Raw genomic sequence first — 1,153,433 nt, 5'->3', positions numbered from 1 at the left:
GAACCCTATGCGCTGGGATTCATCCCCAGAGGACTTGGGTCTCAAACGAAAATACAATAAGCAAGCATTTTTAAATGAAAAAAATTCTCGGTGTTCACCAAAAAATAAATCCGGCAAACATACCTTAGGCTCCAAGAAATGTGCTCCAGGACAGTTACTCACGTGCTGACGGAGCTCGGCCACCTCCAGAGAGAGTCCCTGCAGGCGATGAGCCAAATCCTGAACCGACACCATGATGGAACAGAAAAATCTTTCCTTAGAGAATTTGCAGGCTGGACTTACTGTTATGTTCTGCTACCAGAGCTAAGGAAAGAGAGGAGATCTGTCCCTACGATAGAACTCAGCTTAATCCCTACGATGTAACAGGGAACCTGATCCTGCGATCAGACCTGCTAAAGTCCTAAGCTAGTCTGTACGGAGACCTATAGATGTGGGGAAGGAATCCCTACAAGTACTAAGGACTGGGAGGAAAATGAGACACCTCCTAACAGAAATTGTAGCAGACAGACGAACAAACAAAATATATAGAACATAGAGGTCCGTAGACCAAGCAAACTAACAGAGTTAGATACAAAGCACAGGCTAGCTAGAAAGTAGTTATACAATGAAGTCCAGCAAAGCCAGAAGGGCGGAGCAGGATTAAATAGGCCAACAAGGTCATGTGACCAGCAAAGGAAAAAACCTAAGAGCAAGGTTCTAACAACAGCAACTGAAAACCTCCGCAGGGAAGGCCTGGCAGAGCATCAAAAAGGAGGAAACACAGCGTCTGGTGATGTCCATGAGTTCAAGACTTCAGGCAGTCATTGCCAACAAAGGGTTTTCAACCAAGTACAAGAAATTAACATTTTATTTACAATTATTTAATCTGTCCAATTACTTTTGGTCCCTTTAAAAATAGGGTGGCACATGTTAAGGAGCTGAAACTCCTAAACCCTTCATCCAATTTTAATGTGGATACCCTCAAATGAAAGCTGAAAGTCTGAACTTCAACTGCATCTGAATTGTTTTGTTTAAAATTCATTCTGGTAATGTCTAGAACCAAAATTAGAAAAATGTTGTCTCTGTCCAAATATATATGAACCTAACTGTATGTGGTTAATCTGCAGGTTAATAGCGTTATCAACCTGCCCGGCACCTGCACTTAGCCAAAAGCTGCAGGGAGAAAATTAACATTAACCTTATTACCTCCCCCTCTTCCCCGCAGCATTCCGGTTTTAGCCACGGGGGCGGCACCAGCGCTGGTTCAGTCAACACTCTGAGAATACAGAGCGGTGGCTGTAACTGCGCTCCCGACCCTGACTGATGGCCTATGCAGAGCCAGTGTCAGTCAGTGCCGGAGGCGTGGTTACAGCCACTGCTCTGTATTCTCAGAGCGGTGACTGAACCAGTGCTGGTGCCGCCCCCATGGCTAAAACTGGGACACTGCAAAGGGGAATAAAGTTCATTTTCTCCCGGCAGCGTTAGGCAAAATGCAGGCGCTGGGCAGGTTAGTAATGCTATCAGGGGTGGATTAAGAGTAGCAAGGGCCCCAGGCAGTTTAGAAGGCGCGGGCCCCCCCGCCCACACACACACACCTGATGTATCACATGTCACATGATCCCCTGTGATAGATCATGTGATAGTTCACGTGAAATTAATTTGGCACAATATTAATTATAATAAATTTTTTTAGGCTGTGTGCCCACTATGCATTTTTCAAGCGTTTACGCAGCGGCAATTCCGCTGCAGAAACACTTAAAAAACGCTTGGTAGAAGGTCTGCCATGTTCCCCAATGATAATCCACATGTGCTATGCACATGCTGTGGAAATTTCCGCTGCGGATTATCATTGCGGAAAAATCCGCAGCATTACCAATTATTTTGCGGAAGCGCGGCGTTTTCACCGCCATTGACTTGCATTGGAACGAATGGAATCGGCATCACTGCATCTGTACATGCAGAATCCATGTGTTTCAATGTGCGGATGGTACCCAGGTTTGGAGAAGATGAGACTCTCCTCCGGACCCGGGTACCATAGAACCTGTAAAAAAAGATTAAAATAAAAAATAAATATTATACTTACCTTCTGATGGCCCCCGGTGTCTTTATCCAATGCGTCCTGGCTTGCCGGCAGCTCGCGATGGTCTGAAAAGGACCTGCCGTGACGTCATTTAGTCATGTGACGGGTCACGCGACCCCTGACGTCGGCAGGCCATCAGAAGGTAAGTATATATTTTTTATTTGTTACCATTCTTTTACGGTCACACTATATAAATCCATGCCGGTTGCATGGATTTATATAGTGTGACCAAGTTGTCAAGCACTTTCCAAGTGATGCTAAAATCGCTTGGAAAGCACTTGTCAACCCGCAAGCGGAAATGCATGTGAAGAACGCTTCACATCCGCATGTCCCTGGCAGGAAAAACGCATGTACAATCCGCATGTACAATCCGCATGTGTTTTTTCTGCCAGGGAGATGCAGAAACGCTCAAAAAAAATCCGGAGCATTTCTGCATCGTGGGTACATATACAATTAATGTAAGGCTATCTCAATATGGAGCACACGTAGCCATCTATATACAGCAGGAGGCCGAACGTAGCCATCTATACACAGCGGGAGGCTGCACGTAGCCATCTATACACAGCAGGAGGCCGCACGGTACCATCTATACACAGCGGGAGGCCGCACGGTGCCATCTATACACAGCGGGAGGCCGCACGGTGCCATCTATACACAGCGGGAGGCCACACGGCGCCATCTATACACAGCGGGAGGCCGCACATAGCCATCTGTACATAGCGGGAGGCCGCACGGCACCATCTATACACAGCGGGAGGCCGCACGTAGCCATCTATACACAGCGGGAGGCTGCACAGCGCCATCTATACACAGCGGGAGGCCGCACGGCGCCCCCCCCCAGAGACAGCAGGAGGCCGCACGGCGCCATCTATACTTAGCAGGAGGCTGCACGCAGTCACGCACACACACAAACATATACAGACATACACATACAAACACGCATACACATTTGAAACACAAAAATACATATAAACAGACATCACACAATTATGTCTGCCTGCCCACACACTCACTCACTCAATCACACACACTCACTCTCACTCACTTTCACACACTCTCACACACTCACCGTCCCCTGGCTCGGCTCCAGTCCTCCTGCTCCTCTCCTCTCCGCTCCAGTCCTCCTGCTCCTCTCCGATGCAGGCTGCAGCAGTGCTGGCCGGGCGTGCACTGCGTGACGTCACAGCTAGGAGACACGGCCGCGCACAGTGCCGTGTCTCCTAGCTGTGACGCGGCCGGGCCAGCACAGGGAAGTTAACTGCTACAGTGCTGGCCCGGCCGAAGAAGAAGTAGCGACCATGCGCCGCTGCTGGTGGAGCGGTCCGGGGGCCCCCCCGCCACTGTCTGCCTGTATGCCGCGCCCCTGTGTATGCTGGGCCCTGCCTGACTTCATGTGGCAGGGCGGTCACAGCATCATTCAAACTGCCCGCCCCGGTGGATCTGCAGCTGGCCGGATGGGAGCGGCTGCGTGATGCAGCATGTCTGTGAGTGGCTGTTTTGAACTTTGGGACCGCCCTGCTTGACGTCATGTGGCAGGGCAGTCACAAAGTTCAAAGCAGCCACTCACAGACACCCTGGCTGTATCACGCAGCCCTGTATATGCACGAGCACCGGCGGGAAATTTAAATGATGTTGGGACCGCCATGCCACATGACGTCAGGCAGGGCGGTACCAACAGCATTTAAACTGCACGCCCGTGTTAGTGAATATACAGCCGCCACGGCCGGATGGGAGCGTCATGTGGCACTGGCAGGGCGGGGCGACACAGTATGATTCAAACCGCCTACAGCTGCGGGCCCGCAGCGGTGATCATCTAAACCTTCGGCCAGCGCGGCGGTGACCGAAAAAAATGCGCATTATAATGGGAGCAATTCATGGCCCCCTGGAGCCTCAGGGCCCCAGGCGGTAGCCCATATTGCCCTCATTATAGTCCGCCTATGAACGCTATTAACCTGCAGATTAAGGCCATATCTGCAGGTTAATAGCATTTTTTTCTGGTGACAGGTTCTCTTTAATCACTCAACATTTGCATGGTGTTTAAGTCTTTGTCACATATTAGAACAAAAAAGTTTAGGAACTCCTTAAAAATGTTGTCCAGTGATTGAAAAAAAAGCCTCATGAAAGAAAGTGGTTTAAAAAAATAAATAAAGTAACTAAGTTGATATATTCCTCGATAGATAGAAAAATGAACAGCAGGCAGCACTCAAAATTATGCAGAAAAAAAGTGGCCTTTTATTAGTCCATGTGGTGTGGTGATGTTTCGGTTACAAATAACCTTTCTCAGCCGCCCCACATGGGCTAATAAAAGGCCACTTTTTCTCTGCATAATTTGGAGTGCTGCCTGCTGTTCATTTTTTATTTATCTTACAACTGGGTAATTGTTTGGAAGGCTTTGCACCCACCTCTTCATCTTATTGTGCTCTTCCATTTTGATACATAAATGATAGAGAGATACAAGATACTGATAGTAGATAAAAATAATGGGAGTAGCACTTCAGGCCTTTTTTTCTTCTGTATTTATGATCTATAAGCTAGTAGCAGATCCAGAGGTTTGCACCAGAACCTGGTGGCCTTAGTGCTGCTTTACTTTTTCTATATAGCAAGTAGTTAGTGCAGTAGGACACTGGAGGGAGAGGGGAGTCCAGTATTCGTGGCAGAGAGGTTACAGAGAACTGCAAAGTTCATAACAAAGAAGAGTTTCTACCTGCTCCTGAGGAGGAGACAAGATTCAGCTCCAGGGGCCCTGCCTTCACCTCACCAGAAGACAAGATGATGTCTGCTTCCTTGTATTGCCGGCCCCCACGCTGCCATACAGCCATGTCTACAGAGCAGCAGGGGGAGAAGCCGGCGCTATGTCTCAGGAGACAGGAAGAGGGAGTACCTGACGGAGCAGCCTGTGGTCAGATGTGCTGCACTCCTGATCTCCTCTCCCTCTTCTGATTGGCATGCAGTGGGAGCAGGGAGACGGAGCTACAGAGGTATGCAAATACATATATGCCCCTGAGTGTGTCTGCAGGCAGCTAGCTACACATTTGGGGTAGAATAGTTATGATAGGTGCCTAGTGAGCCCTTGTCAGCTGTTCTGTAGACCGCAGGCTTAGAGCGACCTTCAGTCTACAGAACAGAGAGCAGTGCAGGGAAATTGTGTCTCACTGCACTACCGCAGGGCTTTACTGAAACAGTAGCTCTTGGTGGGCCCCTAAGAGCACAGTGCCCGGGGCAACCGACCCCCTCTGCCCCCCCAGTAGCTATGCTACTGCTGTCAGCGCAAACCTGAGCAGGGAAAGCTCATGGTCCGGCACTGATCAGGATTTCAGCGCAGGGGAAGCAGACAATGAGTCCAATGAACATGAAGAGAGCCTCCATAGTTTTGAGTCAGCTCAAAATCCTGCTTCTGCTCTATCTTATTTCAATGGCAATGCAGCAGGAATCATGTGACGTCCAGCTGTGCTTGGTATCACAGATCCTAGAAGGGTGTATTGATGGATTCCTCCACAAGAGGCCCCCATAACCATTCACACATCTCCACCTTCCACCTCAGACCACCAGAGGGAGCCCGTTAGGGATAGATAAATAGGGAAGGTGGAGCCAGGCAGCCCAGAAAGTGATTCAGCAGTGAGTCTAGACTGGAGTCGACAGAGAGCAAACCTGTTGAGAGAGTTCCTGCAGTAAAGAAGCCTGAGAGAGGTTAGTCTGCAGTGGAGTGCGGTCGAGACTCAGTTGTAGCTCAGAGAGGTGAGGTGAGCTTAGGTGTGCTGGCGCCATAAGATCGGTGAAGCGCGGCAAGCTGCCATTAGTGTGAGTAGCCTAGTGAGGGCCCGAGCAGGCCGAAGGCAAGAGGAGAGTTAGTACATAGGGGGCAGAGGAGCTTAACTGGCTCACCCCGAAGCTGTTGCCGGACACCGGGTCCGAAGCTTACCGGGATCTCCACGACCCAGTAAGATAAACCGGAATCCCTGGAGAACTACAAGTCCCAGGATCGCTAAAGTGCTGATACGTAACAGAGCCAGGAGACACATAGGCCCCGTAAGTCGGGAGCATGCACTCCAAGAGAAGGCCCAACCACAAGGTCAGCCAGCGCAGGACAGAGACAAAGTTAGGCCTAGCTCCAGGCAGGTCAGAAACTTACTACGCAGAGGCAAGAAACAGGAGGCCCAAAACCCGCTCATTGGGAAGGATCCTGACATGCACCCTTCACCCTACAGTGCTCCGGGACGTGCCTGAATTTCCATCAGTAAAAGGTACTGAAGTGACTATTGTGTCTGTCCCTGTTCTTGCTCTGACCCAGCTGGGTCGCGCCTGTCCTGCATTCCCCGTCATACACTGCCCTGAGGCCTAGCTCCACCTGTGGGGAGCTATACCATCGAGCTGCCTTATCAACGGCCTCAGTGGACTGCCACAGGTGGCATCACAAACTCTTTTATTAACTTAACAAAATATCCACCCTTTTTAAGGAGAGACCCCAGGGTACGGGCCCGGGAGCCGACCACCGCGACATCCCTACAAGGCCAGCCTAATGGCTCGGGTACCGAGTCATCCCCATTCCCCTGGGCGAGTCAATCACACTTGACAATATTCAAGCATCAAATGCTCCTGCATCCAAAGAATTTATAAGGGATCTCTGCAATGCTTTCCTAAATTCATTTAATTGTCCACCTCTAATGTCTGCTACCGCAGATGAAGTAATTGATTCAGCATAAAGCCAAAATGAGTTGTCACCTTACTTTCTGAATAACTGTGATGATTAGATGGATAATACATTTACTAAGCCTAACATACCAGTATCAGAAATGTACATCAAGAGTATATTACATAGTATCAGAAGTGCGATTCAACAACTTATTGAGCCTCATTTTAGTAACACTAAGATATCTATAACTTTTATGAACTCAAAAATAAAGGATACTAATAGCTCATTGATAGAATTACAAAAAAAACAAACCAAACTAATGGATTCAGTGGACTCAATGCAAAAATAAATCTCATCACTTAATAGGAAAAATGCCAATCTAGAAAATAACTTGAGAAATAATTTAAAAATAAGAGGCATTCCTGAGAAAGTGGCCCCATCTCTATTATGCGATTACATCTCAAATATGGCTGCTGAAATCATTCCTGATTTGAATGGAGATCATATAATTATTAAAGCACACAGAATCCCTAAACCACATTTTATTCGTGCTGAAATGCCAAGGGATGTCATTGCAACTTTCAGCTCCTTTAATGTAAGAAATAAGTTCTTCGCCTTGACTTGGAACTCAAAAACACTTCCTGCTCCCTATGACGCAATCTACCTATTTAAGGTCTTTTCTAAAGCTACCATACAAGCGAGGAAAACATTTCAAAATACTACAAGAGAACTACTAGAGGCAGACATTAAGTACAAATGAGTATAATCCGCAATTCTTAAGTTAATTCAGGAGGCAGAATCTTTTCTATCTCTTCACCAGAGACGGGACCAAAATTGGTGAGCTATTGTAAACATCAATCCTATTCAAAGATCCAAGACTTTTCTCCTACTTAAATGTCCAGAAAATACTCTTCTACAATAATCTTGTAATGGGCTATTTCAAATATTGGTCCTACGGCACACAATAACGTTTAACCGTATTACGGTTTCTCCTTCAAACCTGGCAATTAAGAAGCTACAACAGCATACTTTGGAAAGACCCCGGCTGTTAAGAGGGCGGTTGCAAACAACTTTAATTTAATGGAACGCAACCGACCCCGGGGTCCGCAATGCAGCCTGGTGGACTGCTGCCGAACACTTTCCGGGTGGAAAGAAAGCGACAACTTAAATATTAAACCCTTTCGTGTTTCTCTACACAGGAACGGGTCTGGCGGTACGCTCTATCTCCGTTAACAGCACCGGAGATGAGCGACTGGAAAACTATCTGTAGCCCTGTTACTGCACAGGGACTACAGTGGCGGCGCTAGAGTGCGTGTGTGACTACGCCAACGGGTACACGTGCCTCCAGCCGGCGTCCTACCAGACTGAAGAGTTCAACTCCACGTGGCTGACAGGCGTTAGCCGTGAACAGGACGTCTGCAGGCTGCTCGGGGTGTTAGGTGACCCCTTTGGCTGAGCCAGGCTGCTAGACGAAGCTACCTGCCTCTATGGAGCTAACCTGCCTCTATGGAGCTAACCTGCCTAGGCGACCTGTGCTAATTAGCCGAGCGAACTCTGGCATCGGCAGGTCACGGAGCGAACAGCTAGAGAGCACGTGGAACACAGTTGTCCACACAACAGCATAGCTTGCTTAAATGATCTGAGCGCGTCGCCATGTTTGTGAGCGGGTCTTTTAAAGACTAAGCCCTGCTCACCGACGCGCCATTGGTGACGTTACCCGTGAACCAATCAGGCGGTGCCAGGTCACCGGGTCAGGTGGGTGCCAACCCACCAATCATGATCCGCCAGGTCACGGACCTGATCAGTACGGCAAACCATGGACTTAGATTCCACAAGCCCTGTCTCCCTCTGCAACCCAGGCTTAACATTGCTAGGCACAGCTACCTGGGGGATAAACAGTGCTCGCAGACCAGCTAAGTGTTGGGGCTGATGGTGATGCTGAGCAGCATAAGCCCTGGCTGGACTGAAATGGGAGACCACAGAAAGTACTGGACCCATTTCAAATCCAGCACCAGCCCAACGCCTAAGCCAGCTTTTACTGGACTTCAGGATTACAAATTGGTTACAACTCTCATGGAATGAATTATAACTCTTGTTTTACTTCAAAGGACAAAACGGCCGGCATGTAGTACGTTTAACTTGGAACTGGCACTAAACCTAATCTCAAGGAATATGAACATCCTGCCCTGAACCTAACATTTGCCCCCAACAAGTCAAGTGCATTAACTTGACCCCAACAAGGATACATTTGAAGCAACTAATAAGACTCTAACTTTATTTTCTTTTTATTGCTAACCTGTTTTTTTCCTTTTAGGTACAAAACACTTTAGCAACAAAGACTACCATATTATTACTATTATTACTGTTTTTCTCAGGTTAGGATAATGTAAGGTGCCCCAGCGAGGTAGTCATGGGCGAGCTGTAGCCCCCTCTCGCTCTGGCACCCTACTGACAATTCATGTCCTCCCTCTGATGTGAGGCTGTGTATGTGGGACTCTCCACTTACTTCAAACCATCCGATCGCGGCTGTCTCCAGGCTTTTCTCTTCTGGGAACAGGGCAGCAATAAATTCAGAGGACATGAGGTTCTTAACCAGAACTTGGACTTTACTTGGGGAAGAGGAATATGTACAATATTTACAGGCAGATATAATGGATAAGGTCCGACAGGTTTTTATCTCTCTCACAGGAGCTGGCAACATCTTCAGCCCTGGTTCCCTTTTTAAGTGAAGCATCTCTGTGACTCTAATCTCTAGCCCAAGAGACTCTTCTGCAATGCCAACAGTGATCTGGATCCGATATCTCCCCCACGTCTTAGCCTGGAGTCCTATTTATCTTCCTCTGCTTCCTGCAGACTAGAAGTGCCCCGGGTCCTCAATACTTCCTTTGAGTTTCTCCGGCTGGCTAACAGGACTCTTGCTCTTGCGTAGGGAGACTTTCACACTGGTGATCCCACTGTCTGAGGGTATGGAGCTCCCGTCTGCCCTAGCAGTCACCATATATTGAGGCTGCCCGTACGGTTCACTGTCCTATCTCTTACTGAATATCTCTTCCTGCTTCTGGAAACTAAGCAGAGATTTTTCCTAAAGTGCCCACCCTTTGTGAGCTGTCATCACTCAGCATTAACCCCATCACTGCCTGTAACACTGCTAGCAGACTCAACCTAACATCTACACCCAGGACAGTGGCATCTTGTGGCTGATTACAGGTACTGCAGCCCACAAGGAATTATGCCAGGAACAAGCTCACAACACTCAAGGCTTGATCAGGGCACTAAGTTCCCCCTTTACTTTACTGACTGGACCACTGAAGCTAACCCCTTAGCTTGGCCTACCAACAGTTCAGAGAGGTCTAACTACAGGAACACTTCTTTTAACTACCTCAGGGCCAAGGGAAGGCTACGTCCTTCCCCACTATTACATTCCCCCACACTTTAATGTTGGTCGTCCCTGACCACACTAAACAATCAATACATATAACATTACTATATTTACTAAAACATTTTAGTACACGACTGGTCCTGAAGTCTTCTTCTTGAGCGGGAGACCGGCCCTTCTCGGTTAAGGGCCCCGGAACTGCAATTCAGGACAGTCCATTATCAGCTTTCAAACTTCTCAAAAGTACCAGTCCTTCTCGGCAAGGACCCTGGAAACACAATGTCCATGTTCATATTTTTAAGACAGGTCACACACCATTAGCCCTCAATCTCCTTTGAAGGCTGCATTCTGAGGCACACAGTCACAGGGAGCACCCCGTGAGTCACTTTCTTCTTGGCCCTAGCGGGGGTCACCGGTTCTTCCCGCTAGGCCACAAGTCTCTTAGATTTAGAGGACAGTCATCCTCACAGTGTGCCTCAGTGTTTTAAATTCCAAGGCGCAACAAGCGCAACAAAAATAAAAATAGAAGTAAAAACAAAAAGAGCAGCTCCCTTGGGCACACAACTTTTAGTGCTGCTTAAGGCCTTCCTGGCCTGGGAGGTAGGGGAACAGTCCTCCATTTTTTCTCTTTAACTCAACTCAACATGGGGCACTCTGCCCCCATTGGGAAACAGTCCCAGAAACAGGACCACCGCTGGTGGGCCCTGATAAAGGAAGAGGTGAAAGCTCAATGGACCTTTTAGCCAGCTAGCTCACTTCTTCCGGGCCTCCACCCCCGTTCCTTCATGAAGGTGGCCCGTGCTGCAGATGAAGGTGGCTTCTTCCACTTCCAAGGCTGATCAGGATATCTGCTAGGCCCGGGGTCCTCGTCCGAGGACGTAGCACTGCCACAGCCGACCTGGGTATGGCCGTAGCTGGTCACTGTAAAGTGGTGGACTTCATGACTGGCACCAGCCTGAGTCTCTCTGGCAGTTCCTTGCTCAACTGCCACAGCCCCTCCTGGGTATTTGGCTGCCGAGTCAAAATCAGGCACCTCACTGGGAGAGTCGGCCCTGATGCCGCTTTGGAGGACCTCCTCCTCTTCATTCTCGATGTCTCCCCACTGCCGCTTCCTGGGTTCCTCCTCTTGTGTGACACTAGCCTTGGGAGGGGGCAGGAATCCTTTAGGGGCTTCCCTAGCCCAGCGCTGCAGAGCCTCTCTCTTGGCCCTTCATTGGAAGACTTCTTTGTCCTTCTCAAGGACATCCTCCCATTTGTACGGTCGGGTGAGCGCAGCCGCGTACCACCCCCTTCAGGCCTAGGGGCCCCTGTCGTCGCGGAAGCTAGCACGGCAGGCGCCACAGGCGAAACCGGCGGCTGGGGTACAGACCGCTCACCTCCATCAAGATCCGCTGCAGTTATTGCTCCAGCCCCACAGGGATGTTCTCCACCCTCGGCCGAGGGGGACGTGTCTTCCGGCATCCGGCTCCAGCACCACATACGGAACTCGTGGATGAGCAGGCCCAACTCCGGATTGGGCCTAGTGGACCACTGGACAGCCACTGGGGACAAAGACTCAGGGGCAGCATCCGCGGGTGAGCGACTTTCGATTGCAGCCCCTGGGGTAATCAGCTCTAGGATTTCTTCCTCGCCGCTCATTCTGGACAGGTCATCCGATCCTCCGGTCGCCATCCTCTTAGAGCGTCCATCGCAACACCTCCTTCCTCTTGTGCGCTGGACAGAAAATGGCGCTGGTCGCATACCAGTGACACGCGTCCTGCACGTCCAACTCCTCTTTCTGGGCCGGCCTTCTGACGCGACCACTGCGTCACACATCGCTCTCGGAAGCTCCTCCTTCAGCCGCGCCCCCTCTCTGTGCGCGCTGATACTCACGGGGCCGGACTTCACTTTACGCCGCACCCTCTTCCTCACTGGACGTCCCATCCTGGGACGCATCTTCACTGCTGGGCCCATCCTTCTTTGGGCCGGAACTCGTAGGGGCTGGACATCCTTTTGCGCGCTCCGGCGCCGTCCACTCCCACGATAGGCGGTACTTCTCCTAGACTTTACCGCCACTGTCACCATCTTGGAATGCATGCTTCGGGCCGCCATCTTGGGCCTTCCAACACTTTCTCCTCAGTGTTCTGCGTCGGCTCTTCCCCACTTTCTTCATGCGAGGAGCTCGTATCCTGCCGACTACGCCAAATGTAAGGTGCCCCAGCGAGGTAGTCGTGGGCGAGCTGTAGCCCCCTCTCGCTCTGGCACCCTACAGACAATTTGTGTCCTCCTTCTGAGGTGTGGCTGTGTATTTGGGGCTCTCCACTTACTTCAAACCATCCGATCGCGGCTGTCTCCAGGCATTTCTCTTCTGGGACCAGCGCAGCAATAAATTCAGAGAACACGAGGTTCTTAACCAGAACTTGGACTTTACTTGGGCAAGAGGAATATGTACAATATTTACAGGCAGATATAATGGATAAGTCCCGACAGGTTATTATCTCTCTCACAGGCGCTGGCAACATCTTCAGCCCTGGTTCCCTCTTTAAGTGAAGCATCTCTGTGACTCTAATCTCTAGCCCAAGAGACTCTTCTGCAATACCAACAGTGATCTGGATCCGATATCTCCCCCACGTCTTAGCCTGGAGTCCTATTTATCTTCCTCTGCTTCCTGCAGACTAGAAGTGCCCAGGGTCCTCAATACTTCCTTTGAGTTTCTCCGGCCGGCTAACAGGACTCTTGCTCCTGCGTAGGGAGACTTTCACACTGGTGATCCCACTGTCTGAGGGTATGGAGCTCCCGTCTACCCTAGCAGCCACCATATATTGAGGCTGCCCGTACGGTTCACTGTCCTATCTTTTACTGAATATCTCTTCCTGCTTCTGGAAACTAAGCAGGGATTTTTCCTAAAGTGCCCACCCTTTGTGAGCTGTCATCACTCAGCATTAACCCTATCACTGCCTGTAACACTGCTAGCAGACTCAACCTAACATCTGCACCCAGGACAGTGGCATCTTGTGGCTGATTACAGGTACTGCAGCCCACAAGGAATTATGCCAGGAACAAGCTCACAACACTCAAGGCTTGATCAGGGCACTAAGTTCCCCCTTTACTCTACTGACTGGACCACTGAAGCTAACCCCTTAGCTTGGCCTACCAACAGTTCAGAGAGGTCTAACTATAGGAACACTTCTTTTAACTACCTCAGGGCCAAGGGAAGGCTACGTCCTTCCCCACTATTACAATAATATAATGTACACTTGTTTCCTTTCTTCCCTATCTTCATAGGGATTTTTTTTATTATTTTGTTGTTATTCTTTGATTTTATTCCTTGTTTTTTTTTCTCTCTTTCCCACTCATTTTCCCATATTCCTTATTAAAGTATTCCTTCATTTCCCCCTTTTTACCCTTAACCCTTTCCATCCTTCTTTTGCCTTTATTTTTTATTCGTTTATATTCCTATATGTTATTTGTTATATTATAAATAATTCAATAAAACCATTGGAAAAAAAGATCAATGGTATTGTTCAAAAGTACAACTCGTTCCGCAAAAAACAAGCCCTTACATGGCCTTATTAATGGGAAAAATAGAAGAGTTATGGCTCTGAGAAGAAGGGGAGCAAAAAACGAAACCGCAAAAATGGTGGTGAAGGGGTTAATGATGGAGAACCAGACTTGAAAAAGTTGCTTCAGTTTTTATTCCACATGCGATAGAGCTCAATAAAACTGTTTATGCTATAAACATAGGGCTATTACTTTGTATCAACAGAGAATAGAAGTCTATCTAAGAATATGTTCACACTGAGTTTTTGAGGAGGTTTTGTAGCAAAAACAGAGCAAAAACTCTCCATATTCTATGCAAAAATTGGAGTGTCCGCTCCAAAAACTTAGCAAAAAGACTTTCAGTGTGCACATACAGTACCCTTAGAATTTAATCCGAACAATTAAAGGGAATGTATCAGCAGGTTTTTGCTATGTAATCTGACAGCAGCATGAGGTAGGGACAGAGATCTTGATTCCAGCGATCCGTCACTTAGTTTACTGGGCGCAGCAGCTATGATAGAATCACAATTTTCTCTGCAACAGATATAGAAAAGCTCAGATGTTGTGTCCTGTGTAACCCCATCAACACCACTGATTAGCAGCTTTTTGTGTACATTGTAGAAAGGAGAAAGAGTGGTCCTTTAGTGATAATCAGAGGCGAAACCGATGGAAGTTGGAGCTGCCAGCTTTCGGACCGTTGAGAGAAGACGTTGGAATGACCTTGGACTCTGCTACTACTGTGGTCGCACTGGGCATCTTCTCAAGGACTGCTTAATACACCTTCAAGCAATCAGATTCGGGAAAACACCTAAGTCTGGGTGATTGTCGAGGTCACCCAGACTTCCAGGTACCTTTTTTATTCTGCCACCGATGTACGTGGGTGAGATGAGTCTGAGCGATGTGAACACGGATCTCTTTATAAGCAATGGCAGATAGTGTTACTCGCTAACCTGTGCTCCTATTCTTTATGAACTGCACGTGATTAGTCTGGAAGGATAATGCAGTGATGAATTCAACAGGTTGTATTCACAGTACCTTGATGAGATGAGATGTCAGGGAAGATGAGGCAGAAGTTAGGACTGCAGGTTAGAGTTGAGATTAGAAGCACGGGGTTAGAGGTAACAAGAGAATCCTTTCTCCAGTCTTGAAGCATGTGTTGTCCAAGATGGCACTGACACAAGAAGAAAGTGAGGAAAAAGGATAGGAGGCGTTGCAGACAGAAAGGTATTGTGGGAAAATAGAGTAATAATACATAAACAGCATAAATAACAATGGCTAGTAGATGGCAGCAAAGTACAATAAATACAATAGCCATACTAAAGATATAACATTAGATAAATGTTCCAAAATGGCTGAAAGTCTTTACTGAAGAATAGTTGAACAGCACACTCCCCATCTGAAATCCTTGGATTTCACTATATTAAAGTCTTGAGGTGGAGGTATTTTCCTGAAGTACCCTGAGGGATACCTCAACCTGAAAGACAAAACAATGCATGCAATGCAACAATAAAAATAACATATAAACGAGGTAGATGAATGTCTATAACAAGTTCCTGAAGTAATCCAATGGATAGCCCATCTTCGGATTGAAGAAGCCGCACTAGGCCAAACTGTCTCTAACCCAATTGTAATCCAAAGGTTAAAGCTCCTGGCTGCATTCAGAAGAGCATCTTAAGTAGTTTGAAAGTTCCTTGAAAGTTCCTCCTGGTTGAATGAATAGTCAATTCTCAACCGGTATGAATAAAATAACCTCTGATGTAGGCCTAATGAAAGATTTGGGGTCACCTTGCTTCGTGACTGACACTTCCACTTTGCATACCTTGCCACTTCACTTGGAAAGGTTTTTGATATAAGCCCCATAGGCCATGCGTTTCATTCTACCTTCTGGTCTTTCATGAGGACAAGATCTCCTACTTGTAACCTAGGTTTAACTTGTTGCCATTTTCTTCGTCCTTGAAGGAGAATAAGGTACTCCCTTTTCCATCTACTCCAGAAACAATTAGCCAGATGTTGTAAATGTTTCCAACGTCTCTGATATTTGTTACTGGACAAAGAGTCTTCAGGTGGGCTAGGAATGGTTCCAAGTTTCTGAGTGAGGAGAGTTGCTGGAGTAAGAATAGCAGGAGATTCTGAATCTGAAGATATGGGAACAATAGGTCTTGCATTTACAATAGCAGATACTTCTGCTAAGAAAGTGGTTAAGGTCTCGTGAGTGAGTCTTAAGAGGTTTGAGTCCATCAACATAGACTCCAGTATCTGACGAGTGATGCCTATCATTCTTTCCCATGATCCGCCCATATGGGAAGCATAAGGAGGGTTGAAGATCCAGGAACAACCATTATTTGCCAAGAAGTCCTGGACTGGTGTGGAATTCAATTGTAGTTCTCGACAGGCACCTACAACGTTTGTTCCACAATCAGATCTTAATTGTTTTACTGGTCCTCTGATGGTGAGGAATCGTCTTAAGGCATTGATGAAACTGGAGGAATCCATGGATTCTATTACTTTTATGTATATCACTCGCACACTCATGCATGTGAACAACACTGTCCACCGTTTACTTTCTGCATATTCGCCTCTGGTCCTACGTGCAGTGACTGCCCACGGGCCAAACCAAACCAATATAGGTAAATGGTGGCTCTGTGCTTGTCCTATCAGTAGGCAAATCAGAAATCTGTTGTTGTTGCAGTTTACCTCTTGTCTTGCTACACTGAACACAATGATGAATTAAATGGGAAACCTGTCTCTTTGCTCCCACAATCCAAAGGTCTGCAACTCTTAAGGCACCTTCAGTGAAGTGTCTGCCTTGATGTTTGACTTTTCTATGGTAATGTCATATTAGTAGAGTGGTGAAATGGTGATGGCCAGGAATAATTAGAGGGTTCTTTTCTGCCTCCTCCAACTTGGCTTTGTTTAAACGACCACCGACTCTCAGTAAACCAACAATCGACAATGGGGCTGTTTTTAGGAACATCTTGTTTTTTACGTATACATTCCAGTTTCTTGCGAAAAACATTCTGCTGCACATTATGTATCACAAACAGTGCACTCAGAGCAATGTCTTCTGCAGAGAGAGGCTTATGACAGATGTGCCAACTGTGACAATCAGCCTTACTGTCCTTATTGTGATAGCATTGTACAATGTGGATTAACCTTGCAATGGCACGAACAAGCCTTGTCCATCTGGAGAAGCGATGAAATCGCCGACAGTCCAAGCCAACTTTCTCTTCGGATTTGGTGATGAGGGTGCTGTCATCACGACGGATTTCTGGGTCAACGTCTGGACCCTAGAGGCTGAAGCTGTCTTCAATGGCAGTCTCTTCAAACTAGCCACGAAGGGACTCCGGTCATGTTAACCAAGAAGAATTTGCGAAAGCACCAACAGACACTAGCCTAGTAGTAAGGTCAGCAGGGTTAAGATGGAATGGAACATACTGCCATTGCTCAGGTTTAGAAGATTTCCTGATCCTTTCAATGTGGTTACTGACATAGACATAGAAGCGTTTTGTCTGGTTGTATATGTAACCCAGAACAACCTTGCTGTCTGTGTAGAATCTTGTGTCATTCACCTGAATAGCTAATTCGCTCTGTATGAAGTCTGCAAACTCTATGGCTAGTACTGCCCCACAGAGCTTAAGTCTGGCTATGGTGTGCTCGGGTTTAGGAGCCAATTAAGCCTTTTCAAATAGAAATCCAACATGGGTTTCATTGTTAAAGTCTATTAACTTTAAATTGGCAACAGTTGCAATAGCTTCAGTAGAAGCATCAGAGAATATATGGATCTCTTTCCTATGACTCGTAGCAAGGGATTCTAGAATGTAACAATGTGGTATGTGGATCTTATCCAAGGCGCAAAGAGATTCCCTCCATGACTTCCACTTTAATTGTTTGTGAGCAGGGAGTGGTACATCCTAGTCCTTAATAGACTCTGAGAGTTGTCTTAACAGAAGTTTGCCTTGTATAGTCAGGGGTGCAACAAATCCGGGTGGATCCTATAGACTGTGCACCACTGGCAGAACCCCATGCTTAGTAAATGTTTTTTCTGAACCACTAACCTGAAAGCTGAAGGAGTCCTTTAACAAGTTCCATCTGAAGTCCAGACTTCTCTGTACTGGTGGATTGTCTGAGCCTAGATTGTCCCTGAAGAAGAATAAAAAAAAGAAAAAAGAGTAAAATAAAGGAAAAGCTGATGAAACTTTCTCAGACTTGATCATTAAGGTGAAAGGCCTTCATGACAACAGCACTATTGGAGGCAATTTTCTGCAATCTTAAATGAGCCTTAGAAAGCATACCTTGTGTCCTTTTGAGCAGATCTATGGCTTCTTCCGCTGTGGGTAGGGATTTGAGACCATCGTCCATGTAGAAGTCCTTTTCAAAGCACTGTTGAGCATCCTTCCCGAACTCTGATTCACCATCAGAAGCAGTCCTACGTTGGCCGTTTGCAGCAACTGCAGGAGAAGGACTGTTTCCGAACACGTGCGCTTTCATACGGTATTCAACTATTTCCTTGTTGTTGTCATTGTCTCGGTGCCATAGAAAACGGAGATAATTTCTGTGATCTTGTCGCACGATGAAACAATGGAACATTTGTTCAATGTCAGCAGTAATGGCGACTGGCTATGTTCTGAATCTCATGAGCACTCCCACCAGGTTATTTATCAAGTTGGGGCGAGTGAGGAGAACATCGTTCAGAGATACAACATCATGTTTGGCGCTTGAATCGAACACCACTTTGATTTGTTTAGGCTTTCTTGGATGATATACTCCAAAGGAAGGTAGATACCAGCATTCTTTATTAGTTTGCAAGGGTGGAACTGGCTCAGCGTGGTCATTGCAAAATATCTTGTCCATAAAGGCTATGAAATGGTCCTTCATTTCAGGCTTGTTTCTCAATGTGCTCTGTAGTGAGATGAACCTGGATAAGGCCTGTTCTCGGTTGTTGAAGCTTGGCCCTTGTAAAATTGAAGGGTAAGGGAGCAACCCAACGGTCAAATTTGTTCTTGAAGAATCCACTGTCCATTATGTTAATGAACTCCTTGTCTTCTATGGATAAGGTGATTTTGTTGTCATGTTGTGTTGTACGAAACACTGTTCTCCCTAAATCATCATCATAGGGAGAGGGAATGATGTCAGGCTCTTGGATGAAGTCGGAGAACCTTTCTTTCACTTCGTAGTGATGATAGCATGGCTTAAAATGAGTTGTGCGACCATTTTGGAGTATTTACGTTTTAAAGGAGTTGACTTCGGATGTCTTGTGACTCTTAGCCAAACATACATTGCCCACGATTACCCAGCCTAGATCGAGTCTTTAGGCGTATGAAGCATCATCTGGGCCATTGCATTGTTGGTGCACCTTGTGGACCTTCAAAATGTCCCTCTCTAGTAGGATTAGAATATCAGCATTTGTGTCCAGAGGAGGAATTTAGCTAGTTAGGTGCCTAAAGTAGGGATGATGAAGCGCAGCTTCTGGAGTGGAAATTTCTTCCCTGTTATCAGGTATTTGGTCACATTCAATTACAGTTGGCAAGGGTATGTGTACATTCCCCTTGATTGAAGAGACAATGTACCCAGAGGCTCTCCTGCCAAAAGTCTCAATACGACCAGAGCAGGTGTTGAGGGTGTGCCGTTTGTCCCTTTATATTGAAGATCTCAAAGAGTTTTGGCTTTGCTAGAGACCTGTTACTTTGCTCATCTATTATGGCATACATTTTGGAGGCCTTGTCGGATTGTCCTTCTGGATAGACCTTAAAAAGACATACCTTGGCACAGCATTTAGGATCAGTCCCTTATCCACATACTTCAATACATGAGGAGGAAACAGCAGTTGCAGTTGGATCAGGAACTTGTGGCTCCCCGCCATGCTTTTGAGCAGGATTGGATGCTGCAGAAGGTTCTGAATTGTGTGGAGCTGGTGTGGGATGCATGGATGTAACGTGTTTGTCACTAGTGCATTCAGTGCACTTAATGACGACCTTACAATCCTTAGCAAGGTGGTCTGAGGAGGCACAATACTTATAACGTATCCCAAGCTCCTTGAGAGTATCTCTATACTCCTGCAAAGTCTTTGCGCTGAGTCCATGGCATTCCTTAAGTGGGTGTGTAGCACCCTGAGGATTCGGCTGCTACAGGGGTATTGCACCTCAATCCAGAGGTGTGATATTCCACTTCCGGGTAAGGATGGAGTGTGGAACTGAGCTCGGTAGGCTGCATGCACTACACACATCCCATTTCCGAGGAACAGACCAACGGTACTCCCACTTAGAAATGTGCAGGTACGACCGAGTCTGTTCCTGGCTGGAGTGGGAGGGGGGTGGAACATCCCATGTAGTGTAGAGGCAGATAGGGGGAGCAGCCTGGGTAAAGATAGGAGCTCATTGGGTGCTGGTCACCTGAGCTCACACATAGAGGGATATATAAGGTGGGCACCAACTAGAATCAGGGTCAGTCTGTCAGAATCAGGAAGAGGAGCAGAGCAGAGCCCTAGAGAGAGAGAGAGTGGAGCAGAGAAAGAGAGACCCAGAGGGGGAAGCAGAAGAGAGGACTCCAAGATCCCAAATTAAAACAACGGGTGAAGAGCCGGCATCAGGGTACCGGAACCCAAGCTGGTGGGGGCAGAAACACACCCCAGCCAGAGACCGGAGGCCGTGGGCAGCGTCTGCCACGGCCACCCACCACATCCACCCCGAAGGCATACCACGCGGAGGGTCAGGGAACCCAAGGCCAAGGGTCACCCAACAGAAGGCCCGAGGGAGCAGGACCTGGGTGGATCACTAGTGGGGACGGCCAGAGAAAGGACAGAAGGAGAGCTCAGGGTCACGCTCCGGACTCGCTTGGGGGTTGGCTGGATCCAGGACCTGGTGGACGCAGCACGGCTCGGGTGGTCACTAGCAGCTGGAGTGACCGGAACATCAGCAGTGAGTAAATACCCTAAACTGCACAACCCGACTCTGTCTTCCTTTAACATCTATGCTGCACCACCACAACCCCCATCCTCTGCACCTGACCCCCTGAGGCTATACCCCACCCGTTGGGGGTTATACCATCAAAAGCTGCACCTACACCATCAGCCTCAGCGGACCCTGCTGCAGCGGCGGCCATAGTGACCGCAATACAACGGGTGGCGTAGTCGACACAAAAGAACTTTAGTAACATCTGTAGAACTGCCACATCACACTGAGCTTGACGCCCTGGGCACGGGACCGGGTCACAGCCGCTCGGAGACTACAACCCCCCCCCATCTGATCCGGTGCCGGGTATTCCCCTCAAAAAGGAATATGTCCCAGGGGGCGCGTCAGGTGAGGTCTTTTGTGGATAGGGCACGTCCGGTTACTGTCCATAACTTTACAAGCAACAGCATTTGTTAGAGTGAAGGAGGGTGCAGTAAGTGAAACATCAGTCTTTACTGTGCCCGTTAACTCTCTACGTTTGGTGGTAATGTTATCATACCTTGTAGATGATGACGATGAAACTGGTGGAGTAGGTTCAGTGAAGTCGAAGCTGGAAATATTCTTCTTCCAAGCTTGATCAATGACAAACCTGGAAAAATGTGAAAAGGGAGGAGAAGACATATTATCTTAACTTTTATACCATGAGCCGTGGTCTGCCCATTTATCTTGCATGCTGTGTGGCAACTTGGACACTACTGGATTCACACCGTAAGCAGTATCAAAGTAACTCAGTCCTGAAGGACGTGGGTCTAATTTTGCCAATTCTATTTCCTTTAGCAGGTCGCTCGGGTCTTGAAGTTTCCAGTTGTCTTTGTTAGTTATCTTTGGGAAGGTTTGCAGACTCTTAAATAAGGCACATTCTCTGGCTTCTGACCTGAATAGGTTTGTTTCTGTCTCTCCCATGCTGCAATAAGACCTGCATCTGAATGGTCCACATGAACTGTCCTTATTGTCTTAATGTGCTCTGCTGATTCAGGGCCTAACCAGTTAACAAGCAAATCCAGTTGTTCCTTGCCAGTGAGGTTAAGGTCTTGAATTACTGCTTGAAATGTCGATTTCCAGGCTCTATAATTCTCGGCACGATCATCAAACTTTGAGAGACTGTTGTTTATTAACTCCCTGCGGATCATGTATCTGGCGAAATCAGACATGTCCGATCTCCCGGTCATAGTTGCAGGATTAACTTGTGGAATCCCTGGGGAATGTAAGTTCTCTGGCTTATATGACTGAGACAAATCAGGATGAAATGATGCGGCATGAGGGTTAAGTTGCGGTTTAGTCTCTATAGGGTCTGCTGGCCTAAATTGTGGGTTAGTGCTGGAAGTTACCTTGTCGACAGTAGGTGGGGATATTTCTTGGCTTGCGGGTGCATCCCTGTGGGAGAACGGAGGTGGTGCTGGTTCAGATGTTAAAGAAGTTGTCCAGTACTTTTTTGAATTGGCCCAATGTATTTAGCCTGTGGTCATAAGTCTTTTTTGTAAATACCTTTAGTTATATGTATTGCTTGTGAGCGGCGCTATGACTGCCCGCTCACAGACATCACGTGACCACCGGCTCTTTCTTCCGCTGATGTCACGTCAAGTGAGGCATGACATCAGTGATGCGATCCTCGCGGTGGATGCTGGTCTTTGGGCGGGGTTACCCCGCTTGTCACACCCAGCATCCACCGCGTGCTTTCCCAATGAATGAGGAGAGGGAAAGCGAGCAGTGGATGCTGGGTGTGACGGCAGGGAAACCCCGTCCACGGCCCAGCATCCACTGTGGAACGCAGCATTGAGTCACGCCCGGCAGCCGCCGGAACTTGACGTGACATCAGCGGATGTCAGAGCCCGCTGCAGCCGGGGGTCATGTGATGCCTGTGAGCGGCCAGTGATAGTGCCGCTCACAGGCAATACATACAACTAGAGGTATTTACAAAAAAACTTATGGCTACATGCTAAATACATCGGGCCAATTCAAAAAAGTACTGGACAACCCCTTTAAATGTTTTAGCATGTAGTCTATAGTGCGATCAGCTGGGTCTTCCACTTCTCCTGGAATGAGGCAGTCCATATCAGCATCTTGACTTAGTGCTTGTTCAAGGACCTTCAGTTTGGCAAGGGCTGTTGCTTCTTCCCTTTCTGCTTGGAGTATTTTCAATTGGGTTTCCATCTCAGCTTCCTGCCTGGCAATGGAGCTTCTAACTTTAGCTTCCTCTGCAGTGGCACGGATTTCTAGTAGCTTGTCAGACCATGTTAACTTCCTGGAGTGAGATGATCTGGGTTTTAGTTTTAAGTCATTAGCAGAACGGAGGGCACAGGTAGGGTGGTAAACTGAGAAGAGGGAGGAGATGTAGAGTGGTGCTGAATCGTGGAGAGCTTTGTGGGTAAGAGTGTTAAGTTTATATTGAACTCTGTATTGGATGAGCTACCAGTGCAATGACTGGCACAGGGAAGAGGCATCGGTGCATCGGTTGGTGAGGAACATGATCCAAGCTGCTGCGTTCAGGATGGATTGGAGAGGCGAAAGTTTAGAAAAAGGGACACCGATTAGTAAAGAGTTGCAATAGTCCAGACGAGAATAAATAAGAGCTACAGTAAGAGTTTTTACCGAGTCAAAGGTAAGAAAAGTTCTGATTCTAGAGATGTTTTTGAGGTGTAGATGACACGAGGGAGCGAGTGATTTAATGTGAGGAGTGAAGGAAAGATCTGAATCAAGTATAACCCCGAGACAGTGGGCTTGTTGCTGGGGGATAATGGTGGAGCCACAAATGGAGATGGCGATATCGGGCACAGGTAGGTTAGTGGAGGGAGAAAGTACGAGTAGTTCAGTTTTTGACAGATTCAATTTTAGATAGAGGGGGGACATAGTGTTAAAGACAGTGGAAAGACAATCACTGGTATTTTGTAATAATGCAGGGGTGATGTCCGGAGAAGAGGTGTATAATTGGGTGTCATCAGCATAGAGATGGTACTGAAAACCAAATCTGCTGATTGTTTGTCCAATAGGAGCAGTGTATAAGGAGAAAAGAAGGGGGCCTAGGACTGATCCTTGAGGAACCCCCAACAATAAGGGGGAGCGATCAGCGAGGTAGGAGGAGAACCAAGAGAGAACAGTGTCCTTGAGGCCAATAGAGCAAAGCATAGTGAGCAGGAGCTGGTGATCCACAGTGTTGAATGCTGCAGAGAGATCTAGGAGAATCAGCAGGGAGTAGTGACCATTAGATTTGGCTGTTAGTAGATCATTAGAGACTTTAGTGAGTGCAGTTTCAGTAGAATGTAAAGAGCGGAAACCATATGATGATGTGACCTAACCTCTTGAAGGTGTACGATGCGGAGTTCTGCCTTATCCTGGGCATCTCACACTAATGCAGTCTTTGTTGGAGAAGAGTCTCCCTTTCAGCTAGCTCTGCTGGGGCATTTTCCATGTCACAGTTACTCAAGAATGTGATGTACTTTGCAGACAGTCTCAGGTAGCGATCATAGGCGCAGATAAACAATTTGCTGCGTCATTGTTAGCGCATGGAAGAGCTGCTAAATAGTGATCAACTCTGCCCCATAAATGATCTAGGTTATCAAGGAACTCTTCTCTGGTTGTCTCAAGGTTCTCTCTGACCTTTTGTGTCCGCTTGATTACACGTTTGGGTCGTACGTTCTGCTCTACAGTAAATGTGGACTCTGCTCCCGGTGCATCTGTTGTGTCAGGTAGAGATGAGCGAATATTCGATTCAAATTACGATCGCCAAATTTGCGATATTCGCCGATTTATTCGTCGAATGTTCGACAAACGTTACCGAACGCCATAGGATTCAATGGGAGGACAAAAAAAACGCATATGTGACGCCTCTACTCGGAAAGCCCGTGTTTTACCCTGGGTATTGGGGGACTCGGTGTCAAACCCTGTGATGGAGAGGTGGGATGCAGCCGTGGCCCGGGCCCGACCCGTGCTCAGGGCCGTCACATTAGAAAGAGATGGTATGGGCTTGTCCGGGTTGAGTGGCTGATTAACGACTACGCCTCCTGTGGTGCCTGGTGAAGGGTCACCAGCGCCGCTGCAGTCCGCTGAGGCCTGGTGGTACTGCAGCCAAAGTTCTTACTACTCCCCACAGGCGGAGCAAGGCCTCAGGGCAGAGGGACAGGAGGATGGGGGGAAGTATTAGTAGAGGAAGAACGGAGGCCGCGTCGTGCGGTGTGGCGCAGGAATAACAGTCCGGAGGCCATAGGGGTGAACTTCCAAGGCTTTACTCACATAGCTGGCAAAGGAAGGCGACTCCCTGCTCCCCGCGGAGTCCTGCGGTCACCAGGGACAGGGGTGTCCGACAACCTCCGAGTAAGTCCAGCATTCAGTCGGGACCCTACACCTGAGTGTTCCCGAACTACAGACCAATTCCCTTCCTGTCCGTGTGTGTGCAAATAGGCCGGGTCTCCCTCTGAACTCCTCTCAGAACAAGAGCACGGGTGGCAGCTCCGCTCCGTCCGATACACGGTGGGATCCTCTGGGCCTAACCGGGCTTTCCCATCCAGGACGTAGAGTAGCAAGGTCGGGTGTCGGGGGCCGGTACCCCTCTTGCAGCCGGAGTCCCTCTGAATATATCAGCATGGCGATGACAGGTGGCGTACTCCGCTCCGTCTGCATCCTGACTGGGATCCATTTGCTACGGAGCCACACTCTTAAGCTCCGGGCCTTCTTGATCCTGGTCCTTGGCCGGGTTGAGACATTCCTTGTCTGCAACCTACCTCTCGTCCCGAGGCCAGGGTACGAGGGCTGTGTCCCTTGCCGGTGCAGGCCCACACAGGATCTGCGCTCCCGGAGGGAGGTCACATTGCACACAGTAGTCTGACAGCACAGTACGACCACATGAACTTGACTAACTAGGACCAGCAAAAGGACGAAGGGCCAAGATCAAAGATGGCTTTGAATTAAATATGAAATCTAAAGTGTAACTAACTTGTAAGTCCTCCACCCTCACCCACTAACTGGTTCCTACCACTTTGTGTTCCCCAGTCTCCCTGTAACCAGGTGAGCAGCACCTAGTGCATAATAGCTCCCTCTGGTGGAGAAGTGTGGTGTTGGATGCAAAAGGTTATGTCCCGACTATCACACTGTCCTTACCTCAGAGGAGGAATACCACACTCCACTAGAGAAGTGCAGCATCCCTGTGGCGGTCAAACCCTCAGGGGCGCCACACATACACAACACCTTAAAAGCTGCCAAAACACATCAAATTAGAGGTAGACACCTGGAAAGTGCCATCAATTGACCCAGAGAACAAGTACTATAATTATTACTATTACAGCGACATTTATTCCATGGCCTGTTACATGTGAAAAGGGGTCACCGACTAGAGGAGAGAGGACCCGGCCCACCAGGGCGCACAAACAATCTACAAGGGATGGGTGAAGATTCAGTAGGTCAGGGTACAGCAAGTCGTGCAACAGTATGCTGGAGCGAGGGTTACCGCAGATAGTATGCTTGCCACATGAAGTGGGTCTTCAGCTTCCCTTTCAAGGTTTCCACGGTAGTAAACATTGCAAGCTTCAACACAATGTTCACAAGGTAGACAGCAGCAGTAGTCTGTCTCCTAGACAACGAGCTAACTCCTTTATGATGATAGAGGACATCTGCAAGTAGTTTGTATGTTCTCCCCGTGTTTGTGGGGGTTTCCTTCAGGTTCTCCGGTTACCTCCTCAGTAAAAAAGCAGCCATACAGGAGTGTTCACTAATCAAAAAATTAGGGCCTGACACCACCATTTCCATGGCCAATAGATTGGAGATGGTGGATTTCCACCTCTTAGCTTTGTCATGTGTGGGAGGAAACTATTTTTTACGTGACCACAAATGAGGGACGGAGGGCTGGCTGCAGTGCTGAGAGAGGGCGGAGTACGGTCAAATGGACAAACTGTGAGTGGGGTGCAGGGGGGGACATGTTACGGTGTATTGAGAAACGTGTGGTGTGCTCGGTAAAACAAACACAGCATGCAAGTCCGCTTCCGTTACAGCTGACAGGCTCTCACTCAGCCTGACTGGAGAAGGTTCTGCAGTGGGAGACCTACGTGCCAATACTTGGCATGGTAACAGAGGAGGAGGAAGAAGCTGCGGATGCACTAGATGGGGCAGCTGATGGTTGTTGAGGTCCGCTGGTCCACATTTTATTGCAATGAGATTGTCAGAGTAACGCATGTTGATTGTGCATGTGAAGTTTCATGCATGTAGTAGTCAAATTATTGCACTTTTTCCCTCTACTGAGTTTATCGCAAAGTTTTCAGATAACGTGAGTTGGCTCATCCTTTGTGGTCTCAAAAAAGGCCCAGGCTAGGCAACCCTTGCCGTCCCTGTGAGCTGCAGACCAGTGTCCACTTCTGGTCACTGCCATGGTTGTGGCTAAGGATGTAGTGCTCCTCATGCTTGCATCACTCCGTGTCTGCGCCATAAGACGCAACGTAACCTCCTCATCTTCCTCCTCAGATGAGCTACTCAGCTGCGTGCCTCTGGGTTCACACCAAGTCGGATGTGTAACCTCATCATCATCTAATATGATATCCCATTCCTCACCCTCAGAGCCACCCTCCTCTTCTTCTTGCCTTGACAGCACAGTACAGTCGAGGGTCAGGAAGCTGCTCGGACCCAACCTTTTTTTTTTCCCCCTGTGTGGAGAAGAATATCTGCTCCAAACCATTTTAAGCTGAGATGCAGTCTGCTTTGTACACCCATGTTGAGTTTATCAGGTCTGTGTACCCCTGTATGGAAATCAATATTTGCACGAAAAAATTATTTTCACTAGAGTATAACTATTTTAAAGGAGACCAAAACCTCATCCACTGCAGCCAACCCAGCACATGGAGACCCAATCAGGAGTGTTCAAATTTCCCTAAATTAAGGCCTAATACCACCGAAGTGGCATCAATTTCAGTAGAGTAGAAATTGTACAATTGGGAACGACACCTCTTCCCCTACAGCCAATACAGTAGATGGAGACCCAATCAGGACTGTTCCCATTTGAAAACAATTGGGCCTAAAACCAACAAAGTGGCATCAATTTCACTAGAGTATAAGTAGTATCAATGGGGACCGACACCTCTTTCACTACAGCCAACCCAATAGATAGAGACCCAATCAGGATTCCCCACATTTCAAAAAATTACTGGCAGTCACCAACAAAGTGGCATCAATTTCAGTACAGTAGAAATTGTACAATTAGGAACAACACCTCTTCCACTACAGCCAACCAAATAGATGGAGACCCAATCAGGATTCCCCACATTTCCAAAAATTACTGGCAGACACCAACAAAGTGGCATCAATTTCAGTACAGTAGAAATTGTACAATTAGGAACGACACTTCTTCCCCTACAGCCAACACAGTAGATGGAGACCCAATCAGGACTGTTCCCATTTGAAAACATTTGGGCCTAAAACCACCAAAGTGGCATCAATTTCACTAGAGTATAAGTCGTATAATGGGGACCAACATCTCTTCCACCACAGCCAGCCCAATAGATGGAGACCCAATCAAGACTGTTCCCATTTGAAAACATTTGGGCCTAAAACCACCAAAGTGGCATCAATTTCACTAGAGTATAAGTAGTATAATGGGGATAGACACCTCTTCCACTACAGCCAGCCCAATAGATGGAGACCCAATCAGGATTCCCCACATTTCCAAAAATTAGGGCCTAAAACCTGCAGCCGCAGCAAGAGGAGGCACACAAGCCATATCACAGACTGCAATTCGGCAATATCAATACAGCACACTAAAAACTACAACATCACCTACTCTGTGCAGTCTGCAATTGGGGTGCAAAAGTCCTTTGAGATCCATGACTTGTTCATCTTGATGAAAGTTAGGTGATCAATACTTTCATGGGACAGCCGAGTGCGCTTATCCATCAGGACACCACCAGCAGCGCTGAACACACGTTCTGAGAGAACGCTGGCTGCCGGGCATGATAAAACCTCCAAGGCGTGACAGGCGAGCTCAGGCCATTCATCCATTTTTGAAGACCAAAATGTAAAAGGGTCAAAATACTCACTGATGGTATTCGTATTGAGCTCTAGATAGTCCTCCACCATCCACTCCAGTCATTCTCCACGTGTCAGTCTTGTGCTCTGTTGTGCTAGTGCACCAGCTGGTCTAAAAAATGTGTGAAAGGACTCACAGAAATTGCTTCTGCCACTTTCTCTGCTGCTGCTAATGTTTTGGCGTTGACAAACTGACATGCCTTAGGTTGAAAGACTGCAGCTGCAATGCACACTGTGTGCCTCGCTCCTATCTTGGAGAAAAGCTCTATTAAGGTTGCTTAAAAGCTTGTTTCGATACTCCAACATTAGTGTGTCCCTTTCCAGGGCAGGAAGCATCTGGCAAAATTGACTCTTATAACGTGGATCTAACAGAGTGGCAACCCAGTAGTCAGCATTATTTCAAATCCTAACTATATGGGGATCATCTTGCAGAAAGTGCAGCAAGAAGGCACTCATATGTCGGGCTCTTCCGGGTAGTCCAAAGCCAGACTTTATTGTTGCCTGCGTAACACTGATGCATGTTTCCTTCGTCCTCTCCTGCCAACCACGTTCAACGGAGAGGGGATGACTATCCTCTTCGTCTTCTAACTGTTGCTCGCCCATCACCTCTTCCTCCTCCATTTGTTCCTCAGCTCTTGCACCTTCACTAACAGTATGTCTGGTATCACCAAACCCCCTCGATAGCAGGAAGCCACCGTCACTTGGCATCCACCTGTGTGACGATAGTCTGGAACTTTGAGACATTCTTATCCCTTCCACATCCTCCTCTTCTTCTGGGACAACCACCTCCTGCCGCACGCTATTCAAAGTCTTCTCCTGCATGTAGATGACCGGAATAGTGATGCTGATGACGGAATTGTCAGCGCTAACTAGTTTAGTAGCCATTTCAAAACTGTGCAGAAAGGTGCAGTGGTCCTTAATCTGTTCCCACTCCGTAAACGTGATATGCCCCACGTCCATACTGCGTTGGCTTAGGCTATGTGACATGACATACTGCGTCAGGGCTCTTTGCTGCTGCCACAGTCACTGCAACATGTGCAGAGTGGAATTCTACCGATTCGGCACATCGCATATCAACCTGTTAACTGGCATGGAAAAAGACCTCTGTATCGATGCAAGTCGATGACATGAGGGATGCTAACGGCAGAAGTGAGCACACAGCTTCCATACTTTCTGAAGAAGCTCATCCAGGCCGGGTTAGTGGCGGAGAAATTGCTGTACCACCAGGTTGAGGACGTGAGCCAGGCAAGGCACTTGTGTGAGTTGGCCTCGGCATAGGGCCGCCAACAGGTTCGCACACTGTTATCGCACACGGCCTTCCCTCGCTCCAAGTTCAGTGGAGACAACCATTGTTAAAACTGAGCCTGGAGAGCTGTCCACAACTCTTCAGCTGTCTGACTGCGATCTCCAAGGCATATTAATTTTAAGACTGCCTGATTGCGGTGAGCCCTGGCTGTGCAGTACAGAGGTGGTGTGGATTTGTTCTGCACTGTTGGAACGCGTGTCTTATTAAGGCAGAGGTTGATTGCGCAGGTGGAGGCCCTAGAGGAGGTGGAGGACGCAGAAGCAGTGGAGGAAGTTTGAAATACAGAGGTTTGTTCTGCAAAGGTTGGGGATTGCAAGATTTGTGGAGCAGCCCCTTCCCCGCCTGTCCACACAGCCACCAGAGTCACCCAGTGCCCAGTCAGCGAGATGTAATGCCCTTGGCCATGCTTACTCGACCAGGTGTCTGTGGTGAAATGCACCCTAGCAGATATAGATTCAGATCATAACAGTAAGTCCAGCCCAAAAAAACTAAAAGGAAAGAAATTCGGGGATCAGTATGTCTTCCATCCAGGATTTGGCTCAACGCTTGCAGGGATTGTCTCTGGAGGTGGCAGAGCTCCAGCAACTCGTGAGTAGCTGTTCTGGAGCGCAAACCCAAGTTAGGACTGCCTGATGCTTTTTATGGTAAACAGCAAGATTTTTTTTCCTTTAAAAATGCTTGTTTGTTATACTTTTGTTTGAGACCAAGGTCCTCTGGGAATGAATCACAGCGCATTGGTTTTATTATGTCACTTTTGCACAATGAACCACAAGGGTGGGCCTTTTCTCTCCAACCTAATGATCCATGCTTAAGGTCGGTAGAAGAATTTTTTTCTGCTATGGGTCTATTATATGACGATCCTGATTGAATCTCATCTGCTGAGGCAGAACTCAGGCGTTTGAATCAGGGGTCAGGTGATCTTGAAAATTATTGCACACACTTTAGAAGATGGGCTTCAGAAGTCAGATGGAATGATCCTGCTCTGAAATGTCTATTTCTTGCTGGTCTGAGTGAAAGGGTTAAGGATTTGCTAATTGCATTCCCTGCACCTGAGACTCTGCAGCATGCCATGCAGTTAGCTGTTCGTGTGGATAGGAGGCTGAGATCTAGGCAGAATGAGGTAAAGACTCCTTTAATGCCAGGTCCTAGTCCCCAGAAAATCTGCTCAGACGGCGGAGAACCGATGGAGGTTGGGGGCGATATCGCTCCGCTCTCAGGAAAGAGACCGGAGGTTCGCCGAGGGATTGTGTCTTTATTGTGGTGAAGCTGACCATTTGATTAAGTATTGTGAGCTTCATTTAATTAAAGAAAAAAAAAGGTCAGGTACGACCGTATAGCTTGTTTACTCTCTGCAGGAGTATTTCTTTCAGGGAGTACTACTTTGCAGGAAAATTTGATTGAATTTCAGGTATTTGTGGATTGTGGTTCAACACTTAATGTGATTGATAAAGGGTTTTTGGAAAAACTTAAATTGAAATCCAAACCTTTGTCATCACCTATTTCTGTGATTGCAATTGATAACACTCCCTTGAAATGTATTACTCACAAGGTTGCTGCATTTCCCCTCACTATCAATGGACTTCACCAAGAAATTTTGGACTTGGTTGTATTAAATAATTTACCCTCTCTGGTCGTTCTAGGATTGCCTTGGTTAAAACTGCACAATCCTTTGCTAGACTGGTCTACTAATGTGATTAAGTCTTGGAGTCTGAAGTGCTATGATAAATGTTGTAACGGTCGCATTGCGGCTGTGGAAAAAGGGGAATTACGTGTACCTATTCAAGATTTTTGGAGGATTTTTTCGGAGTAGGAGTCGCAAGTTTTACCTCCTCATAGGGATTATGATTGCGCCATTGAGTTTGTTCCGGGAGCTACTCTTCCCAAGAGTCGCTTGTTTTCTGACTATCCCTGAAAGAAAGGCCTTGGAGGAGTACATACAGACTAGCCTGGCTGCTGGTCACATTAGACCTTCTAAGTCGTCTGTGGCAGTTGGATTTTTCTTTGTTAAAAAAAAGGATGGGGGTTTACGTCCATGTCTGGATTTTCATGAAATTAATAAGATTATCGTACGCAATTCCTACCCATTGCCGTTAATTCCTGACTTGTTTAACCAGTTAGTTGGGGCCAAGTGGTTCTCTAAGATTGATCACCGGGGGTCATACAATTTGTTACGAGTGAAGGAGGGTGATGAATGGAAAACTGCTTTTAACACTCCGGTAGGTTATTTTGAGAATCTAGTGATGCCTTTTGGTCTTACCAATGCACCTGCATTTTTTCAGAACCTTATTAATGACATCCTGAGACCTTTGATTGGTAAGAATGTGATTGTGTATTTAGATGACATTTTGATTTATTCGCCAGATCTGGGGTCCCATTGGCAGAGTGTACGTGAAGTTTTGCAGTTATTGAGTGATAATTCACTCTTTGCTAAGCTGGAGAAATGTGAGTTCGCTGTGCAGAAAATTAGGTTTTTGGGCTACATTTTCTCCAGCGAGGGCTTTGAGATGGACCCGGTGAAGGTTCAGGCTGTGCAGGAATGGCCTAGGCCTATTGGTTTGAAATCTATACAGAGATTTTTGGGTTTTGCCAATTATTACAGGAAATTCATTAAGAATTTTTCTGTACTTGTTAAGCCTCTAACCGATCTCACCAGGAAAGGTGCGAATACGGTCCAGTGGACTACTGAGGCCATTGAAGCGTTTAAGTATCTCAAAGAGAGGTTCAGTTCTGCCCCTATCCTTATGCAGCCTGATGAGACCAAGCCTTTTTTGGTCGAGGTCGATGCTTCATCGGTGGGGGTCGGAGCAGTTTTCTCTCAGGAGAACAGGGATGGAGTACATCCTTGTGCCTTCTTTTCAAAAGAATTTTGGGAAACCGAACTGAATTATGATGTTGGAAATCAGGAGTTGCTGGCTATTAAACTCTTCGTTTTAACATTGGCGTCATTTTTTGGAAGGCGCTAGATTTCCTATTCAGGTTTTCACAGATCATAAGAATTTGATCTATCTGAATGCTGCCAAGCGCTTGAATGCCCGTCAAGCTAGGTGGGCACTTTTTTTTTCTCGGTTTCATTTTTATGTTACCTATATCCCTGGTACTAACAATATTAAAGCCAATGCTTTATCTCACAGCTTCTCTCCTACGGTCGGTGCCGAGGAGGAGGAGAGCATTTTACAGAAAGGAGTTGTGGTGGCGGCATTGGACTCTGTCTTGGAGAATGGGATTCTGAAAGCTCAAGATGACGCTCCATCTAACACTCCCCATGAGAGGTTGTTCATGCCTAGAACCTTTAGGAGAGATTTGGTTGTGGGGTGTCATGAGTCTCTGTTGGCAGGTCATCCAGGAATTTCTGAGACTAAGAGACTTATCAGTCGCAGTTTTTGGTGGCCTGGATTGCAGAAAGAAGTCATCAAGTGGGTGCATCAATGTACTGTGTGTGCTAGGTCAAAGGCTTCACATACTCCTGCTGCGGGGTTGCTTTGCCCTCTGGAGGTTCCTAATGTGCCTTGGACGCATCTCACAATGGATTTTATTACTGATCTTCCTGTCTCCAAGGGTTTTACTGTCATCTGGGTGGTCGTGGTCCATTCTAGTAAGATGTGTCATTTGGTTCCATTCATTAAGTTGCCCTGCGCCAAGACACTCGCTAAGGCGTTTGTTAAGGAGATTGTCAAGCTTCATGGCGTTCCCACGGATATTGTTTCTGATAGAGGACCTCAGTTTGTGGCTCACTTTTGGCGTGCTTTTTGTGACAGGTTGGGAGTCCATTTGTCATTTTCGTCTGGGTATCATCCTGAGTCTAATGGACAGACTGAAATAAAGAACCAGGATGTAGAACAGTTTTTGCGTTGTTTTGTGGCGGACAATCAAGAGGTGTGGTCTGAGTTTCTGCCTCTCGCAGAATTTGCTCTTAACAATCATACATCCTACTCAGCTGGGTGTTCTCCTTTTTTTTGTTGTACTGGGAGACATCCATCTTTTGGTTCGTTCTCCAAATTGGGGTCGACGGTCCCGGAGGAGGAGAATTTTTCTGGTGATTTGAAGAGAGTTTGGACTAATGTACATTGCAACCTTCAAGAGGCTAACAAGAAGTCCAAGAAGTATTTTGACAAGAAACGTAAGGAGGTTTTGTTTACTGTGGGTGACATGGTTTGGTTGTCCTCAAGGAACTTGCGGTTGAGGATTCCCTCTAAAAAACTGGGTCCTAAGTTTATGGGTCCATTTATAGTGCTTCAGGTTGTTAACCCGTCTGCGGTTAGGTTGGATGTCCCTACTTCCTGGAAGATTAATCACCAAACCCCCTCGATCACAGGAAGCCACCGTCACTTGGCATACGCCTGTGTGATGATAGTCTGGAACTTTGAGACATTCTTATCCCTTCCGCATCCTCCTCTTCTTCTGGGACAACCACCTCCTGCCGCACGCTATTCAAAGTCTTCTCCTGCATGTAGATGACCGGAATAGTGATGCTGATGACGGAATTGTCAGCAGTAACTAGTTTAGTAGCCATTTCAAAACTGTGCAGAAAGGTGCAGAGGTCCTTAATCTGTTCCCACTCCGTAAACGTGATATGCCCCACGTCCATACTGCGTTGGCTTAGGCTATGCGACATGACATACTGCGTCAGGGCTCTTTGCTGCTGCTACAGTCGCTGCAACATGTGCAGAGTGGAATTCCACCGATTCGGCACATCGCATATCAACCTGTTAACTGGCATGGAGAAAGACCTCTGTATCGACGCAAGTTGATGACATGAGGGATGCTAACGGCGGAAGTGAGCACACAGCTTCCATACTTTCTGAAGAAGCTCATCCAGGCCGGGTTAGTGGCGGAGAAATCGCTGTACCACCAGGTTGATAACGTGAGCCATGCAAGGCACTTGTGTGAGTTGGCCTCGGCGTAGGGCCGCCAACAGGTTTGCACACTGTTATCGCACACGGCCTTCCCTGGCTCCAATTCCAGTGGAGACAGCCATTGTTGAAACTGAGCCTTGAGAGCAATCCACAACTCTTCAGCTGTCTAACTGCGATCTCCAAGGCATATTAATTTTAAGACTGCCTGATTGCGGTGAGCCCTGGCTGTGCAGTACAGAGGTGGTGTGGATTTTCTCTGCACTGTTGGAACGCGTGTCTTATTAAGGCAGAGGTTGATTGCGCAGGTGGGGGCCCTAGAGGAGGTGGAGGACGCAGAAGCAGTGGAGGAAGTTTTAAATACAGAGGTTTGTTCTGCAAGCCTTGGGGATTCCAAGATTTGTGGAGCAGCCCCTTCCCCGCCTGTCCACAAAGCCACCAGAGTCACCCAGTGCCCAGTCAGCAAGATGTAACGCCCTTGGCCATGCTTACTCAACCAGGTGTCTGTGGTGAAATACACCCTGGCTGATATAGATTTAGTCAAGGAAAGGGTGATGTTGTCTGCGACATGCTGGTGTAGTGCAGGCACAGCTTTCTTAGAGAAGTAATGGCGACTGGGCAACTGGTACTGGGGGACTGAAACGGTCATCAGCTTTCGGAAACCGTCTGTATCTACCAGGCGGAAAGGCAGCATTTCCGTGGCAAACAGATTTGAGATGGTGGAGTTCAACCTTTTAGCTTTGTCATGTGTAGGATGAAACAATCTTTTACGTGACCACAATTGCGGGACCGATGGCTGGCTGCGGTGCTGAAAGAGGGCAGAGTACTGTCAAACGGACAAACTGCTGGACTGTTAGTGAGGTACAGGCGCAGATGTTACAGTGGTGTGCTCGGTGAAACAAACAGCAGGCATGTCAACTTACGTTACAGCTGATGGGCTCTCAGTCAGCCTGACTGGAGTGGGTTGAGAACCAGAAGTTTTGCGGTGGGAGACCTGCATGCCAACACTGGCACGGTAACAGAGGAGGAGGAAGAAGCAGCAGATGCGGTTGATGGGGCAGCTGATGGTTGTTGATGTTCGCTGGTCTGCATTTTAACGCAGTGAGATTCCCAGCGTAACGCATGTTGTGTGCACATGTGAAGGTTCATGCATGTAGTAGTAAAATTATTGCACTTTTTCCCTCTACTGAATTTTTTCTTGCAAAGCGTGCAGATAACATGAGTTGGCTCATCCTTTGCGATCTTAGAAAATGCCCAGGCTAGGCAACCCTTGCCACCCCTGCGAGCTTCAGACTCGCAACTGCAGCTGGCCACAGCCACAGTTGTGGCTGAGGATGCAGTGCTCCTCGTGCTTGCATCACTCCGTGTCTGTGCCATAGGGCGGAAGGTAACCTCCTCGTCTTCCTCATCCACCTCCTCAGATAACCTACTCGGCTGCGTGACTCCGGGTTCAGACCAAGTAGGATCTTCAACCTTGTCATCATCCAATATGTTATCCCATTCCTCACCCTCAGAGTGACCCTTCTCCTTTTGTTGCCCTGACAGCACAGTAAAGTCCACATGAGCCTCAGGTATCTGAGTCTCATCAGGATCACCTCCCTCCTTGGTGGTTAACGTCTGGTGACGAGGGTCAGGAACCTGCTCGGATCCTACTTCATCCTGCCCCAAATCCAACGTAAAAAAGTTTTGGGAATCAGTGCAGATGCTTTTCTCCTCTTCTTGACTCTGTGAATGTTTGGAGTACACTTCTGATGCCCATGGTATAGAATGGGTGAACAGTTCTACAGACTCGCCCATCTGTGGTTCGCTACAGTCAGCTGGGTGAAAGCATGAGTAATTGGGGTGCCACCTCTGTGGACTGTACTGTGTGTGATGTTGAGGTGGAGGAAGAAGAGGAGAGGCCACTTGAAGGAGCATTTGCCATCCACTGGAGCACCTGCTCTTTCTGGTCCTTATCAACAAGGCGTATCGCTGTGCGGCTGCCAAAGAAAGGGAGTGGAGTAGCCCATCCAGTAACAGAAGTTGTCAGTTGTCTTTGGATAGGACTGTTAGAACCCTCCTGTTTGTTTTTTCCATCTTGTGTTTTGCGGTCACGTGACCATCTGCCTATATATTCTTGCTCCGCCCTTTTGGCTGTGCTGGACTTTAGTGTTGTTTGACTGTTTTGCCAGCCAGGTGCTTCTGTGCCTATCTCTGTCAGTTTGCTTGGTCCTTCTGGGACCTCTAGTACCTTTTTGTCAGTTTATCTTTTTGTGTTCTGCAACAACCTTCTCTGTTCAGGAGGTGTCCTGAATTTCAACCCCACAAAAACAAAAATTGGCCTACAAGGGCTTGCTTGCTTTATCACATTATCAAGTGCAAAAATAGATTGAAGGTCTGCATAGAGCACAGTACAATCGATGCACAGCTCTGTTCTGAGCCATAGACCCTGCTCTTTCTGTGAGAATCTCAGTAATTGCACAAAAACAAAAAAAAAGTCTGCAAAGTCGATTGAACAGGTACACAGCACAGGACAGGACTTATCTACACTATCTGACTTCCACAGAAAGGTCCATCTATCTAGCTAATATCTCTCATTACACAGGACACAGCACAATCAGCAGCGTCTATCTCCTTCAGTGACATGCATAAAATGGCGCTGAGGGAACATGGCCGCTTTTTATATGGAGAGAACATGTGATTACAGCAGCCAATTGCAGAAGCCCTTGTGTCTGGGACACTGCGGATGCTTCCCGCGCTCTGATTGGCTAGCCGCGCTTTGCTGACTTAAAGTTACCGCTTACAGGAAGGCAAAAAAAAAAAAACAGCGCGCTGCTGATCTGACCTGTTCTGAGCTTTCACCAGCCCCCCCACTCATCTGCCACATCTCCCCGCTCATCATACGCAAGCACTATGCTAGCAAAACTGTAAAAAAAGCAGTAGTTGCCCTGCAATCATTTAACCACCGCCGAACATTACTGATTTTCCCGAATTTAACACATTTTGCTAGTCTTTCCAATCACGAATTCGAATGTGCCACATTCGTGTTGAACTTAACATTTGAGATCGGATTTCGAACATATTCGCTCATCACTAGTGTTAGGAACATGATGTGCTTCTCTCACAGAGAGATCCATAGTGCTTTTTGTGGACATGCTTTAGCTAAGATGGCGAATGGTTAAAGACTTGCTAGAAGACAATGCATATGCACACAGACACTGTAGACTTAGGTCTCTTGTTACTATTCTGCCACCGATGTACGTAGGTGAGATGTGTCTGAGGGATGTGATCTCTGTATAAGCAATGGCAGATAGCGTTAATCGCTAACCCGTGCTCCTATTCTTTATGAACGGCACGTGATTAGTCCAGAAGGATTATGCACTGATGAATTCAACAGGTTTTATTCACTCTAGCTTGATGTGAAGAGATGTCAGGGAAGATGAGGTAGAAGTTAGGACTGCAGGTTAGAGTTGAGATTAGAAGCATGGGGTTAGCGGTAACAAGAGAATCCTTTCTCCAGTCCTGAAGCATATGTTGTCCAAGATGGCACTGACACAATAAGGAAGTGAGGAAAAAGGATAGGAGGAGTTGCAGACAGAAAGGTATTGTGAAAAAATAGAGTAATAATAAACAGCATATATAACAACTGTCAGTAGATGGCAGCAAAGTACATAAAATACAATAGCCATACTAAAGATATAACATTAGATAAATGTTCCAAAATGGCTGAAAGTCTTTACAGAAGAATAGTTGAACAGCACATTTTCACTCCTCAGATAAAGTACTGTTCAATGTGGAACTACTTTTCCAGAACCAGTCATTATCAGTAGTGATGAGCGAGCGTGGTCGCCACTGCTCGGGACTCGCCCGAGCATCACTATGTTTGACATGCTCGGTGAGTATTTCCGGGTTGCTCAGGCGGGAGTTTGTATCCCCGCCCTGCATGCTTGGCGCTCTTTAGAGAGCCAATGAACTTGCAGGGATTGCCTGTCACGCACTGTAATGCCGTAGCCATGTTGGTTGTGGCATTACAGTGATTGGCTGGCCGCATAGCATCATCGGGTCTATATAAGACCTGGTGCCCCTATGCTCGTCACAGTCTAACCCGGAAACGGGCAGAGTAAGGAGTAGGGAGAGATGCTGCTGAGCTAGGGACAGAATTGGCGGTGCAATACTTAGATATAGGTATTCTACAGCAAAATATATATATCCATCTGAACTAACAGTCCTTCTGAGGACTAATCCAGCTGCATATATTCAGTGGTGATAGCAGGAGTTAGGCAGGCAGTCAGGGTTTGTGGCAGTAGAGGGTCCATTGCATGTTCTGTCTGCTCTTGCTGTTACAGATATCTGTAGACATAGCCTCAGATATCAGGGGCCTGGGCTAATTTTTTTTTTTATCTTAATCCTGATTATTTGCTTAAAAAACAATCCAGAGTACACCATTTTACTGCTCCATATGCTTGTTAGCACTGCAGAATACAGCCAGATATTTTCCATCATTAGACGTGATCCCATATTACAGCAATAAAAATCCAGAAATTGGTAGTGAACGTGGAAAATATTGTCCTCCATTTAGAGTTTGTAGCATTGTGTCAGTGAAACTATTCACACGAGGTCGCTGCCAAAAATAGTAAACTAGTAAACTACAGGGCCGCTATTTAAAACCGTGGGTGTCCGTCAGACGTATCACATATAATTGCAGTACAAATCCAGCCATTTGTAGTGAACGTGGAAACTATTATCCTTCTTTTACAGTTTGGCAGCAGTGTGTTAGTGAAAGTGAAGCTATTCACACGTTGTCGCTGCCAAGAATAGTAAACTATAGGGCCACTATTTTAAACTGTGGATGTCCGTCAGTGACGCTATTCACACATGATCACTGTGAAGAATAGTAAACTACAAGCCCATCTATTTAAAACCGTGGGTATCAGTCAGATGTATCACATATAACTGCGGTACAAATCAAGCCACTTGTAGTGAATGTGAAAAATAGTATCCTCCTTTTACAGTTTGGCAGCAGTGTGTCAGTGAAGCTATTCACACGTGGTCGCTGCTAAAAATAATGAACTATAGGGCCGCTATTTCAAAGTGTGGGCGTCCGGCAAACGTATCACATATAACTGTAGTACAAAGAATAGTAAACTATAGGGCCGCTATTTCAAAGTGTGGGCGTCCATCAGACGTATCACACATAACTGTGGTACAAATCCAGACATTTGTAGGGAATGTGGAAAATATTGTCCTCCATTTAAAGTTTGTAGCAGTGTGTCAGTGAAGCTATTCACACGTGGTTGCTGTGAAGAATAGTAAACTACAAGTCCACTATTTAAAACCGTGGGTGTCCGTCAGATGTATCACATATAACTGCGGTACAAATCAAGCCACTTGTGGTGAATGTGAAAAATAGTATCCTCCTTTTACAGTTTGGCAGCAGTGTGTCAGTGAAGCTATTCACACATGGTCGCTGCCTAAAATAATAAACTATAGGACCACTATTTTAAACTGTGGATGTCCGTCAGCGAAGCTATTCACACATGATAATTGTGAAGAATAGTAAACTACAAGCCCACTATTTAAAACCGTGGGTGTCCGTCAAACCTATCACATATAACTGCGGTACAAATCAAGCCACTTGTAGTGAATGTGCAAAATAATATCCTCCTTTTACAGTTTGGCAGCAGTGTGTCAGTGAAGCTATTCACACGTGGTCGCTGCTAAAAATAATGAACTATAGGGCCGCTATTTCAAAGTGTGGGCGTCCGTCAAACGTATCACATATAACTGTAGAACAAAGAATAGTAAACTATAGGGCCACTATTTCAAAGCGTGGGCGTCCATCAGACGTATCACACATAACTGTGGTACAAATCCAGCCATTTGTAGTAAATGTGGAAAATATTGTCCTCCATTTACAGTTTGTAGCAGTGTGTCAGTGAAGCTATTCACACATGGTCGCTGTGAAGAGTAGTAAACTACAAGCATGCTATTTTAAACCGTGGGTGTCTGTCAGACGTATCACATATAACTGTGGTACAAATCCAGCCAATTGTAGTGAATGTGGAAAATATTGTCCTCCATTTACAGTTTGTAGCAGTGTGTCAGTGAAGCTACTCACACGTGGTCGAGGTGAAGAATAGTAAACTACAAGCCCGATATTTAAAACCATGGGTGTCCGTCAGATGTATCACATATAACTGCAGTACAAATCCAGCCATTTGTAGTGAATGTGGAAAATATTGTCCTCCATATACAGTTTGTAGCAGTGTGTCAGTGAAGCTATTCACACGTGGTCGCTGTGAATAATAGTGAACTACAAGCCCACTATTTAAAACCGTGGGTGTCTGTCAGACGTATCACATATAACTGCTGTACAAATCAAGCCACTTGTAGTGAATGTGTACACCATTTTACTGCTCCATTTGCTTGTTCACAGAATACAGCCAGATTTTTTAAATTTTATTCACATTACTGTATTGTGGAAGCAGAGAAACTTTTTTCATTGATCAAACGGAATCCTATATGACTGCCGTAACAATACAGAAATTTTGTGGAGCGTGCCAAATAGTCCACTGAATTTAAAGTCAGACAGCTGTGTTTTGTTGAACCAATTGACATTTGGTCGCTGACAAATACCATACTATTAGGCGACTGCCTGAAACCGTGGCCATCAGACGTGATCCCATATGACTGCCGTAATAATGCAGAAATATTTGGGAATGTGTCACATATTACACTGCATTTAAAGTCTGTCAGGTGTATGTTGTTCCAAACTATTGACACTTGTTTGCTTACAAATACCATATTATTATGCGACTGCCTGAAACCGTGCTCATCAGATGTGATCCCATATGACTGCCCTAATAATACAGCAATTTTTGTGAGCATGTCAAATTTTACACTTCATTTAAAGAATTGCAGTTGTGGGTTCAAACCTATTCACAGTTGGTCGCTGTCAAATAGCATATCTGTGAACAATGTTGTCAGAGTATCACGCCACTTTTACGGACTGACAATAAAAAAAACATACTAAAAAATGGAAAAAATGTTAAGAAACATTCTTTCTAGGGTAATGATTTGTATATAAGGCCAAAGAAATACGAAAAGAAAAGTTATGGACTGTGGAAGACATTTATGCGACCAGAATGAACACTCATCTGGAGCTGAGGATACCACCTAGCACCTGTCCCTATTGTAAATGCATTTAACAGCGTTATCGATAGGGAATAGAATAGATTTTATTTTTTTGGAGGCAGCACCAGAAGCACGCAGTATAAGGCAATAATACCTGGCTGGATCCACGTAATACACTATCCATACTGCTATACCTCACCCGTAAATGAATTTCAGATAAGACAGTTAATATTCTAGAATATAGAATCTATTTGAATTGTCCTTCCCATTATTAAGGAGTGGGTGTCCTATACTGTTATTGCATATGCAGCAATTTCAAGGGCTGCCAAAAATTAGGACGCATTCCAATACACATTTGAAGAGACGTAAAAAAAATATAAATAAAAACACAGTAGGATCTTTCTTTAGTATAAAAACCAGACTCGCTAATGTAACCTCAATGTAATCACATTGTTCAGCTGCTGCATCTCCTCCTCCTCCTGTTCGGCCTCCATCTCCGAAATGACCACATCAGTCACAAGCTGGAGGCACTGCAGCACTGCCTTGGCCAAGCGGCAACAGGCTGTGCTGAAGCTAATATGCTTAATGCTTAGGTGACAAACCGCACAACGCTGCAGAGTTGTTGAAAAGTGTAACACAGCAGGCAGATTTGTGACTCTCACTGCTGAATATACAGCCAGGCATGGTGTCACGAACGTGGTTTGTGGAATCACTGTGTCTCGGACCGAGGAGTGCCTGGAGGGGCTTAACTAGGGGCCTCGCCCAATCCGACCCCAGACGCATGGCGGCTTTACGACTCCGCATCCCGAGGAAGGACGAGGAAGGTGGCCCAGGTGCTACTCCAGAAAAGACCAACGGACTCGCAGCAGCTGGACCCAGTAGGACAGGCAGGATGGTGCCCAGGAGTGGCAAACAGGATAGCACTGGAGAGCGTCAGGCTGGGTTGTACCGGAGTGCTGCAAGGTTTCATTGAAGTGCAGCAGGCTTGGCTGCACCGGAATGCAGCAGAATTGTACTGGAGTGCAGCAGGCCTGGTTTGCACCGGAGTGCAGCAGGATTGCACCGGAGTGCAGTAGGCTTGGTTGCACCAGAGTGCAGCAGGATTGGTTGCACCGGAGTTCAGCAGGATTGCACAGGAGTGCAGCAGGCTTGGTTTGCACCGGAGTGCAGCAGGATTGCACAGGAGTGCAGCAGGCCTGGTTTGCATCGAAGTGCAGCAGAATTGCACTGGAGTGCAGCAGGCTTGGCTTGCACCGGAGTGCAGCAGGATTGCACCGGAGTGCAGCAGGCCTGGTTTGCACAGGAGTGCAGCAGGATTGCACCAGAGTGCAGCAGGCTTAGTTTGCACCTGAGTACAGCAGGCTAGATTGCACCGGAGTGCAGCAGACTTGGTAGCATGGACTAGTACGCAACTTTTACAACATAGACTGTAGAACAGGAAAGTTGCTCAGGCACCTCCCCAGCAGGGAGGAAGCAATATATATGTAATGTCCCACAGCCATTGTCTGGGGACGTAATAGCAAGTGTGCACTCTGGCCCTTTAAGAGGGCGAGAGCGAGCATGCGTGCCTTAAGGACACAACCAGTAGCCCTGCTGGAACCAGGCAGAACACAGGGGAGGGAAGAGCCGGCCACAGCACGGGTGAGTGAAGTGACACGCCGGAGTCCCTACCTGTCAGAGCGGGAATCCATCGTGGCGCTAACACATGGTCATGTGTGACAATGGCCGGAAAGAGAAATGACGGGGGGAGAAATGACAGCCATAATAGATACGGTTTCCCTGTATGCCAGTCCTAAACAATATGGCTGTGGTGAAATACAACTCTCTCTGAGAAGCAGCTCTGGCTAAGAAAAGTCTGTGTGAAGATTCCTGGACACTCTATGGCTGCTTTTTTACTATGGATTGGACGTGCTTATGCCATTGCCCAACTCTGTAGTCATGAAATTCAAGGTGCAAAGAAAAATCTTTGTGTGTTGAAGCGCCAGTGAGAAGTGTGAGCTGATGTTGGATGGGCTGCCATTGCTTATGCAACAAGCTGCATTAGAGGACTTCCTGGGAGAAAAGAAAGCTGGAGTAGATACAGTTTCCCTCTATGCCAGTCCTTTCACTGAGCTGTGGTGAAATACAACTCTCACAGAGAAGCAGTGTTGGACTAAAGAACATTAGGCTCACCAGAGGATTTAATTCTGAGGGCCCACCTTTCTCCTCTGCTCAAGAGCCCCAAAGCAGCTGCAAGGTTTGTGCTATGAACTCTCCTGAAGAAGTGGGCCTGTCCAACCCTGCTGAAAAGCAGCCCTGGCTAAGAAATGTCTGTGTGAAGGTTCCTGGACACTCTATGGCTGCTTTATTGCTGAGGAGGAAACACATGCAAACACTGGGAGAACATACAGAATCCTTGCAGATGTTGTCCTTGGTGGGATTTGAACCCAGGACCCCAGTGCTGCAAGGCTTCAGTGCTGCCCACTGAGCCACTGAGCCACTGTGCTGCCCTCTCTGTTCTCCCTGTGATATCTAACATGCTGGATAAACTTGCATCTACTGCCACTCAGTATCTTCAGCTCCTTTGTGAGAAACGGATGTATTTGGGCATCCACTTAGTCTACCAAATAACATTCCTGAGAAGGAAATTGTGGATGGCTTCACTACTGGTACTGGGGGCACTGCTAATACCATGGCGTTGTGCCATAGTTTACTGGAAATATTCCAGGCTGGTAGGAGCCAAGCTAATTCCCACAGAAAAGTACCAGCAGCAAGCTAAGGAGATGGTGGCCTCTATCATCATCACGACCTGCAAGGTTTGCACTATGAACTCTCCTGAAGGAAAAGCCAGGGCCCACCGGAGGAATCTCCGGTTCACTGGTGGGCCCGTCCAACCCTGCCAGAAGCAGCCCTGGATAAGAAAAGTCTGTGGGAAGGTTCCTAAACACTCTATGGCTGCTTTTTTACTGTGGACTGGCTCCAGCAATCTATAAGATTGCAATCTATAAGATCCCTTCACTGGCTCCCGATTGCCTACAGACTCCAGTTCGAAACCCTAACCACGACATGCAAAGCCATCCACAACCTGTCTCCTCCATATATCTGTGACCTAGTCTCCTGGTACATACCTGCGCACAATCTCCGATCCTCACAAGATCTCCTTCTCTACTCCCGTCTTCTCTCCTCTTCCCACAATCGCATACAAGATTTCTCCCGTGCATCTGACCTACTCTTGAACTCTGTACCCCAAGATATCAGACACTTGCCTACTGTTGAAACCTTTAAAAGGAAGCTGAAGACCCATCTCTTCCGACAAGCCTACAACTTGCAGTAACCCTCACTACACCATACTGCAGTCGGTAACCTCTTTTCACATGTAAAGCGCCATGGAATAAATGGCGCTATAATAATAAATAATAATAATTATATCACTTGTACTCTAGGTCAATTGATGTCACTTTCCTGGTATCTGCCCCTAAATTAATGTTTTTTGGCAGCTTTTGGTCCCGTTTGAAGGTGTTGTGTATGCGTTTGGTTTTGGACCTCATTGAATCCAATGGCGTTCAGTAATGGTTGACGAATATTCGACAATTACATTGGCGAATATAACAAAAACAGTGATCATAATCCGAAACGAATGATGAAATATTCGCTCGTCTCTAATCAGAAACACCCTTAAAAAAATTATGTGGGCATGGCATGATGGTCACCCTGGTGATATGCTGGTGGAAGATGCGGAAAAGGAGGAGGACGACATAAAATAGTATAATTCCTGAAGCATATACCCATGTCTGGATCTGAAGGGGTGCATGGGAATAGACCCCTAAAAAAATAACCACTGGATTTGAGTTTATGTTCGATGCTATCATCTGGTGGTGTTGAAAAGTCTGGCCCAATCCAGCCCTTCTTCATTTTGATAAGTCAGCATGTCAGCATTCATAGTTGACAGGTGCCCCCGGCGGCACTAAAAACCATCTCTGACAAAACATTAGAGGCCAAAACCTCCAAGGCGTAGAGAGACAGTTCATGCCACGTGTCCAGCTTGGATACCTAACAGTTGTAAGACACAGAGAGGAATCATGGAGGACGCTGGTACAGTCGCCAAGGTAGTCCTTCATTATCTTTCAAAACTTTTCCCTCCTTGTCAGAGTACCTCGTGTATCAGGGCCTGGGTCTGAAAAAACTGTCCCAGACCTTTGACAGCGTTCCCCTGCCTCTGCCACATCTGGTTTGTGTGTCCCTCGCTTGTACTCGTTGGTTGTCTAATGGTCCAATGAACTGTCTGTGACCTCTGCCGTCAGCATTGTCAGATGGGAATTTTTTTTTTGTTATAATTCTTCAAAAAGAGCCTGAACTTAATATCTCCAAAAATTAACTCCTTCGGTTTCCTCCCTCTACTAACCTACCTATACCTGACTTTTACTAACCTACCTATATCTGACTGTTACTAACCTAACTTTCCTTTACCTGACTTTTCCTAACCTACCTATATCTGACTTTTACTAGCCTACCTATACCTGACTTTGGAATTTCATTTAAGTGATGCCACCATAACTCCCACTCGGCACACCTGCTGTCTTGGAGTCATATTTGACACACAACTTTCCTTTATTCAATGTGGAAAATCACTCACTCGCTCATGTCACCTGCACCTTAAAAACATCTCCAGAATTCGACTTTTTCTCACCTAAAAGGCAACATTTCAAGTGAAAGTAGTCCAGAAATATGGCAGTTTAGTATTGCGCTTGCATTCCAAGTAACAGAAAGCTAAGGAGATGGATAGCCCCATCATGAATAATTTGCTCATTGTCTAGGAGAACGACCACTGCTGCTGTCTACCTTGTGAACATTGTTGTCTTCAAGCTTGATTGACCCAGGGTCTGCAATCCTCTGCATCTGGAGGACATATTCCGTCCCAGGGTCCCACTGGGTCCCTGCTTCCACAATATTAACCCAGTGAAATACATCAGTGAGATGTACTGTCCCTGGCCACATTCACTTGTCCACGTGTTTGTGGTTAGGCGGTCCTTCCCACCAAGTGCACTGGGGAGGGCACAGGTAATGTTCTGGGACCCATGCTTGTGGAAGGCGGGGACAACACCGGGAGAAATAGTGGCGGCTGGGGACCGAGTATGGAGCCCTGGCCGTCGCCATGAGGTTGTGTAAAGCTTCCGCCTCCATGAGCCTAAAGGGCAGCATTTCAAGTTCAGGCAGTCCAGAAATGTGGCAGTTTAGTATTGCGGCCTGTGGGTGGGTGGCTTGGCTGCATACTTGCGCTTGCATTCCAAGGACTGGGGTAGGGACAACTGAACGCTGCAAAGGGACAAGAACGTGGACGGCGATGGTTGCAAGTCTGCAATGACAGGTGCAGGGCGGGAGGCATCCTCGCATGCGCAATGGACAGAAAGCAATGCAAAGGTGCAAAAACGCATCATAAACACTGTGTGAACATAGCCCAAGGTGCGGAGGATCATTTTTGTTTTTGTTTATTTATTTTGCCTTATATACAAGTCATTACCCTGGAAAAGATGTTCCTTGACATTTTTCCCAGAAAAATCCATTTTGGTTTTGTTTTTGTAAGTTTTATTGTGAGTCCGTAAAATTGGCGTAATACTCTGACAACATTGTTAACAGCAGTAACCTGGGAGTCAGAGATGCTTCCAGGGGTCTTCCCCATTCTGTTCCCATCGGTTTCGGCAATTTTTAGGCCCACTGCAGAGCTCTGAATGGGGGGTTGGCCGCCAGAAAAATGCTCAAGTTTCCCATAGAATTACATTGGGCTCGTTGCTCGGATCGAGCACTCGAGCATTCCAATTTGCTTGACTCGAGCAACGAGTACCCGAGCATTTTAGTGCTCGCTCATCACTAATTATCAGCAGTAGCTTTCATTGATTGTGGATCTGCTGCCAACTTCATCAATTCAGAACTGGTCCTGAGCAGGGCCAAGTGCTGGGGCCCTGAGCAGGCGGGGGGGCCCACTCGCCGTCGGGCACCCCGCCGCGCTACGGGACTTGTAAGCGGAGAAGAGCAGTGCCAGCGCCCGCTCCCTCCCTCTTGCTCAGAGCCCTGGCACCCGGCGCAATACTTACCTCTCCCTGTGCCTCCGCAGCAGCTCCAGTCTCTTCCGCGTCCTCTGACTGTGACGTCTCAGGTCAGGGGGCACGGTGACGTCTTTCCACCGCGCTCTCTCCTGAGTCGTCACAGCGCAGGGCGGGAAGACGCCGGCGACACTGGAGTCCGGAGCAGTGGCAGCAGGTGAGAAGTGAGGTATTTGATTTTTTTTTTATTGTATGGGGGCATGGGGCATTATATGGTGGGGTGGGGGTGTGTGACATCCTGCATGGGGCATTATAAGCGAGGGAGTGTGCGACATCCTGCATGGGGCATTATAAGGGAGGGGGGTGTGACATCCTGCATGGGGCATTATAAGGGAGGGGGTGACATCCTGCATGGGGCATTATAAGGGAGGGGGGGTGTGACATCCTGCATGGGGCATTAGGGGCATTATAAGGGAGGGGGGGTGTGACATCCTGCATGGGGCATTATAAAGGAGGGGGTCTGTGTGACATCCTGCATGGGGCATTAAAAGGGAGGGGGGTGTGACATCCTACATGGGGCATTATATGGGGGGAACAGCCTGCATGGGGCATTATATGGGGGGAACACCCTGCATGGGGCATTATTTGGGGGGAACAGCCTGTGTGGGGCATTATGTGGAGGGAACAGCCTACGTGGGGCATTATGTGGGGGGAACAGCCTGTGTGGGGCATTATGTGGGGGGAACAGCCTGCATGAGGCATTATGTGGGGGGCACAGCCTGCATGGAGCATTATGTGGGGGCACAGCCTGCATGGAGCGTTATATGGGGGCCAGTATTCTGTATGGAGCATTATATAGGGGCCAGTATTCTGTATGGAGCACTTTATGGGGGCCAGTATACTGCGTGGAGCGATTCGCCGGATTCTGAACTATTGTAGAATTTACAATAGATATCGCTCATGTAATGTAAGAAGTGAAATCTTTGCATTGTACTGTATATATATTTCTCTGCGGTATCTGTGCATCATGAACCGTGGTATGTGTTAAAGAGGCCCACTGAGACTCTTTCACCCAGGGCCCATAAAAACCTGGAGCCGGCCCTGGTCCTGAGATTAGGATTAGGCCGCGGCCTCACTATCAGTATTTGGCCATGGCCCCAATATCATTATTTAGTCAATATTCGGTCATTATTTTTTCTCAGGAGTGAGAGCCAAAACCAGGCGTGGGTGATAAATGCAGAATTGGTGACTTGTTTCTATTCTACCTTTTCTCTGATTGTTCCTCACCTGGTTTTGGCTCCCCCTCCTGAGAAAAAATACTGACTAATGAGAGTGGGGTCGTGGCCTTAAAGGGGGAACACTTCACTATGAGTTCACCTCCTGTTAGGTTTTGAATAATTTGGTTGCTGGGTTGATATTGGGGTTTCCATGGCTTAATTTGAATTTTATTGCATGAAATAAGTATTTGATCACCTACCAGCCAGCAAGATTTATGTCTCTCACAGACCTGTTAGTTTTTCTTTAAGAAGCCCTCCTCCTCCAGGATACAGTCCACAGTTCAGACCCCTTATTCACACACTGAGGTCAACTTTGACACATGGTAAGGTTTTTAATATTAGACAGAGTAGGACTATCCTGAATGGGTTCACATTGCCGTCGTGGGATAGAATTTATGCTATTTTTGATCAAAAACAGTGTTACTAAGAACTCTACTTTATTTAAATGCACTTTTGCTTTTTATTTATTTATTTATTTACAGCAGGGTTTATGTTCATTTTGCTTCTTGTAAGTTTTTTTCTGATTTATGATTTTTCTGATTTATGGCCATTGTGAACATGGGTTTATGTACTGCATGTATACCAACTTAAACCCAGCTAAACAACTTACACTAAGCTAAAATTCTGGTGTTTTCTGTACATGCTAGAAAAATTATAGAAGTCTGTGGAGTAGAAGAAAACAAATTATATATTATCTCTGAACCTGAATGTACGTATTCCTCATTAAAGGATGGGACATATTTACAAAAAACATTCCTGTCGCCTCCTATTCCTAAGATCAGCAGTAGGTACCAAGCCTAAACGTGTACTATGTTATCACATTACTACACATCATGTTCCGTTAAATGAACACTTTTATCTTCACCTTTCAATAAAGTATAAACTAGAAGGTAAGATGGGGAATATACAGTGGGTGAAATAAGTATTTGATCCCTTGCTGTTTTTGTAAGTTTGCCCACTGACAAAGACATGAACAGTCTATAATTTTAAGGGTAGGTTAATTTTAACATTGAGAGATAGAATATCCCAAAAAAATCAAGAAAATCACGTTGTATAAATTAGATACTTTTTTTTGCATTTTGTAGTTAGAAATAAGTATTTGATCCCCTACAAACCATTATGAATTCTGGATCCTACAGACCAGAACTACGCTCGTGGTGCCGGCAAATGACGTCAGCGCATGCACGGTGAGAACTTTTCCACACTCGAGCTGACGTCAATGAGGTGAACGGAGTTCATATGACATGAACTCAACTCATCTTGATGCCGTCACAGCGAGTCACTGAGAAGCGCAAGCATGTGTCTCTGCAAGATGGCAGGCTGAATGGTCGCGTCAAGCTACTATGTAGCCTGCCATCTAGATGTAGCAGAGCTGGACCCATCGCAGGACACGTGGATTATGTTCTTCACGTCAGAAAGGTAAGGATGAGGTTGGTTTATTATTTTACTTTTATTACAGTTGACAATGAATTCTGAGGGATGGGTGTAATGGTAAGTAGGGATTCATTTAGAATATTAAAGGAGTCTGTGTGTATATTTCAAATAAAAAATGTTGTTCTCGGTGTGGGTGTTTTTTGTTCACATTTCACGCTCACTATGAGGTTAGTAATGGGGGCGTTTTATAGATGCCTCTCCATAACTAACCTGGGCTTGATGTCAGCTAATATTATAAGCTGACATCAACCCCAGCCCTATAACCCCACTTGCCAAAACCACAGGGCAATAAGCCGAGCGAGGCTAAGTGCCAGAATTGGTGCATACTATGGATGCGCCATTTCTGGGGCGACTGAGGGCTGGTGTTTCTTGCCTGGGAGGTGGCCAATATTCATGGCCCCTTCCTAGGCTATTAATATCAGCCCCCAGATGTCTGCCTAGACTTTGCTAGCTGTTAAAATAAGGGGACCCCACGTCAATTTTTTTTGAGGTCCCCCATTTTAGTAGCCAGTAAAGGCTAAGTATACAGCTGGGGGCTGATATTAGTAGCCTGGGACGCTCTGTGGGTATTACCTCCTTTCCAAGCTTCAAACATCTGCCCCAGCTGTCTGCTTAACCTCTGCTAGACAATAAAATTACGGGGGACCCCACGCCATTTTTTAAAATAAATTCTTTAATTTAACAATAAATGAAAAGTACAGTAACCAAATCAGTCACTGTACTAATTATATATGTGACCGACATCTTTCTATCTATTCTATGTGTGTATAGCTATTCTATCTATTCTAAATTGTTGGGTACTGCTATGTTTTAACTGTACGTGGCTAATGAATTTTCGGGTTTCAAGGAGATGGGTGCGTCAAAAATGGACGGCACACGCATGATCCGAGTGCTGTGCGATTTTTTTCATGCACCCATTGACTTGCATTGGCGAGTCTCGTCCACGATATGCAGCAATACGCAGCATGCTGCGATTTTTTTCTCAGTCTGATTTGAGCTGAGAAAAAAATTTGCAGATGAGAAGTCACTCATAGATTAACATTGGTCAGAGTGAAATCCGATTTTTTTGAGTATGAGCCCTTAGATTGGACATGTCTTTGCAAAAAATCAGACATGTGAACAGCCCCATAGACTATCATAGGTACAATCGCTATCCATGAAAACCACGGATATCACTCGTATGCGAAAAACTGATGTGTGAATGAGCCCTTATGCTACTATAAGCAGCTTTCCTTCATTTGCAGACACATTTACTTCTCTTATCTTCAGTTTGAGGCTCATTGATCCATACACCACTGGGCTTTTTATAAATATATAAACTGTATATAATTCACAAGTAGTTTCTGCAATCATGTAAACTTCCCAGTAATTTGACATTTAGGCTAAGAGCACTTCTAGGAGTGAGCTGTTCCCCTTTTCCCCCAGGAATGGTTGACATCAGTTCCCCTTTGTGAATAGTGGAAATCGCTGAGGTGCAGCCGAGGTGCCGCACTCCAGTATCTACTATTCTTGCTATCATACTCTTTAAGCTTCTCTGCTAATGGAGCTTCCTTATAGGATTACTGTTATAAACCTTCTCTTATACACAACTAATGAACTCTTTTATGTGCAAGGTTTTTATGACCAACTAGTTGTTACACTATCCAACTGCTTTACACAACAGCAAAAACACAATAATTCACAAGTTTTTAGCATTAGAAGGATAAAGCTCATTTTTACTTTGCCATCTGATCAGTTGTGTCCAGTTAACCTGGCACAGGCATTAATTGGCTGGCTGGAAACAAATTACATTTGTGAGCCGAAAAAGTTCTTTTAAGAACTGAAAAGTTCTTTTAAGAAATACCGTAAGCCATTTCTTAAAAAATAAATCATCATGTGCAAGAGTAAAATAGGGCAGTATATAAAGAGCGTGAGCACAATCTACGTCCTCATCATAAAATTACTACCTTGATGTTTCAGCCCCAAAAACCCAAATTGGATTTTCCTAAAAACCGTAAAAATGTAAAAATAAATAAATAAAAAACAAGGGGAAAAAACCCTCAAAGCTGCAGCTCTATTCACAGATGGAGGTGCAAAAAGTCCTCTCATAAAAGTAGCCAGGAAAATATCTTTCTGATAAAGTAAAACATATCTTTTGGAAGTTTTCTCTTTTCTTGGTTTTTTTTAAATTTACAATAAATAAATCAATATATAAAATTAAATGAATAAATGTCCTTAAAACAGTGTTAGGGCTCATGCAAATCGGTCTCAGCATGGACTGCTAATGCACATACTGGCCATGGATCACTCGACTCAAGCGTGACGGCTTTATGTATGTCTGTGAAGCTGTCACGCTCGGGTCGGCAGAGCCGCGGCCAGTTCATGCACTGCGGTCCGATCCCAGACTGATTTGCACAGATGAATGAGACATTAGTCTAAATATTTGATATCAACATTAAAAATTATTTATGTGAACACCACTAAGTTTCCTTAAAATACTTGTTCCTCTCTACGGCTGACCATTCACATTAGATGAATATTGGCCACAAGTGCCAATTTCTATTGTGTATGAGGACCTCCTGACTCTTCCCCAATAGCAAATGTCAAGGGCGATAAACATTAGACAGTTGGATTTAAACTGCATGTTCCTTTTGTTAGCATGAAATTAAAGGGGTGGTCCAAAACTAATATTTATTTTAATCCTAAATGTCTTTCTATTTAATGTAATAATGTTATCTCTTTTCTAATTTACTTTAGTTAAAAGTTCCCTACTGTTCCCTCTATAACTGCATCATTTATTTATTTTATCTACTTCCATTTTGATGACACTTTGTTTGAGAATCCCCAAAGCATGCTGGGATACTAAAACGTGACGCCATCATCGGGCAGAGGTTGCAGTCACTGATACAGCCTCTGCCCACTCCCTGAAAAGAGCGTCATTGGTGACATCCATTTCAGTGGCTGGGCTAGTCCTTGCTCTACTGAGCATGTGTCAGTTGTCAATTCCGACGTATGCTCAGTACGAGCTGCTTTGTCAAGTTATCCAGGACTACTTAATTATTTTACTAAGGGCCTAAGAACTAACAGGCATAGCTCCTAACCCTCTCGTATTCGTCGGGACTGTCCCCATTTGAGGGCTCAGTCCCAAATCCCGTCACGGCACAGCTGTTCTCCCAGATTCCAGGGCTAGGCACTGGTCTCAGATGTATCTGGTATTCACTTGTATTCGTGTCTACAAAGACGTGAATACAAATGAATATGCGAGCGCTGGCACTTCCGGGATGAGCTCTCTGCCCAACGTGCAGCATGATGATGTCATCGCATCACGCTAGGGAAGTTTGTCAGAGAGCACCGCAGAAGGCTGGAAGGAGCGTCAGCCAGGAGACGGTAAGTTTAGTTAGGCTTTGGTAGCTCTCAGTGTGGAGATGGGGCAGACTGAGAAGAAGTCTGTCTGTGGAGATGGGGCAGCCTAAGGGGCATGTCTTGCTGGGGAAATGGGGCAGCCTGAAGGGCAAGTCTGGCTGGGAAGATGGGACAGCATGAGTGGCAAGTCTGGCTGGGAAGATGGGGCAGCCTGAGGGGCAAGTCTGGCTGGGGAGATGGGGCAGTCTGAGGGGCAAGTCTGGCTGGGGAGATGGGGCAGCCTAAGGGGCTAGTCTGGCTGGGGAGATGGGGCAGCCTAAGGGGCAAGTCTGGCTGGGGAGATGGGGCAGCCTGAGGGGCAAGTCTGGCTGGGGAGATGGGACAGCCTGAGGGGCAAGTCTTCCTGGGGAGATGGGGCAGCCTGAGGGGCAAGTCTGGCTGGGAAGATGGGGCAGCCTGAGGGGCAAGTCTGGCTGGGGAGATGGGGCAGCCTGAAGGGCAAGTCTGGCTCGAGAGATGGGGCAGCCTGAGGGGCAAGTCTGGCTGGGAAGATGGGGCAGCCTGAGGGGCAAGTCTGGCTGGGCAGATGGGGCAGCCTGAAGGTCAAGTCTGGCTGGGAAGATGGGGCAGCCTGAGGGGCAAGTCTGGCTGGGGAGATGGGACAGCCTGAGGGGCAAGTCTGGCTGGGGAGATGGGGCAGCATGAGGGACAAGTCTGGCTAGAGAGATGGGGCAGAATGAGCAGAAGTCTGGCTGGGAAAATGGGGCAGCATGAGAGGCAAGTCTGGCTATGGAGATGAGGCAGCAGAAAAAGGGGACTCAATATGGAGTGAAATTATAGTGGGGGGTTAGCATGAAGGAAACAATGTGCAGGGCATTATTCATTAAGGATGAAGGTGTGGTGGGTATAACTCATAAGCGAGGGCAGTGGTGGTTGTAGTTTACCAAGGCATACAGTATGGTTGTTCTGTCTACTCTAGAGCAGTTAAGGGAATGTTCATAGAGTTATTCTAGTTGCGACCTGTAGCGGTCACCAGTTGTCTGTTTATGTTGTTTAGAAGCTGCACATCATCTAGTAATACTCTTATAGTCACAAGAGTCTGTCCCCTTTAAGAATAATGTGTGCAGAGGGACCGCCCCCCTCCTTCCTCAAGGAGAAAGAGTTCCTGTAATCAGTTATACTCTACAACTTTCCTCTTGTCAGATGATTCCAGTAAGAGCAAATACAGTTACATGTTTTGGTGTGAAATTACTGTAAAGTGAAGTGTATTGTGCTCTGAGATACACCATTCAGTTAATGCCTCTTGTACTGTACTCAGGTTGATGCATTCTGTATAGAATAGAGCCTGTGGCAGTGATCTACCCCGGTTACTCCAGTTTACTGTAATCTGTATTATCACTATGTTAGTGCTAGTTTCTTTAATGTACCCAGTACTGACTGTCATCATTCTGTATTGTGTTATAGTTTTTACCACACTATCAAGTTCATACCATTAAATCAAGATTACAGAGCGCTACAGTCTATTTAATTGAGTATGAATGAGGGTTAAGCTATACGCTAAATCCTCCACAGCATCATACGTTGAGGAAGGCAGAACAGTAAAAACGGACTCTATGTGGTTGAACAGACTTTACGGAACCACTAACGCCCACGCTGCTCCGCATACTTGCATTACAACAGCCGCCATACAGCCACAGAGAGCAAGAGCCCAGCTCCCCCCCAGAAAGCACGACGCTATTCCCGCCACGCGGAAGACGGCCGCATATAGACTCAGTTTACGGCCAAAGTATTCAGCAGTCTACCGCTAAGCGCGCCATGTCTCGAAGCGCTACATCCTTACTCAAAACAAGGTCACGAGCAGGCTCTAGCAAGTCATTAATAGCAGAGCTCGCTGCAGTCGCTCGCACCGAAGCCGAGGCGGCCAAAGCGAGATCCTCTTTCGTCGCACAAGAGATACAATTAAAGTTGAGACAAGCAGAGCAAGAAGCAGTGAGTGCTCGTCTGCGAGTGTCTCTGGAAAGACTTGCCACTGACAGAGAGGCAGCGGCCGCAATAGCCAAGGCAGAGTACTTGGAAGCAATGGAGTATCCTGATTATGAGAAATGTAGCAACGTTCTGGGACCTGATCTAGATCAGCAGGATCCAGTACAGCGCATCTCAGAGTATGTCAACCGACAACACGGAAGAGATGACAGCCCTCACGCATTACATCGACCAGCCTACGCCGAATACCAACGATCCAACCCCGAACTTCGCTACTACAAACGAGAAGACATCCAACACGGAGATGTCGACCACAGCCACAGTTCCCCCAAACAGAAGGTAAAGCCCCCGTCCCGCCTCAAAGAGACACCTTCCTCTCCAGAGAGGTATCATGCAGACTATCCGAAGACAGAACCGTCCGACAGGTATGGTGATACACCACACTCTAGACGTGACTATAACACACCAGCTCGTATCAGCAAAAACCAAGCCACCATGGACTTTGTAAAGCTCCTTGCTCGCCGGGAGCTGATCACACAGGGACTTGTAAAGTTCACTGATCGAGCTGAGAACTATAGGTCATGGTGAGCCTCATTCCAGAATGCCATCAGAGGTTTGGACCTTTCTTACAGCGAGGAGTTAGACCTCCTAGTAAAGTGGCTTGGAAGCGATTCCGCTGAACACGCCAAAAGGATCAGAGACATTAATATAAAGTATCCACACACAGGTCTACGCAAGGTGTGGGAAAGACTTGATGAGTGTTATGGGTCAATAGAAGCAATAAAAAATGCTTTATATAAGAGAATTGATGATCTTCCCAAAATAGTGTCTAAGGGTTACCAAAAGCTCAGGGAACTAAGCGATTTGTTAGTGGAGCTACATGTGGCTCAGGAGGAAGGAGATTTACCTGGATTGACATTCCTGGACACCACCAGGGGTGTCAGTCCGATTGTTCAAAAACTTCCTGACATCCTACGAGATAAGTGGGTCACATATGGTTCGCGTTATAAACAGACTCATAACGTACCGTTTCCCCCTTTTACAGTGTTTGTAGATTTTGTCGCCCAACAAGCTAAAATCAGAAATGACCCTAGCTTCGACTTCACTTTGTCATGTCCCACTGCGCCCTGGTGTCAAAGCTAGTAGAACACCAGTGGCAGTCCACAAAACTAATATTATTTCCACAGGTCCTCCTCACAAGGCGAATAGGTCCCCTCCAGAAGAGAATAAACCTCAAGACGTCAGTAAGCAGTGTCCTCAACACTGGAAACCACATCCTCTCCCAAAATGCAGAGCCTTCAGGGAGAAGTCTTTAGAGGATCGCAAAGAGTTCCTCAAAGAAAATAACATCTGCTTCAAATGTTGTGCCACAACCTCTCACCTTGCCAGGAACTGTGAAGCTAGCGTGAAATGTGCAGAATGCAGCAGCACGGACCACAATACAGCCTTGCACCCTCGAGTGTTGTCGCAGCCAGAGGAGCATGATGGAAGATTGAAGAACACTGACGAAGGCACCCCCGAGGTCACCTCTAAATGTACAGAGATCTGCGGAGGGATCGTGGGAGGAAGATCCTGTTCAAAAATCTGCCTTGTCCGAATCTACCCAGCAGGCCACAGGGACAAAGCGATCAAGATATACGCGATCCTGGATGACCAAACAGGTCTCTAGCCAAGTCCATCTTCTTTGACAACTTCAGCGTTGTAGGCCCCTTTTCTCCCTACGCCCTGAAGACATGTTCAGGTACCGTTGAAACGGCGGGGAGGAAAGCTACCGGATACAAAGTCTAGTCCAAAGATGGTCAGACCTGCCTATCGCTACCGACCATCCTGGAGTGCAACCAAACTCCCGACAACAGGTCTGAGATACATCACCCTTATCTGAAGCGTATAGCTCACCTGATACCTGAGTTGGTCCCAGAAGCTCCAATAGCTTTACTCCTGGGGAGAGATATACTAAGAGTCCACAAGTCTAGAGAGTCTATCAATGGCTTCCAGAATGCTCCGTACACACAGAGGCTTGACCTTGGTTGGATCATAATAGGAGACGTCTGTCTAGGAGGAGCACACAAGCCGACCTCAGTCAACAGTATGCTCACCAGCGCGCTAGAAAATGGACGTCCATCTTTCTTGAAACCATGTCCAAATAGTCTGCTGGTAAAGGAGTTACCGAGCAGCACTCACCTGCCTTGCCCTTCCTCATCTCCTTCCATTGAAGACCACGCCTGTGAAGGTGAACAAGACCACATAGGATGTGCAGTTTTCCGCAGGACAAAGGAAGACAACAAGACAACAATGTCCATAGAAGACAGGATGTTCTTGGACATCATGGATCGAGAGATAGTCAAAGACAAGTCAAACAGTTGGGTCGCACCTCTACCATTCTGACCCCGGAGAAGACGTCTACCCAACAACAGGGAACTGGTCTACAGTCGATTCATCTCCCTCGGACACAAGCTTTGGAAGTCGCCTAAGACGAAGGAACATTTCTTTACCTTCATGGGGAAGATATTCCAGAACAGCCACACAGAGATTGCACCTGCACTTCAGCATTCAGAGGAGTGTTGGTACTTACCTATCTTCGGAGTGTACCATCCTAAGAAGCCAGGTCAGATAAGAGTGATATTCGACTCAAGCGCCAAATGTGAAGACGTCTCGTTGAACGATGTCCTACCGTCAGGCCCAGACCTCAACAACAAGCTCCTAGAGGTGCTACTCTGTTTCCGCAGAGATATGGTGGCATTTATGGCTGACATACAACAGATGTTCCACTGTTTCCTCGTCAAGGAGGAACACAGAAACTACTTGAGGTTCTTCTGGTACCGCAATAACGACCCCGACAAGACATCACCGAGTACCCGATGAGGGTCCACATCTTCGGGAACAGTCCCTCCCCAGCAGTCGCTATCTACGGACTCTGAAATTCTGCAAAAGCGGGCGAAAAAGGTACAGATCAGATGTCAGATCCTTTGTAGAAAAGGACTTCTACGTTGACGACTGTCTTAAGTCCACACCAACAAACGAGGTTGCAATCAGCCTCCTGAAGAGGGCTCAAGAAATGCTTGCTCTGTCTAACCTGAGGCTACATAAGATCACCTCCAACAGCAGAGAATTGATGGAAGCCTTTCCTTCTCAAGACTATTCCAGTGATCAGAAGGACTTAGACCTAAGCATCGACTCCCCTCCCATACAGCAGAGCCTAGGATTGCTTTGGGATTTGAAGACGGATGCCTTCACCTTTCAGATCAACAAAGATGAGAAACCCTTTACGTGCAGAGGAGTTCTTTCCTTTGTGAATAGCCTGTACGACCCCTTGGGGTTTGTAACTCCAGTAACCATCCAAGGCAAAATGATGCTGAGAGACTTCACCCAAGGGAAATTTGATTGGGAAGATCCACTCCCAGCAGAAAAGGCAGACTTGTGGACAGAGTGGAGGAAGTCTCTTGAAGCCTTGACCGACCTTCATGTGAAACGGCCCTATGCTCTCGTGCCATCCACAGAAGTCAAGACTCAAAGACTTTGTATCTTCTGTGACGTTTCAGACAAAGCGATCGCAGCAGGTCTCAAGACCACAGACGTGAACGAACAAAGCCATATCGGGTTTGTCATGAGTCGGACAAAGTTAGCGCCACTCCGTGAACACACGATACCCAGAATGGAACTCTGTGCTGCCGTCCTTGCAGTTGATTTGACTGAACTTATCTCGTATGGGTTGAATCTGCAGATCAAAAATGCCGAATTCTACGCGGTTTAGGCTGTACGTGCGTCCTCATTTGATGATGTAAGGAAGGGTCATGGTCGTAATTGGTGTTTCATATGGTAATGATCGGTGTGTGCATGTTTAGTGTGGATCCTGGGGCACTCCTACGTGTTCTAGGGTGCATTACGGGCGGACGCTCGTCGAGATGGTCGACAGCTCGAGCAGAATAGATCCAAGGCGTTGGTCAAGTGGATCGGTATTCATGGCATGACATCGGGGAGGGTCCTCCTGGAGGTGTCATGCTATAGCAGAATCGACCGTCCACCGGATATCCTCATGTTGCATGTCGGAGGAAACGACGTTGGCGTACGTTCATCTCTGTAGTTAATCCGGGAGATTAAATTTGACATTTTAAGGTTGTGGTCAGAATATCCCGGAATCATCATAGTATGGTCGGACATAGTGGCTCGGTCCACATGGATGTACACAAGGTCCGTAGATCGAGTCAACAAGACGCGGATGAAAATGAATAAGGTTGTGGCCCGTTTTGTGTCCAGGAACGGTGGCATCATTGTAAGGCATAGGGAGTTGGAAACGCCGTCGGAGGAACATATGAGGCCGGATAGGGTCCACCTCAACACCATTGGTACAGATTTGTGGATGTTAGGTTTAAGGGATGGCATCAAGCAAGCAATGCGGTGGTGGCGGGACCGGGCCGCGTAAGGTGTCATGGTCCCGGTCTATGTCGGGGTGATAGGTCTGGGATAGAGGCGGGGTCAAGTGGTAATGGCCTTTGGTGGAACTATCAAGGCATGGTAGCTTTGGTGATAGGCCAGGGTAATTGCGGGCGTAGGTCCTGCAAAGTTAGGGGCTATTAATTAGGTGTGATTAATGCCTCATTCCCTTTGCTGGTGCTGTGCGGCCAGGGAATTAATCAGGAAGGTGGTGATATGCCTCTGGACCAGACTTATCAGTGGGTTAATGTGATTCTTCTGTTATTCATGCTATTTAATGTTTATAATGTTTACATTGTTTTGATGTTTTGGGGCAGGAGGTTGTTGGGCGCCCCAAGGGGTACAATTTAATAAGAGGCTGCTGTGGCCATTTTTTACATCAAGTCACAAGCAGTCATGTCGTTATTTAAGGTACTAAAGGAAGTGCAAGAATTTAAGGTCAAATTAGGAATGATCTTATGCCTCCTTAACTTGTCAAGGTAAGATACTGCTGAGACAGTTGACCACTGAGAACACGGATTGGAACACTCCACTACTGTCCCAGAAACCACAAAGGGGGGTGACATGGAAAACGTCTCTGAAGATCTTAGAACATCCCATCTCATTCCTATCTTGTTCTGCGTTAAAGTCCATTTCAGCCGCCACTAGAAGAGAAGTCCACATTTTCCCTGACGCACCTACAAAGGCTATTGCTGCAGTAGGCTACTTGAAGACCTCAGAAGCCAACAACAGAGTACATTGCGGATTTGTCCTGGACAAGGCCAAACTAGCCTCAAGGCCTGCTCACACTGCACCAAGACTTGGTCTTTTTTTTTCTGCTGTACTAGTGGTGGAGGTTGCCCCTGAACAGTGGCACCACATCTCCACTGACCTGTATCCAATTTAGCAAGGAACAGGACTCATGGCTGCACCTAGCCTTTGTGACAACACCTGGCTGTTGTCTCCAAGCTTTGCACATGAGAATCCTTGTTCTGTTGATACTGGCAGCACATTTGAACTTGCGGAACCAGTCGCTGATGGAGAAATCAGACAAACCATCTCTACACACTGCATATCTATGACACCAAAGTTAAAGCTGAGGCCTTATCACTCTAGACGTTTCTCGAGCTGGTCATCGGTTGTGCAGGTTGGTATTCGCCTGACTTATACTGCCAAGTGCTTCATGAGAGACAGCATCACATGAAGGACATTACTACTAGACACAGCTTACGGCGGGGAGTATTCCGCCATATGCCTCCAGCTGTATTAGGAACTTTTACCAGTGTATTCTTGGGTTGATGGAAGTGTTTGTATGTTGCAGCTTCCCCAAACAGAAGATGGGTTTCTAATTGACTTGGATTATTCAACTGTTGTGGACTTCAGGCCACCAACCAGAAAACTGAGCTTACAACTGTCATAGTTATTGTTGCATGCCTTGTGTTTCTTGTTATCTTTCAGGTCGACGGTGACATCATCAGAAGACATCACATCAATATAATCATCGTGAAATCTATAGATTTCAGAAGGGGAGTGTCATGTCCCATGATCTGGGAATTTTACAGACTGTATTGCACTTCTTTCAGTTGTTATGTATTGCTGTTTGTTACTATGCAATAAGGTTTGCCTTCCTTATAAGTTTGTCCTCTCTCTCTCCCTGTCCCCCTCTGATGGAGCTGTGATGTAAGTAACCCCTCCCTTCTTCCTCATGTTCCTTCCTCATTCCACATCTTCAGCCATGTTAGAAGCTCATGTGCTTCCAGTCTGTATGTAAATTTTTTTTTTTTATCTGCTGTATGTTTGCACTTCAAGAAGATTTCTGCTTGAAAATAAATCTTCTTCTGAATCTTCAACAACGTGCTTCCTGCAGTCAAGTTAAACTATCTGAGGACATCGCTGCGTGTGAGTAAGGTTAAGAGACAGCCTAGAAACGGTGTCTCACAGCGCTCTATGATTGCAGCTTAGTCATGGAGTCAGAATAGTGAATATCTTTGGAACATACATAATAATGGTGTATAACAACAAAGTAACACAGAACATTAACCAGTAAACAATAAAACCAACAGCTGACTGCCAAACATATCCCAAGTAATGCATATGTCACCTCATGGTGTTTCCTCTACTACCACATCCATCTATACAATATAGCAGAACCAAATCAGGCCCAGAGATCCAGTCTTTATCTGCTGAATCATCTAGAGATAAAACGACCTATTTAAAGGGAACCTGTCACCAGAAAAAATGTTATTAACCTGCAGATATGGGGTTAATCTGCAGGTTAATAGCATTCTGCACCTGCCCAGCACTCGTATTTAGCCGAACACTGTGGGGAGAAAATTAACATTATTCTTCCCGGCAGCATTCGGTTGTAGTCACGGTGGCAGCACCGTTTCAGTCTCCGCGGTGGCTGTAACCATGCCCCTGGCACTGACTGACACACGCTCTGCATTGGGGCTGGCTGTCAGTCAGGTCTGGGACTCCAGCATTTCCTCCCAGTCCTCATCTTGAATGGAAGGTATTAGTATTTTCCATCTGTCCCTTACCGTTATAGGATTAGACTCAATACCTGTTGAAAGCGTATATAAATATAAGGTGGAAATGAGGCCTTACGATTTAAGGATTCCTATCAAAGGGAACGCTGATATTGATATTTCTGTGCCCTGGTGTATTGAGACCACTTTAGCATTTAAGAAGGAGTTATCCACTAGGGTTCACCCCCCTTAACATCTCCGTTTAGTCATGGAAGCACAATCCATCACTTTCAGCCATATGTCAAAAAGAAACAAATGTTTTACACATGCGGAAAATTATTTTGTCTTTATTAGTCTTGATATTGCAGAAGAAAATGTTCCAGTTTCTTTTGATGTGGGGGCACTGCTGTCATGCAATTCTTCCTCTTATAACAATATTACCTTTCATCTTACTACATAAAGAGCTTAATGTTGAGGTGAGAAAAACATCAGCTGATGTTGGAGTGGTGACCCTGTAGTTGCAGATGACGACGATGAAAGGAAACATTTTCCTATTGAATTTTTACATAGCTTAACCCTATCAGGCATGCCAAGTCATTGCCTTAGACTTAAGGTGGGCAGCATTATTATGTTGTTGAGAAATTTGAATACAAAACAAGGACTCTGCAATGGTACACGATTAGTTGTAACATCATTGAATAGAAATGTTCTTGAGGTAGAGATTTTAACAGGATCAGTTAAAGGTGATAAGGCATGCAGAAAGATTGCCACGCAATCTGTCCTGGGCAATTCACTTATTGATTTGGCGAACGTCTCTGTAATCTTCTAAATTTTATTTTTGTTTTCCGTAATGCAATTTACTAATTTATTAATTATGACAACTTTGTTGTTTATCGTGTAAAATGGCTGAAAGTAAATAGACATGGGTACATCAGTTTTCTTTTGCATTTACAAGATTTACATGCTCCTCGGCACATTTTCTGATTATAGTGTATTCCAGTCAACTCATTAGTTCTCCATTTAGTACAGATATCTGTGTCCCATCCACAGCGGTCTTCGGCATCTAACTTTCTGTCTTCAGGGCTTCTCTAGACACAAGGTTGAGTATAATAGGTTTTGCAGTCTTTAGGAATCCTCGAGTGTCAATTTCCAGAGGGATCTGTAAAATTAGATTTATCAGGTTAAGGGTAGGTTCACATGAGAGTATAAAAATCGTTTAGAATTTGATCCAGAAAAGTGGGATGTTTTGTTTCTCACTTCTCATTCGTGTGCAGTCCGTTTTTTATAGCAGCAGATATTAACCCCTTTACAACCCAAGGTGGTTTGCACGTTAATGACCAGGCCAATTTTTACAATTCTGACCACTGTCACTTTATGAGGTAATTACTATGGAACGCTTCAATGGATCCCCCTGATTCTGAGATTGTTTTTTCGTAACATATTGTACTTCATGACTGTGGTAAAATTTCTACGATATGACTTCCGTTTATTTGTGAAAAAAATGGAAATTTGGTGAAAAGTTTGAAAATTTTGCAATTTTCCAAATTTGAATTTTTATGCCCTTAAATCAGAGAGATATGTCACACAAAATAGTTAATAAATAACATTTCCCACATGTCTACTTTACATCAGCACAATTTTGGAACCAAAGTTTTTTTTTTATTGGGGAGCTATAAGGGTTAAAAGTTGACCAGTGATTTCTCATTTTTCCAACAAAATTTACAAAACCATTTTTTTAGGGACCACATCATATTTAAAGTCACTTTGAGGAGTCTTTATGACAGAAAATACCCCAAAGTGACACCATTCTAAAAACTGCACCCCTCAAGAACTTTATTAACCCTTCAGGTGCTTCACAGGAATTTTTGGAATGTGGAAGAAAAAAATTAGCATTTAACTTTTTTCACAAAAATGTCACTTTAGACCCAATTTTTTTTATTTTCGCAGGGTTAACAGGAAAAAATGGACCCCAAAATTTGTTGTGCAATTTCTCCTGAGTAAGCAGATACCCCATATGTGAGGAAAAAACACTGTTTGGGTGCACGGCAGGGTTCGGAAGGGAAGGAGCGCCATTTGACTTTTTGAATGTAAAATTTGCTTGAATAATTAGCGGACGCCATGTTGCATTTGGGGAGCCCCTGATGTGCCTAAACAGTGGAAACCCCCCACAAGTGACACCATTTTGGAAACTAGACCCCTCAGGGAACTTATCTAGATGTGTGGTGAGCACATTGAACCCCCAGGTGCTTCACAGAAGTTTATAACATTGAGCCGTAAAAATACAATTTTCACATTTTTACAACAAAAATGTTTTTCAGCCCCCACGTTTGCATTTTCATAAGGGTAACAGGAAAAATTGCACCATGAAGTTTGTTGTGCAATTTCTCCTGAGTAAGCAGATACCCCATATGTGGAGGAAAACCACTGTTTGGGCGCGCGGCAGGGTTCGGAAGCGAAGGAGCGCCATTTGACTTTTTGAATGTAAAATTTGCTTGAATAATTAGCAGACGCCATGTTGCATTTGGGGAGCCCCTGATGTGCCTAAACAGTGGAAACCCCCCACAAGTGACACCATTTTGGAAACTAGACCCCTCAGGGAACTTATCTAGATGTGTGGTGAGCACCTTGAACCCCCAAGTCCTTTACAGAAGTTTATAACATTGAGCCGTGAAAATAAAAAAATCTAACTTTTTCCCCAAAAATGATGTTTTAGCCCCAATTTTTTTATTTTCACAAGGATAAGAGGAGAAAATGGACCCCAAAAACTTTTGTGCAATTTCTCCTGAGTACACCAATACCCCATATGTGGGGAAAATACAGTGTTTGGGCGCACGGCAGAGTTCAGAAGGGAAGGAGCACTGTGTGACTTTTTGAACACAAAATCGGCTGGAATCGAGAGCGGACGCCATGTCGCGTTTGGAGAGCCCCTAATGTGCCTAAATAGTTGAACCCCGCCACAAGTGACCCGATTTTGGAAACTACACCCCTCAAGGATTTTATCAAGGGGTATAGTGAACATTTTGAACCCAGAGGTACGACACAGAATTTGATGACATTAGGTCATCATATTGAATAAGTTGTCATTAGTCTTGAGCGCAAGTGCTCGCTACTTGAGTTTGCATCGGGTACTCAGGTATGCACCATGTATCACGGGTGCTCAAGTGAAATGCTCGAGTCCCCGCCCGCATGTTTCACGGTTATTAGACACCCCAAAAAAAACATGCGGGGATCGCTCGTGCATGGCAGCCAATCCCCGCGAGTTTTTTTGGGCCGCGAAGCATATGGGGCGGAGACTCGAGCACCCGCGATACTCAATGCATACCCGAGCAACCGATGCAAACTCAAGTAGTGAGCACTTGTGTTCAACACTAGTTGCCATATCGTCATCTTTTTTTTTTTTTTTCCTTTTGAAAAAAAAAAACAAGCCCAACCCTGACCCCAACCCTAACATTAGCACAACCCTAACCCCATCCCCAGCCCTAGCGTTTATTTTTTACGCCGTTCCTAGTGCGGTATAAGTGATTAGACTACCTTATTCTTCGGATCGGTGCGACTACAGAGATACCAGAATGATATCGGGTTTTTATGATTGGCAGCTGTCACACACTAAAAGACATATTTTGTAAACTCTAGTTTTTGCATCGCCATATTTTGAGAGCTATAATTTTTCCATATTTTGGCCGACAGAGTCATGTGACAGCTTGTTTTTTGCGGGATGAGTTGAAGTTTTTATTGGTGCCATTTTCAGGCACGTGACATTTTTTGATCGCTTTCTATTCCAGCTTTTGGGAGGCAGAATAAACAAAAACCAACAATTCAGGAATTGTTTTTTTTTACATTTTTTTATTCTACTCCGCGTGTGGTAAAATTGATAAGGTAGCTTTATTCTTCGGGTCAGTACGTTTACAGCGGTAACACATTTATATCGTTTTTCTATGTTTTGGCGCTTTTACACAATAAAAGCAATTTTATAGAAAAAAAAATTTTTTTGCATCGCTTTATTCTGAGAACTATAACTTTTTGATTTTTCGGATGATGGAGCTGTATTGTGACTTGTTTTTTGCGGGACAAGATGACGTTTTCAGTGTTACCATTTTTTTTTATATGCGTCTTTTTGATCGCGTGTTATTCCATTTTTTGTGTGGCGGTATGATGATAAAGCATTGTTTTTTGCTTCGTTTTTTTTTTTTTTTACCGTGGTCACTGAAGGGGTTAACTAGTGGAACAGTTTTATAGGTCAGGTCGTTCCGGACGCGGAGATACCAAATATGGGTACTTTTATTGTTTTTTTTATTTTTTTTCCATAATAATATTTATTGATGGGTACATTATATTTTTATTTTTGGTGGATTTTTTTTTTTTTTTTTTTTTCTATATTTTTACAATTTTTTTTAAAACATTTTTTTCACTTTCTGAGAGTTTTTTTTACTTTTTTACTTTGTCCCACTCTGGGATCGCCTGCATAGCACAGGGATGGAACACCATCCCTGTGCCATGCAGGCAGTCAGCGCTGCACAGTGAGAAGATTGTTTGGTCATGCACTGCGCATGACCAAAAAATCTTCCTGCTGTCTGGTGACCCGGATGTTGTCATGATGACATCGGGTCGTCATGGCAACACCCGGGAAGCCGCGGCAGACAGCGCTGGAGGCCGGAAGAGGAGGTGAGTATTGCGATCACCTCCCCTTAGCCTCCGCAATGCTGCGATCGACTTCGATCGCAGCATTGCGGGGGTTAATGTGCTGGGAGCAGTGCGGGACCGCTCCCTGCACATAGTACCGGGTGTCAGCTGTGACAATCAGCTGACACCCGGCGGCGATCGCGCCCGCACAGCCTGTGTGCGCGCGCGATCGCGATGACGTACTAATACGGGTCAGGCTCTTAAGTCCCAGGGCACAGACGCGTATTAGTACATCATGGGCTTTAAAGGGGTTAATCGTTTACAAGACCATTTACAGTTTCCTATGTTAAAGAATGGTAATGTATCCACATTGGCTCCCAGGTATACATGCATCCTTTGTAGGGTTTAATGTGGCGCCCCTGCGGGTTCAGTCGCCACAGAGGTACTGCATCCGTGGTGCCTCACTCACTGGTAAGGAAAGAGTACAGCCTGGGACCCCAACACCTGCATCCAACACTACACTGCTCCAGGCCGGCTGGAAGGGCAAGATGCACTGTGTTCTGCTGAGCCCTGTCCCTGGCTGGAGTGGGGGGAACCAAGTAGTGGGTGTGGGTGGAGGAAGGAGTTTAGGGGAGCATTTGTTAGGAGTATAAATAGGGGATCCATCTTAGTTAGAGGCAGTGTGTAAAGTAGTGAGTCTGAGAGAGAGGTGTCTGTGTCCAGTAAGAGGAGCAGGTGCTCTGCAGGAGCTCTGCTCCAGAGTGGGCCTGGTAAATGAGGCCCAGCGGAGGAGAGAAGAGGAGGGGAGCAGAGGAGGAAGGCTCCGGTAACTAAAGGGGTCCCAGGGGTACGGAAGGAGCAGGAAGCCACCCGTACGCTCTAATCTGTCAAGTGTCAGAGGGACCAGGCCGCAAGAAGGGAACCAGTCCCTAGGCTTGTCGTGTCGCTTCAAGCCTCGGCTAGGAAACCGGAGGCTTCTGACTTTTATGGTGCAGTTGCCATACTCGCATCCGGGTAGCCAAGAAAGGTAGCCGTGTAGGATCAGGGAACTCCAAGTGACCCTGAGGGATCCGAGGACTTGGGACTCAGTTTGTGAGGCGCAGGGCAGGAGGGAGAGACGCAGCGCGAAAAGTCGGCTGAGGAAAGGAACATATAGAAAGGGGGTCTCGATAAGTACTCTCGAATTGCCGGAGGGACTTCTGAACCCCTGCTTGGTGAACGCAGCGCGACGCGGGAAGCGGTAACCTGTACAGTGTACCTGAGGAATCTAAAAAGAACTGTGAGTAAAATTGGACGACTGCACTCCACTGTCTCTGTCGGTTATTGCTGCTGTGTAGTGTTGAGCGAGCACTAAAATGCTCGGGTGCTCGAAGCTCGGGCCGAGCTCGCCGTGATACTCGGGTGCTCGACCCGAGCAACGAGCCCAATGTTAGTCTATGGGAGACCTGAGCATTTTTGCGGCGGCACCCCCGGCAGTCTGTTGAAAGCCTAAAAAGTGCCCAAAACGATAGTGACAGTGCTCAAATGACATGGGGACAGCATGGGCATCGCCCCAGGAAGCATTTCTGACCCCCAGGTCACTGCTGTCAACAACGTGGTCAGAGGTTTGAGGCTGCCTGCCCACGTTGCGGATTCCAAGCGTTTTTGATGCGGAATTTCCGCAGCCGAAACGCTTGTAAAACGCTTGGTAATCCGCACCCCATGGTCCCCAATGGGATTCCGCAAGTTCTATGCACATGCTGCGGATTTTTCCGCAGCGTTTATGCTGCGTTCAAAAATCCGCAACATGTCAATTAATTTTGCGTTTCTGCAAGCGGAATTGCCTTTGTCCAATGCAAAAAAATCGCAAGGCAATTCCACATGTGGAAAACGCGCGATAAACGCGAGAAAAACGCGCGATAAACGCGTGTGGAATTCCGCATGCGTTTTTCCGGGAGAGGACTTGCAGAAATGAAGCAGAAATTTTCTGCTTCATTTCTGCAACGTGGGCACATAGCCTGAAGCCACTTTTACGGGCTCACAATAAAACGTTCAAAAACGAAACTGAAACTGTTTTCCTGTGACTTTCCAGGGTAAAGACTTGTGTATAAGGTAAAATAAATAACCAAAAACAAAAATACCTCATACACCCGCGGCTCTGCTCCATAAACGCGCGGCTTCGCTCCGTACACCTCGTACACGCGGCTCTGCTCTGCACACTCGTACACGCGCGGCTCGGCTCCGTACACCTCATACACGCGCGGCTCCGCTCCGTACACCTCATACACGCGCGGATCAGCTCTTCTCCGTACATCTCGTACACGCGCGGCTCCGCTCCGTACACCTCGTACACACGCTGCTCCGCTCCGTACACCTCGTACACGCGAAGCTCCGCTCCGTACACCTCGTACACACGCTGCTCCGCTCCGTACACCACGAACACGCGCGGCTCCTCTCCGCACACCTCGTACACGCGTGGTTCCGCTCCTCGTACCTCGTACACGCGCGTCTCCGCTCCGTACACCTCGTACACGCTCGGCTCCGCTCCATACACCTCGTATATGTGCGTCTCCGTTCCGTACACCTCGTACACGTGCAGCTCCGCTCCTTACACCTCGTATATGCGCGGCTCCGCTCTGCTCCGTACACCTCGTACACACGCTGCTCTGCTCCGTACACCTCGTACACGCGTGGATCCACTCCGTACACCACAAACACGCCTGGCTCCGCTCACCTCGTAAACGCGTGGCTCCACTCCGCACACCTCGTACACGCGTGGCTCCACTCCGTACACCTCGTACACGCTCGGCTCCGCTCCATACACCTCGTACACGCGCGTCTCCGCTCCATACACCTCGTACACGCAGCTCCGCTCCGCACACTCGTACACATGCGGCTCCGCTCCGTACACATCGTACACGCGCGGCTCCGCTCCGTACACCTCGTACACACGCGGCTCCGCACACCTCGTACACGCGCGGATCCGCTCCGTACATCTCGTACACGCGCGGCTCAACTTATTTAGCTCTGTATGGCGGTATTATCTGGGCGGTGTGTTATTTAGCTCTGTATGGCGATATTATCTGGGCAGTGTGTTATTTAGCACTGTATGGCGGTATTATCTGGGCGGTGTGTTATTTAGCACTGTATGGCGGTATTATCCGGGCGGTGTGTTATTTAGCTCTGTATGGCGGTATTATCCGGGCGGTGTGTTATTTAGCACTGTATGGCGGTATTATCCGGGCGGTGTGTTATTTAGCATTGTATGGCGGTATTATCTGGGCGGTGTGTTATTTAGCTCTGTATGGCGGTATTATCCGAACGGTGTGTTATTTAGCTCTGTATGGCGGTATTATCCGGGCGGTGTGTTATTTAGCTCTGTATGGCGGTATTATCCGGGCAGTGTGTTATTTAGCTCTGTATGGCGGTATTATCCGGGGCGTGTGTTATTTAGCTCTGTATGCCGGTATTATCCGGGCGGTGTGTTATTTAGCTCTGTATGGCAGTAATATCTGGGCGGTGTGTTATTTAGCACTGTATGGTGGTATTATCTGGGTGGTGTGTTATTTAGCTCTGTATGGCGGTATTATCTGGACGGTGTGTTATTTAGCTTTGTATGGCAGTATTATCTGGGCGGTATGTTATTTAGCTCTGTATGGCGGTATTATCTAGGTGGTGTGTTATTTAGCACTGTATGGCGGTATTATCTGGGCGGTGTGTTATTTAGCTCTCTATGGTGGTATTATCTAGGCGGTGTGTTATTTAGCACTGTATGGCGGTATTATCTGGGCCGTGTGTTGGGGTACTCTGCCTCCCTCCCCCTATGTGCTGCTGGCCTCACTCTGCGTGTCCTCCTGCCCCGTTGGGTCAGTTACTAGATCATCCACCACATCCTCCTCTTCCACTTGCGCACCACGATCATCCTCCTCACTTCGTGGCAATTGTGTCTCGTCATCGTCCACCTCTTGTGACAAATTGCCAGCGTCACCTTCCTGTGGCCGGGGCTGTTCAAATATTTGGCCATGGGATCTCCTCTTCCACCACTTCAAGCGGAGCAGGCGAGGGGCCCAAATATGGAAATGGACCAGTGAACAGCTCTTCAGATTGTCCAACTGTGGGATCAGTTGCTGTCTGACGACACTCGGCATGGTGGGAGAAAGGAGCATCAGGGTGAGGAGGAATATGCGGTCGAGACTCACAGCTACTAAGATTTGACCGTGTGGAAGACAGACCGGAGGTGGTGGTGCCCAGGTAACTGGAAGTATTATCTGCTATCCAATTAATAACCTGTTCACACTGATCAGTTCGCAATACTGGTGTTGTTCTGTGCTTCCCTAGTAATTCGGTCAAGAAGTGGGAGCGAGAAGATGTGGCTGTTGGTGGTGGCACATTTTCACCTTGGCCACGGCCCCGTCTTCGGCACGCACCATCACCAGAACGTCCAGTTCCACGTCCCTTGCCACGCGCCTTGCCCATTGTAAAGGAAGTAAAATAGCTTACACTCGCACTATCAATGGAAAAAGGGTAATATAAAGTAGATTAGAACCGTGGAAGAGGAAAACCACAGTTCTATTTCTCTGGCCTATACCCGACTATTTTAAACAATCTGAACAATCAGGGAGAAACTATTACTGTTTTTCTTTACGGAAAAAATACCAAAAGCTGAATAATAGAGATTTTTTTTACCGTAGAATGGCAAAACCACAGTTATTGTTTACTGGGGTATACCAGACAATTTTAAATAGATATATTTGCAGCTGAACAGTGAGCGACACACTCAAACTGTTTTTTTTTAGGCAAAAATGGCCCAAAAGTGGATAATACAGAGGTTTGAACCGTGGAACTGCAAAACCACACTTCTATTTCTCTGGCCTACACCAGACTATTTTCAACAATCAGGGACACACTATTATTTTTTTTTTTTACGGCAAAAAATGCCAAAAGCAGGATAATAGAGATTTGTTACCGTGGAACGGCAAAACCACAGTTCTATTTCTCGGGCCTACACCAGACTATTTTCAACAGATATATTTGTGTCTGAACAATCAGGAGACACTATTACTGTTTTTCTTTACGCAAAAAATGCCAAAAGCAGGATAATAGAGATTTTTCACCGTGGAAAGCCACAGTTATAATTTACTGGTGTATACCAGACTCTTTTAAACAGATATATTGGTGTCTGGATAATCAGCAGACACTATGACTGTTTTTCTTTACGGAAAAAATACCAATAGCTGGATAATAGAGATTTTTTACCGTGGAACTGCAAAACCACAGTTCTATTGCTCGGGCCTACACCAGACTATTTTAAACAGATATATTGGTATCTGAACAATCAGGAGACACTATTACTGTTTTTCTTTACGTAAAAAATACCAAAAGCTGGATAATAGAGATTTTTTTACCGTGGGACGGCAAAACCACAGTTATAATTTATTGGTGTATACCAGACTCTTTTGAACAGATATATTTGTGTCTGAACAATCAGGAGACACTATTACTGTTTTTATTTACGGCTAAAAATGCCAAAAGCAGGATAATACAGAGATTTGACCCGTGGAACTGCAAAACCACAGTTCTATTTCTCGGGCCTACATCAGACTATTTTCAACAGATATATTTGTGTCTGAACAATCAGGGGACACTATTACTGTTTTTCTTTACGGAAAAAATACCAAAAGCTGGATAATAGAGATTTTTTACTGTGGAACAGTAAAACCACAGTTATAATTTACTGGTGTACACCAGACTTTTTTAAACAGATATATTTGCGGCTGAACAGTGAGCGACACACTCAAAACTGTTTTTTTTCAGGTAAAATGGCCCAAAAATGGATAATACAGAGGTTTGAACCATGCAACTGCAAAACCACACTTCTATTTCTCTGGCCTACACCAGACTATTTTCAACAAATATATTTGTGTCTGAACAATCAGGGAGACACTATTACAGTTTTTTTTTACGGCAAAAAATGCCAAAAGCAGGATAATAGAGATTTTTTACCGTGGAACGGCAAAACCACAGTTATAATTTACTTGTGTATACCAGACTTTTTTAAATAGATATATTTGCCGCTGAACAGCGAGCGACACACTCAAACTGTTTTTTTTAAGGTAAAAATGGCCCAAAAGTGGATAATACAGAGGTTTGAACCGTAGAACTGCAAAATCACACTTCTGTTTCTCTGGCCTACACCAGACTCTTTTAAAAAAATATATTTGTGTCGAACTGTCACAGACACACTTTTTTTTTTTTTGGGGGGGGACACCAAAAGGTTAATAAGATGGGTATTTGTAGAGTGTGAAGGAGGAAAAAAAAAAGAGGATTTAGATGAAAAAAAAAGGATTTTTCCTGGCCCCCGAGACCTGGAGCTAAGTCCAGCAATTTCAGCAACAGGAGCAGCTCACAGGACTGTAATGCAGCGTTTGCTGGTATAACCACTGCGTCTCCTATATAGCCTGCCTGCCTGATATCTGGGATGGAGATTAGTCCTGAGAAGGACTGTTTGTTTGATATGGCAGCCTTTACAGACCCTACACTAACTATTTTGCAGTATATATCTCTCCCTAAATCAGCAGCGCTGTCCCTACACTGTCTGATCCCAGCCGTCTGTGTCCAAGATGGCGGCGCCCGGTTTTAAATACTCGAGGTGACGCTGTGCGGCCAGTCAATCAATGTAATGCCCACAACCAACATGGCTGCAGCATTACAGTGACTGGCTGGAAATCCCTGCATGTTCATTGGCTCTGTAAAGAGCGCCAAACATGCAGGGCGGAGACCCGAGCTCCCGCCCGAGTAACCCGAAAATGCTCGGTGCTCGCCGAACATCCCGAGTAGCATGATGCTCGGGCAAGTACCGAGCAGTGTCGAGCATGCTCGCTCAACACTACTGCTGCGCCATCATCCCTCCTACGTTACAACGCCCTGCATCCCATCTATCAACTCTGCCCCAGGGGCCCGCTCCACCTGTGGGGAGCAGAAACATCCCAGCTGCCATCCCATCACCCCCGGAGGTCTGAAGCAGCGCTGGTAACTATTACCAGAAACCACAGGTGGCGTCACGAGACAAACTGTTAACAACAACACTAAAACCCCTTTTAAAGAGTGACCCCAGGGTACGGGCCCGGGAGCCGACTGCCGTGACATCCCACCGAAGGTAAAGGCCCGGGTACCGAGTTCCCCCATATCCCCCCTGGGCGAGTCATTTAACACAGCCCTAGCTTACAGTACCTATGCTTGCCTAGCAAATCTTACTGACATTCCCATTATTCTCAAGCTGTTTCTCAGGAGCGCACTGCTCCCTTGCCTCTCATTTGCTAGGGGGAGGTGTGCTGCTGAAGATTAAAGGGAATCAGTCAGCAGGTTTTTGCTACCTCATCTGAGAGCAGCCTGATGTAGGCAAAGAGAAGCTGAATCCAATGATGGATCACCTTATTTATTGGGTGCAGCCATTCTGACACAATCAGAGTTTTTCCATTTAGCAATACAGATCTGAGGAAGCTAACCCCGCCCACACCAGGCTCTGTATGTACAATGTCCATAGACAGTAAGGTGCCTTTCACAGCAGGAGGCATTTCCGGATCAGGAGGCACACACTGCTGTGTCCCAGCAATGATAAGCTCTTGGTGCTAAAACAATCATTGGAAGTAAACAAAAACCACAGAGCTTGATAAGAGAGGCATTGCTGAAATCTGTGTTTTAAGCATTACCACATGCTGTCTCCAGTTTACATAGCAAAAACCTGCTGACAAATCCCTTTAACCAATCAGACTGGCAGCATAAATGTGCCACTGGCCAAAACTACGCACTCTCCTATTCTCCAAGCACAGGCAGCATTACTGCTATAGCATCGGCGGGGTAAGGCACGTACACCAGATTTAGCAATCTCTAAAATAGGTGAAGACGGCTGTAGATTCTCTCATCTGAGATAATCAGGTCGATTATGCAAATGATACTCTGATCAAACTTTTTTCAGACTTTGATCAGAGTGTCAACATAGTGTGATCAGATTCTCTCAGATGAGAGTATCGGAGCACACTGCCAGGAGAACATGGACAACAAAATTTCTCCATGTTCTCCATTGTGTGCATGTGTGGAAATTGGACTGTACTCAGATGTCATCCGAGTGCAGTCCGATGATTTCCATGCACTCATTGGAAAATATGGTGGTGTGAGCAAGCCCTAAAGCAATTTGCTTGTACTGTAGAGGTGGTCATTAACATAGGGAACAATCTATACATTACAGAATTAATAATCCCTAGAGGATTTTTAGGAGTGCATTTACACATTTACATTTTGGCAAACTGCAGTCTAGCTTTTTCCTTCCACACTTCCTACCACACTTTTTCCTTCCACTCAACTTTCCATTAATATGCTTGGATACAGCATTCTGTGAACAGCCCGCTTCTTTAGCAATGACCTATTGTGGCTTACCCTCCTTGTGGAGTGTGTCAATGACTGCCTTCTGGACATCTGTCAAGTCAGCAGTCTTCCCCATGATTGTGGAGCCTACTGAAACCGACTAAGGGACCTTTTTAAACGTGTTGGAAGCCTTTGCAGGTGTTTTTGTTAATTATTCTAATTTACTGAGATAATGACTTTTGTGTTTTCATTGGCTGTAAGCCATAATCATCAATATTAACAGAAATAAACACTTGAAATAGATCACTCTGTTTGTAATGACGCTATATAATATATGAGTTTCACATTTTGCATTGAAGAACTGAAATAAATTAACTTTTTGATGATATTCTAATTTTGTGAGAAGCACCTGTATATATACTTACTGGAGTGTCTTTACACGTTCGGAAAGAGAAGTTCTACAGTATCAGGGAGATGACTGATTTCATATTGATCATGGCAAATCTCATCCCTATGCAGTTCCTTGGTCCAGCTCCAAAGGGTAGAAAGGTGTAAGGGTCTTGTGTTTCCCTGTTCTCTTTACTAAATCTGTGCATGAAAAAGATATAACAAAAAACGAAAATGAATACTGCTTGACCAGCTTAACATTTCAACCAAAGTGTAAAGACCCTCAAACACATCAAAGTAAAGCAATCCGACCCCATTGATTGCTGCAGAATTGGCCGGCTACAGTGGCTTGTGAAAGTATTTTTCGAGGGTTTGCATCAGATCATGTAAAGTATATGCTTACAACTGTGAACATTTGGTTTACTTTTTTATTGTGAAGCAAGCAACAAATAGGACAAAATAACTGAAAACTTCAGTGAGCATAACTATTCACCACCTTTGAGTCCTTTGGAAGTGCATTGAGCTGTAGGGTGCATTGCTGCAAAAGGGAAAAAAAACAAAAAACCTCTTTAAATCTTCTTCCTTAGCGAGTGTGAACGAGCTGAGTGTGACCGGAGCGTAAGTGCAAATGGAAGTAAGTGTGTGACTTGTTTTTCAGTGAAGAGGTATTTGGGAATCCTGCAGAAAATACCTGTGTGAATTGCGGTGAGTTGCTGAATTGTGACCTGCTGAGTGCTTTTCTACCTGTTTAGTTTTATTGGGCTTTTTAAAACCTATTTTCTCACTAAAGTTTTACAGTTTCTTAGTTTACTACCTGTGTATTTAAGGGTTAACTACATTTCATTAAAATCCTGAGGTGTAGCTATACTCACAAGGGATTAATTAAGGGTGAGGGGTCATAATTAAGGGTTTATAAGGGGCAGCTGGTTGGGGCATCCAGTCCTTTGGAAGTGCATTGAGCTGTAGGGTGCATTGCTGCAAAAGGGAAAAAAAAAAAAACCTCTTTAAATTTTCTTCCTTAGCGAATGTGAACGAGTGCAAACGGAAGTAAGCGCGTGACTTGTTTTTCAGTGACTTTGGATTCAGGGAGTTTGGAAGGGAGGAATTTGGACTGAATTGCTGTCTGTATTTTATTAATTCTTTACATTTCTTTTTACTTAACATTTCTGGCTAGTGCAATCCCGATTAGGAAATGAGTTCCATTATTGGTAATGCTATCCAGTGTACATCTTGCCACATGTATGCAATCCTTGAACAGCCGGGCGGGGTTGCATACTGCTGCGCGAGATGTGTGCATGTTGTGCGTTTGGAAGCCCAGGTACTGGATCTAAATGAGCAGCTGGCAACACTGAGATCCATTGACAATATGGAAAGGAGTCTGCTGCTCACTGAGCAGCAGCTCACTGGGGTAGATGTGGGGGAGGGTGGTAGTAGGGAGCTGCAGGACAGTGAGGCCGCTAGCTGGGTGACCGAAGGGGGGGTAGAGGTTAGAGTGCCAGGGAGGCTAGTCCTGATCTGGCACACCCCAATAAGTTTGCAAAGTTGGCAGATGAGGGGGGTGACGGTACAGGAGTAGCACTGCTGCAGCAAGGCATGTTCCCTGAAAGCCGGAGGAGTGTCAGCTCCAGTAAGGAGGGAAATAGGAGAGCAGGGCAGGCCAGGCAGGTGCTGGTAGTGGGGGACTCAATTATTAGGGGAACAGATAGGGCAATCTGTCACAAAGACAGGGATCGTCGAACAGTGTGCTGCCTACCTGGCGCTCGAGTCCGGCACATCGCTGATCGGGTTCACAGATTACTGGGAGGAGCTGGTGACGACCCAGCGGTCATGGTGCACATTGGCACCAATGACAAAGTTAGAGGTAGGTGGAAGGTCCTTAAAGATGATTTCAGGGAATTAGGCAGCAAGCTTAAAGCAAGGACCTCCAAGGTGGTATTCTCTGAAATACTACCTGTACCACGTGCCATGCCTGAGAGGCTCAAGAACAGGAGTAATAAGGAGGGATTTGGGTTCCTGGAGAACTGGGCCAACTTCTCAGTTGGCTACAGACTCTACGCTAGGGACCGGCTGCATCTCAATGGGGAGGGTGCCGCTGTGCTGGGGGAGAAAATGGCTAGAAGGTTGGAGGAGTGTTTAAACTAGGGATTGGGGGGGAGGGTATTCATTTTATAGGGGGGGAAGATAGTGTCGATAGTGACCTGGGCACAAATAAAGAAATTGGGGGTGGGGTTAGAACAGTCAATAAAGTAAGAAGGAATAGAGGTACAGAGAGATAAAATGCATGTACACTAATGCCAGAAGCCTCACCAACAAAATGGAGGAATTAGAATTTATTTTGTTGGAAAATAATTATGATATGGTGGGGATATCTGAGACGTGGCTGGACGAGAGCCATGACTGGGCAGTTAATTTATAGTCTGTTCAGAAATGACCGTACAAACAAGTGAGGGGGGGTGTGTGTGTTTTTATGTAAAATCATCCTTAAAACCCATCTTGCGGGAGGATATATGTGAATCTAATGGAAATGTAGAGTCCCTGTGGGTGGAGATAAGGGGAGGGGGAAAAAATAATAAATTACTGATAGGGGTTTGTTACAAGTCTCCAAAAATAATGGAAGCAGCGGAGAATATCCTCGTAAAGCAAATAGATGAAGCAGCGACTCAAGGAGAAGTCATTATTATGGGGGACTTCAACTACCCTGAAATACATTGGGGGACAGAAACCTGTAGTTCAAGCAAAGGTAATAGGTTTTTGACAACTATGAGAGACAATTACCTTTCACAACTGGTTAAGGACCCAACAAGAAGGGGGGCACTGCTAGACCTAATATTAACCAATAGGCCAGACCGCATATCAAATATATGAGTTGGGGGTCACTTGGGTAATAGTGATCACAAATTAATAAGTTTTCATGTAACCTTTAATAAGATGTGTAGTAGAGGGGTTACAAGGACACTAAACTTCAGGAAGGCAAATTTCCAATGGTTGAGAGATGATCTTAGTGCATTAAACTGGGACAATATCCTGAGACATAAAGCTACACAAAGCAAATGGTAGACATTTATTAGCATCCTGAATAGGACCTGTGCACAATATATACCCTATGGGAATAAACATGCTAGAAATAAGAGGAAACCGCTATACATAAATAGAGCTGTAAGGGGCGCAATAAGTGACAAAAAGAAAGCATTTAGAGAACTAAAGCAAGTAGGTAGTGATGAGGCATTAAATAAATATAGAAAATTAAATAAATTCTGTAAAAACCAAATCAAGGCAGCAAAGATTGAGGCAGAGAGAATCATTGCCAGAGAAAGTAAAAATAATCCCAAAATATTCTTTAACTGCATAAATAGAAAAAAACTAAAAAATGATAGTGTTGGCCCCCTTAAAAATAGTCTGGGTGAAATGGTGGATGAGGATGAGGAAGAGGAAAAAGCCAATATGCTAAATGATTTTTTTTCAACCGTATTTACACAAGAAAACCGCATGACAGAAAACATGATTAGTGATAACAAAAATGCTCCATTAAATGTCACTTGCTTAACCCAGCAAGAAGTACGGTGGCGTCTAAAAATCACTAAAGTTGACAAATCCCCGGCCCCGGATGGGATACACCCGCGAGTACTGCAGGAATTAAGTAACGTCATAGATAGACCATTATTTTTAATCTTTAAAAATTCCATAATAACAGGGTCTGCACCACAGGACTGGCGTATAGCAAATGTGGTGCCAATATTCAAAAAGGGGACAAAAACTAAACTTGGAAATTATAGGCCAGTAAGATTAATCTCTACTGTGGATAAAATCCTGGAGGGTTTCTTAAGAGATGCTATACTAGAGTATCTGAAGAAGAATAACCTCCTGACCCAATATCAACATGGGTTTACGAGGGACCGTTCCTGTCAAACTAATCTGATCAGTTTTTATGAGGAGGCAAGTTCCGGACTGGACCAAGGAAATGCAGTGGATGTTGTGTATATGGACTTTTCAAAAGCTTTTGATACGGTTCCACACAAAAGGTTGATACATAAAATGAGAACAATGGGGATAGGGGAAAATATATGTATGTGGGTTAAGAATTGGCTCAGTGATAGGAAACAAAGGGTGGTTATTAATGGAAACACTCAGACTGGGTCTCAGTTAACAGTGGGGTACCACAGGGGTCAGTATTGGGCCCCATTCTTTTTAACATATTTATTAATGACCTTGTAGGGGGCATACAGAGTAATATTTCAATATTTGCAGATGACACTAAACTCTGCAGGGTAATCAATACAGAGGAGGAGGACAATTTTATATTACAGGAGGATCTATGTAAACTAGAAGCTTGGGCTGATAAATGGCAAATGAGCTTTAATGGGGATAAATGTAAGGTAATGCACTTGGGCAGAGGAAATAAAATGTATAATTATATGCTTAATTGTAAAACACTGGGCAAAACTGTAACTGAAAAAGACCTGGGTGTATTGGTGGACAACAAGCTCACGTTTAGTGGCCAGTGTCAGGCAGTTGCTGCAAAGGCAAATAAAATTTATGGGATGCATTAAAAGAGGCATAGATGCTCATGAGGAGAACATAATTTTACCTCTATAAAAGTCACTAGTGCGACCACACTTAGAATACTGTGTACAGTTCTGGTCTCCGGTGTATAAGAAAGACATAGCTGAACTAGAGAGGGTGCAGAGAAGAGCGACCAAGGTTATTAGAGGACTGGGGGGTCTGCAAATCCAAGACAGGTTATTACACTTGGGGTTATTTACTGTGGAAAAACGAAGGCTTAGGGGTGATCTTATTACTATGTACAAGTATATGAGGGGACAGTACAAAGACCTTTCTACTGATCTTTTTACTCTGAGGCCTGAGACGGGGATAAGGGGGCATCTTCTACGTCTGGAGGAAAGAAGGTTTAATCATAATCACAGACGGGGATTCTTTACTGTAAGAGCAGTGAGACTATAGAACTCTCTGCCTCATGATGTTGTAATGAGTGATTCACTATTAAAATTTAAGAAGGGCATGGATGCCTTTCTTGAAAAGTATAATATTACAGGTTATATATACTAGATTCGATAGGGCGTTGATCCAGGGAACTAGTCTGATTGTCGTATGGAGTCGGGAAGGAATTTTTTTCCCCAATGTGGAGCTTAGTGTTTGCCACATGGGTTTTTTTTGCCTTCCTCTGGATCAACATGTTAGGCTATGGGTTGAACTAAATGGACTTAGTCTACCTTCAACCTTAAAAACTATGTTACTATGTTAAAGTCAGTACTTTGTAGAGCCTCCTTTTGCAGAAATTAAAGCTGCAATACATTTTGACAGACCGAAATAGGTTTTGCTCAAGAATATCCCTCTATTTCGAACCATCCACCTTTCTCTCTACTTGGACCATTTTCCTTGTCCCTGCTGCTAAAAAACATCCCCACAGCATGATGCTGCCACCACCATGTTTCACTTTGAGGATGGTGTTATTGCGGTGATGAGCTGTGCTGGTTGGTGCCAGACATAGCATTTACCGTAGTGGCCAAAAAGTTAAATTTTGGTCTCATCTGATCACAGCACCATCCTCCATACATTTGAGGAGTCTCCCAAATGTATTTTAACAAACTCAAAATGAGCCTTACAATTTGTGTGTAAATAAAGGCTTTTTTCTGCCCACTCTTCCATAAAGGCCACATCCATAGAGTGTGAGGCTTATTGTGGTCGTATGGACAATACTCCAGTCTCTGCAGGCGAACTCTTCAGCTCCTTCAGGGTTATTTTTATTATTATAGCGCCATTTATTCCATGGCGCTTTACATGTGAAAAAGGGGTATAATACAAGAACAATTACAATAATCTTGAACACAATGTGACAGCGACTGGTACAGGAGGAGCGAGGACCCTGCCCGCGAGGGCTCACAATCTACGAGGGATGGGTGAGGATAAAGTAGGTGAGGGTAGAGCTGGTCGTGGGTTAAATTTTGGTCTCTGTGCTGCCTCTCTGATTAATGCCTTCTTTGCCCGGGCTGAGAATTTTGGTGGACGGCCCTCTCTTGGCAGGTTTGTCATGGAACCATGTTCTTTCCATTTGATGATAATAGATTTGATGGTGCTCCGGGGATCATCAGAGATTGGGATTTTTTTTATAACTCAACCTTGACTTGTACTTCTCATCAACTTAATCCCTGACTTGTTTGGAGATCTCCTTGGTCTTCATGGTGTTGTTTGGTTAGTGGTGCCTCTTGCTTAATGGTTTTGAATTCTCTGTGCCCTTTCAGAAAAGGTGTATATATACTGACAGACCATGTGACACTTAGATTCATAGGTGGACTACCTTTCACTGATCATGTGACTTATGAAGGTAATTGCTTGCACCAGAGATTTTTAGGGGCTTCAAAATGGGTGGATACATTTGCACATGCCAATTTTTAGTTATTTGATCCAATAAATTTAATTTGTACCTATATTTTTCTCACTTCACTTCACCAACTTAGACTATTTAGTGCTGATGCATCACACACAAATCAAAAGTACAAAAATATTTAAACACAGGTCGTAATTTAACAAAATAGGTAAAAAGCCAAAGTGGTTGAATACTTTCGCCAACCACTGTATTTAATATGATTGAGTTTTTCTCTTTATACTCATTGGCCCCGATTCATCATTGCCTTTGTTAATTTTTTGTGTAGTTCTGTGTGATTTGTGCCCTTGTTTTATTTGCACTCAATTCTTTATTCTATTTGTGCCCTTTTTTTAAAGTATATTTTATATGTGCTTGCCTGTTTTTTTCTGCTTTGTGGGCAGAGTTTATCAATTCCAGATGTTTTCTCCTGATTTTTAAAATGTCGCAAAACTTGGCGCAACTTCACTTCAGTCCCCCTGATGTACTTTCATATACGCCCAAATTTTAACACAATTTTTGCGCCAAAAGTACCAAAAGCAGTTCAAGACAAGAAAAAAGCCAATTTGTGGCATTATGCCAAATTCATGATTTGCTTGCGTCCTTTTGATGAATTTGGCACAAAAATGACAAGTAATACAAAAAAAGTATTTTTTTCACAATAAATGCCCCCACATATACAGTGTATGATACCTTTCAGGTCGGAAATCCTCTGAATCAGGCCACAACTCAGGGTCACGGTGCAGCACAAAGACTGGGATAACAGTCACCATGTCCTTTGGGATAGTCACTCCATTGATCTCAGTTGTGGTTTTGCAAACACGTTCCAGTCTCCCAGCTGCGGGATAGAGTCTTAAGGTTTCATAAAGCACCATATCAAGGTACTCCATCTGCTTCAGAGCTTCATATGTTGGAGGAGCCTGAAGACAATGAATACATTGAATACTTTGATTTTTGTACTTGAGATCATCTTCTAATGTAATCAGACATTCATAAATTTTCCCCACATTCGCCATTGATAGCAAGTTGTTACAAATTATGTTATTAGTACTGTATTTTTCAGACTATAAAATGCATTTTTTCCCAAAAATTTGGGAGGAAAATGGATGTGTGTTTTATAGTTATGGAGCTTTACCTGGCTCGCTGTGGGGGGGAGATGGGCGGCGGTGGAGAGGGGTCATAAGAGGCAGGAGCAGGGTCGCCACTGCAGGAAGCTGGCGGCAGGAGTGGGGCGATGCTGTGGGCCCTGGGCTGGGAGAAAGGGGTGTCCAGGCTTTGCAAAGCAAGGGAGGGAGGAGCAGAGCCCCCGCTGTGTACAGTGACCTCTCCGTGTTCTCCAGGAAAATGGTGCCAGTGTCAATGCATGTGCAGATTGAGATATTGGCTCAATGACGAGCTGAGACCTCACTCTAGGCTATGGATTTTTACACTGAAGGTACCTATTAAACCAGCATGACAGCGCTTTTATGCCCATACGTTTAGTTTAACATGCCTGGTCCTGATGACAGCTTCAAAATGTTATTTACTATTTTCCGGTGCATTTTAAAGTGCGAAAAATATGATAATTAATTTTCCATGTGAGGCATGTTTGTTATTTTGGCCATTATTATGTCTATTTTGGCTTTAATGTGGAAGCTTGTTTAGAATCTTGGAAAACCTGCTTACTAATGGTTTGTACATACTCACATACTGGAGTGCTGGCCGGGAAAACACTGCTTAAAATATGCACTTTTTTGAGTGGGGGAAAAGGTACTGCACAAACACTGAAAGAATTAGCATGCTGCAGAATTTAAACTGCCAAAAATCTGCAAGGAAACTCAAGCAACATGGGCATGAGATTTCAGGAATCTCATTCACTTTGCTGGGACTATAAGGACTCATGCAGACGTCTGTGTATCTCGGTCCGATCATGGACCGCAATGCACAAACTGGCCTGCTCCAGGTTTCGTGGGCCCCGGGCGAAAGAGTCTCAGTGGGCCCCTTTAACACATACCACAATTCATGATGCAAAGATACAGCAGATAAATATATATATAATACAATGCCAAAGATTTCAATGACTTCTTAAATTACATGAGTGATATCTATAGTAACTTCTACAATAGCTCAGAAATCGGCAAATCCTTGCCGCGCACAGTGCAGACTGGACAGTATAGTCCTCCATACAGTATTATGGGCACCACATAGTCCTCCATACAGTATTATAGGCACCACATAGTCCTCCATACAGAATAATGGACCCAATATAATGCTCCATACAGAATACTGGGTCCCATATCTTGCTCTGTACAGTATTATGGGCTCCATATATTGTTCCTTACAGAATAATGGACCCATATAATGCTCCATACAGAATACTGGCCCCCATATAATGTTCCATACAAAATATTGACCCCCCATATAATGCTCCATACAGAATATTGGCCCCCATATGATGCTCCATACAGAATAATGGACCCCATGTAATACTGAATGCAGAATACTGGCCCCCATATAATGCTCCATGCAGAATACTGGCCCCCATATAATGCTCCATGCAGAATACTGCCCCCCATATAAAGCTATATGCTGTATAGGCCCCATATAAATGCTCCATGCTGTATGGGCCCCATATAAATGTTCCATGCAGGATGGCCCCATATAAATGTTCCATGCAGGATGGGCCCCATATAAATGTTCCATGCAGGATGGCCCCATATAAATGTTTCATGCAGGATGGCCCCATATAAATGTTCCATGCTGTATAGGCCCCATATAAATGTTCCATGCAGGATGGGCCCCATATAATTGTTTCAAGCAGGATGGCCCCATATAAATGTTCCATGCAGGATGGCCCCATATAAATGTTCCATGCAGAATGGGCCCCATATAAATGTTCCATGCAGGATGGCACCCTATAGATGTTCCATGCAGGCTGGGCCCCATATAAATGTTCCATTGTTCCATGCAGGATGGCCCCATATAAATGTTCCATGCAGAATGGGCCCCATATAAATGCTCCTTACATAATGGGCCTATATAGTGCCCCATGCCTCCATACATAAAAAAATCAAATACTCACCTCTCCTGCTGCCGCTGATCTGCTCTGGACTCCTCAGCGTCGCCATCTTCCCGCTCTCTTCGCTGTGACAGCTCAGCAGAGGGCGTGCTGGAAAGACGTCATCGCACCCTCTGACCTGAGACGTCACAGTCAGGAGATGCGGAAGAGACAGGAGCTGCGGAGGCACGAGGAGAGGTAAGTATTGTGCTGGGGCCCTGAGCAAGCAAGGGGGGGGGGGGTCCTCTGCTCACGGGCCCCATAGCGGGGTGTCCGATGGTGAGTGGGCTCCCCGCCAACTGAGGGCCCCGGAACTTGCCCAGGTGCGCTGGGTGCTGACGCCGTCCCTGAAATACAGTATATGAAGCTGTCATGCTCCAGTCAGGAGACCTGTGACCAAGATCCACGGATGTCTGCATGAGCCCTTAAAAGCTTCGTATGATGGCAAAAACACAACATGTGAACAAGCCCTTAAAGCTGAAGACAGGAGCAGGCCATGTCTAACTGGAAGAATATTTCGCTTTTTTGACAAAAGAGGACAATTATTTTAACTGAAAAAGTGCTGTGTCTAAAGTGCTGAACATAATATTAAATGCTATTTTCTGCATCAAATAATAGTTCTACTATTAGAATGAAATAGTAATTGTCAGTCATCACACTGTTGATGAGAATGTGCTGGAAAAGCATTTATTTCGATATATATTTATATTAAGTAAATGGCATTACTTCTCATTACTTCTCTATGTTGTACCATTATACTAGTTATTTCCTGAAAACAAAAACAAAAATTGGAACCCAAGCAAAGTAGAGAGTCCAAATGCACGACTATATATCAAGAACCAAAGTTGTTGTAAAAGGGTAAAAATATGTCCAAAACAGAACCCCTGACAAAGTATTTGTGAAATGCTTGTTGTGTGTATGGTGTATGGGGGGGGGCCTTACCATTTTTCTGCTACTATTCCTTGTACCTTTTCTAATTCTCTTTTCAGAAAATCATTCTTTTGGCACTCCAATTTAAATTACGGCAGTCTATATATTATACTCTTTTGGGCATTTTGTATGCACTGTCTTATTATTGTGACTAGTTCCATGTTACTATGGGTATTTCCCCATCAATATGTCTTTGTGCCGGTTGTGTTGGATGTATTTATAGTAGTTGTAGTTATTTTCCCGGGTAAATATTTTTGGCCCTGTTTGTATCTATGATTTTTGGTTCTGTACATGTACTCCCAATGTATCTATTTAACTTTTCTATTTCAAACTTTCCAGACCTCAAACACCCAAGACATTGTACTGAATATTAGAGATGAGAGAATGTTTTGATGTTCGAGTTCGGCGAATAAACCTGAACATCAAAAAAATATTCGTGTTTGGCCACCTGATCACGAACCAGAACCCGAACAGGGCCCCAAACATCCCTGGTTTCCTGCACTGTCATATTTTTTGATAGCGCAGGAATCAGGGGCTGTGACCGGTGGTAAGATCGCTATCGCTGGTCACAGCGCTGCGGGATCATGCTGACAGGTGTCAGAGTGACCCCGAAGCTGTAACAATGACGCGCGGTAAAAAGTTTACCGCGGGTCACAGGCACCGGCTGATGGGACTACTTCCCCCATCATCCGGCGCCTGCTGTCACTGTACACAAGCTGCGCAACTGCCACTGATGGGAGTAGTGAAAGTGAAAGTAAAAAAAAAGTTAAAATAAATAAATAATTATTTAAATAAAAATAATAAACACATTATACTTACCTACACTTATTTACACCTTGACCCCGATGTTCTCACCCCCTGTAAAAAACAAACAAAAAAAAAACAACATATACTCACCTAACAGCTAATCTTCAAAGCCATCGTCCCCTGCAATAAAGGTAAAATAATAAACCAACCTCACCCTCTTTCAAGGCCGCACCATGTCAATTTCTCTTGCAGAGTCGCTAATTTCCCAACAGAAATCTGATCAGTACAATATATTGAACACATGCGGATTCACCTGCGTTCAATAGAGCGCAGCGCTTTGGACACAGCATAAAGTGTGCTGCGTCCAAAACGCGGCCTGTCTGGATCGTGCGTACATACCCTAACCCTTGGATTACCGTCGGACCGGGGTGAGTATTTTTGTTGCAACCAAAATGCTCCGTTCTAATGCCGCACTTGTTTTGTCAGTACATGTGGTCTACTGTAATTGGTCAAAATCAGCAGCGGAGACTTGCGTCTCCGCTACAGAAATTGACATGCTGCGGTTGAGTTTATGCAGCATCAAAAACAAGTACAGTGGGCATGGGATTTCTTATAAATGAAATAAAATGAAGAATTAAATAAAAAAAATGGCGTGGGCTCCTGCGTCATTTTCATAACCAGCAGAGGAAAAACTAACCACTGGGGGCTGAAATTACTAACCGGGGAAGGGACCATTAGCCAAAGATGTTCCCCGGCGCTATTAATAACAGCTCACAGCTGTTTGCTTAGCCTTTACTGCCTAAATTACACCGGGACCCCAGAAAAAAATTGATGTAGGGTCCCCACATAAAATCTATCCAGCAAAGGCTAAACAGACAGCTGTGAGCTGATATTAATAGCCAGGGAAGGGGCCATGGATCCTGGCCCCCTCTGAGGCTAATGATTTCAGCCCTCAGCGGCTCCAGAAATGGCGCATCCATAAGATGCGCCAATTCTGGTGGTTAGCCTCCGCTCTTCCCACAGCTGTGGAGCGAGTGGGGTAATAGGGTGGTGTTCATGTCAGCCTTTTATTGGCGGCTGATATGAAACCCAGGTTAGTAATGGAGGCGTCTTTAAGACGCCTCCATTACTAACCCCGTAGTAAGGTTTTTGACGTTTTTTCAATAAAGACACTGCCAGAATAAAGTTTTTTATTTAAATAAAATTCTACTTGGTTTTAATAATTTATTTAAAAATATAAAATACTGTATACTCACCTAACACCCAGTCTCCGAATCCCTCGTCTCCTGTAAGAAACGGAAAATAAAAAACAACCATATCCCTCACCTGTCTACCATCATGACGTAATCCCAGTGTCCCATGGCGATTCGGGTCACTTCTACAGGGGACGAGAACATCAGGGGTCAAGGTGTAGGTAAGTGGTAGGTGAGCATAATGTGTTTATTATTTTTATTTAAATAATTATTTATTTGAACTTTTTTTTTAAAACTTTTTTTTTACTTTCACTTTCACTGCACAATTGCAGCTGATGAGAGATTACTTCTCCCATCAGCGGCGGTTGCGCAGCTTGTGTACAGTGACAGCAGGCGCTGGATGATGGGCTCCTGTCAGCATGATCCCGCAGCGCTGTGACCAGTGGTAACGATCTTACCGCCGATCCCAGCCCCTGATTCCCACGCTGTCACGGAAACCAGGGATATTCGTGTTCGGGGCCGACTTTTGCTGATTTTTGCACAAAAGCTCGATAACCGGAATTCGAATGTGCCATATTCGTGCCGAATTTGAAACTTGCGATCATTTCCTGAACATATTCGCTCATCTCTACTGAATATAAGACACCATATTGATACATATATTATATAATTAGTGAGCACCGTTTAATGCTATAAATTCCATATCGGTGTACCTTATTTGGAAGAAAGGTGTCAATTTCCTCCTGAAGTTTGGTTTGGACATCCGGATAAGTTGCCAGATGGTAAGCCAGAAACATGAGTGTACTACTGGTGGTCTCATAACCAGCTATAATGAAGGTAAGTCCCTGAGCCATAATTTCCGTGTCTGTCAATTCTGTGAAGTACATACAACATAGAGTTGGTTATCTTACGGGCATAAACCTTTCTCCACCAAAAACCTGAAAGTTATATTGGCTAACTTGTGCATTAAATCACAAATATGTTGATAGAGCCCAAAGCAAAATATAGTAGGCCATATTCACACTGGTCAATAAAAAAGACAAAAACATATGTTTGTTGTTTAAGGGGTCCTATATTATTTTAACATGCTGGGCTTCTTCTTCTGCCATCCTAAGTAGTATGCCAGACAGTGGTCTTCTTGAAGAAACCCACCCTCCATCAGTATGCTTCAGATGTAATGAATCTCAGTGTCAAGTAAATTCTCCTCTACTAATGTTTTACATTCAGTTACCTAATAATACTGTACATTGTATCACAAGATTATTGGACAATAGGTTCTAGGAAAATTCTAATCTCTACAAGCTCAACAGCATCTGAAAGCCGCATGGAACACCTTTTAAGAAAGATGTGGAAAGTCAGCCTTCATACCTTTATAGCCATGATCTGACTCTCCTGTACTGTTGCCTCTAGACTGAGCATCTACCATGAGTTGTAGGAAATCTACTCGATCCTGAAAGACATGAGAAAAGATCAGAACAAGCAAAGATCCAGTATTTCTATTCTTTTGCATTCAGCCTTTTTATTAATGGGGTTCTCCAGTATTTGAAAATCAACTTGGGCTCAGAATTACAAAACATCAACATTTTGTCCCTTCCATAACAATAAAGATGGGTGGTAGAGGATGAAGAGGGAATCCGACCACTACTTATTTCCCAGTTGGAGTTACACATTCCCTTACCTTATGAATTCCTTTCTGTCTGTTTTTCTTTATGCTTTTTATAGCATCTCGAAAAAAGTTGAGGACGCTCATTGGAAGGAAGCAGAAATTCAGTTTTTCCAAAAGAGGCGTCAGGAACGGAAACATAACTGTAAGAATTATGCAAAAAAAACATGATTTCATGAGCATTGTGATTATTATTTTCTAGAAGAAGTGATGGCTATACTTGCTTTGATGTCTAAATCTTGGTGGTTAAGAAATAGCTTCGCTTATCAGATGCCAAATGTAACTAAATCTGATTTCAAAGTATGACATTAAGACATCATCATGAAGTGTTTGCACAACATATGACCAAGTCATACATAAGATTTTAAAGAAGACCTGTCACTTGCTATAAATGTGATTTTTTTGGGGGGTGTAAATTCTGCTGTTCTGCTGAATCTGGTGTTGGTTTTCTTTTGTTCATGTGCCCCTGTATTCCTGAGACATGGCCATCTCTTCCCTGTATGTTCATCTAGTCATTTTAGCAAAGTGAGCATGGTTCCCAACTCTTCTCTACGGGAGTCTTCTTTTTAGCCAACTGACCGTGGTCCTTAAGACTAGCATTATGTACAGAGATAAGGGGACCATATCTCAGGAACAAAATAATAACCCACTCCAGATTTAGAAGAACAGCAACATTTACACAAGGTAAAAAGTTGTCTGCCTATCTTTAATAGATGTGAAAAAACAGTGAATTAACTTACATGTTAAGAACAGAGGGTTAAAAAAGGAGAAGGTGAAAAGTTTTCTTCCATTGGTCACGAATGGATCATTGGGATTGTTCAATGAATCCACATTCACACTAAAGAATGTACTCAGGACAATGTCCATGCTGTAGCTTCCAAAAATGCTGAAAAGACAAAATGGTGAAATACCAGGCTGAACTAAATTAGCCCAACACCCTCATGTATCACCTTCATACTCCCCATCTACTGTAGTAGCAAACTCCAGAGAAGGATCAAAAAGTTTACACTGCAATCACTTCCTATGTGGTAGCTAAAAGATAATGCTTGTCCTGTGCATGTATAATAAATAGATTTGTGCTCTGGACAATTCTACTGTAGTATCACAAGTTGTACAGAAGTGTGGTCAGCATGATACAAAGTACTGCAGTTTAATATTACATTGCGTAGGGTGTAAGACTCATCAATTTCTCCATTTTCAGCACCCATTTAATGACTATTCCTTATCTGGGTTCATCTTAAGGAGGCAGAATAAAGAGTGCCACTATGCTGATGAATATATGTGAATACAACTGGGTAACTGCACTCAGCGAAAAAAATACAGGTGGTGCAAGATATAGAAATAAATGATATTTCTTACAATGTCAGTTGCAACAGTGTATTTCTTGCCTGAATAAATATATGTGGCAGGTCCCTCTAGTTAGTCAGTGTCAGGCTGATAGTCTGTCCTTATGTATAGGAATCTGGTAACAACTGTGCGGTAGTGCATGGAAACTGTAATAAATCTGTGTACTTACTCCTTCATGTCTATAAAGTCTTTGTTATCAACTGTCTTCTGAATATTCTTAACTAAAAGGTCTCCATACTGTTTTATTATAGGGAACATCTGTAAGGATGACAACAAAGGGTTTGTTTCATGATGTATCATTTTAACAAAAAAAAAAATTCCTGAAATCTGCAACTGAGACGCCTAATAAAGTCTACAACACAGATGTGACTTTTTTTACACAAAGTTTGTCACATGCAGTATGCAATATTTCACACTCTTATTGGATATATAATAAATACATCTAGGGATGGAGCAGACAATATGGCTCATATATCAATATTGGTTATTTGTATTGAAATTTGCATAAATCTACAACACATGAATAAATTTATTTTGTCAGACGTCAATTTAAAAATCTGCGATTCATATACTGGACAGGTAGAAACTGTTATGAAGCAACAATTTGGGAAATACCGAGTATGAGCTTTCCATCATATCATATGACACTAGATGAATCCTGTGAACTGTATGTGACATATTTCCTAAAACTATAATAAAAAAATAAACTCTTTTAAAGGAGCATTTAGAAAATATACCACATTTTCTCACATACATTGTTTCTATTTTCCTGAAAATGATTTTTTTTCCTGATATGTTAAAGGGAAACTGTCAGTTAAAAATATATATATGGTATTTGCCTGCAGCCGTAGTACTAGTCTGCAGGTAAACACTATTTTAAATACACCACAACCAAAAAGAAGTAATGGAGGAGAAGAGGTAGATCTATCAATGAGAGGGAAACCCCTATATGTCCCAATGTAGAATAATTAATGAACGCAAGTAATACCTTCAAAACAGCACAGCAAGGATTTAATCATGTAAATATACTTTATTGAAAAAATGAACAAAAACAATCAAATACAAAAAATGTAGCAATGGGAATTTGGGAGAGGAACAGCTAAAACAGGCAGGTTATAGATAGCAAATCCTGCAAAGAGACCTAAATCCCCTTAATGACACCCAATAAGTAATGAGTGTCAGCATAATCTGCCAGCCAAATAGTCTGGTAATGGATATGTTAAATGTTATGACTATAATTATGATATCTATAACCTGCCTTTTTTAGCTGTTCCTCTCCCAAATTCTCATTCCTACATTTTCTGAATTTGATTGTTTTTGTTAATTTTTTCAATAAAGTATATTTATATGATTAAATCCCTTGCTGTGTTGTTTTGGAGGTATTACTTGTGTTCAATAATTATTCTACATTGGGACACATAGGGGTTTCCCTCTCATTCATAGATCTACCGCTTCTCCACCATTACTTCTTTTTGGTTGTGGTGTCTTTATAGGGATTACGGACCATATATCGAATGGTCGGTTTATAGGTTTTCACTATTTTAAATACACTCAGCAGTCTAATTGGAAGTGCAGCTGCAGGGCGAAAATGTAATTATATTCTCCCTGCAGCCACTCAACTTCCTGTTATGGGTCTGGTGCTGGGGCTGTGATCAATCAGTGCTCACTACACAGTGTGCGCTTTGTAATCACTTGCACCGCTCCCTGATTGGCATTCTACTCGGTAGTGTGTGTGCTGAGTAGGATGTCATTCAAGAGAAGATTACCACTATGGCTGCATATAAATGCCATTTTTTTGCCCACTGGTTCACTTTTAGCAATGCAAAAAAAGATAAATACAACTGAGTAAGTGTTTATTCCTCAAAATATTTAAGGTTGTGTATCAAAGACTAGTATTCATTACAAGAGGATAAGAGGATTTTTCCCACCATAGTCATTTATGGCATGGTAATAGACTATAAAAAGTCACCTGCTGCCTCCTGATGAGTGTGGCCAACTGAAGCAATGGTGGCTTAATTTTACTGATCATGGAGTCTCAGCGATCAGTCATCACAATCATAAATGAATGGCAGATCGTAGATTTATGTCCAAAGCTATAGTGCTGGGAAAATTCTTTAAATCACCACAGGCAAATCATTTGCTAGCTTATTACTTCATCTAAGATCAAAATAACTAGTCAAATATATATACAGTACAGACCAAAAGTTTGGACACACCTTCTCATTTAAAGATTTTTCTGTATTTTCTTGACTATGAAAATTGTACATTCACACTGAAGGCATCAAAACTATGAATTAACACATGTGGAATTATATACTTAACAAAAAAGTGTGAAACAACTGAAAATATGTCTTATATTCTAGGTTCTTCAAAGTAGCCACCTTTTGCTTTGATGACTGCTTTGCACACTCTTGGCATTTTCTTGATGAGCTTCAAGAGGTAGTCACCGGAAATGGTTTTCACTTCACAGGTGTTCCCTGTCAGGTTTAATAAGTGGGATTTCTTGTCTTATAAATGGGGTTAGTACCATCAGTTGTGCTGTGCAGAAGTCTGGTGGATACACAGCTGATAGTCCTACTGAATAGACTGTTAGAATTTGTATTATGGCAAGAAAAAAGCAGCTAAGTAAAGAAAAACGAGTGGCCATCAATACTTTAAGAAATGAAGGTCAGTCAGTCCGAAAAATTGGGAAAACTTTGAAAGTGTCCCCAAGTGCAGTTGCAAAAACCATCAAGCGCTACAAAGAAACTGGCTCACATGAGGACCGCCCCAGGAAAGGAAGACCAAGAGTCACCTCTGCTTCTGAGGATAAGTTTATCCGAGTCACCAGCCTCAGAAATCGCAGGTTAACAGCAGCTCAGATTAGAGACCAGGTCAATGCCACACAGAGTTCTAGCAGCAGACACATCTCTTCAACAACTGTTAAGAGGAGACTTTGTGCAGCAGGCCTTCATTGTAAAATAGCTGCTAGGAAACCACTGCTAAGGACAGGCAAAAAGCAAAAGAGACTTGTTTGGACTAAAGAACACAAGGAATGGACCAGTGGAAATCTGTGCTTTGGTCTGATGAGTCCAAACTTGAGATCTTTGGTTCCAACCACCGTGTCTTTGTGCGACGTAGAAAAGGTGAACGGATGGACTCTACATGCCTGGTTCCCACCGTGAAGCATGGAGGAGGAGGTGTGATAGTGTGGGGGTGCTTTGCTGGTGACACTGTTGGGGATTTATTCAAAATTGAAGGCATACTGAACCAGCATGGCTACCACAGCATCTTGCAGCGGCATGCTATTCCATCCGGTTTGCGTTTAGTTGGACCATCATTTATTTTCAACAGGACAATGACCCCAAACACACCTCCAGGCTGTGTAAGGTGTATTTGACCAAGAAGGAGAGTGATGGGGTGCTACGCCAGATGACCTGGCCTCCACAGTCACCAGACCTGAACCCAATCGAGATGGTTTGGGGTGAGCTGGACTGCAGAGTGAAGGCAAAAGGGCCAACAAGTGCTAAGCATCTCTGGGAACTCCTTCAAGATTGTTGGAAGACCATTTCCAGTGACTACCTCTTGAAGCTCATCAAGAGAATGCCAAGAGTGTGCAAAGCAGTCATCAAAGCAAAAGGTGGCTACTTTGAAGAACCTAGAATATAAGACATATTTTCAGTTGTTTCACACTTTTTTGTTAAGTATATAATTCCACATGTGTTAATTCATAGTTTTGATGCCTTCAGTGTGAATGTACAATTTTCATAGTCAAGAAAATACAGAAAAATCTTTAAATGAGAAGGTGTGTCCAAACTTTTGGTCTGTACTGTGTATATATATATTATATATATATATATATATATATATATATATATACACATATATATATATATATATATATATATATAAAATATATATACAGGTGCATCTCTCTAAATTAGAATATCATCAAAAAGTAAATTTATTTCAGTTTTTCAATACAAAAAGTGAAACTCATATATCATATAGAGTCATTACAAACAGAGTGATCTATTTCAAGTGTTTATTTCTGTTAATGTTGATGATTATGGCTTACAGCCAATGAAAACACAAAAGTCATTATCTCAGTAAATTAGAATACTTTATAACAACAGCTTGAAAAATGTTTTCAAAATCCGAAATGTTGGCCTACTGAAATATATGTTTAGTAAATGCACTCAATACTTGGTCGGGGCTCCTTTTGCATCAATTACTGCATCAATGCGGCGTAGCATGGAGGTGATCAGCCTGTGGCACTGCTGCGGTGTTATGGAAGCCCAGATTACTTTAATAGCAGCCTTTAGCTCGTCTGCATTGTTGGGTCTGGTGTCTCTCATCTTCCTCTTGACAATACCCCATAGATTCTCTATGGGGTTAAGGTCAGGTGAGTTTGCTGGCCAATCAAGCACAGTGATACTGTTGTTTTTAAAGCAAGTATTGGTACTTTTGGCAGTGTGGACAGGTGCCAAGACCTGCTGGAGAATGAAATTTCCATCTCCAAAAAGCTTGTCGGCAGAGGGAAGCATGAAGTGCTCTAAAATTTCCTGGTAGATGGCTGCACTGACTTTGGTCTTGATAAAACACAGTGAACCCACACCCGCAGATGACATGGCTCCCCAAACCATCACTGATTGTGGAAACTTCACACTAGACCTCAAGCAGCTTGGATTGTGTGCCTCTCCATTCTTCCTCCAGACTCTGGGACCTTGATTTCCAAATGAAAATTGGAATTCTGGGACCTTGGGGAGTATGTCAATGACTGCCTTCTGGACATCTGTCAAGTCAGCAGTCTTCCCCATGATTGTGGAGCCTACTGAAACAGACTAAGGGACCTTTTTAAATGCTTAGGAAGCCTTTGCAGGTGTTTTTTTGTTAAATATTTTAATTTGCTGAGATAATGACTTTTGTGTTTTCATTGACTGCAAGCCATAATCATCAACATTAACAGAAATAAACACTTGAAATAGATCACTCTGTTTGTAATGACTCTATATAATATATGAGTTTCACTTTCTGTATTGGAGAACTGAAATAAATTAACTTTTTGATGATATTCTAACTTAGTGAGTTGCACATGTATATAGATTAATAATATACATACCATACATATTTATATTTATAATCTGTCTACATATTTTACCTGCTTAAGTTTTCCGCTGGTGAATGTTGGTGACAACACTGTCCGTATCCTTTTCCATTGATCATCAGCAGCAACTGCCACTCCGGATTCTAAAGGGCCATTAAGGCCAAAATTCTAAAAAGAAACACTTTTTTAAATTAATATAGATAACAAGAATTATTAGAAATGTACAAAATCATACCAGGATTTGGTTGTAGGACTTACCCTTCTGTTGGTAAATATAGTATAGCATTCCTTAACTAGGATGGCCTTAATGATTGCGGGGTCCATTACTGCCAGCACCGGCTGTCTCCCATCAAAGAACCTGGTTCAGAAAACAGATATGTTCAGGTATATTGTGAGACCAGCACTATAGGCACAAGATGATTGCTTACATTTACCAAGTAAAACTTGAACAGTCTCAGCTGTGTACGTCAGTGATGAGATTACAGTACAGATCCTTTGTAATGTGTAATAAGCTCAGACTTACCTAACCGTTATTTCTGTAGTCAAAGGCATTTTACCCGGGTTGAAAGTTATCGACTATTCATAAGATATGGGATAAAGTACAAGTACTGATAGCTGGAGTCCAACCACTGATTCTGAGACTGGGGCCTTGTAGAACTTTAAATGAGGCCAGATGTCATGATCCTGCCATTCATGAGGCCCTAGGGTCGCAGTGAGTGATAGTTCAGCCACTCTGTAAAATGCAGGGGCGTGCTGGGCTGTCAGTTTTGTGAATGACAGCCCAGCTGCTCAATCAGTAGTAGTGGCGTGCTGGGCTCTCGGTATTGTGAATGACAGTCCAGCTGCCCAATCAGTGGTAGGGGCGAGCTGGGCTCTCGGTATTGTGTATGACAGCCCAGTTGCCCAAACAGTGGTAGGGGCATGCTGAGTTGTTAGTATTGTGAGTGACAACCCAGGCATCCATTTAGCTCTGGCCAGTTGGGTTAATTTCAGATGTCTCCCATTCTGAATGATTGTCAGCTAACTAAAGAGCCAGGCAATCGTTAGATCATTGCCAGTCATAGCGTTAGATCGGGAGTTTGTGTGCCTTGTTCTCTAGTGCTCTGTTATTCTGATCTTTTGCTGCCCGACCTTGAACCTTGCCTTTGACCATCCTTTTGCTTAGCCCCTCTGCGCGACCTGTCCGGAATTCTGACCTCTGACTGTGACCTGTTTATTATTTTGTCTTGCCTCTCTGTTTATGATGAACTCCCTTAGTATTTGACCTCGGACCTTTTTGACTCCCCTGCCTCATGGCTTGTCTGTGAGAAGTGACATTTATAAGCGTCACATTCAGACTGTCTGTATAACTTTTTTCTTTGCCAGTATGGATCCCATTTGTACATTATTTGATCAGCTGGCAAATTTGATTCAGATGTTTCAGGATCTGGACGAGGAGCCCCAGAACCTAGAATCGATGCAGTTACAACTGCACTGTCAGTTGTCTAGCATGATGAATGCTTCCTATAGCTCTCCACTGCTGGCAGTGGCTGTGACATCTGCATGTTCTATCGTACAGTTGGTCTCTCCTGAACCTGTAGTAACCCTCCCTGATAAATTTTCGGGGGCGAAAAATCAGTTTAGGGTGTTCAGGGGCAGCTGTAGGCTATTTTTTACTCTGATGTGATGAGTTCCAGTGGGTGTTGATAATCAAGTCCCTACTGTACTGCAAGAAGCGCCTCAGACCTGGGCAGTTTCTTTGTCCCCGCAAGCCCATAATGGTCTTCTGTTGATGCCTTTTTTTACACCGTAGGTTTGATCTATGATGAACCCAACATGATGCAGATTGCTAAGGCAAAGATCATGAACCTGACACAGGGGGACCTCACCGCTGAGGACTATTGTACCCAGTTCCAGCAATGGTCCATTGAAGTTCTGTGGAATAATGCAGCTCTCAGGTGCCAGTTCCACAAAGATCTTTACGAAAAACTTAAGGAAGCTCTGGCGCTTCATACTCCACCTTGTTCTCTGGGGGAGACCTTTGTATGACTCAGGTCATAAAAATGGATCACAGAATTCGGAAGAAGCGTGTTGAGCGGCAGGATGCTTTGGACATTCCCCATGAGCCTGTCCATGTACCTGAGGTGGAACCTATGGAAGTTGTGGTTGCCAGTCTTGTGCCATTGAGAGGAAACGTCGGCGCAATCTCGGATTCTGCCTCTACTGTGGACTTGCTGGGCATGTTCTTAAGGACTAGTCGACCTGCCCTCAAGGAGGAGGGTGATTGTCGAGGAGGTCAGCAAGACTTGCAGGTAACTTTTTACTCAGACAAAGTTCTGCTTAATGTGGAACTACTTTTCAAGAACCAGTTGTTATTAGCCTTAGATTTCATTGACTTCCGGTCTGCAGCCAACTTTATTAATTCGGGACAGGTTATGAAATTAGGATTAGGGACAGTTAGTTTGGAAAGACCCATTCAAATTTTTGCCATTGACAGAATACCATTACTTCAGAATTTTTTCAGTCTGGTAACAGTGGAGTTCACTCTTTGAGTGAGAAAATTTCACTCTGAATCAATTTCCTGCTTTGTTTTGAATAATTTACCTGCAGGGTTGGTATTGGGGTTTACATAGCTACTTCTTCACAATCTTATTATCAATTGGTGTCAGAAGGATATTGTTAAGTGGAGCCTCAATTGTCATAAAAAAATGTATCTTTACAATTTTTTTCCACCAGTCGTCCTTATGATTGTGCTATTAACCTTATACCTAATGCCAAATTACCTAAAGCTCGCCTGTACAGTTTGTCTGGACCTGAATGTGTCGCCAGGAAGGATTATGAGAACAAAAGTTTACTTATAATCTGATACACATTCGGAGGAGTGACGAGTGGAAAATGGTGTTTTACGTCTGAGAGTGTATTTGAAAATCTTGACATGCCTTCTGGGTTAACCAATGTGCTAGCAATTTTTCAAAATTCTATGAAATATATCTTTTCAGATTGTATTGGAAGATTTATTGTGGTGTACCTTGAGGTTATTCTTACTTTTTTTTGCCCGATTTGGATTCTCACCATGAATACGTCCATTTTGTATTACAAAAGGTGAAAGAGAATTCTTTGTATGCTAAATTAGATAAATGTACATTTTCTATTAAATAAATTTTGTTGTTGAGGTTTGTTAGCTGCATGCTACTGGGGCTTTTAAAAAATTGAAAGAATGTTTCATGTCTGCTCCAGTCCTAATCAAACCCGATCTCCAAGAGCCAATCATTGTGGAAGTGGACGCTTCGGAGGTCAGGGTAGGGGCCATATTATCTTAGTGTCCCAAAACTCTGACCAACTTGTGGCCATGTGCATTTTTTCCTAGGAAATATTTGTCTGCTGAAAGAAATTGTGATGTTGGGAATCACGAGCTATTTGCTGTAAAATTAGCTTTTGAAGAATGGAGGCATTTTTTTGGGAGGGGGCAGGTTACCAAGTCACTGTGGTCATGGAGCATAAGCATTTAGCTTATATTGAATCAGCTAAATGATTAACCATAAGACAGGCCAGATGGTCCTTATTTTTTCTGGATTCAATTTCTCTACCATGTTCAGGATGGTGGCCCAGAATGTGAGGGCTGATGCTTTATCACACAGTCTTGATTCAGTTTCTCCTCCAAAACCTTTGTCGTCCATTCGTCCTCATTCTTCCTTAGGGCATAGTGTTTTCCATGGTAACCTCAGAGTTGGAAACAAAGATACGTAGAGTCCAGTCATTGGCCCCTTCTGCTACTCAAGGGTCCAATTTTTTTGTACCTGGGTACCTTAAATTTCATCTGTTATAAGAGTTTCATGATTCCATCTTGAGTGGTCACCCTAGTGTCCCTGCTACGTGGAAGGCCATTGCTAAACTTATTTGGTGGCCGTCCATACATATTGATATTAGAGATTTTGTGTCCACCTAAATTATTACAATATCTGTTGTGCTGTGCTAGGTCACGCTGCTCCTCTAAGCACTGGTCCCTTTTCAGAATTTTTTTTATACCAGTTTCTCTGCATAATGTGACAAATTCTCTGTTATATCTTTTACTTACCCCCATATTTTTCCATATTTATTGAAACATTCCATGTCAAATTCAAAGAGTCCCTAAAAAAAAAGTATTTTCTTTACTAATAAGTAGTAAAAAAGTGATAATCTGCAAACTAAAGAAAGAACATTGTTCAATGTAGGCAGAGTAACTGGTTTATAAAGTAGGTTATTACAGACATATGTAGCAAGCCCTCACAAAACATAAATATCAGAACAATATAGTTAATTGAAATCAGGACACTGCTCTGTGTCTCTGGTGGGTGATGACATGCTGCTTCTGTTATACAATCTCATATGCTACTTCTCTAACATTCAAAATTGCTGCTACCTGTTCCATCTTACATTCCTTGCACCGAGCTCTAAAGCAGGAGTGCACAACCTTTTTTGGTCCATGTCCACAAAAACAAAAAGTTGACAAAAGAGAGAAACTGGGTTTACAAGAATTGCAAGCACAAAGGGGCTTTCACAGGAGGTGTCAAACATGGCACCTCAGCTCCTGGACCCTGAGCTTCAAAGAGAAACAAGTGGTCTGTAACTAGGCAAAATATTTCTTATTTACTGTATAGAGAGGAGTGGGGGAGACATAGAATATTTGAAATGCAAAGCCCACCGGTCCAGTCACAAACAGCAATTTTTAAATAGTCAAATCCAGGTCATCCTGGAAATATGAGTCCAGGACCAAGCATATAAAACTGTGTTGCACAAAAGAAAGTTGTTCACACGTGAAGGCATGCCTATAATGGTGTGATCTATATTTCATTTCTCCTTCCCTCAAGGAAGCAGAAGATAACTGTAGGCATAAACTTTTAGATATTTCTATTATTTTTCCTTCTCATATTTTAGAACTGTTTTGCATATTTGTGTCATTTTATTTTTACCTTTTTCTATCTTTTATTGTAAGCACTGTATATTTTTATGTTAAAGCTTAAAATCTCTAATAAGTTTGATTCCTGTATTCTCTATGGAATCAATAGCCTTTCAGAGAGTGTGTGGCCTTTTTTGATTGGCTGACAGCAACATATTTTGGGGACTCATCACCTCGTGTGTTTGATGAGTGGTGGCAGCATGTTAAGTAACCGGATTGTGTGGACTGTGTTGGGATGTGATTTATGCTCACTTTGCAGCCTAGAAGAGAGGTTGAGTGCTGGATTGGGTCAGATGAGATAAATTAACCCTTGCAGGCGCACCCCACATTACGTGCTGAACAGCCTGTACGTTACAGTCATACTGAACTAATCCAGGGGCTGCACTAAAAATTAAAGAGGTATTACCTTATGTGGCATTTGTGGTATATCAAAAGTATGTAACATAAATGTCTGATAAGTACAACTTCAACTTACTAGACTCTTACCTCCAAAAATCAGCACTCTAATGGTACATTCACATTGAGTTTTACAAGGATTTAGAAATAAATTCTACTCCTAAATCCACATAAAAAAACATGTGAAATAAGTTTCCAACTGATTCACAGTGTTTTTTCACATTATTTTGAACATTTTGCAGTAAAACCAATAGGAAGCTTATTCTCAGAGTATTTAAAGCATTTTTATGTGGATTTTCAGCAAATTATTTTCTAAATCCTCGTAAAACTGTGTGAATAAGTCCTAAAGACGATAAGAAAATGATAGAGAGAGCTCCTTGTGCAGGTCAACGGGGTTAATGAAATAGCGGTGAATGTCGGTGCTCACCTAAACTAGTTGTGCAGCTTCAGGCACAGCTTCAGGCTCCATCCGCTCTATCCCACAGACCGGAAATCCAGATGGAACATAGAAAACGAAAAGTGGATACTCAGGGCTCCAAAATAGCGCTGCCATTTTCGGATATGCTAGTTGGCCTATCAGAAAAAGGCAGCGCTATATTGCAGCCCTGAGTATTCATTTTTCATTTTCTAAAGAGGACGGTCATGCACACAGCTCTGTATAATATAGATCATGAGTTTTTGCTTACTGCCTAATGATTCAGAACTCCCATAATCTATAGTAGAGCGAGCCATAAACAGGGAAGCCCACATGTCTAATTCACATACGAATTTCTGGAGTGCCAAATAAGTTAAGAGACTCAATTCTCCTGATGTATGAGGCACCCTGAGATGTCTACACAGGGTGCCATTAGTACTTGTCAGTCCCTGCTCCTCAGCTGCTGCCACTACTCTTCTATGTGCCGGTCAGTCAAGCATTTTTCTGTCCATAAGGTTTAGGGCCGCAAAGAATGGCATTGCAGACCGCAAATGTCTCCCAGGCAGCAGACTGTGCACCCCTGCTCTAGAGGATCCCCATTTATAGAGTTATGTGTTTGTTTGCTCCTATAGATTTGTCTATGGAGGTGATGTGAGCATAGATCTAACTTTAAGCTTCAAACTAGTGATGAGCGAGCACTAAAATGCTCGGGTACTCGTTGCTTGGGTCAAGCAAATTGGAAAGTTTGAGTGCTCGGTCCGAGTAACGAACCCAATGTAAGTCTATGGGAAACTCAAGCATTTTTCTGGCGGCTCCACCTGGCGGTCTGCAGAGGTCCTAAAAATTGCCCAAATCGAAGGGAACAGTGCTCAAATGACATGGGAACAGCATGGGGAAGACCCCTGGAAGCATTTCTGACTCCCAGGTCACTGCTGTCAACAACGTTGTCAGAGGTATTACGCCACTTTTACGGACTCACAATAAAACATATAAAAACGAAACCAAAATAGATTTTCCTGGGAAATATGTTAAGGAACATCCTTTCCAGGATAATGAGTTGTATATAAGGCAAAATAAATAACCAAAAACAAAAATGCTCCTCCACACCTTGGGCTATGTTCACACATAGCGTTTTTGATGCGTTTTTGCACTTTTGCATTGCTTCCAACCAAGACAAATGCATTCACCGGGAAATGTCATTTTAACATTTTACAACCTTATCTGGCCATGTGGTGTGTGAAACATCATCAGACACATCCTGTTTCATTTATGAAGGAGGGATTGTGAAAGTCACAAACACTATTTTTATAGCCTTACTATTCTTAAAGGCCCAGCAGTCGTCTATGCTTTGTTGTTCCTATTATTAAAGAGTGTGTCTCCTATACTTTTATTGCGTATGCAGTGACTGCAAGGGCTGCCAAAAATTTTGACGCACCCCAATATACCCCTCTGAAGAGACATAGAGGAGGGTCTCAGTAAAAAAAATGTTCCCATTATAAAGGAGTGGGTCTCCTATAGTGGTAATGCTCATGCAGTGACTGCCAGGGCTGCCAAAATTTAGGAAAAACCCCAATAACGATTTAAAGACACATAGAGGTGGGCTTCAGAAATGACATGTTCCCATTAGAAAGGAGAGGGTCTGCTATCCAGTTATAGGGCATGCAGTGAGTCCAACGGCTGCCAAAATTTAGGAAAAACCCCACTAACAATTTAAATACACATAGAGCTGAGCGACAGTAATGACATGTTCCCATTAGAAAGGAGAGGGTCTGCTATCCAGTTATAGGGTATGCAGTGAGTCCACCGGCTGCCAAAATTTAGGAAAAACCCTACTAACAATTTAAAGACACATGGAGCTGGGCTACAGTAACAAGTACGACATGTTCCCATTAAAAATGAGTGGGTCTCCCATACTGTTTACCTATGCAGTGAATGCAACGGCTGCCAAAAATTTGGAGGCACTCCAATGCCCCTTGCAAGAGACGTAGAGGTCAGAGGGCCTCCTGAAAACAATGTTCCCTTTATTAGGAAGTGCGTCTCCCATACTGTTTCCCTATGCAGTGAATGCAACGGCTGCCAAAAATTTGGAGGAGCTCCAATGCCACTTGCAAGAGACGTAGATATGGTGATATGGTAGATATGCTGGTGATACGGGGGAGGATGTGGAGGATGAGGAGAAGGAGGAGGACAAGAGCAAATAGACAAAAAGAGGAAGCATATACCCATGTCTGGGTGTGAAGACAGAGGTTCATGGGAATAGAGTTAGACCTTCCAAAAACAGCACTGTATTTGAGTTTATGTTACGCTGCTATCATTCGGCGGTGTTGAGAAGTCTGGCCCAATCCAGCCCTTGTACATTTTTATAAGAGTCAGCCTGTCAGCATTTTCAGTTGACAGGCGGATGCGCCTATCGGTTATAATTCCACAAGCGGCACTAAAAACCCGCTCTGACAAAACGCTAGCGGCAGGGCAGGCCAGGACCTCCAAGGCGGAGAGAGCCAGTTCATATCACGTGTCCAGCTTGGTACCCAATAATTATAAGGCACAGAGGAATCATGGAGGACGTTGGTACGGTTGGCAAGGTACTCCCTCACCATCTTCCGAAACTTTTCCCTCCTTGGGAGAGTACCCCACGCCTCAGGGCCTGTGCAATGGGAGGGTATGAGAAAACTGTCCCAGAACTTTGACAACTTTCCCCTGCCTCTGCTGGACTGCATTTGTGTCTCTCTCACCAGTACTCCTTGGTTGTCCAACGAACTGTGACTTCTACTGCCAGCGTTTTCAAGTAGGAATTTTTTTAATAATTCCGCAACAAGGGCCTTCTCGTACTGCACCATTTTATTAATCCTCTCCTGTATGGGAATAAGAGACAGAAAGTTCTCCTTGTAGCGTGGGTCTAGAAGTGTCACCAACCAATAATGACTGTCACCCAAAATTTGGACAAGGCGAGGGTCATGGGAAAGACAGCGTAACATAAATTCAGCCATGTGTGCCAGACTGCTAACAGGCAAGACTTCCGTTTCCTCACCAAGAGGACGACTGACCATGCTCTCCTCCTCATCCTCCTCCTCATCCTCATCCTCCTCCCTGTCCTCAGGCCATCCATGTTGTACAGATGGTATGACAGTTGTGCAGGTAGTACCGTCTATATCGCAGGAAACTAGCTCCTGTTCTTCCTCCTCCTCATCCTCATTGTCACCCAATCCATGTTGGGATGAGATGAGGCTGGGCTGTGTGGAATCACCCTGTATGGTTCCTTGCTCCATCTCATCATGCTCTGCCTGCAATGCATCCTCTTTAATTGTGAGCAGAGAGCATTTCAGAAGACAGAGAAGCGGGATGGTGACACTAATTATGGCGTCATCGCCGCTCACCATCTTGGTGGAGTCCTCAAAGTTTTTGAGGATAGTACATATGTCTGACATCCACGTCCACTCCTGAGGTTTTATGTGTGGAGTTTGAACTGAATACCGATGGCCTTGTTTATGCTGGTTGTCAACAACTGCCCTCTTCTGCTCACAAATCCTTCCCAACATCTGCAATGTAGAGTTCCAACGCGTGAGAACATCGCACACCAGTCGGTGAGCTGGAAGCTGCAAATGCTGCTGAAGCACGGCAAGGGAAGCAGAAGCTGTAGCTGACTTTCTAAATGGGCACACAGGCGGTGTACTTTGACAAGTAGATCCGACAGATCCGGGTAGGTTTTGAGAAACCGCTGAACCACAGGGTTAAGCACATGGACAGGCATGGTTTGTGTGTGAGCTCTAGTGTTGAGCATTCCGATACTGAAATATCGGGTATCGGCCGATATTCGCGGTATCGGAATTCCGATACTTAATTCCGATACTTTTGCAATATCGTATACCGGAATTGGAAGTTCCCATAATGCAATGAGCCAGTTTCATTTTATTCAGCCAATGAGGATCCTAAGAAGTGTGGGCACATCCTGTTAGGCATGTAGGCATGTTAACTAATGGCATGGCTGTGATTGGCTGCTGAAATGATGTCATGATGCACTATAAAAGCCGCCGCGGCCATTTTGAGCTCACTCTGCTGTGAATTCAGTTAGGGATAGGACGCTGTTGTTCTGAGGGACAGTTTTAGCTACCTATTTGGTCTATTCTGCTTTACCCAAGCTACTTTATAAATCGCTGTGCCTTGCAGCGCTAGTGCACAGTTCTCTGTGCTGTTCACCGCTGTCTGCAAGGTCTCTGTGTGTGAGTGCAGCTCACCCTGTAGTGTGTGCTTCAGCCACGTCTGGTTGTAGTGCACTCAGTGTGTGTCACTGCCTCATACATTGTCCTTTTTTGCTAATTCATAATTTTTCCTGATATCTCCTATTAGTGTGGTGGTTCCATCCGTATTCAGCTAAATTGGTTCCAAACACACTATATAGGAGTAGATAGAGAATTTTTTTTTTGTCTTGCAGCGCTAGTGCACAGTGCTCTGCATCTGGTTGTAGTGTGCTCAGCGTGCGTCACTGCCTCATACATTGTCCTTTTTTGCTAATTGAACATTTTTCCTGATTTCTCCTATTAGTGTGGTGGTTCCATCCGTATTCAGCTACATTGGTTCCAAACACACTATATAGGAGTAGCTAGAGGAGCCTTTCTGCAGCATTGTGCCCTGCAGCCCCAGCCAGATTAGTATTAGCCTATTTTTTGTAGCCTCATCTATTGCATTGTAGGTTACCTTCCTACATTGTAATAGCTACATAAAGTTTGTGATACTATCGGTATTACTTCTTTGGGCACATCCAGTGTCTTTTTGTGACAAAAAAAACCTAAATAATGTTCACCAAGCACTCCTCTTTACAGTTGTGTAGGCCACATTAGCTCATATTAAAGTCTAGTCCACACTTTATAAAATTAGTGTTTCTTATACCTGTTAGCAGCTGTTCAGGAATAAGCACACTAAGCCCTTAGTACTTTTCTGCCTATCTTTATCAGTCTACCAAGATGAAGAAGGCAGGGAGTAAGGCATGTGGTCGTGGTCGTGGAGTTTCTGCAGGGAGAGGACGTGAGGATTCTGTGGCTGCAGGGAGAGGACGTGGGGATTCTGTGCCTGCTGCGGGCACCAGTGACTCAGCATCCCCCAGTTTTACCAGGGAACAGTCCTTTATGCGCAGCTTTGTAGGAGCTAGCCGTACCCCACTGCTGCGGGAGGACCAAATTGAAGCCGTTGTCGGATGGATGGCAGCTAACGCATCGACTTCAATTAGTTCCAGATCCTCTCAGGTCCTGAGCACTGAAGAGCACCCATCTGTCTCTTCACCACCTGCCAAATTGCCCAGGCAGTCAGAGAGCCCTGGACAGGAGCCATCTCTACTTCTGTTCTCTGAATCTCTTGGCTTGGAAAGAGGGGGCCAGCCAAGCAGAATTCGAGAATTTGAAGAAGAGGTAGTATGCAGTGATGCGCAACCGTTTTGTCTCTCTGAATCTGAAGAGGCGGATGGGCCAGTGCCTATGGTCAGCAGCACACCTCAGTACGCATCTGATGATGAGACTCAGGTGCCACTTTCTGGTGCGTACTGTGCTGTCGAGACTACCCAGGAGAAGCAGTTGTTTGAAAAGGGTGGTGTAGATGATGTGGTCCTTGACCCATCATGGCGCGAGGGACAGGAAGGTGGTGGGAGCAGCTCTGATGAAGAGATTCCCCGAACGGCCCAAAAAGGAGGGAGAGGGAGGGGGCAGACTCGGTTGCCTGTAGCCTCCACTTCGGCACCCATTAGGAGCATGGCTCTTCCAAAATCCAAAGCGGGCGCTCCCAAAACTTGCAGTGCCTGGTCCTTTTTTGACACAGTTGCAGATGACATTTGCTTTGTCAAATGCAAGCTGTGTAATCAGAAGGTGAAAAGAGGGAAAAGTGTCAGCAACCTCAATACCACAAATATGTGGAAACATGTGCGGACCAAGCACGTGGTGGAGTTACAAAAACACACTGAAGACCTAGGCCAACCTACAGTGCCACCTACCACCTCTTCAGCTCGTGTTGTAGCCTCTTCCTCCAGCTCACACATAGCTGGTTCGGCTTCCTCACAGGATCGCCATGGAAGAATCTCTGGCACTGTTGTACAGAGACACAGTGTAGTTCCACCCACAGCACCACTTTCCCTGTCATCCTCACACTCCCAGGCCAGTCTACAGCCATCGTTAGCACAGACATGGGAGAAAAGGAGCCCATACTCGGCAAACCACCCCCGAGCACAGGCTCTCAATGCTGGCACTGCTAAACTACTGGCCCTTGAAATGCTATCATTCAGGCTGGTGGAGACTGACACCTTCCGTAACTTTATGGCACTGGCAGTCCCACAATACAACGTGCCCAGCCGTTTTTATTTCAGCAGGCAAGCCGTCCCTGCCCTGCAACAGCATGTGGAGGGAAAAATTAAACATGCGCTACAAAACGCCGTCAGTAGCAAGGTCCACCTGACCACCGATGCGTGGACCAGTAAGCATGGACAGGGACGATACCTTTCCCTCACTGCCCATTGGGTAAATGTTGTGGAGCCGGGTACAGATCTTGAGAGTGGCGCTGTACGTGTTCTGCCAACTCCAAGGATTGCAGGAATCAAGTCTGTACACTTTGACTCCTCCTCATACTCCAGTTCCTCTGAATCAGCGCTGCAGGAGCCGTCACGGTCTACCTCCACATCGACCCGTGAACGGTTACCTGTTATGATGACCGATATGAGCACAGCCATGGCCAAACGTCAACAGGCTGTATTAAAATTAATTTCTTTGGGGAATCGAAGCCACACAGCGCAGGAGCTCTGGAATACCATCAAGCAGCAGAGCGACGTGTGGTTTGTGCCAGCGAATCTCCAGCCAGGCATGGTAGTGTGTGACAATGGCCGAAATCTGGTGGCAGCTCTGGGCCTAGGCAACCTCACTCACATCCCATGTCTGGCACATGTGCTCAACTTGGTCGTGCAGAGTTTTTTGAGGGACTATCCGGATCTTGATGCACTGCTTCATAAGGTCCGCATAGAGTGCACTCACTTGCGGCGTTCCAGCAACGCAAGATCGCGCATTGCTGCTCTGCAGCGTCGATTACGTCTTCCGGAACATCGCATCATATGTGACCTACCCACCAGGTGGAATTCAACGTTACATATGTTGGAGAGGTTGTGTGAGCAGCAGGCAGCAGTAATGGAGTACCAGCTGCAGCAGGCGCAAACAAGTCGCAGTGCGCGCCGTTCACACTTCACCACCACTGAGTGGACCTTTATGAAGGACATTTGCCACGTTTTGCGTGCCTTCGATTATTCCACGCGGATGGCGAGTGCAGATGATGCATTAGTCAGCATGACTATCCCCCTTATCTGCCTGCTTGAAAAAACACTGCAAGCACTAAGGGAGGAGGTTTTGGAAGAGGTGGAGGATGAGGAGTCACAAATGCCATTTGCTTCTGTAATGTCTGCGCAACGTGGTTCCTCACAAAGGCCTAGGCAGGGGACACTTTGTGAGGAGGATGAGGAGGAGTCAATGCAGGAGGAAAACATCTGTCCAGAGAAGAGAGGTACACAATGCTCTAGTAGTCAGTATCTAGAGCGAGGGTGGGGTGATGCAGAGCAGGCAGAGATCACGCCTCAAGCAGGGGACAGCGTTTCTTGGCCAGTTGGCAGTCTGCAGCACATGGTTGATTTCATGCTGCAGTGCCTGAGAAACGACCGCCGCATCGCCCACATTCTCAACACGGCTGATTATTGGGTGTCCACCCTCCTAGATCCTTGCTACCAGGACAACTTACAAAGCCTCATAACACCGTTGAACCGGGAGCATAAAATGCGAAAGTACCAAGACACACTGGTGCATTCCATCATGTTCTCCATTACAACCGAGAGCAGTGCTGCTAGTGCTTTACAAAGCAGCTCAGTGCGTCGAGGCAGTGGAGGAAGCTCTGCACAAAGAGGGAGCAGAAGCAGCGCCTCAGCACAAGGCAAGACCAGTATGGCCCAAATGTGGCAAAGTTTTGTGTCCCCGCCGCCACAAATGTCTACACCATCACAGACGGCTCCAGTCAGCAGGAGGCAACGTTTCCGTCAGATGGTGACAGACTACATGTCTTGCCCTCTCAGTGTACTCCCAGACGGCTCTTCTCCCTTCAAGTTTTGGGTCTGTAAGCTGGATACATGGCCAGAGCTTAGCCAGTATGCATTGGAGGTGCTAGCTTGCCCTGCTGCTAGTGTATTAACGGAACGCGTCTTTAGTGCCGCCGGTGGTGTACTAACAGACCGTCGCATGTGACTATCCTCCGATAACGTTGACCGGCTTACTTTTCTCAAAATGAACAAGGCCTGGATCTCGCATGAATTTGCCAGTCCTCTTCCAGAATAAATAATTTGTTGGCAACAGTATCCAGGTCTCCTGTTGTGTTCATGTTTCTACCACCTGAACTGTAATCCATGAGCTCCAACACCGCCAGTTGCAGCTCAGAAGTGCCGTCTGCACAGTCAATGCTTGCTCCAGTGTTATTGGGGTTCAGTAACGTCAGCTGATCCCCAGCTGTGTGTCCGGCAAATTCTCCTGCTCTGTCCACATCCACTGTACTACTGATTTAAAACTTGCTCCAATTACACCTCTGGCTCCTCTGTTTTCAGTATTATCCCTGAGCTCCAACACCGCCAGCTGGCGCTCTTAAGTGCTGTCTGCACAGTCAACACTTGCTGCCATGTTATTGGGGTTCAGTAACGTTAGCTGTTCCCCTGCTGTGCGGACGGCAATTTCTCCTGCTCTGTCCACATTCACACTACTACAGATTTTAAAGTTGCTCCAATTACACCTCTGGCTCCTCTGTTTTCAGTATTATCCCTGAGCTCCAACACCGCTAGTTGGCGCTCAGAAGTGCTGTCTGCACAGTGAACACTTGCTGCCGTGTTATTGGGGTTCAGTAACGTCAGCTGTTCCCCTGCTGTGCGGACGGCAATTTCTCCTGCTCTGTCCACATTCACACTACTACAGATTTTAAAGTTGCTCCAATTACACCTCTGACTCCTCTGTTTCAGTATTATCCCTGAGCTCCAACACCGCCAGTTGGCGCTCAGAAGTGCTGTCTGCACAGTCAACACTTGCTGCCATGTTATTGGGGTTCAGTAACGTCAGCTGTTCCCCTGCTGTGCGGACGGCAATTTCTCCTGCTCTGTCCACATTCACACTACTACAGATTTTAAAGTTGCTCCAATTACGCCTCTGCCTCCTCTGTTTTTAGTATTTACCCTGGGCTCCAATACCGCTAGTTGCTGCTCAGAAGTGCCATCTGCACAGTCAATGCTTGCTCCAGTGTAATTGGGGTTCAGTAACGTCAGCTGATCCCCAGCTGTGTGTTCGGCAAATTCTCCTGCTTTGTCCACATCCACTGTACTACTGATTTAAAACTTGCTCCAATTACAGCTCTGGCTCCTCTGTTTTTAGTATTTACCCTGGGCTCCAATACCACTAGTTGCTGCTCAGAAGTGCCGTCTGCACAGTCAACGCTTGCTCCAGTGTTATTGGGGTTCAGTACCATCAGCTGATCCCCAGCTGTGTGTCCGGCAAATTCTCCTGCTTTGTCCACATCCACTGTACTACTGATTTAAAACTTGCTCCAATTACACCTCTGGCTCCTCTGTTTTTAGTATTTACCCTGGGCTCCAATACCGCTAGTTGCTGCTCAGAAGTGCCGTCTACAGCTGTTCCCCTGCTGTGTGTCCGGAAAATTCTCCTGCTCTGTCCACATTCACACTACTACAGATTTTAAAGTTGCTCCAATTACGCCTCTGGCTCCACTCTGTTTTTAGTATTTACCCTGGGTTCCAGCACCGCCAGCTGTTTCCCAGCAGTGTCTTTGGCACGGGTACTCCCTCCTGCCTCCTGCCCAACGTCTGCTGGTCCTTGGTAGTGCTTTCTGGCACAGGTACCTCCTGCTTAGTAACCGAGTTCCAGTACCGTCAGCTGGTCCTCGGTAGTTCCATTGGCTCTTGTACCTTCTGCTACCCATCCGGGTTCCAGTACCGTCAGCTGGTCCTCGGTAGTTCCATTTGCTCTTGTACCTTCTACTACCCATCCGGGTTCCAGTACCATCAGCTGGTTGTCGGCAGTGTCTTTGGCACGGGTACTCCCTCCTGCCCAGCCTGGTTCTAGCACGCCAGCTGTTTCCGGGTAGTGTCAACGTCACTTTGCCTCCAATGCGTTGTCCTGTCGTGTTGCGGTCAGGTTAGCCGACTCTATGGTGCCTGCAGTTTAGGTGACTCCTATGTGAGCTGCGGGATCTGGCAATGAAGGCTGGTTCCATGGTGCCAATAAGACAAGCACCCCCTGTAGGACTGTGGGTTTCGGTAACTGCGGCTGACTCGCGGCCTTGCAACTTTTTTTTTTCATGGGTACCTTCTGTTACCCATCCGAGTTCCAGTACTGTCAGCTGGTTCTCGGCAGTGCCTTTGGCTTACGTGCCTCCTTCGCGGTATCCAAGTTCCACCAACGTCCTGCTTAGTAACCGAGTTCCAGTACCGTCAGTTGGTCCTCGGTAGTTCCATTGGCTCTTGTACCTTCTGCTACCCATCCGGGTTCCAGTACCATCAGCTGGTTCTCGGCAGTTCCTCAGCCTTCTTGTACCTTCTGCTACATTTCCAAGTTCAAGCTTTTTGAAATGGTTCTTGGTAATCACTCTTGATCTCCCTGACGAGGACCCTGAAGACGAGGACCCTGAAGACCAACCTGAAGAAGACGAGGACCCCAAAGACGACGACCCTGAAGACGAGGACGCTGAAGACCACCCCGAAGAAGACGACGACCCTGAAGACGACAACCCTGAAGACGACGACCCTGAAGACCACCCCGAAGATGACGACCCTGAACACGAGGACCCTGAAGACCACCCCGAAGAAGAGGAGGACCCCGAAGACGACGACCCTGAACACGAGGACCCTGAAGACCACCCCGAAGAAGACGAGGACCTCGAAGACAATGAACCTGAAGACGACAACCCTGAAGACCACCCCGAAGAAGACCAAGAAGATGACCCTGAAGAAGTTGACCAAGAGGACAAAGAACAAGAAGACAACCACCAAGATACAGAAGAACAAGAGACAGAAAACCAAGAAGCAGAAGTACAAGAATCTGCAGAACAAAAAGCGGAAGAACATTAAGCATAAGACTAAAAATCAGAGCAAAAGATATTATCTAAATTATAAGCAGAAGATGACTAAGCAGTGTATGGGGGTGAGTCCATTCCTCCTCGTGGTGCCCCTGGAAAAGACCTGCTGCTGCAGGCAAAACTGAACGCGGACAAATCCTGTTGTAAATCTTTTGTGACCGGCAGAACGAAAGGTGTAATGTTCAAACTTTTATAGATAACAACTACAGGAATACCTGTCACAAATAAGAATATGATGAAGAAGAAGAATATGAAGAAGATGAAGAAGTAGAATATGAAGAAGAATAATAGTTGAATAAGAAGAATATGAAGAATGTAAAAAAAAGAATAATATGAAGAAGGTGAAGAAGAAGAAGATGAAGAAGGTGAAGAAGAAGTTGATGAAAAAGATGCTGATGCTGAGGATGATGAAGGAGAAAGTGTTGGAGAAGTAAAAAAGAAGGTGAAGAGCATGGAAGTAGTGAACATAAATATCTGACAAAATATAAAAAAGCTTAACATAGTCAATATTTCTGTAACTCCGAACGTCTTAAAAAAAATATTAATTCCTGCTATTCCATTTGATTGGGCTAAACCTCTATGCCTTTATTGTCTCCCCCACCTCCCCCAATACATTCTACATTATTCTTAGTTGTTTTCCTTCATGTAGAATTAACCTACAAGGAAAAAAAGGGTTTATTTTTATTCCGATATTTCTGTCCCATTGACTTGCATTGGTTTCCGGTATCGGAATCGGCGATATCCGATACTTCTTGGGTATCGGTCCGATCCAATCCGATCTGATATTTCCCGATATCGGAAGGTATCGCTAAACACTAGTGACCAATCTCATGCTGCAAGCGTTTGCGCCGGCCAGCCGGCAAAACAGCAACTCTGACAGTTTGCACTTCTCTAATGCCATCACTAAGGATAGATCTGGCAGCATCACTAATGATCCTGCTGGCCGACCAAACACTATAGTGAGTCAGCAGATTAATTGGCATGAGCTTTGCGGCCTTGATACTCTATTTAAATCGCTACTAGGTTTCAGTTATTACCAGTTATCATGTCTCTGTACTAGACACGCTGCTGTTTATTGAATTGACAATTATTAGACCCTTCTTTGTCACAGTTTATTCAGCTGATTAACTCCTGGATGCCCTCTCGGATTTGACCATAAGACCTCATTCAAACCTTTGTTTTTTACGTATATATTCTATCTGTGCTTTATATGGATACGACACATACTCATTATACAGTTAGGTCCATATATATTTGGACAGAGACAACATTTTTCTAATTTTGGTTCTAGACATTACCACAATGAATTTTAAACAAAACAATTCAGATGAAGTTGAAGTTCAGACTTTCAGCTTTCATTTGAGGGTATCCCCATTAAAATTGGATGAAGGGTTTAGAAGTTTCAGCTCCTTAACATGTGCCACCCTGTTTTTAATGGGACCAAAAGTAATTGGACAATTGACTCCAAGGCTATTTCATGGACAGGTGTGGGCAATCCCTTCGTTATGTCATTCTCAATTAAGCAGATAAAAAGCCTGGAGTTGATTTGAGGTGTGGTGCTTGCATTTGGAAGCTTTTGCTGTGAAGTAAACATGCGGCCAAAGGAGCTCTCCATGCAGGTGAAACAAGCCATCCTTAAGCTGCAAAAACAGAAAAAAAAACATCCGAGAAATTGCTACAATATTAGGAGTGGCAAAATCTACAGTTTGGTACATCCTGAGAAAGAAAGAAAACACTGGTGAACTCATCAATGCAAAAAGACCTGGAAGACAACAGTGGTGGACGATCGCAGAATAATCTTCATGGTGAAGTCAAACCCCTTCACAACAGCCAACCAAGTGAATAACACTCTCCAGGAGGTAGGCGTATCAATATCCAAATGTACCATAAAGAGAAGACTGCATGAAAGTAAATACAGAGGGTTAACTGCATGGTGCAAGCCACTCATAAGCATCAAGAATAAAAAGGCTAGACTGGACTTTGCTCAAAAACATCTAAAAAAGCCTGCACAGTTCTGGAAGAACATTCTTTGGACAGATGAAACCAAGATCAACCTCTACCAAAATGATGGAAATAGAAAAGTATAGCGAAGGCGTGGTACAGCTCATGATTCAAAGCATACCACATCATCTGTAAAACACAGCGGAGGCAGTGTGATGGCTTGGGCATGCATGGCTGCCAGTGGCACTGGGTCACTAGTGTTTATTGATGATGTGACACAGGACAGAAGCAGCCGAATGAATTCTGATGTATTCAGAGCCATACTGTGTGCTCAGATCCAGCCAAATGCAGCCAAACTGATTGGTCGTCATTTCATACTACAGATGGACAATGACCCACAACATAAAGCCAAAGCAACCCAGGAGTTTATTAAAGCAAAGAAGTGGAATATTCTTGAATGGCCAAGTCAGTCACATGATCTCAACCCAATTGAGCATGCATTTCACTTGTTAAAGACTAAACTTCAGACAGAAAGGCCCACAAACAAACAGCAACTGAAAACTACCACAGTGAAGGCCTGGCAGAGCATCAAAAAGGAGGAAACACAGCGTCTGGTGATGTCCATGAGTTCAAGACTTCAGGCAGTCATTGCCAACATAGGGTTTTCAACCAAGTACTAGAAATGAACATTTTATTTACAATTATTTAATCTGTCCAATTACTTTTGGTCCCTTTAAAAACAGGATGGCACATGTTAAGGAGCTGAAACTCCTAAACCCTTCATCCAATTTTAATGTGGATACCCTTAAATGAAAGCTGAAAGTCTGAACTTCAACTGCATCTGAATTGTTTTGTTTAAAATTCATTGTGGTAATTTCTAGAACCAAAATTAGAAAAATGTTGTCTCTGTCCAAATATATATGGACCTAACGGTATTTTATGGGGCTGCTCACATGTCCATATTTTTTTTTGTAGACTGTGTGTCCTCAAAAAAATCACGGAGACTTCCATTTTCACATGGATCTAATTACCCATAAAAGTCTTTGAGTCTGTAAGAAATCATGGACAGCACACAATGCTATTAACATTGCAATGTCTAGGAGAAGCTTTGTCATTTATTTTTTTCATACAAGAAAATCACTGATGAAACACTGATGGGAAATACTGACAAAACACTGATGAAACTCAGATACAAAACACAAATGGAAATTGATCCATTTTATTCATACATGAATGTGCTACATCCCCATACTGGGGTACTCAGAGGGAGCCCGAGTCACAAAAGAGGGGTAGTAGAGCCACAACTGGGGGGAGTCCAAGGTCCCAAGGGGTTGCTGAGGGCTTGCCAAAGGCCACTGGGAAAGAGATGATCTGCTGGAGATGTCATGGTCCTGGTCACATAGTCGCCCGTTGTCCTATGTCCTCCATGCAGATAGACTGCAGTGCTAGGAGGCGCTGCTCGTACTATGCATGCCCCGCCTGCAGCGTGGACTATCAGCTCGGCAAGGACCCGTAGTCATTCCCGTGACAATAAATGAGGTACTGGTGTCAGGACTTTTGGACTCAGCGAGTCTCCCTCACCAGTTGATCCCTGGGAAACACGTGGGTGTTTGCTGTATCAACGGGGACGCCAAGCACTACCCTGTCGCCCAAGTGACTATAAAAATGAACCATGGTACTGAGTCCCATGAGGTCAGGGTTGTCAAGGACTTGCTACACCCAGTGATAACCGGGCGGTACTTCAGGCTGTTCTTGGACTTGTGCGGAAAGGCAGGGGTACACTCTAACTCTGATAGGAGCTAGTTCGTCCATGAAGAATCCCCTTTGCAGTCAGAGGCGGAAGAGTTTCCCTTGTGTGTCCTTGCTGGCGATGAGGACGAGACAGTGACCCATGAGGAAGAGATTCCAGAATTGGGAGTTTCTGGGGGGAATTTTGAGATTGCTCAAATGGAGGACCTTACGTTAAAAGGGGCATGGGACAATGTGACTGTGATAAATTGGGTTGTTCAAGAGTTGGGGGCTAACACCAGGTTTCCTTGTTTTTCAGTTCATCAGGATTTGCTATATCGGGTCACTAAACAGAGAGGGGAAGTGTTAGAGAAGCTGTTGGTGCCAAGACCTTATAGAGGTAGGGTACTAGACCTAGCCCATTCTCATGTCTTGAGTGGGCATCTGGGCATAGAAAAGACCCATGAGTGGGTCCTTCAAAGATTTTACTGGCCTGGATATCCCTGGGAGGTTGTTAACTTTTGTCGGTCCTGTCTTATTTGTCAGTTAACTGCTCCCATGTCCCACTTCTGTACTGGTCCCATTACCCATTATAGAGGTCCTATTTGACCGAATTGCTATGGACCCTTTAGGGCCATTAGTTATGTCCACCAGGGGTCACCAATACATTCTGGTGGTGCTGGACTACGCACCACAGTACCCAGAGGCGGTACCACTGAGAAACTCCTCTGCCCGTAGTATAGCGCAAGAACTAGTCAATATCTTCTCCCGAACGGGCCTGCCAAAGGAGATCTTGATGGACCAAGAAAGTCCTTTCATGTCGAAAGTGATGAGGGTGTTGAGTAAGGCTCTGCAGATTACCCAACTCCGGACAACTGTCTACCATCTGCAGACGGACGGCCTAGTAGAGAGGTTCAATAAGACCCTGAAGTCTATGCTTAAGAAGGTCGTGAAAAAGGATGGCTAAGACTGCGACTACCTACTGTTCTCCATTAGGAAAGTTCTCCATGCCTCTACGGGGTTCTTACCCTTCGAGTTGCTTTATGGATGGCACTCTCGGGGACTATTGTACATTGCGAAAGAGAACTGGGAAGCTGAGGTAATACCCCACCGGAGCGACATCAAGCATGTGGCCCAGATGCATGACTGGATCGCAAGGGTGATGCCGATTGTAAGGGAATGCCTCCTCTTCAAGCACAAGATGCCCAGGCAAGAGTCTACAATTGGTCGGCAAGACTGAGGCAATTTAGCCCTGCAGACCGGGTGTTGGTCCCCACGGTTGAGAGTAAATTCCTGGCCAAGTGGCAAGGGCCATATGAGGTGGTCAAAAAGTTGGGTGACGTCAACTACAAGGTCCACTAACCAGGAAGAAAAAAGCCGAATCAGGTGTACCACATTAACCTGCTCAAACCTTGGCAAGACAGAGACAGGTGGAAGCTACGTGCCTGGGGGCCCATCCTGAAGCCTGAGTCGAGGATGTCACAGTGGCACAGAGACACTGTCACCGGCCCAGAAGCAATAGAGCCAAGAGCTGCTTCAGTGGAACCGGGACCTGTTTTCGGGGCTGCCAGGTTGTACGCAGGTGGTCAGGCAGGAAATCTTGATGGAGCCGCATGTGAGGGTGAATCAAAGGCTGTAATGGATTCTTGAAGCCCGCCGCAAGGTGATCTCCAAGGAGGTGAGGAGAATGTTGAGCCTGGGCGTCATCGATGAGTCAAAACACGGCTGGTGTAGTCCCATTGTCCTTGTGCCAAAGCCAGATGGAGAATGCGGTTCTGTAATGACTACAGGAAGCTAAATAAGATGTCAAAGTTCGACGCATATCCAATGTCCCGGGTCGATGAGTTCATTGAAAGGCTAGGGTCAGCCAGATATATGACCACCCTGGACTTAACAAAAGAGTACTGGCAAATTCTCCAGTCCCCAAGTGCCAAGGAGAAGACGGTCTTCCCTGATGGGTGCTTTCAGTACACCAGGATGCCATTCGGTCTGCAGGGAGCCACAACTACCTTCCAGAGGGACATGGACCAGATCCTAGCCTCTCACAAAAAGTATGCTGCAGCTTACCTGGATGACATTGTGATACTCAGCCCGGAGTGGGAAAGTAATTTACAGAAGGTCCAGGTGGTACTGGATGCACTAAGGAAGACAGGGTTTACTATAAATCCAAAGAAGTGCGCAATTGGGAAAGAAGAGGCAAAATACTTGGCTGCATCATCGGAAGGGGCGAAATAAAGCCGCAAGTAAATAATGTGGAGGCTATCCAAAACTGTCCGCAACCGAACTCCAAGAAGCAAGTTCGTGCATTCCTGGGAATTGTGGGATATTATCGGCGATTTTCCCAAATTTTGCCTTGACAGCCACCCCACTAACTGATCTTCTTAAAGGCATGAAGACATCGATGGCCAAATGGTCCTCGGAAGCGGAGATGGCATTCCAGGAGTTGAAGCTCACCCTATGTAAACAGCCGGTCTTATTCGTGTCTGATTTCACTAAGGAGTTTGTGGTGAAGACAGACGCATCCGAGGTCGGTTTGGGAGCGGTGTTGTCCTAGGAAATAGATGGGGATGAACATCCAGTCCTATTCCTGAGTAGGAAACTCTCTTCCTGTGAAAAGAACTATGCCGTCGTAGAGAAGGAGTGCTTGGCCATCAAATGGGCAACTGAGACACTAAGGTACTATCTGTTAGGCCGAAAGTTCAGGCTAGTGTCAGATCATGTGCCCCTGAGATGGATGAGGGAAAGGAAGGGGAAGAATGCCCGGGTGACCAGGTGGTTTCTAGTGCTCCAGGACTTTAATTTTCATGTGGAACACAGGCCCAAGAAACTACAAAGTAATGCAGATGCCCTGTCCAGACTTCCCTGTTTAGCGAGTGAAGGTGCCAAAACACCTGGCTTTGGGCAGAGAGGGAGGATATGTGACAAAGTCACTTACAGCGTGTCGGACGTGAGATATGTTTCACTGAGGCTATAAGCTTCAGTGATGTGAAACTGGAAGTCTTCTCCGGCATGGTATGTGCTGAGAGAGTTAATCAGCCATATTTAAATGGGTCAGTTTGTGTGAACGACTATAGAGTGGGTGGGAGGTCGTTCACCATATCTCCACCCCAGGGTGTGGTCTGGGGTTTAAATACTCGGCCTACTGAGGCATTCAGTGTTCAGTAGGTCTGGAGAGAGGAACTCCAGACATGTTTGTGTTGAGCTGACCTGGACCTCTGTCTGCAGCTGAGTGAGCAATCTACCACACTGTATATACATTACTGATCTGGCATGTTATATACACTACTCAAAAAAATAAAGGGAACACTCAAATAACACATCCTAGATCTGAATGAATGAAATATTCTCATTGAATACTTTGTTCTGTACAAAGTTGAATGTGCTAACAACAAAATCACACAAAAATCATCAATGGAAATCAAATTTATTAACCAATGGAAGCCTGGATTTGGAGTCACCTGCAAAATTAAAGTGCAAAAACACACTACAGGCTGATCCAACTTTGATGTAATGTCCTTAAAACAAGTCAAAATGAGGCTAGGTATTGTGTGTGGCCTCCATGTGCCTGTGTGACCTCCCCACAATGCCTGGGCATGCTCCTGATGAGGTTGTGGATGGTCTCCAGTGGGATCTCCTCTCAGACCTGGACTAAAGTATCCGCCAACTCCTGGACAGTCTGTGGTGCAACGTGACGTTGGTGGATGAAGCGAGACATAATGTCCCAGATGTGCTCAATCGGATTCAGGTCTGGGGAACGGGCGGGCTAGTCCATAGCTTCAATGCCTTCATCTTGCAGGAACTGCTGACACACTCCAGCCACATGAGGTCTGGCATTGTCCTGCATTAGGAGGAACTCAGGGCCAACCGCACCAGCATATTGTCTCACAAGGGGTCTGAGGATCTCATCTCGGTACCTAATGGCAGTCAGGCTACCTCTGGCGAGCACATGGAGGGCTGTGCGGCCCTCCAAAGAAATGCCACCCCACACCATTACTGACCCACTGCCAAACCTGTCATGCTGAAGGATGTTGCAGGCAGCAGATCGCTCTCCACGGCGTCTCCAGACTCTGTCACGTCTGTCACATGTGCTCAGTGTGAACCTGCTTTCATCTGTGAAGAGCACAGGGCGCCAGTGGCGACTTTGCCAATCTTGGTATTCTGTGGCAAATGCCAAGCGTCCTGCACGGTGTTGGGCTGTGAGCACAACCCCCATCTGTGGATGTTGGGCCCTCATACCATCCTCATGGAGTCGGTTTCTAACCGTTTGTGCAGACACATGCACATTTGTGGCCTGCTGGAGGTCATTTTGCAGGACTCTGGCAGTGCTCCTCCTGTTCCTCCTTGCACAAAGGGACGGAGGTAGCGGTCATGCTGCTGGGCAGTTGCCCTCCTACAGCCCCCTCCACGTCTCCTGGTGTACTGGCCTGTCTCCTGGTAGCGCCTCCAGCCTCTGGACACTACCCTGACAGACACAGCAAACCTTCTTGCCACTGCTCGCATTGATGTGCCATCCTCGATGAGCTGCACTACCTGAGCAACTTCTGTGGGTTGTAGAGTCCGTCTCATGCTACCACGAGTGTGAAAGCACAACCAACATTCAAAAGTGACCAAAACATCAGCCAGAAAGCATTGGTACTGAGATGTGGTCTGTGGTCCCCACCTGCAGAACCACTCCTTTAATGAATGTGTCTTGATAATTGCCAATAATTTCCATCTATTGTCTATTCCATTTGCACAACAGCATGTGAAATTGATTGTCAATCAGTGTTGCTTCTTAAGTGGACAGTTTGATTTCACAGAAGTTTGATTTACTTGGAGTTATATTCTGTTGTTTTAGGCTGAGTTCACACGATGCGTATTTCATGCGTTTCCGCGGCGTTTTTGCAGTTGCATAAACGCTGCGGAAACGCATGAAAAACGCATGGTAGAAGGGAAGCAATGTTCCCCAATTGAAATCCGCATGTGCTGTGCCCATGATGCGGATTTTTCCGCAGCGTAAACGCTGCGCTCAAAAATCCGCAGCATGTCATTTAATTTTGCGGAAACGCGGCGTTTTCGCCGCCATTGACTTGCATTAGAACGCGCCAATTCCGCAAGACTGCATCTGTACTTGCGTAATTGGTGCGTTCTAATGTGCGGATGGTACCCGAGTGTGGAGGAGAGGAGAGTCTCATCCACACCCAGGTACCATTAAAAAAGCTGTAAAAACAAGAATAAAATAAAAAATATATATATACTTACCATCTGTCGGCCCACGCACCGCTCCTGCTTGCTTCCCGGCACTCGCAGTGAGTTGTAGGACCTGCGGTGACGTCAGAGTCATGTGACGGGTCACGTGACGCTGACGTCGGCAGGTCTTTCAATTCAAAGTTGCCTGGAGAACGGATAGAGCAGGACAGCGCGGGCCATCAGAGGTAAGTATATACACTCTCTCGGGTCACACTGTATAAATCCATGCTGTTTGCATGGATTTATATAGTGTGACCTAGTTGTCAAGCACTTTCCAGGTGATGCTAAAATCGCCTGGAAAGCGCTTGTCAATCTGCATGCGGAAACGCATGTTAATCTGCATGTGGATCCGCATGTATTCTGCAGGAAAAACGCATGCACAATCTGCATGCGTTTTTTCTGCCAGGGAGATGCAGAAATGATGCAGAAATTTTCTGCTTCATTTCTGCATCGTGTGCACATAGCCTAAGTGTTCCCTTTATTTTTTTGAGCAATGTATTTTCTCCTAAACTTGATCTACCAGCCAGAAGCTACTACCCAGAGGTCCACCCAGGTAAAGTGAAATCCTTGCATTGTGGTGAAAGGTTAAATACCATTCTAAGTGGACAGGCTAGTGCAAAGTCTGTCATTAGATGAATATTTTGAGTTGACAAATTTGCTGACTAGTGCAATGTGCTGTCTTAATTTACGTTAATCATTTATAACTTTGTATCTTACAATCTTTCATATTCAAGAACTTCTGACTTCACTGATTAATGTGAAAAGTAGCCTGGGTAAAGGTCCCATCACAATTATTTTTATTATGTTCAATCACATACTGTGCACAGATGGAAATAATTTATTGGAGTGCCACACTGGCCTCACCACCAAGCAATCACATTTGTGCATAGCTCATTATTTTTACTCTATTTATTTTACCTACAATTATACACTGTAACGAAAGTCAGGACAAAAGAGAGATTTGGACCAACCCTGAAACATAAAATACAGTATTGGTGCCTATGGTGCAAGTAGAATCAAATTGTCTAAGGATTTGGAAATTGAGATTAGCAGAGATGCTTAGTCATCCAGCATATTTGTTAGTGAAGCTTTACCTTGGTCAGTAATAAAAAGCTTTTAGACTTTCATATTGATACAGTTCAGACATGCGCCTCGTTTGCCTGTAGTTGCACAACCAGAGAAATGCAGTAAATTGTACTAAGGAATAATGTGGAACTATAATAGTAAGAATGGTTTTACGAAGTTTTGCTGCTCACTGAAATAAATTCTAACCGCAAAACTAATGATAGAGTCTATTATTTTATTTACTTTATTTAGTAGATACATTTATAATAAAATACATTAATATAGTAGGTGGAATCAGATGATTTGTCTTTATACTCACATATTTGTTATCAAGAAAATTTCCAATAAATGGTAGGGGTCTAGGACCGGGTATTCCATATTTTTTGAATATTCTGTATGGCCAGATCCCATAACTGGAAAGAAGATAGCAAATTAAAAAATAGGTTTTATTTATTTATTTCATATTTTATCCAATAATTGAAGAATATTTATCAACATTTCTAATATTAGAACTTGTTCATATGTGATTATATTTATAGAGAACCCAACACCCGATACATACTGTCCTATTCGTGGGCAACGGTAATCATGTTATTTAAATGCTATTGTCTGAGATTGTGCCAAAACTACCAAAAAACTATTTACTTATAACATTAGAGGGCCAAAACAAAATAACTAAAGAAGAATATCCCCCACTAAAAACTATAATTTTATTAAATTATATTAAAACCACACAGATAATTCATCACAATAGTACTGGCTATATAAATGACCAATGCTAAATCAACAATCACACAATAAATATTAGGGAAACAGCAGATAGATTGCATGAATTTCACAATAACGGAAGGCTGGGTAAATATGAGAAAGTATTCAATGCTCAGTCATCAGAGCAGAGTGGAATCTCCGTCTACTCTATGCCGGCAGAGACTGGCGCTGGGCACAACAGTCAGGTAGTTAACAACTGCTTTCTTGCCTGTTAGTTCTTAGGCCCTTAGTAAAAAAATGAAGTAATCCTGGATAACTTGACAAAGCAGCTCGTACTGAGCATACGTCAGAATTGACAACTGACACATGCTCAGTAGAGCAAGGACTAGCCCGGCCACTGAAATGGATGTCACCAATGACGCTCTTTTCAGGGAATGGGCAGAGGCTGTATCAGTGACTGCAGCCTCTGCCCCATGATGACATCATGTTTTAGTATCCCAGCATGCTTTGGGGATTCTCAAATGAAGTGTCATCAAAATGGAAGTAGATAAATTAAATAAATAAATGACGCAGTTATAGAGGGAACAGTAGGGACTTTTTAACTAAAGTATATTAGAAAATATATAACATTATTACATTAAATAGAAAGACATTTAGGATTAAAATAAATGCTAGTTTTTGACCACCCCTAGTTTTGGATCCATGGACACGTGCATTAGCAATCCATGCTCTGACCGATTTGCATGAACGTCTGCATGAGTCCTAACACTGTTTTAAGGACATTTACTCATTGAGTTTTATATATCAATTTATTTATTATAGATTTCAAAAAAAGGAAAGAGAAAACTTCCAAAAGATATGTTTTCCTTTATCCGAAAGATTTTTTTCTGGCTACTTTTCTGGGAGGATTTTTTTTTGTACCTCCATCTGTGAATAGAGCTGCAGCTTTCAGTGTTTTTTCCCCTTGTTTTTTATTTATTTATTTAATTTTACATATAGTCACGTAGTAAGTAGTGTACGGTTTTCAGGAAAATCCAATTTGGGTTTTTGGGGCTGAAACATCAAAGTAGTAATTTTATGATGAGGACGTAGATGGTGCTCACGCTCTTTATATACTGCCCCATTTTAGTCTTGTACATGATAATTTATTTTTAAAGAAATGGCTTATTTCTTAAAAGAATGTTTTAGCTCACAAATTGTTTCCAGCCAGCCGATTAATGCCTGTGTCAGGATAAATTGGACACAACTGATCAGATAGCAAAACCAGGAGTGGATGATAAATGCAGAATTGGTGACTTGTTTCTATTATACCTTTTCTCTGATTGTTCCTCACCTGGTTTTGGCTCCCACTCCTGAGAAAAATTACTGACCAAATGCTGATAGTGGGGCCGTGGCCTTAGGCTAAATGTCAAATTACTGGGAAGTTTACATGATTGCAGAAACTACTTGTGAACTATATACAATTTATATATTTATACAAAGCCCAGTGGTGTATGGATCAATGAGCCTCAAACTGAAGATAAGAGAAGTAAAAATGTCTACAAATGAAGGAAAGCTGCTTATACATACTAACGTAGCATAAGGGCTCATTCACACATCAGTTTTTCGCATACAAGTGATATCTGTGGTTTTCACGGATAGCGGTTGTACCTATGATAGTCTATGGGGCTGTTCACGTCTGTGATTTTTTTGCAAAGACATGTCCAATCTTAATCCGAATGTCGAATCAAACTCGGCAATGCAAGTCTATGGGTCTGTGAAAAAAAATCGGACAGCACTCGGATGCCATCCATGTGCTATCAATTTTTTACATTCTATTTGATAAAAGGTGGAGAAATTTTTTTTTTACACATACAAGAAAAATTGGTGAAAATCGGACCAAACTCTGATGAAACTGATGAAAATCTGATAAAACTCTGATGATAATCACTGATAAAACTCAGTCCGATTTTGTTGTACTTGAAAAAAACTGATGTCTCATTGAGGTCCAAGGCTACATTCTCAAGATGAGTTTTGACGCTGCATATTTTTTACAAAAAATGCAAGTAACCTATTTTACTTAATGGGTACAGAAATGCTGCAAAAAGTCTGCACCATCAAAAACTCACCAAATAGCTCATCTTGGTAACGTAGCCTTAGAGGGCACTTAAAGGGAATCTGTCACCCTTTTGAGCTTTTTGAGTTACAGTATGAGTATGGACATACAAGTTGTATGCAGGTGAAATTAGTCATACCTGTACTGGCGTGGCCGGAAATCCCACGCCTGCGCATTCAGCCTGCTGTCACTCCTCTGCTCTGTTACACCCTTCTGTGGGTGCTGTCTTCAATTTTGATGTGAGTAGACACCAGCGTAGATGTGAGTAGAAGGCCAGCAGGATGCGTGGGATTTCTAGCTGAGCACATGACGTAAAAGTGACATGGGTGTGATAGCATAATTTGCATGAGCCAACATCATCCCTAGCTCATGCAAATTGTGTGCATGCGCACTGCTCTTTTTCAGAAGCATCACTGTGCCTCTGTAGCCGGGTGTACGCTTACTGGCTTCAGAGGCGCATTGCGAATGACCAGAAGTTCAGAAGATAGCTTTCCGTCATGCGCAGTGAGCCTCTGAAGCTTGGAAGCGAACACCCGGCTATAGAGGAACAGTGATGCTGCGGAAATGAGCGGCAAGCATGCGCCACAGGGGCGCTATAACATGGAAAGAGGGCTGACTAGTCTGGAGAAACTAACACCTATCGACTAATCAAAGCCCTACTTAGCACAGGAAATGGACATTATAAATGCTTTTTTAAAACATTTATTTAACTGAATAACATTATACACGACTGATTAGGCAGGGAATTTACTCATACATAGGTGAATGCTGCTGGGTTGGAGGGCATGGGGGACCTGACAAGTTCCCTTTTAACAAGGCCACATCCAGGAGGCATACATGTATGATTAATTTTAGCCATAATTTCATACAACCTATATGCCCATATTCATAAGTCAAAAAGTTCAATAGGGTGACAGATTCCCTTTAAGCTTTTGGTTAGTACACAGTGGTGGTGGTAAAGACTATGAGCCTGATTCATCATTTGTGATTGATTGAAGTAATCAATTTGTGATTGATTGAAGTAACTTCTTTGTTTTGTATTTGCTTAAGTTTTTTGAGCCAATTTTTTTAAAAAGCCACACACGGTTCATAAATTTGTTGCAAAATCAATTTTTTGTTCTTAAACCAGTTTTTGCAACATTTTAGCACCAAAAGTTGCAAATCTATTGAATAGAAAATTGCAAACATGCATTAAATTTAAATCTCCTCCAGAAAACCTTACTCCAAGAAAGAAAAAAAAATGCGACTTGATTTCTGTCTAAAACAGCTAAATAAGCAAAGTTCTTGAGGAAGAATAACTAAAACACTTTAAAAAAGAAAAAGAACTAAAAAAGTGGCGCAAAATGTATAGAGAATAAGGCGCAAATATTAAACTCACTAAAAAGGAGCAAATTACTGCAGAATCGCAGAGAAATTAAATGATGAATAGAGGTTTATATATTTCCCATCTTACCTTTATACTTTATACTTTATTGAAGGGAGAAGATAAAAGTGTTCATTTAACAGAACATGATGTGCAGTAATGTGGTAACATAGTACATGTTTAGGCTTGGTACCTACTGCTGATCTTAGAAATAGGAGGCGACAGGAATGTTTTTTTGTAACTATGTCCCATCCTTTAATGAGGAATACGTACATTCAGGTTCATGCATGTAAAGCCATTATCTTTCTCCTATTCTATTGAAAGAACAGACAAACTACTTCATACAAAGTGAGAGTGAAGGATAGGAATCTTACCAAGTGAGAAGTGCCAGCAGTGTGATGAGCAGAATCCATGTTTCTTTCGAGAAATCTGGGATGAGGTACATGCTCAATCTTTCTTTGATGTTACTCTCTCTTCTGTATGCCCGGTCTTTCCCTTCTTCTTGTTGCTGGTCTTCCTGCACTTCTGGCTATCCTACTCCGGCAGCTTTTAATATCCTGCTCCCTCCCCTGTTATGCTGCTCTGGAGGAGGGTTCACATACATGAGAACAATTTTGGCCACAGACCAGAGACTTGTGTGCACAGAGATAACATAGAATTATTTTTCTTCTACTCCACAGACTTCTATAATTTTTCTAGCATGTACAGAAAACACCAGAATTTTTTGTTATACTGAATTTACACGAGTTGACTGCATTGATCAGCTACATGCAAGTTAGATGGCCAACGACAGCTAATACGATTGTTCTATGCACATAGGGCATCATTGTTCTCAGCATGTCCCATTTAAACAAGGCGATGTGCAACCAAGAACTATAATTTAAACAGGCTAAAACATAATCACACCTGACAAACAAGTGTTTTGCTGGCCTGTTTAGATGGCTTGACAGTTGCAAACCCAATTATCTACCCATCTAAAAGCAGCATTAGGCCTTTGTGGCAAAGTCACTGGAAATGTACTGGAGGTGAGATATGTAGCACTGAGATTGTTAGCTCCAGTAATATAAACATAGGAAAAATGTTCCAGCACACGAAGTGAAGAGGGGTTAATCAGCCATGTTTAGCGCTAGGGTGATTCAACACCTGTAGAGAGGGAGGAGGTCAGAGGATAAACTCCCAGCCTTTTAGAGCATTTGGTGTGGGGTGGGCCTGGAGACACAAGCTCTGGAGCTGTATTTTCATGTGAAGGAAAGTTAAACTTTGGGTTGTTTGTTCCTGAAGCGGGCGGTTACCCGTAGCAACAAGGACTGTGCCATACATCATGTTTTGTTTTGCCTGTTAGGCTGGGAAGGCTGTATTTGTTATGCTAACATTATGCAGTACTCTTAATAAACCATCGGAGGATTTAACCCCATAACGCTCAATGACGGACAATGCATTGCATGAGCGGGTGCTAGTTCCTGCTCACTGCCGTTCAGTGTCCGTCATAGCTTTAAACCGTCACTTCGTGTAAACACGCTGTGACAGTTAAGTGGCAACAGCTGTCTGTGCAGCTGTGTGGCAGGAGAAGAGGTGCAGGGACCCATGCCGGTGGTCCCCGCACCCAGATCGCTGCGATCGGTCAGTCAATCTGACTAACCAATCTCAGCATGATTGTGCAGGAGATGCTGTAATATCAGCACCTGCTGCCCGACCAGAGCCGGAGGTCAGCGCTGCTAGTGGCTGAACTCCGGCCCTAAACATCCAGTAGCGGTGTCATCACTGCCCCTGGCTGTTAACCCCCTGAATGCTGCGATCAAGTGCGATCGCAGCTTTCAGAAGGCAGGCGGAGGGACAGGAGCTCCCTCTGCCTCAGATCGGCGCCCCCGCAATGTAATCATGGGGCCCGATCGTTGCCATGGTGATCAGGGGTCATCATGACGACCCCCGAGTCACCAAGCTACGGAAAGCTGCTGAAACCATGCTCACAGAATGGTCCCAGGAGCTTTCACTATAGGTATAATGCACTGCAATCTAGTGCATTGCAATGCATTATACCTGTGATCAAAGGGAAAAAAGTGAAAGTCCCATAAAGGGACTAAGTTAAAAGATATTGTAATTTTTTTTTTTAACAATATGTAAAAACAAATATTACAAAATAATAATAATAATATTAAAATATTACACTAATAAATACACATTTTTATGTAAAAAAAATGAAATAAAAAAAGTACACATATTTGGTATCGCCGTGTCCGGAACGACCCGACCTATAAAAGTGTCACACTAGTTAACCTCTTCAGTAAATGCTATAGAAAAAAAAAAAAAAAACAAGGCAAACGATGCTTTATCATCATACCACTGGAAAAAAGTGGAATAAAACTCGATAAAAAAGCGAATATAAATAAAATTGGTACCGCTGAAAATGTCATCTTGTCCCGCAAAAAACAAGCTGCCATGCTGCTCCATCAGCGGAAAAATAAAAAAATGATAGCTTTCAGAATACAGCGATGCAAAAATAATTATTTTTTCTATAAAAGTTTTTATTGTGTAAAAGCGCCAAAACATAAAAAAACGCTATAAATGTGGTATCACTGTAATCGCACCGACCTGAAGAATAAAGCTGCCTTATCAATTTTACAAAACGCGGAACTGCATAAAAAAAAAAAAAAAATTCCTGAATTGCCGGATTTTGTTCATTCTGTCTCCCCAAAAATTGGAATAGAAAGCGATCAAAAAATGTCATGTGCCCGAAAATGGTACAAATAAAAACATCAACTCGTCCCGCAAAAAACAAGCCCTTACATGACTGTCCCGGTGGAAGATTCCCTATAATGAGGCAGATGGAGGCACCGTGGACGCCGTGTGACCTTTGATCCGGCGGTGTCCATCTTTTTATGTGTGCATAAAAGCGCGGTAGGCCGCAGTTTTGTGCACCTCTGAAAAGAAGGACAACGCTGAACAGAGGCCAGACGGACCCCAGAGTAACTCTGCTGCCTCATTATAGTGAATGGATCCCCTGGGGGTGTCACCTGAATCACGTCATTCAGAGATTTAGATAGAAACCCTGATGTAAGCGCTCAGCATAGAGCACAGGATAAATGTGATCCAAATGTTATGTAAAATGTTCTCAATAAAAGCTTCTACTCAATCCACAAAAAAAAAATCCACTCAGGTCAGTCATCTGTCAATGCAAATATAGGGGCTTCCACGATACTGGTAGCACAAAGGCTCTGGAAAAGTGAAATGGCTCCTCGCACCCAAAGGAAATTCAGCAAATTCTGCGCCCCGAAATTCTAATCCCCCCCCCCCGCCCTTCTGAGCTCCAGTCTCTGCCTAAACCACATTTTGCTTCCACATGTTTGGCAGTGGTATAATTTCCAAAATGGGTCACTTCTCTTCTAGCATTTAGGCTCTCTGTATATTGAGTCCGCTGGGAAAATCTGTGCTCCAGGAGGCAAATAGCGCTCCGTTGCCGTGTGGCTAAGCAATACTGTACAGCCACATATGAGGTATTACCACATTCAGCAGAAATTGTGGGACAAATTTTGGTGCCAGTTTTATCCATTATCCCCATTTGAAAATATAAAATCTGGGGCTAAAACAAAATTATTTTTTCTTCACTGCCTAATTGTATAAGGTTCTGTGACACACCTGTGGTGTCAATATGATCACTGCACCCATAGATGAATAGATGAGTTCATTGAGAGGTGTAGTTTGTAAAATGGGGTCACTTATGGGGAATTTTGCTGTTATGGCACCTCAGGGGATCTCTTAGTGTGTCATGGCACCCTCAAACCATAACAGTAAAATCTGCACTATAATATAGTGCTCCTTCCCTTCTGACCTTTGCACTATGCCTCAAAAGTAGTTCCCAGTTACATGTAGTATATTGTGTACCCAGAAGAAATTGCACAACAAAATGAGAGGTCAATTTTCTCCTGTTACCCTTGTGAAAATAAAAAATTTGTGGCTAAAAGAAAATTTTTGTGGAAAAAATGTGATTTTTTTATTTTCACAGCTCTATGTGAAGCACCTGGAGGTTCAAAGTGCAACATGGCGTTAACTCTCAATTCCAGGCAATTCTGCATTCAAAAAGTCAAATGGAGCTCCATCCTTTTCGAATCCTGCCGCGCACTCAAACAGTGGTATTCACCCACATACGGGGTATCAGTGAACTCAGGAGAAATTGCACAACAACTATTGATGTACCTTTTCTCCTGTTACCCTTGTGAAAATAAAAAATTGGGTCTAAAAGTTCATTTTTGTGGAAAACATTTGATTTTTTAATTTTCACGGCTCTACATTATAAACTTCTGTGAAGCACCTGGGGGTTCAAAGTGCTCACCACACATCTAGATAAGTTTATTAAGGGGTCTAGTTTCCAAAATGGGGTCACTTGTGGGGGTTTTTCACTGTTTAGGCACATCAGGGGCTCTCCAAACGCGACATGGCGTCCGCTAATTATTCCAGCAAATTTTGAATTCAAAAAGTGAAATGGCGCTCTTTTGTGAAAAAAAGCTAAATGTTATTTTTTTTCTTCCTCATTGCTTCAGTTCCTGTGAAGCACCTGAAGGGTTAATAAACTTGAATGTAGTTTTGAGCACCTTAAGGGGTGCAGTTTTTAGAATGGTGTCACTTTTAGGAATTTTCTGTAATGTAGACCTCTCAAAGTCACTTCAAATGTGATGTGGTCCTAAAAAAATGGTTTTATAAATTTTGTTGGAAAAATGAGAAATCGCTGGTCAACTTTTAACCCTTATAACTTTCTAGCAAAAAAAAAAAATTTGGTTCCAAAATTTTGCTGATGTAAAGTAGACATGTGAGAAATATTATTACTATTTTGTGTGACGTATCTCTCTGATTTATGGGCATAAAAATTCTAAGTTTGAACTTTGAAAAATTTTCAAAATTTTCACCAAACTTATGTTTTTTTCAGAAATAAACACAAGTCATATTGAATAAATTTTACCACTATCATGAAGTACAATATGTCATGAAAAAACAGTCTCAGAATCAGTGGGATCCGTTGAAGCATTCTAGAGTTATTACCTCATAAAGTGACAGTAGTCAGATTTAAAAAATAAGGACTGGTCATTAGTGTTGAGCGAGCATGCTCAACGCTGCTCGTTACTCGCCCGAGCATCACGGTACTCGGGATGTTCGGTGAGCACCGAGCATTTCCGGGTTACTTGGGCGGGAGCTCGGGTCTCCGCCCCCTGCACGTTTGGCGCTCTATACAGAGCCAATGAACATGCAGGGATTGCCTGCCAGTCACTGTAATGCCGCAGCCATGTTGTTTGTGGGCATTACAGTGATTGGCTGGCCGCACAGTGTCACCTGGAGTATTTAAAACCAGGCGCTGCCATCTTGGACACAGTCGCTCCGGATCAGCCAGTGTAGGGTCAATGCTGCTGAGTTAGGGAGAGATATATAGTGCGAAATAGGTAGTGTAGGGTCTCTAAAGCCTGCCAAATCAAACAAACAGTCCTTCTCAGGACTAATATCCATCCAAGATATCAGGCAGGCAGGCTGTATAGGAGACGCAGTGGTTATACCAGCAAACGCTGCATTACAGTCCTGTGTGCTCCTGTTGGTCAAATTGCTAGACTTATCACCCAGGTCTCAGGAGCCAGGAACATTTTTATTTTTTTCCATCTAAATCCTGTATTTTTTTTTCTTCCTCAGTCAGACTGTACAAATATGTGTCTTATTAACCTTTTGGTATTCCCCCCCCCAAAAAAAAATTGAGTGTGTCTGTGACTGTTCAGACAACAATATATCTGTTTAAAAGAGTCTGATGTAGGCCAGAAAAATAGAACTGTGGTTTTGCAGTTCCAAGGGTCAAATATCTGTATTATCCTGTTTTTGGCATTTTTTGCTTAAAAAAAAAACTGTAATAGTGTCTCCCTGACTGGTCAGACACCAATATATCTGTTTAAAAGAGTCTGGTGTAGGCCCGAAAAATAGAACTGTGGTTTTTCAGTTCCATGGGTCAAATCTTTGTATTATCCTGCTTTTGGCATTTTTTGCCGTAAAAAAACAGTAATAGTGTCTCCCTGACTTTACAGACACCAATATATCTGTTTAAAAGAGTCTGGAGTAGGCCAGAGAAATAGAACTGTGGTTTTGCAGTTTCACGAGTCAAATCTCTGTATTATCCTGTTTTTGGCATTTTTTGCCATGAAAAAAGCTGTAATAGTGTCTCCCTGACTGGTCAGACACCAATATATCTGTTTAAAAGAGTCTGGTGTACGCCACATAACTATAACTGTGGTTTTGCAGTTCCACAGGTCAAATCTCTGTATTATCCTGTTTTTGGCATTTTTTGCCGTAAAAACATACAGTAATAGCGTCTACCTGACTTTGCAGACACCAATATATCTGTTTAAAAGAGTCTGGCGTACGCCACATAACTATAACTGTGGTTTCGCAGTTCCACGGGTCAAATCTCTGTATTATCCTGCTTTTGGCATTTTTTGCCGTAAAAAAAAACAGTATTAATGTCTCCCTGACTGTTCAGACACCAATATATCTGTTTAAAAGAATCTGGTGTAGGCCAGAAAAATGCAACTGTGGTTTTGCAGTTCCACGGGTCAAATCTCTGAATTATCCTGTTTTTGGCATTTTATGCCGTAAAAAAACACTGTAATAGTGTCTCCCTGACTGGTCAGACACCAATATCTCTGTTTAAAAGTCTGGTGTAGACTAGAAAAATAAAACTGTGGTTTTGCAGTTCCACGGGTCAAATCTCTGAATTATGCTGTTTTTGGCATTTTTTGCCGTAAAACAAAACTGTAATAGTGTCTCCCTGACTGGTCAGACACCAATATATCTGTTTAAAAGAGTCTGGTGTACGCCACATAACTATAACTGTGGTTTTGCAGTTCCACGTGTCAAATCTCTGTATTATCCTGTTTTTGGCATTTTTTGCCAGAAAACAAAACTGTAATAGTGTCTCCCTGACTGGTCAGACACCATTATATCTGTTTAAGAGAGTCTGGTGTAAGCCAGAAAAATAGAACTGTGGTTTTGCAGTTCCACGGGTCAAACCTCTGTGTTATCCTCCTTTTTTCATTTTTTGCCATAAAAAAAACAGTAATAGTGTCTCCCTGACTGTTCAGACACCAATATATCTGTTTAAAAGAGTCTGGTGAGGCCAGAAAAATTGAACTGTGATTTTGCAGTTCTATGGGTCAAATCTCTGTATTATCCTGTTTTTGTCATTTTTTGAAGTAAAAAAAACTGCAATAGTGTCTCCCTGACAGGTCAGACACCAATATATCTGTTTAAAAGAGTATGGTGTATGCCACATAACTACAACTGTGGTTTTGCAGTTCCACGTGTCAAATCTGTATATTATCCTGTTTTTGGCATTTTTTGCCATAAAAAAACAGAAATAGTGTCTCCCTGACTGGTCAGACACCAATATATCTGTTTAAAAGAATCTGGTGTAGGCCAGAAAAATAGAACTGTGGATTGCACTTCCACGGGTCAAATCTCTGAATTATCCTGTTTTGGGCATTTTTTGCTGTAAAAAAACACTGTAATTGTGTCACCCTGACTGGTCAGACACCAATATATCTGTTTAAAAGAGTCTGGTGTAGGCCAGAAAAATAGAACTGCGGTTTTGCAGTTCCACGGGTCAAATCTCTGTATTATCCTGCTTGTGACATTTTTTGCCGTAAAAAAAAACAGTAATAGTGTCTCCCTGACTGGCCAGACACCAATATATCTGTTTAAAAGAGTCTGGTGTAGGCAAGGAAAATAGAACTGTGGTTTTGCAGTTCCACTGGTCAAATCTCTGAATTATCCTGTTTTTGGCATTTTTTGCCGTAAAAAAAAAGAGTAATAGTGTCTCCCTGACTGGTCAGACACCAATATATCTGTTTAAGAGAGTCTGGTGTAGGCCAGAAAAATAGAACTCTGGTTTTGCAGTTGCACGGGTCAAATCTCTGTCATATCCTGCTTTTGGCATTTTTTGCCGTATAAAAAAGAGTAATAGTGTCTCCCTGACTGTTCAGACACCAATATATCTGTTTAAAAGAGTCTGGTGTAGGCCGCAAAAATAGAACTGTGTTTTTGCAGTTAGACGGGTCAAATCTCTGAATTATGCTGTTTTTGGCATTTTTGCCGTAAAAAAAACTGTAATAGTGTCTCCCTGACTGGTCAGACACCAGTATATCTGTGTAAAAGAGTCTAGTGTACGCCCCATAACTATAACTGTGGTTTTGCAGTTCCACGGGTCAAATCTCTGTATTATACTGCTTTTGGCATTTTTTGCCGTTAAAAAAAACAGTAATAGTGTCTCCCTGACTGGTCAGACACCAATATATCTGTTTAAGAGAGCTTGGTGTAGGCAAGAAAAATGGAACTGTGGTTTTGCAGTTCCACGTGTCAAATCTCTGTATTGTCCTGCTTTTGGCATTTTTTGCCGTAAAAAAAAAACAGTAATTGTGTCTCCCTGACTGTTCAGACACCAATATATCTGTTTAAAAGAGTCTGGTGTACGCCACATAACTATAACTGTGGTTTTGCAGTTCTACGGGTCAAATCTCTGAATTATCCTGTTTTTGGCAATTTTTGCCGTAAATAAAACTGTAATAGTGTCTCCCTGACTGATCAGACACCAAGATATCTGTTTAAAAGAGTCTGGTGTACGCCACTTAACTCTAACTGTGGTTTTGCAATTCCACGGCTCAAATATCTGTATTATCCTGTTTTTGGTATTTTTTGCCTTAAAAAAAAACAGTAATAGTGTCTCTCTGACTGGTCAGACACCAATATATCTGTTTAAAAGAGTCTGGTGTACGCCACATAACTATAACTGTGGTTTTGCAGTTCCACAGGTCAAATCTCTGTATTATCCTGTTTTTGGCATTTTTTGCCATAAAAAAATACAGTATTAGTGTCTACCTGACTTTGCAGACACCAATATATCTGTTTAAAAGAGTCTGGTGTACGCCACATAACTATAACTGTGGTTTTGCAGTTCCACGGGTCAAATCTCTGTATTATCCTGCTTTTGCCATTTTTTGCCGTAAAAAAAAACAGTATTAATGTCTCCCTGACTGTTCAGACACCAATATATCTGTTTAAAAGAATCTGGTGTAGGCCAGAAAAATACAACTGTGGTTTTGCAGTTCCACGGGTCAAATCTCTGAATTATCCTGTTTTTGGCATTTTATGCCATAAAAAAACACTGTAATAGTGTCTCCCTGACTGGTCAGATACCAATATCTCTGTTTAAAAGTCTGGTGTAGGCTAGAAAAATAAAACTGTGGTTTTGCAGTTCCACGGGTCAAATCTCTGAATTATCCTGATTTTGGCTTTTTTTGCCATATAACAAAACTGTAATAGTGTCTCCCTGACTGGTCAGACACCAATATATCTGTTTAAAAGAGTCTGGTGTACGCCACAAAACTATAACTGTGGTTTTGCAGTTCCACGGGTCAAATCTCTGTATTGTTTTGCTTTTGGCATTTTTGCCGTAAAAAAAACAGTAAAAGTGTCTCCCTGATTGTTCAGACACCAATATATCTGTTTAAAAGAGTCTGGTGTAGGCCAGAAAAATAGAACTGTGGTTTTGCAGTTCCACGGGTCAAATCTCTGTATTATCCTGCTTTTGGCATTTTTTGCCATAAAAAAAACAGTAATAGTGTCTCCCTGACTGTTCAGACACCAATATATCTGTTTAAAAGAGCCTGGTGTATGCCAGAAAAATAGAACTGTGGTTTTGCAGTTCCACGGGTCAAATCTCTGTATTATCCTGCTTTTGGCATTTTTTACCGTAAAAAAAACTGTAATAGTGTCTCCCTGACTGATCAGACACCAAGATATCTGTTTAAAAGAGTCTGGTGTACGCCACTTAACTATAACTGTGGTTTTGCAGTTCCACGGGTCAAATTTCTGTATTATCCTGTTTTTGGCATTTTTTGCCGTAAAAAAAAACAGTAATAGTGTCTCCCTGATTGTTCAGAGACCAATATATCTGTTTAAAAGAGTCTAGTGTACGCCACATAACTATAACTTTGGTTTTGCAGTTCCACGGGTCAAATCTCTGAATTATCCTGTTTTTGGCATTTTTTGCCGTAAAAGAAAACTGTAATAGTGTCTCCCTGACTGGTCAGACACCAGTATATCTGTGTAAAAGAGTCTGGTATATGCCACATAACTATAACTGTGGTTTTGCAGTTCCACTGGTCAAATCTCTGTATTATCCTGTTTTTGGCATTTTTTCCATATAAAAACAATAATAGTGTCTCCCTGACTGGTCAGACACCAATATTTCTGTTTAAAAGAGTCTAGTGTACGCCCCATAACTATAACTGTGGTTTTGCAGTTCCACGGGTCAAATCTCTGTATTATACTGCTTTTGGCATTTTTTGCCGTTAAAAAAAACAGTAATAGTGTCTCCCTGACTGGTCAGACACCAATATATCTGTTTAAGAGAGCTTGGTGTAGGCAAGAAAAATGGAACTGTGGTTTTGCAGTTCCACGTGTCAAATCTCTGTATTGTCCTGCTTTTGGCATTTTTTGCCGTAAAAAAAAAACAGTAATTGTGTCTCCCTGACTGTTCAGACACCAATATATCTGTTTAAAAGAGTCTGGTGTACGCCACATAACTATAACTGTGGTTTTGCAGTTCTACGGGTCAAATCTCTGAATTATCCTGTTTTTGGCAATTTTTGCCGTAAATAAAACTGTAATAGTGTCTCCCTGACTGATCAGACACCAAGATATCTGTTTAAAAGAGTCTGGTGTATGCCACTTAACTATAACTGTGGTTTTGCAATTCCACAGGTCAAATCTCTGTATTATCCTGTTTTTGGCATTTTTTGCCGTAAAAAAACCAGTAATACTGTCTCCCTGATTGTTCAGAGACCAATATATCTGTTTAAAAGAGTCTGGAGTCTGCCACATAACTATACCTGTTGTTTTGCAGTTCCACGGGTCAAATCTCTGAATTATCCTGTTTTTGGCATTTTTTTGCCATAAAAAAAACTGTAATAGTGTCTCCCTGACTGATCAGACACCAATATATCTGTTTAAAAGAGTCTGGTGTACGCCACTTAACTATGACTGTGGTTTTGCAGTTCCACGGGTCAAATCTCTGTATTATCCTGTTTTTGGCATTTTTTGCCGTAAAAAAAAACAGTAATAGTGTCTCCCTGATTGTTCAGAGACCAATATATCTGTTTAAAAGAGTCTGGTGTACGCCATATAACTATAACTGTGGTTTTGCAGTTCCACGGGTCAAATCTCTGTATTATCCTGTTTTTGGCATTTTTTGCCATAAATAAAACAGTAATAGTGTCTCCCTGATTGTTCAGACACCAATATTTCTGTTTAAAAGAGTCTGATGTAGGCCAGAAAAATAGAACTGTGGTTTTGCAGTTCCATGGGTCAAATCTCTGAATTATCCTGTTTTTGGCATTTTTTGCCGTAAAAAAAAAAAAAATAGTGTCTACCTGACTGGTCAGACACCAATATATCTGTTTAAAAGAGTCTGGTGTAGGCCAGAAAAATAGAACTGTGGTTTTGCAGTTCGACGGGTCAAATCTCTGAATTATCCTGTTTTTGGCATTTTTTGCCGTAAAAAAAACTGTAATAGTGTCTCCCTGACAGATCAGACACCAATATATCTGTTTAAAAGAGTCTGGTGTACGCCGCTTAACTATGACTGTGGTTTTGCAGTTCCACGGGTCAAATCTCTGTATTATCCTGTTTTTGGCATTTTTTGCCGTAAAAAAAACAGTAATAGTATCTCCCTGATTGTTCAGAGACCAATATATCTGTTTAAAAGAGTCTGGTGTACGCCATATAACTATAACTGTGGTTTTGCAGTTCCACGGGTCAAATCTCTGTATTATCTTGCTTTTGGCATTTTTGCTGTAAAAGAAAATTGTAATAGTGTCTCCCTGACTGGTCAGACACCAATATATCTGTGTAAAAGAGTATGGTATACGGTACATAACTATAACTGTGGTTTTGCAGTTCCATGGGTCAAATCTCTGAATTATCCTGTTTTTGGCATTTTTTGCCGTAAAAGAAAACTGTAATAGTGCCTCCCTGACTGGTCAGACACCAATATATCTCTGTAAAAGAGTATGATGTACGCCACATAACTATAACTGTGGTTTTGCAGTTCCACGGGTCAAATCTCTGTATTATCCTGTTTTTGCCATTTTTTTCCTTAAAAAAAACAGTAATAGTGTCTCCCTGACTGGTCAGACACCAATATATCTGTTTAAAAGAGTCTGGTGTATGCCACATAACTATAACTGTGGTTTTGCAGTTCCACGGGTCAAATCTCTGTATTATCCTGTTTTTGGCATTTTTTGCCGTAAAAAAAAACAGTAATAGTGTCTCCCTGACTGGTCAGACACCATTATATCTGTTTAAGAGAGTCTGGTGTAAGCCAGAAAAATAGAACTGTGGTTTTGCAGTTCCACGGGTCAAACCTCTGTATTATCCTCCTTTTGTCATTTTTTGCCGTAAAAAAAAACAGTAATAGTGTCTCCCTGACTGTTCAGACACCAATATATCTGTTTAAAAGAGTCTGGTGTAGGCCAGAAAAATTGAACTGTGATTTTGCAGTTCTATGGGTCAAATCTCTGTATTATCCTGTTTTTGTCATTTTTTGCAGTAAAAAAACTGCAATAGTGTCTCCCTGACTGGTCAGACACCAATATATCTGTTTAAAAGAGTATGGTGTACGCCACATAACTATAACTGTGGTTTTGCAGTTCCACGTGTCAAATCTGTATATTATCCTGTTTTTGGCATTTTTTGCCGTAAAAAAACAGAAATAGTGTCTCCCTGACTGGTCAGACACCAATATATCTGTTTAAAAGAATCTGGTGTAGGCCAGAAAAATAGAACTCTGGTTTTGCAGTTCCACAGGTCAAATCTCTGTAATATCCTGCTTTTGGCATTTTTTTCCGTATAAAAAAGAGTAATAGTGTCTCCCTGACTGGTCAGACACCAATATATCTGTTTAAAAAAGTGTGGTGCATGCCACATAACTATAACTGTGGTTTTGCAGTTCCACGTGTCAAATCTGTATATTATCCTGTTTTTGCCATTTTTTGCCGTAAAAAAAAAAGAGTAATACTGTCTCCCTGACTGGTCAGACACCAATATATCTGTTTAAGAGAGTCTGGTGTAATCCAGAAAAATAGAACTGTGGTTTTGCAGTTCCACGGGTCAAATCTCTGAATTATCCTGTTTTTTGTATTTTTTGCCATAAAAAAAACTGTAATAGTGTCTCCCTGACAGGTCAGACACCAATATATCTGTTTAAAAGAGTATGGTGTACGCCACATAACTATAACTGTGGTTTTGCAGTTCCATGTGTCAAATCTGTATATTATCCTGTTTTTGGCATTTTTTGCCGTAAAAAAACAGAAATAGTGTCTCCCTGACTGGTCAGACACCAATATATCTGTTTAAAAGAATCTGGTGTAGGCCAGAAAAATAGAACTCTGGTTTTGCAGTTCCAAGGGTCAAATCTCTGTAATATCCTGCTTTTGGCATTTTTTTCCGTATAAAAAAGAGTAATAGTGTCTCCCTGACTGGTCAGACACCAATATATCTGTTTAAAAGAGTATGGTGTACGCCACATAACTATAACTGTGGTTTTGCAGTTCCACGGGTCAAATCTCTGTATTATCCTGTTTTTGGCATTTTTTGCCGTAAAAAAAAACAGTAATAGTGTCTCCCTGACTGGTCAGACACCATTATATCTGTTTAAGAGAGTCTGGTGTAAGCCAGAAAAATAGAACTGTGGTTTTGCAGTTCCACGGGTCAAACCTCTGTATTATCCTCCTTTTGTCATTTTTTGCCGTAAAAAAAAACAGTAATAGTGTCTCCCTGACTGTTCAGACACCAATATATCTGTTTAAAAGAGTCTGGTGTAGGCCAGAAAAATTGAACTGTGATTTTGCAGTTCTATGGGTCAAATCTCTGTATTGTCCTGTTTTTGTCATTTTTTGCAGTAAAAAAACTGCAATAGTATCTCACTGACTGGTCAGACACCAATATATCTGTTTAAAAGAGTATGGTGTACGCCACATAACTATAACTGTGGTTTTGCAGTTCCACGTGTCAAATCTGTATATTATCCTGTTTTTGGCATTTTTTGCCATAAAAAAACAGAAATAGTGTCTCCCTGACTGGTCAGACACCAATATATCTGTTTAAAAGAATCTGGTGTAGGCCAGAAAAATAGAACTCTGGTTTTGCAGTTCCACGGGTCAAATCTCTGTAATATCCTGCTTTTGGCATTTTTTGCCGTATAAAAAAGAGTAATAGTGTCTCCCTGACTGTTCAGACACCAATATATCTGTTTAAAAGAGTGTGGTGTAGGCCACAAAAATAGAACTGTGGTTTTGCAGTTCCACAGGTCAAATCTCTGAATTATCCTTTTTTTTTGTATTTTTTGCCGTAAAAAAAACTGTAATAGTGTCTCCCTGACAGGTCAGACACCAATATATCTGTTTAAAAGAGTCTGGTGTACGCCACATAACTATAACTGTGGTTTTGCAGTTCCATGGCTCAAATCTCTGTATTATCCTGTTTTTGGCATTTTTTGCCTTAAAAAAAAACAGTAATAGTGTCTCCCTGAGTGGTCAGACACCAATATATCTGTTTAAAAGAATCTGGTGTAGGCCAGAAAGATAGAACTGTGGATTGCAGTTCCACGGGTCAAATCTCTGAATTATCCTGTTTTGGGCATTTTTTGCAGTAAAAAAACACTGTAATTGTGTCACCCTGACTCGTCAGACACCAATATATCTGTTTAAAAGAGACTGGTGTAGTCCAGAAAAATAGAACTGCGGTTTTGCAGTTCCATGGGTCAAATCTCTGTATTATCCTGCTTGTGGCATTTTTTGCCGTAAAAAAAAACAGTAATGGTGTCTCCCTGACTGGCCAGACACCAATATATCTGTTTAAAAGAGTCTTGTGTAGGCAAGGAAATTAGAACTGTGGTTTTGCAGTTCCACTGGTCAAATCTCTGAATTATCCTGTTTTTGGCATTTTTTGCCGTAAAAAAAAAGAGTAATAGTGTCTCCCTGACTGGTCAGACACCAATATATCTGTTTAAGAGAGTCTGGTGTAGGCCACAAAAATAGAGCTGTGTTTTTGCAGTTCCACGGGTCAAATCTCTGAATTATCCTGTTTTTGGCATTTTTTGCCTTAAAAAAAACTGTAATAGTGTCTCCCTGACAGGTCAGACACCAATATATCTGTTTAAAAGAGTATGGTGTACGCCACATAACTATAACTGTGGTTTTGCAGTTCCACGGCTCAAATCTCTGTATTATCCTGTTTTTCGCATTTTTTGCCTTAAAAAAAAATAGTAATAGTGTCTCCCTGACTTGTCAGACACCAATATATCTGTTTAAAAGAGTCTGGTGTACACCACATAACTATAACTGTGGTTTTGCAGTTCCACAGGTCAAATCTCTGTATTGTCCTGTTTTTGGCATTTTTTGCCGTAAAAAAATACAGTAATAGTGTGTACCTGACTTTGCAGACACCAATATATCTGTTTAAAAGAGTCTGGTGTACGCCACATAACTATGACTGTGGTTTTGCAGTTCCACGGGTCAAATCTCTGTATTATCCTGCTTTTGCCATTTTTTGCCGTAAAAAAAAAACAGTATTAATGTCTCCCTGACTGTTCAGACACCAATATATCGGTTTAAAAGAGTCTGGTGTAGGCCAGAAAAATACAACTGTGGTTTTGCAGTTCCACGGGTCAAATCTCTGAATTATTCTGTTTTTGGCATTGTTTGCCGTAAAAAAACACTGTAATAGTGTCTCCCTGACTGCTCAGATACCAATATCTCTGTTTAAAAGTCTGGTGTAGGCTAGAAAAATAAAACTGTGGTTTTGCAGTTCCACGGGTAAAATCTCTGAATTATCCTGTTTTTGGCCTTTTTTGCCATAAAACAAAACTGTAATAGTGTCTCCCTGACTGGTCAGACACCAATATATCTGTTTTAAAGAGTCTGGTGTACGCCACATAACTATAACTGTGGTTTTGCAGTTCCATGGGTCAAATCTCTGTATTATCCTGTTTTGGGCATTTTTTGCCTTAAAAAAAACAGTAATAGTGTCTCCCTGACTGGTCAGACACCATTATATCTGTTTAAGAGAGTCTGGTGTACGCCCTATAACTATAACAGTGGTTTTGCAGTTCCACGGGTCAAATCTCTGTATTATCTTGCTTTTGGCATTTTTTGCCGTAAAAAAAAACAGTAATAATGCCTCCCTGACTGGTCAGACACCAATATATCTGTTTAAAAGGGTCTGGTGTAGGCCACATAACTATAACTGTGGTTTTGCAGTTCCACAGGTCAAATCTCTGTATTATCCTCTTTTTGGCATTTTTTGCCGGAAAAAAATACAGTAATAGTGTGTACCTGACTTTGCAGACACCAATATATCTGTTTAAAAGAGTCTGGTGTACGCCACATAACTATAACTGTGGTTTTGCAGTTCCACGGGTCACATCTCTGTATTATCCTGCTTTTGGCATTTTTTGCCGTAAAAAAAACAGTATTAATGTCTCCCTGACTGTTCAGACACCAATATATCTGTTTAAAAGAGTCTGGTGTAGGCCAGAAAAATACAACTGTGGTTTTGCAGTTCCAATGGTCAAATATCTGAATTATCCTGTTTTTGGCATTTTTTGCCGTAAAAAAACACTGTAATAGTGTATCCATGACTGGTCAGACACCAATATCTCTGTTTAAAAGTCTGGTGTAGGCTAGAAAAATAAAACTGTGGTTTTGCAGTTCCACAGGTTAAATCTCTGAATTATCCTGTTTTTGGCATTTTTTGCCATAAAACAAAACTGTAATAGTGTCTCCCTGACTGGTCAGACACCAATATATCTGTTTAAAAGAGTCTGGTGTACGCCACATAACTATAACTGTGGTTTTGCAGTTCCATGGGTCAAATCTCTGTATTATCCTGTTTTTGGCATTTTTTGCCGTAAAAAAAACAGTAATAGTGTCTCCCTGACTGGTCAGACACCATTATATCGGTTTAAGAGAGTCTGGTGTAAGCCAGAAAAATAGAACTGTGGTTTTGCAGTTTCACGGGTCAAACCTCTGTATTATCCTCCTTTTGTCATTTTTTGCCGTAAAAAAAACAGTAATAGTGTCTCCCTGACTGTTCAGACACCAATATATCTGTTTAAAAGAGTCTGGTGTAGGCCAGAAAAATTGAACTGTGATTTTGCAGTTCTATGGGTCAAATCTCTGTATTATCCTCTTTTTGTCATTTTTTGCAGTAAAAAAAACTGCAATAGTGTCTCCCTGACTGGTCAGACACCAATATATCTGTTTAAAAGAGTATGGTGTACGCCACATAACTATAACTGTGGATTTGCAGTTCCACGGGTCAAATCTGTATATTATCCTGTTTTTGGCATTTTTTGCCCTAAAAAAACAGAAATAGTGTCTCCCTGACTGGTCAGACACCAACATATCTGTTTAAAAGAATCTGGTGTAGGCCAGAAAAATAGAACTGTGGATTCCAGTTCCACGGGTCAAATCTCTGTATTATCCAGTTTTTGTCATTTTTTGCCTTAAAAAAAACAGTAATAGTGTCTCCCTGACTGGTCAGACACCAATATATCTGTTTAAAAGAGTCTGGTGTACGCCCCATAACTATAACTGTGGTTTTGCAGTTCCACGGGTCAAATGTCTGTATTATCTTGCTTTTGGCATTTTTTGCCGTAAAAAAAAACTGTAATTGTGTCTCCCTGACTGGTCAGACACCAATATATCTGTTTAAAAGAGTCTGGCGTAGGCCAGAAAAGTAGAACTGTGGTTTTTCAGTTCCACAGGCCAAATCTTTGAATTATCCTGTTTTTGGCATTTTTTGCCGTAAAAAAAATGTAATAGTGTCTCCCTGCCAGGTCAGACACCAATATATCTGTTTAAAAGAGTCTGGTGTACGCCACAAAACTATAACTGTGGTTTTGCAGTTCCATGTCTCAAATCTCTGTATTATCCTGTTTTTGGCATTTTTTGCCTTAAAAAAACAGTAATAGTGTCTCCCTGACTGGTCAGACACCAATATATCTGTTTAAAAGAGTCTGGTGTACGCTACATAACTATAACTGTGGTTTTGCAGTTCCACGGGTCAAATCTCTGAATTATCCTGTTTTTGGCATTTTTTGCCGTAAAAGAAAACTGTAATAGTGTCTCCCTGACTGGTCAGACACCAATATATCTGTTTAAAAGAGTCTGGTGTAGGCCAGAAAAATAGAACTGTGGTTTTGCAGTTCCACGGGTCAAATCTCTGTATTATCCTGTTTTTGGCATTTTTTTCCATATAGAAAAACAGTAATAGTGTCTCCCTGACTGGTCAGACACCAATATATCGGTTTAAAAGATTCTAGTGTATGCCTCATAACTATAACTGTGGTTTTGCAGTTCCACGGGTCAAATCTCTGTATTATCCTGCTTTTGGCATTTTTTTCCGTAAAAAAAAACAGTAATAGTGTCTCCCTGACGGGTCAGACACCAGTATATCTGTGTAAAAGAGTCTGGTATATGCCACATAACTATAACTGTGCTTTTGCAGTTCCACTGGTCAAATCTCTGTATTATCCTGTTTTTGGCATTTTTTTCCATATAGAAAAACAGTAATAGTGTCTCCCTGACTGGTCAGACACCAATATATCGGTTTAAAAGATTCTAGTGTATGCCCCATAACTATAACTGTGGTTTTGCAGTTCCACGGGTCAAATCTCTGTATTATCCTGCTTTTGGCATTTTTTGCCGTAAAAAAAAACAGTAATAGTGTCTCCCTGACGGGTCAGACACCAATATGTCTGTTTAAGAGAGCCTGGTGTAGGCCAGAAAAATAGAACTGTGGTTTTGCAGTTCCACGGGTCAAATCTCTGTATTGTCCTGCTTTTGGCATTTTTTGCCGTAAAAAAACAGTAATAATGTCTCCCTGACTGTTCAGACACCAATATATCTGTTTGAAAGAGTCTGGTGTAGGCCAGAAAAATAGAACTGTGGTTTTGCAGTTCTACGGGTCAAATCTCTGAATTATCCTGTTTTTGGCATTTTTTGCCGTAAAAAAAACTGTAATAGTGTCTCCCTGACTGATCAGACACCAATATATCTGTTTAAAAAAGTCTGGTGTACGCCACTTAACTATAACTGTGGTTTTGCAGTTCCACAGGTCAAATTTCTGTATTATCCTGTTTTTGGCATTTTTTGCCGTAAAAAAAACAGTAATAGTGTCTCCCTGATTGTTCAGAGACCAATATATCTGTTTAAAAGAGTCTGGTGTACGCCACTTAACTATAACTGTGGTTTTGCAGTTCCACGGGTCAAATCTCTGAATTATCCTGTTTTTGGCATTTTTTGCCGTAAAAGAAAACTGTAATAGTGTCTCCCTGACTGGTCAGACACCAGTATATCTGTGTAAAAGAATCTAGTATATGCCACATAACTATAACTGTGGTTTTGCAGTTCCACTGGTCAAATCTCTGTATTATCCTGTTTTTGGCATTTTTTTCCATATAAAAAACAGTAATAGTGTCTCCCTGACTGGTCAGACACCAATATATCTGTTTAAAAGAGTCTAGTGTACGCCCCATAACTATAACTGTGGTTTTGCAGTTCCACGGGTCAAATCTCTGTATTATCCTGCTTTTGGCACTTTTTGCCGTTAAAAAAAACAGTAATGGTGTCTCCCTGACTGGTCAGACACCAATATATCTGTTTAAGAGAGCCTGGTGTAGGTCAGAAAAATAGAACTGTGGTTTTGCAGTTCCACGGGTCAAATCCCTGTATTATCCTGCTTTTGGAATTTTTGCCATAAAAAAATCAGTAATAGTGTCTCCCTGACTGCTCAGACACCAATATATTTGTTTAAAAGAGTCTGGTGTACGCCAGAAAAATAGAACTGCGGTTTTGCAGTTCCACGGGTCAAATCTCTGAATTATCAGGTTTTTGGCAATTTTTGCTGTAAAAAAAACTGTAATAGTGTCTCCCTGACTGATCAGACACCAAGATATCTGTTTAAAAGAGTCTGGTGTACGCCACTTAACTATAACTGTGGTTTTGCAGTTCCACGGGTCAAATCTCTGTATTATCCTGTTTTTGGCATTTTTTGCCCTAAAAAAAACAGTATTTGTGTCTCCCTGATTGTTCAGAAACCAATATATCTGTTTAAAAGAGTCTTGTGTACGCCACATAACTATAACTGTGGTTTTGCAGTTCCACGGGTCAAATCTCTGTATTATCCTGTTTTTTGCATTTTTTTCCTTAAAAAAAAACAGTAATAGTGTCTCCCTGACTGGTCAGACACCAATATATCTGTTCTGACGAAGCCGGAAGGAGAAACGCGCGTCGAGGCGCTTGTGTGGATCCCCTGCCCTCTCTCCATAACGCTGTTATGTCCTCAGGTACAGCATGCATCTAACTTTTTATATTATGTTGCATTACACCCGCTTGGCGTTTTGCGCTAAGCTTACTTTGATCTTTATTTATATCTAAAGTCTTTGCTGTTCGAGAGGCTACTATACATGCTTATAATGTAAGGTGGTGGATTTCTGCCTACGTTGATTAAGGGCAGGGAATTCTGTGGGTCTCTATGAGTCTCTATTTGCACACCATTGCTGTCAATATTTTAGCAACATATTCTTTCTCACCATTTGTGGATTTCTCTGTATGTATTATTATTTTGCCTTAATAAAATTATTTTGACATTTAAACCGTTCCCGCGGTTTTTTCTTTGGACAAAGAGTCCTTTGGTTCTTTCTCTCTCTGAGACTTACTCGAACCCATAGTTAATACTTTGATACTGTTTTAAAAAAATTCTTTTTTTTTTTTTTTTTTCTGGGTTCAATTGCTATTATCATTTATTACAGACCTAAGGTCTTTGTCTTTCCTTTCTTCTTTGGTCTAATATCTGTTTAAGAGAGCCTGGTGTAGGCCAGAAAAAATAGAACTGTGGTTTTGCAGTTCCACGGGTGAAATCTCTGTATTATCTTGCTTTTGGCATTTTTTGCCGTAAAAAAAACAGTAATAGTGTCTGCCTGACTGTTCAGACACCAATATATCTGTTTAAAAGAGTCTGGTGTACGCCACATAACTATAACTGTGGTTTTGCAGTTCCAAGGTCAAATCTCTGTATTATCTTGCTTTTGGCATTTTTTGCCATAAAAAAAACAGTAATAGTGTCTCCCTGATTGTTCAGACACCAATATATCTGTTTAAAAGAGTCTGGTGTAGGCCAGAAAAATAGAACTGTGGTTTTGCAGTTCCACGGGTCAAATCTCTGAATTATCCTATTTTTGGCATTTTTTGCCGTAAAAGAAAACTGTAATAGTGTCTCCCTGACTGGTCAGACACCAATATATCTGTTTAAAAGAGTCTGGTATAGGCCAGAAAAATAGAACTGTGGTTTTGCAGTTCCACGGGTCAAATCTCTGAATTATCCTTTTTTTTAGCATTTTTTGGCGTAAAAAAACAGTAATAGTGTCTCCCTGACTGGTCAGGCACCAATATATCTTTTTAAAAGAGTCTGGTGTACGCCACTTAACTATAACTGCGGTTTTCCAGTTCCACGGGTCAAATCTCTGTATTATCCTGCTTTAGGCATTTTTTGCTGTAAAAAAAACAGTAGTAGTGTCTCCCTGATTGTTCAGAGACCAATATATCTGTTTAAAAGAGTCTGGTGTAGGTCAGAAAAATATAACTGTGGTTTTGCAGTTCCACGGGTCAAATCTCTGAATTATCCCGTTTTTGGCATTTTTTGCCGTAAAAGAAAACTGTAATAGTGTCTCCCTGAATGGTCAGACACCAATATATCTGTGTAAAAGAGTCTGATGTATGCCACATAACTATAACTGTGGTTTTGCAGTTCCACAGGTCAAATCTCTGTATTATCCTGTTTTTTGCATTTTTTTCCTCAAAAAAAACAGTAATAGTGTCTCCCAGACTGGTCAGACACCAATATATCTGTTTAAGAGAGCCTGGTGTATGCCACTTAACTATAACTGTGGTTTCGCAGTTCCACAGTTCAAATCTCTGTATTATCCTGCTTTTGGCATTTTTTGCCGTAAAAAAACAGTAATAGTGTCTCCCTGATTGTTCAGAGACCAATATATCTGTTAAAAAGAGTCTGGTGTACGCCACGTAACTATAACTGTGGTTTTGCAGTTCCACGGGTCAAATCTCTGAATTATCCTGTTTTTGGCATTTTTTGCCGTAAAAGAAAACTGTAATAGTGTCTCCCTGACTGGTCAGACACCAGTATATCTGTGTAAAAGAATCTGGTATATGCCACATAACTATAACTGTGGCTTTGCAGTTCCACTGGTCAAATCTCTGTATTATCCTGTTTTTGGCATTTTTTTCCGTATAAAAAACAGTAATAGTGTCTCCCTGACTGGTCAGACACCAATATATCTGTTTAAAAGAGTCTAGTGTACGCCCCATAACTATAACTGTGGTTTTGCAGTTCCACGGGTCAAATCTCTGTATTATCCTGCTTTTGGCATTTTTTGCCGTTAAAAAAAACAGTAATAGTGTCTCCCTGATTGTTCAGACACCTATATATCTGTTTAAAAGAGTCTGGTGTAGGCCAGAAAAATAGAACTGTGGTTTTGCAGTTCCACGGGTCAAATCTCTGAATTATCCTGTTTTTGGCATTTTTTGCCGTAAAAGAAAACTGTAATAGTGTCTCCCTGACTGGTCAGACACCAATATATCTGTTTAAAAGAGTCTGGTGTAGGCCAGAAAAATAGAGCTGTGGTTTTGCAGTTCCACGGGTCAAATCTCTGAATTATCCTGTTTTTGGCATTTTTTGCCGTAAAAAAAACTGTAATAGTGTCTCCCTGACTGGTCAGACACCAATATATCTGTTTCAAAGAGCCTGGTGTATGCCACGTAACTATAACTGTGGTTTTGCAGTTCCACGGTTCAAATCTCTGTATTATCCTGTTTTTGGCATTTTTTGCCGTAAAAAAAACAGTAATAGTGTCTCCCTGATTGTTCAGAGACCAGTTTATCTGTTTAAAAGAGTCTGGTGTACGCCACATAACTATAACTGTGGTTTTGAAGTTCAACTGGTCAAAGCTCTGTATTATCTTGCTTTTGGCACTTTTTGCCGTAAAAAAAACAGTAATAGTGTCTCCCTGACTGGTCAGACACCAACATATCTGTTTAAGAGAGCCTGGTGTAGGTCAGAAAAATAGAACTGTGGTTTTGCAGTTCCACGGGTCAAATCTCTGTATTATCCTGCTTTTGGCGTTTTTGCCATAAAAAAATCAGTAATAGTGTCTCCCTGACTGTTCAGACACCAATATATTTGTTTAAAAGAGTCTGGTGTACGCCAGAAAAATAGAACTGCGGTTTTGCAGTTCTACGGGTCAAATCTCTGAATTATCAGGTTTTTGGCAATTTTTGCTGTAAAAAAAACTGTAATAGTGTCTCCCTGACTGATCAGACACCAAGATATCTGTTTAAAAGAGTCTGGTGTACGCCACTTAACTATAACTGTGGTTTTGCAGTTCCACGGGTCAAATCTCTGTATTATCCTGTTTTTGGCACTTTTTGCCCTAAAAAAACAGTATTTGTGTCTCCCTGATTGTTCAGAAACCAATATATCTGTTTAAAAGAGTCTGGTGTACGCCACATAACTATAACTGTGGTTTTGCAGTTCCACGGGTCAAATCTCTGTATTATCCTGCTTTTGGCATTTTTTGCCGTAAAAAAAACCAGTAATAGTGTCTCCCTGACTGTTCCGACAACAATATATCTGTTTAAAAGAGTCTGGTGTAGGACAGAAAAATAGAACTGTGGTTTTGCAGTTCCACGGGTCAAATCTCTGAATTATCCTGTTTTTGGCATTTTTTGCCGTGAAAAAAACTGTAATAGTGTCTCCCTGACTGGTCAGACACCAATATATCTGTTTAAAAGAGTCTGGTGTATGCCACGTAACTATAACTGTGGTTTTGCAGTTCCACGGTTCAAATCTCTGTATTATCCTGTTTTTGGGATTTTTTGCCGTAAAAAAAACAGTAATAGTGTCTCGCAGATTGTTCAGACACCAATATATCTGTTTAAAAGAGTCTGGTGTACGCCACATAACTATAACTGTGGTTTTGCAGTTCCACAGGTCAAATCTCTGTATTATCCTGCTTTAGGCATTTTTTGCTGTAAAAAAAACAGTAGTAGTGTCTCCCTGATTGTTCAGAGAAAAATATATCTGTTTAAAAGAGTCTGGTGTAGGCCAGAAAAATAGAACTGTGGTTTTGCAGTACCACGGGTCAAATCTCTGAATTATCCAGTTTTTGGCATTTTTTGCCGTAAAAGAAAACTGTAATAGTGTCTCCCTGACTGGTCAGACACCAATATGTCTGTGTAAAAGAGTCTGATGTATGCCACATAACTATAACTGTGGTTTTGCAGTTCCACAGGTCAAATCTCTGTATTATCCTGTTTTTTGCATTTTTTCCCTCAAAAAAAACAGTAATAGTGTCTCCCAGACTGGTCAGACACCAATATATCTGTTTAAGAGAGCCTGGTGTATGCCACTTAACTATAACTGTGGTTTCGCAGTTCCACAGGTCAAATCTCTGTATTATCTTGCTTTTGGCATTTTTTGCCGTAAAAAAACAGTAATAGGGTCTCCCTGATTGTTCAGAGACCAATATATCTGTTAAAAAGAGTCTGGTGTACGCCACGTAACTATAACTGTGGTTTTGCAGTTCCACGGGTCAAATCTCTGAATTATCCTGTTTTTGGGATTTTTTTGCCGTAAAAGAAAACTGTAATAGTGTCTCCCTGACTGGTCAGACACCAGTATATCTGTGTAAAAGAATCTGGTATATGCCACATAACTATAACTGTGATTTTGCAGTTCCACTGGTCAAATCTCTGTATTATCCTGTTTTTGGCATTTTTTTCCGTATAAAAAGCAGTAATAGTGTCTCCCTGACTGGTCAGACACCAATATATCTGTTTAAAAGAGTCTGGTGTACGCCAGAAAAATAGAACTGCGGTTTTGCAGTTCCACGGGTCAAATCTCTGTATTATCCTGTTTTTGGCATTTTTTGCCATAAAAAAATCAGTAATAGTGTCTCCTGACTGTTCAGACACCAATATATCTGTTTAAAAGAGTCTGGTGTACGCCAGAAAAATAGAACTGTGGTTTTGCAGTTCCATGGGTCAAATCTCTGAATTATCCTGTTTTTGGCATTTTTTGCCGTAAAAGAAAACTGTAATAGTGTCTCCCTGACTGGTCAGACACCAATATATCTGTGTAAAAGAGTATGATGTACGCCACATAACTATAACTGTGGTTTTGCAGTTCCACGGGTCAAATCTCTGTATTATCCTGTTTTTGGCATTTTTTTCCTTAAAAAAACAGCAATAGTGTCTCCCTGACTGTTCAGAGACCAATATATCTGTTTAAAAGAGTCTGGTGTAGGCCAGAAAAATAGAACTGTGGTTTTGCCGTTCCACGGGTCAAATCTCTGAATTATCCTGTTTTTGGCATTTTTTGCCTTGAAAGAAAACTGTAATAGTGTCTCCCTGACTGGTCAGACACAAATATATCTGTGTAAAAGAGTCTGATGTACGCCACATAACTATAACTGTGGTTTTGCAGTTCCACGGGTCAAATCTCTGTATTATCCTGTTTTTTGCATTTTTTCCTTAAAAAAAAACAGTAATAGTGTCTCCCTGACTGGTCAGACACCAATATATCTGTTTAAAAGAGTCTGGTGTATGCCACATAACTAAAAATGTGGTTTTGCAGTTACACGGGTCAAATCTCTGTATTATCCTGCTTTTGGCATTTTTTGCCGTAAAAAAAACAGTAATAGTGTCTCCCTGACTGGTCAGACACCAATATATCTGTTTAAGAGAGCCTGGTGTAGGCCAGAAAAATAGAACTGTGGTTTTGCAGTTCCACGGGTAAAATCTCTGTATTATCTTGCTTTTTGCATTTTTTGCCGTGAAAAAAAACAGTAATAGTGTCTCCCTGACTGTTCAGACACCAATATATCTGTTTAAAACAGTCTGGAGTAGGCTAGAAAAATAGAACTGTGGTTTTGCAGTTCCATGGGTCAAATCTCTGAATTATCCTGTTTTTGGCATTTTTTGCTATAAAAAAAAACTGTAATAGTGTCTCCCTGACTGGTCAGACACCAATATATCTGTTTAAAAGAGTCTGGTATACGCCACATAACTATAACTGTGGTTTGGCAGTTCGACGGATCACATCTCTGTATTATCCTGTTTTTGGCATATTTTGCCGTAAAAAAAAAGAGAAAAAATGTCTCCCTGATTGTTCAGACACCAATATATCTGTTTAAAAGAGTCTGGTGTACGCCCCATAACTATAACTGTGGTTTTGCAGTTCCACGGGTCAAATCTCTGTATTATCTTGCTTTTGGCATTTTTTGCCATAAAAAAAACAGTAATAGTGTCTCCCTGATTGTTCAGACACCAATATATCTGTTTAAAAGAGTCTGGTGTAGGCCAGAAAAATAGAACTGTGGTTTTGCAGTTCCACGGGTCAAATCTCTGAATTATCCTGTTTTTGGCATTTTTTGCCGTAAAAGAAAACTGTAATAGTGTCTCCCTGACTGGTCAGACACCAATATATCTGTTTAAAAGAGTCTGGTGTAGGCCAGAAAAATAGAGCTGTGGTTTTGCAGTTCCACGGGTCAAATCTCTGAATTATCCTGTTTTTGGCATTTTTTGCCGTAAAAAAAACTGTAATGGTGTCTCCCTGACTGGTCAGACACCAATATATCTGTTTCAAAGAGCCTGGTGTATGCCACGTAACTATAACTGTGGTTTTGCAGTTCCACGGTTCAAATCTCTGTATTATCCTGTTTTTGGCATTTTTTGCCGTAAAAAAACAGTAATAGTGTCTCCCTGATTGTTCAGAGACCAGTATATCTGTTTAAAAGAGTCTGGTGTACGCCACATAACTATAACTGTGGTTTTGAAGTTCTACGGGTCAAATCTCTGTATTATCTTGCTTTTGGCATTTTTGCCGTAAAAAAAACAGTAATAGTGTCTCCCTGATTGTTCAGACACCAATATATCTGTTTAAAAGAGTCTGGTGTAGGCCAGAAAAATAGAACTGTGGTTTTGCCGTTCCACGCGTCAAATCTCTGAATTATCCTGTTTTTGGCATTTTTTGCCGTGAAAGAAAACTGTAATAGTGTCTGCCTGACTGGTCAGACACAAATATATCTGTGTAAAAGAGTCTGATGTACGCCACATAACTATAACTGTGGTTTTGCAGTTCCACGGGTCAAATCTCTGTATTATCTTGCTTTTGGCATTTTTTGCCGTAAAAAAAACAGTAATAGTGTCTCCCTGACTGGTCAGACACCAATATATCTGTTTAAGAGAGCCTGGTGTAGGCCAGAAAAATAGAACTGTGGTTTTGCAGTTCCACGGGTAAAATCTCTGTATTATCTTGCTTTTTGCATTTTTTGCCGTGAAAAAAAACAGTAATAGTGTCTCCCTGACTGTTCAGACACCAATATATCTGTTTAAAACAGTCTGGGGTAGGCTAGAAAAATAAAACTGTGGTTTTGCAGTTCCATGGGTCAAATCTCTGAATTATCCTGTTTTTGGCATTTTTTGCTATAAAAAAAAACTGTAATAGTGTCTCCCTGACTGGTCAGACACCAATATATCTGTTTAAAAGAGTCTGGTGTACGCCACATAACTATAACTGTGGTTTGGCAGTTCGACGGATCACATCTCTGTATTATCCTGTTTTTGGCATATTTTGCCATAAAAAAAAACAGAAAAAATGTCTTCCTGATTGTTCAGACACCAATATATCTGTTTAAAAGAGTCTGGTGTACGCCCCATAACTATAACTGTGGTTTTGCAGTTCCACGGGTCAAATCTCTGTATTATCTTGCTTTTGGCATTTTTTGCCATTAAAAAAACAGTAATAGTGTCTCCCTGATTGTTCAGACACCAATATATCTGTTTAAAAGAGTCTTTTGTAGGCCAGAAAAATAGAACTGTGGTTTTGCAGTTCCACGGGTCAAATCTCTGAATTAACCTGTTTTTGGCATTTTTTGCCATAAAAGAAAACTGTAATAGTGTCTCCCTGACTGGTCAGACACCAATATATCTGTTTAAAAGAGTCTGGTGTAGGCCAGAAAAATAGAACTGTGGTTTTGCAGTTCCACGGGTCAAATCTCTGAATTATCCTATTTTTGGCATTTTTTGCCGTAAAAGAAAACTGTAATAGTGTCTCCCTGACTGGTCAGACAACAATATATCTTTTTAAAAGAGTCTGGTGTACGCCACGTAACTATAACTGTGGTTTTGCAGTTCCACGGGTCAAATCTCTGTATTATCCTGCTTTAGGCATTTTTTGCTGTAAAAAAAACAGTAATAGTGTCTCCCTGATTGTTCAGAGACCAATATATCTGTTTAAAAGAGTCTGGTGTACGCCACATAACTATAACTGTGGTTTTGCAGTTCCATGTGTCAAATCTCTGTATTATCTTGCTTTTGGCATTTTTGCCATAAAAAAAACAGTAATAGTGTCTCCCTGATTGTTCAGACACCAATATATCTGTTTAAAAGAGTCTTTTGTAGGCCAGAAAAATAGATCTGTGGTTTTGCAGTTCCACGGGTCAAATCTCTGAATTATCCTGTTTTTGGTATTTTTTGCCGTAAAAAAACAGTAATAGTGTCTCCCTGACTGATCAGACACCAATATATCTGTTTAAAAGAGTCTGGTGTACGCCACTTAACTATGACTGTGGTTTTGCAGTTCCATGGGTCAAATCTCTGTATTATCCTGTTTTTGGCATTTTTTGCCGTAAAAAAAAACAGTAATAGTGTCTCCCTGATTGTTCAGAGACCAATATATCTGTTTAAAAGAGTCTGGTGTACGCCACATAACTATAACTGTGGTTTTGCAGTTCCACGGGTCAAATCTCTGTATTATCTTGCTTTTGGCATTTTTGCCATGAAAGAAAACTGTAATAGTGTCTCGCTGACTGGTCAGACACCAGTATATCTGTGTAAAAGAGTCTGGTATACGGCACATTACTATAACTGTGGTTTTGCAGTTCTACGGGTCAAATCTCTGTATTATCCTGTTTTTGGCATTTTTTGCCGTAAATAAAAGCAGTAATAGTGTCTCCCTGATTTTTCAGAGACCAATATATCTGTTTAAAAGAGTCTGGTGTACGCCACATAACTATAACTGTGGTTTTGCAGTTCCACGGTTCAAATCTCGGTATTATCTTGCCTTTGGCACTTTTGCCGTAAAAAAAACCAATAATAGTGTCTCCCTGATTGTTCAGACACCAATGCATCTGTTTAAAAGAGTCTGGTGTAGGCCAGAAAAATAGAACTGTGGTTTTGCAGTTCCATGGGTCAAATCTCTGAATTATCCTGTTTTTGGCATTTTTTGCCGTAAAAGAAAACTGTAATAGTGTCTCCCTGACTGGTCAGACACCAATATATCTGTGTAAAAGAGTATGATGTACGCCACATAACTATAACTGTGGTTTTGCAGTTCCACGGGTCAAATCTCTGTATTATCCTGTTTTTGGCATTTTTTTCCTTAAAAAAAACAGCAATAGTGTTTCCCTGACTGGTCAGACACCAATATATCTGTTTAAAAGATTCTGGTGTATGCCCCATAACTATAAATGTGGTTTTGCAGTTCCACGGGTCAAATCTCTGTATCATCCTGCTTTTGGCATTTTTTGCCATAAAAAAAACTGTAATAGTGTCTCCCTGACTGGTCAGACACCAATATATCTGTTTAAAAGAGTCTGGTGTATGCCACGTAACTATAACTGTGGTTTTGCAGTTCCACGGTTCAAATCTCTGTATTATCCTGTTTTTGGCATTTTTTGCCGTAAAAAAAACAGTAATAGTGTCTCCCTGATTGTTCAGAGATCAATATATCTGTTTAAAAGAGTCTGGTGTACGCCACATAATTATAACTGTGGTTTTGCAGTTCCACGGGTCAAATCTCTGTATTATCTTGCTTTTGGCATTTTTGCCATAAAAAAAACAGTAATAGTGTCTCCCTGATTGTTCAGACACCAATATATCTGTTTAAAAGAGTCTGGTGTAGGCCAGAAAAATAGAACTGTGGTTTTACAGTTCCACAGTTCAAATCACTGAATTATCCTATTTTTGGCATTTTTTGCCTTAAAAGAAAACTGTAATAGTGTCTCCCTGACTGGTCAGACACCAATATATCTGTTTAAAAGAGTCTGGTGTAGGCCAGAAAAATAGAACTGTGGTTTTGCAGTTCCACGGGTCAAATCTCTGAATTATCCTGTTTTTAGCATTTTTTGGCGTAAAAAAACTGTAATAGTGTCTCCCTGACTGGTCAGGCACCAATATATCATTTTAAAAGAGTCTGGTGTACGCCACGTAACTATAACTGTGGTTTTGCAGTTCCACGGGTCAAATCTCTGTATTATCCTGCTTTAGGCATTTTTTGCTGTAAAAAAAACAGTAGTAGTGTCTCCCTGATTGTTCAGAGACCAATATATCTGTTTAAAAGAGTCTGGTGTAGGCCAGAAAAATAGAACTGTGGTTTTGCAGTTCCACGGGTCAAATCTCTGAATTATCCTGTTTTTTGCATTTTTTTCCTTAAAAAAAACAGTAATAGTGTCTCCCTGATTGTTCAGAGACCAATATATCTGTTAAAAAGAGTCTGGTGTACGCCACGTAACTATAACTGTGGTTTTGCAGTTCCACGGGTCAAATCTCTGAATTATCCTGTTTTTGGCATTTTTAGCCGTAAAAGAAAACTGTAATAGTGTCTCCCTGACTGGTCAGACACCAGTATATCTGTGTAAAAGAATCTGGTATATGCCACATAACTATAACTGTGGTTTTGCAGTTCCACTGGTCAAATCTCTGTATTATCCTGTGTTTGGCATTTTTTTCCATATAAAAAACAGTAATAGTGTCTCCCTGACTGGTCAGACACCAATATATCTGTTTAAAAGAGTCTGGTGTACGCCACATAACTATAACTGTGGTTTGGCAGTTCGACAGATCACATCTCTGTATTATCCTGTTTTTGGCATATTTTGCCATAAAAAAAACAGAAAAAATGTCTCCCTGATTGTTCAGACACCAATATATCTGTTTAAAAGAGTCTGGTGTACGCCCCATAACTATAACTGTGGTTTTGCAGTTCCACGGGTTAAATCTCTGTATTATCTTGCTTTTGGCATTTTTTGCCATAAAAAAAAACAGTAATAGTGTCTCCCTGATTGTTCAGACACCAATATATCTGTTTAAAAGAGTCTGGTGTAGGCCAGAAAAATAGAACTGTGGTTTTGCAGTTCCACGGGTCAAATCTCTGAATTATCCTGTTTTTGGCATTTTTTGCCGTAAAAGAAAACTGTAATAGTGTCTCCCTGACTGGTCAGACACCAATATATCTGTTTAAAAGAGTCTGGTGTAGGCCAGAAAAATAGAACTGTGGTTTTGCAGTTCCACGGGTCAAATCTCTGAATTATCCTATTTTTGGCATTTTTTGCCGTAAAAGAAAACTGTAATAGTGTCTCCCTGACTGGTCAGACAACAATATATCTTTTTAAAAGAGTCTGGTGTACGCCACGTAACTATAACTGTGGTTTTGCAGTTCCACGGGTCAAATCTCTGTATTATCCTGCTTTAGGCATTTTTTGCTGTAAAAAAAACAGTAATAGTGTCTCCCTGATTGTTCAGAGACCAATATATCTGTTTAAAAGAGTCTGGTGTACGCCACATAACTATAACTGTGGTTTTGCAGTTCCACGGGTCAAATCTCTGTATTATCTTGCTTTTGGCATTTTTGCCATAAAAAAAAACAGTAATAGTGTCTCCCTGATTGTTCAGACACCAATATATCTGTTTAAAAGAGTCTGGTGTAGGCCAGAAAAATAGATCTGTGGTTTTGCAGTTCCACGGGTCAAATCTCTGAATTATCCTGTTTTTGGCATTTTTTTCCGTAAAAAAACAGTAATAGTGTCTCCCTGACTGATCAGACACCAATATATCTGTTTAAAAGAGTCTGGTGTACGCCACTTAACTATGACTGTGGTTTTGCAGTTCCATGGGTCAAATCTCTGTATTATCCTGTTTTTGGCATTTTTTGCCGTAAAAAAAAACAGTAATAGTGTCTCCCTGATTGTTCAGAGACCAATATATCTGTTTAAAAGAGTCTGGTGTACGCCACATAACTATAACTGTGGTTTTGCAGTTCCACGGGTCAAATCTCTGTATTATCTTGCTTTTGGCATTTTTGCCATGAAAGAAAACTGTAATAGTGTCTCCCTGACTGGTCAGACACCAGTATATCTGTGTAATAGAGTCTGGTATACGGCACATAACTATAACTGTGGTTTTGCAGTTCTACGGGTCAAATCTCTGTATTATCCTGTTTTTGGCATTTTTTGCCGTAAATAAAAACAGTAATAGTGTCTCCCTGATTTTTCAGAGACCAATATATCTGTTTAAAAGAGTCTGGTGTACGCCACATAACTATAACTGTGGTTTTGCAGTTCCACGGTTCAAATCTCGGTATTATCTTGCCTTTGGCACTTTTGCCGTAAAAAAAACCAATAATAGTGTCTCCCTGATTGTTCAGACACCAATGCATCTGTTTAAAAGAGTCTGGTGTAGGCCTGAAAAATAGAACTGTGGTTTTGCAGTTCCATGGGTCAAATCTCTGAATTATCCTGTTTTTGGCATTTTTTGCCTTAAAAGAAAACTGTAATAGTGTCTCCTTGACTGGTCAGACACCAATATATCTGTGTAAAAGAGTATGATGTACGCCACATAACTATAACTGTGGTTTTGCAGTTCCACGGGTCAAATCTCTGTATTATCCTGTTTTTGGCATTTTTTTCCTTAAAAAAAACAGCAATAGTGTTTCCCTGACTGGTCAGACACCAATATATCTGTTTAAAAGAGTCTGGTGTACGCCACATAACTATAACTGTGGTTTTGCAGTTCCACGGGTCAAATCTCTGTATTATCTTGCTTTTGGCATTTTTGCCGTAAAAAAAACAGTAATAGTGTCTCCCTGATTGTTCAGACACCAATATATCTGTTTAAAAGAGTCTGGTGTAGGCCAGAAAAATAGAACTGTGGTTTTACAGTTCCACAGGTCAAATCTCTGAATTATCCTATTTTTGGCATTTTTTGCCGTAAAAGAAAACTGTAATAGTGTCTCCCTGACTGGTCAGACACCAATATATCTGTTTAAAAGAGTCTGGTGTAGGCCAGAAAAATAGAACTGTGGTTTTGCAGTTCCACGGGTCAAATCTCTGAATTATCCTGTTTTTTGCATTTTTTTCCTTAAAAAAAACAGTAATAGTGTCTCCCTGACTGGTCAGACACCAATATATCTGTTTAAGAGAGCCTGGTGTACGCCACTTAACTATAACTGTGGTTTCACAGTTCCACAGGTCAAATTTCTGTATTATCCTGTTTTTGGCATTTTTTGCCGTAAAAAAACAGTAATAGTGTCTCCCTGATTGTTCAGAGACCAATATATCTGTTAAAAAGAGTCTGGTGTACGCCCCGTAACTATAACTGTGGTTTTGCAGTTCCACGCGTCAAATCTCTGAATGATCCTGTTTTTGGCATTTTTTGCCGTAAAAGAAAACTGTAATAGTGTCTCCCTGACTGGTCAGACACCAGTATATCTGTGTAAAAGAATCTGGTATATGCCACATAACTATAACTGTGGTTTTGCAGTTCCACTGGTCAAATCTCTGTATTATCCTGTTTTTGGCATTTTTTTCCATATAAAAAACAGTAATAGTGTCTCCCTGACTGGTCAGACACCAATATATCTGTTTAAAAGAGTCTAGTGTACGCTCCATAACTATAACTGTGGTTTTGCAGTTCCACGGGTCAAATCTCTGTATTATCCTGCTTTTGGCATTTTTTGCCGTTAAAAAAAACAGTAATAGTGTCTCCCTGACTGGTCAGACACCAATATATCTGTTTAAGAGAGCCTGGTGTAGGCGAGAAAAATAGAACTGTGGTTTTGCAGTTCCACGGGTCAAATCTCTGTTTTATCCTGTTTTAGGCATTTTTTGCCGTAAAAAAATCAGTAATAGTGTCTCCCTGACTGTTCAGACACCAATATATCTGTTTAAAAGAGTCTGGTGTACGCCAGAAAAATAGAACTGCGGTTTTGCAGTTCTACGGGTCAAATCTCTGAATTATCAGGTTTTTGGCAATTTTTGCCGTAAACAAAAACAGTAAAAGTGTCTCCCTGATTGTTCAAACACCAATATATCTGTTTAAAAGAGTCTGGTGTACGCCAGGAAAATAGAACTGTGGTTTTGCAGTTCCACGGGTCAAATCTCTGTGTTATCCTGCTTTTGGCATTTTTTGCCGTAAAAAAAACCGTAATAGTGTCTCCCTGACTGGTCAGGCACCAAATATCTGTTTAAAAGAGTCTGGTGTACGCCAGGAAAATAGAACTGTGGTTTTGCAGTTCCACGGGTCAAATCTCTGAATTATCCTGTTTTTGGCATTTTTTGCCATAAAAAAACAGTAATAGTGTCTCCCTGACTGATCAGACACCAATATATCTGTTTAAAAGAGTCTGGTGTACGCCACATAACTATAACTGTGGTTTTGCAGTTCCACGGTTCAAATCTCGGTATTATCTTGCCTTTGGCACTTTTGCCATAAAAAAAACAGTAATAGTGTCTCCCTGATTGTTCAGACACCAATGTATCTGTTTAAATGAGTCTGGTGTAGGCCGGAAAAATAGAACTGTGGTTTTGCAGTTCCATGGGTCAAATCTCTGAATTATCCTGATTTTGGCATTTTTTGCCGTAAAAGAAAACTGTAATAGTGTCTCCCTGACTGGTCAGACACCAATATATCTGTGTAAAAGAGTATGATGTACGCCACATAACTATAACTGTGGTTTTGCAGTTCCACGGGTCAAATCTCTGTATTATCCTGTTTTTGGCATTTTTTGCCGTAAAAAAAACAGTAATAGTGTCTCCCTGATTGTTCAGAGACCAATATATCTGTTTAAAAGAGTCTGGTGTACGCCACATAACTATAACTGTGGTTTTGCAGTTCCACGGGTCAAACCTCTGTATTATCTTGCTTTTGGCATTTTTGCCGTAAAAAAAACAGTAATAGTGTCTGCCTGATTGTTCAGACACCAATATATCTGTTTAAAAGAGTCTGGTGTAGGCCAGAAAAATAGAACTGTGGTTTTACAGTTCCACAGGTCAAATCTCTGAATTATCCTATTTTTGGCATTTTTTGCCGTAAAAGAAAACTGTAATAGTGTCTCCCTGACTGGTCAGACACCAATATTTCTGTTTAAAAGAGTCTGGTGTAGGCCAGAAAAATAGAACTGTGGTTTTGCAGTTCCACGGGTCAAATCTCTGAATTATCCTGTTTTTGGCATTTTTTGCCGTAAAAAAAACTGTAATAGTGTCTCCCTGACTGGTCAGACACCAATATATCTGTTTAAAAGAGCCTGGTGTATGCCACGTAACTATAACTGTGGTTTTGCAGTTCCACGGTTCAAATCTCTGTATTATCCTGTTTTTGGCATTTTTTTGCCGTAAAAAAACAGTAATAGTGTCTCCCTGATTGTTCAGAGACCAGTATATTTGTTTAAAAGAGTCTGGTGTACGCCACATAACTATAACTGTGGTTTTGCAGTTCCACGGGTCAAATCTCTGTATTATCTTGCTTTTTGCATTTTTTGCCGTGAAAAAAAACAGTAATAGTGTCTCCCTGACTGTTCAGACACCAATATATCTGTTTAAAACAGTCTGGGGTAGGCTAGAAAAATAGAACTGTGGTTTTGCAGTTCCATGGGTCAAATCTCTGAATTATCCTGTTTTTTTCATTTTTTGCTAAAAAAAAAAACTGTAATAGTGTCTCCCTGACTGGTCAGACACCAATATATCTGTTTAAAAGAGTCTGCTGTAGGCCAGAAAAATAGAACTGCGGCTTTGCAGTTCCATGGGTCAAATCTCTGTATTGTCCTGCTTGTGGCATTTTTTGCCATAAAAAAAACAGTAATAGTGTCTCCCTGATTGTTCAGACACCAATATATCTGTTTAAAAGAGTCTGGTGTAGGCCAGAAAAATAGAACTGTGGTTTTGCAGTTCCACGGGTCAAATCTCTGAATTATCCTATTTTTGGCATTTTTTGCCGTAAAAGAAAACTGTAATAGTGTCTCCCTGACTGGTCAGACACCAATATATCTGTTTAAAAGAGTCTGGTGTAGGCCAGAAAAATAGAACTGTGGTTTTGCAGTTCCACGGGTCAAATCTCTGAATTATCCTGTTTTTAGCATTTTTTGGCGTAAAAAAACTGTAATAATGTCTCCCTGACTGGTCAGACACCAATATATCTTTTTAAAAGAGTCTGGTGTACGCCACGTAACAATAACTGTGGTTTTGCAGTTCCACGGGTCAAATCTCTGTATTATCCTGCTTTAGGCATTTTTTGCTGTAAAAAAAACAGTAATAGTGTCTCCCTGATTGTTCAGAGACCAATATATCTGTTTAAAAGAGTCTGGTGTACGCCACACAACTATAACTGTGGTTTTGCAGTTCCACGGGTCAAATCTCTGTATTATCTTGCTTTTGGCATTTTTGCCATAAAAAAAAAAACAGTAATAGTGTCTCCCTGATTGTTCAGACACCAATATATCTGTTTAAAAGAGTCTGGTGTAGGCCAGAAAAATAGAACTGTGGTTTTGCAGTTCCACGGGTCAAATCTCTGAATTATCCTGTTTTTGGCATTTTTTGCCGTAAAAAAAACATTATTTGTGTCTCGCTGATTGTTCCAGAAACCAATATATCTGTTTTAAAGAGTCTGGTGTACGCCACATAACTATATCTGTGGTTTTGCATTTCCACGGGTCAAATCTCTATATTATCTTGCTTTTGGCATTTTTGCCGTAAAAAAAAACAGTAAAAGTGTCTCCCTGATTGTTCAAACACCAATATATCTGTTTAAAAGAGTTTGGTGTAGGCCAGAAAAATATAACTGTGGTTTTGCAGTTCCACGGGTCAAATCTCTGAATTATCCTGTTTTTGGCATTTTTTGCCGTAAAAAAAACAGTTATAGTGTCTCCCTGACTGATCAGACACCAATATATCTGTTTAAAAAAGTCTGGAGTACGCCACTTAACTATGACTGTGGTTTTGCAGTTCAATGGGCCAAATCTCTGTATTATCCTGTTTTTGGCATTTTTTGCCGTAAAAAAAAACAGTAATAGTGTCTCCCTGATTGTTCAGAGACCAATATATCTGTTTAAAAGAGTCTGGTGTACGCCACATAACTATAACTGTGGTTTTGCAGTTCCACGGGTCAAATCTCTGTATTATCTTGCTTTTGGCATTTTTGCCATGAAAGAAAACTGTAATAGTGTCTCCCTGACTGGTCAGACACCAGTATATCTGTGTAAAATAGTCTGGTATACGGCACATAACTAAAACTGTGGTTTTGCAGTTCCACGGGTCAAATCTCTGTATTATCCTGTTTTTGGCATTTTTTGCCGTAAATAAAAACAGTAATAGTGTCTCCCTGATTTTTCAGAGACCAATATATCTGTTTAAAAGAGTCTGGTGTACGCCACATAACTATAACTGTGGTTTTGCAGTTCCATGGTTCAAATCTCGGTATTATCTTGCCTTTGGCACTTTTGCCGTAAAAAAAAACAATAATAGTGTCTCCCTGATTGTTCAGACACCAATGCATCTGTTTAAAAGAGTCTGGTGTAGGACAGAAAAATAGAACTGTGGTTTTGCAGTTCCATGGGTCAAATCTCTGAATTATCCTGTTTTTGGCATTTTTTGCCGTAAAAGAAAACTGTAATAGTGTCTCCCTGACTGGTCAGACACCAATATATCTGTGTAAAAGAGTATGATGTACGCCACATAACTATAACTGTGGTTTTGCAGTTCCACGGGTCAAATCTCTGTATTATCCTGTTTTTGGCATTTTTTTCCTTAAAAAAAACAGCAATAGTGTTTCCCTGACTGGTCAGACACCAATATATCTGTTTAAAAGATTCTCGTGTATGCCCCATAACTATAAATGTGGTTTTGCTGTTCCACGGGTCAAATCTCTGTATTATCCTGCTTTTGGCATTTTTTGCCGTAAAAAAAAACAGTAATAGTGTCTCCCTGACTGTTCAGACACCAATATATCTGTTTAAAAGAGTCTGGTGTAGGACAGAAAAATAGAACTGTGGTTTTGCAGTTCCACGGGTCAAATCTCTGTATTATCCTGTTTTTGTCATTTTTTTCCTTAAAAAAAACAGTAATAGTGTCTCCCTGACTGGTCAGACACCAATATATCTGTTTAAATGAGTCTGGTGTACGCCACATAACTATCACTGTGGTTTTGCAGTTCCACGTGTCAAATCTGTATATTATCCTGTTTTTGGAATTTTTTGCCATAAAAAAACAGAAATAGTGTCTCCCTGACTGGTCAGACACCAATATATCTGTTTAAAAGAATCTGGTGTAGGCCAGAAAAATAGAACTGTGGATTGCAGTTCCACGGGTCAAATCTCTGAATTATCCTGTTTTGGGCATTTTTTGCTGTAAAAAAACACTGTAATTGTGTCACCCTGACTGGTCAGACACCAATATATCTGTTTAAAAGAGTCTGGTGTAGGCAAGTAAAATAGAACTGTGGTTTTGCAGTTCCACTGGTCAAATTTCTGAATTATCCTGTTTTTGTCATTTTTTGACGTAAAAAAAACTGTAATAGTGTCTCCCTGACAGGTCAGACACCAATATATCTGTTTAAAAGAGTATGGTGTACGCCACATAACTATAACTGTGGTTTTGCATTTCCACGGGTCAAATCTCTATATTATCTTGCTTTTGGCATTTTTGCCGTAAAAAAAAACAGTAAAAGTGTCTCCCTGATTGTTCAAACACCAATATATCTGTTTAAAAGAGTTTGGTGTAGGCCAGAAAAATATAACTGTGGTTTTGCAGTTCCACGGGTCAAATCTCTGAATTATCCTGTTTTTGGCATTTTTTGCCGTAAAAAAAACAGTTATAGTGTCTCCCTGACTGATCAGACACCAATATATCTGTTTAAAAAAGTCTGGAGTACGCCACTTAACTATGACTGTGGTTTTGCAGTTCAATGGGCCAAATCTCTGTATTATCCTGTTTTTGGCATTTTTTGCCGTAAAAAAAAACAGTAATAGTGTCTCCCTGATTGTTCAGAGACCAATATATCTGTTTAAAAGAGTCTGGTGTACGCCACATAACTATAACTGTGGTTTTGCAGTTCCACGGGTCAAATCTCTGTATTATCTTGCTTTTGGCATTTTTGCCATGAAAGAAAACTGTAATAGTGTCTCCCTGACTGGTCAGACACCAGTATATCTGTGTAAAATAGTCTGGTATACGGCACATAACTAAAACTGTGGTTTTGCAGTTCCACGGGTCAAATCTCTGTATTATCCTGTTTTTGGCATTTTTTGCCGTAAATAAAAACAGTAATAGTGTCTCCCTGATTTTTCAGAGACCAATATATCTGTTTAAAAGAGTCTGGTGTACGCCACATAACTATAACTGTGGTTTTGCAGTTCCATGGTTCAAATCTCGGTATTATCTTGCCTTTGGCACTTTTGCCGTAAAAAAAAACAATAATAGTGTCTCCCTGATTGTTCAGACACCAATGCATCTGTTTAAAAGAGTCTGGTGTAGGACAGAAAAATAGAACTGTGGTTTTGCAGTTCCATGGGTCAAATCTCTGAATTATCCTGTTTTTGGCATTTTTTGCCGTAAAAGAAAACTGTAATAGTGTCTCCCTGACTGGTCAGACACCAATATATCTGTGTAAAAGAGTATGATGTACGCCACATAACTATAACTGTGGTTTTGCAGTTCCACGGGTCAAATCTCTGTATTATCCTGTTTTTGGCATTTTTTTCCTTAAAAAAAACAGCAATAGTGTTTCCCTGACTGGTCAGACACCAATATATCTGTTTAAAAGATTCTCGTGTATGCCCCATAACTATAAATGTGGTTTTGCTGTTCCACGGGTCAAATCTCTGTATTATCCTGCTTTTGGCATTTTTTGCCGTAAAAAAAAACAGTAATAGTGTCTCCCTGACTGTTCAGACACCAATATATCTGTTTAAAAGAGTCTGGTGTAGGACAGAAAAATAGAACTGTGGTTTTGCAGTTCCACGGGTCAAATCTCTGTATTATCCTGTTTTTGTCATTTTTTTCCTTAAAAAAAACAGTAATAGTGTCTCCCTGACTGGTCAGACACCAATATATCTGTTTAAATGAGTCTGGTGTACGCCACATAACTATCACTGTGGTTTTGCAGTTCCACGTGTCAAATCTGTATATTATCCTGTTTTTGGAATTTTTTGCCATAAAAAAACAGAAATAGTGTCTCCCTGACTGGTCAGACACCAATATATCTGTTTAAAAGAATCTGGTGTAGGCCAGAAAAATAGAACTGTGGATTGCAGTTCCACGGGTCAAATCTCTGAATTATCCTGTTTTGGGCATTTTTTGCTGTAAAAAAACACTGTAATTGTGTCACCCTGACTGGTCAGACACCAATATATCTGTTTAAAAGAGTCTGGTGTAGGCAAGTAAAATAGAACTGTGGTTTTGCAGTTCCACTGGTCAAATTTCTGAATTATCCTGTTTTTGTCATTTTTTGACGTAAAAAAAACTGTAATAGTGTCTCCCTGACAGGTCAGACACCAATATATCTGTTTAAAAGAGTATGGTGTACGCCACATAACTATAACTGTGGTTTTGCAGTTCCACGGGTCAAATCTCTGTATTATCCTGCTTTTGCCATTTTTTGCCATTAAAAAAAAACAGTATTAATGTCTCCCTGACTGTTCAGACACCAATATATCTGTTTAAAAGAGTCTGGTGTAGGCCAGAAAAATACAATTGTAGTTTTGCAGTTCCACGGGTCAAATCTCTGAATTATCCTGTTTTTGGCATTTTTTGCCATAAAAAAACACTGTAATATTGTCTCCCTGACTGGTCAGATACCAATATCTCTGTTTAAAAGTCTGGTGTAGGCTAGAAAAATAAAACTGTGGTTTTGCAGTTCCACGGGTCAAATCTCTGAATTATCCTGTTTTTGGCATTTTTTGCTATGAAACAAAACTGTAATAGTGTCTCCCTGACTGGTCAGACACCAATATATCTGTTTAATAGAGTCTGGTGTACGCCACAAAACTATAACTGTGGTTTTGCAGTTCCACGGCTCAAATCTCTGTATTATCCTGTTTTTGGCATTTTTTGCCTTAAAAAAATCAGTAATTGTGTCTCCCTGACTGGTCAGACAACAATATATCTGTTTAATAGAGTCTGGTGTAAGCCCCATAACTATAACTGTGATTTTGCAGTTCCACGGGTCAAATCTCTGTATTATCTTGCTTTTGGCATTTTTTGCCGTAAAAAAACAGTAATAGTGTCTCCCTGATTGTTCAGACACCAATATATCTGTTTAAAAGAGTCTGGTGTACGCCACATAACTATAACTGTGGTTTTGCAGTTCCACGGCTGAAATCTCTGTATTATCCTGTTTTTGGCATTTTTTTGCCTTAAAAAAAACAGTAATAGTGTCTCCCTGACTGGTCAGACACCAACATATCTGTTTAAGAGAGTCTGATGTAGGCCACATATCTATAACTGTGGTTTTGCAGTTCCAAAGGTCAAATCTCTGTATTATCCTGTTTTTGGCATTTTTTGCCGTAAAAAAAAACAGTAATAGTGTCTACCTGACTTTGCAGACACCAATATATCTGTTTAAAAGAGTCTGGTGTTCGCCACATAACTATAACTGTGGTTTTGCAGTTCCACGGGTCAAATCTCTGTATTATCCTGCTTTTGGCATTTTTGCCGTAACAAAAAACAGTATTAATGTCTCCCTGACTGTTCAGACACCAACATATCTGTTTAAAAGAGTCTGGTGTAGGCCAGAAAAATACAACTGTGGTTTTGCAGTTCCACTGGACAAATCTCTGAATTATCCTGTTTTTGGCATTTTTTGCCGTAAAAAAACACTGTAATAGTGTCTCCCTGACTGTTCAGACACCAATATCTCTGTTTAAAAGTCTGGTGTAGGCTAGAAAAATAAAACTGTGGTTTTGCAGTTCCACGGATCAAATCTCTGAATTATCCTGTTTTTGGCATTTTTTGCCATAAAACAAAACTGTAATAGTGTCTCCCTGACTGGTCAGACACCAATATATCTGTTTAAAAGAGTCTGGTGTACGCCACATAACTATAACTATGGTTTTGCAGTTCCACGGGTCAAATCTCTGTATTATCCTGTTTTTTACATTTTTTGCCGTTAAAAAAAACAGTAATAGTGTCTCCCTGACTGGTCAGACACCAATATATCTGTTTAAGAGAGCCTGGTGTAGGCCAGAAAAATAGAACTGTGGTTTTGCAGTTCCACTGGTCAAATCTCTGTATTATCCTGTTTTTGGCATTTTTTGCCGTAAAAAAATCAGTAATAGTGTCTCCCTGACTGTTCAGACACCAATATATCTGTTTAAAAGAGTCTGGTGTACGCCAGAAAAATAGAACTGCGGTTTTGCAGTTCTACAGGTCAAATCTCTGAATTATCAGGTTTTTGGCAATTTTTGTCGTAAAAAAAACTGTAATAGTGTCTCCCTGACTTGTCAGACACCAAGATATCTGTTTAAAAGAGTCTGGTGTACGCCACTTAACTATTACTGTGGTTTTGCAGTACCACGGGTCAAATCTCTGTATTATCCTGTTTTTGGCATTTTTTGCCGTAAATAAAACAGTATTTGTGTCTCCCTGATTGTTCAGAAACCAATATATCTGTGTAAAAGAGTCTGGTATACGGCACATAACTATAACTGTGGTTTTGCAGTTCCACGGGTCAAATCTCTGTATTATCCTGTTTTTGGCATTTTTTGCCGTAAATAAAAACAGTAATAGTGTCTCCCTGATTTTTCAGAGACCAATATATCTGTTTAAAAGAGTCTGGTGTACGCCACATAACTATAACTGTGGTTTTGCAGTTCCACGGTTCAAATCTCGGTATTATCTTGCCTTTGGCACTTTTGCCGTAAAAAAAAAACAGTAATAGTGTCTCCCTGATTGTTCAGACACCAATGTATCTGTTTAAAAGAGTCTGGTGTAGGCCAGAAAAGTAGAACTGTGGTTTTGCAGTTCCATGGGTCAAATCTCTGAAATATCCTGTTTTTGGCATTTTTTGCCATAAAAGAAAACTGTAATAGTGTCTCCCTGACTGGTCAGACACCAATATATCTGTGTAAGAGAGTATGATGTACGCCACATAACTATAACTGTGGTTTTGCAGTTCCACGGGTCAAATCTCTGTATTATCCTGTTTTTGGCATTTTTTTCCTTAAAAAACAGCAATAGTGTTTCCCTGCCAGGTCAGACACCAATATATCTGTTTAAAAGATTCTGGTGTATGCCCCAAAACTATAAATGTGGTTTTGCAGTTCCACGGATCAAATGTCTGTATTATCCTGCTTTTGCCATTTTTTTGCCGTAAAAAAAAACAGTAATAGTGTCTCCCTGACTGTTCAAACACCAATATATCTGTTTAAAAGAGTCTGGTGTACGCCACATAACTATAACTGTGGTTTTGCAGTTCTACGGGTCAAATCTCTATATTATCTTGCTTTTGGCATTTTTGCCGTAAAAAAAAACAGTAAAAGTGTCTCCCTGATTGTTCAAACACCAATATATCTGTTTAAAAGAGTCTGGTGTACGCCAGGAAAATAGAACTGTGGTTTTGCAGTTCCACGGGTCAAATCTCTGTATTATCCTGCTTTTGGCATTTTTTGCCGTAAAAAAACAGTAATAGTGTCTCCCTGACTGATCAGACACCAATATATCTGTTTAAAAGAGTCTGGTGTACGCCACTTAGCTATGACTGTGGTTTTGCAGTTCCATGGGTCAAATCTCTGTATTATCCTGTTTTTGGCATTTTTTGCCGTAAAAAAAAAACAGTAATAGTGTCTCCCTGATTGTTCAGAGACCAATATATCTGTTTAAAAGAGTCTGGTGTACGCCACATAACTATAACTGTGGTTTTGCAGTTCCACGGGTCAAATCTCTGTATTATCTTGATTTTGGCATTTTTGCCATAAAAGAAAACTGTAATAGTGTCTCCCGGACTGGTCAGACACCAGTATATCTGTGTAAAAGAGCCTGGTATACGGCACATAACTATAACTGTGGTTTTGCATTTCCACGGGTCAAATCTCTGTATTATCCTGTTTTTGGCATTTTTTGCCGTAAATAAAAACAGTAATAGTGTCTCCCTGATTTTTCAGAGACCAATATATCTGTTTAAAAGAGTCTGGTGTACACCACATAACTATAACTGTGGTTTTGCAGTTCCACGGTTCAAATCTCGGTATTATCTTGCCTTTGGCACTTTTGCCGTAAAAAAAAACAGTAATAGTGTCTCCCTGATTGTTCAGACACCAATGTATCTTTTTAAAAGAGTCTGGTGTAGGCCAGAAAAATAGAACTGTGGTTTTGAAGTTCCATGGGTCAAATCTCTGAATTATCCTGTTTTTGGCATTTTTTGCCGTAAAAGAAAACTGTAATAGTGTCTCCCTGACTGGTCAGACACCAATATATCTGTGTAAAAGAGTATGATGTACGCCACATAACTATAACTGTGGTTTTGCAGTTCCACGGGTCAAATCTCTGTATTATCCTGCTTTTGCCATTTTTTGCCGTAAAAAAAAACAGTAATAGTGTCTCCCTGACTGTTCAGACACCAATATATCTGTTTAAAAGAGTCTGGTGTAGGCCAGAAAAATGGAACTGTGGTTTTGCAGTTCCACGGGTCAAATCTCTGAATTATCCTGTTTTTGGCATTTTTGCCGTAAAAAAAACTGTAATAGTGTCTCCCTGACTGGTCAGACACCAATATATCTGTTTAAAAGAGCCTGGTGTATGCCACGTAACTATAACTGTGGTTTTGCAGTTCCACGGTTCAAATCTCTGTATTATCCTGTTTTTGGCATTTTTTGCCGTAAAAAAATCAGTAATAGTGTCTCCCTGATTGTTCAGAGACCAGTATATCTGTTTAAAAGAGTCTGGTGTACGCCACATAACTATAACTGTGGTTTTGCAATTCCACGGGTCAAATCTCTGTATTATCTTGTTTTTGGCACTTTTGCCGTAAAAAAAACAGTAATAGTGTCTCCCTGATTGTTCAGACACCAATATATCTTTTTAAAAGAGTCTGGTGTAGGCCAGAAAAATAGAACTGTGGTTTTGCCGTTCCACGGGTCAAATCTCTGAATTATCCTGTTTTTGGCATTTTTTGCCGTAAAAGAAAACTGTAATAGTGTCTCCCTGACTGGTCAGACACAAATATATCTGTGTAAAAGAATCTGATGTACGCCACAGAACTATAACTGTGGTTTTGCAGTTCCACGTGTCAAATCTCTGTATTATCCTGTTTTTTGCATTTTTTCCTTAAAAATAAACAGTAATAGTGTCTCCCTGACTGGTCAGACACCAATATATCTGTTTAAAAGAGTCTGGTGTACGCCACATAACTAAAAATGTGGTTTTGCAGTTACACGGGGTCAAATCTCTGTATTATCCTGCTTTTGGCATTTTTTGCCGTAAAAAAAACAGTAATAGTGTCTCTCTGACTGGTCAGACACCAATATATCTGTTTAAGAGAGCCTGGTGTAGGCCAGAAAAATAGAACTGTGGTTTTGCAGTTCCACGGGTAAAATCTCTGTATTATCTTGCTTTTTGCATTTTTTGCCGTGAAAAAAAACAGTAATAGTGTGTCCCTGACTGTTCAGACACCAATATATCTGTTTAAAACAGTCTGGGGTAGGCTAGAAAAATAGAACTGTGGTTTTGCAGTTCCATGGGTCAAATCTCTGAATTATCCTGTTTTTGGCATTTTTTGCTATAAAAAAAAACTGTAGTAGTGTCTCCCTGACTGGTCAGACACCAATATATCTGTTTAAAAGAGTCTGGTGTACGCCACATAACTATAACTGTGGTTTGGCAGTTCGACGGATCACATCTCTGTATTATCCTGTTTTTGGCATATTTTGCCGTAAAAAAAAACAGAAAAAATGTCTCCCTGATTGTTCAGACACCAATATATCTGTTTAAAAGAGTCTGGTGTACGCCCCATAACTATAACTGTGGTTTTGCAGTTCCACGGGTCAAATCTCTGTATTATCTTGCTTTTGGCATTTTTTGCCATAAAAAAACAGTAATAGTGTCTCCCTGATGGTTCAGACACCAATATATCTGTTTAAAAGAGTCTGGTGTAGGCCAGAAAAATAGAACTGTGGTTTTGCAGTTCCACGGGTCAAATCTCTGAATTATCCTATTTTTGGCATTGTTTGCCGTAAAAGAAAACTGTAATAGTGTCTCCCTGACTGGTCAGACACCAATATATCTGTTTAAAAGAGTCTGGTGTAGGCCAGAAAAATAGAACTGTGGTTTTGCAGTTCCACGGGTCAAATCTCTGTATTATCCTATTTTTGGCAATTTTTGCCGTAAAAAAAACTGTAATAGTGTCTCCCCGACTGATCAGACACCAAGATATCTGTTTAAAAGAGTCTGGTGTACGCCACTCAACTATAACTGTGGTTTTGCAGTACCACGGGTCAAATCTCTGTATTATCCTGTTTTTGGCATTTTTTGCCGTAAAAAAAACAGTATTTGTGTCTCCCTGATTTTTCAGAAACCAATATATCTTTTTAAAAGATTCTGGAGTACGCCACATAACTATAACTGTGGTTTTGCAGTTCCACGGGTCAAATCTCTATATTATCTTGCTTTTGGCATTTTTGCCGTAAAAAAAAAACAGTAAAAGTGTCTCCCTGATTGTTCAAACACCAATATATCTGTTTAAAAGAGTCTGGTGTACGCCAGGAAAATAGAACTGTTGTTTTGCAGTTCCACGGGTCAAATCTCTGAATTATCCTGTTTTTGGCATTTTTTGCCGTAAAAAAAACAGTAATAGTGTCTCCCTGACTGGTCAGGCACCAATATATCTGTTTAAAAAAGTCTGGTGTAGGCCAGAAAAATAGAACTGTGGTTTTGCAGTTCCACGGGTCAAATCTCTGAATTATCCTGTTTTTGGCATTTTTTGCCGTAAAAAAACAGTAATAGTGTCTCCCTGACTGATCAGACACCAATATATCTGTTTAAAAGAGTCTCGTGTATGCCACTTAACTATGACTGTGGTTTTGCAGTTCCATGGGTCAAATCTCTGTATTATCCTGTTTTTGGCATTTTTTGCCGTAAAAAAAAACAGTAATAGTGTCTCCCTGATTGTTCAGACACCAATATATCTGTTTAAAAGAGTCTGGTGTAGGCCAGAAAAATAGAACTGTGGTTTTGCCGTTACACGGGTCAAATCTCTGAATTATCCTCTTTTTGGCATTTTTTGCCGTAAAAGAAAACTGTAATAGTGTCTCCCTGACTGGTCAGACACCAATATATCTGTTTAAGAGAGTCTGGTGTTTGCCAGAAAAATAGAACTGTGGTTTTGCAGTTCCACGGGTAAAATCTCTGTATTATCTTGCTTTTTGCATTTTTTGCCGTGAAAAAAAAACAATAATAGTGTCTCCCTGACTGGTCAGACACCAATATATCTGTTTAAAAGAGTCTGGTGTACGCCACATAACTATAATTGTGGTTTGGCAGTTCGACGGATCACATCTCTGTATTATCCTGTTTTTGGCATATTTTGCCGTAAAAAAAAACAGAAAAAATGTCTCCCTGATTGTTCAGACACCAATATATCTGTTTAAAAGAGTCTGGTGTACGCCCCATAACTATAACTGTGGTTTTGCAGTTCCACGGGTCAAATCTCTGTATTATCTTGCTTTTGGCATTTTTTGCCATAAAAAAACAGTAATAGTGTCTCCCTGATTGTTCAGACACCAATATATCTGTTTAAAAGAGTCTGGTGTAGGCCAGAAAAATAGAACTGTGGTTTTGCAGTTCCACGGGTCAAATCTCTGAATTATCCTATTTTTGGCATTTTTTGCCGTAAAAGAAAACTGTAATAGTGTCTCCCTGACTTGTCAGACACCAATATATCTGTTTAAAAGAGTCTGGTGTAGGCCAGAAAAATAGAACTGTGGTTTTGCAGTTCCACGGGTCAAATCTCTGAATTATCCTGTTTTTAGCATTTTTTGGCGTAAAAAAACTGTAATAATGTCTCCCTGACTGGTCAGATACCAATATATCTTTTTAAAAGAGTCTGGTGTACGCCACGTAACTATAACTGTGGTTTTGCAGTTCCACGGGTCAAATCTCTGTATTATCCTGCTTTAGGCATTTTTTGCTGTAAAAAAAACAGTAATAGTGTCTCCCTGATTGTTCAGAGACCAATATATCTGTTTAAAAGAGTCTGGTGTACGCCACATAACTATAACTGTGGTTTTGCAGTTCCACGGGTCAAATCTCTGTATTATCTTGCTTTTGGCATTTTTGTCATAAAGAAAAACAGTAATAGTGTCTCCCTGATTGTTCAGACACCAATATATCTGTTTAAAAGAGTCTGGTGTAGGCCAGAAAAATAGTACTGTGGTTTTTCAGTTCCACGGGTCAAATCTCTGAATTATACTGTTTTTGGCATTTTTTGCCGTAAAAGAAAACTGTAATAGTGTCTCCCTGACTGGTCAGACACCAATATATCTGTGTAAAAGAGTCTGGTGTACGCCACTTAACTATAACTGTGGTTTTGCAGTACCACAGGTCAAATCTCTGTATTATCCTGTTTTTGGCATTTTTTGCCGTAAAAAAAACAGTATTTGTGTCTCCCTGATTGTTCAGAAACCAATATATCTGTTTAAAAGAGTCTGGTGTACGCCACATAACTATATCTGTGGTTTTGCAGTTCCACGGGTCAAATCTCTATATTATCTTGCTTTTGGCATTTTTGCCGTAAAAAAAAACAGTAAAAGTGTCTCCCTGATTGTTCAAACACCAATATATCTGTTTAAAAGAGTCTGGTGTAGGCCAGAAAAATAGAACTGTGGTTTGGCAGTTCCACGGGTCAAATATCTGAATTATCCTGTTTTTGGCATTTTTTGCCGTAAAAAAACAGTAATAGTGTCTCCCTGACTGATCAGACACCAATATATCTGTTTAAAAGAGTCTGGTGTACGCCACATAACTATGACTGTGGTTTTGCAGTTCCATGGGTCAAATCTCTGTATTATCCTGTTTTTGGCATTTTTTGCCGTAAAAAAAAACAGTAATAGTGTTTCCCTGATTGTTCAGAGACCAATATATCTGTTTAAAAGAGTTTGGTGTACGCCACATAACTATAACTGTGGTTTTGCAGTTCCACGGGTCAAATCTCTGTATTATCTTGCTTTTGGCATTTTTTCCATGAAAGAAAACTGTAATAGTGTCTCCCTGACTGGTCAGACACCAGTATATCTGTGTAAAAGAGTCTGGTATATGGCACATAACTATAACTGTGGTTTTGCAGTTCCACGGGTCAAATCTCTGTATTATCCTGTTTTTGGCATTTTTTGCCATAAATAAAAACAGTAATAGTGTCTCCCTGATTTTTTAGAGACCAATATATCTGTTTAAAAGAGTCTGATGTACGCCACATAACTATAACTGTGGTTTTGCAGTTCCACGGTTCAAATCTCGGTATTATCTTGCCTTTGGCACTTTTGCCGTAAAAAAAAACAATAATAGTGTCTCCCTGATTGTTCAGACACCAATGCATCTGTTTAAAAGAGTCTGGTGTAGGACAGAAAAATAGAACTGTGGTTTTGCAGTTCCATGGGTCAAATCTCTGAATTATCCTGTTTTTGGCATTTTTTGCCGTAAAAGAAAACTGTAATAGTGTCTCCCTGACTGGTCAGACACCAATATATCTGTGTAAAAGAGTATGATGTACGCCACATAACTATAACTGTGGTTTTGCAGTTCCACGGGTCAAATCTCTGTATTATCCTGTTTTTGGCATTTTTTTCCTTAAAAAAACAGCAATAGTGTTTCCCTGACTGGTCAGACACCAATATATCTGTTTAAAAGATTCTGGTGTATGCCCCATAACTATAAATGTAGTTTTGCAGTTCCACGGGTCAAATCTCTGTAATATTCTGCTTTTGGCATTTTTTGCCGTAAAAAAAACAGTAATAGTGTCTCCCTGACTCTTCAGACACCAATATATCTGTTTAAAAGAGTCTGGTGTAGGCCAGAAAAATAGAACAGTGGTTTTGCAGTTCCACGGGTCAAATCTCTGAATTATCCTGTTTTTGGCAATTTTTGCCGTAAAAGAAAACTGTAATAGTGTCTGCTTGACTGGTCAGACACCAATATATCTGTGTAAAAGAGACTCATGTACGCCACATAGTTATAACTGTGGTTTTGCAGTTCCACGGTTCAAATCTCTGTATTATCCTGTTTTTGTCATTTTTTGCCATAAAAAAAACAGTAATAGTTTCTCCCTGAATGTTCAGAGACCAATGTATCTGTTTAAAAGAGTCTGGTGTACACCACATAACTATAAATGTGGTTTTGCAGTTCCACGGGTCAAATCTCTGTATTATCCTGCTTTTGGCATTTTTTGCCGTAAAAAAAAACAGTAATAGTGTCTCCCTGACTTGTCAGACACCAAAATATCTGTTTAAAAGAGTCTGGTGTAGGCCAGAAAAATAGAACTGTGGTTTTGCAGTTCCACGGGTCAAATCTCTGAATTATCCTGTTTTTGGCATTTTTTGCCGTAAAAGAAAACTGTAATAGTGTCTCCCTGACTGGTCAGACACCAATATATCTGTGTAAAAGTGTCTGATGTACGCCACATAACTATAACTGTGGTTTTGCAGTTCCACGGGTCAAATCTCTGTATTATCGTGTTTTTTGCATTTTTTTCCATAAAAAAAATAGTAATAGTGTCTCCCTGACTGATCAGACACCAATATATCTGTTTAAGAGAGCCTGGTGTAGGTCTGAAAAATAGAACTGTGGTTTTGCAGCTCCACAGCTGAAATCTCTGTATTATCTTGCTTTTGGCATTTTTTGCCGTAAAAAAAAACAGCAATAGTGTCTCCCTGACTGTTCAGACACCATTATATCTGTTTAAAACAGTCTGGGGTAGGCCAGAAAAATAGAACTGTGGTTTTGCAGTTCCATGGGTCAAATCTCTGAATTATCCTGTTTTTGGCATTTTTTGCCATAAAAAAAAACTGTAATAGTGTCTCCCTGACTGGTCAGACACCAATATATCTGTTTAAAAGAGTCTGGTGTACGCCACATAACTATAACTGTGATTTGGCAGTTCGACGGATCACATCTCTGTATTATCCTGTTTTTGGCATATTTTGCCGTAAAAAAAAACAGAAAAAATGTCTCCCTGATTGTTCAGACACCAATATATCTGTTTAAAAGAGTATGGTGTACGCCACATAACTATAACTGTGGTTTGGCAGTTCGACGGATCACATCTCTGAATTATCCTGTTTTTGGCATATTTTGCCTTAAAAAAAACAGAAAAAATGTCTCCCTGATTGTTCAGACACCAATATATCTGTTTAAAAGAGTCTGGTGTACGCCACATAACTATAACTGTGGTTTTGCAGATCCACGGGTCAAATCTCTGTATTATCTTGCTTTTGGCATTTTTTGCCATAAAAAAACAGTAATAGTGTCTCCCTGATTGTTCAGACACCAATATATCAGTTTAAAAGAGTCTGGTGTAGGCCAGAAAAATAGAACTGTGGTTTTGCCGTTCCACGGGTCAAATCTCTGAATTATCCCATTTTTGGCATTTTTTGCAGTAAAAGAAAATGGTAATAGTGTCTCCCTGACTGGTCAGACACCAATATATCTGTTTAAAAGAGTCTGGTGTACGCCACATAACTATAACTGTGGTTTTGCAGTTCGACGGATCACATCTCTGTATTATCCTGTTTTTGGCATATTTTGCCGTAAAAAAAAACAGTAAAAGTGTCTCCCTGATTGTTCAGACACCAATATATCTGCTTAAAAGACTCTGGTGTACGCCCCATAACTATAACTGTGGTTTTGCAGTTCCACGGGTCAAAACTCTGTATTATCTTGCTTTTGGCATTTTTGCCGTAAAAAAAAACAGTAATAGTGTCTCCCTGATTGTTCAGACACCAATATATCTGTTTAAAAGAGTCTAGTGTAGGCCAGAAAAATAGAACTGTGGTTTTGCAGTTCCATGGGTCAAATCTCTGAATTATCCTGTTTTTGGCATTTTTTGCCGTAAAAGAAAACTATAATAGTGTCTCCCTGACTGGTCAGACACCAATATATCTGTGTAAAAGAGTCTGATGTATGCCACATAACTATAGCTGTGGTTTTGCAGTTCCATGGGTCAAATCTCTGTATTATCCTGCTTTTGGCATTTTTTGCAGTAAAAAAAACAGTAATAGTGTCTCCCTGACTGTTCAGACACCAATATATCTGTTTAAAAGAGTCTGGTGTAGGCCAGAAAAATAGAACTGTGGTTTTGCAGATCCACGGGTCAAGTCTCTGAATTATCCTGTTTTTGGCATTTTTTCCATAAAAAAACCTGTAATATTGTCTCCCTGACTGGTCAGACACCAATATATCTGTTTAAAAGAGTCTGGTGTATGCCACGTAACTATAACTGTGGTTTTGCAGTTCCACGGGTCAATTCTCCGTATTATCCTGTTTTTGGCATATTTTGCCGTAAAATAAAACAGTAAAAGTGTCTCCCTGATTGTTCAGACACCAATAAATCTGTTTAAAAGAGTCTAGTGTATGCCAGAAAAATAGAACTGTGGTTTTGCAGTTCCATGGGTCAAATCTCTGAATTATCCTGTTTTTGGCATTTTTTGCCGTAAAAAAACTGTAGTAGTGTCTCCCTGACTTGTCAGACACTTATATATCTGTTTAAAAGAGTCTGGTGTACGCCACATAACTATAACTGTGGTTTTGCAGTTCCACAGATCAAATCTCTGAATTATCCTGTTTTTGGCATTTATTGCCGAAAAAAAACCCAGCAATAGTGTCTCCCTGACTGTTCAGACACCAATATATCTGTTTAAAAGAGTCTGGTGTAAGCCAGAAAAATAGAACTGTGGTGTTGCAGTTCCACGGGTCAAATGTCTGAATTATCTTGCTTTTGGCATTTTTTCCTTTAAAAAAACTGTAATAGTGTCTCCCTGACTGGTCAGACACCAATATATCTGTTTAAAAGAGTCTGGTGTACGCCACGTAACTATAACTGTGGTTTTGCAGTTCCATGGGTCAAATCTCTGTATTATCCTGTTTTTGGCTTTTTTTGCCATAAAAAAAAACTGTAATAGTGTCTCCCTGACTGGTCAGACACCAATATATCTGTTTAAAAGAGTCTGGTGTACGCCACATAACTATAACTGTGGTTTTGCAGTTCGACGGATCACATCTCTGTATTATCCTGTTTTCGGCATATTTTGCCGTAAAAAAAAACAGTAAAAGTGTCTCCCTGATTGTTCAGACACCAATATATCTGCTTAAAAGAGTCTGGTGTACGCCCCATAACTATAACTGTGGTTTTGCAGTTCCACGGGTCAAATCTCTGTATTATCTTGCTTTTGCCATTTTTTTGCCATAAAAAAAACAGTAATAGTGTCTCCCTGATTGTTCAGACACCAATATATCAGTTTAAAAGAGTCTGGTGTAGGCCAGAAAAATAGAACTGTGGTTTTGCCGTTCCACGGGTCAAATCTCTGAATTATCCTATTTTTGGCATTTTTTGCAGTAAAAGAAAATGGTAATAGTGTCTCCCTGACTGGTCAGACACCAATATATCTGTTTAAAAGAGTCTGGTGTATGCCAGAAAAATAGAACTGTGGTTTTGCAGTTCCACGGGTCAAATCTCTGAAGTATCCTGTTTTTAGCATTTTTTGGCGTAAAAAAAACTGTAATAGTGTCTCCCTGACTGGTCAGACACCAATATATATGTTTAAAAGAGTCTGGTGTACGCCACGTAACTATAACTGTGGTTTTGCAGTTCCACGGGTCAAATCTCTGAATTATCCTGTTTTTGGCATTTTTTCCATAAAAAAACCTGTAATATTGTCTCCCTGACTGGTCAGACACCAATATATCTGTTTAAAAGAGTCTGGTGTATGCTACGTAACTATAACTGTGGTTTTGCAGTTCCACGGGTCAAATCTCCGTATTATCCTGTTTTTGGCATATTTTGCCATAAAATAAAACAGTAAAAGTGTCTCCCTGATTGTTCAGACACCAATAAATCTGTTTAAAAGAGTCTGGTGTAGGCCAGAAAAATAGAACTGTGGTTTTGCAGTTCCACGGGTCAAATCTCTGAATTATCCTGTTTTTGGCATTTTTTTCCTTAAAAAAACAGTAATAGTGTCTCCCTGACTGGTCAGACACCGATATATATGTTTAAAAGAGTCTGGTGTACGCCCCATAACTATAAATGTGGTTTTGCAGTTCCACGGGTTAAATCTCTCTATTATCCTGCTTTTGGCATTTTTTGCCGTAAAAAAAACAGTAATAGTGTCTCCCTGACCGGTCAGACACCAATATATCTGTTTAAGAGAGCCTGGTGTAGGACAGAAAAATAGAACTGTGGTTTTGCAGTTCCACGGGTCAAATCTCTGTATTATCCTGCTTTTGGCATTTTTTTCCTTTAAAAAAACTGTAATGGTGTCTCCCTGACTGGTCAGACACCAATATATCTGTTTAAAAGAGTCTGGTGTACGCCACGTAACTATAACTGTGGTTTTGCAGTTCCATGGGTCAAATCTCTGTATTATCCTGTTTTTGGCTTTTTTTGCCATAAAAAAAAACTGTAATAGTGTCTCCCTGACTGGTCAGACACCAATATATCTGTTTAAAAGAGTCTGGTGTACGCCACATAACTATAACTGTGGTTTTGCAGTTCGACGGATCACATCTCTGTATTATCCTGTTTTTGGCATATTTTGCCGTAAAAAAAACCAGTAAAAGTGTCTCCCTGATTGTTCAGACACCAATATATCTGCTTAAAAGAGTCTGGTGTAAACCCCATAACTATAACTGTGGTTTTGCAGTTCCACAGGTCAAATCTCTGTGTTATCTTGCCTTTTGGCATTTTTTGCCGTAAAAAAAACAGTAATAGTGTCTCCCTGACTGTTCAGACACCAATATATCTGTTTAAAAGAGTCTGGTGTAGGCCAGAAAAATAGAACTGTGGTTTTGCAGTTCCACGGGTCAAATCTCTGACTTATCCTGTTTTTGGCATTTTTTGACGTAAAAAAAACTGTAATAGTGTCTCCCTGACTGGTCAGACATCAATATATCTGTTTAAAAGAGTCTGGTGTACGCCACGTAACTACAACTGTGGTTTTGCAGTTCCACGGGTCAAATCTCTGTATTATCCTGTTTTTGGCATTTTTTGCCATAAAAAAACAGTAATAGTGTCTCCCTGATTGTTCAGAGACCAATATATCTGTTTAAAAGAGTCTGGTGTACGCCACATAACTATAACTGTGGTTTTGCATTTCCACGGGTCAAATCTCTGTATTATCCTGTTTTTGGCATTTTTTTCCTTAAATAAAACAGTAATAGTGTCTCCCTGACTGGTCAGACACCAATATATCTGTTTAAGAGAGCCTGGTGTAGGCCAGAAAAATAGAACTGTGGTTTTGCAGTTCCACGGGTCAAATCTCTGTATTATTCTGCTTTTGGCATTTTTTGCCGTAAAAAAAACAGTAATAGTGTCTCCCTGACTGTTCAGACACCAATATATCTGTTTAAAAGAGTCTGGTGTACGCCAGAAAAACAGAACTGTGGTTTTGCAGTTCCATGGGTCAAGTCTCTGAATTATCCTGTTTTTGGCATTTTTGGCCGTAAAAAAAAACTGTAGTAGTGTCTCCCTGACTGGTCAGACACCAATATATCTGTTTAAGAGAGCCTGGTGTAGGCCAGAAAAATAGAACTGTGTTTTTGCAGTTCCACGGGTCAAATCTCTGTATAATCCTGCTTTTGACATTTTTTGCCGTAAAAAAAACAGTAAAAGTGTCTCCCTGATTGTTCAGACACCAATATATCTGCTTAAAAGAGTCTGGTGTACGCCCCATAACTATAAATGTGGTTTTGCAGTTCAATGGGTCAAATCTCTGTATTATCCTGCTTTTGGCTTTTTTTGCCGTAAAAAAAAACAGTAATAGTGTCTCCCTGACTGGTCAGACACCAATATATCTGTTTAAGAGAGCCTGGTGTAGGCCAGAAAAATAGAACTGTGTTTTTGCAGTTCCACGGGTCAAATCTCTGTATTATCCTGCTTTTGACATTTTTTGCCGTAAAAAAAACAGTAATAGTGTCTCCCTGACTGGTCAGACACCAATATATCTGTTTAAAAGAGTCTGGTGTATGCCACGTAACTACAACTGTGGTTTAGCAGTTCCACGGGTCAAATCTCTGTATTATCCTGTTTTTGGCATTTTTTGCCATAAAAAAAACAGTAATAGTGTCTCCCTGATTGTTCAGAGACCAATATATCTGTTTAAAAGAGTCTGGTGTACGCCACATAACTATAACTGTGGTTTTGCATTTCCACGGGTCAAATCTCTGTATTATCCTGTTTTTGGCATTTTTTTCCTTAAATAAAACAGTAATAGTGTCTCCCTGACAGGTCAGACACCAATATATCTGTTTAAGAGAGCCTGGTGTAGGCCAGAAAAAATAGAAATGTGGTTTTGCAGTTCCACGGGTCAAATCTCTGTATTATCCTGCTTTTGGCATTTTTTGCTGTAAAAAAACAGTAATAGTGTCTCCCTGACTGTTCAGACACCAATAAATCTGTTTAAAAGAGTCTGGTGTACGCCAGAAAAATAGAACTGTGGTTTTGCAGTTCCATGGGTCAAATCTCTGAATTATCCTGTTTTTGGCATTTTTGCCGTAAAAAAACTGTAGTAGTGTCTCCCTGACTTGTCAGACACCAATATATCTGTGTAAAAGAGTCTGATGTATGCCACATAACTATAGCTGTGGTTTTGCAGTTCCATGGGTCAAATCTCTGTATTATCCTGCTTTTGGCATTTTTTGCAGTAAAAAAAACAGTAATAGTGTCTCCCTGACTGTTCAGACACCAATATATCTGTTTAAAAGAGTCTGGTGTAGGCCAGAAAAATAGAACTGTGGTTTTGCAGATCCACGGGTCAAGTCTCTGAACTATCCTGTTTTTGGCATTTTTTCCATAAAAAAACCTGTAATATTGTCTCCCTGACTGGTCAGACACCAATAAATCTGTTTAAAAGAGTCTGGTGTAAGCCAGAAAAATAGAACTGTGGTTTTGCAGTTCTACGGGTCAAATGTCTGAATTATCTTGCTTTTGGCATTTTTTCCTTTAAAAAAACTGTAATAGTGTCTCCCTGACTGGTCAGACACCAATATATCTGTTTAAAAGAGTCTGGTGTACGCCACGTAACTATAACAGTGGTTTTGCAGTACCATGGGTCAAATCTCTGTATTATCCTGTTTTTGGCTTTTTTTGCCATAAAAAAAAACTGTAATAGTGTCTCCCTGACTGGTCATACACCATTATATCTGCTTAAAAGAGTCTGGTGTACGCCCCATAACTATAACTGTGGTTTTGCAGTTCCACGGGTCAAATCTCTGTATTATCTTGCTTTTGGCATTTTTTGCCGTAAAAAAAAACAGTAATAGTGTCTCCCTGACTGTTCAGACACCAATATATCTGTTTAAAAGAGTCTGGTGTACGCCCCATAACTATAAATGTGGTTTTGCAGTTCCATGGGTCAAATCTCTGTATTATCCTGCTTTTGGCTTTTTTGCCGTAAAAAAAACAGTAATAGTGTCTCCCTGACTGGTCAGACACCAATAAATCTGTTTAAAAGACTCTGGTGTAGGCCAGAAAAATAGAACTGTGGTTTTGCAGCTCCACGGGTCAAATCTCTAACTTATCCTGTTTTTGGCATTTTTTGCCGTAAAAAAAACTGTAATAGTGTCTCCCTGACTGGTCAGACATCAATATATCTGTTTAAAAGAGTCTGGTGTACGCCACGTAACTACAACTGTGGTTTTGCAGTTCCACGGGTCAAATCTCTGTATTATCCTGTTTTTGGCATTTTTTGCCATAAAAAAAACAGTAATAGTGTCTCCCTGATTGTTCAGAGACCAATATATCTGTTTAAAAGAGTCTGGTGTACGCCACATAACTATAACTGTGGTTTTGCATTTCCACGGGTCAAATCTCTGTATTATCCTGTTTTTGGCATTTTTTTCCTTAAATAAAACAGTAATAGTGTCTCCCTGACTGGTCAGACACCAATATATCTGTTTAAGAGAGCCTGGTGTAGACCAGAAAAATAGAATTGTGGTTTTGCAGTTCCACGGGTCAAATCTCTGTATTATCCTGCTTTTGGCATTTTTTGCCGTAAAAAAAACAGTAATAGTGTCTCCCTGACTGTTCAGACACCAATATATCTGTTTAAAAGAGTCTGGTGTACGCCAGAAAAACAGAACTGTGGTTTTGCAGTTCCATGGGTCAAATCTCTGAATTATCCTGTTTTTGGCATTTTTGGCCGTAAAAAAACTGTAGTAGTGTCTCCCTGACTGGTCAGACACCAATATATCTGTTTAAGAGAGCCTGGTGTAGGCCAGAAAAATAGAACTGTGGTTTTGAAGTTCCACGGGTCAAATCTCTGTATTATCCTGCTTTTGACATTTTTTGCTGTAAAAAAAAAAAGTAAAAGTGTCTCCCTGATTGTTCAGACAACAATATATCTGCTTAAAAGAGTCTGGTGTGCGCCCCATAACTATAAATGTGGTTTTGCAGTTCCATGGGTCAAATCTCTGTATTATCCTGCTTTTGGCTTTTTTTGCCGTAAAAAAAAACAGTAATAGTGTCTCCCTGACTGGTCAGACACCAATATATCTGTTTAAGAGAGCCTGGTGTAGGCCAGAAAAATAGAACTGTGGTTTTGCAGTTCCACGGGTCAAATCTCTGTATTATCCTGCTTTTGGCATTTTTTGCCGTAAAAAAACAGTAATAGTGTCTCCCTGACTGTTCAGACACCAATATATCTGTTTAAAGGAGTCTGGTGTACGCCAGAAAAATAGAACTGTGGTTTTGCAGTTCCATGGGTCAAATCTCTGAATTATCCTGTTTTTGGCATTTTTGGCTGTAAAAAAACTGTAGTAGTGTCTCCCTGATTGTTCAGAGACCAATATATCTGTTTAAAAGAGTCTGGTGTACGCCACATAACTATGACTGTGGTTTTGCAGTTCCATGGGTCAAATCTCTGTATTATCCTGTTTTTGGCATTTTTTGCTGAAAAAAAAACAGTAATAGTGTCTCCCTGACTGGTCAGAAACCAATATATCTGTTTAAAAGAGTCTGGTGTATGCCCCATAACTATAAATGTGGTTTTGCAGTTCCACATGTCAAATCTCTGTATTATCCTGCTTTTGGCAATTTTTGCTGTAAAAAAAAACAGTAATAGTGTCTCCCTGACTGGTCAGACACCAATATATCTGTTTAAGAGAGCCTGGTGTAGGGCAGAAAAATAGAACTGTGGTTTTGCAGTTCCACGGGTCAAATCTCTGTATTATCTTGATTTTGGCATTTTTTGCTGTAAAAAAAAACAGTAATAGTGTCTCCCTGACTGTTCAGACACCAATATATCTGTTTAAAACAGTCTGGTGTATGCCAGAAAAATAGAACTGTGGTTTTGCAGTTCCACAGGTCAAATCTCTGAATTATCCTGTTTTTGGCATTTTTTGCCATAAAAAAAAACTGTAATAGTGTCTCCCTGACTGGTCAGACACCAATATATCTGTTTAAAACAGTCTGGTGTATGCCACATAACTATAACTGTGGTTTTGCAGTACGCCGGATCACATCTCTGTATTATCCTGATTTTGGCATATTTTGCCGTAAAAAAAAACAGTAAAAGTGTTTCCCTGATTGTTCAGACACCAATAAATCTGTTTAAAAGAGTCTGGTGTAGGCCAGAAAAATAGCACTGTGGTTTTGCAGTTCCACGGGTCAAATCTCTGAATTATCCTGTTTATGGCATTTTTTTCCTTAAAAAACAGTAATAGTGTCTCCCTGACTGGTCAGACACCAATATATCTGATTAAAACAGTCTGGTGTACGCCCCATAACTATAAATGTGGTTTTGCAGTACCACGGGTCAAATCTCTGTATTATCCTGCTTTTGGCATTTTTTGCCGTAAAAAAAAACAGTAATAGTGTCTGCCTGACTGGTCAGACACCAATATATCTGTTTAAGAGAGCCTGGTGTAGGCCAGAAAAATAGAACTGTGGTTTTGCAGTTCCACGGGTCAAATCTCTGTATTATCCTGCTTTTGTCATTTTTTGCTGTAAAAAAAAACAGTAATAGTGTCTCCCTGAATGTTCAGACACCAATATATCTGTTTAAAAGAGTCTGGTGTACGCCAGAAAAATGGAACTGTGGTTTTGCAGTTCCATGGGTCAAATCTCTGAATTATCTTGTTTTTGGCATTTTTTGCCGTAAAAAAACTGTAGTAGTGTCTCCCTGACTTGTCAGACACCAATATATCTGTTTAAAAGAGTCTGGTGTACGCCACATAACTATAACTGTGGTTTTGCAGTTCCACAGATCAAATCTCTGAATTATCCTGTTTTTGGCATTTTTTGTCGAAAAAACCCCCAGCAATAGTGTCTCCCTGACTGTTCAGACACCAATATATCTGTTTAAAAGAGTCTGGTGTAAGCCAGAAAAATAGAACTGTGGTTCTGCAGTTCCACGGGTCAAATGTCTGAATTATCTTGCTTTTGGCATTTTTTCCTTTAAAAAAACTGTAATAGTGTCTCCCTGACTGGTCAGACACCAATATATCTGTTTAAAAGAGTCTGGTGTACGCCACGTAACTGTAACTGTGGTTTTGCAGTTCCAAGGGTCAAATCTCTGAATTATCCTGTTTTTGGCTTTTTTTGTCATAAAAAAAAAAACAGTAATAGTGTCTCCCTGACTGGTCAGACACCAATATATCTGTTTAAAAGAGTCTGGTGTACGCCACATAACTATAACTGTGGTTTTGCAGTTCGACGGATCACATCTCTGTATTATCCTGTTTTTGGCATATTTTGCCGTAAAAAAAAACAGTAAAAGTGTCTCCCTGATTGTTCAGACACCAATATATCTGCTTAAAAGACTCTGGTGTACGCCCCATAACTATAACTGTGGTTTTGCAGTTCCACGGGTCAAATCTCTGTATTATCTTGCTTTTGGCATTTTTTGCCATAAAAAAAAACAGTAATAGTGTCTCCCTGACTGTTCAGACACCAATATATCTGTTTAAAGGAGTCTGGTGTACGCCAGAAAAATAGAACTGTGGTTTTGCAGTTCCATGGGTCAAATCTCTGAATTATCCTGTTTTTGGCATTTTTGGCTGTAAAAAAACTGTAGTAGTGTCTCCCTGATTGTTCAGAGACCAATATATCTGTTTAAAAGAGTCTGGTGTACGCCACATAACTATGACTGTGGTTTTGCAGTTCCATGGGTCAAATCTCTGTATTATCCTGTTTTTGGCATTTTTTGCTGAAAAAAAAACAGTAATAGTGTCTCCCTGACTGGTCAGAAACCAATATATCTGTTTAAAAGAGTCTGGTGTATGCCCCATAACTATAAATGTGGTTTTGCAGTTCCACATGTCAAATCTCTGTATTATCCTGCTTTTGGCAATTTTTGCTGTAAAAAAAAACAGTAATAGTGTCTCCCTGACTGGTCAGACACCAATATATCTGTTTAAGAGAGCCTGGTGTAGGGCAGAAAAATAGAACTGTGGTTTTGCAGTTCCACGGGTCAAATCTCTGTATTATCTTGATTTTGGCATTTTTTGCTGTAAAAAAAAACAGTAATAGTGTCTCCCTGACTGTTCAGACACCAATATATCTGTTTAAAACAGTCTGGTGTATGCCAGAAAAATAGAACTGTGGTTTTGCAGTTCCACAGGTCAAATCTCTGAATTATCCTGTTTTTGGCATTTTTTGCCATAAAAAAAAACTGTAATAGTGCCTCCCTGACTGGTCAGACACCAATATATCTGTTTAAAACAGTCTGGTGTATGCCACATAACTATAACTGTGGTTTTGCAGTACGCCGGATCACATCTCTGTATTATCCTGATTTTGGCATATTTTGCCGTAAAAAAAAACAGTAAAAGTGTTTCCCTGATTGTTCAGACACCAATAAATCTGTTTAAAAGAGTCTGGTGTAGGCCAGAAAAATAGCACTGTGGTTTTGCAGTTCCACGGGTCAAATCTCTGAATTATCCTGTTTATGGCATTTTTTTCCTTAAAAAACAGTAATAGTGTCTCCCTGACTGGTCAGACACCAATATATCTGATTAAAACAGTCTGGTGTACGCCCCATAACTATAAATGTGGTTTTGCAGTACCACGGGTCAAATCTCTGTATTATCCTGCTTTTGGCATTTTTTGCCGTAAAAAAAAACAGTAATAGTGTCTGCCTGACTGGTCAGACACCAATATATCTGTTTAAGAGAGCCTGGTGTAGGCCAGAAAAATAGAACTGTGGTTTTGCAGTTCCACGGGTCAAATCTCTGTATTATCCTGCTTTTGTCATTTTTTGCTGTAAAAAAAAAACAGTAATAGTGTCTCCCTGAATGTTCAGACACCAATATATCTGTTTAAAAGAGTCTGGTGTACGCCAGAAAAATGGAACTGTGGTTTTGCAGTTCCATGGGTCAAATCTCTGAATTATCTTGTTTTTGGCATTTTTTGCCGTAAAAAAACTGTAGTAGTGTCTCCCTGACTTGTCAGACACCAATATATCTGTTTAAAAGAGTCTGGTGTACGCCACATAACTATAACTGTGGTTTTGCAGTTCCACAGATCAAATCTCTGAATTATCCTGTTTTTGGCATTTTTTGTCGAAAAAACCCCCAGCAATAGTGTCTCCCTGACTGTTCAGACACCAATATATCTGTTTAAAAGAGTCTGGTGTAAGCCAGAAAAATAGAACTGTGGTTCTGCAGTTCCACGGGTCAAATGTCTGAATTATCTTGCTTTTGGCATTTTTTCCTTTAAAAAAACTGTAATAGTGTCTCCCTGACTGGTCAGACACCAATATATCTGTTTAAAAGAGTCTGGTGTACGCCACGTAACTGTAACTGTGGTTTTGCAGTTCCAAGGGTCAAATCTCTGAATTATCCTGTTTTTGGCTTTTTTTGTCATAAAAAAAAAAAACAGTAATAGTGTCTCCCTGACTGGTCAGACACCAATATATCTGTTTAAAAGAGTCTGGTGTACGCCACATAACTATAACTGTGGTTTTGCAGTTCGACGGATCACATCTCTGTATTATCCTGTTTTTGGCATATTTTGCCGTAAAAAAAAACAGTAAAAGTGTCTCCCTGATTGTTCAGACACCAATATATCTGCTTAAAAGACTCTGGTGTACGCCCCATAACTATAACTGTGGTTTTGCAGTTCCACGGGTCAAATCTCTGTATTATCTTGCTTTTGGCATTTTTTGCCATAAAAAAAAACAGTAATAGTGTCTCCCTGACTGTTCAGACACCAATATATCTGTTTAAAAGAGTCTGGTGTACACCAGAAAAATAGAACTGTGGTTTTGCAGTTCCATGGGTCAAATCTCTGAATTATCCTGTTTTTGGCTGTAAAAAAACTGTAGTAGTGTCTCCCTGACTTGTCAGACACCAATATATCTGTTTAAAAGAGTCTCGTGTACGCCACATAACTATAACTGTGGTTTTGCAGTTCCACAGTTCAAATCTCTGTATTATCCTGTTTTTGGCATTTTTTGCCGAAAAAAACCCCAGCAATAGTGTCTCCCTGATTGTTCAGAGACCAATATATCTGTTTAAAAGAGTCTGGTGTACGCCACATAACTATGACTGTGGTTTTGCAGTTCCATGGGTCAAATCTCTGTATTATCCTGTTTTTGGCATTTTTTTCCTTAAAAAAAACAGTAATAGTCTCCCTGACTGGTCAGAAACCAATATATCTGTTTAAAAGAGTCTGGTATACGCCCCATAACTATAAATGTGGTTTTGCAGTTCCACAGGTCAAATCTCTGTATTATCCTGCTTTTGGCATTTTTTGCCGTAAAAAAAAACAGTAATAGTGCCTCCCTGACTGGTCAGACACCAATTTATCTGTTTAAGAGAGCCTGGTGTAGGCCAGAAAAATAGAACTGTGGTTTTGCAGTTCCACGGGTCAAATCTCTGTATTATCTTGCTTTTGGCATTTTTTGCTGTAAAAAAAAACAGTAATAGTGTCTCCCTGACTGTTCAGACACCAATATATCTGTTTAAAACAGTCTGGTGTAGGCCAAAAAAATAGAACTGTTGTTTTGCAGTTCCACAGGTCAAATCTCTGAATTATCCTGTTTTTGGCATTTTTTGCCATAAAAAAAACAGTAATAGTGTCTCCCTGACTGGTCATACACCAATATATCTGTTTAAAACAGTCTGGTGTACGCCACATAACTATAACTGTGGTTTTGCAGTACGACGGATCACTTCTCTGTATTATTCTGATTTTGGCATATTTTGCCGTAAAAAAAACAGTAAAAGTGTCTCCCTGATTGTTCAGACACCAATAAATCTGTTTAAAAGAGTCTGGTGTAGGCCAGAAAAATAGAACTGTGGTTTTGCAGTTCCACGGGTCAAATCTCTGAATTATCCTGTTTTTGGCATTTTTTTCCTTAAAAAACAGTAATAGTGTCTCCCTGACAGGTCAGACACCAATATATCTGTTTAAAAGAGTCTGGTGTACGCCCCATAACTATAAATGTGGTTTTGCAGTTCCACGGGTCAAATCTCTGTATTATCCTGCTTTTGGCATTTTTTGCCGTAAAAAAAAACAGTAATAGTGTCTCCCTGACCGGTCAGACACAAATATATCTGTTTAAGAGAGCCTGGTGTAGGCCAGAAAAATAGAACTGTGGTTTTGCAGTTCTTAGGGTCAAATCTCTGAATTATCCTGTTTTTGGCATTTTTTTCCTTAAAAAACAGTAATAGTGTCTCCCTGACTGGTCAGACACCAATATATCTGTTTAAAAGAGTCTGGTGTACGTCCCATAACTATAAATGTGGTTTTGCAGTTCCACGGGTCAAATCTCTGTATTATCCTGCTTTTGGCATTTTTTGCCGTAAAAAAAAACAGTAATAGTGTCTCCCTGACCGGTCAGACACCAATATATCTGTTTAAGAGAGCCTGGTGTAGGCCAGAAAAATAGAACTGTGGTTTTGCAGTTCCACGGGTCAAATCTCTGTATTATCCTGCTTTTGGCATTTTTTGCCATAAAAAAAAACTGTAGTAGTGTCTCCCTGACTTGTCAGACACCAATATATCTGTTTAAAAGAGTCTGGTGTACGCCACATAACTATAACTGTGGTTTTGCAGTTCCACAGATCAAATCTCTGAATTATCCTGTTTTTGGCATTTTTTGACGAAAAAAACCCCAGCAATAGTGTCTCCCTGACTGTTCAGACACCAATATATCTGTTTAAAAGAGTCTGGTGTAAGCCAGAAAAATAGAACTGTGGTTTTGCAGTTCCACAGGTCAAATGTCTGAATTATCTTGCTTTTGGCATTTTTTCCTTTAAAAAAACTGTAATAGTGCCTCCCTGACTGGTCAGACACCAATATATCTGTTTAAAAGATTCTGGTGTACGCCACTTAACTGTAATTGTGGTTTTGCAGTTCCACGGGTCAAATCTCTGAATTATCCTGTTTTTGGCTTTTTTTGGCATAAAAAAAAAACAGTAATAGTGTCTCCCTGACTGGTCAGACACCAATATATCTGTTTAAAAGAGTCTGGTGTACGCCACATAACTATAACTGTGGTTTTGCAGTTCAACGGATCACATCTCTGTATTATCCTGTTTTTGGCATATTTTGCCATAAAAAAAAACAGTAAAAGTGTCTCCCTGATTGTTCAGACACCAATATATCTGCTTAAAAGACTCTGGTGTACGCCCCATAACTATAACTGTGGTTTTGCAGTTCCACGGGTCAAATCTCTGTATTATCTTGCTTTTGGCATTTTTTGCCGTAAAAAAAAAAGTAATAGTGTCTCCCTGACTGTTCAGACACCAATATATCTGTTTAAAAGAGTCTGGTGTACGCCAGAAAAATAGAACTGTGGTTTTGCAGTTCCATGGGTCAAATCTCTGAATTATCCTGTTTTTGGCATTTTTGGCCGTAAAAAAACTGTAGTAGTGTCTCCCTGACTTGCAGACACCAATATATCTGTTTAAAAGAGTCTGGTGTACGCCACATAACTATAACTGTGGTTTTGCAGTTCCACAGTTCAAATCTCTGTATTATCCTGTTTTTGGCATTTTTTGCCGAAAAAAACCCCAGCAATAGTGTCTCCCTGATTGTTCAGAGACCAATATATCTGTTTAAAAGAGTCTGGTGTACGCCACATAACTATGACTGTCGTTTTGCAGTTCCATGGGTCAAATCTCTGTATTATCCTGTTTTTGGCATTTTTTTCTTTAAAAAAAACAGTAATAGTGTCTCCCTGACTGGTCAGAAACCAATATATCTGTTCAAAAGAGTCTGGTGTACGCCCCATAACTATAAATGTGGTTTTGCAGTTCCACAGGTCAAATCTCTGTATTATCCTGCTTTTAGTATTTTTTGCCGTAAAAAAAAACCGTAATAGTGCCTCCCTGACTGGTCAGACACCAATATATCTGTTTAAGAGAGCCTGGTGTAGGCCAGAAAAATAGAACTGTGGTTTTGCAGTTCCACGGGTCAAATCTCTGTATTATCTTGCTTTTGGCATTTTTTGCTGTAAAAAAAAAACAGTAATAGTGTCTCCCTGACTGTTCAGACACCAATATATCTGTTTAAAACAGTCTGGTGTAGGCCAGAAAAATAGAACTGTTGTTTTGCAGTTCCACAGGTCAAATCTCTGAATTATCCTGTTTTTGGCATTTTTTGCCATTAAAAAACTGTAATAGTGTCTCCCTGACTGGTCATACACCAATATATCTGTTTAAAACAGTCTGGTGTACGCCACATAACTATAACTGTGGTTTTGCAGTACGATGGATCACTTCTCTGTATTATCCTGATTTTGGCATATTTTGCCGTAAAAAAAAACAGTAAAAGTGTCTCCCTGATTGTTCAGACACCAATAAATCTGTTTAAAAGAGTCTGGTGTAGGCCAGAAAAATAGAACTGTGGTTTTGCAGTTCCACGGGTCAAATCTCTGAATTATCCTGTTTTTGGCATTTTTTTCCTTAAAAAACAGTAATAGTGTCTCCCTGACTGGTCAGACACCAATATATCTGTTTAAAAGAGTCTGGTGTACGCCCCATAACTATAAATGTGGTTTTGCAGTTCCACGGGTCAAATCTCTGTATTATCCTGCTTTTGGCATTTTTTGCCGTAAAAAAAAACAGTAATAGTGTCTCCCTGACCGTTCAGACACCAATATATCTGTTTAAGAGAGCCTGGTGTAGGCCAGAAAAATAGAACTGTGGTTTTGCAGTTCCACGGGTCAAATCTCTGAATTATCCTGTTTTTGGCATTTTTTTCCTTAAAAAACAGTAAAAGTGTCTCCCTGATTGTTCAGACACCAATATATCTGCTTAAAAGAGTCTGGTGTACTCCCCATAACTATAACTGTGGTTTTGCAGTTCCACAGGTCAAATCTCTGTATTATCTTGCTTTTGGCATTTTTTGCCGTAAAAAAAAACAGTAATAGTGTCTCCCTGACTGTTCAGACACCAATATATCTGTTTAAAAGAGTCTGGTGTACGCCCCATAACTATAAATGTGGTTTTGCAGTTCCACGGGTCAAATCTCTGTATTATCCTGCTTTTGGCTTTTTTTGCCGTAAAAAAAAAACAGTAATAGTGTCTCCCTGACTGGTCAGACACCAATATATCTGTTTAAGAGAGCCTGGTGTAGGTCAGAAAAATAGAACTGTGGTTTTGCAGTTCCACGGGTCAAATCTCTGTATTATCCTGCTTTTGGCATTTTTTAACGTAAAAAAAAACAGTAAAAGTGTCTCCCTGATTGTTCAGACACCAATATATCTGCTTAAAAGAGTCTGGTGTACGCCCCATAACTATAACTGTGGTTTTGCAGTTCCACGGGTCAAATCTCTGTGTTATCTTGCTTTTGGCATTTTTTGCCGTAAAAAAAACAGTAATAGTGTCTCCCTGACTGTTCAGACACCAATATATCTGTTTAAAAGAGTCTGGTGTAGGCCAGAAAATAGAACTGTGGTTTTGCAGTTTCACGGGTCAAATCTCTGACTTATCCTGTTTTTGGCATTTTTTGCCATAAAAAAAACTGTAATAGTGTCTCCCTGACTGGTCAGACACCAATATATCTGTTTAAATGAGTCTGGTGTACGCCACGTAACTGCAACTGTGGTTTTGCAGTTCCACGGGTCAAATCTCTGTATTATAATGTTTTGGGCATTTTTTGCCATAAAAAAAAACAGTAATAGTGTCTCCCTGATTGTTCAGAGACCAATATATCTGTTTAAAAGAGTCTGGTGTACGCCACATAGCTATAACTGTGGTTTTGCATTTCCACGGGTTAAATCTCTGTATTATCCTGTTTTTGCCATTTTTTTCCTTAAATAAAACAGAAATAGTGTCTCCATGACTGGTCAGACACCAATATATCTGTTTAAGAGAGCCTGGTGTACGCCAGAAAAATAGAACTGTGGTTTTGCAGTTCCACGGGTCAAATCTCTGTATTATCCTGCTTTTGGCATTTTTTGCCGTAAAAAAAATAGTAATAGTGTCTCCCTGACCGTTCAGACACCAATATATCTGTTTAAAAGAGTCTGGTGTACTCCAGAAAAATAGAACTGTGGTTTTGAAGTTCCATGGGTCAAATCTCTGAATTATCCTGTTTTTGGCATTTTTGGCTGTAAAAAAACTGTAGTAGTGTCTCCCTGACTTGTCAGACACCAATATATCTGTTTAAAAGAGTCTGGTGTACGCCACATAACTATAACTGTGGTTTTGCAGTTCCACAGATCAAATCTCTGTTTTATCCTGTTTTTGGCATTTTTTGCCGAAAAAAACCCCAGCAATAGTGTCTCCATGATTGTACAGAGACCAATATATCTGTTTAAAAGAGTCTGGTGTACGCCACATAACTATAACTGTGGTTTTGCATTTCCACGGGTCAAATCTCTGTATTTTGCTGTTTATAGCATTTTTTTCCTTAAATAAAACAGCAATAGTGTCTCCCTGACTGGTCAGACACCAATATATCTTTTTAAAAGAGTCTGGTGTACGCCAGAAAAATAGAACTGTGCTTTTGCAGTTCCACGGGACAAATCTCTGAATTATCCTGTTTTTGGCATTTTTTGCCATAAAAAAAACTGTAATAGTGTCTCCCTGACTGGTCAGACACCAATATATCTGTTTAAAATAGTCTGGTGTACGCCACATAACTATAACTGTGGTTTTGCGTTTGGACGGGTCAAATCTCTGTATTATCCTGTTTTTGGCATTTTTTTCCTTAAATAAAACAGTAATAGTCTCTCCCTGACTGGTCAGACACCAATATATCTGTTTAAAAGAGTCTGGTGTACGCCCCATAAGTATAACTGTGGTTTTGCAGTTCCGCGGGTCAAATCTCTGTATTTCCTGCTTTTGCCATTTTTTGCCGTAAAAAAAAACAGTAATAGTGTCTCCCTGACTGTTCAGACACCAATATATCTGTTTAAAAGAGTCTGGTGTAGGCCAGAAAAATAGAACTGTGCTTTTGCAGTTCCACGGGTCAAATCTCTGAATTATCCTGTTTTTGGCATTTTTTTCCATAAAAAAAACAGTAATAGTGTCTCCCTGACTTGTCAGACACCAATATATCTGTTTAAAAGAGTCTGGTGTACGCCCCTTAAGTATAACTGTGGTTTTGCAGTTCCATGGGTCAAATCTCTGTATTTCCTGCTATTGGCATTTTTTGCCGTAAAGAAAAACTGTAATAGTGTCTCCCTGATTGTTCAGACACCAATATATCTGTTTAAAAGAGTCTGGTGTAGGCCAGAAAATTAGAACTGTGGTTTTTCAGTTCCACGGGTCAAATCTCTGAATTATCCTGTTTTTGGCATTTTTTGCCGTAAAAAAAACTGTAATAGTGTCTCCCTGACTGGTCAGGCACCAATATATCTGTTTAAAAGAGTCTGGTGTAGGCCACATAACTATAACTGTGGTTTTGCAGTTCCACAGGTCAAATCTCTGTATTATCCTGTTTTTGGCATTTTTTTCCGTAGAAAAAAACAGTAATAGTGTCTCCCTGACTGGTCAGACACCAATATATCTGTTTAAAAGAGTCTGGTGTATGCCCCATAACTGTAACTGTGGTTTTGCAGTTCCATGGGTCAAATCTCTGTATTATCTTGCTTTTGGCATTTTTTGCCGTAATAAAAACAGTAATAGTGTCTCCCTGATTGTTCAGACACCAATATATCTGTTTAAAAGAGTCTGGTGTAGGCCAGAAAAATAGAACTGTGGTTTTGCAGTTCCACGGGTCAAATCTCTGAATTATCCTGTTTTTGGCATTTTTCGCCGTAAAAGAAAACTGTAATAGTGTCTCCCTGACTGGTCAGACACCAATATATCTGTTTAAAGTAGTCTGGTGTACGCCACATAACTATAATTGTGGTTTTGCAGTTCCACGAGTCAAATCTCTGTATTATCCTGTTTTAGGCATTTTTTTCCATAAAAAAAACAGTAATAGTGTCTCCCTGACTGGTCAGACACCAATATATCTGTTTAAAAGAGTCTGGTGTACGCCACATAACTATAATTATGGTTTTTCAGTTCCATGGGTGAAATCTATGTATTTCCTGCTTTTGGCATTTTTTGCCGTAAAAAAAAACTGTAATAGTGTCTCCCTGACTGGTCAGACACCAATATATCTGTTTAAAAGAGTCTGGTGTACGCCCCATGAGTATAACTGTGGTTTTGCAGTTCCACAGGTCAAATCTCTGTATTTCCTGCTTTTGGCATTTATGGCGTAAAGAAACTGTAATAGTGTCTCCCTGACTGGTCAGGCACCAATATATCTGTTTAAAAGAGTCTGGTGTAGGCCACATAACTATAACTGTGGTTTTGCAGTTCCACAGGTCAAATCTCTGTATTATCCTGTTTTTGGCATTTTTTTGCGCACAAAAAAACAGTAATAGTGTCTCCCTGACTGGTCAGACACCAATATATCTGTTTAAAAGAGTCTGGTGTAGGCCAGAAAAATAGAACTGTGGTTTTGCAGTTCCACGGGTCAAATCTCTTATTATCCTGTTTTTGGCATTTTTTGCCGTAAAAGAAAACTGTAATAGTGTCTCCCTGACTGGTCAGACACCAATATATCTGTTTAAAATAGTCTGGTGTACGCCACATAACTATAATTGTGGTTTTGCAATTCCACTGGTCAAATATCTGTATTATCCTGTTTTTGGCATTTTTTTCCATAAAAAAAACAGTAATAGTGTCTCCCTGACTGGTCAGACATCAATATATCTGTTTAAAAGAGTCTGGTATATGCCCCATAACTATAACTGTGGTTTTGCAGTTCCACGGGTCCAATCTCTGTATTGTCTTGCTTTTGGCATTTTTTGCCGTAAAAAAAACTGTAATAGTGTCTCCCTGATTGTTCAGACACCAATATATCTGTTTAAAAGAGTCTGGTGTAAGCCAGAAAAATAGAACTGTGGTTTTGCAGTTCCACGGGTCAAATCTCTGAATTATCTTGTTTTTGGCATTTTTGCCGTAAAAGAAAACTGTAATAGTGTCTCTCTGACTGGTCAGACACCAATATATCTGTTTAAAAGAGTCTCGTGTATGCCACATAACTATAATTGTGGTTTTGCAGTTCCGCGGGTCAAATCTCTGTATTATCCTGTTTTTGCCATTTTTTTCCGTACAAAAAAAACAGTAATAGTGTCTCCCTGACTGGTCAGACACCAATATATCTGTTTAAAAGAGTCTGGTGTACGCCACGTAACTATAACTGTGGTTTTGCAGTTCCACGGGTCAAATCTCTGTATTATCCTGTTTTTGGCATTTTTTGACATTAAAAAAAACAGTAATAGTGTCTCCCTGATTGTTCAGAGACCAATATATCTGTTTAAAAGAGTCTGGTGTACGCCACATAACTATAACTGTGGTTTTGCATTTCCACTGGTCAAATCTCTGTATTATCCTGTTTTTGGCATTTTTTTCCTTAAAAAAACAGTAATAGTGTCTCCCTGACTGGTCAGACACCAATATATCTGTTTAAGAGAGCCTGGTGTAGGCCAGAAAAATAGAACTGTGGTTTTGCAGTTCCACGGGTCAAATCTCTGTATTATCCTGCTTTTGGCATTTTTTGCCGTAAAAAAAAACAGTAATAGTGTCTCCCTGACTGTTCAGACACCAATATATCTTTTTAAAAGAGTCTGGTGTACGCCAGAAAAATAGAACTGTGGTTTTGCAGTTCCATGGGTCAAATCTCTGAATTATCCTGTTTTGGGCATTTTTTGCCGTAAAGAAAGCTGTAGTAGTGTCTCCCTGACTGGTCAGACACCAATATATCTGTTTAAAAGAGTCTGGTGTACGCCACATAACTATAACTGTGGTTTTGCAGTTCCACGGATCAAATCTCTGTATTATCCTGTTTTTGGCATTTTTTACCATAAAAAAACCCAGCAATAGTGTCTCCCTGATTGTTCAGACACCAATATATCTGTTTAAAAGAGTCTGGTGTACGCCCCATAACTATAACTGTGGTTTTGCAGTTCCACGGGTCAAATCTCTGTATTATCTTGCCTTTGGCATTTTTGCCGTAAAAAAAAACAGTAATAGTGTCTCCCTGACTGTTCAGACACCAATATATCTGTTTAAAAGAGTCTGGTGTAAGCCAGAAAAATAGAACTGTGGTTTTGCAGTTCCACGGGTCAAATGTCTGAATTATCCTGTTTTTGGCATTTTTTGCCGTAAAAAAAACAGTAATAGTGTCTCCCTGACTGGTCAGACACCAATATATCTGTTTAAAAGAGTCTGGTGTACGCCACGTAACTATAACTGTGGTTTTGCAGTTCCAAGGGTCAAATCTCTGTATTATCCACTTTTGGGTCTGTTTTACATAAAAAAAACAGTTTGAGTGTGTCGCTGACTGTTCAGCCCCAAATATATCTATTTAAAAAAGTCTGGTATACGCTAGTAAATTAGAACTGTGGTTTTGCAGTTCCATGGTTCAAATCTCCGTATTTTCCAGCTTTTGGCCTGTTTTACGTAAAAAAAAAACAGTAATAGTGTCTCCCTGTCTGTTCACTCACAAATATAACTGTTTAAAAGATTCTGGTGTCGGCCAGACAAATAGAACTGTGGTTTTCCTCTTCCACGGTTCCAATCTCCTTTTTAAAACTCTTTTTCCATTAATAGTGCGAGTGTAAACTATTTTACTTCATTTACAATGGGCAAGGGCAAGGCTAGGCGCGTGGCAAGGGACGTGGAACTGGACGTTCTGGTGATGGTGTGTATAGAGGACGGGGCCCTGGCCAAGGTGAAAATGTGCCACAACCAACAGCCACATCTTCTCTCTCCCACTTCTTGACCGAATTACTAGGGACGCACACTACAACACTAGTATTGCGAACTGATCAGTGTGAACAGGTTATTAATTGGATAGCAGATAATACTTCCAGGTACCTGGGCACCACCACCTCCGGTCTGTCTTCCACACGGACAAGTTTTAGTAGCCGTGAGTCTCGACCGCATACTCCTCCTCACTCCTCACCCTCACTAATTCCTCCCACCATGCCGAGTGTCGTCAGACAGCTACTGAACCCACACTTGGACACTCTGAAGAGTTGTTCACTGGTCCATTTCCATATTTGTGCCCCTTGCCTGCTCCGTTTGAAGTGGTGGAAGAGGAGATCCCATGTAGCGATGCCCAAATATTTGAACAGCCACAGCCACAGGAAGTCGGCACTGGCAATTTGTCACAAGTGGTGGACGATGACGAGACACAATTGCCACGAAGTGAGGAGGAGGATCGTGGTGCGCAAGTGGAAGAAGAGGAGGTGGTGGATGATCTAGTAACTGACCCAACGTGGCAGGAGGACACGCAGAGCGAGGCCAGCAGCACACAGGGGGAGGGAGGCAGAGTACACCAAAAGGCAGGAAGAAGCAGTGTGGTGGCTGCACACAGAAGATGGGCAACAGTTCCCCGTAACACCAACACGAGGGACGTTGCCAGTACAACCAGTAGGACTTCCAGAGTCTGGAATTTTTTTAAAGACTCTGCTGATAACCCCAAAAAGGCCATTTGTACCACCTGCCATGCCAGCATCAGCAGGGGTGACAAAACTACCAGCCTGACCACCACCAGCTTGATCAGGCACATGGCAGCAAAGCACCCGACTTTGTGGGGCGAACCCCAGGGTCCACGACCAGTGTCAGCGAGTGTCACCACTGCTTATTCCGCTCTTGTGCGTGTAATAGAACCCCCTGTTGTGCTTGCAAGGCAATCCCCTGTCCATACTGCATGCAAAGATGCCCCCTCCTCTCAGTCTTCACTTGTTATGGCAGTTTCTCAAGAAACAGCATCAACGTCCACGTCCACGTCCACGTCCCACCGCAGCGTTCAATTGTCCATATCCTAGAGCTTTGAACGAAAGCGCTAATTTGCAGCTAACGCCCCACAGGCCACAGTCGTAAATTTGCACATTTCACGACTGCTTGCATTGGAAATGCTGCCTTTTAGGCTGGTGGAGACGGAATCCTTCCGCAACCTTATGGTGGTGGCCGTCCCTCGGTACTCGATCCCCAGTCGACACTATTTTGCCCGGTGAGCCATCCCCGCACTACACAAGCACGTGTCCCAAAACATCTGCCTTGCCCTCAGCAACGCAGTTACTGGGAGAGTCCACCTGACAACGGACACATGGACAAGTGCTTGTGACCAGGGACGGTACATCTCCCTGACGTCACACTGGGTAAACATAGTGGAAGTCGGGACCCAGTCGGACCTTGGGACGGAACACATCCTCCCCACACCGAGGATTGCGGGCCCTATGTCAGTCAGAGTTGCCCCCACAGTGTACAGCTCCTGCGCATCATCCTCCTCCTCCTCATGTTCAGCCTCCATCTCAGATATCACCACATCAGTTACAAGCTGGAAGCACTGCAGTACTGCCACAGCCAAGTGGCAACAGGCTGTGCTGAAACTCATAAGCTTAGGTGATAATTAGTGTTGAGCATTCCGATACTGAAATATCGGGTATCGGCCGATATTCGCGGTATCGGAATTCCGATACTTAATTCCGATACTATTGCAATATCGTATACCGGAATCGGAAGTTCCCATAATGCAATGAGACATTTTCATTTTATTCAGCCAATGAGGATCCTAAGAAGTGTGGGCACATCCTGTTAGGCATGTAGGCATCTTAACTAATGGCATGGCTGTGATTGGCTGCTGAAATGATGTCATGATGCACTATAAAAGCCACCGCCGCCATTTTGAGCTCACTCTGCTGTGAATTCAGTTAGGGATAGGACGCTGTTGTTCTGAGGGACAGTTTTAGCTACCTATTTGCTCTATACTGCTTTACCCAAGCTACTTTCTAAATCACTGTGCCTTGCAGTGCTAGTGCACAGTTCCCTGTGCTGTTCACCGCTATCTGCAAGGTCTGTGTGTGTGAGTGCAGCTCACCCTGTAGTGTGTGCTTCAGCCAAGTCTGGTTGTAGTGCACTCAGTGTGTGTCACTGCCTCATACATTGTCCTTTTTTGCCAATTCATAATTTTTCCTGATATCTCCTATTAGTGTGGTGGTTCCATCTGTATTCAGCTAAATTGGTTCCAAACACACTATATAGGAGTAGATAGAGAAATTTTTTTCCGTCTTGCAGCACTAGTGCACAGTGCTCTGCATCTGTACTGTTCACCGCTGTCTGCAAGGTCTGGTGTGTGAGTGCAGCTCACCCTGTAGTGTGTGCTTCAACCCCGTCTGGTTGTAGTGCACTCAGTGTGTGTCACTGCCTCATACATTGTCCTTTATTGCCAATTCATAATTTTTCCTGATATCTCCTATTAGTGTGGTGGTTCCATCTGTATTCAGCTAAATTGGTTCCAAACACACTATATAGGAGTAGATAGAGAAATTTTTTTCCGTCTTGCAGCACTAGTGCACAGTGCTCTGCATCTGTACTGTTCACCGCTGTCTGCAAGGTCTGGTGTGTGAGTGCAGCTCACCCTGTAGTGTGTGCTTCAACCCCGTCTGGTTGTAGTGCACTCAGTGTGTGTCACTGCCTCATACATTGTCCTTTATTGCCAATTCATAATTTTTCCTGATATCTCCTATTAGTGTGGTGGTTCCATCTGTATTCAGCTAAATTGGTTCCAAACACACTATATAGGAGTAGATAGAGAATTTTTTTTCCGTCTTGCAGCACTAGTGCACAGTGCTCTGCATCTGTACTGTTCACCGCTGTCTGCAAGGTCTGGTGTGTGAGTGCAGCTCACCCTGTAGTGTGTGCTTCAACCCCGTCTGGTTGTAGTGCACTCAGTGTGTGTCACTGCCTCATACATTGTCCTTTATTGCCAATTCATAATTTTTCCTGATATCTCCTATTAGTGTGGTGGTTCCATCCATATTCAGCTAAATTGATTCCAAACACACTATATAGGAGTAGATAGAGGAGCCTTTCTGCAGCATTGGGCCCTGCAGCCCCAGCCAGATTAGTATTAGCCTATTTTTTGCAGCCTCATCTATTGCATTGTAGGTTACCTTCCTACATTGTAATAGCTACAAAAAGTTTGTGATACTATCGTTATTACATCTTTAGGCACATCCAGTGTCTTTTTGTGACAAAAAAAACCTAAATAAAGTTCACCAAACACTCCACTTTACAGTTGTGTAGGCCACATTAGCTCATATTAAAGTCTAGTCCACACTTTATAAAATTAGTGTTTCTTATACCTGTTAGCAGCTGTTCAGGAATAAGCACACTAAGCCCTTAGTACTTTTCTGCCTATCTTTATCAGTCTACCAAGATGAAGAAGGCAGGGAGTAAGGCATGTGGTCGTGGTCGTGGGCGTGGGCGTGGAGTTTCTGCAGGGAGAGGACGTGAGGATTCTGTGCCTGCAGGGAGAGGACGTGGGGATTCTGTGCCTGCTGCGGGCACCAGTGACTCAGCATCCCCCAGTTTTACCAGGGAACAGTCCTTTATGCGCAGCTTTGTAGGAGCTAGCCGTACCCCACTGCTGCGCGAGGACCAAATTGAAGCCGTTGTCGGATGGATGGCAGCTAACGCATCGACTTCAATTAGTTCCAGATCCTCTCAGGTCCTGAGCACTGAAGAGCACCCATCTGTCTCTTCACCACCTGCCAAATTGCCCAGGCAGTCAGAGAGCCCTGGACAGGAGCCATCTCTACTTCTGTTCTCTGAATCTCTTGGCTTGGAAAGAGGGGGCCAGCCAAGCAGAATTCGAGAATTTGAAGAAGAGGTAGTATGCAGTGATGCGCAACCGTTTTGTCTCTCTGAATCTGAAGAGGCGGGTGGGCCAGTGCCTATGGTCAGCAGCACACCTCAGTACGCATCTGATGATGAGACTCAGGTGCCACTTTCTGGTGCGTACTGTGCTGTCGAGACTACCCAGGAGAAGCAGTTGTTTGAAGAGGGTGGTGTAGATGATGAGGTCCTTGACCCATCATGGCGTGAGGGACAGGAAGGTGGTGGGAGCAGCTCTGAGGAAGAGATTCCCCGAACGGCCCAAAAAGGAGGGAGAGGGAGGGGGCAGACTTGGTTGCCTGTAGCCTCCACTTCGGCACCCATTAGGAGCATGGCTCTTCCAAAATCCAAAGCGGGCGCTCCCAAGACTTGCAGTGCCTGGTCCTTTTTTGACACAGTTGCAGATGACATTTGCTTTGTCAAATGCAAGCTGTGTAATCAGAAGGTGAAAAGAGGGAAAAGTGTCAGCAACCTCAATACCACAAATATGTGGAAACATGTGCGGACCAAGCACGTGGTGGAGTTACACAAACACACTGAAGACCTAGGCCAACCTACAGCGCCACCTACCACCTCTTCAGCTCGTGTTGTAGCCTCTTCCTCCAGCTCACACACAGCTGGTTCGGCTTCCTCACAGGATCGCCATGGAAGAATCTCTGGCACTGTTGTACAGAGACACAGTGTAATTCCACCCACAGCACCACTTTCCCAGTCATCCTCACACTCCCAGGCCAGTCTACAGCCATCGTTAGCACAGGCATGGGAGAAAAGGCGCCCATACTCGGCAAACCACCCCCGAGCACAGGCTCTGAATGCTGGCATTGCTAAACTACTGGCCCTTGAAATGCTATCATTCAGGCTGGTGGAGACTGACACATTCCGTAACTTTATGGCATTGGCAGTCCCACAATACAACGTGCCCAGCCGCTTTTATTTCAGCAGGCAAGCCGTCCCTGCCCTGCAACATCATGTGGAGGGAAAAATTAAACATGCGCTACAAAACGCCGTCAGTAGCAAGGTCCACCTGACCACTGATGCGTGGACCAGTAAGCATGGACAGGGACGATACCTTTCCCTCACTGCCCATTGGGTAAATGTTGTGGAGCCGGGTACAGATCTTGAGAGTGGCGCTGTACGTGTTCTGCCAACTCCAAGGATTGCAGGAATCCAGTCTGTACACATTGACTCCTCCTCATACTCCAGTTCCTCTGAATCAGCGCTGCAGGAGCCGTCACGGTCTACCTCCACATCGACCCGTGAACGGTTACCTGTTATGATGACCGATATGAGCACAGCCGTGGCCAAACGTCAACAGGCCGTATTAAAATTAATTTCTTTGGGGAATCGAAGCCACACAGCGCAGGAGCTCTGGAATGCCATCAAGCAGCAGAGTGACGTGTGGTTTGTGCCAGCGAATCTCCAGCCAGGCATGGTAGTGTGTGACAATGGCCGAAATCTGGTGGCAGCTCTGGGCCTAGGCAACCTCACTCACATCCCATGTCTGGCACATGTGCTCAACTTGGTCGTGCAGAGTTTTTTGAGGGACTATCCGGATCTTGATGCACTGCTTCACAAGGTCCGCATAGAGTGCGCTCACTTGCGGCGTTCCAGCAATGCAAGATCACGCATTGCAGCTCTGCAGCGCCGATTATGTCTTCCGGAACATCGCATCATATGTGACCTACCCACCAGGTGGAATTCAACGTTACATATGTTGGAGAGGTTGTGTGAGCAGCAGGCAGCAGTAATGGAGTACCAGCTGCAGCAGGCGCAAACAAGTCGCAGTGCGCGCCGTTCACACTTCACCACCACTGAGTGGGCCTCTATGAAGGACATTTGCCACGTTTTGCGTGCCTTCGATTATTCCACGCGGATGGCGAGTGCAGATGATGCACTAGTCAGCATGACTATCCCCCTTATCTGCCTGCTTGAAAAAACACTGCAAGCACTAAGGGACGAGGTTTTGGAAGAGGTGGAGGATGAGGAGTCACAAATGCCATCTGCTTCTCTACAGTCTGCGCAACGTGGTTCCTCACAAAGGCCTAGGCAGGGGACACTTTGTGAGGAGGATGAGGAGGAGTCAATGGATGAGGAAGACATCTGTCCAGAGGAGGGAGGTACACAATGCTCTAGTAGTCAGTATCTAGAGCGAGGGTGGGGTGATGCAGAGCAGGCAGAGATCACGCCTCAAGCAGGGGACAGCGTTTCTTGGCCAGTTGGCAGTCTGCAGCACATGGTTGATTTCATGCTGCAGTGCCTCAGAAACGACCGCCGCATCGCCCACATTCTCAACACGGCTGATTATTGGGTGTCCACCCTCCTAGATCCTCGCTACCGGGACAACTTACAAAGCCTCATAACACCATTGAACCGGGAGCGTAAAATGCGGGAGTACCAAGACGCACTGGTGCATTCCATCATGTTCTCCATTCCAACCGAGAGCAGTGCTGCTAGTGCTTTACAAAGCAGCTCAGTGCGTCGAGGCAGTGGAGGAAGCTCTGCACAAAGAGGGAGCAGAAGCAGCGCCTCAGCACAAGGCAAGACCAGTATGGCCGAAATGTGGCAAAGTTTTGTGTCCCCGCCGCCACAAATGTCTACACCATCACAGACAGCTCCAGTCAGCAGGAGGCAACGTTTCCGTCAGATGGTGACAGACTACATGTCTTGCCCTCTTAGTGTACTCCCAGACGGCTCTTCTCCCTTCAAGTTTTGGGTCTGTAAGCTGGATACATGGCCAGAGCTTAGTCAGTATGCACTGGAGGTGCTAGCTTGCCCTGCTGCTAGTGTATTATCGGAACGCGTCTTTAGTGCCGCAGGTGGTGTACTAACAGACCGTCGCATGCGACTATCCTCCGATAACGTTGACCGGCTTACTTTTCTCAAAATGAACAAGGCCTGGATCTCTCATGAATTTGCCAGTCCTCTTCCAGAATAAATAATTGGTTGGCAACAGTATCCAGGTCTCCTGTTCTGTTCATGTTTCTACCACCTGAACTGTAATCCCTGAGCTCCAACACCGCCAGTTGGCGCTCGGAAGTGCCGTCTGCACAGTCAACACTTGCTGCCGTGTTATTGGGGTTCAGTAACGTCAGCTGTTCTCCTGCTGTGCGGACGGCAATTTCTCCTGATTTGTCCACATCCACTGTACTACACATTTTAAAGTTGCTCCAATTACTCCTCTGGCTCCTCTGTTTTCATTCTTATCCCTGGGCTCCAGCACCGCCAGTTGGCGCTCGGAAGTGCTGTCTGCACAGTCAACACTTGCTACCATGTTATTGGGGTTCAGTAACGTCAGCTGTTCCCCTGCTGTGCGGACGGCAATTTCTCCTGCTCTGTCCACATTCTCACTACTACAGATTTTAAAGTTGCTCCAATTACACCTCTGGCTCCTCTGTTTTCATTCTTATCCCTGGGCTCCAGCACCGCCAGTTGGCGCTCGGAAGTGCCGTCTGCACAGTCAACACTTGCTGCGGTGTTATTGGGGTTCGGTAACGTCAGCTGTTCCCCTGCTGTGTTCACGGCAATTTCTCCTGCTCTGTCCATATTCACTGTGCTACTTATTTAAAACTTGCTCCAATTACACCTCTGGCTCCTCCGTTTTTAGTATTTACCCTGGGCTCCAACACCGCCAGTTGGCGCTCGGAAGTGCTGTCTGCACAGTCAACACTTGCTGCCGTGTTATTGGGGTTCAGTAACGTCAGCTGTTCTCCTGCTGTGCGGACGGCAATTTCTCCTGCTTTGTCCACATCCACTGTACTACACATTTTAAAGTTGCTCGAATTACACCTCTGGCTCCTCTGTTTTCATTCTTATCCCTGGGCTCCAGCACCGCCAGTTGGCGCTCGGAAGTGCCGTCTGCACAGTCAACACTTGCTGCCGTGTTATTGGGGTTCAGTAACGTCAGCTGTTCTCCTGCTGTGCGGACGGCAATTTCTCCTGCTTTGTCCACATCCACTGTACTACACATTTTAAAGTTGCTCGAATTACACCTCTGGCTCCTCTGTTTTCATTCTTATCCCTGGGCTCCAGCACCGCCAGTTGGCGCTCGGAAGTGCCGTCTGCACAGTCAACACTTGCTGCCGTGTTATTGGGGTTCAGTAACGTCAGCTGTTCTCCTGCTGTGCGGACGGCAATTTCTCCTGCTTTGTCCACATCCACTGTACTACACATTTTAAAGTTGCTCGAATTACACCTCTGGCTCCTCTGTTTTCATTCTTATCCCTGGGCTCCAGCACCGCCAGTTGGCGCTCGGAAGTGCCGTCTGCACAGTCAACACTTGCTACCATGTTATTGGGGTTCAGTAACGTCAGCTGTTCCCCTGCTGTGTTCACGGCAATTTCTCCTGCTCTGTCCATATTCACTGTGCTACTTATTTAAAACTTGCTCCAATTACACCTCTGGCTCCTCCGTTTTTAGTATTTACCCTGGGCTCCAACACCGCCAGTTGGCGCTCGGAAGTGCTGTCTGCACAGTCAACACTTGCTGCCGTGTTATTGGGGTTCAGTAACGTCAGCTGTTCCCCTGCTGTGCGGACGGCAATTTCTCCTGCTCTGTCCACATTCTCACTACTACAGATTTTAAAGTTGCTCCAATTACACCTCTGGCTCCTCTGTTTTCATTCTTATCCCTGGGCTCCAGCACCGCCAGTTGGCGCTCGGAAGTGCTGTCTGCACAGTCAACACTTGCTACCATGTTATTGGGGTTCAGTAACGTCAGCTGTTCCCCTGCTGTGCGGACGGCAATTTCTCCTGCTCTGTCCACATTCTCACTACTACAGATTTTAAAGTTGCTCCAATTACACCTCTGGCTCCTCTGTTTTCATTCTTATCCCTGGGCTCCAGCACCGCCAGTTGGCGCTCGGAAGTGCCGTCTGCACAGTCAACACTTGCTGCGGTGTTATTGGGGTTCGGTAACGTCAGCTGTTCCCCTGCTGTGTTCACGGCAATTTCTCCTGCTCTGTCCATATTCACTGTGCTACTTATTTAAAACTTGCTCCAATTACACCTCTGGCTCCTCCGTTTTTAGTATTTACCCTGGGCTCCAACACCGCCAGTTGGCGCTCGGAAGTGCTGTCTGCACAGTCAACACTTGCTGCCGTGTTATTGGGGTTCAGTAACGTCAGCTGTTCTCCTGCTGTGCGGACGGCAATTTCTCCTGCTTTGTCCACATCCACTGTACTACACATTTTAAAGTTGCTCGAATTACACCTCTGGCTCCTCTGTTTTCATTCTTATCCCTGGGCTCCAGCACCGCCAGTTGGCGCTCGGAAGTGCCGTCTGCACAGTCAACACTTGCTGCGGTGTTATTGGGGTTCGGTAACGTCAGCTGTTCCCCTGCTGTGTTCACGGCAATTTCTCCTGCTCTGTCCATATTCACTGTGCTACTTATTTAAAACTTGCTCCAATTACACCTCTGGCTCCTCCGTTTTTAGTATTTACCCTGGGCTCCAATACCGCTAGTTGCTGCTCAGAAGTGCCGTCTGCACAGTCAACGCTTGCTCCAGTGTTATTGGGATTCAGTAACGTCAGCTGATCCCCAGCTGTGTGTCCGGCAAATTCTCCTGCTTTGTCCACATCCACTGTAGTACGGATTTAAAACCTCCTCCAAATACACCTCTGGCTCTTCTGTTTTTAGTATTTACCCTGGGCTCCAGCACCGCCAGCTGGTTCTCGGCAGTTCCATTGGCTCTTGTACCTTCTGCTACCCATCCGGGTTCCAGTACCGTCAGCTGGTTCTCGGCAGTGTCTTTGGCACGGGTACTCCCTCCTGCCCAGCCTGGTTCCAGCACGCCAGCTGTTTCCGGGTAGTGTCAACGTCACTTTGCCTCCAATGCGTTGTCCTGTCGTGTTGCGGTCGGGTTAGCCGACTCTATGGTGCCTGCAGTTTAGGTGACTCCTATGTGGGCTGCGGGATCTGGCAATGAAGGCTGGTTCCATAGTGCCAATAGGACAAGCACCCTCTGTAGGACTGTGGGTTTTGGTAACTGCGGCCGGCTCGCGGCCTTGAACTTTTTTTTTACATGGGTACCTTCTGCTACCCATCCGGGTTCCAGTACCGTCAGCTGGTTCTCGGCAGTGCCTTTGGATTAGGTGCCTCCTTCTCGGTATCCAAGTTCCACCAACGTCTGCTGGTCCTTGGTAGTGCTTTCTGGCACAGGTACCTCCTGCTTAGTAACCGAGTTCCAGTAACATCAGCTGGTCCTCGGTAGTTCCATTGGCTCTTGTACCTTCTGCTACCCATCCGGGTTCCAGTACCGTCAGCTGGTCCTCGGTAGTTCCATTTGCTCTTGTATCTTCTGCTACCCATCCGGGTTCCAGTACCGTCAGCTGGTTCTCGGCAGTGCCTTTGGATTAGGTGCCTCCTTCTCGGTATCCAAGTTCCACCAACGTCTGCTGGTCCTTGGTAGTGCTTTCTGGCACAGGTACCTCCTGCTTAGTAACCGAGTTCCAGTAACATCAGCTGGTCCTCGGTAGTTCCATTGGCTCTTGTACCTTCTGCTACCCATCCGGGTTCCAGTACCGTCAGCTGGTCCTCGGTAGTTCCATTTGCTCTTGTATCTTCTGCTACCCATCCGGGTTCCAGTACCGTCAGCTGGTCCTCGGTAGTTCCATTTGCTCTTGTATCTTCTGCTACCCATCCGGGTTCCAGTACCGTCAGCTGGTTCTCGGCAGTGCCTTTGGATTAGGTGCCTCCTTCTCGGTATCCAAGTTCCACCAACGTCTGCTGGTCCTTGGTAGTGCTTTCTGGCACAGGTACCTCCTGCTTAGTAACCGAGTTCCAGTAACATCAGCTGGTCCTCGGTAGTTCCATTGGCTCTTGTACCTTCTGCTACCCATCCGGGTTCCAGTACCGTCAGCTGGTCCTCGGTAGTTCCATTTGCTCTTGTATCTTCTGCTACCCATCCGGGTTCCAGTACCGTCAGCTGGTTCTCAGCAGTGCCTTTGGATTAGGTGCCTCCTTCTCGGTATCCAAGTTCCACCAACGTCTGCTGGTCCTTGGTAGTGCTTTCTGGCACAGGTACCTCCTGCTTAGTAACCGAGTTCCAGTAACATCAGCTGGTCCTCGGTAGTTCCATTGGCTCTTGTACCTTCTGCTACCCATCCGGGTTCCAGTACCGTCAGCTGGTCCTCGGTAGTTCCATTTGCTCTTGTATCTTCTGCTACCCATCCGGGTTCCAGTACCGTCAGCTGGTCCTCGGTAGTTCCATTTGCTCTTGTATCTTCTGCTACCCATCCGGGTTCCAGTACCGTCAGCTGGTTCTCGGCAGTGCCTTTGGATTAGGTGCCTCCTTCTCGGTATCCAAGTTCCACCAACGTCTGCTGGTCCTTGGTAGTGCTTTCTGGCACAGGTACCTCCTGCTTAGTAACCGAGTTCCAGTAACATCAGCTGGTCCTCGGTAGTTCCATTGGCTCTTGTACCTTCTGCTACCCATCCGGGTTCCAGTACCGTCAGCTGGTCCTCGGTAGTTCCATTTGCTCTTGTATCTTCTGCTACCCATCCGGGTTCCAGTACCGTCAGCTGGTTCTCGGCAGTGTCTTTGGCACGGGTACTCCCTCCTGCCCAGCCTGGTTCCAGCACGCCAGCTGTTTCCGGGTAGTGTCAACGTCACTTTGCCTCCAATGCGTTGTCCTGTCGTGTTGCGGTCGGGTTAGCCGACTCTATGGTGCCTGCAGTTTAGGTGACTCCTATGTGGGCTGCGGGATCTGGCAATGAAGGCTGGTTCCATAGTGCCAATAGGACAAGCACCCTCTGTAGGACTGTGGGTTTTGGTAACTGCGGCCGGCTCGCGGCCTTGAACTTTTTTTTTACATGGGTACCTTCTGCTACCCATCCGGGTTCCAGTACCGTCAGCTGGTTCTCGGCAGTGCCTTTGGATTAGGTGCCTCCTTCTCGGTATCCAAGTTCCACCAACGTCTGCTGGTCCTTGGTAGTGCTTTCTGGCACAGGTACCTCCTGCTTAGTAACCGAGTTCCAGTAACATCAGCTGGTCCTCGGTAGTTCCATTGGCTCTTGTACCTTCTGCTACCCATCCGGGTTCCAGTACCGTCAGCTGGTCCTCGGTAGTTCCATTTGCTCTTGTATCTTCTGCTACCCATCCGGGTTCCAGTACCGTCAGCTGGTTCTCGGCAGTGTCTTTGGCACGGGTACTCCCTCCTGCCCAGCCTGGTTCCAGCACGCCAGCTGTTTCCGGGTAGTGTCAACGTCACTTTGCCTCCAATGCGTTGTCCTGTCGTGTTGCGGTCGGGTTAGCCGACTCTATGGTGCCTGCAGTTTAGGTGACTCCTATGTGGGCTGCGGGATCTGGCAATGAAGGCTGGTTCCATAGTGCCAATAGGACAAGCACCCTCTGTAGGACTGTGGGTTTTGGTAACTGCGGCCGGCTCGCGGCCTTGAACTTTTTTTTTACATGGGTACCTTCTGCTACCCATCCGGGTTCCAGTACCGTCAGCTGGTTCTCGGCAGTGCCTTTGGATTAGGTGCCTCCTTCTCGGTATCCAAGTTCCACCAACGTCTGCTGGTCCTTGGTAGTGCTTTCTGGCACAGGTACCTCCTGCTTAGTAACCGAGTTCCAGTAACATCAGCTGGTCCTCGGTAGTTCCATTGGCTCTTGTACCTTCTGCTACCCATCCGGGTTCCAGTACCGTCAGCTGGTCCTCGGTAGTTCCATTTGCTCTTGTATCTTCTGCTACCCATCCGGGTTCCAGTACCGTCAGCTGGTCCTCGGTAGTTCCATTTGCTCTTGTATCTTCTGCTACCCATCCGGGTTCCAGTACCGTCAGCTGGTTCTCGGCAGTGCCTTTGGATTAGGTGCCTCCTTCTCGGTATCCAAGTTCCACCAACGTCTGCTGGTCCTTGGTAGTGCTTTCTGGCACAGGTACCTCCTGCTTAGTAACCGAGTTCCAGTAACATCAGCTGGTCCTCGGTAGTTCCATTGGCTCTTGTACCTTCTGCTACCCATCCGGGTTCCAGTACCGTCAGCTGGTCCTCGGTAGTTCCATTTGCTCTTGTATCTTCTGCTACCCATCCGGGTTCCAGTACCATCAGCTGGTTCTCGGCAGTGCCTTTGGATTAGGTGCCTCCTTCTCGGTATCCAAGTTCCACCAACGTCTGCTGGTCCTTGGTAGTGCTTTCTGGCACAGGTACCTCCTGCTTAGTAACCGAGTTCCAGTAACATCAGCTGGTCCTCGGTAGTTCCATTGGCTCTTGTACCTTCTGCTACCCATCCGGGTTCCAGTACCGTCAGCTGGTCCTCGGTAGTTCCATTTGCTCTTGTATCTTCTGCTACCCATCCGGGTTCCAGTACCGTCAGCTGGTCCTCGGTAGTTCCATTTGCTCTTGTATCTTCTGCTACCCATCCGGGTTCCAGTACCGTCAGCTGGTTCTCGGCAGTGCCTTTGGATTAGGTGCCTCCTTCTCGGTATCCAAGTTCCACCAACGTCTGCTGGTCCTTGGTAGTGCTTTCTGGCACAGGTACCTCCTGCTTAGTAACCGAGTTCCAGTAACATCAGCTGGTCCTCGGTAGTTCCATTGGCTCTTGTACCTTCTGCTACCCATCCGGGTTCCAGTACCGTCAGCTGGTCCTCGGTAGTTCCATTTGCTCTTGTATCTTCTGCTACCCATCCGGGTTCCAGTACCGTCAGCTGGTTCTCGGCAGTGCCTTTGGATTAGGTGCCTCCTTCTCGGTATCCAAGTTCCACCAACGTCTGCTGGTCCTTGGTAGTGCTTTCTGGCACAGGTACCTCCTGCTTAGTAACCGAGTTCCAGTAACATCAGCTGGTCCTCGGTAGTTCCATTGGCTCTTGTACCTTCTGCTACCCATCCGGGTTCCAGTACCGTCAGCTGGTCCTCGGTAGTTCCATTTGCTCTTGTATCTTCTGCTACCCATCCGGGTTCCAGTACCGTCAGCTGGTCCTCGGTAGTTCCATTTGCTCTTGTATCTTCTGCTACCCATCCGGGTTCCAGTACCGTCAGCTGGTTCTCGGCAGTGCCTTTGGATTAGGTGCCTCCTTCTCGGTATCCAAGTTCCACCAACGTCTGCTGGTCCTTGGTAGTGCTTTCTGGCACAGGTACCTCCTGCTTAGTAACCGAGTTCCAGTAACATCAGCTGGTCCTCGGTAGTTCCATTGGCTCTTGTACCTTCTGCTACCCATCCGGGTTCCAGTACCGTCAGCTGGTCCTCGGTAGTTCCATTTGCTCTTGTATCTTCTGCTACCCATCCGGGTTCCAGTACCGTCAGCTGGTTCTCGGCAGTGTCTTTGGCACGGGTACTCCCTCCTGCCCAGCCTGGTTCCAGCACGCCAGCTGTTTCCGGGTAGTGTCAACGTCACTTTGCCTCCAATGCGTTGTCCTGTCGTGTTGCGGTCGGGTTAGCCGACTCTATGGTGCCTGCAGTTTAGGTGACTCCTATGTGGGCTGCGGGATCTGGCAATGAAGGCTGGTTCCATAGTGCCAATAGGACAAGCACCCTCTGTAGGACTGTGGGTTTTGGTAACTGCGGCCGGCTCGCGGCCTTGAACTTTTTTTTTACATGGGTACCTTCTGCTACCCATCCGGGTTCCAGTACCGTCAGCTGGTTCTCGGCAGTGCCTTTGGATTAGGTGCCTCCTTCTCGGTATCCAAGTTCCACCAACGTCTGCTGGTCCTTGGTAGTGCTTTCTGGCACAGGTACCTCCTGCTTAGTAACCGAGTTCCAGTAACATCAGCTGGTCCTCGGTAGTTCCATTGGCTCTTGTACCTTCTGCTACCCATCCGGGTTCCAGTACCGTCAGCTGGTCCTCGGTAGTTCCATTTGCTCTTGTATCTTCTGCTACCCATCCGGGTTCCAGTACCGTCAGCTGGTTCTCGGCAGTGTCTTTGGCACGGGTACTCCCTCCTGCCCAGCCTGGTTCCAGCACGCCAGCTGTTTCCGGGTAGTGTCAACGTCACTTTGCCTCCAATGCGTTGTCCTGTCGTGTTGCGGTCGGGTTAGCCGACTCTATGGTGCCTGCAGTTTAGGTGACTCCTATGTGGGCTGCGGGATCTGGCAATGAAGGCTGGTTCCATAGTGCCAATAGGACAAGCACCCTCTGTAGGACTGTGGGTTTTGGTAACTGCGGCCGGCTCGCGGCCTTGAACTTTTTTTTTACATGGGTACCTTCTGCTACCCATCCGGGTTCCAGTACCGTCAGCTGGTTCTCGGCAGTGCCTTTGGATTAGGTGCCTCCTTCTCGGTATCCAAGTTCCACCAACGTCTGCTGGTCCTTGGTAGTGCTTTCTGGCACAGGTACCTCCTGCTTAGTAACCGAGTTCCAGTAACATCAGCTGGTCCTCGGTAGTTCCATTGGCTCTTGTACCTTCTGCTACCCATCCGGGTTCCAGTACCGTCAGCTGGTCCTCGGTAGTTCCATTTGCTCTTGTATCTTCTGCTACCCATCCGGGTTCCAGTACCGTCAGCTGGTTCTCGGCAGTGTCTTTGGCACGGGTACTCCCTCCTGCCCAGCCTGGTTCCAGCACGCCAGCTGTTTCCGGGTAGTGTCAACGTCACTTTGCCTCCAATGCGTTGTCCTGTCGTGTTGCGGTCGGGTTAGCCGACTCTATGGTGCCTGCAGTTTAGGTGACTCCTATGTGGGCTGCGGGATCTGGCAATGAAGGCTGGTTCCATAGTGCCAATAGGACAAGCACCCTCTGTAGGACTGTGGGTTTTGGTAACTGCGGCCGGCTCGCGGCCTTGAACTTTTTTTTTACATGGGTACCTTCTGCTACCCATCCGGGTTCCAGTACCGTCAGCTGGTTCTCGGCAGTGCCTTTGGATTAGGTGCCTCCTTCTCGGTATCCAAGTTCCACCAACGTCTGCTGGTCCTTGGTAGTGCTTTCTGGCACAGGTACCTCCTGCTTAGTAACCGAGTTCCAGTAACATCAGCTGGTCCTCGGTAGTTCCATTGGCTCTTGTACCTTCTGCTACCCATCCGGGTTCCAGTAACATCAGCTGGTCCTCGGTAGTTCCATTGGCTCTTGTACCTTCTGCTACCCATCCGGGTTCCAGTACCGTCAGCTGGTTCTCGGCAGTGCCTTTGGATTAGGTGCCTCCTTCTCGGTATCCAAGTTCCACCAACGTCTGCTGGTCCTTGGTAGTGCTTTCTGGCACAGGTACCTCCTGCTTAGTAACCGAGTTCCAGTAACATCAGCTGGTCCTCGGTAGTTCCATTGGCTCTTGTACCTTCTGCTATCCATCCGGGTTCCAGTACCGTCAGCTGGTCCTCGGTAGTTCCTCAGCTTTCTTGTACCTTCTGCTACATTTCCAAGTTCAAGCTTTTTGAAATGGTTCTTGGTAATCACTCTGGATCTCCCTGACGAGGACCCTGAAGACGAGGACCCTGAAGACCAACCCTAAGAAGACGAGGACCCCGAAGACAATGACCCTGAAGACGAGGACCCTGAAGACCACCCCGAAGAAGACGAGGACCCTGAAGACCACCCCGAAGAAGACGAGGACCCTGAAGACCACCCCGAAGAAGACGAGGACCCCGAAGACGAGGACCCAGAAGACCAACCCGAAGAAGACGAGGACCCCGAAGACGAGGACCCCCGAAGACGACGACCCTGAAGACCACCCCGAAGAAGACCAAGAAGATGACCCTGAAGAAGTTGACCAAGAAGACAAAGAAGAGAAGACAAGCACCAAGATACAGAAAAACAAGAGACAGAAAACCAAGAAGCAGAAATACAAGAAGCTGCAGAACAAAAAGCGGAAGAACATTAAGCATAAGACTAAAAATCAGAGCAAAAGATAATATCTAAATTATAAGCAGAAGATGACTAAGCAGTGTATGGGGGTGAGTTCGTTCCTCCTCGTGGTGCCCCTGGAAAAGACCTGCTGCTGCAGGCCAAACTGAACGCGGACAAATCCTGTTGTAAATCTTTTGTGACGGGCAGAACGAAAGGTGTAATGTCCAACCTTTTATAGATAACAACTACAGGAATGCCTGTCACAAATAAGAATATGATGAAGAAGAAGAATATGAAGAAGATGAAGAAGTAGAATATGAAGAATGTAAAAAAAAGAATAATACGAAGAAGGTGAAGAAGAAGAAGGTGAAGAAGAAGTGGATGAAAAAGATGCTGAGGATGATGAAGGAGAAAGTGTGGGAGAAGTAAAAAAGAAGGTGAAGAGCATGGAAGTAGTGAAACATAAATATCTGACAAAATATAAAAATACTTAACATAGTTAATATTTCCGTAACTCAGAACATAATAAAAAAATATTAATTCCTGCTATTCCATTTGACTGGGCTAAACCTCTATGCCTTTATTGTCTCCCCCACCTCCCCCAATACATTCTACATTATTCTTAGTTGTTTTCCTTCATGTAGAAATAACCTACAAGGAAAGAAAGGGTTTATTTTAATTCCGATATTTATGTCCCATTGACTTGCATTGGTTTCCGGTATCGGAATCGGCGATATCCGATACTTTTTCGGTATCGGTCCGATCCAATCCGATCCGATATTTCCCGATATCGGAAGGTATCGCTCAACACTAGGATAATCCTCACACTGCTTGTGAGTTGTGGACAGCTGTGAAAGAGCAGACAGATCTGTGGCTGAGACCACTGAACCTACATCCAGGCATGGTCGTGTGTGACAATGGCCGTAACTTGGTGGTGGCTCTGAGGCGAGGCGAGATCACACACGTACCATGCCTGGCTCATGTGCTTAACCTCGTGGTTCAGCGGTTTCTTAAATTGTACCCCGTGTTGCCAGATCTGCTCGTGAAAGTAGGCTGCCTGTCAGCTAATTTTCGTAAGTCGGCTACAGCTTCCGCTGCCCTTCCTGTGTTGCAGCAGTGTTTGCATCTTCCGGCACACCGACTGGTGTGTGATGTCCCCACACGTTGGAACTCTACTTTCCACATGTTGCAAAGGATTTGTGAGCAGAAGAGAGCAGTTGTGGAGTACCAGCTGCATCAAGGCCATCGATATTCAGGTCAGACTCCACACATAAGACCTCAGGAGTGGACCTGGATGTCTGACATATGTACCATCCTGACAAACTTTGAGGAGTTCACCAAGATGGTGAGTGGCGATGATGCCATCATTAGCATCAGCATCCCACTTGTCTGTCTTTTGCAACACTCTCTGCAGAGAATTAAAGAGGAGGCATTGCAGCCAGAGTATGATGAGATGGATCAAGAAGCCGTAGCGGGCGATTACACAGAGCCCAGCCTCATCTCATCCCAACGTGCATTGGGGGACAATGATTGAGAGGAGGAGGAAGAACAGGAGCTGCTATCATGCGCTGTAGACGGTAGTACCTGTACAACTGTCATACCGTCGGTTCAGCGTGGGTGGCCTGAGGACAGGGGGGAGGAGGAGGAGGAGGAGGAGGAGAGCATGGTCAGTCGTCATCTTGGTGAGGACACGGAAGTCTTGCCCGTTACCAGTCTGGCACGCATGGCTGACTTTATGGTACGCTGCCTTAACCGTGACCCTCGCATTGTCAAAATGTTGGATGACAGTCATTACTGGTTGGTGACACTTTTAGACCCCCTCTACATGGAGAACCTTCACTCTCTTATTCCTGAGGTGGAGAGGTCTACAAAAATGGGGCAGTACCAGAAGGCCCTTGCTGCAGAACTGTTAAAAAAATTCCCATCTGAACACGCTAGCGGCAGAGGTCACAGTTCGTTGCCCAACCAAGGCGTACAGGTGAGAGAGACGCAACTCCAATCCAGCAGAGGCAGTGGAACACTGTCAATGTTCTGGGACAGTTTTCTGATACCCGCCCATCTTACAGGCCCTGAGGTGCGGGGTACTCTTACAAGGAGTGGAAAGTTTCAAAAGATGGTGATGGAGTACCTTGCCGACCGTACCAGCATCCTCCGTGATTCCTCTGGGCCTTTTAATTTTTGGGTATCCAAGCTGGACACTTGGAATGAACTCGCTCTGTATGCCTTGGAGGTCCTTGCCTGCCCTGCCGCTAGCGTGTTATCGGAGAGTGTTTTTAGTGCCGCTGGGGGAATTAAAACAGATAAGCGCACTCGCCTGTCAACTGACAATGCTGACAAGCTGACCCTTATCAAAATGAACAAGGGCTGGATTGGGCCAGACTTCTCATCACCACCATATGACAGCAGAGTAACATAAAGTCAAATCCACTGTGTTATTTTGGGAGGTGTATTCCCATGCACCGCTTCACACCCACACATGGGTATACGCTTCCTCATTTCGGCTGTATTTTGCTCTTCTCCTTATCCTCAGCCTTCACCACCACTATACCACCAGGGTGACGCTAACTTCTATCATCATCATCATGCTCCTCACCTTGGCACTCTCAACTCCCCTGATAGAGAAGCCAGGGCCCACCGGAGGAGTCTGGTTCTCTGGTGGGCTCGTCCAATGCTGCCCTAAAGCAGGCCAGGCTAAGAAAAGTATGGTGGAAGCTTGAAGGAGAAATAGGGGCGGCTGGGGACTGTTTATAGACACCCGGCCGCCCCCAGGCAGCTGGGGACCGTGTGAGGACACCCGGCCGCGGGTGGCTGGGGACTGAGTATGGATACCTCGCTGCCGAAGCAGCCATGAGGTAGTGGCCAGCTTCTGCCTCCTCCAAACTAAAAGGCCCCATTTCTAGTGCAAGCTAGCAGTATGGTATTGCAGCCTGGGGGTGGGTGGGTGGCTGGTTGCACACTTACGCTTGCATTCCAAGAAAACAAAGCAGATGCTAACTTCTATCATCATCATCATTCTCCTCACCTTGGCACTCTCAACTCCCCTGATGGAGAAGCCAGGGCCCACCGGAGGAGTCTGGTTCTCTGGTGGGCTCGTCCAATGCTGCCCTAAAGCAGGCCAGGCTAAGAAAAGTGTGGGGGAAGTTTGAAGGAGAAATAGGGGCGGCTGGGGACCGTTTATGGACACCCGGCCGCCCCCAGGCGGCTGGGGACTGTGTGTGGACACCCGGCCGCAGGGCGGCTGGGGACCGAGCGTGGACACCCGGCCGCCGGGCCGCTGGGGACTGAGTATGGATACCTCGCTGCCGAAGCAGCCATGAGGTAGTGGCCAGCTTCGGCCTCCTCCAAACTAAAAGGCCCCATTTCAAGTTCAAGCAAGCTAGCAGTATGGTATTGCAGCCTGGGGGTGGGTGAGTGGCAGGCTGCATACTTGTGCTTGCATTGCAAGGAATGGGGGAGGTACAATTGAACACTGCCCTGGGACAAGGACTTGCTTGGGGATAGTTGCAAGTCTGCACCTTCTGATGCGGAAAGGATCACTTCTGATGGGCACACTTTTAGGCAGTGACTTGGGTGTCAGAGATGCTTCCAGGGGTCTTCCCCATGGTGTTCTTTTTAGCACTGTATGCATGTGTCATACACCACATGGCCAGATAAGATTGTAAAATGTCAAAATGATATTTCCCGATGAATGCATTTGTCGCGGTTGAAAGCAATACAAAAGTGCAAAACACATAAAAAATGCTACTTGTGAACATAGCCCATGGTGTGGAGGAGTATTTTTGTTTTTGGTTATTTATTTTACCTTATACACAAGTCTTTACCCTGGAAAGGAAGTCCCTTAACATATTTCACAGGAAAACCGTTTCAGTTTAGTTTTTGAACGTATTATTGTGAGCCCGTTAAACTGGCTTAATACCTCCGACCACGTTGTTGACAGCAGTGACCTGGGGGTCAGAAATGCTTCTTGGGGCGATGCCCATGCTGTTCCCCATGTCTTTTGAGCACTGTCACTATCGTTTTGGGCACTTTTTAGGCTTTCTACAGACTGCCGGGGGTGCCGCCGCAAAAATGCTCGGGTCTCCCATAGACTAACATTGGGCTCGTTGCTCGGGTCGAGCAAATGAGTATCACGGTGAGCTCGGCCCAAGCTTCGAGCACCCGAGCATTTTAGTGCTCGCTCAACACTACTGGTCATTAACCTATAAAGTGGCTCTGTCCTTAAGGGGTTAAAGAGACAGTCTTCCTGTGTCTACCTCTACGTGCAGCCAAGTGAACCGATCTACCACACCTTGTTCACATCATGTTAGTGAGTTACATGTAGTGTGAATGAAAGAAAAGGTTCACAGTATATACACTAAAGACTCAATTCCTAAAGGTGTTTTTCCTGTTTTCTGGCGTAAACCAGCTAAACAGCTGCAAAATTCGCACAATTGTTTGCGCAACTCAAAGTTGGTATTTTTACTCATGTTCCGGCCAACTCCGCCAAAATGGGCAGGGGATGGGGTGTGGCTAAGCCCACCTTTCTAATTCCTCAAAATTTACATGGCGTAAAGTTTGCCAGAAATATATTCCAGTCCCTGACAGGAGTAACATTTCTGTTAGAAGCACTTGGCAGTTGTAAAATTTGACTAATTCAATAAGTAAAAACGCAAAATTTGAGCTTGATTTAAGTTGATATACAGTACAGACCAAAAGTTTGGACACACCTTCTCATTTAAAGATTTTTCTGTATTTTCATGACTTTGAAAATTGTACATTCACACTGAAGGCATCAAAACTATGAATTAACACATGTAGAATTATATACTTAACAAAAAAAGTGTGAAACAACTGAAAATATGTCTTATATGCTATGTTCTTCAAAGTAGCCACCTTTTGCTTTGATGACTGCTTTTCACACTCTTGGCATTCTCTTGATGAGCTTCAAGAGGTAGTCACCGGAAATGGTTTTCACTTCACAGGTGTGCCCAGTCAGGTTTAATAAGTGGGATTTCTTGCCTTATAAATGGTGTTGGGACTATCAGTTGTGTTGTGCAGAAGTCAGGTGCATACACAGCTGATAGTCCTACTGAATAGACTGTTAGAATTTGTATTATGGCAAGAAAAAAGCAGCTAAATAAAGAAAAACGAGTGGCCATCATTACTTTAAGAAATAAAGGTCAGTCAGTCTGAAAAATTGGGCAAACTTTGAAAGTGTCCCCAAGTGCAGTTGCAAAAACCATCAAGCGCTACAAAGAAACTGGCTCACATGAGGACCGCCCCAGGAAAGGAAGACCAAGAGTCACCTCTGCTTCTTAGGATAAGTTTATCCGAGTCACCAGCCTCAGAAATCGCAGGTTAACAGCAGCTCAGATTAGAGACCAGGTCAGTGCCACACAGAGTTCTAGCAGAAGACACATCTCTACAACACCTGTTTAGAGGAGACTTTGTGCAGCAGGCCTTCATGGTAAAATAGCTGCTAGGAAACCACTGCTAAGGACAGGCAACAAGCAGAAGAGACTTGTTTGGGCTAAAGAACACAAGGAATGGACATTAGACCAGTGGAAATCTGTGCTTTGGTCTGATGAGTCCAAATTTGAAATCTTTGGTTCCAACCACCGTGTCTTTGTGCGACGCAGAAAAGGTGAACGGATGGACTCTACATGCCTGGTTCCCACCGTGAAGCATGGAGGAGGAGGTGTGATGGTGTGGGGGTGCTTTGCTGTTGACACTGTTGGGGATTTATTCAAAATTGAAGGCATACTGAACCAGCATGGCTACCACAGCATCTTGCAGCGGCATGCTATTCCATCCGGTTTGCGTTTAGTTGGACCATCATGTATTTTTCAACAGGACAATGACCCCAAACACACCTCCAGGCTGTTTAGGAGCTATTTGACCAAGAGGGAGAGTGATGGGGTGCTATGCCAGATGACCCGGCCTCCACAGTCACAAGACCTGAACCCATTCGAGATGGTTTGGGGTGAGCTGGACCGCAGAGTGAAGGCAAAAGGACCAACAAGTGCTAAGCATCTCTGGAAACTCCTTCAAGATTGTTGGAAGACCATTTCCGGTGACTACCTCTTGAAGCTCATCAAGAGAATGCCAAGAGTGCGCAAAGCAGTCATCAAAGCAAAAGGTGGCTACTTTGAAGAGCCTAGAATATAAGACATATTTTCAGTTGTTTCACACTTTTTTGTTAAAGTATATAATTCCACATGTGTTAATTCATAGTTTTGATGCCTTCAGTGTGAATGTACAATTTTCATAGAAAATACAGAAAAATCTTTAAATGAGAAGGTGTGTCCAAACTTTTGGTCTGTACTGTACATACAGCACATAAACGCATGTTCACAATAGCCATAAATCAGAAAAAAAACTACAAGAAGCAAAATAAACATAAACCCTGCTGTAAATAAATAAATAAATAAAAAGGAAAATTATATTTAAATAAAGTAGTGTTCTTAGTATCACTGTTTTTGATCAAAAATAGCATGAAAGCTTTAACACCACGGCAAGGTGTACCCATTAAAAACCTTACCATGTGTCAAAGTTGACCTCAGTGTGTGAATAAGGGTAGACAAAGGATCGGGTCCTGAACTGTGGACACAATCCTGGAGGAGGAAGGCTTCTTAAAGAAAAATTAATAGGTCTGTGAGAGCCAGAAATCTTGCAGGCTAGTATGTGATCAAATACTTATTTCATGCAATAAAATGCAAAATAAGCCATGAAAACCCCAAAATCAACCCAGCAACCAAATTATCCAAATCAAACAGGAGGTGAACTGACAGTGAAGTGTTCACCCTTTAAGGCCACAGCCCCACTATCAGGTGAGTATTCAGTCAGTATTTTTTCTCAGGAGTGGGAGCCAAAACCAGGTGAGGAACAATCAGAGAAAAGGTATAATAGAAACAAGTGCACCAATTCTGCATTTATCACCCACTCCTGAGAAAAAATACTGACCGAATACTGACCAAATACTGATAATGGGGCAGTGGCCAAATACTGATAGTGGGGCCGTGGCCTAATCCTAATCTCAGGACCAGTTCTGAATTGATGAAGTTGGCAACAGACTCAAAATCAATGAAAGCTACTGCTGATACTGACTGGTTCTGGAAAAGTAGTTCCACATTCTTTATCTGAGGAGTAAAAAGGTACCTGGAAGTCTGGGTGACCTTCTTGACAATCACCCAGGCTTAGGTGTTTTCCTGACAACCTGAATGCTTGAAGGCATATTGAGCAGTCCTTGAGAAGATGCCCGGTGCAACCACAGTAGTAGCAGAGTCCAAGATCATTCCAATGTCTCCTCTCAACAATCTGAAAGCTGGCACCTCCAACTTCCATCGGTTCCGCCGCTAATTATCACTAGAAGACAACTGACTTGTGTCTCCTGGTCCAACAACGCTCCCAGCACTGATTAACTGCTTTCTGCCACTCTACAATATACACAGAAAGCTGCTAATCAGTGGTGTTGATGGGGTTACACAGGACACAACATCTGAGCTCTTCTATATCTGCTGCAGAGAAAATTGTGATTCTATCATAGCTGCTGCGCCCAGTAAACTCAGTGACACATTGCTGGAATCAAGGTCTCTGTCCCTACCTCGTGCTGCTGTCAGATTACATTTCAAGAAACTGCTGATACATTCCCTTTAATTGTTCAGATTAAATTCTAAGGGTATGTTTTTGGAGCGGACACTCCAATTTGTGCATAGAATACGGAGAGTTTCTGTTTCTGCTCCAAAACCTCATACCCTTAGATACAGGGTGGGACTGGCCCACCAGAGGACTTGAGAATCCTCTGGTGGGCCCTGGCTTCTCCTTCAGGAGAGTTCATAGTGCAAATCTTGCAGCTACTATGGGGCTCTTGAGTGGGAGAGAAAGGTGGGCCCTCAGAATCAAATCCTCTGGTGGGCCCAATGTCCTTCAGTCTGACACTGCCTAGATAGACTTCTATTCTCTATTGATGCAAAGTAATAGCCCTATGTTTACAGCATAAACCGTTTTATTGAGCTCTGGTTCTCCATCATTAACCAAATCAGCAATGTTTTTGCGTTTTCATTTTTTGCTCCCCTTCTCAGAGCCATAACTTTTTTATTTTCCCATCAATATGGCCATGTGAGGGTTTATTTTTTGCGGGACGAGTTGTACTTTTGAACAAACCATTGAATTTACCATATAGTGTACTGGAAAACAGGAAAAAAAATCCAAGTGCGGAGAAATTGCAAAAAAAAGTGCAACTCCACAATTGTTTTTTTTTTTTTTTTTTGCCATGTTCACTAAATGCTAAAACTGACCTGCCATTATGATAGTTCATACCAAACATGTATGGGTTCTTTTTTATTTGTGTGGTGAAACAAAAATCCATAGTTTGTAAATAAACTTCAGCAATGACAACCACAGGGGTCTCATGCAGATCATGTTAAATGCCACTGTCAGAGATTGACAGCGGCATTTAACATATTAACAGCCACGGGTGGATCATGATTCCACCTGCGGCTGTTAGGGGCACATGTCAGCTGATGAAAAAGGGGCAGGCGACCTATGACATACCTATATGTCATAGGTCGTAAAAGGGGTTAAAGGACTCTATAAATACAGAAGGACTGTTCAAACCAAGTATAGAATCTCGATGCTGTATAATGACCCCTGCATTAGTCCCTAAGCTATATAGTGGCTCCCACATTAGTCCCCAAACTGTATAATGGCCCCACATTAGACCCCAACTGTATAATGACCCTTGCATTAGTACCCAAGCTGTATAATGGCCCCCACATTAGTCCCCAAATTGTATAGTGGCCCCACACATTAGTCCCCAAGCTGTATAATGGCCCCTCCATTAGTCCTCAAGCTGTATGATGGCACTTGCATTAGTCTCCAAGCTGTATAATGGCCTCTGCTTTAGTCCCCAAGCTGTATAATGGTCCTTGCATTAGTCCCCAAGCTGTATAATGCCCCATGTATTAGTTCCTAAATTGTATGATGGCCTCTCTGCACGGTGTCAGGATCCCCCATGCCATGTATTAGGGTCCTCCATTATTTATGATGCCCCCACAACACACCAGAAGTTTTAATTAAAAAAATCATATACTCACCTAATCCTGGATCCCGACAACTACATCAGCAAGGCAATGCACTACTCTGTCATAGCGCCGATGCATGCACAGAACATCAGAGTCCCAGCGTGGTGTGATGACGTGCGCTTATGATGAAGCCACACATTTAGTGACGATATGCATGGTGTCTGTACCCCTATCTGCCTCTTTGATTTTTACACAGGTTGCCTCCACATCTTTATCTTTTGATCCAACTAATGATCCCTTGGTTGTGCTGGTAGTATGCTGCATTTATCTATTTATTTTTTCACATTTTTGCAATTTTTGCATATATTCTATTTTCATTTGTGCAAGAGCGACTGTATTTGTTCTAGCATTTTATTATTGTTATTCTGCAAGTTTATTGTGTGTGTTTAATTTGGGTGTAACATTCCTTTAAGCCACCTCTGTGGGCAGGGTGTCTGGTAGTTCTCACTTCAATATGGCGCAGTGCCTCCACCCGAATCTTGCTGGGAGCTGTAATGGGATGTAAGAGGGTCTTCCTCTTCTGCCAGGGGTCGACTCAGGAAACCCCTGTCCACACTACGCATACACACACAAAAGATGAGGTTGGAACAATTAACAGGTTTATTTATAAAGTGGATAAATGGTAAATAGTGTGAGGGGAATAGCAAGTAACAATAAAACAAATAGTATTACACAATCTACAAATACAAATACAATATTGGAATTTGCAGTTAACCTGAATGTTAGGGATAACACTTTCCCTTTAAATCGCAACAAGCACACTCCTAACTAATGCTGCTTAAAATATAAATGGCTGCAGCAATGGAAACAACAAAGTTCAATGTTGGCCCCTGGTTGCTGTGGGTGATGGGCTTGCAGAGTCCGTTGGTGCATGCCATAGGAAAAAGATCCTCTCCACAGCTGGCCCTATTATAACGCCTACTGTGTTGAACCACAAGCCCCAGCAATGCTCTCTTATAAGTAACTATTATATATTTCTCCGCAGTGGAACCACAAGTCCCAGCTAGCTACTCTTTGATGTGGCAGTTCTGCAATCACACAGGTTTCCAGCCTGGGGCTTCAGGATTCAGTTGCTTAAGGATGCAAGGCAGAGTTCTTCTCCTTGATGTAAAGCCAGGAGGAAGTGGGCATTCCCGGGTACCCTGGCTGGTCTGTGGTTGCAGTGCATCTCCAAAGCGCACTGTCCTCTCACATGGAGCAGCAGAACTATCAGTCTGTGCACTGTGCTCGCCTTCTGGTTCACTGCTGTCTCTTCTCAGTAATAACTGACAACCCTCATGTCCTCTAGTATTGTCTCCTCCCCCCTCTTCTCCAGCTTGCTCAGCCAGTCAGTCCTGTCCTCTTCTGTTGCTCCTCCTCTTACAGCTTGCCAAGGCAATGAAGGGATTAATGTCTCTTACTGAGAAACTCTGTCTGCTCCTATCAGACTCAGTTTCTGTGCACCTTTACATAAGGTGTTTAGTGTTTTGTCGCTCTGTATATTTTTTCACAAACAAGCACTGCATTACATTCAGTCAGACATGTTTATTGGCAGGCTTTCTGTTAAATCTGATATATTATCAGGCTGGGAAGGTTATTGGGCCCTTCCAAGTCTAAAAATACCAGCCCGAGTCACGCTGTCCTCTGTGAGACCTGGTAACTCTGATGAGCGGTATAGTTACTGATGTCACTGCTGTTCTGTGGACTAAGTCGGTCTCGGTAGACCTGAGTGGCTTTTTTTTAAAATAACTTGGTGAACCAGGGAAAGTGTCAAGGAGTGTTTTTTCTAATAAAATTAATTCTTCTGTATGTGTATTTTTTTATAGGCACCTCCCCATTACTAAAACCAGGGCTTGATTCCAACTGTGATTTTTGAAAAATCACAGCTGACATAAAATCCAAATACCATTACCCCGATTGCCAATGCATCGGGACAATCGTGAAGAGTCATGCAAAGTGACAGAATTGGCGTATCTAATGTGATGCGCCACTTCTGGGGCTGTGGCGGGCTGTGATTTTTAGGCTGGGAAGAGCCCAATAACCATGGACCGTCCCAGCCTGATAATATCATCTCACAGCTGTATGCTTTACCTTTGCTGGTTATCAAAAATAGGGAGAATCTCCACGTCATTTTTTAAAACCATTTATTAGGTTAAACAAGGCTAAACACCTTTTAGTGCCACATAAAAGAGTGCAAGCATATTATATCTAAGGGGCTTGTGAAATCATATATCTACAGGACATCTATTTGTCCTTTATATCTATTCTGAGGGTTCTGGCTGTGGATTTACCGTACTTGGCTGATGAAATTTTGTATTTCCTTTGAGATATGTGCGCCTCAAAGGAAATCAGATGGCACACGCATGGTCCGTGTGCTTTTTGTTTTTTCTCTCGCATAGATTGACTTGCATTGGCGACTCTCATCCGATATACGTGGCCACTCGCAGCATGCTGTGATTTTTTTCCTCAGCTCAATTACAGCTGAGGAAAAACTTGCAGATCAGCACTGACTCATTGAATAACATTGCTGCGAGTGCAATGCGATTTTTTTTATCAAATTACACATTACTTTTTCACATAAAATAGGACATTACACTCTCTGATTTTACACGCAGATGTGAGAGAGCCCTTAAATGCCCCCCAAAGGTTTTTTATTACGTTGGGAGTGGTGGTGGTGGTGGGGGGGAGGTTGATGCACTGGAAAGCGGGAAAAAAATTCCAAGTGTGTTAAAATAGCACAAAAGTGCCATTCCACAATTATTTTTTGTATTTACCATGTTCACTATATGGTAAAACTGACCTGGCAGTATGATTCCCCAGGTCAGTATGATTATGCAGATACCAAAACATGTTTAGGGTTTTTTTTTATTTAAGTGGTGAAAACAAATTCAGAAATTTGTAGAAAAAAAAACCTTTGCATGTGTCGCTATTTCCAGAGACCCGCAAGGGTTACATTTTTCTGGATATGGCACTGTGTGGGCTTATTTTTTGTGCCCTGAGTGGACATTTTATCTAATATAATTTTAGGGTAGATTTGATGTTTTTAACTTCTCTTATTGCATCTGACTGAAATTACATAACACCGAAACTATGGGTGTGTACAGAGACCATAATCCCTCCAGGGAATGGAGAACTCCCAAATGAATATATTCTACAATATAATAGAGTAATGACCACCAGAAATGGACAACACTAAAGTATCAGCCATTATGGAATTTTAAAGATAAAAAATAAATATATGTATACCAATGGACAGACAGTAACATCCAATAACATAATAAAAATAGTAGATCAATGTTGCACAAAAAAGGTAATTCTAGTGTTTTGATTACTTTTCTTGTTACACAGTTTACCAATAGGATTAATTTCTTTTATATTTTGATAGATCAGTTTTTTACGAACGTAGCAATGCCAAATATGTGTATTTTTTGTGTTTTGATTTTATTTTTAATGGGGCAAAAGAGGGAGATTTCAACATTTGTATTTTTTAATACACTTTTTCCTGTACTTGTTAGTTCCTTTAGGGTACTTGAAGTTCTGATCGCTTGTACCATACATAGCAATACATCAGCACTGCTATGTGTAGTGAAATCATGGTCTCCTATGAACACCAGCTAAACGTTGGCTTTCCCATGAGAACCGTCATGACAAACACAGAGGTTTTCAGCAGACTCCCAGCTGTTATGGCAACCTATTGGTGCCCCGCGATCACATCATATGGAATGACGCACCCCCCTGCCAGTGCTCATTAAATTCCGATGTCAGAGATTGGCGCTCCTTCCCATGCGAGCCTTGACTTGTTTGCCCAAACAGTAGTTTTCTACCACATATGGGGTATTGGTGTACTCAGGAAAAATTGCACAACAAATTGAACAGTTTATTTTGTCATGTTACCCTTGTGAAAATGAAAAATTTGGGGCAAAACCAACATTTTTATGGGAAAAGTGTATTTTTTTCATTTTCACGGCTCAATGTTATAAAATTCTGTGAGGCACTTGTGGGTTCAAGGTGCTCACCACACCTCTAGATAAGTTATTTGAGGTCTGTAGTTTCCAAAATGTGGTCACTTTTGGGAGGTTTCCACTGTTTAGGCACATCAGAGGCTCGGCAAATGCGACATGGTGTCCGTTACCTATTCCAGTCAATTTTGCGCTCCAAAAGTTAAATAATACTCCATCCTTTCCGAGCCCTGCCGTGCGCCCAAACAGTAGTTTTCCAACACATATGGAGTATCATTGTACTCAGGAGAAATTCCACAACAAATTGTGCAGTCTATTTTCTCCTGTTACCCTTGTGAAAATGAAAAATTTTGGGAAAAAGCTAAATTTTTTTGGGAAAAAGCAAAATTTGTATTTTTTTACTTCCACGTTGCTTTAATTCCTGTGAAGCACCTGAAGGGTTAATAAACTTCTTGAATGTGGTTTTGAGCACTTTGACGGGTGCAGTTTTTTAGAATGGGGTCATTTTTGGTTATTTTCTGTCATATAGGCCTCTCAAAGTCACTTCAAATGTGATGTGGCCAAGTACAAAAATTGGTTTTGTAAATTTTGTTGGAAAATTGAGAAATTGCTTCTAACACTTCTAACTTCCTGAAACAAAAAAAATTATGTTTCACAAATAATTCTTATGTAAAATAGACATGTGGCAAAGATTATTTATTAACTATATTGTGTGATATAACTATCTGGTTTAAGTGCATGAAAATTAAAAGTTTTAAAATTGCAAAATTTTCAAAATTTTGGCCAAATTTCCAATTTTTTCACAAATTAATGCAAAAAATATCGGCCTAAATTTACCACTAACATGAAGTAGTAACATGTCGTGAGAAAAAAATCTCAGAATCACTGGGATAAGTTGAAGCGTTCCAGAGTTGTTACCACATAAAGTGACACTGGTCAGAATTGTAAAATTTGGCCTGATCAGGAAGGTGAAAACAGGCTCAGGGTTGAAGAGTTAAAGGGGTTAAATAATTTTACAAAAGATCAATAATATTTATTTCCCTTATAGGAATCAGAGCCAGTTAGTGATATGTAGTTAGGTAAGAAGCAGTTCTACAATTTCATATTGACCAGTAAGTGGCTGCAAGAAGCTTTACACAAGTTCTGCTACTAACTATACATGCTGTAATTAGAAAACATGATCTTCTGGACAGCAGTAATGAAACACATTCTCTTTAGTACCATACATACATAGCCCAGACGTTGCAGACTGGGTCTGATATGTGTCAATGAAGAAGACAAGGCTGTAGGAGAAAGATTTGTTACAGAATGTTACAGGCATCTATTCATCAATTTTCTTTTGTATTTGCAAGATTTACAGGCATGCTCCTCGCCTTTTTGCACATTTTCTGATTATAGTGTATTCCAGTCAACTCATTAGTTCTCCATTTAGTACAGATATCTGTGTCCCATCCACAGCGGTCTTCGGCATCTAACTTTCAGTCTACGAGGCTTCTCTAGACACAAGGTTGAGTATAATAGGTTTAGTTGTATTCAGGAATCCTCCGGTGTCAAGTTCCAGAGGTATCTGTAAAATTAGATTTATCAGATTAAGGGTAGGTTCACATGAGAGTATAAAAATCGTTTACAGTTTCATCCAGAAAAGTGGGACGTTTTATTTCTCACTTGTCATCCGTGTGCCGTCCATATACAACTCGTTTTTTTTATAGCAGCAGCTATTAATCATTCACAAAACCATTTAGTTTCCTATGTTACAAAATAGTAATGTATCCGTAAACATCAGATGCCATACTATGGCTCCATATGGCATATGATTTTTTTTTCACCCATAGACTTGAATGGGCAAGTGTAATCTGAGTTATGCAAGAAACTAGTGAATGCTGCTATTTGTTTCACACGCAGTGAAAAAAATCACCCATCTGCACTGCCTCATTGAATAACATTGGTCCATGTTCTGTCCGTTTTTTCACAGACTGCACTCAGACTGAGAATATGGTCATGTGAACGAGCATTAAGACTTGTAAAACCAGCTTCTGTATAATTGTAATAAATGTTAATAATTTTTTAAAGGGAATCTGAGAATCTGCAGGGTTGAGATGTGTAAAACCTTTCCAGGTATACTTTTTGTCTGCATTTGATGCTCCCTTGCTGTGAAATTCGTATATAAATTCATAGAAATTAGCTTTGCAAGTGCACTGATGGGCATATAAGTGCAGTTGCAGTCCCTGGCTCGTCTTCGCTTCTCCCTCCGGTACTGGCCTCAAGATTTATAAGCATTCTTTGTAAGGTTTATCACAGCTCTAGCCTACAGCACCTATGCTTGCCTAGGGCTAATCTTACTGACATATTCCCATTATTCTCAGGAGGGCACTGCTCCATTGCCTCCCACTTGATAGGGGGAGGTGGGCTCCTGAAGATCAACCGTACAGGCTGGCAGCATGAATGCGTCACTGGCCAGAACTGTGCACTCTCCTATTCTCCAAACAGAGGCAGCATTACTACTATTGCTTCGGGGTAAGGCAGGACACCAGATTCAGCGATCTGACCAGCTTTAGAGCAGCGCTTGAAAGCTCTAAAACAGGTGAGGATGGCCGTAGATTCTCTCATCTGAGAGAATCGGGTCGATTATGCAAATGACACTCTGATCAAACTTTGACCAGAGTGTCAGCATAGTGTAATCCGATGATCTCGTATGAGAGAATCAGAGCACACTGAGGAGAAGATGGAGAACAAAATTTCACCATCTTCTCCATTGTGTCAGTGCACAGAAATAGGACTGCACTCAGATGTCAGCCGAATGCAGTCCGATGATTTCCACACACTCTTTGACTTGCATGTGTAAGCAGGTGACCGGATGCAACACGCAGTGAGGGACAAGGTGGAAGTAAACAATTAAACCGTTTAATACTCTATGGTGGCAGGAAATTGTGGTAACTATAGTAATGGTGAATAATACAAAGCAGAGTAATTACAGCGTGAAATATACAATGAATCCTCAGGTTCACTCTAACTATTGCAACAGTCTCTCTTGTGATATATTCTTATAACTTTCTAACAGGGATAATGATCTCAGTACTATGAGAATCACTGAACTGCTTCTTCCTTATCACAGGCCCCTAACAAGGGTCTCCGGTTCTTCCCACTTGGTTGTAAGTCCTCATGACAGACTCACTTGCATCTCTCATTCACCACCGCAGGAGTCCACCCCTAAACGGAGTTTCCTCACGGATCTTTGCTGCTTGAAAGATGGCAGATATCTCCTGTATCCGGTGGGATGAGGGCTGGGCCTCGGCTCTTGACTGGTGTAGTCTGGGCACCGGATCTCAACAGGCGCAGGTCTGGTCTCAGGGCCTAGACTGGCGTAGCATGGGTTCCGGAGCTTGCCTGGCGCAGGTCTGGTCTTTGGGCCTTGACTGGTGGCATCTGGGTTCCGAAGCTTGACTGGCGCCGCCTGAGTTCTGCTTCCAAATCTGCTGGTTCACACTTCTTGTCACGGTGTGACACTCTGGCCTCAGTGTCTTCATCAACACACGTCCTGACAGTCTCTTCTCTTGGTTCCAAATTCACTCCCGTTTTGGTTTTCAGTGACTTTTTATACCAGGAAACTGCGTTCTCAAGGTCATCTGACCCGGTACTTGTCCTTCCTGAAACTCTCCCTCTTCCAGTCAGTCCCTCACGGTCTCATTTGAACAGTAGATGGCAGTCCTCACACACAAATGTCGCACAGTGCTGGGGATTCTCTGGAATCATGAATGTTTGGCCCACAAGTGATTATCTAGTCCAGTATTTCCAAAACTTTTCAACTTTGGGGCACCCCTGATGAAAAAAAATTACCCCAGAGTACTCCTATAGATAATTTTTGTACAAGTGACCAAAATACATACACTTGGCACCTTTAATATCTTAAGACTTATGATATACCTCCTGTATCGTTTATATAAAAATACACACAGTGCTTAAAGAATATATTAAAAAAATTATGCACAGTGCCCCCTGAATATCCGTGCCCCCTGGTATATAAAAAATACACACCATGTCCCTTCAGTATATATAAATATATATATATATATATATATATATACAGTATATATATATATATATATATATATATATATATATATATATACTCTAAAGGAGTACCCCACTGAACACATATAGAAATAAAATATATACAGTGCCCCCAAATACATGCTGTATATATACACATATCTATACAGTTGAAACCAGAAGTTTACATACACTATCTAAAAAGACACATATGCATGTTTTTCTCAATATCTGACATGAAATCAGAATAAACTTTTCCCATTTTAGGTCAATTAGGATTACCATAATTGTTAATATTTGCCAAATGCCAGAATAATGAGAGAGAATGTTTTAAGTAGTGTTGAGCGAACATGCTCGACACTGCTCGGTACTCGCCCGAGCATCACGCTACTTGGGATGTTCGGCGAGCACCGAGCATTTCCAGGTTACTCGGGCGGGAGCTCAGGTCTCCGCCCTGCATGTTTGGCGCTCTTTACAGAGCCAATGAACATGCAGGGATTGCCAGCCAGTCACTGTAATGCTGTAGCCATGTTGGTTGTGGGCATTACATTGATTGGCTGGCTGCACAGCGTCACCTCGAGTATTTAAAACCGGGCGCCGCCATCTTGGACACAGACGGCTGGGATCAGACAGTGTAGGGACAGCGCTGCTGATTTAGGGAGAGATATATACTGCAAAATAGTTAGTGTAGGGTCTGTAAAGACTGCCAGATCAAACAAACAGTACTTCTCAGGACTAATATCCATCCCAGATATCAGGCGGGCAGGCAGGCAGGCAGGCTGTATGGGAGACGCAGTGGTTATACCAGCAAACGCTGCATTACAGTCCTGTGTGCTCCTGTTGCTGAAATTGCTGGACTTAGCTCCAGGTCTTGGGGGCCAGGAAAAATCCTTTTTTTTCATCTAAATCCTCTTTTTTTTTTCCTCCTTCACACTGTACAAATACCCGTCTTATAAACCTTTTGGTGTCCCCCCCCCCCCAAAAAAAAGTGTGTCTGTGACAGTTCAGACACAAATATATCTGTTGAAAATAGTCTGGTGTAGGCCAGACAAACAGAAGTGTGGTTTTGCAGTTCCACTTTTCAAACCTCTGTATTATCCACTTTTGGCCCATTTGTATCTAAAAAAAAACAGTTTGAGTGTGTCGCTCATTGTTCAGCCGCAAATATATATATTTAAAAAAGTCTGGTATACACCAGTAAATTATAACTGTGGTTTTGCTGTTCCACGGTAAAAAATCTCTATTATCCTGCTTTTGGCATTTTTTGCCGTAAAAAAAAAACTAATAGTGTCTCCCTGATTTTTCAGACACAAATATATCTGTTGAAAATAGTCTGGTGTAGGCCTGAGAAACAGAAGTGTGGTTTTGCAGTTCCACGGTTCAAACCTCTGTATTATCCACTTTTGGGCCATTTGTATCTAAAAAAAAACAGTTTGAGTGTGTCTCTCACTGTTCAGCCGCAAATATACAGTACAGACCAAAAGTTTGGACACACCTTCTCATTTAAAGATTTTTCTGTATTTTTATGACTATGAAAATTGTACATTCACACTGAAGGCATCAAAACTATGAATTAACACATGTGGAATTATATACTTAACAAAAAAGAGTGAAACAACTGAAAATATGTCTTATATTCTAGGTTCTTCAAAGTAGCCACCTTTTGCTTTGATGACTGCTTTGCACACTCTTGGCATTCTCTTGATGAGCTTCAAGAGGTAGTCACCGGAAATGGTCTTCCAACAATCTTGAAGGAGTTCCCAGAGATGCTTAGCACTTGTTGGCCCTTTTGCCTTCACTCTGCGGTCCAGCTCACCCCAAACAATCTTGATTGGGTTCAGGTCTGGTGACTGTGGAGGCCAGGTCATCTGGCGTAGCCCCCCATCACTCTCCTTCTTGGTCAAATAGCCCTTACACAGTTTTGCAGTTCCACGGTTCAAACCTCTGTATTATCCACTTTTGGGCCATTTGTATCTAAAAAAAAACAGTTTGAGCGTGTCGCTCACTGTTCAGCCGCAAATATATATATTTAAAAAAGTCTGGTATACACCAGTAAATTATAACTGTGGTTTTGCCATTCCACGGTAAAAAATCTCTATTATCCAGCTTTTGTCATTTTTTCCGTAAAGAAAAACAGTAATAGTTTCTCCCTGATTGTTCAGATTGTTTAAAAGAGTTGGGTGTAGGCCAGAGAAATAGAACTGTGGTTTTCCTCTTCCATGGTTCTAATCTACTTTTTATTACCCTTTTTCCATTGATAGTGCGAGTGTAAGCTATTTTATTTCCTTTACAATGGGCAAAGCGCGTGGCAAGGGACGTGGAACTGGACGTTCTGTTGATGGTGCGTGCAGAGGATGGGGACGTGGCCAAGGTGAAAATGTTCCACAACCAACAGCTACATCTTCTCACTCCCACTTCTTGACCAAATTACTAGGGAAGCACAGAACAACACCAGTATTGCGAACTGATCAGTGTGAACAGGTTATTAATTAGATAGCAGATAATACTTCCAGTTACCTGGGCACCACCACCTCCGGACTGTCTTCCACACAGTCAAATCTTAGTAGCCGTGAGTCTCGACCGCATACTCCTCCTCACCCTGATGCTCCTTCCTCCCACCATGCCGAGTGTCGTCAGACAGCAGCTGATCCCACACTTGGACACTCTGAAGAGCTGTTCACTGGTCCATTTCCAGATTTGTGCCCCTCGCCTGCTCCGCTTGAAGTGGTGGAAGAGGAGGTCCCATGTAGCGATGCCCAAATATTTGAACAGCCACGGCCACAGGTAGTCGACGCTGGCAATTTTTCACAAGACGTGGACGATGACGAGACACAATTGCCAGGAAGTGATGAGGAGGATCGTGGTGCGCAAGTGGAAGAGGAGGAAGTGGTGGATGATCTAGTAACTGACCCAACGTGGCAGGAGGACATGCAGAGCGAGGCTAGCAGCACACAGGGTGAGGGAGGCAGAGTACCCCAACAGGCAGGAAGAAGCAATGTGGTGTCCGCACACAGAAGGCAGGCAACAGTTCCCCGTAACACCAACACGAGGGACGTTGCCAGTACAACCTGTAGGTCTTCCAGAGTCTGGAATTTTTTTAAAGACTCTGCTGATAACCCCAAAAAGGCCATTTGTACCACCTGCCATGCCAGCATCAGCAGGGGTGACAAAACTACCAGCCTGACCACCACCAGCATGATCAGGCACATGGCAGCAAAGCACCCGACTTTGTGGGGCGAACCCCAGGGTCCACGACCAGTGTCAGCGGGTGTCACCACTGCTTCTTCCGCTGTTGTGCGTGCAATAGAACCCCCTGTTGTGTGTGCAAGGCAATCCCCTGTCCATACTGCATGCAAAAATGCCCCCTCCTCTCAGTCTTCACTTGTTATGGCAGTTTCTCAAGAAACAGCATCAACGTCCACGTCCACGTCCCACCGCAGCGTTCAATTGTCCATATCCTAGAGCTTTGAACAAAAGCGGAAATTCGCAGCTAACACCCCACAGGCCACAGTCTTAAATTCGCACATTTCACGACTGCTTGCATTGGAAATGCTGCCTTTTAGGCTGGTGGAGACGGAATCCTTCCGCAACCTTATGGCGGTGGCCATCCCTCGGAACTCGGTCCCCAGCCGACACTATTTTGCCCGGTGTGCCCAAACCCCTGCCACTCCCTCAACAACGCAGTTACTGGGATAGTCCACCTGACAACGGACACGTGGACAAGTGCTTGTGGCCAGGGACGGTACATCTCCCTGACGGCACACTGGGTAAACGTAGTGGAAGCCGAGACCCAGTCGGACCTTGGGACGGAACACATCCTCCCCACACCGAGGATTGCGGGCCCTATGTCAGTCAGAGTTGCCCCCACAGTGTACAACTCCTGCGCATCTTCCTCCTCCTCCTCATGTTCAGCCTCCATCTCAGATATCACCACATCAGTTACAAGCGGGAAGCACTGCAGTACTGCCTCCGCCAAGCGGCAACAGGCTGTGCTGAAACTCATAAGCTTAGGTGAGAAACCTCACACTGCTTGTGAGTTGTGGACAGCTGTGAAAGAGCAGGCAGATCTGTGGCTGAGACCGCTGAACCTACATCCAAGCATGGTCTTGTGTGACAAGCGAGGCGAGATCACACACGTACCATGCCTGGCTCATGTGCTTAACCTCGTGGTTCAGCGGTTTCTTAAATTGTACCCCGAGTTGCCAGATCTGCTCGTCAAAGTACGCCGCCTGTCAGCTCATTTTCGCAAGTCGGCTACAGCTTCCGCCGCCCTTGCTGTGTTGCAGCAGCATTTGCAGCTTCCGTCACACCGACTGGTGTGTGATGTCCCCACACATTGGAACTCTATCCTCCACATGTTGCATAGGATTTGTGAGCAGAAGAGAGCAGTTGTGGAGTACCAGCTGCAACAAGGCCGTCGATATTCAGGTCAGACTCCACACATAAGACCTCAGGAGTGGACCTGGATGTCTGACATATGTACCATCTTGACAAACTTTGAGGAGTACACCAAGATGGTGAGTAACGATGATGCCATCATTAGCGTCAGCATTCCACTTGTCTGTCTTTTGCAACGCTCTCTGCAGAGAATAAAAGAGGAGGCATTGCAGCCAAAGTATGATGAGATGGATCAAGAAGCCGTAGCAGTCGATTACACAACGCCCAGCCTCATCTCATCCCAACGTGCATTGGGGGACAATGAGGGAGAGGAGGAGGAGGAGGAGGAGGAGGAGGAAGAACAGGAGCTTGTATCATGCGCTGTAGATGGTAGTACCTGTACAACTGTCATACCGTCGGTTCAGCGTGGGTGGCCTGAGGACAGGGGGGAGGAGGAGGAGGAGGAGAGCATGGTCAGTCGTCATCTTGGTGAGGACATGGAAGTCTTGCCCGTTACCAGTCTGGCACACATAGCTGAATTTATGTTACGCTGCCTTAACCGTGACCCTCGCGTTGTCAAAATATTGGGTGACAGTCATTACTGGTTGGTGACACTTTTAGACCCCCGCTACAAGGAGAACTTTCACTCTCTTATTCCTGAGGTGGAGAGTTCTACAAAAATGGGGCAGTACCAGAAGGCCCTTGCTGCAGAACGGTTAAAAAAATTCCCATCTGAACACGCTAGCGGCAGAGGTCACAGTTCGTTGCCCAACCAAGGCGTACATGCGAGAGAGACGCAACTCCAATCCAGCAAAGGCAGGGGAACACTGTCAACGTTCTGGCATAGTTTTCTCAGACCCTCTCTTCGGACAGACCCTGAGGCGCGGGGTACTCTCACAAGTAGTGGAAAGTTTCAAAAGATGGTGAAGGAGTACCAGCGTCCTCCGTGATTCCTCTCTGCCTTTTAATTATTGGGTATCCAAGCTGGACACTTGGAATGAACTCACTCTGTACGCCTTGGAGGTCCTGGCCTGCCCTGCCGCTAGCGTGTTATCGGAGCGTGTTTTTAGTGCCGCTGGGGGAATTATAACTGATAAGCGCACTCGCCTGGCAACTGACAATGCTGACAAGCTGACCATTATCAAAATTAACAAGGGCTGGATTGGGCCAGACTTCTCATCACCACCAAATGACAGCAGAGTATCATAAAGTCAAATCCACTGTGTTATTTCGGGAGGTGTATTCACATGCACCGCTTCACACCCACTCATGGCTATATGCTTCCTCATTTCAGCTGTTTTATGTTCTTCTACTTATCCTCAGACTCCACCACCACTATACCACCAGGGTGACCGTGGTCCATGTTGCCATTATTGAAAGTTCCTCCGTCCTTGTTTGTGTCAGCTTTTGCTTGGAAGGCATAAGCAAAGACTGTGGGAGACCCACTCCCCAATAATGGGAATAATGTTTTTAATATGCTGTACTGCATGGCTCTTGTAAGGGGCATTAAAACCGTCTTGTTAAGCTACTGTGACCTCCACCACTTTTCCAAGGGGAATTAAAACCATCTTGTTAAGCTACTGGGACCTCCACGTCTCTTCCGAGGGGCATTAAAAGCGTCTTGTTAAACCACTCTGAACTCCACAGCTCTTCCAAGGGGCATTGAAATGTTGTTTTTAATTACCTCTAACCTCCACGACACTTCCAACGGGCATTGCATTTCCTCCTAATTGTAGTCAGCTTTTGCTTTTCAATGCAAAGGCGAAAACTAAAGGAGACCCACTCCCCAATAATGGGTAGAAGGTTTTTAGTACGCTGTAATCCACGTCTGTTTCAAGGGGCATTGCAGTTCCTCATAATTTTTGGAAAGCCTTCCATTCACTGCTTAGGCCAACAGTGTACAGGAGACCCAGTTGCTATAAATGGAAAAAACGGTTTAGTTAAGGCCCTCAGACCTCCATGTCATTTCCAAGGGGCATTGGAGTGCCTCGAAATTTTTGGTAGGCATTGCACTCACTGTATGCCCTATAACTGTGTAGCCGAACCGCTCCTTTTGTTACAGAAACATATCCTACAAGACATATGTGGTTGACTGGCCTGATATTGATGAGAATGGTCCCTGTTCCTCCTGCTCTTTCTCCTTTGCCACCACCTCATCCATCATTTATCACCTGAAGCTTTGTTTTAACGGGAGTCATAGAACCGGGATAGTAGCAGGAAAACATCCAGCAATCCTCGGAGGAGGTAGGATATGCGCCAAAATGCTGACCACCTCAGGCCTAGCCACTACTAAATACATGCGCTTGCATTCCAAGAAAACAAAGCAGATGCTAACTTCTATCATCATCATCATGCTCCTCACCTTGGCACTCTCAACTCCCCTGATGGAGAAGCTAGGGCCCACCGGAGGAGTCTGGTTGTCTGGTGGGCTCGTCTAATGCTGCCTTAAAGTAGGCCAGGCTAAGAAAAGTGTGTGGGAAGGTGACAGGAGAAATAGGGGCGGCTGGGGACCGTTTATGGACACCCGGCAGCCCCTGGTGGCTGGGGACCGAGCGTGGACACCCGGCCGCCGGGCGGCTGGGGACTGAGTATGGATACCTCGCTGCCGAAGCAGCCATGAGGTAGTGGCCAGCTTCGGCCTCCTCCAAACTAAAAGGCCCCATTTCAAGTGCAAGCTAGCAGTATGGTATTGCAGCCTGGGGGTGGGTGGGTGGCAGGCTGCACATTTACGCTTGCATTAAAAGAAAACAAAGCAGATGCTAACTTCTATCATCATCATCATGCTCCTCACCTTGGCACTCTCAACTCCCCTGATGGAGAAGCCAGGGCCCACCGGAGGAGTCTGGTTCTCTGGTGGGCTTGTCCAATGCTGCCCTAAAGCAGGCCAGGCTAAGAAAAGTGTGTGGGAAGGTGACAGTAGAAATAGGGGCTGCCGAAGCAGCCATGAGGTAGTGGCCAACTTCGGCCTCCTCCAAACTAAAAGGCCCCATTTCAAGTGCAATCTAGCAATATAGTATTGCAGCCTGCGGGTGGGTGGGTGGTTGGCAGCATATTTGCGCTTGCATTGCAAGGAATGGGGGAGGTACAATTGAACACTGCCCTGGGACCAGGACTTGCACGGGGATAGTTGCAAGTCTGCATCTTCTGATTCGGCAAGGATCACTTCTGATGGGCACACTTTTAGGCAGTGACCTGGGTGTCAGAGATGCTTCAGGGGTCTTCCCCATGCTGTTCCCATGTCTTTTCTTCACTGTAGGCATGTGTCACACAGCACATGGCCAGATAAGGTTGTAAAATGTTAAAATGACATTTCCCAGTGAATGCATTTGTCACGGTTGAAAGCAATACAAAAGTGCAAAAACGCATAAAAAATGCTACTTGTGAACATAGCCCAAGGTGTGGAGGAGTATTTTTTTTTTGGTTATTTATTTTACCTTATACACAAGTCTTTACCCTGGAAAGGAACTTCCTTAACATATTTCACAGGAAAGCAGTTTCAGTTTCGTTTTTGAACGTTTTATTGTGAGCCCTTAAAAGTGGCTTAATACCTCTGACCACGTTGTTGACAGCAGTGACCTGGGGGTCATAAATGCTTCCTGGGGTGATCCCCATGCTGTCCCCATGTCATTTGAGCACTGTCACTATCGTTTTGGGCACTTGTTAGGCTTTTAAAAGACTGCCGGGGGTGCCACCGCAAAAATGCTCGGGTCTCCCATAGACTAACATTGGGCTCGTTGCTCGGGTCGAGCACCCTAGTATCACGGCGAGCTCGGCCCGAGCTTCGAGCACCCGAACATTTTAGTGCTCGCTCAACACTAGTTTTAAGGCATTTTTATTACTTACTGCAAAGTCAAATGTTTACATACATTTCATTAGTATTTTGTACCATTGCCCTTAAACTGAATGACTTAGGTCAAACATTTGGGATATCCTTCTACAAACTTCTCACAATAGTTAGTCGGAATTTGGGCCCATTCCTCCTGATAAAACTGGTGTAACTGATCTAGGTTTGTAGGTCGCCTTGCTTGCACCTGCCTTATCAGTAATGATGAGTGAGCGTGCTCGCCACTGCTCGGTACTCGCCCGAGCAACACACTGCTCGACAAGCTCGGCGTTCCGCGAGTATTTCCGGGTTGCTCGGGCGGGAGCTCGGGTCCCCGCCCTGCATGTTTGGCGCTCTTTAGAGAGCCAATGAACACGCAGGGATTGCTTGCCATGCATTGTAATGCTGTAGCCGGGGTTGGAGTGGGGCACCGGGACCCTGGAGAATTCTCCGGTGGTCCCGGGTCTTCAGCAAGCCCCCGAGCAGAACGCACAGGGGCCCGCTGGTTAACATTGCCGCCAGTGTACCTGCACCAGGGCCAGAGGTGGGCCCTTGCAGTTCGGCTGATGAGGGCAATCTGGCCTGCTTCTCGGACCCCCGGGCTCCAGGAGTCCCTTGGCCAGATTGCCCTCATCATGTGCAGCGGGCAGGGAGCGATCCTTCCAGTTCTGCTGCTAACAGGAGGAAAATGGCAGTGGAGCTGATCGATCTGTCCTCTGTTTCCAGCCCACCGCTTTCTCCCTGACACAGGCTCGCGCGGCTTGATGACGTCATCAAGCAGCGCGTGCCTGTGTCAGGGAGAAAGTTGCACACAATGAGGATGCTGAAGGGGAGCGGTAAGGTTTTTTTCTGTTTTTTAACTAATACACTGGGGATGAGGAAGACCTGGCAATGATGGAGGAGTGGAGGGAGTTGAGCAGGAAATGATGGAGGAGTGTGGGGGGGAGCTGGCAATGATGGAGGAGATGCGGGGGAGAGCTGGCAATGATGGAGGAGGTGGAAGGGAAAGCTGGAAATGATGGAGGAGGTGGGGGGAGAGCTGGCAATGATGGAGGAGGTGGGGGGAGAGCTGGCAATGATGGAGGAGGTGGGGGGAGAGCTGGCAATGATGGAGGAGGTGGGAGGAGAGCTGGCAATGATGGAGGAGGTTGGGGGAGAGCTGGCAATGATGGAGGAGGTGGGGGGGAGAGCTGGCAATGATGGAGGAGGTGGGGGGGAGCTGGCAATGATGAAGCAGGTGGGGGGAGCTGGCAATGATGAGGAAATGGGGGGGAGAGCTGGTAATGATGGAGGAAGTGGGGGGAGAGCTGGCAATGATGGAGGAAGTGGGGGGGCGCTGGCAATGATGGAGGAGGTGGGGGGAGAGCTGGCAATGATGGAGAAGGTGGGGATAGAGCTGGCAATGATGGAGGAGGTGGGGGGAAATCTGGCAATGATGGAGGAGGTGGGGGGGCTGGCAATGATGGAGGAGGTAGAAGGAGAGCTGGAAATGATGGAGGAGGCGGGGAGAGCTAGCAATGATGGAGGTGGGGGAGAGCTGGCAATGATTGAGGAGGTGGGAGGGAGAGCTGGCAGTGATGGAGTAGGTGGGGGATCTGGCAATGATGGATGAGGTGGGGGGAGCTGGCAATGATTGAGAAGGTGGGGGGAGAGCTGGCAATGATGGAGGAGGTGGAGGGGAGAGCTGGCATTGATGATGGAGGTGGGGGAGAGCTGGCAATGATGATGGAGGAGGGGGAGAACAATGATGGAGCAGGGGGGATAGCAATGATGGAGGAGGGGGAGTGCAATGATGGAGGAGGGAAGAGCAATGATGGGGAATTATTTGGACACTGTATGCTGTTAATATCTGGTGTGGCGGTATTTGTCTCTAGTATTTGGTATTATTTGGTCTCTATATGCTGGAAATATGTAGTCCAGTCATGGTGTGGCGGTATTTCTCCCTTGTATGTGGGACTGTTGGTGTTGGTATAGTGGATTGTGTTGTGTTTGGGGTCACTTGTTCTCTCTAATATTAATTAGGAGAAGATTCTTTATTTCCATTAGTGATTAAATACTTGGAACAGAGCGGCAGAGATGCACTTACAGGGGTTCTCTGGGGAAAACAAGTAATCACCTCTCCACAGGATAAGTGATAAATTATTGATTAATGGGGGTCTGAATGCTGGGACCCACACCGATTGGTAGAATGTGGAGGTTTTATCCCCATTAGGCTGGAGCTCATGTGCGACTTGACCACTGATCCATTCATTCCCTCCGTGGCTGTTGTTTTTTTCTGGAAGTCCCAAAGAGAATGAATGAGGCTGCGGTCAGACGTCCTACCTGCCGCTGCATTTTAAAATGGGGAAAAGTGTCCTTACAGGGATAAAACTTCCCCATTCTTCCGATAGGTGTGTTTTCCAATGTTCGGACCCAAACGATCTTATGACACATATGAGTAGGCAGAGCTATAGGGCAGCATCATATGACACATATGAGTAGGCGGAGCTATCGGGCAGCGTCATATGATGCATAGGAATGGGCGGAGCTATAGGGCATGTCAAGGGGACTTACACCACAGCATAAGATGATGCGATTAGGGGTGTGACCTCAGGCCACATGACCAGTGGGGGTGGTGATCCAGTGACGTCACACACTTTCTATTTCCGGGTTCTGAGCATAAAACACACGCTGGTGAGGAAGAGAGACAGCACCATACTAATGTGAAATACATGATTTCTGAAGTGCGATATACAGGCAGTATTTTTCGAGCAATCCGGTAAGCTTGTACTCCACAATGTTCCTTTTCTTTTTTCTTTTGGATACTCATGTCATGTCTTTATATTTTAGTCTACTCTATGGTGGAAGTTTCCTGAGAACCGAAAATGAAAGTTCAAAGGGTCTACTACTATCACAACCCTAATGGAAATCATACCTTTATATTATTGATATCTACTTTCAAACTCACTATTGAAAACACTAGTGGAGATTCACTCTAGTTATAAAAAACTATATAATACTTGATACGTTTTCCTAGACCGCATATGTATGTTTCTAACATTGATATGTTATATGTATATTATGAAAATTAAACTATATGATTATAACTCTAATAGTTAAATTATATTTCTGTATGGAATAATAAATTTGATTTATTTTTTCTGTATGTATACAGTGTTTGATGAAGACCGATATACGGGTCGAAATGTTACACATTTTTGTGGATTGCATATAAAAAGTACAATTAAAGAATCTATTTTTTTGAACTGGCAATTGAGTGCTGAGTATTTGGAATATAGTAATAACGGGTTGGAACCCTTACTCAAGCCATATTTTCCAAACGATCAATAAGTTATCACCTATTTTGTGGAGCCCATGGATCGGTGATAACTTGTTTTAACCAAAGAACTCCTTTAATGCAAACTACCGTAATTGTACATCTCAGTTATAGTGGTGCACAGGAGATGTGCAGGAGTCGTCTGTGATTTACCGCTGACGCTCCACTATAACAGCGATAACTGCTAACAGGTATTTGCATATAGCTGTAGGGTGGGCCCTGAGGATCAATTCCTCCTGTGGGCCCCAGACACTCCAGTCTGACACTGGCTGTAGCCATGTTGGTTGTGGCATTGCAGTGATTGGCTGGCCGCATAGCGTCATCGGGTCTATATAAGAGCTTATGCACCTCTTCCCTCTTTGTGCACATAATGTTGTACTCTGTGTTTTTATCTGAGTATGTATATGTCCTGATGTCTGATGTATTAGTTATAGGGTCAGTATAGGTTAAGTGTAGGCAGACTATTAGATTAGCAGAAGGGTAGTGTTAAGAGTTAAGGGGTTTAGGAGCTGCTCCAGTGTGGGAGGAGAAGGTTCAGTGAAGTACTGAGACACTTCCTGTTTTCAGGGAGTTGATGTTAGGGTGAGAGAAGGAGAGATGTGAGAGAGCAATAGTTGGAGGTCTGTCCAGCAGTCGAGGAACGTCAGTCAGGAACTCTAAAATAGACTTTCCCTTAACGTTCGGGGCCTAAGGTCCACGGGAGCCAGCAGAGAAGTTTGTCTCAAAATCTTCCCAGAAGGGGAAGTCAGACGGGAATTAGTACAGAGAAGACAGTACGGGACTCTTAAAACTGCAAGCGTCTCAGAGGTCAAAAAGGTCGACTATGGATGGGATAGCTCAGGACAATCGGACAGTGAACATTAACAACACGTGATGTGCAATGGACTGTGAACCTGAAAAAGTATGTACCCAATACTGCGTGTTTCCCTATGTTGAATTTGGATGTTTAAGTAAAGTTCTTTTTTATAAAACGGAGTGGAAGTCCCCTAATATGTGTGCGGCAGTTCCTGGAGTGGAAGAACTGAAGACAGCAGAGATCTGCGACCAAAATGTGAGTGTTAAATACCACACGCACAGCACAGGAGAATTGGGACATTTGTCTTTGTCAGGGAGCCAGGGTGTAGGAACGCAGCAGTCCATCGCCACAACTACCACCCTGAGCCCCTCAAACTTAGGTGACAAACCACACACCGCTGAAGAGTTGTTGAAAGCTGTAACACAGCAGGCAGATCTGTGGCTCTCATCTCGGAACATACAGCCAGGCATGGTCGTGTGTGACAATGTCCGGAACATGGTGGGGGAGAAATGACAGCAGGAGTATATACGGTTTCCCTCTATGCCAGTCCTTTCACTGAGCTAAAGAATATGGCTGTGGTTAAATACAACTCTCACCGAGAAGCAGTATCAGACTGAAGAACAATGGGCCCACCAGAGGATTTGATTCTGAGGGCCCACTTTTCTCCCCCGCTCAAGAGCCGCATAGCAGCTGCAAAGTTTGCGGTATGAATACTCCTGAAGGAGAAGCCAAGGCCTACCGATTCTCTGGTGGGCCCATCCAACCCTGCCGAGAAGCAACCCTGGCTAAGAAAAGTCTGTGTTAAGGTTCCCGGACACTCTATGGCTGCTTTTTTACTGAGGGGGAAACCCACGCAAAAACGGGGAGAACATACAAAATCCTTGCAGATGGTATCCTTGGTGGGATTTGAACCCAGGACCACAGTGCTGCAAGGCTTCAATGCTAACCACTTAGCCACTGTGCTGCCCTCTCTCTTCTCCCTCTGATATCTAACATGCTGGAGAAACTTGCACCTACTTCCACTCAGTATCTTGAGCTCCTTTGTGAGAAACTAATGTATTTGGGCAGCCACTCAGTCTTCCAAATAATATTCCTGAAAAGTAAATTGTGGTATGACTTTGCTACAGGTACTGGGGGCACTGCTAATATCATGGAGTCATGCCATAATTCACTGGAAATATTACAGGCTGGTTGGAGCTAAGCTGATTCCCACAGAAAAGTACCAGCAGCAAGCTAAGGAGGTGGTGGCCTGTATCATCATGAATAATTTGCTCGTTGACTAGGAGACCTAATACTGCTGATGTCTACTTTGTGACTATTGTGTTGAAGCTTGATTGTCCCAGGGCCCGCAATCCTATGCGTCGGGAAGACGTGTTCCATCCCAGGGTCCCACTGGGTCCCGGCTTCCACAATATTAACCCTGTGATGCGTCAGTAAGTTGTACCATCCCTGGCCACATTCACTTGTCCACGTGTTTGTGGTTAGGCAGTCCTTCCCACTAATTGCGCTGGTGAAGGTATGGGTAATGTTCTGGGACCCGTGCTTGTATAAGGCGGGGACGACACCGGGAGAAAGAGTGGCGGCTGGGGACTGCCGCCGCCATGAGGTTGTCGAAAGCTTTCAGCTCCATGAGCCTAAAAGGCTACATTTCTAGTGCAAGCAGTCAAGAAATGTGGCAGTTTAGTAATGTGGCCTGTGGGTGGTTGGCTGTGTATTTGTGCTTTCATTCCACCTGGGTTAGGGACAACTGAACGCTGCGCTGGGGCAAGGACGTGGACCTGGTTGCTGATGGTGATGGTTGCAAGAGTGCATCGACAGGTGCAGGCTGGGGGGCATTTTTGCCTGCATCATGGAGGCTTGGTGTGCATGTATAATGGGGAAGAGGCAGTGGCGTCATCCGCAGACACTTTTTCTGGACCCTGGCTTCATCATCCACCCAAGTGTGGGATCAGTTGTCTCAGGGCACTCGGAAGTAGGAATATGCCGACTCCAAGTAAAAAATATCTCCCGGATCCGCACATTCCACAAACAAGAATTTGTAAAAACAGTAGTGCAAGCCCTCATCATCTCCCGCCTCAACGACTGGAAACTCCTGCTCTGTGGCCTCCCTTCCAACACTCTTGCACCTTCCAACACTCTCGCACCCCTCCAATCTATCCTAAACTCTGCTGCCCGACTAATTCACCTGTCCCCCCACTATTCCCTCGCCTCTCCTCTCTGTCAATCCCTTCACTGGCTCCCCATTGTCCAGAGACTCCAGTTCAAAACCTTAGCATGACATGCAAAGCCATCCACAACCTGTCTCCTCCATACAGTACAGATCAAAAGTTTGGACACACCTTCTCATTTAAAGATTTTTCTGTATTTTCATGACTATGAAAATTGTACATTCACATTGAAGGCATCAAAACTATGAATTAACACATGTGGAATTATATACTTAACAAAAAAGTGTGAAACAACTGAAAATATGTCTTATATTCTAGGTTCTTCAAAGTAGCCACCTTTTGCTTTGATGACTGCTTTGCACACTCTTGGAATTCTCTTGATGAGCTTCAAGAGGTAGTCACCGGAAATGGTCTTCCAACAATCTTGAAGGAGTTCCCAAAGATGCTTAGCACTTGTTGGCCCTTTTGCCTTCACTCTGCAGTCCAGCTCACCCCAAACCATCTCGATTGGGTTCAGGTTTGGTGACTGTGGAGGCCAGGTCATCTGGCGTAGCACCCCATCACTCTATTTCTTGGTTAAACAGCCCTTACACAGCCTGGAGGTGTGTTTGGGGTCATTGTCCTGTTGAAAAATAAATGATGGTCCAACTAAATGCAAACCAGATGGAATAGCATGCCGCTGCAAGGTGCTGTGGTAGCCTTGCTGGTTCAGTATGCCTTCAATTTTGAATAAATCCCCAACAGTGTCACCAGCAAAGCACCCCCACACCATCACACCTCCTCCTCCATGCTTCACAGTGCGAACCAGGCATGTAGAGTCCATTCGTTCACCTTTTCTGCGACGCACAAAGACACGGTGGTTGGAACCAAAGATCTCAAATTTGGACTCATCAGACCAAAGCACAGATTTCCACTGGTCTAATATCCATTCCTTGTGTTCTTTAGCCCGAGCAAGTCTCTTCTGCTTGTTGCCTGTCCTTAGCAGTGGTTTCCTAGCAGCTATTTTACCATGAAGGCTTGCTGCACAAAGTCTCCTCTTAACAGTTGTTGTAGAGATGTGTCTGCTGCTAGAACTCTGTGTGGAATTGACCTGGTCTCTAATCTGAGCTGATGTTAACCTGCAATTTCTGAGGCTGGTGACTCGGATAAACTTATCCTCAGAAGCAGAGGTGACTCTTGGTCTTCCTTTCCTGGGGCGGTCCTCATGTGAGCCAGTTTCTTTGTAGCACTTGATGGTTTTTGCAACTGCACTTGGGGACACTTTCAAAGTTTTCCCAATTTTTCACACTGACTGACTGATGGCCACTCGTTTTTCTTTACTTAGCTGCTTTTTCTTGCCATAATACAAATTCTAACAGTCTATTCAGTAGGACTATCAGCTGTGTATCCACCAGACTTCTGCACAACACAACTGATGATCCCAACCCCATTTATAAGGCAAGAAATCCCACTTATTAAACCTGACAGGGCACACCTGTGAAGTGAAAACCATTTCCGGTGACTACCTCTTGAAGCTCATCAAGAGAATGCCAAGAGTGTGCAAAGCAATCGTCAAAGCAAAAGGTGGCTACTTTGAAGAACCTAGAAAATAAGACATATTTTCAGTTGGTCTGTACTGTATATCTGAGACCTAATCTCCCGGTACATACCTGCATGCAAACTCCATTCCTCACAAGATCTCCTTCTCCACTCTCCTCTTATCTCCTCTTCCCACAATCGCATGCAAGATTTCTCCCGTGCATCACTCCTACTCTGGAACTGTCTAATAGTGTTGAGCCACCCCCGTAGTGTTCGGGTTCGGTTCGGTTCGTCGAACACCGGGATGTTCGAGGAACTGTTCGTCGAACTGTTCGTCGAACACCTTAGAACACCGTCGAACACCGTTAAAACCAATGGCAGGCAAACAAAAACACATAGAAACACATAGAAAACACCTGCAAAGGTGTCCAAAAGCTGACAAACTGCTCAGAAGACACTCTCTTTAAAATAGCCGGCCGGCAAATTCAGCAGCGGCATACACCGGTACCCGACAATTTAGACAAGAAGGAATAGAGCATCACACATAGATTAGATAGATAGAAACATGTCAGTCACACATATAAGAAGCACAGTGACAGTGTTGGTTACTGCACTTGTCATTTAGTGTAAAGGATTTATTAAAAAAAATATTAGTGTTTTCATGCACCGTCTCTTTAAAAAAGCTGGCCGGCAATTCAGCATCTGTACCCGACAATTTAGAACAGAAAGAATAGAGCTTCACACATAGATTAGATAGATAGAAACATGTCAGTCACATATATAATAAGTACAGTGATAGTGTTGCTTACTGTACTTGTCATTTAGTGTAAAGGATTTATTTAAAAAAATAATAGTGTTTTCATGCACTGTCTCTTTAAAAAAGCCGGCCGGCAATTCAGCAGCGGTACCCGACAATTTAGAACAGAAAGATAGAGCATCACACATAGATTAGATAGAAACATGTCAGTCACATATATATGAAGTACAGTGATAGTGTTGGTTACTGTACTTGTCATTTAGTATTAAAATAAAGGATTTATTATTAAAAAAATTGGCGTGGGGTTCCCCTTAATTTTAGGCTCTAGCGGAGGTTAAGCAGACGGCTGGGGCAGATGTTTGAAGCCTGGGAAGGGGGTAATACCCACGGAGCTTCCCAGGCTGCTAATATCAGCCCCCAGCTGAATACATAGCCTTTACTAGCTATTAAAATGGGGGACCCCCCAAAAAAAATGACGTGGGGTCCCCCCTAATTTAATAGTTAGCAAAGGCTAGGCAGACAGCTGGGGGCTGATATTAATAGCCCAGGAAGGGAGCCATGAATATTGGCCCCCTCCCAGGCTAGAAACACCAGCCGTCAGCCGCCCCAGAAATGGCGCATTCATAGGATGCGCCAATTCTGGCACTTAGCCTCGCTCTTCCACGCTGCCCTGGTGCGGTGGCAGGGGGTAATAGGGTTGGGGTTGATGTCAGCTTATAATGCCAGCTGACATCAAGCCCAGGTTAGTAATGGAGAGGCGTCTATAAGACACCCCCATTACTAACCCCATAGTCAAAGTTAAAAAAAACACAAACACCCAGAATAAAGTCCTTTAATTGAAATAAAGACACAATCCTTTATTGTTCTAAATTAAACCATACTTACCATCACGCCCATTCCAGCTGAAGCCAACGATCTCCTGCAATAAAAGAAAAATAATAAAGCAACCTCATCCTTACCTTTCCATGGTTCCCACGACAGCTTCAGCTCTGCTACATCGAGATGACAGGCTGGACCGCAGCAGAACGCTGCCATCCAGCCTGTCATCCCGCAGACACTGAGAAGTGCAGGCTTGCTTGCGCTGCTCAGCATCTCTCTGTGACGACATACAGATGAGCCGAGTTCATGTCCAATGAACTCGGCTCACCTCATGCACGTCACTGACAGCGTGGGAAAATTCTCACGCTGAAGCGCTGATTGCAGGAGAATTTTCCCACGCTGTCAGTGACGTGCAGGAGGTGAGCTGAGTTCATTGGACATGAGCTCACCTCATGCACATCACTGACAGCGTGGGAAAATTCTCCTGCACTCAGCACTTCAGCGTGAGAATTTTCCCACGCTGTCAGTGACGTGCATGAGGTGAGCCGAGTTCATTGGACATGACCTCGGCTCATCTGGATGCCGTCACAGCGAGACAGTGAGGAGCGCAAGCATGCCTGCTCTTCTCAGTGTCTGCGTTATGACAGGCTGGATGGCAGCGTTCTGCTGCGGTCCAGCCAGTCATCTCGATGTAGCAGAGCTGAAGCTGTCGTGGGAACCATGGAAAGGTAAGGATGAGGTTGGTTTATTATTTTTCTTTTATTGCAGGAGATCGTTGGCTTCAGCTGGAATGGGTGTGATGGTAAGTATGGTTTAATTTAGAACAATAAAGAATTGTGTCTTTATTTCAATTAAAGGACTTTATTCTGGGTGTTGTGTTTTTTTTAAATACTTTACTAGAAATTCATGGCGGTCATGTCTAATACTGGCGTGACCCCATGAATTTTGGGCTTGGGGCCAGCTGATAATACCAAGCTGGCCCTAACCCCTTTATTACCCAGTGAGCCACCGCACCAGGGCCCTGGATGAGTTGGGTACAGCGCCAGAAGATGGCGCTTCTATGAACGCGCCATTTTCCGGGGTGGCTGCGGACTGCAATTTGTAGCGGGGGGGGGCCCAGAAAGCTTGGGCCTCCCTGCGCTGCAGATTCCAGCCCCCAGCTGCCTAGTTGTACATGGCTGGACACAAAAATAGGGCGAAGCCCCACGTACTTTTTTTTTAATTATTTCATGAAATTCATGAAATAATTAAGAAAAAAAGGCCTTCCCTATATTGTTGTGTCCGGCCAGGTACAAATAGGCAGCTGGTGGTTGGGGGCAGCCCGTTCCTGCCTGCTGTACCTGGCTGGACACAAATATAGTGCGAAGCCCCACTTCAATTTTTTTTAATTATTTCATGAAATTCATGAAATAATTAAGAAAAAAAGGGCTTCCCTATATTGTTGTGTCCGGCCAGGTACAAATAGGCAGCTGGTGGATGGGGGCAGCCCGTTCCTGCCTGCTGTACCTGGCTGGACACAAATATAGTGCGAAGCCCCACTTCAATTTTTTTAAATTATTTCAGGAAATTCATGAAATAATTTAAAAAAAATTGACGTGGGGCTTCGCACTATATTTGTGTCCAGCCAGGTACAGCAGGCAGGAACGGGCTGCCCCCAACCACCAGCTGCCTATTTGTACCTGGCCGGACACAACAATATAGGGAAGCCCTTTTTTTCTTAATTATTTCATGAAATAATTTAAAGAAAATTGACGTGGGGCTTCGCCCTGTTTTTGTGTCCAGCCAGGTACAACTAGGCAGCTGGGGGCTGGAATCCGCAGCGCAGGGAGGCCCAAGCTTTCTGGGCCACCCCCGCTGCAAATTGCAGTCCGCAGCCACCCCGGAAAATGGCGCGTTCATAGAAGCGCCATCTTCTGGCGCTGTACCCAACTCATCCAGGGCCCTGATGCGGTGGCTCACTGGGTAATAAAGGGGTTAGGGCCAGCTTGGCATTATCAGCTGGCCCTAAGCCCGAAATTCATGGGGTCACGCCAATATTAGACAAGACCACCATGAATTTCTAGTAAAGTATTTAAAAAAAACACAACACCCAGAAAAAAGTCCTTTAATTGAAATAAACACACAATTCTTTATTGTTCTAAATTAAACCATACTTACCATCACGCCCATTCCAGCTGAAGCCAACGATCTCCTGAAATAAAAGAAAAATAATAAAGCAACATCATCCTTACCTTTCCATGGTTCCCATGACAGCTTCAGCTCTGCTACATCGAGATGACAGGCTGGACCGCAGCAGAACGCTGCCATCCAGCCTGTCATCCCGCAGACACTGAGAAGCGCAGGCTTGCTTGCGCTCCACAGTGTCTCTCTGTGAGGGCATCCAGATGAGCCGAGTTAATGTCCAATGAACTCGGCTCACCTCATGCACGTCACTGACAGCGTGGGAAAATTCTCCTGCACTCAGCGCTTCAGCGTGGGAGAATTCTCACACTGAAGCGCTGAGTGCAGGAGAATTCTCCCACGCTGTCAGTGACGTGCAGGAGGTGAGCTGAGTTCATTGGACATGAGCTCACCTTATGCACGTCACTGACAGCGTGGGAAAATTCTCCTGCACTCAGCGCTTCAGCGTGGGAGAATTCTCACGCTGAAGCGCTGAGTGCAGGAGAATTCTCCCACGCTGTCAGTGACGTGCAGGAGGTGAGCTGAGTTCATTGGACATGAGCTCACCTTATGCACGTCACTGACAGCGTGGGAGAATTCTCCTGCACTCACCGCTTCAGCGTGAGAATTTTCCCACGCTGTCAGTGACGTGCATGAGGTGAGCCGAGTTCATTGGATATGAACTCGGCTCATCTGGATGTCGTCACAGAGAGACGCTGAGCAGCGCAAGCAAGCCTGCGCTTCTCAGTGTCTGCGGGATGAGAGGCTGGATGGCAGCGTTCTGCTGCGGTCCAGCCTGTCATCTCGATGTAGCAGAGCTGAAGCTGTCGTGGGAACCATGGAAAGGTAAGGATGAGGTTGCTTTATTATTTTTCTTTTATTGCAGGAGATCGTTGGCTTCAGCTGGAATGGGCGTGACGGTAAGTATGGTTTAATTTAGAACAATAAAGGATTGTGTCTTTATTTCAATTAAAGGACTTTATTCTGGGTGTTTGTGTTTTTTTTAACTTTGACTATGGGGTTAGTAATGGGGGTGTCTTATAGACGCCTCTCCATTACTAACCTGGGCTTGATGTCAGCTGGCATTATAAGCTGACATCAACCCCAACCCTATTACCCCCTGCCACCGCACCAGGGCAGCGTGGAAGAGCGAGGCTAAGTGCCAGAATTGGCGCATCCTATGAATGCGCCATTTCTGGGGCGGCTGACGGCTGGTGTTTCTAGCCTGGGAGGGGGCCAATATTCATGGCTCCCTTCCTGGGCTATTAATATCAGCCCCCAGCTGTCTGCCTAGCCTTTGCTAGCTATTAAATTAGGGGGGACCCCACGTCATTTTTTTGGGGGGGTCCCCCATTTTAATAGCTAGTAAAGGCTATGTATTCAGCTGGGGGCTGATATTAGTAGCCTGGGAAGCTCCGTGGGTATTACCCCCTTCCCAGGCTTCAAACATCTGCCCCAGCCGTCTGCTTAACCTCCGCTAGAGCCTAAAATTAAGGGGAACCCCACGCCAATTTTTTTAATAATAAATCCTTTATTTTAATACTAAATGACAAGTACAGTAACCAACACTATCACTGTACTTCATATATATGTGACTGACATGTTTCTATCTATCTAATCTATGTGTGAAGCTCTATTCTGTCTGTTATAAATTGTCGGGTACCGCTGCTGAATTGCCGGCCGGCTTTTTTAAAGAGACGGTGCATGAAAACACTATTATTTTTTTTGATAAATCCTTTACGCTAAATGACAAGTACAGTAAGCAACACTGTCACTGTACTTCGTATATATGTGGCTGACATGTTTCTATCTATCTAATCTATGTGTGAAGCTCTATTCTGTCTGTTATATATTGTCGGGTACCGCTGCTGAATTGCCGGCCGGCTTTTTTAAAGAGACGGTGCATGAAAACACTATTATTTTTTTTGATAAATCCTTTACGCTAAATGACAAGTACAGTAAGCAGCACTTTCACTGTACTTCGTATATATGTGGCTGACATGTTTCTATCTAATCTATGTGTGAAGCTCTATTCTTTCGGTTCTAAATTGTCGGGTACCGGTGTATGCCGCTGCTGAATTGCCGGCTTTTCATGTTTCACTGTTGGCACTGTTCCCATCGATTTGGGCAATCACTGTAATGCCACAACCACCATGGCTGTGGCATTACAGTGAGTGGCAGACAATCCCTGCATGATTGGTGCTCTAAATAGCGCCAGACATGCAGGACACGCTTTTGGTGCACGAACAGTTATCGAACATAACCTCGAACAGCCGAATTTTTTGCAAATCGTTCGGGTTCGTCGAACAACTCGAACACCGCCCAAAACAGCTCGAATATGAGATTGGCGAACAGTTCTAGTCGAACACCGCTCATCTCTACTGTCTAACCCAACATATCAGACTCTCGTCTACTGTTGAAGCCTTCAAAAGCCACCTGAAGACCCACCTCTTCCGACAAGCTTACAACCTGCAGTAACCCTTGCTCCACCATACCGCTGCACGACCAGCTCTATCATCACCTACTGCATCCTCACCCATCCATTGTAGACCTGTGAGCCCTCGCGGGCAGGGTCCTCTCCTCTCCTGTACCAGTCGCTGTCAAGATTATTGTAATTGTTTTTGTGATGTATACCTCTTTTTCACATGTAAAGCGCCATGGAATAAATGGCGCTAAAGTAATAATAATAATCTGGTCCAGACTCACAGCTATTGAGATGTGGAAGACAGAATGGTGGTGGTGGCAAACTGACTGGAAGCATTATCTGCTATCCATCCAACAACCTTTTCACACTGCTCTGGATTCAATAGTGGTGTTCCGCAGCCCCCTAGAAATTGGGACAGAAAGGTAGTTCAACATGATGTGGTTGCTTGTTGTGCTCCCTCAGCAGGCACAGTTTCATCTTGCCCACAGCCTCGGCCTCTGCGCGCACCATCACCATAACATCCACTTCCCTGTCATCCCTTGCAAAACTTCATGCCCATTTTAAATGGAGTTTAATATTTGTCACATTGCCAAAATGTCTGTATTATTACCGTAGTAATATAGGATCACGTCTGATGACTACAGCTTTTGGCAGTGACCTGGGAGTCAGAGATGCTCCCAGGAGTCTTCCTCATGCTGTTTCCATGTCTTTTCAGCACTGTATGCATGTATCTGATCATGTCTCACACATCACATGGGAAGATAAGGTAGTAAAATGTTAAAATGACATTTACTGGTAAATGTATTTTTCACCGTTGAAAGCCATGCAAAAGTGCAAAAACACATTAAAAATGCTACGTGTGAACATAGCCCAAGGTGTGGAGGAGTATTTTTGTTTTTGTTTATTTATTTTACCTAATATACAAGTCATTACCCTGAAAAGGATGTTCTTTAACATTTTTACCCAGAAAATCCATTTTGGTTTCGTTTTTGTATGTTTTATTGTGAGCCCGTAAAAATGGCGTAATATTCTGACAACATTGTTGACAGCAGTGACCTGGCAGTCAGAGATGCTTCCAGAGGTCTTCCTCATGCTGTTCCCATGTCATTGGAACACTGTTCCCATCGATTTGGATCGTTTTTAGGCCCCCTGCAGACCTATGGGGAGTGCCGCTGGAAAAATGCTCGAGTTTCTCATAGACTTACATTGGGCTCGTTGCTCGGGTCGAGCACTCGAGCATTCAAATTTGCCACATAATCTTTTTTACTCATGATGCCATCTATTTTGTGAAATGCACCAGTCCCTTCTGCGGCAAAACAACCCCACAACATGATGCTGCCACTCACATGTTTCACAGTTGGGATGGTGTTCTTAGGCTTCCAAGCTTCTCCCTTTTTCCTTCAAATGTAATGATGGTCATTATGCCCAAAAAGTTAAATTTTAGTTTCATTAGACCACAGGAGAAAAACATGCATAAGTGTCTTTTTATATACTGTATGTAAACTTCTGGTTTCAACTATATATACTTACTGGAGTGTCTTTGCAAGTTCGGAAAGAGAAGTTCTGCAGTAGCAGGGTGATGACTGATTTCATACTGATCATGGCAAATCTCATCCCTATGCAGTTCCGTGGTCCAGCTCCAAATGGTAGGAAGGTGTAAGGGTCTCGTGTCTCCCTGTTCTCTTTACTAAATCTGTGCATGAAAAAGATATAACACAAAACTTAATAAAATGAATAATGCAGTAGTGTAAAGACCCCAAACACATTAGAGTAAAGCTATCAGAACCCATTGATTGCAGCATAATTGGCCGGCTATTTAATATTCAATATTATTGAGTTTTTCTCTTTATACTCATTGGCCCCGATTCATCATTGCCTTTGCGCCTGTTTTTTGTCTAGTTTTGTGTGATTTGCACCTTTTTTGTTTGCACTCAGTTCTTTATTCTATTTGTGCCTTTTTTAAACTATATGTTATAAGTGATTGATTGTTTTTTTCTGCTTTGTGGGCAGAGTTTAGCAATTCCAGATGTTTTCTCCTGATTTTTAAAAATTCGCAAAATTTGGCGCAACTTCACATTAGTCCCCCTGGTGTATTTTCATATACTCCCACAATCTGGCAAAATTTTTGCGTCAAAAGTCCCAAATACAGTTCAACACAGGAAAAAAGCCCATTTTTTACATTGTGCCAAATTCATGAATTGTGTGCATCAGTCTGACGCAAAAATGTAAACTAATGCCACAAGACAAAAAAGGAAAGGGACTTTAAAAAACACAAATGATGAATTGGGGCCTTTATGTTTCTCCAAAAAATGACCCCACCTATATGATACCTTTCAGGTCGGAATTCCTCTGGATCAGGCCAGAACTCGGGGTCACGGTGCAGCACAAAGACTGGGATAACAATCACAGCGTCCTTTGGGATAGTCACTCCATTGATCTCAGTTGTGGTCTTACAAACACGTTCAATTCTCCCAGCTGCGGGATAGAGTCGTAAGGTTTCATGAAGCACCATATCAAGGTACTCCATCTGCATCAGAGCTTCATATATCGGGGGAGCCTGAAGACAACGATGAATACATTGAATACTTTGCTTCTTCACCTTTGGTATATTTGAGATCATGTTCTAATATAATCAGATATTCATAAATTATTACCACATTCGCAAATGATAGCAAGTTGTTACAAATTATGTTATTACTAATTAATTTTCCGTGAGAGGCGTGTTTTGCTATTTTGGCCATTATTATGTCTATTCTGGCTTTAATGTGGAAGTTTGCTTAAAATCTTGCAACGTTGAATCGCAACATGTGAACAAGCCCTTAGAGCTGAAAACAGGAGCAGGTCATATCTAACTGAAAGAATATTTAGCTTCTTGACAGAAGAGCATGGATTTATGTCATTCTTCATCAACTAAGGAATGTGCTCCTCAGACCTGTGGGGGCATTACAAAACTCTACCAGACTTCAATCACAGAATAATTAAACTTTCACACTCCTTATCTATCACTATTGCAATATTTATGGCCACAACTGTTTATCCATCTCCCATAATGATAGTTCTGCTTTACATCACTTGTCTCATCTATTGCATTATTTCTGTGTCTTATTGTATATAAATATGTGATTCTTCAGATTTTGTATTATACAATGCTCGATGGACATAATATTAAATTTTATTTGCTGCATCTACTCATAGTGCTACTATTAGAATGAAAATGTGCTGGAAAAGCATTTACAAATATAATCAATATATATTATATAAAGTAAATGGCATTACTTCCCTATATTGTACCATTATACTAGTTATTTTAATGAAAGCAGAAATTGGAACCCTATGTAAAGTAGGGAGTCCAAATCCAAGACTATGAAACAAGATCCAAAAACCTGCAGGGACAAAAGTTGTTGTAAAAGGGTAAAAATTTGCTTTAATTAAATATAAGTTAAAAAGCATAAATATGCCCAACACAACAGGACCCCTGACAAAGTATTTGTGAAATGCTGTTTTTCTGCTACTATTGCTTGTACCTTTTCTAACCCTCTTTTTAGGAAATCAGTCTTTTGGCACTTCAATTTAAATTAGTCTATATATTATACTCTTTTGGTCATTTTTTATACACTGTCTTAGTATTGTGACTGGTTCCATGTTACTATGGGTTTTTCCCTGTAGGTTCACCCATCAATATGTCTTTGTGCCGGTTGTGTTGGATATATTTATAGTAGTTGTAGTTATTTTCTTGGGTAAATATTTTTAGCCTGGTTTGTATCTACGATTTTTGGCTCTGTACATGTCCCAAGCTTCCAAGCTTTTCTATTTCAAACTTTCGAGACCTCAGACACCCAAACATTGAACTAAATATGAGTCACCATATTGATACATATAGTATATAATTAGCGAGCACCATTTCGTGCCATTATTCCATATCGGTGTACCTTATTGGGAAGAAAGGTGTCAATTTCCTCCTGAAGTTTGGTTTGCACATCCGGGTGAGTTGCCAGATGGTAAGCCAGAAACATGAGTGTAGTGCTGGTGGTCTCATAACCAGCCATAATGAAGATAAGTCCCTGAGCCATAATTTCCGAGTCTGTCAATTCTGTGAAGTACATACAACATAGAGTTGGTTATCTTACATGTGAGCGGGCGTACACCTTTCTGCAACAAAGACCTGGTCAATAAAAAGACAAAAACATATGTTTGTTGTTTAAGGGGTCTTATATTATTTTAAAATCCTGGGTTTCTTCTACAATCCTAAGTAGAATGACAAGCAGGCAATGGTCTTCTTGAAGAAATCCACCCGCCATCAGTATGCTTCGGATGGAATCAAGATTAGTGTCCAGTAAATTCTCTTCTTCTAATGTTTTACACTCAGTACATTGTATCACAAAATTATTGTATAATAGGTTCTAGCAAAATTCTAATCTGTAAAAGCTCAACAGCATCTGAAGGCCACATGGAACACCATTTAAGAAAGATGAGAAATGTCAGCCTTCATACCTTTATAGCCATGATCTGACTCTCCTGTACTGTTGCCTCTAATCTGAGCATCTACCATGAGTTGTAGGAAATCTACTCGATCCTGAAAGACATAAGAAAAGATCAGAACAAGCAAAAATGCAGTATTCCTAACCCTTTGCATTTTACTTTAGTACTATGTCTCAGATAATTTAGTGACTACCTTCACTACTTCTTACATTGTGGCATTATATATTATTCCCAGCCTTTTTATTAATGGGGTTCTCCAATATTTAAAAATCAACTTGGGCTCAGAATTACAAAACATCAACATTTTGTCCCTTCCATAACAATCAAGATGGGTGGTAGAGGACAAAGAGGGAATCCCACCACTACATATTTCCCAGTTGGAATTACACATTCACTTACCTTATGAATTCCTTTCTGTCTGTTTTTCTTAATGCTTTTTATAGCATCTTGAAAAAAGTTGAGGACGCTCATTGGAAGTAAGCAGAAATTCAGTTTTTCCAAAAGAGGAATCAGGAATGGAAACAGAACTGTAAGAAAAATTATACAGGAAAACATGATTTCATGAGCATTGTGATTATTATTTTCTAGGAGCTAGAGGCCTTTTCTGACTTTTATGGAGACAGAAGAAGTGATGGCTATACTTGGTGTAATGTTTAAATCAATCAATCAAGTAGCGCATATCAGATGCCAAATGTAACTAAACCTGATTTCAAAGTATGACATTTAGGCTGCGTGCACATGATGCGTTTTTCATGTGTTTCCGCTGCGGAATTTCCGTAGCGGAAACGCTTCAAAAACGCATGGTAATCCGCACCCCATGGTCCCCAATGGCATTCCGCAATGTCAATGCACATGCTGCGGATTTTTCCGCAGCGTTTCTGCTGCGCTCATAAATCCACAGCATGTTCATTAATTTTGCGGAAGCGCCGCCATTGACTTGCATTGAGACGCATAATATCCGCGTCTGTACATTTGTACAAGCGGATATCATGCGTCTCAATGTGCGGATGGTACCCAGTTCTGGAGGAGAGGAGACTCTCAACCAGACCTGGGTACCATTGTACCTGTAAAAAAAAGAATAAAATAAAAAAGAAAGTTTATATTCACCTGTCCGGCGACTTCTCTCTGCTTGCCAGCAGCGCTTCTCCTTCCAGGACTTGAGATGGCGTCGCGGTCATGTGACCGCAGGCTGTCTCGCGAGATGCCGGCAAGCCAGGAAGGAACCAGGAAGGAGTGCGACAGCACACGCGGCGGCATCGGAGGTAAGTATAGCTTTATTTTTTTTATTTTTACGGTCACACTGTATAAATCCATGCCGTTTGCATGGATTTATACAGTGTGACCTAGTTGTCAAGCACTTTCCAAGTGATGCTATCGCCTGGAAAGTGCTTGTCAGTCCGCATGCGGAAACACATGCGTTAACGCATGTGGATACGCATGTGAATCCGCATGTATTCTACAGGAAAAACGCATGCACAATCTGCATGCGTTTTTTCTGCCAGGGAGATGCAGAAATGCTGCAGAAATTTTCTGCTTCATTTCTGCATCGTGGGCACATAGCCTAAGACATCATCATAAAGTGTTTGCACATGTTACACCGCTATGTTCAGATAGGGCGAGATGGGTTTCATTAATTCGTTGGAATCCTGGGGGAACCGTTACTCAGGGCGACCATAGGCTGCAGCTTCTCTCAGGCACACGATAGATTCAGTTGCTGACCAGACACATCTGACAAGAGTCTTTTTCAACAGTTTAACAGTGTAATTTAATCTGAAGCACTTCCAGTGCAATTCAGGGATAGTACAGCACCAATATTCATTACAGTACAGTTTAATAAGGCAGGCACAGTAATGTCAGTCTCTTCAGTAGCATAATTGAGCACAGATTAGATCTCTTAGCAGCACACTTCTATGCATACACAACCACAGGCTTTTCCTTCACAATGACTCAATAGTACACAGTATTCTGTATCCTCCATGGAGATGGAGGGGGGGAGGGTTTGATGAGGGAGAAGATCCCTATGACACAATTCCCTCCAGTCCTTATTTTTCTGCCTGATAATACTCCACACTGTTAACTCAGGGAGTTTATCTGACCTGTGTTGAGCTTCCCTCCTGACCTGAATTCTGTTCCCTTGCCTTCTGTGATATACAGATCACATACCACCTTTCTCTTTGGCTCCAGCCAGACAGTAAACAACTTCCTCACAATCACCTTGGGGCTCTGCTAAAACACTCCCTGTCTCTTGTGACTGTGTTAACCCCTCTAGTTGCTGGATGCTTTTGAAGCAACAGCACTACTTCTGCATGTCCCCCCAGGGGGATTGTGGGGAACTTGTTATTGTAGTCTGGCTGAAGCCGAAGAGAAAGGTAGTGTGTTATCTGTATCTGACAGAAGGCAACTGAACAGGATTCAGATCAGGAGAGAAACTAAACACAGGTCAGATAAACTCCCTGAACTAACAGTGCAGAGTACTATTGGGCAGGAAGATAAGGACTGGAATGAATTTTGGGACAGGGATCATCTCCCTCATTAAGCCCCCCCCTCCATCTCCATGCAGGATAAAGAATGCTGTCTACTACTGTGTCCTTGTGAACGAAAAGCCTGTGGTTGTGTATGCAGAGAAGTGTGCTGCTAAGAGATCTAATCTATGCTGAATTATGCTACTGAAGAAACTGTAATACTGTGCCTTGTGAAGAAACTACTGCATTGTTACTGGAGCTGGTTGCTCAAGAAACTCAGACTGTATTGTAATGAAGATTGTGCTGTAATATCCCTGAATTGCACTGGCCGTGCTTCAGATTAAATTCCACTGTTAAACTCTTGAAAAAGACTCTTGTCAGATGTGTCTGGTCAGCTCTTGAATCTATCGTGTGCCTGAGAGAAGCTGCAGTCTATGGTTGCCCTGAGTAACGGTTCCCCCAGGATTCCAACGAATTCATGAAATTCGTCTCGCCCTATCTGAACCTAGAGGCCTGAGTGGGAATTATCATGTAGAGGGAGAAGATGAAAAGTGTGTGGAAAAATACAGCAGCACAACACCTCAATTCAACTCTGCTACACCAGTTAAAGGGGACCAGGCCTAAAGAAAACTCACTAGCAGCAATGGATGTGGAAATACAAATAGACAGAATTGGTGAGCTGCTTCTTCAGTTAACCTGTGAAGAATTGAGAACAGTAGCAGAACATATAAAGATGTCAGAAGAACAGATTTCTAAAGCACACAACCACAGGCAACTGTTAGCTGCTATTAATGCAAAAATGGATGAGCTGGGGAAGAAAGAAGCTGAAGATGTCATGGGGACGTTTCTCCAGGAGCTAACACAGTTTCTAACCAGGTTGAAGTTGGAGGATGGAGGGGCGTCACCAATTACCAAAAGCTGGAATCTCCGTCCGCAGACAGAACTACAGGAATTGAAAGAACAATTCAAAGCCCTAACAACAGCCCTGCAGGAATCGACCAAAATCTCTGAACGGGTGACAGACTCAGACAGAACCTTTACCCTGCTCAGGTTAGATAAATCAGGAAGACAGTCCTCTCTAACACCACAAATCACCATAAGGAAAGAATTCAAGATCCTGGAACAGATTGCAGAGTGTGAACAGAAAGAGAAACTGTCTGATATGAACTTGTTGCACCAGATCAATGCAGGCTTACAGAAAGGCTACCAGCCAGATGAGATCGTTGAGGGGGTGGTGAAAGGGATCAGCCCAGGACTGAACCTCCGTAGTATGCTAGAAATGAAGAGTCAATTGACCTTGCAACAGCTGAAGATGATTTTAAAAGGGCACTATAAAGAAGAGAGTACTTCAGAATTGTTTCACTGACTCATTAACCTCTCACAGAAAAATAATGAATCACCCCAAAGTTTCTTGATCAGACCAATTGAACTGAAGGATAGACTGTTGTTTGCATCCAGAGATGTAGAAGTGGAGGAGAAGTTTGATGCTGGACTAGTCCAGAAGAAGTTCTTGAGATCACTGGGAATGGGGTTAATCAGCAAAGACATTAAGTTGCAGCTGAAACAGTACCTAGACGATCCTGGCATTCTGGACAAAGTCCTAATTGAAAAAAATGAATGAGGCAGCTAGTTTGGAGTCAGAGAGCGAACAATAGTTAAAGAAAGGCTCTGCTCCTAAAATCACCAAAATGAGTCAGCAGAAGTTGGAGACCTACGGTGGCCAGTCCAAAGATCATCATGGAGACCCTTCAGTACCACCTCCGAGAGGGAACCTTAAATCACCAACAAAAGAGAGGACCGCCAGCGCTGACTGGGTGGAAATAATAGGAGAACTGCGAGCAGAGTTGATTGAGGTAAAAAAGTTGATTCGTTCTCCCCTGATGAGTCAGTATCCCTGACGAAACACGTTGGGAGTTCATAAGGATACAGGCACCCTTAAGGCATCTGGTATTACAGCCTTCCGCATCCTGATAATCGGGTGAGACCTTTCCTTTTTCTTTAATATGTGGCTGGTGTACCTTTGAGAATGAGCTTAATTAAGCTCATACCGCCACTCTACATATTAGGTGACTGATATTTATTAACAGCATTTGATGCCATGGTCACAGGGTGACTGACATTGATTAACAACATCTGTTGCCATGGTCACAGGTTATATTTGAGCGATTTGCATAATATTGGATATCCATACTCTCCCTTTGTGCTAACGAGGGCAGTATCCTCCGGTACAGCCATAATGAGCTAAACCATGATGGGGGCCTATTAGAGGGCATATGGCTTTTGGCTCTGTATCTGGTAGGGTGAGTGGTATCAAAATAACAAGTTAGATATCTTTTTTAGTCAAATACATGATATGGTACAAACAATGTTCATGTGGACATATTGAAATGTCCACCTAGATTTTATTTGGCACTCTGTGATACTCACAGTCTTTCTTATTATATACATAGGGGCTACTGTGCCCCATATGTGCTCATGTGGTGATTGATGCGTGTTTTTTGTTGCAGATGTTGTTTTGGCTACAGCACCATGTGTTAATAGTTCCACCTTGCCTGGAACCCAGATCTTGTTTGTCTTGAATGTAACAATAGTTTTAACTTCTTTTCTAATAAAGATATTTTTAATAGTCCAATTTTTGCTCATTCATATTGGAATACATTGGCTTTTCTTTACATATACATGCCCAGCTTCTTTTCACTGACTATAGTATGGCAGGATTTCTCACTACAGGGTTAGATACCAACCAATGGTTCTCTGAAACAAAAGAAGTATTCGCTGACAGGGCCTTCACCCAGAAAAAATACACCCCCACCTCTATTGCAGCATTTAAATAACTCTCCAAGGTGTATAAAGAACAAATCTCATCATGGTGGGAAGTACAAAGTATTGATAACTAAATTAAATCAGGGACAGTCCCGAGGCACCTTAGGATTACTCTAACACCTGGCTATCGATATAAAGATCCCAAATTACTAGCTAAATGGGAAAAAGAGGCCACAGACAGTTCCATTAAGCTAATGCAACTTTTGTTGCAGGAGGAAAGGGCCTCCCTAGCCAGACTTAATGATGTCCTGAAGGAGCAAATTGAAACCACCAAAAAATTCTCATCTGAACCAGATTTCTCTAAAACAGAATCACAGTTGCAAAACATTATCAAATGATATCAATACCATCTGAAAGATAAAAAACATAGATTCTTTATTAGAGACCTGGAAGAATTCAGAGAGAACAAGGCTTTCTCAGTAGCAATTACCAGACATAATTACAACCTTGAAGCGGAGGTATCCTCCTCCGAAACAGAAGTGTCGGATAGTGACACAAGACCTAAGTCCCAAAAGGGGAAATCGAAAGGTAGGGGGGATACCGAGGACGAGGGATAGGGGTTAACAGAAGGTCACCCCAAAGAAGTGATTTTTTAGAACTGAATTACCTTCTCAGGAGCCGCTCAAATACACTGAATCTAACTTAGGGCTACAGATAGTTAATCAGATAGTTAATCTATCCACTAGGCCCCAGAGTAGAGATGAAATGGCGGTACTGAGTAAAGGTCTAAACTCTGTCCCCAGAAATTCAAAACCATTAAGGACCTTCATTTGTTCGTCAGACGCCTAAAATGGAAAAAACATTTTGTAAGGGAGGATAAGAAGGAATGTTCCATTTTGGGGATCCCAGATAACCTCCTACAGGACATCAGGTTTTTATATCATCTTGACGATATAGACTCGAATGTACAGGGAAATGGCCCTTTTACCAATTTGAAGAGTAAAAGCTCTAAAATGCCACCTCCAACAGTGGATCTTAGTTCTATTGATGTCTTTTTGAACCTTGTTTCGAACGACATCATGAGACTAAGGAAAATTAAACACAGGACACAATACAACCTCTCACGTATGGAAAATGGAAGCCCTTTGTAGACTGGAAAGAGATCAGGACATAACCATAAAGCCTTCCAACAAGGGTGACAATGTTGTTATAATGGATACAGCGAAATATAGGGCCCTTTGTTTATCACTTCTAAATGAAGAAATGGGATTTAGGTAATTACCTGGCAATCCACTTGAAACCTTCTTGGTGGAGCTGAAGGAATTGGTCAATGAAGGCTTTAACCAAAAGGTGATAGATAAAAATGAAAAGGACTTCTTGATTCCTCAATCTCCAATTATGGCAACTTTTTATTGCCTCCTTAAGGTCCATAAGGGTACAAATCCCTTGAAGGGGTGACCTATTGTTTAGGGCTGTAACAGCCTTACAGAAAACCTTGGTTTATACATTGATAAGGTACTTCGCCCCTTTGTCACATCTTTGAACTCATATGTTTGTGACACCACCGACTTACTGGTTAAACTGGACAGGATTAAGCTGGACAGTGACATGACATTAGGTAGTATTGACGTTGAGGCTTTGTACTCTTCTATTCCCCATGAGAAGGGTCTAATGACTGTGGACCACTACCTAGGCACAAGGGGACGGCAATTTAAGAAACACAATGAGTTTATTCTAAAAGCTTTAGAGTTTTATCTCACAAAAAATGTTTTTCTCTTTGGCAAAAAGTACTTCCACCAGCTCAGGGGTACTGCGATGGGGAGCCCTTGTGCCCCCCTTGTATTCTAATTTGCTCCTGGGCTGGTGGAAGGAAAATGTCATTTTTGGGGATGCCGCCCAACCACTGGAAGACAAGATCGTCAAGTGGCTACGCTACATTGACAATGTCTTCGTAATCTGGAAGGGGAGTACCGACGAGTTCATTGAGTTTGCGGATGGTCTTAATTTAAATCCGATTGGACTTCATTTTACAGACGAGGTCAGTACGTCTAAATTCAATTTTCTGGATGTCTGCATAGAAAAATATAATAATGGAGAAATACTTACTAGCACTTTTCGCAACGAACAGCAACGAATGCCCTTCTGAGGTGGGAGAGCAGTCACCCTGCCCCCTTCAGGAGAGGTATTCCAAAAGGCCAATATTTCCATTTACGCAGGAACTGCTCACATCTAGCCACCTTTAGGGAGCAGCAAATGATCTTCGGGATAGATTTGCTGACAGGGGATACCCTGAAAAAGTCCTGCAGAGTGCATGTAAAGAATCTCTCAAAAAAGACCGTAGGCAATAGCTCACCACTGCCCCTAAAAAACAGGATGATAGAGTATTACGTTTCATCACTAGATTCTCAGGTAGATCTAATGAGATTCGAGTGGCGCTTAACGCGTCACTTCCGGTTTTCTGCATTCCAGCAGTGACAGTGCATTCCACAGACCGGAAATCCGGCCCCGCAGACCAGAAATACGTGACACGCTGTGGCTGAGACACCACAGCGTGGTATTTTTATATTTGACACAGCTAGGTGGGAGCTTACACCGCAGCGTTCATCATGATGCAGATGCATCATGAGATCGGACCTAAACAGGAGGGTCTATGATTATCTTCTCTGATGAGTGAGTATCCCTGACGAAATGCATTGGGAGTTCATAAGGACACAGGCACCCTTAAGGGATCTGGTAATACAGCCTTCCGCATCCTGATAGTTGGGTGAGACAATTCCTTTTTCTATGATATGTGGCTGGTGTATCTTTGAGAATGAGCTTAATTACGCTCATACCGCCACTCTAAATATTAGGTGACTGATATTTATTAACAGCATTTGATGCCATGGTCACAGGATGACTGATATTGATTAACAACATCTGTTGCCATGGTCACAGGTTATATTTGAGCGATTTGCATAATATTGGATATCCATACTCTCCCTTTGTGCTAATGAGGGCAGTATCCTCCGGTACAGCCATAGTATGCTAAACCATGATGGGGGCCTATTAGAGGGCATATGGCTTTTGGCTCTGTATCTGGTAGGGCGAGTGGTATCAAAATAACAAGTTAGATATCTTTTTTTAGTCAAATACATGATATCATAGAATCATAGCATGGTAGAGTTGGAGGGGACCTCCTGGGTCATCTGGTCCAACCCCCCTGCTCAAAGCAGGATTCACTAAATCATCTCAGACAGATATCTGTCCAGCCTCTGTTTGAAGACGTCCATTGAAGGGGAACTCACCACCTCTCGTGGCAGCCTGTTCCACTCATTGATCACCCTCACTGTCAAAACTTTTTTTCTAATATCTAATCTGTGTCTCCTCCCATTCAGTTTCATCCCATTGCTTCTAGTCTTTCCTTGTGCAAATGAGAATAAAGATGATCCTTCTACAATGTGACAGCCCTTGAGATATTTGTAGACAGCTATTAAGTCTCCTCTCAGTCTTCTTTTTTGCAAGCTAAACATTCCCAAATCCTGTAACCGTTCCTCATAGGACATGGTGTGCAGACCGGTCACCATTCTGGTCGCTCTTCTCTGAACTTGCTCCAGTTTGTAGATGTCTTTTTTAAAATGTGGTACCCAAAACTGGACGCAGTTTTCCAGATGAGGTCTGACCAAAGAGGAGTAAAGTCCGATAATGACTTCACGTGATCTAGACTGTATGCTTCTGTTAATACATCCCAGAATTGTATTTGCCTTTTTTGCTGCTGCATCACACTGTTGACTCATGTTCAGTCTATGATCTATTAGTATACCTAAGTCTTTTTCACATGTACTGTTGCTTAGCTCTATTCCTCCCATTTTGTATATGCTTTTTTCATTTTTATTGCCCAGATGTAGTACTTTGCATTTTTCCCTGTTAAAAACCATTCAGTTACTGCCCAGTGCTCCTGTTTATTTAGGTCTTTTTAAATCCTCTCTCTCTCTTCTCTAGTATTAGCTATCCCTCCTAGCTTTGTGTTATCAGCAAATTTAATCAGTTTACCCTCAATTCCTTCATCTAAATCATTGATAAAGATGTTGAACAATACAGGTCCCAGGACAGAGCCCTGTGGTACCCCACTTGAGACATTCATCCAACTGGATGTGAAGCCATTTACGACCACTCTTTGAGTTCGATCACTAAGCCAGTTATGAATCCACCTAACAGTTGCCTTGTCCATTCCATACTTGATAATTTTTTCAATAAGGATGGTGTGAGATACTTTGTCAAATGCTTTGCTCAAGTCAAGATATACTATATCTACAGCATTTCCCTGATCCACCCAGTCAGTGATTCTGTCATAGAAGGAAATTAAGTTAGTCTGACATGACTTGTTAGTTACAAACCCATGCTGACTCTGGTTAATCACTTCATTCTTTTCCAGGTACTTACATACATGTTGTTTAATAATTTGTACATTGTTTGTAATATGGTACAAACAATGTTCATGTGAACATATTGAAATGTTCCCCTAGATTTTATTTGGCACTCTGTGATACTCACAGTCTTTCTTGTTATATACATAGGGGCTTCTGTGCCCCATATGTGCTCATCTGGTGATTGATGCATCTTAGTGTTTTTTTTGTTGCAGACGTTGTTTTGGCTACAGCACCATGTGTTAATAGTTCCACCTCGCCTGGACCCCAGTTCTTGTTTGTCTTGAATGTTACAATAGTTTTAACTTCTTTTCTAATAAAGATATTTTTAATAGTTCAATTTTTGCTCATTCATATTGGAATTCATTGGCTTTTCTTTACATATACATGCCCAGCCTCTTTTCACTGATTTGTTCCAGGCCAGAACCTGTATCCCTCAGACCCAGGAGTGGGTTCCAAAACTGAAGATACCCAGCTTGTGAAGCGTGCCGTTCATCAAATCAGAGAACGGTGTGTGTCCACTGTCTAGGATGTAGTGAGGAAGGACATTATGCCAAGGAATGGCAATGGTCATGGTCTTTTAGGTTAAAAGACAGGAGGTTGCCAGTGCGGGGCGACTGGTAAACCGCGACACAGAGGATGCCCCAGAAGCAAATCCAAATCTCACCAAACCCCAGAACAGCCCATGAGGTAAAACGGCTGCGTCAGTACTATCCCCAAGTGTGTTTCCGTCTACAACAGCTCCAAGAGAGACAGGGGCATCAGTTACTTAATGTCCAGTGCGGAGGTCAATCAATGTACTCCTGGGAGGAGGATTGATCCGTCAGTAAAGATAGCCTCATCAGCCTAATTGGTTAAAGGTGTTTTATACAGTGCCAGCTAGATGGACTCCTGGTAAAAGAACTGTGGGACACAGGAGTCCAAGCGAGCCTTTTAAATGAAAAATGGAGAAGGCGCTACCTGCCACATACCTGCCTTCGGTCGCTAAAAGAACTCATAAGACAAGTGGAACTCCACGGCAAATCTGTCAACCAAACCGAAATCCTTTTCATGGCTGGGTGGAAGTGACTTTCCAACTGAGGGCCACGAAGAACAGCAAAACCATTGAGCTTTTGGTACCTTTTCTCGTGACCAGTGATCAGAACGTGGCAGAGGATCCTATCCTGGGCTATAATGTAATTAGTGAGGTCATCACGAAACACAAGTCAGGGATGCTGGTGGTGGATGCAATTGCCACATCACTTGCCATACCCAACGCCGTGGCAGAAAATGTGATTCATAGAGTAAAGAAAGCACAGAATACAAAGGACCTAAAAGAAGTCAAGGTAGGCTGGCTCCCAACCATCATCCCTGTAAACCAAATGGTAGGGGTGAGGTGTGGAGTCCGGGTAGAACCGGAAAGAAAAGTCCAGAAAAGACTGTTCGTGCCAAAAGACTCCTCAGAACATCCGGAAGGCCTAGTTCAAGGTGAGACTGTGCTGATGATTCCTACTGGTGGGTTTGCTCGAGTGACAGTACTGGTGATGAATATTACGAAACAAAAAATTAGACCGGATCCAAAGACTGTATTAGGACACATTGAAACCATTAAAACGGTATATCCAGCCAGTTAGAGACCTGCCCAGGGGTCTACCGTGAATTCAGTCTCCCCACCAAGGAACAAGAGTTGCCCAGGGGAGGAAATTGCACGACCCACCTCGGGGTCCTGGGATCCCCCAGTATCCCTGGAACACTTGTGTGCTGAAGATATAGAGATAGCAAAACAGATGCTGAGAGAAGAGTGTCATGCATTCTCTGAAGATGACTCTGATATAGGCTGTATCCCGTCGTTGCAATTGAAAATCAATTTGAAGGACATGACCCCAGTAACCGGAAGTTACATGTCTGTGCCGAAGCCATTACACCGGGAAGTGAAAGAGTATTTATAAGATCTAATCAACAGAGGTTGGGTCCAAAAGTCGAAGTCGTCTTATTCCTCTCAAAGTAAATAAAGTCCGATTTATGTGGACGGTATTCACATAGATGGTCACCACCAATTACATAACTATTAGGAAATAGGAAGGGTAATGAAGGAGGAAAAAGAAATGTGAATAAAAATTAACTTTTAATAATTAAACTAAAACTAATAGTAAAATATAAAATAAAACACACATCCAATAGAGGATGTATATTGGGCCACTGCTGTAAATAGATACAGACAGTTGTGACCCACAAGATCCTGACATGTATATGACAGCACTAAATCAAAATAATTCCACAACCAATGTCTCTACAATTGAATGGTTGGGTAATATATATATCCTATCTAAGGATCTCATCCATGCCCATCTTATCCCGTCAAGAAAATTAGCTGTGCCGTGTATTGAAAGAACATCCTCAATACCATGGGGAGCTAAATGCAATAAATGCCACCATCTATCATCCCCATGTATTCATCAAATCAAACCTATAGGATGCTATAGTGTGGAGACACAACAAAACACCTATGTCTAGGAAATGTGAATGAACAACAGGTATTTCATTATCCAGGATCGCTGTGATGACAATGCGATCCTGTAGACTAGTAGTGAGGAGATAGTAATTTCACACATGCAAGAGCCAAGCTGGTGATTACGGATGGCACCCCAATTCTGAAACAGTGGTAAAAGTTGAATAACTTTATATACAAATTGGCATTATCAAATTGGCATAATGTTCATAAACATTGATATCAACCTCTCCTTACGACCTTTTTCTTGTAGGACGTCTGTAAAAGCATTAGTGATGAGCGAACATGCTCGCTAATGTTCGGTGCTCGCCCGAGCATGTCACTGCCGAGTATTTTTGGGGTTGCTCGGCAGGAGCTCGGGTCTCCTCCATGCATGTTTGGCGCTCTTTACAGAGCCAATGAACATGCAGGGATTGCCTGCCACTCACTGTAATGCCGTAGCTATATTGGTTGTGGCATTACAGTGATTGGATGGCCGCACAGCGTCATCAGGTCTATATTCGACCTGGCACCGCCATGCTTGTCACAGTCACTCCGGAATCAGACAGTGTAGGGAGAGGTGCTGCTGAGCTAGGGAGAGATTTGCTTGTTTCTAGTTAGTATAGGTGTACCAAACTATATTAGAGACACATATCCATCTCAACAAACAGTCCTTCTGAGGACTAATCCATCTGCAGAGATATCAGGCAGGCAGGGTATATAGCAGACGGCAGTACACATAGCACAAGAGGCTCCATTCCAGTTTTGCCTGCTGCTGCTGTTAGATATTTCTAGAAATAGGCCCAGGTTTCAGTTGCCAGGAATACATTTTTTTGGATCTTAATCCTCATTATTTGCTTAAAAAGCAATCCAGAGAACACCGTTGTTCTGCGCCATTTGCTTGTCAGCAAAGTTTTTGACGCCGCTTTGCTGCTCAAAATAGTTACCTACAGGCCACGTATTTAAAACTGTGGTTTCTCCGTCACACGGATTACATATAACTTCGCTCCAAATTCAGCTATTTGTAGTGAGCGTGGAAGATATTGTCCTCCATTTAAAATGGGCAAGGCGCGTGGCAAGGGACGGGGAACTGGACGTGATGGTGATGGTGTATGCAGAGGCCGAGACCATGGGCAAGCTTAAATTGTGCCACAACAAATACCCACATCTTCTCACCCGACCTTCCTGTCCCAATTCCAAGGGGACCGCAGCACACCACTATTGAACCCAGAGCAGTGTCAAAAGGTTGTTGGTTGGATAGTAGATAATGCTTCCAGTCACTTTGCCACCACCACCACCCTGTCTTCCACACGGTCAAGTCTCAGTAGCCGTGAGTCTGGACTGCATATTCCTCACATGATCCTCCTTCCTCCCACCATGCCGAGTGACCGGAGACAACTGATCCCACACTTGGACACTCCGAAGAGCTGTTCACTTTTCCATTTATAGATTTGGTCCTCTCGCCCGGTCCACTTGAAGCGGGGCAAGAGGAGATCGCATGTAGCGTTGCCCAAATATTTCAGCAGCCACGGTCACATGAAGGCGATGGTGGGAAAGTGTCACAAGAGGTGGATGATGATGAGACACAATTGCCATAAAGTCAGGAGGAGGACCAGGGTGCGGAAGTGGAAGACGAGGTGGTGGATGATATAGTAACTGACCCAACCTGGCAGAAGGACATGCAGAGCGAGGACAGCAGCACACAGGGGGAGGGAGGCCGAGCACCCCAACAGGCAGGAAGAAGCAGTGTGGTGGCCACAGACAGAAGGCAGGCAACCGTTCCCCGTAACACCAACACGAAGGAAGTTGCCAGTACAACTGTTAGGTCTTCCCGAGTCTGGTTGTTTTTTAAAGACTCTTCCGATAACCCCAAAAAGGCCATTTGCACCACCTGCCAGGCCAGCATCAGCATGGGTGGTAAAACGACCAGCCTGACCACTACCAGCATGATCAGGCACATGGCAGCAAAGCACCCGCTTTGTGGGCTGAACCCCAGGGTCCAGGAACAGTGTCTGCGGGTGGCACCACTGCTTCTTCTGCTGTTGTGCATGCAAGCCAGTCCCCTGTCCATGGTGCATGCGAAGATGCCTCCTGCCCTGCACCTGTCGTTGCACACTCTCAAGTAGCAGCATCAGGAAGCACGTCCATGTCCTTGCCCCAGCGCAGCTTTCAGTTGTCCATACCCCAGTTCTTGGAACGCAAGCGCAAATATGCAGCCAACGCCCAACAGGCCACATTACTAAATACCCACATTTCACAACTGCTTGTGCTCAAAATGTTGCCTTTTAGGCTCGTGGAGATGGAAGCATTCCGCAACCTGATGGCGGCGGCCGTCCCTCGGTACTCGGTCCCCAGCAGCCACTATTTCTCCCGGTGTGTCGTCCCCGCATAACACAAGCATGTGTCCCAAAACAATAGCCGTGCTCTCAACAACGCTGTTCCCGGGAAAGTCCACCTAACCACGGACATGTGGACAAGTGCTTTTGGACAGGGACGGTACATCTCGCTGACGGCACACTGGGTTAACATAGTGGCAGCCGGGACCCAGTCGTACCTTGGGATGGAACACGTCCTCTCGACGCCAAGGATTGCAGGCCCTAGGTCAATCAGGGTTGCCCCCACAGTCTACAGCTCCTTCACCTCAGCCTCCTCCTCCTCTTCAGCCTCCATCTCTGAAATGACCACATGAGTCACAAGCTGGAAGCACTGCAGCACTGCCTCGGCAAAGCGGCAACAGGCTGTGCTGAAGCTAATATGCTTAGATGACAAACCGCACAATGCTGAAGAGTCGTGGACAGCTCTGAAAGAGCAGGCAGATCTGTGGCTCACACTGCTGAACCTACATTCAGGCATGGTCGTGTGTGACAATGGCCAGAACCTGGTGGCGGCTCTGAGGCGAGGCGAGCTCACACACGTACCATGCCTGGCCCATGTGCTTAACCTCGTGGTTCAGTGGTTTCTCAAATCCTACCCGGAGCTGCCGGATCGGCTTGTTAAAGTACGCCGCCTGTGTGCCCATTTTAGAAAGTCACCTACTAGGGCCGGCTCCAGGTTTTTGTGGGCCCTGGGTGAAAGAGTCTCAGTGGGCCCCTTTAACACATACCACGATTCATGATGCACAGATACCGCAGAGAAATATATATATAGTACAATGCCAAAGATTTCACTTCTTACATTACATGACCCATATCTATTGTAAATTCCACAATAGCTCAGAAAACAGCGAATCGCTCCATACAGAATACTGGCCCCCATCAAATGCTCCATACAGGATACTGGCCTCCATACAATGCTCCATACAGGATACTGGCCCCCATATAACGCTCCATACAGGATATTGGCCCCCATATAACGCAACATACAGGATACTGGTCCCCATATAACGCTCCATACAGGATACTGGCCCCCATATAATGCTCCATACAGGATACTGGCCCCCATATAATGCTCCACACAGAATACTGGCCCCCATATAATGCTCCATGCAGGCTGTGCCCCCACATAATGCTCCATGCAAGCTGTTTCCCCCACATAATGCCTCATGCAGGCTGTTCCCCCACATAATGCCCCATGCAGGCTGTTCCCTCCATATAATGCCCCATGCAGGATGTCACCCCCCCTTAAAATGCCCCATGCAGGATGTCACCCCCCTTATAATGCCCCATGCAGGATGTGACCGTCCTTATAATGCCCCATGTATTATGTCACCCCCCTCCTTTATAATGCCGCATGCAGGATGTCACTTCCACCCCCATATAATGCCCCATGCAGAATGTCACTTCTCCCCCTTTTAATGCTCCATGCAGGATGTCACATCCCCCCCTTTTAATGCCCCATGCAGGATGTCACCTCTCCCCCCCTCCCCTATAATGCTCCATGCAGGATGTCACTCTCCCCCTTATAATGCCCTATGCAGGTTGTCACCCCCCACATATAATGCCCCATGCAGGATGTAACCCCCCCTTTTAATGCCCCATGCAGGATGTCACACACACCCGCCCCATATAATGCCCCATGCAGGATCACCCCCCCATATAATGCCCCATGCAGGATGTCACACACACCCCCATTTAATGCCCCATGCAGGATGTCACACACCCCTCCCACCTCCCTTATAATGCCCTATGCCTCCATACATTAAAAAAAAAAAAAAATCAAATACTCACCTCACTTCTCCTCACCTGCTGCCGCTGCTCTGGGCTCCAGCATCTCCGGCGTCTTTCCACTCTGCGCTGTGACGGCTCAGGAGAGAGCGCGGTGTAAAGACGTCACCGCACCCTCTGACCTGAGACATCACAGTGCAGCAGCCGCGGAGGAGACAGGAGCTGCTGTGGGCATGGGGAGGCGTAAGTATTGTGCCACCGGCTGCCAGGGCCCTGAGCAAGCGGGATGAGCGGGCGCTGACACCATTCTCCTCCACTCATGGGTCCCATAGCGCGGCAGTGTACCAAACGGTGAGTGGGCCCCCCCGCCTGCTCAGGGCCCGGCACTTGCCTCAGTGCGCCAGGTGCTGACGCCTGCCCTGTCACCTACAGCTTCCGCCACCCTTTCCATGTTTCAGCAGCGTTTGCAGCTTCCGGCTCACAGACTGGTGTGTGATGTCCCCACGCATTGGAACTCTACGCTGCAGATGTTGGGAAGGATTTGTGAGCAGTAAAGGGCTGTTGTTGAGTACCAGCATCAACAAGGCCGTCGGTATTCAGTTCAGACTCCACACATAAGACCTCAGGAGTGGACATGGATGTCAGACATATGTACCATCCTCCAAAACTTTGAGGACTCCATCAAGTTGGTGAGCGGCGATGACGCCATAATTAGCGTCACCATCCTGCTTCTCTGTCTTCTGAAATGCTCTCTGCTCACAATCAAAGAGGATGCATTGCAGGCGGAGCACGATGAGATGGAGCAAAGAACCATACAGGGTGATTACACACAGCCCAGCTTCATCTCATCCCAACGTGGATTGGGTGACAATGAAGAAGAGGAGGAGGAGGAGGAAGAACAGGAGCTAGTTTCATGCGCTATAGACGGTACTACCTGCACAACTGTCATACTGTCTGTTCAGCGTGAATGGCCAGAGGACAGAGAGGAGGAGGACAGCATGGTCAGTCATCCTCTTGGTCAGGACACGGAAATCTTGCCTGTTAGCAGTCTGGCACGCATGGCTGAGTTTATGTTACGCTACCTTTCCCATGACCCTCGCGTTCTCAAAATTTTGGGTGACAGTTATTACTGGTTGGTGACACTTCTAGACCCACGCTACAAGGATAACTTTATATCTCTTATTGCTGAGGCAGACAGGTCTACAAAAATGGAGCAGTACCAGAAGGTCCTTTTTGCAGAACTATTAAAAAAATTCCCATCTGAAAACGCTGGTGGCAGAGGTCATAGTTCGTTGGACAACCAAGGAATACAGGTGAGAGAGACACAACTTCAATCCAGCAGAGGCAGGGGAACACTGTCAAAGTTCTGGGAGAATTTTCTCAGCCCCTCCCATCACACAGGCCCTGAAGCACTGGGTACTCTCACAAGGAGTGCAAAGTTTGGGAAGATGCTGAGGGAGTACCTTGCCGACCGTACCAAGGTCCTCCGTGATTCCTCTGTGCCTTATAATTATTGGGTATCCAAGCTGGATACGTGGAATGAACTGGTTCTCTGCGCCTTGGAGGTCCTGGTCTGCTCTTCCGCCAGTGTTTTATCAGAGCGGGTTTTTAGTGCCACTGGTGGAATTATAACTGATAAGCGCATCTGCCTGTCAACTGAAGATGCTGAGAGGCTGACTCTTATAAAAATGAACAAGAGCTGGATTGGGCCAGATTTATTAACACCACCGAATGATAGCAGTGTAACATAAACTCAAATTCAGTGTCTTTTTTTGGGAGGTGTATTCCCATGCACCTCTTCACACCCACACATGGGTATACGCTTGATGATTTTGGCTATTTGCTCTTGTCCTCCTCTTTCTCCTCATCCTCATCCTCCACAACCATATCACCAGGGTGACCGTGGTCCGTGATGCAACACCCACATAATTTATTTAAAGGGTGTTTATGATGCCCGTAAAAAATTTTTTTTACACAGTATGTTCATGCATACCCCCCAGGGGTAAATGTTTGTCAGCCCATACACTTAGTGCATGGGCATTACAAGTATAGGAGACCCGCTCCTTTCTCATGGGAACGTTTTTTATGAGGACCTCCTCCATGTCTCTTCCAAGGGGCACTGGAGTGCCTACAAATTTTTGGCAACCCTTGAATTCACTGCAAAGGCAAACACAATGGGAGACCTACTTCCTAATAATGGGAACATTGTATTCAGGAAGCCCTCCTCTAAGCCTCTTCAAAGGGTTATTGGGGTGCGTCCAAATTTGAGCAGCCCTGCCACTCACTGCATATGCAATAGCAGTATTGGAGACCCAGTCTTTAGTAATGGGAACAATAAAACATAGCCGGCTGATGGCTCTCTAAGAATAATGAGGGCTTACTGCTGGCCCTTTAAGAATAGTAAAGGCCGCCTGATGACCCTATAAAGATAGGCTTTGTGACTTTCAGAGTCCCTCCTTCATAAATGAAACACGATGTGTTTGATGATATCTCACACACCACATGGCCAGATAAGGTTGTAAAATGTTAAAATGACATTTCCTGGTGAATGCATTTGTTACAGTTGAAAGCAATGCAAAAGTGCAAAAATGCATCAAAAACGCTAAGTGTGAACATAGCCCAAGATGTGGAGGAGTATTTTTGTTTTTGGTTATTTATTTTGCTTTATATACAAATCATTACCCTGGAAAGGATGATCTTTAACATATTTCCAAGGAAAATCCATTTTGGTTTCGTTTTTTTATATTTTATTGTGAGTCCGTAAAAGTGGCGCAATACCTCTGACAATGTTGTTGACAGAAATTACCTGGCAGTCAGAAATGCTTCCAGGGGTCTTCCCCATGCTGTTCCCATGTCATTTGAGCACTGTTCCCATCGATTTGGGCTATTTTTAGGCCCTCTGAAGACCCCCGGGGGGAGCCGCCTGAAAAATGCTTGAGTTTCCCATAGACTTACATTGGGCTCGTTGCTCAGGTCGATTCCAATGTGCTCGACCAGAGCATCGAGCACCCGAGCATTTTAGTGCTCACCCATCACTAATCAGCATCTCTTCAGCTGGAGCTTTTCAGACATCTTCAACCAGCTCTCTCTCACTAGGCTTTAACAGTTCTTTGCTTCTACAAAGTTTTTTTTAGGAAAATCAAAGAATGAAAACAAGTCTTCTCACCAGGCAACATCTTCCATACTGCCTGTCGGTGGTGAATGCAACTCCAGTGGGCTTATTTGGTTCGTAGGCAGAGACACCTGTTTCCAGTCGACAGTCCTTGGCCCTTGACTCGGTTCACCAAGTGTCTCATACATCAACATCACGGAACTCCTCACTTCTCGAGTCAACATGCTCCTGGTTGGTTGTTCCTCGGATACCACGGGTTCTTCGGTCACAGGAGTTTCTTCCATCACACTCATTTCTTGTGCTTCCTCAGATGCTTTTGGAGCTGCCTCTGTAAGTTCCTGTACTTCTCTTGAATCGCCTGTTTCCACATGGTCTGGTAATTCCGCTCCTCCTGAGTGTCGATCAGTCTCTTCAGCTCTTCAGGGACCGGTGTTCAATCATCAGATCTGAATTGGACTTCATCTGTACTCCTTGGTACAAACTCTGGAGCCTCGGGACTTAGTTCACTCTCCTGAGGATGGTACATCCCTCTCCTTGACGGTTCGAGAAATACTGTACAACAGTGTGTTCTTCATCTGAACTTTCAAGGTCACTATCCACCTTCGGAGCTTCAGTGGTGGTCCCTTAGTCAATCTCGGACGATGTTGGTCTACTTCTGGGAAGTATTGTTGTGGTGGGAGATAATCACAGGGTAGTAGTAAATTTCTATGGACTATTCTGGTTTTCTTGTCTTCTGTTTCTGACGCGCCCCCTGGGCCATGTTGTGTAGCGTTGCGCATGCAGGGAATACCCGGAGCCGGATCTGATAGGGGTAGTAGTCCTCGTGGCGGTGACCCGGTCCGTGCCCAGGGTGTCAAACCAAGTGGCAGAACTTAGAATAAGATGTTATAGAGTTCGACTACGCCACCCGTTGAATGCGGTTATGAAACCGCCGCTGCAGGCCGGTGGTACGGTTGTGCAGCGTGGATGGTATAACCCCCAACGGGAGGGGTATGGCCTCAGGGCAGCGGACGTGGATGATGGGGATAGCAGAATTGCACGCAGGCACCAGGAACCACTCAGAGACGGTGCGGTGTAGTTTAGGGTCTTTACTGGTGGCAAAGGTAGACCCTCCCGGGAGTACTGGCTAGCGATCGGGGCCTGGTCAGTCCGTGAGCAGATAGGATCTCCCCTGGCCAGGCGGAGTTGTAGGCCTCCCCAACTAATTGTACTCTCCCTGGCTACCTTGCTAGAAGCGGGTAAAAGTAGCCCACGTCCCTGAGTGTACCGTGTGGTGCTCACCCGTATGGCCGGTGACTCGGGGCCTTCTGGTAGCCTCCGCTCCACAACGGCGGTGCTGGTCCCTTGCGTGTGACCGTGCCTTCGGGTTTCTTGGCCAGGGGACCTGAAATCCCCTGCCGGTCGGTTTCTGCTGCTGGGTATGGATCAGTCCCCACAGCCTCGGACTCCGTGTCCGGTGAGATCTCTTCAGTCAGGATGAGCTCTACAGCTTCCAGTCCCTGACCCCTTCTATCACTGCTCCCACAGAGCTCCTGATCTTGCTCTCCCTGTATCTGCTCCACTCCAGACCAGACTGTGTCTCTGTCTGGGACTCCTCTTCTTCTCCTAACCCTGCCTCAGCCCCCAGTTTATATAGGGGAAGTTCTTCCCCTCCCAGGACTGGGCAGGAGGTGTGGCATGCTTAGGGTACCTGACCAGGAGACCTCCCACCTGCTCTCAGACGTAATATTGCAGCACCATCAGTACTGGGACACTCGCACCATCACTCCCATCATTTTCCACACTAGCTGCCCTGAGGCAATACTCCTCCCGTGGGGAGTCATCCCATACTCAGCTGCACAAACAACATCAGCCTCAGCGGTCTGCAGTGCAGCGGCGGTCCCCACTGACCGCAATCCACGGGTGGCGTAGTCGGACACTTATTACAATACAAGTTGACGCGCCCCCTGGGCCTGTGCTGCTGCGGCTGTGCAGGGGGAATACCCGGAGCCGGATCGCTGGGGATTGTAGTCTCCGTGTGGCGGTGACCCGGTCCGTGCCCAGGGTGGTCAAACCAGTGGCAGTCTACTTGTATTGTAATAAGTGTCCGACTACGCCACCCGTGGATTGCGGTCAGTGGGGACCGCCGCTGCACTGCAGACCGCTGAGGCTGATGTTGTTTGTGCAGCTGAGTATGGGATGACTCCCCACAGGAGGAGTATTGCCTCAGGGCAGCTAGTGTGGAAAATGATGGGAGTGATGGTGCGAGTGTCCCAGTACTGATGGTGCTGGTGCGGCGATGAAACACAGAGACTTGTGGTGCAGTTTCCAAAGCTTTACTCACTGTTGTTGTTCAGATCACTTCGGCCAGCAGTGACCGCCCGAGCCGTGCTGCGTCCACCAGGTGAGGGACTCGGTCAACTCCCAGGCAATTCCAGAGTGCGGTTCAGAGCTCCCCTCTCTTCCTTTCTACTGGCCGTCCTCACCAGTGACCCACCTTTGTCCAGCTTCCTCGGGCCTTCTGTTGGTGAAACCTCTCTCCGGTCTCCCTGACCCTATGCGGTATGCCTTTCTGGTGGATGTAGTGAGGGGTCGCACCAAGATGTGGTCACGACCTCCGGTTTTGGCTGAGGATTAGTCGCCTCCACCAATTCGGGTTCCGGTACCCTGCTCTGCCAACCCTTCACCTAGTATCTCCTCTGGGAATATGGGGTTCCTTCTGCCTTCGTGTCTCTGGGCCTTTCTCTGTGTTCCTCGCCTCCTTTCTCCTCTGTTTCAGTTCCTTTCTTACTCTCCTTGCTGTTCCTTCTCTTCTCTCCCTCTCTGCTGTTTCTGGCCTCCACTCCAGGCCTGGCTCTGGAGCTGGGCCCAGACTGAGCCACAGCTCCCTGTCAGCCCTCTCTGGCTGAGCTCCTCTCTTAACTGACCACTGATCTAAGATGGTGCCCACCTTATATACCTCCTTCTGACACCCGAGCCCAGGTGACTAGCAACCAATGGGCTCCTACCTATGCCCAGAAACCCACCCCTATCTGCTCCTACACCACTGGGTTTTCCTCCCCCTCCCCACTCCAGCCAGGAACAGAAGCTGTCGTGCCTGCACTCTGTCTAGTGGGAGCACCGTTGGTCTGTTCCTCGGAAATGGGGTGTGTGTGGTGCATGCAGCCTACTGAGCCCCGGTCCACACTCCATCCTTACCCGGGAGTGGAATATCACACCTCTGGTTCGAGGTGCAATACCCCTGTAGCAGCCGAGTCCTCGGGGTGCTACATTTCCAATCGGATTTCATACACTGGACTGTCATTGGCTTTCCTCCTTACGACCACATACACCTTGTCTTCCCAGTACGAACAAAGTTTTCCTGGACCGCCTTTCTCACATACGTTCTTGACTAGCACCCGGCTTCCCGATACCAATTATGCTCCATAACATTTTCGATCATAGTACTCCTTACTCTTGCTCTGTCCTTGCGTAACCACTTTGGACGCTATGTTGTATGCCTCTGCCATCCGTTCCTTCCATTTTCGAACATACTCCGGATACATTCTGTAAGTCTCTGACACCGGAGTATCGAACATGATGTCAATTGGCAGTCTTGGTGATTGTCCATACAATAGGAAGAAGGGTGAGTAACCCGTTGCATCGCTCTTTGTACAGTTGTAGGCATGTACCACTTTTGACAGTGAACTGTTTCAGTCTTTCTTATCGTCAGCTGTTAAAGTGTGCAACATCAACAATAATGTCTGGTTAAAACGTTCCACTTGTCCATTACCCTCTGGGTGATACGGCGTTGTGTGGGATCTCTGAATTCTACAGTACTTTCCTAGCTTGGCAAAGAGCTGGTTTTCAAATTCTCTTCCTTGGTCGTGATGCAACCTCGTAGGGAACCCAAACCTCAAAGCAAAATCATTGAAGATCTTCTCTGCCGCTATTTGACCCGCTTTATTGGTGGTGGCATATGCTTGAGCAAATCGAGTAAAATGATCCATCACCACCAAGATGTATTTGGAACCACCCTTGCACGTCTTGAGATGTAGAAAGTCTATTGAGACCATCTCAAACAGATACGTAGTTTGGGGGTTGATGTGTTGGGACGTTTATCTTTCAGACACCCACACTCCTTGGTCATGTACCTCTCAATATCTCTCTGCATGTACGGCCAGAAGAAACGTTCATGGACCAAGTTTGTTGTCTTTTCCACTCCCAGGTATCCCATGTTTTCATGGAGTTCTTTGAAGACCAACCTACGGAATACTCTGGGTAGTACCAACTGCCGGTTTTGTCCTCCTTTACGATACAGGATACCGTCTTCACTGAGGTAGAGCTCCGTCCATTCTTTAACTAAAACAGATACTGCTGGTAACTCTCTCCCGTTTACTTGGAAACCAATTTTGGTCCACATAAAGTAGTATTCTACCAATTATCTGATCTTCCCGTTGTGCTCTATGGATTTTTCCTTTTGGTAGTTGTTGAATGGACAGGGGGTGATCTTGTTCTCTCACTTTTATGGTGGTTTCCACTGTCAACAGACACCACAGTGGTGTGTCTTCCTCTTGATAAACTTGAACTGCTTGGGTTGTGCTCTCAATTGCTTCCAGACTGACTTCCTCCAAGCATTCTTGCATGAACTCCTCAGGCTCTAGTGGCATTCTTGACAATCCGTCAGCATCCATAACGCATTTTCCTGGCCTGTGCTTGATGCTGAAATTGAAGTCAGCTAGTTCAGTGACCCATCTCTGACCCATTGCATTCAGTTTGGCTGTAGTGAGGACATAGGTAAAAGGGTTGTTGTCAGTGTATACCTCAAACTCTTTGCTGTAGTAGAGATAATCTCTAAATCATTCACAGATAGCCCATTTCAATGCCAGGAACTCCAATTTTCCAGAATGTAGATGGTAATTCTTTTCGGCGTCTGTCAACATTCTAGAACCATAACCGATGACTCTCAATTTTCCATCTTGATGCTGATACAGGGCAGCTCCCAGTCCAAGTTGAGAAGCATCACATTGAAGAACAAACGGTAAGTTGAAATCAAGATATCCTAAAATGGGTGGTTTTACCAGGTAGTCTACTACTTCTTCCAATACCTCCTGGTGGTCTGCTGTCCAGAGAATGGGCTGTTGGGACGAAACGGCGTTGTTTATTTTAAGCCCGTTCCTACCCGCGTTCTTCTTTTTCTCCGTGGGTGTTGTTGACTCTGTCATCCACACCAAGAGGAGGTATAGTGGGGCGGCAATCCTGGAGAAGTTCCGAACGTAAGTACGATAGTAGGAGAGGAATCCTAAGATCTGCCTCAAATCCCCGACAATAGTGGGTCGCTTGTCTTTTAAGTCCAGTACCGGAGCGATTTCTGCTGGGTCCATGGTATATCCTTCTCCGGACACAATTTTCCCTAGAAATCGGACTTGCCTTTTGAACAGTTCACACTTCTTTGGGGTCAACTTAACTCCGTGTTGTTAATACCACTGTAATATGGTCCTCACGTGTTCAACATTCTCCCGGAAGGTTTTGCTGTGTACCAGATTGTCATCCAAGTACTGCTGGCAGATATCGTCCCTCAATCCTTCTAAACATGTCTCCATGCTCCTCTGGAATTCTGCTGGAGCTGAGCTGAGACCAAACGGTATGCGGATCCACTTATATAACCCCCACAGTATAAAGAATGCTGTCAAAGGTCTACTGGATTCTTCAAAAAACCCTTAATGGTATGCTTTACCCTGATCGAGGATGGAGAACCAGGTACTTCCTGATAGGCTATACAGCATATCTTGAATTTTTGGTATCGGATGCCAATCAGGTACTGACTTTCGGTTTAGTTCTCAGTAATCACAGCAGAGTCTCAACGTACTGTCCTTCTTCCTAACACAAACAATAGGAGAGGAATAAGACGACTTCGACTTTTGGACCCAACATCTGTTGATTAGGTCTTGTAAATACTCTTTCACTTCACGGTGTAATGGTTTCGGCACAGACATGTAACTTCTGGTTACTGGGGTCGTGTCTTTCAAATTGATTTTCAACTGCAACGACGGGATACAACCTATATCAGAGTCATCTTTGGAGAATGCTTAACACTCTTCTCTCAGCATCTGTTTTGCTGCCGCTCGATCTTCAGCACACAAGTGTTCCAGGGGTACTGGGGGATCCCAGGACCCCGAGGTGGGTCGTGCAATTTCCTCCCCTGGGCAACTCCTGTTCCTTGGTGGGGAGACTGAATTCATGGTAGACCCCTGGGCGGGTCTCACACTGGCTGGATATACCGTTTTAACGGTTTTGATGTGACCTAACACAGTCTTTGGATCCAGTCTAATTTTGTGTTTCGTAGCATTCATCACCGGTACTATCACTCGAGCAATCCCACCAGTAGGAATTGTAAGCACAGTCTCACCTTGAACTAGACCTTCTGGAAGTTCTGAGGAGTCTTTTGACACGAACAGTTTTTTCTGGACTTTTTTTCCCGGTTCTACCTGGACTCCACACCTCACCCCCACCATTTGGTTTGCAGGGATGATGGTTGGGCGCCAGCCTACCTTGACTTCTTTTAGGTCCATTGTATTCTGTGCTTTCTTTACTCTATGAATCACATTTTCCGCCACGACGTTGGGTATGGCAAGCGATGTGGCAATTGCATCCACCACCAGCATCCCTGACTTGTGTTTCATGATGACTTCACTGATTACATTATAACCCAGGATAGGATCCTCTGCCACGTTCTGATCACTGGTCACAAGAAAAGGTACCAAAAACTCAATGGTGTTGCTGTTCTTCGTGGCCCTCAGTTTCAGTTGCAAAGTCACTTCCACCCAGTCTATAAAAAGGATTTCGGTCTGGTTGACAGATTTGCCATGAAGTTCCACTGGTCCTAAGAGTTATTTTAGTGACCGAAGGCAGGTATGTGGCAGGTAGCGCCTTCTCCATTGTTAATTTAAAAGGCTCGCTTGGGCTCCCACAGTGCTTTTACCAGGAGTCCATCTAGCTGGCACTGTATAAAGCACCTTTCACCGATTAGGCTGATGAGGCTACCATTACTGACCGAGGAATCCTCCTTTCAGGAGTACATCGTTTGACCTGCGCACTGGGCATTAAGGAACTTATGTCTCTGTCTCTCTTGCATCTGTTGTAGACGGGAACACACTTGGGATAGTACAGACGCAGCCATTTTACCTCATGTGCCGTTCTGGGGTTTGGTGAGATTTGGATTTGGATTCACACTGGCAACCTCCTGTCTTTTAACCCAAATGACTGTGACCATTGGCATTCCTTGGCATTATGTCCTTTCTCTCCACATCTTAGACATTGGACACACACCGTACTCTGATTTGATGAACGGCATGCTTCACAAGCCGGGTATCTTCTGTTTTGGAACCCACTCCTGGGTCTGAGGGATAAAGGTTCTGGCCTGGAATGAATCAACTTTTTCACCTCAATCAATTCGGCTCGCAGTTCTCCTATTACTTCCTCCCAGTCAGCGCTGGTGGTCCTCTCTTTTGCTGGTGCTTTAAGGTTTCCTCTCGGATGTGGCACTGGAGGGTTCTCCATGATGATCTTTGGACTGGCCACCAGGGTTCTCCAACTTCAGCTGACTCATTTTGGTGATTTTAGGAGCAGTGCCTTTCTTTAACTATTGTTCGCTCTCTGACTCCAAACTAGCTGCCTCATTCATTTTTTCAATTAGGACTTCGTCCAGAATGCCAGGATCTTCTAGGTACTGTTTCAGTTGCAACTTGATGTCTTTGCTGATTAACCCCATTCCCAATGATCTCAAGAACTTCTTCTGTACTAGTCCAGCATCAATCTTCTCCTCCGCTTCTACATCTCTGGATGCAAACAACAGGCTATCCTTCAGTTCAATTGCTCTGAACAAGAAACTTTGGGGCGATTCATTAATTTTCTGTGAGAGGTTAATGATTCGGTGGAACAATTCTGAAATACTTTCTTCTTTATAGTGCCCTTTTAAAATCATCTTCAGCTGTTGCAAGTTCAATTGACTCTTCATTTCTAGCATACTACAGAGGTTCAGTCCTGGACTGATTGCTTTCACCACCCCCTCAACGATCTCATCTGGCTGGTAGCCTTTCTGTAAGGCTGCATCGATCTGGTGCAACAAGTTCATATAAGACAGTTTCTCTTTCTGTTCACAATCTCCAATCTGTCCCAGGTTCTTGAATTCTTTCCTTATGGTGATTTGTGGTGTTAGAGAGGACTGTCTTCCTGATTTATCTTACCCGAGCAGGTTAAAGGTTTTGTCTGAGTCTGCCACCCGTTCAGAGGTTTTGGTCGATTCCTGCAGGGCTGTTGTTAGGGCTTTGAGTTGTTCTTTCAATTCCTGTAGATCAGTCTGCGGACGGAGATTCCTGCTTTTGGTAATTGGTGCCGCCCCTCCATCTTCCAACTTCAACCTGGTTAGAAACTGTGTTAGCTCCTGGAGCAACGTCCCCATGACATCTTCAGCTTCTTTCTTCCCCAGCTCATCCATTTTTGCATTAATGGCAGCTAACAGTTGCCTGCGGTTATGTGTTTTAGAAATCTGTTCTTCTGACAACTTTATATGTTCTGCTACTGTTCCCAATTCTTCACAGGTTAACTGAAGAAACAGCTCACTAATTCTGTCCACTTGTATTTCCAAATCCATTGCTGCTAGTGAGTTTTATATAGGGTGGTCCCCTTTAACTGATGTAGCAGAATTGAGTTGAGGTGCTGTGCTGCTGTGTTTTTCCAGACACTTTTCCTCTTCTCCCTCTACACGCTAATTCCCACTTAGGACTCCCCAAACGGGCCACCAATGTTACACACATGCCATAAGGTTCAGATAGGGCAAAACGAGTTTCATGAATTCATTGGAACACTGGAGGAACTGTTACTCAGGGCGATCATAGGCTGCAGCTTCTCTCAGGCACACGATAGATTCAAGTGCAGACAAGACACATCTGACAAGTGTCTTTTTCAATAATTTAACAATGAAATGCAATCTGAAGCACGACCAGTGCAATTCAGGGATATTACAGCAACAATCTTCATTACATTACAGTTTAATAAAGCAGGCACAGTAACCTCAGTCTCTTCAGTAGTATAATTCAGCACAGATTAGACCTCTTAGCAGCACACTTCTATGCATACACAACCACAGGCTTTTCTTTTACAAGGACTCAATAGTAAACAGCATTCTTTATCCTGCATGGAGATGGAGGGGGGGAGGGTTTGATGAGGGAGAATATCCCTATGACACGATTCCTTCCAGTCCTTATCTTTCTGCCCGATAATACTCAACACTGTTAACTCAGGGAGTCTATCTGACCTGTGTTTAGCTTCCCTCCTGACCTGAATTCTGGTTCCTTGCCTTCTGTGATATACAGATCACACATCACCTTTCTCTTCGGCTACAACCAGACAGTAAACAACTTCCCCACAATCCCCCTGAGGCTCTGCTAAAACACTCCCTGTCTCTTGTGAGTGTGTTAACCCCACTAGTTGCTGGATGCTTTTGAAGCAACAGCACTACTTCTGCATGTCACACACAACATATGACCAAATCATACATAAGATCTTAAAGAGAACCTGTCACTTGCTATAAATATGTGATTTTTTACAGTGTAAATTCTGGCTGAATCTGGGATTGATGTTCTTTTGTTCATGTGCTCCTGTATTCCTGATATATGGCCATCTCTTCTCTGCATATTAATCTAGTCATTTTAACAAAGTGAGCATGGTTCCCAAATCTTCTCTACAGGAGTCTTCTTTTTAGCCAACTGGGTTTGGTCCTCGAGGCTAGCATTATTTACAAAGATGAAAGAGCCACATCTTGATAGACATTGAAACAAATAATGACCCATTCCAGATTTTAGAAGATCACTGCATTTACTTACGTGTAGATAAGAACAGAGGGTTGAAAAAGGATAAGGTGAAAAGTTTTTTTCCATTGGTCACAAATGGATCATTGGGATTGTTCAATGAATCCACATTCACACTGAATGATGTGCTCAGGATAACGTCCATGCTGTAGCTTCCAAAGATGCTGAAAAGACAAAATGGTAAAATATCAGGCTTAACTTAATAAACCCAAGACCCTCATATATCACCTTCATACTCTCCATCTACAAGAGAAGGATCCAAAAGTTTACACTGCAAATCACTTCCCATGTACTAGCTAAACAGATAATGCTTGTCCTGTGCATATATAATAAATAGATTTGTGCTCTGGACAATTCTACTGTAGTATCACAAGTTGTACAGAAGTGTGGTCAGCATGATACAAAGTACTGCAGTTTAATATTACATTGTGTAGACTGTAAGACACCATAAGGAGGCAGAATAAAGATTACCACTATGCCAATGAATGTAGGTGCATGCCAGGGGCGTACATAGCAATCATGGGGCCACATAGCAGAAGTTCTAATTGGGCCCCCCCCCCTAAAAAAAAAAAAATCCCCCCCATAAGGTATGATGCCAACAAAAGTACCCCCTCCCCCCAAACACAGTGATACGCCCAAGTTGAATTCCTCCACATGCGCAGTATAATGACCCTACTGTACCCCATCTCAACTCCCAGGGCAAAGTATGCTGACCCCAACACAGTATGATCCCCTAACTGTGACCCCCTAGAGCTAGAAAGGATGGTAGGTAATAAGGGAGGGTGTTATACATGATAAAAGATTAAACTAAATAATTAAGGACAAAGCTATACATAATAAGTGAGTACACTATATACTAAAGAACTGTGCTATACATAATAAGTGAGTACACTATAGACTAAGGGACTGAGCTATACATAATAAGTGAGTACAATATATACTAAGGGACTGTGCTATACATAATAAGTGAGTACACTATATACTAAGGGATTGTGCTATACATACTAAGTGAGTCCACTATATGCTAAGGGACTGTGCTATACATAATAAGTCTGTACACTATATACTAAGGGACTGTGCTATACATAATAAGTGAGAACACTAAATTCTAAGGGACTGTGCTATACATAATAAGGCTACATTCTTGTATCTGTGTGCAGTGTTGGTGTGCTGCCCTATTTTACAGACATATTGAGCATGTCCTATTCTAATCCTCAAAATCGGATCAGAACAGGACATTCTCTGACCCTCACAGATCTCATTCTCAGATCCATGATTTTCATGGATGTGTGAATGGATCTATACACTGTGATCAGAATTATTAGGCAAGTTATATTTTAGAGGATTTTTTTATTATTGATCAACAACTATGTTCTCAATCAACCCAAAAGACTCATAAATATCCAACCTTAATATTTTTGGAAGTTGGAGTGGGATTTTTTAAGATTTGGCTATCTTAGGAGGATATCTGTTTGTGCAGGTAACTATTACTGTGCCGAATTATTAGGCAAGTTAGTAAAAACCAAATATAATCCCATCTCACTTGTTTATTTTCACCAGGTAAACCAATATCAGTGCACAACATTTAGAAATAAACATTTCTGACATGCAAAATCAAAAAACAAAAAAATTAGTGATCAATATAGCCAACTTTCTTTATGATGACACTCAACAGCCTTCCATCCATAGATTCTGTCAGTTTCTTGATCTGTTTTCGATCAACATTGCGTGCAGCAGCCACCACAGCCTCCCAGACACTGTTCCGAGAGGTGTACTGTTTTCCCTATAGATGTCACATTTTATGATGGACCACAGGTTCTCTATGGGGTTCAGATCAGGTGAACAAGGGGGCCAGGTCATTATTTTTTCTTCTTTTAGACCTTTACTGGCCAGCCACGCTGTGGAGTAGTTGGATGCATGTGATGGAGCATTGTCCTGCATGAAAATCATGTTTTTCCTGAACGATACCGACTTCTTCCAGTACCACTGCTTGAAGAAGTTGTCTTCCAGAAACTGGCAGTAGGTCTGGGAGTTGAGCTTCACTCCATCCTCAACCCGAAAAGGTCCCACAAGTTCATCTTTGATGATACCATCCCATACCAGTACCCTACCTCCACCTTGCTGGCGTCTGAGTCGGAGTGGAGTTCTCTGCCCTTTACTGATCCAGCCTCTGGCCCATCCCTCTGGCCCATCCAAGAGTCATTTCATCAGTCCATAAAACCTTTGAAAAATCAGTCTTAAGATATTTCCTGGCCCATTCTTGACGTTTTATCTTATTTTTCTTGTTCAAAGGTGGTCGTTTTTCAGCCTTCCTTACCTTTGCCATGTCCCTGAGTATCGCACACCTTGTGCTTTTTGATACTCCAGTAACATTGCAGCTCTGAAATATGGCAAAACTAGTGGCGAATGGCATCTTGGCATCTTCACGCTTGATTTTCCTCAATTCATGGGCAGTTATTTTGGCCAACACGCTTCTTGCGACCCTGTTGGCTATTTGCCATGAAACGCTTGATTGTTCGGTGATCACGCTTCAAAAGTTTGGAAATTTCAAGACTGCTGCATCCCTCTGCAAGACAACTCACAATTTTGGACTTTTCAGAGCCCGTCAAATCTCTCTTCTGACCCATTTTGCCAAAGGAAAGTAAGCTGCCTAATAATTAAGCCCACCTTATATAGGATGTTGATGTCATTAGTCAACACCCCTCCTCATTACAGAGATGCACATCACCAGATTTACTTAATTGGTAGTTGGCTCTCAAGCCTATGCAGCTTGGAGTAGGACAACATGTATAAAAAGTATCATGTGATCAAAATACTCATTTGCCTAATAATTCTGCACACAGTGTAAAACTCTACAAGTCCATGGACCATTCGATAAAAAAAATCTGGACATTTCTCACACAAATGTGAGAATGGAGCCTAAGGGATTTTACAGACAGCATTATCACTCCAAGTCACACAGTGCAGATACAGAATAATATTTCCAACCAGGAACTTACCACTAACGTCTCGTCCGATCAGAGGCGGTTTCTGCTGTTTCTTCTCCGTCTGGTCAGACCTTCATGTCCACATCTCCCAGCCACGACTCGTCTTGTCACGATGATCTCCAGCCTAGAAAATAACAAGGTCACATGCTTTCCAGGTCATCCCCCCGGGTCCCTCACTTATGTTTCCTTCCTTTGAAGTCCACACCATCAGACTCTTTAAACCCTTCTCCCTGCGAGTGGCAGTTGTGTATCGCCCTCCAGGCTCCTCCCACCAGTTCTTGGATCACTTTGCCACCTGGCTTCCTCACTTTCTATTCTGAGACATCCCCACCCTCATCATGGGCGACTTTAACATCCCCATCGATGATCCCCTCTCCCAATCTGCCTCTCATCTACTTTCTCTAACCTCTTCATTCCGTCTCTCACAGTTTACTAATTCTCCTACCCATGCAGACGGGAATACTCTGGACCTGTTTTTTTCCAGTCTCTGCTTGCTGGATGACTTTACCAACTCCCCTTTCTCGCTCTCGGACCACAACCTTCTTTCCTTCTCTATTAAGAATTGTCTCCTCACCCGGGACACCCCCACTTACCACACTTATAGGAATACACATACCATTAATACCCAGCAGCTTATGGACAATCTCCACACATCTTTAGCCCCTATCTCCTCCTTCTCCTGACCAGACTTAGCATTGTCACGCTACAATAATACACTGAAAAGTGCCCTAGATGAAGCCGCTCCTTCTACTCGCAGAAAGATCCGACACAGACAACGGCAGCCCTGGCACACGATGCAAACACGTTTTCTTCAACGTTGCTCAAGGTGTGCTGAGCGTCAGTGGAGAAAATCTCTTTTAGCAGAGGACTTCATCCACTATAAATTCATGCTCAAAACCTATAACTCTGCCCTTCATCTGGCCAAACAATCCTACTTCACCACCCTCATCATTTCAATGTCCAACAATCCAAAATGACTTTTCGAAACCTTAAACTCCCTCCTGAAACCTAAAGCACAGGCCCCCACCACCAACCTCAGCAGGGAGGATCTGGCCACTTATTTCTTTGAAAAAATCAACCACATCCATCAGGACATCTCAGCCCAATCTCCTCAGTGCCTGGATCCCCTTCCCTGCCGCACTTCAAGCTCACTTGCCATCTTTGAGCCTGTTACAGAAGAAGAAGTTACCCAGTTCCTCGCTTCTTCTCGGCCTACTACCTGCAACAGTGACCCCATTCCTTCACATCTCCTGCAGTCCCTCTCACCTGTGGTCACCACTCATCTGACTAAAATATTTAACCTCTCTCTTTCTTCAGGTATCTTTCCCTGCTCATTTAAACATGCCATCATAACCCCTTTACTTAAAAAGCCATCCCTGGACCAGAACTGCGCTGCTAACTACAGACCTGTCTCTAATCTTCCTTTCATCTCTAAACTCCTGGAACGCTTGGTCCACTCCCGTCTAATCCGCTATCTCTCAGATATCTCTCTCCTCGACCCTCTACAATCTGGTTTCCGCTCCTTACACTCCACTGAAACTGCCCTCACTAAAGTCTCTATTGATCTACTAACAGCCAAATCCAAAGGTCACTGCTCCCTGCTGATTCTCCTGGATCTCTCTCCAGCATTTGACACTGTGGCTCACCAGCTCCTCCTCACTATGCTCCGCTCTATAGGCCTCAAGGACACTGTTCTCTCCTGGTTCTCCTCCTACCTCTCTGACCGCTCCTTCACTGTATCTCTTGCCGGCTCCTCTTCCCCTCCTCATCCCCTTACTATCGGGGTTCCGCAGGGCTCAGTCCTAGGCCCCCTCCTCTTCTCTCTATACACTGCCCCTATTGGACAAACAAACAGCAGATTTGGGTTCCAGTATCATCTCTATGCTGACGACACCCAATTATACACTTCTTCCTCTGACATCACCCCTACCCTAATACAAAATACCAAGGATTGTTTGTCTGCTGTGTCTAGCATCATGTCCTGCCTCTATCTTAAACTGAATCTCTCCAAAACTGAACTTCTTGTGTTTCCCCCTCTACTAACCTAACTCTACCTAACATCGAAATTACCTTGGAGGGTTCAACCATAACTCCCAAGCAGCACGCCCGCTGCCTTGGGGTCATATTCGACACTAACCTTTCCTTTACTCCCTATATCCGATCACTCACTCGCTCTTGTTACCTGCATCTTAAAAACATCTCCAGAATCCGATCTTTTCTCACTTTTGAAACTGCTAAAACTCTTACTGTCGCTCTTATTCACTCTCGTCTGGACTACTGCAACTCTCTTCTGATCGGTCTCCCTCTTACCAAAATTTCCCCTCTCCAATCTGTCCTGAATGCGGCAGCCAGGGTCATATTTCTGTCCAGCCGCTTCACCGATGCCTCCACCTTGTGCCAGTCATTACACTGGTTACCCACTCGCTACAGGGTCCAATATAAACTCATTGCTCTCACCCACAAAGCTCTCCACAGTTCTGCACCACCTTATATCTCCTCTCTCATCTCAGTCTATCATCCTACACGTGCCCTCCGTTCCACAAATGACCTAAGACTAACATCCGCCATAATCCGAACCTCGCACCTCTGTCTCCAAGACTTCTCTCGTGCTGCGCCAGTTCTCTGGAATGCTCTACCCCAGATGATCCGATTGATGCCTAGCCCCGATGTCTTCAAGCGCGCTTTAAAAACCCATCTCTTTAAACAAGCCTACCACCTCAAATACCAAGTAAACTAACTTTCCCCTGTTCCCTCCTAAATACTATTCAGAATCTGCCCCCCACTGTTCATCTGTCTCTACACCCTCCATGCACACGATAACTGCACTCGGTAATTGAGTATTGCACTTGAACATACAGGCTGATGACCGGATCATACAGCTTTATATGATAATCCCGGCTTATTATAATTGCCTGACCTGTAATAACAAGCACTTTCCACCTATTGTGTCCCCCCATTTCCTTGTAGAATGTAAGCTTGTGAGCAGGGACCTCACTCCTAATGTAACTGTTAAACAGTCTCACCTTGTATTGAATTTATTGTTTGTACATGTCCCCGCTTAATTGTAAAGTGCTGCGGAATATGTTGGCGCAATATAAATAAATATTATTGTTATAAATATTATTATATTGTATATATACATTTATCTCCCCCACACTGCGCCCCTGAATAGAGATATGTACCCCCCACGATTAATATACTATTAGCCACTTAGCAATCAAAATGTAAAGTGATAAGCAGCACTGTGCCCCCCATTAACTATAATCTCCTCTGGCCAATAATATAAATTATTCAGTCTCTGTGACTCTCCCCAATTAACTGTAAGGCTATGTGCACACGGAAAACATACAAGGCTTTACAGTATAAGCAAAGTGAAACCCCCATAATTGCTCTCTCCCAGCACCCCCATGATTGCTCGCTCCTAGCACCCCCATGATTGCTCTCTCCCAGCACCCCCATCATTGCTCTGTCCCAGCACCCCCATCATTGCTCTGTCCCAGCACCCCCATCATTGCTCTGTCCCAGCACCCCCATCATTGCACTCTCCCAGCACCCCCATCATTGCTCTGTCCCAGCAACCCCATCATTGCTCTGTCAAAGCACCCGCATCATTGCTCTGTCCCAGCACCCCCATCATTGCACTCTCTCAGCAGCCCCATCATTGCTCTGTCCCAGCACCCCCATCATTGCTCTGTCCCACCACCCCCATCATTGCTCTGTCCCCATTGTCACCAGCCCCTTCAGTGCTCTGTCCCACCAGCCCCATCATTGCTCTGTCCCCATTGCCACCAGCCCAGTCATTGCTCTGTCCCCATTGCCACCAGCCCCATCATTGCTCTGTCCCCATGGCCACCAGGCCCATCATTGCTGTCCCCATTGCCACCAGCCCCGTCATTGCTCTGTCCTCATTGCCACCAGCCCCGTCATTGCTCTGTCCCCATTGCCACCAGCCCCATCATTGCTCTGTCCCCATTGCCACCAGCCCCATCATTGCTCTGTCCCCATTGCCACCAGCCCCATCATTGCTGTCCCCATTGCCACCAGCCCCGTCATTGCTCTGTCCTCATTGCCACCAACCCCGTCATTACTCTGTCCCCATTGCCACCAGCCCCATCATTGCTGTCCCCCTCCTCCCCTCATTCTCCTGTTACTCTCCCCAGCATTTCAGTAAAAAAAAAAAATATACAACTTACCTCTCAGCCCGCTCCCCTGCAGCATCCTCCTCGTTCCCGGCAACTTTCTTCCTGACCCAGCCAGGCGCACGCTGCATGACGACGTCATCAAGCTGCGCGCATCGGTGTCAGGGAGGAAGCGCCAGGCAGGAAGAAGAGAACGGATCCCTCCAGCTTCGCAGCGGAGCTGCAGGGATTGCTCCCTGCCCGCCGCTCAATTTTAGCCGCCCGGCAAGAGCCCCCCTGGCCCTCCAGGCCCCGGTGCAGCTGCATCGGCGGTATGTCCACCCCTGGACTGCTATGGGGCCCCCCCCCGGCTCACGGGCCCCATAGCAGTATTGGCAGTACTCCACTGGTGCATGCAACTACTGGGTAACTGCAATCCAACACAAAGGAAAAACAAATACTGGTGGTGCAAGATATACAGATTAAATACATTCAGTTGCATCAGTGTATTTCTTGCCTGAATAAATATATGTGGCAGGTGTCTCTAGTTACTCAGTGTCAGGCTGATAGTCTGCCCTTATGTATAGAAATCTGGTAACAACTGTGCGGTAGTGCATGGAAACTGTAATAAATCTGTGTACTTACTCCTTCATGTCTATAAAGTCTTTGTTATCAACTTTCTTCTGAATATTCTTAACTAAAAGGTCTCCATACTGTTTTATTATCGGAAACATCTGTAAGGATGACAACAAAGGGTTTGTTTCATGACGTATCATTTTCCTGAAAAAATTTCCTGTAATCTGCAACTGAGATGCTTAATAAAGTCTTTAACACAGAGGTGCCAAAAATATGAGGTTTTTTTTTACAGAAAATTTGTTGCATGCAGGATGCAATTACTCACGCTCTTATTGGATATATAACAAATACATGTAGAGATGGTGCAGACAATATGGCTCATATATCAATACTGGTTGATGCGGCCTGAAGGTGCACAGGAATGGTCGCATGTTTCTGAGGCTCTGATGCCTGAGCTCCTGAAATGTAGATTTAAGGACTAAATTGAAGACTGGGAATCTAGCACACTCGACTACATCCTCCCTGGATATTCCTGGATCATGTGGAGACCTCCCTGGACTATGTAGACCTTATAATGGCTGAATTATCCAAGAAATAAGATTTCTGTGAGGAATTTTTGACTCCACAGCTGAAAGCCTGTGAGTATGTGAGAGAAATTTCCCCTCACGCTTCAGTGCTTCCCTCATCACACTGCTCAGACAATCAAGGGACCCTGAAGACTCCCCCTCAAAACCTCATGGGACTACCTATGGTGGTCAGAAGAAAAATTACTCATCCTTAGTGTTGAGCGATACCTTCCGATATCGGGAAATATCGGATCGGATTGGATCGGACCGATACCCCAAAAATATCGGATATCGCCGATTCCGATATCTGAATCCAATGCAAGTCAATGGGACACAAATATCGGAATGAAAATAAACTCTTTCTTTCCTTGTAGGTTAATTCTACATGAAGGAAAACAACTAAGAATAATGTAGAATGTATTACATGAAAAGCCGGCAATTCAGCAGCGGCATACACCGGTACCCGACAATTTAGAACAGAAAGAATAGAGCATCACACATAGATTAGATAGATAGAAACATGTCAGTCACATATATAAGAAGTACAGTGACAGTGTTGCTTACTGTACTTGTCATTTAGTGTTAAAATAAAGGATTTATTAAAAAAAAAATTGGCGTGGGGTTCCCCGTAATTTTAGTCTCTAGCAGAGGTTAAGCAGATGGCTGGGGCAGATGTTTGAAGCCTGGGAAGGGGGTAATACCCACGGAGCGTCCCAGGTTACTAATATCAGCCCCCAGCTGAATACCTAGCCAAAGCTGTGGCAGTGGGGTAATAGGGCTGGGGTTGATGTCAGCTTATAATGCCAGCTGACATCAAGCCCAGGTTAGTAATGGAGAGGCGTCTATAAGACACCCCCATTACTAACCCCATAGTCAAAGTTAAAAAAAAACACAAACACCCAGAATAAAGTCCTTTAATTGAAATAAACACACAATTCTTTATTGTTCTCAATTAAACCATACTTACCATCATGCCCATTCCAGCTGAAGCCAATGTCTTCTGCAATAAAAGTAAAATAATAAAGCAACCTCATCCTTACCTTTCCATGGTTCCCACGACGGCTCCAGCTCTGCTACATTCACATGACAGGCTGGATCGCAGCCGAAAGCTGCCATCCAGCTTGCCATGCCGCAGACACTGAGAAGCGCAGGCATGCTTGCGCTCCTCAGTGTCTGGCTGTGACGGCATCCAGATGAGCCGAGTTCAAGTCAGCTTTCGGCTGCGATCCAGCCTGTCATGTGAATGTAGCAGAGCTGGAGCCGTCATGGGAACCATGGAAAGGTAAGGATGAGGTTGCTTTATTATTTTGCTTTTATTGTAGACATTGGCTTCAGCTGGAATGGGTGTGATGGTAAGTATGGTTTCATTGAGAACAATAAAGAATTGTGTGTTTATTTCAATTAAAGGACTTTATTCTGGGTGTTTGTGGTTTTTTTTTAACTTTGACTATGGGGTTAGTAATGGGGGTGTCTTATAGACGCCTCTCCATTACTAACCTGGGCTTGATGTCAGCTGGCATTATAAGCTGACATCAACCCCAGCCCTATTACCCCACTGCCACCGCTACAGGGCAGTGGGAAGAGCGAGGCTAAGTGCCAAAATTGGCGCATCCTATGGATGCGCCATTTCTGGGGCGGCTGACGGCTGGTGTTTCTAGCCTGGGAGGTGGCCAATATTCATGGCACCCTTCCTGGGCTATTAACATCAGCCCCCAGCTGTCTGCCTAGCCTTTGCTAGCTATTAACATAGGGGGGGCCCACGTCATTTTTTTGGGGGTCCCCCATTTTAATAGCTAGTAAAGGCTAAGTATTCAGCTGGGGGCTGATATTAGTAGCCTGGGAAGCTCCGTGGGTATTACCCCCTTCCCAGGCTTCAAACATCTGCCCCAGGTGTCTGCTTAACCTCCGCTAGAGACTAAAATTACGGGGAACCCACGCCAATTATTTTTTTTAATAAATCCTTTATTTTAACACTAAATGACAAGTACAGTAATAAACACTATCACTGTACTTTTTATATATGTGACTGACATGTTTCTATCTATCTAATCTATGTGTGATGCTCTATTCTTTCTATTCTAAATTGTCGGGTACCGTTGCTGAATTGGCGGCCGGCTTTTCTAAAGAGACGGTGCATGAAAACACTATTATTTTTTTTTAATAAAACCTTTTACACTATCGGTATTCGATATTCTAAAAGTATCGGAACTCAGTATCGGAACTCTGATACCGCGAATATTGGTCGTTACCCGATATTTCAGTATCGGAATGCTCAACACTACTCATCCAGCCAAAGGAGAGACTGCGCAGGCCGAAGACACTGCTGCAGTGAGTGTAACTTCTCTCCCGCAGTGATGCACATCACTTTCCAGCAGCAGTAGTGACACGGAGCACCACGCAAATAACCAAGGAGGTAACTCTGGTGTTAGTATTCACAAGGTCTCTTAAAGAAGCTCAGAGGAGTGCCTGCACTCTGGGTAATCCCCTAAGGGGAAAATTAGCAGCTTGTCGCAAGAACGCACAATTCAAATTACCGCTCAGCCACCTGATTCTAGAGCTTAGGCTCAGAAAGACCCCTCTGTTAGAGACACTAACACAGAGCATAGGAACAATACTAAAAGAGGCTCTAAACATCCAACTAAAGCCATTGACCACAATATGTCATTTTCCTCAGAGGAATCCCTCTCCAGGAATAAATGAAATAAATCGGCTAGCAATAATAAAGATAATAAAAATCTAATAAAAATTCAGCCATCAGAGACTGAGGAGGACTCTGAGGATATCTATTTAAATGTCTCTCCATACAAACAGCGTCCAAGATTAGACACAATGAGTCCTCCTGCCTTTCATCCTACTTTTACATTTGATTCCAAAATTACTGAAGAAACACATGGTCTCTCGATTGGCAACCAGGGAAACAACTCAATGTGAGAGATTTCTATCTGAGCTATTTAAGTCCACAATCCAACAGCTGGACATTAGCATGAATAATAGATTTGACAGTATTCAGAATTCATTGCAAGAAATCAATAAGAAGCTTAAAGTAACTGATGAGACAGTGGAATCTGTTTCTATTAAGCAAAATGTCCTTGAAAATGGTCACACAACATTACTAAAAAATGAAGTAAAAATGCTTAAAGCAAAACGCACGGGTCTTGAAGATCGCAACAAGCAAAATAGCCTCAAATTTAGAGAGATTCCAGAGAGCGACCGACCTGGAGATCTTACCTCCTATATAAAAGACTTATTACACAAAACTCTATCTGTGTCTTCTAACATAGAGCTGACAATTGATAGAGCACATACACTACCGAAGCCAAAGTTCCTACTTAGATAGGTACACATGGAAGTTATTACAAGGCTTCATTTTTTCCAAACAAAGGATCGACTCTTGCTCTTGGAATATTTAAGGAAATATAAAAACTTACCCTCTCTTTTTGAATCTATCAAGGTCTTTCCCGATTCTTCTAAAGAGACATTATGTGGCAGGAAATCATTCCCTGACACTACTTCTATCCTAAGCTTAATAATACCTCCCATAAATGGGGTTTTCCAAAAAAAACCTGACCAATTCTTACCAAATTAATTCTCTAAACTCCCCCTTCTCCAATGATGAAACTGAGGCAGCAATTCATAAGTTAAAAGAGAGCAAATCTCCAGGTCCCGACGGTCTTCCTAATGAGTACTACAAGCATTTGGGCATCACCTTTCTCTCCCATTGACATTTATATTTAATCAAGCTTGCACCAAAGGCTCATTACGGAAAGAATCTTCACATGCAACCATAGTTGTTATACCCAAGCAAAACAGTGACCCTGAGTTTGTCTCAAATTATAGACTTATCTCACTTTTGAATACTGATATAAAAATCTATTCCAAATTGATCTCTGAAAGACTACTTAAAATCATTCCTAAATTAGTACATTCAGACCAAATTGGTTTTCTCAATAGGAGACAAGTCTTGAACGGCACAAGGAGAATTTTTAACCTATTATCGTCAGTGGAAAAGAAGAAATCCCAAGTTATTTTATTATTTTTAGATGCCAAAAAGGCATTTGATCGGATTAAGTGGGAATTTATGTTTTCAACATTAAATAAATTCAGTTTTCAAGGTCATATTCTTAAGACAATTTCAGATTTGTACTCTCACCAATCATCAAAGGTTTATGTCAACAATTAGCTATCTAATAATATCTTTATATCTAATGGCACCTGTCAAGGTTACCCACTTTCCCCTCTCCTCTTTGGTCTTATTATGGAACCTTTCATTGAATCCATCAGAACTAATCAGCATTTAAAGGGCATCCTCTTGAGCCATAGGCAATACAAAATTTGGTTATTTGATGCCCTATTTACCATTACTGGCCCAATTACCATTACTGGCCCAATTAATTCTGTCTCCTCAGTAATTAATGACTTTGCCTTGGTTTCTTACTATAAAATGAATGTTAAAAAGTCAAATATCCTAGGTTTTTGCTTGGACACCCACCTAAGAAACTCAATCCAGAACAAGTTTCTTTACTATTGGGAAAAACCTAATATTCCTTATTTAGGAATAAAAATAACAAAACCACTATATAATACTCTGGATGAGAACCAGTCTAATATTTTAAAGCTGATCCAAACTTCCATTAACAAATTTGATAAAGTAAATACTCGTGGTTAGCAAGGATTGCCTTTTATAAAATAATTATTTTACTGAAGTTACACTATTTTTTAGGACAATTCGTATCCTGATCCAAGATCTTTGGATTAAAAAGCTTCATAAGCAATTATCTAATTATATGACAAGCTAAATCAGCAAGAATTGCAAAAACACTATTATTTAAGTCCAAAGGGAAAAGAGGTATTGGGCTACCTAATATCCAAGCCTATAGTGATACCAACATGTTTTTACAAAGTAGAAATTGGTTTATAAAGGAAGGTAGGCCTTGTTGGGTATGTATAGAGAAATCATTTAACAAGAGTTCTCTTTTGTCATCTTTCATTTGCTAGATCATTATTTACCAATCCCAGATCACCCATTAATAGAATCTACTATACTTTTATGGAAAAAGTTGCAAAAACTTAATCTAAGCTTTTATCCTTTGCATAAACTTCTTTTAACTACCGTATTTTGCGGATTATAAGACACACTTTTTTCACCCCCAAAAAAGGAGGAAAAAGGGGGTGCGTCTTATAATGCGAGCTTATGGTTTTCCTTGGGGGGGGTGGCAGCATCGGATCGGGGTCCCAGATACAGGATGTTGGTGGCGGCTGCGGCGGTAGCAGGGCGATGCTGCGGGCCCCCGGTGGTGGCGGGGAGAAGCTGCGGCCCTGTCCTCAGAAGTCGGAGGTGAGCGAAGGCAAGGTTCCCTATCCCGTACATAGCACTGTGCTTCAGCAAAATGGCCGCCGAAGCATGCGCAGATTGAGATTTCGGGAGACGAGATCTCGATCTGCACATGCTCCGGTGGCCGTTTTACCAAAGCACAGCGCAAGGCTATGTATGGCATAGGGAACTTTGCCTCCTCTCAACGCCAACTTCTGAGGACGGGGCCGCAGCATCACCTCGCCACCACCGGGGCCACCCACTGTCTTGAATAAGCGACATTTCTTCTGAGGACGGGGCCTGTAGTATCACCAATCTCTGGTATGTGTGACACCCGCTCCACCACCGCTGCCCCCCAGGTAAAAAGAATTATAAGGCGCACAATTTTATTTAAAAAAAAACATTTTTCCTATTTTGCACCCCAAAATTTGGGGTGCATTTTATAATCCGGTGCGTCTTGTAATCCGCAAAATACGGTATACATCAATCTGCACTCCCTAATAAATAGGGAAAATTTGGGATATCAAAGTGCTCAGCAGTTATAAGAGGCCCCAATTCGGATGCAATTATAAATTTTAATTCTTTAAAATTGTCCTACAATCTTCTGGATGAGGAAATTTATAACTTTTTGGACTTGAGAAAATACATAAAAAATAAGCTCTATTCCCATTTCCCTTCCTCGAGCCATAATTACTCTATTATTTTTTGGAATACAAAACTTATAGTGCTAGGAAAATTGCTTAAATCACCGCAGACAAATCATTTTTTAACTTATTACTTCATCTATGATCAAAATAAATGTGCAAATGCAGTTGTGCTGAAAAGTTTACATACCCCGGCAGAATTTTTGCTTTCTTGGCCTTGTTTCAGAGAATATGAATGATAACATAAAAAGTTTTTCTCCACTCATGGTTATTGGTTGGGTGAAGCCATTTATTGTCAAATAACTGTGTTTTCTCTTTTTAAATCTTAATGACAACCAAAAACATCCAAATGACCCTGATCAAAAGTTTACATACCCCAGTTCTTAATACAGTGTATTGCCCCCTCTAACATCAATGACAGCTTGAAGTTTTTTGTGGTAGTTGTGGATGAGGTTCTTTATTTTCTCAGATGGTAAAGGTGCCCATTCTTCTTGGCAAAAAGTCTATAGTTCCTGTAAATTCCTGGGCTGTCTAGCATGAACTGCGCGCTTGAGATCTCCCCAGAGTGGCTCAATAATATTGAGGTCAGGAGACTGAGATGGCCACTCCAGAACCTTCACTTTGTTCTGCTGTAGTCAATGACAGGTCGATATGGCCTTATGTTTTGGATCGTTGTCATGTTGGAACGTCTAAGTACGTCCCATGCGCAGCTTCTGGGCTGATGAGTGCAAATTTGCCTCTAGTATTTGCTGATAACATGCTGCATTCATCTTTCCTTCAATTTTTACCAAGTTTCCTGTGCCTTTGTAGCTCACACATCCCCAAAACATCAGCAATCCACCTCCGTGCTTTACATTAGAAATGGTGTTCCTTTCAGCATAGGCCTTGTTGACCTCTCTCCAAATGTAACGTTTATGGTTGAGGCCAAAAAGTTCAATTTTGGTCTCATCACTCCAAATTACTTTGTTCCAGAAGTTTTAAGGCTTGTCTCTATGCTGTTTGGCGTATTTTAGACGAGATACTTTGTGGCATTTGCGCAGTAATGGCTTTCTTCTGGTGACTCCACCATGCAGCCCATTTTTCTTCAAGTGCCTCCTGCAATACACACTATTAAGAACTGGGGTATGTAAACTTTTGATCAGGGTCATTTGGATGTTTTTGGTTGTCATTAATATTTAAAAAGAGAAAACACAGTAGTTTGACAATAAATGGCTTCGCCCAACCAATAACCATGTGTGGAGAAAAAGTTTTTTTGTTATCATTCATATTGTCTGAAACAAGGCCAAGAAAGCAAAAATTCTGCCGGGTATGTAAACTTTTGAGCGCAACTGTACATGCAGTGGCGACCAAAAATTTAGCATTTTTCTTAAAAATGTGATTACTTCTGTCTGGTTGTTTTGATGTGATGCCATTTCCCTGGTGATGAATTGAAAGTGCATGAAGTTGTCACCATGGAAGACCTTAATTTTAACCAAAATGCATTTGAATATACTGTTAGGTCCATATATATTTGGACAGAGACAACATTTTTCTAATTTTGGTTCTAGACATTACCACAATGAATTTTAAACAAAACAATTCAGATGCAGTTGAAGTTCAGACTTTCAGCTTTCATTTGAGGGTATCCACATTAAAATTGGATGAAGGGTTTAGGAGTTTCCTTAACATGTGCCACCCTGTTTTTAAAGGGACCAAAAGTAATTGGACAGATTAAATAACTGTTAGGGTTGAGTGAGTATGCTCTGTCCGAGTATGCTCGGGCCGAGCTCAGAGTATTTACAGCTGCTCGGTGATATGGTTGAATCGCTCCCGTGTGCATGATTTGCAACTGTTTGACAGCTTTATTACATGTGAGGAATGTGTAAGAAATAGACATTCCTCACATGTCATAAAAATGTCAAACAGTCGCAAATCATGCACAAGGGAGCGATTCAAACATATCAATGAGCAGCTGTAAATACACGGAGCTCGGCCCGAGCATACTCGGCGAAAGGGTTAATAGAACATACTCGCTCAACACTAATAACTGTAAATAAAATGTTAATTTCTAGTACTTGGTTGAAAACCCTTTGTTGGCAATGACTGCCTGAAGTCTTGAACTCATGGACATCACCAGACGCTGTGTTTCCTCCTTTTTGATGCTCTGCCAGGCCTTCACTGCGGTGGTTTTCAGTTGCTGTTTGTTTGTGGGCCTTTCTGTCTGAAGTTTAGTCTTTAACAAGTGAAATGCATGCTCAATTGGGTTGAGATCAGGTGACTGATTTGGCCATTCAAGAATATTCCACTTCTTTGCTTTAATAAACTCCTGGGTTGCTTTGGCTTTATGTTTTGGGTCATTGTCCATCTGTAGTATGAAACGACGACCAATCAGTTTGGCTGCATTTGGCTGGATCAGAGCACACAGTATGGCTCTGAATACATCAGAATTCATTCGGCTGCTTCTGTCCTGTGTCACATCATCAATAAACACTAGTGACCCAGTGCCACTGGCAGTCATGCATGCCCAAGCCATCACACTGCCTCTGCCGTGTTTTATAGATGATGTGGTATGCTTTGGATCATGAGCTGTACCACGCCTTTGCCATACTTTTCTCTTTCCATCATTCTGGTTGAGGTTGATCTTGGTTTCATCTGTCCAAAGAATGTTCTTCCAGAACTGTGCTGGCTTTTTTAGATGTTTTTTAGCAAAGTCCAGTCTAGCCTTTTTATTCTTGATGCTTATGAGTGGCTTGCACCATGCAGTGAACCCTCTGTATTTACTTTCATGCAGACATCTCTTTATGGTAGATTTGGATATTGATATGCCTACTTCCTGGAGAGTGTTGTTCACTTGGTTGGCTGTTCTGAAGGGGTTTCTCTTCACCATGGAGATTATTCTGCGATCATCCACCACTGTTGTCTTCTGTGGGCGCCCAGGTCTTTTGCATTGATGAGTTCACCAGTGCTTTCTTTCTATCTCAGGATGTACCAAACTGTAGATTTTGCCACTCCTAATATTGTAGCAATTTCTCAGATGAGTTTTTTCTGTTTTTGCAGCTAAGGATGGCTTGTTTCACCTGCATGGAGAGCTCCTTTGAGGGCATGTTTACTTCACAGCAAAACCTTCCAAATGCAAGCACCACACCTCAAATCAACTCCAGGCCTTTTATTTGCTTAATTGAGAATGACATAGCGAAGGGATTGCCCACACCTGTCCATGAAATAGCCTTGGAGTCAATTGTCCAATTACTTTTGGTCCCTTTTAAAAACAGGGTGGCACTTGTTAACGAGCTGAAACTCCTAAACCCTTCATCCAATTTTAATGGGGATACCCTCAAATGAAAGCTGAAAGTCTGAACTTCAACTGCATCTGAATTGTTTTGTTTAAAATTCATTGTGGTAATGTCTAGAACCAAAATTAGAAAAATGTTGTCTCTGTCCAAATATATATGGACCTAACTGTAGGTATGGTCATTTAATTAAAGAAAAGTGACTGCCAAAAGTTTTGCATATACTATTTACTGATCACAAAAAACATAGGGAGCAATTCATTGTTTACAATGTGTTACGGATCCGGATGGTGGAACCTCTGTGCTGCGGTGCAAGGAGGGACCCAGAGGGGCGCAACTAGGTATCAACTCGCAGCGACCTAGGTCGTACGGCGGCTCAATCGACTCCATGACCAGGGAGGGTCCGAGCAGAGGGACCAGGTGCTACTCTGAGGACGACCTTGTAAGGGAGCAGGTGACTCCCAAGGTACAGATGGCAGGGACTGACCGGTATTGCAGATGGGCACAGCAGGCAGGCTGACGAGTGATCGGGGTGGATGGACTGGCAGACACGGCAGGCGAAAGGCGGGAGCTTCTAGGTAGGCTGTCAGGTGGTCACGGCAGGTGACAGGCAGGAGCCTCTAGGTAGGCTGTCAGGTGGTCACGGCAAGTGACGGGCAGGAGCCTCCAGGTAGGCTGACAGGTGGTCACGGCAAGTGACAGGCAGGAGCCTCTAGGTAGGCTGTCAGGTGGTCACGGCAAGTGACAGGCAGGAGCCTCCAGGTAGGCTGACAGGTGGTCACGGCAAGTGACAGGCAGGAGCCTCTAGGTAGGCTATCAGTTGGTCACGGCAAGTGATGGGCAGGAGCCTCCAGGTAGGCTGACAGGTGGTCACGGCAAGTATCAAGCAGGTGCTTCCAGGTGAGCAGGCGGGCAAAGCCCATAGACAAACTGGCGGACTGAACGGAAGACAGACTGTCGGGCTGGAGAGGAGTCAGGCTGGTGGACTGGATTGGTAGTCAGGCTGGCGGGCAGGACTAGTAGTCAGGCTAGCAGCAGGACCTGAGGACTGAAGCAGAGGTAAGTATACTGTGCAACAACTGTTGCTCGGGCACCTCCATTTTGGAGGAGGTGCCTCATATATGGGAGGACCTCCGGCAATTGGCCGGGGAATCCTTAGGGTGGCGCACGCAGCCCCTTTAAGAGGGAGGGAGCGCGGGCACGCCCTAACCACCGTGCCCGGGAAGCTGCGCGCGCCGGCAGAAGCAGGAAGAGGAGCGCTGGAGAACGCCAGGCGGGGAGCGTGGCGGTGAGAGGGACAGCGTCTCTGCCTGGCAGGGGGCAGAGACGCCAATGCTACAGTATCCCCCCCTTTACGCCCCCTCTTTTTTAGGCCAGAAAGAATTTTTTTAAGGAGAAGCTGGGCATGAATGTTCTCCCTGGGTTCCCAAGTTCTCTTCTCTGGGCCAAACCCCTTCCAATCCACCAGAAAAAAGGTTTTTCCTCTTACCTTCTTGGAGGCCAGAATGTTCTCTACCTCAAAAACGTCCTCAGCGGAAACCGGAACAGGGGGAGTACCTGGATTGTTGGAAAAAGAATTAAACACAACAGGTTTGAGGAGAGATACGTGGAAGGAATTGGGAATCTGCAAGGTGGCCAGGAGTTTTAACTTGTAGGCCACTGAGTTGATTTGTTTGAGGACTTCAAATGGACCGATGAACCAAGGACCCAACTTATAGGAGGGTATTTTGAGCCGAACATGTTTGGAGGAGAGCCAAACCTTGTCTCCCGGATGGAATTGAGGCGGATCCAAACGTCTCTTGTCAGCATGTCTCTTCATCTACTCTTAGAGCAATGAAGGATGAATTGTTTGCAGATTTGCAAATGGAATGGAGCAAGATGTCTTGAATACCCTAGTGGCTTGATTGCGCCTTCGGTGTGGTGCAGTAATTAAAGCAAGAGGTTATGATACAAAATACTAAGTTATGGCATTGTGTAGCATCGGCATCTCTGCCCCCGGCCAGGCAGAGACGCCGCCCCCCTCACCGCCGCACTCCCCGCCCGGCGTTCTCCAGCGCTCCTCTTCCTGCTGCTGCCGGTGCGCGCAGCTTCCCGGGCACGGTGCTTAGTGAGCGCGCACACTCCCTCCCTCTTAAAGGGGCCGCGCGCGCCGCCCTAAGGATTCCCCGGCCAATTGCCGGAGGTCCTCCCATATATGAGGCACCTCCTCCAAAATGGAGGTGCCCGAGCAATAGTTGTTGCACAGTGTACTTACCTCTGCTTCAGCCCTCAGGTCCCGCTGCTAGCCTGACTACTAGTCCTGCCCGCCAGCCTGACTACCAGTCCAGTCCGCCAGCCTGACTCCTCTCCAGCCCGACAGTCTGTCTTCCGTTCAGTCCGCCAGTCTGTCTATGGGCTTTGCCCACCTGCTTATCTGGAAGCACCTCCTTACTACTTGCCGTAACCACCTGTCAGCCTACCTGGAGGCTCCTGCCCGTCACTTGCCGTGACCACCTGACTGCCTACCTAGAGGCTCCTGCCTGTCACTTGCCATGACCACCTGTCAGCCTACCTGGAGGCTCCTGCCTGTCACTTGCCATGACCACCTGTCAGCCTACCTGGAGGCTCCTGCCTGTCACTTGCCATGACCACCTGACAGCCTACCTAGAGGCTCCTGCCTGTCACTTGCCGTGACCACCTGTCAGCCTACCTGGAGGCTCCTGCCCGTCACTTGCCATGACCAACTGACAGCCTACCTAGAGGCTCCTGCCTGTCACCTGCCGTGACCACCTGACAGCCTACCTAGAGGCTCCCGTCTTTCGCCTGCCGTGTCTGCCAGTCCATCCACCCGGATCACTCGTCAGCCTGCCTGCTGTGCCCATCTGCAATACCGGTCAGTCCCTGCCATCTGTACCATGGGAGTCACCTGCTCCCTTACAAGGTCGTCCCCAGAGTAGCACCTGGTCCCTCTGCTCGGACCCTCCCTGGTCATGGAGTCGATTGAGTTGATACCTAGTTACGCCCCTCTGGGTCCCTCCTTGCACCGCAGCACAGAAGTTCCACCATCCGGATCCGTAACAGTATGCTCGGGCCATGGAACTCGGTGGCCCCCAGACCCCCGCAATCTCCGACCTGCAGCAGGAGGTCTTACGTCAGAGAGTTCAATAGGAGTCGGTCCTGTCCTTACTGCGGTCTGTTAACTCTCGCCTAGGCGCATTGTCCGACCCGTCTGTGTCTGTCTCTGGTCAAGCAGCGCCTGCTTCCGCGGCACCGCAACCCAGTCCTATTATGGCGTCCGGCTATGGACCCCGGCTCTCGGCACCTCCTCGTTTTGCTGGCAACCCCGCTTTAGCTCGAGGTTTCATAAACCAGTGCACCCTGCACTTTGAACTCTTGGCACACCAGTTCATCTCCGACCGGGCCAAGGTGTCATTCATCTTGTCCCATCTCACTGGAGAAGCACTGGCATGGCTAAATCCCCTGTGGGAGAGAGGGGATCCCCTGGTGTCCGATTTATCATCTTTCCTCGCTGCTTTCCGGAAAGTCTTCGATGAACCAGGAAGAAAATCCTCTTCTGCCTCCTCTCTGCTACGTCTCCGCCAAGGGAGTCTCACCGTGGGCCAATATGCCATACGGTTCCATACCCTCGCTTCTGAGCTTGCCTGGGACAATGAGGCCCTGGTGGCCATTTTCTGGAAGGGTCTTTCTGGTCGGATTAAGGACGAGTTAGCCGGCTGGGACATTCCTACCACCCTGAATGACCTGGTGTCACTAGCAACCCAGAGTGACATTCGTTTCCTAGAACGTGCTAAGGAGTCTACCCGGGAAAGAGGATTTCCTCGTCTTGCTCCTGTTTTCCAGAGACCGGCTTCCCAATCAGAAATTTCCCGGGCACGCTCGCCCGAACCTATGCAGATCGACCAGACCAAGATGGTCAAATCTCGCCAAGAGACACGCCGAGCCGAGGGGATCTGTTTCTACTGTGGTAGTAAGGAGCACCGGATCCGTTCCTGCCCGGTGAAGCCGGGAAACTCCAGAATCTAGGACCGTTCGGAGAGGTCGTCTTAGGCAAAAGTAAATCCTCTCCATCCTTGACTTTATCCATCTCTATCTCCTGGGGAGAGAACCGCTACTTTGAAATTGCACACCTGGATTCCGGAGCTGCTGGAAACCTCATTTCCCAGTCCCTGGTAGAAAAATATCACATTCCCACCAAACCTCTGGCTGAACCATTGGCAGTCGCCTCCGTGGATGGAAGACTCCTTCCGGTGACCATCCTGCTCGTCCTATAACCCTGCAGGTGGGAATGCTGCACTCTGAGACGATCTCCTTCCATGTGCTTTCCGGTCTCTCTCACTCCCTATTGCTAGGTCTACCCTGGCTTCAGAGACATGAACCCTTGCTGAATTGGCAATCCAGTGAAGTTCTCCGTTGGGGGCAGGATTGCCATAAGACCTGCCTGGTCCCGGTCCGCCCGGTTCGTCCGCCACCCACCCTGGCTAATCTACCCGGTTTACCGGCACCTTACTGGTCCTATGCAGATGTCTTCGACAAAAAGGAAGCAGAGACACTGCCACCTCATAGGCCATATGATTGCCCGATCAACCTGGTACCCGGTGCCACTCCACCCCGTGGGCGTATTTACCAGTTGTCGTCGGCCGAAACCCGGGCCATGTCGGAATACATTAAGGAGAATCTGGCTAGGGGATTCATCTGGAAATCTACCTCCCCGGCTGGAGCCGAATTCTTCTTCGTAAAGAAGAAGGATGGTTCACTACGCCCCTGTATAGACTATAGAGGACTCTACCAAATCACGGTCAAAAACAAATACCCCCTGCCGCTCATCTCCAAATTGTTTGACCGCCTTAAGGGTGCTAGGATCTTTTCCAAGCTGGATCTACGTGGGGCGTATAACCTGGTCCGGATCCTTCAAGAAGACGAGTGGAAGACGGCATTCAATACCAGGGACGGTCACTATGAATACCGTGTGATGCCCTTCGGTCTCTGCAATGCTCCCGCCATCTTCCAAGAATTAGTCAATGACATCTTCCGTGACCTTCTATATTCCTGCGTGATGGTGTATCTGGACGACATCTTGGTCTTCTCTCCGGACCTTCCCACACACCGGAGGGATGTTCGTCAGGTCCTGCTTAGGCTCAGGCAGAATCATCTCTATGCCAAATTTGAGAAGTGCCTCTTCGAGCAGACCTCCCTTCCGTTCCTGGGATATATATTATCTCCCAGACAGGTCTTAGAATGGACCCCAAGAAGCTCTCTGCTGTCTTAAAGTGGCCCCGTCCGGACGGGTTGAAGGCGATTCAACGATTCCTGGGCTTCGCCAACTACTACCGTCTCTTCATCCCGCACATCTCTTCCCGGACTGCTCCCATCTCTGCGCTCACCCGTAAGGGAGCAAATCCCAAGGAATGGCCGCCCGAAGCTGAAGAGGCCTTCCTTTCCTTAAAGCAAGCCTTCTCCTCTGCCCCAGTGCTGCACCGTCTGGACTGCAACAAACAGTTTTTCCTGGAGGTTGATGCTTCCTCCTCCGGGGCCGGAGCAGTGTTCACCCAAAAATCTTCATCCGGGAGAATGGTAACCTGCGGCTTCTTCTCCAAACTCTTCTCCTCGTCTGAGCGCAACTACTCCATAGGAGACCGAGAACTGCTAGCCATTAAATTGGCGCTGGAGGAGTGGCGTTACCTGCTTGAAGGGGCTCTATACCCGGTGATCATCTATACTGATCACAAAAACCTAGCATATCTCCAGAATGCCCAAAGACTCAATCCGCGTCAGGCCCGGTGGTCTCTGTTCTTCGCTCGCTTCGACTTTATCCTACATTTCCGCCCGGCGGACAAGAATGTTAAAGCTGACGCCTTGTCCCGATCCTTCCTGTCCGCCGATCTAGAGGAGGAGCCTATGCATATCATCGATCCCTCCAAAGTGATGTGTATGGCCCCCTTGGATCTCACTCGTCTCCCACCCGGTAAGACGTTTGTAGCGGTTCCAGATCGGGAGAAGATTCTTCACTGGGGTCATTCATCTAAACTAGCTAGCCATGCCGGTCAGAAGAACACCTTCCTGCTCATTACCCGGCACTACTGGTGGCCTACCCTGCGCAAGGATGTGGTAGACTTCGTCTCAGCCTGTTCGTCCTTTGCCCGCCACAAAGTTCCCAGACATCTTCCAGACGGTCACCTCCTGCCCCTTCCCGTACCTGCTGCCCCATGGCAGCACATTGCTATGGACTTTATTACAGATCTCCCTGTTTCTTCCGGTTGTACAGTCATTTGAGTGGTCGCCAACCGCTTTTCTAAAATGGCCCACTTCATCCCTCCGCCTGGTCTCCCGTCTGCATCGGAGCTGGCTAAGGACTTCATCCTTCACATCTTCCGTCTCCATTGCCTACCCCTACACACTGTGTCGGATCAAGGGGTTCAGTTCACCTCACGCTTCTGGAGAGCTACGTGTAAGCTGCTGGATGTCACCCTGGATTTCTCCTCCACTTACCATCCACAGTCCAATGGCCAAGTGGAGCGTATCAACCAGATCCTTACCAGCTACCTCCGGCACTTTGTTAACGCTCACCATACCGATAGGGTGGAGCTCCTACCATGGGCCGAGTTCTCCTACAACAACCATGAGAGCGAATCGACTTCCAAGTCCCCGTTCTTTGTAGTCTACGGTCAACATCCCCGGATTCCATTTCCCGTTTCCGCTTCTGTGGACAACCCTGCCGCGGAGTCTCTGGTCAGCGAATTTTCCACCATTTGGGAAAATACTAGGTCCGCACTTCTTCAGTCCTCCGAGTAGATGAAGAGACATGCTGACAAGAGACGTTTGGATCCGCCTCAATTCCATCCGGGAGACAAGGTTTGGCTCTCCTCCAAACATGTTCGGCTCAAAATACCCTCCTATAAGTTGGGTCCTTGGTTCATCGGTCCATTTGAAGTCCTCAAACAAATCAACTCAGTGGCCTACAAGTTAAAACTCCTGGCCACCTTGCAGATTCCCAATTCCTTCCACGTATCTCTCCTCAAACCTGTTGTGTTTAATTCTTTTTCCAACAATCCAGGTACTCCCCCTGTTCCGGTTTCCGCTGAGGACGTTTTTGAGGTAGAGAACATTCTGGCCTCCAAGAAGGTAAGAGGAAAAACCTTTTTTCTGGTGGATTGGAAGGGGTTTGGCCCAGAGAAGAGAACTTGGGAACCCAGGGAGAACATTCATGCCCAGCTTCTCCTTAAAAAAATTCTTTCTGGCCTAAAAAAGAGGGGGCGTAAATGGGGGGGTACTGTAGCATTGGCGTCTCTGCCCCCTGCCAGGCAGAGACGCTGTCCCCCTCACCGCCGCGCTCCCCGCCTGGCGTTCTCCAGCGCTCCTCTTCCTGCTTCTGCCGGCGCGCGCAGCTTCCCGGGCACGGTGGTTAGGGCGTGCCCGCGCTCCCTCCCTCTTAAAGGGGCTGCGTGCGCCACCCTAAGGATTCCCCGGCCAATTGCCGGAGGTCCTCCCATATATGAGGCACCTCCTCCAAAATGGAGGTGCCCGAGCAACAGTTGTTGCACAGTATACTTACCTCTGCTTCAGTCTTCAGGTCCTGCTGCTAGCCTGACTACTAGTCCTGCCCGCCAGCCTGACTACCAATCCAGTCCGCCAGCCTGACTCCTCTCCAGCCCGACAGTCTGTCTTCCGTTCAGTCCGCCAGTCTGTCTATGGGCTTTGCCCGCCTGCTCACCTGGAAGCACCTGCTTGATACTTGCCGTGACCACCTGTCAGCCTACCTGGAGGCTCCTGCCCATCACTTGCCGTGACCAACTGATAGCCTACCTAGAGGCTCCTGCCTGTCACTTGCCGTGACCACCTGTCAGCCTACCTGGAGGCTCCTGCCTGTCACTTGCCGTGACCACCTGACAGCCTACCTAGAGGCTCCTGCCTGTCACTTGCCGTGACCACCTGTTAGCCTACCTGGAGGCTCCTGCCCGTCACTTGCCGTGACCACCTGACAGCCTACCTAGAGGCTCCTGCCTGTCACCTGCCGTGACCACCTGACAGCCTACCTAGAAGCTCCCGCCTTTCGCCTGCCGTGTCTGCCAGTCCATCCACCCGGATCACTCGTCAGCCTGCCTGCTGTGCCCATCTGCAATACCGGTCAGTCCCTGCCATCTGTACCTTGGGAGTCACCTGCTCCCTTACAAGGTCGTCCTCAGAGTAGCACCTGGTCCCTCTGCTCGGACCCTCCCTGGTCATGGAGTCGATTGAGCCGCCGTACGACCTAGGTCGCTCCGAGTTGATACCTAGTTGCGCCCCTCTGGGTCCCTCCTTGCACCGCAGCACAGAGGTTCCACCATCCGGATCCGTAACACATTGTAAACAATGAATTGCTCCCTATGTTTTTTGTGATCAATAAATAGTATATGCAAAACTTTTGGCAGTCACTTTTCTTTAATTAAATGACCATACCTACAGTTAGGTCCATATATATTTGGACAGAGACAACATTTTTCTAATTTTGGTTCTAGACATTACCACAAGTGACACCATTTTGGAAACTAGACCCCTTAGGGAACTTATCTAGATGTGTGGTGAGCACCTTGCACCCCCAGGTGCTTCACAGAAGTTTATAATATTGAGCCGTAAAAATAACATTTTCACATTTTTCCCACAAAAAATGTTTTTCATCCCCTAATTATGCATTATCATAAGGATAACAGGAGAAATTGCACCATGAAATTTGTTTTGCAATTTCTCCTGAGTACGCTGATACCCCATATGTGGGGGAAAACCACTGCTTTGGTGTACGGCAGGGTTCGGAAAAGAAAGGAGCGCTATGTTGGCTGGGATAGGTTGCAGACACCTTGTCACATTTGAAGAGTCGCTGACATGCCAAAACAGCAGAAACCCCCACAAGTGACCCCATTTTGTAAACTACACCTCTCAAGGAATTCATCTAGGGAAGTAGTGAGTATTTTTTAATTTTTTAATTTATACCATTGGGCAGTGAAGAAAACATAATTGTATTTTTACCACAAAAACGCTCCACTTGGCCATTGGACTGTGGATGGTAAGTGGAGGAGAAATCCAGGGTGACATCCAGCAGCTTACACGTAGCTCTCCAGAAGCGTGAGGTGAACTGAACCCCTTGATCCGACACAGTGTGGAGGGGTAGGCAATGGAGACGGAAGATGTGAAGGATGAAGTCCTTAGCCAGCTCCGATGCAGACGGGAGACCAGGCGGAGGGATGAAGTGGGCCATTTTAGAAAAGCGGTTGGCGACCACTCAAATGACTGTACAACCGGAAGAAACAGGGAGATCTGTAATAAAGTCCATAGCAATGTGCTGCCATGGGGCAGCAGGTACGGGAAGGGGCAGGAGGTGACCGTCTGGAAGATGTCTGGGAACTTTGTGGCGGGCAAAGGACGAACAGGCTGAGACAAAGTCTACCACATCCTTGCGCAGGGTAGGCCACCAGTAGTGCCGGGTAATGAGCAGGAAGGTGTTCTTCTGACCGGCATGGCTAGCTAGTTTAGATGAATGACCCCAGTGAAGAATCTTCTCCCGATCTGGAACCGCTACAAACGTCTTACCGGGTGGGAGACGAGTGAGATCCAAGGGGGCCATACACATCACTTTGGAGGGATCGATGATATGCATAGGCTCCTCCTCTAGATCGGCGGACAGGAAGGATCGGGACAAGGCGTCAGCTTTAACATTCTTGTCCGCCGGGCGGAAATGTAGGATAAAGTCGAAGCGAGCGAAGAACAGAGACCACCGGGCCTGACGCGGATTGAGTCTTTGGGCATTCTGGAGATATGCTAGGTTTTTGTGATCAGTATAGATGATCACCGGGTATAGAGCCCCTTCAAGCAGGTAACGCCACTCCTCCAGCGCCAATTTAATGGCTAGCAGTTCTCGGTCTCCTATGGAGTAGTTGCGCTCAGACGAGGAGAAGAGTTTGGAGAAGAAGCCGCAGGTTACCATTCTCCCGGATGAAGATTTTTGGGTGAACACTGCTCCGGCCCCGGAGGAGGAAGCATCAACCTCCAGGAAAAACTGTTTGTTGCAGTCCAGACGGTGCAGCACTGGGGCAGAGGAGAAGGCTTGCTTTAAGGAAAGGAAGGCCTCTTCAGCTTCGGGCGGCCATTCCTTGGGATTTGCTCCCTTACGGGTGAGCGCAGAGATGGGAGCAGTCCGGGAAGAGATGTGCGGGATGAAGAGACGGTAGTAGTTGGCGAAGCCCAGGAATCGTTGAATCGCCTTCAACCCGTCCGGACGGGGCCACTTTAAGACAGCAGAGAGCTTCTTGGGGTCCATTCTAAGACCTGTCTGGGAGATAATATAGCCGAGGAACGGAAGGGAGGTCTGCTCGAAGAGGCACTTCTCAAATTTGGCATAGAGGTGATTCTGCCTGAGCCTAAGCAGGACCTGACGAACATCCCTCCGGTGTGTGGGAAGGTCCGGAGAGAAGACCAAGATGTCGTCCAGATACACCATCACGCAGGAATATAGAAGGTCACGGAAGATGTCATTGACTAATTCTTGGAAGATGGCGGGAGCATTGCAGAGACCGAAGGGCATCACACGGTATTCATAGTGACCGTCCCTGGTATTGAATGCCGTCTTCCACTCGTCTTCTTGAAGGATCCGGACCAGGTTATACGCCCCACGTAGATCCAGCTTGGAAAAGATCCTAGCACCCTTAAGGCGGTCAAACAATTTGGAGATGAGCGGCAGGGGGTATTTGTTTTTGACCGTGATTTGGTAGAGTCCTCTATAGTCTATACAGGGGCGTAGTGAACCATCCTTCTTCTTTACGAAGAAGAATTCGGCTCCAGCCGGGGAGGTAGATTTCCAGATGAATCCCCTAGCCAGATTCTCCTTAATGTATTCCGACATGGCCCGGGTTTCGGCCGACGACAACTGGTAAATACGCCCACGGGGTGGAGTGGAACCGGGTACCAGGTTGATCGGGCAATCATATGGCCTATGAGGTGGCAGTGTCTCTGCTTCCTTTTTGTCGAAGACATCTGCATAGGACCAGTAAGGTGCCGGTAAACCGGGTAGATTAGCCGGGGTGGGTGGCGGACGAACCGGGCGGACCGGGACCAGGCAGGTCTTATGGCAATCCTGCCCCCAACGGAGAACTTCACTGGATTGCCAATTCAGCAAGGGTTCATGTCTCTGAAGCCAGGGTAGACCTAGCAATAGGGAGTGAGACAGACCGGAAAGCACATGGAAGGAGATCGTCTCAGAGTGCAGCATTCCCACCTGCAGGGTTATAGGACGAGCAGGATGGTCACCGGAAGGAGTCTTCCATCCACGGAGGCGACTGCCAATGGTTCAGCCAGAGGTTTGGTGGGAATGTGATATTTTTCTACCAGGGACTGGGAAATGAGGTTTCCAGCAGCTCCGGAATCCAGGTGTGCAATTTCAAAGTAGCGGTTCTCTCCCCAGGAGATAGAGATGGATAAAGTCAAGGATGGAGAGGATTTACTTTTGCCTAAGACGACCTCTCCGAACGGTCCTAGATTCTGGAGTTTCCCGGCTTCACCGGGCAGGAACGGATCCGGTGCTCCTTACTACCACAGTAGAAACAGATCCCCTCGGCTCGGCGTGTCTCTTGGCGAGATTTGACCATCTTGGTCTGGTCGATCTGCATAGGTTCGGGCGAGCGTGCCCGGGAAATTTCTGATTGGGAAGCCGGTCTCTGGAAAACAGGAGCAAGACGAGGAAATCCTCTTTCCCGGGTAGACTCCTTAGCACGTTCTAGGAAACGAATGTCACTCTGGGTTGCTAGTGACACCAGGTCATTCAGGGTGGTAGGAATGTCCCAGCCGGCTAACTCGTCCTTAATCCGACCAGAAAGACCCTTCCAGAAAATGGCCACCAGGGCCTCATTGTCCCAGGCAAGCTCAGAAGCGAGGGTATGGAACCGTATGGCATATTGGCCCACGGTGAGACTCCCTTGGCGGAGACGTAGCAGAGAGGAGGCAGAAGAGGATTTTCTTCCTGGTTCATCGAAGACTTTCCGGAAAGCAGCGAGGAAAGATGATAAATCGGACACCAGGGGATCCCCTCTCTCCCACAGGGGATTTAGCCATGCCAGTGCTTCTCCAGTGAGATGGGACAAGATGAATGACACCTTGGCCCGGTCGGAGATGAACTGGTGTGCCAAGAGTTCAAAGTGCAGGGTGCACTGGTTTATGAAACCTCGAGCTAAAGCGGGGTTGCCAGCAAAACGAGGAGGTGCCGAGAGCCGGGGTCCATAGCCGGACGCCATAATAGGACTGGGTTGCGGTGCCGCGGAAGCAGGCGCTGCTTGACCAGAGACAGACACAGACGGGTCGGACAATGCGCCTAGGCGAGAGTTAACAGACCGCAGTAAGGACAGGACCGACTCCTGTTGAACTCTCTGACGTAAGACCTCCTGCTGCAGGTCGGAGATTGCGGGGGTCTGGGGGCCACCGAGTTCCATGGCCCGAGCATACTGTTACGGATCCGGATGGTGGAACTTCTGTGCTGCGGTGCAAGGAGGGACCCAGAGGGGCGTAACTAGGTATCAACTCAATCGACTCCATGACCAGGGAGGGTCCGAGCAGAGGGACCAGGTGCTACTCTGGGGACGACCTTGTAAGGGAGCAGGTGACTCCCATGGTACAGATGGCAGGGACTGACCGGTATTGCAGATGGGCACAGCAGGCAGGCTGACGAGTGATCCGGGTGGATGGACTGGCAGACACGGCAGGCGAAAGACGGGAGCCTCTAGGTAGGCTGTCAGGTGGTCACGGCAGGTGACAGGCAGGAGCCTCTAGGTAGGCTGTCAGTTGGTCACGGCAAGTGACGGGCAGGAGCCTCCAGGTAGGCTGACAGGTGGTCACGGCAAGTGACAGGCAGGAGCCTCTAGGTAGGCTGTCAGGTGGTCATGGCAAGTGACAGGCAGGAGCCTCCAGGTAGGCTGACAGGTGGTCATGGCAAGTGACAGGCAGGAGCCTCCAGGTAGGCTGACAGGTGGTCATGGCAAGTGACAGGCAGGAGCCTCTAGGTAGGCAGTCAGGTGGTCACGGCAAGTGACGGGCAGGAGCCTCCAGGTAGGCTGACAGGTGGTTACGGCAAGTAGTAAGGAGGTGCTTCCAGATAAGCAGGTGGGCAAAGCCCATAGACAGACTGGCGGACTGAACGGAAGACAGACTGTCGGGCTGGAGAGGAGTCAGGCTGGCGGACTGGACTGGTAGTCAGGCTGGCGGGCAGGACTAGTAGTCAGGCTAGCAGCGGGACCTGAGGGCTGAAGCAGAGGTAAGTACACTGTGCAACAACTATTGCTCGGGCACCTCCATTTTGGAGGAGGTGCCTCATATATGGGAGGACCTCCGGCAATTGGCCGGGGAATCCTTAGGGCGGTGCGCGCGGCCCCTTTAAGAGGGAGGGAGTGTGCGCGCTCACTAAGCACCGTGCCCGGGAAGCTGCGCGCGCCGGCAGCAGCAGGAAGAGGAGCGCTGGAGAACGCCGGGCGGGGAGTGCGGCGGTGAGGGGGGCGGCGTCTCTGCCTGGCCGGGGGCAGAGATGCCGATGCTACACAATGCCATAACTTAGTATTTTGTATCATAACCTCTTGCTTTAATTACTGCACCACACCGAAGGCGCAATCAAGCCACTAGGGTATTCAAGACATCTTGCTCCATTCCATTTGCAAATCTGCAAACAATTCATCCTTCATTGCTCTAATTCATCCCAAAGGTGCTCTGTAGGGTTGAAATCAGGTGATTGGCATGGCCATTGCAACCGGTGAACATTTTTCTTTGCCAACCAATTTTTGACTAAATTCAAGTTGGACCTTCTAGTCCTTTGCAGAGATGAAAGGGTTTTTGACTGGAACTCGTGCATTCAACCCTACTGCTCGTAGCTGTCACACCACAGTTAGGCGACTCACTTTGACCCCATATTCTTCTTTCATTTCATGGAAAATCTATACAGCACTTTTATGGACATCAGATACTGACTTTTTCTTAATAATCTGATCAACTCTGGAGGAAGTTTTCCGTGGTCGTCCATTACTAGATTTGTCAGCTGTTCCATAACCTTCCTTTTCTTTCTTTAATATACGTGACATTTGACTCTGAGAACAGTTAAATTCCATAGTTGAATTATTTTTAGCTTTTGCCTGACTTCACTCTCAGAATAATAAGCTTCCTGACATCTGGTAATAAATTTGGCTTTGTCTTTACAATGTTTTAACCTAAAAACACAAACATAAAAAAAAAAAAATTAGGCAAAATTCGACTACTCATGACAAAATATGCAAAACATTTGGCCCAGCAAATGTTGAAAACTAACACATAAAGAGTCAAACACAATTTTCGTCCTTATAGCTGACAACCATTTGCTTTCAATCTACTAAAATCACCAGGAAAATGGCATCACAACAACCAGACAGAGGTAATAACACTTAAAAAAAAAATGCTAAACTTTTGGTCGCCACTGTATATACATCTTTATAATCTGTCTACATATTTTACCTGCTTAAGTTTACCGCTGGTGAATGTTGGTGACAACACTGTCCGTATCCTTTTCCATTGATCATCAACAGCATTTGATACTGCAGATTCTAAAGGGCCATTAAGGCCAAAATTCTAAAAGGAAGCAATTTTTTTTAATTAATATAGATAACAAGAATCACTAGAAATATACAATATCATACCAGGATTTGGTTGAAGGACTTACCCTTCTGTTGGTAAATATAGTATAGCATTCCTTAACTAGGATGAACTTAATTATTGCGGGGTCCATTACTCCCAGCACCGGCTGTCTCCCATCATAGAACCTAGTTCAGAAAACAGATGTGTTCAAATAAATTGTGAGACCAGCACTATAGGCACAAGATGATTGCTTACATTTATCAATTAAAAGTTGAACAGTCTCAGCCGTGTACGTCAGTGATGAGATTACAGTACATGATCCTTTGTAATGTGTAATAAGCTCAGACTTACCTTACCGTTATTTCTATAGACAAAGGGATTTTACCAGGGTTTTAAGCTATTGACTATTCATAAAATGGGATAACGTATGAGAGCTGGAGTCCAAAGACTGGACCCCACTGATTCAGAAAATGGGGCCCTGTATAATGTTAAATGCAAAAGAGGTCAAGTGTGTGCACTTCCACTCATTCATAGTGTAAGGCAGAAATAGCCGAGCGCTGTACTCAGCTTTCTCCAGTAGTCCCATAATAGACAATGTATGGAGTGCCAATGTGTATGCTCGATCATGACTCCATTTAGACAGGCCTCTGCTGAGCTCCATTGTCTGAATAAATGGGGTTCCCAGTGATTAGTAAGCTATACTCTAGCTTTTGGATGAGGCATAACTTTCAATCTTGGTAAAAAAAAAACCTTTATCTAAAGAAATTGTGGTCACACATGTTTGAGCTAAGTAGACATTCTAAAGACTAATATATTTTATCTTTTAAAAGGAACCTGACTGCGGAGTCCAGCTTTGTCAATTCAGCCAGGTACGTTTTTCTTTGAAATGCAGCTTTTCAGAGAAAACACATTTAACCGCTTCCCGACCGCCCACTGTACATAAACGTCGGCGCTGCCTGGGCTCTGTGCAGCGCCGACGTTTATGAACGGTCGGTGGTCCCGCAGCCCTCAGGACCCCCAGGGTCCTGCAAGTGATGCGGTTGTGGTTCAGAGTGACAGCTCTGACAGGGGACATCATCGGGACCTGATTGGATCAGGTCCCAATGATGTTAACCCTTTTCTAGCTTCTATATGCCACGATCTATAGTGATCGCGGCATATAGAAGATAGTGAGAGGAGAGGGGGTCGTCCACTTACCTCTCCGACGGGCCCCTGATGTCTTCCAGGACCTGCCGTTGTTATGGCAGCTGGAGGTCACATGACCGCCTCCAGATCTGCCATATATGGTGTCCTGTTGAGCTCAGGCTGCAGCTGAGTCCAGCAGGAGACAGACAGTGTGAAACTGTCAGCAAACTTCTCATGCAATGCAATACATGTCTATTGCATTGCATGAGAACAGTGATTAGAAAAATAAAAATTAATGTCCCATACAGGGACTAAGTAAAAATGTAAAAAAAAGTCAAAAAAATGTTTTCAAACTGTTAAAAAAAAATCACAAAATAAATAAAAATAAATAAATAAAATATTAAACCAATAAATCCGTATATTTATGCAAAAACAAAGAGTACACATATTTGGTATAGCTGCATCCGAAACAACCCGATCTATAAAACTGTCACACTAATTAACTCCTTCTGTGCACACCGTAATAAAAATAAATAAAAAACGGAGCAAAAAACTATGCTTTTTCCTCATATCGCCAAACAAAAAGTGGAAAAAAATGCGATCAGAAAGCAAAATGGAAATAAAAATGGTACCGCTGAAAACGTCATCTTGTTCCGCAAAAAAAAGCCGCCATACAGCTCCATCAGCCGAAAAATAAAAAAGTTATAGCTCTCAGAAAAAAGCGATGCAAAAAAATATTTTTTCTATAAAATTGTTTTATTGTGTAAAAGCGCCAAAACATAAAAAAATATACAGTAAATGTAGTATCGCTGTAAATGTACTGACCCGAAGAATAACGCTGCCTTATCACTTTTACCACACGCAGAACGGCATAAAAAAAACCTCAAAAAACAATTCCTGAATTGTTGGTTTTTGTTAATTTTACCTCCCAAAAAACGGAATAGAAAGCGATCAAAAAATGTCACGTACTCAAAAATGGTACCAATAAAAATGTCAACTCGTCCCGCAAAAAACAAGCCATAATATGACTCAGTCAGCCGAAATATGGAAAAATTATAGCTCTCAAAATATGGCGATGCAAAAACTAGATTTTGCAAAAAAAGTGTCTTTTAGTGTGTGACAGCTGTCAGTCATAAAAACCCGATATAAATCTGGTATCTCTGTAATCACACCGACCCGAAGAATAGAGTAATCTCATCACTTATACCGCACGAGGAAAGGCGTAAAAAATAAATAAAACCAATTCTTCACCTGCTACTGATTTGTTTATTATGTCTCCCAAAGATCGCAGTAAGGCTCTGCTCACATTTATCCTGTGCTCTCTGCTGAGCGCTTACACCGGAGTTTCCGTGTAAATATCTGTAATACGTGATTCAGACGGAACCCATGATGGAAGATTCCCTGTAATGAGGCAGATATAGGCCACTGTGGATGCCATTTGGCCTGTGATCCCACGGTGTCATTTTTTTAAGCGTGCATAAAAATACGGTTGGCCAAAATTTTGTGCACTTCTGAAAAAAAGGACATCGCCAAACAGAGGCCAGACGGAGTCCAGAGTAACTCTGCTGCCTCATTATAGTGAATGGATCCTGCAGGGGTTTCATCTGAATTACATCACTTGGAAATTTAGATGGAAACCCCGATGTAAGTGCTCAGCCTAGAGCGCCGGATAAATGTTACGTAAAATGTTCCCAATAAAAGCTTCAACTTGGTCCTCAAAAAAAGCTAGTCCCCACTCAGGTCCGTCATCTGTTAAAAATATAAGGGACTTCCAAGTTACAGGTAGCAGAAAGTTCTCCAATTGTCAAATAGCGCTCCGTCCCTTCCAGATCTCGCCGTATGGCTAAGCGGTACGATACAGCCACATATGGGGTATTGCCACTTTTAGAAGAAATTGTGTGACACATTTCGGCACATTTTTACCCATTGCCCTGTGTGAAAATGTAAAATCTGAGGGTAAAACATTTTTTTGTGGTAAAAATACAATTATGTTTTCTTCACTGCCCAATGGTATAAATTAAAAAATTAAAAAATACTCACTACTTCCCTAGATGAATTCCTTGAGAGGTGTAGTTTACAAAATGGGGTCACTTGTGGGGGTTTCTGCTGTTTTGGCATGTCAGCGACTCTTCAAATGTGACAAGGTGTCTGCAACCTATCCCAGCCAACATAGCGCTCCTTTCTTTTCTGAACCCTGCCGTACACCAAAGCAGTGGTTTTCCCCCACATATGGGGTATCAGCGTACTCAGGAGAAATTGCAAAACAAATTTCATGGTGCAATTTCTCCTGTTATCCTTATGATAATGCATAATTAGGGGATGAAAAACATTTTTTGTGGGAAAAATGTGAAAATGTTATTTTTACGGCTCAATATTATAAACTTCTGTGAAGCACCTGGGGGTGCAAGGTGCTCACCACACATCTAGATAAGTTCCCTAAGGGGTCTAGTTTCCAAAATGGTGTCACTTGTGGGGGGTTTCCACTGTTTAGGCACATCAGGGGCTCCCCAAATGCAACATGGAGTCCGCTAATTATTCAAGCAAATTTTACATTCAAAAAGTCAAATGGCGCTCCTTCCCTTCCAAACCCTGCCGTGCACCCAAACAGTGGTTTTCCTCCACATATGGGGTATCGGCGTGTTCAGAAGAAATTGCACAATAAATTTCATGGTGCAATTTATCCTATTACCCTTATGATAATGCAAAATTAAGGGATGAAAAATGTTTTTGTGGGAAAAATGTGAAAATTTTATTTTTACGGCTCAATATTATAAACCTCTGTGAAGCACCTGGGGGTGCAAGGTGCTCACCACACATCTAGATAAGTTCCCTAAGGGGTCTAGTTTCCAAAATGGTGTCACTTGTGGGGGTTTCCACTGTTTAGGCACATCAGGAGCTCTCCAAACGCAACATGGCGTATGCTAATTATTCAAACAAATTTTACATTCAAAAAGTCTAATGGCACTCCTTCCCTTCCGAACCCTGCAGTGCGCCAAACAGTGGTTTTCCCTCACATATGGAGTATCAGCGCTCTAATGAGAAATTGCACTACAAATTGTGTATTCCATTTTTTCCTGTTACCCTTGGGAAAATAAAAAAATTGGGTCTAAAATAACATTTTTGTGAAAAAAAGTTAAATGTTCATTGCTTTCTTCCACATTCCAAAAATTCCCGTGAAACACGTGAAGGGTTAATAAACTTCTTGAATGTGGTTTTGAGCACCTTGAGGGGTGCAGTTTTTAGAATGGTGTCACTTTTGGGTATTTTCTGTTATAAAGGCCCCTCAAAGTCACTTCAAATAAGATGTGGCCCCTAAAAAAATGTTTTTGTAAATTTTGTTGGAAAAATGAGAAATCGCTGGTCAACTTTTAACCCTTATAGCTTCCTAACAAAAAAACTATGGGTTCCAAAATTGTGCTGATGTAAAGTAGACATGTGGGAAATGTTATTTATTAACTATTTTGTGTGACATATCTCTCTGATTTAAGGGCATGAAAATTCAAAGTTTGAAAATTGCAAAATTTTCTAAATTTTTGCCAAATTTATGTTTTTTTCACAAATAAACGCAAGTGATATCGAAGAAATGTTACCACTATCATGAAGTACAATATGTCACGAAAAAACAATCTCAGAATCAGGGGAATCCGTTGAAGCGTTCCAGAGTAATTACTTCATAAAGTGACAGTGGTCAGAATTGAAAAAAATGGCCTGGTCACGAATGCAAAAACAGGCTCTGGCGCGAAGTGGTTAAAATATGGCCGGGGACTATACCGCTTGGATGACTGCTACAAGACGCCGGGCCCTGGTGGCTTGTCCCTACCCCACTTCCATCCTACATGTGTGTATAAGGAGAAACCTGTCACTCAAGAGGAGTGCCGGCAGGGACACACGAAGGGGACATACTTCTTGGACAAGACTCCCATATGGTATGGTCCCCAGCCAGCTTTTAAATGCATGATTTCTCTGAAATACTGCAGCGTTTCAGAGTAAAAGAGTAAAACACACCAGACTGAAATGACAGAACCAATGTCTGATTCATGCGGCCTGCGGTTTGGGCAGCACAAATCAGCTGTCAAGTTCCCTTTATGTCTACAATGACTATAATGTACAGATCTGTAGATCATATAAATGTATTCACAGAATATCACAACTGTATGTAAAAAATTAGCAAAATTATAATATATTAAATAAATACAAATAATGCTGGACACCAGAACCATTATATTGTGCTGTAGTACAAAACAATCCGTGAAACTCAATAAAGTCTTTTACATTGGTTGAGACTTTTAAAAGAGGACCATCGCACTCAGCAAGAGAGTAGATGCCATGTCCCATGATTTGGGAATTATTCAACAGTATTGCGCCATTATTGAGTTGTTTTATATTGCTGTATCATTGCTAGTCAATAAGGTTTGCTCTCTATAGAAGTTTGTCCTTTCTTTCTCGCTGTCTCTCTCTGATGTAGCTCTGATGTCAGTAACCCCTCCATTCTTCCACATTCTTCTTGTTAATTCACCATCCTCAGCCATGTTAGAAGCTCATGTGACCAAGTTGTCAAGCATTTTTCCAAGTGATGCTAAAGTCGCTTGGAAAAGCGCTTGATAACCTGCATGCAGAAATGCATGCAAAAACGCTTGACAAATGCTTCTACCCTGCAGCATTTCTGCATCATGGGCACATAGCCTTATAGCAGACTTATGGGAAAATTGCTGAGTCACATCAACAGCCTCTCTCAGCCTGCTTCTCTCTAACTACCACTAAAGGGAGCCCTAGGACAACTGTGTTCAGATTATGAAACCTATGCCAGAAAGAGAAACAAATACATTACAATTCTGTAAAGGCTTAATACATCTGTTTCTCTTGAAGAGCTGCAGGTTTTCCAAAAACTTAACTCTGAGAGAGAATGCATAGTACGTGATATTAAAGCCAAGACAGAAGCAAGAATTGTACAAATAGCCAAGACATCATCTCGCATTGCTGGGTCCGCCAGACAGTCAAACAATCATCAAAGTCACGCTCTTCGAAATCTTCAACCCTCAGTGAACAGCTTATAAGAGCACATGCAGAAGCCAAAGCTACTAAGGTACAAGCTGCTTTCGCGCAAAAGAAAACTAAAATGGAAGTGGAAGCAGCATGCAAGAAGACAGAAATGGCAGCTGAAGAAGCACGCAGGAAGGCAGAAATGGAAGCCAGCGCAGCACGCAATAAGGCAGAAATAAAGGCCCAAGAAGAGGAATGTGAACACGCCACAGCCATGGCAAGGTTAAAGGTCCTGGAACAAGCTATCAGTGGGAGCCAAAGAGACAGCATCAGTTTAAGTGATTTTGATACGGAAGACCAAGTGATGGTCGAGCACTAAAATGTTCGGGTACTCGTTGCTCGGATCAAGCAAATTAAAATGCTTGCGTGCTCGACCCGAGCAACGAGCCCAATGTAAGTCTATGGGAAAACTGCCCAAATCGATGGGAACAGTGCTCAAATGACATGGGAACAGCATGGGGAAACCCATGGAAGCATCTCTGACTCCTTGGTGTCTGCTGTGAACAATGTGGTCAGAGTTTTACGCCACTTTTACAGGCTCACAATAAAACATACAAAAACTAATCCAAAATGGATTTTCCTGGCGCTTTACACTTTGTACAGAATTATTGGGCAATTATTAGGCAAGTTGTATTTTAGAGGATTATTTTTATTATTGCTCAACAACTATGTTCTCAATCAACCCAAAAGACTCATAAATATCCAAGCTTAATATTTTTGGAAGTGGGAGTGGTTTTTTTTTTAGATTTTGCTATCTTAGGAGGATATCTGTTTGTGCAAGTAACTTTTACTGTGCCGAATTATTAGGCAACTTAATAAAAACCAAATATAATCCCATCTCACTTGCTTATTTTCACCAGGTAAACCAATATCAGTGCACAAAATTTAGAAATAAGCATTTCTGACATGTAAAAAAAAAAAAAAATTAGTGATCAATATAGCCACCTTTCTTTATGATGACACTCAACAGCCTTCCATCCATAGATTCTCTCAGTTGCTTGATCTGTTTTCGATCAACATTGCGTGCAACAGCCACCACAGCCTCCCAGACACTGTTTCTAGAGGTGTACTGTTTTCCCTCCCTGTAGAACTCACATTTTATGATGGACCACAGGTTCTCTATGGGGTTCAGATCAAGTGAACAAGGGGGCCATGTCATTATTTTTTCTTCTTTTAGACCTTTACTGGCCAGCCACGCTGTGGAGTAGTTGGATGCATGTGATGGAGCATTGTCCTGCATGAAAATCATGTTATAATTGAACAATACCGACTTCTTCCTGTACCACTGCTTGAAGAAGTTGTCTTCCAGAAACTGGCAGTAGGTCTGGAAGTTGAGCTTCACTCCATCCTCAACCTGAAAAGGTCCCACAAGTTCATCTTTGATGATACCAGCCCATACCAGTACCCCACCTCCACCTTGCTGGCGTCTGAGTCGGAGTGGAGCTCTCTGCCCTTAACAGATCCAGCCTCTGGCCCATAAAGAGTCACTCTCATTTTATCAGTCTATAAAACCTTTGAAAAATCAGTCTTAAGATATTTCTTGGCCCATTCTTGACGTTTTATCTTATGTTTCTTGTTCAAAGGTGGTCGTTTTTCAGCCTTCCTTACCTTTGCCATGTCCCTGAGTATCACACACCTTGTGCTTTTTGATACTCCAGTAACGTTGCAGCTCTGACATATGGCAAAACTGGTGGCGAAAGGCATCTTGGCAGCTTCACGCTTGATTTTCCTCAATTCATGGGCAGTTATTTTGCGCCTTTTTTGGCCAACACGCTTCTTGCGACCCTGTTGGCTATTTGCCATGAAACGCTTGATTGTTCGGTGATCACGCTTCAAAAGTTTGGAAATTTCAAGACTGCTGCATCCCTTCAAGACATCTCACAATTTTGGACTTTTCAGAGCCCGTCAAATCTCTCTTCTGACCCATTTTGCCAAAGGAAAGTAAGTTGCCTAATAATTAAGCACACCTTATATAGGGTGTTGATGTCATTAGTCAACACCCCTCCTCATTACAGAGATGCACATCACCAGATTTACTTAATTGGTAGTTGGCTCTCAAGCCTATGCAGCTTGGAGTAGGACAACATGTATAAAAAGTATCATGTGATCAAAATACTCATTTGCCTAATAATTCGGCGCACAGTGTACATGTGAGAAAGGGGTATACATCGCAAAAATAATTACAAAAATCTTGAACAAAAATGTGACAGCGACTGGTACAGCAGAGGAGAGGACCCTGCCCGCGAAGGCTCACAGTCTACAAGGGATGGGTGAGGATACAGTAGGTGAGGATAGAACTGGTCATGCAGCGGTATGTTGGAGCGAGGGTTACTGCAGGTTGTACGCTTGTCGGAAGAGGTGGGTCTTCAGGTGCCTTTTGAAGGTTTCAACAGTAGGGTCAGAAATGTTGGGATAGAGAGTTCCAGAGTAGGGGGGATGTATGGGAGAAATCTTGTATGCGATTGGGGGAAGAGGAGATAAGAGGAGAGTAGAGAAGAAGATCTTGTGAGGATCTGAGGTTGCATACAGGTAAGTACCGGGAGACTAGGTCACAGATGTATGGAGGAGACAGGTTGTGGATGGCTTTGCATGCCAAGGATAGGGTTTTGAACTGGAGTCTCTGGGCAATGAGGAGCCAGTGAAAGGATTGACAGAGGAGAGGCCAAGGAATAGTGAGGGGACCGGTGGATTAGTCGAGCAACAGAGTTTAGGATAGATTGGAGAGGTGCGAGAGTGTTAGAAGTGAGGCCATAGAGCAGGAGGTTGCAGTAGTCGAGGCGGGAGATGATGAGGGCGTGCACTAGTGCTTTTGTAGATTCGTGGTTGAGAAAAGTGTGGATCCAGGAGATTTTTTTTATTTGGAGTCGGCATGTTCCTCACCCTGATCCTCCTTCCTCTCACCATTCCGAGTGCCCTGAGACAACTGATCCGATACTTGGACACTCCGAGAGCTGTTTTGTTCATCTTTCCATTTATAGATTCTGGCCTCTCGCTCGGTCCGCTAATAAGTGGAAAGAGCTTGGATATGTGGTTTGAAGGAGAGAGTCCAGGGTTACCCGAAGAGCTGTTCACATTTCCATTTATAGATTTGGGCCTCTCGCTTGGTCCGCTTCAAGCAGTTCAACAGAAAATCGCATGGTGATGGTGACGGTGGGAAAGTGCAATTACTGTCGCAAGAGGTGGATGATCATGAGACACAATGGGCAGAAAGTCAGGAGGAGGACCAGGGTGCGGAAGTGGAAAATGAAGCTGTGGACGACGAAGTCACTGACCCATCCTGGCAAAGGGACATGTAGAATGAGGACAGCAGCACACAGGGAGAGGGAGGCATAGCACCACAATAGGCAGGAACAAGCAGTGTGGTGGCCACAAACACAAGGCGGGCAACTGTTCCCCGGAACACCAACACGACGGAAGTTGCCAGTACAACTTCTCAAATCTGGTTCATTTTTAAAGACTGTTTAGATAACCCCAAAAAGGCCATTTAAAACATCTGCCAGGCCAGCATCAGCAAGAGCGCCAAAACTACAAGCCTGACTACCAGCATGCTCAGGCACATGACAGCAAAGCACCTGACTAGCTGGGTTGATCGCTAGGGTCCAGAAACAGTGTCTGCGGGTGACACCACTGCCTGTTCCGCTGTTGTGCGTGCACGCCAATCCCCTGTCCATGGTGCATGCGTAGATGCCTCCCGTCCTGCACCTGTCGTTGCAGACTTTCAACCATCACCATCCATGTCCTTGTCGCAGCACAGCTTTCAGTTGTCCATACCTCAGTCCTTGGAATGCAAGTGCAAGTATGCTGCCAAACACCCACCCATCCACAGGCCGCAATACTAAACTGCCACATTTCTGGACTGCTTGCACTAGAAATTTTGCCTTTTAGGCTTGTGAAGGCAGAAGGTTTCCACAACCTCATGGCGGTGGCCGGGGCTCGGTACTTGGTCCCTAGCCACCAATATTTTACCCGGTGTCGTCCCTGCCTTACACAACCACGGGTCCCAGAACATTACCCGTACCCTTCCCAGCGCAGTTAGCGGGAAGGACCACCTAACCACAAACACGTGGACAAGTGAATGTGGCCAGGGACGGTACATCTCACTGATGCATTTTAACTGGGTTAATATTGTGGAAGCCGGGACCTAGTGGGACCCTGGGATGGAAAATGTCTTCCCGATGCATAGGATTGAGTGCCTTGGGTCAATCAAGGTACAACACAATATTCACAAGGTAGACAGCAGCAGTAGTCAGTCTCCTAATCTACAAGCAAATTATTCATGATGATAGAGGCCACCATCTCCTTAGCTTGCTGCTAGTATTTTTCTGTGGGAATCAGCTTGGCTCCAACCAGCTTGGAATATTGCCAGTGAGCTGTGGCACGACACCATGTTATTAGTAGTGCCCCCATTACCAGTAGCAAAGCCATCCACAATTTCTTTCTCAGGAATTTTATTTGGTAGACTGAGTGGCTGGCCAAATACATTAGTTTCTCACAAACGAGCTGAAGATACTGAGTGGCAGTAGGTGCAAGTTCCTCCAGAATGTTAGACTGGAGATTACATAAGGGAATATATCAGGAGAGATTAGCTCAGAGATGTACGGAGGATTAAGGTTATGGATGGCTTTGTAGGTCAATGTTAGTAGTTTGAACTGGATACGCTGGGCAATTGGGAGCCAGTGAACGGATCTTATAGATTGCAATCTTTTAGATTGCTGGAGCCGGTTCACAGAAAATAACAGCCATAGAGTGTCCGGGAACCTTCCCACAGACTTTTCTTAGCCAGGGCTGCTTCTCGTCAGGGTTGGACGGGCCCACTAGAGAACCGGAGACTCCTCCAGGTCGCCCTATGAATAAGGGTGTTGTATACACCAGAAACACGTCAGGTTTCTGAGGTTTCATTTTAGTATGTTTTAGTTTTTTCTTCAATAAAGAACAATTTTTAATTATTTCCTGTTGGATGTGCCGGTGGATTTCCCTTTTCTTTTTCATTTGCTTGTGATCACCAATGGGTGCGGCACCCTCAGGATGGATTCCGGCTGACATATAGTTTTGAAATAGACAACGTGGCAAGCTTTCTACATTTCCTCTCCCCTCTTCCCTTCTACGCCATTTTCCTTGGTCGTCTCCCATGAAGTCCACTTTGGATCAAACAACGACGGATGGTGCGATCTGACACTGATGTTACTTGAGCTTGAAGTTCACCTTTAATCTCTTTAGAAGTTATCCTGGGCTCTTTTGTTACCATTCATATTATCCGTCTCTTTGATTTGTCATCAATTTTCCTCCTGCGGCCACGTCCAGGGAGGTTGGCTACAGTCCCATGGATCTTAAATTTCTGAATAATATGTTCAACTGTAGTCACAGGAACATCAAGCTGCTTGGAGATGGTCTTATAACTTTTTAACATGCTTATCTATAATTTTCTTTCTAATCTCCTGAGACAACTCTTTCCTTTGCTTCCTCTGGTCCATGTTGAGTGTGGTACACACCATGTCACCAAACAGCACAGTGAGTATCTGTAGCCCTATATACAGGCCCACTGACTGATTACAAGATTGTAGACACCTGTGATGTTAATTAGTGGACACAACTTGATTTAACAAGTCCCTTTTGTCACATTATTTTCAGAGGTACCATCATTTCTGTCCAGGCCTATTTCATGAGTTTAATTTTTTTTTAAATCCCGTGGAAGCAGGGTTGAAAAGCAATGTCTGACTTTCATTTGTTCATTTTCATAGATTTTTAATGTATTATTACTTTTGCCAGATTCAAGTTATTTCTGTGACCATTGTGGGTTTTTCTTTCATTAAACGAGGGGTATCAACAATTTTGACCACGTGTGTATATATCTATCTGAACTAACAGTCTGAGGACTAATCCAGCTGCATATATTCAGTGGTGATAGCAGGAGTTAGGCGGGCAGGCAGTGTATGTGGCAGACTGCAGTGCATATAGTGCGAGAGGGTCCATTGAACGTCCTGTTACTATAGGTATTACACAACATATATATATATATATTTATATATATATCCATCTGAACTAACAGTCCTTCTGAGGACTAATCCAGCTGCATATAATCAGTGTTAGGCAGGAGTTAGGCAGGCAGGCAGTGTATGTGGCAGACTGCAGTGAATATAGGGCAAGAGGGTCCACTGAACGTTCTGTCTGCTGCTGCTGTAATAATTACAGATATTTGTAGACATAGCCCCAGATATCAGGGGCCAGGTCAAATTTTTTTTTTTAAATTAATCCTGGTTATTTGCTTAAAAAGAAATCCAGAGTACACCATTTTTCTGCACCATTTGCTTGTTAGCACTGCAGAATACAGCCAGATCTGTTCCATATTACAGCGTTAAAAATCCAGAAATTTGAACTGAACGTGGAAAATATTGCCCTCCTTCTCCATTCTGTTGCAGTGTGTCGGTCAAGCTATTCACACTAGGTGTCTGTGTAGAATAATATTAGTAAATTACAGGCCTGCTATTTAAAACTGTGGTTCTCTGTCAGACATATCACCTATAAGAATGTTCCAAAATCAGCCACTTCTCCCTTTTCCATTCTGTTGCAGTGTGTCGGTCAAGCTATTCACACTAGGTGTCTGTGAAGAATAGTATTAGTAAATTACAGGCCTGCTATTTAAAACCGTGGTTCTCTGTCAGACATATCACCTATAAGAGTGTTCCAAAATCAGCCATTTCTTCCATTTTCATTTTGTTGCAGTGTCAGTCAAGCTATTCACAATAGGTCTCTGTGTAGAATAAATATATATAATAATATAAATATAAATAATATTTAAAACTGTGGTTCTCTGTCAGACGTATCACATATAATTGCGGTTCAAATCCATTCATTTGTAATGAACTTGGAAAATATTGTCCTCCATTTATAGATTGTAGCAGTGTGTCAGTGTACACCATTTTACAGCTCCATTTGCTTGTTCACAGAATACAGCCAGATTTTTTTAGTTTTATTCATATTACTGTATTGTGTAAGTAGAGGACCTTTTTTCAATGATCAGACTCACGTGATCCATATGACTGACAAAATAATACTGACATTTTGTGGAGCGTGCCAAATATTCCACTCCATTTAAAGTCAGCCACCTGTGTTTTGTTGAACCAATTGACACTTGGTCGCTGACAAATACCATACTATTAGGCGACTGCCTGAAACTGTGGCCATCAGACGTTATCCATATGACTGCCCAATAATCCAGCAATTATTGGGAGCGTGTCAAATATTACATTCCATTTAAAGTATTGCAGTTGAGGGTTCAAACCTACTCACAGTTGGCCGCTGACAAACAGCATATCTGTGAACAACGTTGTCAGAGTATTACGCCACTTTTGCGGACTGACAAAAAAAAACATACAAAAAACAAGCTAAAATGGAAAAAATGTTAAGAAACATTCTTTCCAGGGTAATGACTTGTATATAATACCAAAGAAATAAAAAAAATAAAGTTATGAACTGTGGAAGACATTTATGCAACCAAAATGAACACTCATGTATAGGTGGTGATGATACCACCTAGCAGCAGCACATGTTCCTATTGTAAATGCATCTGACAGCGTTATCGATAGGGAATAGAATCGATTTTATTTTTTTTGGGCAGCACCAGCAGCACGCAGTATAAGGTAATAATACCTGGCTGGATCGGTATAATATGCTATCCATACTGCGATACCTCACCCGTAAAAGAATTTCAGATAAGACAGTTAATATTCTAGAACATAGAATCTATTTGAATTGTCCTTCCCATTATTAAGGAGTGTGTCTCCTATACTGTTATTGCATATGCAACAATTTTAAGGGCTGACAAAAATTAGGACGCACTCCAGTACACATTTGAAGTGACGTAAAAAAAAAAATAAAAACACAGTAGAATCTTTCTTTAGTATAAAAACTAGACTCGCCAATGTAACCTCAATGTAATCACATTGGTCAGCTCCTGCACCTCCTCCAGTTCGGCCTCCATCTCCAAAATGACCACATTAGTCACAAGCTGGAATCACTGCAGCACTGCTTTGGCCAAGCGGCAACAGGCTGTGCTGAAGATAATATGCTTAATGCTTAGGTGACAAACAGCCCACCGCTGCAGAGTTGTTGAAAGCTGTAACACAGCAGCCTGATCTGTGGCTCTCACCGCTGAACATACAGCGAGACATGGTCATGTGTGACAATGGGCAGAACCTGGTGGTGGAGAAATGACAGCCAGAGTAGATACGGTTTCCCTCTATGCCAGTCCTTTCACCGCCTAAAGAATATGGCTGTGGTGAAATACAACTCTCACCCAGAAGCAGTGTCAGAATGAAAAACATTGGGCCACCAGAGGATTTGATTCTGAGGGCCCACCTTTCTTCCCCCACTCAAAAGCCCCATAGCAGCTGCAAACTTTGCGCTATCATGAACTCTCCTGATGGAGACGCCAGGGCCCACCGGAGGAGTCTCTGGTTCTCTGGTGGGCCCGTCCAACTCTGCCGTGAAGCAGCCCTGGCTAAGAAAAGTGTGTGGGAAGGTTCCCGGACACTCTATGGCTAACATGGGGAGAACATACAAAATCCTTGCAGATGTTGTCCTTGGTGGGATTTTAGCCCAAGACCCCAGCGCTGCAAGGCTTCAGTGCTAACCAGTGAGCCACTGTGCTGTCCTCTCTGTTATCCCTCTGATAGCTAACATGCTGGTGAAACGTGCACCTACTGCCACTCAGTATCTTCAGCTCCTTTGTGGGAAACATGTATTTGGGCAGCCACTCAATCTACCAAATAAAATTCCTGAGAAGGAAATTGTGGATGGCTTTGCTTCTGGTACTGGGTGCCAATACCAAGCCCCTGGAAATATTCCAGGCTGTTTGGAGCCAAGCTGATTCCTACAGAAAAGTACCATCAGCAAGCTAAGGAGATGGTGGCCTCTATCATCATTACGACCTCACCTCGGCACTATGAACTCTCCAAAATGGAGAAGCCAAAGCCCACCGGAGGAGTCTCCGGTTCTCTGGTGGGCCTGTCCAACCCTGCCGAGAAGAAGCCCTGGCTAAGAAAAGTTTGTGGGAAGGTTCCCGGACACTCTATGGCTGTTTTTTTTTTTTTACTGTGGACTGGCTCCATACCATCCCTGGCCACATTCACCTGTCCATGTGTTTGTGGTTAGGCTGTCCTTCCCAGTAAGTGCACTTGGGAGGGCACGGGTAATTTTCTGGGACCTGCGCTTGTGGAAGGCGGAGACGATACCGGGAGAAATAGTGGTGACTGGGGACCAAATATGGACACCCGGCCACCACCGGCATGAGGTGGTGAAAAGCTTCTGCCTCCACGAGCCTAAAAGGCAACATTTCAAGTGCAAGCAAGCAGTCCAGAAATGTCGCAGTTTAGTATTGCGGCCTGCGGGTGGCTGCATACTTGGGCTTGCATTCTAAGAACTGTGGTAGGGACAACTGAATGCTGCAAAGGGACAAAGACTTGGACGGTGATGGTTGCAAGTCTGTAATGACAGGTGCAGGGCGGGGGGCATCTTCGCATACACCATGGACATGGGATTGGCGTGCACGCACAACAGTGGAAGATTCTGTTGTGTCACCCGCAGATACTGTTTCTGGACCTTGGTGTTCGGTCCAGCTAGTCAGGTGCTTTGCTGTCATGTGCCTGAGCATGCCGGTGGTGGTCAGGCTGGTAGTTTCGGTGATCTTGCTGATGCTGGCCTGGCAGATGTTGCAAATGGCCTTTTTGGAGTTATCTAAACAGTCTTTAAAAAAGAACCAGACTCGGGAAGACCTAACAGTTGTACTGGCAACTTCCGTCGTGTTGGTGTTCCGGGGAGCAGTTGCCCGCCTTGTGTCTGTGGCCACCACACTGCTTGTTCCTGCCAGTTGTGGTGCTACACCTCTCTCCCCCTGTGTGATGCTGTCATCGCTCTACATGTCCCCTTGCCAGGTTGGGTTAACGACTTCATCGTCCACCACTTCATTTTCCACTTCTGCACCCTGGTCCTCCTCCTGACTTTCTGTTCATTGTGTCTCATCATTATAAACCTCTTGCGACAGTATTTGCACCTTTGGGTGACCATGGCTCCTCAAATCACTACATGTGATTTTCTGTTGCCCTGCTCGAACCTGACCGGTCGAGAGGCCCAAACTTATCGATGGAAAAGTGAACAGCTCTTGGGTTAACCCTGGACTCTAATCTCTCCTTCAAACCACATATCCAAGCTCTTTCCACTTCTAAGCGGACCGAGCAAGAGGCTAGAATCTATTAATGGAAAGATGAACAAAACAGCTCTTCGAAATGTACAAGTGTGGGATCAGTTGTCTCAGGGCACTCGGAATGGTGGGAGGAAGGAGGATCAGGGTGAGAAATATGCCGACTCCAGGTAAAAAAAAATCTCCCGGATCCGCACATTTATCAACCACAAATCTACAAAAACACTAGTGCACGCGCTCATCATCTCCCTTCTCGATGACTGCAACCTCCTGCCCTGTGTCCTCCCTTCTAACACTCTCACATTCCTCCAATCTATCCTAAACTCTGTTGCCAGACTAATCCATCTGTTCCCTTGCTATTCCCTGGCCTCTCCTCTCTGTCAATCCCTTCACTGGCTCCCCATTACCCAGAGACTCCAGTTCAAAACCCTAACCTTGGAATGCAAATGTTAGAACCCTCCTCTTAGTTTTTTCTATCTTGTGTTTTGCGGTCACGTGACCATCTGCCTATATATTCCAGCTCCGCCCTTCTGGCTTTGCTGGACTTCAGTGTTATTTGACTGGTTTGCTAGCCTGGTGCTTCGGTGCCTATCTCTGTCAGTTTGCTTGGTCCTCTTGGACCTCTAGTACTTTTTGTCAGTTTGTCTTTTGTGTTCTACAACAATTTCTGTTTAGGAGGTGTCCCATTTTTGTCCCAGTCCTTAGTTCTTTTAGGGACCCCTCCTTTAATTCTATAGGTCTTCGTTCAGACTAGCCGAGGACGAAGGCGGGTCTGTTCACTAGGAACAGGCAGCCCCCTACATCTTAGGGATTCAGCTTAGTATTACTGTAGGGACAGCTTTCCCCTATCTTTCCTTAGTTCTTGTTGCAAATCATAACAGTAAGTCCAGCCCAAAAAACTTAAAGGAAAGAAATTCGGGGATCAGTATGGTTTCCGTCCAGGATTTGGCTCAACGCCTGCAGGGATTGTCTCTGGAGGTGGCCAAGCTTCAGCAATACGTGAGTAGCTGTCCTGGAGTGCATTTTGTCGAACCGAAGGTAGGACTGCCTGATATTTTTTATGGTAAACAGCAAGATTTTTTTTCCTTTAAAAATGCTTGTTTGTTATATTTTCGTTTGAGACCAAGATCCTCTGGGAATGAATCACAGCGCATTGGTTTTATTATGTCACTTTTGCGCAAAGAACCACAGGGTTGGGCATTTTCTCTCCAGCCTAATGATCCATGTTTAAGTTCTGTGGAAGAATTTTTTTCTGCTATGGGGCTATTATATGACGATCCTGATCAAATCTCATCTGCTGAATCAGAACTTAGACATTTGAATCAGGGGTCAGATGATGTTGAAAATTATTGCACACACTTCAGGAGATGGGCCTCAGAAGTTAAATGAAATGATTCTGCGCTGAGATGTTTATTTCTTGCTGGTCTGAGTGAAAGGGTTAAGGATTTGCTAATTGCATTCCCCGCACCTGAGACTCTGCAGGAAGCTATGCAGTTAGCTGTTCGTGTGGACAGGAGACTGAGGTCCAGGGTGAATGATGTAAAAACTCCTGTAACGTCAGGTCCTAGTTCCCAGAAATTCTGCTCTGACAGTGGAGAACCAATGGAGGTGGGGGCAATGTCACTCCCCTCTCAGGAAAGAGACTGGAGATTCGCCGAGGGTTTATGTCTTTATTGTGGTAAAGCTGATCATTTGATTAAGTATTGTGAGCGTCGTTTAAGTAAAGAAAAAAAAAGGTCAGTTACACCCGTATAGCTTGTTTACGCTCTGCAGGAGTATTTCTTTCTGGGAGTACTACTCTGCAGGGAGATTTGATTGAATTTCAGGTATTTGTGGATTGTGGTTCAACACTTAATGTGATTGATAAAGGGTTTTTGGAAAACCTTAAATTGAAATCCAAACCTTTGTCATCACCTATTTCTGTGGTTGCAATTGATAACACTCCTTTGAAATGTATTACTCACAAGACTGGTGCATTTTCCCTCACTATCAATGGAGTGCACCAAGAAATTTTGGACTTGGTTGTTTTGCATAATTTGCCCTCTCCAGTTGTTCTAGGATTGCCTTGGTTAAAACTGCACAATCCTTTATTGGACTAGTCTACTAATGTGATAAAGTCTTGGAGTCCAAAGTGCTATGATAAATGTTGTAATGGTTGCATTGCGGCTGTGGAAAAAGGGGAATTACCTGTACCTATTCAGGATTTTTGGTTTTTTTTTTCGGAGGAGGAGTCGCAAGTTTTACCTCCTCATAGGGATTATGATTGCGCCATTGAGTTTGTTCCGGGCGCTACTCTTCCCAAAAGTCGCTTGTTTAATCTGACTATCCCTGAAAGAAAGACTTTGGAGGAGTACATAGAGACTAGCCTGGCTGCTGGTCACATTAGACCTTCTAAGTCGCCTGTGGCAGTTGGATTCTTCTTTGCTAATAAAAAGGACGGCGGTTTACGTCCATGTCTGGATTTTCGTGAAATTAATAAGATTACCGTACGCACTTCCTACCCATTGTCGTTAATTCCTGACTTGTTTAACCAGTTAGTGGGAGCCAAGTGGTTCTCCAAAATTGATCTCCAGGGGGCATACAATTTGTTACGAGTGAAGGAGGGTGATGAATGGAAAACTGCTTTTAACACTCTGGTAGGTCATTTTGAGAATCTGGTGATGCCTTTTGGTCTTACCAATGCACCTGCATTTTTTCAGAACCTTATTAATGACATCCTGAGACCTTTGATTGGTAAGAATGTGGTTGTGTATTTGGATGACATTTTGATTTATTCGCCAGATCTGGAGTCCCATTGGCAGAGTGTACATGAAGTTTTGCAGTTATTGAGTGATAATTCACTCTTTGCTAAACTGGAGAAATGTGAGTTCGCTGTGCAGAAAATTAGTTTTCTTCGGCTGCATTGTCTCTAGTGAGGGCTTTGAGATGGACCCTGTGAAGGTTCAGGCTGTGCAGGAATGGCCTAGGCCTATTGGTTTGAAATCTATACAGAGATTTTTGGGATTTGCCAATTATTACAGGAAGTTCATTAAGAATTTTTTTGTAATTGTTAAACCTCTAACCGATCTCACCTAGAAAGGTGCGAATACGGCCCAGTGGACTACTGAGGCCATTGAAGCGTTTGAGTATCTCAAAGAGAGGTTCAGTTCTGCCCCTATCCTTATGCAGCCTGATGAGACCAAGCCTTTTTTGGTCGAGGTCGATGCTTCATCAGTAGGGGTCGGAGCAGTTTTGTCTCAGGAGAACAAGGGTGGAGTGCATCCTTGTGCCTTCTTTTTGAGGAAATTTTCGGAAACCAAACTGAATTATGATATTGGAAATCGGGAGTTGCTAGCTATTAAACTTGCGTTTAAACATTGGCATCATTTTTTGGAAGGCGCTAGATTCCCTATTCAAGTTTTCACAGATCATAAGAATTTGATCTATCTGGATGCTGCCAAGCGCTTGAATGGCCATCAAGCTAGGTGGGCACTTTTTTTTTCTCGGTTTCATTTTTCTGTTACCTATATCCCTGGTGCTATGTTAAAGCCGATGCTTTATCTCGCAGCTTCTCTCCTACAGTCGGTGCCGAGGAGGAGGAGAGCATTTTACAGAAAGGAGTTGTGGTGGCGGCTTTGGACTCCATTTTGGAGAATGTGATTCAGAAAGCTCAAGATGATGCTCCATCTAACACTCCCCATGGGAGGTTGTTCGTGCCTAGAGCATTTAGGAGAGATTTCTTTGTGGAGTGTCATGAGCCTCGGTTGGCTGGTCATCCAGGAATTTCGGAAACTAAGAGACTTATCAGTCGCAGTTTTTGGTGGCCTGGATGGCAGAAGGAAGTCATAAAGTGGGTGCGTCAATGTACTGTGTGTGCTAGGTCAAAGGCTTCACATACTCCTGCTGTGGGGTTGCTTTGCCCTCTGGAAGTTCCTAGTGCGCCTTGGACGCATCTCACAATGGATTTTATTACTGATCTTCCTTTGTCTGAGAGTTTTACTGTCATCTGGGTGGTCGTGGACCGTTTTAGTAAGATGTGTCACTTGGTTCCGTTCATTAAGTTGCCCTGCGCCAAGACACTCGCTAAGGCGTTTGTTAAGGAGATTGTCAAACTCCATGGCGTTCCCACAGATATTGTTTCTGATAGAGGACCTCAGTTTGTGGCTCGCTTTTGGCGTGCTTTTTGTGACAGGTTGGGAGTCCATTTGTCATTTTCGTCTGGTTATCATCCTGAGTCTAATGGACAGACTGAAAGAAAGAACCAGGATGTTGAACAGATTTTGCGTTGTTTTGTGGCAGACAATCAAGAGGTGTGGTCTGAGTTTCTGCCTCTCACAGAATTTGCTCTTAACAATCATACATCCTCCTCTGCTGGGTGTTCTCCTTTTTTTTGTTGTACTGGGTGACATCCGTCTTTTGGTTCGTTCTCCAAATTAGGGTCGGCGGTGCCGGAGGAGGAGAATTTTTCCGGTGATTTGGAGAGAGTTTGGACTAATGTACATTGCAACCTTCAAGAGACTAACAAGAAGTCCAAGAAGTATTTTGACAGGAAACGTAAAGAGGTTTTGTTTACTGTGGGTGACATGGTTTGTTTGTCCTCGAAGAACCTGCGGTGGAGGATTCCCTCTAAAAAACTGGGTCCTAAGTTTGTGGGTCCATTTAAAGTGCTTCAGGTTGTTAACCCGTCCGCTGTTAGGTTGGATGTTCCTACTTCCTGGAAGATTAATCCTGTGTTTCATGTTTCCTTGTTGAAAAAGGCTGACGTATCTGATAGGGACCCCACTGTCACAGTTCCCCCTGTGGTGGAAGACGGCGAATTTGAAATTTCGCGTATCTTGAATTCTAGATGGCATAGAGGGAGATTACAGTATCTTGTCTCCTGGAAGGGTTTTGGTCCCGAAGACAACTCCTGGGTAAGGACGGATGATATCTCTGCTCCTAGACTTGTTAAAGCTTTCCACAGGAGGTTTCCGGATAGGCCTGGGCCTGGAGGATCCGGAGGATCCTCATAAAAGAGGGGGTACCGTTAGAACCCTCCTGTTAGTTTTCTCTATCTTGTGTTTTGCGGTCACGTGACCATCTGCCTATATATTCCAGCTCCGCCCTTCTGGTTTTGCTGGACTTCAGTGTTGTTTGACTGTTTTGCTAGCCTGGTGCTTCGGTGCCTATCTCTGTCAGTTGGCTTGGTCCTCTTGGACCTCTAGCACTTTTTGTCAGTTTGTCTTTTGTGTTCTACAACAATTTCTGTTTAGGAGGTGTCCCATTTTTGTCCCAGTCCTTAGTTCTTTTAGGGACCCCACCCTTAATTCTATAGGTCTTCGTTCAGACTAGCCGAGGACGAAGGCGGGTCTGTTCACTAGGAACAGGCAGCCCGCTACATCGTGGGAATTCAGCTTAGTCTTAGTGTAGGGACAGCTTTCCCCTATCTTTCCTTAGTTCTTGTTGCAGATCATAACAGCAAAGCTATCCACCACCTGTCTCCTCCATACATCTGTGACCTATTCTCCCTGTACTTACCTGCATGCAACCTCCGATCCTCACAAGATCTCCTTCTCTACTCCCCTCTTATCTCCTCTTCCCACAATCGCATACAAGATTTTTCCTGTGCATCCCCCCTTCTCTGGAACTCTCTACCCAACCATTTCTGACTCTCGCCTACTGTTGAAACCTTTAAAAGGAAGCTAAAGACCCACCTCTTGCGGCATGCATACAACCTGCAGTAACCCTTGCTCCACCATACCGCTGCAAGACCAGCTCTGTCCACACCCATGCCTTGTAGACTGAGCCCTCGCGGGCAGGGTCCTCTCCTCTCCTGTACCAGTCGCTGTCACATTTTTGTTCAAGATTATTGTAATTGTTCTTGCGATGTATACCCCTTTTTCACATATAAAGTGCCATAAGATAAATGGCGCTAAAATTATAATAATAATGTGGTCCAGACTCACGGCTACTGAGACTGGACCATGTGGAAGACTGACTGGAAGCATTATCTGCTATCCAACCAACAACCTTTTCACACTGCTCTGGCTTCAATAGTGGTGTTCTGCGGCCCCCTAGAAATTGGAACAGGAAGGTAGTTCAACATGACGTGGGTGTTTGTTGTGCTCTCTCAGCAGGCACAGTTTCATCTTGCCCACGGCCACTGCATGCACTATCACCATCACCATAACGTCACCTTCCCAGTCCCTTAACACACACCTTGCCCATTTTAAATGAAGTTTAAGATTTGTCACGTTGCCAAAAATGTCTGTATTATTACCACAGTAATATAGGATCACTTCTGATGAGATGACCACAGTTTTAGGCAGTGCCCTGGGAGTAAGAGATGCTTCCAGGGGTTGTCCCCATGCTGTTCCCATGACACACACCACATGGCCAGATAAGGTTGTAAAATGGTAAAATGACATTTCCAAGTGAATGCATTTGTCTTGGTTGAAAGCAATGCAAAAGTGAAAAAACGCATCAAAAACGCAACGTGTGAACATAGCCCAAGGTGTGGAGGAGCATTTTTGGGTTTGTATATTTATTTTGCCTCTTATACAAGTCATTACCCTGGAAAGGATGTTCCTTCACATATTTCCCAGGAAAATCCATTTTTGTTTCGCTTTTGTATGTTTTTTTGTGAGTCCGTAAAAGTGGCGTAATACCTCTGACAACATTGTTGACAACAGTGACCTGGGAGTCAGAAATGCTACCAGGGGTCTTCCCCATGCTGTTCCCATGCCATTTGAACACTGTTCCCATCGATTTGGGCAATTTTAGGCCCTCTGCAGACCACCGGGGGGGCCGCCAGAAAATGTTTCCCATTGATTTATATTGGGCTCATTACTCGGTCCGAGCACTCGAGCATTCCAATTTGCTTGACACAAGCAACGAGTACCCGAACATTTTAGTACTCGCTCATCACTAGTTAGCACTGAAGCCTTGCAGCGCTTTCACCTAGGACAACATCTGCAAGGATTTTGTATGTTCTTCCCATGTTTGCGTGGTTTTCCCCCTCAGTAAAAAGCAGCCGCAGAGTGTCTGGGAACCTTCCCACAGACTTTTCTTACCCAGGGCTGCTTCTCGGCAGGGTTGAACTGGGTTTGAGAACCGGAGAATCCTCCGGTGGGCCCTGGCTTCTCCATCAGGAGTGTTCATAGCGCAAACTTTGCAGCTGCTATGGAGCTCTTGAGTGGGGAAGAAAGGCGGGCCCTCAGAATCAAATCCTCTGGTGGGCCCAATGTTCTTCAGTCTGACACTGCTTCTCGGTGACAGTTGTATTTCACCACAGCCATATTCTTTAGCTCAGTGAAAGGACTGGCAGAGAGGGAAACCGTATCTACTCGCGCTGTCATTTCTCCACCACCAGGTTTCGGACATTGTCACACACGACCATGCCTGGCTGTATGTTCAGTGATGAGAGCCACAGATCAGACTGCTGTGTTATAGCTTTCAACAACTCTGCAGAGGTGTGCGGTTTGTCACCTAAGCTAGCATATTATCTTCAGCAAAGCCTGTTGCCGCTTGGCCGAGACAGTGCTGTAGTGCTTCCAGCTTGTGACTGATGTGGTCATTTCGGAGATGGAGGCCAAACAGGAAGAGGAGGAGGTGCAGGAGCTAAACAATGTGATTACATTGAAGTTACATTGGCGAGTCTGGTTTTTATACCAAACATCCTACTGTGTTTTTTTTTTTTTTTTTTTTACGTCTCTTCAAATGTGTATTGGAGGGCGTCCTAATTTTTGGCAGGTCTTGAAATTGTTACATATGCAATAATAGTATAGGAGACCCACTCCTTAGTAATGGGAAGGACAGTTCAAAGAGATTTTATATTCTAGAATATTAACTGTCTTATCTGAAATTCGTTTATGAGTGAGGTATCGCAGTATGGATAGCGTATTACACTGATCCAGCCAGGTATTATTGCCTTATTACTAAAAAATGTAAAATCTATTCTACTCCCTATCGATAACACTGTTAGATGCATTTACAATAGGGACAGGTGCCACGTGGTATCATCAGCTCCAGATGAGTGTTAAATCTGGTCGCATAAATGTCTTCCATAACTTTTTTTTTATTATTTCTTTGGCATTATATACAAGTCATTACCCTGGAAAGAGTGTTTCTTAACATGTTTTCCATTTTAGCTTGTTTTTTGTATGTTTTTTTATTTTCAGTCCATAAAAGTGGTGTGATACTCTGACAACATTGTTCACAGATATGCTATTTGTCAGCGACCAACTGTGAATAGGTTTGAACCCACAACTGCAATACTTTAAATGGAGTGTAATATTTGACACGGTCACAAAAATTGCTGGATTATTAGGGCAGTCATATGGGATTACGTCTGATGACCATGGTTTCAGACAGTCGCCTAACAGTATGGTATTTGTCAGCAACCAAGTGTCAATAGTTTGGAACAGCATACACCTGGCAGACTTTAGATGTAGTGTAACATGTGACACGTTCTCAAAACTTTCTGTATTATTGCGGCAGTAATATGGGATCACATCTGATGGCACAGTTTCAGGCAGTTGCCTAATAGTATGGTATTTGTCAGTGACCAAGTGTCAATTGGTTCAACAAAACACAGCTGGCTAATTTTAAATGGAGTATAATATTTGGCACGCTCCACAAAATGTCTGTATTACTGCAGTCATGCAGTCATATGGTATAACGTGTGATGGACCCGGTTTCAGGCAGCCGCCTAATAGTATGGTATTTGTCAGCGACCAAGTGTCAATTGGTTCAACAAAACACAGCTGGCTGACTTTAAATGGTGTGGAATATTTGGCAGGCTCCACAAAATTTCTTTATTATTATGGCAGTCATATGGGATCACGTCTGATGACCACGATTTCAGGCAGTCGCCTAACAGTATGGTATTTGTCAGCGATCAGGTGTCAATTGGTTCAACAAAACACAACTGGCTGACTTTAAATGGAGTGGAATATTTGGCACGAGCCACAAAATTTCTGTATTATCACAGCAGTCATATGGGATCACGTCAGATCATTGAAAAAACAGTAAATGCGAATAAAATCAAAAAATCTGGCTGTATTCTGCTAACAAGCAAATGGAGCAGTAAAATGGTGTACTCTGGATTGCTTTTTAAGCAAATAATCAGGATTAAGATAAAAAGAAAATTAGCCCTGGCCCCTAATTTCTGGGGCTATGTCTACGGATGTCTGTAACAGCAGGAGCAGACAGAATGTGCAATGGACCATCTTTTGCTGTATACACTGCCACAAACCCTGCCTGCCTAACTCCTGCTATCACCACTGAATATATGCTGCTGGATTAGTCCTCAGAAGGACTGTTAGTTCAGATGGATATATATATATACTCCTGGAGTACCACTACCTATATCTAACTATTACACCACCAATTCTGTCCCTCACACAGCAGCACCTCTCCCTACTCTGCCTTTTTCCGGGATAGACTGTGACGAACCTAGTGTCACCAGGTCTTATATAAACCCGATGATGCTATGCGGCCAGCCAATCACTGTAATGCCACAACCAACATGGCTACGGCATTACAGTGCGTGGCAAGAAATTCCTGCATGTTCATTGGCTCTCTAAAGAGAGCCAAACATGCAGGGTGGGGACCCAAGCTCCCGCACAAGCAAACCGGAAATACTCGCCGGGCGCCAAGCATGTCGAGCAGTGTGATGCTCGGGCGGGTACCCAGCAGTGGCGAGCATGCTCGCTCATTACTAGTAAGACCCTCTTAAGTGTACAAGAGACTATGTACTAAGGCAAAATAGTGCACCCCTGACTCCAGCAATCTTTCATGACAGCCCAGACATTCCACTAAGGCAACAGGATGCTGAACGTTCACCAGCATCCTGCATTCAAGGTCAGTTCAACACGCTGCCAACCCTACATCCTGAACCTCCTTCATGCACAAGAATGTACCAGGCCCCTGGAACTCACCAAACCCTATACATTAAAGCCCAAGTGCAAGCCAATATGCAGGCAAGTCATCACATTCCGGTCAGCCACACAATTCCAGCTCCATGAGTGGCATAATCTTTGCACATTAAACCAGTTACTGAAATGAATGCTTATGCTGCATCATGCTTCCTGGTGTTTTTAGGTAAAAATGCCACAGACGATAGGAATAATACTTCTCAGCCTGTAACTGCAAGGTACAGTGGGTACGGAAAGTATTCAGACCCCTTTAAATTTTTCACTCTTTGTTTCATTGCAGCCATTTGGTAAATTCTAAAAAGTTAATTTTTTCCTCATTAAGTACACTCTGCACCCCATCTTGACTGAAGAAAAAACAGAAATGTAGAAATTTTTGCAAATTTATTAAAAAAGAAAATCTGAAATATCAGATTGTCCTATGGTAGTCCTGAAGCCATAGAAAATGCTCTGTTCAAGCATCTATGGGATTTTCCAAAAATATCTAGTAAGAACAGTTCAAAATTCCAAGAGCTCAGTGACCTCCTGTTAGAGCTGCAGCTGGCCAAAGCAGGCATGGTCCTACCTGGCCTCAGCTACCTGGACACTGCTCGTGGGGTAAACCCAATAGTTTTTCAAGCTACCGTACAATATTCAATAAAAGTGGACCACACTAGCATCAAGATACAAAACAGCTAACCAAGTCTCCTTTCCTCCATTTTCCTACTTCTGTGAGTTTATCAAGGACCTTGCAGAGTGTATGACTGACCCAAACTTTTCCTATGGAGAACCCAGCGGCCCTGGTTCATCCCCTCCTAAGTATGAAAGTCCACGTTTGAGCAACAGAAACCGCAGCAGTCCAGTGTCAGTGAAGAAGACTGATGTTCTTCCCACACATTCAACAGCTCAAGAGAAGAGTGAAGTATGTGAAAGGGTTGAAAATCCTAATTGAATGTGTCCCATGCAAAAGAAGCCACATCCCTTAAAGCAGTGCATCGGCTTCAGAAAGAAATCGCTCCAGGAATGCAAGGAGATTCTAAAGAACTTTGGGGTATGTTACAGATGTTGTGTTTCTGTGGCGCCCCTGAGGGTTCGACCGCCACAGGGATGCTGCACTTCTCTAATGGAGTGTAGTGTTCCTCCTCTGAGGTAAGACCAGTGTGATAGTTGTGACCCAACCTTCGCATCCAACACCACATTTCTCCACCAGAGGGAGCTAGTATGCACTAGGTGCTGCTCCCCTGGTTACAGGGAGACTGGGGAACCAAGAGTTAGGGGAACCAGTTAGTGGGTGAGGGTGGAGGACTTACAAGTTAGTTACACTTTAGACTTGGTCTTGGTCTTTTGCAGGTCCTTGTTAGTCAAGTCTTTTGTCGGTCTTCCGGCCGTGCTCTGTGCTGTCATATACTGTGTGTAAATGTGACCTTCCTCCCGGAGCGCAGACCCTGTGTGGGCCTGCAGGGTCGGGAGACACAGCCCTCGTACCCCGGCCTTGGGAAGAGAGGCAGGTTGTAGATGGGAAATGTCTCAACCCAGCCAATGACCAGGACAAAGAAGGCCCGGAGCTTAAGAGTGTGGCTCTACAGCAAATGGATCCCAGGCAGGATGCAGACGGAGCGGTATACGCCACCTGTCCTCGCCATGCTGATATATTCAGAGGGACTCCGGCTGCAAGAGGGGTACCGGCCCCCGACACCCGACCTTGCTACTCTATGTCCTGGTCGGGAAAGCCCGGTAGGCCCTGAGGATTCCACCGGGCATCGGACGGAGCGGAGCTGCCACCCATGCCCTTGTTCTGAGAGGAGTTCAGAGGGAGTCCTGGCCTATTTGCACACACACGGACAGGAAAGGATTCGGTCTGTAGTTCAGGAACACTCTGCTGTAGGGTCCCGACTGAATGCTGGACTTACTCGGAGGTTGTCGGACCCCCGTCTCTGGTGAGCGCAGGTCTCCGCGGGGAGCAGGGAGTTGCCTTCCTTTGCCAGCTATGTGAGTAAAGCGTTGGAAGTTCACCCCTATGGCCTCCGGACTGTTATTCCTGCCCCACACCGCGTGACTCGGCATCCGTTCTCCTCTACTACTACCCTCTCCATCCTGTCCCTCTGCCCTGAGGCCTTGCTCTGCCTGTGGGGAGTAGTAATAACTTTGACTGCCATAACATCATGCCTCAGCGGACTGCAGCGGCGCTGGTGGCCTTTCACCAGGCACCACAGGTGGCGTAGTCGTTAATTAGCCACTCAACCCGGATAAGCCCACACCATCTCCTTTTAATGTGATGGCCCTGAGCACGGGTCGGGTCCGGGCCATGGCTGCATCCCATCTCTCCATCACAGGACCCGACTCCGAGTCCCCTATCACCCAGGGTTAACTAAAAGGGCTTCCACCGGAGAGGACATCACACTTCTACTGAACACTTTGCTCAAAGCTGTAAAATCCCTATTAAGTGTGTGGCGTGCGACAGTGAGGACCACGAACAAGGACTCCATCCATCCCAATCTAACTCTGCTTACACCTTCTCCCACCACAACGCAAGGCAGGGAGGATGTAGATCAGAGGTCTCAAACATGCAGCCCGTAGGTACCACAGAGTCAGACCCCTTGACGATCCCGACCTGGTCCCGGAGGAGCCGCCGACAGCAGCACTGCATTGCCGCGCGCTGCACGCACAGACAGTCTCCCAGCACAGCATTACCAATGCCAGCCGCTGGCCAATCAGAGGCCAGCAGCTGACATTTGCGCACCGTCACTGCCATGCGCAGATGTCAGCTGCTGGCCTCTGATTGGCCAGTGGCTGGCATTGGTAGTACTGTGCTGGGAGACTGTCTCTGTGCGCAGTGCGCGGCAATGCAGCGCTGCTGTCGGCGGCTCCTCCGGGACCAGTTAGGGATCGTCAAGGGGTCTGACTCTGTGGTGCCTGTGGGCCGCATGTGCAGAAAGGACGCCGAGGGAACGGAGGACAGGTGACAAGAATCTTTTTTTTTCTCTTTTATGTGTGTGAAGAACAGCACAATAGGGGACATAGCCACAACATGGGGACTCGGATGGGGGACGTAGCCACAACATGTGAACATAGCCACAGCAAGGGGACATCGATGGGGACATAGCCACAAATGGGGACCTGGATGGCGGACATAGCCACAACATGGGGACCTGGATGGGGGACATAGCCACAACATGGGGACCTGGATGGAGGACATAGCCACAACATGGGGACATAGCCACAGCATGGGGACATTGATGGGGACATAGCCACAGCATGGTGACATCGATGGGGACACAGCCACAACATGGGGACATTGATGGGAACATAGCCACAGCATGGGGAGATTGATGGGGACACAGCCACAGCATGGGGATATTGATGGGGACACAGCCACAGCATGGGGACATTGATGGGAACATAGCCACAGCATGGGGACATAGCCACAACATGGGGATATTGATGGGGACATAGCCACAACATGGGGACATTGATGGGAACATAGCCACAGCATGGGGACATTGATGGGGACATAGCCGCAACATGGGGACCTGAATGGGGGCATAGCCACAATATGGGGACCTGGATGGGGACATAGCCACAATATGGAGACCTGGATGGGGACCTAGCCACAATATGGGGACCTGGATGGGGACATAGCCACAATATGGGGACCTGGATGGGGACATAGCCACAATATGGAAATCTGGATGGGGGACATAGCCACAATATGGAAACCTGGATGGGGGACATTACTACAAGATGGGGACATTACTCCATGATGGGGACCAGGATGGGGTTTTAGTCCAAGATGGGGACCAGTATGGGCACATTACTACAAGATGGGGATGGGATGGACACATTACAACAAGATGAGGACCAGGATGGGAAACATTACTACAAGATGGGGAACATTACTACAAGATGAGGACCAGGATGGGGAACATTACTACAAGATGGGGACTAGGATGGGGCACATTATTACAAGATGGGGACTAGGATGGGGCACATTACTACAAGATGGGGACCAAGATGGGGCACATTACTACAAAATGAGGACCAGGATGGAGAACATTACTGCAAGATGTTTGCCAGAATTTTTATATGGTGCTAATTGTAAGATAATGTTAATGTATGTGGCCAATTGGGTGAAACAAAATTTTAAAGTTAAAAAAAAAAATTAAAAATAAAGCATGAAATATATTTTGGCACTAAAAATTCTGTTTTATATATAAACTAAAGTACACGCATATTATTACCACATCCATTACGACCCAAGCTCTAAAAAAAATAAAATAAACATGGCAAAAATGCTCAAAAGGTGTATACAAAAAAAAATGGTATCACTAAAAATGGCACTTTCACCTGCAAAGAATGCAGCCCCCCAAATTCAAATTTTTTCCATGTGTGGCCCATATACCCAGTCGAGTTTGAGACCCCTGATGTAGATAAAGCAGTGAGTCCTATCACAATATCTTCTTCATGCACAGAAGTCTGTGGAGAAGGCCTCTGGGACAAATCGTGTTCGAAGATATGCCTGGTCTGCATGTGTCATGGTTGTTAAACATCTGTGACACATGCAGGGATTGCCTAACAAACAGGCAATCCCTGCATGTGTCACGACTGTTTAACAGCTGTGATACATGCAGCCGCGGCGACACTAACATAGATGCCGAGCATGCCACGTATCAGTTTACCAACATTGTCATAGGCTTCACCCTCTGATCTACCTTATCCACTTGATTTCCCTCATTATAGTCCACTAAATGTTGTGGGGGATTTTTTGTTAGAGACAATTAATCGTTCTTACAGAGACTATGAATACCAAATTATCCCTCTTTTATAGAGAAATCCCTGACCATGCCTTTGAGGGTTTAAAAGGAGAGATATTAATATATCCTCCACATATATGGCACTTCCTGGATGCATTCCACGTATCTGGGTCTATATTAAGGAGGTGTCCATGCTCTGCACCCAAAGGGATATGTGCTGTAAGATGCAAGGGGTTAACACTCCTTTCTGGCACCCATCGATCTGTGAAACAAAGGACTATAGAACAGTCGCTGGACGCAGACACCGGGAGGTGTGCTTACAGCATTGCTTCCGGTGTTATGCGTTCCAGCACAGAGACTGTACATTCCACAGACTGGAAGTTCGGGTCCACGGACAGTAAATACGTCACACGTTGCTGGCGGAGACACCACAGTGTTTTGAGATCAGATACAGTGAGGTGAGGGCTCCCTTTGCAGTGCTCACCACACCAATATACAGATGTGAGCATTTTGATGCGACCCTGATGCAAGGTCTAAGAGTATCTCCTCTGATGAGTCGGTACCTCTGACGAAACGCATTGGGAGTTCATTAAAAGGACACAGACACCCATGAGGGATTTGAGAAACAGGCTTGCTTATCCTGAGTACTTGGTGAGACCATTCCTTTTCATATTTACGATGGGCGGTTGGTGGTCACAGAAACGTGCATAATGACGCCAACATTGCTACATCATATATATTGCGTGACGAAACTTTGTTGGTGGTCTGGGTATATCCCGTTGTCACAATATATACTTGAGCTGCATGCACAAGGTTGATGTCCACTTTCTCATGTATAAGACACCATGATATATGGCTTACTGTTGTGTACAATTCAGTACCATTATAAAAATAACCTCAGAAAGGGCAGATGGTGTTATATGTTTTAATATGAGCATAAGAGATATCACTAACAAGCGCTGTATCCTTAGTGATTTGTGGATATAAAATGTGGTTTGTGTGATGGGTGGTTGAACTTGGACCGCTTAACCCACACTTTTATACCACTGGTCACCAAGAGTGAATCCAGGTACACTTGGTGACGTATTGTGAGTCTTGTTTTGCACATAGGTGCAGCCTGCACCATGTGGAGTCGTGGTATAATCTATTTTGGTTTTCCGGCATAATAGGTGTATCATCACTTTATTAAATAGTTCCACCTCATTGGAATTCTGGTTTTTACTTGTTCGTGTGTCATTGTGAATTGTTTTTTTTTTAGCTTTTTCTAATAAAGGTAATTTTAATTAGCCCAATTACTGCTTAAACCTATTGAATTGACTTGACATTCTACTTATACCCTGCTTTATCACAAATCCAAACTAGCCTCGAGGCCTGCTCACTCTGTACCAAGACTTGGTCTTTGTGCTGCTGCACTGCTGGTGGAGGTTGCTGAAGTTGCTCCTCAACAATGGCACGACATTTCCACTGACCTGCATCCAGCTTACCGAGGACATGATTCATGGCCGCATCTAGCCTTTGTGACAACACCTGGCTGTCTTCTCCAAGCTTTCTACATGAGGGCCCTTGTTCTGTTGATGCTAGCAGCACATTTGAGCTTGAGCAACCAGAGGATTACGGAGAGATCAGACCAGACATCTCTAAACGCTGCATATGTTACACTAACGCCGCTAGGATTAGATAGGGCGAGGGGGGTTTCATGAATTTGTTGGAATCCTGGGGGAACCGTTACCCAGGGTGACCAGAGGCTGGAGCTTCTCTCAGGCACACAATAGATTCAATTGCTGACTAGACACATCTGACAAGAGTCTTCATAAACAGTTGAACAATGGAGTTTAATCAAGTACGGCCAGTACCATTTAACTCTTTGAAGCAACAAGCTTCACCACAGTACAGTCTATTAAAGCAGGCTTACTAACGTCAGTCTCTCCAGTAGCATAATACAGCACAGATTATATTTTTTTGCAGCACACTTCTATACATCCACAACCACAGGTTTTTCCTTCACAAGCACTCAATAGTGCACAACATTCTTTATCCAGCATGGAGATGTAGGGGGGGAGGGTTTGATGATGGAGATGATCCCTGGGTGAAGATGATTCCTTCCAGTCCTTATCTTTCTGCCCGATAATACTCTGCACTGTTAGTTCAGGGAGTCTATCTGACCCATGTTTAGCTTCCCTCCTGACCTGAATTCTGTTCACTTGCCTTGTGTGAGATACAGATCACATACCACCTTTCTCTTAGGCTCCAGCCAGACTAATAAACAAGTTCCCCACAATCCCGCTGGGGCTCTGCTAAACACTCCCTGTCTCCTGTGACTGTGTTAACCTCTCTAATTGCTGGATGCTTCTGAAGCACAATACTTCCTGTCTCTTGTGACTGTGTTAACTCTTAAAGTTGCTGGATGCTTTTGAAGCAACAGCACTACTTCTGTATGTCACACATATCTATGACACCAAAGTTGAAGCTGAGGCCTCATCACTCTGGACGCTTCTCGAGCTGGTCATCAGTTGTGCAGGCTGGTATTCACCTGACATATATCGCCAAGTGCTTCATGAGAGAAGGAATCACATGAAGGACATTACTACTGGAGATAGCTTACGGTAGTGAGTATACCACCATATACGCGTAACTCTAGCTGTGTTAGGACATGAAACTTTCACTATTTTGATTGCTGTGTTGGTGGAAGTGTTAGCATTTTGCGGTTTCCCCAATTCGAAGATGGGTTTCTAATTGGACTTGGCTTATCCTACTGTTGTGGACTTCAAGTCACCAGCCAGAAAACCGGACTTACAACTGTTATAGTTATTGTTGTTTGCTTGTGTGTTTATTTTTTATCTTTTAGATTACAGATCGACGGTGGACATCATCAGAAGGCATCAAGTCAAAATGAATCATTGTGAAATCTAAAGATTTCAGATGGGGAGTGTCATGTCCCATGATTTGGGAATCATTCAGATAGTATAGCATCATTATTGAGTTGTTTTCTATTGCTGTTTCGTTGCTATTCAATAAGGTTTGCTCTCTTTAGAAGTTTACTCTTTCTCTCTCCCTGTCTCTCTCTGATGTAGCTATGATGTCAGTAACCCCTCCCTTCTTCCCCATTCTTTTTCCTCATTCACCATCTTCAGCCTAGTAAGAGTATGTGCCCACAATAAGGAGCCGCTGCGGCCCTAACGCAGCTGAACATCCGCGTGGCTTCCACCCTCATTATTCAAATGAGCGGCCGCAATTTTTTTTATTCACATGTGGACTTTCCTCATTGATGTTAGTCTATGGGGAAAGTCCACACGCGAACCCGCAAGAGAAATTGACATGCTGTGGTCCTGAAACACGCGCTGCATGTCAGTTTCCGCGGGTGATCCGCAGGTGCATGGGTTTCTAAAAATCCCATCCACTATGCTGTAACATCTGGATGCTGCGGATTTGATGCTGTATAAACACGCAGCTTGCTTCAAACCTGCAGCGGCTCCTGATCGTTGGCACATACCCTTAGAAGCTCATGTGCTTCCAGCCTGTTTCTAAAAAGTCTTTTTTTACCTGATGTATGTTTGCACATCATCAAGAATTCTGCTGGAAAAATAAATCCTCTTCTGAATCATCATATGTGCTTCCTGTAGTCGAGTTAAACCATCTGAGGACATCACTTTGTGAGAGGACAGTTAAAAGAGACAGCCTAGAAACGGTGTCTCACAGCGCTCTATGCTTGCAGCTAAGCCATGGAGTCAGAAAAGTAGAGGACTACATGGGGCTACATGGCTCATTGGATGGCCAAACAGAACCAACCCATTCAGTCTTGAGTATAGTCAGAAACTCAGTTAAGTTTAGTGGAGAATAAATATTCACCCACACGGATCCCCAGTAGGTACCAGTGAGCACTCACCCAGTTCCTGCTGGTCTATGATTCCTGATCTTGACCTTGACCGACTGGGAATTCCAAACTAGAAAATAACTGGTTGCTGCGGTGACCTAACTTCACTCATGATTGGCTGAATTGGCTTTTCAGGCCATTTTCAGTGTGTTGAGGATACAATTAAGAGGCATCTGGGTGAGCTCCGGAGTGGTACCTGCTGGGCATCGGTGCAGGTGAGTAATGATTGTATTTTTTTAACCAGACTGAATCTTAAGAAATTTTCATTACCTAGAAAACCCCTTTTAGAAAAAAGAAAACACAAATTTACTTCACCTTGATAAGTCCCTTAAAAAGTATAGAATCTAAAACTACCTAGGTTTGCTTTGGTTGTATTGGTTTAAGTTTCTATTCATTATTTTCTAATTAAGGCGTTGTTTTTTTTCATATCATATGTTAACATATTGGGCTATAGGTTGAACTTCAACCTTAAAAATTATGAAACTATATCAAAAATAGCACTGCCTCCAGTTTCAGAATTTTTAAGGTTGAAGTCCAACCCATAACCCAATATGTTAACATATGATATGAAAAAGAACAGCGCCTTAATTGGAAAATAGGTTTTAGCAGCATGAGGTCTGTCGGTTGACATAATTTTAATAGACATGCACAGTAATGTCTATTAAAATGATGGAAACTGACAAACCTTATTATACGTCATTGGAGTCTATCAGGTGCTGTTGTCATATGATGGATCCCTGGCATTGCATCAATGTTTCCATTATAAATAGAAGTCACAATTCAGATGTGAACAACGCATATTAACATAGTGTTTTTTTGTATCCAGATCCATCATATCATCCGAGGATATTGAGCATCTGTCATGATTTCTTTTGCAAATGCTGATGCAAAATATCGTTGCTGTAAAGTGCTGTTATACAATCTTGTATACTGATAATTTCTCGAAGGTCAGCAGATGGAAACTAATAGCTGTGGATAATTTTCAAAGCTAAAGAAAATATAGGAAAACAGGCTGAAATGCTATCAAATTGCAATATATAAATATATACAGTATATTGTGACCAAGTCACTGATAAAGTGATGGAGGGAAGATTTGTTTCACAGAGGCGATTAGCTTCCGTGAATTGAAACCATGAAGTTAGCTCCAGCATGTTATTTGCTGAGAGGGGTTAAACCGTCATTTTAAAAGGGAGTTTTTTTTGGGGAATGACCATTGTGAAGGGTGGATGGTCATTCACCATACCTCCACCTCATGTTGTGGTCTGGGATTTAAATACATGGCCTGCTAAGGCATTCAGTGTTCAGTGTATCTGGAGAGGCTAACTCCAGAGAAAGGAGCTTGTGGTTGTACTAACCTGAACCGTGTGTGTTTTGTGAACCCTGTGCGGACGGATCCCCACAGGCCTCTGGACTGTGCTATCTGTTTTCTTTTGTTTACCCTTTTTTCAAAGAAAGGCCTGTTTGATTTGATGAACTTTACAGTGATTTATGCCTGCACTAATAAATCATTGAGAAATTTAAAGCAACAGCGTTCCTGTGTTACCACTGTGTGCAGCTGAGTGAGTCGATCTACCACAGGTGGTGAATTATTCTGGCAAGATCCCCAGGAGCCACGTGTAGCAGCGGAGGACAAACCACATGTTCTGGGTAAAGACAGCGATAAGCCAGGAAACAAAGACAGACGGTATGGAGGACCTGATCAAGCACCTGGTGCTAGCCCAGCAGGAGACAAGCAAGCTGCTTTTGGAACAGATCCACCAACAGCAGCAGCACCAACAAGACCAGCTCCGACAGCAGCAGTAGCAGAGGGGATTCATGGGAGGCCGATTTCCCCTCTCCCAACTCCAGGTGATGACTCGTATGTCTGGAGAGCGATAAGACGAGCCATGCAAAAAATGACCCAGGGTGGTGATGTTGAGGTATTTTTGACTGTGTTTGAGGGGGTGGCATAGCTGGAAAAGCTACCGCCGGAGCAGTGGTCGGAGGTGCTGGCCCCCTATCTGACTGGTGAGCCCCAGAAGGCCTATTACTAGTGTTGAGCGAGTATGTTCTGTTAACCCTTTCATCGAGTGTGCTCTGGCGATCACCGAGTAGTTACAGCTGCTCGGTGTTATGTTTAAATCACTCCCGTGTGCATGATTTGCGACTGTTTGACAGCTTTATTACATGTGAGGAATGCAAAAGAAACAATCATTCCTCACATGTATTAAAGCTGTCAAACAGTCGCAAATCATGCACGCGGGAATGATTTAAAAATAACACCGAGCAGCTGTAACTACTCGGTGCTCGCCCGAGCATACTCGGTGAAAGGGTTAACAGAACATACTCGCTCAACACTACTTTTTACGACCTGGCCTTGCAAGATGCCCAGGAATATGTTAAATTAAAAACTGAGATACTGGCACTTGCAGGAGTGACTATGTCAGTCAGAGCCCAAAGGGTTCACCACTGAGCGCATTATGGTGATGAACCCCCTCGCTCCCAAATGTTCGACCTTCTGCATCTTGTACAGAAGTGGCTGCAGCTAGAGTCCTCCACTCCAACCCAGAAGGTTGAGCTGGTTGTCATGGACAGATTTGTGCACTCCCTACCTAGGCCGGTGCAAACCTGGCATGCCCAGGGAGATCCCCGGAATGGGGATGACATGGTCGGCCTCGTAGAAAGATATCAGGTGGTTGAGAGGTCCCTAAAAAAGCCGGGTGGTGCTGCATCCCCCATACTGGGGTACTCAGAGGGAGTCAGAGCCACAACTGGGGGGAGTCCAAGGACCCAAGGGGTTGCTGAGGAGTTGCCAAAGACAGCTGGGAAAGACATGATCTGCTGGAGATGTCATGGTCCTGGACACATAGCTGCCCGTTGTCCTATTTCCTCCGAGCAGATGGACTGCAGCTTTGGAAGGCGCTGTTCGTATTATGCATACCCTACCTGCAGTTTGGACTATCAGCCCGGTTAGGGGCCACAGTCCTGTCCTGTGACCATAAATGGGGTACTGGTGTAGGGACTTTTGGACTCTGGGAGTTTGGTAACTCTAGTAAGGGCCACACTCCCCCACTAGTTGATCCCTGGGAAACATGTGAGCGTCCGCTGTATCCACGGGGACGCCAAGGACTACCCTGTCACCCAAGTGACTATAAAAGCAAACCGTGGTACTGATTCCCATGAGGTCAGGGTGATCAGAGACTCGTTACACCCAGTTATAATCAGGCGGGACTTCAGGCTGTTCTGGAACTTGTAGGGAAAGGCGGAACTTGTTGGGAACTATCTCAGACCGCAGCCAGTTCGTCCATGAAGAATCCCCATTACAGTCAGATGTGGATGAGTTCCTCCTGTGTGTCCTTGCTGGCGACGAGGATGAGAAAGAGACCCATGAAGATGAGATTCCTGAACTGGGGGTTTCTGGGGGGAATTTTGGTACCGCGCAAATGCAGGATCGTACATTGAAAGGTGCATTTGACAATGTGACTGTGATAAATGGGGTTGTTCAAGAGCCAGGGGCTGACACCAGGTTCCAATATTTCACCTTAATTGAAGAGCTGCTTTATCGGGTCACTAAATCAAGCGGGGAAACAATAGAGCAGTTGTTGGTGCCGGGTCCCTATAAACGTAGGGTATTAGATTTGGCCCATTCATGTCTTAGGTGGGCATCTGGGAGTAGACAAAACCCAAGAGCATGTCCTACAGAGGTTCTACTGGCCTGGGTGTCACTGAGTCATTGTTCATTTCTGCCCGTCTTGCCTACTTGTCAGCTAACTGCTCCCGCGTCCCACTTCCAGAGTCCCTTGGTTCCATTACCCATTATTGAGGTCCCGTTTAACTGAATTGCCATGGACCTTGTAAGGCCTTTAGTTAAGTCTGCCAGGGGTCATCATACATACGGGTTGTGCTGGACTATGCAACATGTTACTCAGAGGTGATACCATTGAGAAACTCCTCTGCCAGGAGCATAGCCCGAGAGCTGGTACATATCTTCTCCTGAAAGGGCCTGCCAAAAGAGATCCTGACAGACCATGGAACTCCTTTCATGTCAAAAGTAATGAGGGGGTTGTGTAAGGCTCTCCAGATTACCCAACTCAGGACGTCAGTGTACCATCCGCAGATGGAAGGCCTGGTGGAGAGGTTCAACAAGACCCTAAAGTTCATAGTTAAAAAGGTTGTGGAGAAGGATGGAAGGGACTGGGATTGCCTACTCCCCTACCTACTATTCTCTATTAGGGAAGTTCCCCAGGCCTCTACAGGGTTCTCACCCTTCGAGTTGCTTCATGGACGGCACCCTTGGGGACTATTGGACATTACAAAAGAGACCTGGGAAGCCGAGGTAACATCCCCACCAGAGCATCATCGAGCTTGTGGCCCAGATGCAAGACTGGATCATGAGGGTGATGCCGATTGTAAGAGACAGCCTCCTTCAAGCCCAAGGGGCCAAGGCAAGGGTCTACAATCGGTCGGCGAGACTGAGGCAGTTTAGCCCAGGAGATCGGGTGTAGATGTAGATGTTGGTGTAGATCCCCACGATGGAGAGTAAATTCTTGGCCAAGTGAAAAGGCCATACGAGGTGGTCGAGAAGTTGAGTGACGCCAACTACAAGGTCCACCAACCAGGGAGAAGACGGTATCAGGTGTACCACATTAACCTGCTCAAACCTTGGCAAGACAGAGAACCGGTGGAAGCTACGTGCCTGGGGGGCCCATCCCGAGGCCCTAGTTGAGGATATCACAATGGCAAAAACACTGTCACCGGCTCAGAAGCAAAAGTGCCAAGAGCTTCTTCAGCAGAACCAGGACCTGTTTTCGGAGCTGCCAGGTTGTACGCAGGTGGTCGAGCATGAAATCTTGACAGAGCCAGATGTGAGGGTGAATCAGAGGCTGTATCGGATTCCAAAGCACGCCGTGAGGTGATCTCCATAGAGGTGAGGAGAATGTTGAGCCTGGGCGTCATTGAGGAGTCAAAAAGCAGCTGGTCCAGCCCCATTGTCCTTGTGCCGAAACCGGATGGAGAATGGCGATTCTGTAATGACTACAGGAAGCTGAATGAGGTGTCAAAGATCGAAGAATATCCAATGCCCCGTGTTGATGAGCTCATTGAGAGGCTAGGGTTAGCCAGATATATCACCACCCTAGACATAACGAAAGGGTACCAGCAAATTCTCCTTTCCCCAAGTGCCCAGGAGAAGACAGCTTTCTCTACTCCTGACGGGTGCTTTCAGTACACCAGGATGCCATTTGGTCTGCAGGGAGCCCCAGCTACCTTCCAGAGGGCCATGGACTGGATCCTAGTTTCTCACAAAAAGTATGCTGAAGCTCATCTGGATGACAGATGTGATCATCAGTCCGGATTGGGGAAATCACCTACCGAAGGTCCAGGCAGTACTTGATGCGCTGAGAAAGGCTGGGTTTAGAGTAAACCCAAAGAAGTGTGCCATGGGGAAAGAAGAGGCAAAATACTTGTCAGGGCCGGCTCCAGGTTTTTGTGGGCCCTGGGTGAAAGAGTCTCATTGGCCCCTACCACGAGACACATACCACTATTCATGATGCACAGATACTGCAGAGAAATATATAAATAGTACAATGCAGAAGATTTCACTTCTTACATTACATGAGCGATATCTATTGTAAATTCTACAATAGCTCAGAAACCGGCGAATTCTCTCAATGCACAGTGCAGAACGGACAATATACTGTAGTACTCCATACAGTATTATGGGCCCCATATATTGCTCGAATACTGGTCCCCATATAACACTCCATACAGGTTACTGGTCCCAATAAAGCGCTCCATACAGGATACTAGTCCCCATATAACGCTCCATACAGGAAACTGGTCCCCATATAATGCTCCATACAGGATACTGCCCCCCATATAACACTCCATAGAGGATACTGGCCCCCTTATAACGCTCCATACAGAATACTAATGCCCCATGCAGGATGACATCCCCCCTTATAATGTCCCATGCAGGATGTCACCTCTCCCCCCCATATAATGCCCCATGCAGGATGTTACCTCTCCCTCCCATATAATGCCCCATGCAGGATGTCACCTCTCCCCCCCATATAATGCCCCATGCAGGATGTCACCCCCCCATATAATGCCCCATGCAGGATGTCACCTCTCCCCCCCCATATAATGCCCCATGCAGGATATCACTTCTCCCCCCCATTTATTGCCCCATGCAGGATGTCACCTCTCCCCCCCTTATAATGCCCCATTCAGGATGTCACCTCTCCCCCCATATAATGCCCTATGCAGGATGTCACCTCTCCCCCATATAATGCCCTATGCAGGATGTCACCTCTCCCCCCCATATAATGCCCCATGCAGGATGTCACCCCCCCATATAAAGCCCCATGCAGGATGTCACTTGTTCCCTGCCCCCACATAATGCCCCATGCAGGGTGTCACCTGTTCCCCCCCATATAATGCCTCATGCAGGATGTCACTTGTTCCCCCCACCATATAATGCCCCATACCTACATACATGTAAAAAAAAAAAAAAATCAAATACTCACCTCACTTCTCACCTGCTGCCGCTGCTCCAGACCCCTCACCAGTGCCGGCGTCTTCCCGTTCTGCGCTGCCTGTGACGGCTCAGGAGAGAGCGCGGTGTTAAGACGTCACTGCGCCCTCTGACCTGAGATGTCACAGTGCAGCATCTGCGGAAGGGACTGGAGCTGCTGCGGAGGCATGGGGAGAGGTAAGTATTGTGCCGGGCCCTGAGCAAGCGGGGAGGTGCAGGTGCTGACACCAGCACCACACCGCTCACGGGTCCCATAGCGCGCCGGGGTGCCCGACGGTGAGTGGGTTCCCCCGCCTGCTCAGGGCCCCGGCACTTGCCCGGGTGCGCTGGGTGCTGACGCCGGCCCTGATACTTGGGCTACATCGTCGGAAGGGGCAAAATAAATCCGCAAGTAAATAAGGTGCAGGCTATCTGAAATTGTCCACAACCGAACTCCAAGAAGCAAATTTGTGTGTTTCTGGGAATTGTGGGATATTATCAGTGATTTATCCAGAATTTCACCAGGATAGCCACCCCCCTGACTGATTTTCTTAAGGGCACGAAGACATCGATGGCCAAGTGGTCCACTGAAGCGGAGATGGTATTCCAGGAGTTGAAGCTCGCCCTATGTAAACAGCCAGTCTTAGTAGCGCCTTCCCTAAGGAGTTCGTGATTCAGATTTAAGCCTCCGAGGTCAGTTTGAGAGCTGTGTCCCAGAAAATAGACGAACATCCAGTCCTATTCCTGAGTAGGAAATTCTCTTCCTGTGAAAAGAACTATGCCATTGTTGAGAACGAGTGCTTGGCCATCAAATGGACAATTGAGACCCTAAGATATTATCTGGTAGGCCGAAATTTCAAGCTAGTATCAGATCATGTGCCCCTGGGATGGATGAGGGAAAGGAAGGGGAGGAATGCCTGGGTAAGTAGGTGGTTTATAGCACTCCAGGACTTTAATTTTCATGTAGAGCACAGGCCCGGGAGACTACATGGTAACGCAAATTCCCTGTCCAGACTTCCCTGTTTAGCGAGTGAAGGTGCCAAAACCCCAGGCTTTGGGCAGTGGACGGGGATATGTGACAAAGTCACTGGTAAAGTGATGGAGGGAATGTTTCACAGAGGCTATTAGCTTCCGTGAATTGAAACCATGAAGTTTGCTCCAGCATGTTATTTGCTGAGAGTTTAAACCGCCATTTTAAAAGGGAATGTTATTTTATTGTGAAGGGTGGAAGGTCATTCACCATATCTCCACCTCAGGGTGTTGTCTGGGATTTAAATACATGGCCTGCTGAGGCATTCAGTGTTCAGTGTATCTGGAGAGGCTAACTCCAGAGAAAGGAGCTTGTGGTTATACTAACCTAAACCATGTGTGTTTTGTGAACCCTGTGTGGACAGATCCCCACAGGCCTCTGGACTGTGCTATCTGTTTTCTTTTGTTTACCCTTTTTGCCAAGAAAGGCCTGTTTGATTTGATGGACTTTACAGTGGTTTATGCCTGCACTAATAAATCACTGAGAAATTTAAAGCAACACTGTGTTACCTCCGTGTGCAGCTGAGTGAGTCCATCTACCCCTCTTCTGACCTGTTCCGCAGGGTCCCATTTGGACAGTAGATGGCAGTCCTCGCACACAAATGCCGCACAGTGCTGGGGATTCTCTGGAATCCTGAATGTTTGGCCCACAAGTGATTATCTAGTCCAGTATTTCCCAAACTTTTTAACTTTGGGACATCCCTGATGAAAAAAAATTACCCCAGAGTACTTCTATACACTGTGTGCAGAATTATTAGTCAAGTTGTATTTTAGAGGATTATTTTTATTATTGATCCACAACTATGTTCTCAATCAACCCAAAAGACTCAGAAATATCCAAGCTTAATATTTTTGGAAGTTGGAGTGGGTTTTTTTTAGATTTGACTATCTTAGGAGGATATCTGTTTGTGCAGGTAACTATTACTGTGCAGAATTATTAGGCAACTTAATAAAAACCAAATATAATGCCATCTCACTTGTTTATTTTCACAAGGTAAACCAATATCAGTGCACAAAATTTAGAAATAAACATTTCTGACATGCAAAAACAAAAAACAAAAAAATTAGTGATCAATATAGCCACCTTTCTTTATGATGACACTCAACAGCCTTCCATCCATAGATTCTGTCAGTTGCTTGATCTGTTTTCGATCAACATTGCGTGCAGCAGCCACCACAGCCTCCCAGACACTGTTCCGAGAGGTGTACTGTTTTCCCTCCCTGTAGAGCTCACATTTTATGATGGACTGAGTCGGAGTGGAGCTCTCTGCCCTTTAATGATCCAGCCTCTGGCCCATCCATCTGGCCCATCAAGAGTCACTCTCATTTCATCAGTCCATAAAACCTTTGAAAAATCAGTCTTAAGGTATTTCTTGGCCCATTCTTGATGTTTTATCTTATGTTTCTTGTTCAAAGGTGGTCGTTTTTCAGCCTTCCTTACCTTGGCCATGTCCCTGAGTATCGCACACCTTGTGCTTTTTGATACTCCAGTAACGTTCCAGCTCTGAAATATGGCAAAACTGGTGGCGAATGGCATCTTGGCAGCTTCACGCTTGATTTTCCTCAATTCATGGACAGTTATTTTGCGCCTTTTTTGACCAACACGCTTCTTGCCACCCTGTTGGCTATTTGCTATGAAACGCTTGATTGTTCGGTGATCACGCTTCAAAAGTTTGGAAATTTCAAGACTTCTGCATCCCTCTGCAAGACATCTCACAATTTTGGACTTTTCAGAGCCCGTCAAATCTCTCTTCTGACCCATTTTGCCAAAGGAACGGAAGTTGCCTAATAATTAAGCACACCTTATATAGGGTGTTGATGTCATTAGTCAACACCCCTCCTCATTACAGAGATGCACATCACCAGATTTACTTAATTGGTAGTTGGCTCTCAAGCCTATGCAGCTTGGAGAAGGACAACATGTATAAAAAGTATCATGTGATCAAAATACTCATTTGCCTAATAATTCTGCACAGAGTGTAGATAATTTTTGTACAAGTGACCAAAATACATACACTCAGCACCCTTAATATCATAAAACATATGATGTACCTCCTGTATCACATATATAAAAATACACACAGTACTTAAAGAATATATTAAAAAAAATTATGCACAGTAAAAAATACACACCATGCCCCTTCAGTATATACATATGTATATACACTGAAGGGGTATCCCACTGAATACATATAGAAATAAAATATATAACGTACCCCCGAATACATGCTGTATATATACACATATTTATACAGTTGAAACCAGAAGTCTACATACACTATATAAAAAGACACATATGCATGTTTTTCTCAATATCTGAACTCAGAATAAACCTTTCCCGGCTTAGGTCAATTAGGATTACCATAATTTTTAATATTTGGCAAATGCCAGAATAATGAGAGAGAGAGAGAATGTTTTAAGGCATTTTTATTACTTACTGCAAAGTCAAAAGTTTACATATACTAAGATTACTATGCCTATACTAACAATTCTGGACTGCCCTTATGATGATGTCATGTGTTTGGAAGCTTCAGCAGTGTGGTTCACAGCTGAAACACACTGCTTCTTTATGTAGCATCATGGGAAAGTCTAAAGAAATCAGCCAAGATATCAAGAAAAGAATTGTGGACTTGCACAAGTATGGCTTATCCTTGGGTCCAATGTCAAGACACCTGAAGGTGCCTTGTTCATCTGTATAAACAATTATAAGCAAGTACAAACAAGATGGGAATGTTCCGCCATCATACCACTCAGGAAGGAGACGGGTTCTGTGTCCCAGAGATTAACGTGCTTTGGTCCGACATGTGTATATCAACCCAACGACAAAAGCAAAAGACCTTGTGAAGATGATGGCGGATGCTGGTAAGATTGTGTCAATATCCACAGTGAAACGAGTACTGTATCAACATGGGCTGAAAGGCCACTCTGCCAGGAAGAAGCTATTACTCCAAAAGAAACATAAAAAAAAACAGATTAATGTTTGCAAATGCACACAGAAACAAAGACCTTAATTTTTGGAGACATGTCCTGTGGTCTGATGAAACTAAAATTGAACTTTTTGGGCATAATGAAGCCTAAAAACACCATCCCAACTGTGAAACACGGGTGTAGCAGCATCATGTTGTGGGGTTGTTTTGCTGCAGGAGGGAACGGTGCACTTCACAAAATAGATGGCATCATGAGAAAAGAAGATTATGCGGCAATACTGAAGCAACATCTCAAGATATCAGCAAGGAAGTTAAAGCTAGGGCGTAAATGTGTCTTCCAAATGGACAATGACCTGAAGCATACTGCCAAAATGGTAACAAAGTGGCTTAAGGATAACAAAGTCAATATTTTGGAGTGGCCATCACAAAGCCCTGATCTCAATCCTATTGAAAATTTATGGGCAAAGCTGAAAAGGCAGGTGCAAGGAAGGCGACCTACAAACCTGGATCAGTTACACTAGTTTTGAAAGGAGGAATGAGCCCAAATTCCGACCAACTATTGTGAGAAGCTTGTGGAAGGATATCCCAAACCTTTGACCCAAGTCATTCAGTTTAAGGGCAATGGTACCAAATACTAATGAAATGTATGTAAACTTTTGACTTTGCAGTAAATAATAAAAATGCTTTTAAACATTCTCTCTCTCTCATTATTCTGGCATTTGGCAAGTATTAAAAATTATGGTAATCCTAACTGACCTAAAACGGGAGAGGTTTATTCTGATTTCATGTCACATATTGAGAAAAACACGCATATGTGTCTTTTTATATAGTGTATGTAAACTTCTGAAACTTCTGGTTTCAACTGTATATATATACATACACACAGCATGATGAAAGCAGCACTCCAATCGAAATAAGTAAAAAAGGTGGACTTTATTCACCCAGACACATATATGTTTATAATATAGAAAATTCAGCAAGTCTTGGGTTATTACACTAGTCCTGATTGAAAGACTGCTGGAATAACATGACTTTTAATAAATTTAGTGTATCTTTTCACCCTGCCTGCGCATCAGGGTCAGAAATGTACTCCATTCATGAGCCATAGTACATTTTTGCTATAATTCACGCCAGATTCTGGCATAAATTATTACAAAATCTGTTGAGCTGTGCTATGTCACGCTTTTCCTCTAAACCATGCTCACTTTTCAGAAATTTTTTCATACTAGTTTCTCTGGTGACAAATTCACACTACTTAGCATTACAGTGTGCTGCTTTGTTTGTTAGTTGTATATACAGTGCTGGCCAAAAGTATTGGCACCCCTGCAATTCTGTCAGATAATACTCAGTTTCTTCCTGAAAATGATTGCAATCACAAATTCTTTGGCATTATTCTCTTCATTTAATTTGTCTTCAATGAAAAAAACACAAAAAGAATTGTCCTAAAGCCAAATTGGATATAATTCCACACCAAACCTAAAAAAGGGGGAGGACAAAAGTATTGGCACCCTTTGAAAAATCATGTGATGCTTCTCTAATTCGTGTAATTAACAGCACCTGTTACTTACCTGTGGCACCTAACAGGTGTTGGCAATAACTAAATCACACTTGCAGCCAGTTAACATGGATTAAAGTTGACTCAACCTCTGTGCTGTGTCCTTGTGTGTACCACATTGAGCATGGAGAAAAGAAAGAAGACCAAAGAACTGTCTGAGGACTTGAGAAACCAAATTGTGAGGAAGCATGAGCAATCTCAAGGCTACAAGTCCATCTCCAAAGACCTGAATGTTCCTGTGTCTTCCGTGCGCAGTGTCATCAAGAAGTTTAAAGCCCATGGCACTGTGGCTAACCTCCCTAGATGTGGACGGAAAAGAAAAATTGACGAGAGATTTCAACGCTAGATTGTGCGGATGGTGGATAAAGATCCTCGACTAACTTCCAAACAGGTTCAAGCTGCCCTGCAGTCCGAGGATACAACAGTGTCAAACCGTACTATCCGTCGGCGTCTGAATGAAAAGGGACTGTATGGTAGGATACCCAAGAAGACCCCACTTCTTACCCCGAGACATAAAAAAGCCAGGCTGAAGTTTGCCAAAACTTACCTGAGAAAGCCTAAAACGTTTTGGAAGAATGTTCTCTGGTCAGATGAGACAAAAGTAGAGCTTTTTGGGAAAAAGCATCAACATAGAGTGTACAGGAAAAAAAAAGAGGCATTCAAAGAAAAGAACACGGTCCCTACAGTCAAACATGGTGGAGGTTCCCTGATGTTTTGGGGTTGCTTTGCTGCCTCCGGCACTGGACTGCTTGACCGTGTGCATGGCATTATGAAGTCTGAAGACTACCAACAAATTTTGCAGCATAATGTAGGGCCCAGTATGAGAAAGCTGGGTCTCCCTCAGAGGTCATGGGTCTTCCAGCAGGACAATGACCCAAAACACACTTCCAAAAGCACTATAAAATGGTTTTAGAGAAAGCACTGTAGACTTCTAAGGTGGCCAGCAATGAATCCAGACCTGAATCCCATAGAACACCTGTGGAGAGATCTCAAAATGGCAGTTTGGAGAAGGCACCCTTCAAATATGAGGGACCTGGAGCAGTTTGCCAAAGAAGAATGGTCTACAATTCCAGCAGAGCATTGTAAGAAACTGATTGATGGTTACCGGAAGCGGTTGTTCGCAGTTATTTTGGCTGAAGGTTGTGCAACCAAGTATTAGGCTGAGGGTGCCAATACTTTTGTCCGGCCCTTTTTTGGAGTTTTGTGTGAAATGATCAATGATTTGATTTTTGCTTCTTTCTCTTTTGTGTTTTTTCCATGCAAGCAAATTAAATGAAGAGAATAATACCAAAGAATTTGTGATTGCAATCATTTTCAGGAAGAAACTGTGTATTATCTGACAGAATTGCAGGGGTGCCAATACTTTTGGCCAGCACTGTAGAGGTAGCTGCTCCTAGTAAGCACCTGTTCACATCTATTTCTTGTTTTGAAAGTGCCGGCCAGTTTTTTCAAATTCTCCGTTATATATCGTTTACTTACCCCCATATTTTTCCATATTTTTTGAAACATTCCATGTCAAATGTAAAAAGTCCCTAAAAACACAAAAAGTATTTGCTTTATAAATAAGTAGTAAAAAAGTGATAATCTGCAAAATAAGGAAAGAACATTGTTAGCTGTAGATAGAGTAACTAGTTTATGAATTTGGTTATTACAGACAGATGTAGCAAGCCCCCAAAAAACACTAAATCAGAGCGATATAGCTAATATTATTCACCTTGAAATTGGGACATTGCTCTGTCTCTGGTGTGTGACGACATTTCTGCTTCTGTTATACAATCTCATATGCTACTTCTCTAACATTCAAAATTGCTGCTACATGTTCCATTTTCTGCACCGAGCTCTAGAGCATGGGTGCACAACATTTTTTGGCCCACAGCCACATTGTCATACTGAACCAATCCAGGGGCTGCGCTAAAAATTAAAATGGTATTACCTTCTGGGACATTTGTAGCATATCGAAAGTATGTAAAATAAATTCAACTTCCAGAACTCTTACCACCTAAAATCAGCCCTCTAATGCTATGTTCACATTGAGTATTTTTAAAAGAAAATTTAGAAATAGATTCTGCTCCTAAATCCACATCAAAAACCATACTCTTTGAATAAGTTTCCGACTGATTTTAATGGGTAAAGCTCCTTTAGTGTATATTTAACAACTAATATTAATTATAAAACACGTATTATATGGTAACAATTTCTTTATAATGTTTGACAGTAAAATAAGCAGGAAATCACATAACAGAATAAATTATCAGAATACACTAGAATTCAAGGGCTGGTAGTTTAAAATGATCTATTGAAGGGAAGGGGAACTAGATTGTCATTAACTATACCTGCCAAGGGTCTGTCTTTTAAAGCTTTGGCAATACTCGGTTCCTATCACAACTCGCTGCTCGTTTCCCCCGTCAATCTTTATCCACTTTTGCGATGCCGCTCTGGCGTCTGCTGGTCCCCGTCTGACTATTGGCTTTCCCTCTATCTGTGCCCGGTACCATATGTCTCTGGCACACACATCTGAGAACCATGCCCTGCAACCTGCTCCCGACCTGTCAACCAAAGTCACCTGGGTGATGAACCTTGATTGGCATCTTTCGGGTCTTCAGGGCTTGACCATTGACGTCTGGGCGGATATGTGGCACCTTTCTTCCTGACAGGAGCTCCGGTCGCTGCTGTCGCTCCTCTTGTCTCTCTCCTTGGTGCCAGAATCACCTCAGAACTTGCAAACGTGCTGTTTTTCTCCTCAGCTCGTTTCCCTGACAATACTGTACCCGGGCTCCTGATCAGACCCCTCCCCTTTGCCACATCTCCTCGCTGTTCTGGTACAATGTCTTGTCTCTTTACAAGTGCACACAGTGCTGATTCTTTCACGTTATTTTGAACATTTCACAGTAAAACCAATATGAAGCTTATTCAAAGAGTATTTGAAGCAATTTTATGTACATTTGCAGTAAAATCCTTTACTAAATCCTCGTAACAAACTGTGTGAATAAGTCCTAAAGAGGAAGAGGTCATGGACATGCCTTTCTACAATAGATCATGGGTTTTTGCTTACTGCCTAAAGATTCAGAACTCCTATAATCTACAGTGGAGCGAGCCACAGACAGGGAAGGCCACCTGTCTAATTCACATACGATTTTCCGGAGTTTCAAATAAGATAAGAGACCTAATTCTCCTGATGTATGAGGCACCCTGAAATGTCTACATAGGGTGCCATTAGTACTTGCTAGTCCCTGCCTGCTCCTCAGCTGCTGCTACTACTCTTCTATGTGTGGCTGCTCAGATACAGTTAGCCTGTCAGTCAACCATTTTTCTGTCCATATGGTTGGGGGGGGGTCGCACAGAATGACATACCAAGCCGCGAGTGTCTTTTGTGCCACAGGCTGTGCACCCCTGCTGTAGAGGATCCTTCTTTATAGACTTGTGTGTCTGTGTGTTGTGATAAAGTCACTGGTAAAGTACTGGTATGGGGTGGGCCTGGAAGTAACAGCTCCGGAGCTGTTTGTTTCACACGTGCTGGATGTATGGAGATTGCAGGTCTCCTGGAAGAAATGCCTTTGCTAAAGGACTTGGAAACTGGTGGGCTAAGAGGCAGAGCATCCGAAGGGTGACTGGAGACCGAGGTAGGTGAGACATCGATGGTCAAGCACCGAAACTCAGACTTCGCACGTCAAGAACCAAGGCATATGTTACACATACGCCACCTAAGTTCAGATAGGGGCGAGACCGGTTTCAAGAATTCGTTGGCATCCTGGGGGAACCGTTACTCATGGCGACCAAAGGCTGCAGCTTCTCTCAGGCACAGGATATAAATCATTTGATGCAGTGAAAGATGTAAACCTATTTGTTCGTAAGGTTAAATGGAGGAAATACTTTGCTCAGATGAACAAACTCACTTGTTCCGATCTGGGGGTATCAGATGATTTATTGGTTGACATTAGGATTCTTTTTGACTTGGGTTTACCAGACCCTAATTTGGAGGGCAGGGGTCCCTTTACTGATTTACAATTGAAAAATACTAATATGCCGCCACCACAGGTTGATGTTGGCCCCATTGATGTGTTTCTGGACCTGGTCACAGAAGACCTTACCGCCTTGGAAAAGAAAAAAACGAGATATAAATATAATCTGACAAAACTCGAGATTCAGGCTTTATGTAATTTGGAAGGGGATCAGTCAATTACTATTAAGTCCTCCGATAAAGGGGGCAATGTTGTGGTTATGGATTCCAGAAATTATCATCAGATGTGCCTGAATATTTTGTGTGATAAAGACTGTTATAGGGTCTTGAGGGGCAATCCTACTGGTGAATATTTGGATGATTTGAAATTGTTGGCATCTGAGGGCCTGACAAGTGGGATTATCAGTAAGAAAGAATTCGATTTTATCTGCCCTAAATTCCCGATAATGGCCACTTTCTATAGCCTCCCCAAGGTGCATAAGGGGACGAGTCCTTTGAAAGGACGTCCTATAGTGGCAGGGGTGGACAGTCTTACCCAAAATTTGGGTTTTTATCTCGATAAAATCTTGAGACCATTTGTCATTGGCCTTAATTCACACATTAGAGATACTAGTGACCTATTGAGAAAACTGGATGGCATATCTGTGGATCCTGATGTAATGTTGGCTAGTATAGACGTGGAATCCCTGTATTCATCAATTCCCCATGAAAAGGGCCTGGAGGCAGTGGAATACTTTTTGAGTAGCAGAGGATGTCAATTCGCCGACCACAATGAATTTATTAAAAAGTCTATTGAGTTTTGTCTGAACATAAATGTCTTTCTATTTTACAACCAATACTTCCACCAGCTCAGGGGGACTGCGATGGGGAGTCCCTGTGCCCCATCGTACGCCAATATTTACCTGGGCTGGTGGGAGGAAACAATTGTGTTTGGGGAACGTACTGTGGAAGGTAGTGAGAGGATATCCCTATGGATACGGTATATTGATGATATCCTAATTTTTTGGAAGGGGGACTCCATACAATTTCATACCTTTGTGAAGGCACTCAACAAAAATAGTCTTAATTTGCGGTTTACATGTGAAGTAGGTATTAATACCTTGCCTTTTCTGGATATCTTGTTATGTAAGAATGAGGATGGTAGTATCTCTACCTCGACATATCGTAAAAAAACAGCTACAAATTTATTACTGAAATGGGAGAGCAATCACCCCTTGCCCTTGAAGAAAGGGATCCCAAAGGGCCAGTATCTGAGGGTTCGTAGAAACTGTTCAGATAATGTGGTTTTTGATCAGCAGGCCTCTGAATTACGGGATAGATTTATTGAAAGCGGGTATCCCAAAAAAGTCCTAGCCAAGGCCTATGAGGAAACTCTGGCGAAGGATCATATGACTCTTCTTTATCCATCTCCACAGGATCAGGGAATAAATGACACATGTAGAGTGATTACTACCTACTCAAATAAGGCACATGAGGTCAGAAAAATTCTCCAGAAGCACTGGAAGATCCTTCAGATGGATGAAGACATAGGGAGCTATGTTAAGTCCACCCAACAGATTACATACCGTAGGGGTAGATCCCTTCGAGATAAGCTTGTAAAAAACCATTATGTTGGTGAAGCGGGTACTGAATGGCTTAGATCAACTGGCAAGGGGTGCTTTAAATTTAGTGGATGTGTGGCATGTAAGGTGATCATACAGAGTAAAACTTTTGAGAGTAAAGTGACTGGAGAAATACACTATATTAATTCCTTCATAAATTGCAGATCCAAAGGGATTATTTACAAAGCCACATGTCAATGTAATATCGAATATGTGGGTAAAACGAAAAGAGAACTCAGGAAGCATATAGGTGAACATTTGCGTGATATTGCTAATAAAAAGGACACACCCCTAGCTAAACATGTTAACACCATGCATGAGGGCAAAGTTGATTCGGTTAGGTTTATAGGTATTGATAAGGTCAAGTTTCCACAGATAGGTGGGAATTGGGATAAGGCTCTACTTCAAAGAGAGGCCAAATGGATACACTGGCACCTAGTGGACTTAATGAACAAATCTCGTATAAATGTTTCCTATAGGTCGAGGGACTATCTAGGGAAAGGAGTGTAGGGACAGCCGTCGTTGAGTGGGGGCGCCACTGAGCAGGTCTAGGGTGCCAACCTTCGCTGTCAGGTAGGGATTGGGGCGTAGGGCCAGTGTAGAAAAGATTTTGTGTGCCATGCAGTATCCTTTTGGCCTCTTTTATGGGGCTTCCTTTTTCGCAAAGGTTTCCTTCATTCAATTTTAGAAATATACCATTTATTTGCCTACCCTATGGTGTGTGTTGTTCTCTCTACCCCGTACTTCAGATGCTGACCCTTGGTTTAGCCTTTTGGGCAATGTTCTAAATGGTTTGTTGTGGACAAATATGTGTTGGTCTTAGCCTCCTATTCATGCCTGCTTAGCTGTCTGGTGAAGATAGCCCTATGGTGGGAGGCCATGCTTAACCCTTAAGGGGTGGGACGATGGATGCTTCCTTTTTTTTTTTTAAAAGTTGATTTGTTATAAAAATTTTGTCCCATTATCTGATATGTTGCTGCGTGATTAGAGTGGCGAATATATCTGAAAATGAAGGTGAGGAGGTGTATTATACCTCCCAGTTTTTTTGACTGGGGTAGTGGATTACTTTGTTCCTTCCTCCCTCCCCAACCACCGCTCTGTGGAGTCCAGTTTAGGATCGGCGGTTTTGGTCTTATTGAAGCGCTAGTGTAAGTGCCTGAGATACACCTCATTGATGCATACATGCGTTCCAGTAACCGGAAACAGGGAGGACGTCACCGGATGTGACGTCGGCGGGATCCCGTATGCGTTCCACCTGATGGTTTGCGTTCCAGAAACCGGATATACCAGGACACGTGACCGGAAGTGACATAGCGGCGTGTTGTTCAGCGCGGCAGTTTAAAGGAGACACGGTGTAGGAGGTGACAGGTGGAACCCTGGGTCTTTTGAGAGGAGGATAAGGGCTGCTTGTAATGATGGAAACCCTCAGCCCCTTTTTCAGTCTCCCCTGATGAATCTATTTTAGGAGGAGCAGGATATCTCCAATATGTTTTGGTCATGAATAATAGGATGACATTACACCAGGATGAATCAAGCCATGATGCACTTTAGGATTGGGTGAGATTGTTTCATTTTGCTTGGCATAACAACAACCCGAAGGATTCTTTCAGTGAGGCTTTGTTGATTTTCCCTGACATAGTCCACGGTACCTTTTTGAATAGAGGTCATGTGGGATTTTACTGTATAGTCCATGGTATCTTTTTTGTTAAAGGGCATGTGGGATTTAATTGTATGCCTAATTTTTTGAGCGCATACATGGTATCTCTATATGATTGTTATTAAAAATGCTAACCAATACTAGTAAGGGTAATATTTAACTATATGATCCTCAGTGCTCTGGATGAATTGAGGCTAACTTTTTTAACCACTTTGCACCAGAGCCTGTTTTTGCCTTCATGACCGGGCCAATTTTTTCAATTCTGACCACTGTCACTTTATGAAGTAATTACTCTGGAATGCTTCAACGGATTCCCCTGATTCTGAGAATGTTTTTTCGGGACATATTGTACTTCACGATAGTGGTAAAATTTCTTCGATATCACTTGCGTTTATTTGTGAAAAAATCAGAAATTTGATGAAAATTTTGAAAATTTTGCAATTTTCAAATTTTGAATTTTCATGCCCTTAAATCAGAGAGATACGTCACACAAAATAGTTAATAAATAACATTTCCCACATGTCTACTTTACATCAGCACAATTTTGGAACCAAAATTTTTTTTTGTTAAGGAGCTATAAGGGTTAAAAGTTGACCAGCGATTTCTCATTTTTCCAACAAAATTTACAAAAACATTTTTTTAGGGACCCTATCATATTTGAAGTCACTTTGAGGGGTCTTTATGACAGAAAATACCCAAAAGTGACACCATTCTAAAAACTGCACCCCTCAAGGTGCTCAAAACCACATTCAAGAACTTTATTAACCCTTCAGGTGCTTCACAGGAATTTTTGAAATGTGGAAGAAAAAAATTAACATTTAACTTTTTTCACAAAAATGTTACTTTAGACCCAATTTTTTTTATTTTCACAGGGGTAACAGGAAAAAAAGGACCCCCAAATTTTTTGTGCAATTTCTCTTGAGCGCGCTGATACCCCATATGTGAGGGAAAACCACTGTTTGGGCGCACAGCAGGGCTCGGAAGGGAAGGAGCGCCATTAGACTTTTTGAATGTAAAATTTGTCTGAATAATTAGCAGACGCCATGTTGCGTTTGGAGAGCCCCTGATGTTCCTAAACAGTGGAAACCTCCCACAAGTGACACCATTTTGGAAACTAGACCCCTTAGGGAACATATCTAGATGTGTGGTGAGCACCTTGAACCTCAAGGTGCTTCACAGAAGTTTATAATATTGAGCTGTAAAAATAAAATTTTCACATTTTTCCCACAAAAACGTTTTTCATCCCTTAATTTTGCATTATCATAAGGGTAATAGGATAAATTGCACCATGAGATTTGTTGTGCAGTTTCTCCTGAACACGCTGATACCCCATATGTGGAGGCAAACCACTGTTTGAGCGCACGGCAGGGTTTGGAAGGGAAGGAGCGCCATTTGACTTTTTGAATGTAAAATTTGTTTGAATAATTAGCGGACGCCATGTTGCATTTGGGGAGCCCCTGATGTGCCTAAACAGTGGAAACCCCCACAAGTGACACCATTTTGGAAACTAGACCCCTTAGGGAACTTATCTAGATGTGTGGTGAGCACCTTGAACCCCAAGGTGCTTCACAGAAGTTTATAATAATCAGCTGTAAAAATAAAATTTTCACATTTTTCCCACAAAAACGTTTTTCATCCCGTAATTTTGCATTATCATAAGGGTAATAGGATAAATTGCACCATGAAATTTGTTGCACAATTTCTCCTGAGTACGCTGATACCCCATATGTGGGGGAAAACCACTGCTTTGGTGTACGGCAGGGTTCGGAAAAGAAAGGAGCGCTATGTTGGCTGGGATAGGTTGCAGACACCTTGTCACATTTGAAGAGTCGCTGACATGCCAAAACAGCAGAGACCCCCACAAGTGACCCCATTTTGTAAACTACACCTCTCAAGGAATTCATCTAGGGAAGTAGTGAGTATTTTTTAATTTTTAAATTTATACCATTGGGCAGTGTATAAACGTAATTATAATGGTATAAACATAATTGTATTTTTACCACAAAAAAATGTTTTACCCTCAGATTTTACATTTTCACACAGGGCAATGGGTAAAAATGGTGCCGAAATGTGTCACACAATTTCTTCTAAAAGTGGCAATACCCCATATGTGGCTGTATCGTACCACTCAGCCATACGGCGAGATCTGGGGGGGACGGAGCACTATTTGACAATTGGAGAACAAATTATTGTAGAATAGGCATTTGGATTTGGGAGCACAAAATTTTCTGAATTTCTTTTGGGGGGCAAGGGCCATTTTGCTTTTCCAGAGCCTTTCTGCTACCAGTAACTTGGAAGTCCCTTATATTTTTAACAGATGACGGACCTGAGTGGGGACTAGCTTTTTTTGAGGACTGAGTTGAAGCTTTTATTGGGAACATTTTACGTAACATTTATCCGGCGCTCTAGGCTGAGCACTTACATCGGGGTTTCCATCTAAATTTCCAAGTGATGTAATTCAGATGAAACCCCTGCGGGATCCATTCACTGTAATGAGGCAGCAGAGTTTCTCTGGACTCCGTCTGGCCTCTGTTTAGTGGTGTCCTTTTCAACCGCGCTTTTATGCACGCCTAAAACAAATGACACCGTGGGATCACAGGCCAGACGGCATCCACAGTGGCCTATATCTGCCTCATTACAGGGAATCTTCCGTCATGGGTTCCGGCTGAATCACATATTTCAGAGATTTTCACGGAAACTCTGGCGTAAGTGCTCAGCGCAGGATAAATGTATGCCGAGCCATACTGCGATCTTTGGGAGACATAATAAACAAATCAGTAGCAGGTGAAGAATTGGTTTTATTTATTTTTTTACACCATTCCTAGTGTGATATAACTGATTAGATTACTTTATTCTTCGGGTCGGTGCGATTACAGAGATACCAGATTTATATCGGGTTTTTATGACTGACAGCTGTCACACACTAAGAGACGCTTTTTTTTTGCAAAATCTAGTTTTTGCATCGCTATATTTTGAGAGCTATAATTTTTCCATATTTCAGCCGACAGAGTCATGTGATGGCTTGTTTTTTGCGGGACGAGTTGACATTTTTATTGGTACCATTTTTGGGTACGGGACATTTTTGATCGCTTTCTATTCCGTTTTTTGGGAGGTAAAATTAACAAAAACCAACAATTCAGGAATTGTTTTTTGAGGTTTTTTTTTATGCCGTTCTGCGTGTGGTAAAAGTGATCAAGCAGTGTTATTCTTCAGGTCAGTACGTTTACAGCGATACTACACTTACTGTATATTTTTTTTATGTTTTGGCGCTTTTACACAATAAAACAATTTTATAGAAAAAAAATTTTTTTTGCATTGCTTTATTCTGAGAGCTATAACTTTTTTATTTTTCGGCTGATGGAGCTGTATGGCGGCTTTTTTTTGCGGAAAAAGATGACGTTTTCAGCGGTACCATTTTTATTTCCATTTTGCTTTTTGATCGCATTTTTTTCCACTTTTTGTTTGGCGATATGAGGAAAAAGCATAGTTTTTGCTCCGTTTTTTATTTATTTTTATTACAGTGTGCACAGAAGGAGTTAATTAGTGTGACAGTTTTATAGCTCGGGTTGTTTCGGACGCGGCAATACCAAATATGTGTACTTTTTTTATTTTTGCATAAATATACGGATTTATCGGTTTAATATTTTATTTATTTATTTTCATTTATTTTGTATTTTTTTTTAACAGTTTCAAAACATTTTTTTTACTTTTTTTTACATTTTTACTTAGTCCCTGTATGGGACATTAATTTTTATTTTTCTGATCCCTGATCTCATGTAATGTAATAGACATATATTACATTGAATGAGATCTTCACTGACTTTCACAGTCAGAGTCTCTTGCCAGGCTTCAGCTGCAGGCTGCAGGCTGAGCCTGGCAGGACAACATATATGGCAGAGCTGGAGGCGGTCATGTTACCTCCAGCTGCCATAGCAACCCAAGGTCCTGGAAGATATCAGGGGTCGTCAGAGAGGTAAGTGGACGACCCCCTCTCCTCCAGCTGTCTTCTATATGCCGCAATCACTATAGATCGCGGCATATAGAAGACAGCAAAGGGTTAACATCACTGGGACCTGATCCAATCAGGTCCCGATGATGTTCCCTGTCAGAGCTATCGCCCTGCACCGCTCCTGCAGCGCTTGCAGGACCCCCCACCGTTTTTAAACGTCCGCGCTGCACAGAGCCCAGGCAGCGCGGACGTTTACAGTGGGCGGTCGGGAAGCGGTTAAACCCTACATACTTGGTATTTGGCATTTTGAGGTGTGGTTTGCATGTATACACAATTATAAGCTATTGATGGTAATTCAGAAGACCCAGGGTTCATTATATTGGCCCATTAGGGGTTTTTTACCTAAAGAAAAGTTTAATATATATCTAATAAATGTTATATTTTAACTATCTTGCTTAAAATTCAATTACTGACCAGACACATTTGACAAGAGTCCTCAGAAACGGTAGAGCAGTAACATTTAATCAGGCATGGCCAGTACAATTTAAGTGTCTCTTTGAGCAACAGGCTCCAGTAACAACAGTACAATCTTCTTCGCAGCACATTAGTACAGTCTATCCAGTAGCACAGTAAAGCACAGTTTTAATGCATACACAACCACAGGCTTTTCCTTCACAAAGACTCAATAGTACACAGCATTCATACAAAAAATAAACCAAAATGGATTTTCCTGGGGAATATGTTAAGGAACATCCTTTCCAGGGTAATGAATTGTATATAAGGCAAAATAAATAACCAAAAACAAAAATGCTCCACTGTACCTTGGGCTATGTTTACACGTAGAGTTTTTGATGCACTTTTGCATTGCTTTCAACCGTGACAAATGCATTCACCGGGAAATGTCATTTTAACATTTTACAACCTTATTTGGCCATGTCGTGTGTGAGACATGATCAGACACATCCTGTTTCTTTTATGAAGGAGGGACTCTGAAAGTCACAAAGCCTATTTTTATAGGGCCATCAGGCGGCCTTTACTATTCTTAAAGGGCCAGCAGTCGGCCCTCACTATTCTTAGAGAGCCATCAGCTGGCTAGGCTTTGTTGTTCCCATTACTAAAGAATGGGTCTCCTATACTGTTATTGCGTATGCAGTGAGTGGCAGGGCTGCCCAAAATTTGGACGCACCCCAATACGCCTTTGAAAATTTGGACGCACCCCAATACTCCTTTGAAGAGACTTAGAGGAGGGCTTCCTAGAAGCAATGTTCCCCTTATTAGGAAGTGGGTCTCCCATTGTGTTTGCCTATGCAGTGAATGCAAGGGTTGCCAAAAATTTGGAGGCACTCCAATGCCCCTTGGAAGAGACGTGGTGGTCAGAGGGCCTCCTGAAAACAATGTTCCCATTATTAGGAAGTGGGTTTCCCATTGTGTTTGCCTATGCAGTGAATGCAAGGGTTGCCAAAAATTTGGAGGCACTCCAATGCCCCCTGGAAGAGACGTAGAGGGCCTCATGAAAAAATGTTCCCATTATTAGGAAGTGGGTCTTCCATAGTGTTGGCCTATGCAGTGAATGCGAGGTTTGCCAAAAATTTGTAGGCACTCCAATGCCCCTTGGAAGAGACGTGGAGGTCAGAGGGCCTCCTGAAAACAATGTTCCCACTGTTAGGAAGTGGGTTTCCCATTGTGTTTGCCTATGCAGTGAATGCAAGGGTTGCCAAAAATTTGGAGGCACTCCAATGCCCCTTAGAAGAGACGTGGAGGTCAGAGGGCCTCATGAAAAATGTTCCAATTATTATGAAGTGGGTCTCCCATAGTGTTGGACTATGCAGTGTGTAACATTCCTGGCGGCATGCTGGCATGGCTTACCATCTCCCACCATGCAAGACCACCAACTTACCTATCAGTCCAGGCTGTGCACTGTACTCCTCTGCTTGCTGTGTGCATGTCTCTTGTCTGCTGGCTTAGGGCGGCGGCGCTGTTACTTCCTGATTCTTAAAGCTACAGTGTGCGCAGTCCTAATGCGTCCCCAGCCTATTGCTGTGAGACACTGGATACTTAAACCTCCCCCACCCTGTGGGAGGTGCCTGAGCAAAGCTTTCTTTCAGTGTGTTCTGTGCAACTGAGTTGCCAGGTTCTGTCCTGTATCTGTTAGAACCCTCCTGTTTGTTTTTTCCAACTTGGTTTTGCGGTCACGTGACCATCTGCCTTTATATTCCAGCTCCGCCCTTCTGGCTGTGCTGGACTTCAGTGTTTGTCTGTTTCTCTAGCGAGGTGCTTCTGTGCCTTTCTCTGTCAGTTCGCTTGGTCCTTCTGGGACCTCTAGTACTTTTTTGTCAGTTTGTCTTTTTGTGTTCTGCAACTACTTTTCTGTTTAGGAGGCGTCCCATTTTTGTCTCAGTCCTTAGTTCTTTTAGGGACCCCTCCCGTTATGCTATAGGTCTTCGTTCAGACTAGCCGAGGACTAAGGCGGGTCTGTTCACTAGGAACAGGCAGCCCGCTACATCATAGGGATTCAGCTTAGTCTTACTCTAGGGACAGCTTTCCCCTATCTTTCCTTAGTTCATGTTGCAGATCATAACAGTAAGTCCAGCCCAAAAAACTTAAAGGAAAGAAATTCGGGGATCAGTATGGTTTCCATCCACGATTTGGCTCAACGCCTGCAGGGATTGTCTCTGGAGGTGGCCGAGCTTCAGCAACACGTGAGTAGCTGTTCCGGAGCGCATTTTGTCGAACCCATGGTAGGACTGCCTGATGTTTTGTATGGTAAACAGCAAGATTTTTTTTCCTTTAAAAATGCTTGTTTGTTATATTTTTGTTTGAGACCAAGGTCCTCTGGGAATAAATCACAGCACATTGGTTTTATTATGTCACTTTTGCGCAATGAACCACAGGGGTGGGCCTTTTCTCTCCAACCTAATGATCTGATCCGTGTTTAAGGTCTGTTGAAGAATTTTTTTCTGCTATGGGGCTGTTATATGACGATCCTGATCGAATCTCATCTGCTGAGGCAGAACTCAGGCATTTGAATCAGGTGTTAGGTGATGTTGAAAATTATTGCACACATTTCAGGAGATGGGCCTCAGAAGTTAAATGGAATGATCCTGCTCTGAAATGTTTATTTCTTGCTGGTCTGAGTGAAAAGGTTAAGGATCTTCTAATAACATTCCTGTAGCGTCGGCGTCCGTGCCTCCTGCAAGGCAGGGACGCCGTTCCCCTCACCTCTCCGCTCCGTGCCTCTGCTGGCAGCGCACACTCCTTCCCGGCCACTGTGCTTAGGGCGCGCGCGCGCTCCCCCTCTCTTAAAGGGGCCGCGCGCGCCGTCCTAAGGAGTCCCCGGCCAATGGTCGGAGGATCTCTCCATATATAAGGCACCTCCTCCAAAATGGAGGTGCCCGAGCAATGTTGTAGCATAGTTCATCACTCTGCTTCAGCCCTCAGGTCCCGTTACCAGTTACCTGCCAGTTACCTGCCAGTTACCTGCCAATTTCCTGTCTGATACCTGCCTGACTCGTGTCTATCTACTGTTATTCCTGCGGTCCGACAGTCTGTCTACCAGCCCTGCCAGTCTGTCTATGGATCCGTCTGCCTGCTCACCTGCTACCTGCCTGCTAGCCTACCTGGAGGCTCTGCCATCACGTGCTGTGACCACCTGCCTGTCCAGAGACTCTTACCCGCTCACCTGGGAGTGCTCACCTGCTACCTGCCTGCTAGCCTACCTGGAGGCTCTGCCGTCACGTGCTGTGACCACCTGCCTGTCCAGAGACTCTTACCCGCTCACCTGGGAGCGCTTACCTGCTACCTGCCTGCTAGCCTACCTGGAGGCTCAGCCGTCACTTGCCGTGACCACCTGCCTGTCCGGGGACTCTCGCTCGCTCACCTGGGAGCGTCCATCTGCTACCTGCCTGCTAGCCTACCTGGGGGCTCAGCCGTCACTTGCTGTGACCACCTGCCTGTCCAGTGACTCTCGCCCGCTCACCTGGGAGCGTCCACCTGCTACCTGCCTGCTAGCCTACCTGGAGGCTCAGCCGTCACTTGCCGTGACCACCCGCCTGTCAAGAGACTGTCCCCGTCACTTGCCATGACCTCCTGCCCTCTTACCCAGAGACTGTCCCCGTCACTTGCCGTGACCTCCTGCCCTCTTACCCAGAGACTGTCCCTGTCACTTGACGTGACCTCCTGCCCTCTTACCCAGAGACTGTCCCCGTCACTAGCCGTGACTGCCAGCCCGCCTTCCCTGGGAGCCACCCGCTTCCTTACAAGGACTGCCCCTTTGTATAGTTGCTCAGAGGTTCCACCTCCCAGACCCGTTAAAGTTTGCTCGGGCCATGGAACCCGGTGGCACCCAAGCTCCCTCGCTCTCGGACCTATGTCATGAACTGTCCCGTCAGAGGTCCCAACAGGAGACCATCCTGAGTCACCTGCGGAATGTCAACTCTCGCCTGGACACTCTGACTGCTCCGCCAGCAACCACCGCTAGTGTCATGACTCTCAACCCGGCAGTGCCGCTGCCCACCAATACCATGGCATCCTGCCCCGGACCCCGGCTTTCTGCACCTCCTCGCTTCGGAGGCGACCCCGCTCAAGCTCGGGGCTTCATAAACCAGTGCACCCTGCACTTTGAACTCCTGTCCCACCAGTTTATCTCCGACCGGGCCAAAGTAGCCTTCATCATGTCCCATCTCACGGGGGAGGCACTGGCTTGGCTAAATCCTCTATGGGAGAGAGGAGACCCCCTGGTGTCCAACCTGCCAGCCTTTCTCACGGCTTTCCGGAAAGTCTTCGACGAACTCGGACGGAAGACCTAATCCGCATCATCTCTGCTACGCCTCCATCAAGGAGATCTCACCGTGGGCCGTACCCTTGCTTCAGAGCTGGCCTGGGATAACGACGCCCTGGTGTCTGTCTTTTGGGAGGGTCTGTCCGGCCATATTAAAGATGAACTCGCCGGTCGGGACATTCCTACCACTCTCGACGACTTAATAACTCTTGCCACCCGGATTGACATCCGGTTCCAGGAGCGCGCCAAAGAGGTCACCCGTGAGAGGAGGTTTCCATGTCTAGCCCCTACCTTTCAGAAACCCGTCTCTTCTCCCGCTACTCCCCAGGCGCACTCACCCGAACCTATGCAGTTCGACCAGACCAAAATGGTCAAAACCCGTCAAGAGTTACGCCAAGCTGAGGGGAGCTGCTTCTACTGTGGCAGTAAGGAGCACCGGATCCGTTCCTGCCCGGAGAGGTCAGGAAACGCCTGTGTCTAGGATCGCTCAGAGAGGTCGTCCTAGACAAGAATAAACCCTCTCCATCTCTGTTGTTGTCGGTCTCTATCATCTGCGGGGAGAACCGTTATTTTGAACTAGCCCAACTTGACTCTGGAGCTGCCGGAAATCTCATTTCTCAGTCCCTGGTAGAAAAATACCGCATTCCCACCAAACCTCTGACTGTACCCTTATCTGTCGCTGCCGTGGATGGGGGTCTCTTACCACGTCCCATCCAACTCATCACCGAATCCATTACTCTGCAGGTGGGAATGCTGCACTCTGAGTGCATCTTCTTCCATGTTCTGCTTGGACTCTGTCACGCCCTCTTGCTAGGCCTACCTTGGCTTCAGAAACATGCACCCGTGCTTGATTGGCAGACCGGAGAAGTCCTTCGCTGGGGGCAGGACTGCCATAAGATTTGTTTAGTTCCCGTCCATCCTGTCCGTCCTTCTCCTACTCCAGCCAATCTACCTGGTCTTCCGGTTCCCTATTGGTCTTATGCGGACGTCTTTAATAAAAAGGAGGCAGAGACATTACCCCCTCATAGACCATACGACTGCCCAATCGACCTGATACCCGGCGCTACTCCTCCCCGTGGGCGTATTTACCCTTTGTCCACTGCTGAGACCCGGTCCATGTCTGAATATATTGAGGAGAATCTGGCCCGGGGATTTATCCGGAAATCTACCTCCCCGGCGGGAGCAGGCTTCTTCTTCGTTAAAAAGAAGGACGGCTCACTCCGTCCCTGTATAGACTATAGAGGCCTTAACCAGATCATGGTGAAGAATAAATATCCCCTTCCGCTCATTCCGGAATTATTTGACCGTCTGAGGGGGGCTAGAATCTTCACCAAGCTGGACCTCCGTGGCGCCTATAATCTGGTCCGTATCCGTCAGGGGGATGAATGGAAGACGGCATTCAACACCCGGGACGGCCACTATGAATACCTGGAAATGCCCTTTGGTCTCTGTAACGCTTCCGCCGTCTTTCAAGAGTTGGTCAATGACATCTTCCGGGACCTTCTCTACTCCTGCATAGTGGTATACCTGGACGACATCTTGGTCTTCTCTCCGGATCTTCCCACTCACCGGAGGGACGTTCGTCAGGTCCTGCTCAGGCTCAGGCAGAACCACCTCTACGCTAAATATGAGAAGTGCCTCTTTGAGCAGACCTCGCTTCCGTTTTTGGGCTACATTATCTCTCAGACCGGCCTACGAATGGATCCTGAGAAACTGTCTGCCATCCAGAAGTGGCCTCGACCAGAGGGGTTGAAGGCTATTCAGCGGTTCCTGGGCTTTGCCAACTACTACCGCCTCTTCATACCGCACTTCTCTTCCCGGACGGCCCCAATCTCTGCGCTCACCCGTAAGGGTACTAATCCCAGAGAATGGCCGCCCGAAGCAGAGGAAGCCTTTCTTTCCTTAAAACAGGCTTTCTCTTCCGCCCCGGTGCTGCATCGCCCGGACGGCAACAAACAATTCTTCCTGGAAGTTGACGCCTCCTCCTCTGGAGCCGGAGCGCTACTTACCCAAAAGTCGTCTTCCGGAAGAATGGTAACTTGCGGCTTCTTCTCCAAACTCTTCTCCTCTTCTGAGCGCAACTATTCTATAGGAGACCGAGAGTTATTGGCCATTAAGCTGGCACTGGAGGAGTGGCGTTACCTGCTCGAGGGGGCTCTTCACCCGGTATTAATTTACACGGGCCACAAGAACTTGGCTTACCTCCAGAGTGCCCAGAGACTTAACCCGCGCCAAGCCCGGTGGTCCTTGTTTTTTGCTCGCTTTGATTTCGTTCTTCATTTTCGCCCGGCTGACAAAAACATCAAAGCTGACGCCTTGTCCCGATCCTTCCTGGTGTCTGATCTCGAGGAGGAACCTAAACACATCATCGATCCCGCCAGAGTAATGCAGGTGGCCCCCGTGAGTCTAAATCGTCTCCCTCCCGGTAAGACGTTCGTAACTGTACCTGATCGGGAGAAGATCCTACACTGGGGTCACTCGTCTAAGCTAGCTGGCCACGCCGGTCAGAAAAAGACCCTCCAGCTTATTACTCGGCACTACTGGTGGCCTACCCTACACAAGGACGTAATAGACTTTGTTTCTGCCTGTGGGTCCTGCGCCCGCAACAAGGTTCCGAGACACCTGCCAGCCGGCCGCCTCCTCCCTCTTCCAGTACCTGCTGCCCCCTGGCAGCATATAGCTATGGACTTTATAACAGACCTCCCTGTCTCTGCTGGTTGTACGGTCATTTGGGTGGTCGCTGACCGCTTTTCCAAGATGGCTCACTTCATTCCCCTGCCGGGCCTCCCGTCTGCACCCGAGCTGGCTAAAGACTTTATCCGCCACATCTTCCGTCTCCATGGCCTGCCCCTCCACATCGTGTTGGATCGTGGGGTTCAGTTCACCTCACGCTTCTGGAGAGCCACATGTAAGCTGCTAGACGTCACCCTGGACTTCTCCTCCGCTTACCACCCACAGTCCAATGGTCAAGTGGAGCGGATCAATCAGATCCTGGCCAGTTACCTCCGGCACTTCGTTAATGCCCACCATTCAGACAGGGTGGAGCTCCAACCATGGGCCGAATTCTCTTACAATAACCACGAGAGCGAATCTTCCTCCAAATCCCCGTTTTTTGTAGTCTTCGGTCAGCATCCTCGGATCCCATTTCCCGTCTCCACCTCGGTGGACAATCCGGCTGCGGAATCCCTCGTTAGCGAATTTTCCTCCATTTCGGAGAGTACCCGATCCGCACTCCTTCTGTCGTCCGAGCGGATGAAAAAACACGCTGACAAAAAACGCCTGGATCCTCCACAATTCCGTCCTGGAGATAAAGTCTGGCTCTCGTCCAAGTATGTCCGGCTCAAGGTTCCTTCCTACAAGTTAGGTCCTCGGTTCATCGGCCCACTGGAGGTTATCAAACAGATCAACCCGGTGGCCTATAAATTGAAACTCCCGGCCAACTTGCGGATCCCTAACTCCTTCCATGTATCTCTCCTCAAACCCGTGGTACTTAACTCTTTTTCCAAGTCTACAGGTACGCCTCCTGCTCCGGTTTCTGCTGAAGACGAGTTTGAGGTAGAGAACATTCTGGCCACCAAAAGGGTAAGAGGAAAGACCTTTTTTCTAGTAGATTGGAAGGGGTTTGGTCCTGAGGAGAGAACGTGGGAGGCCCGGGAGAACATCCATGCCCCTCTCATCCTTGATAAATTTCTGTCTGGCCTAAAAAAGGGGGGGCCTAAAGGGGGGGGTACTGTAGCGTCGGCGTCCCTGCCTCCTGCAAGGCAGGGACGCCGTTCCCCTCACCTCTCCGCTCCGTTCCCGGCGTCTTCCTCCCGCTCTGCTGGCAGCGCGCGCTCCTTCCCGGCCACTGTGCTTAGGGCGTGAGCGCGCGCGCGCTCCCCCTCTCTTAAAGGGGCCGCGCGCGCCGTCCTAAGGAGTCCCCGGCCAATGGCCGGAGGATCTCTCCATATATAAGGCACCTCCTCCAAAATGGAGGTGCCCGAGCAATGTTGTAGCATAGTTCATCACTCTGCTTCAGCCCTCAGGTCCCATTACCAGTTACCTGCCAGTTTCCTGTCTGATACCTGCCTGACTCGTGTCTATCTGCTGTTATTCCTGCGGTCCGACAGTCTGCCTACCAGCCCTGCCAGTCTGTCTATGGATCCGTCTGCCCGCTCACCTGGGAGCGCTCACCTGCTACCTGCCTGCTAGCCTACCTGGAGGCTCTGCCGTCACGTGCTGTGACCACCTGCCTGTCCAGAGACTCTTACCCGCTCACCTGGGAGCGCTCACCTGCTACCTGCCTGCTAGCCTACCTGGAGGCTCAGCCATCACGTGCTGTGACCACCTGCCTGCCAGAGACTCTTACCCGCTCACCTGGGAGCGCTTACCTGCTACCTGCCTGCTAGCCTACCTGGAGGCTCAGCCGTCACTTGCCGTGACCACCTGCCTGTCCAGGGACTCTCGCTCGCTCACCTGGGAGCGTCCACCTGCTACCTGCCTGCTAGCCTACCTGGAGGCTCAGCCGTCACGTGCTGTGACCACCTGCCTGTCCAGTGACTCTCGCCCACTCACGTGGGAGCGTCCACCTGCTACCTGCCTGCTAGCCTACCTGGAGGCTCAGCCGTCACTTGCCGTGACCACCCGCCTGTCAAGAGACTGTCCCCGTCACTTGCCGTGACCTCCTGCCCTCTTACCCAGAGACTGTCCCCGTCACTTGCCGTGACCTCCTGCCCTCTTACCCAGAGACTGTCCCCGTCACTTGCCATGACCACCTGCCCTCTTACCCAGAGACTGTCCCCGTCACTAGCCGTGACTGCCAGCCCGCCTTCCCTGGGAGCCACCCGCTTCCTTACAAGGACTGCCCCTTTGTATAGTTGCTCAGAGGTTCCACCTCCCAGACCCGTTACAATTCCCTGCACCTGAGACTCTGCAGGATGCCATGTAATTAGCTGTTCGTGTGGACAGGAGGCTGAGATCTAGGCAGAATGAGGTAAAGACTAGTGTTGAGCCACCCCTGTAGTGTTCGGGTTCGGTTCGGTTCGTCGAACACCGGGATGTTCGAGGAACTGTTCGTCGAACTGTTCGTCGAACACCTTAGAACACCGTCGAACACCGTTAAAACCAATGGCAGGCAAACAAAAACACATAGAAACACATAGAAAACACCTTCAAAGGTGTCCAAAAGCTGACAAACTGCTCAGAAGACGCTCTCTTTAAAAAAGCCGGCCGGCAATTCAGCAGCGGCATACACCGGTACCCGACAATTTAGACAAGAAGGAATAGAGCTTCACACATAGATTAGATAGATAGAAACATGTCAGTCACATATAAGAAGCACAGTGACAGTGTTGCTTACTGTACTTGTCATTTAGTGTAAAGGATTTATTTAAAAAAATAATAGTGTTTTCATGCACCATCTCTTTAAAAAAGCCGGCCGGCAATTCAGCATCTGTACCCGACAATTTATAACAGAAAGAATAGAGCATCACACATAGATAGATATTTACATGCCAATCACATATATAATAAGTACAGTGATAGTGTTGGTTACTGTACTTGTCATTTAGTGTAAAGGATTTATTTAAAAAAATAATAGTGTTTTCATGCACTGTCTCTTTAAAAAAGCCGGCCGGCAATTCAGCATCTGTACCCGACAATTTAGAACAGAAAGAAAGAGCATCACACATAGATTAGATAGATAGAAACATGTCAGTCACATATATATGAAGTACAGTGACAGTGTTGATTACTGTACTTGTCATTTAGTGTTAAAATAAAGGATTTATTAAAAAAAAAATTGGCGTGGGGGTCCCCGTAATTTTAGTCTCTAGCGGAGGTTAAGCAGACGGCTGGGGCAGATGTTTGAAGCCTGGGAAGGGGGTAATACCAACGGAGCTTCCCAGGCTACTAATATCAGCCCCCAGCTGAATACCTAGCCTTTACTAGCTATTAAAATGGGGGACCCCCCCAAAAAAATGACGTGGGGTCCCCCCTATTTTAATAGCTAGCAAAGGCTAGGCAGACAGCTGGGGGCTGATATTAATAGCCCAGGAAGGGTGCCATGAATATTGGCCCCCTCCCAGGCTAGAAACACCAGCCGTCAGCCGCCCCAGAAATGGCGCATCCATAGGATGCGCCAATTCTGGCACTTAGCCTCGCTCTTCCCACTGCCCTGTAGCAGTGGCAGTGGGGTAATAGGGCTGGGGTTGATGTCAGCTTATAATGCCAGCTGACATCAAGCCCAGGTTAGTAATGGAGAGGCGTCTATAAGACACCCCCATTACTAACCCCATAGTCAAAGTTACAAAAAAAAACACAAACACCCAGAATAAAGTCCTTTAATTGAAATAAACACACAATTCTTTATTGTTCTAAATTAAACTATACTTACCATCACGCCCATTCCAGCTGAAGCCAACGATCTCCTGCAATAAAAGAAAAATAATAAAGCAACATCATCCTTACCTTTCCATGGTTCCCAGGACAGCTCCAGCTCTGCTACATCGAGATGACAGGCTGGACCGCAGCAGAACGCTGCCATCCAGCCTGTCATCCCGCAGACACTGAGAAGCGCAGGCATGCTTGCGCTCCTCAGTGTCTCTCTGTGACGGCATAAAGATGAGCCGACAATGAACTCGGCTCACCTCATGGACGTCACTGACAGCGTGGGAAAATTCTCCTGCACTCAGCGCTTCAGCTGAATTTTCCCACGCTGTCAGTGACGTGCATGAGGTGAGCTCATGTCCAATGAACTCAGCTCACCTCATGTACGTCACTGACAGCATGGGAGAATTCTCACGCTGAAGCGCTGAGTGCAGGAGAATTTTCCCACGCTGTCAGTGACGTGCATGAGGCTGATATTTAAATTTGGCGCACAAATCGGTGATTGGTCGCGGGCAGCGTCCGCGACCAATCAGCACGGTAGTGTTTAACTTTGGCGGCAAGATTAGTGATTGGTCGCGCGCCAAGACCGCGACCAATCACCGATTTGGGCGCCACATTTAAATATCGGCCGCGACCAATCAGCACAGCGTTGTTTAAATGTGGATCCAAGATCGGTGATTGGTCGCGGCCGATATTTAAATTTGGCGCACAAATCTGTGATTGGTCGCGGGCAGCGTCCGCGACCAATCAGCACAGTAGTGTTTAACTTTGGCGGCAAGATCAGTGATTGGTCGCGGTCAAGACGGCGACCAATCACCGATTTGTGCCGCACATTTAAATAGCGGCCGCGACCAATTGGATGTCAGCGCCGCTCCCCGGTCCTCCCTTCACACCCTAGCCGCATGGATGTCAGCGGCGCTGCCTGTGCGGATACTCCCGCTGCGAGAACCCGGGACATGAGCGGGTGCTCGCAGCAGAAGTATCCCGACCCGCAGCGCCGCTCCCCGGTCCTCCCTTCACACCCTAGCCGCTGATGTCCCCACAGTATCCGCATGGTGTTACAAAGGTCCGGACATTTGTGTTAAAAATCGCTGATTGGTCGCTGGCGCTGCCTGCGACCAATCACCGATTTGGGCACCAAATTTAAATATCAGCCGCGACCAATCACCGATTTGGGCGCCAAATTTAAATATCCTCCGCGACCAATCACCCATCTTGGCTCGACATTTAAACACCGCTGTACTGATTGGTCGCGGACGCTATTTAAATGTGGCGCCAAAATCGGTGATTGGTCGCGCCCAGCGTCGGCGACCAATCAGCACAGCGGTGTTTAAATGTGGAGCCAAGATTGGTGATTGGTTGCGGCCGATATTTAAATTTGGCGCCCAAATCGGTGATTGGTCGCGGGCAGCGCCAGCGACCAATCAGCGATTTTTAACACAAATGTCCGGATCTTTGTAACACCATGCGGATACTGCGGGGACATCAGCGGCTAGGGTGTCAAGGGAGGACCGGGGAGCGGAGCTGCGGGTCGGGATACATCTGCTGCGAGCAGTCGCTCATCTCCCGGCTTCTCGCAACGGAAGTATCCGACCAGGCAGCGGCGTTCCCCGGTCCTCACCAATACGATTAGCTGATTGGTCGCGCTCTCCGCACGCGACCAATCAGTGATCTTGGCGCTAAAGTTAAACACCGCTCTGCTGATTGGTCGCGGACGCTGCCCGCGACCAATCACCGATTTGGGCGCCACATTTAAATAGCGGCCGCGACCAATCAGCGAGCTTGGCGCCAAATTTAAACAACGCTCTGCTGATTGGTCGCGGACGCCAGACGCGTCCAATCAGTGAGATTGGCGCCAAATTTAAACAACGCTCTGCTGATTGGTTGCGGACTCCAGCCGCGACCAATCAGCGAGATTGGCGCCAAATTTAAACCCCGCTCTGCTAATTGGTCGCGGATGCCGGCCGCGACTAATCAGCATTATTGGCGCCAAATTTAAACACCGCTCTGCTGATTGATCGCGGTCGCCGTCCGCGACCAATCAGTAGTATTGGCGCCAAATTTAAACCCTGCTCTGCTGATTGGTCACAGTTGCCTTCCGCGACCAATCAGCGATTTTGACGCCAAATTTAAACACCGCTCTGCTGATTGGTCGCGGCCGGCGATTGCGACCAATCAGCATTATTGGCGCCAAATTTAAACCCCGCTCTGCTGATTGGTCGTGACCGCCGGCCGCGACTAATCAACATTGTTGCCGCCAAATTTAAACACCGCTCTGCTGAATGGTCGAGGTCGTGACCAATCACCATTATTGGCGCCAAATTTAAACACCGCTTTGCTGATTGGTCGCGACCACAACCTATCAGCATTATTGGCGCAAAATTTAAACCCCGCTCTGCTGATTAGTCGCGACCGCCGGCCGCGACTAATCAACATTGTTGCCGCCAAATTTAAACACCGCTCTGCTGAATGGTCGAGGTCGTGACCAATCACCATTATTGGCGCCAAATTTAAACACCGCTTTGCTGATTGGTCGCGACCACAACCTATCAGCATTATTGGCGCAAAATTTAAACCCCGCTCTGCTGATTAGTCGCGACCGCCGGCCGCGACTAATCAACATTGTTGCCGCCAAATTTAAACACCGCTCTGCTGAATGGTCGAGGTCGTGACCAATCACCATTATTGGCGCCAAATTTAAACACCGCTTTGCTGATTGGTCGCGACCACAACCTATCAGCATTATTGGCGCAAAATATAAACCCCGCTCTGCTGATTAGTCGCGACCGCCGGCCGTGACCAATCAGTGATATAGTCGCCAAATTTCAACACCGCTTTGCTGATTGGTCGCGGTTGCTGGCCACGACCAGTCAGCGATTTTGGCGAAAATTTAAACACCGCTCTGCTGATTGCGCCGGGTCTGCCGCATACATATTCTAGAATACCCGATGCGTTAGAATCGGGCCACCATCTAGTTTCATGAAATAATTTAAAAAAAAATTGACGTGGGGCTTCGCACTATATTTGTGTCCAGCCAGGTACAGCAGGCAGGAACGGGCTGCCCCCAACCACCAGCTGCCTATTTGTACCTGGCCGGACACAACAATATAGGGAAGCCCTTTTTTTCTTAATTATTTCATGAATTTCATGAAATAATTAAAAAAAAAAATACGTGGGGCTTCGCCCTATTTTTGTGTCCAGCCAGGTACAACTAGGCAGTTGGGGGCTGGAATCTGCAGCGCAGGGAGACCCAAGCTTTCTGGGTCACCCCAGCTGCAAATTGCAGTCCGCAGCCACCCCGGAAAATGGCGCGTTCATAGAAGCGCCATCTTCTGGCGCTGTACCCAACTCATCCAGGGCCCTGGTGCGGTGGCTCACTGGGTAATAAAGGGGTTAGGGCCAGCTTGGCATTATCAGCTGGCCCTAAGCCCGAAATTCATGGGGTCACGCCAATATTAGACATGACCACTATGAATTTCTAGTAAAGTATTTAAAAAAAACACAACACCCAGAAAAAAGTCCTTTAATTGAAATAAACACACAATTCTTTATTGTTCTAAATTAAACCATACTTACCGTCACGCCCATTCCAGCTGAAGCCAACAATCTCCTGCAATAAAAGAAAAATAATAAACCAACCTCATCCTTACCTTTCCATGGTTCCCAGACAGCTTCAGCTCTGCTACATCGAGATGACAGGCTGGACAGCAGCAGAACGCTGCCATCCAGCCTGTCATCCCGCAGACACTGAGAAGCACAGGCATGCTTGCGCTCCTCAGTGTCTCGCTGTGACGGCATAAAGATGAGCCGAGGTCATGTCCAATGAACTCAGCTCACCTCATGTACGTCACTGACAGCGTGGAAGAATTCTCCTGCACTCAGCGCTTCAGCGTGAGAATTCTCCCACGCTGTCGGTGACGTACATGAGGTCAGCTGAGTTCAATGGACATGAATGAGCTCACCTCATGCACGTCACTGACAGCGTGGGAAAATTCTCCTGCACTCAGCGCTTCAGCGTGAGAATTTTCCCACGCTGTCAGTGACGTGCATGAGGTGAGCTCATTCATGTCCAATGAACTCGGCTCACCTCATGCACGTCACTGACAGCGTGGGAAAATTCTCACGCTGAAGCGCTGAGTGCAGGAGAATTCTCCCACGCTGTCAGTGACGTGCATGAGGTGAGCCGAGTTCATTGTCGGCTCATCTTTATGCCGTCACAGCGAGACACTGAGGAGCGCAAGCATGCCTGCGCTTCTCAGTGTCTGCGGGATGACAGGCTGGATGGCAGCGTTCTGCTGCGGTCCAGCCTGTCATCTCAATGTAGCAGAGCTGAAGCTGTCCTGGGAACCATGGAAAGGTAAGGATGAGGTTGCTTTATTATTTTACTTTTATTGCAGGAGATCGTTGGCTTCAGCTGGAATGGGCGTGGTGGTAAGTATGGTTTAATTTAGAACAATAAAGGATTGTGTCTTTGTTTCAATTAAAGGACTTTATTCTGGGTGTTTGTGTTTTCTTTTAACTTTGACTATGGGGTTAGTAATGGGGGTGTCTTATAGACGCCTCTCCATTACTAACCTGGGCTTGATGTCAGCTGGCATTATAAGCTGACATCAACCCCAGCCCTATTACCCCACTGCCACCGCTACAGGGCAGTGGGAAGAGCGAGGCTAAGTGCCAGAATTGGCGCATCCTATGGATGCGCCATTTCTGGGGCGGCTGACGGCTGGTGTTTCTAGCCTGGGAGGGGGCCAATATTCATGGCACCCTTCCTGGGCTATTAATATCAGCCCCCAGCTGTCTGCCTAGCCTTTGCTAGCTATTAAAATAGGGGGGACCCCACGTCATTTTTTTTGGGGGGTCCCCCATTTTAATAGCTAGTAAAGGCTAGGTATTCCACTGGGGGCTGACATTAGTAGCCTGGGAAGCTCCGTGGGTATTACCCCCTTCCCAGGCTTCAAACATCTGCCCCAGCCGTCTGCTTAACCTCCGCTAGAGACTAAAATTACGGGGAACACCACGCCAATTTTTTTTTAAATAAATCCTTTATTTTAACACTAAATGACAAGTACAGTAACCAACACTGTCACTGTACTTCATATATATGTGACTGACATGTTTCTTTCTATCTAATCTATGTGTGATGCTCTATTCCTTCTATTCTAAATTGTCGGGTACAGATGCTGAAATGTTGGCCGGCTTTTTTAAAGAGACAGTGCATGAAAACACTAATATTTTTTTTAATAAATCCTTTACACTAAATGACAAGTACAGTAAGCAACACTGTCACTGTACTTCATATATATGTGACTGACATGTTTCTATCTATCTAATCTATGTGTGATTCTCTATTCTTTCTATTCCAAATTGTCGGGTACCGCTGCTGAATTGCCGGCCGGCTTTTTCAAAGAGACAGTGCATGAAAACACTATTATTTTTTTTAATAAATCCTTTACACTAAATGACAAGTACAGTAAGCAACACTGTCACTGTACTTCATATATATCTGACTGACATGTTTCTATCTATCTAATCTATGTATGATTCTCTATTCTTTCTGTTATAAATTGTCGGGTACAGATGCTGAATTGCCGGCCGGCTTTTTTAAAGAGACGGTGCATGAAAACACTATTATTTTTTTTGATAAATCCTTTACACTAAATGACAAGTACAGTAAGCAACACTGTCACTGTACTTCATATTTATGTGGCTGACATGTTTCTATCTATCTAATCTATGTGTGAAGCTCTATTCTTTCGGTTCTAAATTGTCGGGTACCGGTGTATGCCGCTGCTGAATTGCCGGCTTTTCATGTTTCACTGTTGGCACTGTTCCCATCGATTTGGGCAATCACTGTAATGCCACAACCACCATGGCTGTGGCATTACAGTGAGTGGCAGACAATCCCTGCATGATTGGTGCTCTAAATAGCGCCAGACATGCAGGACACGCTTTTGGTGCACGAACAGTTATCGAACATAACCTCGAACAGCCGAATTTTTTGCAAATCGTTCGGGTTCGTCGAACAACTCGAACACCGCCCAAAACAGCTCGAATTTGAGATTGGCGAACAGTTCTAGTCGAACACCGCTCATCTCTAGTAAAGACTCCTGTAATGTCAGTTCCTAGTCCCCAGAAAATCTGCTCAGACGGCGGAGAATCGATGGAGGTTGGGGCGATGTCACTCCGGTCTCAGGAAAGAGACCGGAGGTTCAACGAGGGATTGTGTCTTTATTGTGGTAAAGCTGACCATTTGATTAAGTATTGCGAGCGTCGTTTAAGTAAAGAAAAAAAAAAGGTCAGTTACGCCCGTATAGCTTGTTTACGCTCTGCAGGAGTAATTCTTTCTGGGAGTACTACTCTGCAGGGAGATTTGATTGAATTTTAGGTATTTGTGGATTGTGGTTCAACACTTAATGTGATTGATAAAGGGTTTTTGGAAAACCTTAAATTGAAATCCAAACCTTTGTCATCACCTATTTCTGTGATTGCAATTGATAACACTCCCTTGAAATGTATTACTCACAAGGTTGCTGCATTTCCCCTTACTATCAATGGAGTTCACCAAGAAATTTTGGACTTGGTTGTTTTAGATAATTTACCCTCTCTGGTTGTTCTAGGATTGCCTTGGTTAAAACTGCACAATCCTTTACTGGACTGGTCTACTAATGTGATTAAGTCTTGGAGTCCGAAGTGCTATGATAAATGTTGTAATGGTCGCATTGCGGTGGTGGAAAAAGGGGAATTACCTGTACCTATTCAAGATTTTTGGAGGGTTTTTTCGGAGGAGGAGTCGCAAGTTTTACCTCCTCATAGGGATTATGATTGAGCCATTGAGTTTGTACCGGGAGCTACTCTTCCCAAAAGTCGCTTGTTTAATCTGACTATCCCTGAAAGAAAGGCCTTGGAGGAATACATACAGACTAGCCTGGCCGCTGGTCACATTAGACCTTCTAAGTTGCCTGTGGCAGTTGGATTTTTCTTTGTTAAAAAAAAGGACGGGGGTTTACGTCCATGTCTGGATTTTCGGGACATTAATAAGATTACCGTACGCAATTCCTACCCATTGCCGTTAATTCCTGACTTGTTTAACGAGTTAGTGGGTGCCAAGTGGTTCTCTAAAATTGATCTCCGGGAGGCATACAATTTGTTACGAGTGAAGGAGGGTGATGGATGGAAAACTGCTTTTAACACTCCGGTAGGTCATTTTGAGAATCTGGTGATGCCTTTCGGTCTTACCAATGCACCTGCATTTTTTCAGAACCTTATTAATGACATCCTGAGACCTTTGATTGGTAAGAATGTGGTTGTGTATTTGGATAACATTTTGATTTACTCACCAGATCTAGAGTCCCAGTGGCAGAGTGTACGTGAAGTTTTGCAGTTATTGAGTGATAATTCACTTTTTGCTAAGCTGGAGAAATGTGAGTTCGCTGTGCAGAAAATTAGTTTTTTGGGCTACATTGTCTCCAGTGAGGGCTTTGAGATGGACCCTGTGAAGGTTCAGGCTGTGCAGGAATGGCCTAAGCCTATTGGTTTGAAATCTATACAGAGATTTTTGGGTTTTGCCAATTATTACAGGAAATTCATTAAGAATTTTTCTGTAATTGTTAAACCTCTAACCGATCTCACCAGGAAAGGTGCGAATACGGCCCAGTGGACTACTAAGGCCATTGAAGCGTTTGAGTATCTCAAAGAGAGGTTCAGTTCTGCCCCTATCCTTATGCAGCCTGATGAGACCAAGCCTTTTTTGGTCGAGGTCGATGCTTCATCGGTGGGGGTCGGAGCAGTTTTATCCCAGGAGAACAAGGGTGGAGTACATCCTTGTGCCTTCTTTTCGAAAAAAATTTCGGAAACCGAACTGAATTATGATGTTGGAAATCGGGAGTTGCTGGCTATTAAACTTGCGTTTGAACATTGGCATCATTTTTTGGTAGGCGCTAGATTTCCTATTTAGGTTTTCACAGATCATAAGAATTTGATCTATCTGCATGCTGCCAAGCGCTTGAATGCCCGTCAAGCTAGGTGGGCACTTTTTTTTTCTCAGTTTCATTTTTCTGTTACCTATATCCTTGGTACTAAGAATGTTAAAGCCGATGCTTTATCTCGCAGCTTCTCTCCTACGGTCGGTGCCGAAGAGGAGGAGAGCATTTTACAGAAAGGAGTTGTGGTGGCGGCATTGGACTCCGTTTTGGAGAATGGGATTCTGAAAGCCCAAGATGATGCTCCATCTAACACTCCCCATGGGAGGTTGTTCGTGCCTAGAGCATTTAGGAGAGATTTGTTTGTGGAGTGTCATGAGTCTCAGTTAGCAGGTCATCCAGGAATTTCGGAGACTAAGAGACTTATCAGTCGAAGTTTTTGGTGGCCTGGATGGCAGAAGGAAGTCATCAAGTGGGTGCATCAGTGTACTGTGTGTGCTAGGTCAAAGGCTTCACATACTCCTGCTGAGGGGTTGTTTTGCCCTCTGGAGGTTCCTAGTGTGCCTTGGATGCATCTCACAATGGATTTTATTACTGATCTTCCTGTGTCAGAGGGTTTTACTGTCATCTGGGTGGTCGTGGACCGTTTTAGTAAGATGTGTCATTTGGTTCCATTCATTAAGTTGCCCTGCGCCAAGACACTCGTTAAGGCGTTTGTTAAGGAGATTGTCAAGCTTCACGGCATTCCCACGGATATTGTTTCTGATAGAGGACCTCAAATTGTGGCTCGCTTTTGGCGTGCTTTTTGTGACAGGTTGGGAGTCCATTTGTCATTTTCGTCTGGTTATCATCCTGAGTCTAATGGACAGACTGAAAGAAAGAACCAGGATGTTGAACAGTTTTTGCGTTGTTTTGTGGCAGACAATCAAGAGGTGTGGTCTGAGTTTCTGCCTCTCGCAGAATTTGCTCTTAACAATCATACATCCTCCTCTGCTGGGTGTTCTCCTTTTTTTTGTTGTACTGGGAGACATCCGTCTTTTGGTTCCTTCTCCAAATTGGGGTCGGCGGTGCCGGAGAAGGAGAATTTTATCTGTGATTTGGAGAGAGTTTGGACTAATGTACGATGCAACCTTCAAGAGGCTAACAAGAAGTCCAAGTAGAATTTTGACAGGAAACCTAAGGAGGTTTTGTTTACTGTGGGTGACATGGTTTGGTTGTCCTCGAAGAACCTGCGGTTGAGGATTCCCTCTAAAAAACTGGGTCCTAAGTTTGTGGGTCCATTTAAAGTGCTTCAGGTTGTTAACCCATCTGCTGTTAGATTGGATGTCCCTACTTCCTGGAAGATTAATCCTGTGTTTCATGTTTCCTTGTTGAAAAAGGCTGATGTATCTGATAGGGACGCCACTGTCACAGTTCCTCCTGTGGTGGAAGACGGCGAATATGAAATTTCTCGTATCTTGAATTCTAGATTGCATAGAGGGAGATTACAGTATCTTGTCTCCTGGAAGGGTTTCGGTCCCGAAGACAACTCCTGGGTAAGGACGGATGATGTCTCTGCTCCTAGGCTTGTTAAAGCTTTCCATAGGAGTTTTCCGGATAGGCCCGGGCCTGGAGGATCTGGAGGATCCTCATAAAAGAGGGGGTACTGTTAGAACCCTCCTGTTTATTTTATCCATCTTGTGTTTTGCGGTCACGTGACCATCTGCCTTTATATTCCAGCTCCGCCCTTCTGGCTGTGCTGGACTTCAGTGTTTGTCTGTTTCTCTAGCCAGGTGCTTCTGTGCCTTTCTCTGTCAGTTCGCTTGGTCCTTCTGGGACCTCTAGTACTTTTTTGTCAGTTTGTGTTTTTGTGTTCTGCAACTACTTTTCTGTTTAGGAGGTGTCCCATTTTTGTCCCAGTCCTTAGTTCTTTTAGGGATCCCTCCCATTATGCTATAGGTCTTCGTTCAGACTAGCCGAGGACTCAGGCAGCTAGGAACAGGCAGCCCACTACATCGTATGGATTCAGCTTAGTCTTACTGTAGGGACAGCTTTCCCCTATCTTTCCTTAGTTCATGTTGCAGATCATAACAGTATCTTGTCTGTTTCTGCCACCCTGGGGGCTGAGTATCCAGGCCCGTTACATGTATCTATGACTTCTAGTCTGTTTCCACCACCCTGGGGGCTGAGTACCCAGGTCCGTTACATGTATCTATGAATTCTAGTCTGTTTCTGCCACCCTGGGGGCTGAGTACGCAGGCTCATTCCTGTATCTTGTTCCTGGTTCAGTTCCTGTCTGAACTGTGTCCTTGCCCGTTACCTTTTTGTCTCTATGTCAGATTCTTTCCTTTTCCTGCAGTGTCTGAACCTGCACCTAACTCCAACTCGTTGTCTCTGTACTTCTGTTTGTGAGTTTTGTGTCCACTCGCTACTTCATTGCAAGTACCTTGTGTGTATCTGGTTCTGCTTGTCGCATTTCCCTGCCTCCGTATCTACCTCCTGTGTTCTAGCTATCTTCCTGTGTTTCCCAGTCTGTTCCATGTGAACACAGCCCTGTCCTGTCTGCCTGTGCCTGCGGTTCCGCTCTACTCTGCTCCGCTTGTCCTCTGCGCCTGCGGTTCCGCTCTGCTCCGCTTGTCCTCTGCGCCTGCGGTACTGCTCTGCTCTACTCCGCTTGCCCTCCGCGACTGTGGTTCTGCTCTGCTCTCCACTGCTTGTCCTCCGCGTCTGCGGTTCTGCTCTGCCCTCCTCCGCTTGTCCTCCCCATCTGCAGTTCTGCTCTGCTCCGCTTGTCCTCCGCACCTGCAGTTCTGCTCTGCTCCACTTGTCCTCTGCACCTGCGGTTCTGCTCTGCTCTGCTCTGCTTGTCCTCCGCGCCTGCGGTTCTGCTCTGTTTTACTTGTCCTCCGCGCCTGCAGTTCTGGTCTGCTCTGCTCCGCTTGTCCTCCGTGCCTGTGGTTCTGCTCTGCTTGTCCACCGCACCTGTGGTTCTACTCTGCTCTGCTCCGCTTGTCCTCCGCACCTGCGGTTCTGCTCTGCTCTGCTCTGCTTGTCCTTCGCGCCTGCGGGTCTGCTCTGCTTTACTTGTCCTCCGCGCCTGCGGTTCTGGTCCGCTCTGCTCCGCTTGTCCTCCGCACTTGCGGCTCTGTTCCTGTATCCCAGTCTGTACTGGTCCCTATCCAGCCTGCTTTCCTACCTGCCAGTATCAGCCTGTCTGCATACCAGCCGTGCCTGCCAGTACCCGCCTGTCTGCATACCAGCCGTGCCTGCCAGTAGTACCCGCCTGTCTGCATACCAGCCGTGCCTGCCAGTACCCACCTGTCTGCATACCAGCCCGGTCTGCCAGTACTCACCTGTCTGCATATCAGCTGTACCTGCCAGTACCCACCTGTCTGCATACAAGCCTAACCTGCCTGATCCTGCATTCCCGGTGTGGGTCAACAGCTGTGACCGGGGTCTGTCCTGGGCCACCTCCCACATCCCTCCTCGGACCACGGAGTCAATTAAGCCACCGTGTGTTCGTGGTCGGATCTGGCGGGGCCCCTAGTCATGCCCCTCCAGGCACTCCTCGGTTCGTGGCCCAGTGGGACCACTTACCACGCTCACGCCAGTCAGTCTGGGCGTGAGCGCAACAGTTTGCTCAGGCCATGGTCCCCGTTGAGCCCCACGGCCCTTCGCTCTCTGAGACATTTGAATCCTTGTCTGGCGAATACGTGCACCAAGGAAAAGTTTTTTCTCAAGCTGAGGTCCAGGCTGTTTATGCACCAGCCCAAATAGAGCTATCAGCACTCGTTCCTGCGGATCCACCACGGTACTATGGGGATCCAAAACAAAGCCGTGCATTTGTGGAGCAATGCATGCTGCATTTCAAATTCTATGCTCACTATTTTCCCACCGATCGGGTTAACGTAGTATTTCTGATGTCCTACCTAGCGGGTGATGCCTTGAATTGGATCCCCCCCCTATGGTTAGCATGGGATCCTATCGTCTCCGACCTGTAGGCCTTCCTGGTGGCCTTTCTAATGGTCTTCGATGACCCTATCCCTGAAGCTTCTGCTAAAGCTTCCCTTCCCAATATCCTGGAGCAGTCCCGATGGGTGATGCGTGTAGGTAGCCCACGAGTTCACCAGCCTGAAGAGGCTGCTGTCCACGCAGAATCCGCACAGGATGACAATACTCCGCAGAATACTTCTCTTCCCAACCTCAAGAGGCAGTCCAGACGTGCATGGCGTAGAGGTAAACCGTCACGTCAGGTTCTGTCCTCCCAAAGACCTCCTGTTCCCCAGCCTGTAGAGGCAGCTACCCGCACAGAATCCATGAAGGATGACCATGTTCGTCAGGCAAAGCAGAGGTCGGAACTTAGTCACAAAATTGGAATGTTTGGGACACCCTGACGGTCTTTGTCCAGCGAAGGTTGGAGAATCCCAAGACATTAGGCCTGCAGGAGAGGCTGCACTTGGCGTTAGTGTTTCCTCTCCACAGATGACCGTGACTGTCTCCGTGGCAAGTGAAGGCCTCGGATTAACCCGAAGTTTTGGGCGTAAAGCCTTGAAGAGTCGGTGTCTGATTCCCGTCCCACAACTCCAGAAACCGGTTTGGGCATTGTCAGCGGAAGGACGAGCCCTACTCAGAAACAGTCAAAATATGTCTGTACAAATTAAGCTCCAGATTGGAGCATTGCACATGATGAAGTTCACATTCCAGGTGCTGACTGATTTACCCACAGGTCGTCTAGAGCCGAGAGATCTAGTGCCCGCTCAGGTCTGGAGATCCTGCATGGTGTTTCCTGGGGGACTGCTGAGGTACAGTAGGATGTGCCTGAGCAACACTTTCTTTCAGTGTGTCCTGTGCAACTGAGTTGCCAGGTCCTGTTCTGTATCTTGTCTGTTATCGCCACCCTGGGGGCTGAGTACCCAGGCCCGTTGCCTGTATCTGTGACTTCTAGTCTGTTTCCGCCACCCTGGGGGCTGAGTTCCCACGCTCGTTCCTGTATCTTCTTCCTGGTTCAGTTCCTGTCTGAACTGTGTCCTAGCCCGTTACTTGTTTGTCTCTATGTTCGTATCTTTCCTTTTCCTGCAGTGTCTGAACCTGCACCTAACTCCAACTCGTTGTCCATCTCCCACTGTGCAAGTGCGCGCACTTGATTTCCAGTCCAGACTATCACTTTGGCTTCTTTCCATATGGTCTGCTTTGCTCTCCTCTGTCTGCTTAGGGCGACGCCCGCTGAACTTCCTGTTTCTTGTAGCTGCTGCAGACACACCCCTAATGTGTCCTGAGCCTATTGCTGTCTTTCACCTGGTATTTAACCCAGCTCCTCCCTGGAATCCATGCCTGAGCATCTTGTTCTGTCAGTTGGCGTCTTGTCACTGATGTGCCAGGTCCTGTCTATGTTTCCTGCCTTGCGGTATCAGTTCCCGTGTCTGAACTGAGTCCTGTCTGTGTACTCTAGCCAGCTGCCTTTCCTGGAGGCTGCATTTCCAGGCCCGTGTGAACACGCTCTTAGCCTGTTCCTTCTGCCCTCTAGGGGCCGTATACCTAGATCTGTTGTCTGTGTCTTTTCCCAGTGTCTGTTCCTGCCCAATCTATCTTCCAGCCTGTTTCCCGTTTCTCTCTACGCCCATATCTTCCCTTTTTCTGCAGAGTCTGAACTCGTACCTAACTCCTGCTCGTTGTCACTGTACTTCCGTTTGTGAGTTTGTGGTCCACTCGCTACTTCACTGCAAGTACCCTGTGGGTATCTGGTTCTGCCTTTCCCTTCCTGTGTGTTCCGTGTGAACAGAGCCCTGTCCCCTCTGCTCTGCCTTGCTCGCCGCTCCGGCGGTTCTTGCCTGCTCTGCCTTGCTCACCGCTCTGGCGGCTCTTGCCTGCTCTGCCTTTGCTCACCGCTCCAGACGGTCTCGCTCTGCTCTGCCTTTGCTCACAGCCCCAGGCGGTCTCGCTCTGCTCTAACCTTTTGCTCACTGCTCCGGCAGTCTCGCTCTGCTCTGACCCTTTGCTCACTGCTCTGGCAGTCTCGCTCTGCTCTCACCCTTTGCTCACTGCTCTGGCAGTCTCACTCTGCTCTGACCCTTTGCTCGCTGCTCCGGCAGTCTCGCTCTGGTCTGACCCTTTGCTCGCTGCTCCGGCAGTCTCGCTCTGCTCTCACCCTTTGCTCCCTGCTCCAGCAGTCTCGCTCTGCTCTGACCCTTTGCTCGCTGCTCCAGGCGGCCTCGTCCTGCTCTACTCTCGCTCACCGCTCCAGGCGGTCTCGTCTTGCTCTGCTCTTGCTTGCCGCTCCGGGTGGCCTCACTCTGCTGTGTTTGTCCACCGCATCTGCGGTTCTGTTCCTGAGTCCCAGTCTGTACTGGGTCCTAGCCACTCTGTGCTCCAACCTGTCGTACCTGCCAGTACCTCCCTGCCTGCATACCAGTCGTGCTTGCCAGCATCCACCCGTCTGCATACCTGCCGTGTCTGCCTGTACCCACCAGTCTGTGTGCCAGCCTAACCTGCCTGTTCCTGTATTTCCCGGTGAGGGTCAACAGCCGTGTCCGGGGTCTGACCTGGAGTAGCACCTGGTCCCTCTGCTCGGTCCTTCCTTGGTGCACTGGCGGATCGGTGGATACTTAGTTACGCCCCTCCAGGCATTCACTCTCCGGTACGGTCCAGTGGAATCACTACATATACACGCACACGCTAGTCAGTCCGGGCGTGTGCATTACAGTACCTTTTGTGTATCGGCTCTGCTTGTCTACTGCACCTGCGGTTTTGCTCTGCTCTGCTTGTCTAGTGCACCTGCGGGTTTTGCTCTGCTTTGCTTGTCTACCGCACTTGCGAGTTTTGCTCTGCTCTGCTTGTCTACCGAACCTGTGGGTTTTGCTCTGCTCTGCTTGTCTACCGCACCTGTGGGTTTTTCTCTGCTCTGCTTGTCTACCGCACCTGCGGGTTTTTCTCTGCTCTGCTTGTCTACCGCACCTGCGGGTTTTGCTCTGCTCTGCTTGTCTACAGCACCTGTGGGTTTTGCTCTGCTCTGCTTGTCTACCGCACCTGCGGGTTTTGCTCTGCTCTGCTTGTCTACCGCACCTGCAGGTTTTGCTCTGCTCTGCTTGTCTACCACACCTGCAGATTTTGCTCTTCTTTGCTTGTCTACCGCACTTGCGGATTTTGCTCTGCTCTGCTTGTCTACCGCACTTGCGGGTTTTGCTCTTCTCCGCTTGTCTACTGCACCTGCGGGTTTTGCGCTGCTCTGCTTGCCTACTGCACCTGCGGGTTTTGCGCTGCTCTGCTTGCCTACCGCACCTGCGGGTTTTGCTCTTCTCTGCTTATCTACCGCACTTGCGGGTTTTGCTCTGCTCTGCTTGTGTACCGCACCTGCAGGTTTTGCTCTGCTCTGCTTGTCTACCGCACCTGCGGGTTTTGCTCTGCTCTGCTTGTCTACCGCACCTGCGGGTTTTGCTCTTGTCTGCTTGTCTACCGCACCTGCGGGTTTTGCTCTGCTCCGCTTGTCTACCGCACCTGTGGGTTTTTCTCTGCTCTGCTTGTCTACCGCACCTGCGGGTTTTGCTCTGCTCCGCTTGTCTACCGCACCTGTGGGTTTTGCTCTTCTCTGCTTGTCTACAGCACCTGCGTGTTTTGCTCTGCTCTGCTTGTCTACCGCACCTGCGGGTTTTGCTCTGCTCTGGTTGTCTACCGAACTTGCGGGTTTTGCTCTGCTCTGCTCGTCTACTGCACCTGCGGGTTTTGCTCTGCTCTGCTTGTCTGCCGCACTTACGGCTCTGTTCCTGTATCCCAGTCTGTTCTGGTCCCTATCCTGCCTATGTTCCTACCTGCCAGTACCCAACTGTCTGTATACCAGCCGTGCCTGCCAGTATCCACCTGTCTGCATACCAGCCGTGCCTGCCAGTACCCACCTGTCTGCATACCAGCCGTGCCTGCCAGTACCCACCTGTCAGTATGCCAGCCTAACCTGCCTGTTCCTGCATTCCCCGGTGTGGGTCAACAGCTGTGACCAGGGTCTGACCTGGAGTATCACCTGGTCCTTCTGCTCGGTTCCTCCCTGGTTCATGGAGTCGACTGAGCCGCCGTGCCATTTGGTCGGACCGAGTTGATACTTAGTCACACCCCTCTAGGCAATCCTCGGTTCATGGTCTAGTGGGATCGCTAACCACGCTCACGCCAGTCAGTCCAGGCTTGAGCGTAACACTAACGTTATACAGTAGGGGACATCTCAGTTTGAAATAGTTTGGAGCATATCTGCTATGCTATACTGGCATCATCCACAGTAAAAAAAAAATACTTTCTTTTTTTACTAACGTGATACAGCAGGGGACATCTCAGTTTGAAATAGTTTGGAGAATATCTCCTATATTATACAGGTGTCATCCACAGTAAAAAAAAAATGATTCTGTTATTAACGTGATACAGCAGGGGACATCTCAGTTTGAAATAGTTTGATTATATCTCCTATGTTATACAGGCCTCATCCACAGTAAAAAAAAACTTTCTTCTATTACTAACGTTATACAGCAGGGGACATCTCAGTTTGAAATAGTTTCGAACATATCTGCTATGCTATACAGGCGTCATCCACAGGAAAAAAAATTCTTCTGTTACTAACGTGATACAGCAGGGGACATCTCAGTTTGAAATAGTTTGAGTATATCTCCTATGTTATACAGGCCTCATCCACAGTAGAAAAAAACTTTCTTCTATTACTAACGTTATTCAGCAGGGGACATCTCAGTTTGAAATAGTTTGGAGCATATCTCCTATATTATACAGGTGTCATCCACAGTAAAAAAAAATTCTTCTGTTACTAACGTTATACAGCAGGGGACATCTCAGTTTGAAATAGTTTGAGTATATCTCCTATGTTATACAGGCCTTATCCACAGTAAAAAAAAGAACTTTCTTCTGTTACTAACATTATACAGCAGGGGATATCTCAGTTTGAAATGGTTTGGAACATATCTGCTATGCTATAAAGGCGTCATCCACAGTAAAAAAAAATACTTTCTTCTGTTACTAACATTATACAGCAGGGGACATCTCAGTTTGAAATAGTTTGAGTATATCTCCTATATTACACAGGCCTCATCCACAGTAAAAAAAACTTTCTGCTGTTACTAACGTTATACAGCAGGGGATATTTCATTTTGAAATAGTTTGGAACATATCTGCTATGCTATACAGGCGTCATCCACAGTAAAAAAAAAATACTATCTTCTGTTACTAACGTGATACAGCAGGGGTCATCTCAGTTTGAAATAGTTTGGAGCATATCTCCTATGTTATACAAGCGTCATCCACAGTAAAATAAAACTTTCTTCTGTTACTAACGTGATACAGCAGGGACATCTCAGTTTGAAATAGTTTGGAGCATATCTCCTATGTTATACAGGCGTCACCCACAGTAAAAATAATACTTTCTTCTGTTACTAACGTGATACAGCAGGGAAAATCTCAGTTTGAAATAGTTTGAGTATATCTCCTATGTCATACAGGCCTCATCCACAGTAGAAAAAAACTTTCTTCTATTACTAACGTTATACAGCAGGGTACATCTCAGTTTGAAATGGTTTGGAGCATATCTCCTATATTACACAGGCGTCATCCACAGTAAAAAAAATTCTTCTGTTCCTAACGTTATACAGCAGGGGACATCTCAGTTTGAGTATATCTCCTATGTTATACAGGCCTTATCCACAGTAAAAAAAAACTTTCTTCTGTTACTAACATTATACAGCAGGGGACATCTCAGTTTGAAATGGTTTGGAACATATCTGCTATGCTATAAAGGCGTCATCCACAGTAAAAAAAAATACTTTCCTCTGTTACTAACATTATACAGCAGGGGACATCTCAGTTTGAAATAGTTTGAGTATATCTCCTATATTATACAGGCCTCATCCACAGTAAAAAAAACTTTCTTCTGTTACTAACATTATACAGCAGGGGATATCTTATTTTGAAATAGTTTGGAACATATCTGCTTTGCTATACAGGCGTCATCCACAGTAAAAAAAAAATACTATCTTCTGTTACTAACGTGATACAGCAGGGGACATCTCAGTTTGAAATAGTTTGGAGCATATCTCCTATATTATACCGGCGTCACCCACAGTAAAAAAAAAACTTTCTTCTGTTACTAACGTGATACAGCAGGGGTCATCTCAGTTTGTAGGATGTATGCTATGTTATACAAGCGTCATCCACAGTAAAAAAAAAACTTTCTTCTGTTACTAATGTTATACAGCAACCCCTTGTCATTTAGTGCCTCTGAAATTCAGCTGTGTGCAGAACTGGTGCAGAGTAAAAAAAAATCACATTTTTTTTTGCTAATAGCGTGCTCCTACCACAATATCTGAGCAACATGAGTGGGAAAAAGAGAGGACGTAGTGGAAGGGGGAATAGGCTTGGTGTTTAAGGTATATGTGGGGTAGGTGGTAATGTTAGTGAAAGCACTAGGGAACCAACACCATTACGTCCTATCTAAAGACAACTGACAACTTCTGTTACTGGATGGACTACTCCACTTCCTTTCTTTGGAAGCCGCACAGAGATACGCCTTGTTGATAAGGCCCAGAAAGAGCAGGTGCTCCAGTGGATGGCAAGCGCTGCTTCAAGTGGCCTCTCCTTTTCTTCCTCCACCTCAACATCACACATAGTACAGTCCACAGAGGTGGCACCCCAATTACCCTCACTTCCTCCCACGTCACAACTGTCCAACTGCCCAGCTGACTGTAGGGAACCACAGATGGGTGAGTCTGCAGAACTGTTCACATATTCTATACCATGGGCATCAGAAGTGCCCTCTAAACATTCACAGAGTCAAGAGGAGGAAAGCATCTGTACCAATGCTCAAATTTTTTTTCGGTTGGATTCGGGGCAGGATGAAGTAGGGTCCAAGCAGGCTCCTGACCCTCGTCACCAGAGGTTAACCACCGGGGGGAGGTGATCCTGATGAGACTCAGATACCTGAGGCTAATGCGGACTGTACTGTGCTGTCAGAGCAACAAAAGGAGAAGGGTCATAACACACAGGAATGGGATAACACATTGGATAATGACGAGGTTGAAGATCCTACTTGGTGTGAACCCAGAGTCACGCAGCCGAGTAGCTCATCTGAGGAGGTGGAAGAGGAAGATGAGGAGGTTACGTTTCGCCCTACGATGCAGACACGGAGAGGTGCATGCACAATAAGCACTGCATCCTTATCCACAACTGTGGCTGTGGCCATCAGCAGTCGTGGGTCTACAGCTCACAGGGGCGGCAAAGGTTGCCTAGCCTGGGCCTTTTTTGTCACCACAAAGGAGGAGCCAACTCCCATTATCTGCAAACTTTGCAACAAAAAACTCAGTAGAGGGATTAAGTGCAATAATTTGACTACTACATGCATGAACCTTCATATGCGTAATTAACATGCGTTACACTGGCAATCTCACTGCGATAAAATGCGGACCAGAGGACCTCAACAACCATCATCTGCCCCATCAACCGCATCTGCAGCTTCTTCCTCCTCTCTGTTACCGTGCCAAGTATTGTCACGCAGGTCTCTGATCGCAGAACCTCCGGTCCTTTACTGGCTCCAGTCAGGCTGAGTGAGAGCCCATCACCTGTAACGGAAGCGGACATGCCTGTTGTGTTTGTTTCACTGAGCACACCGCCTGTACCTCACTCACCGTCCAGCAGTTTGTCTGGTTCACTGTACTCCTCCCCCTCTCAGCACAGCAGCCAGCCTTCGGTCACAAAGTTGGGGTCTCTTAAAAGACTGTTTCCTCCTACACATGACAAAGCTAAGAGATTGAATTCCACCATCTCCAATCTGATGGCCATGGAAAAGGTAGTGTCAGGCCCTAATTTTTTGAAATGTGAACACTCCTGGTTGGGTCTCCATCTGCTGGGTTGGCTGTAGTGGACGAGTTGTCGGTCCCCATTATACTAGTTCCATAGTTCTACTCTAGTGAAATTAATTCTTCGGTGCAGATATTGTTGTCACAGGGGTACACATGATATAATCTGTAAAGATCTGAGGTTGTGGGTTGTAAGTAATCGCCTAGGCAGGTTAACGATGCAACAATATTTTATTAATCACAGCCATGGTAGTAAAGCAAATCCAGGTAAATGGCCAAAATACAGTTCTCTCAGTCCTTAAGTTCCCAATCTGGGTTCAGTAGTTCCACTGGCTTTGTATAAGGTCATACTCACGGTCTCCCAACTTTTGGTTGGCCCACAGATTTCGTATCTCCAGCCAGTATAGTCTGTAGCCACAGTCCACTATCCTCTAGATGGCAGATAAAACGACGAAAGCACATGTATCCAGTAGCAACAGTCCTTTTAAGAAAGTTTAAATTCAAACAACATAATCCATAATGGTAACATGTTTATCCATCCATCCTTCCGAGTCCACAGTCTCCATTCTCTTCTGTCAATGTTCTTCCACACAACTCCTTGACTAAAATCATGTCTCTCTCCTCCTTCACTGGGCTCAGCCCCCTGAATGGGCAGAAGAGCTCACCCCTCCCTCCCCCTGCTAATTGTGTCTTAGTGGAGATATTTTCTCAGGTGGAAGCCATCAACTGGGTTTGCATGTGAGACTTCCTGTGGTAACGGCTTCTCTGCATTCACTCTTTCCATCTACATAAGGGGTCTGTTGGCTGAAATAACAATGGCCCAAGGCCCCTGAGATAAGGTCACTGAATGGAATTGATACCTGAGTTTGAATTGATGAGCAAACAAATCACTAACAAAACACAGCAAGCTAATTTCTAACAAAACACAAAAATAAGATTGATGAAAATGGGTGCTCAGTGCTGGAAAAGTATTTAGTCCTCACACACTTCCTCCACTTTTTCAGCACGGACATGAATGTAAGAGCTCTCACCTTTATGTGAATGAAACTTTGTATCATCCAGTTTCCTCAAAGCATATTCCATTTCGCCCTTGCGAATATACTCCACAGTCCCCTTTCCACCCTGGTATACATCAGTATAATAGACATCTCCAGCTTTTCTCATATGATCTTTTAGATCCTGCCAACTCCCCGATGGGGGAAGCCCTGAGACCAGGACTCTGTATTTAGTTCGCTGAGACAAGGGTCTGTCCCTCCCACGGGGTCCTTAATATCCTCCCCCTGATTCCCAGTTTGTACTGGGAAACTCCACACATACCCGTCGAGAACCAAGCGTGTATTCAACGCAACCAACCCCAGACTGCTATCCCCCAGCTGGGGGGATGGTCACTTGGCGGCCTGGTAGAGGGAGCTCTGGGGGGACAGTATCTGGGCTGACCAGGGTGATGGTAGATCCAGTGCCCCAAAATGCCTGGGCCTCCTCCTTGATGTAATTTACCTCACCCAGATGACATTCCTTCATTGTGACAGTCATTGCATTTTGTGTATCACTCACCGCTGACATGTTGAAATTGCTCCTTTCCCTATCGGCTGATGCAGTGTGAACCGATCCTTGGCTTCCAGTTACGACATTGGCCCAGTGGCACACCAATCTTGCTCCCAGATTGTTTCCCAGCAACACATATACTGGTAGGTGCCACACTACTCCTATATCCACCATTCCATGACTGTGACCCCAGTCTAAATGTAGTCGGGCCTTCCAAATGTTCAAAGATTCTCCTGCGGCTATGTTGACTAACATACGGCTGCCGGGGACAATACATTGGTCCGGTACTAAATGGTCTTTTATCAATGTGACTGAGACTCCGGAGTCACGGAGCCCCACAGCCTTCACGGCCTCTACCCAGACTGGCTGCAGATGCTGGTTAATAGACTCTGAGGTGTCCCATCTAGTCCGGGACACTTCTCCTTGTACCACATATGCCTCTTCTTCCTGTCGGGTAGTGGGATCCTCTCTCCCTCAGCACTCCAGCCCCATTGCAGCACAGTGTTCACAGGTTGGGGACGCGGATGATATGGGCTAGAACGTTCCTGGCATTCCCTGGCAAAGTGTCCAATGCATCCACAGTTATGGCAGTTAAACCCTCCTCACCCCAACATGGGCCGTACTTGGGGGCTTGGGCAACCTCCCCCTCTTTGTGAAGTTCGAACTCCCTGCCGTTCCTCCTCTTGCCAGTCCATGGGTTTCAATGGCCTCTCTGTAAGCTCCTTTTCCCGACTCACTGGAGCTGTACTTCCACATTGCCCTGGTCGATTAGCAGACCAATCATCAGCCAATCTTGCAGCCTCATCCAGGCTGAGTGGTTTTCCATCTGCCACCCATTCTTTTAAATTACCTTTATAATTAAATTGTTCCAGCATAATTATATCCATTACATGTTCTGCTTCCTGAGCCCTCAGTCCTTCTATCCATCGAGTTCATGCCGTATGTAGTTTGTTGGCAAACTCCCAATGTGTGTGTGCAGCGGGCTTGTCAGTCTCCTGAAACTTCCTCCAGTAGGTTTCCAGCGTGACGGCATACCTCTCTAGTAATGAGCTGCGAATGGTATAGTAACATCTCTCTTACCCAGAAGACAAGGTACTAAAAGCTACTCTTGCTTTTCCGGTCAGGCCAACGCTCAAAAATCTGGGCCAGTCACTGACTGACACCTCATGCAGCAGACAGAGGTTCTCAAATAACCGGAGATGTTCATCAATATCCGAGGTGTCCTCATTGAACTCGGGTATATCCTGGTGCCGTAAAGATGCGGGCCCCTCTCTCCTGTTATCCACTATCCTCTGTGATGGGGTGGGTTGGGGTACTGCACACCCAGATATTTGCTTAACACTGCTGCCTGCTCTATCTCCGCAGCCCGCTCTCCTAGCGCATCCAGCATTCGCCTCCACTCAGTCAGTCAATCCGCCACCATCTGGATGGCAGCCCTGAGCTGTCTCATCCACGTCTGAACTGACCTCCTCATGTGGTTGTTCCTGGTCTCAATCATCCAAGCGTTGCATTAGGGTTGCCCGATTGTCCTCCGGCAACCATTCTAGTTCTCTCTCAGAGCAAAGGGCTCGCAGCTCCTCCTTCTTAAGCCTCTTGTAGATGGAGTCAGCCATCTCTTCTACCAAGTCATCTCTCAGTAACTTTCCCTGGTATGCTGTCCAGAGATAGGTGATCTCACCTGCTTGCCACCACTTGTAAAGATCTGAGGTTGTGGGTTGTAAGTAATCACCTAGGCAGGTTAATGATGCAACAATATTTTATCAATCACAGCCATGGTAATAAAGTAATTCCAGGTAAATGGCCAAAATACAGTTCTCTCAGTCCTTAAGCTCCCAATCTGGGTTCAGTAGTTCCACTGGCTTTGTATAAGGCCATACTCACTGTCTCCCAACTTTTGGTTGACCCACAGATTTTGTATCTCCAGCCAGTATAGTCTATAGCCACAGTCCACGATCCTCTAGATGGCAGATAAAACAATGAAAGCACATGTATCCAGTAGCAACAGTCCCTTTAAGACAGTTTAAATCCAAACAACATAATCCATAATGGTAACATGTTTATCCATCCATCCTTCCAAGTCCACAGTCTCCATCCTCTTCCTTCAATGTGCTTCCACACAACTCCTTGACTAAAATCATGTCTCTCTCCTCCTTCTCTGTGCTCAGCCCCCTGAATGGGCAGAAGAGCTCACCCCTCCCTCCCCCAGCTAATTGTGTCTTAGTGGAGATATTTTCTCAGGTGGAAGCCATCACCTGGGTTTGCATGTGAGACTCCCTGTGGTGACGGCTCCTCTGCGTCCACTCTTTCCATCTACATAAGGGGTCCATTGGCTGAAAGAACAATGGCCAAAGGCCCCTGAGATAAGGTCACTGAATGGAATTGATACCTGAGGTTGAACTAATGAGCAAACAAATCACTAACTAAACACAGCAAGCTAATTTCTAACAAAACACAAAAATAAGATTGATGAAAATGGGTGCTCAGTAGTGATGAGCAAGTATGTTTTGTTAACCCTTTCGCCGAGTCACATGTATTAAAGCTGTCAAACAGTTGCAAATCATCCACACAGGAGTGATTCAAACATATCACCGAGCAGCTGTAACTACTCGGTGCTCGCCCAAGCATACTCGGCAAAAGGGTTAACAAAACATACTCGCTCATCACTAGTGTTCAGTGCTGGAAAAGTATTTAGTAAGTGGAAAGGTCCTCACATAATCTAAATTGGTTTTCTTACTACCATGGTATATAAAGCAGGCTGCATTTCATCTTTTAATTTTAATTAATTTAATTTGAGGAGTGAATACCCCCGCAGCTCACCTCGTCATCTGAGGGTGCATGGCAGTGATGTCATGCGTTGCTCAGATGCTGAGATCAGCTGCATACCAGAATTGGGGATGAAGGGGCCATGCATACCAGGATTGGGGATGAGAGGGCTATGCATACCAGGATTGGGGATGAGGGAGCCATGCATGCCAGGAATGGGGATGAGGGTCGTCTGCTGAATGCCCCTCATTACCAGCGCCCCTCTGACAACTCCTCTTGCCAGGGGAGAAAGAAATGGTGCATGGGCGTGGACTGGGGTGTGGCCAGGGGATCACTCCCTCTTTCTCTTCTTCAAAAGTTGGGAGGTATGTTTAAGCATGTGCTGGAGGGATAACTGAGAGAAGTGGAGAAGCTCAAGGCCCTTGGGGCCTGAAGGTCAGCAGACACGCAGCGAGAAGAGAGGACACAGGAGACGCAGACTAGGCCTGGAGCCTGAGAAAGTACGAGGAGCACGCTGAAGGGTAGGACATACAATATACGAACATCCGCCACTTTGTTCAGTGGGATACTGAAACTGCAGAATAGTGGGTTAGGGAGCATGAAAACTGTTTTGGAAGAGGAAGGCATTACAGAACATGAGGTAACAGGGAATGCAGGAAGAGCTCAGGATGAGTAACAGAACATGTGCTGTACTGTATCTGCTATGGAAATTGTGACTGCTGTATCACAATGTGCTGTGACCAAAATTGACCTGGAGGAGTTCAGTAAAGTTGTTCTGTTGAAAAAGGAACAAGAGTCTGTGCTTGGTTGTCTGCCTGCAGCTGAAGTTGGAACTCTAGAGCAGATGAGACTCTCAAGGAAAATTGTGTTATTCAGTACACACAAACTATAAGACAGACTGAACACTATTTTCACTTTGTAGGGAGTCAGGGTGTGGGAGCACAGCAGCAGCTCCTAACCACAACTACCACCCTGCACCCTTCACATTTGTTCTACACAAATCCTGTTTGTCAGTGAAGCTTTACCTTGGCCAGTAATAAAAAGCTTTTAGTCTTTCATATTGATACAGTTCAGACATGCACCTTGTTTACCTGTAGTTGCACAACCAGGGAAGCAAAGTAAATTGTACTAAAGAACAATGTGGAACTGTAATAGTAAGAATAGTTCTCCGAGGTTTTGCTGCTCACTGAAATAAGTTCTACCCGCAAAACTAATGATAGAGTCTATTATTTTATTTGCTTTATATAGTAAACACATTTATAATAGAATGCATTAATATAATGTATGCAATCAGATGATTTGTCTTTATACTCACATCTTTGTTATCAAGAAAAGTTCCAATAAATGGTAGGGGTCTTGGACCGGGTATTCCATATTTTTTGAATATTCTGTATGGCCAGATCCCATAACTAAAAAGAAGATAGTAAATTAAAAAATAGGTTTTATTTATTTTATATTGAATCCATTAATTGCCGAATATGTATCAACATTTATAGTATTAGAACTTGTTCATATGTGATTATAATTAAAGAGAACCTGACACCCGATACATACTGCCCTATTCATGGGCAAGGGTGATCATGTTATGTAAATGCTATTGTCTGAGATTGTACCAAAACTGCCAAAAAACTATTTGCTTATGATATTAGGGGGCCAAAACAAAATAACTAAAGAAGAATATCCCCCACTAAAAACTATAAATTTATTAAATTATATTAAAACCACACAGATAATTCAACACAATATTACTAGCTATATAATTGACCAATAATAAACCAGCAATCATACAATAGATATTACTTAGGGACTCAGCAGATAGATTGCATAAATTTCACAATAACGGAAGGCAGGTTAAATGTAAGAAAGTATTCTATGGTCAATCATCGGAGCAGAGCGCAAGAGAAGTCGCTGCTCTGTCGACATGACGTCAGCGGGAGCCGCTGAATCTCCGTCTGCTCTGTGCCAGCAGAGATCGGCGCCGGGCACAACAGGCAGATAGTTAACAACTACTTATTTGCCTGTTAGTTCTTAGGCCCTTGGTAAAAAGTGAAGTAATCCTGGATAACCTGACAACGGAGCTCGTACTGAGCATATGTCAGAATTGATAATTGACACATGCTTAGTAGAGCAGGGACTAGCCCGGCCCCTGAAATGGATGTCACCGATGACGCTTCCTTCAGAGAGTGTGCAGAGGCTGTGGCAGTGATCGCAGCCTCTGTCCCATGATGGTGTCCCATTTGAGTATCCCAGCATTAGTGATGCTAAAGTGTACGGGTGCTCATTGCTCGGGTCGAGCAAATCGCAATGCTCGGGTGCTCGACCCGAGCAACGATCCCAATGTAAGTCAATGGGAAACTCGAGCATTTTTCCGGCGGAGGTCTTTAGGGGGCCCTAAAAATTGGTCAAATCAATGTAAACAGTGCTCATATGACATGGGAACAGCCTGGTGGAAGACCCCTGGAAGAATCACTGCTGTGAACAATGTTGTCAGAGTATTACGCCACTTTTACGGACTCACAATAAAACATACAAAAATTAAGCCAAAATGGATTTTCCTGGAAAAAAACGTTAAGGAGCATTCTTTCCAGGGTAATAACTTGTATATAAGGCAAAAATACACACACACACACAAAAATGCTCCTTCACACCTTGGGCTATGTTGACACGTAGTGTTTTTGATGCGTTTTTGCACTTTTGCATAGCTTTCAACGGTGAAAAATACATTCACCATTTTACTTTCATTTTAACATTTTAATACCTTATCTGCCCATGTGGTGTGTGAGATATGATCAGACACATCCTGTTTCATTTATGAAGGAGGGACTCTGAAAGTCACAAGGCCTATTTTTAAAGGGCCATCAGGCGACCCTTACTATTGTTAAAGGGCCAGCAGTCGGTCCTCACTATTGTTACAGGGCCATCAGCATATGCTTTGTTGTTTCCATTATTAACCCCTTAACGACCATAAGTCTTTCTGTTTTTGTGTTTTCATTTTTTGCTCCCCTTCTTCCCAGAGCCAGAACTTTTTAAATTTTCGTTCAATATGGCCGTGTGAGGGGTTATTTTTTGCAGGACGAGTTGTACTTTGAAACTCCATCACTGGTTTTACCATATCATGTGCTGGAAAACGGGAAAAAAATTCCAAGTGTGGTGAAATTGCAAAAATAATGCAATTCCACAGTTGTATTTTGGGTCCTTTTTTTACCACGTTCACTGATTGCTAAAACTGACCTGCCATCATTATTCTCCAGGTCATTACGAGTTCGTAGACACCAAACATGTATAGGTTCTTTTTTATTTAAGTGGTGAAAAATCCAAGTTTGCTAAAAAAAAAAAAATGATGCCATTTTCCAAGACCCATAGTGTCTCCATTTTTCAGGATCTGGGGCCAGGTGAAGGCTTATTTTTTGCGCGCCAGGCTGATGTTTTTATTGATACTATTTTGGGGTAGATCTGATGTTTTGATCGCCCGTTATTGCATTTTATTGCAATGTTGCAGCAATCAAACGTAAATCTGGTGTTTAGATTTTTTTTCTCGTTTCGCCGCTTACTGATCGGATTAATTCTTCTTTTATATTGATAGATCGGGCGATTCTGAACGCGGCGATACCAAATATGTGTATGTGTTGTTTTTTTTTAATTATTTTATTTTGAATGGGGCGAAAGGGGGATGATTTAAACTTTTATATTTTTTTAATATTTTTAAAAACATTTTTTTTACACTTACCGCATGCTTCAATAGTCTCCATAGGAGACTAGAAGCAGTAGTTGTCTGATTGCTTCTACTGCATACAGGCGATGAGCAGATAGCTTGTATGCAGCAGAAATGCTCCTGTGCTATGAGCGCCGACCACTAGGTGGCGCTCATAGCAATTGAGACATGACAACCACACGCGTCTGCTGCAGACCCTGGGTTGTCATGCCCACCCATCGATGACCCGCGATCACGTGACGGGGTCACCGATGGGCGGGGCTTAGGAAGCGCGAGTTAAATGCCGCTGTCAGAGATTGACAGCGGTATTTAACATGTTAACAGCCGCAGGTGGATCGTGATTCCACCCGCGGCTGTTGCGGGCACATGTCAGCTGTAAGAATCAGCTGACATGTGCTCGGTTCAGTGCGGGCTGACCACCGGAGGCCCCGCTGAACCGGCCTTTCTGACCAGGTGTGTACTATTACTGACCTGGTCGGAAAGGGGTTAAGGAGCGGGTCTTCTATACTGTCCTATAAGTGCTGGCCAAAATTTGGAAAAACCCCAATAACCCTTTGAAGAGACATAGAGGAGGGCCTCAGTTTAAAAAATGCTGCGTACTTTGACAAACAGCGCAAGCAGATCAGTGTAGGTTTTGAGAAACCGCTGAACCACTAGGTTGAGCACATGGGTCAGGCATGGTACGTGTGTGACGCCTCCTGACGAAGCCGCTTCCGACGAAACGCGCGTCGAGGTAATGGTTAATTTTTATATCACTAGCACACTTGATTGAACTGACAGTGCAGTGCGCATGCTTGTATATTGTATCCACAGCCCAGAGTTAAAAGCAATTAACCTGTCCATTTGGACAACAGACAGCTGTGGTACATCTATATCCTGTATCCATACTATCTGCTTATGCAATTGTGGGAAGTATCTCTCTATGATTTTATTAGCTGAGACTCCCATATTTCCTCTATGTTCCCCCCACAAATGTTCATCCCTAAATCTTTAATATTTAAGTGTTTTTTGTGAATAAATTATATATTTTTTCTGTCAATAAAGAATATTGATATGGCTAAATCCCTCTTTTATTGTCTTGGAGGTATTTTAGTATATGGTGATTAATTATTAGAATTTACTATTTTCCTTCATTACTTTCTTTTTGGTTGTGTCGACTTTATAGGGATTACGGACCATATATTACATGGTCGGGTTATAGGTTTTTATGGTACGTGTGTGAGCTCGCCTCACCTCGGCGCCGCCATCAGGTTCCGACCATTGTCACACACGACCATGCCTGGCTGTAGGGCCAGCGGTGTCAGCCACAGATCTGCCTGCTCTTTCAGAGCTGTCCATAGCTCTTTAGCGTTGTGCGGTTTGTCACTTAAGCATATTAGCTTCAGCATAGCCTGTTGCCGTTTGGCCGAGGAAGTGCTGCAGTGCTTTCAGCTTGCGACTGATGTGGTCATTTTGGAGATGGAGGCTGAAGAGGAGGAGGAGGAAGAGTTGCAGTAGCTGTTGAATGTGGGGGCAACCCTGATTGACCCAGGGCCCGCAATCCCCGGCATCAGGAGGACGTGTTCCATCCCAAGGTCCGACTGGGTCCCGGCTTCCACTATATTAACCCAGCAAGATGTACCGTTCTTGCTCACAAGCACTTGTCCACGTGTCTGTGGTTAGTCCTCAGAAGGACTGTTAGTTCAGATGGATATATAAATACAGTACAGACCAAAACGTTGGACACACCTTCTCATTTAAAGATTTTTCTGTATTTTCATGACTATGAAAATTGTACATTCACACTGAAGGCATCAAAACTATGAATTAACACATGTGGAATTATATACTTAACAAAAAAGTGTGAAACAACTGAAAATATGTCTTATATTCTAGGTACTTCAAAGTAGCCACCTTTTGCTTTGATGACTGCTTTGCACACTCTTGGCATTCTCTTGATGAGCTGTAACTATAAACAAGCAAATCTCTCCCTGACTCAGCAGCAGCTCTCCCTACTCTGCCTGGTTCCGGTGTAGACTGTGATGGGCATAGCGGCGCCAGGTATTATATAGATCTGATGACGCTGTGCGGCCAGCCAATCACTTTAATGCTCACAACCAACATGGCTACAGTATTACAGTGCATGGCAGGCAATCCCTGCATGTTCATTGGCTCTCTAAAGAGCGCCAAACAAGCAGGGAGGGGACCCGAGTCACCGCCCAAGCAACCCGGAAATACTCGCCGAGCTTGTCGAGCACAGTGATGCTTGGGCGAGTATCGAGCAGTGGCAAGCACGTTCAGTCATCACTAGTATTAACCCAACTTTTCGGCCTCAGCATTTATCAAGGTTATCTATACAAATGTAAAATAGAAACTATGAAATTCATCCAAACAAAACATGATGATGTTACATAAAAATAATTATAGTTGTCTAGGAAAGAGAAAAACAACAAATAAGTCGACATAATATCTAGGTACACAAAGTATTTCATATCAATTGATCTGGCATAGCAGTACTCCATTGTCAAGTTTATTCACTAAACAAAAAGAGAATGAATAGCATGAATAACAAATGGTTAAATATGTATGACATCTTTTAAAGAACATTTAGCAAAATACGCAATTGATATGGGTCAAACGGGCCACAGGTATCAAAAGATAATATATGAAAGATAATGTATGAAAATAAAGTGGATAAAGGAGTAAGTATATTAAAGAAACTTATATCACTCCAAATATATGAGAAGTAAGCCTATGTTTATGGAGACATAGTGAAAGGTCTTATGACGGTGTGTGACCCCCAATGCCGCGGGCCGCATTTAAATAGAGGAAGTGAAATTGTAAAAAGAGATCAGCTGTGTGATGATGTGTTACTATGGTACTGCACGTGTGCGAACCGCTATGATCGGAAAGACCCAAGTGAGTCTAATGGGCAATGCAGCAGTGCGCATGTGCAAGCATATGGCTCTGGATAGAGATGTGAGACTGCGCGTCCGCAAACAGCGCACGGTCGTAAAGAGATAAGTCATGGAAAAATTTAATAAATTTGCAAAAATTTCTACATTTCTGTTTTTTTTCAGTCAAGATGGGGTGCAGAGTGTACTTTAATGAGAAAAAAATGAACTTTTTAGAATTTACCAAATGGCTGCAATGAAACTAAGAGTAAAAAATTTAAAGGGGTCTGATTACTTTCCGTGTCCACTGTAAATTGTAAATTACGTGTTGTGGGGTTTCTACTCAGTTGGGTGGGTTGGGAGGCAAACAGGAAGCGTTTTCATTTAAATATCCATGTCGGTTTATTACTTCATAGACCCGGTGTAACAGGCCAGATTAACCCCCCGCCCAGAATATACCCGGGATTAAAGTGGCCTAGGCGAGATTATACATCTTCTAACATGCAAGCCGCTAGGTTCAGATAGGGCAAGACGGGTTTCATGAATTGAATGAAGGACCAGACACATCTGACAAGAGTCTTTTTCAAGAGTTTAACAGTGGGATTTAATCTGAAGCACGGCCAGTGCAATTCAGGGATATTACAGCAACAATCTTCATTACAGTACAGTCTCATAAAGCAGGCACAGTAACGTCAATCTCTTCAGTAGCATATTTCAGCACAGATTAGATCTCTTGACACCACATTTCTATGCATAAACAGTAGGCTTTTCCTTCACAAGGACTCACTAGTACACAGCATTCTTTATCCTGCATGGAGATGGAGTGGGGGAGGGTTTGATGAGGGAGATGATCCCTGTGACACGATTCCTTCCAGTTCGTATCTTTCTGCCCATTAATACTTTACATTGTTAGCTCAGGGAGTTTATCTGACCCGTGCTTAGTTTCTCTCCTGATCTGAATCCTGTTCAGTTGCCTTCTGTCAGATCCAGATAACATACCACCTTTCTCTTTGGCTTCAGCCAGACTACAATAACAAGTTCCACACAGTCCCCCTAGGGCTCTGCTAAAACATTCCCTGTCTCCTGTGACTGTGTTAACCCCTCTAGTTGCTGTATGCTTCTGAAGCACAACACTTCCTGTCTCCTGTGCTTGTGTTATTTGTAACAGTTGCTAGATGCTTTGGAAGCAACAGCACTACTTCTGCATGTCACACTCTTCCCTCCTTTTTGAATGTTGTCCTCGACATTCGTCTTAATTGGTCAATCTGACCAATTCTGAGACTGTGGTAAAAGTTGAATAACTTTATATACAAATTGGCATTGTCAAATTGGCATAACATTTACAAAAATCAATAACAACCTATTCTTATGACCTTTTGCTTGTAGAACTCCTGTAGGAAATACACAATTAAAACAATCAGCATCTCTTCCGCTGTAGCTTTTCGTATGTCTTCAACCAGCTCTCTCTCTCACTAGGCCAAAATAAGTCTTTCCACCAGGTAACATTGTCCATACTCATACTGTCTCTCGTTGGTGAATACCACTCAAATGAGCTTACCTGGTCCGTAGGCAGAGATACCTTTTTCCAATAGACAGTCCTTGGCACTTGGCTCGGTTCACCAAGTGTCTCATACGTCAGCATCACAGGCCTCCTCACTTCTCGAGTCGACATCCTCCTGGTAGGTTGTTCCACAGATACCACGGGTTCCTCAGTTGCAGGAGTTTTTCTGCCGCACTCATTTCTCGTACTTCCTCAAATGATCTTGGAACTGCCTCTGTAAGTTCCTGTACTTCTCTTGAATCGTCCGTTTCCACCTGGTCTGGTAATTCTGCTACTCCTAAGTGTCGATCGGTCTCTTCAGTGACCGGTATTCAATCATCAGATCTGAATTGAACTTCATCTGTACTCCTTGGTACAAACTCTGGAGCCTCAGGACTTAGTTCACTCTCCTGAGGATGGTACATCCCTCTCCTTGCCAGACCGAGTGTAGCATCGGCGTCTCTGGCCCCTGCCAGGCAGAGACGCCGTCCTTCTCACCTCCCCGCTCCCCGCGCGGCGTCCTCCTGCGCTCCTCTTCCTGCTGCGGCCAGCGCGCGCAGCTTCCCGGGCACTGTGCTTAGGGCGCGCGCTTCCTCTCTCTTAAAGGGGCCGTGCGCGCCGTCCTAAGGAGTCCCCGGCCAATAGCCGGGGGTCCTCCCATATATAAGGCACCTCCTCCAAAATGGAGGTGCCCGAGCAATAGTTGTTGCACAGTATACTCACCTCTGCTTCAGCCCTCAGGTCCAGTTGCCAGCCTGACTAGTGTTTCAGTCCGCCAGCCTGACTACTCTTCAGCCCGACAGTCTGTCTTCCGTTCAACCTGCCAGTCTGTCTATGGGCAAGTCCGCCTGCTTACCAGGAAGCACCTGCCAGTTACCTGCCTGCTACCTGCCGTGCCTGCTAGCCCCCTCACCTGGGAGCATCCGCCTGTTTCCTGGCTGTTACCTGCCGTGCCCGCTAGCCCGCTCACTTGGGAGCACTCGCCTGTTACCTGCTTGTTACCTGCTAGCCTACCTGGAGGCTCGGCCGTCACTTGCCGTGACCACCTGTCTGCTATCCTAGAGACTTCAGCCTGCTCTGCTGCCACTTGCCGTGACCACCTATCTGCTAACCTAGAGACTTCAGCCTGCTCTGCCGTCACGTGCCGTGACCACCTGTCAGCTAACCCGGAGACTTCTGCCTGGCTGTTGTGCCCATCCGCTATACCGGTCAGTCCCAGTCTGCTGACCCGTGGGAGCCACCTGCTCTCTTACAAGGTCGTCCCCAGAGTAGCACCAGGTCCCTCTGCTCGGTCCCTCCCTGGTCACGGAGTCGTTAGCCGCAGTACGACCAGGGTCGGTCTGAGTTGATACTTAGTTAAGCCCCTCTGGGTCCCTCCTTGCACCTTGGCACAGAGGTTCCACCCCCCGGACCTGTAACAGTTTGCTCGGGCCATGGAACCCGGTGGCCCCCAGGTTTCTTCGCTTGCTGACCTATACCAGGAGGTGTCTCGTCAGAGATCCCAACAGGAAACCATCCTGACCTACCTGTGGTCTGTCAACACTCGCCTGGACACGCTGTCCGTACCACTTGTGTCTGCCCCTAGTCGAGCAACACCCGCTCCGGCAGCACCGCTGCCCACCAGTACCACGGCATCCAACCCAGGACCCCGGCTTTCTGCACCTCCTCGTTTTGGAGGCGACCCCGCTCTAGCTCGGGGTTTCATAAACCAGTGCACACTGCACTTGGAACTTTTGGCACATCAGTTCATCTCCGACCGGGCCAAAGTGGCATTCATCATGTCCCATCTCACTGGGGAGGCACTGGCATGGCTAAATCCCCTGTGGGAGAGAGGGGATCCCCTGGTGTCCGACCTGTCGTCTTTCCTCGTTGCTTTCCGGAAAGTCTTCGATGAACCAGGGCGAAAAGCCTCTTCAGCTTCCTCTCTGCTACGTCTCCGCCAAGGGAGTCTCAATGTGGGCCAATATGCCATACGGTTCCGAACCCTCGCTTCTGAGCTTGCTTGGGATAACGAGGCTCTGGTGTCCATCTTCTGGGAGGGTCTTTCCGGTCGGATTAAGGATGAGCTAGCCGGTCGGGACATTCCTACCACCCTGGATGACCTGGTGTCACTCGCTACCTGGATTGACATCCGGTTCCAAGAATGCACCAAAGAGACCACCCGGGAGAGAAAGTTCCTCCGCCTTGCTCCTACTTTCCAACCAGTCACTCCCCGGGCGCACTCGCCCGAACCCATGCAGATCGACCAGACCAAGATGGTCAAATCTCGCCAGGAGTCACGTCGAGCCGAGGGGAGCTGTTTCTATTGTGGCAGTAAAGAGCACCTGATCCGTTCCTGCCCGGAGAGGCCGGAAAACTTCAGTGTCTAGGACTGTTCGGAGAGGTCGTCCTAGGCAAAAGTAAGCCCTCTCCATCCTTGACTTTGTCTGTCTCTATCTCCTGGGGAGAGAACCGTCTCTTTGAAATTGCTCATCTGGATTCTGAAGCTGCTGGAAACCTCATTTCTCAGTCCCTGATAGAGAGATACCGTATTCCCACCAAACCTCTGGCTGAACCATTGTCAGTCGCCTCGTTGGATGGAAGACTCCTTCCGGTGACTATCCTGCTCGTCACTGAGCCCCTAACCCTGCAGGTGGGAATGCTGCACTCGGAGAAAATCTCCTTCCATGTGCTGTCTGGACTCTCCCACTGTTATGTTCTGCTACCAAAGCTAAGGAAAGAGAGGAGATCTGTCCCTACTATAAGACTCAGCTGAATCCCTACGATGTAACAGGGAACCTGATCCTGCGATCAGACCTGCTAAAGTCCTAATCTAGTCTGTACGAAGACCTATAGATGTGGGGAGGGAATCCCTACAAGTACTAAGGACTGGGAGGAATAAGGGACACCTCCTAACAGAAATAGTAGCAGACAGACGAACAAACAAAATAGATAGAACATAGAGGTCCGTAGACCAAGCAAACTAACAGAGTTAGATACAGAGCACAGGCTAGCTAGAAAGTAGATATACAATAAAGTCCAGCAAAGCCAGAAGGGCGGAGCAGGATTAAATAGGCCAACAAGGTCATGTGACCAGCAAAGGAAAAAAAACCTAACAGCAAGGTTCTAACAGTACCCCCCCTTCTAAGAGGATCCTCCGGATCCCCTAGGACCAGGCTTATTAGGAAATCTCCTGTGAAACGCTCTGATAAGTCTGGACGCGGAAACATCATCTGACCTCACCCAAGAGTTATCCTCGGGTCCGAAACCTTTCCAGGCCACAAGATACTGCAAACTACCTCTATACCGTCTAGAGTCAAGGATGCGAGAAATTTCATATTCCCCGTCCTCCACCACCGGAGGAACAGAGGCAGAGGCGTCACAATCCGACACAACAGCTTTTTTTTAACAGAGAGACATGAAAGACCGGATTAATTCTCCAGGAGGTAGGAACCTCCAATCTAACAGCAGATTGGTTGACAACCTGAAGCACCTTAAAGGGACCTACAAACTTGGGACCCAATTTCTTAGAAGGAATCCTCAACCGCAGATTCCTAGAGGACAACCAAACCATGTCACCAACAGCGAACAAAACCTCCTGTCGTTTCCTATCAAAGTAGTCTTTAGATTTTCTGTTGGCCTCCTGAAGATTACCACGCACATCCGTCCAAACTCTTTCCAAATCACCGGAAAAATTCTCCTCCTCAGGCACGGCAGATCCCAACTTGGAGAACGACCCAAACGACGGATGTCTCCCAGAACAACAAAAAAAAGGCGAACAACCAGCAGAAGAAGATGTATGATTGTTCAGAGCAAATTCGGCAAGTGGCAGAAACTCAGACCACCCCTCTTGATTGTCTGCCACAAAACAACGCAAGAACTGCTCAACATCCTGGTTTTTCCTTTCTGTCTGGCCATTAGATTCAGGATGATATCCGGACGAAAACGACAAATGAATTCCCAACCTGTCACAAAAGGCACGCCAAAAACGAGCCACGAACTGAGGACCCCTATCAGAAACAATGTCAGTAGGAACGCCATGAAGTCTGACAATTTCCTTGACAAAGGCCTTAGCGAGAGTTTTAGCGCAGGGCAGTTTGACGAAGGGAACCAAGTGACACATCTTGCTAAAACGGTCCACGACCACCCAGATGACAGTAAAACCCTCAGAGGAGGGAAGGTCAGTTATAAAGTCCATAGCCAAATGTGTTCAAGGAGCACTGGGGACCTCCAAAGGACAAAGCAACCCCGCAGCAGGAGTATGTGAGGACTTAGATCTAGCACATATAGTACATTGGCGCACCCACTTAATGACTTCCTTCTGCCATCCAGGCCACCAAAAACTGCGACCCACCAGTCTCTTGGTCTCAGAGATTCCGGGATGACCTGCCAACCGAGATTCGTGACACTCAACAAACAAATCTCTCCTAAAGGTCTCAGGCACAAACAACCTCCCATGAGGAGTGTTAGATGGGGCATTCTCCTGAGCTTTAAGAATCTCATCTTCCAAAACGGAGTCTAAAGCAGCTATCACAACACCTTCTTGTAAAATGTTTTCCTCTTTCTCAGCACCGACTATGGGAGAAAAACTGCGAGACAAGGCATCCGCCTTAACATTCTTAGTACCAGGGATGTAAGTAACGGAGAAATTAAACCGCGAGAAAAACAGTGCCCACCTAGCCTGACGGGCATTCAGGCGCTTGGCAGCATCAAGATATATCAGATTTTTATGATCCGTAAGAACCTGAACGGGAAATTCCGCACCTTCCAAGAAGTGGCGCCAGTGTTCAAATGCGAGTTTAATAGCCAATAATTCCCGATTACCAATATCGTAATTCAATTCAGTCTCCGAAAATTTTTTTGAAAAAAAGGCACAGGGATGTAATCCATCCCCGTTATCCTGAGACAATACTGCGCCAACCCCCACAGAGGAAGCATCAACCTCAACCAAAAACGGCCTAGTAACATCAGGCTGCATAAGGATGGGAGCAGAGGTGAACCTCTCCTTGAGATACACAAAAGCTTCAATGGCCTCAGAAGACCACTGAACCGCATCAGCACCTTTCCTGGTGAGATCAGTCAGAGGTTTGACAATACTAGAAAAATTTTTTATGAACTTTCTATAGTAATTGGCGAAACCCAAAAACCTCTGTATCGATTTCAAACCAATAGGCCTAGGCCATTCCTGCACAGCCTGAACCTTAACCGGATCCATCTCAAAACCTTTGCTGGAGATAATGTAACCCAAAAAACTAATTCTCTGTACAGCGAGCTCACATTTCTCCAGCTTAGCCAAAAGCGAATTGTCCATTAATAACTGTAATACCTCACGCACGCTCCGCCAATGAGACTCCAGATCTGGCGAATAAATCAAAATGTCATCCAAATACACAACCACATTTTTACCGATCAAAGGTCTAAGGATGTCATTAATCAGATTCTGAAAAAATGCAGGAGCATTAGTGAGACCAAAAGGCATAACCAGATTCTCAAAATGACCCACAGGAGTGTTAAAAGCAGTCTTCCATTCATCACCCTCCTTCATGCGCAACAGATTGTATGCCCCCTTAAGGTCAATTTTAGAGAACCACTTGGCCCCCAATAACTGGTTAAACAGATCAGGAATCAATGGCAGTGGGTAAGGATTGCGTACCGTAATTTTGTTAATCTCACGAAAATCCAGACAAGGACGTAAACCGCCGTCCTTTTTTTTTACAAAAAAAAATCCAACCGCCACAGGAGACTTAGAGGGCCTAATGTGACCGGCGGCCAAGCTTGTCTGTATGTATTCCTCCAAAGCCTTCCTCTCAGGAATAGTAAGGTTAAATAAACGACTCTTAGGAAGAGTCGCTCCAGGGACAAATTCAATAGAACAATCATAGTCTCTATGGGGAGGCAAAACCTGCGATTCCTTCTCAGAAAAAACTCTCCAAAAATCCTGAATAGGAACAGGCAATTCTCCCCTATCCAAAGCTGCAATACGCCCGTTACAACACTTGTCATAACATTTATGGCTCCAGGATTTAATTTCACTGGTAGACCAATCCAGTACAGGATTGTGAAATTTTAACCAGGGCAAACCCAATATTACTGGAGAAGGCAAGTTATTCAACACTACCAAATCCAATTTCTCATGGTGAACACCATTAATAGTGAGAGGAAATTCACTGACCTTGAGAGTAATATTCTTCAAAGGGGAGCCATCCACAGAAACCACAGCAATGGGGGATGACAAAGGTTCAGGTTTTAAATTGAGTTTTTCCACGAATCCCCCATCAATTACATTCAGTGTAGACCCGCAATCAACAAACACCCGAAATTCCATTAATTTTTCCTGAGCAATCGTGGAAGCAGCTAAAAATATACCCTTGGAATTTAAACAGGCAATACGGGCGTGACTGACCATTTTTTTTTCTTTCTTCATACGAAGCTCACAGCCTTTAATCAAATGACCAGATTTTCCGCAGTAGAAACACAAGCCTTGCGAAAAACGACGGTCTTTTTCTTGAGAGCGAGGTGCCACCGATCCAATCTCCATCGGTTCACCACTGTTAGTACACACATTATCATAACCAGAAACTGACATAGCAGAGGATTTTCTCTCATTAACCCTAGCACGCAGTCTTCTATCCACCCGTATAGCTAATTGCATAGCCTGTTGCAAATCTTCAGGTGTAGGATAAGCAATTAGCAGGTCTTTAACCCTTTCACTGAGCCCAGCAAGAAATAGACTTTTCAGAGCAGAATCGTTCCACCCTGTTTGAGTGGACCAACGACGAAAATGTGTACAATATTTTTCCACATTACCCGATCCTTGTTTTAGACGTCTCAACTCAGTCTCAGCTGATGCGACACGGTCAGGATCATCATATAATAGTCCCAAAGCAGAAAAAAAACTATCCACTGATCTGAAGCATGAATCACTAGGTTGCAAAGAAAAGGCCCACTCCTGAGGCTCTTTGCGCAAAAGTGACATTATGAACCCTACGCGCTGGGATTCATCCCCAGAGGACTTAGGTCTCAAACGAAAATACAACAAGCAAGCATTTCTAAATGAAAAAAATTCTCGGTGTTCACCAAAAAACAAATCCGGCAAACATACCTTAGGCTCCAAGAAATGTGCTCCAGGACAGTTACCCACGTGCTGACGGAGCTCGGCCACCTCCAGAGAGAGTCCCTGCAGGCGATGAGCCAAATCCTGAACCGACACCATGATGGAACAGAAAAATCTTTCCTTAGAGAATTTGCAGGCTGGACTTACTGTTATGTTCTGCTACCAAAGCTAAGGAAAGAGAGGAGATCTGTCCCTACTATAAGACTCAGCTGAATCCCTACGATGTAACAGGGAACCTGATCCTGCGATCAGACCTGCTAAAGTCCTAATCTAGTCTGTACGAAGACCTATAGATGTGGGGAGGGAATCCCTACAAGTACTAAGGACTGGGAGGAATATGGGACACCTCCTAACAGAAATAGTAGCAGACAGTCGAACAAACAAAATAGATAGAACATAGAGGTCCGTAGACCAAGCAAACTAACAGAGTTAGATACAGAGCACAGGCTAGCTAGAAAGTAGATATACAATGAAGTCCAGCAAAGCCAGAAGGGCGGAGCAGGATTAAATAGGCCAACAAGGTCATGTGACCAGCAAAGGAAAAAAAACCTAACAGCAAGGTTCTAACACTCAGGCTCTAGTGGCATTCTCAACAATCCGTCAGCCTCTGCATTGCATTTTCCTGGCCTGTACTTGATGCTGAAATTGAAGTCAGCTAGTTCAGCGACTCATCTCTGACCCGTTGCATTCAGTTTGGCTGTAGTGAGGACGTAGGTCAAAGGGTTGTTGTCATTGTATACCTCAAACTCTTTGCTGTAGTATAGATCATTTCTAAATTGTTCACAGATAACCCATTTCAATGCCAGAAACTACAATTTTCAAGAATGTAGACGGTAACTCTTCTCGGTGTCTGTCAACGTTCTAGAACCGTAACAGATGACTCTCAATTTTCCATCTTGATGCTGATACAGCTCCCCGTCCAACTTGAGAAGCGTCACAATGAAGAACAAATGGTAAGTTGAAATCAGGATATGCCAAGATGGGTGGCTTTACCAGGTAGTCTACTAGTTGTTCCAATATCTCCTGGTGGTCTGCTGTCCAGAGAATGGGCTGTTGGGACAAAACGGTGTTGTCTTTTAAGACCGGTCCTACCCGCGTTCTTCTTTTTCTCCATGGGTGTTGTTGACTCTGTTGTCCCCACCAAGAGGAGGTATAGTGGGGCGAACATAAGTACGATAGTAGGAGAGGAATTCTAAGATCTGCCTCAACTCCCCGACAGTAGAGGGCCGCTTGTCTTTTAAGGCCAGAACCGGAGCGATTTCTGCTAGGTCCATGGTATATTCATCTCCGGACACAATTTTCGCTAGAAATCGGACTTGTCTTTTGAACAGTTCACACTACTTTGGGGTCAACTTAACTCCGTGTTGTTGATACCACTGTAATACGATCCTCAATGGTTCAACATGCTCCTGAAAGGCTTTGCTGTGTGCCACATTGTCATCCAAGTACAGCTGGCAGATATTGTCCCTCAATCCTTCCAAACAGGTCTCCATACTCCTCTGAAATTCTGGTGGAGCTGAACTGAGCCCAAATGGTATGCGGATCCACTCATATAACCCCCACGGTGTGATGAATGCTGTCAAGGGTATACTGGACTCTTCAACAAACCCTTGATGGTATGCTTTACCCTGATCGAGGACAGAGAACCGGGTACTTCCTGATAGGCTATCCAGCATATCTTGAATTTTTAGTATCGGGTGCCGATCAGGTACTGACTTTCGGTTTTGTTCCCGGTAATCACAGCAGTCTCAACGTACCGTCCTTCTTCCTAACACAAACAATAGGAGAGGAATAAGACGACTTGTAAATACTCTTTCGCTTCACATTGTAATGGTTTTGTCACAGATATGTAAGTTACTGAGGTCGTGTCTTTCAAGTTGATTTTCAATTGCAACAACGGGATACAACCTATATCAGAGTCATCTTTAGAGAATGCATGACACTTTTCTCTCAACATCTGTTTTGCTATCGCTATATCTTCAGCACAAGTGTTTTAGGGATACTGGGGGATCCCAGGACCCCGAGGTGGGTCGTGCAATTTCCTCCCCTGGGTAACTCCTGTTCCTTGATGGGGAGACAGAATTCACAGTAGACCCCTGGACGGGTCTCACACTGGCTGGATATACAGTTTTAACAGTTTCAATGTGACCTAACATAGTCTTTGGATCCAGTCTAATTTCGTGCTTCGTAGTTTTCATCACCGGTACTGTCACTCGAGCAGATCCAACTGTAGGAATCATAAGCACAGTCTCACCTTGAACTAGGCCTTCCGGAAGTTCTGAGGAGTCTTTTGGCACGAACAGTCTTTTCTGGACTTTTCTTTCCGGTTCTACCAGGACTCGACACCTCACCCCCACCATTTGGTTTGCAAGGATGATGGTTGGGCACCAGCCTACCTTGACTTCTTTAAGGTCCAATGTATTCTTTACTTTCTTTAATCTATGAATCACATTTTCCGCCACGGCGTTGGGTATGGCAAGCGATGTGGCAATTGCATCCACCACCAGCGTCTCTGACTTGTGTTTCGTGATGACCTCACTGATTACAATATAACCCAGGATGGGATCCTCTGCTACACACTGATCACTGGTCATGAGAAAAGGTACCAAAAGCTCAATGGTGTTGCTGTTCTTCGTGACCCTCAGTTGGAAAGTCACTTCCACCCAGCCTATGAAAGAGATTTCGGTCTGGTTGACGACTTTGGTTCCACTGGTCCTAAGAGTTCTTTTAACGACCGAAGGCAGGTATGTGGCAGGTACCGCCTTCTCCATTCTTCATTTAAAAGGCTTGCTTGGGCTCTGGTGTCCCACAGTGCTTTTACCAGGAGTCCATCTAGCTGGTACTGTATAAAGCATCTTTCACCAATTAAGCTGATGAGGCTATCTTTACTGACCGAGGAATCCTCCTCCCAGGAGTACATAATTTGATCTCCGCACTGGGTATTAAGTAACTGATGCCCCCTGTCTCTCTTGCAGCTGTCTCGTCAGGTGGGAATAGTACTGACGCAGCCTTTTTACCCCATGCGCCGTTCTGGGGTTTGGTGATATTTGGATTTACTTCTGGGGCTTCCTCTGTGTCACGGTTACCACTCGCCCTGCACTGACAACCTCCTGTCTTTTAACCCCAAATGACCTTGACCATTGGCATTCCTTGGCGCAATGTCCTTCCTCACCACATCTTAGACAGTGGACACAGGTAAGGATGAGGTTGGTTTATTATGGGGTTAGTAATGAGGGTGTCTTATAGACGCCTCTCCATTACTAACCTGGGCTTGATGTCAGCTGGCATTATAAGCTGACATCAACCCCAACCCTATTACCCCACTGCCACCACTACAGGGCAGTGGGAAGAGCGAGGCTAAGTGCCAGAATTGGCACATCCTATGGATGCGCCATTTCTGGGGCAGCTGACGGCTGGTGTTTCTAGCCTGGGAGGGGGCCAATATTCATGGCACCCTTCCTGGGCTATTAATATCAGACCCCAGCTGTCTGCCTAGCCTTTGCTAGCTATGAAAATAGGGGGGCCCCCACGTCATTTTTTTGGGGGGTCCTCCATTTTAATAGCTAGTAAAGGCTAGGTATTCAGCTGGGAGGACAGAGGAGCCTCTTAAAGAAGAAGTTATAGGTCTGTGAGAGCCAGAAATCTTGCTTGTTTGTAATTGACCAAATACTTATTTTCCACCAAAATTTGAAAAAAAATTCTTTCCAAATCAGGCAATGTGATTTTCTGGATTTGTTTTCTCATTTTGTCTCTCATAGTTGAGGTCTACCTATGATGTCACTTACAGGCCTCTCTCATCTTTTTAAGTGGAAAACTTGCACAATTGGTGGCTGACTAAATACTTTTTTTGCCCCACTGTACTTACCTGCATAAATTCCACTATTTGCATCAAAATTCATTGTGCCAAAGGTTTTCTTTTATATGATATTGACTTTCCTTGTGGCACCACCTAGAGTGTTGTGGACCTATTGCCCTCTTTATATTACGTCTATTTTGGGACCACATCCCTACGACATTTATACAATGTCTTTCAATACATTATCGTATAACCACGCTGAAACAGAAGCCATCATTGCTCAAGTGACTATTCCAGGACAATCTAAAGATTACGAGAGAATATTAAAGGGAATCTGTCATCCTCTGGGAGATTTGGGACCTCTAATATGGGCATACAGGTTATAGAAAAGTAAATCTATACATACCCGTATGGCCCATAGTAGAGGTCTGCTTGCAGTAAAATGGAGTTTTATAAAATTTGTTTTCACATGCTTGGCGTCCCCCGGATGGCAAGAAATCCCCGCCTATCTCTTTGGTTACCCCAGAAATCCCCGCCTATCTCCTTATTTAGCATGTTAACCCCCTCCCCTGCACGTCACAGGGCCCTGTGACGTGCACTGGTCTAACTCATTTCCCTCGCATGCGCAATTGATGCTCACATCAGGAGCGCTTTGTTTCCTCACGGCCCCATTTGTTTCTGCACTTGGGAGGCGGTGAACCAGAACACTGCGGAACAGTGCAGAGACAAACGAACCGGGATGAAACAAAGCGCTCCTGATGTGAGCGTCGCATTGCGCATGCACAGGAAATGAGTTAGACCAGTGCACGTCACAGGACCCTGTAACATGCAGGGGATGGGGGAACATGCTAAATAAGCAGATAGGCGGGGATTTCTGGGCTAACTAAAGAGATATTATATTTTATAAAACTCCATTTCACTGCAAGCAGACCTCTACTATGGGCCATACAGGTATGTATAGATTTACTTTTCTATAACCTGTATGCCCATATTAGATGTCTCAAATCTTCCAGGGGGTGACAGATTCCCTTTAAGAAAGAAAACAGCCTTAGAATTACATTATGTTACACTGGCTGAATATGATAGGGTGCAAAGGATTCCCAGGGGACTTAGAGAATCTTTAAGACCAACTTTGTTCTCTGATAAACCTGGTTTTTATACGAAATTTGAAGGGATTCTGAGTAAGTGTTCCATGGATATCATTTTACTGACAATCGAGTTCCTGCAAAAGGAGATTATGGAAATTGATACACAGATTAACTGTATTCAACAACAGATGAATAATACCTTGTCTACTGAGGAATTCAATAATATCAAAACTAAAACAGATAAAATAATAGGAGTATTTTGGTTTACCTTTCAGGAACGAAAACGCTCTAAATTTCTCAAAGACACTGGAGATTACCAGCGCAATTAAATTTATCGATGGCGGGACACTGGCTCATTCAGAGAACAGAGGAACTACAGACAAGGGGATTTTTCCGCTTGAATTGTCTGACAGCGACAATTCAAAATGCTCCTTACATTTTTTACATCAAATACGTGGAAGAGGATCAAGGAACCGATACGGAGGGACAACAGAGAGCAAAATGATGACATCATCATCCCGCATGCAGACCAAGTCACAGGTATGACCAAACAGATTGTCTATAACATCTCTTCATATAATTTATCACCACCTGAACTTTCATTATTACAAAATGGACTTTTCTTTTGCCCTACTCCCATCTTCGACGAATTTACATTAGATCAAGAATTCCACCGATTCTTCAGGACATTATGGATCAAGGTTAATTTCTCAGATGATGCACATAAACAATTGATTAATCCACCAAGTGGAGCTGGGGAGAATACAAAAATGTTTAAGCTGAAACAACTGAAATTGCAAGTTCCAAGTAACTTTAATCCACCCAAATGTACCATCCAGTGGAAACATATATTTCCTTAGTTAAAAGGGACATAGCGACCAAATTATAACAGATCCATGGAGGGAACTTATGTATTCATTACAATTTCTCTAGAATAGAACAAAGGGCCGTCAAGGATCTAAGTACTAACAAACGGATTATTATTAAACTGATAAGAGCGGATCAATAGTGATTATGGATAAAGAATATTATGTCTCAGAGATTTATACTATAGATTTATAGATTTTGGTGGATCGCTTCAAAGCTATAGGGATTATAGATACCAAGTTGAGTGAATTCCTCATCAATTCACATCCCATAATTCCTGTATTCTGTACCCTGCCCAAGATACATAAAAACCTTTCCCATCCGTGGGGACGACCAATAGTAGCATCCACCAACTCTTTGTTATCTCCACTGGCCATGACCTTAGAGAAAATTCTTACTCCATTATTACCATTGGTACCCACATACTTGAGGGATACCTCCCATTTTCTGACTTGTATCAGAGCAATTGGGAAAATCCCATCAAACAGTATACTAATAACTTTAGACGTAAACAGTTTGTATACAAGCATAGCACATCAGAATGTGATTTGAGCGGTAACTACGTTTCTTGATGACAATACGACATTTTCTTTTGAACAAAAGGAATTTTATATTTCCATGTTAACATTGATTCTTACAAGAAATTATTTCACGTTCAAAGATCAATTTTTTATACAAAACAAGGAGACCGCAATGGGATCTATTTGCTATATGCAAATATCTACATGGTGGATTTTGAATCTTCCTTTCTTCTCTTCCAGAAACACTTGTTGATCAGGAAGAGATATAGTACAGACCAAAAGTTTGGACACACCTTCTCATTTAAAGATTTTTCTGTATTTTCATGACTTTGAAAATTGTACATTCACACTGAAGGCATCAAAACTATGAATTAACACATGTGGAATTATATACTTAACAAGAAAGTGTGAAACAACTGAAAATATGTCTTATATTCTCTTATATTCTAGGTTCTTCAAAGTAGCCACCTTTTGCTTTGATGACTGCTTTGCACACTCTTGCCATTCTCTTGATGAGCTTCAAGAGGTAGTCACTGGAAATGGTCTTCCAATAATCTTGAAGGAGTTCCCAGAGATGCTTAGCACTTGTTGGCCCTTTTGCCTTCACTCTGCGGTCCAGCTCACCCCAAACCATCTCGATTGGATTCAGGTCTTGTGACTGTGGAGGCCAAGTCATCTGGTGTAGCACCCCATCACTCTCCCTCTTGTTCAAATAGCCCTTACACAGCTTGGAGGTGAGTTTGGGGTCATTGTCCTGTTATAAAATAAATGATGGTCCAACTAAACGCAAACCGGATGGAATAGCATGCCGCTGCGAGATGGTGTGGTAGCCATGCTGGTTCAGTATGCCTTCAATTCTGAATAAATCCCCAACAATGTCACCAGCAAAGCACCCCCACACCATCACACCTCCATGCTTCACGGTGGGAACCAGGCATATAGAGTCCATCCGTTCACCTTTTCTGCGTCACACAAAGACACGGTGGTTGGAACCAAAGATCTCAAATTTGGACTCATCAGACCAAAGCAACAGATTTCCACTGGTCTAATGTCCATTCCTTGTGTTCTTTAGCCCAAACAAGTCTCTTCTGCTTGTTGCCTGTCCTTAGCAGTGGTTTCCTAGCAGCTATTTTACTATGAAGGCCTGCTGCACAAAGTCTCCTCTTAACAGTTGTTGTAGAGATGTGTCTGCTGCTAGAACTCTGTGTGGCATTGACCTGGTCTCTAATCTGAGCTGCTGTTAACCTGCGATTTCTGAGGCTGTTGACTCGGATAAACTTATCCTCAGAAGCAGAGGTGACTCTTGGTCTTCCTTTCCAGGGGCGGTCCTCATGTGAGCCAGTTTCTTTGTAGCGCTTGATGGTTTTAGCAACTGCACTTGGGGACACATTCAAAGTTTGCCCAATTTATCGGACTGACTTACCTTAATTTCTTAAAGTAATGATGGCCACTCGTTTTTCTTTACTTAGTGTAACGGGTCTGGGAGGTGGAACCTCTGAGCAACTATACAAGGGGGCAGTCCTTGTAAGGAAGCGGGTGGCTCCCAGGGAAGGCGGGCAGGTAGTCACGGCTAGTGACGGGACAGTCTCTGGGTAGAAGGGCAGGAGGACACGGCAGGTGACGGGGACAGTCTCTGGGTAGAGGGGCTGGAGGTCACGGCAAATGACGGGGACAGTCTCTGGGTAGAAGGGCAGGAGGTCACGACAAGTGACGGGGACAGTCTCTTGACAGGCGGGTGGTCACGGCAAGTGACGGCAGAGCCTCCAGGTAGTCTAGCAGGTAGGTAGCAGGTGGACGCTCCCAGGTGAGCGGGCAAGAGTCTCTGGACAAGCAGGTGGTTACGGCACGTGACGGCAGAGCCTCCAGGTAGGCTAGCAGGCAGGTAGCAGGTGAGTGCTCCCAGGTGAGCGGGCAAGAGTCTCTGGACAGGCAGGTGGTCACAGCACATGACAGCGGAGCCTCCAGGTAGGCGAACAGGCAGGTAGCAGGTGAGCGCTCCCAGGTGAGCAGGCAAGAGTCTCTGGACAGGCAGGTGGTCACAGCACGTGACGGCGGAGCCTCCCGGTAGGCTAACAGGCAGGTAGCAGGTGAGCGCTCCCAGGTGAGCGGGCAAGAGTCTCTGGACAGGCAGGTGGTCACAGCACGTGACGGCGGAGCCTCCAGGTAGGCTAGCAGACAGGTAGTAGCTGAGCGCTCCCAGATGAGCGGGCAGACTGATCCATAGACAGACTGGCAGGGCTGGTAGGCAGACTGTCGGACCGCAGATAGATAAGTAACAGGCTGGAATCTGGCAGGTGACTGGCAGGTGACTGGCAGGTAACTGGCAGGTAACTGGTAACGGGACCTGAGGGCTGAAGCAGAATTGAAAGGCTTTGCAACAACATTGCTCGGGCACCTCCATTTTGGAGGAGGTGCCTTATATATGGTGAGGTCCTCCGGCCATTGGCCGGGGACTCCTTAGGACAGCGCGCGCGGCCCCTTTAAGAGAGGGGGAGCGTGCGCGCGCGCACCCTAAGCACAGAGGCCGGGAAGCAGCGCGCGCTGCCAGCAGAGCGGGAGGAAGCCGCCGGGCACGGAGCGGAGAGGTGAGGGGAACGGCGTCCCTGCCTAGCAGGAGGCAGGGACGCCGATGCTACAGTACCCCCCCCCTTTAGGCCCCCCTTTTTTAGGCCAGAGAGAAATTTAGCAAGGATGAGAGGGGCATGGATGTTCTCCCGGGGCTCCCATGTTCTCTCCTCAGGACCAAACCCCTTCCAATCTACCAAAATAAAAGTCTTTCCTCTTACCCTCTTAGTGGCCAGAATACTCTCTACCTCAAAGACGTCTTCAGTGGAAACCGGAGCAGGAGGAGTACCTGGATTGTTGGAAAAAGAGTTAAAGACAACGGGTTTGAGGAGAGATACGTGGAAGGAGTTGGGAATCCATAAGGTGGCCGGGAGTTTTAATTTGTAGGCCACTGGATTAATTTGCCTGAGGATTTCGAAAGGACCGATGAAGCGAGGACCTAACTTGTAGGAGGGTATCTTGAGCCGTACATGTTTGGAAGAGAGCCAAACCTTGTCTCCCGGACGGAATTGAGGCGGATCCAGACGTCTCTTATCAGCATATCGCTTCATCCGCTCGGAGGACTGAAGAAGTGCAGACCTAGTACTCTCCCAAATGGTAGAAAACTCGCAGACAAGAGACTGCGCGGCAGGGTTGTCCACAGAGGCGGAGACGGGAAACGGAATCCGGGGGTGCTGGCCATAGACAATAAAGAACGGGGACTTGGAAGAGGATTCGCTCTCATGGTTATTATAAGATAACTCGGCCCAAGGAAGGAGGTCCACCCAATCAGAATGGTGGGCATTAACAAAGTGCCGGAGATAGCTGGTAAGGATCTGATTGATCCGCTCCACTTGACCATTGGACTGAGGGTGGTAAGCGGAGAAGTCCAGGGTGACGTCCAGCAGTTTACATGTGGCTCTCCAGAAGCGTGAGGTAAACTGAACCCCTCGATCTGACACGATGTGGAGGGGTAGGCCATGGAGACGGAAGATATGGCGGATAAAGTCCTTAGCCAGCTCAGGTGCAGACGGAAGACCAGGCAGGGGAATGAAGTGGGCCATTTTAGAGAAGCGGTTCGCGACCACCCAAATGACAGTACACCCGGCAGAGACAGGAAGATCGGTAATGAAGTCCATAGCGATGTGTTGCCACGGGGCAACAGGTATGGGAAGCGGCAGGAGATGACCAGCTGGTAAGTGTCTGGGAACTTTGTTGCGGCCACAAGATGAACAGACAGAAATGAAGTCTACCACATTCTTACGCAGGGTAGACCACCAGTAATGCCGGGAAATGAGTAGGAAGGTCTTTTTTTGGCCGGCATGGCCAGCTAGTTTAGAAGAATGACCCCAGCGAAGAACCCTCTCACGGTCTGGAGGCGCCACGAACATCTTGCCGGGTGGAAGACGAGTCAAATCCAAGGGGGCCACATTCATCACCTTGGAGGGGTCGATAATGTGCATAGGCTCCTCCTCTTGGTCGGAGGACAGGAAGGATTGGGACAAGGCATCAGCTTTGACATTTTTGTCCGCCGGGCGGAAATGAAGGATGAAATCGAAGCGGGCAAAAAACAAAGACCACCGGGCCTGATGTGGATTAAGTCTCTGGGCATTTTGGAGATATGCCAGGTTCTTGTGATCCGTGTAGATGATCGCCGGGTATAGAGCCCCTTCAAGCAGGTAACGCCACTCCTCCAGCGCCAATTTAACGGCTAGCAGTTCTCGGTCTCCTATGGAGTAATTGCGCTCAGCGGAGGAGAAGATTTTAGAGAAAAAGCCACAGGTTACCATTCTCCCGGAGGAAGACTTTTGGGTGAGCACCGCTCCGGCTCCAGAGGAGGAGGCATCAACCTCCAGGTAGAACTGTTTGTTGCAGTCCGGACGGTGCAGCACAGGGGCAGAGGAGAAGGCTTGTTTTAGGGAAAGGAAGGCCTCCTCAGCTTCGGATGACCATACCTTGGGATTTGCTCCCTTACGGGTGAGCACAGATATGGGCGCAGTCCGTGACGAGAAGTGAGGAATGAAGAGACGATAGTAATTAGCGAAGCCCAGGAATCGCTGTATCGCCTTCAAGCCCTCCGGGCGGGGCCACTTTAGGACAGCAGAGAGCTTTTCGGGATCCATTCGCAAGCCTGTCTGGGAGATAACATAGCCCAGGAAAGGAAGAGAGGTCTGCTCAAAAAGGCACTTCTCGCATTTAGCATAGAGGTGGTTCTGCCTGAGCCTAAGCAGGACCTGACGAACATCCCTCCGGTGTGTGGAAAGATCCAGAGAGAAGACCAAGATGTCGTCCAGGTATACCACCACGCAGGAGTAAAGAAGGTCACGGAAGATGTCGTTGACCAGTTCTTGGAAGACGGCGGGAGCATTGCAGAGACCGAAGGGCATCACACGGTACTCATAGTGTCCGTCCCGGGTATTAAATGCTGTTTTCCACTCGTCTCCCTGACGGATACGGACCAGGTTATATGCTCCACGTAGATCCAGCTTGGAAAAGATCCTGGCGCCTTTAAGGCGATCAAATAACTCAGAGATGAGCGGAAGGGGGTATTTATTTTTAACCGTGATCTGATTGAGTCCTCTATAGTCAATACAGGGGCGAAGCGGGCCATCTTTTTTTTTGACAAAGAAGAATCCGGCTCCAGCCGGGGAAGTAGACTTCCGGATGAATCCCCTGGCCAGATTCTCCTCTATGTACTCAGACATGGCCCGGGTTTCTGCCGCAGACTACGGATAAATACGCCCACGGGGTGGAGTGGCGCCGGGTACCAGGTCGATCGGGCAATCATATGGCCTATGAGGTGGCAATGTCTCTGCTTCCTTCTTACCAAAGACGTCAGCATAGGGCCAGTAAGGAGCCGGAAGACCGGGTAAATTAGCTGGGATAGGTGGAGGACGAACCGGACGAACCGGAACCAGGCAGGTCTTATGGCAGGCCGGCCCCCACCGGAGTACTTCACCTGAATGCCAGTTCAACACGGGTTCATGTGTCTGGAGCCAAGGTAGACCTAGCAATAGGGAGTGGGAGAGTCCGGACAACACATGGAAGGAGATTACCTCAGAGTGCAGCATTCCCACCTGCAGGGTTATGGGTTCCGTGACGAGCAGGATGGTCACCGGAAGGAGTCTTCCATCCATGGAGGCGACTGACAAAGGTTCAGCCAGAGACTTGGTGGGAATACGGTATTTCTCAACCAGGGACTGAGAGATAAGTTTTCCAGCTTATCCAGAGTCCAGGTGGGCAAGTTCAAAGTGACGGTTCTCTCCCCAGGAGATAGATACAGACAAAGTCAGGGTTGGAGAGGACTTATTTTTGTCTAGGACGACCTCTCCGAGCGGTCCTAGACACTGGAGTTTCCCGGCCTCTCCGGGCAGGAACGAATCAGGTGCTCCTTACTGCCACAATAGAAGCAGCTCCCCTCGGCTCGGCGTGACTCTTGGCGAGATTTGACCAACTTGGTCTGGTCAATCTGCATGGACTCGGGTGAGTGCGCCCGGGGAGTGACAGAAGAGGAGACAGGTTTCTGGAAAGTAGGAGCTAGGTGGGGAAACCTTCTCTCACGGGTGTTCTCTTTGGTACGTTCTAGAAACCGGATGTCAATCCGGGTAGCCAGAGACACCAGGTCATCCAGGGTGGTAGGAATGTCCCGACCGGCGAGCTCATCTTTAATCCGACCGGAAAGGCCCTCCCAGAAGACGGACACCAGGGCCTCATTATCCCAGGCAAGCTCAGAAGCGAGGGTGCGGAATCGTATGGCATATTGGCTCACGGTGAGACTCCCTTGGCGGAGACGTAGCAAAGAGGAGGCAGATGAGGTCTTTCGTCCCGGTTCATCGAAGACCCTTCGGAAAGCAGCGAGGAAAGACGACAGGTCGGACACCTGGGGATCCCCTCTCTCCCACAGAGGGTTAAGCCATGCCAGTGCCTCCCCAGTGAGATGGGACATGATGAATGCCACTTTGGCTCGGTCGGAGATAAACTGGTGGGCCAGGAGTTCAAAGTGCAGGGTGCACTGGTTTATGAAGCCCCGAGCCTGAGCGGGGTCGCCTCCGAAGCGAGGAGGTGCAGAAAGCTGGGGAACGGGGCAGGATGCCATGGTATTGGTGGGCAGCGGTGCTGCCGGGTTGTGAGTCAAGACACTAGCGGTGGTTGCTGGTGGAGCAGTCAGAGTGTCCAGGCGAGAGTTGACGTTCCGCAGGTGGCTCAGGATGTACCCCTGTTGGGACCTCTGACGGGACAGTTCATGGCATAGGTCCGAGAGCGAGGGAGTTTGGGTGCCACCGGGTTCCATGGCCCGAGCAAACTGTAACGGGTCTGGGAGGTGGAACCTCTGAGCAACTATACAAGGGGGCAGTCCTTGTAAGGAAGCGGGTGGCTCCCAGGGAAGGCGGGCAGGTAGTCACGGCTAGTGATGGGGACAGTCTCTGGGTAGAAGGGCAGGAGGACACGGCAGGTGACGGGGACAGTCTCTGGGTAGAGGGGCTGGAGGTCACGGCAAGTGACGGGGACAGTCTCTGGGTAGAAGGGCAGGAGGTCACGGCAAGTGACGGGGACAGTCTCTTGACAGGCGGGTGGTCACGGCAAGTGACGGCAGAGCCTCCAGGTAGGCTAGCAGGTAGGTAGCAGGTGGACGCTCCCAGGTGAGCGGGCAAGAGTCTCTGGACAGGCAGGTGGTCACGGCACGTGACGGCAGAGCCTCCAGGTAGGCTAGCAGGCAGGTAGCAGGTGAGCGCTCCCAGGTGAGCGGGCAAGAGTCTCTGGACAGGCAGGTGGTCACAGCACGTGACGGCGGAGCCTCCAGGTAGGCGAACAGACAGGTAGCAGGTGAGCGCTCCCAGGTGAGCGGGCAAGAGTCTCTGGACAGGCAGGTGGTCACAGCACGTGACGGCGGAGCCTCCAGGTAGGCTAACAGGCAGGTAGCAGGTGAGCGCTCCCAGGTGAGCGGGCAAGAGTCTCTGGACAGGCAGGTGGTCACAGCACGTGACGGCGGAGCCTCCAGGTAGGCGAACAGGCAGGTAGCAGGTGAGCGCTCCCAGGTGAGCGGGCAAGAGTCTCTGGACAGGCAGGTGGTCACAGCACGTGACGGCGGAGCCTCCAGGTAGGCTAGCAGACAGGTAGTAGGTGAGCGCTCCCAGGTGAGCGGGCAGACTGATCCATAGACAGACTGGCAGGGCTGGTAGGCAGACTGTCGGACCGCAGATAGATAAGTAACAGGCAGGAATCTGGCAGCGCGCACTGCTACCCGGCCTCTGTGCTTAGGGCGCGCGCGCTGCCAGCAGAGCGGGAGGAAGCCGCCGGGCACGGAGTGGAGAGGTGAGGGGAACGGCGTCCCTGCCTAGCAGAAGGCAGGGACGCCGACGCTACACTTAGAATTTGTATTATGGCAAGAAAAAAGCAGCTAACAGTCTATTCAGTAGGACTATCAGCTGTGTATCCACCTGACTTCTGCACAACACAACTGATGGTCCCAACCCCATTTATAAGGCAAGAAATCCCACTTATTAAACGTGACAGGGCACACCTGTGAAGTGAAAACCATTTCCGATGACTACCTTTTGAAGCTCATCAAGAGAATGCCAAGAGTGTGCAAAGCAGTCATCAAAGCAAAAGGTGGCTACTTTGAAGAACCTAGAATATAAGACATATTTTCAGTTGTTTCACACTTTTTTGTTAAGTATATAATTCCACATGTGTTAATTCATAGTTTTGATGCCTTCAGTGTGAATGTACAATTTTCAATGTCATGAAAATACAGAAAAATCTTTAAATGAGGTGTGTCCAAACTTTTGGTCTGTACTGTACATTGATGACATATTCATGATATAGCAAGTTGATTCTTCCACCTTAAAATTTTTTTTTTCCTTTATCAATCAACAGATTCCCTACTTTACGTTAACTCTTCATCAACATCCATATAAAATAAATTTTCTTGATACATACGTCATCTTGGATAATATGGGATATTTATCTACTGATCTTTACACCAAGCTGACGGACAGGATTAGTCTTCTCAATTTTTCAAACTGCTATTCATCACATGTTAAAAGATCCCTGCCTCATTCCCAAATTCATAGGGTCAAACGGATAGTCTCTGACAATCGGACTCGTGATATTCGAATAGACAAAATTAGACAGAAGTTCAGGGAAAGAGGATATCCAGAAACCTTTCTCTCGCTCACCCCCCCATCACAAAAATTTACCCTAAGTACTGATACCCTTAGGGTGGCATTCGTTAACACTTACATGCATAACACTCGTGCATTTTTTCCGTCAAGCGATACGTAAACATTGGGCATTGTTGGGCAATTCATATCCTCATATTCTGGAATTCAAGACACCACCGCTAATTTGTTTTAAAAAAAAAAACAGAATCTCAGGAATCTTCTGGTTAGAGCCAATGTCAGCTCAAAGAAAACGGTTGATACGCAAACATTTTTGGCGACCCAACGTAAAGGCACATTTCCGTGCCTCCATTGTCTTCAGTGGTCCAACATCACGAGAGGTGACTCTTTTACTCATCCAAGATCTGGTAAAAAATTTCTCATTAAGGGATTTTTTACTTGAGACTCTTCTTTTGTAGTCTACTTGATTAAACGCCCATGAGGTTTTGGGTATGTTGGAGAAATCACCCAAGATTTCCAAGATCGCATCACACAACACAAGTCCACCATTAGCTGCAAGAAGACAATCTTACCTATTCCTTTCCATTTTCTCTCAGCCGGACACATTGTATGGCAATTACGTTACCAAGTTTTAGAAAAAGAGAGGGAAGCGTTTTGGATTTACAAACTACAAACACTGAACCATATGGTCTTAATAGGGAATACGAACTATCCTCTTAATATGTTCCTCATGGCCCCATGGCTCCTTTGTTCTCGGTATAATATGTAATCTGTTTGAAAAATTACAATTTGTTATTTGACATATGCATTTAACAGGTTTTTCTTTTTTTTTTTTTTTTTAGGTCAACTAGCGCTCCACCACGTATTAAAAAAATCCCTCTTACCTTTCCTCGTTTTCTGCTTCTTTTTCCTTCTCTTTCTTTCTTTTTTCTTTTTTCCTCTTCCCTCTTTCCCCTCTTCTTACTTTATCTTTTCCCTCTCTCGTCTAAACATCTTATATTTCAGGTATTTTTACTTTTGATATATCTCACTTACTTCTTAGGCAGGCAATTTACAATATACACTGACATATGTACTGTATATCATATGCACTCCTTTTCCATGACCCACCTCTTTAAGACCGTGCGCTGTATACGCACGCGCTGTCTCGCATCTCTTTCCAGAGCTATATGCTGTGCTAATTACGTTCATGCTTTTCCAGCCGCATATTGCTTGCGCATGTGCATTGCTGCATCGCTCTTTAGACTCACTCGGGTCTTTCCGATCTTTGCGGTTCGTGCACTCGCAGTACCATAGTGACACATCATCACACAGCTGATCGCTTTTTACAATTTCACTTCCTCTATTTAAATGCGGCCCGTGGCACTGGGGTCACGCACCATCGTAAGACCTTCCACATGGCTGCATGAACATGCAATCCTGATACAGGTAATCTCGTTTTTCTTCTTCTGATTTTATGGCCATTGATTTTCCATGTAATGCTCATGCTGACACCTTGTACATTTGCCCTATTTATTTTAAATGAAGTGTAATGTTTAAAATGTCTGTATTATTACCGCAGTAATATGCGATCACGTCTGATGACAACAGTTTTAGGAAGTGGCCTTATAGATGTGGTACTGGTCAGCGACCAAGTGTGAATAGCTTCAACAACACACAGCTGGCGGCTTTAAATGTAGTATATTTGGCACGCTCCACAAAATGTCTGTATTATTACTGCAGTTATATGGGATCACGTGTGACGACCACGGTTTTAGCCAGTGGCCTTGTAGTATAGTATTGGTCAGTGACCAAGTGTGAATAGATTCAACAACACACAGTTGGCTGACTTTAAATGGAGTGTAATATTTGTCAGGCTGTACAAAATGTCTGAATTATTACCGCAGTAATGTGGGATAATGTCTGATGATGGAAAAGTTTCTCTGCTTCTCCAAGCATATGGAGCAGTAAAATGGTATACTGTATTGCTTTTTTAGCAAATAATCAGGATTAAAAGCAAAAAAAAATTGCCCCGATATTTAGGGTTATGGATATCTGTAACAGCAGCAGCAAACAGAAAGTGTAATGGACACTATTCTGCTGTATACAATGTCCACAAACCCTGCCTGCCTAATTCCTGCTATCACTAGTAATATATGCAGCTGGATTAGTCCTCAGAAGGACTGTTAGTTCAGATGAATATATATCTTGCTGTGGAATACCTATACCTAAATATTAAACCGCCAATTCTGTCCCTCACTCAACAGCACCGCTCCCTACTCTGTCTGTATCTGGGGGAGACTGTGAAGATAATAGGGTCACCAGGTCTTATATAGACCTGATGATGCTATGCGGCTAGCCAATCACTGTAATGCCACAACCAACATGGCTATGGCAGTACAGTAAGTGGCAGGCAATCCCTGTATATTAATTGGCTGTCTAAAGAGCGCCAAACATGCGAGACGGGGACCCGAGATCCCACCCGAGCATCCCAGAAATACTCGTCAAGCATCTCGAGCAGTGAAATGCTCGGGCGAGGACCAAGCAGTGGCGATCAAGCTCACTCATCACTACCCAGCATGCATTGGGGATTTTCAAATGAAGTGTCATCAAAATAGAAGTAGATAAAATAAATAAATGAAGCAGTTATAGAGGGAATGGTAGGGACTTTTTAACTAAAATATATTAGAAAAGAGATAACATTATCACATTAAATAGAGAGACATTTAGGATTAAAATAAATGTTAGTTGTTAGTTTTGGACCACTCTTTTAATTTCATGCGAACCGAACTGTCTATTCCTTATCGCCCTTGACGCCTGCTATTGGGGAAGAGTGGAGAGGCCCTCATACACAATAGAAATTGGCAAGTGTGACCAATACTCATCTAATGTGAATGGCCGGCTGTAGAGAGGAAATATGTAGAGAGTATTTTAGGGAAAGTTAGTTTTCGTTCACATAAATAATTATTAATGTTGATATCAAATATTTAAACTAAAAGCTCATTCAGACGTCTGTGCAAATCAGTCCGCGATTGGACTGCAATGCATGAACTGGCCGCTGCTCTCCCGACCCGAGCGTGACGGCTTCACAGACATACATAAAGCCGTCATGCTTGAGTCGAGCCAGAACGTGCATTAGCAGTCCATGCTGAGACCGATTTGCATGGACGTCTGCATGAGTCCTAACACTGTTTTAAGGACATTTATACAATGAATTTTATATATGGATTTGTTTATTATAGATTAAAAAAAAAACAAGAAAAGAGACAACATTCCAAAAGGTATGTTATCCTATATATGAAAGATTTTTTTCTGGCTACTTTTCTGAGAGGATTTTTTAGCACCACCATCTGTGAATAGAGCTGCAGCTTCTATTTCCCTTGTTTTTTTTTTGTTTTTTTTTAACATATAGTCACATAGTAAGTAGTGTACAGTTTCCAGGAAAATACAAATTGGGTTTCCACCAATTCCATGAAATGGGGCTGAAACATCAAGATAGTAAATTTATGATGAGGACGTAGATGGTGCTCACGCTCTTTATATACTGCCCTATTTTAGACTTGTACATGTTGATTTATTTTTAAAGAAATGGATTATTTCTTAAATGAACTTTTCACTTGGGTTCAGTTCACAGATGTATGTTGTTTCCAGCCTGCCGGTTAATGCCTGTGTCAGATTACAAAGTAAAAATAGTAGATAGTGGAATGTGGCACGCCGGCTGCACCTCAGCCATTTCTACTATTCACAAATGGGAACTGATGTCAACCATTCCTGGTGGGGGAGGGGAACAGCTCACTCCTTGAAAAGCTATTAGGCTAAATATCAAATTACCTAGGAAGTTTGCATGATTACAGAAACTACTTGTGAATTATATATAATTTAAATATTTATAAAAAGCCCAGTGGTGTATGGATTAATGAGACTCAAACTGAAGATAAGAGAAGTAAAAATGTCTACAAATAAAGGAAAGCTGCTTATACATACTAACGTAGCATAAGGGCTCATTCACACATCAGTTTTTCGCATACGAGTGATAACTGTAGTTTTCACGTTTAGCACTCATAGCTATGATAGTCTATGGGGCTGTTCACATGTCTGTGATTTGTTGCAAAGACTTAATCCAAGTGTCAGATCAAACTCAGCAATGCATGTCTATGGGTCTGTGAAAAAAATCGGACAGCACTCAGAAGCCATCCGTGTAGTATTAGTTTTTTCCCTTTTATTTGATAAAAGGTGGAGAAACTTTTTTTCCCACAAATGAGAAAAAATGGTGAAAATCGGACCAAACTCAGATGAAACGGATGAAAATCTGATAAAACTCTGATGAAAATCGCTTATGAAACTTTGTCTAATTTTCTCGTACTTGAATAAAACTGATGTCTGAATGAGACCTAAGAGTAGGTTACCGCAATGATTTTTGATGCTGCTGATTTTTTTTAAAAAAATGCAAGTAACCTATTTTGCTTAATGTGTACAGAATTGCTGCAGAAAATCTGCAACATCAAAAACTCACTCACCAAAAGCTCATTGAGAGAACGGAGCCTTAGAGGGCACTTAAGCTATTGGTTAATACACTGTGCTGGTTATAAAAACTATATGCCCAATTCATCATTTGGGATAAATGGTGCGCAAGGTTCATGAATTTAGTGCACAATTAAATTTTTTTTTTCTTAAACCAGTTTTTGCAACTTTTTAGCGCCAACAGTTGCAAATCTATTTAAAATAAAATAGCAAAAATGCATTGAATCTTAATCTCCTTCAGAAACCTTACTCCAAGAAAGAAAAAAAAATGCATCAAGTCACATTCCATGAATCTGTCTAAAACATCTAAAGAAGCGAAGTTCTTAAGGAAGATTAAAAATAAACGTTAAAAAGAAAAACAACTAAAAAATGGCAAAAAAAAGTATAGAGATAAGGTGCAAATACTAAACTCACTAAAAAGGAGCAAATTACTGCAGAATGAAAAAGATGAATAGAGGTCTATATATTCCCCATCTTACCTTCTAGTTTACTGTATAGTTTATTAAAGGGAGAAGATAAAAGTGTTCATTTAACAGAACATGATGTGCAGTAATGTGTTAACATAGTACATGTTTAGGCTTGGTACCTACTGCTGATCTTAGGAATAGGAGGCAACAGGAATGTTTATCGTAAATATATCCCATCCATTAATGAAGAATACGTACATTCAGGTTCATGCATGTAAAGCCATTATCTTTCTCCTATTATACTAAAAGAACAGACAAACCACTTCATATAAAGAGAGAGTGAAGGATGGGAATCTTACCAAGTGAGAAGTGCCAGCAGTGTGATGAGCAGAATCCATGTTTCTTTGGAGAAATCTGCGATGAGGTACATTCTTAATCTTTATTCGATGTTACGCTCTCTTCTGTATGCCCGGTCTTTCCCTTCTTGTTGTTGATGGTCTTTCTGCACTTTTGGCTATCTTATTTCTCCCCTCCCCTGTGATGCTGCCCTGGAGGATGGATCATATACATGAGAACACATTTGGCCACAGTCCAGGGACTTGTGTGCACAGATATAACATATAATTCTTTTTCATCTTATATAATTACTTATATAATTTTTCTAGCATGTCACGAAAAGACCAGAATTTTTTGTTATGCTGAGTTTACATAATTTGACTGCGGTGATCAGTTATTATTATTTATTATTATAGCACCATTCATTCCATGGTGCTATAATAATAAATAGACTGGTACAGGAGGAGCGGGGACCCTGCCTGCAAGGGCTCACAATCTACAAGGAATTGGTGAGGATACAGTAGGTGGGGGTAGAGCTGGTCGTGCAGTAAATGGTGGAGCGAGGGTTACTGCAGGTTGTAGGCTTGTCGGAAGAGGTGGGTCTTCAGGTTCCTTTTGAAGATTTCCACGGTAGGCGAGAGTCTGATGTGTTGGGGTAGAGAGTTCCAGAGTAGGGGGGATGCACGGGAGAAATGTTGTATACGATTGTAGGAAGAGGACATAAGAGAAGGAGATCTTGTGAGGATCGGAGGTTGCGTGTAGGTAAGTGTTGGGAGACTAGGTCACAGATATATGGGGGGAGACCGGTTGTGGATGGCTTTGTATGCCGTGGTTAGGGTTTTGAACTGGAGCCTCTGGACAATGGGGAGCCAGTGAAGGGATTGACAGAAAGGAGAGGCCAGGGAATAGTGGGGGGACAGGTGGTTTAGTCGGGCAGTAGAGTTTAGGATAGATTGAAGGGGTGCGAGAGTGTTGGAAGGGAGGCCACAGAGCGAGAGGTTGCAGTAGTCGGGGCAGGAGATGATGAGGGCGTGGACTAGTGTTTTTACAGATTCGTGGTTGAGGAATGTGCAGATCCGGGAGATATTTTTGAGTTGGAGTCGGCAGGAAGTGGGAAGGGCTTGGATATGTGGTTTAAAGGAGAGGTTAGAGTCCAGGATTGCCCCGAGGTAGCGGGCTTGCGACACTGGGGAGAGTGGGCAGCCATTGACTTTGATGGATAGGTCAATTGGGGGGGGGGTTAAGTGAGACGGTGAAAAGATGATGAATTCAGTTTTGTCCATGTTAAGTTTTAGAAATCTGTCAGAGAAGAAGGATGAAATAGCGGACAGACATTGTGGGATTTTGGTTAGTAGGGAGGAGATATCGGGTTCAGAGAGGTAGATCTGTGTGTCATCAGCATAGAGGTGATACTGAAAGTCATGGGACTCTGGGACTCTATGAGCTGCCCCAGGCCGAAGGTGTAGATGGAGAAGAGCAGGGGTCCTAGGACTGAACCCTGGGGGACACAGACAGATAGGGGGCGAGATGAGGAGGTTTTGTGTGAGTGGGAGACACTGAATGTCCTGTCAGTTAGGTATGAAGCGATCCAAGATAAGGCCAAGTCTTTCATGCTAAGAGATGAGAGAGTCTGTAGTAAGAGGGAATGGTCAACTGTGTAAAAGGCAGATGACAGGTCCAGGAGGAGGAGGACAGAGAGAGTAGTGTCACTTGATTTGGCAGTAAGTAGGTCATTGGTGACTTTAGTCAGAGCAGTTTCAGTGGAGTGGTGTCGTTGGAAGCCAGATTGGGGGCGGTCAAAGAGTGAGCAGGAGGAGAGGTGGGAGAACAGTTCAAAGTGCACATGTTGTTTCAGTAGTTTTGAGGCATAGGGGAGAAGTGATATGGGGCGATAGTTAGACAGAGAGGATGGGTCAAGGGATGGCTTTTTGAGAATGGGTGTGATCAAAGCATGTTGGAAGCATGAGGGGAAGACATCAGTTGTTAGTGACAGGTTGAAAAGGTGGATTAGGGTTGGGATGAGGATAGTGGTAAGGTTAGGGATGAGGTGGGACGGGATTGGGTCAAGTTCGCAGGTGGTGAGGTGTGATTTGGAGAGTAAAGAGGAGAGTTGATCTTCCGTAATGGTGGAGAAGCTGGTTTTGGAGGAGGAGGATTTAGTAGGTGTGAGGAGGGGCTGTGGGGACTTTAGGCAAAAGCTTTGTCTGATGTTATCAATCTTCTGCTTGAAAAATGTGGCAAAGTTTCAGCTGAGATGAGAGGAGAGGGAGGAGGCACTGGGGGACGGAGGAGAGAATTTAAAGTTTTGAATAGCTGTTTAGGGTTGTGAGTTACATGCTAGTTGGTTGGCCAATGACAGCTAATACGATTGTTCTGTGCACAAAGGATATCATTGTTCTCGGTAGCCCACGTCCCATTTACACAAGACAATGTGAAGCCAAGAACTATAATTTTTAAACAGGCTAAAACATAATCACACCTGACAAACAAGTGTCTTGCTGGCCTGTTTAGATGGCTTGACAGTTGAAAACCCAATTATTTACCCATCTAAAAGCAGCATTAGGCCTTGTCCACATCATGTTAAGAGCTACAGGTAGTGTGAATGGCAGAAAAGGCTCACCACAAATGACAGTCTTAATGAATCGGGCCCTCAGTGTATCTGTATGGTTCATTAAGCTGGCAAAAGCCCAAAAATGTCCTTTTGTCATTCATCAAGTTAATATATGTTAGCACAGGAGCAGAAAAAAGCATGGCATATAAAAATTAAATTTGGCATACTCACTGTCCTGGCTTCTAGTGATGAGCTAATGTGCTCGCCACTGCTCAATAGTCGATTGAGCATCGGGTGCTCGGGGACGCTTATTACTCGATCGAGTATCGCGGGTGCTCAAGTGCCATGTTCGAATTCCCGCCCCACATGTTTTGCTGCTGTTAGATAACGAGTGAATATGCAGGGATTACCTGCCATGCACGATAATGCCATAGCCATGTTGGCTACTGGCATTACTGTGAATGGTCAGCTGCATCGCATCATTGGGTCTTATATAAGACCCAGTGAGGCAATCCTCGGCACACTCTCCTCTGGAAGCAGTTCAGAGAGAGTTGATCTAGGAGGGAGAGTTTAGATTAGAGCAGGCATATAGGTAGTGTTTAATTGCTATTGTATACCGCTGCTGCACCATTAAAACAAAAGTCCTTTTCTGTCCCACATACTGTCCTTTCTCTAGTAAAACTGCTGTTACCTGCATTCAATGTAGGGATAGTTGGTGCAGGAGGGATAGTTTTGGATTAGAGGCATATATGCAGGGTTTATTGCCTTACAGTATTTCTATAGGTACATATACTGCTGCTGCTGCAGCCTAAAAACAAAAGTCCTTTTCAGGGCTACATATTTTCTTTTCCCTATTAATACCAGAAAGTTTGCAGGCACATATTATATACCTGTGCGGTAAGGGACAGGGAAGTGGACGTGTTGCATAGGGTGCACGCAGAGGCCAAGACCATGGGCCAGGTGAAACTGTCTGCTGCAGGAGCACAACAAACATGCTCATCCATGAGACCTAGCTTCTAGTGATGAGCGAACGTGCTTGGATAAGGGGTTATCCGAGCACGCTCGAGTGCTAACAAAGTATCTTCGGCGTGCTCAGAAAATAGGTTTGAGCTGCTGCAGTTGCATGTCTCATGGCTGTTCGACAGCCGCAATACATGCATGAATTGCCTGTTTGTTGGTCGAACATCCGCAAAACATGAAGCTGCGGCGACTCAAACCTATTTTTCGAGCATGCCAAAGATACTCGGTTAGCAAACGAGCATGCTCGGTTAACCACTTATCCGAAACGTTCTCTCATCACTACAAGCTACCTGTCCCACTTTGCAGGGGGCATGGGACACCAAGTGATCTTAAACTTGGTTATTCCGAGGAGCTCTTTACATTTCTATTTATTGATTCTGGCCTCTCACCCTACACGTTTCAAGAGGGACATGAGGAGACCATTGTGTGACATGCAGAATTAGTGCTGTTGCTTCAAAAGCATCCAGCAACTGTTACAAATAACACAAGCACAGGAGACAGGAAGTGTTGTGCTTCAGAAGCATCCAGCAACTAGAGAGGTTAACACAGTCACAGGAGTGTTTTAGCAGAGCCCCAGGGGGATTGTGGGGAACTTGTTATTGTAGTCTGGCTGAAGCCCAAGAGAAAGGTGGTGTGTTATCTGGATCTGACAGAAGGCAACTGAACAGGGTTCTTATCAGGAGAGAAACTAAACACAGGTCAGATAAACTCCCTGAACTAACAGTGCAGAGTATTATTGGGCAGGAAGATAAGGACTGGAAGGAATTGTGTCACTCATCAAACCCTCCCCCCTCCATCTCCATGCAGGATAAAGAATGCTGTGTACTATTGTATCCTTGTGAAGGAAAAGCCTGTGGTTGTGTATGCATAGAAGTGTGCTGCTAAGAGATATAATCTATGCTGAATTATGCTACTGAAGAGACTGTAATACTGAGCCTTGTGAAGAAACTACTGTATTGTTACTGGAGCCAGTTGCTCAAGAAACTCAGACTGTACTGTAATGAAGATTGTTGCTGTAATATCCCTGAATTGCACCGGCCGTGCTTCAGATTAAATTCCACTGTTAAACTGTTGAAAAAGACTCTTGTCAGATGTGTCTGGTCAGCAATTAAATCTATCATGTGCCTGAGAGAAGCTGCAGCCTATGGTTGCCCTGAGTAATGGTTCCCCCAGGATTCCAAAAGATTCATGAAACCCGTCTCTCCCTATCTGAACCTAGCTGCGTGTGTGTAACAATTGTATTATGTATTGATGCCCAAATATTTGAGCAGCCACAATCAGAAGAATATGACGGTGAGGAATGGCAATTAGTGTCTTAAAAGGTAGATAATGAGACACAGTGTATGAGGCCCTCATTTATGTCTAATACAGGGTGTATCGGAGTCCCTCTTCCTTCTAATTTTAGGCAGTTCTTTTATTGTTCGCATAGGCTTTGTGAGTTTCAGAGTCCCTCCATCATAAATTAAACAAGATGTGTCTGACCATACCACACACACCACATGCCCAGATAAGAAAGTAAAATGTTAAAATTACATTTACCGGTGGGTGTAGTTTTATTTCCCCCTCTACTATGTTATCTACTGAAGAGGGGGGAAATGCGGTGAGAGATGTCCCGGCTATTAAGGAGTGGAGGAGGTGCTTTTTTACCTTTTTTTAATTTTGCCTTACAAGTCATTATACAGGAAAGAATGTTTTTTAACATTTTTTACTGTAAAATCCATTTTATCTTCGGTTCTGTATGTTTTACTGTCAGTCTGTAAAAGTGGAGTAATACTCTGACAACACTGTTCCCAGCAGCGACCTGTGAGCCAGTGATGCATCCAGGAGTCTTCCCCATGCTGTTTCCATCCATTTCAGCGATTTTCCTGCTTCCCCTGCTCTCCTGTAAGGGTCTTAATAATAATAATAATAATAATAATCTTTGTATTTATATAGCGCCAACATATTCCACAGGGCATTACAATTCAGACAATTTACAGACATTATGGGCACTGTCCCCATTGGGGCTCACAGGGTCTTCTGGAAAAACACTTGAGTTTCGCATTGGCTTCCATTATACTCGTTACTTGAGTCGAGCACCTCAGAACTTCCGACCTGCTCGATTTGAGTACCCAGCACTAGAAATGAGCGAATGTTTCAATATTCAGTTCGGATTACAATCGCCAAATTTGCAATATTCGCCGATTTATTCGTCGAATGTTCGTCGAACGTTACCAAACGCCATAGGATTCAATGGGGGGCAAAAAAACGCATACACAACACCTTCAAAAGCTGCTAAAACACATCAAATTAGGGGTAGACATCTGGAAAATGCCATCAACTGACCCAGAGTACAAGTACTATAATTATTATTACTATTACAGCGACATTTATTCCGTGGCGCTTTACATGTCAAAAGGGGTCACCGACTGGTACAAGAGGAGAGAGGACCCTGCCCGCGAGGGCGCACAAACAATCTACAAGGGATGGGTGAGGGTACATTAGGTCAGGGTACAGCTAGTTATGCAGCGGTATGCTGGAGCGAGGCTTACCACATATTGTATGCTTGTCACAAGAAGTGTGTCTTCAGCTTCCTTTTCAAGGTTTCCACGGTAGGCGACAGTCTGATGTGTTGGGGTACAGCTTTATCACAGTAGGGGAGATGCACGGGACAGATCTGCTGAGAGCCTAAATCACGGTAAGCTTCCAGGAGCTCACAACTGAGCAGATTAACTCCTGCATCGATTAATATGAAGGCGAAAGGCTTCTTTATAATGACTGCAGGAGTCGGAGGAATCAGACGCTGCGGTCTTCTGGCTCCTCTCTGTCATGGTAAACCCGTGACACCTTGTAAGCTTCAACACAATGTTCACAAGGTAGACAGCTGCGGTGGTCGGTCTCCTAGACAACGAGCTAACTCCTTTATGGTGATAGAGGACAACATCTGCAAGTAGTTTGTATGTTCTCCCCGTGTTTGCGGGGGTTTCTTCCAGGTTCTTCGGTTACCTCCTCAGTAAAAAAGCAGCCATACAGGAGTGTTCACAGTTCAAAAAATTAGGGCCTGACACCACCATTTCCGTGGCCAATTGATTGTAGATGGTGGATTTCCACCTCTTAGCTTTGTCATGTGTGGGAGGAAACAATCTTTTATGTGACAACAACTGTGGGACTGAGAGCTGGCTGCAGTGCTGAGAGAAGGCGGAGTACAGTGAAACTGACAAACTGCTGGACCGTGAGTGAGGTGCAGGGGGACATGTTACGGTGGATTGAGAAAGATGTAGTGTGCACGGTGAAACATACACTGCAGGCATGTCCGCTTTCGGTACAGCTGACGGGCTCTCACTCAGCCTGACTGCAGCGGGTAGAGAAGCAGAGGTTCTGCGGTGGGAGACCTGCGTGCCAGTACTTGGCAGAGTAACAGATGAGGATGAAGAAACAGCGGATGTGGTTGATGGGGCAGTTGATGGTTGTTAAGGTCCGCTGGTCTGCATTTTATCGCAGTGAGATTGCCAGAGTAACGCATGTTGATTGCTTATAATAATAATAATAATATAATAATAGTTTATTTTTATAGCGCCAACATATTCCGCAGCACTTTACAAATTTTAGGGGGGACTTATACAGACAATACAGAATAAGCATATCTCATATCGAACGGAGTGAGGGCCCTGCTCGCGAGCTTACAGTCTATGAGGAAGTGGGGGAGACACAAAAGGTAAAAGGTACATATATTGTATAATGCAGCCTTGATATACTGAATAGGATAAATAATAATACATGGACTGGTCGCTAGCCAGTATGTGTGCAGTCCTGACAGAGGCTTTTATGTGCATGGTTGGTTTGAACCCGAAGTTGAAGAAGATTTTAATATGGGGGAAAGCTGGGATGGACAGAGTGTGTTTAGGTGATACGCCAGTCTAAAGAAATGTGTTTTTAGGGTTCGCTTGAAACTGTGGGTATTGGGAATTAATCGAACTGTCCTGGGTAGTGCATTCCAGAGAATTGGCGCAGCACGCGAGAAATCTTGGAGACGGGAGTGGGAAGTTCGGATTATGGAGGATTTTAGTTTCAAGTCATTTGCAGAACGGAGGGCACGTGTAGGGTGGTAGACTGAGACAAGGGAGGAGATGTAGGGGGGTACTGAAGCATGGAGCGCTTTGTGGGTAAGCGTGATAAGTTTAAAACGAACTCTATATTGGATGGGCAACCAATGCAATGACTGGCACAGGGAAGAGGCATCCGAGTAGCAGTTGGCGAGGAATATGATCCTGGCTGCTGCGTTCAGGACGGATTGGAGAGGGGAGAGTTTAGTAAGAGGGAGACCGATTAGTAGAGCGTTGCAATAGTCAAGACGAGAATGAATAAGAGCGACAGTAAGAGTTTTTGCCGAGTCAAAGGTGAGAAAAGTCCTGATTCTTGAGATGTTTTTGAGGTGTAGATGACATGAACGAGCGAGTGATTTGATGTGAGGAGTGAAAGAAAGATCTGAATCAAAAATGACCCCAAGACAGCGGGCTTGTAGCTGGGGAGTAATGGTTGAGCCACAAACGGAGATGGCAATATTGGCCACAGGTAGATTAATGGAGGGAGGAAAGACGAGTAGTTCAGTTTTTGACAGATTCAGTTTTAGGTAGAGGGAGGACATAATGTTAGACACAGCAGAAAGACAATCACTGGTCTTTTGTAGTAATGCAGGGGTGATGTCCGGAGCAGAGGTGTATAATTGGGTGTCATCAGCATAGAGATGGTACTGAAAACCGAATCTACTGATTGTTTGTCCAATAGGAGCGGTGTATAAGGAGAAAAGAAGGGGGCCTAGGACTGATCCTTGAGGAACCCCGACAGTAAGAGGAAGTAGGGAGGAGGAGGAGCCGGCAAAGGACACAGAGAAGGAGCGGTCAGAGAGATAAGAGGAGAACCAGGAGAGAACCGTGTCCTTGAGGCCAATAGTGCGGAGCATAGTGAGGAGGAGCTGGTGATCCACAGTGTCAAATGCTGCAGAGAGATCCAGGAGAATCAGCAGGGAGTAGTGACCATTAGATTTAGCTGTTAGTAGATCATTAGAGACTTTAGTGAGGGCAGTTTCAGTAGAATGTAAAGAGCGGAAACCAGATTGTAAAGGGTCAAGAAGAGAGTTGTCTGAGAGATAGCGGATTAGACGGGAGTGGACCAGGCGTTCCAGGAGTTTAGAGATAAAGGGAAGATTGGAAACAGGTCTGTAGTTGGCCGTGCAGTTCTGGTCGAGGGATGGTTTTTTAAGTAATGGTTGTATGCTGGCGTGTTTAAAAGAAGAGGGAAAGATACCAGATGAGAGGGAAAGGTTGAAAATTTTAGTTAGGTGAGAGGTGACAGCTGGAGCAAGGGACTGAAGGAGATGTGAGGGAATAGGGTCGCTGGTGCAGGTGGTAGGGCGAGAAGATGCAAGGAGCCTGATCACTTCATCTTCCGTGACTGGTTCGAAGTCAGAAAATGAGCAAGATACAATGTGGCGGGGGGGAGCATGCATAACATTTGGGGATTGGGAGAAAATTTCCTGTCGGATATGGTCAATTTTTTCTTTGAAATAGTTAGCCAGATCGTCAGCGCTGAGGTCGGTGGTCGGGGCCTGTGCTGTTTGATTGAGGAGAGAATGAAACGTGTCAAAGAGTCGTTTAGGATTATTGGAAAGTGAGATGATGAGGTTGTTAAAGTAGGTTTGTTTGGAGAGGTGAAGGGCAGAGTTATATGTTTTCAGCATAAATTTATAGTGGAGGAAATCTTCGGGCAGATTTGATTTTCTCCACAGCCGTTCAGCGCACCTGGAGTACCTCTGGAGAAGACGTGTTTGAGGTGTGTGCCAGGGTTGTCGCCGTCTATGCCGAATTGTTCTTTGTGTAGGAGGTGCGGCTTCATCCAGGGCGCATAGCATTATTTTGTTATAATGCTTCAATGCAGATTCAGGACATGAGAGGGAGGAGATTGGGGCCAATGATGATTGCAACCTTTTTATAAATTTCTGGGTGTTAATGGCGCGTAAATTTCTATAAGTGTGGACGGTGGGAGTGTCTTGAGTAGAGTCACAGTTCTTGACAGAGAATGAAAGAAGATTATGGTCAGAGAGTGGAAGGGGAGAGTTAGTAAAGTCATGTACTGAGCAAAGCCGGGAGAAGATCAGGTCCAATGTGTTCCCATCCTCATGTGTAGGAGAATTAGCAAGCTGTGAGAGGCCGAAGGAGGAGGTTAATGATAAAAGATGCGTGGCAGATGGGGAAAGAGGATCGCCAATTGGGATGTTAAAGTCTCCCATGATTATCGTGGGGATGTCGCAGGATAGAAAATTTGTAAGCCAGGCAGCAAAGTGATCCAGGAATTGACGGGGGGGACCTGGGGGGCGATAGACAACCGCCACTCGCAGGGAGAAGGGCCGGTAGAGTCTGACTGTGTGGGCCTCAAAGGATGGGAAGATAAGGGAGGGTACAGGGGGGATAACCTGAAAAGTACATTTTGTTGAAAGAAGCAGACCAACACCTCCACCTGATCTGTTGTCAGGTCGCGGGGTATGAGAGAAATGTAGGCCACCATAGGAGAGAGCTGCAGCGGCGGTGGTGTCCGACTGCTGGATCCAGGTTTCAGTGAGAGCCAGAAGGTTGAGGGAATTAGAGAGGAAAAAGTCATGGATGTAAGAGAGTTTATTACAAGCTGAGCGTGCATTCCAAAGGGCACAGTTGAATGAGACAGAAGATATGCAGGGAATATTAATGAGATTAGCAGGGTTTCTGAATGTAACAGGGAAAGAGTTAGTGTTATTATTACTGGAGGGTCCTGGGTTGGGAGAAATATCACCTGCGACTAATAGAAGGAAGGTGAAGGTTCATGCATTTCCCACAGTGCTTTTACCAGGAGTCCATCTAGCTGGCACTGTATAAGGCATCTTTCACCGATTAGGCTGATGAGGCTATCTTTACTGACCAAGGAATCCTCCTCCCAGGAGTACATCATTTTATCTCCACACTGGGCATTAAGTAACTGATGCCCCTGTCTCTCTTGCAGCTGTTGTAGACGGGAACACATTTGAGGATAGTACTGACGCAGCCGTTTTATCTCATGTGCCATTCTGGGGTTTGGTGAGATTTGGATTTGCTTCTGGGGCCTCCTCTGTGTCGCGGTTACCAGTCGCCCCGCACTGGCAACCTCCTGTCTTTTAACCCCAAACGACCGTGACCATTGGCATTCTTTGTCATAATGTCTTTCCTCACCACATCTTAGACAGTGGACACACACCGTACTATGATTTGATGAATGGCACGCTTCACAAGCCGGGTATCTTCTGTTTTGGAACCCACTCCTGGGTCTGAGGGATACAGGTTCTGGCCTGGAACGAATCAACTTTTTCACCTCAATTAACTCGGCTCGCAGTTCTCCTATTACTTCCTCCCCGTCAGCGCTGGCGGTCCTCTATTTTGTTGGTGCTTTAAGGTTCCCTCTCGGAGGTGGCACTGGAGGGTCTCCATGATGATCTTCGGACTGGCCACCAGGGTTCTCCAACTTCAGCTGACTCATTTTGGTGATTTTAGGAGCAGAGCCTTTCTTTAACTTTTGTTCACTCTCTGACTCCAAACTAGCTGCCTCATTCATTTTTTCAATTAGGACTTCATCCAGAATGCCAGGATCTTCTAGATACTGTTTCAGCTGCAACTTGATGTCTTTGCTGATTAACCCCATTCCCAATGATCTCAAGAACTTCTTCTGGACTAGTCCAGCATCAAACCTCTCCTCCGCTTCTACATCTCTGGATGCAAACAACAGTCTGCCCTTCAGTTCAATTGCTCTGAACAAGAAACTTTGGGGTGATTGATTCGTTATTTTTCTGTGAGAGGTTAATGAGTCGGTGGAACAATTCTGAAGTACTCTTTTCTTTATAGTGCCCTTTTAAAATCATCTTCAGCTGTTGCAAGGTCAATTGACTCTTCATTTCTAGCATACTACAGAGGTTCAATCCTGGGCTGATCACTTTCATCACCCCCTCAACGATCTCATCTGGCTGGTAGCTTTTCTGTAAGCCTGCATCGATCTGGTGCAACAAGTTCATATAAGACAGTTTCTCTTTCTGTTCACACTCTCCAATCTGTCCCAGGATCTTGAATTCTTTCCTTATGGTGATTTGTGGTGACACGCCCCCAGGGCCGTGTGGTACTCGGCAGCCGGGCCTCTGGTTGCTGGGGGATATCACGGTAGCTGGCCCGGTCCGTGACCCAGGGCGGTCAGTAAAAAGGGGGATTATTTATAGGGGATTTGTAAAGTTCGTGACGCCACCTGTGGATTGCGGCTAAAGGGTGCCGCCGCTGCGGAGCAGTCCTCTGGAGCTGGTGTTACGGCAGCAGGGGTGGTGTGGCTCCCCACAGGTAGAGCTTGCTCCAGGGCAGTGTAAAGCGGTTTAGGTTGCGCTGGGCGTTGTAGTGCCGGGAGGGAGAGATGGCGCAGATGAAAGAAGGGACGGAGGCAGTGCGGTGCAGTCATCCGAGTTTTTACTCACAGTTCTTATGACAGTTCCACTGGTGCACTGTACAGTTGTCGGCCTCCCACGTCGTGCTGCGTTCACCAGGCGGAGGTTCAGCACTTCCTCAGGCAGATCAGGAGTACCTGGCAGAACCCCACTTTCTTGTGTTCCTAGCTAGACCATCTTCACGCTGGGTCTTTCTCCCTCCTGCCCTGCGCTTCCCACTCTCAATCCCGCTCGGGTGCTCTGAAGTCCCTCCTGTCTCGTCGGAGTTCCCGGACTTGCTTGACCCTCACGGGGATTAGAATGAGGCTTCGGCAACTGACTATATAAGCCAGAAGCCTCCGGTTTTCCCAACCGAGACGTAGAGTAGCACGGCTGGACCAGGGGCCGGTCCCCTTCCTGCGGCCTACGATCCCTCTGTCTTCTGACAGATGCGGGGTGTACGGGTGCGTCCTGCACTCGCCGTAGCCCCTAGGATCCCTTCTTAGAATGGATCCTACTCCTCTGCTCCCGTCCTGGGCCTCTAGGACAGGGCCCTACTTGTGGAGCAGAGAACCTAAAGAGACTCAGCTCCCTGACTGTCTTCACACTCTCCTCTTACTGAGCTGCCACCCTAAGATAGCTTCACTTTTTATATCTCACTCTATAGTGCTCCCTCAAACTGCTTCCTCCACCCACACCCACTACTGGTTCCCCCTACCTCTGGGTTCCCCCCACTCCAGCCAGGGTCAGGGCTCAGCAGCTGCGCTCATGCATGTTGCCCCTCCAGCCGGCCTGGAGCAGTGTAGTGTTGGATGCAGGTGTTGGGGTTCCGGGCAGCACTCCCTCTTTACCTGAGAGAAGGAGACTCCACACCTCTGGGTGAGGTGCAGCACGTCTGTGGTGACTGAACCCTCAGGGGCGCCACAGTGGTGTTATAGAGGACTATCTCCCTGATTTATCTAACCCGAGCAGGTTAAAGGTTTTGTCTGAGTCTATCACCCGTTCAGAAGTTTTGGTCGATTCCTGCAGGGCTGTTGTTAGGTCTTTGAGTTGTTCTTTCAATTCCTGTAGTTCAGTCTGCGGACGGAGATTCCCGCTTTTGGTAATTGGTGCCACCCCTCCATCCACCAACTTCAACCTGGTTAGATACTGTGTTAGCTCCTGGAGGAACGTCCCCATGACGTCTTCAGCTTCTTTCTCCCCCAGCTCATCCATTTTTGCATTAATGGCAGCTAACAGTTGTTTGCGGTTGTGTGCTTTAGAAATCTGTTCTTCTGACATCTTTATATGTTCTGCTACTGTTCTCAATTCTTCACAGGTTAACTGAAGAAACAGCTCACTAATTCTGTCCATTTGTATTACCACATCCATTGCTGCTAGTGAGTTTTCTTTAGGGCTGGTCCCCTTTAACTGGTGTAGCAGAGTTGAGTTGAGGTGCTGTGCTGCTGTGTTTTCCAGACACTTTTCCTCTTCTCCCTCTACACGCTATTTTCCGCTCAGGATTGCCTGCCATGCACTGTAATGCCGTAGCCATGTTGGTTGTGGGCATTACAGTGATTGGCTGGCCGCACAGCGTCATCAGGTCTATATCAGACTTGGCGCTGCCATGCTCATCACAGTCACTCCGGATCAGACAGTGTAGGGAGAGCTGCTGCTGTGTCAGGGAGAGAATTGATCGTGTATTAGGTAGTGTAGGGAGAAAAACCGTACATTACACATATCCATCTTAACAAACAGTCCTTCTGAGGACTAATCCATCTGCAGAGATATCAGGCAGGCAGGGTGTATAGGCAGACGGTGTATATAGCAGACTCCAGTGCATATAGCACAATAGGCTCCATTCCAGTTCTGTCTGCTGCTGCTGTTAGATATTTCTGGAAATAGACCCAGGTCTCAGGGGCCAGGAATAATTTTTTTTGCATCTTAATCCTCATTATTTGCTTAAAAAGCAATCCAGAGAACACGATTTTTCTGCGCCATTTGCTTGTTGGCACTGCAGAATACAGCCAGGTCCTTTCCATATTACAGCGCTAAAAATCCATCTATTTAAAACTGTGTTTTCTCCGTCACACGGATCACATATACGTTTTCAGAAAATAATGCCATTTCTGGCCTCCATTAAAACATTTTTTCAGTGTGTCAGCAAAGTTTTTGACACTGGTTTGCTGTTCAAAACAGTTACCTACAGGCCAGGTATTTAAAACTTTGTTTTCTCCGTCACACGGATTACATATATGTTTTCCGAAAATACTGCCATTTCTAGCCTCCATTAAAAAAAAATTTCAGTGTGTCAGCAAAGTTTTTGACACTAGTTTGCTGTTCAAAACAGTTACCTACAGGCCAGGTATTTAAAACTGTGTTTTCTCCGTCACAAGGATTACATATACGTTTTCAGAAAATACTGCCATTTCTGGCCTCCATTAAAAAATGTTTTCAGTGTGTCAGTGAAGCAATTGACACCAGATTGCTGTTCAAAATAGTTACCTACAGGCCAGGTATTTAAAACTCTGTTTTCTCCGTCGCACAGCTCCCATATACGTTGTCAGAAAATACTGCCATTTCTGGCCTCCATTAAAAAATGTTTTCAGTGTGTCAGTGAAGCAATTCACAGCAGTTTGCTGGTCAATCTACTTACCTACAGGCCAGGTATTTAAAACTCTGTTTTCTCCGTCACACGGATCACATATAAATTCGCTCCAAACTCATTCATTTGTAGTGAGCGCGGAAGATACTGTCCTCCATTTAAAATGGGCAAGGCACGTGGCAAGGGACGGGGAACTGGACGTGATGGTGATGGTGCATGCAGAGGCCAAGGACAAGGCCGTGGGCAAGCCGAAATTGTGCCACAACAAACACCCACATCTTCTCGCCTGACCTTCCTGTCCCAATTTCTAGGGGAGCACACCACTATTGAACTCAGAACAGTGTCAAAAGGTTGTTGGTTGGATAGCGGATAGTGCTTCCAGTCACTTAGCCACCACCACCACCACCCTGTCTTCCACACGGTCAAGTCTCAGTAGCCGTGAGTCTGGACCGCATATTCCTCAACCTGATCCTCCTTCCTCCCACCATGCCGAGTACCCAGAGACAACTAATCCCACACTTGGACACTCTGAAGAGCTCTTCACTTTTCCATTTATAGATTCGGGCCTTTCGCCCGGTCCACTTGAAGCGGGGCAAGAGGAGATCGCGTGTAGCGATGCCCAAATATTTGAGCAGCCACGGTCACATGAAGGCAACGGTGGGAAAGTGTCACAAGAGGTGGACGATGATGAGACACAATTGCCAGAAAGTCAGGGTGCAGAAGTGGAAAACAAGGTGGTGGATAATATAGTAACTGACCCAACCTGGCAGGAGGACATGCAGAGCGAGGATAGCAGCACACAGGGGGAGGGAGGCAGAGCACCCCAACAGGCAAGCAGAAGCAGTGTGGTGGTCGCAGACAAAAGGCAGGCAACCGTTTCCCGTAACACCAACACGAATGAAGTTGCCAGTACAACTGTTAGGTCTTCCCGAGTCTGGTTGTTTTTTAAAGACTCTGCCGATAACCCCAAAAAGGCCATTTGCACCACCTGCCAGACCAGCATCAGCAGGTGTGGCAAAACGACCAGCCTGACCACCACCGGCATGATCAGGCACATGGCAGCAAAGCACCTGACTTTGTGGGCCGAACCCCAGGGTCCAGGAACAGTGTCTGCGGGTGGCAACATTGCTTCTTCCGCTGTTGTGCATGCAAGCCAATCCCCTGTCCATGGTGCATGCCTCCTGCCCTGCACCTGTCGTTGCACACTCTCAAGTAGAAGCATCAGGAAGCACGTCAATGAATGTCCTTGTCCCAGCGCAGCGTTCAGTTGTCCATACCCCAGTCCTTGGAAAGCAAGCTCAAATAAGCAGCCAACGCCCCACAGGCCACACTACTAAATTCTCACATTTCACGACTGCTTGCACTCGAAATGTTGCCTTTTAGGCTCGTGGAGACGGAAGCATTCCGCAACCTGATGGCGGCGGCCATCCCTCGGGACTTGGTCCCCAGCCGCCACTATTTCTCCCGGTGTGCCGTCCCCACATTACACAAGCACGTGTCCCAAAACATTAGCCGTGCTCTCAACAACGCAGTTACCGGTAAAGTCCACCTAACCATGGACACGTGGACAAGTGCTTGTGGGCAGGGACGGTACATCTCGCTGACGGCACACTGGGTTAACATAGTGGAAGCCGGGACCCAGTCGGACCTTGGGACGGAACACGTCCTCCCGACGCCAAGGATTGCAGGCCCTAGGTCAATCAGGGTTGCCCCCATGGTCTACAGCTCCTGCACCTCATCCTCCTCAGCCTCCTCCTCCTCTTCAGCCTCCATCTCCGAAATGACCACATCAGTCACAAGCTGGAAGCACAGCAGCACTGCCTCGGCCAAGCGGCAACAAGCTGTGCTGAAGCTAATATGCTTAGGTGAAAAAACGCACAATGCTGAAGAGTTGAGGACAGCTGTGAAAGAGCAGGCAGATCTGTGGCTCACACAGCTGAACCTACAGCCAGGCATGGTCGTGTGTGACAATGGCCGGAACCTGGGGTGGCTCTGAGGCGAGGCGAGCTCACACACGTACCATGCCTGGCCCATGTGCTTAACCTCGTGGTTCAGCGGTTTCTCAAATCCTACCCGGAGCTGCTGGTTCTGCTTGTTAAAGTACGCCGCCTGTGTGCCCATTTTAGAAAGTCAGCTACAGCTTCCGCCGCCCTTGCAGTGTTTCAGCAGCGTTTGCAGCTTCCGGCTCACAGACTTGTGTGTGATGTCCCCACACATTGGAACTCTACACTGCAGATGTTGGGAAGGATTTGTGAGCAGAAGAGGGCAGTTGTTGAGTACCAGCATCAACAAGGCCGTTGGTATTCAGTTCAGACTCCAAACATAAAACCTCAGGAGTGGACATGTATGTCAGACATATGTACCATCCTCCAAAACTTTGAGGACTCCACCAAGATGGTGAGCGGCGATGATGCCATAATTAGCACCACCATCCCGCTTCTCTGTCTTCTGAAACGCTCTCTGCTCACAATCAAATAGGATGCATTGCAGGTGGAGCACGATGAGATGGAGCAAGGAACCATACAGGGTGATTACACACAGCCAAGCCTCATCTCATCCCAACGTGGATTGGGTGACAATGAGGAAGAGGAGGAGGAGGAGGAAGGACAGGAGCTAGTTTCATGCACTATAGACGGTACTACCTGCACAGCTGTCATACCATCTGTTCAGCGTGGATGGCCAGAGGACAGAGAGGAGGAGGAGGAGAGCATGGTCAGTCATCCTCTTGGTGAGGACACGGAAGTCTTGTCTGTTAGTAGTCTGGCACGCATGGCCGAGTTTATGTTACGCTGCCTTTCCTATGACCCTCGCGTTCTCAAAATTTTGGGTGACAGTCATTACTGGTTGGTGACACTTTTAGACCCACGCTACAAGGAGAACTTTATATCTCTTATTCCTGAGGCGGACAGATCTACAAAAATGGGGCAGTACCCGAAAGCCCTTGTTGCGGAACTATTAAAAAAATTCCCATCTGAAAACGCTGGCGGCAGAGTGCACACTTCGCTGGACAACCAAGGAGTACAGGCGAGAGAGACACAACTTCAATCCAGCAGAGGTAGGGGAACACTGTCAAATTTCTGGGAGAGTTTTCTCAGACCCTCCCATCGGACAGACCCTGAGGCATGGGGTACTCTCACAAGGAGTGCAACGTTTGGGAATATGCTGAGGGAGTACCTTGCCGACCGTACCAACGTCCTCCGTGATTCCGCTGTGCCTTATAATTATTGGGTATCCAAGCTGGATACGTGGAATGAACTGGCTCTCTATGCCTTGGAGGTCCTGGACTGCCCTGCCGCCAGCGTTTTATCAGAGCGGGTTTTTAGTGCCGCTGGTGGAATTATAACTGATAAGCGCATCCGCCTGTCAACTGAAAATGCTGACAGGCTGACTCTTATAAAAATGAACAAGGGCTGGATTGGGCCAGACTTCTCAACACCACCGAATGATAGCAGCGTAACATAAACTCCAATCCAGTGTCTTTTCTTGGGAGGTGTATTCCCATGCACCTTTTCACACCCACACATGGGTATACGCTTCCTGATTTTGTCTATTTGCTCTTGTCCTCCTCCTTCTCCTCATCCTCCACCACCATATCACCAGGGTGACCGTGGTACGTGATGCAAAACCACCTAATTTTTTTAAAGGGTGTTTATGATGCCCGTAAAAAAAATTTTTATACAGTATGTTCATGTATACCCGCCAGGGGTAAATGTTTGTCAGCCCATACACTTAGTGCATGGGCATTACAAGTATAGGAGGCCCACTCCTTTCTAATGGGAACATTTTTTTTTTAGGCCCTCCTCCACGTCTCTTCCAAGGGACATTGAAGTGCCTCCAAATTTATGGCAGCCCTTGCATTCACTGCATAGGCCAACACTATGGGAGACTCTCTCTTTTCTAATGGGAATTTGTCGTTACTGTGGCCCTGCTCTGTGTGTTTTTAAATTCTTAGTGGGGTTTTTCCTAAAATTGGTCAACCGTTGGACTCACTGCATACCCTATAACTGTATGGCAGACTCTCTCCTTTCTAATGGGAACATGCCGTACCTTGTTACTGCGGCCCTGCTCTGTGTGTCTTTAAATTCTTAGTGGGGTTTTTCCTAAAATTGGCAGCCGTTGGACTCACTGCATACCCTATAACTGTATAGCAGATCCTCTCCTTTCTAATGGGAACATGTCGTACCTTGTTACTGTGGCCCTGCTCAATGTGTCTTTAAATTCTTAGTGGGGTTTTTCCCAAATTTTGGCAGCCCTTGCAGTCACAGCATGGGCATTACTACTATAGGAGACCCGCTCCTTTATAATGGGAACATTTTTTTTACTGAGAGGCTCCTCTATGTCTCTTCAATGAGGTATTGGGTTGCGTCCAAATTTTTGGCAGCACTTGCAGTCACTGGATACGCAATAACATTATAGGAGACCCACTTGTTAATAATGGGAACAACAAAGCATAGCCGGCTGATGGCTCTCTAACAATAGCTAGGGCCGACTGCTGGCCTTTTAAGAATAGTAAGGGCCGTCTGATGTCCCTATAAAAATAGGCTTTATGACTTTCAGAGTCCCTCCATCATAAATAAAACAGGATGTGTCTGATGATGTGTCACACACCACATTGCCAGATAAGCTTGTAAAATGTTAAAATGACATTTCCCGGTGAATGCATTTGTCTGAAAAAAAAACGTAAAAAAAACAAAACAATAGGATCTTTCTTTAGTATAAAAAACAGCGTCGCCAATTTAACAACAATGTAATCACATTGTTCAGCTCATGCACCTCCTCCTTCATCTCCGAAATGACCATATCAGTCACAAGCTGACAGCACTGCAGCACTGCCTTGGCCAAGCGGTAACAGGCTGTGCTGAAGATAACATGCTTAATGCTTAATCGACAAACCGCCCAGCGCTGCAGAGTTGTTGAAAGCTGTAACACAGCAGCCTGATCTGTGGCTCTCACCACTGAACATACAGCCAGGCATGGTCGTGTGTGACAATGGGCGGAACCTGGTGACGGAGAAATGACAGCCGGGGTAGATACGGTTTCCCTCTATGCCAGTCCTTTCACCGAGCTAAAGAATATTGCTGTGGTGAAATACAACTCCCACTGAGAAGCTGTTTCAGATTGAAAAACATTGTGCCCACCAGAGGATTTGATTCTGAGGGCTAACCTTTCTCCCCCGCTCAAGAGCCCCATAGCAGCTGCAAAAGTTAGCGCTATCATGAACTCTCCTGAGCTAGAAGCCAAGGCACACCAGAGGATGCTCTGATGGGACCGTCCAACCCTGCCAAGAAGCAGTCCTGGCTAAGAAAAGTGGGTGGAAAGGTTCCCAGACACTCTGTGGCTGCTTTTTTACTGAGGAGGAAACACACGCAAACATGGGGATAACATACAAAGTCCTTGCAGATGTTGTCCTTGCTGGGATTTGAACCCAGGATCCCAGCGCTGCAAGGCTTCAGTGCTAACCACTGATCCAATGTGCTGCCGTTCACCCTCTAATATCTAACAGGCTGGAGAAACTTGCAACTACTGCCACTCTATCTTCAGCTCCTTTGTGAGAAAATGTAATTGGGCAGCCACTCAGTCTACCAAATAAAATTCCTGAGAAGGAAATTGGGGATGGCTTCGCTACTGGTATTGGGGGCAGTGCTAATACCATGGCGTCATACCATAGTTTGCTGGAAATATTCCAGGCTGGTAGGAGGCAAGCAAATTCTCACAGAAAAGTACCAGCAGTAATGTTCAGGGACCCGCGCTTGTAGAAGACGGAGACAACATCGGGAGAAGTATGGACACCCGGCCTCCGCCAGCATGAGGTTGTGAAAAGCTTCAGCCTCCATGAGCTTAGAAGGCCATATTTCAAGTGCAAAAAGCTGCTCAGAAATCTGGCAGTTTAGTGTTGCAGCCTGTGGGTGGGTGGCTGGCTGCATACTTGCACTTGCATTCCAAGTAACAGAAAACTAAGCAGATGGTGGCCTCTATCATCATCATGGCCTCACCTCGGCACTATGAACTCTCCTGAAGGAGAAGCCAGGGCCCGCCGGAGGAGTCTCCGGTTCTCTGGTGGGCCCGTCCAACCCTGCAGAAAAGCAGCCCTGGCTAAGTGTGGGGGAAGGTTCCTGGACACTCTATGGCTGCTTCTTTAATGTGGATCGGTCATGCTTATGCATGTTATTTCTCAAACTGCATTACAGATCAGGCCATTGTCCAACTCTGTATTCAAGAAATTAAATGAGCAAAGAAAGATGTGTGTGTGTCAAAGCACCACCGACAAGGGCGAGTTGATGTTGGACGGGCTGCCATTGCTTCTGCAACAAGCTGCATTAGAGGACTTCCTGTGAGAAATGACATGCAGGCTAGATAGGGTTTCCCTGTATGCCAGTCCTTTCACCGAGCTAAATACAACTGTCAGGAAAAAAAGTTGTGGACTGGCTCCATACCGTCCCTGGCCACATTCACCTGTCCATGTGTTTGTGGTTAGGCAGTCCTTCCCAGTAAGTGCACTGGGGAGGGCACGGGTAATGTTGTGGGACCCGTGCTGGTAAAAGGCGGAGGCGATACTGGGAAATATAGTGGCGGCTGAGGATCGCCGGCATGAGGTTATGAAAAGCTTCCGCCTCCACGAGCCTAAGAGGCCACATTTCAAGTGCAAGCAGCGGTCAAAAATTTGGCAGTATAGTATTGCAGCCTGTGGGGGGTGGGTGGGTGGCTGGCTGCCTGCTTACTTGCGCTTGCATTCCAAGGAATGGGGTAGGGACAACTGAACGCTGCAGTGGGACAAGGACGTGAACGGTGATTGTTGCAAGTCTGCAACGACAGGTTCATGGCGGGATGCATCTTCACATGCGCCAAGGATCACTTATGATGGGCACACTTTTAGGCAGTGACCTGGGAGTCAGAGATGCTTCCAGAGGTCTTCCCCATGCTGTTCCCATGACTTTTCAGCACTGTACGCATGTGTCTGATGATGTGTCACATACCACATGGCCAGATAAGGTTGTAAAATGTTAAAATGAAATTTCCTGGTGAATGCATTTGTCTTGGTTGAAAGCAATGCAAAATTGCAAAAACGCATCAAAAACGTGTGAACATAGCCCAAGGTGTGGAGGAGTATTTTTGTTTTTGGTTATTTATTTTGCTTTATATACATTGTACATGTCATGGAAAGGATGTTCCTTAACATATTTCTCAGGAAAATCCATTTTGGTTTCATTTTGGTATGTTTTATTGTGAGTCTGTAAAAGTTGCGTAATACCTCTGACAACGTTGTTGACAGAAGTGACCTGAGAGTCAGAAATGCTTCCAGGGGTCTTCCCCATGCTGTCCCCATGTAATTTGAGCACTGTTCCCATCGATATGGGCAATTTTTGAGCCCTCTGCAGACCGCCGGGGGGAGCCGCCTGAAAAATGCTCGAATTTCCCATAGACTTACATTGGGCTCGTTACACCCAAGTATTCCAATTTTCTCGACCCGAGCAACGAGTACCCAAGCATTGTAGTGCTCGCTCATCACTAGTGCACAGCATTCTTTATCCTGCATGGAGATGGTGGGGAGGGGGGTTTGATGAGGGAGATGATCCCTGTGACACATTTCATTCAAGTACTTATCTTCCTGCCCGATAATACTCTACACTGTTAGTTCAGGGATTTTATCTGACCTGAGTTTAGTTTCTCTCCTGATCTGAATCCTGTTCAGTTGCCTTCTGTCAGATACAAATAACAAACCACCTTTCTCTAAGGCTCCAGCCAGAACAGTAAACAACTTCCCCACAATTCCCCTGGGGCTCTGCTAAAACACTCCATCTCCTATGACTGTGTTAACCCCTCTAGTTGCTGGATGCTTCTAAAGCACAACACTTCCTGTCTCTTGTGACTGTGTTAACTCTTATAGTTGCTGGATGCTTTTGAAGCAACTGCACTACTTCTGCATGTCACACTGTCCTTTGCGGTCTTAAAAAAGGCCCAGGCTAGGCAACCCTGCTGCTGGTCACTGCCAAGTATGCAGTGCTCCTCGTGCTTGCATCACTCCGTGTTTGCACCATAGGACGCAACATAACTTCCTCGTCTTCCTCCTCCACCTCCTCAGATGAGCTACTCAGCTGTGTGCCTCTGCTTTCACACCAAGTTGGATGTACATCCTCAATCATTATCCAATGTGTTATCCCATTCCTCTCCCTCAGAGTCACCCTCCTCCTCTTCTTGCCATGACAGCACAGTACAGTCGAGGGTCTCCCCCTGTACGGAGAACAATATCTGCCCCAAACTATTTTAAGTTGAGATGCAGTCTACTTTATATACCCATTTTGAGTTTATCAGGTCTGTGTACCCCTGTGTGGAGAAGAATATCTGTCCCAAACAATTTTAAGCTGAGATGTAGTCTGCTTTATATACCCATTTTGAGTTTATCAGGTCTGTGTACCCCTGTGTTTAGAAGAATATCTGCCCCAAACAATTTTAAGCTGAGATGTAGTCTGCTTTATATAGCCATTTTGAGTTTATCAGGTCTGTGTACCCCTGTGTGGAGAAGAATATCTGCCCAAACAATTTTAAGCTGAGATGTCGTCTGCTTTATATACCCATTTTGAGTTTATCAGGTCTGTGTACCCCTGTGTGGAGAAGAATATCTGTTCCAAACAATTTTAAGCTGAGATGTAGCCTGATTTATATAACACGGTAGAAAGAAAACCAATTTCTATGTTATCATGTGTTCTCCTGTGAGAACAATATTTGCACCAAACAATTAATTTACATTGAGTATAAGTATTATAATGGGGACAGACACCTCTTCCACTGCAGCCAAACCAGCAGATGGAAACACAATCAGAAGTGTTCACATTTAAAAAAATTTGGGCCCAACACGACCATTTCCGTGGCCAACAGATTGAAGCTGGTGGAGTTCAACCTCTTAGCTTTGTCATGTGTAGGATGAAACAATCTTTTACGTGACCACAAATATGGGACCGCGGGCTGGCTGCAGTGCTGAGAGAGGGGTGAGTATGGTGAACCGGACAAACTGCTGGTCCGTGAGTGAGGTTCAGGGGAACATGTTACGGTGGATTGAGAAAGATGTGGTGTGCTCGGTGAAACAAACACCGCATGCATGTTCGCTTCCATTACAGCTGACAGGCTCTCACTTAACCTGACTGGAGGGGGTAGAGGAGCAGAGGTTCCACGGGCGAGACCTGCGTGCCAATACTTGCCATGGTAACAGAGGAAGAGTAAGACGCAACGGATGAGGTTGATGGGGCAGCTGTCGGTTGTTGAGATCCGCTGGTCTGCATTTTATCGCAGTGAGATTGCCAGAGTAAAGCATATTGACTGCGCATGTGAAGGTTCATGCATATAGTAGTCAAATTATGGCACTCTTTTATCGCAAAGTTTGCAGATAATGTGAGCTGGTTCATCCTTTGCGGGTCACAAAAAAGGCCCAGGCTAGGCAACCATTGCCATCCCTTGCCAGCTGCAAACCCGAAGCTGATGCTGGTCACTGCCATGGTTGTCACTAAGGATGCAGTGCTCCTCGTGCTTGCATCACTCCGTGTCTGTGCCATAGGATGCAACGCAACCTCCTCGTATCCCTCCTCCTCCACCTCCTCAGATGAGCTACTCAGCTGAGTGCCTCTGGGTTCACACCAAGTTGGATGTACAACCTCATCATCATCCAATGTGTTATTCCATTCCTCGCCCTCCTCCTCTTCTTGCCCTGACACCACAGTACAGTCGAAGGTCAGAAAGCTGCCCGTACCCATTTTTTTTCCCCCCTGTATGGAAAACAATATCTGCCCCAAGAAAATTTAAGTTGAGATGTAGCCTGCTTTATATACCAATTTTGAGTTTATCAGGTCTGTGTACGCCTGTGTGGAGAACAATATCTGCACCAAAAAATTATATAACTATTGTAACGGAGACCAAAACCTCTTCCACTACAGCCAACTCAGCACATGGAAACCCAATCAGGAGTGTTCACATTTCCTTAAATTAGGGCCTAATGCCACCGACGTGGTATCAATTTAAGTACAGTAGAAATAGAATAATTAGGACCAACAGGAGTGTTCCCATTTGAAAACATTTGGGCCTAAAATCACCAAAGTGGCATTAATTTTACTAGAGTATAAGTAGTATAATGGGGACCGACACCTCTTCCACTAGCCAACCCAATAGACGGAGACCCAATCAGGATTCCCCACATTTCCAAAAATTACTGGCAGACACCAGCAAAGTGGCATCAATTTCAGTACAGTAGAAATTGTACAATTAGGAACGACACCTCTTCCACTACAGCCAACCCAATGGATTGAGAGACCAAATCTGTATTCTCCACATTTCAAAAAATTAGGGCCTAAAACCTGCAGCAGCAAGAACAGGCACACAAGCCATATCACAGACTGCAATTCCGCAAGATCAATGCAGCACACTAAAAACTACAACATCGCCTACCTTGTACAGTCTGCAATTGGGGTGCAAAAGTCCTTTGAGATCCATGACTTGTTCATCTTGGTGAAAGTTAGGCGGTGAAAACACATTCATGGGACAGCTGGGTGCGCTTATCCGTCAGGATACCACCAGCAACGCTGAACACACGTTGAGAGAACACTGGCTGCCGGGTATGATAAAACCTCCAAGGCGTTACAGGCGAGCTCAGGCTATTCATTCATTTTTGAAGACCAAAATGTAAAAGGGTCAAAATCCTCCCTGATGGTATTCATATTGAGCTCTAGATAGTCCTCCACCATCCTCTGCACTCGTTCTCCACATGTCAGACTTGTACTCTGTTGTGCTGGTGCACGAGCTGGTCTAATAAATGTGTGAAAGGACTCACAGAAATTGCTTCTGCCACTTACTCTGCTGTTGCTAATGTTTTGTCATTGATGAACTGACGTGCCGGAGCTGCAATGCACACTGTGTTCCTCACTCCTATCTTGGGGAAAAGCAATAATTAAGGTTGCTTAAAAGCTTGTTTCGATACTCCAACATTAGCGGGTCCCTTTCCAGGGCTGGAAGCATCCGGCTAAATTTACTCGTATAACGTAGATCTAACAGAGTGGAAACCCAGTACTCTGCATTATTTTGAATCCTAACTATACGGGTATCATGTTGCAGAAAGTGCAGCAAGAAGCCACTCATATGTCGGGCTCTTCCAGGTGGTCCAAAGCCAGACTCTATTGTTGGCTGCGTAACACTGATGTATGTTTCCTCCATCCCCTCCTGCGAACCACATTCAACAGAGAGGGGATGATTATCATCTTCATCTTGTGACTGTTGCTTGCCCATCACCTCATCCTCCTACATTTGTTCCTCAGCTCTTGCACCTTCACTAACAGTATGTCAGGTATCACCAAACCCCCTCGATCGCAGGAAGCGATCATCACTTGCCATCCACCTGTGTGACGACAGTCTGGAACTTTGAGACATTCTTATCGCTTCCGCATCCTCCTCTTCTGGGACAACCACCTCCTGCCACATGCTATTTAATGTCTGCTTTAGCATGTCGATGACCGGAATAGTGGTGCTGATGACGGCATCGTCAGCGCTAACTAGTTTAGTATCCATTTCAAAACTGTGCAGAAGGATACAGAGGTCCTTAATCTGTTCCCACTCCGTAAACGTGATATGCCCCACATCCATACTGCGTTGGCCCAGGCTATACGACATGACATACTGCGTCAGGGCTCATTGCTGCTGCCATAGTCGCTGCAACATGTGCAGAGTGGAATTCCACCGTGTCAGCATATCGCATATCAACCTGTTAACTGGCATGGAGAAAGACCTCTGTATCGATGCAAGTCGATGACATGAGGGATGCGAACGGCGGAAGCGAAAACACATCTTCCGTACTTTCTGAAGCAGCTCATCCAGGCCGGGATAGTGGCGGAGAAATCGCTGTACCACCAGGTTGAGGATGTGAGCCATGCAAAGCATGTGTGTGAGTTTGCCTTGGCGTAGGGCTGCCAACAGGTTCACACCGTTATCGCACACGGCCTTCCCTGGCTCCAGGTTCAGCGGAGACAGCCATTGCTGAAACTGAGACTGGATAGGCAACTCTTCAGCTGTATGACTGTGATCTCCAAGGCATATTAATTTGAAAACTGCATGATTGTGGTGAGCCCTGGCTGCGCAGTATGGAGGTGGTGTGGATTTGCTGTACACTGTTGGAACGCGGGTCTCGTTGATTGCCCAGAGGTTGATTGCCCAGGTGGAGAAGCAGAAGCAGTGGAGGAAGTGTGAAATACAGAGGTTTGTTCTGTATGCCTTGGGGATTCCAAGACTTGTGGAGCAGCCCCTTCCCCGCCTGCCCCCACAGCCACCAGAGTCACCCAGTGCCCAGTCAGCGAGATGTAACGCCCTTGGCCATGCTTACTCATCCAGGTGTCTGTGGTGAAATGCACCCTGGCAGACATAGATTTAGGCAAGGAATGGGTAATGTTGTATGCAACATGCTGGTGTAGCGCAGGCAAAGCTTTCTTAGAGAAGTAATGGCGACTGGGCAATTTGTACTGGGGGACTGTGACAGCCATCAGCTTTCAGAAACCGTCTGTATCTATCACGCGGAATGGCAGCATTTCCATGGCCAACAGATTTGGGACGGTGGAGTTCAACCTCTTAGCTTTGTCATGTGTAGGATGAAACAATCTTTTACATGACCACAACTGCGGGACCAAGGGCTGGCTGCGGTGCTGAGAGAGGGCGGAGTACAGTGAAACGGACAAACTGCTGGACTGTGAGTGAGGTGCAGTCATCCTACTCCGTCCTGCCCCGAATCCAACCTAAAAAAAATTTGGGCATCAGTGCAGATGGTATCCTCTTCTTCTTGACTCTGTGAATGTTTGGAGTACACTTCTAATGCCCATGGTATAAAATAGGTAAACAGTTCTACAGACTCGCCCATCTGTGGTTTGCTACAGTCAGTTGGGCACTTGGACAGTTGTGACATGGGGGGAAGCAAGGTTAATTAGGATACCACCTCTCTGGACTGTACTGTGTGTGATGTTGAGGTGGAGGAAAAAGAGGAGAGGCCACTTGAAGCAGCACATTCCATCCACTTGAGCAAATGCTCTTTCTGACCCTTATCAACAAGGCATATCACTGTGCGGCTGCCAAAGAAAGGGAGTGGAGTAGTCCATCCAGTAACAGAAGTTGTCAGTTGTCTTTGGATAGAACATGACTGTGTTGGTTCACTAGTGCTTTTACTAACATTACCACCTACCCCATGTATACCTTGAACACCAAGTCTATTCCCCCTTCCACTACGACCTCGCTTTTTCCCACTCATGTTGCTCAGATACTGTGGTAGGAGCACGCTATTAGCAAAACAATATTCGATTTTTTCCTCTGCAACAGCTCTGCACACACCTGAATTTCAGCGGCACTAAATGACAAGGTAATATATGGCTTGCTGTATAACATTACTAACCAAACAAAGTTGGTTTTTTTTTACTGTGGATGACGCCTGTATAACATACAAGATATTCTCAAAACTATTTCAAACTGAGATGTCCCTGCTGTATAACGTTAGGAGCCGAGCAAAGTATTTTTTTTACCGTGGATGAGGCCTGTATAATATAGAAGATATCCTCTAAACTATTTCAAACTGAGATGTCCCTCCTGTATAACATTAGGAACCAAACAATGTATTTTTTTTACTGTGGATGACGCCTGTATAACATAAGTCATATTCTCCAAACTATTTCAAACTCAGATCTAGCCTGCTGTATCACGGTAGGAACAGCAAAAAATAAATTTTTTGACTCTGCACAAGCTCTGAATACAGCTGAATTTCACCGCCACTAAAAGGACTAGGTGTCTTATAGCAGAGTGTAATACGTTTGCGACAGAAAGAAATATTTTTTGGACTCTGCCTAGTAACAGAAAAAATATATTTTTTTACTCTGAAAACATCTGAAGTTCACCGCCACTAACGTAGTAGCTGACATATAGCAGAGTGTATGACATTTGCCACAGAAAAAAATCTTTTGTGGACTCTGCCTAGCAAGACAAACAATCAATTTTTTAAATTTGAAAACAACTGAGGTTCACCGCCACTAAGATAGTAGGTGGCTTTTAGCAGACTGTATCTTGCCATACAAAAAATCTTAGGTGGACTGTGGCTAGCAACAGAAAAAATCTTTTTTTTTTTACTCTGAAAACAGCTGAAGTTCACCGCCACTAAGGTAGTAGCTGACATATAGCAGAGTGTATAACGTTTGCCACACAAAAAAATCTTTGGTGGACTCTGCCTGCCAACAGAAAAAAATATTATTATTTATTTATATAGCACCATTGATTCCATGGTGCTGTACATAGGAAGGGGTTACATACCAAATACAGATGTCACTTACAGTAAACAAATTAGCAATGATAGACTGGTACAGAGGGAAGGGGACCCTGCCCTTGCGGGCTTACATTCTACAGGATCGGGGAAGAAGACAGTAGGTTGGGGGGGTGGCAGTAGCTCCGGTGTTGTTGAGGTAGCAACAAGCTATGACCTTCATGGCAGGCTGTAAGCTTGTTTGAAGAGATGGGTTTTCAGGTTCAGTCTGAAGGATCCAAAAGTGGAGGCTAATAGAACGTGTTGCCCACGATGCAGAAATGCTCCGGATTTTTCCTGAGCGTTTCTGCATCTACCTGGCAGAAAAAATGCATGCGGATTTTACAGCCATGGACAAGCGTTTGTCACGCGTTTTGCACATGTGATTTCTGCATGCGGGTTGTCAAGCGCTTTTCCAAGCGATTTTAGCATCACTTGGAAAAGTGCTTGTCAACTTGGTCACACTATATAAATCCATGCAACCAGCATGGATTTATATAGTGTGACAAAGTTAATAGTTAAAAAAAAGAATAAAATGGTAAAAAAAAACAAAAAACATTATACTCACCAGTCACATGACTAAATGACGTCATGGAAGGTCCTTTTACACCACCGCGAGCCAATGGGGAGCCTGGACGCACCGTACAGGACACGGGGGCCATTGGAAGGTGAGTAGTGCTGAGCCACCCCCGTAGTGTTCGAGTTCGGTTCGGTTCGTCGAACACCCGTGTGTTCGCCGAACTGTTCGTCGAACTGTTCATCGAACACCTTCGAACACCGTTAAAGCCAATGGCAGGCAAACAAAAACACATAGAAACACATAGAAAACACCTTCAAAGGTGTCCAAAAGCTGACAAACTGCTCAGAAGACATAACTAACACATGGAAAAGTGACAAGTACATATAGTCATGCGAAAATAAAAGAGGTGGAGGAGTAAAAGGAGGGGGAGACACAGATATAGGCATGTCATGCCCTTCTAAAATCCAAAAAGTGAGAAGCCGACACGGCCAGTCCGCTCCTGCCCGTGCCACCTCCGTGTCGCCGGGTTTGTGCCAGAGCCGCGGTGAACCCTGACGGCCAGCCCCCCTCTCCCAATACTGGTGCCTGTCCGCTGGTGGGTCGAGCGAGCCCCCCTGTGGTGGAGGCAGCTCTAAGCTTTTTAATTTAAATTGTCTCTCTAATTTGAATGAATACACTTTAAATCCATTTACAAGGATCTATTGGAGGGCAAGTCTCATGCCAGCAGCCGCGGTAATTCCAGCTCCAGTAGCGTCCACTAAAGCTGCTGCAGTTAAAAAGCTTTTATAAGGATCGAGCTCAGCTGTCCACCGCAAGGCATCCTACTGCCAGTCCCAGCCCCTATGCCTTGGGGTGCCTCCTGATGCTCTTCACTAAGTATCCCATGGTCCCGAAGCATTTCCTTTGAAAAAATTAAGTGTCTAAACTACAGGTGGTGTAGCTTGCTTAACAGCCGGGATAATCCGCTGACTAGCAGACACTGCTACTAGGCACAAAGTATTTCCTGGGCTAGATGCAGTTAAAAATTTGTAATTAGATACTCTCGTTGGATGCTGAGAAAGCATTCCATAGAGTCTCCTGGCACGCCATATATGATTCTCTTAAAAAGCTTGGGGTAGGGGTCTAGGGGACCCTTTTATAGCCAAAATCACGGCCCTGTATCGCAATACGTCACCTAGGCTGAAGATAAATGGAACTGTAGCACCCTGAGGGCTCGGTTGCTACAGACGTATTGCACCTCACCCAGAGGTGTGATATCTCACTCTCAGGTAAGGATGGAGTGTGGATCAGGACCCGACACCTGCATACATTACACCACATTGCCATGGGGCAGGGCGACCAATATGCCCCTGAGATGGGCACGACAGTCCCTGTCCCTGGCTGGAGTGGGGGGAGGGAACACTGAGGAAGGGGAACCCTGTAGTGCAGGAGCAGGGAGGAAGCAGTTCCTGGGTGCATTGAGAAGGGAGTATAAAAGGTGGGCACCATCTTAGTTCAGTGCAGAGAAGTCTGAGCAGAAGTGGCAGGGAGCAGGGGCTCTGCATGAGCTCTGCTCCGGAGGCGGGCCTAGTAACAGAGGCCCAGGCCTGGAAGAGGGAGAAGGAAGGAAGAGGAGCGGAGAAGGCTCCAGGAACGAGGAATGAAGGGATCCCAGGGGTGCGGACGGGCGAGTCGCCACCGCACGCCCGAATCCACCTGCGTGGAGGGGTCAGGCCAAAGGGGGAGACCGGTCCCCGAACTAGTGGAGGCAGGAAACGACCCTCAGCTAGAAACCAGAGGCTCTGACATTTTATGTGGCGCAGCCCCTCGCTACACCCGCTAGGAAGGCACCACATAGGGTCAGGGAAACTGGCGCCAAGTTTACCAAGAGGAGGCCCGAGGCAGCCGGACAGAAGTGTTGGTAAGAAAGGCCAGACAAAGGACACACAAAGGGGGTCCTGTAAAGTGCTCCAAAGTTATCTGGGAGTTGTCTGAGCCCCTCACCTGGTGAGCACAGTACGACGTGGGCAGCCGTTACCTGCAGACGTGGTCTGGATAATAAGAACTGTGAGTAAAGGCCCTGGACTGCATCACTGACTCCGTGTCGTTACTGCTGCTGCCCTGCACCATCACCCCCATCCTCCGCATACACTGCCCTGAGGCTATACTCCTCCCGTGGGGAGTTATGCTACGCTCTGCTGCACCCACAACACCAGCCTCAGCGGTCTGCCCTGTAGCGGCGGTTCACGCTGACCGCAATCCACGGGTGGCGTAGTCGGACATTTAAACATCAAAACCACATAAATAGTTCCGCCACTGGTTTGACCGCCCTGAGCCACGGAACCGGGTCGCCGCCACGAAGACTACAACCACCAGCATCCACCAAAAAGGGTCCGGCTCCGGGTGTCCCAAGGCCCAGGGGGTGCGTCAGAACATTTTCATCACCTTTCACAATCACCAATGGGACAAGGCAGGGATGTCCTCTGTCCCCTCTCTTATACATCCTAGTGACGGAGCACCTGCTCTCATCAATTCGCCATAACTCCAATATTAGGTGGATTGAGGTGGGAGGCACCGAGTACAAGTGCTCTCTATTTGCTGATGATGTCCTAGTATATATCACTCAATCACATATATCCATCCCTGCTGTTATGGCTGAAATAGATCACTTTGTTACATGGTAAAATTTTAAAATCAATGCAGCGAAGTCTGAGGCCCTCGATGTCTCCCTCCCCAAATCCATATAGGATTCCATCCAGTACAACTTTCCCTTTGCCTGGCCCTCACAGGGTATCAAATACTTAGGAATTCCTATTCATAGAGACCTCTCCCATCTATGTTATCTTAATTTTGGGCCCTTTATTGAACAATTCCATACAGACCACGGTTGGCAAGTTAGAACTGTAAGATTCACTACGTGAACCACTGGTGTTTTGTGGAAAAGCACATGTACACTGCGTTCCAAATTATTATGCAAAAAGTGTTTAGGAGTGATAAGGGAAGAATTTGTTTGTTTGTCAGTTAAACTCATTGATGGTGATGTGTGTCAGGGCTCTTTATATCACTGTAAGCAATTGCAGACACCTGTGCTAATTAGTTTGGCAGGTGTGTCCAATGAAAGGCAAGACTACTTAAGAAGGCTCTCTCACATTATTAAGCAGCCTACATTTTCTGCCAAAATGGGAAAGAAAAAGGATGTGTCGGCTGCTGAGAAGCAACAAATTGTGGAGTGTTTAGGTCAAGGCATGACTACAATCAACATTGTGCGATGATCAGGATGAAGTGTCTTGGCAATCAAGAAGTATGTAGCTGATTCACAGTACACACGTGTGCGTGCTGATAAGGGCAAATTGAGGACTCTTTCCTATAGGCAATTACGTCAGGTTGAAAGAGCAGCAGCAAAAAAGCCTTGTCATAGCAGCAGAGAAGTTTTTGAAGCTGCTTGTGCCTCCAACGTCCCCCGAACAACAAGATGCAGGGTCCTTCAGAGGTTTGCAGCTGTGCATACGCCATCCTGTCGACCTCCTCTATCCACTTCACACAAGCAGAAACGGCTCCAGTGGGCCAAACATTACATGAAGACTGATTTCAAAACTGTTTTGTTCACGGATGAGTGCCGTGCAGCGCTCGATGGTCCAGATGGATGGAGTGGAGGATGGCTGGTTGATGGACACCCCACGCAAACACGGCTACAGCGCCAACAAGGAGGAGGTGGAGTAATGTTTTGGGCTGGAATCATGGGGAGAGAGATTGTCGGCCCCTTTAGGATCCCTGAAGGTGCTAAAGATGAACTCCATAATGTATGTGGATTTTCTCAAACAGCACTTCCTGCCATGGTTCAAGAAGAAGAACCGTGTATTTCACAGCAAGATCATTTTTCTGCATGATAATGCACCATCTCATGCTGCACATAAAACATCTGCATCTCTGGCTGATATGGGCATAAAAGGGGACAAACTTATGGTGTGACCCCCATACTCCCCTGACCTCTACCCCATTCAGAACCTTTGGAGCATCATTAAAAGGAGTGTCTATGATGGCGGGAGGCCGTTCACATCTAAGCAACAGCTCTGGGAGGGTATTCTGTCCTCATGCAAAACAATTGAAGCAGAAACCATCCAAAACCTGACAAATTCAATGGACGAGAGAGTTCAGAAGCTCCTTTCGAACAAGGGGTCCTATGTGAAAATGTAACATCACCTAGAATAAAGTTTTGAGTTGAAAACTGTTTGATTTCAGTTTCTAACAACCTGCTAATGCTTATAATTTCAAAAATGACCATTTTTTTGGTCTTTATTAAAATGAAAAGGTTGATCGAAAAGTTTGGGGGATCTAAGAGTGTGGCAACCCAGTAGTCATGATTACTTCGAATTCTGACAATATGAGGGTCATGCTGCAGGTAGTGCAGCAAGAAGGCACTTATGTGTCTTGCGCATCTCGGAGCCCCAAAATTATTTTCCGGGCTAGATGCAGCTAAAAATTATTTTTAATTTTAAATCTGGTGGAGCTTATTATAGATGGCCTAATAGGATCAGTGCTGCACACTGCTACAAAGCCCAAATTATTTTCCAGTCAAGATACAGATAAACATGATTAGTAATTTGAAAGCTTAAAACGGTTGGTAGGGTGATTTTAACCAATCATCAAGCTTTTACTCTCCCCAGGATGACACAGGGGTAGAAAAGTCGTTTCGGATCCATGATTTGTTCATCTTTATGAACGTGAGTCTGTCTACATTATCAGTGGAGAGCCGCGTGCGCTTATCTGTCAGCACACCACTAGCAGCGCTGAACACACGTTCAGACAGAACGCTGGCTGCGGGGCATGACAAGATCTCCAAGGCGTAAGTGGCTAGCTCCGGCCATTTATCCAGATTGGAAGCCCAAAAAGAGCAAGGGTCCAGTGACACAGTCGTGGCTTCAATGTTTACTTGGAGATACTCCTGTACCATCGTCTCTAGGCATTGACTATGTGTCAGACTTCTTGTCTCCTGTGGCCTTGCAAAGGATGGGCTAAAAAAGTGGTGAAATGATTCCGCAAAATTGATGTTACCAGCAGATACTGTGGTTCTGTTACGGTTTGAGTGCTGAACACTTGACGGTCCCACGGTTGGCAAGTTGGAACTGTGAGATTCACTACGTGCACCACTGGTGTTTTGTGGAAAAGCACATGTAAGATTCTGCAACAGTCTCTGCTGATACTCCTGCATGCGTGCATCCCTTTCTATGGCAGGAATAATTTCGGCAAATTTACTTTTGTACCGGGGATCTAACAGTGTGGCAACCCAGTAGTCAGGATTATTTCTAATTCTCACAATTCGAGGGTCATGTTGCAGGTAGTGCAGCAAGAAGGCACTCATGTGTGTTGCGCATCCAGGAGCACCAAGTCCCTGTTGTGTTGGTGGCGAGGTAACAATCATGCTTCCTTCCTCTGTCCTCTCCCCCCAACCTCGCACAACAGAAATGTGATCAAGGTCTCCCTCATCTGATGAGTCTTCCATCAGTTCGTCCTCCACTTCTTCCTGGGCTCCTGCACCTTCCTCACTAGTTTGGCTTCTACCATGAGCCCTGGTAAAACCATCTCCCCCACCCTCACATGCCTGCCGCCTTGGTGCTGCCGACCGTCTGGACCTTGCAGATGTTAGCCCTTCCGCATACAACTCCTCCTCCTCTACTTCCTCCACCTCCTCTTGTGCCACCACTTGACTCCGAATTCTGTTTAACATGTGCTCCAGCATGTAAATCACCGGAATAGTCATGCTGATAATGGCATCATCAGCACTAAACATCTTCGTCGCCATTTCAAAACTGTGCAGAAGGGTGCATAGGTCCCTGATCTGAGACCACTCCTCCAGCGTGATTTGCCCCACCTCTGGATCTCGTTGGCCCAGGCTATACGTCAGAACGTATTGCACCAGGGCTTGTCGGTGCTGCCACAGTCGCTGCAACATGTGCAGAGTTGAATTCCACCGGGTAGGCACATCGCATTTTAGCCGGTGAAGTGGCAGGCCCAATGACTTCTGTAGAGATGTAAGTCGCTGAGCTGCGGGATGCGAACGGCGGAAGTGAGCACACAGCGACCGTGCCCTCTGCAGAAGGCCATCTAGTCTGGGATAGTGGGCTAAAAATTGCTGGACAACCAGGTTCAACACGTGAGCCATACAAGGCACATGTGTGACATTGCCCCGGCGAAAGGCTGCACCCAGGTTTGCAGCATTGTCGCACACGGCCTTCCCTGGTTTCAGGTCCAGTGGAGACAGCCATTCATGAAATTGGTTCTCCAGAGCTGACCACAACTCCTCAGCTGTGTGACTCACATTTCCCAGACATTTCAAAGTAAAAACCGCCTGATGACGTTGAGCCCTACTGCCAGCATAGTAAGGAGGTGTGCAGGATCCCTTCTGCGCAGTTAGAAAGCTTGTGGCATGACCAGACAGGCTTTGGGTGCAGGTGGAAGACCGAGAGGAGGTTGAGGAGGCAGAAGCAGTGGAGGAACTTTGACATAAAGAGGATTGACGCACAACTCGTGGGGACGGCAAGACTTGGACAGCAGCCCCTTGTCCTGCTGTCACCATAGTTACCCAGTGCCCAGTCAGCGACATGTAACGCCCCTGTCCATGCCTACTCGTCCAAGTGTCTGTGGTGAAATGCACCCTGTCACACACAGAGTTTCTCAAAGAAGCGGTGATGTTGTGTGCGACATGCTGGTGGAGCGCAGGCACACCTTTCTTTGAGAAGTAGTGCCGACTGGGCATCTGGTACTGGGGCACTGCGACGGACATAAGGTCTCGAAAATCCTCTGTGTCCACCAGGCGGAAAGGCAGCATTTCTGTAGCCAAGAGCTTGCAGATGGTGAAATTCAACCTCTTAGCTTTCTCATGGCTAGGAGGAAATGGTCTTTTACTTGTCCACATCTGAGGGACCGAGGGCTGGCTATTGTGCTTAGACGGGGTTGATAAGGGTGTCCCCGGCAAACTGCCGGTCTGTGAGGAAGATGCAGGCGGACATGTTAGGTTGCCTTGATCCAAAGGTGGTGCTATCGATGTCGGACAGCGCTCAACACCAGCTGGTGTTACCACCTCCAAAGAAAATGATGACCTGCCAATCACGCTGGCTGTTGCGGGTAAAGAGGTGGCAGGTCTGCGCCCCAAAACAGGTGTGACTGCTGTCCCCCCAGTCACAGAGGATGAAGAGGCCGCGGATGCACAAGATATGGCAGACGGTGGTTGGCCCGGCCGGCTAGGCCGCATTGTAGCACACTGAGCTTCCCACTGCAACTTATGCTTCATGTCCATGTGCCGGTTCATGCATGAAGTACTCAAACTATGTATTTTTTGGCCTCTACTTAGCTTTTGCTGACAAATGTTACAGATAACACGAGTTGGGTCATCTTTATCGATCTGAAAAAATGCCCAGGCTATGCAAGGCTTAGCACCCATGCGACCTGAAGAGCCACCACGACTTGTGGTGAGAGGCAGAGTTGTGTTTGAGGATGCAGTTGTTGACGTGCTTCCAGTATTACGTCTCTGTCCAGGAAGGCGCAACCTGACCTCGTCGTCACTAGCATCTTCCTCCACCTCCTCTGCTGACCTCATCTCTTGGCTGACTGTGGGTTGACAGTAAGTGGGATCTCCAACCTCATCATCATCACCCTATGTGTTATCACACCCGTCGTCCTCAGAGCCAACCTGTTCCTGCCCTGACAAAAAACTAAAGTTGTCGCTCCAATCAGGTATTTGAGTCTTATCATCGTCTTCCTCATTGTCTCCACCAACAGGAGTTACAGTTTGGGAATGAGGGTCTACATTATGGTCAGAACCTTCTGCGTCTGGTCCTGGATCCGACTCATAAAGATTCTGGGCATCAGTGCAGATCATTTCCTCGTCTGGATTCACAGAAGCGCTGGAGTCGACCTCTGATTCCCAGGCTACAGTATGAGTAAACAGCTCTGCAGACTCAACCATCTGTTCTACCTCATACTCAGACGGGCAGCTGGAGATTTGGGAGCTGTGAGGAAGCAAGTGCGATTTGGGTGACACCTTTGAGGACTGGAGTATTTGTGATGTTGAAGTTGATGTGGAGGAGAGCCCACTTAAAGGAGCACTTGATATCCGTTGAAGCACCTGCTGTTTTTGTGCCTCATCTGGAATTTGTAGCGATTGGCGTGGCCGTAAGAAAGGGATCTTATCACATTGTCCGCTAAAAGAAGTAGACATTTTAGTTTGGCTGGAAGATGGTCTTTCTTCTGCAGATGTTACTGTTGCTTTAACACCTACCCCACGGACACAACCTTTTTTCCCCTTCCCAACACGCCTATTCCCCTTCCCACCAGCAGCAGGCCTTTTTCCACTCATTTTGGTGGTTAACTAATTCACAACTCTGGAGTTGTTTGCACAAAAAAACAATGGATGGTAACCGAGCAGAGCTGAGTGGCCAAACTGTGGTATTAGGCCAAAACTATTGGCTGGGTTAGATGCAGAAAAAAATTATATTCAATTTGCAACCTGATGGAGGTCAGTATAGATGGACTAATACAACAAGTCCCACACACAGCTAGAAGCCCAATATTTTTTCAGAGGTAGATGCAGAAAAAAATATATTCAGTTTGCAACCTGATGGAGGTCTGTATAGATGGATTAATAGAACAAGACCCACACACAGCTAGAAGCCCAATATTTTTTCAGAGGTAGATGCAGAAAAAAATATATTCAGTTTGCAACCTGATGGAGGTCAGTATAGATGGACTAATACAACAAGTCCCACACACAGCTAGAAGCCCAAATATTTTTTCAGAGGTACTGTAGATGCAGATAAAAATTATTTTTAATTTGCAACCTGATGGAGGTCAGTATAGATGGACTAACAGAGAAAGTCCCACACACTGCTAGAAGGCCAAATATTTTTTCAGAGCTAGATGCATACAAAAAATTATTTTGAATTTGCAACCTGATGGAGGTCAGTATAGGTGGACTAATAGAACAAGTCCCACACACTGCTAGAAGGCCAAATATTTTTTCAGAGCTAGATGCAGAAAAAAATTATATTCAGTTTGCAACCTGATGGAGGTCTGTATAGATGGATTAATAGAACAAGACCCACACACAGCTAGAAGCCCAATATTTTTTCAGAGGTAGATGCAGAAAAAAATTTATTCAGTTTGCAACCTGATGGAGGTCAGTATAGATGGACTAATACAACAAGTCCCACACACAGCTAGAAGCCCAATATTTTTTCAGAGGTAGATGCAGAAAAAAATATATTCAGTTTGCAACCTGATGGAGGTCAGTATAGATGGACTAATACAACAAGTCCCACACACAGCTAGAAGCCCAAATATTTTTTCAGAGGTACTGTAGATGCAGATAAAAATTATTTTTAATTTGCAACCTGATGGAGGTCAGTATAGATGGACTAATAGAGAAAGTCTGACACACTACTAGAAGGCCAAATATTTTTTCAGAGCTAGATGCAGAAAAAAATTATATTCAGTTTGCAACCTGATGGAGGTCAGTATAGATGGATTAATAGAACAAGACCCACACACAGCTAGAAGCCCAATATTTTTTCAGAGGTAGATGCAGAAAAAAAAATATTCAGTTTGCAACCTGATGGAGGTCAGTATAGATGGACTAACAGAGAAAGTCCCACACACTACTAGAAGGCCAAATATTTTTTCAGAGCTAGATGCAGAAAAAAATTATATTCAGTTTGCAACCTGATGGAGGTCTGTATAGATGGATTAATAGAACAAGACCCACACACAGCTAGAAGCCCAATATTTTTTCAGAGGTAGATGCAGAAAAAAATATATTCAGTTTGCAACCTGATGGAGGTCAGTATAGATGGACTAATACAACAAGTCCCACACACAGCTAGAAGCCCAATATTTTTTCAGAGGTAGATGCAGAAAAAAATATATTCAGTTTGCAACCTGATGGAGGTCAGTATAGGTGGACTAATAGAACAAGTCCCACACACTGCTAGAAGGCCAAATATTTTTTCAGAGCTAGATGCAGAAAAAAATTAGATTCAGTTTGCAACCTGATGGAGGTCAGTATAGATGGACTAATAGAATGATGCTATGCCCAAAAGATTTTACTTCACTAGGTGCAGTAAAAAAATTGGTATTCTATACACAGGTGGTATATCTTGCAACACAGATAGGCTACTCCACTGACTAACACACTCTGCAATAGGCCAAAAAGGATTAGCTTTGCTAGATTCAGCCAAATGCTGTGAAAAAAACTTGCACAGCACTGGCACAGACCTGCCTGGCAAAAACTGATAGGAACTGATGTAACCTAGTCCTGAAAAGGACTCCAATTACAATTAGTCTTTACTCCCACAACCTATCTATTTAAGAGCACAGACCTGCCTGATAAAAGTCGTAGGAAATGCTGTAACCTAGTCCTTAAAAGGACTGCAATCACAACTATTCCCTACTCCCAAGCTATCTGTATATTTGTGCGAAAATTGGCTTGAAATTAACAAGGTATAGCGCACACAGCAACAGCGGTGCCGTCTAACACGCAGCTGCAGCAGTGAGAAAATGGTGGCGACGGGGAAAATGGCTTGGTCTTATAGGGCAAAGACATGTGACATACACTGCCAATGACACATGCCCTTGCTTGTGTGAAAAAAAGCACTTCGCTCCGTGTGTGCGCTGCTGATAGGCTGACAGATTGCACCTCCCCACTGTAAATGCGGGAAAGAGAAAAAAAAATGGAGATCTTCATTGTTCCTGCAGAGATCCATCCCCTGCCCCTCCCCCCACCCCGCTGTACACTCAAACTGCGTATTAACATTAATTTTCATCATTACTGAGAAAAAATCCAGTTATGATTTTGGTGCACGAACAGTTATCGAACATAACCTCGAACAGCCGAATTTTTCTCAAATTGTTCGTGTTCGCCAAACGGCTCGAACACCGCCCAAAACAGCTCGAATTTGAGATTGGCGAACAGTTCGAGTAGAACAACGCTCATCTCTAAAGGTGAGTATAATGTTTTTTTTTATTTTAAAATCTTTTTTTTACAGGTACTATGGTACCTCTTCTCCAGACCCTGGTACCATCCGCACAGTGAATTGCTTAATATCCGCATGTGCACATGTACAGTCATGGCCAAAAGTATTGAGAATGAGACAAATAGTAATTTTTCCAAAGTTTACTGCTTCATTTTTTGTAATGGTCCTGCCTTAAAAGGAGCAGCTAACATCGTTTTAGTGATTGATCCATTAACACAGGTGTGGGTGTTGATGAGGACAGGGCTGGCGATCAATCAGTCATGATTAAGTAAGAATGACATCACTGGACACTTTAAAAGGAGGCTGGTTCTTGGTATCATTGTTTCTCTTCAGTTAACCATGGTTATCTCTAAAGAAACACGTGCAGCCATCATTGCACTGCACAAAAATGGCCTAACAGGGAAGAGTATCGCAGCTACAAAGATTGCACCTCAGTCAACAATCTATCGCATCATCAAGAACTTCAAGGAGAGAAATTCCATTGTTGTCAAAAAGGCTCCAGGTCGCCCAAGAAAGACCAGCAAGCGCCAGGACCGTATCTTAAAACTGTTTCAGCTGCGGGATCGGACTACCAGCAGTGCCGAGCTTGCTCAGGAATGGCAGCAGGCTGGTGTGAGTGCTTCTGCACGCACTGTGAGGCGGAGACTCTTTGAGCAAGGGCTGGTTTCAAGGAGGGCAGCAAAGAAGCCACTTCTCTCCAGAAAAAACATAAGGGACCGACTGATATTCTGCAAAAGGTACAGGGAGTTGACTGCTGAGGACTGGGGCAAAGTCATTTTCTCTGATGAATCCCCTTTTCGATTGTTTGGGACATCTGGAAAACAGCTTATTCGGAGAAGAAGAGGTGAGCGCTACCACCAGTCTTGTCTCAAGCCAACTGTAAAGCATCCTGAAACCATTCATGTGTGGGGTTGCTTCTCAGCCAAGGGAATCGGCTCACTCACAGTCTTGCCTAAAAACACAGCCATGAATAAAGAATGGTACCAGAATGTCCTCCAAGAGCAACTTCTCCCAACCGTCCAAGAGCAGTTTGGTGCCCAACAATGCCTTTTCCAGCATGATGGAGCACCTTGCCATAAAGCACAGGTGATAACTAAATGGTTCATGGAACAAAACATAGAGATTTTGGGTCCATGGCCTGGAAACCCCCCAAATCTTAACCCCATTGAGAACTTGTGGTCAATCATCAAGAGACGGGTGGACAAACAAAAACCAACAAATTCTGGCAAAATGCAAGCATTGATTATGCAAGAATGGACTGCTATCAGTCAGGATTTGGTACAAAAGTTGATTGAGAGCACGCCAGGGAGAATTACAGAGGTCTTGAAGAAGAAGGGGCAACACTGCAAATATTGACTTGCTGCATTAACTCATTCTAACTGTCAATATAACCTATTGGTACTCATAATATGATTGCAATTATATTTCTGTATGTGATATAAACATCAGACAAACACTAATAAAAACCAGAGGCCAGCTGATCATGTGAAAATATAATTTTGGTGTCATTCTCAAAACTTTTGGCCATGACTGTAGTCATGCGGATATTAAGTGATTCAATGCAAGTCAATGGTGGCAATTACGCTGCGTGTCCGCAAAATTAATGGACATGCTGCAGATTTTTCCGCAATGATAATCCGCAGCGGAAATTTCCGCAGCATTTGCACACCACATGCGGTTTATCATTGGGCAACATTGCAGACCTTCTACCTAGCATTTTTTAAGAATTTTCGCGGTGGCATTGCCGCTGCGGAAACGCTTAAAAAACGCATAGTGGGCACGCAGCCTTACTCCGAGGCAGCGGATTGCCGGTACAGGGGAAAGTGTGATGTGATTTAATGTAATAGAAAGATCAGATGGGGAAGATATGCGATATGGAGGAAAGATAATGAGTTCAGTTTTGTCAACATTGAGCTTGAGGAAGCGAGAGGAGAAGAAGGAGGATATGGCTGATAGACATGCTGGGATTCTGGACAGCAGAGAGGTGACATCTGGGCCAGAGAGGTAGATCTGGGTGTCATCAGTGTACAGATGGTACTGGAAGCCATGGGATTTTAGGAGCTGTCCCAGGCCAAGGGTATATATTGAGAAGAGTAGGGGTCCTAGGACAGAGCCTTGAGGGACTCCAACAGAGAGGTGGTGGGATTAGGAGGTAGTGTGGGAGTGGGAGACGCTAAATGTGCGGTTAGAAAGGTATGAGGAGATCCAAGATAGGGCAAGGTTTTTGACGCTAAAGGAAGAGAGAATCTGTAGTAGGAGGCAGTGGTGAACTGTGTTGAAGGCAGAGGACAGGTCAAGAAGAAGGAGTGCAGAGAATTGTCTGTTAGCTTTGGCTGTAAGTAAGTCATTAGTCATTTTGGTAAGGGCAGTTTTGGTGGGATGGTGGGGGCGGAAACCAGATTGTTGGTTATTGAAGAGAGAGTTAGATGAGAAGTGAGAGGAAAGTTCAGCGTGAACATGTTGCTCAAGGAGTTTGGAAGCAAATGGGAGCAGCGATATGGGGCGGTAGCTGGAATAGGCGGTTGGGTCGAGGGATGGGTTTTTGAGGATGGGTGTGATTGTGGCATGTTTGAAGGCAGAGGGGAAGGTACCAGAAGTTAGTGATAGGTTGAAGAGATGGGTTAGGGATGGGATGAGTGTGGGAGTGAGATTGGGGAGGAGGTGGGATGGGGTCGAGTGCACAAGTGGTGAGGTGTGATTTGGAGAGGAGACGAGTGAGGTCTCCTTTCGTGATGTTGGAAAGGGAGGTTATGAGGAAGGGCAATGGTCTGGGAAACAAAGGGGTTGTGGTGGTCGGATAGTAAAGACTTGCCGTGTTTGGTCAATCTTGTTTTTAAAGTGTGTGGCAAACTCCTCAGCAGAGATGATGGAGGTCGGAGGGGGCAGTGGAGGGTGGAGGAGAGAGTTAAAAGTGTTGCATAACTGTTTGGGGTTGTAGGATAAGGAAGATATGAGGGTTATGAAGTAGGCCTGTTTAACAGAGGTGAGGGCTGATTTGAATGTGAGTGTTGCTTGTTTGAATGCAGTGAAGTCATCTTGTGAATGTGTTTTACATCTTGCGAATATATTTGTTTTAGTGTGCATACAGCTGAAGTTCACCCACCAAAAAAATGACAAACTGGACTAACACAGCTCGCACTATCACATTAGTAAATGAAAAAAAAGGTTTTTGTGCTCTGCACTCAGTAGCTCTGCACTGACAAGCTCTGCAGACAGCTGAATTTCAACCCCACAAAATCAAAAAGTGGCCTACAAGGGTTTGCTTTATCACATTAGCAAGTGCAAAAATAGATTGAAGGTATATTCCTGCATGGAGCACAGACAGTACAACCAGTGCACAACACTGTTCTATGCCATAGGCCCTGTTGTTTCTGTCATAATCTCAGTAATTGCACAAAAACAAAAAGAAGTGCTGAAAGGTTGATTTTACAGGTACACAGCACAGGACTTATCTACACTATCTGACTTCCACAGAAGCACCCATCTATCTAGCTAATATGTCTCATTACACAGGAGCTGGGTGCAGGAGCAGCGTCTATCAAGAGTGACATGCATAAAATGGCGCTGAGGGAAAATGGTCGATTTTTATATAGAGAGAACATGTGATTTCAGCAGCCAATTGCAGAAGCCATTGTGTCTGGGACACTGTGGATGCTTCCTGCGCTCTGATTGGCTAGCCGTGCTTTCCTGACTTAAAGTTACCGCCTACAGGAAAAAAAAAAAACAGCGCGCCACTGATCTGACCTGTTCTGAGCTATTACCAACCCCCCACTCATCTACCACGTCCCCTTGATCATCATACACAAGCACTATACTAGCAAAACTGTTAAAAACGCTGTAGTTGCCCAGCAATCACGTAACCATGCAAATTCGTCGAACGTTACAGATTTTTCCCGAATTTAACAAATTTTGCTCACCTTTCTGATCACGAATCCGAATGTGCCACATTCGTGTTGAACTTAAGTTTGGAGATCGGATTTCGAACATACTCGCTCATCACTACCCAGCACTTGAGCATTTTAGTGATCGATCATCACTACTGGCTTCCACTCCACATCTTGGTTCCTCATCCTGCAGTGACATGTTCTCACACATCACAACTGTCTGGGATATCACAGATAAGCTCCCCATTAGCTGTGTGTCCATGTTTGGGACTCGTTTCTGCTCAGCCCTTATTCACATAGGATGTCACTATGACACATGGTAAGGTTTTTAATATTAGAGGTTAGGACCATCCCGAACTTGGGTACAGCTTGACACTGGTGGGATGGCTTCTACGCTTTTTTTTTTAACCAAAAACAGTGTTACTTATATGCACTATTGCTTTTAATTATTTACTTGCAGCAGGGTATTTGTTCATTTTGTTTCTGTCATGGGTTTTTTCATATCATAGATACAGTTGAATGCAATTGTGCAGTGGGGAGGTGCAATCTGTAAGCCTATCAGCAGCGCACACACGGAGCGAAGTGCTTTTTTTCACACAAGCAAGGGCATGTGTCATTGGCAGTGTATGTCACATGTCCTTGCCCTATAAGACCAAGCCATTTTCCCCGTCGCCACCATTTTCTCACTGCTGCAGCTGCGTGTTAGATGGCACCGCTGTTGCTGTGTGCGCTATACCTTGTTAATTTCAAGCCAATTTTCGCACAAATATACAGATAGCTTGGGAGTAGGGAATAGTTGTGATTGCAGTCCTTTTAAGGACTAGGTTACAGCATTTCCTACGACTTTTATCAGGGAGGTCTGTGCTCTTAAATAGATAGGTTGTGGGAGTAAAGACTAATTGTAATTGGAGTCCTTTTCAGGACTAGGTTACATGAGTTCCTATCAGTTTTTGCCAGGCAGGTCTGTGCCAGTGCTGTGCAAGTTTTTTTCACAGCATTTGGCTGAATCTAGCAAAGCTAATCCTTTTTGGCCTATTGCAGAGTGTGTTAGTCAGTGGAGTAGCCTATCTGTGTTGCAAGATATAACACCTGTGTATAGAATACCAATTTTTTTACTGCACCTAGTGAAGTAAAATCTTTTGGGCATAGCATCATTCTATTAGTCCATCTATACTGACCTCCATCAGGTTGCAAACTGAATATAATTTTTTTCTGCATCTAGCTCTGAAAAAATATTTGGGCTTCTAGCAGTGTGTGGGACTTGGTCTATTAGTCCATCTATACTGACCTCCATCAGGTTGCAAATTAAAAATAATTTTTTTCTTCATTTAGCTCTGAAAAAATATTTGGGCTTCTAGCAGTGTGTGGGACTTGTTCTATTAGTCCTTCTATACTGACCTCCAGCAGGTTGCAAATTGAATATAATTTTTTTCTGCATCTAGCTCTGAAAAAATAGTTGGGCTTCTAACGGTGTGTGGGACTTGGTCTATTAGTCCATCTATACTGACCTCCATCAGGTTGCAAATTAAAAATAATTTTTTTCTGCATCTAGCTCTGAAAAAATATTTGGGCTTCTAGCAGTGTGTGGGACTTGATCTATTAGTCCATCTATACTGACCTCCATCAGGTTGCAAATTAAAAATATTTTTTTTCTGCATCTAGCTCTGAAAAAATATTTGGGCTTCTAGCAGTGTGTGGGACTTGGTCTATTAGTCCATCTATACTGACCTCCATCAGGTTGCAAATTAAAAATAATTTTTTTCTGCATCTAGCTCTGAAAAAATATTTGGGCTTCTAGCAGTGTGTGGGACTTGGTCTATTAGTCCATCTATACTGACCTCCATCAGGTTGCAAATTAAAAATAATTTTTTTCTTCATTTAGCTCTGAAAAAATATTTGGGCTTCTAGCAGTGTGTGGGACTTGTTCTATTAGTCCTTCTATACTGACCTCCAGCAGGTTGCAAATTGAATATAATTTTTTTCTGCATCTAGCTCTGAAAAAATAGTTGGGCTTCTAGCGGTGTGTGGGACTTGGTCTATTAGTCCATCTATACTGACCTCCATCAGGTTGCAAATTAAAAATAATTTTTTTCTGCATCTAGCTCTGAAAAAATATTTGGGCTTCTAGCAGTGTGTGGGACTTGGTCTATTAGTCCATCTATACTGACCTCCATCAGGTTGCAAATTAAAAATAATTTTTTTCTGCATCTAGCTCTGAAAAAATATTTGGGCTTCTAGCGGTGTGTGGGACTTGGTCTATTAGTCCATCTATACTGACCTCCATCAGGTTGCAAATTAAAAATAATTTTTTTCTGCATCTAGCTCTGAAAAAATATTTGGGCTTCTAGCAGTGTGTGGGACTTGGTCTATTAGTCCATCTATACTGACCTCCATCAGGTTGCAAATTAAAAATAATTTTTTTCTTCATTTAGCTCTGAAAAAATATTTGGGCTTCTAGCAGTGTGTGGGACTTGTTCTATTAGTCCTTCTATACTGACCTCCAGCAGGTTGCAAATTGAATATAATTTTTTTCTGCATCTAGCTCTGAAAAAATAGTTGGGCTTCTAGCAGTGTGTGGGACTTGGTCTATTAGTCCATCTATACTGACCTCCATCAGGTTGCAAATTAAAAATAATTTTTTTCTGCATCTAGCTCTGAAAAAATATTTGGGCTTCTAGCAGTGTGTGGGACTTGGTCTATTAGTCCATCTATACTGACCTCCATCAGGTTGCAAATTAAAAATAATTTTTTTCTGCATCTAGCTCTGAAAAAATATTTGGGTTTCTAGCGGTGTGTGGGACTTGGTCTATTAGTCCATCTATACTGACCTCCATCAGGTTGCAAATTAAAAATAATTTTTTTCTGCATCTAGCTCTGAAAAAATATTTGGGCTTCTAGCAGTGTGTGGGACTTGGTCTATTAGTCCATCTATACTGACCTCCATCAGGTTGCAAATTAAAAATAATTTTTTTCTTCATTTAGCTCTGAAAAAATATTTGGGCTTCTAGCAGTGTGTGGGACTTGTTCTATTAGTCCTTCTATACTGACCTCCAGCAGGTTGCAAACTGAATATAATTTTTTTCTGCATCTAGCTCTGAAAAAATATTTGGGCTTCTAGCGGTGTGTGGGACTTGGTCTATTAGTCCATCTATACTGACCTCCATCAGGTTGCAAATTAAAAATAATTTTTTTCTGCATCTAGCTCTGAAAAAATATTTGGGCTCCTAGCAGTGTGTGGGACTTGGTCTATTAGTCCATGTATACTGACCTCCATCAGGTTGCAAATTAAAAATAATTTTTATCTGCATCTACAGTACCTCTGAAAAAATATTTGGGCTTCTAGCAGTGTGTGGGACTATTTGTATTAGTCCATCTATACTGACCTCCATCAGGTTGCAAATTCAAAATAATTTTTTTCTGCATCTAACCCAGCCAATAGTTTTGGCCTAATACCACAGTTTGGCCACTCAGCTCTGCTCGGTTACCATCCATTGTTTTTTTGTGCAAACAACTCCAGAGTTGTGAATTAGTTAACCACCAAAATGAGTGGAAAAAGGCCTGCTGCTGGTGGAAAGGGGAATAGGCGTGTTGGGAAGGGGAAAAAAGGTTGTGTCCGTGGGGTAGGTGTTAAAGCAACAGTAACATCTGCAGAAGAAAGACCATCTTCCAGCCAAACTAAAATGTCTACTTCTTTTAGCGGACAATGTGATAAGATCCCTTTCTTACGGCCACGCCAATCGCTACAAATTCCAGATGAGGCACAAAAACAGCAGGTGCTTCAACGGATATCAAGTGCTCCTTTAAGTGGGCTCTCCTCCACATCAACTTCAACATCACAAATACTCCAGTCCTCAAAGGTGTCACCCAAATCGCACTTGCTTCCTCACAGCTCCCAAATCTCCAGCTGCCCGTCTGAGTATGAGGTAGAACAGATGGTTGAGTCTGCAGAGCTGTTTACTCATACTATAGCCTGGGAATCAGAGGTCGACTCCAGCGCTTCTGTGAATCCAGACGAGGAAATGATCTGCACTGATGCCCAGAATCTTTATGAGTCGGATCCAGGACCAGACGCAGAAGGTTCTGACCATAATGTAGACCCTCATTCCCAAACTGTAACTCCTGTTGGTGGAGACAATGAGGAAGACGATGATAAGACTCAAATACCTGATTGGAGCGACAACTTTAGTTTTTTGTCAGGGCAGGAACAGGTTGGCTCTGAGGACGACGGGTGTGATAACGCACAGGGTGATGATGATGAGGTCTGAGATCCCAATTACTGTCAACCCACAGTCAGCCAAGAGATGAGGTCAGCAGAGGAGGTGGAGGAAGATGCTAGTGACGACGAGGTCAGGTTGCGCCTTCCTGGACAGAGACGTAGTACTGGAAGCACGTCAACAACTGCATCCTCAAACACAACTCTGCCTCTCACCACAAGTCGTGGTAGCTCTTCAGGTCGCATGGGTGCTAAGCCTTGCATAGCCTGGGCATTTTTTCAGATCGATAAAGATGACCCAACTCGTGTTATCTGTAACATTTGTCAGCAAAAGCTAAGTAGAGGCCAAAAAATACATAGTTTGAGTACTTCATGCATGAACCGGCACATGGACATGAAGCATAAGTTGCAGTGGGAAGCTCAGTGTGCTACAATGCGGCCTAGCCGGCCGGGCCAACCACCGTCTGCCATATCTTGTGCATCCGCGGCCTCTTCATCCTCTGTGACTGGGGGGACAGCAGTCACACCTGTTTTGGGCGCAGACCTGCCACCTCTTTACCCGCAACAGCGAGCGTGATTGGCAGGTCATCATTTTCTTTGGAGGTGGTAACACCAGCTGGTGTTGAGCGCTGTCCGACATCGATAGCACCACCTTTGGATCAAGGCAACCTAACATGTCCGCCTGCATCTTCCTCACAGACCGGCAGTTTGCCGGGGACACCCTTATCAACCCCGTCTAAGCACAATAGCCAGCCCTCGGTCCCTCAGATGTGGACAAGTAAAAGACCATTTCCTCCTAGCCATGAGAAAGCTAAGAGGTTGAATTTCACCATCTGCAAGCTCTTGGCTACAGAAATGCTGCCTTTCCGCCTGGTGGACACAGAGGATTTTCGAGACCTTATGTCCGTCGCAGTGCCCCAGTACCAGATGCCCAGTCGGCACTACTTCTCAAAGAAAGGTGTGCCTGCGCTCCACCAGCATGTCGCACACAACATCACCGCTTCTTTGAGAAACTCTGTGTGTGACAGGGTGCATTTCACCACAGACACTTGGACGAGTAGGCATGGACAGGGGCGTTACATGTCGCTGACTGGGCACTGGGTAACTATGGTGACAGCAGGACAAGGGGCTGCTGTCCAAGTCTTGCCGTCCCCACGAGTTGTGCGTCAATCCTCTTTATGTCAAAGTTCCTCCACTGCTTCTGCCTCCTCAACCTCCTCTCGGTCTTCCACCTGCACCCAAAGCCTGTCTGGTCATGCCACAAGCTTTCTAACTGCGCAGAAGGGATCCTGCACACCTCCTTACTATGCTGGCAGTAGGGCTCAACGTCATCAGGCGGTTTTTACATTGAAATGTCTGGGAAATGTGAGTCACACAGCTGAGGAGTTGTGGTCAGCTCTGGAGAACCAATTTCATGAATGGTTGTCTCCACTGGACCTGAAACCAGGGAAGGCCGTGTGCGACAATGCTGCAAACCTGGGTGCGGCCCTTCGCCGGGGCAATGTCACACACGTGCCTTGTATGGCTCACGTGTTGAACCTGGTTGTCCAGCAATTTTTAGCCCACTATCCCAGACTAGATGGCCTTCTGCAGAGGGCACGGTCGCTGTGTGCTCACTTCCGCCGTTCGCATCCCGCAGCTCAGCGACTTACATCTCTACAGAAGTCGTTGGGCCTGCCACTTCACCGGCTAAAATGCGATGTGCCTACCCGGTGGAATTCAACTCTGCACATGTTGCAGCGACTGTGGCAGCACCGACAAGCCCTGGTGCAATACGTTCTGACGTATAGCCTGGGCCAACGAGATTCAGAGGTGGGCCAAATCACGCTGGAGGAGTGGTCTCAGATCAGGGACCTATGCACCCTTCTGCACAGTTTTGAAATGGCGACGAAGATGTTTAGTGCTGACGATGCCATTATCAGCATGACTATTCCGGTGATTTACATGCTGGAGCACATGTTAAACAGAATTCGGAGTCAGGTGGTGGCACAAGAGGAGGTGGAGGAAGTAGAGGAGGAGGAGTTGTATGCGGAAGGGCTAACATCTGCAAGGTCCAGACGGTCGGCAGCACCAAGGCGGCAGGCATGTGAGGGTGGGGGAGATGGTTTTACCAGGGCGCATGGTAGCAGCCAAACTAGTGAGGAAGGTGCAGGAGCCCAGGAAGAAGTGGAGGACGAACTGATGGAAGACTCATCAGATGAGGGAGACCTTGATCACATTTCTGTTGTGCGAGGTTGGGGGGAGAGGACAGAGGAAGGAAGCATGATTGTTACCTCGCCACCAACACAACAGGGACTTGGTGCTCCTGGATGCGCAACACACATGAGTGCCTTCTTGCTGCACTACCTGCAACATGACCCTCGAATTGTGAGAATTAGAAATAATCCTGACTACTGGGTTGCCACACTGTTAGATCCCCGGTACAAAAGTAAATTTGCAGAAATTATTCCTGCCATAGAAAGGGATGCACGCATGCAGGAGTATCAGCAGAGACTGTTGCAGAATCTTACATGTGCTTTTCCACAAAATACCAGTGGTGCACGTAGTGAATCTCACAGTTCCAACTTGCCAACCGTGGGACCGTCAAGTGTTCAGCACTCAAACCGTAACAGAACCACAGTATCTGCTGGTAACATCAATTTTGCGGAATCATTTCACCACTTTTTTAGCCCATCCTTTGCAAGGCCACAGGAGACAAGAAGTCTGACACATAGTCAACGCCTAGAGACGATGGTACAGGAGTATCTCCAAGTAAACATTGAAGCCACGACTGTGTCACTGGACCCTTGCTCTTTTTGGGCTTCCAATCTGGATAAATGGCCGGAGCTAGCCACTTACGCCTTGGAGATCTTGTCATGCCCCGCAGCCAGCGTTCTGTCTGAACGTGTGTTCAGCGCTGCTGGTGGTGTGCTGACAGATAAGCGCACGCGGCTCTCCACTGATAATGTAGACAGACTCACGTTCATAAAGATGAACAAATCATGGATCCGAAACGACTTTTCTACCCCTGTGTCATCCTGGGGAGAGTAAAAGCTTGATGATTGGTTAAAATCACCCTACCAACCGTTTTAAGCTTTCAAATTACTAATCATGTTTATCTGTATCTTGACTGGAAAATAATTTGGGCTTTGTAGCAGTGTGCAGCACTGATCCTATTAGGCCATCTATACTAAAGCTTCACCAGATTTAAAATTAAAAATAATTTTTAGCTGCATCTAGCCCGGAAAATAATTTTGGGGCTCCGAGATGCGCAAGGCACATAAGTGCCTTCTTGCTGCACTACCTGCAGCATGACCCTCTTATTGTCAGAATTCGAAGTAATCATGACTACTGGGTTGCCACACTCTTAGATCCCCCAAACTTTTCGATCAACCTTTTCATTTTAATAAAGACCAAAAAAATGGTCATTTTTGAAATTATAAGCATTAACAGGTTGTTAGAAACTGAAATCAAACAGTTTTCAACTCAAAACTTTATTCTAGGTGATGTTACATTTTCACATAGGACCCCTTGTTCGAAAGGAGCTTCTGAACTCTCTCGTCCATTGAATTTGTCAGGTTTTGGATGGTTTCTGCTTCAATTGTTTTGCATGAGGACAGAATACCCTCCCAGAGCTGTTGCTTAGATGTGAACTGCCTCCCGCCATCATAGACACTCCTTTTAATGATGCTCCAAAGGTTCTGAATGGGGTAGAGGTCAGGGGAGCATGGGGGTCACACCATAAGTTTGTCCCCTTTTATGCCCATATCAGCCAGAGATGCAGATGTTTTATGTGCAGCATGAGATGGTGCATTATCATGCAGAAAAATGATCTTGCTGTGAAATACACGGTTCTTCTTCTTGAACCATGGCAGGAAGTGCTGTTTGAGAAAATCCACATACATTATGGAGTTCATCTTTAGCGCCTTCAGGGATCCTAAAGGGGCCGACAATCTCTCTCCCCATGATTCCAGCCCAAAACATTACTCCACCTCCTCCTTGTTGGCGCTGTAGCCGTGTTTGCGTGGGGTGTCCATCAACCAGCCATCCTCCACTCCATCCATCTGGACCATCGAGCGCTGCACGGCACTCATCCGTGAACAAAACAGTTTTGAAATCAGTCTTCATGTAATGTTTGGCCCACTGGAGCCGTTTCTGCTTGTGTGAAGTGGATAGAGGAGGTCGACAGGATGGCGCATGCACAGCTGCAAACCTCTGAAGGACCCTGCATCTTGTTGTTCGGGGGACGTTGGAGGCACAAGCAGCTTCAAAAACTTGTCTGCTGCTATGACAAGGCTTTTTTGCCGCTGCTCTTTCAACCTGACGTAATTGCCTGTAGGAAAGAGTCCTCAATTTGCCCTTATCAGCACGCACACGTGTGTACTGTGAATCAGCTACATACTTCTTGATTGCCAAGACACTTCATCCTGATCATCGCACAATGTTGATTGTAGTCATGCCTTGACCTAAACACTCCACAATTTGTTGCTTCTCAGCAGCCGACACATCCTTTTTCTTTCCCATTTTGGCAGAAAATGTAGGCTGCTTAATAATGTGAGAGAGCCTTCTTAAGTAGTCTTGCCTTTCATTGGACACACCTGCCAAACTAATTAGCACAGGTGTCTGCAATTGCTTACAGTGATATAAAGAGCCCTGACACACATCACCATCAATGAGTTTAACTGACAAACAAACAAATTCTTCCCTTATCACTCCTAAACACTTTTTGTATAATAATTTGGAACGCAGTGTACATGTGCTTTTCCACAAAACACCAGTGGTTCACGTAGTGAATCTTACAGTTCTAACTTGCCAACCGTGGTCTGTATGGAGTTGTTCAATAAAGGGCCCAAAATTAAGATAACATAGATGGGAGAGGTCTCTATGAATAGGAATTCCTAAGTATTTGATACCCTGTGAGGGCCAGGCAAAGGGAAAGTTGGACTGGATGGAATCCTATATGGATTTGGGGAGGGAGACATCGAGGGCCTCAGACTTCGCTGCATTGATTTTAAAATTTTACCATGTAACAAAGTGATCTATTTCAGCCATAACAGCATGGATGGATATATGTGATTGAGTGATATATACTAGGACATCATCAGCAAATAGAGAGCACTTTTACTCGGTGCCTCCCACCTCAATCCACCTAATATTGGGGTTATGGCGAATTGATGAGAGCAGGTGCTCCGTCACTAGGATGTATAAGAGAGGGGACAGAGGACATCACTGCCTTGTCCCATTGGTGATTGTGAAAGGTGATGAAAATGTTCTGACGCACCCCCTGGGCCTTGGGACACCCGGAGCCGGACCCTTTTTGGTGGATGCTGGTGGTTGTAGTCTTCGTGGCGGCGACCCAGTTCCGTGGCTCAGGGCGGTCAAACCAGTGGCGGAACTATTTATGTGGTTTTCATGTTTAAATGTCCGACTACGCCACCCGTGGATTGCGGTCAGAGTGAACCGCCGCTACAGGGCAGACCACTGAGGCTGGTGTTGTGGGTGCAGCAGAGCATAGCATAACTCCCCACGGGAGGAGTATAGCCTCAGGGCAGTGTATGCGGAGGATGGGGGTGATGGTGCAGGGCAGCAGCAGTAACGACACGGAGTCAGTGATGCAGTTCAGGGCCTTTACTCACAGTTCTTATTATCCAGACCACGTCTGCAGGTAACGGCTGCCCACGTCGTACTGTGCTCACCAGGTGAGGGGCTCAGACAACTCCCAGATAACTTTGGAGCACTTCACAGTTATCTTTGTGTGTCCTTTGTCTGGCCTTTCTTACCAACACTTCTGTCCGGCTGCCTCGGGCCTCCTCTTGGTAAACTTGGCGCCAGTTTCCCTGACCCTATGCGGTGCCTTCCTAGCGGGTGTAGCGAGGGGCTGCGCCACATAAAATGTCAGAGCCTCCGGTTTCTAGCTGAGGGTCGTTTCCTGCCTCCACTAGTTCGGGGACCGGTCTCCCCCTTTGGCCTGACCCCTCCACGCAGGTGGATTCGGGCGTGCGGTGGCGACTCGCCCGTCCGCACCCCTGGGATCCCTTCATTCCTCGTTCCTGGAGCCTTCTCTGCTCCTCTTCCTTCCTTCTCCCTCTTCCAGGCCTGGGCCTCTGTTACTAGGCCCGCCTCCGGAGCAGAGCTCATGCAGACCCCCTGCTCCCTGCCACTTCTGCTCAGACTTCTCTGCACTGAACTAAGATGGTGCCCACCTTTTATACTCCCTTCTCAATGCACCCAGGAACTGCTTCCTCCCTGCTCCTGCACTACAGGGTTCCCCTTCCTCAGTGTTCCCTCCCCCCACTCCAGCCAGGGACAGGGACTGTCGTGCCCATCTCAGGGGCATATTGGTCACCCTGCCCCACGGCAATGTGGTGTAATGCATGCAGGTGTCGGGTCCTGATCCACACTCCATCCTTACCTGAGAGTGAGATATCACACCTCTGGGTGAGGTGCAATACGTCTGTAGCAACCGAGCCCTCAGGGTGCTACAGTTCCATTTATCTTCAGCCTAGGTGACGTATTGCGATACAGGGCCGTGATTTTGGCTATAAAAGGGTCCCCTAGACCCCTACCCCAAGCTTTTTAAGAGAATCATATATGGCGTGCCAGGAGACTCTTTCTCAGCATCCAACGAGAGTATCTAATTACAAATTTTTAACTGCATCTAGCCCAGGAAATACTTTGTGCCTAGTAGCAGTGTCTGCTAGTGAGCGGATTATCCCGGCTGTTAAGCAAGCTGCACCACCTGTAGTTTAGACACTTAATTTTTTCAAAGGAAATGCTTCGGGACCATGGGATACTTAGTGAAGAGCATCAGGAGGCACCCCAAGGCATAGGGGCTGGGACTGGCAGTAGGATGCCTTGCGGTGGACAGCCGAGCTCGATCCTTATAAAAGCTTTTTAACTGCAGCAGCTTTAGTGGACGCTACTGGAGCTGGAATTACCGTGGCTGCTGGCATGAGACTTGCCCTCCAATAGATCCTTGTAAATGGATTTAAAGTGTATTCATTCAAATTAGAGAGACAATTTAAATTAAAAAGCTTAGAGCTGCCTCCACCACAGGGGGGCTCGCTCGACCCACCAGCGGACAGGCACCAGTATTGGGAGAGGGGGGCTGGCCGTCAGGGTTCACCGCGGCTCTGGCACAAACCCGGCGACACGGAGGTGGCACGGGCAGGAGCGGACTGGCCGTGTCGGCTTCTCACTTTTTGGATTTTAGAAGGGCATGACATGCCTATATCTGTGTCTCCCCCTCCTTTTACTCCTCCACCTCTTTTATTTTCGCATGACTATATGTACTTGTCACTTTTCCATGTGTTAGTTATGTCTTCTGAGCATTTTGTCAGCTTTTGGACACCTTTGAAGGTGTTTTCTATGTGTTTCTATGTGTTTTTGTTTGCCTGCCATTGGTTTTAACGGTGTTCGAAGGTGTTCGACGAACAGTTCGACGAACAGTTCGGCGAACACACGGGTGTTCGACGAACCGAACCGAACTCGAACACTACGGGGGTGGCTCAACACTAATCATAAGGACACCATAATATGTGGGGCACTGTGAGGGGCATCATGCTGTGTGGAACAGCACTGTATATGGGTCATTATATTGTGTGGGAGCCACTGTGAGAGGCATCTTAATGATTAAGTTTGTATGTACTGTGCGGGCATCATAGCTTGTGGAACGAATGTGCTGTGGGAGCACCATACTACTGTACGTGTGCGCGTTTGTGTGTGTGTGAGAAAATTCACTGTGGTCATCATACTGTATGGAGGGCGTAAACACTGTGGAGGCATTATATGGTGTGAAAGATAAACTGGGGGCAACTTGTTATGTCTGTGGGGGCATCATATTGTGTAGAAGAAATGTTTTATGGGGACCTCAAACTTTATGGAGGGTAAAACACTGTGGAGGGATCATAAGTGTGTTTTTGTGTGTGTGTGCATGCGCACTGTGGGGGCATCATAACTTGTGTGGTGGGGCATTGTTGGGGCAAATTGTGTGGGCCAATTGTAATGTGTGGGTTGACATCTTTGAGGGCATGTTACTGTGGATGGCCCCTCTGGGGCATCATGGGAATTCATCATACTGTCTGGAGGGCCATAAAGAGTATTGTAATGGTTGAGAGCACTAAGGGGCTTCACTAGAGGCACTATTTCTGTAGGAGACAAAAAAGGACTAGTCAGAGTTAAGGGCGTGGCTTGGCATAAAGAAATTTGTATGCCACAATACATATTACTCTTGCTTAGCTTTAAAAGTTTGGAGGTATGGTCTTCTTGTCATTGACTGGTTGATGGACAACATGCAACCTGCTCTTTATTATAGACTCCACTCCAGGTCATCTAGGTTGCAGCAATGATATACCAGCACCTACTGATGACATAATAGAGAACCCAGACTGAGGCTCCAGACATGACCTGAATGCTGGTATTGTTGGCTTATTTGTTAGTGCTGGTATTGCTAAATCTAATTGATTGGCATTACTGACCTTGTGATTTGGACTGTTTATTGATTTAAGTTCTTCTCGTCTTATGGCTTGGTGTACTATGGATCTGATATTGCCTTTTTTTTGGACTTTGCTATCTCTTCCAGAGTTTGTACTTCTGCTTACCTTAATATGACCCCCTGCTTGTCTTACTATGCTATCTTCAAAAACTAGCAATTTTCATTCATTGCCAATCCACACTACTCCGGCCCTCCAGGTACCACAAACCTGGGTATTCTCTGCTATAAAGTCCACACATGTGAGGGTGTTCATAGGTGAAGCCAGCATAATCTCTTAGATCCTGTGCTTGGTTTAGCTTGCAAAAATTGGACTGTCCACATATAGTAGTGGTGGAGGTTATAGTCTGCTCCCGGAACTAGAAAGGGTTAAAAGCACGTTCTCGAAGTTAGAATCCTCTGGTGCTACAGTTTGGCATAGGTAGGGTTAACTGTGACATCCGGCCCAGTAGAGGAAGGGGGAACTCAGTGCTAGTGTCTAGTGCAGGAAGTGAGCACAGTCAGTAGTGTGCAGTACTGCAGAAAGTTAGCAGGCTCTGCAAAGGCTTCTAGGGTAGACGTGGGCCTAGTATCCCGGACAGTGGATCGACTGAGAATCCCTCCCTTAGCCGGCCTGGGAACCTCGAGGAAGTCGTTGGGGGCCTGGGGACGCATTCTGTCTGTGAGGCTGCAGAAGAAGTCAAGACTCAAGCTCTAGGAGGTGGAGTGAATTGGGATCCAGCTATGCTGTCATTGGTGAGGAAGAGCCTCTAGGGCTAGAGAAGAAAGCAACAGAGATGCTTCACCTAAATCGGGAACCAGGGCTGAAGTTGTATCCGGTACCTGTGGGAAAGATGACAAACCGTTGGGCCTTATCCTTTATACCTGCCTGTAAATACTGCCAGTTACCAAGTAAAGTTCTGGTTGTTTTTATAAACTCTGTGTCCTCTGAATTGATTGCTGCCCTGTTCCAGAAGAAGAATTCCTGGAGTCAGAAGTGGCCTGCTGGCCAGAAGTAAGTGAGAAACACCACATACACAGCAGCACACTACAGCAAAGACACACTTTGTCTGTAGGGAGCCAAAGCGAGCATGGGCTACAGCTCGCCCATGACAACCTCGTTTGGGCACCTTACACACTCAGAGGATTTCCTGTTTATGTTTTTTTAGAGGGAAGAAGGAGCTTATGAATGATGTACCATATCTCACTGTAAGCCTGTAAAGAAAGAAACACAAACATATGTAACAGCACGCCGAAATATATGCTAGTGTTAAATATAAATATGAGGAACTTTTTAAGAAGATTTCAGCCATAAATATTTACTTTTGAAAAATTGTGACACTAGTGACTACTCACGGATAAGCCATAACGCTGGGTAGTCAAAAGCCAGGAGAGACTGTCATAGACAGAGGGGTGAGATGAAAGCGTAGTCAGGAAACAGTTGGAGGTCAATACTCCAAGAAGGTAGCGGATCACAATAAAAGGGCTAGACAAAAGAATGGTCAAGACAAATCCTAGGTCGAGCAGAAAAGATCAGAATACCAGACAAGAAGCAGAGAGCAAGCACACACTTCATGAGCAAAGCTACAACTAGCAGCAATCAATGCCAGAGAGCTGGTTACGTAGCCAGGTAATTACTCTGGACAAGAGACACATGGTTGAAGCCCCGGCACATCCTGGTTCTGATTAGATGGCTAAACTGTCACTCCAGACACTGACAGCTCAGCACGCCCCCCACATCCGATTGCATGGCTGAACTGTCCATCACCATACTGACAGCTCAGCATGCCCTATTCCAAGATTGGATGGCAGAACTGTCATTTACTGTGTCCAGACACTCAGATAGGAGGAATCAGGACAAAAATACATTTTAAAAGCTACCTAGTTGGACAGGTGGATCACTGGTGGCTTCTCCCCACCCTCTTCTTTTGAGTGACAGGTCTCTCCCAATACAAGCAGTCAGGGCATTCTAGGGGAGGGAGAAGCTGCCAGGGACCCGCCTGTCCGACTAGTCTCCTGTGCAGCTTGGTCCCTGGTGGCTACTAAACCATGTTTTTTCTCTAGAATGTCACCACATTTCAGAGTATATATAGTACATATATGGCTAAAATCATGCAACTAGTGTTGGATACATGCTGGCCATGGATTGCACAGCATGTATCGGCTGTCAGGTTATCTTTAAATTTCTTAGCGTACATTTTGAACCAGATTTTGTGAGTCTATCTGCCAGACAACAAGGTAAACACTTCAGAAAGGACCCTACACTTACTTCTCCTGGGCTAAGCCCTACAAAATTGGGGCAAAGATCCAGTTTCACTCTGTTCTAATTAAAAATACTTGGACAGATAGTAAGGGTACTACTTTCCCTTTCATTTCAGCATTATTCCAGAAAACACCACTGTGTCAAGCAATTTCCCCATTTGTAATGGCCAACTGACTTTACTTGCACTTAAAGTGAAACTTAACTCTCAAAATTACATAATTAAAAACATCAGACTGAAACACAAAAAAAACCACAGCTCTGCCAATTTTCTCTATGAGAAAACTGCTGCCAGAATCCTCAGGTGATGGATTATCACCTGAGGACAAATCCGCAATGTTCCCAGAGAACAAATCCGCAATGTGAGAGGAGAACAACTAAAAAAGGAAAAAAAAAGTTTAACAATATTAATACATACAATTTTTACTTGCCCCCTTTATTCCTTATTTAAAATATATTAAAAAGTAAATATATTTGGTATCACCGTGTTCATAAGAGTCCAATCTATCAAAATATAACATTAATTAACCCACTTAGTAAACACTATAAAGTGAAAAAAAGTCAAAATGTCAGAATTGCAGCATTTCAGTAGCCTCAACTCTGCATAAATATGCAATAAGAAGTAATCAAAACATTGTATTTACCTTAAAATTATCAATAGAAGCATCATCTTGCTTCCCAAAAATAAGCCCTCACATAGCTCTATTGTCCTAAAAATGAAAAGGATTCGAGTCTTGGGAAATGACAACACATGCAATTTTTTTACACTACTATAAAAAAATATATACACTCCTCAAAAAAATAAAGGGAACACTCAAATAACACATCCTAGATCTGAATGAATTAAATATTCTCATTGAATACTTTGTTCTGTACAAAGTTGAATGTGCTGACAAGAAAATCAAACAAAAATCATCAATGGAAATCAAATTTATTAACCAAGGGAGGCCTGGATTTGGAGTCACCCCCAAAATTCAAGTGGAAAAACACACTACAGGCTAATCTAACTTTGATGTAATGTCCTTAAAACAAGTCAAAATGAGGCTCAGCATTGTGTGTGGCCTCCACGTTCCTGTATGACCTCCCTACAATGCCTGGGCATGCTCCTGATGAGGTTGCGGATGGTCTCCTGTGGGATCTCCTCCCAGACCTGGACTAAAGCATCCGCCAACTCCTGGACAGTCTGTAGCGCAATGTTGGTGGATGGAGCAATACATGATGTCCCAGATGTGCTCAATCGGATTCAGGTCTGGGGAACGGGCGGGCCAGTCCATAGCTTCAATGCCTTCATCTTGCAGGAACTGCTGACACACTCCAGCCACATGAGGTCTGGCATTGTCCTGCATTAGGAGGAACCCAGGGCCAACTGCACCAGCATATGGTCTCACAAAGGGTCTGAGGATCTCATCTCGGTACCTAATGGAGGTTAGGCTACCTCTGGTGAGCACATGGAGGGGTGTGCTTCCCTCCAAAGAAATGCCGCCCCACACCATTACTGACCCACTGCCAAACCGGTCATGCTGAATTATGTTGCAGGCAGCAGATCGTTCTCCACAGTGTCTCCAGACTCTGTAACGTCTGTCACATGTGCTCAGTGTGAACCTGCTTTCATCTGTGAAGAGCACAGAGCGCAAGTGGCGACTTTGCCAATCCTAGTGTTCTGTGGCAAATGCCAAGCGCACTGCACGGTGTTGGGCTGTGAGCACAACCCCCATTTGTGGACATCGGGCCCTCATACCAACCTCATGGAGTCAGTTTCTAACCGTTTGTGCAGACACATGCACATGCACATGCACATGGAATAAATGGCGCTATAATAATAAATAATAATAATAATAATTTGTGGTCTGCTGGAGGTCATTTTGCAGGGCTCTGGCAGTGCTTCTCCTTTTCCTCCTTGCACAAAGGCAGAGGTAGCAGTCCTGCTGCTGGGTTGTTGCCCTCCTACGGCCCTCTCCATGTCTCCTGGTGTACTGGCCTGTCTCCTGGTAGCGCCTCCAGCCTCTGGACACTACGCTGACAGACACAGCAAACCTTCTTGCCACAGCTTGCATTGATGTGCCATCCTGGATGAGTTGCACTACCTGAGCAACTTCTGTGGGTTGTAGAGTTCATCTCATGCTACCACGAGTGTGAAAGCACAACCAACATTCAAAAGTGACCAAAATATCAGCCAGAAAGCATTGGTACTGAGATGTGGTCTGTGGTCCACACCTGCAGAAATACTCCTTTATTGAGGGTGTCTTGATAATTGCCAATAATTTCCATCTATTGTCTATTCCATTTTCACAACAGCATGTGAAATTGATTGTCAATCAGTGTTGCTTCCTAAGTGGACAGTTTGATTTCACAGAGGTTTGATTTACTTGGAGTTATATTCTGTTGTTTAAGTGTTCCCTTTATTTCTTTGAGCAGTGTATATATATACATGTTTGGTATCGCTGTAGTTGTACTGACCTGGAGAATTGTAATACCAGATCATTTCAATCACACATTTAGGCTGCGTGCCTGCTATGCATTTTTCAAGCGTTTTTGCCGCTGAATTTCTACAGCGAAAACACTTAAAAAATGCTTGGTAATACGTGCCCCATTGTCCCCAATGATAATCTGCATGTGCTGTGCACATGCTGCGGAAATTTCCGCTGCGGATTATCATTGTGGAAAAATACGCAGCATGTCCATAAATTTTGCGGACACGCAGCATAATTGCCGCCATTGACTTGCATTGAAACGCATATTATCTGTGTCAGCACATTTGCACACACGGATAATATGCTTTTCTATGTGTGGATGGTACCCGGGTTTGGAGAAGAGGAGACTCTCCTCCAGACCCAGGTACCATAGAACCTGTTAAAAAAAGAATTTAAAATAAAAAATAAAGATTATACTTACCTTCCGATGGCCCCCGGTATTTTCTCCGCTGCGTCCGGTCTTTTGTATGGGTCGCGGTGGTGTGAGGACCCGACATGACGTCATTTAGTCACGTGACAGGTCACGTGACCGCTTACGTCGGCGGTCGCATGACGTGTCACATGACTCAATGACATCATCCGACGGAGCAGAGAAAACACCGGGGGACATCGGAAGGTAAGTATAATCTTTATTTTTTATTTTTTACCATTCTTATTCTTTTTTTTTAACTATTACTTGGTCACACTATATAAATCCATGCCGGTTGCATGGATTTATATAGTGTGACCAAGTTGTCAAGCACTTTTCAAGTGATACTAAAATCGCTTGGAAAAGCGCTTGATAACCTGCATGTAGAAATGCATGCAAAAACGCTTGACAAACGCTTCTACATGGCAAGAAAAACGCATGTAAAATCCGCATGCGTTTTTCCTGGCAGGGAGAAGCGGAAAAAAAATGCAGCATTTCTGCATCGTGGGCACTTAGCCTTAAAGCCATTAAAACAAAAAGAAAAAAAAATTATAGAGTTGCGATTTTTCAACTTGGATTTTTTCCCCTACAAAATACAAACTCTCAAACAGCTATGTCGATGGAATAATAAAAAGTTATGACTCTTGGAATAATGGGAGGAAAAAGTTAAAGCGAAAAACGCCTGATCATTAAGGGGCTAAAGCAGTACAAAATGAAACTTAAAAACAAGGAAAGCTAGGTTAGGTCTCTTTCATGCATCCGGATATTTCCAGTACTGGAAAAACCAGTACCGGAGAAATCCGTGTTCTTGTGTCCGTGTGTACGTGCGTGGTATACGCGTGGCAACCATATGCTGCATCAGTATCACACGTACAGGCGCCTGGGAATCAGGGATATAGTTAGCGCTGTTCCCAAGTGTTGGATGCTGAAGGCATCCCTCATCATGGTCCCCTGCATGCGCTGCGATTAGCACCAGCAGGGGACAATGTTGAGAGTAGTATTCACCTCCCGATGTCTCCAAAACCTGTAAAAATAAGGCTATGTGCCCACGATGCAGATTTGAAGCAGAAATTTCCTGAGCGTTTTTGTCTCTCCTTGCCAGAAAAAACGCATGAAGATTTACATGCGTTTTTGACACGTTTTTGATGCGTTTTTTTAAGCGTTTTTGAACATCAATGAATGATCTTTGGCGCTAAATAAAGTTGGTGGGACATTGCTTAAGCCCATTGGATTACCATAAGAACTGGGGTGAGTATATTGGTTCATTTAAATGATTAAAGAATGGGTCGGTTGTATTTCAAATAAAGTGTTTACACTGTGTCTGTGTGTTTCTTTATTTTGTTTGGTCATGAAAAGGTCTGATTGAAACCTTGACATCACCAGACAAAAGAGCTGGGTGTCAGCTAGTCCCATTCACTCAATCTTCATTAACATTTCTATTCATGTAATTTATGTGACTGCTGTGAGCTGTTTTTTTTTGCCTGGGAATGTGCCACTAGGCAAACATTTTCCCTGGCCATAATTAACATCTCACAGCTGGTTCATTAGCCCCTATGTCCCCCTCCCCGATCAGCACTCAGCATCGCATTGGTCACAACGTATTTATGTTGCATCCAAAACACGGAGTTATAGTGCCGCACTTTTGTTGCCAGTAAATGTGAATCCACATTTCAATTGGTCAAAATCTGCAGCGGAGACTAGCAAGTCTGATATAGAAATTGACATGCTGTGGGTGAGTTTGGGTAAGTGGCCACAGTCAGGAGTCGCTGCAGGTTTGATGCTGCGTGTTTATACAGCGTGAAACCCGCAGCGTCCAGATGTTACAGCATAGTGAATGGGATCTCTAGAAATCCCATGTCCACTATGGTTGCATCAGAGGCTGTGGATCACCCACAGACACTGACATGCGGAGGGAAAGCCGACCGCTGGGGGCTGATATTAGTAGCCGCGGAAGGGGCCATTAGCCAACAATGTTCCAAGGCTATTAATATCAGCCCACAGCTGTTTGTTTAGCCTTTACTGGCTAGATTACAGGGGGACCCCAGAAAAAAATTGACGTGGGGTCCCTCTATAAAATCTAGCCAGCAAAGGCTAAACTAGACTGCTGCGGGTTGATATTAATAGCCATGGAAGGGGCCATGAATACTAGCCCCCTCTGCGGCTATTAATAATACCCCTCAGCAGTCCCAGAAATGGTGCATCCATAAGATGCGCCAAATCTGGCACTTAGCCTTGCTCTTCCATGCTGCCCTGTAGTAGTGGCAGGGGGTAATGGGGTTGAGGTTCACATCAGCCTTGTATTGGTGGCTGACGTGAAGCCCAGGTTAGTAATGAGGGTGTCTATAAGACGCCCCCATTACTAACCGCGTAGTAAAATGGTCGGCGCATTTTCAATAAAAGACACGGCCAGAATAAAGAATTTTAATGGAATAAAACAGACATGGTTCTACAATTTTTTTTATTACACGCCTCCGTGAAGCCTTCGATCTCCTGAAAAAAATGTAAAAAAACAATCAACAATATTCCTCACCTGTCCAACGACGTAATCCACGTAACACCAAGGTCCCACGACGATCCGGATCATTTCTACAGCTGTGACATCAGCAATCACTGATGTCACAGCTGTAGAATAAAGCACTGTATACTGACAGGGGTGTAAAATCACAGTGAAGATTAGCTGATGAGCCCCGGTGAGATAGAGAGCGTGGGAAAATTCTTGTGAATCTTCTCACTCTCAGCATCAGCTGATTGGTCATGAGACCGATCAGCTGATTACCAGCTTTAGCAATCAGCTGATGGTCACGTGACCATCTGCTGATTTCTGCGACACTGATCACCTGATGGTCACGTGACCATCAGGTGATCAGTGACGTCACCGCAGGTCCTGGAAGCACACTGTGGGGCGCGAGTCCGTGCCCCGCTGTGTGCAACGAGCCGCCAACGGGACAGCATCGCCCAGGAGGATACCCGGGGCCGCCGGAGAGGTGAGTATGAAGGTTTATTTTATTATTTTTACTTTTTGATTCTTTTTTTCCTTGACGCTGGCACGCGGGCTGGGAGAAGCAGGCTGCTGCTTCTCCCACCCATGCTGCTCTCGCTGTTATCAGCCAGAGCAGCGGTCGGATTCGATTCAATGCAATAGATTAGATTCAATGCAAGTCAATGGGCGCGATTTCACTGCAAAATCGCACCTAAATTGGTTGTGCTCTGGATTTTTCCGCAATGATAATCTGTTGCGGATATTTCCGCATCATGTGCACAGCACATGCGAATTATCATTGGTAACCAGAACAGACCTCATACCAAGCATTTTTAATGCGTTTCCGCGGCAGAAATATCGCCGCAGAAATGCATAAAAACCGCATCGTGGGCACACAGCCTAAGAATAAAATAAAAAAATCATTATACTCACCTGGCTTGAGGCGACCACAGACGCTGAGGAGCAGAAGAGAATGACTCGCTGGAGCTAGCGGGCACCTGACCTGTGCTGAGCTCAGTGAGAGGTGTCCTGTCACCCAGTGATTTTTTTTATTTTATTCTTCTTTTTACAGGTTTTGTAGACATCAGGCGGTGAATATTACTCTCAACGTATGATCCGTGTTTTATCAGCGTGGGGCGTTTTGCGGCCCGTGCAGCATGTAAAAAACGGACATGTCAGGGTGTTTTGCCCACAGACACTTGGTCCATGGTAACACACTGACATGTGCACAGACCCATTCATTTGAATGGGTCTACTCGAGCACCCGCAATACTCAGTGCATACTCGAGCACCCAATGCAAACTCAAGGTGCGAGCACTTTAGCTCAACACTAGTCGCCATATCGTCATCTTTTTTTTTTTTTTTTAAATCCCAACCCTAAACCTAGCCTAACCCTAACCCTAGCCCAACCTTAGCCCAACCCTAACCCTAGCCCAACCCTAACCCCAACCCTAGCCCCAACCCTAACCTCAACCCTAACCCCAACCCTAACCCTAGCCCCAACCCTAGCCCAACCCCAACCCTAACCCTAGCCCATCCCCAACCCTAGCCCAACACTAACCCTAGCCCAATCCTAAACCTAGCCCAACCCTAACCCCAACCCTAACCCTAGCACAATCCTAACCCGAGAGTTTATTTTTTATGCTGTTCCTCGTGCGGTATAAGTGATTAAATGACTTTATTCTTCGGGTCGGTGCAATTACAGCGATACCAGAATCATATCGGGTTTTTATGATTGACAGCTGTCACACACTAAAAGACGCATTTTTTTTAAAATCTAGTTTTTGCGTCGCCATATTTTGAGAGCTATAATTTTCCCATATTTTGGCCGACAGAGTCATGTTACGGCTTGTGTTTTGCGGGATGAGTTGACGTTTTTATTGGTACCATTTTCAGGCATGTGACATTTTTTGATCGCGTTCTATTCTGATTTTTGGGAGGCAGAAAAAAACAAAAACCCACAATTCAGGAATTGTTTTTTTTTTTTTATGCTGTTCCGCGTGTGGTAAAATTTATAAGGTTGCTTTATTTTTTGGGTCAGTACATTTACAGCGGTACCACATTTATATCATTTTTCTATGTTTTGGTGCTTTTACACAATAAAAGCTATTTTATAGAAAAAATTATTTTTTAGCATCGCTTTATTCTGAGAGTTATAACTTTTTTATTTTTCGACTGATGGAGCTGTATGGTGGCTTGTTTTTTGCGGGACAAGATGACATTTTCAGCGGTACAATTTTTATTTATATTCGTCTTTTCTCATTCAAAAAGTCACACAGTGCTCCTTCCCTTCTGAACTCTTCCGTGCGCCCAAACACTGTATTTTCCCCATATATGGGGTATTGGCGTACTCAGGAGAAATTGCACAAAAGTTTTTGGGGTCTATTTTCTCCTCTTACCCTTGTGAAAATAAAAAATTGGCGCAAAAACATAATTTTTGTGGAAAAAGTTTGATTTTTTTATTTTCACGGCTCCATGTTATAAACTTCTGTAAAACACTTGGGGGTTCAGGGTGTTCACCACCTAGATAAGTTCCCTGAGGGGTCTAGTTTCCAAGATAGTGTCACTTGTGGGGGGTACCCACTGTTTAGGCACATCAGTGGCTCCCCAAACGCAACATGGTGTCGGCTAATTATTCAAGCAAATTTTATATTCAAAAAGTCAAATGGCGCTCCTTCCCTTCCGAACCCTGCCGTGCACCCAAACAGTGGTTTTCCCGCACATATGGGGTATCTGCTTACTCAGGAGAAATTGCACAACAAATTGCATGGTGCAATTTCTCCTGTTGCCCTTATGAAAATGCAAAATTGGGGGCTGAAAAACATTTTTGGGGAAATTGCACAACAAATTTTGGGGTCCATTTGTCCATTTTATTGGGTCTAAAGTAACATTTTTGTGAAAAAAGTTAAATGTTCATTTTTTTCTTCCACATTTCAAAAATTCCTGTGAAGCACCTGAAGGCTTAATAAAGTACTTGAATGTGGTTTTGAGCACCCTGAGGGGTGCAGTTTTTAGAATGGTGTCACTTTTGGGTATTTTCTGTCATAAAGACCCTTCAAAGTCACTTCAAATGTGATGTGGTCCCTAAAAAAATGGTTTTGTAAATTTTGTTGGAAAAATTAGATATCGCTGGTCAACTTTTAACCCTTATAGCTCCCTAATAAAAAAAAAATTTGGGTTCCAAAATTGTGCTGATGTAAAGTAGACAGGAGGGAAATGTTATTTATTAACTATTTTGTGTGACATATCTCTCTGATTTAAGGGTATAAAAATTCAAATTTTGAAAATTGCAAAATGTTCAAAATTTTCGACAAATTTCCGTTTTTTTCACAAATAAACGCAAGTGATATCAAAGAAATTTTACCACATTCATGAAGTACAATATGTCACGAAAAAACAGTCTCAGAATCAGGGGAATCCGTTGAAGCATTCCAGAGTAATTACCTCATAAAGTGACAGTGGTCAGAATTGTAAAAATTGGCCTGGTCATTAACGTGCAAACCACCTTGGGTTGTAAAGGGGTTAAGTGTTCGGATTGAATTCTAAGGCAATATGTAAGGGGGCTGGACAATGACTGTCACATTCCTACCCTTGCAGACACCAATCACATCATGTGTATTGTGTAATGGGAATTATGCCATGCCTCCTTTGGATATATCGTGTAATGTGATTTGTAATGTATTGTCATGTGGTCATATACAGTGTTATAAGCATACTGACTGTAGTTTACATAGAAAAATATTTTGATTTGAGAGTCCTCAGTGGTTGATACCTTTTAATGGCTAACTGAAAACATGGTAATAAATTGCAAGAAACTACTCAGGTTTCTTCATCAGGCATACAATAACACAAAATCTGAAGAGTCACATATTTATACACAGCAAGACACAGAAATAATTCAATAGATGAGACAAGTGATGTAAAGCAGAACTATGGGAAGAGATAAACAGTTGTGGCCGTAAATATTGGAATAGTTCATAGATAAAGAGTGTGAAAGTTTCATTATCCTGTAAATAAAGTCTGGTCCGGGGCTGTGATGACCCCACAGGTCTGAGGAGCACATTCCTTGGTTGATGTAGAATGACATAAATCCATGCGACACATTCATTCCTGCTCTGAAGGTGTCAAAGGTCGTCATAAGTTTATATTCCCAAACAATTCTGTCTCTCTGAGATTTGAAATGACCTTTTAATACCAGTAATTTCATGTCTGTGATACTGTGATCAGGGATTGAAAAATGTTTTGCTACAGGTAGATCTATTCTTTTTTCTTTTATTGTGTGGCGATGAGAATTCATCCTTGTTCTGAGTTTTTGCCCTGTCTCCCCTACATACAGGCCCCCAGCTGGACATTTGGTACATATAATTAAGTACACCACATTAGATGTGATACAGCTAAAAGTACCTGGGATCTTGTAGCCCTTATGTGAGTTGGGGATCTTCATCTTGTCTGTGGTTATTATAAATGGACAGGTTTTACACTTTTTCTGGATGCAGGGAAAGGTTCCTGTAGCTGGTGGAGATGACACAGAGCTTCTGACAATGATGCTTCTTTGATTTGGGGGATGCCTGAAACACAGAAGTAAGGGGTCTGGAAATATGGATTGTAATCGGGCATCTTTTTGTAGTAAAGGTTGTAGTTTCCATGCAGCTCCCCTTAGCACCTCCAAGTTTGGATTGTAGGTGACTACTAGAAGCACCCGGTTTCTTTTGTGTTATATTATGCCTGATGAAGATACCTGAGTAGTTTCGAAAGCTTGCAATTTATTACCATCTGTTCAGTTAGCCATTAAAAGGTATCAACCACTGAGGACTCTCAAATCTAAATATTTTTCTATCTATTGGCTAAAACGGTACAAAGATGTATATTTTTCCTGTAGTTTAGGTAGTGACGTTAAGGTAGGATAGTGTTAATGTTTGGGACTAGCCCATAGTGGGAGGGTATTAGTGTTAGGCAGTAACTGCTTCCTGTAGCTAGTGAGATAGGGTTTGGAGAGTGAAGAGAGCAGTGCTGCCATGGAGTGATCTACAGTAAAAGGAGACCTAAGGACATGGATAGCGAGATCCTGAAGAGAAGTAACCGACGAGACAGAGCGGCCTTCCAGAAAAGAGTCCTTGGATAGGATGAGAGTCACAAAAACCCTGAGCTTTCAAACACCGAAGGTAATAGGCCTAAACAGGACTGAGTTTATGGGACTAGTGGGGGTCCTGAGCGGTAGATCCAGGGCGCCAGTAGTGGAATAAATAGGACATGTAACCACTGAGTGAGTAGAGAGACTTGCTGATCAGGACTGTGGCATAGAAGCTAGGTTGTGATGAAGTAGGGTGAAACAGTGTCCCTCACTAGCCCTGGAGTAAACTACAGAAAAAGGATACCTTCCCTTGAGAAAGCCGATCAGTATACACGCGAAACGCGCGTCAGGAAGCGGGCTTTCCCTTCTATCTTTTGGATTACTGACCTAGGGTAAGCACTGTTTATCTGCTATCCTCCTCTACTGTGGTGGTTTTTTCTACATGCCCCAATGGGGGGTTCTATTTTCTCCATCGCTAACTGGACTTTTATGGCTGACCTATTTACTAGTGATTTATTTAATCTGGATACTGCCTTAATCTATAGTCCATTCGTAGGGCTCTACTCTGTGGATGCAAGCCATATCTATTGATACATGATTTTGTCGGTATGTATCCCTCTGCTATCCCCATTTCCCCCCCCTAGTACTGTCAGTATTCGCTGCTACCGTTCCTAGCCCGCTTGCACATGTATTTTTATTATATGTTTTGTGTTGTCTCATATTCTGTGTCAATAAAATTTATACCTTTTTATCTTTGACAAAAAGCTCAGTTTTTTCTCTTGGTGGTATACATGCTTTTGGAGTTTAGTACTTGTTATTGCACACTACCTGTGGTTCATATAGTGTGCTACTAGGCAATATGCCTTTGGGGTTTTTTGTTGTAGAAAAAGGATACTGTGTGAATGAACATTCTTTGTACTGTAAAGGAAAACGTGCATACGACTTTGTACTCACTATCCCTTGCACATTATCCTTACCAAGTTACCGTTCAGTAAAGACATTATTTTTGAAAGGAAGTCTCCTTTATTCAACTGTGGAACCTATGGTCCTGACCAGCCCACACCACCAGCTATTGGTGGCCTGCACGGGCGTGATGCCCTCACAGTACAAGTACACACACCCAGCCAGGACCGCTGGGGCATAAAAGGAGACAAGTGCCTCACCCACAGCTACCACCCCGCTACACACTACATACTGGTGCATCTCACAAAATTAGAATATCATCAAAAAGTTTATTTATTTCAGTTCTTCAATACAAAAAGTGAAACTCATATATTATATAGAGTCATTACAAACAGAGAGATCTATTTCAAATGTTTGTTTCTGCTAATGTTGATCATTATGGCCTACAGCCAATGAAAACACAAAAGTCCTTATCTCAGAAAATTAGAATACTTTATAACAACAGCTTGAAAAATGTTTTTAGGCTATGTGCCCACGATGCAGAAATGCTTCGGATTTTTCCTGAGCGTTTCTGCATCTCCCCTTGCAGAAAAAACGCATGCGGATTGTACATGCGGATTGTACATGCGTTTTGTACATGCGGATTGTACATGCGTTTTTCCTGCCAGGGACATGCGGATGTGAAGCATTCTTCACATGCATTTCCACATGCGGGTTGTCAAGCGCTTTCCAAGCGATTTTAGCATCACTTGGAAAGTGCATGACAACTTGGTCACACTATATAAATCCGTGCAAACAGCATGGATTTATATAGTGTGGCCTGAGAGAATATCAAAAAATAAAAAATAAACCTATACTTACCTTCCGATGCTTCGCTTGGTCCCAGCTGCCGGCAGATCGCGGTACACTGAAGGACCTGCCGATGTCAGCGTCGCGTGACCCGTCACATGACTATGACGTCAGCGCAGGTCCTTCAGTCCATCGCGAACTGCCGGCATGAGAGGAGGAGCGAATCGGGGGCCGCCAGAAGGTAAGTATATATTTATTTTTTATTTTATTCTTTTTTTTTTACAATTTTCTATGGTACCCAGGTCCGGAGGAGAGTCTCCTCTTCTCTAGACCTGGGTACCATCTGCACATTGGAACGCATGGAATGCACATCTACATATACAGTGATGCGGAATCCATGCGTTCTAATGCAAGTCAATGGCGGCGAAAACGCAGCATTTCAGCAAAATAATTGGTAGTGCTGCGTTTTTTCCGCAATGATAATCCGCAGCGGAAATTTCCGCAGCATGTGCACAGCACATGGGGATTATCATTGGGGAACATGGCAGGCCGCCTACCATGCGTTTTTTAAGCATTTTTGCAGCGTTTTTGCCACTGCGGAAACGCTTAAAAAACGCATCGTGGGCACACAGCCTTGAAATCCGAAATGTTGGCCTACTGAAATGTATGTTCAGTAAATGTACTCAATATTTGGTCGGGGCTCCTTTTGCATCAATTACTGCATCAATGCGGCGAGGCATGTAGGCAATCAGCCTGTGGCACTGCTGAGGTGTTATGGCAGCCCAGGTTGCTTTGATAGCAGCCTTCAGCTCATCTGCATTGTTGGGTCTGGTGTCTCTTATCTTCCTCTTGACAATACCCCATAGAGAATCTATGGGGTTAAGGTCAGTTAAGTTTTCTGGCCAATCAAGCACAGTGATACTGTTGTTTTTAAATCAGATATTGGTACTTTTGGCAGTGTGGACAGGTGTCAAGTCCTGCTGGAGAATGAAATTTCCATCTCCAAAAAGCTTGTCGGCAGGGGGAAGAATGAAGTGCTCTAAAATTTCCTGGTAGACGGCTGCGCTGACTTTGGTCTTGATAAAACACAGTGGACCTACACCAGCAGATGACATGTTTCCCCAAACCATCACTGATTGTATAAACTTCACACTAGACCTCAAGCAGCTTGGATTGTTTGCCTCTCCACTCTTCCTCCAGACTGGTACCTTGATTTCCAAATGAAATGCTAAATTTAATTTGCGTTTACTTAGTGTCAATGACTGCCTTCTGGACATCTGTCAAGTCAGCAGTCTTCCCCATGATTGTGGAGCCTACTGAAACAGACTAAGGGATCTTTTTAAACGCTTAAGAAGCCTTTGCAGGTGTTTTTTGTTAATTATTCTAGTTTACTGAGATAATGACTTTTGTGTTTTCATTGGCTGTAAGCCATAATCATCAATGTTAACAGAAATAAACACATGAAATAGATCACTCTGTAATGACTCAATATAATATATGAGTTTCACTTTTTGTGTTGAAGAACTGAAATAAATTAACTTTTTGATGATATTCTAATTTAGTGAAATGCACCTGTATGTACACACTGAAAGTCTTTTTGCTATGTTTTTGGAGCGCTCTCCAATTTTTGCATAGGATGTGGCGAGTTCCCACTTGGTTTCTGCTCCATAAACTCCTCAAAACTCAGTGTGAACATACCCTTAGATAGACTTATATTCTCTATTGATGCAGACCGGTCACTAACCTTCCTTTCATCTCTAAACTCCTAGAACGCTTGGTCCACTCCCGTCTCATCCGCTATCTCTCAGCTAGTGCTTTTCTCAACCCTTTACAATGTGGTTTCCGCACTTACTAAGCTCTCTGATGACCTACAAACAGCAAAATCCAATGGTCACTGCTCCCTGCTGTTTCTCCTAGATCTCTCTGCCCCATTTGACATTGTGGATCACCAGCTCCTCCTCACTATGCTCCACTCTATAGGTCTCAAGGACATTGTTCTCTCCTTGTTCTCTCTATTGATGAGCAAGCATTAAAATGAGCTCGGGTGCTCATTGCTCAGGTTGAGCAAATCGTAATGCTCGGGTGCTCGACCCGAGCAACGAGCCCAATGTCAGTTAATAGGAAACTCAAGCATCTTTCCGGCAGCACCCCTGGAGGGAGTTACAAAAATGAAACCAAAATAGCTTTTCCTGGAAAAAATGTTCAGGGACATTCTTTCCGGAGTAAAGATTTGCATATAAGGCAAAATAAATAACTCCTCAAAAAATGCTCCTCTACACCTTGGGCTATGTTTACACATGGCGTGTTTGATTAATTTTTGCCCTTTTGCATTGCTTCAATGGTGAAAAATACATTCACTAGTAAATGTCATTTTAACATTTTACTACCTTATCTGCCCATGTGGTGTGTGAGACATGATCAGAGACATCCTATTTCATTTATGAAGGAGGGACTCTGAAAGTCACAAAGACTTTTTAACAGGGCCTTCAGTTGGCCCTTACTATTGTTAAAGGGCCAGAAGTCATCCCTCACTATTGTTAGAGGGTCATCATCCAGCTATGCTTTGTTGTTCCCATTTTAAAGGAGCGGGTCTCCTATACTGTTATTGAGTTTCCAGTGACTGCAAGGCTGCCCAAAATTGGAAAAACCCCAATAAGCCTTTGAAGAGCTATAGAGGAGGGCCTCAGTTAAAAAAAATGTTCCCATTATAAAGGAGCCAGTCTGCTATACTGTTATTACATATGCAGTGACTGCAAGGACTGCCCAAAATTTGGAAAAACCACAATACCTCTTTGAAGAGACATAGAAGAGGGTCTCAGTAAAAAATGTTCCCATTGTAAAGGAGCGGGTCTCCTATACTGTTATTGCATATGCAGTGACTGCAAGGGCTGCTCAAAATTTGAAAAAAAAACAATACTCCTTTGAAGACACATAGAGGAGGGCCTCCCACCATCATAGACACTCCTTTTGATGATGCTCCAGAGGTTCTCAATGGGGTTGAGGTCAGGGGAGCATGGGTGCCACACCATAAATTTGTCCCCTTTTATGCCCATAGCAGCCAGAGATGCAGATGTGTTATGTGCAGCATGAGACGGGGCATTATCATGCATGAAAATGATCTTGCTGCGGAATGCACGGTTCTTCTTCTTGAACCATGGAAGGAAGTGCTGTTTGAGAAACTCAACATACATTATGGAGTTTATCTTTACCCCGTCAGGGATCCTAAAAGGGCCGACAATCTCTCTCCCCATGATTCCAGCCCAAAACATTACTCCACCTCCTCCTTGTTAGCGCCGTAGCCGTGTTTGCATGGGGTGTCCATCAACCAGCCATCCTCCACTTCATCCATCTGGACCATCGAGATCATTTCATGCATGATAATGCCCCGTCTCATGCTGCACATAACACATCTGCATCTCTGGCTGCTATGGGCATAAAAGGGGACAAACTTATGGTGTGGCACCCATGCTCCCCTGACCTCAACCCCATTGAGAACCTCTGGAGCATCATCAAAAGGAGTGTCTATGATGGCGGGAGGCAGTTCACATCTAAGCAACAGCTCTGGGAGGGTATTCTGTCCTCATGCAAAACAATTAAAGCAGAAACCATCCAAAACCTGACAAATTCAATGGACGAGAGAGTTCAGAAGCTCCTTTCGAACAAGGGGTCCTATGTGCAAATGTAACATCACCTAGAATAAAGTTTTGAGTTGAAAACTGTTTGATTTCAGTTTGTAATAACCTGCTAATGCTTATAATTTCAAAAATGACAATTTTTTTGTTCTTTATTAAAATGAAAAGGTTGAAAACTCTGCTGTGCATAATAGTTTGGAACATGCATTTTGAGTGCAGTTTGAGTGTTTTATTTTTTTAAAAAATATACTGTTATCATAGGCAAAAACCTTTCAATTGTACTCTAATAGTTATTTGACTGCAATTCATATAGGTAATTTGGGAAAATCTGAGAAAATATTATTTGCATAATAATTTGGAACACAGTGTAATGGGAGAGGGTGAAGATAGAGGAACAATAATCAGGTGGGAAGGTGTAGTTTAATGATTGGATCCGCCGTGAAGCATCGAGCGCCTTTTTCTATCAGGTATTGCTTGGGTTCAACAACTTCATAGAAAATCTTTGGTGGGATTTGAAGAATGCAGTTGCAGCAGAAAAAAACAAAAATATAAGTGAATTGGAGACCATTGTCCATTGTCTATGATCTTTCAGGAACACTGCCAGAAGCTGGTGTCTGGCTATTCATCTTGTCTGCAGAAGGTCATAACAGTCAGGGGGTCTCAACTAAGTACAAAAGATGCTTGTCATGAAGGGGATGAATAATTCTGAGACTGCATTAGCTAATAAAAGTTTCATTTTGTGTGGGATTTGGAGAAACCACTTGTTTTATTACTTGAGTTCGGCTATTTAATTTTCTCTTTTTTTATTGCTTTATTGCAAACAGCAGAAAATGTATAAAGTTTGGAAAGAAATATGATTTGTAATGAGGGATGACAGAGGCATAGCTAGAGATTCAGCTTAGGGGGGAAATTTGAGTGGGCCCGTAGCCAGTAATCCTAATTGTGGGTATATGAGAACCTCAGCAGATGACAGTGCTGTTACTGGAAAAAAAATCTCTACAAAGACCAAAGACCAAGATCTATATTACCGCCATATGGCGACCATATAGTAGTATGTACCAGTCCTGCAGAACATGTAAGATAATACAGTACAGTTAGGCTATGTGCCCACGATGCAGAAATGCTCAGGATTTTTTCCTGAGCGTTTCTGCGTCTCCCTGGCAGAAAAAAACGCATGCGGATTGTACATGCGGATTGTACATGCGTTTTCCTGTCAGGGACATATGGAAATGGAGCAGCTACCCACTGACATTTCCGCATGCGGATTGACAAGCGCTTTCCAAGCGATTAGCATCACTTGGAAAGTGCTTGTGACAAACAGCATGGATTTATATAGTGTGACCCGAGAGAGTGGTAAAAATAAATGTACAGTGCCTACAAGTAGTATTCAACCCCCTGCAGATTTAGCTGGTTGACACATGCGGAATTAACTTGGCATTGTGACATTTGTACTGTAGATCAGCCTGGAAGTGGGAAATGCACTGCAGCAAATTTTTTTTTTTTTTTTTTTTTTTTAAAACGTAAAAAGTTAATTCAGAGTGTCATTTATTATTCAACCCCTCAAACCACAAGAATTCTGTTTGGTCCTCCTAAAGTATTAAGAAGTAGTTCAGGCACCAAGAATAATGAGCTTCACATGTGTGGATTAAAGATCTCTTTTGCCAGCCTTTTCTGACTATTTAAGACCCTCCCCAAACTTGTGAACAGCACTCAGACATGGTCAACATGGGAAAGACAAAGGAGCATTCCAAGGCCATCAGAGACAAGATCGTGGAGGGTCACAAGGCTGGCAAGGGGTACAAAACCCTTTCCAAGGAGTTGGGCCTACCTGTCTCCACTGTTGGGAGCATCATCCGTAAGTGGAAGGCTTATGGAACTACTGTTAGCCTTCCACGGCCTGGACAGCCTTTGAAAGTGTCCTCCCGTGCCGAGGCCAGGCTTGTCCGAAGAGTCAAGGCTAACCCAAGGACAACAAGGAAGGAGCTCCGGGAAGATCTCATGGCAGTGGGGACATTGGTTTCAGTCAATACCATAAGTAACGTACTCCACCGTAATGGTCTCCGTTCCAGATGAGCCCGTAAGGTACCTTTACTTTCAAAGCGTCATGTCAAGGCTCGTCTACAGTTTGCTCATGATCACTTGAAGGACTCTGAGACAGACTGGTTCAAGGTTCTATGGTCTGATGAGACCAAGATCGAGATCTTTGGTGCCAACCACACACGTGACGTTTGGAGACTGGATGGCACTGCATACGACCCCAAGAATACCATCCCTACAGTCAAGCATGGTGGTGGCAGCATCATGCTGTGGGGCTGTTTCTCTGCCAAGGGGCCTGGCCATCTGGTCCGCATCTATGGGAAGATGGATAGCACGGCCTACCTGGAGATTTTGGCCAAGAACCTCCGCTCCTCCATCAAGGATCTTAAGATGGGTCGTAATTTCATCTTCCAACAAGACAACGACCCAAAGCACACAGCCAAGAAAACCAAGGCCTGGTTCAATAGGGAAAAAGTCAAGGTGTTGGAGTGGCCTAGTCAGTCTCCTGACCTTAACCCAATTGAAAACTTATGGAAGGAGCTCAAGAATAAAGTCCACATGAGACACCCAAAGAACCTAGATAACTTGGAGAAGATCTGCATGGAGGAGTAGGCCAAGATAACTCCACAGACCTGTGCCGGCCTGATCAGGTCTTATAAAAGACGATTATTAGCTGTAATTGCAAACAAGGGTTATTCCACAAAATATTAAACATAGGGGTTGTATAATAATTGACCCACACTTTTATGTTTAAAATTTAATAAAATTCAACTGAGCAACATAACTTTTTGGTTTGTAAGATTTATGCTTCTGTTCATAAAACCTACTCTCGTTTGCAGTTTGAAGGCTCTAACTTATTTGCATCTTATCAAACCAGCTAAATCTGCAGGGGGTTGAATACTACTTGTAGGCACTGTATACTTACCCTCCGATGGGCCCCAGGTGTCCCGCTCACTCCATTCTCCCTTGCCGGCAACAGTGAATTGAAAGACCTGCCGATGTCAGCGTCACGTGACCCGTCACATGACTCTGACGTCAGCGCAGGTCCTTCAACTCACTGCAAAGTGCCAGGAACCAAGCAGGAGCGGTGCGCGGGCCGACAGAAGGTAAGTATACATTTATTTTTTATTTTATTCTTTTTTTACAGATTTTTTAATGTTACCTGGGTGTGGAGGAGAGTCTCCTCTCATCTACACCCGGGTACCATCCGCACATTAGAACGCTTGGATTACGCATCTACATATACAGTGATGCGTAATCCATGCGGTCTAATGCAAGTCAATGGCAGCGAAGACGCAGCACTTCCGCAAAATAATTGGTAGTGCTGCGTTTTTTTCTGCAATGATAATCCGCAGCGGAAATTTCCGCAGCATGTGCACAGCACATGCGGATTATCATTGGGGAACATTGCTGCCCTTCTACCATGCGTTTTTAATGCGTTTTTAATGCGTTTCCGCAGCTGCAAAAACGCTGCAGAAACGCATTAAAAACGCATCGTGTGCACACAGCCTTATAGATAGTGATTTTACACTGAGGTTCTTTCTTATGGAATTGTTTACTTTTCTCTTCTTTTCCATCTAGCCCAGACTGACATGGCAACTTCTCCAGCCAGGACTCATCTGCAGAGATTACAACACAGACACATTTGACTTCTTACATTTCCAGCAACGTCCCCATCTATCCCCAACCTGAACAAACTCCTCATCCTGCTGATACCCCAATGCTGAGTTGCTGCTGCCTTATGTGTCCCTATTACTGCACCTGCTGTGTGGTACAATAACGGATGTTCTTTCTGCCTCACATAATAATGCCCACCACTGTGCCCCTTATATAGTAATAATGCCATCTGTGTGCCCTTTAAATGGTAAAATTGTTACCTAGAAAATATTACTGCCCTGGGGAAGTGCCCTAGAAAACAGTGGCTTACAATTTTCCTCTAAAAAGTAATAATGCCCCCTTGCACATGTTTGATGGTCACGGTACTCTGAGTGCCCCTATGACAAAAATGCTTTTAAAGTCCTCACTTAACATCTAATAATGTCATCTGAGTCCCCAGTATACAACTCTTTATATACATTATGATGGGCCCACAGCTACCTTATACACAGTATAATGCACCCACAGCTCCTCTATACACAATATGATGTTCCCACAAGTGCCCTCTACACAATATAATGAGCCGACAACTCCTCTATACCCACTATAGTGGGTTCACAGCTCTTATATACACAATATAATGGGCCAAAAGCTCCGCTATACAGAGTATGAAGCTCCCACAGCTTTCCTACACATAATATGATGTCCCTACTGCTCCCTCAAAACACAGAATAATGACCCCACAGTAGCCCTCAGACTGCTCTATGACCCCCCCATTACCTCTCAAATCATATAATGGCCCCCACATTAGCTCCCAACTGTATAATGGCCCCTACATTAGTCCATAATCTGTATAATGACTCCCACATTAGCTCCCACACTGTATAGTGGCCCCTGCCTTAGACCCCAAGTTACAGTTGAAACCAGAAGCTTACATATACTATATAAAAAGACACATATGCATGCTTTTCTCAATATCTTACATGAAATCAGAATAAACCTTTCCCGTTTTAGGTCAATTAGAATTACCATAATTTTTAATATTTGCCAAATGCCAGAATAATGAGAGATAGAATTGGTTGCTGACCAATACTATACTACAAGGCCACAGCCTAAAACCATGGTCGTCACACGTGATAGAATATTACTGCGGTAATAATTCAGACATTTTGTGGAGCATGCCAAATATTCCACTCCATTTAAAATGGTAAAGGCGAGTGGCAAGAGACGGGGAATTGGACATGATGGTGATGGTGCACGCAGAGGCCGAGGCTGTGGGCAAGATGAAACTGTGCCTGCTGAGGGAACACAACTAACACCAACATCATGTCAAACTAACTTCCTGTCCCAATTATTACGGGGCCACGGGATACCACTGTTGAAGCCAGAACAGTGTGAAAAGATTGTTCTTTGGATAGCAGATAATGCTTCCAGTCACTTTGCCACCACCACCCTGTCTTCCACATGGTCAAGTTTCAGTAGCTGTGAGTCTGAACCACATATTCCTCACCCTGATCCTCCTTCCTCCCACCATGCCGAGTGCCCGGAGACAACTGATCCCACACTTGGACACTCCGAAGAGCTGTTCACTTTTCCATTTATAGATTCGGCCTCTCGCCCGGCCAGCTTCAAGTGGGGCAAGAGGAGATCGCATGTAGCGATGCCCAAATATTTGAGCAGGCACCGTCACACGAAGGTGAAAAAGTGCAATTACTGTCGCAAGAAGTGGAAGATGATGAGACACAATTGCCAGAAAGTTAGGAGGAGGCCCAGAGTGCGAACGTGGAAGATGAGGTGGTGGACGATGAAGTCACTGACCCAACCTGGCAATGTGACATGCAGAGTAAGGACAGCAGCACACAGGGGAAGGGAGGCGTAGCACCACAACAGGCAGGAACAAGCAGTATGGTGGCCACAGACACAAGGCGGCCAACTGTTCCCCGGAACACCAACATAACGGAAGTTGCCAGTCCAACTGTTAGATCTTCCTGAGTCTGGTTCTTTTTTAAATACTGTCCAGATAACCCCAAAATGGCCATTTCCAGGCCAGCATCAGCAGAGGCAGCAAAACTACCAGCCTGACCACCACCAGCATGCTCAGGCACATGACAGCAAATCACCTGACTAGGTGGGCCAAACGCCAGGGTCCAGAAACAGTGTCTGCAGGAGACAACAATGCCTGTTACGCTGTTGTGTGTGCACACCAATCCTCTGTCCATGGCACAGGCGAAGATGCCTCCTGCCTTGCACCTGTCATTGCACATTTGCAACCATCACCGTTACCGTCAACTTCCTTGTCCCAGCACAGAGTTCAGTTGTCCCTACCCCAGTCCATGTAACGCAAGCACAAATACGCAGCCAACGTCCCACAGGCCACACTACTAAACTCACACATTTCTCGAATGCTTTTGCTTGAAATGTTGCCTTTTAGGCTCATGGAGATGGAATCTTTCCACAACCTGATGGCGGTGTCTGTCCCTCGGACACGTGGACAAGTACTTGTGGCCAGGGATGGTACATCTCGCTGACAGCACACTGAGTTAATATAGTGGAAACCGGGACCCAGTCCAACCTTGGGATGGAACACGTCCTCCCGACGCCGAGGAGTGCGGGACCTGGGTCAAGTCAGGGTTGCCCCCACACTTTATAGCTCCTGCACCTCCTCCTCCTCAGCCTCCATCTCCGAAATGACCACATCAGTTGCAAGCTGGAAGCACTGCAACACTGCCTCAGCCTAGCGGCAACAGGCACTGCTGGGGGTAATGTGCTTAAGGGACAAACCGTACACCTCTGAAGAGTTGTTGACAGCTGTAACAGAGCAGGCAGATCTGTGGCTGTCACCGCTGAACCTACAGCCAGGCATGGTCATGTGTGACAATGGCCGGTACCTGGTGGTGGCTCTGAAGCTAGGCAACCTCAAAAACATACCATGCCTGGTCCATGTGCTCAACCTAGTGGTTCAGCGGTTTCTCAAAACCTACCCGTATCTGCCTGATCTGCTTGTCAAAGTACGCCGTGTGTGTGCCCATTTCAGAAAGTCACCTACAGCTTCCGCTGCCCTGGCCGTGCTTCAGCAGCGTTTGCAGTTTTCAGCTCACAGACTGGTGTGCGAAGTCACCGCGCGTTGGAACTCAGCCTTGCAGATGTTGGGAAGGATTTGTGAGCAGAAGAGGGTAGTTGTTGACTACCAGCTTCAACACGCCCGTCAGCATTCAGGTCAGCCTCCGCACATAAGAACTGAGGAGTGGGCATGGATGTCAGACATGTGTGTCATCCTCCAAAACTTTGAGGACTCCAACAAGATGGTGAGCGGCGATGATGCCATAATTAGTGTCACCATCCCGCTTCTTTGTCTTCTAAAATGCTAGCTACTCACAATTAAAGAGGAGGCATTGCAGGTGCAGCATGATGAACAAGGAACTATACAGGGTGATGCCACACAGCCCAGCCTCATCTCATCCCAACCCAGATTGGATGCTAATGGGGAGGAGGAGGAAGAGGAGGAGGAGGAAGAGGAGTTGGTTTTCTGCGCTACAGACAGTACTACCCACACAACATTTATACTGTCTGTTCAGCATGGATGGCCTGAGGAAAGGGAGAATGAAAAGGAGGAGGAGGATGAGGAGGAGAGCATGGACAGTTGTCCTCCTGTTGAGGACAGGGAAGTCTTGACTGGTGGCAGTCTGACACAATGGGTGACTTTATGTTCCGCTGCCTTTCCCGTGACCCTCGCGTTGTACACATTTTGGCTGACAGTAATTACTGGTTGGTCACACTTCTAGACCCACGCTACAAGGAGATCTTTCTAGCTCTCCTTTCAGTGGTGGAGAGGTCTAATAAAATGTTGCAGTACTAGAAGGCCCTTGTTGCGGAATTATTAAAAAAATTCCCATCTGAAAACGTTGGCAGCAGAGGTCACAATTACTTGGACAACCAAGGAGTACAGGAGAGGGAGACACAAATACGACGCAGCAGAGGCAGGGAAACACTGTCAAAGGTGTAGGACAGTTTTCTCAGTCCCTCCCTGTGCTCAGACCCCCAAATTTGTTTCTCCTGAGCACGCACGCAGATACCCAATATGTGGGGAAAAAACACTGTTTGGGCGCATGGTAGGGTTCGAAAGGGAAGGAGCGCCATTTGACTTTTTGAATATAAAATTAGTTTGAATAATTAGGGACGCCATGTCGCGTTTGGGGAGCCTCTGATGTGCCTAAACAGTGGAAACGCCCACAAGTGACAACATTTTGGAAACTACACCCCTAAGGGAACTTGTCTAGATGTGTGGTGAACACCTTGAACCCTCAAGTGCTTCACAGAAGTTTATAACATTGAACCATAAAAATAAAATTTTCACATTTTTCCCACAAAAATGTTTTTCAGTCTCCAATTTTGCATTTTCATAAGGGTAGCAGGAGAAATTGCACCATGAAATTTGTTGTGCAATTTCTCCTGAGTAAGCCGATACCCCATATGTGGGAGAAAACCACTGTTTGGGCGCATTGCAGGGTTTGGAAGGGAAGGAGCACCATTTGACTTTTTGAATATAAAATTAGTTTGAATAATTGGTGGACACCATGTCAAGTTTGGGGAGCCCCTGATGTGCCTAAACAGTGGAAACCCCCCACAAGTTAAACCATTTTTGAAACTAGACCCCTCAGGGAACTTATATAGATGTGTGGTGAATACCTTGAACCCCCAGGTGCTTCACAGAAGTTTATAACATTGAGCCTTAAAAATAAAATTTTCACATTTTTCCCACAAAAATGTTTTTCAGTCTCCAATTTTGCATTTTCGTAAGGGTAACAGGAGAAATTGCACCATGCAATTTGTTGTGCAATTTCTCCTGAGTAAGCCGATACCCCATATGTGGGAGAAAACCACTGTTTGGGTGTATGGTAGTGTTCGGAAGGGAAGGAGCGCCATTTGACTTTTTGAATATAAAATTAGTTTGAATAATTAGCAGACGCCATGTCGCGTTTGGGGAGCCCCTGATGCGCCTAAATAGTGGAAGCCCCCCACAAGTGACCACATTTTGGAGACTACACCCCTCAAGGATTTTATCAAGGGGTATAGTGAACATTTTGAACCCAGAAGTATGACACAGAAATTGATAACATTAGGTCATCATATTGAATAAGTTGTCATTAGTCTTGAACGCAAGTGCTCGCTACTTGAGTTTTCATTGGGTACTCAGGTATGCACCATGTATCGCGGGTGCTCGAGTGACATGCTCGAGTCTCCACCCCACATGTTTCACAGTTATTAGACACCCAAAAAAAACATGCAGTGATCACTCGTGCATGGCAGGCAATCCCCGCAAGGTTTTTTTGGCTTCGTGGCATATGGGGCAGAAACTCTAACATGTCACTCGAGCACCCGTGATACTCGATGCTTACCCATGCACCCAATGCAAACTCAAGTAGCGAGCACTTGCGCTCAACACTAGTCGCCATATCTTCATCATTTTTTTTTCTTTACTTTTTAATAAATCCCAACCCTAACACAACCCTAACCCTGGCACAACCCTTACCCTAGCACCACCCTAACCCTAGCACAACCCTAACCCTAGCACAACCCTAACTCTAGCATAACCCTAACCCTAGCACAACCCTAACCCTAGCACAACCCTAACTCTAACCCTAGCACAACCCTAACCCTAACCCTACCACAACGCTAACCCTAACCCTAGCACAACCCTAACCCTAGAGTTTATTTTGTACACTTTTCCTCACATGGTATAAGTGATTAGACGACTTTATTCTTCGAGTCGGTGCGATTACAGCGATACCAGATTCATATCGGGTTTTTATGATTGACAGCTGTCACACACTAAAAAACCCTATTTTTTTTGCAAAGGCTAGTTTTTGCATCACCATATTTTGAGAGCTATAATTTTTCCATATTTCGAATGACAAGAGTCATGTGATGACTTTGTTTTTGCCGGACAAGTTGACATTTTTATTGGTACTATTTTCAGGCACGTGACATTTTTTGAGCTCTTTCTATTCCGATTTTTGGGAGGCAGAATAAACAAAAACCAACAATTCAGGAATAGCTTTTTTTGGCTTTTTTTATGCCATTCTGCGTGTGGTAAAATTGATAAGGCAGCTTTATTCTTCGGGTCAGTACGTTTACAGCGGTACCATATTTATATTTTTTTATGTTTTCGTGCTTTTACACGATAGAAACTATTTTATAGAAAAAAAATTGTTTTTGCATCGCTTTATTCTGAGAGCTATAACTTTTTTCTTTTTTGGCTGATGGAGCTGTATGGCGACTTGTTTTTTGCAGGACAAGATAACGTTTTCAGTGGTACCATTTTTATTTACATTCGTCTTTTAGATCTCATTTTATTCCATTTTTTGTTTGGCTGTATGATGATAAAGCATCATTTTTGCTTAATTTTTCATTTATTTTTTTTACCGTGTTCACTAAAGGGGTTAACTAGTAGGACAGTTTTATAGGTCAGGTCGTCCCGGACACAGTGATACCAAATATGTGTACTTTTATTGTTTTGTTTTTTTTATTGTTTTTAGTTTTTCAGAATAATAATTATTTATGGGTACAGTATATATATATATATATATATATATATATATATATATATTTTTTTTTTTGGGGGGGGGTTATTTTTTTATTTTTTTTTATATTTTTACAATTATTTTATTTTTTTCACTTTCTGATTCTTTTTTTTACTTTTACACTTTGTCCCACTATGGGAATTCACTTTTTTAACCCAGATCGCTTGCATAGCATAGAAATGCTGCAGCAGCATTTCTATGCTATGCAGGCTGCAGCCCTGCACACACAAGTTAATTAGACCACGCACTGAGCGATCTAACTAACTTCCTGCTGTCTGGTGACCCGGATGTCGTTATGACAACATCGGGTCACCATGACAACCATCGGGACCCCGCACAGACAGCGCGGGACGACGGGGAAGAGGTGAGTTAGCGGCGCTTACCTCTCCTTGCCACCGGAATGCTGAGATCGACTTTGATCGCAGCATTTCAGGGGTTAATGTGCTGGGAGCGGTGCAGGACTGCTCCTGGCACATAGCATCAGATGTCAGCTGTGCAGACGGAATCACTGATGCGTGCTAATACGTATCTCGACCACAAGGCCCAGGCCGCATATACGTATTAGTACGTATAATGTTAGAAAGTGGTTAACAATGGTAACAATTTTTTTAATGAGGACCTCCTCTATGTCTCTTCAAAGGGGTGTTGGAGTGCGTCCAATTTTTGGCCAGCCCTTGCAGTCACTGCATACGCAATAACTGTATAGGAGACCAGCTCCTTAATAATGGGAAAATATTTTTTAAATCAGACCCTCTATGTGTCTTCAATGGTGTATTGGGGTTTTTCCAAATTTTGGGAAGACCTTACAGTTAATGCATACGCTATAACACCTTAGAGTTACTGCGTACGCTCCTTAATAATGATTTTTTTTAAAAAATCAGGCCCTTTATGTGTTTTCAAAGGTGTATTGGGGTTTTTCCAAAAATTTGACAGACGTTAGAGTTAATGAATACGCTATAACACTATAGGAGACCTGCTCCTTAATAATGGGAATTTTTTTTTAAATCAGGCCCTCTATGTCTCTTCAAAGGGGTATTGGGGTTTTTCCAAATTTTGGGCAGGCCTTGAAGTCACAGCATACACTATAACAGTATAGGAGACCTGCTCCTTAATAATGGGAGCAACAAAGCATAGCCAGCTGATGGCCCTCTAACAATAGTGAGGGACGACAGCTGGCCCTTTAACAATAGTAAGGGCCACCTGATGGCCCTATAAAAATAGGCTTTGTGACTTTTAGAGTCCCTCCTTCATAAATGAGACAGGATGTGTCTGATCATGTCTCACATTCCACATGTCCAGACAAGGTAGTAAAATGTTAAAATGCCATTTACCGGTGAAGGTATTTTCCACCGTTGAAAGCAATGCCAAAGTGCAAAAACGCATCAAAAACACTACATGTGAACATAGTCCAAGGTGTGGAGGAGCATTTTTTGGGGGGGTTATTTCTTTTGCCTTATATGCAAGTCATTACTCTGGAAAGAATGTCTCTCAACATTTTTTTCCAGGAAAATCCATTTTGGTTTTGTTTTTGTATGTTTTATTGTGAGTCCATAAAAGTGGCGTAATACTATAAACCAGGCAATGTGAACTGAGGTCTAAGATGGTAGACATGCAAGAAATAGGAGCATGTTCACACTAGCAAAAAAGAAACAAAACCTACAAAAGACAAAAGACAAAAATATATCTCATACCCTACCATCATTATATATAAATGTAAAGCAAAGTTGCATAATAAATATAGGGTACTTAGTGAACTATTTTTGATCAAAAAAAGTATACAAGCCGTCCCACCAGCGGCAAGGTGACCCTAAATTGGGACGGTACCTATACTGCCTATATTAAAAACCTTACTGTATATCAAAGTTGAAGTAATGCATATAAAAGGGTAGACAAATAAAACCGGGTCCCAACTCCAGACCACCCAGGCCCGTGGTAAGCTACATATATACCAGTCAGCTCAACAAAGGGGATGCCACACCCTTAAATTGCACAGAATGCAAACAAGACAAAAAACCAGGCAATGTGAACTGAGGTCTAAGATGGTAGACATGCAAGAAATAGGAGCATGTTCACACTAGCAAAAAAAGAAACAAAACCTACAAAAGACAAAAGACAAAAATATATCTCATACCCTACCATCATTATATATAAATGTAAAGCAAAGTTGCATAATAAATATAGGGTACTTAGTGAACTATTTTTGATCAAAAAAAGTATACAAGCCGTCCCACCAGCGGCAAGGTGACCCTAAATTGGGACGGTACCTATACTGCCTATATTAAAAACTTTACTGTATATCAAAGTTGAAGTAATGCATATAAAAGGGTAGACAAATAGGACCGGGTCCCAACTCCAGACCACCCAGGCCCGTGGTAAGCTACATATATACCAGTCAGCTCAACAAAGGGGATGCCACACCCTTACATTGCACAGAATGCAAACAAGACAAAAAACCAGGCAATGTGAACTGAGGTCTAAGATGGTAGACATGCAAGAAATAGGAGCATGTTCGCACTAGCAAAAAAGAAACAAAACCAACAAAAGACAAAAGACAAAAATATATCTCATACCCTACCATCATTATATATAAATGTAAAGCAAAGTTGCATAATAAATATAGGGTACTTAGTGAACTATTTTTGATCAAAAAAAGTATACAAGCCGTCCCACCAGCGGCAAGGTGACCCTAAATTGGGACGGTACCTATACTGCCTATATTAAAAACCTTACTGTATATCAAAGTTGAAGTAATGCATATAAAAGGGTAGACAAATAGGACCGGGTCCCAACTCCAGACCACCCAGGCCCGTGGTAAGCTACATATATACCAGTCAGCTCAACAAAGGGGATGCCACACCCTTAAATTGCACAGAATGCAAACAAGACAAAAAACCAGGCAATGTGAACTGAGGTCTAAGATGGTAGACATGCAAGAAATAGGAGCATGTTCACACTAGCAAAAAAGAAACAAAACCTACAAAAGACAAAAATATATCTCATACCCTACCATCATTATATATAAATGTAAAGCAAAGTTGCATAATAAATATAGGGTACTTAGTGAACTATTTTTGATCAAAAAAAGTATACAAGCCGTCCCACCAGCGGCAAGGTGACCCTAAATTGGGACGGTACCTATACTGCCTATATTAAAAACCTTACTGTATATCAAAGTTGAAGTAATGCATATAAAAGGGTAGACAAATAGGACCGGGTCCCAACTCCAGACCACCCAGGCCCGTGGTAAGCTACATATATATCAGTCAGCTCAACAAAGGGGATGCCACACCCTTAAATTGCACAGAATGCAAACAAGACAAAAAACCAGGCAATGTGAACTGAGGTCTAAGATGGTAGACATGCAAGAAATAGGAGCATGTTCACACTAGCAAAAAAGAAACAAAACCTACAAAAGACAAAAGACAAAAATATATCTCATACCCTACCATCATTATATATAAATGTAAAGCAAAGTTGCATAATAAATATAGGGTACTTAGTGAACTATTTTTGATCAAAAAAAGTATACAAGCCGTCCCACCAGCGGCAAGGTGACCCTAAATTGGAACGGTACCTATACTGCCTATATTAAAAACCTTACTGTATATCAAAGTTGAAGTAATGCATATAAAAGGGTAGACAAATAGGACCGGGTCCCAACTCCAGACCACCCAGGCCCGTGGTAAGCTACATATTTTTGTTCACTAAGTACCCTATATTTATTATGCAACTTTGCTTTACATTTATATATAATGATGGTAGGGTATGAGATATATTTTTGTCTTTTGTCTTTTGTAGGTTTTGTTTCTTTTTTGCTAGTGTGAACATGCTCCTATTTCTTGCATGTCTACCATCTTAGACCTCAGTTCACATTGCCTGGTTTTTTGTCTTGTTTGCATTCTGTGCAATTTAAGGGTGTGGCATCCCCTTTGTTGAGCTGACTGGTATATATGTAGCTTACCACGGGCCTGGGTGGTCTGGAGTTGGGACCCGGTCCTATTTGTCTACCCTTTTATATGCATTACTTCAACTTTGATATACAGTAAGGTTTTTAATATAGGCAGTATAGGTACCGTCCCAATTTAGGGTCACCTTGCCGCTGGTGGGACGGCTTGTATACTTTTTTTGATCAAAAATAGTTCACTAAGTACCCTATATTTATTATGCAACTTTGCTTTACATTTATATATAATGATGGTAGGGTATGAGATATATTTTTGTCTTTTGTAGGTTTTGGCATAATACTATGACAACATTGTTCACAGCAGTGACCTGGGAGTCAGAGATACTTCCATGGGTCTTCCCCATGCTGTTCCCATGTCATTTCAGCACTTTACAGCAGTGTTCCCGAAGTCCGATCCTCAAAGCCCACCAACAGATCATGTTTTAAGGGTTTCCTTAGTATTACACAGGTGATGGAATTATTGACTGTGCAGGTGATGTAATTATCACCTGTGCAATTGTAAGGAAATCCTGAAAACATGACCTGTTGGTGGGCCTTAAGGACTGGAGTTGGGGAACCCTGCTTTACAGGATGTGTCTGATCATGTCTCACACACCACATGGCCAGATAAGGTAGCAAAATGTTTAAATGACATTTACTAGTGATTGTATTTTTCACAGTTGAAAGCAATGTAAAAGTGCAAAATCGCATCAAAAACGCTACGTGTGAACATAGCCCAAGGTGTGGAGGAGCATTTTTGTTTTTGGTTATTTATTTTGCCTTAAATACTGTACAAGTTATATACCCTGGAAAGGATGTTCCTTAACATTTTTCCAGGAAAATTCATTTTGGTTTCATTTTTGTATGTTTTATTGTGAGTCCGTAAAAGTGGTGTAATACTCTGACAACATTGCTCACAGCACTTCAACTCCTACGACAAAGTATAATCCCCCAACTGTGACCCCCACAGAGCCCTCCATACACTATAATGTGCCTACATACAGCATAATGGCCCGCACTAGCCCTTCAAACAGTATAATGGTCCCCACACAGCCCTCCAAACAGTATAATGGCCCCCACACAGCCCTCCAAACAGTATAATGGACCCCACACAAACCTTCACACTGTATAATTGCTTTCATACACTATAATGGCACCCCACATAGCCCTCAAAATATTATAATGGCCCAACATAGCCTTCCATATAGTATAATACACCACCGATAATCCTCCATATTGTATAATGCGCCCCCATAATCCTCCATATACTATAATGCGCCCCCCATAATCCTCCATATAGTATAATGCTCCTCCCATAATCCTCCATATAGTATAATGCTCCCCCCATAAACCTCCATATAGTATAATGCGCCCCCCATAATCCTCCATATAGTATAATGTTCCCCCCATAAACCTCCATATCGTATAATGCACCCCCCATGATCCTCCATATAGTATAATGAACTTCTCATGGTCCTCCATAGAATATAATGCACTCTCCATAGTCCTCCATACAGTATATTACTCAACCTATAGGGTAAAATGCAGCCCCCATATAGTATAATGCACCCCACAGTCCTGCAGTATTATGGGCACCACGTACTCACTGATTTTAAAATACCGTATATTTTAACCCCTTTACAACCCAAGGTGGTTTGCACGTTAATGACCAGGCCAATTTTTACAATTCTGACCACTGTCACTTTATGAGGTAATTACTCTGGAACGCTTCAACGGATCCCCCTGATTCTGAGAATGTTTTTTCATGACATATTGTATTTCATGATTGTGGTAAAATTTCTTCGATATCACTTGCGTTTATTTGTGAAAAAAATGGAAATTTGGCAAAAATTTAGAAAATTTTGCAATTTTCAAAATTAGAATTTTTATGCTCTTAAATCAGAGAGATATGTCACACACAATAGTTAATAAATAACATTTCCCACATGTTTAATTTACATCAGCACAATTTTGGAACCAACATTTTTTTTTTTTATGGAGCTATAAGGTTTAAAAGTTGACCAGCGATTTCTCATTTTTCCAACAAAATTTACAAAACCATTTTTCTAGGGACCACATCACATTTGAAGTCACTTTGAGAGGTCTCTATGACAGAAAATACCCAAAAGTGACACCATTCTAAAAACTGCACCCCTCAAGGTGCTCAAAACCACATTCAAGAACTTTATTAACCCTTCAGGTGCTTCACAGGAATTTTTGGAATGTGGAAGAAAAAAATGAACATTTAACTTTTTTCACTAAAATTCTATTTTAGACCCAATTTTTTTTATTTTCGCAGGGGTAACTGGAAAAAATGGACCCCAAAATTTGTTGTGCAATTTCCCCTGGGCACGCAGATACCCCATATGTGGGGAAAAACCACTGTTTGGGCGCACGGCAGGGCTCGGAAGGGAAGGAGCGAATTTTCGATTGTAAAATTTGCTTGAATAATTAGCGGACACCATGTTGCGTTTGGAGAGCCCCTGATGTGCCTAAACAGTGGAAACCCCCCACAAGTGACCCCATTTTGGAAACTAGACCCCCCTGGGAACTTATCTAGATGGGTGGTGAGCATTTAGAACCCTCAGATGCTTCACAAATTAATCCGTAAAAATAAAAAAGTGTTTTTTTTTCCACTTTTTCATTTTTACGAATCAATTTGTGAAGCACCTGGGGGTTCCAAGTGCTCACTATGCATCTAGATAGGTGCCTTGGGGGGTCTAGTTTCCAAAATGGGGTCACTTGTGGGGGAGCTCTAATGTTTAGGCACGCAGGGGCTCTCCAAACGCAACATGGTGTCCGCTAACAATTTGAGCCGATTTTCCATTCAATTTGTTAGCGGACACCATGTCGCATTTGGAGAGCCCCTGTGTGCCTAAACAATGGAAACCCCCCACAAGTGACCCCATTTTGGAAACTAGACCCCTCAAGGATTTTATCAAGGGGTATAGTGAACATTTTGAACACAGAGGTACGACACAGAATTTGATAACATTAGGTCATTATATTGAATAGGTTGTCATTAGTCTTGAGCGCAAGTGCTCGCTACTTGAGTTTGCATCGGGTACTCAGGTATGCACCATGTACTGCATGTGCTCGAGTGACATGCTCGAGTCCCTGCCCCGCATGTTTCACGGTTATTAGACACCCAAAAAAAAACATGCGGGGATCGCTTGTGCATGGCAGGCAATCCCCGCAAAGTTTTTTTGGCCATGAAGCATATGGGGCAGAGACTCGAGCATGTCACACAAATACCCACTATACTCAATGCATACCTGAGCATCCGATGCAAACTCAAGTAGCAAGCACTTGCGCTCAACACTAGTCACCATATCGTCATCTTTTTTTCTAACTTTTGAAAAAAATCCCAACCCCATCACAACCCTAACCCCTACCCTAAGCCCAACCCTAACCCTAGCACAACCCTAACCCTAGCACAACCCTAACCCGAGAGTTTATTTTTGACGCCGTTCCTTGTGCAGTATAAGTAATTAGACGACTTTATTCTTCGGGTCGGTGTGATTACAGCGATACCAGAATCATATGGGGTTTTTATGATTGACAGCTGTCACACACTAAAAGACGCATTTTTTGTAAAATCTAGTTTTTGCATCGCCATATTTTGAGAGCTATAATTTTTCCATATTTTGGCAGACAGAGTCATGTGATGGCTTGTTTTTTGCGGGATGAGTTGACGATTTTATTGGTGCCATTTTCAGGCACGTAACATTTTTTGATCGCTTTCTATTCTGATTTTTGGGAGGCAGAAAAAACTAAAACCAACAATTCAGGAATTGTTTTTTTTTTTTTTATTCTGTTCCACGTGTGGTAAAATTGATAAGGCAGCTTTATTCTTTGGGTCAGTACGTTTACAGCGGTACCACATTTATATAATTTTTCTATGTTTTGGCGCTTTTACACAATAAAAGCTATTTTATAGAAAAAATTATTTTTTTGCATCGCTTTATTCTGAGAGATATAACTTTTTGATTTTTTGGATGATGGAGCTGTATGGCAGCTTGTTTTTTGCGGGGCAAGATGTCGTTTTCAGCGGTACCATTTTTATTTATATTCGTCTTTTTGATTGCGTGTTATTCCATTTTTTGTTTGGCAGTATGATGATAAAGCATTGTTTTTTGCTTCGTTTTTTATTTATTTTTTACCAAATATGTGTTTTTTATTGTTTGTTTGCTTTTTTTTCATAATAATATTTATTGATGGGTACATTATTTTTATTTTTGGTGGATTGTTTTATTTTTTTTTTATATTTTTACAATTTTTTTTTTTTTTTTTCGCTTTCTGACAGTTTTTACACTTTTTTACTTTGTCCCACTCTGGGACTTTCACTTTTTTTATTCTGATCGCCTGCATAGCATAGGGATGGAGCACCATCCCTGTGCCATGCAGGCAGTCAGCGCTGCACAGTGAGAAGATTGTTTGGTCGTGCACTGCGCATGACCAAACAATGTTCCTGCTGCCTGGTGACTCGGATGTTGTCATGACGACATCGGGTCGTCATGGCAACACTTGGGAAGCCCCGGCAGAAAGCGCTGGAGGCCAGAAGAGGAAGTGAGTATTGCGATCACCTCCCCTTGCCACCGCAATGCTGCGATCGACTTCGATCGCAGCATTGCGGGGGTTAATGTGCCGGGAGCGGTGCGGGACTGCTCCCTGCACATAGAACCGGGTGTCAGCTATGACAATCAGCTGACACCTGGCGGCGATCGCGCCCGCACAGCCTGTGTGTGCGCGCGATCGCGATGACGTACTAATACGGGTCAGGCTCTTAAGTCCCAGGGCACAGACGCGTATTAATACGTCATGGGCTGTAAAGGGGTTAAATAAGCCGACCCGAGTATAAGCCGAGACCCCTAATTTTACCACAAAAAAAGGGAAAACCTATTGACTTGAGTATAAGCCTAGGGTGCGAAATGCAGCAGCTATTAGTAAATTTCCCCATCCTGGTATCTGTGGCCCCCTCAATCCCCCAATCCCGGTATGTGTGGCTCCCTTAATCCCCCAATCCTGGTATGTGTGGCCCCCTCAATCCCCCAATCCTAGTATGTGTGGCCCCCTCAATCCCCCAATCCTGGTATGTGTGGCCCCCTCAATCCCCCAATCCTGGTATTTGTGGGTCCCTCAATCTCCCAATCCTGGTATGTGTGGCCCCCTCAATCCCACAATCCTGGTATGTGTATCCACCTCAATCCCCCAATCCTGGTATGTGTGGCCCCCTCAATCCCCCAATCCTGGTATGTGTGGACCCCTCAATCCCCCAATCCTGGTATGTGTGGCCCCCTCATCCCCCAATCACTGCACACATAAAACAATAAACACTTTTATACTCACCTTCCTTCCTCACCTCTGCTCCAGCGCTGCTGTGTCCTGTCTGCCAGCAGCTCATGTCAGCATCTGAGCAGCGCGCACTCTCAGATGCCGAAGTGAGCGGCTGCTGCCGACACATTCACTCCTCTCCACACCGAGACTATGGGCGTGGAGAAGAGGGAATATGCATTCTCTTTAGCAGCGGGGACTGACAGCAGGAGCCGCGGCTCAGCGCTCCTCCGTGCCTACTACTAAAGAGAATGAATATTCCCTCTTCTCCACGCCCATGAGAATGGAGAAGAGGGAATATTATTTTCCCTTTAGCAGCGGGCACACGTGGTAGCTGCGGCAGGGGCTTCTGCGTGTTCCCCGCTCCTCCACTGCCGCAACCTCCTACTCACCTATCCTCCTCGTTCCGACGCTGCTTGGGGCCCTCCCGACTCACAGGCCCCCCTCCGGCCACGGGCCCCAAAGCAGTGGTGTGGTCTACCGCCATTGGCGGTACGCCACTGCACCTTATGTTTCTGCGTACTCTCTGCTTCGATACAGTACCCTGCATGACCAATTTTATCTTCTGCCATCTACATCAGTATAGCTGCCTGTGTAAATTTACATCATTAGCTGGTTCTAGCAGCTTGTCCTACAATCTTCAACAGCAGAGCGTGTAATTGTTAGGTTGGGCAGAGATCATCTGTGTTTGTTGCCTACTGCTGACCGATCAGTGATGTGAAACTGCAAATGCTGCTCTGCTCATGCATATAGCAGAGGATAATCTTATGTCATATACATCAACAGAGCAGTTGAGTTTCACATCACTGATCTCTCAGTAGCAGGCAACAAGCAAAACTCAATCTTGTCCTCCTCTCTATATGCAGCACCATCCTGCAGTATATCACTCCTCTCAGCCTCATCCTGCTTCATATCACTCCTTTCATCAGTTTATACACAGTGCCATCTTGCCATATATCATGCCTTTCAGTCCCCTATCTACACAGTTCCATCCAGCAGTACATCTCTCCTTTCAGCCCCCTATCCACAGCTCCACTCTGCAGTAGATCCCTCCTTTCTGTTCCTCTATAAGAATCCTCATCTAGCAGTAGATTTCTCCCATCAGTCCCTTTTACACAGCCCCATCCTGCAGTATGTAACATCTTTCAGCTCCCTCTATATATAGCTCCAACTTGTAGTACATCTCTACTCTCAGCCCCCACTATATACAGCCCCATCCTGTAATATATTACTCATATAAGCCCCTCTATACACAGCCCTGTCCTACAGTGCAGTACTCATTTCATCCCTATCCTGTGGTATATGATTCTTTTCACCCCCTCTATTCACAGCCCCATCCTGCAGTACATCGCTCATCTTAGTTATCAGCACACTGCTATTTCCTAATATGAGCTATGCACTGTAATGAAGGAGATGAAGGAGACTCGTCACATTTCCATTAAATCAACCCTCACTGGAGCAGCTTCATTCCTGACGCAACCCAGAGCAGAGCTATGCTGGCAGGAAGCCCGCTGAGAAACCGAATTGCATATAATTGTCCAGATGCACTGGAACTACACTGGCATGGTTCCAATAGCAGCTGAAGGCCTATAATACCTGGAGTGTGATACCTTGGGGAGTGATATGAGTAAATTGGGGCAGATTTAAAGGTAAATTATTTTAGCTCAATTTAATAAATATGTGTACATTATTATAAGACCACATTATGATTTTGGGAATAACCCTTTAAGCAACTCACAGTGGACTTTTTTCTCAAAATCAAGTTTTTATTGAGTAAAATTACTTCAAAGCAAAAATCTATAGCTTATTTATATTTAATGTTGCTGTTTTTGTACTTTTTACTTAAAAACTGTGAAACATAATTGAAAAAGAATGGCATAATTACTGGGATAGGGGTTGCATGCCCTCCCAAAGAATTATAATATATGGAATAAAATTATACATACATCAAAATGGTGCTACTCTCATCTAGAAACTTGCTCTGCAAAACCAATCCATCATACATCTGCATCAACAGAAAAAAAAAAAAAAGGCTCTTGGAATATGAGAAAAAATAAGCAAAACAAATTGCTTCGTCCTTGGAGCTACAAAATAGGCCAATATGAAGAACTTAAAGGGTTAAACTAAACAGGATTATGTATTCATAACAAAGGCAGGACTGCTTCATTGATGCAACCATAGAGTGGATGTGGGAGCAGGGCAGGCTCTGGTGATGACAAGGTGAATAGTCTGCACTCAGGTTATTCAAGGGCAACCAAACAAACAGTCTCAGCATGAACAATAAACTATTTTACAAATAGGGTTACTTTTTAACCCCTAAATGACCTGAGTGTTTAACTGGTCTAGCTTTTTTTTCTTAAGTAAAAACAAATCTGTGACCCATAGAACTTTTTTTAACACATTTTTTACGAAGGTAATAAATGACTCTATCGTCTTAGCATCTTTGCCTGTCTCTGAAATGTAAGCATTAGTGATGAGTGAGTGTGCTCGCCACTGCTCAGTCCTCGCCCGAGCATCACCCTGCTCGACATGCTCGGCGCTCAGTGAGTATTTCCGGGTTGCTCGGGCGGGAGCTTGGGTCCCTGCCCTGAATGTTTGGCGCTATTTACAGAGCCAATGAACATGCAGGGATTGCTTGCCAGGGCACTGTAATGCTGTAGCCATGTTGGTTGTGGCATTGCAGTGATTGACTGGCTGCATAGTGTCATCGGGTCTATATAAGACCTGGTGTTCGTCACAGTCTAACCCGGAAATAGGCAGAGTAGAGAAAGGTGCCGCTGTGTGAGGGACAGAATTGGTGGTGTAATAGTTAGATATAGGTAGTGGTACTCCAGGAGTATATAAATATCCATCTGAACTAAGAGGCCTTCTGAGGACTAATCCAGCTGCATATATTAATCCTTATAGCAGGAGTTAGGCAGGCAGGCAGAGTTTGTGGCAGTGAATACAGCACAAAGAGTCCATTGCACGTTCTGTCTGCTCCTGCTGTTACAGATATCCGTAGACATAGCCCCAGATATCAGGGGCCAGGGCCAATTTTTTTTATCTTAATACTGATTATTTGCTTAAAAAGCAATCCAGAGTTCACCATTTTACTGCTCCATTTGCTTGTTAGCAGAATACAGCCAGATTTTCTTTATTTTATTCACATTACTATATTGTGGAAGAAGAGAAACTTTTTCAATGATCAGACTTGATCCCATATGACTGTCGTAATAATACAGAAATTTTGTGGAGCATGCCAAATATTCCACTGAATTTAAAGTCAGCCAGCTGTGTTTTGTTGAACCAATTGACACTTGGTCGCTGACAAATAGCATATTATTAGGCGACTGCCTGAAACCGTGGCCATCAGACGTGATCCCATATGGCTGCCGTAATAATACAGAAATTTTTGTGAGCGTGTCAAATACTACACTCCATTTAAAGTATTTCAGTGGTGGGTTCAAATCTATTCATAGTTGGTCGCTGACAAATAGCTTATCTTTGAACAACGTTGTCAGAGTATTACGCCACTTTTACAGACTGACAATAAAAAAAACATACAAAAAACAAGCTAAAATGGAAACAATGTTAAGAAGCATTCTTTCCAGGGTAATGACTTGTATATAAGGCCAAAGAAATAATAAAAAAAAAAGTTATGGACTGTGGAAGACATTTATGCGACCAGAATGAACACTCATCTGGAGCTGAGTGACAATACCACCACCTAGCACCTGTCCCTATTGTAAATGCATCTAACAGCATTATCGATAGGGAATAGAATAGATTTTAATTTTTTCTGGGCAGCACAGGCAGCACGCAGTATAAGGCAATAATACCCAGCTGGATCGGTGTAATACGCTATCTATACTGCGATACCTCACCCGTAAACGAATTTCAGATAAGACAGTTAATATTCTAGAATAAAGAATCTATTTGAATTGTCCTTCCCATTATTAAGGAGTGGGTCTCCTATACTATTATTATATATGCAACAATTCCAAGGGCTGACAAAAATTAGGATGCACTCCAATACACATTTGAAGAGACGTAAAAAAATGGAAAAAAAATAAAAACACAGTAGGATCTTTAGTATAAAAACCAGACTCGCCAATGGAACCTCAATGTTATCACATTGTTCAGTTCCTGCACGTACTCCTCCTGTTCGGCCTCCATCTCCGAAATGACCACATCAGTCACAAGCTGGAAGCACTGCAGCAATGCCTTGGCCAAGCGGCAACAGGCTGTGCTGAAGATAATATGCTTATGCTTAGGTGAGAAACCACACACCGCTGCAGAGTTATTGAAAGCTGGGCAGGCAGATCTGTGTCTCTCACTGCTGAACATACAGCCAGGCATGGTCATGTGTGACAGTGTACGGAACCTGGTGGTGGAGAAATGACAGACGGAGTAGATATGGTTTCCCTCTATGCCAGTCCTTTCACCGAGCTAAAGAATATGGCTGTGGTGAAATACAACTCTTACGGAGAAGCAGTGTCAGACTGAGGAACATCAGACCCACCAGAGGAACATCCCACCAGAGGATTTGATTCTGAGGACCTACCTTTCTCCCCCGCTCAAGAGCTCCATAGCAACTGCAAAGTTTGCCCTATGAACTCTCCTGATGGAGAAGACAGGGCCCACCGGAGGATTTCCTGGTTCTCAGGTGGGCCCGTCCAACCCTGCCGAGAAGCAGCCCTGACTAAGAAAAGTCTGTGGGAAGGTTCCCGGACACTCTGTGGCTGCTTTTTTTACTGAGGGGGAAACCCACGCAAACACAGGGAGAACATACAAAATCCTTGCAGATGTCCTTGGTGGGATTTGAACCCAGGACCCCAGTGCTGCAAGGCTTCAGTGCTAACCATTGAACCACTGTGCTGCTCTCTCTGTTCTCCCTCTGATATCTAACATGCTGGAGAAACTTGCACCTACTGCCACTCAGTATCTTCAGCTCTTTTGTGAGAGACTAATGTATTTGGCTAGCCACTCAGTCTACCAAATAAAATTCCTGAGAAGGAAATTGTGGATGGCTTCGCTACTGGTACGAGGGGCACTGCTAATACCATGGCGTCGTGCCATAATTCACTGGAAATATTCCAGGCTGGTTGGAGCCAAGCTGATTCCCACAGTAAAGTACCAACAGCAAGCTAAAGAGATGGTGGCCTCTATCATCATGAATAATTTGCTCGTTGACTAGGAGACTGACTACTGCCGCTGTCTACCATTTGAATATTGTGTTGAAGCTTGATTGACCCAGGGCCCGCAATCCTATGCATCGGAAGACGTGTTCCGTCCCAGGGTCCCACTGGGTCCTGGCTTCCACAATATTAATCCAGTGATGAGTCACTGAGATGTACTGTCCCTGGCCACATTCACTTGTCCACGTGTCTGTGGTTAGGCGGTCCATCCCTCTAACTGTGCTGGTGACGGTACAGGTAATGTTCTGGGACCTGTGCTTGTATAAGGCAGGGACAACACTTGGAGAAATAGTGATGGCTGATGACCAAGTATGGAGCCCCGGCCACCATGAGGTTGTGGAAAGCTTCCGCCTTTACGAGCCTAAAAGGCAACATTTCAAGTGCAAGTAGTCCAGAAATGTGGCAGCTTAGTATTGCAGCCTATGGGTGGGTGGGTGTCTGGCTGCGTACTTGTGCTTGCATTCCAAGTAACAGAAAGGTAAGGAGATGGATGGCCTCATCATGAATAATTTTCTTGTTGTCTAGGAGACGGACCACTGCTGCTGTCTACCTTGTGAACATTGTTATCTTCAAGCTTGATTGACCCAGGGCCTGCAATCCTATGCGTTGGGAGGACATATTCCATCTCAGTGTCCCTCTGGGTCCCTGCTTCCACAATATTAACCCAGTGAAATGCGTCAGTGAGATGTACCATCCCTGGCCACATTCACTTGTCCACGTGTTTGTGGTTAGGCAGTCCTTTCCACTAACTGCACTGGGTAATGTTCTGGGACCTGTGCTTATGTAAGGCGTGTACGACACTGGGAGAAATAGTGGCAGCTGGGGAACAAGTACGGAGCCCCGGCCGCTGCCATGAGGTTGTGGAAAGCTTCCGCCTCCAGAAGTCTAAAAGTGCAAGCAGTCCCTCCTACTCTGGAACTCTCTACCCCAACATTTCTGTCTCTCGCCTACTGTTGAAACCTTCAAAAGGCACCTGAAGACCCTCCTCTTCCGACAAGTGTACAACCTGCAGTAACCCTCGCTCCACCATATCGCTGCACGACCAGCTGTATCCTCACCTACTGTATCCCCACCCATCCCTTGTAGACTGTGAGCCCTCGCGGGCAGAGTCCTCTCCTCTACTGTACCAGTCGCTGTCACATTTTTGTTCAAGATTATTGTAATTGTTTTTGCAATGTATACCCCTTTTTCACATGTAAAGCGCCGTGGAATAAATGGTGCTAAAGTAAAATAATAATGTGGTCCAGATTCACGGCTACTGAGACTGGACCATGTGGAAGACAGGGTGGTGGTGGTGGCAAACTGATGGAAGCATTATCTGCTATCCAACCAACAACCTTTTCACGCTGCTCTGGCTTCAATAGTGGTGTTCCGCGGTCCCCTAGAAATTGGGACAGGAAGGTAGTTCGACATGATGTGGGTGTTTGTTGTGCCCAATCAACAAGCACAGTTTCATCTTGCCCACTGCCTCAGCCTCTGCTTGCACTATCACCATCACCATAACATCCACTTCCCTGTCCCTTGCCACACACCTTGCACATTTTACTCCGCGTGCAGAATTATTAGGCAAATGTGTATTTTGATCACTTTGATACTTTTTATACATGTTGTCCTACTCCAAGCTGCATAGGCTTGAGAGCCAGCTACCAATTAAGTAAATCTGGTGATGTGTATCTCTTTAATGAGTAGGGGTGTTGACTAATGACATCAACACCCTATATAAGGTGTGCTTAATTATTAGGCAACTTCCTTTCCTTTGGCAAAATGGGTCAGAAGAGCTCTGAAAAGTCCAAAATTGTGAGATGTCTTGCAGAGGGATGCAGCAGTCTTGAAATTTCCAAACTTTTGAAGCGTGATCACCGAACAATCAAGCGTTTCATGGCAAATAGCCAACAGGGTCGCAAGAAGCGTGTTGGCCAAAAAAGGCGCAAAATAACTGTCCATGAATTGAGGAAAATCAAGCGTGAAGCTGCCAAGATGCCATTCGCCACCAGTTTTGCCATATTTCAGAGCTGCAACATTACTGGAGTATCAAAAAGCACAAGGTGTGCGATACTCAGGGACATGGCCAAGTTAAGGAAGGCTGAAAAACGACCACCTTTGAACAAGAAACATAAGATAAAGCGTCAAGAATGGATCAAGAAACATCTTAAGACTGTTTTTTCAATGGTTTTATGGACTGATGAAATGAGAGTGACTCTTGATGGGCCAGATGGATGGGCCAGAGGCTGGATCAATAAAGGGCAGAGAGCTCCACTCCGACTCAGACGCCAGCAAGGTGGAGGTGGGGTACTGGTATGGGCTGGTATCATCAAAGATGAATTTGTGGGACCTTTTCGGGTTGAGGATGGAGTGAAGCTCAACTCCCAGACCTACTGCCAGTTTCTGGAAGACAACTTCTTCAAGCAGTGGTACAGGAAGAAGTCGGTATCGTTCAAGAAAACACGATTTTCATGCAGGACAATGCTCCATCACATGCATCTAACTACTCCACAGCGTGGCTGGCCAGTAAAGGTCTAAAAGAAGAAAAAATAATGACATGGCCCCCTTGTTCACCTGATCTGAACCTCATAGAGAACCTGTGGTCCATCATAAAATGTGAGATTTACAGGGAGGGAAAACAGTACACCTCTCGGAACAGTGTCTGGGAGGCTGTGGTGACTGCTGCACGCAATGTTGATTTAAAACAGATCAAGCAACTGACAGAATCTATGGATGGAAGGCTGTTGAGTGTCATCATAAAGAAAGGTGGCTATATTGATCACTAATTTTTTGGGTTTTTGTTTTTGCATGTCAGAAATGTTTATTTCTAAATTTTGTGCACTGATATTGGTTTACCTGGTGAAAATAAACAAGTGAGATGGGATTATATTTGGTTTTTATTAAGTTGCCTAATAATTCTGCACAGTAATAGTTACTTGCACAAACAGATATCCTCCTAAGATAGCCAAATCTAAAAAAAAAACACTCCAACTTCCAAAAATATTAAGCTTGGATATTTATGAGTCTTTTCTGTTGATTGAGAACATAGTTGTTGAATAATAAAAATAATCCTCTAAAATACAACTTGCCTAATAATTCTGCACACAGTGTAAATGGAGTTTAATATTTGTCACGTTGCCAAAAATATCTGTATTATTACCGCAGTACTATAGGATCACGTTTGATGACGACAGTTTTAGTCAATGACGTGGGAATCAGAGATGTTTCCAGGGGTCTTCCCCATGGTGTTCCCATTTCTTTTCAGCACTGTATAGATGTGTCTGATCATGTCTCACACACCACATGGCCAGATAAGTTAGTAAAATGTTAAAATGACATTTACCGGTGAATGTATTTTTCACCTTTGAAAGCAATGCAAAAGTACAAAAACGCATCAAAAACGCTACGTATGAACATAGCCCAAGGTGTGGAGGAGTAGATTTGTTTTTGGTTATTTATTTTACCTTATATACAAGTCATTACCCTGGAAAGGATGTTCCTTAACATTTTTCTCAGGAAAATCCATTTTGGTTTCATTTTTGAATGTTTTATTGTGAGTCCGTAAAAGTGGCGTAATACTCTGAAAACATTGTTCACAGCAGTGACCTGGGAGTCAGAGATGCTTCAGAGGTCTTCCATATTCTGTTCCCATGTCATTTGAGTACTGTTCACATCGATTTGGGTAGTTTTTAGGCCCCCTGCAGACCTCTGGGGAGTGCCGCCGGAAATATGCTTGAGTTTCCCACAGACTTTCATTGGGCTTGTTGCTCAGGTCGAGCACCCGAGTATTCCAATTTGCTTGACTCGAGCAACAAATACCCGAACATTTTCGTGCTCGCTCATCACTACTAAGCATCCATCATGGTCCTGTTGCAGAAACCGCCACAGCCAATTTCCATTTTTTCACTTTTGATATTTCCTCCCCTTATTCCAGGAGCCATACCTTTTTTATTTTTCCATTCTCATAGCTGTATTAAGGCTTGTTCTTTTTTGGGATGAATTGCATTTTTGAATGACACCATTCGTTTTATTATATGATGTAATTGAAAGTGGGGAAAAAATTGCTTCATAAATGCAAAAAAAACTGCAATTCCACAATAGTTTTTTTTTTTTAATCTATCATTCATGTTCACTATATGGTAAAAATGGCTTGGCAATATAATTCTCCATTTCAGTACGAGTATGCAGATACCAAACATGCATAGTTTTTTTTTTTTAAGGGGTGACATTTTTTTGGGAAATTTGTAAAATCAAAATAAATTTACTTGTGTCGACATTTTCCAAGACCCGTAGCACTTTCAAATTTTGGTTGACAGAACTTTGTGATCGTTTATTTTTTGTGCGCTGAGCTGACATTTACAATGATAGCATTTTAGGGTGTGTTATAGAAATATTGAAAATATTCTTTCTCCCCCTGAAGCACCTCTTCACCCCCCTCCCCTATAGTATTGGTCAGAGGAGAAGAGCTGACAATCCACCATCTGTCTGTATGCAAATTAACACACACATGAGAAGTGCCTTGTAATCAAATTTATCCCCAAATTATCCCAGAAGTTAGAGATTCTAATAAAAATATGAAGGCTGGAGCCCAGCCCACATGATTTCAGCACATGGGGTGTGTGGGCCAGTCTCCCTCTTCGGCATAAAAGACCCAGCCGAAGGTGAATCAGTACTTATGTTGGAAGTACATATTGATGTGTAACACGGGTCACGTTCGCTGAACGGTCCAATTGGAGGACTTCCCTCCAGCTATACTGAGTCGTCTCTACGAACTTTATAGCAAGTTTCTTCTTTAATCCTGTTTATGTTGTGTAACTGTCTATTCTGTACTGTAAATGTCCCCTTTGTAAAACCCTTGTATATTTTTCATAACACTGTCTCCCTTTTGGATTAAATATAAAATTGACTAGTCTTGTTTCTTTTGCTCTATAATCATTCCCTCCCCCGAAGCCATATACGCTACCACAAAGCAGGCATCCAACCAGGCTTGTATTATATTTCAAATCAGGCCGGTGGTGGCAGCGACTAATAATAATTGGGCTATCGTGAAGCTTGCAGTAACCGTATGGGGGCGTATACACATATTCCATACGTTGGAATCCGGAGGTGTGACGCCATACGCCTTCTGCTCGCTTGCCGATAGCCAAGTAGTGAGTAATCGGGATTGTGTGCTTGGGAATCCCTTCTCAATCCTGACGAAATCCTGACAGAGTGACGGTAGTTGTGAGATATTGTGTGATCTCCCCGGTTTTGTCGCTGAGCGAATAATAATAATTTGGCTATTGTGAAGCTGGCAGTAACCATATGGGGGTGTATATACAAATTCCATGCGTTGGAATCTAGAGGTGTGACGCCATACGCTTTTTGACCAAAAAAAGGAGAAAATACTGTATGCAAGGCAGTGATCACTAAAAATCAATATTTATTAGACAAAGACCATGTAAACAGCACCACAATATGTTAAAAACACTTAAAACATGAATGCTTCAATATATATAAAAAACCATAGCAAATCATGATATGGTAAACCCTCATGTATGCAAGCCAAAGACAATATATAGAGTAGTCTATTATGACAACGGCACCTTGTAGTGTCATATATAGAAAAAGATGAAACAGCACAAATTGATCTAAATAAAGGTATTAGTAAAATATGTAGAGGTATGCTGCTGACACAAAAAAAATATTTTAGAGAATTGATGCCATCATATAATAAATATTGCAAGGCTACTGATAAGGTGAAGCATCAGTAGAAGGTCAGAAAATGGTATAACTGAACCAGAATGTTAGCAATGGGTCACTTTTTTGTTTTTCCCTAAAGTCCTGGATATATCCTTTAAGTTCGACACAGCACAACGTGACTCTGCCTCTTTACAGAGAATATCACCATCAGCTCAAATGTCTAAAACCTGTTTTCCAGGATTTAAGATGTAAGTCCCAATGGATCCACTGATGTGGGGATCAAATGCAATGTGAACCCGGCCTTAGCTTTGCCTCAGCCCAAAGCTCTGCTATGAGAGCGCTGTGAGTACCTGGAGATCCTGAGTCATGCCTCCCAACTTTGGAAGAAGAGAAAGAGGAACACATCATGCGGCGCGTGTAGCACGACACAGCTATTTTGGCCACGCCCCTGACCACACCCAAATCCACACCTATTTATCATTTCTTTCTCCCAGGGCCAGCTCCAGGTTTTCGTGGGCCCCAGGCAAAAGAGTCTCAGTGGGCCCCGTTAACACATACCATGATCCATGATGCACAGATATGGCAGAGAAATATAGGTAAAGTACAATGCCAAAGATGTCAACCTAACCTCACATGTCCTTACCTCTTCTGAAAGGTCAGTACTATAAAAAGGGCTCACTTTTTCTCCTATGGCTCCTGTTGACAAATTTACCCTACTGAAAAACTTGTACTTATTTTGTAGGAAGATTATTTTCAAGGTGATTTACAGCAAACCTGATCTGGCGGTTGGCCTGTCTTCTCCTACTGATAGACAGGTTTTGTCAGATTTATTGGGGCTTCTGCAGGAGAACCAGTCACACCCAGGTAGGCAAAAGTTTCCACACCGGCTGCCTTCCAGGGTGTTACCGGCTTTATCCATGGTTCCCGCAGTCTCTACGTTTTTTGAAGTTATGAAAAACGCGATTAAGGGACTCCCCCCAATGTTACCACTCATCAGAATTTATCATCCCAGGAAAGACGGGCCCTTAGTGACCTACAAAAGAATCAGGATTTTCTAATTAAAGAGGCCGACAAAGGGGGCAATATTGTACTGTGGCCCAGGGATATGTATATCTCTGAGGTACATAGGCTATTGAACAATACCAATTATTATCACAAACTACCCTCTGATCCCACACTGGTCTTTTCATCTAAATTGGAAAATTTACTGTTGAGGGCACTTAGTGTGGGTATTATTACTAAGCTAGAAAATGAATATATGTTTGTGAAAAAAGCTATTGTACCTACTTTTCATATCTTGCCAAAAGTCCACAAGAACTTGGAATGTCCCCCAGGAAGGCTTATCGGAGCTGGTATCGGCAGTGTCAGTGAGAGGGCGTGTATCTATGTGGACTACTTCTTGCAACCGTTTGTATCTAATCTACCATCTTATCTTAGAGACTCATCGCACTTGATCCTGATCCTGGACTCTCTTACCCAGCCCAACCAGGTATTCTTGATAACCATAGACATTGAATCACTTTACTTGAATATTAGACATCAGGATGGACTAACAGCAGTGCTACACTTTTTTAACTCCACCTATGGAGGTAATCATGCGCATAGTCTTTTCATTGTTGATCTCTTGAATTTTGTACTAACGCATAATTATTTTGTCTTCGACTACAATTTTTACCGTCAGGTGTCTGGTACCGCGATGGGTGCACGTTGTGTGCCTTCCTTTGCCAACCTCTTCATGGGTTGGTGGGAGGGCGAGCATGTGCACCCCTCGATGGGTTTTCGTAAATATATTTTTAGATGGCTTCGGTTCATAGATGACATCCTTGTCATCTGGACCAGCACTGAGCTGGAAGCACTGACATTCATTGAGGAGTTAAATAATAATAATTTAAATATTCATTTGACTTATCAAATATCCTCTGTTTCAGTCAACTTTTTAGATTTGGAGATTAAAGTAAAGGACAACTTTCTTACGACTAAACTGTATAGAAAAGTGACGGCAACCAACAGTCTCCTACACTATAATAGCTTCCATCCTCGGAGTCTAAAGAATGGGATACCTATTGGACAATTTTCAAGGATCAAGAGGAACTGCACCATCCATGATGATTATAGAAATGAGGCCAGAGACTTGTCCATGAGATTCCGTTAACGGGGTTACCCCAAGGCCATGGTCTCTAGGGCTCATCAGAAGATCTTGGCTAAACCTCGTGAAACTTTCTTGCAGTTCCATGATAAATCGGACGATAATCAAATCAGATTCGTCACACAGTTTAATAACCAATGGAGTCAACTTAATAAACTTTTTTGTAGACACTGGGATATCCTGAGAACAAATAAATGAGTATCAGGTTTGATACCTGAGCGACCACTTTTGACGGCTAGACGTGCGCCCAGTCTTAGGACAAACTTGTAAGGAGCCACTACACACGCCCCACATATAACACTTCTGGGGGACACATCTTAGGGGTACCTTTCCATGTGGTGATTGCTCTGTGTGTCCACATATCTTGCCAGGACCCACTCTGACAAACCCAGGGGACAATCAACAGTATCCCCTGAGGGATTATATCAACTGTAGAACATCGAATGTAATTTATGCTTTGAGATACTCCTGTCCCAAGATATATGTGGGGCAAACTTCCCAACAGCTACGGAAAAGGGTACAACAACATATTTCTAATATTAATCTGGCGGAGCAGGATCTAAGAAAAGGTCGGGTAATCACGTCTGTAGCATCACATTTTTTGCACTTTCATTCGGCTAATCCTAAACATTTTCATGTAATAGGTCTGCAGAAAATCCAGCCCAACTTCCACAAAATGGATTATACTAATGATCTGTTGAGATTGGAGTCCAGATGGATTTTCTTGCTTGATTCCGTTGCCCCTAAGGGAATCAATGAGGACCTGTCATTTACGGGGTATCTTAATTAGATGTTCTCTGGTTTCCTTCTTGGGCTACTTGACCATTTATCTTTTTTCATGTATTCTATATAAATTACTTGTTTGCTAAATGGTAACTTTTCAAAAGGGAAGGAAAGGAAAAGGGAAGGAGAAAAGAAAAGGGAAAGGAAAGGAAAGGGAAGGAAGAGAGGGGAAAAAAAAGAGGGGATTTTTTTTCACATTTTTTTTTTCCAAGGTTTTTTTTTTTTTGCTTAGTATATATTTTTCTTGACAGTTTAACCCCCTTCTGTTGCATCTGATTTATAAAATCAGTTGATTGAGTTTTCATTTCTTTTTGGTTCCCGATGGTAGGTATACACTTGTTGTATGTTAGTGTTGTTGAGTTTTTCTCTTCTGGGGAATTCATTTATACTCACACTATGGGTGTGTTTCTTTATATATTTTTTATTTCTTGTATTGTTTTTTTGCATGTGTTTCATGTTTCTTCACATTTCTTCCTTTGTCATCTATTTTATTATTACATGATTTTTCATTGTTTATTTTTGATTTTCTTATATTTATTCCTTCTTTTTGCAGGGAAGTTTTTTTTTTTTTTCTACTTTATAAATGCCGTGTATACACATTCTTTGCTTATCTGGCGGACGCGCCATTCCCCTCTCTTTTCCTTTTCTTTTTCTTCTCCATTATACTGAACCGCGGTGCTACTTATCATGCCACTTGGCTTGCATTCCACTGTGGCTAGCAGCTACCGTTTGTGTTCCACCGCGATACACGGCGGAACGCATGGCACTTCCGGCTGCTATTTCTATGGCGGTTTATTCACACCGCTGCTGCCTCTATGGCGGTTTATCTATACTGCGCGGTTTGTGTCCTGGTACGTATACCTGTACAAGGACTGCAAATGACTGCCCTTTCCCTCTCATTCATTCAGCTGACGAAGCTGCTGGTGAGCAGCGATACGCTTTGGGTCCACTCACTTTGTAGGCATTGATCCTATATATAATGCTTTCATCTGCCAAGGTCACGTTTTTTACCGCAAATATTGATTGTTTATTAATATATCGATCCAGTGGTCAGTGACCTAAGGTATTGTTTTCTAACTGGACTCAATAAATACTTGACTTTTCACAGTACCTACAAAGTTTAGAGGTTTTCTCCATTACTGGGTTATTTTCCCATACCTCTTGTATCTGAATATTTTCTACACAGGGTGTGTTCAAAGTGTTTTTAAAAAAACTTGGTTGTTTGTGTGTTGTTGATGTATTATTAATAAAAACTTTTTGATATTTTGCATTACATTTGGGAGTGCATGGTCTTTGTTTGCCCCATGCCCTTTTCTCTTCTGTATACCAATTAATTCCCAGCGTGGGTTTACTGTAGCACCCCTTTGTTAAAAACAAAATTTTTTTTTCATAGCTAATCATTGAGCGGTGCCCGCTAAATGTGCTGTGAACAATGCCAAAGATTTCACTTACTTCTTGCATTACATGAGTGATATCTATAGTAAGTTCTACAATAGCTCAAAAACCAGTGAATCCTTGCAGCGCACAGTGCAGACTGGACAGTATAGCCCTCCATACAGTATTATGGGTACTACATTATTATTATTATTATTATTATTAAATATTTATATAGCGCCGTTAGGTTCCATGGCGCTTTACAAGTGTAGGGGAGACAGGGACACGAACATGAAGCATCAGACGAGGCGCACTGGTACAGTAGGGCAGGGGGTCCTGTCCACGAGGGCTCACAGTCTATAAGGGGCGGGTGGGGAGACAGGAGGAAGGAGGAGAGGAGAGGGTGAGATGGTGTACTGGATGGGTCTCAGCATGGGCTGTAGGCCTGAAGGAAGAGGTGGGTCTTTAGGTTTTTCTTGAAGGTTCCCAGGGTGGGGGAGTGTCGGATGTGATGGGGGAGACAGTTCCAGAGTATAGCGGATGCACGAGAGAAGTCTTGTAGGCGGTTGTGGGAGGAGGAAATGAGAGGGGAGAAGAGGAGAAGTTCTTGAGAGGAGCGAAGATCGCGTGGGGGAACATATCTGAAAACCAGGTCGGAGATGTAGGGGGGGGACAGGTTATGTATGGCCTTGTATGTTAGGGTTAGGGTTTTGAACCGTGATCTCAGGGCAATGGGGAGCCAGTGAAAGGCTTGGCAGAGGGGGGAGGCGGGGGTGAAATGTGAAGATAGGTGGATGAGTCGGGCAGCGGAGTTGAGGATGGTGCAGAGAGGTGCGAGGGAGAAAGCGGGGAGGCCAGTGAGCAGGGGGTTGCAGTAGTCGAGACGGGAGATGATGAGGGCGTGGATGAGTGTTTTTGCCGAGTCCTGGTCGAGGAATGAGCGGATTCGGGCAATGTTCCTCAGTTGGAGTCGGCAGGCGGTGGCGAGGGCTTCGATGTGGGGCTTGAAGGAGAGGGCGGAGTCGAGGATTACCCCGAGGCACTTGGCATGGGAGACGGGTGAGAGGGTGCAGTCGTTGATTGTGATGGATAGGTTGTGGAGCTGGGGAGAGCGGTTAGGGGGGAAGACGATTATCTCGGTCTTGTCCATGTTGAGTTTGAGGAAATGGGCGGAGAAGAAGGATGAGATGGCGGATAGGCATTGGGGAATTTTGGATAGTAAGGCGGAGATGTCGGGGCCAGAGAGGTAGAGCTGGGTGTCGTCGGCGTATAGAGGTGGTATTGGAGGCTGTGGGATTCGATGAGTTTCCCCAGGCCGAGGGTGTATATGGAGAAGAGTAGTGGACCCAGGACTGAGCCTTGGGGAACTCCAACAGAAAGGGGGTGGGGCGAGGATGAGGTGTGGGAGTGGGTGACGCTGAAGGTCCGGTCCGTTAGGTAGGAGGAGATCCATGAGAGGGCTAGGTCGGTGATGCCAAGGGATTCTTGGATGTGGAGTAGGAGGGGGTGGTCGACTGTGTCGAAGGCGGCGCAGAGGTCGAGGAGGAGGAGGACGGAGTAGTGTCGCTTAGTCTTGGCGGTCAGTAGGTCATTGGTGACTTTAGTTAGGGCTGTTTCGGTTGAGTGGTGGGGTCGAAAACTGGATTGAAGGCGGTCGAAGAGGGAGGAGGAGGAGAAGTGGGAGGACAGCTCGGCGTGTACGTGCTGTTCAAGTAATTTTGAGGCAAAAGGGAGGAGAGATATCGGGCGGTAGTTGGAGACTATTGCAGGGTCAAGGGAGGGTTTTTTGAGGATGGGTGTGATTGTGGCATGCTTGAAGGATGATGGGAAGGTGCCGGATTTAAGTGATAGGTTGAAGAGATGGGTTAGGGTGGGGATGAGGACAGTGGTGAGGTTAGGGATGATGTAGGAGGGTAGGGGGTCGAGGGCGCAGGTGGTGAGGTGTGAGTGAGCTAGCAGAGAGGAGAGGAGGTCTTCTGTCATGGGGGAGAAACTGCATTTGGGTGTGGGGGGCTGGGCGGTGGGGGTGGGGGGCCGAGCGGCTTGTAGATTGAAGCTTTGTCTGACTTTGTCAATCTTGTCCTTGAAGAAGGTGGCGAAGTCGTTGGCTGAGATGAGGGGCGAAGGGGGGGTGCAGGGGGACGGAGTAGGGAGTTGAAGGTACTGAAAAGTTGCTTGGGGTTGCGGGATAGGGCGGTTATTAGGGAAGAGAAGTAGTCTTGTTTTGCATTCGTGAGAGCAGTCTTGAAGGCGGTGAGGGACTGTTTGAACAGGTTGAGGTGTTCCGTGGAGTGGGATTTCTTCTATTTCCGTTCAGCCACTCTGGACGTCTGCCGAAGTTTTTTCGTGTGGGGCGTTAGCCAGGGTTGTCTGTGTGCATGGGTTGTGATGTGTGAGAGCGGGGCAGCTTGGTCGAGGGCTGTGGTGAGGGTGGTGTTGTAGAGGGTGGCGGCGGCGGCGGCATCTTGGGAAGAAGATAGGCCGGAGAGAGGGAGGAGGGACTCGGAGAGTGAGTGGAAGTCGATGAGTTTGAGGTCTCTGCGGGGATGGGGGAGTGTGCGGGGAGAGGCGATCAGAGAAGGGGGGAGAGAGAGGAGAAGGTCAATAGGTTGTGGTCAGATAGGGGGATAGGTGAGTTTTCGAGGTCAGCGAGGGAACATAGGCGGGTGAAGACAAGGTCCAGTGTGTGACCGTCGGTGTGTGTGGCGGATGAGGTCCATTGGGAGAGACCGAGGGAGGAGGTTAGGGATAGGAGTCTAGAGACGGTGCAGGGGGTGTCGACGGGGATGTTGAAGTCGCTCATGATGATGGTGGGGATGTCAGAGGAGAGGAGGAGGAGGAGCCAGGTTGTGAAGTGGTCGAAGAAGGAGGAGGGTGATCCTGGGGGACGGTAGATGACTGCCAGTTGGAGGATGCAAGGGGAGAAGATGCGCACGGAGTGTGCCTCGAAGGAGGGGAGGGGACAGGATGGGGGCGGCGTAATCGGGATGAAGGAGCACGTGTTGGCCAGGAGTAGGCCGACGCCTCCACCGTGGGTGTTGTTGGGGCGGGGCGTGTGGGAGAGAGTAAGTCCGCCGTAGTAGAGGGCGGCCGGGGAGGTTGTGTCAGAGGGGGTGAGCCAGGTTTCCGTGATGCTGAGGAAGGAGAGTTTTTTGGAGATGAAGAGGTTCGTGGATGTATGGTAGTTTGTTGCAGATCGAGCGGGCGTTCCAGAGGGCGCCCGGGAGGGAGACTGGGGAAACTGGGGCAGGAGGGATGGGTTTGAGGTTGCTGAGGTTACGGGGGTTGGTTATATGTCTTGGGAGTGGGGGGGTGGTATGATGGGGTGGGCCAGGATTGGGGTAGATGTTGCCCACAATTAGGAGGAGCAGGGCGAGGGTGAGAAGGTGCGGGCAGGAGAGCTAGCGTGGCGGGCGTGTTTGTTTGGAGATGGAGGGTTGAAAGTGGAGGAATAGTTCAGAGGAGAGGGTGAGGTGTGTAGGTAGGATGGAGGGAGAGATGAGCATTTCATTGCTGGGAGGAGTGATGAGTGGGGGTAGAAGGAAGTGAAGAAGGATGGGAGTGAGGGTGAGAAGTGGGAACATTGCGAGGGTGAGTAGTGGGCGAGAGGTGATAGGGGTAGGAGGCAGCCCGGGAGCGATGTATGTGGGGTGGGTCCTAGTGGGGGACAGGTGGCCACATGTGGGGTGATGTTGGGGTATAGTGTGCGGTCCGGGGTGGGGAGCAGTTCAGGGATGAGTTGCAGTCCAGGGGAGAGGTACAAACAGCCGGGGTAGAGATGAGGGTGAAGCAGCCAAGGGGAGATGCAGCAGCCGTGGACGAGGTGATGGAGCCTGGATGAGAGGGTGCGGCAGGGGGTAGGATGGTACGGCGGGGATGGGATGGTGCAGTGGGGATGAGATGAAGCAGCCGGAGATGAGGTGATGCAGCAGTGATGAGATGAAGCAGTCAGAGATGGGGTGATGCAGTAGGGATGAGATGATGCAGTCAGATATAAGGTGATGGAGCCGGGGTGAGGTGATGCAGCCGAGATGAGAGGAGGCAGCCGAGGATGAAGTGAAGCAGCCGATGATGGGGTGATGCAGCCGAGGATGGGATGATGCACCCGAGGATGGGATGATGCAGCCGAAGATGGGATGAAGCAGCCGAGGATGGGATGATGCAGCCGAGGATGGGATGATGCAGCCGAGGATGGGATGATGCAGCCGGGGATGGGATGATGCAGCCGAGGATGGGATGATGCAGCCGAGGATGGGATGATGCAGCCGAGGATGGGGTGATGCAGCCGAGGATGGGGTGATGCAGCCGAGGATGGGATGATGCAGCCGAGGATGGGATGATGCAGGTGATGCAGCCAAGGATAGGATGATACAGCCGGGAGCAGGATGGTGCAGCCAGGGGCTCAGAAGCGGCTGGCAGGGTCAGGGCCAGGCAGCAGGGTGGGAGGCAGGATGAGAGGCAGCAAGCAGGGTCAGAGGCGGCCAGCAGGGTCAGAGGCGGCCAGCAGTGTCAGAGGTGGCCAGCAGGGTCAGAGGTAGCCAGCAGGGTCAGAGGTAGCCAGAGGGGGTACATTGCGGCCAGGGGGCCGAGTGCGGTGGGGAGTTCGGTGCGATGAAGTTGAGGGCCCAGTTCATCCAGGGGCACGTTGCAGGTGAGGGCCTGAACCTGCGGATGGGCCAGGTGCAGCTGAGTGACCAGCGCGGTCGGGGGCACGGTGCGGACAGGGCTAGCACAAGCAGGTGCAGTCACGGGCCAGGTGTAGCTGGGGCCCAGTAAAGCCTGGGGTACGGTGCAGTCAGGGCCGGTATGAACAGGAGCGGTCAGGTGTGGCTGAGGGCTCAGTGCGGCCTGGGGTACGGGCTAGACGGTCACCGTGGTGTGGGCAGCTGTGGGGCACCGGGTCCGGGCGGGCCAGTGTGGGGGTCTGGTGTACAGCTATTAGGCTGGGAGCTGCAGTGGGGCAGTGGGCTCCACGCTAGGCCGGGGCCGATGGAGGTAGGGCACCGGAGGCGGCACCGCCAATCCCGCGTGGCCCCGCACCGCTGTGGAGGGTCCTGAGGGCAGCGCTGACTGCCCCACTTGGTCCTCAGCTGGGTTTGCTGCGGTAGGCCCCGTGAGAGCACCGATGCCTCTGCGGCCCAGGTACAGGTACGGGAGCCCAGGAGGGGGCAGGCCAGGCCACGGTCGGGCCTGCAGCGATGGCGGGGTGTGGAGGACGGGGACGGCGGCACCGCACTTACAGGCACTCCAGGCGGTGAAGAGTCGCTCGGAGGTCCGGGGCTGCAGCAGCGCAGATGAGCGACGCAGCCTTTGTTGTGGGACCGTGCCGGGAGCGCTGGAGGTGTCTGGCGTTGGAGATGCAGGCCCAGGTGAGGAGCCGCTGGGCACGGCCACCGGCCGCACATGGCAGGCCGGACGGAGGGTCCGGTCCAGGTGGTGAGGAGCCGCCCGGAGGTCTGGGGCCGCAGCAGCGATGCAGTTCCTGCTGCGGGGCTGCGCCGGGAGCGCTGGAGGCGTCTGGCGTCGGGGATGCAGGCCCAGGTGAGGAGCCGCAGGGCACGGCCGCTGGCCGTGCACGGCAGGCCGGCCAGAGGGCCCGGCAGGTGGCCCAGACGGTCGGGGGGCGCCCGGGGGTGATGCAGGCGAAGGTGGAAGTGTGTAGGGAGGACGGGCGGGCTTGGATGACAGTGGATGGTGTCCAAGTGCCTGGAGCCTCCCTACATGCGACCATCAGCCCCGGCGGCCATACTAGTCCCTCATACAGAATAATGGGCCCCACATAGTCCTCCATACAGAATAATGGGCCCCACATAGTCCTCCATACAGAATAATGAGCCCCACATATTCCTCCATACAGAATAATGGGCCCCACATAGTCCTCCATACAATATAATTAGCCCCATATATTGTTCCATACAGAATACAGAATAATGGACCCCATATAATGTTCCATACAGAATAATGGGCCCAATATAATGCTCCACGCAGAATAATGAGTTCCATATAATGCTGCAAACAGAATTATGGGCCCCATATAATGCTGCATACCAAATAATGGACCCCATATATTGCACCATACAGAATACTGGAACCCATATATTGCTCCATACAGAATACTGGACCCCATATAATGTATACAGGATAATGGACCCTATATAATGTTCCATACAGAATAATGGACACCATATAATGCTCCATACAGAATAATGGACCCTATATAATGCTCCATACAGAATATTATGCCCCCACACTATATGTACATTTATCCTCAGAGCCCCCACACTATATATAAATCCATCCTCAGAGCCTCACACTATATATAAATCCATCCTCAGTCAGAGCCCTCACACTATATATAAATCCATCCTCAGTCAAAGCCCTCACACTATATACAAATCCATCCTCAGTCAGAGCCCTCACACTATATATAAATCCATCCTCAGTCAGAGCCCCCACACTATATATAAATCCATCCTCAGTCAGAGCCCCCACACTATATATAAATCCATCCTCAGTCAGAGCCCCCACATTATGTATAAATCCATCTTCAGAGCCCTCACATTGAGTCCTGTGTCCTTTCTGCCAACTTTACATGGCTCCATGGTGCAGAGCTCAGTCCTCTCCTCTCCTCAATCCTCTCCACTCAAGCAGCCTCAACTCTAGCTCCACGCTGCTTCCTATTATCGGGTCTTCACCGGCCTGAAGGAGGCCCCGTCCCCTTCTGATGACATCACTCCCTGAAAAAAATCAACTCCACTCTAGTCAGCTTGCCAAAACACATCAAATTAGGGGCAAACACTACGAAAGTGGCCTCAATTAAACCACAGTACAAATTTTATAATGGCACAGCAGCAATCAGCCATGGACCATGCGTGAGGTATCAGGGTCTGGGCCAGTATTTACAGCTTTGAATTGAACTTCAAATTAAGATGAGGTGGGTGAGGGATCAGTGTAGGTCTGCTGTGCTGACAGCCCCAATACCACATGCAACAGCTCAACCTGCTTTTATGTTCAGCCACACTGAGATGGCAGAAAAATAAGCTTCATACTGTAGATTAGTATTGGTACAAAAATGTAAGGATAGTAATACGGGTAGTGGATTGAAAGTAAGTGGAGGTCTGCCGGTCTCGGAAGCGTACTGCTACCGGCAACATAAGGCTGTGTGCCCACTATGCGTTTTCTTAAGCGTTTCCGCAGCAGCAATTCTGCTGCAGAAATGCTTAAAAAATGCTTGGTAGGTCTGCCATGTTCCCCAATGATAATCCGCATGTGCTGTACACATGCTGCGGAAATTTCCGCTGCGGATTATCATTGCGGAAAAATATGCAGCACTACCAATTATTTTGCGGAAGCACGTCGTTTTCGCCACTATTGACTTACATTGGACCGCATGGAATCCGCATCACTGCATCTGCAGATGCGGATTCCATGCGTTTCAATGTGCAGATGGTACCCGGGTTTGGAGAAGAGGAGACTCTCCTCCGGACCCGGGTACCATAGTACCTGTAAAAAAAAGAATAAAATAAAAAATATACATTATACAACCCCTGGTAAAAATTATGGAATCACCGGGATCGGAGGATGTTCATTCAGTTGTTTAATGTTGTTGAAAAAAAGCAGATCACAGACATGGCAAAACTAAAGTCATTTCAAATGGCAACTTTAGGGCTTTAAGAAACACTAAAAGAAATCAAGATAAAAAATGTGGTACTCAGTAAGGGTAATTTTTTTCATATGAAACAGAGGGAAAAAATTATGGAATCACTCAATTCTGAGGAAAAAATTATGGAATCACCCTGTAAATTTTCATTTCCAACACTAACACCTGCATCAAATTAGATCTGCTCATTAGTCTGCATCTAAAAAGGAGTGATCACACCTTGGAGAGCTGTTGCACCAAGTGGACTGACATGAATCATGGCTCCAACATGAGATATGTCAATTGAAACAAAGGAGAGGATTATCAAACTCATAAAAGAAGGTAAATCATCACGCAATGTTGCAAAAGATGTTGGTTGTTCACAGTCAGCTGTGTCTAAAATCTGGACCAAATACAAACAACAATGAAGGTTGTTAAAGGCAAACATACTGGTAGACCAAGGAAGAGATCAAAGCGTCAAGACTGCAAACTTAAAGCAATATGTCTCCAAAACAGGAAATGCACAACAAAACAAATGAGGAACAAATGGGAGGAAACTGGAGTCAATGTCTGTGACCGAACTGTAAGAAACAGCCTAAAGGAAATAGGATTTACATACAGAAAAGCTAAACATAAGCCATCATTAACGCCTAAACAGAAAAAAACAAGGCTACAATGGGCTAAGGAAAAGCAATCGTGGACTGTGGATGACTGGATGAAAGTCATATTCAGTGATGAATCGCGAATCTGCATTGGGCAAGGTGATGATGCTGGAACTTTTGTTTGGTGCCGTTCCAATGAGATTTATAAAGATGACTGCATGAAGAGAACATGCAAATTTCCACAGTCATTGATGATATGGGGCTGCATGTCAGGTAAAGGCACTGGGGAGATGGCTGTCATTACATCTTCAATAAATACCCAAGTTTACATTGATATTTTGGACAGTTTTCTAATCCCATCAATTGAAAGGATGTTTGGGGATGATGATATCATTTTTCAAGATGATAATGCATCCTGCCATAGAGCAAATACTGTGAAAACATTCCTTGAAAGAAGACACATAAGGTCAATGTCATGGCCTGCAAATACTGTAGTCCCGATCTCAATCCAATTGAAAATCTTTGGTGGAAGTTGAAGAAAATGGTCCATCACAAGGCTCCAACCTGCAAAGCTGATCTGGCAACAGCAATCAGAGAAAGTTGGAGCCAGATTGATGAAGAGTACTGTTTTTCACTCATTAAGTCCATGCCTCAGAGACTGCAAGCTGTTATTAAAGCCAGAGATGGTACAACAAAATACTAGTGATGTTTTGGAGGGTTCTTTTGTGTGTTTGTTTTTCATGATTCCATAATTTTTTTCCTCAGAATTGAGTGATTCCATAATTTTTTCCCTCTTCTTGGTCTGAAAAAATTACCCTTACTGAGTACCACATTTTTTATCTTAATTTATTTTAGTGTTTCATAAAGCCCTAAAGTTGCCATTTGAAATGACTTTAGTTTTGTGCCATGTCTGTGATCTGCTTTTTTTCAACAACATTAAACAACTGAATGATCATCCTCCGAGTCCGGTGATTCCATAATTTTTGCCAGGGGTTGTACTTACCTTCTACCTTCTAAAGTCTTTATCCGATGTGTCTTGGCTTGCCGGCAGCTCGCGGTGGTCTTAAAGACCTGCCATGACGTAATTTAGTCATGTAACGGGTCACGCGACCGCTGACGTCAGCAGGTCCTTTAGTCTACCGCGAGCTGCCGGCAAGCCAGGACGCATCGGATAAAGACACCGGGGGCCATCAGAAGGTAAGTATATATTTATTTTTTATTTTTTACCATTATTTCGGTCAAACAGTATGGATTTATATAGTATGACCAATTTGTCAAGCACTTTCCAAGTGATGCTAAAATCGCTTAGAAAGCATTTGACAACCTGCATGCGGAAATGCATGTGAAGAACGCTTCACTTCCTGGCTGTTTGGAGACAAGCTCATTCCCACAGAAAAGTATCAGCAAGCTAAGGAGATGGTGGCCTCTATCATGGAGGAGCTTGCTCGTTTTCTAGGGGAACGACTGTGGCGCCCAGCTGTGCTTGGAGCCACAGATCCTAGAAGGGTGTATTAATGTAATCCTCCACAAGAGGCCCCCATAAACATTCACACATCTCCACCTTCCACCTCAGACCAGCAGAGGGAGCCCGTTAGGTATATAAATAGGGAAGGTGGAGCTAGGTAGGGAGTTAGTCTGGAGTGCACAGAGAGTGAAAAGCTGTGTGTGCAGGGAAGCACGAGGGTTGCTGAGTAGGCAAGCTAGGCCTCCAGCGGTCCTGAAGCCCAGTCTAGACTCAGGAGCTCAAGTAAGTGAATCCAAGGTGTGCCGATGCCTGTAAGAGCGGTGAAGAGCGGCAAGCTGCCGTTAGTGTGAGTAGCCTAGTGAGGGCCCGAGCGTGGCCGAAGGTGAGTGGAAAGTGAGTAGCAGTGGGGGCAGAGGAGCTTACCCCCACTGCTCACCCCAAAACAAATACAGGACACCGGGTCCGAGCTTACCGGGATCTCTACGACCCAGTAAGGCATAACCGGAATCCCTGGAGAACTACAGGTCCCAGGTTCACCAGAGAGCTGATACGTAACAGAGCCAGGAGACGCATAGGCCCCGCAAACTGGGAGCGTGCACTCCAAGAGAAGGCCCTACCACAACGTCAGCCGGTGCAGGACAGAGATAAAGTTAGGCCTAGCTTCAGGCAGGTCAGAAACTTACTACGCAGAGGCAAGAAACAGGAGGCCCTACACCCGCTCATTGGGGAGGATCCTGATATGTACCCTACAGTGCTCCGGGATGTGCCTGAACTACCACCAGTAAAAGGTACTGAAATGACTACCGTGTCTGTCCCCGTTCTTGCTCTGACCCGTCTGGGTCTCGCCTGTCCTGCATCCCCCTCTCCGTACGCTGTCCTGAGGCCTAGCTCCACCTGTGGGGAGCTATACCATCGAGCTGCCTTATCACCGTCCTCAGTGGACTGCCGCAGCGCTGGTGATTCTCACCAGAAACCACAGGTGTCATCACGTACTTCCATAAAATTAACAAACAATCCCCTTTTAAAAGCTGACCCCAGGGTACGGGCCCGGGAGCCGACCACCGCGACATCCTCAAGGCCAGGCAAAGGCCCGGGTACCGAGTCGTCCCCATCCCTCTGGGCGAGTCACGACCACCACTGCTGTTTACCTTGTGAACATTGATGATGCTTCCAAGCAGGGCCGGTGTCAGCACCTGGCGCACCCGGGCAAGTGCAGGGGCCCGGAGCAGGCGGGGGGCTCACTCACCGTCAGGCACCCCGGCGCTCAATGGGACCCGTGAGCGGTGTGGTGCCGGTGTCAGCACCCGCTCCCCCCCCGCTTGCTTAGGGCCCTAGCACAATACTTAGCTCTCCCCGTGCCTCCGCAGCAGCTACGGTCTCTTCCGCGGCTGCTGCACTGTGATGTCTCAGGTCAGAGGGCGCGGTGACATCTTTACACCACGCTCTCTCCTGAGCCGTCACAGGCAGCGCAGAGTGGGAAGACGCCGGCGCGGGAGAGGAGTCCGGAGCAGCAGCAGCAGGTGAGAAGTGAGGTGAGTATTTGATTATTTTTTTTTATTATATGGTGGGGGGGAACAAGTGATATCCTGCATCGAGCATTATATGGGGTGGGGAACAAGTGACATCCTGCATGGGGCATCATATGGGGGGAACAAGTGACATCCTGCATGGGGCATTATGTGGGGGGGACAAGTGACATCCTGCATGGGGCATTATATGGGGGAGGGGAGCAAGTGACATCCTGCATGGGGCATTATATGGGGGGGTACAAGTGGCATCCTGCATGGGGCATTATTTGGGGGGGGAACAAGTGACATCCTGACTGGGGCATTATATGGGGGGGGTGACATCCTGCATGGGGCATTATATGGGGGAGAGATGTGACATCCTGCATAGGGCATTATATGGGGGAGAAGTGACATCCTGCAGAGAGCATTATATGGGGGGAGAGGTGACATCCCGCATGGAGCATTATAAGGGGGGGGGTGACATCCTGCATGGGGCATTATATGGGGGGAGGTGACATCCTGCATGGGGCATTATATGGGGAGAGGTGACATTCTGCATAGGGCATTATATGGGGGGGAGAGGTGACATCCTGCATGGAGCATTATATGGTGGGGGGCAACAAGTGACATCCTGCATGGGGCATTATATGAGGGGAAACAAGTGACATCCTGCATCGGGCTTTATATGGGGTGGGGAACAAGTGACATCCTGCATGGGGCATCATATGGGGGGGAACAAGAGACATCCTGCATGGGGCATTATGTGGGGGGGACAAGTAACATCCTGCATGGGGCATTATATGGGGGAGGAGAAAAAGTGACATCCTGCATGGGGCATTATATGGGGGGGGACAAGTAGCATCTTGCATGGGGCATTATTGGGGGGGATAAGTGACATCCTGCATGGGGCATTATATGGGGGGAGGTGAGATCCTGACTGGGGCATTATATGGGGAGAAGTGACATCCTGCATGGGGCAATGTAGCGCCGGCGTCCCTGCCCTCTGCTAGGCAGGGACGCTGTTCCCCTCACCTCTCTGCTCCGTGCCCGGCGTCCTACTCCCGCTCTGTTGGCAGCGCGCGCTCCTTCCCAGCCACTGTGCTTAGGGCGTGCGCGCTCTCCCTCCCTCTTAAAGGGGCCGCGCGCGCCGTCCTAAGGAGTCCCCGGCCAATGGCCGGAGGACTTCACCATATATAAGGCACCTCCTCCAAAATGGAGGTGCCCGAGCAATGTTGTTGCACTGTTCTCTACTCTGCTTCAGCCCTCAGGTCCCGTTGCCAGTTACCTGCCAGATACCTGCCAGATTCCTGCCAGCTCGCTGTCTTATTCCTGCCTGATATTCTGCTACCTGCCTGCTAGCCTGAGGTCCGACGGTCTGCCTTACAACTCCTGTCAGTCTGTCTAAGGACCAGCTTGCCCGCTCACCTGGGAGCGCACATCAGCTACCTGCCTGCTTGCCTGAGGTCCGACGGTCTGCCTTCCAACTCCTGTCAGTCTGTCTATGGACCAGCTTGCCCGCTCACCTGGGAGCGCACATCTGCTACCTGCCTGCTAGCCTACCTGGAGGCTCCGCCGTCACGTGCTGTGACCACCTGCCTGTCCAGTGACTCCTGCCCGCTCACCTGGGAGCGCTCATCTGCTGCCTGTCCGCTAGCCTACCTGGAGGCTCTGCCGTCACGTGCTGTGACCACCCGCCTGTCCAGAGACTTCTGCCTGCTCACCTGGGAGCTCACGTCTACCATCAGCCGCCACAGGTCGTACCAACCCTTTACCCAGAGACTGCCCCGGTCACTTGCCGTGACCATCTGCCCGTTCATCCAGAGACTGCCCCGGTCACTTGCCGTGACCATCTGCCCGTTCATCCAGAGACTGCCCCGGTCACTTGCCGTGACCATCTGCCCGTTCATCCAGAGACTGCCCCGGTCACTTGCCGTGACCATCTGCCCGTTCATCCAGAGACTGCCCCGGTCACTTGCCGTGACCTCCTGCCCCTTCTTCCAGAGACTGTCCCGGTCACCTGCTGTGACTGCCTGCCTGGTCGCCACCCGCTCCCTTACAAGGACCGCCCCCTTGTATAGTAGCTCAGAGGTTCCGCCTCCCAGACCCGTTACAGTTTGCTCGGGCCATGGAACCCGGTGGCACCCAAGCTCCCTCACTCTCGGACCTGTGTCATGAATTGTCCCGTCAGAGGTCCCAACAGGAGTCCATCCTGGGTCACCTGCGGAATGTCAATTCTCGCCTGGACACTCTGACTGCTCCGCCAGCAACCTCCGCCAGTGCCATGACTCGCAATCCGGCAGCTCCGCTGCCCACTAATACCATGGTATCCTACCCCGGACCCCGGCTTTCTGCACCTCCTCGCTTCGGAGGCGACTCCGCCCAGGCTCGGGGCTTCATAAATCAGTGCACACTGCACTTTGAACTCCTGTCCCACCAGTTTAACTCCGACTGGGCCAAAATTGCCTTCATCATGTCCCATCTCACCGGGGAGGCCCTGGCCTGGCTAAATCCTCTATGGGAGAGAGGAGACCCCCTGGTGTCCGACTTGCCTGCCTTTCTCACGGCTTTCCGGAAAGTCTTCGATGAACCCGGACGGAAGACCTCATCCGCATCATCACTGCTACGCCTCCGTCAGGGAAGTCTCACCGTGGGCCAATATGCCATACGGTTCCGTACCCTTGCCTCGGAGCTGGCCTGGGATAACGACGCTCTGGTATCCGTCTTCTGGGAGGGTCTGTCCGGCCGTATTAAAGATGAACTTGCCGGTCGGGACATTCCTACCACTCTCGATGACCTAATAACTCTTGCCACCCGGATTGACCTACGGTTCCAGGAGCATGCCAAAGAGGTCACCCGTGAGAGGAGGTTTCCACGTCTAGCTCCTACTTTTCAGAAACCCGTCACTCCCTCCGTCTCTCCCCAGGTACACTCTCCTGAGCCTATGCAGGTCGACCAGACCAAGATGGTCAAAACCCATCAGGACTTACGCCGTGCTGAGGGGAGCTGCTTCTACTGTGGCAGTAAGGAGCACCGGATCCGTGCCTGCCCGGAGAGGTCGGGAAACGCCTGTGTCTAGGTTCGCTCAGAGAGGTCGACCTAGACAAGAATAAATCCTCTCCATCTCTGCTGCTGTCAGTCTCAATTGTCTGCGGGGAGAACCGTTATTTCGAACTAGCCCAACTTGACTCTGGAGCAGCCGGGAATCTTATTTCACAGTCCCTGGTAGAGAAATACCGCATCCCCACCAAACCTCTGGCTGTACCCTTGTCTGTTGCTGCCGTGGATGGGGGTCTCTTACCACGCCCCATCCAACTCATCACCGAATCCATTACTCTGCAGGTGGGAATGCTGCATTCTGAGAGTATCTCCTTTCATGTTCTGCCTGGACTCTCTCACGCCCTCTTGCTAGGTCTACCTTGGCTCCAGAGACATGCACCCGTGCTTGACTGGTAGACCGGAGAAGTCCTACGCTGGGGACAGGACTGCCATAAGACCTGTCTGGTTCCCGTCCATCCCGTCTGTCCTTCTCCTACCCCAGCTAATCTACCTGGACTTCCGATTCCTTATTGGTCTTATGCTGATGTCTTTAATAAAAAGGAGGCAGAGACACTACCCCCTCATAGACCATACGACTGCCCTATCGACTTGTTACCTGGTACTACTCCTCCCCGTGGGCGTATTTATCCATTATCCGCTGCTGAGACCCGCTCGATGTCCGAATATATTGAGGAGAATCTGGCCAGGGGATTCATCCGGAAATCTACCTCCCCGGCGGGGGCAGGCTTCTTTTTCGTCAAAAAGAAGGACGGCTCTCTCCGTCCCTGTATAGACTATAGAGGCCTTAACCAGATCACGGTGAAGAATAAGTACCCCCTTCCGCTCATTCCGGAGTTATTTGATCGTCTGAGGGGGGCTAGAATCTTCACCAAACTGGACCTCCGTGGGGTGTACAACCTGGTTCGTATCCGTCAGGGGGATGAATGGAAGACGGCATTCAACACCCGGGACGGCCACTATGAATATCTGGTAATGCCCTTTGGTCTCTGTAACGCTCCTGCCGTCTTTCAAGAGTTGGTCAATGACATCTTCCGGGACCTTCTCTACTCCTGCGTAGTGGTGTACCTGGACGACATCTTGGTCTTCTCTCCGGATCTCCAGACGCACCGGAGGGGCGTTCGTCAGGTCCAGCTCAGGCTCAGGCAGAATCACCTCTTCGCTAAATACGAGAAGTGCCTCTTTGAGCAGACCTCGCTTCCGTTTTTGGGCTACATTATTTCTCAGACCGGCCTACGAATGGATCCAGAGAAACTGTCTGCCATCGAGAAATGGCCTCGACCGGAGGGGTTGAAGACCATTCAGCGGTTCCTGGGCTTCGCCAGCTACTACCGCCTTTTCATACCACACTTCTCTTCCCGGACTGCCCCAATTTCCGCGCTCACCCGTAAGGGTACTAATCCCAAAGAGTGGCCGCCCGAAGCAGAGGAGGCCTTCCTTTCCTTAAAACAGGCCTTCTCTTCCGCCCCGGTGCTGCATCGCCCGGACGGCAACAAGCAGTTCTTCCTGGAAGTTGACGCCTCCTCCTCTGGAGCCGGAGCAGTACTTACTCAAAAATCATCTTCCGGGAGGATGGTAACTTGCGGCTTCTTCTCTAAACTCTTCTCCTCCTCAGAGCGCAATTATTCCATAGGAGACCGAGAGTTATTGGCCATCAAACTGGCATTGGAGGAGTGGCGTTACCTGCTCGAGGGGGCTCTTCACCCGGTAATAATTTACACTGACCACAAGAACTTGGCTTACCTCCAGCATGCCCAGAGACTTAACCCGCGCCAAGCCCGGTGGTCCTTGTTTTTTGCTCGCTATGATTTTGTTCTTCATTTTCGCCCGGCTGACAAAAACGTCAAGGCGGACGCCTTGTCTCGATCCTTTCTGGTGTCTGATCTCGAGGAAGATCCGAAACACATCATCGATCCCGCCAGAGTAATGCAGGTGGCTCCCGTGAGTCTAAATCGTCTCCCTCCCGGAAAGACGTTCGTATCAGTACCTGATCGGGAGAAGATCCTTCACTGGGGTCACTCGTCTAAACTGGCTGGCCACGCCGGTCAGAAAAAGACCCTCCAGCTTATTACCCGGCACTACTGGTGGCCTACCCTGCACAAGGACGTAATAGACTTTGTTTCTGCCTGTGTGTCCTGCGCCCGCAACAAGGTTCCGAGACATCTGCCAGCCGGTCGCCTCCTTCCGCTTTCTGTACCTGCTGCCCCCTGGCAGCATATAGCAATGGACTTTATAACTGACCTCCCAGTCTCTGCCGGTTGTACGGTCATTTGGGTGGTCGCTGACCGCTTCTCCAAGATGGCTCATTTCGTTCCCCTGCCAGGCCTCCCGTCTGCACCCGAGCTAGCTAAAGACTTTATTCGTCACATCTTTCGTCTTCATGGCCTGCCCCTCCACATCGTGTCGGATCGTGGGGTACAGTTCACCTCACGCTTCTGGAGAGCCACTTGTAAACTGCTAGACGTCACCCTGGACTTCTCTTCCGCTTACCACCCACAGTCCAATGGTCAAGTGGAGCGGATCAATCAGAACCTGACCAGTTACCTCCGGCACTTCGTTAATGCCCATCATTCAGACTGGGTGGATCTCCTACCATGGGCCGAGTTCTCTTATAACAATCACGAGAGCGAATCCTCCTCCAAATCCCCGTTATTTGTAGTCTTCAGTCAGCATCCTCGGATTCCTTTTCCTATCTCCACCTCTGTGGACAACCCGGCTGCGGAATCTCTCGTTAGCAAATTTTCCTCCATTTGGGAGAGTACCCGATCCGCACTCCTTCAGTCGTCCGAACGGATGAAAAGACACGCTGACAAAAAACGCCTGGATCCTCCACAATTTCGTCCTGGAGATAAAGTCTGGCTCTCATCTAAATATGTCCGACTCAAGATACCTTCTTACAAGTTAGGGCCTCGGTTCATCGGTCCTCTGGAGGTCATCAGTCAGATCAACCCGGTGGCCTATAAATTGAAACTCCCGGCCAACTTAGGGATCCCTAACTCCTTCCATGTACAGTTATATGAAAAAGTTTGGGCACCCCTATTAATCTTAAGCTTAATGTTTTATAAAAATTGGTGTTTTTGCAACAGCTATTTCAGTTTGATATATGTAATAACTGTTGGACACAGTAATGTTTCTGCCTTGAAATGAGGTTTATTGTACTAACAGAAAATGTGCAATCTGCATTCAAACAAAATTTGACAGGTGCATAAGTATGGGCACCCTTATCATTTTCTTGTTTTAAATACTCCTACCTACTTTTTACTGACTTACTAAAGCACTTTTTTTGGTTTTGTAACCTCATTGAGCTTTGAACTTCATAGCCAGGTGTATGCAATCATGAGAAAAGCTACTTCAAGTGGCCACTTGCAAGTTGTTCTCCTGTTTGAATCTCCTCTGTAGAGTGGCATCATGGGCTCCTCAAAACAACTGTCAAATGATCTAAAAACAAAGATTATTCAACATAGTTGTTCAGGGGAACGATACAAAAAGCTGTCTCAGAGATTTAACCTGTCAGTTTCCACTGAGAGGAACATAGTAAGGAAATGGAAGAACACAGGGACAGTTCTTGTTAAGGCCAGAAGTGGCAGGCCAAGAAAAACATCAGAAAGGCAGAGAAGAAGAATGGTGAGATCAGTCAAGGACAATCCTCAGACCACCTCCAGAAAGCTGCAGCATCAACTTGCTGCAGATGGTGTCACTGTGCATCGGTCAACTATACAACGCACTTTGCACAAGGAGAAGCTGTATGGGAGAGTGATGCGAAAGAAGCCGTTTCTGCAAGCACGCCACAAACAGAGTCGGCTGAGGTATGCAAAAGCACATTTGGGGAAGCCAATTTCTTTTTGGAAGAAGGTCCTGTGGACTGATGAAACCAATATTGAGTTGTTTGGTCATACAAAAAGGTGTTATGCATGGCGGCAAAAAAACACAGCATTCCAAGAAAAACACTTGCTACCCACAGTAAAATTTGGTGGAGGTTCCATCATGCTTTGGGGCTGTGTGGCCAATGCCGGCACCGGGAATCTTGTTAAAGTTGAGGGACGCATGGATTCCACTCAGTATCAGCAGATTCTTGACAATAATGTTCAAGAATCAGTGATAAAGTTGAAGTTACGCAGGGGATGGATCTTTCAGCAAGACAATGATCCAAAACACCGCTCCAAATCTACTCAGGCATTCATGCAGAGGAACAATTACAATGTTCTGGAATGGCCATCCCAGTCCCCAGACCTGAATATCATTGAACATCTGTGGGATCATTTGAAGAAGGCTGTCCATGCTCGGCAACCATCAAACTTAACTGAACTGGAATTGTTTTGTAAAGAGTAATGGTCAAAAATACCTTCATCCAGGATCCAGGAACTCATTAAAAGCTACAGGAAGCGACTAGAGGCTGTTATTTTTGCAAAAGGAGGATCTACTAAATATTAATGTCACTTTTCTGGTGAGGTGCCCATACTTATGCACCTGTCAAATTTTGTTTGAATGCAGATTGCACATTTTCTGTTAGTACAATAAACCTCATTTCAAGGCAGAAACATTACTGTGTCCAACAGTTATTACATATATCAAACTGAAATAGCTGTTGCAAAAACACCAATTTTTATAAAACATTAAGCTTAAGATTAATAGGGGTGCCCAAACTTTTTCATATAACTGTATCTCTCCTCAAACCTGCGGTACTTAACTCTTTTTCCAAGTCTACAGGTACGCCTCCTGCTCCGGTTTCTGCTGAGGACGAGTTTGAGGTAGAGAACATTCTTGCCACCAAAAGGGTAAGAGGAAAGACCTTTTTTCTAGTAGATTGGAAGGGGTTTGGTCCTGAGGAGAGAACGTGGGAGCCCCGGGAGAACATCCATGCCCCTCTTATCCTAGCTAAATTTCTGTCTGGCCTAAAAAAGGGGGGGCCTAAAGGGGGGGGTACTGTAGCGCCGGCGTCCCTGCCCTCTGCTAGGCAGGGACGCTGTTCCCCTCACCTCTCTGCTCCGTGCCCGGCGTCCTCCTCCCGCTCTGCTGTCAGCGCGCGCTCCTTCCCGGCTACTGTGCTTAGGGCGCGCGCGCGCGCTCTCCCTCCCTCTTAAAGGGGCCGCGCGCGCCGTCCTAAGGAGTCCCCGGCCAATGGCCGGAGGACTTCACCATATATAAGGCACCTCCTCCAAAATGGAGGTGCCCGAGCAATGTTGTTGCACTGTTCTCTACTCTGCTTCAGCCCTCAGGTCCCGTTGCCAGTTACCTGCCAGATACCTGCCAGATTCCTGCCAGCTCGCTGTCTTATTCCTGCCTGATATTCTGCTACCTGCCTGCTAGCCTGAGGTCCGACGGTCTGCCTTACAACTCCTGTCAGTCTGTCTAAGGACCAGCTTGCCCGCTCACCTGGGAGCGCACATCAGCTACCTGCCTGCTTGCCTGAGGTCCGACGGTCTGCCTTCCAACTCCTGTCAGTCTGTCTATGGACCAGCTTGCCCGCTCACCTGGGAGCGCACATCTGCTACCTGCCTGCTAGCCTACCTGGAGGCTCCGCCGTCACGTGCTGTGACCACCTGCCTGTCCAGTGACTCCTGCCCGGACACCTGGGAGCGCTCATCTGCTGCCTGTCCGCTAGCCTACCTGGAGGCTCTGCCGTCACGTGCTGTGACCACCCGCCTGTCCAGAGACTTCTGCCTGCTCACCTGGGAGCTCACGTCTACCATCAGCCGCCACAGGTCGTACAAACCCTTTACCCAGAGACTGCCCCGGTCACTTGCCGTGACCATCTGCCCGTTCATCCAGAGACTGCCCCGGTCACTTGCCGTGACCATCTGCCCGTTCATCCAGAGACTGCCCCGGTCACTTGCCATGACCATCTGCCCGTTCATCCAGAGACTGCCCCAGTCACTTGCCGTGACCATCTGCCCGTTCATCCAGAGACTGCCCCGGTCACTTGCCGTGACCTCCTGCCCCTTCTTCCAGAGACTGTCCCGGTCACCTGCTGTGACTGCCTGCCTGGTCGCCACCCGCTCCCTTACAAGGACCGCCCCCTTGTATAGTACCTCAGAGGTTCCGCCTCCCAGACCCGTTACAGGCATTATATGGGGGGGAGAGGTGACATCCTGCATAGGGCATTATATGGGGAGAGGTGACATCCTGCATGGGTCATTATATGGGGGGAGAGGTGACATCCCGCATGGGGTATTATAAGGGGGGAGAGGTGACATCCTGCATGTGGCATTATATGGGGGGGAGAGGTGACATCCTGCATGGGGCATTATATGGGGGGAGGTGACATCCTGCATGGGGCATTATATGCGGGAGAGAGGTGACATCCTGCATGGGGCATTATATGGTGGGGGAGACAAGTGACATCCTGCATGGGGCAATATTTGAGGGGGAACAAGTGACATCCTGCATCGGGAATTATATGGGGTGGGGAACAAGTGACATCCTGCATGGGGCATCATAAGGGGGGAACAAGTAACATCCTGCATGGGGCATTATATGGGGGGGACAAGTGACACCCTGCATGGGGCATTATATGGGGGAGGGGAACACGTGACATCCTGCTTGGGGCATTATAGGGGGGGACAAGTGGCATCCTGCAAGGGGCATTATTTGGGGAGTGGGAAAGTGACATCCTGACTGGGGCATTATATGGGGGAGAGATGACATCCTGCATTTGCATTATATGGGGGGAGGGTTGACATCCTGCATAGGGCATTATAAGGGGGAGAGGTGGCATCCTGCCTGGGGCATTATATGGGGGGGAGGTGACATCCTGCATGGGCCATTATATGGAGGGGAGAGGTGACATCCTTCTTGGGGCATTATATGGGGGGAGAGGTGACATCCTGCATGGGGCATTATTTGGGGGGAGAGGTGACATCCTGCATGGGGCATTATATGGGAGGAAGAGGGGGAGAGGTGACATCCTGCTTGGGACATTATATGGGGGAGAGGTAACATCCTGCATGGGGCATTATAAGGGGGGGAGAGGTGACATCCTGCATGTGGCATTATATGTGGGAGGGTGACATCCTGCATGGGGCACTATATGGGGGGGAGAGGTGACATGCTGCATGGGGCACTATATGGGGGGGAGAGGTGGCATCCTGCATGGGGCATTATATGGGGGGGAGAGGTGACATCCTGCATAGGGCATTACATGTGGGAGGGTGACATCCTGCATGGGACACTATATGGGGGGGAGAGGTGACATGCTGCAGGGGCACTATATGGGGGGGGAGAGGTGACATCCTGCATGGGGCATTATATGGGGAGAGAGGTGAATTCCTGCATGGGGCATTACAAGGGGGGGAGAGGTGACATCCTGCATGGGGCATTATATGGGGAGAGAGGTGAATTCCTGCATGGGGCATTACAAGGGGGGGAGAGGTGACATCCTGCATGGGGCATTATATGGGGGGGAGGTGACATCCTGCATGGGACACTATATGGGGGGGAGAGGTGACATCCTGCATGGGGCATTATATGGGGGGAGAGGCGATATCCTGCATGGGGCATTATATGGGGGGGTGACATCCTGCATGGGGCATTATATGGGAGGAAGAGGGGGAGAGTTGACATCCTGCTTGGAACATTATATGGGGGGACAGGTGACATCCTGCGTGGGGCATTATATGGGGGGGAGAGGTGAAATCCTGCATATGGCATTATATGGGGGAGAGGTGACATCCTGCATGGGTCATTATATGGGGGGAGAGGTGACATCCCGCATGGGGTGTTATAAGGGGGGAGAGGTGACATCCTGCATGTGGCATTATATGGGGGGGAGAAGTGACATCCTGCATGGGGCATTATATGGGGGGAGGTGACATCCTGCATGGGGCATTATATGCAGGGGAGAGGTGACATCCTGCATGGGGCATTATATGGTGGGGGGGACAAGTGACATCCTGCATGGGGCATTATATGAGGGGGAACAAGTGACATCCAGCATTGGGAATTATATGGGGTGGGGAACAAGTGACATCCTGCATGGGGCATCATATAGGGGGAACAAGTAACATCCTGCATGGGGCATTATATGGGGGGGACAAGTGACATCCTGCATGGGGCATTATATGGGGGAGGGGAACAGGTTACATCCTGCATGGGGCATTTTAGGGGGGGACAAGTGGCATCCTGAAAGGGGCATTATTTGGGGAGGGGGAAAGTGACATCCTTACTGGGGCATTATATGGGGGGGAGATGACATCCAGCATGGGCATTATATGGAGGGGAGGGTTGACATCCTGCATAGGGCATTATAAGGGGAGAGGTGACATACTGCCTGGGGCATTATATGGGGGGAGGTGACATCCTTCTTGGGGCATTATATGGGAGGAGAGGTGACATCCTGCATGGGGCATTATATGGGGGGAGAGGTGACATCCTGCATGGGGCATTATATGGGAGGAAGAGGGGGAGAGGTGACATCCTGCTTGGGACATTATATGGGGGAGAGGTAACATCCTGCATGGGGCATTATATGGGGGGAGAGGTGACATCCTGCATTTGGCATTATATGTGGGAGGGTGACATCCTGCATGGGGCACTATATGGGGGGGAGAGGTGACATGCTGCATGGGGCACTATATGGGGGGAGAGAGGTGACATCCTGCATGGGGCATTATATGGAGGGGAGAGGTGACATCCTGCATGTGGCATTATATGTGGGAGGGTGACATCCTGCATGGGGCACTATATGGGGGGAGAGGTGACATGCTGCATGGGGCACTATATGGGGGGGGAGGTGACATCCTGCAGGGGGCATTATATGGGGGGAGAGGTGAAATCCTGCATGGGGCATTACAAGGGGGGGAGAGGTGACATCCTGCATGGAGCATTTTATGGGGGGGAGAGATGATATCCTGCATGGGGCATTATAAGGGGGGAGGTGACTTCCTGCATTGGGCATTATATGGTGGGGAGGTGACATCCTGCATGGGACACTATATGGGGGGGAGAGGTGACATCCTGCATGGGGCATTATATGGGGGGAGAAGTGACATCCTGCATGGGGCATTTTATGGGGGGGGTGACATCCTGCATGGGGCATTATATGGGGGGGATGGGTGACATCCTGCATGGGGCATTATATGCGGGAGGGTGACATCCTGCATGGGGCATTATATAGGAGGGGAGAGGTGACATCCTTCATGGGGCACTATATGGGGGGAGAGGTGACATCCTGCATGGGGCATTATATGGGCGGGTGACATCCTGCATGGGGCATTATATGGGGGGGAGGGGTGACATCCTGCATGGGGCATTATAGGCGGGAGGGTGAAATCCTGCATGGGGCATTATATGGGAGGGGAGAGGTGACATCCTTCATGGGGCACTATATGGGGGGGAGAGGTGACATCCTGCATGGGGCATTATATGGGGGGAGAGGTGACATCCTGCTTGGGGCATTATATGGAGGGGAGAGGTGACATCCTGCATGGACCATTATATGGGGGAGGGGAAAAAGTGACATCCTGCATGGGGCATTATATGGGGGGGACAAGTGGCATCCTGACTCGGGCATTATATGGTTGCGGAGGTGACATCCTGCATGGGGCATTATATGGGGGAGAGGTGACATCCTACATAGAGCATTATATGGGGGGAGAGGTGACATCCCGCATGGGGCATTATAAGCGGGGAGAGGTGACATCCTGCATGGGGCATTATATGGGGGGGAAAGGTGACATCCTGCATGGGGCATTATATGGGGGGAGGAGACAACCTGCATGGGGCATTATATGCGGGGGAGAGGTGACATCCTGCATGGGGCATTATATGGAGATGGGGCAAGTGACATACTGCATGGGGCATTACATAAGAGGGAACAAGTGACATCCTGCATTGGGAATTATATGGTGTGGGAACAAGTGATATCCTGCATGGGGCATTATATGGTGGAAGGGAACAAGTGACATCCTGCATGGGGCATTATATGGGGGGGACTAGTGGCATCCTGCATGGGGCACTATTTGGGGGGGACAAGTGACATCCTGACTGGGGCAATATTTTAAGGGGAGATGACATCCTGCATGGGGCATTATATGGGGGGAGAGGTGACATCCTGCATAGGGCATTATATGGGGGAGATGTGACATCCTGCATGGGCCATTATATGAGGGGGAGAGGTGGCATCCTTCTTGGGGCATTATATGGGGGGAGAGGTGACATCCTGCATGGGGCATTATATGTGAGGAAGAGGGGGACAGTTGACATCCTGCTTGGGACATTATATGGGGGGGAGAGGTGACATACTGCCTGGGGCTCAATATGGGGTGGAGAGGTGACATCCTGCATAGGGCATTATATGGGGGGAGAGTTGACATCCCACATGGGGCATTATAAGGGGGGAGAGGTGACATCCTGCATGGATCATTATATGGGGGGAGAGGTGATATCCTGCATGGGGCATTATATGAGGGGAGGAGACATCCTGCATGGGGCATTATATGGGGGAGAGAGGTGACATCCTGCATGGGGCATTATATGGGGGGGAGGTGACATCCTGCATGGGGCATTATATGGGGGGAGAGGTGATATCCTGCATGGGGCAATATATGGGGGGGTGACATCCTGCATGGGGCATTATATGGGAGGAAGAAGGGGAGAGTTGACATTCTGCTTGGGACATTATATGGGGGGAGAGGTGACATCCTGCATGGGGCATTATATGGGGGGGAGGTGACATCCTGCGCAGGGCATTATTTGCGGGATGGTGACATCATGCATGGGGCATTATATGGGTGGGTGACATCCTGCATGGGGCATTATATGGGGGGAGAGGTGACATCCTGCTTGGGGCATTATTTGGGGGGAGAGGTGACATCCTGCATGGGGCATTATATGGGAGGGAGAGGTGACATCCTGCATGGGGCATTATATGGGGGGAGAGGTGATATCCTGCATGGGGCATTATATGGGGGAGGGGAAAAAGTGACATCCTGCATGGGGCATTATATGGGGGGGGACAAGTGACATCCTGCATGGGGCATTATTTGGGGGGGGACAAGTGACATCCTGACTGGGGCATTATATGGGGGCGGAGGTGACATCTGCCTGGGGCATTATAAGGTGGGGGGGACAAGTGACATCCTGCATGGGGCATTATATGAGAGGGAACAAGTGACATCCTGTATCGGGAATTATATGGGGTGGGGAACAAATGACATTCTGCATGGGGCATCATATGGAGGGGAACAAGTGACATCCTGCATGGGACATTATATGTGGGGGCAAGTGACATCCTGCATGGAGCATTATATGGGGGAGGGGAACAAGTGACATCCTGCATGGGGCATTATGTGGGGGGGGGACAAGTGGCATTCTGCATGGGGCATTTTTGGGGGGGGACAAGTGCCATCCTGACTGGGGCATTATATGGGGGGAGGTGACATCCTTCATGGGGCATTATATGAGGGGGAGAGGTGACATCCTGCATAGGGCATTATATGGGGGAGAGGTGACATCCTGCATGGGGCATTATATGGGGGAGATGTGACATCCTGCATGGGCCATTATATGGGGAGGAGAGGTGACATCCTGCTTGGGGCATTATTTGGGGGGGAGGTGACATCCTGCATGGGGCATTATATGGGGGGAGAGGTGACATCCTGCATGGGGCATTATAAGGGGGGGGAGGTGACATCCTGCATGGAGCATTATATGGGGGGGGAGGTGATATCCTCCATGGGGCATTATATGGGGGGAGGTGAAATCCTGCATGGGGTATTATATGGGGGGAGAGGTGACATCCAGCATGGGGCATTATATGGGGGAGAGAGATGTGACATCCTGCAGGTGTCATTATGTGGGGCGAGAAGTGATATCCTGCATGGGACATTATATGGGGGGTTGACATCCTGCATGGGGCATTATATGGGAGGTAGAGGGGGAGAGTTGACATCCTGCTTGGGACATTATATGGGGGGAGAGGTGACATCCAGCATGGGGCATTATATGGGGGGGAGAGGTGACATCCTGCATGGGGCATTATATGCGGGAGGGTGACATCCTGCATGTGGCATTATATGGGGGGGAGAGTTGACATCCTTCATGGGGCAGTACATGGGGGGAGGTGACATCCTGCATGGGGCATTATATGGAAGGAGAGGTGACATCCTGCAAGGGGCATTATATGGGGGGGGTGACATCCTACATGGGGCATTACATGGGGGGGAGAGGTGACATCCTGCTTGGGGCATTATATGGGGGGGAGAGGTGACATCCTGCATGGGGCATTAAATAGGGTGGAGAGGTGACATCCTGCAAGGGGCATTATATGGGGTGGAGAGTTGACATCCTGCAAGGGGAATTATATGGGGGGTGACATCCTGCATGGGAGATTATATGGGGGGGAGAGGTGACATCCTGCATGGGGCATTACATGGGGCGGGGAGAGGTGACATCCTGCATGGGGCATTATATGGGGGGGACAAGTGGCATCCTGCTTGGGCCATTATTTTGGGGGGGACAAGTGACATCCTGACAGTAGCATTATATGGGGGGAGGTGACATCCTGACAGGGGCATTATATGGTTGCGGAGGTGACATCCTGCATGGGGCATTTTATGGGGGAGAGGTGACATCCTGCATAGAGCATTATATGGGGGGAGAGGTGACATCCCGCATGGGGCATTATAAGGGGGGAGAAGTGACATCCTGCATGGGGCATTATATGGGGGGAGAGGTGACATCCTGCAGGGGGCATTATATGGGGGGAGGTGACATCCTGCATGGGGCATTATCTTCGGGGGAGAGGTGACATCCTGCATGGGGCATTATATGGTGAGGGGGCAAGTGACATCCTGCATGGGGCATTATATGAGGGGAAACAAGTGACATCCTGCATCGGGAATTATATTGGGTGGGGAACAAGTGACATTCTGCATGGGGCATCATATGGGGGGAACAAGTGACATCCTGCATGGGACATTATATGTGGGGGCAAGTGACATCCTGCATTGGGCATTATATGGGGATGGGAACAAGTGACATCCTGCATGGGGCAATATGTGGGGGGGGGACAAGTGGCATTCTGCATGGGGCATTATTTGGGGGGGAGGTGACATCCTGCATGGGGCATTATAAGGGGGGGAGAGGTGACATCCTGCATGGAGCATTATATGGGGGGGAGGTGATATCCTCCATGGGGCATTATATGGGGGAAGGTGACATCCTGCATGGGGTATTATATGGGGGGAGAGGTGACATCCAGCATGGGGCATTATATGGGGGAGAGAGATGTGACATCCTGCAGGTGTCATTATGTGGGGCGAGAAGTGATATCCTGCATGGGGCATTATATGGGGGGTTGACATCCTGCATGGGGCATTATATGGGAGGTAGAGGGGGAGAGTTGACATCCTGCTTGGGACATTATATGGGGGGAGAGGTGACATCCAGCATGGGGCATTATATAGGGGGGAGAGGTGACATCCTGCATGGGGCATTATATGCGGGAGGGTGACATCCTGCATGTGGCAATATATGGGGGGGGGTTGACATCCTTCATGGGGCAGTACATGGGGGGGAGGTGACATCCTGCATGGGGCATTATATGGGAGGAGAGGTGACATCCTGCAAGGGGCATTATATGGGGGGGTGACATCCTACATGGGGCATTATTTTGGGGGGAGAGGTGACATCCTGCTTGGGGCATTATATGGGGGGGAGAGGTGACATCCTGCATGGGGCATTATATAGGGGGGAGAGGTGACATCCTGCATGGGACATTATATGGGGTGGAGAGGTGACATCCTGCAAGGGGAATTATATGGGGGGTGACATCCTGCATGGGGAATTATATGGGGGGGAGAGGTGACATCCTGCATGGGGCATTACATGGGGCGGGGAGAGGTGACATCCTGCATGGGGCATTATATGGGGGGACAAGTGGCATCCTGCTTGGGCCATTATTTGGGGGGGGACAAGTGACATCCTGACAGAGGCATTATATGGGGGAAGGTGACATCCTGACTGGGCCATTATATGGTTGCGGAGGTGACATCCTGCATGGGGCATTTTATGGGGGAGAGGTGACATCCCGCATGGGGCATTATACGGGGGGAGAAGTGACATCCTGCATGGGGCATTATATGGGGGGGAGAGGTGACATCCTGCAGGGGGCATTGTATGGGGGGAGGTGACATCCTGCATGGGGCATTATATTCGGGGGAGAGGTGACATCCTGTATGGGGCACTATATGGTGAGGGGGCAAGTGACATCCTGCATGGGGCATTATATGAGGGGAAACAAGTGACATCCTGCATCGGGAATTATATGGGGTGGGGAACAAGTGACATTCTGCATGGGGCATCATATGGGGGGGAACAAGTGACATCCTGCATGGGACATTATATGTGGGGGCAAGTGACATCCTGCATTGGGCATTATATGGGGGAGGGGAACAAGTGACATCCTGCATGGGGCATTATGTGGGGGGGGACAAATGGCATTCTGCATGGGGCATTATTTGGGGGGGGGACAAGTGCCATCCTGACTGGGGCATTATATGGGGGGAGGTGACATCCTGCATGGGGTATTATATGAGGGGGAGAGGTGACATCCTGCATAGGGCATTATATGGGGGAGAGGTGACATCCTGCCTGGGGCATTATATGGGGGAGATGTGACATCCTGCATGGGCCATTATATGGGGAGGAGAGGTGACATCCTTCTTGGGGCATTATTTGGGGGGGAGGTGACACCCTGCATGGGGCATTATATGGGGGGAGAGGTGACATCCTGCATGGGGCATTATAAGGGGGGGGAGAGGTGACATCCTGCATGGAGCATTATATGGGAGGGAGGTGATATCCTCCATGGGGCATTATATGGGGGGAGGTGACATCCTCCATGGGGTATTATATTGGGGGAGAGGTGACATCCAGCATGGGGCATTATATGGGGGAGAGAGATGTGACATCCTGCAGGTGTCATTATATGGGGCGAGAAGTGATATCCTGCATGGAGCATTATATGGGGGGTTGACATCCTGCATGGGGCATTATATGGGAGGTGGAGGGGGAGAGTTGACATCCTGCATGGGGCATTATATGCGGGAGGGTGACATCCTGCATGTGGCATTATATGGGGGGGAGAGTTGACATCCTTCATGGGGCAGTACATGGGGGGGAGGTGACATCCTGCATGGGGCATTATATGGGGGGAGAGGTGACATCCTGCATGGGGCATTATATGGGGGGAGAGGTGACATCCTGCAGGGGGCATTATATGGGGGGAGGTGACATCCTGCATGGGGCATTATATTCGGGGGAGAGGTGACATCCTGCATGGGGCATTATATGGTGAGGGGGCAAGTGACATCCTGCATGGGGCATTATATGAGGGGAAACAAGTGACATCCTGCATCGGGAATTATATGGGGTGGGGAACAAGTGACATTCTGCATGGGGCATCATATGGGGGGAACAAGTGACATCCTGCATGGGACATTATATGTGGGGGCAAGTGACATCCTGCATTGGGCATTATATGGGGATGGGAACAAGTGACATCCTGCATGGGGCAATATGTGGGGGGGGGACAAGTGGCATTCTGCATGGGGCATTATTTGGGGGGGAGGTGACATCCTGCATGGGGCATTATAAGGGGGGGAGAGGTGACATCCTGCATGGAGCATTATATGGGGGGAGGTGATATCCTCCATGGGGCATTATATGGGGGGAGGTGACATCCTGCATGGGGTATTATATGGGGGGAGAGGTGACATCCAGCATGGGGCATTATATGGGGGAGAGAGATGTGACATCCTGCAGGTGTCATTATGTGGGGCGAGAAGTGATATCCTGCATGGGGCATTATATGGGGGGTTGACATCCTGCATGGGGCATTATATGGGAGGTAGAGGGGGAGAGTTGACATCCTGCTTGGGACATTATATGGGGGGAGAGGTGACATCCAGCATGGGGCATTATATAGGGGGGAGAGGTGACATCCTGCATGGGGCATTATATGCGGGAGGGTGACATCCTGCATGTGGCATTATATGGGGGGGGAGTTGACATCCTTCATGGGGCAGTACATGGGGGGGAGGTGATATCCTGCATGGGGCATTATATGGGAGGAGAGGTGACATCCTGCAAGGGGCATTATATGGGGGGGTGACATCCTACATGGGGCATTATTTTGGGGGGAGAGGTGACATCCTGCTTGGGGCATTATATGGGGGGGAGAGGTGACATCCTGCATGGGGCATTATATAGGGGGGAGAGGTGACATCCTGCATGGGACATTATATGGGGTGGAGAGGTGACATCCTGCAAGGGGAATTATATGGGGGGTGACATCCTGCATGGGGAATTATATGGGGGAGAGGTGACATCCTGCATGGCGCATTACATGGGGCGGGGAGAGGTGACATCCTGCATGGGGCATTATATGGGGGGACAAGTGGCATCCTGCTTGGGCCATTATTTGGGGGGGGACAAGTGACATCCTGACAGAGGCATTATATGGGGGAAGGTGACATCCTGACTGGGCCATTATATGGTTGCGGAGGTGACATCCTGCATGGGGCATTTTATGGGGGAGAGGTGACATCCCGCATGGGGCATTATACGGGGGGAGAAGTGACATCCTGCATGGGGCATTATATGGGGGGGAGAGGTGACATCCTGCAGGGGGCATTGTATGGGGGGAGGTGACATCCTGCATGGGGCATTATATTCGGGGGAGAGGTGACATCCTGTATGGGGCACTATATGGTGAGGGGGCAAGTGACATCCTGCATGGGGCATTATATGAGGGGAAACAAGTGACATCCTGCATCGGGAATTATATGGGGTGGGGAACAAGTGACATTCTGCATGGGGCATCATATGGGGGGGAACAAGTGACATCCTGCATGGGACATTATATGTGGGGGCAAGTGACATCCTGCATTGGGCATTATATGGGGGAGGGGAACAAGTGACATCCTGCATGGGGCATTATGTGGGGGGGGACAAATGGCATTCTGCATGGGGCATTATTTGGGGGGGGGGACAAGTGCCATCCTGACTGGGGCATTATATGGGGGGAGGTGACATCCTGCATGGGGTATTATATGAGGGGGAGAGGTGACATCCTGCATAGGGCATTATATGGGGGAGAGGTGACATCCTGCCTGGGGCATTATATGGGGGAGATGTGACATCCTGCATGGGCCATTATATGGGGAGGAGAGGTGACATCATTCTTGGGGCATTATTTGGGGGGGAGGTGACACCCTGCATGGGGCATTATATGGGGGGAGAGGTGACATCCTGCATGGGGCATTATAAGGGGGGGGAGAGGTGACATCCTGCATGGAGCATTATATGGGGGGGAGGTGATATCCTCCATGGGGAATTATATGGGGGGAGGTGACATCCTCCATGGGGTATTATATTGGGGGAGAGGTGACATCCAGCATGGGGCATTATATGGGGCAGAGAGATGTGGCATCCTGCAGGTGTCATTATATGGGGCGAGAAGTGATATCCTGCATGGAGCATTATATGGGGGGTTGACATCCTGCATGGGGCATTATATGGGAGGTGGAGGGGGAGAGTTGACATCCTGCATGGGGCATTATATGCGGGAGGGTGACATCCTGCATGTGGCATTATATGGGGGGGAGAGTTGACATCCTTCATGGGGCAGTACATGGGGGGGAGGTGACATCCTGCATGGGGCATTATATGGGGGGAGAGGTGACATCCTGCAAGGGGCATTATATGGGGGGGTGACATCCTACATGGGGCATTATATGGGGGGGGAGGTGACATCCTGCATGGGGCATTATATAGGGGGGAGAGGTTACATCCTGCACGGGGCATTATATGGGTTGGAGAGGTGACATCCTGCATGGGGAATTATAAGGGGGGTGACATCCTGCATGTGGAGTTATATGGGGGGGGAGGTGACATCCTGCATGGGGCATTACATGGGGCGGGGAGAGGTGACATCCTGCATGGGGCATTATATGGGGGGGACAAGTGGCATCCTGCTTGGGCCACTATTTGGGGGTGGACAAGTGACATCCTGACAGGGGCATTATATGGGGGGAGGTGACATCCTGACTGGGCCATTATATGGTTGCGGAGGTGACATCTTGCATGGGGCATTATATGGGGGAGAGGTGACATCCTGCATAGAGCATTATATGGGGGGAGAGGTGACATCCCGCATGGGGCATTATAAGGGGGGAGAGGTGACATCCTGCATGGGGCATTATATGGGGGGAGAGGTGACATCCTGCATGGGGCATTATATGGTGGGGGCAAGTGACATCCTGCATGGGGCATTATATGAGGGGAAGCAAGTGACATCCTGCATCGGGAATTATATGGGGTGGGGAACAAGTTATATCCTGCATGGGGCATCACTTGGGGGGGAACAAATGACATCCTGCATGGGGCATTATATGGGGTGGACAAGTGGCATCCTGCATGGGGCATTATATGGGGGAGGGGAACAAGTGACATCCTGCATGGGGCATTATATGGGGGGGGACAAGTGGCATCCTGCATGGGGCATTATTTGGGGGGGGACAAGTGACATCCTGACTGGGGCATTATATGGGGGGAGATGACATCCTGCATGAGGCATTATATGTGGGGGAGAGGTGACATCCTGCATAGGGCATTATATGGGGGAGAGGTGACATCCTGCCTTGGGCATTATATGGGGGGGAGGTGACATCCTGCATGAGCCATTATATGGGGGGAGAGGTGACATCCTTCTTGGGGCATTATATGGGGGGGAGAGGTGACATCCTGCATGGGGCATTATATGGGGGGAGATGTGACATCCTGAATGGGGCATTTTATTGGGAGGAAGAGGGGGAGAGTTGACATCCTGCTTGGGACATTATATGGGGGGAGAGGTGACATCCTGCCTGGGGCACTATATGGGTGGGAGAGGTGAAATCCAGCATAGGGCATTTTATGTGGGGAGAGGTGACATCCTGCATGGAGCATTATATGGGGGGGAGATGTGATATCCTGCATGGGGCATTATATGGGGGGAAGTGACATCCTGCATGGGGCATTATATGGGGGAGAGAGGTGACATCCTACATATGGCATTATATGGGGGGGGGAGGTGACTTCCTGCATGGGTATTATATGGGGGGAGAGGTCACATCCTGCATGGGGCATTACATGGGGGGGGTGACATCCTGCATGGGGCATTATATGGGAGGAAGAAGGTGAGAGTGAACATTCTGCTTGGGACATTATATGGGGGGAGAGGTTACATCCTGCACGGGGCATTATATGGGTTGGAGAGGTGACATCCTGCATGGGAAATTATATGGGGGGTGACATCCTGCATGGGGAATTATATGGGGGGAGAGGTGACATCCTGCATGGGGCATTACATGGGGCGGGGAGAGGTGACATCCTGCATGGGGCATTATATGGGGGGAGATGTGACATCCTTCTTGGGGAATTATATGGGGGGAGAGGTGACATCCTGCATGGGGCATTACATGGGGCGGGGAGAGGTGACATCCTGCATGGGCCATTATATGGGGGGAGAGGTGACATCCTTCTTGGGGCATTATATGGGGGGGAGAGGTGACATCCTGCATGGGGCATTATATGGGGGGAGATGTGACATCCTGAATGGGGCATTTTATGGGAGGAAGAGGGGGAGAGTTGACATCCTGCTTGGGACATTATATGGGGGGAGAGGTGACATCCTGCCTGGGGCACTATATGGGTGGGAGAGGTGAAATCCAGCATAGGGCATTTTATGTGGGGAGAGGTGACATCCTGCATGGAGCATTATATGGGGGGGAGAGGTGATATCCTGCATGGGGCATTATATGGGGGGAAGTGACATCCTGCATGGGGCATTATATGGGGGAGAGAGGTGACATCCTACATATGGCATTATATGGGGGGGGGAGGTGACTTCCTGCATGGGTATTATATGGGGGGAGAGGTCACATCCTGCATGGGGCATTACATGGGGGGGTGACATCCTGCATGGGGCATTATATGGGAGGAAGAAGGTGAGAGTGAACATTCTGCTTGGGACATTATATGGGGGGAGAGGTTACATCCTGCACAGGGCATTATATGGGTTGGAGAGGTGACATCCTGCATGGGGAATTATATGGGGGGTGACATCCTGCATGGGGAATCATATGGGGGGAGAGGTGACATCCTGCATGGGGCATTACATGGGGCGGGGAGAGGTGACATCCTGCATGGGGCATTATATGGGGGGGACAAGTGGCATCCTGCTTGGGCCACTATTTGGGGGGCTACAAGTGACATCCTGACAGGGGCATTATATGGGGGGAGGTGACATCCTGACTGGGGCATTATATGGTTGCGGAGGTGACATCCTGCATGGGGCATTATATGGGTGAGAGGTGAGATCCTGCATAGAGTATTATACGGGGGGAGAGGTGACATCCCGCATGGGGCATTATAAGGGGGGAGAGGTGACATCCTGCATGGGGCATTATATGGTGGGAGAGGTGACATCCTGCATGGGGCATTATATGGGGGAGGTGACATCCTGCATGGGGCATTATATTCGGGGGAGAGGTGACATCCTGCATGGGGCATTATATGGTGGGGGGGCAAGTGACATCCTGCATGGGGCATTATATGAGGGGAAGCAAGTGACATCCTGCATCGGGAATTATATGGGGTGGGGAACAAGTTATATCCTGCATGGGGCATGACTTGGGGGGGAACAAGTGACATCCTGCATGGGGCATTATATGGGGTGGACAAGTGGCATCCTGCATGGGGCATTATATGGGGGAGGGGAACAAGTGACATCCTGCATGGGGCATTATATGGGGGGGACAAGTGGCATCCTGCATGGGTCATTATTTGGGGGGGGACAAGTGACATCCTGACTGGGGCATTATATGGGGGGAGATGACATCCTGCATGAGGCATTATATGTGGGGGAGAGGAGACATCCTGCATAGGGCATTATATGGGGGAGAGGTGACATCCTGCCTTGGGCATTATATGGGGGGGAGGTGACATCCTGCATGGGCCATTATATGGGGGGAGAGGCGACATCCTTCTTGGGGCATTATATGGGGGGGAGAGGTGACATCCTGCATGGGGCATTATATGGGGGGAGATGTGACATCCTGAATGAGGCATTTTATGGGAGGAAGAGGGGGAGAGTTGACATCCTGTTTGGGACATTATATGTGAGGGAGAGGTGACATCCTGCCTGGGGCACTATATGGGTGGGAGAGGTGACATCCAGCATAGGGCATTTTATGTGGGGAGAGGTGACATCCTGCATGGAGCATTATATGGGTGGAGAGGTGATATCCTGCATGGGGCATTATATGGGGGAGGGTGACATCCTGCATGGGGCATTATATGCTGGGGTGACATCCAGCATGGGGCATTATATGGGGGAAGAGGTGACATCCTGCTTGGGTCATTATATGGGGGGAGAGGCGACATCCTGCATGGGGCATTATATGGGGGGAGAGGTGACATCCTACATGGGGCATTATATGGGGAGGGGAAAAAATGACATCCTGCATGGGGCATTATATGGGGGGGACGAGTGGCATCCTGCTTGGGGCATTATTTGAGGGGGGGACAAGTGACATCCTGACTGGGGCATTATATGGGGGCAGGTGACATCCGGACTGGGGCATTATATGGTGGGAGGTGACATCCTGCATGGGGCATTATATGGGGGGGAGAGGTGACATCATGCATAGGGTATTATATGGGGGAGAGGTGACATGCTGCATAGAGCATTATATGGGTGAAGAGGTGACATCCCGCATGTGGCATTATAAGGTGGGGGTGACATCCTGCATGGGGCATTATATGGGGGTAGAGGTGTTATCCTGCATGCGGCATTATATGGGGGGAGAGGTGACATCCTGCATGGGGCATTATATGGGGGGGAGAGGTGACATCCTGCTTGGGGAATTATATGGGGGGAGAGGTGACATCCTGCATGGGGCATTATATGGGGGGGTGACATCCTGTATAGGGCATTATATGGGGGGAGAGGTGACATCCTGCATGGGGCATTACATGAGGCGGGGAGAGGTTACATCCTGCATGGGGCATTAATAGGGATGGAGAGTTGAAATCCTGCATGGGGCATTATATGGGGGGAGGTGACATCCTGCATGGGGCATTATATGCGGGGGAGAGATGACATCCTGCATGGGGCATTATATGGTGGGGGGACAAGTGACATCCTGCATGGGGCATTATATGAGGGGGAGCAAGTCACATCCTGCATCGGGAATTATATGGGGTTGGGAACAAGTGACATCCTGCATGGGGCATTATATGGGGGGAGAGGTGACATCCTGCATAGGGCATTATTGGGGGGGGTGACATCCTGCATGGGGCATTATATGGGGGGGAGAGGTGACATCCTGTTTGGTGCATTATATGGGGGGGAGGTGACATCCTGCATGGGGCATTATATGGGAGGGAGAGGTGACTTCCTGCATGGGGCATTACATGGGGCGGGGAGAGGTGACATCCTGCATGGGGCATTATATGGGGGGGACAAGTGGCATCCTGCTTGTGGCATTAATAGGGGGGGAGAGTTGACATCCTGCATGGGGCATTATATGGGGGGAGGTGACATCCTGCATGGGGCATTATATGCGGGGGAGAGGTGACATCCTGCATGGGGCATTACATGGTGGGGGGACAAGTGACATCCTGCATGGGGCATTATATGAGGGGGAGCAAGTCACATCCTGCATCGGGAATTATATGGGGTTGGGAACAAGTGACATCCTGCATGGGGCATTATATGGGGGGAGAGGTGACATCCTGCAAGGGGCATTATATGGGGGGGTGACATCCTGCATGGGGCATTATATGGGGGGGAGTGGTGACATCCTGTTTGGTGCATTATATGGGGGGAGGTGACATCCTGCATGGGGCATTATATGGGGGGGAGAGGTGACATTCTGCATGGGGCATTATATGGGGTGGAGAGGTGACATCCTGCATGGGAAATTATGTGGGGGGGTGACATCCTGCATGGGGCATTATAAGGGGGGGAGAGGTGACTTCCTGCATGGGGCATTACATGGGGCGGGGAGAGGTGACATCCTGCATGGGGCATTATATGGGGGGGACAAGTGGCATCCTGCTTGTGGCATTAATAGGGGGGGAGTGTTGACATCCTGCATGGGGCATTATATGGGGGGAGAGGTAATATCATGCATGGGGCATTATATGGGGGGAGAGGTGACATCCTGCATGGGACATTACATGGGGGTGAGCGGTGACATCCTGCATGGGGCATTATATGTGGGGGAGAGGTGACATCCTTCTTGAGGCATTATATGGGGGGAGAGGTGACATCCTGCATGGGGCAATATATGGTGGAGGTGACATCCTGATGGGGGCATTATATGGGGGGGAGGTGACATCCTGCATGGGGCATTATATGGGGGGGAGAGGTGACATCCTGCATAGGGCATTATATGGGGGAGAGATGACATCCTGCATAGAGCATTATATGGGGGGAGAGGTGACATCCCGCATGGGGTATTATAAGAGGGGAGAGGTGACATCATGCATGGGGCATTATATGGGGGGGAGAGGTGACATCCTGCAGGGGGCATTATATGAGGGGAGGTGACATCCTGCATGGGGCATTATATGGTGGGGGAGAGGTGACATTCTGCATGGGGCATTATATGGTGGAGGGGGCAAGTGACATCCTGCATGGGGCATTATATGAGGCGGAACAAGTGACATCCTGCATCGGGAATTATATGGTGTGGGGAACAAGTGACATCCTGCATGGGGCATCATATGGGGGGGAACAAGTAACATCCTGCATGGGTCATTATATAGGGGGGACAACTGACATCCTGCATGGGCATTATATGGGGGAGGGGAACAAGTGACATCCTGCATGGGGCATTATAGGGGGTGACAAGTGCCATCCTGCATGGCGCATTATATGTGGGTGGGGGAAAGTGACATCCTGACTGGGGCATTATATGGGAGGGAGATGATATCCTGCATAGGGCATTACATGGGGGGGGGGAGAGGTGACATCCTGCATGGGGCATTATATGGGGGGGGAGAGGTGACATCCTACATAGGGCATTATATGGGGGGGGAGAGGTGTCATCCTGCATGGGGCATTATATGGATGGAGAGGTGATATCCTGCATGAGGCATTATATGGGGGGTGACATCCTGCATGGGGCATTATATGGGAGGAAGAAGGGGAGAGTTGACATTCTGCCTGGGACATTATATGGGGGGAGGGGTGACATCCTTCATGGGGCATTATATGGAGGGGAGAGGTGACATCCTGCGTGGGGCATTATTTGCAGGATGGTGACATCCTGCATGGGGCATTATATGGGGGGGACAAGTGACATCCTGCATGGGGCATTATTTGGGGGGTGGACAAGTGACATCCTGACTGGGGCATTATATGGGGGGAAGTGACATCTGCCTGGGGCATTATATGGGGGGGAGGTGACATCCTGCATGGGGCATTATATGGGGTGGAGAGGTGACATCTTGCAAAGGGCATTATATGGGGGAGAGGTGACATCCTGCATAGAGCATTATATGGGGGGAGAGGTGACATCCCGCATGGGGCATTATAAGGGGGGAGAAGTGACATCCTGCATGGGGCATTATATGGGGGGGAGAGGTGACATCCTGCAGGGGGCATTATATGGGGGGAGGTGACATCCTGCATAGGGGCATTATATTCGGGGGAGAGGCGACATCCTGCATGGGGCATTATATGGTGAGGGGGCAAGTGACATCCTGCATGGGGCATTATATGAGGGGAAACAAGTGACATCCTGCATCGGGAATTATATGGGGTGGGGAACAAGTGACATTCTGCATGGGGCATCATATGGGGGGAACAAGTGACATCCTGCATGGGACATTATATGTGGGGGCAAGTGACATCCTGCATTGGGCATTATATGGGGAGGGGAACAAGTGACATCCTGCATGGGGCAATATGTGGGGGGGGACAAGTGGCATTCTGCATGGGGCATTATTTGGGGGGAGGTGACATCCTGCATGGGGCATTATATGGGGAGAGGTGACATCCTGCATGGGGCATTATAAGGGGGGGAGAGGTGACATCCTGCATGGAGCATTATATGGGGGGGAGGTGATATCCTCCATGGGGCATTATATGGGGGGAGGTGACATCCTGCATGGGGTATTATATGGGGGGAGAGGTGACATCCAGCATGGGGCATTATATGGGGGAGAGAGATGTGACATCCTGCAGGTGTCATTATGTGGGGCGAGAAGTGATATCCTGCATGGGGCATTATATGGGGGGTTGACATCCTGCATGGGGCATTATATGGGAGGTAGAGGGGGAGAGTTGACATCCTGCTTGGGACATTATATGGGGGGAGAGGTGACATCCAGCATGGGGCATTATATAGGGGGGAGAGGCGACATCCTGCATGGGGCATTATATGCGGGAGGGTGACATCCTGCATGTGGCATTATATGGGGGGGGAGTTGACATCCTTCATGGGGCAGTACATGGGGGGGAGGTGACATCCTGCATGGGGCATTATATGGGAGGAGAGGTGACATCCTGCAAGGGGCATTATATGGGGGGGTGACATCCTACATGGGGCATTATTTGGGGGGAGAGGTGACATCCTGCTTGGGGCATTATATGGGGGGGGAGAGGTGACATCCTGCATGGGGCATTATATAGGGGGGAGAGGTGACATCCTGCATGGGACATTATATGGGGTGGAGAGGTGACATCCTGCAAGGGGAATTATATGGGGGGTGACATCCTGCATGGGGAATTATATGGGGGGGAGAGGTGACATCCTGCATGGGGCATTACATGGGGCGGGGAGAGGTGACATCCTGCATGGGGCATTATATGGGGGGACAAGTGGCATCCTGCTTGGGCCATTATTTGGGGGGGGACAAGTGACATCCTGACAGAGGCATTATATGGGGGAAGGTGACATCCTGACTGGGCCATTATATGGTTGCGGAGGTGACATCCTGCATGGGGCATTTTATGGGGGAGAGGTGACATCCTGCATAGAGCATTATATGGGGGGAGAGGTGACATCCTGCATGGGGCATTATAAGGGGGGAGAAGTGACATCCTGCATGGGGCATTATATGGGGGGGAGAGGTGACATCCTGCAGGGGGCATTGTATGGGGGGAGGTGACATCCTGCATGGGGCATTATATTCGGGGGAGAGGTGACATCCTGTATGGGGCACTATATGGTGAGGGGGCAAGTGACATCCTGCATGGGGCATTATATGAGGGGAAACAAGTGACATCCTGCATCGGGAATTATATGGGGTGGGGAACAAGTGACATTCTGCATGGGGCATCATATGGGGGGAACAAGTGACATCCTGCATGGGACATTATATGTGGGGGCAAGTGACATCCTGCATTGGGCATTATATGGGGGAGGGGAACAAGTGACATCCTGCATGGGGCATTATGTGGGGGGACAAGTGGCATTCTGCATGGGGCATTATTTGGGGGGGGACAAATGCCATCCTGACTGGGGCATTATATGGGGGGAGGTGACATCCTGCATGGGGTATTATATGAGGGGGAGAGGTGACATCCTGCATAGGGCATTATATGGGGGAGAGGTGACATCCTGCCTGGGGCATTATATGGGGGAGATGTGACATCCTGCATGGGCCATTATATGGGGGGGAGAGGTGACATCCTTCTTGGGGCATTATTTGGGGGGGAGGTGACACCCTGCATGGGGCATTATATGGGGGGAGAGGTGACATCCTGCATGGGGCATTATAAGGGGGGGAGAGGTGACATCCTGCATGAAGCATTATATGGGGGGGAGGTGATATCCTCCATGGGGCATTATATGGGGGGAGGTGACATCCTCCATGGGGTATTATATTGGGGGAGAGGTGACATCCAGCATGGGGCATTATATGGGGGAGAGAGATGTGACATCCTGCAGGTGTCATTATATGGGGCGAGAAGTGATATCCTGCATGGAGCATTATATGGGGGGTTGACATCCTGCATGGGGCATTATATGGGAGGTGGAGGGGGAGAGTTGACATCCTGCATGGGGCATTATATGCGGGAGGGTGACATCCTGCATGTGGCATTATATGGGGGGGAGAGTTGACATCCTTCATGGGGCAGTACATGGGGGGGAGGTGACATCCTGCATGGGGCATTATATGGGGGGAGAGGTGACATCCTGCAAGGGGCATTATATGGGGGGGTGACATCCTACATGGGGCATTATATGGGGGGGGAGGTGACATCCTGCATGGGGCATTATATAGGGGGGAGAGGTTACATCCTGCACGGGGCATTATATGGGTTGGAGAGGTGACATCCTGCATGGGGAATTATATGGGGGGTGACATCCTGCATGGGGAATTATATGGGGGGGGAGGTGACATCCTGCATGGGGCATTACATGGGGCGGGGAGAGGTGACATCCTGCATGGGGCATTATATGGGGGGGACAAGTGGCATCCTGCTTGGGCCACTATTTGGGGGGGGGACAAGTGACATCCTGACAGGGGCATTATATGGGGGGAGGTGACATCGTGAATGGGGCATTATATGGTTGCGGAGGTGACATCTTGCATGGGGCATTATATGGGGGAGAGGTGACATCCTGCATAGAGCATTATATGGGGGGAGAGGTGACATCCCGCATGGGGCATTATAAGGGGGGAGAGGTGACATCCTGCATGGGGCATTATATGGGGGGAGAGGTGACATCCTGCATGGGGCATTATATGGGGGGAGGTGACATCCTGCATGGGGCATTATATTCGGGGGAGAGGTGACATCCTGCATCGGGCATTATATGGTGGGGGGCAAGTGACATCCTGCATGGGGCATTATATGAGGGGAAGCAAGTGACATCCTGCATCGGGAATTATATGGGGTGGGGAACAAGTTATATCCTGCATGGGGCATCACTTGGGGGGGAACAAGTGACATCCTGCATGGGGCATTATATGGGGTGGACAAGTGGCATCCTGCATGGGGCATTATATGGGGGAGGGGAACAAGTGACATCCTGCATGGGGCATTTTATGGGGGGGACAAGTGGCATCCTGCATGGGGCATTATTTGGGGGGGGACAAGTGACATCCTGAATGGGGCATTATATGGGGGGAGATGACATCCTGCATGAGGCATTATATGTGGGGGAGAGGTGACATCCTGCATAGGGCATTATATGGGGGAGAGGTGACATCCTGCCTTGGGCATTATATGGGTGGGAGGTGACATCCTGCATGGGCCATTATATGGGGGGAGAGGTGACATCCTTCTTGGGGCATTATATGGGGGGGAGAGGTGACATCCTGCATGGGGCATTATATGGGGGGAGATGTGACATCCTGAATGGGGCATTTTATGGGAGGAAGAGGGGGAGAGTTGACATCCTGCTTGGGACATTATATGGGGGGGAGAGCTGACATCCTGCCTGGGGCACTATATGTGTGGGAGAGGTGACATCCAGCATAGGGCATTTTATGTGGGGAGAGGTGATATCCTGCATGGAGCATTATATGGGGGGGAGAGGTGCTATCCTGCATGGGGCATTATATGGGGGGAAGTGACATCCTGCATGGGGCATTATATGGGGGAGAGAGGTGACATCCTACATATGGCATTATATGGGGGAGGTGACTTCCTGCATGGGGTATTATATGGGGGGAGAGGTCACATCCTGCATGGGGCATTACATGGGGGGGTGACATCCTGCATGGGGCATTATATGGGAGGAAGAAGGTGAGAGTTAACATTCTGCTTGGGACATTATATGGGGGGAGAGGTTACATCCTGCACGGGGCATTATATGGGTTGGAGAGGTGACATCCTGCATGGGGAATTATATGGGGGGTGACATCCTGCATGGGGAATTATATGGGGGGGAGAGGTGACATCCTGCATGGGGCATTACATGGGGCGGGGAGAGGTGACATCCTGCATGGGGCATTATATGGGGGGGACAAGTGGCATCCTGCTTGGGCCACTATTTGGGGGGGGGGACAAGTGACATCCTGACAGGGGCATTATATGGGGGGAGGTGACATCCTGACTGGGGCATTATATGGTTGCGGAGGTGACATCCTGCATGGGGCATTATATGGGGGAGAGGTGAGATCCTGCATAGAGTATTATACGGGGGGAGAGGTGACATCCCGCATGGGGCATTATAAGGGGGGAGAGGTGACATCCTGCATGGGGCATTATATGGTGGGAGAGGTGACATCCTGCATGGGGCATTATATGGGGGGAGGTGACATCCTGCATGGGGCATTATATTCGCGGGAGAGGTGACATCCTGCATGGTGCATTATATGGTGGGGGGGGCAAGTGACATCCTGCATGGGGCATTATATGAGGGGAAGCAAGTGACATCCTGCATCGGGAATTATATGGGGTGGGGAACAAGTTATATCCTGAATGGGGCATCACTTGGGGGGGAACAAGTGACATCCTGCATGGGGCATTATATGGGGTGGACAAGTGGCATCCTGCATGGGGCATTATATGGGGGAGGGGAAAAAGTGACATCCTGCATGGGGCATTATATGGGGGGGACAAGTGGCATCCTGCATGGGTCATTATTTGGGGGGGGACAAGTGACATCCTGACTGGGGCATTATATGGGGGGAGATGACATCCTGCATGAGGCATTATATGTGGGGGAGAGGTGACATCCTGCATAGGGCATTATATGGGGGAGAGGTGACATCCTGCCTTGGGCATTATATGGGGGGGAGGTGACATCCTGCATGGGCCATTATATGGGGGGAGAGGTGACATCCTTCTTGGGGCATTATATGGGGGGGAGAGGTGACATCCTGCATGGGGCATTATATGGGGGGAGATGTGACATCCTGAATGGGGCATTTTATGGGAGGAAGAGGGGGAGAGTTGACATCCTGCTTGGGACATTATATGGGGGGGAGAGGTGACATCCTGCCTAGGGCACTATATGGGTGGGAGAGGTGACATCCAGCATAGGGCATTTTATGTGGGGAGAGGTGACATCCTGCATGGAGCATTATATGGGGGGGAGAGGTGATATCCTGCATGGGGCATTATATGGGGGGAAGTGACATCCTGCATGGGGCATTATATGGGGGAGAGAGGTGACATCCTGCATATGGCATTATATGGGGGGGAGGTGACTTCCTGCATGGGGTATTATATGGGGGAGAGGTGACATCCTGCATGGGGCATTACATGGGGGGGTGACATCCTGCATGGGGCATTATATGGGAGGAAGAAGGGGAGAGTTAACATTCTGCTTGGGACATTATATGGGGGGAGAGGTGACATCCTGCATGGGGCATTATATGGGGGGGAGAGGTGACATCCTGCATGGGGTATTATATGGGGGAGGGTGACATCCTGCATGGGGCATTATATGCTGGGGTGACAACCAGCATGGGGCATTATATGGGGGAAGAGGTGACATCCTGTTTGGGGCATTATATGGGGGGAGAGGCGACATCCTGCATGGGGCATTATATGGGGGGAGAGGTGACATCCTACATGGGGCATTATATGGGGAGCGGAAAAAATGACATCCTGCATGGGGCATTATATGGGGGGGACGAGTGGCATCCTGCTTGGGGCATTATTTGAGGGGGGGACAAGTGACATCCTGACTGGGGCATTATATGGGGGCAGGTGACATCCTGACTGGGGCATTATATGGCGGGAGGTGACATCCTGCATGGGGCATTATATGGGGGGGAGAGGTGACATCATGCATAGGGTATTATATGGGGGAGAGGTGACATGCTGCATAGAGCATTATATGGGTGGAGAGGTGACATCCCGCATGTGGCATTATAAGGTGGGGGTGACATCCTGCATGGGGCATTATATGGGGGTAGAGGTGTTATCCTGCATGCGGCATTATATGGGGGGAGAGGTGACATCCTGCATGGGGCATTATATGGGGGGGAGAGGTGACATCCTGCTTGGGGAATTATATGGGGGGAGAGGTGACATCCTGCATGGGGCATTATATGGGGGGGTGACATCCTGTATAGGGCATTATATGGGGGGAGAGGTGACATCCTGCATGGGGCATTACATGAGGCGGGGAGAGGTTACATCCTGCATGGGGCATTAATAGGGATGGAGAGTTGACATCCTGCATGGGGCATTATATGGGTGGAGGTGACATCCTGCATGGGGCATTATATGCGGGGGAGAGATGACATCCTGCATGGGGCATTATATGGTGGGGGGACAAGTGACATCCTGCATGGGGCATTATATGAGGGGGAGCAAGTCACATCCTGCATCGGGAATTATATGGGGTTGGGAACAAGTGACATCCTGCATGGGGCATTATATGGGGGGAGAGGTGACATTCTGCATGGGGCATTATATGGGGGGGTGACATCCTGCATGGGGCATTATATGGGGGGGAGAGGTGACATCCTGTTTGGTGCATTATATGGGGGGGAGGTGACATCCTGCATGGGGCATTATATGGGGGGGAGAGGTGACATTCTGTATGGGGCATTATATGGGGTGGAGAGGTGACATCCTGCATGGGGAATTATGTGGGGGGGTGACATCCTGCATGGGGCATTATAAGGGGGGGAGAGGTGACTTCCTGCATGGGGCATTACATGGGGCGGGGAGAGGTGACATCCTGCATGGGGCATTATATGGGGGGGACAAGTGGCATCCTGCTTGTGGCATTAATAGGGGGGGAGAGTTGACATCCTGCATGGGGCATTATATGGGGGGAGGTGACATCCTGCATGGGGCATTATATGCGGGGGAGAGATGACATCCTGCATGGGGCATTACATGGTGGGGGGACAAGTGACATCCTGCATGGGGCATTATATGAGGGGGAGCAAGTCACATCCTGCATCGGGAATTATATGGGGTTGGGAGCAAGTAACATCCTGCATGGGGCATTATATGGGGGGAGATGTAATATCATGCATGGGGCATTATATGGGGGGAGAGGTGACATCCTGCATGGGACATTATATGGGGGTGAGCGGTGACATCCTGCATGGGGCATTATATGGGGTGGAGAGGTGACATCCTTCTTGAGGCATTATATGGCGGGAGAGGTGACATCCTGCATGGGGCAATATATGGTGGAGGTGACATCCTGATGGGGGCATTATATGGGGGGGAGGTGACATCCTGCATGGGGCATTATATGGGGGGGAGAGGTGACATCCTGCATAGGGCATTATATGGGGGAGAGATGACATCCTGAATAGAGCATTATATGGGGGGAGAGGTGACATCCCGCATGGGGTATTATAAGGGGGGAGAGGTGACATCATGCATGGGGCATTATATGGGGGGGAGAGGTGACATCCTGCAGGGGGCATTATATGAGGGAAGGTGATATCCTGCATGGGGCATTATATGCGGGGGAGAGGTGACATTCTGCATGGGGCATTATATGGTGGAGGGGGCAAGTGACATCCTGCATGGGGCATTATATGAGGCGGAACAAGTGACATCCTGCATCGGGAATTATATGGTGTGGGGAACAAGTGACATCCTGCATGGGGCATCATATGGGGGGGAACAAGTAACAACCTGCATGGGTCATTATATAGGGGGGACAACTCAAATCCTGCATGGGGCATTATATGGGGGAGGGGAACAAGTGACATCCTGCATCGGGCATTATAGGGGGTGACAAGTGCCATCCTGCATGGCACATTATATGTGGGTGGGGGAAAGTGACATCCTGACTGGGGCATTATATGGGAGGGAGATGACATCCTGCATAGGGCATTACATGGGGGGGGGAGAGGTGACATCCTGCATAGGGCATTATATGGGGGGAGGTGACATCCTGCATGGGGCATTATATGGGGGAGAGAGGTGACATCCTACATGGGGCATTATATGGGGGGGGAGAGGTGTCATCCTGCATGGGGCATTATATGGAGGGAGAGGTGATATCCTGCATGAGGGATTATATGGGGGGTGACATCCTGCATGGGGCATTATATGGGAGGAAGAAGGGGAGAGTTGACATTCTGCCTGGGACATTATATGGGGGTGGGGTGACATCCTTCATGGGGCATTATATGGAGGGGAGAGGTGACATCCTGCGTGGGGCATTATTTGCGGGATGGTGACATCCTGCATGGGGCATTTTATGGGGGGGGCAAGTGACATCCTGCATGGGGCATTATTTGGGGGGTGGACAAGTGACATCCTGACTGTGGCATTATATGGGGGGGAAGTGACATCTGCCTGGGGCATTATATGGGGGGGAGGTGACATCCTGCATGGGGCATTATATGGGGTGGAGAGGTGACATCTTGCAAAGGGCATTATATGGGGGAGAGGTGACATCCTGCATAGAGCATTATATGGGTGGAGAGGTGACATACTGCATGGGGCATTATAAGGGGGGGAGATGACATCCTGCATGGGGCATTATATGGGGGGGGGAGGTGACATCCTGCATGGGGCATTATATGGGGGGAGGTGACATCCTGCATGGGGCATTATATGCGGGGGAGAGGTGACATCCTGCATGGGGCATTATAAGGTGGGGGGGACAAGTGACATCCTGCATCTGAAATTATATGGGGTGGGGAACAAGTGACATTCTGCATGGGGCATCATATGGGGGGGAACAACTGACATCCTGCATGGGGCATTATATGTGGGGGACAAGTGACATCCTGCATGGGGCATTATATTGGGGAGGGGAACAAGTGACATCCTGCATGGGGCATTATGTGGGGGGGGGACAAGTGACATTCTGCATGGTGCATTATTTGGGGGGGGCAAGTGCCATCCTGAATGGGGCATTATATGGGGTGGAGGTGACATCCTGCATGGGGCATTATATGAGGGGGAGAGGTGACATCCTGCATAGTGCATTATATGGGGGAGAGGTGACATCCTGCCTGGGGCATTATATGGGTGGGATGTGACATCCTGCATGGGCCATTATATGGGGGGAGAGGGGACATCCTTCTTGGGGCATTATTTGGGGGGGAGGTGACATCCTGCATGGGGAATTATATGGGGGAGAGGTGACATCCTGCATGGGGCATTATAGGGGGGGGAGAGGTGACATCCTGCATGGGGCATTATATGGGGGGGATGTGACATCCTGCATGGGCCATTATATGGGGGGAGAGGGGACATCCTTCTTGGGGCATTATTTGGGGGGGAGGTGACATCCTGCATGGGGTATTATATGGGGTGGGGAACAAGTGATATCCTGCATGGGGCATCACATGAGGGGGAACAAGTGACATCCTGCATGGGGCATTATATGGGGTGGACAAGTGACATCCTGCATGGGGCACTATATGGGGGAGGGGTACAAGTGACATCCTGCATGGGGAATTATATGGGGGGGACAAGTGGCATCCTGCATGGTGCATTATTTGGGGGGTCACAAGTGACATCCTGACTGAGGCATTATATGGGGGGACAAGTGACATCCTGCATGGGGCATTATATGAGAGGGAACAAGTGGCATCCTGCATCTGTAATTATATGGGGCGGGGAACAAGTGACATTCTGCATGGGGCATCATAAGGGGGGGAACAAGTGAGATCCTGAATGGGGCATTATGTGGGGGGGGCAAGTGGCATTCTGCATGGGGCATTATTTGGGGGGGGCAAGTGCCATCCTGAATGGGGCATTATATGGGGTGGAGGTGACATCCTGCATAGGGCATTATATGGGGGAGAGGTGACATCCTGCCTGGGGCATTATATGGGGGGATGTGACATCTTGCATGGGCCATTATATGGGGGGGAGAGGTGACATCCTTCTTGGGGCATTATTTGGGGGGGAGGTGACATCCTGCATGTGGCATTATAAGGGGGGGAGAGGTGACATCCTGCATGGGGCATTATATGGGGGGATGTGACATCCTGCATGGGCCATTATAGGGGGGGGGTGACATCCTTCTTGAGGCATTATTTGGGGGGGAGGTGACATCCTGCCTGGGGTATTATATGGGGGGAGAGGTGACATCCTGCATGGGGCATTATATGGGGGAGGGAAATGTGACATCCTGCAGGGGTCATTATATGGGGCGAGAAGTGATATCCTGCATGGGGCATTATATGGGGGGTTGACATCCTGCATGGGGCATTATATGGGAGGTAGAGGGGGAGAGTTGACATCCTGCTTGGGACATTATATGGGAGTCGAGGTGACATTCTGCATGGGGCATTATATGCGGGGGGGAGAGGTGACATCCTGCATGGGGCATTATATGCGGGAGGGTTACATCCTGCATGTGGCATTATATGGGGGGGAGAGGTGACATCCTTCATGGGGCACTACATGGGGGGGAGGTGACATCCTGCATGGGGAATTATATGGGGGGAGAGGTGACATCCTGCATGGGGCATTATATGGGGGGGTGACATGCTGCATGGGGCATTATATGGGAGGGAGAGGTGACATCCTGCTTGGGGCATTATATGGGGGGGAGGTGACATTCTGCATGGGGCATTATATGGGGGGGAGAGGTGACATCCTGCATGGGGCATTATATGGGGTGGAGAGGTGACATCCTGCATGGGGAATTATATGGGGGGGTGACATCCTGCATGGGGCATTATAAGGGGGGGAGAGGTGACTTCCCGCATGGTGCATTACATGGGGTGGGGAGAGGTGACATCCTGCATGGGGCATTATATGGGAAGGACAAGTGGCATCCTGCTTGTGGCATTATTTGGGGGGGGGACAAGTGACATCCTGACTGGGGCATTATATGGGGGGGTGACATCCTGACTGGGGCATTATATGGTTGTGGAGGTGACATCCTGCATGGGGCATTATATGAGGGAGAGGTGACATCCTGCATAGAGCATTATATGGGGGGAGAGGTGACATCCCGCATGGGGCATTATAAGGGGGGAGATGTGACATCCTGCATGGGGCATTATATGGGGGGGAGAGGTGAGATCCTGCATGGGGCATTATATGGGGGTAGGTGACATCCTGCATGGGGCATTATATGCGGGGGAGAGGTGACATCCTGCATGGGGCATTATATGGTGGGGACGCAAGTAACATCCTGCATGGGGCATTATATGAGGGGAAACAAGTGACATCCTGCATCAGGAATTATATGGGGTGGGGAACAAGTGATATCCTGCATGGGGCATCACATAGGGGGGAACAAGTGACATCCTGCATGGGACATTATATGGGGTGGACAAGTGACATCCTGCGTGGGGCATTATATGGGGAAGGGGTACAAGTGACATCCTGCATGGGGCATTATATGGGGGGGACAAGTGGCATCCTGCATGGTGCATTATTTGGGGGGGACAAGTGACATCCTGACTGGGTCATTATATGGGGGGAAATGACATCCTGCATGGGGCATTATATGGGGGGAAATGACATCCTTCATGGGGCACTACATGGGGGGGAGGTGACATCCTGCATGGGGCATTATATGGGGGGAGAGGTGACATCCTGCATGGGGCATTATATGGGGGGGTGACATCCTGCATGGGGCATTATATGGGGGGAGAGGTGACATCCTGCTTGGGGCATTATATGGGGGGGGTGACATCCTGCATGGGGCATTATATGGGGGGAGAGGTGACATCCTGTATAGGGCATTAAATGGGGGGAGAGGTGACATCCCGCATGGGGCATTATAAGGGGGGGAGAGGTGACATCCTGCATGGGGCATTATATGGGGGGGTGACATCCTGCATGGGGCATTACATGGGGCGGGGAGAGGTGACATCCTGCATGGGGCATTAATAGGGGTGGAGAGGTGACATCCTGCATGGGGCATTATGTGGTGCGGAGAGGTGACATCCTGCATGGGGCATTATATGAGGGGAAGAGGTGACATCCTGCATGGGGTGTTATATGGGGGGGAGGTGACATCCTTCATGGAGCGTTATATGGGGGGAAGGTGACATCCTTCATGGGGCATTATAGGGGGGGGCATCCTGCATGGGGTATTATGTGGGGGCCAGTATTCTGTATTGAGCATTATAAGGGGGCCAGTATCCTCTATGGATCGTTATATGGGGGCCAGTATCCGGTATGGAGCATTATATGGGGACCAGTATCATGTATGAAGGGTTATATGTGGACCAGTATCCTGTATGGAGCGCTATATGGAAACCAGTATCCTGTATGGAGCGTTATATGGGGACCAGTATCCTGTATGGAGCGTTATATGGGGACCAGTATCCTGTATGGAGCGTTATATGGGGACCAGTATTCTGCATGGTGTAATGTATGGGCCCATAATACTGTTTGGAGGACTATACTGTCCGGTCTGCACTGTGCATTGAGAGAATTTGCCGTTTTTTGAGCTATTGTAGAATTTACAATAGATATCGCTCATGTAATGTAAGAAGTCAAATCTTTGGCATTGTACTATATATATATTTCTCTGCGGTATCTGTGCATCATGAATCGTGGTATGTGTTAAAGGGGCCCACTGAGACTCTTATGCCCAGGGTCCACAAGAACCTGGAGCCGGCCCTGCTTCCAAGTTAGTAGGAAACCCCACAGCAGCCAGTCTACCAAATAAAATTCCTGAGAAATTGAAATTGTGGATGGTGCTGTGGAGCCCTGCTGTGCACTGGTGCCACAGAACCCAGAAGGGTGCATGGATATATTCCTCCACAAGAGGCCCTCACATATTCACACACCTCCACCCTACCACCTCAGACCAGTAGAGGGAGCCCGTTAGGGATATATATAGGGAGGGTGGAGCCAGCCAGCTGAGATTAGTTCCTGCTTAGAGACAGAGAGGGACAGAGCTCAGAGTTGAGCAGAGAGCGTGCTAACGCTCAGAGAGCAGTGAAGAGGCAGCAAGCTGGCTGTCGTGCTTAGGCGAGCCAAGGCCTACAGAACAAGTGAAAGCCTAGTGAGGGCCTTGAGTGGGCCAAAGGCGAGAGGAGAAGGAAGAAGTAGCGAGGGGGCAGAGGAGCATACCAGGCTCACCCCGATATATATACCGGACACCGGGTCCGCGCCTACAGGGACCCTTCATACCCAGTAGAAACCACCGGAACCCCTGGAGGACTACAGGTCCCAGGTTCACCAAACGCTGACTACAGTACCAGGGCTAGGAGTCACGGAGGTCCCAGCATCCAGGGAGAGTGATCTCCAAAGAGAAGGCCCTACCACCAGGTCAGCAGGTGCAAAGAGAGACAGTAACCAAGCTAGGCCTAGCTCCAGGCAGGTCAGAAGCTTAGAGAATAAAGCAATGGAGCAGGAGGCCCTATACCCGCTCACTGGGGAGAGTCCAAACGTGTGCCCTTCACCTGGAGTACCCTGGACATGCCTGCCACATCACCAGTAAAGGTACTGAAGCTTACCCCCGTGTGAGTGTCCGTCTTTCCTCCGGGACCGTCCTGCCGTCTCTCCCCTGCACCACCATCCATTACACCCCACGCTGCCCTGGAGCTAGCTCTACCTGTGGAGAGCCACACCATCCCTGCTGCCGTAACACCAGCTCCAGAGGACTGCTCCGCAGCGGCGGCACCCCTTAGCTGCATTCCACAGGTGGCGTCACGAGCACTTTAAATCCCTTATAAAAATCCCCTTTTTACTGACCGCCCTGGGTCACGGACCGGGCCAGCCACCGTGATATCCCCCGGCAACCAGAGGCTCAGCTGCCGAGTACCCCACGGCCCTGGGGGCGCATCATGTTTTGGCGTCACGAACAGGATTCCGTGTCCGTTGCCACCGGATACTGTGCGCCTTAAGAGACTGTAATACTCACTGTGATGAAGTTTTCCCGCCATTCCCGAGATTTCCCGCTATTGTCCGCCATCTTCCTGTCGCCGCGCAGGAAGAAGAGGGGCGTAACCGTGGGAATCGGAGAGGTGTAACCGCTAGAAGCGCGCGAAGCCCAGGACACGCCCCACCCTGACGTTGATCCAGGAAGCGTCAGGTCCTGGAAGGAGCCCAGAGGACGCTCTGACGTCAGACGCGAGCGACGCAAGGTCCTGGAAGAAGACCGTCGCCCGCGGAGCTGCGGCCTACCTGATAAGAAAGTGAAGAAGGTAGGCTCCGGTTCACTATGGGGGCGCAACTATGGCCGACGACCAGCAACCTCTGGAGCACCGGTTAACGCTCCAGATGCTCAACCTGCGCCCGGCACTGCACAGGCCGGAGCGGCCGCTCCACCAGCAGGGGTCATGACCCCGTTGATACCCATGGCCCTGCCGTATATCCCTGGAGCGAAATGTCTTCCCCAGTATAATGGCAAACCAGACACCCTGTCCGGATTCAAGAGAAAAATATGCGGTGTGCTAGACATGTATTCTATGACTGGTAAGCAGAGAGCCGCTGTTGTGTTGGGACAATTGACTGGTGCCGCAGAGCGGGAAGTTGAAACCTGGCCAGCCGCAGACCAGGACTCAGTATCCACTATCTTTAAGAGACTGCAAACCTTGTTTGAAAACCGCACTGAGACAGATCTCCGGATGAGGTTCTACAACTGTGCCCAGAAACCTGAGGACAGTATCCGGGACTATGCCTGGCGCTTACAGGAAGCCCTGCGGGCCCTGAAACAGGTTAGTCCAGCCAGCATACAAAGTGAAAATAAAATGCTGACGGAACAGTTCATCCGGGGGTTGAGGTCCCAGGAGGAGAGCAGAACTGTACGGTGGTGGGCCTTAGACCATCCAGATGCCACCTTTGACACCCTTAAGGACATGGCTATAAAGGGTCTGCAGCCCCTGGAAACAACAGATACTGCTATCCAGCGTTACCAGGGTGGGGACACCCCAGTGCCCGCAGCACCCACTGCTCCTTCACTAACGGCGGAAACAAAGATGCAAACAGTGCCTCCTAGCGAGCTGGACAGCCTACGCTCTGAAGTGCGCCAGTTAAGTAAAACCCTTGCCACTGTCCTGAGCACCCTGCAACTACAGGAGGAGCCCGAGCCAGAAGGAAGGATACTACTCGCCGACAGCCCTGAGGATGTCCCCTGGATGAGAAGAAGAAGGAGGACAGCGCCACCCCGTAGGAGGACAACGCAACCCCGTGGGAGGACCAATGACCAATGTCGCCCTCCAGGAGAACTCATCTGCTACCGCTGCCAGAAGGCAGGCCACACAGCGCGGAACTGTCCTTTAAACGAGCAAACCCTGGGGCCGAGGGCCGACACCCAGGAGTAAATCAAGCAGGCCCATCCAGCTGGTACCACCGGTTCGTAGGAGGGAGGCCTTTCCTGTCCATCGTGCTGGATGGCATCGCGACACCTGCCCTACTGGACACTGGATCTCAGGTAACCATCATACCTGATGTCCTCTACAAAAGGTACTGGTCCGTAGATGAACTCTGGCCGCTAACCCCGAACCTCTCCGTGTATGCCTCTAATGGCCTTCCTCTTAACCTAGTAGGGGTTAAGGATGTGACAGTGAAGGTGGGGAGAGCGGAGTTAAAGGACCAGGGACTGATTGTAGTGACAAACTAACCCTAGTGATACGGACTTGTACATGATACTTGGTACAAATATTGTCGGTAACTGTTTGGGAGAAGTGTTGTTTTTGCTCCAACAGATTGCTGACACCGCCAAACCAGGGCAGAGGAAGGTGCTCCAGAGAGAGATACGAGCCCTCCTGTACCAGCAACGGGTAAAGCTAACAGGTGGTGAAATTGGTAATGTACGGGTGACAGACCCGATACCCATTGTGATTCCCCCGATGAGTGAAATGCTGATTGGGTGTAGGGCAGCAATAGGTCTCAAAGGACAGGACTACCAGGTGGTAGTGGAGCCCATTAGCTCAGAGCACAGACCTACACACTTAACCGCCAGGGGGGTGGTTGATGTACGCAATGGGAGAGTACCCGTACGTCTCCTAAATTATGGGGAGGATGAAGTTAAATTACCAAGATACGTCACTGTTGCCAGGTTGTACACCGTGAATGATGAGGTCATACACACAGTGGAATCCTTGACCCCACCAGATACAGTGGAGGACAATGACTCCGAAGTTCAGTTGGAGGATTGGTGTCAACAGCTCCATGTTGGGACTGACGCCACTCCTGTCCATCAAAGACAAGGTGTATACAGGGTGGTCCAGGAATATGAACAGGTATTCAGCAAGCACCCACTTGACTTTGGGAGGATTAAAGGGGTACAACACCATATACCCACAGGTGACCATCCACCCATCAAAGAACGTTACAGGCCAATCCCACCGGCACACTACCAGAAAGCGAAGGAAATGTTGCAGGACATGAAGAAAGCAGGGGTAATAAGAGATAGCTGTAGCCCCTGGGCAGCTCCCCTGGTCCTGGTCAGGAAAAAGGATGGAAGCATGAGGATGTGTGTAGATTACAGACAGGTAAATCGCATAACACATAGAGATGCATACCCTTTGCCCCGTAAAGAGGAATCCCTGGCTGCATTAAAGTCTGCAAATTACTTCTCTACCCTTGACCTCTCTAGTGGGTACTGGCAAGTAGCAGTTGCGGAAGAGGACCGGGAGAAAACGGCCTTCACTACCCCGATGGGACTCTGCGAGTTCAACAGTATGCCGTTCGGACTCTGCAATGCCCCTGGAACGTCCCAGAGATTGATGGAGTGCTGTTTGGGACACCGTAACTTCGAGACCGTGCTGCTATACCTGGATGACGTGATAGTGTACTCCAAGACGTATGAGGACCATTTGTAGCTCCTGGCAGAGGTATTTGAAGCATTGTCCCAGTATGGGATGAAATTGAAGCCTTCCAAGTGCCACCTGCTCAAATGGAAGGTTCAGTATCAGGGGCACATCGTCAGTCCAGAAGGAGTAGCACCAGACCCAGAGAAGGTCACTGCCATCCAGAAATGGCCGGAGCCAAAGAATCTCAAGGAGGTATGTCAGTTCCTGGGACGGGTCGGCTACTACCGGAGATTTGTGAAGGACTACACCAAAAAGGCAGCACCTTTGCAAGATCTCCTGGTGGGACAGTCCAACAGAGGCAAGAACCCCCCCTTCCAGTGGGGTAAAGAGCAAGCTGAGTCCTTTGCAGTGATGAAAGAGATCCTGACTGGCGAAGAAATCCTGGCCTACCCTGACTACAGCCAACCTTTCCTGCTGTACACTGATGCCAGCAACGAGGGACTAGGAGCAGTGTTAAGCCAGAAGCAGTATGGCAAAGAGAAGGTGATTGCCTATGCCAGCAGGAAGCTCCATCCTACCGAGAGGAATCCAGAAAACTATAGTTGGAGCTCCTGGCCTTGGTCTGGGCCATCACTGAACAATTCAAGCACTACTTGGCCTCCCGTAAGTTCACGGCTTACACTGACAACAACCCCTTGACACATCTAGAGACAGCCAAGTTGGGAGCCATAGAACAGCATTGGATGGCCCGGCTGTCAAACTATCAATTCACCATCAAGTACCGGGCAGGCCACAAGAACGCCAATGCCGATGCCCTATCCAGAATGCCGCACCAGTCGGATACTGAAGAAGAAGTGGATGACCTGGAAGAGATTGAGCTACCTGCCTTCCACAGAAATGGGATGGTCCACGAGCAGCGCACCTCCAGGAGGTATCGTGGTAAGACATTAAACCCTTTACCTCACCACAGTTGGAAGGAGACCCAGGACAGCGACCCGGTTGTCAGCCGTATCAAAGAACTGATAACCCAGGAAGGTTCCTCCCTGGAGAAGGATGCTTCTCCACAAGCCAAGCAACTGTGGAATGAGAGAAGCCGGCTGTTCATCTATAGAGAGAAGCTGTGCCGGAGGTATGTTAACCCTAGGACCCATGAGATGGTATGGCAGATCGTAGTGCCGAGGACAGACATCCAGATGGTGTTGGAGGCCTACCACGATCAAGCCGGGCACTTTGGCTGGAAGAAGCTGGAAACCATCCTGAAGAGTCGGTTTTATTGGGTTGGAATGCGGAGTTCCATAGAGAGGTGGTGCCGGGATTGTGGACCCTGTAGCCTCAGAAGAAAAGACTACAGCAGCCAGAAGGCACCCCTGCAGTCCATCAAGACAACCCAGCCCCTGGAGATCGTCGCTCTGGACCACGTCAAGTTGTCGCCCAGCAGGTCAGGCTACTCCTATGCCCTGACCACAGTGGATCACTATTCCCGGTTCCTGGTGGTAGCCCAAGTCAAGGATCTGATGGCAGAAACTGCAGCAAGGACGTTTCAAGCCTATTTCTGCAGGCCCCATGGATACCCGGATAAAGTGCTGACGGATCAAGGCCCTACCTTTGAAGCCGAGCTGTTCAAAGAGTTTTGCCATCTGTACGGGTGTAAGAAGATCCGGACCACACCGTACCACCCCCAAACCAATGGGTTATGTGAAAAGATGAATAATATAGCCATCGACCTGTTGAATACCTTACCTCTAGAAGAAAGAAACCAGTGGCAGGACAAACTACCTGACCTGGTAGATCTCTACAATCACATACCTGTGAGTTCCACCAATTGTACTCCAGCGTACCTCATGAGAGCAAGACCCGGAAAGTTGCCCATGGACCTGGAGCTTGGAGTGGTAGAGCCAGAAGCAGATATGTCTACTGAAGACTGGGATGTGACCCGACAGGAGCAGTACAAGAGAGTACAGGCCTGTGTCGAAGACAGTCTAAGTAGGGTAAGAGATAAGCAGGAAGCACAGTACAAGAGTGCACCAGCCGAACCCTTGACACCTGGAGAAGTTGTGCTGAAACGAAAAAGAAGAAGCCACAAGCTTGACGACCAGTGGGAAAGGGAAACTTACACTGTGTTGAATTCCAGATTTGACAATAGAAAAACCTGTCTAATTAGCAAAGACGGAGGAAGAACAACTGCAACGGTATCGAGAGACCATCTGAAGTTGTGCCCAAGTCCGCTGAAGCCCCAGGAGGAAGTGCCTCTCACCGTACCGGAGGAGCCTAAAGAAGAAGTACTCCATACTGTCTTAGGAGATTTCCCGGCAGATTGGCCTCAACTGGATGGAGCGGTAATAATACCTGTGCTACACTTCTACCAACAGCCAGAAGACTCTCCACTGCAAGTAAGACCTGTAAGTGCCCCAGAAGAGCCTGCTCAGGAAGAATCCCCGGAAGAAGGATCACCGGTAGAAGCAGAGCCAGTAGGCCCAGTAACCAGTGTACTTGCCAGTCCCGTAGAGAGGTTAAGGCAGTCTTGCCGTCCACCAACACATAGAGCGGAAAATAGCGCAAGCATCCACACTACACGCATTCCAGTACTACGTAGGTCATCGCGTACCAAAAAAGGCCAGACTGACAGTATAAATAGTTACCCCGTAGGGTATGTTCTTGTAATAATTTCATGTATTTATTTATTTATTTATCTTGCTTGCTAATGGACAATTTATGTGACACGGACACTTCTAATTGCATTTAGTTACCTGTAAGGGTATATATAGAAAGGACTTGGTGGCTGAGGACTGTGAGCAGCCCAAAAACTGTCATGTGCATAGTTGCACTCCCTGGAGTGCCTTATAAGTGACCACGGAACAAAAACCCGTTTGGCGTGGCCGAAGACGTGGTCGAGCACCTAGATCACCTATGCCCTGTAGCCACGTCCAGGGCCTACTTTGAGGGTTTTCAGGCGGGTCTCTCATGTTCCTTCATTGGTGAAATGAACACCAGGTTACGGGACTTACTATAACTGAACTAATGTTATTTATAACTGCTATTATTGTATTGTGATGTTACCTGTAACGTTCAAGAAAAGTGCCTCCCATAAAGGGAAGAAATGTTATTATTTAACCTGTTTTGAAAAAAATTCTTCAGTCCAGGAGTACTGAGTTTTACTAGGGGGGGATGTGGTGCCCTGCTGTGCACTGGTGCCACAGAACCCAGAAGGGTGCATGGATGGACTTCTCCACAAGAGGCCCTCACACATTCACACACCTCCACCCTACCACCTCAGACCAGCAGAGGGAGCCCGTTAGGGATATATATAGGGAGGGTGGAGTCAGGCAGCTGAGATTAGTTCCTGCTTAGAGACAGGGACAGAACTCAGAGTTGAGCAGAGAGCGTGCTGACGCTCAGAGAGCAGTGAAGAGGCTGCAAGCTGGCTGCCGTGCTTAGGCGAGCCAAGGCCTACAGCACAAGTGAAAGCCTAGTGAGGGCCTTGAGTGGGCCAAAGGCGAGAGGAGAAGTAGCGAAGGGGCAGAGGAGCATACCAGGCTCACCCCGATATATATACCGGACACCGGGTCCGCGCCTACAGGGACCCTTCATACCCAGTAGGAACCACCAGAACCCCTGGAGGACTACAGGTCCCAGGTTCACCAAACGCTGACTACAGTACCAGGGCTAGGAGTCACGGAGGTCCCAGCATCCAGGGAGAGTGATCTCCAAAGAGAAGGCCCTACCACCAGGTCAGCAGGTGCAAAGAGAGACAGTAACCAAGCTAGGCCTAGCTCCAGGCAGGTCAGAAGCTTAGAGAATAAAGCAACGGATCAGGAGGCCTTATACCTGCTCACTGGGAAGAGTCCAAAAGTGCGCCCTTCACCTGGAGTACCCTGGACCGTGCCTGCAACATCACCAGTAAAGGTACTGAAGCTTACCCCCGTGTGAGTGTCCGTCTTTCCTCCGGGACCGTCCTGCCGTCTCTCCCCTGCACCACCATCCATTACACCCCACGCTGCCCTGGAGCTAGCTCTACCTGTGGAGAGACACACCATCCCTGCTGCCGTAACACCAGCTCCAGAGGACTGCTACGCAGCCGCGGCACCCCTTAGCCGCATTCCACAGGTGGCGTCACGAACACTTTAAATCCCTTATAAAAATCCCCTTTTTACTGACTGCCCTGGGTCACGGACCGGGCCAGCCACCGTGATATCCCCCGGCAACCAGAGGCCCGGCTGCCGAGTACCCCACGGCCCTGGGGGCGCGTCAGTGTCGCCTCAGGTACTGGGTGCTAATCCCAAACCATCATGTTCTATTCACTGGATATTACTGGCTGGTTTGAGACAAGTTCATTCCCACAGAAAAGTACCAGCAAACTAAGGAGCTGGTGGCCTCTATCATGTAGGAGCTTGCTCGCTGTCTAGGGAAGTGACCACCACTGCTGCCCACCTTGTGAACATTGATGATGATTCCAAGTTAGTAGGAAACCCCAGAGCAGCCAGTCTACCAAATAAAATGCCTAAGATATGGAAATTATGGATGGCTTCACCTCTGGTACTGGGTACTAATACCAATCCATGACGTGCCATTCACTGGATATTCCTGGCTGGTTGGAGACAAACTCATCCCCACAGAAAAGTACCAGAAAGCTAAGGAGATGGTGACCTCAATCATGGGGAAGCTTGCTCGTTTTCTAGGGGAACAACTACCACTGCTTTCCACCTTGTGAACATTGATGATGCTTCACGGATCTGAGAATGAGATCCGTGGGGGTCAGAGATTGTCCTGTTCTGATCCAATTTTGAGGATCAGAATAGGACATGCTCAATGCTTCTGTAAAAGTGGGCAGCACACCTACACTGCACACAGATGCAGGAATGTAGCCTTATTATCTATAGCACAGTCCCTTAGTATATAGACTATGTAAGGTATATGTATATATATATAAATATATATATATATATGTGGCCATATATAATAATGTATGTAAAGAGCTGCGTTATATGTTAGCGCTCTATAAAAATAAAGATTATTATTATTATATATATATCTGTAGCTTTGTCGCAATAAAAGGAGGGGGCCCCAGACACATTTCTTGCACAGGGGCCCCAAGCTGTCAGTGTCCGCCCCTGGAGTGACCACCACTGCTGTTCACATTGTGAACATTGATGATGCTTCCAAGTAAGTAGGAAACCCCAAAGCAGCCACTCTACCAAATAAAATTCCTGAGATATGGAAATTATGGAAGGCTTCACCTCTGGTACTGGGTGCTAATACCAAACCATGACGTGCCATTCACTGGATATTCCTGGCTGGTTGGAGACAAGCTCATTCCCACAGAAAAGTACCAGCAGGCTAAGGAGATGGTGGACTCTATCATGGACGAGTTTGCTCATTGTCTAGGGGAGCGACCACCGTTGCTGTCCACTTTGTGAACATTGACAACGCGCCCAAGTTAGTAGAAAACACCACAGCAGCCAGTCTACCAAATAAAATTCCTGAGATTTTGAAATTGAGGATGGCTTCGCCTCTGGTACTGGGTAATAATACCTCATGACGTTCCATTCACTGGATATTCCTGGCTGGTTGGAGATAAGCTCATTTCAACAGAAAAGTATCAGCAAGCTAAGGAGATCGTGGCCTCTATCATGGAGGAATTTACTTGTTGTCAAGGGGAGCGACCACTGCTGCTGTCCACCTTGTGAACATTGACGACACTCCCAAGTTAGTAGAAAACCCCACAGCAGCCAGTCTACCAAATAAAATTCCTGAGGTATGGAAATTGTGGATGGTTTTGCCTCTGGTACTGGCTGCTAATACCAAACTATGACGCGCCATTCACTGAAAATTCCTACATGTTTTGAGACAAGCTCATTCCCACAGAAAAGTACAGGCAAGCTAAGGAGATGGCGGCCTCTATCATGGAGGAGTTTGCTCGTTGTCTAGGGGAGCTACCACCACTGCTGTCCCCCTTGTGAACATTGACGACATTCCCAAGGTAGCAGAAAACCCCACAGCAGCTAGTATACCAAATAAAATTCCTGAGATATGGAAATTGTGGTTGGCTTTGCCTCAGATACTGGGTGCTAATACCAAACCATGACGTGCCATTCACCGGATATTCCTGGCTGTTTGGAGAAAAGCTCATTCCCACAGAAAAGTAACAGCAAGCTAAGGAGATGGTGACCTCTATCATGGAGTGGTTTACTCCTTGTCTAGGGGAGCTGCCACCAATGGTGTCCACCTTGTGAACATTGACGATGCTGCCAAGTTAGTAGGAAACCCCGCAGCATCCTGGCTACCAAATACAATTCCTGAGATATTGACATTTTGGATGATTTCGCCTCTGGTACTGAGTGCTAATACCAAACCATGACGTGCCATTCACTGGATATTCCTGGCTGGTTGGAGGCAAGCTCATTCCTACAGAAAAGTACCAGCAAGCTAAGGAGATGGAGGCCTCTATCATGGAGTAGTTTACTCCTTGTCTAGGGGAGCGGCCACCAATGGTGTCCACCTTGTGACCATTGACAATGCTTCCAAGTTAGTAGGAAACCCAGCAGCATCCAGGCTACCAAACACAATTCCTGAGATATTGACATTTTGGATGATTTCGCCTCTGGTACTGAGTGCTAATACCAAACCATGACGTGCCATTCACTGGATATTCCTGGCTGCTTGGAGACAAGCTTATTCCCACAGAAAAATACCAGCAAGCTAAGGAGATGGTGGCCTCTATCATGGAGGAGCTTGCTCGTTGTCTAGGGGAACGACCACCACTGCTGTCCACCTTGTGAACATTGATGATGCTTCCAAGTTAGCAGGAAACCACACAGCAGTCAGTCTACCAAATAAAATTCCTGAGATATGGAAATTATGGATGGCTTCGCCTCTGGTACTGGGTGCTAATACCAAACAATGACGTGCCATTCACTGGATATTCCTGGCTGGTTGGAGATAAGCTCTTTCCCACAGAAAAGTACCAGCAAGCTAAGGAGACGGTGGCTTCTAATATGGAGGAGTTTGCTCGCTTTCTATGGGAGAGACCACCGCTGTTGTCCACCTTGTGAACATTGATGACACTCCCAAGTTAGTAGGAAATCCCACAGCAGCCAGTCTACCAAATAAAATTCCTGAAATATTGAAATTTTGGATGGTTTTGCCTTTGGTACTGGGTGCTAATACCAAACCATGATGTGTCATTCACTGGATATTCCTGGCTGGTTGGAGACAAGCTCATTCCCACAGCTAACTACCAGGAGGCAAAGGAGATAGTGGCCTCTATCATGTAGGAGTTTGCTCGTTTTCTAGGTGAGCGAACACTAGTGCTGTCTACCCTGTGAACATTGATGATGCTTCCTAGTTAGTAGGAAGCCCCACGGCAGCCAGTTTACCAAATACATTTCCTGAGATATGGAAATTATGGATGGCTTTGCCTCTGGTACTGGGTGTTTATACCAAATCATGATGTGCCATTCATTGGATATTTCTGGTTGGTTGGAGACAAGTTCATTCCAAAGAAAAGTATCAGCAAGCTAAGGAGATGATGGCCTCTATCATTAAGGAGTTTGCTCGTTTTCTAGGGTAGCTACTACTGCTGCTTTCCACCTTGTGAACCTTGTCGACACTCCCAAGTTAGTAGGAAACCCCACAGCGGCCAGTCTACCAAATAAAAATTCTGAGATTTGAAAATTGTGGATGGCTTCACCTCTGGTATTGGGTGCTAATACCAACCCATGATGTACCATTCACTGGATATTCCTGGCTGGTTGGAGACAAGCTCATTTCCACAGAAAAGTGGCAGCAAGCTAAAGAGATGGTGGCCTCTAATAGACTTTTATTTGGTAGACTAGCTGCTGTGGGGTTTCCTACTAACTTGGGAATGTCGTCAATGTTCACAAAGTGGACAACAGCCATGGTAGTGACTCGCTCCCTGGGCCATGGGGCACCCGGAACTGGGCTTCAGTGCGATGATGGGGGTAGTAGTGGCAACCCGATCCCGTGGCTCAGGGTGGTCAGACCAAATGCTGTGGCAGTCTATTTGTAGAGTTATGAATGTCCGACTACGCCACCCGTGGATTGCGGTCAGGGATGACCGCCGCTGCAAGGCAGACCACTGAGGCTGATGTTGATGTGCAGCACAGGGATAGGATAACTCCCCACGGGAAGAGTGTAGCCTCAGGGCAATATAGGTGGATGCTGGGGGTGATGGTGCAGGCGCAGCATAAATCATACAGAGTCCAATGGTGCAGTTCAGGCCTTTTACTCACAGTTGTTATCCAAGTTACTTCCGTCGGCAAGGACTGCCTGAGCCGTGCTGCGTCCACCAGGTGAGGGGCTCGGTCAACCCCCAGGCAATTCAGGAGTATGGCACAGGACCCCCTGCTATCCTTTCTCTGGCCTCTCGTGCCCCACCAGTGACCACGCTTCTGTCCAGCTGCCTCGGGCCTTCTCTGGTAAAACTTGGCGCCAGTTTCCCTGACCCTTTGTGGTGCCTTCCTAGCGGGTGTAGCAAGGGGTCGCACCAATAAATGATCACGACCTCCGGTTCTTTGGCTGAGGGATGATTTACCTCCACCAACTTGGGAATCCGGTACCCTTCCACGGCCTGACCCTTCACCCGATATAACGTGGGTTTGCAATGGTTGCTGTCCATTCTGCTCTCTTAGGGTCCCTTCTGCCTTCTTGTTTCTGGAGCCCTTCCACTCCTCTGTCTCCTCTCCTTCCTTCTTTCTCCTTCTCCCTTCTTCTCTCTGGCCCCGGACTTCTCTCTAAGCCTGCCTCGTGGAGCTGAGCCACAGCTCCCTGTTAGCTCTCTCTGGCTGAACTACTTCTCTCAACTGACTCTCCCACTAAAGATGGCTCCCACCTTTTATCTGCTTCTCTGTGTCTGAGCTCAGGTGACCTGCACCCAATGAGCTCCTTCCTATGCTCCAGAAACCGTCCCCTTCTGCTCCTACATCACTGGGTTCTCTCCCCCCTCCCCACTCCAGCCAGGGACATGGTCAGTTGTGCCTGCATAAATGGGAGCACCGTCGAGCTGTCCCCCGGAAATGGGGTGAGTGTGTGTATGCAGCTAACTGAGCCCTGGTCCACACTCCATCCTTACCTGGGAGTGGAATATCACACCTCTGGTTGAGGTGCAATACCCCTGTGGCAACCGAACCCTCGGGGCGCCACAGTAGCTCCCCTAGACAATGAGCAAACTCCTCCATGATACAGGCCACCATCTCCTTAGCTTGCTGCCATTTTTCTGTGGGAATGAGCTTGTCTCAAAACAGCTATGAATATCCAGAGAATGTCGCGTCATGGTTTGGTTTTAGCATCCAGTACCTGAGGCGAAACCATCCAAAATTTCCATGTCTCAGGAATTTTGTTTGGTAGACTGGCTGCTGTGGGGTTTCCTACTAACTTGGGAGCATTGTCAATGTTCCAGGGGCGGACATTGACAGCTTTGGGCCCCTGTGCAAGAAATGTGTATGGACCCCCTCCTTTTATTTCAACAAAGCGACAAAGCTACAGATATATATATAGCCACATATACATATACACACACATATATATATATATATATATATATATATACACAACTTACATAGTCTATATACTAAGGGACTGTGCTATACATAATAAGGCTACATTCCTGCATCTGTGTGCAGTGTCGGCGTGCTGCCCGCTTTTACAGACGCATTGAGCATGTCCTATTCTGATCCTCAAAATCGGATCAGAACAGGACAGTCTCTGACCGTCACAGACCTCATTCTCAGATCTGTGATATTCACAGATGTGTGAATGAATCTATAAAACTCTATAAGTCCTTGTGCCATCTAATAAAAAAATCTGGCTGCTCATGGGCATTTCACACAAAAGTGAGAATGCAGCCTAAGGGATTTTATAGCCTAGAAAATAGCAAAGGTCACATATATTGTATACATACATGTGTCTCCCCCACACTTTGGAGGTGGGATAAGACGTTATCAGGTACTGAGCATCCTCCGCCACATCCCAATTCATTACAAGCCCCTGACAGCATCTTCTCCCACTTTTCAATTCATTATAAAGTGTCCTTTGCATCTTACCCCATCATTGCTCTCCTCCCATCTTTATTCTCCCACACCACACCTCAGTGTCCTCTCCCCCACCCTCATCATTGTTCTCCCAGACCACCTCCATCATTGCTGTCCCACACTACCCCCATCATTAATGCCCCACACCACCCCCATCATTGTTGTCGCACACCACCCCCATTATTGCTTTCCCACACCACCCCCATCATTGCTGTCCCTCACCACCCCCATCATTGCTGTCACACACCACCCCCATCATTGCTCTCCCCCATCATCCTCATCATTGCTCTCCCCCATCACCCCCATCATTTGTCTCCCTCCATCATCCCCACCATTTCTCTCCCCATCACTCTCATCATTTCTCTCCCCCATCACCATCTTCATTTCTCTCCCCCATCACCCTCATCATTTCTCTCCCCCAATTACCCCCATCATTGTTCTCCCCATCACCTCCATCATTGCTCTCCCCCATCACTCCCATCATTGCTCTCCCCCCATCACCCCATCATTATTCTCCCCCCATCACCCCATCACTGCTCTCCCCTGTCACCCCATTATTGCTCTCCCTTCATCACCGCCATAATTGCTATCCCCCCATCATCCCCATCATTGCTCTCCCCCCATCACCCTCATCATTTCTCTCCCCTCATCACCCCCATCATTTCTCTCCCCCATCATCCTCATCATTTCTCTCCCCCCATCACCCTCATCATTTCTCTCCCCCAATCACCCCTATCATTGCTCTCCTCCATCACCCCCATCATTGCTTTCCCCCATCACCCCAATCATTTCTCTCCCCCATCACCCTCATCATTTCTCTCCCCCATCACCTCCAGCATTGCTCTCCCCCATAACTCCCATCATTGCTCTCCCCCCATCACCCCCATCATTAACCTCCTACCATCACCCCCATCACTGCTCTCCCCCGTCACCCCATTATTGCTCTCCTTTCATCACCCCATCATTGCCCTCCCCCCATCATCCCCATCATTGCTCTCCACCATCATCCTCATCATTTCTCTCCCCCCATAACCCCCATCATTGCTCTCCCCCATCACCTCCATTATTTCTCTCCCCCCATCAGCCCCATCATTGCTCTCCCCCCCATTACCCTCATCATTGCTGTCCCCCATCACTGCTCTCCCCCATCACCACCATCATTGCTCTACCCCCATCACTGCTCTCTCCCCATCACCCCCCATCATTGCTCTCCCCCCATCATCCTCATCATTACTGTCCCCCCATCATTGCTCTACTCCATCACCCCCATCATTACTCTCCCCATCACTGCTCTCCCCCATCACCCCCATCATTGCTGTCCCCCATCAGCCTCATCATTGCTGTCCCCCCATCATCTCCATCACAGCTAAGGAGATGGTGGCTTCTAATATGGAGGAGTTTGCTTGTTTTCTAGGGGAGAGACCACAGCTGTTGTCCACCTTGTGAACATTGATGACACTCCCAAGTTAGTAGGAAATCCCACAGCAGCCAGTCTACCAAATAAAATTCCTGAGAAATGGAAATTGTGGAGGGTTTCGCCTCAGGTACTGGGTGCTAATACCAAACCTGTCACGGGTGCATCAGAGGTGACAGACAGTCGCCATGCAGTTGGTTGCAGGAGATCTCTATGTTTGGCATCACAGACATCTTAGAGGCTGGCTGTCTCTAGAACCCAGCGGTTACCTCTCTCTGGTTAATTAGCTCCCTGGCCTGGGTGTATAAATAACTGGTGTGTCTGAGAGGGAGGTGCCGGCAATAGCAAGAGCAGTTTTAGCAAGAGCAGTACTTCGTCCTCTCTGGAGCTTGAGGCAGGATACACATTTGTCTGGAGTCGTCTAAAGCTAAGCAATCCCCCCTGTTTGTTTACTTTTGTTCTCTACAGAGTCTACTGGAGATCAACTAGTGCTCATCTCCTCCCATCCCTAGCCTTAGCCATACGCCATGGAAAGTCAGGGCGAGGCACGGGTTTGGCGATTGGTGCAGAGCCAATATAGGGACAGTAGTTGAGACAGGGTGACACTAGACCAGACTAGAAGGTCTCCACTTATCCTTTCCCTAGTGTCTAGGCGCCCTTTCCCTCTTCCCTCTGTGTTGCACTAAGTCTTTCCCACACCTGGCGTTACATTATCACTAGCCGAGTATATTTTGAAAAGGAAAAAAAAAAAGCAAAAACTGACTTTCTTTTTCTTTGTGTGTTTTTGGGTGTGGACCTTTTTTTTTTCCTTTCCCCCTTGGTATGGGTTCAGTTGCAGAGCTCACAAAGCATTTCCGCCGTCTGTCTCTGGAGGTGAATGACCTCCACTGTGAGGTTCAGCAGCAGCATCAGCGGTTACAGGTCGCCAATGTGGGGGTCTCTGCAGGTAGGCCTGTCCAGCCTGAACCCAAAGTTGTGCTTCCGGACAGGTTTTCAGGAGGTAGGGACAAGTTTTTTGTATTTAAGAAGGCATGCAAATTGTATTTCAAACTTCGTCCCTACTCCTCCGGTAATGAGGAGCAAAGGGTTGGTATTGTGATCTCTCTTTTGAAGGGAGATTCTCAGTCATGGGGGTTTTCATTACCACAGGACTCTGTTTATCTCTAGTCTGTGGAGGGTTTTTTCGGGGCTCTGGCTCTCATCTATGATGACCCTGACCTAGTTGCCTTGGCTGAATCTAGGCTATGTCGCCTTCAGCAGGGAAATCGGTCAGTGAAAACGTACAGTTCGGAATTCGGTAGATGGGCAACGGATTCCAAATGGAATGACTCAGCCCTTAGAAGTCAATTTTGTGAGGGGCTTACTGAAAGGTTGAAAGATGCCTTGGCAGTATATGAAACCCCTCAGTCCTTGGAGGCTGCCATGTCTTTGGCCATACGTCTTCATAGACGCCTTCGGGATAGACGGGTGAGACCACCTTCTCCGGGGCCTTCTTGTAGGGATTGTGTACTTCTGCCAGGGGAGAGGTCTGGGGGTGAATCAGTACTGGGGGAGATGGAGGAACCCATGCAGAGAGGGGATGTCTCTGCATCATACATCTCCCTGGAGATTCGCAAGAAAAAAGGTGTATTTTTTTTGTGGGAAAAAGGGACATTTTGTTGGGACCTGTCCTTCAATTCCTAAACAAAAGGAGACTCGATTAACTCTTGGCAGTCTGGAGTTGGATAAACAAGGGGTGCATTTGTGGCCAAACTGCAGTTCCCGCTTTGTCCTGACAGCAGAGGTGGTGCTAGAGAGCAAAACCGAGAACATTTCTGTGTTTGTTGACAGTGTAGACGGAGTCAGCATGGTGGATGCTGAGTTTGTGAAAACTAATCGTCTTGCTCGCTGTACTTCAGATAAACCTATTTCCATTTTCGCCATTGACTCGGAGCCACTTGCACAGAAGCATTTACTCAGATTGTACATAATGTAAAACTGAGGGTGGGGTCAGTTCATTGTGAAATAATCCCTTGCTATGTCCTGGACTATTTTCCCACACCGATTGTTTTGGGTATCCCTTGGCTTGTTAAACATAATCCATTGGGGGATTGGCAAACCGGGGAGATTATTGAATGGGGAGATTACTGCCATGAGAACTGTTTAGATATTTCCATTGCTACTATCTCTACTGAAATATTGCCTGCTTTTCTGTCTGTTTTTGAGAGGGGGGTGTCAGGATTTCCCTCCTCATCGTGCTTATGACTGTCCTATTAACCTGACCCCCGGAGCTAAACTACCAACGTCCAGACTGTATAATCTTTTTGGCCCTGAGAGACAAGCCATGAAGGATTTCATTGCGGAAAGTCTGGAGAAGGGACATATCAGACTCTCATCTTCGCCCGTTGCGGCAGGGTTCTTCTTTGTGAAGAAAAAAGATGGAGATCTACATCCCTGTTTAGATTTCTGGGAATTAAAACAAATTACCATCCGTAATCCATACCCTCTTCCTCTGATTCCTGATTTGTTCAGCCAGGTTGTGGGAGCTAAGGAATAGTGTTGAGCCACCCCCGTAGTGTTCGGGTTCGGTTCGTTTCGTCGAACACCGGCATGTTCGCCGAACGGTTCGTCGAACGGTTCGTCGAACACCATTAAAACCAATGGCAGGCAAACAAAAACACATTGAAACACATAGAAAACACCTTCAAAGGTGTCCAAAAGCTGACAAACTGCTCAGAAGACACAACTAACACATGGAAAAGTGACAAGTACATATAGTCATGCGAAAAGAAAAGAGGTGGAAGAGTAAAAGGAGGAGGAGACACAGATATAGGCATGTCATGCCCTTCTAAAATCAAGAAAGGCTGGAGTAAAAATCTAAAATCAGCCTACCAACACCCAGACGTCATGACAAGAAAATTAAAAAAAGAAATATCTTTAGGTAGAATAGCTGTTCCATTCAGAACACTTTCCTTACAAGACGTAGTGGTATCCCCGTTGGGAGTCGTGACAAAAACGGAACCCTGTACCTCCTTTGACAAGGCAAGCAGGCGGGTCAAGAAGTTGGGAAGGGGCACCCTAATGGCCAAAACAGACATTGAGGGGGTGTTCCGGTTACTTACTACTAGAAGTGAGTGGTGTTCGACTCGAACTGTTCGCCAATCTCAAATTCGAGCTGTTTTGGGCGGTGTTCGAGTCATTCGACGAACTCGAACGATTTGCAAAAAATTTGGCTGTTCAAGGTTATGTTCGATAACTGTTCGTGCACCAAAAGCGTAACTGGATTTTTTCACAGTGATACTGTTAATTAGTGATGAGCGAGCATGCTCGCCACTGCTCGGTATTCGTCCGAGTATCTCAGTACTCGAGATGCTCGGAGCTCGCCGAGTACTTTCGAGATGCTCGGGCGGGAGTTCGGGTCCCCGTCCTGCTTGTCTGGCGCTATTTAGAGCACCAATCATGCAAGGATTGTCTGCCACTCACTGTAATGCCACAGCCATGGTGGTTGTGGCATTACAGTGGTTGCCCAAATCGATGGGAACAGTGCTCACAGTGAAACATGAAGCCAAGTGAAGCCCAGGTTAGTAATAGAGAGGCGTCTATAAGACGCCCCCATTACTAACCCCATAGTGAAAGTTAAAAAAAACACAAACAGCCAGAATAAAGTCCTTTAATTGAAATAAAGACACAATTCTTTAATGTTCTAAATTAAACTCTACTTACCGTCACGCCCATTCCAGCTGAAGCCAATGTCTTCTGCAATAAAAGTAAAATAATAAACCAACCTCATCTTTACCTTTCCATGGTTCCCAGGACGACTTTAGCTCTGCTACATTGACATGACAGGCTGGAGCGCAGCAGAACGCTGCCATCCAGCTTGCCATGCCGCAGACACTGAGAAGCTCCTCAGTGAAGCTCCTCAGTGTCTGGCTGTGACGGCATCCAGATGAGCCGAGTTCATGTCCAATGAACTCAGCTCACCTCATGCACGTCACTGACAGCGTGGGAGAATTCTCCTGCGCATGCGGTGCCGGCAAATGACGTCACTGCTTGAGCAGGAGAATTCTCCCACGCTGGGACAGCATTGAGATGGCAGACTGGATGGTAGCAGAAGGACTTTATTCTGGGTGTTTGTGTTTTTTTTTAACTTTCCAGGGTAATGATTTGTATATAAGGCAAAATAAATAACCAAAAACAAAAATGTTCCTCCACACCTTGGGCTATATTCACATGTAGCGTTTTTGATGCGTTTTTGCACTTTTGCATTGCTTTCAACCAAGACAAATGCATTCACTTGGAAATGTTATTTTAACATTTTACAACCTTATCTGGCCATGTGGTGTGTGACACATCAGACACATGCATACAGTGCTAAAAAGACATGGGAACAGCATGGGGAAGACCCCTGGAAGCATCTCTGACTCCCAGGTCACTGCCTAAAAGTGTGCCCATCATAAGTGATCCTTGGCGCATGAGAAGATGCCTTCCGCCATGCACCTGTCATTGCAGACTTGCAACAATCACCGTCCACCTCCTTGTCCCAGCGCAGCATTCAGTTGTCCCCACCCCATTCCTTGGAATGCATGCGCAAGTATGCAGCCAGCCACCCACCCACCCACAGGCTGCAATACTATACTGCCAAATTTTTGACAGCTGCATGCACTTGAAATGTGGCCTTTTAGGCTCGTGGAGGCGGAAGCTGTCCACAAACTTATGGCGGCGGCGTCCGGGTGTCCATATTTGGTCCCTAGCCGCCATTATTTGTCCCGGTGTCATCTCCGCCTTCCATAAGCATGGGTCCTACAACATTACCCGTGCCCTCCCCAGTGCACTTATTGGGAAGGACCGCCTAACCACAAACACGTGGACAAGTGAATGTGGCCAGGGACGGTACGGAGCCAGTCCACAGCTTTTTGTGAGAGTTGTATTTCACCACAGCCATATTTTTTAGCTCAGTGAAAGAACTGACTTGGGAAACCGTATCTACTCCAGCTGTCATTTCTCCCAAAAAGTCCTCTAATGCAGCTTGGCGCATAAGCAATGCCAGCCCGTCCAACATCAGCTCGCACTTGTTGGTGGTGCTTCAACACACACAAACATCTTTCTTTGCCCTTTAATTTCATGACTACAGAGTTGGGCAATGGCCTGATCTGAAATGCGGTTTCAGAAATAACATGCAATTAAGCATGTCCAATCCACATTAAAAAAAGCAGCCATAGAGTGTCCGGGAACCTTCCCAAACACTTTTCCTAGCCAGGACTGCCTATCGACAGGATTGGATGGTCCCACCAGAAAATCCTCAGGTGGGCCCTGGCTTCTCCATCAGGAAAGTTCATTATAGTGCAAACTTTGTAGCAGCTATGGGGTTATTGAGCGGGGGAGAAACGTGAGCCCTCAGAATCAAATCCTCTGGCGGGCCCAATGTTTTTCAGTTTGAAACTGCTTCTCAGTGTGAGTTGTATTTCACCACAGCCATATTCTTTAGCTTGGTGAAAGGACTGGCATAGAGAGAAAAAGTATCTACTTCTGCGGTCATTTCTCTCTCGCCAGGTTCTGCCCATTGTCACACACGACCATGCCTGGTTGTATGTTAAGCGGTGAGAGCCACAGATCAGGCTGCTGTGTTACAGCTCTGCAGTGGTGAGCGGTTTGTCACCTAAGCATTAAGCATGTCATCTTCAGCACAGCCTGTTGCCGCTTGGCCTATTCAGTGCTGCAGTACTTCCAGCTTGTGACTGATGTGGTCATTTCGGAGATGAAGGCCGAACTGGAGGAGGAGGTGCAGGAGCTGAACAATGTGATTACATTGAGGTTACATTGGCAAGTCTGGTTGTTATAATAAACGAATATCCTATTGTGTTTTTATTTTTTTATTTATTTATATTTTTATGTTATTTTTTAAGACAAATACATTCACCGGGAAATGTCATTTAAACATTTTACAACCTTATTTGGCCATGTGTTGTGTGACACGTCATCAGACACATCCTGTTTCATTTATGATGGAAGGACTCTGAAAGTCACAAAGCCTATTTTTATAGGGTCATCAGGCGGCTCTTACTATTTTTAAAGGGCCAGCAGTCGGCCCTCGCTATTGCTAAAGAGCCATCAGCCGGCTATGCTTTGTTGTTCCCATTATTAACAAGTGGGTCTCCTATACTGTTATTGCGTATGCAGTGACTGCAAGGGCTGCCAAAAATTATGACGCAACCCAATACCCCTTTGAAAGTCATAGAGGAGGGTCTCAGTAAAAAAAATGTTCCTATTATAAAGGAGCGGGTTTCCTATAGTGGTAATGCCCATGCTGTGACTGCAAGGACTGCCAAAATTTGGGAAAAACCCCACTAACAATTTAAAGGCACATAGAGCAGGGCCATAGTAACGACATGTTCCCATTAGAAAGTAGAGGGTCGGCTATACAGTTATAGGGTATGCAGTGAGTCCAACAGCAGCCAAATTTAGGAAAAACCCCACTAACAATTTAAAGACACATAGAGCATGGCCACAGTAATGATGTATAGCACAGGGGAAATGGGGTTACTTGGAGCCCGGGCCTTGTTACTGGGGATGTCGCGGTAGTTGGCTCCCGGGCCCTTACTCTGGGCCTCTCTTTTAAAAAAGGGTGGACAAATTAAATGTAAGTTCGTGACGCCACCTGTGGTATCTGGTGAGATTCACCAGCGCTGCGGCAGTCCGCTGAGGCCGATGATAAGGCAGCTCAGTGGTATAGCTCCCCACAGGTGGAGCTAGGCCTCAGGGCAGCGTATGTAGAGGGGAGTGCAGGATGAAGAGGCCGGCCAGGCCTACGGAAACACAGGCAAACACACACTGTTCTCTTCAGTACCTTTTACTGATGGAATTCAGGCACATCCCGGAGCACTGTAGGGTGGAGGGTGTATTGCCGGATTCACCCCCCCCAGGGAGCGGGGATAGGGCCTCCTGATTCTTGTCTTTGTGTGGTAAGTTTCTGACATGCCTGGAGCTAGGCCTAACTTTGTCTCTGTCCTACACTGGCTGACGTTGTGGTAGGGCCTTCTCTTGGAGTGCACGCTCCCAGCTTGCGGGGCCTATCTCTCTCCTGGCTCTGTTACGTATCAGCACTTTAGTGGTCCTGGGACCTGTAGTCCTCCAGGGATTCCGGTTGTACTTTACTGGGTCATAGAGATCCCGGTAACTTCGGACCCGGTGTCCGGTATTCATTTTGGGGTGAGCCGGTATAGCTCCTCTGCCCCCACTGCTACTAACTCTCGACTTGCCTTCGGCCATGCTCGGGCCCTCTCTAGGCTACTCACTAATGGCAGCTTGCCGCGCTTCACCGCTCTTAACGGCATCGGCACGCCTTGGGCTCTAACTGACTAAAGCCACTTGGGTCAGGACTGGGCCTCAGGATTGCTGGAGGCTTAGCTTATCTCACATAGCAACCTGGGTTCTGCTCTGTACACTTGCTCTTTGTGCACTCCAGCCTAGACTCTGTCTACCTAGCTCCGCCTCCCCTCTTTATATCCCTAACGGGCTCCCTCTGGTGGTCTGAGGTGGGAGGTGAAGGTGTGTGTGTGCTTAGAGAGCCCTCTGGTGGATGAATCCTTTAATACACCCTCCTAGGATCTGTGGTACCAAGTAGTGTTGAGCCACCCCCGTAGTGTTCGAGTTTGGTTCGGTTCGTCGAACACCCGTGTGTTCGCCGAACTGTTCGTCGAACTGTTCGTCGAACACCTTCGAACACCGTTAAAACCAATGGCAGGCAAACAAAAACACATAGAAACACATAGAAAACACCTTCAAAGGTGTCCAAAAGCTGACAAACTGCTCAGAAGACACAACTAACACATGGAAAAGTGACAAGTACATATAGTCATGCGAAAAGAAAAGAGGTGGAGGAGTAAAAGGAGGGGGAGACACAGATATAGGCATGTCATGCCCTTCTAAAATCCAAAAAGTGAGAAGCCGACACGGCCAGTCCGCTCCTGCCCGTGCCACCTCCGTGTCGCCGGGTTTGTGCCAGAGCCGCGGTGAACCCTGACGGCCAGCCCCCCTCTCCCAATACTGGTGCCTGTCCGCTGGTGGGTCGAGAGAGCCCCCCTGTGGTGGAGGCAGCTCTAAGCTTTTTAATTTAAATTGTCCCTCTAATTTGAATGAATACACTTTAAATCCATTTACAAGGATCTATTGGAGGGCAAGTCTCATGCCAGCAGCCGCGTAATTCCAGCTCCAGTAGCGTCCACTAAAGCTGCTGCAGTTAAAAAGCTTTTATAAGGATCGAGCTCGGCTGTCCACCGCAAGGCATCCTAGTGCCAGTCCCAGCCCCTATGCCTTGGGGTGCCTCCTGATGCTCTTCACTGAGTATCCCGTGGTCCCGAAGCATTTCCTTTGAAAAAATTAAGTGTCCAAACTACAGGTGGTGTAGCTTGCTTAACAGCCGGGATAATCCGCTGACTAGCAGACACTGCTACTAGGCACAAAGTATTTCCTGGGCTAGATGCAGTTAAAAATTTGTAAGTAGATACTCTCGTTGGATGCTGAGAAAGCATTCCATAGAGTCTCCTGGCACGCCATATATGATTCTCTTAAAAAGCTTGGGGTAGGGGTCTAGGGGACCCTTTTATAGCCAAAATCACGGCCCTGTATCACAATACGTCACCTAGGCTGAAGATAAATGGAACTGTAGCACCGAGGGCTCGGTTGCTACAGACGTATTGCACCTCACCCAGAGGTGTGATATCTCACTCTCAGATAAGGATGGAGTGTGGATCAGGACCCGACACCTGCATGCATTACACCACATTGCCGTGGGGCAGGGCGACCAATATGCCCCTGAGATGGGCACGACAGTCCCTGTCCCTGGCTGGAGTGGGGGGAGGGAACACTGAGGAAGGGGAACCCTGCAGTGCAGGAGCAGGGAGGAAGCAGTTCCTAGGTGCATTGAGAAGGGAGTATAAAAGGTGGGCACCATCTTAGTTCAGTGCAGAGAAGTCTGAGCAGAAGTGGCAGGGAGCAGGGGCTCTGCATGAGCTCTGCTCCGGAGGCGGGCCTAGTAACAGAGGCCCAGGCCTGCAAGAGGGAGAAGGAAGGAAGAGGAGCGGAGAAGGCTCCAGGAACGAGGAATGAAGGGATCCCAGGGGTGCGGACGGGCGAGTCGCCACCGCACGCCCGAATCCACCTGCGTGGAGGGGTCAGGCCAAAGGGGGAGACCGGTCCCCGAACTAGTGGAGGCAGGAAACGACCCTCAGCTAGAAACCGGAGGCTCTGACATTTTATGTGGCGCAGCCCCTTGCTCCACCCGCTAGGAAGGCACCACATAGGGTCAGGGAAACTGGCGCCAAGTTTACCAAGAGGAGGCCCGAGGCAGCCGGACAGAAGTGTTGGTAAGAAAGGCCAGACAAAGGACACACAAAGGGGGTCCTGTGAAGCGCTCCAAAGTTATCTGGGAGTTGTCTGAGCCCCTCACCTGGTGAGCACAGTACGACGTGGGCAGCCGTTACCTGCAGACGTGGTCTGGATAATAAGAACTGTGAGTAAAGGCCCTGAACTGCATCACTGACTCCGTGTCGTTACTGCTGCTGCCCTGCACCATCACCCCCATCCTCCGCATACACTGCCCTGAGGCTATACTCCTCCCGTGGGGAGTTATGCTACGCTCTGCTGCACCCACAACACCAGCCTTAGCGGTCTGCCCTGTAGCGGCGGTTCACTCTGACCGCAATCCACGGGTGGCGTAGTCGGACATTTAAACATCAAAACCACATAAATAGTTCCGCCACTGGTTTGACCGCCCTGAGCCACGGAACCGGATCGCCGCCACGAAGACTACAACCACCAGCATCCACCAAAAAGGGTCCGGCTCCGGGTGTCCCAAGGCCCAGGGGGTGCGTCAGAACATTTTCATCACCTTTCACAATCACCAATGGGACAAGGCAGGGATGTCCTCTGTCCCCTCTCTTATACATCCTAGTGACGGAGCACCTGCTCTCATCAATTCGCCATAACCCCAATATTAGGTGGATTGAGGTGGGAGGCACCGAGTACAAGTGCTCTCTATTTGCTGATGATGTCCTAGTATATATCACTCAATCACATATATCCATCCCTGCTGTTATGGCTGAAATAGATCACTTTGTTACATGGTAAAATTTTAAAATCAATGCAGCGAAGTCTGAGGCCCTCGATGTCTCCCTCCCTAAATCCATATAGGATTCCATCCAGTCCAACTTTCCCTTTGCCTGGCCCTCACAGGGTATCAAATACTTAGGAATTCCTATTCATAGAGACCTCTCCCATCTATGTTATCTTAATTTTGGGCCCTTTATTGAACAATTCCATACAGACCACGGTTGGCAAGTTAGAACTGTAAGATTCACTACGTGAACCACTGGTGTTTTGTGGAAAAGCACATGTACACCGCGTTCCAAATTATTATGCAAAAAGTGTTTAGGAGTGATAAGGGAAGAATTTGTTTGTTTGTCAGTTAAACTCATTGATGGTGATGTGTGTCAGGGCTCTTTATATCACTGTAAGCAATTGCAGACACCTGTGCTAATTAGTTTGGCAGGTGTGTCCAATGAAAGGCAAGACTACTTAAGAAGGCTCTCTCACATTATTAAGCAGCCTACATTTTCTGCCAAAATGGGAAAGAAAAAGGATGTGTCGGCTGCTGAGAAGCAACAAATTGTGGAGTGTTTAGGTCAAGGCATGACTACGGCTACAATCAACATTGTGCGATGATCAGGATGAAGTGTCTTGGCAATCAAGAAGTATGTAGCTGATTCACAGTACACACGTGTGCGTGCTGATAAGGGCAAATTGAGGACTCTTTCCTACAGGCAATTACGTCAGGTTGAAAGAGCAGCGGCAAAAAAGCCTTGTCATAGCAGCAGACAAGTTTTTGAAGCTGCTTGTGCCTCCAACGTCCCCCGAACAACAAGATGCAGGGTCCTTCAGAGGTTTGCAGCTGTGCATACGCCATCCTGTCGACCTCCTCTATCCACTTCACACAAGCAGAAACGGCTCCAGTGGGCCAAACATTACATGAAGACTGATTTCAAAACTGTTTTGTTCACGGATGAGTGCCGTGCAGCGCTCGATGGTCCAGATGGATGGAGTGGAGGATGGCTGGTTGATGGACACCCCACGCAAACACGGATACAGCGCCAACAAGGAGGAGGTGGAGTAATGTTTTGGGCTGGAATCATGGGGAGAGAGATTGTCGGCCCCTTTAGGATCCCTGAAGGCGCTAAAGATGAACTCCATAATGTATGTGGATTTTCTCAAACAGCACTTCCTGCCATGGTTCAAGAAGAAGAACCGTGTATTTCACAGCAAGATCATTTTTCTGCATGATAATGCACCATCTCATGCTGCACATAAAACATCTGCATCTCTGGCTGATATGGGCATAAAAGGGGACAAACTTATGGTGTGACCCCCATGCTCCCCTGACCTCTACCCCATTCAGAACCTTTGGAGCATCATTAAAAGGAGTGTCTATGATGGCGAGAGGCAGTTCACATCTAAGCAACAGCTCTGGGAGGGTATTCTGTCCTCATGCAAAACAATTGAAGCAGAAACCATCCAAAACCTGACAAATTCAATGGACGAGAGAGTTCAGAAGCTCCTTTCGAACAAGGGGTCCTATGTGAAAATGTAACATCACCTAGAATAAAGTTTTGAGTTGAAAACTGTTTGATTTCAGTTTCTAACAACCTGCTAATGCTTATAATTTCAAAAATGACCATTTTTTTGGTCTTTATTAAAATGAAAAGGTTGATCGAAAAGTTTGGGGGATCTAAGAGTGTGGCAACCCAGTAGTCATGATTACTTCGAATTCTGACAATATGAGGGTCATGCTGCAGGTAGTGCAGCAAGAAGGCACTTATGTGTCTTGCGCATCTCGGAGCCCCAAAATTATTTTCCGGGCTAGATGCAGCTAAAAATTATTTTTAATTTTAAATCTGGTGAAGCTTATTATAGATGGCCTAATAGGATCAGTGCTGCACACTGCTACGAAGCCCAAATTATTTTCCAGTCAAGATACAGATAAACATGATTAGTAATTTGAAAGCTTAAAACGGTTGGTAGGGTGATTTTAACCAATCATCAAGCTTTTACTCTCCCCAGGATGACACAGGGGTAGAAAAGTCGTTTCGGATCCATGATTTGTTCATCTTTATGAACGTGAGTCTGTCTACATTATCAGTGGAGAGCCGCGTGCGCTTATCTGTCAGCACACCACCAGCAGCGCTGAACACACGTTCAGACAGAACGCTGGCTGCGGGGCATGACAAGATCTCCAAGGCGTAAGTGGCTAGCTCCGGCCATTTATCCAGATTGGAAGCCCAAAAAGAGCAAGGGTCCAGTGACACAGTCGTGGCTTCAATGTTTACTTGGAGATACTCCTGTACCATCGTCTCTAGGCGTTGACTATGTGTCAGACTTCTTGTCTCCTGTGGCCTTGCAAAGGATGGGCTAAAAAAGTGGTGAAATGATTCCGCAAAATTGATGTTACCAGCAGATACTGTGGTTCTGTTACGGTTTGAGTGATGAACACTTGACGGTCCCACGGTTGGCAAGTTGGAACTGTGAGATTCACTACGTGCACCACTGGTATTTTGTGGAAAAGCACATGTAAGATTCTGCAACAGTCTTTGCTGATACTCCTGCATGCGTGCATCCCTTTCTATGGCAGGAATAATTTCTGCAAATTTACTTTTGTACCGGGGATCTAACAGTGTGGCAACCCAGTAGTCAGGATTATTTCTAATTCTCACAATTCGAGGGTCATGTTGCAGGTAGTGCAGCAAGAAGGCACTCATGTGTGTTGCGCATCCAGGAGCACCAAGTCCCTGTTGTGTTGGTGGCGAGGTAACAATCATGCTTCCTTCCTCTGTCCTCTCCCCCCAACCTCGCACAACAGAAATGTGATCAAGGTCTCCCTCATCTGATGAGTCTTCCATCAGTTCGTTCTCCACTTCTTCCTGGGCTCCTGCACCTTCCTCACTAGTTTGGCTGCTACCATGCGCCCTGGTAAAATCATCTCCCCCACCCTCACATGCCTGCCGCCTTGGTGCTGCCGACCGTCTGGACCTTGCAGATGTTAGCCCTTCCGCATACAACTCCTCCTCCTCTACTTCCTCCACCTCCTCTTGTGCCACCACCTGACTCCGAATTCTGTTTAACATGTGCTCCAGCATGTAAATCACCGGAATAGTCATGCTGATAATGGCATCGTCAGCACTAAACATCTTCGTCGCCATTTCAAAACTGTGCAGAAGGGTGCATAGGTCCCTGATCTGAGACCACTCCTCCAGCGTGATTTGCCCCACCTCTGAATCTCGTTGGCCCAGGCTATACGTCAGAACGTATTGCACCAGGGCTTGTCGGTGCTGCCACAGTCGCTGCAACATGTGCAGAGTTGAATTCCACTGGGTAGGCACATCGCATTTTAGCCGGTGAAGTGGCAGGCCCAACGACTTCTGTAGAGATGTAAGTCGCTGAGCTGCGGGATGCGAACGGCGGAAGTGAGCACACAGCGACCGTGCCCTCTGCAGAAGGCCATCTAGTCTGGGATAGTGGGCTAAAAATTGCTGGACAACCAGGTTCAACACGTGAGCCATACAAGGCACGTGTGTGACATTGCCCCGGCGAAGGGCCGCACCCAGGTTTGCAGCATTGTCGCACACGGCCTTCCCTGGTTTCAGGTCCAGTGGAGACAACCATTCATGAAATTGGTTCTCCAGAGCTGACCACAACTCCTCAGCTGTGTGACTCACATTTCCCAGACATTTCAATGTAAAAACCGCCTGATGACGTTGAGCCCTACTGCCAGCTTAGTAAGGAGGTGTGCAGGATCCCTTCTGCGCAGTTAGAAAGCTTGTGGCATGACCAGACAGGCTTTGGGTGCAGGTGGAAGACCGAGAGGAGGTTGAGGAGGCAGAAGCAGTGGAGGAACTTTGACATAAAGAGGATTGACGCACAACTCGTGGGGACGGCAAGACTTGGACAGCAGCCCCTTGTCCTGCTGTCACCATAGTTACCCAGTGCCCAGTCAGCGACATGTAACGCCCCTGTCCATGCCTACTCGTCCAAGTGTCTGTGGTGAAATGCACCCTGTCACACACAGAGTTTCTCAAAGAAGCGGTGATGTTGTGTGCGACATGCTGGTGGAGCGCAGGCACACCTTTCTTTGAGAAGTAGTGGCGACTGGGTATCTGGTACTGGGGCACTGCGACGGACATAAGGTCTCGAAAATCCTCTGTGTCCACCAGGCGGAAAGGCAGCATTTCTGTAGCCAAGAGCTTGCAGATGGTGAAATTCAACCTCTTAGCTTTCTCATGGCTAGGAGGAAATGGTCTTTTACTTGTCCACATCTGAGGGACCGAGGGCTGGCTATTGTGCTTAGACGGGGTTGATAAGGGTGTCCCCGGCAAACTGACGGTCTGTGAGGAAGATGCAGGCGGACATGTTAGGTTGCCTTGATCCAAAGGTGGTGCTATCGATGTCGGACAGCGCTCAAGACCAGCTGGTGTTACCACCTCCAAAGAAAATGATGACCTGCCAATCACGCTGGCTGTTGCGGGTAAAGAGGTGGCAGGTCTGCGCCCCAAAACAGGTGTGACTGCTGTCCCCCCAGTCACAGAGGATGAAGAGGCCGCGGATGCACAAGATATGGCAGACGGTGGTTGGCCCGGCCGGCTAGGCCGCATTGTAGCACACTGAGCTTCCCACTGCAACTTATGCTTCATGTCCATGTGCCGGTTCATGCATGAAGTACTCAAACTATGTATTTTTTGGCCTCTACTTAGCTTTTGCTGACAAATGTTACAGATAACACGAGTTGGGTCATCTTTATCGATCTGAAAAAATGCCCAGGCTATGCAAGGCTTAGCACCCATGCGACCTGAAGAGCCACCACGACTTGTGGTGAGAGGCAGAGTTGTGTTTGAGGATGCAGTTGTTGACGTGCTTCCAGTACTTCGTCTCTGTCCAGGAAGGCGCAACCTGACCTCGTCGTCACTAGCATCTTCCTCCACCTCCTCTGCTGACCTCATCTCTTGGCTGACTGTGGGTTGACAGTAAGTGGGATCTCCGACCTCATCATCATCACCCTGTGCGTTATCACACCCGTCGTCCTCAGAGCCAACCTGTTCCTGCCCTGACAAAAAACTAAAGTTGTCGCTCCAATCAGGTATTTGAGTCTTATCATCGTCTTCCTCATTGTCTCCACCAACAGGAGTTACAGTTTGGGAATGAGGGTCTACATTATGGTCAGAACCTTCTGCGTCTGGTCCTGGATCCGACTCATAAAGATTCTGGGCATCAGTGCAGATCATTTCCTCGTCTGGATTCACAGAAGCGCTGGAGTCGACCTCTGATTCCCAGGCTATAGTATGAGTAAACAGCTCTGCAGACTCAACCATCTGTTCTACCTCATACTCAGACGGGCAGCTGGAGATTTGGGAGCTGTGAGGAAGCAAGTGCGATTTGGGTGACACCTTTGAGGACTGGAGTATTTGTGATGTTGAAGTTGATGTGGAGGAGAGCCCACTTAAAGGAGCACTTGATATCCGTTGAAGCACCTGCTGTTTTTGTGCCTCATCTGGAATTTGTAGCGATTGGCGTGGCCGTAAGAAAGGGATCTTATCACATTGTCCGCTAAAAGAAGTAGACATTTTAGTTTGGCTGGAAGATGGTCTTTCTTCTGCACCTACTGTTATGCACACGCCCGGGCTAAGCGGCGTGTGCGTGTGATTGGTAGTGATTCCACTGGACCGTGCCGGAGAGTGAATGCCTGGAGGGGCGTGACTAACTATTCACCCTATCCGACCAGGGTCGCACGACGGCATACGACGCCAGTGCACCAAGGAGGAACCGAGCAGAGGGACCAGGTGCTACTCCAGGACAGACCCCGGACACGGCTGTTGACCCACACAGGGGAATACAGGAACAGGCTGGTAGGCTGGCACACAGACTGGAGGGTATAGGCAGGCACGACTGGTATGCAGGCAGGCGGGTATGCAGGCAGGGGGGTAAAGGCAAGCACAGCTAGAGTGCAGACAGGGAGGCACTAGCAGGTAGGAACACAGGCGGGATAGGACCCAGTACACACCGGGACTCAGGAACAATACAGGCAAAGGGTTACAGGCAAGAGTTCAGACTGGAACTGAGTGTACGGAGGAGACCGACACTGCAGAGGGATACAGGAGCGGGTCTGGGAATACGGCCCCCAGAGAGGCGGAACGAACAGGCAAGGAGCGTGTTCAGACAGGACAGACCAGACGCAGGAGCGGGTCTAGGAAATCGGCCACTAGAAGGCGGAACGAACAGGCAAGGAGCGTGTTCAGACAGGACAGACCAGACACAGGAGCGGGTCTAGGAAATCGGCCACTAGAAGGCGAGAGGAACAGGCTAGGAGCGTGTTCAGACAGGACAGACAAGAGAACACAGAAAGGAGTCAGTTCAGACACGGGAGCTGATACCGCAAAGCAGGAGACATACAGGACTCAGTTCAGACACGGGAGCTGATACCGCAAAGCAGGAGACATACAGGACTCAGTTCAGACACGGGAGCTGATACCGCAAAGCAGGAGACATACAGGACACAGTTCAGACACGGGAGCTGATACCGCAAAGCAGGAGACATACAGGACTCAGTTCAGACACGGGAACTGATACAAAAAGCAGGAGACATACAGGACTCAGTTCAGACACGGGAACTGATACAAAAAGCAGGAGACAAGAGACGGGACCTGGCACCTTCAGAGTGCAAGCACACTGAAGGAAACACTATGCTCAGGCAGGGATAGAAGGGAGCTGCTGAGCTATATACCAAGTGACAGACAGCAATAGGCTGAGGACGCACAAGGGGTGTGACCCACAGCAGGTACAAAAGGCAGGAAGTGATCGGGCGCCGCCCTTAAGCAGCAGAAACAGACACAAACAGACAGCATGGAGGGAAGCCAGAGAGACATTCTGGACAGGAGATCAAGTGCGCCCTCTTGCACAGTGGGAGATGGACCACCATGCAAGGACGCCGCCAGGTATGTTACAGTACCTCCCCCCTTACGCCCCCTCTTCTTCAGGCCTGCCAGAATCTTCCGCAGGGAATTCGAGGGCCAGTCGTTCACTGGGTTGGAGGGGGACAGAGACTTAAGGGTAATCTCTGCTTCGAGGTACATCTTGTCAAGCTCACAGGAAGAAATAGACGGGTTATCAGGTACATAATGAGGAAAAGTCACTGTCTCTTTGTTATCTGGTGGTATCCCGGAGGATTCAGGAAACAACTGGAGGTCCTCCGCCGGGTCAGAAGAGTGCAGAGGCTCAGAGAAAACAACTGCTTCAGAGTACACTAGGTCGGACTCACTGGAGGAAGCAGGCGAGGTATCGGGTACCGAGTATAGGAAAGTCTCTGTCCATTCACCACCAGGTGGCACCCCGAAGGGTTCTGGAGACAGCTGGCGGTCCTCCGCCTGGTCAGAGGGGTGTAGAGACTCACGGGTAACCTCTGCTTCAGAGTACACTAGGTCGGACTCACTGGAGGAAGCAGGCGAGGTATCGGGTACCGAGTATAGGAAAGTCTCTGTCCATTCACCACCAGGTGGCACCCCGAAGGGTTCTGGAGACAGCTGGTGGTCCTCCGCCTGGTCAGAGGGGTGTAGAGACTCACGGGTAACCTCTGCTTCAGAGTACACTAGGTCGGACTCACTGGACGAAGCAAACGAGGTATCAGATCCAGGATATAGGAAAGTCTCTGTCCATTCACCACCAGGTGGCACCCCGAAGGATTCTGAACACAACTGGAGGTCCTCCGCCTGGTCGGAGGGGTGTAGAGACTCAGGAGTAACCTCTGCTTCGGAGTACACTAAGTTGGACTCACTGGACGAAGCGAGCGAGGTATCAGGTACAGAGTATAGGAGAGTCTCTGTCCTTTCGCTACCAGGTAGCACCCCGAAGGGTTCAGGAGACAACTGGAGATCCTCCGCCTGGTCGGAGGGGTGTAGAGACTCGGAGGTAACTACCACTTTGGGGTACCCATTGTCAGGCTCACAGGACGAAGCGGACAAAGTATTGAGTACCGGGTGTAGAGAAGTCTCTCTCCATTTGTCATCGAGTGGTATCCCGGAGGGTTCAGGAGGCAACAGGGGATCCTCCGCCAGGTAGTAGAGGTGCACAGACTCTGAGGTAACCACAGCTTTGGAGCATCCTTGGACATGCACACCGGTTAAAGTGAAAGAAGCATCTGATGCCGGGTGCAGGAAGTTCTCCTGTGTGGAGTCTGGATGGGCAGAAGTCTCTTCGGCCAGGAGAACTGGTGCACTACCCACGCACATTACCCATTGGGGTTTCTCCGGGATACAGGGAGATGAAGCTTCAGTAGGGACTTCAAGGTTGGGGTCAGGAGGTCTCAGGGAGGACAGACCCTGGCGTGACGGCTTGCCTCTAAGTCTAGCACGTCTGGACTGCCTCTTGAGGTTGAGAGAAGTATTCCGGAAAGCGTAGTCACCCTGTGAGGATTCTGGGTGGGCAGTAGTCTCATTGGGCTGGAGGACTATTGCGCTACCCACACACATTACCCGTCGGGGCTGCTCCGGGATATTGGGAAGTGAAGCTTCAGCAGGGGCTTCAGAGTTAGGGTCCTCGAAGACCATACGAAAGGCCACCAGGAAGGCCTGCAGGTCAAGGATGACAGGATCCCATGCTTCCCATAGGGGGGTGACCCATTTCAAGGCATCACCCGCTAGGTAGTCAATCATAAAGGCCACTTTAGCCCAATCGGAAGGAAAATAGAGAGGGTAGGCCTTAAAGTGTAGCATGCATTGCTCCACAAATGCACGACACTGTCTTGGATCCCCATAGTAACGTGGCGGATCCGCAGGAACGAGGGCTGATAGATCCATCTGGACGGGTGCGTAATTCGCCTGGAACTCAGCTAAAGGGGGAAAAAAATTTATTTATTTATTTTAATGCATGTATTCGCTGGAAAAACTTCTCAAAGAGCGAAGGCCGTGGGGCTCAACGGGAACCATAGCCTGAGCATGCTGTTATGCACACGCCCGGGCTAAGCGGCGTGTGCGTGTGATTGGTAGTGATTCCACTGGACCGTGCCGGAGAGTGAATGCCTGGAGGGGCGTGACTAAGTATTCACCCGATCCGACCAGGGTCGCACGACGGCATACGACGCCAGTGCACCAAGGAGGAACCGAGCAGAGGGACCAGGTGCTACTCCAGGACAGACCCCGGACACGGCTGTTGACCCACACAGGGGAATACAGGAACAGGCTGGTAGGCTGGCACACAGACTGGAGGGTATAGGCAGGCACGACTGGTATGCAGGCAGGCGGGTATGCAGGCAGGGGGGTAAAGGCAAGCACAGCTAGAGTGCAGACAGGGAGGCACTAGCAGGTAGGAACACAGGCGGGATAGGACCCAGTACACACCGGGACTCAGGAACAATACAGGCAAGAGTTCAGACTGGAACTGAGTGTACGGAGGAGACCGACACTGCAGAGGGATACAGGAGCGGGTCTGGGAATACGGCCCCCAGAGAGGCGGAACGAACAGGCAAGGAGCGTGTTCAGACAGGACAGACCAGACGCAGGAGCGGGTCTAGGAAATCGGCCACTAGAAGGCGTAACGAACAGGCAAGGAGCGTGTTCAGACAGGACAGACCAGACACAGGAGCGGGTCTAGGAAATCGGCCACTAGAAGGCGAGAGGAACAGGCTAGGAGCGTGTTCAGACAGGACAGACAAGAGAACACAGAAAGGAGTCAGTTCAGACACGGGAGCTGATACCGCAAAGCAGGAGACATACAGGACTCAGTTCAGACACGGGAGCTGATACCGCAAAGCAGGAGACATACAGGACTCAGTTCAGACACGGGAGCTGATACCGCAAAGCAGGAGACATACAGGACACAGTTCAGACACGGGAACTGATACAAAAAGCAGGAGACATACAGGACTCAGTTCAGACACGGGAACTGATACAAAAAGCAGGAGACAAGAGACGGGACCTGGCACCTTCAGAGTGCAAGCACACACTGAAGGAAACACTATGCTCAGGCAGGGATAGAAGGGAGCTGCTGAGCTATATACCAAGTGACAGACAGCAATAGGCTGAGGACGCACAAGGGGTGTGACCCACAGCAGGTACAAAAGGCAGGAAGTGATCAGGCGCCGCCCTTAAGCAGCAGAAACAGACACAAACAGACAGCATGGAGGGAAGCCAGAGAGACATTCTGGACAGGAGATCAAGTGCGCCCTCTTGCACAGTGGGAGATGGACCACCATGCAAGGACGCCGCCAGGTATGTTACACCTACCCCACGGACACAACCTTTTTTCCCCTTCCCAACACGCCTATTCCCCTTTCCACCAGCAGGCCTTTTTCCACTCATTTTGGTGGTTAACTAATTCACAACTCTGGAGTTGTTTGCACAAAAAAACAATGGATGGTAACCGAGCAGAGCTGAGTGGCCAAACTGTGGTATTAGGCCAAAACTATTGGCTGGGTTAGATGCAGAAAAAAATTATTTTTAATTTGCAACCTGATGGAGGTCAGTATAGATGGACTAATAGACCAAGTCCCACACACCGCTAGAAGCCCAAATATTTTTTCAGAGCTAGATGCAGAAAAAAATTATATTCAATTTGCAACCTGCTGGAGGTCAGTATAGAAGGACTAATAGAACAAGTCCCACACACTGCTAGAAGCCCAAATATTTTTTCAGAGCTAAATGAAGAAAAAAATTATTTTTAATTTGCAACCTGATGGAGGTCAGTATAGATGGACTAATAGACCAAGTCCCACACACTGCTAGAAGCCCAAATATTTTTTCAGAGCTAGATGCAGAAAAAAATTATTTTTAATTTGCAACCTGATGGAGGTCAGTATAGATGGACTAATAGAACAAGTCCCACACGCTGCTAGAAGCCCAAATATTTTTTCAGAGATAAATGAAGAAAAAAATTATATTTAATTTGCAACCTGATGGAGGTCAGTATAGATGGACTAATAGACCAAGTCCCACACACTGCTAGAAGCCCAAATATTTTTTCAGAGCTAGATGCAGAAAAAAATTATTTTTAATTTGCAACCTGATGGAGGTCAGTATAGATGGACTAATAGACCAAGTCCCACACACCGCTAGAAGCCCAAATATTTTTTCAGAGCTAGATGCAGAAAAAAATTATATTCAATTTGCAACCTGCTGGAGGTCAGTATAGAAGGACTAATAGAACAAGTCCCACACACTGCTAGAAGCCCAAATATTTTTTCAGAGCTAAATGAAGAAAAAAATTATTTTTAATTTGCAACCTGATGGAGGTCAGTATAGATGGACTAATAGACCAAGTCCCACACACTGCTAGAAGCCCAAATATTTTTTCAGAGCTAGATGCAGAAAAAAATTATATTCAGTTTGCAACCTGATGGAGGTCAGTATAGATGGACTAATAGAATGATGCTATGCCCAAAAGATTTTACTTCACTAGGTGCAGTAAAAAAATTGGTATTCTATACACAGGTGGTATATCTTGCAACACAGATAGGCTACTTCACTGACTAACACACTCTGCAATAGGCCAAAAAGGATTAGCTTTGCTAGATTCAGCCAAATGCTGTGAAAAAAACTTGCACAGCACTGGCACAGACCTGCCTGGCAAAAACTGATAGGAACTGATGTAACCTAGTCCTGAAAAGGACTCCAATTACAATTAGTCTTTACTCCCACAATCTATCTATTTAAGAGCACAGACCTGCTTGATAAAAGTCGTAGGAAATGCTGTAACCTAGTCCTTAAAAGGACTGCAATCACAACTATTCCCTACTCCCAAGCTATCTGTATATTTGTGCGAAAATTGGCTTGAAATTAACAAGGTATAGCGCACACAGCAACAGCGGTGCCGTCTAACACGCAGCTGCAGCAGTGAGAAAATGGTGGCGACGGGGAAAATGGCTTGGTCTTATAGGGCAAGGACATGTGACATACACTGCCAATCACACATGCCCTTGCTTGTGTGAAAAAAAGCACTTCGCTCCGTGTGTGCGCTGCTGATAGGCTGACAGATTGCACCTCCCCACTGCAAATGCGGGAAAGAGAAAAAAAAATGGAGATCTTCATTGTTCCTGCAGAGATCCATCCCCTGCCCCTCCCCCCGCCCCGCTGTACACTCAAACTGCGTATTAACATTAATTTTCATCATTACTGAGAAAAAATCCAGTTATGATTTTGGTGCACGAACAGTTATCGAACATAACCTCGAACAGCCGAATTTTTCTCAAATTGTTCGTGTTCGCCGACCAGCTCGAACACCGCCCAAAACAGCTCGAATTTGAGATTGGCGAACAGTTCGAGTAGAACAACGCTCATCTCTAGTACCAAGCACAGCTGGGCGCCACAATGACATATTCCCATTAGAAAGGAGCGGCTCTCCCATACTGTTTGCCTATGCAGTGACTGCAATGGCTGTCAAAAATTTGGAGGCACTCCAATGCCCCTTGCAAGAGACATAGAGGTCGGAGGGGCTCCTGGAAAAAAAGTTGCCATTATTAGGAAGTAGGTATCCCATACTGTTTGCCTATGCATTGAAGCAATGGCTGCCAAAAATTTGGAGGAACTCCAATGTCCCTTGCAAGAGACATAGAGGTCGGAGGGCCTCCTGAAAACAATGTTCCCATTATTAGGAAGTGTGTCTCCCATACTCTTTGCCTATGCAGTGAAGCAACGGCTGCCAAAAATTTGGAGGAACTCCAATGCCCCTTGCAAGAGACGTAGAGGTCAGATGGCCTCCTGAAAAAAATGTTCCCATTATTAGGAAGTGTGTCTCCCATGCTATTTACCTATGAAGTGAAGCAATGGCTGCCAAAAATTTGGAGAAACTCCAATGCATCTTGCAAGAGACGTAGAGGTAAGAGTGCCTCCTAAAAACAATGTTCCCACTATTGGGAAGTAGGTCTTCCATAGTGTTTACCTATGCAGTGGAGGAACGGCTGCCAAAAATTTGGAGGAACTCCAATACCCCTTGCAAGAGACGTAGATATGTTGATATGGTACATATGGTGGTGATATGGCTGTGGAGGATGAGAATGCGGAGAAGGAGGACATGAGCAAATAGACAAAATCAGGAAGCATATACCCATGTCTGGGTGTGAAGACAGAGGTGCATGGGAATAGAGTTAGACCTCCCCAAAAAAAGACACTGTATTTGAGTTTATGTTAAGCTGCTATCATTCGGTGGCGTTGAGAAGTCTGGCCCAATCCAGCCCTTGTTCATTTTTATAAGAGTCAGCCTGTCAGCATTTTCAGTTGGCAGGCAAATGCGCCTAACGGTTATAATTCCACCGGCGGCACTAAAAACCCGCTCTAACAAAACGCTAGCGGCATTGCAGGCCAGGACCTCCAAGGCATAGAGAGCCAGTTCATTCCACGTGTCCAGCTTGGATACCCAATAATTATAAGTCACAGAGGAATCACGGAGGACGTCGGTACGGTCTGCATGGTACTCCCTCACCATCTTCCGAAACTTTGCACTCCTTGTGAGAGTTTCCCCCAGCCTCAGGGCCTGTGCGATGGGAGGGTCTGAGAAAACTGTCCCAGAACTTTGACAGTGTTCCCCTACCTCCGCTGGATTGCATTTGTGGCTCTCTTGCCTGTACTCCTTGGTTGTCCAATGAACTGTGACCTCTGCCGCCAGCGTTTTCAGATGGGAATTTTATTAATTCCACAACAAGGGCCTTCTCATACTGCACCATTTTATTAGGCCTGTCCTGCAAGGGAATGAGATACAAAAAGTTTTCCCTGTAGCGTTGGTCTACATGCGTCACCAACCAGTAATGACTGTCACCCAAAATTTAGACAAGGCGAGGGTCACGGGAATGGCAGCGTAGCATAAACTCAGCCATGTTTGCCAGACTGCAAAGAGGCAAGACTTCCGTGTCCTCACCAAGAGGATGACTGACCATGCTTTCCTCCTCATCCTCCTCCTCTTCCTCCTCTTCCCTGTCCTCAGGTCATCCATGCTGAACAGACGGTATGGCAGTTGTGCAGGTAGTACCATCTATTGCGCAGGAAACTAGCTCCTGTTCTTCCTCCTCCTCCTCTTCCTCATTGTCACCCAATCCACGTTGGGATGAGATGAGGCTGGGCTGTGTGTAATCACTCCGTATGGTTCCTTGCTCCATCTCATCGTGCTCCGCCTGCAATGCATCCTCTTTAATTGAGAGCAGAGAGTGTTTCAGAAGGCAGAGAAGCGGGATGGTGACGCTAATTATGGCATCAACGCTGCTCTCCATCTTGGTGGAGGATGGTAAAGATGTCTGACATCCATGTCCACTCCTGAGGTTTTATGTGTGGAGTCTGACCTGAATACCGACGGCCTTGTTGATGCACGTAATCAACAACTGCACACTTCTGCTCACAACTCCTTCCCAACATCTGCAATGTAGAGTTCCAATGCGTGGGGACATCACACACCAGTCGGTGAGCCGGAAGCTGCAAACGCTGCTGAAGCACGGCAAGAGCGGCGGAGCTATAGCTGACTTTCTAAAATGGGCACACAGGCGGTGTACTTTGACAAGCAGATCCGACAGATCCGGGTAGGTTTTGAAAAACCCCTGAACCACGAGATTAAGCACATGGGCCAGGCATGGTATGTGTGTGAGCTCGCCTCACCTCAGAACCGCCACCAGGTTCCAGCCATTGTCACACATGACCATGCCTGGCTGTAGGTTCAGCGGTGTCAGCCACAGATCTGCCTGCTCTTTCAGCATTGTGTGGTTTGTCACCTAAGCATATAAGCTTCAGCTGTTGCTGCTTGGCCGAGGCAGTGCTGCAGTGCTTCCAGCTTGTGACTGATGTGGTCATTTCGGAGATGGATGCTGAAGAGGAGGAGGTGCAGGCTTCCACTATGTTAACCCAGTGTGCTGTCAGCGAGAAGTACTGTCCCTGCCCACAAGCATTTGTTCGTGGTTAGGTGGGCTTTCCCAGTAACTGCGTTGTTGAGGGCATGGCTAATGCTGTGGGACACGTGCTTGTGTAATGCGGGGACACCACACCGGGATAAATAGTGACGGCTGGGGACAGAGTAACTACGGACGGCTGCCGCCATGAGGTTGCGGAAAGGTTCCGTCTCCACGAGCCTAATAGGCATCATTTCGAGTGCAAGTATTTGCGAAATGTGTGAATTTAGAAGTGTGGCCTGTGGGGCGTTAGCTGTGTATTTGCGCTTGCGTTCCAAGGACTGGGGTAGGGACAACTGAACGCTGCGCTGGGACAAGGACGTGGACGTCCTTGCTAATGGTGCTAGTTGAGAGTGTTCAACAACAGGTGTAGGGCGGGAGGCATCTTGGCATGCGCCATGGACAGGGGATTGGCGTGCACGCACAACAGCAGAACAAACAGTGGTGTCACCCGCAGACACTGTTGCTGGACCCTGGGGTTCAGCCCACTTAGTAGGGTGCTTTGATGCCATGTGCCTGATCATGCTGGTGGTGGTCAGGCTGCTAGTTTTGCTACCTTGCTGATGCTGGCCTGGCAGGTGGTGGAAATGGCCTTTTTGGGGTTATCGGCACAGTCTTTGAAAAACAACCAGACTCGGGAAGACCTAACAGTTGTACTGGCAACTTCCGTCATGTTGATGTAACAGGGAACAGTTGACCCGCCTTCTGTCTGTGGCCAACACACTGCTTGTTCTTGCCTGTTGTGGTGCTACACCTCCCTCCCCCTGTGTGCTGCTGTCCTCGCTCTGCATGTCACCTTGCCAGGTTGGGTCAGTGACTTCATCGTTCTCCACCTCATCTTCCACTTCCGCACTCGGTCCTCCTCCTGGCTTTCTGGCAATTGTGTGTTATCATCATCCACCTCTTGTGACAGTTTCCCACCGTCGCCTTCGTGTGACCGTGGCTGCTCAAATATTTGGGCATCGCTACATGTGATTTCCTCTTGCCCCACTTCAAGTGGACCAGGCGAGAGGCCCATCTATAAATGGAAAAGTGAACAGCTCTTCGGAGTGTCCAAGTGTGGGATCAGTTTTCTCCGGGCACTCTGCATGGTGGGAGGAAGGAGGATCAGGGTGAGGAATATGCAGTCCAGACTCACAGCTAATGAGACTTGACCGTGTGGAAGACAGGGTGGCGGTGGTGGTGGCTAAGTGACTGGAAGCATTATATGCTATCCAACCAATAACCTTTTCACACTGCTCTGTGCTCTGTGTTCAATAGTGGTGTTCTGCGGTCCCCTATTAATTGGGACATGAAGGTCGAGCGAGAAGATGTGGGTGTTTGTTGTGGCACAATTTCCGCTAGCCCACGACCTCGGCCTCATCCTCTGCATGCACCATCATCACCATCACGTCCTCTTCCCCGTCAATTGCCAAGCACCTTGCCCATTTTAAATGGAGGACAATATTTTCCACGTTCACTACAAATGGCTGGATTGGAACCGCAGTGATATGTGATACATGTGACGGAAAACCACAGTTTTAAATAGCTGGCCTGTAAGTTACTATTTTTCACAGCGACCTGGTGTCAGTAACTTCACTGACACACTGCAACAAAATTTACATGGAGGCCAGAAATGGATGAATTAGGAGCGAACTTCTATGTGATACGTGTGACGGAAAACCACAGTTCTAAATAGCTGGCCTGTAGGTTACTATTTTTCACAGCAACCTGGTGTCAATAAGTTCACTGACACACTGTAACAAAATTGAAATGGAGGCCAATATTTTCCATGTTCACTACAAATTTCTGGATTTTTATCACTGTAATATCGAAAGAATCTGGCTGTATTCTGCTGTGGCAACAAGCAAATGGAGCAGAAAAACTGTGTTCTCTGGATTGCTTTTTAACCAAATAATCAGGATTAAGATCAAAAAAATAATTATCCCTGGCTCCTGATTCCTAGGGCTATTTGTAGAAATATCTGTAACAGAAGCAGCAGACAGAACTGGAATGGAGCCTCTTGTGATGTATTATACACTGCAGTCTGCCACATACACTGCCTGCCTAGCTCTGATATACAGTACAGACCAAAAGTTTGGACACACCTTCTCATTTAAAGATTTTTCTGTAGTTTCATGACTATGAAAATTGTACATTCACACTGAAGGCATCAAAACTATGAATTAACACATGTGGAATTATATACTTAACAAAAAAGTGTGAAACAACTGAAAATATGTCTTATATTCTAGGTTCTTCAAAGTAGCCACCTTTTGCTTTGATGACTGTTTTGCACACTTTTGGCATTCTCTTGATGAGCTTCACGTGGTAGTCACCGGAAATGGTCTTCCAACAATCTTGTAGGAGTTCCTAGAGATGCTTAGCACTTGTTGGCCCTTTTGCCTTCACTCTGGGGACCAGCTCACCCCAAACCATCTCAATTTGGTTCAGGTCTGGTGACTGTGGAGGCCAGGTCATCTGGTGTAGCACCCCATCACTCTCCTTCTTGGTCAAAGTCTCCTCTTAACAGTTGTTGTAGAGATGTGTCTGCTGCTAGAACTCTCTGTGGCATTGACCTGGTCTCTAATCTGAGCTGCTGTTAACCTGCGATTTCTGAGGCTGGTGACTCGGATAAACTTATCCTCAGAAGCAGAGGTGACTCTTGGTCTTCCTTTCCTGGGGCGGTCCTCATGTGAGCCAGTTTCTTTGTAGCGCTTGATGGTTTTTGCAACTGCACTTGGGAACACTTTCAAAGTTTGCCCAATTTTTCGGACTGACTAACCTTCATTTCTTAATGTAATGATGGCCACTCGTTTTTCTTTACTTAGCTGCTTTTTTCTTGCCATAATACAAATTCTAACAGTCTATTCAGCAGGACTATCAGCTGTGTATCCACCAGACTTCTGCACAACACAACTGATGGTCCCAACCCCATTTATAAGGCAAGAAATCCCTCTTATTAAACCTGACAGGGCACACCTGTGAAGTGAAAACGCAATAACCGTATAGCAGAACCGCTCCTTTATAATGGGAACATTTTGTTACTGAGGCCCACCTCTATGTGTCTTTCAATTGTTATTGTGGTTTTTCCTAAATTTTGGCAGCCATTGGACTCTCTGCATACCCTATAACTGTATAGCAGGCCCACTCCTTTCTAATGGGAACATGTTGTTACTGTAGTCCACCTCTGTGTCTTTAAATTGTTACTGGAGTTTTTCCTAATTTTTGGAAGCCGTTGTACTCACTGCATACCCTATAACTCTATAGCAGACCCTCTCCTTTCTAATTGGAACATTTTGTTACGGAGGCCCTCCTGTATGTGTCTTTAAATTGGTATTGGGGTTTTTCCTAAATGTAAACAGCCGTTGCAGTCACTGCATATGCTATAACAGTATTGGAGACCCGCTCCTTAATAATGGGAACAACAAAGCATAGCCAGCTGATGGCCCTTTAACAATAGTGACGGCCGACTGCTGGCCCTTTAAGAATAGTAAAAACTGCTTGATTGCCCTATAAAAATAGGCTTTGTGAGTTTCAGAGTCCCTCCTTCATAAATGAAACAGGATGTGTGTGATTAGGTCTCACACACCACATGGCCAGATAAGGTTGTAAAATGTTAAAATGACATTTACCAGTGAATGCATTTTTCATCGTTGAAAGCAATGCAAAAGTGCAAAAAATGCAGCAAAACGTTCCGTGTGAACATAGTCCAAGGTGTGGGGGAGAATTTTTGGTTTTCTATATTTATTTCGTCTTATATACAAGTCATTACCCTGGAAGGGATGTTCCTTAACATTTTCCCAGGAAAATCCATTTTGGTTTCCTTTTTGTGTTTTTTATTGTGAGTCTGTAAAAGTGGCATAATACTCTAACAACATTGTTGACATCAGTGACCTGGGAGTCAGAGACTCTTCCAGGGGTTTTCCCCATGCTGTTCCCATGTCATTTGAGCACTGTTCCCATCGATTTGGGCAATTTTTAGGCCCTCTACAGACCTCCGGGGGGGGAAGGCTGCCGGAAAAATGCTCGAGTTTCCCATAGACTCACATTGGGCTCGTTTCTCGGACTGAGCACTTGAGCATTCCAATTTTCTCGACTCGAGCAACGAGTACCCGAGCATTTTGGTGCTCGTTCATCACTAGTTAACATAACAAAAATCAATTATAATTAGGAAGGGGAACAAGATGGTGCCAAAGGCATGGGCTCTGTAGGTGTAATAGAAATCCCAGGAACCCATAAGACTAGCTGTGCCATAGCACCTTAACGTGAGGAGAGCAATGTCAGCAAAGTAAAAAGGTGAGTCCCATAGGTGAGGAGATTCTAGATGGTGGGATGGAGTACAGAGCTTAAATTTCTACCAAAGCATTCTCTGAAATACAACAAGGAACAGTCTCAAAATACATTTCTGTATACTCAGTTGAGAAAAGATTAGTGAGATAATAAGACAATAAAACATTACATTCAAAACTGTATTTCTCTAGGGTGATTCCCAATTGTTTGCAAGCATCTTGAATTTCTGCCGAAGTTCTGGCTTTAATGCACTTGTCTTTAGTAGATATTACTATGCCAAAATGGTAAAGCCAGCGATATTGGTATTGGTTTTCCGTGAAGAGTTTCAACAAACGTCTCTTGTTGAGAGTTGAGGAACCTACGGTAAGTCTTGGAAGATCAGAATCAATGAATCTTCAAATGTAATGTCATCTGTTTCTCTTGCCCTTTTTAATATATGGTCTTTAGTGCGAAAGTCCAAGAAGCGACAGATGACTTCATGTGGTGGGTCCCCCATTTTAGGTCTAGGTCTTAATGATCTGTGAGCTCTCACTATTTCAATGTGAGGGGAATCATCTGTGTTCAATATTTTGAAGAACATCTCTAGTAGTGTTGGAATAAGGACTTCAGATTAGTGATGGGCGAGCACTAACATTCTTGGGTGCTCGATGCTCGGGTTGAGCACATTGGAATATTCGGGTTCTTGACCCGAGCAACAAGCCCAATGTAAGTCTATGGGAAGCTCGAGCATTTTTCAGGCGGCTCCCCACGGCGGTCTGCAGAGGGCCTAAAAGTGCCCAAATCGATGGGAACAGTGCTCAAATGACATGGAAACAGCATGGGGAAGACCCCTGGAAGCATTTCTGACTTCCAGGTCACTGCCATCAACAACATTACGCCACTTGTACAGACTCACAATAAAACATACAAAAACGAAACCAAAATGGATTTTCCTGGGAAATATGTTAAGGAACATCCTTTCCAGGGTAATGACTAGTATATAAGGCAAAATAAATACACAAAAGCAAAAATGCTCCTCCACATCTTGGGCTATGTTCACATGTAGTGTTTTTGATGCATTTTTGCACTTTTGTATTGCTTTCAACCAAGACAAATGCATTCACTGGGTAATGTCATTTTAACATTTTGCAACCCTATCTGGCCATGTGGTGTGAGATATATCATCAGACACATGCATATAGTGCTGAAAAGATATGGAAACAGCATGGGGAAGACCCCTGGAAGCATCTCTGACTCCCAGGTCACTGCCTAAAAGTGTGCCCATCTTAAGTGATCCTTGACGTATGCGAAGATGCCTCCCGTCATGCACCTGTCATTGTCGTCCTTGTCCCAGTGCATCGTTCAGTTGTCCCTTCCCCATTCCTTGGAATGCAAGTGCAGTCAGCCAATCACCCACCTACAGGCTGCAATACTATACTGCCAAATTTTTGACAGCTGCTTGCACTGGAAATGTGGCCTTTTAGGCTCGTGGAGGCAGAAGCTGTCCACAACCTTATGACGGCGACCGGGTATCCATACTCGGTCCCCAGCCGCCTCTTTTTGTTCCGGTGTCGAGTACCAGTAGCGAAGCCATCCCCAATTTCTTTCTCAGGAATTCTATTTGGTAGACTGAGTGGCTGCCCAAATGCATTAGTTTCTCACAAAGAAGCTGAAGATAGAGTGGCAGTAGGTGCAACATTCTCCAGCCTGTTAGATATCACAGGGTGAACGGCAGCACATGGGCTCAGTGGTTAGCACTGAAGCCTTGCAGCGCTGGGACCATGGGTTCAAATCCTAGCAAGGACAACATCTGCAAGGATTTTGTATGTTCTCCCTGTGTTTGTGTGCGTTTCCACCTCAGTAAAAAAGGAGCCATAGAGTGTCGGGGAACCTATCCACACACTTTTCTTAGCCAGGACTGCTTCTAGGCAGGGTTGGACAGTCCCACCAGAGAGTTCCTAGCTTCTCCATCAGGAGAGTTTATGATAGCGCAAACTTTGCAGCAGCTATGGGGCTCTTGAGCGGGGGAGAAACGTGGGCCCTCAGAATCAAATCCTCTGGCGGGCCCAATGTTTTTCAGCTTGAAATTGCTTCTCAGTGGGAGTTGTATTTCACCACAGCCATATTCTTTAGCTCAGTGAAAGGACTGGCATAGAGGGAAACCGTATCTACTCCGGCTGTCATTTCTCCGTCACCAGGTTCTGCCCATTGTCACACACGACCTTGCCTGGCTGTATATTCAGCGGTGAGATCCTCAGATCAGGCTGCTGAGTTACAGCTTTCAACAACTCTGCAGCGCTGGGCGGTTTGTCACCTAAGCATTAAGCATGTTTTCTTCAGCACAGCCTGTTGCCGCTTGGCCAAGGCAGTGCTGCAGTGCTTTCAGCTTGTGACTAATGTGGTCATTTCAGAGATGGAGGAGGAGGTGCAGGAGCTGAACAATGTGATTACATTGAGGTTACATTGGCGACTCTGTTTTTTATACTAAAGAAAGATCCTACTGTTTTTTTTTTTTTAAGACAAATGCATTCACCGGGAAATGTCATTTTAACATTTTACAACCTTATCTGGCCATGTGGTGTGTGACACATCATCAGACACATCCTGTTTCATTTGTGATGGAGGGACTCTGAAGGTTACAAAGCCTATTTTAATAGGGCCATCAGGCAGCCCTTACTATTCTAAAAGGGCTAGCAGTCGGCCCTCGCTATTGTTAGAGAGCCATCAGCCGGTTATGCTTTGTTGTTCCCATTATTAACGAGTGGGTCTCCTATACTGTTATTACGCATGCAGTGACTGCAAGGGCTGCAAAAAATTTGGACGCAACCCAATACCCCTTTGAAGACACATAGAGGAGGGTCTCAGAAAAAAAAATGTTCCCATTATAAAGGAGAGGGTCTCCTATAGTGGTAATGCCCATGCTGTGACTGCAAGGGCTGCCAAAATTTGGAAAAAACCCCACTAACAATTTAAAGACACATAGAGCACAGCCACAGTAACGACAATTTCCCATTACAAATGAGAGGGTCTCCCATACTGTTTGCCTACGCAGTGAAGCAACGGATGCCAAAAATTTGGAGGAACTCCAATGCCCCTTGCAAGAGACGTAGAGGGCCTCATGAAAAAACGTTCCCATTATTAGGAAGTGGGTCTCCCATAGTGTTTGCCTACGCAGTAAATGCAAAAGCTGCCAGAAATTGGGAGGCACTCCAATGCCCCTTGGAAGAGACGTAGAGGGCCTCATGAAAAAATGTTCCCATTATTAGGAAGTGGGTCTCCCATAGTGTTGCCCTATGCAGAGAATGCAAGGCCTGCCAAAAATTGGGAGGCACTCCAATGCCCCTTGGAAGACACGTAGAGGGCCTCATGAAAAAACGTTCCCATTATTAGGAAGTGGGTCTCCCATAGTGTTGGCCTATGCAGTGAAAGCAAGGGCTGCCAAAAATTGGGAGGCACTCCAATGCCCCTTGGAAGAGACGTGGAGGAGGGCCTCATAAAAAAATGTTCCCATTAGAAAGGAGCGGCCTCCTATACTTGTAATGCCCATGCACTAAGTGTATGGGCTCACAAACATTTACCCGTGGTGGGTATACATGAACATATTGCATAAAAAAAAAATTTTACGGGCATCATAAAGATCCTTTAAAAAAATATGTGGGTGTTGCATCATGGACCACGGTCACCCTGGTGATATGGTGGTGGAGGATGAGGATGAGAAGAAGGAGGAGGACAAGAGCAAATAGCCAAAATCAAGAAGCGTATACCCATGTGTGGGTGTGAAAAGGTGCAAGGGAATACACCTCCTAAAAAAAGACTCTGGATTTGAGTTTATGTTGCGCTGCTATCATTCGGTGGTGTTGAGAAGTCTGGCCCAATCCAGCCCTTGTTCATTTTTGTAAGAGTCAGCCTGTCAGCATTTTCAGTTGACAGGTGGATGCACTTATCAGTTATAATTCCACCAGCGGCACTAAAAACCCGCTCTGATAAAACGCTAGCGGCAGGGCAGGCCAGGACTTCCAAGGCGTAGAGCCAGTTCATTCCACGTGTCCAGCTTGGATACCCAATAATTATAAGGCACAGATGAATCACGGAGGACGTTGGTACGGTCGGCAAGGTACTCACTCAGTACTTGTGTTATAACCCTCCTGTTTGTTTTTTCTATCTTGTGTTTTGCAGTCATGTGACCATCTGTCTTTATATTCCAGCTCCACCCTTTTGGCTGTGCTAGACTTCAGTGTTGTTTGACTGTTTTGCTAGCCAGGTGTTTCTGTGCCTTCACTTGGTCCTTCTGGGACCTCTAGTACCTTTTTGTCAGTTTATCTTTTTGTGTTCTGCAACAACTTTCTCTGTTCAGGAGGTGTCCCATTTTTGTTCCAGTCCTTAGTTCTTTTAGGGATCCCTCCCCTTTATGCTATAGGTCTTCGTTCAGACTAGCCGAGGACTAAGGCGGGTTTGTTCGCTAGGAACAGGCAGCCCACTACACCGTAGGGATTCAGCTTAGTCTTACTGTAGGGAAAGCTTTCCCCTTTCTTTCCTTAGTACTTGTTGCAGATCATAACAGTAAGTCCAGCCAAAAAAAAAACTAAAAGGAAAGAAATTCGGTGATCAGTATGGCTTCCATCCAGGATTTGGCTCAACGCTTGCAGGGATTGTCTCTGGAGGTGGCCGAGCTCCAGCAACACATGAGTACCTGTTCTGGAACGCATTTTGTGGAACCCAAGGTAGGACTGCCTGATGTTTTTTATGGCAAACAGCAATATTTTTTTTCTTTTAAAAATGCTTGTTTGTTATATTTTCGTTTGAGACCAAGGTCCTCTGGGAATGAATCACAGCGCATTGGTTTTAGTATGTCACTTTTGTGCAATGAACCACAGGGGTGGGCCTTTTCTCTCCAACCTAATGATCCATGCTTAAGGTCAGTAGAAGAATTTTTTTGTGCTATGGGTCTATTATATGATGATCCTGATCGAATCTCATCTGCTGAGGCAGAACTCAGGCGTTTGAATCAGGGGTCAGGTGATGTTGAAAATTATTGCACACACTTTAGAAGGTGGGCTTCAGAAGTCAAATGGAATGATCCTGCTCTGAAATGTTTATTTCTTGCTGGTCTGAGTGAAAGGGTTAAGGATTTGCTAATTGCATTCCCCGCACCTGAGACTATGCAGGATGCCATGCAATTAGCTGTTCGTGTGGATAGGAGGCTGAGATCTAGGCAGAATGAGGTAAAGACTCCTGTAATGACAGGTCCTAGTCCCCAGAAAATCTGCTAAGATGGCGGAGAACCGATGGAGGTTAGGGCGATGTCGCTCCGCTCTCAGGAAAGAGACCGGAGGTTCGCCGAGGGATTGTGTCTTTATTGTGGTAAAGCTGACCATTTGATTAAGTATTGTGAGCTTCGTTTAAGTAAAGAAAAAAAAGGTCAGGTACGCCCGTATAGCTTGTTTATGCTCTGCAGGAGTATTTCTTTCAGGGAGTACTACTTTTCAGGAAAATTTGATTGAATTTTAGGTATTTGTGGATTGTGGTTCAACACTTAATGTGATTGATAAAGGGTTTTTGGAAAAACTTAAATTGAAATCCAAACCTTTGTCATCACCTATTTCTCTGATTTCAATTGATTACACTCCCTTGAAATGTATTACTCACAAGGTTGCTGCATTTCCCCTCACTATCAATGGACTTCACCAAGAAATTTTGGACTTGGTTGTATTAAATAATTTATCCTCTTTGGTCGTTCTAGGATTGCCTTGGTTAAAACTGCACAATCCTTTGCTGGACTGGTCTACTAATATGATAAAGTCTTGGAGTCCGAAGTGCTATGATAAATGTTGTAATGGTCGCATTGCGGCTGTGCAAAAAGGGGAATTATGTGTACCTATTCAAGATTTTTTGAGGGTTTTTTCGGAGGAGGAGTCGCAAGTTTTACCTCCTCATAGGGATTATGATTGCGCCATTGAGTTTGTTCCAGGAGCTACTCTTCCCATGAGTAGCTTGCTTAGTCTGACTATCCCTGAAAGAAAGGCCTTGGAGGAGTACATACAGACTAGCCTGGCTGCTAGTCACATTAGACCTTCTAAGTCGCCTGTGGCAGTTGGATTTTTCTTTGTTAAAAAAAAGGATGACGGTTTACGTCCATGTCTGGATTTTCGTGAAATTAATAAGATTACTGTACGCAATTCCTACCCATTTCCGTTAATTCCTGGAAATGGTTCCCTAAGATTGATCTCCGGGGGGCATACAATTTGTTACAAGTGAAAGAGGGTGATGAATGGAAAACTGCTTTTAACACTTCGGTAGGTCATTTTGAGAATCTGGTGATGCCTTTTGGTGTTACCAATGCACCTGCATTTTTTCAGAACCTTATTAATGACATCCTGAGACCTTTCATTGGTAAGAATGTGGTTGTGTATTTAGATGACATTTTGATTTATTTGCCAGATCTGGAGTCCCATTGGCAGAGTGTACGTGAAGTTTTGCAGTTTTTGAGTGATAATTCACTATTTGCTAAGCTGGAGAAATGTGAGTTTGCTGTGCAGAAAATTAGTTTTTTGGGCTACATTGTCTCCAGCGAGGGCTTTGAGATGGACCCGGTGAAGATTCAGGCTGTGCAGGAATGGTCTAGGCCTATTGGTTTGAAATCTATACAGAGATTTTTGGGTTTTGCCAATTATTACAGGAAATTCATTAAGAATTTTTCTGTAATTGTTAAGCCTCTAACCGATCTCACCAGGAAAGGTACGAATACGGCCCAGTGGACTACTAAGGCCATTAAAGCGTTTGAGTATCTCAAAGAGAGGTTCAGTTCTGCCCCTATCCTTATGCAGCCTGATGAGACCAAGCCTTTTTTGGTCGAGGTCCATGCTTCATCGGTGGGGGTCGGAGCAGTTTTGTCTCAGGAGAACAGGGATGGAGTACATCCTTGTGCCTTCTTTTCAAAATAATTTTCGGAAACCGAACTGAATTACGATGTTGGAAATCGGGAGTTGCTGGCTTTAAACTCGCGTTTGAACATTGTCGTTATTTTTTGGAAGGCGCTAGATTTCCTATTCAGGTTTTCACAGATCATAAGAATTTGATCTATCTGGATGCTGCCAAGCGCTTGAATTCCCATCAAGCTATGTGGGCACTTTTTTTTTCTCGGTTTAATTTTTCTGTTACCTATATCCCTGGTACTAAGAATGTTAAAGCCGATGCTTTATCTCGCAGCTTCTCTCTTACGGTCGGTGCCGAGGAGGAGGGGAGTATTTTACAGAAAGGAGTTGTGGTGGCGGCATTGGACTACGTTTTGAAGAATGGGATTCTAAAAGCTAAAGATGATGCTCCATCTAACACTCCCCATGGGAGGTTGTTGGTACCTAGAAACTTTAGGAGAGATTTGTTTTTGGAGTGTCATGAGTCTCTGTTGGCAGGTCATCCAGGAATTTCGGGAACTAAGGGACTTATCTGTCGCAGTTTTTGGTGGCCTGGATGGCAGAAGGAAGTCATCAAGTGGGTGCGTCAATGTACTGTGTGTGCTAGGTCAAAGGCTTCACATACTCCAGCTGCGGGGTTGCTTTGCTCTCTGGAGGTTCCTAGTGCGCCTTGGACGCATCTCACAATGGATTTTATTACTGATCTTCCTGTGTCCGAGGGTTTTACTGTCATCTGGGTGGTCGTGGACCGTTTTAGTAAGATGTGTCATTCGGTTCCATTCATTAAGTTGCCCTGCGCCAAGACACTCGCTAAGGAGATTGTCAGGCTCCATGGCGTTCCCACGGATATTGTTTCTGATAGAGGACCTAAGTTTGTGGCTCGCTTTTGGCGTGCTTTTTGTGACAGGTTGGGAGTCCATTTGTCATTTTTGTCTAGTTATCATCCTGAGTCTAATGGACAGACTGAAAGAAAGAACCAGGATGTTGAACAGTTTTTGCGCTGTTTTGTGGTGGACAATCAAGAGGTGTGGTCTGAGTTTCTGCCTCTCGCAGAATTTGCTCTTAACAATCATATATCCTCCTCTGCTGGGTGTTCTCCTTTTTTTTGTTGTACTGCGCGACATCCGTCTTTTGGTTCGTTCTCCAAATTGGGGTTGGCGGTGCCGGAGGAGGAGAATTTTTCCGGTGATTTGGAGAGAGTTTGGACTAATGTACGATGCAACCTTCCAGAGGCTAACCAGAAGTCCAAGAAGTATTTTGACAGGAAACGTAAGGAGGTTTTGTTTACTGTGGGTGACATGGTTTGGTTGTCCTCAAGGAACTTGCGGTTGAGGATTCCCTCTAACAAACCGGGTCCTAAGTTTGTGGGTCCATTTTAAGTGCTTCAGGTTGTTAACCCGTCTGCGGTTAGTTTGGATGTCCCTACTTCCTGGAAGATTTATCCTGTGTTTCATGTTTCCTTGTTGAATTCTAGATGGCATAGAGGGAGATTACAGTATCTCGTCTCCTGGAAGGGTTTCGGTCCCGAAGATAACTCCTGGGTAAGGGCAGATGATGTCTCTGATCCTAGGCTTGTTAGAGCTTTCCACATGAGGTTTCCGGATAGACCTGGGGCTGGAAGATCCTCTTAAAAGAGGGGGTACTTTTAGAAACCTCCTGTTTTGTTTTTTCCATCTTGTGTTTTGCGGTCACGTGACCATCTGCCTTTATATTCCAGCTCCGCCCTTCTGGCTGTGCTGGACTTCAGTGTTTGACTGTTTTCTAGCCTGGTGCTTCGGTGACTTTCTCTGTCAGTTCGCTTGGTCCTTCTGGGACCTCTAGTGCCTTTTTGTCAGTTTGTCTTTTTGTGTTCTGCAACAACTTCTCTGTTTAGGAGGTGTCCCATTTTTGTCCCAGTCCTTAGTTCTTTCAGGGACCCCTGCCTTAATGCTATAGGTCTTCGTTCAGACTAGTCGAGGACTAAGGCTGGTCTGTTTGCTAGGAACTGGCAGCCCGCTACATCATAGGGATTCAGCTTAGTCTTACTGTAGGGAAAGCTTTCCTATTTCTTTCCTTAGTACTTGTTGCAGATCATAACAATTTGCACTCCTTTTGAGAGTACCCCGTGCCTCAGGGCCTGTGCGATGGGAGGGGCTGAGAAAATTCTCCCAGAACTTTAACAGTGTTCCCCTGCCTCTGCTGGATTGGAGTTGTGTCTCTCTTGGCTGTAGTCCTTGGTTGTCCAATGAACTATGACCTCTGCTGCCAGCGTTTTCAGATGGGAATTTTTTCAATAGTTCTGCAACAAGGGCTTTCTTATACTGCCCCATTTTTGTAGACCTGTCCGCCTCAGGAATAAGAGATACAAAGTTCTCCTTGTAGCATGGGTCTAGAAGTATGAGCAACCAGTAATCACTGTCAGCCAAAATGGGTACAACGCAAGGGTCACGGGAAAGGCAGCAAAACATAAACATCACACACCAGTCTGTGAGCTGGAAGCTGCAAATGCTGCTGAAACACAGCAAGGGCAGTGGAAGCTGTAGGTGACTTTCTAAAATGGGCACATAGGCAGCGTAGATTAACAATCAGATCCCGCAGCTCCGGGTAGGATTTGAGAAACCGGTGAACCAGGAGGTTAAGCACATGGGCCAGGCATGGTACGTGTGTGAGCTCGCCTTGCCTCAGAGCTGCCACCAGGTTCTGGCCATTGTGAAACACGACCATGCCTGGCTGCAGGTTCAGCGGTGTGAGCCACAGATCTGCCTGCTCTTTCAGAGCTGTCCACAACTCTTCAGTATTGGGAGGTTTGTCACCTAACCAAAGTAGTGCTGCAGTGCTTCCAGCTTGTGACTGATGTGGTCATTTTGAGAGATGGAGGTTGAAAAGGAGGAGGAGGCTGAGGGGCAAGAGCTGTAGACTGTGGGGTCAACCCTGATTGACCTAGGGCCCGCAATCCTTGGCATCGGAAGGACGAGTTCCGTCCCAAGGTCCTACTGGGTCCCGGCTTCCACTATGTTAACCCAGTGTGCCGTCAGCGAGATGTACCGTCCCTGTCCACAAGCACTCGTCCATGTGTTCTTGGTTAGGTGGACTTTCTGGGTTACTGTGTTGTTAAGGGCATGGCTAATGTTGTGAAACATGTGCTTTTGTAATGCGGGGACGGCACCCCAGGAGAAATTGTTGGGGCCGGGAACTGAGTACCGAGGAACGGCCGCTGCCAACAGGTTGCAGATTGCTTCAGTCTCCACGACCCTAAAAGGCAACATTTCGAGTGCAAGCAGTTGTGAAATGTTGGAATTTAGTAGTGTGGCCTGTGGGGCATTGGCTGCATTGGCTTTCGTTCCAAGGACTGGGGTATGGACAACTGAACGCTGCGCTGGGACAAGGACATGGACGTGCTTCCTGATGCTGCTACTTGAGAGTGAGCAATGACAGGTGCAGGGCAGGAGGCATACAACAAGACGTTTCAGCCCCTCATAGGCTTTTTTCAATTGTCAATTGTCAATTGAAAAAAGCCTGTGAGGGGCTGAAACGTCTTGTTGTAGTTTTCCTACATGTGGAATAAATGAACTGATCGAATACACGTGAGTGCCGGGATTTCTTCATTTTACTTGTAATCTCTCCACGTGCACCACTATTACTAACGAGGACTACGGAGTGCCGACTATTGCCTGCCTTCTGTCTGTGGCCACCGCTCTGCTTCTTCCTGCCTGTTGGGGTGCTCTGCCTCCCTCCCCCTGTCTACTGCTCTCCTTGCTCTGCATGTCCTCCTGCCAGGTTGGGTCACTTACTATATCATCCACCACCTCGTCTTCCATTTCCGCACCCTGGTCCTCTTCCTGACTTTCTGGCAATTGTGTCTCATCATCGTCCACCTTTTGTGACATTTTCCCACTGTCTCCTTCGTATGAATGTGGTTGCTCAAATATTTGGGCATCACTACATGTATAAACAGAAAAGTGAACAGCTCTTCGGAGTGTCACAGTGGGGGATCAGTTATCTCTGGGCACTCGGCATGGTAGGAGGAAGGAGGATCAGGGTGAGGAACATGCAGTCCAGACTCACGGCTACTGAGACTTGACCATGTGGAAGACAGGGTGGTGGTGGTGGTGGCTAAGTGACTTGAAGCATTATCTGCTATCCAACCGATAACCTTTTCACACTGCTCTGTGTTCAATAGTGGTGTTCTGCCATCCCCTATTAATTGGGATAGGAAGGTTGAGCGAGAAGATGTGGGTGTTTGTTGTGGCACAATTTCAGCTTGCCCACAGCCTCGGCCTCTGCGTGCACCATCATCATCGTCCAGTTCCCGTCCCTTGCCATGTGCCTTGCCCATTTTAAATGGAGGACAATATCTTCCACGCTTACTAAAAATGGCTGAATTTGGAGCGAACTTATATGTGATCGGTGCGACGGAGAAAACACAATTTTAAATACCGGGCCTGTAGGTAACTATTTTGAACAGCAAACTGGTGTCAATAGCTTCACTGACACACTGAAACAAATTTGTAATGGAGGTCAGAAATGGCAGTATTTTCTGAAAACTTATATGTGATCCGTGTGACGGAGAAAACACAGTTTTAAATAGCTGGCCTGTAGGTAACTATTTTGAACAGCAAACTGGTGTCAATAGTTTCACTGACACAGTGAAACAAATTTGTAATGGAGGACAGAAATGGCAGTGTAGCGTCGGCGTCCCTGCCTCCTGCTAGGCAGGGACGCCGTTCCCCTCACCTCTCTGCTCCGTGCCCGGCGTCTTCCTCCCGCTCTGCTGGCAGCGCGCGCTGCTTCCCGGTCACTGTGCTTAGGGCGCGTGCGCTCCCTCTCTCTTAAAGGGGCCGCGCGCGCCGTCCTAAGGAGTCCCCGGCCAATGGCCGGAGGACCTCACCATATATAAGGCACCTCCTCCAAAATGGAGATGCCCAAGCAATGTTGTTGCAAAGCCTATCAACTCTGCTTCAGCCCTCAGGTTACCAGATACCTGCCAGTTACCTGCCAGATTCCTGCTTGATACCTGCCTGATACCTGTCTATCTGCTTGCATTCCTGCGGTCCGACAGTCTGCCTACCAGCACCTGCCAGTCTGTCTATGGATCAGTCTGCCCGCTCACCTGGGAGCGCCCACCTGCTACCTGCCTGCTAGCCTACCTGGAGGCTCTGCCATCACTTGCTATGACCACTTGCCTGTCCAGAGACTCTTGCCTGCTCACCTGGGAGCGCCCACCTGCTACCTGCCTGCTAGCCTACCTGGAGGCTCTGCCTTCACTTGCTGTGATCACCTGCCTGTCCAGAGACTCTTGCCCGCTCACCTGGGAGCGCCTACCTGCTACCTGCCTGCTAGCCTACTTGGAGGCTCTGCCGTCACTTGCTGTGACCACTTGCCTGTCCAGAGACTCTTGCCTGCTCACCTGGGAGCGTTCACCTGCTACCCGCCTGCTAGCCTACCTGGAGGCTTAGCCATCACTTGCTGTGACCACCTGCCTGTCCAGAGAATCTTGCCCACTCACCTGGGAGCGCCCACCTGCTACCTGCCTGCTAGCCTACTTGAAGGCTCTGCCGTCACTTGCTGTGACCACCTGCCTGTCCAGAGACTCTTGCCCACTCACCTGGGAGAGCCCACCTGCTACCTGCCTGCTAGCCTACCTGGAGGCTCTGCCGTCACTGGCTGTGACCACCTGCCTGTCCAGAGACTCTTGCCCGCTCACCTGGGAGCGCCCACCTGCTACCTGCCTGCTAGCCTACCTGGAGGCTCTGCTGTCACTTGCCATGACCTCCCGCCTGTCAAGAGACTGTTCTCGTCAATTGCCGTGTCCGTTCTGTCCTTCTACCCTGAGACTGTTCTTGTCACCTGCCATGTCTACCTTCCCGCCTTCCCTGGGAGCCACCTGCCTCCTTACTAAGGACTGCCCCTTTGTATAATAGCTCAGAGGTTTCACCTCCCAGACCCGTTACAGGCAGTATTTCTGAAAACGTATATGTGATCTGTGTGACAGAGAAAACAGTGATAAATAGATGGCCTGTAGGTAACTATTTTGAACAGCAAACTAGTGTCAATAGCTTCACTGTCACACTGAAACAAATTTTTAATGGAGGCCAAAAATGGCAGAATTTTCTGAAAACTTATATGTGATCCGTGCGACGGAGAAAACACTGTTTTAAATAGCTGGCCTGTGTGTAACTATTTTGAACAGCAAACTGGTGTCAATAGCTTCACTGACACACTGAAACAAATGATTAATAGAGGCCAGAAATGGCAGTATTTTCTGAAAACGCATATGTGATCCGTGTGACGGAGAAAACACAGTTTTAAATAGCTAGCCTGTAGGTAACTATTTTGAGCAACAAACTGGTGTCAATAGCTTCACTGACAAACTGAATTTTTTTTTTAATGGAGACCAGAATGGCAGTATTTTCTGAAAATGTATAAGTGATCCGTGCGACGGAGAAAACACTATTTTAAATAGCTGGCCTGTGTGTAACTATTTTGAACAGCAAACTGGTGTCAATAGCTTCACTGACACACGGAAATAAAATTGTAATGGAAGCCAGAATGGCAGTATTTTCTGAAAACGTATATGTGATCCGTGTGACGGAGAAAACACAGTTTTAAATAGCTAGCCTGTAGGTAACTATTTTGAACAACAAACTGGTGTCAATAGCTTCACTGACACACTGAAACAAATTTGTAATGGAGGACAGAAATGGCAGTATTTTCTGAAAACGTATATGTGATCCGTGTGATGGAGAAAACACAGCTTTAAATAGCTGACCTGTAGGTAACTATTTTGATAAGCAAACTGGTGTCAATAGCTTCACTGACACAATGAAACAAATGTTTAATGGAGGCCAGAAATGGCAGCACTTTCTGAAAACGTATATGTGATCCGTGCGACTGTGAAAACACAGTTTTAAATACCAGGCCTGTAAGTAACTATACTGTACAGCAAACTGGTGTCAATAGCTTCACTGACACACTGAAACAAATGTTTAACCACTTCGCACCAGAGCCTGTTTTTGCCTTCGTGACCGGGCCAATTTTTTCAATTCTGACCACTGTCACTTTATGAAGTAATTACTCTGGAATGCTTCAACGGATTCCCCTGATTCTGAGAATGTTTTTTCGTGATATATTGTACTTCAGGATAGTAGTAAAATTTCTTCGATATCACTTGCGTTTATTTGTGAAAAAATAGGAAATTTGGCAAAAATTTTGAAAATTTTGCAATTTTCAAACTTTGAATTTTCATGCCCTTAAATCAGAGAGATATGTCACACAAAATAGTTAATAAATAACATTTTCCACATGTCTACTTTACATCAGCACAATTTTGGAACCCCATTTTTTTTTTGTTAGGGAGTTATAAGGGTTAAAAGTTGACCAGCGATTTCTCATTTTTCCAACAAAATTTACAAAAACATTTTTTTAGGGACCACATCATATTTGAAGTCACTTTGAGGGGTCTTTATGACAGAAAATACCGAAAAGTGACACCATTCTAAAAACTGCACCCCTCAAGGTGCTCAAAACCACATTCAAGAACTTTATTAACCCTTCAGGTGCTTCACAGGAATTTTTGGAATGTGGAAGAAAAAAATTAACATTTAACTTTTTTCACAAAAATGTTACTTTAGACCCAATTTTTTTTATTTTCACAGGGGTAACAGGAAAAAATGGACCCCAGAATTTTTTGTGCAATTTCTCTTGAGCGCGCTGATACCCCATATGTGAGGGAATACCATTGTTTGGGCGCACGGCAGGGTTTGGAAGGGAAGGAGCGCCATTTGACTTTTTGAATGTAAAATTGGTTGAATAATTAGCGGATGCCATGTTGCATTTGGGGGGCCCCTAATGTGCCTAAACAGTGGAAACCCCCACAAGTGACACCATTTTGGAAACTAGACCCCTTAGGGAACTTATCTAGATGTGTGGTGAGCACCTTGAACCCCAAGGTGCTTCACAGAAGTTTATAATATTGAGCTGTAAAAATAAAATTTTCACATTTTTCCCACAAAAACGTTTTTCATCCCTTAATTTTGCATTATCATAAGGGTAATAGGATAAATTGCACCATGAAGTTTGTTGTGCAATTTCTCCTGAACACGCTGATACCCCATATGTGGAGGCAAACCACTGCTTTGGTGTATGGCAGGGTTCGGAAGAGAAAGCAGCGCTATGTTGGCTGGGATAGGTTGCAGACACCATGTCACATTTGAAGAGTCGCTGACATGCCGAAACAGCAGAAACCCCCACAAGTGACCCCATTTTGTAAACTACACCTCTCAAGGAATTCATCTAGGGAAGTAGTGAGTATTTTTTAATTTTTAAATTTATACCATTGGGCAGTGAAAAAAGCATAATTATATTTTTACCACGAAAAAATGTTTTACCCTCAGATTTTACATTTTCACACAGGGCAATGGGTAAAAATGGTGCCGAAATGTGTCACACAATTTCTTCTAAAAGTGTCAATACCCCATATGTGGCTGTATCGTACCGCTCAGCCATACGGCGAGATCTGGGGGGGACGGAGTGCTATTTGACAATTGGAGAACAAATTATTGTAGAATAGGCATTTGGATTTGGGAGCACAAAATTTTCTGAATTTCTTTGTGGGGGCAAGGGCCATTTTGCTTTTCCAGAGCCTTTCTGCTACCAGTAACTTGGAAGTCCCTTATATTTTTAACAGATGAAGGACCTGAGTGGGGACTAGCTTTTTTTGAGGACTGAGTTGAAGCTTTTATTGGGAACATTTTACGTAACATTTATCCGGCGCTCTAGGCTGAGCACTTACATCGGGGTTTCCATCTAAATTTCCAAGTGATGTAATTCAGATGAAACCCCTGCGGGATCCATTCACTGTAATGAGGAAGCAGAGTTACTCTGGACTCCGTCTGGCCTCTGTTTAGCGGTGTCCTTTTTTTCAGAAGTGCACAAAACTGTGGCCAACCGCACTTTTATGCACGCCTAAAACAAATGACACCGTGGGATCACAGGCCAGACGGCATTCACAGTGGCCTATATCTGCCTCATTACAGGGAATCTTCCGTCATTGGTTCCGTCTGAATCACATATTTCAGAGATTTACACGGAAACTCTGGCGTAAGTGCTCAACGCAGAGCGCAGGATAAATGTGAGGAGAGCCTTACTGCGATCTTTGGGAGACATAATAAACAAATCAGTAGCAGGTGAAGAATTGGTTTTATTTATTTTTTTTATGCCGTTCCTCGTGCAGTATAAGTGATGTGATTACTTTATTCTTCGGGTCGGTGCGATTACAGAGATACCAGATTTATATCGGGTTTTTATGACTGACAGCTGGTACACACTAAAAGACGCTTTTTTTTGCAAAATCTAGTTTTTGCATCGCCATATTTTGAGAGCTATAATTTTTCCATATTTCGGCCGACTGTCATGTGATAGCTTGTTTTTTGTTGGACGAGTTTACCTTTTTATTGGTACCATTTTTGGGTACGTGACATTTTTTGATCGCTTTCTATTCCGTTTTTTGGGAGGTAAAATTAACAAAAACCAACAATTCAGGAATTGTTTTTTGAGGGTTTTTTTTATGCCGTTTTGCGTGTGGTAAAAGTGATCAGACAGCGTTATTCTTCAGGTCAGTACGTTTACAGCGATACTACACTTACTGTATTTTTTTTATGTTTTGGCGCTTTTACACAATAAAACAATTTTATAGAAAAAAATATTTTTTTTGCATTGCTTTTTTCTGAGCGCTATAACTTTTTTATTTTTCGGCTGATGGAGCTGTATGGCAGCTTTTTTTTGCGGAACAAGATGATGTTTTCAGCGGTACCATTTTTATTTCCATTTTGCTTTTTGATCGCATTTTTTTCCACTTTTTGTTTGGCGATATGAGGAAAAAGCATAGTTTTTTGCTCCATTTTTTGTTTATTTTTATTACGGTGTGCACAGAAGGAGTTAATTAGTGTGACAGTTTTATAGCTCAGGTTGTTTCGGACGCGGCGATACCAAATATGTGTACTTTTTTTATTTTTGCATAAATATACGGATTTATCGGTTTAATATTTTATTTATTTATTTTAATTTATTTTGTATTTTTTTTTTAACAGTTTCAAAACATTTTTTTTTACATTTTTACGTAGTCCCTGTATGGGACAATAATTTTTATTTTTCTGATCGCTGATCTCATGTAATGTAATAGACATATATTACATTACATGAGATCTTCACACAGTCAGTGTGTCCTGCCAGGCTTCAGCTGCAGGCTGACGCTGGCAGGACACCATATATGGCAGAGCTGGAGGCGGTCATGTGACCTCCAGCTGCCATAGCAACCCAAGGTCCTGGAAGCTATCAGGGGTCGTCAGAGAGGTAAGTGGACGACCCCCTCTCCTCCTGCTGTCTTCTATATGCCGCGATCACTATAGATCGCGGCATATAGAAGACAGCAAAAGGTTAACATCACTGGGACCTGATCCAATCAGGTCCCGATGATGTTCCCTGTCAGAGCTATCGCTCTGCACCGCTCTCGCGGCACTTGCAGGACCCTGGGGGTCCTGAGCGCTGCAAGACCACCCACCCTGGGCTCTGTGCAGCGCGGACGTTTATGTACAGTGGGCGGTCGGGAAGCGGTTAATAGAGGCCAGAAATGGCAGCATTTTCAACACCATTATATGTGATCCGTGTGACAGACAAACCACAGTTTTAAATAGCTGGATTTTTAACGCTGTAATATGAAAAGGACCTTGCTGTGTTCTGCAGTGCCAACAAGCAAATGTCGCAGAAAAATGCTTTTCTCTGGATTGCTTTTCAAGCAAATAATGAGGATTAAGATAAAAAAAAAAATTATTCCTGGCCCCTGAGACCTGGGCCTATTTTTAGAAATGTCTAACAGCAGCAGCAGTAGACAAAACTGGAATGGAGCCTCTTGTGCTATATGCACTGCAGTCTCCTATACAGTACAGACCAAAAGTTTGGGCACACCTTCTCATTTAAAGATTTTTCTGTATTTTCATGACTATGAAAATTGTACATTCACACTGAAGGCATCAAAACTATGAATTAACACATGTGGAATTATATACTTAACAAAAAAGTGTGAAACAACTGAAAATATGTCTTATATTCTAGGTTCTTCAAAGTAGCCACCTTTTGCTTTGATGACTGCTGTGCACACTCTTGGCATTCTCTTGATGAGCTTCAAGAGGTAGTCACCGGAAATGGTTTTCACTTCACAGGTGTGCCCTGTCACGTTTAATAAGTGGGATTTCTTGCATTATAAATGGGGTTGGGAACATCAGTTGTGTTGTGCAGAAGTCAGGTGGATACACAGCTGATAGTCCTACTGAATAGACTGTTAGGATTTGTATTATGGCAAGAAAAAAGCAGCTAATTAAAGAAAAACGAGTGGCCATCATTACTTTAAGAAATGAAGGTCAGTCAGTCCAAAAAATTGGGAAAACTTTCAAAGTGTCCCAGGTGCAGTTGCAAAAACCATCAAGCACTACAAAGAAACTGGCTCACATGAGGACCGCCCCAGGAAAGGAAGACCAAGAGTCATCTCTGCTCCTGAGGATAAGTTTATCCGAGTCACCAGCCTCAGAAATCGCAGGTTAACAGCAGCTCAGATTAGAGACCAGGTCAATGCCACACAGAGTAATAGCAGCAGACACATCTCTACAACAACTGTTAAGAGGAGACTTTGTGCAGCAGGCCTTCATGGCAAAATAGCTGCTAGGAAACCACTGCTAAGGACAGGCAACAAGCAGAAGAGACTTGTTTGGGCTAAAGAACACAAGGAATGGACATTAGACCAGTGGAAATCTGTGCTTTGGTCTGATGAGTCCAAATTTGAGATCTTTGGTTCCAACCACCGTGTCTTTGTGCGACGCAGAAAAGGTGAACGAATGGACTCTACATGCCTGGTTCCCACCGTGAAGCATGGAGGAGGAGGTGTGATGGTGTGGGGGGGCTTTGCTGGTGACACTGTTGGGGATTTATTCAAAATTGAAGGCATACTGAACCAGCATGGCTACCACAGCATCTTGCAGCTGCATGCTATTCCATCCGGTTTGCGTTTAGTTGGACCATTATTTATTTTTCAACAGGACAATGACCCCAAACACACCTCCAGGCTGTGAAAGGGCTATTTGACCAAGAAGGAGAGTGATGGGGTGCTATGCCAGATGACCTGGCCTCCACAGTCACCAGACCTGAACCCAATCGAGATGGTTTGGGGTGAGCTGGACCGCAGAGTGAAGGCAAAAGGGCCAACAAGTGCTAAGCATCTCTGGGAACTTCTTCAAGATTGTTGGAAGACCATTTCCGGTGACTACCTCTTGAAGCTCATCAAGAGAATGCCAAGAGTGTGCAAAGCAGTCATCAAAGCAAAAGGTGGCTACTTTGAAGAACCTAGAATATAAGACATATTTTCAGTTGTTTCACACTTTTTTGTTAACTATATAATTCCACGTGTTTATTCATAGTTTTGATGCCTTCAGTGTGAATGTACAATTTTCATAGTCATGAAAATACAGAAAAATCTTTAAATGAGAAGGTGTGTCCAAACTTTTGGTCTGTATTGTATATGTTGTGGAATACCTATACTAACAGGACGTTCAATGGACCCTCTTGTGCTTTATCATGCACTGCAGTTTGCCACATAGCCTGTCTGCCTGCCTAACTCCTGCTATCACCACTGAATATATGCAGCTGGATTAGTCCTCAGAAGGACTGTTTGTTCAGTTGGATATATACTGTATATGTTGTGGAATACCTATACTAACTATAAAGAAGCAAATCTCTCTCTGATGCAGCAGCACCTCTTTCTACTCTGCCTGATTCCGGGGTACACTGTGATGAGTTTAGCGGCGCCAGGTCTTATATAGACCTGATAGCACTGTGCGGCCAGCCAATTATTGTAATCCCCACAAACAACATGGCTACGGCATTACAGTGCATGGCAGGCAATCCCTGCATGTTCATTGGTTCTCTAAAGAGCGCCAAACATGCAGGGAGGGGACTCAAGTTCCCTCCCGAGCAACCCGAAAATACTCGCCGAGCTTGCCGAGCTTGCCTCGGGCGAGTACCGAGGAGTGGCGAGCACGTTCGTTCATCACTAATGTTAACCAATATCACTGTTATGTGAAGTTATAAATGTACTCGTTTTATTTATGTTCCTAATGCTCTAATGGTTCCCCCCTTCTCCTACCCTTGTTTTTTTCCCCTCCCAGGCCCAGAATTGCTGTCTATAACGACAAATGTCCTCACTACTACTCCAACATTCATGGAGGCTAAACAAAAAATATTTAAATTAGAAAACTTTAACACACACGGTCTTAATTCTCCTATACCGAGATCTCAGACACTAGCTCAGTTCAGGAAAGAAAGTTTCGACGTAACTTTTATTTCAAGAAACCCACTTCCAAGCTGTAAAACTCCCTTCCTTTGAAAAAGCTTGCTATAACCAATGGTACCATGCTATATCACCCCAGAAAGGCTCTAGAGGGGTATCATCTGCCTTCACTAAAGATACTCCCTTTCTATTATGTGATTCTCTGGTTGACCCAGAAGGACGTTTTATCTTTGTGAAAGGCCTTCTGGCGGGATGCATGGTAATAATTGGCAACCTCTATGGCCCTAATAAAAAACTGATCAGATCGATTCTATCCAAATTGAACAGATTCCGCTCCTTCATAGAAGGTACACCATTGCTAGGAGGAGATATCAATCTCCCCCTAGACCCCTTTCTTGACTCCTCCTCAAAAAAATGCAGCACACGCCACTCACAGGCACAGGACCCGGCCCCGGCCCCCTCCGGACCACAGGCCCCAGCCAGGCTCCAGCCCCAGCAAAGGCCCAGGCCCCACCACAGGCCCCATTCCAGGCCCTACCACAGGCCCAGGCCCCACCACAGGCACAGGACCCACTTCCGCCGGCTTTCTGAAGGACCCTGCCTCCTGTGACCCTCGCTCCAACGCCCCCCAGGTAAAATACCTGTTCAGAAGTGGGACCCACATCTTATAAAAAATATATTTTTTTCTATTTTCCATCCCAAAATTTGGGGTGCGCCTTATAGTCCGAAAAATACATTAGCTACCCAATTTTGTGAGAAGCACACAAAGCAGTGGTCAGAGGGGAATTGATCTCCATAGCATCCTACATAAACAAACAACGCAAAAAGACCACATAAAATCTGTACAAAGAAATAGCTACACTAGACGCACAACACAAAAGATCTATGATGCATCAAACTTTGGAAGCTCTCACAGCCAAACGCCAACAATTAAAAGTCTTATTAAACAAACAATCTGCTAAACAGTACCTTAATTAGAAAAACCACATGCTTGTGCATGGCGATAAAGCTTCTAAACTGATGATGTCCCTAATTAAAATAAGACAAGCACGAACTTACATGCACGCCTTGAAAACCTACAGTGGTCAATGTATTATGGATCACAACACGATTTCATCAGAATTCCTAAAATACTATTCAAATCTATACAATCTCCACCCAGACAAATCTGACCTAGGTAAAGACAGAAAATGCTTAGGCTATTTGCACACGTTCAGGATTTGATTGAAGAAATTGCACGTTTTGCTGCAATTTTGATGCATTTTTGATGCATTTTTGATACGTTTTTGTACATCAATGAATGCTTTTTAGAGCTAAATAAAGATATTTGAAAAAAGAAACGTGTGACATCACTTTAACCTTTGGATTACCATCAGGCTTATGTTTGTGTGTGTAAATTTAACTCTTTACTTTAATTAGGTTTAGTAATGAAAGGGTCTGATTGACAATTTATCATCACAAACAAAAGGGCTAAGTGTCAGCTAATCCCAATCTCATTAGCATTCCTATTCATGTAATTTATGGGGCAGCTGAGAGCTGCTATTTTTAGCCTAGGAAGGTGCCATTAGGCAAACATGTTCCCTGGCTATTAATAACAGCTCACAGCTGTTTGTTTAGCCGCTACGTCACCACGATCAGCAACCTGCAGCACTTTGAAAGCAGCGCATTTTAGCTGTGTTCTAATGCTGCACTTTTGTTGTCAATACATACAGATCCACAGCATATAATGAGACTTCAATTGGTCAAAATCTGTAGCAGAGACTTGCGTCTCCACTACAGAAATTGACATGCTGCGGGTGAGTTTGGGTACGTGGCCATGATCAGGAGTCACTTCAGGTTTGAAGCTGTGTGTTTATACAGCGTTGAACCCATAGCATCCAGATGTTACAGCATAGTGGATGGTATTTCTTGAAATCCCATGTCCACTATACTTTCATCTGAGGCTGCGGATCACCCATGGACATTGACATGTGGTGCGTCTTTCAGGACCACAGCATCTCAATTTCTCTTGCGGAGTTGCTAATCCCCACAACAGAAACTTGAATGTACTTAATGCGGTAAATCTGCATGGTTCAGGGAACACATGCGGATTTACCTGCGTTCAATAGAATGCAGTGTTTTGGAAGCAGCAAAAATATGCTGCGTCCAAAGTTACGCTACGTCCGGATCATGGGCACATAGCTTAAAATTTTAAAAAAATGGGGTTGGATCCCACGTCATTTTCATAGCCAGCAGTGGGAAAGCCAACTAATGGGAGCCGATATTAGTAGCCGGGGAGGGGGCCATTAGCCAAAAATGTTCCCTGTCTATTAATAACAGCCACAGCTGTTTGCTTAGCCTTTACTGGCTAGAGTACAGGGGGGCCCTAGAAAAAAAATTGACATAGGGCCCCCCTCTATAAAATCTAACCAGCAAAGGGTAAACAGACAACTGCAGAATGATATTAATAGCCAGGGAAGGGGCCATGGATCCTGGCCCTCTCCGAGGCTAATAATATAAGTTCTCCATAAGATGCGCCAAATCTGGCGCTAAGCCTCGCTCTTACCACTGCAGTCTAGCGGTGGCGAGTGGGGTAATAAGGTTGGGGTTTATGTCATCCTTGTATTGGCGGCTGACATGAAGCCCAGGTTAGTAATGGGGGCGTCTATAAGACGCCCCCATTACTAACCCTGTAGTAAAGGTTTACAACGCTTTTTCAATAAAGACGCGGCCAAAATAAAGTCTTTTATTGAAATAAAATCACACACGGGTTTAAAAATGTATTCATTAATCTCCCCGAAGCCCTTGTCTCCTATAAAAAAATAATATAAAAAACAACCATATTCCTCACCTGTCCATCATCATGATGTAATCCAAGTATCGCATGGCGATCTGCATCACTTCTACAGCAGTCACATCAATCACTGATATGACTGTTGTAGAAGACAGCACTATACATCGACAGGAGTGTAATCACTCCTGTCAGTGTACATTGCTGTGCTGCTGGCTGAGTTCACCTGAGTTCATCAGCTGAAGATCAGCTGATCAGCTCTGGTGACCTCATTTACTGCATCATTGTTGTATAGGAATATTAAAGAGTGAGGTCCCGGAGATCTCAGATGATCTCGAACTGATGAACTCCGGTGAACTCAGCAAGCAGCACAGCGATGTACACTGCCGGGAGCGAGCACACTCTTGTCAGTGTACCGCCGGCCAATGGGTGATTGGGTCGCCGGGGGACATCGGAAGGTTGGTGGTCAGGTGAGAATAAGGTGTTTGTTATTTTAATGTAGATTTTTCCTTTTTTTTTTTTACAGGGCACAGAGACGCCGGCTTGACTGAGGAGACTACATAGCTCAAGAAATACAATCCTTTTTAACAAAACTTAAATTACCTAATAGTGTTGATCCACCCCCGTAGTGTTAGAGTTCGGTTCGGTTCGTCGAACACCTTCGAACACCGTTAAAACCAATGGCAGGCAAACAAAAACAAATAGAAACACATAGAAAACACCTTCAAAGGTGTCCAAAAGCTGACAAACTGCTCAGAAGACACAACTAACACATGGAAAAGTGACAAGTACATATAGTCATGCGAAAAGAAAAGAGGTGGAGGAGTAAAAGGAGGGGGAGACACAGATATAGGCATGTCATGCCCTTCTAAAATCCAAAAAGTGAGAAGCCGACACGGCCAGTCTGTTCCTGCCCGTGCCACCTCCGTTTGTGCCAGAGCCGCGGTGGACCCTGAAGGCCAGCCCCCCTCTCCCAATACTGGTGCCTGTCCGCTGGTGGGTCGAGCGAGCCCCTGTGGTGGAGGCAGCTCTAAGCTTTTTCATTTAAATTGTCTCTCTAATTTGAATGAATACACTTTAAATCCTTTTACAAGGATATATTGAAGGGCAAGTCTCATGACAGCAGCCGCGTAATTCCAGCTCCAGTAGCGTCCACTAAAGCTGCTGCAGTTAAAAAGCTTTCATAAGGATCGAGCTCGGCTGTCCATCGCAAGGCGTCCTACCACCAGTCCCAGCCCCTATGCCTTGGGGTGCCTCCTGATGCTCTTCACTGAGTATCCCGTGGTCCCGAAGCATTTCCTTTGAAAAAATTAAGTGTCCAAACTACAGGTGGTGTAGCTTGCTTAACAGCCGGGATAATCCGCTGACTAGTAGACACTGCTACTAGGCGCAAAGTATTTCCTGGGCTAGATGCAGTTAAAAATTTGTAATTAGATACTCTCGGATGCTGAGAAAGCATTCCATAGAGTCTCCTGGCACGCCATATATTATTCTCTTAAAAAGCTTGGGGTAGGGGATCGCAATGCGTCACCTAGGCTGAAGATAAATGGAACTGTAGCACCCCGAGGGCTCGGTTGCTGCAGAGGTATTGCACCTCACCCAGAGGTGTGATATCTCACTCTCAGGTAAGGATGGAGTGTGGATCAGGACCCCGACACCTGCATGCATTACACCACATTGCCGTGGGGCAAAGCGACCAATATGCCCCTGAGATGGGCACGACAGTCCCTGTCCCTGGCTGGAGTGGGGGGAGGGAACACTGAGGAAGGGGAACCCTGTAGAGCAGGAGCAGGGAGGAAGCAGTTCCTGGGTGCATTGAGAAGGGAGTATAAAAGGTGGGCACCATCTTAGTTCAGTGCAGAGAAGTCTGAGCAGAAGTGACAGGGAGCAGGGGCTCTGCATGAGCTCTGCTCCAGAGGCGGGCCTAGTAACAGAGGCCCAGGCCTGGAAGAGGGAGAAGGAAGGAAGAGGAGCGGAGAAGGCTCCAGGAACGAGGAATGAAGGGATCCCAGGGGTGTGGACGGGCGAGTCGCCACTGCACGCCCGAATACACCTACGTGGAGGGGTCAGGCCAAAGGGGGAGACCGGTCCCCGAAACTAGTGGAGGCGGGAAACGACCCTCAGCTAGAAACCGGAGGCTGTGACATTTTATGTGGCGCAGCCCCTCGCTACACCCGCTAGGAGGGCAGCACATAGGGTCAGGGAAAATGGCGCCAAGTTTACCAAGAGGAGGCCCGAGGCAGCCGGACAGAAGGGTTGGTAAGAAAGGCCAGACAAAGGACACACAAAGGGGGTCCTGTGAAGCGCTCCAAAGTTATCTGGGAGTTGTCTGAGCCCCTCACCTGGTGAGCACAGTACGACGTGGGCAGCCATTACCTGCAGAAGTGGTCTGGATAATAAGAACTGTGAGTAAAGGCCCTGGACTGCATCACTGGCTCCGTGTTGTTACTGCTGCTGCCCTGCACCATCACCCCCATCCTACGCATACACTGCCCTGAGGCTATACTCCTCCCGTGGGGAGTTATGCTACGCTCTGCTGCACCCACAACACCAGCCTCAGCGGTCTGCCCTGCAGCGGCGGTTCACTCTGACCGCAATCCACGGGTGGCGTAGTCGGACATTAAAACATCAAAACCACATAAATAGTTCTGCCACGGGTTTGACCGCCCTGAGCCACGGAACCGGGTCGCCGCCACGGAGACTACAACCACCAGCATCCACCAAAAAGGGTCCGGCTCCGGATGTCCCCAGGCCCAGGGGGCACGTCAGAACATTTTCATCACCTTTCATAATCACCAATGGGACAAGGCAGTGATGTCCTCTGTCCCCTCTCTTATGCATCCTAGTGACGAAGCACCTGCTCTCATCAATTCGCCATAACCCCAATATTAGGTGGATTGAGGTGGGAGGCACCGAGTACAAGTGTTCTCTATTTGCTGATGATGTCCTAGTATATATCACTCAATCACATATATCCATCCCTGCTGTTATGGCTGAAATAGATCACTTTGTTACATGGTCAAATTTTAAAATCAATACAGCGAAGTCTGAGGCCCTCGATGTCTCCCTCCACAAATCCAAACAGGATTCCATCCAGTCCAACTTTCCCTTTGCCTGGCCCTCACAGGGTATCAAATTCTTAGGAATTCCTATTCATAGAGACCTCTCCCGTCTATGTTATCTTAATTTTGGGCCCTTTATTGAACAACTCCATACAGACCACGGTTGGCAAGTTAGAACTGTAAGATTCACTACGTGAACCACTGGTGTTTTGTGGAAAAGCACATGTACACTGTGTTCCAAATTATTATGCAAAAAGTGTTTAGGAGTGATAAGGGAAGAATTTGTTTGTTTGTCAGTTAAACTCATTGATGGTGATGTGTGTCAGGGCTCTTTATATCACTGTAAGCAATTGCAGACACCTGTGCTAATTAGTTTGGCGGGTGTGTCCAATGAACGGCAAGACTACTTAAGAAGGCTGTCCCACATTATTAAGCAGCCTACATTTTCAGCCAAAATGGGAAAGAAAAAGGATGTGTCGGCTGCTGAGAAGCAACAAATTGTGGAGTGTTTAGGTCAAGGCATGACTACAATCAACATTGTGCGATGATCAGGATGAAGTGTCTTGGCAAGAAGTATGTAGCTGATTCACAGTACACACGTGTGCGTGCTGATAAGGGCAAATTGAGGACTCTTTCCTACAGGCAATTACGTCAGGTTAAAAGAGCAGCGGCAAAAAAGCCTTGTCATAGCAGCAGACAAGTTTTTGAAGCTGCTGGTGCCTCCAACGTCCCCCGAACAACAAGATGCAGGGTCCTTCAGAGGTTTGCAGCTGTGCGTACGCCATCCTGTCGACCTCCTCTATCCACTGCACACAAGCAGAAACGGCTCCAGTGGGCCAAACATTACATGAAGACTGATTTCAAAACTGTTTTGTTCACGGATGAGTGCCGTGCAACGCTCGATGGTCCAGATGGATGGAGTGGAGGATGGCTAGTTGATGGACACCCCACGAAAACACGGCTACAGCGCCAACAAGGAGGAGGTGGAGTAATGTTTTGGGCTGGAATCATGGGGAGAGAGATTGTCAGCCCCTTTAGGATCCCTGAAGGGGTAAAGATGAACTCCATAATGTATGTGGAGTTTCTCAAACAGCACTTCCTGCCATGGTTCAAGAAGAAGAACCGTGTATTCCGCAGCAAGATCATTTTCATGCATGATAATGCACCGTCTCATGCTGCACATAACACATCTGCATCTCTGGCTGATATGGGCATAAAAGGGGACAAACTTATGGTGTGACTCCCATGCTCCCCTGACCTCTACCCCATTCAGAACCTCTGGAGCATCATCAAAAGGAGTGTCTATGATGGCGGGAGGCAGTTCACATCTAAGCAACAGCTCTGGGAGGGTATTCTGCCCTCATGCAAAACAATTGAAGCAGAAACCATCCAAAACCTGACAAATTCAATGGACGAGAGAGTTCAGAAGCTCCTTTCCAACAAGGGGTCCTATGTGCAAATGTAACATCACCTAGAATAAAGTTTTGAGTTGAAAACTGTTTGATTTCAGTTTCTAATAACCTGCTAATGCTTATAATTTCAAAAATGACCATTTTTTTGGTCTTTATTAAAATGAAAAGGTTGATCGAAGAGTGTGGGGGATCTAAGAGTGTGGCAACCCAGTAGTCAGGATTACTTCGAATTCTGACAATCTGAGGGTCATGTTGCAGGTAGTGCAGCAAGAAGGCACTTATGTGTCTTGCGCATCTCGGAGCCCCAAAATTATTTTCCGGGCTAGATGCAGCTAAAAATTATTGTTAATTTTAAATCTGGTGGAGCTTAGTATAGATGGCCTAATAGAATCAGTACTGCACACTGCTACAAAGCCCAAATTATTTTCCAGCCAAGATACAGATAAACATGATTAGTAATTTGAAAGCTTAAAACGTTTGGTGAGGTGATTTTAACCAATCATCAAGATTTTACTCTCCCCAGGATGACACAGGGGTAGAAAAGTCGTTTCGGATCCATGATTTGTTCATCTTTATGAACGTGAGTCTGTCTACATAATCAGTGGAGAGCCGCGTGCGCTTATCTGTCAGCACACGACCAGCAGCGCTGAACACACGTTCAGACAGAACGCTGGCTGCGGGGCATGACAAGATCTCCAAGGCGTAAGTGGCGAGCTCCGGCCATTTATCCAGATTGGAAGCCCAAAAAGAGCAAGGGTCCACTGACACAGTCATGGCTTCAATGTTTACTTGGAGATACTCCTGTACCATCGTCTCTAGGCGTTGACTATGTGTCAGACTTCTTGTCTCCTGTGGCCTTGCAAAGGATGAGCTAAAAAAGTGGTGAAATGATTCCGCAAAATTGATGTTACCAGCAGATACTGTGTTTCTGTTACGGTTTGAGTGCTGAACAACTTGACGGTCCCACGGTTGGCAAGTTGGAACTGTGAGATTCACTACGTGCACCACTGGTGTTTTGTGGAAAAGCACATGTAAGATTCTGCAACAGTCTCTGCTGATACTCCTGCATGCGTGCATCCCTTTCTATGGCAGGAATTATTTCTGCAAATTTACTTTTGTACTGGGGATCTAACAGTGTGGCAACCCAGTAGTCAGGATTATTTCTAATTCTCCCAATTCGAGGGTCATGTTGCAGGTAGTGCAGCAAGAAGGCACTCATGTGTCTTGCGCATCCAGGAGCACCAAGTCCCTGTTGTGTTGGTGGCGAGGTAACAATCATGCTTCCTTCCTCTGTCCTCTCCCCCCAACCTCGCACAAAAGAAATGTGATCAAGGTCTCCCTCTTCTGATGAGTCTTCCATCAGTTCGTCCTCCACTTCTTCCTGGGCTCCTGCATCTTCCTCACTAGTTTGGCTGCTACCATGCGCCCTGGTAAAACCATCTCCCCCACCCTCACATGCCTGCCGCCTTGGTGCTGCCGACCGTCTGGACCTTGCAGATGTTAGCCCTTCCGCATACAACTCCTCCTCCTCTACTTCCTCCACCTCCTCTTGTGCCACCACCTGACTCCGAATTCTGTTTAACATGTGCTCCAGCATGTAAATCACCGGAATAGTCATGCTGATAATGGCATCGTCACCGCTAAACATCTTCGTCGCCATTTCAAAACTGTGCAGAAGGGTGCATAGGTCCCTGATCTGAGACCACTCCTCCAGCATGATTTGCCCCACCTCTGGATCCCGTTGGCCCAGGCTATACGTCAGAACGTATTGCACCAGGGCTTGTCGGTGCTGCCACAGTCGCTGCAACATGTGCAGAGTTGAATTCCACCGGGTAGGCACATCGCATTTTAGCCGGTGAAGTGGCAGGCCCAACGACTTCTGTAGAGATGTAAGTCGCTGAGCTGCGGGATGCGAACGGCGGAAGTGAGCACACAGCGACCGTGCCCTCTGCAGAAGGCCATCTAGTCCGGGATAGTGGGCTAAAAATTGCTGGACAACCAGGTTCAACACGTGAGCCATACAAGGCACGTGTGTGACATTGCCCCGGCGAAGGGCCGCACCCAGGTTTGCAGCATTGTCGCACACGGCCTTCCCTGGTTTCAGGTCCAGTGGAGACAACCATTCATGAAATTGGTTCTCCAGAGCTGACCACAACTCCTCAGCTGTGTGACTCACATTTTCCAGACATTTCAAAGTAAAAACCGCCTGATGACGTTGAGCCCTACTGCCAGCATAGTAAGGAGGTGTGCAGGATCCCTTCTGCGCAGTTAGAAAGCTTGTGGCATGACCAGACAGGCTTTAGGTGCAGGTGGAGGACTGAGAGGAGGTTGAGGAGGCAGAAGCAGTGGAGGAACTTTGACATAAAGAGGATTGACGCACAACTCGTGGGGACGGCAAGACTTGGACAGCAGCACCTTGTCCTGCTGTCACCATAGTTACCCAGTGCCCAGTCAGCGACATGTAACGCCCCTGTCCATGCCTACTCGTCCAAGTGTCTGTGGTGAAATGGACCTTGTCACACACAGAGTTTCTCAAAGAAGCGGTGATGTTGTGTGCGACATGCTGGTGGAGCGCAGGCACATCTTTCTTTGAGAAGTAGTGCCGACTGGGCATCTGGTACTGGGGCACTGCGACGGACATAAGGTCTCGAAAATCCTCTGTGTCCACCAGGCGGAAAGGCAGCATTTCTGTAGCCAAGAGCTTGCAGATGGTGAAATTCAACCTCTTAGCTTTCTCATGGCTAGGAGGAAATGGTCTTTTACTTGTCTACATCTGAGGGACTGAGGGCTGGCTGTTGTGCTTAGACGGGGTTGATAAGGGTGTCCCCGGCAAACTGCCGGTCTGTGAGGAAGATGCAGGCGGACATGTTAGGTTGCCTTGATCCAAAGGTGGTGCTATCGATGTCGGACAGCGCTCAACACCAGCTGGTGTTACCACCTCCAAAGAAAATGATGATCTGCCAATCACGCTGGCTGTTGCGGGTAAAGAGGTGGCAGGTCTGCGTCCCAAAACAGGTGTGACTGCTGTCCCCCCAGTCACAGAGGATGAAGAGGCCGCAGATGCACAAGATGGGGCAGACGGTGGTTGGCCCGGCCGGCTAGGCCGCATTGTAGCACAGTGAACTTCCCACTGCAACTTATGCTTCATGTCCATGTGCCGGTTCATGCATGAAGAACTCAAACTATGTATTTTTTGGCCTCTACTTAGCTTTTGTTGACAAATGTTACAGATAACACGAGTTGGGTCATCTTTATCGATCTGAAAAAATGCCCAGGCTATGCAAGGCTTAGCACCCATGCGACCTGAAGAGCCACCACAACTTGTGGTCAGAGGCAGAGTTGTGTTTGAGGATGCAGTTGTTGAAGTGCTTCCAGTACTACGTCTCTGTCCAGGAAGGCGCAACCTGACCTCGTCGTCACTAGCATCCTCCTCCACCTCCTCTGCTGACCTCATCTCTTGGCTGACTGTGGGTTGACAGTAAGTGGGATCTCCAACCTCATCATCATCACCCTGTGTGTTATCACACCCGTCGTCCTCAGAGCCAACCTGTTCCTGCCCTGACAAAAAACTAAAGTTGTCGCTCCAATCTGGTATTTGAGTCTCATCATCGTCTTCCTCATTGTCTCCACCAACAGGAGTTACAGTTTGGGAATGAGGGTCTACATTATGGTCAGAACCTTCTGCGTCTGGTCCTGGATCCGACTCATAAAGATTCTGGGCATCAGTGCAGATCATTTCCTCGTCTGGATTCACAGAAGCGCTGGAGCCGACCTCTGCTTCCCAGGCTATAGTATGAGTAATCAGCTCTGCAGACTCAACCATCTGTTCTACCTCATACTCAGACGGGCAGCTGGAGATTTGGGAGCTGTGAGGAAGCAAGTGCGATTGGGGTGACACCGCTGAGGACTGGAGTATTTGTGATGTTGAAGTTGATGTGGAGGAGAGCACACTTAAAGGAGCACTTGATATCCGTTGAAGCACCTGCTGTTTTTGTGCCTCATCTGGAATGTGTAGCGATTGGCGTGGCCGTAAGAAAGGGATCTTATCACATTGTCCGCTAAAAGAAGTAGACATTTTAGTTTTGCTGGAAGATGGTCTTTCTTCTGCAGATGTTACTGTTGCTTTAACACCTACTCCACGGACAGAACCTTTTTTCCCCTTCCCAACACGCCTATTCCCCTTTCCACCAGCAGCAGGCCTTTTTCCACTCATTTTGGTGGTTAACTAATTCACAACTCTGGAGTTGTTTGCACAAAAAAACAATGGATGGGAACTGAGCAGAGCTGAGTGGCCAAACTGTGGTATTAGGCCAAAACTATTGTCTGGGTTAGATGCAGAAAAAAATTATATTCAATTTGCAACCTGATGGAGGTCAGTATAGATGGACTAATAGAACAAGTCCCACACACAGCTAGAAGCCCAAATATTTTTTCAGAGGTAGATGCAGAAAAAAATTATATTCAATTTGCAACCTGATGGAGGTCAGTATAGATGGACTAATAGAGAAAGTCCCACACACTGCTAGAAGGCCAAATATTTTTTCAGAGCTAGATGCAGAAAAATATTATATTCAATTTGCAACCTGATGGAGGTCAGTATAGATGGACTAATAGAACAAGTCCCACACACTGCTAGAAGGCCAAATATTTTTTCAGAGCTAGATGCAGAAAAATATTATATTCAATTTGCAACCTGATGGAGGTCAGTATAGATGGACTAATAGAACAAGTCCCACACACAGCTAGAAGCCCAAATATTTTTTCAGAGGTAGATGCAGAAAAATATTATATTCAATTTGCAACCTGATGGAGGTCAGTATAGATGGACTAATAGAACAAGTCCCACACACTGCTAGAAGGCCAAATATTTTTTCAGAGCTAGATGCAGAAAAATATTATATTCAATTTGCCACCTGATGGAGGTCAGTATAGATGGACTAATAGAACAAGCCCCCCACACTGCTAGAAACCCAAATATTTTTTCAGAGCTAGATGCAGAAAAATATTATATTCAATTTGCAACCTGATGGAGGTCAGTATAGATGGACTAATAGAACAAGTCCCACACACTGCTAGAAGGCCAAATATTTTTTCAGAGCTAGATGCAGAAAAATATTACATTCAATTTGCAACCTGATGGAGGTCAGTATAGATGGACTAATAGAACAAGTCCCACACACTGCTATAAGCCCAAATATTTTTTCAGAGCTAGATGCAGAAAAAACTTATATTCAATTTGCAACCTGATGGAGGTCAGTATAGATGGACTAATAGAACAAGTCCCACACACTGCTAGAAGGCCAAATATTTTTTCAGAGCTAGATGCAGAAAAATATTATATTCAATTTGCAACCTGATGGAGGTCAGTATAGATGGACTAATAGAACAAGTCCCACACACTGCTAGAAGGCCAAATATTTTTTCAGAGCTAGATGCAGAAAAAAATTATATTCAATTTCCAACCTGATGGAGGTCAGTATAGATGGACTAATAGAATGATGCTATGCCCAAAAGGTTTTACTTCACTAGGTGCAGTAAAAAAATTGGTATTCTATACACAGGTGGTGTAGCTTGCAACACAGATAGGCTACTCCACTGACTAACACACTCTGCAATAAGCCAAAAAGGATTAGCTTTGCTAGATTTAGCCAAATGCTGTGAAAAAAACTTGCACAGCACTGGCACAGACCTACCTGGCAAAAACTGATAGGAACTGATCTAACTTAGTCCTGAAAAGGACTGCATTTACAATTAGTCTTTACTCCCAACCTATCTATTTAAGAGCACAGACCTGCCTGATAAAAGTCATAGGAAATGCTGTAACCTAGTCCTTAAAAGGACTGCAATCACAACTATTCCCTAATCAGAAGCAATCTGTAGATATGTGCGAAAATTGGCTTGAAATTAACAAGGTATAGCTCACACAGCAACAGCAGTGCCGTCTAACACGCAGCTGCAGCAGTGAGAAAATGGTGGCGACGGGGAAAATGGCTGGGTCTTATAGGGCAAGGACATGTGACATACACTGCCAATGACACATGCCCTTGCTTGTGTGAAAAAAAGCACTTCGCTCCGTGTGTGCGCTGCTGATAGGTTGACAGATTGCACCTCCCCACTGTAAATGCGGGAAAGAGAAAAAAAAATGGAGATCTTCATTATTCCTGCAGAGATCCATCCCCTGCCCCTCCCCCCGCCCCGCTGTACACTCAAACTGCGTATTAACATTAATTTTCATCATTACTGAGAAAAAATCCAGTTATGATTTTGGTGCACGAACAGTTATCGAACATAACCTCGAACAGCCAAATTTTTTTCAAATCGTTCGTGTTCGCCGAACGGCTCGAACACCGCCCAAAACAGCTCGAATTTGAGATTGGCGAACAGTTCAAGTCGAACACTGCTCATCTCTATTACCTAAATTATAAATAGATCAGCAAACAGCTATTTCCAAACCATTTGATATAAGGGAGATCCAGTCCACATTGTTAACCCCTTAAAAGCCCAAGACGTACTAATACGTACCTGCGCCCTGGGCTTTAAGAGCCAGGTACGTATTAGTACGCCCTGTTGATTTCACCCCCACACACAGGCTGTGCGGGCGCGATCGCCGCCTGGTGTCAGCTGATTGTCACAGCTGACACCCGGTGCTATGTGCTGGGAGCGGTCCCACACTGATCCTGGCACATTAACCCCCGCAATGCTGCGATTGAAGTCGATCGCATCATTGCGGGGGCAAGGGGAGGTGATCGCGATCCAATGTCGTCATGACAACATACGCATCACCAGACAGCAGGAAGATACTTTGGTCATGCGCAGTGCATGACCAAAGTATCTTCTGCATCTGCAGCGCTGACAGCCTGTATAGCACAGGGATGGTGCTCCATCCCTATACTATACAGGCGATCAGAGTAAAAAAAGTGAAAGTCCCAAAGTGGGACAAAGTATAAAAGTAAAAAAAGTGTTAAAAAATGAAAAAAAAAAAAAAATTTTTGTAAAAATATTAAAAAAAAAAAAAAAAATAATGCATATAAATAAAAATATAGTGTACCCATCAATAAATATTATTGTGAAAAAAAGCAAAACAGTAAAAGTACACATATTTGGTATCGCCGCGTCCGGAACGACCTGACCTATAAAATTGTCCCACTAGTTAACCCCTTTAGTAAACACGGTAAAAAAAAAACAATGCTATATCAGCATACCGCCAAACAAAAAATGGAATAACGTGCAATCAAAAAGACGAATATAAATAAAAATGGCACCGCTGAAAACATCAAGCCGCCATACAGCTCCATCAGCCGAAAAATACAAAAATTATAGCTCTCAGAATAAAGCGATGCAAAAAAATATTTTTTTCTATAAAATAGCTTTTATTGTGTAAAAGCACCAAAACATAGAAAAATTGTATAAATGTGGTACTGCTGTAAACAAACTGACCCGAAGAATAAAGCTGCCTTATTAATTTTACCACACGCGGAACAGCATAAAAAAATGAAAAAAACAAAACCATTCCTGAATTGTTGGTTTTTGTTTATTCTGTCTCTCAAAAATCGGAATGGAAAGAGATCAAAAAATGTCACGTGCCTGAAAATGGTACCAATAAAAAGTCAACTTGTCCCGCAAAAAACAAGCTGTCACATGACTCTGTCTGCCAAAATCTGGAAAAATTATAGCTCTCAAAATATGGAGATGCAAAAACTAGATTTTACAAAAAAATGCGTCTTTTAGTGTGTGACAGCTGGCAATCATAAAAACCCGATATGATTCTGGTATCGCTGTAATCGCACCGACCCGAAGAATAAAGTCATCTAATCACTTATACCGCACGAGGAACGGCGTAAAAAATAAACTCTAGGGTTAGGGTTACGGTTTGGGTTGTGCTAGGGTTAGGGTTAGGGTTGGACTAGGGTTAGGGTTGGGGTTGAGGTTAGGGTTGGGCTAGGGTTAGGGTTGGGGTTGGGGTTAGGGTTGGGCTATGGTTATGGTTGGTCTTTGGTTAGGGTTAGGGTTGGGCTAGGGTTAGGGTTGGGCTAGGGTTAGGGTTGGGGTTAGGGTTAGGGTTGGGCTAAGGTTAGGGTTGGGCTAGGGTTAGGGTTGAGGTTGAGGTTGTATTAGGATTGGGGTTAGGATTGGGATTTTTTTCAATAGTAAATAAAGAAGATGACGATATGATGACTAGTGTTGAGCGCAACTGCTCGCTACTTGAGTTTGCATCGGGTGCTCGGGTATGCACTGAGTATCGCGGGTGCTCGAGTGACATGCTCGAGTCTCCGCCCCATATGCTTCGCGGCCAAAAAAACCTCACGGGGATTGCCTGCCATGCACGAACGATCCCCGCATGGATTTTTTGGGGTGTCTAATAACTGTGAAACATGCGGGGGGGGACTCGAGCATGTCACTCGAGCATGCACGATACATGGTGCATACCTGAGTACCCGATGCAAACTCAAGTAGCGAGCACTTGCGCTCAAGACTAATGACAACTTATTCAATATGATGTTATCAAATTCTGTGTCGTACTTCTGGGTTCAAAATGTTCACTATACCCCTTGAAAATATCCTTGAGGAGTGTAGTTTCCAAAATGGGGTTACTTGTGGGGGGTTTCCACTATTTAGGCACATCAGGGGCTCTCCAAACGCGACATGGCGTCCGCTCTCAATTCCAGACAATTTTGCGTTCAAAAATTCACACAGTGCTCCTTCCCTTCTGAACTCTGCCGTGCGCCCAAACACTGTATTTTCCCCACATATGGGGTATTGCCGTACTCAGGAGAATTGCAAAAAAGTTGTTGGGGTCCATTTTCTCCTCTTACCCTTGTGAAAATAAAAAAATTGGGGCTAAAACATAATTTTTGTGGAAAAAGTTAGATTTTTTTTATTTTCACGGCTCCAAGTTATAAACGTCTGTAAAGCACTTGGGGGTTTAGGGAGCTCACCACACATCTAGATAAGTTCCCTATGGGGTCTAGTTTCCAAAATGGTGTCACTTATGGGGGGTTTCCACTGTTTAGGCACATCAGGGGCTCTCCAAACGCAACATGGCATCCGCTAATTATTCAAGCTAATTTTATAATCAAAAAGTCAAATGGCGCTCCTTCCCTTCCAAACCCTGCCGTGCGCCCAAACAGTAGTTTCCCCCCACATATGGGGTATCTGCTTATTCAGGAGACATTGCACAACAAACTGCATGGTGCAATTTCTCCTGTTACCCTTATGAAAATTGGGGGTTGAAAAACATTTTTGTGGGAAAAATGTGAAAATTTTATTTTTACGGCTCAATGTTATAAACTTCTGTGAAGCACCTGGGGGTTCAAGGTGCTCACCACACATCTAGATAAGTTCCCTGAAGGGGAGTCAAAAAGTCAAATGTCGCTCCTTCGCTTCCGAACCCTGCCATGCACCCAAACAGTGTTTTTTCCCCAAATATGGGGTATCTGCGTGCTCAGGGGAAATTGCACAACAAATTTTGGGGTCCATTTTTTCCTGTTACCCCTGTGAAAATAAAAAATTTGGTCTAAAGTACTAAAGTAACATTTTTGTGAAAAAAGTTAAATGTTCCTGTGAAGCACCTGAAGGGTTAATAAAGTTCTTGAATGTGGTTTTGAGCACCTTGAGGGGTGCAGTTTTTAGAATGGTGTCACTTTTGGGTGTTTTCTGTCATAAAGACCCCTCAAAGTGACTTCAAATGTGATGTGGTCCCTAAAAAAATGGTTTTGTAAATTTTGTTGGAAAAATGAGAAATCGCTGGTCAACTTTTAACCCTTATAGCTCCCTAATAAAAAAAAAAATTGGTTCTAAAATTGTAGTGATGTAAAGTAGACATGTGGGAAATGTTATTTATTAACTATTTTGTGTGACATATCTCTCTGATTTAAGGGCATAAAAATTCAAATTTTGAAAATTGCTAAATTTCCGTTTTTTTCACAAATAAACACAAGTGAAATTTTACCACAATTATGAAGTACAATATGTCACAAAAAAAACTGTCTCAGAATCAGGGGGATCCATTGAAGCGTTCCAGAATAATTACCTCATAAAGTGACAGTGGTCAGAATTGTAAAAATTGGCCTGGTCATTAACGTGCAAACCTTGTGTTGTAAAGGGGTTAAATAACCCTATAGGGAAAGCCCCTGGCCCTGATGGTCTACCTGTTACATATTATAAGACCTTCTCTAAGATATTAGAACTTTCTTAAAATGTGTTAACAGAATACTCCAAGACGAGTCCTTTCCCCCTCAGTGAATGGAAGCTCACATCTCTTTTATACATAAAGAAGGTAAGTATCCAGAATGCTGTAGTAATTACAGACCGATATCCTTACTAAATGTAGATCTTAAAACATATGCTAGTATGCTAGTGTAGCACCCCGAGGGCTCGGCTGCTACAGGGGTATTGCACCTCGAACCAGAGGTGTGGTATTCCACTCCCGGGTAAGGATGGAGTGTGGACTAGAACTCAGTTAGCTGCATGCACCACACACACCCCATTTCCGAGGAACAGACCGACGGTACTCCCACTAGAAAGATGTGCAGGTACGACAGCTTCAGTTCCTGGCTGGAGTGGGGAGGGGGGGAGGAATATCCCAGTGGTGTAGGGGCAGATGGGAGTGGGTTTCTGGGCATAGGAAGGAGCCCATTGGTTGCTAGTCACCTGGGCTCGGGTGTCAGAGGGAGTATAAAAGGTGGGCACCATCTTAGGAGTGGGTTCAGTTCAGTCAGAAAGAAGAAGAGTGAGAAGAGGAGTGACAGGGAGCAGCAGCCCTGTCTGGGTGCTGCCCCTGGAGGGAGCAAGAGTGAAGAAGAAAGGAACAAGAAGCAAGGAAAGAATGAAACATAAGGAAAGGCCCAGAGACATGAAGCAAGAAGGAACCCGAACACGCTAGGAGTCAGCGGGTGAAGGGTTGGCAGATCAGGGTACCAGATCCCAAACTGGTGGAGGCCACTTATCCTCAGCCAGGAACCGGAGGTCGTGGCCACGTCTTGGCGCGACCACTCACTACACCCACCACGAAGGCACGCCACATAGGGTCAGGGAGACCGGAGAAAGGTTTCGCCACCAGAAGGCCCGAGGAAGCTGGACATGGGTGGGTCCCTAGTGGGGACGGCCAGAGAAAGGAACGGGGAAAGGAGTTCAAGGTCACACTCTGGAACTGCCTGGGGGTTGGTCGAGCCCCGTACCTGGTGGACGCAGCATGGCTCGGGTCGTCATCACCTGCAGGACTGACGTTAATAACAACTGTGAGTAAAGCATTGAAAACTGCAATCAGTCTCTGTGTTCCATCGCACCACCAGCACCATAGGTACCGGGACGCTCTTACTATCACTCCCTTCACCCGCACCAGCTGCCCTGAGGCTATACCTCTCCCGTTGGGGGTTATACCACCATAGCTGCACATATATACCATCGGCCTCAGCGGACTGTTTTGCAGTGGCGGCCTTGCGACCGCAAATCAACGGGTGGCGTAGTCGGACACTAATACCATCATACCAATAACTGCCACTTAGTTTGACCACCCTGGGCACGGACCGGGTCACCGCCACAAGAAGACTACTTCCCCCATCGGATCCGGCTCCGGGTACCCCCCCGCGCGCACGCGCGCCGCACTACAGCACTGGCCCAGGGGGCGAGTCACTAGCAAAACACATTGCTGACTATCTGCCAAGCCCCATTTCTTCAGACCAAACTAGCTTCATCAAGGAGGGGGGAGGGCAAGGATAACGCTTGGCGTGTTCTCCATTTAATGTAGTACTCTGTCCAACATAAACTTCCATTGGTGCTCTTAGGCACTGATGCGGAGAAAGCATTCAACAGGGTGGACTTGACCTTCCTACAAGAGGCACTTAGATGCTTTAATTTTCCCTCTGATGTTATAGCAGCAATACTCCAAATGTACAGTCATCCCTCAGCCAAAATCAAACTCAATAATTCCCTCACTAAACCATTTACTATAAATAATGGAACAAGGCAGGGCTGTCCCCTCTCCCCCCTTTTATTTATAATGGCGAAGGAACCCTTAATTAAATCCATCAACCAATGTTGTGAAATAGTGGGAGTAAACTTACATGGGATACACCACAAAACCATGGCCTTTGCTGATGACCATCTAATCACAATGACACGACAAAACAAGGGCATCCCAGCCCTTATGCAGATTGTGGAGAGGTATGGTTCCCTGTCCAATTTTAAAATAAACTTATCTAAATCTGAGGCATTGAGCATTAACATACCCACACAAACTATAGAACGCTATAAATCTCAATTTTCATTCTGTTGGTCCGATAATTACAACTCATACTTTGGCATTAAGATAGGTACATCCTATAGGGATCTATTTAATCTAAGCTATAAACCTCTTCTTGCATCAGTCATGAAACATACTAAGAGATCGAGAGCCCCCTATCTCTCCTGGATTGGTAGGAAAAACCTAATTAAAAGTATTCTATTGCCCCTTGCCCAAATTCATTTACTTATTCCAAATGCTACCCATCACATTATCAAAAACATACCTAACCAAAATCAATTCATTTTTCTTTAAATACATCTGGAACAAACACAAATCGAGACTTAACTCACATACCCTTTCGCTCTCTAAGAGATCGGGTGGTATGGGAGCTCCCAATTAGAGATGAGCGGTGTTCGACTAGAACTGTTCGCCAATCTCAAATTCGAGCTGTTTTGGGCGGTGTTCGAGTTGTTCGACGAACCCGAACGATTTGCAAAAAATTCGGCTGTTCGAGGTTATGTTCGATAACTGTTCGTGCACCAAAAGCGTGTCCTGCATGTCTGGCGCTATTTAGAGCACCAATCATGCAGGGATTGTCTGCCACTCACTGTAATGCCACAGCCATGGTGGTTGTGGCATTACAGTGATTGCCCAAATCGATGGGAACAGTGCCAACAGTGAAACATGAAAAGCCGGCAATTCAGCAGCGGCATACACCTGTACCCGACAATTTAGAACCGAAAGAATAGAGCTTCACACATAGATTAGATAGATATAAACATGTCAGCCACATATATACGAAGTACAGTGAAAGTGCTGCTTACTGTACTTGTCATTTAGCGTAAAGGATTTATCAAAAAAAATAATAGTGTTTTCATGCACCGTCTCTTTAAGAAAGCCGGCCGGCAATTCAGCATATGTACCCAACAATTTATAACAGACAGAATAGAGCTTCACACATAGATTAGATAGATAGAAACATGTCAGCCACATATATACGAAGTACAGTGACAGTGTTGCTTACTGTACTTGTCATTTAGCGTAAAGGATTTATCAAAAAAAATAATAGTGTTTTCATGCACCGTCTCTTTAAAAAAGCCGGCCGGCAATTCAGCAGCGGTACCCGACAATTTATAACAGACAGAATAGAGCTTCACACATAGATTAGATAGATAGAAACATGTCAGTCACATATATATGAAGTACAGTGATAGTGTTGGTTACTGTACTTGTCATTTAGTATTAAAATAAAGGATTTATTATTAAAAAAATTGGCGTGGGGTTCCCCTTAATTTTAGGCTCTAGCGGAGGTTAAGCAGACGGCTGGGGCAGATGTTTGAAGCCTGGGAAGGGGGTAATACCCACGGAGCTTCCCAGGCTACTAATATCAGCCCCCAGCTGAATACATAGCCTTTACTAGCTATTAAAATGGGGGACACCCCAAAAAAAATGACGTGGGGTCCCCCCTAATTTAATAGCTAGCAAAGGCTAGGCAGACAGCTGGGGGCTGATATTAATAGCCCAGGAAGGGAGCCATGAATATTGGCCCCCTCCCAGGCTAGAAACACCAGCCGTCAGCCGCCCCAGAAATGGCGCATTCATAGGATGCGCCAATTCTGGCACTTAGCCTCGCTCTTCCACGCTGCCCTGGTGCGGTGGCAGGGGGTAATAGGGTTGGGGTTGATGTCAGCTTATAATGCCAGCTGACATCAAGCCCAGGTTAGTAATGGAGAGGCGTCTATAAGACACCCCCATTACTAACCCCATAGTCAAAGTTAAAAAAAACACAAACACCCAGAATAAAGTCCTTTAATTGAAATAAAGACACAATCCTTTATTGTTCTAAATTAAACCATACTTACCGTCACGCCCATTCCAGCTGAAGCCAACGATCTCCTGCAATAAAAGAAAAATAATAAAGCAACCTCATCCTTACCTTTCCATGGTTCCCACGACAGCTTCAGCTCTGCTACATCGAGATGACAGGCTGGACCGCAGCAGAACGCTGCCATCCAGCCTGTCATCCCGCAGACACTGAGAAGCGCAGGCTTGCTTGCGCTGCTCAGCGTCTCTCTGTGACGACATCCAGATGAGCCGAGTTCATGTCCAATGAACTCGGCTCACCTCATGCACGTCACTGACAGCGTGGGAAAATTCTCACGCTGAAGAGGTGAGTGCAGGAGAATTCTCCCACGCTGTCAGTGACGTGCATGAGGTGAGCTCATGTCCAATGAACTCAGCTCACCTCCTGCACGTCACTGACAGCGTGGGAGAATTCTCCTGCACTCAGCGCTTCAGTGTGAGAATTCTCCCACACTGAAGCGCTGAGTGCAGGAGAATTTTCCCACGCTGTCAGTGACGTGCATGAGGTGAGCCGAGTTCATTGGACATTAACTCGGCTCATCTGGATGTCGTCACAGAGAGACACTGTGGAGCGCAAGCAAGCCTGCGCTTCTCAGTGTCTGCGGGATGAGAGGCTGGATGGCAGCGATCTGCTGCGGTCCAGCCTGTCATCTCGATGTAGCAGAGCTGAAGCTGTCATGGGAACCATGGAAAGGTAAGGATGATGTTGCTTTATTATTTTTCTTTTATTTCAGGAGATCGTTGGCTTCAGCTGGAATGGGCGTGATGGTAAGTATGGTTTAATTTAGAACAATAAAGAATTGTGTGTTTATTTCAATTAAAGGACTTTTTTCTGGGTGTTGTGTTTTTTTTAAATACTTTACTAGAAATTCATGGTGGTCATGTCTAATATTGGCGTGACCCCATGAATTTCGGGCTTAGGGCCAGCTGATAATGCCAAGCTGGCCCTAACCCCTTTATTACCCAGTGAGCCACCGCATCAGGGCCCTGGATGAGTTGGGTACAGCGCCAGAAGATGGCGCTTCTATGAACGCGCCATTTTCCGGGGTGGCTGCGGACTGCAATTTGCAGCGGGGGTGGCCCAGAAAGCTTGGGCCTCCCTGCGCTGCGGATTCCAGCCCCCAGCTGCCTAGTTGTACCTGGCTGGACACAAAAACAGGGAGAAGCCCCACGTCAATTTTCTTTAAATTATTTCATGAAATAATTAAGAAAAAAAGGGCTTCCCTATATTGTTGTGTCCGGCCAGGTACAAATAGGCAGCTGGTGGTTGGGGGCAGCCCGTTCCTGCCTGCTGCACCTGACTGGACACAAATATAGTGCGAAGCCCCACGTCAATTTTTTTTTAATTATTTCATGAATTTCCTGAAATAATTTAAAAAAATTGAAGTGGGGCTTCGCACTATATTTGTGTCCAGCCAGGTACAGCAGGCAGGAACGGGCTGCCCCCAACCACCAGCAGCCTATTTGTACCTGGCCGGACACAACAATATAGGGAAGGCCTTTTTTTCTTAATTATTTCATGAATTTCATGAAATAATTTAAAAAAAAGTACGTGGGGCTTCGCCCTATTTTTGTGTCCAGCCAGGTACAACTAGGCAGCTGGGGGCTGGAATCTGCAGCGCAGGGAGGCCCAAGCTTTCTGGGCCCCCCCCCGCTACAAATTGCAGTCCGCAGCCACCCCGGAAAATGGCGCGTTCATAGAAGCGCCATCTTCTGGCGCTGTACCCAACTCATCCAGGGCCCTGGTGCGGTGGCTCACTGGGTAATAAAGGGGTTAGGGCCAGCTTGGTATTATCAGCTGGCCCCAAGCCCAAAATTCATGGGGTCACACCAGTATTAGACATGACCACCATGAATTTCTAGTAAAGTATTTAAAAAAAACACAACACCCAGAAAAAAGTCCTTTAATTGAAATAAAGACACAATTCTTTATTGTTCTAAATTAAACCATACTTACCATCACACCCATTCCAGCTGAAGCCAACGATCTCCTGCAATAAAAGAAAAATAATAAACCAACCTCATCCTTACCTTTCCATGGTTCCCACGACAGCTTCAGCTCTGCTACATCGAGATGACTGGCTGGACCGCAGCAGAACGCTGCCATCCAGTCTGTCATCCCGCAGACACTGAGAAGCGCAGGCATGCTTGCGCTCCTCACTGTCTCGCTGTGACGGCATCCAGATGAGCCGAGGTCATGTCCAATGAACTCGGCTCACCTCATGCACGTCACTGACAGCGTGGGAAAATTCTCACGCTGAAGTGCTGAGTGCAGCAGAATTCTCCCACGCTGTCAGTGATGTGCATGAGGTGAGCTCATGTCCAATGAACTCAGCTCACCTCCTGCACGTCACTGACAGCGTGGGAAAATTCTCCTGCAATCAGCGCTTCAGCGTGAGAATTTTCCCACGCTGTCAGTGACGTGCATGAGGTGAGCCGAGTTCATTGGACATGAACTCGGCTCATCTGGATGTCGTCACAGAGAGACGCTGAGCAGCGCAAGCAAGCCTGCGCTTCTCAGTGTCTGCGGGATGACAGGCTGGATGGCAGCGTTCTGCTGCGGTCCAGCCTGTCATCTCGATGTAGCAGAGCTGAAGCTGTCGTGGGAACCATGGAAAGGTAAGGATGAGGTTGCTTTATTATTTTTCTTTTATTGCAGGAGATCGTTGGCTTCAGCTGGAATGGGCGTGATGGTAAGTATGGTTTAATTTAGAACAATAAAGGATTGTGTCTTTATTTCAATTAAAGGACTTTATTCTGGGTGTTTGTGTTTTTTTTAACTTTGACTATGGGGTTAGTAATGGGGGTGTCTTATAGACGCCTCTCCATTACTAACCTGGGCTTGATGTCAGCTGGCATTATAAGCTGACATCAACCCCAACCCTATTACCCCCTGCCACCGCACCAGGGCAGCGTGGAAGAGCGAGGCTAAGTGCCAGAATTGGCGCATCCTATGAATGCGCCATTTCTGGGGCGGCTGACGGCTGGTGTTTCTAGCCTGGGAGGGGGCCAATATTCATGGCTCCCTTCCTGGGCTATTAATATCAGCCCCCAGCTGTCTGCCTAGCCTTTGCTAGCTATTAAATTAGGGGGGACCCCACGTCATTTTTTTTGGGGGGTCCCCCATTTTAATAGCTAGTAAAGGCTATGTATTCAGCTGGGGGCTGATATTAGTAGCCTGGGAAGCTCCGTGGGTATTACCCCCTTCCCAGGCTTCAAACATCTGCCCCAGCCGTCTGCTTAACCTCCGCTAGAGCCTAAAATTAAGGGGAACCCCACGCCAATTTTTTTAATAATAAATCCTTTATTTTAATACTAAATGACAAGTACAGTAACCAACACTATCACTGTACTTCATATATATGTGACTGACATGTTTCTATCTATCTAATCTATGTGTGAAGCTCTATTCTGTCTGTTATAAATTGTCGGGTACCGCTGCTGAATTGCCGGCCGGCTTTTTTAAAGAGACGGTGCATGAAAACACTAATATTTTTTTTAATAAATCCTTTACACTAAATGACAAGTGCAGTAACCAACACTGTCACTGTGCTTCTTATATGTGTGACTGACATGTTTCTATCGATCTAATCTATGTGTGATGCTCTATTCCTTCTTGTCTAAATTGTCGGGTACCGGTGTATGCCGCTGCTGAATTTGCCGGCCGGCTTTTTTTAAAGAGAGTGTCTTCTGAGCAGTTTGTCAGCTTTTGGACACCTTTGCAGGTGTTTTCTATGTGTTTCTATGTGTTTTTGTTTGCCTGCCATTGGTTTTAACGGTGTTCGACGGTGTTCTAAGGTGTTCGACGAACTGTTCGACGAACAGTTCCTCGAACATCCCGGTGTTCGACGAACCGAACCGAACCCGAACACTACGGGGGTGGCTCAACACTACTCCCAATATCCATTTTACTACCAAGCAGCCACACTTTCCAGGACTATTGATTGGATCAGAAAACTGCAGCGGAAACCCTGGCTCAATATGGAGGAACATATGTTTCCCATTCCGTTACGCTCCATAATCTTTTCGTCCCCCGCCTTAACACATAAAAACACATTTCACAATCTTCTAACCTGTACAATGGCTAATTGCTGGAGATCAGTTGCAGATTCTCTCTCTCCTCCCCTTTCCCCTTTATCTCGAGTGCCGGACTTTATGGCGTCAAGCTTAGAGAAATCCATGGTACATAATATAAGTAGAAACCCAGATGCTTCCCCCTTAATAGATCACCTATTAAAGGATGGCTCTTTTAGTCCCTATCAGGAAATGAAGGCTTTACCCACACTATCCAATATTACTTTTCTTCACTACAAATCTTTAAAAAAGACAGTGCTTCAGACAATGACTTATGGTGACCCCTCTAGACCACTCACCACATATGAATTTGCATGTCTCTACAATATATTGCTTAAAAGAGATATTCCTCAGAAGAGCACACATATATAATTTTTAACATGCCCCCCTACATTGTGTTAGAGTCCAAGGAAACTTCTATAAAATAATTACTCAATGGTATACAACACCTCTTCAGTCCCATAAATGGTTCCCCTCCACCTCCGACCTTCGCTGGAATTGTGAAAGAGATAAAGGATCCTACCTTCATATGCGGTGGTCTTGCCCGGTCATTCAAGAATTCTGGAAGATAGTCTCTCAAACCCTGACAGAACTTCTCCACATGCTCATAAAACTAACTCCTGAACAAATATTTTTAAATTTCCCAATTAAATCCAATAATAAAACCCTATCCAAACTAGTTTCTTTTGTTCTAGCAGCTTGTAAACTCCTTATACTGCCATTATGGCACACAACTAATATTCCAAATAAGAAACAATTACTCCTCAAGATCGATCAATTATACCATACTGAAAAATTAGCTGCTCTCTGACTACATAACCTAACTTCTTTCCATTGTGTGTGGACACCTTGGCAGAATTACAGAATCTTAGCTAACTTTTTATCTCTTGGCACGTAGCCTCTATTAATAACGCTATGATAATACTAGGCAACATCTGGACCACCCCCCTTGCTTCTACACCCATCTCCTCTTCAACTTCCTCCATCTATTCCCCAAACAGCATTTTTTTCCCCTCATACTTCAATTGTTCTAGTTGTTTCACATAATCTGTTTCTTTTCTGTAATGTTTTATTCCAAAATACTTGGAAAATCTTGAATTGTCATACCTAATTTCATTAGCTTCGTTGTTTCAATGACTATAATATACTCTACGAGAAATATTTTTATTCCTCTTAATTCATTTGTATTCCAAACATTCGATTGATATGACCTAAAACCTTTACGATCCAATTCAATTGATGTTGTATTACTCTTTGTTGTTCCTGACTTTCAATAAACAAAACATTGAAAACAAAACAAAATGTTAGCAAATGAACAAAATAGATTTTTTTACTCTGCAGAAGCTCTGCATACAGCTAAATTTCAACCCCACAAAATGACAAGGTGGGCTACTATGGCTTGGTGTATCACATTGGCAAGTGAAAAAAATAGATTTTTAAAGGAGTACTACAGACTTCTATGACATGAGCCCTGCTATCTTTGTCTGGACCACAGTAATGGCACAAGAAAAAAAAATCTGCTGGAAAGTCGATTTCACAGACACACATGATACTAGCTATCTAAACTATCTGACTTAGAAGCAACCGCCTATCTAACTAGCTAAAATCTAATGAATCCAGGAGCAGAGTCAGCAGCAGCCTCTGTGACTTTAATCAGAAAATGGCGCTAACACAACATGTCCGCTCTTTGTATAGAGAGGACCTGTGATTTCAGCAGCCAATGGCACAAGTCCTTGTGCCTGGACAGTGTGGATGCTTCCTGCGTCCTGATTGGCTAGCTGTGATTTGCACACATAAAGTTATGGGAAAAAAAAAAGATTTCAAGCATGGCGCTGCTCTGAGCTCCTGTCAGCTCTCCCCAACCCCTCCCCTCATCAAACACGTCCCTCTGCTCACGAATCCGAATGTGCCACTCAAGAGAAGTGATGAGTGAATATGTTTGAAAAACGATTACAAGTTTCAAATTCGGCACGAATATGGCACATTCGGATTCGTGATTGGAAACCCAAGCATTTTCTCTTAAAATCGGCAAAAATTTGTAAAATTGATTGAAAAAGTGTTTGGAAATTATTGCGTTGAAACTAAATTTTTTTTAACACTTTGGCTAGCATAGTGGAGGTGTATGATGTGTGAGTGATACAGTCCGCCATATGTCAACTTGTCAACATATGTCACCTTGTCAAGATATGCTAGCATGCTAGTAAAATGCATTGCTGAATATCTGCCCAGCCTTATTTCTTCAGAACAAACTGGCTTCATCAAGGGAAGGGAGGGCAAGGATATCACCTGGTGTGTTCTCCATTTAACGTAGTACTCTATCCAACATAAACTCCCATTGGTGTTCTTAGGCAGCAATGCAGAGAAAGCCTTCGACAGGGTGGACTGGACCTTCCTACAAACATATTCGGATTATAATGAGGGCAATCTGGGCTACCGCCCGGGGCTCCGGGGCTCCAGGGAGCCCGGGGCTCCGGGGCGTCCATGGCCAGATTGCCCTCATTATAATATGTGCGGCACCGCGGCACATACTGGCAGTCAGAGGTGGGGGGCCCCTGGACCGCTCCCCCAGCAGCGGCGCACGGCTGCTACTTCTTCTTCGGCCGGGCCAGCACTGCACCTGTTAACTTCCCTGTGTACTGGCCCGGCCGAGTCACAGCTAGGAGACACGGCCCTGTGTGCGGCCATGTCTGCTAGTGTGACGTCACGCAGTGCGTGCTGCACTGCTGCATCGGAGAGGAGCTGGAGGACTGGAGCCGAGCCGGGGGATGGTGAGTGTGTATGTGTGAGAGTGTGTGTGTGTGTGAGTGATTGAGTGAGTGAGTGTGTGTGTGTGTGTGTGCAGGCAGATATCATTGTGTGATGTCTGTTTATATGTATTTTTGTGTTTCAAATGTGTTTGTACATGCGTTTTTCCTGCCAGGGACAAGCGGATATGAAGCGTTCTTCACATGCATTTCCGCATGCGGGTTGTCAAGCGCTTTCCAATCGATTTTAGCATCACTTGGAAAAGTACTTGACAACTTGGTCACACTATATAAATCCATGCAACCGGCATTTATATAGTGTGACCGTAAAAGAATGGTAAAAAATAAATATATACTTACCTTCTGATGGCCTGCCGACGTCAGCGGTCGCGTGACCCGTCACATGACTAAATGACGTTACCACAGGTTACCACAGGTCCTTTAGTCTACCGCGAACTGCCGGAAAGCCAGGACACATCGGATAAAGGCACCGGGGGCCATCAGAAGGTAAGTATAATGTATATTTTTTAGTTTATTCTTTTTTTTACAGGTTCTATGGTACCCAGGTCCGGAGGAGAGTCTCCTCTTCTCCAGACCCGGGTACCATCCGCACATTGAAACACATGGAATCTTAGCAGAATTACAGAATCTCCACTAACTTTTTATCTCTTGGCACGTAGTCTCTACTAATAACGCTATGATAATACTAGGCAACATCTGGACCACCCCCCTTGCTTCTACACTCTTCTCCTCTTCAACTTCCTCCCCCTATTCCCCAAACAGCATTTTTTCCCCCTCATACTTCAATTGTTCTAGTTGTATCAAATAATCTGTTTCCTTTCTGTAATGTTTTATTCCAAAATACTTGAAATTGTCATACCTAATTTCATTCGCTTTGTTGTTTCGATGATTATAATATACTCTACGAGAAATAGTTTAAGGCTTTGTACCCACGATGAAGAAATGCTCCGGATTTTTTCCTGAGCATTTCTGCATCTCTCTGGCAGAAAAAACGCATGCGGATTGTACATGCGGATTGTACATGCGTTTTTCCTGCCAGGGACTTGCTGATATGAAGCGTTCTTCACATGCATTTCCGCATGCGGGTTGTCAAGCGCTTTCCAATCGATTTTAGCATCACTTGGAAAGTGCTTGTTAACTTGGTCACACTATATAAATCCATGCAACCGGCATGGATTTATATAGTGTGACTGTAAAAGAATGGTATAAAATAAAAAAATAAATCTATACTTACTTTCCAATAGCCCCCGCAGTTTTTGTTCGCTCAGTCCTGGCTTGCCAGCAGCTCGCGGTACACTACACTGAAGGACCTGCCGTCACATGACTATGACGTCAGCGCAGGTCCTTCAGTCCACCGCGATCTGCCGGCAAGTGAAGACAAGGAGACCGGGGGCCATCAGAAGGTAAATATCATATTTATTTTTTATTTTATTCTTTTTTTACAGGTTCTATGGTACCCGGGTCCGAAGGAGAGTCTCCTCTCCTCCACACCCGGGTACCATCCGCACATTGAAACGCATGGATTCCGCATGTAGAGATCCAGTGATGCGGAATCCAAGTGTTCGAATGAAAGTCAATGGGGGCGAAAACGCAGCGATTCTACAAAATAATTGGTAGTGCTGCATTTTTTTCCGCAATGATAACCCGCAGCGGAAATTTCTGCATGGGGATTATAATTTTGGAACACGGCAGGCCTTCTACATTGCGTTTTTTAAGCGTTTCTGCAGCGTTTTTGCCGCTGCGGAAACGCTTAAAAAACGCATCGTGGTCAGACAGCCTTATTCCTCTTAATTCATTTGTATTCCAAACACTCGATTGATATGACCGAAAACCTTTATGATACAATTCTATTGATGTTGTATTACTCTTTGTTGTTCCTGACTTTCAATAAACAAAACATTGAAAACAAAACAAAATGTTAGCAAATGAACAAAATATATTTTTTTACTCTGCAGGAGCTCTGCATACAGCTGAATTTCAACCTCACAAAATGACAAGGTGGGCTACTATGGCTTGCTGTATCACATTAGCAAGTGAAAAAAATAGATTTTTAAAGGTGTACTCGTGCATGGAGCACAATAGAAGCAGTGCACAACAGACTTCTATGACATGTGTCCTGCTGTCTTTGTCTAGACCTCAGTAATGACACAAGAAAAAAAAATCTGCTGGAAGGTCGATTTCACAGACACACAGGACACTAGCTATCTAAACTATCTGACTTAGAAGCAAATGCCTATCTTACTAGCTAAAATCTAATGAATCCAGGAGCAGAGTCATCAGCAGCCTCCGTGACCTGCTTTAATCAGAAAATGGCTCTAACACTACATGTCCACTCTTTATATAGAGAGGACATGTGATTTCAGCAGCCAATGGCACAAGTCCTTGTGTCTGGACAGTGTGGATGCTTCCTGTGCCCTGATTGGCTAGCTGCGATTTGCACATAAAGGTAGGGGGAAAAAAAAAGATTACAAGCACGTGCTGCTCTGAGCTCCTGTCAGCTCTCCAGGTCTAAACTGTAAGTAAGGGTTGATTCTAGAGGAGCAATAGTGAAGCAGGTTTGCTCAGCATGGCGTTCAGGACACGACCCTCACTCATTTCCTAACGTGATACAGTGTGACATGCACAAGTAGTGCTGTTGCTTTAAAAGCATTCAGCAACTATTAGAAGTAACACAAGCACAGGAGACAGGAAGTGTTGTGCTCCAGGAGCATCCAGCAACTAGAGGGATTAACACAGCCACAGGAGAAGGAAAGTGTTTTAGCAGCGCCCCAGGGGGATTGTATGGAAGTTGTTTACTGTCTGGCTGGAGCTGAAGAGAAAGGTGGTGTGTGTGTTCTGTATCTCACAGAAGCGCCCCTGCAAGTGAAAAGGATTCAAGTCAGGAGTGAAGCTAAGCACAGGTCGGGTAGAGTTCCTGAACTAGCAGTGCAGAGTATTGTCAGGCAGAAAGATAAGGACTGGAAGAAATGGTGTCACAGGCATCATGTCTCTCAGCAAAGCCCCCTCCTCCATCTCATTGTGCTGTAAAGAATGCTGTGTTCATTAATGTGCCTTTGCATTTGAACTGTGCTGTCCTGTACTACTGGGAAGACTGTGAACTGCTGTGCTGCTAAGGAAACTGTGCTGTTTGTCACTGGAGCCTGTTGCTCATAAGACTTAACTTGCACTGGCTGTGTGGCTTCTTATTAAATGCTACTGTTCTACCGTTTATGAGGACTTTTGTCAAGTGTGTCTGGTCAGCAAGTGAAACAACCTACGTGTCTGTGCCTGAGGGTCAATACCCCTGCGTGCCTGAGAGAAGCTGCAGCACATGGTCTATGGTCACCCTGAGTAACCGGTCCCCCAGGATTCCAAAGAATTCATGTAACCTGTCTCGCCCCTATCTGAACCTATCGGCGTGCGTGTTAAATTGGTGGCCCGTATGGGGTATCCTGAGCGGGAATTAGCGTGTAGAGGGAGAAGAGGAAAAGTGTCTGGAAAAACACAGCAGCAGAGCACCTCAACTCAAATCTGCTACACCAGTTAAAGGGGACCAGCCCTAAAGAAAACTCACTAGCAGCAATAGATATGGGAATCCAAATGAACAGAATAAGTGAGCTGCTTCTTCAGTTAACCTGTGAAGAATTGAGAACAGTAGCAGAACATATAAAGATGTCAGAAGAACAGATTTCTAAAGCACACAACCGCAGGCAACTGTTAGCTGCCATTAATGAAAAAATGGATGAGCTGGGAGAGAAAGAAGCTGAAGACGTCATGGGGACATTCCTCCAGGAACGAACACAGTTTCTAACCAGGTTGATTTTGGAGGATGGAGGGACGGCACCAATTACCAAAAGCGGGAATCTCCGTCCACTGGCTTAACTACAGGAATTGAAAGAACAATTCAAAGCCCTAACAACAGCCCTGCAGGAATCGACCTAAACCTCTGAATTGGTGATAGATTCAGACAGGACCTTTAACCAGCTTGGGTTAGATAAATAAGGGAGACAGTCCTCTCTAACATCACAAATCACCATAAGGAAAGAATTCAAGATCCTGGGACAGATTGGAGCGTGTGAACAGAAAGAGAGACTGTCTTATAAGAACTTGTTGCACCAGATCGATGCAGGCTTACAGAAAGGCAACCAGCCAGATAAGATCGTTGAGGGGTTGGTGAAAGCGATCAGCCCAGGACTGAACCTCCATAGTATGCTAGAAATGAAGAGTCAATTAACCTTGCAACAGCTGAAGATGATTTTAAACTTCAGAATTGTTCTCACAGAAAAATAATGAATCACCCCAAAGTTTATTGTTCAGAGCAATTGAACTGAAGGATAGACTGTTGTTAAAAGACAGGAGGTTACCAGTGGGGGGGCGACTGGAAACCGCAACATGGAGGAGGCCCCAGAAGCAAATCCAAATCTCACCAAACCCTAGAACAGTGCATGAGGTAAAATGGCTGCGTCAGTACTATCCACAAGTGTGTACCCATCTACAACAGCTGCAAGGGAGACAGGGGCATCAGTTACTTAATGCCCAGTGTGGAGGTCACATGATGTACTATTGGGAGGAGGATTCCTCGGTCAGTAAAGATAGCCTCATCAAACTAATTGGTAAAAGATGCTTTATACAGTGCCAGCTAGATGGACTCCTTGTAAAAGCACTGTGGAACACAGGAGCCCAAGCAAGCCTTTTAAATGAAGAAAGGAGAAGGCGCTACCTGCCACACACTTGCCTTCGGTCACTAAAAGAACTCTTGGGACCAGTGGAACTCCACGGCAAAGCCGTCAACCAGTCCGAAACCCCTTTCATAGGCTGGGTGGAAGTGACTTTCCAACTCAGGTCCACAAAGAACAGCAACACCATTGAGCTTTTGGTACCTTTTTTTGTGACCAGTGATCAGAACGTGGCAGAGGATCCTATCCTGGGTTATAATGTAATCAGTGAAGTCATCATGAAACACAAGGCAGGGGCGCTGGTGGAGGATGCAATCGCCACATTGCTCGCCATACTCTATGTGATTCATAGAGTAAAGAAAGCACAGAATACAATGGACCTAAAAGAAGTCAAGGTAGGCTGGCGCTCAACCATCATCCCTGCAAACCAAATGGTGGGGGTGAGGTGTGGAGTCTGGGTAGAACTGGAAGAAAAGTCCAGAAAAGACTGTTCGTGCCAAAAGACTCCTTAGAACTTCCGGAAGGCCTAGTTCAAGGTGAAACTGTGCTTACGATTCCTACTCGTGGGTTTGCTCGAGTGACAGTACCGGTGATGAATACTACGAGACATGAAATTAGACTGGGATCCAAAGACTGTGTTAGGTCACATCGAAACCCTTAAAACAGTATATCCAGCCAGTGTGAGACCCGCCCACGGGTCTACAGAGAATTCAGTCTCCCCACCAAGGAACAAGACTTGCCCAGGGGAAGAAATTGCACGACCCAGCTCGGAGTCCTGGGATCCCCCAACACCCCTGGAACACTTGTGTGCTGAAGATCGAGCGGTAGCAAAACAGATGCTGAGAGAAGAGTGTCATGCATTCTCCAAATATGACTCTGATATAGGCTGTATCCTGTCATTGCAGTTGAAAATATATTTGACAGACACGACCCCAGTAACCAGAAGTTACATGTCTGTGCCAAAACCATTACATCGTGAAGTTAAAGAATATTTACCAGATCTCATCAACAGAGGTTGGGTCCAAAAGTCAAAGTTGTCTTATTCCTCTCCTATTGTCTGTGTTAAGAAGAAGGACGGAACGTTGAGACTCTGTTGTGATTACCAGGAACTAAACCGAAAGTCAGTACATGATCGACACGCGATACCAAAGATCCAAGATATGCTGGATAGCCTATCAGGAAGCACCTGGTTCTCTGTCCTGGATCAGGGCAAGGTATACCACCAAAGGTTTGTCAAAGAATCCAGTAGGCCCTTGACAGCATTCATCACACCGCGGGGATTATATGAGTGGATCCGCATACCGTTTGGGCTCAGTTTGGCTCCAGCAGAATTCCAGAGGAGCATGGAGACATATTTAGAAGGATTGAGGGACAATATCTGCCAGCCGTACTTGGATGACAATGTGGTACACAGCAAAACCTTCCGGGAGCATGTTGAACACGTGAGTACCATATTAAAACGGTATCAACAACACAGAGTTAAGTTGACCCCAAAGAAGTGGGGTCAAAAGACAAGTCCGATTTCTAGCGAAAATTGTGTCCAGAGATGAATATACCATGGACCCAGCAGAAATCGCTCCGGTACTGGCCTTAAAAGACAAGTGTCCCTCTACAGTCGGGGAGTTGAGGCAGATATTAGGATTCCTCTCCTACTATCGTACGTACGTTCGGAACTTCTCCAGGATTGCCGACCCACTATACCTCCTCTTGGGGGGGACGACAGAAACAACAACACCCACGGAGAAAAAGAAGAACGCAGGTAGGACCGGGCTTAAAAGAAACAACGCTGTTTCGTCCCAACAGCTCATTCTCTGGACAGCAGACCACCAGGAGGTATTGGAAGAACTAGTAGACTACCTGGTAAAACCACCCATCTTGGAATATCCTGATTTCAATCTACCATTTGTTCTTCATTGTGACGCTTCTCATATTGTTCTGGGAGCTGCCCTGTATCAGCATCAATATGTAAAAATGAGAGTCATTGGTTATGGTTCTAGAACGTTGACAGACGCCGAGAAGAATTACCATCTACATTCCGGAAAATTGGAGTTCCTGGCATTGAAATGGGCTATCTGTGAACAACTTAGAGATTATCTTTACTACAGCAAAGAGTTTGAGGTATACACTGACAACAACCCTTTGACCTATGTCCTTACTACAGCCAAACTGAATGCAAGGGTCAGAGATGGGTCGCTGAACTAGCTGACTTTAATTTCAGCATCAAGTACAGGCAAGGAAAATGCAATGCGGATGCTGACGGATTGTCAAGAATGCCACTAGAGCCTGAGGAGTTCATGCAAGAATGCTCAGACTAAGTCGATCTGGAAGTAATTAAGAGCATTGCCCAATCAGTACAAGCTTATCAAGAGGAAGACACACCATTGTAGTGTCCGTTGATGGTGGAAACCACCATAAAAGCAAGAGAACAAGATCACTCCCAGTCTATTTAACAACTACCAAAAGGGAAAATCCGTAGAGCACAACGGGAAGATCAGTTAATTGGTAGAATACTACTTTATATGGACCAAAATCGGTTTCCAAGTAAACGGGAGAGAGACCATGAGTCACCAGCAGTATCTGTTTTAATTAAAGAATGGATGAAGCTCTACCTCAGTGAAGACGGTATCCTGCATCATAAAGGAGGACAAAACCAGCAGTTGGTACTACCCAGAGTATTCCGTAGGTTGGTCTTCAAAGAACTCCATGAAAACAAGGGACACCTGGAGGTGGAAAGGACAACAAATTTGATCCGTGAACGTTTCTTCTGGCCGTACATGCAGAGAGATATTGAGAGGTACGTGACCAGGGAGTGTGGGTATCTGAAAGATAAACGTCCCAACACATCAACTCGGCCACCTATGGGCACCATCCAAACTACGTATCCATTTGAAATGGTCTCAATAGACTTTCTACATCTCGAGACGTGCAAGGGTGGTTACGAATACATCTTGGTGGTGATGGACCATTTCACTTGATTTGCTCAAGCATATACCACCACCAATAAATCAGGTTGAACAGCAGCAGAGAAGATCTTCAATGATTTTGCTTTGAGGTTTGGGTTCCCTGCGAGGTTACACCACGACCAAGGAAGAGATTTGGGAACCAGCTCTTTGCCAAGCTAGGAAAGTACTGTAGAATTCAGAGATGCCACACAATGCCCTATCACCCAGAAGGTAATGGACAAGTGGAACATTTTAACTGGACATTATTGTCGATGTTGCGCACTTTAACAGCTGATGAGAAGAAAGACTGGAAGAGTTCTCTGTCAAAAGTAGTACATGCCTATAACTGTACAAAGAGCGATGCAACGGATTACTCACCTTTTTTCCTATTGAGTGGACAATCGCCAAGACTGCCAATCGACATCATGTTTGATACTCCAGTGTCAGAGACTTACAGAACGTATCTGGAGTACGTTCGGAAATGGAGGGAATGGATGGCAGAGGCATACAACATAGCGTCGAAAGTGGTTACGCAAGGACAGAGGAAGAGTAAGGAGTACTATGATCGAAAATGTTATGGAGCAGAATTGGCACCGGGAAGCCAGTTGCTAGTCAAGAACGTACATGAGAAAGGCAGTCCAGGAAAACTTTGTTCATACTGGGAAGACAAGGTGTATGTGGTCGTAAGAAGGAAAGCTGATGACAACCCAGTGTATGAAATCTGATTGGAAATGGGAGACAAGAAAACCAGAATAGTCCATCGGAATTTACTACTACCCTGTGATTATCTTCCACCACAACAAGACTTCCTAGAAGTAGACCGACATCGTCCGAGTTCGACTAAGGGACCACCATAGACTGAAGCTCCAGAGGTGGATAGTGACCTTGAAAGTTCCGATGGAGAAGAACACACTATTGTATTTCTCGGACCGGCAAGGAGAGGGATGTACCGTCCTCAGGAGAGTGAACTAAGTCCTGAGGCGCCAGAGTTCGTACCGTGGAGAACAGATGAAGTCCAATTCAGATCTGATGATCAAACACTGGCCACTGAAGAGACCGATCGACACTCAGGAGGAGTGGAATTACAAAACAAGCGACTCAGGAGAAGTACAGGAACTAAAAAGGCAGCTACAAGAGCATCTGAGGAAGCACGGGAAATGAGTGCGGTGGAAGAAACTTCTGTGACCGAAGAACTCGTGGTCTCTGAGGAACAACCCACCAGGAGGATGTCGACTCGAGAAGTGAGGAGGCCCGTGATGCTGACGTATGAGATATTTTGTGAACCGAGTCAAGTGCCAAGGACTGTCAACTGGAAACCGGTATCTCTGTCTACAGACCAGGTAAGCCCACTTGAGTGGTATTCACCACCGAGAGGCAGTATGGAAGATGTTGCCTGGTGGAAAGAATTGTTTTCATGCTTTGATTTCCCTTAAAGACTTTGCATAAAACGAAGAACTGTTAAAGCATAGAGAAAGAGAGCTGGTTGAAGACATACGAAAAGCTCCAGGTGAATAGATGCTGATTGTTTTAATTGTGTTAATTGTTTATTTCTTACAGGCATCCTACAAGAAAGAGGTCGCAAGATTCGGTTGAGATCAATGTTTATGAACTTTATACCAATTTCACAATGCCAATTGGAATATAAAGTTATCCAACTTTCACCACTGTCTCAGAATTGGTCAGATTGACCAATTAAGATGAATGTTGAGGACGACATTCAAAAAGGAGGGAAGAGTGTGACATGCAGAAGTAGTCCTGTTGCTTTAAAAGCATTCAGCAACAATTAGAAGTGACACAAGTACAGGAGACAGGAAGTGTTGTGCTCCAGAAGCATCCAGCAACTAGAGGGGTAAACAAAGTCACAGGAGAAGGGGAGTGTTTTAGAAGAGCCCCAGGGGGATTGTGGGGAAGTTGTTTACTGTATGGCTGGAGCTGAAGAGAAAGGTGGTGTGTGTGTTCTGTATCTCACAGAAGCGCCCCTGCAAGTGAAAAGGATTCAAGTCAGGAGTGAAGCTAAGCACAGGTCAGGTAGAGTTCCTGAACTAGCAGTGCAGAGTATTGTCAGGCAGAAAGATAAGGACTGGAAGAAATGGTATCACAGGGATCATCTCCCTCGGCAAATCTCCCCCCCCTCCTTTATCTCACTGTGTTGTAAAGAATGGTGTGTTCATTAATGTGCCTTTGCATTAGAACTGTGCTGTCCTGTACTACTGGGAAGACTGTGAACTGCTGTGCTGCTAAAGAAACTGTACTGTTTGTTGTCACTGGAGCCTGTTGCTCATAAGACTTAACTTGCACTGGCTGTGTGGCTTCTTATTAAATGCTACTGTTCTAACGTTTATGAGGATTCTTGTCAAGTGTGTCTGGTCCCAACCTACGTGTCTGTGCCTGAGGGTCAATACCCCTGTGTGCCTGAGAGAAGCTGCAGCATATGGTCTATGGTCGCCCTGAGTAACGGTTCCCTCAGGATTCCAAAGAATTCATTTAACCTGTCTCGCCCCTATCTGAACCTAGCGGCGTGCGTGTAACAACAGCAAGCCATAGTAGCCCACCTTGTCTTTTGTGGGGGTGAAATTCAGCTGTATGCAGAGTAAAAAAACTATTTTTTTCATTTTCTAAGAAGAGTAAAAAAAATAGTCATTTTGTGGGGTTGAAATTAAGCTGTATGCAAAAAAAAAATAAAATATTTTTTTCTGTGAGTAACATGACGCAGCACGTCATAAGTAGTGTTGAGCGAGCAGTAAAATGCTCAGGTGCTCGAAGCTCAGGCCGAGCTCACCGTGATACTCAGGTGCTCGACCCGAGCACCGAGCCTAATGTTAGTCTATGGGAGACTCGAGCATTTTTGCGGCGGCACCCCCGGCAGTCTGTAGAAAGCCTAAAAAGGGCCCAAAACAATAGTGACAGTCCTCAAATGACATGGGGACAGCATGGGGATCGCCCCAGGAAGCATTTCTGACCCCCAGGTCACTGCTGGCAACAACGTGGTCAGAGGTATTAAGCCACTTTTATGAGCTCACAGTAAAACGTTCAAAAACGAAACTGAAACGGTTTTCCTGTGAAATACGTTAAGGAACATCCTTTCCAGGGTAAAGACTTGTATATAAGGTAAAATAAATAACCAAAAACAAAAATATTCCTCCACACCTTGGGCTATGTTCACAAGTAGCATTTTTTATGCGGTTTTGCACTTTTGTATTGCTTTCAACTGTGACAAATGCATTCACCGGGAAATGTCATTTTAACATTTTACAACCTTATCTGGCCATGTGTTGTGTGACACATGCATAGAGTGCTAAAAAGACATGGGAACAGCATGGGGAAGACCCCTGGAAGCATCTCTGACACCCAGGTCACTGCCTAAAAGTGTGCCCATCAGAAGTGATCCTTGCCACATCAGAAGATGCAGACTTGCAACTATCCCCGTGCAAGTCCTTGTCCCAGGGCAGTGTTCAATTGTACCTCCCCCATTCCTTGCAATGCAAGTGCAAGTATGCAGCCTGCCACCCACCCACCCCCAGGCTGCAATACCATACTGCTTGCTTGCACTTGAAATTGGGCCTTTTAGGCATGTGGAGGAGGAATCTGGCCACCACGTCATGGCTGCGTCGGCAACCTGGTATCCATACTCAGTCCCCAGCCGCCCGGCGGCCGGGTGTCCACGCTTGGTCCCCAGCCGTCAGGGGGCGGCCGGGTGTCCATTCTCGGTCCCCAGCCGTCCTGCGGCCGGGTGCCCACACACGGTCCCCAGCCGCCTGGGGGAGGCCGGGTGTCCATAAACGGTCCCCAGCCGCCCCTATTTGAAGGACAGCCTAACCACAAACACGTGAACAAGTGAATGTGGCCAGGGATGGTCCATCTCACTGATGCCTTCACACTGGGTTAATATTGTGGAAGCCAGAACACTGGGATGCAACACTTCCTCCAGACATAGAGGATTGCGGGTCCGGGGTCAATCAGGCTTCAACACAAAGTTCAGAAGGTAGACAGCAGCAGTGGTCGGCCTCCTACACAATGAGTAAATTATTCATGATCATGAGGCCATCCATCTCCTTAGCTTTCTGTTCCTTGGAATGTAAGCGCATGTATGTAGTAGCGGCTAGGCCTGAGGTGGTCAGCGTTTTGGCGCATATCCTACCTCCTCAGAGGATTGCTGGATGTTTTCCTGCTACTATCCCAGTTCTATGACTCCCGTTAAAACAAAGCTTCAGGTGATGAATGATGGATGAGGTGGTGGCAAAGGAGAAAGAGCAGGAGGAACAGGGACCATTCACATCAATATCAGGCCAGTCAACCACACATGTCTTGTAGGATATGTTTCTGTACCAAAAGGAGCGGTTCGGCTACACAGTTATAGGGCATACTGTGAGTGCAATGCCTACCAAAAATTTTGAGGCACTCCAATGCCACTTGGAAGTGACATGGAGGTCAGAGGGCCTTAACTAAACCGTTTTTTTCCATTTATAGCAACTGAGTCTCCTGTACACTGCTGGCTTAAGCAGTGAATGGAAGGTTTTCCAAAAATTATGAGGAACTGCAATGCTCCTTGAAACAGAAGTGGATTACAGTGTACTAAAAACCTTCTACTCATTATTGGGGAGTGGGTCTCCCTTAGTGTTCACCTATGCATTGAAAAGCAAGAGCTGACTAAAATTAGGAGGAAATGCAATGCCCGTTGGAAGAGTCGTGGAGGTTAGAGGTAATTAAAAACATTTCACTGTCCCTTGGAAGAGCTGTGGAGTTCAGAGTGGTTTAACAAGATGGTTTTAATGCCCCTTGGAAGAGTGGTGGAGGTCGCAGTGGAATAAAAAGACAATATCAATGCCCCTTGGAAGAGTGGTGGAGGTCGCAGTGGAATGAAAAGACAATATCAATCCCCATGGAAGAGACATGGAGGTCACAGAAGCTTAACAAGACGGTTTTAATGCCCCTTGGTAGAGACGTGGAGGTCAAAGTAGCTTAACAAGACGGTTTTAATGCCTCTGGAAGAGTGGTGGCGGTCGCAGTGGAATAAAAAGACAATATCAATGCCCCTTGGAAGAGTGGTGGAAGTCGCAGTAGCTTAACAAGACAGTTTTAATGCCCCTTGGAAGATACGTGGAGGTCACAGTAGCTTAACAACATGGTTTTAATGCCCCTTGGAAGAGAGGTGGAGGTCACAGTAGCTTAACAAGACGGTTTTAATGCCCCTTGGAAGAGAGGTGGAGGTTACAGTGGAATAAAAAGACAATATAAATGCCCCATGGAAGAGATGTGGAGGTCACAGTAGCTTAACAAGACGGTTTTAATACCCCTTGGAAGAGTGGTGGAGGTTTCAGTGGAATAAAAAGACAACATTAATGCCCCTTGGAAGAGACGTGGAGGTCACAGTAGCTTAATAGGATGGTTTTAATGCCCCTTGGAAGAATGGTGGAGGTTGCAGTGGAATAAAAAGACAATATCAATGCCCCTTGGAAGAGATGTGGAGGTCACAGTAGCTTAACAAGACGGTTTTAATGCCCCTTGGAAGAGACATGGAGGTCACAGTAGCTTAACAAGACGGTTTTAATGTCCCATGGAAGAGACGTGGAGGTCACAGTAGCTTAACAAGACGGTTTTAATGGCCCTTGGAAGAGTGGTGGAGGTTTCAGTGGAATAAAAAGACAATATTAATGCCCATTGGAAGAGATGTGGAGGTCATAGTAGCTTAACAAGATGGATTTAATGCCCCTTGGAAGAGACGTGGAGGTCCCAGTGGAATAAAAAGACAATATCAATCCCCTTGGAAGAGTGGTGGAGGTCCCAGTGGAATAAAAAGACAATATCAATGCCCCTTGGAAGAGTGGTGGAGGTCACAGTGGAATAAAAAGACAATATTAATGCCCCTTGGAAGAGATGTGGAGGTCATAGTAGCTTAATAAGATGGATTTAATGCCCCTTGGAAGAGTGGTGGAGGTTACAGTGGAATAAAAAGACAATATCAATGCCCCTTGGAAGAGTGGTGGGGGTCACAGTAGCTTAACAAGACGGTTTTAATGCCCCTTTGAAGATACGTGGAGGTCACAGTAGCTTAACAAGACGATTTTAATGCCCCTTGGAAGAGATGTGGAGGTCACAGCAGCTTAACAAGATGGCTTTAATGTCCCTTGGAGGAGTGGTGGTGGTCGCAGTGGAATAAAAAGACAATATCAATGCCCCTTGGAACAGTGGTGGAAGTCGTAGTAGTTTAAGAAGATGGTTTTAATTCCCCTTGGAAGAGACGTGGTTGTCACAGTAGCTTAACAAGACAGTTTTGATGTCCCTTGGAAGAGACGTGGAGGTCCCAGTGGTATAAAAAGACAAAATTATTGCCCCTTGGAAGAGTGGTGGAGGTCCCAGTGGAATAAAAAGACAATATCAATGCCCCTTGGAAGAGTGGTGGAGATTGCAGTGGAATAAAAAGACAATATCATTGCCCCTTGGAAGAGACGTGGAGGTCCCAGTGGAATAAAAAGACAATATCAATGCACCTTGGAAGAAACGTGGAGGTCACAGTAGCTTAACAAGACGGTTTTAATGCCCCTTGGAAGAGACGTGGAGATCAGAGTGGTTAAACAAGACGGCTTTAATTCCACTTGGAAGAGACGTGGAGGTCCCAGTGGAATAAAAAGACATTATCAAAGCCCCTTGGAAGAGTGGTGGAGGTCGCAGTGGAATAAAAAGACAATATCAATGCCCCTTGGAAGAGACATGGAGGTCACAGTAGCTTAACAAGATGGTATTAATTAACCTTGGAAGAGACGTGGAGGTCACAGTGGAATAAAAAGACAATATCAATGCCCCTTGGAAGAGTGGTGGAGGTTACAGTGGAATAAAAAGACAATATCAATGCCCCTTGGAAGAGTGGTGGAGGTCGCAGTGGAATAAAAAGACAATATCATTGCCCCTTGGAAGAGACGTGGAGGTCACAGTAGCTTAACAAGACGGTTTTAATGCCCCTTGGAAGAGACGTGGAGGTCACAGTAGCTTAACAAGATGGTTTTAATGCCCCTTGGAAGAGACGTGGAGGTCCCAGTGGAATAAAAAGACAATATCAATGCCCCTTGGAAGAGTGGTGGAGGTCCCAGTGGAATAAACAGAAAGTATCAATGCCCCTTGGAAGAATGTTGGAGGTCGAAGGAGCTTAACAACACGGTTTTAATGCCCCATGGAAGAGACGTGGAGGTCACAGTAGCTTAATAAGATGGTTTTAATGCCCCTTGCAAGACTGGTGCAGGTTACAGTGGAATAAAAAGACAATATAAATGCCCCTTGGAAGACTGGTGGAGGTCGCTGTAGCTTAACAAGACGGTTTTAATGCCCCTTGGAAGAGACGTGGAGGTCACATTAGCTTAACAAGACGGTTTTAATGCCCCTTGGAAGAGACGTGGAGGTCACAGTAGCTTAACAAGACGGTTTTAATGCCTCTTGGAAGAGACGTGGAGGTCCCAGTGGTATAAAAAGACAATATCAATGCCCCTTGGAAGAGTGGTCGAGGTCGCAGTGGAATAAAAAGACAATATCAAAGCCACTTGGAAGAGACATGGAGGTCACAGTAGCTTAACAATACGGTTTTAATTAATCTTGGAAGAGACGTGGAGGTCCTAGTGGAATAAAAAGACAATATCAATGCCCCTTGGAAGAGTGGTAGAGGTCCCAGTGGAATAAAAAGAAAATATCAATGCCCCCTTGGAAGAGTGGTGGAGATTACAGTGGAATAAAAAGACAATATCAATGCCCCTTGGAAGAGTGGTGGAGGTCGCAGTGGAATAAAAAGACAATATCATTGCCCCTTGGAAGAGACTTTGTGGTCACAGTAGCTTAACAAGACGGTTTCAATGCCCCTTGGAAGAGACGTGGAGGTCATAGTTGTTTAACAAGAGGGTTTTAATGCCCCTTGGAAGAGACGTGGAGGTCCCAGTGGAATAAAAAAACAATATCAATGCCCCTTGGAAGAGACGTGGAGGTCACAGTAGCTTAACAAGATGGTTTTAATGTCCCTTGGAAAACACTTGTGTAACATACCTGGTGGCGGGCTTGCATGGTGCACCTTCTCTCACTATGCAAGATCACAAACTTGATCTTCAGTCCAGTCTGCTAGCCTGGCTTCTATTCAAGCTGTCTGTTTGTCTCTGTTCTGACTGCTTAGGGCGGCGGCCCGGTTACTTCCTGTTTTTTGTAGCTGCTGTGGACACACCCCTAATGCGTCCTCAGCCTAATGCTGTTTGTCACTGTATATTTAAACCAGCTCCACTTTGAAGCTGGTGCATGAGCAGCTCTTATCCTCAGAGGGCTTCTTGCCTCTCATGTGCCAGGTCCTGTTCTGTGTTTCTTGCCTGCCCGCCTTCCTGGAGGCTGTATTTTTCCAGGCCTGTCTGAACACGCTCCTAGCCTGTTCATCCTGCCTTCTGGGGGCCGCATACCCAGACCTGTTGTCTGTGTCTTCTAGCCTGTTTGTCCGCCTTTCTGGGGACCGCATACCCAGACTCACTCCTGTATCTCGCTGCAGTATCAGTTCCTGTCTTAACACTCAGTTCCTGTCTGAACACTCTCCTAGCCTGTTACCTGTTCTTCTTTGTCTGTACCTTTACTTTTTCTGCAGAGTCTGAACCTGCACCTAACTCCTACTCGTTGTCGCTGTACTTCCTCTTGTGAGTTTGGAGTCCACTCGCTACTTCTTTGCAAGTACCTTGTGTGTATCTAGTTCTGCCTTTCCCTTCCAGTCTGTTCTGTGTGTACGAAGCCCTGTCCCCTTTGCTCTGTCTTTGCTCACCGCTTTGGCGGTTTTCCCCTTGCTCTGCCTTGCTTACCGCCCCGGTGGTTTATCTCTGCTCTGCCTTACTTACCGCTCTGGCAGTTCCTGCCCGCTCAGACTTGTCCACCGCATCTGTGGTTTTGCTCTGCTCAGCTTTGTCCACCGCATCTGCGGTTTCGCTCTGCTCAGCTTTGTCCACCGCATCTGCGGTTTCGCTCTGCTCAGCCCTGTCCACCGCACCTGCGATTTCGCTCTGCCTAGCCCTGTCCACCGCACCTGCGGTTTCGCTCTGCTCAGCCATGTCCACTGCCACCTGCGGTTTTGCTCTGCTCAGCCATGTCCACTGCCACCTGCGGTTTCGCTCTGCTCAGCCTTGTCCACCACACCTGCTGTTTCGCTCTGCCCAGCCTTGTCCACCGCATCTGCGGTTTTGCTCTGCTCCGCACTGTCCACCGCATCTGTGGTTTCGCTCTGCTCAGCCTTGTCCACTGCACCTGCGGTTTCGCTTTACTCTGCTTGATTACCGCATCTGCGGCTCTGAACCCGTCTCACAGTCTGTACTGGACCCTACCCAGCCTGTGCTCTAACCTGCCTGTTACTGTATTCCCTAGTGTGGGTCAACAGCCGTGTCCGGGGTCTGACATGGAGTCGCACCTGGTCCCTCTGCTCGGTTCCTCCCTGGTGCACGGCGTTGTAGCCGTCGTGCGACCTGGGTCGGATCGGGTTGAAACTTAGTTATGCCGCTCCAGGCACTCTCCGGTTCATGGCACAGTGGGATCACTAATCACGCACACGCCAGACAGTCCGGGCATGTGCATAACAACGTGGAGGTCACAGTCGCTTAACAAGACGGTTTTAATGCCCCTTGGAAGAGACGTGGATTTCAGAGTGGTTTAACAAGACAGTTTTAATGGCCCTTGGAAGAGACGTGGAGGTCATAGTGGAATAAAAAGACAATATCAATGACCCTTGGAAGAGACGTGGAGGTCACAGTAGCTTAACAAGACGGTTTTAATGCCCCTTGGAAGAGATGTGGAGGTCCCAGTGGAATAAAAAGACAATATCAATGCCCCTTGGAAGAGTGGTGGAGGTCGCAGTGGAATAAAAAGACAATATCATTGTCCCTTGGAACAGACGTGGAGGTCACAGTAGCTTAACAAGACAGTTTTAATGCCCCTTGGAAGAGAAGTGGAGTTCAGAGTGCTTTAACAAGACGGTTTTAATGCCCCTTGGAAGAGACGTGGAGGTCCCAGTGGAATAAAAAGACAATATCAATGCCCCTTGGAAGAGACATGGAGGTCACAGTAGCTTAACGAGATGGATTTAATGCCCCTTGGAAGAGACGTGGAGGTCACAGTAGCTTAACAAGACGGTTTTAATGCCCCTGGGAAGAGATGTGGAGTTCAGAGTGGTTTATCAAGATGGTTTTAATGCCCCTAGGAAGAGATGTGGAGTTCAGAGTGGTTTAGCAAGACGGTTTTAATGCCCCTTGGAAGAGACGTGGAGGTCCCAGAGGAATAAAAAGACAATATCAATGCTCCTTGGAAGAGACGTGGAGGTCACAGTAACTTAACAAGATGGTTTTAATGACCCTTGGAAGAGACGTGGAGGTCACAGTAGCTTAACAAGACGGTTTTAATGCCCCTTAGAAGAGACGAGGAGTTTAATGTGGTTTAACAAGATGGTTTTAATGCCCCTTGGAAGAGACGTGGAGGTCCCAGTGGAAAAAAAAGACAATATCAATGCCCTTTGGAAGAGTGGTGGAGGACCCAGTGGAATAAAAAGACAATATCAATGCCCCTTGGTAGAGTGGTGGAGGTCACAGTGGAATAAAAAGACATTATCAATGCCCCTTGGAAGAGTGGTGGAGGTCGCAGTGGAATAAAAAGACAATATCAATGCCCCTTGGAAGAGTGGTGGAGGTCCCAGTGGAATAAAAAGACAATATCAATGCCCCTTGGTAGAGTGGTGGAGGTCACAGTGGAAAAAAAAGACAATATCAATGCCCCTTGGAAGAGTGGTGGAGGTCGCAGTGGAATAAAAAGATAATATCATTGCCCCTTGGAAGAGACGTGGAGGTCACAGTAGCTTAACAAGATGGTTTTAATGCCCCTTGGAAGAGACTTGGAGGACACAGTAGATTAACAAGACAGTTTTAATGCCCCTTGGAAGAGAAGTGGAGTTCAAAGTGGTTTAACAAGACGTTTTTAATGCCCCTTGGAAGAGACGTGGAGCTCCCAGTGGAATAAAAAGACAATGTCAATACCCCTTGGAAGAGTCGTGGAGGTCACAGTAGCTTAACAAGACGGTTTTAATGCCTTTTGGAAGAGACGTGGAGGTCACAGTAGCTTAACAAGACGGTTTTAATGCCCCTTGGAAGAGATGTGGAGTTCAGAGTGGTTTAACAAGACAATTTTAATGCCCCTTGGAAGAGACGTGGAGGTCCCAGAGGAACAAAAAGACAATATCAACGCCCCTTGGAAGAGACGTGGAGGTCACAGCAGCTTAACAAGACGGTTTTAATGCCCTTTGGAAGAGATGTGGAGGTCACAGTAGCTTAACAAGATGGTTTTAATGCCACTTGGAAGAGACGTGGAGTTCAATGTAGTTTAACAAGATGGTTTTAAAGCCCCTTGGAAGAGACGTGGAGGTCCCAGTGGAATAAAAAGACAATATCAATGCCCCTTGGAAGAGTGGTGGAGGTTACAGTGGAATAAAAAGACAATATCAATGACCCTTGGAAGAGTTGTGGAGGTCGCAGTGAAATAAAAAAACAATATCAATGCCCCTTGGAAGAGTGGTGGAGGTCGCAGTGGAACAAAAAGACAATATCATTGCCCCTTGGAAGAGACGTGGAGGTCCCAGTGGAATAAAAAGACAATATCAATGCCGCTTGGAAGAAACGTGGAGGTCACAGTAGCTTAACTAGACAGCTTTAATGCCCCTTGGAAGAGTGGTGGAGGTCGCAGTGGAATAAAAAGACAATATCAATGCCCCTTGGAAGAGACGTGGAGGTCACAATAGCTTAACAAGATGGTTTTAATTAACCTTGGAAGAGACGTGGAGGTCACAGTGGAATAAAAAGGCAATATCAATGCCCCTTGGAAGAGTGGTAGAGGTCCCAGTGGAATAAAAAAAAAATATCAATGCCCCTTGGAAGAGTGGTGGAGGTTACTGTGGAATAAAAAGACAATATTAATGCCCCTTGGAAGAGTGGTGGAGGTCGCAGTGGAATAAAAAGACAATATCATTGCCCCTTGGAAGAGAAGTGGAGGTCACAGTAGCTTAACAAGATGGTTTTAATGCCCCTTGGAAGAGACGTGGAGGTCACAGTAGCTTAACAAGATGGTTTTAATGCCCCTTGGAAGAGACGTGGAGGTCCCAGTGGAATAAAAAGACAATATCAATGCCCCTTGGAAGAGTGGTGGAGGTCCCAGTGGAATAAAAAGACAATATCAATGCCCCTTGGAAGAGTGGTGGAGGTTAGAGTGGAATAAAAAGAAAATATCAATGCCCCTTGGAAGAGTGGTGGAGGTCGCAGTAGCTTAACAAGACGGTTTTAATGCCCCTTGCAAGACTGGTGCAGGTTACAGTGGAATAAAAAGACAATATAAATGCCCCTTGGAAGACTGGTGGAGGTCACAGTAGCTTAACAAGACAGTTTTAATGCCCCTTGGAAGAGACGTGGAGGTCACAGTAGCTTAACAAGACGGTTTTAATGCCCCTTTGAAGAGACGTGGAGGTCACAGTAGCTTAACAAGACGGTTTTAATGCCCCTTGGAGGAGTGGTGGAGGTCGCAGTGGAATAAAAAGACAATATCAATGCCTCTTGGAAGAGTGGTGGAAGTCGCAGTAGCTTAACAAGACGGTTTTAATGCCCCTTGGAAGAGACATGGACGTCACAGTAGCTTAACAAGACGGTTTTGATGTCCCTTTGAAGAGACGTGGAGGTTACAGTAGCTTAACAAAACGGATTTAAAGCACCTTGGAAGAGACGTGGAGGTCACAGAAGCTTAGCAAGACGGTTTTAATGCCCCTTGGAAGAGACGTGGAGTTCCCAGTGGTATAAAAAGACAATATTAATGCCACTTGGTAGAGTGGTGGAGGTCGCAGTGGAATAAAAAGACAATATCATTGCCCATTGAAAGAGACGTGGAGGTCACAGTAGCTTAACAAGATGGTTTTAATGTCCCTTGGAAGAGACGTGGAGGTCCCAGTGGAATAAAAAGACAATATCAATGCCCCTTGGAAGAGTGGTGGAGGTCGCAGTAGCTTAACTAGACTGTTTTAATGCCCCTTGGAAGAGACGTGGAGGTCACAGTAGCTTAACAAGATGGTTTCAATTAACCTTGGAAGAGACGTGGAGGTCACAGTGGAATAAAAAGACAATATCAATGCCCCTTGGAAGAGTGGTAGAGGTCCCAGTGGAATAAAAAAAAAATATCAATGCCCCTTGGAAGAGTGGTGGAGGTTACTGTGGAATAAAAAGACAATATCAATGCCCCTTGGAAGAGTGGTGGAGGTCGCAGTGGAATAAAAAGACAATATCATTGCCCCTTGGAAGAGACGTGGAGGTCACAGTAGCTTAACAAGACGGTTTTAATGCCCCTTGGAAGAGTGGTGGAGGTTACAGTGGAATAAAAAGAAAATATCAGTGCCCCTTGGAAGAGACGTGGAGGTCACAGTAGCTTAACAAGATGTTTTTAATTAACCTTGGAAGAGACGTGGAGGTCACAGTGTAATAAAAAGACAATATCAATGCCCCATGGAAGAGACGTGGAGGTCCCAGTGGAATAAAAAGACAATATCAATGCCCCTTGGAAGAGACGTGGAGGTCACAGTAGCTTAATAAGTTGGTTTTAATGCCCCTTGCAAGACTGGTGCAGGTTACAGTGGAATAAAAAGACAATATAAATGCCCCTTGGAAGACTGGTGGAGGTCGCAGTAGCTTAACAAGACGATTTTAATGCCCCTTGGAAGAGACGTGGAGGTCACAGTAGCTTAACAAGACGGTTTTAATGCCCCTTGGAAGAGACCTGGAGGTCACAGTAGCTTAACAAGACGGTTTTAATGCCCCTTGGAGGAGTGGTGGAGGTCGCAGTGCAATAAAAAGACAATACCAATGCCTCTTGGAAGAGTGGTGGAGGTCGCAGTAGCTTAACAAGACGGTTTTAATGCCCCTTGGAAGAGCCATGGACCTCACAGTAGCTTAACAAGACGGTTTTGATGTCCCTTTGAAGAGACGTGGAGGTCACCGTAGCTTAACAAGGCGGATTTAATGCACCTTGGAAGAGACGTGGAGGTCACAGAAGCTTAGTAAGACGGTTTTATTGCCCCTTGGAAGAGACGTGGAGCTCCCAGTGGTATAAAAAGACAATATTAATGCCCCTTGGTAGAGTGGTGGAGGTCGCAGTGGAATAAAAAGACAATATCATTGCCCCTTGGAAGAGACGTGGAGGTCACAGTAGCTTAACAAGACGGTTTTAATGTCCCTTGGAAGAGACGTGGAGTTCAAAGTGGTTTAACAAGACGGTTTTAATGCCCCTTGGAGGAGACGTGGAGGTCCCAGTGGAATAAAAAGACATTATCAATGCCCCTTGGAAGAGACGTGGGGGTCACAGTATCTTAACAAGTTGGTTTTAATGCACCTTGGAAGAGACGTGGAGGTCACAGTAGCTTAACAAGACGGTTTTAGAGACCCTTGGATGAGACGTGGAGTTCAGAGTAGTTTAACAAGACGGTTTTCATGCCCCTTGGAAGAGACGTGGAGGTCCCAGTGGAATAAAAAGACAATATCAATGCCCCTTTGAAGAGTGGTGGAGGTCGCAGTAGCTTAACTAGACTGTTTTAATGCCCCTTGAAAGAGACGTGAAGGTCACAGTAGCTTAACAAGATGGTTTTAATGCCCCTTGGAAGAGACGTGGAGGTCACAGTAGCTTAACAAGATGGTTTTTATTGCCCATTGGCAGAGACGTGGAGTTCAGAGTGGTTTAACAAGACGGTTTTAATGCCCCTTGGAAGAGACGTGGAGGTCCCAGTGGAATAAAAAGACAATATCAATGCCCCTTGGAAGAGTGGTGGAGGTTGCAGTGGAATAAAAAGACAATATCAATGCCACTTGGAAGAGACATGGAGTTCACAGAAGCTTAACAATACGGTTTTAATTAACCTTGGAAGAGACGTGGAGGTCCCAGTTGAATAAAAAGACAATATCAATGCCCCTTGGAAGAGTGGTAGAGGTCCCAGTGGAATAAAAAGAAAATATCAATGCCCCCTTGGAAGAGTGGTGGAGATTACAGTGGAATAAAAAGACAATATCAATGCCCCTTGGAAGAGTGGTGGAGGTCACAGTGGAATAAAAAGACAATATCATTGCCCCTTGGAAGAGACGTTGAGGTCACAGTAGCTTAACAAGATGGTTTTAATGCCCCTTGTAAGAGACGTGGAGGTCATAGTAGCTTAACAAGACGGTTTTAATGCCCCTTGGAAGAGACGTGGAGGTCCCAGTGGAATAAAAAAACAATATCAATGCCCCTTGGTAGAGACGTGGAGGTCACAGTAGCTTAACAAGATGGTTTTAATGTCCCTTGGAAGAGACGGGTGTAACATACCTGGTGGCGGGCTTGCATGGTGCACCATCTCTCACTATGCAAGATCGCAAACTTGATCTTCAGTCCAGTCTGCTAGCCTGGCTTCTATTCAAGCTGTCTGTTTGTCTCTGTTCTGACTGCTTAGGGCGGCGGCCCGGTTACTGCCTGTTTTTTGTAGCTGCTGTGGGCACACCCCTAACACATCCTCAGCCTATTGCTGTCTGTCACTGGATATTTAAACCAGCTCCACTTTGAAGCTGGTGCCTGAGCAAATATTATCCTCAGAGGGCTTCTTGCCTCTCATGTGCCAGGTCCTGTTCTGTTTTTCTTGCCTGCCCGCCTTCCTGGAGGCTGTATTCCCAGGCCTGTCTGAACACGCTCCTAGCCTGTTCATCCTGCCTTCTGGGGGCCGCATACCCAGACCTGTTGTCTGTGTCATCTAGCCTGTTTGTCCGCCTTTCTGGGGACCGCATACCCAGACTCACTCCTGTATCTCGCTGCAGTATCAGTTCCTGTCTTAACACTCAGTTCCTGTCTGAACACTCTCCTAGCCTGTTACCTGTTCTTCTTTGTCTGTACCTTTCCTTTTTCTGCAGAGTCTGAACCTGCACCTAACTCCTACTCGTTGTCGCTGTACTTCCGCTTGTGAGTTTGGAGTCCACTAGCTACTTCTTTGCAATTACCTTGTGTGTATCTGGTTCTGCCTTTCCCTTTCAGTCTGTTCCGTATGTACGGAGCCCTGTCCCCTCTGCTCTGTCTTTGCTCACCGCTTTGGCGGTTTTCCCCTTGCTCTGCCTTGCTTACCGCCCCGGTGGTTTGTCTCTGCTCTGCCTTACTTACCGCTCTGGCAGTTCCTGCCCGCTCAGCCTTGTCCACCGCATCTGCGGTTTCGCTCTGCTCAGCCTTGTCCACCACATCGGCGGTTTCGCTCTGCTCAGCCTTGTCCACCGCATCTGTGGTTTCGCTCTGCTCAGCTTTGTCCACCGCATCTGCGGTTTTGCTCAGCTCAGCTTTGTCCACCGCATCTGCGGTTTCGCTCTGCTCCGCCCTGTCCACCGCAAGTGCGATTTCGCTCTGCTCAGCCCTGTCCACCGCACTTGCGATTTCGCTCTGCTCAACCCTGTCCACCGCACCTGCAGTTTCGCTCTGCCCAGCCCTGTCCACCGCACCTGCGGTTTCGCTCTGTTCAGCCCTGTCCACCGCACCTGTGGTTTTGCTCTGCTCAGCCCTGTCCACTGCACCTGTGGTTTCGCTCTGCTCAGCCCTGTCCACCGCACCTGCGGTTTCGCTCTGCTCAGCCGTGTCCACCGCACCTACGGTTTCGCTCTGCTCAGCCCTGTCCACTGCACCTGCGGTTTCACTCTGCTCAGCCTTGTTCACCGCACATGCGGTTTCGCTTTACTCTGCATGATTAGCGCATCTGCGGCTCTGAACCTGTCTCCCAGTCTGTACTGGACCCTACCCAGCCTGTGCTCTAACCTGAGTGTTCCTTTATTCCCCAGTGTGGGTCAACAGCCGTGTCCGGGGTCTGACATGGAGTCGCATCTGGTCCCTCTGCTCGGTTCCTCCCTGGTGCACGGCTTCGTAGCCGTCGTGCGACCTGGGTCTGATCGGGTTGATACTTAGTTACGCCCCTCCAGGCACTCTCCGGTTCATGGCACAGTGGGATCACTAATCACGCACACGTCAGTCAGTCCGCGCATGTGCATAACAACGTGGAGGTCACAGTAGCTTAACAAGACGGTTTTAATGCCCCTTGGAAGAGACGTGGAGGTCCCAGTGGAATAAAAAGACAATATCAATGCCCCTTGGAAGAGACGTGGAGGTCACAGTAGCTTAACAAGATGGATTTAATGCCCCTTGGAAGAGACGTGGAGGTCACAGTAGCTTAACAAGACAGTTTTAATGCCCCTTGGAAGAGATGTGGAGTTCAGAGTGGTTTAACAAGACGGTTTTAATGCCCCTTGGAAGAGATGTGGAGTTCAGAGTGGTTTAACAAGACGGTTTTAATGCCCCTTGGAAGAGACGTGGAGGTCCCAGAGGAATATAAACACAATATCAATGCTTCTTGGAAGAGACGTGGAGGTCACAGTAGCTTAACAAGATGATTTTAATGACCCTTGGAAGAGACGTGGAGGTCACAGTAGCTTAACAAGATGGTTTTAATGCCCTTTGGAAGAGATGTGGAGTTCAATGTGGTTTAACAAGATGGTTTTAATGCCCCTTGGAAGAGACGTGGAGGTCCCAGTGGAATAAAAAGACAATATCAATGCCCCTTGGAAGAGTGGTGGAGGTCCCAGTGGAATAAAAAGACAATATCAATGCCCCTTGGAAGAGTGGTGGAGGTCACAGTGGAATAAAAAGACAATATCAATGCCCCTTGGAAGAGTGGTGGAGGTCGCAGTGGAATAAAAAGACAATATCATTGCCCCTTGGAAGAGTCGTGGAGGTCACAGTAGCTTAACAAGATGGTTTTAATGCCCCTTGGAAGAGACTTGGAGGACACAGTAGCTTAACAAGACGGTTTTAATGCCACTTGGAAGAGAAGTGGAGTTCAAAGTGGTTTAACAAGACGGTTTTAATGCCCCTTGGAAGAGACGTGGAGGTCCCAGTGGAATAAAAAGACAATATCAAGGCCCCTTGGAAGAGACGTGGAGGTCACAGTAGCTTAACAAGATGGTTTTAATGCCCCTTGGAAGAGATGTGGAGTTCAGAGTGGTTTAACAAGACAGTTTTAATGCCACTTGGAAGAGACGTGGAGGTCCCAGAGGAATAAAAAGACAATATCAATGCCCCTTGGAAGAGACGTGGAGGTCACAGTAGCTTAACAATACGGTTTTAATGCCTTTTGGAAGAGACGTGGAGGTCACAGTAGCTTAACAAGACGTTTTTAATGCCCCTTGGAAGAGATGTGGAGTTCAGAGTGGTTTAACAAGACAGTTTTAATGCCACTTGGAAGAGACGTGGAGGTCCCAGAGGAATAAAAAAGACAATATCAATGCCCCTTGGAAGAGACGCGGAGGTCACAGTAGCTTAACAAGATGGTTTTAATGTCCCTTGGAAGAGACGTGTGTAACATACCTGGTGGCAGGCTTGCATGGTGCACCATCTCTCACTATGCAAGATCGCAAACTTGATCTTCAGTCCAGTCTGCTAGCCTGGCTTCTATTCAAGCTGTCTGTTTGTCTCTGTTCTGACTGCTTAGGGCGGCGGCCTGGTTACTTCCTGTTTTTTGTAGCTGCTGTGGGCACACCCCTAACGAGTCCTCAGCCTATTGCTGTCTGTCACTGGATATTTAAACCAGCTCCACTTTGAAGCTTGTGCCTGAGCAAATATTATCCTCAGAGGGTTTCTTGCCTCATGTGCCAGGTCCTGTTCTGTTTTTCCTACCTGCCCGCCTTCCTGGAGGCTGTATTCCCAGGCCTGTCTGAACACGCACCTAGCCTGTTCGTCCTGCCTTCTGGGGGCCTCATACCCAGACCTGTTGTCTGTGTCTTCTAGCCTGTTTGTCCGCCTTTCTGGGGACCGCATACCCAGACTCACTCCTGTATCTCGCTGCAGTATCAATTCCTGTCTTAACACTCAGTTCCTGTCTGAACACTCTCCTAGCCTGTTACCTGTTCTTCTCTGTCTGTACCTTTCCTTTTTCTGCAGAGTCTGAACCAGCACCTAACTCCTACTCGTTGTCGCTGTACTTCCGCTTGTGAGTTTGGAGTCCACTCGCTACTTCTTTGCAATTACCTTGTGTGTATCTGGTTCTGCCTTTCCCTTTCAGTCTGTACGGAGCCCTGTCCCCTCTGCTCTGTCTTTGCTCACCGCTTTGGCAGTTTTCCCTTGCTCTGACTTGCTTACCGCCCCGGTGGTTTGTCTCTGCTCTGCCTTACTTACCGCTCTGGCAGTTCCTGCCCGCTCAGCCTTGTCCACCGCATCTGCGGTTTCGCTCTGCTCAGCCTTGTCCACCACATTGGCGGTTTCGCTCTGCTCAGCCTTGTCCACCGCATCTGTGGTTTCGCTCTGCTCAGCTTTGTCCACTGCATCTGCGGTTTTGATCAGCTCAGCTTTGTCCACCGCACCTGCGATTTTGCTCTGCTCAACCCTGTCCACCGCACCTGCGGTTTCACTCTGCCCAGCCCTGTCCTCCGCACCTGCGGTTTCGCTCTGCTCAGTCCTGTCCACCGCACCTGTGGTTTCGCTCTGCTCAGCCCTGTCCACCGCACCTGCGATTTTGCTCAGCTCAGCCCTGTCCACCGCACCTGCAGTTTTGCTCTGCTCACCCCTGTCCACTGCACCTGCGGTTTCGCTCTCCTCAGCCTTGTCCACCGCACCTGCGGTTTCGCTCTGCTCAGCCTTGTCCACCGCATCTGCGGTTTCGCTCTGCTCAGCCTTGTCCACCGCATCTGCGGTTTTGCTCTGTTCAGCCCTGTCCACCGAACCTGCGGTTTCGCTTTACTCTGCTTGATTACCGCATCTGCGGCTCTGAACCCGTCTCCCAGTCTGTACTGGACCCTACCCAGCCTGTGCTCTAACCTGCCTGTTCCTGTATTCCCCAGTGTGGGTCAACAGCCGTGTCCGGGGTCTGACATGGAGTCGCATCTCGTCCCTCTGCTCGGTTCCTCCCTGGTGCACGGCGTCGTAGCCGTCATGCGACCTGGGTCGGATCGGGTTGATACTTAGTTACGCCCCTCCAGGCACTCTCCGGTTCATGGCACAGTGGGATCACTAATCACGCACACGCCAGTCAGTCCGGGCATGTGCATAACAACGTGGAGGTCACAGTAGCTTAACAAGACAGTTTTAATGCCCCTTGGAAGAGACGTGGAGTTCAGAGTGGTTTAACAAGACGGTTTTAATGCCCCTTGGAAGAGACGTAGAGGTCCCAGTGGAATAAAAAGACAATATCAATGCTCCTTGGAAGAGACGTGGAGGTCACAGTAGCTTAACAAGATGGTTTTAATGCCCCTTGGAAGTGAAGTGGAGGTCCCAGTGGAATAAAAAGACAATATCAATGCCCCTTGGAAGAGTGGTGGATGTTACAGTGGAATAAAAAGACAATATCAATGCTCCTTGGAAGAGTGGTGGAGGTCGCAGTGGAATAAAAAGACAATATCATTGTCCCTTGGAACAGACGTGGAGATCACAGTAGCTTAACAAGACAGTTTTAATGCCCCTTGGAAGAGAAGTGGAGTTCAGGGTGCTTTAACAAGACGGTTTAAATTCATCCTTGGAACAGACGTGGAGGTCCCAGTGGAATAAAAAGACAATATCAATGCCCCTTGGAATAGACGTGGAGGTCACAGTAGCTTAACAAGATGGATTTAATGCCCCTTGGAAGAGACGTGGAGGTCACAGTAGCTTAACAAGACGGTTTTAATGCCCCTTGGAAGAGATGTGGAGTTCAGAGTGGTTTAACAAGACGGTTTTAATGCCCCTTGGAAGAGACGTGGAGGTCCCAGAGGAATAAAAAGACAATATCAATGCCCCTTGGAAGAGACGTGGAGGTCACAGTAGCTTAACAAGATGGTTTTAATGCCCCTTGGAAGAGACGTGAAGGTCACAGTAGCTTAACAAGATGGTTTTAATGCCCCTTGGAAGAGACGTGGAGTTCAATGTGGTTTAACAAGATGGTTTTAATGCCCCTTGGAAGAGACATGGAGGTCCCAGTGGAATAAAAAGACAATATCAATGCCCCTTGGAAGAGTGGTGGAGGTCACAGTGGAATAAAATGACAATATCAATGCCCCTTGGAAGAGTGGTGGAGGTCGCAGTGGAATAAAAAGACAATATCATTGCCCCTTGGAAGAGACGTGGAGGTCACAGTAGCTTAACAAGACCGTTTTAATGCCCCTTGGAAGAGAAGTGGAGTTCAGAGTGCTTTAACAAGACTGTTTTAATGCCCCTTGGAAGAGACGTGGAGGTCCCAGTGGAATAAAATGACAATATCAATGCCCCTTGGAAGAGACGTGGAGGTCACAGTAGCTTAACAAGATGGATTTATTGCCCCTTGGAAGAGACGTGGAGGTCACAGTAGCTTAACAAGACAGTTTTAATGCCCCTTGGAAGAGACGTGGAGTTCAGAGTGGTTTAACAAGACTGTTTTAATGCCCCTTGGAAGAGACGTGGAGGTCCCAGTGGAATAAAAAGACAATATCAATGCCCCTTGGAAGAGACGTGGAGGTCACAGTAGCTTAACAAGATGGTTTTAATGCCCCTTGGAAGAGACGTGGAGGTCCCAGTGGAATAAAAAGACAATATCAATGCCCCTTGGAAGAGTGGTGGATGTTACAGTGGAATAAAAAGACAATATCAATGCTCCTTGGAAGAGTGGTGGAGGTCGCAGTGGAATAAAAAGACAATATCGTTGTCCCTTGGAACAGACGTGGAGATCACAGTAGCTTAACAAGACAGTTTTAATGCCCCTTGGAAGAGAAGTGGAGTTCAGAGTGCTTTAACAAGACGGTTTAAATTCTTCCTTGGAACAGACGTGGAGGTCCCAGTGGAATAAAAAGACAATATCAATGCCCCTTGGAATAGACGTGGAGGTCACAGTAGCTTAACAAGATGGATTTAATGCCCCTTGGAAGAGACGTGGAGGTCACAGTAGCTTAACAAGACGGTTTTAATGCCCCTTGGAAGAGATGTGGAGTTCAGAGTGGTTTAACAAGACGGTTTTAATGCCCCTTGGAAGAGACGTGGAGGTCCCAGAGGAATAAAAAGACAATATCAATGCCCCTTGGAAGAGACGTGGAGGTCACAGTAGCTTAACAAGATGGTTTTAATGCCCCTTGGAAGAGACGTGAAGGTCACAGTAGCTTAACAAGATGGTTTTAATGCCCCTTGGAAGAGACGTGGAGTTCAATGTGGTTTAACAAGATGGTTTTAATGCCCCTTGGAAGAGACATGGAGGTCCCAGTGGAATAAAAAGACAATATCAATGCCCCTTGGAAGAGTGGTGGAGGTCACTGTGGAATAAAATGACAATATCAATGCCCCTTGGAAGAGTGGTGGAGGTCGCAGTGGAATAAAAAGACAATATCATTGCCCCTTGGAAGAGACGTGGAGGTCACAGTAGCTTAACAAGACCGTTTTAATGCCCCTTGGAAGAGAAGTGGAGTTCAGAGTGCTTTAACAAGACTGTTTTAATGCCCCTTGGAAGAGACGTGGAGGTCCCAGTGGAATAAAATGACAATATCAATGCCCCTTGGAAGAGACGTGGAGGTCACAGTAGCTTAACAAGATGGATTTATTGCCCCTTGGAAGAGACGTGGAGGTCAGAGTAGCTTAACAAGACAGTTTTAATGCCCCTTGGAAGAGACGTGGAGTTCAGAGTGGTTTAACAAGACGGTTTTAATGCCCCTTGGAAGAGACGTGGAGGTCCCAGTGGAATAAAAAGACAATATCAATGCCCCTTGGAAGAGACGTGGAGGTCACAGTAGCTTAACAAGATGGTTTTAATGCCCCTTGGAAGAGACGTTGAGGTCCCAGTGGAATAAAAAGACAATATCAATGCTCCTTGGAAGAGTGGTGGAGGTCGCAGTGGAATAAAAAGACAATATCAATGCTCCTTGGAAGAGTGGTGGAGGTCGCAGTGGAATAAAAAGACAATATCATTGTCCCTTGGAACAGACGTGGAGATCACAGTAGCTTAACAAGACAGTTTTAATGCCCCTTGGAAGAAAAGTGGAGTTCAGAGTGCTTTAACAAGACGGTTTAAATTCATCCTTGGAACAGACGTGGAGGTCCCAGTGGAATAAAAAGACAATATCAATGCCCCTTGGAATAAACGTGGAGGTCACAGTAGCTTAACAAGATGGATTTAATGCCCCTTGGAAGAGACGTGGAGGTCACAGTAGCTTAACAAGACGGTTTTAATGCCCCTTGGAAGAGATGTGGAGTTCAGAGTGGTTTAACAAGACGGTTTTAATGCCCCTTGGAAGAGACGTGGAGGTCCCAGAGGAATAAAAAGACAATATCAATGCCCCTTGGAAGAGACGTGGAGGTCACAGTAGCTTAACAAGATGGTTTTAATGCCCCTTGGAAGAGACGTGAAGGTCACAGTAGCTTAACAAGATGGTTTTAATGCCCCTTGGAAGAGACGTGGAGTTCAATGTGGTTTAACAAGATGGTTTTAATGCCCCTTGGAAGAGACATGGAGGTCCCAGTGGAATAAAAAGACAATATCAATGCCCCTTGGAAGAGTGGTGGAGGTCACAGTGGAATAAAATGACAATATCAATGCCCCTTGGAAGAGTGGTGGAGGTCGCAGTGGAATAAAAAGACAATATCATTGCCCCTTGGAAGAGACGTGGAGGTCACAGTAGCTTAACAAGACCGTTTTAATGCCCCTTGGAAGAGAAGTGGAGTTCAGAGTGCTTTAACAAGACTGTTTTAATGCCCCTTGGAAGAGACGTGGAGGTCCCAGTGGAATAAAATGACAATATCAATGCCCCTTGGAAGAGACGTGGAGGTCACAGTAGCTTAACAAGATGGATTTATTGCCCCTTGGAAGAGACGTGGAGGTCACAGTAGCTTAACAATACAGTTTTAATGCCCCTTGGAAGAGACGTGGAGTTCAGAGTGGTTTAACAAGACGGTTTTAATGCCCCTTGGAAGAGACGTGGAGGTCCCAGTGGAATAAAAAGACAATATCAATGCCCCTTGGAAGAGACGTGGAGGTCACAGTAGCTTAACAAGATGGTTTTAATGCCCCTTGGAAGAGACGTGGAGGTCCCAGTGGAATAAAAAGACAATATCAATGCTCCTTGGAAGAGTGGTGGAGGTCGCAGTGGAATAAAAAGACAATATCAATGCTCCTTGGAAGAGTGGTGGAGGTCGCAGTGGAATAAAAAGACAATATCATTGTCCCTTGGAACAGACGTGGAGATCACAGTAGCTTAACAAGACAGTTTTAATGCCCCTTGGAAGAAAAGTGGAGTTCAGAGTGCTTTAACAAGACGGTTTAAATTCATCCTTGGAACAGACGTGGAGGTCCCAGTGGAATAAAAAGACAATATCAATGCCCCTTGGAATAGACGTGGAGGTCACAGTAGCTTAACAAGATGGATTTAATGCCCCTTGGAAGAGACGTGGAGGTCACAGTAGCTTAACAAGACGGTTTTAATGCCCCTTGGAAGAGATGTGGAGTTCAGAGTGGTTTAACAAGACGGTTTTAATGCCCCTTGGAAGAGACGTGGAGGTCCCAGAGGAATAAAAAGACAATATCAATGCCCCTTGGAAGAGACGTGGAGGTCACAGTAGCTTAACAAGATGGTTTTAATGCCCCCTGGAAGAGACGTGAAGGTCACAGTAGCTTAACAAGATGGTTTTAATGCCCCTTGGAAGAGACGTGGAGTTCAATGTGGTTTAACAAGATGGTTTTAATGCCCCTTGGAAGAGACATGGAGGTCCCAGTGGAATAAAAAGACAATATCAATGCCCCTTGGAAGAGTGGTGGAGGTCACAGTGGAATAAAATGACAATATCAATGCCCCTTGGAAGAGTGGTGGAGGTCGCAGTGGAATAAAAAGACAATATCATTGCCCCTTGGAAGAGACGTGGAGGTCACAGTAGCTTAACAAGACCGTTTTAATGCCCCTTGGAAGAGAAGTGGAGTTCAGAGTGCTTTAACAAGACTGTTTTAATGCCCCTTGGAAGAGACGTGGAGGTCCCCGTGGAATAAAATGACAATATCAATGCCCCTTGGAAGAGACGTGGAGGTCACAGTAGCTTAACAAGATGGATTTATTGCCCCTTGGAAGAGACGTGGAGGTCACAGTAGCTTAACAAGACGGTTTTAATGCCCCTTGGAAGAGATGTGGAGTTCAGAGTGGTTTAACAAGACTGTTTTAATGCCCGTTGGAAGAGATGTGTTCAGAGTGGTTTAACAAGACGGTTTTAATGCCCCTTGGAGGAGACGTGTAGGTCCCAGAGGAATAGAAAGACAATATCAATGCTCCTTGGAAGAGACGTGGAGGTCACAGTAGCTTAACAAGATGGTTTTAATGCCCCTTGGAAGAGACATGAAGGTCACAGTAGCTTAACAAGATGTTTTTAATGCCCCTTGGAAGAGACGTGGCGTTCAATGTGGTTTAACAAGATGGTTTTAATGCCCCTTGGAAGAGACGTGGAGGTCCAAGTGGAATAAAAAGACAATATCAATGCCCCTTGGAAGAGTGGTGGAGGTCCCAGTGGAATAAAAAGACAATATCAATGCCCCTTGGAAGAGTGGTGGAGGTCACAGTGGAATAAAAAGACAATATCAATGCCCCTTGGAAGAGTGGTGGAGGTCGGAGTGGAATAAAAAGACAATATCATTGCCCCTTGAAAGAGACGTGGAGGTCACAGTAGCTTAACAAGATGGTTTTAATGCCCCTTGGAAGAGACTTGGAGGTCACGGAAGCTTAACAAGACGGTTTTAATACCCCTTGGAAGAGAAGTGGAGTTCAAAGTGGTTTAACAAGACGGTTTTAATGCCCCTTGGAAGAGACGTGGAGGTCCCAGTGGAATAAAAAGACAATATCAATGCCCCTTAGAAGAGACGCGGAGGTCACAGTAGCTTAACAAGACCGTTTTAATGCCCCTTGGAAGAGAAGTGGAGTTCAGAGTGCTTTAACAAGACTGTTTTAATGCCCCTTGGAAGAGACGTGGAGGTCCCAGTGGAATAAAATGACAATATCAATGCCCCTTGGAAGAGACGTGGAGGTCACAGTAGCTTAACAAGATGGATTTATTGCCCCTTGGAAGAGACGTGGAGGTCACAGTAGCTTAACAAGACGGTTTTAATGCCCCTTGGAAGAGATGTGGAGTTCAGAGTGGTTTAACAAGACTGTTTTAATGCCCCTTGGAAGAGATGTGTTCAGAGTGGTTTAACAAGACGGTTTTAATGCCCCTTGGAAGAGACGTGGAGGTCCCAGAGGAATAGAAAGACAATATCAATGCTCCTTGGAAGAGACGTGGAGGTCACAGTAGCTTAACAAGATGGTTTTAATGCCCCTTGGAAGAGACGTGAAGGTCACAGTAGCTTAATAAGATGTTTTTAATGCTCCTTGGAAGAGACGTGGCGTTCAATGTGGTTTAACAAGATGGTTTTAATGCCCCTTGGAAGAGACGTGGAGGTCCCAGTGGAATAAAAAGACAATATCAATGCCCCTTGGAAGAGTGGTGGAGGTCCCAGTGGAATAAAAAGACAATATCAATGCCCCTTGGAAGAGTGGTGGAGGTCACAGTGGAATAAAAAGACAATATCAATGCCCCTTGGAAGAGTGGTGGAGGTCGGAGTGGAATAAAAAGACAATATCATTGCCCCTTGGAAGAGACGTGGAGGTCACAGTAGCTTAACAAGATGGTTTTAATGCCCCTTGGAAGAGACTTGGAGGTCACGGAAGCTTAACAAGACGGTTTTAATACCCCTTGGAAGAGAAGTGGAGTTCAAAGTGGTTTAACAAGACGGTTTTAATGCCCCTTGGAAGAGACGTGGAGGTCCCAGTGGAATAAAAAGACAATATCAATGCCCCTTAGAAGAGACGCGGAGGTCACAGTAGCTTAACAAGACGGTTTTAATGCCCTTTGGAAGAGAAGTGGAGGTCACAGTAGCTTAACAAGATGGTTTTAATGCCCCTTGGAAGAGACGTGGAGTTCAATGTAGTTTAACAAGATGGTTTTAATGCCCCTTGGAAGAGACGTGGAGGTCCCAGTGGAATAAAAAGACAATATCAATGCCCCTTGGAAGAGTGGTGGAGGTTACAGTGGAATAAAAAGACAATATCAATGACCCTTGGAAGAGTGGTGGAGGTCGCAGTGAAATAAAAAAACAATATCAATGCCCCTTGGAAGAGTGGTGGAGGTCGCAGTGGAATAAAAAGACAATATCAATGACCCTTGGAAGAGACGTGGAGGTCACAGTAGCTTAACAAGACGATTTTAATGCCCCTTACAAGAGCCATGCAGTACAGCATATTAAAAACATTATTCCCATTATTGGGGAGTGGGTCTCCCATAGTCTTTGCCTTTGCCTTCCAAGCAAAAGCTGCCAAAAATTAGGACGGATGAACTTGCAATGCCCCTTACAAGAGCCATGCAGTACAGCATATTAAAAACATTATTCCCATTATTGGGGAGTGGGTCTCCCATATTCTTTGCCTATGCCTTCCAAGCAAAAGCTGCCAAAAATTAGGATGGAGGAGCTTGCAATGCCCCTTACAAGAGACATGCAGCACAGCATATTATAAACATTATTCCCATTATTGGGGAGTGGGTCTCCCATTGTCTTTGCCTATGCCTTCCAAGCAAAAGCTCCCCAAAATTAGGACGGATTAACTTGCAATGCCCCTTCAAGAGCCATGCAGTACAGCATATTAAAAACATTATTCCCATTATTGGGGAGTGGGTCTCCCATAGTCTTTGCCTTTGCCTTCCAAGCAAAAGCTGCCAAAAAATTAGGACGGAGGAACTTGCAATGCCCTTTACAAGAGCCATGCAGTACAGCATATTACAAACATAAGTCCCATTATTGGGGAGTGGGTCTCCCATAGTCTTTGCCTATGCCTTCCAAGCAAAAGCTGCCAAAAATTAGGACAGAGGAACATGCAATGCCCCTTACAAGAGCCATGCAGTACAGCATATTAAAAACATTATTCCCATTAGTGGGGAGTGGGTCTCCCATAGTCTTTGCCTATGCCTTCCAAGCAAAAGCTGCCAAAAATTAGGACAGAGGAACATGCAATGCCCCTTACAAGAGCCATGCAGTACAGCATATTAAAAACATTATTCCCATTATTGGGGAGTTGGTCTCCCATAGTCTTTGCCTGTGCCTTCCAAGCAAAAGCTGCCAAAAATTAGGATGGAGGAACTTGCAATGCTGGCAACACAGACCACGGTCACCCTGGTGGTATAGTGTTGGCGGAGGCTGAGGGTAAGGAGAAGAGCAAAAAACAGCCGAAATGAGGAAGCATATACCCATCTGTGGGTGTGAAGCAGTGCATGGGAATACACCTCCCGAAATAACACAGTGGATTTGACTTTATGTTACTCTGCTGTCATTTGGTGGTGATGAGAAGTCTGGCCCAATCCAGCCCTTGTTCATATTTATAAGGGTCAGCTTGTCAGCATTGTCAGTTGACAGGTGAGTGCGCTTATCAGTTATAATTCCCCCAGCGGCACTAAAAACATGCTCCGATAACACGCTAGCGGCAGGGCAGGGCAGGACCTCCAAGGCGCAGAGAGCGAGTTCATTCCAAGTGTCCAGCTTGGATACCCAATAATTAAAAGGTACAGAGGAATCACGGAGGACGCTGGTACGGTCAGCAAGGTACTCCCTCAGCATCTTCCCAAATTTTGCACTCCTTGTGAGAGTACCACGCGCCTCAGGGCCTGTGCGATGGGAGGGGCTGGGAAAATTCTCTCAGAACTTTGACAGTGTTCCCCTGCCTCTGATGGATTGGAGTTGTGTCTCTCTCACCTGTAGTCCTTGGTTGTCCAACGAACTGTGACCTCTGCCGCCAGCGTTTTCAGATGGGAATTTTTTTAATAGTTCCGCAACAGGGGCCTTCTGGTACTGCCCCATTTTTGTAGACCTGTCCGCCTCAGGAATAAGAGATATAAAGTTCTCCATGTAGCGTGGGTCTAGAAGTGTCACCAACCAGTAATGACTGTCACCCAAAATTTTGAGAACTCGAGGGTCATGGGAAAGGCAGCGTAACATAACCTCAGCCATGCATGCCAGACTGCTAACAGGCAAGACTTCCGTGTCCTGACCAAGAGGACAAGTGACCATGCTCTCCTCCTCCTCCCCCCTGCCCTCAGGCCACCCTCGCTGAACCGACGGTATGACAGTTGTGCAGGTAGTACCGTCTACAGCGCATGATACCTGCTCCTGTTCTTCCTCCTCCTCCTCCTCTCCCTCATTGTCCCCCAATGCACGTTGGGATGAGATGAGGCTGGACTGTGTGTAATCGCCCTCTACAGCTTCTTGATCCATCTCATCATACTCTGGCTGCAATGCCTCCTCTTTAATTCTCTGCAGAGAGCGATGCAAAAGACAGACAAGTGGGATGCTGATGCTAATGATGGCGTCATCGCCACTCACCATCTTGGTGGACTCCTCAAAGTTTGTCAGGATGGTACATATGCATAGAAATAAGTTGATCGCACACTCTCTGGAATTTGCTTTATTGGTGTAAATTTATTTACACAGGAAAAGAATATACAATGGTGACACTAAATGGCGACAGTAAGACGTTTCGGCCACCCAGGCCTTATTCATTAAGTCGCTACTGCAAAAAAGACAAATAGCACGATGAGAATACAGAAAACATAAAAAATAAAGAAATAGTCCTATCAAAGGGAATACATTTTTAAGGATACCTAATTTTGGGTAGGTTAGTATAAGAATAGATAGTATAGGTAAACAGAAGATAGTGGGGGAGGGAGGTGGGGGTGTTTACAGTTATGCAAACAATTAGTGAAAACAGTAAAAACATTCATAGGCAGTCATGGAGTACCAGGGGGAGCCCAGATGTTAAGTACAGGAGTAGGGGTTTTCCTTACTTGTATCTGGTTAAGATAATGGGACAAAGGAAGACACCATAGTATACAGGTGGAGAGTCCAATTTGAAGCTGTAATGATGAGGGGATACGTGTCAGTGTCATCAAGTACTGGAATGCGTACATAATATCATGAATAGAGATACCTTCACATTGGTACTAGGGTTCATCTGCCCGTGGAGAGCTGCAATAGAAGTAGTGACTATTACACATGATGTCAGTAATGGAGGAATGAGAGCTTTTTGGCTGGAATGAGTAAATACCTGTGGATCCTGCGTCATGGACGTCTCATAGGTGGGGTTCCCACGTGTGGTGGCTGCGGAGGGTGTATGAGCGGCGTTCCCACGCTGTGCTGTGGGCAATGTGGGGGCCTGCCTTCCTTTTGTATGCAGCGTCGCGCACTTCCGGAAGTGCGTCATAGAGGGGGCGTGTCCCGGAAGTGACGAGTCACGATCACGTGACGGAAGCTGCCATTCATCTCCATGGTAATAGTAAACCATGCACTAAGTGGTGGGCAGTACCATAGAGGGGGAGGTGTGACTGTAATATAGTGTTGGATGTATACTAAGTAGTGATGCGTCGCAGTGGGTCACGTGGGGAAGTCTAGCACAGGTAGTCATAGTGATGGTAAACAATTGCTGTCTGTGTAAGTCTTTTGAAATGAAAATAATGTTAACGCGGGCTATTGTAGTTAGGATGGACCAGGGGGAGGTTAATTAAACAGGCATAAGGTAAAGTACGCATAGGGATGAAGTATGATGTTATACTTTAGGATAGTGTAGGACCCCAAAGGGGGTCAAGAGCATTGTGTAGGGATAAACGGTTAAGAGAGTTTTTTTATATTGAAGGGTCAGGGTGGACACGTGTAAATGAGGGGAAGAGTCGTCACTGTATACTGGGGTGCAGTTAACTCACCTAATAGGTTAGTATGGTTCAGTGGGTCTGTAAAGGAAGGAAAACAGTTAGTAAATCCAGTCTATTTCCCTGTTGAGTCCCTTAGGAGAGAGGGTTTGTAAAGTATATATCCAGTAGGATTCCCGTTGTTTTAGAAGACTAATGTGGTTACCCCCTCGTCTAGGTCTGGCTACGTGTTCAATGACCTGGAAGCGGAGCTGAGCCACAGTGTGTTTAGCTTTTGAGAAGTGGTCAGGTAATGGAAGCCAGTTTTTGCCACACTGGATGTGGCTAACTACAATAGCCCTCGTTAACATTATTTTCATTTCAAAAGACTTACACAGACAGCAATTGTTTACCATCACTATGACTACCTGTGCTAGACTTCCCCACGTGACCCACTGCGACGCATCACTACTTAGTATATACCCAACACTATACTACAGTCACACCTCCCCCTCTATGGTACTGCCCACCACTTAGTGCATGGTTTACTATTACCATGGAGATGAATGGAAGCTTCCGTCACGTGATCGTGACTCGTCACTTCCGGGACACGCCCCCTCTATGACGCACTTCCGGCAGCGCGCGACGCTGCATACAAAAGGAAGGCAGGCCCCCACATTGCCCACAGCACAGCGTGGGAACGCCGCTCATACACCCTCCGCAGCCACCACACTTGGGAACCCCACCTATGAGACGTCGATGAGGCAGGATCCACAGGTATTTACTCATTCCAGCTAAAAAGCTCTCATTCCTCCATTACTGACATCATGTGTAATAGTCACTACCTCTATTGCAGCTCTCCACGGGCAGATGAACCCTAGTACCAATGTGAAGGTATCTCTATTCATGATATTATGTACGCATTCCAGTACTTGATGACACTGACACGTATCCCCTCATCATTACAGCTTCAAATTGGACTCTCCACCTGTATACTCTGGTGTCTTCCTTTGTCCCATTATCTTAACCAGATACAAGTAAGGAAAACCCCTACCCCTGTACTTAACATCTGGGCTCCCCCTGGTACTCCATGACTGCCTATTAATGTTTTTACTGTTTTCACTAATTGTTTGCATAACTGTAAACACCCCCCCTCCCCTCCTTCCCCTACCTCCCTCCCCCACTATCTTCTGTTTACCTATACTATCTATTCTTATACTAACCTACCCAATATTAGGTATCCTTAAAAATGTATTCCCTTTGATAGGACTATTTCTTTATTTTTTATGTTTTCTGTATTCTCATCATGCTATTTGTCTTTTTTGCAGTAGCGACTTAATGAATAAGGCCTGGGTGGCCGAAACGTCTTACTGTCGCCATTTATTGTCACCATTGTATATTCTTTTCCTGTGTGAATAAATTTACACCAAAAAAGCAAATTCCAGAGAGTGTGCGATCAACTTATTTCTATGCAATTTACGAACACTACCAGTCCATTGCATCTGCACCTCGATTATACTAGACAGTGTGCACGCTAATTTTCTACCTACAGGATAGTACATATGTCAGACATCCAGGTTCACTCCTGAGGTCTTATGTGTGGAGTCTGACCTGAATATCGACGGCTTTGTTGCAGCTGGTACTCAACAACTGCTCTCTTCTGCTCACAAATCCTTTGCAACATGTGGAGGGTAGAGTTCCAACGTGTGGGGACATCACACACCAGTCGCTGTGCCGGAAGCTGCAAACGCTGCTGCAACACAGCAAGGGCGGCGGAAGCTGTAGCCGACTTCCGAAAATGAGCTGACAGGTGGTGTACTTTGACGAGCAGATCTGGCAACTCTGGGTACGATTTAAGAAACCGCTGAACCACAAGGTTAAGCACATGAGCCAGGCATGGTACGTGTGTGATGTCGCCTTGCCTCAGAGCCGCCACCAGGTTACGGCCATTGTCACACACGACCATGCCTGGATGTAGGTTCAGCGGTCTCAGCCACAGATCTGCCTGCTCTTTCACAGCTGTCCACAACTCACAAGCAGTGTGAGGTTTATCACCTAAGCTTATGAGTTTCAGCACAGCCTGTTGCTGCTTGGCTGAGGCAGTTCTGCAGTGCTTCCAGCTTGTAACTGATGTGGTAATATCTGAGATGGAGGCTGAACATGAGGAGGAGGAGGAGGATGATGCGCAGGAGCTGTACACTGTGGGGGCAACTCTGACTGACATAGGGCCCGCAATCCTCGGTGTGGGGAGGATGTGTTCCGTCCCAAGGTCCGTCTGGGTCCCGGCTTCCACTATGTTTACCCAGTGTGCCATCAGGGAGATGTACCGTCCCTGGCCACAAGCACTTGTCCACGTGTCCGTTGTCAGGTGGACTCTCCCAGTAACTGCGTTGTTGAGGGCACGGCAGATGTTTTGGGACACGTGCATGTGTAGTGCGGGGATGGCACACCGGGCAAAATAGTGTCGGCTGGGGACAGAGTACCGAGGGACGGCCACCGCCATAAGGTTGCGGAAGGATTCCGTCTCCACCAGCCTAAAAGGCAGCATTTCCAATGCAAGCAGTCGTGAAATGTGCGAATTTAGGACTGTGGCCTTTGGGGCGTTGGCTGCGAATTTCCGCTTTCGTTCAAAGGTATGGGATATGGACAATTGAACGCTGCGGTGGGACGTGGACGTGGATGCTGTTTCTTGAGAAACTGCCATAACAAGTGAAGACTGAGAGAAGGGGGCATCTTTGCATGCAGTATGGACAGGGGATTGCCTTGAACACACAACAGGGGGTTCTCTTACACGCACAACAGCGGAAGAAGCAGTGGTGACACCCGCTGACACTGGTCGTGGACCCTGGGGTTCGCCCCACAGAGTCGGGTGCTTTGCTGACATGTGCCTGATCATGCTGGTGGTGGTCAGACTGGTAGTTTTGTCACCCCTGCTGATGCTGGCCTGGTAGGTGGTACAAATGGCCTTTTTGGGGTTATCAGCAGAGTCTTTAAACAAATTCCAGACTCTGGAAGACCTACCGGTTGTACTAGCAACGTCCCTCGTGTTGGTGTAATGGGGAACGGTTGCCTGTCTTCTGTCTGCGGCCACCACACGGCTTCTTCTTGCCTGTTGGGGTACTCTGCCTCCCTCCCCCTGTGTGCTGCTGGCCTCGCTCTGCGTGTCCTCCTGCCACGTTGGGTCATTTACTAGATCATCCACCTCCTCTTCCACTTCCGCACCACGGTCCTCCTCCTCACTTCGTGGCAATTGTGTCTCGTCATCGTCCACCTCTTGTGACAAATTGCCAGCGTTGCCTTCCTGTGGCCGTGGCTGTTCAAATATTTGGCCATCGCTACATGGGATCTCCTCTTCCACCACTTCAAGCGGAGCAGGAAAGGGGCACAAATATGGAAATGGACCAGTGAACAGCTCTTCAGAGTGTCCAACTGTGGGATCAGTTGCTGTCTGACGACACTCGGCATGGTGGGAGGAAGGAGCATCAGGGTGAGGAGGAGTATGCAGTCGAGACTCACGGCTACTAACACTTGACCGTGTGGAAGACAGAACAGAGGTGGTGGTACCCAGGTAACTGGAAGTATTATCTGCTATCCAATTAATAACCTGTTCACACTGATCAGTTCGCAATAGTGGTGCTGTTGTGTGCTTCTCTAGTAATTCGGTCAAGAACTGGGAGCGAGAAGATGTGGCTGTTGGTTGTGGCACATTTTCACCTTGGCCATGGCCCCATTCTCTGCATGCACCATCACCAGAACTTCCAGTTCCACGTCCCTTGCCACGCGCGTTGCCCATTGTAAATGAAGTAAAATAGCTTACACTCGCACTATCCATGGCAAAAGGGTAATAAAAAGGAGATTTGAACTGTGGAAGAGGAAAAACACAGTTCTAGTTCTCTGGCCTACACCAGACTCTTTTAAAGAGATATATTGGTGTCTGAACAGTCAGCGAGACACTGAAAATGGTTTTTTTTATGCAAAAAAGTGGATAACACAGAGATTTGAACCGTGGAACTGCAAAGTCACAGTTATAATTTCCTGGTGTATACCAGACTTGTTAAAATAGATATATTCGTGGCTGAACAGTCAACGACACACACCAACAGTTTTTTTTTATGGGAAAAAAGGCAAGCAGGTTGATAACACCCAGATTTGAACTGTGGAAGAGTAAAAGCACAGTTCTAGTTCTCTGACCTACGCCAGACTCTTTTAAACAGATATATTGGTGTCTAAACAGTCAGCGAGACACTGAAAATGTTTTTTTTTTTATGCAAAAAAGACAAAGAAGTGGATAATACAGAGATTTGAACCGTGGAACTGCAAAACCACAGTTATAATTTCCTGGTGTATACCAGACTTGTTAAAATAGATATATTGGTGTCTGAACAGTCAGCGAGACACTCAAACAGGATTTAGATGAAAAAAAAAGGATTTTTTCCTGGCCCCTGAGACCTGGGGATAAGTCTTGCAATTTGACCAACAGGAGCACACAGGACTGTAATGCAGTGTTTGTTGGTATAACCACTGCATCTCCTATACTGCCTGCCTGCCTGATATCTAGGATGGATATTAGTCCTGAGAAGGACTGTTTGCATGATTTGGCTGGCTTTAGAGACCCTACACTAACTATTTCGCAGTATAAATCTCTCCCTAGCTCAGCAGCACTGACCCTACACTGTCTGATCCGAAGCAACTATGTCCAAGATGGCGGCGCCCGGTTTTAAATACTCGAGGTGATGCTGTGCGGCCATCCAATCACTGTAATGCCCACAAACAACATGGCTGTGGCATTACAGTGACTGGCTGGCAATCCTTGCATGTTCATTGGCTCTGTAAAGAGCGCCAAACGTGCAGGCCGGAGACCCGAGCTCCCGCCCGAGTAACCCAGAAATGCTCGGTGCTCGCCGAACATCCCGAGTAGTGAGATGCTCGGGCGAGTACCGAGCAGTGTTGAGCATGCTCGCTCAACACTAGTCATAAGCCATCTTGTCATTTTGTGTTGTTGAAATTCAGCTGTATGCAGAGTAAAAAAAATCTATTTTTTGTGTGACTAACTGTAACATCCCTGGCGGCGTGTTTGCATAGTGCACCACCTCCCACTATGCAAGACCGCAATCTTACCTGTCAGTCCAGCCTGCTAATCTTGCTCCAGTTCTTGCTGTGTGCATGCCTCTTGACTGACTGCTTAGGGCGGCGGCACACCCCTAATGCGTCTCCAGCCTATTGATGTGAGTCACTGATATTTAAACTCCCTCCACCCAGTAGGAGGTGCCTGTACCTGGTACTTCGCCCACTTCATCCAGTAAGCTTGGCAAAGTGTACATCGAAGCAGTGATTACCCCTGAGTCTCTGCACCCTTCAAACCAGGCAGAGGACCTCCAGTTGTCTCCTGAATTCCCCGGGGTGCTACCTGATAAACGGAGAGAGACTTTCCTACACCCGGTACCTGGTACACCGCCCACTTCATCCAGTAAGCTTGGCAAAGTGTACATCGAAGCAGTGATTACCCCCGAGTCTCTGCACCCCTCCAACCAGGCGGAGGACCTCCAGTTGTCTCCTGAATTCCCCGGGGTGCTACCTGTTAAACGGAGAGAGACTTTCCTACACCCGGTACCTGGTACGCCGCCCACTTCATCCAGTAAGCTTGGCAAAATGTACTTCGAAGCTGTGGTTACCCCCCGATTCTCTGCACCCCTCCAACCAGGCGGAGGACCTCCAGTTGTCTCCTGAATCCACCAGGGTGCTACCTGATAACAAACGGAGAGAGACTTTCCTGTGTGCTGTTGCTGGTACTTCACCCACTTCATCTGTTGCGGAGGATGGCTTGATAGGAGGAAGCATCCTAGTCACCAAGATGATGAGATCAGTTTCGTTTCCTCTAATGGACAGAAGAGGTAATCCTCTTGAAGAGAAGGATTGGCCTCCAAATTCTATGCAGAAGAGCCTTGCAGGCTTGAAGAAGAGGGGGCGTAAAGGGGGGGGGGGGTACTGTAACATCCCTGGTGGCGTGCTTGCATAGTGCACCACCTCCCACTATGCAAGACCGCAATCTTACCTGTCAGTCCAGCCTGCTAATCTTCCTCCAGTTCATGCTGTGTGCATGCCTCTTGACTGACTGTTTAGGGCGGCGGCCCGGTTACTTCCTGATTCTTATAGCTGCTGTGGGCGCACCCCTAATGCGTCTCCAGCCTATTGCTGTGAGTCACTGATATTTAAACCCCCTCCACCCAGTAGGAGGTGCCTGAGCAACACCTTCACTCAGTTTGTCTTTGCAACTGTATTACCAGGTCCTGTCCTGTTATCTTTGACTTCTAGTCTGTTTCCGCCACTCTCGGGGCAGCATTCCCAGACCAGTTATCTCTGACTTCTAGTCAGTTTCCGCTACTCTGGGGGCTGTATTCCCAGGCCTGTTACCTGTGACTTATAATCTGTTTCCGCCACTCTGGGGGCTGTATTCCCAGGTTCATTTTTGTATCTCATTGCAGTAGCAGTTCCTGTCTGAACTGTATCCTAGCCTGTTACCTGTTTATCTCTATGTCCGTACCTTCCCTTTTCCTGCAGTATCTGAACCTGCACCTTACTCCAACTCGTTGTTTCTGTACTTGTGTTTGTGAGTTTTGTGTCCACTCGCTACGTCATAGTAAGTACCTTGTGTGTATCTGGTTCTGCTTGTCCCTTTTCCCTTCCTCCGTATCTTCCTGTATTTTCCAGTCTGTTCCATGTGAACAGAGCCCTGTCCTCTCTGCCTGCATCTTCAGCCCTGTTCTGCTCTGTCTTGCCCACTGCTCCGGCGGTTTCTCTCTGCTCTGACTTGCCCACCGTTCCGGCAGTTTCTCTCTGCTCTGCCTTGTTCACCGCACCTGTGGTTTCGCTCCGCTGTCTTGCTCACAGCTCCGGCGGTTTCTCTCTGCTCCGACTTACCCACAGCTCCGGCGGTTTCTCTCTGCTCCGACTTACCCACCGCTCCGGCGGTTTCTCTCCGCTCTGACTTACTCACCGCACCAGCAGTTCCTCTCTGCTCTGCCTTGTCCTCATTTTACTCTGCTTGTCTACCGCATCTGCAGCTCTGTACCTGTCTCCCAGTCTGTACTGGACCCTATCCAGCCTGTGCTCCAACCTGCTAGTACCTCCCTGTCTGCACTCCAGCCATGCTTGCCAGAATCTCCCTGTCTGCACTCCAGCAGTGCTTGCCAGTATCTCCCTGTCTGCACTCCAGCTGTGCTTGCCAGTGCCCACCTGTCTGCATACCAGCCGTGCTTGCCAGTGCCCACCTGTCTGCATACCAGCCGGGCTTGCCAGTGCCCACCTGTCTGCATACCAGCTGTACTGCCAGTACCCACCTGTCTGCATATCAGCCATACTTGCCAATACCCACCTGCCTGTATGCAGTCCACTTGAGGAAGGCACGCAGCGCCGAAACGCGCATCGGGGATACACACACGGAGTGTGCTCTGCTCTCTTCTCTCCCCCTTACAGAGGTAAAAATGTCCTTTAACTTATATCCATATCTTTATATTGTAGGGAGAGGACATGTGACTATTTGCTCATGGTGATTATGCTGCTTTTTTATTAAACATTGTCTATATGCATACTTGATTTATATAGCGCAACATCCTGTCCACCTTACTTTAGTTTTAAATAACGGACACTCTCCATGTTATTGTCACACTCTGTGTGATGTCTTGCTTGTTTTTTATGTTTTTACGCTATTGTGCATCGATTTTTGTTGTTATATGTGTATGTATGTGTATCTATTGTCTCCCCAGACTTTCTGTTGCCTGATATTCAATAAAGGTTTTCTATTATTGGGCTATTATCGTTGTTTTGTGCTTTGCACTCCTTCTTTCTGCCTGAATGCCAGTCTAATCTGCCTGTTCCTGCATTCCCCGGTGTGGGTCAACAACTGTGACCGGGGTCTGACCTGGAGTCGCACCTGGTACCTCTGCTCGGCTCCTCCTTGGTCCACGGAGTCGACTAAGCCACCGTGCGACCTTGGTCGGATCGGGTTGATACTTAGTTACGCCCCTCCAGGCACTCCTCGGTTCATGGTATAGTGGGATCACTAATCAAGCTCACGCCAGTCAGTCCGGGCGCGAGCGTAACGCTAACGTTATACAGCAAGCCATATCTCACCTTATCATATAGTGACGCTGAAATTCAACTGTATGCAGAGCTGTTGCAGAGTAAAAAAAATAAAAAAATTTCACTTCTTAACGTGATACAGCAATCCATATCTCACCTTTTCATTTTGTGGCGGTGAAATTCAACTGTATGCAGAGCTCATGAAGAGTAAAAAAATCTATTTTGTTCTGTGACAAACGTGATACAGCACGCTAGATCTGAGTTTGAAATTGTTTGAAGCATTTCTTGTATGTTATACAGGCCTCATCCACACACAAAAAAAATATGTTCTTCTGTTACTAACGTTCTGAGTTTTAAATTGTTTGGAGCATATCTCCTATTTTATACAGGCCTCATGCACACTAAACAAATATTTTATTCTGTTACTAACATGATACAGTAGGGGACATCTCATCTTGTCATTTAGTGCCGCTGAAATTCAGTTGTGTGCAGAGCTGTTGCAGAGTAAAAAAAAGTTTTCAGTTGCTAACATGATACAGCAAGCCATATTTCACCTTGTCATTTAGTGCCACTGAAATTCAGGTTTTTGCATAGCTGGTGCAGAGTAAAAAACCTAGTTTTTGGTTGCTAATTGCGTGCTCCTCCCACACTATCTGAGCAACATGAGTGGAAAAAAGCGAGGTCGTGGTGGAAGGGGGAATAGGCTTGGTGTTCAAGGTACATGTGGCTTAGCTCGTAATGTTAGTGAAAGCACCAGTGAACCAACACCGTCACGTCCAATCCAAAGACAACTGACAACTTCTGTTACTGGACGGGCTACTCTACTCCCTTTCTTTGCCAGCCACACAGCAGTATGCCTTTCTAATGAGGGCCAGAAAGAGCATGTGCTCCAGTGGATGGCAAGCGCTGCTGCAAGTGGTCTCTCCCCTCTTCCTCCACCTCAACATCACACACAGTACAGTCCACAGAGGTGGGACCCCAATTACCCTTGATTCCCCCCACGTCACAACTGTCCAACCGCCAAACTGACTGGGAACCACATTTTTTTTAGGTTGGATTCGGGGAGGACGAAGTTGGGTCCAAGCAGCTTCCAGTGTCTTGGAATCGCCAAGGCTTGCAGAACAAACCTCTGTATTTCACACTTCCTCCACTGCTTATGCCCCCTACAACTCTTCTAGGGGCTCCACCTGCACAATCAACCTCTGCTTTAATGAGACAAGCGTTCCAACAGTGCAGAGCAAATCCACACCACCTTCATACTCGTGCTACACAGCCAGGGCTCACTGCAATCAGGCAGTCTTAAAATTAATATGCCTTGGAGATCGCAGTCATACATCTGAAGAGTTGTGGACAACTATCCATGCCGAGTTTGAGCAATAACTGTCTCTGCTGAACCTGGAGCCAGGGAAGGCAGTGTGCGATAACGGTGTGAACCTGATGGCGGTTCTTTACCAAGGCAAGCTCACACACGTGCCTTACATGGCTCACGTCCTCAACCTGGTGGTACAGCGATTTCTCCACCACTATCCCGGCCTGGATGAGCTGCTGCAGAAAGCAAGGAAGCTGTGTGCTCACTTCTACTGTTCGCACCCCTCAGGTCATCGACTTGCATCGATACACAGGTCTTTGTCCATGCCTGATCCAGTTGCAAAGTGCATATAGTGATTTGTTATCTATAGATGCGTGTGTTGGTGTCCACAGCACCCTCTCACCCCAATGCGCGTTTTGCCTCTCTTCTTCCGGGGGTGTGTTTGTTGAGGCTAGACGCTGATTTAACTGAGTTTCAGATACACTTTGTAATATGGGCAGATGTCTTTATAGTTTGGACTGGTGCCCTTTGTTCTGGAGGCTTGTTTAACTCACACTGATGGCACCTTCAACAGGCTTCTTCCACTGTCTGTCGCAGCTGAGGCCAGTACACTAATCATTGCAACCATCGGAAAGTCTTTCAATGCCGAAATGGGCTCCCCATTCATTAGCTTCCTTTGCCAGACTCATTGCCATTTCTTCAGAGATCATCACTTGCCAGGTGACATCCATCTCCCGAGGCAGCTGAATGCTTCTGCACAGCATACCAGTCTTCATGACAAGTCGTTCCCATTCCCTATCTGCAACGTACTAGCTGATAGAGACACTCTTAACTGCCCCAAGGTAACCCCCTTCCTCAGGTACGCAAGTTCAGGATTGGACTGCTGGAGATAAATCCACTCATCCTTTGGGTGTCCCATGGCCTGGGCGGGTTTATGTTCTCCCTCTTTTTCTTCAGCAGCCACCACAGCGGCTGCGAAACGAGTGAAATTCGGGATCTCGTCACCTTCTAGATCTTCATATGTTTCTCCTGTTGGACTTATTGGAGTGACTCGAGACATAGGCATGGGTAGTCTGAGCAGTTGAGTGATACACAATTCTGTATTGGTGCTTGGACATTCTGGGAATCCAACATTTTTCCATCGCACCTAACTTTTCATTTTCGAGATGAGCTAGGGGATTGTTATCGGTTCTCACCTGAACCTCCGACCCTGACAGATACTCAGCAAACTTTTCAGCCATTGCCCAGACTAGCACAAGCAGCTCTAACTTGAATGAACTGTACTTATCAGGGCTCCTTTTGGTTTCGCTCAGTGACCGACTAGCATGTGCAATCACCCGTTCTTTGCCTTCTTAAAATTGCGCTAATACTGCTCCTAAGTAGTGATGAGCGAGCATGCTCTCTACTGCTCGGTGTTCACCCGAGCATCTCACTGCTTGAGATGCTCGGCGCTCACCGAGTATTTCCGGGTTGCTCAGGCGGGAACTCGGGTCCCCTCCCTGCATGTTTGGCGCTCTTTAGAGAGCCAATGAACATGCAGGGATTGCCTGCCATGCACTGTAATGCCGTAGCCATGTTGGTTGTGGGCATTACAGTGATTGGCTGGCCGCACAGCGTCATCAGGTCTATATCAGACCTGGCGCCGCCATGCTCGTCACATTCACTCCGGATCAGACAGTGTAGGGAGAGCTGCTGCAGCGTTAGGGAGAGATTTGATTGTGTATTAGGTAGTGTAGGGAGAAAAACTGTACATTACACATATCCATCTTAACAAACAGTCTGAGGACTAATCCATCTGCAGAGATATCAAGCAGGCAGGGTGTATAGGCAAGCAGTGTATATAGCAGACTGCAGTGCATATAGCACAAGAAACTCCAATCCAATTCTGCCTTCTGCTGCTGTTAGATATTTTTATACAAAGGCTCAGGTCTCAGGGGCCAGGAATACTTTTCTTTGGATGTTAATGCTCATTATTTACTTAAAAAGCAATCCAGAGAACACCGTTTTTTCTGCACCATTTGCTTGTTGGCACTGCAGAATGTAGCCAGGTCCTTCCCATATTAGAGCGCTAAAAATCCAGCTATTTAAAACTGTGTTTTCTCCGTCCAACAGATCACAAATACGTTGTCAGAAAATACTGCCATTTCTGGCCTCCATTAAAAATTTCCTTTAGTGTGTCAGTGAAGCAATTCACAGCAGTTTGCTGTTCAAACTACTTACCTACAGGCCAGGTATTTAAAACTGTGTTTTCTCTGTCAAACGGATCACAAATACATTGTCAGAAAATACTGCCATTTCTGGCCTCCATTAAAAATTTCTTTCAGTGTGTCAGTGAAGCTATTGACACCAGTTTGCTGGTCAAACTACTTACCTACAGGCCAGGTATTTAAAACTCTGTTTTCTCCATCACACGGATCACATATAAGTTCGCTCCAAACTCAGTCATTTGTAGTGAGCGTGGAAGATACTGTCCTCCATTTAAAATGGTCAAGAAACATGGCAAAGGACGGGGAACTGGACGTGATGGTAATGGTGCATGCAGAGGCCGAGGACAAGGCCATGGGCAAGCCGAAATTGTGCCACAACAAACACCTACATCTTCTCGCCTGACCATCCTGTCCCAATTTCAAGGGGACCGCAGCACACCACTATAGAACCCAGAGCAGTGTCAAAAGGTTGTTGGTTGGATAGCAGATAATGCTTCCAGTCACTTAGCCACCACCACCACCCTGTCTTCCACATGGTCAAGTCTCAGTAGCCGTGAGTCTGGACTGCATATTCCTCACCCTGATCCTCCTTCCTCCCACCATGCCGAGTACCCAGAGACAACTGATCCCACACTTGGACACTCTGAAGAGCTGTTCACTTTTCCATTTATAGATTCGGGCCTCTCACCCGGTCCACTTGAAGTGGGGCAAGAGGAGATTGTGTGTAGCGATGCCCAAATATTTGAGCAGCCACAGTCACACGAAGGCGACGATGGGAAAGTGTCACAAGAGGTGGACAATGATGAGACACAATTGCCAGAAAGTCAGGAGGAGGACCAGGGTGCGGAAATGGAAGATGAGGTGGTGGATGATATAGTAACTGACCCAACCTGGCAGGAGGACATGCAGAGCGAGGACAGCAGCACACAGGGGGAGGGAGGCAGAGTACCCCAACAGGCAGGAAGAAGCAGTGTGGTGGCCGCAGACAGAAGGCAGGCAACCGTTCCCCGTAACACCAATACGAAGGAAGTTGCCAGTACAACTGTTAGGTCTTCCCGAGTCTGGTTGTTTTTTGCCGATAACCCCAAACAGCACCTGCCAGGCCAGCATCAGCAGGGGTGGCAAAACGACCAGCCTGACCACCACCAACATGATCAGGCACTTGGCAGCAAAACACCCGACTTTGTGGGCCGAACCCCAGGGTCCAGGAACAGTGTCTGCGGGTGGCACCATTGTTTCTTCCGCTGTTGTGCATGCAAGCCAATCCCCTGTTCATGGTGTATGCGAAGATGCCTCCAGCCCTGCACCTGTCGTTGCACACTCTCAAGTAGCAGCATCCGGAAGCACGTCCATGTCCATGTCCCAGCGCAGCGTTCAGTTGTACATCTTGCGCAATGTATGCATTCCGTGAGCTACCGCTCGAGGATCCATACTGCTGCGAGAGATGTGAGCATATCGTGCACTTGGAAGCCCAAATTCTGGATCTAAGTGCTCAGATAGCGATACTGAGGAGCATCGACAACATGGAACGGAGTTTGCTGCTCACCGAGCAGACACTCAATGGGTCAATACTGGGGGTGGAGCATAGAGGGGAAGTGCAGGCTGAACAGGCAGGGAGCTGGATAACAGTTAGGAGGGATAGAGGGAAGAAGTATAGGAAGGCTGGTTCAGAACCGGCATTATTGGAGCACGACAGATCCTCTGACCGCCGGGGGAGTGTATGCTCCAGTAATGAGGGGGAGGGGGGAAGTGTAGGGCAGGAAATACAGGTCCTGGTAGTGGGTGACTCTATTATTAGGGGGACAGACAGGGCAATCTGTCACAAAGACCGGGATCACCGAACGGTGTGCTGCCTCCCTGGAGCTCGAGTCCTGCACATCGCGGATCGGGTTGACAGGTTACTGGGTGGGGCTGGCGAAGACCCAGCGGTCATGGTCCACATCGGCACCAATGACAAAGTGAGTGGTAGATGGAGGGTCCTTAAAAATGATTCAGGGACCTAGGTAGGAAGCTTAGGGCAAGGACCTCCAAGGTAGTTTTCTCAGAAATACTACCAATCCCGCGAGCCACACAGGAGCGCCAACGGGAAGTTAGGGAGGTGAATAAGTGGCTAAAGAGTTGGTGCAAGGCAGAAGGGTTTGGGTTCATGGAGACCTGGGCCGACTTCGCAGTCGGCTACAGGCTCTACCGTAGGGACGGGCTGCACCTCAATGGGGAGGGTGCAGCGGTGCTGGGGAAGAAGATGGCTAATAGGTTGGAGGAGTATTTAAACTAGAGACGGGGGGGGGAAACCAAGGAAATAGGTGGGATGTGAGGCAAGCAAGGGGGAAGGGGAGAAGTGAATATAATGAGGGTGGAGAGGGGGGTGGGGATAGTACAGTTAGATCGTTAGAGAAGAATAGGATGCTAAATAACCCCAAAGTTTTATCTTGCATGCTGACCAACGCAAGAAGCCTGACCAATAAGGCGGATGAGCTGCGGGCGCTAATATCGGAGGAGAGGTATGACATCGTAGGTATAACAGAGACTTGGTTAGACGATAGCTATGACTGGGCGGTAAATTTATTAGATTATGGTTTATTTAGAAGGGACCGGAAACAGGGGAAAGGCGGAGGAGTCTGCTTATATGTAAAGTCATGTCTAAAGCCCAGACTAAGGGAAGATATAGGAGAGGGAGAAGAGGGGGTTGAGTCCATCTGGGTAGAGATAGAGGGGGCAAAAAATAATAATAAAATATTACTGGGGGTCTGCTATAAGCCACCAAATATAACAGAGGAGAATGAGAATCTGCTATTAGGACAAATAGACAAAGTAGCAAAACATAATGAAGTGATTGTAATGGGGGACTTCAACTACCCAGATATTGACTGGGAAACAGAAATCTGTAGATCTCAGAAAGGAAAAAGGTTCTTGACAAATATTAAGGATAATTATCTCTCCCAGCTAGTGCAGGAACCAACGAGAGCGAAGGCCGTGTTGGACTTAATATTGACTAATAGGCCTGATAGAATAACTGAGGTACAGATAGGGGGGCACCTAGGTAATGGCGATCATAATATTATCGATTTCAAAATGCCCTTCAGTAGGGTTATCAATAAGGGAACAACAAAAACATTAAACTTTAGGAGGGTGAAGTTTGATCAGCTGATAGAAAACCTCCAACTTATTGACTGGGACAAAGTTCTTAATCAAAGGAATACGAATAGTAAATGGGAAACCTTCAAAAGAATTCTGAATACTCAGTGCGAGAGATATATACCATATGGGAATAAAAGGGCCAGAAATAAGAGGAAACCAATATGGTTGAACAAGAACGTAAAATGGGCGTTAAATAGCAAAAAAGAGGCATTCAAGAGGTTAAAACAGGAAAACAGTAAAGAGGTGTGGCACCCCAGGGGTCTGGTTTCCACAGTAATAGCAGTATTACGTCTGTGAGCAGGTGGGAGGTCTCCTGGGCAGGAATCCTAAGCATGCCACACCTCCTGCCCAGTCCTGGGAGGGGAAGAACTTCTCCTACATAAACTGGGGCTGAGGCAGGGTTAGAGAGAGGAGTTCCAGACAGAGACGGAGTCTGGTCTGGACACGCAGAAACAGGGACAGATAGACATCAGGAGCTCTGTAGGAGCCAAGGAGAAGCGCCAGGGGCTGGAGCTGTGCAGAGCTCGCCCTGGGAGAAGGTACTAAAACCGGACACAGGAGTCCGAGGCTGTGGGGACTAAGATATACCCAGCAGCAGAATCCATCCGGCAGGGGATTCCAGGTCCTCTGGCCATAAAAGCCCGGAGGCTCAGTCACAACGAAGGGACCAGCACCGCCATCCCGGAGCGGAGGCTAACAGGAGGCCCCAGGTCACCAGCCATACGGGTGAGCACCACACTGTATACCCAGGGACGTGGGCTACTTGTAACCGCCGAAAGCAGGGTAGCCAGGAAGGGTACAGACTAACGGGAAGGCCTACAACTCCACCTGGCCAGGGGAACTCCGGCTTACTCGCAGACTAACCAGGCCCCAACTACTAGCCAGTACTCCCGGGGGAATTTGCCTTGTACCATCAGTAAAGGCCCTGAACTGTACCCTCGCGTCTCCGTGCTTCCTAGTCGCACCGTTAGTGCTGGGACATCCACACCATCACTCCCAACATCACCCACATCCGCTGCCCTGAGGCCATACCTCTCCCGTTGGGGGTTATATCAACATTGCTGCACACCTATACCACCGGCCTCAGCGGTCTGCCCTGCAGCGGCGGTTTCATAGCCGCATTCAACGGGTGGCGTAGTCGGACACTAATACCATCATACCAATAACTGCCACTTAGTTTGACCACCCTGGGAGCGGACCGGGTCACCGCCACACGAAGACTACTACCCCCATCGGATCCGGGTATCCCCCGCGCGCACGCGCGCCGCACTACAGCACTGGCCCAGGGGGTGAGTCAACTTTGGCGTAGTCGGCAGGATTACGTGCCCGCAACCACCGGGTACTGCGTGCCTGAAAAAAGAGACTTTTATACTTACCTGTGGTGAAGTTTCCCGCCGTCCGGAGTCGTTTCCCGCCATCTGGAGCCGATTCCCGCCATCCGACGCCATCTTCTGCCTTCTTCCCGCCATCCGTGGAGTTTTCCCGCCATTGGACGCCATCCTGAGGGCGCCGCGCGGGAAGAAGAGGGGCGTGGACTCCGAAAGCCCGCGAGAACTGAAGCCCCGCCTCACGTCCGGACGTTGCGTATGGTCCTGGAAGGAGCCCGGCAGACGCCGACGTCACAGGAGCGCGACGGAAGGTCCTCAACCCTGACGATCCACTGCGGAGCCGCGGCCTACGGAAGAGGATCATCGCAAGGTAGGCCACGGTCCACTAGGGGGGAGGAGGATGTCGGATACGGAGGAGAGCTTCACCGCCACAGCCGCCGCCAGCGCCACCGCTGCTGCGGTCATGCCTTTCACCATGCCCTATATCCCGGGGGCAGCCTGGCTACCCCAGTACTCAGGGGAGTCACATACCCTAAATGACTTCAGAGAAAGGCTGGATAGCCTCTTCCAGGTGTATCCCCTCACGGAGCATCCTGGTGGCCCAATTAATTGGGGCAGCCCAAAGGGAGGTAAAGTCCTGGCCACCTGGGAGGAAGAGGACTGTCAGAGACATACTAACCCGGCTGAAAGACACATTTGACACCCACACCTCAGCCGAAATAAAACTAAGATTTTATGGGTGCAAACAACGGGCACATGAGAGCATAAGAGACTATGCTCTAAACCTACAAGAGGCCCTGAGAGCCATTAAGCAGGCAGACCCTGACAGCGTGGGAAATGAAGATAAGCTGTTGACTGAACAATTCATTGAGGGTCTACTGTGCAATGCCCACCGAACCCAGTTGCGGGCAATGGCCTTACAGGACCCTGACCTGGACTTTGCACAGTTCAAGGACAGAGCCATCCGGGTGCTCCGAGAACCGGCACCAGGTGGCGCTGTGACCCACAGGCGCCCTGCTATCACTTATCACCAGGAGACGGCGCCCTTGTCTGCAGGGCCTGTGGGAGCTGATGCGCAGGCTTTAAACAGTGACCCGGCTACAGACCTGCACCATCAGGTCCAAGAGCTAACTAAAAGCGTTGCCGCGCTAACCCGAACTGTGCAGTCTTTACAGGTTTCTACTGCAGGGAAGATCGAGCTGGCATCCGGACAGGAGGACATCCCGTGGCGCCGACCAAGGAGGACCCCACCGGCCAGAGGAAGACCCAGCGATCGATACAACGAGGACGGACGACCTATTTGCCGCCGCTGCAATCAACCCGGACATGTGGCAAGGTACTGTCATTTAAACGGGCACAACCTGGGGTAGAGGGCCAACCCCCAGGCATAAGACCATCAGGCCCATCAAACTGGCGTGATAAATACGTAGGGGGACGTCCAATCTTGCCTGTGGTACTGGATGGCATTCCTATGAGTGCCCTACTAGACACTGGGTCACAGGTCACCACCATCCCGTACGTGCTCTTCAAGCAGTACTGGAATGATTCGGACATAACCCGCTACCCAGACGACGACCTGAGTATCATCGCCAGCAATGGTCAGCCCGTGCCGCAGGTGGGATTCAAGGAGGTGACCATTAAAATCGGTAAAGTCGAACTGGCGGCACAAGGACTGATTATAGTGGACATAGACCGTCATGAGAGTCACCCTAGATTCACCCTGGGAACCAATGTAATTGAAAATTGTCTTGCAGAGGTGATTCTCATTTTACAGCAGGTTGCCAAGAACGCCAGTTCCGGCCAGCAGCGTGTGCTCCAAAAAGAGATCCGGGCACTGATGAAGCGGCAACAGGTGGAACTATCTGGTGGTGAGATAGGTAGCGTGAGAATGTGTGACCCGTTCCCTATTGCCATGCCCCCAAAAAGTGAGATGATGATTTGGTGCCGGGCAGCTATTGGTCTAAGAGGTAGAGACTACCAAGCAATGGTAGAACCCGTCTACTCAGACAGTAGGCCCACCATTTTGACAGCACGGGGGGTGGTCGATGTACGCCATGGGAGGGTGCCCGTTCGCATCATAAATATCGGTGAGAGAGAAGTACACCTGCCCCGGTATGCCAAGCTAGCTAAATTGTACACCATGAACCAGAATTCTGTACAGGCCGTGGAACCCTTGCCTCCATCTCAACCAGAGGAAGGTAACGGCTCTAAGAAACCAGTGGAGGACTGGTGTCAGCAACTACATCTGGGTACTGACTCCACTCCCTCACACCAGAAACAAGGAGTCTATCGGGTGGTTCAAGAGTACGAGAGAGTGTTTAGTAAACACCCGTTAGACTTCGGGCGAGTAAAGGGGGTAGAACACCACATCCCCACGGGAGACCATCCTCCCATAAAGGAGAGATACCGACCCGTACCCCCTGCACACTACCAACACGCCAAGGGGATGCTTAGAGACATGAAGGAGGCTGGGGTAATCAGGGACAGCTGTAGCCCCTGGGCAGCTCCACTAGTCTTAGTGAAAAAGAAGGACAACACTATGAGAATGTGTGTAGACTACAGGAAGGTCAACCGTATCACACACAAAGATGCGTACCCGTTACCAAGGATAGAAGAGTCCTTAGCTGCATTAAAATCTGCTAACTTCTTCTCTACTTTGGATCTCACTAGCGGGTACTGGCAGGTTCCTGTAGCAGAGGCAGACTGGGAGAAGACCGCATTCACCACCCCGATGGGTCTCAGCGAATTTAACTGTATGCCGTTCGGGCTCTGCAACGCACCAGGAACCTTCCAACGGTTGATGGAATGCTGTCTGAGACACCGGAACTTCGAGACGGTCCTGTTATACCTGGACGATGTCATCGTCTATTCCAAGACCTACGAGGACCACCTGAAACACCTGGCAGAAGTGTTCGAAGCTCTGGCAAACTACGGCCTAAAGGTGAAACCCTCCAAGTGTCACCTCCTGAAACCAAAGGTGCAATACCTGGGACACGTGGTGAGTGCTGACGGAGTGGCTCCTGACCCTGATAAGATCACCGTGATTAAGGACTGGCCAAGACCCTCCAGCATAAAGGAAGTGCGGCAGTTCCTCGGGTTGGTAGGCTACTACCGAAGATTCATTCCCGGTTTCACCAAAATGGCAGCCCCTATGCAGGTCCTCCTGATAGGTCAATCTCAAAAAGCCAAAAACCAGAAGCCGCCCTTCAGGTGGGAAAAGCTGGAAGAGGAGTCCTTTTGCCAGCTGAAGATGGCCCTCACGGGGGATGAAATCCTGGCATATCCAGACTACAGCCAGCCCTTTATCCTCCACACGGACGCAAGTAACATCGGGCTAGGAGCCGTGCTGTCCCAGATCCAGCAAGGAAAAGAACGGGTAATCGCTTACGCTAGCCGAAAGCTACGACCCACCGAGAGGAACCCTGAGAATTATAGCTCATTCAAGCTGGAGTTCCTGGCAGTAGTGTGGGCAGTGACCGAACGTTTCAAGCATTACCTTGCCTCCTCCAAATTCACCGTGTACACGCATAACCCGTTGACACACCTGGACACTGCAAGGCTCGGTGCCCTGGAACAGAGATGGATGGCCCGCCTGTCCAACTTTGAATTCACCATCAAATACCGGGCAGGACGATCAAATGCCAACGCGGATGCCCTGTCTAGAATGCCGAACTTACCAGACGTAGGGGAAGATCCAGAAGATCTGGAAGAAGTTGAGCTCCCTGCGTTCCACCGTCATGGGATTACCCTGTATTCCCACCGTGTGAAGGACAGGTGCTCCGCGACGTTCAATCCCTTGCCCCACTACAACTGGGCGGAGACGCAAGACAGTGATCCTGCAGTCCGTCTGGTGAAGGAAATGCTGACCCAAGCCGATGCCAGTCTGGACCCAGACGCCCCAGAGGAGACTAAGCAACTGTGGAAGGAGAAAAGTAGGCTGTTCCTCTACAGGGAGAAGTTGTGCCGGAGAATGGTTAACTCTCGAACACATGAGTTGACCTGGCAGGTAGTGGTCCCCAGACGAGACGCGGCTATGATTCTGGAGGCGTACCACAACGGAGCAGGACATTTCGGGTGGAAGAAGCTGGAGTTCTTATTGCGTGAACGGTTCTACTGGGTAGGCATGAGAGGAGCCATCGAGAGGTGGTGCAGAGACTGTGGACCGTGCCACCTAAGAAGGAAGGACCGTGCCAGCCAGAAGACTCCCTTGCAGCCCATCATCACCCGACAGCCACTGGAACTGGTAGCCCTGGACCATGTGAAACTGGCTCCAAGCAGATCTGGGTATGTATACGCCCTCACAATCGTAGATCATTACTCCCGGTTCCTGGTGGTGGTCCCGGTCAAGGACTTAACGGCTCAAACAGCAGCTAGAGCCTTCCAGCAGCACTTCTGCCATCCACACGGGTACCCGGACCAAGTGCTGACAGACCAAGGGCCAGCCTTCGAAGCGGAAGTCTTCCAGGAGTTCTGCAACCTGTATGGCTGCACGAAGATAAGAACAACGCCCTATCACCCACAAACTAATGGACTCTGCGAGAAGATGAACCAGGTGGTGATAGACCTCCTGAAAACATTGCCCCTGGAAGAACGCAGTCTGTGGCCTGAGAAGCTGCCTGATCTGGTGGACCTATACAACCACATCCCTGTAGGTTCTACCAACTGTACCCCGGCTTACCTAATGAGAGCGAGACCTGGTAAGCTGCCTATCGACCTGGATATGGGAGTCCTGACGCCCGAGGACACCTCGCCAGAGGCAGACTGGGATACAGGACGGCAGCAGCAGTATCGGAAAGTGCAGGAGAGCGTGGAGCGAAGTCTGTCTCAAGCTAGAGAAAGGCAAGAGAGGGCTTATAATCAGTATGCTCCCGCTGTTCCCCTCGTACCTGGAGAGCAGGTCTTGAAGAGGAAAAGACGGCTCCACAAGTTGGACGACCAGTGGGAGAAGGACCCGTACACCGTACTGCCATCAAGCCATGAGAACCCAAAGATTTGCGTGATCAGTAAGGATGGAGGAGAAACCACAGCCGTTGTCTCCAGAGACCACCTGAAGAAGTGTCCCGAGCAGCTGCAAAACCCTGAAGAAGAAGATCAAGAAAACCCTCGACCCGCAGAGGAAAGGGAAGAAATGATCAGGACTGTACTCGGAGACTTCCCCCGGTCTTGGACACAAGTAAACGGTGCTGTCGTGGTACCCGTCCTCACCTTTCTCCAGCCAGCCCCGCAAGTGCCTACAGAGGAACCAGTAGAGCTGGAAGAGCAGCCGGCCCAAGAGGCAGAAGAGTCCACACCAGCAGTACAGGAGGATCAACCCTCTGCTAGTAGTGAGCCTGCCGTGCCCCTAGTGAGCCAAAGAGTGCGTAGAAAGCTGCCCAGCCTGCCCATAACACCTCCTACACCCTGTAATGCAGGACCAGTTAGTGAGCTCCGTAGGTCCTCTAGGGTTACCAGAGGCCAGATGCCCGTACGTTGGAGAATCTAAGTTGGCTAGTTGCTTTAACTATTTTATGTTTACCTGTTTTGTTGTAGCCGTTGCTAATTATGTTTTTCAGTTACAGATTTCTTTATATGGACTGACAGGTTATGGACAGTGAGTAACCGGAACTCTGTTGTAAATATGTTTGGAGCGTAACCCAGGAATGGACTAAAGACTGTTAAAGACTCGGGGCAGGACAGACCCCTACCTGGTTATGGCTCCCTGTTCTTTGGTGAAATGGACACCCTTATTGCTTCCCGGTTACGGACACGCCGTGACCATCTCATGTATTTAATTGTTATTGTTTCTACCCTGTTATGTTTAAAAAAAAAAAATATGTTTAGTCCGGGAGTACTAAATTTCACTAGGGGGGAATGTGGCACCCCAGGGGTCTGGTTTCCACCGTAATAGCAGTATTACGTCTGTGAGCAGGTGGGAGGTCTCCTGGGCAGGAATCCTAAGCATGCCACACCTCCTGCCCAGTCCTGGGAGGGGAAGAACTTCCCCTACATAAACTGGGGCTGAGGCAGGGTTAGAGAGAGGAGTTCCAGACAGAGACGGAGTCTGGTCTGGACACGCAGAAACAGGGACAGATAGACATCAGGAGCTCTGTAGGAGCCAAGGAGAAGCGCCAGGGGCTGGAGCTGTGCAGAGCTCGCCCTGGGAGAAGGTACTAAAACCGGACACAGGAGTCCGAGGCTGTGGGGACTAAGATATACCCAGCAGCAGAATCCATCCGGCAGGGGATTCCAGGTCCTCTGGCCATAAAAGCCCGGAGGCTCAGTCACAACGAAGGGACCAGCACCGCCATCCCGGAGCGGAGGCTAACAGGAGGCCCCAGGTCACCAGCCATACGGGTGAGCACCACACGGTATACCCAGGGACGTGGGCTACTTGTAACCGCCGAAAGCAGGGTAGCCAGGAAGGGTACAGACTAACGGGAAGGCCTACAACTCCACCTGGCCAGGGGAACTCCGGCTTACTCGCAGACTAACCAGGCCCCAACTACTAGCCAGTACTCCCGGGGGAATTTGCCTTGTACCATCAGTAAAGGCCCTGAACTGTACCCTCGCGTCTCCGTGCTTCCTTGTCGCACCGTTAGTGCTGGGACATCCACACCATCACTCCCAACATCACCCACATCCGCTGCCCTGAGGCCATACCTCTCCCGTTGGGGGTTATATCAACATTGCTGCACACCTATACCACCGGCCTCAGCGGTCTGCCCTGCAGCGGCGGTTTCATAACCGCATTCAACGGGTGGCGTAGTCGGACACTAATACCATCATACCAATAACTGCCACTTAGTTTGACCACCCTGGGCGCGGACCGGGTCACCGCCACACGAAGACTACTACCCCCATCGGATCCGGCTCCGGGTATCCCCCGCGCGCACGCCCGCCGCACTACAGCACTGGCCCAGGGGGTGAGTCAGAGGCACTAAAGTGTTAAGAGGAAAAAACGAGAACCTGCAAAAAACAAATAAAAATAGCGAAGGAGGAAACAGAGACGTATTGCTAGGGAAAGTAGATCAAATCCCAAACTGTTCTTTACGTATATAAATAGTAAAAGGATTAAATCGGATAATATTGGACCGATAAAAAGTGATGAAGGCAAAATCATAGAGAAAGATGAGGATAAAGCTAATCTATTAAATAATTTTTTTTAGACAACTTTCACAAAGGATATAGAACTAACAGGCGAAATGAGAAGTGACAAGCTTAATCCTCCACTAAGTATGACAAATCTAACCCAAGTTGGGGTACAGAAACGCCTCAGTAACATTAAAATAAACAAATCACCAGGACCTGATGGCATACACCCACGGGTACTAAGGGAACTATGTAATGTGATAAATATAAGACATAACGGTCTGTCTTATATTTAAGGACTCTGTTGAGACTGGGTCTGTACCACTTGGTTGGCGACAGGCGAATGTAGTGCCAATATTCAAAAAGGGAGCAAAAAGTGACGCCGGAAACTATCGGCCGGTGAGTCTGACGTCCGTTGTGGGCAAAATTTTTGAAAGCTTCATTAAAGAGGCGATTACACAGCATCTTGATGTTAATAATCTTTTAACCCCGAACCAACATGGATTCACGAGGAATCGCTCCTGTCAAACAAACCTGATTGACTTCTACGAGGAGGTTAGCTCTCGAGTAGATCAGGGGGAACCAGTGGATGTCGTGCATCTCGACTTCTCAAAAGCGTTCGATAGCGTGCCACATAATAGGTTGGTATACAAAATGAGAATGATAGGGCTGGGGGAAAATGTTTGCAAGTGGGTAGCTAACTGGCTAAGGGATAGAAGGCAGAGGGTGGTTATAAATGGAATATAATCAGATTGATTAGATATTAGAAAAAACTTTTTGACAGTTAGGGTGATTAATGAGTGGAACAGGCTGCCACGAGAGGTGGTGAGTTCCCCTTCAATGGACGTCTTCAAACAGAGGCTGGACAGACATCTGTCTGAGATGATTTAGTGAATCCTGCTTTGAGCAGGGGGTTGGACCAGATGACCCAGGAGGTCCCTTCCAACTCTACCATTCTATGATTCTATGATTCTATGATTCTATGGGTAAGCGTCACTAGTGGGGTACCACAGGGGTCTGTTCTAGGCCCAATGTTATTTAATATCTTTATTAACGACATAGTCAATGGGATAAATAGCAAAATATCAATATTTGCAGATGACACAAAGTTATGTAAAACAATTAATACAAAAGAGGACAGTGCAGACCTACAGAGGGATTTGGATAAGCTGGGTAGGTGGAGCATTAAATGGCAAATGAGGTTTAATGAGGAGAAATGTAAGGTCATACATATGGGAAGGAAAAATGGAAGTCACCAGTACTCACTGAATGGGAAATCATTGGGTAATTCAGAGATGGAGATGGACTTGGGCATCTTGATTGATAGCAAACTAAATTGGAGTGCCCAAAGTCAGGCCGCTGCTGTAAGGGCAAACAGGGTAATGGGATGAATCAGAAGAGGTATAGCTGCAAAGGATGAGAACATTGTTCTTCCACTGTACAAAGCACTGGTCAGACCACACTTGGAATACTGTGCTCAGTTATGGGCCCCAGTATATAGAAAGGATATAAATGAGCTTGAAAAGGTACAAAGGAGGATAACAAAATTAATAAAGGGAATGGAGGGACTGCAATACCCAGAGAGGTTGGCAAAACTAGGACTATTCAGCCTGGAAAAGAGAAGGTTGAGGGGGGACATAATAAATGTGTACAAATATGTTAGGGGACAGTATAGAGATCTTGCCCGGGATTTGTTCAAAAGGAGGGATATTACGGTAACAAGAGGGCATTCACTAAGACTGGAAGAGAAAAGGTTTCAGCACCAGCATAGGAAGGGGTTCTTTACAGTAAGAGCAGTGAGAATATGGAATTCACTGAGTTAGGAGACGGTAATGTCGGATTCACTACACCAGTTCAAGCGGGGACTGGATGCATTTCTAGATACCAGGCAGATTTCAGCGTATACTTAAAAATAAAATAAAATAGTAGGTTGATACAGGGATTTATTCTGACTGCTGGTTTCAGAGTCGGGAGGGAATTTTTCCTCAGGTGAAGATTGGCTAAATCATTTGAGGTTTTTGCCCTCCTCTGGATCAACTTTAGCAATTACAGAACTAATAGGTCGAACTTGATGGACGCAAGTCTTTATTCGGCTTTAAAAACTATGTTACTATGTTACCATGTAATGGCCGGAACCTGGTGGCAGCTCTGAGGCGAGGCGAGCTCACACACGTACCATGCCTGGCCCATGTGCTTAACCTCGTGGTTCAGCGGTTTCTCAAATCCTATCCGGAGCTGCTGGATCTGTATTTTAAAGTATGCCGCCTGTGTGCCCATTTTAATAGGTCAGCTACAGCTTCCGCCGCCCTTGCAGTGTTTCAGCAGCGTTTGCAGCTTCCGGCTCACCGACTGCTGTGTGATGTCCCCACGCGTTGGAACTCTACACTGCAGATGTTGGGAAGGATTTGTGAGCAGAAGAGGGCAGTTGTTGACTACCAGCATCAACAAGGCCGTCGGTAATTCAGTTCAGACTCCAGACATAAGACCTCAGGACTGGACATGTGTAGCATCGGCGTTTCTGCCCCCTGCCAGGCAGAGACTCCGTCCCTCTCACCGCCGCGCTCCCTGCCCGGAGTCCTCCAGCGCTCCTCTTCCTGCTTCTGCCGCCCTAAGGAGTCCCCGGCCAATTGCCGGAGGTCCTCCCATATATAAGGCACCTCCTCCAAAATGGAGGTGCCCGAGCAATAGTTGATGCACAGTGTTCTAACCTCTGCTTCAGCCCTCAGGTCCTGCTGCTAGCCTGACTACTAGTCCTGCCCGCCAGCCTGACTATCAGTCCAGTCCGGCAGCCTGACTACTCTCCAGCCCGACAGTCTGTCTTCCATTCAGTCCGCCAATCTGTCTATGGGCCTCACCCACCTGCTTACCTGAAAGCACCTGCCTGTTACCTGTCTGCCTACCTGGAGGCTCCTGCCCGTCACTTGCCGTGACCACCTGACAGCCTACCTAGAGGCTCCCGCCTGTCACTTGCCGTGACCACCTGTCAGCCTACCTGGAGGCTCCTTCCCGTCACTTGCCGAGACCACCTGACAGCCTACCTGGAGGCTCCTTCCCGTCACTTGCCGTGACCACCTGACAGCCTACCTAGAGGCTTCCGCCTTTCGCCTGCTGTCTCTGCCAGTTCATCTACCTGGATTTCTCATCAGCCTGCCTGCTGTACCCATCTGCAGTATCGGTCAGTCTCAGCCATCTGACCGGTGGGAGACACCTGCTCCCTTACAAGGTCGTCCCCAGAGTAGCACCTGGTCCCTCTGCTCGGTCCCTCCCAGGTCACGGAGTCGTTAGCTGCCGTACGACCTGGGTCGGTCGGAGTTAATACTTAGTTACGCCCCTCTGGGTCCCTCCTTGCACCGCAGCACAGAGGTTCCACCACCCGGATCCGTAACAACATGGAGGTCAGACATATGTACCATCCTCCAAAACTTTGAGGCCTCCACCAAGATGGTGAGCGGTGATGACGCCATAATTAGCGTCACTATCCCGCTTCTCTGTCTTCTGAAATGCTCTCTGCTCACAATCAAAGAGGATGCATTGCAGGCGGAGCACGATGAGAAGGAGCAAGGAACCATACAGGGTGATTACACACAATCCAGCCTCATCTCATCCCAACGTGGATTGGGTGACAATGAGGAAGAGGAAGAGGAGGAGGAGGAAGGACAGGAGCTAGTTTCATGCACTATAGACGGTACTACCTGCACAGCTGTCATACCGTCTGTTCAGCATGGATGGCCAGAGGACAGAGAGGAGGAGGAGAAGGACGAAAGCATGGTCAGTCATCCTCTTGGTGAGGACACGGAAGTCTTGCCTGTTAGTAGTCTGGCACGCATGGCTGAGTTTACGTTACGCTGCCTTTCCCATGACCCTCGCGTTCTCAAAATTTGGGTGACAGTCATTACTGGCTGGTGACACTTCTAGACCCACGCTACAAGGAGAACTTTATATCTCTTATTCCTGAGGCGGACAGGTGTACAAAAATGGGGCAGTACCAGAAGGCCCTTGTTGAGGAACTATTAAAAAAATTCCCATCTGAAAACGCTGGCGGCAGAGGGCACACTTTGTTGGACAACCAGGTGAGAGAGACACAACTTCAATCCAGCAGAGGCAGGGGAACACTGTCAAAGTTCTGGGAGAGTTTTCTCAGACCCTCCCATCACACAGGCCCTGAGGCGCGGGGTACTCACGCAAGGAGTGCAAAGTTTGGGAAGATGCTGAGGGAGTACCTTGCCGACCGTACCAATGTCATAGAATCATAGAATGGTAGAGTTGGAGGGGACCTCCTGGGTCATCTGGTCCAACCCCCTGCTCAAAGCAGGATTCACTAAACCATCTCAGACAGATATCTGTCCAGCCTCTGTTTGAAGACGTCCATTGAAGGGGAACTCACCACCTCTCGTGGCAGCCTGTTCCACTAATAGATCACCCTAACTGTCAAAAAGTTTTTTTAATATCTAATCTGTGTCTCCTCCCATTCAGTTTCATCCCATTGCTTCTAGTCTTTCCTTGTGCAAATGAGAATAAAGATGATCCTTCTACAATGTGACAGCCCTTGAGATATTTGTAGACAGCTATTAAGTCTCCTCTCAGTCTTCTCTTTTGCAAGCTAAACATTCCCAAATCCTGTAACCGTTCCTCATAGGACATGGTTTGCAGACCGGTCACCATTCTGGTAGCTCTTCTCTGAACTTGTTCCAGTTTGTCAATGTCTTTTTTAAAATGTGGTGCCCAAAACTGGACGAAGTATTCCAGATGAGGTCTGACCTAAGAGGAGTAAAGTCCGATAATGACTTCACGTGATCTAGACTGTATGCTTCTGTTAATACATCCCAGAATTGTATTTGCCTTTCTTGCTGCTGCATCACACTGTTGTCTCATGTTCAGTCTATGATCTATTAGTATACCTAAGTCTTTTTCACATGTACTGTTGCTTAGCTCTATTCCTCCCATTTTGTATATGCTTTTTTAATTTTTATTGCCCAGATGTAGTACTTTGCATTTTTCCCTGTTAAAAACCATTCTGTTAGTAACTGCCCACTGCTCCAGTTTATTTAGGTCTTTTTGAATCCTCTCTCTCTCTTCTCTAGTATTAGCTATCCCTCCTAGCTTTGTGTCATCAGCAAATTTAATCAGTTTATCCTCAATTCCTTCATTTAAATCATTAATAAAGATGTTGAACAATACAGGTCCCAGGACAGAGCCCTGTGGTACCCCACTTGAGACATTCATCCAACTGGATGTGAAGCCATTTACAACCACTCTTAGAATCCGATCACTAAGCCAGTTATGAATCCACCTAACAGTTGCCTTGTCCATTCCATACTTGTAATTTTTTCAATAAGGATGGTGAGAGATACTTTGTCAAATGCTTTGCTGAAGTCAAGATATACTATATCTACACCACTTCCCTGATCCACCCAGTCAGTGATTCTGTCATAGAAGGAAATTAAGTTAGTCTGATATGACTTGTTAGTTACAAACCCATGCTGACTCTGGTTAATCACTTCATTCTTATCCAGGTACTTACATACATGTTGTTTAATAATTTGTTCAAAGATCTTTCCTGGTATAGAAATCAGACTCACCAGCCTATAGTTCCCTGGGTCCACCTTCTTCCCATTTTTGAAGATAGGAACAACATTTGCTCTTCTCCAGTCTTCTGGGACTTCTCCTGTTCTCCAAGAATTTTCAAAGATTATGGAGAGTGGTTCTAAAATTTCTTCTACGATCTCCTTCAGTACTCTGGGGTGTAATTCATCTGGACCTGGAGACTTGAACTCATTTATGTTAGCTAAATATTCCCTCACAATCTCTCTGTTTACAGATAACCTGGATTCTTCTATTCCTTTAATAGGACAGTGAAGATCAGTTGATGTTACATTTTATTTCTGAGAGAAAACAGATGCAAAATAGGAATTAAAAAGTTCGGCCTTCTCAACATCCTTTCTTACCATTTCACCATTTTCATCCTGTAAAAATCCTATAGCATCTTTGACTTTTCTTTTACTTTTGACATACCCCCAAAATCCTTTTTTATTGCTTTTGACATCTCTTGCAAGCCTTAATTCATTGTCAGCTTTAGCTAACCTGATACATGCCCTGCAGGATCTGCAGACTGCATTATAATCTTCTTTAGATATGCCTCCCTCTTTCCATTTGATAAACATTTCTTTCTTTCTTTTTAGCATGTGTTTAAGTTCTGTGTTCATCCATCCTGGTTTCCTTAAATGCTTCCCATTCTTCCTACTTTTCGGGATTGTTAACAATTGTGCTTTGAGAATCTCATTTTTAAAAATATCCCATCCTTCCTGGACATTTTTGTCCTTATGGACATCCAGCCATTGGATCCCTCCTATTCTCTTTCTGAGTCGCTTAAAATCTGCCTTTCTGAAATCTAACCTTGAAGTCTGAGTCTTCACATGTCTTCCTCCTCTAGTTATCCAAAATTCTATAATAGCATGATCGCTGCCTCCTAGAGTTCCAGCCACTTTTACCTCCTCAACCATTTCCTCCCTGTTTATAAGGATTAGATCCAAAGTAACAGATCCCCTTGTTTTCTCCCCTACCTTTTGGAAGATAAAGTTATCAGCAAGAGAGGATAAGAATTTGCTTGACCTGTTAGCTTTACTTGAGAGAGATTCCCAACAAATGTCTGGATAGTTGAAATCTCCCATGACCACTACGTCATATTTTTTGGAGAACTTGGTCATTTCATACATAAAGAGTTCATCCATATCTTCAGCTTGCCCAGGTGGCCAGTAGTAAATGCCTACAATGGTGTCCTTTTCATTGTTCTCTCCTTGTATTCTTACCCAAACAGTTTCCACAGAACTCCCAGTCTCTGCTTCAATCTCTGTGCAGATATACGCTTTTCTAACATACAATGCGACACCTCCTCCTCATTTATCAAGTCTGTTTCTTGCAAATAAGTTGTATCCTTTTAGCCTTGTATTCCAATCATGTGTATCGTCCCACCAAGTTTCAGTGATTCCAATGACATCATATTCCTTTTCCTGCGTTAGTAGTTCCAATTCTCCTTGTTGGTTGCTCATGCTTTGTGCATTTGTATAAAAACATTTAGTTTGTGATTGGTTTCTCTTCCTCCCATATTTTTATTATTTAAATTTTTTTGTCTTTGTTCTTCCTTTCCACTTAGATCTCAATAGTATTTGTCAGCTGTATATCTTTTTCTGGCCTTTTGCTTCCCTTCCCACATTGTTCTAGTTTAAAGCTCTCCTGATGAGTGTAGCAAGGTGACTTCCAAATACATGTTTTTCAGTCTTCGTAAGGAGCACCCCATCTCTAGCAAGTAGTCCCTCATATAGGTAATTCATTCCATGATCCAGAAATCCAAATCCTTGTTGACGGCACCATCGACGTAGCCAGTTGTTCACCTGTAGAATCTTATTCCACCTCATTGTTCCATGGCCATCCACTGGGAGGATGGATGAGAAGACCACCTGTGCTCCCAATTCTTTCACTTTCTTGCATAAGTCTTCAAAGTCACTGCAGATGGTTTCCAGGTCCTTTCTTGCGGTGTCATTTGTCCCCACATGTATTAGCAGGAATGGGTAGAGATCTGTAGGTCTGAAGAGTCTTGATATCCTGTCAGACACATCTTTAATTTTTGCTCTCCACCACTCTCCGTTTTTTCTTCACAACATTTTTCCTTCTCCATCCAGGAGGATTCTGAGGGCTTACAAGGTTATTCATTGTGGGCAAAGTCTTATCTTGCTGTATTTCTTCATGGTTCTCCTGCGTGAAAGCCAGGTACTGGTTCCTGAGCAGCATAGGTGCTGACTGCCTCTCGATCCTCCTGCTTCTCTGGCTCACATGCTTCCATTCCTCTGTTTCGTCAGGTGCAGTTCGAATTTCTTCTCTTTCTGTATCATGAAGAGATAATTCTGCTCTGTCTAAGAACTCTTCACCTTCCTTAATGATTTTCAAGGTAGTTAACCTCTCGTCTAGATTTCGCAACTTTTCCTCCAACAGGGACACAAGCTTGCATTTCTGGCATGTGAAGTTTGGCTTTTCCACTGACAAGTCTGTGAACATGTAGCAGGATATGCAGCTCACCAAATGGCTCCTGGACTCTTCCATGCTCTTATTGTTGATATGTTATGAAAATAGTGAAAAACGCTGCAAAATTTGTGCGCCTACCGGCGCGCGGATCACCGATGTGCTCCTTTCGGCTCCAACGGCCTCCGTGATTCCTCTGTGCCTTATAATTATTGGGTATCCAAGCTGGATACGTGGAATGAACTGGCTCACTACTCCTTGGAGGTCCTGGCCTGCCCTGCCGCCAGCGTTTTATCAGAGCGGGTTTTTAGTGCTGCTGGTGGAATTATAACGGATAAGCGCATCCGCCTGTCAATTGAAAATGCTGACAGGCTGACTCTTATACAAATGAACAAGGGCTGGATTGGGCCAGACTTCTCAACACCACCGAATGATAGCAGCATAACAAACTTAAATCCAGTGTCTTTTCTTGGGAGGTGTGCTCCCATGCACCTTTTCACACCCACACATGGGTATACGCTTCCTGATTTTGGCTATTTGCACTTGTCCTCCTCCTTCTCCTCATCCTCCACCACCATATCACCAGGGTGACCGTGGTTCGTGATGCAACACCCACATAATTTTTTTAAAGGGTGTTTAAGATGCACGTAAAAAATTTTTTTTATACAGTATGTTCATGTATACCCCCCAGGGGTAAATGTTTGTCAGCCCATACACTTAGTGCATGGGCATTACAAGTATAGGAGGCCTGCTCCTTTCTAATGGGAACATTTTTTTATGAGGCCCTCCTCCACATCTCTTCCAAGGGTCATTGAAGTGCCTCCCAATTTTTGGTAGCCCTTGCATTCACTGCATAGGCCAACACTATGGGAGACTCCTTTCTAATGGGAATTTGTCATTGCTGTGGCCCTGCTCTATGTGTCTTTAAATTCTTAGTGGGGTTTTTCCTAAAATTGGTCAGACGTTGGACTCACTGCATACCCTATAAATGTATAGCAGACCCTCTCCTTTCTAATGGGAACATGTCGTACCTTGTTACTGTGGCCCTGCTCTGTGTGTCTTTAAATTCTTAGTGGGGTTTTTCCTAAAATTGGTCAGCCATTGGACTCACTGCATACCCTATAACTGTATAGCAGACCCTCTCCTTCCTAAGGGGAACATGTCGTACCTTGTTACTGTGGCCCTGCTCTGTGTGTCTTTCAATTCTTAGTGGGGTTTTTCCAAAATTTTGGCAGCCCTTGCAGTCACAGCATGGGCATTACCACTAGAGGAGACCCGCTCCTTTATAATGGGAACATTTTTTTTTACTGAGACCCTCTTCTTGCGTCCAAATTTTTGGCAGCCCTTGCAGTCACTGGATACGCAATAACAGTATAGGAGACCCACTTGTTAATAATGGGAACAACAAAGCATAGCCGGCTGATGACTCTCTAACAATAGCTAGGGCTGACTGCTGGCCTTTTAAGAATAGTAAGGGCTGTCTGATGTCTCTATAAAAATAGGCTTTATGACTTTCAGAGTCCCTTCATCATAAATAAAACAGGATGTGTCTGATGATGTGTCACACACCACATTGCCAGATAAGGTTGTAAAATGTTAAAATGACATTTCCCGGTAAATGCATTTGTCTTAAAAAATAACGTAAAAAAAACAAAACAATAGGATCTTTCTTTAGTATAAAAAACAGCGTCACCAATTTAACCTCGATGTAATCACATTGTTCAGCTCATGCACCTCCTCCTCCATCTCCGAAATGACCACATCAGTAACAAGCTGACAGCACTGCAGCACTGTCTTGGCCAAACGGCAACAGGCTGTGCTGAAGATAACATGCTTAATTGACAAACCGCCCAGCGCTGCAGAGTTGTTGAAAGCTGTAAAACAGCAGCCTGATCTGTGGCTCTCACTGCTGAACATACAGCCAGGCATGGTCGTGTGTGACAATGGGCGGAACCTGGTGACGGAGAAATGACAGCCGGGGTAGATATGGTTTCCCTCTATGCCAGTCCTTTCACAGAGCTAAAGAATATGGCTGTGGTGAAATACAACTCCCACTGAGAAGCTGTTTCAGATTGAAAAACATTGTGCCCACCAGAGGATTTGATTCTGAGGGCTAACCTTTCTCACCCGCTCAAGAGCCCCATAGCAGCTGCAAAGATAGCGCTATCATGAACTCTCCCCTTAGGTAGAAGCCAAGGCACACCAGAGGAGTCTCTGGTGGGACCATCCAACCCTGCCGAGAAGCAGTCCTGGCTAAGAAAAGTGTGTGGGAAGGTTCCCGGACACTCTACGGCTGTTTTTTTACTGAGGAGGAAACACACGCAAACACGGGGAGAACATACAAAGTCCTTGCAGATGTTGTCCTTGCTGGGATTTGAACCCAGGATCCCAGCACTGCAAGGCTTCAGTGCTAACCACTGATCCAATGTGCTGACGTTCGCCCTCTAATATCTAACAGGCTGGAGAAACTTGCAACTACTGCCACTCTATCTTCAGCTCCTTTGTGAGAAAATGTATTTGGGCAGCCACTCAGTCTACCAAATAAAATTCCTGAGAAGGAAATTGGGGATGGCTTCGCTACTGGAACTGGGGGCAGCGCTAATACCATGGCGTCATACCATAGTTTGCTGGAAATATTCCAGGCTGGTAGGAAGCAAGCAAATTCCCACAGAAAAGTAACAGCAGTAATGGTCAGGCCACATTTCAAGTGCAAGCAGCTTTAGAGGACTCCCTGGGAGAACTGACACGCAGGGTAGATACGGTTTCCCTCTATGCCAGTCCTTTCACCGAGCTAAATACAACTCTCAGCAAAAAAAGTTGTGGACTGGCTCCGTACCGTCCCTGGCCACATTCACCTGTCCACGTGTTTGTGGTTAGGCGGTCCTTCCCAGTAAGTGCACTGGGGAGGGCACAGGTAATGTTGTGGTACCTGGGCTTGTGGAAGGCGGAGACGATACCGGGAAAAATAATGGCAGCTGGGGACCAAGTATGGATACCTGGTCGCCGCGGGCATGAGGTTGTGAAAAGCTTCCACCTCCACGAGCTTAAAAGGCCATATTTCAAGTGCAAAGAGCTGCCCAGAAATCTGGCAGTTTAGTGTTGCGGCCTGTGGGTGGCTGGCTGCATACTTGCACTTGCATTCCAAGTAACAGAAAACTAAGCAGATGGTGGCCTCTATCATCATCATGGCCTCACCTCGGCACTATGAACTCTCCTGAAGGAGAAGCCAGGGCCCGCCGGAGGAGTCTCCGGTTCTCTGGTGGGAGCGTCCAACCCTGCCGAAAAGCAGCCCTGGCTAAGAAAAGTGTGGGGGAAGGTTCCCGGACACTCTATGGCTGCTTTTTTAATGTGGATCGGCCATGCTTATGCATGTTATTTCTCAAAACGCATTACAGATCAGGCCATTGTCCAACTCTGTATTCAAGAAATTAAATGCGCAAAGAAAGATGTGTGTGTGTCAAAGCACCACTGACAAGTGCGAGTTGATGTTGGACAGGCTGCCATTGCTTCTGCAACAAGCTCAATTACAGGACTTCCTGGGAGAAATGACACGCAGGGTAGATACGGTTTCCCTCTATGCCAGTCCTTTCACCGAGCTAAATACAACTCTCAGCAAAAAAAGTTGTGGACTGGCTCCGTACCGTCCCTGGCCACATTCACCTGTCCACGTGTTTGTGGTTAGGTGGTCCTTTCCAGTAAGTGCACTGGGGAGGGCACAGGTAATGTTGTGGGACCCGTGCTTGTGGAAGGCGGAGACGATACCGGGAAAAATAAAGGCGGCTGGGGACCGAGTATGGATACCCGGTCGCCGCCGGCATGAGGTTATGAAAAGCTTCCGCCTCCACGAGCCTAAAAGGCCACATTTCAAGTGCAAGCAGCTGTCAAAAATTTGGCAGTATAGTATTGCAGCACATGATGTCTGTAAGCGACCAGTGATAGCGCCACTCACAGGCATTATCTGCAACACAAGGTATTTACAGAGATACTTATGCCCACATGCTGAATACATTGGGCAACTTAAAAAAAGAACCGGACAACCCCTTTAAGGAACATCCTTTCCAGGGTAATGTCTTGTATATAAGGCAAAATAAATAACCAAAAACAAAAATTCTCCTTCACACCTTGGGCTATGTTCACTCATAGCATTTCTGATGCTTTTTTGCACTTTTGCATTTCTTTCAACGGTTAAAAATACATTCACCGGTAAATGTCATTTTAACATTTTACGTTATCTTGCCATGAGGTGTGTGAGCAGGGCTGGCTTCAGGTTTTTGCGGGCTCCGGGCGAAAGAGTTTCAGTGGGACCCTTTAACACATACCACAATTCATGATGCAAAGATACAGCAGAGAAATACCTATATAGTACAATGCCAAAGATTTCACTTACTTCTTACATTACATGAGTGATATCTATTGTAATGCAGGATGGCCCCATATAGATTTTCCATGCAGGATGGGCCCCATAGAGATGTTCCATGATGGATGGACCCCATACAGATGTTCCATGAAGGATGGGCGCCACACAGATTTTGCATGAAGGATGGGCCCCATATAAATGCTCCCTAGATAATGGGCTTTTATAATGCCCCATGCCTCCATACATAAAAAAATAAAAAAAACCAAATACTCACCTCACCTCTCCTCTCCGGGCTGCCACCACTGCTCTGCTCCACTCCGGACTCCTCAGCGTCACCGTCTTCCCGCTCTCTGCTGCACTATGACTGCTTAGCAGAGGGCGCGGTGGAAAGATGTCATCACGCACTCTGACCTGAGATGTCACAGTCAGGAGACGTGAAAGACACCGGAGCTGCGGAGGAACAGAAGAGGTAAGTATTGTGCTGGGGCCCTGAGCAAGCGGGGGAAGCCTAGTCGCGGGTGCTGGCTCCGGACTTCACCGCTCACAGGCCACATAGCGCACCAGGGTACCCGACGGCGAGTGGGCCCCCCCACCTTCTCAGGGCCCCGGTACTTGCCCGGGTGCGCCTGGTACTGACGCCGGCCCTGTGTGTGAGACATCACCAGAGACATCACCTATAGTGAGACTGCAAAGGCTGCCAAAATTTGGGAAAAACCCCAATAACAATTTAAAGACACATAGAGCTGGGCCTCAGTAACGACATGTTTTCATTAGAAAAGAGAGGGTCTATTACACAGTTATTGGGTATGCACTGAGTCCAACGGCTGCCAAAATTTAGGAAAAACCCCACTAACAATTTAAAGACACATAGAGCTGGGCCACAGTAATGAGTACGTCATGTTCCCATTAGATAGGAGAGGGTCTGCTATACAGTTATAGGGTATGCAGTGAGTCCAACGGATGCCAAAATTTAGGAAAAACCCCACTAACAATTTAAAGACACATAGAGCTGGGCCACAGTAATGACATGTTCCCATTAGAAAGGAGAGGGTCTGCTATACAGTGATAGGGTATGCAGTGAGTCCAACGGCTGCCAAAATGTAGGAAAAACCCCACTAACAATTTAAAGACACATAGAACTGGGCCACAGTAACGACATGTTCCCATTAGAAAGGAGAGGGTCTGCTATACAGTTATAGGGTATGCAGTGAGTACAACGGCTGCCAAAATTTAGGAAATACCCCACTAACAATTTACAGACACATAGAGCTGGGCCACAGTAACGACATGTTCCCATTAGAAAACAGTGAGTCTCCCATACTGTTCTTGAGTATGCAGTGACTGCAACGGCTGTCAAAAATTTGGAGGAACTCCTATAGCCCTTGCAAGACACGTAGAGGTCGGAGGGCCTCCTGAAAACAATCTTCTGATTATTAGTAAGTGGTTCTCCCATACTGTTTGTCTATGCAGTGAATGCAACGGCTGCCAAAAAATTGTAGGCACTCCAATGCCCCTTGCAAGAGACGTAGATATGGTGATATGGTAGCATTTTCAGTTGACAGGCGGATGCACCTATTGGTTATAATTCTACCAGCGGCACTAAAAACCCGCTCTGACAAAACGCTAGCGGCAGGGCAGGCCAGGACCTCCATGGCGTAGAGAGACAGTTCATGCCACATGTCCTGCTTGGATACCCAATAATTAGTGATGAGCGAGCACTAAAATGCTCGGGTACTCGTTGCTCGGGTCGAGCAAATTGGAATGCTCGAGTGCTCGGTCCAAGTAACAATCCCAATGTAAGTCTATGGTAAACTCGAGCATTTTTCCTGCGGCTCCACCCGGAGGGCCTAAAAATTGCTCAAATGACATGGGAACAGCATGGGGAAGACCCTTGGAAGCATTTCTGACTCCCAGGTCACTGCTGAATATAGTGATAATCTCCTGCTAATAAAAACACAGACCAGTAAGTGACACATCCCAGTAATTAGGGTCTCCTACATCATGGTGCGCTCTGATTACATAGCAAAACCTGATGACAGATTCCCTTTAAATTCGGATGGTGGTATGCTTTGACTGTTGCAGGGAGAGGCGGTAAGACACACCCTGTGATTAAAGGACATACTGTTTGTTCGAGACCTTACAATTAAGAAACACTTATTTTCCTCTACAGAAGATCCGGATTAAGTCAACAAAAACCTTTTGGAAAATGAATTCAAAAACAAGAACTTTTGTGAACAGAATAGTTATTTTTGTCTTTTGGATCTGAATTGTTCCTCTGCACCGCCTCAAGTAAAATATATAATTGACTCTTTTCAGACAAAAACCCCCCCTTTTCTACCCAATACAAACTAGAACAGACAATATGGAAAGTTTCCAGGAGAACATTGAACACGACCTGAAAGCCTTAGTTTCTGCCATGGTTTCCAAATCTCGTCAGTTTAATTTAACAATGTCAAAACAGATCACTTTCAATGATCTCCGTACACGACAAGATATAGTAATAAAAATGTCAGATAAGGGGGGATCAGTGGTTGCTATGAACGAAAAAGATTGTGTTCACTCTGTTGAAACCATGTTGTTAGATACTAATTTTTCTTCTCACCCATGAGCCTACTGTTACCTATATGCAAGAATGTAACAATATTGTCCAAGAGGGTTTTTCCATGGGGCTATTCTTGAAAAAACAAAAGGAATATCTGACCGTACATGATCCTACTATACCAATAATACATGCCCTACCTAAGACCCACAAAAACTTAAATCACCCACCAATGCGTCCTATAGTCTCGGGCGTAGGGTCCATAGGGGATCCTGTAGAATGTAAGCACGCAAGTGCAGGGTCTATAAGACTTAAGATGCAATATGGCACCTTGGCAAAGACCATTTCTGTTCTCCCTCTACAATAACAAACAGGTCATGCTGGAGAAACTTGCACCTACTGCCACTCAGTGTTCTCAGCTTCTTTGTGAGAAACTAATGTTTGGGCAACCAGTCTACGGAATAAAATTCCTGAGGTATGGAAATTGTGGATGGCTTCGCTTCTGGTACTTGGTGCTAATACCAACCATGGCATGCCATTCACTGGATATTCCTGGCTGGTTGGAGACAAGGCCATTCCCACAGAAAAGTACTAGCTAAGGAGATGGTGGCCTCTATCATCAAGAAGGAGTTTGCTCATTGTCTAGTAGTCTGGTTTTTATACTAAAGATCCTAATTTTCATAGTTTTAAGTGACCACATAAAGACCGTGGATTCTGCAGCAGGTTGAGGATGCGAGCCATGCAAGGCACGTGTGTGAAGTTTCCCCAGTGTAGGGCCGCCACCAAGTTTGCACCGTTATCGCACACGGCCTTCCCTTGCTCCTGGTTCAGTGGAGACAGCCATTGCTCAAACTCGGCCTGGAGAGCTGTCCACAACTCTTCAGCTGTATGACTGCGATCTCCAATGCATATTAATTTTAACACTCCCTGATTGCGGTGAGCCCTGGCTGCGCAGTATGGAGGTGGGGGGGGATTCTCTCTGCACTGTTGAAACATGTGTCTCATTAAGGAAGAGGTTGAGAGCGCAGGTGGAGGCCCCAGAGTAGGTAGAGGAGGCATAAGCACTAGAGGATGTGTTAAGATACAGAGGTTTGTCCCACAAGCCTTGGGGATTACAACACTTGACACTCTAGTGACACCTTGGTGTTTAGTGGTTTAGTTCTCCTTCCCCTGGTGTGGAGTAGTTTAGTTCTAAAACCCTAGCTGTTTAGTAGGTTAGTTTTCCAACCCCTGTTGTCTTATTAGTTCAGTTCTCCAACCCCTGTTTTCTATTAGTTTAGCTTTCCATGTTCTGGTGTGCATTTGTTTCATTCTCCAACCTTAGCTGTTTAGTAGTTTAATTCTCCAACCTCTGTAGTCTATTGGTTTGGTTCTCCATCTTCTGGTGTGTAGTAGTTTAGTCATCCCCTGGTGTGTAGTAGTTTAGTTCTCCAACCCTAGCTGTTTAGTAGCTTGGTTTTCCAACCCCTGTTGTATATTAGTTTAGTTGTCCATGTTCTGATGTGTATTTATTTCGTTCTCCAACCCATCCATGCCCACCCCCAGAGATTAACATCTGGTGATGAGGATTTGGATTCTTCTCGGACCCTACTTCATCCGGGCCGAGATCAACTGAAAAAAAATTTGGGCATCACTACACATGCTTTCCCCCTCTTGAGTCTGTGAAGCTTTGGATCAAACCTCTGATGCCTCGGAATAGAATTGTGAAAAGAAGAGTAATTGAGGTGCCACCTCTGAGGAGTGTATTGTGTGTGATGTTAAGGTGGAGGAAGAGGAGCAGAGACCACTTGATGCAGCGCTGGTCATCTACTGGAGCACATGTTCTTCCTGGCCCTCATCTACAAGGTGTACCGCTGTGCGGTTGCCAAAGAAAGGATGTGGAGTCCAGTAACAGAAGTTTTCAAATTGCTGCACAATTGCTCACAATTGCAGCAGCAAAACAAACCTACTTCTCATCTCTCATATCATACGTGTCTCACAACCCTAAACAGCTATTCAGTACTTTAAAGTCTGTCCTCTGTCCACCAGCTCTCCCTCCATCTCCTCTCATCTCAGCTGAAGACTTAGCCTCATTCTTCAAGCAGAAGATTGCAACGTAGGGTAAAGCTTTTGCTTAAAGTCCCAACAGCCCCTCCTCATAACTACTCAACTCTCCTCCTCCAAAACCAGCTTCTCTGCCATCACGGAAGATCATCTTTACTCTCCAAATCACATCTCACCACCTGTGAACTTGACCCAATACTGTCCCACCGTATTCCAAACCGTACCACAGTCTTCATCCCAAGCTTAACCCTCCTCTTCAACCTGTCACTAACAACTGGTGTCTTCCCCTCATGATTCAAACATACCTCATTCACACTTATCCTCAAAAAGCCCTCTCTTGACCCATCCTATGTCTAGCTATCATCCCATCTCATTTCTCCCCTATGCCTCTAAACTGCTGGATCAACAGGTCCATTTTGAACTGTCCTCCCAACTCTCCTCCTGCTCCTTCTGTGACCCCTTACAGTCTGGCTTCCAACTGTACCATTCCACTGAAAAGTCACCAACGACCTACTACCTGCCAAATCCAAGCAACACTACTCTGTCCTCCTCTTACACCTGTCATCTGCCTTCGACACAGTAGACCATTCCCTCTTACTACAGACTCTTATTTCTCGGCATCACAGACCTGGCCCTATCTTAGATCTTTTCATATCTAACCAACAGGACATTCAGTCTCTCCCACTCGCACACCACCTCCTCATCTCGCACCCTATGTGTCGGTGTCCCCCAAGGTTCAGTTCTAGGACCCCTGCTCTTCTCCATCTACACCTTCAGCCTGGGACAGCTCATAGTCTCACGGCTTTCAGTATTACCTCTATGCTGAAGACATACTGATCTACCTCTCTGGACCTGATATCATCTCCTTACTAACCAGAATCCCACAATGTGGGACACAATGTGTCTTCTCTGCTAGATTTGTAAAACTTAACATGGATAAAACCGAATTCATCATCTTTCCACCATCTCATTCATCCCCCCATCTGACCTATCCATCAAAGTGAATGGCTGCCCACTCTCCCCAGTCCCGTAAGCTTGACTCTGATCTGTCCTTCAAACGTCAGATCTAAGCCCTTTCTACTTGCTGCTGACTCCAACTTCAAAATATCTTGGGGATCTGAACATTCCTCAATCATGAATCTAAAAAAAACACCAGTGCACGCCCTCATCATCTCCCACCTCAACTACTGCAAGCTCCTGCTCTGTGGCTTCCCTTCTATAACTCTCACACCCCTCCAATCTATCCTAAACTGTGCTGGTCAATTAATCCACCCGTTCACCCCGCTATTACCAGGCTTCTCCCTTCTGTCAATCCTTGCGCTGGCTGCCTGTTGCCCAGAGACTCCAGGTGAAAAGCCTAACTTTGGCATACCAAGCCATCGAATACCATACAATACCTGCTCCATACATGTGTGACCTAGTTTCCCTGTACTACTTACCTGCACGCAACCTCCCATTCTTCCAAGATCTCCTTCTCCACTTCCCTCTTATCTCTTCTTGCCACAATCGCATTCAAGATTTTTCCTGTGCATCTCCTCTACTGTGTAACTCTGTACCCCAACACATCAGACTCTCGCCTACTGTGGAAACCTTGAGAAGAAAGCTGAAGACTCACTTCTTCTGACAAGAGTACAATCTGTGGTAACCCTTTCTCCACCATACCGCTGCGTGACTAGCTGTACCCTGACTTACTGTATCCTCACCCATCCCTTGTAGATTGTCTGTGCGCCCTTGCGGGCAGGGTCCTCTCTCCTGTTGTCCCAGTCGGTGACCCCTTTTCACATGTCAAGCGCCACAGAATAAATGTTGCTGTAATAATAATAATAATAATTATAGTACTTGTACTCTGGGTCATTTGATGGCACTTTCCTGGTGTCTACTCATAATCAGATGTGTTTTGGCAGCTTTTGGCCCTGTCTGAGGTTGTTGCACATGCATTTGTTTTGGCCCCCCATTGAATGTTATGGCGTTCGTTAATATTCGGTGAATATTCAACTAATAAACCAGTAGCACACCTTGAGAGAGGAATCCGCCCCACCAAGGACAGGAAACCGTCTGAAAAAAAAGGGCGGAACCTCTCTCTCGCTTCAGTTGATTACAGAGCATTGAGAGGACCTCCAAAAAAGGTTAGACAATTAACCAACACCTACATTATACATAAGCACCCAAACAGTGCACACCCAAAGGCGTGGGGAAAAAAAGGGGGGGGGGATACGGGTGCTGTCATGGGTTCTGGAAAAAACAGCTACCAGTAAGTAACCTTGATGTTTTCCTTTCTTCCATGACAGCACACCTTGAGAGAATTTTGGAGAACTTGAGCAGCCTAGGGAGGGACCACCGCCTGAAGTGCCCTGCTCCCAAAGGTAAGGTCAATAGAGGAGGACAGATCCAACCTATAGTGCTTGTAAAAGGTGGATGGTGCAGATCAAGTAGCAGCTTTACATATCTGATCAATAGAAACGTCTGTTCTCTCCGCCCAGGAGGTTGCCACGGCTCTGGTGGAGTGAGCCTTGATGCCATCCGGGGCCGGAACTCCTGTAGATATATTGGCTAAACTAATGGCCTCCCTAAGCCACCAGGCAATAGTACCTTTTGATACCCTATGACCTTTCCTATTCCCCTGAAAGGCTAGAAACAAGGAATGATCCATCCTCCACTGACTAGTCATGTCTATGTACTGTAACAAAGACCTCCTAACATCAAGATTATGAAACCTAGATTCCCCAGGGTTTTTTGGATTACTGCAAAATGAAGGCAACACAATCTACTGATTACAGTGGAATCTGGACACTAACTTAGGGATGTATGAGGGGTCTGGACAATCCTGTCATCATAAATTTGGGTATACGGAGGATTAACTGAAAGTGCCTGCAGGTCACTCACCCTACGGGCTGAAGTTAAGGCCACCAAGAGAATAGTTTTAAGGGTGAGGATATTTGGAGAGATAACCGGCAGGGGTTCAAATGGGTTGTCATTGAGAGCTTTCAGAACCAAATTTAGGTCCCAGGGAGGAATTCTGGGAGTCCGAACTGGTCTGGACCTAGCTCAGAATTTAATGAACCTAGAAACCCCATATGTTCCCTGCCAGGTTGTAATTAAATAATGCCCCCAGAGCAGACACCTGAACTTTCAGTGTTCCGGTGGCCAACCCCAAATCATATAATTTTTGCAGGAATTCCAAGACATCCTTAATTGGAGGTTTATTCAATAACAGGGCTCTTATAAAATTCAGGAACTTCCCCAAAATTCTACCGTAAATTTTAGTTGTTATGGGTTTTCTACTACGCAGTAGGGTAGTAATGCCCTCTTAAATTCCACGCCTCAAGATGGAACCCTTTGACTTGCGCGTGGAATACTGGCCCCTGACTGAGAAGGTCCAGCCTTTCCGGCAGGATCCAGGGATCCGATATCGACATCAATCGGAGCAGGGAAAATCAGGGTCTTTTGGGCCAGAAGGGGGCTATCAGAATTATTCTCATCCGATCATCCCGTATCTTTGTCACGACAGCCGGAACCATCACTATTGGGGGAAACGCATAGGTTTTTTTGAATTTCCACGGAATTTGGAGGGCGTCTACTGTGAAAGGATTTTCTGTTGGGTCTAGTGAACAGAATTTCTCCACCTTCTTGTTGGCCCTGTGGGCGAACAGATCTATGTCTGGTAAACCCCACAGCAGGACAATCTGCTGGAAAACTACCGGGTTTAGGGCCCACTCCCCTTGTTCTAACGTATGGCGACTAAGAAAATCTGCTTTTGTGTTCTCTACCCCACTTATGTAGAGAGCACTGAGGGATGGGAGATGCTGCTCTGCTAGCTGCAGGATCCTGTTCACCAATACCATCAGTGAGTGTGATCTTGTTCCTCCCTGGTGATTTATGTATGCCACCGTTGTCCGATTGTCTGTCCTGACCTGAACGTGGTGACCCTGAATGTGGGGGGGGGAGCCTATCAGGGATTTCTCTGTAGGGGATCGGACTTTAATGGACATTGAATACACTGTGACTTTAAGGCATCGTGCTCCCCTCTGAGTCTTGTGTTTGGACTAGTCGCCTCCCCCTGCTGTGGTTGGTATGTGCTGAGAGAAAAGAACCAGGAAGTAGATACCTCGTGTGTGTCTGTGTGTCTGAGGTAACTGAGAGAGACTCATGCAGAGTTCTGATCAACAGAGACTATAAAGAAGACACTGTTACTCTATGGAAAGAGAATATTACAGACTATAGCAAGTTTTGCTGTTTGGGACTGTGTCAAGTAGAAGTGAAATTTATCCTTTTCCTGAAGAATGTTTTCCCTGGAGATTAAGGACTTGAGATAACACAACACAACGTGTCAGCCATTTCTGTGAGAGTGAAACAAGGATTGCCTGCTGTCTGCAAGAAAGAGATCCCGTATACAAGTAATGGACTCAACTGAATTCATCTGGCTCTTTTACAACCGGAACAAGCGGCGGCCGCCATCTGCGCCTGCTCTGTGCAACTGTGAGTGACCCATCAGCGTGAACTGGTAGGCTTTAGCGTAGTTTGCTGTAGCTAGGATGCTGTAGCAGCGTGGCCCGACTAGCGTAAAGCAAGATAGAAAATTAGTGTGACATGCACAAGTAGCGTAGTTGCTTTAAAAGCATCCAGCAACTATTAGAAGTAACGCAAGCACAGGAGACAGGAAGTGATGTGCTCCAGAAGCATCCAGCAACTAGAGGGGTTAACACAGTCACAGGAGACAGGGAAGGTTTTAGCAGAGCCCCAGGGGGATTGTGGTGAAGTTGTTTACTGTCTGGCTGGAGCCGAAGAGAAAGGTGGTGTGTGTTCAGTATCTCACAGAAGCACCCCTGCAAGAAAAGGATTCAAGTCAGGAGTGAAGAGAAGCACAGGTCAGGTAGAGTTTCGGAACTAGCAGTGCAGAGTATTGTCAGGCAGAAAGATAAGGACTGGAAGAAATGGTGTCACAGGGATCATCTCCCTCAGCAAACCCTCCCCCCTCCTCCTTCTCACTGTGTTGTAAAGAATGCTGTGTTCATTAATGTGCATTTGCATTAGAACTGTGCTGTCCTGTATAGTGTTGAGCCACCCCCGTAGTGTTCGAGTTCGCCGAACTGTTCGTCGAACACCTGTGTGTTCGCCGAACACCTTCGAACACCGTTAAAACCAATGGCAGGCAAACAAAAACACATAGAAACACATAGAAAACACCTTCAAAGGTGTCCAAAAGCTGACAAACTGCTCAGAAGACACAACTAACACATGGAAAAGTGACAAGTACATATAGTCATGCGAAAAGAAAAGAGGTGGAGCAGTAAAAGGAGGGGGAGACACAGATATAGGCATGTCATGCCCTTCTAAAATCCAAAAAGTGAGAAGCCGACACGGCCAGTCCGCTGCTGCCCGTGCCACCTCCATGTTGCCGGGTTTGTGCCAGAGCCGCGGTGAACCCTGATGGCCAGCCCCCCTCTCCCAATACTGGTGCCTGTCCGCTGGTGGGTCGAGCGAGCCCCCCTGTGGTGGAGGCAGCTCTAAGCTTTTTAATTTAAATTGTCTCTCTAATTTGAATGAATACACTTTAAATCCATTTACAAGGATCTATTGGAGGGCAAGTCTCATGCCAGCAGCCGCGTAATTCCAGCTCCAGTAGCGTCCACTAAAGCTGCTGCAGTTAAAAAGCTTTTATAAGGATCGAGCTCGGCTGTCCACCGCAAGGCATCCTACTGCCAGTCCCAGCCCCTATGCCTTGGGGTGCCTCCTGATGCTCTTCACTGAGTATCCCATGGTCCCGAAGCATTTCCTTTGAAAAAATTAAGTGTCTAAACTACAGGTGGTGTAGCTTGCTTAACAGCCGGGATAATCCGCTGACTAGCAGACACTGCTACTAGGCACAAAGTATTTCCTGGGCTAGATGCAGTTAAAAATTTGTAATTAGATACTCTCGTTGGATGCTGAGAAAGCATTCCATAGAGTCTCCTGGCACGCCATATATGATTCTCTTAAAAAGCTTGGGGTAGGGGTCTAGGGGACCCTTTTATAGCCAAAATCACGGCCCTGTATCGCAATACGTCACCTAGGCTGAAGATAAATGGAACTGTAGCACCCTGAGGGCTCGGTTGCTACAGACGTATTGCACCTCACCCAGAGGTGTGATATCTCACTCTCAGGTAAGGATGGAGTGTGGATCAGGACCCGACACCTGCATGCATTACACCACATTGCCGTGGGGCAGGGCGACCAATATGCCCCTGAGATGGGCACGACAGTCCCTGTCCCTGGCTGGAGTGGGGGGAGGGAACACTGAGGAAGGGGAACCCTGTAGTGCAGGAGCAGGGAGGAAGCAGTTCCTGGGTGCATTGAGAAGGGAGTATAAAAGGTGGGCACCATCTTAGTTCAGTGCAGAGAAGTCTGAGCAGAAGTGGCAGGGAGCAGGGGCTCTGCATGAGCTCTGCTCCGGAGGCGGGCCTAGTAACAGAGGCCCAGGCCTGGAAGAGGGAGAAGGAAGGAAGAGGAGCGGAGAAGGCTCCAGGAACGAGGAATGAAGGGATCCCAGGGGTGCGGACGGGCGAGTCGCCACCGCACGCCCGAATCCACCTGCGTGGAGGGGTCAGGCCAAAGGGCGAGACCGGTCCCCGAACTAGTGGAGGCAGGAAACGACCCTCAGCTAGAAACCGGAGGCTCTGACATTTTATGTGGCGCAGCCCCTCGCTACACCCGCTAGGAAGGCACCACATAGGGTCAGGGAAACTGGCGCCAAGTTTACCAAGAGGAGGCCCGAGGCAGCCAGACAGAAGGGTTGGTAAGAAAGGCCAGACAAAGGACACACAAAGGGGGTCCTGTGAAGTGCTCCAAAGTTATCTGGGAGTTGTCTGAGCCCCTCACCTGGTGAGCACAGTACGACGTGGGCAGCCGTTACCTGCAGACGTGGTCTGGATAATAAGAACTGTGAGTAAAGGCCCTGGACTGCATCACTGACTCCGTGTCGTTACTGCTGCTGCCCTGCACCATCACCCCCATCCTCCGCATACACTGCCCTGAGGCTATACTCCTCCCGTGGGGAGTTATGCTACGCTCTGCTGCACCCACAACACCAGCCTCAGCGGTCTGCCCTGTAGCGGCGGTTCACTCTGACCGCAATCCACGGGTGGCGTAGTCGGACATTTAAACATCAAAACCACATAAATAGTTCCGCCACTGGTTTGACCGCCCTGAGCCACGGAACCGGGTCGCCGCCACGAAGACTACAACCACCAGCATCCACCAAAAAGGGTCCGGCTCCGGGTGTCCCAAGGCCCAGGGGGTGCGTCAGAACATTTTCATCACCTTTCACAATCACCAATGGGACAAGGCAGGGATGTCCTCTGTCCCCTCTCTTATACATCCTAGTGACGGAGCACCTGCTCTCATCAATTCGCCATAACCCCAATATTAGGTGGATTGAGGTGGGAGGCACCGAGTACAAGTGCTCTCTATTTGCTGATGATGTCCTAGTATATATCACTCAATCACATATATCCATCCATGCTGTTATGGCTGAAATAGATCACTTTGTTACATGGTAAAATTTTAAAATCAATGCAGCGAAGTCTGAGGCCCTCGATGTCTCCCTCCCCAGATCCATATAGGATTCCATCCAGTCCAACTTTCCCTTTGCCTGGCCCTCACAGGGTATCAAATACTTAGGAATTCCTATTCATAGAGACCTCTCCCATCTATGTTATCTTAATTTTGGGCCCTTTATTGAACAATTCCATACAGACCACGGTTGGCAAGTTAGAACTGTAAGATTCACTACGTGAACCGCTGGTGTTTTGTGGAAAAGCACATGTACACCGCGTTCCAAATTATTATGCAAAAAGTGTTTAGGAGTGATAAGGGAAGAATTTGTTTGTTTGTCAGTTAAACTCATTGATGGTGATGTGTGTCAGGGCTCTTTATATCACTGTAAGCAATTGCAGACACCTGTGCTAATTAGTTTGGCAGGTGTGTCCAATGAAAGGCAAGACTACTTAAGAAGGCTCTCTCACATTATTAAGCAGCCTACATTTTCTGCCAAAATGGGAAAGAAAAAGGATGTGTCGGCTGCTGAGAAGCAACAAATTGTGGAGTGTTTAGGTCAAGGCATGACTACAATCAACATTGTGCGATGATCAGGATGAAGTGTCTTGGCAATCAAGAAGTATGTAGCTGATTCACAGTACACACGTGTGCGTGCTGATAAGGGCAAATTGAGGACTCTTTCCTACAGGCAATTACGTCAGGTTGAAAGAGCAGCGGCAAAAAAGCCTTGTCATAGCAGCAGACAAGTTTTTGAAGCTGCTTGTGCCTCCAACGTCCCCCGAACAACAAGATGCAGGGTCCTTCAGAGGTTTGCAGCTGTGCATACGCCATCCTGTCGACCTCCTCTATCCACTTCACACAAGCAGAAACGGCTCCAGTGGGCCAAACATTACATGAAGACTGATTTCAAAACTGTTTTGTTCACGGATGAGTGCCGTGCAGCGCTCGATGGTCCAGATGGATGGAGTGGAGGATGGCTGGTTGATGGACACCCCACGCAAACACGGCTACAGCGCCAACAAGGAGGAGGTGGAGTAATGTTTTGGGCTGGAATCATGGGGAGAGAGATTGTCGGCCCCTTTAGGATCCCTGAAGGCGCTAAAGATGAACTCCATAATGTATGTGGATTTTCTCAAACAGCACTTCCTGCCATGGTTCAAGAAGAAGAACCGTGTATTTCACAGCAAGATCATTTTTCTGCATGATAATGCACCATCTCATGCTGCACATAAAACATCTGCATCTCTGGCTGATATGGGCATAAAAGGGGACAAACTTATGGTGTGACCCCCATGCTCCCCTGACCTCTACCCCATTCAGAACCTTTGGAGCATCATTAAAAGGAGTGTCTATGATGGCGGGAGGCAGTTCACATCTAAGCAACAGCTCTGGGAGGGTATTCTGTCCTCATGCAAAACAATTGAAGCAGAAACCATCCAAAACCTGACAAATTCAATGGACGAGAGAGTTCAGAAGCTCCTTTCGAACAAGGGGTCCTATGTGCAAATGTAACATCACCTAGAATAAAGTTTTGAGTTGAAAACTGTTTGATTTCAGTTTCTAACAACCTGCTAATGCTTATAATTTCAAAAATGACCATTTTTTTGGTCTTTATTAAAATGAAAAGGTTGATCGAAAAGTTTGGGGGATCTAAGAGTGTGGCAACCCAGTAGTCATGATTACTTCGAATTCTGACAATATGAGGGTCATGCTGCAGGTAGTGCAGCAAGAAGGCACTTATGTGTCTTGCGCATCTCGGAGCCCCAAAATTATTTTCCGGGCTAGATGCAGCTAAAAATTATTTTTAATTTTAAATCTGGTGGAGCTTATTATAGATGGCCTAATAGGATCAGTGCTGCACACTGCTACAAAGCCCAAATTATTTTCCAGTCAAGATACAGATAAACATGATTAGTAATTTGAAAGCTTAAAACGTTTGGTAGGGTGATTTTAACCAATCATCAAGCTTTTACTCTCCCCAGGATGACACAGGGGTAGAAAAGTCGTTTCGGATCCATGATTTGTTCATCTTTATGAACGTGAGTCTGTCTACATTATCAGTGGAGAGCCGCGTGCGCTTATCTGTCAGCACACCACCAGCAGCGCTGAACACACGTTCAGACAGAACGCTGGCTGCGGGGCATGACAAGATCTCCAAGGCGTAAGTGGCTAGCTCCGGCCATTTATCCAGATTGGAAGCCCAAAAAGAGCAAGGGTCCAGTGACACAGTCGTGGCTTCAATGTTTACTTGGAGATACTCCTGTACCATCGTCTCTAGGCGTTGACTATGTGTCAGACTTCTTGTCTCCTGTGGCCTTGCAAAGGATGGGCTAAAAAAGTGGTGAAATAATTCCGCAAAATTGATGTTACCAGCAGATACTGTGGTTCTGTTACGGTTTGAGTGCTGAACACTTGACGGTCCCACGGTTGGCAAGTTGGAACTGTGAGATTCACTACGTGCACCACTGGTATTTTGTGGAAAAGCACATGTAAGATTCTGCAACAGTCTCTGCTGATACTCCTGCATGCGTGCATCCCTTTCTATGGCAGGAATAATTTCTGCAAATTTACTTTTGTACCGGGGATCTAACAGTGTGGCAACCCAGTAGTCAGGATTATTTCTAATTCTCACAATTCGAGGGTCATGTTGCAGGTAGTGCAGCAAGAAGGCACTCGTGTGTTGCGCATCCAGGAGCACCAAGTCCCTGTTGTGTTGGTGGCGAGGTAACAATCATGCTTCCTTCCTCTGTCCTCTCCCCCCAACCTCGCACAACAGAAATGTGATCAAGGTCTCCCTCATCTGATGAGTCTTCCATCAGTTCGTCCTCCACTTCTTCCTGGGCTCCTGCACCTTCCTCACTAGTTTGGCTGCTACCATGCGCCCTGGTAAAACCATCTCCCCCACCCTCACATGCCTGCCGCCTTGGTGCTGCCGACCTTCTGGACCTTGCAGATGTTAGCCCTTCCGCATACAACTCCTCCTCCTCTACTTCCTCCACCTCCTCTTGTGCCACCACCTGACTCCGAATTCTGTTTAACATGTGCTCCAGCATGTAAATCACCGGAATAGTCATGCTGATAATGGCATCGCCAGCACTAAACATCTTCGTCGCCATTTCAAAACTGTGCAGAAGGGTGCATAGGTCCCTGATCTGAGACCAATCCTCCAGCGTGATTTGCCCCACCTCTGAATCTCGTTGGCCCAGGCTATACGTCAGAACGTATTGCACCAGGGCTTGTCGGTGCTGCCACAGTCGCTGCAACATGTGCAGAGTTGAATTCCACCGGGTAGGCACATCGCATTTTAGCCGGTGAAGTGGCAGGCCCAACGACTTCTGTAGAGATGTAAGTCGCTGAGCTGCGGGATGCGAACGGCGGAAGTGAGCACACAGCGACCGTGCCCTCTGCAGAAGGCCATCTAGTCTGGGATAGTGGGCTAAAAATTGCTGGACAACCAGGTTCAACACGTGAGCCATACAAGGCACGTGTGTGACATTGCCCCGGCGAAGGGCCGCACCCAGGTTTGCAGCATTGTCGCACACGGCCTTCCCTGGTTTCAGGTCCAGTGGAGACAACCATTCATGAAATTGGTTCTCCAGAGCTGACCACAACTCCTCAGCTGTGTGACTCACATTTCCCAGACATTTCAATGTAAAAACCGCCTGATGACATTGAGCCCTACTGCCAGCATAGTAAGGAGGTGTGCAGGATCCCTTCTGCGCAGTTAGAAAGCTTGTGGCATGACCAGACAGGCTTTGGGTGCAGGTGGAAGACCGAGAGGAGGTTGAGGAGGCAGAAGCAGTGGAGGAACTTTGACATAAAGAGGATTGACGCACAATTCGTGGGGACGGCAAGACTTGGACAGCAGCCCCTTGTCCTGCTGTCACCATAGTTACCCAGTGCCCAGTCAGCGACATGTAACGCCCCTGTCCATGCCTACTCGTCCAAGTGTCTGTGGTGAAATGCACCCTGTCACACACAGAGTTTCTCAAAGAAGCGGTGATGTTGTGTGCGACATGCTGGTGGAGCGCAGGCACACCTTTCTTTGAGCAGTAGTGCCGAATGGGCATCTGGTACTGGGGCACTGCGACGGACATAAGGTCTCGAAAATCCTCTGTGTCCACCAGGCGGAAAGGCAGCATTTCTGTAGCCAAGAGCTTGCAGATGGTGAAATTCAACCTCTTAGCTTTCTCATGGCTAGGAGGAAATGGTCTTTTACTTGTCCACATCTGAGGGACCGAGGGCTGGCTATTGTGCTTAGGCGGGGTTGATAAGGGTGTCCCCGGCAAACTGCCGGTCTGTGAGGAAGATGCAGGCGGACATGTTAGGTTGCCTTGATCCAAAGGTGGTGCTATCGATGTCGGACAGCGCTCAACACCAGCTGGTGTTACCACCTCCAAAGAAAATGATGACCTGCCAATCACGCTGGCTGTTGCGGGTAAAGAGGTGGCAGGTCTGCGCCCCAAAACAGGTGTGACTGCTGTCCCCCCAGTCACAGAGGATGAAGAGGCCGCGGATGCACAAGATATGGCAGACGGTGGTTGGCCCGGCCGGCTAGGCCGCATTGTAGCACACTGAGCTTCCCACTGCAACTTATGCTTCATGTCCATGTGCCGGTTCATGCATGAAGTACTCAAACTAGGTATTTTTTGGCCTCTACTTAGCTTTTGCTGACAAATGTTACAGATAACACGAGTTGGGTCATCTTTATCGATCTGAAAAAATGCCCAGGCTATGCAAGGCTTAGCACCCATGCGACCTGAAGAGCCACCACGACTTGTGGTGAGAGGCAGAGTTGTGTTTGAGGATCCAGTTGTTGACGTGCTTCCAGTACTACGTCTCTGTCCAGGAAGGCGCAACCTGACCTCGTCGTCACTAGCATCTTCCTCCACCTCCTCTGCTGACCTCATCTCTTGGCTGACTGTGGGTTGACAGTAAGTGGGATCTCCAACCTCATCATCATCACCCTGTGTGTTATCACACCCGTCGTCCTCAGAGCCAACCTGTTCCTGCCCTGACAAAAAACTAAAGTTGTCGCTCCAATCAGGTATTTGAGTCTTATCATCGTCTTCCTCATTGTCTCCACCAACAGGAGTTACAGTTTGGGAATGAGGGTCTACATTATGGTCAGAACCTTCTGCGTCTGGTCCTGGATCCGACTCATAAAGATTCTGGGCATCAGTGCAGATCATTTCCTCGTCTGGATTCACAGAAGCGCTGGAGTCGACCTCTGATTCCCAGGCTATAGTATGAGTAAACAGCTCTGCAGACTCAACCATCTGTTCTACCTCATACTCAGACGGGCAGCTGGAGATTTGGGAGCTGTGAGGAAGTGCGATTTGGGTGACACCTTTGAGGACTGGAGTATTTGTGATGTTGAAGTTGATGTGGAGGAGAGCCCACTTAAAGGAGCACTTGATATCCGTTGAAGCACCTGCTGTTTTTGTGCCTCATCTGGAATTTGTAGCGATTGGCGTGGCCGTAAGAAAGGGATCTTATCACATTGTCCGCTAAAAGAAGTAGACATTTTAGTTTGGCTGGAAGATGGTCTTTCTTCTGCACCTACCCGACGGACACAACCTTTTTTCCCCTTCCCAACACGCCTATTCCCCTTTCCACCAGCAGCAGGCCTTTTTCCACTCATTTTGGTGGTTAACTAATTCACAACTCTGGAGTTGTTTGCACAAAAAAACAATGGATGGTAACCGAGCAGAGCTGAGTGGCCAAACTGTGGTATTAGGCCAAAACTATTGGCTCGGTTAGATGCAGAAAAAAATTATTTTTAATTTGCAACCTGATGGAGGTCAGTATAGATGGACTAATAGAGAAAGTCCGACACACTACTAGAAGGCCAAATATTTTTTCAGAGGTAGATGCAGAAAAAAATATATTCAGTTTGCAACCTGATGGAGGTCAGTATAGATGGATTAATAGAACAAAACCCACACACAGCTAGAAGCCCAATATTTTTTCAGAGGTAGATGCAGAAAAAAATATATTCAGTTTGCAACCTGATGGAGGTCAGTATAGATGGACTAATAGAACAAGTCCCACACACTGCTAGAAGCCCAAATATTTTTTCAGAGGTACTGTAGATGCAGATAAAAATTAGTTTTAATTTGCAACCTGATGGAGGTCAGTATAGATGGACTAATAGAGAAAGTCCGACACACTACTAGAAGGCCAAATATTTTTTCAGAGGTAGATGCAGAAAAAAATATATTCAGTTTGCAACCTGATGGAGGTCAGTATAGATGGACTAATACAACAAGTCCCGCACACAGCTAGAAGCCCAAATATTTTTTCAGAGGTACTGTAGATGCAGATAAAAATTAGTTTTAATTTGCAACCTGATGGAGGTCAGTATAGATGGACTAATAGAGAAAGTCCGACACACTACTAGAAGGCCAAATATTTTTTCAGAGCTAGATGCAGAAAAAAATTATATTCAGTTTGCAACCTGATGGAGGTCAGTATAGATGGACTAATAGAACAAGACCCACACACAGCTAGAAGCCCAATATTTTTTCAGAGGTAGATGCAGAAAAAACTATATTCAGTTTGCAACCTGATGGAGGTCAGTATAGATGGACTAATAGAACAAGTCCCACACACTGCTAGAAGCCCAAATATTTTTTCAGAGGTACTGTAGATGCAGATAAAAATTAGTTTTAATTTGCAACCTGATGGAGGTCAGTATAGATGGACTAATAGAGAAAGTCCGACACACTACTAGAAGGCCAAATATTTTTTCAGAGCTAGATGCAGAAAAAAATATATTCAGTTTGCAACCTGATGGAGGTCAGTATAGATGGATTAATAGAACAAGACCCACACACAGCTAGAAGCCCAATATTTTTTTAGAGGTAGATGCAGAAAAAAATATATTCAGTTTGCAACCTGATGGAGGTCAGTATAGATGGACTAATAGAACAAGTCCCACACACTGCTAGAAGCCCAAATATTTTTTCAGAGGTACTGTAGATGCAGATAAAAATTAGTTTTAATTTGCAACCTGATGGAGGTCAGTATAGATGGACTAATAGAGAAAGTCCGACACACTACTAGAAGGCCAAATATTTTTTCAGAGGTAGATGCAGAAAAAAATATATTCAGTTTGCAACCTGATGGAGGTCAGTATAGATGGACTAATACAACAAGTCCCACACACAGCTAGAAGCCCAATATTTTTTTAGAGGTAGATGCAGAAAAAAATATATTCAGTTTGCAACCTGATGGAGGTCAGTATAGATGGACTAATAGAACAAGTCCTACACACTGCTAGAAGCCCAAATATTTTTTCAGAGGTACTGTAGATGCAGATAAAAATTAGTTTTAATTTGCAACCTGATGGAGGTCAGTATAGATGGACTAATAGAATGATGCTATGCCCAAAAGATTTTACTTCACTAGGTGCAGTAAAAAAATTGGTATTCTATACACAGGTGGTATATCTTGCAACACAGATAGGCTACTCCACTGACTAACACACTCTGCAATAGGCCAAAAAGGATTAGCTTTGCTAGATTCAGCCAAATGCTGTGAAAAAAACTTGCACAGCACTGGCACAGACCTGCCTGGCAAAAACTGATAGGAACTCATGTAACCTAGTCCTGAAAAGGACTGCAATTACAATTAGTCTTTACTCCCACAACCGATCTATTTAAGAGCACAGACCTCCCTGATAAAAGTCGTAGGAAATGCTGTAACCTAGTCCTTAAAAGGACTGCAATCACAACTATTCCCTACTCCCAAGCTATCTGTATATTTGTGCGAAAATTGGCTTGAAATTAACAAGGTATAGCGCACACAGCAACAGCGGTGCCTTCTAACACGCAGCTGCAGCAGTGAGAAAATGGTGGCGACGGGGAAAATGGCTTGGTCTTATAGGGCAAGGACATGTGACATACACTGCCAATGACACATGCCCTTGCTTGTGTGAAAAAAAGCACTTCGCTCCGTGTGTGCGCTGCTGATAGGCTGACAGATTGCACCTCCCCACTGTAAATGCGGGAAAGAGAAAAAAAAATGGAGATCTTCATTGTTCCTGCAGAGATCCATCCCCTGCCCCTCCCCCCACCCCGCTGTACACTCAAACTGCGTATTAACATTAATTTTCATCATTACTGAGAAAAAATCCAGTTATGATTTTGGTGCACGAACAGTTATCGAACATAACCTCGAACAGCCGAATTTTTCTCAAATTGTTCGTGTTCGCCGAACGGCTCGAACACCGCCCAAAACAGCTCGAATTTGAGATTGGCGAACAGTTCGAGTAGAACAACGCTCATCTCTAGTCCTGTACTACTGGGAAAACTGTGAACTGCTGTGCTGCTAAGGAAACTGTACTGTGTTTCTGTGTCTGTGCCTGTGTCCGTGTCTGCGCCTGAGGGTCAATTCCCCTGTGTGCCTGAGAGAAGCTGCAGCACATGGTCTATGGTCGCCCTGAGTAATGGTTCCCCCAGAATTTCAAAGAATTCATGTAACCTGTCTCCTCCCTATCTGAACCTAGCGGCGTGGTTGTAACATTGGCGGCCCGTACAGGGAATCCTGCGCGGGAATTAGCATGTAGAGGGAGAAGAGGAAAAGTGTCTGGAAAAACACAGCAGCACAGCACCTCAACTCAACTCTGCTACACCAGTTAAAGGGGACCAGCCCTAAAGAAAAACTCACTAGCAGCAATGGATGTGGACATACAAATCGACAGAATAAGTAAGCTGCTTCTTCAGTTAATCTGTGAAGAATTGAGAACAGTAGCAGAACATATAAAGATGTCAGTAGAATAGATTTCCAAAACACACAACCGCAGACAACGGTTAGCTGCCATTAATGCAAAAATGGATGAGTTGGGGGAGAAAGAAGCTGAAGACGTCATGGGGACATTCCTCCAGGAACCAACACAGTTTCTAAGCAGGTTGAAGTTGGAAGGAGGGACGGCACCAATTACCAAAAGCGGGAATCTCCGTCCACAGATTGAACTACAGGAATTGAAAGAACAATTCAAAGCCCTAACAATAGCCCTGCAGTAATCGACCAAAACCTCTGAACGGATGATAGACTCAGACAGAACCTTTAACCTGCTCGGGTTAGATAAATCAGGGAGACAGTCCTCTCTAACATCACAAATCACCATTATGAAAGAATTCAAGATCCTGGGACAGATTGGAGAGTGTGAACAGAAAGAGAGACTGTCTTATAGGAACTTGTTGCACCAGATCGATGCAGGCTTACAGAAAGCCTACCAGCCAGATGAGATCATTGAGGGGGTGGTGAAAGCGATCAGCCCAGGACTGAACCTCCGTAGTATGCTAGAAATGAAAAGTCAACTGACCTTGCAACAGCTGAAGATGATTTTAAAAGGAAACTATAAAGAAGACAGTACTTCAAAATTGTTCCACTGACTCATTAACCTCTCACAGAAGAATAATGAATCAACCGAAAGTTTCTTGTTCAGAGCAATTGAACTGAAGGATAGACTGTTGTTTGCATCCAGAGATGTAGAAGCAGAAGAGAAGTTTGATGCTGGACTAGTCCAGAAGAAGTTCTTGAGATCATTGGGAACGGGATTAATAAGCAAAGATATCAAGTTGCAGCTGAAACAGTACCTAGAAAATCCTAGCATTTTGGATGAAGTCCTAATTGAAAAAATGAATGAGGCCGCTAGTTTGGAGTCAGAGAGCAAACAGAAGTTAAAGAAAGGCCCTGCTCCTAAAATCACCAAAATGAGTCAACTGAAGGTGGAGACCCCCTTTGGCCAGTCCGAAGATCATCATGGAGACCCTCCAATGCCACCTCCGATGGGGAACCTTAAAGGACCAACAAAAGAGAGGACTGCCAGCGCTGACTGGGAGGAAGTAATAGGAGAACTGCGAGCCGAGTTGATTGAGGTGAAAAAGTTGATTCGTTCCAGGCCAGAACTGGTATCCCTCAGACCCAGGAGTGGTTTCCAAAACAGAAGATACCCGGCTTGTGAAGCATGCCGTTCATCAAATCAGAGTATGGTGTGTGTCCACTGTCTAAGGTATGGTGAGGAAGGACATTATGCCAAGGAATGCCAATGGTCACGGTCGTTTGGGTTAAAAGACAGGAGGTTTCCATTGTGGGGCGACTGGTAACCGCAACACGGAGGAGGCCCCAGAAGCAAATCCAAATCTCACCAATCCCAGAACGGAGCATGAGGCAAAACGACTGCGTCAGTACTATCCACAAGTGTGTTCCCATCTACAACAGCTGCAATGGAGACATGGGCATCAGTTACTTACTGCCTAGTGCGGAGGTCAAACGATGTACTCCTGGGAGGAGGATTCCTCGGTCAGTAAAGATAGCCTCATCAGCCTAATCGGTGAAAGGTGCTTTATGCAGTGCCAGCTGGATGGATTCCTAGTAAAAGCATTGTGGGACACAGGAGCCCAAGTGAGCCTTTTAAATGAAGAATGGAAAAGGCGCTACCTGCCACACACTTGCCTTCGGTCACTAAAAGAACTCTTGAGAAAAGTGGAACTCCACGGCAAAGCAGTCAACCAGACCGAAATCCCTTTCATAGGCTGGGTGGAAGTGACTTTCCAACTCAGGGCCACAAAGAACAGCAACATTATTGCGCTTTTGGTACCTTTTCTCGTGACCAGTGATCAGAAAGTAGCAGAGGATCCTATCCTGGGTTATAATGTAATCAGTCATCACGAGACACAAGGCAGGGGCACTGGTGGTGGATGCAATCGCCACATCTCTCGCCATACCCAACGCCATGGCGGAAAACGTTATACAGAGATTAAAGAAAGCACAAAATACAATGGACCTAAAAGAAGTCAAGGAAGGCTTGCGCCCAACCATCATCCCTGCAAACCAAATGGTGGGGGTGAGGTGTGGAGTCTGGGTAGAAACTGGAAGAAAAGTCCAGAAAAGACTGTTCGTGCCAAAAGACTCCTCAGAACTTCCAGAAGGCCTAGTTCAAGGTGAGACTGTGCTGATGATCCCTACTGGTGGGTTTGCTCGAGTGACAGTACCGGTGATGAATATTACGAAACACGAAATTAGACTGGATCCAAAGACTGTGTTAGGTAACATCGAAACAGTTAAAACGGTATATCCAGCCAGTGTGAGACCCGCCCAGGGGTCTACAGTGAATTTAGGCTCCCGCCAAGGAACAGGAGTTGCCCAAGGGAGTATATTGCGCAACCCACCTCAGGGTCCTGGGTTCCCCCAGTACCCCTCGAACATTTGTGTGCTGAACATCTAGTGGTAGTAAAACAGATGCTGAGAGAAGAGTGTCATGCATGCTCCAAAGATGACTCTGATATAGGCTGTATCCTGTCGTTGCATTTGAAAATCAATTTGATTTTCAAATGCAAATTTGATTTTGAAGTTACATGTCTGTACCAAAACCATTACATCGTGAAGTGAAAGAATATTTACAAGATCTACAGCGGTTGGGTCCAAAAGTCGAAGTCGTCTTACTCCTCTCTTATTGTCTGTGTTAGGAAGAAGGACAGTAGGTTGAGACTCTGTTGTGATTATCGGGAACCTAACTGAAAGTCAGTACCTAATCGATGCCCAATACCAAAGATTCAAGATATGCTGGAAAGCCTATTAGGAAGCACCTGGTTCTCTGTCCTCGATCAGGGTAAGGCATACCACCAAGGGTTTGTCGAAGAGTTCAGTAGACCCTTGACAGCATTCATCACACCGTGGGGATTATATGAGTGGATCCGAATACCGTTTGGGCTCAGTTCGGCTCCAGCAGAATTCCAGAGGAGTATGGAGACATGTTTAGAAGGATTGAGGAACAATATCTGCCAGCCGTACTTGGATGACAATGTGGTACACTGCAAAACCTTCCATGAGCATGTTGAACTTGTGAGGACCGTATTACAACGGTATCAACAACACGGAGTTAAGTTGACCCCAAAGAAGAGTGAACTGTTCAAAAGGCAAGTCTGATTTCTAAGGAAAATTGTGTCCGGAGAAGGATATACCATGGACCCAGCAGAAATCGCTCCGTACTGGCATTAAAAGACAAGCGTCCCTCTACCATCAGGGAGTTGAGGCAGATATTAGGATTCCTCTCCTACTATCGTACTTACGTTCGGAATTTCTCCAGGATTGCCGCCCCACTATACCTCCTCTTGGGGGAGGACGACATAGACAACAACACCCATGGAGAAAAAGAAGAAAGTGGGTAGGACCGGGCTTAAAAGAAACAACGCTGTTTTGTCCCAACAGCCCATTCTCTGGACAGCTGACCACAAGGAGGTATTGGAAGTACTAGTAGACTACCTGGTAAAACCACCCATCTTCGGATATCCTGATTTCAATCTACCATTTGTTCTACATTGTGACGCTTCTCAAGTTGGACTGGGAGCTGCCCTGTATCAGCATCAAGATGGAAAAATGAGAGTCATTGGTTCTAGAACGTTGACAGACGCCGAGAGGAATTACCATCTACATTCCGGAAAATTGAAATTCCTGGCATTGAAATAGGCTATCTTTACTACAGCAAAGAGCTTGAGGTATACACTGAGAACAACCCTTTGACCTACAGTATAGACCAAAAGCTTGGACACACCTTCTCATTTAAAGATTTTTCTGTATTTTCATGACTATGAAAATTGTACATTCACACTGAAGCATCAAAACTATGAATTAACACATGTGGAATTATATACTGTACAAAAAAGTGTGAAACAACTGAAAATATGTCTTATATTCTAGGTTCTTCAAAGTAGTCACCTTTTGCTTTGATGGCTGCTTTGCACACTCTTGGCATTCTTTTGATGAGCTTCAAGAGGTAGTCACCGGAAATGGTTTTCACTTCACAGGTGTGCCCTGTCAGGTTTAATAAGTGGGATTTCTTACCTTATAAATGGGGTTGGGACCATCAGTTGTGTTGTGCAGAAGTCAGGTGGATACACAGCTGATAGTCCTACTGAATAGACTGTTAGAATTTGTATTATGACAAGAAAAAAGCAGCTAAGTAAAGAAAAATGAGTGGCCATCATTACTTTAAGAAATGAAGGTCAGTCAGTCCGAAAAAATTGGGCAAACTTCCTCTTCCGGGCTCCAGCGCTATCTGCTGCGGCTTCCCGGATGTTGCCATGACGACCCGATGTAGTCATGACAACATCCGGGTCACCAGACAGCTGGAAGATATTTTGGTCATGCGCAGTGCATGACCAAACTATCGTCTCCCTGAAAAGTGCTGACAGCCTGCATAGCACAAGGATGTTGCTCCATTCCTGTGCTATGCAGGCGATCAGAATCAAAAAAGTGAAAGTCCCATAGTGGGACAAAGTAAAAAAACTGTCAGACAGTGAAAAAAAAAATTGTAAAAATATAAAAAAAATTTTTTTAAAAAAAGCCACCAAAAATAAAAATACAATGTACCCATCAATAAATATTATTATGAAAAAAACAAAACAATAAAAGTACACATATTTGGTATAGCCGCGTCCAGAACGACTTGACCTATAAAATTGTCCCACTAGTTAACCCCTTCAGTGAACACGGTAAAAAAATAAATAAAAAATGAAGCAAAAAAACAATGCTTTATCATCATACCGCCAAACAAAAAATGGAATAAGACACGATCAAAAAGACTAATGTAAATAAAAATGGTACCGCTGAAAACGTCATCTCGTCCTGCAAAAAACAAGCCACAATACAGCTCCATCAGCCGAAAAATACAAAAGTTATAGCTCTCAGAATAAAGCAAAGCAAAAAAAATATTTTTTCTATAAACTTGCTTTTATTATGTAAAAGCGCCAAAACATAGAAAAACGATATAAATGTGGTACCGCTGTAAACGTACTGAACCGAAGAATAAAGCTACCTTATCAATTTTACCACACGCGGAACAGAATAAAAAAAATTAAAAAAAAACAATTCCTGAATTGTTGGTTTTTGTTTATTCTGCCTCCCAAAAATCGGAATAGAAAGCGATCAAAAAATGTCACGTGCCTGAAAATGGCACCAATAAAAACGTTAACTCATCCAGCAAAAAACAAGCCATCACATGACTCTGTTGGCCAAAATATGGAAAAATTATAGCTTTCAAAATATGGTGATGCAAAAACTAGATTTTACAAAAAAATGCGTCTTTTAGTGTGTGACAGCTGTCAGTCATAAAAACTCTATATGAATCTGGCATCGCTGTAATTGCACCGACCTGAAGAATGAAGTCGTCTAATCACTTATACCGTACGAAGAGCGGCGTAAAAAATAAACTCTCAGGTTAGGGTTGTGCTAGGGTTAGGGTTGGGGTAAGGGTTGTGCTAGGGTTGGGGTTGGGCTAGGGTTAGGGTTGGGCTAGGATTGGGGTTGGGGTTGGGTTAGGGTTGGGGTTGGGGTTGGGGTTGGGCTAGGGTTAGGGTTGGGATTTTTTTCAAAAGTTAAAAAAGATGACGATATGGCAACTAGTGTTGAGCGCAAGTGCTCGCTACTTGAGTTTGCATCGGGTGCTCGGGTATGCATTGAGTATCGCGGGTGCTCGAGTGACATGCTCGAGTCTAATGACAACTTATTCAATATGATGACCTAATGTTATCAAATTCTGTGTCGTATCTCTGGGTTCAAAATGTTCACTATACCCCTTGATAAAATCCTTGAGGGGTGTAGTTTCCAAAATGAGGTCACTTGTGCAGGGTTTCCACTATTTAGGCACATCAGGGGCTTTCCAAATGCGACATGGCGTCCGCTCTCGATTCCAGACAATTTTGCGTTCAAAAAGTCACACAATGCTCCTTCCCTTCTGAACTCTGCCGGGCGCCCAGACACTGTATTTTCCCCACATATGGGGTATTGGCATACTCAGGAGAAATTGCACAAAAGTTTTTGGGGTCCATTTTCTCCTCTTACCCTTGTGAAAATAAAAAAATTGGGGCTAAAACATCATTTTTGTGGAAAAAGTTAGATTTTTTTATTTTCACGGCTCCATGTTATAAACTTCTGTAAAGGACTTGGGGGTTCAGGGTGCTCACCACATATCTAGATAAGTTCCCTGAGGAGTCTAGTTTCCAAAATGGTGTCACTTGTGGGGGTTTTCCACTGTTTAGGCACATCAGGGGCACATCCGCTAATTATTCAAGCAAATTTTACAATCAAAAAGTCAAATGGTGCTCCTTCCCTTCCGAACCCTGCCGTATGCCCAAGCAGTGGTTTTCCCACACATATGGGGTATCTGCTTACTCAGGAGAAGTTTCACAACAAATAGCATGGCGCAATTTCTGCTGTTACCCTTATGAAAATGCAAAATTGGGGGCTGAAAAACATTTTTGTGGGAAAAAGGTGAAAATTTTATTTTTACGGATCAATGTTAGAAACTTCTGTGAAGCACCTGGGGGTTCAGGGTGCTCACCACACATCTAGATAAGTTCACTGAGGGGTCTACTTTCCAAAATGGTGTCACTTGTGGGTGGTTTCCACTGTTTATGGACATCAGGGGCTCTCTAAACGCAACATGGCGTCCTCAAATTATTCAAGCAAATTTTACATTCAAAAAGTCAAATGGCGCTCCTTCCCTTCCGAACCCTGCCGTGCACCCAAACAGTGGTTTTTCCCCACATATGGGGTATCTGCGTGCCCAGGGGAAATTTCACAACAAATTTTGGGGTCCATTTTCTCCTGTTACCCCTGCAAAAATAAAAAAAATTGGGTCTAAAGTAACATTTTTGTGAAAAAAGTTAAATGTTCATTTTTTTCTTCCACATTCCAAAAATTCCTGTGAAGCACCTGAAGGGTTAATAAAGTTCTTGAGGGGTGCAGTTTTTAGAATTTACTTTTGGGTATTTTCTGTCATAAAGACCCCTCAAAGTGACTTCAAATGTGATGTGGTCCCTAAAAAATGGTTTTGTAAATTTTGTTGGAAAAATCAGAAATCGCTGGTCAACTTTTAACCCTTAAAGCTCCCTAATAAAAAAGATTTTGGTCCCAAAATTGTACTGATCTGAAGTAGACATGTGGGAAATGTTATTAACTATTTTGTGTGACATATTTCTCTGACTTAAGGGCATAAAAATTCAAATTTTGAAAATTGCAAAATTTTCAAAATTTTCGCCAAATTTCTGTTTTTTCCACAAATAAACGCAAGTGATATCGAAGAAATTTTATCACTATCATGAAGTACAATATGTCACAAAAAACAGACTCAGAATCAGGGGGATCCGTTGAAGCGTTCCAGAGTAATTACCTTGGGTTTTAAAGGGGTTAAAAGACTTTGTAGAAACAAAGCTGTTAAAGCCTAGAGAGAGAGCTGGTTGAGGACGTACGAAAAGCTCCAGCTGAAGAGATGCTTATTGTTTTAATTGTGTTAATTGTTTATTTCTTACAGGCATCCAACAAGAAAAAGGTCGTAAGAATAGGTTGTTATTAGTGATGAGCGAGCATGCTCTCTACTGCTCGGTGCTCGCCCGAGCATCTCACTGCTCAAGATGACCAGCAATAGCCGAGTATTTCCGGGGTTGCTCTGGGGGAGCTCGGGTCCCCTCCCTGCATGTTTAGAGTGCCAATGAACATGCGGGGATAGTCTGCCACACACTGTAATGCCACAGCCATGTTGGTTGTGGCATTACAGTGATTGATGGCCGCACAGCATCATCAGGTCTATATCAGACCTGGTGCTGCCATGCTCGTCACACTCTACTCCGGAATCAGGCAGTGTAGGGAGAGGTGCTGCTGAGCTAGGGAGAGATTTGCTTGTTTCTTAGTTAGTGTAGGTATACCAGCATACATTATTCACATATCCATCCCAACTAACAGTCCTTCTGAGGACTAATCCAGCTGCAGAGATATCAGTGCTAGGCAGGAAGGCAGCGTATTTGGCAGACTGCAGTGCATATGGAAGGAGGGTCCATTCTAGTTCTGTCTGCTGGTGCTTTCTAGAAATAGCGCCAGGTATCAGGGGCCAGGAATAATTTCATTTGGATCTTAATCCTGATTATTTGCTTAAAAAGCAATCCAAAGAACACAGTTTTTCTGCTCCATTTGCTTGTTGGCACTGCAGAAAACATCCAGATCCTTTTCATATTACAGCGCTAAAAATCCATCTATTTAAAATTGTGGTTTGTCCGTAATACAGATCACATATAAGTGCGCTGAAAATTCTGCCATTTCTGGCCTACATTGAAATTTTGTTGCAGTGTGTCAGTGAAGTTATTGACACGAGGTAGCTGTTAAAAATAGTTACCTACAGGTCCGCTATTTAAAACTGTGGTTTGTCCGTCACACGGATCACATATAAACGCGCTGAAAATTCTGCCATTTCTGGCCTCCATTGAAATTTTGTTGCAGTGTGTCAGTGAAGATATTGACATGAGGTCGCTGTTAAAAATAGTTACCTACAGGTCAGCTATTTAAAACTGTGGTATGTCCGTCACATGGATCACATATAAGTGCACTGAAAATTCTGCCATTTATGACCTCCATTGAAATTTTGTTGCAGTGTGTTAGCGAAGTTATTGACACCAGTTCACTGTTAAAAATAGTTACCTACAGGCCACATATTTTAAACTGTGGTTTGTCTGTCACATGGATCACATATAAGAGAGCTGAAAATTCTGCCATTCCGGCCTCCATTGACATTCTGTTGCATTGTGTCAGTGAAGTTATTGACACCAGTTCACTGTTAAAAATAGCTACTTACAGGCCAGCTTTTTAAAACTGTGTTTTCTCCGTCACACGGATCACATATACGTTTTCAGAAAATACTGACATTTCTGGCTTAGATTAGAAATTAGTTTCAGTGTGTCAGTGAAGCTATTGACACCAGTTTGCTGTTCCACATAGTTACCTATAACTGTGGTTTTCCGTCACACTTATCACATATCACTGCGGTTCAAATCCAGCCATTTGTAGTGAACGTGGAAATTATTGTCCTCCACTTAAAATGGGCAAGGTGCGTGGCAAGGGATGGGGAAGTGGACGTGATGGTGATGAACGTGCAAGCAGAGGACCAGGACGAGGCCGTGGGCATGCTGAAATTGTGCCACAACAAACACCCACATCTTCTCGCTCGACCTTCTTGTCCCAATTAATAAGGGACCGCAGAACACCACTATTGAACACAGAGCAGTGTGAAAAGGTTATTGTTTGGATAGGAGATAATGCTTCCAGTCACTTAGCCACTACCACCACCCAGTCTTCCACACGGTCAAGTCTCAGTAGCCGTGAGTCTGGACCACATATTCCTCACCCTGATCCTCCTTCCTCCCACCATGCCGAGTGCCCGGAGACAACTGATCCCACACTTGGACACTCCGAAGAGCTGTTCTCTTTTCCATTTATAGACTCGGGCCTCTCGCCCGTTCCACTTGAAGCGGGACAAGAGGAGATCGCATGTAGCGATGCCCAAATATTTGAGCAGCCACGGTCACATGAAGGCGATGGTGGGAAACTGTCACAAGAGGTGGACGATGATGAGACACAATTGCCAGAAAGTTAGGAGGAGAACCAGGGTGCGGAAGTGGAAGACGAGGTGGTGGATGATATAGTAACTGACCCAACCTGGCAGGGGGACATGCAGAGCAAGGACAGCAGCACACAGGGGGAGGGAGGCGTAGCACCACAACAGGCAGGAAGAAGCAGTGTGGTGGCCGCAGACATAAGGTGGGCAACCGTTCCCTGTAACATCAACATGACGGAAGTTGCCAGTACAACTGTTAGGTCTTCCCGAGTCTGGTTGTTTTTTAACCCCTTAAGCCCCGCGGGTGGTTTGCACGTTAATGACCAGGCCAATTTTTACAATTCTGACCACTGTCACTTTATGAGGTAATTACTCTGGAACGCTTCAACGGATCCCCCTGATTCTGAGAAGGTTTTTTCATGACATATTGTACTTCATGATTGTGGAAAAATTTCTTCGATATCACTTGCATTTATTTGTGAAAAAAATGGAAATTTGGCGAAAATTTTGAAAATTTTGCAATTTTCAAAATTTGAATTTTTAAGCCCTGAAATCAGAGAGATATGTCACACAAAAGAGTTAATAAATAACATTTCCCACATGTCTAATTTACATCAGCACAATTTTGGAACCAAAATTTTTTTTTGTTAGGGAGCTATAAGGGTTAAAAGTTGACCAGCGATTTCTCATTTTTCCAACAAAATTTACAAAACCATTTTTTTAGGGACCACATCACATTTGAAGTCACTTGGAGAGGTCTTTTTGACAGAAAATACCCAAAAGTGACACCATTCTAAAAACTGCACCCCTCAAGGTGCTCAAAACCACATTCAAGAACTTTATTAACCCTTCAGGTGCTTCACAGGAATTTTTTGAATGTGGAAGAAAAAAATGAACATTTAACGTTTTTCACAAAAATGTTACTTTAGACCCAATTTTTTTTATTTTCACAGGGGTAACAAGAAAAAATGGACCCCAAAATTTGTTGTGCAATTTCCCCTGGGCACGCAGATACCCAATATTTGGGGAAAAAACACTGTTTGGGCGCACGGCAGGGCTTGGAAGGGAAGGAGCGCCATTTGACTTTTTGATTGTAAAATTTGCTTGAATAATTAGCGGACGCCATGTTGTGTTTGGAGAGCCCCTGTGTGCCCAAACTTTGGAGCTCCCCCACAAGTGACCCCATTTTGGAAACTAGACCCCCCAAGGCACCTTTCTAGATGCATAGTGAGCACTTGGAACCCCCAGGTGCTTCACAAATTGATTCGTAAAAATGAAAAAGTGTTTTTTTTTTCACTTTTTCATTTTTACGAATCAATTTGTGAAGCACCTGGGGGTTCCAAGTGCTCACTATGCATCTAGATAGGTGCCTTGGGGGGTCTAGTTTCCAAAATGGGGTCACTTGTGGGGGAGCTCCAATGTTTGGGCACACAGGGGCTCTCCAAACGCAACATGGCGTCCGCTAACAATTTGAGCCGATTTTCCATTCAATTTGTTAGCGGACACCATGTCGCGTTTGGAGAGCCCGTGATGTGCCTAAACAGTGGAGCTCCCCCACAAGTGTCCCCATTTTGGAAACTATACCCCTCAAGGATTTTATTAAGGTGTATAGTGAACATTTTGAACCCAGAGGTACGGCACAGAATTTGTTTACATTAGGTCATCATATTGAATAAGTTGTCATTATTCTTGAGCGCAAGTGCTCGCTACTTGAGTTTGCATCGGGTACTCAGGTATGCACCATGTACAGCGTGTGCTCGAGTGACATGCTTGAGTCCCTGCTCCGCATGTTTCACGGTTATTAGACACCCAAAAAAAAACATGCGGGGATCGCTCGTGCATGGCAGGCAATTCCCGTAAAGTTTTTTGGCCGCGAAGCATATGGGGCAGAGACTCGAGCATGTCACTCAAATACCCACGATACTCAATGCATACCAGAGCACCCGATGCAAACTCAAGTAGCGAGCACTTGCTCTCAACACTAGTCGCCATATCGTCATCTTTTTTTCTTACTTTTGAAAAAAATCCCAACCCCAGCCCTAGCACAACCCTAGCCCTAGCACAACCCTAGCCCCAGCACAACCCTAGCCCCAGCACAACCCTAGCCCCAGCACAACCCTAGCCCCAGCACAACCCTAGCCCCAGCACAACCCTAGCCCCAGCACAACCCTAGCCCCAGCACAACCCTAGCCCCAGCACAACCCTAGCCCCAGCACAACCCTAGCCCCAGCACAACCCTAGCCCCAGCACAACCCTAGCCCCAGCACAACCCTAGCCCCAGCACAACCCTAGCCCCAGCACAACCCTAGCCCCAGCACAACCCTAGCCCCAGCACAACCCTAGCCCAATCCTAACCCAAGAGTTTATTTTTGACGCCGTTCCTTGTGCGGTATAAGTGATTAGACGACTTTATTCTTCGGGTCGGTGTGATTACAGCAATGCGAGAATCATATGGGGTTTTTATGATTGACAGCTGTCACACACTAAAAGACGCATTTTTTGTAAAATCTAGTTTTTGCATCGCCATATTTTGAGAGCTATAATTTTTCCAGATTTTGGCAGACAGTCATGTGACAGCTCGTTTTTTGCGGGATGACTTGACGTTGTTATTGGTGCCATTTTCAGGCACGTGACATTTCTTGATCGCTTTCTATTCCGATTTTTGGGAGGCAGAATAAACAAAAACCAACAATTCAGGAATTGTTTTTTTTTTTTTTTTTATTCTGTTCCGCGTGTGGTAAAATTGATGAAGTAGCTTTATTCTTCGGGTCAGTACGTTTACAGCGGTACCACATTTGTATCATTTTTCTATGTTTTGGCGCTTATACACAATAAAAGCTATTTTATAGAAAAAAATATTTTTTAGCAATGCTTTATTCTGAGAGCTATAACTTTTTTATTTTTCGGCTGATGGAGCTGTATGGTGGCTTATTTTTTGCGGGACGAGATGACGTTTTCAGCGGTATCATTTTTATTTATATGCGTCTTTTTGATCGCGTGTTATTCCACTTTTTGTTTGGCGGTATGGTGATAAAGCATTGTTTTTTGCTTCTTTTTTTTTTTTTTTTTTTTTTTTACCGTGTTCACTGAAGGGGTTAACTAGTGGGACAGTTTTATAGGTCAGGTTGTTCCGGACGCGGCGATACCAAATATGTGTACTTTTATTTTTTATTTTTTTATAATAATATTTATTGATGGGTACATTATATTTTTATTTTTGGTGTATTATTTTTTTTTTTTTTTTATAATATTTTTGCACATTTTTTATTTTTTTTTTCCACTTTCACACAGTTTATACACTTTATTACTTTGTCCCACTCTGGGACTTTCACTTTTTTTTTTCTGATCACCTGCATGGCACAGGAATGAAGCACCATCCCTATGCCATGAAGGCTGTCAGAAATGCACAGTGTGAAGATTGCTTGGAGATGCACTGCGCATGCCCAAGCAATCTTCCTGCTCTCTGGCGACCCGGATGTTGTCATGACGACATCGGGTCGTCATGGCAACACCCGGGAAGCCTTTGCAGACTGCGCTGGAAGCCGGAAGAGGAGGTGAGTATCGCCGATCACCTCCCCTTGCCCCCGCAATGCCGCGATCGACTTCGATCGACTTCGATCGCAGCATCGCGGGGGTTAATGTGCTGGGAGCGGTGCAGGACCGCTCCCTGCACATAGTACCGGGTGTCAGCTGTGACAATCAGCTGACACCCGGCGGCGATCGCGCCCGCACAGCCTGTGTGCGCGCGCGATCGCCATGACGTACTAATACGGGTCTGGCTCTTAAGTCCCAGGGCACAGACGTGTATTAGTACATCAGATGTTATTAAGGGGTTAAAGACTCTGCCGATAACCCCAAAAAGGCCATTTGCACAACCTGCTAGGCCAGCATCACCCGAGATAGCAAAACTACCAGCCTGACCACCACCAGCATGATCAGGCACATGGAAGCAAAGCACCCAACTAAGTTGGCCGAACCCCAGGGTCCAGGAACAGTGCCTGTGGGTGGCACCACTGCTTCTTCCGCTGTTGTGTGTGCAAGCCAAACCTCTGTCCATGGCACATGCGAAGATGACTCCTGCCCTGCACCTGTCGTTGCACACTCTCAATCAGCACCATTAGCAAGCACGTCCACGTCCTTGTCCCAGCGCAGCGTTCAGTTGTCCCTACCCCAGTCCTTGGAGCGCAAACGCAAATACGCAGCCAACGCCCCACAGGCCACACTACTAAACCAAGATGGTGAGCGGCAATGACGCCATAATTAGAGTCACCATCCCGCTTCTCTGTTTTCTGAAACGCTCTCTGCTCACAATCAAAGAGGATGCATTGCAGGTGGAGCATGATGAGATGGAGCAAGGAACCATACAGGGTGATTACACACAGCCCAGGATCATCTCATCCCAACAAGGATTGTGTAACAATGAGGAAGAGGAGGAGGAGCTAGTTTCATGCGCTATAGACGGTACTACCTGCACAACTGTCATACCGTCAATTCAGCTTGGATGGCCTGAGGACAGGGAGGAGGAGGAGAGCGTGGTCAGTTGTCCTCTTGCTGAGGACACCGAAGTCTTGCCTGTTAGCAGTCTGGCACACATGGCTGAGTTTATGTTACGCTGCCTTTCCCATGACCCTCGTGTTCTCAAAATTTGGGTGACAGTCATTACTGGTTGGTGACACTTCTAGACCCACGCTACAAGGAGAACTTTCTATCTCTTATTCCTGAGGCGGACAGGTCTACTAAAATGGGGCAGTACCAGAAGGCCCATCTTGCGGAATTATTAAAATAAATTCCCATATTAAAACGTTGGCGGCATAGGTCACAGTTCGTTGGACAACCAAGGAGTACAGGCTAGAGATGACACAACTCCAATCCATCAGAGGCAGGCAAACACTGTCAAAGTTCTGGGACAGTTTTCTCAGACCCTTCCATCGCACAGGCCCTGAGGCGCGGGGTACTCTCACAAGGAGTGAAAAGTTTGGAAAGATGGTGAGGGAGTACCTTGCTGACCATACCAATGTCCTCCGTGATTCCTCTGTGCCTTATAATTACTGGGTATCCAAGCTGGACACGTGGAATGAACTGGCTCTTTACTCCTTGGAGGTCCTGGCCTGCCCTGCCGCTAGCATTTTATCTGAGCGTGTTTTTAGTGCCACAGGTGGAATTATAACCGATAGGCGCATCCGCCTGTCAACTGAAAATGCTGACAGGCTGACTCTTATAAAAATGGATTGGGCCAGACTTCTAAACATCACCGAATGATAGCAGTGTAACCTAAACTCAAAAACAGTGCATTTTTTTGGAAGGTCTAATTCTATTTCCATGCACCTCTGTCTTCACACCCTGACATGGGTATACACTTCCTGATTTTGTCTATTTTCTCTTGTCCTCCTCCTTCTCCTCATCCTCCATCACCATATCATTCACCACCATATCTATCATATCACCTCCTCTACGTGCCTTGCAAGGGGCATTGGAGTTCCTTCAAATTTTTGGCAGCTTTTGCATTCACTGCATAGGCAAACACTATGGGAGAGCCACTTCCTAATAATGGAAACATTGTTTTTAGGAGGCTCTCCGACCTCTATGTCTCTTTCAAGGGGCATTGGAATGCCTCCCAATTTTTGGACAGCTTTTGCATTCACTGAATAGGCAAACACTATAGGAGACCCACTTCCTAATAATGGGAACATTGTTTTTAGGAGGCTCTCTGACACATGCGTCTCTTCCAAGGGGCATTAGAGTGCCTCCAAATTTTTGCCAGCCCTTGCAATAACTGCATACACAATAACAGTATAGGAGACGCACTCATTAATAATGGGAACAACAAAGCATAGCCGGCTGATGGCTCGCTAACAATAGCGAGGGCCGAGTGCTGGCCCTTTAAAAATAGTAAGGGCCGCCTTATGGCCCTATAAAAATAGGCTTTGTGACTTTCAGAGTCCCTCTCTATATCATAAATGAAACAGGATGTGTCTGATGATGTGTCCTTAAAAGTGGGGTAATACCACTGACAACGTTGTTGACAGCAGTGACCTGGGAGTCAAAAATGCTTCCAGGGGTCTTCCCCATGCTGTTCCCATGTCATTTGAGCACTGTTCCCATCGATTTGGCCAATTTTTAGGACCTCTGCAGACAGCCGGGGGGAGCCACCTGAAAAATGCTCGTGTTTCCCATAGACTTACATTGGGCTCATTGCTCGGGTCGAGCACCCAAGCATTCCAATTTGCTCGTCCCGAGCATTGAGCACCAGAAGCATTTTAGTGCTCGCCCATCACTAGTTGTTATCAATGTTTATAAATGTTATGCCAATTTGACAATGCCCATTTGTATATAAAGTTACTGAACTTTCACCACTGTCTCAGAATTGTTCAGATTAACCTATTAAGGTGAATGTCGAGGACGACAATCAAAAAGGAGGGAAGAGTGTGACATGCAGAAGTAGCACAAGCACAGGATACAGGAAGTGTTGTGCTCCAGAAGCATCCAGCAACTAGAGGGGTTAACACAGTCACAGGAGACAGGGAAGGTTTTAGCAGAGCCCCAGGGGAATTGTGTGGAAATTGTTTACTGTCTGTCTGGAGCCATAGAGAAAGGTGGTGTGTGATCTGTATCTCACAGAAGCGCCCCTGCAAGTAAAAAGGATTCAAGTCAGGAGTAAAGCTAAGCACAGGTCAGGTAGAGTTCCTGCACTAGCAGTGCAAAGTATTGTCAGGCAGAAAGATAATGACTGGAAGAAATGGTGTCACAGGGATCATCTCTCTCGGCAAACCCTCCCCCCCTCCTCCATCTCACTGTGCCGTAAAGAATGCTGTGTTCATTAATGTGCCTTCGCATTAGAAATGTGCTGTCCTGTGCTACTGGGAAGAGTGTGAACTGCTGTGCTGCTAAGGAAACTGTACTGTTTGTCACTAGAGCCTGTTGCTCATAATATTTAACTTGCACTGGCTGTGCGGCTTCTTATTAAATGCTACCTGTCTCGCCCCTATCTGAACCTAGCGGCGTGCGTGTAACATTAGCTCAGAGTAGTTTGGGAAAGTTGTTGTTCACTGTTTGTTCTGAGCTTTCTTTGCCAAAGCTGGAGCATAGTTTGTGACTCGCTCCAGCTATATCTTCCTATGTTCATGTTGGTAATATTGTTATTGTAAATATTGTTATTTTCATCTCCCGGCATATAATTCCTTTGTACATAATAAAGCCGGAGTTTTGTTTCAGCCTTCTCGTCTGCTGTCCCATTCTTGAATATGACTTTTGGTGTTCTTTGGACACCGCCACATCTCCACCGCCCAAAGCTCCTTTATGTTTGATGACTCCCCCTCCTCGTGGCTTGCCCAGTGTCCCTGAACTGAGAGATCTGCCAGATGACCTCCCCAGCCAGAACCGCTTGCATTGGTTGTAATTATATAATCGATCGGTCTGGACCACGGCTTGCCTGAAGTTAAATTTCACCTGTTTGTCCACCATGAGAGGGAGATTATAGTCTCTAAAGAAAGAACTAATCTTCCTTCTAAATGTCCGTTAAAGGATCTCTGAACTGACAAGACCTCCCACTGAAGAAGCCCCATACTGTATGACCCTGGGCCCATCTGACTGCTGGGAGACAGGATGTCATGGAACCCAGTAGGAACATTGCCTCTCTCAAAGACATTGCAGGAGATCTGATAGCTTTTGTGGCCAAATTGATTATTTTGCATACTTTGTCCCCTGGAAGAAAGCAGGCTTGGAGATGAGAATTTAGAGTTAGGCCCAGAAAGATTTGTGTCTTTGAGGGAGTTAGTCTCAATTTTTGAGAATTTATTAACCATCCCAGCCTCTGTAAAACTGCCGTGACCTCTCATAGCTGAGTAGAACAGTGGTCCTCCAATCTTCCTACTACAAGAACATCGTCTAGGTAGGGAATGATCACCACGTTAATGATCCGTAGGAAGGCAGTCAACTCAGCTATGAGCTTTGTGAATACTCTCGGAGCTATTGAGAGACCGAATGGTAGGGCAGCAAATTGAAAAAGGTATTTATGGTAGGCTGGATAGATTAGGACATGGTAATAAGCATCTTTTAGGTCGATTAGTGCCATAAAGCAATTGTGGTGGAGGAGTTTTACTGCTAAGATCACAGATTCCATTTTGAACGTCTGGTTCTCCACCAGTTGGTTTAGGCTCTTGATGTTAATAATGGTCCTTAACGACCCATTTGTTTTTTTTAGCAAAAAGAGGGGAGAATAAAATACCCTTCCCTTTTGTGTCTCCGGAACCTCGTGAAGGACTTGTTTTTTTTACTAGGTCTAATATTTCCGCCTCCAAGGCCATCTGTTCCTCTACTGACTTCCTCCTCAGGGTGATTACAAAGGTTCAGTGAGGAATCTGACAGAAGCGTAGTTTTATGCCTTCTCTCACTATACTCAGCACCCAAGGGCTTGAGGTGATGGCCTCCCAAGCTGGAACAAAATGGGATAGCCTTCCACCCACTCTCAGCATAGCGTCATTGGGAGGACTTCTTAGCCGTGGAGGAGGATGGTCCTCCAAACATATAACCTGACTTTCTTAGTTCTGGAATCCCATCTCTTCCTGTCTCTCGGAGGGTGACCCTGGTTAAATTTCTTCCTCCGAAAATAAGACCTTTTTGCATCCCCTGAGAATCCTGGAAAACCTCTTTTCCAATAAACTGAAAAAAGATAATTAGCTCATATCACCTGATACTCACAGGAATCCCAGGCTCACGGATTAGTGTCCAGCATACACTTGCAAGGATATATAAAGAAGGTAAAATCCGGTGCCACATGCGATAAATCCATTTATTCCAAAATTAAAAATCACAACATGTCCCTAGGAGGGGAACAACTGGACGTGTTTCGAGGACACAGCCCCTTATTCGTCAGTATAGCCTGCCTTTTCCAAAATATCGTCCAGCTTTTTTCCAAATAGGAACTTGCCGTCGCAAGGGAGAAAGCATAGCCTGTGCTTCGACTGCAAGTCTCCTGGGCTACCCTTGAGCCACAAGGCCCGCCTGGCTGTATTTGACAGGTTCGCTGACCTGGCTGACAGCTTTACCGAATCCGCTGAGGTATCAGTGAGGATGGCCGATGCTGCCTGCATTAGAGGTAAATGAGACAGGATTTTATCTCTGGGAATTCTTTTGTCTTTAAGCTGGTCTTCCAATTGCTGTTACCATTAGTAATGGGCAAACACTAAAATGCTTGGGTGCTTATTGCTCATGTTGAGCACATTAGAATATTCGGGTGATTGACCCGAGCAACGAGTCTAATGTAAGTCTATGGGAAACTTGAGCATTTTTTAGGCGACTCCCCCCGGCGGTCTGCAGAGGGCCTAAAAATTGCCCAAATCGATGGGAACAGTGCTCAAATGAGATGGGAACAGCATGGGGAAGACCACTGGAAGCACTTCTGACTCCAAGATCACTGCTGTGAACAATGTTGTCAGAGGTATTTCTCCACTTTAACCCCTTAACAACATTAGACGTACTAATACGCGTCTGTGCCCTGGGACTTAAGAGCCAGACCCGTATTAGTACGTCATTGCGATCGCGCGCGCACACAGGCTGTGAGGGCGCGATCGCCACCGGGTGTCAGCTGATAGTACCGGGTGTCAGCTGTGACAATGTGCAGGGAGCGGTCATGCACCGCTCCCAGCACATTAACCCCCGCAATGCTGCGATCGAAGTCGATCGCAGCATTGCGGTGGCAAGGGGAGGTGATCGCAGATACTCACCTCCTCTTCCGGCCTCCAGCGCTGTCTGCCGTGGCTTCCAGGATGTTGCCATGACGACCCGATGTCGTCATGACAACATCCGGGTCACCAGACAACAGGAAGATTGTTTGGACATGTGCAGTGCATCTCCAAACTATCTTCTCCCTGTCCAGCGCTGACAGCCTGCACGGCACAGGGATGGTGCTCCATCCCTATGCTGTGCAGGCGATCAGAATAAAAAAAGTGAAAGTCCCAGAGTGGGACAGAGTAAAAAAGTGTAAAAACTGTCAGAAAGTGAAAAAAAAAAATGGTAAAAATATTAAAAAAAATAAAATAAAAATAATCCACCAAAAATAAAAATATAATGTACCCATCAATAAATATTATTATAAAAAAAACAAAAAAAAACAATAAAAGTACACATATTTGGTATCGCCGCGTCTGGAACAACCTTACCTATAAAACTGTCACACTAGTTAACCCCTTCAGTGAACACGGTAAAAAAATTAAAATAAAAAACGAAACAAAAAACAATGCTTAATCATCATACTGCCAAACAAAAAATGGAATAACACGCGATCAAAAAGACGAATATAAATAAAAATGGTATCGTTGAAAATGTCATCTCATCCCGCAAAAAACAAGCCACCATACAGCTCCATCAGCCGAAAAATAAAAAAGTTATAGCTCTCAGAATAAAGCTATGCTAAAAAATTATTTTTTCTATAAAATTGCTTTTACTATGTAAAAGTGCAAAACATAGAAAAACTATATAAATGTGGTACCGCTGTAAACGTACTGACCCAAAGAATAAAGCTGCCTTATCAATTTTACCACACGCGGAACAGAATAAAAAAAAACAAAAAAACAATTCCTGAATTGTTGGTTTTTGTTTATTCTGCCTCCCAAAAATCGGAATAGAAAGCGATCAAAAAATGTTACGTGCCTGAAAATGGCACCAATAACGTCAACTCATCCCGCAAAAAACAAGCCATCACATGACTGTCTGCCAAAATCTGGAAAAATTATAGCTCTCAAAATATGGCGATGCAAAAAATGCGTCTTTTAGTGTGTGACAGCTGTCAATCATAAAAACCCCATATGATTCTGGTATCACTGTAATCGCACCGACCCGAAGAATAAAGTCGTCTAATCACATATACCGCACGAGGAACGGCGTAAAAAATAAACTCTCGGGTTAGGGTTGGGCTAGGGTTAGGGCTAGGGTTAGGGCTGGATTTGGGGTTAGGGTTGTGACGGGGTTGAGATTTTTTTCAAAAGTAAGAAAAAAAGATGACGATATGGCAACTAGTGTTGAGCGCAAGTGCTCGCTACTTGAGTTTGCATCGGGTGCTCGGGTATGCATTGAGTATCGTGGGTATTTGAGTGACATGCTCGAGTCTCCGCCCCATATGCTTCGTGGCCAAAAAAACTTTGCGGGGATTGCCTGCCATGCACGAGCGATCCCCGCATGTTTTTTTTTGGGTGTCTAATAACCGTGAAACATGCGGGGCAGGGACTCGAGCATGTCACTCAAGCACACGCAGTACATGGTGTATACCTAAGTACCCGATGCAAACTCAAGTAGCGAGCACTTGCGCTCAAGACTAATGACAAATTATTCAATATGATGACCTAATGTTATCAAATTCTGTGTCGTACCTCTGGGTTCAAAATGTTCACTATACACCTTAATAAAATCCTTGAGGGGTATAGTTTCCAAAATGGGGTCACTTGTGGGGGAGCTCCACTGTTTAGGCACATCAGGGGCTCTCCAAACGCGACATGGTGTCCGCTAACAAATTGAATGGAAAATCGGCTCAAATTGTTAGCGGACGCCATGTTGCGTTTGGAGAGCCCCTGCGTGCCTAAACATTGGAGCTCCCCCAAAAATGACCCCATTTTGGAAGCTAGACCCCCCAAGGCACCTATCTAGATGCATAGTGAGCACTTGGAACCCCCAGGTGCTTCACAAATTGATTCGTAAAAATGAAAAAGTGTTTTTTTTTTCACTTTTTCATTTTTACGAATCAATTTGTGAAGCACCTGGGGGTTCCAAGTGCTCACTATGCATCTAGATAGGTGCCAGGGGGGGTCTAGTTTCAAAAATGGGGTCACTTGTGGGGGAGCTCCAATGTTTGGGCACACAGGGGCTCTCCAAACGCAACATGGTGCCCGCTAACAATTTGAGCTGTTCAATTTGTTAGCGGACACCATGTTGCAACGCAACATGGCGTCCGATAATTATTCAAGAAAATTTTACAATCAAAAAGTCAAATGGCGCTCCTTCCCTTCCGAGCCCTGCCGTGCGCCCAAACAGTGTTTTTTCCCCACATATGGGGTATCTGTGTGCCCAGGGCAAATTGCATAACAAATTTTGGCGTCCATTTTGGACCTGAAGGGTTAATAAAGTTCTTGAATGTGGTTTTGAGCACCTTGAGGGGTGTAGTTTTTAGAATGGTGTCACTTTTGGGTATTTTCTGTCATAAAGACCTCTCAAAGTGACTTCAAATGTGATGTGGTCCCTAAAAAAATGGTTTTGTAAATTTTGTTGGAAAAATGAGAAATCGCTGGTCAACTTTTAACCCTTATAGCTCCCTAACAAAAAAAAATTTTGGTTCCAAAATTGTGCTGATGTAAAGTAGACATGTGGGAAATGTTATTTATTAACTATTTTGTGTGACATATCTCTCTGATTTAAGGGCATAAAAATTCAAAGTTTGAAAATTGCAAAATTTTCAAAATTTTCGCCAAATTTCCATTTTTTCACAAATAAATGCAAGTGATATCGAAGAAATTTTACCACAATCATGAAGTACAATATGTCACGAAAAAACAATCTCAGAATCAGGGGGATCCGTTGAAGCGTTCCAGAGTAATTACCTCATAAATTGACAATGGTCAGAATTGTAACAATTGGCCTGGTCATTAACGTGCAAACCACCCTCGGGGGTTAAGGGGTTAACAGACTCACAATAAAACATACAAAAAAGAAACCAAAATGAATTTTCCTGGGAAATATGTTAAGGAACATCTTTCCAGGGTAATGACTTGTATATAAGGCAAAATAAATAACTAAAAACAAAAATACTCCTCCACACCTTGGGCTATGTTTACACGTAGTGTTTTTGATGTGTTTTGCACTTTTGTATTGCTTTCAACCGTGACAAATGCATTTACCAGGAACTGTCATTTTAACATTTTGCAACCTTATCTGGCCATGTGGTGTGTGACACATCATCAGACACATCCTGTTTCATTTATGAAGGAGAGACTCTGAAAGTCACAAAGGCCATCAGGCAGTTTTTACTATTCTTAAAGGGTCAGCAGTCGGCTCTCACTATTCTTAGAGAGCCATCAGCCGGCTATGCTTTGTTGTTCCCATTACTAAAGAGTGGGTCTCCTATACTGTTATTGCGTATGCAGTGAGTGGCAGGGCTTCCCAATATTTGGAAGTACCCCAATACCCCTTTGAAAATTTGGATGCACCCCAATACCCCTTTGAAGAGACTTAGAGGAGGGCCTCATGAAAACAATGTTCCCATTATTAGGAAGTGGGTCTCCCATACTGTTTGCCTATGCAGTGAATGCAAGGGCTGCCAAAAATTGGGAGGCAATCCAATACCCCTTGGAAGAGACGTAGAGGGCCTCATGAAAAAATGTTCCCATTACTAGGAAGTGGGTCTCCCATAGTGTTGGCCTATGCAGTGAATGCAAGGGCTGCAAAAAAATGGGAGGCACTCCAATGCCCCTTGGAAGAGATGTGGAGTTCAGAGAGCCTCCTAAAAACAATGTTCCCATTATTAGGAAGTGTGTCTCCCATAGTGTTGGCCTATGCAGTGAATGCAAGGGCTGCCAAAAATTGGGAGGTACTCCAATGCCCCTTGGAAGAGATGTGGAGGTCAGAGAGCCTCCTAAAAACAATGTTCCCATTATTAGAAAGTGGGTCTCCCATTGTGTTTGCCTATGCAGTGAATGCAACGGTTGCCAAAAATTGGGAGGCACTAAAATGCCCCTTGGAAGAGATGTGGAGGTCAGAGGGCCTCCTGAAAACAATGTTTTCATTCATAGGAAGTGGTTCTCCCATAGTGTTGGCCTACGCAGTGAATGCAAGGGCTGACAAAAATTTGGAGGTACTCCAATGCTCCTTGAAAGAGATGTGGAGGTCAGAGGGCCTCCTGAAAACAATGTTCCCATTATTAGGAAGTAGGTCTCCCATAGAGTTGGAGTATGCAGTGAATGCAAGGGCTGCCAAAAATTGGGAGGCACTCCAATGTCCCTTGGAAGAGACGTGTAGGAGGGCCTCATAAAAACATTTTCCCATTAGAAAGGAGCGGGTCTCCTATACTTGTAATGCACATGCACTAAGTGTATGGGCTGACAAACATTTAACCCTGGGGGGTATACATAAACATACTGTATAAAAAATGTTTTGAACGAGCATCATAAACACCCTTTAAAAAAATTATGTGGGTGTTGCATCACAGACCACGATCACCCTGGTGATATGGTGGTGGAGGATGAGGATGAGGAGAAGGAGGAGGACAAAAGCAAATAGCCAAAATCAGGAAGCGTATACCCATGTGTGGGTGTGAAAAGGTGCATGGGAATACACTTCCCAAAAAAAGACACTGGATTTGAGTTTATGTTGCGCTGCTATCTTTCGGTGGTGTTGAGAAGTCTGGCCCAATCCAGCCCTTGTTCATTTTTATAAGAGTCAGCCTGTCAGCATTTTCAGTTGACAGGCGGATGCGCTTATCAGTTATAATTCCACCAACGGCACTAAAAACCCGCTCTGATAAAACGCTAGCGGCAGGGCAGGCCAGGACTTCCAAGGCGTAGAGAGCCAGTTCATTCCACATGTCCAGCTTGCATACCCAATAATTATAAGGCACAGAGGAATCACGGAGGACGTTGGAACGGTCGGCAAGGTACTCCCTCAGCATCTTCCCAAACTTTGCACTCCTTGTGAGAGTATCCCACGCCTCAGGGCCTGGGCAATGGGAGGGGTTGAGAAAACTCTCCCAGAGCATTGACAGTGTTCCCCTGCCTCTGCTGGATTGGAATTGTGTCTCTCTCGCCTGTACTCCTTGGTTGTCCAACGAACTGTGACCTCTGCTGCCAGCGTTTTCAGATGGGAATTTTTTTTAATAGTTCTGCAACAAGGGCCTTCTGGTACTGCCCCATTTTTATAAACCTGTCTGCCTCAGGAATAAGAGATAGAAAGCTCTCCTTGTAGCATGGGTCTAGAAGCGTCACCAACTAGTAATGACTGTCATCCAAAATTTGAGAATGGGAGGGTCACAGGAAAGGCAGCGTAACATAGCAGTCTGGCACGCATGGCTGAGTTTAACAGGCAAGACTTCCATGTCCTCACCAAGAGGACGACTGACCATGCTCTCCTCCTCCTCCTCCCTGTCCTCAGGCCATCCACGCTGAACAGACAGTATGACAGTTGTGCAGGTAGTACTGTCTATAGCGCATGAAACTAGCTCCTGTTCTTCCTCCTCCTACTCTTCCTCATTGTCATCCTATCCACATTGGGATGAGATGAGGCTTGGCTGTGTGTAATCACCCTGTATGGTTCCTTGCTCCATCTCATCGTGCTCCACCTGCAATGCATCCTCTTTGATTGTGAGCAGAGAGCATTTCAGAAGACAGAGAAGCAGGATGATGACACTAATTATGGCGTCATCGCCGCTCACCATCTTGGTGGCGTCCTCAAAGTTTTGGAGGATGGTACATATGTCTGATATCCATGTCCACTCCTGAGGTCTTATGTGTGGAGTCTGAACTGAATACCGACGGCCTTGTTGATGCTGGTAGTCAACAACTGCCCTCTTCTGCTCACAAATCCTTCCCAACATCTTCAGTATACAGTTCCAACGCGTGGGTACACCACACACCAGTTGGTGAGTCGGAAGCTGCAAACACTGCTGAAGCACGGCAAGGGCGGCGGAAGCTGTAGCTGACTTTCTAAACTGGGCACACAGGCGGCGTACTTTGACAAGCAGATCAAGCAGCTCTGGGTAAGTTTTGAGACACCGCTGAACCACAAGGTTAAGCACATGGGCCAGGCATGGTACATGTGTGAGCTCGCCTCGCCTCAGAGCCGCCACCAGGTTCCAGCCATTGTCACGCACGACCATGCCTGGCTGTAGGTTCAGCAGTGTCAGCCACAGATCTGCCTGCTCTTTCAGAGCTGTCCACAACTCTTCAGCATTGTGCGGTTTGTCACCTAAGCATATTAGCTTCAGCACAGCCTGTTGCCGATTGGCTGAGGCAGTGCTGCAGTGCTTCCAGTTTGTGACTGATGTGGTCATTTCGGAGATGGAGGCTGAAGTGGAGAAGGAGGAGGCTGAGGAGGATTAGGTGCAGGAGCTGTAGACTGTGGGGGCAACCCTGATTGACCTAGGGCCCACAATACTCGGCGTCAGGAGGATGTGTTCCGTCCCAAGGTCTGACTGGGTCCCGGCTTCCACTATGTTAACCCAGTGTGCCATCAGCGAGATGTACCATCCCTGCCCACAAGCACTTGTCCATGTGTCCGTGGTTAGGTGGACTTTCCCAGTAACTGCATTGTTAAGGACATGGCTAATGTTGTGGGACACGTGCTTGTGTAAAGTGGGGACGGCACACCGGGAGAAATAGTGGTGGCTGGGGACCGACTACCGAGGGACGGCCGCTGCCTTCAGGTTGCGGAAAGCTTCTGTCTCCTCAAGCCTAAAAGGCAAAATTTTGAGCGCAAACAGTCGAGAAATGTGGGAATTTAGTAGTGTGGCCTGTGGGGCGTTGGCTGCGTCTTTGCGTTTGCGTGCCAAGGACTGGAGTATGGACAACTGAACGCTTCGCTGGAAGTAGGACGTGCTTGCTGATGGTGCTAGTTGAGAGTGTGCAATGACAGGTGCCGGGCAGGTGGCATCTTCACATGCACTATGGACAGGGGATTGGCTTGCACGCACAACAGTGGAAGAAGCAGTGGTGTCACCCACAGACACTGTTCATGGACCCTGGGGTTCGGCCCACAAAGTCGGGTGCTTTGCTGCCATGTGCCTGATCATGCTGGTGGTGGTCAGGCTGGTAGTTTTACTACCCCTGCTGATGCTGGCCTGGCAGGTGGTGCAAGTGGCCTTTTTGGGGTTATCAGCAGAGTCTTTAAAAAACAACCAGTTGTACTGGCAACTTCCGTCGTGTTGGTGTTACGGGGAATGGTTGCCCGCCTTCTGTCTGCGGCCACCACACTGCTTATTCCTGCCTGTTGGGGTGCTCTGCCTCCCTCCCTCTGTGTGCTGCTGTCTTCGATCTGCATGTCCCCCTGCCAGGTTGGGTCAGTTACTATATCATTCACCACCTCTTCTTCTACTTCCGCACCCTGGTTCTCCTCCTGACTTTCTGGCAATTGTATCTCATCATCGTCCACTTCTTGTGACACTTTCCCACCATCGCCTTCATATGACCTTGGCTGCTCAAATATTTGGGCATCGCTATATGCGATCTCCTCTTGCCCCACTTCAAGTGGACCAGGTGAGAGGCCTGAATCTATAAATAGAAAAGTTAACAGCTCTTCGGAGTGTCCAAGTGTGGGATCAGTTGTCTCCGGGCACTCAGCATGGTGGGAGGAAGGAGGATCAGGGTGAGGAATATGCGGTCCAGACTCACGGCTACTGAGACTTGACCGTGTGGAAGAAAGGGTGGTGGTGGTGGCTAAGTAACTGGAAGCATTATCTGCTATCCAACAAATAACCTTTTCACACTGCTCTGTGTTCAATAGTGGTGTTCTGCGGTCCCCTATTAATTGGGACAAGAAGGTCGAGAGAGAAGATGTGGGTGTTTGCTGTGGCACAATTTCAGCTTGCCCACGGCCTTGGCTTCTGCATGCACCATCACCATTACCATCACGCCCAGTTCCCACGGCCTTTCCCATTTTAAAGGGAGGACAATATCTTCCACGCTCACTACAAATGGCTGAATTTGGAGCAAACTTATATGTGATCCATGTGTCGGACAAACCACAGTTTTAAATAGCTGGCCTGAAGGTAACTATTTTTAACAGCGCCAACCTCGTGTCAATAAGTTCGCTGACACACTGCAACAAAATTTAAATGGAGGCCAGAAATGGCAGAATTTTCAGCGCAATTATATGTGATCCGTGTGACGGACAAACCACAGTTTTAAATAGCTGGCCTGTAGGTAACTATTTTTAACAGCAAACTGGTGTCAATAGCTTCGCTGACACACTGAAACAAATTTTTACTGGAGGCCAGAAATGGCAGTATTTTCAGCGCAATTATATGTGATCCGTGTGAGGGACAAACCACAGTTTTAAATAGCTGGATTTTTAGCGCTGTAATATGGAAAGGACCTGGCTGTATTCTGCAAAGCAAATGGCGCAGAAAAACGGTGTTCTCTGGATTGCTTTATAAGCAAATAATCAGGATTAAAATAAAAAAATATATATTCCTGGCCCCTGATACCTGGGGCTATTTCTACAAATATCTGTAGAAGTACCAGCAGACAGAACTGGAACTCTATTTTATTATAAAAATATAAACCATAAATACCCACTACACAAAGAACAAGATGCAAAACCCCAACAAAACACAAACAAGTCCAAAATTATAATGTCCACTAAATATAAAGCAAAAATGTCCAGCATAAAACATAAAATGTCCATACTTTCCCAAAATCCTTATTCCCCCCAGCAAGGGAAGACCTTAACCTCTTTTTTTTTATTTATCCAGAAAAAACCCTTCCAACATTCAATCACATTCATACCTAACCCCCAAAAGAAACAACAAAACTGGCCCACTGCCAAAAACTTAAAGAAATAGGCCACCTGGCCGAAAGCTTAATACACAGCAAACATTTTTTTTTTTTGTTGTTTTTGTATTTTTTTTTTTGTTTTTTTTCCCCACCACCATTTTTGAAAACACCCAAGGTCCCACGAAAGTCTGTGACCTCATCAAAGCAAGGTACCACGAAAGTTTGTGGCCTACACAAAAAAAAAAGGTCCTTTTGCCTTTTCTGGCATCCCGCAGGACGTCCAATTTTCCACACAAAATCACCACAACACCTCCCTCCACCCCCCTAAAGCCCCCCACCCAACCTAAACTACCCCCCCCCACACGCACAATACGCATACATAATTTATATACAGTACACAACATAACAGTAACAACAATACACAGCATAACAATAACAATATAACAAAGACTAACCATATACCTACATGACATAACAACTTAACCATAAAACCACTAACCATGTACCAAAAGATCAGACCCAAGTTCAGTGCTTCCAAGCCCTATATTCACATTCTGATACTGTAAAACAAAAAACTACAATGTGAGGGGAGCAGCCCACCACCAGGAAACTGGAGACTACCGAGGCTCTCACCCTAATCTAACACACAAACAGCCTGTCCCTCCCTATTAAAGAAAAAGAAAAACCTGTCCCTACCGCCCTACCAATCTTTCCCTACCTGTCCCTCTCTGACCCTCACTACCAACCTAATGCTAACTACCTATCCCTAAAGACTGTCCCTGTCTGTCCCTCCCTGACCCTACACATCCATCTGACCCTACAAATAAATATAAAATATAGAAAGGGACTAAACTAACCCTATCACAGACACACATACCCTAACTCTCCCTAGGGCACATTAAATGAGAACCCCCTCCATAGAAGGGAAGCCCTCCCTGCACCCAGCCTCTCATACTCCAGTGAGCGCACTTTTGCCAGGTCACCCAGGATGTTCCTAATCACCTCTTCCCGGGGGAGGACTTTCTGCTGGGTGGACACTAAACACTGTGCGTTCCACGTGTAAAACCTAGTCACTAAGCTAACTAAGAAAACAGTGCCCCGATCTCGACCACCAAGGGACCTGAATGCCCCATAGGCCCACTCCGCATAGGAAAGGCTTGCCAGCCTGGGCCAGCCAATGGAAGCACCCACCCTCTTGTAGACCTCTGTATTAAAAGGACACCGAAGCAGGAAGTGCTCCATGCTTTCAAGCATGCCGCCACACTCCTCGCGGGGACAATCCTGGTCTAAAGAGTTCCTGTACTTCAGGTTGTCCCTCACATACAGTCTCCCATGGAAGCAGCGCCAAGCCAAGTCCCAAAACTTCAAGGGGATCTGCTTAGAGTTTAATAACCCGAGCCCCACCTCTAGATCCCGGCTTGGGCAATCCTTGAGGGCCAGGGGCTTCTGGAAGTGGGTCAACAGAACCCTATTGTCAAGTAACCTCCTTGACAAGGTCCTGATCTCCCACACTCCCAGACCCCACCGGCGGATCACCTTCACAACCAGGGTAGCATAAGCCGGAAGATGCCCATGAGGCGTGCGAAGGTCCCTCACCCGCCCTCCTGTCTCCCATTGCTGGAAGAAAGGCCGAAACCACCCCCTACAGGAGAATACCCACGGAGGAGCCCTCTCTAACCAGAGGTTGGCGATGTTTGCCTTAAGAAAGGTGTTTACTAGAAACACCACTGGGTTGACCATACCCAACCCTCCTAGTCTCCTCGTGCGGTACGTGACCTCCCTCTTGATTAGGTTCAGCCTATTCCCCCATAATAGTTGGAAGAACAGGCTGTAGACCCACGTCCAAAGAGGCTCTGGCAAGATGCAGACGCTGCCCAGGTATATTAATAAAGGGAGCAAAAACCCCTTGGCCAGGTTAACCCTTTCCCTCAGGGTCAAGGACCAACCCTTCCACTGATCCACCTTCTGGGCGGCAATCTTAAGTCTGCCGTCCCAGTTTTGCTGGGGATAGTCCCCCGGGCCGAAACTGATGCCTAAAATTTGTTGCTGTGGCCTGAGGCCCTGGAAGGGTGTCCGGGAGATCAAAACTTGGATCTCCCCCTCCCAGCCAGAGACCCTCACACTTATCCCGGTTGATCATGGACCCAGATGCCACCGAGTAGCGCTCAACCTCAGACATGACCCAGTCTGCCTCCTCTCTCAAGGATACAAAGAGGGAAACGTCGTCGGCGTACGCCACTACCCTCAAGGTGGCCTCTGGCTCCGCCCGGTCCATCCCGACTCCCACCAACGGTCCGCGCTCCACTCTCCTTAAAAAGGGGTCGATCGCGAACACGTATAACAGTGGGCTCAGAGGACAGCCTTGGCGGACACCAGACCTCACCTCAAAAGGGGATCCGACCCAACCGTTCACAAGCGGAAAAGTCTCTGCCCCATTGTATAATACTCTCAACGAATCAACAAACCTCCCAGGCAGACCATACCTCAGAAGGACGGACCAGAGGTACTCATGGTTAACCCGGTCAAAGGCCTTCGCTTGGTCTAAGGACAGCAAGTACCCCTTCCAGTGACCTGCCCTGCCCTGCTCCACTGCCTCTCGGACACCGAGCACAGCACTAAAAGTACTGCGGCCTGGAACAGAGCAGTGCTGGGCCCCCGAAAGGAGCCGGGGTGCAAACTTCACCAACCGATTAAAAAGCACCTTTGCCAGAACCTTTCGGTCCGTATTGAGAAGCGCTATGGGACGCCAATTCTCAATACGGGATGAGTCTTTACCCTTCGACAGAATAATCAGGGCGGACTTCCTCATTGAACCGGGCAGAATGTCCGAGGAGAGACATTCATTAAAAACCTCAGTCATGAGGGGGACCAAAGAGTACCTAAAAGTCCTGTAAAACTCGGATGTTAAGCCATCCGGACCGGGCGATTTTTTGGGCTGGAGCCCATCAATGGCCCGTCTCACTTCCTCTTCCCTGATTGCTTCTGCCAAAACATGAAGAGAGGGGTCATCCCCTGGCTCAGGGATGGTTTCAGCCAGGAAAGCCGACATCTCATCCCGATCTGGATCCCTCCTTCCCAAGAGGTGCGAGTAGAAGGATCTGACCACCTCCAGGATCCCTGATTTGGATCTGTTCAGGGAACCCGTACTGTCGATCAGTCCTGTTACCATCTTGCAACTCACTGACATCCTGCAGTTCCTGTAGGGGTCGGGCGAGCGGTACCTCCCGAAATCCCTCTCAAAAACTAAGGATGTGTGCCTATCATACTGGCACCCCTTCAGCAAGGCCTTCACCCTGGAGATTTCCTCACGGTCCCCTCCAGTCGAGACGAGCTGCTCGAGTTTCCTCCCCAGCTCCCGATACAGGCGGTACCTGTTCAGGCCTCTGAGGCTCGAGAGCTGACGGAAGAACCCCGCAACCCTTGTTTTGAAGATCTCCCACCACTCAGACTTACTGCTACAGAGACCCAAGAGAGGTACCTGGCTCTGAAGAAATTGCTCAAAGGATTGTCTTACATCCGCCTCTTCCAACAGGGACGATTTCAGCTTCCATAGGCCTCTCCCTATCCGGGGAGTCTCTGCAACATTCAAGGAAAAGAAAATGAAACAGTGATCGGAGAATTCCACCTCAACAGCGGACACTGCAGAAGAGACGGCTTCCTCCTTTAAAAAAAACCTATCTATCCTAGACCTACAACTACCCCTATGAAAGGTGAAACCCCCGTGACCTGGGGTGTGCCGGATGTGGACATCCACCAGGCGAGCTTCGCTTGCTATGCTATTAAGAGTATTGCTATCAAAAGCCAGCCTTCGGTCTCCGGGGCCTCCCCTATCGCGGGATCTAGTTATAGTATTAAAGTCCCCACCGAAGACCACCTGCCGGCTGGTAAAAAGATAGGGCTTGATCTTCAGGAAGAGACATTTACGGTCCCACTCTGACTGTGGACCATAGATGTTAATGAGCCGGAGCTCCTGTCCCCCCATGAAGACGTCAAGGACCAAGCACCTCCCCATTTCTACCTCGATCACCCATCTGCATTCCATTGAAGCGGCCTTAAAAAGGACAGCTACCCCGCTATACGGCTCGGCCGCAAGAGACCAGTATGAGGGCCCGCACCTCCACTCCCTCCTTGCTTTGTAAATGGCCCCCATGTCCGTTAGTCTGGTCTCCTGCAAAAATAAAATGTCAGCCTCAACTCGGTTGAAAAAATCAAAGGCCATAAATCTGGCCGTATCTGACTTTATACTGGCGACATTAATCGACGCCAGAGTCAACGGGGTAGGTTCCGCCATCATGGGTGATTGAGTTAGACGGCCTTCTTTTTGACCGTACCCCCCGATTTTCTCCTCTCACCTTCAGAGGAGGAGCCAGACTCTCCCCTCCTCTTTAGTGACACCGAGGTGTCCATGGTTGTTGACATCTCCTTCCCAGTACTGGGTTCCTCACCTCTGGACCCCGGGGCAGTCCCCCCCCCAGAGGAAAGTGAGCCCCCCGGAGGATGGACCCCGCCGCTCCCTGAAGGCACCTCAGATGTTACCGCCGGTCCCTCGCCCCCGACCTCCGACACAGCAGAGTCATCGAGGGCATGGAACCGGTTGGAGAGGGGGATCAGAGGTGAGCCGGTGAGACCTTCCGTAGGCACCTTAGTGGCCAGGGGGGGGGCTTTAGATGTTTCTGCCCCTTTTCGGTTCCTCCTCCTCCGACTCTTACTGGCCTTACTGTCACCTGATTTTTTAGGATGCTCCACGTCCAGACTTTCATACTGGGAGGAATCATCAGAAGCAGCCACCTCCTCCCTCTCCATCCTCCTGATCTCCTCGTTCACCGCCTCCTCCCCCAGGGCCTCAGGGGCTCCGGCTGCCGCTTCTGGGGTGGGGACAGACATCACTCCAGTTGCCTGAGGCTTATCCTGCCCCCTACCCCCACGGCGCCTCACCTGTTGCCACTGGTGGGCAGATGAACTGGCCTCGCCTTCCCTCACTGGCCCCTCAGCTCCTCTCCCGCCCCCATCTCCAGCTCCAGCAGAGGATGCACCACCGGGGACCCCCCCACGGCTCTCCCCTGCCTGAGCAGAGACGGCATTAGAAACGGAGCGGGGGCAGCGGCTATACGGGTGACCTAGGTCACCACACAGATGACACCTAATGTCACCACAGGCCGCGGCAAGATGACCTACCCAGCCACACAACGCACATTTCTGCACCTTGCAGCCCGCGCTGAAGTGACGGGGATCACCGCACCTGTGGCAGACCTTCGGTTGCCCCTGGTAGAAGATCAGGATCCTGTCCCTCCCCAGAAATGCTGAGGAAGGGATGTGGGTGACAGTACCACCTGAGACCTTCAACCTCATCATGAAGGTCCAGCCCCCTGACCAAATACCAAACTCGTCCCTGTTTTTCTTTGGGACGTCCGTGACCTCCCCATAGCGAGAAAGCCACGTCACAATGTCAATACCAGAGAGTGACTCGTTATTGGTTAGAATGGTCACTCTCTTTACTCCGCTCTTGCGAGACACCGCCTGCACGGCAAAGTCTCGCCAGCCGGGCTCCCCCTTCACCAGTTCAAAATTCGACCAGAAAAGCTCTAGGCCCTCCGGTCGAACAAAGCTGATGTCGAAGATGGGGGTACCAAAAGGATGGATCAGGGCAAAGATGTCAGTTGCCCTGAAGTTCATCTTCAGGAGGAGCTCCACGACCCTCGCTCTTGGCGGGCACGCTTCACTGCCCCTCCACCGAAGACGGACTACATTCCTCCTGGCCACCCCCTGCCCGGCTGTCGGGAGGGACCACGCTGTCTCCTCCTCCCTTTTATCTTGGAAGGCGGCCAGGCCGTGTCTATCCAGCCAAAAGGCCAGGTCCACCTCTCTTCCCTCTACCTGGATCGTCCGTTCTCCCGTTTTGAGGGCCTCCAGGAAACGGCATCGCAAGTCACCATCCCTGAGGTCCAGAGGTGAGGAAGCCCCCCTAGAAGACCCCGAGGCCCCAGCTATTACCCCCGCAAAACTCCGGGGACCAGCAGCCGGGGGGGCAGATGGACCAGCCCCGTCCCCACTCCCCCCCACTACCCACAGACATACCATTCTTACCCCCTGCCACAGACACACCAGCACTCGTATCCTCAACCACAGCCACATTCATACCCACGCCATCCGCATCCATGTCAACAGTCACCCCACTCCCACTCACATGCACACTGGGGTCACAATTTTTCATTTTCTGCAAACGTTTTTTTCCTGCAGTTTTTTCACTGCTGCCACCTGCTGGCAGCACCTTCCCTGCCGGGGGGTTTTGGGAGCCAGTTGCTGCTGGCAGTTTTGGCGGCGCCCCTGCCCCAGATAAGCCCACGGGCAAAGGGGATACCGACAGGCAGGCACCATCTCTGCTGTCTGTTGCAGCCGTGGCACTACTGCTCCCAGCAGCTTCCAGCGCTAAGCCCCGCCCCTTTTTGGGCAGAGCCACGCCCAATTTGGCGGGGTTTGCCTGTGAGGCCACGCCCCCCGCACCAGGTAGCACAGTGGGGGCCTCAGAGGCCACTCCCACCGGTGCCTTGGATGACAGGGAGGCTACGCCCCCCACACCAGGCAGCACAGTAGGGGTCCCAGAGGCCACTCCCACCGGTGCCGTGGGTGACAGAGAGGCCACGCCCCCCACACCAGGCAGCACGGTGGGGGCCCCAGAGGCCACTCCCACTGGCACCGTGGACGGCTGGGAGGCCACGCCCCCCGAAGCCGGCCGCGCCGGGACCCCCGAAGCCGACCCAGAACCGAGTCTACTCACAGGGGCCCCTGGACCAGCGGCACCAGCTCTCAGGGGCATAGCACCCCCTACCGTCACACCCTTCACCACAAACAGCCTGGCCACCCCAGCTCCGACGGCCGGCCCCAGGCTAGGCCACTCCCCCTCGGCACCCAGCGGCGGTGGAGCCCCCAGCGCTGACCCATTACTGGGCCCCTGCGCAGGGGGCCCCGACCTCGCCGCGGATTTTGCCAGGGGAGCAAGCCCCACCTTACGCTTATGAGCCGGCTCTGCCAGAGCCGCAGGCCCCGTGCCCTTCACCTTAACAGGTCTCTGGGTCCCTAAAAGTGATCCAGATTTTTTAGTGGATCCGTGTGTGAGGGACCCAGACACCCCAGCACACGCCGCCGGAGATGCGGCCCCGGCTGTCGGTGCGCCGCCGGCAGCGCAGGAGGCAGCGGCAGATGTACACGCCGCCCCCTGCATGCCAGCAGGCGCAACAGGTGCCAGGCCAGACCCCCCTCTTACAGGGGATCCAGCACGAGCACCACCACTGATAACACCCACCGCCGGGCCGCCCTCCGTGCCATGCTCAATATCAGACACCTCTGACCCACTGCCTCTATTACCACAAACAGAGGCAGCGCTCTGCGTGCCATGGCCTATATTCTCCCCGCTCCCTCGCTGTGGACCCACAACAGAGTCCAAGCCGGGGTGGGTGGCGGGTGCCGCACAACGGGACAGGGGTGCCCCAGAGAGGGGGACATACACAAATTTATGTGCAATAGATGTTTTCTTTTTTTATTTTGCTTTTCTCTTCGTCCCCCTCCCGGGTGCCTCATCATCGCAGATCTCATCCCCGAACATAAGTTGACCAAAACGTACCGGGAACTCGATCTGCTGGATCTGCTGCATGATAAGGCAGCCCCCCTCACTGCTGCTACTCCCATCCTCCTCATCCTCCCCCTCGCTCCCGCTGCCCTCTGAAGGGCTAGAATCAGACGGGAGAGCCATCTGCTCAGGGGCTATCCCGCTATGCGATGCCTGGAGATCATTTACCAGGCCATCAGGCAGTGGGTAGGGTGCAACCTCCTCCACGCATGCCTCTTCCTCCTCCACCGCCTGGCCGGGGCCCTGCGACCCCTCCAGAGCCCGACCGGTCATGGCTCTGAACCGGTCATCGTTCATCAGCTTCTCCCGAAAGGGTCCACTGCCCGCCAATATGGTGCCTCTGCGGTCCTCTAGCTTTCAAAGGCCCGTTTGATTTTCCGGACCGCGGCGGATAGCTCAGGCTTCTTGCTGCCAGAGGCCCTCTCGGACCTCTCCTGAGCTACCCTCAACTCCCCCCAGAAGGAACTCAGCTTTTTAGAGGTGTCCTCATACTCGCAGAGGTGCGCATGGACACGGGAGGCATAGGTGACGGTTGCCTCCCTCGACACCTTGGTACCCCAATCAGGGGGCACCGCTGCAGCACCTCTGCTGGCACTCGACCTACCTCCAGAGGGAGGAGCCGCCACGGTCATAGCCTCGGGGGTCCTCCGGGTCCTCATGCTGGAACCCCTGCTGTCTTGGCCAGATCTTGTAGCCTTAGCCGGCTTGGTGTTCCTCCCACCCCCCACCAGCTTGGACCGGGAGGTGGGAGCCGGGGGCCCAGCCCCAGAGGCCAGTCCCACTTTGAGCCCTCTTTCCTGGGAAGGGGGCAGACAAAAAGTCCCAGATGGAAAAAAAAAAACCTCCCTTCCCAGGAGCTCTCTCCAAACACAGCCAAACAGTCCAGGAAGCACACTGCACACAGCACACGGCAGGCTCCGCCTCCACCACTTCCTGTAGGGAACTGCAACAGACAGAACTGGAACTCTTTTTATTAGAAAATTACAAAAACACAGATACACAACACAAATACAAACATTATACAATAAGAAACAAAAACCCCAGCAAAACACTGCCCCAAATCCCAAAATTATGTAGAGTCCAATAAATTAACGTACGACACAGAAATGTCCACACAAAAATGTCTCTGTAGGAGACCCCCCAGCAAGGGAAGACCCTAACACACCCTCTTCCTGCCCTGAAGTATACTTGACCCCCAACACTCTTCCCACTCACACCTGCACATTTACACCTAACCCCCTAAAAAGGAAAACTAAAAATAAACTGGCCCATCGCCAAAAATCAAAATATAGGCCACCTGGCCAAAACTTAACCCACTCTATAACACACTTTTTTTTTTTTTTTTTCCCCCACCACCATTTTTTTTTTAACACCCAAGGTCCCACTAAAGTCTGTGGCCTTATCACAACAAGGTAACCACGAAAGTTTGTGGCCTACACATAAAGGTCATTTAAGGCCCCGTCACACTAAGCGATATCGCTAGCGAGATCGCTGCTGTGTCACGGTTTTGGTGACTCACCAGCGACCTCACCAGCGATGTCGCTATGTGTGACACTTTGCAACGATCAGGCCCCTGCTGTGAGGTCGCTGATCGTTGCAAAGTGTCCTGGACCATTTTTTGGTCGTTGGCCTCCCGCTGGCCAGCACACATCGCTGTGTGTGACCAGCGGGACCAACGATCTGGCTGGTAACCATGGTAAACATCGGGTTACTAGGGGCACGCGCGCACTTAGTAACCCGCTGTTTACCATAGATACCACTCTGCTACGGTGAGCGGAGGCTCCAGCTCACGGTAGCAGAGTGGTATCCATGGTAAACAGCGGGTTACTAGGGGCACACGCGCACTTAGTAACCCGATGTTTACCATAGTTACCAGCCTGCTCCTGCTTGCAGCAGGCTGGTAACGGGAGCAGGACATCGTGGAACGATTCTTTCCACGATATCGTTGCTCCCCTGATCGCTGGGGAGCCTGCCTGTTTGACAGCTCACCAGCGATGTATTAGCGATGCAGCAACGATCCCTGACAGGTCGTATCGTTGTCGGGATCGCTGCTGCATCGCTTAGTGTGACGGGGCCTTTAGCCTTTTCTGGCATCCCGCAGGACGTCCAAAATTCCTCACAAAAACCTTCTTTTACAACACCTACCCCCCACCCCCCTAAAGCCCCCCACCCAACCTAAACTAACCCCCCCACACGCACAATACACATACATAATACATAATTTATATACAGTACACAACACAACAGTAACAACAATACACAACATAATAACAATATAACAAAGACTAACCATATACCTACATGACATAACAACTTAACCATAAGACCACTAACCATGTACCAAAAGATCAGACCCAAGTTCAGTGCTTCCAAGCCCTATATTCACATTCTGATACTGTAAAACAAAAAACTACAATGTGAGGGGAGCAGCCCACCACCAGGAAACTGGAGACTACTGAGGCTCTCACCCTAATCTAACACACAAACAGCCTGTCCCTCCCTATTAAAGAAAAAGAAAAACCTGTCCCTACCGCCCTACCAATCTTTCCCTACCTGTCCCTCTCTGACCCTCACTACCAACCTAATGCTAACTACCTATCCCTAAAGACTGTCCCTGTCTGTCCCTCCCTGACCCTACATATCCATCTGACCCTACAAATAAATATAAAATATAGAAAGGGACTAAACTAACCCTATCACAGACACACATACCCTAACTCTCCCTAGGGCACATTAAATGAGAACCCCCTCCATAGAAGGGAAGCCCTCCCTGCACCCAGCCTCTCATACTCCAGTGAGCGCACTTTTGCCAGGTCACCCAGGATGTTCCTAATCACCTCTTCCCGGGGGAGGACTTTCTGCTGGGTGGACACTAAACACTGTGCGTTCCACGTGTAAAACCTAGTCACTAAGCTAACTAAGAAAACAGTGCCCCGATCTCGGCCACCAAGGGATCTGAATGCCCCATAGGCCCACTCCGCATAGGAAAGGCCTGCCAGCCTGGGCCAGCCAATGGAAGCACCCACCCTCTTGTAGACCTCTGTATTAAAAGGACACCGAAGCAGGAAGTGCTCCATGCTTTCAAGCATGTCGCCACACTCCTCGCGGGGACAATCCCGGTCATCAGAGTTCCTGTACTTCAGGTTGTCCCTCCCATACAGTCTCCCATGGAAGCAGCGCCAAGCCAAGTCCCAAAACTTCAAGGGGATCCGCTTAGAGTTTAATAACCTGAGCCCCACCTCCAGATCCCGGCTTGGGCAATCCTTGAGGGCCAGGGGCTTCTGGAAGTGGGTCAACAGAACCCTATTGTCAAGTAACCTCCTTGACAAGGTCCTGATCTCCCACACTCCCAGACCCCACCGGCGGATCACCTTCACAACCAGGGTAGCATAAGCCGGAAGATGCCCATGAGGCGTGCGAAGGTCCTTCACCCGCCCTCCTGTCTCCCATTGCTGGAAGAAAGGCCGAAACCACCCCCTACAGGAGAATACCCACGGAGGAGCCCTCTCTAACCAGAGGTTGGCGATGTTTGCCTTAAGAAAGGTGTTTACTAGAAACACCACTGGGTTGACCATACCCAACCCTCCTAGTCTCCTCGTGCGATACGTGACCTCCCTCTTTATTAGGTTCAGCCTATTCCCCCATAATAGTTGGAAGAACAGGTTGTAGACCCGTGTCCAAAGAGGTTCTGGCAAGATGCAGACGCTGCCCAGGTATATTAATAAAGGGAGCAAATACCCCTTGGCCAGGTTAACCCTTTCCCTCAGGGTCAAGGACCAACCCTTCCACTGATCCACCTTCTGGGCGGCAATCTTAAGTCTGCCCTCCCAGTTTTGCTGGGGATAGTCCCCCGGGCCGAAACTGATGCCTAAAATTTTTGCTGTGGCCTGAGGCCCTGGAAGGGTGTCTGGGAGATCAAAACTAGGATCTCCCCCTCCCAGCCAGAGACTCTCACACTTATCCCAGTTGATCATGGACCCAGATGCCACAGAGTAGCGCTCAACCTCAGACATGACCCAGTCTGCCTCCTCTCTCGAGGATACAAAAAGGGAAACGTCGTCGGCGTACGCCACTACCCTCAAGGTGGTCTCTGGCTCTGCCCGGTCCATCCCGACTCCCACCAACAGTCCGCGTTCCACTCTCCTTAAAAAGGGGTCGATCGCGAACACGTATAACAGTGGGCTCAGAGGACAGCCCTGGCGGACACCAGACTTCACCTCAAAAGGGGGTCCGACCCAACCGTTCACAAGCGGAAAAGTCTCTGCCCCATTGTATAATACTCTCAACCAATCAACAAACCTCCCGGGCAGACCGTACCTCAGAAGGACGGACCAGAGGTACTCATGGTTAACCCGGTCAAAGGCCTTCGCCTGGTCTAAGGACAGCAAGTACCCCTTCCAGTGACCTGCCCTGCCCTGCTCCACTGCCTCCCGGACACCGAGCACAGCACTAAAAGTACTGCGGCCTGGAACAGAGCAGTGCTGGGCCCCTGAAAGGAGCCGGGGTGCAAACTTCACCAACCGATTGAAAAGCACCTTTGCCAGAACCTTTCGGTCCGTATTGAGAAGCGCTATGGGACGCCAATTCTCAATACGGGATGAGTCTTTACCCTTTGACAGGATAATCAGGGCGGACTTCCTCATTGAACCGGGAAGAATGTCCGAGGAGAGACATTCATTAAAAACCTCAGTCATGAGGGGGACCAAAGAGTCCCTAAAAGTCCTGTAAAACTCGGATGTTAAGCCATCCGGACCGGGCGATTTTTTGGGCCGGAGCCCATCAATGGCCCGTCTCACTTCCTCTTCCCTGATTGCTTCTGCCAAACCATGAAGAGAGGGGTCATCCTCTGGTTCAGGGATGGTTTCAGCCAGGAAAGCCGACATCTCATCCCGATCTGGATCCCTCCTTCCCAAGAGATGCGAGTAGAAGGATCTGACCACATCCAGGATCCCTGATTTGGATCTGTTCAGGGAACCCGTACTGTCGATCAGTCCTGTTACCATCTTGCAACTCACTGACATCCTGCAGTTCCTGTAGGGGTCAGGCGAGCGGTACCTCCCGAAATCTCTCTCAAAAACTAAGGATGTGTGCCTATCATACTGGCACCCCTTGAGCAAGGCCTTCACCCTGGAGATTTCCTCACGGTCCCCTCCAGTCGAGACGAGCTGCTCGAGTTTCCTCCACAGCTCCCGATACAGGCGGTACCTGTTCAGGCCTCTGAGGCTCGAAAGCTGACGGAAGAACCCCGCAACCCTTGTTTTGAAGATCTCCCACCACTCAGACTTACTGCTACAGAGACCCAAGAGAGGTACCTAGCTCTGAAGAAATTCCTCAAAGGATTGTCTCACATCCGCTTCTTCCAACAGGGACGAATTCAGCTTCCATAGGCCTCTCCCTATCCGGGGAGTCTCTGCAACATTCAAGGAAAAGGAAATGAAACAGTGATCGGAGAATTCCACCTCAACAGCGGACACTGCAGAAGAGACGGCTTCCTCCTTTAAAAAAAACCTATCTATCCTAGACCTACAACTACCCCTATGAAAGGTGAAACTCCCGTGACCTGGGGTGTGCCGGATGTGGACATCCACCAGGCGAGCTTCGCTTGCTATGCTGTTAAGGGTATTACTATCAAAAGCCAGCCTTCGGTCTCCGGGACCTCCCCTATCACGGGATCTAGTTATAGTATTAAAGTCCCCACCGAAGACCACCTGCCGGCTAGTAAAAAGATAGGGCTTGATCTTCAGGAAGAGACATTTACGGTCCCACTTTGACTGTGGACCATAGATGTTAATGAGCCGGAGCTCCTGTCCCCCCATGAAGACGTCAAGGACCAAGCACCTCCCCATTTCTACCTCGATCACCCGTCTGCATTCCACCGAAGCGGCCTTAAAAAGGACCGCTACCCCGCTATACGGCTCGGCCGCAAGAGACCAGTATGAGGGCCCGCACCTCCACTCCCTCCTTGCTTTGTAAATGGCCCCCATGTCCGTTAGTCTGGTCTCCTGCAAAAATAAAATGTCAGCCTCAACTCGGTTGAAAAAATCAAAGGCCATAAATCTGGCCGCATCTGACTTTATACTGGCGACATTAATCGACGCCAGAGTCAACGGGGTAGGTTCCGCCATCATGGGTGATTGAGTTAGACGGCCTTCTTTTTCACCGCACCCCTCAATTTACTTTTTTCACCCTCAGAGGAGGAGCCAGACTCTCCCCTCCTCTTTAGTGACACCGAGGTGTCCATAGCACCCGTCACCACCTTCCCAGTACCGGGTTCCTCACCCCTGGACCCCACAGCAGTCCCCCCCCCCCCAGAGGAAAGTGAGCCCTCCGGAGGACGGACCACGCCGCTCCCTGAAGGCACCTCAGATGTTACCGCCGGTCCCTCACCCCCGACCTCCGACACAGCAGAGTCATCGAGGGCATGGAACCGATTGGAGAGGGGGATCAGAGGGGAGCTGGTGAGCCCTTCCGTAGGCACCTTAGTGGCCAGGGGGGGGGGCCTTAGATGTTTTTGCCCCCTTTCGGTTCCTCCTCCGACTCTTACTGGTCTTACTGTCACCTTTTGTTTTAGGCTGCTCCACCACCTCCTCGTCCAGACTTTCATACTGGGAGGAGTCATCAGAAGCAGCCACCTCCTCAATCTCCATCCTCCTGATCTCCTCGTTCACCGCCTCCTCCCCCAGGGCCTCAGCGGCACTGGCTGCCGCTTCCGAGGAGGGTACAGACATCACCCCAGTCGCCTGGGGCTTATCCTGCCCCCTACCCCCACGGCGCCACACCTGATGCCACTGGCGGGCAGATGGATTGGCCACGCCTTCCTTCACTGGCCCCTCAGCCCCTCTCCCGCCCCCACCTCCAGCATCAGCAGAAGATGAACCGCCAGGGACTCCCCCATGGCTCACCCCCGCCTGACCAGAGATGGCGTTAGAAAAGGAGTGGGGGCAGCGGCTGTACGGGTGACCTAGGTCACCACACAGGTGACACCTAATGTCACCACAGGCCGTGGCAAGATGACCTACCCCGCCACACAAGGCACATTTCTGTACCTTGCAGCCCGCGCTGAAGTGACGGGGATCACCGCACCTGTGGCAGACCTTCGGCTGCCCCTGGTAAAAGATCAGGATCCTGTCCCTCCCCAGAAATGCTGAGGAGGGGATGTGGGTGACAGTACCGCCTGAGACCTTCAACCTCATCATGAAGGTCCAGCCCCCTGACCAAATGCCAAACTCGTCCCTGTTCTTTTTTGGGACGTCCGTGACCTCCCCATAGCGGGAAAGCCACGTCATAATATCGACCCCAGAGAGTGACTCGTTATTTGTCAAAACGGTCACCCTCTTTACGCCATTTTGGCGAGACACCGCCTGCACGGCAAAGTCTCGCCAGCCGGGCTCCCCCTTCACCAGTTCAAAATTCGACCAGAAAAGCTCTAGGCCCTCCGGCCGAACAAAACTGATGTCGAAGATGGGGGTACCAAAAGGATGAATCAGGGCAAAGATGTCAGTCGCCCTGAAGCTCATCTTCAGGAGGAGCTCCACGACCCTCGATCTTGGCGGGCACGCTTCACTGCCCCTCCACCGAAGACGGACCACATTCCTCCTGGCCACCCCCTGCCCGGCTGTCGGGAGGGACCACACTGTCTCCCCCTCCCTTTTATCTTGGAAGGCAGCCAGGCCATGTCTATCCAGCCAAAAGGCCAAGTCTACCGCTCTTCCCTCTACCTCGATCGTCCGTTCTCCCTTTTTGAGGGCCTCGAGGAAACGGCGCCGCAAGTCACCATCCCTGAGGTCCAGAGGTGAGGAAGCCCGCCCTGAAGATCCCGAGCCCCCAGCTACTACCCCCGCAAAACTCCGGGGACCAGCAACCGGGGGGGCAGATGGACCAGCCCCACCCCCACTACCAACAGACACACCATTCTTACTCCCTTCCACAGACACCTCAACACTTGTATCTTCAATCACAGCCACATCCATATCCACGCTATCCCCATCCACGTCAATAGTCACACCCCTCGCCCCACTCTCACTCACATGCACACTGGGGTCACAGTTTTTTTTTTCTGCAAACATTTTTTCCCTGCAGCAGCACTGCCACCACCTGCTGGCAGCACCTTCCCTGCCGGGGGGTTTTGGAAACCTGGTGCTGCTGCCATTTTTGCCGGCGCCCCTGCCCCAGATAAGCCCGTGGGCAAAGAGGACACCGACAGGCAGGCACCTCCTCCGTTGAATGCCGCAGCCGTGGCACCACTGCTCCCAGCAGTAGCAGCTGCCGGCGCTAAGCCCCGCCCCTTTTCGGTGGAGCCACGCCCACTTGGGTGGGGTTTGCCCACGAGGCCACGCCCCCCGCACCAGGCAGCACGGTGGGGGCCCCAGAGGCCACACCCACCGGTGCCGTGGGTGACAGGGAGACCAAGCCCCCCGCACCAGGCAGCACAGTGGGGGCCTCAGAGGCCACTCCCACCGGTTCCTTCGGTGACAGGGAGGCCACGCCCCCCACACCAGGCAGCACAGTGGGGGCCCCAGAGGCCACTCCCACCGGTGCCGTGGATGACAGGGAGGCCACACACCCCACACCAGGCAGCACGGTGGGGGCCCCAGAGGCCACTCCCACTGGTGCCGTGGACGGCTGGGAGGCCACACCCCCCGAAGCCGGCCGCGCCGGGATTCCCGAAGCCGACCCGGAACTGGGTCTACTCACAGGGGCCCCTGGACCAGCGGCACCAGCTCTCAGGGGCATAGCACCCCCTACCGTCACACCCTTCACCACAAACAGCCTGGCCACCCCAGCTCCGGCGGCCGGCCCCAGGCTAGGCCACTCCCCCTCAGCACCCACTGGCAGTGGAGCCCCTCGCGCCGACCCATTACTGGGCCCCTGCACAGGGGGCCGCAACCTCGCGGCGGATTTTGCCACGGGAGCAAGCCCCACCTTTCCTTTATGAACCGGCTCTGCAGGAGCCGCAGGCCCCGCGCCCTTCATCTTACCAGGTCTCTGGGTCCCTGAAAGTGATCCAGAATTAGTGGATCCGTGCGTGAGGGACCCAGACACCCCAGCACACGCCGCCGGAGATGCGGCCCCGGCTGTCGGTGCGCCGCCAGCAGAGCAGGAGGCAGCGGCAGATGTACAAGCCGCCCCCTGCACGCCAGCAGGCGCACCAGGTGCCAGGCCAGACCTCCCTTTTACAGGGGATCCAGCCTGAGCACCACCACAGATCACACCCACCGTCGGGCCGCCCTCCGCGCCATGCTCCATATCAGACACCTTGGACCCACTGCCTCCATTACCACAAACAGAGGCAGCGCTCTGCGTGCCATGGCCTATGTTCTCCCCGCTCCCTCGCTGTGGACCCACAACAGAGTCCAAGCCGGGGTGGGTGGCGGGTGCCGCACAACGGGACAGGGGGGCCCCAGAGAGGGGGACATACACAAATTTATGTGCAATAGATGTTTTCTTTTTTTTTTTTGCTTTTCTCTTCGTCCCCCTCCCGGGTGCCTCATCCTCGCAGATCTCATCCCCGAACGTAAGCTGACCAAAACGTACCGGGGACTCGATCTGCTGCATGATAAGGCAGCCCCCCTCACTGCTGCTACTCCCATCCTCCTCATCCTCCCCCTCGCTCCCGCTGCCCTCTGAAGGGCTAGAATCAGACGGGAGAGCCATCTGCTCAGGGGCTATCCCGCTATGCGATGCCTGGAGATCACTTACCAGGCCACCAGGCGGTGGGTAGGGTGCGACCTCCTCCACGCATACCTCTTCTTCCTCCTCCTCCACCGCCTGGCTGGGGCCCTGCGACCCCTCCAGAGCCCCACCGGTCATGGCTCTGAACCGGTCATCATTAAGCAGCTTCTCCATGAAGGGTCCACTGCCCGCCAAGATGGTGCTCCTGCGGTCTTCCAGGTCTTGAATGGCCCGCTTGATCTTCCGGACCGCGGCGGATAGCTCAGGCTTCTTACTGCCAGAGGCCCTCACGGACCTCTCCTGAGCCACCCTCAACTCCCCCCAGAGGGAACTTAGCTTCTTTGTGGCGTCCTCATACTCGCAGAGGTGCGCATGTATACGGGAGGCATAGGTGACGGTTGCCTCCCTCGACGCCTTGGTACCCCAATCAGGGGGCACCGCTGCAGCACCTCCGCTCGTACTCGACCTACCTCCGGAGGGAGGAGCCGCCGCGGTCGTAGCCTCGGGGGTCCTCCGGGTCCTCATGCTGGAACCCCTGCTGTCTTAGCCAGATCTTGTAGCCTTAACCGGCTTGGTGTTCCTCCCACCCCCCGCCAGCTTGGACCGGGAGGTGGGAGCCGGGGGCCCAGCCCCGGAGGCCAGTCCCACTCTGAGACTTCTTTCCTGGGAAGGGGGCAGACAAAAAGTCCCAGATGGAAAAAAAAAAACCTCCCTTCCCAGGAGCTCTCTCCAAACGCAGCACTCAGCACAGCTCACTGCAGGCTCCACCTCCACCACTTCCTGAATGAAGCTGCAACAGGCAGAACTGGAACGCTTTTTATTAGAAAATTACAAAAACACAGATACACAACACAAATACAAACATTATACAATAAGAAACAAAAACCCCAGCAAAACACTGCCCCAAATCCCAAAATTATGTAGAGTCCAATAAATTAACGTACGACACAGAAATGTCCACACAAAAATGTCTCTGTAGGAGACCCCCCAGCAAGGGAAGACCCTAACACACCCTCTTCCTGCCCTGAAGTATACTTGACCCCCAACACTCTATCCACTCACACCTGCACATTTACACCTAACCCCCTAAAAAGGAAAACTAAAAAACTGGCACATCGCCCAAAATCAAAATATAGGCCACCTGGCCAAAACTTAACCCACATTTTTTTTTTTTTTTTATAATTTTTTTTTTTTTTTTTTTTTTTCCCCACCACCATTTTTTTTTTAACACCCAAGGTCCCACTAAAGTCTGTGGCCTTATCACAGCAAGGTAACCACGAAAGTTTGTGGCCTACACAAAAAGGTCCTTTTGACTTTTCTGGCATCCCGCAGGACGTCCAAAATTCCTCAAAAAAACACCACACCTACCCCCCACCCCCCTAAAGCCCCCCACCCAACCTAAACTAACCCCCCCACACGCACAATACACATACATAATTTATATACAGTACACAATACAACAGTAACAACAATACACAACATAATAACAATATAACAAAGACTAACCATATACCTACATGACATAACAACTTAACCATAAGACCACTAACCATGTACCAAAAGATCAGACCCAAGTTCAGTGCTTCCAAGCCCTATTCACATTCTGATACTGTAAAACAAAAAACTACAATGTGAGGGGAGCAGCCCACCACCAGGAAACTGGAGACTACTGAGGCTCTCACCCTAATCTAACACACAAACAGCCTGTCCCTCCCTATTAAAGAAAAAGAAAAACCTGTCCCTACCGCCCTACCAATCTTTCTCTACCTGTCCCTACCTGTCCCTCTCTGACCCTCACTACCAACCTAATGCTAACTACCTATCCCTAAAGACTGTCCCTGTCTGTCCCTCCCTGACCCTACATATCCATCTGACCCTACAAATAAATATAAAATATAGAAAGGGACTAAACTAACCCTATCACAGACACACATACCCTAACTCTCCCTAGGGCACATTAAATGAGAACCCCCTCCATAGAAGGGAAGCCCTCCCTGCACCCAGCCTCTCATACTCCAGTGAGCGCACTTTTGCCAGGTCACCCAGGATGTTCCTAATCACCTCTTCCCGGGGGAGGACTTTCTGCTGGGTGGACACTAAACACCGTGCGTTCCACGTGTAAAACCTAGTCACTAAGCTAACTAAGAAAACAGTGCCCCGATCTCGGCCACAAAGGGATCTGAATGCCCCATAGGCCCACTCCGCATAGGAAAGGCCTGCCAGCCTGGGCCAGCCAATGGAAGCACCCACCCTCTTGTAGACCTCTGTATTAAAAGGACACCGAAGCAGGAAGTGCTCCATGCTTTCAAGCATGTCGCCACACTCCTCGCGGGGACAATCCCGGTCATCAGAGTTCCTGTACTTCAGGTTGTCCCTCCCATACAGTCTCCCATGGAAGCAGCGCCAAGCCAAGTCCCAAAACTTCAAGGGGATCCGCTTAGAGTTTAATAACCCGAGCCCCACCTCCAGATCCCGGCTTGGGCAATCCTTGAGGGCCAGGGGCTTCTGGAAGTGGGTCAACAGAACCCTATTGTCAAGTAACCTCCTTGACAAGGTCCTGATCTCCCACACTTCCAGACCCCACCGGCGGATCACCTTCACAACCAGGGTAGCATAAGCCGGAAGATGCCCATGAGGCGTGCGAAGGTCCTTCACCCGCCCTCCTGTCTCCCATTGCTGGAAGAAAGGCCGAAACCACCCCCTACAGGAGAATACCCACGGAGGAGCCCTCTCTAACCAGAGGTTGGCGATGTTTGCCTTAAGAAAGGTGTTTACTAGAAACACCACTGGGTTGACCATACCCAACCCTCCTAGTCTTCTCGTGCGATACGTGACCTCCCTCTTTATTAGGTTCAGCCTATTCCCCCATAATAGTTGGAAGAACAGGCTGTAGACCCGTGTCCAAAGAGGTTCTGGCAAGATGCAGACGCTGCCCAGGTATATTAATAAAGGGAGCAAATACCCCTTGGCCAGGTTAACCCTTTCCCTCAGGGTCAAGGACCAACCCTTCCACTGATCCACCTTCTGGGCGGCAATCTTAAGTCTGCCCTCCCAGTTTTGCTGGGGATAGTCCCCCGGGCCGAAACTGATGCCTAAAATTTTTGCTGTGGCCTGAGGCCCTGGAAGGGTGTCCGGGAGATCAAAACTAGGATCTCCCCCTCCCATCCAGAGACTCTCACACTTATCCCGGTTGATCATGGACCCAGATGCCACAGAGTAGCGCTCAACCTCAGACATGACCCAGTCTGCCTCCTCTCTCGAGGATACAAAAAGGGAAACGTCGTCGGCGTACGCCACTACCCTCAAGGTGGTCTCTGGCTCTGCCCGGTCCATCCCGACTCCCACCAACGGTCCGCGTTCCACTCTCCTTAAAAAGGGGTCGATCGCGAACACGTATAACAGTGGGCTCAGAGGACAGCCCTGGCGGACACCAGACTTCACCTCAAAAGGGGGTCCGACCCAACCGTTCACAAGCGGAAAAGTCTCTGCCCCATTGTATAATACTCTCAACCAATCAACAAACCTCCCGGGCAGACCGTACCTCAGAAGGACGGACCAGAGGTACTCATGGTTAACCCGGTCAAAGGCCTTCGCCTGGTCTAAGGACAGCAAGTACCCCTTCCAGTGACCTGCCCTGCCCTGCTCCACTGCCTCCCGGACACAGCACTAAAAGTACTGCGGCCTGGAACAGAGCAGTGCTGGGCCCCTGAAAGGAGCCGGGGTGCAAACTTCACCAACCGATTGAAAAGCACCTTTGCCAGAACCTTTCGGTCCGTATTGAGAAGCGCTATGGGACGCCAATTCTCAATACGGGACGAATCTTTACCCTTTGACAGGATAATCAGGGCGGACTTCCTCATTGAACCGGGAAGAATGTCCGAGGAGAGACATTCATTAAAAACCTCAGTCATGAGGGGGACCAAAGAGTCCCTAAAAGTCCTGTAAAACTCGGATGTTAAGCCATCCGGACCGGGCGATTTTTTGGGCCGGAGCCCATCAATGGCCCGTCTCACTTCCTCTTCCCTGATTGCTTCTGCCAAACCATGAAGAGAGGGGTCATCCCCTGGTTCAGGGATGGTTTCAGCCAGGAAAGCCGACATCTCATCCCGATCTGGATCCCTCCTTCCCAAGAGATGCGAGTAGAAGGATCTGACCACCTCCAGGATCCCTGATTTGGATCTGTTCAGGGAACCCGTACTGTCGATCAGTCCTGTAACCATCTTGCAACTCAATGACATCCTGCAGTTCCTGTAGGGGTCGGGCGAGCGGTACCTCCCGAAATCCCTCTCAAAAACTAAGGATGTGTGCCTATCATACTGGCACCCCTTGAGGAAGGCCTTCACCCTGGAGATTTCCTCACGGTCCCCTCCAGTCGAGACGAGCTGCTCGAGTTTCCTCCCCAGCTCCCGATACAGGCGGTACCTGTTCAGGCCTCTGAGGCTCGAAAGCTGACGGAAGAACCCCGCAACCCTTGTTTTGAAGATCTCCCACCACTCAGACTTACTGCTACAGAGACCCAAGAGAGGTACCTGGCTCTGAAGAAATTCCTCAAGGGATTGTCTCACATCCGCTTCTTCCAACAGGGACGAATTCAGCTTCCATAGGCCTCTCCCTATCCGGGGAGTCTCTGCAACATTCAAGGAAAAGGAAATGAAACAGTGATCGGAGAATTCCACCTCAACAGCGGACACTGCAGAAGAGACGGCTTCCTCCTTTAAAAAAAACCTATCTATCCTAGACCTACAACTACCCCTATGAAAGGTGAAACCCCCGTGACCTGGGGTGTGCCGGATGTGGACATCCACCAGGCGAGCTTCGCTTGCTATGCTGTTAAGGGTATTACTATCAAAAGCCAGCCTTCGGTCTCCGGGGCCTCCCCTATCACGGGATCTAGTTATAGTATTAAAGTCCCCACCGAAGACCACCTGCCGGCTGGTAAAAAGATAGGGCTTGATCTTCAGGAAGAGACATTTTCGGTCCCACTTTGACTGTGGACCATAGATGTTAATGAGCCGGAGCTCCTGTCCCCCCATGAAGACGTCAAGGACCAAGCACCTCCCCATTTCTACCTCGATCACCCGTCTGCATTCCACCGAAGCGGCCTTAAAAAGGACCGCTACCCCGCTATACGGCTCGGCCGCAAGAGACCAGTATGAGGGACCGCACCTCCACTCCCTCCTTGCTTTCTAAATGGCCCCCATGTCCGTTAGTCTGGTCTCCTGCAAAAATAAAATGTCAGCCTCAACTCGGTTGAAAAAATCAAAGGCCATAAATCTGGCCGTATCTGACTTTATACTGGCGACATTAATCGACGCCAGAGTCAACGGGGTAGGTTCCGCCATCATGGGTGATTGAGTTAGACGGCCTTCTTTTTGACCATACCCCCAGATTTTTTGTGCTCACCTTCAGAGGAGGAGCCAGACTCTCCCCTCCTCTTTAGTGACACAGAGGTGTCCATAGTACTAGACACCTCCTTCCCAGTACTGGTTTCCTCACCTCTGGACCCCAGGGCAGTCCCCCCCCCCAGAGGAAAGAGAGCCCCCCGGAAAACGGACCCCGCCGCTCCCTGAAGGCACCTCAGATGTTACCGCCGGTCCCTCGCCCCCGACCTCCGACACAGCAGAGTCATCGAGGGCATGGAACCGGTTGGAGAGGGGGATCAGAGGGGAGCCGGTGAGCCCTTCCTTAGGCACCTTAGCGGCCAGGGGGGGGGGCTTTAGATGTTTTTGCCCCTTTTTTGTTCCTCCTCCTCCGACTCTTAATGGTCTTACCGTCACCTGATTTTTTAGGCTGCTCCACCACCTCCTCGTCCAGACTTTCATACTAGGAGGAATCATCAGAAGCAGCCACCTCCTCCCTCTCCATCCTCCTGATCTCCTCGTTCACCGCCTCCTCCCCCAGGGCCTCAGGGGCTCCGGCTGCCGCTTCTGGGGTGGGGACAGACATCACCCCAGTCGTCTGAGGCTTATCCTGCCCCCTACCCCCACGGCGCCTCACCTGTTGCCACTGGTGGGCAGATGAACTGGCCTCGCCTTCCCTCACTGGCCCCTCAGCTCCTCTCCCACCCCCACCTCCAGCTCCAGCAGAGGATGCACCGCTGGGGACCCCCCCACGGCTCTCCCCTGCCTGACCAGAGATGGTGTTAGAAACGGAGCGGGGGCAGCGGCTATACGGGTGACCTAGGTCACCACACAGATGACACCTAATGTCACCACAGGCCGCGGCAAGATGACCTACCCCGCCACACAAGGCACATTTCTGTACCTTGCAGCCCGCGCTGAAGTGACGGGGATCACCGCACCTGTGGCAGACCTTCGGTTGCCCCTGGTAGAAGATCAGGATCCTGTCTCTCCCCAGAAACGCTGAGGAAGGGATGTGGGTGACAGTACCGCCTGAGACCTTCAACCTCATCATGAAGGTCCATCCCCCTGACCAAATGCCAAACTCGTCCCTGTTCTTTTTTGGGACGTCTGTGACCTCCCCATAGCGAGAAAGCCACGTCAAGATATCGACTCCAGAGAGTGACTCGTTATTGGTTAGAACGGTCACCCTCTTTACGCCATTTTGGCGAGACACCGCCTGCACGGCAAAGTCTCGCCAGCCGGGCTCCCCCTTCACCAGTTCAAAATTCGACCAGAAAAGCTCTAGGCCCTCCGGTCAAAAAAAACTGATGTCGAAGACGGGGGTACCAAAAGGATGGATCAGGGCAAAAATGTCAGTCGCCCTGAAGTCCATCTTCAGGAGGAGCTCCACGACCCTCGCTCTTGGCGGGCACGCTTCACTGCCCCTCCACCGAAGACGGACTACATTCCTCCTGGCCACCCCCTGCCCGACTGTCGGGAGGGACCACACTGTCTCCCCCTCCCTTTTATCTTGGAAGGCGGCCAGGCCATGTCTATCCAGCCAAAAGGCCAAGTCTACCGCTCTTCCCTCTACCTCGATCGTCCGTTCTCCCTTTTTGAGGGCCTCGAGGAAACGGCGCCGCAAGTCACCATCCCTGAGGTCCAGAGGTGAGGAAGCCCGCCCTGAAGATCCCGAGCCCCCAGCTACTACCCCCGCAAAACTCCGGGGACCAGCAACCGGGGGGGCAGATGGACCAGCCCCACCCCCACTACCAACAGACACACCATTCTTACTCCCTTCCACAGACACCTCAACACTTGTATCTTCAATCACAGCCACATCCATACCCACACTATCCCCATCCACGTCAATAGTCACACCCCTCGCCCCACTCTCACTCACATGCACACTGGGGTCACAGTTTTTTTTTTTCTGCAAACATTTTTTCCCGGCAGCAGCACTGCCGCCACCTGCTGGCAGCACCTTCCATGCCGGGGGGTTTTGGGAACCTGGTGCTGCTGCCATTTTTGCCGGCGCCCCTGCCCCAGATAAGCCCGTGGGCACAGAGGACACCGACAGGCAGGCACCTCCTCCGTTGTCTGCCGCAGCCGTGGCACCACTGCTCCCAGCAGTAGCAGCTGCCGGCGCTAAGCCCCGCCCCTTTTCGGGTGGAGCCACGCCCACTTGGGTGGGGTTTGCCCGCGAGACCACGCCCCCCGCACCAGGCAGCACGGTGGGGGCCCCAGAGGCCACACCCACCGGTGCCGTGGGTGACAGGGAGACCAAGCCCCCCGCACCAGGCAGCACAGTGGGGGCCTCAGAGGCCACTCCCACCGGTGCCTTGGGTGACAGGGAGGCCACGCCCCCCGCACCAGGCAGCACAGTGGGGGCCCCAGAGGCCACTCCCACCGGTGCCGTGGATGGCTGGGAGGCCACGCCCCCCGAAGCCGGCCGCGCCGGGACTCCCGAAGCCGACCCGGAACTGGGTCTACTCACAGGGGCCCCTGGACCAGCGGCACCAGCTCTCAGGGGCATAGCACCCCCTACCGTCACACCCATTGCCACAAAAAGCCTGGCCACCCCAGCTCCGGTGGCCGGCCCCAGGCTAGGCCACTCCCCCTCGGCACCCAGCGGCGGTGGAGCCCCCCGCGCTGACCCATTACTGGGCCCCTGCGCAGGGGGCCCCGACCTCGCCACGGATTTTGCCAGGGGAGCAAGCCCCACCTTTCCTTTATGAGCCGGCTCTGCCGGAGCCGCAGGCCCCGCGCCCTTCACCTTACCAGGTCTCTGGGTCCCTGAAAGTGATCCAGATTTAGTGGATCCGTGCGTGAGGGACCCAGACACCCCAGCACACGCCGCCGGAGATGCGGCCCCGGCTGTCGGTGCACCGCCGGCAGCGCAGGAGGCAGCGGCGGATGTACACGCCGCCCCCCGCACGCCAGCAGGCGCACCAGGTGCCAGGCCAGACCCCCCTTTTACAGGGGATCCAGCCCGAGCACCTCCACTGATGACTCCCACCATCGGGCCGCCCTCCGCGCCATGCTATATATCAGACACCTTGGACCCACTGCCTCCATTACCACAAACAGAGGCAGTGCTCTGCGTGCCATGGCCTATGTTCTCCCCGCTCCCTCGCTGTGGACCCACAACAGAGTCCAAGCCGGGGTGGGTGGCGGGTGCCGCACAACGGGACAGGGGGGCCCCAGAGAGGGGGACATAAACGAACTTATGTGCAATAGATGTTTTCTTTTTTTTTTTTTCTTTTCTCTTCGTCCCCCTCCCAGGTGCCTCATCCTCGCAGATCTCATCCCCGAACGTAAGCTGACCAAAACGTACGGGGGACTCGATCTGCTGGATCTGCTGCATGATAAGGCAGCCCCCCTCACTGCTGATACTCCCATCCTCCTCATCCTCCCCCTCGCTCCCGCTGCCCTCTGAAGGGCTAGAATCAGACGGGAGAGCCATCTGCTCAGGGGCTATCCCGCTATGCGATGCCTGGGGATCACTTACCAGGCCACCAGGCGGTGGGTAGGGTGCGACCTCCTCCACGCATACCTCTTCTTCCTCCTCCTCCACCGCCTGGCCGGGGCCCTGCGACCCCTCCAGAGCCCCACCGGTCATTGGCTCTGAACCGGTCATCATTCCGCAGCTTCTCCAAGAAGGGGCCACTGCCTGCCAGTATGGTGCTCCTGCGGTCCTGCAGCTCTTGGATGGCTTGCTTGATTTTCCGGACCGCGGCGGATAGCTCAGGCTTCTTGGTGCCAGAGGCCCTTTCGGACCTCTCCTGAGCTACCCTCAACTCCCCCCAGAGGGAACTTAGCTTTTTTGCGGTGTCCTCATACTCACAGAGGTGCGCATGGACACGGGAGGCATAGGTGACGGTTGCCTCCCTCGCCACCTTGGTACCCCAATCAGGGGGCACCGCTGCAGCACCTCTGCTGGCACTCGACCCACCTCCGGAGGGAGGAGCCGCCGCGGTCGTAGCCTCAGGGGTCCTCATGGCGGACCCCTTGCTGCCTCGGCCTGATGTTGTAGCCTTAGCCGGCTTGGTGTTCCTCCCACCCCCCGCCAGCTTGGACCGGGAGGTGGGAGCCGGGGGCCCAGCCCCGGAGGCCAGTCCCACTATGATCCTTCTTTCCTGGGAAGGGGGCAGACAAAAAGTCCCAGATGAAAAAAAAAAACCTCCCTTCCCAGGAGCTCTCTCCACAGCAGCACACAGTCCAGGAAGCACACGGCACACAGCTCACTGCAGGCTCCACCTCCACCACTTCCTGAAAGAAACTGCAACAGGCAGAACTGGAGCTCTTTTATTATAAAAGTACAAAAACACATATACAAAACACAAAAACCAAACCACAGATACAATTATACAACAAACAAACAACTAACAACCAACAAAACCCCAGCAAGACATAACCTAAAATCTGAAATTATATAGAGTCCAACAAAGAAATATATGATGACACAAAGTTCAAGTCCTCCAGCAGACTCTCTAGGAGACCCCCCAGCAAGGGAAGACCCTACCATACCTCCAGGGTGCGCCCTAAAACGCACCCGACCCCCAGCATACACAACATCCATACCTGCACATTCATACCTAACCCCCTAACATAAAAGGAAAACTAAATAACTGGCCCATCGCCAAAAATAAAGAAATAGGCCACCTGGCCGAAAATTTAATGCACAGCAACCCTATTTTTTATTTTTTTTAAATATTTTTTTTTTTCTCCCCACCACCATTTTTTAAAACACCCAAGGTCCCACGAAAGTTTGTAGCCTTATCACAGCATGCCACGAAAGTTTGTGGCTATCAAAATCACAAATAACGGGTCCTTTTTCCCGCATCCCGTAGGACGTCCATTTTCCCAAAACCCCTCACCCCTCCCCCCCTGAAACCCCCCACCCAACCTACACTAAACCCCCCACCCATACAATACACAAAACTATACACGTATATACATTACACAACATAACCAAAGCAAACACAACATAACAATAGCAATATAAACAACTGACCATAAACATGAACCAAAAGTCAGACCCAAGTTCAGTGCTTGCAAGCCCTATATTCGGGTTTCCAATGCCGTAAAACAAAAAACTATAATGTGAGGGGAGCAGCCCACCACCAGGAAACTGGAGACTACCGAGGCTCTCACCCTAATCTAACACACAAACAGCCTGTCCCTCCCTATTAAAGAAAAAGAAAAACCTGTCCCTACCGCCCTACCAATCTTTCCCTACCTGTCCCTACCTGTCCCTCTCTGACCCTTACTACCAACCTAATGCTAACTACCTATCCCTAAAGACTGCAACTGTCTGTCCCTCCCTGACCCTACACATCCATCTGACCCTACAAATAAATATAAAATATAGAAAGGGACTAAACTAACCCTATCACAGACACACATACCCTAACTCTCCCTAGGGCACATTAAATGAGAACCCCCTCCATAGAAGGGAAGCCCTCCCTGCACCCAGCCTCTCATACTCCAGCGAGCGCACTTTTGCCAGGTCACCCAGGATGTTCCTAATCACCTCTTCCCGCGGGAGGACTTTCTGCTGGGTGGACACTAAACACCGTGCGTTCCACGTGTAAAACCTAGTCACTAAGCTAACTAAGAAAACAGTGCCCCGATCTCGGCCACCAAGGGATCTGAATGCCCCATAGGCCCACTCCGCATAGGAAAGGCCTGCCAGCCTGGGCCAGCCAATGGAAGCACCCACCCTCTTGTAGACCTCTGTATTAAAAGGACACCGAAGCAGGAAGTGCTCCATGCTTTCAAGCATGTCGCCACACTCCTCGCGGGGACAATCCCGGTCATCAGAGTTCCTGTACTTCAGGTTGTCCCTCACATACAGTCTCCCATGGAAGCAGCGCCAAGCCAAGTCCCAAAACTTCAAGGGGATCCGCTTAGAGTTTAATAACCCGAGCCCCACCTCCAGATCCCGGCTTGGGCAATCCTTGAGGGCCAGGGGCTTCTGGAAGTGGGTCAACAGAACCCTATTGTCAAGTAACCTCCTTGACAAGGTCCTGATCTCCCACACTCCCAGACCCCACCGGCGGATCACCTTCACAACCAGGGTAGCATAAGCCGGAAGATGCCCATGAGGCGTGCGAAGGTCCTTCACCCGCCCTCCTGTCTCCCATTGCTGGAAGAAAGGCCGAAACCACCCCCTACAGGAGAATACCCACGGAGGAGCCCTCTCTAACCAGAGGTTGGCGATGTTTTCCTTAAGAAAGGTGTTTACTAGAAACACCACTGGGTTGACCATACCCAGCCCTCCTAGTCTCCTCGTGCGATACGTGACCTCCCTCTTTATTAGGTTCAGCCTATTCCCCCATAATAGTTGGAAGAACAGGCTGTAGACCCGTGTCCAAAGAGGTTCTGGCAAGATGCAGACGCTGCCCAGGTATATTAATAAAGGGAGCAAATACCCCTTGGCCAGGTTAACCCTTTCCCTCAGGGTCAAGGACCAACCCTTCCACTGATCCACCTTCTGGGCGGCAATCTTAAGTCTGCCCTCCCAGTTTTGCTGGGGATAGTCCCCCGGGCCGAAACTGATGCCTAAAATTTTTGCTGTGGCCTGAGGCCCTGGAAGGGTGTCCGGGAGATCGAAACTTGGATCTCCCCCTCCCAGCCAGAGACTCTCACACTTATCCCGGTTGATCATGGACCCAGAAGCCACCGAGTAGCGCTCAACTTCAGACATGACCCAGTCCGCCTCCTCTCTCGAGGATACAAAGAGGGAAACGTCGTCGGCGTACGCCACTACCCTCAAGGTGGCCTCTGGCTCCGCCCGGTCCATCCCGACTCTCACCAACGGTCCGCGTTCCACTCTCCTTAAAGAGGGGTCGATCGCGAACACGTATAACAGTGGGCTCAGAGGACAGCCCTGGCGGACGCCAGACCTCACCTCAAAAGGGGGTCCGACCCAACCGTTCACAAGCGGAAAAGTCTCTGCCCCATTGTATAATACTCTCAACCAATCAACAAACCTCCCGGGCAGACCGTACCTCAGAAGGACGGACCAGAGGTACTCATGGTTAACCCGGTCAAAGGCCTTCGCCTGGTCTAAGGACAGCAAGTACCCCTTCCAGAGACCTGCCCTGCCCTGCTCCACTGCCTCTCGGACACCGAGCACAGCACTAAAAGTACTGCGGCCTGGAACAGAGCAGTGCTGGGCCCCCGAAAGGAGCCGGGGTGCAAAATTTCACCAACCGATTGAAAAGCACCTTTGCCAGAACCTTTCGGTCCGTATCGAGAAGCGCTATGGGACGCCAATTCTCAATACGGGACGAGTCTTTACCCTTTGACAGGATAATCAGGGCGGACTTCCTCATTGAACCGGGAAGAATGTCCGAGGAGAGACATTCATTAAAAACCTCAGTCATGAGGGGGACCAAAGAGTCCCTAAAAGTCCTGTAAAACTCGGATGTTAAGCCATCCGGACCGGGCGATTTTTTGGGCCGGAGCCCATTAATGGCCCGTCTCACTTCCTCTTCCCTGATTGCTTCTGCCAAACCATGAAGAGAGGGGTCATCCCCTGGTTCAGGGATGGTTTCAGCCAGGAAAGCCGACATCTCATCCCGATCTGGATCCCTCCTTCCCAAGAGATGCGAGTAGAAGGATCTGACCACCTCCAGGATCCCTGATTTGGATCTGTTCAGGGAACCCGTACTGTCGATCAGTCCTGCTACCATCTTGCAACTCACTGACATCCTGCAGTTCCTGTAGGGGTCGGGCGAGCGGTACCTCCCGAAATCCCTCTCAAAAACTAAGGATGTGTGCCTATCATACTGGCACCCCTTGAGCAAGGCCTTCACCCTGGAGATTTCCTCACGGTCCCCTCCAGTCGAGACGAGCTGCTCGAGTTTCCTCCCCAGCTCCCGATACAGGCGGTACCTGTTCAGGCCTCTGAGGCTCGAAAGCTGACGGAAGAACCCCGCAACCCTTGTTTTGAAGATCTCCCACCACTCAGACTTACTGCTACAGAGACCCAAGAGAGGCACCTGGCTCTGAAGAAATTCCTCAAAGGATTGTCTCACATCCGCTTCTTCCAACAGGGACGAATTCAGCTTCCATAGGCCTCTCCCTATCCGGGGAGTCTCTGCAACATTCAAAGAAAAGGAAATGAAACAGTGATCGGAGAATTCCACCTCAACAGCGGACACTGCAGAAGAGACGGCTTCCTCCTTTAAAAAAAACCTATCTATCCTAGACCTACAACTACCCCTATGAAAGGTGAAACCCCCGTGACCTGGGGTGTGCCGGATGTGGACATCCACCAGGCGAGCTTCGCTTGCTATGCTGTTAAGGGTATTACTATCAAAAGCCAGCCTTCGGTCTCCGGGGCCTCCCCTATCACGGGATCTAGTTATAGTATTAAAGTCCCCACCGAAGACCACCTGCCGGCTGGTAAAAAGATAGGGCTTGATCTTCAGGAAGAGACATTTACGGTCCCACTCTGACTGTGGACCATAGATGTTAATGAGCCGGAGCTCCTGTCCCCCCATGAAGACGTCAAGGACCAAGCACCTCCCCATTTCTACCTCGATCACCCGTCTGCATTCCACCGAAGCGGCCTTAAAAAGGACCGCTACCCCGCTATACGGCTCGGCCGCAAGAGACCAGTATGAGGGCCCGCACCTCCACTCCCTCCTTGCTTTGTAAATGGCCCCCATGTCCGTTAGTCTGGTCTCCTGCAAAAATAAAATGTCAGCCTCAACTCGGTTGAAAAAATCAAAGGCCATAAATCTGGCCGCATCTGACTTTATACTGGCGACATTAATCGACGCCAGAGTCAACGGGGTAGGTTCCGCCATCATGGGTGATTGAGTTAGACGGCCTTCTTTTTAACCGCACCCCTCAATTTACTTTTTTCACCCTCAGAGGAGGAGCCAGACTCTCCCCTCCTCTTTAGTGACACCGAGGTGTCCATAGCACCCGTCACCACCTTCCCAGTACCGGGTTCCTCACCCCTGGACCCCAGGGCAGTCCCCCCCCCAGAGGAAAGTGAGCCCTCCGGAGGACGGACCCCGCCGCTCCTTGAAGGCACCTCAGATGTTACCGCCGGTCCCTCACCCCCGACCTCCGACACAGCAGAGTCATCGAGGGCATGGAACCGGTTGGAGAGGGGGATCAGAGGGGAGCCGGTGAGCCCTTCCGTAGGCACCTTAGTGGCCAGGGGGGGGGCCTTAGATGTTTTTGCCCCTTTTCGGTTCCTCCTCCGACTCTTACTGGTCTTATTGTCACCTTTTGTTTTAGGCTGCTCCACCACCTCCTCGTCCAGACTTTCATACTGGGAGGAGTCATCAGAAGCAGCCACCTCCTCCCTCTCCATCCTCCTGATCTCCTCGCTCACCGCCTCCTCCCCCAGGGCCTCAGGGGCACCGGCTGCCGCTTCCGAGGAGGGTACAGACATCACCCCAGTCGCCTGGGGCTTATCCTGCCCCCTACCCCCACGGCGCCTCACCTGATGCCACTGGTGGGCAGATGTACTGGCCACGCCTTCCTTCACCGGCCCCTCAGCTCCTCTCCCGCCCCCACCTCCGGCTCCAGCAGAGGATGCACCGCTGGGGACCCCCCCATGGCTCTCCCCCGCCTGACCAGAGATGGTGTTAGAAAAGGAGCGGGGGCAGCGGCTGTACGGGTGACCTAGGTCACCACACAGGTGACACCTAATGTCACCACAGGCCGCGGCAAGATGACCTACCCCGCCACACAAGGCACATTTCTGCTCCTTGCAGCCCGCGCTGAAGTGGCGGGGATCACCGCACCTGTGGCAGACCTTTGGTTGCCCCTGGTAGAAGATCAGGATCCTGTCCCTCCCCAGGAATGCTGAGGAGGGGATGTGGGTGACAGTACCGCCTGAGACCTTCAACCTCATCATGAAGGTCCAGCCCCCTGACCAGATGCCAAACTCGTCCCTGTTCTTTTTTGGGACGTCCGTGACCTCCCCATAGCGGGAAAGCCACGTCATAATATCGACCCCAGAGAGCGACTCGTTATTAGTTAGAACGGTCACTCTCTTTACTCCATTTTGGCGAGACACCGCCTGCACGGCAAAGTCTCGCCAGCCGGGCTCCCCCTTCACCAGTTCAAAATTCGACCAAAAAAGCTCTAGGCCCTCCGGCCGAACAAAACTGATGTCGAAGATGGGGGTACCAAAAGGATGGATCAGGGCAAAGATGTCAGTCGCCCTGAAGTTCATCTTCAGGAGGAGCTCCACGACCCTTGCTCTTGGCGGGCACGCTTCACTGCCCCTCCACCGAAGACGAACTACATTCCTCCTGGCCACCCCCTGCCCGGCTGTCGGGAGGGACCACGCTGTCTCCCCCTCCTTTTTATCTTGGAAGGCGGCCAGGCCATGTCTATCTAGCCAAAAGGCCAGGTCCACCTCTCTTCCCTCTACCTGGATCGTCCGTTCTCCCTTCTTGAGGGCCTCCAGGAAACGGCGTCGCAAGTCACCATCCCCGAGGTCCAGAGGTGAGGAAGCCCCCCGAGAAGACCCCGAGGCCCCGGCTACTACCCCCGCAAAACTCCGGGGACCAGCAGCCGGGGGGGCAGATGGACCAGCCCCACCCCCACTCCCCCCACTAGCAACAGACACACCAGCACTTGCTTCCTCCACCACAGACACATCCATACCGACAGTCACCCACTTGCCCCACTCCCACTCACATGCACACTGGGGTCACAGTTGTTTTTTTTCTCCACACACTCTCTGCCAGCAGGTTTTTCAACAGCATTACTACTGCTGCCACCTGCTGGCAGCACCTTCCCTGCCGGGGGGTTTTGGGAGCCTGGTGCTGCAGCTATTTTTGCCGGCGCCCCTGCCCCAGATAAGCCCGTGGGCACAGAGGACACTGGCAGGCAGGCACCACCTCCATTTTTAGCCACAGCTGTGGCACTACTGCTCCCAGCAGCTGCCGGCGCTAAGCCCCGCCCCTTTTCGGGTGAAGCCACGCCCACTTGTGCGGGATTTACCCGCGAGGACACGCCCCCTGCACCAGGAAGCACAGTGGGGGCCCCAGAGGCCACTCCCACTGGTGCCGTGGGTGACAGGGAGGCCACGCCCCCCGCACCAGGCAGCACAGTGGGGGCCCCAGAGGCCACTCCCACCGGTGCCGTGGATGACAGGGAGACCACGCCCCCCACACCAGGCCGCACGGCGGGGGCCCCAGAGGCCACTCCCACCGGTGCCTTTGGTGACAGGGAGGCCACGCCCCCCGCACCAGGCAGCACGGTGGGGGCCCCAGAGGCCACTCCCACTGGTGCCGTGGACGGCTGGGAGGCCACGCCCCCCGAAGCTGGCCGCGCCGGGACCCCCGAAGCCGACCCGGAACTGGGTCTACTCACAGGGGCCCCTGGACCAGCGGCACCAGCTCTCAGGGGCATAGCACCCCCTACCGTCACACCCTTCACCACAAACAGCCTGGCCACCCCAGCTCCGGCGGCCGGCCCCAGGCTAGGCCACTCCCCCTCGGCACCCAGCGGCGGTGGAGCCCCCCGCGCTGACCCATTACTGGGCCCCTGCGCAGGGGGCCCCGACCTCGCCACGGATTTTGCCAGGGGAGCAAGCCCCACCTTTCCTTTATGAGCCGGCTCTGCCGGAGCCGCAGGCCCCGCGCCCTTCACCTTACCAGGTCTCTGGGTCCCTGAAAGTGATCCAGATTTAGTGGATCCGTGCGTGAGGGACCCAGACACCCCAGCACACGCCGCCGGAGATGCGGCCCCGGCTGTCGGTGCGCCGCCAGCAGAGCAGGAGGCAGCGGCAGATGTACAAGCCGCCCCCTGCACGCCAGCAGGCGCACCAGGTGCCAGGCCAGACCTCCCTTTTACAGGGGATCCAGCCTGAGCACCACCACAGATCACACCCACCGTCGGGCCGCCCTCCGCGCCATGCTCCATATCAGACACCTTGGACCCACTGCCTCCATTACCACAAACAGAGGCAGCGCTCTGCGTGCCATGGCCTATGTTCTCCCCGCTCCCTCGCTGTGGACCCACAACAGAGTCCAAGCCGGGGTGGGTGGCGGGTGCCGCACAACGGAACAGGGGGGCCCCAGAGAGGGGGACATACACAAATTTATGTGCAATAGATGTTTTCTTTTTTTTTTTTGCTTTTCTCTTCGTCCCCCTCCCGGGTGCCTCATCCTCGCAGATCTCATCCCCGAACGTAAGCTGACCAAAACGTACCGGGGTCTCGATCTGCTGGATCTGCTGCATGATAAGGCAGCCCCCCTCACTGCTACTGCTCCCATCCTCCTCATCCTCCCCCTCGCTCCCGCTGCCCTCTGAAGGGCTAGAATCAGACGGGAGAGCCATCTGCTCAGGGGCTATCCCGCTATGCGATGCCTGGAGATCACTTACCAGGCCACCAGGCGGTGGGTAGGGTGCAGCCTCCTCCACGCATACCTCTTCTTCCTCCTCCTCCACCGCCTGGCTGGGGCCCTGCGACCCCTCCAGAGCCCCACCGGTCATGGCTCTGAACCGGTCATCATTAAGCAGCTTCTCCATGAAGGGTCCACTTCCTGCCAGTATGGTGCTCCTGCGGTCTTCCAGGTCTTGAATGGCCCGCTTGATCTTCCGGACCGCGGCGGATAGCTCAGGCTTCTTACTGCCAGAGGCCCTCACGGACCTCTCCTGAGCCACCCTCAACTCCCCCCAGAGGGAACTTAGCTTCTTTGTGGCGTCCTCATACTCGCAGAGGTGCGCATGTATACGGGAGGCATAGGTGACGGTTGCCTCCCTCGACGCCTTGGTACCCCAATCAGGGGGCACCGCTGCAGCACCTCCGCTCGTACTCGACCTACCTCCGGAGGGAGGAGCCGCCGCGGTCGTAGCCTCGGGGGTCCTCCGGGTCCTCATGCTGGAACCCCTGCTGCCTTGGCCAGATCTTGTAGCCTTAGCCGGCTTGGTGTTCCTCCCACCCCCCGCCAGCTTGGACCGGGAGGTGGGAGCCGGGGGCCCAGCCCCGGATGCCAGTCCCACTCTGAGCCCTCTTTCCTGGGAAGGGGGCAGACAAAAAGTCCCAGATAGAAAAAAAAAACCTCCCTTCCCAGGAGCTCTCTCCACAGCAGCACACAGTCCAGGAAGCACACGGCACACAGCTCACTGCAGACTCCACCTCCACCACTTCCTGAATGAAGCTGCAACAGGCTGAACTGGAGCTCTTTTATTATAAAAATATAAAACAAACCATAATTACACACTATATAAAATCCAAAACACAAAACCCCAACAAAACACATCCCAAAGGAAACCCCAAGTCCAAAATTATAATGTCCAGTTAAAATGTCCTCGAACATAAGCTGTTCATTTTCTCAAAATCCCCCCCAGCAAGGGAAGACCTTAACCTCTTTTTTTAATTTTATACCAGAAAAAACCCCTACAACATTCACTCACATCCATACCCATACACTTATAACTAACCCTAAAGAAAAAAAACAACAAAACTGGCCCACTGCCAAAAATGTAAAGAAATAGGCCATCTGGCCGAAAGCACAATACACAGCAAACTCTCTTTTTTTTTTTTTTTTTTATATATAATTTTTTTTTTTTTTTTTTTTCCCCACCACCATTTTTTAACACCCAAGGTCCCACGAGAGTCTGTGGCCTTATCACAACAAGGTCCCACTAAAGTTTGTGGCCATTTCACACACAAAAAGGTCCCTTTGCCTCTTCCGGCATCCCGCAGGACGTCCACATTTTTCACAAAACCACCGCAACCCCTCCCCCCTCCCCCCTAAAGCCCCCCACCCAACCTAAACTAACCCCCCCACACACACACAATACACATACATTACATACATTAAATTTATATACAATACACAACATAACATAACAGTAACAACAATACACAACATAACGATGTAACAACAACTAACCAAATCATCATGACATAACAACTTAACCGTAAGACTACTAAACATGAACCAAAGGATCAGACCCAAGTTCAGTGCTTGCAAGCCCTATATACAGATTCTGAACCGTAAAACAAAAAACTACAAATGTGAGGGGAGCAGCCCACCACCAGGAAACTGGAGACTACAGAGGCTCTCACCCTAATCTAACACACAAACAGCCTGTCCCTCCCTATTAAAGAAAAAGAAAAACCTGTCCCTACCGCCCTACCAATCTTTCCCTACCTGTCCCTACCTGTCCCTCTCTGACCCTCACTACCAACCTAATGCTAACTACCTATTCCTAAAGACTGTCCCTACCTGTCCCTCCCTGACCCTACACATCCACCTGACCCTACAAATAAATATAAAATATAGAAAGGACTAAACTAACCCTATCACAGACACACATACCCTAACTCTCCCTAGGGCACATTAAAAGAGAACCCCCTCCATAGAAGGGAAGCCCTCCCTGCACCCAGCCTCTCATACTCCAGCGAGCGCACTTTTGCCAGGTCACCCAGGATGTTCCTAATCACCTCTTCCCGGGGGAGGACTTTGTGCTGGGTGGACACTAAACACCGTGCATTCCACGTGTAAAACCTAGTCACTAAACTAACTAAGAAGACAGTGCCCCGATCTCGGCCACCAAGGGACCTGAATGCCCCATAGGCCCACTCCGCATAGGAAAGGCCTGCCAGCCTAGGCCAGCCAATGGAAGCACCCACCCTACTGTAGACCTCTGTATTAAAGGGACATTGAAGCAGGAAGTGCTCCATGCTTTCAAGCATGCCGCCACACTCCTCGCGGGGACAATCCCGGTCATCAGAGTTCCTGTACTTCAGGTTGCCCCTCACATACAGTCTCCCATGGAAGCAGCGCCAAGTCAAGTCCCAAAACTTCAAGGGGATCCGCTTAGAGTTTAATAACCCGAGCCCCACCTCCAGATCCCGGCTTGGGCAATCCTTGAGGGCCAGGGGCTTCTGGAAGTGGGTCAACAGAACCCTATTGTCAAGTAACCTCCTTGACAAGGTCCTGATCTCCCACACTCCCAGACCCCACCGGCGGATCGCCTTCACAACCAGGGTAGCATAAGCCGGAAGATGCCCATGAGGCGTGCGAAGGTCCTTCACCCGCCCTCCTGTCTCCCATTCCTGGAAGAAAGGCCGAAACCACCCCCTACAGGAGAATACCCACGGAGGAGCCCTCTCTAACCAGAGGTTGGCGATGTTTGCCTTAAGAAAGGTGTTTACTAGAAACACCACCGGGTTGACCATACCCAACCCTCCTAGTCTCCTCGTGCGGTACGTGACCTCCCTCTTGATCAGGTTCAGCCTATTCCCCCATAATAGTTGGAAGAACAGGCTGTAGACCCGTGTCCAAAGAGGTTCTGGCAAGATGCAGACGCTGCCCAGGTATATTAATAAAGGGAGCAAATACCCCTTGGCCAGGTTAACCCTTTCCCTCAGGGTCAAGGACCAACCCTTCCACTGATCCACCTTCTGGGCGGCAATCTTAAGTCTGCCCTCCCAGTTTTGCTGGGGATAGTCCCCCGGGCCGAAACTGATGCCTAAAATTTTTGCTGTGGCCTGAGGCCCTGGAAGGGTGTCCGGGAGATCGAAACTTGGATCTCCCCCTCCCAGCCAGAGACTCTCACACTTATCCCGGTTGATCATGGACCCAGAAGCCACCGAGTAGCGCTCAACTTCAGACATGACCCAGTCCGCCTCCTCTCTCGAGGATACAAAGAGGGAAACGTCGTCGGCGTACGCCACTACCCTCAAGGTGGCCTCTGGCTCCGCCCGGTCCATCCCGACTCCCACCAACGGTCCGCGTTCCACTCTCCTTAAAAAGGGGTCGATCGCGAACACGTATAACAGTGGGCTCAGAGGACAGCCCTGGCGGACACCAGACCTCACCTCAAAAGGGGGTCCGACCCAACCGTTCACAAGCGGAAAAGTCTCTGCCCCATTGTATAATACTCTCAACCAATCAACAAACCTCCCGGGCAGACCGTACCTCAGAAGGACGGACCAGAGGTACTCATGGTTAACCCGGTCAAAGGCCTTCGCCTGGTCTAAGGACAGCAAGTACCCCTTTCAGAGACCTGCCCTGCCCTGCTCCACTGCCTCTCGGACACCGAGCACAGCACTAAAAGTACTGCGGCCTGGAACAGAGCAGTGCTGGGCCCCCGAAAGGAGCCGGGGTGCAAACTTCACCAATCGATTGAAAAGCACCTTTGCCAGAACCTTTCGGTCCGTATTGAGAAGCGCTATGGGACGCCAATTCTCAATACGGGACGAGTCTTTACCCTTTGACAGGATAATCAGGGCGGACTTCCTCATTGAACCGGGAAGAATGTCCGAGGAGAGACATTCATTAAAAACCTCAGTCATGAGGGGGACCAAAGAGTCCCTAAAAGTCCTGTAAAACTCGGATGTTAAGCCATCCGGACCGGGCGATTTTTTGGGCCGGAGCCCATCAATGGCCCGTCTCACTTCCTCTTCCCTGATTGCTTCTGCCAAACCATGAAGAGAGGGGTCATCCCCTGGTTCAGGGATGGTTTCAGCCAGGAAAGCCGACATCTCATCCCGATCTGGATCCCTCCTTCCCAAGAGATGCGAGTAGAAGGATCTGACCACCTCCAGGATCCCTGATTTGGATCTGTTCAGGGAACCTGTACTGTCGATCAGTCCTGTTACCATCTTGCAACTCACTGACATCCTGCAGTTCCTGTAGGGGTCGGGCGAGCGGTACCTCCCGAAATCCCTCTCAAAAACTAAGGATGTGTGCCTATCATACTGGCACCCCTTGAGCAAGGCCTTCACCCTGGAGATTTCCTCACGGTCCCCTCCAGTCGAGACGAGCTGCTCGAGTTTCCTCCCCAGCTCCCGATACAGGCGGTACCTGTTCAGGCCTCTGAGGCTCGAAAGCTGACGGAAGAACCCCGCAACCCTTGTTTTGAAGATCTCCCACCACTCAGACTTACTGCTACAGAGACCCAAGAGAGGTACCTGGCTCTGAAGGAATTCCTCAAAGGATTGTCTTACATCCGCTTCTTCCAACAGGGACGAATTCAGCTTCCATAGGCCTCTCCCTATCCGGGGAGTCTCTGCAACATTCAAAGAAAAGGAAATGAAACAGTGATCGGAGAATTCCACCTCAACAGCGGACACTGCAGAAGAGACGGCTTCCTCCTTTAAAAAAAACCTATCTATCCTAGACCTACAACTACCCCTATGAAAGGTGAAACCCCCGTGACCTGGGGTGTGCCGGATGTGGACATCCACCAGGCGAGCTTCGCTTGCTATGCTGTTAAGGGTATTACTATCAAAAGCCAGCCTTCGGTCTCCGGGGCCTCCCCTATCACGGGGTCTAGTTATAGTATTAAAGTCCCCACCGAAGACCACCTGCCGGCTGGTAAAAAGATAGGGCTTGATCTTCAGGAAGAGACATTTACGGTCCCACTCTGACTGTGGACCATAGATGTTAATGAGCCGGAGCTCCTGTCCCCCCATGAAGACGTCAAGGACCAAGCACCTCCCCATTTCTACCTCGATCACCCGTCTGCATTCCACCGAAGCGGCCTTAAAAAGGACCGCTACCCCGCTATACGGCTCGGCCGCAAGAGACCAGTATGAGGGCCCGCACCTCCACTCCCTCCTTGCTTTGTAAATGGCCCCCATGTTCGTTAGTCTGGTCTCCTGCAAAAATAAAATGTCAGCCTCAACTCGGTTGAAAAAATCAAAGGCCATAAATCTGGCCGCATCTGACTTTATACTGGCGACATTAATCGACGCCAGAGTCAACGGGGTAGGTTCCGCCATCATGGGTGATTGAGTTAGACGGCCTTCTTTTTGACCGTACCCCCAGATTTTTTGTGCTCACCTTCAGAGGAGGAGCCAGACTCTCCCCTCCTCTTTAGTGACACCGAGGTGTCCATAGCACCCGTCACCACCTTCCCAGTACCGGGTTCCTCACCCCTGGACCCCAGAGCAGTCCCCCCCTAGAGGAAAGTGAGCCCTCCGGAGGACGGACCCCGGCGCTCCCTGAAGGCACCTCAGATGTTACCGCCGGTCCCTCACCCCCGACCTCCGACACAGCAGAGTCATCGAGGGCATGGAACCGGTTGGAGAGGGGGATCAGAGGGGAGCCGGTGAGCCCTTCCGTAGGCACCTTAGTGGCCAGGGGGGGGGGCTTAGATGTTTTTGCCCCCTTTCGGTTCCTCCTCCGACTCTTACTGGTCTTACTGTCACCTTTTGTTTTAGGCTGCTCCACCACCTCCTCGTCCAGACTTTCATACTGGGAGGAGTCATCAGAAGCAGCCACCTCCTCCCTCTCCATCCTCCTGATCTCCTCGTTCACCGCCTCCTCCCCCAGGGCCTCAGGGGCACCGGCTGCCGCTTCCGAGGAGGGTACAGACATCACTCCAGTCGCCTGGGGCTTATCCTGCCCCCTACCCCCACGGCGCCTCACCTGATGCCACTGGCGGGCAGATGTATTGGCCACGCCTTCCTTCACTGGCCCCCCAGCCCCTCTCCCGCCCCCACCTCCAGCATCAGCAGAAGATGAACCGCCAGGGACTCCCCCATGGCTCACCCTTGCCTGACCAGAGATGGCGTTAGAAAAGGAGCGGGGGCAGCGGCTGTACGGGTGACCTAGGTCACCACACAGGTGACACCTAATGTCACCACAGGCCGCGGTAAGATGACCTACCCCGCCACACAAGGCACATTTCTGTACCTTGCAGCCCGCGCTGAAGTGGCGGGGATCACCGCACCTGTGGCAGACCTTCGGCTGCCCCTGGTAAAAGATCAGGATCCTGTCCCTCCCCAGAAATGCTGAGGAGGGGATGTGGGTGACAGTACAGCCTGAGACCTTCAACCTCATCATGAAGGTCCAGCCCCCTGACCAAATGCCAAACTCGTCCCTGTTCTTTTTTGGGACGTCCGTGACCTCCCCATAGCGGGAAAGCCACGTCATAATATCGACCCCAGAGAGTGACTCGTTATTGGTTAGAACGGTCACCCTCTTTACGCCATTTTGGCGAGACACCGCCTGCACGGCAAAGTCTCGCCAGCCGGGCTCCCCCTTCACCAGTTCAAAATTCGACCAGAAAAGCTCTAGGCCCTCCGGTCGAACAAAACTGATGTCAAAGACGGGGGTACCAAAAGGATGGATCAGGTCAAAGATGTCAGTCGCCCTGAAGCTCATCTTCAGGAGGAGCTCCACGACCCTCGATCTTGGCGGGCACGCTTCACTGCCCCTCCACCGAAGACGGACCACATTCCTCCTGGCCACCCCCTGCCCGGCTGTCGGGAGGGACCACACTGTCTCCCCCTCCCTTTTATCTTGGAAGGTGGCCAGGCCATGTCTATCCAGCCAAAAGGCCAAGTCTACCGCTCTTCCCTCTACCTCGATCGTCCGTTCTCCCTTTTTGAGGGCCTCGAGGAAACGGCGCCGCAAGTCACCATCCCTGAGGTCCAGAGGTGAGGAAGCCCGCCCTGAAGATCCCGAGCCCCCAGCTACTACCCCCGCAAAACTCCGGGGACCAGCAACCGGGGGGGCAGATGGACCAGCCCCACCCCCACTACCAACAGACACACCATTCTTACTCCCTTCCACAGACACCTCAACACTTGTATCTTCAATCACAGCCACATCCATACCCACACTATCCCCATCCACGTCAGTAGTCACACCCCTCGCCCCACTCTCACTCACATGCACACTGGGGTCACAGTTTTTTTTTTCTGCAAGCATTTTTTCCCTGCAGCAGCACTGCCGCCACCTGCTGGCAGCACCTTCCCTGCCGGGGGGTTTTGGGAACCTGGTGCTGCTGCCATTTTTGCCGGCGCCCCTGCCCCAGATAAGCCCGTGGGCACAGAGGACACCGACAGGCAGGCACCTCCTCCGTTGTCTGCCGCAGCCGTGGCACCACTGCTCCCAGCAGTAGCAGCTGCCGGCGCTAAGCCCCGCCCCTTTTCGGGTGGAGCCACGCCCACTTGGGTGGGGTTTGCCCGCGAGGCCACGCCCCCCGCACCAGGCAGCACGGTGGGGGCCCCAGAGGCCACACCCACCGGTGCCGTGGGTGACAGGGAGACCAAGCCCCCCGCACCAGGCAGCACAGTGGGGGCCTCAGAGGCCACTCCCACCGGTGCCTTGGGTGACAGGGAGGCCACGCCCCCCGCACCAGGCAGCACAGTGGGGGCCCCAGAGGCCACTCCCACCGGTGCCGTGGATGACAGGGAGGCCACACCCCCCACACCAGGCAGCACGGTGGGGGCCCCGGAGGCCACTCCCACTGGTGCCGTGGACGGCTGGGAGGCCACGCCCCCCGAAGCCGGCCACGCCGGGACCCCCGAAGCCGACCCGGAACTGGGTCTACTCACAGGGGCCCCTGGACCAGCGGCACCAGCTCTCAGGGGCATAGCACCCCCTACCGTCACACCCTTTACGACAAACAGCCTGGCCACCCCAGCTCCGGCGGCCGGCCCCAGGCTAGGCCACTCCCCCTCGGCACCCAGCGGCGGTGGAGCCCCCCGCGCTGACCCATTACTGGGCCCCTGCGCAGGGGGCCCCGACCTCGCCACGGATTTTGCCAGGGGAGCAAGCCCCACCTTTCCTTTATGAGCCGGCTCTGCCAGAGCCGCAGGCCCCGCGCCCTTCACCTTACCAGGTCTCTGGGTCCCTGAAAGTGATCCAGATTTAGTGGATCCGTGCGTGAGGGACCCAGACACCCCAGCACACGCCGCCGGAGATGCGGCCCCGGCTGTCGGTGCGCCGCCAGCAGAGCAGGAGGCAGCGGCAGATGTACAAGCCGCCCCCTGCACACCAGCAGGCGCACCAGGTGCCAGGCCAGACCTCCCTTTTACAGGGGATCCAGCCCGAGCACCACCACAGATCACACCCACCGTCGGGCCGCCCTCCGCGCCATGCTCCATATCAGACACCTTGGACCCACTGCCTCCATTACCACAAACAGAGGCAGCGCTCTGCGTGCCATGGCCTATATTCTCCCCGCTCCCTCGCTGTGGACCCACAACAGAGTCCAAGCCGGGGTGGGTAGCGGGTGCCGCACAACGGGACAGGGGGGCCCCAGAGAGGGGGACATGCACAAATTTGTGCGCAACAGTTGTTTTTCTCTTTTTTTTTGCTTTTCTCTTCATCCCCCTCACGGGTGCCTCATCCTCGCAGATCTCATCCCCGAACGCAAGCTGACCAAAACGTACCGGGGACTCGATCTGCTGGATCTGCTGCATGATAAGGCAGCCCCCCTCACTGCTACTGCTCCCATCCTCCTCATCCTCCCCCTCGCTCCCGCTGCCCTCTGAAGGGCTAGAATCCGACCGGAGAGCCATCTGCTCAGGGGCTATCCCGCTATGCGATGCCTGGAGATCACTTACCAGGCCACCAGGCGGTGGGTAGGGTGCGACCTCCTCCACGCATACCTCTTCTTCCTCCTCCTCCACCGCCTGGCTGGGGCCCTGCGACCCCTCCAGAGCCCCACCGGTCATGGCTCCGAACCGGTCATCATTAAGCAGCTTCTCCATGAAGGGTCCACTGCCCGCCAAGATGGTGCTCCTGCGGTCTTCCAGGTCTTGAATGGCCCGCTTGATCTTCCGGACCGCGGCGGATAGCTCAGGCTTCTTACTGCCAGAGGCCCTCACGGACCTCTCCTGAGCCACCCTCAACTCCCCCCAGAGGGAACTTAGCTTCTTTGTGGCGTCCTCATACTCGCAGAGGTGCGCATGTATACGGGAGGCATAGGTGACGGTTGCCTCCCTCGACGCCTTGGTACCCCAATCAGGGGGCACCGCTGCAGCACCTCCGCTCGTACTCGACCCACCTCCGGAGGGAGGAGCCGCCGCGGTCATAGCCTCGGGGGTCCTCCGGGTCCTCATGCCGGACCCCTTGCTGTCTTGGCCAGATCTTGTTGCCTTAGCCGGCTTGGTGTTTCTCCCACCCCCCGCCAGCTTGGACCGGGAGGTGGGAGCCGGGGGCCCAGCCCCGGAGGCCAGTCCCACTATGAGCCTTGTTTCCTGGGAAGGGGGCAGACAAAAAGTCCCAGATGGAAAAAAAAACCTCCCTTCCCAGGAGCTCTCTCCAAACGCAGCCACACAGTCCAGGAAGCACACTCAGCACAGCTCACTGCAGGCTCCACCTCCACCACTTCCTGAAAGAAGCTGCAACAGGCAGAACTGGAGCTCTTTTATTATAAAAATATAAAACAAACCATAAAAACACACTACACAAAGAACCAAGACACAAACCCCAACGAAACACAAACAAATCCAAAATTATAATGTCCAGTATAAATTATAAAGCAAAGCAAAAATGTCCTACAATGTTCATAACATAAAGTCCATTTCCCAAAATCCCCCCAGCAAGGGAAGACCTTAAACCATTTTTTCCAAAAATATCCCCTTCCAACATTCACTCCACATTCATACCTAAACCCCCAAAACAAAACAACAAACTGGCCCACTGCCAAAAACAAAGAAATAGGCCACCTGGCCGAAACAAAACTTAATACACAGCAAACCTTTTTTTTTGCAGTTTTTTATATATTTTTTTTTTTTTTTTTTTTTTCCCCACCACCATTTTTTAACACCCAAGGTCCCACGAAAGTCTGTGGCCTTATCACAGCATCTCTTTTTAGGTCCCACGAAAGTTTGTGGCCCACAAATAACGGGTCCTTTTTCCCGCATCCCGTAGGACGTCCATTCTCCCAAAAACCCCTCCCCCTCCCCCCCTGAAACCCCCCACCCAACCTACACTAACCCCCCCCGTGCGCAAATTACACATACATACAATACACAAAACTATACATGTATATACAGTACTCAACATAACCAAAGCAAACACAACATAACAATAGCACAATATAAACAAATGACCATAACCATGAACAAAAGTCAGACCCAAGTTCAGTACTTGCAAGCCCTATATTCGGGTCTCCAATACCGTAAAACAAAAAACTATAGTGTGAGGGGAGCAGCCCACCACCAGGAAACTGGAGACTACCGAGGTTCTCACCCTAATCTAGCACACAAACACCCTGTCCCTCCCTATTAAAGAAAAAGAAAAACCTGTCCCTACCGCCCTACCAATCTATCCCTACCTGTCCCTCTCTGACCCTCACTACCAACCTATCCCTAAAGACTGTCCCTACCTGTCCCTCCCTGACCCTACACATCCATCTGACCCTACAAATAAATATAAAATATAGAAAGGACTAAACTAACCCTATCACAGACACACATACCCTAACTCTCCCTAGGGCACATTAAAAGAGAACCCCCTCCATAGAAGGGAAGCCCTCCCTGCACCCAGCCTCTCATACTCCAGCGAGCGCACTTTTGCCAGGTCACCCAGGATGTTCCTAATCACCTCTTCCCGGGGGAGGACTTTATGCTGGGTGGACACTAAACACCGTGCATTCCACGTGTAAAACCTAGTCACTAAACTAACTAAGAAGACAGTGCCCCGATCTCGGCCACCAAGGGACCTGAATGCCCCATAGGCCCACTCCGCATAGGAAAGGCCTGCCAGCCTAGGCCAGCCAATGGAAGCACCCACCCTACTGTAGACCTCTGTATTAAAGGGACATTGAAGCAGGAAGTGCTCCATGCTTTCAAGCATGCCGCCACACTCCTCGCGGGGACAATCCCGGTCATCAGAGTTCCTGTACTTCAGGTTGCCCCTCACATACAGTCTCCCATGGAAGCAGCGCCAAGTCAAGTCCCAAAACTTCAAGGGGATCCGCTTAGAGTTTAATAACCCGAGCCCCACCTCCAGATCCCGGCTTGGGCAATCCTTGAGGGCCAGGGGCTTCTGGAAGTGGGTCAACAGAACCCTATTGTCAAGTAACCTCCTTGACAAGGTCCTGATCTCCCACACTCCCAGACCCCACCGGCGGATCGCCTTCACAACCAGGGTAGCATAAGCCGGAAGATGCCCATGAGGCGTGCGAAGGTCCTTCACCCGCCCTCCTGTCTCCCATTCCTGGAAGAAAGGCCGAAACCACCCCCTACAGGAGAATACCCACGGAGGAGCCCTCTCTAACCAGAGGTTGGCGATGTTTGCCTTAAGAAAGGTGTTTACTAGAAACACCACCGGGTTGACCATACCCAACCCTCCTAGTCTCCTCGTGCGGTACGTGACCTCCCTCTTGATCAGGTTCAGCCTATTCCCCCATAATAGTTGGAAGAACAGGCTGTAGACCCGTGTCCAAAGAGGTTCTGGCAAGATGCAGACGCTGCCCAGGTATATTAATAAAGGGAGCAAATACCCCTTGGCCAGGTTAACCCTTTCCCTCAGGGTCAAGGACCAACCCTTCCACTGATCCACCTTCTGGGCGGCAATCTTAAGTCTGCCCTCCCAGTTTTGCTGGGGATAGTCCCCCGGGCCGAAACTGATGCCTAAAATTTTTGCTGTGGCCTGAGGCCCTGGAAGGGTGTCCGGGAGATCGAAACTTGGATCTCCCCCTCCCAGCCAGAGACTCTCACACTTATCCCGGTTGATCATGGACCCAGAAGCCACCGAGTAGCGCTCAACTTCAGACATGACCCAGTCCGCCTCCTCTCTCGAGGATACAAAGAGGGAAACGTCGTCGGCGTACGCCACTACCCTCAAGGTGGCCTCTGGCTCCGCCCGGTCCATCCCGACTCCCACCAACGGTCCGCGTTCCACTCTCCTTAAAAAGGGGTCGATCGCGAACACGTATAACAGTGGGCTCAGAGGACAGCCCTGGCGGACACCAGACCTCACCTCAAAAGGGGGTCCGACCCAACCGTTCACAAGCGTAAAAGTCTCTGCCCCATTGTATAATACTCTCAACCAATCAACAAACCTCCCGGGCAGACCGTACCTCAGAAGGACGGACCAGAGGTACTCATGGTTAACCCGGTCAAAGGCCTTCGCCTGGTCTAAGGACAGCAAGTACCCCTTCCAGAGACCTGCCCTGCCCTGCTCCACTGCCTCTCGGACACCGAGCACAGCACTAAAAGTACTGCGGCCTGGAACAGAGCAGTGCTGGGCCCCCGAAAGGAGCCGGGGTGCAAACTTCACCAATCGATTGAAAAGCACCTTTGCCAGAACCTTTCGGTCCGTATTGAGAAGCGCTATGGGACGCCAATTCTCAATACGGGACGAGTCTTTACCCTTTGACAGGATAATCAGGGCGGACTTCCTCATTGAACCGGGAAGAATGTCCGAGGAGAGACATTCATTAAAAACCTCAGTCATGAGGGGGACCAAAGAGTCCCTAAAAGTCCTGTAAAACTCGGATGTTAAGCCATCCGGACCGGGCGATTTTTTGGGCCGGAGCCCATCAATGGCCCGTCTCACTTCCTCTTCCCTGATTGCTTCTGCCAAACCATGAAGAGAGGGGTCATCCCCTGGTTCAGGGATGGTTTCAGCCAGGAAAGCCGACATCTCATCCCGATCTGGATCCCTCCTTCCCAAGAGATGCGAGTAGAAGGATCTGACCACCTCCAGGATCCCTGATTTGGATCTGTTCAGGGAACCTGTACTGTCGATCAGTCCTGTTACCATCTTGCAACTCACTGACATCCTGCAGTTCCTGTAGGGGTCGGGCGAGCGGTACCTCCCGAAATCCCTCTCAAAAACTAAGGATGTGTGCCTATCATACTGGCACCCCTTGAGCAAGGCCTTCACCCTGGAGATTTCCTCACGGTCCCCTCCAGTCGAGACGAGCTGCTCGAGTTTCCTCCCCAGCTCCCGATACAGGCGGTACCTGTTCAGGCCTCTGAGGCTCGAAAGCTGACGGAAGAACCCCGCAACCCTTGTTTTGAAGATCTCCCACCACTCAGACTTACTGCTACAGAGACCCAAGAGAGGTACCTGGCTCTGAAGAAATTCCTCAAAGGATTGTCTTACATCCGCTTCTTCCAACAGGGACGAATTCAGCTTCCATAGGCCTCTCCCTATCCGGGGAGACTCTGCAACATTCAAAGAAAAGGAAATGAAACAGTGATCGGAGAATTCCACCTCAACAGCGGACACTGCAGAAGAGACGGCTTCCTCCTTTAAAAAAAACCTATCTATCCTAGACCTACAACTACCCCTATGAAAGGTGAAACCCCCGTGACCTGGGGTGTGCCGGATGTGGACATCCACCAGGCGAGCTTCGCTTGCTATGCTGTTAAGGGTATTACTATCAAAAGCCAGCCTTCGGTCTCCGGGGCCTCCCCTATCACGGGGTCTAGTTATAGTATTAAAGTCCCCACCGAAGACCACCTGTCGGCTGGTAAAAAGATAGGGCTTGATCTTCAGGAAGAGACATTTACGGTCCCACTCTGACTGTGGACCATAGATGTTAATGAGCCGGAGCTCCTGTCCCCCCATGAAGACGTCAAGGACCAAGCACCTCCCCATTTCTACCTCGATCACCCGTCTGCATTCCACCGAAGCGGCCTTAAAAAGGACCGCTACCCCGCTATACGGCTCGGCCGCAAGAGACCAGTATGAGGGCCCGCACCTCCACTCCCTCCTTGCTTTGTAAATGGCCCCCATGTCCGTTAGTCTGGTCTCCTGCAAAAATAAAATGTCAGCCTCAACTCGGTTGAAAAAATCAAAGGCCATAAATCTGGCCGCATCTGACTTTATACTGGCGACATTAATCAACGCCAGAGTCAACGGGGTAGGTTCCGCCATCATGGGTGATCGAGTTAGACGGCCTTCTTTTTGACCGTACCCCCAGATTTTTTGTGCTCACCTTCAGAGGAGGAGCCAGACTCTCCCCTCCTCTTTAGTGACACCGAGGTGTCCATAGCACCCGTCACCACCTTCCCAGTACCGGGTTCCTCACCCATGGACCCCAGAGCAGTCCCCCCCCCAGAGGAAAGTGAGCCCTCCGGAGGACGGACCCCGCCGCTCCCTGAAGGCACCTCAGATGTTACCGCCGGTCCCTCACCCCCGACCTCCGACACAGCAGAGTCATCGAGGGCATGGAACCGGTTGGAGAGGGGGATCAGAGGGGAGCCGGTGAGCCCTTCCGTAGGCACCTTAGTGGCCAGGGGGGGGGCCTTAGATGTTTTTGCCCCCTTTCGGTTCCTCCTCCGACTCTTACTGGTCTTACTGTCACCTTTTGTTTTAGGCTGCTCCACCACCTCCTCGTCCAGACTTTCATACTGGGAGGAGTCATCAGAAGCAGCCACCTCCTCCCTCTCCATCCTCCTGATCTCCTCGCTCACCGTCTCCTCCCCCAGGGCCTCAGGGGCACCGGCTGCCGCTTCCGAGGAGGGTACAGACATCACCCCAGTCGCCTGGGGCTTATCCTGCCCCCTACCCCCACGGCGCCTCACCTGATGCCACTGGTGGGCAGATGTACTGGCCACGCCTTCCTTCACCGGCCCCTCAGCTCCTCTCCCGCCCCCACCTCCGGCTCCAGCAGAGGATGCACCACTGGGGACCCCCCCATGGCTCTCCCCCGCCTGACCAGAGATGGTGTTAGAAAAGGAGCGGGGGCAGCGGCTGTACGGGTGACCTAGGTCACCACACAGGTGACACCTAATGTCACCAAAGGCCGCGGCAAGATGACCTACCCCGCCACACAAGGCACATTTCTGCACCTTGCAGCCCGCGCTGAAGTGGCGGGGATCACCGCACCTGTGGCAGACCTTTGGTTGCCCCTGGTAGAAGATCAGGATCCTGTCCCTCCCCAGGAATGCTGAGGAGGGGATGTGGGTGACAGTACCGCCTGAGACCTTCAACCTCATCATGAAGGTCCAGCCCCCTGACCAGATGCCAAACTCGTCCCTGTTCTTTTTTGGGACGTCCGTGACCTCCCCATAGCGGGAAAGCCACGTCATAATATCGACCCCAGAGAGCGACTCGTTATTAGTTAGAACGGTCACTCTCTTTACTCCATTTTGGCGAGACACCGCCTGCACGGCAAAGTCTCGCCAGCCGGGCTCCCCCTTCACCAGTTCAAAATTCGACCAAAAAAGCTCTAGGCCCTCCGGCCGAACAAAACTGATGTCGAAGATGGGGGTACCAAAAGGATGGATCAGGGCAAAGATGTCAGTCGCCCTGAAGTTCATCTTCAGGAGGAGCTCCACGACCCTTGCTCTTGGCGGGCACGCTTCACTGCCCCTCCACCGAAGACGAACTACATTCCTCCTGGCCACCCCCTGCCCGGCTGTCGGGAGGGACCACGCTGTCTCCCCCTCCTTTTTATCTTGGAAGGCGGCCAGGCCATGTCTATCTAGCCAAAAGGCCAGGTCCACCTCTCTTCCCTCTACCTGGATCTTCCGTTCTCCCTTCTTGAGGGCCTCCAGGAAACGGCGTTGCAAGTCACCATCCCTGAGGTCCAGAGGTGAGGAAGCCCCCCGAGAAGACCCCGAGGCCCCGGCTACTACCCCCGCAAAACTCCGGGGACCAGCAGCCGGGGGGGCAGATGGACCAGCCCCACCCCCACTCCCCCCACTAGCAACAGACACACCAGCACTTGCTTCCTCCACCACAGACACATCCATACCGACAGTCACCCCACTTGCCCCACTCCCACTCACATGCACACTGGGGTCACAGTTGTTTTTCTTCTCCACACACTTTCTGCCAGCAGGTTTTTCAACAGCATTACTACTGCTGCCACCTGCTGGCAGCACCTTCCCTGCCGGGGGGTTTTGGGAGCCTGGTGCTGCAGCTATTTTTGCCGGCGCCCCTGCCCCAGATAAGCCCGTGGGCACAGAGGACACCGGCAGGCAGGCACCACCTCCATTTTTAGCCACAGCTGTGGCACTACTGCTCCCAGCAGCTGCCGGCGCTAAGCCCCGCCCCTTTTCGGGTGAAGCCACGCCCATTTGTGCGGGATTTACCCGCGAGGACACGCCCCCTGCACCAGGCAGCACAGTGGGGGCCCCAGAGGCCACTCCCACCGGTGCCTTGGGTGACAGGGAGGCCACGCCCCCGCACCAGGCAGCACAGTGGGGGCCCCAGAGGCCACTCCCACCGGTGCCGTGGATGACAGGGAGGCCACACCCCCCACACCAGGCAGCACGGTGGGGGCCCCGGAGGCCACTCCCACTGGTGCCGTGGACGGCTGGGAGGCCACGCCCCCCGAAGCCGGCCGCGCCGGGACCCCCGAAGCCGACCCGGAACTGGGTCTACTCACAGGGGCCCCTGGACCAGCGGCACCAGCTCTCAGGGGCATAGCACCCCCTACCGTCACACCCTTTACGACAAACAGCCTGGCCACCCCAGCTCCGGCGGCCGGCCCCAGGCTAGGCCACTCCCCCTCGGCACCCAGCGGCGGTGGAGCCCCCCGCGCTGACCCATTACTGGGCCCCTGCGCAGGGGGCCCCGACCTTGCCACGGATTTTGCCAGGGGAGCAAGCCCCACCTTTCCTTTATGAGCCGGCTCTGCCGGAGCCGCAGGCCCCGCGCCCTTCACCTTACCAGGTCTCTGGGTCCCTGAAAGTGATCCAGATTTAGTGGATCCGTGCGTGAGGGACCCAGACACCCCAGCACACGCCGCCGGAGATGCGGCCCCGGCTGTCGGTGCGCCGCCAGCAGAGCAGGAGGCAGCGGCAGATGTACAAGCCGCCCCCTGCACGCCAGCAGGCGCACCAAGTGCCAGGCCAGACCTCCCTTTTACAGGGGATCCAGCCCGAGCACCACCACAGATCACACCCACCGTCGGGCCGCCCTCCGCGCCATGCTCCATATCAGACACCTTGGACCCACTGCCTCCATTACCACAAACAGAGGCAGCGCTCTGCGTGCCATGGCCTATGTTCTCCCCGCTCCCTCGCTGTGGACCCACAACAGAGTCCAAGCCGGGGTGGGTGGCGGGTGCCGCACAACGGGACAGGGGGGCCCCAGAGAGGGGGACATACACAAACTTGTGCGCAACAGTTGTTTTTCTCTTTTTTTTTGCTTTTCTCTTCATCCCCCTCACGGGTGCCTCATCCTCGCAGATCTCATCCCCGAACGTAAGCTGACCAAAACGTACCGGGGACTCGATCTGCTGGATCTGCTGCATGATAAGGCAGCCCCCCTCACTGCTACTGCTCCCATCCTCCTCATCCTCCCCCTCGCTCCCGCTGCCCTCTGAAGGGCTAGAATCAGACGGGAGAGCCATCTGCTCAGGGGCTATCCCGCTATGCGATGCCTGGAGATCACTTACCAGGCCACCAGGCGGTGGGTAGGGTGCAGCCTCCTCCACGCATACCTCTTCTTCCTCCTCCTCCACCGCCTGGCTGGGGCCCTGCGACCCCTCCAGAGCCCCACCGGTCATGGCTCTGAACCGGTCATCATTAAGCAGCTTCTCCATGAAGGGTCCACTTCCTGCCAGTATGGTGCTCCTGCGGTCTTCCAGGTCTTGAATGGCCCGCTTGATCTTCCGGACCGCGGCGGATAGCTCAGGCTTCTTACTGCCAGAGGCCCTCACGGACCTCTCCTGAGCCACCCTCAACTCCCCCCAGAGGGAACTTAGCTTCTTTGTGGCGTCCTCATACTCGCAGAGGTGCGCATGTATACGGGAGGCATAGGTGACGGTTGCCTCCCTCGACGCCTTGGTACCCCAATCAGGGGGCACCGCTGCAGCACCTCCGCTCGTACTCGACCTACCTCCGGAGGGAGGAGCCGCCGCGGTCGTAGCCTCGGGGGTTCTCCGGGTCCTCATGCTGGAACCCCTGCTGCCTTGGCCAGATCTTGTTGCCTTAGCCGGCTTGGTGTTTCTCCCACCCCCCGCCAGCTTGGACCGGGAGTTGGGAGCCGGGGGCCCAGCCCCGGAGGCCAGTCCCACTATGAGCCTTTTTTCCTGGGAAGGGGGCAGACAAAAAGTCCCAGATAGAAAAAAAAAAACCTCCCTTCCCAGGAGCTCTCTCCACAGCAGCCAAACAGTCCAGGAAGCACACGGCACACAGCTCACTGCAGGCTCCACCTCCACCACTTCCTGAAAGAAGCTGCAACAGGCTGAACTGGAATGGAGCCTCTTGCTATGTGCACTGCAGTCTGCTATATACCCTGCCTGCCTGTCTAGCACTGATATCTCTGCAGCTGGATTAGTCCTCAGAAAGACTGTTAGTTGAGATGGATATGTAGAGAATCTTGTAGACTACCTACACTAACTAATAAACAACCGAATCTCTCCCTAGCTCAGCAGCACCTCTCCCTACACTGCCTGATTAAGAAGTAGACTGTGACGAGCACGGCGGCACCAGGTCTGATATAGACCTGATGACGCAGTGTGGCCATCCAATCACTGTAATGCCACAACCAACATGGCTGCGACATTACAGTGTGTGGCAGACAATCCCAGCATGTTGATCTAAAGAGCGTCAAATATGCAGGGTAGGTACCCGAGGTCCCACCGAGCAACCCCAGAAATACTCGGCGAGCGCCCAGCATCTCGAGCAGTGAGATGCTCGGGCAAGCACCGAGCAGTAGCAAGCATGCTCGCTTATCACTAGTAACCATACCATGAATGACCTGGCTATACAGGTGCCTGCCACTGCTGCCTTAAGGCCTCCCGCCGCTGCTTCCCATGTGTGACGCAGGAAGGAATCTGCCTTTTTATCTAGGGCATCTTTAAAGACACCTGAATCCTCCAAGGGCAGAGATGAGTTTTTAGAGGACTGGGCTACAGCGCCATCAACCTTGGTGATTTTGTCCCAAGATTCAGAATCCTTATCCTCAAAAGGGTATTTCCTCTTAGAGGATGAAGGTAATGCCCCCGTTTTCTCAGGCTTCCTCCATTCTGGGTCAATAAGGGCCTGGATTCTAGGATTTACTGGTAATGTGCGTCTCTTTTTTTCTTCTAATCCAGTAAACATAATATCTTCAAGGGTTTTGGCTGCCCTTTCTTCCTTTAACCCCATCGTGGACCTAATGGCTTTGACCAATTTGTTTGTATCCTTAATAGGGAAGCAGGGTCTACCACAGTCACTATCCGAAGAGGAAGAGGATGAGGAATCACTGGGATATTGTTTCTCAGACTCAGAAGAAGAATCATAGTTGGAGGAGATTTACTTATGAGATTTTTTCTGCCCTTTAAGCAATCCCTTCAGGGAGCCTTGCACCTCTGAACAGACTATGGACCTCAGATTAGCTGCGAAATCTGGCATACTCTCAGCAATGGTCCTATCAATACAGGCTGAACAAAGTTCTTTCTGCCATTCTATAGGAAGGGGTATTTGGCATAAGGCACACATTCTGTGTTTCTTTTTGGTGCTACTTTTCTTAGGCTCCTAGGGGTTGAAGCACATAATAAAACTTCCATTAATACAAGGTGACATTCACGAAGATCATTCACCCCTGAAGTCACTGAAGGGTACCAGATTTGGAGGCTGAGGCAGGACACGAGATGAATCCCTTCTGGATGGCACAGTCATCCGACACTTTGCTTCTACGGCTGCTGCTAGGGTTGCTTGAGCGACTGTCTGTTGGTGGGGCGTCAGCCTGCTTATTCCGCTGACGCTGTTGACGCTGCTGCTGAGGTGGATGTGTCAGCTGCTGCTGCTCCTGACTGTCCTGGTCTGCCATAGTTACCAAGACTGTATGGCCAGAGCATGAGCAGAGCTGACCTTTCTTGCTCCTTCTTATATAAGGGTTGGTGCCATCCAGGTCCTCTTCCGAATCATGTGCGCTCCCCCTCCTTGCACCCGCCGGCCAAGGCTTCGATTACCGGCCGGCGAGCGCTACAGGGCACCACCATATTGGATCCGGGGTCCGGTCCCAAGACGTCATCCGGCATGCCTCTCCCAGAATGCTTTGCGCCATGAGGTCAGGGCCGTCCCGCAAGTACGCCGCTCCGTGCATGTGGCCGGCGTGGAGCTTGGACGGACGGCAGGGGGAGGGCGGCGCAGCGGTCTTCAGGGAGCCAGAGCCCTCCTCACCGCTTGCACCCGCTCGGATACAGCCCCAGAGAGCTGCGGACGGCGCCACCGGAGCCTGAAAGCTGGTGCACAGGCCGTAGCCTGCTCTTCCACAACCGGAACAGTCCCGGGTAAGCTTGAATCTTCATCTTTAATCTTCTCCAGACAGGTTCCCATAAAGGACAGGAAACCAACTAAAGCGGGAGAGAGGTACCGCCCTTTTATTTCAGACGGTTTCCTGTCCTTCGTGGGTCGGATCCCTCACTCACGGTGTGCTGTCATGGGTGAAGGGAAAATTACTGGTATTAAAAGGTAATTTCAAATCTCAGAGAGACAGAAAAGTTTGGAAATATAAACTCATGACGACCTTTTGACACCTTCAGAGCAGAAATAAATGTGTCGCATGGATTTATGTCATTCTACATCAACTAAGGATTATGCTCCTCAGACTTGTGGGGTCATCACAGCCCTGGACCAGACTTTAATCACAGGATAATGAAACTTGCACACTCCTTATCTATGAACTATTCTAATATTTACAACCACAACTGTTTATCCCTGTCCGATAATTCTCCTTTACATCATTTGTCGCATCTATTGCGCTACTTTTGTGCCTTGCTCTGTATATGTAAGATGCCCCAGAAAGGTAGTCGTGGGAGAGCTGTGGCCCCTACTCTCAAGGTGTGTCCTCACTCTGATGTGCTGCAGTGTATGTGGTGCTTTCCACTTAGTTCAGACCAGCCCTGCGCATCTGTCTCCAGGCAATTCTCTTCTGGAACCAGGGCAGCAATAAATTCAGAGGACACGAGATTCATAACCATAACTGGGACTTTACTTGGGGAAGAGGAATATGTACAATATTTACAGGCAGATATAATGGATAAGGCCCAACGGGTTGTCATTAGTAATGGGCGAGCACTAAAATGCTCGGGTGCTCGTTGCTTGGGTAGACCACATTGCAATACTCGGGTGCTCGACCCGAGCAACGAGCCCCTTGTAAGTCTATGGGAAACATGAGCATTTTTCAGGCGGCTCCCTCTGGCGGTCTGCAGAGGGCCTAAAAATTGCCCAAATCGATGGTGTTTAAATGGCATGGGGACAGCATCGGGAAGACCCCTGGAAGCATTTCTGACTCCCATTTAGGTGGAGGACCATATCTTCCACGCTCACTACAAATAGCTGAATTTGGAGCAAACTTATGTGATCCGTCTGACGGACAAAGTACAGTTTTAAATAGCTGTAGGTAAATATTTTGAACAGCAAACTGGTGTCAATAGCTTCACTGACACACTGAAACAAATTTTTAATGGAGGCCAGAAATGGCAGTATTTTCTGAAAACGTATATGTTATCCGTGTGACGGAGAAAACACAGTTTTAAATAGCTGGCCTGTAGGTAACTATTTTGAACAGCAAACTGGTGTCAATAGCTTCACTGACACACTGAAACAAATTTTTAATTGAGGCCAGAAATGGCAGAATTTTCTGAAAACGTATATGTGATCCATGTGACGGAGAAAACACAGTTTTGAATAGCTGGTCTGTAGGTAACTATTTTGAACAGCAAATTGGTGTCAATAGCTTTGCTGACACACTGAAACAAATTTTTATTGGAGGCCAGAAATGGCAGTATTTTCAGCTCAATTATATGTGATCCGTGTGACGGACAAACCACAGTTTTACATAGCTGGATTTTTAGCTCTGTAATATGGAAAGGACCTGGCTGTATTCTGCAGTGCCAACAAGCAAATGGTGCAGAAAAACGGTGCTCTCTGGATTGCTTTTTAAGCAAATAATGAGGATTAAGATCCAAAAAAAATTATTCCTGGCCCCTGAGACCTGGGCCTATTTCTAGAAATATCTAACAGCAGCAACAGCAGACAAAACTGGAATGGAGCCCCTTGTGCTATATGCACTGCAGTCTGCTATATACACTGCCTGCCTGCTTATATACACTGCCTGTCTGATATCTCTGCAAATGGATTAGTCCTCAGGACTGTTTGTTGAGATGGATATGTGTCTCTAATATAGTTTGGTATACCTACACTAACTAGAAACAAGTAAATCTCTCCCTAGCTCAGCAGCATCTCTCCCTACACTGTCTGATTCCGGAGTGACTGTGACGAGCACAGTGGCGCCAGGTCTGATATAGACACTGTGCGGCCAGCCAATCACTGTAATGCCACAACCAACAGGGCTGTGGCATTACAGTGAGTGGCAGACAATCCCTGCATGTTCGTTGGCTCTGTAAAGAGCGCCAAACATGCAGGGAGGGGACCCGAGCTCCCGCCGAGCAACCTCAGAAATACTCGGCGAGCGCTGAGCATCTCGAGCAGTGAGATGCTTGGGTGAGCACCAAGCAGTAGCGAGCATGCTCACTCATCACTAGTTGCTATCTTTCCCACAGGTACTTGATATAACTTCAGCCCTGGTTCCCTCTTTAAGTTAAGCATCTCTGTTGCTCTGTTCTCTAGCCCTAGAAAATCTTCCTCACCAATGACAGTATATCTGGATCCTAGTTCTCCCCACGTCCTAGACTTAAGTCCTAGCTACTTCTGCAACCTGCAGACAGAATGTGCCCCTGGGTCCTCAATATCTCTCTTGAGTTTCTCGGGACAGCTAAGGGGACTCTTGTGGGGGGAATCTTCACTCTGGTGATCCTACTGTCTGGAGCAGGGTTGGCTCCAGGTTTTCACGGGCCCTGGGCAAAAGATTCTCACTGGGCCCCTTTAACACATACCACGATTCATGATGTAAAGATACGGCAGAGAAATATAGGTATAGTACAAGGCCAAAGATTTCACTTACTTCTTACATTACATGAGTGATATATAATGTAAATTCTACAATGGCTCAGAAACTGGGGAATCCTCGCAGCGCACAGTGCAGACCGGACAATATAGTCCTCCATACAGTATTATGGGCACCACATAGTCCTCCATACAGTATTATGGGCACCACATAATCCTCCGTACAGTATTATGGGCACCACATAATCCTCCATACAGTATTATGGGCCCCATATATTGCTAGTTACAGAATAATGGCCCCCATATAATGCTCCATACAGGATACTGGCCCCTATATAATGCTCCATACAGGATACTGGCCCCCATATAATGCTCCATAGAGGATACTGGCCCCCATATAATGCTCCATGCAGGCTGGGCCCCATATAATGCTCCATGCTCTATGGGCCCCATATAATGCTCCATGCAGGCTGGGCCCCATTAAAATGCTCCATGCTTTATGGGCCCCATATAATGCACCATGCTTTATAGGCCCCATATAATGCCGTATCCTGTATGGGCCCCATATAATGCCCCATCCTGTATGGGCCCCATATAATGCCCCATCCTGTATGGGTCCCATATAATGCCCTATCCTGTATGGGCCCCATATAATGCCCCATCCTGTATGGGCCCCATATAATGACGTATGCTGTATGGGCCTCATATAATGCTACATGCCTCCATACATAAAACAAATAAAATAATCAAATACTCACCTCTCCTCGCTGCCGCTGATCAGCTCTAGACTCCTCAGCGTCACCGTATTCCCACTCTTTGCGCTGGGACTGCTCAGCAGAGGGAGGTCATCACTCCTGCTGACCTGAGACGTCACAGCCAGGAGACGCGGAAGATACAGGACCTGTGGAGGCACGGGGAGAGGTAAGTATTGTGCCGGGGCCCTGAGCAATCGGGGTGGGGGGGAGCCCAGTCGTGGGCACTGGCATTGGCACCGGTACGAGACTCCTCCGCTCACGGGCCCCATAGCTCGCCGGGTGCACGACAGCGAGTGGGCTCCCCGCCTGCTCAGGGCCCCGGCACTTGCCCAGGTGCGCCGGGTGCTGACGCCAGGCCTGGTCTGGAGTACGGGGCCCACGTTTACCCTAACAGACAGTTATATGAAACCTGTCTGTCCTGTCCCAGGTACTACACAATACTGGCCTGCACTTCCTGCTTCTGGAAACTAACCAGAGATTTCCCTAAAGTGCCCACCCTCTACGGGCTGTCCCCACACACAATTAACCCCTTCACTGTCATACATGTCTGCAATCCTACTGGCAGTCTTAACCTGTCAACTGAACCCGGGACAGTGGCATCATGTGGCTGGTTACCAATACTACAGCCCAGAAGGAAAGATGTTATCAACAAGGCATTTACTCACATCTTATGCCTAACCAAAGCACTGGGTTCCCCTTTACTCTACTAGGCTGGATAATCATAGCTAACCCCTTAACTGGAGCTAACTGCAGCCCAGAGAGATCTATCGGGAACATTCTCTTTTAACTCTTTCAGTGCCAGAGGGAAGCTACGTCCTTCCCCATTACTAAATATAAATATGTGACTCTTCAGATTTTGTGTTATTCTATGCCTGATGAAGAAACCTGAGTAGTTTCGAAAGCTTGCAATTTATTACCATCTTTTCAGTTAGCCATTAAAAGATATCAACCACTAAGGACTCTCAAATCTAAATATTTTCTACCTAAACTACAGTTACTATGCTTATAACACTATATATGACCACATCAGAATACATTACAAATCACATAACACAATATATACAAAAGAGGCATGACATAATTCACATTACACAATACACATGATGCATTTGATGGCATCAGGGGTAGGAATGTGACAGTCATTGTCCAGCACCCTTACATATAGCCTTAGAATTCAATCCGAACAATTAAAGGGAATGTATCAGTAGGGTTCTGCTATGTAATTTGACAGCAGCATGAGGTAGGGGCAGAGACCTTGATTCCTGAGAGGAAATTACTTGGTTTACTGGGTGCAGCAGTTATGATAGTATCACAATTTTTCTCTGCATCAAATATAGCTGCGCTCAGAGTCTTGTGTAATCCCATCCACACCACTGATTGGCATCTTTCTGAGTACATTGTATAGTGGCAGAGAGCTGCTAATCAGTGCTGGGAGCATTTTTGGACCAGGAAGCACAAGTCAATTGTCTTCTAGTGATAATGTCCTGCTAATAAAAACACAGACCATTAAGTGACACATCCCTGCCCACTATGCGTTTTTTAAGTGTTTCCGCAGCGGCAATTCAGCTACAGAAGCGTTTAAAAAATGCATGGTAGAAGGCCTGCCATGTTCCCCAATGATGATCCACATGTGCTGTGCACATGCTGCGGAAATTTCCGCTGCGGATTATCATTGCGGAAAAATCAGCAGCACTACCAATTGTTTTGCGGAATCGCGGCATTTTCGCCACCATTGACTTGCATTGGACCGCATGCAATCCGCATCACTGCATCTGCAGATGCGGATACCATGCGGTTCAATGTGCAGATGGTACCCAGGTTTGGAGAAGAGAAGACTCTCCTACGGACCCGGGTACCATAGTACCTGTAAACAAAAGAATAAAATAAAAAATATACATTATGCTTACCTTCTGATGGCCCCCGGTGTCCTTATCCCATCCGTCCTGGCTTGCTGGCAGCTCGCGATGGTCTAAAAAGGATTTGCCATGATGTCATTTAGTCATGTGACGGGTCATGCGACCCGTTACAAGACTAAATGACGTCATGGCAGGTCCTTTTAGTCCACCGCGAGCTGCCGGCAAGCCAAGACGGATGGGATAAGGACACCGGGGGCCATCAGAAGGTAAGCATAATATTTATTTTTTACCCTTCTTTTACGGTCACACTATATAAATCCATGCCAGTTGCATGGATTTATATAGAGTGACCAAGTTGTCAAGCACTTTACAAGTGATGCTAAAATCGCTTGGAAAGCGCTTGACAACCCGCATGCGGAAATGCATGCAAAAACGCTTCACATCCGCATGTCCCTGGCAGCAAAAGCGCATGTAAAATCCGCATGCACAATCCGCATGCGTTTTTTCTGCCAGGGAGATGCAGAAACGCTCAGGAAAAATCCGGAGCATTTCTGCATCGTGGGCACATAGTCTAATCAGGGTCTCCTACATCATGGTGCTCTCCGCTTACATAGCAAAAACCTGCTGACAGATTCCCTTTAAATTCGGATGGTGGTATGCTTTGACTATTGCAGGGAGAGGCGGTAAGACACTCCCTGTGATTGAAGGACAGATTGCTGGCAGGACTCTTGAGTAAGCGTACAAGCACAGGAACTACCAATGTAAAGTTTCAGGCATTTGAAGACAAACCATGAATGTGTTTATGTGTACATTAATATTGTTACTGACATGTTACTGTCACTGCCTGCTATGCAGTCTTAGTAAGTGTCAGAGAAGAAGCAAGTTACTTCCACTCTCAATGATATCACAAGTGAACTACACTAAGGCCTCTTTCACACGTCAGCATCTCCAGTATGTGTGGTGACCGTTTTAACACATACTGGAGACACTGACACACGTAGACCCATTCAAATGAATGAGTCTGCACACATGTCAATGTGTTTCCACGAACCATGCATCTGTGGGCAAAACACGCTGACATGTCTGTTTTTTTACACGCTGCACGAGCTGAAAAACGTCCCAACACTGATGACACACGGATGATATGTTGAGAGTAGTATTCACCTCCAGATGTCTCCAAAACCTGTAAAAATAAGAATACAATAAAAAAAAATGATTATACTCACCTGGCTTGAAGCGACCGCACATGCTGAGGAGCAGAGGAAAATGACTCACTGCAGCTAACGGACACCTGACCTCTGCTGAGCTCACTGAGTGACAGGACACCGCTCACTGAGCTCAGCACAGGTCAGGTGCTCACTAGCTGCAACAAGTTATTCTCCTCTGCTCCTCAACGTGGACGGTCGCATCAAGCCAAGTGAGTATAATTTTTTTATTTTATTCTTATTTTTACAGGTTTTGGAGACATTGGGAGGTGAATACTACTCTCAACATTGTCCTCTGCTGGTGCGCAAGCAGGGGACAATGATGAGGGATGCCTTCAGCATCCGGCGCTTGGGAACAGCACTAACTGTACCGCATATTCCCAGGTGCCGGTACGTGTGATACTGATGTGGCACATGGTTGCCACACGTATACCACGCAGGTACACACGGACACGGATATCTCCGGTACTGTTTTTTCCAGTACCGGAAATATCTGGACATGTGAAAGAGCCCTAACCTAGCTTTCCTTGTTTTTCAGTTTCATTTTGTACTGCTTTAGCCCCTTATTGGGCGCATTTCGCTTTACCTTTTTCCTCCCATTCTTCCAAGAGTCATAACTTTTTATTATTCCATCGACATAGCTGTATGAGAGTTTGTATTTTGTAGAGGAAAAAAATCCAAGTACAGTAAAATTGCAAAAATCGAAACTCTATAATTGTTTTTTTCTTTTTGTTTTAATGGCTTTAAATGTGTGATTGAAATGATCTGATATTACAATTCTCCAGGTCAGTACAACTACAGCGATACCAAACATGTATATATATATATTTTTTTAGTGGTGAAAAAAACAATTGCATGTGTTGTCATTTTCCAAGACTCGAATCATTTTCATTTTTAGGACAATAGAGCTGTGTGAGGGCTTATTTTTAGGGAGAAAGATGATGCTTTTATTGAGAATTTTAAGGTAGATACAATGTTTTCATGTTTTGATTGCTTCTTACTGCATATTTATGCATCATTGAGGCTACTGCAATTCTGACATTTTGACTTTTTTTCACTTTATAGTGTTTACTAAGTGGGTTAATTAATGTTATATTTTGATAGAATGGACTTTCATGGACAGGGTGATACCAAATATATTAATATACAGTATTTTAAATAAGGAATAAAAGGGGGCAATTCAACATTTTATGTTTTAATATTGTTTTAAACTTTTTTTTTTTACTTTTTAGCAGTTCTCTCACATTGTGAATTTGTTCTCTGGGAGATAGTCCATCACCTGAGGAGTCAGGCAGCAGTTTTCTCATAGAGAATAGAGATGCAATTGGCAGAGCTGTCTTTTTTTTGTGTTTTGAGAGGACTGAAAGTGTCATCCATTTTTATATGTATCACCAGTGTTTCCCAGAGCCCAGCCCAGTGTTTCACATTAAGTGCTGAGAAAAGTCAGTTGGCCATGACAAATGGGGAAGTTGTTTGACACAGTGGTGTTTTCTGGAATAATGCTAAAATGAAAGGGAAAATTGTATCCTCACTATCTGTCCAAGTATTTTTAATTAGAACAGAATAAAACTGGATCTTTGCCCCAATTTTGTTGGGCTTAGCCCAGGAGAAGTAAGTGTAGGGTCCTTTCTGAAGTGTTTACCTTGTTGTCTGGCAGATAGACTCATAAAATGTGGTTCAAAATGTTCGATAAGAAATTTAAAGATAACCTGACAGCCAATGCATGCTGCGCAATCCACGGTGAGCATGTATCCGACACTAGCTGCATGATTTTAGCCATATATGTTTAATTCTGAAATTTGGTGACATTCCAGAGAAAAACCATGGTTTAGTAGCCACCGGGTACCAAGCAGCACAAGAGACTAGTCAGACAGGCGGGTCCCTGGCAGCTTTTTCCTGCCCTAGAATAGCCTGACTGCGTGTATAACGAGAGATCTGTCACTCAAAACGAGAAGGTAGCTTTTAAACTGTATTTTTGTCCCGATTCCTCCTATCTGAGTGTCTGGACACAGTAAATGACAGTTCTTCCATCCAATCTAGGAATAGGGCATGCTGAGCTGTCAGTATGGTGATGGACAATTCAGTCATCCAATCAGATGTGGGGGGCGTGCTGAGCTGTCAGTGTCTGGAGTGACAGTTTAGCCATCCAATCGGAAACAGGATGAACCGGGGCTTCATCCATGTGTCTCTTGTCCAGAGTAATTACCTGGCTAATTAAACAGCTCTCTGGCTTTGATTGCTGCAAGTTGTAGCTTTGCTCATGAAGTGTGTGCTTGCTCTATGCTCCTTGTCTGATATTCGGATCTTTTCTGCTCGACCTAGAATTTGTCTTGACCATCCTTTTGCCTAGCCCTTTTGTTGTGATCCGCTATGTTCTTAGAGTATTGATCTCGAACTGTTTCCTGACTACGCTATCATCTCACCCCTATGTCTATGATGTTCTCTCCTGGCTTTTGACCTCAGGCCTCTTGACTACCCTGCCTCATGGCTTATCCGTGAGTAGTCACTATTGTCACAATTTTTCAGAGTTAAAAATTTATGGCTGAAATCTTGGATTAGGCAGCATGTATCACATGTCAGGTTCCCCATATTTATATTTAACACTAGCATATATTTTGGCGTGCTGTTACATATGTTTGTGTTTCTTTCTTTCTTTACAGGCTTACAGTGCATTACAGTACATCATTCATGTAACGGGTCCGGGAGGCGGAACCTCTGAGCTACTATACAAGGGGGCGGCCCTTGTAAGGGAGCGGGTGGCAGTCTCTGGGTGAACGGACAGGGAGTTACGGCAAGTGATCAGGGCAGTCTCTGGGTAAGGGGTAGGTACGACCTGTGATGGCAGAGCCTCCGGGTAGGCTAGCAGGCAGATGGTAGATGTGTGCTCCCAGGTGAGCAAGCGAGAGTCTCTGGAATAGCAGGTGGTCACGGCACGTGACGGCGGAACCTCCGGGCTGGCAGGCAGGTAGGTAACGGAGAAGCGCTCCCAGGTGAGCGGGCAAGAGTCTCTGGAAAAGCTGGTGGTCACCGCACGTGACAACGGGACCTCCGGGCTGGCAAGCAGGCAGGTAACGGAGATGCGCTCCCAGGTGAGCGGGCAAGAGTCTCTGAGATAGCTGGTGGTCACAGCACGTGACAACGGAGCCTCCGGGCTGGCAAGCAGGCAGGTAGCGGAGAAGCGCTCCCAGGTGAGCGGGCAAGCTGGTCCATAGACAGACTGACCGGAGTTGTAAGGCAGACCGTCGGACCTCAGGCAAGCAGGCAGGTAGCTGATGTGCGCTCCCAGGTGAGCGGACAAGTTGGTCCTTAGACAGACTGACCGGAGTTGTAAGGCAGACCGTCGGACCTCAGGCAGGCAGGCAGGTAACAAGTATTCAGGCAGGAATCAGGCAGGTAACTAGCAGGAAACTGGCAGGAAACTGGCAGGTAACTGGCAGGTAACTGGCAACGGGACCTGAGGGCTGAAGCACAGGTGAGACACAGGTGCAAACAACATTGCTCGGGCACCTCCATTTTGGAGGAGGTGCCTTATATATGATGAAGTCCTCCGGCCATTGGCCGGGGACTCTTTAGGGCGGCGCGCGCGGCCCCTTTAAGAGGAGGGAAGCGCGCGCGCGCCCTAAGCACAGGGGCCGGGAAGGAGCGCGCGCTGAGAGCAGAGCAGGAGGAGGACGCCGGGACGGAGCGCGCGCTGACAGCAGAGCAGGAGGAGGACGCCGGGACGGAGCGCGCGCTGACAGCAGAGCAGGAGGAGGACGCCGGGACGGAGCGCGCGCTGACAGCAGAGCGGGGAGAGGACGCCGGGACGGAGCGCGCGCTGACAGCAGAGCGGTGAGGGGAGCAGCGTCCCTGCCTAGCAGAGGGCAGGGACGCCAGCGCTACAGTACCCCCCCCTTTAGGCCCCCCCTTTTTTAGGCCAGACAGAAATTTAGCTAGGATGAGAGGGGCATGGATATTCTCCCGGGGCTCCCACGTTCTCTCCTCAGGACCAAACCCCCTCCAATCTACCAAGAAAAAGGTCTTTCCTCTTACCCTTTTGGTGGCAAGAATGTTCTCTACCTCAAACTCGTCCTCAGCAGAAACCGGAGCAAGAGGCGTACCTGTAGACTTAGAAAAAGAGTTAAGTACCACAGGTTTGAGGAGAGATACATGGAAGGAGTTAGGGATCCGTAAGTTGGCCGGGAGTTTCAATTTATAGGCCACCGGGTTGATCTGACTGATAACCTCCAGTGGGCCGATGAACCGAGGCCCCAACTTATAGGAAGGGATCTTGAGCCGGACATATTTGGACGAGAGCCAGACTTTATCCCCAGGACGGAATTGAGGAGGATCCAGACGTCCTTTGTCAGCGTGCCTTTTCATACGCTCGGATGACAGAAGGAGTGCGGACCGGGTACTCTCCCATATGGAGGAAGACTCGCTCTTGTGATTGTTGTACGAGAATTCGGCCCATGGCAGGAGATCCACCCAGTCAGAATGGTGAGCATTAACGAAGTCCCGGAGGTAACTGGTCAGGTTCTGATTGATCCGCTCCACTTGACCATTAGACTGTGGGTGGTAAGCGGAGGAGAAGTCCAGAGTGACGTCTAGCAATTTACAAGTGGCTCTCCAGAAACGAGAAGTGAACTGTACTCCTCGATCCGACACGATGTGACGGGGCAGGCCATGAAGACGGAAGATGTGGCGGATAAAGACTCTGGCCAGCTCGGGTGCAGACGGAAGACCTGGCAGGGGAATGAAGTGAGCCATCTTGGAAAAGCGGTCAGCGACCACCCAAATGACCGTACAACCGGCAGAGACGGGCAGATCAGTTACGAAGTCCATCGCTATATGCTGCCAGGGGGCAGCAGGTGCTGGCAGAGGAAGAAGGCGGCCGGCCGACAGGTGTCTCGGAACCTTGTTGCGGGCGCAGGACACACAGGCAGAAACAAAGTCCATAACATCCTTGTGCAGGTTAGGCCACCAGTAGTGCCGGGTAATAAGCTGGAGGGTCTTTTTCTGACCGGCGTGGCCAGCTAGTTTAGACGAATGACCCCAGTGTAGGATCCTCTCCCGATCAGGTACCGATACGAACGTCTTACCAGGAGGGAGACAATTTAGACTCACGGGGGCCACCTGCATTACTCTGGCGGGATCGATGGGGCAGTCACATGGTCTACGAGGTGGTAATGTCTCTGCCTCCTCCATATCAAAGACATCAGCACAAGACCAATAAGGAATCGGAAGTCCAGGTAGATTAGCTGGGATAGGAGAGGGACGGACGGAATGGACGGGAACCAGACAGGTTTTATGACAGTCTTGTCCCCAGCGAAGGACTTCTCCGGTTTGCCAGTCAAGCACGGTGCATGTCTCTGGAGCCAAGGCAGACCTAGCAAGAGGGCGTGAGAGAGTCCAGGCAGAACGTGAAGGGAGATACTCTCTGAATGCAGCATACCCACTTGCAGAGTAATGGATTCGGTGATGAATTGGATGGGGCGAGATAAGAGGCCCCCATCCACGGCAACAACAGACAAGGGTACAGCCAGAGGTTTGGTGGGGATGCGGTATTTCTCCACCAGGGACAGTGAAATAAGATTTCCGGCTGCTCCAGAGTCAAGTTGGGCTAGTTCGGAATAACGATTCTCCCCGCAGATGATTGAGACAGACAGCAGCAGGGATGGAGAGGATTTATTTTTGTCTAGATCAAGTCCTCTGAGCGAACCTAGACACAGGCGTTCTCCCGACCTCTCCGGGCAGGCACGGATCCGATGCTCCTTACTGCCACAGTAGAAGCAGCTCCCCTCGGCACGGCGAAAGTCCTGACGGGATTTGACCATCTTGGTCTGGTCGACCTGCATAGGCTCAGGAGAGTGTACCTGGGGAGAAACGGAAGGAGTGACGGGTTTCAGAAAAGTAGGAACCAGACGTGGAAGCCCCTTTTCACGGGTGACCTCTTTGGCACGTTCCTGGAACCGTAGGTCAATCCGGGTGGCAAGAGTTATTAGGTCATCGAGAGTGGTAGGAATGTCCCGACCAGCAAGTTCATCTTTAATACGGCCGGACAGACCCTCCCAGAAGACGGATACCAGAGCTTCGTTATCCCAGGCCAGCTCCGAGGCAAGGGTACGGAACCGTATGGCATATTGACCCACGGTGAGGCTTCCCTGACGGAGGCGTAGCAGAGATGATGCGGATGAGGTCCTCCGTCCGGGTTCGTCGAAGGCTTTCCGGAAAGCCGTGAGAAAGGCAGGCAAGTCGGACACCAGGGGGTCTGCTCTCTCCCATAGAGGATTTAGCCAGGCCAGAGCCTCCCCGGTGAGATGGGACATGATGAATGCAATTTTGGCTCGGTCGGAGTTAAACTGGTGGGACAATAGTTCAAAATGCAGGGTGCACTGATTTATGAAGCCCCGAGCCAGGACGGAGTCGCCTCCGAAGCGAGGAGGTGCAGAGAGCCGGGGTCCGGAAAAGGATACCATGGTACTGGCCGTAGTTGCAGGATCAGACAGGGTGTTCAGGCGAGTATTAACATTCCGCAGATGACCCAGGATGGCCTCCTGTTGGGACTTCTGACGGGACAGTTCAAGACAGAGGTCCGAGAGCGAGGGAGCTTGGGTGCCACCGGGTTCCATGGCCCGAGCAAACTGTAACGGGTCCGGGAGGCGGAACCTCTGAGCTACTATACAAGGGGGCGGCCCTTGTAAGGGAGCGGGTGGCAGTCTCTGGGTGAACGGACAGGGAGTTACGGCAAGTGATCAGGGCAGTCTCTGGGTAAGGGGTAGGTACGACCTGTGATGGCAGAGCCTCCGGGTAGGCTAGCAGGCAGATGGTAGATGTGTGCTCCCAGGTGAGCAAGCGAGAGTCTCTGGAATAGCAGGTGGTCACGGCACGTGACGGCGGAACCTCCGGGCTGGCAGGCAGGTAGGTAACGGAGAAGCGCTCCCAGGTGAGCGGGCAAGAGTCTCTGGAAAAGCTGGTGGTCACCGCACGTGACAACGGGACCTCCGGGCTGGCAAGCAGGCAGGTAACGGAGATGCGCTCCCAGGTGAGCGGGCAAGAGTCTCTGAGATAGCTGGTGGTCACAGCACGTGACAACGGAGCCTCCGGGCTGGCAAGCAGGCAGGTAGCGGAGAAGCGCTCCCAGGTGAGCGGGCAAGCTGGTCCATAGACAGACTGACCGGAGTTGTAAGGCAGACCGTCGGACCTCAGGCAAGCAGGCAGGTAGCTGATGTGCGCTCCCAGGTGAGCGGACAAGTTGGTCCTTAGACAGACTGACCGGAGTTGTAAGGCAGACCGTCGGACCTCAGGCAGGCAGGCAGGTAACAAGTATTCAGGCAGGAATCAGGCAGGTAACTAGCAGGAAACTGGCAGGAAACTGGCAGGTAACTGGCAGGTAACTGGCAACGGGACCTGAGGGCTGAAGCACAGGTGAGACACAGGTGCAAACAACATTGCTCGGGCACCTCCATTTTGGAGGAGGTGCCTTATATATGATGAAGTCCTCCGGCCATTGGCCAGGGACTCTTTAGGGCGGCGCGCGCGGCCCCTTTAAGAGGAGGGAAGCGCGCGCGCGCGCGCCCTAAGCACAGGGGCCGGGAAGGAGCGCGCGCTGAGAGCAGAGCAGGAGGAGGACGCCGGGACGGAGCGCGCGCTGACAGCAGAGCAGGAGGAGGACGCCGGGACGGAGCGCGCGCTGACAGCAGAGCAGGAGGAGGACGCCGGGACGGAGCAGAGCGGTGAGGGGAGCAGCGTCCCTGCCTAGCAGAGGGCAGGGACGCCAGCGCTACAATTCATAAGCTCCTTCTTCCCCCTAAAAAAACAAAAGCAGGAAATCATCTGAGTGTGTAAGGTGCCCAAACAAGATAGTCATGTGTGAGCTGTAGCCCATGCTCGTTTTGGCACCCTACAGACAAAATGTGTCCTCGCTCTGGTATGCTGCTGTATATGTTACTTTTGGCCAGCCGGCCTCTTCTGACTCCAGGAATTCTTCTGGAACCAGGGCAGCAATCAATTCAGAGGACACAAAGTTTATAAAAACAACCAGAACTTTACTTGGCAACTGGCAGTATTTACAGGCATGCATAATTGACAAGGCCCAATGGGTTGTCATCTTTCCCACAGGTACCAGATACAACTTCAGCCCTGGTTCCTGATTTAGTTAAAGCATCTCTGTTGATTTCTTCTCTAGCCCTAGAGACTCTTCCTTACCAATGACAGTATATCTGGATCTCAATTCACTCCACCTCCTAGAGCTTGAGTCCTGACTTCTTCTGCAGCTTCGCAGACAGAATGCGCCCCCAGGCCTCGATAACTTTCTCGAGGTTCCCAGGCCAGCTAAGGGAGGGATTCTCTGGCAATCCACTGTCTGGGATACTAGGCCCATTGTTATGCACACGCCCGGACTGACTGGCGTGTGCGGGTGTTGTGGTTCCACTGGACCATGGACCGGAGAGTGCCTGGAGGGGCGTGACTAAGTATCTGGCCGATCCGACCAAGGTGGCACGACGGCATACGACGCCAGTGCACCAGGGAGAAACCGGGCAGAGGGACCAGGTGCTACTCCAGGTCAAACTCCGGACACGGGGGTTGACACACACTGGGATTACTGGAACAGGCAGGTTAGGCTGGCACAGACTGGTGGATGTAAGCAAACACGGCAGGTATGCAGATGGGTGGATACAGGCGAGTATGCAGGCAGGGAGGTACTGGCCGAAAGGACGGGCTGGAGCACAGAAAGGTTAAGACCCAGTACAGACTGGGCCACAGAACCGCAGATGCGGTAGACAACCACAGCAGAGAGGGAACGCCCGAAGCAGTGGGCAAGAACAGAGCAGGACGGGGCTGCAGGAGCAGCGAGCACAAGCAGGGCAGGACAGGACTGCCGAAGCAGCGGGCAGAAGCAGGGCAGGACAGGACTGCCGGAGCAGCGGGCAGAAGCAGGGCAGGGCAGGACTGCCGGAGCAGCGGGCAGAAGCAGGGCAGGGCAGGACTGCCGGAGCAGCGGGCAGAAGCAGGGCAGGACAGGACTGCCGGAGCAGCGGGCAGAAGCAGGGCAGGACAGGACTGCCAGAGCAGCGGGCAGAAGCAGGGCAGGACTGGACTGCCGGAGCAGTGAACACAAGGGTCAGAGCGGAGCAAGGCTGCCGGAGCAGTGAGCAAAAGGGTCAGAGCGGAGCAAGGCTGCGGAGCAGTGAGCAAGGAGTAAGAGCAGGCTAGAACCGCCGGAGCGGTAAGCAAAGGAGTCAGAGCAGACTAGAACCGCCGGAGCGGTGAGCAAAGGAGTCAGAGCAGACTAGAACCGCCGGAGCGGTGAGCAAAGGAGTCAGAGCAGGCTAGAACCGCCGGAGCGGTAAGCAAAGGAGTCAGAGCAGGCAAGGCTGAGTAGGGGGGACAGGGCTCTGTTCACACGGAACAGACAGGAAGGGAAAGGCAGAGCCAGACACCCACAGGGTACTTGCAGAGAAGTAGCGAGTGGACCACAAACTCACAAACGGGAGTACAGAGACAACAAGCAGGAGTTAGGTACGAGTTCAGACTCTGCAGAAAAAGGAAGGGAACGGACATAGAGGCAAAACAGGTAAAGGATAGGAGAGAGTTCAGACTGGAACTGAGTGTACGGAGGAGACCGACACTGCAGCGGAATACAGGAGCGGGTCTGGGAATACGGCCCCCAGAGAGGCAGGACGAACAGGCAAGGAGCGTGTTCAGACAGGACAGACAAGATACAGGAGCGGGTCTAGGTAATCGGCCCCTAGAAGGCAGGAGGAACAGGCTAGGAGCGTGTTCAGACAGGTCAGACAAGATACAGGAACGGGTCTAGGTAATCGGCCCCTAGAAGGCAGGAGGAACAGGCTAGGAGCGTGTTCAGACAGGCCTGGAAATACAGCCTCCAGGATAGGCAGACAAGAGAACACAGAACGGGACCTGGCACCTTCAGAGTGCAAGCACACACTGAAAGAAACACTATGCTCAGGCAGGAATAGATGGGAGCAGCTGAGCTATATACCAGGTGACAGACAGCAATAGGCTGAGGACGCACAAGGGGTGTGACCCACAGCAGGTACAAAAAGCAGGAAGTGATCGGGCGCCGCCCTTAAGCAGCAGAAACAGACACAAACAGACAGCATGGAGGGAAGCCAGAGAGACATTCTGGACTGGAGATCAAGTGCGCGCTCTTGCACAGTGGGACATGGACCACCATGCAAGGACGCCGCCAGGTATGTTACACCCATGTCTACCCTAACAGCCATTACAGAGCCTGTTAACTTTCTGCAGTATGCCCTATACAGCCTCCGCAGCAGTCGCTGATCATGTGCCTCGCCCTACCATCCCTGGTGTAAGGCTATAGCTTGGGGTGGAAGGAGATGAGCACTAGTCAACCTCCGTTAGCACTCTAAAGACAAAAGAGGAAGACAACACAGGGGAATTACAACTTGACTTTAGAAGAAACTCCAACAGGGCAGACGGTCTCAAGACTCCAAAGAGGATGTGATGCTGCTTCAGCTAAGTTCCAAGTAGAAATGAGTATAACCGACGACGCCCACCTAGACACACCAGGCATATATATATTAAGATGCCCATATAGTGCCTACCACACACTGTGATACCCCTTACAGTGCTGTTCCACACAGCATGATGCTCCTCACAGTGTCCCACATATTATGGTGTCCTTATGATGCCCCCAAACACAATGTCATGCCCTTACAGTATGATGCCCCTTCTGCACACTCAGAATAGTGCTCTAGCTAAAAAAAAAATACTCACTTAGCACCAGGCAAGGGAGAAAAGGGGAGGAGGGTGGGAGCTGAGACATGTCGAATCCTGAATAACTTCAGTTCATTAAAGGAGTTCATCGGGCGGGTGCCACATACACTGGTTATTGCAGTCAAATTAGAAAAAAAACAAGAAAAGGACGTATACAGCACTACCAGTCAGATAATAAAAAATATGAAAACTTATTGGAAAATCATTAAAAAGTCATTAAAAACAAGGAAACCTGATGCGTTTCTGGTGCTAGAACAGTGCACCCTTAGTCATAGGATATACAAGAAAATTTGAAAATGCTGTTATATAGAAAAGGAGTGAATATTCACATCAATTAAAGTGCCAATTAGGACAAGAATAAGATCAGCTGAAAATTTGAACCTAGAGGACAAAAATGGAGCATAGAATGACCATGAGATAAATCACGATAAACAGTATATAAATTTCCACTCAAAATATACCAACTCAATATGTGCAAATAATAGAATTAATAACCAAATAAGCATATGACATATGAATCAGTTGTTATAAACAAGATTGCAGGAAAGAGTCAGTGTGTTATGAATTCATAAAGACAATGTGGTAAATATGCTGGAACAGGGGTTAGAAAAAAAACAATAAAAATAGCAGTAAAAAAAAAAAATCCAAAAAATAAAAATATATATATTTTTTTCATTTGTATTTTCCTTCTCTTTTCTCTCCGTTGCCATGTGATAAAGTGTTATATGCAACCTATAAAAGAAATAACTGCAAAAAATATATCAACCAAGAAATTAATAAATGTAAAATAAATAATTATTGAAATTCATACCAAGAGGAAACTTGATATCCTATTCCAGTATTCAAAATGCCTCACGCAGCGCCAGCTGTTGTTGCCAGCTGCCGCTGCGTGTGGGATACTGGACCTTTTCAATGGCAAAAAAAGAAAAAGATGATAAATCTCCCTTGCACATAACAACAAAGTGCTTTGCAGCTCCAGAATAACCTGGATTATTTTTAATAATATTGGAAATGTGTTCAGCTATGCGTTTCTTTGTTTATCTAGTGGTGTATCTTATGTAATAAAGGTTGCATATACTGCATTGAATACAATATACAACATGGCTTGTCTCACAGTTTATTAACGAGTTTATGCGATGCTGAATGCATTGTGTGAACTGAAGGTGCGTTTTCTATGCTGCGCATAGCAGCAAACCCAACATCTGCTAAATGAACATTTGTAGAAACCTGCAATGGAAAGCCACGATGTTTTGATCTTAGAACAGCGCAATAGACTTTGTGACTGCATATCTCCAAGAGAAACACCCCTTTTAGTAACATATTTGCAACCTCCTTGAATAACCTTGTGGAGGGTGTCATCCTGATTGACAACAGGTAGGTATTTTAATATGATGTTCTTTATAGCATTGACCTGAGGGCTATAGGCAGTTGTAAACATAATATTGGAGGGAGAAATTTAATTTATTGCTGATGTTGTCAGATTCATACACAGCAGGTCATGGCGAGAAATTTTATTTACATGACCAAAACAGCTCCTAATATTCGATCTACTATAACCTCTGTCAGTGAGTCTCCTGTTAATGAGAAAACTCTCCGCAAAAAAATCATCATGAGTGGAGCATATTCCTTTAGCTTGAATGAACTTCCCCTTAGGGATGGCCCTAATTGTGTGTTTGGAGTGTGAACTCGTGGACAATAAAATAGTATTGCCTGCAGTTTTTTTGAGATGCAGTCTGGTGTGAACCCTGTCAAATGCAATATCACCACAAAGGACAACATCCAAAAATAAAATTTCCATAGATAGGTCACTACAAGTGAAGAGCAATGTAACATACCTGGCGGCGTCCTTGCATGGTGGTCCATCTCCCACTGTGCAAGAGCGCGCACTTGATCTCCAGTCCAGAATGTCTCTCTGGCTTCCCTCCTTGCTGTCTGTTTGTCTGTTTTGGCTGCATAGGGCGACGCCCACTGAACTTCCTGTTTCTTGTACCTGCTGCGGACACGCCCCTGTTGCACCTTCAGCCTATTGCTGTCCATCTTTGGGTATTTATACCACCTTCTGCCTCAAGATGGCGCCTGAGCATTGTGTCCTGTCAGTTGGCTTTTTGTCTCTGACATGCCAGGTCCTATCCTGTTTTCCTGCCTGTTTTCCAGTTCTGTGTCTGAACTGTGGTCTGTTCTTGTGAACACGCTTCTTGCCTGTTCTTTCGCCTTCTAAGGGCCGTATTCCTAGATCTGCCTGTCTGTGCCTTGCGGTATCTGTTCCCGTCTGAACAGAGTCCTGTTTGTGTCCCTGCCTTGCGGTATCTGTTCCTGTCTGAACTGAGTCCTGTCTATGTCTCCTGCCTTGCGGTGTCAGTTCCCGTGTCTGAACTGAGTCCTGTCTGTGTACTCTTGCCTGCTGCCTTTCCTGGAGGCTGTATTTCCAGGCCTGTCTGAACACGCTCCTAGCCTGTTCCTCCCGCCTTCTAGGGGCCGATTACCTAGATCCGTTCCTGTATCTTGTCTGTCCTGTCTGAACACGCTCCTTGCCTGTTCGTCCCGCCTCTCTGGGGGCCGTATTCCCAGACCCGCTCCTGTATCCCGCTGCAGTGTCGGTCTCTTTCGTACACTCAGTTCCAGTCTGAACTCTCTCCTATCCTTTACCTGTTTTGCCTCTATGTCCGTTCCTTTCCTTTTTCTGCAGAGTCTGAACTCGTACCTAACTCCTGCTTGTTGTCTCTGTACTCCCGTTTGTGAGTTTGTGGTCCACTTGCTACTTCACTGCAAATACCCTGTGGGTATCTGGCTCTGCCTTTCCCTTCCTGTCTGTTCCGTGTGAACAGAGCCCTGTCCGTCCTGCTCTGACCCTTTTGCTCACTGCTCCGGCAGCCTTGCTCCGCTCTGACCCTTTTGCTCACTGCTCCGGCAGCCTTGCTCCGCTCTGACCCTTTTGTTCACTGCTCCGGCAGTCCTGTCCTGCCCTGCTTCTGCCCGCTCCTCCGGCAGTCCTGTCCTGCCCTGCTTCTGCTCGCTGCTCCGGCAGTCCTGTCCTGCCCTGCTTCTGCCCGCTGCTCCGGCAGTCCTGTCCTGCCCTGCTTGTGCTCGCTGCTCCTGCAGCCCCGTCCTGCTCTGTTCTTGCCCACCGCTTTGGGCGTTCCCTCTCTGCTGTGGTTGTCTACCGCATCTGCGGTTCTGTGACCCAGTCTGTACTGGGTCTTAACCTTTCTGTGCTCCAGCCCGTCCTTTCGGCCAGTACCTCCCTGCCTGTATCCACCCATCTGCATACCTGCCGTGTTTGCTTACATCCACCAGTCTGTGCCAGCCTAACCTGCCTGTTCCAGTAATCCCAGTGTGGGTCAACCCCCGTGTCCGGAGTTTGACCTGGAGTAGCACCTGGTCCCTCTGCCCGGTTTCTCCCTGGTGCACTGGCGTCGTATGCCGTCGTGCCACCTTGGTCGGATCGGCCAGATACTTAGTCACGCCCCTCCAGGCACTCTCCGGTCCATGGTCCAGTGGAACCACAACACCCGCACACGCCAGTCAGTCCGGGCGTGTGCATAACAAGCAAGTTCAATTCATTGGCATTGATGTAAGAAATGAAATTTTGATACGTGGACTAGTCACCCCACCAGACAAGGAGTGCATCGTCCACGTACCTACCATACCAGACAATGTGAGATTGAAATGGATTGTGGTCAGAAAATATAAAGAATTCCTCCCACCATGAAACGAACAAAATAGCTAATGAAGGAGAAAATTTAGAGCCCATCGGGGGTGCCCAAAATCTGAAGATAGAACTCTGAATTAAACATAAAACAATTATGTTGGAGATAGTGATGAGTGAGAATGCTCGGTGCTCGCCCGAGCATCTCACCGCTCGAGATGCTCGGCGCTCGCCGAATATTTCCGGGGTTGCTCGGCGGGACCTCAGGTACCCACCCTGCATGTTTGGCTCTCTTTAGATCAACATGCAGGGATTGTCTGCCACACACTGTAATGCCGCAGCCATGGTGGTTGTGGCATTACAGTAATTGGCTGGCCACACAGCGTCATCAGTTTATATCAGACCTGGCGCCGCAGTGCTCGTCACAGTGTACTCCGCAATCAGGCTGTGTAGGGAGAGGTGCTGCTGAGCTAGGGAGAGATTTTTTTGTTTATTAGTTAGTGTAGGTATTCTACTAGATTCTCTACATATCCATCTCAACTAACAGTCCTTCTGAGGACTAATCCAGCTGCAGAGATATCTAGCTAGGCAGGCAGTCAGGATATATAGCAGACTGCACTGCACATACAAGAGGGTCCATTCCAGTTCTGTCTGCTGGTGCTTTTACAAATATTTGAAGAAATAGCCCCAGGTATCAGGGGCCAGGAATATTTTTTTTATGTTAATCCTGATTATTTGCTTAAAAAGCAATCCAGAGAACACCGTTTTTCTGCGACTAACTATTTAAAACTGTGTTTTGTCAGTCACATGGATCACATATAATTGCGCAGAAAATATTGCCATTTCTGGCCTCCATTGAAATTTTGTTGCAGTGTGTCAGTGAACTTATTGACACGAACTCGGCGCTGTTAAAAATAGTTACCTACAGGCCAGCTATTTAAAACAGTGGTTTGTCCGTCACACGGATCACATATAATTGAGCTGAAAATGCTGCCATTTCTGGCCTCCATTAAAATTTTGTTTCAGTGTGTCAGTGAACTTATTGACATGAGGTCGGCGATGTTAAAAATAGTTACCTACAGGCCAGATATTTAAAACTGTGATTTGTCCGTCACACGGATCACATAGAATTGAGCTGAAAATATTGCCATTTCTGGCCTCCATTGAAATTTTGTTGCAGTGTGCCAGTGAACTTATTGACACCTGTTTGCTGTTAAAAATAGTTACCTACAGGCCAGCTATTTAAAACTGTGGTTTGTCCATCACACGGATCACATATAAGTTCGCTCCAAATTCAGCCATTTGTAGTGAGCGTGGAAGATATTGTCCTCCATTTAAAATGGGCAAGGCTCGTGGCAAGGGACGGGGAACTGGACGTGATGGTGATGGAGCATGCAGAGGCCGAGGTCGGGGGAAAGCTGAAATTGTGCCTTGACAAACACCCACATCTTCTCGCTCGACCATCCTGTCCCAATTAATAAGGGACCACAGAACACCACTATTGAACACAGAGCAGTGTGAAAAGGTTATTGGTTGGATAGCAGATAATGCTTCCAGTTACTTAGCCACCACCACCACCACCACCATCCTGTCTTCCACAAGGTCAAGTCTCAGTAGCCGTGAGTCTGGAGAGCATATTCCTCACCCTGATCTTCCTTCCTCCCACCGTGCCAAGTGCCCAGAGACAACTGATCCCACACTTCGACACTCTGAAAAGCTGTTCACTTTTCCATTTATAGATTTGGGCCTCTCGCCTGGTCCACTTAAAGAGGGGAAAGAGGAGATCGCATGTAGCGATGCCCAAACATTTGAGCAGCCAAGCTCATACGAAGGCGACTGTGGGAAAGTGTCACAAAAGGTGGACGATGATGAGACACAATTGCTAGAAAGTCAGGAAGAGGACCTGGGTGTGGAAGTGGAAGACGAGGTGGTGGATGATATGGTAACTGACCCAACCTGGCCGGAGGACATGCAGAGCGAGGACAGCAGCACAGAGGGGGAGGGAGGCAGAGCACCCCAACAAGCAGGAAGAAGCAGTGTGGTGGCCGCAGACAAAAGGGGGGCAACCGTTCCCCGTAACAGCAACATGACGGAAGTTGCCAGTACAACTGTTAGGTCTTCCCGAGTCTGGTTGTTTTTTAAAGACTCTGCCGATAACCCCAAAAAGGCCATTTGTACTACCTGCTAGGCAGGGGTATCAAAACTACCAGCCTGACCACCACCAGCATGATCAGGCACTAGGCAGCAAAGCACCCGACTTTGTGGGCCGAACCCCAGGGTCCAGGAACAGTATCTGCAGGTGACACCACTTCTTCTTCCGCTGTTGTACGTGCAAGCCAATCCCCTGTCCATGGTGCATGTGAAGATGCCTCCTGCCTTGCACCTGTCGTTGCACACTCTCAAGTAGCAGCATCAGGAAGCACGTCCTTGTCCCAGCGCAGCATTCAGTTGTTCATACCCCAGTCCTTGGAAAGTAAAAACGCCCCACAGGGGACACTACTAAATTCCCACATTTCGCGACTGCTTGCGCTCGAAATGTTGCCTTTTAGGTTCGTGGAGACGGAAGCTTTCCGGAACCTGATGGTGGCGGCCGTCCCTCGGTACTCTGTCCCCAGCCGCCACTATTTCTCCCGGTGTGCCGTCCCCGCATTACACAAGCACGTGTCCCACAACATTAGCCGTGCCCTCAACAATGCAGTTACTGGGAAAGTCAGCCTAACCACGGACACTTGTGGGCAGGGATGGTACATCTCGCTGATGGCACACTGGGTTAACATAGTGGAAGCCAGGACCCAGTCGGACTTTGGGGCGGAACACATCCTCCCGACACCGAGGATTGTGGGCCCTAGGTCAATCAGGTTTGCCCCCACAGTCTACAGCTCCTGCAACTCATCCTCCTCAGCCTCCTCCTCCTCTTCAGCCTCCATCTCCGAAATGACCACATCAGTCACAAGCTGAAAACACTGCCTCAGCCAAGCGGCAACAGGCTGTGCTGAAGCTAATATGCTTAGATGACAAACAGCACAATGCAGAAGAGTAGTGGACATCTCTGAAAGAGCAGGCAGATCTGTGGCTGACACCGCTGAACCTACAGCCAGGCATGGTGGTGTGTGACAATGGCCGGGACCTGGTGGCAGCTCTGAGGTGAGGCGAGCTCACACATGTACCATGCCTGGCCCATGTGCTTAACCTTGTGGCTCAGCGGTTTCTCAAAACCTACCTGGAGCTGCCAGATCTGCTTGTCAAAGTACGCCGCCTATGTGCCCATTTTAGAAAATCAACTACAGCTTCTGCTGCCCTTGCCGTACTTCAGCAGCGTTTGCAGCTTCTGGCTAATAGACTGGTGTGTGATGTTCCCACGCGTTGGAACTCTACACTGCAGATGTTGGGAAGGATTTGTGAGCATGGAGGGCAGTTGTTGACTACCAGCATCAACAAGGCCGTCGGTATTCAGTTCAGACTCCACACATAAGACTTCAGGAGTGGACATGGATTTCAGACATATGTTCCAAGCTCCAAAACTTTGAGGACACTACCAAGATGGTGAGCAGCGATGATGCTGTAATCAATCACCATCCCGCTTCTCTGTCTTCTCAAATGCTCTCTGCTCACAATCAAAGAGGATGCATTGCAGGCGGAGCACGATGAGATGGAGCAAGGAACCATGCAGGGTGATTATACACAGCCCAGCCTCATCTCATCACAATGTGGATTAGGTGACAATGAGGAACAGGAGGAGGAGGGAGAACAGGAGCTAGTTTCATGCGCTATAGACGGTACTATCTGTACAACTGTCATATCGTCTGCTCAGCGTGGATGGCCTGAGGACAGGGAGGAGGAGTAGGTGGAAGAGGAGGAGGAGGAGAAGAGCATGGTCAGTTTTTCTCTTGGTGAGGGCATGGAAGTCTTGCCTGTTAGCAGTCTGGCACGCATGGCTGAGTTTATGTTACTCTGCCTTTCCGTGACCCTCACGTTCTCAAAATTTTTGGTGACAGTCATTAATAGACCCACGCTACAAGGTGAACTTTATATCTCTTATTCCTGAGGCGGCAAGGCCTACAAAAATGAGGCAGTACGAGAAGGCCCTTGTTGCGGAACTATTAAAAAAATTCCCATCTGAAAATACTGGTGGCGAGGTCAAAGTTCGTTGGACAACCAAGGAGTACAGGCGAGAGAGACACAACTCCAATCCAGCAGAGGCAGGGGAACACCGTCAAAGTTCTGGGACAGACCCTCCCATTGCACAGGCCCTGAGGCATGGGGTACTCTCACAAGTAGTGCAAAGTTTGGGAAGATGCTGAGGGAGTACCTTGCTGACCGTACCAACGTCCGCCTTGATTCCTCTGTGCCTAATACTTATTGGGTATCCAAGCTGGACACGTGGAATGAACTGGCTCTCTACGCCTTGGAGGTCCTGGCCTGCCCTGCTGATAGCGTCTAATCAGAGTGGGTTTTTAGTGCCGCTGGTGGAATTATAACTGATAAGTGCATCCGCCTGTCAACTGAAAATGCTGACAGGCTGACTCTTATAAAAATGAACAAGGGCTGGATTGGGCCAGACTTCTCAACAGCACCGAATGATAGCGCAACATAAACTCAAATCCAGTGTCTTTTTTTGGGAGGTGTATTCTAATGCACCTTTTCACACCCACACATAGGTATACGGTTCCTGATTTTGGCTATTTGCTATTGTCTCCCTCCTTCTCCTTATCCTCATCCTCCACCACCATATCACCAGGGTGACCATGGTCCGTGGTGCAACACCCACATAATTTTTTTAAAGGGTGTTTATGATGCCCGCAAAAATATTTTTTTATACAATATGTTCATGTATACCACCCAGGGGTAATTGTTTGTCAGCCAATACACTTAGTGCATGGGCATTACAAGTATAGGAGACCCGCTCTTTTCTAATGGGAACAATTTTTTATGAGCCCTCCTGCACGTCTTTTCCAAGCTACATTGGAGTGCCTCCCAATTTTTGGCAGCCCTTGCATTCACTACATAGGCCAACACTATGATAGACCCACTTCCTAATAAGAAGAACATTGTTTTCAGGAGGCCCTCTGACCTCCTCGTCTCTTCCAAGGGGCATTGGAGTGCCTCCAATTTTTTGGTAACCCTTGCATTCACTGCATAGGCCAACACTATGGGAGACCCACTTCCTAATAACGGGAACATTTTTTCATGAAGCCCGCTACGTCTCTTCCAAGGGACATTTGAGTGCCTCCAAATTTTTGGCAACCCTTGCATTCACTGCATAGGCAAACACAATGGGAGACCCACTTCCTAATAATGAGAACATTTTTTCATGAGGCCCTCTACGTCTCTTCCAAGGGGCATTGGAGTGCCTCCCAATTTTTGGCAACCCTTGCATTCACTGCATAGGCAAACAGTATGGTAGACCCACTTCCTAATAATGGGAACATTGTTTTCAGGAGGCCCTCTGACCTCCATGTCTCTTCCAAGGGGCATTGGAGTGCCTCCCAATTTTTGGCAGCCCTTGCATTCACTGCATAAGCCAACACTATGGGAGACCCACTTCCTAATAATGAGAACATTTTTTCATGAGGCCCTCTACGTCTCTTCCAAGGGGCATTGGAGTGCCTCCCAATTTTTGGCAACCCTTGCATTCACTGCATAGGCGAACAGTATGGTAGACCCACTTCCTAATAATGGGAACATTGTTTTCAGGAGGACCTCCTCTAAGTCTCTTCAAAGGGGTATTATGGTGCGCCCAAATTTTCTAAGGGGTATTGGGGTGCATCAAAATTTTGGGCAGACCTGCCACTCACTGCATACGCAATAACAGTATAGGAGACCCACTCTTTAGTAATGTGAACAACAAAGCATAGCCGGCTGATGGCTCTCTAAGAATAGTGAGGGCCCACTGCTGGCCCTTTAAGAATAGTAAAGGCCGCCTGATAGCCCTATAAAAATAGGCTTTGTGACTTTCAGAGTCCCTCCTTCATAAATGAAACAGGATGTGTCTGATCATGTTTCACACAACACATGGCCAGATAAGGTTGTAAAATGTTAAAATGGCATTTACTGGTGAATGCATTTGTCACGGTTGAAAGCAATGCAAAAAAGAAAAAACGCATCAAAAACGCTACGTGTGAACATAGCCCAAGGTGTGGAGGAGCATTTTTGTTTTTGGTCATTTATTTTGCCTTAAACACAAGTCTTTACCCTGGAAAGGAAGTTCCTTAACATAGTTCCCAGGAAAATCCATTTTGGTTTTGTTTTTGTATGTTTTATTGTGAGTCCTTAAAAGTGGCGTAATACCTCTGACAACGTTGTTGACAGCAGTGACCTGGGACTCAGAAATACTTTCAGGGGTCTTCCCCATGCTGTTCCCATGTCATTTGAGCACTGTTCCCATCAATTTGGGCAATTTTTAGGCCCTCTGCAGACCGCCGGGGGGAGTCGCCTGAAAAATGCTTGCGTTTCCCATAGACTTACATTGGGGTCGTTGTTATGGTTGAGCACCTGAGCATTCCAATTTGCTCGACCCGAGCATCGAGCACCCGAGCATTTTAGTGCTCGCCCATCACTAGTTGGAGAAGATAATTGAGTGATGTCAGAATAAATTGCTTTAACGGGGAAGAATATGTTGTATATTTATCCAAATGATATTTTATGGCCAAAATTGCTAGATGGTGAGGTATCGAAGAATACAGATTAATGACGTTGCATGTGGAAAAAAAAATAACTAGGTTGCCATTTAAATTTGTCAAAGATTTTCAAAACGGTGTAAGTATCCATAAGACAACCCAGGGTCCAAGAAATGAGAGGCTGTAAGTGGTTGTCAAGCTATTCACTCAAATTCTCATCGAGCGAACCAATGCCCGATATAATCGGGCGAAGTGGAGGGGGAAAGGACTCCTTATGCAGCTTGGGAAGACCATGAAAAATTGGTATAATAGGGTGGTCAGGCAATAGCCATCTAGAAATTTTATTGTTGAACACACCCATTATGAGACCGTCATTTACAATTTGCGATAATTCTACTTTAAATGCAATGGTAGGATCTGACCATAAAATTTTGTAGGTAGAAGGATCACGTAAAATATTCCAAACCATATTACAATAGAGGGTAGAATCAAGAATAGTAATGCAGCCGCCCTTATCAGACTAACGTATGACAATGTTTGGATTAGCTCGTAGCTCCTGAACAGCTTTAAACTGACTGGCAGTGAAATTACTGGAAACTTGGGTAGAACACGTTTCTTTATGTCAATTTCTGAGGTCTCTCTCCACCAAACTTTGGAAAAGGTCCAAACAAGGGGCCCTAGATTGAAGCGGGTAATAAGAGGGATTATATGGAGTGACAGTAATGTCACTGTCTTGGACTTTGTGGAGACCAACTGATTCATCCTGTAAGAAAGTAAGGATTAATAGTGCACTTTGTTCAGAAAGCATAAGAGAAGCATTATTGGTACAGGGAGTTGGTATATTGTCCATTGATTCAGGAGAATTATTGGATTGTTCTGAAAAAAAATGCTTCTTAACCGTGAGTAATCTCGAACATTTGTTGACGTCCCAGATGGTGTTGAAAAGGTTAAATTTCTTTGCAGGAACATAATTTAATCCTTTGGCCAAAACGTTAATTTGTATGTCAGAAAGAATGGTGGGAGTTAGTATAATGACACTTTGCAAATTCTTTTCTAATGAAAGAAGCGGCATCTTCTCTCCCTCACAGGATATGTTCTCCAATCTCCTGTGTCTGGCTCTCCTGCCACCCTTCGTCACCCTATTGCGTTTTTTGGCACATAGGAATGTGCCTGATGTCTAGAATCAGCACTGGAACACGATGTATCAGTTCCACGGTCGGAGATGTTATACTCTGCCGATGAAAATGAGACTGATTTATTGCCTCCAAATTCACGGCGTTTGTGCCCCATGCGATGCGTTTTCTTAGGATTGGTTTGAGAGGGTCATCCACATTATTCCTGGACAACGTGTAAGTTTTGGCATATTTATAGTCAATTAAATCTCTGTGGAATTTAGACTCTTTGGTTTTGGTGATTAAATCCTCTAAGGATTTTAGGTTGTCCATCATCCTTTTATTAAGTTGATTATAGTCGGGAGTATCCAGTGATTTGTTAACTTCACCTTGGATTTTTTCAATACTAATTTTCAGTTCACCAAGCCTGACTTCCTCGTAAGAAACAATTAACTCCATCAGCTTTAATGAACATTGGGTCAAAATAGCATTCCATTCATTCATAAATTGATCTGAAAATATATGTGGGAGATTTTTTTAAACGTAAACCCCTGGGAACCATTTTTTCTCCACATACTTTTTTATAGTATTGCGGTCCCAGCAAGTACAAAGTTTCTGGCTTGAAAGCTTCTCTAATTTGGAGAACATATCTTTCAATTCTGGAGACTGGCTGAGATGAGATGAGATTTTTTTTTACCTTTATTTTTATTGTTTTTTTCTAACCCCTGTTCCAGCATATCTATCACATTGTCTTTATGAATTCATAACACACTGACTCTTTCCTGCGATCTTGTTCATAACAACTGATTCATATGTCATCTGCTCATTTGGTTATTAATTCTATTATTTGCACATATTGAGTTTCTATATTTTGAGTGGAAATTTATATACTGGTTATATAGGGAAAATATATATTCTTGTACCGTGTTAGCCAGTAAATAGAAAAATATTTAGATTTGAGAGTCCTCAGTGGTTGATACCTTTTAATGGCTAACTGAAAAGATGGTAAAAAATTGCAAGCTTTCGAGACTACTCAGGACTCTTCATCAGGCTAGTATAACACAAAATCTGAAGAGTCACATATTTATACACAATAAGACAAAAAAAAAATAGTTAAGACAGGTGATGAAAAGCAGAGTTATTATGGAAGAAATAAACAGTTCTGACTATAAATATTTTAGCAGTTAATAGATAAGGAGTGTGAAGGTTTTATTGTCCTGTGTCCAGTGTTGTGATGACCTCACAGGTCTGAGAGTCTGAGGAGCACATTCCTTAGTTGATGTAGAATGACATAAATCCATGCGACACATTCATTCCTGCTCTGAAAGTGTTAAAGGTCATCATCAGTTTATATTCTGAGACTCTTCTTTCTCTTTGAGATTTGAAATTACCTTTTAATACTAGTAATTTCATATCTTTTATGCTGTGATCAGGGGAACAAAAATGCTTGGCTACAGGCAGATCTATTCTTCTTTCTTTTATTGTGTGGCGATGATGATTCACCCTTGTTCTAAGTTTTTGCCCTGTCTCCCCTACATAAAGACCCCCAGCTGGACATTTGGTGCATATAATTAAGTACACTACATTAGATGTGATACAGCTGAACGTACCAGGGATCTTATAGTCCTGATGTGAATTGGGGATCTTTATCTTGTCTGTGATCATTATACATGGACAGGTTTTACATTTTTTCTGGTTGCAAGGAAAGGTTCCTGTAGCTGGTGGAGATGACAGGGAGCTTCTGACAATGATGCTTCTTAGATTTGGGGGCTGCCTGAAACACAGAAGTGGGGGGGTCTGGAAATATGGATTGTAATCGGGCATCTTTTTGTAGTAGGGGTTGTAGTTTCCGTGCAGCTCTTCTTAGCGCCTCCAGATTTGGATTGTAGGTGACTACTAGAGGCACCCGGTTGCTTTCTTGTTTAGTTTTGTAATGTAGGAGATGATTCCTCGATATTCTGGTGGCTCTTGTAATCTGGCTCTCAATTGTTCTCGGATGGTAGCCCTGTTTCAAAAAGGTCTTTCTGAGGCCATCAAGGTGTTTGTCTCTATCCATATGGTTGGAAAATATCCGATTGTATCTGATGGCTTGGCTGTAAACAATAGAGTTTTTTATGTGTTTTGGATGGAAACTGTCCCATTTAAGGTATGTAGGACGGTCGATTGGTTTCCGGTACAAGGATGTATCTATTTCATTGTTCTGTAGCTTGATGATGGTGTCCAAAAAGTTAATTTCAGTACAGGAGTAGTTGAGTGTTAGGTTGATGGTGGGATGAAATTGATTAAAGTGTTCATGGAACGTCTTTAGCTGTTGCTCAGACCCCGTCCAGATGATTAAAATATCGTCAATGAAACGATAGTAGGCCAGAGGCCTGATGGGACATGAGGACAAAAAGTCACTTTCAAGCTTGGCCATGAAAAGATTTGCGTACTGTGGAGCCATTTTACTTCCCATAGCTGTACCAGTTTCCTGTAGATATATGTTGTTATCAAATTCAAAGTAATTGTGGGTGAGGATGAATTCTGTAAGTTTGACCACAGAATCAGCAACAATTCCTGTATTTTCTATGAAGAATTTGCAGGCATTTAGTCCATCCTTGTGTGGGATATTAGAATACAAAGATTCCACATCCATGGTGGCCAGGATGGTTCCTTCTGGTAGAGGACCTACTGCTGCTAGTTTATTTAGTAGATCTGTCGTGTCCTGAATGTAGCTGGGTGTACTCTTTACCAGGGGTTTAAGAACACACTCTACCCATCCATAAACTTGCTCAGTAAGGGTGCCCACACATGAAATAATTGGTCTTCCTGGATTTCCAGATTTGTGGATTTTGGAGAGCATATAGAATGTCCCAATTCTTGGACTCTCTGGTATCAGGTCATCGGCTCTTATGGATTCGTCAGGCAGACACGATACCAAGTTGTTTAGTTCCTTGTAATAGTCCTGTGTAGGATCAGACTCCATTTTTTTGTAGTAGCGCGTGTCCACCAGTTGTCTGTTTGCTTCCTTCATGTAGTCTGATGTGTTCATCATGACTATTGCACCACCCTTGTCAGCAGGTTTAATGATGATTTCTTTGTTGGTTTTCAAAGATTGTATGGCCTTTCTCTCCTGGGCACTGATGTTGGATGCTTGTCTCCTGTTTGTGTCTAAGATGGTGGATTTTATCACATGTCTGAAGGAGTCTATATATGTATCCAAATGAGGGTTTCGTCCAGGTGGAGGTGTCCAATCTGACCTCTACTTGGTTGTCAAAATCCCTTTTCCTTCAGTTAGGGTGGGTTCTGAATCTTCTGTAGCATTGAAGTATTCCCTCAGGCGCAGTCTCCTGAAATAATTTTCCATATCACTACAGAGTTCAGTTTTATCTAGGGCCTTAGTAGGACAAAATGAGAGTCCTCTAGAAAGCATGGTCAGCTCCACTTTGTTTGGTGTATAATCTGAGAGATTGATGACACAGTTAGATGCTTCTGTGTCTGGAATGGAGTGGTTGTCCAAATTGTCAGGTTTTGGCTTTGTTTTGTAACTGTTTGTATAGCGTCCTGAGTTTAGGCGCAATCTGTGCAGCTTCTTTTCCTTGTTATAAATCAGAAGGGTCCGTAGTTTGTTATAGTATTGCTGCAATTTTTGCTCTGTGTTTTCTGTGTTTTCCTCCGAGTTTCAAATTGCCCTTGGACTTTACTCTTGATGCTCTAGAAGACATTTAAAAGGTGGTTCCTTAGTCTCTCAGAAGTCCTGTGACAAAGGTTTTGTGCATAACGAGTATTGTAGGTATGAAGAATTGGGTTTGAAATCCAGAGTCCTTTGGGAATTAGATTCTCCTTTTTGCATTTAGATAAGAAAAAAATGTCGCTGTCCAATTGTGCACGTTTCTTCAGAAGTGGCTTAAGTTCCATGAAGATGCGGTACATTCTGGTATCCTCCATTTTGATATAGGGAAAATATATATTCTTGTATCGTGTTAGCCAGTAAATAGAAAAATATTTAGATTTGAGAGTCCTCAGTGGTTGATACCTTTTAATGGCTAACTGAAAAGATGGTAACAAATTGCAAGCTTTCAAGACTACTCAGGTCTCTTCATCAGGCTAGTATAACACAAAATCTGAAGAGTCACATATTTATACACAATAAGTCACACAAGAGAAAATAAAAAATAAAAAAAAAATAGGTAAGACAGGTGATGAAAAGCAGAGTTATTATGGAAGAAATAAACAGTTCTGACTATAAATATTTTAGCAGTTAATAGATAAGGAGTGTGAAGGTTTTATTGTCCTGTGTCCAGTGTTGTGATGACCTCACAGGTCTGAGAGTCTGAGGAGCACATTCCTTAGTTGATGTAGAATGACATAAATCCATGCGACACATTCATTCCTGCTCTGAAAGTGTTAAAGGTCATCATCAGTTTATATTCTGAGACTCTTCTTTCTCTTTGAGATTTGAAATTACCTTTTAATACTAGTAATTTCATATCTTTTATGCTGTGATCAGGGGAACAAAAATGCTTGGCTACAGGCAGATCTATTCTTCTTTCTTTTATTGTGTGGCGATGATGATTCACCCTTGTTCTAAGTTTTTGCCCTGTCTCCCCTACATAAAGACCCCCAGCTGGACATTTGGTGCATGTAACTAGAAGCTAGGTCTCATGGATGAGCGTGTTTGTTGTGCTCCTGCAGCAGGCACAGTTTCACCAGGCACATGGTCTCGAAATCTGAGTGCACCATCAGCAACTTGTCCACTTCCCTGTCCCTTACCGCATGTCTAGTTTTACTAGAGAAAGGACAGTTTGTGGCCCTGAAAAGGACTTTTGTTTGAATGGTGCAGCAGCAGTGTACAATAGCAATTAAACACTACCTATATGCCTACTCTAATCTAAGCTCTCCCTCCTAGATCAACTCTCCCTGAACTGCTTCCTGAAGACAGTGTGCCGAGGATCGCCTCACCAGGTCTTATATAAGACCCAAAGATGTGATGCGGGTGGCCAATCACAGTAATGCCAGTAGCCAACATGGCTATGGCATTATCGTACATGGCGGGTAATCCCGCATGTTCACTGGTTATCTAACAGCAGCAAAACATGTGTGGCGGGGACTCGAGCATGGCACTTGAACACCTGCGATACTCGATCAAGTAAAGAGCGTACCCAAGCACCCGATGCTCGATCAAGTATCGAGAACACTCGCTCATCACTAGAAGCCAGGACAGTAAGTATTCCAATACATTTTGATATACCATGCTTTTTTTCTGTTCCTGTGTTAACATATATTAACTTGATGGATAACAAAAGTGTGATGCTGAGTCAGTTTTCACGGCCAGGCCGTGAGACGGGGTAGTCAAGGAATCCGAACTCAAAGCCAGGAGGGTACGTCATAAACAGAGGGAAGAGGCAAAGGCGTAGTCAGGTAGCGTACCATTGGTCAGAATACCAGGAGGAAGCAGATCAGAGCAGAAGGGGTTAAACAGACGGATGGTCAGAAAAAGGTCCAAGGTCAGGCAGCAGAAGATCAATAAACAGAAAGCAAGGCACAGAGCACAAACCACACACTAGCTGAATGTACGTCTGGCAGAGATCTGGGACAAACAGCTCAGTTAAGTAGCCAGGCATTCACATGGGATAATGAACACCTGAAGATAGCCATTGCCTCCCAGTCTCAGATTGGACAGCTGAGATGTCAATCACCACACTGACAGCTATTGCACGCCCCTGTACCAGATAGGATGGTCGAGTTGTCAATCACAGTACTGACAGCCCCAGCACGCCCCTGTACAAGATTGGGCGGCTGAGCTGTCAGTAATTGCGTCCCAGACATAGTGGGGGGTGGAACCGTGACAAAAAGGACATTTTTGGGCTTTTGTCAGCTTAATGTAACCATATAGATACACTGAGGGCCCGATTCATTAAGACTGTCATTTGCAGTGATTCATTATCTAAGGTAATAGCATGATGTTTCCTTTATATCAGATATATCATCTGCATAGAGCATCCTGGCATGGTGACATTGAAGCCATAGAATGATTAGAGTACACAAATAGGGATCTCTGCAGCTTGTTTTGCCCTTTTGTCTGCCCTACTTCACAATGGCTGCGGGGACATTGTGTGCCGCGTACGCGCCTCTCGCTCTCTCCCTCACTTTCCAGATGCTGCTTCATCCGACTGCGACATGGTCGCACTCTGGTGATGTACATCCGGTGGTGGAGGCGATGGCGGGTTGTGCGCGGGTACGGCGCCCGGTAATTAGAGAGTCCTTCTTGGTAAGTCGATTCAGCTGTTGTGGCCCTATTTAAAGCCTACACAGCCTTTCCACCTTACTCCCTGATGAAGCAGAAGCGAAACGCGCATTGGAGTAGGTGGAGGGGGATGTGGTGTGCCTCACAGGTCGGTATTCTACCGGTGCTTGGAATCAATTCAATTAATTGTTTCATACCTGATGTATCTGGGCTCATGCAAGAGATGATCCTTTGCCCAACATTTGAATAGGGTTAAAAGGCCTTTTTTGGTCAGTGCAATGTGTGATAAGATTAGGTATAAATTTGATACAGGAGTTGGCGACCTTTGGGCATGTGCAATATACAGGTGCATCTCACTAAATTAGAATATCATCAAAAAGTTAATTTATTTCAGTTCTTCAATACAAAAAGTGAAACTTATATATTATATAGAGTCATTACAAACAGAGTGATCTATTTCAAGTGTTTATTTCTGTTAATGTTAATGATTATGGCTTACAGCCAATAAAAACACAAAAGTCATTATCTCAGTAAATTAGAATACTTTATAACAAAAGCTTAAAAAATGTTTTTAAAATCCGAAATGTTGGCCTACTGAAATGTATGTTCAGTAAATGCACTCAATACTTGGTCGGGGCTCCTTTTGCATCAATTACTGCATCAATGCGGTGTCGCATGGAGGCGATCAGCCTGTGGCACCGCTGAGGTGTTATGGAAGCCCAGTTTGCTTTGATAGCAGCCTTCAGCTCGTCCACATTGTTGGGTCTGGTGTCTCTCATCTTCCTCTTGACAATACCCCATAGATTCTCTATGGGGTTAAGGTCAGGCGAGCTTGCTGGCCAATCAAGAACAGTGATACTGAAGTTTTTACACCAGGTATTGGTACTTTTGGCAGTGTGGACAGGTGCCAAGTCCTGCCGGAGAATGAAATTTCCATCTCCAAAAAGCTTATCGGCAGAGGGAAGCATGAAGTGCTCTAAAACTTCCTGGTAGACGGCTGTGCTGACTTTGGTCTTGATAAAACACAGTGGACCTACACCAGCAGATGACATGGCTCCCCAAGCCATCTCTGGAAACTTCAAACTAGACCTCAAGCGGCTTGGACTGTGTGCCTCTCCACTCTTCTTCCAGCCTCTAGGACCTTGATTTCCAAATGAAAATTGGAACTCTGGGACCTTGTGGAGTGTGTCAATGACTGCCTTTTGGACATCTGTCAAGTCAGCAGTCTTCCCCATGATTGTGGAGCCTACTGAAACAGACTAAGGGACCTTTTTAAACGCTTAGGAAGCTTTTGCAGGAGTTTTTTGTTAATTATTTTAATTTACTAAGATAATTTCTTTAGTGTTTTCATTGGCTGGAAGCCTTAATCATCAACATTAACGGAAATAAACACGGGAAATAGATCACTCGGTTTGTAATGACTCTATGTAATATATGCGTTTCACTTTTTGTATTGAAGAACTGAAATAAATTTACTTTTTGATGATATTCTAATTTAGTGAGATGCACCTGTATGTTTAATTTGGGTTCAGCTGTGTTTGCAACATTTCCCTGATTCCTTTATGGATAAAGAATGTAAAAATGATGTTTCAGCTACCCTCATAGACTTATAGACCAATAATTATGATCAAATAACATTGCACATTTGATAACTGGCCAGGTAGGCAGTCACTGTGATCATAGATCTGTATATTGGTCATTTTCATGTGACCATGCAAACTTGCACTTTAAGGCTATGTGCCCACGATGCAGAAAGAAGCAGAAAATTTCTGCAGCATTTCTGCATCTCAATGGCAGAAAAAACGCATGCAGATTGTGCATGCGTTTTTCCTGCCAAATACATGCGGATTTGAAGCGTTATTCACATGCGTTTCCGCATGCGGATTGACAAGCGCTTTCTAGGCGATTTTAGCATCACTTGGAAAGTGCTTGACAACTAGGTCACACTATATAAATCCATGCAAACAGCATGGATTTATATAGTGTGACCGTAAAAGAATGTTTAAAAATAAAAAAATAAACCTATACTTACCTTCCGATGGCCCGGCGTGTGTTGCTGCGCTCCTTCCTGGCTGCCAGCTGATCGCGGGACACTGCACTGAAGGGCCTGCGGTCACATGACTGTGACATCACCGCAGGTCCTTCAGTCCTGCCCGCAAGCACAGGGAAGGAGACCGGGGGCCGTCGGAAGGTGAATATAATCTTTATTTTTTAATTTATTCTTTTTTTTACAGGTACAATGGTACCCAGGTCTGGATGAGAGTCTCCTCTCCTCCAGAACTGGGTACCATCCGCACATTGAAACGCATATAATCCGTAAGTACAAATGTACTGACACGGATTATGTGCGTCTCAATGCAAGTCAATGGCGGCGATTACGCCGTGCTTCCGCAAAATTAATGGACATGCTGCGTATGGGCATTGAAAGTGCGGAATTGCATAGGGGACCATGGCAGAAGGCTTACCATGCGTTTATCATGCGTTTACGCTGCGGAAATTTCCGCACCAAAAACGCATGAAATACGCATCGTGAGCACACAGCCTTAATCTGATGTTTTTTTGTGTAATGAAATCATGAATATAATGTCTTTATTTTCTTACAACTCTAGTGACATCCTTGCATCTTTGTTTTTGGGCCTGGTATATACAAATATTTGTGGCTCATCCATCCCCCTCCATTTTTGTGATTTTATTATCTCTTTTTCTTCTTTTTTTTCACAAACCTTTGTTTTTTAATCATGTGTTTTTATGATAATTGTGTTCAATAAAAAATATATTTTTTAATCATAGTTATTTGCCTAATTTTGAGTAATTTATATATAGGGTGTCATTTGTGGTGAGCCTTCTCTACCTGTAGCTCACTAATATGATGTAGACAAGGCCTAATGCAGCTTTTAGATGGGCAAATAATTGAGTTTTCAACTGTCAAGCCATCTAAACAGGCCAGCAAAACACTTGTTTGTCAGGTGTGATTATGTTTCAGCCTGTTTAAAAATTATAGTTCTTGGCTTCACATCGTCTTGTGTAAACGGGACACGGGCTGCTGAGAACAATGATGTCCTTTGTGCACAGAACAATCGTATTAGCTGTCGTCGGCCAACCAACTTGCATGTAGCTGATCACTGCAGTCAAATTATGTAAACTCAGCATAACAAAAAATTCTAGTCTTTTCTGTACATGCTAGAAAAATTATAGAAGTAGAAAAAGAAGTATATGCTATATCTGTGCACACAAGTCCCTGGTCTGTGGCCAAAACTGTTCTCATCTATTTGATCCATCCTCCAGGGCAGCATCACAGGGGAGGAGGGGGGGAGTAAGGTAGCCGGAAATGCAGAAAGACCACCAACAACAAGAAGGGAAAGACAGGGCATATAGAAAAGAGCGTAACATCGAATAAAGCTTAAGAATGTACCTCATCCCAGATTTCTCCATTGAAACATGGATTCTGCTCATCACACTGCTGGCACTTCTCACTTGGTAAGATTCCCATCCTTCACTCTCTCTTTATATGAAGTGGTTTGTCTGTTCTTTCAATATAATAGGAGAAAGATAATGGCTTTACATCCATGAACCTGAATGTGTGTATTCTTCATTAATGGATGGGACATATTTACCATAAACATTCCTGTTGCCTCCTATTCCTAAGATCAAAAAACATCACAGAAAAAGATAAAGCCTTAGCAACACCATGTCAGGTTACCTATGCACTAGCAAGATGCAGCAAGCCTCCATGATAAAGGCAGGAGGAGCACATGTGCAAAATACTGATGCGACAGCCACTCACTAACCTACCAATTCATGGAGGGGGTGGCTGTGTAGTATTATACATGCACACAGATGGAGCTTGCATAGGGCACAAGTCACACAGATACGTGTGATGCACAGTGTCTGACTTACAGCCTATTGATGACACCCACACTATTAGATCAGGCGAGCTGCTCAGCATTATATAAGCGCACCAACACAGGACAGATGCACCAAATAACCAAGCCAGCACTAAAAGGGGCCTGGCTGCTTCCTGTGCAAAAAACATGAAAAATAGTATATAAATATATATTTATACATACATATATAGTGCTGAGCAGCACGCTTAATCTAATAGTATGGGTGTCATGTGCTGCCCCCACCTTTATCATGGGGGTCTGCTGCATCTTGCTAGTGCATTGGTAATCTGACCTGGTGTTGCCAAGGCTTTATCTTTTTCTGTGATGTTTTTTGTGAAATTTTGCCCCACGGTTGCTATTCCTAAAATCAGCAGTAGGTACCGAGCCTAAACATGTACTATGTTACCACATTACTGCACATCATGTTCTGTTAAATGAACACCCTTTAATAAAATATTAACTAGAAGGTAAGATGGGGAATATGTAGACCTCTATTCATCATTTAGTTTCTCCACGATTCTGCAGTAATTTGCTCCTTTTTAGTGAGTTTAGTATTTGCACCTTATTGTCTATGCTTTTTTTGCCATTTTTTTTAGTTATTTTTCTTTTTAAAGTTTTTTTTTATTCTTTCTTAAAAACTTTGCTTCTTTAGATGTTTTAGGCTATGTGCCCACGATGCGCCCACAAAAATTTCCGCTTCATTTCTGCATGTCTTTGACAGTAAAAACGCGTGCGGATTTTTGCACGCGTTTTTGACATGCGGATTTGCCATGCATTTTTCTAATGCATTGAGTAGGCAATTCCGCATGCGTAAACGCACAAATAATGGACATGCTGCGGATTTTTCCGCACATAAAATCCGCTGCGAAAATTCCGCAGCATGGGCACAGGACATGCTGATTGTCATTGGGGAACATGAGGCACGTATTACCAAGCGTTTTTCAAGCGTTTCGCAGCAGAAATTCCGCAGCAAAAATGCTTGAAAAACGCATCGTCTGCACATAGCCTTAGACAGATTCATGGAATGTGACTTGATGCATTTTTTTTCTTTTTTGGAGTAAGATTTCTGAAGGAGATTAAGATTTAATGCATTTTAGATTTGCAACTGTTGGTGCTAAAAAGTTGGAAAAACTGGTTTAAGAAAAAAAAATGTGATTGTGCACTAAATTCATGAACCTTGTACACCATCAATCCCAAATGATGAATTGGGCATATAGTTTTTATAACCAGCACAGTGTATTAACCAATAGCTTAAGTGCTCCGTTCTCACGATGATCTTTTGATGAGTGAGTTTTTGATGTTGCAGATTGACTGCAGTGACCCCAAGCGAAAAACCAGCTGCCTACATCCCCACCAATATCCAGTAGAACAAATAAAAGACACTAACACGAATTGATGGGTGAAGGTCGGTCACAGCTTTACTCATTAATATATATTTTTATAGTACAATAACAAGGAAGGCACTTAAAACTTTAGAAGAGCTGGACTAGTAGCCAAATGCCCTTCAACAGGCCAGTCAGCCTACATAGTCAAAACATTCCGGTGCTTCATTTTTTGGATTAAACACCTAAGGAGGATCCTGTGTAATTCTACACAAGAGCTACTACCTCTGGCACCAAGGGGACAATTAAGCTGTTGCAGAGACACAGGCTGGCTGCAGGGATGTGTGTGTGTGTGATTGGTGCAGAGACACAGGCTGGCTGCAGGGATGTGTGGGTGTGATTGGTGCAGAGGCACAGGCTGGTGCAGGCTGGCTGCAGGGATGCGAGTGTGTGATTGGTGCAGAGGCACAGGCTGGCTGCAGGGATGTGTGGGTGTGATTGGTGCAGAGGCACAGGCTGGTGCAGGCTGGCTGCAGGGATGCGAGTGTGTGATTGGTGCAGAGGCACTGGCTGGCTGCAGGGATGTGTGGGTGTGATTGGTGCAGAGGCACAGGCTGGTGCAGGCTGGCTGCAGGGATGCGAGTGTGTGATTGGTGCAAAGGCACTGGCTGGCTGCAGGGATGTGTGGGTGTGATTGGTGCAGAGGCACAGGCTGGCTGCAGGGATGTGTGGGTGTGATTGGTGCAGAGTAGAGATGAGCGGTGTTCGACTAGAACTGTTCGCCAATCTCAAATTCGAGCTGTTTAGGGCGGTGTTCGAGTTGTTCGACGAACCCGAACGATTTGCAAAAAATTCGGCTGTTCGAGGTTATGTTCGATAACTGTTCGTGCACCAAAAGCGTGTCCTGCATGTCTGGCGCTATTTAGAGCACCAATCATGCAGGGATTGTCTGCCACTCACTGTAATGCCACAGCCATGGTGGTTGTGGCATTACAGTGATTGCCCAAATCGATGGGAACAGTGCTCACAGTGAAACATGAAAAGCCGGCAATTCAGCAGCGGCATACACCGGTACCCGACAATTTAGAACCGAAAGAATAGAGCTTCACACATAGATTAGATAGATAGAAACATGTCAGTCACACATATAAGAAGCACAGTGACAGTGTTGCTTACTGTACTTGTCATTTAGTGTAAAGGATTTATCAAAAAAAATAAGTGTTTTCATGCACCGTCTCTTTAAAAAAGCCGGCCGGCAATTCAGCATCTGTACTGTACCCGACAATTTATAACAGACAGAATAGAGCTTCACACATAGATTAGATAGATAGAAACATGTCAGTCACATATATAATAAGTACAGTGACAGTGTTGCTTACTGTACTTGTCATTTAGTGCAAAGGATTTATTAAAAATCGCCCTATATTTGTGTCCAGTCAGGTACAGCAGGCAGGAACGGGCTGCTCCCAACCACCAGCTGCCTATTTGTACCTAGCCGGACACAACAATATAGGGAAGCCCTTTTTTTCTTAATTATTCCATGAATTTCATGAATTTAAAAAAAAAATGCGTGGAGCTTCGCCCTATTTTTGTGTCCAGCCAGGTACAACTAGGCAGCTGGGGGCTGGAATCTGCAGCGCAGGGAGGCCCAAGCTTTCTGGGCCCCACCCGCTGCAAATTGCAGTCCGCAGCCGCCCCGGAAAATGGCGCGTTCATAGAAGCGCCATCTTCTGGCGCTGTACCCAACTCATCCAGGGCCCTGGTGCGGTGGCTCACTGGGTAATAAAGGGGTTAAGGCCAGCTTGGCATTATCAGCTGGCCCTAAGCCCGAAATTCATGGGGTCACGCCAATATTAGACATGACAGCCATGAATTTCTAGTAAAGTATTTAAAAAAAACACAACACCCAGAAAAAAGTCCTTTAATTGAAATAAACACACAATTCTTTATTGTTCCAAATTAAACCATACTTACCGCCACGCCCATTCCAGCTGAAGCCAATGATCTCCTGCAATAAAAGTAAAATAATAAAGCAACATCATCCTTACCTTTCCATGGCTCCCACGACAGCTTCAGCTCTGCTACATCGAGATGACAGGCTGGACCGCAGCAGAACGCTGCCTTCCAGCCTGTCATCCCGCAGACACTGAGAAGCACAGGCATGCTTGCGCTACTCAGTGTCTGGCTGTGACGGCATCCAGATGAGCCGACAATGAACTCGGCTCACCTCATGCACGTCACTGACAGCGTGGGAAAATTCTCACGCTGAAGCGCTGAGTGCAGGAGAATTTTCCCACGCTGTCAGTGACGTACATGAGGTGAGCCGAGTTCATTGTCGGCTCATCTGGATGCCGTCACAGTCAGACACTGAGGAGCGCAAGCATGCCTGCGCTTCTCAGTGTCTGCGGGATGACAGGCTGGATGGCAGCGTTCTGCTGCGGTCCAGCCTGTCATCTCGATGTAGCAGAGCTGAAGCTGTCCTGGGAACCATGGAAAGGTAAGGATGAGGTTGCTTTATTATTTTTCTTTTATTGCAGGAGATCGTTGGCTTCAGCTGGAATGGGTGTGATGGTAAGTATGGTTTAATTTAGAACAATAAAGAATTGTGTCTTTATTTCAATTAAAGGACTTTATTCTGGGTGTTTGTGTTTTTTTTTTAACTTTGACTATGGGGTTAGTAATGGGGGTGTCTTATAGACGCCTCTCCATTACTAACCTGGGCTTGATGTCAGCTGGCATTATAAGCTGACATCAACCCCAACCCTATTACCCCCTGCCACCGCTACAGGGCAGCGTGGAAGAGCGAGGCTAAGTGCCAGAATTGGCGCATCCTATGGATGCGCCATTTCTGGGGCGGCTGACGGCTGGTGTTTCTAGCCTGGGAGGGGGCCAATATTCATGGCTCCCTTCCTGGGCTATTAATATCAGCCCCCAGCTGTCTGCCTAGCCTTTGCTAGCTATTAAATTAGGGGGGACCCCACGTCATTTTTTTGGGGGGGGGTCCTCCATTTTAATAGCTAGTAAAGGCTAGGTATTCAGCTGGGGGCTGATATTAGTAGTCTGGGAAGCTCCGTGGGTATTACCCCCTTCCCAGGCTTCAAACATCTGCCCCAGCTGTCTGCTTAACCTCCGCTAGAGACTAAAATTACGGGGAACCCCACGCCAATTTTTTTTAATAATAAATCCTTTATTTTAATACTAAATGACAACTACAGTAACCAACACTGTCACTGTACTTCATATATATGTGACTGACATGTTTCTATCTATCTAATCTATGTGTGAAGCTCTATTCTGTCTGTTATAAATTGTCGGGTACAGATGCTGAATTGCCGGCCGGCTTTTTTAAAGAGACGGTGCATGAAAACACTATTATTTTTTTTAATAAATCCTTTGCAGTAAATGACAAGTACAGTAAGCAACACTGTCACTGTACTTCATATATATGTGACTGACATGTTTCTATCTATCTAATCTATGTGTGAAGCTCTATTCTGTCTGTTATAAATTGTCGGGTACCGCTGCTGAATTGCCGGCCGGCTTTTTTAAAGAGACGGTGCACGAAAACACTATTATATTTTTTAATAAATCCTTTACACTAAATGACAAGTACAGTAAGCAACACTGTCACTGTACTTCATATATATGTGACTGACATGTTTCTATCTATCTAATCTATGTGTGATGCTCTATTCCTTCATGTCTAAATTGTCGGGTACCGGTGTATGCCGCTGCTGAATTGCCGGCCGGCTTTTTTAAAGAAAGCGTCTTCTGAGCAGTTTGTCAGCTTTTGGACACCTTTGAAGGTGTTTTCTATGTGTTCCTATGTGTTTTTGTTTGACTGCCATTGGTTTTAACGGTGCTCGACGGTGTTCTAAGGTGTTCGACGAACAGTTCGACGAACAGTTCCTCGAACATCCCGGTGTTCGACGAACCGAACCCGAACACTACGGGGGTGGCTCAACACTAGTGCAGAGGCTGGTGCAGGCTGGCTGCAGGGATGTGAGTGTGTGATTGGTGCAGAGGCACAGGCTGGCTGCAGGGATGTGTGGGTGTGATTGGTGCAGAGGCTGGTGCAGGCTGGCTGCAGGGATGTGCGTGTGTGATTGGTGCAGAGGCACAGGCTGGCTGCAGGGATGTATGGGTGTGATTGGTGCAGAGGCACAGGCTGGTGCAGGCTGGCTGCAGGGATGCGAGTGTGTGATTGGTGCAGAGGCACAGGCTGGCTGCAGGGATGTGTGGGTGTGATTGGTGCAGAGACACAGGCTGGCTGCAGGGATGTGAGTGTGTGATTGGTGCAGAGGCACAGGCTGGCTGCAGGGATGTGTGGATGTGATTGGTGCAGAGGCACAGGCTGGTGCAGGCTGGCTGCAGGGATGCGAGTGTGTGATTGGTGCAAAGGCACTGGCTGGCTGCAGGGATGTGTGGGTGTGATTGGTGCAGAGGCACAGGCTGGCTGCAGGGATGTGTGGGTGTGATTGGTGCAGAGGCTGGTGCAGGCTGGCTGCAGGGATGTGCGTGTGTGATTGGTGCAGAGGCTGGTGCAGGCTGGCTGCAGGGATGTGCGTGTGTGATTGGTGCAGAGGCACAGGCTGGCTGCAGGGATGTATGGGTGTGATTGGTGCAGAGGCACAGGCTGGTGCAGGCTGGCTGCAGGGATGCGAGTGTGTGATTGGTGCAAAGGCACTGGCTGGCTGCAGGGATGTGTGGGTGTGATTGGTGCAGAGGCACAGGCTGGCTGCAGGGATGTGTGGGTGTGATTGGTGCAGAGGCTGGTGCAGGCTGGCTGCAGGGATATGCGTGTGTGATTGGTGCAGAGGCACAGGCTGGCTGCAGGGATGTATGGGTGTGATTGGTGCAGAGGCACAGGCTGGTGCAGGCTGGCTGCAGGGATGCGAGTGTGTGATTGGTGCAAAGGCACTGGCTGGCTGCAGGGATGTGTGGGTGTGATTGGTGCAGAGGCACAGGCTGGCTGCAGGGATGTGTGGGTGTGATTGGTGCAGAGGCTGGTGCAGGCTGGCTGCAGGGATGTGCGTGTGTGATTGGTGCAGAGACACAGGCTGGCTGCAGGGATGTGAGTGTGTGATTGGTGCAGAGGCTGGTGCAGGCTGGCTGCAGGGATGTGCGTGTGTGATTGGTGCAGAGGCACAGGCTGGCTGCAGGGATGTATGGGTGTGATTGGTGCAGAGGCACAGGCTGGTGCAGGCTGGCTGCAGGGATGCGAGTGTGTGATTGGTGCAGAGGCACAGGCTGGCTGCAGGGATGTGCATGTGTGATTGGTGCAGAGCACAGGCTGGCTGCAGGGATGTATGGGTGTGATTGGTGCAGAGGCACAGGCTGGTGCAGGCTGGCTGCAGGGATGCGAGTGTGTGATTGGTGCAGAGGCACAGGCTGGCTGCAGGGATGCGAGTGTGTGATTGGTGCAGAGGCACAGGCTGGCTGCAGGGATGTATGGGTGTGATTGGTGCAGAGGCACAGGCTGGTGCAGGGATGCGAGTGTGTGATTGGTGCAGAGGCACAGGCTGGCTGCAGGGATGCGAGTGTGTGATTGGTGCAGAGGCACAGGCTGGCTGCAGGGATGTGTGGGTGTGATTGGTGCAGAGGCACAGGCTGGTGCAGGCTGGCTGCAGGGATGCGAGTGTGTGATTGGTGCAGAGGCACAGGCTGGCTGCAGGGATGTGCGTGTGTGATTGGTGCAGAGGCACAGGCTGGCTGCAGGGATGTGTGGGTGTGATTGGTGCAGAGGCACAGGCTGGTGCAGGCTGGCTGCAGGGATGCGAGTGTGTGATTGGTGCAGAGGCACAGGCTGGCTGCAGGGATGCGAGTGTGTGATTGGTGCAGAGGCACAGGCGGGCTGCAGGGATGTGTGGGTGTGATTGGTGCAGAGGCACAGGCTGGTGCAGGCTGGCTGCAGGGATGCGAGTGTGTGATTGGTGCAGAGGCACAGGCTGGCTGCAGGGATGTGTGGGTCTGATTGGTGCAGAGGCACAGGCTGGTGCAGGCTGGCTGCAGGGATGTGAGTGTGTGATTGGTGCAGAGGCACAGGCTGGCTGCAGAGATGTGTGGGTGTGATTGGTGCAGAGGCACAGGCTGGTGCAGGCTGGCTGCAGTGATGCGAGTGTATGATTGGTGCAGAGGCACAGGCTGGTGCAGGGATGTGTGGGTGTGATTGGTGCAGAGGCACAGGCTGGTGCAGGCTGGCTGCAGGGATGTGTGGGTGTGATTGGTGCAGAGGCACAGGCTGGTGCAGGGATGTGTGGGTGTGATTGGTACAGAGGCACAGGCTGTTGCAGGCTGGCTGCAGGGATGTGAGTGTGTGATTGGTGCAGACTGATGGGGGAATTAAAAAAGTGGCTATTGCAGGGGCAGAGTGGTAACAAGAGTCGGCGGTTGGCTAATGGCGCCGCGCTCTGAAAAGAACAAGGGGAAAGAGTTAGTAGGGCTAAACTTTTATCTCGGCGCGTGTCTAAGCAGCCTGCAGTTACTGGAGCAGGGGAGCTGGGGCTAAGGTATGCTGGAGGGCAGGAACCCCATGCGGACTGCCGGCCTCCGGGCATTGCTGCAGCAGGAGCAGTGAGACGACTGCTGAGCCCAGAACTATAGGCTTGTAGCCAGTGCTCACCTTCCTGTACTACCACATACTGCTTGGATGAGGGGATGAGACATCTCTCCTGCCAGACAGTGCTGCTGATCCAGCACCTCTACGACCCAAAATGGGAGGAGGATGATACTGGCTCTGAGGGAACATTAAAGTAAGAGGAAGTGGCTGTACTAGCCATTCCTGCTCTCATTGGCCACATTAGAGGGAACATACCACTCATCGAGATAATAGAGGGGAGGGTGTGTGAACCTCAGTGTGAACCTGCTTTCATCTCTGAAGAGCACATGGTGCCAGTGGCGACTTTGCCAATCCTGGTGTTCTGTGGCAAATGCCAAGCATCCTGCACGGTGTTGGGCTGTGAGCACAACCCCCATCTGTGGACGTCAGGCCCTCATACCACCCTCATGGAGTCAGTTTCTAACCGTTTGTGCAGACACATGCACATTTGTGGCCTGCTGGAGGTCATTTTGCAGGGCTCTGGCAGTGCTCCTCCTGTTCCTCTTTGCACAAAGGCGGAGGTAACGGTCCTGCTGCTGGGTTGTTGCCCTCCTACGGCGCCCTCCACGTCTTCTGGTGTACTGGCCTGTCTCCTGGTAGCGCCTCCAGCCTCTGGACACTACGCTGACAGACACAGCAAACCTTCTTGCCACAGCTTGCATTGATGTGCCATCCTGGATGAGCTGCACTACCTGAGCAACTTCTGTGGGTTGTAGAGTCCATCTCATGCTACAACAAGTGTGAAAGCACAACCAGCATTCAAAAGTGACCAAAGCATGGTACTGAGATGTGGTCTGTGGTCCCCACCTGCAGAACCACTCCTTTATTGAGGGTGTCTTGATAATTGCCAATAATTTCCATCTATTGTCTATTCCATTTGCACAACAGCATGTGAAATTGATTGTCAATCAGTGTTGCTTCCTAAGTGGACAGTTTGATTTCACAGAAGTTTGATTCACTTGGAGTTATATTCTGTTAAGTGTTCCCTTTATTTTTTTGAGCAGTGTATATCTATCTGAACTAACAGTCCTTCTGAGGACTAATCCAGCTGCATATATTCAATGGTGATAGCAGGAGCTAGGCAGGCAGTATATGTGGCTGACCACAGTGCATATAGTGCAAGAGGGTCCATTGAACGTCCTGTTAGTATAGGTATTCCACAACGTATATATATATCCATCTGAACTAACAGTCTTTCTGAGAACTAATCCATCTACATATAATCAGTGTTAGGCAGGCAGGCAGTGTATGTCGCAGACTGCAGTGCATATAGTGCAAGAGGGTCTGCTGCTGTAACAATTACAGATATTTATAGACATAGCCCCAGATATCAGGGGCCAGGGCAAATTTTTTTTTTAATCTTAATTCTGGTTATTTGCTTAAAAAGCAATCCAGAGTACACAATTTTTCTGCTCCATTTGCTTGATAGCACTGCAGAATACAACCAGATCAGTTCCATATTACAGCGATAAAAATCCAGAAATTTGAACTGAACGTGGAAAAAATTGGCCTCCTTTATCATTCTGTTGCGGTCAAGCTATTCACACTAGGTGTCTGTGAAGAATAGAATTAGTAAATTACAGGCCTGCTATTTAAAACCGTGGTTCTCTGTCAGACATATCACCTATAAGAGTGTTCCAAAATCAGCCAATTCTCGTGAACGTGGAAAATATTGTCCTCCATTAAAAATGGGCAAGGTGCGTGGCAAGGGACGTGGAAGTGGACGTGATGGTGATGGTGCATGCAGAGGCCGAGGACGTTGCCGTAGGCAAGCTGAAATTGTGCCACAACAAACACTCACATCTTGTCACCCGACCTTTCTGTCCCAATTACTAGGGGACCGCAGTACACCACTATTGAACCCAGAGCAGTGTCAAAAGGTTGTTGGTTGGATAGCAGATAATGCTTCCAGGCATTTGCCACCACCACTACCACACTGTCTTCCATACGGTCAAGTCTCAGTAGCCGTGAGTCTGGACTGCATATTCCTCACCCTGATCCTTTTTCCTCTCACCATTCCGAGTGCCTGGAGACAACTGATCCCACACTTGGACACTCAGAAGAGCTGTTCACTTTCCATTTGTAGATTAGGAACTCTCGCCAGGCCAGCTTCAAGTGAGTCAAGAGGAGAATGTGTGTAGCGATGCCAAAATATTTGAGCAGCCACGGTCACACCATGGCAACGGTGGAAAAGTGCAATTACTGTCGCAAGAGGTGAATGACGTTGCTGATGAGACCCAATTGCCAGAAAGTCAGGAGGAGGACTAGGGTGCGGAAGTTGAAGAGGTGGTAGATGATATAATGATATAGTAACTGACCCAACCTGGCAGGGGAAAATACAGAGCGAGGACAGCAGCACACATGGGGTGGGAGGCGTAGCACCACAACAGGCAGGAAGAAGCAGTGTTGTGGCCGCAGACACAAGGTGGGAAAGCGTTCCTCGTAATGCCATCACGACTGAAGTTGCCATACAACTGTTAGGTCTTCCTGAGTCTGGTTATTTTTTAAAGACTCTGCAGATAACCTCAAAAAGGCCATTTGCATTACCTGCCAGGCCAGCATCAGCAGGGGAGCACCCAACTTTGTGGGCCGAACCCCAGGGTCCAGAAACAGTGTCTGCGGGTGACACCACTGCATCTTCCGCTGTTGTGCGTGTACGCCAATCCCCTGTCCATGTCGCATGCCAAGATGCCTCCCGCCCTGCACCTGTCGCTGCATACTCTCAACTAGCACCATCAGCAAGCACATCCACATCCTTGTCCCAGAGCAGCGTTCAGTTGTCCCCAGCCTCCACTATTTCTCCCTGTGTTCCGTCCCCACATTTCACAAGCACGTGTCCCACAACATTAGCCGTGCCCTCAACAACACAGTTACTGGGAAAGTCCACCTATTACCATGGACATGTGGACAAGCTCTTGTGGGCAGGGATAGTACATCTCGCTGACGACACTCTGGGTTAATATAATGGAAGCCGGGACCCAGTCGGACCTTGGGACGTAACACGTCCTCTCGATGCTGAGGATTGCGGGCCCTGGGTCAATCAGGGTTTCCCCCACATTCTACAGCTCCTGCACCTCCATTTCCGAAATGACCACATCAGTCGCAAGCTGGAAGCACTGCAGCACTGCCTTGGCCAAGCGGCAACAGTCTGTGCTGAAGCTAATATGCTTAGTTTGCAGCTTCTAGCTCACCGACTGATTTGCGATGTCCCCACGCGTTGGAACTCTACATTGCAGATTTTGGGAAGGATTTGTGAGCAGAAGAGGGCAGTTGTTGACCACCAAAATCAACAAGGCCATCAGTATTTAGTTCAGACTCCACAAATAAGACCTCAGGAATTTACATGGATGTCAGACATATGTACCATCCTCCAAAACTTTGAGGACTCCTCCAAGATGGTGAGTGACGATGACACCATAATTAGCGACACCATTCCGCTTCTCTGTCTTCTAAAATGCTCTCTGCTCACAATTAAAGAGGATGCATTGCAGGCGGAGCATGATGAGATGGAGCAAGGAACCATACAGGGTGATTCCACAGAGCCCAGCCTCATCTCATCACAACGTGATTGGGTGACAATGAGGAAGAGGAGGAGGAAGAACAGGAGCTAGTTTCCTGCGCTATAGACGGTACTATCTGCACAATTGTCATACCGTCTGTTCAGCGTGGATGGCCTGAGGACAGGGACGAGGAGGATGAGGAGGAGAGCATGGTCAGTCTTCCTCTTGGTGAAGACACGGAAGTCTTGCCTCTTTGCAGTCTGGCACATATGGCTGAGTTTATGTTACGCTGCCTTTCCCGTGACCCTCGCGTTGTCCAAATTTTGGGTGACAGTCATTACTGGTTGGTGACACTTCTAGACCCACGCTACAAGGAGAACTTTCTGCCTCTTATTCCTGTGCAGGACAGGCCTAATAAAATGGGGCAGTACGAGAAGGCCCTTGTTGCAGAATTATTGAAAAAATTCCATCTGAAAATGCTGGCGACAGAGGTCACAGTTCGTTGGACAATGAAGGAGAACAGACGAGAGAGACACAAATGCTATCCAGCAGAGACAGGGGAACACTGTCAAAGTTCTGGGACAGTTTTCTCAGACCCTCCCATTGCACAGGCCCTGAGGCGTGGGGTACTCTCACAAGGAGGGAAAAGTTTGGGAAGATAGTGAGGGAGTATCTTGCCGACCGTACCAACGTCCTCCGTGATTCCTCTGTGCCTTATAATTATTGGGTATCCAAGCTGGACACGTCGCATGAACTCGCTCTCTATGCCTTAGAGGTCCTGGCCTGCCCTGCCGCTAGCGTTTTGTCAGAGCGGGTTTTCAGTAACACCAGTGGAATTAAACCGATAGGTGCATCCGCCTGTCAACTGAAAATGCTGACAGGCTGACACTTATAAAAATGAACAAGGGTTGGATTGGGCCAGACTTCTCAACACCACCGAATGATAGCAGCGTAATATAAACTCAAATTTAGTGGGGTATTTTTTGGGAGGTCTAACTCTATTCCCATGCACCTCTGTCTTCACACCCAGATATGGGTATACGCTTCCTGATTTTGTCTATTTGCTCTTGTCCTCCTCTTTCTCCGCATCATCATCCTCCTTCATATCACCACTATATCTACCATATCTACATCTCTTGCAAGGGACATTAGAGTTTCTCCAAATTTTTGGCAGCCGTTGCATTCACTGCATAGGCAAACAGTATGAGAGACCCACTTCCTAATAATGGGAACATTGTTTTCAGGAGGTCCTCCGACCTCTACGTCTCTTGCAAGGGGCATTGGAGTACTTCCAAATATTTGGCAGCCATTGCATTCACTACTTAAGCAAACAGTATGGTAGACCCACTCCATTTTAAAGGGAACATTTTGTACTCGTTACTGTAGCCCAGCTCCATGTGTCTTTAAATTGTTAGTAGGGTTTTTCATAAATTTTGGCAGCCGTTGGACTCACTGCATACCCTATAACTGAAAAGCAGACCTTCTACTTTATAATGGAAACATGTCGTACTCGTTACTGTGGCCCACCTCTATGTGTGTTTGGCAGCCGTTGCATTCACTCCGTAGGCAAACAGTATGGGAGACCCACTCCATTTTAATGGGAACATTTCGTACTCGTTACTGTAGCCCAGTCTTTAAATTGTTAGTAGGGTTTTCCTAACTTTTGTTTGCCTTTGGATTCACTGCATACCCTATAACTTGATAGCAGACCATCTCCTTTCTAATGGGAACATATCGTTACTGTGGCCCAGCATAATGTGTCTTTAAATTGTCAGTGGGGTTTTTCCTAAATTGTGGCAGCCGATGGACTCACTGCATACCCTATAACTGGATAGCAGACCTTCTCTTTCTAATATGAACATGTTGTTACAGTGGCCCAGCTCTATGTGTCTTTAAATTGTTAGTGGGGTTTTTCCTAAATTTTGGCAGCCGTTGGACTCACTGTATAGCAGACATTCTCCTTTCTAATGGGAACAGGTCGTTACTGTGGCCCAGCTCTATGTGTCTTTAAATTGTTAGTGGGGGTTTTTCCTAAATTTTGGCAGCCGTTGGACTCACTGCTTACTCTATAACTGTATAGCAGACCGCCTCCTTTTTAATGGGAACATGTCGTTACTGTGGCCCAGCTCTATGTGTCTTTAAATTGTTAGTGATGTTTTTCCTAAATTTTGGCAGCCCTTGCAGTCACAGCATGGGCATTAACACTATAGGAGACCCATTTTTTCACTGAGACCCTCCTCTATGTCTCTTCAAAGGGGTATTGGGTTGCGTCCAAATTTTTGGCAGCCCTTGCAGTCACTGCATACACAATAGTATAGGAGACCCACTCTCTAATTATGGGAACAACAAAGCATTGCCGACTGCTGGCCCTTTAAGAATAGTAACAGGATGTGTCTGATGATGTTTCACACACCATATGGCCAGATAAGGTTGTAAAATGTCAAAATGACATTTCCCGGTGAATGCATTTATTTTGGTTGAAAGCAATGCAAAAGTGTAAAAACGCATCAAAAACGCTATGTGTGAGCATAGCCCTAGGTGTGGAGGAGCATTTTTGTTTTTGGTTATTTATTTTCCCTTATATACAAGTCATTGTCCTGGAAAGGATGTTCTTTAACATATTTCCCAGGACAATCCATTTTGGTTTCGTTTTTGTATGTTTTATTGTGAGTCCGTAAAAGTGGCATAATACCTCTGACAATGTTGTTGATAGCAGTGACCTGAGAGTCAGAAATGCTTCCAGGGGTCTTCCTTATGTTGTTCCCATGTCATTTGAGCACTGTTCCCATCGATTTGAGCAATTTTTAGGCCCTCTGCAGACCACCGGGGAGAGCCGCCGGAAAAATGCTCGAGTTTCCCATAGACTTACATTGGGCTCGTTGCTCGGACCGAGCACTCGAGCATTCCAATTTGCTCGACCCGAGCAACGAGTAACGAGCATTTTAGTACTCGCTCATCACTAGCGGTGTCCTGTCACTCACTGAGCGCTGCTCCGGAGCTGCTCACTCTCCCTAGCTCCTCTGTGTCAGCGGTCGCAAATTGTCATCAGAAGTGATCCCATATTACTGCGGTAATAATTGTGACATTTTTTTGAGCGTGTCAAATATTACTCTCCATTTAAAGTCTGCCACCTGGGTGTTGTTCATCCTATTCACACTTGGTCGCTGACCAGTACCACTAGTGATGAGCGAACCTGCTTGTCACTGCTTGGTACTTGCCCGAGCATCTCACTGCTTGAGATGCTCGGCGCTCGGCAAGTATTTCCGGGATGCTCGGGCGAGAGTTCGGGTCCCCTCCCTGCTTGCTTAGCGCACTTTAGAGAGCCAATGAACATGCAGGGATTGTCTGCCACTCACTGTAATGCCGTAGCCATCTTGGTAGTGGCATTACAGTGATTGGCTGCCCCCATAGCGTCATCAGGTCTATATGAAACCTGGTGAGCCTATGCTCATCACAGTCTAACCTTCAGACAGGCAGAGGTGCTGCTGTGTGAGGGACAGAATTGGCGGTGTAATAGTAAGGTATAGGTATTTCACACCAGGATACATATCCTCCCATCACACAGGCCCTGAGGCGCGGGGTACCCTCACAAGGAGTGAAAAGTTTGGAAAGATGGTGAGGGAGTACCTTGCCGACCATACCAACATCCTCCGTGATTCCTCTGTGCCTTATAATTATTGGGTATCCAAGCGGGACACGTGGCATGAACTGGCTCTCTACGCCTTGGAGGTCCTGGCCTGCCCTGTCGCTAGCCTTTTGTCAGAGCAGGTTTTTAGTGCCAACGGGGGAATTATAATTGTTAGGCGCATCCACCTGTCAACTGAAAATGCTGACAGGTTGACTCTTATAAAAATGAACAAGGGCTGGATTGGGGAAGACGTCTCAACACCACCGAATAATAGCAGCGTAACAAACTCAAATCCAGTGTCTTTTTTTGGGAGGTCTATTCCCATGCACCTCTTCACACCCAGACATGGGTATTCTTCCTGATTTTGTCTATTTTCTGTTGTCCTCCTCCTTCTCCTCATCCTCATCCTCCATCACCATATCGCCAGAGTAACCGTGATGCATCACCCACATAATTTTTTTTAAGGGTGTTTATTATGCCTGTAGGAGATGTTTGTTATATAGTATGTTCATGTATACCCCCCAAGGGTAAATGTTTTTCAGCCTATACAAGTATCTCCTATACAAGTATAGGAGACCCACTTCTTTGTAATGGGGACATTTTTTTAAATGAGGCCCTCCTCTAAGTCTCTTCCAAGGGGCATTGGATTGCGTCCAAATTTTTGGCAGCCCTTGTAGTCACTGCATACGCAAAAACAGTATAGGAGACCCGCTCCTTTTATAATGGGAACTTTTTTTTTACTGAGGCCCTGTCTTTTCAAAGGGGTATTATCGCGCACAGTGTGGGAAAGACTAAGTGCAACACGAAGGGACGAGGGGAAGGAAGTCCAGACACTAGGGAAAGGGGGAGTTGAGACCCCTAGTCAGGTTTAATAACACCATGCCTCACCTACCGTCCCTATATTTGTTCCACATCAATTGCCGAGCAGGAAACCTAAGCCCTGTATATTCCTAGAGCTACGCCCTGGATAGGGAGGGGGGTGAGCACTGGTTAGTTCCCACTATAAACTAAAGACAACAAGAGAGACAACCAAAGGTGGAGAAACTTAGCTTGAGCAGACTCCAGAGAGATAACACCAAACGTCCTCCAAGGGCACCAGAGAGGAAGTAAGCCGACTGCTGAAGCTCCAAGCCTTCACAAGGGATAGTGTGAATATCACTGGCGACTCCCTGAAGAAGACTGAGAGTTTATAAACACCAAAATGTGTCAATCAGAGTAGGAGGAAGGTTGCCGCTGGTTCCAAAAGTCAGAAAGATTAAGAAGGCGTCTGCAATGCCAAACGCAGAGACCTTCTGCAGCCAGATGCAGAGTGACTCTGTTGCATCTGACACACTTGTGACAGGTATTGGGATGCGTCAAAAATTTAGGCAGCCGTTGTAGTCATTGCATACGCAATAGCTGTATAGCAGAACCGCTCCTTTATAATGGGAATATTTTGTTACTGAAGCCCTCCTCTATGTGTCTTCAAATTGGTATTGGGGTATTTTGAAAATATAGGCAGCCGCTGCATTCACTAGATATGCAATAACAGTATAGGAGATCCGCTCCTTTTGTAATGAGAACATTTTTTTACCTAGGCCCTCCTGTATGAGTCTTCAAAGGGGTTTTGTCATTTTTCCAAATTTTGGGCAACACTTGCAGTCACTGCATACGCAATAACAGTATAGCAGACCCGCTACTTTATAATGGGAACATTTTTTTAAACTGAGACCCTCTTCTATGTCTCTTCAAAGGGGTATTGAGGTTTTCTCAAATTTTGGCCAGGCCTTGCAGTCACTGCATATGCAATAACAGTATAGTTAATAATGGAAACAGCAAAGCCCTCTAACAATAGTGAGGACCGACTGCTGGCCCTTTAACAATAGTAAGTGCCGCCTGATGGCCCTGTAACAATAGGCTTTGTGACTTTCAGAGTCCTTCCTTCATAAATGAAACAGGATATGTCTGATCATGTCTCACATACCACATGGGCCGATAAGGTAGTAAAATGTTAAAATGACATTTACAGGTGAATGTATTTTTCGCCATTGAAAGCAATGCAAAACTGCAAAAACGCAGAAAAAAATGCTACGTGTGAACATAGCGCAAGGTCAGGAGGAGCATTTTGTTTGTGTGTATGTTTTTGCCTTATATACAAATCATTACCCTGGAAAGACTGTTTCTTAACGTCCAGGAAAATCCATTTTGGCTTTGTTTTGGTATGTTTTATTGTGAGTCTGTAAAAGTCGTGTAATACTTTGACAACATTGTTCACAGCAGTGACCTGGAAGTCAGAGATGCTTCCAAGGGTCTTCCCCATGTTTCTATGTCATTTGAGCACTGATATATATTGATTTGACCAATTTTTCAGCCCCCTGCAGACCTCTGGGGTGGGCTGCCGGAAAAATACTAGATTTTCCCAATGACTTACATTGGGCTCGTTACTTGGGTTGAGCACCCGAGCATTCCAATTTACTCGACCCGAGCAATGAGCACCTGAGCATTTTAGTGCTCGCTCACCACTAATGCTGGGATATTCAACTGGGGCGCCATCATGGTACAGAGGCTGTGATCACTGCCACAGCCTCTGCCCACTCCCTGAAAGAAGCATCATCAGTGATATCCATTACAGGGGCCGGTTAGTCCCTGCTCTACTGAGCATGTGTCAGTTGTCAATTCCGACATATGCTCAGTACGAGCTCCTTTGATCAGGTTATCCAGGATTACTTCATTTTTTTACCAAGGGCCTAAGAACCAACAGGCAAATAAGTAGTTGTTAACTATCTGTCTGTTGTGCCCGGCGCTGATCTCTGCCGGCACAGAGCAGACGAAGATTCAACAGCTCCTGCTGACGTCATGTCGACAGAGCAGCGACTTCTCTTCCGCTCTGCTCTGCTGACTGGCCATAGAATACTGTCTTATATTTACCCTGCCTTCGATTATTGTGAAATTTATGCAATCTATCTGCTCTGTCCCTAATTAATATCTATTGTATGATTTTTGATTTAGTATTGGTCATTTATATAACCAGTACTATTGTGATGAATCATCTGTGTGGTTTTAATATAATTTAATAAAATTATAGTTTTTAGTGGGGGATATTCTTCTTTAGTTTTTTTTTTTTGGCCCCCTAACGTCATAAGTAAATAGTTTTTTGGTAGTTTTGGCACAATCTCAGACAATAGCATTTAAATAACGTGGTCACCATTGCCCACGAATAGGACAGTATGTATCGGGTGTCAGGATCTCTTTAATTATAATCACATATGAACAAGTTCTAATATTAGAAATGTCGATAAATATTCTGCAATTATTAGATTCAATATAAAATAAATAAAACCTATTTTTTAATTTGCCATCTTCTTTCCAGTTATGGGATCTGGCCATACAGAATATTCAAAAAACATGGAATACCCGGTCCAAGACCCCTACCATTTATTGGAACTTTTCTTGAAAACAAAGATGTGAGTATAAAGATGGACTCATCTTATTCCATACATTATATTAGTGTATTCTATTATAAATGTGTTTACTAAATAAAGCAAATAAAATAATAGACTCTATTATTAGTTTTGCGGGTATAACTTACTTCAGTAAGCAGCAAAACTTCGGAAAACTATTCTTACTATTACAATTCCACATTATTCCTTAGTATAGTTTACTTCGTTTCCCTGTTTGTGCAACTACAGGCAAACAAGGCGCATGTTTGAACTGTATCAATATGAAAGACTAAAGGTTTTTTATTACTGGCCAAGGTAAAGCTTCACTGACAAAAAGTATTTGTGTAGAACAAATGTGATGGGTGCAGGGTGGTAGTTATGGCGAAGGACTACTGCTGTGCTCCCACATCCTGACTACCCACAAAGAGAAAATAGTGTTCAGTCTGTTTTGTAGTTTGCGTGTACTGAATAACACTCACAGTTTTCCTTGAGAGTCAAATCTGCTCCAGGGTTCCAACTTGAGCTGCAGGCAGACAACCAAGCACAGACTCTTGTTCCTTTTTCAACAGAACAATACAGTGTCCATTTTAGGACATGATCAGATATCAAAGTCAAACATCAGAATGATGTCAGTTTGAGGCTAAATACCCTGTCTGAGAACTGATTTTGTTAAGTGATTTTGATATATGACTTTGTCAAGTGACTTTGATATGTCACTTTGATAAGTGACTTTGACATCTGACCAAAAATTAAAGTGCGGCTGGTTTATTGCAATCCTCATAAACCACGTCCCCAGAAAACATAAATACAGCCTTTGTCCGGCAGAAGGTAAAACGTAAAATAACAAGTTCATACAATAGTGCTTGTTAGCCCACCAGTTTCCAAGTCCTTTAGCAAAGGAATTTCTTCCAGGAGACCTGCAGTCTCCATACATTCAGCATGTGTGAAACAAACAGCTCCAGAGCTGCTACATTCAGGCCCACCCCACTCCAGTACTTTGCCAGTGACTTTGTCACAACACACAGACACATAACTCTATAAAGAAGGATCCTCTACAGCAGGGGTGCACAGTCTGTGACACAAAGGACACTCGCGGCATGGAATGTCATTCTGTGCGACACCCCCCCCCCCCAACCATATCGACGGAAAAATGCTTGACTGACAGGTTAGCTGTATCTGAGCAGCCACACATAGAAGAGTAGTAGCAGCAGCTGAGGAGCAGGCAGGGACTGGCAAGTACTAATGGCACCCTGTGTAGACATCTCAGGGTGCCTCATACATCAGGAGAATTAGGTCTCTTATTTTATTTGAAACTCCAGAAAGTCATATGTGAATTAGACAGGCGGCCTTTCCTGTCTATGGCTCGCTGTACTGTAGATTATAGGAGTTCTGAATAGTGTTGAGCGATACCTTCCAATATCGGGAAATATCGGATCGGATTGGATCGGACCGATACCCAAAAAATATCGGATATCGCCGATTCCAATACCGGAAACCAATGCAAGTCAATGGGACACAAATATTGGAATGAAAATAAACCCTTTCTTTCCTTGTAGGTTAATTCTACATGAAGGAAAACAACTAAGAATAATGTAGAATGTATTGGGGGAGGTGGAGGTGACATTAAAGGCATAGAGGTTTAGCCCAATCAAATGGAATATCAGGAATTAATTTTTTTTAAGACATTCGGAGTTACAAAGATATTGAGTATGTTAAGCTTTTTATATTTTGTCAGATATTTATGTTTCACTACTTCCATGCTCTTCACCTTCTTTTTTACTTCTCCCACACTTTCTCCTTCATCATCCTCAGCAGCAGCATCTTTTTCATCAATTTCTTCTTCACCTTATTCATCTTCTTCTTCTTCACCTTCTTCCTATTATTCTTTTTTTTTACATTCTTCATATTCTTCTTATTCAACTATTCTTCTTCTACATCATATTCTTAGTTGTGACAGGCATTCCTGTAGTTGTTATCTATAAAAGTTTGAAGATTACATCTTCCGTTCTGCCTGTCACAAAAGATTTACAGCAGGATTTGTCCGCCTTCAGTTTGGCCTGCAGCAGCAGGTATTTTCCAGGGGCACCACGAGGAGGAACGGACTCACCCCCATACACTGCTTAGTCTTCTTGGTCATCTTCTTCAGGGTCATCTTCTTGGTCTTCTTTGGGGTGGTCTTCAGGGTCGTCGTCTTCAGGGTCATCTTCTTCTTCAGGGTGGTCTTCAGGGTCGTCGTCTTCGGGGTCCTCGTCTTCTTTGGGGTGGTCTTCAGGGTCGTCGTTTTCAGGGTCGTCATCTTTGGGGTCCTTGTCTTCTTCGGGGTGGTCTTCAGGGTCGTCGTCTTCAGGGTCGTCGTCTTCAGGGTCGTTGTCTTCTTCGGGGTGGTCTTCAGGGTCGTCATCTTCAGGGTCGTCGTCTTCGGGGTCCTCGTCTTCTTCGCGGTGGTCTTCTGGGTCGTCGTCTTCAGGGTCGTCGTCAGGGAGATCCAGAGTGATTACCAAAAACCATTTCAAAAAGTTTGAATTTGGAAATGTAGCAGAAGGTACAAGAAGGATGAGGAACTGCCGAAAACCAGCTGACGGAACTGGAACCCGGATGGGTAGCAGAAGGTACAAGAGCCAATGGAACTACCGAGGACCAGCTGATGGTACTGGAACCCAGTTACTAAGCAGGAGGTACCTGTGCCAGAAAGCACTACCAAGGACCAGCAGACGTTAGTGGAACTCGGATACCGAGAAGGAGGCACCTAAGCCAAAGGCACTGCCTGGAACCAGCTGATGTTACTGGAACCCAGGGGGACATGTTCAAGATTGACTTCCAAAGAACCAGCTAATGGTACTGGAACTCAGATAGGCAGCAGAAGGTACACATGAAAAAAAACGTTGCAAGGCCGCGAGCCGGCCGGAGTTACTGAAACCCACAGTCCTACAGGGGGTGCTTGTCCTATTGGCACTATGGAACCAGCCTTCATTGCCAGATCCAGCAGCCCACATAGGAGTCACCTAAACTGCAGGCACCATAGAGTCGGCTAACCCGACCGCAACACGACAGGACAACGTATTGGAGGCAAACTGACGTTGACACTACCCGGAAACAGCTGGGGTGCTGGAACCAGGCTGGGCAGGAGGGAGTACCCGTGCCAAAGACACTGCTGGGAAACAGCTGGCAGTGCTGGAACCCAGGGTAAATACTAAAAACAGAGTGGAGCCAGAGGCCTAATTGGAGCAAGTTTAAAATCAGTAGTAGTGTGAATGTGGACAGAGCAGGAGAAATTGCCGGACACACAGCAGGGGATTAGCTGACGTTACTGAACCCCAATAACACAGGAGCAAGTGTTGACTGTGCAAACGGCACTTCTGAGCAGCAACTGGCGGTGTTGGAGCCCAGGGTAAATACTGAAAACGGAGAGGAGCCAGAGGCCTAATTGGAGCAAGTTTAAAATCAGTAGTAGTGTGAATGTGGACAGAGCAGGAGAAATTGCCGGACACACAGCAGGGGATCAGCTGACGTTACTGAACCTCAATAACACTGGAGCAAGTGTTGACTGTGCAGACGACACTTCTGAGCAGCAACTGGCGGTGTTGGAGCCCAGGGTAAATACTGAAAACAGAGAGGAGCCAGAGGCCTAATTGGAGCAAGTTTAAAATCAGTAGTAGTGTGAATGTGGACAGAGCAGGAGAAATTGCCGGACACACAGCAGGGGATCAGCTGACGTTACTGAACCCCAATAACACTGGAGCAAGTGTTGACTGTGCAGACGGCACTTCTGAGCAGCAACTGGCGGTGTTGGAGCCCAGGGTAAATACTGGAAACAGAGAGGAGCCAGAGGCCTAATTGGAGCAAGTTTAAAATCAGTAGTAGTGTGAATGTGGACAGAGCAGGAGAAATTGCCGGACACACAGCAGGGGATCAGCTGACGTTACTGAACCCCAATAACACTGGAGCAAGTGTTGACTGTGCAGACGGCACTTCTGAGCAGCAACTGGCGGTGTTGGAGCCCAGGGTAAATACTGAAAACAGAGTGGAGCCAGAGGCCTAATTGAAGCAAGTTTAAAATCAGTAGTAGTGTGAATGTGGACAGAGCAGGAGAAATTGCCGGATACACAGCAGGGGATCAGCTGACGTTACTGAACCCCAGTAACACTGGAGCAAGTGTTGACTGTGCAGACGGCACTTCTGAGCAGCAACTGGCGGTGTTGGAGCCCAGGGTAAATACTGAAAACAGAGAGGAGCCAGAGGCCTAATTGGAGCAAGTTTAAAATCAGTAGTAGTGTGAATGTGGACAGAGCAGGAGAAATTGCCGGACACACAGCAGGGGATCAGCTGACGTTACTGAACCCCAATAACACTGGAGCAAGTGTTGACTGTGCAGACGGCACTTCTGAGCAGCAACTGGCGTTGTTGGAGCCCAGGGTAAATACTGAAAACAGAGAGGAGCCAGAGGCCTAATTGGAGCAAGTTTAAAATCTGTAGTAGTGTGAATGTGGACAGAGCAGGAGAAATTGCCGGACACACAGCAGGGGATCAGCTGACGTTACTGAACCCCAATAATACTGGAGCAAGTGTTGACTGTGCAGACGGCACTTCTGAGCAGCAACTGGCGGTGTTCGAGCCCAGGGTAAATACTGAAAACGGAGAGTAGCCAGAGGCCTAATTGGAGCAAGTTTAAAATCAGTAGTAGTGTGAATATGGACAGAGCAGGAGAAATTGCCGAACACACAGCAGGGGATCAGCTGACGTTACTGAACCCCAATAACACTGGAGCAAGTGTTGACTGTGCAGACGGCACTTCTGAGCAGCAACTGGTGGTGTTGGAGCCCTGGGTAAATACTGAAAACAGAGAGGAGCCAGAGGCCTAATTGGAGTAAGTTTAAAATCAGTAGTAGTGTGAATGTGGACAGAGCAGGAGAAATTGCCGGACACACAGCGGCGGATCAGCTGACGTTACTGAACCCCAATAACACTGGAGCAAGTGTTTACTGTGCAGACGGCACTTCTGAGCAGCAACTGGCGGTGTTGGAGCCCAGGGATTACAGTTCAGTTGGTAGAAACATGAACACAACAGGAGACCTGGATACTGTTGACAACCAATTATTTAATCTGGAAGAGGACTGGCAAATTCATGCGAGATCCAGGCCTTGTTCATTTTCAGAAAAGTAAGCCTGTCAACGTTATCGGAGGATAGTCGGATGCGACGGTCTGTTAGTACACCACCTGCGGCACTAAAGAAGCGTTCCGGTAATACACTAGCAGCAGGGCAAGCCAGCACCTCCAGTGCATACTGGCTAAGCTCTGGCCATGTATCCAGCTTAGAGACCCAAAACTTAAAGGGGGAAGAGCCGTCTGGGAGTACACTGAGAAGGCTGACTGGAGCCGTCTGCGATGGTGTAGACATTTGTGGCGGGGACACAAAACTTTGTCCCATTTGGGCCATACTGCTCTTGCCTTGTGCTGAGGCGCTGCTTCTGCTCCCTCTTTGTGCAGAGCTTCCTCCACTGCCTCGACGCACTGAGCTGCTTTGTAAAGTACTAGCAGCACTGCTCTCGGGTGGAATGGAGAACATGATGGAATGCACCAGTGTGTCTTGGTACTCCCGCATTTTACGCTCCCGATTCAACGGTGTTATGAGGCTTTGTAAGTTGTCCCGGTAGCGAGGATGTAGGAGGATGGACACCCAATAATCAGCCGTGTTGAGAATGTGGGCGATGCGGCGGTCGTTTCTCAGGCACTGCAGCATGAAATCAACCATGTGCTGCAGACTGCCAACTGGCCAAGAAATGCTGTCCCCTGCTTGAGGTGTGATCTCTGCCTGCTTTGCATCACCCCACCCTCGCTCTAGATACTGACTACTAGAGCATTGTGTACCTCCATCCTCTGGACAGATATCTTCCTCCTCCATTGACTCCTCCTCATCCTCCTCACAAAGTGTCCCCTGCCTAGGCCTTTGTGAGGAACCACGTTGCGCAGACTGTACAGAAGCAGATGGCATTTGTGACTCCTCATCCTCCACCTCTTCCAAAACCTCCTCCCTTAGTGCTTGCAGTGTTTTTTCAAGCAGGCAGATAAGGGGGATAGTCATGCTGACTAGTGCATCATCTGCACTCGCCATCCGCATGGAATAATCGAAGGCACGCAAAACCTGGCAGATGTCCTTCATAGAGGCCCACTCAGTGGTGGTGAAGTGTGAACGGCGCGCAGTGCGACTTGTTTGCGCCTGCTGCAGCTGGTACTCCATTACTGCTGCCTGCTGCTCACACAACCTCTCCAACATATGTAACGTTGAATTCCACCTGGTGGGTAGGTCACATATGATGTGATGTTCCGGAAGGCGTAATCGGCGCTGCAGAGCTGCAATGCGCGATCTTGTGATGCTGGAACGCCGCAAGTGAGCGCACTCTATGCGGACCTTGTGCAGCAGTGCATCAAGATCTGGATAGTCCCTCAAAAAACTCTGCACGACCAAGTTGAGCACATGTGCCAGACATGGGATGTGAGTGAGGTTGCCTAGGCCCAGAGCTGCCACCAGATTTCGGCCATTGTCACACACTACCATGCCTGGCTGGAGATTCGCTGGCACAATCCACACGTCCCTCTGCTGATTGATGGCATTCCAGAGCTCCTGCGCTGTGTGGCTTTGATTCCCCAAAGAAATTAATTTCAATACGGCCTGTTGACGTTTGGCCACGGCTGTGCTCATATCGGTCGTAACAGGTAACCAACCGTTCATGGGTCGATGTGGAGGTAAACCGTGACGGCTCCTGCAGCGCTGATTCAGAGGAACTGGAGTATGAGGAGGAGTCAATGTGTACAGACTGGATTCCTGCAATCCTTGGAGTTGGCAGAACACGTACAGCGCCACTCTCAAGATCTGTACCCGGCTCCACAACATTTACCCAATGGGCAGTGAGGGAAAGGTATCGTCCGTGTCCATGCTTACTGGTCCACGCATCGGTGGTCAGGTGGACCTTGCTACGGCGTTTTGTAGCGCATGTTTAATTTTTCCCTCCACATGCTGTTGCAGGGCAGGGACGGCTTGCCTGCTGAAATAAAAGCGGCTGGGCACATTGTATTGTGGGACTGCCAATACCATCAAGTTACGGAAGGTGTCAGTCTCCACCAGCCTGAATGATAGCATTTCAAGGGACAGTAATTTTGCAATGCAAGCATTCAGAGCCTGTGCTCGGGGGTGGTTTGCCGAGTATGGGCGCCTTTTCTCCCATGCCTGTGCTAACGATGGCTGTAGACTGGCCTGGGAGTGTGAGGATGACAGGGAACGTGGTGCTGTGGGTGGAATGACACTGTGTCTCTGTACAACAGTGCCAGAGGTTCTTCCATGGCGATCCTGTGAGGAAGCCGAACCAGCTGTGTGTGAGCTGGAGGAAGAGGCTACAACACGAGCTGAAGAGGTGATAGGTGGCGCTGTAGGTTGGCCTAGGTCTTCAGTGTGTCTTTGTAACTCTACCATGTGCTTGGTCCGCACATGTTTCCACATATTTGTATTGAGGTTGCTGACACTTTTCCCTCTTTTCACTTTCTGATTACACAGCTTGCATTTGACAAAGCAAATGTCATCTGCAACTGTGTCAAAAAAGGATTAGGCAATGCAAGTCTTGGGAGCGCCCGTTTTGGGTTTTGAAAGACGCTTGCTCCTAATGGGTGCTGAAGTGGAGGCTACAGGCAACCAAGTCGGCCCCCTCCCTCTCCCTCCTTTTTGGGCCGTTCGGGGAATCTCTTCCAGAGCTGTTCCCACCACCTTCCTGTACCTCACGCTATGATGGGTCAAGGACCTCATCATCTACACTGCCCTCTTCAAACAACTGCTTCTCCTGGGTAGTCTCGAGAGCACAGTACGCACTAGAAAGTGGCACCTGAGTCTCATCATCAGATGCGTACTGAGGTGTGCTGACCATAGGCACTGACCCACCCGCCTCTTCAGATTCAGAGAGACAAAGCGGTTGCGCATCACTACATACTACCTCTTCTTCAAATTCTAGAATTCTGCTTGGCTGGCCCTCTCTTTCCAAGCCAAGAGATTCAGAGAACAGAAGTAGAGATGGCTCCTGTCCAGGGCTCTCTGACTGCCTGGGCAATTTGGCAGGTGGTGAAGAGACAGATGGGTGCTCTTCAGTGCTCAGGACCTGAGAGGATCTGGAACTAATTGAAGTCGATGCGTTAGCTGCCATCCATCCGATAACGGCTTCAATTTGGTCCTCCCGCAGCTGTGGGGTATAGCGAGCTCCTACAAAGCTGCGCATAAAGGACTGTTCCCTGGTAAAACTGGGGGATGCTGAGTCACTGGTGCCCGCAGCAGGCACAGAATCCCCAAGTCCTCTCCCTGCAGAAACTCCACGCCCACGCCCACGACCACATGCCTTACTCCCTGCCTTCTTCATCTTGGTAGACTGATAAAGATAGGCAGAAAAGTACTAAGGGCTTAGTGTGCTTATTCCTGAACAGCTGCTAACAGGTATAAGAAACACTAGTGTGGACTAGACTTTAATATGAGCTAATGTGGCCTACACAACTGTAAAGTGGAGTGTTTGGTGAACTTTATTTATGTTTTTTTTTATAACAAAAAGACACTGGATGTGCCCAAAGATGTAAAACCGATAGTATCACAAACTTTTTTTAGCTATTACAATGCAGGAAGGTAACCTACAATGCAATAGATGAGGCTACAAAAAATAGGCTAATACTAATCTGGCTGGGGCTGCAGGGCACAAGGCTGCAGAAAGGCTTCTCTATCTACTCCTATATAGTGTGTTTGGAAGCAATGTAGCTGGATACGGATGGAACCACACTAATAGGAGAAATCATGAAAAATTAGCAGCACTAATGCAAAAAAGGACAATGTATGAGGCAGTGACGCACGCTGAGCGGACTACAACTGGACGTGGCTGCAGAACACACTACAGCATGAGCAGCACTCACACGCAGAGACCTCGCAGACAGCCGTGAACAGTGCAGAGAACTATGCACTAGCGCTGCAAGGCAAAAGAAAGCTTCTCGCACAGCAGTTTATAAAGTAGCCTGGGTAAAGCACAATAAAGCAAATCGCTATCTCAAACTGTCCCTCAGAACAGCAGCGTCCTGTCCCTAACTGAATTCACAGCAGAGTGAACACAAAATGGCGGCGGCGGCTTTTATAGTGCGTCATGACATCATTTCATCAGCCAATCACAGCCATGCCATTAGTTAACATGCCTAACAGGATGTGCCCACACTTCTTAGGATCCTGATTGGCTGAATAAAATCAAACTAGCTCATTGCATTATGGGAACTTCCGATTCCGGTATTCGATATTCTAAAAGTATCGGAACTCAGTATCGGAACTCCGATACAGCGAATATCGGTTGATACCCGATATTTCAGTATCGGAATGCTCAATACTAGTTCCGAATCTTTAGGCAGTAAGCAAAAACCCATGGTCTATTGAAGAGAGCCGTGTGCATGACCTCTTCCTCTTTTGGGCTTATTCACACAGTATTTTACAAGGATTTAGAAAAGGATTTTACTGCAGATGCACATAAAAATGCTTCAAATACTCTTTGAATAAGCTTCATATTGGTTTTACTGTGAAATGTTCAAAATAACGTGAAAAAAACAGCACTGTGTCCACTTGTAAAGAGACAAGACACTGTGGAACCAGAACAGTGAGGAGATGTGGCAAAGGGGAGGAGTCTGATCAGGAGCCCGGGTACAGTATTGTCAGAGAAAAACAGCGCGTGTGCAAGTTCTGAGGTGATTCTGGCACCAAGGAGAGAGAAGGGAGGAGCGACAGCAGCGACCGGAGCTCCTGTCAGGAAGAAAAGTGCCGCATATCCGCCCAGATGTCAATGGTCAAGCCCTGAAGACCCGAGCAATGCCAGTCAAGGTTCCTCACCCAGGTGACGTAGGTTGACAGGTCGGGAGCAGGCTGCAGGGCATGGTTCTCAGATGTGTGCGCCAGAGACACGTGGTACCGGGCACAGATAAAGGGAAAGACAGTAGTCAAACGGGGACCAGCAGACGCCAGAGCGACATCGCGAAAGTGGATAGAGAGTGATGGGGGAAACCTTGCCCAGTATACTTAATGACAATCTAGTTCCCCTTCCCTCCAGTAGATCATTTTAAACTACCAGCCCCTGAATTCTAGTGTATTCTGATAATTTATTCTGTGATGTGATTTACTGCCAAACATTATAAGGAAATTGTTACCATATAATATGTGTTTTATAATTAATATTACTTGTTAAATAAAATAAATATACTGTTGTTCTGCCTGTGTCTCCGCTGTTGCATTCTGATACCTGCTTATACACTAAAGGAACTTTACTCATTAAAATCAGTCGGAAACTTGTTCAAAGAGTATTTGACATGGTTTTTGATGTGGATTTAGGAACAGAATCTATTTCTAAATTCTCGTAAAAAAAAACTCAATGTGAACATAGCATTAGAGGGCTGATTTTTGGAGGTAAGAGTTCTGGAATTTGAATTTGTACTTATCAGACATTTATTTTATATACTTTCGATAAGCCCCAAATGTCACGGAAGGTAATACAACTTTAATTTTTAGCGCAGCCCCTGGATTCGTTCAGTATGACAATGTGGCCATGGGCCAAAAAAAGTTGTGCACCCATGCTCTAGAGCTCGGTGCAGAAAATGGAACATGTAGCAGCAATTTTGAATGTTAGAGAAGTAGCATATGAGATTGTATAACAGAAGCAGAAATGTCGTCACACACCAGAGACAGAGCAATGTCCCAATTTCAAGGTGAATAATATATCTCGCTGATTTTTGTGTTTTGTGAGAGCTTGCTACATCTGCCTGTAATAACCGACTTTATAAACCAGTTACTCTATCTACATCTAACAATGTTCTTTTCTTAGTTTGCAGATTATCGCTTTTTTACTACTTACTAGTAAAGCAAATACTTTTTTTGTTTTTAGGGAGTTTTTGAATGTGACATGGAATGTTTCAAAAAATATGGAAAAATATGGGGGTAAGTAAACGATATAACGGAGAATTTGTCTCTTCATGCGGAGAAACTGGTATGAAAGAATTTCTGAAAAGAGAGCATGGCTTAGAGGAAAAGTGTGACCTAGAACAGCTCAACAGATTTTGTAATAATTTATGCCAGAATCTGAGTGAATTATAGCAAAACTGTACCGTGGCTCATGACTGGAGTACATTTCTGACCCTGGTGCGCAGGCAGGCTGAAAAGATGCACTAAATTCATTAAAAGTCTTGTATGTATCTGGGTAAATAAAGTCCACGTTTTTTACTTATTTCCATTGGACTGCTGTTTCCATCATGCTGCGTGTATGTGTATATATATATATATATATATATATATATATATATATATACACATACACGCACCATGATATATATATATACACAGTTGAAACCAGAATTTTACATACAGTATAGACCAAAAGTTTGGACACACCTTCTCATTTAAAGATTTTTCTGTATTTTCATTACTATGAAAATTGTACATTCACACTGAAGGCATCAAAACTATGAATTAACACATGTGGAATTATATACTTAACAAAAAAGTGTGAAACAACTGAAAATATGTCTTATATTCTAGGTTCTTCAAAGTAGCCACCTTTTGCTTTGATGATTGCTTTGCACACTCTTGGCATTCTCTTGATGAGTTTCAAGAGGTAGTCACCGGAAATGGTCTTCCAACAATCTTGAAGGAGTTCCCAGAGATACTTAGCACTTGTTGGCCCCTTTGCCTTCACTCTGCGGTCCAGCTCACCCCAAACCATCTCGATTGGGTTCAGGTCTGGTGACTGTGGAGGCCAGGTCATCTGGCGTAGCACCCCATCACTCTCCCTCTTGGTCAAATAGCCCTTACACAGCCTGGAGGTGTGTTTGAGGTCATTGTACTGTTGAAAAATAAATGATGGTCCAACTAAACGCAAACTGGATGGAATAGCATGCCGCTGCAAGTTGCTGTGGTAGCCATGCTGGTTCAGTATGCCTTCAATTTTGAATAAATCCCCAACAGTGTCACCAGCAAAGCACCCCCACACCATCACACCTCCTCCTCCATGCTTCACGGTGGGAACCAAGCATGTAGAGTCCATCCGTTCACCTTTTCTGCGTCGCACAAAGACACGGTGGTTGGAACCAAAGATCTCAAATTTGGACTCATTAGACCAAAGCACAGATTTCCACTGGTCTAATGTACATTTCTTGTGTTCTTTAGCCCAAACAAGTCTCTTCTGCTTGTTGCATGTCCTTAGCAGTGGTTTCCTAGCAGCTATTTTACCATGAATGCCTGCTGCACAAAGTCTCCTCTTAACAGTTGTTGAGGAGATGTGTCTGCTGCTAGAACTCTGTGTGGCATTGACCTGGTCTCTAATCTGAGCTGCTGTTAACCTGCGATTTCTGAGGCTGGTGACTCGGATAAACTTATCCTCAGAAGCAGAGGTGACTGTTGGTCTTCCTTTCCTGGGGCGGTCCTCGTGTCAGCCAGTTTCTTTGTAGCGCTTGATGGTTTTTGCAACTGCACTTGGGGACACATTCAAAGTTTGCCCAATTTTTCGCACTGACTGACCTTCATTTCTTAAAGTAATGATGGCCATTTTACTTAGCTGCTTTTTTCTTGCCATAATACAAATTCTAACAGTCTATTCAGTAGGACTATCAGCTGTGTATCCACCTGACTTCTGCACAACACAACTGATGGTCCCAACCCCATTTATAAGGCAAGAAATCCCACTTATTAAACCTGACAGGGCACACCTGTGAAGTGAAAACCATTTCCGGTGACTACCTCTTGAAGCTCATCAAGAGAATGCCAAGAGTGTGCAAAGCAGTCATCAAAGCAAAAGGTGGCTACTTTGAAGAACCTAGAATATAAGACATATTTTCAGTTGTTTCACACTTTTTTGTTAAGTATATAATTCCACATGAGTTAATTCATAGTTTTGATGCCTTCAGTGTGAATGTACAATTTTCAAAGTCATGAAAATACAGAAAAATCTTTAAATGAAAAGGTGTGTCCAAACTTTTGGTCTGTACTGTATATTTTTTATTTGATAGCATGTCAGCCTGTTTTTCTATAATTTTCTATAGCTTTGAAAATTATCCAGAGCTATTTGTTTCCATCTGTTGACTTTCGAGAAATTATCAGTATACAAGATTGTATAACAGCACTTTACAGCAACGATATTTTGCATCAGCATTTGCAAATGAAAACATGATAGATGCTCAACATCCTCAGATGATATGATGGATCTGGATACAAAAAAATACTATGTTAATATGCCTTGTTCACATCTGAATTGTGACTTCTATTTATAATGGAAACATTGATGCAATGCCAGGGATCCATCATATGACAACAGCATCTGATGAACTCCAATAATGTATAATGAGGTCTGTCAGTTTCCATCATTTCATGTCTGTTAATGTCTATTAAAATTATGTCAACCGACAGACTAGAGATGAGTGAATTTGTTCGGCGAATGATCGCCAGTTTCAAATTCGGCACGAATACGGCACATTCGGATTCGTGTTCTTTTGCGCAAAAATTGGCAAAAGTCGGCCCCGAACACAAACATCCCTGGTTTCCCATGCTGTCATCTGCGTGACAGCGTGGGAATCAGGGGCTGTGACCGGCGGTAAGTAGGCTACCATCGGTCACAGCGATGCGAGGATCATGCAGTCAGCTGTCAGCATGATCCCGCAGCTATGACAGTCACCAGCGGTAAAAAGCTTATCACGGGTGACAGGCGCCGGCTGATGAGTCTACTAACCCCGTCATCCAACGCCTCCTGTTACTGTACACAAGCGCCGCTGAAGTAATCTCTCATCAGGGAGCTTGCGCGGTGATAGTGAAAAGTAAAATAAAAGTTAAATAAATATTTAAATAAAAATAATAAAACACATTATACTCACCTACCACTTACCTACACCTTGTCCTCGATGTTCTCATCTCCTATAAAAAAAAAAAAAACACCATATACTCACCTTACACCTAGTCCCCAAAGCCAATGGTCACCTGCAATAAAGGTAAAATAATAAACCAACCTCATCCTCACCTGTCCGCCACAGTCGATATACCGAGTGTCCCATGACGATCTCAGTGATAGCACGGCCACATCGGGAGATGTGACTGTGCTTTCTGGCAGCCGGCGATACACTGACAGCTATGCCTCCCGCAGTGTATCGCGAGAAGATGCCGGCACTAAGATCACTGGAGTTCAAACAGCTGATGATCAGCTGTGTGAACTCGAATGACCACAGCCGACAACTTCTCGTGAAACACTGCGGGAGCGAGCGCGCTCCTGTCAGTGTATCGCCGGCTGCCTGATAGGATGGTCACATCTCCAGATGTGGCCGTGCTATCACTGATATCGTCTTGGGACACTCGGTATATTGACTGTGGCGGACAGGTGAGGATGAGGTTGGTTTATTATTTTACCTTAATTGCAAGTGACCATGGGCTTCGGGGACTAGGTGTAAGTTGAGTATATTGTGGGAGGATGAGTACATTGGGGTCAAGTGCAGGTAAATGGTAGGTGAGTATAATGTGTTTTATTATTTTTATTGAAATATTTATTTATTTTTAATTTTTTTTACTTTCACTTTCATCGCGCATGCGTGCTGATGAGAGATTACTTGTCCCATCATTGGCGCTTGTGTACAGTGACAGGAGGCGCCGGATGATGGCGGTAGTAGCCCCATCAGCCTGCGCCTGTCACCTGCAGTAAGCTTTTTACCGCGGGTAACTGTCACAGCAGCAGGGATTATGCTGACAGCATGACCCCACAGCGCTGTTACCGGCGGTAATAATATTACAGCCGATAACAGGCCCTGATTCCCGTGCTGTCAACCCAAACATCAAAACATTCGCTCATCTCTACGACAGACCTCATGCTGCTAAAACCTATTTTCCAATTAAGGCGCCGTTCTTTTTCATATCATTTGTTAACTAGTGTTGAGCGAGCATGCTCAACACTGCTCGGTACTCGCCCGAGCATCTCACTACTCGGGATGTTCGGCGAGCACCGAGCATTTCCGGGTTACTCAGGAGGGATCTCGGGTCACCGCCCTGCACGTTTGGCGCTCTTTACAGAGCCAATGAACATGCAGGGATTGCCAGCCAGTCACTTTAATGCCTCAGCCATGTTGTTTGTGGGCATTACAGTGATTGGATGGCCGCACAGCATCACCTCGAGTAATTAAAACCGGGCGCCGCCATCTTGGACACAGTCGCTTCAGATCAGCCAGTGTAGGGTCAGTGCTGCTGAGCTAGAGAGAGATTTATACTCCGAAATAGTTAGTGTAGGGTCTCTAAAGCCTGCCAGATCAAACAAACAGTCCTTCTCAGGACTAATATCCATCCCAGATATCAGGCAGGCAGGCTGTATAGGAGACGCAGTGGTTATACCAGAAAATGCTGCATTACAGTCCTGTGTGCTCCTGTTGGTCAAATTGCTAGACTTATCACCCCGGTCTCAGGGGCCAGGAAAATTTTTTTTTTTCATCTAAATCCTGTTTTTTTTTCCTTAGTCAGACTGTCCAAATACGCGTCTTATTAACCCTTTGGTATCCCCCCCCCCCAAAAAAAAATTTTTTAGTGTGTCTGTGACTGTTCAGACACCAATATACCTGTTTAAAAAAGTCTTGGGTAGGCCAGAAAAATAGAACTGTGGTTTTGCAGTTCCATGGGTCAAATCTCTCGTATTATCCTTTTTTGGCATTTTTTGCCGTAAAAAAAAACTGTAATAGTGTCACCCTGACTGGTCAGACACCAATATATCTGTTTAAAAGAGTCTGGTGTAGGCCAGAAAAATATAACTGTGGTTTTGCAGTTCCACGGGTCAAATCTCTGTATTATCCTGTTTTTGGCATTTTTTGCCGTAAAAAAAACTGTAATAGTGTCTCTCTGACTGGTCAGACACCAATATATCTGTTTAAAAGAGTCTGGTGTAGGCCAGAAAAATATAACTGTGGTTTTGCAGTTCCACGGGTCAAATCTCTGTATTATCCTGTTTTTGGCATTTTTTGCCGTAAAAAAAACTGTAATAGTTTCTCCCTGACTGGTCAGACACCAATATATCTGTTTAAAAGAGTCTGGTGTAGGCCAGAAAAATATAACTGTGGTTTTGCAGTTCCACGGTTCAAATCTCTGTATTATCCTGTTTTTGGCATTTTTTGCCGTAAAAAAAACTGTAAATAGTGTCTCCCTGATTGGTCAGACACCAATATATCTGTTTAAAAGAGTCTGGTGTAGGCCAGAAAAATACATCTGTGGTTTTGCAGTTCCACCGTTCAAATCTCTGTATTATCCAGCTTTTGGCCTGTTTTACGTAAAAAAAAAAATTGTGTCTCCCTGTCTGTTCAGTCAAAAATATATCTGTTTAAAAGATTATGGTGCAGGCCAGAAAAATATAACTGTGGTTTTGCAGTTCCACGGGTCAAATCTCTGTATTATCCTGTTTTTGGCATTTTTTGCCGTAAAAAAAAACTGTAATAGTGTCTCCCTGACTGGTCAGACACCAATATATCTGTTTAAAAGAGTCTGGTGAAGGCCAGAAAAATATAACTGTGGTTTTGCAGTTCCACGGTTCAAATCTCTGTATTATCCACTTTTGGGCCTTTTTCACATAAAAAAAACAGTTTGAGTGTGTCGCTGACTGTTCAGCCCCAAATATATCTATTAAAAAAAGTCTGGTATATGCCAGTAAATTAGAACTGTGGTTTTGCAGTTCCACGGTTCAAATCTCTGTATTATCCAGCTTTTGGCCTGTTTTACGTGAAAAAAAAAAATTGTGTCTCCCTGTCTGTTCAGTCACAAATATATCTGTTTAAAAGATTCTGGTGTAGGCCAGACAAATAGAACTGTGGTTTTCCTCTTCCACCGTTCCAATCTCCTTTTTATTACCCTTTTTCCATTGATAGTGCGAGTGTAAGCTATTTTACTTCATTTACAATGGGCAAGGCGCGTGGCAAGGGACGTGGAACTGGACGTTCTGGTGATGGTGTGTGTAGAGCACGGGGTCGTGGCCAAGGTGAAAATGTGCCACAACCAACAGCCACATATTCTCGCTCCCACTTCTTGACCGAATTACTACTACAACACCAGTATTGCGAACTGATCAGTGTGAACAGGTTATTAATTGGATAGCAGATAATTCTTCCAGTTACCTGGGCACCACCACCTCCGGTCTGTCTTCCACACGGTCAAGTTTTAGTAGCCGTACTCCTCCTCACCCTGATGCTCCTTCCTCCCAACATGCCGAGTGTCGTCAGACAGCAACTGATCCCACACTTGGACACTCTGAAGAGCTGTTCATTGGTCCATTTCCATATTTGTGCCCCTCGCCTGCTCCGCTGGAAGTGGTGGAAGAGGAGATCCCATGTAGCGATGCCCAAATATTTGAACAGCCACGGCCACAGGAAGTCGACGCTGGCAATTTGTCACAAGAGGTGGACGATGACGAGACACAATTGCTACGAACTGAGGAGGAGGATCGTGGTGTGGAAGAGGAGGAGGTGATGGATGATCTAGTAACTGACCCAACGTGGCAGGAGGACACGCAGAGCGAGGCCAGCAGCACACAGGGGGAGGGAGGCAGAGTACCCCAACAGGCAGGAAGAAGCAGTGTGGTGGCCGCAGACAGAAGGCAGGCAACCTTTCCCCGTAACACCAACACGAGGGACGTTGCCAGTACAACCGGTAGGTCTTCCTACTTTTTTAAAGACTCTGCTGATAACCCCAAAAAGGCCATTTGTACCACCTGCCATGCCAGCATCAGCAGGGGTGACCACCACCAGCATGATCAGGCACATGGCAGCAAAGCACCCGACTTTGTGGTGCATACCCCAGGGTCCACGACCAGTGTCAGCAGGTGTCACCATTGCTTCTTCCGCTGTTGTGCGTGTAATAGAACCCCCTGTTGTGCGTGCAAGGCAATCCCCTGTCCATATTGCATGCAAAGATGCCCCCTCCTCTCAGTCTTCACTTGTTATGGCAGTTTCTCAAGAAACAGCATCAACGTCCACATCCACGTCCCACCGCAGCGTTCAATTGTCCATATCCCAGAGCTTTGAACGAAAGCGCAAATTCGCAGCCAACGCCCCACAGGCCACAGTCCTAAATGCGCACATTTCACGACTGCTTGCGTTGGAAATGCTGCCTTTTAGGCTGGTGGAGACGGAATCCTTCCGCCACCTTATGGCGGTGGCTATCCCTCAGTACTCGGTCCCCAGCCGACACTATTTTGCCCGGTGTGCTATCCCCGCACTACACAAGCACGTGTCCCAAAACATCTGCCGTGCCCTCAGCAACGCAGTTACTGGGAGAGTACACCTGACAACGGACACGTGGACAAGCGCTTGTGGCCAGGGACGGTACATCTCCCTGACGGCACACTGGGTAAACATAGTGGAAGCCGGGACCCAGTCGGACCTTGGGACGGAACACATCCTCCCCACACCGAGGATTGCGGGCCCTATGTCAGTCAGAGTTGCCCCCACAGTGTACAGCTCCTGCGCATCATCATCCTCCTCTTCCTCATGTTCAGCCACCATCTCAGATATCACCACATCAGTTACAAGCTGGAAGCACTGCAGTACTGCCTCAGCCAAGCGGCAACAGGCTGTGCTGAAACTCATAAGCTTAGGTGAGAAACCTCACACTGCTTGTGAGTTGTGGACAGCTGTGAAGAGCAGGCAGATCTGTGGCTGAGACTGCTGAACCTACATCCAGGCATGGTCGTGTGTGACAATGGCCGTAACCTGGTGGCGGCTCTGAGGCGAGGCGAGATCACACACGTACCATGCCTGGCTCATGTGCTTAACCTCGTGGTTCAGCGGTTTCTAAAATCGTACCCTGAGTTGCCAGATCTGCTCGTCAAAGTACGCCACCTGTGTGCTCATTTTCGCAAGTCGGCTACAGCTTCCGCCGCCCTTGCTGTGTTGCAGCAGCGTTTGCAGCTTCCAGCACACCGACTGGTGTGTGATGTCCCAACACGTTGGAACTCTACCCTCCACATGTTGCAAAGGAATTGTGAGCAGAAGAGAGCAGTTGTGGAGTACCAACTGCAACAAGTCCGTCGATATTCAGGTCAGACTCCACACATAAGACCTCAGGAGTGGACCTGGATGTCTGACATATGTACCATCCTGACAAACTTGGAGGAGTCCACCAAGATGGTGAGTGGCGATGACGCCATCATTCGCATCAGCATCCCACTTGTCTGTCTTTTGCAACGTTCTCTGCAGAGAATTAAAGAGGAGGCATTGCAGCCAGAGTATGATGAGATGGATCAAGAAGCCGTAGCGGGCGATTACACACAGCCCAGCCTCATCTCATCACAATGTGCATTGGGGGACAATGAGGGAGAGGAGGAGGAGGAGGAAGAACAGGAGCTGGTATCTTGCGCTGTAGACGGTAGTACCTGTACAACTGTCATACCGTCGGTTCAGCGTGGGTGGCCTGAGGACAGGTGGGAGGAGGAGGAGGAGAGCATGGTCAGTCGTCATCTTGGTGAGGACATGGAAGTCTTGCCCGTTACCAGTCTGGCACGCATGGCTGACTTTATGTTACGCTGCCTTAACCATGACCCTCGCGTAGTAAAAATGTTGGGTGACAGTCATTACTGGCTGGTGACACTTTTAGACCCTCACTACAAGGAGAACTTTCACTCTCTTATTCCTGAGGTGGAGAGGTCTACAAAAATGGAACAGTACCAGAAGGCCCTTGCTGCAGAACAGTTAAAAAAATTCCCATCTGAACACGCTAGCGGCGGAGGTCACAGTTAGTTGCCCAACCAAGACATACAGGCGAGAGAGACGCAACTCCAATCCAGCAGAGGCAGGGGAACACGTTCTGGGTCAGTTTTCTGAGACCCGCCCAGCTTACAGGCCCTGAGGCGTGGGGTACTCTCACAAGGAGTGGAAAGTTTCAAAAGATGGTGAGGGAGTACCTTGCCGACCGTACCAGCGTCCTCCGTGATTCCTCTGTGCCTTTTAATTATTGGGTATCCAAGCTGGACACTTGGAATGAACTCTCTCTGTACGCCTTGGAGGTCCTGGCCTGCCCTGCCGCTAGCGTGTTATCGGAGCTTGTTTTTAGTGCCGCTGGGGGAATTATAACAGATAAGCGCACTCGCCTGTCAACTGACAATGCTGACAAGCTGACCCTTATCAAAATGAACAAGGGCTGGATTGGGCCAGACTTCTCATCACCACCAAATGACAGCAGAGTAACATAAAGTCAAATCCACTGTGTTATTTCGGGAGGTGTATTCACATGCACCGCTTCACACCCACACATGGGTATACGCTTCCTCATTTCGGCTGTATTTTGCTCTTCTCCTTATCCTCAGCCTCCACCACCACTATACCACCAGGGTGACCTTGGTCCTTGTTGCCAGCATTGCAAGTTCCTCCATCCTAATTTTTGGCAGCTTTTGCTTGGAAGGCATAGGCAAAGACTATGGGAGACCCACTCCCCATTAATGGGAATAATGTTTTTAAGATGCTGTACTGCATGGCTCTTCTAAGGGGCATTTAAACCATCTTGTTAAGCTACTGCAACCTCCACATCTCTTCCAAGGGGCATTGAAACAATCTTGTTAAGCTACTGCGACCTCCACCACTTTTCCAAGGGGCATTGATATTGTCTTTTTATTCCACTGCGATCTCCACCATTCTTCCAACGGACATTGCATTTCTTCCTAATTTTAGTCAGCTTTTGCTTTTCAATGCATAGGCGAACACTAAGGGAGACCCACTCCCCAATAATGTGTAGAAGGTTTTTAGTATGCTGTAATCCACGTCTGTTTCAAGGGGCATTTCAGTTCCTCATAATTTTTGGAAAGCCTTCCATTCACTGCTTAGGCCAACAGTGCACAGGAGACCCAGTTTCTATAAATGGAAAAAACAGTTTAGTTAAGGCCCTCTGACCTCCATGTCACTTCCAAGGGGAATTGGAGTGCCTCAAAATTTTTGGTAGGCATTGCACTCACTGCATGCCCTTTAACTGTGTAGCCGTATTGGTCCTTTTGGTACCGAAACATATCCTACAAGACATGTGTGGTTGACTGGCCTGATATTGATGTGAATGGTCCCTGTTCCTCCTGCTCCTTCTCCTTTGCCACCACCTCATCCATCATTCATCACCTGAAGCTTTGTTTTAACGGGAGTCATAGAACTGGGATAGTAGCAGGAAAACATCCAGCAATCCTCGGAGGAGGTAGGATATGCGCCAAAACGCTGACCACCTCAGGCCTGGCCGCTACTACATACATGCACTTGCATTCCAAGAAAACAAAGCAGATGCTAACTTCTATCATGATCATCATGCTCCTCATCTTGGCACTCTCAAATCCCCTGATGGAGAAGCCAGGGCCCACCTGAGGAGTGTGGTTCTCTGGTGGGCTCGTCCAATGCTGTCCTAAAGCAGGCCGGGCTAAGAAAATTGTGTGGGGGGATGTTCCAAGGAGAAATGGGGGCGGCTGGGGACCGTTTATGTACACCCGGCCGCCCCTAGGCGGCTGGGGATCGAGTATGGACACCCGGCCGCCGGGCGGCTGGGGACTGAGTATAGATACCTCGCTGCTGAAGCAGCCATAAGGTAGTGGCCAGCTTCGGCCTCCTCCAAACTAAAAGGCCCCATTTCAAGTGCAAGCTAGCAGTATGGTATTGCAGCCTGGGGGTGGGTGGGTGTTTGGTTGCACACTTACGCTTGCATTCCAAGAAAACAAAGCAGATGCTAACTTCTATCATCATCATCATGCTCCTCACCTTGGCACTCTCAACTCCCCTGATGGAGAAGCCAGGGCCCACCGGAGGAGTCTGGTTCTCTGGTGGGCTCATCAAATGCTGCCCTAAAGCAGGCCGGGCTAAGAAAAGTGTGTGAGGGATGTTCCAAGGAGAAATGGTGGCGGCTGGGGACCATTTATGGACACCCGGCCGCCCCCCAGGCGGCTGGAGAGCGTGTATGGACACCCGGCTGCGGGGCGGCTGGGGACCAAGTATGGACACCCGGCCGCCCCCTGGCGGCTGGGGACCGAGCGTGGACACCCGGCCGCCAGGCGGCTGGGGACTGAGTATGGATACCTCGCTGCCGAAGCAACCATGAGGTAGTGGCCAGCTTCGGCCTCCTCCAAACTAAAAGGCCCCATTTCAAGTGCAAGCAAGCTAGCAGTATGGTATTGCAGCCTGGGGGTGGGTGGGTGGCAGGCTGCATACTTGCGCTTGCATTGCAAGGAATGGGGGAGGTACAATTGAACACTGCCCTGGGACAAGGACTTGCACTGGGATAGTTGCAAGTCTGCATCTTCTGATGTGGAAAGGATCACTTCTGATGGACACACTTATAGGCAGTGACCTGGGTGTCAGAGATGCTTCCAGGGGTCTTCCCCATGCTGTTCTCATGTCTTTTCAGCACTGTATGCATGTGTCGCACAGCACATGGCCAGATAAGATTGTAAAATATTAAAATGACATTTCCCGGTGAATGCATTTGTGACGGTTGAAAGCAACACAAAAGTGCAAAAACGCATAAAAAATTCTACTTGTGAACATAGCCCAAGGTGTGGAGGAGTATTTTTGTTTTTGGTTATTTATTTTACCTTATACACAAGTCTTTACCCTGGAAAGGAAGTTCCTTAACATATTTCACAGGAAAACCGTTTCAGTTTAGTTTTTGAACGTTTTATTGTGAGCCCGTAAAAGTGGCTTAATACCTCTGACCACGTTGTTGACAGCAGTGACCTGGGGGTCAGAAATGCTTACTGGGGCGATGCCCATGCTGTCCCCATGTCTTTTGAGCACTGTCACTATCGTTTTGGGCACTTTTTAGGCTTTCTACAGACTGCCGGGGGTGCCGCCGCAAAAATGCTCGGGTCTCCCATAGACTAACATTGGGCTCGTTGCTCGGGTCGAGCACCCGAGTATCACGACGAGCACGGCCCGAGCTTCGAGCTCCCGAGCATTTTAGTGCTCGCTCAACACTAATGTTAACATATTGGGTTATAGGTTAAACTTCAACCTTAAAAATTCGGACACTGGAGGCAGTGCTCTTTTTGATATAGTTTCATAATTTTTAAGGTTGAAGTAAAACCTCTAACCCAATATGTTAACATATGATATGAAAAAGAACAGTGCCTTAATTAGAAAATAATGGATAGAAACCTAGAACAATACAACCAAAGCAAACTTAGGTAGCTTTAAGATTCTATACTTTTTAAGGGACTTATCAAGGTGAAGTAAATTTGTGTTTTCTTCTTTATAAAAGAGGTTTTCCAGGTAATGAAAATTTCTTAAGACTCAGTCTGGTTAAAAAAATATAATCATTACTCACCTTCATCGATGCCCAGCAGGTACCACTCCGGAGCTCACCCAGACGCCCTCTAGTTGTATCCTCAACACACTGAAAATGGCCAGAAAGTCCACTCAGCCAGTCACGAGTGAAGTCAGGTCACCGCAGCAGCCAGTTATTTTCTAGTTTGTGTTACACGCTTGCCGCTAGGTTTAGATAGGGCGAGACGGGTTTCATGAATTCGTTGGAATCCTGGGGGAACCGTTACCCAGGGCGACCATAGGCTGCAGCTTCTCTCAGGCACACGATAGATTCAATTGCTGACTAGAAACATCTGACGAGTCTTCATAAACAGTTGAACAGTGACGTTTAATCAAGTACGGCCAGTACCATTTAACTCTTTGAAGCAACAGGCTTCACCACAGTACAGTCTATTAAAGCAGGCACAGTAACGTCAGTCTCTTCAGTAGCGTAATTCAGCAGAGATTAGATCTCTTTGAAGCACACTTCTATGCATACACAACCACAGGTTTTTCCTTCACAAGGATACAATAGTGCACAGCATTCTTTATCCTGCATAGAGATGGAAGGGGGGAGGGTTTGATGAGGGAGATGATCCCGGTGACACGATTCCTTCCAGTCCTTATCTTTCTGCTCGATAATACTCTGCACAGTTAGCTCAGGGAGTTTATCTGACCCATGTTTAGCTTTCCTCCTGACCTGAATTCTGTTCACTTGCCTTCTGTGAGATACAGATCACACACCAATTTTCTCTTAGACTCCAGCCAGACTAATAAACAAGTTCTCCACAATTCCCCTAGGGTTCTGCTAAACACTCCCTGTCTCCTGTGACTGTGTTAACCCCTCTAGTTGCTGGATGCTTCTGAAGCACAACACTTCCTGTCTCTTGTGACTGTGTTAACTCTTATAGTTGCTGGATGCTTTTGAAGCAACATCACTACTTCTGCATGTCACATTTGGAATTCTCAGTGTGTCAAGGTCGAGATCAAGAATTATAGACCAGCAGGAACTGGGTGAGTGCTCACTGGTACCTACTGGGGATCCGTGTGGGCGAATATTGATTCTCCGCTAAACTTAACTGAGTTTCTGACTATACTCCAGACTGAATAGATTGGTTCTGTTTGGCCATCCAGTGAGCCATGTAGCCCCATGTAGTCCTCTACTCTTCTTACTCCATGGCTTAGCTGCAAGCATAGAGCGCTGTGAGACACCATTTCTAGGCTGTCTCTTTTTAACCGTACTCACACAAAGTGATGTCCTAAGATAGTTTATGTAACATACCTGGCGGCGTCCTTGCATGGTGGTCCATCTCCCACTGTGCAAGAGGGCGCACTTGATCTCCTGTCCAGAATGTCTCTCTGGCTTCCCTCCATGCTGTCTGTTTGTGTCTGTTTCTGCTGCTTAAGGGCGGCGCCCGATCACTTCCTGCCTTTTGTACCTGCTGTGGGTCACACCCCTTGTGCGTCCTCAGCCTATTGCTGTCTGTCACCTGGTATATAGCTCAGCAGCTCCCTTCTATCCCTGCCTGAGCATAGTGTTTCCTTCAGTGTGTGCTTGCACTCTGAAGGTGCCAGGTCCCGTCTCTTGTCTCCTGCTTTTTGTATCAGTTCCCGTGTCTGAACTGAGTCCTGTATGTCTCCTGCTTTGCGGTATCAGCTCCCGTGTCTGAACTGTGTCCTGTATGTCTCCTGCTTTGCGGTATCAGCTCCCGTGTCTGAACTGAGTCCTGTATGTCTCCTGCTTTGCGGTTTCAGCTCCCGTGTCTGAACTGAGTCCTGTATGTCTCCTGCTTTGCGGTATCAGCTCCCGTGTCTGAACTGAGTCCTTTCTGTGTTCTCTTGTCTGTCCTGTCTGAACACGCTCCTAGCCTGTTCCTCCTGCCTTCTAGGGGCCGATTACCTAGACCCGCTCCTGTATCTTGTCTGTCCTGTCTGAACACGCTCCTTGCCTGTTCGTCCCGCCTCTCTGGGGGCAGTATTCCCAGACCCGCTCCTGTATCCCGCTGCAGTGTCGGTCTCCTCCGTACACTCAGTTCCAGTCTGAACTCTCTCCTATCCTTTACCTGTTTTTGCCTCTATGTCCGTTCCCTTCCTTTTTCTGCAGAGTCTGAACTCGTACCTAACTCCTGCCAGTTGTCTCTGTACTCCCGTTTGTGAGTTTGTGGTCCACTCGCTACTTCACTGCAAGTACCCTGTGGGTGTCTGGCTCTGTCTTTCCCTTCCTGTCTGTTCCGTGTGAACAGAGCCCTGTCCTCCCTGCTCAGCCTTGTCTGCACTCTAGCCGTGCTTGCCTGTACCCCTTTGCCTGTATTGTTCCTGTGTCCCGGTGTGTACTGGGTCCTATCCCGCCTGTGTTCCTACCTGCTAGTGCCTCCCTGTCTGCACTCTAGCTGTGCTTGCCTTTACCCCCCTGCCTGCATACCCGCCTGCCTGCATACCAGTCGTGCCTGCCTATACCCACCAGTCTGTGTGCCAGCCTACCAGCCTGTTCCTGTATTCCCCTGTGTGGGTCAACAGCCGTGTCCGGGGTCTGTCCTGGAGTAGCACCTGGTCCCTCTGCTCGGTTCCTCCTTGGTGCACTGGCGTCGTATGCCGTCGTGCGACCCTGGTCGGATCGGGTGAATACCTAGTCACGCCCCTCCAGGCATTCACTCTCCGGCACGGTCCAGTGGAATCACTACCAATCACACGCACACGCCGCTCAGCCCGGGCGTGTGCATAACAGCATGCTCAGGCCATGGTTCCCGTTGAGCCCCACGGCCTTCGCTCTTTGAGAAGTTTTTCCAGCGAATACATGCATTAAAATAAAATAAATAAATTTTTTTCCCCCTTTAGCTGAGTTCCAGGCGAATTACGCACCCGTCCAGATGGATCTATCAGCCCTCGTTCCTGCGGATCCGCCACGTTACTATGGGTATCCAAGACAGTGTCGTGCATTTGTGGAGCAATGCATGCTACACTTTAAGGCCTACCCTCTCTATTTTCCTTCCGATTGGGCTAAAGTGGCCTTTATGATTGACTACCTAGCGGGTGATGCCTTGAAATGGGTCACCCCCCTATGGGAAGCATGGGATCCTGTCATCCTTGACCTGCAGGCCTTCCTGGTGGCCTTTCGTATGGTCTTCGAGGACCCTAACTCTGAAGCCCCTGCTGAAGCTTCACTTCCCAATATCCCGGAGCAGCCCCGACGGGTAATGTGTGTGGGTAGCGCAATAGTCCTCCAGCCCAATGAGACTACTGCCCACCCAGAATCCTCACAGGGTGACTACGCTTTCCGGAATACTTCTCTCAACCTCAAGAGGCAGTCCAGACGTGCTAGACTTAGAGGCAAGCCGTCACGCCAGGGTCTGTCCTCCCTGAGACCTCCTGACCCCAACCTTGAAGTCCCTACTGAAGCTTCATCTCCCTGTATCCCGGAGAAACCCCAATGGGTAATGTGCGTGGGTAGTGCACCAGTTCTCCTGGCCGAAGAGACTTCTGCCCATCCAGACTCCACACAGGAGAACTTCCTGCACCCGGCATCAGATGCTTCTTTCTCTTTAACCGGTGTGCATGTCCAAGGATGCTCCAAAGCTGTGGTTACCTCAGAGTCTGTGCACCTCTACTACCTGGCGGAGGATCCCCTGTTGCCTCCTGAACCCTCCGGGATACCACTCGATGACAAATGGAGAGAGACTTCTCTACACCCGGTACTCAATACTTTGTCCGCTTCGTCCTGTGAGCCTGACAATGGGTACCCCAAAGTGGTAGTTACCTCCGAGTCTCTACACCCCTCCGACCAGGCGGAGGATCTCCAGTTGTCTCCTGAACCCTTCGGGGTGCTACCTGGTAGCGAAAGGACAGAGACTCTCCTATACTCTGTACCTGATACCTCGCTCGCTTCGTCCAGTGAGTCCAACTTAGTGTACTCCGAAGCAGAGGTTACTCCTGAGTCTCTACACCCCTCCGACCAGGCGGAGGACCTCCAGTTGTGTTCAGAATCCTTCGGGGTGCCACCTGGTGGTGAATGGACAGAGACTTTCCTATATCCTGGATCTGATACCTCGCTTGCTTCGTCCAGTGAGTCCGACCTAGTGTACTCTGAAGCAGAGGTTACCCGTGAGTCTCTACACCCCTCTGACCAGGCGGAGGACCGCCAGCTGTCTCCAGAACCCTTCGGGGTGCCACCTGGTGGTGAATGGACAGAGACTTTCCTATACTCGGTACCCGATACCTCGCCTGCTTCCTCCAGTGAGTCCGACCTAGTGTACTCTGAAGCAGAGGTTACCCGTGAGTCTCTACACCCCTCTGACCAGGCGGAGGTCCGCCAGCTGTCTCCAGAACCCTTCGGGGTGCCACCTGGTGGTGAATGGACAGAGACTTTCCTATACTCGGTACCCGATACCTCGCCTGCTTCCTCCAGTGAGTCCGACCTAGTGTACTCTGAAGCAGTTGTTTTCTCTGAGCCTCTGCACTCTTCTGACCCGGCGGAGGACCTCCAGTTGTTTCCTGAATCCTCCGGGATATCACCAGATAACAAAGAGACAGTGACTTTTCCTCATTATGTACCTGATAACCCGTCTATTTCTTCCTGTAAGCTTGACAAGATGTACCTCGAAGCAGAGATTACCCTTAAGTCTCTGTCCCCCTCCAACCCAGTGAACGACTGGCCCTCGAATTCCCTGCGGAAGATTCTGGCAGGCCTGAAGAAGAGGGGGCGTAAGGGGGGAGGTACTGTAACATACCTGGCGGCGTCCTTGCATGGTGGTCCATCTCCCACTGTGCAAGAGGGCGCACTTGATCTCCTGTCCAGAATGTCTCTCTGGCTTCCCTCCATGCTGTCTGTTTGTGTCTGTTTCTGCTGCTTAAGGGCGGCGCCCGATCACTTCCTGCCTTTTGTACCTGCTGTGGGTCACACCCCTTGTGTGTCCTCAGCCTATTGCTGTCTGTCACCTGGTATATAGCTCAGCAGCTCCCTTCTATCCCTGCCTGAGCATAGTGTTTCCTTCAGTGTGTGCTTGCACTCTGAAGGTGCCAGGTCCCGTCTCTTGTCTCCTGCTTTTTGTATCAGTTCCCGTGTCTGAACTGAGTCCTGTATGTCTCCTGCTTTGCGGTATCAGCTCCCGTGTCTGAACTGTGTCCTGTATGTCTCCTGCTTTGCGGTATCAGCTCCCGTGTCTGAACTGAGTCCTGTATGTCTCCTGCTTTGCGGTTTCAGCTCCCGTGTCTGAACTGAGTCCTGTATGTCTCCTGCTTTGCGGTATCAGCTCCCGTGTCTGAACTGAGTCCTTTCTGTGTTCTCTTGTCTGTCCTGTCTGAACACGCTCCTAGCCTGTTCCTCCTGCCTTCTAGGGGCCGATTACCTAGACCCGCTCCTGTATCTTGTCTGTCCTGTCTGAACACGCTCCTTGCCTGTTCGTCCCGCCTCTCTGGGGGCAGTATTCCCAGACCCGCTCCTGTATCCCGCTGCAGTGTCGGTCTCCTCCGTACACTCAGTTCCAGTCTGAACTCTCTCCTATCCTTTACCTGTTTTTGCCTCTATGTCCGTTCCCTTCCTTTTTCTGCAGAGTCTGAACTCGTACCTAACTCCTGCCAGTTGTCTCTGTACTCCCGTTTGTGAGTTTGTGGTCCACTCGCTACTTCACTGCAAGTACCCTGTGGGTGTCTGGCTCTGTCTTTCCCTTCCTGTCTGTTCCGTGTGAACAGAGCCCTGTCCTCCCTGCTCAGCCTTGTCTGCACTCTAGCCGTGCTTGCCTGTACCCCTTTGCCTGTATTGTTCCTGTGTCCCGGTGTGTACTGGGTCCTATCCCGCCTGTGTTCCTACCTGCTAGTGCCTCCCTGTCTGCACTCTAGCTGTGCTTGCCTTTACCCCCCTGCCTGCATACCCGCCTGCCTGCATACCAGTCGTGCCTGCCTATACCCACCAGTCTGTGTGCCAGCCTACCAGCCTGTTCCTGTATTCCCCTGTGTGGGTCAACAGCCGTGTCCGGGGTCTGTCCTGGAGTAGCACCTGGTCCCTCTGCTCGGTTCCTCCTTGGTGCACTGGCGTCGTATGCCGTCGTGCGACCCTGGTCGGATCGGGTGAATACCTAGTCACGCCCCTCCAGGCATTCACTCTCCGGCACGGTCCAGTGGAATCACTACCAATCACACGCACACGCCGCTCAGCCCGGGCGTGTGCATAACAGTTTACTCGACTGCATGAAGATTCAAAAGAGGATTTATTTTTCCAGCCGAATTCTTGATGATCTGCAAACATACATCAGGTAAAAAGGACTTTTTTAGAAACAGGCTGAAAGCACTAGTTTCTAAGGGTATCTGCCCAGAATCAGGAGCCGCTACAGGTTTGAAGCTGCGTGTTTATGCAGCGTCAAACCCGCAGCTTCCAGATGTTACAGCATAGTGTATGGAATTTCGTGCACCTGTGGATCACCCGTGGAAACTGACATGCGGCGCGTCTTTCAGGACCGCAGCATGTCAATTTCTCTTGCGGGTCTGCATGTGGACTTTCCCCATAGTCTAACATCAATGAGGAGAGTCCGCATGTGAAAAAAAAAATTGCTGATGTTCTTTTGCATAATGAGGGTGGAAGCCACGCGGATGTTCAGCAGCGTCGCGGCAGCAGCGACTTCTTATCGTGGGCACATACTCTAACATGGATGAAGATGGTGAATGAGGAAAAAGAATGGGGAAGAAGGGAGGGGTTACTGACCTCATAGCTACATCAGAGAGAGACAGGGAGAGAGAAAGGATAAACTTCTAAAGACAGCAAACCTTATTGAATAGCAAGGAAACAGCAATATAAAACAACTCAATAATGGTGTAATACTGTCTGAACGATTCCCAAATCATGGGACATGACAATCCCCATCTGAAATCTTTAGATTTCACAATGATCCATTTTGACTTGATGTCTTCTGATGATGTCCATCGTCAATCTGTAATCTAAAAGATAAAAAAGAAACACACAAGCATACAACAATTGCTATAACAGTTGTAAGTCCAGTTTTCCGGTTGGTGGCCTGAAGTCCACAACAGTAGGATAATCCAAGTCCAATTGGAAACCCATCTTCGGATTGGGGAAGCCGCAACATGCAAACACTTCCACCAACCCAACAATCAAAATGGTGAAAGTTCCATGTCCTAACACAGCTGGAGGTATATGGCGGTATACTCCCTGCCGTAAGCTGTGTCCAGTACAAATGTCCTTCATGTGATGCCTTCTCTCATGAAGCACTTGGAGATATAAGTGAGGTGAATACCAGCCTGCACGACTGATGACCAGCTTGAGAAGTGTCCAGAGTGGTGAGACCTCAGCTTCAACTTTGGTGTCATAGATATGCAGCGTTTAGAGCCTGCTGGTCTGATCTCTCCGTCAGTGTCTGGTTGTTCAAGTTCAAATGTTCTGCTAGCATCAACAGAACAAGGGTCCTCATGTAGAAAGTTGGGGAAGACAGCCAGGTGTTGTCACAAAAGCTAGATGCAGCCATGAATCAAGTCCTCGGTAAGCTGGATGCAGGTCAATGGAGTTGTGATGGCACTGTTCAGGGGCAACTTCGGCAACCTCCACCAGCAGTACAGCAGCACAAAGACCAAGTCTTGGTACAGAGTGAGCAGGCCTTGAGGCTAGTTTGGCTTTGTCCAGGACAAATCCACAATGTACCCTGTTGATGGCTTCTGAGGTCTTCAGATAGGCTACTGCAGGTATAACCTCTGTAGATGAGTCAGAGAAAATGTGAACTTCTCTTCTGGTGGAGGCTGAAAGGTACCTTAAAGGGGTATTCCCATCTCCAAGATCCTATCCCAATATGTAGTAGGTGTAATCAGGGCCGGCTCCAGGTTTTTCTGGGCCCCGGGCGAGAGAGTCTCAGTGGGCCCCTTTAACACATACCACGATTCATGATGCACAGATACCGCAGAGAAATATATATAGTACAATGCAAAGATTTCACTTCTTACATTACATGAGCAATATCTATTGTAAATTCCACAATGGCTCAGAAACTGGTGAATCGCTTCACACAGTATACTGGCCCCCATAAAATGCTCCATACAGAATACTGGCCCCCATATAACGCTCCATACAGAATACTGACCTCCATATAACGCTCCATACAGAATACTGGCCCCCATATAACGCTCCATACAGAATATTGGCCCCTATAAAATGCTCCGTACAGGATACTGGTCCCCTTATAACGCTCCATACAGGATACTGACCCCCATATAATGCTCCATGCAGGCTGTTCCGTTCCCCTCACATAATGCCCTATGCAGGCTATAACCCCCTTATAATGCCCCATGCAGGCTGTTCCCCCCCCCCTTATAATGCCCCATGCAGGATGTCACCCCCCATATAATGCCCCATGCAGGATGTCACCCCCATATAATGCCCCATGCAGGATGTCACTCCCCCCATATAATGCCCCATGCAGGATGTCCCTTTCCCCCCCATATAATGCCCCATGCAGGATGTCACCCCCCATATAATGCCCCATGCAGGATGTCACCCCTCATATAATGCCCTATGCAGGATGTCACTTCTCCCCCCCATATAATGCCCTATGCAGGATGTCCCTTCCCCCCCATATAATGCCCTATGCAGGATGTCCCTTCTCCCCCATATAATGCCCCATGCAGGATGTCACTTCTCCCCCCATGTAATGCCCCATGCAGGATGTCCCCCCATCCATATAATGCCCCATGCAGGATGTCCCTTCCCCCCATATAATGCCCCATGCAGGATGTCCCTTCCCCCCATATAATGCCCCATGCAGGATGTCCCTCCCCCCCATATAATGCCCCCATGCAGGATGTCCCTCCCCCCCATATAATGTCCCATGCAGGATGTCACCCCTCATATAATGCCCCATGCAGGATGTCACTTCTCCCCCCCATATAATGCCCCATGCAGGATGTCCCTTCCCCCCCATATAATGCCCCATGCAGGATGTCCCTTTCCCCCCCATATAATGTCCCATGCCGGATGTCACCCCCACCATATAATGCCCCATGCCTCCATACATTAAAAAAAAAAAAAATCAAATACTCACCTCACTCCTCCTCACCTGCTGCCGCTGCTCAAGTCTGGACTTCGTTGCTAGCGTCTTCCCGCTCTGCGCTGCCTGTGATGGCTCAGGGGAGGACGCGGTGGAAAGACATCACCGCACCCTCTCACCTGAGACGTCACAGGGAGCGCACAGCAGGAAGACAGCGGATCTCTGGAGGCACAGGGAGAGGTAAGTGTCCGGCTGCCGGGGCCCTGAGCAAATGGGGGAGAAGGGCGGGTGCTGGCACCGCTCTCCTCCGCCCATAGCCTGGCGGGGTGCCCGACCGTGAGTGGGCCCCCCGTCTGCTTAGGGCCCCGGCACTTGCCCGGGTGCGCCGGATGCTGACGTCGGCCCTGGGTGTAATAATAATAATATTAGCAAATACCTACAATTAGAAATGTAGTATACCATTTTTGATTCGCTATGTCTCTTTCCTCATGTGCAGGCATTGCAGGACCTTAGGTATCCATGGTTACGTCCACTGATATAGCGAAAGTTAGTTAGCTCGCTGCTAGTGGTTGTAACCCTGGATACCTAAGGTCCTGCAATGCCTGCACATGAGGTAAGTGGCAAAGCGAATCAAAAATACTATTCTACATTTCTAATTGGAGATATTTGCTAATATTATTATTATTACACCTACTACATATTGGGATAAGATCTTGGAGAAGGGAATACCCCTTTAAGGCGGAACAATGTGGCAACAAGATAGGATGTTCTAAGATCTTCAGAGATGTCTTCCTTGTCTCCCACCTTTGTTGTTTCTGGGACGGTAGTGAAGTGTTGCAGTCCGTGTTCTCAGAGGTCAACTGTCTCAACAGTATCTTGCCTTGAATAGGGATGGGTGCTATAAACCCAAGAGGATCACAGATGCTGTTCACAACAGGTAAGACTCCTCATTTAGTGAAGGGTTTATTATAGACTGACACCTGGAATAATAACTTGTCCTGTTTAATGTCCCGAAGCAGAGCAAGGCTGCATTGCATAGAAGGAACGTCAGAATCGATATCCTTTAGGCTCGTTGCATGGTCCTCAGATGGAAATGCTTTCATTACCTCCTGGCTGTTGAAGATGATCATGTGAAGTCTAAGGTTTGCTGGCGACAGCATTTCCTGAGTTCTAGAGAGCAGATCAATTGCTTCTTCACTTGTGGGCAGAAACTTAAGCCCATCATCTACATAGAAGTTCTTCTCCACAAATAGATGAGCATCAGATCTATACTCTCTCTCACCTTCCTGGGCTGTTTGACTCTAATGACCGGGGGTCCGAGAGAGATCCAGTGAGTCACAAACTGAGACAGAGGCAGAAATAAACAACACTTTCTTTACTAAACCAGGGATTAGACTAAAATTCAGTATTGAATGAATCAGTCTCAGGTTCTGCCTGGGACACTGTCTCTACTAAATACACGCAATCAGCAAAAGCTGAAATCAATGTGCCAATCTCAAGGTTTCCAGCTTATGTGAATTATTCTAGGGATCTGGAACAATTTTACCTAAACACAAAGTCAGTCTAGTGAGGGCGGTATATGGGGACCCCCTGAGATGGCACACTGAATACAATCCTACCACTATTAACAATAATAATGCATGAAACTATATAAATTGCTCTTATACCCTTATTATCAGGATACCCGGGTATCTTAAAGTTATGGTACCGTTAACCTCAGATGCAGTCTATCACAGGCCTGTGAATCACGGTGGCTGCAGCTAGTCCCGGAAAACTTTGGCGCCAAAACAAAAACAAAGTTCACAAAAACAGCAAAAATTCCTTGTCTTGTCAGCCGATGCCGAGCCCACACGCCGGGGACTTTAGTCCTGTAGCCTCAGATTAAGGTCTGGGAAGATCTCTTCACAAAGACTTGTCAATATCCTCTCAGTAGAAATGGCACCAGATACCTTCTTTCCTCCCGAAGTCTCTCACTCTTATCCAGTACACCAACCATGTGCTCTGTCACAGAAATGGATTCCTCAGTCCCTTCCTTTATCACTCGACACGTGACTCCTTCAGCACAAAGTCTCTAATCCACTCAGCATGGACTTCCACAAAACTCCACAGAGCCACACAGCTTTCCCCAGTTCAGCACTTGTTCTTAAACAGAGAAAGGGGTAAACAAACTCCACAGGGAAGCATGTAAAGACAGCATCTTCTTGCAGCTCAGTTCTCACAGACTTCCTGTCTAGCCTCTCACACCTAAAACACTCTTAAAACACACAGTTTCTTGCACTGCCCCTCCTCTGAGCTTAGCCAGGCAAAAGTCACAGGGTCCTAGTGCTCTCCTGCTGTTATCACATTTCACACTCTCACAAGTCCATAGTTTTCCACGGCAGGTGAGGGTCTGTTACTGAAGACATATACAGTACCTTCATCCGGTAGTCTACGACCTCCTTTTGAACGTCATTGTCCTTGTGCCATAGAAACCTGAGGTAGTTTCTACTGTCTTCTCTCAAAATAAAAAAAATGGAACATTTGCTGACTGTTGGCGATTACTGCAACAGGTTCTTGTCTGAAGCATATCAGTACTCCTATAAGGATGTTGTTTAAGTTAGGCCCAGTTAGGAGCAAGCTATTGAGAGAGATGCCTTCATACTGAGCACTGGAGTCAAACACCACTCCGATTTGGTTAGGTTTGCGAGGGTGATAGACACCAAAGGATGGAAGGTACCAGCATTCTTCTCCTTCCTTCAATGGTGGTGCAGGCTCTGCATGACCTCTGTCAAAGATATTCTGCATAAAGTCGACAAAATATTTCTCCATCTCTGTTTTCTCTTATGTTACGTTTTAAACATGAAAACCTCACCGTTGCTTGCTGCAGATTTTTAGGAAACCTTGTTCTTGGAGAATGAAAGGGTAAAGGTGCTACCCAGGAATCATCCTTGTAGGTCTCTTCATCTTTTCTATGCAGACATTACCTATGATAAGCCAGCCTAGATCAAAATGTTGAGAAAATGGAGAATTATGTGGTCCGTTGATTTGTTGACGTACCTTGTGTAGCCGGAGAATGTCTCTGCCAAGCAGAATCAGGATATTTGCACTGGTATCTTGTTGGCTATAGTTTTTAGATGAGAGTGAGGAAGAGCAGCCTCTGGAGTTTTGATCTCCTCTCTGTTGGATGGTATCTGGTTGCACTCAACGAGAGTGGGTAGGAGTATCTCCACATTGTTCCCGAAAGAAGACACTATGAGTCCATTGGCCCTTCTCCCAGAGACCTCCGTAATGCCACTACAGGTGCCCAGGGTGTAAGAATGAGCATTTCCCTTTAAGTTAAACAGATCAAAGAGTTCTGACCTTGCAAATGATCGGTTACTCTGATGTCCAGGATGACATACACCTTTGCAGTTTTCTGTGATTGACCCTTGTGATGCACGTTCACCAGGAATTAGTGTTGATCAAGCGTGTATTGTTAACTCTTCTGGCGAGCACGCTCAGGGGCTCGCCAAGTATTTGTATCATGCTCAGCATCTACAGTGGCATGTAAAAGTTTGGGCACCCCTGGTCAAAGTTATTGTTATTGTGAACAGTTAAGCAAGTTGAAGATGAAATGATCTCTAAAAGGCCTGAAGTTAAAGATAACAGATTTCCTTTGTATTTTAGGCAAAAAATATATATTTTTTAATCTTTTACATTTTAAAAATGACGAAAAAGGAAAATGGACCAATGCAAAAGTTTGGGCATCCTGCATGGTTAGTACCTAGTAGCACCCGGTTTTGAAAGTATCACAGCTTGTAAAAGCTTTTTGTAGCAAGACAAGAGTCTTTCAATTCTTGTTTGAGGGATTTTCATCCATTCTTCCTTGGAAAATCCTTCCAGTTCTGTGAGATTCCTTGGTCATCTTGCATGCACTGCTATTTTGAGGTCTAGCCACAGATTTTCATTGATGTTCAGAAGAGGGGACTGTGAGGGCCATTGTAAAACCTTCAGCTTGCAACTTTTGAGGTAGCCTATTGTGGATTTTGATGTTTGTTTAGGATCATTAACCATTTGTAGAAGCCATCCTCCTTTCAACTTCAGCTTTTTTACAGATGGTGTTATGTTTGCATTAAGAATTTGTTGAAATTTCATTGAATCCATTGTTCCCTCTACCCGTGAAATGTCCCCTGCACCATCGGCTGCAACACAACCCCAAAGCATGACTGATCCACCCCCATGCTTAATAGTTGGCGAGATGTTATTTTCCTGAAATTTGGTGGCCTTTTTTCTCCACACATACCTTTGATCATTGTGGCCAAAGACTTCTATTTTAACCTTTTCGGTCGATAGAACTTGTTTCCAAAATGTATCAGGGTAGTTTAGATGTTCTTTTGCATACTTCTGATGCTGAATTTTATGGTGAGGCTGCAGGAGAGGTTTTCTTCTGATGACTCTTCCATGAAGGTCATATTTGTGCAGGTGTCTCTGAACAGTAGAACAATGAACCACAAAGCTAGAGTCTGCTAAATCTTTCTGTAGGTCTTTTGAGGTTAAGCAGGGGTTCTGATTTGCCTCTCTAGCAATCGTACGAACAGCTCTCACTGAAATTTTGCTTGGTCTTCCAGTCCTTATCTTGACCTTCACTGTTCCTGTTAACTGCCATTTCTTAATTACATTTCAAACTGAGGAAAGGGCAACTTGAAAACACTTTGCTATCTTCTTTTAGCCTTCTCCTGCTTTATGGGCCTCCACCATTTTCATTTTCAGAGTGCTAGGCAGCTGCTTAGAATAACCCATGGCTGCTGATTTTTTGGCATAAAGTTAGAGGAGGCTTGGTTTTTATAAAGCTGGGAAATTTTCATCACCTGGCATTTCCTAACGATGGTAGTGTAACATACCTGGCGGCGTCCTTGCATAGTGGTCCATCTCCCACTGTGCAAGAGCGCGCACTTGATCTCCAGTCCAGTCTGCTAGCCTGGCTTCCCTCCATGCTGTCTGCTTGCCTCTGTTTCTGCTGCTTAAGGGCGGCGCCCGATCACTTCCTGCTTCTTGTAGCTGCTGCAGGCACACCCCTTGTGCGTCCTCAGCCTATTGCTGTCTGTCACCTGGTATTTAACCCAGCACTTTCCTGGAATCCTTGCCTGAGCATTGTGTTCTGTCAGTTGGCTTCTGGTCACTGATGTGCCAGGTCCTGTCTATGCTTCCTGTCTTGCGGTATCAGTTCCCGTGTCTGAACTGTGTCCTGTCTGAACTATCTTCTAGCCTGTTGTCTTCTGCCTATCCTGGAGGCTGTATTTCCAGGCCAGTGTGTACACGCTCCTAGCCTTTTCGTTCCGCCTTCTAGGGGCCGCATACCTAGACCCGCTCCTGTATCTTGCTGCTGTTCTTGTCTGAATACTCTCCTAGCCTGTTTCCTGTTTTTCTCTATGTCCGTACCTTCCCTTTTCCTGCAGAATCTATCCCGTACCTACTCCTACTCGTTGTCCCTGTACTCCCGTTTGTGAGTTTAGAGTCCACTCGCTACTTCATTGCTAGTATCCTGTGTGTACCTGGTTCTGCCTTTCCCTTCCTGTCTGTTCCGTGTGAACAGAGCCCTGTCCCCTCTGCTCTGCCTTGCTCACCGCTCCGGCGGTTCTTGCCTGCTCTGCCTTGCTCACAGCTCCGGCAGTCTCGCTCTACTCTGACCCTTTGCTCACTGCTCCGGCAGTCTCGCTCTGCTCTGACCCTTTGCTCGCTGCTCCGGCAGTCTCGCTCTGCTCTGACCCTTTGCTCGCTGCTCCGGCAGTCTCGCTCTGCTCTGACCCTTTGCTCGCTGCTCCGGCAGTCTCGCTCTGCTCTGACCCTTTGCTCGCTGCTCCGGCAGTCTCGTCCTGCTCCTCTCTCGCTCACCGCTCCAGGCGGCCTTGTCCTGCTCTTCTCTCGCCCACCGCTCCAGGCGGTCTCGTCTTGTTCTGCTCTTGCTCGCCGCTCTGGGCGGCCTCACTCTGCTGTGTTTGTCCACCACATCTGTGGTTCTGTTCCTGAGTCCCAGTCTGTACTGGGTCCTATCCACTCGGTGCTCCAACCTGTCGTACCTGCCAGTACCTCCCTGCCTGCATACCAGTCGTGCTTACCAGCATCCGCCAGTCTGCATACCAGCCGTGTCTGCCTATACCCAGCAGTCTGTGTGCCAGCCTAACCTGCCTGTTCCTGTATTCCCCTGTGTGGGTCAACAGCCGTGTCCGGGGTCTGTCCTGGAGTAGCACCTGGTCCCTCTGCTCGGTTCCTCCTTGGTGCACTGGCGTCGTATGCCGTCGAGCGACCCTGGTCAGATCGGGTGGATACTTAGTTACGCCCCTCCAAGCATTCACTCTCCGGCACGGTCCAGTGGAATCACTACATATACACGCACACGCCACTCAGCCCGGGCGTGTGCATTACAGGTAGTGAACAAGACATAACCCTAACAGGCTAATTAAGGTCAGAAACCTTGGTCAAAATTATCAAAGCACACAAATCTCCAAGCGTGCCCAAACTTTTGTATAGGCCCATTTCCCTTATTGTAATTTTTTAAAAAGAAAAAAAAAAGACAATATATATATTTATTTGCCTAAAATACAACTGAAATATGTCACAGGGCTCCGTCCTGGGACCTGTATTGTTCAACATCTTTATCAATGATTTAGATGAAGGAATTGAGGGTAAACTGATTAAATTTGCTGATGACACAAAGCTAGGAGGGATAGCTAATACTAGAGAAGAGAGAGAGAGGATTCAAAAAGACCTAAATAAACTGAAGCAGTGGGCAGCAACCAACAGAATGGTTTTTAACAGGGAAAAATGCAAAGTACTACATCTGGGCAATAAAAATGAAAAAAGCATATACAGAATGGGAGGAATAGAGCTAAGCAACAGTACATGTGAAAAAGACTTAGGTATACTAATAGATCATAGACTGAACATGAGTCAACAGTGTGATGCAGCAGCAAAAAAGGCAAATACAATTCTGGGATGTATTAACAGAAGCATACAGTCTAGATCACGTGAAGTCATTATCGGTCTTTACTCCTCTTTGGTCAGACCTCATCTGGAATACTGTGTACAGTTTTGGGCACCACATTTTAAAAAAGACATAGACAAACTGGAGCAAGTTCAGAGAAGAGCGACCAGAATGGTGACTGGTCTGCAAACCATGTCCTATGAGGAACGGTTGCAGGATTTGGGAATGTTTAGCTTGCAAAAAAGAAGACTGAGAGGAGACTTAATAGCTGTCTACAAATATGTCAAGGGCTGTCACATTGTAGAAGGATCATCTTTATTCTCATTTGCACAAGGAAAGACTAGAAGCAATGGGATGAAACTAAATGGGAGGAGACACAGATTAGATATTAGAAAAAACTTTTTGACAGTTAGGGTGATTAATGAGTGGAACAGGCTGCCACGAGAGGTGGTGAGTTCCCCTTCAATGGACGTCTTCAAACAGAGGCTGGACAGACATCTGTCTGAGATGATCTAGTGAATCCTGCTTTGAGCAGGGGGTTGGACCAGATGACCCAGGAGGTCCCTTCCAACTCTACCATTCTATGATTCTATGATCTTTAACAATATGCCTTTTAGAGATCATTTCATCTTCAACTTGCTTAACTGTTCACAATAACAGTGATTTTGACCAGGGGTGCCCAAACTTTTACATGCCACTGTATGTTAGTGTTACTGCGGCTGCATGTCTCATGGCTGTTAAACAGCTGTGACACATGCAGGGATTGCCTGTTTATTAGGCAATCCCTGCATGTGTCACAGCTGTTTAACAGCCATGACATATGCTGCCGCGGTGACACTAACATAGATGCCGAGCGCACCGCAAATACTCGGCGAGTACCCAAGCATGCTCACCGAAAGGGTTAACAATACACGCTCAATCAACACTACCAGGCATATCTTCGCACACGATTTGTCCCAGAGGCCTTCCCCGCAGACTTTTGTGCATGAAGAAGATATTGTGATATGACTCACTGCTTTATCTACATCCTCACCGGTCTTGCGTTGTGGTGGGAGAAGGTGTAAGCGGTACAGAGTTAGATTGGGATGGATGGAGTGCTTGTATGTGGTCCTCACTGTCGCCCTCCACACACTTAATAGGGATTTTACAGCTCTTAGCAAAGTGTTCATTAGAAGCACAACATCTGTAACATACCCCAAAGTTCTTTAGAATCTCCTTGTGTTCCTGAAGCGGTTTCTTTCTGAAGCCAATGCACTTCTTTAAGGGATGTGGCTTCTTATGCATGGGACACATTCAATTAGGATTTTCAATTGGAGCTGTTGAAGGTGTGGGAAGAACATCAGTCTTTTTCCCTGAAACTTAACTGCTGCGGTTTCTGTTACTTGAACTTGGACTTTCATACTTAGGAGGGGATGAACCAGGGCCGCTGGGTGCTCCGTAGGAAAAGCTTGGGTCAGTCTTACACTCTGCAAGGTCCTTGATAAACTCACAGAAGTAGGAAAATGGAGGAAAGGAGACTTGGTTAGCTGTTTTGTATCTTGATCCAATTATGGTCCACTTTTCTTGAATATTATACGGTAGCTTGGAAACTATTAGGTTTACCCCATAAGCAGTGTCCAGGTAGCTGAGGCCAGGTAGGTGCGTGCCTGCTTTGGCCATCTGGAGCTCTATCAGGAGGTCACTGAGCTCTTGGAATTTTGAACTGTTCTTACTAGATATTTTTGGAAAATCCCGTAGATGCTTGAACAGAGAATTTTCTATATCTTCAGGACTACCATAGCTTCATTCTAGTCTCTCCCATGCAGCCATGAGACCAGCCACTGGATTATTGATGTGAATAGATCTAAGTCTCTTGACCCGTTCTGTGGATTGTGGACCAAGTCATCTGATCAGCAGATCTAGCTCTTCAGCAGCAGTGATGCCAAGCCCCCTAATTATGGTTCTAAAGGTACATTTCCAACCTCTGTAGTTTTCAGGTTGATCGAAGTTTGTGAGACCAAACTTAGTAAGTTTTCAACGAACCATGTACCTTGCAAACTCAGACATGTCATGACTTGTCAGACATGTGAAGTTTTGACCTAGGAACGCCGGGAAGTATGGTGTAGCATAAGCATTCAGTTCAGTAACTGGTGTAATGTGCAAAGATTCTGCCACGCATGTAGCAGGAATTGTGTGGCTGACCAGAATGTGATGACTTGTCTGCATATTGGCTTGCACTTGGGCTTCAGTGTATAGGGTTTGGTGAGTTACAGGGGCCTGGTACATTCTTGTGCATGAAGAAGGTTCAGGATGTAGGGTTAGCAGCCTGTTTTACTGACCTTGAATGCAGGATGCTGGCGAACAATCTGCATCCTGTTGCCTTAGAGGGATGTCTGTGCTGTCAGGAAAGATTGCTGGAGTCGGGGGTGCACTATTTTGCTTTAGTACTTAGTCTCTTGTACACTTAAAAGGGTCTTCCGTATCAAAATCACTTAAACTGATGCTGTCTCTTTGGCTCCCACTGATAGCTTGTTCCAGGACCTTTAACCTTGTCATGGCTGTCATGGCTGTGGCATGTTCACATTTCTCTTCTAGGGCCTTTATTTCTGCTTTTTTGCGTGCTGCGCTGGCTTCCATTTCTGTCTTCCTGTGTGCTTCTTGCGTGCTGCTTCAGCTGCTGCGCTCGCTTCCATTTCTGCCTTCTTGTGTGCTGCTTCAGCTGCTGCGCTCGCTTCCATTTCTGCCTTCTAGCATGCTGCTTCCACTTCCATTTTAGTTTTATTTTGCGCAAAAGCGGCTTGTACCTTAGTAGCTTTGGCTTCTGCACGTGCTCTTATAAGCTGTTCGCTGAGCGTTGAAGATTTCGAAGAGTGTGACTTAGATAATTGTTTTGACTGCCTGGCGAATCTAGCAATGCGAGATGACGTCTCAGCTATTTGTACAATTCTTGCTTCTGTCTTGGCTTTAATATCACATACTATGCATTCTCTGACAGAGTTAAGTTTTTGGAAAACCTGCAACTCTTCTTCAAGTGAAATATTAAGCCTTTACAGAATTATAATGTATTAGTTTCTCTTTCTGGCATAGGTATCTGAACACAGTTGTCCTAGGGCTCCCTCTTGTGGTAGTTCGAGAGAAGCAGGCTGAGAGAGGCTTTTGATGTGACTCAGCAATTTTTACCATAAGTCTGCTATAACACAAGAAAGTTCATGTTTAATGGATTCAAAGTTCTCTCTAACTTTCCATGTAGGTTTTGTAGAATGTAGTCTTCTCACTGGACTGGGAATTAAACTCAACACATTCTTCATCTAACAGTGGATCTGGTAGAGACTGTGTAGTCTTTCCCTCAGCCATTATAATTCACAGGCAGAATGAACACTGGATGATTTCTTATATACATTGTCTATTATGGGACTACTGGAGAAAGCTGAGTACAGCGCTCGGCTATTTCTGCCTTACACTATGAATGAGTGGAAGTGCACACACTTGACCTCTTCTGCATTTAACATTATACAGGGCCCCATTTTCTGAATCAGTGGGGTCCAGTGGTTGGACTCCAGCTCTCAGTACGTTATCCCATTTTATGAATAGTCAATAACTTTCAACCCTGGTAAAATCCCTTTGTCTATAGAAATAACGGTAAGGTAAGTCTGAGCTTATTACACATTACAAAGGATCATGTACTGTAATCTCATCACTGATGTACACGGCTGAGACTGTTCAACTTGTATTTGGTAAATGTAAGCAATCATCTTGTGTCTATAGTGCTGGTCTCACAATATACCTGAACATATCTGTTTTCTGAACCAGGTTCTTTGATGGGAGACAGCCGGTGCTGGCAGTAATGGACCCCGCAATCATTAAGTCCATCCTAGTTAAGGAATGCTATACTATATTTACCAACAGAAGGGTAAGTCCTACAACCAAATCCTGGTATGATATTGTATATTTCTAGTGATTCTTGTTATGTATATTAATTTAAAAAAATTGCTTCCTTTTAGAATTTTGGCCTTAATGGCCCTTTAGAATCTGCAGTATCAAATGCTGTTGATGATCAATGGAAAAGGATACGGACAGTGTTGTCACCAACATTCACCAGCGGTAAACTTAAGCAGGTAAAATGTAGACAGATTATAAAGATGTATATACAGTGGCGACCAAAGGTTTAGCATTTTTTAGTGTGATTATTACCTCTGTCTGGTTGATGTGATGCCATTTTCTTGGTGATTTTAGTAAATTGAAAGCAAATGGTTGTCAGCTATAAGGACGAAAATTGTGCTTGACATTGTTTTATCCCTTTATGTGTTAGTTTTCAACATTTCCTGGGCCAAATGTTTTGCATATTTTGTCATGAGTAGTCGAATTTTGCCTACATTTTTTTTTGTGAGTGTGTATTTTTAGGTTAAAACATGGTAAAGACAAAGCCAAATTTATCACCAGATGTCAGGAAGCTTATTATTCTGAGAGTGAAGTCAGGCAAAAGCTAAAAAGAGGTAGCTATGGAATTCAGCTGTTCTCAAAGTCAAGTGTCGCGGATATTAAAGAAAAGAAAAAGAAGGTTATCGAACAGCTGACAAACCTAGAAGTGGACGACCACGGAAAACTTCCTCCAGAGTTGATCACATTATTAAGAAAAAGTCAGTATCTGATGTCCATAAAAGTGCTGTACAGATTTTGCATAAAATGAATGAAGAATATGGGGTCAAAGTGAGTCGCCAAACTGCGATGCGACGGCTAAGAGCAGTAGGGTTGAATGTACGAGTTCCAGTCAAGAAGCCTTTCATCTCTGCAAAGGACCAGAAGGTCCAACTTGAGATTGCCAACGAACACAGCCAATAGAAAGAGGCAGATTGGTCGAATGAATCCAAGTTCAATCTGTTTGGTAGTGATGGCAAGCACTATATATACCACCCAACTGGAAAACGTAATTCTGCAAGGTACCAAACACCTACAGTGAAACATGTTGGTGGCAATGTCATGGTTTGCAACTGCTTTTCTGATGAAATATGAATGCTACCATGTACAAGGATATACTGTAGAATGTAATGCTGCTACATGGTAAAACCAAAGTAGGCAAGGTATGAAAATTCCAGCAAGACAATGATCCTCAGCGCACATCCAATTTAATCAAAAATTGGTTAGCAAAGAAAAATGTTCACCGGTTGCAATGGCCAAGCCAATCACCTGATTTCAACCCTATAGAGCACCTTTGGGATGAGTTAGAGCGACGAGTTGGAGCTCGTACCCATAGCAATAAAGATGAATTGTTTGCAGATTTGCAAATGGAATGGAGCAAGATGTCTTGAGTACCCTAATGACTTCAATGCCCCGTCGGTGTGGTGCAGTAATTAAAGCAAGAGGTTATGATTAGTGATGAGCGAATATGTTCGAAATCCGATCGCAAATGTTAAATTCGACACGAATATGGCACATTCGGATTCGTGATCGGAAACGCAGGCATTTTTAAATTTTAAAATTGGCAGAAATCGGTAACATTTGGTGAAAAAGTGCAGAAAAATTATTGCTGTGCAACTAAAGTGTTTTTAACAGTTTGGCTAGCATACTACTTGTGTATGATGAGCGGGGGAACGTGTTTGATGATGGGATGGGCTGGGGGGAGAGCAGACAGAAGCTGAGAGCAGCACCATGCTTCTATTTTTTTTTTCTAACTTTATGTGTGCAAATCGTGGCTAGCCAATCAGAGCGCAGGAAGCATCCACACTGTCCAGACACAAGGGCTTGTGCCATTGGCTGCTGAAATCATATGTCCTTCTATATAAAGAGCGGACATGTTGTGTGAGCGCCATTTAATGCTTATAAGTGATCACAGACGCTGCTGCTGGATTGGAGATGTTAGCTAGATAGATAGGGTTTCTTCTAAGTCAGATAGTTTAGATAACTAGTGTCCTGTGTGTCAGTGAAATCGACCTTCCAGCAGATATTTTTTCCTTGTGCTATTACTGAGGTCCAGACAAAGACAGCAGGGCCCATGTCATAGAACTATGTTGTGCACTGCTTCTATTGTGCTCCATGCATGAGTATCCCTTAAAAAAATCTATTTTTTCACTTTCTAATGTGATACGGCAAGCTAGCCCTACTAGCCCTCCTTTCATTTTGTGGGGTTGAAATTCATCTGTATGCAGAGCTCCTGAGTGCAGAGTACAAAAATCTATTTTTTTTTTCATTTGCTAATGTGATACCGCAAGCTACAGTAGCCCACCTTGTCATTTTTGGGGTGTGAAATTCAGCTGTATGCACAGTAAAAATATATTTTTTTTCTGTTGCTAGCCAGAGTAAAAACTATATTTTTTTGTGTGGCAAACATGATACAGTCTGCTATAAGCCACCTAGTCCTCTTGTACCAGTCGGTGACCCCATTTCACATGTAAAGCGCCATGGAATAAATGTCGCTATAATAATAAATAATAATTATAGTACTTGTACTCTGGGTCAATCGATACACTTTCCTGGTGTCTGCCCTTAATTTGATGTGTTTTGGCAGCTTTTGGGCCCGTTTGAAGATGTATTGTATGCGTTTGGTTTTACCCCCCATTGAATCCAATGGCGTTTGGCAATGTTCGGCGAATATTCGATGAATAAATCGGCAAATATTGCAAATTTGACGATCGTAATCCTAACCGAACATTGAAACATTCGCTCATCTCTAGTTATGATACAAAATACTAAGTTATTGCATTGTAAACAATGAATTTCTCTCTGATATGATCAATAAATAGTATATGCAAAACTTTTGACAGTCAGTTTTCTTTAATTAAATGACCATACCTATATTCAAAAGCATTTTGGTTAAAATTAAGGTCTTGCATGATGAGAACTTCATGCACTTTCAATTCATCACCAGGAAAATGGCATCACAACAACCAGACAGAAGTAATCACACTAAACTTTTGGTCACCACTGTATGTATTTGCACATTTATTATGATCATAGATGAAGTAATAAGCTAAAAAATGATTTGCCTGCGGTGATTTAAGCAATTTTCCTAGCACTATAAGTTTTGTATTCCAAAAAACAACAATAGAGTAATTATGGATCGAGGAAGGGAAATGGGAAGAGAAAGCTCCTTTTTGATATATTTTCTCAAGTCCAAAAAGTTATAAAGTTCCTCATCCGTTAGATTGTAAGACAATTTTAAAGAATGAAAATTTATAATTGTATCCAAATTGGGGACTGTAATAACTGCTGAGTAGAGTTGAGCCCCGAACACGAACCCGAATTTGAAATGCCGAGCACATTCGCTCAACACTACTGCTGAGCACTTTGATATCCCAAATTTTCCCCATTTGTCGAATGGAAAATTAGGGAGTGCAGATTGAAATATAGTTAAAGGAAGTTTATCCAAAGGATAATAGCTAAGACTAAGTTTTTGCAACTTTTTCCATAAAAGTATAGTAGATTCTATTAATGGGTGATCTGGGATTGGTAAATAATGATCTAGCAAATGAGAGATGACAAAAGAGAACTCTTGTTAAAGGATTTCTCCATACTTACCCAACAAGGCCTACCTTCCTTTATAAACCAATTTCTAATTTGTAAAATTGTTGGTATCACTATAGGCTTGGATATTAGGTAACCCAATACCTTTTTTATCTTTGGACTTAAATAGTAGTGTTTTTGCAATTCCTGCCGATTTAGCTTGTCATATAATTAGATAATTGCTTATGAAGCTTTTTAATCCAAAGATCTTGGATCAGGATACGAATTGTCCTAAAAAATATTGTAACTTCGGTAAAATAATTATTATATAAAGGGCAATTCTTGCTAACCACGAGTATTTACTTTATCAAATTTGTTAATGGAATTTTGGATCAGCTTTAAAATATTAGACTGGTTCTCATCCAGAGTATTATATAGTGGTTTTGTTATTTTCATTCCTAAATAAGGAATATTTAGATGTTTCCCAATAGTAAAGAAACTTGTTCTGGATTGAGTATCTTAGGTGGGAGTCCAATTTAAAACCTAGGATTTCTGACTTTTAACATTAATTTTATAGTAAGAAACCGAGGCAAAGTATTACTGAGGAGACAGCTGTTAAGGAATTAATTGGGTCAGTAATGGTAAATAGGGCATCTACACCTTGGGGGTCCTGGCCTGCCCTGCTGCTAGCATTTTGTCAGAGCGGGTTTTTAGTGCCGCCGGGGAAATTATAACTGATAGGCGCATCCACCTATCAACTGATAATGCTGACTCTTATAAAAATGAACAAGGGCTGGATTGGGCCAGATTTCTCAACACCACCGAATGATAGCAGGGTAACATAAACTCAAATCCAGTGTCTTCTTTTTGGAAGGTCTATTCCCATGCACCTCTTCACACATGGGTATACGCTTCCTGATTTTGTCTATTTGCTGTTGTCCTCCTCCTTCTCCTCATCCTCCACCACCATATCTACCATATCACCATATCTACATCTCTTACAAGGGGCATTGGAGTGCCTCCAAATTTTTGACAGCCCTTGCATTCACTGCATAGGCAATAACAGTATGGGAGACCTACTTCCTAATAATGGGAACATTTTTTTCATGAGGCCCTCCTCTACGTCTCTTGAAAGGGGCATTGGAGTGCCTCCAAATTTTTGGCAGCCCTTGCCTTCACTGCATAGGCAATAACAGTATGGGAGAACCACTTCCTAATAATGGGAACATTTTTTTCATGAGGCCCTCCAGCAGAGTCTGTATCAGGAGTGCAGCAGGCATAGTCTGTATCAGGAGTGCAGCAGGCATAGTCTGTATCTGGAGTGCGGTAGGCAGCGTCTGTATCAGGAGTGCAGCAGGCAGAGTCTATATCAGGAGTGCAGCAGGCAGAGTCTGTATCAGGAGTGCAGCAGGCAGAGTCTGTATCAGGAGTGCAGCAGGCAGAATCTGTATCAGGAGTGCAGCAAGGACTGGTACGCAACCTTACACAACTTAGATTGCAGAACAGGAAGGTTCCACTAAAGCCAACCCAATAGATGGAGACCCAATCAGGATTCCCCACATTTAAAAAAATTTGCGGCAGACGCCAGCAAAGTGGCATCAATTTCACTACTGTACAAATAGTGTAAATAAGACCCACACCTCTTCCAGTACAGCCAACCCAGGAGATGGAGACCTAACCAGGAGTGGTCACATTGCCCTAAATGAGAGCCTAACATGACCGAAGTGGCATCAATGTCATCAACTACAAGTAGTTTAACGCAGACCCAAACCTGTCCCACTACAGCCAACCCAATGGATGGAGACACAATCAGAATTCTCTACATTTCCCAAAATTAGGGCCTAAAACCTGCAGCAGCAGCAACAGCAAGAGCAGGCACAGAAGCCATATCACAGACTGCAATTTCAAGAGATCAATGCAGCACACTCAAAACAACAACATCGCTTACTCTGTACAGTCTGCAATTGGGGTGCAAAAGTCCTTGGAGATCCATGACTTGTTCATCTTGATGAAAGTTAGGTGGTCTACACTTATCCGTCAAGACACTACCAGCAGCGCTGAAGACACGTTCAGAGAGAACTCTGGCTGCTGGGCATGATAAAACCTCCAAGGCGTTAGAGGCAAGCTCAGACCATTCATCCATTTTTGAAGACCAAAATGTAAAAGGGTCCAAACCCTCCCTGATGGTAATTATATTGAACTCTAGATACTCCTGCACCATCCTCTCCAGTCATTCACCACGTGTCAGACTTGTACTCTGTTGTATGAGCTGGTCTAAAAAATGTGTGAAAGGACTCAAAGAAATTGCTTCTGCCACTTACTCTGCTGATGCTGCTAATGTTTTGGCGTTGATGAACTGACGTGCTGGAGGTTGAAAGATTACAGCTGCGATGCACACTGTGTGCCTCCGTGTTATCTTGGGGAAAACCTCTATTAAGGTTGCTTAAAAGTTTATTTCGATACTCCAACATAAGCGGATCCGTTTCCAGGGCGGGAAGTATCTGGCAAAATTGACTCTTATAACGTGGATCTAATGGAGTGACAACCCAGTAGTCAGCATTATTTCGAATCCTAAGTATACGGGGATCATGTTGCAGATAGAGCATCAAGAAGGCACTCATATGTCGGGCTCTTCCAGGAGGTCCAAAGCCAGGCTGTACTGTGGGCTGCTTAACACTGATGCTTGTTTCCTCCGTCCCCTCCTGTCAACCACGTTCAAACGAGAGGGGATGATTATCCTCTTCATTCTCTGACAGCTGCTCGCCCATTACCTCTTCCTCCTCCATTAGTTCCTTGGCTCTTGCGCCTTCACTAACAGTTTGCCTAGTATCACCAAACCCTCCTCGATTGCTGTAATCCACCGTCACTTGGCATCCGCCTGTGTGACGACAGTCTGGATATTTGAGACATTGGTATCCCTTCCGCATCCTCCTCTTCTTCTGGGGCCACCACCTCCTCCTTATTCACAGTTTGATCCAGCATGTATATGACCGGAATAGTGATGCTGATGATGGCATCGTCAGCGTTAACCTCAAACGTGATATGCCCCAAGTCCGTAGTGCGTTGCCCCAAGCTATACGTCATGACATACTGCGTCAGAGCTCGTTGCTACTGGCACAGTCGCTGCAACATGTGCAGAGTGGAATTCCACCGCGTCAGCACATCGCAGATCAGCCTGTTAACTGGCACGGACAAAGACCTCTGTATCGATGCAAGTTGGTGACATGAGGGGTGCGAAAGGTGGAAGTGAGCGCACAGCTTCCGTACTTTGTGAAGCAGCTCATCCAGGCCAGGATAGTGCCGGAGAAATCGCTATACCACCAAGTTGAGGACGTGAGCCATGCAAGACACATGTGCGAGCTTGCCTCGGCATAGGGCCGCTAACAGGTTCGCACCGTTATCACACATGGCCTTCCCTGGCTCTAGGTTCAGCGGAGACAGCCATTGCTCAAACTGAGCCTGGAGAGCTGCCCACAACTCTTCAGCTGTATGACTGCGATCTCCAAAGCATATTAATTTAAAGACTGCCTGATTACGGTGAGCCCTGACTGTGCAGTACGGAGGTGGTGTGTATTCACTCTGCACCCTTGGAACACATGTCTCGTTAAGGCAGAGGTTGAGTGCACAGGTGGAGGCCCTAGAGGAGGCGGAGGACGCAGAAGAAGTGGAGGAAGTGGGAAATACAGAGGTTTCTTCTGCAAGCCTTGGGGATTCCAAGATTTGTGGGGCAGCCCCTTCCCCGCCTGCCCCCACAGCCACCAGAGTCACCCAGTGCCCAGTAAGCGAGATTTAACGCCCTTGGCCATGCTTACTCCTCCATGTGTCTGTGGTGAAATGCACCCTGGCACATATAGATTTAGACAAGGAACGGGTGATGTTGTCTGCGACATGCTGGTGTAGCCCAGGCACAGCTTTCTTAGAGAAGTAATGGCGACTGGGCAACTGGTACTGGGGGACTGCGATGGCCATCAGTTTTCTGAAACCGTCTGTATCTACCAGGCGGAAAGGCAGCATTTCCATGGCCAACAGATTGGAGATGGTGGAGTTCAACCTCTTAGCTTTGTCATGCGTGGGATGAAACAATCTTTTAGGTGACTACAACTGCGTGACCAAGGGTTGACTAAGGTTCTGAGAGAGGGTGGAGTATGGTGAACAGGAAAAACTGGTGGAGCAGTGCAGGTGTTACAGTGGATTGAGAAACATGCGGTGTGCTCGGTGAAACAAACACAGCAGGCGTGTAAGCTTCTGTTACAGGTGACGGGCTGTCACTCAGCCTGACTAGAGCGGCTAAAGAACCACAGTTTCTGCAATGGGAGACCTGCGTGACAATACTTGGCATGGTAAAAGAGGAGGAAGAAGCAGCGGATGCGTTTGATGGGGCAGCTGATGGTTGTTGAGGTGCGCTGGTCCGCATTTCAGCTCAGTAAGATTCCCAGTGTAAAGAATGTTGTTTGAGCATGTGAACGTTCATGCATGTAGTAGTCAAATTATTGCAGTTTTTCCCTCTACTGAGTTTTTATCGCAAAATTTGCAGATAACGTGAGTTGGCTCATCCTTTGCAGTGACAAAAAAGGCCCATGCTAGGCAACCCTTGCTGCCCCTGCGAGCTGCAGACCCTTGACCGCTGCTGGCCACAGCTATGGTTGTGGCTAAGGATGCAGTGCTCCTCGTGCTTGTATCACTCCGTGCCTGCGCCTTAGGGCGAAATGTAACCTTCTCATCTTCCTACTCCACCTCCTCAGATGAGCTACTCGGCTGCGTGACTCTGGGTTCACACCAAGCAGGATCTTCAACCTCGTCATCATCCAATGAGTTATCCCATTCCTCGCCCTCAGAGTGACCCCTCTCCTCTTGTTGCCCTGACAGCACAGTACAGTCCGCATGAGCCTCAGGTATCTTGAGTCTCATCGGGATCACCTCCCCTGCGGTTAACGTCTGGTGATGAGGGTCAGGAACTTACTCGGACCCTACTTCGTCCTGCCCCGAATCCAAGGTACAAAAATTTGGGGCATCAGTGCAGATGCTTTCCTCCCCTTGACTCTGTGACTGTTTGGAGTATACTTCTGATGCCCATGGTGTAGAATGGGTGAAGAGTTCTACAGACTTGCCCATCTGTGGTTCGCTACAGTCAGTTGGGCAGTTGGCCAGTTGTGACGCGGGGGGGAAGCATGGGTAATTGGGGTGCCACCTCTGTGGACTGTACTGCATGTGATGTTGAGGTGGAGGAAGAAGACGAGAGGGCACTGGAAGCAGAGCTTGCCGTCCAATGGAGCACCTGCTCTTTCTGGGTCTCATCAACAAGGCGTATCGCTGTGCGACTGCCAAAGGAAGGGAGTGCAGTAGGCCGTCCACTAACATAAGTTGTCAGTTGTCTTTGGATAGGACCTGTTTGTGTTGGTTCACTAGTGCTTTCACTAACATTACCACATACCCCACGTACACCTTGAACACCAAGCCTATTCCCCCTTCCACCATGCCCTCTCTTTTTCCCACTCATGTTGGTCAGATACAGTGGTAGGAGCATGCAATTAACTAAAGAATTTTTTTTTTCCTGTGCAATAGTTCTGCACCCACCTGAATTTCAGCAACACTAAATGACAAGGTAAGATATGGCCTGCCGTATAACGTTACTAACAGACAAAAGAAATTTGTTAGTGTGCATGAGGCCGATAAAACCTACGAGATATTCTCCAAACAATTTCAAACTGAGATGTCCCCTGCTGTATTACTTTAGGAACAGAAGAATTTTTTTTTTTAATGTGGATGAGGCCAGTATGACATAGAATATATGCTCCAAAATATTTCAAACTCAGATCTAGCTAGCTGTATCACTTTACTCAGAGCAAAAAATATTTTTGGGTTATTCTGCATAAGCTCTGCGTCCAGCTGACTTTGATCGCCACTGACGTAGTAGCTGGCTTATAGCACTGTATGACTTTTGGCACAGGAAAAAATATTTTTTGGACTGGGCCTAGTAAGAGAAGTTTTTTTTTCTTACTGTGAAACCAGGACAAGTTCAACGCCACTAAAATAGGATCTGCCTTTTAGCAGACTGGATCAACTTTGCCACAATAAAAAAACCTTTGGTGGACTCTGCCTGCCAACCAAAAATATATATAGGTTTGACTGTGCGTACAAGCTGAATTTGACCGCCACTGATGTAGTAGCTGGCTTATAGCACTGTATGACTTATAGTACTGTGGACTGGGCTTATTTTTTTACTCTGAAACCACCTGAAGTTCAACGCCACTAAAATAGTATCTGACACTAAAACAAACTTTAGTGCACACAGCTTTCAATATCACAATAGCAACAGAAAAAAAAACAGATTTGTGCTCTGCAATAAGTAGCTCTGCAGGCTGTGCAGAGCACAATTTCAACCCCACTAAATGAAAAAGGTGCACTGCACTTGCTTGATCACATTAGCAAGCGCAAAAAAAGATTCAAGGTATACTGAAACATGGAGCTCTATACCAGCGGTGCACAGCACTATTGTATGGCATGGGCCTTCTGTTTCTGTCAGAATCTCAGTACTTGCACAAGAACACCAAAAATGTGCTGCACCAGCGGTTGCAGAGGTACACAGGCCAGGAATTATCTAAACTATCTGACTACCACACAAGTGCCCATCTATCTAGTTAATATCTCTCATTACACAGGAGAACACTGAGCTGCGTCTGTCTCCAGCAATGACATGGATATAATGGTGCTGAGGGAACATGGCCGCTTTTTATATTGAGACGACATGTGATTTCTGCAGCCAATTGTAGAAGCCCTTATGTCTGGATAGTGTAGATGCTTCCTGCGCTATGATTGACTGGCCGCGTTTTCCTCAGTTAAAGTTACCGCCCACAAGAAAAAAAAACAGTGCGCCGCTGATCTGACCTGTTCTAAGCTCTCCACAGCCCCCACACTCACCTGGCACATGTCAGCACTCATCATACACTTGCACTATGCTAACAAAACTGTTCAAAACGCCACGCAAATTCGACAAACTTTTCAAATTTGCTCGCCTTTGCGATCACGAATCCGAACATGCCATATTCGTGCCGAATTTGAAACTTTCGAACATTTGCCGAACAAATTCACTCAACACTACTCACTGCATTCGCAATAACTGCATAGCAGAACCGCTCCTTTGTAATGAGAACATGTCATTACTGAGGCCCACCTCTATGTGTTTTCAAATTGGTATTGGGGTTTTTCCCAAATTTAGGCAGCCGTTGTACTCACTGCATACGCAATAACTGTATAGCAGAACTGCTCCTTTCTAATGGGAACGCCGTTACTGAGGTCAAGCTCTATGTGTCTTCAAATTGGTATTGGGGTTTTTCCCAAATTTATGTAGCCATTGTACTCACTGCATACTCAATAACTGTATAGCAGAACCACTAATTTCTAATGGTAACATGTCGTTTCTGAGGCCCTCCTCTATGTGTCTTTAAATTTATATTGGGGTTTTTCCCAAATTTAAGCAGCCGTTGTACTCACTGTATACGCAATAACTGTATAGCAGAACCACTCTTTTCTAATGGGAACATGTCATTACGGAGGCCCTCCTCTATATGTCTTTAAATTGGTATTGAAGTTTTTCCCAAATTTAGGCAGCTCTTGCAGTCACTGCATGGGCATTACCACTATAGGAGACCCACTCCTTTATAATGGGAACTTTTTTTTTATTGAGGCCCTCCTGTATGTCTCTTCAAAGGGGTATTGGGGTGCATCCAAATTTTTGGCAGCCCTTGCAGTCACTCAATATGCAATAACAGTATAACAGACCCACTCTTTAATAATGGGAACAACAAAGCTTAGCCGGCTGATGGCTCTCTAACAATAGTAAGGGCTGCCTGAAGGCCCTATAAAAATAGGCTTTGTGACTTTCAGAGTCCCTCCTTCATAAATGAAACAGGATGTGTCTGATCATGTCTCGCACACCACATGGGAAGATAAGGTAGTAAAATGTTAAAATGACATTTACCTGTAAATGTATTTTTCACTGTTGAAAGCAATGCAAAAGTGCAAAAAACACATCAAAAATGCTACGTGTGAACATAGCCCAAGGTGTGGAGGAGCATTTTTGATTTTGGTTGTGTATTTTACTTAATATACATGTCATTACCATGGAATGGATGTTCCTTACCATTTTTCCCAGGAAAATCCAGTATGGTTTAATTTTTGTATATTTTAATGTGAGTCCGTAAAAGTGGCGTAATACTCTGACAAAATTATTCACAGCAGTGACCTGTTCTCCATGCTGTTCCTATGTCATTTGAGCACTGTTCCCATCGATTTCGGCAATTTCTAGGCCCCCTGCAGACCACCGGGGGGACAGCTGGAAAAATGCTTGAGTTTCCCATAGACTTACATTGGGCTCGTTACTCAGGTCGAACATCCCAACTTGCTCGACTCGAACAACGAGTACCCGAGCATTTTAGTGCTTGGTCATCATTAGTAATCTCGTGTGATCTTTTTCAAGGACATTTGCTTAATAGAAACAGATTCCACTGTGTCATCACATCAGTTACGTTAAGCTTCTAATTGATTTCTTGTAATGAATTTTGAATACAGTAAAATCTTTTATTCATGTTAATGTCCAGCTGTTGGATTGTGGACTTAAATAGTTCAGAAATCTCTCAGATTGAGTTGACTCCTGGTTGCCAATCAAGAGAGCATGTGTTTCTTCAGAAATTTTGGAATCATATGTACTAGTAGGATGAAAAGCAGGAGGACTCATTGTGTCCAAAATTGGGCGCTGTTTGTATGGAGAGACATTTAGAGAGATATCCTCAGAGTCCTTCTCAGTCTCTGATGCTGAATTTCCATTAGATTTTTATTTTCTTTATTATTGCTAGCCGATTTTTTTCATTCCTGGAGAGGGATTCCTCTGAGGAAAATGACCTATTGTGATCAATGGCTTTAGTGGGATATTTAGAGCCTCTTTTAGTATTGTTCCTTTGCTCTGTGTTAGTGTCTCTGACAGTGGGGTCTTTCTGAGCCTAAGCTCAAGAATCACCTGGTTGAGCCGTAGTTTGAATTGTGAGCTCTTGCGACGCGCTGCTATTTTTCCCCTGAAGGGATTTCCCAGAGTGCAGGGACTTCAGCGAGCTTCTATAAGAGTCCTTTTTGATACTAACACCACAGTAACCTGCGCGGTTATTTGCGTGGCGCTCCGTGTCACTACTGCTGCTGGGAAGTGATGTGCTTCACTGCGGGAAAGAAGTTACACTCACCGCAGCAGTGTCTTCGGATCCTCCAGTCTGCGCAGTGACTTCTTTGGCAGGATGAGTAATTTTTCTTCTGACCACCATAGATAGTTCCATGGGGTTTTGAGGGGGAGTTTCCAGGGTCCCTTGATGGTCTGAGCAGTGTGATGAGGGAAGCACTGAAGCAGGAGGGGAAATTTAACTCACATACTCACTGGCTTTCAGCTGTGGATCCAGAAATTCCTCACAGAAATCTTCTTTCTTCGATATTTCAGCTATTATACGGTCTACATAGTCCAGGGAGGTCTCCAAATGATCCAGGAATATGCAGAGAGGTTGTAGTTGAGTGTGCTAGGTTCCCTGTCTTCAATTTAGTTCTTAAATGTAAATTTCAGGACCTCAGGCTTCAGAGCCTCAGAAACATGCGACCATTCCTGTGCACCTTCAGGCCGCGTCAACCAATATTGATATATGAGCCATATTGTCTGCACCATCTCTACATTTATACTTTATTAAGCGCCTCAGTTGTAGACTACTGGAAATTTTTTCAGGAAAATGATACATCATGAAACAAACCATTTGTTGTCATCCTTACAGATGTTCCCGATAATAAAACAGTATGGAGACCTTTTAGTTAAGAATATTCAGAAGAAAGTTGATAACAAAGAATTTCTAGACATAAAGGAGTAAGTACACAGATTTATTACAGTTTCCATGCACTACCGCACAGTTGTTACCAGATTCCTATTGGATCATTCAGAGATCCTCACTGAACTTCTGGAGTGAGTTTGCTGCACTGAAAGTAAAGGGGTCGAATAATATTGCACGCCCCACTTTTCAGTTTTACATTTTTTTAAAAAAGTTTAAAATATCCAATACATTTCGTTCCACTTCACGATTGTGTCCCACTTGTTGTTGATTCTTCCCCCAAAAAATTAGAATTTTATATCTTTATGTTTGAAGCCAGAAATGTGGCAAAAGGTAGAAAAGTTGAAGGGGGCCAAATACTTTCACAAGGCACTGTATTATACATGCACAGGACAAGCATTATCTTTTTAGCTAGTACATAGGAAGTGATTTGCAGTGTAAACTTTTGGATCCTTCTCTTGTAGATGGAGAGTATGAAGGTGATACATGAGGGTATTAGGTTTATTAAGTTCAGCCTGGTATTTCACCATTTGTCTTTTCAGCATCTTTGGAAGCTACAGCATGGACATTATCCTGAGCACATCATTCAGTGTGAATGTGGATTCATTGAACAATCCCAATGATCCATTTGTGACCAATGGAAAAAAACTTTTCACCTTCTCCGTTTTCAACCCTCTGTTCTTAACAACACGTAAGTTAATGCACTATTCAATCACATCTATTAAAGATAGATAGGCAACTTTATACCTGGTGTAAATGTTGCTGATCTTCTAAAGTCTGGAATGGGTCATTATTTGTTTCAATGCCTATCTGCTCCTGAGATATGGCCCCCTCATCTTTCTACATAATGCTAGCCTCGAGGACCACACCCAGATGGCTAAAAAGAAGACTCCTGTAGAGATGAGTTGGGAACCATGCTCAATTTGCTAAAATGACTAGATTAATATATAGAGAAGACAAGGCCATATCTCAGGAATACAGGGGCACATGAACAAAAGAAAATCAATTCCAGATTCAGCAGAACAGCAGAATTTATACCGAAAAAAAATCACATATTTATAGCAAATGACAGGTTCTCTTTAAGATCTTATGTATGATTTGGTCATATGTTGTGCAAAAACTTTATGATGATGTCATACTTTGAAATCAGATTTAGTTACATTTGGCATATGATATGCGCCACTTGATTGATTGATTTACACCTCACACCAAGTATAGCCATCACTTCTTCAGTCTCCATAATTTTTCTTACAGTTCTGTGTCCATTCCTGATTCCTCTTTTGGAAAAACTGAATTTCTGCTTCCTTCCAATGAGCGTCCTCAACTTTTTTCAAGATGCTATTAGAAGCATTAAGAAAAACAGACAGAAAGGAATTCATAAGGTAAGTGAATGTGTAATTCCCTTTTCTTTAAAGTTTCTTTTATTATTTTTTATTATAAAGAATAAACAAAGGAAATTACAGGTATATGATTCGGGTGTCACCTCATCAACATCAACATATAAACAATACGCATTAAAAAGGACACTCGTTCATATCCTTAAGAGTAATCAACAATAGTAAACAGGGTAAGTATAATCCTTATCATCCTAGAAGTCTAATTATTGCAAATATCAGGATAAGTAATTGAGTTACAAGGGGGGGGAGGAAACAGTGTAGGAAAAGGTTTGTGGGGGGGCGTGGTACATGTATTTTATGTCTAAAGCAATTGATAGTCAAGTGTGTGCCTTACTCCAGGGAGACCAGATATCCGTAAAGTAAGTATGTTTTTTCAAGTCCCAACTCGCAAGTTCTTCTAGTCTACAGTACAGACCTAAAGTTTGGACACACCTTCTCATTTAAAGATTTTTCTGTATTTTCATGACTATGAAAATTGTACTTTCACACTGAAGGCATCAAAACTATGAATTAACACATGTGGAATTAGATACTTAACAAAAAAGTGTGAAACAACTGAAAATATGTCTTATATTCTAGGTTCTTCAAAGTAGCCACCTTTTGCTTTGATGACTGCTTTGCACACTCTTGGCATTCTCTTGATGAGCTTCAAGAGGTAGTCACTGGAAATGGTCTTCCAACAATCTTGAAGGAGTTCCCAGAGATGCTTAGCACTTGTTGGCCCTTTTGCCTTCACTCTGCGGTCCAGCTCACCCCAAACCATCTCGATTGGGTTCAGGTCTGGTGACTGTGGAGGCCAGGTCATCTGGTGTAGCACCCCATCACTCTCCTTCTTGGTCAAATAGCCCTTACACAGCCTGGAGGTGTGTCTGGGGTCATTGTCCTGTTGAAAAATAAATGATGGTCCAACTAAAAGCAAACCGGATGGAATAGCATGCCGCTGCAAGATGCTGTGGTAGCCATGTGGTTCAGTATGCCTTCAATTTTGAATTAATCCCCAACAGTGTCACTAGCAAAGTACCCCCACACCATCACATTTCCTCCTTCATGCTTCACGGTGGGAACCCGGCATGAAGAGTCCATCCGTTCACCTTTTCTACGTCGCACAAAGACACGGTGGTTGGAACCAAAGATCTCAAATTTGGACTCATCAGACCAAAGCACAGATTTCCACTGGTCTAATGTCCATTCCTTGTTTTCTTTAGCCGAAACAAGTCTCTTCTGCTTGTTGCCTGTCCTTAGCAGTGGTTTCCTAGCAGCTATTTTACCATGAAGGCCTGCTGCACAAAGTCTCCTCTTAACAGTTGTTGAAAAGATGTGTCTGCTGCTAGAACTCTTGTGTGGCATTGACCTGGTCTCTAATCTGAGCTGCTGTTAACCTGCGATTTCTGAGGCTGGTGACTCGGATAAACTTATCCTCATGAGCAGAGGTGACTCTTGGTCTTCCTTTCCTGGGGCTGTCCTCATGTGAGCCAGTTTCTTTGTAGCGCTTGATGATTTTTGCAACTGCACTTGGGGACACTTTCAAAGTTTTCCCAATTTTTCGCACTGACTGACCTTAATTTCTTAAAGTAATGATGGCCACTCGTTTTTCTTTACTTAGCTGCTTTTTTCTTGCCATAATACAAATTCTAACAGTCTATTCAGTGGGACTATCAGCTGTGTATCCAACTGACTTCTGCACAACACAACTGATGGTCCCAACCCCATTTATAAGGCAAGAGATCCCACTTATTAATCCTGACAGGGCACACCTGTGAAGTGAAAACCATTTCCGGTGAATACCTCTTGAAGCTCATCAAGAAAATGCCAAGAGTGTGCAAAGCAGTCATCAAAGCAAAAGGTGGCTACTTTGAAGAACCAAGAATATAAAACATATTTTCAGTTGTTTCACACTTTTTTGTTAAGTATATAATTCCACATGTGTTAATTCATAGTTTTGATGCCTTCAGTGTGAATGTACAATTTTCATAGTCATGAAAATACAGAAAAATCTTTAAATGAGAAGGTGTGTCCAAACTTTTGGTCTGTACTGTATATATTGCTGACATCTTTGAAGTCCTTCTGAGGCCGCCACTGAAAATTCTTGAGTTGCTTCTACTGATTCAACTCTTGTTCCCAGCTGTTTAATTTCCTGTCTAACATCTTTAATTTCTTTCATAAGAGGGTCTAATGCACTAGCAAGAGTTTCTTGAATGAAGGATTGGGAGATCGGCATTGAATCTAATGTACAATCATTGTCATTGTCATCTAGATCCTTTTTGGGGAGAGATGCATTTTTATTAGAAGATGCAGAAAAAGGAGTACTTGTTTTCTTGACGAATTTCCCCATCTCTCCCTTTGTGCTTTTTAAGTTTGTATTCATTTCTTTAGTTGGACCACCCCCAATTTTAACCATTTTGAAGGGATATTTGTTCGTTGTTGTATCACATTATATAGAGTTCCGTGTTACTGCCAGAAATGATTACATGGCGATGTAGAATGTAATTATATTAGTTTGTAATGGAAAGGTAGCAGAGCCAAGAATGATGAAATTATAGCATGTGTTGTATCTTTTGGCCACACGGTGTCAGCCGAGTACCATTTTCACAAAATGTACAGTTCCGGTAAGAAGAGACTATGATCTCCCTAAGTACTGTTCTGATATATTATAAATAGAGATGCTTCAAATTTAATGTTTTGCAAGTGAAATATTGTTCTCTCTTTGTATAGACTAAAGAAAGTTCTTATGTTTTGCTCCAGGGCTAAAATATCAGGTTGGGGGGGAGTTTGATATAATCTACTCAAAAGATGCTTTGAAGTCTTATAAAGTTCTATAATGGTATTGAAGGCAGGCTGGCTCAATTTTGCAGGGGGGAGGCAAGAGGATGGGGGCTCTCAACTACTGCCGCACTGAGTGTTTAAGATGGAGAGGCTTGGGTACTGAGGCAGGGGCACCACCATTAGTGATGCAGACAACCCACAGAGGGCAAAGTCAGGAAGCCAGCAGGGGGATCACCTCCAAGCCAGCCGCAGCCGTCGGAGGAAACTCTGAGGGTGAGCAGCAGTTCTGGTGCAGTGAAGTGCTGCTGGAGAGAGAAGCTCTGCTGCAGCAACAAGCGCAGGCACCGCCTCACCTCTATGCCCCTTGCCGCAACTCTGAGCTCCGCCACCGGCAGGGTAAGCTGGTGTTGTCTGGAAAGTGGGCAGGCACCCTACCGTAGAGGCCGCAGCCACTTGCTGGCCAAGGCGCACATGCACCCGCTTCGATATCCAGGTCCTCGCGCAACGGGCATCAGGGAAATCTCAGGGGACCCCTCTTCACCTATGTGTCCCACGCTGAGTCCTTGGGTTCCACTGCCAACGGGACAAGCCGGCCCCAGATGAGCGGTGGTCGGATGCCCACAGGAGAGGCCACAGCTGTGTGTTAGTAGCAGGCCGCAAGTCAATTCTTCCTCTTGATAAGGCTGATCCTGTCAAAAAAGGGTTCAAATGAAAGCTGGATGTTGGGGTGTAATCAGGTGGATATTTAATTTCCTGGATGTCTATTAAGACATGAGGATTGCTTGAGATAAAGTGTTTGGGGTTCAGAGCTCAGTCAAACATGTCTGACTTCCTTCCGGTCACGCCCCCTTGTGAATGTGTAATTCCAACTGGGAAATATATAGTGGTGGGATTCCCTCTTTGTCCTCTACCACCCATCTTGATTGTTATGGAAGGGATAAAATGTTGATATTTTATAATTCTGAGCCCAAGTTGATTTTTAAATATTGGAGAACTCCATTAATAAAAAGGCTGGGAATAATATATGATGCCACAATGTAAAAAGTAGTGAAGGTAGTCACTCAATTATCTGAGACATAGTACTAAAGTAGAATGCAAAGGAATAAGAATACTGCATCTTTGCTTGTTCTGATCTTTTCTTATGTCTTTCAGGATCGAGTAGATTTCCTGCAACTCATGGTAGATGCACAGTCTAGAGGCAACAGTACAGGAGAGTCAGATCATGGCTATAAAGGTATGAAGGCTGACTTTCCGTATCTTTCTTAAATGGTGTTCCATGTGGCCTTCAGACGCTATTGGGCTTTTACACATTAGAATTTTGCTAGAACCTATTATAAAATAATTTCGTGATACAATGTACAGTATTATTATGTAACTTGGCGTAAAACATTAGTAGAAGAGAATTTACTGGACACTAATCTTCATTGCATCCGAAGCATACTGATGGCGGGTGGGTTCCTTCAAGAAGACCACTGCCTGTTTGTCTTTGGCACACCACTTAGGATTGTAGAAGAAGAAACCCAGCATTTTAAAATAATATAAGACCCCTTAAACAACAAAAATATGTTTTTGTCTTTTTATTGACCAGTGCGACTATAGCCTACTCTATTTTGCTTTGGGCTCTATCGACATATTTGTGATTTGATGCACAAGTTAGCCAATATAACTTTCAGGTTTTTGGTGCAGAAAGGTTTACGCCCACTCACTTGTAAGATAACCAACTCTATGTACTTCACAGAATTGACAGACACGGAAATTATGGCTCAGGGACTTATCTTCATTATGGCTGGTTATGACACCACCAGCACTACACTCATGTTTCTGGCTTACCATCTGGCAACTCATCCGGATGTCCAAACCAAACTTCAGGAGGACATTGACACCTTTCTTCCCAATAAGGTACACCGATATGGAATAATGGCACGAAATAGTGCTCGCTAATTGTATACTATATGTATCAATATGGTGTCTCATATTCAATACAATGTTTTGGGTGTCTAAGGTCCCAAAAATTTGAAATAGAAAAGCTTGGAAACTTGGGACATGTACAGAGCCAAAAATCGTAGATACAAACCAGGCCAAAAATATTTACCCAGAAAAATAATTACAACTACTTTAAATATATCCAACACAACTGGCACAAAGACATATTGATGGGTGAGCCTACAGGAAAACACCCATAGTAACATGGAACCAGTCACCATAATAAGACAGTGTATACAAAATGCCCAAATGAGAATGATATATAGACTAAATTAAATTGAAGTGCCAAAAGAATGATTTCGTGAAAAGAGGGTTAGAAAAGGTACAAGCAATAGTAGCAGAAAAATAGCATTTCACAAATACTTTGTCAGGGGTCCTGTTGTGTTGGACATATTTATGCTTTTTAACTTATATTTAATTAAAGCCAATTTTTACGCTTTTACAACAACTTTGGTAGCTGCAGGTTTTTGGATCTTGTTTCATAGTCTTGGATTTGGACTCCCTACTTTGCATAGGGTTCCAATTTCTGTTTTCATTAAAATAACTAGTATAATGGTACAATATAGAGAAGTAATGAAGTAATTTACTTTATATAAATATATATTGATGATATTTGTAAACGATTTTCCAGCACATTCTCATCAATAGTGTGATGATTGAAAATTCCTATTTCATTCTAATAGTAGCCCTATTAATATATGCAGCAAATAGCATTTATCATTATGTCCAGCACTGTAGACACAGCATTTTTTTCAGTTAAAATCAAAAAAATTGTCTTCTTTTGTCAAAAATATTTTAGATTTGAGAGTCCTCAGTGGTTGATACCTTTTAATGGCTAACTGAAAAGATGGTAACAAATTGCAAGCTTTCGAGTATAACACAAAATCTGAAGAATCACATATTTATACCCAATAAGACACAGAAATAATGCAATAGATGAGACAAGTGACGTAAAGCAGAACTATCATTATGGGAGAGGGATAAATAGTTTGTGGCCGTAAATATTGGAATAGTTCATAGATAAGGAGTGTGAAAGTTTTATTGTTCTGTGATTGAAACATGCCAGTTTTGTGATGCCCCCACAGGTCTGAGGAGCACATTCCTTAGTTGATGAAGAATGACATAAATCCATGCTTTTCTGTCAAGAAGCTAAATATTCTTTCAGTTAAATATGACCTGCTCCTGTTTTCAGCTCTAAGGGCTTGTTCACATGTTGCGTTTCAACGTTGCAAGATTTTAAGCAAACTTCCACATTAAAGCCAGAATAGACATAATAATGGCCAAAATAGCAAAACACCCCTCTCACGGAAAATTAATTACTAATAGCATAATTTGTAACAACTTGCTATCATTTGGGAATGTGGTAGAAATTTCTGAATGTTTTGATTACATTAGAAGATGACCTTGAGTATACCAAAGGTGAAAAAGCAAAGTATTCAATGTATTCATCGTTGTCTTCAGGCTCCCCCGACATATGAAGCTCTGATGCAGATGGAGTACCTTGATATGGTGGTTCATGAAACCTTACGACTCTATCCCGTAGCTGGGAGAATTGAACGTGTTTGTAAGACCACAACTGAGATCAATGGAGTGACTATCCCAAAGGACATGGTGACTGTTATCCCAGTCTTTGTGCTGCACCGTGACCCTGAGTTCTGGCCTGATCCAGAGGAATTCCGACCTGAAAGGTATCATATATGTAAGGACATTTTCTTGAAAACTCAATGGGCTCTATTCATCATTTTGTGTTTTTTTAAGTCCCTTTTCTTTTTTGTCTTGTGGCATTAGTTGCCATTTTTGCGTCAAAATGACGCACACAATTCATGAATTTGGCACAACGTAAAAAATTGGCTTTTTTCCTGTCTTGAACTGTATTTGGGACTTTTGGTGCAAAAATTGTGCCAGATTGTGGGAATATATGAAAATACACCAGGGGCGCTAAAGTGAAGTTGCGCCAAATTTTGCAAATTTTTAAAATTCAGGAGAAAACATCTGGAATTGCTAAACTCTGCCCACAAAGCAGAAAAAACAGGCAACCACTTATAAAATATCGTTTAAAAAAGGCACAAATAGAATAAATAATTGAGTGCAAAAAAAAGGTGCAAATCACACAAAACTAGGCAAAAAATAGGCGCAAAGGCAATGATGAATTGGGGCCAATGAGTATACAGAGAAAAACTCAATCATATTGAATATTAAATAGCCGTCCAATTCTGCTGCAATCAATGGGTTCTGATAGCTTTACTCTAATGTGTTTGGGGTCTATACACTATGATTGAAATGCTAAGCTGGTCATGCATTATTAATTTTTTTTACGGTTTGTGTTATATCTTTTTCATGCACAGATTTAGTAAAGAGAACAGGGAGACACAAGACCCTTATACCTTCCTACCCTTTGGAGCTGGACCACGGAACTGCATAGGGATGAGATTTGCCATGATCAGTATGAAATCAGTCATCTCCCTGCTACTGCAGAACTTCTCTTTCCGAACGTGCAAAGACACTCCAGTAAGTATATACTGTACCCCTTCAGTGTGTGTGTATATGTATATATACTGAAGAGGCATGGTGTATATTTTTTTATATACCAGGGGGCACAGGTATTCAGGGTGCACTGTGCATAATTTGTTTTATATATTCTTTAAGCACTATGTGTATTTTTATATACATGATACAGGAGGCACATAATATGTTTTATGATATTAAGGGTGCCAAGTGTATGTATTTTGGTCACTTGTACAAAAATTATTTATAGGGGTACTCTGGGGTAATTTTTTTTCATCGTGGTGCCCCAAAGTTGAAAAGTTTGGGAAATACTGGACTAGATAATCACTTGTGGGCCAAACATTCAGGATTCCAGAGAATTCCCAGCACTGTGTGGCATTTGTGTGCGAGAACTGTCTTCTACTGTCCAAATGGGACCTTGCGAAACTGACTGGAAGAGGGAGAGTTTCAGGAGGGACAAGTGTGGATGGAGTACCCGGTCAGATGACCTTGAGGATGTGGTTCCCTGGTATAAAAGGTCACAGAAAACCAAAACAGGAGTGGATTTGGCACCAAGAGAAGATACGGTTAGGACGTGTGTTGATGAAGACACTGAGGCCGGGGTATCAGGCCATGAAAAGAAGCGTGAACCAGTGGACTGTGGCGCACCTGTAAGCAGAACTCAGGTGGCGCCAGATAAGCTCTGGAACCCAGATGCCACCAATCAAGGCCAGAAGACCAGACCTGCGCCAAGCAAGCTCCGGAACCCATGCTACACCAGTCTAGACCCAGAGGCCAGACCTGCGCCTGTTGACATCTGGAGCCCAGACAACGGCAGTCAAGAGCCGAGGCCCAGCCCTCATCCCACATTGTACGGGAGACATCCACCGTTGGTCAAGCACCAAAGATCTGTGAGGAAACCCGTTTGGGGGTGGACGCCTGCGGTGGTGAATGGGAGATGCGAGTGAGTCTTTGTCATGAGGACTTGCGACCTAGTGGGAAGAACCGGAGACCTCTGGTTGGGGCCTGTGATAAGGAAAAGCAGTTCAGTGATTCTCATAGTACTGAGATCATTACCCATGTTGGAAAGTTATAAGAATATATAACAAGAGACTGTTGTAATAGTTAGCATGAACCTGAAGATTCATTGTATATCTATATATATATATTTCACGCTGTAATTACTCTGCTTTGTATTATTCACCATTACTATAGTTCCCACAATTTCCCGCCACCCTAGAGAATTAAACGGTTTCAATGGTTACTTCCACCTTGTCCCTCACTGCGTATTGCATCCGGTCACCTGCTTACACATGCAAGTCAAAGAGTGCGTGGAAATCATAGGACTGCATTCAGATGACATCTGAGTGCAGTCCTATTTCTGTGCACCGACACAATGGAGAAAATGGTGAAATTTTTTTCTCGATCTTATCCTCAGTGTGCTCTGATTCTGTTATAAGAGATAATCAGATTACACTATGGTCAAAGTTTGATCAGTGTGTAATTTGCATAATCGACCCGATTCTCTCAGATGAGAGAATCTACGGCCATCCTCACCTGTTTTAGAGCTTTCAAGCGCTGCTCTAAAGCTGATCAGATTGCTGGATCTGATGTCCTTGCCTTACCACGATGCTATAGTAGTAATGCTGCCTCTGTTTGGAGAATAGGAGAGTGCACAGTTCTGGCCAGTGGCGCATTCATGCTGCCAGCCTGTACGGTTGATCTTCAGGAGCCCACCTCCCCCTATCAAGTGGGAGGCAAGGGAGCAGTGCCCTCCTGAGAATAATGGGAATATGTCAGTAAGATTTGCCCTAGGCAAGCATAGGTGATGTAGGCTAGAGCTGTGATAAACTCTACAAAGAATGCATATAAACCTGGGGGCCAGTACCGGAGGGAGAAGCGAAGACGAGCCAGGGACTGCAACTGCACTTATATGCCCATCAGTGCACTTGCAAAGCTAATTTGCATATGAATTTATATATGAATTCCACAGCAAAGGAGCATTAAATTCAGACAAAAATATACCTGGAAAGGTTTTACACATCCCAACCCTGCAGATTCTCAGATTCCCTTTAAAAAATTATTAACATTTATTACCATTATACAGAAGCTGGTTTTACAAGTCTTAGGGCTCGTTCACATGACCATATTCTCAGTCTGAGTCCAGTCTGTGAAAAAACGGACAGAACTTGGACCAATGTTATTCAATGAGGCAGTGCAGATGGGTGATTTTTTCACTGCGTGTGAAACAAATAGCAGCATTCACTAGTTTCTTGCATAAATCCGATTACACTTGCCCATTCAAGTCTATGGGTGCGTAAAAATAAATCATATGCCAAATGGAGCCATAGTATGGCATCTGATGTTTACGGATACATTACTATTTTGTAACATAGGAAACTAAATGGTTTTGTGAATGATTAATAGCTGCTGCTATAAAAAAACGGATTGTATATGGACGGCACACGGATGACAAGTGAGAAATAAAACGTCCCACTTTTCTGGATGAAACTGTAAACGATTTTTATACTCTCATGTGAACCTACCCTTAATCTGATAAATCTAATTTTACAGATACCTCTGGAAATTGACACCCGAGGATTCCTGAAGACAACTAAACCTATTATACTCAACCTTGTGTCTAGAGAAGCCTCGTAGACTGAAAGTTAGATGCCGAAGACCGCTGTGGATGGGACACAGATATCTGTACTAAATGGAGAACGAATGAGTTGACTGGAATACACTATAATCAGAAAATGTGCAAAAAGGCGAGGAGCATGCCTGTAAATCTTGCAAATACAAAAGAAATTGATGAATAGATGCCTGTAACATTCTGTAACAAATCTTTCTCCTACAGCCTTGTCTTCTTCATTGACACATATCAGACCCAGTCTGCAACGTCTGGGCTATGTATGTATGGTACTAAAGAGAATGTGTTTCATTACTGCTGTCCAGAAGATCATGTTTTCTAATTACAGCATGTATAGTTAGTAGCAGAACTTGTGTAAAGCTTCTTGCAGCCACTTACTGGTCAATATGAAATTGTAGAACTGCTTCTTACCTAACTACATATCACTAACTGGCTCTGATTCCTATAAGGGAAATAAATATTATTGATCTTTTGTAAAATTATTTAACACCTTCAACCCTGAGCCTGTTTTCACCTTCCTGATCAGGCCAAATTTTACAATTCTGACCAGTGTCACTTTATGTGGTAACAACTCTGGAACGCTTCAACTTATCCCAGTGATTCTGAGATTGTTTTCTCACGACATGTTACTACTTCATGTTAGTAGTAAATTTAGGCCAATATTTTTTCTGTTGATTTGTGAAAAAATTGGAAATTTGGCCACAATTTTGAAAATTTCGCAATTTTCAAACTTTTATGCCCTTAAACCAGAAATCATATTTGCCACATGTCTATTTTACATAAGAATTATTTGTGAAACATAATTTTTTTTTAGGAAGTTAGAAGGGTTAGAAGCAATTTCTCAATTTTCCAGCAAAATTTACAAAACCAATTTTTGTAGTGGCCTATATGACAGAAAATACCCAAAAGTGACCCCATTCTAAAAAAAACTGTACCCCTCAAAGTGCTCAAAACCACATTCAAGATGTTTATTAACCCTTCAGGTGCTTCACAGGAATTAAAGCAAAGTGGAAGGAAAAAATAAAAATGTTACTTTTTCCTGCAAAAATTTAGTCTTTTCCCCAAATTTATCATTTTCACAAGGGTAACAGGAGAAAAATGGTACAATTTGTTGTCGAAATTATCCTGGGTACACCGATACTCCATATGTGTTGGAAAACTACTGTTTGGGCGCACTTCAGGGCTCGGAAAGGAAGGAGAACTATTTGACTTTTGGAGCGCAAAATTGGCTGGAATACATAGAAGACGCCATGTCGCGTTTGCAGAGCCCTTGCTGTGCCTAAACAGTGGAAACCCCACAAAAGTGACCACATTATTGAAACTACACCCCTCAAGGAACTAATCTAGAGGTGTGGTGAGCACCTTGAACCCACAAGTGCCTCACAGAATTTTATAACATTGAGCTGTGAAAATGAAAAAAATACACTTTTCCTGCAAAAATTTTGATTTTGCCCAAAATTTTTCATTTTCACAAGGGTAACAGGAGAAAGTGAACTGTTCAATTTGTTGTACAATTTTTCCTGAGTACACCGATACCCCATAGGGGATAAAAAACTACTGTTTGGGCACTAGTCAAGGCTCACAAGGGAAGGAGAGCCAGTCTCTGACAGCGGCATTTAATGAGCGCTGGCAGGGGGTGCGTCATTCCATGTCACACGATCGCGGGGCACCAATAGGTTGCCATGACAGCTGGGGGTCTGCTGCAAAACCTCTGTGTTTGTCATGACGATTCTCATGTGAAAGCCAGCGTTTAGCTGGAAACCGTGATTTCACTATATATAGCAGTGCTGATGTATTGCTATGTATAGTACAAGCGATAAGAACTTCAAGTACCTTAAGGGGACTAACAAATACAGGAAAAAGTTAGAATTTTTTTTTAAAAAATATAAATGTTGAAATCACCCTTTTTTGCCCCATTAAAAATAAAACTAAAACTTAAAAAATAAACATATTTGGCATTGCTACGTTCATAAAAAACTGATCTATCAAAGTATAAAAGAAATTAATCCCATTGGTAAACGGTGTAACAAGAAAAGTAATCAAAACACAAGAAGTACGTTTTTTTGCCATTGCAACATTGATCTACTATTTTTACTATGTAATTGGATGTTACTGTCTGTCCATTGGTATACAGTACAGACCAAAAGTTTGGACACACCTTCTCATTTAAAGATTTTTCTGTATTTTCATGACTTTGAAAATTGTACATTCACACTGAAGGCATCAAAACTATGAATTAACACATGTGGAATTATATACTTAACAAAAAAGTGTGAAACAACTGAAAATATGTCTTATATTCTAGGTTCTTCAAAGTAGCCACCTTTTGCTTTGATGACTGCTTTGCACACGCTTGGCATTCTCTTGATGAGCTTCAAGAGGTAGTCACCGGAAATGGTCTTCCAACAATCTTGAAGGAGTTCCCAGAGATGCTTAGCACTTGTTGGCCCTTTTGCCTTCACTCTGCGGTCCAGCTCACCCCAAACCATCTCGATTGGGTTCAGGTCTGGTGACGGTGGAGGCCAGGTCATCTGGCGTAGCACCCCATCACTCTCCTTCTTGGTAATTTTAGGCTTGGAAGGACCCAATAACCATTGACCTTCCCAGCCTGATAGCATCAGATTTAACAGAAAGCCTGCCAATAAAACATGTCTGACTGAATGTAATGCAGTGCTTGTTTGTGAAAAAATATACAGAGCGACAAAACACTAAACACCTTATGTAAACCTTGTGGGGGGAGACTGGTGCACAGAAACTGAGTCTGATAGGAGCAGACAGAGTTTCTCAGTAAGAGACATTAATCCCTTCATTGCCTTGGCAAGCTGTAAGAGGAGGAGCAACAGAAGAGGACAGGACTGACTGGCTGAGCAAGCTGGAGAAGAGGGGGGAGGAGACAATACTAGAGGACATGAGGGTTGTCAGTTATTACTGAGAAGAGACAGCAGTGAACCAGAAGGCGAGCACAGTGTACAGACTGATAGTTCTGCTGCTCCATGTGAGAGGACAGTGCGCTTTGGAGATGCACTGCAACCACAGACCAGCCAGGGTACCCGGGAATGCCCACTTCCTCCTGGCTTTCCATCAAGGAAAAGAACTCTGCCTTGCATCCTTAAAGGGAATCTGTCACCCCCCTGGGACCTATCAGACCTTTAATATGGGTGATAGAAATGTGAATCTATACTTACCTGTATGTCCCATATTAGAGGTTTACTTGCTTTGAAATACCTTTATATTAAATTAGTTTTGACAAGCTTCCCGTCTGGGGGACGCGAAGAAATCCCCACCTGTTAACTTCATTTCCAAATTCTCCCCCTGCCCTGTGACGTCCAGTTCCCGGCCAGATCCCGCGCCTGCGCAATTTACCTTGTACGGAAGGGGCAGTAATCCCTGCCATCTGTGTAGCCTTGTGGAGCAGGAAACTTGTGCACAGGCGCCGGGAAGGCAGAGTGACTCACCGGCGCCTGCGCACAAGTTTCCCCCGGACGCGAAGCTTGTCAAAACGAATTTAATAAAAAGGTATTTCACAGCAAGCAAACCTCTAATATGGGACATACAGGTTAGTATAGATTCACATTTCTATCACCTGTATGCCCATATTAGAGGGATGATAGGTCCCAGGGGGGTGACAGATTCCCTTTAAGCAACTGAATCCTGAAGCCCAGTCTGGAAACCTGTGTGATTGCAGAAATGCTTCATCAAAGAGTAGCTTGCTGGGCTTGTGGTTCCAATGGGGAGAAGTATATAATAGTTACTTATAAGGGAGCATTGCTGGGACTTGTGGTTCAACGCACTAGGAGTTATAGTAGAACCAGCTGTGGAGGGGATCTTTTTTCCTATGGCATTACGTGCACCAACGGACTCTGCAAGTGTGCCATCACCCACGGCAACCAGGCCCCAACATTGAACTTTGTTGTTTCCATTGCTGCAGCCATTTATAGTTTAAGCAGCATTAGTTAGGAGTGTGCTTGTTGCGATTTAAAGGTCAAGTGTTATCCCTAACATTCAGGTTAACTGCAAATCCCTATATTGTATTTGTATTTTTAGATTGTGTAAAACTATTTGTTTTATTGTTACTTGCTATTCCCCTCACCCTATTTACCATTTATCCGCTTTATAAATAAACCTGTTAATTGTTCCAACTTAATCTCTTGTGTGTGCATGCATACGGAGTGTGGACAGGGGTTTCCCGAGTCGACCCCAAGCAGAAGAGGAAGACCCTCTTGCATCCCATTACAGCTCCCAGCAAGATTCGGGTGGAGGCACTGCGCCATATTGAAGTGAGAACTACCGGACACCCTGCCCACGGAGGCGGCTTAAAGGGATGTTACACCTAAATTAAACAGACACAATAAACTTGAAGAATAACAATAATAAAATGCCAGAACAAATACAAATACAGTCGCTCTGGCACAAATGAAAAAGAATATATGCAAAAATTGCAAAAATTTGAAAAAATAAATAGATAAATGCAGCATACTACTATCACAACCAAGGGATCATTAGTTGGATAAAAGATAAAGATGTGGAGGCAACCTGTGCAAAAATCAAAGAGGCAGATAGGGGTACAGACCCCATGAATATCGTCACTAAATGTGTGGCTTCATCATTAGCACACATCATCACACCGCGCTGGGACTCTGATGTTCTGTACAAGCATCGGCGCTGTGACAGAGTAGTGCTTTGCCTTGCTGATGGAGTCGTCGGGATCCGGGATTAGGTGAGTATATGATTTTTTTTATTATTAAAACTTGTGGTGTGTTGTGGCGGCATCATAAATAATGGGGGACCCTTATACATGGTATAGGAGACCCTGAAACCGTTTTGAGAGGCCATCATACAATTTAGGAACTAATACATGGGCCATTATACAGCTTCAGGACTAAAGCAGGGACCATTATACAGCTTGCGGCCTAAAGCAGGGGCCATTATATAGTTTGGGGCCTAATGCAGGGACCATTACACAGCTTGTGGACTAATGCAGGGGGGGCCATTATACGGCTTTGGGACTAATGTGGGGGCTATTATACAGTGTGGGAGCTAATGTGGGGGCCATTATACAGCTTGTGGACTAATGCAGGGGCCATTACACAGCTAGGGACTAATGTGAGGGCCATTACACTTCCGGGGGACAAAAGCAGGGGTTATTATACAGCTTGAGGACTAATGTGAGGGCCATTATACTGTTTGGAGACTAATGCAAGTGTCATTATACAGCTTGAGGACTAATGGAGGGGTCATTATACAGCTTGGGGACTAATGTGTGGGGCCACTATATAGTTTGGGGACTAATGTGGGGGCCATTATACAGCTTAGGCACTAATGCAAGAGTCACTATACAGTTGGGGACTAATGTGGGGCCATTATACAGTTTGGGGACTAATGTGGGGGCCACTATATAGCTTAGGGACTAATGAGGGGGACCATTATACAGTTTGGGGACTAAAGGGGTCATTATACAGCACCGAGATTTTATACTTGGTTTGAACAGTCCTTCTGTACTGACAAGAGTCCTTTAACCCCTTTTACAACCTATGACATATAGGTACATCATAGGTCACCTGCCCCTAACAACCGCAGGTGGAATCGCGATCCACCCGTAGCTGTTAGCATGTTAAATGCCGCTGTCAATCTCTGACAGTGGCATTTAACATGATCTGCAGGAGACCCCTGTTGTTGTCATTGCCGACATAGCGCTGTCCAGTGGCCGCCGCCTATAGCATATGAGCATATTTGGTATCGCCACGTTCAGAATCACCCGATCTATCAACATACAGTGGGTACGGAAAGTATTCTGACCCCTTTAAATGTTTCACTCTTTGTTTCATTGCAGCCATTTGGTAAATTCTAAAAAACTCTTTTTTTTTTCTCATTAAAGTACACTCTGCACACCATCTTGACTGAAAAAAACAGAAATGTAGAAATTTTTGCATATTTCTTAAAAAAGAAAAACTGACATATAACATGGTCATAAGTATTCAGACCCTTTGCTCAGTATTGAGTAGAAGCACCCTTTTGAGCTAGTACAGCCATGAGTCTTCTTGGGAATGATGCAACAAGTTTTCCACACCTGGATTTGGGGATCTTCTGCCATTCTTCCTTGCAGATCCTCTCCAGTTCCGTCAGGTTGGATGGTGAACGTTGGTGGACAGCCATTTTCAGGTCTCTCCAGAGATGCTCATTTGGGTTTAGGTCAAGGCTCTGGCTGGACCAGTCAAGAATGGTCACAGAGTTGTTCTGAAGCCACTCCTTTGTTATTTTAGCTGTGTGCTTAGGGTCATTGTCGTGTTGGAAGGTGAACCTTCGGCCAAGTCTGAGGTCCAGAGCACTCTGGAATAGGTTTTCATCCAGGATATCTCTGTACTTGGCTGCATTCATGTTTCCTTCAACTGCATCTAGTCATCCTGTCCTGCAGCTGAAAAACACCCCCATAGCATGATGCTGCCACCACCATGTTTCACTGTTGGGATTGTATTGGGCAGGTGATGAGCAGTGCCTGTTTTTCTCCACACATACCGCTTACAATTATCACCAAAAAGTTTTATCTTCGTCTCATCAGACCAGAGAATCTTATTTCTCATAGTCTGGGAGTCCTTCATGTGTTCTTGAGCAAACTCTATGTGGGCTTTCATATGTCTTGCACTGAGGAGAGGCTTCCGTCGGGTCACTCTGCCATAAAGGTCCAAGTGGTGGAGGACTGCAGTGATAGTTGACTTTGTGGAACTTTCTCCCATCTCCCTACTGCATCTCTGGAGCTCAGCCACAGTGATCTTGGGGTTCTTCTTTACCTCTCTCACCAAGGCTCTTCTCCCACATTTGCTCAGTTTGCTGGACGCCCAGGTCTAGGAAGACATCTGGTGGTCCCAAACTTCTTCCATTTAAGTATTATGGAGGCCACTGTGCTCTTAAGAACCTAGAGTAATGCAGAAATTATTTTGTAACCTTGGCCAGATCTGTGCATTGCCACAATTCTGTCTCTGAGCTCGTTGGGCAGTTCCTTTGAGCTCATGATTCTCATTTGGTCTGACATGCACTGTGAGCTGTGAGGTCTTATATAGACAGGTGTGTGCCTTTCCAAATCAAGTTCTATCAGTTTAATTAAACACAGCTGGACTCCAATGAAGGAGTGGAACCATCTCAAGGATTATCACAAGGAAATGGACAGCATGTGATTTAAATATGAGTGTCTGATAAAAGGGTCTGAATACTTATGACCATGTGATATTTCAGTTGTTTTTTTTTAATAAATTTGCAAAAAATTTCTACATTTCTGTTTTTGTTCAGTCAAGATGGGGTGCAGAGTGTACTTTAACGAGAAAAAAAAATGAACTTTTTAGAATTTACCAAATGGCTGCAATGAAACAAAGAGTGAAAAATTTAAAGGGCTCTGAATACTTTCCATACCCACTGCATAAAAACAATTACTCCGATTGGTAAATGGTGTAATGAGAAAAGAAATCAAAACACCAGAATTAAGTTTTTTTGGCAGCCTCAACATTGCAATTAAATGCAATAACAGGCGATCAAAACATCGTATCTATCCCAAAATTATATCAATAAAAACGTCAGCTTGGCATGCTAAAAAAAAGCCCTCACCCGGCCCCAGATCCTGAAAAATGGAGATGCTACGGATCTCGGAAAATGACACAATTTTTTTTTTCTTTACAAACTCTGGATTTTTTTTTCACCACATAAATGAAAAAGAACCTATACATGTTTGGTATCTACTATCATAATGGCAGGTCAGTTTTAGCATTTAGTGAACATGGTAAAAAAAAAGGGAATTGCACTTTTTTCTTGCAATTTCACATCACTTGGAATGTTTTCCAGTACACTATATGGTAAAATCAATTGTGTTGGGGCATAGTTTACTTAGCAGTAGCACTTTTACTGAGCTCCAGGCAAACCCTTGAAAAAAGCTACTTTTTCACCTTTTTAACTGGACTTTTTTGGACCAATTGATATGGAAGAGTACCTGGACCATGTTCAAAAGGATTACAAGCAAGGAGCCTGCTGAAAAAAAGAAGAAACACTTTTTGGCTGTGTGCCCACGATGCGTTTTTTAAGCGTTTCCGCAGTGGCAAAAACGCTGCAGAAACGCTTAAAAAACGCATGGTAGAAGGCCTGCCATGTTCCCCAATGATAATCCGCATGTGCTCTGCACATGCTGCGGAAACTTCCGCTGCGGGTTATCAATGCGGAAAAAAACGCAGCACTACCAATTATTTTGTGGAAGCGCTGCGTTTTCGCCGCCATTGACTTGCATTGGAACTCATGGAATCCGCATCACTGCATCTGTACATGCGGATTCCAATGCGTTCCAATGTGCGGATGGTACCCGGGTGTGGAGGAGAAGAGACTCTCCTCCGGACCCGGGTACCATAGAACCTGTGAAAAAAAGAATAAAATAAAAAATAAATATTATATTTACCTTCTGATGGCCCCCGCTCTCCTTGTCTTCACTTGCCGGCAACTCGCGGTGGACTGGAGGACCTGCGCTGACATCATAGTCATGTGACGGCAGGTCCTTCAGTGTAGTGTACAGCGAGCTGCCGGCAGCCAGGACGGAGCGAAGCAAGACTCCGGGGGCCATCGGAAGGTAAGTATAGATTTATTTTTTATTTTATACCATTCTTTAAGGCCACAGTATATAAATCCATGCAAAATAAATCCATGCCTTTTGCATGGATTTATATAGTGTGATCAAGTTGACAAGCACTTTCCAAGTGATGCTAAAATTGCTTGGAAAGTGCTTGACAACCCGCATGCGGAAATGCATGTGAAGAACGCTTCACATCCGCATGTCCCTGGCAGGAAAACACATGTACAATCCGCATGTACAATCCGCATGCGTTTTTTCTGCCAGGGAGATGCAGAAACGCTCAGTAAAAAATCCGGAGCACTTCTGCATCGTGGGCACACAGCCTTTATCTGACTCCTCTGGGAGAAGACTGGCTGTAACAAATAGCACATCTGCTGAGTCATCCTCACTGAAGCCTGGCAAGCTGAAAAACATCTCTGCACACAAAGTGAATGGCTCTGTCTCTCTGAAAGAGAAGGAACAGAAGACCCTGCTCAGAAGACCCCCCCTTAGACATTGCAGGACATGATGAGTCTCCTACAGTGAAGCAAAGGGGTTTAAGTTACCTCCATCGCACCTGGTCAAGTTCCCCTGTAGCTGTGATCCCCTCACTGACTCCTCCAGCATGTGTATCTGCTACAGCTGATGAGCAGAATGAAGATCAGGGAGACACAGAATCCATCTCTGACAAGACTCAGACAGAGGGGCAAAGGTGTAAGGGGGAAGACTGGGGTGTGAGTGCTTTCAGAGCAAGGGATCTGGAACTGCCGGGGCCGTACCTCTTGTTGCAGGGGGAAGACAGACTGCAAGCAGAGGAGTCATGTGACAGGGAAGCAGAGGGTGTGTCGAGAGAGAGGGCTGGGAGGTCAGGTGAGAGGGGAGCTCCTGGTGTGACAGAAGAGAGGAAGAGACGAGTACGTTTTGAGCGGGAAAGTGGAGCTGGATCCGGCTCAGCAGAGCAGTGTGAGAGGGTCCAGGCTCCTGGCTCCAGGACTGGGAGCAAGAGCCGAGTGCAGCGGACCGGAGGAGTCAGGCCGACTAGAGAAGAGACACAGGGTCGGTGGAGCCGGGCACGTGAGGTGCCGTGTTATGGACTAGGGGCTCAGCGGGTAAAACCGGAGACCGCCCGCTGCCGCCAGAAGACAGAGCATTGTTTGGGTGGGGACGCCTGAAAAATCAACACCGGCATCAGCGTGCATCTGCCTTGTGAGGAGCGAGAGTCAGCTAAGTGAAAAAAACTATTGATTATAACCGGTTTGATTCTGCTACATCCAGTTAAACTGTGAACTGTCAGTGATAGACTTTGACCTGCTTTTCCCTTGTTTTTCCCCCATATTTTCCCCTGATACTCCCTGCGTTGAGATTTACCCTGTTATTATAAACTTCCCCTGTTTATTAACCCCATATTGGCTGCTCTGTGTTTCGGTGTCGCTGCATCTAAAGTACCTGTGTTACATTTGGCGTAGTCGGCAGGATGCAGTCGTTAGACACAGACACTGCAGAGCAGTCCATCCTGGGAGCCCGTAGATCTAGCTTGCCGCTGGGGGCCTTGCTCAGCAATCTCCTAAAGTTCACCGGGGACAATATGATGCTGTGGGACTGGACTGAGAGAGTTAGGAGTATGTTACGTATGCATCCGATGACCCCAGCTATGCAAGCCGAAATAGCCTTACTGGCCCTGGACGGCGAGGCCCGACAGTCCGTGATGTACCGCCCTCCCCATGTCCTGGATACTGTAGAAAAAGTGGTGCAGATACTGGAGGAGATGTATGGGGATCCCACCAATGTAGGAGACCTGAGGATACGGCTGTTTCACCAAGTGCAGCAGGAGGGGGAGACTGTGACGCAGTATGTTAATGCCTTACAGAGGGTGCATGCCTATATCACTAGAAAAGGCGACATGGGGAATTTGGGAATGGGCCCCCCTGACGTGATCTTAAGGGACCAGTTTGTGGCTGGCCTCAGGGATGTGCAGCTGAAGCAGGCCTTGCGGGAGCGCCTGCGCGCCAACCCACGTATGACTTTTCTAGAAGTGGGGGCGGAGGCACGTGTGAGAGAGCAGGAGATGGGGGTGACGGCCCTGGCAGGGATGGTCCGGAGTACTGAAGTACCCACCCCACCTGCAGCTGAACCGGAATGGGCTCGAGAGATGCGGAAGGAGATACAGGAGATGTGGGATGAATGGTCCAGTCTTAAGAAGACCCCTGCCCCGACACCAGAGATACCCAGATCGATTGCCCCAGTTAAGGAAAGAATTGAATTCAGGACCCCCCCTGCAGGAGAGTTCCATAGAGGAGGGAGGCAGCCCTACACAGACAGAGACATGACCTGCTGGAAGTGTGGAGGCGCAGGACATTACGCCAGGGGCTGTGCTAGCCGAGGGCAGCCCCTGTCGCGACAGCCGTTGAACTAGCGGGCTCAGTGTTCGGGGGACACAGCATGGAGCCTGAGGAAGGGGAAAGAAAAAGAGGAAGTCCCAAGGACCTAGTTTCCAGCAGCCCGACTGTCTGGGCCAAAATAAGCGGTCGGGCTGTTCACTGCCTGGTTGACACGGCATCCCAGGTGACTACGATGACAGAAGCCTACTTTCAACAGCGATTTCCAGAGATAGCGCAGCCTGAATGGGGACCAGTAATTAGACTCACGGCAGCTAATCAATTACCCATCCCGGTCGCAGGGGTGGTGTGGTTTAAGATACGAGTGTGTGAAAAAGATGTGGGAAAAAAAGGAGTCGTACTGGTCGCAGGGGGAACGGAAAGTGGACCCCCGGTGACCCTCGGAATGAATGTGCTGAAAGTGATCGGGCAAATCCTGCTTAGTGAGCCGAAGGAGATTTCTCTAGACCAGTGGGACCCGCGAACTCCCCAAAAGAGGGTCTTTCAACAACTAATCCGAACTGCCCAGGCTCAGGAGACATCTGAAGAACAAGTGCTAGGATGGCCAAGAGATGACTGGATCCGACTTCAACAGACTGACAGAGAAGTTGCTCAATTACGTCAATGGGTGGCTTTGCGGAAAGTCCCCAGTCGAGAAGAGAGGAGTATCCTGTCCTCGGGAGCACTGAAAATGCTGGGACAATGAGAGAGACTGTGTTTTCGAGACGCTGCTATACCGACTGGTGCAGCTACTGCGAGAGTTTGGGACCTCCTGGCAAGTGGTGATCCCAGAGAAGTTGGTCAGAGTAGTGGCTAAGGAGGCTCATGAACGAGGGGCTCACTTCGGACCAGAGAAGACATTTCAGTGGTTGCAGAGGCTGGTGTATCATCCCCGACTGCGAGCAACAATAGAAGACACTTGTCGAAGATGTCGGAGATGTGAGCTGGTAAAGCACCCGGAGCAGCGGGTCCCCATACAAACTATTGTGACTTCTGCCCCCTTGGAGGTGCTAATGATCGACTATTTGACTGTTGGACCGGCGCATCTCGGGTATCAACATTGCCTGGTAATGACAGACCACTTCACCAAGTTTGCGGTAGTGACTCTGACCAGAGACCAGACCGCCGAGTCAGCTGCACCTGCCATCTGCCGAGACTTCATTCGGGTGTACGGCTGCCCAAAGAGGATTCATTCTGATCAAGGCGCCTGCTTCCAAGGCCGGGTGATGGAAGAGCTGCACCGGTTGTACAAGATTGAGAAGTCACGGACTACTCCTTACCACCCTCAAGGAAATGGGGCCTGTGAACGATTTAATCGGACACTGATCCAAATGCTCCGCACGTTGGAGGAAGATCGGAAGGTACGATGGCCTGAGTTTGTAGCCGAGCTGGTGTGGGTCTACAACAACCGAGTGAATAGTACGACGGGGTTCACTCCTTATACCTTGCTGTTCGGATGAAAGGGGCGAGAGATCACCGAGTTAGAGCTGGACCCCGAGGAGGACTACCCATGGACGGGGGTGTCTTCCTGAGTCCGAGAACATCGGCATCGACTGCAGACCCTCCGATGGTTGGTACAACAAAAGTTTCAGGAGCTCAATCATCATGAGACATTGCCTCTTCGAGGGACAGCTCTGAGGACCGGGGAGCGGGTGTTGGTTCGGGACAGGCGGCCCCGGGGAAAATTGAGTAGGTGGTGGGAACGGACCCCGCACCGAGTGAAGTGCAGGATTGGCGCTGAAGGACCTGTGTATGAAATTCAACCCGAGGGGGCTGAAGGTGCCTGTACCAGAGTATGTATGCTGCGACCCTCTCTGTCTAAAGATGACGAGGGTGGAAAAGAATCACCTGCTTCTAGAGAGGGACCTGTCACAGTTGCCCCAAGCCACGATGTGGACGAAGAAGAGTTGTTGATTCTACCTCCGAGCCCCAGCACTCGATTACCTGCAGTCCCCAGTGCAGGCGGAGAGGGAACAACATCGGTTGAAGCCACCGGGCAGGTGGAGATTGGAAATCCGAGTGACCCTGCACCCCCCATCGGTCAAACTGAGTTACGCCGGTCAGAACGGACAACAGCAGGAGTGCCTCCTCACCGTTACGAACAATATCAATTCATATGGTACCGTATCGTCCAGGAAGTCCAAGAATGTGAACGTTTGATGAAGGAACTCTCGCCCGTGGAATGGCGAGTTAAAGGAGAGCGGGAGTGAAAGGGGGAAGACCGGGGTGTGAGTGCTTTCAGTGCAAGGGATCCGGAACTGCAGGGGCCGTACCTCTTCTTGCAGGGGGAAGACAGACTGCAAGCAGAGGAGTCATGTGACAGGGAAGAAGGGGGTGTGTCGAGAGAGAGAGCTGGGAGGTCAGGTGACAGGGGAACTCCTGGTGTGACAGAAGAGAGGAAGAGACGAGTACGTTTTGCGCGGGAAAGCGGAGCTGGATCCGGCTCAGCAGAGCAGTGTGAGAGGGTCCAGGCTCCTGGCTCCAGGACTGGGAGCAAGAGCCAAGTGCAGTGGACTGGAGGAGTCAGGCCAACTAGAGAAGAGACACAGGGTCGGTGGAGCCGGGCACGTGAGGTGCCGTGTTATGGACTAGGGGCTCAGCGGGTAAAACCGGAGACCGCCCGCTGCCGCCAGAAGACAGAGCATTGTTTGGGCGGGGACGCCTGAAAAATCAACACCGGCATCAGGGTGCATCTGCCTTGTGAGGAGCGAGAGTCAGCTAAGTGGAAAAAAACTGTTTGACTCTGCTACATCCAGTTAAACTGTGAACTGTCAGTGATAGACTTTGACCTGCTTTTCCCTTGTTTTTCCCCCATATTTTCCCCTGATACTCCCTGCGTGGAGATTTACCCTGTTATTATAAACTTCCCCTGTTTATTAACCCCGTATTGGCTGCTCTGTGTTTCGGTGTCGCTGCATCTAAAGTACCTGTCTTACAAAGGTATGGAAATTTCTCCCCACGCCTGTCAAACAACATATCAATGCCTGTCAGCAAGAGGCCCACCGGAGAGTGGGCCCCTAACCGGTAACCCTGATCACAACTATGGTGCCGCAGCCTAATCGTGGGCATAGGGAAACCTTAACAGATGACCACGTCGATACTGGAATAAAATCTCTACACAAAGACAAAACATTGATATTACCGCCATATAGTGGTAGATACCAGTGCTGAAGAACAAACAATGTATTACAGTACAGTTATAGATGGTGACTTACAGCTGATGTTCTTTCTTCACTTTTCCAGTCTTTTCCATGTTGCTCAGATCACATGACAGCTGTAGCCTCCACACTGTATAATGGCCCCCACAGTAGACCCCAGCTGTATTATGGCACTCACATTAGCTGTCACACTGTATAATGGCTCCCACACTTTGAGGGCCCTCACAGTAGCCCCCAAACTATATAATGGCCCTCATATTAGCTGCCACACTGAATAATGGCCCCCAAAGTAGTTCCCACAGTTTATGATCACCCCATACTGTAGCTCCCACACTGTATAAAAGAATCCACTGTAATGCTCACATTGTATTATGGCCCCCATGGTTTATTACAGCCCTCCACAGTAGTTCCCATACTGTATAAAGGCACCTACAGTGTATGATGACACTGATAGTAGCCTTCAAACTGTATAATTAGCACCCACACTGTATAATGGCCTGCACAATAGTCCTCACATCATTTGTCGGCACCCAAGGTGGGCCCCAAACTGAATAATTGCTCCTGTATTAACTCCCACGCTGTATAATGGCCTCCTCGTTAGCTCACGTGCTGTATAATGGCCCTGCATTAGTTGCCACACTGTATAATGGCCTATGCATTAGTTCCCGTGCTGTATGATGGTCCCCGCATTAGTTTTACGTTGTATAATGGCCCCTGAACTAGCTCCAATGCTGTATAATAGTCCCTGCATTAACTCCCATGCTTTATAATGGCCCTCGCCTTAGCTACCACACTGTATATGGATCCCCCACAGTAGTCCCTACAATATATGAAGGGGCCCCCTACACTGTATGAGGGTCACCCATACCTACAATGTCCCCAGAGTCATACCACACATTTTAAATAAAATAAAAAAAATCCTGTACTCACCTAATCCAGGATCACAATGAGTCCATCCCACAAAGCGCGGGCAGGCCAACGTGCTGTCATTGACATCGGCAGGACTCTGAAGTCTTGTGCTTATGCCAGAGCATCACATGCTGACAGGGGTGTTGTTAAGATCTATAAAGATAAAGGGTTCAAGCCCCAAGACAATTTTTTTTGCCAAAAACACTTCCTCCAACCACCACCACAAAATAAACTACATCACAGATAACACACTGATAACTCTCTAAGTACAGAATGTATTAGATGACACCTGCAGTCGTATGTAACACCACAGATAGCACTGTGAGAACTCTGCGGACAGATAATAAGCAGTTAATGGGCTCAATAAAAAGTCCATTAGCCAGTACAAAATTCTGTAAGGCGCCTCATGCAGGGGCAGAGTGCTCCTTCTTGCTAAGAACATCTCAGGTGTTTTGAGCAATCACTGGGTTTCTTGGTCCTTAGAGGTCGATTAAAGGGAACCTATCAACAGAAAAAAATGCTAATAAACTGCAGATACTGTTAGGTCCATATATATTTGGACAGAGACAACATTTTTCTAATTTTGGTTCTAGACATTACCACAATGAATTTTAAGCAAAACAATTCAGATACAGTTGAAGTTCAGACTTTCAGCTTTCATTTGAGGGTATCCACATTAAAATTGGATGAAGGGTTTAGGAGTTTCAGCTCCTTAACATGTGCCACCCTGTTTTTAAAGGGACCAAAAGTAATTTGACAATTGACTCAAATGCTATTTCATGGACAGGTGTGGGCATGTCATTCTCAATTAAGCAGATAAAAGGCCTGGAGTTGATTTGAGGTGTGGTGTTGCATTTGGAAGGTTTTGGTGTGAAGTAAACATGCGGTCAAAGGAGCTCTCCATGGAGGTGAAACGAACCATCTTTAAGCTGCAAAGACAGAAAAAACCCATCCGAGAAATTGCTACAATATTAGGAGTGGCAAAATCTACAGTTTGGTACATCCTGAGAAAGAAAGAAAGCACTGGTGAACTCATCAATGCAAAAAGACCTGGGCGCCCACGAAAGACAATGATCGCAGAATCATCTCCATGGTGAAGAGAAACCCCTTCACAACAGCCAACCAAGTGAACAACACTCTCCAGGAGGTAGGCGTATCAATATCCAAATCTACCATAAAGAGAAGACTGCATGAAAGTAAATACAGAGGGTTCACTGCACGGTGCAAGCCACTCATAAGCATCAAGCATAAAAAGGCTAGACTGGAGTTTGCTAAAAAACATCTGAAAAAGCCAGCACAGTTCTGGAAGAACATTCTTTGGACAGATGAAACCAAGATCAACCTCTACCAGAATGATGGAAAGAGAAAAGTATGGCGAAGGCGTGGTACAGCTCATGATCCAAAGCATACCACATCATCTGTAAAACACGGCGGAGGCAGTGTGATGGCTTGGGCATGCATGGCTGCCAGTGGCACTGGGTCACTAGTGTTTATTGTTGATGTGACACAGGACCGAAGCAGCCGAATGAATTCTGATGTATTCAGAGCCATACTGTGTGCTCAGATCCAGCCAAATGCAGCCAAACTGATTGGTCATCGTTTCATACTACAGATGGACAATGCCCCAAAACATAAAGCCAAAGCAACCCAAGAGTTTATTAAAGCAAAGAAGTGGAATATTCTTGAATGGCCAAGTCAGTCACCTGATCTCAACCCAATTGAGCATGCATTTCACTTGTTAAAGACTAAACTTCAGGCAGAAAGGCCCACAAACAAACAGCAACTGAAAACCTCCGCAGGGAAGGCCTGGCAGACCATCAAAAAGGAGGAAACACAGCGGCTGGTAATGTCCACGAGTTCAAGACTTCAGGCAGTCATTGCCAACAAAGGGTTTTCAACCAAGTACAAGAAATTAACATTTTATTTACAATTATTTAATCTGTCCAATTACTTTTGGTCCCTTTAAAAATAGGGTGGCACATGTTAAGGAGCTGAAACTCCTAAACCCTTCATCCAATTTTAATGTGGATACCCTCAAATGAAAGCTGAAAGTCTGAACTTCAACTGCATCTGAATTGTTTTGTTTAAAATTCATTGTGGTAATGTCTAGAACCAAAATTAGAAAAATGTTGTCTCTGTCCAAATATATATGAACCTAACTGTATGTGGTTAATCTGCAGGTTAATAGCGTTATCAACCTGCCCGGCACCTGCACTTAGCCAAAAGCTGCAGGGAGAAAATTAACATTAACCTTATTACCTCCCCCTCTTCCCCGCAGCATTCCGGTTTTAGCCACGGGGGCGGCACCAGCGCTGGTTCAGTCAACACTCTGAGAATACAGAGCGGTGGCTGTAACTGCGCTCCCGACCCTGACTGATGGCCTATGCAGAGCCAGTGTCAGTCAGTGCCGGAGGCGTGGTTACAGCCACTGCTCTGTATTCTCAGAGCGGTGACTGAACCAGCGCTGGTGCCGCCCCCATGGCTAAAACTGGGACACTGCAAAGGGGAATAAAGTTCATTTTCTCCCGGCAGCGTTAGGCAAAATGCAGGCGCTGGGCAGGTTAGTAATGCTATCAGGGGTGGATTAAGAGTAGCAAGGGCCCCAGGCAGTTTAGAAGGCGCAGGCCCCCCCGCCCACACACACACACCTGATGTATCACATGTCACATGATCCCCTGTGATAGATCATGTGATAGTTCACGTGAAATTAATTTGGCACAATATTAATTATAATAAATTTTTTTAGGCTGTGTGCCCACTATGCATTTTTCAAGCATTTACGCAGCGGCAATTCCGCTGCAGAAACACTTAAAAAACGCTTGGTAGAAGGTCTGCCATGTTCCCCAATGATAATCCACATGTGCTATGCACATGCTGTGGAAATTTCCGCTGCGGATTATCATTGCGGAAAAATCCGCAGCATTACCAATTATTTTGCAGAAGCGCGGCGTTTTCACCGCCATTGACTTGCATTGGAACGAATGGAATCCGCATCACTGCATCTGTACATGCAGAATCCATGTGTTTCAATGTGCGGATGGTACCCAGGTTTGGAGAAGAGGAGACTCTCCTCCGGACCCGGGTACCATAGAACCTGTAAAAAAAGATTAAAATAAAAAATAAATATTATACTTACCTTCTGATGGCCCCCGGTGTCTTTATCCAATGCGTCCTGGCTTGCCGGCAGCTCGCGATGGTCTGAAAAGGACCTGCCGTGACGTCATTTAGTCATGTGACGGGTCACGCGACCCCTGACGTCGGCAGGCCATCAGAAGGTAAGTATATATTTTTTATTTGTTACCATTCTTTTACGGTCACACTATATAAATCCATGCCGGTTGCATGGATTTATATAGTGTGACCAAGTTGTCAAGCACTTTCCAAGTGATGCTAAAATCGCTTGGAAAGCGCTTGTCAACCCGCAAGCGGAAATGCATGTGAAGAACGCTTCACATCCGCATGTCCCTGGCAGGAAAAACGCATGTACAATCCGCATGTACAATCCGCATGTGTTTTTTCTGCCAGGGAGATGCAGAAACGCTCAAAAAAAATCCGGAGCATTTCTGCATCGTGGGTACATATACAATTAATGTAAGGCTATCTCAATATGGAGCACATGTAGCCATCTATATACAGCAGGAGGCCGAACGTAGCCATCTATACACAGCGGGAGGCTGCACGTAGCCATCTATACACAGCAGGAGGTCGCACGGTACCATCTATACACAGCGGGAGGCCGCACGGTGCCATCTATACACAGCGGGAGGCCGCACGGTGCCATCTATACACAGCGGGAGGCCACACGGCGCCATCTATACACAGCGGGAGGCCGCACATAGCCATCTGTACATAGCGGGAGGCCGCACGGCACCATCTATACACAGCGGGAGGCCGCACGTAGCCATCTATACACAGCGGGAGGCTGCACAGCGCCATCTATACACAGCGGGAGGCCGCACAGCGCCCCCCCCCAGAGACAGCAGGAGGCCGCACGGCGCCATCTATACTTAGCAGGAGGCTGCACGCAGTCACGCACACACACAAACATATACAGACATACACATACAAACACGCATACACATTTGAAACACAAAAATACATATAAACAGACATCACACAATTATGTCTGCCTGCACACACACTCACTCACTCAATCACACACACTCACTCTCACTCACTTTCACACACTCTCACACACTCACCGTCCCCTGGCTCGGCTCCAGTCCTCCTGCTCCTCTCCTCTCCGCTCCAGTCCTCCTGCTCCTCTCCGATGCAGGCTGCAGCAGTGCTGGCCGGGCGTGCACTGCGTGACGTCACAGCTAGGAGACACAGCCGCGCACAGTGCCGTGTCTCCTAGCTGTGACGCGGCCGGGCTAGCACAGGGAAGTTAACTGCTACAGTGCTGGCCCGGCCGAAGAAGAAGTAGCGACCATGCGCCGCTGCTGGTGGAGCGGTCCGGGGGCCCCCCCGCCACTGTCTGCCTGTATGCCGCGCCCCTGTGTATGCTGGGCCCTGCCTGACTTCATGTGTCAGGGCGGTCACAGCATCATTCAAACTGCCCGCCCCGGTGGATCTGCAGCTGGCCGGATGGGAGCGGCTGCGTGATGCAGCATGTCTGTGAGTGGCTGTTTTGAACTTTGGGACCGCCCTGCTTGACGTCATGTGGCAGGGCGGTCACAAAGTTCAAAGCAGCCACTCACAGACACCCTGGCTGTATCACGCAGCCCTGTATATGCACGAGCACCGGCGGGAAATTTAAATGATGTTGGGACCGCCATGCCACATGACGTCAGGCAGGGCGGTACCAACAGCATTTAAACTGCACGCCCGTGCTAGTGAATATACAGCCGCCACGGCCGGATGGGAGCGTCATGTGGCACTGGCAGGGCGGGGCGACACAGTATGATTCAAACCGCCTACAGCTGCGGGCCCGCAGCGGTGATCATCTAAACCTTCGGCCAGCGCGGCGGTGACCGAAAAAAATGCGCATTATAATGGGAGCAATTCAGGGCCCCCTGGAGCCTCAGGGCCCCGGGCGGTAGCCCATATTGCCCTCATTATAATCCGCCTATGAACGCTATTAACCTGCAGATTAAGGCCATATCTGCAGGTTAATAGCATTTTTTTCTGGTGACAGGTTCTCTTTAATCACTCAACATTTGCATGGTGTTTAAGTCTTTGTCACATATTTGAACAAAAAAGTTTAGGAACTCCTTAAAAATGTTGTCCAGTGATTGAAAAAAAAGCCTCATGAAAGAAAGTGGTTTAAAAAAATAAATAAAGTAACTAAGTTGATATATTCCTCGATAGATAGAAAAATGAACAGCAGGCAGCACTCAAAATTATGCAGAAAAAAAGTGGCCTTTTATTAGTCCATGTGGAGTGGTGATGTTTCGGTTACAAATAACCTTTCTCAGCCGCCCCACATGGGCTAATAAAAGGCCACTTTTTCTCTGCATAATTTGGAGTGCTGCCTGCTGTTCATTTTTTATTTATCTTACAACTGGGTAATTGTTTGGAAGGCTTTGCACCCACCTCTTCATCTTATTGTGCTCTTCCATTTTGATACATAAATGATAGAGAGATACAAGATACTGATAGTAGATAAAAATAATGGGAGTAGCACTTCAGGCCTTTTTTTCTTCTGTATTTATGATCTATAAGCTAGTAGCAGATCCAGAGGTTTGCACCAGAACCTGGTGGCCTTAGTGCTGCTTTACTTTTTCTATATAGCTAGTAGTTAGTGCAGTAGGACACTGGAGGGAGAGGGGAGTCCAGTATTCGTGGCAGAGAGGTTACAGAGAACTGCAAAGTTCATAACAAAGAAGAGTTTCTACCTGCTCCTGAGGAGGAGACAAGATTCAGCTCCAGGGGCCCTGCCTTCACCTCACCAGAAGACAAGATGATGTCTGCTTCCTTGTATTGCCGGCCCCCACGCTGCCATACAGCCATGTCTACAGAGCAGCAGGGGGAGAAGCCGGCGCTATGTCTCAGGAGACAGGAAGAGGGAGTACCTGACGGAGCAGCCTGTGGTCAGATGTGCTGCACTCCTGATCTCCTCTCCCTCTTCTGATTGGCATGCAGTGGGAGCAGGGAGACGGAGCTACAGAGGTATGCAAATACATATATGCCCCTGAGTGTGTCTGCAGGCAGCTAGCTACACATTTGGGGTAGAATAGTTATGATAGGTGCCTAGTGAGCCCTTGTCAGCTGTTCTGTAGACCGCAGGCTTAGAGCGACCTTCAGTCTACAGAACAGAGAGCAGTGCAGGGAAATTGTGTCTCACTGCACTACCGCAGGGCTTTACTGAAACAGTAGCTCTTGGTGGGCCCCTAAGAGCACAGTGCCCGGGGCAACTGACCCCCTCTGCCCCCCCAGTAGCTATGCTACTGCTGTCAGCGCAAACCTGAGCAGGGAAAGCTCATGGTCCGGCGCTGATCAGGATTTCAGCGCAGGGGAAGCAGACAATGAGTCCAATGAACATGAAGAGAGCCAGAGTCTCCATAGTTTTGAGTCAGCTCAAAATCCTGCTTCTGCTCTATCTTATTTCAATGGCAATGCAGCAGGAATCATGTGACGCCCAGCTGTGCTTGGTATCACAGATCCTAGAAGGGTGTATTGATGGATTCCTCCACAAGAGGCCCCCATAACCATTCACACATCTCCACCTTCCACCTCAGACCACCAGAGGGAGCCCGTTAGGGATAGATAAATAGGGAAGGTGGAGCCAGGCAGCCCAGAAAGTGATTCAGCAGTGAGTCTAGACTGGAGTCGACAGAGAGCAAACCTGTTGAGAGAGTTCCTGCAGTAAAGAAGCCTGAGAGAGGTTAGTCTGCAGTGGAGTGCGGTCGAGACTCAGTTGTAGCTCAGAGAGGTGAGGTGAGCTTAGGTGTGCTGGCGCCATAAGATCGGTGAAGCGCGGCAAGCTGCCATTAGTGTGAGTAGCCTAGTGAGGGCCCGAGCAGGCCGAAGGCAAGAGGAGAGTTAGTACATAGGGGGCAGAGGAGCTTAACTGGCTCACCCCGAAGCTGTTGCCGGACACCGGGTCCGAAGCTTACCGGGATCTCCACGACCCAGTAAGATAAACCGGAATCCCTGGAGAACTACAAGTCCCAGGATCGCTAAAGTGCTGATACGTAACAGAGCCAGGAGACACATAGGCCCCGTAAGTCGGGAGCGTGCACTCCAAGAGAAGGCCCAACCACAAGGTCAGCCAGCGCAGGACAGAGACAAAGTTAGGCCTAGCTCCAGGCAGGTCAGAAACTTACTACGCAGAGGCAAGAAACAGGAGGCCCAAAACCCGCTCATTGGGAAGGATCCTGACATGCACCCTTCACCCTACAGTGCTCCGGGACGTGCCTGAATTTCCATCAGTAAAAGGTACTGAAGTGACTATTGTGTCTGTCCCTGTTCTTGCTCTGACCCAGCTGGGTCGCGCCTGTCCTGCATTCCCCGTCATACACTGCCCTGAGGCCTAGCTCCACCTGTGGGGAGCTATACCATCGAGCTGCCTTATCAACGGCCTCAGAGGACTGCGCAGCGCTGGTGATCCTCACCAGAAGCCACAGGTGGCATCACAAACTCTTTTATTAACTTAACAAAATATCCACTCTTTTTAAGGAGAGACCCCAGGGTACGGGCCCGGGAGCCGACCACCGCGACATCCCTACAAGACCAGGCTAATGGCTCGGGTACCGAGTCATCCCCATTCCCCTGGGCGAGTCAATCACACTTGACAATATTCAAGCATCAAATGCTCCTGCATCCAAAGAATTTATAAGGGATCTCTGCAATGCTTTCCTAAATTCATTTAATTGTCCACCTCTAATGTCTGCTACCGCAGATGAAGTAATTGATTCAGCATAAAGCCAAAATGAGTTGTCACCTTACTTTCTGAATAACTGTGATGATTAGATGGATAATACATTTACTAAGCCTAACATACCAGTATCAGAAATGTACATCAAGAGTATATTACATAGTATCAGAAGTGCGATTCAACAACTTATTGAGCCTCATTTTAGTAACACTAAGATATCTATAACTTTTATGAACTCAAAAATAAAGGATACTAATAGCTCATTGATAGAATTACAAAAAAAACAAACCAAACTAATGGATTCAGTGGACTCAATGCAAAAATAAATCTCATCACTTAATAGGAAAAATGCCAATCTAGAAAATAACTTGAGAAATAATTTAAAAATAAGAGGCATTCCTGAGAAAGTGGCCCCATCTCTATTATGCGATTACATCTCAAATATGGCTGCTGAAATCATTCCTGATTTGAATGGAGATCATATAATTATTAAAGCACACAGAATCCCTAAACCACATTTTATTCGTGCTGAAATGCCAAGGGATGTCATTGCAACTTTCAGCTCCTTTAATGTAAGAAATAAGTTCTTCGCCTTGACTTGGAACTCAAAAACACTTCCTGCTCCCTATGACGCAATCTACCTATTTAAGGTCTTTTCTAAAGCTACCATACAAGCGAGGAAAACATTTCAAAATACTACAAGAGAACTACTAGAGGCAGACATTAAGTACAAATGAGTATAATCCGCAATTCTTAAGTTAATTCAGGAGGCAGAATCTTTTCTATCTCTTCACCAGAGACGGGACCAAAATTGGTGAGCTATTGTAAACATCAATCCTTTTCAAAGATCCAAGACTTTTCTCCTACTTAAATGTCCAGTAAATACTCTTCTACAATAATCTTGTAATGGACTATTTCAAATATTGGTCCTACGGCACACAATAACGTTTAACCGTATTACGGTTTCTCCTTCAAACCTGGCAATTAAGCTACAACAGCATACTTTGGAAAGACCCCGGCTGTTAAGAGGGCGGTTGCAAACAACTTTAATTTAATGGAACGCAACCGACCCCGGGGTCCGCAATGCAGCCTGGTGGACTGCTGCCGAACACTTTCCGGGTGGAAAGAAAGCGACAACTTAAATATTAAACCCTTTCGTGTTTCTCTACACAGGAACGGGTCTGGCGGTACGCTCTATCTCCGTTAACAGCACCGGAGATGAGCGACTGGAAAACTATCTGTAGCCCTGCTACTGCACAGGGACTAGAAGTGGCGGCGCTAGAGTGCGTGTGTGACTACGCCAACGGGTACACGTGCCTCCAGCCGGCGTCCTACCAGACTGAAGAGTTCAACTCCACGTGGCTGACAGGCGTTAGCCGTGAACAGGACGTCTGCAGGCTGCTCGGGGTGTTAGGTGACCCCTTTGGCTGAGCCAGGCTGCTAGACGAAGCTACCTGCCTCTATGGAGCTAACCTGCCTAGGCGACCTGTGCTAATTAGCCGAGCGAACTCTGGCATCGGCAGGTCACGGAGCGAACAGCTGGAGAGCACGTGGAACACAGTTGTCCACACAACAGCATAGCTTGCTTAAATGATCTGAGCGCGTCGCCATGTTTGTGAGCGGGTCTTTTAAAGACTAAGCCCCGCTCACCGACGCGCCATTGGTGACGTTACCCGTGAACCAATCAGGCGGTGCCAGGTCACCGGGTCAGGTGGGTGCCAACCCACCAATCATGATCCGCCAGGTCACGGACCTGATCAGTACGGCAAACCATGGACTTAGATTCCACAAGCCCTGTCTCCCTCTGCAACCCAGGCTTAACATGCTAGGCACAGCTACCTGGGAGATAAACAGTGCTCGCAGACCAGCTAAGTGTTGGGGCTGATGGTGATGCTGAGCAGCATAAGCCCTGGCTGGACTGAAATGGGAGACCACTGAAAGTACTGGATTCATTTTGAATCCAGCACCAGACCGACGCCTAAGTCGGCTTTTACTGGACTTCAGGATTACAAATTGGTTACAACTCTCATGGAATGAATTATAACTCTTGTTTTACTTCAAAGGACAAAACGGCCGGCATGTAGTACGTTTAACTTGGAACTGGCACTAAACCTAATCTCAAGGAATATGAACATCCTGCCCTGAACTTAACATTTGCCCCAACAAGTCAAGTGCATTAACTTGACCCCAACAAGGATACATTTGAAGCAACTAATAAGACTCTAACTTTATTTTCTTTTTATTGCTAACCTGTTTTTTTCCTTTTAGGTACAAAACACTTTAGCTACAAAGACTACCATATTATTACTATTATTACTGTTTTTCTCAGGTTAGGATAATGTAAGGTGCCCCAGCGAGGTAGTCGTGGGCGAGCTGTAGCCCCCTCTCGCTCTGGCACCCTACTGACAATTCATGTCCTCCCTCTGATGTGAGGCTGTGTATGTGGGACTCTCCACTTACTTCAAACCATCCGATCGCGGCTGTCTCCAGGCTTTTCTCTTCTGGGAACAGGGCAGCAATAAATTCAGAGGACATGAAGTTCTTAACCAGAACTTGGACTTTACTTAGGGAAGAGGAATATGTACAATATTTACAGGCAGATATAATGGATAAGGTCCGACAGGTTTTTATCTCTCTCACAGGAGCTGGCAACATCTTCAGCCCTGATTCCCTCTTTAAGTGAAGCATCTCTGTGACTCTAATCTCTAGCCCAAGAGACTCTTCTGCAATGCCAACAGTGATCTGGATCCGATATCTCCCCCACGTCTTAGCCTGGAGTCCTATTTATCTTCCTCTGCTTCCTGCAGACTAGAAGTGCCCCGGGTCCTCAATACTTCCTTTGAGTTTCTCCGGCCGGCTAACAGGACTCTTGCTCTTGCGTAGGGAGACTTTCACACTGGTGATCCCACTGTCTGAGGGTATGGAGCTCCCGTCTGCCCTAGCAGCCACCATATATTCAGGCTGCCCGTATGGTTCACTGTCCTATCTCTTACTGAATATCTCTTCCTGCTTCTGGAAACTAAGCAGAGATTTTTCCTAAAGTGCCCACCCTTTGTGAGCTGTCATCACTCAGCATTAACCCCATCACTGCCTGTAACACTGCTAGCAGACTCAACCTAACATCTACACCCAGGACAGTGGCATCTTGTGGCTGATTACAGATACTGCAGCCCACAAGGAATTATGCCAGGAACAAGCTCACAACACTCAAGGCTTGATCAGGGCACTAAGTTCCCCCTTTACTCTACTGACTGGACCACTGAAGCTAACCCCTTAGCTTGGCCTACCAACAGTTCAGAGAGGTCTAACTACAGGAACACTTCTTTTAACTACCTCAGGGCCAAGGGAAGGCTACGTCCTTCCCCACTATTACATTCCCCCACACTTTAATGTTGGTCGTCCCTGACCACACTAAACAATCAATACATATCACATTACTATATTTACTAAAACATTTTAGTACACGACTGGTCCTGAAGTCTTCTTCTTGAGCGGGAGACCAGCCCTTCTCGGTTAAGGGCCCCGGAACTGCAATTCAGGACAGTCCATTATCAGCTTTCAAACTTCTCAAAAGTACCGGTCCTTCTCGGCAAGGACCCTGGAAACACAATGTCCATGTTCATATTTTTAAGACAGGTCACACACCATTAGCCCTCAATTTCCTTTGAAGGCTGCATTCTGAGGCACACGGTCACAGGGAGCACCCCGTGAGTCACTTTCTTCTTGGCCCTAGCGGGGGTCACCGGTTCTTCCCGCTAGGCCACAAGTCTCTTAGATTTAGAGGACAGTCATCCTCACAGTGTGCCTCAGTGTTTTAAATTCCAAGGCGCAACAAGCGCAACAAAAATAAAAATAGAAGTAAAAACAAAAAGAGCAGCTCCCTTGGGCACACAACTTTTAGTGCTGCTTAAGGCCTTCCTGGCCTGGGAGGTAGGGGAACAGTCCTCCATTTTTTCTCTTTAACTCAATTCAACATGGGGCACTCTGCCCCCATTGGGAAACAGTCCCAGAAACAGGACCACCGCTGGTGGGTCCTGATAAAGGAAGAGGTGAAAGCTCAATGGACCTTTTAGCTAGCTAGCTCACTTCTTCCGGGCCTCCCCCCCGTTCCTTCATGAAGGTGGCCCGTGCTGCAGATGAAGGTGGCTTCTTCCACTTCCAAGGCTGATCAGGATATCTGCTAGGCCCGGGGTCCTCGTCCGAGGACGTAGCACTGCCACAGCCGACCTGGGTATGGCCGTAGCTGGTCACTGTAAAGTGGTGGACTTCATGACTGGCACCAGCCTGAGTCTCTCTGGCAGTTCCTTGCTCAACTGCCACAGCCCCTCCTGGGTATTTGGCTGCCGAGTCAAAATCAGGCACCTCACTGGGAGAGTCGGCCCTGATGCCGCTTTGGAGGACCTCCTCCTCTTCATTCTCGATGTCTCCCCACTGCCGCTTCCTGGGTTCCTCCTCTTGTGGGACACTAGCCTTGGGAGGGGGCAGGAATCCTTTAGGGGCTTCCCTAGCCCAGCGCTGCAGAGCCTCTCTCTTGGCCCTTCATTGGAAGACTTCTTTGTCCTTCTCAAGGACATCCTCCCATTTGTACGGTCGGGTGAGCGCAGCCGCGTACCACCCCCTTCAGGCCTAGGGGCCCCTGTCGTCGCGGAAGCTAGCACGGCAGGCGCCGCAGGCGAAACCGGCGGCTGGGGTACAGACCGCTCACCTCCATCAAGCTCCGCTGCAGTTATTGCTCCAGCCCCACCGGGATGTTCTCCACCCTCGGCCGAGGGGGACGTGTCTTCCGGCATCCGGCTCCAGCACCACATACGGAACTCGTGGATGAGCAGGCCCAACTCCGGATTGGGCCTAGTGGACCACTGGACAGCCACTGGGGACAAAGACTCAGGGGCAGCATCCGTGGGTGAGCGACTTTCGATTGCAGCCCCTGGGGTAATCAGCTCTAGGATTTCTTCCTCGCCGCTCATTCCGGACAGGTCATCCGATCCTCCGGTCGCCATCCTCTTAGAGCGTCCATCGCAACACCTCCTTCCTCTTGTGCGCTGGACAGAAAATGGCGCTGGTCGCATACCAGTGACACGCGTCCTGCGCGTACAACTCCTCCTCTTTCTGGGCCAGCCTTCTGACGCGACCACTGCGTCACACATCGCTCTCGGAAGCTCCTCCTTCAGCCGCGCCCCCTCTCTGTGCGCGCTGATACTCACGGGGCCGGACTTCACTTTACGCCGCACCCTCTTCCTCACTGGACGTCCCATCCTGGGACGCATCTTCACTGCTGGGCCCATCCTTCTTTGGGCCGGAACTCGTAGGGGCTGGACATCCTTTTGCGTGCTCCGGCGCCGTCCACTCCCACGATAGGCGGTACTTCTCCTAGACTTTACCGCCACTGTCACCATCTTGGAATGCATGCTTCGGGCCGCCATCTTGGGCCTTCCAACACTTTCTCCTCAGTGTTCTGCGTCGGCTCTTCCCCACTTTCTTCATGCGAGGAGCTCGTATCCTGCCGACTACGCCAAATGTAAGGTGCCCCAGCGAGGTAGTCGTGGGCGAGCGGTAGCCCCCTCTCGCTCTGGCACCATACAGACAATTTGTGTCCTCCCTCTGAGGTGTGGCTGTGTATTTGGGGCTCTCCACTTACTTCAAACCATCCGATCGCGGCTGTCTCCAGGCATTTCTCTTCTGGGACCAGCGCAGCAATAAATTCAGAGAACACGAGGTTCTTAACCAGAACTTGGACTTTACTTGGGCAAGAGGAATATGTACAATATTTACAGGCAGATATAATGGATAAGTCCCGACAGGTTATTATCTCTCTCACAGGCGCTGGCAACATCTTCAGCCCTGGTTCCCTCTTTAAGTGAAGCATCTCTGTGACTCTAATCTCTAGCCCAAGAGACTCTTCTGCAATACCAACAGTGATCTGGATCCGATATCTCCCCCACGTCTTAGCCTGGAGTCCTATTTATCTTCCTCTGCTTCCTGCAGACTAGAAGTGCCCAGGGTCCTCAATACTTCCTTTGAGTTTCTCCGGCCGGCTAACAGGACTCTTGCTCCTGCATAGGGAGACTTTCACACTGGTGATCCCACTGTCTGAGGGTATGGAGCTCCCGTCTACCCTAGCAGCCACCATATATTGAGGCTGCCCGTACGGTTCACTGTCCTATCTTTTACTGAATATCTCTTCCTGCTTCTGGAAACTATGCAGGGATTTTTCCTAAAGTGCCCACCCTTTGTGAGCTGTCATCACTCAGCATTAACCATATCACTGCCTGTAACACTGCTAGCAGACTCAACCTAACATCTGCACCCAGGACAGTGGCATCTTGTGGCTGATTACAGGTACTGCAGCCCACAAGGAATTATGCCAGGAACAAGCTCACAACACTCAAGGCTTGATCAGGGCACTAAGTTCCCCCTTTACTCTACTGACTGGACCACTGAAGCTAACCCCTTAGCTTGGCCTACCAACAGTTCAGAGAGGTCTAACTACAGGAACACTTCTTTTAACTACCTCAGGGCCAAGGGAAGGCTACGTCCTTCCCCACTATTACAATAATATAATGTACACTTGTTTCCTTTCTTCCCTATCTTCATAGGGATTTTTTTTATTATTTTGTTGTTATTCTTTGATTTTATTCCTTGTTTTTTTTTCTCTCTTTCCCACTCATTTTCCCATATTCCTTATTAAAGTATTCCTTCATTTCCCCCTTTTTACCCTTAACCCTTTCCATCCTTCTTTTGCCTTTATTTTTTATTCGTTTATATTCCTATATGTTATTTGTTATATTATAAATAATTCAATAAAACCATTGGAAAAAAAGATCAATGGTATTGTTCAAAAGTACAACTCGTTCCGCAAAAAACAAGCCCTTACATGGCCTTATTAATGGGAAAAATAGAAGAGTTATGGCTCTGAGAAGAAGGGGAGCAAAAAACGAAACCACAAAAACGGTGGTGAAGGGGTTAATGATGGAGAACCAGACTTGAAAAAGTTGCTTCAGTTTTTATTCCACATGCGATAGAGCTCAATAAAACTGTTTATGCTATAAACATAGGGCTATTACTTTGTATCAACAGAGAATAGAAGTCTATCTAAGAATATGTTCACACTGAGTTTTTGATGAGGTTTTGTAGCAAAAACAGAGCAAAAACTCTCCATATTCTATGCAAAAATTGGAGTGTCCGCTCCAAAAACTTAGCAAAAAGACTTTCAGTGTGCACATACAGTACCCTTAGAATTTAATCCGAACAATTAAAGGGAATGTATCAGCAGGTTTTTGCTATGTAATCTGACAGCAGCATGAGGTAGGGACAGAGATCTTGATTCCAGCGATCCGTCACTTAGTTTACTGGGCGCAGCAGCTATGATAGAATCACAATTTTCTCTGCAACAGATATAGAAAAGCTCAGATGTTGTGTCCTGTGTAACCCCATCAACACCACTGATTAGCAGCTTTTTGTGTACATTGTAGAAAGGAGAAAGAGTGGTCCTTTAGTGATAATCAGAGGCGAAACCGATGGAAGTTGGAGCTGCCAGCTTTCGGACCGTTGAGAGAAGACGTTGGAATGATCTTGGACTCTGCTACTACTGTGGTCGCACTGGGCATCTTCTCAAGGACTGCTCAATACACCTTCAAGCAATCAGATTCGGGAAAACACCTAAGTCTGGGTGATTGTCGAGGTCACCCAGACTTCCAGGTACCTTTTTTATTCTGCCACCGATGTACGTGGGTGAGATGAGTCTGAGCGATGTGAACACGGATCTCTTTATAAGCAATGGCAGATAGTGTTACTCGCTAACCTGTGCTCCTATTCTTTATGAACTGCACGTGATTAGTCTGGAAGGATAATGCAGTAATGAATTCAACAGGTTTTATTCACAGTACCTTGATGAGATGAGATGTCAGGGAAGATGAGGCAGAAGTTAGGACTGCAGGATAGAGTTGAGATTAGAAGCACGGGGTTAGAGGTAACAAGAGAATCCTTTCTCCAGTCTTGAAGCATGTGTTGTCCAAGATGGCACTGACACAAGAAGAAAGTGAGGAAAAAGGATAGGAGGCGTTGCAGACAGAAAGGTATTGTGGGAAAATAGAGTAATAATACATAAACAGCATAAATAAAAATGGCCAGTAGATGGCAGCAAAGTACAATAAATACAATAGCCATACTAAAGATATAACATTAGATAAATGTTCCAAAATGGCTGAAAGTCTTTACTGAAGAATAGTTGAACAGCACACTCCCCATCTGAAATCCTTGGATTTCACTATATTAAAGTCTTGAGGTGGAGGTATTTTCCTGAAGTACCCTGAGGGATACCTCAACCTGAAAGACAAAACAATGCATGCAATGCAACAATAAAAATAACATATAAACGAGGTAGATGAATGTCTATAACAAGTTCCTGAAGTAATCCAATGGATAGCCCATCTTCGGATTGAAGAAGCCGCACTAGGCCAAACTGTCTCTAACCCAATTGTAATCCAAAGGTTAAAGCTCCTGGCTGCATTCAGAAGAGCATCTTAAGTAGTTTGAAAGTTCCTTGAAAGTTCCTCCTGGTTGAATGGATAGTCAATTCTCAACCGGTATGAATAAAATAACCTCTGATGTAGGCCTAATGAAAGATTTGGGGTCACCTTGCTTCGTGACTGACACTTCCACTTTGCATACCTTGCCACTTCACTTGGAAAGGTTTTTGATATAAGCCCCATAGGCCATGCGTTTCATTCTACCTTCTGGTCTTTCATGAGGACAAGATCTCCTACTTGTAACCTAGGTTTAACTTGTTGCCATTTTCTTCGTCCTTGAAGGAGAATAAGGTACTCCCTTTTCCATCTACTCCAGAAACAATTAGCCAGATGTTGTAAATGTTTCCAACGTCTCTGATATTTGTTACTGGACAAAGAGTCTTCAGGTGGGCTAGGAATGGTTCCAAGTTTCTGAGTGAGGAGAGTTGCTGGAGTAAGAATAGCAGGAGATTCTGAATCTGAAGATATGGGAACAATAGGTCTTGCATTTACAATAGCAGATACTTCTGCTAAGAAAGTGGTTAAGGTCTCGTGAGTGAGTCTCAAGAGGTTTGAGTCCATCAACATAGACTCCAGTATCTGACGAGTGATGCCTATCATTCTTTCCCATGATCCACCCATATGGGAAGCATAAGGAGAGTTGAAGATCCAGGAACAACCATTATTTGCCAAGAAGTCCTGGACTGGTGTGGAATTCAATTGTAGTTCTCGACAGGCACCTACAACGTTTGTTCCACAATCAGATCTTAATTGTTTTACTGGTCCTCTGATGGTGAGGAATCGTCTTAAGGCATTGATGAAACTGGAGGAATCCATGGATTCTATTACTTTTATGTATATCACTCGCACACTCATGCATGTGAACAACACTGTCCACCGTTTACTTTCTGCATATTCGCCTCTGGTCCTACGTGCAGTGACTGCCCACGGGCCAAACCAAACCAATATAGGTAAATGGTGGCTCTGTGCTTGTCCTATCAATAGGCAAATCAGAAATCTGTTGTTGTTGCAGTTTACCTCTTGTCTTGTCCTCTTGTCACTGAACACAATGATGAATTAAATGGGAAACCTGTCTCTTTGCTCCCACAATCCAAAGGTCTGCAACTCTTAAGGCACCTTCAGTGAAGTGTCTGCCTTGATGTTTGACTTTTCTATGGTAATGTCATATTAGTAGAGTGGTGAAATGGTGATGGCCAGGAATAATTAGAGGGTTCTTTTCTGCCTCCTCCAACTTGGCTTTGTTTAAACGACCACCGACTCTCAGTAAACCAACAATCGACAATGGGGCTGTTTTTAGGAACATCTTGTTTTTTACGTATACATTCCAGTTTCTTGCGAAAAACATTCTGCTGCACATTATGTATCACAAACAGTGCACTCAGAGCAATGTCTTCTGCAGAGAGAGGCTTATGACAGATGTGCCAACTGTGACAATCAGCCTTACTGTCCTTATTGTGATAGCATTGTACAATGTGGATTAACCTTGCAATGGCACGAACAAGCCTTGTCCATCTGGAGAAGCGATGAAATCGCCGACAGTCCAAGCCAACTTTCTCTTCGGATTTGGTGATGAGGGTGCTGTCATCACGACGGATTTCTGGGTCAACGTCTGGACCCTAGAGGCTGAAGCTGTCTTCAATGGCAGTCTCTTCAAACTGGCCGCAAAGGGACTCCGGTCATGTTAACCAAGAAGAATTTGCGAAAGCACCAACAGACACTAGCCTAGTAGTAAGGTCAGCAGGGTTAAGATGGAATGGAACATACTGCCATTGCTCAGGTTTAGAAGATTTCCTGATCCTTTCAATGTGGTTACTGACATAGACATAGAAGCGTTTTGTCTGGTTGTATATGTAACCCAGAACAACCTTGCTGTCTGTGTAGAATCTTGTGTCATTCACCTGAATAGCTAATTCGCTCTGTATGAAGTCTGCAAACTCTATGGCTAGTACTGCCCCACAGAGCTTAAGTCTGGCTATGGTGTGCTCGGGTTTAGGAGCCAATTAAGCCTTTTCAAATAGAAATCCAACATGGGTTTCATTGTTAAAGTCTATTAACTTTAAATTGGCAACAGTTGCAATAGCTTCAGTAGAAGCATCAGAGAATATATGGATCTCTTTCCTATGACTCGTAGCAAGGGATTCTAGAATGTAACAATGTGGTATGTGGATCTTATCCAAGGCGCAAAGAGATTCCCTCCATGACTTCCACTTTAATTGTTTGTGAGCAGGGAGTGGTACATCCCAGTCCTTAATAGACTCTGAGAGTTGTCTTAACAGAAGTTTGCCTTGTATAGTCAGGGGTGCAACAAATCCGGGTGGATCCTATAGACTGTGCACCAATGGCAGAACCCCATGCTTAGTAAATGGTTTTTCTGAACCACTAACCTAAAAGCTGAAGGAGTCCTTTAACAAGTTCCATCTGAAGTCCAGACTTCTCTGTACTGGTGGATTGTCTGAGCCTAGATTGTCCCTGAAGAAGAATAAAAAAAAGAAAAAAGAGTAAAATAAAGGAAAAGCTGATGAAACTTTCCCAGACTTGATCATTAAGGTGAAAGGCCTTCATGACAACAGCACTATTGGAGGCAATTTTCTGCAATCTTAAATGAGCCTTAGAAAGCATACCTTGTGTCCTTTTGAGCAGATCTATGGCTTCTTCCGCTGTGGGTAGGGATTTGAGACCATCGTCCATGTAGAAGTCCTTTTCAAAGCACTGTTGAGCATCCTTCCCGAACTCTGATTCACCATCAGAAGCAGTCCTACGTTGGCCGTTTGCAGCAACTGCAGGAGAAGGACTGTTTCCGAACACGTGCGCTTTCATACGGTATTCAACTATTTCCTTGTTGTTGTCGTTGTCTCGGTGCCATAGAAAACGGAGATAATTTCTGTGATCTTGTCGCACGATGAAACAATGGAACATTTGTTCAATGTCAGCAGTAATGGCGACTGGCTATGTTCTGAATCTCATGAGCACTCCCACCAGGTTATTTATCAAGTTGGGGCTAGTGAGGAGAACATCGTTCAGAGATACAACATCATGTTTGGCGCTTGAATCGAACACCACTTTGATTTGTTTAGGCTTTCTTGGATGATATACTCCAAAGGAAGGTAGATACCAGCATTCTTTATTAGTTTGCAAGGGTGGAACTGGCTCAGCGTGGTCATTGCGAAATATCTTGTCCATAAAGGCTATGAAATGGTCCTTCATTTCAGGCTTGTTTCTCAATGTGCTCTGTAGTGAGATGAACCTGGATAAGGCCTGTTCTCGGTTGTTGAAGCTTGGCCCTTGTAAAATTGAAGGGTAAGGGAGCAACCCAACGGTCAAATTTGTTCTTGAAGAATCCACTGTCCATTATGTTAATGAACTCCTTGTCTTCTATGGATAAGGTGATTTTGTTGTCATCTTGTGTTGTACGAAACACTGTTCTCCCTAAATCATCATCATAGGGAGAGGGAATGATGTCAGGCTCTTGGATGAAGTCGGAGAACCTTTCTTTCACTTCGTAGTGATGATAGCATGGCTTAAAATGAGTTGTGCGACCATTTTGGAGTATTTACGTTTTAAAGGAGTTGACTTCGGATGTCTTGTGACTCTTAGCCAAACATACATTGCCCACGATTACCCATCCTAGATCGAGTCTTTAGGCGTATGAAGCATCATCTGGGCCATTGCATTGTTGGTGCACCTTGTGGACCTTCAAAATGTCCCTCCCTAGTAGGATTAGAATATCAGCATTTGTGTCCAGAGGAGGAATTTCGTTAGTTAGGTGCCTAAAGTAGGGATGATGAAGCGCAGCTTCTGGAGTGGAAATTTCTTCCCTGTTATCAGGTATTTGGTCACATTCAATTACAGTTGGCAAGGGTATGTGTACATTCCCCTTGATTGAAGAGACAATGTACCCAGAGGCTCTCCTGCCAAAAGTCTCAATACGACCAGAGCAGGTGTTGAGGGTGTGCCGTTTGTCCCTTTATATTGAAGATCTCAAAGAGTTTTGGCTTTGCTAGAGACCTGTTACTTTGCTCATCTATTATGGCATACATTTTGGAGGCCTTGTCGGATTGTCCTTCTGGATAGACCTTAAAAAGACATACCTTGGCACAGCATTTAGGATCAGTCCCTTATCCACATACTTCAATACATGAGGAGGAAACAGCAGTTGCAGTTGGATCAGGAACTTGTGGCTCCCCGCCATGCTTTTGAGCAGGATTGGATGCTGCAGAAGGTTCTGAATTGTGTGGAGCTGGTGTGGGATGCATGGATGTAACGTGTTTGTCACTACTGCATTCAGTGCACTTAATGACGGCCTTACAATCCTTAGCAAGGTGGTCTGAGGAGGCACAATACTTATAACGTATCCCAAGCTCTTTGAGAGTATCTCTATACTCCTGCAAAGTCTTTGCGCTGAGTCCATGGCATTCCTTAAGTGGGTGAGGTCTTTTGTGGATAGGGCACGTCCGGTTACTGTCCATAACTTTACAAGCAACAGCATTTGTTAGAGTGAAGGAGGGTGCAGTAAGTGAAACGTCAGTCTTTACTGTGCCCGTTAACTCTCTACGTTTGGTGGTAATGTTATCATACCTTGTAGATGATGACGATGAAACTGGTGGAGTAGGTTCAGTGAAGTCGAAGCTGGAAATATTCTTCTTCCAAGCTTGATCAATGACAAACCTGGAAAAATGTGAAAAGGGAGGAGAAGACATATTATCTTAACTTTTATACCATGAGCCGTGGTCTGCCCATTTATCTTGCATGCTGTGTGGCAACTTGGACACTACTGGATTCACACCGTAAGCAGTATCAAAGTAACTCAGTCCTGAAGGACGTGGGTCTAATTTTGCCAATTCTATTTCCTTTAGCAGGTCGCTCGGGTCTTGAAGTTTCCAGTTGTCTTTGTTAGTTATCTTTGGGAAGGTTTGCAGACTCTTAAATAAGGCACATTCTCTGGCTTCTGACCTGAATAGGTTTGTTTCTGTCTCTCCCATGCTGCAATAAGACCTGCATCTGAATGGTCCACATGAACTGTCCTTATTGTCTTAATGTGCTCTGCTGATTCAGGGCCTAACCAGTTAACAAGCAAATCCAGTTGTTCCTTGCCAGTGAGGTTAAGGTCTTGAATTACTGCTTGAAATGTCAATTTCCAGGCTCTATAATTCTCGGCACGATCATCAAACTTTGAGAGACTGTTGTTTATTAACTCCCTGCGGATCATGTATCTGGCGAAATCAGACATGTCCGATCTCCCGGTCATAGTTGCAGGATTAACTTGTGGAATCCCTGGGGAATGTAAGTTCTCTGGCTTATATGACTGAGACAAATCAGGATGAAATGATGCGGCATGAGGGTTAAGTTGCGGTTTAGTCTCTATAGGGTCTGCTGGCCTAAATTGTGGGTTAGTGCTGGAAGTTACCTTGTCGACAGTAGGTGGGGATATTTCTTGGCTTGCGGGTGCATCCCTGTGGGAGAACGGAGGTGGTGCTGGTTCAGATGTTAAAGAAGTTGTCCAGTACTTTTTTGAATTGGCCCAATGTATTTAGCCTGTGGTCATAAGTCTTTTTTGTAAATACCTTTAGTTATATGTATTGCTTGTGAGCGGCGCTATGACTGCCCGCTCACAGCCATCACGTGACCACCGGCTCTTTCTTCCGCTGATGTCACGTCAAGTGAGGCATGACATCAGTGATGCGATCCTCGCGGTGGATGCTGGGCTTTGGGCGGGGTTACCCCGCTTGTCACACCCAGCATCCACCGCGTGCTTTCCCAATGAATGAGGAGAGGGAAAGCGCGCAGTGGATGCTGGGTGTGACGGCAGGGAAACCCCGTCCACGGCCCAGCATCCACTGTGGAACGCAGCATTGAGTCACGCCCGGCAGCCGCCGGAACTTGACGTGACATCAGCGGATGTCAGAGCCCGCTGCAGCCGGGGGTCATGTGATGCCTGTGAGCGGCCAGTGATAGTGCCGCTCACAGGCAATACATACAACTAAAGGTATTTACAAAAAAACTTATGGCTACATGCTAAATACATCGGGCCAATTCAAAAAAATACTGGACAACCCCTTTAAATGTTTTAGCATGTAGTCTATAGTGCGATCAGCTGGGTCTTCCACTTCTCCTGGAATGAGGCAGTCCATATCAGCATCTTGACTTAGTGCTTGTTCAAGGACCTTCAGTTTGGCAAGGGCTGTTGCTTCTTCCCTTTCTGCTTGGAGTATTTTCAATTGGGTTTCCATCTCAGCTTCCTGCCTGGCAAAGGAGCTTCTAACTTTAGCTTCCTCTGCAGTGGCACGGATTTCTAGTAGCTTGTCAGACCATGTTAACTTCCTGGAGTGAGATGATCTGGAAGATCGAGATGTGATTTTGGTTGACGTTGTACGATAATAATAATAATAATTTTTATTTTAGTAGCGCCAACATATTCCGCAGCACTTTGCAATTATACAATTATAGGGGAGGCTTGAACAGACAAAAAGACGTTAAAGAATAAGCATAACTCAGATATTAAAAGGAGTGAGGGTCCTGCTCGCAAGCTTACAGTCTATAAGGAATTAGGGGAGACGCAAAAGGTAAAATGTACATATATTGTATAATACAGCCTTAATATGCTAAATAGGGTAAGTACATCACACTACATGAACTGGTCGCCAGCCAGTATGTGTACAGTACAGACAGAGGCTATTCAGTGCATGGATGGCATAAGCATGATTTTGAAGAAAATTTGAATGTGGGTGTGTTGAGGTGATAGGCCAGTCTAAAGAAATGGGTTTTTAGGGCACACTTAAAACTGTAGGTATTGGGAATTAATCTAATTGTCCTGGGTAGTGCATTACAAAGAATTGGCGCAGCATGTGAGAAATCTTGGAGACGGGAGTGGGAGGTTCGAATTATGGAGGATTTTAGTTTTAAGTCATTAGCAGAACGGAGGGCACAGGTAGGGTGGTAAACTGAGAAGAGGGAGGAGATGTAGAGTGGTGCTGAATCGTGGAGAGCTTTGTGGGTAAGAGTGATAAGTTTATATTGAACTCTGTATTGGATGAGCTACCAGTGCAATGACTGGCACAGGGAAGAGGCATCGGTGTATCGGTTGGTGAGGAACATGATCCAAGCTGCTGCGTTCAGGATGGATTGGAGAGGCGAAAGTTTAGAAAAAGGGACACCGATTAGTAAAGAGTTGCAATAGTCCAGACGAGAATAAATAAGAGCTACAGTAAGAGTTTTTACCGAGTCAAAGGTAAGAAAAGTTCTGATTCTAGAGATGTTTTTGAGGTGTAGATGACACGAGGGAGCGAGTGATTTAATGTGAGGAGTGAAGGAAAGATCTGAATCAAGTATAACCCCGAGACAGTGGGCTTGTTGCTGGGGAATAATGGTGGAGCCACAAACGGAGATGGCGATATCGGGCACAGGTAGGTTAGTGGAGGGAGAACGTACGAGTAGTTCAGTTTTTGACAGATTCAATTTTAGATAGAGGGGGGACATAGTGTTAAAGACAGTGGAAAGACAATCACTGGTATTTTGTAATAATGCAGGGGTGATGTCCGGAGAAGAGGTGTATAATTGGGTGTCATCAGCATAGAGATGGTACTGAAAACCAAATCTGCTGATTGTTTGTCCAATAGGAGCGGTGTATAAGGAGAAAAGAAGGGGGCCTAGGACTGATCCTTGAGGAACCCCCAACAATAAGGAGGAGCGATCAGCGAGGTAGGAGGAGAACCAAGAGAGAACAGTGTCCTTGAGGCCAATAGAGCAAAGCATAGTGAGCAGGAGCTGGTGATCCATAGTGTTGAATGCTGCAGAGAGATCTAGGAGAATCAGCAGGGAGTAGTGACCATTAGATTTGGCTGTTAGTAGATCATTAGAGACTTTAGTGAGTGCAGTTTCAGTAGAATGTAAAGAGCGGAAACCATATGATGATGTGACCTAACCTCTTGAAGGTGTACGATGCGGAGTTCTGCCTTATCCTGGGCATCTCACACTAATGCAGTCTTTGTTGGAGAAGAGTCTCCCTTTCAGCTAGCTCTGCTGGGGCATTTTCCATGTCACAGTTACTCAAGAATGTGATGTACTTTGCAGACAGTCTCAGGTAGCGATCATAGGCGCAGATAAACAATTTGCTGCGTCATTGTTAGCGCATGGAAGAGCTGCTAAATAGTGATCAACTCTGCCCCATAAATGATCTAGGTTATCAAGGAACTCTTCTCTGGTTGTCTCAAGGTTCTCTCTGACCTTTTGTGTCCGCTTGATTACACGTTTGGGTCGTACGTTCTGCTCTACAGTAAATGTGGACTCTGCTCCCGGTGCATCTGTTGTGTTAGGTAGAGATGAGCGAATGTTTCAATATTCGATTCAAATTACGATCGCCGAATTTGCGATATTCGCCGATTTATTCGTCGAATGTTCGACAAACGTTACCGAACGCCATAGGATTCAATGGGAGGACAAAAAAAACGCATATGTGACGCCTCTACTCGGAAAGCCCGTGTTTTACCCTGGGTATTGGGGGACTCGGTGTCGAACCCTGTGATGGAGAGGTGGGATGCAGCCGTGGCCCGGGCCCGACCCGTGCTCAGGGCCGTCACATTAGAAAGAGATGGTATGGGCTTGTCCGGGTTGAGTGGCTGATTAACGACTACGCCTCCTGTGGTGCCTGGTGAAGGGTCACCAGCGCCGCTGCAGTCCGCTGAGGCCTGGTGGTACTGCAGCCAAAGTTCTTACTACTCCCCACAGGCGGAGCAAGGCCTCAGGGCAGAGGGACAGGAGGATGGGGGGAAGTATTAGTAGAGGAAGAACGGAGGCCGCGTCGTGCGGTGTGGCGCAGGAATAACAGTCCGGAGGCCATAGGGGTGAACTTCCAAGGCTTTACTCACATAGCTGGCAAAGGAAGGCGACTCCCTGCTCCCCGCGGAGTCCTGCGGTCACCAGGGACAGGGGGGTCCGACAACCTCCGAGTAAGTCCAGCATTCAGTCGGGACCCTACACCTGAGTGTTCCCGAACTACAGACCAATTCCCTTCCTGTCCGTGTGTGTGCAAATAGGCCGGGTCTCCCTCTGAACTCCTCTCAGAACAAGAGCACGGGTGGCAGCTCCGCTCCATCCGATACCCGGTGGGATCCTCTGGGCCTAACCGGGCTTTCCCATCCAGGACGTAGAGTAGCAAGGTCGGGTGTCGGGGGCCGGTACCCCTCTTGCAGCCGGAGTCCCTCTGAATATATCAGCATGGCGATGACAGGTGGCGTACTCCGCTCCGTCTGCATCCTGACTGGGATCCATTTGCTACGGAGCCACACTCTTAAGCTCCGGGCCTTCTTGATCCTGGTCCTTGGCCGGGTTGAGACATTCCTTGTCTGCAACCTACCTCTCGTCCCGAGGCCAGGGTACGAGGGCTGTGTCCCTTGCCGGTGCAGGCCCACACAGGATCTGCGCTCCCGGAGGGAGGTCACATTGCACACAGTAGTCTGACAGCACAGTACGACCACATGAACTTGACTAACTAGGACCAGCAAAAGGACGAAGGGCCAAGATCAAAGATGGCTTTGAATTAAATATGAAATCTAAAGTGTAACTAACTTGTAAGTCCTCCACCCTCACCCACTAACTGGTTCCTACCACTTTGTGTTCCCCAGTCTCCCTGTAACCAGGTGAGCAGCACCTAGTGCATAATAGCTCCCTCTGGTGGAGAAGTGTGGTGTTGGATGCAAAAGGTTATGTCCCGACTATCACACTGTCCTTACCTCAGAGGAGGAATACCACACTCCACTAGAGAAGTGCAGCATCCCTGTGGCGGTCAAACCCTCAGGGGCGCCACACATACACAACACCTTAAAAGCTGCCAAAACACATCAAATTAGAGGTAGACACCTGGAAAGTGCCATCAATTGACCCAGAGAACAAGTACTATAATTATTACTATTACAGCGACATTTATTCCATGGCCTGTTACATGTGAAAAGGGGTCACCGACTAGAGGAGAGAGGACCCGGCCCACCAGGGCGCACAAACAATCTACAAGGGATGGGTGAAGATTCAGTAGGTCAGGGTACAGCAAGTCGTGCAACAGTATGCTGGAGCGAGGGTTACCGCAGATAGTATGCTTGCCACATGAAGTGGGTCTTCAGCTTCCTTTTCAAGGTTTCCACGGTAGTAAACATTGCAAGCTTCAACACAATGTTCACAAGGTAGACAGCAGCAGTAGTCTGTCTCCTAGACAACGAGCTAACTCCTTTATGATGATAGAGGACATCTGCAAGTAGTTTGTATGTTCTCCCCGTGTTTGTGGGGGTTTCCTTCAGGTTCTCCGGTTACCTCCTCAGTAAAAAAGCAGCCATACAGGAGTGTTCACTAATCAAAAAATTAGGGCCTGACACCACCATTTCCATGGCCAATAGATTGGAGATGGTGGATTTCCACCTCTTAGCTTTGTCATGTGTGGGAGGAAACTATTTTTTACGTGACCACAAATGAGGGACGGAGGGCTGGCTGCAGTGCTGAGAGAGGGCGGAGTACGGTCAAATGGACAAACTGTGAGTGGGGTGCAGGGGGGGACATGTTACGGTGTATTGAGAAACGTGTGGTGTGCTCGGTAAAACAAACACAGCATGCAAGTCCGCTTCCGTTACAGCTGACAGGCTCTCACTCAGCCTGACTGGAGAAGGTTCTGCAGTGGGAGACCTACGTGCCAATACTTGGCATGGTAACAGAGGAGGAGGAAGAAGCTGCGGATGCACTAGATGGGGCAGCTGATGGTTGTTGAGGTCCGCTGGTCCACATTTTATTGCAATGAGATTGTCAGAGTAACGCATGTTGATTGTGCATGTGAAGTTTCATGCATGTAGTAGTCAAATTATTGCACTTTTTCCCTCTACTGAGTTTATCGCAAAGTTTTCAGATAACGTGAGTTGGCTCATCCTTTGCGGTCTCAAAAAAGGCCCAGGCTAGGCAACCCTTGCCGTCCCTGTGAGCTGCAGACCAGTGTCCACTTCTGGTCACTGCCATGGTTGTGGCTAAGGATGTAGTGCTCCTCATGCTTGCATCACTCCGTGTCTGCGCCATAAGACGCAACGTAACCTCCTCATCTTCCTCCTCAGATGAGCTACTCAGCTGCGTGCCTCTGGGTTCACACCAAGTCGGATGTGTAACCTCATCATCATCTAATATGATATCCCATTCCTCACCCTCAGAGCCACCCTCCTCTTCTTCTTGCCTTGACAGCACAGTACAGTCGAGGGTCAGGAAGCTGCTCGGACCCAACCTTTTTTTTTTCCCCCTGTGTGGAGAAGAATATCTGCTCCAAACCATTTTAAGCTGAGATGCAGTCTGCTTTGTACACCCATGTTGAGTTTATCAGGTCTGTGTACCCCTGTATGGAAATCAATATTTGCACGAAAAAATTATTTTCACTAGAGTATAACTATTTTAAAGGAGACCAAAACCTCATCCACTGCAGCCAACCCAGCACATGGAGACCCAATCAGGAGTGTTCAAATTTCCCTAAATTAAGGCCTAATTACACCGAAGTGGCATCAATTTCAGTAGAGTAGAAATTGTACAATTGGGAACGACACCTCTTCCCCTACAGCCAATACAGTAGATGGAGACCCAATCAGTACTGTTCCCATTTGAAAACAATTGGGCCTAAAACCAACAAAGTGGCATCAATTTCACTAGAGTATAAGTAGTATCAATGGGGACCGACACCTCTTTCACTACAGCCAACCCAATAGATAGAGACCCAATCAGGATTCCCCACATTTCAAAAAATTACTGGCAGTCTCCAACAAAGTGGCATCAATTTCAGTACAGTAGAAATTGTACAATTAGGAACAACACCTCTTCCACTACAGCCAACCAAATAGATGGAGACCCAATCAGGATTCCCCACATTTCCAAAAATTACTGGCAGACACCAACAAAGTGGCATCAATTTCAGTACAGTAGAAATTGTACAATTAGGAACGACACATCTTCCCCTACAGCCAACACAGTAGATGGAGACCCAATCAGGACTGTTCCCATTTGAAAACATTTGGGCCTAAAACCACCAAAGTGGCATCAATTTCACTAGAGTATAAGTCGTATAATGGGGACCAACATCTCTTCCACCACAGCCAGCCCAATAGATGGAGACCCAATCAAGACTGTTCCCATTTGAAAACATTTGGGCCTAAAACCACCAAAGTGGCATCAATTTCACTAGAGTATAAGTAGTATAATGGGGACAGACACCTCTTCCACTACAGCCAGCCCAATAGATGGAGACCCAATCAGGATTCCCCACATTTCCAAAAATTAGGGCCTAAAACCTGCAGCCGCAGCAAGAGGAGGCACACAAGCCATATCACAGACTGCAATTCGGCAATATCAATACAGCACACTAAAACTACAACATCACCTACTCTGTGCAGTCTGCAATTGGGGTGCAAAAGTCCTTTGAGATCCATGACTTGTTCATCTTGATGAAAGTTAGGTGATCAATACTTTCATGGGACAGCCGAGTGCGCTTATCCATCAGGACACCACCAGCAGCGCTGAACACACGTTCTGAGAGAACGCTGGCTGCCGGGCATGATAAAACCTCCAAGGCGTGACAGGCGAGCTCAGGCCATTCATCCATTTTTGAAGACCAAAATGTAAAAGGGTCAAAATACTCACTGATGGTATTCGTATTGAGCTCTAGATAGTCCTCCACCATCCACTCCAGTCATTCTCCACGTGTCAGTCTTGTGCTCTGTTGTGCTAGTGCACCAGCTGGTCTAAAAAATGTGTGAAAGGACTCACAGAAATTGCTTCTGCCACTTTCTCTGCTGCTGCTAATGTTTTGGCGTTGACAAACTGACATGCCTTAGGTTGAAAGACTTCAGCTGCAATGCACACTGTGTGCCTCGCTCCTATCTTGGGGAAAAGCTCTATTAAGGTTGCTTAAAAGCTTGTTTCGATAGTCCAACATTAGTGTGTCCCTTTCCAGGGCAGGAAGCATCTGGCAAAATTGACTCTTATAACGTGGATCTAACAGAGTGGCAACCCAGTAGTCAGCATTATTTCAAATCCTAACTATACGGGGATCATCTTGCAGAAAGTGCAGCAAGAAGGCACTCATATGTCGGGCTCTTCCGGGTAGTCCAAAGCCAGACTTTATTGTTGCCTGCGTAACACTGATGCATGTTTCCTTCGTCCCCTCCTGCCAACCACGTTCAACGGAGAGGGGATGACTATCCTCTTCGTCTTCTGACTGTTGCTCGCCCATCACCTCTTCCTCCTCCATTTGTTCCTCAGCTCTTGCACCTTCACTAACAGTATGTCTGGTATCACCAAACCCCCTCGATAGCAGGAAGCCACCGTCACTTGGCATCCGCCTGTGTGACGATAGTCTGGAACTTTGAGACATTCTTATCCCTTCCACATCCTCCTCTTCTTCTGGGACAACCACCTCCTGCCGCACGCTATTCAAAGTCTTCTCCTGCATGTAGATGACCGGAATAGTGATGCTGATGACGGAATTGTCAGCGCTAACTAGTTTAGTAGCCATTTCAAAACTGTGCAGAAAGGTGCAGTGGTCCTTAATCTGTTCCCACTCCGTAAACGTGATATGCCCCACGTCCATACTGCGTTGGCTTAGGCTATGCGACATGACATACTGCGTCAGGGCTCTTTGCTGCTGCCACAGTCACTGCAACATGTGCAGAGTGGAATTCTACCGATTCGGCACATCGCATATCAACCTGTTAACTGGCATGGAGAAAGACCTCTGTATCGATGCAAGTCGATGACATGAGGGATGCTAACGGCAGAAGTGAGCACACAGCTTCCATACTTTCTGAAGAAGCTCATCCAGGCCGGGTTAGTGGCGGAGAAATTGCTGTACCACCAGGTTGAGGACGTGAGCCATGCAAGGCACTTGTGTGAGTTGGCCTCGGCATAGGGCCGCCAACAGGTTCGCACACTGTTATCGCACACGGCCTTCCATCGCTCCAAGTTCAGTGGAGACAACCATTGTTAAAACTGAGCCTGGAGAGCTGTCCACAACTCTTCAGCTGTCTGACTGCGATCTCCAAGGCATATTAATTTTAAGACTGCCTGATTGCGGTGAGCCTTGGCTGTGCAGTACAGAGGTGGTGTGGATTTGTTCTGCACTGTTGGAACGCGTGTCTTATTAAGGCAGAGGTTGATTGCGCAGGTGGGGGCCCTAGAGGAGCAGTGGAGGAAGTTTTAAATACAGAGGTTTGTTCTGCAAGCCTTGGGGATTCCAAGATTTGTGGAGCAGCCCCTTCCCCGCCTGTCCACAAAGCCACCAGAGTCACCCAGTGCCCAGTCAGCAAGATGTAACGTCCTTGGCCATGCTTACTCAACCAGGTGTCTGTGGTGAAATACACCCTGGCTGATATAGATTTAGTCAAGGAAAGGGTGATGTTGTCTGCGACATGCTGGTGTAGTGCAGGCACAGCTTTCTTAGAGAAGTAATGGCGACTGGGCAACTGGTACTGGGGGACTGAAACGGTCATCAGCTTTCGGAAACCGTCTCAGATTTGAGATGGTGGAGTTCAACCTTTTAGCTTTGTCATGTGTAGGATGAAACAATCTTTTACGTGACCACAACTGCGGGACCGATGGCTGGCTGCGGTGCTGAAAGAGGGCAGAGTACTGTCAAACGGACAAACTGCTGGACTGTTAGTGAGGTACAGGCGCAGATGTTACAGTGGTGTGCTCGGTGAAACAAACAGTAGGCATGTCAACTTACGTTACAGCTGATGGGCTCTCAGTCAGCCTGACTGGAGTGGGTTGAGAACCAGAAGTTTTGCGGTGGGAGACCTGCATGCCAACACTGGCACGGTAACAGAGGAGGAGGAAGAAGCAGCAGATGCGGTTGATGGGGCAGCTGATGGTTGTTGATGTTCGCTGGTCTGCATTTTAACGCAGTGAGATTCCCAGCGTAACGCATGTTGTGTGCACATGTGAAGGTTCATGCATGTAGTAGTAAAATTATTGCACTTTTTCCCTCTACTGAATTTTTTCTTGCAAAGCGTGCAGATAACATGAGTTGGCTCATCCTTTGCGATCTTAGAAAATGCCCAGGCTAGGCAACCCTTGCCACCCCTGCGAGCTTCAGACTCGCAACTGCAGCTGGCCACAGCCACAGTTGTGGCTAAGGATGCAGTGCTCCTCGTGCTTGCATCACTCCGTGTCTGTGCCATAGGGCGGAAGGTAACCTCCTCGTCTTCCTCATCCACCTCCTCAGATAACCTACTCGGCTGCGTGACTCTGGGTTCAGACCAAGTAGGATCTTCAACCTTGTCATCATCCAATATGTTATCCCATTCCTCACCCTCAGAGTGACCCTTCTCCTTTTGTTGCCCTGACAGCACAGTAAAGTCCGCATGAGCCTCAGGTATCTGAGTCTCATCAGGATCACCTCCCTCCTTGGTGGTTAACGTCTGGTGACGAGGGTCAGGAACCTGCTCGGATCCTACTTCATCCTGCCCCAAATCCAACGTAAAAAAGTTTTGGGAATCAGTGCATATGCTTTTCTCCTCTTCTTGACTCTGTGAATGTTTGGAGTACACTTCTGATGCCCATGGTATAGAATGGGTGAACAGTTCTACAGACTCGCCCATCTGTGGTTCGCTACAGTCAGCTGGGTGAAAGCATGAGTAATTGGGGTGCCACCTCTGTGGACTGTACTGTGTGTGATGTTGAGGTGGAGGAAGAAGAGGAGAGGCCACTTGAAGGAGCATTTGCCATCCACTGGAGCACCTGCTCTTTCTGGTCCTTATCAACAAGGCGTATTGCTGTGCGGCTGCCAAAGAAAGGGAGTGGAGTAGCCCATCCAGTAACAGAAGTTGTCAGTTGTCTTTGGATAGGACTGTTAGAACCCTCCTGTTTGTTTTTTCCATCTTGTGTTTTGCGGTCACGTGACCATCTGCCTATATATTCTTGCTCCGCCCTTTTGGCTGTGCTGGACTTTAGTGTTGTTTGACTGTTTTGCCAGCCAGGTGCTTCTGTGCCTATCTCTGTCAGTTTGCTTGGTCCTTCTGGGACCTCTAGTACCTTTTTGTCAGTTTATCTTTTTGTGTTCTGCAACAACCTTCTCTGTTCAGGAGGTGTCCTGAATTTCAACCCCACAAAAACAAAAATTGGCCTACAAGGGCTTGCTTGCTTTATCACATTATCAAGTGCAAAAATAGATTGAAGGTCTGCATAGAGCACAGTACAATCGATGCACAGCTCTGTTCTGAGCCATAGACCCTGCTCTTTCTGTGAGAATCTCAGTAATTGCACAAAAACAAAAAAAAAGTCTGCAAAGTCGATTGAACAGGTACACAGCACAGGACAGGACTTATCTACACTATCTGACTTCCACAGAAAGGTCCATCTATCTAGCTAATATCTCTCATTACACAGGACACAGCACAATCAGCAGCGTCTATCTCCTTCAGTGACATGCATAAAATGGCGCTGAGGGAACATGGCCGCTTTTTATATGGAGAGAACATGTGATTACAGCAGCCAATTGCAGAAGCCCTTGTGTCTGGGACACTGCGGATGCTTCCCGCGCTCTGATTGGCTAGCCGCGCTTTGCTGACTTAAAGTTACCGCTTACAGGAAGGCAAAAAAAAAAAACAGCGCGCTGCTGATCTGACCTGTTCTGAGCTTTCACCAGCCCCCCCACTCATCTGCCACATCTCCCCGCTCATCATACGCAAGCACTATGCTAGCAAAACTGTAAAAAAAGCAGTAGTTGCCCTGCAATCATTTAACCACCGCCGAACATTACTGATTTTCCCGAATTTAACACATTTTGCTAGTCTTTCCAATCACGAATTCGAATGTGCCACATTCGTGTTGAACTTAACATTTGAGATCGGATTTCGAACATATTCGCTCATCACTAGTGTTAGGAACATGATGTGCTTCTCTCACAGAGAGATCCATAGTGCTTTTTGTGGACATGCTTTAGCTAAGATGGCGAATGGTTAAAGACTTGCTAGAAGACAATGCATATGCACACAGACACTGTAGACTTAGGTCTCTTGTTACTATTCTGCCACCGATGTACGTAGGTGAGATGTGTCTGAGGGATGTGATCTCTGTATAAGCAATGGCAGATAGCGTTAATCGCTAACCCGTGCTCCTATTCTTTATGAACGGCACGTGATTAGTCCAGAAGGATTATGCACTGATGAATTCAACAGGTTTTATTCACTCTAGCTTGATGTGAAGAGATGTCAGGGAAGATGAGGTAGAAGTTAGGACTGCAGGTTAGAGTTGAGATTAGAAGCATGGGGTTAGCGGTAACAAGAGAATCCTTTCTCCAGTCCTGAAGCATATGTTGTCCAAGATGGCACTGACACAATAAGGAAGTGAGGAAAAAGGATAGGAGGAGTTGCAGACAGAAAGGTATTGTGAAAAAATAGAGTAATAATAAACAGCATATATAACAACTGTCAGTAGATGGCAGCAAAGTACATAAAATACAATAGCCATACTAAAGATATAACATTAGATAAATGTTCCAAAATGGCTGAAAGTCTTTACAGAAGAATAGTTGAACAGCACATTTTCACTCCTCAGATAAAGTACTGTTCAATGTGGAACTACTTTTCCAGAACCAGTCATTATCAGTAGTGATGAGCGAGCGTGCTCGCCACTGCTCGGGACTCGCCCGAGCATCACCCGAGCATCACTATGTTTGACATGCTCGGTGAGTATTTCCGGGTTGCTCAGGCGGGAGTTCGTATCCCCGCCCTGCATGCTTGGCGCTCTTTAGAGAGCCAATGAACTTGCAGGGATTGCCTGTCACGCACTGTAATGCCGTAGCCATGTTGGTTGTGGCATTACAGTGATTGGCTGGCCGCATAGCATCATCGGGTCTATATAAGACCTGGTGCCCCTATGCTCGTCACAGTCTAACCCGGAAACGGGCAGAGTAAGGAGTAGGGAGAGATGCTGCTGAGCTAGGGACAGAATTGGCGGTGCAATACTTAGATATAGGTATTCTACAGCAAAATATATATATCCATCTGAACTAACAGTCCTTCTGAGGACTAATCCAGCTGCATATATTCAGTGGTGATAGCAGGAGTTAGGCAGGCAGTCAGGGTTTGTGGCAGTAGAGGGTCCATTGCATGTTCTGTCTGCTCTTGCTGTTACAGATATCTGTAGACATAGCCTCAGATATCAGGGGCCTGGGCTAATTTTTTTTTTTTATCTTAATCCTGATTATTTGCTTAAAAAACAATCCAGAGTACACCATTTTACTGCTCCATATGCTTGTTAGCACTGCAGAATACAGCCAGATATTTTCCATCATTAGACGTGATCCCATATTACAGCAATAAAAATCCAGAAATTGGTAGTGAACGTGGAAAATATTGTCCTCCATTTAGAGTTTGTAGCATTGTGTCAGTGAAACTATTCACACGAGGTCGCTGCCAAAAATAGTAAACTACAGGGCCGCTATTTAAAACCGTGGGTGTCCGTCAGACGTATCACATATAACTGCAGTACAAATCCAGCCATTTGTAGTGAACGTGGAAACTATTATCCTTCTTTTACAGTTTGGCAGCAGTGTGTTAGTGAAAGTGAAGCTATTCACACGTTGTCACTGCCAAGAATAGTAAACTATAGGGCCACTATTTTAAACTGTGGATGTCCGTCAGTGACGCTATTCACACATGATCACTGTGAAGAATAGTAAACTACAAGCCCATCTATTTAAAACCGTGGGTATCAGTCAGATGTATCACATATAACTGCGGTACAAATCAAGCCACTTGTAGTGAATGTGAAAAATAGTATCCTCCTTTTACAGTTTGGCAGCAGTGTGTCAGTGAAGCTATTCACACGTGGTCGCTGCTAAAAATAATGAACTATAGGGTCGCTATTTCAAAGTGTGGGCGTCCGTCAAACGTATCACATATAACTGTAGTACAAAGAATAGTAAACTATAGGGCCGCTATTTCAAAGTGTGGGCGTCCATCAGACGTATCACACATAACTGTGGTACAAATCCAGACATTTGTAGGGAATGTGGAAAATATTGTCCTCCATTTAAAGTTTGTAGCAGTGTGTCAGTGAAGCTATTCACACGTGGTTGCTGTGAAGAATAGTAAACTACAAGTCCACTATTTAAAACCGTGGGTGTCCGTCAGATGTATCACATATAACTGCGGTACAAATCAAGCCACTTGTAGTGAATGTGAAAAATAGTATCCTCCTTTTACAGTTTGGCAGCAGTGTGTCAGTGAAGCTATTCACACATGGTCGCTGCCTAAAATAATAAACTATAGGACCACTATTTTAAACTGTGGATGTCCGTCAGCGAAGCTATTCACACATGATCATTGTGAAGAATAGTAAACTACAAGCCCACTATTTAAAACCGTGGGTGTCCGTCAAACGTATCACATATAACTGCGGTACAAATCAAGCCACTTGTAGTGAATGTGCAAAATAATATCCTCCTTTTACAGTTTGGCAGCAGTGTGTCAGTGAAGCTATTCACACGTGGTCGCTGCTAAAAATAATGAACTATAGGGCCGCTATTTCAAAGTGTGGGCGTCCGTCAAACGTATCACATATAACTGTAGAACAAAGAATAGTAAACTATAGGGCCGCTATTTCAAAGTGTGGGCGTCCATCAGACGTATCACACATAACTGTGGTACAAATCCAGACATTTGTAGGGAATGTGGAAAATATTGTCCTCCATTTAAAGTTTGTAGCAGTGTGTCAGTGAAGCTATTCACACATGGTCGCTGCCTAAAATAATAAACTATAGGACCACTATTTTAAACTGTGGATGTCCGTCAGCGAAGCTATTCACACATGATCATTGTGAAGAATAGTAAACTACAAGCCCACTATTTAAAACCGTGGGTGTCCGTCAAACGTATCACATATAACTGCGGTACAAATCAAGCCACTTGTAGTGAATGTGCAAAATAATATCCTCCTTTTACAGTTTGGCAGCAGTGTGTCAGTGAAGCTATTCACACGTGGTCGCTGCTAAAAATAATGAACTATAGGGCCGCTATTTCAAAGTGTGGGCGTCCGTCAAACGTATCACATATAACTGTAGAACAAAGAATAGTAAACTATAGGGCCACTATTTCAAAGCGTGGGCATCCATCAGACATATCACACATAACTGTGGTACAAATCCAGCCATTTGTAGTAAATGTTGAAAATATTGTCCTCCATTTACAGTTTGTAGCAGTGTGTCAGTGAAGCTATTCACACATGGTCGCTGTGAAGAGTAGTAAACTACAAGCATGCTATTTTAAACCGTGGGTGTCTGTCAGACGTATCACATATAACTGTGGTACAAATCCAGCCAATTGTAGTGAATGTGGAAAATATTGTCCTCCATTTACAGTTTGTAGCAGTGTGTCAGTGAAGCTACTCACACGTGGTCGAGGTGAAGAATAGTAAACTACAAGCCCGATATTTAAAACCATGGGTGTCCGTCAGATGTATCACATATAACTGCAGTACAAATCCAGCCATTTGTAGTGAATGTGGAAAATATTGTCCTCCATATACAGTTTGTAGCAGTGTGTCAGTGAAGCTATTCACACGTGGTCGCTGTGAATAATAGTGAACTACAAGCCCACTATTTAAAACCGTGGGTGTCTGTCAGACGTATCACATATAACTGCGGTACAAATCAAGCCACTTGTAGTGAATGTGTACACCATTTTACTGCTCCATTTGCTTGTTCACAGAATACAGCCAGATTTTTTAAATTTTATTCACATTACTGTATTGTGGAAGCAGAGAAACTTTTTTCATTGATCAAACGGAATCCCATATGACTGCCGTAACAATACAGAAATTTTGTGGAGCGTGCCAAATAGTCCACTGAATTTAAAGTCAGACAGCTGTGTTTTGTTGAACCAATTGACATTTGGTCGCTGACAAATACCATATTATTATGCGACTGCCTGAAACCGTGCTCATCAGACGTGATCCCATATGACTGCCCTAATAATCCAGCAATTTTTGTGAGCATGTCAAATTTTACACTTCATTTAAAGAATTGCAGTTGTGGGTTCAAACCTATTCACAGTTGGTCGCTGTCAAATAGCATATCTGTGAACAATGTTGTCAGAGTATCACGCCACTTTTACGGACTGACAATAAAAAAAACATACTAAAAAATTGAAAAAATGTTAAGAAACATTCTTTCTAGGGTAATGATTTGTATATAAGGCCAAAGAAATACGAAAAGAAAAGTTATGGACTGTGGAAGACATTTATGCGACCAGAATGAACACTCATCTGGAGCTGAGGATACCACCTAGCACCTGTCCCTATTGTAAATGCATTTAACAGCGTTATCGATAGGGAATAGAATAGATTTTATTTTTTTGGAGGCAGCACCAGAAGCACGCAGTATAAGGCAATAATACCTGGCTGGATCGGTGTAATACACTATCCATACTGCTATACCTCACCCGTAAATGAATTTCAGATAAGACAGTTAATATTCTAGAATATAGAATCTATTTGAATTGTCCTTCCCATTATTAAGGAGTGGGTGTCCTATACTGTTATTGCATATGCAGCAATTTCAAGGGCTGCCAAAAATTAGGACGCATTCCAATACACATTTGAAGAGACGTAAAAAAAATATAAATAAAAACACAGTAGGATCTTTCTTTAGTATAAAAACCAGACTCGCTAATGTAACCTCAATGTAATCACATTGTTCAGCTGCTGCATCTCCTCATCCTCCTGTTCGGCCTCCATCTCCGAAATGACCACATCAGTCACAAGCTGGAGGCACTGCAGCACTGCCTTGGCCAAGCGGCAACAGGCTGTGCTGAAGCTAATATGCTTAATGCTTAGGTGACAAACCGCACAACGCTGCAGAGTTGTTGAAAAGTGTAACACAGCAGGCAGATTTGTGACTCTCACTGCTGAATATACAGCCAGGCATGGTGTCACGAACGTGGTTTGTGGAATCACTGTGTCTCGGACCGAGGAGTGCCTGGAGGGGCTTAACTAGGGGCCTCGCCCAATCCGACCCCAGACGCATGGCGGCTTTACGACTCCGCGTCCCGAGGAAGGACGAGGAAGGTGGCCCAGGTGCTACTCCAGAAAAGACCAACGGACTCGCAGCAGCTGGACCCAGTAGGACAGGCAAGATGGTGCCCAGGAGTGGCAAACAGGATAGCACTGGAGAGCGTCAGGCTGGGTTGTACCGGAGTGCTGCAAGGTTTCATTGAAGTGCAGCAGGCTTGGCTGCACCGGAATGCAGCAGAATTGTACTGGAGTGCAGCAGGCCTGGTTTGCACCGGAGTGCAGCAGGATTGCACCGGAGTGCAGTAGGCTTGGTTGCACCAGAGTGCAGCAGGATTGGTTGCACCGGAGTTCAGCAGGATTGCACAGGAGTGCAGCAGGCTTGGTTTGCACCGGAGTGCAGCAGGATTGCACAGGAGTGCAGCAGGCCTGGTTTGCATCGGAGTGCAGCAGAATTGCACTGGAGTGCAGCAGGCTTGGCTTGCACCGGAGTGCAGCAGGATTGCACCGGAGTGCAGCAGGCCTGGTTTGCACAGGAGTGCAGCAGGATTGCACCAGAGTGCAGCAGGCTTAGTTTGCACCTGAGTACAGCAGGCTAGATTGCACCGGAGTGCAGCAGACTTGGTAGCATGGACTAGTACGCAACTTTTACAACATAGACTGTAGAACAGGAAAGTTGCTCAGGCACCTCCCCAGCAGGGAGGAAGCAATATATATGTAATGTCCCACAGCCATTGTCTGGGGACGTAATAGCAAGTGTGCACTCTGGCCCTGTAAGAGGGCGAGAGCGAGCATGCGTGCCTTAAGGACACAACCAGTAGCCCTGCTGGAACCAGGCAGAACACAGGGGAGGGAAGAGCCGGCCACAGCACGGGTGAGTGAAGTGACACGCCGGAGTCCCTACCTGTCAGAGCGGGAATCCATCGTGGCGCTAACACATGGTCATGTGTGACAATGGCCGGAAAGAGAAATGACGGGGGGAGAAATGACAGCCATAATAGATACGGTTTCCCTGTATGCCAGTCCTAAACAATATGGCTGTGGTAAAATACAACTCTCTCTGAGAAGCAGCCCTGGCTAAGAAAAGTCTGTGTGAAGATTCCTGGACACTCTATGGCTGCTTTTTTTTACTATGGATTGGACGTGCTTATGCCATTGCCCAACTCTGTAGTCATGAAATTCAAGGTGCAAAGAAAAATCTTTGTGTGTTGAAGCGCCAGTGAGAAGTGTGAGCTGATGTTGGATGGGCTGCCATTGCTTATGCAACAAGCTGCATTAGAGGACTTCCTGGGAGAAAAGAAAGCTGGAGTAGATACAGTTTCCCTCTATGCCAGTCCTTTCACTGAGCTGTGGTGAAATACAACTCTCACAGAGAAGCAGTGTCAGACTAAAGAACATTAGGCTCACCAGAGGATTTAATTCTGAGGGCCCACCTTTCTCCTCTGCTCAAGAGCCCCAAAGCAGCTGCAAGGTTTGTGCTATGAACTCTCCTGAAGAAGTGGGCCTGTCCAACCCTGCTGAAAAGCAGCCCTGGCTAAGAAATGTCTGTGTGAAGGTTCCTGGACACTCTATGGCTGCTTTTTTACTGAGGAGGAAACACATGCAAACACTGGGAGAACATACAGAATCCTTGCAGATGTTGTCCTTGGTGGGAATTGAACCCAGGACCCCAGTGCTGCAAGGCTTCAGTGCTGCCCACTGAGCCACTGTGCTGCCCTCTCTGTTCTCCCTGTGATATCTAACATGCTGGATAAACTTGCATCTACTGCCACTCAGTATCTTCAGCTCCTTTGTGAGAAACGGATGTATTTGGGCATCCACTTAGTCTACCAAATAACATTCCTGAGAAGGAAATTGTGGATGGCTTCACTACTGGTACTGGGGGCACTGCTAATACCATGGCGTTGTGCCATAGTTTACTGGAAATATTCCAGGCTGGTAGGAGCCAAGCTAATTCCCACAGAAAAGTACCAGCAGCAAGCTAAGGAGATGGTGGCCTCTATCATCATCACGACCTGCAAGGTTTGCACTATGAACTCTCCTGAAGGAAAAGCCAGGGCCCACCGGAGGAATCTCCGGTTCACTGGTGGGCCCGTCCAACCCTGCCAGAAGCAGCCCTGGATAAGAAAAGTCTGTGGGAAGGTTCCTAAACACTCTATGGCTGCTTTTTTACTGTGGACTGGCTCCAGCAATCTATAAGATTGCAATCTATAAGATCCCTTCACTGGCTCCCGATTGCCTACAGACTCCAGTTCAAAACCCTAACCACGACATGCAAAACCATCCACAACCTGTCTCCTCCATATATCTGTGACCTAGTCTCCTGGTACATACCTGCGCGCAATCTCCGATCCTCACAAGATCTCCTCTACTCCCGTCTTCTCTCCTCTTCCCACAATCGCATACAAGATTTCTCCCGTGCATCCGACCTACTCTTGAACTCTGTACCCCAAGATATCAGACACTTGCCTACTGTTGAAACCTTTAAAAGGAAGCTGAAGACCCATCTCTTCCGACAAGCCTACAACTTGCAGTAACCCTCACTACACCATACTGCAGTCGGTAACCTCTTTTCACATGTAAAGCGCCATGGAATAAATGGCGCTATAATAATAAATAATAATAATTATATCACTTGTACTCTAGGTCAATTGATGTCACTTTCCTGGTATCTGCCCCTAAATTAATGTTTTTTGGCAGCTTTTGGTCCCGTTTGAAGGTGTTGTGTATGCGTTTGGTTTTGGACCTCATTGAATCCAATGGCGTTCAGTAATGGTTGACGAATATTCGACAATTACATTGGCGAATATAACAAAAACAGTGATCATAATCCGAAACGAATGATGAAATATTCGCTCGTCTCTAATCAGAAACACCCTTAAAAAAATTATGTGGGCATGGCATGATGGTCACCCTGGTGATATGCTGGTGGAAGATGCGGAAAAGGAGGAGGACGACATAAAATAGTATAATTCCTGAAGCATATACCCATGTCTGGATCTGAAGGGGTGCATGGGAATAGACCCCTAAAAAAATAACCACTGGATTTGAGTTTATGTTCGATGCTATCATCTGGTGGTGTTGAAAAGTCTGGCCCAATCCAGCCCTTCATTTTGATAAGTCAGCATGTCAGCATTCATAGTTGACAGGTGCCCCCGGCGGCACTAAAAACCATCTCTGACAAAACATTAGCGGCCAAAACCTCCAAGGCGTAGAGAGACAGTTCATGCCACGTGTCCAGCTTGGATACCTAACAGTTGTAAGACACAGAGAGGAATCATGGAGGACGCTGGTACAGTCGCCAAGGTAGTCCTTCATTATCTTTCAAAACTTTTCCCTCCTTGTCAGAGTACCTCGTGTATCAGGGCCTGGGTCTGAGAAAACTGTCCCAGACCTTTGACAGCATTCCCCTGCCTCTGCCACATCTGGTTTGTGTGTCCCTCGCTTGTACTCGTTGGTTGTCTAATGGTCCAATGAACTGTCTGTGACCTCTGCCGTCAGCATTGTCAGATGGGAATTTTTTTTTTGTTATAATTCTTCAAAAAGAGCCTGAACTTAATATCTCCAAAAATTAACTCCTTCGGTTTCCTCCCTCTACTAACCTACCTATACCTGACTTTTACTAACCTACCTATATCTGACTGTTACTAACCTAACTTTCCTTTACCTGACTTTTCCTAACCTACCTATATCTGACTTTTACTAGCCTACCTATACCTGACTTTGGAATTTCATTTAAGTGATGCCACCATAACTCCCACTCGGCACACCTGCTGTCTTGGAGTCATATTTGACACACAACTTTCCTTTATTCAATGTGGAAAATCACTCACTCGCTCATGTCACCTGCACCTTAAAAACATCTCCAGAATTCGACTTTTTCTCACCTAAAAGGCAACATTTCAAGTGCAAGTAGTCCAGAAATATGGCAGTTTAGTATTGCGCTTGCATTCCAAGTAACAGAAAGCTAAGGAGATGGATAGCCCCATCATGAATAATTTGCTCATTGTCTAGGAGAACGACCACTGCTGCTGTCTACCTTGTGAACATTGTTGTCTTCAAGCTTGATTGACCCAGGGTCTGCAATCCTCTGCATCTGGAGGACATATTCCGTCCCAGGGTCCCACTGGGTCCCTGCTTCCACAATATTAACCCAGTGAAATACATCAGTGAGATGTACTGTCCCTGGCCACATTCACTTGTCCACGTGTTTGTGGTTAGGCGGTCCTTCCCACCAAGTGCACTGGGGAGGGCACAGGTAATGTTCTGGGACCCATGCTTGTGGAAGGCGGGGACAACACCGGGAGAAATAGTGGCGGCTGGGGACCGAGTATGGAGCCCTGGCCGTCGCCATGAGGTTGTGTAAAGCTTCCGCCTCCATGAGCCTAAAGGGCAGCATTTCAAGTTCAGGCAGTCCAGAAATGTGGCAGTTTAGTATTGCTGCCTGTGGGTGGGTGGCTTGGCTGCATACTTGCGCTTGCATTCCAAGGACTGGGGTAGGGACAACTGAACGCTGCAAAGGGACAAGAACGTGGACGGCGATGGTTGCAAGTCTGCAATGACAGGTGCAGGGCGGGAGGCATCCTCGCATGCGCAATGGACAGAAAGCAATGCAAAGGTGCAAAAACGCATCATAAACACTGTGTGAACATAGCCCAAGGTGCGGAGGATCATTTTTGTTTTTGTTTATTTATTTTGCCTTATATACAAGTCATTACCCTGGAAAAGATGTTCCTTGACATTTTTCCTAGAAAAATCCATTTTGGTTTTGTTTTTGTAAGTTTTATTGTGAGTCCGTAAAATTGGCGTAATACTCTGACAACATTGTTGACAGCAGTAACCTGGGAGTCAGAGATACTTCCAGGGGTCTTCCCCATTCTGTTCCCATCGGTTTCGGCAATTTTTAGGCCCACTGCAGAGCTCTGAATGGGGGGTTGGCCGCCAGAAAAATGCTCAAGTTTCCCATAGAATTACATTGGGCTCGTTGTTCGGATCGAGCACTCGAGCATTCCAATTTGCTTGACTCGAGCAACGAGTACCCGAGCATTTTAGTGCTCGCTCATCACTAATTATCAGCAGTAGCTTTCATTGATTGTGGATCTGCTGCCAACTTCATCAATTCAGAACTGGTCCTGAGCAGGGCCAAGTGCTGGGGCCCTGAGCAGGCGGGGGGGGCCACTCGCCGTCGGGCACCCCGCCGCGCTACGGGACTTGTAAGCGGAGAAGAGCAGTGCCAGCGCCCGCTCCCTCCCTCTTGCTCAGAGCCCTGGCACCCGGCGCAATACTTACCTCTCCCCGTGCCTCCGCAGCAGCTCCAGTCTCTTCCGCGTCCTCTGACTGTGACGTCTCAGGTCAGGGGGCACGGTGACGTCTTTCCACCGCGCTCTCTCCTGAGTCCTGAGTCGTCACAGCGCAGGGCGGGAAGACGCCGGCGACACTGGAGTCCGGAGCAGTGGCAGCAGGTGAGAAGTGAGGTATTTGATTTTTTTTTTTATTGTATGGGGGCATGGGGCATTATATGGTGGGGTGGGGGTGTGTGACATCCTGCATGGGGCATTATAAGCGAGGGAGTGTGCGATATCCTGCATGGGGCATTATAAGGGAGGGGGGTGTGACATCCTGCATGGGGCATTATAAGGGAGGGGGTGACATCCTGCATGGGGCATTATAAGGGAGGGGGGGTGTGACATCCTGCATGGGGCATTAGGGGCATTATAAGGGAGGGGGGGTGTGACATCCTGCATGGGGCATTATAAAGGAGGGGGTCTGTGTGACATCCTGCATGGGGCATTATAAGGGAGGGGGGTGTGACATCCTACATGGGGCATTATATGGGGGGAACAGCCTGCATGGGGCATTATATGGGGGGAACACCCTGCATGGGGCATTATTTGGGGGGAACAGCCTGTGTGGGGCATTATGTGGAGGGAACAGCCTACGTGGGGCATTATGTGGGGGGAACAGCCTGTGTGGGGCATTATGTGGGGGGAACAGCCTGCATGAGGCATTATGTGGGGGGCACAGCCTGCATGGAGCATTATGTGGGGGCACAGCCTGCATGGAGCGTTATATGGGGGCCAGTATTCTGTATGGAGCATTATATAGGGGCCAGTATTCTGTATGGAGCACTTTATGGGGGCCAGTATACTGCGTGGAGCGATTCGCTGGTTTCTGAGCTATTGTAGAATTTACAATAGATATCGCTCATGTAATGTAAGAAGTGAAATCTTTGCATTGTACTGTATATATATTTCTCTGCGGTATCTGTGCATCATGAACCGTGGTATGTGTTAAAGAGGCCCACTGAGACTCTTTCACCCAGGGCCCATAAAAACCTGGAGCCGGCCCTGGTCCTGAGATTAGGATTAGGCCACGGCCTCACTATCAGTATTTGGCCATGGCCCCAATATCATTATTTAGTCAATATTCGGTCATTATTTTTTCTCAGGAGTGAGAGCCAAAACCAGGCGTGGGTGATAAATGCAGAATTGGTGACTTGTTTCTATTCTACCTTTTCTCTGATTGTTCCTCACCTGGTTTTGGCTCCCCCTCCTGAGAAAAAATACTGACTAAATAATGAGAGTGGGGTCGTGGCCTTAAAGGGGGAACACTTCACTATGAGTTCACCTCCTGTTAGGTTTTGAATAATTTGGTTGCTGGGTTGATATTGGGGTTTCCATGGCTTAATTTGAATTTTATTGCATGAAATAAGTATTTGATCACCTACCAGCCAGCAAGATTTATGTCTCTCACAGACCTGTTAGTTTTTCTTTAAGAAGCCCTCCTCCTCCAGGATACAGTCCACAGTTCAGGCCCCTTATTCACACACTGAGGTCAACTTTGACACATGGTAAGGTTTTTAATATTAGACAGAGTAGGACTATCCTGAATGGGTTCACATTGCCGTCGTGGGATAGAATTTATGCTATTTTTGATCAAAAACAGTGTTACTAAGAACTCTACTTTATTTAAATGCACTTTTGCTTTTTATTTATTTATTTATTTACAGCAGGGTTTATGTTCATTTTGCTTCTTGTAAGTTTTTTTCTGATTTATGATTTTTCTGATTTATGGCCATTGTGAACATGGGTTTATGTACTGCATGTATACCAACTTAAACCCAGCTAAACAACTTACACCAAGCTAAAATTCTGGTGTTTTCTGTACATGCTAGAAAAATTATAGAAGTCTGTGGAGTAGAAGAAAACAAATTATATATTATCTCTGAACCTGAATGTACGTATTCCTCATTAAAGGATGGGACATATTTACAAAAAACATTCCTGTCGCCTCCTATTCCTAAGATCAGCAGTAGGTACCAAGCCTAAACGTGTACTATGTTATCACATTACTACACTTCATGTTCCGTTAAATGAACACTTTTATCTTCACCTTTCAATAAAGTATAAACTAGAAGGTAAGATGGGGAATATACAGTGGGTGAAATAAGTATTTGATCCCTTGCTGTTTTTGTAAGTTTGCCCACTGACAAAGACATGAACAGTCTATAATTTTAAGGGTAGGTTAATTTTAACATTGAGAGATAGAATATCCCAAAAAAATCAAGAAAATCACGTTGTATAAATTAGATACTTTTTTTTGCATTTTGTAGTTAGAAATAAGTATTTGATCCCCTACAAACCATTATGAATTCTGGATCCTACAGACCAGAACTACGCTCGTGGTGCCGGCAAATGACGTCAGCGCATGCACGGTGAGAACTTTTCCACACTCGAGCTGACGTCAATGAGGTGAACGGAGTTCATATGACATGAACTCAACTCATCTTGATGCCGTCACAGCGAGTCACTGAGAAGCGCAAGCATGTGTCTCTGCAAGATGGCAGGCTGAATGGTCGCGTCAAGCTACTATGTAGCCTGCCATCTAGATGTAGCAGAGCTGGACCCATCGCAGGACACGTGGATTATGTTCTTCACGTCAGAAAGGTAAGGATGAGGTTGGTTTATTATTTTACTTTTATTACAGTTGACAATGAATTCTGAGGGATGGGTGTAATGGTAAGTAGGGATTCATTTAGAATATTAAAGGAGTCTGTGTGTATATTTCAAATAAAAAATGTTCTCAGTGTGGGTGTTTTTTGTTCACATTTCACGCTCACTATGAGGTTAGTAATGGGGGCGTTTTATAGATGCCTCTCCATAACTAACCTGGGCTTGATGTCAGCTAATATTATAAGCTGACATCAACCCCAGCCCTATAACCCCACTTGCCAAAACCACAGGGCAATAAGCCGAGCGAGGCTAAGTGCCAGAATTGGTGCATACTATGGATGCGCCATTTCTGGGGCGACTGAGGGCTGGTGTTTCTAGCCTGGGAGGTGGACAATATTCATGGCCCCTTCCTAGGCTATTAATATCAGCCCCCAGATGTCTGCCTAGACTTTGCTAGCTGTTAAAATAAGGGGACCCCACGTCAATTTTTTTTGAGGTCCCCCATTTTAGTAGCCAGTAAAGGCTAAGTATACAGCTGGGGGCTGATATTAGTAGCCTGGGACGCTCTGTGGGTATTACCTCCTTTCCAAGCTTCAAACATCTGCCCCAGCTGTCTGCTTAACCTCTGCTAGACAATAAAATTACGGGGGACCCCACGCCATTTTTTAAAATAAATTCTTTAATTTAACAATAAATGAAAAGTACAGTAACCAATTCAGTCACTGTACTAAATATATATGTGACTGACATCTTTCTATCTATTCTATGTGTGTATAGCTATTCTATCTATTCTAAATTGTTGGGTACTGCTATGTTTTAACAGTACGTGGCTAATGAATTTTCGGGTTTCAAGGAGATGGGTGCGTCAAAAATGGACGGCACACGCATGATCCGAGTGCTGTGCGATTTTTTTCATGCACCCATTGACTTGCATTGGCGAGTCTCGTCCACGATATGCAGCAATACGCAGCATGCTGCGATTTTTTTCTCAGTCTGATTTGAGCTGAGAAAAAAATTTGCAGATGAGAAGTCACTCATAGATTAACATTGGTCAGAGTGAAATCCGATTTTTTTGAGTATGAGCCCTTAGATTGGACATGTCTTTGCAAAAAAATCAGACATGTGAACAGCCCCATAGACTATCATAGGTACAATCGCTATCCATGAAAACCACGGATATCACTCGTATGCGAAAAACTGATGTGTGAATGAGCCCTTATGCTACTATAAGCAGCTTTCCTTCATTTGCAGACATATTTACTTCTCTTATCTTCAGTTTGAGGCTCATTGATCCATACACCACTGGGCTTTTTATAAATATATAAATTGTATATAATTCACAAGTAGTTTCTGCAATCATGTAAACTTCCCAGTAATTTGACATTTAGGCTAAGAGCATTTCTAGGAGTGAGCTGTTCCCCTCTTCCCCCAGGAATGGTTGACATCAGTTCCCCTTTGTGAATAGTGGAAATCGCTGAGGTGCAGCCGAGGTGCCGCACTCCAGTATCTACTATTCTTGCTATCATACTCTTTAAGCTTCTCTGCTAATGGAGCTTCCTTATAGGATTACTGTTATAAACCTTCTCTTATACACAACTAATGAACTCTTTTATGTGCAAGGTTTTTATGACCAACTAGTTGTTACACTATCCAACTGCTTTACACAACAGCAAAAACACAATAATTCACAAGTTTTTAGCATTAGAAGGATAAAGCTCATTTTTACTTTGCCATCTGATCAGTTGTGTCCAGTTAACCAGGCACAGGCATTAATTGGCTGGCTGGAAACAAATTACATTTGTGAGCCGAAAAAGTTCTTTTAAGAACTGAAAAGTTCTTTTAAGAAATACCGTAAGCCATTTCTTAAAAAATAAATCATCATGTGCAAGACTAAAATAGGGCAGTATATAAAGAGCGTGAGCACAATCTACGTCCTCATCATAAAATTACTACCTTGATGTTTCAGCCCCAAAAACCCAAATTGGATTTTCCTAAAAACCGTAAAAATGTAAAAATAAATAAATAAAAAACAAGGGGAAAAAACCCTCAAAGCTGCAGCTCTATTCACAGATGGAGGTGCAAAAAGTCCTCTCATAAAAGTAGCCAGGAAAATATCTTTCTGATAAAGTAAAACATATCTTTTGGAAGTTTTCTCTTTTCTTGGTTTTTTTTAAATTTACAATAAATAAATCAATATATAAAATTAAATGAATAAATGTCCTTAAAACAGTGTTAGGGCTCATGCAAATCGGTCTCAGCATGGACTGCTAATGCACATACTGGCCATGGATCACTCGACTCAAGCGTGACGGCTTTATGTATGTCTGTGAAGCTGTCACGCTCGGGTCGGCAGAGCCGCGGCCAGTTCATGCACTGCGGTCCGATCCCAGACTGATTTGCACAGATGAATGAGACATTAGTCTAAATATTTGATATCAACATTAAAAATTATTTATGTGAACACCACTAAGTTTCCTTAAAATACTTGTTCCTCTCTACGGCTGACCATTCACATTAGATGAATATTGGCCACAAGTGCCAATTTCTATTGTGTATGAGGACCTCCTGACTCTTCCCCAATAGCAAATGTCAAGGGCGATAAACATTAGACAGTTGGATTTAAACTGCATGTTCCTTTTGTTAGCATGAAATTAAAGGGGTGGTCCAAAACTAACATTTATTTTAATCCTAAATGTCTTTCTATTTAATGTAATAATGTTATCTCTTTTCTAATTTACTTTAGTTAAAAGTTCCCTACTGTTCCCTCTATAACTGCATCATTTATTTATTTTATCTACTTCCATTTTGATGACACTTTGTTTGAGAATCCCCAAAGCATGCTGGGATACTAAAACGTGACGCCATCATCGGGCAGAGGTTGCAGTCACTGATACAGCCTCTGCCCACTCCCTGAAAAGAGCGTCATTGGTGACATCCATTTCAGTGGCTGGGCTAGTCCTTGCTCTACTGAGCATGTGTCAGTTGTCAATTCCGACGTATGCTCAGTACGAGCTGCTTTGTCAAGTTATCCAGGACTACTTAATTATTTTACTAAGGGCCTAAGAACTAACAGGCATAGCTCCTAACCCTCTCGTATTCGTCGGGACTGTCCCCATTTGAGGGCTCAGTCCCAAATCCCGTCACGGCACAGCTGTTCTCCCAGATTCCAGGGCTAGGCACTGGTCTCAGATGTATCTGGCATTCACTTGTATTCGTGTCTACAAAGACGCGATTACAAATGAATATGCGAGCGCTGGCACTTCCGGGATGAGCTCCCTGCCCAACGTGCAGCATGATGATGTCATCGCATCACGCTAGGGAAGTTTGTCAGAGAGCACCGCAGAAGGCTGGAAGGAGCGTCAGCCAGGAGACGGTAAGTTTAGTTAGGCTTTGGTAGCTCTCAGTGTGGAGATGGGGCAGACTGAGAAGAAGTCTGTCTGTGGAGATGGGGCAGCCTAAGGGGCATGTCTTGCTGGGGAAATGGGGCAGCCTGAAGGGCAAGTCTGGCTGGGAAGATGGGACAGCATGAGTGGCAAGTCTGGCTGGGAAGATGGGGCAGCCTGAGGGGCAAGTCTGGCTGGGGAGATGGGGCAGCCTGAGGGGCAAGTCTGGCTGGGGAGATGGGGCAGCCTGAGGGGCTTAGTCTGGCTGGGGAGATGGGGCAGCCTAAGGGGCAAGTCTGGCTGGGGAGATGGGGCAGCCTGAGGGGCAAGTCTGGCTGGGGAGATGGGGCAGCCTGAGGGGCAAGTCTTCCTGGGGAGATGGGGCAGCCTGAGGGGCAAGTCTGGCTGGGAAGATGGGGCAGCCTGAGGGGCAAGTCTGGCTGGGGAGATGGGGCAGCCTGAAGGGCAAGTCTGGCTCGAGAGATGGGGCAGCCTGAGGGGCAAGTCTGGCTAGGGAGATGGGGAGCCTGGGGGGGCAAGTCTGGCTGGGCAGATGGGGCAGCCTGAAGGTCAAGTCTGGCTGGGAAGATGGGGCAGCCTGAGGGGCAAGTCTGGCTGGGAAGATGGGGCAGCCTGAGGGGCAAGTCTGGCTGGGGAGATGGGGCAGCCTGAGGGGCAAGTCTGGCTGGGGAGATGGGGCAGCCTGAGGGTCAAGTCTGGCTGGGGAGATGGGGCAGCCTGAGGGGCAAGTCTGGCTGGGAAGATGGGGCAGCCTGAGGGGCAAGTCTGGCTGGGCAGATGGGGCAGCCTGAAGGTCAAGTCTGGCTGGGAAGATGGGGCAGCCTGAGGGGCAAGTCTGGCTGGGGAGATGGGACAGCCTGAGGGGCAAGTCTGGCTGGGGAGATGGGGCAGCATGAGGGACAAGTCTGGCTAGAGAGATGGGGCAGAATGAGCAGAAGTCTGGCTGGGAAAATGGGGCAGCATGAGAGGCAAGTCTGGCTATGGAGATGAGGCAGCAGAAAAAGGGGACTCAATATGGAGTGAAATTATAGTGGGGGGTTAGCATGAAGGAAACAATGTGCAGGGCATTATTCATTAAGGATGAAGGTGTGGTGGTTATAACTCATAAGCGAGGGCAGTGGTGGTTGTAGTTTACCAAGGCATACAGTATGGTTGTTCTGTCTACTCTAGAGCAGTTAAGGGAATGTTCATAGAGTTATTCTAGTTGCGACCTATTGCGGTCACCAGTTGTCTGTTTATGTTGTTTAGAAGCTGCACATCATCTAGTAATACTCTTATAGTCACAAGAGTCTGTCCCCTTTAAGAATAATGTGTGCAGAGGGACCGCCCCCCCTCCTTCCTCAAGGAGAAAGAGTTCCTGTAATCAGTTATACTCTACAACTTTCCTCTTGTCAGATGATTCCAGTAAGAGCAAATACAGTTACATGTTTTGGTGTGAAATTACTGTAAAGTGAAGTGTATTGTGCTCTGAGATACAGCATTCCGTTAATGCCTCTTGTACTGTACTCAGGTTGATGCATTCTGTATAGAATAGAGCCTGTGGCAGTGATCTACCCCGGTTACTCCAGTTTACTGTAATCTGTATTATCACTATGTTAGTGCTAGTTTCTTTAATGTACCCAGTACTGACTGTCATCATTCTGTATTGTGTTATAGTTTTTACCACACTATCAAGTTCATACCATTAAATCAAGATTACAGAACGCTACAGTCTATTTAATTGAGTATGAATGAGGGTTAAGCTATATGCTAAATCCTCCACAGCATCATACGTTGAGGAAGGCAGAACAGTAAAAACGGACTCTATGTGGTTGAACAGACTTTACGGAAACACTAACGCCCACGCTGCACCGCATACTTGCATTACAACAGCCGCCATACAGCCACAGAGAGCAAGAGCCCAGCTCCCCCCCAGAAAGCACGACGCTATTCCCGCCACGCGGAAGATGGCCGCATATAGACTCAGTTTACCGCCAAAGTATTCAGCAGTCTACCGCTAAGCGCGCCATGTCTCGAAGCGCTACATCCTTACTCAAAACAAGGTCACGAGCAGGCTCTAGCAAGTCATTAATAGCAGAGCTCGCTGCAGTCGCTCGCCACGAAGCCGAGGCGGCCAAAGCGAGATCCTCTTTCGTCGCACAAGAGATACAATTAAAGTTGAGACAAGCAGAGCAAGAAGCAGTGAGTGCTCGTCTGCGAGTGTCTCTGGAAAGACTTGCCACTGACAGAGAGGCAGCGGCCGCAATAGCCAAGGCAGTGTACTTGGAAGCAATGGAGTATCCTGATTATGAGAAATGCAGCAACGTTCTGGGACCTGATCTAGATCAGCAGGATCCAGTACAGCGCATCTCAGAGTATGTCAACCGACAACACGGAAGAGATGACAGCCCTCACGCATTACATCGACCAGCCTACGCCGAATACCAACGATCCAACCCCGAACTTCGCTACTACAAACGAGAAGACATCCAACACGGAGATGTCGACCACAGCCACAGTTCCACTAAGCAGAAGGTAAAGCCCCCGTCCCGCCTCAAAGAGACACCTTCCTCTCCAGAGAGGTATCATGCAGACTATCCGAAGACAGAACCGTCCGACAGGTATGGTGATACACCACACACTAGACGTGACTATAACACACCAGCTCGTATCAGCAAAAACCAAGCCACCATGGACTTTGTAAAGCTCCTTGCTCGCCGGGAGCTGATCACACAGTGACTTGTAAAGTTCACTGATCAAGCTGAGAACTATAGGTCATGGTGAGCCTCGTTCCAGAATGCCATCAGAGGTTTGGACCTTTCTTACAGCGAGGAGTTAGACCTCCTAGTAAAGTGGCTTGGAAGCAGTTCCGCTGAACACGCCAAAAGGATCAGAGACATTAATATAAAGTATCCACACACAGGTCTACGCAAGGTGTGGGAAAGACTTGATGAGTGTTATGGGTCAATAGAAGCAATAAAAAATGCTTTATATAAGAGAATTGATGATCTTACCAAAATAGTGTCTAAGGGTTACCAAAAGCTCAGGGAACTAAGCGATTTGTTAGTGGAGCTACATGTGGCTCAGGAGGAAGGAGATTTACCTGGATTGACATTCCTGGACACCACCAGGGGTGTCAATCCGATTGTTCAAAAACTTCCTGACATCCTACGAGATAAGTGGGTCACATATGGTTCGCGTTATAAACAGACTCATAACGTACCGATTCCCCCTTTTACAGTGTTTGTAGATTTTGTCGCCCAACAAGCTAAAATCAGAAATGACCCTAGCTTCGACTTCACTTTGTCATGTCCCACTGCGCCCTGGTGTCAAAGCTAGTAGAACACCAGTGGCAGTCCACAAAACTAATATTATTTCCACAGGTCCTCCTCACAAGGCGAATAGGTCCCCTCCAGAAGAGAATAAACCTCAAGACGTCAGTAAGCAGTGTCCTCAACACTGGAAACCACATCCTCTCCCAAAATGCAGAGCCTTCAGGGAGAAGTCTTTAGAGGATCGCAAAGAGTTCCTCAAAGAAAATAACATCTGCTTCAAATGTTGTGCCACAACCTCTCACCTTGCCAGGAACTGTGAAGCTAGCGTGAAATGTGCAGAATGCAGCAGCACGGACCACAATACAGCCTTGCACCCTGGACCACCCCCTCGAGTGTTGTCGCAGCCAGAGGAGCATGATGGAAGATTGAAGAACACTGACGAAGGCACCCCCTAGGTCACCTCTAAATGTACAGAGATCTGCGGAGGGATCGTGGGAGGAAGATCCTGTTCAAAAATCTGCCTTGTCCGAATCTACCCAGCAGGCCACAGGGACAAAGCGATCAAGATATACGCGATCCTGGATGACCAAACAGGTCTCTAGCCAAGTCCATCTTCTTTGACAACTTCAGCGTTGTAGGCCCCTTTTCTCCCTACGCCCTGAAGACATGTTCAGGTACCGTTGAAACGGCGGAGAGGAAAGCTACCGGATACAAAGTCTAGTCCAAAGATGGTCAGACCTGCCTATCACTACCGACCATCCTGGAGTGCAACCAAACTCCCGACAACAGGTCTGAGATACATCACCCCCATCTGAAGCGTATAGCTCACCTGATACCTGAGTTGGACCCAGAAGCTCCAATAGCTTTACTCCTGGGGAGAGATATACTAAGAGTCCACAAGTCTAGAGAGTCTATCAATGGCTTCCAGAATGCTCCGTACACACAGAGGCTTGACCTTGGTTGGATCATAATAGGAGACGTCTGTCTAGGAGGAGCACACAAGCCGACCTCAGTCAACAGTATGCTCACCAGCGCGCTAGAAAATGGACGTCCATCTTTCTTGAAACCATGTCCAAATAGTCTGCTGGTAAAGGAGTTACCGAGCAGCACTCACCTGCCTTGCCCTTTCTCATCTCCTTCCATTGAAGACCACGCCTGTGAAGGTGAACAAGACCACATAGGATGTGCAGTTTTCCGCAGGACAAAGGAAGACAACAAGACAACAATGTCCATAGAAGACAGGATGTTCTTGGACATCATGGATCGAGAGATAGTCAAAGACAAGTCAAACAGTTGGGTCGCACCTCTACCATTCTGACCCCGGAGAAGACGTCTACCCAACAACAGGGAACTGGTCTACAGTCGATTCATCTCCCTCGGACACAAGCTTTGGAAGTCGCCTAAGACGAAGGAACATTTCTTTACCTTCATGGGGAAGATATTCCAGAACAGCCACACAGAGATTGCACCTGCACTTCAGCATTCAGAGGAGTGTTGGTACTTACCTATCTTCGGAGTGTACCATCCTAAGAAGCCAGGTCAGATAAGAGTGATATTCGACTCAAGCGCCAAATGTGAAGACGTCTCGTTGAACGATGTCCTACCGTCAGGCCCAGACCTCAACAACAAGCTCCTAGAGGTGCTACTCTGTTTCCGCAGAGATATGGTGGCATTTATGGCTGACATACAACAGATGTTCCACTGTTTCCTCGTCAAGGAGGAACACAGAAACTACTTGAGGTTCTTCTGGTACCGCAATAACGACCCCGACAAGACATCACCGAGTACCCGATGAGGGTCCACATCTTCGGGAACAGTCCCTCCCCAGCAGTCGCTATCTACGGACTCTGAAATTCTGCAAAAGCGGGCGAAAAAGGTACAGATCAGATGTCAGATCCTTTGTAGAAAAGGACTTCTACGTTGACGACTGTCTTAAGTCCACACCAACAAACGAGGTTGCAATCAGCCTCCTGAAGAGGGCTCAAGAAATGCTTGCTCTGTCTAACCTGAGGCTACATAAGATCACCTCCAACAGCAGAGAATTGATGGAAGCCTTTCCTTCTCAAGACTATTCCAGTGATCAGAAGGACTTAGACCTAAGCATCGACTCCCCTCCCATACAGCAGAGCCTAGGATTGCTTTGGGATTTGAAGACGGATGCCTTCACCTTTCAGATCAACAAAGACGAGAAACCCTTTACGCGCAGAGGAGTTCTTTCCTTTGTGAATAGCCTGTACGACCCCTTGGGGTTTGTAACTCCAGTAACCATCCAAGGCAAAATGATGCTGAGAGACTTCACCCAAGGGAAATTTGATTGGGAAGATCCACTCCCAGCAGAAAAGGCAGACTTGTGGACAGAGTGGAGGAAGTCTCTTGAAGCCTTGACCGACCTTCATGTGAAACGGCCCTATGCTCTCGTGCCATCCACAGAAGTCAAGACTCAAAGACTTTGTATCTTCTGTGACGTATCAGACAAAGCGATCGCAGCAGTAGCGTATCTCAAGACCACAGACGTGAACGAACAAAGCCATATCGGGTTTGTCATGAGTTGGACAAAGTTAGCGCCACTCCGTGAACACACGATACCCAGAATGGAACTCTGTGCTGCCGTCCTTGCAGTTGATTTGACTGAACTTATCTCGTATGGGTTGAATCTGCAGATCAAAAATGCCGAATTCTACACGGATAGCAAGGTGGTACTGGGATACATCTGCAACGAGATGCGATGCTTCTACGTCTACGTTAGCAATCGGGTACTGAGGATAAGAAGATCCACTTGCCCTAATCAGTGGCACTACATGTCTACTCACCACAATCCTGCAGACTATGCGACTAGATCCGTCGCACCCAGTCATCTTAAGGACACTACGTGGTTCACAGGCCCTTCCTCCTTGTACTATTCGACGCCCCATAGCAGCAAGCCTGATACATTCGAACTAGTGGATCCGGATGCCGACGAAGAGCTTCGTCCTCAAGTGTCTGCCCTACATACAGTGATTTCAGGTCATTGCCTCGAATCTCATCGGTTCAGCAGGTTCTCAACCTGGAAGTCACTCGTTCGAGCCATCGCTTGCCCACTTCACGTGACTCAGTCCTACAAGCCTGTAATACCTACAAGTCAGAGACCTTGTAAAGCTTGGCATCACTGCAAACATGCGTTCACCGCCCCCAACCTAGAAAAGGCCAAGATTACGATACTTCGTGCAGTACAAAGGGAAGTCTGCAACAAATAAATAGACAACCTCAACAAGAGACAACCTGTTCTTAGAGACAGCGCGCTGAAGAAGCTCGACCCGATAGTCGACCAAAACGGACTGTTGAGAATAGGTGGCCGACTTCAAGAAGCCGAGGTAGAAGTTTGAGAGAAACACCCGGTAATAGTTCCGGGACGTCATCATGTCACGACCCTTCTTATTCAACATCATCATGTCCTAGTGAGACACCAAGGACGTTTGTTTACCGAAGGGAACCTACACACAGCCGGACTATGGATAATTGGAGCGAAGAGAAGAGTAAGCAAACTCATCTTTAACTGCGTTACGTGCCGCAAACTTCGTGGCATGTTTCAAAAGCAGAAGATGGCCAATCTTCCACCCGACAGACTTAGTACTGAACCCCCCTTCACCAACGTCGGACTAGACGTGTTCGGCCCTTGGTCCGTGGCTACACGAGGCACTAGGAAATTCCATGCCAAAGCAAAGTGTTGGGCAGTTCTATTCACATGTCTGTCCATCAGAGCTGTCCATATTGAAGTAGTCGAATCTATGGACACTTCGAGCTTCATAAATGCACTTCGACGCTTCATCTTGATCAGAGGCCCTGTGAAGCATATTCGCTCTGACAGAGGCACGAACTTCATCGGAGCAGCCAGAGAACTCCAAATCCCTTCCAATCTAGACATTGAATGTAGAAAGGTACTTACGTGAGCAAGGATGCACTTGGACTTTCAACCTACCACATTCTTCGCACATGGGAGGTGCCTAGGAAAGGATGATAGGGATAGCACGCAAAATACTACACTCTATCTTCTTGCAAGTGAACACCAGACTCACACATGAGAGTTTGATTACATTCTTGGCTGAGGTCTCAGCTATCATAAATGCCAGGCCGCTGACAGCACTTTCCAGTGATTCCGGAGACCCGATAGTCCTTACTCCTGCAGTATTGCTTACACAGAAAACCTGTGTCTCAAGTGCTCCACTTGGAGAGTTCAACGACAAAGACCTCTACAGAAGACAATGAAGGCAAGTACAAAGCATGTCTAATGCCTTTTGGGATGGAGAAAACAGTATCTCTCCACTCTACAAACCAGGACGAAGTGGCAGAAAGACCATCCTAACATCAAACCTGGTGATGTTGTACTCGTGAAAGACAGTCAATCGCATCGAAACGAGTGGCCACTCGGCCTAGTCACAAACCCTTTCCCAGCAAGGATGGGAAAGTACGCAAAGTGGAGGTTAGAGTGGGTAAGCTTGGAGAAAACAAACTGTTCCTCAGGCCAGTCACCGAACTCGTGTTGCTGCTTTCCCCGAAAGACTCAAATGGTGGCATCCATTGATGCCAAGCGGGGAGTGTTCTGTCTACTCATGAGCAGCTAAGGGAATGTTCATAGAGTTATTCTAGTTACGACCTGTAGAGGTCACCAGTTGTCAGTTTATGTTGTTTAGAAGCTGCACATCATCTAGTAGTGCAGAGGGACCGCCCCCCTCCTTCCTCAAGGAGAAAGAGTTCCTGTAATCAGTTTTTCCGGAGCTTTCAGGGAAGGAGATAAGACGTGTGTCTGGTTTTATACTCTACAACTTTCCTCTTGTCAGATGATTCCAGTAAGAGCAAATACAGTTACATGTTTTGGTGTGAAATTACTGTAAAGTGAAGTGTATTGTGTTCTGAGATACACCATTTAGTTAATGCCTCTTGCACTGTACTCAGGTTGATGCATTCTGTATAGAATAGAGCTTGTGGCAGTGATCTACCCCAGTTAGTCCTGTTTACTGTAATGTGTATTATCACTATGTTAGTGCTAGTTTCTTTAATGTACCCAGTACTGACTGTCATCATTCTGTATTGTGTTATAGTTTTTACCACACTATCAAGTTCATACCATCACCATTAAATCAAGATTACAGAACTCTACAGTCTATTTAATTGAGTATGAATGATGGTTAAGCTGCATGCTAAATCCCCCACAGCATTATATGTGGAGGAAGGCAGAACAATGGTGGTGGTCATAGTATAAAAGGGGGGACGGTATAGTGGAAATCTTTTATAGGAGAGGACAGTGTGGACACTATGTAACATAAGAGGAACAATTTCGGGATCATTATTTATGCAGGGAGCACAGTGAGGGGCAATTATTTATTCAGGGGCACAGCATATAGCGTATATAGGGGAACAGCATAGGGTTTTTTTAGGGCACAGCATGGGTGGTTATATTTATTCAGGAGCGTTATAATAATACTTATATTTTTAAAGGCACCGTGTGGGGATGTACTGCAGAAGAGCAGAGAAGATGGAAGTCTGCAGAGACGAGCTGTAGATGGGAAAAGTCATCCAGGCATCAGGACCAGATGAAGACTAAAGAATGAGAAGAAATCCAATTATAAAAGATGTCACCTATAACGTACCTAGATATAAGGCTGCATTTTCACTAGCTAATTGAATTTCCATCTTTAAACCACCGATGCTATATGAAGTTGACTGACAGTTGTTTATTAGACTGTTTAGATAAGCTGTGATTGCACTTTCATGTGCGCAGAATGATCGGTAACATGATCGTCCTGTGCTTATAAGAAGAAAAGCATTATTATCTGCAGCACGTTTATACAGGGTGATGTGCTGCAGAGAATGATGATATTTAAGCAAGCATAAAAATCATTTCACCCCACAAACAGACATTTTGCTCCTGCATCGAGCATTTGACAACCTCTTTAGAAAGGGCGATCTTCCTTTTCCGATTATCAGCCGTGGTGTAATTGCACCTTAAAGAGTATTGATTGTGGTGTGGCCAGGGGGTGTCGCCCCCCGCATGATCTGTCCCTCTTTCTCTTCTTCAAAAGTTGGGAGGTATTCTAACAGGCAAGAAAGCAGTTGTTAACTACCTGCCTGTTGTACCCGGCGCCGATCTCTGCCGGCATAGAGTAGATGGACATTCTGCTCTGCTCTGATGACTGGCCATAGAATACTTTCTCATAATTCACCTCCTTCCGTTATTGTGAAATTTATGCAATCTATCTGCTGTGTTCCTTAGTATCTATTGTGTGATAGTTGATTTAGCATTGGTCATTTATATATCCAGTACTATTGTGATGAATTATCTGTGTAGTTTTAATATAATTTAATAAAATTATAGTTTTTAGTGGGGGATATTCTTCTTTAGTTATTTTGTTTTGGCCCCCTAACATCATAAGTAAATCATTTTTGGTAGTTTTGGTACAATCTCAGACAATAGCATTTAAATAACGTGATCACCATTGCCCACGAATAGGGCAGTATGTATCGGGTGTTGGGTTCTCTATAAATATAATCACTTATGAACAAGTTCTAATATTAGAAATGTTGATAAATATTCTGCAATTATTGGATTCAATATAAAATAACTAAAACCTATTTTTTTAATTTGCTATCTTCTTTTTAGTTATGGGATCTGGCCATACAGAATATTCAAGAAATATTTTCTTGAAAACAAAGATGTGAGTATTAAAACAAATCATCTGATTCCACCTACTATATTAATGTATTCTATTATAAATGTATCTACTAAATAAAGCAAATATAATAATAGACTCTATCATTAATTTTGCAGTTAGAATTTATTGCAGTGAACAGTAAAACTTCGTAAAACCATTCTTACTATTACAGTTCCACATTATTCCTTAGTTTACTACATTTCTCTGGTTGTGCCACTACAGGCAAACAAGGCGCATGTCTGAACTGTATCAATATGAAAGACTTAGGCTGTGTCCCCACGATGCGTTTTTTTAAGCGTTTCCGCAGCGGCAAAAACGCTGCAGAAATGCTTAAGAAACGCATGGTAGAAGGCCTGCCATGTTCCCCAATGATAATCCCCATGTGCTGTGCACATGCTGCGGAAATTTCCGCTGTGGATTATCATTGCGGAAAAAAACGCAGCACTACCAATTATTTTGCGGAAGTGCTGCGTTTTCGCCGCCATTGACTTGCATTAGAACGCGCCAATTCCGCAAGACTGCATCTGTACTTGCGTAATTGGCGCGTTCTAATGTGCGGATGGTACCCGGGTGTAGAGGAGCGGTATTTTTTGACATTCTCTCGGTCACACTATATAAATCCATGCTGTTTGCATGGATTTATATAGTGTGACCAAGTTGACAAGCACTTTCCAAGTGATGCTAAAATCGCTTGGAAAGCGCTTGTCAACCCGCATGCGGAAATGCATGTGAAGAACGCTTCACTTCCGCATGTCCCTGGCAGGAAAAACGCATGTACAATCCGCATGTACAATCCGCATGCGTTTTTTTCTGCCAGGGAGATGCAGAAACGCTCAGGAAAAAATCCTGAGCATTTCTGCATCGTGGGCACATAGTTTAAAAGCTTTTTATTACTGGCCAAGGTAAAGCTTCACTAACCTCAATTTCCAAATCCTTAGACATTTTGATACTACTTGCACCATAGGCACCAATACTGTATTTTATGTTTCAGGGTTGGTCCAAATCCCTCTTTTGTCCTGACTTTCGTTACAGTGTATAATTGTAGTTAAAATAAATAGAGTAAAAATAATGAGCTATGCTCAAATGTGATTGCTTGGTGGTGAAGCCAGAGTGGCACTCCAATCAATTATTTCCATCTGTGCACAGTATGTGATTGAACATAATAAAATAATTGTAATGGGACCTTTACCCAGGCTACTTTTCACATTAATCAGTGAATGTTGAACTTCTTGAATATGAAAGATTGTAAGATACAAAGTTATAAATGATTAACATAAATTAAGACAGCAGATGGCACTAGTCAGCAAATTTGTCAACTCCAAATAATCGTCCAAGGTATTTACCCTTTCACCACAATGCAAGGATTTCACTTTACCTGGATGGACCTCTGGGTAGTAGCTTCTCGCTGGTAGAGCAAGTTTAGGAAAAAACATATAACATGCCAGATCAGTAATGTATATACAGTGTGATAGATCGCTCACTCAGCTGCACACGGAGGTAGACACAGGTATGCTGTCTCTTTAAATTTCTTGTTGGTTTATTAAAATGCAGCATAAACCATCATTGAGTCCATAAAAGAAAATACAGCCCTCTGGGCAAAAACAGGAGATCAAAACAAAATGGTAACACAAAGCATAGTCCTGGTGGTAGCAGGGATCCACCTGCTCAGAGTTCAGCAACTCCACATGGTTCAGGTCAGCTCAACACAAACATGTCTGGAGTTCCTCTCTACAGACCTACTGAACACTGAATGCCTCAGCAGGCTAAGTATTAAAACCCCAGACCACACCCTGGAGTGGAGATATGGTTAACGACCTCCCACCCATTCTATAGTTGTTCATTCAAACTGGCCCATTTATATGTGGCTGATTAACCCTCTCAGCACATACCATGGAGGAGAAGACTTCCAGTTTCACATCACTGAAGCAAATAGCCTCCGTGAAACATATCTCCCCTCCGACACTCTGCCAGTGACTTTGTCACAACAGGTACAAGCACCAAATGGGAGCCAAAAATATAGACAATCAACCAGATTGAAGTTCAAGAGGCAATAACATAAGACAAAGTGAGTAGTCAGGCAGGCTAAGTCTCCTTCAGATGTCAGTGATTTTTCATATATGAACAAGCATTGTAAGGCTTTAAAGTCTCCTCACCTTGGCATGTCAGTCTTGACATGTCACTCTCCGCAAGGAGAAATGTTATCCCTTGGATCCCGGTCAGACACCTCTCACCCAGCCAAACCAGATCTCACACTTTGAACTGCCAAAGGCCAGTACCCCGAGACATAGTGTCTGCAAATTGAGATTCTGGTTTGGCTTTTATCCTAAGTCATGTGGCAAGGCTTGTTAAAGGGTCGATATTGACTTTCAGGATTGCTACTTCCAATTGGTCGCACTAGAGTTCTATTCCTCTTCCTCTCTGAAGAGACAATTTGCATATTTCCCAGAGGAGCATTGCGTTTTAAAAGTCCCCTCACCTTGGCATGACAGGCTTGACATGTCTCTCTCCGCAAGAAGAAACGTTACTCCATGGATCCCGGTCAGACGCCACTCACCCAGCCAAACCAGATCTCACACTTTGCACTGACGAGGGTCAGTACCCAGAAACACAGTGTCTGCAAATTAAGTTTCTGGTTTGGCTTTTATCCTAAGTCAAGGCTTGTTAAAGGGTCGATATTGACTTTTAGAATTGACACTTCCAATAGGTGGCACTAGAGTTCTAGTCCTCTGCCTCTCTGAAGAGACAATTTGCAGATTCATATATGAATAAATGGATCAGTTTCCATTTGTGTTTTGTATCCGAGTTTCATCAGTGTTTGGTCAGTATTTCCCATCAGTGATTTTCTTGTATGAATACAATAAATTACAAAGCTTCTCATAGACATTGCAATGTTAATAGCATTGTGTGTAGTCCATGATTTCTCACAGACTCAATGACTTTTATGGGTAATTATTATGATCCATGTCAAAAATGGATGTCTTCATGATTTTTTTGAGGACACACGGTCTACAAAAAAAACATGGACATGTGAATAGACCAATAGAATATAATCGGTATGTGTTTTATCCGTAAAAAACACAGAATGCACACGTAAAAAAACGGAGGTTTGAATGAGGTCTTATGGTCAAATCCAAGAGGGCATCCAGGAGTTAATCAGCAGAATAAACTGGAACAAAGACGTGTCTAATAATTATCAATTCAATAATCATGAGCTTGTCTAGTACAGAGACATGATAACTGGTAATAACTGAAACCTAGCAGGGATTTAAATAGAGTATCAAGGCCACCAAGCTCATGCAATTCGTCCACTGACCCACTATAGTGTTTGGCCGGCCAGCAGGATCATTAGTGATGCTGCCAGATCTATCCCTAGTTATAGCATTAGAGGAGTGCAAACTGTCAGAGTTGCTGTTTTGCCGGCTGGCCGGCCCACACGCTTGCAGCATGAGATTGGTCACTACCCCCATCAATGCTGCCGCCAAGAGCAGAGTACTGGCACCTGACAGTAGTGACTGACATGGAATCGGGAGTGGATAAGATTCTTAAAAAGTGCAGCAGCTTCATCCAAATTGAGAAATTGAGGTACATTGGAGAGTTAATGTAATGGCATTACTATTACTACTAGTGTTGAGCGAGCATGCTCGACACTGCTCGGTACTCGCCCGAGCATCACGCTACTCGGGATGTTCGGCGAGCACCGAGCATTTTCGGGTTACTCGGGCAGGAGCTCGGGTCTCCGCCCTGCATGTTTGGCACTCTTTACAGAGCCAATGAACATGCAGGGATTGCCAGCCAGTCACTGTAATGCCGCAGCCATTTTGGTTGTGGGCATTACATTGATTGGCTGGCTGCACAGCGTCACCTCGAGTATTTAAAACCGGGCGCCTCCATCTTGGACACAGACGGCCGGGATCAGACAGTGTAGGGACAGCGCTGCTGATTTAGGGAGAGATATATACTGTGAAATAGTTAGTGTACGGTCTGTAAAGGCTGCCAAATCAAACAAACAGTCCTTCTCAGAACTAATATCAATCCCGGACATCAGGCAGGCAGGCTGTATAGGAGACGCAGTGGTTATACCAGCAAACTCTACATTACAGTCCTGTGTGCTCCTGTTGCTGAAATTTCTGGACTTAGCTCCAGGTCCTGGGGGGCCAGGAAAAATCCTTTTTTTTCATCTAAATCCTCTTTTTTTTTTCCTCCTTCACACTGTACAAATACCCGTCTTATTAACCTTTTGGTGTGTCCCCCCCCCAAAAAAAAAAAAAAAAAGGTGTGTCTGTGACAGTTCAGACACAAATATATCTGTTTAAAATAGTCTGGTGTAGGCCAGAGAAATAGAAGTGTGGTTTTGCAGTTCCACGGGTCAAATCTCTGTATTATCCACTTTTGGGCCATTTTTACCTAAAAAAAACAGTTTGAGTGTGTCGCTCACTGTTCAGCTGCAAATATATCTATTTAAAAAAGTCTGGTATACCCCAGTAAATTATAACTGTGGTTTTGCCGTTCCACGGTAAAAAATCTCTATTATCCTGCTTTTGGCATTTTTTTCCGTAAAAAAAAAACTGTAATACTGTCTCCCTGATTGTTCAGACACAAATATATCTGTTTCAAAGAGTCTGGTATATACCAGTAAATTATAACTGTGGTTTTGCCGTTCCTCGGTAAAAAAAACTCTATTATCCAGCTTTTGGTATTTTTTACGTAAAGAAAAACAGTAATAGTGTCTCCTGATTGTTCAGATTGTTTAAAAGAGTCGGGTGTAGGCCAGAGAAATAGAACTGTGGTTTTCCTCTTCCACTGTTCTAATCTCCTTTTTATTACCCTTTTTCCATTGATAGTGCGAGTGTAAGCTATTTTACTTGATTTACAATGGGCAAGACGCTTGGCAAGGGACGTGGAACTGGACGTTCTGGTGATGGTGCGTGCAGAGGACGGGGCCGTGGCCAAGGTGAAAATGTGCCACAACCAACAGCCACATCTTCTCACTCCCAGTTCTTGACCGAATTACTAGGGAAGCACAGAACAACACCAGTATTGCGACCTGATCAGTGTGAACAGGTTATTAATTGGATAGCAGATAATACTTCCAGTTACCTGGGCAACACCACCTCCGGACTGTCTTCCACACGGTCAAATCTTAGTAGCCGTGAGTCTCGACCGCATACTCCCACCATGCCGAGTGTCGTCAGACAGCAACTGATCCCACACTTGGACACTCTGAAGAGCTGTTCACTGGTCCATTTCCAGATTTGGGCCCCTTGCCTGCTCCGCTTGAAGTGGTGGAAGAGGAGATCCCATGTAGTGATGCCCAAATATTTGAACAGCCGCGGCCACAGGAAGTCGACGATGGCAATTTGTCACAAGAGGTGGACGATGACGAGACACAATTGCCAGGAAGTGAGGAGCAGGGTCATGGTGCTCAAGTGGAAGAGGAGGAGGTGGTGGATGATCTAGAAACTGACCCAACGTGGCAGGAGGACATGCAGAACGAGGCCAGCAGCACACAGGGTGAGGGAGGCAGAGTACCCCAACAGGCAGGAAGAAGCAGTGTGGTGGCCGCACACAGAAGGCAGGCAACAGTTCCCCGTAACACCAACACGAGGTACGTTGCCAGTACAACCTGTAGGTCTTCCAGAGTCTGGATTTTTTTTAAAGACTCTGCTGATACCCCCAAAAAGGCCATTTGTACCACCTGCCATGCCGGCATCAGCAGGGGTGACAAAACTACCAGCCTGACCACCACCAGCATGATCAGGCACATGTCAGCAAAGCACCCGACTTTGTGGGGTGAACCACAGGGTCCACGACCAGTGTCAGCGGGTGTCACCACTGCTTCTTCCGCTGTTGTGCGTGCAATAGAACCCCCTGTTGTGTGTGCAAGGCAATCCATACAGCATGCAAAGATGCCCCCTCCTCTCAGTCTTCACTTGTTATGGCAGTTTCTCAAGAAACAGCATCAACATCCACGTCCACGTCCCACCGCAGCGTTCAATTGTCCATATCCCAGACCTTTGAATGAAAGCGGAAATTCACAGCCAACGCCCCACAGGCCACAGTCCTAAATTCGCACATTTCACAACTGCTTGCGTTGGTAATGCTGCATTTTAGGCTGGTGGAGACGGAATCCTTCCGCAACCTTATGGCGGTGGCCGTCCCTCGGTACTTGGTCCCCAGTCGACACTATTTTGCCCGGTGTCCCATCCCCGCACTACACAAGCACGTGTCCCAAAACATCTGCCGTGCCCTCAACAACGCAGTTACTGGGAGAGTCCACCTGACAACAGACACGTGGACAAGTGCTTGTGGCCAGGGACGGTGCATCTCCCTGACGGCACACTGGGTAAACATAGTGGAAGCCAGGACCCAGTCGGACCTTGGGACGGAACACATCCTCCCCACACCGAGGATTGCAGGCCATATGTCAGTCAGAGTTGCCGCCACAGTGTACAGCTCCTGCGCATCCTCCTCCTCCTCCTCATGTTCAGCCTCCATCTCAGATATCATCACATCAGTTACAAGCTGGAAGCACTGCAGTACTGCCTCCGCCAAGCGGCAACAGGCTGTGCTGAAACTCATAAGCTTAGGTGAGAATCCTCACACTGCTTGTGAGTTGTGGACCACTGTGAAAGAGCAGGCAGATCTGTGGCTGAGACTGCTGAACCTACATCCAGGCATGGTCGTGTGTGACAATGGCCGTAACCTGGTGGCGGCTCTGAGGCGAGGCGAGATCACACACGTACCATGCCTGGCTCATGTGCTTAACCTCGTGGTTCAGCGGTTTCTTAAATCATACCCCGAGTTGCCAGATCTGCTCGTCAAAGTTCGCCGCCTGTCAGCTACAGCTTCCGCCGCCCTTGCTGTGTTGCAGCAGCGTTTGCAGATTCTGGCACACTGACTGGTGTGTTATGTCCCCACACGTTGGAACTCTACCCTCCACATGTTGCAAAGGATTTGTGAGCAGAAGAGAGCAGTTGTGGAGTACCAGCTGCAACAAGGCCGTCGATATTCAGGTCATACTCCACACATAAGACCTCAGGAGTGGACCTGGATGTCTGACATATGTACCATCTTGACAAACTTTGAGGAGTCCACCAAGATGGTGAGTGGCGATGACGCGATCATTAGCGTCAGCATTCCACTTGTCTGTCTTTTGCAACGCTCTCTGCAGAGAATTAAAGAGGAGGCATTGCAGCCAGAGTATGATGAGATGGATCAAGATGCCGTAGCGGTCGATTACACACAGCCCAGCCTCATCTCATCCCAATGAGCATTGGGGGACAATGAGGGAGAGGAGGAGGAAGAACAGGAGCTGGTATCATGCGCTGTAGACGGTAGTACCTGTACAACTGTCATACCGTCGGTTCAGCGTGGGTGGCCTGAGGGAGGAGGAGGAGGAGGAGAGCATGGTCAGTCGTCAACTTGGTGAGGACACGGAAGTCTTGCCCGTTACCAGTCTGGCACGCATGGCTGACTTTATGTTATGCTGCCTTAACCGTGACGCTCATGTTGTCAAAATGTTGGGTGACAGTCATTACTGGTTGGTGACACTTTTAGACCCCCGCTACAAGGAGAACTTTCACTCTCTTATTCCTGAGGTGGAGAGGTCTACAAAAATGGGGCAGTACCAGAAGGCCCTTGCTGCAGAGCGGTTAAAAAAATTCGCATCTGAACACGATAGCGGCAGAAGTCAAAGTTCATTGCCCAACCAAGGCGTACATGCGAGAGAGACGCAACTCCAATCCAGCAGAGGCAGGGGAACACTGTGAACGTTGTGGGACAGTTTTCTCAGACCCTCCCTTCGGACAGACCCTGAGGCGCGGGGTACTTTCACAAGGAGTGGAAAGTTTCAAAAGATGGTGAGGGAGTACCTTTCCAACCGTACCAGCGTCCTCCGTGATTCCTCTGTTCCTTTTAATTATTGGGTATCCAAGCTGCACACTTGGAATGAACTCGCTCTGTACGCCTTGGAGGTCCTGGCCTGCCCTGCCACTAGCTTGTTATCGGAGCGTGTTTTTTAGTGCCGCTGGGGGAATTATAACTGATAAGCACACTCACCTGTCAAATGACAATGCTGACAAGCTGACCCTTATCAAAATGAACAAGGGCTGGATTGGGCCAGACTTCTCATCACCACGAAATGACAGCAGAGTAACGTAAAGTCAAATCCACTGTGCTATTTCGGGAGGTGTATTCACATGCTTCACACCCACACAAGGGTATACGCTTCCTCATTTCGGCTGTTTTATGTTCTTTTCCTTATCCTCAGCCTCCACTACCACTATACCACCAGGGTGACCGTGGTCCGTGTTGCCATTATTGAAAGTTCCTCAGTCCTTATTTTTGGCAGCTTTTGCTTGGAAGGCATAAGCAAAGACTATGGGAAACCCACTCCCCAATATTGGGAATAATGTTTGTAATATGCTCTACTGCATGGCTCTTGTAAGGGGCATTGCAAGTTCCTCCGTCCTAATTTTTGGCAGATTTTGCTTGGAAGCCATAAGCAAAGACTATGGGAGACCCACTCCCCAATAATGGGAATAATGTTTTTAAGATGCTGTACTGTATGGCTCTTGTAAGGGGCACTAAAACCGTCTTGTTAAGCTACTGCGACCTCCAGCACTTTTCCAAGGGGCGTTCAAACGGTCTTGTTAAGCTACTGTGACCTCCACCACTTTTCCAAGGGGCATTAAAACCGTCTTGTTAAGCTATTGCGACCTCCACGTCTCTTCCGAGGGGCATTAAAACCATCTTGTTAAGCTACTGTGACCTCCACCACTTTTCCAAGGGGCATTAAAACCATCTTGTTAAGCTACTGTGACCTTAAAAGCGTCTTCTTTAACCACTCTGAACTCCACAGCTCTTCCAAGGGGCATTGAAATGTTGTTTTTAATTACCTCTAACCTCCACGACTCTTCCAACGGGCATTGCATTTCCTCCTAGTTTTAGTCAGCTTTTGCTTTTCAATGCAAAGGCGAAAACTAAGGGAGACCCACTCCCCAATAACGGGTAGAAGGTTTTTAGTATGCTGTAATCCACGTCTGTTTCAAGGGGCATTGCAGTTCCTCATAATTTTTGGAAAGCCTTCCATTCACTGCTTAGGCCAACAGTGTACAGGAGACCCAGTTGCTATAAATGGAAAAAATGGTTTAGTTAAGGCCCTCTGACCTCCATGTCACTTCCAAGGGGCATTGGAGTGTCTCGAAATTTTGGTAGGCATTGCACTCACTGTATGCCCTATAACTGTGTAGCCGAACCGCTCCTTTTGTTACAGAAACATATCCTACAAGACATGTGTGGTTGACTGGCCTGATATTGATGTGAATGGTCCCTGTTCCTCCTGCTCTTTCTCCTTTGCCACCACCTCATCCATCATTTATCACCTGAAGCTTTGTTTTAACAGGAGTCATAGAACTGGGATAGTAGCAGGAAAACATCCAGCAATCCTCGGAGGAGGTAGGATATGCGCCAAAACGCTGACCACCTCAGGCCTAGCTGCTACTACATACATGCGCTTGCATTCCAAGAAAACAAAGCAGATGCTAACTTCTATCATCATCATCATGCTCCTCACCTTGGCACTCTCAACTCCGCTGATGGAGAAGCCAGGGCCCTCCGGAGGAGTCTGGTTCTCTGATGGGCTCGTCCAATGTTGCCCTAAAGCAGGCCAGGCTAAGAAAAGTATGTGGGAAGGTGACAGGAGAAATAGGGGTGGCTGGGGACCGAGTATGGACACCTGGCCGCCCCCTTTCGCCTGGGGACCGAGCGTGGACACCCGGTCGCCGGGCGGCTGGGGACTGAGTATGGATACCTCGCTGCCGAAGCAGCCATGAGGTAGTGGCCAGCTTCAGCCTCCTCCAAACTAAAAGGCCCCATTTCAAATGAAAGCTAGCAGTATGGTATTGCAGCCTGCGGGTGGGTTGTTGGCTGCATATTTGCGCTTGCATTGCAAGGAATGAGGGAGGTACAATTGAACACTTCCCTGGGACAAGGACTTGCACGGGGATAGTTGCAAGTCTGCATCTTCTGATGCGGCAAGGATCACTTCTGATGGGCACACTTTTAGGCAGTGACCTGGCAGTCAGATGCTTCCAGGGGTCTTCCCCATGCTGTTCCCATGTCTTTTCAGCACTGTATGCATGTGTCACACAGCACATGCCCAGATAAGGTTGTAAAATGTTTAAATGATATTTCCCGGTGAATGCATTTGTCACGGTTGAAAGCAATACAAAAGTGCAAAAACGCATGAAAAATGCTACTTGTGAACATAGCCCAAGGTGTGGAGGAGAATTTTTGTTTTTAGCTATTTATTTTACCTTATACACAAGTCTTTACCCTGGAAAGGAAATTCCTTAACATATTTCACAGGAAAGCAGTTTCAGTTTTGTTTTTGAACGTTTTATTGTGAGCCCGTAAAAGTGGCTTAATACCTCTGACCACGTTGTTGACAGCAGTGACCTGGGGGTCAGAAATGCTTCCTGGGGCGATCCCCATGCTGCCCCCATGTCTTTTGAGCACTGTCACTATCGTTTTGGGTACTTTTTAGGCTTTCTACAGACGGCCGGGGGTGCCGCCGCAAAAATGCTCGGGTCTCCCATAGACTAACATTGGGCTCGTTGCTCGGGTCGAGCACCCGAGTATCACGGTGAGCTCGGTCCGAGCTTCGAGCACCCCAGCATTTTAGTGCTCGCTCAACACTAATTACTAATAATAATAGTAATTCCATTGCAATAGCTCTCCAATTTAAATCAGTTTCTCAATATTGGATAAACCTGCTCCATAATAGTAGTCATTGTAGCGCAATTTTCCACACAATGAAAAAAAACATGAAGACATTTGGCCACCTCACTGTAAACTGATCAGTATATTGCTTCCCATTTTCTCCTTCCTTTACAGTCCTATAACCTTAATGCTTGTAGGGGAGCCATCCACAGGCATACATGGGCCCTTTCACAGCAAAGCAACATTGGGCCACGTCTTCCTCACAAAGCCTAACAAGCATGGAGCGTGGACCATGGGACTCCCAGTCTAGTGAGTCTTGATTTCATTGGTGTTGATGCTGGACCTGCACGGATGTTTAAAAGTGTATGTCTATTGGTTTTTAGCTTAAACTTAGGTCTATGCTCACATCACCTCCATAGACAAATCTATAGGAGCCGAGCACGCAAACTCTATAAAGGGGGAGTCTGTAGAGCAGGGGTGCACAGTCTGCTGCCCGGGAGACATTTGTGGCCTGCAATGTTATTCTGTGCGGCCCTAAACCATATGGACAGAAAAATGCTTGACTGACCTCCACATAGAAGAGTAGTAGCAGCAGGTGAGGAGCAGGCAGGGACTGGCAAGTATTAATGGCACCCTGTGTAGACATCTCAGGGTGCCTCATACATCAGGAGAATTGAGTCTCTTAACTTATTTGTCACTCCAGAAATTCGTATGTGAATTAGACATGTGGCCTTCCCTGTCTATGGTTCGCTCTACTGTAGATTATGGGAGTTCTGAATCATTAGGCAGTAAGCAAAAACTCACTATCTATATTTTAGAGAGTCGTGTGCATGACTTTCCTCTTTAGAAAACAAAAAATGACTACTCAGGACTGCAAGATCAGACTGACGTTTTCGGATGGGCCAGCTGGCATATCCGAAAATGGCAGCGCTATTTTGGAGCCCTGAGTATTTACTTTTCGTTTTCTATGTTCCATTTTTATTCCTGGTCTGTGGGATAGAGCGGACGGAGCAGCAGCCAGTGGAGAGGTGTTTCCTGCGAGTACCAGGGTTGTACCTGAAGCTTCACAACTAATTCAAGTGAGCACCAACAAGCACAGCTATTTCAGTAACCCCATTGACCTGCACAAGGAGCTCTTTCTATTTTTTTCTTTTCCTCTTTAGGGCTTATTCACACAGTTTTATGAGGATTTAGCAAAGGTTTTTGCTGCAAATCCACATAAAAAATGCTCTAAATACTCTGTGAATAAGCTTCCTATTGGTTTTACTGCGAAATGTTCAAAATAACGTGAAAAAAAAACTGTAAATCAGTCGGAAACTTATTTCACACGGTTTGTGATGTGGATTTAGGAGCAGAATCTATTTCTAAATCCTTGTAAAAAATGAATGTGAATGTACCATTAGAGTGCTGATTTTTGGAGGTAAGAGTCTTGTAAATTAAAGTTGTACTTATCAGACATTTATGTTATATATTTTCGATATACCACAAATGTCAAATAAGGTAATACCTCTATAACTTTTAGTGAAGCCCCTGGATTAGTTCAGTATGACATGTACACACTTTTCAGCACATAACATGGGGTGTGCCTGCAAGGTTTAATTTATCTCCTCTGACTCAATCCAGCACTCAACCTCTCTTCTAAGGTACAAAGTGCGCATAAATCACATCCCGACACAGTCCACACAACCCGATTACTTTACACACTGCCACCACTCTTCAAACACATGGGTGATGAGTCCCCAAAATATGTTGCTGTCAGACAATCAAAAGGTCATACACTCTCTGAAAGGCTATTGATTCTTTAGAGCTTACAAGAATCAAAATAATTTAAGATTTTAAGCTTTAATATAAAAATATGCAGTGCTTACAATACAAGATATAAAAATGTAAAAATAAAATGACACAAATATGCAAAACAGTTATAAAATAAGAAGGGAGAAATAATAGAAATACCTGAACGTTTAGTTCTACAGTTATTTTCTGCTTGCTTGAGGGAAGTAGAAAGGAATTATAGATCACACCAGAATAGGCAGGCATTCACATGTGAACAACTTTCTTTTGTGCAACTCAGCTTTTATATGCTTGGTCATGGACTCATATTTCCAGGATGACCTGGATTTGACTATTTAAAAATTGCTGTTTGTGATGGTGGGCTTTGCACTTCAAATATCCTGTGTCTCCCCCACTCCTCTCTATACAGTAAATAAGAAATATTCTGCCTAGTCACAGACCAATTGTTTAACTTTGAAGCTCAGGGTCCAGGAGCTGAGGTGCCATGTTTGACATCTGCAGTGAAAGCCCCTTTGTGTTTGCTATACTTCTAAACCCAGCTTCCCTCTTTTGTCAACTTTTGTTTTTTGTGGACATGGACCAAAAAAGGTTGTGCACTCCTAGTTTAGAGCTCGGTGCAGGGAATGTAAAGTGGAACATGTAGCAGCAATTTTGAATGTTAGAGAAGTAGCATATGAGATTGTATAACAGAAGCAGGAATGTCATCACACACCAGAGACATTTAGAGCAATGTCCTAATTTCAATTAGCTATATCGTTCTGATATTTATGTTTTGTGAGGGCTTGCTACATTTGTCTGTAATAACCGACTTTAAAAACCAGTTACCCTATATACATCTAACAATATTCTTTCTTTAGTTTGCAATTTATCACTTTTTTACTACTTATTAGTAAAGATAATACCTTTTTTTAGGGACTCTTAGAATTTGATATGTAATGTTTCAATAAATATGGAAAAATATGGGGGTAAGTTAAAGATATAACAGAGAATTTTCCACTTTATCCAGAGAAACTGATATTAAAAATTTCCTGAAAAGGGATCAGTGCTTAGAGGAGGAGCGTGACCTAGCACAGCACAACAGATACTGTAATAATTTAGACGGACACAAAATCTCTAATATCTTTATGTATGGACTGTAAGGTGGCTAATGGTTGCATAGTCGATGGGAGGTATGTGTCACAGAGATGGCTGTCCTCTGTGATGTAACCCGGACTGTTTCTCTAGTGCACGTAAGCACTACGAGGTTCGTTTGGTGCACCTGGGACCAGGTTTCGGGTAGCTGAGAGAGTTGGACGGGTCTAGCTACCCACATACCTCACCACTGGGTGTGGTTAGCAGCCTATAAAATGGCTGTGTGACTGGAAGGAGAAGGCCTCTTGTGTGTGGTTGTCTCCAGACTGGGCCGTGTACTGGATGCTTGCCAGCCTGTGTGACCACAGTGCTGGTTAACCAGACTCTTTGCTAAACTGACTGTTTTCTTTGTTTTTGCCTGCACTATAGGCTGTTGGTTTGCATTTTTTGCTTTTGATAACTTTATGAAGCCAATAAACTGTTATGGACATTTAAAGGAACATGTCTCCTGTTTGCCTCCCATCGTACCCAAGTGAGTACAATCCTTACACCAAAAAAGTCTAGCAATGGCATTCCGCGTAGCTAGGACCCAAGGGTGATCATTCAAGATGGAATCATGAAATTCTTATCACAGACGCAATTTAAGGTACCCAGGTACAAAAAATATTTAACCCTTGAGTAGCAGAAGGATCCAATGACTGGACTCTACGTATCCAGTTTGTTTCCAACTCCGAGTTTACCATGGAAACCACTGCCCTGAGGAAGAATGAGGACGAATGGACAATAAAGGTTTTGGAGGAGAGACTGAATCAAGACTGCGTGATAAAGCGTCAGCCCTCACATTCTTGGCCACCATCCTGAAGGTGATAGAGAAATTGAATCCAGAAAAAAATAAGGACCATCTGGCCTTTCTTGTGGTTAACCATTTAGCTGATTCAATATAAGCTAAATTCTTATGCTCTGTGACCACAGTGACTTGATAAACTGTCCCCTCCAAAAAAATGGCTCAATTCTTCAAAAGCTAATTTAACAGCAAGTAGCTTGTGACTCCCAACATCATAATTTCTTTCAGCAGATGAGTATTTCCTTGAAAAAAATGTACATGGCCGCAAGTTGGTCAGAGTTTTGGGACACTAAGATAATATGGCCCCTACCCCGACCTCCGAAACATCCACTTTTACAATGATTGAAGATTGGGTTGGATTAGGACTGGAACAGACAGGAAACACACTTTCAATTTTTTAAAAGCCCCAGTAGCATCTAGCGAACAAATCTTAATGAACCCCAAGAACAACATTTCTTGAATAGAAAATGTACATTTATCTAATTTAGCATACAAAGAATTCTCTTTCAACTTTTGTAATACAAAATGGACGTATTCATGGTGAGAATCCAAATTGGGCTTACAGTGTCCATTTTAGGACATGATCAGATATCAAAATCAAACATCAGAATGATGTCAGTTTGAGGCTAAATACCCTGTCTGAGAACTGATTTTGACGAGTGACTTTGACGAGTGAGTTTGATAAGAGACCTTGATAAGGGAGTTTGATAAGGGACTTTTACAGCTGTAAAAATAATAATAAAAAAAAGTCACTGTTCGCTGATGGGACTTGAACCCAAAACCCTATGTTAGGAAGCCAGTGCACTATTGAGCTATAAACTCAGTTGAAGAAATCTAGATGTTCTATTTGGTTATGGGATTTTCAGTGCAAACCTGTCTGAAACTCATTGGGACTTTCAGAAATACCTCCTCAATGCCAAATTCAAATGATGTGTGATTTTGATGTGTGAGTCTGATGTGTGACTTTCCTCAAACATCAGAATCAGAATCAGAATGACTTTTAGTCACCCTGAGTATTTTTCATGGTTGATTTCATAAGACACGAAAAGCTACCAGCTACTATCCACTTGACCTGATGGCTTAATGGTAAAGTATCAGCCTCTGAAACTACAGTGTCTGGGTTCTGTGTCTGAAGCTCTTAACATGTCAGGATGACAATCAGAATGTTAGATATTAAAAATAGAACACTCCTGTAGTTTGTGTGCTAACTAAGCAAAGTTTTGAAAAAAAAAAAATCTATTTCTATTGGGATTTTAACCCAGACACTGTAGCTTCAGAGGTTGATGCTCTACCATTCAGCCATTCAGTCAAGAGATAGAGAATGGTAGCTTTCCTTGTCTTATGAGACTAACCGTGAAAATACTCAGGGTGACTAAAAGTCATTGTTAGGCTGCATGCCCACGATGCATTTTTCATGCGTTTCCGCAGCGGAAACGCATCAAAAACGCTTGGTAATCCACACCCCATGGTCCACAATGGCATTCCGCAATGTCAATGCACATGCTGCGTTTCTGCAGCGCTCATAAATCTGCAGCATGTTCATTAATTTTGCGGAAGCGCCGCCATTGACTTGCATTGAGATGCATAGAATCCATGTCTGTACATTTGTACACGCGGATAATATGCGATTCAATGTGCGGATGGTACCCAGGTCTGGAGGAGAGAAGACTCTCATCCAGACCTGGGTACCATTGTACCTGTAAAAAAAGAATAAAATAACAAATAAAGTTTATATTCACCTTTCCGACGGCTCTCTCTGCATGCCGGCAGCGCTGAAGGACCTTCGGTGACGTCACAGTCATGTGACCGCAGGCCCTTCACCGCTGTGTCTCGCGATATCCCGGCAGCCAGGAACCAGACAGGAACGAGCGCTGCAGCACACGCCGGGGCATCGGGGGTGAGTATAGCTTTATCTTAAGCATTGTTTTACGGTCACACTATATAAATCCATGCTGTTTGCATGGATTTATATAGTGTGACCTAGTTGTCAAGCACTTTCCAAGTGATGCTAATCACCTGGAAAGCGCTTGTCAATCTGCATGCGGAAACACATGTGAATCCGCATGTGAATCCGCATGTATTCCGCATGTATTCTGCAGGAAAAACGCATGCACAATCCGCATTCGTTTTTTCTGCCAGGGAGATGCAGAAATGCTGCAGAAATTTTCTGCTTCATTTCTGCATCGTGGGCACATACCCTTAGGCTATGTGCCCACGATGCAGAAATGAAGCAGAAAATTTCTGCAGTGTTTCTGCATGTTCTTAGCAGTCAAAAACACTTGCGGATTTTACACCCGTTTTTGTAGCGTTTTTACATGCGGATTTGACTTGCGTTTTTCAAGTGCATTGTGACCTCAAATCCGCATGCAGAAACACATAAATAATGGACATGCTGCAGATTTTTCCGCAAGGAAAATCCGCTTCGGAAAATTCCGCAGCATGGGCACAGAACATGCAGATTTTCATTGGGGACCATGGGGCACGGATTAGCAAGCGTTTTGCAAGTGTTTACGCTGCGGAAAATCCGCATCAAAAACGCTTGAAAAACACATAGTGGGCACAGCCTGATTATAATCCTGATGTTTGAAGAAAATCATACATCATTAGAATTTGGCTTTGAGGAGGTATTTCTGAAAGTCTCAATGAGTTTCAGACAGGTTTGCATTGAAAATCCCATAACCAAATAGAATGCCTAGGTTTCTTCAACTGAGTTTATAGCTCAATGGTTAGTGCACTAGCTTCTAGACATAGAGTTTATGGTTCAAGTCCCATCAACAAACAGTGACTTTTCTTTTATTATTATTATTACAGTTATCAAAGTCCCTTAACAAAGTCATTTATCAAAGTCATTCGTCAAAATCAGTTCTCAGACAGGGTATTTAGCCTGAAACTGACATCATTCTGATGTTTGATTTTGATATCTGATCATGTCCTAAAATGGATACTGTACAGGCAAAAAAAGTTAGAATAACCTCAAGATACACCACAATAAATCTTCTAATGCAGTGGTCCCCAACCTTTTTTGCACCAGGGAAAGGCTTGAAGCAAGATCATTTTTCCATGGCCCAGCAAGGAGGGGGTGGGGTGGGCGGGGCTTTGGTCATATGGGGGCGGGGTAATGGAGGGATTTGGAGTTTAGTGCATACTTATCATATAGTGTAGACCAGGTCCCCGCCAGGAGCTATGCCAGGAGCCCCACATAATGTGCTGTGCCAGGAGCCGCATCACTGAGGCCCCATCACGCCCTGCAGCAGGACAGGGCAGCTGTCCTGACAGCTGCTGTTCAGCTGCATTTACTTCATCCCAGGGGCGGACACAGACTGTAGTGGGCCCCTGTGCAAGAAATTTTTGGGGGCCCCCCCCCGCCCTTCATAAGGCAACAAAGTTATGTAAACATAACCCCCCCATGTGCATCTCTCACCCCCCCATGTGCAGCTCACCCCCCGTGCATCTCTCATCCCCCTCCGTGCATCTCTCATCCCCCTCCGTGCATCTCTCATCCACCCCCCGTGCATCTCTCATCCCCCTCCGTGCATCTCTCATCCCCCTCCGTGCATCTCTCACCCCCCCGTGCATCTCTCATCCACCCCCCGTGCATCTCTCATCCCCCCGTGCATCTCTCATCCCCCCCGTGCATCTCTCATCCCCCCCGTGCATCTCTCACCCCCCCGTGCATTTCTCATCTCTCCCTTCCCCCCCATGTGCATCTCTCATCTCTCCCCTCCCCCCATGTGCATCTCTCATCTCTCCCCTCCCCCCATGTGCATCTCTCATATCTCCCCTCCCCCCATGTGCATCTCTCCCCTGCCCCCCATGTGCATCTCTCATCTCTCCCCTCCCCCCCATGTGCATCTCTCATCTCTCCCCTCCCCCATGTGCATCTCTCATCTCTCCCCTCCCCCCATGTGCATCTCCCATTCCCCCCACTCCTAGTTAATTGTATTTAAAAAAAAAAAAACTTGTTATACTTACCCCCATGCGATCCCTGCAGAATCCTGGCGCTCGTCCAAATTGCTGACACCAGGTTCTCCAGCCTTCCGGTCATGTGACGGCGCCGTCACATGACCGGAAGTCAGAGGAATTATGAGATGTCCTGGACCCGGCGCTTTGCATGGGGCCGGGGGCCCCATGAGGAGAGAGACGCACAAGAGGGGGGCTCCGAGGGGGCTCCTACCGGCCGGGCCCCATACTGGAGTCAGGACAGTCATGCCCTGATGGCGGCCCTGCTGGAGGCTGGAGGGGCCCCCTCTCCCTCGGGGCCCCCGTTCAATGAACCGGCTGCACGGGCGGTAGTTCCGCCCCTGCTTCATCCTGCTTCAGGACCTGTGGTGACATCACAGTTATGTACCTTGATGTCATCACAGGTCCTCTACAGGTCTACCCTACGGGAGTCTAGAACAGCGGGCAGCATCCACCCCACACAGTGTGCTCTGAGCCACCGCAGACCAGAGCACACTGTCAATGTTTAGTGATTGTCTGTGGCGGTGCCGCGGACCGGCTGAAAAACCCCAACGGCCCGGTCCTGGTCCGCGGACCGGCGGTTGGGGACCTCTGTTCTAATGCAATCTGAAAAGATATGTTTCATAGAATTGGCTTTTTTCTTGTCTTGAACTGCTTTTGTCTTGTGCTAAATTTTGGGCGTATATGAAAGTACATCAGGGGGACTGAAGTGGTATCTGCGCCAAATTTTGTGACTTTTTAAAAATCAGGAGAAAACATCTGGAATTGCTAAACTCTGCCCACAAAGCAGAAAAAAACAGGCAAGCACATTTAAAATATACTTTGAAAAAGGCACAAATAGAATAAAGAATTAGGTGCAAACAAAAAATGTTTAAATATTTTTGTAATTTCGATTTGTGTGTGATGCATTAGCACTAAATAGTCTAAGTTGGTGAAGTGACGTGAGAAAAATATAGGTAAAAATTAAATTTATGGGATCAAATAACTAAAAATTGGTATGTGTGTATGTATTCAACCATTTTGAAGCCCCTAAAAATTTCTGGTGCAAGCAATTACCTTCATAAATCACATGCTTAGTGAAAGGAAGTCCACCTGTGTGCAATCTAAGTGTCACATGGTCTGTCAGTATTGTAAGGCAGCGCTAGTCATCATACTGGGGGATACTCGCTGCACCGGGTAAATTAAGCACACGTGCAATGTCCTTCCGGTATTTTCTCAATACAGCAGTTTATTATGTTATCATAAACCGCTGTTCACACACATAATGTCCATCTTAATTTGTCACCGGCATGTTTACACACTTAACATCCGGGAGTCTCTCAAATAGCAGACAGGCCCAATTGGCCCAGGACACAGCCTTCAGCAAGGTAATACTATAGCAATGTCCATAACACAGTCCATGTAACAAAGTGTATTACCTTTGCCGGGTTTAGTTGCTGCAGTCCCTTTAATCCGCCACCACTGTGGCTTTGTGGCTTCCCAGGTAGGGGTCTCTAGTCGTCGTCCCGTCTAAGGCTACTGGAATGTTTCACTCACACACATCCAGTCTGCGCCTTTCCGGACTCTTCACCAAGCCTCTGCCTTCCAAGGCCACTAGCATCCACTCACAGGATCCAGTCTCAGCCTTTCAGGCTGCCAGGCTTCACTCAGCCTCACAAGGCAGAACGGTGTCCCACACACATGGGGAACAGGCCTCATGTCTCTCACACCGAACACACCTGTCTCAAATCACCAGGGTTTATATATCCTGTGCACAGACACCCACATACTGACAGGACCTTGCTGATGTCACAGTCATGTGATCAGTCAGCTGTATGTATAGGTCCTGTGTGCTGTCCCAGTCATGTGTACAGACCTTTACTGTGCATGCAGGACCTGTGTGATGTCACAGTCATGTGACCAGTCAGTTAAAGGGGAAGGTACATGGTCAGGTAAAACACATCCTGGACCATTTACAGTAATGCTAGCAAGCTGCTGCATTACATATCCCCCCCCTCTGTTCAAACTTGTGGGGTTGAACACATAATATACACAATAACATTATAACCCCCAGCTCACATAGAGACCTTGTACTTTACAATTGTGCTACTCAGCCCCTGGAACCTTAGTCAACGACATTAGCCCATTCCTTAGGGACCTACCATTTGTCACTGTCACTGACTTCGTCAGGTCACCTTTCCAGGTCGTAACCTTGTCAGGTCTCCCCAGCTTCCAGCGGTCAGTCATAATCTTGTCAGACCTCCCCAGCTCCCAGCGGTCAGTCGTAACCTTGTCAGGTCTCCCCCACTACCAGCGGTCAGTCATACAGCGGTGTGACTCACATGCCCTGGTATCTAAGGTCCGGTTCGACTCCGTAATGTCCCGTCCTCTATTGGGTCATTTGTATGGGCTTCTCAAACCTGAGTTACTGGAGGTCTCACTACCTCTAAACCCACGCCCACTACTCTCAGGACATCTTGAAAGGTCCCTAACTCCAGCTGTAGCAGTTCTGTTATTTAGGGGGCCCTTTCTCTGTCGGGTCTCACTATTTCTAGACAGCTTCCATCTTCTGCTGCTCAGATGATGCTGTCTATCTACTCGCAGTCTAGCGAGATTCAATTGTTCTACCTCCTGCAGGTAGGTTACTCGGTACTCAATCAGCATGCGTATATATTCTAGGCTTTCTTCTGGTCCTACAGCGGAGAAGGACACCATGCCGTCTTCGACTGGTATCCAGTCCTGATGATCACGTGGACTGCTTACTTTCACCACACCAGACTTCTTGACCATCATCTGCATGGCTCGACCGCTTCTCCCAATGAGCTTTCTCACCAGAACATGAGGCACCCGGATGACCTCTTCACGCATACTGTGAGCTTTCCTCATCAGCTCCAGTTGTCTAACGGCTTGTTCCGTCTTCAACTGGAGAAACCGCTTCGTGCGAATACATCGCCAATGCATATCACTTAGGATCGCCACCCTCTTCACTGTGACTTCGGTCATGGACAGAACCACCAGCTGTTTAGCTTCGGAGGTCAAGTACACCTTACAGGCTCCCACAGCCTTCTTAAACTCTTCATGCACGGACTCACGGGTGCATTCTTCCCTCAAATCCTCGGGTACATCTACGAGGCATTTGTACCAAGATGTTTCGGTCTCACCAGTAGTTTCCAGACGATCAACCAGCTCAGGGTTCAGGGACAACTGACTTTCAGCTTCTTCCTCCTGTATGCTTACCCTGAGCTGACTCACAGCTACAAATTCACGAATTTTCATCTTGACCACTTCCACTTCATATTTATCTTCTGTTACCCTGCTCTTAGCTCTCCTCAGGTCCACCTTCTCATGGTATAAGGGAGTGAGTGCAACGTGTTCGCCCTTTTCCTTCTCCAAGAAGGCTTCGTTCACTGAGTGATACTTTGTCAGGCGACTTTTGAGCCCGGAAACTTCTTCCTCTAGCTCCGCCACTCGCCTCTCAGCGGCCCGTCTCTGAAGCTCTTCCTGCTTCAACTGCTCTTCCAGCAGCAGAGTTCTCTCAGACCTCTCCGTCTCCAATGCGCCCACTCGGCTCTCAACAGCCAGTCTCTCACGCTTCTCTTGCGTCCACTGGGTTTGTAGCAACTCCTTGAGCTGCTTGAACTCGGCTCCGACATCCACCGAACCCTCCGAGCCCACATCACTCGAGGAGGTATCTGCTTCATACTTCCCATCACCAGCGGTCAACTCCTGGCCCTGGTCTTTGGCTTTTCCGATGGACTCCTCCATCCTCTCTCGCTCAGCTTCCATCTTGCTGACTGTTTCCTTAAGGTACGTCTCCGCCTTCTGGAGAGTATCACAGGACATCTGTAGCTCCTTCACCTGAGCTTCCAGATCTAGGGTCTTTCCCCGGAGACCATCATTCTCCTCACGGGTGTCTTGCAGAGTGGTCTCAACCACTTGGCGCACTTGCTCTGCACCCGCCTTATCCTCCTCTAGTTTTTCCTTCACCTTGAGGAGATCCTCATAATCTCTCTTACTCTGTTGCAGTTCCCTACTGCGTTCACCACACTCCTTCTTGGAGTCACACAGCTCCTGGTTGAGCTGTTTGCGCAGTCGTTCTAGGATTTGTTCACTTCCAGAAACACCATACTGCCGCGCCTCCTTCTCAAGCTTCAACTGCAAAACCTCTTCCTTGATTTTGCGGCGGTCCTCCTTAATTGCGTAGAACATTTCCTTCCAATGGTTAATTTCCGCGTTGCTTCCCTCCACGTCTCGCTACCAGTTCCTTATAACCTGGTATATTTTCTGCTGTTCAGACTCCAGGTTCAGCTGGTCTGCAGACACGTTCCCCAGGTTTTCCCTTATCTGCTGCACGTCACTCTGACACTGTTTCCTGATGGGCTCCAGTTCTTGGTCATGACTGGCCACCTTCTCTTTCAGGGCTGTCAGATCCTGATCCGTCAGTCTCAGTACCGTACCGGAGGTTGCTACTGGCAACGTCATCTCCTCTTCTACCTCTAAAGGAGGATCCACACTTGAAGCATAGGCACACAGTACTACATTCTCTTTATTTTCATTTTCAGGGAGTACTACCGGAGCAACCTTTTTGTGGCCCTTGCGCCGTCGACGACGAGAGGGGGACTCTCTCCCCTCGTCTAGCCCCTCCTGACTGAACTTACTTTTTACTTTCATAGTGTCACAGTCAGCTACAGGGTCTGTGTCACTCCCCATGGTGTTGTGGACTAACAGGTCACCTCCCACTTTGACGTCACCCCCTTCTACTGGAGTTACCCCGTTATCAACGGTCACATTGTCATTTTTAGGAGGTACCAACCCACAACCAGTAACAATTTTCAGTTTTCTACACTCCACACTCTTGTGAAAATCTGCCCCTTTTTTAGACTCCGCCCCCTTTTTAACAACCACACCGGCAGGGTAATTTTTACACCAAAAAATCAGCAGTAGTCTTAGGACTCAGTTCACAACATCTCTTACCACCTCCCCGGACACTCTGGGACAACACTGGCGCCCCCGGAGAGTTCATAGAATGGTCCACTGCTGCCATTCCACATGGTGCCCACAGCTCCCGCACCATGTCCAGTTTCATGTCCAGTAGACGTTTCTCATATATGCGGTCCGACTTGTCAGACCCATTTGCTGCTCCGTTCACAGCCATCGCGGTACGCTGTTCACACTAGAACTTCACCGCTCTCCCGGAAAAAATATTCGTGGCCCCGCCGAGCCACAGCAAACCAGGTTTGAGTGCGACGCCAATATTCGCAATCCCGCCGAGTTGCCGCAAGATGCTTTATCCACACTCGTCGTCCTGTGCCGTTGCTGCTAGCAACCGGGCTGTCGTTGCCCGTGTAGCACCCCGAGGACTCGGCTGCTACAGGGGTATTGCACCTCGAACCAGAGGTGTGGTATTCCACTCCCGGGTAAGGATGGAGTGTGGAACAGAGCTCAGTTAGCTGCATGCACCACATACACCCCATTTCCGGGGGACAGAACAACGGTACTCCCACCAGATAGTTGTGCAGGTACGACAGCGTCTGTCCCTGGCTGGAGTGGGGGGGGGGGACATCCCAGTGGTGTAGGAGCAGACAGGGGAGGGACTCTGGGCATAGGTAGGAGCCCATTGGGTGCTAGTCACCTGGGCTCGGGTGTCAGAGGGAGTATAAAAGGTGGGCACCATCTAGGAACAGAGAGTTCAGTCTGAGGAAAAGCTGAGAGAGAGTTCAGCCAGAGAGGGCTGACAGGGAGCTGTGGCTCCGTCTGGGCCCAGCTCCAGAGCTAGGCCTGAAGCAGAGAGGAGAGAGGAGGAAGAGGAGAAACACAAAGAGAGGCCCAGAGACGCAAGCATAGAGGGAACCCTGAGATCCCACAAGAGAACGAAAACGGGTGAAGGGTTGGCAGAACAGGGTACCGGATCCCAAACTGGTGGAGGCCAATTATCCTCAGCCAGGAACCGGAGGTCGTGGACAAGTTTTGGCGCGACCCCTCGCCACATCCACCAGGAAGGCAAACCACGTATAGGGTCAGGGAAGCCGGGAAAGGTTTCACCACCAGAAGGCCCGAGGGAGCCGGACAAAGGTGGATCCCTGGTGGGGACGGCCAGTAGGAAGGAAGAGAGGGGAGCCCTGGACCACGCTCTGGAATTGCCTGGGAGTTGGCCGAGTCCCTGACCTGGTGAACGCAGCATGACTTGGGTGGTCCTCCTGTGCACAAGCGACCTGATAAAGAACCGTGAGTAAAGCTTTTGAAACTGCACTACCAGACTCCGTGTTTCATCGTCGTACTTGCACCACCAGTACTGGGACATCCGCACCATCACCCCCATCATCAACTCTACAATAGCTGCCCTGAGGCAATACTCCTCCCGTGGGGAGTCGTTCCATTCTCAGCTGCACCAACAACACCAGCCTCGGCGGTCTGCCCTGCAGCGGCGGTCTCATGACCGCAATCCACGGGTGGCGTAGTCGAACATTCTAACATCTACTGCTAAATACCGCCACTCAGTTTGACTCCCTGGGCACGGACCGGGTCACCGCCACGAGACTACTACCCCTATCTGATCCGGGTAAGCCCCCGTGTGCGCGATGCCGCACGACTCAGGCCCAGGGGCGCGTCAACTTTGGCGTAGTCGGCAGGATCACGTGCCCGCAACCACCGGGTACTGCGTGCCTGAAGAAAAATTCACATGTACCGTAATAAGGAGTCTCCCGCCAATTCCAGAGGGTCCCCACCATCGGACGCCATCTCGGGTCGTTTCCCGCCGTTTGCCCGCCATCTGCAGCCTTTGCCCGCCATCCACGGAGTTTCCCGCCATAAGGAGACGATTCCCGCCATCTGAGACGATTTCCCGCCCTGGCAGAGCGGACGCCATTATGGGCGTGCCAGAGGGTGGCAAAAGACCACCTCCCATCGTAGGCCAGGTCCAAGAATGGCGCCAAAAGCGGAAACCGCCCCCACCAGCAGAGACTGCAATGATAGAAATGTCCATCAGCGTGAGGGGGCTGCCCCTGGAACTGACTGTCACTAAGTTGCCCCGGGACCACCCTCAATGGGGGCGGATAGGGAACAAAACAGAGAGGATGGGTGCGGCCTGGAGGAGTCTGGACAGATCGCACCCGGAGATGGAGGGAGAGTCGAGCAGCACCGACCCCGTGGTTCGGAGCCTGTTGCAGGCCGCCACCCCAGAAGGCCTGGTGAAGATCCTGGCACAACTCCCCAGAGATCGGGAGCGTGCACAGACCGCGCTGGAGGCCTTGGCCCGGAAGATGGCCCGAGTGCAGCAAGAAGCACTGGCCGAGTGGAGAAGGGAGATGGTCCAGCAGGCTGGAACCCGCCAGCAGAGGACGCCACCCGCAACGAGGAGCATGTCTGCCCCTGAGGATGGTGCAGGAGGGACGAAGGCCGGAGACGACGCCGCGGAGGGAGCCGCAGGGATGGAAGCAGGTAATGGGGATGTCATCACCCCGAGCCCAGTAGCCGAAAGCCTGCCCCAGCTCCCCGTCGCAGAGCCCGAAGTTCCACTCACCGCGCCCGTTGCCGCACCGCCACCGCTCCTAACTAGGCCTCAAGCGGCAGGAGCCGCGATCACGCCCTCTGTTACGCCATGCCCCTTGACCCTGAGCGCGGCAAAGCAGGAAGTACCACCGGCCTGGTCTCAGGGCCGAGTACCCCCGGGCGCCGCCGTCTCCACAGCGCCCTCTACCTCCACAGCGCCACCGGCCTGGTCGCAAGGCCTGGTGAATCCGGGCGCCGCTGCCCCTCCAGCGCCCTCTTCCCCAAAGGTGCCATGCCTGGATCCAAAGAGGATGCCTCCGGCCTGGACGCAAGGCCGGGTACCTCCGGGCGCCGCTGCCCCCACAGCGCCCTCAACCTCCACAGTGCTGCCCCTGGGCGAAGATCTCTTCGCACAACATACTAGCCCGGACGGGCTGCCCTTCGTGTGACCACCGGAGTACATCAACCCCCGACTCCGGAGGGAACGGCCCCTGTGTGAGCCTCTGATCCCGGCTCCGGCGCCCGCCAAAATTGTCCCGCTCCCGTTGGAGGAGGCCCAATTTGCATGGGACCCCACTGGTGAAAACCTCATGGGGTTCACCCAAGAGACCCGGGCGGCCGCAGCCCGGCGTGAGGAATGCTGCCGTCAACAGCTAGAGGTCTTTGGGAGAGAACGGCGGGAGAGGCGGATCCGCGAAGAACAGCTGCAGGTCCAAAGCGCGGAGCAGAAACGCCGGGCCCGACGAAATCCCCGTACGGCCCACAGTCCCCGCGCCACCGGGACCGTAATAAAGTTTCAACTGGAACACGGTTGGGGCTTTATCCGAGACCACCGAACCCCGGGCGACGTCTTTGTCACCCGCAGGGATGTCGAGAGCCACCTGCCGGAGGGACACCGTGGTCGTGACCTTTACCCGGGTGATGAGGTCACCTTCACCCGGCATCAGTGTGCTAAAGGACCGTACGCCCTCCACGTACACCGGTTGACTGAGGAGGAGTTGCAGGATGAGGAAGACCAAGAGGACCCGGACGGGTCTGAAGACTACCCTCAGGAAGGAGCAGGAGGACATCGTTACTAATGTACGGTAACTGAAACTGTATATAGTTACCCGTAAGGGAACCTGTCATGCTGCTAATTGGAGTGTGGTCCCCGTTGGGACTAGTGTGGAACTGTTTAAAGAACTGTTTCCTGTGTGCCCCTATCCCTAACCAGGCTGAGGACTGTGAGCAGCCACTTCCTTATTCCCCACTGGCCGAGGACTGAGAGCGGCCACCCTGTAAATAGTTGCGCTTCTTAAGGCGCCCCCTACTGGTTTTATAGAGGAACTGCGTTTCTACTTTAGAACTAGAGACTGTTGCACTTTACCTGGTCACAAGTTGCACGGTGGCCAGAGATCAAGAATGTGTTGGTCAAGAATGTTTTATATGAAAAAGTTTTTGCTAAAAAAAAAAAAAAAAAGTTGATGGTATTTTATAAGTGTGTGCAGAAAGTCTAATAATGTTTCCGTAATGTTTTATACCTGTAACGTTAAAAGAAGAAAAGTACCTCCCATAAAGGGATGATTGAAAGTTAATATGTCTTATATGCAAGTGTACACTTTAAAATTTTTGTATGTCTAAATTGTTTTACTCTTTTCCAGCCCGAGGACGTGCTGTGATTTACCAGGGGGGAATGTAGCACCCCGAGGACTCGGCTGCTACAGGGGTATTGCACCTCGAACCAGAGGTGTGGTATTCCACTCCCGGGTAAGGATGGAGTGTGGAACAGAGCTCAGTTAGCTGCATGCACCACATACACCCCATTTCCGGGGGACAGAACAACGGTACTCCCACCAGATAGTTGTGCAGGTACGACAGCGTCTGTCCCTGGCTGGAGTGGGGGGGGGAGGAACATCCCAGTGGTGTAGGAGCAGACAGGGGAGGGACTCTGGGCATAGGTAGGAGCCCATTGGGTGCTAGTCACCTGGGCTCGGGTGTCAGAGGGAGTATAAAAGGTGGGCACCATCTAGGAACAGAGAGTTCAGTCTGAGGAAAAGCTGAGAGAGAGTTCAGCCAGAGAGGGCTGACAGGGAGCTGTGGCTCCGTCTGGGCCCAGCTCCAGAGCTAGGCCTGAAGCAGAGAGGAGAGAGGAGGAAGAGGAGAAACACAAAGAGAGGCCCAGAAACGCAAGCATAGAGGGAACCCTGAGATCCCACAAGAGAACGAAAACGGGTGAAGGGTTGGCAGAACAGGGTACCGGATCCCAAACTGGTGGAGGCCAATTATCCTCAGCCAGGAACCGGAGGTCGTGGACAAGTTTTGGCGCGACCCCTCGCCACATCCACCAGGAAGGCAAACCATGTATAGGGTCAGGGAAGCCGGGAAAGGTTTCACCACCAGAAGGCCCGAGGGAGCCGGACAAAGGTGGATCCCTGGTGGGGACGGCCAGTAGGAAGGAAGAGAGGGGAGCCCTGGACCACGCTCTGGAATTGCCTGGGAGTTGGCCGAGTCCCTGACCTGGTGAACGCAGCATGACTCGGGTGGTCCTCCTGTGCACAAGCGACCTGATAAAGAACCGTGAGTAAAGCTTTTGAAACTGCACTACCAGACTCCGTGTTTCATCGTCGTACTTGCACCACCAGTACTGGGACATCCGCACCATCACCCCCATCATCAACTCTACAATAGCTGCCCTGAGGCAATACTCCTCCCGTGGGGAGTCGTTCCATTCTCAGCTGCACCAACAACACCAGCCTCGGCGGTCTGCCCTGCAGCGGCGGTCTCATGACCGCAATCCACGGGTGGCGTAGTCGAACATTCTAACATCTACTGCTAAATACCGCCACTCAGTTTGACTCCCTGGGCACGGACCGGGTCACCGCCACGAGACTACTACCCCTATCTGATCCGGCTCCGGGTAAGCCCCCGTGTGCGCGATGCCGCACGACTCAGGCCCAGGGGCGCGTCAACTTTGGCGTAGTCGGCAGGATCACGTGCCCGCAACCACCGGGTACTGCGTGCCTGAAGAAAAATTCACATGTACCGTAAGAAGGAGTCTCCCGCCAATTCCAGAGGGTCCCCGCCATCGGACGCCATCTCGGGTCGTTTCCCGCCGTTTGTCCGCCATCTGCAGCCTTTGCCCGCCATCCACGGAGTTTCCCGCCATAAGGAGACGATTCCCGCCATCTGAGACGATTTCCCGCCCTGGCAGAGCGGACGCCATTATGGGCGTGCCAGAGGGTGGCAAAAGACCACCTCCCATCGTGGGCCAGGTCCAAGAATGGCGCCAAAAGCGGAAACCGCCCCCACCAGCAGAGACTGCAATGATAGAAATGTCCATCAGCGTGAGGGGGCTGCCCCTGGAACTGACTGTCACTAAGTTGCCCCGGGACCACCCTCAATGGGGGCGGATAGGGAACAAAACAGAGAGGATGGGTGCGGCCTGGAGGAGTCTGGACAGATCGCACCCGGAGATGGAGGGAGAGTCGAGCAGCACCGACCCCGTGGTTCGGAGCCTGTTGCAGGCCGCCACCCCAGAAGGCCTGGTGGAGATCCTGGCACAACTCCCCAGAGATCGGGAGCGTGCACAGACCGCGCCGGAGGCCTTGGCCCGGAAGATGGCCCGAGTGCAGCAAGAAGCACTGGCCGAGTGGAGAAGGGAGATGGTCCAGCAGGCTGGAACCCGCCAGCAGAGGACGCCACCCGCAACGAGGAGCATGTCTGCCCCTGAGGATGGTGCAGGAGGGACGAAGGCCGGAGACGACGCCGCGGAGGGAGCCGCAGGGATGGAAGCAGGTAATGGGGACGTCATCACCCCGAGCCCAGTAGCCGAAAGCCTGCCCCAGCTCCCCGTCGCAGAGCCCGAAGTCCCACTCACCGCGCCCGTTGCCGCACCGCCACCGCTCCTAACTAGGCCTCAAGCGGCAGGAGCCGCGGTCACGCCCTCTGTTACGCCATGCCCCTTGACCCTGAGCGCGGCAAAGCAGGAAGTACCACCGGCCTGGTCTCAGGGCCGAGTACCCCCGGGCGCCGCCGTCTCCACAGCGCCCTCTACCTCCACAGCGCCACCGGCCTGGTCGCAAGGCCTGGTGAATCCGGGCGCCGCTGCCCCTCCAGCGCCCTCTTCCCCAAAGGTGCCATGCCTGGATCCAAAGAGGATGCCTCCGGCCTGGACGCAAGGCCGGGTACCTCCGGGCGCCGCTGCCCCCACAGCGCCCTCAACCTCCACAATGCTGCCCCTGGGCGAAGATCTCTTCGCACAACATACTAGCCCGGACGGGCTGCCCTTCGTGTGACCACCGGAGTACATCAACCCCCGACTCCGGAGGAAACGGCCCCTGTGTGAGCCTCTGATCCCGGCTCCGGCGCCCGCCAAAATTGTCCCGCTCCCGTTGGAGGAGGCCCAATTTGCATGGGACCCCACTGGTGAAAACCTCATGGGGTTCACCCAAGAGACCCGGGCGGCCGCAGCCCGGCGTGAGGAATGCTGCCGTCAACAGCTAGAGGTCTTTGGGAGAGAACGGCGGGAGAGGCGGATCCGCGAAGAACAGCTGCAGGTCCAAAGCGCGGAGCAGAAACGCCGGGCCCGACGAAATCCCCGTACGGCCCACAGTCCCCGCGCCACCGGGACCGTGATAAAGTTTCAACTGGAACACGGTTGGGGCTTTATCTGAGACCACCGAACCCCCGGCGACGTCTTTGTCACCCGCAGGGATGTCGAGAGCCACCTGCCGGAGGGACACCGTGGTCGTGACCTTTACCCGGGTGATGAGGTCACCTTCACCCGGCATCAGTGTGCTAAAGGACCGTACGCCCTCCACGTACACCGGTTGACTGAGGAGGAGTTGCAGGATGAGGAAGACCAAGAGGACCCGGACGGGTCTGAAGACTACCCTCAGGAAGGAGCAGGAGGACATCGTTACTAATGTACGGTAACTGAAACTGTATATAGTTACCCGTAAGGGAACCTGTCATGCTGCTAATTGGAGTGTGGTCCCCGTTGGGACTAGTGTGGAACTGTTTAAAGAACTGTTTCCTGTGTGCCCCTATCCCTAATCAGGCTGAGGACTGTGAGCAGCCACTTCCTTATTCCCCACTGGCCAAGGACTGAGAGCGGCCACCCTGTAAATAGTTGCGCTTCTTAAGGCGCCCCCTACTGGTTTCATCGTCGTACTTGCACCACCAGTACTGGGACATCCGCACCATCACCCCCATCATCAACTCTACAATAGCTGCCCTGAGGCAATACTCCTCCCGTGGGGAGTCGTTCCATTCTCAGCTGCACCAACAACACCAGCCTCGGCGGTCTGCCCTGCAGCGGCGGTCTCATGACCGCAATCCACGGGTGGCGTAGTCGAACATTCTAACATCTACTGCTAAATACCGCCACTCAGTTTGACTCCCTGGACACGGACCGGGTCACCGCCACGAGACTACTACCCCTATCTGATCCGGCTCCGGGTAAGCCCCCGTGTGCGCGATGCCGCACGACTCAGGCCCAGGGGCGCATCACCCGCATCCTCGAACCATATGTAAGGCAGCGCTAGTTATCATACTGGGGGATACTCGCTGCACCGGGTAAATTAAGCACACGTGCAATGTCCTTCCGGTATTTTCTCAATACAGCAGTTTATTATGTTATCATAAACCGCTGTTCACACACATAATGTCCATCTTAATTTGTCACCGGCATGTTTACACACTTAACATCCGGGAGTCTCTCAAATAGCAGACAGGCCCAATTGGCCCAGGACACAGCCTTCAGCAAGGTAATACTATAGCAATGTCCATAACACAGTCCATGTAACAAAGTGTATTACCTTTGCCGGGTTTAGTTGCTGCAGTCCCTTTAATCCGCCACCACTGTGGCTTTGTGGCTTCCCAGGTAGGGGTCTCTAGCCGTCGTCCCGTCTAAGGCTACTGGAATGTTTCACTCACACACATCCAGTCTGCGCCTTTCCGGACTCTTCACCAAGCCTCTGCCTTCCAAGGCCACTAGCATCCACTCACAGGATCCAGTCTCAGCCTTTCAGGCTGCCAGGCTTCACTCAGCCTCACTAGGCAGAACGGTGTCCCACACACATGGGGAACAGGCCTCATGTCTCTCACACCGAACACACCTGTCTCAAATCACCAGGGTTTATATATCCTGTGCACAGACACCCACATACTGACGACCTTGCTGATGTCACAGTCATGTGATCAGTCAGCTGTGTGTATAGGTCCTGTGTGCTGTCCCAGTCATGTGTACAGACCTTTACTGTGCATACAGGACCTGTGTGATGTCACAGTCATGTGACCAGTCAGTTAAAGGGGAAGGTACATGGTCAGGTAAAACACATCCTGGACCATTTACAGTAATGCTAGCAAGCTGCTGCATTACAGTATATACACACCTTTTCTGAAAGGCCACAGAGGCTCCAACACCATTAAGTAAGAGGCACCACTAACCAAACAACACCATGAAGAACAAGGAGATCTCTAAACAAGTCAGGGACAAAGTTGATGAGAAGTACAAGTCAAGGTTCGGTTTTAAAAAAATATCCCAATCTCTGATGATCACCGGAGCACCATCAAATCTATTATCATCAAATGGAAAGAACATGGTACCACAACAAACCTGCCAAGAGAGGGCCGCCCACCAAAATTCTCAGCCAGGGCAAAGAAGGCATTAATCAGAGAGGCAGAACAGAGACCAAAAGATAACACTGAAGGAGCTGCAGAGTTCACATGCAGAGACTGGAGTATCTGTCCATAAGACCACAATAAGCAGCACACTCTATAGAGGTGGCCTTTAAGGAAGAGTGGGCAGAGAAAAAACTTTATTTACACACACAAATTGTAAGACTCATTTTGAGTTTGTTAAAAGACATATGGGAGACTCCTCAAATGTATGGAGGAAGGTGCTGTGATAAGATGAGACCAAAATTGAACTTTTTGGCCACCATGGTAAATGCTATGTCTGGAACCAAACCAGCACAGCTCATCACCGCAATAACACCATCCTTACAGTAAAACATGTTGGTGGCAGCATCATGCTGTGAGGATGTTTTTCAGCAGCAGGGACAAGGAAAATTGTCTGAGTCAAGAGAAAGATGGATGGTGCGAAATAGAGGGATATTCTTGAGCAAAACCCATTTCAGTCTGTCAGTGATTTGAGACTGAGACTGAGATTCACCTTCCAGCAAGACAATGACCCAAAGCATACTGCTAAAGCAACACTCGAGTGGTTTAAGGGGAAACGTGGAAATGATTTAGAGTGGCCTAGTCAAAGCCCAGATCTTAATCCAATTGAGAATCTGTGGTCAGACTTTAAGACTGCTGTTCACCAGAGGAAACCATCAAACTTGAAAGAGCTGGAGCAGTTTTGCCTTGAGGAATGAGCACAAATCCCAGTGGCAAGATGTGGACAGCTCATAGAGACTTATACAAAACGTCTTGCAGCTTTAATTTCTGCAAAATGAGGCTCTAAAAAGTAATGACTTTATGATGGTGAATAATTGTGCTCACTGAAGTTTTCAGTTATTTTGTCCTATTTGTTGCTTGCTTCACAATAAAAAGTAAACCAAATGTTCACAGTTGTTGGCATGTTCTTTACATGATCTGATGCAAACCCTCAAAAAATACTTTCACAAGCCATTGTAGCTGGCCAATTCTGCTGTAATCAATGGGCTTTGATAGCTTTACTCTGATGTGTTTAGGGGTCTTTAAACTATGGTTGAAATGTTAAGTTGGTCTAGCAATATTCATCTTCTTACATTTTTTGTTATATCTTTTTCATGCACAGATTTAGTAAAGAGAACAGGGAAGCACAAAACCCTTACACTTACCTTACACAAAACCCTTCCATGGTCCAGCTCCTTTGGAGCTGGACCATGGAACTGCATAGGGATTAAATTTGCACCGATCAATATGAAATCAGTCATCTCCCCGATACTGCAGAACTTCTCTTTCCGGACGTGTAAAGACACTTCAGTAAGTATATACAGTATATATATGTATGATGTGTGTGTACATACATTCATGAAAAAACACACCAAAAAAAGGGGCAACAGTGTTTACCTGCCCAGATCTAAGAACTAATGCACTCAGGATGCAGCAAATCCATATAACAAAGATGGCGGCAACACAGGTGCAAAATACTGATGAGACAGTCACTCACAACCTACCCAGTTCATGGAGGGGGTGATTGCTTAGCATTAAAATTGCACACAAAGATGGCTTACATAGGGCGCTGTTCACACATGGGTAGTGCACATGACACGCCCCCTGGGCCGTGGGGTACCCGGTGCCGGGCCGGTAGATGCTGGGGAATGTCACAGTGGCGGTGACCCGGTCCGTGACCCAGGGCGGTCAATAAAAAGGGGATCATTTACAGGGGAATTATATACAAAGTTCGTGACGCCACCTGTGGTATGCGGCTAAAGGGAGCCGCCGCTGCGGAGCAGTCCTCTGGAGCTGATGTTACTGCAGCAGGAATGGATCTCCACAGGTAGAGCTTAGCTCCAGGGCAGTATAGAAGTTATGGGTTGTGCTGGGCGTTGTAGTGCAGGGCGTGATGGCGCAGATAATAATCACAGAGACAGTGGGGTGCAGTCTTCCGAATTTACTCACAGTTGTTAAGTTCCTCAGGTTGCACTGTCCAGCTTACAGCCTCCCACGTCACGCTGCGTTCACCAAGCAGGGGTTCAGCAATCCCCCAGATAATTCAGGAGCACTTAACGGGACCCCTTTCTGTGTGCCTTTCTCAGTCGTCTTCCTGCGCTGGCTCTCACCCTCCTGCCCTGCGCCTCGCAACCAGTGTCCCAATCCGGTAGCCTCGGGTCTTGTCGGGCGACCTGCAGTCCCCTGGACCCTCTGTGGCCACCTTTTTGGCGATATAATTGCGGTTGCGGCCACTGCACCTTACAAGTACAGCAGCCTCCAGTTCCTAGCCGAGCCTTGTAGTTCTCCACTAGTTTAGGGGCCGGTCCCCTCTGCGGCTCGATCCCTCCACCGCCTGGCAAATTCGGGCGTACGGGTGGCCTCCAGCACTGCCAGTACCCCTGGAATCCCTTCTGTTCATGGAGCCTTTCTCCTGCTCCCTCTCCTGTCTCAGTCCTGGGCCTCTCGGGCTAGGCCCGCCTCCCGAGCAGAGCTCCTGCAGAGCCCCTGCAGAGCCTCTGCTCCCCTCACTTTCCTCCTCTGACTGGCTTGTCTGACCAAGATGGCTCCCCTTTTTATACAGCTACTGAAGTGCTCCCCTGATCTACGTCCTCCACCCACAACCACTACATGGTTCCCCCTCACTTGGCCCCCCCCCCCACTCCAGCCAGGGAAGGGGCTCAGCAGGACCATAGGCATCTTGCCCCCCCCTGCTGGCCTGGAGTGGTGTGATGGATGCAGGTGTTAGGGTCCCGGGCAGTACTCCATCCTTACCTGAGAGTGGGATACCACACCTCTGGGTGAGATGCAGTACCTCTGTGGCGACTGAACCCTCAGGGGCGCCACACACAGCATCTGACTTACAGCCTATTAGTGACGCCCATACTGTTCAAATAAGCGGACTGCCCAGCACTATCTAAGTGCAGCCTAAGAGGACAGACACCCTATTTTGCAATGCCAGCACTGATGGGTCTGGCTGCACCCTGGAATAAAACAGTGCAAAAGATACATATATAGTACAGACCAAAAGTTTAGACACACCTTCTCATTTAAAGATTTTTCTGTATTTTCATGACTATGAAAATTGTAAATTCACACTGAAGGCATCAAAACTATGAATTAACACATGTGGAATTATATACTTAACAAAAAAGTGTGAAACAACTGAAAATATGTCTTATATTCTAGGTTCTTCAAAGTAGCCACTTTTTGCTTTGATGACTGCTTTGCACGCTCTTGGCATTCTCTTGATGAGCTTCAAGAGGTAGTCACCGGAAATGGTCTTCCAACAATCTTGAAGGAGTTCCCAGAGATGCTTAGCACTTGTTGGCCCTTTTGCCTTAACTGTGCGGTCCAGCTCACCCCAAACCATCTCGATTGGGTTCAGGTCTGGTGACTGTGGAGGCCAGGTCATCTGGCGTAGCACCCCATCACTCTCCTTCTTGGTCAAATAGCCCTTACATAGCCTGGAGGTGTGTTTGGGGTCATTGTCCTGTTGAAAAATAAATGATCGTCCAACTAAATGAAACTAAATGTGTTAATTCATAGTTTTGATGCCTTAAGTGTGAATGTACAATTTTCATAGTTATGAAAATACAGAAAAATCTTTAAATGAGGTGTGTCCAAACTTTTGGTCTGTACTGTATACATATATATACACGAGCTGTACCCGGCCACACGTTGCTGTGGCTCAGTCTGGTTTATTGGAAAAGATATACAGTGGTGGCCAAAAGTATTGGCACAACTGCAATGCTGTCAGATAATACTCAGTTTCTTCCTGAAAATGATTGCAATCACAAATTCTTTGATATTATTATCTTCATTTAATTTGCTTGCAAGGAAAAAACACAAAAGAGAATGAAGCAAAAATCAAATCATTGATCATTTCACACAAAACTCCAAAAATGGGCCAGACAAAAGTATTGGCACCCTCAGCCTAATACTTGGTTGCACAACCTTTAGCCAAAATAACTGCGAACAACCGCTTCCGGTAACCATCATTGAGTTTCTTACAATGCTCTGTTGGAATTGTAAACCATTCTTCTTTGGCAAACTGCTCCAGGTCCCTGATATTTGAAGGGTGCCTTCTCCAAACTGCCATTTTGAGATCTCTCCACAGGTGTTCTATGGGATTCAGGTCTGGACTCATTGCTGCCCACCTTAGAAGTCTCCAGTGCTTTCTCTCAAACCATTTATAGTGCTTTTGGAAGTGTGTTTTGGGTCATTGTCCTGCTGGAAGACCCATGACCTCTGAGGGAGACCCAGCTTTCTCACACTGGGCCCTACATTATGCTGCAAAATTTGTTGGTAGTCTTCAGACTTCATAATGCCATGCACACGGTCAAGCAGTCCAGTGCCAGAGGCAGCAAAGCAACCCCAAAACATCAGGGAACCTCCACCATGTTTGACTGTAGGGACCGTGCTCTTTTCTTTGAATGCCTCTTTTTTTTTCCTGTACACTCTATGTTGATGCTTTTTCCCAAAAAGCTCTACTTTTGTCTCATCTGACCAGAGAACATTCTTCCAAAACGTTTTAGGCTTTCTCAGGTAAGTTTCGGCAAACTCCAGCCTGGCTTTTTTATGTCTCGGGGTAAGAAGTGGGGTCTTCCTGGGTATCCTACCATACAATCCCTTTTCATTCAGACGCCGACGGATAGTATGGGTTGACACTGTTGTACCCTCGGACTGCAAGGCAGCTTGAACTTGTTTGGATGTTAGTCGAGGTTCTTTATCCACCATCCGCACAATCTTGCGTTGAAATCTCTCGTCCATTTTTCTTTTCCGTCCACATCTAGGGAGGTTAGCCACAGTGCCATGGGCTTTAAACTTCTTGATGACACTGCGCACGGAAGACACAGAAACATTCAGGTCTTTGGAGATGGACTTGTAGCCTTGAGATTGCTCATGCTTCCTCACAATTTGGTTTCTTAAGTCCTCAGACAGTTCTTTGGTCTTCTTTCTTTTCTCCATGCTCAATGTGGTACACACAAGGACACAGGACAGAGGTTGAGTCAACTTTAATCCATGTTAACTGGCTGCAAGTGTGATTTAGTTATTGCCAACACCTGTTAGGTGCCACAGGTAAGTTACAGGTGCTGTTAATTACACGAATTAGAGAAGCATCACATGATTTTTCAAATAGTGCCAATACTTTTGTCCACCCCCTTTTTTAGGTTTTGTGTGGAATTATATCCAATTTGGCTTTAGGACAATTCTTTTTGTGTTTTTTCATTGAAGACAAATTAAATGAAGATAATAATACCAAAGAATTTGTGATTGCAATCATTTTCAGGAAGAAACTGAGTATTATCTGACAGAATTGCAGGGGTGCCAATACTTTTGGCCACCACTGTATATATCAGATGGGGCAATGCTGGCGCTGTTGATAGTTGTGCCCATCAGGCAGGCATAGTGGCAGCCTGTACCCTGTGACCCCTGCAGGCCTGTACTTTGCACAGGTCACTAAAGAGGTTGGTACTTGCTGTCAGTTGTCACAATTGAGCAGGTCCCCCGCTTGTTGTTGCGCAGTTGGAAATAAGACTCACCTGCTAGAGAAGAAGAAGCCGCAGCACCAGCTGTGCTGGAGAGCAGAGGCAGCCGCCTCTCAGGTGGTGGTGGTGATGAGCAGCAGCATGTTTCGGCCTCGAACAGATGGTCTTGTCATTCCCCTTCTCCCCAACCCACACGGGGGACACAAAAAGAGCAGAGCACAAGCAGCGGCTGGGGCGCATGAAGGACAGGGAGAAGGGTTTATGAATGAGATGTCACTAAGGGGGATAGAATGCCAGGCAGCCGGGAAGAGTCAGCCTCGGACTGAGCTCATAACACCCCCCTCTCGCTGTTGCTTTTATGCCCAACCGCTGGTATATAAAAACATTTGTTTGTTCCTGAACGATGTGGAGTTGCTGAACTCTTAGCAGGCGAATCCCTGCTACTACAAGAGCTGCGTTTTTTGTGCTACCATTTTTGCTTTGTATTTCCTGTTTTATTGTTGCATGCCTTGTGTTTCTTGTTATCTTTCAGGTCGATGGTGACATCATCAGAAGACATCAAGTCAAAATAATCTAAAGATTTCAGAAGGGGGGTGTCATGTCCCATGATTTGGAAATATTACAGACTGTATTGCACTTCTTTCAGTTGTTATGTATTGCTGTTTGTTGCTATGCAATAAGGTTTGCCTTCCTTATAAGTTTGTCCTCTCTCTCTCCCGGCCCCCCTCTGATGTAGCTGTGATATAAGTAACCCCTCCCTTCTTCCCCATGTTCCTTCCTCATTCAACATCTTCAGCCATGTTAGAAGTTCATGTGCTTCCAGCCTGTATCTAAAAAAGTCTCTTTACCTGCTGTATGTTTGCACTTCAACAAGATTTCTGCTTGAAAATAAATCTTCTTCTGTATCTTCAACAACGTGCTTCTTGCAGTTGAGTTAAACTACCTGAGGACTTCGCTATGTGTGAGTAAGGTTAAGAGACAGCCTAGAAACGGTGTCTCACAGCGCTCTATGATTGCAGCTTAGTAATGGAGTCAGATTAGTGAATATCCTTGGAACATACATAATAATGGTGTATAACAACAAAGTAACACAGAACATTAACCAGTAAACAATAAAACCAACAGCTGACTGCCAAACATATCCCAAGTAATGCATATGTCACCTCATGGTGTTTCCTCTACTACCACATCCATCTATACAGTATAGCAGAACCAAATCAGGCTCAGAGATCCAGTCTTTATTTGCTGAATCATCTAGAGATAAAACTACCTATTTAAAGGGAACCTGTCACCAGAAAAAATGTTATTAACCTTCAGATATGGGGTTAATCTGCAGGTTAATAGCATTCTGCACTAGTGTTGAGCCACCCCCGTAGTGTTCGAGTTCGGTTCGGTTCGTCGAACACCCGTGTGTTCGCCGAACTGTTCGTCGAACTGTTCGTCGAACACCTTCGAACACTGTTAAAACCAATGGCAGGCAAACAAAAACACATAGAAACACATAGAAAACACCTTCAAAGGTGTCCAAAAGCTGACAAACTGCTCTGAAGACACAACTAACACATGGAAAAGTGACAAGTACATATAGTCATGCGAAAAGAAAAGAGGTGGAGGAGTAAAAGGAGGGGGAGACACAGATATAGGCATGTCATGCCCTTCTAAAATCCAAAAAGGCTCCTGCCCGTGCCACCTCCGTGTCGCCGGGTTTGTGCCAGAGCCGCGGTGAACCCTGACGGCCAGCCCCCCTCTCCCAATACTGGTGCCTGTCCGCTGGTGGGTCGAGCGAGCCCCCCTGTGGTGGAGGCAGCTCTAAGCTTTTTAATTTAAATTGTCTCTCTAATTTGAATGAATACACTTTAAATCCATTTACAAGGATCTATTGGAGGGCAAGTCTCATGCCAGCAGCCGCGTAATTCCAGCTCCAGTAGCGTCCACTAAAGCTGCTGCAGTTAAAAAGCTTTTATAAGGATCGAGCTCGGCTGTCCACCGCAAGGCATCCTACTGCCAGTCCCAGCCCCTATGCCTTGGGGTGTCTCCTGATGCTCTTCACTGAGTATCCCGTGGTCCCGAAGCATTTCCTTTGAAAAAATTAAGTGTCAAAACTACAGGTGGTGTAGCTTGCTTAACAGCCGGGATAATCCGCTGACTAGCAGACACTGCTACTAGGCACAAAGTATTTCCTGGGCTAGATGCAGTTAAAAATTTGTAATTAGATACTCTCGTTGGATGCTGAGAAAGCATTCCATAGAGTCTCCTGGCACGCCATATATGATTCTCTTAAAAAGCTTGGGGTAGGGGTCTAGGGGACCCTTTTATAGCCAAAATCACGGCCCTGTATTGCAATACGTCACCTAGGCTGAAGATAAATGGAACTGTATTACCCTGAGGGCTCGGTTGCTACAGAGGTATTGCACCTCACCCAGAGGTGTGATATCTCACTCTCAGGTAAGGATGGAGTGTGGATCAGGACCCGACACCTGCATGCATTACACCACATTGCCGTGGGGCAGGGCGACCAATATGCCCCTGAGATGGGCACGACAGTCCCTGTCCCTGGCTGGAGTGGGGGGAGGGAACACTGAGGAAGGGGAACCCTGTAGTGCAGGAGCAGGGAGGAAGCAGTTCCTGGGTGCATTGAGAAGGGAGTATAAAAGGTGGGCACCATCTTAGTTCAGTGCAGAGAAGTCTGAGCAGAAGTGGCAGGGAGCAGGGGCTCTGCATGAGCTCTGCTCCGGAGGCGGGCCTAGTAACAGAGGCCCAGGCCTGGAAGAGGGAGAAGGAAGGAAGAGGAGCGGAGATGGCTCCAGGAACGAGGAACGAAGGGATCCCAGGGGTGCGGACGGGCGAGTCGCCACCGCACGCCCGAATCCACCTGCGTGGAGGGGTCAGGCCAAAGGGGGAGACCGGTCCCCGAAACTAGTGGAGGCAGGAAACGACCCTCAGCTAGAAACAGGAGGCTGTGACATTTTATGTGGCGCAGCCCCTCGCTACACCCGCTAGGAAGGCACCACATAGGGTCAGGGAAACTGGCGCCAAGTTTACCAAGAGGAGGCCCGAGGCAGCCGGACAGAAGGGTTGGTAAGAAAGGCCAGACAAAGGACACACAAAGGGGGTCCTGTGAAGCGCTCCAAAGTTATCTGGGAGTTGTCTGAGCCCCTCACCTGGTGAGCACAGTACGACGTGGGCAGCCGTTACCTGCAGACGTGGTCTGGATAATAAGAACTGTGAGTAAAGGCCCTGGACTGCATCACTGACTCCGTGTCGTTACTGCTGCTGCCCTGCACCATCACCCCCATCCTCCGCATACACTGCCCTGAGGCTATACTTCTCCCGTGGGGAGTTATGCTACGCTCTGCTGCACCCACAACACCAGCCTCAGCGGTCTGCCCTGGAGCGGCGGTTCACTCTGACCGCAATCCACGGGTGGCGTAGTCGGACATTTAAACATCAAAACCACATAAATAGTTCCGCCACTGGTTTGACCGCCCTGAGCCACGGAACCAGGTCGCCGCCACGGAGACTACAACCACCAGCATCCACCAAAAAGGGTCCGGCTTCGGGTGTCCCAAGGCCCAGGGGGCGCGTCAGAACATTTTCATCACCTTTCACAATCACCAATGGGACAAGGCAGGGATGTTCTCTGTCCCCTCTCTTATACATCCTAGTGACGGAGCACCTGCTCTCATCAATTCGCCATAACCCCAATATTAGGTGGATTGAGGTGGGAGGCACCGAGTACAAGTGCTCTCTATTTGCTGATGATGTCCTAGTATATATCACTCAATCACATATATCCATCCATGCTGTTATGGCTGAAATAGATCACTTTGTTACATGGTCAAATTTTAAAATCAATGCAGCGAAGTCTGAGGCCCTCGATGTCTCCCTCCCCAAATCCATATAGGATTCCATCCAGTCCAACTTTCCCTTTGCCTGGCCCTCACAGGGTATCAAATACTTAGGAATTCCTATTCATAGAGACCTCTCCCATCTATGTTATCTTAATTTTGGGCCCTTTATTGAACAACTCCATACAGACCACGGTTGGCAAGTTAGAACTGTAAGATTCACTACGTGAACCACTGGTGTTTTGTGGAAAAGCACATGTACACTGTGTTCCAAATTATTATGCAAAAAGTGTTTAGGAGTGATAAGGGAAGAATTTGTTTGTTTGTCAGTTAAACTCATTGATGGTGATGTGTGTCAGGGCTCTTTATATCACTGTAAGCAATTGCAGACACCTGTGCTAATTAGTTTGGCAGGTGTGTCCAATGAAAGGCAAGACTACTTAAGAAGGCTGTCTCACATTATTAAGCAGCCTACATTTTCTGCCAAAATGGGAAAGAAAAAGGATGTGTCGGCTGCTGAGAAGCAACAAATTGTGGAGTGTTTAGGTCAAGGCATGACTACAATCAACATTGTGCGATGATCAGGATGAAGTGTCTTGGTAATCAAGAAGTATGTAGCTGATTCACAGTACACACGTGTGCGTGCTGATAAGGGCAAATTGAGGACTCTTTCCTACAGGCAATTACGTCAGGTTAAAAGAGCAGCGGCAAAAAAGCCTTGTCATAGCAGCAGACAAGTTTTTGAAGCTGCTGGTGCCTCCAACGTCCCCCGAACAACAAGATGCAGGGTCCTTCAGAGGTTTGCAGCTGTGCATACCCCATCCTGTCGACCTCCTCTATCCACTTCACACAAGCAGAAACGGCTCCAGTGGGCCAAACATTACATGAAGACTGATTTCAAAACTGTTTTGTTAACGGATGAGTGCCGTGCAGCGCTCGATGGTCCAGATGGATGGAGTGGAGGATGGCTGGTTGATGGACACCCCACGCAAACACGGCTACAGCGCCAACAAGGAGGAGGTGGAGTAATGTTTTGGGCTGGAATCATGGGGAGAGAGATTGTCGGCCCCTTTAGGATCCCTGAAGGCGCTAAAGATGAACTCCATAATGTATGTGGATTTTCTCAAACAGCACTTCCTGCCATGGTTCAAGAAGAAGAACCGTGTATTTCACAGCAAGATCATTTTTTTGCATGATAATGCACCATCTCATGCTGCACATAAAACAGCTGCATCTCTGGCTGATATGGGCATAAAAGGGGACAAACTTATGGTGTGACCCCCATGCTCCCCTGACCTCTACCCCATTCAGAACCTCTGGAGCATCATCAAAAGGAGTGTCTATGATGGCGGGAGGCAGTTCACATCTAAGCAACAGCTCTGGGAGGGTATTCTGTCCTCATGCAAAACAATTGAAGCAGAAACCATTCAAAACCTGACAAATTCAATGGACGAGAGAGTTCAGAAGCTCCTTTCGAACAAGGGGTCCTATGTGAAAATGTAACATCACCTAGAATAAAGTTTTGAGTTGAAAACTGTTTGATTTCAGTTTCTAATAACCTGCTAATGCTTATAATTTCAAAAATGACCATTTTTTTGGTCTTTATTAAAATGAAAAGGTTGATCGAAAAGTTTGGGGGATCTAAGAGTGTGGCAACCCAGTAGGGTCATGTTGCAGGTAGTGCAGCAAGAAGGCACTTATGTGTCTTGCGCATCTTGGAGCCCCAAAATTATTTTCCGGGCTAGATGCAGCGAAAAATTATTATTAATTTTAAATCTGGTGGAGCTTAGTATAGATGGCCTAATAGGATCAGTGCTGCACACTGCTACAAAGCCCAAATTATTTTCCAGCCAAGATACAGTAAACATGATTAGTAATTTTAAATCTGGTGGAGCTTATTATAGATGGCCTAATAGAATCAGTGCTGCACACTGCTACAAAGCCCAAATTATTTTCCAGCCAAGATACAGTTAAACATGATTAGTAATTTGAAAGCTTAAAACGGTTGGTAGGGTGATTTTAACCAATCATCCATCTTTTACTCTCCCCAGGATGACACAGGGGTAGAAAAGTCGTTTCGGATCCATGATTTGTTCATCTTTATGAACGTGAGTCTGTCTACATTATCAGTGGAGAGCCGCGTGCGCTTATCTGTCAGCACACCACCAGCAGCGCTGAACACACGTTCAGACAGAACGCTGGCTGCGGGGCATGACAAGATCTCCAAGGCGTAAGTGGCTAGCTCCAGCCATTTATCCAGATTGGAAGCCCAAAAAGAGCAAGGGTCCAGTGACACAGTCATGGCTTCAATGTTTACTTGGAGATACTCCTGTACCATCGTCTCTAGGCGTTGACTATGTGTCAGACTTCTTGTCTCCTGTGGCCTTGCAAAGGATGGGCTAAAAAAGTGGTGAAATGATTGCGCAAAATTGATGTTACCAGCAGATACTGTGGTTCTGTTACGGTTTGAGTGCTGAACACTTGACGGTCCCACGGTTGGCAAGTTGGAACTGTGAGATTCACTACGTGCACCACTGGTGTTTTGTGGAAAAGCACATGTAAGATTCTGCAACAGTCTCTGCTGATACTCCTGCATGCGTGCATCCCTTTCTATCGCAGGAATAATTTCTGCAAATTTACTTTTGTACCGGGGATCTAACAGTGTGGCAACCCAGTAGTCAGGATTATTTCTAATTCTCACAATTCGAGGGTCATGTTGCAGGTAGTGCAGCAAGAAGGCACTCATGTGTGTTGCGCATCCAGGAGCACCAAGTCCCTGTTGTGTTGGTGGCGAGGTAACAATCATGCTTCCTTCCTCTGTCCTCTCCCCCCAGCCTCGCACAACAGAAATGTGATCAAGGTCTCCCTCATCTGATGAGTCTTCCATCAGTTCGTCCTCCACTTCTTCCTGGGCTCCTGCACCTTCCTCACTAGTTTGGCTGCTACCATGCGCCCTGGTAAAACCATCTCCCCCACCCTCACATGCCTGCCGCCTTGGTGCTGCCGACCGTCTGGACCTTGCAGATGTTAGCCCTTCCGCATACAACTCCTCCTCCTCTACTTCCTCCACCTCCTCTTGTGCCACCACCTGACTCCGAATTCTGTTTAACATGTGCTTCAGCATGTAAATCACTGGAATAGTCATGCTGATAATGGCATCGTCAGCACTAAACATCTTCGTCGCCATTTGAAAACTGTGCAGAAGGGTGCATAGGTCCCTGATCTGAGACCACTCCTCCAGCGTGATTTGCCCCACGTCTGGATCTCGTTGGCCCAGGCTATACGTCAGAACGTATTGCACCAGGGCTTGTCGGTGCTGCCACAGTCGCTGCAACATGTGCAGAGTTGAATTCCACCGGGTAGGCACATCGCATTTTAGCCGGTGAAGTGGCAGGCCCAACGACTTCTGTAGAGATGTAAGTCGCTGAGCTGCGGGATGCGAACGGCGGAAGTGAGCACACAGCGACCGTGCCCTCTGCAGAAGGCCATCTAGTCTGGGATAGTGGGCTAAAAATTGCTGGACAACCAGGTTCAACACGTGAGCCATACAAGGCACGTGTGTGACATTGCCCCGGCGAAGGGCCGCACCCAGGTTGCAGCATTGTCGCACACGGCCTTCCCTGGTTTCAGGTCCAGTGGAGACAACCATTCATGAAATTGGTTCTCCAGAGCTGACCACAACTCCTCAGCTGTGTGACTCACATTTCCCAGACATTTCAAAGTAAAAACCGCCTGATGACGTTGAGCCCTACTGCCAGCATAGTAAAGAGGTGTGCAGGATCCCTTCTGCGCAGTTAGAAAGCTTGTGGCATGAACAGACAGGCTTTGGGTGCAGGTGGAAGACCGAGAGGAGGTTGAGGAGGCAGAAGCAGTGGAGGAACTTTGACATAAAGAGGATTGACGCACAACTCGTGGGGACGGCAAGACTTGGACAGCAGCCCCTTGTCCTGCTGTCACCATAGTTACCCAGTGCCCAGTCAGCGACATGTAACGCCCTGTCCATGCCTACTCGTCCAAGTGTCTGTGGTGAAATGCACCCTGTCACACACAGAGTTTCTCAAAGAAGCGGTGATGTTGTGTGCGACATGCTGGTGGAGCGCAGGCACACCTTTCTTTGAGAAGTAGTGCCGACTGGGCATCTGGTACTGGGGCACTGCGACGGACATAAGGTCTCGAAAATCCTCTGTGTCCACCAGGCGGAAAGGCAGCATTTCTGTAGCCAAGAGCTTGCAGATGGTGAAATTCAACCTCTTAGCTTTCTCATGGCTAGGAGGAAATGGTCTTTTACTTGTCCACATCTGAGGGACCGAGGGCTGGCTATTGTGCTAAGACGGGGTTGATAAGGGTGTCCCCGGCAAACTGCCGGTCTGTGAGGAAGATGCAGGCGGACATGTTAGGTTGCCTTGATCCAAAGGTGGTGCTATCGATGTCGGACAGCGCTCAACACCAGCTGGTGTTACCACTTCCAAAGAAAATGATGACCTGCCAATCACGCTGGCTGTTGCGGGTAAAGAGGTGGCAGGTCTGTGACTCACCCCCTGGGCCAGTGCTGTAGTGCGGCGCGCGTGCGCGCGGGGGATACCCGGAGCCTGATCCGATGGGGGTAGTAGTCTTCGTGTGGCGGTGACCCGGTCCGCGCCCAGGGTGGTCAAACTAAGTGGCAGTTATTGGTATGATGGTATTAGTGTCCGACTACGCCACCCGTTGAATGCGGTTATGAAACCGCCGCTGCAGGGCAGACCGCTGAGGCCGGTGGTATAGGTGTGCAGCAATGTTGATATAACCCCCAACGGGAGAGGTATGGCCTCAGGGCAGCGGATGTGGGTGATGTTGGGTGTGATGGTGTGGATGTCCCAGCACTAACGGTGCGACAAGGAAGCACGGAGACGCGAGGGTACAGTTCAGGGCCTTTACTGATGGTACAAGGCAAATTCCCCCGGGAGTACTGGCTAGTAGTTGGGGCCTGGTTAGTCTGCGAGTAAGCCGGAGTTCCCCTGGCCAGGTGGAGTTGTAGGCCTTCCCGTTAGTCTGTACCCTTCCTGGCTATCCTGCTTTCGGCGGTTACAAGTAGCCCACGTCCCTGGGTATACCGTGTGGTGCTCACCCGTATGGCTGGTGACCTGGGGCCTCCTGTTAGCCTCCGCTCCGGGATGGCGGTGCTGGTCCCTTCGTTGTGACTGAGCCTCCGGGCTTTTATGGCCAGAGGACCTGGAATCCCCTGCCGGATGGATTCTGCTGCTGGGTATATCTTAGTCCCCACAGCCTCGGACTCCTGTGTCCGGTTTTAGTACCTTCTCCCAGGGCGAGCTCTGCACAGCTCCAGCCCCTGGCGCTTCTCCTTGGCTCCTACAGAGCTCCTGATGTCTATCTGTCCCTGTTTCTGCATGTCCAGACCAGACTCCGTCTCTGTCTGGAACTCCTCTCTCTAACCCTGCCTCAGCCCCAGTTTATGTAGGGGAAGTTCTTCCCCTCCCAGGACTGGGCAGGAGGTGTGGCATGCTTAGGATTCCTGCCCAGGAGACCTCCCACCTGCTCACAGACGTAATACTGCTATTACTGTGGAAACCAGACCCCTGGGGTGCCACATCTGCGCCCCAAAACAGGTGTGACTGCTGTCCCCCCAGTCACAGAGGATGAAGAGGCCGCGGATGCACAAGATATGGCAGACGGTGGTTGGCCCGGCCGGCTAGGCCGCATTGTAGCACACTGAGCTTCCCACTGCAACTTATGCTTCATGTCCATGTGCCGGTTCATGCATGAAGTACTCAAACTATGTATTTTTTGGCCTCTACTTAGCTTTTGCTGACAAATGTTACAGATAACACGAGTTGGGTCATCTTTATCGATCTGAAAAAATGCCCAGGCTATGCAAGGCTTAGCACCCATGCGACCTGAAGAGCCACCACGACTTGTGGTGAGAGGCAGAGTTGTGTTTGAGGATGCAGTTGTTGACGTGCTTCCAGTACTACGTCTCTGTCCAGGAAGGCGCAACCTGACCTCGTCGTCACTAGCATCTTCCTCCACCTCCTCTGCTGACCTCATCTCTTGGCTGACTGTGGGTTGACAGTAAGTGGGATCTCCAACCTCATCATCATCACCCTGTGCGTTATCACACCCGTCGTCCTCAGAGCCAACCTGTTCCTGCCCTGACAAAAAACTAAAGTTGTCGCTCCAATCAGGTATTTGAGTCTCATCATCGTCTTCCTCATTGTCTCCACCAACAGGAGTTACAGTTTGGGAATGAGGGTCTACATTATGGTCAGAACCTTCTGCGTCTGGTCCTGGATCCGACTCATAAAGATTCTGGGCATCAGTGCAGATCATTTCCTCGTCTGGATTCACAGAAGCGCTGGAGTCGACCTCTGATTCCCAGGCTATAGTATGAGTAAACAGCTCTGCAGACTCAACCATCTGTTCTACCTCATACTCAGACGGGCAGGAGATTTGGGACCTGTGAGGAAGCAAGTGCGATTGGGGTGACACCTTTGAGGACTGGAGTATTTGTGATGTTGAAGTTGATGTGGAGGAGAGCCCACTTAAAGGAGCACTTGATATCCGTTGAAGCACCTGCTGTTTTTGTGCCTCATCTGGAATTTGTAGCGATTGGCGTGGCAGTAAGAAAGGGATCTTATCACATTGTCCGCTAAAAGAAGTAGACATTTTAGTTTCGCTGGAAGATGGTCTTTCTTCTGCAGATGTTACTGTTGCTTTAACACCTACCCCACGGACACAACCTTTTTTCCCCTTCCCAACACGCCTATTTCCCTTTCCACCAGCAGCAGGACTTTTTCCACTCATTTTGGTGGTTAACTAATTCACAACTCTGGAATTGTTTGCACAAAAAAACAATGGATGGGAACCGAGCAGAGCTGAGTGGCCAAACTGTGGTATTAGGCTAAAACTATTGGCTGGGTTAGATGCAGAAAAAAATTATATTCAATTTGCAACCTGATGGAGGTCAGTATAGATGGACTTATAGAACAAGTCCCACACACAGCTAGAAGCCCAAATATTTTTTCAGAGGTAGATGCAGAAAAAAATATATTCAGTTTGCAACCTGATGGAGGTCTGTACAGATGGATTAATAGAACAAGTCCCACACACAGCTAGAAGCCCAATATTTTTTCAGAGCTAGATGCAGAAAAAAATATATTCAGTTTGCAACCTGATGGAGGTCAGTATAGATGGACTAATACAACAAGTCCCACACAAAGCTAGAAGCCCAATATTTTTTCAGAGCTAGATGCAGAAAAAAATTATATTCAATTTGCAACCTGATGGAGGTCAGTATAGATGGAGAAATAGAACAAGTCCCACACACAGCTAGAAGCCCAAATATTTTTTCAGAGGTAGATGCAGAAAAAAATTATATTCAGTTTGCAACCTGATGGAGGTTTGTATAGATGGATTAATACAACAAGTCCCACACACAGCTACAAGCCCAATATTTTTTCAGAGGTAGATGCAGAAAAAAATATATTCAGTTTGCAACCTGATGGAGGTCAGTATAGATGGACTAATACAACAAGTCCCACACACAGGTAGAAGCCCAATATTTTTTCAGAGCTAGATGCAGAAAAAAATTATATTCAATTTGCAACCTGATGGAGGTCAGTATAGATGGAGTAACAGAACAAGTCCCACACACAGCTAGAAGCCCAAATATTTTTTCAGAGCTAGATGCAGATAAAAATTATTTTTAATTTGCAACCTGATGGAGGTCAGTATAGATGGACTAATAGAGAAAGTCCCACACACTGCTAGAAGGCCAAATATTTTTTCAGAGCTAGATGCAGACAAAAAATTATTTTGAATTTGCAGCGTGATGGAGGTCAGTATAGATGGACTAATAGAACAAGTCCCACACACAGCTAGAAGCCCAAATATTTTTTCAGAGGTAGATGCAGATAAAAATTATTTTTAATTTGCAACCTGATGGAGGTCAGTATAGATGGACTAATAGAGAAAGTCCCACACACAGCTAGAAGCCCAAATATTTTTTCAGAGCTAGATGCAGAAAAAATTATATTCAGTTTGCAACCTGATGGAGGTCTGTATAGATGGATTAATAGAACAAGTCCCACACACAGCTAGAAGCCCAATATTTTTTCAGAGGTAGACGCAGAAAAAAATATATTCAGTTTGCAACCTGATGGAGGTCAGTATAGATGGACTAATACAACAAGTCCCACACACAGCTAGAAGCCCAATATTTTTTCAGAGCTAGATGCAGAAAAAAAATTATATTCAATTTGCAACCTGATGGAGGTCAGTATAGATGGAGTAATAGAACAAGTCCCACACACAGCTAGAAGCCCAAATATTTTTTCAGAGGTAGATGCAGAAAAAAATTATATTCAGTTTGCAACCTGATGGAGGTCTGTATAGATGGATTAATAGAACAAGTCCCACACACAGCTACAAGCCCAATATTTTTTCAAAGGTAGATGCAGAAAAAAATATATTCAGTTTGCAACCTGATGGAGGTCAGTATAGATGGACTAACAGAACAAGTCCCACACACAGCTAGAAGCCCAATATTTTTTCAGAGCTAGATGCAGAAAAAAATTATATTCAATTTGCAACCTGATGGAGGTCAGTATAGATAGAGTAATAGAACAAGTCCCACACACAGCTAGAAGCCCAAATATTTTTTCAGAGCTAGATGCAGATAAAAATTATTTTTAATTTGCAACCTGATGGAGGTCAGTATAGATGGACTAATAGAGGAAGTCCCACACACTGCTAGAAGGCCAAATATTTTTTCAGAGCTAGATGCAGACAAAAAATTATTTTGAATTTGCAGCGTGATGGAGGTCAGTATAGATGGACTAATAGAACAAGTCCCACACACAGCTAGGAGCCCAAATATTTTTTCAGAGGTAGATGCAGATAAAAATTATTTTTAATGTGCAACCTGATGGAGGTCAGTATAGATGGACTAATAGAGAAAGTCCCACACACTGCTAGAAGGCCAAATATTTTTTCAGAGCTAGATGCAGAAAAAAATTATATTCAGTTTGCAACCTGATGGAGGTCTGTATAGATGGATTATTAGAACAAGTCCCACACAAAGCTAGAAGCCCAATATTTTTTCAGAGGTAGATGCAGAAAAAAATATATTCAGTTTGCAACCTGATGGAGGTCAGTATAGATGGACTAATACAACAAGTCCCACACACAGCTAGAAGCCCAATATTTTTTCAGAGCTAGATGCAGAAAAAAATTATATTCAATTTGCAACCTGATGGAGGTCAGTATAGATGGAGTAATAGAACAAGTCCCACACACAGCTAGAAGCCCAAATATTTTTTCAGAGCTAGATGCAGATAAAAATTATTTTTAATTTGCAACCTGATGGAGGTCAGTATAGATGGACTAATAGAGAAAGTCCCACACACTGCTAGAAGGCCAAATATTTTTTCAGAGCTAGATGCAGAAAAAAATTATATTCAGTTTGCAACCTGATGGAGGTCTGTATAGATGGATTAATAGAACAAGTCCCACACACAGCTAGAAGTCCAATATTTTTTCAGAAGTAGATGCAGAAAAAAATATATTCAGTTTGCAACCTGATGGAGGTCAGTATAGATGGACTAATACAACAAGTCCCACACACAGCTAGAAGCCCAATATTTTTTCAGAGCTAGATGCAGAAAAAAATTATATTCAATTTGCAACCTGATGGAGGTCAGTATAGATGGAGTAATAGAACAAGTCCCACACACAGCTTGAAGCCCAAATATTTTTTCAGAGGTAGATGCAGAAAAAAATTATATTCAGTTTGCAACCTGATGGAGGTCTGTATAGATGGATTAATAGAACAAGTCCCACACACAGCTACAAGCCCAATATTTTTTCAGAGGTAGATGCAGAAAAAAATATATTCAGTTTGCAACCTGATGGAGGTCAGTATAGATGGACTAATACAACAAGTTCCACACACAGCTAGAAGCCCAATATTTTTTCAGAGCTAGATGCAGAAAAAAATTATATTCAATTTGCAACCTGATGGAGGTCAGTATAGATGGTGTAATAGAACAAGTCCCACACACAGCTAGATGCCCAAATATTTTTTCAGAGCTAGATGCAGATAAAAATTATTTTTAATTTGAAACCTGATGGAGGTCAGTATAGATGGACTAATAGAGAAAGTCCCACACACTGCTAGAAGGCCAAATATTTTTTCAGAGCTAGATGCAGAAAAAAATTATATTCAGTTTGCAACCTGATGGAGGTCTGTATAGATGGATTAATAGAACAAGTCCCACACACAGCTAGAAGTCCAATATTTTTTCAGAAGTAGATGCAGAAAAAAATATATTCAGTTTGCAACCTGATGGAGGTCAGTATAGATGGACTAATACAACAAGTCCCACACACAGCTAGAAGCCCAATATTTTTTCAGAGCTAGATGCAGAAAAAAATTATATTCAATTTGCAACCTGATGGAGGTCAGTATAGATGGAGTAATAGAACAAGTCCCACACACAGCTTGAAGCCCAAATATTTTTTCAGAGGTAGATGCAGAAAAAAATTATATTCAGTTTGCAACCTGATGGAGGTCTGTATAGATGGATTAATAGAACAAGTCCCACACACAGCTACAAGCCCAATATTTTTTCAGAGGTAGATGCAGAAAAAAATATATTCAGTTTGCAACCTGATGGAGGTCAGTATAGATGGACTAATACAACAAGTCCCACACACAGCTAGAAGCCCAATATTTTTTCAGAGCTAGATGCAGAAAAAAATTATATTCAATTTGCAACCTGATGGAGGTCAGTATAGATGGTGTAATAGAACAAGTCCCACACACAGCTAGATGCCCAAATATTTTTTCAGAGCTAGATGCAGATAAAAATTATTTTTAATTTGAAACCTGATGGAGGTCAGTATAGATGGACTAATAGAGAAAGTCCCACACACTGCTAGAAGGCCAAATATTTTTTCAGAGCTAGATGCAGAAAAAAATTATATTCAGTTTGCAACCTGATGGAGGTCTGTATAGATGGATTAATAGAACAAGTCCCACACACAGCTAGAAGCCCAATATTTTTTCAGAGGTAGATGCAGAAAAAAATATATTCAGTTTGCAACCTGATGGAGGTCAGTATAGATGGACTAATAGAACAAGTCCCACACACAGCTAGAAGCCCAATATTTTTCCAGAGCTAGATGCAGAAAAAAATTATATTCAATTTGCAACCTGATGGAGGTCAGTATAGATGGAGTAATAGAACAAGTCCCACACACAGCTAGAAGCCCAAATATTTTTTCAGAGGTAGATGCAGAAAAAAATTATATTCAGTTTGCAACCTGATGGAGGTCTGTATAGATGGATTAATAGAACAAGTCCCACACACAGCTAGAAGCCCAATATTTTTTCAGAGGTAGATGCAGAAAAAAATATATTCAGTTTGCAACCTGATGGAGGTCAGTATAGATGGACTAATACAACAAGTCCCACACACAGCTAGAAGCCCAATATTTTTTCAGAGCTAGATGCAGAAAAAAATTATATTCAATTTGCAACCTGATGGAGGTCAGTATAGATGGAGTAATAGAACAAGTCCCACACACAGCTAGAAGCCCAAATATTTTTTCAGAGCTAGATGCAGATAAAAATTATTTTTAATTTGCAACCTGATGGAGGTCAGTATAGATGGACTAATAGAGAAAGTCCCACACACTGCTAGAAGGCCAAATATTTTTTCAGAGCTAGATGCAGACAAAAAATTATTTTGAATTTGCAGCGTGATGGAGGTCAGTATAGATGGACTAATAGAACAAGTCCCACACACAGCTAGAAGCCCAAATATTTTTTCAGAGGTAGATGCAGATAAACATTATTTTTAATTTGCAACCTGATGGAGGTCAGTATAGATGGACTAATAGAGAAAGTCCCACACACTGCTAGAAGGCCAAATATTTTTTCAGAGCTAGATGCAGAAAAAAATTATATTCAGTTTGCAACCTGATGGAGGTCTGTATAGATGGATTAATAGAACAAGTCCCACACACAGCTAGAAGCCCAATATTTTTTCAGAGGTAGATGCAGAAAAAAATATATTCAGTTTGCAACCTGATGGAGGTCAGTATAGATGGACTAATACAACAAGTCCCACACACAGCTAGAAGCCCAATATTTTTTCAGAGCTAGATGCAGAAAAAAATTATTTTTAATTTGCAACCTGATGGAGGTCAGTATACATGGACTAATAGAGAAAGTCCCACACACTGCTAGAAGGCCAAATATTTTTTCAGAGCTAGATGCAGAAAAAAATATATTCAGTTTGCAACCTGATGGAGGTCAGTATAGATGGACTAATACAACAAGTCCCACACACAGCTAGAAGCCCAATATTTTTTCAGAGCTAGATGCAGAAAAAAATTATATTCAATTTGCAACCTGATGGAGGTCAGTATATATGGAGTAATAGAACAAGTCCCACACACAGCTAGAAGCCCAAATATTTTTTCAGAGCTAGATGCAGATAAAAATTATTTTTAATTTGCAACCTGATGGAGGTCAGTATAGATGGACTAATAGAGAAAGTCCCACACACTGCTAGAAGGCCAAATATTTTTTCAGAGCTAGATGCAGAAAAAAATTATATTCAGTTTGCAACCTGATGGAGGTCTGTATAGATGGATTAATAGAAAAAGTCCCACACACAGCTAGAAGCCCAATATTTTTTCAGAGGTAGATGCAGAAAAAAATATATTCAGTTTGCAACCTGATGGAGGTCAGTATAGATGGACTAATACAACAAGTCCCACACACAGCTAGAAGCCCAATATTTTTTCAGAGCTAGATGCAGAAAAAAATTATATTCAATTTGCAACCTGATGGAGGTCAGTATAGATGGAGTAATAGAACAAGTCCCACACACAGCTTGAAGCCCAAATATTTTTTCAGAGGTAGATGCAGAAAAAAATTATATTCAGTTTGCAACCTGATGGAGGTCTGTATAGATGGATTAATAGAACAAGTCCCACACACAGCTACAAGCCCAATATTTTTTCAGAGGTAGATGCAGAAAAAAATATATTCAGTTTGCAACCTGATGGAGGTCAGTATAGATGGACTAATACAACAAGTCCCACACACAGCTAGAAGCCCAATATTTTTTCAGAGCTAGATGCAGAAAAAAATTATATTCAACTTGCAACCTGATGGAGGTCAGTATAGATGGAGTAATAGAACAAGTCCCACACACAGCTAGAAGCCCAAATATTTTTTCAGAGCTAGATGCAGATAAAAATTATTTTTAATTTGCAACCTGATGGAGGTCAGTATAGATGGACTAATAGAGAAAGTCCCACACACTGCTAGAAGGCCAAATATTTTTTCAGAGCTAGATGCAGAAAAAAATTATATTCAGTTTGCAACCTGATGGAGGTCTGTATAGATGGATTAATAGAACAAGTCCCACACACAGCTAGAAGCCCAATATTTTTTCAGAGGTAGATGCAGAAAAAAATATATTCAGTTTGCAACCTGATGGAGGTCAGTATAGATGGACTAATAGAACAAGTCCCACACACAGCTAGAAGCCCAATATTTTTCCAGAGCTAGATGCAGAAAAAAATTATATTCAATTTGCAACCTGATGGAGGTCAGTATAGATGGAGTAATAGAACAAGTCCCACACACAGCTAGAAGCCCAAATATTTTTTCAGAGGTAGATGCAGAAAAAAATTATATTCAGTTTGCAACCTGATGGAGGTCTGTATAGATGGATTAATAGAACAAGTCCCACACACAGCTAGAAGCCCAATATTTTTTCAGAGGTAGATGCAGAAAAAAATATATTCAGTTTGCAACCTGATGGAGGTCAGTATAGATGGACTAATACAACAAGTCCCACACACAGCTAGAAGCCCAATATTTTTTCAGAGCTAGATGCAGAAAAAAATTATATTCAATTTGCAACCTGATGGAGGTCAGTATATATGGAATAATAGAACAAGTCCCACACACAGCTAGAAGCCCAAATATTTTTTCAGAGGTAGATGCAGAAAAAAATTATATTCAGTTTGCAATCTGATGGAGGTCTGTATAGATGGATTAATAGAACAAGTCCCACACACAGCTACAAGCCCAATATTTTTTCAGAGGTAGATGCAGAAAAAAATATATTCAGTTTGCAACCTGATGGAGGTCAGTATAGATGGACTAATACAACAAGTCCCACACACAGCTAGAAGCCCAATATTTTTTCAGAGCTAGATGCAGAAAAAAATTATATTCAATTTGCAACCTGATGGAGGTCAGTATAGATGGAGTAATAGAACAAGTCCCACACACAGCTAGAAGCCCAAATATTTTTTCAGAGCTAGATGCAGATAAAAATTATTTTTAATTTGCAACCTGATGGAGGTCAGTATAGATGGACTAATAGAGAAAGTCCCACACACTGCTAGAAGGCCAAATATTTTTTCAGAGCTAGATGCAGAAAAAAATTATATGCAGTTTGCAACCTGATGGAGGTCTGTATAGATGGATTAATAGAACAAGTCCCACACACAGCTAGAAGCCCAATATTTTTTCAGAGGTAGATGCAGAAAAAAATATATTCAGTTTGCAACCTGATGGAGGTCAGTATAGATGGACTAATACAACAAGTCCCACACACAGCTAGAAGCCCAATATTTTTTCAGAGCTAGATGCAGAAAAAAATTATATTCAATTTGCAACCTGATGGAGGTCAGTATAGATGGAGTAATAGAACAAGTCCCACACACAGCTAGAAGCCCAAATATTTTTTCAGAGGTAGATGCAGAAAAAAAATATATTCAGTTTGCAACCTGATAGAGGTCTGTATAGATGGATTAATAGAACAAGTCCCACACACAGCTACAAGCCCAATATTTTTTCAGAGCTAGATGCAGAAAAAAATTATATTCAATTTGCAACCTGATGGAGGGCAGTATAGATGGAGTAATAGAACAAGTCCCACACACAGCTAGAAGCCCAAATATTTTTTCAGAACTAGATGCAGATAAAAATTATTTTTAATTTGCAACCTGATGGAGGTCAGTATAGATGGACTAATAGAGAAAGTCCCACACACTGCTAGAAGGCCAAATATTTTTTCAGAGCTAGATGCAGACAAAAAATTATTTTGAATTTGCAGCGTGATGGAGGTCAGTATAGATGGACTAATAGAACAAGTCCCACACACAGCTAGAAGCCCAAATATTTTTTCAGAGGTAGATGCAGATAAAAATTATTTTTAATTTGCAACCTGATGGAGGTCAGTATAGATGGACTAATAGAGAAAGTCCCACACACTGCTAGAAGGCCAAATATTTTTTCAGAGCTAGATGCAGAAAAAAATTATATTCAGTTTGCAACCTGATGGAGGTCTGTATAGATGGATTAATAGAACAAGTCCCACACACAGCTAGAAGCCCAATATTTTTTCAGAGGTAGATGCAGAAAAAAATATATTCAGTTTGCAACCTGATGGAGGTCAGTATAGATGGACTAATACAACAAGTCCCACACACAGCTAGAAGCCCAATATTTTTTCAGAGCTAGATGCAGAAAAAAAATATTTTTAATTTGCAACCTGATGGAGGTCAGTATAGATGGACTAATAGAATGATGCTATGCCCAAAAGATTTTACTTCACTAGGTGCAGTAAAAAAATTGGTATTCTATACACAGGTGGTATATCTTGCAACACAGATAGGCTACTCCACTGACTAACACACTCTGCAATAGGCCAAAAAGGATTAGCTTTGCTAGATTCAGCCAAATGCTGTGAAAAAAACTTGCACAGCACTGGCACAGACCTGCCTGGCAAAAACTGATAGGAACTGATGTAACCTAGTCCTGAAAAGGACTCCAATTACAATTAGTCTTTACTCCCACAACCTATCTATTTAAGAGCACAGACCAGCCTGATAAAAGTCGTAGGAAATGCTGTAACCTAGTCCTTAAAAGGACTGCAATCACAACTATTCCCTACTCCCAAGCTATCTGTAGATTTGTGCGAAAATTGGCTTGAAATTAACAAGGTATAGCGCACACAGCAACAGCGGTGCCGTCTAACACGCAGCTGCAGCAGTGAGAAAATGGTGGCGATGGGGAAAATGGCTTGGTCTTATAGGGCAAGGACATGTGACATACACTGCCAATGACACATGCCCTTGCTTGTGTGAAAAAAAGCACTTCGCTCCGTGTGTGCGCTGCTGATAGGCTGACAGATTGCACCTCCCCACTGTAAATGCGGGAAAGAGAAAAAAAAATGGAGATCTTCATTATTCCTGCAGAGATCCATCCCCTGCCCCTCCCCCCACCCCGCTGTACACTCAAACTGCGTATTAACATTAATTTTCATCATTACTGAGAAAAAATCCAGTTATGATTTTGGTGCACGAACAGTTATCGAACATAACCTCGAACAGCCGAATTTTTCTCAAATCGTTCGTGTTCGCCGAACGGCTCGAACACCGCCCAAAACAGCTCGAATTTGAGATTGGCGAACAGTTCGAGTAGAACAACGCTCATCTCTATTCTGCACCTTCCCGGCACCCGCATTTAGCCGAACACTGCGGGGAGAAAATTAACTTTATTCTTCCCAGCAACATTTGGTTTCAGTCACGGGGGTGGCACCGGTTCAGTCTCCGCGGTGGCTGTAACCACGCCCCCGTCACTGACTGTCACACGCTCTGCATTGGGGCTGGCTGTCAGTCAGGTCCGGGGGTGCGGCTACAGCCGGCGCTCTGTATTCTCAGAGTTTTCACTGAACCCGTGCTGGCACCGCCCTCTTGACTGAAACTGAAACGCTACCGGGAGAATAAAGTTTATTTTTTTCCCCACAGCGTTTGGCTAAGTGCGGGCGTTGGGTTGGTTAGTAACGCTATTAACCTGCAGATTAACCCCATATCTGCAGGTTAATATCATTTTTTCTGGTGACAGGTTCCCTTTAAGGTAATCCTCAGGGGTGAGAAGTTTCAAAAGTCCGAAATCTTAGAAAATTTCTGTGGACAGCCTGTATTTTGATAAACTGTTCTCTAGTATGGGATTATTGCATTGACTAATTCGTTCTAGACTTGTAAAGTCGAGGGAAAATTCCTCATCCAGTACAAGGCTATCACTTTCCTGGCAAGGAACAGGGTTTACCTTAAAAAAATGGAATCAATAGAGATGGGAATGGATGGATATTAAGGAGGATAATAGAAAGGTTATCTCTTGCTAGAAGGAAGAAATAACTGGGTATGCCCATATCATCTGCCAAAAGTTTAACATCGCAGACACTCAGAAGTAAGAAACCTTCCCATCTGGAATAAGATAAGATTGATGGATGATGTAAAGTTGAAGCATTTTATTATTAGCAGAATGAGCGACATGGAGCGGGGACTCCAGCATTTCCTCCCAGTCCTCATCTTGAATGGAAGGAATTATCATTTTCCATCTGTCCCTTTCCGTTAAAGGATTAGACTCAATACCTGTTGAAAGCGTATATGAATATAAGGTAGAAATGAGACCTTGAGATTTAAGGATTCCTATCAAAGGGAACGCTGATATTGATATTTTTCTGCCCTGGTTATTGAGACCATTTCAGCATTTAAGAAGGAGTTATCCACTAGTGTTCACCCCCCTTAACATCTCCATTTAGTCATGGAAGCACAATCCATCACTTTCAGCCATATGTCAAACAAATGTTTTATACAAACGGTAAAATTATTTTGTCTTTATATTGCATTATATGGCAGAAGAGAATGTGTTTCCTGCCCCTGCCAGTTTACATTAAGTATATTGAATGTACATAGTACAGATTTGAAACCTCAAAATGTGGGTAACATTGACGTTTGCGTCAGTTATCATTTTACATTGCCCAAGATTATGTTCCAGTTTCTCTTGATGTGGGGGCACTGCTGTCAGGCAATTCTTCCCCCTATAACAATATTAACTTTCATAAGTGTATTTAAATAATTTTACAAAAGATCAATAATATTTATTTCCGTTATAGTAATAAGAGTGCAGTTATTGATATGTTGCTAGGTAGCAGCCAGTTCTACAATTTCATATTGACCAGTAAGTGGCTGCAAGAAGCTTTATACAAGTTCTGCTACTAACTATACATGCTGTAATTAGAAAACATGATCTTCTGGACAGCAGTAATGACACACGTTCTCTTTAGTGCCATACATACATAGCCATGGTACGGCCCAGACACTGCAGACTGGGTCTGATATGTGTTAGCAAACAAGACAAGGATGTAGAAAAAAGATTTGTTACAGAATGTTATAGGCATCTATCCATCAGTTTTCTTTCACTGCAGACTGGGTCTGATATGTGTCAGCAAAGAAGACAAGGATGTAGAAGAAAAATTTGTTACAGAATGTTACAGGCATTAGTGATGAGCGAGCGTGCTCGTCACTGCTCGGTAATCACCCGCGCACCTCACTGCTCAAGATGCTTGGCGAGTATTTCCGGGATGATCGGGTGGGAGCTCGGGTCCCCGCCCTGCATGTTTGGCGCTCTTTAGAGAGCCAATGAACATGCAGGGATTGTCTGCCACTCACTGTAATGCCATAGCCATGTTAGTTGTGGCATTACAGAGATTGGTTGGCCACATAGCGTCATCAGGTCTATATAAGACCTGGTGACCCTATACTTGTCACAGTGTACCCCGGAAACAGGCAGAGTAGGGAGAGCTGCTGCTGAGTGAGGCAGCAGTTTGCTTGTTTATTAGTTAGTATAGGTATTCCACAACATATATATATATCCATCTGAACTAACAGTCCTTCTGAGGACTAATCCAGCTGCATATATTACTGGTGATAGCAGGAGTTAGGCAGGGTTTGTGGCAGTGTATACAGCACAGTAGGGTCCATTGCACGTTCTGTGCAAGTTCTGTCTGCTGCTGCTGTTACATATCTACATAGCCCTACATATCAGGGCTATGTTTTTTTGCTCTTAATCCTGATTATTTGCTTTAAAAGCAATACAGCACTTCATTTCACTGCTCCATTTGCTTGTTAGCAGAATACAGGCAGTTTTTTTTTATTTTATTCATATTGCTGTACTGTGTAAACAGAGAAACGTTTACATCACATCACACGTGATCGCATATTACTGCGATAATAATTCAGACATTTTGTGGAGCGTGCCAAATATTACACTCAATTTAAAATGGTAACGGCGCGTGGCAAGAGACAGGGAAGTGGACGTGATGGTGATGGTGCATGCAGAGGCCGAGGCCGTGGGCAAGCTAAAACTGTGCCACAACAAGCACCCACATCATGTCGCCCTACCTTCCTGTTCCAATTACGGGGGGACCGCAGTACACTACTATTGAACCGAGAGCAGTGTCAAAAGGTTGTTGGTTGGATAGCAGATAATGCTTCTAGTCACTTTGCCACCACCACCCTGTCTTCCACACGGTCAAGTCTCAGTAGCCGTGAGTCTGGACCACATATTTCTCACCCTGATCCGCCTTCCTCCCACCATTCCAAGTGCCCGATGACAAGTGATCCCACACTTGGACACTTTTCCATTTATAGATCCGGACCTCTCGCCTGGCCAGCTTCAAGCGAGGCAAGAGGAGATCGCATGTAGCGATGCCCAAATATTTTAGCAGCCACAGTCAGACGAAGGCGATGGTGGGAAACTGTCGCAAGAGGTGGATAATGATGAGACACAATTGCCAGAAAGTCAGGAGGAGGATCAGGGTGCGGAAGTGGAAGACGAGGTGGTGGACGATGAAGTCACTGACCCAACCTGGCAAGCTGACATGCAGAGCGAGGACAGCAGCAAAGAGGGGGAGGGAGGCGTAGCACCACAACAGGCAGGAACAAGCAGTGTGGTGGTCACAGACACAAGGCAGCCAACTGTTCCATGGAACACCAACTTGACGGAAGTTGCTAGTACAATTGTTAGGTCTTCCCGCCTCTGGTTGTTTTTCAAAGACTGTCCAGATAACCCCAAAAAGACCATTTGCAACATCTGCCAGCCCAGCATCAGCAGGGGCAGCAAAAGTACCAGCCTGTCCACCACCAGCATGCTCAGGCACATGACAGCAAAGAACCCGACTAGGTGGCCCAAATGCCAGGGTCCAGAAGCAGTGTCTGCGAGTGACACGACTGCTTGTTCCGCTGTTGTGCATGCACGCCAATTCCCTGTCCATAGCGCATGCAAAGATGCCTCCCGCCCTACACCTGTCGTTGCACACTCACAACTACCACCATCAGCAACCACGTCCGCTGCCTTTCCTGTGACCCTCGCGTTGTACGTATTTTGGCTGACAGTAATTACTGGTTGGTCACACTTCTAGACCCACGACACAAGGTGAACTTTGTATCTCTCCTTCCAGTGGAGGCGAGGTCTAGTAAAATGTTGCAGTACCAGAAGGCCATTGTTGCGGAATTATTAAAAAAATTCCCACCTGAAAACGCTGGCGACAGAGGTCACAGTTCCTTGGACAACTAAGGAATACAGGTGAGGGAGATACAAATACGATGCAGCAGAGGCAGGGGAACACTGTCAAAGGTGTGGGACAGTTTTCTCAGACCCTCTCAACGCCTAGGTCCTGATGTGCGGGGCATTCTGACAAGGAGGGAAAAGTTTGGGAATATGCTGAAGGAGTACCTTGCCGTCTGTACCAACGTACTCCGTGATTCCTCTGTGTCTTATAATTTTTGGGTATCGAAGCTGGACATATGGCAAGAACTGGCTTTCTATGCCTTGGAGGTCCTGGCCTGCCCTTCCGCTAGCGTTTTGTCAGAGTGGGTTTTTAGTGCCGCCGGGGGCATTAAAAATGATAGGCGCACCCGCCTCTCAACTGAACATGCTGACAGGCTGACTCTTATAAAAATGAACAAGGGCTGGATTGGGCCAGACTTCTCAACACCACCGGATGATAGCAGCGGAACATAAAGACAAATCCAGTGGCTTTTTTTGGGAGGTCTATTCCCATGCACCTCTTCACACCCAGACATGGGTATACGCTTCCTGATTTTGGCTGTTTTGTGTTGTCTTCCTCCTTCTCCTCATCATCCTCCACCACCATATCACCAGGGTGACCAAGATGCAGCATCCACATATTTTTTTAAGGGTGTTTATGATTCCCGTAGGAATTTTTTTTAGAGGCCTACCTCTAACATTCTGTATGATATACAGCATGTATACCCCCCAGGGGTAAATGTTTTTTAGCCCATGCACATAGTGCATGGGCATTACCAATATATGAGACCCATTCCATGCTAACATTTTTTTAATGAGGACCTCCTCTACGTCTCTTCAAAGGGTATTGGAGTGTGTCCAATTTTTTGCTAGCCCCTGCAGTCACTGCATATGCAATAACAGTATAGGAGACCCGCTCCTTTATAATGGGAACATTTTTTTTTACTGAGGCCCTCCTCTATGTCTCTTTAAAAGGGTATTGGGGTGCATCCAATTTGTTGCCAGCCCTTACAGTCACTGTATGAGCATTACCAGTGTATGAGACCCACTCCTTTATAATGGGAACATTTTTTTACTGAGGCCCTCCTCTATGTGTCTTTAAATTGGTATTGTGTTTTTTCCAAAATGAAGGCAGCCCTTGTAGTCACTGCATACGCAATAACTGTATAGCAGAATCGCTCCTTTATAATGGGAACATTTTTTTACTGAGGCCATCCTCTGTCTTTTCAAAGGGGTATTGGAGTGCGTCCTAATTTATGAAAGCCCTTGCAGTCACTGCATACGCAATAACAGTATAGGAGTCCCGCTCCTTTATAATGGGAACATTTTTTTTACTGAGGCCCTCCTCTATGTCCCTTCAAAGGGGTATTGGAGTGCGTCCTAATTTTTGGCAGTCCTTGCAGTCACTGCATACGCAATAACAGTATAGGAGACCCGCTCCTTTATAATGGGAAATTTTTTTTTACTGAGGCCCCCCTCTATGTGTCTTTAAATTGGTATTGTGTTTTTTCCAAAATTTAGGCAGCCATTGTAGTAACTGCATACGCTATAACACTATAGGAGACCCGCTCCTAAGTAATGGGAATATTTTTTTAAATCAGGCCCTCTATGTGTCTTCAAAGGTGTATTGGGGTTTTTCAAAATTTTGGGCAGCCCTTAGAGTTACTACATACGCAATAACAGTATAAAGAACCCGCTCCTTACTAATGGGAACAACAAAGCATAGCCAGCTGATAGCCCTCTAACAATAGTGAGGGCTGAATGCTGGCCCTTTAACAATAATAAGGGCCGCCTGATGGCCCTATAAAAATAGGCTTTGTGACTTTCAGAGTCCCTCCTACATAAATGAAACAGGATGTGTCTGATCATGTCTCACATACCACATGGGCAGATAAGGTAGTAAAATGTTAAAATTACATTTACAGGTAAATGTATTTTTCACCGTTGAAAGCAATGCCAAAGTGCAAAAACGCATAAAAAACGCTACGTGTGAACATCGCCCTAGGTGTGGAGGATCATTTTTGGTTTTGGTTATTTATTTTGCCTTAAATACAAGTTATTAACCTGGAAAGCATGTTCCTTAACATTTTTCCCAGGAAAATTTATTTTGGTTTAATTTATGTATGTTTTATTGTGAGCCCGTAAAAGTGGCGTAATACTCTAACAACATTGTTCACAGCAGTGACCTGGGAGTCAGAAATGATTCCAGGGTCTTCCCCATGCTGTTCCCATATCATTTCAGCACTGTTCCCATGGATTTTGGCAATTTTTAGGCCCCCTGCAGACCTCCGAGGGGGCCGCCAGAAAAACGCTTGAGTTTCCCATAGACTTACAATGGGCTCGTTGCACGGGTCAAGCACCCAAGCATTCCAATTTGCTCGATCCGAGCAATGACCACCCGAACATTTTAGTGCTTGCTCATCATTACTCTGTAAGACTTATAACAATTTTTGTGACAGTTAAATCTCTCTTTTGGCCCATTTTGCCTGAGGGAAACAAGCTGCCTAATAATTCTGCACACCTTGATAAAGGGAGTTGTATCCTTAGGCCTCACTGTCCCTCATTACACAAATACACATCACCTGATCTGTTTCATCCAATAAGGATTCAAGTTTATACAGTTTGGAGTTGGAAAATCTGCATAACAAATTATGATATGGTCAAAATATTAACTTGCCTAATAATTCTGTACACAGTGTATATCCTCCACTCTCCATGGTCTTTGGTCATAGACTTAGTAAAGAGTGCAAACTAGGGGTCCCCTTACATTCCTATTCTCAGTTTAGCCCATAGTCAAATCTCTTGCAATGGAAAGGATCCTCTAGTTTCTAGGTAAGCCTTCTGTTAGTATACCTGGCTTTATAAAGCCAGTGATTTGTGCTCACTGGTTGGTGTGTTCAAGAACACTTTTGAAGGGCTGAGTATTGGACCAGATGTATTTGACACCTATTCCCTAAAATATGGGTTTGTCAGTTATAACCCTGAGCGTTTGCATAAGGTAACCAGGCCTACCGCTGTCATCATGGGGGGTTGGGTATGTAGGAGAGTAGATATTGGGAGGCAAATACATAAGTCAAGTTTCATTATTGGGATGTGTAGTGTTAAAAAAATACATTTTTTCTTTCTTTGCTGTGAAATACCATGGAAAAGGGACCCGGAGAGGGTAGAGCAGTGAATGCTCCATTACATGTTTGGGACAGTCTGGGGTTTTGGCTGCATGATGAGCTGTTAGGGCTCTTTAAATAATCTATGATCTAGCCAACTATGGCTCCCAGCCTGGGAAAGAGCAGGTAACCTGAAAGAGTCGTAAGGAATGGTATGAACAAAATATATATTGCTTGATGTGTTGAGAGGTAGGTCTGCAGCTGATGGACTAAGGAAACTCTGATATGGAATTTGTGACCAGTCAGCCTTGAATTTTCTTTGACACCAAAACTAAACCATTGTTCCTCCCTCCCATTGCTCACGCAGCGTTCCTGCCTGCGTCGTCACTGGAGGCACGGCAACATGACCAGCAGCAAGCTTATTGGCCCTGCCCCACACTCGTCACTCAAATAGGACGCACTTCCTAGCTATGGCCACGCCTCCTGACGAAGTCGTGAGGTGAAACTCGCATCAAGGCGCCCTACTGATCACTCCCTGAGCCCCATGCTGTCATCCACCATCCTTACTTCCTTACCACTTCTTTTTAGTCAGACACTATATGCAGTCATTCCCTGCATTATTGTATGACTTTAGTTTCAGCTGTTCATACACATACGCTTTATATAGGTTGAACTATTGAACTGTGCATGTGGACTTTTCATTGTTTGCAGGTGCATTATATTCATATGCACAGTACTGAAGTTGCTTTTATTATACATTGTGGTAAAGCGACTTACTTAGCTGTATGCGGTTGTAAACAAGTGACACTGTCTCTTTAAATTTTCAGTTGGTTTATTTAGTAGCATAAACCAACGCAAAGTTCATGAAACATAAACGTAGCCCATCTGGCATAAAGGCAAAACAAAATAAGAAAGAATCTAGCAAAGCCCTTGCACCGGCCGGACACTCAGGGGTAGCAAAAACCTCACGGTTCAGTTTCAGCAGGAACAAACACGCTCCTTTCTCTGTAGCTGTCTTCCAGGTACGGAACACACCTGAGTGTCAAGGCTGGCTATTTAAAGCCCAGACACTCCCTTGTTTGGAGAGATATGGTGAATGACCTTCCACCCTTCACAATAGTCATTCACAAAAAAACACTCCCTTTTACTATAAGCTTAACCCCTCTCAACAACTAATATGCTGGAGGAAATTTAATGTTTTTTAGTTCTCTGGTACCTCTCTACTAGGCCAATGAGGTCGTCTACGTTCTGGTGATCGCCTTGGGCGATCCTAGTCTATACCATCTTGGGAAGGGAGTGTATGAACCTATCAATCACCACTCACTTGACCATCTAGGCAGGAGTGGAAGACTCTAGCTGCAATCACTTCTGAACGAGATACAGCAGGTCAAACATCTGCGAACAAGGGGGTTTGTCGCCATCATATGCCCAGTGGTGGACTCGTTGGACTCTCATTGCCATATTCACTCCCAGGCGTGCCAAGATTTCTGTCTTTAGTTTGGCACATTCTTTGGAATCCTGCAGTGCTAAGTCATAATATGCCTTTTGGGGTTCACCCGATAAATATGGAGCCAGAACCTCTGCCCACTTGTCTGGTGGAAGTCTCTCTCCTTCTGCTACCCATTCAAAAATGGTCAGTAATGCCTCCACATCATCCCCTGGGGTCATCTTTTGCATGGCTCGTCTTACTGTTTTCCGGACGTATGAACCATCACCTGCAGTTGTGGGAGGGGCTGCCGGCCTCCCACGAACCGCCTCTGCAAGTAGCTCAATCTGCTGCTGCTGCTGTCGGTACTGGTCTTGTTGATGCTGCTGCTGTTGACGGAACTGTTCTTGTTGCTGCTGCTGTTGTCGGTACTGGTCTTGTAGCTGTTGATGCTGCTGTTGTTGGATCTGTTGCATCAGTAGTGTATTTGTCTCCTACTGCTGCTCCCATTGCTGCTGCATGTTCTTCTGGCTCTGCAGGTGCTGCTGCATGCTCTGCTGGTGCTGTGTTTTCTGTGCCTGCTGTGCCTGCATCAAATGCTTAAGCAGGTCGTCCATTTTGGCCGGCGTCACTTGCTGGCTTGCGCCCGCCTTCATCCAGGACATGCAGCGCCTCTTAGAACAGTCACACATGTTCACTGGGAATGCTGCCTGCACTTCTAACACCAACTGTGGTAAAGCGACTTACTTAGCTGTATGCGGAGGTAAACAAGTGACATTGTCTCTTTAAATTTTCAGTTGGTTTATTCAGTAGCATAAACCAACGGAAAGTTCATGAAACATAAACGTAACCCATCTGGCATAAAGGCAAAACAAAATAAGAAAGAATCCAGCAAAGCCCTTGCACCGGCTGGGGTCCCAGACACTCAGGGTTAGCAAAAACCACATGGTTCAGTTTCAGCAGGAACAAACACGCTCCTCTCTCTGGAGCTGGCCTCCAGGTACTGAACACATCTGAGTGTCAAGACGGGCTATTTAAAGCCCAGACACTCCCCTGATTGGAGAGATATGGTGAATGACCTCCCACCCTTCACAATAGTCATTCACAAAAAAACACTCCCTTTTACTATAAGCTTAACCCCTCTCAACAACTACAATGTGTTCCAAATTATTATGCAAATAATATTTTCTCAGATTTTCCCAAATTACCTATATGAATTGCAGTCATTGTAATTTTCCAGTCAAATAACTATTAGAGTACAATTGAAAGGTTTTTGTACAAACTGCCTATGATAACAGTATATTTTAAAAAAAATAAAAAAACTCCAAACTGCACTCAAAATGCATGTTCCAAATTATTATGCACAGCAGAGTTTTCAACCTTTTCATTTTAATAAAGAACAAAAAAATGGTCATTTTTGAAATTATAAGCATTAGCAGGTTATTACAAACTGAAATCAAACAGTTTTCAACTCAAAACTTTATTCTAGGTGATGTTACATTTGCACATAGGACCCCTTGTTCGAAAGGAGCTTCTGAACTCTCTCGTCCATTGAATTTGTCAGGTTTTGGATGGTTTCTGCTTTAATTGTTTTGCATGAGGACAGAATACCCTCCCAGAGCTGTTGCTTAGATGTGAACTGCCTCCCGCCATCATAGACACTCCTTTTGATGATGCTCCAGAGGTTCTCAATGGGGTTGAGACACCATAAGTTTGTCCCCTTTTATGCCCATAGCAGCCAGAGATGCAGATGTGTTATGTGCAGCATGAGACGGGGCATTATCATGCATGAAATGATCTTGATGGTCCAGATGGATGGAGTGGAGGATGGCTGGTTGATGGACACCCCATGCAAACACGGCTACGGCGCTAACAAGGAGGAGGTGGAGTAAAGTTTTGGGCTGGAATCATGGGGAGAGAGATTGTCGGCCCTTTTAGGATCCCTGAAGGGGTAAAGATGAACTCCATAATGTATGTTGAGTTTCTCAAACAGCACTTCCTTCCATGGTTCAAGAAGAAGAACCGTGCATTCCGCAGCAAGATCATTTTCATGCATGATAATGCCCCGTCTCATGCTGCACATAACACATCTGCATGTCTGGCTGCTATGGGCATAAAAGGGGACAAACTTATGGGGTGGCACCCATGCTCCCCTGACCTCAACCCCATTGAGAACCTCTGGAGCATCATCAAAAGGAGTGTCTATGATGGCGGGAGGCAGTTCACATCTAAGCAACAGCTCTGGGAGGGTATTCTGTCCTCATGCAAAACAATTGAAGTAGAAACCATCCAAAACCTGACAAATTCAATGGACGAGAGAGTTCAGAAGCTCCTTTCGAAGAAGCGGTGCTATGTGCAAATGTAACATCACGTAGAATATAGTTTGTAGTTGAAAACTGTTTGATTTTAGTTTGTAATAACCTGCTAATGCTTATAATTTCAAAAATGACCATTTTTTTTGTTCTTTATTAAAATGAAAAGGTTAAAAACTCTGCTGTGCATAATAATTTGGAACATGCATTTTGAGTTTTTTATTGTTTTTAAAATATACTGTTATCATAGGCAGTTTGTACAAAAACCTTTCAATTGTACTCTAATAGTTATTTGACTGGAAAATTACAATGACTGCAATTCATATAGGTAATTTGGGAAAATCTGAGAAAATATTATTTGCATAATAATTTGGAACACAGTGTAATATGCTGGAGGAAATGTAATGGTTTTTAGTTCACTGAAGCGTACAGCCTCAGGGAAACATATCTCCCCTCCAGCACTTTACCAGTGACTCTGTCACAACATATATTCGGCTGTGCCAATTGTATGTGGCAAACAATTGTGTGTAGCCATCATCTGTCCCTTATCAGACGGTCCCTGCTTGTTCCCTCTAGAGAATTTTTCTGTGTGTGTACCTTTTATTGCAAAGTGATGTATATATCTATTCATGGTATATTATTTGTATTCATCACAAGTACATTGGGTCATCAGCACTAGCTCTTTCGCCACCGGGCTACATACAAACTGAGGAGTGTTACTGTTACCTCACGCCTGGACCATCTGGCATGAGCGTGGATTGTGCTCCCACTGGGCCATGGACTGAGGAGTGACTGGAGGGGCCA

The 1,153,433-nt window shown here is 46.4% G+C and overlaps 3 protein-coding genes and 4 long non-coding RNA genes across 14 annotated transcripts; 4 read left to right on the top strand and 3 right to left on the bottom strand.

The window, feature by feature from the left end:
* Positions 1–63,559: 63,559 nt before the first annotated feature.
* Positions 63,560–128,019, bottom strand: LOC141156705 (cytochrome P450 3A29-like). Of its 2 annotated transcripts, XM_073642984.1 has the most exons (13): positions 127,821–128,018; positions 123,600–123,693; positions 100,513–100,565; positions 96,717–96,816; positions 96,513–96,626; positions 91,542–91,630; positions 90,766–90,911; positions 90,041–90,168; positions 89,731–89,812; positions 89,076–89,236; positions 83,149–83,375; positions 76,115–76,277; positions 63,560–63,888 (listed from the first exon to the last, which is right to left on the bottom strand). In XM_073642984.1, exons 1-12 carry the CDS (start codon positions 127,889–127,891, stop codon positions 76,148–76,150), a joined length of 1,395 nt encoding a protein of 464 aa, XP_073499085.1. In that variant the 5' UTR covers positions 127,892–128,018; the 3' UTR covers positions 63,560–63,888; positions 76,115–76,147. The 2 variants fall into 2 exon arrangements, with proteins under 2 accessions (XP_073499085.1, XP_073499094.1); XM_073642993.1 differs by lacking the exon at positions 76,115–76,277 and having other exon boundaries at positions 127,821–128,019.
* A 99,304-nt stretch (positions 128,020–227,323) lies between these two features.
* Positions 227,324–703,756, bottom strand: LOC141156683 (cytochrome P450 3A8-like). 3 transcript variants are annotated; one of them, XM_073642945.1, is made up of 15 exons: positions 703,430–703,756; positions 520,170–520,333; positions 451,207–451,395; positions 417,100–417,193; positions 370,922–370,974; positions 322,670–322,769; positions 322,465–322,578; positions 298,260–298,348; positions 290,525–290,673; positions 261,769–261,896; positions 261,382–261,463; positions 260,820–260,980; positions 259,221–259,447; positions 258,421–258,583; positions 227,324–232,251 (listed from the first exon to the last, which is right to left on the bottom strand). In XM_073642945.1, exons 3-15 carry the CDS (start codon positions 451,275–451,277, stop codon positions 232,168–232,170), a joined length of 1,515 nt encoding a protein of 504 aa, XP_073499046.1. In that variant the 5' UTR covers positions 451,278–451,395; positions 520,170–520,333; positions 703,430–703,756; the 3' UTR covers positions 227,324–232,167. The 3 variants fall into 3 exon arrangements, with proteins under 3 accessions (XP_073499046.1, XP_073499037.1, XP_073499056.1); XM_073642936.1 differs by lacking the exon at positions 520,170–520,333; XM_073642955.1 differs by lacking the exons at positions 520,170–520,333; positions 703,430–703,756 and adding an exon at positions 473,431–473,445.
* LOC141156695 (uncharacterized) lies at positions 450,504–917,726 on the top strand. Its single transcript, XR_012247701.1, has 3 exons — positions 450,504–451,271; positions 786,358–786,432; positions 917,421–917,726. It is a non-coding gene; the product is annotated as an uncharacterized lncRNA (long non-coding RNA).
* LOC141156698 (uncharacterized) lies at positions 557,236–559,767 on the top strand. Its single transcript, XR_012247703.1, has 3 exons — positions 557,236–557,359; positions 557,933–557,984; positions 558,424–559,767. It is a non-coding gene; the product is annotated as an uncharacterized lncRNA (long non-coding RNA).
* On the bottom strand, positions 742,758–743,278 carry LOC141172186 (uncharacterized). The gene is made up of 2 exons (XR_012252433.1): positions 743,152–743,278; positions 742,758–742,877 (listed from the first exon to the last, which is right to left on the bottom strand). It is a non-coding gene; the product is annotated as an uncharacterized lncRNA (long non-coding RNA).
* On the top strand, positions 743,785–745,020 carry LOC141172181 (uncharacterized). The gene is made up of 3 exons (XR_012252431.1): positions 743,785–744,765; positions 744,845–744,882; positions 744,957–745,020. It is a non-coding gene; the product is annotated as an uncharacterized lncRNA (long non-coding RNA).
* A 4,301-nt stretch (positions 917,727–922,027) lies between the features above and the next one.
* Positions 922,028–1,013,016, top strand: LOC141156663 (cytochrome P450 3A24-like). 5 transcript variants are annotated; one of them, XM_073642887.1, is made up of 13 exons: positions 922,028–922,235; positions 941,040–941,133; positions 952,038–952,090; positions 984,118–984,217; positions 984,309–984,422; positions 997,545–997,633; positions 998,138–998,286; positions 998,850–998,977; positions 1,002,908–1,002,989; positions 1,003,494–1,003,654; positions 1,005,200–1,005,426; positions 1,006,084–1,006,246; positions 1,008,797–1,013,016. In XM_073642887.1, the coding sequence occupies exons 1-13, from the start codon at positions 922,165–922,167 to the stop codon at positions 1,008,878–1,008,880; spliced, it is 1,515 nt and encodes a 504-aa protein (XP_073498988.1). In that variant the 5' UTR covers positions 922,028–922,164; the 3' UTR covers positions 1,008,881–1,013,016. The 5 variants fall into 5 exon arrangements, with proteins under 5 accessions (XP_073498988.1, XP_073499022.1, XP_073499005.1 ...); XM_073642895.1 differs by lacking the exon at positions 952,038–952,090 and adding an exon at positions 923,949–924,047 and having other exon boundaries at positions 922,083–922,235; XM_073642904.1 differs by lacking the exon at positions 941,040–941,133 and having other exon boundaries at positions 922,033–922,235.
* The last annotated feature ends 140,417 nt before the right edge of the window (positions 1,013,017–1,153,433 follow it).

The sequence above is a fragment of the Phyllobates terribilis genome, unplaced genomic scaffold (genome assembly GCF_046119375.1).
Source record: "Phyllobates terribilis strain yellow unplaced genomic scaffold, ASM4611937v1 Scaffold_1__5_contigs__length_1240528914, whole genome shotgun sequence".
Classification (NCBI taxonomy): Eukaryota; Metazoa; Chordata; class Amphibia; order Anura; family Dendrobatidae; genus Phyllobates; species Phyllobates terribilis.
This window is presented reverse-complemented; position numbering and strand designations above follow the sequence as displayed.

Excerpts from the sequence above, each read along its gene's own strand:
- LOC141156705 (XM_073642984.1), bottom strand. The coding sequence starts at position 127,891 with ATGTACCTCATCCCAGATTTCTCGAAAGAAACATGGATTCTGCTCATC. Across the intron at positions 96,817-100,512 it reads AAATATGGAAAAATATGGGG|GTTCTTTGATGGGAGACAGC; the intron begins GTAAGTAAAAGA and ends TTTCTGAACCAG. Across the intron at positions 96,627-96,716 it reads CTATATTTACCAACAGAAGG|AATTTTGGCCTTAATGGCCC; the intron begins GTAAGTCCTACA and ends GTTTCTTTTTAG.
- LOC141156683 (XM_073642945.1), bottom strand. The coding sequence starts at position 451,277 with ATGTACCTCATCGCAGATTTCTCCAAAGAAACATGGATTCTGCTCATC. Across the intron at positions 417,194-451,206 it reads CTGCTGGCACTTCTCACTTG|TTATGGGATCTGGCCATACA; the intron begins GTAAGATTCCCA and ends TCTTCTTTTTAG. Across the intron at positions 322,579-322,669 it reads CTATATTTACCAACAGAAGG|AATTTTGGCCTTAATGGCCC; the intron begins GTAAGTCCTTCA and ends GCTTCCTTTTAG.
- LOC141156663 (XM_073642887.1), top strand. The coding sequence starts at position 922,165 with ATGTACCTCATCCCAGATTTCTCCATTGAAACATGGATTCTGCTCATC. Across the intron at positions 984,423-997,544 it reads CCAGCGGTAAACTTAAGCAG|ATGTTCCCGATAATAAAACA; the intron begins GTAAAATGTAGA and ends TCATCCTTACAG. Across the intron at positions 1,006,247-1,008,796 it reads GAACGTGCAAAGACACTCCA|ATACCTCTGGAAATTGACAC; the intron begins GTAAGTATATAC and ends CTAATTTTACAG.